Raw genomic sequence first — 1,079,638 nt, 5'->3', positions numbered from 1 at the left:
AGGTGGCCTCAGTGGCCTGGAGTGCCTTCCAGCAGCTTCGACTAGTGGCCTAGCTACACCCCTGTTTGGACAGGGATAGCCTAACTACTGTTGTCTATGCTTACCAGATGCAATGTGTTATACATAGGACTACCTTTGAAGTCGGTTCGGAAACTTCAGCTGTTGCAGAATTCAGTGGCCAGGTTGCTCACCAGAGCAAGACGGTTTGAGCATATTACACCGATCCTGGTCCAACAGCACTGGCTATCAATTAGTTTCCGGGCTCAATTCAAAGTGCTGGTTTTGACCTATAAAGCCTTAAACGGCTCAGGACCAGAATACCTCAAGGACTGCCTCTTCCCATATGAACCCACCGAGACCCTGAGATCATCTTCTGAGGCCCTCCTTCATGTGCCTCCTTCTCAAGAGGTCCAAAGGGTGGCAAAACAAGAACAGGCCTTCTCTGCAGTTGCTCCCCATCTGTGGAAGTTCACCTGGCGCCTTCATTATACACCTTTACGCACCAGGCAAAAATGTTCCTTTTTAACCAGGCCTTTGCCTGACTTGATCTACTTCCTATACCCTTTCTAAAATGCTGGCTCTCTGGGGGGGGGGCGTGTTATTGGGTTGTTGTTTTGGTTTTGATTTTATGTATTTGATATTTATGTGAATCGCCTTGAGACCTTCAGGTATAGTGAGGTATAGAAATAACAACAACAACACAGGGTGTGCAAAGAGGAATTGGGTCACACCAGTATTCCTGTGCCTAGCACAAGAGGGAACTGGATGAGCCATTTTACTACCTCCTTTTCATTTTGTCAGTGAAACTAATATTACGATATAGAAGCAATGCAGCCGCGAGCTGCTAGCTTGAAAACAGCACGTGATGGAATGTTAGGACTGTTCCGTGGGAAACAGAGGGACAGTCAATTCACAGTGCAGAGGGCACCGGAATTAGCTCAGAGTGTAATATGAGCTGGACAGGAAGTGTTTGTTGTCTCTCGACTGCTGGAGTTTGAAGAGAGCAGTCATGTTTTTTGTAACACTGCAAAGACAGAAATAAAAGCATGTAAATACGTTTCTGTCTATCTCTTTCCCCTGCCGGGGGGGCAGGAAAGAGGGGGGGTGTTCATCTCATGCTGAGAAGGATCGCCTATCGCTACCTCTGCCTGGATCTTGCCGGGAATGCAGACAGGGAGGTCAACAGGAGATCAAGCCGGGTGCCTGGAGAGTTGGCAGTTTCTCCTGAAAAGGCTTGATTTTCGACAACTAAGAGGGTTGAAAAAGCAGAGTATAGGATTAACTACAAGACAAGACATGGGAGAACCTGTAAATTCCAGCTTCTCCAGTCTTAAGTCCAGTTCTTAAACCCTTGTGATAATTCAGTAGTACTTTAGAGTGATATTGACATATTCACCCATTCCCTACTTCAGAATCCCAGTCAGAAGGATTACTTACTGTTTTTCTGGTTGCATTTTTATCCTGCCTTTCCTCCATGGAGTCCAAGGTAGTACACATAATTTTCATCCTCATTTTTTCCCTCACAACAATCCTGTGAGGTAGGTTAGGCTGAGAGAATTGGACTGACCCAAGGTCACCCCGTGAGCTTTATAGCCAAGTGGGTATTTGAACCCTGGTCTCCCAGGTCCTAGGGTTTATCTACACTTACCTTTTCTCTGTGCTTCCCAGGCATGGTCCACGCCTCAGATCTCTGTGTCTGAGGACTCTTTTGCTCCAGAGCTTTCCCCATGAAGATCTACTCTTTAAAGCTGAATTGGAACCAAGAGCAATCCACAGAAAACCCAAATTACCAGTTTTGCACTTCAGCTTTAAAGAGCAGGCTTATTTTTGCAGGAAATGCTCTGGGGGCAGGGAGGGGGAAAGCACTTGGATATGGAGCTCAGACCTGTGCCTGGAAAACAGCAGACAAGATGTATGTGTGGATAAGCCCTCTAACTACTACATCACACTGTCTCCTGGCTGCTGAGCACAACAAGCACATTTCTCCAGGTCAGGCGCCACCTCTTCCAACAGCTGTGGCAGTTTGAACGAAGGTCTCTCAAGGAGAGAGATGAGCAAAGGGCTGTCCTGCTCCCCTCCCCAAGCACCCCTCAGTCTGTGAGTTTAGCTGCCACTATAGAAATTCAAGCCATGAGTGACAGCTTACCTAGAATTTAAATCTCTACTCCTCCCATTGCAGTGGTGGCTGCAGTGCTGATAAAGGGTTGCCGGTGGGCAGTGTTTGACGGACTCATTTTTATGTGCCAAATTAATTTCTGCTCTAGTAACTGAGATTGCTGGAGCATTGAGCACCTTGTGCAAAACAAATGCTCTCTCCTTCACCCTAGAACTATTTCGGCAGCAGTTTTTCTGAAGCTTGATGCCAGCTTAATTGTGTGCAAGGTTTAGTTGCAACCTTCTGCTGTTTAAGAGCGGTCAAATGTCATATCTGAGAGGCAGAAACCTACCTATCCATATTGCATTGATGCAAAAACATTTGGAGCACATCTTCAAAAGTTTAAGCTTGACCTAAAAGCTCAAATTCAGATATACAATTTGAAAACCATTTTAATACAACAACAACAACAACAACAACAACAACAACAACAACAACAACAACAATAATAATAATAATAATAATAATAATTTATTATTTATACCCCACCCATCTGGCTGAGTTTCCCCAGCCACTCTGAGCGGCTCCCAATCAAGTGTTAAAAACAGTACAGCGTTACACATTAAAAACTTCCCTGAACAGGGCTGCCTTAAGATGTCTTCTGAATGTCAGGTAGTTGTTTATCTCTTTGACATCTGATGGGAGGGCGTTCCACAGGGCGCGCGCCACTACCGAGAAGGCCCTCTGTCTGGTTCCCTGTAGCCTCACTTCTCGCAATGAGGGAACCGCCAGAAGGCTCTCGGCACTGGATCTCAGTGTCCAGGCTGAACGATGGGGGTGGAGATGCTCCTTCAGGTATACAGGACCGAGGCCGTTTCTCTTGTAGTTATCCACATACAAGTTATAATTTTTCAATGAGTGAAATTACACATTTCTCCAGATTACTGATGTGGGATCCCCAACACATTGCCCACAGACATTGTGCCTGCTAAAATAAAACGTGACTTTTGCTCTCACTTTTTGTTTTGGGGGTAGGGGTTGGAGCAATAAGGACATAAAAAGCTGTCTTATACCAAACATCTAGCTCAATATAGTCCACACTGACTGGCAGTGGGTCTCTAAGTTTTCAGACAAGGAGATTTCCCCAGTCCTATCTGGAGGTATGAGAGATTAAACCAAGGACCTTCTGTGCACAAAGCAGGTGCTCTACCATTCAATTATGGTCCTCCTCCCCCAGTAAGACTTGTTTGCTCTGTTCGTGTTTTTGGTCTTCTATTTGTTTGGGGGGTATTTATAATGTGTTGCTTGTTTTGCAGTGGATGGGTGGGTTTTTAGCATCATCAGTGTCTCTCTTGTGATGCCAAGAGGTTGCCCCTGGACTCAGAATGGTTGTTGACCTATGCAGTAAATCAACACTCATTTGTCCCAAAGAGCAGATCACTATGCTTAATATTGAAGCACAAGGGGAGAGAGAGAGAGAGAGAGAGAGAGAGAAATCAAAACTGGCTAAATATATGCTGAAAGTACCATTCTGGAATGCTACGTTTAGGTCATTAGCATGGTTTGTAAAGAGTGAGAATGGGAACACCATGTACCATGTCATCCATTAAAAAGCTTCCCATTATCTTCAGCTTATAGGCTAAATGCTATAATGAAACAACAGCCAAATCCTTTACAAGGCAATTTTCTAGGTTGGTGCCACCATCTCCTTTTCTGTTAGCAAAAGTCCTTCTGCTGCTAAGGATCTGTCAAAGGTCTGGTGGTGGTGATAAAGTGAGAAATCACTCGCTGTGCCAGACACTATAAAGAAGAAGTGCAGAAGAAAATTTATTTGAAAGCAATGCTCAGAACAAAGAAATCTCTAAGGATATAATCCTGCTTATGCTGGATGTATGCCCCGTTGAACACATTGTAATGCACTTCGTGCTAAGCCCAACCCTGATAAGTGACCCAGAAGAATAACATGGTGGATGGTTTCAAAAGCTTCTGTAAGGTGTGGGAGAATGATCAGGGCAGCACTTCCATTGCCCAAATCACTCACCAAGACTATTGCCATTCCATAGCTGCACCTAAAGCCCTTCACGGCCTAGGACCCTCGTACCTACGGGACCGCCTCTCCCGGTGTGCCCCACGGAGAGCCTCAAGGTCCATAAATAGCAACACCCTAGTGGTCCCAGGCCCTAAGGAAGTTAAATTGGCTTCAACCAGAGCCAGGGCCTTTTCAACACTGGCTCTGACCTGGTGGAACGCTCTGCCTCATGAGATCAGGGCCCTGCAGGATCTGATTTCTTTCTGCAGGGCCTGTAAGACAGAGTTGTTTCGCCTGGCCTTTGGCTTGGAGCCAATTTGATTCCCTCCCCCTCTTTCTTTCTTCTTTCTTCTTTCTTTTTCCTTTCTTCTCCTGTGATGAGGCTGCATTTTAATATTTTAATGTTTCAATATTTTAATGTTGTATTTTAATCTTGTTTTTAAGTTGTATTCATTCAACTTGTTTTTATTATTGCTTGTTAGCCGCCCAGAGCCCGGCCTTGGATGGGGAGGGCGGGGTATAAATTATTATTATTATTATTATTATTATTAAGCCAGATTGAGATGGATTTAAGAACAAACTGGAACACCACCTTAAGGCTTTTAAGAATCACTCCTTCCTTCAAGGAGGCATGAATAACCTCCAAGGTCCAAACACCCTACCCTGATCTCACTGATTTAGCCAGCCAGGGCAGGGAAGCAAACATGTGGAGGGCTTCATTGCTTGCTCCCTTGCTGCAGAAGTTCCACCAGAAAACAAGGAAGCTGGCACAAGTCATGTGATGACAGAAACAAGCTAAAAGTGCAGACCAAGAGTGCTTTTCTACTCTAGTTGCCCCTTCATAGTTGTAATGCCTGAAGAAGACTTATAAAGTTCACTGGCTTGCCTTGAGCAAACCACTGGTTCAGATCATAGAGCCAAACCATGGTTTATTGCAAGCCGGTGGGTTCCCAGAGAGGATATTGTGGCTGCTTTGTTCCCCCTCTGGTGCTGCTGCTGTGCTACTCTGAAGAGAAGCCATTGTTTGGCTTAGCATGTCATCCAAATTTGGGCTCACAGTTTGTCTCCTCCAGAAAAACCACAAGCTGTAAATCCATGAACAAAGCTTTGGTTACCACTCATGGTTTGTGTGGAGCGAGACAAACCATAAACCCATATTTACCTCAGGCAGCAAAATCTCTTTTGGCTGGCTCCAGTGATCAGCAGTGCTGCCAACAATCTTCACATATGCTTGGGAGTAGTTTCTGTACCTCTAGCTGAGCAGATTCTAGAATTCTGGATGCAATGGGTTTTTCCTCCTTTCAGTAGCCTAACACTGGCGAAAGAGGAGAACCCAAAGCAGGACTTGCCTTGGCTCACAGATCTTTCTGTCCAGATCAGAGCTAGGATTTATAATAACCACCTCCCTCTCCATTTCTTGTTCCAAACATCCGGAAAGAAAGAGCATTTTTTCAGAAATCTCATCTATATTCTCACAGGCATCTCTAATTTAAATTAAGCCTGTTAACGTCTACTTTCCTGCCGCTGCATACTATTTATTTAACCATCCCACTACTAAAGTCAATGGAACACATTTCCTTACACTCTGCTAACGGAATAGCAATTAATTCAATTTCCAGCTCTTAATTTAACACTAAAATTGGGAGGGCAAAAGGTCTGTTGATATCAAACTTGGTAATAAATGGATTTAATGCATAGCAAAGCAGATATGCTCCCACACCTTGACTTTCCCTGTGATTCATTCAAACCAAATGTGTGGATTTTGGGGGTTTGTAGAGATGAATAAAGACAGACAACGAGATGTTTTCTTTCTGAGAGCTTGCGTGTGTGCCAGATGAAAGTGAGAGAGAGAGAGATTCTTCCTCCTCTAGCCTCACAGCATCTCCTTTTATTCAAAGTTACAACAAGCATGGCCACGAATGTGCCAGTGGCTGATTGGCTCAATACAAGACAAAGAAACTGAAATCCTATTGGCTCATTTGTATGTAAGGCGGGCTTACATAGCTCCATAGATCTTTGGCACATGAAAGACAGAATGTTAGAGCTGTATTTAGACAGGCATATAAGCTCTTAATCCACCTATGACTAAGATTGATAATGTTATGACTAAGGTGTTTACTAATGTTTAGATTGTTATATAAACTCACACAATTAATTATACATTGAGGATTAACACATCATTGTGATTTACACATCATTGTGAACTAAAGGTGAACTAAAGAAGACAAGTGTGGTATGTAAGGAATGATATACAAAAAGATCTGTGCCAGGCACAGACCTTTAGCCTTGTGCGTGAAAGAGAGGGAGAGAAGCGTGATTGATTATAAACAGGCCTTATAGTCTGTTTTAGAAGCAAAGAGAAGATAGAAATAATTCCCAGAATGCAGGAGGAAAAGAACCAATGTTTTACTATACTAGGCACATAGAAATAACATGTCTACAAAATGACTTCTCCCAGAGAACAGAGGCCTCTTCCAAATAAATGGTGTTTTATGTGTCAAACAAGTTCTGTCTTTTCACTCTTATTTTTTTTTAATGGGGTTCTCTTATCAATATTGACAATTGATTCATGCAGTTCAGAACCAAACTAGAGGTGGCATCATTCATGCAATTAGCAATAGCATGGATTGATAGTGGGCAGAATATTAATTAGGCCGAGGGAGCTGAGTCTCAAGTATCCCTGCATCTATGTTATTTTCAAATAGAAAAAGATAGGTGCTTCTCTGCCATTAGCCTTTGCAAGCATCCAGTATTTCATTTTGGGCTATCAATTCCAGTTACTGTGCAAAGTTTACTGCGGTTGTTAAAAGGCAACTACAAAGGACAAAGAAATAGTTTATTGCTGAGGTGCTTGGAAAACTTGATAGCATTGCAATTTTGTTGTAATCCTCTTGAGACCAGTGCTGGATTTACATATAAGCTAAACAAGCTGCAGCTTAGGGCCCCACTCTCTTAGGGGCCCCAAAAAAATGTAAAGAAAAAAAACTGGATATATGTTTCCAAAATATAAGATTAAAAAACAAATAAAATAAAACCTACATATAGCATCAGTGTTTTGTGTTGTGTAGGCTCCTATGATGTCAGTAAAGGGCCCAACTGCTAGCCTGCTCCCTAAAATTTCACTGGTTTGCTCATTTCTACATTTCTGCATTTGCAAATGGCTTTAGATACCTATTAGGTCCATAAATTACCATATAGCCTATGTTCAACACAAAAAACAGCGACAATTTGTTGTTGACAAAGGACAGCTGGACATATAAAGGGCCCCATTGCCTTCAGTAACTTAGGGCCTCATCAAACCTCAATCTGGCCCTGCTTGAGACCAAGACACCTTTGATAAGAATAGCTCAATCAGTGTTGCGAGAGGGTTTGTGGTGGTTGCTCTTAGCTTTGCCCGTGATTATGCTAAGAACAGAGAATTCTGTTCTGTGACATAAGAACATAAAAAGAGCCTCCTGAATCAAACCAATGGCCTATTTAGTCCAGCATCCTGTTCTCACAGTGACCAACCAGTTGCTTGTGGGAACCCTGCAAGTGGGACATGAGGGCAACATCAGTATCCCCACCTGTGATTCCCAGTAACTGCTATTCAGGTGCATATACTGCCTCTGACAGTGAAGGCAGGACATAGCTGCCATGGCTAATAACCACTGAAATACATTTCCCCATCAGTGCTCCTGTTTTATTCTTCCACAAGAATGCCATGTCAGGGGTGTCAAACAATATTCCCTAATGCAAACCATGCATCCCATCTATATAGGCAAATGAAGAAGCCTCAGGTCCTCTTCAGGGATCTATGTAGCACAAGGCCCTTACATACTAGGGCAAAGGGAACTGCTTGCCAATCACTGGCTTTGTGTGTCGGCTCCTCTTCCCCCACCACCTCATTCTCCTCAAATTAGAAACTGAATGTCATAGAGCTGGAAGGTGGGCAAGATGGGGGCCTTGGCCTAATTTCATCTGAGGAGGAAGGGTGTCAGAGAGGAAGGGAGTGGCAGAAAGAGAGAGAAAGGGGGCGTCCTTCTGGATGTGCCCTTTCTTGCCATGGGAACGACCTCCAAGGGAATGTGACAGTCGATAGAAAAGAAGGTTCCTCACCTCTGCCATGGTGCATGTTGAGTCTAGGGCCCCATCTGCACTAAACATTTTAAACAATATCATGGCACTTTAAATGATCGTGGCTTCACCCAAAGCACCTTTGTTAATGGGGCTGAGTTTATAGAGGACTCCCTGGGCTATAGTTCCCAGACATCTCTGGGGGGAAGAAGAAGAAGAAGAAGAAGAAGAAGAAGAAGAAGAAGAAGAAGAAGAAGAAGAAGAAGAAGAAGAAGAAGAAGAAGAAGAAGAATAGTAGTAGTAGTAGTAGTACAACACACAACAAACACTCTGTGAGGTGAGTGGGGCTGAGAGACTTCACAACAAACACTCTGTGAGGTGAGTGGGGCTGAGAGACTTCAGAGAAGTGTGACTGGCCCAAGGTCACCCAGCAGCTTCATGTGGAGGAGCGGGGAAGCGAACCCGGTTCACCAGATTACGAGTCTACCGCTCTTATCCACTACACCACACTGGCTTGAGTGTTAAGAGGACTTGAGTGTTGAACCACTCCAGGAATTTTAGCTCCTCGCAATTCTTGGCATCTTTAACAAACTACAGTTTCCAGGAAGGGTAAATATTGATGGAAAGGTGCACTCATTTAAACACTTTTATAGATTTTCAAAGTGACACGTCAGGTTGCTGGATAAAAATAAATAAATTATCTGCTGATTCTTTAGGATAAAGCAGAACTTGGGAGAAGCTGGTGAGAAACAGCCAGACTGATCACCAAGTGCTTAATCATACTGATTGATTGAAGTCATATGCCTGCCAGCTCAATGCAAGGAACAACCTAACCCACTGGGAACGGAAGAAATGGAGTGGAGAAATGCAATTTGCCGTGAAAATTGCTGGATGATTTATGACAATATAATAATAATTTTGCCTGTGGTACTGGGTACTGTTTTTCAGTCCACTAATCATGCCATACTATAGACAAGTCAGCATTTTTGGAACGTAAGACAGATAAAAGGTTGAAAATGGGACAGTGGCATCAGAGCTGAGTTTAGAACAAAGTTTGTAGTGGCTGTTTGTTACCTGGTGTGGTTGTGTGTCGTACTCTGCAGAAGGCAGACTTTTCTTTGAAGAGCTGCCCAGGTCTAATTTAAAGATAAAGAACCCAAAACCAGCAGCTAGACTGCAGACTGAACAGGCACATAGTCCACCTGATCCAAGTCTTCCCCACTTTGGAGTAACGATGGAGTGGAGTCTTTAGCAGAGGAGTCACCACTTCCTAAGCCCTGCTAGGCTTGTCCAAGTCAAGGTGCAGCATGGGTAAAATCACCTAACAATCTATTGGGAAGACCCCAGAGCCTGTGCTACTGAATGTATTTACAGATGATAATGCAGACTTGATAAATCCCTGCTTGGCTAATTTTGTAGCTGCACATATGACTATTGCCAGCTTTTGGAAGGACCTTAATGGAGCTGATTTAACAGCATTGTGTAAAAGGATCAAGGGAAGTAATAGTGCCACTGTATTCTGCTCTGGTCAGACCACACCTGGAGTACTGTGTCCAGTTCTGGGCACCACAATTCAAGAAGGACACTGACAAACTGGAACGTGTCCAGAGGAGGGCAACCAAAATGGTCAAAGGCCTGGAAACGATGCCTTATGAGGAACGGCTAAGGGAGCTGGGCATGTTTAGCCTGGAGAAGAGGAGGTTAAGGGGTGATATGATAGCCATGTTCAAATATATAAAAGGATGTCACATGGAGGAGGGAGAAAGGTTGTTTTCTGCTGCTCCAGAGAAGCGGACACGGAGCAATGGATCCAAACTACAAGAAAGAAGATTCCACCTAAACATTAGGAAGAACTTCCTGACAGTGAGAGCTGTTCGACAGTGGAATTTGCTGCCAAGGAGTGTGGTGGAGTCTCCTACTTTGGAGGTCTTTAAGCAGAGGCTTGACAACCATATGTCAGGAGTGCTCTGATGGTGTTTCCTGCTTGGCAGGGGGTTGGACTCGATGGCCCTTGTGGTCTCTTCCAACTCTATGATTCTATGATTCTATGATTTGGCAGGTAGCCCTATCAAAGAAACTTACATGTACACTAAGAATAGCTAGAGGAAGTAAATGCAGAGAAATGTTTGCAGGAGACTGGTAGAAATTTATTGCTTATGCAAATATTTCAGACAACGAAAGGAGAGTCCCTAGGGTGTGTGCCAATATATGGATTTGTTAAATGTTTGTCTTTTTCTTGTTGTTGTTTTTGTTACCCTTTGCATTTATTCAAAAGTTTTCTTCACAAAGAAACATCTTCATATTTTTGTTTCTGAATTTGTTCAATTGGGTAGGGTCCAGATTTTGTAATGTTCTTTTCTCTCTTTAATTTATTTTTATTGGTTACATTTGTTATACAAATTAAAAATAATTAATAGTGTTTTTAAAAAATGAAAATGGGTGGCTTTTCCATTTTTTATCCTTGTTTGATTTTCTTTTTCTTTTTCAAAATTTCTCCATCATTGATTCAGAAAATAGTTGTGCAGTGTCAGGGCTTGCATATCTTTTTTTTTTCCCCAGGGTGAGAAGGCATCTGGGAATGAGGGGCTTTGGATCCAGAAATCACAACCCTCCCCTGTTGCAATCCTGAAATGCCCCACTTTTGCAATTACCACCTGCAGAGCAGCCAGGACAGTGCAACTGTCATGATCCCTGAATCCAGCAGCTATCTAGACACAGAGTCAGAGTTGACTGCTGGAAATCAGGAAACCACTGCACTCAAAGCTGTCAAACAGGAGCCCCCAGAATAAATTCCCAAGCCACCAGGGCCTCTGTGATGAGAGCCTGGACCCTATTGGGCACTTTCCCCTAAGCCTGAGGAACCAGATGCCTCCCACCAGCAGAAGGCTATGGATAGACATAGCATTCCTGTCTTCAGTCAGTGGGTTGGCGCTTTAAAGTTCTGATGTTCTCCATTAGCAGATAGAGTCTGGAGGAGATAGTCAGGAAACAGTGACTTAAAGGCTCCCAGTCTGCTCTGGACAAAAGTTGGAGCAAGTTGCTTGTTGTTGTTGTTTAGTCGTTTAGTCGTGTCCGACTCTTCGTGACCCCATGGACCAGAGCACGCCAGGCACTTCTGTCCTCCACTGCCTCCCGCAGTTTGATCAAACTCATGCTAGTAGCTTCAAGAACACCATCCAACCATCTCATTCTCTGTCGTCCCCTTCTCCTTGTGCCCTCCATCTTTCCCAACATCAGGGTCTTTTCCAGGGAGTCTTCTCTTCTCATGAGGTGGCCAAAGTATTGGAGCCTCAGCTTCACGATCTGTCCTTCCAGTGAGCGCTCAGGGCTGATTTCCTTCAGAATGGAGAGGTTTGATCTTCGTGCAGTCCATGGGACTCTCAAGAGTCTCCTCCAGCACCATAATTCAAAAGCATCAATTCTTCGGCGATCAGCCTTCTTTATGGTCCAGCTCTCACTTCCATACATCACTACTGGGAAAACCATGGCTTTTACTATACGGACCTTTGTTGGCAAGGTGATGTCTCTGCTTTTTAAGATGTTGTCTAGGTTTGCCATCGCCTTTCTCCCAAGGAGCAGGCGTCTTTTAATTTCGTGACTGCTGTCACCATCTGCACTGATCATGGAGCCCAAGAAAGTAAAATCTCTCACTGCCTCCATTTCTTCCCCATCTATTTGCCAGGAGGTGATGGGCCCAGTGGCCATGATCTTCGTTTTTTTTGATGTTGAGCTTCAGACCATATTTTGCGCTCTCCTCTTTCACCCTCATTAAAAGGTTCTTTAATTCCTCTTCACTTTCTGCCATCAAGGTTGTGTCATCTGCATATCTGAGGTTGTTGATGTTTCTTCCGGCAATCTTAATTCCAGCTAGGGATTCATCCAGCCCAGCCTTTCGCATGATGAATTCTGCATATAAGTTAAATAAGCAGGGAGACAATATACAGCCTTGCCGTACTCCTTTCCCAATTTGGAACCAATCAGTTGTTCCATATCCAGTTCTAACTGTAGCTTCTTGTCCCACATAGAGATTTCGCAGGAGGCAGATGAGGTGATCAGGCACTCCCATTTCTTTAAGAACTTGCCATAGTTTGCTGTGGTCAACACAGTCAAAGGCTTTTGCATAGTCAATGAAGCAGAAGTAGATGTCTTTCTGGAACTCTCTAGCTTTCTCCATAATCCAGCGCATGTTTGCAATTTGGTCTCTGGTTCCTCTGCCTCTTCTAAATCCAGCTTGCACTTCTGGGAGTTCTCGGTCCACATACTGCTTGAGCCTTCCTTGTAGAATTTTAAGCATAACCTTGCTAGCATGTGAAATGAGTGAAATTGTGCGGTAGTTGGAGCATTCTTTGGCACTGCCTTTCTTTGGGATTGGGATGTAGACTGATCTTCTCCAATCCTCTGGCCACTGCTGAGTTTTCCAAACTTGCTGGCTTATTGAGTGTAGCACCTTAACAGCATCATCTTTTAAAATTTTAAACAGTTCAGCTGGAATACCATCACTTCCACTGGCCTTGTTATTTGCAGTGCTTTCTAAGGCCCATTTGACTTCACTTTCCAGGATGTCTGGCTCAAGGTCAGCAACCACACTACCTGGGGTGTACGAGACATCCATATCTTTCTGGTATAATTCCTCTGTGTATTCTTGCCACCTCTTCTTGATGTCTTCTGCTTCAGTTAGATCTTTACCACTTTTGTCCTTTATTATGGTAATCTTTGTACGAAATGTTCCTTTCATATTTCCGATTTTCTTGACTTCCGGGGTTGACGCGATCTGGGAATGGCGGATTCCCTCCGAGCTCCGGAGGGAATCGGCTCAGCAGGGGACGGGTCTTTGCCGTGCCGGCGACACGGGGACCCTTAAAACCGCAGGCGCGGAATGCCTGCGGACTGAAGACTCGGCGGGTGCCTTAAGCGCCCCCCCTGATTCGCGAAGAGCCTTTTTAAAGGCTGCGGAGGGGATACGGGGGGTGGCGCGGCACTGAGAGTCCATCGCTACCTCTGCTGAGCGAAGCCGCGAGCCATGACCGGAGAGCGCTGACTTCCATCCTTGAAATTCGGCTGAAAAAACAACCCGTGAGTAATTTGGACTTGGCTTTTAAGAAATTTATCCACTGAATTTGAGACGATCGGGGGATGTGCTAAAAGGAAGTCCGCACCCCCCACCTTGCAGACGATCCAGAGCAACGAAAAAAGAACTAAGCTGGAGTGCCTACCCTGTAAAGGGTGAGTTTTAAAAAAGACAGTAACTTCCAAGATTTGGAAATTTTGAGCAGGAGAGAGGAGTGTTGGATGTTTTGTGTTCTGTTGTAAACAACCCCCCCTCCCGGGCCCGGGAGCGTCCTGCTTTGGAGCTGGTTTAAGAAGTGCAGAGTTTGACAGCTGTCAAAGCTGTCAAACGGACTGTTAATAATGGAAAATTGCTACCTAAGTTACCTCTGGATTAAAAAGAGTTACAATTGATCTAAAATTGTTGGAAATAAAGAAACAATAACAAGACAGAGGACTGTTGGGGGAAAGAATACTAAGTAACCAGATTCCCTCTAGAGGGAATTCTGTGGAATTAAAATGGCTGTGGATGGAAAGATACTGGGAGAAATCGAAAGGATGTTCTATTTGGTCGGAATCTTACAAGAGCAGACTACGGCTATGAGTGAACAATTGATGACCTTGACTTCTGAAACAAGTAGTTCTGCTGAATGTAACGAGGACCTCAATGAGAAAGAATCCACAGCTGAACCAGAAATGATAATAAAAGAAGAGGAGAAGACAAAACAAGAAAGAGAAGAAGTGATGTGGGAAAATACTGAGCAGAAGCTGACGCCTGTGGAATATAAACAAGGAGACTATTGGAGCAAATCTACTATAAATCCACGAAAGATGCAGAAGACGAAAGTGGAGGCCCTGGGAGTCTATGAAATTAAGGAATTTAAAATAAAGAAATATAATCGGGGCCTCCACATAGACTCTGACTTTGATTACCTTCAATATTCATGCCTTGTGGAAACTCTTCAGCAGCTGTTTGCAAATATGGGAAGAGACTTTGGATTGATGGTGAAAGAACTCTTTCGAGATGTGACGACTGGCATAAAGGATTACCAACAAGACCGGCGGAGAGGGACTGAAAGAGACTGGAGGGCCTCGGACGTGAGGAACCCGGGCTAAGAACTGTTATTTTGGACATGCTTTGGGAAGGGACGCAAACCGGGGATGGGAGGGAGGGAAAAATCAAGTTCTAACAACACTCATGATTATGGGATTTGGTTAAAAAGATCATTATTCAAGACAAAATGGGAAATCGATGGAAGGGAATTGAGGTCCAACTTAGAAAAAATTAATTTTGTTTGCTTTTATAAAAGGACTAATATTAAGACAGGGAAATGCCAATTTGCTGATATAAATTTGGAAATGGGGATGCAAGGGAGGGGGTAGGGGGAAGTCAACGACCAGGGTTAGGAAATAACATTTTTGGGAAAGTATATATGTTTGTTGTTGTTGTTGGTTTTTTTTTCTTTGTTTATGTGTTTATTTGTCTTTTGTGTCTTTGTTTTTGTCTATATAAAATGTGAAAACCCAATAAAAATTTTATAAAAAAAAAAACATATTTCCGATTTTCTTGAACAGATCTCTGGTTCTTCCCATTCTGTTGCTTTCCTCTATTTCTTTGCATTGCTCGTTTAAGAAGGCCTTCTTGTCTCTCCTTGCTATTCTTTGGAAATCTGCATTCAATTTCCTGTATCTTTCACTATCTCCCTCGCATTTTGCTTGCCTTCTCTCCCCCGCTATTTGTAAGGCCTCGTTGGACAGCCACTTTGCTTTCTTGCATTTCTTTTTCATTGGGATGGTTTTAGTTGCTGCCTCCTGTATAATGTTGCGAGCCTCCACCCATAGTTCTTCAGGCACTCTGTCCAGCAAATCTAAATCCTTAAACCTGTTCCTCACTTCCACTGTGTATTCATAAGGGATTTGGTTTAGATTGTATCTTACCTGTCCAGTGGTTTTTCCTACTTTCTTCAGTTTAAGCTTGAATTTTGCTATAAGGAGCTGATGATCTGAGCCACAGTCAGCTCCAGGTCTTGTTTTTGCTGACTGTATAGAGCTTCTCCATCTTTGGCTGCAGAGAATATAATCAATCTGATTTCGATGTTGCCCATCTGGGGATGTCCATGTGTAGAGTCGTCTCTTGTGTTGTTGGAAAAGCGTGTTTGTGATGACCAGCTTGTTCTCTTGACAGAACTCTATTAGCCTTTGCCCTGCTTCGTTTTGATCTCCAAGGCCAAACTTGCCAGTTGTTCCTTTTATCTCTTGATTCCCTACTTTAGCATTCCAATCCCCTATAATGAGCAGAACATCCTTCTTTGGTGTCATTTCTATAAGGTCTTGTAAGTCTTCATAGAATTGATCAATTTCAGTTTCTTCAGCACCAGTAGTTGGTGCATAAACTTGGATTACTGTGATGTTAAAAGGTCTGCCTTGGATTCGTATCGAGATCATTCTATCATTTTTGAGACTGCATCCCAGTACAGCTTTCGCCACTCTTTTGTTGACTATGAGGGCCACTCCATTTCTCTTACGGGTTTCTTGCCCACAGTAGTAGATATGATAGTCATCCGAACTGAATTCGCCCATTCCCGTCCATTTTAGCTCACTGATGCCCAGGATGTCAATATTTATTCTTGCCATCTCATTTTTGACCACATCCAACTTACCCAGGTTCATGGTTCTTACATTCCATGTTCCTATGCAATATTTTTCTTTACAGCATTGGACTTTCCTTTCGCTTCCATGCATATCCACAACTGAGCGTCCTTTCGGCTTTGGCCCAGCCGCTTCATCAGCTCTGGATCTACTTGTACTTGTCCTCCGCTCTTCCCCAGTAGCATGTTGGACACCTTCCGACCTGAGGGGCTCATCTTCCAGCGTCATAACTTTTAAATGCCTGTTGTCTTTGTCCATGGAGTTTTCTTGGCAGGGATACTGGAGTGGCTTGCCGGTTCCTACTCCAGGTGGATCACGTTTGGTCAAAACTCTCCACTATGACCTGTTCATCTTGGGTGCCCTGCTCGGCGTAGTTCATAGCTTCTCTGAGTTCTTCAAGCCCCTTCGCCACGGCAAGGCAGTGATCCATGAAGGGGGCAAGTTGCTTACTTGGAGCTATCCATGGTTCTGAGCAGCCTTGCTGCTTTGCCTGTGCATTGGACAACAACAGACCTCTCTCACACACTTTGGAGGGCCATAGGATTTCACCCTTAATTCAACATTTCCATATGTTTTTATGTATAACAGAAGGCTCGCTCACGTGTTACTTTGAACATAAGCGCAATCTATCTCTATAGATGCACACAGATGCTGATTTGTAGAGCTCAGCTAACAGACACATAGGTACGCAAATTATACCCTCATAGAACACCCCCAGTGTTGCATAGCCACGCACTTTCTTCCTTCTTTCATCCCAACCTCTTCTATGTTGCTGTCCCTACACAAAGTTGGCTCTTGGAGATATTGCCATAGACATCTTTTCCTTCCATTCTTCTTTACCTGCGTCATATTTCCTTTTGGTTACAATCCACCAACTATTGCAGCAATTACATTTAGGTGTTATCCAATACCCACTGACCTGGAAGCAAGTCACATAGATAGAATTGCACTCCTAGTAGTGCAAAAAAAAAGGTGATGTGACATCATCGTGTTGGAAGACCCCACTTTCCCCAAGGGGCAGGAAGGATGGGAAAACTCATAATGCAATCCCATAATGTTTAGTTATGCAAAACATGTGACCAAAGCAGAGAGGAAGAGCAAAGTGTGAGTGCTCAGTACTGAGGTCATGTTTCCTTCTTCTCTTTTATGACTAGCAGCCGGAATGGGGAAGCTATGTCTCTCTAGATTTTGTTAGATTCCAGTCCCTTCAGATCCAGCCAACATGGTCAGGGATGATGAAAGAGGGAGTCTTGACAACATCTAGAGAGGTACATGTTTCCTATTCCATTTTAGCAGCTTCAATCTGAAGTGGACTTCAATGATAGGGAAAGAAGCCATCCATGAACAAAAGCAAAATATTTTCTCTTTAAGTATATGCTGCCTACCCTTTACAAGGAAATGTTCTTGTGTTGGGAGAAAATGCAATAAATAAATGCACACTGTTAAAATGTAAGTGGTAGTTATTGCAGTAGGAGGAGAGCTGGACTACAATTTTCTATATTTATAGGGCTAAAGTAGCACTGAGGAAAAGCACTAGTTTTATTCCTCCCAGAGTGCAGTAATAAAGCAGCTAGCATATTTGCAAAGCTTAAGCAGGGTTTGGCTTGTTTTCAAATTGGATGGGGGACTGTGTGTTGAGATTCCTGCCTTACTTAGACAAGTTGATCCTTGGGGTCCCTTCTAACTCTGCAGTTCTATGATTCTATCATTCTAAGACGCAGTTTTCCAAATCCTCCAAATTCATAGCGGTGAAGCAATGATTTAGCATGTCTTCAAACTTCTTGTGCAGAAATAGATTAATCATTGCAATTGCAGGAGCAATCAAAACAATAGAAACTCTTTTCAGTGGTTCCACCCCTGACTAGAGTCCTTTCAACACTTTTATTTATTTGACCATATCTGGTAACCATAGAATCATTTAAAATGTTAAAATCTAGAAGTACTATTTTCATCTTTGTACTGATGTTGTTTGATGTTGCTGCTTTTAGTCTGTTTCATGCTGTTGCTGATTTTGTTTTGTTCTAATTTCATGGAGGTGCTTAAATTGCTTTAAATGATTTGTTGTTGTTACTGCTGCTGCTGCTGTTATTGTTGTTGTTGTTATTTACTGCAAACTACCCGGAGAGCATGTGCTACTGGGCAGCATGTAAATATTACTGCTTAAGACGTGCAACTGCACTTCCAGATAAATATTTAAGGATGAATGTTGGCTGACACATAGTAAGCCCTCAAAACCAAACCTTTCCACTATAACTAATTTTTCATGTCTTCATTGATGGGAACAACTATTTTTTACCTTCCAGCCACCTTGGAGGTTGCTGAGCCAAAGCTCGCTGTTGCCCCACCCCCCAAATTGCCTACTGCCAATTTATTTTGACATAAATAATACTCATCCGTATCTCTCTTTCCCTGCTGCTGTTGAAAATTGGGTGGATGGCACCCAAAATATGTGTTGATGGCATCACAGAGGGTGAACAGATTTGGCCCAGTGGCCTTCAGACTACAATTCCCATCAATCTGACCACTGGTCTTGCTAGCTAGGGATGGTGGGAGTTGTAGTCCAAAAACAGCTGGAGACCCAAGGTTGGGAAACACTGCTTTAGATGGTCAAAAAGAATGTGAAAATTAATGAATGCATGGAGTTATCTAAATAAATGCAGTATTAATTCTTGGATCACTAGCACTACCAATTCAATGGTGGGAGCGGGGAGTATCTTTGTTTTGTCAGTTCTGCATGTAACAGAAGCAGATCTCTGAGTTTGCAGTGACACAGGATGGGCAGGTCACAACACTGGGGAAAGCATTCAGTTAATAGTTATAAAAAGGCTTCCATCATCCACAAGCTGCCAGAAGACATGACCCACGGGAACAACATGACATGAACAAACCCACTTTTGATATTGTATGTCATGGCATTGTGGCTTCTTTGCTTTCAGGCATTATCCAAGCATACACACAGAGAAAATGGGGCAGCAAAAAAATTAACACTGAAATAGGAAGCTGCCTTATACCAAATCAAAAGGTTGGTCTATTTAATTCAGTATTGTCTACACTGACTGGCAGCACCTTTCTGGGGTTCCACATAAAGCACAACCCCAGTCTTACCTGGGTGTGATGTGGATTGAGCCTGGAACCTTCCGCCACAAGGCAGATCCTCTTACCATGGAGCTACAGTCATAACTATGCCAAAGGCAAAAAGGATGCCCATTGCTAAATCTCTGCATTCACTTCCTCTACACCTCTCTAAGCTTGCAGGGGAGGTGGGTGTCCTTGAAGTCATCCCAGCGCATCTTATTTTAGTGTCCTTTCTGACAAGCATCTTTTTAAAAAAGAGTCTTGTGGGTTTATCCTCATTTAAAGAGTATTTAATCTTTCCTTCTTGTTTATTGCATAGCCTAGACTTTTTCTTTCTGTTCTATCCTTTGTTCTCCACTGGGCAAGGAATTCCATATTCTGTTTATGGTTATTACTTTTGAAGTACAGTGGTACCTCGGGTTACAGGCACTTCAGGTTACAGGCTTCACTGACCCAGAAATAGCACCTCAGGTTAAGAACCTTGCTTCAAGATGAGAACAGAAATTGCATGATGGTGGTGCAGTGGCAGTGGGAAGCCCCATTAGCTAAAGTAGTACCTCAGGTTAAGAACAGTTTCAGGTTAAGAACGGACCTCCAGAACTAATTAAGTTCTTAACCCAAGGTACCACTGTAGAGGGAAATGAATGAAGTTAAGTGTTCCTTATCTGACCATTCTCAAAAGGTTCCACTTCATCACTTCATGTGTCAAGTCTTCTGTTTTATCCGTTCATACAGTCGCTGGCTTTTTGACCTGCTGACCCCCAAAGTGGCTAGACAACACACTTAAAACTAAAAACTAAAACTAAACCACACACAACAGCACAATAACGATCAAGTAATGGAGAAGTGGGAGGTGGTATTCAGTGGCCTGTGAATCATAAAAGAGATCTAGCTAGCTAGTCATTCAGCAAGCCCAAATGCAGATAGTTGCTTTTTCTTAAATCACAGAGGTCACTAAATCAAGCACCTTGAGATTCAGATGTAAATTCTGTGTGGGCAATTCCCTTCTCAAAAAACAATGTTTGCCACACCAGGGAGAAAGTGCCCTGCAGAAAAACAGCTGCTCACATTAAGCCTTGCAGGGACAGTAACTTGATGAAAACTAATTCAGTCTCTATCCTTTGGCCTGGTTCCCTGCTGGAATGCTTTGTGCTGCCTGGGGGGTGGGGTGGGGATATTGGCACATGTTTGTCCCTGCTTAATACTCTGCTTTGCCTCTTCCCATTATCATCCATATGTCCAGAATGTTGATAGATTTATCTCAGATTCTAGCAGCTGCAAATCGGCAACATTAATAATCTGGTGTTGCATAGAATAAAAGACGTTCAGGAGCTATTATGTCAAAGAGATTATTACACTGTGGTTTCTGCCTATTTCCTACATGGAAGCTTCTGATCAAATTCCAGTTTAGTACAGGTCCCTATCTTTCTACCTATCTATCTCTGAATATGATGCACATGTCATATAATAAGACATATATGCTATCATTTGTGTGCTTGTTACCCCACAAACATGATATACTATGGGCAACCCAGTCAGATGGGCAGGATTATTATTATTATTATTATTGGTGAGTTTCCTTATTTGTTTCAGTCTTCTTGAATCATGTGTGTGTGTTCCCTGTATTTTAGTTCTATTCAAAAAATAAAATTCCATGATTAAAAGACATTCATGTCCACACATTTTCCCAAAACTCCTCTCCTTTTCTGCAGGTGGTTAAAATGATGATTGTTGTCGTCCTGACATTTGCAGTCTGCTGGTTGCCGTACCACATTTATTTTATAGCTACTGGCATCTATGAGAACTTGGGCCGCTGGAAATACATTCAGCAAGTCTACTTAGCCACCTTCTGGCTTGCTATGAGCTCCACCATGTACAACCCGATCATCTACTGCTGCCTCAATAAAAGGTAAGATTGCCTCAGAATTCCGTGAGGCATTTGTGGCTGTAGTTTAGGAATAACCTGTCGGACGACTGTGGGCATTTCCGTTTTGCTTATTCACATTTTCAAATCAAGATATCCTCCTACTTTCCCTTGAATCTTGCGGTACTTTATATTTCAAGCAGAAGACTCCTTCAAAGCAGAACACATGACCACCTTCTTTCTGCCTGATACAGTACAGTCTAGGGAAGAGATGCCATTGGAGCCCACTGAATGATAAAGTGGCTTTGAATTTACTAGACAGAATCCGATTCATGCTGTTTCACAGTATCACCACTTCCCTTCTATCTACATAATGAGTAGGAACTGCGTGCCTATTTCATTGAACTCAGTTGGAATCTAGACACATATAAAAACTGTTCTGGAAATGCTTTCTTAAAGCATTTTTTAAAATACATTGAATTTTCCATAAGGCTCACCATTGCCATCTAGCGTCACATTGCATATTGCACTTAAAGCACACTTAAAACATTTTATTTGCAGCTGTATAGCTGAATCCTCAGACACGGAGTGGCATTGCCATCTTTTTGGGGGGAACCTGCACATTTGACACTTGGAAATTCAGCAGATGAAGGTTTGCTCAATATGACACCTGAAACGCTATCTATCCACTGCAGTGCAGCAGGGAGTGATGGGTATTAACTTGGGGAATCAAAATTCAAATTCGTCTTCTGCTGTGAAATGTATCTTCTACTCTGATCTACTTCATAGGCTTACGAAGCTGAAATGCTCCTCTGAGATAGAATATAGAAATGTTACAAACAAATGCTAGGAAACAGTTCACCGGTTGACTTCCTGCCCACCATGAGTTTTTAATGGCACGGGAGCACATTTTGCTTTAGTGATACTGTTAAATGCCAACCAGGAACGGATTGGATTATTTTTTAATTAGCAACCCTTCATGACTGAGCCTGATTACACCTTCAAGACTAACAGATTTACAAGCATATGCCACAATAATCTGTTCATCAATATGGTGCTACAAGACTCCGCCTTGTGTTTACTGTAGCAGACTAACACGGCTTCCCTCACCCATGCCATATTATGCAAGATGCAATGGATTGCAAGATGTGTAGATGTTGGACTTGGAACACAAAATGAAGTAGCATAAAACATTGTTTACTTTCTGCTCCCTTCAGGCTGAAATGTGAACTATACTATGCTTTTCAATTCATCTGTTAGGCACTGGTCTGCTTTTTAATTCTCATCTGACTTTGATTCACCTGCTTTAACTCAAACAAAGCATTTTGCCTCTGGTGGCTATAGGAACACTCTTGCTAAATAATAATAATAATAATAATAATTTATTTGTACCCCACCCACTCTGGCCGGCTTCCACAGAAACCAAAAATACACTAAAATATCACACATTAAAAACTTCCCTGAACAGAGCTGCCTTAAGATGTCTTCTGAATGTCAGGTAGCTAAACTACATTTCTCACCTTGTTTCAGTCTCAAAACATGTGAACGGCATTATTAATACAGAAAACAATGCATCTGTCCCTGTCCAGAGCTTCTGTTATTGCCTACGTCTGTAAACATAGAATCAAACATACACAGTCCTTTGGCTTTTGTCAGTACGTCTTTACAAATCCAGATAACTAACCTAAGCCTTTATTGCAGGGGAGAAGCTAACCTGATTGTAGCTGGACTTCATGCAAAAACCACAGGGTGGTTTACTATATAAAAACACCAAAATGCATACCATAATAACAAACAAAAACAATACCTCCATTTAAAAGGCTATAGATTGTTTAATTAGCCAAAGGCCTGGAAGGAAAAGGATGTTTTTGCCTGGCACTTAAAGATATGTAATGAAGACACCAGGCGAGCTTTCCATGGATGAGCATTCCACAAGTGGAGAGCCACCACAGAAAAGGCCTGTCCTTGTTTTGCCACTTTCTAGACCTCCTGTGCAAGAAGCACACGAAGAAGGTTCTCAGATGATGATCACAGGGTCCAGGTCACATACTAGGCAGACAGACACCTGGAGCCCTGGCATGCATCCAAAACGAATCGAATTTATTAAAGCTTTTTGCAAGTTTATACCAGGAAACAGGCAATTTAGAAGTAAATTGAATAATCAAGTTAAAAGCTTAAAGCTAAGAAACTCAATTGGTTAGCTTCACAGAATTGTTTCTTGAAGACTTTTCTGTGGTGACAGACTAATCAAAAACAGTTGACCAGTGGAGGTGACCTGCCCGCCGGGGATCCCATGCTCTCCTGTCCAGCACAAGGGCAGGAAACCAAGTCCAAGAGATCACACGTACCTCATATTTATACGGTTCTTAAGACACTGGGGTTCCTTAAAAGCTAATGATAGACACTTCAGTATCTAATTGAGAGCCAGTGTGGTGTAGTGGTTAAGAGCGGTAGTCACGTAATCTGGGAAACCGGGTTCGTGTCTCCGCTCCTCCACATGCAGCTGCTGGGTGACCTTGGGCCAGTCACACTTCTGTGAAGTCTCTCAGCCCCACTCACCTCACAGAGTGTTTGTTGTGGGGGAGGAAGGGAAAGGAGAATGTTAGCCGCTTTGAGACTCCTGAAGGGGAGTGAAAGGCGGGATATCAAATCCAAACTCTTCTTCTTCTTCTTCTAATTGGTTCACCTAATTTGCCTCTTTTCCCTTAGTGTTTCCCTCTGGCACTCTAGATGTCTTGCACAAGTACACCCCAGATGTCCTCCACATGTCCTGTTCATTTCTCAAACTGAGGCAAGGAAGAAGGGCTACCCCTATGCTATCCATATAATCAGTTATCAGTAATCAATATATTCATATATGCTTACACATAATCAAGGCTTACAGTATTTTATAATCCATTTTGAATCAAAGGGAAACTGTGCCTTAGCTAACTGCAAACTGCTTGGAACAGCAAAGTTAGGAACCGACCTTTCCCCTACAAACATCCGTGTACCCTGGACAAGGGGAAGACGTGAATCAGAGATTCTGGTACAAAATCCCCTCAGATACAGGCTAAATTAATCCACTGAACAGGAAGAGCAAAACCACAAAATCTCCAAACTCCCTGTCCTGTCATAACTAGGGGAGAGGTTAGACTGAGCGTCACTGCAAGCATTGGAAAGCAGAACTTGAACTCTGTGCTTGACCAGGAGCTGGTAGCGTGACAAAAGCTTGCTGATTGGCTGATTCTCGCTGACAATATTGTGAATCCCTCATGGTTGTCTCATGATCTATGATTTGCTGTGATTTGCTCAGGTATAAAGACCTCTGGATTTCTGTCAGTCGGGGTCCCAGTTCCTTTTGGAAGAGATTCCAAACTGGGTCCTTATTGCCTGGCAATAAACCTCACCTTCTTATTCTCCATTGCTGAGTCTGCCTGATCCTTATTTTGCACCTAGCGAGTACCCACTTACTTTCACGTGCTTCAAAACATGCTAACAGGTCCCAAGATGTTTAACTCCCATTGATGAGTGTGCACACATCCACGTGAAGAGTGCCTTCTCAGTTAAACACTTCCTTGTTCCCTGATATGTCCCTTTGTGCTGCTTGTTCCCCTTTCTCCATTCCCTCTTCGTCCCACAAGCCTGATTACATTTTCTGCCATAGCAACTGTACTACATTGTTGAAACACCGCCACCTCTCCCCATCATTTTAGGCGCCTAAGCTTGCAACATTATGCTGTTTGATATCTCCTGCAGTACAAATACATTGCGAGTGACTGGGTTTCTTTGCTTTCAGGTTCAGAGCTGGTTTCAAGAGAGCTTTCCAGTGGTGTCCTTTCATCGAAGTATCTAGTTACGATGAACTGGAACTCAAGACAACCAGGTTCCACCCTACCAGGCAAAGTAGCCTTTACACAGTTTCCAGAATGGAATCCAGCATGTCGGTGGTATTTGACCCCAACGATGGAGAAACCACCAAGTCTAGCCGCAAGAAAAGAGCTCCTCCACAGGAACCCAGCTTCAATGGTTGCTCACACAGGAGCTCCAAAGCCATGTCAACAGCGTCAAGTTACATCAACTCCCCATATACATCGGTGGACGAGTACTCCTAAAGTCTTAGGTGGATGTGGGAGAAAGGTGTATTGCTCATAGGACAATGCTTAGAACAGGCATGGCCAAACTTGGCCCTCCAGATGTTTTGGGACTACAACTCCCATCATCCCTAGCTAACAGGACCAATGATCAGGGATGATGGTAATTGTAGTCCCAAAACATCTGGAGGGCCAAGTTTGCCCATGCCTGCCTTAGAACTAAACATCCAAACTTCTGGAAGGCAACTAAGCTACAGATCCCGAGCAATGATTGCATGTTTGTGTGCATAAATATGTTGTCATCATAAGCCTTCTTGAGCTCAACCTGTCTCTGTGCTATGGAAAATACAATACTGACATGATACCTGTTTACATCAGTCTAATGGCACGGTGCCATATTGTAAAATGGAATGTTTGGTTTTTTTATTAAAAAAACGGGGTGAATCCGGAGCAAATTGGATTCCACTGAAATCCATGTGAGAAGTTACCGTAGTCATAGCTAACTTAAGTCCCATTGATTTCAATGAGAGCTAAAAGTGCAACTACCTTGTTCTGGTTCCAATCCAGTGCATCTTGTTCCAATCCGTGTGACGTGCAGAAATTTTATTGGCAATTAAGGCAACAGGTGGCTCTTCTCTAACTTGCTGACTTGTAAACGCTACCATTTACAATGGCACAAAACCTCTACCAGCATTTGGTTCATTTTTACTATTTAATTTGGTGGACAAGAACTTTAAAAAAGAAATGGTTAAAATTATTCGAGAAGCAGATCTTCCACCTAGCATTGTTGGATGGATCTAGACTTCACTATGTAGCTGGGAGACAGCTAACCTTTCAAGAGAAGGGCTTCTGTATAGGGCTAGCAGGTTCCTACCTCATCACCTACTCCCTACTTCAGAGAATGACGTTGATGCCAATGCTGTTTAATTTTATTTCTATGCCACCATTCCTCTTGACAGAGTGGGGAACAGCGTAAGAAGTCCAGCAACTATACGATGTAATTTAAAACAAAAAGCACAACTAAAATAATGATATCCTATATCAGTCCTATTTGCTACATCGGAAGGGAGAAAGGGTGGAAGGATGGACCAACTTCATTTCATACAGTCAGAGGCTTCTACGTGCACATTTACATATGCATATCTCTCTAACCAGACAAGCAAGATAACTTAACACAGTTCAGGGACACATTCCAGCTGGGCAAAAACTTTATTTATTTATTTATTTATGGAATGGGACGTCCCTATTTTCATCAGAGAAATGTTGGAGGGTATGCTGTATTACTTAATCTTACCCATTATATACATTAAGTGGGGGATGCACTCTTAATTGCCTGCATAGGCCCGGTGGAACAGAAGAGTATTCAGCAGGTGTTTAAAAGTTGGCACAGAAGTCACCTGCCAAAGGAGGGTGCAGGGCAGGGCAGGGCTGCTTAGGGGCATGGCCTAAAAGGTGTGTGTGGCTAGGGGAACTTTCATGGCCTAGTGAGTCCTGAAGGCCAAGCAGAGATGGATCTAGGGGCACATTAACTCCTGGGTTTTCCCACCTCTGAATTACATTGGCTGGCAGTAGCTCTCCAGAACTTTCTTGGAGTTATTGTAAATTGAAGAGGCAATGTTCTGTATGCAAATAATGTGTTGTACGACAGCTAAGAATGGCTGGGAAAACCCAGCCAGATGGGTGGGCTATAAATAACAAATTATTATTATTATTATTATTATTATTATTATTATTAAGCTATGACCCTTGCTGAAAAAATCCAGGATTTATCGGTCGGTAACTTCATAGCCCCATCCAAGCCAGGATGATGCAAGAAAATGAATAATTTACCTCAATTCCACACCTCATAATTTAATGTCACAGAAACCTTCTTCCAAGAGTTTTCGTACCGGAGATAAATGATTACCCAAATGCGCAGGGTGATTTTCAGATTGTATAACATGTGACATGTAAGTGGACAATTGCTAAGGAAATGAAACGCAGTCATAGTTGACCTCAAAGGAGGAACCTTCTCAAAATGAGGGGACTGGTGAAATGGAAGTTGAATATTGAGTCATGCTGCCTTGCCTGCAGATGCTATTGTTCCACCTGGTCTATACAATTTCTGGTTGATGGAGGAAGCTTGTCTCCAGAGTTCAATGCAGGGGTTTTTAGATGGAAAAAAATAATATTCATCTGGTATCCTTTTGTTTAACAATTATTTCACCTTTCTACTGTTATTGCAACCTAGCTCCCTGGAGAGCCAATCAATAGGTTTTCTGGATCCTCATGTCCTCAAGACCTGGCAAGAAGGCCAAGCATAGAGAATCAACCACAGGACTGTACAAAATCAAGAAAGAGTCCTTCATTTCAGCCCAGCTCATCTTTGGTTCACTCCTGAACAGAACATGGAGGTTGACAGAAAAGGTCCCATAACAGTGCTCAGTGTCCAAGGAACACTACATTAGAAGGAACTGTGAAGATTGTACAAAAAATGGAATGTACAGTACATTGCAAGGACATTTTTTCCTCCACTCAGTTCAAATCAGTTTTGTCTGTACAGGTTTAATATTGTAATATTTTGTAAAGTATATGTCTTTACAAATGTGCAATGGCACGTGATCAAATGTAAAAAAAAGTAGAGAGAGAAAACGAAACCTGTGTTTGGAAATATTTTCTTGCTGCTGAAATATTATAGAATCAACACCTTGTGTTTCTGCTGCATGCTGAAATTTATTAGAAGAATGTCCCTGCTTTGCTTTGGAGAGATCTGTAATGCCAGATGTCATGGTAACCATGAAAGTCACTTACCAAGTTACCGGTGTTTTCCTGTCCAGGCGCTAATTGTTACAGAGATGCACAGTTAAGATGGGGAGGACCTTGGGACACCATTCAGCCAATGTTAAGGACATGTTAGGTCCCACTGGCATGTTCAAGACTCTGCTCTAGAAATCATTGGGAAGTTAAATGGCATTACTTTACCTGGATTCATTGCCATGATTAATTGAAGTGCCTACAATATATTAAACGCTGTGTGGGAATGAAATGAATTCATCCCTGCTCATAAGCTCACACTCTTAAAAAAGGTGAAATAAAAGTGGAAAAGGAAAAGATTGTTACTAGGTATGCAAGGGCAAAGTGTGAAGCTTGGAGTCCCCAGGTAGAAGCACTGATTTCTACCAATGCTGCCCTTCTCTGAAGCCTCCTGGCGTCAAATCCCATGTGATTCGGAAAGGCCCCCTGACCAGAACAGGGAAGCAGGGGCAGATAGATAGATGTTGTTGTTTAGTCGTTTAGTCATGTCCGACTCTTCGTGACCCCATGGACCAGAGCAAGCCAGGCACTCCTGTATTCCACTGCCTCCTGCAGTTAGGTCAAACTCATTCTGGTAGCTTCGAGAACACTATCCAACCATCTCATCCTCTGTCATCCCCTTTGCCTTGTGCCCTCCATCTTTCCCAACACCAGGGTCTTTTCCACGGAGTCTTCTCTTCTCATGAGGTGGCCCAAGTATTGGAGCCTCAGCTTCAGGACCTGTCCTTCCAGTGAGCACTCGGGGCTGATTTCCTTAAGAATGGATAGGTTTGATCTTCTTGCAGTCCATGGGACTCTCAAGAGTCTCCTCCAGCACCATAATTCAAAAGCATCAATTCTTCGGCGATCAGCCTTCTTTATGATCCAGCTCTCACTTCCATAGATAGATAGATAAACTTTATTCGCATTAGCCAACAGCCATAGCAACATAAAACAAGCAATATATACAAATAAAATATATACAAATAAAAAAGACAGCAATGGGTAAAAAGGGCAATCAAATGACCAAGGCAGGGGCAGATAGCAGACACCTTTTGTTACTTCAGCTTACAGAAATGGAAATGGAAAAGTTAAAAACCAGAACATAATCATCACACAAATGGTAATAGTATCAAGTTAGTCAACAATGAATATAAAGAAGAACTCACAAGGGGTGGGGATTGAATGTTTAAACATTCCTTAAGAGAAGGTCATATGGAGGCAGTTCCATGTATAAGGGCCCATGAAGGAGCGTGAAGACAAGTAGGAGCTGCTGGTGGGGAAGTAGGTTGGCTATGCCAATGTGCCCGCTTTCTGCCCCACCCACTCCAGATCATCCTGGTAAGAGACACAGATGCTGCTGTCATGAGGCCAGTTCTACAGCACCAACCAACCCCATCAGCCCCTCGCCTCTGACATCCACTAATAGTATACAGCAGTGGAAGTCTAGTAGGAGATTGGTTTTTAAGGTTAGAGTGAAAGCAGAGAAAATAGATAAGAAGAGGCAAGGCTGTGAGTAGTCTTAAAAGTGAGAAAAGAGGTTAAACTCAATTTGGATTGTGCCCAGATTTTCCAAATGTGTAGCTCTTCATGCCTGGTGCTAATACTGTAGTCACTGAGGAGCAAACTATGCTTTTTGCATCACAAGAATATTGGGTTGGATCCAGGACAAGTAGTCACAAGGATGTTCCTTTGATTTCAAGGGCCTCTGTTAGTCATTTCACATTGGTCTTAATGGGATACAAGTGTGACTAATTTGTTCTGGATCCAGCCCATTATTTATACCACTTGCCTAAGAACAGCTAGAACAGCCCATTTGCCCAAAAATATGAAAGGGTGGTTTGTCCCAGTACATTTTATTCAAACACTATGAATATGTAGCACAGATTTCCTCCAGTCTTGTACCCTCCCAGAGTTTTGGACTCCAATTCCCATCATCCCAAGACAGCATGGCCAATGGTCAGGGATGATGGTAGCTGAGGTCCTGCAACATGTAGAAAATGTCAGGTTATGAAAGACTGGGCAATGCCCTTTGCACTGCGGTCCCCAAGACCCTGACAGTCAGCAGGCTATCAGGCACTTGGGAACCCCATGCATGGGATGGGGGCCAGATAAAGATTTGGCCCCCAGAGCCCAAAAGATTCCACATTCCTGCTCCTAGGCCACCATCCTTAGGTAGTTAATGGCCAAAGCTTGTGTTCTTTTATGACCCTGGAGGATCCATTTAGCACAGAGAAACAAACAGTAAAGCAGCTTGAATGTACCTGAAGAGTAGAGTATCCATAGGTCAATTAATAATAATAATAATAATAATAATAATAATAATAATAATAATAATAATAATTTTTTATTTATACCCCACCCTCCCCAGCCAAGAGGGTGGCTGACTATTAACTTACTTACTCAAATCAGCCCTGCCTTTTCCTTCAAAGGTCACTCTCTGCTGCTTTGTTCAACAAATCTAAGATTGGAGGTTATTTTCCTCCACCCCCGTGGCAATTGCCAGCTTGTTTTTACACTTCATTAGGAGTAATTTCCATAATTACTGACTCAATGAAATGTCACAATACTGTAGAATCATCAAGCTGCACACTAGGAAATGAAGTTCTTGCCACTGTGAAGCCCATGTAGGGATAGTCTGGTTTTTAAAAGCCAGGTTTGCAACATGAGAAAGGAGGGAGATCAATTTCCATTTGAAGCTTTCCGGAAAATATTTTTACAGTAAGAATGAAACAGTGTCTCCGGGGTCACATATGGGTTCACACAGCAAAGGATGCTCTGATGGAGGTGGCCTGGTGAGAACACACCACTGAGCAGGAATTACTTTTTGCACATCCCCAGGCAGGATCCACACTTCTGAGGAGGTGAGAACCACAGGAAAATCCACAGAAAAGGCAAAGATGCAGTGATGTGCTCCCAAATGGATCAAAACATTCTGTGTGTCTGGTCTGTTTCTGTGTGTTCACAGGACAGGACAGTATGAAAGAGTTTAAAACTACCAAGCAACCCAAACAAATACTGCAGCTTGTTATAATATTAAAAGACAAGAGCATTTAACATCTTGGCTGTGTGCACATCATACATTTAAAGCGCACTGAAGGCACACGACTGCGAACTGTAGTTTGTTAAGAGAGCTAGGAATTGTAGCTCTGTCAGGAGATAAACTACAGCTCCCAGCATTCTTTGTACGGTGTGTATGAACTCCGATCTAACTACAGATCCAGCTACTCCATTCCAAATCCTTTCTGAATGGGAAAGTCTAATACAGTGGTACCTCAGGTTACAGACTACAGTGGTTAGCTTCAGGTTACAGACTCCACTAACCCAGAAATATTACCTCGGGTTAAGAACTTTGCTTCAGGATGAGAACAGAAATTGTGCTCCAGCAGTGCAGCAGCAGCAGGAGGCCCTGTTAGCTAAAGTGGTGCTTCAGGTTAAGAACAGTTTCAAGTTAAGAATGGACCTCCGGAGCAAATGAAGTACTTAACCCGGGATACCACTGTATTATGGGAAAGTCTAATATTATCTTCTAAAGAACTGGCAGTCTCTGGTTGACATGGGTTTCTTTCAGACATATACACCATAACATAGAAGCCAGTACAGTGCTGTAATGCCCTGCTCTATCCCACTAATGATGCTACTTGTGTAGCAGGTGGAACTGATTATGTTAAAGGGCAGGAGGGATCTTGAAGTGTTTTCTGGGACTGCACAAGGCTACACGAGTAAACATCAGCATGTTGAAACAAGCCCAGAAATCAACTACAGGAAGCTTTGGTTATATAGTATTTGCCCAAGTACAGATTAAAGACAACAAACTATAAGAAAGGAGAAGAGCAGAGGCTTGAAGACTCCTGTCCACCTTTAGCACCTGAAGAGCAGGCTGAGATGGTACACTTTACTCTTCCAGAGGGTTTGGGTAAAAGTCAGATGCAATAAATTGAAAGGGGTCTTCTTGAATCTGCATGATTTTACGCAGTGCTATTTTTCTAGAAAAAGAGGTGCCAGAATTCATCATGAACACCTCCCTCGTTCTATTAGAATGGCAATGGTGCCCACCTGAAAGGTGCTGGAACTCACACAAGAGGTGCCAGAACTGAGTTCTGGTTAGTTCCTGCCCCAAAAGCTCTGATTTTATGTGGAGTCTCTCTGGGAGGAAATATCATCATATTAAAGCTTACAATGGTAGACCACACAATGAAAATCATAGCTTCAGTACTTGTGAGCACCACCAAAAACATTGATTCAAGGCATGCATCCTTCATGAATTTTGCACAGGATGACAACAAAACTCCCCCAAAAACCATAGAATACATCTGTGGATGCAGAGGTCACCTATGATCTGATGATCCCAGGGGGCAGGTTAATGACTCCTCCAGATGATCAATGCTTTGCCAAGGAGTTCCTTCTTTCTTAGAGGCAGAACATTTCTGTGTCCTGAGAGTTATCTGTGTACTGAAAGTACATTATTCTGTATCTGGAAAATATCATTCTTGTCCCCATAGCATGTTCACATTCAGCAAATTTTATGCTGCAAGAAAATTTACCCAATGTGCACTTTCTGCAGTTAGATTGTAAACTTGGGCTTCATCTTGATTATTTGGGCTTGCCTAAGCGTCAAACCTCAGCAGGTAACCTCTGCTTCCTTGACAAAAATCTGTCACGTCCTGGACTTTTGATAAAAATACATCATAGCGCCCTTTGGTACCCTTCGCAGCGTAACGATATAGCAAGCTGTGCGTCGAATATATCTGGATGGTGTTATTTTTTACAGGAGAGGTGGCTGAAGAAGCTGAAATTGCCTGAAGACTGTGTGCAGCTGGCTGGCTAAAATCAGGCTGGCTCGATTGTTGAGGCCTCCTAAATATAACTTCTTGTGGTCTGGGGTGTTCCGCAAGGTAGAGCAGCTAAGCTCTTTGGACAATATGGAGTGAGCTACATCAGTGGGCAAACAGGATTTGCTCTTTCAAATATGATAGAGGCACAGAGCATCCCTCTATGAGAAAGTGAATACTAAGAGACATTGGAGCTTGAATATTGCTGATTGATTGCGGAGTGATTCACAATGCACAAAGATAGACTGATATGAGTTGGGGGAGAGTAGACTGTATGCTGAGCCCCTTCTAACGCCTGGATCCAGTAAGCGTCAAAATATAAGCCAAGCTGGTGAACAGATCGCCTAGGTGATAGGCCATTAAAGGAAACAAAGGAAGGGCGCAAGATGCCAAATGGGCAAGGCCCTTCCCTCACTTCATGGGTAATTAGAAAGACAAAGCCAGAGTGGAGAGTGGAAAGTTGCCATGATGTGAGCTGGAGGGAAAGCCACAAGCTTAAGAACGAGTTAATAATAATAATAATAATAATAATAATAATAATAATAATAATAATAATTTTATTTATACTCCGCCCTCCCTGACCAAGACCGGGCTCAGAGCGGCTAACACCAAATATATGAAATACATTAAAAACACAAAATCAAATGGTCAGTTTAAAATATAATTCAAATCACATTTAAAATCAAAATAAAATCAAGTGGGAACCCATGAATCATAACCGTAGGGGTAAGGAATTAAAATTTCACCAGGCCCAGCCACTCATGCTGGTCCCATATGGGCCGATAAAGGTAAAGGTAAAGGTACCCCTGCCCGTACGGGCCAGTCATGTCCGACTCTGGGGTTGCGCGCCCATCTCGCTTAAGAGGCCGGGGGCCAGTGCTGTCCGAAGACACTTCCGGGTCACGTGGCCAGCATGACAAGCTGCATCTGGCGAGCCAGCGCAGCACACGGAAATGCCGTTTACCTTCCCGCTAGTAAGCAGTCCCTATTTATCTTTTTTTTTTTAAAAAAAAGATATTTATTGAGAATTTTAAAGTTACAAAGAAAAAAGAAAGAAAAAATAAGGAGAGAAAAAGAAAGAAAAAAAGATAAAAATAACAATTAAACACTACAAATCAATACAAACCAAAATCAAAAACAAAAAACAAAACACACAATGCAACACAATCAAAAAACAAAAATATACAACAAATTTAAAAACAAATCCAATATTCCCAAATCCTTAACTTACATTAACTTATTTCATTGGCCTCCTCACAACTCCCTTTTTTGTATTCTAGTTGTCAATTATCTCAGCAAATCCTTTCCATCTTTCACAATATTCTGTCATTAAATTACCTTGATCTATTTTAACCTTATCTTACCATAAAAAACCTTAAAACTTAAATCTTATTTATACCGAATTCTTTTAACCATAACATATTCTTACATAATTCTTTTTAACATTTCTGCTAAAGCCAATTGATTTCATTCCAACATTTTTCTGATACTCATTAATTTTGCGATACTTTTCTAAATAAATTTTTAAAACTTTCTTCCAATCTTCATCCATCGTCTCTTCTCCTGGTCTCGGGTTTTGTCAGTCCTTTCTATCCCATCCATCTAGTCCATCAACCTGGTGACCTTATATCCGAGGCTCTTAAGTCTTTTCCATGTCCCTTCCGCAGATCTTCTTCATGTTTATACCTGTACTTTACTTTGTCTTCTGCTCCTTTCACTCGGGGAGACTCCAACTTGACAATATTTTTGTCCCTTCTCGACAAGTCAGCCCCTTTTCCATAGTCAACACTGAAATCCATGTTGTATTTAAAAGAATGTTTCAAGGCCCCTCCAAAATTAGGTGCCCCCACAACTCCGAGTACCCCCCAGCCTAAAGCCAGACTTGAAAAATCAAAACATCTCTGCATAGGGGGGTCCATCCAGCCCCCCATCTCCAAACCAAGCAGATCTCCATCTCTCCAAATCTGACTTTTTCCAGGTTCATTCATCAAATCCAACGACTCATGTTCCTGCTGGGCCACAGCTCCCTCCATGTCTGCCACCCGAGGTCCAGCAATAGCCTCCTCCCTCATCTCATCTGTCAAAGCACATTCCTGGGTCAATTCCTGAGTGGGTTCTATATAGGTACCCACTGCCTGTCCAAAATTTCCTATCACAACTGTCATTAAATCCATTTTCTCATGTAACTGTTCCAATAAAGCACTTGTCTTGCAAAAGGCAAGCACCAGAGCCTCTGAGCACATTCTTGTTCAAGGTCGAAGTCTGGTCCCACGATCTTAATCTTTTACAGCTGCAAAAACTCCCCAGTTCGACTTTAGTAACAGTTTCACAAGCTCCCTCTAGGGGAAACAATTTCTATTGTATCCATCTCCCCCCCCCCTTTTTTTTAAAGGCAGATTTAGCAACAAAGTTTTCCTTTTTCGGATATTTTGTCAATATTTTGTTCCTTTTAAAAGCGAAAGGGAACAATGGAATCAATATGTCTCTGTTCTTTTAACTATCTGTCAAAGACGTTTGTCCATAGTCAATGGGCTTCTCCAAAATGTCTGTCTTGACACCCCGCTCCCAGGTTCAAGACGGTGGAAAATTACCTTTCTTTACTCTCTCTTCTGCAGGTTTAAACAGTCTAAAAAAGATTCCCCCCTCTTCTCCTGCTTCCAAGGGGGGTTCAGTAGTTTTAAATGATGAAAATTTAGTACTTTACAAACGACTTTCTGAACTCTAGCTTGCCGTGTCTTCGCTTCAATCTATCTACAAAAAGTGGAAGGCGGACTTCCTGTTTAGACCTTCCCGCTTTCGGTGTCAGCCGAATCCCACGTCCACAGGCTTCTCCCGCCTGTGGTTTTTGATCGGTCTCCGCCTCGCCGAGGCAGTTCAGACCCTGTTTTCCACGGAGCAGGTTCCTCCCGATCGGAGGAAATCCGCCATTGCCACAGGCGCCAACCCGGAAGTCAGCGGTCCCTATTTATCTACTTGCACCTGGGGGTGCTTTCGAACTGCTAGGTTGGCAGGCGCTGGGACCGAGCGACAGGAGCGCACCCCACCGCAGGGATTCGAACCGCCGACCTGACGATCGGCAAGTCCTAGGCATTGAGGTTTTACCCACAGCGCCACCCGCGTCCCATATGGGCCAATAGAAACAGCCAAAAAGGCCACTTACATACAGTGTCCCATAGACAGAAGGGGGTCAAACTGGGCCCAGACCAAAGGCCTGGCGGAACAGCTCCCTCTTGCAGGCCCTGTGGAAAGATGTCAAATCCTGCAGGGCCCTGGTCTCTTGTGGAAGAGCATTCCACCAGACTGGGCCTGAGAAGGCTCTAGCCAGTCTAACATCCAGTCTAACATCCTTGGCCAGTCTAACATCCTTGAGGCATGGATGAGGCATCCTTGAGGCATGGGACCTCCAAAGTATTATTGTTTGTGGACCATAAGGTCCTCTGTGGGCCGTACCAGGAGAGGCAGTGCCGTAAGTACGAGGGTCCTAGGCTGTATACAATTACAGCAATGTTGGATTTCTGTTTGAATCCAAGGCTGCAGCAATGACAGAACCAAGACCCTTCTTGGGTGTTAATGCTGTGAACCCCTCCATCGTAGCCTCAGGCTGTGGATGTGTGTAAATAAACCATATATCATAAAGACACCAGTTTCCACTGTGCCTCATTTCCAAAGGAAACATAAACCCTGAGAAAGCAAATGGAAACCTCAAACCACTGAGAGATTGGAACTGTGTGCAACAATGCTCTTGGGTCTTCCTGCTCAGTGTCTCAGCCTCTGCTATACTGAGCACATCCTCTTTAATGGGTTCACATTTTATTGGATGCCAGGACTGGACAACCCCTTCACATCTGTTCTGAACAGTGGTTAGGTACAAGGAGCTTCTCTGTATGAGCAACCATGGCAGTGCTTGAAGGGTCAGCCGATGGAAAGGCATGCCCATGCTATGTTAGGGTCCTCTCTCTTTCTGCTCTTTTCTATAAGGCATCCATTTTGTGGTATGCCACACTCACATAGCAGCCATTTTGTGACTGGCATCCATGCGCACTTTCACAAAATTCCAGATGTGCCTAAAAAGTTTGGTGACTGATGCCTGGCCAGTTTGTCCTGTTAGAGTGCAGGTCATTTTTTAAAAGTTGTTTTCATTAATGGATTTTCACAGCTAACAAGGGTACATACAATGTCTCCATTTTCAATTCATAAGGTCCTTTCTACAGGTCAGCTACAGTGCAAACTATTGTTGACAGATGAGGCTTATACATCATGTTGAAAGATGTGTGAGTGAATGAATGGATGGATGTGTGCTGTATTTTCACATTTAGAGACAAGGACACTTTAACAGTTCTGTGCAAATTTCTGTTAAGAAAACAAAGGAATGAGATGCATTATCTTCCCTGGCTAAAAGAACAAGATATTTCAGAAACACTGGACTATTTCTAAATCGCTTCATATTGTCATTCACTCATAAACTAAAGAATCAATTTTGCTTTCCATATCTAAAAGGACTGCATTAGACAACAATAAACGCCTTGTAGTTTTTCTCAGAAATGAAGAGCTTCTTTCTTAAACCCTTGGAGTTGTTCAGAGCCTCATAAGCTGTCCTTTATTGTGTCCTTAATTGTTGCCTGTGGCCACAATTATGTTCTCTAAAGAGCCAGTGCGATGCATACATACATCATATAACAATTTATGTGTATGCCTCCTTTGCATAGTTAAAACCATGCCCAAGGCCAGGGCTCAGCAAACTTTTTTTGGAGGGGGCTGGTTCACCATCTCCCAGAGCTAGTGGCGGGCCGGACTGTGCACGCAGAAGCGTGTGTGCACGCGATGAATGAGGCTTCTCTCTCTCCCTCTCCCCCTCTCTCCCTCTCCCTCCCCTCCCCTCGCCCTGCCTACCTCCTCCTCTGCTCTGCCTGTGGTTAGGAGCCAGTGGTACCTCTCCTTTTCGGGCCAGCTTTCCCAGGCACCAGGCGTGGGGCCAGCAGGCATGCCAAGCTCCAGCACAAGCGCAGCCAGCGGGCGGCGAGGCTTCCTATCAAAGCCCAGCCCCCTTCCCCCACAGGGCAGGGAGAAGCCAGGAAGAGGGGGGAGGGAGGAGATGCTGCTGCGGTGAGGGGAGGGAATTGCAAAAAATGGTACCCCCCCAAAAAAATTGGGGGGAAATGGTGATTGGGCAGATCCAAGCGGCAATTGCAGAACAGTTCGTGGGCCGAATCCAGAGGGTGATTGGGCCGGATCCGGCCCACAGACCTTAGTTTGCCGACCCCTGCCCAAGGCAGCTTACAAAAAAACAAACGTAATTACAAACATAAAAATTAGTCATGAGCAATAAATAAAACATCAAAAAGTACAGTGGTGCCCCGCAAGACGAATGCCTCGCAAGATGGAAAACTCGCTAGACGAAAGAGTTTTCCGTTTTGGAGGTGCTTCGCAAAACGAATTTCCTATGGGCTTGCTTCGCAAGACGACAATGTCTTGCGAGTTCCTGCTGGGTTTTTTCCCCTCCCCCCCCTTTTTCTAAGCCGCTAAGCCGCTTATCAGCTGATCCAATCAGCAGATAAGCCGCTAAAAGCCACTAATAGCGCTAATAGCGCTAATCCGCTAATCCGTCAATGGGCTTGCTTCGCAAGACAAAAAAACCGCTAGACGAAGAGAATCACAGAACGGATTCTTTTCGTCTTGCGAGGCACCACTGTACATGAAAAGGTTAAACAATTTTCAAGAAATCATAATAAGCACCAAAAGTAAAGATACCAAAAAATAATATCAATAACAGCACACATTAAAAAAAGCCCAATAAAATCCCCTAAACTATACCCCAGCCCAAGTGTCTTAGCTTTTGTAGCTGGAGTCAGTTGGGGCGCCAGCCTCCCAGGGCAGGTGGGAAATGTCTGCAAAAGCAGGTCTTCCAGGACTTACGGCCAAGATGGTATAGCGGTTTGCATGTCAGACAAAGACCTGAATGAAACTCACTGCAAGATCTTGGACCAGTCACTGCCTCTCAGCTTAACCTACACCACAGGGTTGTTGTGGGGAGGGGGGAGAGCTGTTTATGCCACTTTGAGCACCTTGGAGAAAAAGGATGGATATAACTGCAACAATAAATAAAAATAAAAATGTTCTGTTGTGCAAAAGGAATCTACCCACATTTCCGTTGCCGCTCAAGGGGAATGTAAACCTCTTTCTATTTCTTTCACACCGTTTTTGGAGAAGCGGGATTTGTCATTTCCACACCGATGGTTCACTGAGCTTTTAACAGGGACTGCTCACACTAAAACGAATACATATGCTAAACTTAGCCTTTAAACAGAACGTTTCTTAATGTGCTGCTGCTAGATGACACCAAGTGAACATGGTTCCCCTTCTAGTTGACATTAGAGATTGACGAATTCGTCAACTTCGGCTTCTCTCGGTTTCTCATATTTCCGGTCTTAAGTTCAGTTCTACAAATTACCGTACTCCATCAGTCAGCAAATTTGTTTTAAGTCCTCATGAAAAATCATCAGCATTTTACTGCACATTCCTCCAAATATACACAACTGTGCATTCATTGTTGCCTAATATACACATTTTGAAAGCAATTTTACTTAACTTAACAATTTCTCCTAGTATGTGCATTTTGGCATGTTATTTTCATAAATAGATGCTTTTTAATGCACACATTTCCCCAATATTTACACTTCTGTACACATGGGGGACATTGCAACTTTCAGAGAAGTGTGAATTTTAAAGGATAGCCAAGGTTCAAGCCACATATTGTTTCAGGGAGTGAGAATTAGGTGGGTTCCCATTAAAATGTGAACCAAACTGAATATCTCCCCCATGCCTAGCAGCAACAGTTTTTCAAATAGCTAATGTTAATAAAAGTTGAGGTTTTTTATTTTAAAAGCCAACAACAGAACAGCAAATAAAGGAGGGGGGACAGTAGAAAGTGGGTCTTCCACCCCCAGTAAAGCATAATATGGCTAAATGTTCAGTACAGTGTATACCCTCAAACATTTCTCTGATGAAAAAAGGGACATCCTATTCCATAATTAATTAATTTTTTATTTTGTTTTGTTTTATTTATACCCCACCCATCTGGCTGGGTTGCCCCAGCCACTCCACGTGACTTATCTAAAAGCATAATAAAACATTTTTTAAAACTTTGCTATATGGAGTTACCTTCAGATGTCTTCTAAAGGCTGTATAGTTATTTATTTCCTTGGCTTGGGAGCCGCATAGTTCCATACCTTCTGATGAAAATAGGGATGTCCTACCATACCCTCCCAAATTTATCCAATGAAAATAGGGTCATCCTAAGAAAAAGCAGGACATTCAGCCAATCAGAATGTCGGCAGCTCGAATCCCCACGATGGAGTGAGTTCCTGTTGCTCGGTCCCTGCTCATGCCAACATAGCAGTTCGAAAGTACGTCAAAGTGCAATTAGATAAATAGGTACCACTCCAGCGGGAAGGTAAACGGCATTTCCGTGCGCTGCTCTGGTTCGCCAGAAGTGGCTTAGTCATGCTGGCCACATGACCCGGAAGCTGTACTCTCTCGGCCAATAAAGCGAGATGAGCACCGCAAACTCACAGTCGGCCATGACTGGACCTAATGGTCAGGAGTCCCTTTACCTTTACCAAGAAAAAGCAGGACATTCAGAGATCAAATCAGAAACTGGGATGGCTTCTCTAAATTCAGGATTGTCCCTAGAAAATAGGGACACTTGGAGGGTCTGGCACCAGTTCTTAACCTTTTTCAGGTCATGGAACCCTTTCATAATCTGTTGAATACTCTGAACCCCCTCCCCAGAAAAACACACAAATATAAAATTGTCAAAGGAACAGAAAGGAAGTCAAAGGAAAAAATACTTTTGGTGCCCAGTTCACAGACCCTCTGAAGCCCATTCATGGAGCCATTGGGGGTCCATGGACCCCCAATTAAGAAATCCCTGGTCTAGCAGAATCAACATTTAATTAAGATAATTAACACTCCCAACTAGGGGAAGTGAGAAAAAGGAGAGTGGGAGAGAGAATGTGAAATCCCAGGGCATCAGACAGGATAATTCCCACATCCTGATCTTTCAAAGTGCTTGCACCAGCACATTAAGTCATTGCGAGTGAGGGAAATCAGCTAGAAAGCAATAGCACTGCATCCTGAGACTTGCTGACTTGATTTATGAGAGAGTTCTGTAGCTAAAGTATAAAAGGAAAAAAGGGACCCATCCATTCTTTGCATGTTTATTACTTATCTGCTTCAATCTAGTGTTAAAAAAAGCAAGGAACCCATTCCAAATGATTTAAATACACATCAATATTCCGAAATATTAGTGCAAAGCACACTACCATATTCCATAGATGCAAATGCCCTGTTCAGTAGTTATCATAATGTGGAAATTCCACATGGGAGGGGTTGAGCCTGAAAACTGCCCCATCACTGGCGTTGGTGGTGTGTGTTGTTGTTATTTTAAGGGACATTTGGTATCGGAAACTCTAACATAGATGAACGGTTTCTCCATTTCACCAAACATGACCGCAGCTGGCTTCTTAACAGAGAAACAGCCAGGAAAGGACTGAAAGGAGGCTGGGAAAATAAATAAATCCTTAATATGTGCTCTCAATCCCTCTCTTATCAAACAGCTTGATTGCTTGACATTTCAGCTGACCTCTAAACCATAAAAACAAGATCCGGTGGGCAGAATAGATGATTTGGACACCTTTCAAAACAAAAGCAGCAGCTCACCAAGGCTCAAAGAACAACAATGGAGATTGATTTTAAAATTGGCTCTGTTTTGTTCTTTTTAAGGGAATTGTGTGATTTGTCACAACAGAAGCAGCCACAAGCAAGTTTACCTCACAACTTACAGCCACAGACCTTGGTCTGCAGTGATCCAGGAAAGCTGGCCATTAAATAGGCTAAATTAAAAAATTTTAAAAATGTCCAGTAGCACCTTATAGACAAACTCATCAAGAAGGCATTTCATCCTTTGCCCATATCCTGCGTTTTTTTCTCCAAATCACCTACACCCACCCCATCAACTCACCGAATAGGGTTTAAAATGCCTCTTATCTGCCACATAGTGTTGTTGTGAGGATAAACAGAGGGGAGAGGAAGTGTTTACACCACACTGAGCTCCTTGGGTGGAGTACGAATGTAAAAATAAATAAAACAACTATTTCCAAAGAACAAGAACATGTCTGTAGTTCATGAACATCTATGGTATTTGCACAAGAGCACAACATCTTGCAAAGAATATACCATCCTTTATGTTGTCTCAGTAGCATTGTGTCTATTTTTAGCTTACATTTAGAACTTGGACATTTCAAAGTTTGCTGAAGTATGTTCAGGTGGGAAATGAATCATGCCCTCCTAATAATAAGCTTTGCATTTGTGGCTATTGTTGACTAGTATTTTTCCCCCTTCCCCTTCAGTAATCTCAGAGACAGCTGAATCAATCAATGAGCCATTGTTAGTATGTAAAATATCATGCAGATACTAAGTCATTTGGTATCTGTTTATGCATAAAGTATAGCAGGTCTGAGGAAGGACCTTCGCTTAGCAGTAGAGCACAAGATTTGCAATGCAAAAGAGGCAGGTTTCAGTCCCTGGCATCTGTAGTTAAAAGCTAAGTCCGGTCACATTCAGAGATAAGTGGTGTTGTGGCCAGACAATAGGCATAACCATGTGATCTGGCAGCTGGCTGGGTCAGGGTGGGGCTGCTTGCAGGTGATTGGCCAGCACTAGCAGGTAACGCAGGAGCATTAGCTAGGGGGTGGACCTGGCTGGCCAATGAGCACCAGCCAAGCCCACTCCCAGGGGAATAAATTGTGGCCCCACATGGCTCTCCCCCTCAACCACCCATTTTTTTCATCAGATCTCCCTCCCTCCCCTAAATTAATTGGCTTTACTTATGCTACGACTATGGACATTGTTGGCTGCTGTATTCAGGGCTGGGCAGGAATTTTTCCACTTGGCAAACTGACACTGGCCATTTGGTTTTCTCCTACCTCATAACAAGCATCACAACTTTGTGAGGTTAGGCATTGGGTAAGCCTTGGCTGGACTGGAGAGGAGGTTGTAGCCTCTGCCTGCCCCTTCTTGGGTAAGGGTATCCTGTTAAAAAGATCTGGGAGGAGTGGCTTCTGTCCAATGCCCAGGGCCAGAGCACTCCTCTGACAGGGATCCCTCGGAGGGGACCCCAAGCTGAGTTTGCCCCTAGATGCACTCCCAGAAGGCAGGCTGAATTGGAATACAGTGGCACCTCAGGTTACATACGCTTCAGGTTACAGACTCCGCTAATCCAGAAATAGTACCTCGGGTTAAGAACTTTGCTTCAGGATGAGAACAGAAATCATGCTCCAGCGGCGCGGCGGCAGCAGGAGGGCCCATTAGCTGAAGTGGTGCTTCAGGTTAAGAACAGTTTCAGGTTAAGAACGGACCTCCGGAACAACTAAATACTTAACCCGAGGTGCCGCTGTAATGTGGCTTCACCTAATGCCTATGCTAATCCGTTCACATCTGTAACCAATAAAAATTGTGGTCTCTTTTACCCTAAAACTATATGCTGTTGTCCTGTCTGGTTTATTGCTCTCTGGGAACTGTGGGGTCAGGGGATCTTGCCCAAGTCTTGGGGAGCCACTTCAGGAACAGATGATACTGGGACAAACAGCCTGAACTAGAATGAGGCAGATTCACGTTGCTTGCTGTCACTGAGGCAACTGCCAAGCTTACTTTGAAATTCAACTTTGGGGAAGGGCTGTAGCTCAGTGGTAGAGTGTCTGCTTTGCATGCAGAAGGTCCCAGATTCAGTCCCCAGCATCTCCAGGTAGGGCTGGGAGAGATCCCAGGCAGAGCCCTGGAAAGCTGATGTCGGTCAGTGTAGGCAGTTCTGAGCTAGATGGACCAATGTATGAGGCAGCTTTGTAAGTTCCTGTGATACACACATAAACTTATCAACACCCTTTGCCATGAACTCTGACACTTTTTCCAGAATAACTGTAGTAATAACCTTTCCTTCTGCTTGTAGTGATGTATGGAAGTGAGAGCTGGACCATAAAGAAGGCTGATTGCCAAAGAATTGATGCTTTTGAATTATGGTGCTGGAGGAGACTCTTGAGAGTCCCATGGACTGCAAGAAGATCAAACCTATCAATTCTTAAGGAAATCAGCCCTGAGTGCTCACTGGAAGGATAGATTGTGAAGCTGAGGCTCCAATACTTTGGCCACCTCATGAGAAGACTCCCTGGAAAAGACCCTGATGCTGGGAAAGATGGAGGGCACAAGGAGAAGGGGATGACAGAGGATGAGATGGTTGGACAGTGTTCCTGAAGCTACCAGCATGAGTTTGACCAAACTGCGGGAGGCAGTGGAAGACAGGAGTGCCTGGCGTGCTCTGGTCCATGGGGTCACGAAGAGTCAGACATGACTAAACAACAACAACAACTTCTGCTCACAGGTCTTTGTCCCCAAACAAATACGTGCAAGTATAGCTGAGGCAGGAACAGTTGATGGGCTTGTTGCTCTTACTGTGAGTGTGGAAGTGGCATATGCATTCTCATTCCTTGCATACCAGGCAATATAGTGGTGATGGTAGTAAGAGAAGGCTCCAGATCTGAGTGGAACAGAAAGTATTGCATTCCAGTCCTAAATATATTTACTTCAGAATAAAAGTCTATAACCTTGCATACAGAGCAAACAGCATCCACTAAACATTGGATGGAACAGCAAGGATGTGCTCCTTCTCAACATACTTGCCACAATGTTTAAAAGACAACTTCATATAAATTTTGTTGGCATCCATCTGTCTCAGAAGACAATGCAAGTTCCCTTTCGGGAATTATAGGGAAAGACCTACCCAAACTGTATAGAGATTTATTCATGTATGCGGCTACAGCGGCAAGAATGCTATTTGCCCCAAAATGGAAAGAAGAAGTCCCGATGAAGGAAGAATGGATACCAAAAACTTATGGAATATGCAGAAATGGCAAAACTTTCCGGAAAAATAAGAAATCAAGATAACGGACTTTTAAATAAAAGAATGGAAATGGTTTATTGACTATTTACAAACAGGCTAGAAACAGATAAGAACATTGGCAGGATTATTGTAATAACCTGCAGTTTTATAAGAGTATATATTTAAAGTAGATGAATAAATGAATAAGTTAAATTACCGTATTTTTCGCCCCATAGGACGCACCGCCCCATAGAACGCACCTAGGTTTTTTGGGGGGGAATAAAGTGCAGGCAGCTCTGGGAGTGCAGGCAGCTCTGCGCAACCCTCGGGAGCCTGGCGTGGCTTCGCGCCAGGCTGCAGAGGGTTGCGCAGGGCTTCGTGAAGCCTGGAGAGCGAGAGGGGCCGGTGCACACCAACCCCTCTCGCTCTCCAGGCTTCAGTGAAAGCCTGCATTCGCCCCATCATTTTTGAAGGGGGAAAAGTGCGTCCTATAGGGCGAAAAATACGGTAATTTGGAATATGCAGGAAATATAAAGAAATAAATTTAAGGAACCACGGAAAGAGGGGTAAGGAAGTCAAACTTTGAAATCTTAGAATGATTGTAAAACAATTGAAATGCATATAACTGAAAATCATAATTTTTTTTTAAGAAAAAGAAGAAGAGGAGGAGGAGGAGGAAGAGGAAGAGGAAGAGGAAGAGGAAGAGGAAGAAGAAGAAGAAGAAGAAGAAGAAGAAGAAGAAGAAGACAATGCAGTGCACCTCCACTGAAGAATCACAGCTCCTGAAGTGACCTCCCCAGGGAGCAAGTCTGGGCAGTGTGTATGGAAGTCTTCAATTAACTTTCAGTGACCTTTTCCTGAACTAGCTTCCTGTTGAATTGGTTCTCACCATGTCTGTGGCTCCACATAGAAGGTCACAGAAGGCGTAGAGGACACCAGCCAAGAAGCTGGACAATAATGATACTGGTCTTGTGAAAATAACTCCACTTGTCAGAGTTACCCCTAAGATCCTGACAACTCTAAAATCACTGGATTAGAGAAAGTGTATTTGTGTGTGCTGCCCTGGTTATACATTCAATAAATAGGTATAACAAATAATAAACAAATAGGTGCCAAGGATCTACAGAAGCCCAGGGTGTCTCAAAAAGAACAAGTGGAGTCCATGAGGTGGAGTGTCATGGGTGGCAGAATCCCACAGGCCAGCACCCCACGGCCACCCCACCCACCCCTGCCATCACCGCCAGAGTCATGCTGCAGCAACGTCTGGTGAACTCTTGCAAGATCTCACTAGTTTCTGGCACCACACAACCTCAGAACCTTCAGTGGGGTGGTGGCACGGGGGCAGAACCTTTCCATTTTGGCCTCAGGCAGAAAAATGGGACAAGCCACCCCTGAGTGGAGCTACTAAACACAGACAGAGAGAAGAACTGGGGACGGTCCTACCCTTTGGTGGAGTGAAGCTTCCACTTTGTGGTGCCGGGGAATGGAAAGCCACCACAAGCTGTTGGAGGGCAGTGTTGTGTGTGTCATGTGAGCTGCTCTGCTTACTGTAGGCCAGGCATGGCCAAACTTGGCCCTCCAGCTGTTTGGGGACTACAATTCCCATCATTCCTGACCACTGTTCCTGTTAGCTAGGGATGATAAGAGCTGTAGTCCCAAAACAGCTGGAGGGCCAAGTTTGGCCATGCCTGCTCTAGGCTAACCTGCTGTCTTGGGTGCAGTGGAGGGTGTTGTACTGTCAAAACAAGATTCAACAGTCAGCCTGGTCAGCTTCTGCACATAAAATTAGAGTGGCCTCCATCTTTTTCTTTGCCTCAGGCAGAGAAAATGTTTTTCCCTGGATGAAAATATTGGTGCATGTGACACATATCTCCATTTCTGATAAGGTGGCTCATATTAGGCAGGGCTGCCCTGAAAATGGACAGATGCAGAGGAGAGTTTGAAATGGCACCAAATTATCACATCGGAAGTTCAGGCTCATGAATCATGAATGAGTCTAAGAGGCTTAAAGCTCTTAATGCAGCCAGATCTGGGAGACTGGATTATCTCTCCCCTCCCCCTGTCAATTTTTTTTTTAAAGAGCTTGAAAAATGAATCCTTTAAATTCTTCATTTTCTGCCTGTTTATCCCGACTCACAACCACTGACAATCTTGCCCAGAGCTCAACAAGTCAAACTCATTAAGCAGGAGACAGACCTAGAGGCAACACAGACAGGCGCAAATAATAAGCAGCCCTTGACGTCTGCTGTGTGGCTTTTGCTGCATTACTATTTACATTAAAAGAGAAGAATGGAGTAGAAACAGTCCATGAATTCATTAAGGGTTAGAGATCAGGCACTGGTTTCTAATAATTGGAAGGATGAAATGCGGAAATGGTTCCCTTAGAACAATTCAGGAGATGAAAGAAACAGTTTTGTTGCAGAATTAAGCAGGGCGGAAAGACTGGGTCAGTGCCACAGGATGGAATCAGCTTCACCTCCCAGTGAGAATCAACATTCTTCTTTACCACTTCTTGAAGCCACTGCTAGATTTAGCATTCATATAATTATGGAATTGGAAGTGACCTCCAAAACAGTCTAGACCCTGTGACACCCATAGGATCAGTGGTGCCCTTTGGGACTCTCCTTGATGCCCATAAATCCTCTGAGGCCCCACACCTTCCAATTGTCCCTATTTTCCAGGGATGTCCCTGATTTAGAGAAGCCGTCCCGGTTTCTGATTTGATCCTGGAATATCCCACTTTTCCTTAAGATGTCCCTATTTTCTTTGGAGAAATGTTGGAGAGTATGGAATTATCTAAAGGCAATCCCGTATAGGGAAGTGATTTTTTTTTAATGTTTCATGTATAATTATGCTTTTATATATGTTAGAAGTTGCCCAGACCAGAGTGGCTGGGGCAACCCCGTAAGATGTGAGGGGGGGGAGGGAATAGTAAAATTATCATTATGGAATGGGACGTCTTTATTTTCATCGGAGAAATGTTGGAGGGTATGCACCAGTTCCATCACTCCCTTCTTAGTCACGACATGGTGAGGGTGACTACCTCTTTCTCACTTGAAAAATGCATAGAGCTGAGGGAGGAAATTGGAAGAGTGTCCCTCTCCCACTTCCTCTTTCACCTCTATGTGCTTTTCACGGATCAAATCGACACATGAGCAACTGAATCAAAGGGGGGGTGACTGAAAGGGTATTTATGTTACTGATTAAATTCCTATCCTGCCCTTCCTCACAAAGGAGCCCAGGGTGGCAAAGAGTAAAAAAAAAAGCAATTAAAAATAATAATGTTGAAATATTTTAAAACAGTCCAATATTCCAGGTAAGTGTGTATTAGGCCTGTAATATTAGCACAGGAATGTGAGCTGTGTTTGCAGTCATGTGATCAACATGAGACAACATCCAATCTTTTGCCCTTCAGATGTCAACTTCCATCACCCTTAGCATTGGTCATGCTACCTGGGGTTCTAGGAAGAGGAAGCAGGCATAACAGTGGGTAAGATAGCTGGCAAAACAAAACCTGAGCAAGGAAGAGAGCCATGTGGAATAGGTAATAATAATAATAATAATAATAATAATAATAATAATAATAATAATAATAATTATTATTATTATTATTTATACCCCCCCCCATCTGGCTGGGTTTCCCCAGCCACTCTGGGAGGCTTTCATCAGAATATTAAAATAAAAAAATCTATTAAATATTAAAAGCTTCCCTAAACAGGGCTGCCTTCAGATGTCTTCTAAAAGGTAAGGTAAGAGGTTCCACAGCAGCTGTGATTATTTTAAAGCAGGGATGGGGAGTCCATGGGTCTCTGGATGATGCTGGTCTCCTTATTTCCCCATCAGTTCTCTGGATAAAACAAGAATTTCTCTTCTTTGTTCTCATTCAGCCGCTGGAAATGTGCAGAAAGAGACGCCGCAAGTGGAATGTGAATCTGATACATGTTTCCTGTGAATGGCGAGAGACTGTTATGCTTTGACCTTGTGATAGCTGAAAGGGTGGTGTTAGCCTGAGGAAAACCTTGCACTAAGAACAAGTTTTGACATTTTGGACTTTGACAAAAAACAACAACCACATAGTGCTAAACTGAACAAAACCACATTGCATTGCCTGGAAGACAGTCAAGGCTGAATGCTGTGGACCTTTGCAGTGGAACATCCATGAGGACCTGCCTGGTTTGTGGCACACTTGTCCTTCTAGCCAGCCATTCTTTGGCCAGGTTAGTCACAAGAACAGTGGCCATGCTGGTAGTAAACCAACAAATTCCATTATGTTTCAGCTAATTTGAGTTGTTGACTAACTTAGGCAGTGGAGGGTGGTCTATTAGGGCAAATGGGGCACTGCCCCACCAGTCCTAGTCTGCCCTCCTCATTCGACCACCTGCTTGCCTTCCCAATGCTATCATTAGGCCAACTAGGCAGCCGCCTGGGGTGCAGACCTTAGATGGGCACACAGTACCAACCTTAGAGAGGCATTAGTATAAGTTTAGTATATTTGCAAAGGAAAAGGCACACAAACTGAGATTTTGACATGGCGGCCGAAATTGAAAATTTAAGAGACTTGAATTTTTACCTCACCATTCATAAGGTTATTCGTAATGATTTGTGTGCTCAAACAGCTTCTTTTGTATTTGAGAAAGGTAATCAAAGATTGTTGTGTTACTTCTTGAAATTTAAAACAGATTTAAAAGTTTCAAGTTTAGAGCTTTTCTTTCTTTTTTTTACAAAACATCTGCATTTGAACATTGAAGTAAGCCATTTTTCACAAGAGATGCAAGTAGCTAGCTTTTTTTATGGGACCACCTCTCCTGGTATGTCCCACAGAGGAACTTACGGTCTTCAAACAAAAACATCCTAACCACAGAGAGGTTAGGCTGGCCTCAACTAGAGCCAGGGCTTTTTCGGCTGTGGCTCCGATCTGGTGGAATGCTCTGTCACAAGTGATTAGGGCCCTGCAGGACTTGACATCTTTCCGCAGGGCCTGCAAGACAGAGCTGTTCCACCAGGCCTTTGGTCAGGGCACAGCCTGACTCCTTTGGCAATTTTCACAGAACTCTAGCCCAATGGTTGCCATCAATTTGATTTGAATTAATTTAATGAAATAATTTTAGAATGTTGTACTAAATGTTGTACTAGAATGTTGTACTAAAGGCTTCGGCTGGGGAGGGCGGGGTATAAATTATTATTATTATTATTATTATTATTATTATTATTATTATTTATTTATTTGCCTAGGGTGCAAAATAGCCTGGATGTTGGCCACTCTGAGAACAGGGTGCTGTGCTGGAGACACCTTTGGCCTCATCCAGATAGGTGCTTCTTGTGCTCTTATGAGGCAGGGAGCAGAGGTGAGGTGTTGGAAGAGGGAGCTGAGCAAGTCATGTGGCCTAAGTCATGTGGGAAACTGGCAGGTGCATTGAATCCTAGCCTCTGCCCATCAGCTGTTGCCACCGACTGATTGGCAGGTGGGTGTGGCTTTGGTCTCATGAGCCAAACTGGACCCCTTAGTGAGCTCTAACACACTTTAGATGGAACCCAGGGATAACCTTTTCTTTCTTAAGGCAGGCTTTGTCTGACTTTGACTATCTGCACGGAAGTGAAATATTCAATAGGCAAAGGTTGCCTCATTCAGCTTAACATGAAATATTAATATTCTGCTCAGATCAGCTTGTTGAAATCTAAGCAATTTTACTGCTTGACTTGAATTAAATCTGAACGTTCAGCTTGAACTTGCCTCTGTCTCTACAATAGCCATTTTTTAAATCAATATTTATATTCCTTTCTATTAAATCACTAATGCACTGCCCTCTCACCCCAAGACCTGGCATGGAATGGCCTTTATCTTTTATTAAAGCAAAACTTTCTTTCCCCTCCCCAAAAATTGCTGGCATCTAGTTTTACAGCAATTTTATTTGCCTTGCTTTGATTACGTGATTATCTTAATTGTCAGTCTCTGCAGAGGAAGCTGAAAGGAGTTGATAAGGTCTTTGTGGGGAATACTTTGGGCCAGGACTGGTTCTGGGAAAAGAGAACGTGGAAGGACATCTCATTAACTATAACAAGCAGATGGATAAATGTAATTTTATCATCTCTGGATTGATTCTTCCATGAACAGCCCTCTTAAAAGTCAACCTGTATAAACGAACTCTTTTTTTAATGAATTTAATAGTGGGTTTCATGAGAACTTTGTGGAAATAAAATGAAAATGAGTAATAACTAATCAGAGGTCGGGACCCCAAATAATCCTTCATGAGTTGGCCAATAAGGCAATCTTATTGCCTGTGCAAGGGCAGAACAGAAAACATTTTTTTCACACCTGGAAGGGTATTTTGGTAAAATACAACCTGAGTCAATGTTCTGAGACAAAGGTGATCAAGCACTTTCTGCTTCAACAATGATTCTCTGCCAAAGCTTTGCCAGAGCCTCTTCTCGACCGGCCTCTGCCTTCTGTGTGGTTACTGCATAGAGAACTTCCAGCAGAGGTGGCTGGAAATAAAGTTTGGGATTTGTCAATAATAGCAAAAAATAACATCTTATTTAAGAGCAAGAATAGCAACCACAGAGCCGATTGGAAGGTCGGCAGTTTGAATCCCCGTGACGGGGTGAGTTCCTGTTGCTCAGTCCTTCTCCTGCCAACCTAGCAGTTTGAAAGCACGTCAAATTGCAAGTAGATAAATAGGTTCCGCTCCGGCAGGAAGGTAAATGCCGTTTCCGTGCGCTGCTCTGGTTCGCCAGAAGCGGCTTAGTCATGCTGGCCACATGACCCGGAAGCTGTACGCCGGCTCCCTCGACCATGTATAGTATCCAATATGGAGAAATTGTGACAATCCAGTCTAATCCCAAGCACCTCGGGAGAACCTATATAGTGGTATCTCGGGTTACAGACACTTCAGGTCACAAACTCTGCTGACCTGGAAGTAGTACCTTGGGTTGAGAACTTTGCCTCAAGATGAGAACGGAAATCGTGTGCCAGTGGCGCAGCAGCAGTGGGAGGCCCCATTAGCTAAAGTGGTGCCTCAGGTTTAGAACGGTTTCAGGTTAAGAACGGACCTCCAGAACAAATTAAGTTCGTAACCAGAGGTACCACTGTACTGTGTTCACAGAAACAATATTTTCCAGAATCAATCCATGCCTGGCTATAGGGGTTAATTCAAGAGGTAGGGTACACACAGAACTTCTTCTGAGCACTACATCTGTGTAAGACTATGTGCTGGTGACCAGTGCTGTATATCTATGCTGACTAATACCTATCTCCATGTTTCAAATGCAAGCCCCAGTGGTGGAATCGTATCTGTATGGTCTACTGAGGACCAAGTCCCACAGGATTCAATGGAACTCCCAGGTAACTGGGTATAGGATTGCACCCCTAATTCTCTGCTGTAATACAGCAGCAAACATTGCTTCATGAAATATGTTTGCTGCCAGCTTCTGGAAGTTTAATTTCTGCAGATTTAATGCTTGTATACATTTTAGACAATTCCTTGAAGAACTCCAAGTTATTGTTTTTAGAGTGCATTGTTATGCCCGACAGATAGAAAAAGCATCTTATTTCTTGGTTTGTCATCTATTCCTTACAGCAGCAATTCGTCTTGTTGAGTGGGTGGAGTTAGTAGTGTGCTGTAACCACTATGGCAAATGAGAAATATTGGAATCTGAATATTAAAACTTTACTTCAGTTGCACAGGGAAATAATTACTGGCAGTGGGTTCCAGTGGCTGGGTTTCACACCACCTAGGGTGAAAGTTTTCCCGTGAAGCAATCAAAGTGTCACCGAAGCAATTTCTCTGCCTTTCCATTTTCTATCAGTCTGATGTCACAAGCTAATGGACTTCCTATTTTTCTGCAAATAGCCCTTTCAAATGTAGAGGCGGCCATAAGGGATCTTCTTGAAATGCTTAAGTGATTCCCAACATCAGTTTAATTGGACTTGTCAATGGTGGATGTTTCTAGAGGCCTGTTCCACAATGGGCTGGGTGGTGTTCCCATCAGAAATGTCAAGCCATGTGGTTCCTCTCAGTTCACATCCCAAGCTACAATTTGTCTTCTAATACACTGACTCTAAATTGTCTACCTACTTTATTTCACACACAAGCAGACAGAGAAAGAGACTGAGAAAAGAGAGCTAAGTTCAGTTCTTGGTTTGGATTCTTACAGTCCATCACAGAAAACAATTAGAATTCATCTGGGTGACCAAAGTTTGCATTAAACTCAAGTTTTGGTTATCATTTTCATGCATATATATCCCAGGAAAAACGAGTCTGGGCGATGTCCAGCTTCACTATCATAAGGAGATTTCACTACGCAGTAGAACTTTCTCACTCTCTCCTCTCCTCACATACATCCTGTGCATCCCATAAATCTGCTCTGGGGGACTGTAGAGTGGAACCCAGAACTGATTTAGGGGTGTGTGGCAGGTCTACAGGAATAAGAGAGGGTGAAGAAGTGCCATTGCCCAACCTCTGGTGCTAGTAGACCTCTTTAGAATAGATGGTGGGTGGTGTGAACTGCCCTGGGAACTTTGGATGATATATATGTCCCCTCATTACTCATTTTTTCCACTGGAGTAATACGGATAAGTCCAGTTACTACCACTACCCTTTCCCCTTGTGGCTCTGTAGACATGCAGGAGAATGCTAGTCATACTCAGAGTAGACCCACTGAAATCCATGGGCTTAAGTTAATAGTCATGGGACCCATTTATTTCAATGAATCTGCTCTGAGACCACCAAAAGTTTTTGCTGTTGCTGTTCCTGTTGTTGTTTTCATACATGCATTTGGTCAATTGCTAAAACTGGCTTATCTCATTTAGGCTCTTCCATGTGTAGCTCGTATGATTTCTTTCCTTCTTGAGCCCTGCAGGGAGATTTAAAAAACACATTTCTTCCTATCTGCTTTTAGTTGCTGGCTACTTGTTTCTGGGAGGGGGGGTTCATTGTTGTTTTGCTGCTGTTTTATTACTGGATTCTGGTGTTTGCTCTCAGCCTTGGTTTTTCAATTGAATTGGGGTTTTTTATTATTATTAAAAAACGCACCATAAATCAAAACAGCATCATGAGCTGCATTGAAACTCTTTTGGGTTGAAGGCTGAGTATTAATTGAGTAAATAAATAAATAAACAGGCTGAAGTTGCTCCAGCTTTGATATACTGTATACAAAGTCATATGCTCAACACATGGCAACTCTCAGCTTCTGGGAGTAGATAATGGAATTGTTTGCAAACCCTCCAAAATTTCTCCAGCAAAAATAGGGACATCCTATTCCGTTATAATAATCAGGGCTTTTTCCCAGCCAGAACTCACTTCCGGCACCTCTCAGGTGGGCGCCATCGGAATTATAAGAGAACAAGGGAGGTTTTTCATGGAGAGTTCCGATACCTGGATTGCCCCAGCCACTCCGGATGGCTTCCGACATATATAAAAACATAATGAAACTTGAAACATTGAAAAACTTTCAATGAATATAGGAACATCCTAAGGAAAAGTTAGGGACGCGGGTGGCACTGTGGGTTAAACCACAGAGCCTAGGACTTGCTGATCAGAAGGTCGGTGGTTCGAATCCCCGCAACGGGGTGAGCTCCCGTTGCTCGGTCCCTGCTCCTGCCAACCTAGCAGTTCGAAAGCACATCAAAGTGCAAGTAGATAAATAGGTACCGCTCCAGCGGGAAGGTAAATGGCTTTTGTGCGCGCTGCTCTGTTTCGCCAGAAGCGGCTTAGTCATGCTGGCCACATGACCCAGAAGCTGTACGCCGGCTCCCTCAACCAACAAAGCGAGATGAGCACCGCAACCCCAGAGTCATCCGCAACTGGACCTAATGGTCAGGGGTCCCTTTACCTTTAAGGAAAAGCAGGACATTCCAGGACCAAAACAGAAACCGGGGTGGCTTCTGTAAATCAGAGACTGTCCCTGGAAAATAGGGACACTTGGAGGGCCTGTACACATATAGCAACCGCTAGGCATACAGTTGTTTATTTTTTCAGGGGTGGGAAGGAAATCCAGTTCCCCAGCTCTGATCTAGATTAATTGCAGCCAACATTCTCTCTAATGCCAGCCATTATTTATTGCTTATTTATTGCATTTAAATCCCCCCTTTTTTCCCCTCCAAGGATCTCATGGTTCTCTCCTGAGAGGCAGTAACTTGCTTCATGGCCAAGTGGGGATTTGATACAATCTGCTATTTTCCCCTTCGTGGACCACTAGGGATTTGAACCCTGGTCTCCCAAGTGCTAGTCTGGCACTCTATCTACTCCACCACACTGGCTGTCATTGGGGGGTGGGGGTGGAGATTACCAGAAACATGGGAACTTTCTTCCCAACTGCAAATTTCGGTGGAACTGCTATGAGGAAAAATAATCTTATTCTGTACGAACTTGTCCCCTTTCCCCCTCTGCAGAAAAGGACTTTTTTTTAACCAGCTGTGCTGCAATCCCTTTCTAAGAACAGCAGCGGCTGCATTCCTAGATTATGTAAAGGTAAAGGGACCCCTGACCGTTAGGTCCAGTCGCAAATGACTCTAGGGTTGCGGCACTCATCTCGCTTTATTGACCGAGGGAGCTAGCGTACAGCTTCCAGGTCATGTGACCAGCATGACTAAGCTGCTTCTGGTGAACCAGAGCAGCGCATGGAAACGCCATTTACCTTCCTGCCACAGCAGTACCTATTTATCTACCTACACTTTGACGTCCTTTTGAACTGCCAGGTTGGCTGGAGCTGGGACCGAGCAATGGGAGCTCACCCCGTCACGGGGATTTGAACCACCGACCTTCTGATCGGCAAGCCCTAGGCTCTGTGGTTTAGACCACAGCGCCACCCGCATCCCTAGATTCGCCTTCTCCAACTTGATGCACTGCAGGAATTTTGAACTACAATTCCCATCACCCCAGCCAACATAGCCAGGCTGTTCCAGGCTGATGGAAGCTGTGAGCCAAAACATTTGGAAGGCACCAGGATGGGGGGAGGGGGGCACTTTTATACATTTACACCATACAATAAGCAGGAAATGAAAGGGAGGCGGATACGTCGAAATTCACCATTGGTTTCTCCAGGTGTGAAATAACCTGGAGGAATGAGGTGGGTAGAATCAATAATGTAATAAAACTGAAATGAGTGAGAAAGTAAATACATTGTGTTCTCTCTGGGCATCAGGTAGATATAGATGGAAGTTTAACGGAGGTTATTTGCAGGAGCAAATGATGCAGACCTCATGTGGGCAATGAATTTGCTGCCCATCCCAGGAATTAAGAATAGGAATGGGCAGTCCCTGTCTGATACAATACAAAATTAATTTAGATCTGCTGGGTTATTGTTGGAGAACATGAAGGCTCTGCAGAGAATTCACATGTGATGCAAACAAGGAAATCAGTGCTGTCCTGTCTCTTCCCTGTATTTCTTCTACCACCTTTTCTCACAATACAGAACGTCCAACTTTTTCATAAGGCCAAAGCAGTGCAATCTCTGCATGTCAAGAAGTACTCACTGGTAATTCTTTGGACTTTTATCTTCCATGAGTGCAGTGACATTCAGAGTTTGGGTGAGCAGACTTCAGCCTTGTTGGATCTACGTTGTTGTTGTTGTTGTTTACTAAAACTTCAAGACCTACCTGCCAGTGCCAGGTGCAAAAGACAAACAGTTCAAATTAAAGAATGTAATGTATCCAAGTACAAGATGGCTTTAAAGCAAGATTATAAAAATTCCTGAAAGATACGGCTATCAAGAGCTACTATAACCAGGTTTGCCATGTTCTACCACCACTATCAGAGGTGGGGTAAATTCATTTTTTATAATAATAAACACTTTTGTAAATAACATTGTTTTATACTGTTGATGTTGTTTTAAATCTTCGTATTTGTATGTTTTTCACAATTGTAAGTTGCTTTGAAATATTCAAGGTAGTAAGTGATGGATAAAGGTAAATAGTAACAATATCATTGAAAGAATGGCTACTTCTTGAAAACACAGACATTTTGGATCTAGAAGGTTTTAACAACGTATTTGGATGGCATGCATATTTATGGTATGATAAGGTCAAAGCACATAAAGCATTTAAAAATCATATTGTTAGGAAAGCATTGTTTAATGTCTGGATAAAATATAAGGATTTATTGGAAAATAAAACCCCAAGGTGGTTGTCACCAATGGAAGCGAAAGCTTTGAAAAGGCTCAATATGGAGGCCAAATGGCCGAAATATTGGGAAATTTTGGAACAAGAAGGAGATAAATTGAAATTACAGAGTTTCGAGAAATTAAAAAACCAAGTGAGAGATTGGCTTCATTATTATCAGATAATGGAGACATATAATTTGGATAAGAAAATTGGTTTCCAGGTGGAAAAGTCAAAATTAGAAACAGAACTGTTAGAACCCAAAACTAAGAATTTGTCAAGAATGTATAACTTGCTGTTGAAATGGAATACTCAGGATGAAACGGTAAAATCTGCTATGATTAAATGGGCACAAGATGTTGGACATAATATTATGTTTGCTGACTGGGAACAGTTGTGAACCACAGGTATGAAATTTACGGCATGTAATGCCCTAAGAGAGAATATTATGAAAATGATATACAGGTGGTACATGACACCAGTCAAGCTTGCAAAAATCTATCATCTGCCCGATAATAAATGTTGGAAATGTAAAGAAACTGAAGGTACAGTCTTTCACCTTTGGTGGACGTGCCCAAGGATTAAGGCTTTCTGGGAGATGATATATAATGAACTGAAAAAGGTATTTAAATATACCTTTCTGAAGAAACCAGAGGCCTTTCTCCTGGGCATGGTCGGCCAATTGGTGCTAAAGAAAGACAGAACATTTTTTATGTACGCAACAACGGCAGCAAGAATACTTATTGCAAAGTACTGGAAGACACAAGATCTACCCACCTTGGAAGAATGGCAGATGAAGGTGATAGACTACATGGGAACTGGCAGAAATGACTGGCAGAATCCGAAACCAGGGAAGAGAGACGGCGGAAGAAGATTGGAAGAAATTTAAGGACTATCTTGTGAAATATTATAAAATTAGTGAATGTTAGATTGATGTTGGACAGAATCTAAGTGGTTACTAGCTGTAATGATTAAGATAATTGGGGGGGAAAGAAGAAAGAAAGGTGTAAAATTAAGTGAAAATTAAGGGTGAGGATTTGCTGAATGAATAATTTGAATTGGAATACAAAAAGGGGAGGTATGAGGAGGTCCGAGAAATAAGTTAAAAGAAAACAAGTGATTGAAATTATATGTGTTTTTAATTTTTGCATTTTTGTTTTTTGTCTTTTTTGTATAAATTTTGAAAAGTTAATAAAAATATTTAAAAAAATATAGTAACAATATCAGTTTGCTGGGAATAGCAAGTGGTGGAGAGTGCTATTCAGAGCCGGCTCTGCTATTAGGCAGACTGAGGCGGCTGCCTTGGGTAGCAGAAGCCCCCAAGACAGCAGCCACATGGGCATCCCACCTGTGCCAACACCAATGGCACAGAAGCAGCGCCAGTATCAGTGCCAATTTCAGCCCAAATCACAGAAGGTCTTGCAGAGCATGAAAGACATTGCACAATTTCTCACCCAGTGGCAGAGTCAGCAGGGCAGGTGATACTACAGTGGTGGCAGCAGGTATGGTGGCGGCAGGACAAGATGGCGCTTCCTGTTCCCTGGTGCTATTGCATTCTGGTCCTGCTTGCACACTTCCCATAGGCATCTAAAGATGCTGCAGGCCTCTTGTCGGACCCTTGGCTGAAATGAAACTGTGAACAGCAACAAGCAACACATCGGCTAATAATATACTGACAATATTTTTATAACACTATACTGTTTCAAAATTCATAAACAGAAGACATATAATATGTGTATGGAGTCGCAAATTAATAAGAATCAAACAAATGTTCCATTAATAGGAATGGTAGCGTGCTAAGTCACTGTCAAAGATCACTGAAATGGAGGCAAAATGCCTTTCCACAGTCAATATCCTACAAACGTGAGATGATGGGTGCTCCGAACGTTGCAATAGGGTGCTCCGAGCACAGCAGCAGACAGAACAGTTCTCCCAGGATAATGAACTGTTTCAATGAGTAATTCTTCATCAGCAAATTAATTGTCCCCAAAGGTACATCAAATAGCCATGGATCAGCAATCACTTAAAAGTGTAGTAAGCTGTGACTTTGTCAGCAATAATTTTGCCTTCACTGTTCATCTGTCTTTCATGATACTCCAACTTAAAATTCAGAAGAAAGAACATTGCAGTGGGAGAAGTCAAATTAGGATAATTTGTACAGAGGAAACAAGAAAGACATTTTAATTACTTAAACTGACACTGCAGTTAGGTAAATCTACACTTCCCTCCCTCCATTTCTTTTAAAGGAGTGACATTCATCAGTTGTCAGGGGATGGTTAGCTGCTTGTGCTTAAAATTGTGCCCCTTCAGAGTTTGTGCGACCCCACAAACCTCTGTGTGTGACAGAGCTCCTCAGACATGTCTGCTCTAGTCACTAGTAGAGTCTGACAGTGGCTGTCTGCGGAAGCGCTTCCAGCAAAGAAGTTCCTTAACGGAAACACGTCTCCTGGACTCACGACGTGGCAGCTTCCGGCGAAGTATGGGTCTCCCTGCAGTTGCTTCTGACACCTCCCCGCTATTTTCGCTCGAAGTATCTCTCACCCCTTTCTCTCCCCTGCTGCTTCCTGCCTGGGCTGCTGCGTCTCTCTCAGCATTACTGAGATCCTCCTCCAGAGACCCCGCGCTCCCCCTGCTGGTCCCTGCTTTGGCTGTTGACTCTCTCCCAGTCTCTGGGAGCCTTACCACTTCCCTTTCCTCCGATGTCAGTTCCCTGACATCCACCTCCCCTCCAGGGCCCCCCTCTCCCCCGCCCCTACTTTCTCCTCTGGGCGGTGAGGAGCTGAAACCCCTAAAGGAATCCTCTTCATCTTCAGACGTCTCGAACAATTCCCTCCATCGGTCTTCGTTCCGACTCGCTGAATCCTCCTCCACCTCGGAATCAGCAAACCCCTCCAACTCTTCTTCGTCGTCGGTGGTGGCGAAGTATTCCCTCCGGAACCTCCCCACTGGCTGGGGTTTTCTAGGGAATCTCTGATGAAAAGTTTCAATCAAAACCTCGTCATCTACATCCTCTGCCCTGACCCAGGTGTTTTCCGACTCCGGCTCCCCTTCCCACATTACCAAATACTCTACTTGCTCCCCCCTCCACCTAGAATCGAGAATTTCCGCTACATGGTAGCTGTGTTCTTTTTCCTCCATAGCTGGTCCCCTATTGACCCTCCCCTCTCTGTCCCCTATATACGGTGACAGCAATGATCTGTGGAACACTGGGTGCAACTTCATGTGGTTCGGTAACCGGAGTCTGAAAGCCACTGGGTTGACCTGTTGCGTGACTTCAAATGGGCCCAGTCTTTTGGGTCTTAACTTCTTACAACCTCCTTTAAATGGTAACCCTTGGGTGGACAGCCACACCTGGTCCCCCACCCTAATGCTTTCCCCTTCCCTTCTGGTTTTGTCTGCCTGCCTCTTATATTCCTCCTTCGCCCTGTTTAAATTGAGTTGGAGCTGGCGATGGATCGCTTCCATTTCTTCAACGAACTGTTCTGCGGCAGGAACGCTCCAGTTCTCCCCCTCCCCCCCTGGGAAGGCTCGGGGATGGCACCCGTAATTAGCCAAAAAGGGGCTCATCCCCGTGGACACGTTCTCTGCATTGTTGTAGGCAAATTCTGCCAACGCCAGCTTCTCCACCCAATCATTCTCTCTGTCATTCACATAACACCTCAAATATTGCTGGAGGACACCATTAGCTCTTTCCGCCTGCCCGTTGGTTTCTGGGTGACGAGCAGTAGAGAAATTCACCTCTACATGCAATAAGCTCATGAGCTTCCTCCAGAACCTGGAAGTAAATTGTTTCCCTCGGTCAGAAACCACCCTCAAGGGGGCGCCATGCAGCCTAAACACATTTTCCACAAACAATTTAGCGGTTTCCTCCGCTGTGACCGCATGTGAGCAGGCTATAAAGTGGGCCATCTTGGTTAACAGGTCTACCACAACCATGATGGCTGTTTTCCCTTTGGACCTGGGCAGATCAGTCATGAAATCTATTGCCACTGCCTCCCATGGTCTTTCCGGCGTGGGGAGTGGTTCTAATAAACCTGCCGGTGCCCGCCTCTCCCCCTTGGCTCGTTGACATCGGTCACACCCTCTCACATATTCACGCACATCTTCCCTGACCTTGGGCCACCAGAATTCCCTGGTAACCAGCCACATGGTTTTGTGTTGCCCAAAATGCCCTGCTGTGGGGCTATCGTGCAGTTGCTTGAGTACCTTTTCCCTCAATTCCCCTTCCGGTATGTATAACGCTCCCTTGTAATACAACGCCCCGTTTCTCTCCTCAAAACCCCCGGGTTTGTCTCCCTCCCTCCTGAGACCCCTGAGTTTGTCCTGGGCGTATTCATCCTGCACCGTTCCCTCTACCAGTTCCCTTTGCCCCACCAAAGCCGCCCCACACACCCAGCGGTCCTCGGGAATAACATGGGTCTCTTCGGGTGCACCCTCTCCCTCCAAATATTCAGGTTTGCGTGAGAGAGCGTCCGCCCTAACGTTCTCCGGGCCTGGTACGTAACAAATCTCAAAGTTAAATTTGGAGAACTCCTGGGCCCATCTCAACTGCCTTTGGTTGAGCACTCGCGCAGTTCTCCAATACTCTAGATTCTTATGGTCCGTGCACACTTGCACCTTCTGTTGTGCACCAATTAGTAGGTGCCTCCATCTCCGGAAGGCCTCATAAATAGCAAGAAGTTCCCGGTCGTACACCGTGTAGTTTCTCTCAGATTTGTTCAGCTTTCGTGAAAAGAAGGCACACGGTCGCCACTCTGACCCCTCCTTCCCCGGCTGCAGAAGAAGCACCGCCCCTATGGCTCTGTCAGAAGCATCTGTTTCGACCCTCAGCTTTTTGTAAATCCACATGTAGAAGTTGTTCGTCAGAGGCGAAGGCCCTTTTCAGCTCCTCAAACGCTCGCTCCGCCTCCCCCGTCCAAACAAACTTCTTTTTGCTGCTGAGACAGTCCGTGATGGGCGCCGTCAGGTGGGCGAAGTTTCGGATGAACTTACGATAAAAGTTTCCAAACCCTAGGAACCTCTGCACATCCTTCTTGGTCTTGGGTGTTTTCCATTCCAGCACCGCTTGAACCTTGCCGGGGTCCATGGCCAACCCCTTGTCTGACAAGCGGTACCCCAGGAATTCCACCTCCTTGGTATGAAACTGACACTTCTCCAGTTTCACCCACAGTCTGTTGGCTTGCAGCCTGCTCAACACTTCTCTGACGTCTCTCACATGTTGCTCCTCATTCTCCGAATACACCAACACGTCATCTAAGAAGGCCACGCAATTCTTGTAGAGCAAAGGCCCCAGTACATGGTTCATAAAGGCTTGAAAACACGCGGAGCCTGTTTGTAATCCAAAAGGCATAACGAGGTATTCAAATGCCCCCAAAGGGGTGAACATGGTGGTCTTCCATTCATCCCCTTTCCTTATACGTATTAGGTTGTACGCCCCCCTTAGGTCCAGCTTTGTAAAAATCTTTCCTTTTCGCACCCTGGTCAAAATATCATCAATCCTGGGCATAGGAAAAGCCGCCGGCTCTGTCACTGCATTTAGGGCCCGAAAGTCACATACCAGCCTCGGCTTGTCCGTGTTTTTTTTATCCACAAAAAACACTGGGCTACCCCCCGCTGCCTTGGACTCTCTGATGAAGCCTCTCTTCAGGTTCTTGTCAATGAACGCTCGCAACTCCTGCATCTCCCTGTCTGACATGGCATACAACTTGCCTACAGGAAGCTGTGCTCCAGGGAGTAAATTGATCTGGCAATCAAAGGGCCTATGCGGGGGTAGTTGGTCCGCTTCCTTCTCGCTGAACACGTCGCTGAGATCAGCATACTGTGGTGGCACCTTCCCCTTCTCCATCACTTCCGTCCCTGCTAGGGTGGCTTGGGCCCCTGCTGACCCCTTTTCCGCCCTGCAGTGTTCTAAGCAGTGTGCGGAACCGAAGGAAACCACTCTTTGATGCCAGCCCACCAGCGGATCATGTAGGGCCAGCCAGCTCATTCCCAAAATAATGGGAGCGCCTCCCAAGGTGGCCACATTAAACGCTATCAGTTCTGTGTGCCTTGCCACCCTCATTATCATTGGGACGGTCTGCAAGCTGACGCCTCCTCCCAACAGTTCCCTGCCATCAATCGTGGTCACCTGCAGGGGGTTGCTTAAAGGGATAGTCTGTATCTGGTGCTCAGCAGCAAACTCCTTGCTCATGAAATTGCAGGAGCTGCCCGAGTCCAACAGCGCCTTTATTTTTAGGGGGTGTCCATTTTGCAGCTCTAGCGACACTTCAATCACTAGAGCAGGTCGAGGAGCTTCTGGCACTGGCACTTGGGGAAGGGGCACTTTCACTGCTCTTTGGCCTGGCTGCAGTGCCCTGCTGGCAACCAGGCGTTGGCTTTTACCTGCTCCGTTTCTCCCTGCTCTTCCCCCTCAACCGCTCCCACCATCCCTTGCCATTCCTTCCTCTGGGGGCAGACTCTGGCAAAGTGGCCTGGCTGTTGGCAGAGATAGCATTTCCGGGCTCCCTTTCCCTCCTTCTTCGCCCCCTCACTGGGCTTTGAAACTGCGCGCGCGCGGGCTGTTCCGATTTCCATCGGCTCTGCCGGCGGGAAAGCTGGCTCAGGAATGTCTGGAATGCGTAACTCCTTCCAACGTTCCCCTCTCCCTTCCCGCCTCTCCAAGGCTCTTGCCTCCTGGCGCGCTCCAATGGTCAGCGCAGATTTGGTCAGCTGATCCATAGACCCCGCCCTGGGGCTCCTGGCCAGCTCGTCTTTCACAGCTGAAGAAAGACCTTCTTCAAATAGCATCTGAATGGGTGCCGCCGATAAATCCCACCCCAATCTGTGAATCAGCATGGTAAATTCAGTCCAGTACTCACGGACAGATCTGCTTCCCTGCTTGCAAGCCATTAGCTGTCTGCGTACCAACCCTTCCTCAATATCGCTGGAAAACATGATATCCATTGCACGAAAGAATTTCATAGTGTCCTTTAGGATATCGTTGTGCGTTGCCATCAGGGGTCGAACCCAGTCCCGCGCCCCCTTCTCAAGATGCCCAATTACGAACGCAACTCGCGATTCCTCATCAGGGAACTCATCAAACTGCACATTCAGAGCATATTGCATCTCAGTCCTAAAGGCATGGTAATCCTTGGGGTCCCCCCCAAACTTCTGCACCAATCCTGGTACCTTTCTGGGGAACTGAGTGGTTCTCCCCTTTTTGTCAGCATCCTGAGCCCTTCTCTCCTCGAGCCTCGCCGTCTGCAGCGCAAGTTGGACTTCCAGAGCTTGATACCTTTCCTCCAAGCTTGGACCAGCTCCAGCCCCTGCGTCTCCGGTTCCGACTGGGTTGCTCATGATGCTTTCTCCTGCACAGGCAGCGTACAGAGACTGTCAGACTGCTGTCAGGGGATGGTTAGCTGCTTGTGCTTAAAATTGTGCCCCTTCAGAGTTTGTGCGACCCCACAAACCTCTGTGTGTGACAGAGCTCCTCAGACATGTCTGCTCTAGTCACTAGTAGAGTCTGACAGTGGCTGTCTGCGGAAGCGCTTCCAGCAAAGAAGTTCCTTAACGGAAACACGTCTCCTGGACTCACGACGTGGCAGCTTCCGGCGAAGTATGGGTCTCCCTGCAGTTGCTTCTGACACCTCCCCGCTATTTTCGCTCGAAGTATCTCTCACCCCTTTCTCTCCCCTGCTGCTTCCTGCCTGGGCTGCTGCGTCTCTCTCAGCATTACTGAGATCCTCCTCCAGAGACCCCGCGCTCCCCCTGCTGGTCCCTGCTTTGGCTGTTGACTCTCTCCCAGTCTCTGGGAGCCTTACCACTTCCCTTTCCTCCGATGTCAGTTCCCTGACATCAGTCTTCTATGGCCATTTGCTAATTAACATTATAAGACAACTAGGTAAGTCATGGTGTACTGATAAAAATCAGTCGAAGAAATTAATCTCACCAAATTCCACATAGTAGTCATGATTTCTAGTTGGCCAATGAAAAACAAATGTCAAGTGCATGCACACATACAGTATCCGTGTGGAAAAACGACAAGGAACTTCAGATTTTGATGTTTAAAATTAAAAACATCAGTCACTATGTCTATCAGGGTAACACGATGCAATTATAATGTTGACACCACATTGATCTTGGTGTGAGTATTCTTTGAGGATTTTCTTTCCTAATAAATGTTAGCTTATCTGATGGGAATTTCATTTCTTGCCCATGTTCAGTTTATTACTATTATTATTTATGTTTCTGTTATAGAACCCTATGTTGTTTCAAAAATCAGAATACCATTATCTGTTCTTTGCAAACATAAAACTAAAAGTGTGTTGAAAATTGAGACATCTAAAAATGTGCCATTAAGCTGATGGCTATGTTTGGTTTTCAACAAATTATCTTAATTTGCCTCTCTAAATCCTCTGTTATGAGTAAATAGGTTAAATATCTATCAAATCTCTTCAGTGTCAGTATCCAACATGAGGCTAGGCACTCTTTGAAACAGCCTAGTAAATGAAATAGGCATTTGGTCTGATGCGCAACAGCAGCTCTTACAGTTTTCTCCAGTGATACTTTATATTTTTATCTCTGATATTTGAAAGCAGTTCATAGACTCTGTTATGGGACATTATTACATGCCACCCAATCTCCTCCAGGGGTTACAAGGTTTGGTTTTCTTAGCATGAGAGTGGAGACTGTGGTGTCTTTAGGAAATATGATTTTATTTACAAATATATACACCCCGAGCATTGTCCAGCACAAAGAAGCACAAAGCAGGACATGTCTCTGTGTCCCCAGCGTGCAGCCTTCTTTCCAGCTCACTCAGGAGCAACTTATTTTGTTATGTGAAATTGTGGTACTTAACTAGCAAACCAAAACCATTGCCTTGACAAAGAAACTGGTTTGACAATGTGTCAGGTGGCTGTGGTGGTTGCTCGTGGGTAACCAGGCAGGACTCAGACCTGTATTTTACAGGCTTTATTTGGGGTGCAAACTATTTACACTGCAGAGCCACAAGTTCATGTCTGCCTCAATCGCTAGCAGAATCCGGGAGTGGTTGTTTCCTGGACCTCCCCCAACATAAAAGTCTCTTTACTCCCACCCTTTTCCTTCCCTCTTTGCACTTTAGACCTCTGTGCAGGGTGGGCGACGGAACGGGTGTGCTTCCCTCCTGGCCAGCTTGGCCAGGAGTGGTGCTGAGGCTCCCCGCAGCATCCTCAGGTCTTTTTCCCAGGTGGGGTGTGCTGGTCCTGAGGGTTAACCGTACGGCGAGGTCCGAGTCCAGTCTGAGGTCGAGGGTGCAGTATGGAGGCTGTCCATCAAAGCTGAAGCAGGGTCCAAGGCAGGGAGTCGGGTGAGGTCAGGAACTCTGGCAGAAGAGCAGGATAGGGTGCAGGCTACCAACGATGTTGCTCCTGCAACCTGGGACTGGGGCTGGCTGGCTTTTATCTGCCCTGAGGCATAGGGCAGCCCCGGTCCACAGGTGACTCACCTCTCCTGGCCTGGAGGTGAGCACTCCAGCCTTTCTGCCCTGAGCCTCTGCAGCTCAGGAGAGGCTGGAGGGTTACCGGACCCAGAGGCAACCTCAGCCTCTCCTGACGGGGCTGAGAGTAGAGCACCTGCAGGCAATGGGTCCTCCGTCACCTCAGGAGCCAGAGCAGACTCAGCTGGTGCCTGCACCTGAGGATCCAGCACAGGTGAGGACCGTTCAGTCTCAGGCCCCAGCCCCGGCTCAGCTGGTTCTGGAGGCAGGGAATCCTGGGATTCCTCAGGTTCAGCCTCCGAGTCCGAATCCCAGGCCATCACATGGGGCTTTCCTCATCACCAGAAGAAGAACTGCTTTGCAAGATTTTCGGAGGCTCCCTGTAACACAACTGCCCCTCTGTTTCCCGCCCCTGTTCTGATGGCAGTTCCCTGACACAATGCATTCTACCCTTAAAGATACAGGGATCCCAAGAATTGGAAGGAACCTGGGATATAATCCAGAGTTACTCACACACACATACCTCACTAGGTGTGGCCTGGTGAGATTCCTGAGGGCAAATATCTCTGTATTTTGCATCTGACATTATTATGTATTTGACACTTATTGTTACTTGATATCTGACAATGATCTGTTGTCATTATTGAACCTTCTGCATGCAAAGCAGATGCTATACCAGAGAACTATGACCCTTCTTAAAATATATGAGAATTGTTGCTAATATTGTGACCTTAGGAAACCCCTCCGCCATTCAAGTATACCAGGCTTCCTCAACCTCGGCCCTCCAGATGTTTTGAGGCTACAATTCCCATTATCCCTGACCACGGGTCCTGCTAGCTAGAGATCATGGGAGTTGTAGGCCAAAAACATCTGGAGGGCTGAGGTTGAGGAAGCCTGAAATATACCATTGTACTCTTTAGGTAGCCATTATTATCTCTCTGCCTTAGTTTTCTGCCTGCATTACTTTACACAATTGTTCTAAGACGGTATATGCAAAGCACTGGGAACATTTTAAAATGCCATAAAATTGTGACTACGGCTGCAGTCAAAGTATCGTGTATTAGCAGGTCAGTCCCATTTAGCTTGTGAGTCTTGCTTGTGAGTAAAAATGTATAAAACTGAGCTGTAAAAACGCTACGGAAATACTATTAAAAACAAAATGAATAGAAGGTGATTTTTGAAAATCAGATGCAAAGGCCAGGACTAAACTGCAGCCAGTGATTAATGGAGTATTTTGGGCTTAAACTCAAAAGCAAATGTCAAGTGTGATTACTGAGCATGTATATATTTACTGCTGTGTGTTTTGCCAATTCTTTGATTAAACCTAATTCTTAACATTTGTTTTTTGGATAGTTCTTATGCACAGGGTTGAACGAAAAGCCCCTTGAGCCATGAGATGTTTTGAGGCCCACAACATAAGAATCAGTGGCTTGAGAAGTCTGTTCCCTAAATGCAGCATCCTCGTGGTACTATGATACAAGACATGTCAAATGGGGCAAGATGTGAGGGATGGGAGCAGACATAGAAAGTGATCTTATACCTTGGCCCACCTAGCTGAGCATTGCTACAGTTGGAAACTGCAGGAGAGTGATCTTGCGCTCAGATGCTGCTTGCAGGTTTCCCACAGGCCACCATGAGAAGAGGGTGCTGGACTAGATGGATCCAGCAGGCTCTCCTTACATTCTTAACCAGACAAGTAGCAGGAAGGGCTAGAGCTTGGTGGTAGAGCATTTGCCTTGCCTACAAAAGCTCCTGAGTTCAATCCCTGGCATCTTCAGGTAAGGCTGAGAGAGAACCCCTGGAGAGCTGCTGCCAGTCAGTATGGACCAGCCTTTCTCAACCTGTGGGTCCCCAGATGTTGTTGGACTGCAGCTCCCATCACCCCTAGCTAGCAAGGCCAGAGCTCAGGGATGATGGGAGTTGTAGTCCAACAACATCTGGGGACCCACAAGTTGAGAACCGCTGGTATAGACAATATTAAGCTAGCTGGACTAGTCACATGTTAAGGAGATGAGTAATTATTTAACATTTAGGAAACATCTGAAGGCAGCCCTGTATAGGGAAGCTTTTTAAGGTTTAATGTTTTACTGTGTTTTTATATATGCTGGAAGCTGCCCAGAGTGGCTGGGGCAACCCAGACAGATGGGTGGGGTATATATTATTATTATTATTATTATTATTATTATTATTATTATTATTATTAGAGTTTGGATTTGATATCCCGCTTTCTCACTACTCTAAGGAGTCTCAAAGCAGCTAACAATTTCCTTTCCCTTCCTCCCCCACAGGTGAGTTGAGTGGGGCTGAGAGACTTCAAAGAAGTATGACTAGGCCAAGGTCACCCAGCAGCTGCATGTGGAGGAGTGGAGACACAAACCGGTTCACCAGATTACAAGTCTACCACTTTTAACCACTACACCACACTGGCAATAATAATAATAATAATAATAATAATAATAATAATAATAATAATAATAATAATACCCCGCCTATCAGGCTGGGTGGCTTCAAACAGGATATTAAAAACACAATAAAACATCAAACATTAAAAACTTCCCTAAACAGGGCTGCCTTCAGATGTCTTCTAAAAGCCAGATAGTTGTTTATTTCCTTGACATCTGATGGGGGTGGCGTTACACAGGGCGGGTGCCACTACCGAGAAGGCCCTCTGCCTGGTTCCTTGTAACCTCACTTCTCGCTGTGAGGAAACCACCAGAAGGCCCTCTGAGCTGGACCTCAGTGTCTGGGCTGAACGATGTGGGTGGAGACACACCTTCAGGTATACTGGGCTGAGGCAGTTTAGGGCTTTAAAGGTCAGCACCAACACTTTGAATTGTGCTCGGAAACGTACTGGGAGCCAATGTAGATCTTTCAGGACCAGTGTTATATGGTCTCGGCGGCCGCTCCCAGTCACCAGTCTAGCTGCCGCATTCTGGATTAGTTGTAGTTTCCGGGTCACCTTCAAAGATAGCCCTGACTCAGGATAAGGCAGCTTCCTGTTTTGCAAAGTTTTCAGATAGGAGTCTTTCCAGGCTCTACCTGGGGGAACCTGGTACCTTCTGTATGCAAAAGAGCTCTTCCCCTAAAATAATAGGTTGTCATCTTTGTAAGCCAAAGTCAAATGTCTAGAGGAATTTTTGCACAGCTTCGTTATCTGTTTTTCTAAGTTTATGATTGGAAAAATTCATCTTGCAATGCTTTCTTGGGGGGTTAGCCTGGTATATTTTGAAATGTTACGTAAATAACAAGCAAATCAGCTCATGGGTGGCAGGTGGGCATACTCACACATACACAATGCTGTAAAAAGAACATATTTATCTATCTGGAGGGGAGCAGACAGAGCCAATAACTGACTTTACATATGAATAAGTGGAACTGGGGGACAAGTAATAGAAAACTGTGAAAGTTGCTGTATACTGAATCATTTATTCCTCCAGAAAACACAATGGTTAATTAATGTTAAGCACAATGAGAAGTCCCATGCTATGGGCACTAAATCACAGCAGCCCAGTAAACAAGTTATAAAACTTAGGCTATCACTTTTCAGAATGCCAGCATTTGCCATCTTTTCTGCAGATTAATTTTGCACATGAGTAATTTTGTGGCTGCCGTATCAAATCAAATGCAGCACATGTTAAGCCGAAGATGGAGCTGTGCTATTATTCATCACTCACTAGATGCATGATTACTTTGGACCCAAGCATGTCATTTTATATAATGAGGCTAATATCACCCACAAAAAGCTTTTATTACAAGCAACAATACAACCTGAAAGGAAAAATAGTTTTTCTAAAAAAAATTAAAACTATTAAAATGTCAAGCTCTTCACCATACAAAATTACTATTGCGTGGTTCTATGGCCATGAACATTATGGCACCAATCCATTAGAGGTTTTCAGTAAACAATAGTAGATCCCCGACTGTTCAGATGTGAAGCCAGACTCACAATTGCATCTCGAGGCCCCGTAACCACCCTGTTCCCTAAGGTGCAAATAACAATAGCAGCCAAGTGCCGCTATTGGTTAGTTGGCCCTGTGCCCAGTGGAACGCCCTAAACTTCCTGCTGCTGTTGGCCAAATTGGTGGCAGGAGGACGATCTGGCCTGCAATAGGACGGTTCACAGAGGAGGCCCTGGGCCCACCTGCAAAGCTGCCCGCAAAGCCACCCACCTGAGGAGGGGTGAACAGACCTATTGATACACAGCAGAGGTTCTGAAAAGTGGCCTGCAAGCTTCCTTCAGGTGGCCCACAGAAAGGCAGTGGGACAGTCAGGACTATTCTTATTTTGCCCTGCATTTGATCAACCTTTTTCTTACAATGATGATTTGTTTGTTTTGACCAGGGACAGATTATCAGATAAACTAACATATTATGAGTTTCATAATACGAAGTTTGTTTGTTTGTTGTTTTTAGTTCATTCATATCCCACCATTTTTCTCCAAGGAGCTCAATACAGTGGTACCTTGGGTTACATACGCTTCAGGTTACATACGCTTCAGGATACAGACTACGCTAACCCAGAAATAGTACCTTGGGTTAAGAACTTTGCTTCAGGATGAGAACAGAAATCGGGCTCCGGAGGCACGGCGGCAGCAGGAGGCCCAATTAGCTAAAGTGGTGCTTCAGGTTAAGAACGGACCTCCGGAACAAATTAAGTATGTAACCAGAGGTGCCACTGTATGCCATACTGGCATATAGGCTTTCCCCTTTGCCAATTCATCCCCACTAAAACTCTGTGAGGTAGTTTAGGCAGGAAGGCAATGGCTCGCCAAGGTCACCCAGTGAGCTCCATGGCTGAGTCTGCTATTCACCGCTTCTAAAAAAAGTTCACCTAACTCCAAAGAGCTTGGGAAGCACATCAGTCACATTAAAAGGGAAGCCGTGTTAGGATATTTCCGTTCCACCTTAAAAGGGAGCAGGCTTTGTGAGTCACAGAGTCTGCGCATTTCCTGTTCACAGGATGTTTATGTTTTCTGTTGCTTTCGTTTTCTCTCGCACAAGATCGATGGACGTCCGGAGGCGATGTGGGGCCATGATGGACTTTGTCTCCCTGGCAGTATCCCAACAAGACGAGGGTGGTGTGGTTGTCTTGCAACCAAAATGGCTGCTCTTGCCTGGTCAGCTCTGATCCAAGGGACTGTTATAGCACTGCAGGGTTGCTACATGCGTATAATTCTACATGAAAACAGTTCCCATCATGTGGGACATCTTTGAAGTGAGATCTGAAGCGTAAGTCATTTTCTTATCTTGTATGAAAGCAATAATCTATCTGACAGCTCTGAATAAACTGACAAGGTCATCATAATGTACTGTCTGCTAAAACTAAAGGGGAGAAATGGCAGGGATCAATTAGAAGCTTCTGGCCCTCATGATCTAGCTCAGCAACTGTGAAACCTCAGACAAGTTTGAATAACCAACAAGACCAATGTTCCAAAGCCCCTTGACTCTACCTTAAGAAGCTGGCTACAAAATGGTTGGATGTAGCAGTTACTGCAAATGAGACTCTAGAGACAGGGTCAGCTTTCTCTTTCAATGTTTAAGATTGGGACCTGCTGTTAAATGAGCTCATGTGGCAGCGCTCCTTAAGAGATACTCTCCCAATGTAGTTTTAGTATGAAAAGTCACAGGGATCTAACAGATGCAAGTGGAAATGGATTGAATAATACATATCTGCCCTCAGGCAATTCTAAATCACGTGGAATCGCTGTCATCATCTCCAATACATGTCCCTTTCAAGTCTCTGATCCTAGAGGTCTCTATTTACTTGTTAAAGGTAATTTAGCTTCCCCCAAATATTCTATAAATAACTCCAAAAATAGACAGTGGCAGCCACCTTTGCCAGCCACCTATAAAATAGCTGGCATTTTGCAATGCAGCTCCTCCTGGGAGGAAGATGGCACAAATTCCCTGCAGCTGTTGGTTTTCTAATGAATGGGGAATTGATCGAACCAGGCCTTTTGAACTAGAATTATAATAACAGAATATCTGTCCTGTAATTAATCCTGTTCTTCCTCTGTGAGCTGCTATGATTGATCGTCATTGTGCGGTACCAGGGCCAGCTATGGTAATTGTGGTGCAGAGACACTGGGCCAAAATCTTGCAGCCAGATAAATGAGCCTGATTTACAGCTGCACGTAGGGAAACCTTTCATTTCCTAGCAAACTTTACAATGCGAAAGAAGAGTGTGGACATTTGTTCTTCAGCGGACAACCGCAGCTAAACAGAGAGTGGGCTAGGCTCCCTAACTGAGTCTGTGGCACTGGAATGAAGCAGATGCACAACGCATCAGACATTTAAAGATTTGATTCATCTGCTATCTTTTATTCAGGCTGGAACACTGTTAGGCTGATCGTTCTTGGCAGGAACAACTCCAGATGACATAGAGGGTAATCGTTTGCTAGGACCAAAGAACCATGCAGTAGTGCTGCTTATTCACTTCTTGGCATTTTAAAAAACAACAACGAATAAGGTCAATGGTGTTTCAGTGGAATGCTTGGTGAGAGAATCCTAGTTTGAGCAGACCAGGTGCAGATGCTGCTCATTTACCTTGCAGAGCAGGAATAGGGAACCATTTTTTCCACTCATATCCCCTTGTGGGCAACCCTCCACGTAAAGTGGATGGGGCCAGAAACAAAAGTGGGCAAAGCAGTAAATGTGAAACTGACCTTTGTACAAAAGCATTCCAGGCATGCGGGTGCAAAAGGTTCCTGTATATGCACACACATACAGTGGTACCTTGGGTTAAGAACTTAATTCATTCTGGAGGTCCGTTCTTAACCCGAAACTGTTCTTAACCTGAGGTACCACTTTAGCTAATGGGTTCTCCTGCTGCCACCATGCCGCTGGTGCGCGATTTCTGTTCTCATCCTGAAGCAAAGTTCTTAACCCAAGGTACTATTTCTGGGTTAGCGGAGTCTGTAACCTGAAGCATATGTAACCTGAAGCGTATGTAACCCGAGGTACCACTGTATATACACACACTCATACAGCTCTTCATCCAAGCAAGTAAGAGCCATTATCACAGTTCAAGTGCACATTTCAGCCAGGCAATAGCACTCAATCATGCAGAGGCGAAGCTAGCTGCTCAGGCACCTGGAGTGGTGCACATGCTGTGCACCCGGGGGCGGGGCCATGGGGGCGGGGAGAGCGTCCCAGGGGGCGGGGTGAACATGCCAGGGAGCAAGCCGTCCATGGTGGGCTGCTTCCTGGGCGGGCAGGGGGAGCTGCGCCTCTTCCTTTTGACAGCTCAGGGAAGGCTCCCCCCCCCTCAGGAAGCAGCCTGGGAGCAGGGGGCGACAGCGCACCACCCACCCATGACTCCCAAGCCTCCCCCAAGCTGTCAAAACGAAGGGGGTTAGTCCGCCAGCAAGGCGGCGCAGCTCCGCCCCTTCCCCTGATGGCTCAGGGTAGGCTTGGGAGTCGTGGGCGGGCAGCGCGCCAAATGTCACCCCCCTCAGTGATGGCACCCGGGGCGGACTGCCCCCATCGCCCCCCTTTGTCTGCCCCTGCAAGCATGGGGCAGCGCCAGTAAGGGGTGTGGCCTAGTGAGAGGGGGAGAGGCCTGATAAGAGTTCTGAGGGCCATATTTCGTTTTGCACCTGAGGTTCCTGTCACCCTGTACAGCTGAGGGCAGAGACTTGTGGCGCTTCTAATGTGTGTATTGCACATAATAATTTCAGAAATTTTCATAATGGAAAAGACAGTCTTCTATTCTGCCGGGCGGTTTTTCTGCAGCCAAACCCTGAAAACATCTCCAGCCCTTTGGGTGTCTGCCATGACTGTGTATTATTGCGATACTTTGGACAAAAGTTTTATTGCTTCGGCCTCAAACTAAAATAAAAGTCAGAATCAACCACATATTAGCATTCTAGGACCTTTAAAATGTGTTTGTGGGTTAAAAGGGTTTGTTTCTTGGTTGTGTTTTATTATGTATTTTGTGTTCTCATTTTGTATTTTTATGTTGTGAACTGCCCTGTGACCTTTGGGTCAAGGGCAGTATACAATTTTTGAAAATAATAATAATAATAATGAAGAAATGTGATTCTGTCTGTGCATGTCACAGACACAATCGCATGCTACATAAGAATTGCCAGCATTAACAGGCAAAACATCTCATTACTTCGGTTGCAGTATTCTAAATTATTGTCCGATATATATGTACGTCCGTATTGCCACTAAGAGTCTAATTGTCATGCTTTGCTGATATACCTAATAAGATTTAGCAACAAACAAGAGATGTTTCAAATAAATTTCCTGCCCAGAGATTAATGTATATGGAAGTAAGGTTTAACAACAGTATGAAAATACCTCCTGCTTGGAAATGAAAGCCAAGAGGTGGTTCTCTGTGGCTGTTCAATGACTGTGCCTATGTGGCAAATTAAATTGATGGGTATAGTTCACAGCAAGTAAGCTTGAAGTGGAGTGATGGGACGAGCTGATGAATGACAGTGTTATTTATGGCATCTTTCAAGATTATTAGCACCCAGCAGAGCTGCCAGAATTAAAATTCACAGGGAAGGTAGAACACATAATTGTTTAGGAAGCTTAATGTCAATCGAGCTATTCTAGAGTAAGGCACTGGAACCACATATTGTACCCTCCTTTCTGAGGAGGAGTTTGCTTTGCTTCATGTTTTAATCCAAAACTCCCTAATTTGCACTTACTGAAACAAACCATGAATCCATATATTCTTCCCACATTCTGTGACGCAGTTCTCCAACCGACGTGTACAAAGATGCGTATATTACGTGGAGATGTTCGTAAAATTGTATACCTTCATAAGAATAATATGCAAGAATGCATTCTATTAGGGGAAGCGGCATACAAGTCTGTGTATTAGACATGTGTACTAAAACGATGATGAATTTTCATGAGCACTTTTTTCTTTTTTAAAAAAGAAATCACAAGGTGACAGAAAACCAAATTTAAGATTGGAAAAAGGAGAAACTGAGAGAGACCAAAGTGTATAGATTTGCCCATTCCTACTAGGGTTACTATAAAAATATTGCAGATATTTCACCCCTGAACTCTAATTCATGTTAGTGATATATTGTGGGACTGAATGCTCCCATCCTACAGCCCATTTTTCCCACAACAAGCAAATTCTCCCATCTTAATGGCTTTAACCATGGCTAAGAGTTACATCTGTGCTGACTCTAAGCTGGTTGAAACCAGCCACATTCAATCTTAGGCAGTTTCAAGCCTTCGTTAAGATGGAAACCCTGGTTAGCTTCAAGCAGCTTAAAGGGCAGTATACAATAGATCATGGGTAGGCAAACTAAGGCCCGGGGGCAGGATCCAGCCCAGTCGCCTTCTAAATTCGGCCCATGGATGGTCCGGGAATCAGCTTGTTTTTACATGAGTGGAATGTGTCCTTTTATTTAAAATGCATCTCTGGGTTATTTGTGGGGCATAGGAATTTGTTCTTTTTTCTTCTTTTTTTCAAAATATAGTCCTACCCCCCACAAGGTCTGAGGGACAGTGAACCGGCCCCCTGCTGAAAAAGTTTGCTGACCCCTGGAATAGACTGTCTACACCTGTGGAAATTGTGCAGCTCTCATTGGTGTGTTTGTGTGTCTGGGTTTTTTAATAAAAAAATACTTCTTTCCACTCTGCTTGACTCCTCCTTGGGCCCAACCTCCTAAACTAGATATGGGAGGTGCCCTTAAAACTAAAGTCACATTTATCCTCACAATTTTGGCTAAACCTGATCTCTTGCTTAGTGGAATTTTAAAAAACAAACTTTGTTCCATCCACAAATACTGTGTTTTGAATGCAATTTGCAGCATAGCAAGTGAGTGGCAGGAAATTGTTTATGAATTTAGATGAATGCATTGGTAGTGTATTTCATGCATGCCCCATTTCCATTATCTTGGCGATCAATATAATAGTCCAGTAATCAAGTATGCTAGTCTTGCTACAGATTTGGAGTGGGGGCGGGGAGCCATTCTGTCCCCAGAGGAAATAACCGTATAATTTGAGATATGAAATCATGATGTGCTCTCATGCTCAGTCATATTCTCCTGGTGATAAGTTTCGTACTGTGCAAGGGTCAATTTTTCATATTATACAAGGTTCAATATCTGCGTCACTTTTAATTAAAATACATTCCCTGTCTCTTGGTGTGGAAATTGAGAATAACCACAGTAATGTGAGTAGCTCCCGTACTTGGGCATCTTGGTCTACCATGCTAATTTATCCTTAGAAAAGATATATATCTTACACTCCATCTAATCATAAATGCAAGTAGTGAGTGTCAACAGGATTGTAGCCAAAATGAGCCCACTGAAAAAACAAGAAAGGGGTATCAGCTGGCTCAGAGTAACCCAAACATTTGCAAAATACTATCTCAAAATACAGTTAATTGAAGGCGATAGGCAGCTAACTCATTCCATCGGCACAAAGATTTACACTTGCACCATGGAACTTCTCCTCACCCCCATGTGACCCTCATACCCTCCCCAAATCTGCTCTGGGAGTTGGGGGAACCTTCCATGAATCCATTTTCTTTATCTTGCCTACACAAGTTTAGTTTTCTTTGGTGCTGTGCCAAAACATTCTCCTGCCCCCCACAACCCTTCTCCATCAGTTTATGAGAAAAGAATTTGTATTCAAAAACTATGAGTAGACCTATCCCCCATGACCACCCTGCAATGACAAGGTACCATAAGCTCAACCCCACCTCCACCAATATTAGAAAGAAACTGTAACATGCCCTGAGAAAGGGACAGAAAGATGGAAGCTTCTTTTTGCAGAAGAAAACTTTCATTAAATTGGAGCACTCGTTTAGTCATCTGCAAATAAAAAAATGGGGGGGGAGGGGACAACCTGACCTTCATATATTGCAATTTAATTATATCATACTAAATATAGCACACATGGGCTGAATTCCTTTGTTTCTCAAATCCAATTTCCAGAGCAAAGCATTCTCCAACAATGGATAAACTTGAACTAGATTAAGAGTACACCATGTTTTAGAGAACCATAATACCACTCCATGTTAGGAATATGCCTTTATTCAAACAAAGAGCAGAAACCAAAGCCACTGAAAACAAAATATGTATGTTCTCCTTTTATTTTAGCCATGCACGCTTTTGAGACTGATGAATAGGGATACTGAATGTATACGTCAGACTCTGGAGATAGGTAGGAGGTAGGTATATAATGGAACAGGTAAATTGCTTTTAAAAAATAATGATGTGCCAAGGCTCAGGTTTCTGTGAAAACTGCCTGTCCTTGAAATAAGCTCTGTAAGTTAATTTAGTATTAGTATTAGTTTCCCATCTTTTTCCCTAACAGGACTCAAGGCAGCTTACAGATAAAAATGAGAATCACTAAAAACATTGGGGGGGGGGACCACATGTAAAAAACAACTAAACATTAAAACTATGTACAGATAAAAATCTGTTTAAAACATACCCATAATTACTATTAAAAAAACATCAGAGCACCAGCCCTTTCATTAAAAACAGCCAGTTCCCAAAAGCCTGTTCAAACAAGAAGGTGTGAAGGCACAGAGTAATTATAATATGAAGCAAGAGTTGGAATTTTGGGGAAACTATGGAGGGATGAAGGGGAAGTCCTAGGCTGACAGACGGAATGTTAAATTTGAAATGTTGTTGAATCATAGAGGGAGCCAGCCTAGCTTCACAAAACAGGAGGCCCATAGGCAACTGACCCATGTATACAAATGGCGCAGTGTTATATTCCTTTGCCATTTTTAAAATATATATATATATATACTTTTCAGATACATTTCACTGATTTTACAATCATTTTGACATTTTAAAACTTGACTTCCTCCCCCCTCTTTCTGCGGTTCCTTAAATTTAATTTTAATATCGTCTGCATGTCCGAATCAACTTAACTTACACATTTATTCATCTTCTTTAAATATATACTCTTATGTAACTGCAAGTTGCGTGTCGAGGTCCCCAGGTCCACCCCAATAACTCACACATCACACAGAATTTTTTGTTTAAGGTTTTTGGCATAATTTTGGCCACAACTTTATTAAAATACAAATTTGTGAGTGGTTGCTTAGGCATTGGTTGCGACTATCTGCCCCCACCATGGGGGACAGACTGACATTCCGCACAATGCGAAAGTCAGAATGGGGGAATACACTTGGGGGTTACGCGGAGCAGGGAACCTGCCCTCACCCCAAATGCAACCAGGAGCTCATTGCTATGGCCCGAGCCCCCTTGACAGAGTGGACAAGCAATAGTTAGCCCCCAATTCCTTTAACGGAATCCCTTGCAGCAGCAGCATTAGAGGGGCAGGCACAGCCAATCCATGCCCCTCAACCAACCAAACCATAAACCAATGCCTAACCACAACCTTACAAGTTGTGACGATTTGCTACGCAGTAGGCAAAAACCAAATGGCCCCAGCCAATCAGCCAGATGGACAAAATTCCTACCAGGCCCCCACTCCAAAGCAGACGACCCCATGACAGGCATAGCAAGGTCAAAGCGAACAACCCTATTCTAGGGAGGGAGGGACGGGCAATCCGCTGCACAGGCGAAAAGAGGAAGCCCTAGCCTCGTGCAAGGAGTTTTAGCATTTCTGGCTGTCAATCAATAAATGGCAACATTAATTTCTTCCCAACAACAAGGGAAGCCCCAATCGCATCAGTGGCCAACAATCAGTTAGCCCGCCCCCAACTTTGGAGTGTCCTGGCGGCCCCCACCGCAACACGTGCTCTCCATGAAGGAGAACACGCTTTATCGCAATAACCCTGCAAGTGTTTTTATCAGTTTCCAATTTCTCTGTAAATATTCAATAAACCATTTCCATTCTTTTCTTTAAAAAAAGTTTGTTATCTTGATTTCTTATTCTCCCGGTAAGTTTTGTCATTTCTACATATTCCATAAGTTTTTGTACCCATTCTTCCTTTAATGGGACTTTTTCTTCTTGCCTTTTTTGAGCAAGTAGCATTCTTGCCGCTGTAGTCGCTAAACATGAATAGTTTCTATACAATTTAGGTAGTTCTATCCCTCTAGTTCCCAAGAGAAGGGATTCTGGGTTGTTGTTTTACAAATGTTATTTTAAACATCCTTTTCATTTCATTGTATATCATTTCCCAGGGAAATATATTCCTTTGCCATTGACCACTTTTCTATGATGTTTTTCACCGAAAGAGCGAGCCATGGGGTGATACTTACCTGTGATACTTATTTCCCATTAAACGGCATCATTGTAGCTGCTGCTTCCCACAGGGAAACCCCAACAGCAAAGACATATAAAGGGAACTACTTTGAAAATGCACATAGCATGGCGAGGCAGAGGCACTTACCTGACCTCCAAACTTCTAGTATTATGAGAGAGGCAGATTTTCATCTATCCACTTTCTCCTCACCCTGCCTAATTTCAGACATTTCTACCATGCTTCCTTTTTCTTGCCTTTTCTGTAAACTCGGATCCCAAACCCTGCAGCCTTTCCTCATAAAAGGGAGTTTCTACATTCCCTGTTTATGAATGACATCTCTCTCCTATAGAACGGTACCATTTCTTTCCAATTCAGCTCAAATGTAATTAAGCTGCCAGTGATTAGGGCCTTTGAAAATAAATAAATTAGAATGGAGCAAGCAGGAACTGGTGTTCTGTTCATCAATATGTATATGTACATTGTGGATTATACAGCAGTAAGTCTCTGAATTCGAGAACAGACCTTTAATTAACCTGCCAAAGGATGTTACAGGTTTTAAAAAATTAAAAAAGAACAGAGCCGCATTAGAATTTGTAATTTTAGGGACTTTTAAAGAGCACTGCAATTCATAAAGAGACAGCTGTCTGAAGCCTTCAGGGAGATCAATTATTTCAGTGACAGCGTGACATTTGATATCATTAACACCCAAATCAGCACATTTTCTCTGCAAATATTCTGACATGCAAAACCTTCCCACCGTAAGAACATAAAAACATAGCAATAGTCTGCTGGACCCATCTAGTCCAGCTTCCTGCTTTCACAATGGCCAACCAGAACTCTGTGGGAAACCAGCAAGCTTAACATGAACAAATAAATAAAGCTCCACCATGCGGTGTTCTGACTGCTGTATGGTCTAATCTTTCCCCTCCAAAACTCAATGGAAGCTTCTAAAATGGAGGGGAAGCCTGTGGATTGTATCCGGTTGGTGTGTTTGAAGTTCCATGGCACAATGGAACTTGTATTTGGTCTCATCCCCCTATAGACACCCCCCCCAAAATCTTCACAGGAGCATCCCCTAACCCTCTGGAGCTGATTTTGAGGGTATGCAGACATCTGAAGGTACCCAGGGCAAGAAACGAAGCTCTGCTGTGTACACAGAAGTCTATTGTGCCAGCAGAGCTTCGGTGTTGATGTTTGGCTTGGTGTCTTATTGGAATCTTCGACCTATGCAAAGACTGTCTTGGACTCCCAAGCGCACCTTCGTTCTCTTGACAGTTTATCCATTTTTAGGAACTGACAGGGCTAGCTGTGCTAGAGGTCTAAACATACCATTGGCTCCCTGTCTATCCTGATTTGCAAATCAGGAGTCAGCCTGAGGAATGCATGCATGCTCCCTCTCCCTCCAACTGTGTGAATTTTCCTCTCTCTCCCCTCATCTTGAAATGAATGAACAAAGTTCATTCTTTACCAAAGGGTGAAGCATTCTCCACAGTGCCAGAATCAAGCTATCCTGTGACATTAGCCTTTGATACACAGCAGCAATTCCAGAAGCATAGCTGTCAACTTACAGATTTGAAAATAAGGGACCAGCAGCCTTGAAAATAAGGGACCAGCAGCCAAAATAAGGGACCAGCAGTCTCACCTGTTCCAGGCACTCCAGTCTTCCTGTCCTCCTGCAGTCTGGTCAAACTCATGCTGGTAGCTTCGAGAACACTGTCCAACCAACTTTGTAACCAGAGGTTCAACTGAATAGAATCTGAATCACATGCACCACAAGGCCTATGCAGCCTCAACTTAAGATGGCTCCCCGGCCTGGCTTTGCACTGCAAAGTTTGCAGCAGCACGTGCAACAAAATGGCATCCAGCGTTCAAAAAACCCCTCAGCTTGCATTAACTAGCCACACACAAGGCATGCAAGCTCCACCCCCCCCAGTCGTTCTTAGACTTCTTATTGGGTGAGCAACACAGCCAAGCAACACAGTTGGAGGCTCCCCCGTCCCTGGCCGGCAGGGAGGGAGGGAGAGGAGCTGCTTCCTTTGAAATTTAAGGGACATCATTTAAGGGACATCCATCAATAAGGGACACAGCGGGACATGGCACGGGAATAAGGGACTGTCCCTTCAAATAAGGGACACTTGACAGCTATGTCCAGAAGATGCATTTCAGAAGCTCTGTTTAGGGCAAAGGTGGGAAAACTCAGGCCCAGCAGCTGAATGAGGGTGTCCAAGTATCTATATCTGGTCCTTTGGATTCTTCCCAGGCCATACACTTCACTGGCCCTGCTTCAGACCCAAAGTGTTTTTGCCTGACTGAAGTGTGGCGTTGAACTCTGACAATGCTTGTCTGAATTAAGGATAGAAAGTGGGTTGTTAAAGTGTGCAGAAACTAGCCTGCTGTACAAAGGTAAAGTTGACATTCATTGCTCCACCCACTTTTGCCTCTGGCCCCACCCACCTCTGGCATGTGGCTGCTGGAAGGCTACCCTGGTCCTGACAACTCTTTCCCCAAGGGCAGGCATAGGCAAACTCAGCCCTCCAGATGTTTTTGAGACTACAGTTCCCATCATCCCTGGCCACTGGTCCTGTTAGCTAGGGATGATGGGAGTTGTAGTCCCAAAACTTCTGGAGGGCCAAGTTTGCCTATGCCTGCACAAGGGCCTCATCCATCTCTGAGCCCTCGGTCAGACAGTGCATGGTCCTTAGGTTGAGGGTCTTCGCACCAGGGCTGGCTCACCCATGAGGCAAGGTGAGGTGACTGCCTCAGGTGGCAGGATCCACAGGAACAGCAGATCTCGATTCCAAGGAATGCCTCACCAACTGCTGCTTCTGCAATGGTAGCAACAGCTGCAGTGCTCTCCTTGGAAACTGGATCTGTTTCCTCCTTGGCAGTCTTCCCCCCAGTGTCACCTCTCAGCAAATAGGAGGCCTGCTTGCAGACCTTCCAAGTGTTCCTATTTTCCAGGGACATCCCTGATGTCCCGCTTTCTGATTTGATCCCGGAATGTCCCACTTTTCCTCAGGATGTCCCTATTTCCATTGGAGAAATGCTGGAGAGTATGGAAGTATCTGCTCCTGAGTCGTCTAAAGGCAATTTTGTATAGGGAAGGTTTTTATGTTTAATGTTTTATTATGTTTTTATATATGTTGGAAGCTACCCAGAGTGGCTGGGGCAGCCTAGTAAGATATGTGGGGTATAAATAGTAAAATTAGCATTATGGAATGGGAAGTCGCCATTTTCATCGGAGAAATGTTGGAAGGTATGTGCTTGTCTCCTCCCACCTCTAGAGAGAAAAAAGTGGGGACTGCCCTCTCGGTTTTCCTAGTCTTTGAACTCACCTGAAATGGATTCAGAGTGCACCTCTTTCCTGCCCTCCTCCCAACAACGGCCTTTGAGTCCCACTTCAGCCATTGGGTAAGGTTGATTTGATTCTCCCCATCCCCTATGTAGATCTTTATTCCGCCCTTGTTCCTGATGTAGATATTCACTCACCCCTTGTTCCCAGAAGTGGGGGATTCCATTTTGTGGTTCCCTTCAGGTGCCAAAATGTCTTAGGTTCGCCCTGCTTACAAGAGATTTTGCTCACAAAAGCATTCTGGTGCCCTGATCTTCTTGCCACAGACTTTCTTCATTATTACACTTGTTGCAGCGAGTGCTTTAAAAAAGAACACCACTCTCCGTAGCTTATATTAAACTGTCTGCGATACTCCGGGCACTTTCAATTAAAATCTGCTTCTTGAAATACACATCTGCAGTTAGAGAGGTCAGTGAGATTGTTTGTCATAAACAAAATAGAAGCTTGTATTGAATTGTTCCTTCCAGTTGTCAAATTACTTTGCAAATCTGAAACTACAGAGCTTCGAGCTAAGAACTCCTTTTCACTGCACTTTGGCGTCTGTGCTTTTCAGGGGAAAGTGCTTTAATATTCTGCATCAATAAACCTCATTGTAACTAACTTCGTTAACATAGATGTCAGTAGGTTTGCTATATTATCTTGACAACATTCTCCATGGAACATAAGTTATTGTATCCCAAAGAGCATTACTGTATTGTATTATATTATATTTTTTACTAACTATCTCCCCTGTTTTCCTTTAATTTGGTTTTTAAAAGCATAAATAAGATGTAAAAGCAAAGCCATCTGTGCTAAATGTGAGTTATACTATATGCAGTTACCCTTTGGGATCATAGCGCTTACAGGTTGCCATTGCATCATAATAATTAAGTTGCCACAGAGTAAATATGAAAAGAGAGCAGAAAAATGTGTGGTTCACCAAGACTCCTGCGTTGATCCATCAGGATGAATGGTCAGAACGGCCTTGATCTGGTTCGTGTCCCTTATTTGAGAAAACCCTTTTGCAAATAGCATGGAAGTGAACACTAAACTCAGGCTACATTCCCAGAAGTGGCTTTTATGTTGTGTGAAAGCTTAAATACTATGTGGGAATCAACCACTAGGGAAATGTTCAGAAAATGGAATACGGTGTGTTACTTCAACTGTTGTGGCAACTTGGCTAATCTTTAGAATAGCCACCTTTGGCATGAAACCATGGTTTTGAAAGGGAGAACAGAGTATGGCGAATAAAGCTACTGCTGGCTTTGAGACATGACGGTCCTCTATACTACCTCCAGGACCAAAGGCAACATGCCTCTTAATACAGTGGTACCTCGAGTTACATACGCTTCAGGTTACATACGCTTCAGGTTACAGACTTCGCTAACCCAGAAATAGTGCTTCAGGTTAAGAACTTTGCTTCAGGATGAGAACAGAAACCGTGTTCCGGCGGCGCGGCGGCAGCAGGAGGCCCCATTAGCTAAAGTGGTGCTTCAGGTTAAGAACAGTTTCAGGTTAAGTACAGACCTCCAGAACGAATTAAGTACTTAACCCAAGGTACCACTGTACTAGTGAACAACAGCAAGGAAGGGCTATAGCGCTCATACTCCATTTTCAGCTTCCTCAGTATCATCTGCACAGCCACTGTGAAAAACAGGATGCTGGACTAACTAGGTGTTTGGTTTGATCCAGCAGGGCTCTTCTTGTTCTTATGAAGCATATAGACACATGGAGCCCTTTCCAAAGGCTTCCATATTATCAAGGGGTCTCGTGAACGCATGCCTCCTAATCTGTGGGCAGCTGCCTGTTCCCCTTTCAGAACTTTGATGCGATTCAGAAGAATTGTACAAAGAGTTTTTGGCCGATGTGTGAGCCAAACTCTAGGAAGCCAGGAGGAGACAATTAGCTGAGTTAATTGGGATTCCTTGTTAATTGCGATTCCTTCCATGCATGCCAGAGGTGCTCTGCATAATTCATTATTCATTATTCATAATTCATGCTGCCTGTCTGTACCTTCGGCAAAGCCACCCAGACAGCTTGCTGCATCGATGAACATCTTCAGAGCCGTATCACCTGTGATTTCATAAAAAGCCATTCAGCTCAAGAGAGGCAGTGGCTTTCAAGGAATGATGTCTGTGATTTGCTGGCTGGCTCCCCAGCTGAGATTAATAAATCTGCTTCCTAAATGTAAGCTTTTTACACAGCAAGAAAGCTTCCCTTGCCAAAGCCTGCTGGCTCCTTGTGCAGAGAGGAATAACTTTCCGTGAACTAAAACTGGTCCTGCAGTATTACACTTTTCTATGTATTCTTTTCTTTCTGCTTCAGATACGTCTGTTTCTGGGCTTTGCCTATGGAGCAATGAAGAGACCAAAATGAATGGAGAGAATTGGGATGAAGATATCTGGAAGGAAGCCAGGCTCCCATAGCAAAGCACTATGTCGCCTCACCTGATAAAGGGGACAGCTACCTGAAGATAATGATTCATTTAATTTTTCATGCAGACCCGCCCTCATTAAGTATATCTGCCCTCTCTATTCAGTTGTAAATGGGATCTCTGCATGCTGAATGAATCATATTTGAAATTTCAGGCTGTCATGGTTCTTGAATGGAATTTTAAAATCAATAACTTAGATCTTCCTTGGGGAAACGTAGTGAATATTATCATCTAAAATAGTCTGTGATGGAACAGAAGCTGGGAACTTGCCCTTGAGTAACAACTGCAGAAGCGTCCAATGGTCTTCGCCTGTTGTATGCATGTATAAATGGCCCCTGCAGTCTTGGCAGACCATTGACGTCAGAACCAAACAATAACATAAAATGGCCAGGTTTGGAATGCTGCTTTAGCTGAAAAAAATTAACCTGTCAACTTCAAAAAAGCACAAGGATGCACCCCAAAAGAGCATATGCCTATGCATGCAAAAAAAGTTTAAAAAGTGCATTGCAGAAATGTGTGTTAGGAGAAATTCACACTAAGATCATGGTGAATTTGCATGCAGATCTATAAACAAAAAATCACGCACTGATGTGAACATGCGTAGAATTGAAATTGAAGAGTTTGTTTAAACAAGAAGATGAGAGAATCAAATCCCTGCTGACCGCAGCCACCACAGGCATGCAGATTTGCCCATGAGGTTATTTGGCTGAAAAAGGCTCCATGCCACTGACATGAACAAAAGTAACAACACCCATGCATAAATTTCATAGCAGAGCCATTAAAAAAAAAATCACAGTTAATGAGCAATATTATAGGAGCCCAGAATGTTCATGGGGCAACAGCTGAAGGAGGGAGGGAAGAAGATTTTCTTCCCTATACTCCAGAAAGTTAATTTATCTTGGCGTCCAAGCCATGGGCCTCTGCATCTTTTCTCATCAGCAGCAGAAGAAAAAAGATGGCGGCCTGGATTTTTAAGTGGGGTAATCACCCAAGGGGAACATGGTTAAGAAGTATGTACCCCTGGTTTAGATTGTTGCCTGGGTCTTCTGCCCCAGATGGCAAGGATTAGGATCCAAGCCCATATCATTTCCCCAGAAGGGTGAAAAATCTGCTGTGTTGAGGGAAGTATGTTCGTTGACGGAGGAGGGGGAGAGAACACAGGACTGAAAAGAGTCCTATTCACTACCACCTCCTCTGCACCAGTCTTTAACTTTAGATTGTAACCTTAATCACTTAGTTCTCCTTATATAATCTTTTTTTATTATATTTTAAAAGGCTGGGGACTAGGAACATGTGACTGAACATCTCATGCAATATGGCTTTCAACAGGGTCAGCATGGCTGGCACTGAATGACGCAGCCAGAGCATTGTGCAAAATCCTATCTTCTCATATAGTTTGCAAAAAAAAGGTCCTTACATCTTCCGACATCCTCCGCTTTTGTGATACCCAGCCACGATACTCAATTATGTTTTGTTAAAAACCAGGATTAAGGGATTAGACACAGTAGGTTTACAAGTCTGTGTTCATTCATTTCTATCACAATGACACTTATCTGGGGTGAAGCACTCTGGAGATGCATTTAATTTTCAATGCTCTTCAAGGGAATGATAAAATTTTAACAGATGCTGAGAGCTTGGAAGTTGCCCCTCATCAAAACAACAAAGGAAACGGCTGTCAGTTTCAAAGTCTCATAGAAAAGATGAAGAAGAGATTAGCAGTCCTACCACCTCCAAGGAAAAGGGGGTGTGATGGGACAAGTGGAAGGAATCGCACAAAAAGAAAACAAATTACTGAAGACTGGGGAATGTGGTAAAAAACCAACTGTCTTGTTTGTAATAGAAACAGATTAAACACTAATAGGTATTTGGTTAAATAGGGATTCGCATAAGCCTGGAAATTAGTAAGAGGATCAGTGATTATGTGGGATTTGAATGTTAAAACAGTTTGCTCTGCAATGAAGTTAGCTAATTGTTGGATTCAAACAGTCCTGATCACTGGAATCTTTTGAAAATGAAATGTGTCCTAGTATGATGTAGACAGACAGACAGACAGACAGACAGACAGACAGACAGACAGGTAATCAGAAAAAGCTAACATTGGGCTCTCCAGATGTGACAGGACAGAAATTCCCATAAGTTCCTGCCAGCAAATCCCATAGCTGGATCTATCTTGCGGATATGCTAGCAGGACCTCATGGAACTTGTAGCTCAGTACCATCTGGAAGGTCAAAGGTTAGCCATCCCTAATCTATATTGATCTATTAACTATCTAAGTCTTAGATATCTTAGATTCTCTTAGATTCTAAGATGACTAACCTTTGGCCCGGCAGATGTTGTTGTGCTACAGTTCCCATTAGCTCCTGCCGACATAGCCAATGGACAGGGTTTGTGGATGTTGTAGTCCAGCATCTGGAGGCTCGCAGGCTAGCCACCCCTGAGATCTTTTAAGACATACAGACATGAATCAGTGTGATACATATATGCTTTATTAATTCACTGCTTACTTCTGGTGCCCTGAACAAACCAGAGAGAGAGAGATTAGGTGAACCCCTTCATAATTTTCCAGCACGTAATATGTTTAGTGGCCTTGAGAAGGACTGGCTCTACCATATGAGATTGCTGCTATTTAATGGTACCTGATGTGAGCAAAGTTACCGTATTTTTCGCTCTGTAACACGCACCCGACTATAACACGCACATAGTTTTTATAGGAGGAAAATCCGTAGGCATGCCACCCGTAGGCATTCCCTCCATAACACGCACAGACATTTCCCCTTACTTTTCAGGAGGAAAAAAGTGAGTGTTATGGTGCAAAAAATACGGTAATTGTTTAGTTTATTATTCCATTTTTACCACCATGGGCAGGGGGAAGCAATCTGGATTTTCCAACTCAGAAATCAAGCTGTTTTAGGCCATCTTTGGCCCTGAGAAATTCACTTGGCCCCAGAAGGACCCTGACTGTGACCTTACTTCCTGTCCCCAATCAAGCGGTAATGGAAAGGATCGGGGCCACCACAGACAACCACTGGATACAGCAAGTGTATGGTAGGTTTTCAACTCCTGAGAAAACTATGCTGAGGCAAACCAGTCACCTGAATAATTTGTCAGTAGTACAGACATTGGCATGGCACAACACTCTTAACTATCTTATAGTGGATGGAGAGTCAATGTCCCCAACAACTTGGTTTTTAAAAGGAAATGGGAGCCCATGATTATGCTAGTTGTGTGAATTTTCCTTGACTCACAGCTGATACACTGATGGGCTCTCATTTGTGTAAAGCCACTTCCTTCTGCAAGAAAGGAAGTACGATTTTTCGGTACAACTGAAATATTAATAATACAGCATTTATTTATTTATTTATTCATTCATATGCTGCCATTCTTGAACTGAAAGTGATTGTACATGCTGTTCCCTGTCAGGTTTCGACGCAGCCACTAACCAAACTCAGTGCTTTTCTGCTTCATTTCAGAAAAGTTCCTATCTCATGTGTCTCATGCCCTTGTGAGGTGCATAAGCCTTTTAGTGTTAAATGGAAAAGCTGTGAAGCACATCTTTCTGGGGAAGGGTTATGCCACTAGGAGATCCAAAGAGGGAAAAGCATAATTTAGGAGAATTTGTTTCAAAATAATATAATGGGTGGCAATAGCCTATGGTATAACTTTATGCCTGATGCTTCAAAGGGGATTTGCCTGTTTTAAGGAAAAGGGCTGGTTATTGCTGGTCTCCCCACTCCACTCCTCGCCGGCTGTAATAGGGCATTTTCCCAGTCTGAACAGAGAAGGAGTAAAAGATACATGAAAGTATCCCTTTAATGAAAGCCTTCCTGGATACACGCTGTCAGCATCAGCTAGCTGCTTCGAGGATTTATTGGCTGTGCTGTTATGATATGAGGAAACAAACAGAAACGAATCTGTGCTTCTAAGTAGCAGCGGATGAGTTGAAATGGCCAATTAGGCCCTGCCACTCAGTGTGAGATGGTGGGGAAGGCACATTATCTGCCTTCAGAGGCCTCGGCAAACTAGCGCTGATGGTTTTGTTGGAACTGGCCTGTGGAAAGGGACAATCTGTGGAACACAGAATCCTAAACTGGGGATGGGGAAAAGAATCGAGAGAGAATTCTTGAAGAACTTCCCAACTTACTTGCAGAGGCTCGGATGTGTGTGGGGACACAAGAACCAAACTGACTGGATAACACTTTAATAATGCCGAACATGAACTGATCATTGACAGTTGAAAAGCGCATGCTCTTACTACCATTAGAACGTTTGTCTACCAACGCTTATGCAATTGGTTAGAACGCCCCTTGTAACATAAAATGTGTTAAACCCAATACATAACACCAAGGAAGCCCCAGCATACTGAATGCAGCAGGGGAGAAAGGTCCACTCTCACATTTCTCAGTTGCTGCCTGGTTTTTTCTTCTGCCTTGCTCCTGACATCAAGCTCCTTGACTAGACAGTGCCCCTGCTGATTTAGCATACTTTGCATCTGTTCTGCCACTCTTGCCTTGCTGGACAGCTCCCCAGCATCAACAGTATGACAAAGAATGTAGCCAAACTTCTCAGCTGAGCATAGAGAACCTCATGAAAGTCAAAATGTGTCTCCCAGTATCTAGTGCATCAACAGAACCTAGCACAAGCACCTCTCCATCCATAGGAATGGCCAAGGTGTTACCAGAGCTGTTAGGATGTCTGTATATACATATATGTCGACAGGTATCCTATATGTGTTTGCCCAGAAAAGCTAATATTGGGGAATTAGCAATGCAACTCTTGGGAACTTTTGGAAGACAATTGTGTGCACATGAACTGGATTGTAATAGCAATGACCACATCTTAGTTGCAGTGGCAGCATTTATTTATAAAATAATAAATATTAAAAAGTAAAAACATGCCAATACACAAGCAAATGAATAAATGAAGACTTGAAAAACTGCTACAGAACTGTACAAAACAGAAAGGTATAATAATGCATCACCCAACTTACCCACATGCTGTAAGTTTAGGTACAATTACAGAGATGAAAGGGAGAGACTAGAAGTAGAAAGTTGTCTTATGCGGAGCTTTGCATTAGGTGCATTGAAAATACAAGGAAGATTAGTTGGGTTTAATTAAGGCAAGATAGTTGGCAGGCTGGCCTCATTCATTTACAAAGGATGATTAGATTAATGGCCAGATCATGGGTGCTGCTTGCAATATGTATGGTGCTGCGCTCCAGAATTAATTAAAGTAATTGCAACCTCCCGTTGGTGGCTTGCACATGCTGGCCTGCACCATATTGGCTTCCCCTGATGTACAACAATGATGATCTTATTGCTCAGAGCAATGCCAAAACATACCCACAGTTCCAGGGCATGCACAAAAAGAGATTGCAACTGCACACACACCCCTTTCATCTCCTGAATCTGTGAAATGCCATGATTACTCTTCTTGCCCACTTTTTGTGCAGGCACTCTTCTTTGGTATAAGGATTTTAGCTTACTCTTACAAGCACCCACTAAGTTCTTATCTCATTCCATAGCAGACAACATATAAGCACTGCATACATTGTAGGATGCCGTTGGTGTTGATGATAACAGCACTTTTCAAATCAAATTTGACTTAGTGCTATATGAATCCACGTAGCATGTTACATGTGCAAGTGCACCTGCATTTTGACAAGGTCTCTTTGTGTTTCTTCCTCTGGCACACACAAGGAAGGGCCCTTAGTTCAGCGGTAAAGCACTTGGTCTGCATGCAGGTGGTCTCTGACTCAATCTCTATCTCAAACCCCTGGAAACTTGGGATATTGAAGTAGATGGACTGTCTTCCTATGTTCCTAACTAGTGGGGCAATCCCACAATAACTGGGTTGTTGTTTTCTGCAGCTTTGAAGGTAAGCAATCACATCTTCTGCATGGGGTAGCTATCAAAACTGATTGAAAAACATGGGCCAATCTCCTGTAGAAAGGTAACCGATGCTGAAAAATGCCCAATAAAAACTAATTAGTGGCCAAATTAACGGCAGAAACAGGGGGGAGGGATAATCAGATCAACTCAAGAGCTTCCTAGAAAGCTGTAAACATTATTGGTGTCTAAAGGACAAGAATGAGTAAGAGAAACTTGCCTAGGGAGGGAGTTCCGCAGCTTTGAGGCCACTGTGGAGAAAGCTCTGTTCCGTGTTACCATCTGCTGCCATCCATTATACACCAAATGGTGTCTGCACAGAAACCAGAGCCCCTGTAAAAGGTGCCAGCACATGGGTATATGCTCTTCCGTCACCTGCTGCCTCAGTCTGCCTAATGGTAGGACCAGCTCCGCGAGGGGGCCAGAGTCTGATTCTTGTTACCTAATCACGGGTTGGAAATGTGTACAAAATCAACAAGCACAATCCATTCCCCGGGGAATCAGCTCAGTGGAATTCTATCCTCTCCCTCCCAGATGTGAATAATTCACCAGCTAAACAGAGGTCAAGGCACATACAGGGGAGGAGGAAAGGGGGTGCGGTGTGTTGATATTTTCACTCCTCCCATTGCAAGAATCTCCTGATCTGATGTTTTGAGAAAGGAGGGGGCGGAAACTGCTCTTCTACTCTTCCGCTCCTGAGTAACTGCCTGACTCTGTGTGTGGAGAGAGCCTTATCTATGTAGTGACTAGATGGCTGAGTGGGAGATGTAACACTCATGCAAGCCAGTTCTTTAATTTGTAGTAGCTATTAGAAATAAAAGGAGTTATGCTTCACAGCTAGCTTCCGCATTATTTATACTCTGCTGAGTCTGGTGCGCACAATGCACAGTTGTGAGTCCAGTGCACTGGGACCTGTTTTCCAGGATTGGAAGGTCTCTGAAAGTACTCCAGTCGCCTAGCCCAGTAGGGGCCGAACCAGTTATTGAGCCCAGTCAATGACACTGGTTGAAAGGCGTACTGACAAAAGGACCCCTGGACAGTTAAGTCCAGTCAAAGGCAACTATATAGATGATAGTTGAAAGTTGAAAGGCTTACTGACATGGTGGGGGCGTCTGCCCCGGGTGTCACTACTAAGGGAGGTGACAAAATGCTGGGCAGCACTCACCATGGGGCCTACAGCACACCCGAGCCACACATCTCTCCTGGGAGAGATGCAGTGGCTTGGGTGCGCGCAGGCTTCGCGCTGCCCAAACGGTCCACCCGCTGCCTCCCCCCAGCTGTAGGGCAGCTGAGTGGGAAGAGGCAGGCAGACTCCAGAGGCCCCACGGTGCGCCCCGCCCCTATGGGCAGCTCGCCCCACCCCAGGTGCCCGAGAGGCTTCCTCCACCGTTGGGCACATAGGTCTCACATTATGAGTGAAGAGCAATGGCTGTGGACTGTGGTGCATCTAAACAAAGAGCCCAATCAATGAAGGATCCATTAAATCCCATTCTGATCCCTTCTCGTATGTGCAGGATCACCTTCAATGTGTGGATGGTGGCCATTATCTAATCAAATAATTCATACACACACACACAGTGGTACCTCAGGTTACAGACACTTCAGGTTACAGACGCTTCAAGTTACAGACTCCGCTAACCCAGAAATAGTACCTCAGCTTAAGAACTTTGCTTCAGGATGAGAAGAGAAATTGTGCAGTGGTGGTGCGGTGGCAGCGGGAGGCCCCATTAGATAAAGTGGTACCTCAGGTTAAGAACAGTTTCAGGTTAAGAAAGGACCTCCAGAACAAATTAAGTTCTTAACCCGAGGTACCACTGTATATACATACATCTTGTTGTTTCATCAAACCTATTTCACATTTTACATTGGTGAAGAAAGAATATTGCTCCTCCTTTCATCCTTGTCTTGCTGCAAAATTAGAAATCCTCTTCTGCGTATTTGGAATTTGCTTGCTGTGGTGATTCAGTTAGGAAATTAAAATCTCATTTTCTACCAACACTTCTTCCAGGGAAACCTAATCATGCCAATCTTTGCAGATAATAAATACATGGGGGATAAAAATGTATTCAAAGGGCATTCTTCTTGTGAAATAAAAATTAAAATAAAAGGATTCATGCTTATTAATAGAGCTGCTCTTTTCTGCCTGCTTCTCTTATAGGCAAATTGTATGGTTTGTTCCCAAGGAGAAATTAATCTAATGTAATGACTTTGTCTCCTTTTTCTGACTCCCAAGTTTAATTTTCCCCTCTTTTTATTTTATTTATTTTATTTTTATTCTTGGCTTTTATTACATTTCACAGACTTTCCTAATGGTGTTATGAATTGACATGTGTTGTTGCTGTTTTTTGGTTTTTTTACTTTATCATTCATGTTTGCTTTTTTAGTATTATTACAGATTTGTTTTTGGAAAACCAATGAACTCTGCATAAGAAAACACTGTGTGGCACTGTTATATTGTTACATTGGTTTGATACATAGCTCTGCTCCTTTTTTCTTTCTTTTTTCCTAGAGCACAGTTGATTGTTTGTTTTGACTTTTTATTTCCCTGCTCCACTTTCAAATGCCTAATTTAATGCTAAATGTGCCTCCATTAATGAGCTCTGCAATTGTCATTAGTGTTTCAGGGCAGTAAAATCCTGACAGTAAGAATGACAAAGTAGGCTATTCATCTGCCCATGGGGAAATCACACACAAGTGAAGATAATCAGATACTACTTTAAAGCATAATTTTAGCCCCCCACTGCCAGTTTCACCTTGCGATCAACACCAAATAAGTGAAACAATGCTATGTTCTGCACAAGTTTCTGATGATGAAGAGACACCAGCTGTACATTCATAAGGAATGTATGTTTCCGAGCACAATTCAAAGTGTTGGTGCTGACCTTTGAAACCCTAAATGGCCCAGTATACCTGAAGGAGTATCTTCACCCCCATCATTCTGCCCAGACACTGAGGTCCAGCTCCAAGGGCCTTCTGGCGGTTCCCTCACTGAGAGAAGTGAGGTTACAGGGAACCAGGCAGAGGGCCTTCTCGGTAGTGGCTCCCGCCCTGTGGAATGCCCTCCCACCAGATGTCAAGGAGAGAAACAACTACCTGACTTTTAGAAGACATCTGTTCAGGTAAGTTTTTAATGTCTGGTGGTTTATTGTATTTTTAATATTCTGTTGGGAGCCACCCAGAGTGGCTGGAGAAACCCAGCCAGAAGGGCAGGATATAAATCTATTATTATTATTATTATTATTATTATTATTATTATTATTATTATTGCTTGTGATAGTATCGGGGCAGTTATACGGAATCCCTCTTTCAATACTGTTTGTGCCTCAAAAAAGTTTTGGGGTGAACAAACTGTTCTGTTTCCAACTGAGGCATGTCTTGAGCTTCCTGCTGAAATCCTTCAGCTTTTGAAAACAAACCACTGGCACCAAAATGTATGGAGATACACACACACACACACACACACACACACACACAGAGGACCTACCCACATGACACTGACCCAAACCTCTTCACTAATGCTAGCAATGGAATGAAAGAACAACACACACACACACACACACACACACACTCATCTCTCGTCTCCCTCTCTCTCCACTGTTTTCCCCAACTGTACTTTTCTCCGCTTTCTTGTCTTTTCTACTTTTATAGCACAATAAAATCTTTAATAAAAACAAATTAAAAGAACAAATGGTTGTGGGGTGGCTATCCCACTTTTGCTGCACTGTAACGTAACAATGAACCGCCAGACAGCAATAATATGGTCATACTGGGAACGCGTAGCAGAACAGCTAATACAGGACAATGGTGTGTGGACAGCCCAGTATAAATCCACTATTATTGCATCAATGATGGCCACATACACACTATACCTTTAAAGCACATTTCCCACCCCAAAGAATCCTGGGAACTATAGTTTACCTCTCACAGAGCAACAATTCCCAGCACACTCAACTACCGTTCCCAGGGTTTTGGGGGGCAGGAATGGAATGGGCTTTAAAGGTATGGTGTGTCTGCCAGCTGACATCTTGCAGAATACACACACACACACACACACACACAAGTCTGGAGGAGGTCCTTGTTGAACACTTCCTACTTTCCCAAGAAGTTCAGACTTCCATGGGGGTGTTTCAGGGTCTGGTTTCATTCAGATGAGAGAGAGAGCACTGGATAATAAGATGAGGCAGCAAGCACTCCTGTAGAGTAGCAGATGCACTAAACAATGGATTTGAAGGCTCAGGTTGTGTGTGTGTGTGTGTGTGTGTGTGTGTGTGCGCGCGCGCAAGGTAAAGGTAAAGGGACACCTGACCATTAGGTCCAGTAGTGGCTGACTCTGGGGTTGCAGCGCTCATCTCGCTTTATTGGCTGGTACAGCTTCCAGGTCATGTGGCTGGCATGACTAAGCCACTTCTGGCGAACCAGAGCAGCGCACGGAAACACCGTTTACCTTCCCGCCGGAGCAGTACCTATTTATCTACTTGCACTTTGACGTGCTTTGGAACTGCTAGGTTGGCAGCAACAGGGACTGAGCAATGGGAGCTCACCCCGTCGTGGGGATTCGAACCTCCGACCTTCTGATCGGCAAGTCCTAGGCTCTGTGGTTTAACCCACAGTGCCACCCACATCCCGGTGTGTGTGTGTAAATGTATGTAAATAAACCATTTATCCAAAAGATACCATGGTCTCTACTGTACCTCATTTCCAAAAGGAAACACAAACCCTGGGTAAGTGTCTGGGATCCCCTGAAACTTGGACCAGTCAGAGGCTGGGGTGGTGTGCAACATTGTTTTAGCAGTGCTTTAATCAGACCTGAATTGTTCTTCAGTATTACTTACTGTTTGTTTATAGTGATTTATTTCCAGATATACTTCCTCTGGGTATTTTCAGGAAAAGCTGTCCTAGTTATAAGCACAAGGAAGTGATCATACAAGTAGATGGCAAAATGGCTCCACCGATGCCAATCTTTGAAGAATGGAATTGGCTCAAAATAAGAGAACTTTTCCCTGGTGAAGGCATGGTGCTCACTTATGCTGCAAAGAAGGAGCAGAGGGAAAAGACAAGTGCGTCCATTTTAATCTTTAAACAAAACTTGGGTGCATATCTTCCAACATTTCTCTGATGAAAATCATTGTTTAGTCGTGTCCAACTCTTCGTGACCCCATGGACCAGAGCATGGCACTCCTGTCTTCCACTGCCTCCCGCAGTTTGGTCAAACTCATGTTAGTAGCTTTGAGAACACTGTCCAACCATCTCGTCCTCTGCCGTCCCCTTCTTGTGCCCTCAATCTTTCCCAACATCAGGGTCTTTTCCAGGGAGTCTTCTCTTCTCATGAGGTGGCCAAAGTATTGGAGCCTCAGCTTCACGATCTGTCCTTCCAGTGAGCGCTCAGGCCTGATTTCCTTAAGAATGGATACATTTGATCTTCTTGCAGTCCATGGGACTCTTAAGAGTCTCCTCCAGCACCATAATTCAAAAGCATCAATTCTTTGGCGATCAGCCTTCTTTATGGTCCAGCTCTCACTTCCATAATGATAATTTTATACCCTGCCCTTCTGACTGGGTTTCCCCAGCCACTCTGGGCAGCTTCCAACATATATAAAAACACAACAAAACATTAAACATAAAAAACACTGCCCTGTACAGGATTAGATCAGGGGGTCAGATAACTCCATACCCTCCAACATGTCTCCAGTGAAAATAGGGACATCCTAAGGAAAAGTGGGACATTCCAGTATCAAATCAGAAACCAGGGTGGCTTCTCTAAATCAGGGGCATCCCTGGATAATAGGGACACTTAAAGGGTCTCTGTGTGTGTGTGTTTGAAAAAATCTGGATGCAGACAGCTTGGTGGTAAACAGAACCTTAAAATGAATGAGACTAATAAACTTGCTAACAAAGGTAATGAAGCTGCCTGCTGTTGCTTTTAATTGGGATTGATTAATTGTTGCCCAGATAATGAAATAAGAAAATGGGGCTGCTGAGAGACCATTTCATACAATGTATTGCAGGCGGACAAAGAGCAAAAAAGAAACGAAACCAAAGAGAGTCACCAGAAATAGCAGGAGATTTACAGTGCTCTCTGCTCAAAAGTTTCATCTAGGACTCTCCTGAGCAGTTTCAGTTATCTAAACAGCATCCCGAAAGTGTGGGATACTTTATTCATTTCCTTTTTATAAAAAAATGGTCTTGTGGTCCCTACCTGTGCAGCCATATAAGAATGTAGTCTCGCAATATAAGTGCGAAGCCACAAATAGATATGGGGGGGGGGGGGAGATGGAGGGCACAAGGAGAAGGGGATGACAGAGGATGAGATGGTTGGACAGTGTTCTCGAAGCTACTAATATGAGTTTGACCAAACTGCGGGAGGCAGTAGAAGACAGGAGTGCCTGGCGTGCTCTGGTCCATGGGGTCACAAAGAGTTGGACACGAATAAATGACTAAACAACAACAAGCTTTGCGGTATAACTGAGCTATTTATCATTGCACCATGAATGTAGCCAGAAGAAAGGAAGGAAGGAAGGAAGGAAGGAAGGAAGGAAGGAAGGAAGGAAGGAAGGAAGGGGTATGTACGTGATTAATTTACTGTGTCCCAGCTTTCCTCCATGAGGCTCAAGGCTCTCTTCCTCCCCATTTTATGCTCACAACAACCTTGTGAACTAGGGGAGGCTGAGAGACTGTCACTGGCGCAAGGTAGCCCAGTGAGTTTCATGGCTGAGCAGGAATTTGAAACCTAATCTCCCAGGTCCTAGTCAGACACACTAACCCAGCATCTGTTGCATCAGCTTAGTGGCAGTATTCACCCCTCCACCCACCACCAGTCCTCTGCTAGCATAACAGGAATTGCTCAGTCTTTCTTTTTAAAAATGTTTCCAGCATTTTTCAAACTTCCGTTAAACTCCTAGTTACCCCCACACTGCTATTTCGATTCCAATAACTGAAGGTCATATCTGGCCTGGCCATATTGAAAGAAGGGAGAGGGATCGATTCTTCCACATATTTCCAGATATTTGGGAGTATATCCTAAAGCAGGGAGATCCATAATCTTTTCCCCAGAATTTTTTGCAAAGTTCTACATTAATAATAATAATAATAATAATAATAATAATAATAATAATAATAATAAATTATTTACATCCTGCCCTCCCCAGCCGAAGCCGGGCTCAGAGCGGCTAAAAACAACTATTGAACTAATTTTAAAATATGACAGTAAAAGACATGTGAGATTTGACCTCTATCTAAACTTAAATGATTTCTTACAGTGTGGTGTAGTGGTTAAGAGTGGTAGTCTTGTAATCTGGGGAACCGGGTTCGCGTCTCTGCTCCTCCACATGCAGCTGTAAAGGGAAGTCTTCTTTCTGCACAAAACTGCTCCATTTTGGGGAAGCCTTGCTCCTCTTTTCTCTTGCTTTCTGAGAAGTCTTGGTCGTAGGTTTTTCCCTGCTTTTGCACACACTGTACGAACCTGCTCTTCATGCCTAGCTGACCACAACTACAGAACCTGATTACATTGTTACATGCTATGATCAATCATTAAGTAACAGACATCCCAAGCTCATGGAAAACAAACTGTACCTGCTCTCCATGCCTAGCTGACCATAACTATAGAACCCGATTGTTATATTGCTTGTGCCAATTAATCCCTAGTTACAATTCAATTAGGAGGCTTCATGCCTGTCTAGTTCTAGCTCCGATTCTCAGCCTTCTCTCCATCAATGATAAATGATCACATGTAATCCCCACCTTTCACATGTAATTCCCGCCTTAGTACTTATGTTAACCAATCACAAGTTTCTGTGTGTATGTATCAACCAATCAGCCACAGGCCCACCTGTGGCAATGCTTGTAATATTCAATAAAAGAGGCTCTCAAGGCCCGCCCTGACAGACGCCTAGCTACACCTGCCTCTCTCGTCTCCTGTGATTTTTCATTTCTACACAGCTGTTGGGTGACCTTGGGCCAGTCACACTTCTTTGAAGTCTCTCAGCCCCACTCACCTCACAGAGTGTTTGTTGTGGGGGAGGAAGGGAAAGGAGAATCTTAGCTGCTTTGAGACTCCTTAAAGGGAGTGAAAGGCGGGATATAAAATCCAAACTCTTCTTCTTCTTCTCTTCTTCTTTATCCCAGCTAAAAGCATTTTAACTAACAGACTTTGATCTATATTTTGAGGCTAATGTCTTCTTTTATACCAGAATAATGTTCTTAATCGGATTTCCAAACTGTGCTGTTCCTATTAGAGCAGAGGTGATTCAGTTTTTTATAGAAACCAAGTTGCCATGGCTACTATTTGTGGCAAATAACTGCTCAATATGGGGGTAGGGAGCATTTATTCCTCCATTCTTCCTAGGCCACTTGCCACCACTGATACATTTCCCTGAATATAAAAGACTGAATAGGCAACAGTTGATGAATAAACTAAAGTACTGATCCATGGCTTCTTTTCTGACTATCCCTGTTTACCTTGTAAAAAGAAACAAGAATGCCCATTGTTTGCTCTTCCCCATGCAGTCAAATGATGATGCGCATTAGACAAAATCACCTCACGAAAGGAATGACAATATTTACCGCCCAAAAAACCATGAATATAAAATAAGTTCGGAATATGGGATACTGCAAAATGTCTATGTTTGTTTTTGACTGAATTTATTGACATGGTTGAGGTGTAGAGAGAAGAAAAAGAAACTACAGTATGAGGCAGGAGTTTTAAAAAGTAGAAGGGATACATGGCAGCCTCGGAGGCGTCTTACTGAAGTGACCCAAACCACAAGGAATTAAATTAGATTTGGACCAGACAGCCTGTCAAATAGAGGACATGGTCTCCATGAGGCAGGACACCTGGATACAGACAATAATGTCAAGATGCGTTCCCTAGGGGTGGTCCCAGTTGACAGCCTAGCCCTTGTGTTCTAACAGAAGTTTCCATGTACAGTGGTACCTCGCAAGACGAATGCCTCGCAAGACAAAAAACTCACTAGACGAAAGGTTTTTTCGTTTTCGATTTGCCTCGCAAGACGAATTCCCCTATGGGCTTGCTTCGCAAGACGAAAACATCTCACGACTTTGTTAAACCATTAAAACCGTGCTTCGCAAGACGAAAAATTCGCTAGACAACAAAACTTGCGGAACGAATTAATTTCGTCTTGCGAGGCACCACTGTACAACACATTGCAGTAACCATGCTGGATGGAGCTGATTAGAGTTGTATTCCAAACCTCTGGAAGGGAACAGATTGGAGAAAGCTGCAGTAACTTAATCTGGAGGTTATCAGAGTATGCAGGCCTCTCAGAGAACAAGGGAAGTGTTCGTGGTGAGTTCCGATTCTTCTTTTTCTAGAAAAATAGCACTGAAAGCATTGCTTTTTTTCTTTAAAAAAATGTTTAGGCGTATTCTCATTTTCCTACCTGTATTGAAATACTGCCCCTCAAAGAGGCCAAACTTAGATTCACACAATGTTTAGGAGTATGCGTACCCCCAGGGGGGAAAGCGCTGACTGAGAGTATGGATAACTCTGGTTTCTATGGATTGCATGAAGGCCTCTTTCCCAGTTACAAAGAGGTGTGTAGAGCAATGATAGATCATAGGTTATGTTACAGTGTAGGGTGTCCTTATAGAATTTTCAGGAGTAGATTGTGGGGGGTGGGTCTATTTTTTAATCAATCAGTAAACCACAAGGGAAACCCGCTATTTATTTTGCATTCATCAGGTCTGGAACTCCTGAAAAGCATTTTGCTTTTATTCTGTAATGCATATCCTGCCTTTCCTCTGAGACAGAAAGCAACTCCAAGATGACTAATTACTAGACCTATCTCTGTTGTGCTTTTCCACATTCACTTGATATTCAACGTCTAGGTCAAGCCACAATTTCTCAGTCTATTAAAAAGCTGGGAAATTGGCCAGATCGGTTGGATCCACTGTGGGGATCTAGGGAAAGGAACTCCCTCTAGGGGAGTTGCAAAGAAAAAGCTACCTAGATGTGAGATCCAGGATTCCCACTGCCGTTTCTGCACTTTAATCATCACTTGGTAGGAAATCAAACTTTTGTCCCGCAGCAGGTTAACACCAAATTCACAGCCCATGAAATTTTAATTAGTGTAGTTCCATATTCTAAGGGGATAGTCATCAGTTGAGTTTAAAACTTCCAAACACAGTGCTTTGTGGGCATTTTTCCAATAGTTGATTAATAATAATAATAATCTATAAAGAAAAAAATCCCAATGACAGGTATACAAAAAAACCAAACAGTGATTTATACAAGAGCTACATTTTTCTGACACTATTGGTTATTTGACTTAATATCTAAAGGAAATGCCTCTTCCAATACCATACAATACCATTCTTTGCCAGGGAAGAAACCTAAATATCCAATCACCTCTTTTCTCTAGATCTGATACAAGAAGTCAATTTTAACAAAACTCACAATCCAACACATTTAAGCCCATCTAAATCAATGGACTCATCCCTGCTTCCCTCTGAAATGAATAGTGGTCAGCAACTCAACCACCAGTTTCTAACAATAGGATGCACATCAGTGTACTAATTGCCTATCCAGCAATTCCCAATTAGCTAAATACTGCAGACCCCCCTGTTTTTCGAAAGCCAAGCCATAGACCCCCTACTTCTGAAAATTTTGATATCTTTATGGTAGTTGGGTTACACAGACCCCTGGTTTCTGCAAACCACCAATTGGGAACCATTGGTCTATCCCGAAAGTGATCTTTGTTCTCCAAGTGTTGGCCCTTGTTTTGCCAAAAGGGAGGTTATCAGCAGACTTAAGGAAACCCTAAGTACAAAAAGTATTGTGGGTGGCAAACCTAAGGAGACAGGACTCCAATAACAGCCCAACGATGACTGAACATGCTCAGCAGACACTGAATGCCGACTGACCAGGGACTGGAGGAGACGGGGAGAAAACTGAAGGAATGTAGCAGAATGGAGTGGATGGAATCCTGAAAAGGAAGACCTCCTTGTGGCAAGATGTTGCCGCAGAGCCCTCTTGTATGTGGCCATTGTGTTGTGGTAAACACTTCATTTCATTTTAGATTTCTGCAACACTTTAGACAGCCATGGGGGAAAAAACACAGTTACGTGAAGACATTGGAATGGATGGCAACAAAAGCAGATCCCTGCTGAACTTGGAAAAGCTCTTCGCAGAATTGTTTGAATAAACCCTCAGAACTTGCACAGAGAAGTAAATGGTAACCATGGGTTGCCAAGGAGCTTGTGGCAGAAAAACTGCAGAATCACAGAAGGGCAAACTTGAAATGGCAGTAGCAACCACATCTCTTCACAGCTATGCCCCTTTTAACCATCTAAGATTATACAATAATCTTATAAATGAACAATAATAATTAGGGTTGCACTGCAATGATTGATGCTGATCTGCATGTGTTGCCTTTCAGCTAGATCTACTATTTTCTGTGCACATATGGTACATGGCCAAAAGATTTGGAGGACTCCAACTCAGCGGCGTAGCGTGAGTTGTCAGCACCCGGGGCAACGCAAGTAATTTGCGCCCCCTAACCCGGGGCAAGGCACGTAATTTGCGCCCCCCCTAACCCCTAACCTGCGAGTTGCCGCTGGCACTGCTGCCCAAACGACGCCGCTTGCCCGGAGGAGGAGGGGGGCAGAGAGGCGAGGAAAATGCAACGGCCCAGCAGCTGCAGCAGCACCAGCGGAGGCAGGGCTGTGAGGAGGGGCTGCCTGGCGCGTCCTCCGTGGCGAGCGCTGAGAGCCGCTGCCTGCCGGGCACCTTCAGCCGGGCGCCACGAGACATGCGGCTCTGCTACAGCCTGCGCCCGAGGCTCTTCGGCGACTCCGGAGGCAGCGAGCGCGCCCCCCCCCCGAAGTTGCGCCCGGTGCGGCCGGCACCCCTGGCACCCCCCACGCTACGCCACTGCTCCAACTTCTTCTTTCAGGGCGACTTAAGTTGGGCTCTCCTTGAAGTCCCATTGTACATAACAGAACTTGCATGCAATTCCCTTGAAACGGGAGCAGCTCGCGTTTTCAGTGTTTCCAAATGGTTAGCTTTGGAGCATACAGAACAACTCCTCCTTCTATGAGTTCTTCCTTTGCACCTTCCCCAGAGTGACCCTCGGAGTCAATCCTCATTGGCTGACTCACCTCTGTTCACTCTGATTGGCTTCAGTCAGCCCAAAGCGTGAAACCCCTATTCCTTTCACAGAGCTACCATTTCCAGAGTGGTCAATTCTTCTTCCCTGGGAACTCTGTCAATTGTATCTCTGTGAGGGGAATAGAGTAGGGTTGTCAGACGTCACCGTTTCCCAAGGACAGTCCCCGAATTTGCGAATAAGTCCCCGGACAAATTCCATCCCCGGAATGTCCCCGGATTTCATCTCATGTCCCCGGGAAATGCAGCCTGGAGCAGTTGGCTCTGGCTGGCTTCAGGAGCTGCTTGGAAGTCCCCATATGATGGTGGTGCAGGGGTTGTAAGATGCAGCTTCCGGGCTGCCTCCTCCTTCCCTGACCCCACCAACTAAGCTGTGAAGGGAGGCTTCATGCTGCCTATCGGAGCAGCCTCCCAACTCCTACTTGCGTGCAAGCAGGAGCAGGGTGGGGATCTCTCAGCTGTGAAGGGAGGCTTCACACTGCCTATCAGAGCTTGCATGCAAGCAGGAGGGGACAGGGATCTCTCAGTTAGACAACGGGAAGCCTCCCTTCACAACTGAGGGATCCCCGCCCCCTCCAGCCTGCACACAAGTAGGAGTGGGATTGGGGCTGCTCCAATGGGAAGAAAGGCATTGCGATGCCCAAGCCTCACCGCTGCCACTCTAGGCCCTCCTTCTCCGCTTTCCATGCCTGAACTACCACACACCACTTCCCCACTACCACCACCAAAGAACCAACAACTCAGGGGCTGCCCAGGCTCATGGAGAAAGGAGACAGAAGCCTCGAAGGAAGGGGAAACGTGGCAGTTGAGGTCAAGGCGGCAGCCGCCCCTCTGCCACCGCCATCGCTGCAGCATCAACGTCCCAAACGTGTAGCATTAATTTAATTAATTAATTAATTAAAGTGTCCCCGGATTCATTGAAAAAATCTGGTAACCTTAGAATAGAGGTCTCCTAAGTACTCCCAGCCCCCTTAACAAACTACGGCTCCCAGAATCCTTGAGGGGAAGCCATGGCTATTTAAAGTGGCACCATAGAATTTTGAAGACATGATGTGAATGCAGCCAAAATAAAGTTTGCTACGAACTTTTTGTTTTTGCTTTTCAGTATGCCCACCCCACTCCCATTTTTAACCTTGCAACCAAGGCCTGAACTTGGAAACCTATACCGGGCCTACTTAGCTGCCTGGTGGGAATTCTAACTACCACTCCATTCAGGTTTGGCCTTCGTCTGAAACTAAAGTGCATCCTCCCAGGAAGGACTGGGATATTGACACAATGTACCATGCCTGCAATTTCCTCTCTTCCCTTGTATCAATAGCCAGCACTGTGAGCTTCCCCTCGAATGCTAATCAGCTGGTCTCACTAGCAGATGGCCCAACAGCTGCCCAGCTTATATAGAAACCTTGCTGCATCCCTCCTTGGAAAAGTGTTCCCTTTGGAAGGACTGGCAGTGGGCTGGGTGGGTGGGGAAAGAAGATAATGGAGAGAGATCGAGAGATCAGTATTGACCAATTCTCCATTTGGAAGGAGCAGAGAGCAGAAAGCAAACAGCTCCATGAAATAAAGAGGAACCCTTGTTGCAAATTGGCACAGCTATTGTTTCTGGCAGAGCTGCAGCCCTATTTGAATCCCATCCCATGTATTTAAGGGAGCTTGCCCCCTTTTGTATGAGGTTAGCCTAACAAATGTTTACATGAGATAGAGTACTTTGCAGAGCAACTAATAGCTATCTGCTGTAATCAACTGCTATTTTTTATTCATGGAAGAACTCTGGCGATGTGACCACACTGCCTAAAATCTGTGTGACTTGCCATCCTGATGGAAAGTGTGTTGAGGCTCATATAAATGATACAGCCAGCCATCATTATAACTTCTTGGGAGAGTCATTGTCCAGCCACGTACCATATTTTGTGCTCTATAAGACTCACTTTTTCCCTCCTAAAAAGTAAGGAGAAATATGTGTGCATCTTATGGAGCGAATGCAGGCTGCGCAACTATCCCAGAAGCCAGAACAGCAAGAGGGATTGCTGCTTTCACTGCGCAGCAATCCCTCTTGTTGTTCTGGCTTCTGAGATTCAGATTCTTTTTTTCTTGTTTTCCTCCTCCAAAAACTACATGCGTCTTATGGTCTGGTGCGTCTTATAGAGCGAAAAATACAGTACTTCTGAACCTGTGCCCTCTTTTAGTTGTCAGATGCCACTGTCTGCTTCCACTGGAGGGGATGGCTGGAGATGGAGCATTAGCATTGAAGCAGCTCAGACTTGCATCAATATATTTATTGGGTTTTTTCAACCGTATAATAATAATCACAAGCAAAACAAGACTTGGAGTACGCCATATACGGTACATTTCTTCAAATACATTTGGTATAGTTAAAGTACACATGCAGATAAGTCGGTGTTGGATTAGGCCTCTCCACAATAAAACATAAAACCATAGAATTGTAGTATTGCAAGAAACCCTGATTATCATCTGGTCCAACCCTCTGCAACACAGAAATATGCAGCTGTCCCATACGGGGATCGAACCTTGGCATTATGGGCACCATGCTCCAACCAACTGAGCTATCTGGGATGTCATGTGGCATAGGCAGTTGTAATGCTGGTGCAGATTGTTGGCCCAATCTATATAAGAGCTGGAGGCTCTTTTCCTTCCAGAAAGTAAGTACAGCCAATCGTTCAGGATGATGGGGTCCCATGTCCAGCAACAGGGGGGGGGCACTGTTTCCCCTGCCCTAATAGCGCTGAGAAAAAGGCTGAGGAAAAAGTAGGTAGCATCTAAGTAGCATTTAAAGTAAAGGTAAAGTTAAAGGGACCCCTGACCATTAGGTTCAGTTACGGACGACTCTGGGGTTGCGGCACTCATCTTGCTTTATTGGCCAAGGGAGCCGGTGTACAGCTTCCGGGTCATAAGCCGCTTCTGGCAAATCAGAGCAGCACATGGAAATGCCTTTTACGTTCCCGCCAGAGCGGTACCTATTTATTTACTTGCACTTTGACAAGTACTGCTAGGTTGGCAGGAGCAGGGGCCTAGCAACAGGAGCTCACCTCATCACGGGGATTCAAACCGCTGACCTTCTGATCGGCAAGTCCTAGGCTCTGTGGTTTAACCCACAGTGCCACCCACATCCCAGCATTTAAAGTAAGTGTGCATAAATATGGAAGGAAAGAGAAGTCAGATATTCCAAAGGTCAATAAAGAGCTTTCCAATCAGATGTCCACTCCACAGCCCTTCACAATTCTTGCTAGCATCTATCTGTCTCAGGAGACAATGGAGGAGTGTGACTTTATAGGTGAAGTCAAACTGTTAGAAGATTACAGCATCTGTAGAGACTGATACAGCATCTGCTGTGGTTGTAGAGACTATCTACTGCAGGCTTCCTCAAACTCAGTCCTCCAGATGTTTTGAGACTACAATTCCCATCATCCCTGACCACTGGTCCTGCTAGCTAGGGATCATGTTGTAGGCCAAAAAATATCTGGAGGGCCGAGTTTGAGGAAGCCTGATAAGCAAGCCAAATCAAAAGCATTATTGTTTTAGTAGCATTTTGCCTTGATAACTTCTAAATGCAGAATCTTTGCCACTACCCTGTGTCAATCTCAACTTACCGGTAATTTACTGAACACAATGCTAAGGGTGGGGTGGCTGGTTCTATTTATTACAGCCAACAAGAAAATCAGAATTATTGTTTCAAAACTGCGGAGTTTCTTTTCCTGCTGATGTATTTCACGATTTCAGTCTTTAAACGGGTTCTTTTGATATCTGTGATTGCTTCTGAACCATTAAGTCAAACTCTCCACTTCGTAAACTTCAAACAGCTATTTGTGCTTCTGCAGCCATTTTTGAAGGTGTGAAGCATACAAAGGAAGAAAAATGAACTCAGTAATGTACCTGAAAAGAGTCAGAAGAATCCTATAACCTTTATTTCTTTCTTATGCACATTCGAGGTAATTCAGGCAAAGCTGTATAACTAAGTGGATTGGAATTTTTGAAACCTCACTCATAGTCAGTTTGAATGCTGTCATTATGTTTTTCCTGTTAAAAAGACGTTCATCTGAACATAGGAAGAGCCCTGTGGGATCAAACCAAAAGCCTATCGAGCCCAGAAACCTCTTTCCTACAAGCCAACCTCTGAGTGGCTGAAAATACCTCTCTGCCATTGTTGTTCTCCAGTAACTGGTAGAGCCACAAATCTGTCTAATCCCCTTTTAAATCCAAGTAGGTGGAAGTTATATCTTGTGGAAGCAAAATTCTGTACTTTAACTGGGTGGAGATGCACTTCCTTTTGTCTCTCTCAACTTCACTGGATGATAGCTAATATGGGTGATATGGCAATTTGTCCTATCCATGTTATAGAATCATAGAATTGTAGAGTTTGAAGGGACCCCCAAGGTTAATCTAGTCCAGCCCCCTACAATGCAGGGATCTCAGCTAAAGCAACCAAGATAGATGGCCATCCAACCTTTCCTTAAAAAACCTGCAAAGAGGGAGAGTCCACAAACTCCCAAGGGAGACAATTCCGCTGTTGAACCACTCTTACTGTCAGAAAGTTATTGCTGATGTTTAGTCAGAATCTCCTTTCTTTTAACTTCAAGCCATGGGTTCGAGTCCTACCCTCCACAGCAGGAGAAAACAAGCTTGTTCCCTCTTCCATGTGACAGCCCTTCAGATATTTGAAGATGGCTATCACATCTCTTCTCAGTCTCCTCGTTACCAGGCTAAACATACTCAGTTACCTCAACCATTCTTCATAAGGCTTGGTTTCCAGACCCTTGATCATCTTGGTCGCCCCCTCTGCACACGTTCCAACTTGTCAACATCCTTCTTCAGTTGCAGTGTCCTTTCTTAGAGGCAAGCAGCACTGGTAACCATGTGGCTACAGTATTGCAATTTTGCTTCTCGTTTTCATATGTTACTAGAGTGACTTGGGGCTGTACTATGTGTGAGCAGCCCCCACACCCCAAGAGTAACATGAGAATTAGGCCTTAATTCAGGAGTAGCCAGAGTTGTGCCCACCATTTGTTGTTAGACTCCACTGCTATCAGCCTTCTGAGTATGGTCAGAGGTCAGGCATGATGTGTGTTGAAGTCAGACAACTGGAGAGTATCATGTTGTGTACTTCTGCCTTAATTAAAGTGAACATACACTCTGAGGATTTGGGAATTAGGTTATAAATGTTCCTATTGCAAGTTTATCCATATCTAAGATACCTTTTGTATGTACTTTGTATTTTTTGGACTACTACGGGTGGCGCTGTGGGTTAAACCACAGAGCCTAGGACTTGCCAATCAGAAGGTCGGCGGTTCGAATCGCCACAACGGGGTGAGCTCCCTTTGCTCGGTCCCTGCTCCTGCCAACCTAGCAGTTCGAAAGCACGTCAAAGTGCAAGTAGATTAATAGGTACCGCTCCGGCGGGAAGGTAAACGGCGTTTCCGTGTGCTGCTCTGGTTCGCCAGCAGCGGCTTAGTCATGCTGGCCACATGACCCAGAAGCTGTACGCTGACTCCCTCGGCCAATAAAGCAAGATGAGCACTGCAACCCCAGAGTCGGTCACGACTGGACCTAATGGTCAGGGGTCCCTTTACCTTTACATATTTGGACTATATCATTTCTGGTTATTTCAGTTAACTCCTTTGGGGTTAATCTAGGAATTTTAATGTGTCACATTTTAATACATGAGCTATGACCTCACATGGGATCCTATGCATGTCTGAAAGCCACAATGGGTTCAGTGGGGTTTAATTAATGCAGGCTTCCTCAAACTCGGCCCTCCAGATGTTTTGAGACTACAGTTCCCATCATCCTTGACCACTGGTCCTGCTAGCTAGGGATCATGGGAGTTGTAGGCCAAAAACATCTGGAGGGCCGAGTTTGAGGAAACCTGATTTAATGCATAAGATTGCAGCCTACATAATATAATACCCTAATTTCAGACCATTGCAAGAACATAAAAATAAAGTATTCCAGCTCATATCTTTCTCTTTTGTAAAGAGCTGATGAACGTAATTGACACCTAAGAAACTACTATGATTAACCTCATCCGGATGCATTGACTTCTGTAAATGAAAAGGCCACATTACCATGATGAGTCACAATCTAAACCTTGATTCTTTGACATATATAGACCTTACAAGAGACTGAAATGCAACATTGGATAATGAAGTATATTGTCTTAGCTCTCCCCTCCCCCTCCCAGCAATTATGTTACACAAGGGAATCAAGTGTCTGCAGAGTGAGAGACAGAACAGATTTTCTGTATCATTTATCCACCTCGGGCAATGTTTATTGCAACAGGTAAAAGTTTTTTTCTGGTTTCTCACTGAAATTCTTCTCAAAAAACTTTACTGTAAAATGGCTGTCTTGGATGTTATGGACTACTAAGTGATGATAGAAGCAAGAGCAATGAATTGATTTCCCAGCAGCTGAAATCCATGAAGTTCCAGCTGCGCAGATTTACAAGTTGAGCAAATTCACCATATTCACAAAATGGGGAAATTGCATTGACTGATCAGTTCTATTGCCCTGTCAGTGTATATGACAGCAGAAGTGACCCACCAGATTTCCCCATTTTGCCCATGAGACCCTTTCGGCCATGCTACACACCCTTGCCCTCCAGTTGAGGTGTGGGGCCTGCAAATCACCTGATAATCTACTTGAAGCACCACCATGCTTGTTGCCACTTGCAAAGAGAAAGGACTTGGCAAGCACCCACAATCAGCTGGTTGTCCAGGCATGCGAAGACTCACCCACCTGTCAAAGTTGGCCTACCAGTGGAGGGTGGCAAGGATCCACTTCCTCACTTCTGATATTATCATTGTTATCACTCAGTGCTTTTTTGGGGGGACACAGGGGGGTGCATACCCCTAAACCCCTTATGGTCTTCAAACAAAAACATATTGGAGGTCCCGGGCCACAGGGAGGTTAGGCTGGCCTCAACCAGAGCCAGGGCTTTTTCAGCTGTGGCTCCAATCTGGTGGAACGCTCTGTCACAAGAGACTAGGGCCCTGTGGGACTTGACATCTTTCCGCAGGGCCTGCAAGACAGAGCTGTTCCACCAGGCCCTTGGCCAGGGCACAGCCGGACCCCCTCCTTTGACAATCCTCACAGAACTCTAGCCCAATGGTTGCCATTAATTTGATTTGAACTGATTTTATAATGAAATGATTTTAGAATGTTGTATTATTTTACTTTTGTTAGCTGCTCTGAGCCCGGCTTCGGCTGGGGAGGGCGGGATATAAATAAAAAGTTATTATTATTATTAAACATTTTGTGAATCTTTGTACTTTTGTCCATTTACTGTATTTATTTTTCCCCATTTGAACTATAATATTGTGATTTTCTTGAGTCAAAATGAGAGTACCCCTAAACAATTTTTTTAGAAAAAAAGCACTGATTATTATTATTATTAAATTTGTTAGTTGCTTTGTTTTGCCAGGGGCAACCCAAAGCGACTTAAAAGCAAACAGACATACAGAAAATAAACCCCATATAAGTAAATTAAAACCAAGAGGAAAGGGAAATACATTAATAAGCATCCAACCCACGTCTAAAAGGCCACAGACATATACGGAAATTTATGAACCTTATAGGTATCTAAAGCCATTTGCCACTGTTGCTGTATCTAGGTTTTATTTTATTTGTTTTTTATCTTATATTTTGGAAATGTACACCTAGTTGTTGTTTTTCCTTTAAAAATTTTTGGGGCACCCAAGAGAGTGGGGCTCTAAGCCATAGCTTGTTTAGTTTATATGTAAATCTGGCACTGGGAGAGGTGGTCCTTGAGGTACTGCAATCCTGAGGTGTTTAAGGCTTTATAGTTCAAAACCAGCACTTTGAACTGGGCCCAGATACTGATTGGCAGCCAATACAGTTGGGCCAGGATTGGTGTTATGTTCTCAAACTGGTGAGCAACCTGGCTGCTGAATTTTGCAGCAGCTGAAGTTTCTGAACTGTCAGCAGAAGCAGCTCCACATATAACACATTGCAGTAATCTAACCTAGATGTTACCAGAGCAAAGACAACAGACGTTAGGGGTCCAGATAGGGGTTCAGCTGGGCCATCAGCCCAAGCTGAGTGGGCCACCACACCACCTGAGCTTCAAGCAACAGCAATGGACCCAGAAGTACCCCCAAGCTGCATACCTGCTCCTTAAGGCATTTGACAGAGTAAAAAAAAACTATACAGCGTCCTGAAAAGTGCCAATTACACTGCTGAAACAATATAGGCAACATCAATATGCTCCTGCCATCAAGGAGCTTGAAGTGTGAAACAGATCATGGGGAAATGACAGAGGGTGAGAGGGAAAGGCGGCGAGGGACGACTGTGACTAAATGCTTGGTTACATTGGAAATGAAGATGAAGAGACCACATCCAGCTTGTGAAAATCCTATTTGCAATCCTGCTGCAAAATATAATAACAGATGCATACCAGACATCAACCCTGATTCATCAATAACTTGAGTACATGAGCCACAGGGTCCCTTCGGTCTGCTTTCCTCTTTGTATGCTTTGCAATAGCAGCCCATTGATCTAGAAGTAGGAGATCATTCAATTAATGCATTTTATTAGCATGGGCAGGGACGCGGGTGGCGCTGTGGGTAAAACCTCAGTGCCTAGGACTTGCCGATCGTATGGTCGGCGGTTCAAATCCCCGCAGCGGGGTGAGCTCCCGTCTTTCAGTCCCAGCTCCTGCCCACCTAGCAGTTCGAAAGCACCCCTAAGTGCAAGTAGATAAATAGGTACCGCTTTATAGCGGGAAGGTAAACGGTGTTTCCGTGTGCTGCGCTGGTGCTGGCTCACCAGAGCAGCTTCGTCACGCTGGCCATGTGACCCAGAAGTGTCTCCGGAGAGCGCTGGCCCCCGGCATCTTAAGTGAGATGGGCGCACAACCCTAGAGTCGAACACGACTGGCCCGTACGGGCAGGGGTACCTTTACCTTTACCTTTATTAGCATGGGCAATGCCTTAATTCCAGTAAACCAGAGCTCTAAGTGCCAACATATGGGAGATACAACCAACTGATGGGGTTTTCCCCCTTTTCAACTTGATAGCAGCTGCAGGAAGCTCTGGTTTCAATCAGAGCAACAGCATTGTGGACAAGAAGATTTAATTCCTCCTCCTTTAAAGTAAAGCAAATCTTGAGCAATATGGCAACCCCCCTCTGTCAAAGAAAATCAACCAAAAATGTCAAACTTTTGAAATGATGGTTGTTCTTGAATGGCTGCACCAAGCCCACACATCTACAGCATAGAGGTCTTCTTCTGCATGCAATACCACAGATATTGGCAGGACAATTTTATGTAAGATCAAAGAAGCACAAATTCTGCAATCAATATATATATATGTATGCACATTAAAAAAAAGCATGCATTTAATAATTTACGTCTTTCTTGCCCCCGCTGCCACATTAGTTTGTTGTGGCAACATTTGGAATGGAATATAGTCAAGGCTTAGCTGTGAGCATCTGCTGCAGGCGTCACAATTTACAATACCCCAAATGTAGGAGGGGGCGGAGTTCTGCAATCAAAACCACAGCCATAATCATACAATCCAACCAAAGTGAAGTCCCGTTGATTTCAGTGGGAGAGAGTTCAGCGTGAGTCTAATTCTTCCACTGAAGTTAATTGGACTTGAAAGTGCTTTAATTTTTGTCTGGATAGTATTTTGCAGAATTTGTTTCACGGGTAAAGTATTGATGCTGATATATGCAAGTCATATGCCAATCTATATCCAAAGCTGAATTATACATGGCAATCAGGCTATTCTTGACCAGCATACTAATGGTTTGTTTCGGTGCCCTACGTTGATGGCAAGGCTTCCACTTCTTGTCATCAGTTGAGAGAGAGCCCTAAGAGCTCTACAAATGCGTTATTCTCTTCTGAGGAACAGCTGCGCTGCCTATCAGCCCCCTGCAGAACAGTGGCCTCCTCTTTGCTTCCCAACAGCATTTCCACATGGGGAAGAGTCTTTGAGTGCCTTCTCTAACCTTTCCGCCTTCGGTCACAGCGGGGTGATCCTCTAGCTTAGTCAGCCGTGTGGAGGAGGACAAAGTGGGCGACTGTGCCTATGTCATAGCAGAATTCTGTCAAAATTAATGAGTGATGCATTAATACATCATTATAATTGGCTGCAATTCAGCGTTTAAGATCCTAATTGTGCTCTAAGTGTCTGGTCTGCTTTCTCTGGCAGATAAACTATTTCTCCAGAAATCATGCCTATCTGCTTCTGACTCAAATTAGCTTTGCTTTTCAATAGGAACCCATTCAGATAGATAGCAAATAAGTCATGTGTTGCCAAGGTTGGCCTAGAAAATGTCAAAAAGAAAGGTCTTTATATTTATTGGTTGTTTAAAAAAATGTTTGGAAGGCTTTCAAGCCATACATGTTCTTCATCAAGGATCTGATATTCAGAGCAAAAACCAAAAGGACCTCAAGAGGGATGTTAATTTCCCACATCTAGGTTTGGTGGCTTCATAAAATAAGATCACCAAGTTTTGTATGGCAGGTGGTCTGCCCAGATAATAATTGGTGGAGGTCTCAGGTATTTTTAGGAAACATACTGCAAATAAATTATAGTGAATATTTTTTGGAGGGGTCAGATTTTTAATTCCATTGGGGCAGCACAGAACCTGTTTAAGGCAGGGAACCATTAACATTGGATTTTTACTCATCGAGATGCAAACGTTTTTGTGCCGGTAATTAAAATGATTCAATGAAATTGATCATTTAGCTTTCCCCTGACAGACCAGAGAAACTTATTGACATATGCATGAAAGAGCCTTATCATGCCATCAGTGTTTCAAGTTTATTTATGTTTCAGGCATTCGTCCTCACTGGATTAACAACTGCATGGAGGAAGAGAATGGGGCCATATCCACTGGCTCCTCCCATACATTTCAGGCCCCACCCCTTTCCTCCATGCGTTGGAAAGCACATCTGTAGAGGAGGCCAAGCATCAAAATAACACACATACCCCACTACTGCTTTTTTAAAATTGCCTAGAAATATGGGAGGGTTGGGTGGGGGAAAGGAAATGATAGCTCCTTTGGAATCTGGGACTCAATATGACTAGATAGGAAAGTTAGTCCTGTTGGGGAAAATGTCCTTTCACTGAGTGCTGATTTCACAAATAAGAGAATGAGTTCTCTGCGAAATAATGTTCACCTATAGATGAGCCCCAAAATACTTCTTCCCTCCCTCGCACCTTGTCTGAAACTCTCCCAAGAGAAAATATTATTTCTGCAGACCTACAGAATCAGAGATTGCCACCTCTAGTGTACAGCTGCCATCTGCTGGGCGCATGGCTTGCTACATTCACTATCTGTCTCTGGCTGTCCCTGTTTGTAGCAATCGCCCAGTCTTCATTCCCTTTGGTTGTCCTCATGGGTAGACAGAGGTTGCTAAGAAATATATGTATTTATAAATACCAACATTTATATCATAGGAACATAGGAAAGTGCTTTATACTGAGTCAGACCGTTACACCATCTAGCTTAGTATTATCTATGCCAAGTCCTCATCTGCACTATACATTTAAAGCAGTGTCATCCTGTTAGTATTTCATGCCTTTGATGCTGCAGATGAGATTGTTGTAAATTACATGCCTGTCTGAGAAGAGCGTGAGAAAATGGAAGGCAGTCTTATTTCTTCTGCTGTAATGTACAGTGGACGCTCGGGTTGCAAACATGATCCGTGTGGGAAGCACGTTCGCAATCCGTAGCGTCCACAACCCGCAGAGCCGCATCTGCGCACACGCAGGTCACAATTTGGCATTTCTGCGCATGCACAAAGCACAATTCAGCACGTCTGCGCATGCACAAGCACCGAAACCCAGAAGTAACCTGTTCTGGTACTTCCAGGTTCGGTGCAGTGCACAACCCGAAATTGTGTAACCTGAAGCGTCTGTAACCCAAGGTATGACTGTACTTTCACTTTTACTTGTTCTTTTTGTTCTATCAGAGCTAGAGGGAATGGTCGTCATTATGCTTTGTCTGTACATAGTGTGTAAATAAATAGTAGATTAGATCTACAATGTCTCACTCTTCTTGCTGTGTTTTGCCAGAAGATTAAGTGTGCATATACTAGCTGGTATATGTCGCTGAGTGTACTGGAGAAGAGGGGAAATGCCTTTTCCAGGGCTGCGCATACTGGAGGACACTCAGAGTTTCGAGGGGGATTGCAGGCACCCCCAGGGCGTTTTTTCAACACACACCCCTTTGCCTTCTCCCAAAGAATCCTGGGAACTGTAGTTAGTTAAGGGCGTTGAGAGTTGTTAAAGGTAAAGGGTAAAGGGACCCCTGACCCCGACTCTGGGGTTGCTGCGCTCATCTCGCTTTATTGGCTGAGGGAGCCGGCGTACAGCTTCCGGGTCATGTGGCCAGCATGACTAAGCCACTTCTGGCGAACCAGAGCAGCCATTTACCTTCCTGCCAAAGCGGTACCTATTTATCTACTTGTACTTTGATGTGCTTTCGAACTGCTAGGTGGGCAGGAACTGGGACCAAGCAACCGGAGCTCACCCCGTCGCGGGGATTCGAACCACCGACCTTCCGATCAGCAAGTCCTAGGCTCTGTGGTTTAACCCACAGCACCACCCACATCCCTCTAGAGAGTTGTTAGGAAACCCTATATTCCTCTCACAAAGCTAAACCCCCGAGAGTTTCCTAGGGAAAGGGGTTGAATGTTAAACCATCATGAAAATTGTAGCTTATGAGAATTGTAGAGCATGTCATGGGTTCGAGCCCCATATTGGGCAAAAAGATTCCTGCATTGCAGGAAGTTGGACTAGAGGATTCTTGTGGTCCCTTCCAAATCTACAGTTATATGATTCTATTATTCTTTTACATCTGGCCACCCTTCTGCACAGCCTTCTAGCCCAATGGTGACACAAACATACATGCCAACCACATTCCTAAACATCACTTACCAAAGAGTAAGCCCATTGAACACAATAGGAGTGGTTTCTGAAAAAACACCGTTAACCTTTTCAACATTGCAGAAGTCCACCAAAACCTCCCTTTTATAAGGGGGGGGGGTCTTGCTTGTGCTTTCATACTCTTCTACACATAGAAGTTTTACAATCATACCTGATTGTAGGGTTCACATACATGCCATTGTTCTCTTTTATATATTCTGCTATTTTTCTCCTCCTGCACTCATGGATGAGGCATGCTGGTTGCACCAGGTTAACTTAGTTGTAGGTAATTCTGTTGGGATTTAGGACAATTCCTTTTATCCACCATTGAGCCCAAACAAGCTGCATGCTCTTTGTAATGAATCCAATTATCCAATCTAGTAGCTAATTAATTAACCTCCTTGTTAAACACGGGAGAGGATTTCCAATAGTGCCATTCCCAAGTACCAATTAAAAGCCTTTTAGACTCATAGGCAAATAATTGTGCCTCTGTTGGGGGTTTTCAGGCAAGTGTCTTAGCGCCTGAAGGAAATGCAATCAAATGATATTACTCAGCAGCTGCAGAGGATACAAAGTTCTTGCCCGCAGTTAGCACTTAGGAGATTACACTTCCCCATTAGTTCATCAGATGAACCAGGTTGTGTGGCTAGTATAGAGTATTTTTGTTTACAAACTGACTTCTATTTCTTTATGAGTTTGCACCAGGCGTCCTATTGGGAAGACCCAGTTTTCTGAGTGCATGTTCTGGAAGTTGGGCAATAGGGGCAGTACAGGATTCCTTTTGGTGTACCGACCTCCCCGCTGCACCAAGGATTCCCTGCCCGAGCTGCTTCAGGTCGTGGCGGATGTTCTCCTGGAGACACCTAGCTTGGTCGTCCTAGGGGATTTTAACATCCATGCCGACACGACCTTACAAGGGGCCGCTCGGGACTTCGTGGAAAGCATGGCCTCCATGGGGCTGTCCCTGAATAAGTCTGGCCCAACCCATAGCCGTGGACATGCCTTGGACCTGGTGTTTACCTCTATGGATGTTGGTGATCTGACACTAAGTAAAAGCGAAACGAAAGAAGTGCCATGGTCAGATCACTTCCTGGTGCAACTGGACTTCTCTGCGACCCACCCCTCTGCAGGGAGGTGGGACCAATTCGGATGGTCCGCCCCCACCACTTAATGGATCCAAATGGTTTCCAGAGAGTGGTAGGGGATGCTTTATCCCATGTTGATGGCCTTTCAGCTGATTCCCTGGTGGCCCGCTGGAATGTGGAGTTAACCAGGGCTATTGACTGTTTGGCTCCGAAGCGCCCTCTCCGATTGCATGGAGCCCGGACAGCCCCGTGGTTTTCCACGGATCTGAGGGCAATGAAACAATCATTGAGACGGCTAGAGCGCCGGTGGCGGATAACTCATTCCGAATCTGACCGGACACAGGTTAGAGCTCAACGTCGAGCCTACCAAGTGGCGATAGCGACGGCGAAGAAGAATTTCTTCACCGCCTCTATTGCATCTGCAGAAAACAGCAGCAGGAGACTTTTTCAGGTGGTTCACAATTTAGCGGAACCACCTGCAACATCAGGGCCCAGTACGGGCCACATGTTCTCCTGCAATGATTTTGCAAAGTTTTTTGAAGATAAAATCGCCCAGATTCGGGAAGAAGTAGACTCCACCGTGGGAGCAGGGCCAGGGCGGGAGAGTGCTAGAGTTCTGTCTAGTCAAGTTGAGTGGGATCAATTCCAATCTGTTACCTCCGAGGATGTGGACAGGCTGCTTGGACGAGTGAAACCAACCACCTGTCTCCTGGATCCTTGCCCATCCTGGCTTATAAAAGCTAGCCGGGAAGGACTGGGCGATGGGCTTCGTGGGGTGGTGAATGCTTCCCTCCGTGAGGGAGCCTTCTCAGACCCGCTGAAAGAGGCGGTTATTAAACCGCTTCTTAAAAAAACATCTTTAGATGCGGCCACGATGGCCAACTATCGCCCAGTCTCAAATCTTCCATTCCTGGGCAAGGTGATTGAGCGAGCGGTTGCCGAACAACTCCAGGCACGCCTGGAAGAAGCGGACCATTTGGATCCCTTCCAGTCGGGATTCAGGCCTCATCATGGGACTGAAACTGCCTTGGTCGCACTGGTTGATGATCTCCGGCGGGCTAGGGACAAAGGTGAGAGCTGTTTCCTAGTTCTGCTGGATCTCTCAGCGGAGTTCGATACCATCGACCATAGCATCCTTCTGGACCGTCTTGAGGGGCTGGGAGCTGGGGGCACTGTTATACAGTGGTTCCGCTCCTTCCTCCTGGGCCGTGTTCAGAAAGTGGGGGGGGGGATGAGTGTTCAGACCCCTGGGCTCTCACTTGTGGGGTGCCTCAGGGTTCTGTCCTCTCCCCCATGCTTTTCAACATCTACATGCGGCCGCTGGGAGGTTTGGGCTGGGTGTTCATCAGTATGCGGATGATACCCAGCTCTACCTCTCTTTTAAATCAGAACCAGTGAAGGCGGTGAAGGTCCTGTGTGAGTGTCTGGAGGCGGTTGGAGGATGGATGGCGGCTAACAGATTGAGGTTGAATCCTGACAAGACAGAAGTACTGTTTTTGGGGGACAGGAGGCGGGCAGGTGTGGAGGATTCCCTGGTCCTGAATGGGGTAACTGTGCCCCTGAAGGACCAGGTGCGCAGCCTGGAAGTCATTTTGGACTCACAGCTGTCCATGGAGGCACAGGTCAAATCTGTGTCCAGGGCAGCTGTTTACCAGCTCCATCTAGTACGTAGGCTGAGACCCTATCTGCCTGCGGACTGTCTCGCCAGAGTGGTGCATGCTCTGGTTATCTCCCGCTTGGACTACTGCAATGCACTCTACGTGGGGCTACCTTTGAAGGTGACTCGGAAACTACAACTAATCCAGAATGCGGCAGCTAGACTGGTGACTGGGAGCGGCCGCCGAGACCATATAACACTGGTCTTGAAAGACCTGCATTGGCTCCCAGTACGTTTCCGAGCACAATTCAAAGTGTTGGTGCTGACCTTTAAAGCCCTAAACGGCCTCGGTCCAGTATACCTGAAGGAGCGTCTCCACCCCCATCATTCTGCCCGGACGCTGAGGTCCAGCGCCGAGGGCCTTCTGGCGGTTCCCTCATTGCGAGAAGCAAAGCTACAGGGAACCAGGCAGAGGGCCTTCTCGGTAGTGGCGCCCGCCCTGTGGAACGCCCTTCCAGCAGATGTCAAAGCGATAAACAACTACCTGACATTCAGGAGACATCTTAAGGCAGCCCTGTTCAGGGAAGTTTTTAACGTGTGATATTTTATTATATTTTTGGTTTTGATGGAAGCCGCCCAGAGCGGCTGGGGAGGCCCAGCCAGATGGGCGGGGTATAAATTATTATTATTATTATTATTATTATTATTATTATTATTATTAGAAATGTAGAATTCATGTAGCATGAACTGACCTTGTCCTAAAAAGTGGTTTGCAAGATGGCCTACCCAGGGATGTATTTAAATGAGGGCTGTCACCTGATTAAAGAAACCTGTTGTTTTCTGCTTTGGGGTTCATACAAGCTTGGAGTTGGAATGCAACTTTGGGTTGTTGTTCTTATTGATATTATTCATAGAATCATAGAATCATAGAGTTGGAATAGACCACAAGGGCCATCGAGTCCAACCCCCTGCCAAGCAGGAAGCACCATCAGAGCACTCCTGACATATGGTTGCCAAGCCTCTGCTTAAAGACCTCCAAAGTAGGAGACTCCACCACACTCCTTGGCAGCAAATTCCACTGTCAAACAGCTCTTACTGTCAGGAAGTTCTTCCTAATGTTTAGGTGGAATCTTCTTTCTTGTAGTTTGGATCCATTGCTCCGTGTCCGCTTCTCTGGAGCAGCAGAAAACAACCTTTCTCCCTCCTCTATGTGACATCCTTTTATATCATATAGATATATATTGATGTTGTTGTTAATACCACGCTTGTCTGACTGGGTTGCCCCATCTACTCTAGGCAGCTTCCAACAGAATATAAAAATAAAACTACGCATCGCAAATTAAAAACTTCCCGATCCAGGGCTGCTGATCTGAGATCCCACAAAGCTGTTTGATCTCAGCCAGGAGTTCCATAGAATTGGGACCCACAAACCGAATGCATGAATAGCTCAGTTGGTGAAGAGCATAGTGCTGATATGCCAAGGTTGCAAGCTTGATAGCTATGTGGGACAGCTGCAGATTCCAGCCTTGCAGAGGGGTTGGACTAAATGATCTTCAGAAATAAATTGCCATTTATTCCATTTATATAACCCTTTATCCGAAGATCCCAGGGCAGTGTACAACAATAAAAACTTAATCTACGTAGCACAATAAAAAAAATAAAATCTTTCTCTCTGTGTTTTCTCTCTATATATGTCATATACATATATATAGATGTGTGTGTATACAATATATATACACATACACATAATAATAAATATGTTTCTCTGTGTTTGTTTCATTGTTCTTTTATTGTGGATTCAAATATGAATGAATATGAACAGGAATTACTTTTAGGGTCTCCCTCCCGTCCCCAAGCAGCACAACTACCCAGACGTCGACCAAAGAGCTGCTTCTTTGAGTGGCAAAGCATTCATCCACACATATCGCCTGATGAGCACAGGGAGGCGGGACCTTTCCCCCTTCCTCCCTCATCAATCCTCCTATCAGGATGAGCCTTCGGGTTGCCCTCCCGCTCCCACCTCCAACATCAGCAGCCGTTTGCTCTCCTTGTGGCTCCTCCCATTCTGGGCGACGCGGCCAATCCGCTCCCCCTAGCAACGGTGTCAGGTTTACCTTAGCAACGCCCGTGCTGCTGCTGCTGCTGCTGCTGGTGGTGGTGGTGGTGGGAGCCGTTGCTAGCGAGAGACAGAGGGCGAAGCTAAAGAAGGCCACAGGTCTCCCGCTTCCCCATGGCAGATCCTCCAGGCGACCAGCCTCAGAATGGGGAGAACCCCCAGCAGCAGGAGCCCTCCAGGCAGCCCAGCCAGCCGGACCCCGGGGGGCTGCAGCCAGAGGCAGCTCCTCCAGTGATTTCTGAACCTGAGGGAGGCCAAGGCCCTGACCAGGACGGCTCCATTTCTGGTGAATTCCCAGATCAGCTACCACGAGGCAGCATGTACCAACCCCAGGAGCCGAGGCTGAGCGTCTATGAACAGCCAGATGGAAGAGGCGGCATGTACCAGCCTCACCAGGCGAGGGGCGCCCTGTTTCAGGCGAGGGGCGGCATGCCTTGGCAGCAGCAACAGCCCCAGCTGCTGCAACCGCCCACCCTGGCCAGGGGAAGCCTCGCTCAGCTTCAAGACCCCATGGGAGCCATGTACCAGGACCAAATGCAGCAGCCGGTCACAAGAGGCAGCTTCCACGTGCCGGTGTCGAGAGGCAGCCAAATCATGCAACAGGAGAGCTTAGTTCACGGCCCTTACCAAGCCCACGAGCCTGGCATCGGCCTCTACCAGTTGGGGGCCACCTTGATGGAAGACCAGATCCCGGATCCGGGACCCAGGGCGTTGGCGATAAAGAATGCCAAAGCCTACCTGCTGAAGACGAGCCTCAAAACCGGCGTGAGCTTGTGAGTATGGGTAGAAGTGGAACCTGAAAAAGGAAGAATCTCGTCAAGTGGGACTGGGCAAAATGTGGGTAGCAAAGGAGTCCGCCCAAATGGAATACGTGTGTCATAGGATGTGATCCTGGGGCTGGGGAAATGGCTGTAGCCCTCTGCGTGTTCTTGGGCTGCGTGTTCTTTAGCCCCAGGATAGTTCAGTCAGTAGAGCTTGAGACACTTAATCCCAGGAATGTGGGCTTGAACCCCGCATTGGGCAAAATATTTCTGCATTGGGAGGGGGTTGGACTAGAGGACCCTTGTGGTCCCTTCCAACTCTACAATTCTGTGATTTGATGATGGGAATTGTAGTCCTAATAGCAGAACTAAATGTCTTGGAAGAGGCCATGGAAGCTTAAGCAGGTGCACTGCACACTGCATGATTTTGTTGCAGGTCCCACTAATTTCTTGTTGGCCTTATGTGCCAAAGCACCCACCAATTATGTTTCAGCTGATGTGGAATGGGCATATGAACAGCAGGAAATTTTATATATCTATACTTTCCGTTGTATATAGTTGATTATAGGAAGGGACTCGTCCTGCTGTAGATGAAATAGCAAGATGGGGAGCAGATGGAATTTATAGGCTGCAATCCATTGCACATTTAAATAGGAGTAAGCCCCTTTGAAACACAGTGACACTTTCAAGTAAACATACATAGAATTGCTCAGTAATTCACCATAAAAAACCCAAAGACATTGTTCCCTCTGTGTGCTTTAGGGCTGGAATAAGGGGGAGGTTCTCAGATGGCAGGACATTATGGCAGAGAGGATAACATTGTTCATAAATGTAACTGTTTCTTAATGGTGGACTGAGTGCCCTCACACTATAATATTAAAGCAATGGAGCACATGGCTTTTAAAGAGATTTAGCAATACTTGATAAATAATTGTTCATTTTAAATGTGACAAATTGATGTGGGAAACTTGTGCCAATTGTCAGGAGTCGCACTATGGGCACTGTCCAATAGCTGCCTGTGAGATCAGCGCAACATTTCACACAGTTCTCTCTAGACGGAAGTAGGAAATTGCAACCAATCCAGCAACCAAATATAATACTGCAATTAGGATTTCCCTACAACAGAAATGCTGTCTCCAAAGAAAATGCTTAGAGCATGGGTGGGTGACCTGTGGCTCTCCTGTGGACTACAACTCCCATCACCCCTGGCCATTGGCCATACTAGCTGAGGCTGCTGGGAGTTGGAGTCCAACAACTTTTGGAGAGCTGCAGTTTCCTAACCACTGTCTTGGAGAATACATTGTGCTTTCACAAATATATGAAACCAATTCTATTCAGAATGCACTGCAGTAAGCTGATACCATGTCTCCTCTGGGACGGCGTGGCATCTCTTTTCCTAATTTCATAGGTATGACCATCTTGCTGACATGCTGGCCAAGATTCTGGATGAGCGACCTGAAAACCCAGCTGACATAATTGAGAACATCAGTAAGGAAGTGAAGTGTGCTCGGTTCCAGAAGAAATTGGACACTCTCCGAGACGAGTATGAGAAACATCCAACTTTTGAACTGGCTGAAATGTATAAGACATTGTTCCAGAAAGGTGGTGGAGAAGGAACAGACCAAGAAATGGAAGAGGAATTGGTGAGTCACTGCAACACATAAAAACTGAAAAACTCATTGACACCTGCCCAACTCTACTCTTCCCCATTCAGAATGCTAGCAATAAACTGTTAAAAGCTAGAACAGGCCAATTCCCATTTTTTCAGTTTTCTTTCTCTTACCCTCAACTCTCTCTCAACAGCCTGTAAGTCCTGGAAGCTCAAAGGTTCTTGTCAGAACCACTGGGCTCAGTCATAGTTGTAGAAATAGCATAAGGAATTTGTGTCTGGTTAAACTTAATTATTAAGCTCACCATAGCCTTAACATGCTTATTTTTCAGGCCCATGAATTTGCATGCATACAAGCAAGGCAGCAATTTTGTTCATACTTACTTGGGAGTAAATCCCATTGAACTCAGTAAACTTGCACAGGATTGGGCTGCACACAAATTTAGGATCACTATGTATAGAAGTAAATAATTATTGACAACAAAAGCTGTTTATAATTATGCTTATCTAATTTTGGCACTTTCCCCCGCTAGCCAGAAACTCCTCTACCCAATGTCATGGAGACAGCCTTCTATTTTGAACAGGCTGGAATTGGCTTGAGCTTAGAAGAATATTACCACATATTCCTGGCCCTCAAACAGCTGGTCAACACACATCCAATCCAGACTTGTCGCTTCTGGGGCAAAATTCTAGGCATTGAAGCAAACTATATTGTAGCTGAAATTGAGTTCCGTGAGGGAGAGGAGGAGGAAGAGGCAGAGGAGGAGGAATTGGCTGAGGAGGGACAAAAAGAGGGGAGCGAAGGCAGAGATGAGGATGAAGAGGAAGATGAAGAAAAAGATGAGCCACCAAAGCCGAACTACAAGCCACCACCAGTAATACCAAAAGAAGATAATCGAACCGGGGCCAATAAATACACTTATTTTGTTTGCAATGAACCAGGGAAACCCTGGGTGAGATTACCCCATGTGACACCTGCGCAGATAGTGAATGCCCGGAAGATCAAGAAATACTTCACTGGAAGACTAGATGCTCCCATTGTGAGTTATCCACCTTTCCCAGGCAATGAGTCCAATTACCTGCGAGCCCAGATTGCCCGCATTTCAGCAGCAACCCAGATCAGCCCATTGGGATTTTATCAATTTGGAGAAGAGGAAGGAGATGAAGAGGAAGAGGGAGGAGCTGGAAGGGACAGTTATGAAGAAAATCCTGACTTTGAGCCTATTTCTGTGCCAGAGTTGGTAGAATCCCTTGCCAACTGGGTCCACCATGTACAGAATATTCTAATGCAGGTATGCTTAAGGAGTTTACAGAGCATCACATAGGGCTCACTAAGTGCCTTTTTTATTATTAAGGGGTCTATCAATAAATAGTGATAAATACATCTTACAATCATGCAAAGACTATATTTAGATGAAACATTGTCTTCATTGCTTCTTGCTTGCCCAAACAGTGCTGGATGGCCTTATATCCTCCCTTTTCCAACACCAATGCAGATGGGCTGCTTTGGCGAGTGTCCTGAACAGCTGCAGCAACTCAGCCTGATGGCTCAGCAGTGCCTAGTCCTGATAAAAGTAACCTCCCAGAAACAACACCCTCTTAGAGGCCCCTGCTTTTACAAGGGATGATTGGGTAGGGGGCTGATGTTAAAGAATATCAGTGCAGTCATACCTTGGCTCCAGAACGCTGCAAACCCAGAAGTGAGTGTTACGGTTTGCAAATGTTCGTTGGAACCCAAATGTTCAACGTGGCTTCCGATTGCGTGCAGGAAGCTCCTGCAGCCAATTGAAAGCCGCACCTTGGTTGTCGAACATTTTTGGAAGTTGAACAGACTTCCGGAATGGATTCTGTTTGTCAGCCAAGGTACAACTGTATCTTTCCCCACTCCCCATCTTCCAGCAGCCCAGCCCTCTTTTAACGGTCAGGAACATCAGGCTGGGGAGCCAGATATCTGTCTGTCTGGCCCTTGGAACACTCTCCAGGCCACACCCCAAGTTCTTCCCTCACTGGAATGTCTCCTTGAACTCTGATGAGGCCTGTTGCTCATCTGGATGGAGAAAATAAAGCAATGTGTGAATACACATAACTGTAGAAAGGTAACATCTACATTAATTGCTCTGCTTACTTGTTTCTGGCTCTGCCCATACACAATAGAATCTGGTCCTTGGGCTGACAGGTTCCCCCACCTCTGCTCTAGATAGATAACACTCTGTCTTAGAGCATCCAGCTGCTTAGTCCTCCTTTTGGCCCATGGCATGTAGTCTCCAGTTGAAGCTAGTTCAACATTTCATATTGGGGCCTGTGCATGAAAGCCAGCAGAAACAGGAGGAAAGCCACATGTGCCTTATGAGAGGCTGCTCTGCTTTTGCAGGGCATGGGATTACATTCAAAAGGCATAGCAGAGATGGAGGTTAACACAAAAATGAACACTCACAAAGAGAAACGGGGGGGGGGGAGAATAAATAGTGCTTTAAGAATCCCATAGAGTATAATTTCCCTCTGTTCCTTCCTTTTTGTAAGATGCCCATGGTTTCATATTATTAGCAAAGGAATATTGCCTGACTGGACGCTAACGGAGTTCAAATTAATCTTGCTTTGTAACCCATGGTATATTGGATGTAGGGACGTTGTACTTGGGTTAATCCCTATCAAAAATCAGAGGAAGAAGAAGAAGAGGATGAGGAAGAGGAGAGACCAGATGAACAAGAAGAATCACAAGAAGTAGGACCCCCACTTCTCACGCCACTCTCTGAAGATGCAGGTACACCAGTGGCCAGACATGTTTGATGTTTTCCCCCCTTTCCTTTACAGATATTACAGACTTTGAGGCATTGGCAGAAAGCAGTGCAGAAAGAAGGTGGTGGTTTGGGATTGTAGATCATTAAGTATTTCTAAAATGAATCAACTCTTCATAGTGATTTTTAGTAGTATAGTTTTAAAAAGGGGAACTCATTTTTCCTCAATCAAACATGGAAGTAAGGCAACAACAGGGACTTCAGTTGGAATGTAGATTAATGCTAACATTTTTATCAGCCAAAGAAAATCTCGTGTTGCAAAACAGGACACTCTAAACAACAACAAGCAACACGTCAGCTACAACAACAACAAGCAATACTAACAAAATCTTTATAACATTATACTGTTTCAAAATTCATAAACAGAAGAGATATGATATGTGCATATGTGCATGGAGTCGCAAATAACAGGTATCAAATAAGTGTTCCATAAACAAGAATGGTAGGCGTAGTAAGTCACTGCGATGGAGGCAAAATGCCTTTCCAAGGTCAGTAGCCTATAAATGTAAGGTGATAGGTGCTCCGAACGTAGCAGTAGGGTACTCCAAGCACAGCAGCAAATAGAACACTTCTTCCAGGATAATGAACTATTTCAATGATAATTCTTCATCAGGTGGCAATGATATAAAATGAAATACATTACATTCAAATACAATACAGAGATTGAAATGACAGGCCTGCATATAAACAACCCATAATAAATACATACCAAATTAATTGTCCCCAAAGGTACATCAATTAGCCATGGATCAGCAATCAGTACAAGTGTAGCAAGCTGATACTTTTGGAAGAACCCTAGTAGCATTATGAAGGCTATCCACAGGTACAATGAATCACACAAAATTTCTGTATAGGAGAGCATCGACCCCACATTAGGATCAAGTCATGGAGGCCCCTCTAGTTGAGCACTTTGTAATACACCACCATGCAGATACAGACCTACTTTACACAGTCCTATGGGTTAATCAGAGAAAATTTGGGATGAGGAGAGATCATCTTAAATTACTGTGCCAACAAAAAACCAGACTGATTTACTTGTTTAAATCCCTGCACCCGGGGAGTTTGAATACTGAATTAGATTTCAATTGTTTTATTTAAGTTTTCTGATAAAGATGGCTACTGTTTGTGTTCTCTTTGCTAGATGTTGGATACTGTAGCTTTAAAGTTCCTGAAATTTTATGCGATCCATTGCACCTGTGGATAGGTGATACTGATACTGTTGGCAGAACCCTAAAGGCTTTCCCCAGGTGCAATGAATCACATAAAATTTCAGGAAATTTAAAGATACAGTATGTTTAGAACATTTTTATCAGGGCATCTTCAATAAATCATTGGCTTAATCAATCTATCTTAGCATTGCTTGTCTCAGTCCATTCAAAGAACATGGGGGCATTCTCATTGAAATATCAGTAAAACTAAAAAGACTGAAAGCATTTTTCGCAGAGAGACAGCCATACTCATGTTTTCTTCCTTAGGCTAACATCAACATAAAGTTACAAATGGTGTGATGTATGTAAGAGAAGTGTGCCCGTTCAGGGTTTGAGCCAGCTTGGAAGACTTAATATTGAATGTGCCTCACATTAGGCAACATTTTTATTTATTTCCGTCCTTCCTGAAAAGATCCCACACTGTCCTGGTGCTGCTTTTTCTTCAAACAACTGTTTAAGAAATGTACTCTAGCATGTTTTATCCTCAGGTAAAAGTTTTACACATGCAAAATGTCTTACTTAATTTTTCTCAAGTAACCAAGAATAAATTTGTTTCTTAAACAGACATTCAGAACATCCCACCATGGTCAGCAGAGACATCAACAAACTTAGTTCCTCAATATGCCCTTGCAGTTCTTCAGGCCAATTTATGGCCTGGGGCTTACGCCTTTGCTATTGGAAGGTAAGAAGCAGAAATCACTTGGGTTGCATGATAATCTGTTGTTTCTTATTCTAATTGTATAATCTTTCCAAAGCTGCTATTAGGTTTTCCTTTTTTTAATAAAAAAGCATTTTTATTAAGTTTTCCATTTTAACAATCCAATCAAATCCATTAAATATTCCAGATTATGCCCTGCTATTAGGTTTTCCAAGGAACAGGTGCCAGTAGAGGCTTCTTTTGAAATGCTAATAGCAATTTCAGGGAAGCCATTTTTGGCAAGCCTGTGGAAGGGAGCGGAAGGGTTAAACGTTCACTTCTCGTCTTTCATTTGGCCTTAAGTTTCTTTTTCGTCATATCTGGAAGGAGAAGCAAGCAGTGAGTGTATGTCACCTGAACTGTAATGTGCAATTCTTGTATCAATTAATTGGAGGAGCATTATATTGTTGTTCCAATCATTTTGGAAATGAGCCATAGTGGAGACTGTGGTGTCTTTGTGATTTATACAACCTGAGTCTACAATGGAGGGGATCACAGCACATCACCCCAGGAGGCTCTTGCTTTTCCTATAGCCACAGCCTTGAATTCTGGCAGAAATTAGGCCTGGTTTTTTCTGACTTTCCAGCCTGCTGCTTTTGCATCAAGCTTCTAGCTCTCATAACTCAACTCTCCCCTCTGGCCTTTTGTCTTTCTAACTAACTTGACATTATGTTGTTGTTGTTTAGTCGTTTAGTCGTGTCTGACTCTTCGTGACCCCATGGACCAGAGCACGCCAGGCACTTCTGTCTTCCACTGCCTCCCGCAGTTTGGTCAAACTCATGCTGGTAGCTTCGCAAACACCATCCAACCATCTCGTCCTCTGTCGTCCCCTTCTCCTTGTGCCCTCCATCTTTCCCAACATCAGGGTCTTTTCCAGGGAGTCTTCTCTTCTCATGAGGTGGCCAAAGTACTGGAGCCTCAGCTTCACGATCTGTCCTTCCAGTGAGAACTCAGGGCTGGTTTCCTTAAGAATGAATTGGTTTGATCTTTTTGCAGTCCATGGGACTCTCAAGAGTCTCCTCCAGCACCATAATTCAAAAGCATCAATTCTTCAGCGATTAGCCTTCTATATGGTCCAACTTTCACTTCCATACATCACTACTGGGAAAACCATAGCTTTTACTATACGGACCTTTGTTGGCAAGGTGATGTCTCTACTTTTTAAGATGCTGTCTAGGTTTACTTGACAGTATACAGTGGGCCATTACCAGGCTGTCCTGGATATTCCAGCAATCGAATCCATGCTGGATCCAGAAATTAGAAGGGGACGCATACACACACCCCAAAACAACAACAACACTATGATGTGATCACGGTATGAGGGTATGCATTTCCTTCATTTGCTGTGATTTTGGGGGAAGGTAATGCAATGTCACTTCACATATTTTTCTTTACTAAGGTGGGAATCTTATACTGAGCTCCCTGGGAGCAAGTCCCATTGAACTCAAGAGGGCTTTCTTTTGAGTAAGCATGCGTAGGATCCAGCTGTTAATCTTTCAGATGGTAGATGGTACAGAGGAGGAAACCTTGCAATTAAGCTTTTGGCAGTAGCCATATAGCATACATAAAATATAGATCCGGCCTCAAGCCTTGGAAAGTAAGGACAGTTGGATTTTTCCTTTCAAGTAATATTATGATATTTCACTTCTTCCTTTAGGAAATTTGATAACATCTACATTGGCTGGGGTCACAAATACAGTGCAGAAAATTTCAGCCCTCAGTTGCCGCCGCCCGTGCAAACTGAGTACCTTAGTGGGCCAGAAATCACAGAAACAACAGACCCAACTGTGGAAGAAGAGATGGCACTCAAGGCTGCACAGGAGGAAGCACTGGCAGCTGAAGAAATGGAAGAGATGGATGAGGAAGAGGATGAAGAGGATGATGATTAAATTCCAAAGAGCAAGAATTGCTATAATAATTTTTTCCTAAGCATGTATAAACTTTTCTACTAATGTATTAGAATAAGCAAAGTATAATATATAGAAATATATGAATAGCTGTTGAATTAATTTCAAAGAAGTGTTTTGTCTTACTGTTTTTAGGACTGGTGCTTTTACTGTAGTTAAATGAAAAGCTTTACCTGTTAATGGAGTCACTTGGAGACCTTGGCAACAAGCAACTAATACATCTCATTAATGTTATCATTATTAACAATATTAGAACAAACAGAGTGCTGAATGTTCAGACAGACAAACTTTGTCCTAATCCTTCTCACACTGTATAACAGCACAGGTTTTTTCTATGAGTCAACCATAAGGGGGTCTGAAAGGTAGGATATAAACATTTTAATATATAAATATCATAATTACTCTTGATGAAGGCAGGCCAGTACTTTTCTGGTAGCATTAAGGCCCAAACAAGAACATTGGGGGGGGGTAACTTGATCTCCCAACTTAAAAATCAACTTTAAAGCTGCTCTGTGGGTTCCCATTTTTTTTTAATTTTTTGTAGCAGTGCTCGGGAAGGGGATGTTTAACATTTTCCCCATGCTTATTTCTCAATCTAAATCAGCACCTCACAGCTGCTGTTAGACACACCAGGGAACAGATAGAGGTACTTCGGAGTGGAGATTTAGATTGGGGAAACAGTGCAGGGGAAAAGGCTTAAAAACACTAGCAAATGATTCCGTGCTGGATCCAGGGATTATTAGAAGGGAGTGGCATACAGCCTGCTTTCTCCCCGCCAAACTCATAACAATATATACATCTGCGGTGACCACTCACAATAGCAGCTGTAAGCTATTACCTCTTAGCCACTTCCCCTCCACTTGTGATAACTATTAACTGCTAAAAAAAAATTGCGCTGACAAGGCAGTTTTTAAAAAAGTTTGAAAACCCTCGAAATTCACACATACCCGACCTAGAGGGGGTGGGGTATATGATTTTCCTGCCATTTATTCTACAGGAGGGTGACACCACTGCCCAATTACATTCGTGGCACGTTCTTGAGTTCCCCGTTGTTTTGAGGCTGTTCTTATTTTTTCTGGTTACAGGTAGGTAGCCGTGTTGGTCTGCCATAGTCAAAATAAAATAATTCCTTCCAGTAGCACCTTAAAGACCAACTAAGTTAGTTCTTGGTATGAGCTTTCGTGTGCATGCTACTGGAAGGAATTTTCTTATTTTTTCTGTAAACATTTTTTCTGTAAAGACATCTGAAGGAAGCCCTGTTTAGGGAAGTTTTTAATATTTAATGCTGTATTGTTTTTAACACTTGATTGGAAGCCGCCCAGAGTGGCTGGGGAAACTCAGCCAGATGGGCGGGGCATTAATAAATAATAATAATAATAATAATAATAATAATAATAATAATAATAATAATAATAATTAAACTGCCTTGAGTCCTTGCCAAGGGCGTAAAGCGATAAATATTTTCCTACGGGCAGCTGCAGCTGGCACTTTCAATCAGCTGGGTGGTGGGGGAGGCGCTCTAAATAAACAGGAAAATAAGCCCCGCTCTGCCTCTCAATCCAAAAGCGCTTTTGAGGAACTATTGGAACAAAAGGTGTAAAGTAACAAGGCTTAGCAGCTTCTTCCGCGAACAACATAAGCGCTTTAAAGCGGACGCATTTAATCAACGCGCTCGCAAGGCAGAGAATCCGATACAGCCAATCAGCAAGCGGCTTTCTGCCTGGCCTGACCCCACCCAAGAGCGACAACGAGGCTGAGGGGAGGGGGGGAAACAACAAAGGAACCTTTTCAACCCTATCACCACCGCGTCCCTTTTAAAACAAGGAAAAGGGGGAAGCCAGCGGAGTAGTCCGCCCCCCTTTCACTCATTTCCCGAGGGACAAGAAGGAGGCTCGAATCTGTCGAAATTCCCTTTGGTACTTTATACAGGGTCGAGCGCTCTTTGTCTCATCGCTTCCGCCCGCCCAGGCGCCTGAGATGGATTCGCCCGCCCACCCCCTTTCCTTTGACATTAGTGCGGTCCAACTTGTGGGCGGGGATTGAGCGCCTACGTCACCAACGGACCAATAGAAAAGGGTCCCGGGGGGAAATTCAAACTGTGGAAGTGAAATTGAGGTCCGGTGGCGGGTGAGGGCGGTGGCGGCTTCATTTGGAGAGATGGCTGAGGAAGGCGGCGTCACGGTCTGCGTGCGGGTGCGCCCGCTTATTGCGAGGTGAGTTTCTGAGGGGGGGGGGGGAAATGGAAGTGCATATCAATTCCCCCACATTTTGCTCCGCGTTTACTCCGAAGTAACCCCTCCCCGGTGTTTCTAAGGGGTCTACTTTTAAATGCTTCTCCCCACCCCCACTTTTTTTTTAAAATGCACGTGGGTTAAAAGGGGGGGGGGAAATCTGGGTTTTTTAATTGCTGTAACCCCAGCTTGGTGGTGAAGGGCAGATAATACATTTCCTGTTGAAAATAATCATGAAAGGCCTTCCAACCCTGCTTCCCCCCTCTCCTTAAATTTTATTATTTATACCCCGCTCATCTGGTTGTGGTTAGAGCAGTGGTTCCCGACCTTTGTCTGACCATGCCCCACCTAAGCATCTCTAAAATCCTGATGCCCCCCTCCCCCATGACATATAATTCTTATTACTCAAAAAGTGAACTCCTATTCACGTGGAGGAAGCCTAAAAGGGCATTGACTGTTGATAACTCATTCTCAAATTGCCCCCCTGTGGGGAGTGTGCCCCACGTTGGGAACCATCAGACTAGGCGCTGGGAGACCAGGGTTCAAATCCTCGCTCGGCCATGTAGCTTGCTTGGGCCAGTCACTTGACTGACAGCCTAGCCTACCTTGCAGGGCCATTGTGAGGATTAAGTGAGGATGGGAGGAGACGTGCAAGGCCACTTTTGCTCCTTACAGAGGGTGGCATATACAGTGGTGCCCCGCAAGACGAATGCCTCGCAAGACGAAAAACTCGCTAGACGAAAGGGTTTTGCGTTTTTTTCAGTCGCTTCGCAAGACGAATTTCCCTATGGGCTTGCTTTGCAAGACGAAACGTCTTGCGAGTTTGTTTCCTTTTTCTTAAAGCCACTAAGCCGCTAATAGCCGTGCTTCGCAAGACGAAAAAACCACAAGACGAAGAGACTCGCGGAACGGATTAATTTCGTCTTGCGAGGCACCACTGTAAGTTAAATAAGTAAACTCAGCTGCTTGCAGCCATTCTCGTTCTAGCCCCCAGTTACCTTTGGGTGGGTGACATGAGGTGGACAGAAAGCCTCCTTTGTTCTCCATCTAAGGCCAGGAACCTTCTTCAGCCACTACTGAGAATGCCTGGTTCCCTGTTTGGGGGGGCTATGGCTTTATCTGTGAGGCTAATGGCATCCTCAGCATCTTAGAGTAAGCTGTATTTCCATAGCGACCACTAGGGTGATGCTGCTATCCAGGAAATGGTAGCCATTTCCCCACCACCTTCACTTGGTTGGAGGCAACATCATCTTGTAAGTAGAACAACGATAGCCAGAAGAACAGTAGGCAAACTATAGCTAGAGTTGGTGTGTTGAGTTTTGGAGTGGGCTGGAGCATGGCTTGACATGCTCCATGCGCTAAATCCCAAAGCTCTGGCAGCAGGTGGGAGGGAGCAGCCCTAGAGATTTATGGATAAGCAAGATCTGCCAGGGTATTAATGCTGTGAGCCCATCCTATGCTCGGGTTGTATATACAAGTATGTGTCAATAAAACCATATCCTAAAAATGCTACCTGTCTTTTAGGTAGGCATGTATAGGGTTGTGCTGTAAATCTGAGATGCACTTGTTTTATAATCTTCAGAAAGTGAATATTATGTCTAAAATGCTCCAGAAGGGTATGGGTATACTCTAAAATAGGCATGTTTAAAAAGGCATTTAATCAAACAGGAGCTGGATTTTAAAAGTTGTTCTTAGAGAGACAAAGCAAACACTCACAGGTGCTTCATTCCTAGGACTGGTTCCACCACCCTTAAATTTGGATACAAATACAGTGGTGCCCCGCAAGACGAATGCCTCGCAAGACAGAAAACCCGCAAGACGAAAGGGTTTTCCGTTTGCGAGTTGCTTCGCAAGACGAATTTCCCTATGGGCTTGCTTCGCAAGAAGAAAGCCCATAGGGAAATCTCCGGGGACCTCTTTTAAATGCTGGCGGTGGGGAGCAAAGCCTCCCCTCCCCTCCGGCCTTCAGAAGAGGTCCAGGAAGGCCGGCGGGGGCCAAAAGGCTTTGCTCCCCACCGCCAACATTTTAAAAGCAGTCCGGGATAGCAGGGAAGCACTTCCCGCTATCCCAGACGGCTTTTGAAGGCAGGCGGGGGGGAGCAAAGACTTTCGCCCCCCGCCCGCCTTCAGAAGAGGTCCAGGACCTCTTCTGAAGGCTGGCGGGGGGCGAAAGTCTTTGTCCCCCCTGCCTGCCTTCCCAGAGGCTTTTAAATCACCCCAGACAGCAGAGAAGTCCTCCGCTGTCCCGGGGCGATTTTAAAATGCCGCCCGCCAGCATTTTAAGATCGCCCCGGACAGTGGAGAAGTCCTCCGCTGTCGCGGGGTTTTTTAAAATGCTGGGGGTGGGAAGAAAAGCCCTTGTCCCCCCCCCCCCCCGCCTTCAGAAGAGGTCGGGGGACAGACTGTCCCTGGACCTGGTCTGAAGGCGGTTTCCATAGGAATGCATTGATTGATTTTCAATGCATTCCTATGGGAAACCGTGCTTCGCAAGACGAAAAACTCGCAAGAAGAAAAAACTTGTGGAACGAATTAATTTCGTCTTGCGAGGCACCACTGTAAGTGCGTACAATGTGCTTTGCACATGCTCTGCACAGCAAGGTATTCAATATAACTTGCACATTGTCATAAAGTTAAGTCAACAGCTGCAAACATCTCTAGATTTTTTTATTTTTTAAATTTCTATACTGCTTTATATTTTTAAGAAAAATCACACAGCGGTTTACAGCATATTTAATCAATAAAACATAAAACAATCTGAAGAAAGTCGAATATAGAGTATACAGTCAAAGTAACATAACAGAACACTAAAATATGATCTTAAAGATTTCAAAATAAAACATTATGAAGGAGGTAAACTACAGAATACATATTTAACGTAGTAGGGCTGGTGAGTGTGGGTCCCGCCCCCTAGGCCAGGTGGAAAGGGCCTTGCAGGGAGCGACCTTCACACTCACAGCCGAGCGATGTTCCTTCAGCCTCATGAGGAGCCTCTTAAGTAGGGCTGGTGAGTGTGGGCCCCTGAGATAGTCTCAGGACCAGACAATTAGAAGATCAGTATTTCTTTAACACCATCAATTTCTGTATACTCTGGAATCTCTAACAGTGTTTTGTTCCTTAAGAGAGAATGCAGACCATGAAGAGAAACAGAACATTTTGTGGAAAACTGAGGAATGCACCATATCTCAGGTTGATGGGACAAAATCTTTCACCTTTGGTAAGCACTCGATAAGCACTGAAATACTTTGTAAACTTCTCTGAGGGTTTGTTTACAATCAAGTGCTGTATAAATTTTATTAAGTACATAAATATTGGTATACCATAAAAACATGCAAACAACTTTTTTGAAAGCAGCCAGGTGTGCTTCTACCAGTCTAGCTTACAAGTTGCCAATCTGACAAATGTTGAAGATGGAGTTTGATTTCTGTGAACTGAACCTTTTCTCTTTTTTTTTTTTTTTTGAAGATCGGGTGTTTCATTCTTCAGAAAATACCACAGAAGTCTATGAAGGGGTGGCTGCTTCAATTATAAAGTCTGCTGTTCAGGGATATAATGGTACCTTAAAGATCAACACATTTGAATGCTTGCACTGTATTTGGGTAGTGGTCTGAGCTAACCATTGCTTTTCCTTTTAGGAACTATTTTTGCCTATGGCCAAACTGCTTCGGGGAAAACTTACACAATGTTGGGCACTAAAGATTGCCCAGGAATCATACCGATGGCCATCAATGATGTTTTCAATAGCATCTGTGGAGTAAGTTTTTCTACTAGATGAACTTTGTTTCAGATACCATATTAGTGCTGCAAAGCTGCATATTGAACCTGCTTTGACGATTTCTTAGCTCCTCTTAGGAGAAAAGGCTGTGCAGCCCCTATATAGCAGTTTCCATTTCCCACATAATAATCTTGTTGGCCATTAAGTATTGTGAGTGGAACCAAACAGTAATACCTCCGCGAACGTCCACCTTGTCTAGCGTCCATTCCGGCAAATGTCCGCGCCAAACCCTGAAGTACCGGAACAGGTTACTTCTGGCTTTGCCGCTCGTGCATGTGCAGAAGTGCAAACAGCTCCGCATGCGTGCACAGACGCAGCGCTTTGCCCTGCATCCTTTTCAGCTAGCAGCCGGGGCTCTGGAACGGATCCCAGCCGCAAAATGAGGTACGACTGTATAGAGATCAGGAATTGGAAACTCTGTTGTTCTTCAGAAGTTGTTGGAGTCTGATCCCATCACATCCATCAGCTATGCTAGCTGGGGCTGATAGGAGCTGCAGTGCAGCATCATTTGGAGGTCCATAGTTCTGCATCTGTAGTATAGTTCATAAGGAAGGAGGGAATGTTTTAGTGATGGCATTGGATGGGGTGGAAGGGGCAGGGAGCCATGTTACATTAGTTCTCTACAATTAGGGATGCTGATGCATGCATGCTCTTTACTTTTTTAGAATCCTGATAGGGAGTTCCTACTCCGTGTATCATATATGGAAATCCACAATGATAGAGTTCAGGACCTACTGTGCAGCAACATAAAAAAAAAGAAACCCTTGGTTGTTCGTGAAGACATCAGTGTAAGTAACCATCGCTACCTTTCCAAGTGACAGTGCCAAAGCTCCCACATGGCCTTGTAACAGGGAAAGTAAAATTCTGGAAGTCAACATGGTGTTGACAGTTGCCTACTTGGACTCTGCCCATTTTGCTTCTGCGTTGATTAAAATCTATTTTTCTTAAAGTTGACCTAAAGTTAGCTAACTGCCTAATAGCTTTGCATTGCCTATATACAAAGAGGTAACACCTAGAATCAATACTGTCATGTTATGTGATTTTATTTTATTTTAATTTTATTTTTAAAAATCTCTTGTAGAGGCAAATCTTTGTTGAAGATCTGAGCGAAGAGGTGGTGGTTTCTCCAGAGCAAGTTGTGAGCTGGCTGCAGAAAGGAGAAAGTAAGACTTAATATCTGGTGTGACTTAAACACATACAGAGCTTCCTGTACAGCTCTATTACAGTGGTACCTTGGTTTACAAACTTAATCTGTTCCGGAAGTTCGTTCCAAAACCTAGGTGCACCTTCCCATAGAAAGTAATGCAAAATGGATTAATTCGTTCCAGACTTTTAAAAACAATCAGTAGCTGAACTGGGATCCACACAGATCCCCCGCCCCGCTGCTGCGGGAAATGTTCCCTAGAGGTGCACCTCCCATAGCGGCAAGGGGGGGGAGTTGTGCGCCCACCAACCAGATGGCAATGGAAGTGTGGCACTCAAAATGGAAGAGCACACCCAAACGGAGTATGTTCGTATACCAAAAAAAAAACAACCCAGAAAAACGCAACCCGGAACTCTCATTTTCAGATTTGAAGTGTTCATAATCCAGAAAGTTTAACTAGGCTGTTCATAACCCGAGGTACCACTGTACTTCTAAATCCATCAACTTTATTGTGTTTTGTTCTGAATAGAAAACAGACACTATGGTGAGACCAATATGAATGACAGAAGTAGCCGCTCGCATGCAATCTTCCGCATGGTAAGTGATCATGAATTTTTATTTTACTGATTTCTTTTAGTTCAGAGACAGGAAACCTCTGGCCCTCTCTGATGTTCCCGGACTCCAAAGTACCATCAGTTCTGACCATTGGCCATACTGATGGGAGATGGAGTCCAACAACATCCAGAGGGCACCAGGTTCCCTATTCCTGGTTAGTACCTGGCTATGATGTCTGGAAGGATATGAGAGGGAGATATTTATTATTGTTGTTGTTGTTGTTGTTATACAGTTCTACCACTGGGCAATTTACAATATAAAAACACAAAAATATATGCCATAAGAATAAACAAAAACAATAAAACACATAGTTTAAAAGGCCGTTGATCGTTTAATTAACCAAAGGCCTAAGAGAAGAGGAATATTTTTGCCTGGCACCTAAAATATGTAACAAAAGCACCAGGCATGCCTCCCTGGGGAGAACATTCCACAAGATATGCCAGTTCTAGGTTCTGTTGGTCGAGGGTAGGTGTGCTACAGTATATAGACCCACACGTCACAAACTGGTATTCGTGGTGGCTATTTTTGTTGGTTTATCATTTGTGATGTGATAGTAAAACAATTTCACAACCTTGCTTGCTTTTTTTAAAGATAATTGAAAGCAAAGAGAAGACTGATAGTTCAAGCTACGACGGTGCTGTAATGGTATCTCACTTGGTGAGTTCTTTGAAAAATAGAACTGAGGTTTGTAATGGGTTGGTAGAAAAAAACCACTATTGAAGGATGCTGCAGCTTGTGTGCATTACAGGAACATGAGACGAGCCCTGCTGGATCAGACCAATGGCCTGTTTGTTCTAGCATCCTGTCCTCACAGTGGTGAACCAGGTGCCCAAGATCCAAGCAGGACCCCAGCTTAACAGCAGTTTCTCTACTTAAGATTCACAGCAGCTGGTAGTGGAGGTGGAACTTAGCCATCATAGCTAGTAGTCCTTGCTAGACTTGTACTCAATGGATTTGTCTGATCCTCTTTTAAAGGCTTCCAAGTTAGTGGCCATTACTTACTTATTGGGTGAGTGATTTCCGTAGTTTAACTATGTACTGTGTGAAGAAGTTCTCTCTCTTGTCCTGAATCTTAGCTTTGTTGACTGGCCCTGAGTTCTAGAATTATATGAGAGAGATGGAGAGAAACTTAGCCCTATCTGCCTTCTCGATACCATGCATAATCTTATACACCTCTAGCAGGTCCCTTCTTAACTTGCCTTTTCTCTTACAGATAGGTAGCCGTGTTGGTCTGCCATAGTCAAAATAAAAAAATTCATTCCAGTAGCACCTTAAAGACCATGGAGAGACCTGGTTTGAACAAAGATATTGGATTCTTATCCCATTATACATGACTAAGCCATTTCTCACCCTCTCACCCCTTGCCTTTTCCTGTAAGACCTATTACAGTCGTTAAGAGTCGTCAACAGGCTCATCTCAGCTATCTGCCAATCTCCCATTCCCACCACCCTTCTGAGTAATACCCCTCCCCACCTCACTATATAGAAGGATCTGGCAACTTCTGTTTCAGTGTATCTGAAGAAGTGTGCATGCACACGAAAGCTCATACCAAGAACTAACTTAGTTGGTGCTACTGGAAGGAATTTTTTTATTTTGCCTTTTCTCTGAAAGCCCCAAATGCTTTAACATTTGGAAGAAAGAGGTTTGTGTGCCATATGACCCACTCTGCTCCCTAAGCTAGGCTGCTGCCCTAAGACGAAGTAGAGGATGTTGTCTTGCCACCAGTCTGGTTGACTTGGCTATACAGAAAGAGGGGAGGGGTGCCATCTTCTGCTTCGGCTCAGGTAGTGAAATATATTGGGCCAGCCTTGTGTGCTTCCTGTTTGAGATCTGGCCGGCAGAGCCAAATATATATTGGGACTGTGGAAGGCTGTGGAATGAACTTCTGAAGTGTTTAGTAGGGCTGTTTCTGCCTGGGAAATAGCAGCAGCAGAAATTCAGTTGCTCTGGGTTTCCAGTCCGTTTGGCACAGCAGTCATAATGCTTATTCAAAAGCAAGTTCCATTGACATTGCAGGAACATACTGAAGAGGTGCAGACTAAACAATGCCCATATTATTATTACATTTATGTCCCATCTTCAAGAAACTAAGGTGGCCTACTTGATTTTGTCCCCCTCCATTTTAGCCTTACATCAACCCTACGGGGTAGGATAGGTTGAGAGACCAAGGTGACTCAGTGAGCTTTGTGGCCATGTGGGGATTTGAACCCTGGCCTCCTAGGTCCTAGCCAGACACTCACCACTATGCCACATTGGTTCCTTGGACTATAGTAGAAATTCAGTTATGTCTGTTCTTCTTAAAGTGGTCAAAACATCAAATCGGAGAGTATGCACATCCTTCTACCTTTTTCTTCTGTTGCAGACCATCCTGAATCTGAGATGCAATCTAAAAATTCCTCTGTTCTTTCGCTTTCATGAAATGTTAGATGTTGTTGTAATGGTTCCAGGGGTTGCTCGTGCGTAAATCGGCGCCACACCTGGCTGAGTTGCCTGAGTGAACCCTTTCTGTCTGGACAGCCACTCGCCCGTGGCTGGCTCAATCGCTGGCAGAATCCGTCAGTGGGCATTTCTTGAACTTCTTCCAGCAAAGAAGCTCTTTGACGCCTAGTCTCCGCCTACTTTCCCTGCGCGGAAGCCTTCTGCGCAGGGAGGGTGTGGGCATCGGAGGACCCGTGCTCTCCCCGGCGAGGAGTCTTGGAGCCACCTCGCCGATTCACCCAACTGCCCCCCTTCTCCACTGGTGCTACGCTGATTTTCTTCTCCAGAAGATGTGCTGCTTTTCTCCCTCCCGGGACGCTCTCCGGAATCCCTCTGGAGCCCTCCCTCTCCCTCTGGCTCCGATGGCAATTCCCTGACAGTTGTTCAGTTGAATGTATTTTCTCCCAGATGTAGTGACCAGTGCTGCACAAAATTGTTGTTCCTTTGATTTAAACTCCTGGCCAGGGACCTTTTTCTGCTCATGTACAGTCTCAGGAACTCATTTTTCTCAGGCTTTTATCTGCCACTGTTTGGAATTCAGTCATTCAATCCATAGGTGATTTGAATAGATCTTGTGTGAGACTGGTGTCTAACACAGTCTGTCTTGAATTTTCAGAATTTCGTAGATCTGGCAGGAAGTGAAAGAGCTAGCCAGACTGGTGCTGAAGGTATGTAGCTGATGATGATCGAGCTTTTCCGGTAATCTGCTAAATACTAACTTGTAAAACATGTAAAAAATCCAACAAGTAATTTCCACCCCCAGGGTTCTGTTTCTGGGCATGCTTGCTCTTATTTATGTAAGCCATTTACAGCTTAACAGTAAAATTCATCATATTTGGAACACAAGACTAATGCAGATGTAACATTCCCACCTGGTAGACTCTTGCACAAAAATCTAACTTCTCTCTGGCAAGGATGAGGAATCTGTGGTGCTCTAGAAGTTGGATACAAACTCCTAGCAATCCTAGTCAATATGACCAGTGGTCAGCAATGATGGAACAACACATTGGAGGACCACAAGTTCCTCATCCCTGCTTCTGCAGAGACTATTGTAAACCGCACCACTATCCTTGGATGAAGGGTGGTATATAAATTTAATGAATATAATATTTGGTTATAGGCCTTCTAGCGTTATCTTCCTCCTTTTGGCTGAAATTATTCAATGTTTCGGAGTTAAATGGTGTAATTCATCACACCACTAATAATGTTGAAATCTTATTTGGGTGTCTCCAATGCTGTCCTTTCATTGACAGAAGGAATCGGTTGGCAAAACAAAGGCGAGATTTTTTTTTGTGTGATGAACCCTACACAGGACCCTGTGCCCCTCTTTAATCTGCTGCAGAGGACTGAGGAATCATCTAGAGCAGATTTAAAGACGGAATGGGGAATTGCTGAAAAATGCCCATTCTGCTGATAGTTGCCTTTTGTCAGGAGACAAGCGAACTTTGGATACTGCCCAGTATTGTTATTTAACACTTTATAAAGTGCCTAAAACTTTCTCTTAATAGGAATCTATTTTCATATCTGAAAAGATTGTGAGCCTATGGGCAGGTAAAAACAATACAGTAGGGGGTGAAATGGAGAACAAAGAAGAAAGCAATCAAATTCAGGAGCTCTTGACTATGTTAACTCTCAATATGGTAGCAAAACAAATTTTGTGGAAGGAGCTGTCTGAAAATAAAATTATGTTTGATGCCTAGGGATTCGTCTCAAAGAAGGTTGCAATATAAACCGGAGCCTCTCCATCTTGGGCCAAGTTATCAAGAAGCTATGTGACGATCAGGCTGGGTAAGGACAATGTAGTTAAGAAAGGTTCTTTAGTTTGTGCTGTAGTGAAAAGTGTTCTCACTTTATTCTAGACCCAGGCAGCCAATGTAGTACCATCCCTAGGTGGTTTGACTACAGTTCCCACCACCACAGGTCTGGGCTTGATGGGAGTTGTCATCCAGCAACCTTTGGAAGACACCACATTGGGCTGTCTCTGTCCTATGTAATTGATCAGCTCTTGGGCCAATTTTGCCTCTGCTTAATAAGTAAAAACTTCCTTGTTCCTTTTTTGGTCATCCTCTTTCACCAGAGGCTACATTAACTACAGAGATAGCAAACTGACACGGATTCTGCAGAATTCGCTGGGTGGAAATGCTAAGACTGTTATTATCTGCACAGTCACTCCGGCATCCTTAGAAGAAACTCTTAGCACACTCCAGGTAAAACCGTACAGTTCCATTTCCTTCCCCGAAAAGGTTTGTGGGCAAAATTGCCCAAAGTGACAAGTAGGCAAGAAATTATTTCCCTTTCTCTTTAAACTTGCATGCTTTGTTCTAGTATATGTAACTGCAGTTATAGATCTATGAGAAATCAGACTTCCCCTTCAATGGGAAGTAGTCTAGCACTTCCTCTAATAGCTGGCAGGATACTGACATTTGCAGAAGCAACCCCTTCAACTCTTTTAAAAAGAGAGCCTGTGAAGACTAAGCTTTCATGGTAGTCATGGAGTCTTGAATATCAGGTAGAAAAGGAAAAACTGCAGAGGAATGGCCTACTTGAGCTCCTGATAGCTTATCTGTTGCCCTCCAGATGTTGGAGGACTCCAGCTCCCATCAGCCATGGTCAACATGGTCAGATGATGGGAGTTGTAGTTCAACAACAACTGGAAGGCACAAGATTGGCTAACCTAGGCTTATCCCTTCTGTGGGGAGGTGAAGGTATGCTGCAACATTTCGTTTAATGCATCCCATTTGCATTTACTGTAATAGCAAATGTTGATTTTTATGATTCCATGCTTCTATAATTTTCGAAAAGAGATTTTGCACAAATGTAATTTTTTCCTGACTTCACCTTCAAAGAGCAGTTCTGACTCCATGTGCCCATCTCTCCTAGTTTGCCAGTACAGCTAAAAATATGAAAAATAGCCCCATAGTAAACGAAGTTCTAACTGAGGATGCCCTTCTAAAGAGATATCGTTCCGAAATAGAAGACCTGAAACGACGCCTAGAAGAGGTAAGTTGTCTACCTTGATATCTAAGAGGCTGGAACAGGTCGAGTCTGGCCAAATTTCAATGGCAACTCTTAATAAAGTTGTTGACCATTTCGTGCAGGGGTTCCATTCCCTGCCCCCACATATGTTGGAGGAGCATATATAAGTGTACCACAGCCCTGTTACACCCTTTTTGTGACATGCTGAGCAACGTTTTTGGGTCACTTCCAGGTTCATCGCCATATGCAATCACATGTCTTTCGGATGCGCATTAATTGGTCGTTGCGTGTTTTCAACCCTTTCCGCACTGGGGGGTGCAGACACAATTTCATGGAACTTAAATGCTTTCATTGTTTAATGCTGATGTTTAACCTTCACAGCCATTAGTACTTATAGTACGTTATTACCATCACAGTAATATACAAACGAACAACCACAATTCTCGCAAGCAAGAAGGGGTCTACACAAAAGCACACAGCTATCCTAGCCAATGTAGCATGCTAGGGTAAATTTTTCTGTAATGTAAACTTCAATACCTTCTCCAGGCACCACACACATGGATTTGTTTTGAGGGATTTTACTACCCCAAGATAGATTGAAAATGTGGCCTGGGGTAGTAAAAGTATTCCCAAAAGTGTGTAAGTTTTCGGCAGGTCTTAGGAAAATCTGTTATGAAGGGTATTTTTTGTATTTCTTGGGAAATCACCTTACTATGAACAACATTGTGTGCCTTTCAACCTTTGGTATTGATGCTTTCCCTTTGTAGGTTTCACCACAATCCCAGTTGGCACAGATCATTGAAGAGAAGAACGCTCTTCAAAAAGAACAGCAGGAGAAAATAAGGGCTCTCACTGAGATGCTGGTGACGGCACCTTCTTTTGCATCTGCGCAAGACTTCAAGGTAATATTTAAAAATTTAAGTGTTGTGGGACCTTTGGTGGAAAACTGGTGGTTCTTCCACATTTCTTGTAGCAGCTGTTATTAAGTAACCAAATGGGGTGAGGGAAACCTGGGAATGACTAGAAGGGTGCCACTGTAGAAAAGGCCCTTCCAACTTGTGGAAGCTTAACATAGCTCTTTTAAGGCATGCTTGAAGCAGAAAGCTCATACTGGGAAGCTGGTATAAGAACAGGCACCAGCAACTGAGTGTTCTTTAATGATGCCTGGAGGGTGGAGGGTGAATGGAGCCTGCTGCTCTCCAGTCCAGCCCTCGCCACCGAGGGCCCTGCGCAACTTTGCAGCTCGTGGAGGGCAGCGTGAGAAGGATGCCATGTGCCCTCAACCAAGGCCTGGGATCGAAGGGCATGTGGCAGTTGCGTCTTAAGTCACTCTCCCCGGCTCCCAGCCTTTAAAATAGAGCTTTGTGTAGAATTCTGTGGCTGCTACTTGTCACCCAGCTAGTGAGACACAGCGAGTTCAAGTTGCTTATGGTGCTTGCAAACATGTTTTAGGAAAGTTTCCCCTCTCCATTTGCAACTTTTTTTGCAAATGCTTCTGGTAGAACCTACAAACGCTAGCTTCAACTGAATTTGTCGTCACTAGGCCACGTACAAATTCCAAGACATCAACAAATGGGATTGTGCTTATAAAAAGATCTAACTACCTTTAATGTGCCTTGATTTTTTTGATTATTTTTTTTAAAGGTTCGAAGGAAGCGGAGAGTGACCTGGGCTCCAGGAGCAATAAACCAGGAAGGAGGGGAATGTCTCCTGGGAAGCTTTCCATCAAAAGCCAAACAGTTTAAAACATCTTTGTCTTGTCTATCAGAGATGGAAGAGTGTAAGTTTGTTATGCGTAGAAACTATTTAAAAAGGTGATATATCAATCAATTAATCTTTATTACGGTCCAGAGACGCAACAAATCATTACAAATCAATACACAATTCATACAGCCTACCTCCAGGTTGCTATATAAAATATGGGCTGAAGAATTGTAGGTTGGGATGCGTTAGAACTTAGATAATACATTGTTTAACATATCCACAGTGAGCTGCAAATAGTTAAACTATTGCAGCTATTTTGAAGGCTGTCTTTAAGCTGCATATGTTAATTCTATTGAATGCTATTGCTAGATCTGAAGAGGACAGAGAAGGGCAAGAGGGCTCTTGGCATAACTTAGCATGCTCTTTTTATCTCCTGGTTGCTCCAGAGATCTGATTCTGAGATCGATCTTTAGGCACTAGGGACAGCTGGCTTCCCAGCAAAGGCTACTGTAGCTAACTCTCGCTGCTTGCATTTGGCTGCTCATGCTCTCTTTCTCCTATGGCAGGGGAGAATTAGACCCATTGGGTCCCAAGGTAACCAAAGCTCAGTTCCTTTCTCTACATCTTTCTGCATTTGTCTCAAGAACTTAGTCATGGAATTGTAGCGTTGGAAGGGATCCCAAAGGTCATCTCATCCAACCCCCTGCAATGCAGGAATCTCAGCTAAGGCATCCATGACAGATGGTCATCTAACCTCTGCTTAGAAACCTCCAAGGAAGGAGAGTCCACAACCTCGCATGGGAGTCAGTTCCACTGTTGAACCGCTCCTACTGTCAGAAAGTTCTTCCTGGTGTTTAGTCGGAATCTCCTTTTTTGTAACTTGAAGCCATGGGTTCAAGTCCTACCTCCAGAGCAGGAGAAAACAAACTTGCTCTGTTGGCAGCCCTTGAGTTATTTGAAGATGGCTATCATATCTCCCCGTAGTCTCCTCTTTTCCAGGCTAAACATACCCAGCTCCTTCAAACTTTCCTCATAAGACTTGGTTTCCAGACCCTTGATCATCTTGGTCACCCTCCTTTGCACACGTTCCAGTTTGTCAATCGCCTTCTTAAATTGTGGTGCCCAGAACTGGACCCAGTTTTCCAGTCGTGGTCTGACCAAGGCAGAACAGAGTGGTACTGTTACTTCCCTTATCTGCATCTTAAGTATACACACTCTTATTTTGGCAAAATGGGTTGTCTTTCAGCTGTATCTTCAGAGTTCTCAGAACATGATGATCAGTGGATGACAGCCAGTGTTACAATTCCTGAAGAGGAATGGATTCCAGGATCTGAGGTTGGTTTGGTAAGTGGTATTTTTATGTGTGTGGAAACTAGCCTGCTGCACCAGAGGTGAAATTTACATTTATTGTACCACCCAATTTTTCTCTGACCCCTCCCACCTCATGGATATGGCCCCCAGAAGGTTGCTGAGAAATGAATGTTGCCCTTAGAATGAAAAAGGTTCCCACTCCTATTCCAAGAACAAAGATGGGAGCGGAGAGTATCCCCTTTGCAGGCTTCCTCTCCTATTCTTTTTTGCAACAACAATTTCTTAGTTACTCCCTATTAACTATATTGGATCAACATGACTTGTTTTACATTTGGTTCAGTGGGGTGGAACTGAGTCAGCAGAATTTAGGGGAGAGAAATTATGTGGTTTGGAAAGCTCACCTCCTTTTCAGGGTTTTTTGCAAGCCCCCAAAACTTGCCAGCCTTGCCAGCGTGTGGCTGGAACTTAGTATACAAATGTTGTCTAGCTCTCAGTAGGGCTTTGGCAACAACACTTTTGAGCTATATGCTGAAGGAACAAGCAAGTGCTTTCAGTATTAAGGTTTTTGCATATTTGTAAGTCACTTTGAGATTCTTAGGGTATGAAAAGCGACCATTAAAAAATGAGTTTAAATAAAATATTGGTAAGGAGATGAAATTTAACTAGGTAACAGAGGAGGCATCTTGTAACTTTCAAAAATATTTTTCTTCTAGATTCATAAAGATTTTGCAGATTCTGTCATGCTTTGTGAAACCCTAGTAAATGAGAGGGTAAGTCAGCTTCAGCGTTCTCTAGGAATTTAATTTGAAAGTGTAGGTAAAACCTTTTAATCTCACTCTGCCTCTCTCCTGGGTAGGACAATGCTGTCACTGAACAACAAGCCTTAAAAGTAGAACTAAAAAACTTGCAAATGGAGAAAGAGCAGACTGCATGTGAGCTCAAAGAGCTGAAGGAGAAAATGTCCATTTATGAGTTTGTGGCTCTCGAAAGAGAGACAGCAAAGGAACAAGAGGTAAGACAAAGTGGGTGTGTAAATAATCCTATTTCTAGACCATCTTTTCTTTTTACAACTTTCTGAGTGGCTGACAAAATCATTTAAACAAGATCAAAATTAGCTGGATCCTGACTCTGTTGCATGCAGATCTCATTTAAATTAATATGAACATTGTTTTATGACTTAAGTGAACTCCAACTGAAAGCAATGGGATTGTGGCAACTAACTTAGTCTGAATTGAACTCAGTTAAATATTGAAGCAGCAGAAGCAATAAACTCAGTAGTGCTTATATACATCAGGATTAAAGCAAGAGACATGCTTGAATGCCTGGAGAAATAAAAAGGGTGCCACTGCAGAGAATATCCCCTGATCACTGCCCTTCTCAAATCAAATCAACCCAGTCGTTTTAATTTTATGCCCTCGTTAGAAAGGGGGTGGCAGAAAACATCCTTTGGTGCTAGTAAAATGGCAGGTTCCGGTGATATTGGATCTCAGAGCCACATAAGATTTTAAAAGTAAGTGCTGGCACTGTAAACTGGGTTCAAACTGGCAGTCAGTACCTTTCCTTCATGAGATGTGTTCCCTTCACCTGTATTTAAGAAGTGTCTAATTTTTTTCAGTCTTCCGAAGCAGCCCCAGGGACGACATGCTGCAGTAGTCTAGTCAGGAAATGGTGATGGCATGGATTACTGTGGCCATTAGGGGACAGGGATGCACAGCTGATGAACCCATCTTAGGTGCTGAAAAGTGCTGCATCTCACACCCCCAGCAACAAAACTGGGTCTAACACAATTGTCTTGACCCTGCTCTGTTTCTTCCACTGTTTCCAGTATGGCCTATGGACATAAAGGACATGGTCTTCCCTATGATAGTGCCAAAAGAATTTCACTTGACCCCATCTCCTTTCAATGTGCAGCCAAGGCTTCTCTCATTTCATGTTTCATTTTATTGTTAAAATATCTATACTTCATCCTTTTCAGTCTGAAACCCCTTAGAGATAATTTAGCAACATGAGATTAAAACAAATGCTAATCCTGTAACTGCAAAAAAAGAAGAAGCAAAGCTGCACTTGTTTTTGTGCTTATATTGTGGTATGTAGGCTGTGCTATGAGAGGAGTGAAGTAACCCACCATCCTGCATTAACAGTAAAGCATGGTTTGCTGTTGACGTGTGAAAACAGCCACTCTTTTTAGTTGCAGCATGGAAGAAAGGCGAGGATTGGATATGAATTTATTTAAATCAATTAGCCCCCAATTAATGCATGCTAGAAAGAGTGGACCTGTTCTTCTGAAAAACACTTGTCAGCGTATATTAGCAGTGTGTTCTGCCCTTTTTGTTTTGGATGTTTGAAAAGCCCTCTGTTAGTAATGCGCCGTTAAGGCTTTATTTCCCAGGGCTTCTCACCACTGTAAGCAATGGATGCTCACAGAATTTTCTGCTATGTGTTCTATAGTGACAACTTGGCTCTGCTGTGGTTTGGAGGGGAGCTGAATGCAGGGCTTGCTTGTTTTTGTGGTGGGTGACTGCAGGTAAACCTGACTGGAAGGTGCTTCCTAACTGCCTATGCCATTTTGCTTCGATTGCTCCACAGATGCAACTAATGCATGAAATTTCCAGCTTAAAGGCTATTATTACAAATGCTGAAGTTTGCAATCAAGATCTGCAGGTGAGCTGCTGGTGGTGGTAGGCCTTGCATGTATAATGAAATGGAACACTATTGTTTAGTCTTAGCCAAATGCCTTGAATTCTCCGGTCGGTTTGTCAATTTTAATGTCATGCTGCGCAACACCTAAGCCCCCCATCAAGCTGGGAAATGGAAAGCTGTGCCGAAACACGTTGCACTTCTGGTGTTTTTCCTCTTTCTTGCTTTATCAGGAGGAAGTAATGACAAAAGCCTTGCAGATCGAGGAGCAAAACAATAAAATCAAAGCACTGGAAAGCCATGTCAGTGAGCTAAGAAATCTTATGAGAGAAGCAAAGACAGAAAGTGGGGAAAGCGATGTGTCGTCAGTACGTCTGAATCTTTCTTCTTTATTTAAGAGGGTTGTTTTTTAAAAAATTTGTCCTTGATTCCTGGGGATTCTTGCAGGTTGGGTGGGTGGCATATACATACACTTACACACTACCCTCATGTTCTCATACTTTCAGCAGATTTTGAATAACTCGGGGGACGAAATGCAAAAAATGAAGCAGTCTCTCAGTGATGTTGAGGCGGTAGCACTGGATTCCAAGAGAGAATCTTCATTCCTCAGAAGTGAAAACATAGCACTAAAAGAAAAAATGGTGTGTGTATATGTGGACTTGGGATGGCGTAGGTTTTTACTTGCCTTTTATGTAATGCCTGAGTGAACAGATACAATTCTTTTTTGTGGCCTTTTGTCAGTACCTGATATAAGCATGGGGGGAGACAAAAAAGAAGCCCCATCTTTTCCTAGCGGCTTATGTCTGGGGAATTTCTTCCCCTCTGAGTTGTGCCTCTATATTTGCTTAGAAACCAGGTCAAAACTCACCTTTGGAGTCAGGTTTTAAAAGGCTGGTGGGTGAAGTAATTTCTGAGTTCTGTTGCTGCTAATTACATCCTTCGTGCAATTTATGTTAATTTTTTGCATTTTCTTGTGTATATGCCTTTTTATTGCCTTAAATCAGATGTAAACTGCCCTGTGGCCCATTTTTGATGAAGGGCAGTATGGCAATAGCTTAGGAAATACATTAAAATAATAAGCTTCCAGTAGGGCCTTACCTGTGAGTTCTGCTAGTTTCCTAGTAGAATCCCAGTGGTGCTTCCTTGGGGTGATGTGGGCTGAGATAACAGTGCTAATATAATCTGGAAGAGGGAGAGGGTAGTGCTACTCAAATACGTGGCACTGTGTACAAATCTGCCACTGTCCTGGCATGTAAATGGACACGGGTAATGGCATTTTAACTTGCTCCCATGTAGGACCAGCTCTCAGAGACGTACAAGCAAATGGAAAAGGACATTGAGAGTTACAGAAGACAGTTAGATTCTGGGAAAGTCGCCTACAAGAAAATGCAGTCTGACTTGCAGAAAGAATTGCAGTACTACCTGCAGGAAAATTCAAAGCTGGCATCGCTTTTGGAGGGAAGAGTTCCAAATGGTACCTTTTTTATGGAATTGATATAGAACAAGAAGGTTCTTTGCACAATCGGGCTTTTTCCTGAACTTCTGATAGCTGAGGAATTATTATGAAGTAAAATTGGTGGCACACATGTTCAGGCCCCTAAAAGTTAGTTAAAATATTTATAAATATTTTAATAAAAAATAAGGCAATGCACAACACGGAAACATAATGCTACAATAATGTAAATGAAAATATATCTAGGTGCGTTTGGCACAGAGTTTGCATCCCAAAGGTTTGTCTGAACAGCGCAGTTCTGAAAAGACATCTAAGAGAAAGCAGGGATTGATTCATGCCCTAACCTCTGCTGGCAAAAAGTTCCACATAGCAGGTCCTGCCACATTAAAGTCTGGGTCCCTGTTAAAGGAAGGCTGAATGCAAGGGGCATGGTCAACAAGCAATTATTTATTTGCTGCATCTCAACTGGGATTAGTTGGTTCGTTAACCAATCCTGATGTAAAGCAACTGACCATTCATTCCTGATATAGTGCACCAGGATTAAAACAAAAAAACCCTGGAGAGGTTTATGGCTCTGCCCTTGCATCCTTCCAGCCAGTCATGGACTTGGTTGGCAGACACCTTAGTGACTGGGGACTTTAGGTTCATGGCTTTCAGTCAGTTTATGTCCTGATGGCATGCTTTCCTGATGTGCAATTCAGGCATTAGACAGCGGCTGCGTGGAATTAAAAGTAGTTGCTGCCCTTTAACATCAGGACTATGGGGTGGGCTGGAGAATTAGAGGGGGGGTAAGCTTTTGAAAATGAGATGCATAGCAAGGGCTGTGGGGGAGCAGTGCTGTTTTTCTGGGGGGATACAGGGGGACGCATACCCCAAAACATTTTGTGAATCTTTGTACTTTTGTCCATTACTTTATTTATTTTTCCCAATTTGAACTATAAAATGGTGATTTTCTTGAGTCAAAATGAGAGTACCCCTAAACATTTTTTAGGGGGAAAAACACTGGGGGGGTGGGATAAGTGGACTGGTGGGTTTAGGCTGAGCCCCACAAGAAGATGGAAATTGAGCTTCAGGGGTGCATAGGCAAGTAGAGTCTTTCAAGGAAGTTTGCATGTTAGAAACCAGGGTATAAACTGGTGGAAAGGGTGCATGCTTTAGCAGGATATTTTCACAGAAGCTGAGAACTACGGAGCAAGAACTATATATATCTAGAGTTTGCTTGCAACACAGTGGTAGTGAATCTTTGTCAGTTTTATCCATTGAAATATTTCCACCCCCCCCCCCAGACTTACTCTCATGTATGGAACTGGAAAGGAAGATTGAGGGTTTAAAAGATGAACTGAATAAAGCTCTGGAAGAGAACTCAACTTTAAGGAAAGAAGCAGCTGCCTCATTAGAAGTCCGTTCAGGACCTGACACTGAAATCTTCCAGAAGGAGGTAAAGACTAATTAAATGTGGGCTTCCATGAAGCTGTATCTTAGGTCAGGGCTTTCTTAGAACACATTTAACTTTATGGGGGGGGGGATTTCTACCCAGAATATAGTTAATCATCCTTGCTGGAAGATTGGGGTGCTTCTACTACAGTAACTTCTGTAAATAATTCTAATCAGTAATAAGTTCTGGCATCGCAAGCAGTTGCAGAACTTGCGTTCCTCTTAATTTTTTGAAAGCTTATTCTATTAGTTGTCCCCCATGCTTCAGAAACTCAACTAGCTTTAGCTAGGGGTCAGGCAATTAGTGATGTCAGTCCCATGCCATGGAATATTCCCTCAACAACCCTGCTACCAACCTTCAGGTGCCTTATTTTTTTTAATCAATAGGCCTATTCAGTGGTTTAAACTTTCTAAGATGGGCCAGTCGGTTTTGTGATTATTCTGTGTTGCTTTTATGGTGTATTTTTGTAAAGTTGATTATACAAAGCCCTGATATTTTATAACGGGAGGTCTCTAAATATTTTTATAAATAAAGAAATATTGCTGTGGATATTTGGGTTCAGTTCCCTACTAGGCTATGTAATTGGATCAGTCATCACCTGTCAACCTGAAGCTTTTTTCTCTAGTCTCTTGTAGAAGGTAGTTTTCTTCCAGTTCAGGGGAGCAAAGTACGTCTAAAAACCAAACTTAGCCTTCATTCAGCTAGAACGCATATTATAAAGCACGGCTGAGATGATAATAGCTGCCTACTACATGCTCATACTCTGTGTATATAAATATGTGTATGTAGGTGCTTGAAAAATCCGAAATGATTGCGTCTCTGGCCTCGGAAAAAGAGATGCTGCTTGCTCAAGTGTCTGAGAAGGAGAGACTGCTGTGCGAAGCAACTATTGCGCTAAAATCCAAAGAAGATTTTGTAAATTCTGAAGCAATGCGCCAAAATGACCTAGCTTTTCAAGAGCTGAAATGTCACTGTGATGAACTGGAGCAGAAATTCTTGACTGCATCAGAAGAAAACAAGCAGATGAAATGCCAACTAGATCTTCTATCTGAAGAAAACCTCAAGCTACAGGCAACCGTTCATGAAGTGACTCAAGAGGTGAGTCCTTCCTGGTTCTCCAACTTTTTATACAGGAGCTGATGACTTTTCTTGATGCAAACATTTCTGCACTTCAGTCTTTGTTTAGCTCTATCTGAAAAGTTGAGTGGGCCCTTGGTACTGTCTCCTTGCTTCTGTTTTTCCTTACATTGCAGCAAGGCCTGGCACATAAATGTGCTGTTACACAAAGTGTTCAACCCTGCTACACTAACGAGGTTGCTTTGGATCAGAACCACTTTCTGAAATACTTCTAAAACTTTTTTTTTTAGGAAACCTGAACCAATCCCACAATTCTGGAATTGGCTGTCTTCTTGTGCGTGCTCACTTTCTCTACACACTTAAAAAATGACCATTTTACTTACTAAGCTAGAAGGATCCCAACTTACCGCTTTTGGAATGAATAGGAAAGTGAAGCTACCAAACCCATGGAACTGGGTTCCATGTAATCCCCATCAGCTTCTCAAAACAAGGCGGGAATATGACTTGGAATTGCTATTTTTGGTAGCTACTACAGCAGATATATTTTCTGTTTTGTAAACAAAACATGTTTTTACTATGTTTTATAAGGACTGTAAGCTGCCCAGAGTGGTTGGGGAAACCCAGCCAGATTGGCAGGGTATAAATATCAAAATTATTGTTGTTATTATAATTATATTCCTGTGTGCACGCGCAAAATAGCAACCACTAATTCCAGGAATAAATTCTATTCTAGGGTATTCTGCTCCTTAGCAGAATTTTGACATGCTCTCATTTCTTTTTTCTTTTTTTCCCCTCTTTTTTTTTTGCAATTTGGCAGGAAGTAAGCCCTTTTAGGCTACTGGAGCACTCTAGATCCCTTGTGTTACTTACTATGAGCCTAGTTTGAATCTGACTAGGTTTGCATGTAACACGAAGCGAAACCATGGCTTAGCAAAAGCAATATGCCATATGAGTTGTTGGGAGTAAAGATTATGACAGCAGCACTCTTTCCCCCAGTCCTGCTGCTCTCATGCTACCCAGGACTAAACTGGCATTGAATCCAAACCTGGGTTTATGGTTTGTCTTGCTCTGCATAATCTATGAGCTTATAGCCAATGCATATTCTTGGTTTATTGCTTATGGTTTGTTTGGGGTAAGCAAACCGCAAACCCTGGTTCACGTGCAACACTAGGCCAAACCATGGTTTAGCTCTGGTTTCAGCTGCAGCAATACTGGGGAGGAGAGCTGTGACCATGATCTTCACTCCAGAAACCCACAAGTTTGCTCATTCTTGGTAAGCATAAATTGGCTTAGTGTTAGATGTGAATTGGGACTGTGTAACTTCGCTAAAATCAGTATTGTCCACAGGTAACAAAAAGCTTTGTGGGAGAAAATGAGCACTATAAAGACCCTTTTAATGACAAGATTCAAAATTTAGTGTTTTTAAGTTGGACTTGAGCTTCATTCTTACTTATTAATGTCAAAGTACTTTCTGTCTTTCCATAAAATAATAACGAAGCTTTCTGGCAAGATCAAAGAGATGCAAGAAAAGGACTTGGAGCAAGAGAAGCTTCTTGGTATGAGAAAACAACTTGATGAAGCACATCAAAAATTGAGTGAAATGGAGCAACTCAAAGACCAGTTGAAGACCTGGGCATCTAAAATGGAGGCTGAGGAAATGGAGAAGCTGGGCCTAGCTCAAAGGCTCCAAGAGAGTGAAGAAGAGTTGCAGGCGCTGACTCGGGAAAGAGATGACCTGAAGCAGAAGGAAGAGGCTCTCAGGCATGAGAGAGATCAGATCAAAGAAGATATCCAAGAGACTGTGTCAATGGTAAGCAAAACCTCCCACTTGGATTACCGCAATGATGCTGCATTTGAAAATCGTTCAGACCCTTCAGGACTTCATTATATGATCATATCACACCAGTGCTTCTCCATATCAAAGTTCTGGTTTTAGCCTTTAAAAGCTGTAATTAATTTGAGGTGGGATGGAACATACTTATAAATGAGCACACGTGAAACTCGCATGGAACCAAAGTTTTCAATGTTTCATATTGTATTCTGCTTTTATATGTGTTGGAAGCCTTCCAGAGTGGCTGGAGCAACCCAGTCAGATGAGCGTTATTATTATTATTATTATTATTATTATTATTATTATTTATGTGGCTAATTCATCTGTCCCTACATCAAACTAGAGAGCTTTGAAAAGGGTAGCAGAACAATTCATAGCACTACTGCAAGGAAGTGTATGTCATGGGAATTCTAATGCATGTATCTCTTTTGTTTTGCTTTTAATGTAAAAGAACATTGAATCACAAGAAGAACTGAGAAGTGCGCAAAATTCTCTGAAGCATTGTGAGAAGCAAATTAAAGAACTGGAAGAAGCCATTGTGGAGAGAGAATCACAGATTTCAAGTGTTAAAGAATCTCTAGGGGTCACTATTGAAGAACAGAAGCAACAGGTAACATCTGTCTCAGCTGCAAAGTTTATTGTTCTAGGTTGGAGCAAAATTAGGAGCATAAGAAATGCCCTGTATAATCTTGATCCTTAGTCCACGTAGCTCATTATTGTCTTTGCTGACTGGAAGTGGCTCTCCAGGGTTTGGGACAGAGGACATTCTCAGCCCTCTCTACAAATGCTGGGGATTAAATCTGGGACCTTCTAAGTGCAAGACAAGTGTTCTGTCACTGAGCTGTGGCCCTTTTTGCTTTGAGTGTGAATGTTTGGGGTTCAGTTCCGAGACAAGCCCCATTTAAGGCAACACCACTTGTTTTCTGTGGTGACTAAAGCTTAAAGTACTTTAGCTGGCCTGTAACATATTAAGACATCAGAGGCTGTTAAACACTGCTAGAAAGTTTGGGATGTTGTAGAATAATTGTTGAAATGGTGCTATATTGGATGGAGGCATGAAAGTGCAGACTTCCATGTATATCTTAACTCCAGCATCAGAGGCACCAATTTTCTGAATGCTGGTTGCTGGAGAATAAGAGGGCTAATGCCTTCATACCCTGCTCTGCAGAGGCATCTGGTTGGCTGCTACGGGAAAAGAGGATTCTGGAGTCAAGAAGTCTCTTGGTCTGATTCAGCGGGGCTGTTCTAGCATTGCCCTCTTCTTACCAAACATCTCTAAATGTTCTGCACTTGATTGTTAATCACTGTTCATTCACCTGCCTTGAATGAAACATTTTTTGGGTAGAAAAATACATTGTGTTTCATCTTGCAGATATTAAAGTTAACAGAGCACTTGGACTGCTTCAACACAGAGAAAAATCTGTTAACTGGAGGAGACGGGGATGCAGAGGAAATCAAGCTGGAGGAAAATAACCAGCTTCAGTCAATGAAGGAGGAAATCTTGTCCCTTGAGCAAGAGAAGACTTTGCTAAAGCAACAACTGGAGAGTCTGCAAGAGCAAAAGAACTGGTACCTGGATAGCAGTCAGCTGGTAATTGTTGTGTATTGCTTGTTGTGGGCATCAGTCTGTCCTGAGAGGCAATGGAGTACGCCTCCGGGGGGGTGAAGCCAAATCACACTGTTAACAGCACGGAAGTGACCTCCCTAGGAGCAAGCCTGGGCAGTGTGTATGAAGCTCCTGGTCTGCCCAGAAGACAAGACCCCCCCCCACACACACTCTTGACCTCACTGATGTGGTCCAAAGAGAAGCAGAGCAATACGTTTAGCACCAACATGGCAGCAGGAGTTGCCAGAAGGAGGCGTGCAAGGCACCATCCAGCCATCTTAGGGACTCCACTCCAGATTTTTGTAGGGTTTATTCCTTATCCTTTTCTTCTCCCAAAGATATTCCACAAGGCAGTTGTGTATTGCAGGGGTACACTTGTATTTGTGTATTACAGGTGGGCATTTTAGTGTCATGTCAAGCCATAACCCAAGGTTTACTGTGCACAAACAAACTAGAGATTGGAGTGAAACAAACCATGGTTGGTACACCAAAAACAAACCTTGGTTTATCGTCATGGTTTGTTTCCCCTTACCCCAGCACTAGCAGAGAGGAGCAAAGAAGACATAATTTGCTCATCTACAGTAAGTCATGACTTACAGTGATGTGCACAGATGGTCAGACACAAGTTGGAGTCTGTCTTTGAGAGAAACTGATAAATTAAGTTAGTCTTGGATATTTAAATTGGAATTTTTAAAAGTTTCAGCCCATAATTTTAGATAAACTTTAAATAGCTGAAATGGCTTTTTGCAAGCAAGTTTACAAGAATTCAAACAACTGACCACATGGTGTGCTAAAGGTTCTTACAACATTTTGGGGATAAAGTTAGAATATTGACACTTGCAGAGCTAGAGCACATCTCTGACATCTTGCCCATTTTCCTTTTCTTAAGCCACCTAGCAAGATCCAAGAGCTGCAAACAGGAGACACTGAAGAGGATAGACTTCGTATGAAAGAAGAACTCTGCCAAGCTCTAGAGAAGTTGAGTGAAATGGAACAACTGAGGGAGAAATTAGAAATTAGTGAGTCTAGAATTGAAGCGGAGGTAATGGACAAGCTGACAGTAACTCAGAAACTTCATGAGCAGGAGGAAGCGATGAAGGCCGTAATGCAAGAACGAGATAATTTGAAGGACATTGTGGGTTCTCTCCAACTAGAGAAGGATCTCATCAAGGAAAAGATTGAAGCAGATGTAGCTCAGAAGCTTCATAATCATGAAGGAGCAATGGAAGTCTTAATCCAGGAACGAGATGATTTGAGGAGGAAGCTGGATGTTCTCCAAAAACAGGGGAAGCTTGCCAAAGAAGAGGCTGAAACAGAGGTGCTTCATGAGCATGAAGAAGCAATGAGAGCCTTGACCCAGGAGCGAGATTACCTGAAGGACAAATTGGATGCTCTCCAAGTGGAGAGGGATCTCATCAAGGAAGAGATGCAAGCAGCGAAATCAATGGTAAAATATTATCAGTTTTTATTAAGTTCATTTTTCTTTTTTACTATTTACAGTTTATTGATTTTTGTAAAATTGCAAAATTGTATCTGCCAACCAACCTTTCCTTCCCAATGTTTTGGTCCATTTTATAGCTTGCACTTTCATAATTGTGCTGGTCTTCTAATGGAAGCCGAAAGTAAGCCAGAAACCTTTACCAGTTGGATATCTTATCTTCGCAAGAGTTCTAGGAATCGAGAGCAGATTTTCACAGACCAAATAATGTGCACAGACTAGGGAAATGTTGTGCATGCCCGTGTGAGGCCAGGAGCCTGTTCAGATGCATGTTTGTCTCCAGAATATTACCAGGGTGAAATGGGGAATGGGCCTATAGGTTGTGCACACACCCTTCCAACTCACTGTAGGGGAAAAGTAATTCTTATATCACACCATGATGAGAGTAAAAAAGCTTGAGGCTAGGAGTGGACAGGCCCTGAAGCCTTAAGGGATGCATGGTTAGTCAGAAATGAGACTGATCTTGAAAAGTGACAGGGTTCTGAAACTAACGGTTAATTTTGAACCCATGAAACCTTTCTCTTAAGCAGCAAGACAACGAGAGAGCGCTAGAGGAGCTACTCGGACTGAAAGAAGAGCTCTGCGAAGCCCAACAGAAACAGAGTGTCATGAAGCAGCTGGATGCAGATCTTAAGGCCAGAGAATCTGAACTTGAGGCTGAAAAGATGGAGAAGTTGGAAATGGCGCAAAGGCTTCGCAGCAGCGAAGAAGAGAAAAAATCCCTAACCCAGGCGATGGATGCCCTGAAGCAGAAGTGGGAAGCTCTCCAATCTGAGAGTGAGTCACTCCAGAGACTTCTGGAAGCAACTACTTCAATGGTAAGTAGCTGTGGGCCACAAAATGGCGGAAGGAGCAGTTTGCTTTCTTTAGATAGCCAGCCTATTCTGCCCCTACCACCTTAGAAAGCAAGTTTGATTCTGGCAAAGTAACAGCTGGTGGAGTGGAAATGAAGCTGGTGGTCTAAAGCTGAGCAGGACGTGGGTGGCGCTGTGGGTTAAACCACAGAGCCTAGGGCTTGCCAATCAGAAGGTTGGCGGTTCAAATCCCCGTGACGGGGTGAGCTCCCGTTGCTCGGTCCCAGCTCCTGCCAACCTAGCAGTTCAAAAGCATGCCAGTGCAAGTAGATAAATAGGTACTGCTCTGGCGGGAAGGTAAACGGCGTTTCCATGCGCTGCTCTGGTTCTCCAGAAGTGGCTTAGTCATGCTGGCCACATGACCCTGGAAGCTGTACACCAGCTCCCTCGGCCAATAAAGCGAGATGAGTGCCGCAACCCCAGAGTCGGCCACGACTGGACCTAATGGTCAGGGTCAGGGGTCTAAAGCTGGCCTTAAATATGGGAAGAGGAGGATTTGTAAGCTATTGAAGGAAGGCTTCTACTTCAAATCTAGTGGCAGGGGATGGCTCTTCTTGCTCCAACATATAGTATCCCTGGAAGCAGGCAACTTGGAGAAGGGTTTGGGCATTAGGGAAAGGGAGCTCCAGGCTCCACCATTCAAGGTAAACTCTTCATAAAACTGAGTAAGAAAGCAGAACTTGCTTGATGAGTGTTTCTCTTTATATAAAGGTCCAACAGCTAGAAGAAAAGAATCTTGACCTGAGGCAACTGCTTGAGTCGAGGGAAGAGCAGAGTCGGACGGCTGCTGAACGTCTGAATGACATGGAGCAATTGAAGTCCAAGACAGAAGCCACGGAGAAGGAGAAAGCAGAATTGCTTCAGAAGCTTCACAGCGCCGTGCAGGACTTCAGAACTGTAAATCGGGAAAAAGAGGATTTGAAAACCGCAGTAGATGCTCTTCAAACTGAGAAGGATAACATGATCCGGACCATCCACCGCCTTGGCGAGAGTGTAGAGAAGATGGTTGCAAATGTAAGAGCCCATTTTTAACACCTTTAGGCCAACGGCAGTGAATGAGATCCAGTCAGTGGACTGGATCCATGACATGCACACACTGCATGTGATATATTTGATGGGGGGGGTGCCCAGCTGTCAATTGCCTGACATCAATCAGTTGACCCATTTTCTCCCCGCACAGTTTGAAATCAAACTGGATGGGCAAATTAGCAGTGCCTGCAAACCCTTTCAGCCTACCTGTGTCTACCTGCTGCACACCTGGCATGTGTATGATGTCAGGTAGAAGACAGGTGGGCACCGTGTGGCTGAAACTGTCTCATGGTCCAGATGGGAAGGCCTGCCAGACCTAATGAGGCTCCTGGTCTGGAAGTTCCCACCCCTTTTTTTAGAGAGAGACCTTTCTGATATTGTAGAAAAACCATGGGCACAAACGACTATTGGTGGCTTAACAGTGGCTGTTCTGTCTTTAAAAGAATCTGAAGCTGCAAGAACAACTCGAGCTTAGCATTAGCCATAAGGAAGGAGCTAGCAGAATGGCAGAGGAACCGGAAGGAAGGATCTTAGATGAGAATTCTCAGGACTCAGGACTCCAGGAGATACTGGACCAGACAACTGATCGACAGAAGAGAGAAGTAAGAAAATGCTTCCTATTTTTTTTAATAACACTTGAGTATTCAAAATGGGCCACCTTCATTCTCATTAATTCTTACTTAAAAATAAAAGCTCACAGTAGGAGGCTTTTCATTGTGAGAGAAGGGGCCACTTTGAACCAGTGCTTGGGAGCTTAAAAAAAAAAGAATAAGATGACATCTGTCAGAACAAAAATATGTGGGATATTATTGTGGGATCTTTCCCATATTGATGGCAGTTAAGCTATTATTTCTTAAAGCATTTTAACCTGCTGTTCAGCCAAAAGCCTGGAGCAGATAATGAATGATCCATATGAATGATATTGCATTGCAGGCCTTACTTGAATCTCAATCTCTATATACTAAACAGGCTGAGTGCTGCCGAAAAGCTGAAGCTGCCCTGAAAGCATCTAAGGAGCAAATCCAAGAACTGCTCCTAGAGTTGAATACACTGAAAGAAAAGCAAACACATTGTGCGGCTGCTAATCTTGCCTTGGAAGAAGAAAACTACAAGCTGGGGGATAAATTAAAAGCAACAGAAGAACAACAGGAGGTTTGCTTTTATTTATCTTACTCTGGTTTTTCTCAGGACTGTGAGGACACATTGATGCAAATCTTTTGAGGATTTGCTTAGTGTGACTTTCACGGGTTGGCTCTTGTGTGAAAGAAGCTAATCCCGTTAAACGTAGTGATGGGTGCCAGGCCCAGATGTTGTAGAGGGGGGTGTGACTGCTGCAGCCCAGCATCACCTCCCTTGAAGTCTACCAAATGCAAAAACCACCTCGTTGTTTTCTTTGCCCGACTTTGTTTTTCTTTGCTGCCGATTGAGAAAGTGGGCAAACTGGATGCTGTGTTCTCATGCATACTCTGGTGGGGAAAACAGAGGAAATATGTGACTCCTATGTGAGGCTGGGGGTACAAATAGTGGGTGTGTCCCGTCCCCGCCCCCCCCCCCCCGCCCAATCACCTGCATTGTTGTTAAGTCATCCTTCCTTTTTAAAAGCTCAGCATTCTGAGAAATATTTTGAGTTGCCATGAACAAGGCTGGGTAGTTCAGTCGGTTAGAACGTGGTGCTGTCAGTGCCACGGTTTCAGGTTCGATCCCAGTAAGGGCATATTCCTACATTGTAGGGGGTTGGACTAGATGATTCTTGGGGTCCCACTCACTTCCAACTCTATGATTCTATGAGGTCTATGAAATACCTTTCAGATCAGGGGTTGGGAGCCTCCGGCCTGTGAACCAAATGTGGCCAACCAGGATTTCACATGTGGTGCACAAGGCAATTTTTGGGAACCTCAGCCCACCTGCCTTGCATCATACATTCAGGGGATACCACTTTTCACTCCTAATGCTGTTCTCTGAAAACTGGAGGTTTACAGAACAATGTGGGGCTGTTACAAAGCCTTTTCCCAAACAAAGACCCTCACTAAGTCTCTGCTTGAAACAGGTTTCAGGAGCAGCAGAGAGGTGTTTGAGGGAAAGGGCTTTCAAACAGCCTCATACTGCTGCTGCTTCATTACAAGTTGAAGTGCTTAATGCAATACTGAAGAAACTACACCTAAGAAGCAGTGCAGGGGTGCATTCAAAGGGCCGTTTGAAAGTTCTTTGCTGTGCTTTAAGTCCCAAAGATCAGGACTTCAAAGCATAACATCACAGTGGCATTAGGTCAGGTCTTCCCCACCTCTGTTCTAAACTCTGGTTTAGTAACTTGAAGGAAGTGGTTGTCAACAGCATGGTGACACACCTGTTCAATGGCATTTTCAATTGTCATCAGTGATGCCTCCAACTGCTATTCCTCTCTAACTAGAGTCTGAAGCTGAAAATCCAGGAGCTGGAAAATGCCATGAGTGAAATGAGAAGAAATTTCCAGGAAAGGGAAAAGACTGCTCAGTTGGCAATGGAGCTGAAAGTGCGAGCAGCCAAGAATGATGTGGTCCGTCTTGGGGCTGTATTAAAGGAGAAGGAGAACAGCCTAAGAAGTGCACTTGCAGAGCAAGAAACTCTCAAGGTATGCACTGACTTCCTAAGAGGGCCATTTCCTGTTTTCATGCTTTCTATTACAGATGGAAGTGAAGCTTCTCCAAAGAACCTAATACTGCTTTACATTCGTTGCAACATTTTATGTTTTCTCCACTCACCTTTCTCCCTATCTGCTCCAGGCTCATGCATGTCTTTCTCCGCCTCCATTTTATCCTCATGCTGTTAGGTTAACTGATAGTAAGTAGCCCAAGGTGACCCAGTGACCTTCATGGCTAAGTGGGGGTTTGAACCTTGATCTCCCTGGTCCAAAGCCAGCACTCAAGCCCAGGCATTGGGAACCTCTGCCCCGCAGGCCAGATTAGACCCAGCAGAGGTCCTAGTTTAGCCCATGAGGCTGTCTTTCCCCAATGTATTGCCGCCTGCCCCACGCCCAATGTCATATGTGATGCTGGATGTGGGGGCAGATAGACGCAACTGGATAGGATCAGCCAGAAGTTCAAAGTGGGTTCCTGGTTATTTGAGAGTGCTGCTCAGCAAGCCCTACTGAGATGAGCTGCACCCAGGAATCTCCCAATATCATCATCATCATCAATCAAACATTAAAAACTTCCCTAAACAGGGCTGCCTTCAGATGTCTTCTAAAAGTCAGATAGTTGCTTATTTCCTTAACATCTGATGTGACAGTGTTCCACAGGGTGGGCGCCACTACACAGAAGGCCCTCTGCCCGGTTCTCTGTAGCTTCACTTCTCACAGTGAGGGAACCACCAGAAGGCCCTCAGAGCCGGACCTCAGTGTCCGGACTGAACGATGGGGGTAGATACGCTCCTTCAGGTATACTGGGCCACGGCTACACCAACACTTTGAATTGTGCTCAGAAACTTACTGGGAGCCAATGTAGGTGTTATATGGTCGGCGGCTGCTCCCAGTCACCAGTCTAGCTGCTGCATTCTGGATTAGTTGTAGTTTCCAGGTCACCTTCAAAGGTAGCCCCATGTAGAGCGCATTGCAGTAGTCCAAGCAGGAGTTAACTAGAACATGTACCACTCTGGCTTTGTCCAATTGCAGCCATGGTTTTGAATTCATTTTTGCTTTGTGGACAGTGTTTTTCATAACAACCGTCAGGTGATTCACAGGTAGTTGGCCTCATGTATCCAACAGAGCAGCTCCCCCCCCCCCCGCTCTAACCACGAATCAACACTGGCTTTTCATAAATCCATGCGAAACACAAGAATGTATTGTACTTTGTATATGCTGGCAGATATGGTGCCTTTAGCCAAAGCACTAGAGCCCAAGTGTGAGGCTCTGTAAGCTTACTTAAATAAATAATTCTTAATCTTGGCTGGTAGGAGGAAGTTGCTGCTGCTAACTGTACAACTCTGGTATCCTGTTCTCATCTGGCATTTAAACGGTTGATGATTTTTAAGTATTGTCTGTAGCTTTTGAGAATAGCCTGCTTGCCAAGGGTGCATAGCAACTCTTCCCCCTCCTGCTTAGACGTCTTCTTGCCTCCCTCTTAATTTTAGGCTAAACTTGATGAAGGCACTGAAACGAACAAGGACGAAATCGAGGACCTCAAAACTCAGCTTGCTAAAGCAGACATGGCAAGAATGAAGCAGTGCAAATATTTTGATCAAGAGTAAGTCCTGTTTTACTTAGCTGGCTTTTCTTTCATGGCCCCTGAATAATAGTCTGGAGATCCAACTTCCCTGGAAATTGTTAGCCTTACAGGATTGGGGCTTGGACTTCTGGGGCTTAAGCTGGACTCCACTGGCTCCTTAACTCAGGGGAGCATCGTTGACAACATTGGTCCCTAAGCAGGTGGCCCTTTTGTCTGTTCTTTAAGGGGCAGATGGAACTGATGGGGGGGGGAGGTGCCCCATCTAGCTGGTAAGAGCAGCAGTGAGTGGAGGTAGCAGTTACTGCTGTCTGATTCTTCTCTTCCTCAAAAGCCAATTGGAAATGATGGCCTCTGACAAAAGTAGGCTTTGGCCTCTGAAAACATATGTCAGAAAAGTTAGTATTTAAAGTTTGGCCCTTGGTTGACTCCAGTTTTATGTCAATAAATTTCCCACAGTGGGAAACGGGAAGGTACTTAACAACACTTTTGCAGAGCAACCCTATGCATACCTATTTGGAAGGAAGCCCCAGAGTGTTAAATGGAGCATGCTCCCAGGTATAGTTATGGTTTTGGGGTGGGGGAGGGATTGCAGCCTTGATTTATTTTTCTTTTTTATAAACAAAATGAAGAATCACGTTATTGTTCTTTTCCCAGAATGGCTAATGCAAAAGCTCTTGCGGAGCACAGAGAAGAGCAATTGCGAAAACTCAAGGAAGAACTTCGCAGAGTACAACAAGAGCAGGATGTGACTGGTAAGCAGATATCAATCGAGCAAAGTCATATTCTGACTGTATCAACTGTGTTTTTAAGGTCTAGATCAGGGGGTGGAACCTCTGGCTTGGGGATCAAATGTGGCCCTCTAGGCCTCTCCAACCGGCCCTCAGGACATTCTCCAGGCCATACCCATTACTAACTTGCTCTTTGAGTGTCTTTGAACTGTGATAAATGCCTTTTGTTTGCCTGGATGGAAAGATGTGTGTGTAGAAGCTCCACGCCTCTGATCTTGCCCATTTTTTCCACTGGCCCTTCTTGCCAGTGGGCTGCAGCTTCCAAAAGGTTACCACCATGGAAATGCGACCCCATGCTGCAAAGGGCCAAATGGGCAATCATTAAAAAGGCCTCTTTTACTATTCTGAGTTATGTAACACAATAAATAAGATATGTCTAACAAGAGAAGCAAGCATTTCATCTCTGTAAGGCTAGTATTCACAGATTCCTTTGTGTCTCCAAAGTACTTACAATTACTGTAAAACCAATTGATAAAGCTTCCCTTGAAATGTGACGCAATGCTTATGTTGATTTGATTGCAAAATCGGTATTTTAAAAATTGCATCTTACCTTAACAATTGTATTATCGAGGATTTTATAGAGTTCTTTTAAGTTTGGAAGTTGAGAATTCTGTGCTAAAATGCCAAGCCTGAGCCTATATACCTTGTAAATTTGTATCTTTGATGAATCTTCTAATCTCTATCTGCTGTCTTGGAAAAGGGTGTATTCAATATTCAGGATATATGCATCCCCACCTTCTATGCACCTCTGCAGATCTGGGAAACTGGCACACATAGGCATAGCAGAGTTCTTAAATGGTACAGTTACCATCCAACGCAGGCATAGGCCAACTCCAGCCCTCCAGATGTTTGGGACTGCAATTCCCATCATCCCTGACCACTGGTCCTGTTAGCTAGGGATGATGGGAATTATAGTCCCAGACATCTGGAGGGCTTTGCCTATGACTGATCCAACCATTCATGTTGTTTGCTTCTGTCAGTCACTGTGATGTTTTCAGTTTTTAACAGGCTCCTTTCGTTAACCCTCTTTTTCAGTAATAGCATCGCACAAAGACAATTCTCAGGTACCACTAGCGATTACTTGTGGCGGTGGAAGTGGAATAGTACAAAGTACCCAGCTTCTTGTGCTGAAATCTGAGCATGCGAAACTGGAAAAGGAACATGCTCAACTGAAGAAAAAACTGGAGATTATGTTAAAGTAAGCCCTAAGGTTTATCTGGAATTGTTCTTCTCCCACTATCAGTTGCATGTCTGTTCTTCAAAACTGTGACGCTCTTAACAGTGGCATTTCTGTTGAGACAAATATACTTGTGCATAAGTTTGGTAGGCCATGAATCACAGAATCCTAATGCCAGCCTGCCTTGGACTGCAAAAGCAAGCGGCCTGGTGAACCACAGTATGTGGCTGCCTTGGACTGCAAAAGCAAGCGGCCTGGTGAACCACAGTATGTGGCTGATGTGTTGCATACAGATGGTGTGGACTGGCTTCTCAGAAGGCACCATGCCTTGGCATGGGGGTCCCCAACCTTTCTGGGCCACCGGGACACATGTGGATGTCTAAAGTTGTTGTGCACACCACAAAATACCCATTTTACAGAGCCCAGTATGAAAAACACCTCTGTGCTCCCACCCAAAAAAACCCAAACGAATAATCCACAGCCTTGGTGAGCACTTGTGTGTGTCTTAGGGGGCACTATGGTACCCACAAGTGACAAGTTGGGGGCCACAAGTGTAGCACATTCCATTTAGGTGTTTATACTGTTAACAGAGAAATCTGAGGGCTCCCTTGGGCAAAAAAACAAGGACACCAGCCAGGAATACCAGAGCAAAACAGTGAATTGTTACGTTTGGTATTGTGTAGCAGAGGCCCTTTGAATAGATAGGAAGAAACTGTGATGAAGTGTTTGGTGGGGACAAGTCACAAAAGTGATTGTGCTGATTTTGGTAGTGCATGATGTGTATATCTGCTGGAGGGGCAAACCCCCGCCCCCCATACATTAATTCCTGCAACACTACCTAGGACACCACTTTTACCATGAATTTAGGACAGCTTTTTTTTTTCCTTTTACAAATCTGCACTCGGCCACAAAGCTCAGTCGTGACCTCTTGACCCAAGCTATGTCCCAGATCTGTTGTGAGTAGGGAATGGGGTGTGGGAGAAGAGTCATGCCTGCTGCCTTGTGTTCCTTGGAGTTGAAAGGCAAGCTACACAGTACAAAACCAATCAATACCATTTGTCCATTCCAGTGTCAGTTCACGACACGTCAATTTGTGAGCAGGCCAAAGCCCAGTGACTTAGCTTGCATCGTTTTGAATGAAGGCATGCTAGAGGTTTTTTTAAATAGTGCTGCTGCCACTATTCTGAAGGGGAGGAGGTGGAAACAAGTTCCATGTTTCAGGGGGTGGGACGTTAGAAGCAGAATCTGATCTCTCCAGCGAGGGGGCCTGGCAGCAGGCCTCCTGCTAGCTCGCCTCTTTTCTCCAAATAGGAACTAGTAGTTCAAATCTTAGGCAGCGATCACATGTCTGACAAGAGGACTGATCTCATCTAGGCCACCTCAGAGAGTCACGTGCAGAATTTCATGCGAGGCAATATTTAGAATGAGAAGACTTCCAGTGGCAGCAAGCTGAATATCTTCAGGTAGATCAGCCTGAGGGCCACTAACTTCTAAAGACCCTTGCACATCCCTCTACATCCAAGCCTTTATCAGAGTGCAAGGACAGGCAGGCAAAAATACTCAGGAAGACTGTGAAGGAAGGCCAGCGTCCTGGGGAGATCCCCAAGGGCCAGGCAGAGAGGTCTACAGAGAGGGCTGCCTTTGACCCCCAGGGCTGAGGTTCCCCACTGTTGTGCTAGATGAAGCCAAGCCTTTCCCTCTGCTTGTAAGGGGTGGGTTTTGTAGGCTGAGAGCACAAAAATGACTCTTCTCTTCAACATGTCTCCTTTGTGTTCCAGAAATGAGCTGCTCTGGAAGGAGGAAGTTAGGAAATGGAAGGAGCGGTCCTCAAGGAGGCAGCGGTCCACAAGCGAGGAGCAACAGCTAAGATCACCAAGGAAGACTGCTCCTCCTTCTGTGTCGGAGCAGCCATCTTCTCCCTGTAGGGAGTGGTCTTTGAGGAGGCAGCAGCCCACAAGCGAGGAGCAACAGCTAAAATCACCAAGGAAGACGGCTCCTATGTTGGAGCTGCCATCTTCTCCCTGTAGAGAGCGCTCCTTGCAACCAGCTCTGTCGTTGGACACGCCCATTCCTGTGTTGTTGAGCTGTCCGACCTTCTTTGATAACTCTCGCTTAGGAGATTTTAAAGGTAGGTAATGGCGTGATACAGGGGTGTGCAGAAGGCAGACTGAGATCTGCTGGGAGACCTCTGGGAGATTTGCCGCAGATTGGCAAGGATTTGAGAATTCCAGCAGCTGGACAACTGCAGTAATGAAATAACTGTGTCCCCACCCACTGAGGGGGGAAAAGACTGCCAAAATGAAGCAGGAACCACAGGAATGACTTGTTTCTGGCACTCAGAACAAATCCCTTTGTTTAGCAGCTGCTTGGGGCACCATGTTCTTTCATGCATGTTACAATTAGTGGATGTTGGGGTTCTCAGAAAACACAGTGGTATTATTTTCTATCAATATCTACCGCCCTTCATTCTAAGATCATGGGGTTGTTTAAAATAACCCCTCCCCCACCGTTTTTATTTAGAGATGTAAATAAGTTTATTATTTCATAGAATCATAGAATCATAGAGTTGGAAGAGACCACAAGGGCCATCGAGTCCAACCCCCTGCCAAGCAAAGGTAGATCTCACAAGCCTGAAGTCTCTTCTCCCTTGCTGAAAGGGAAGAACCTCTAAGAAAAATGCAAATCCCATGAAAAGTGCCACACTATCAGCTATGTAAAGTGCTTCAAGGGTGCCCTATGACCCTGAGTGCGGGAATAATCAATAATAACTTCAGTTACTTCTCATACACACACTCAGAATAGGTGACTCTGGTAGGTCCAAAGTAGCCGGCAATAGCAAGTTACACCATCTCTCTCATTCCAGTTTTCAGTGTGCCTTTTGGCCCACAGTTCCCCAAATGCTGCTGAGATAAAAAGTATAGCCAAAATGCAACAGCAAGAAGCAGGAAAGGCACTGCAAGGGTCTGGGAGGAGCAGGTGTGCGTAGTTAAAACTGCTCTCGTTAAAGCAAGCTGTAAGATTCTCCCAGTACACTGATGTGCATGGTTGTGTTGCGCTTTGCCATTTGCCGGAGCAGTTTTGATTCTGTTTTAAAGGCTCTGGAATCTTGTAGCACAATAGCTAGCAGACTTTGTTCCCTCCTTCACTTGCTCACTCAGTCATGCTGCTCTTCACTGTAGTACAGCAATTTGTTGGCACTTGAGTTCAACTTGGAAACGTAATACTGAGCTGGGTACAAATCATATCTGCCTGTGACTCTTTAAACTGAGTCTGCAGCTGTACTAAATTAATATTTCAAGGTCTGAAATATAGTGGGGTTGTTTTGATTCGTATAAATCTCAAATCTCAACATCTTTTGAGAGAGGCGACTGTTGAGAAGCATTTAAGCATCGTTTTTAGCATAGTTGCAATGCACTTTCTGCCCTCGTTTGCCAGCCTTGGCAGTGTAATTCTTTAAACACCACTCCAAGTCAAGTTTTTCATCTCCGCACCTCCAAAGTGTGGCTCTCAGCTGCACAGGAGACATGATTTAATTGTAGGACATCTAACACAAAGCACACCAACAAATTTAAATGACACAAGTTCAGCTCATTGCCATTTTGAATTAGTATGGCTTATGAGCTTCAGTTGTCACAACGATTAATGGTGTGTGTTGTGCTACGCTTTATACAAAGGCCCAGAACCCTCTACCCACAAATGGTCATTCTCTTCTGAACAATAGTTTTGCCTTCTGGTTGTCTCTAATAATTACAGATGTCTTGAAAACATGTACTTGATTGCAGCCATTATTTTAAACAGATGTCCACTATTCTTTTCTCCAACAGACACAAAGTCTTCAGGTGTCCTGTCCACTGACACAGCAGCAGAGTCAACAGACAAAAATTTTAAGCAGCGTTTTGCAGGCTCAAACAATGACGATGTTTCTAAATGCAAGACACAATAGCTGTCTTGATATTTTTGTGGACACAGGTTGATTAATAGATTTCCATCTTCTTTTGACGTCATCATACTTATTTTTAATGTGTTTTTAAAAGAATAAATAAATAATTGTTGTTGTTTAGTCGTGTCCGACTCTTCGTGACCCCATGGACCACAGCACGCCAGGCACTCCTGTCTTCCACTGCCTCCCGCAGTTTGGTCAAACTCATGCTGGTAGCTTCGAGAACACTGTCCAACCATATCGTCCTCTGTCGTCCCCTTCTCCTTGTGCCCTCCATCTTTCCCAACATCAGGGTCTTTTCCAGGGAGTCTTCTCTTCTCATGAGGTGGCCAAAGTATTGGAGCCTCAGCTTCAGGATCTGTCCTTCCAGTGAGCACTCAGGGGTGATCTCCTTAAGAATGGATACGTTTGATCTTCTTGCAGTCCATAAAAAATACCTTTGCACCAATATTTCTGTTGTTGAAACTGAAGTCATCTTTCTAAAGTGTGGTGGTACAGAGATAAATTGAGACGTGTGTGAGCTCATCATGACAACCGCTCCGTAGCCACGTCTCCAAGGGGAGTCCAAAAATGTAGACAGCTGTAATTGATCCCTGAGTTAGCAAAAGCTGGTATAGAGTGCTGGAATTTGGATCGGATGGCCTGGATTTAGGTTATTAATCTAGCCTCGCGCATGACTAGTCCTATGCACTGTTCTGTAGGGGGTTAGCGCCATTTAACTCGGTGCTTGCTTCTGACTAAAATAGACTGTTTGTAGAGCTCTGAGCTTTAAACAAAGGTCTTCAGCCAGCAAGCAGTCTTGCAAAGTGTTAAATGGTTAGCATGAAGCAGAAATCCCATCTCTAACCTCTGCTCAAATATTTTCCCATTTCCCCTATGCTAGCTTTGAAAGCCTCGTTATCGCCTCGGTCACTTGCCACAGCAAGGAGAATCCCATTAGTTTCTCCTGCCAGTTCATGCAAGGGATGGTCCTGAGTATCCCACCATCCCCTTCACAAAGAGGAGTTCCATGCTTCCACGTTGATGAACGCATAGGGCCCTTCACACAGCTGAGATGGGACTGAGTTATGCAGCATGATCCACTCCCCTATTACACGGCCGGTAGAATATCACTGAGCCTCTTGTCCATGCCATGAACACTGTTTTCCTTATGCTAAACCTGTGGTAGAAAGCTGAGTGTTTGTCTGGCATTACAACTCCACTGATAATTGGTTTGTCCTCCCTCTACAGAAGTAAAAATATGTGAAGACTAAATCCTAAATAAGACAGGCAACTCAAGGTTACCAAGCAATGAGTTACACAGCACATGTTAGCTTCCAGGGTCCCGTTGGTAAGCCTGCCATAGACAAAACAGATGCATTTTTTTTAAAGTTTCTATATAAGTGGTTCCCAAACTTCCATGGATCATTTGAAAATTGCTGAGGGTCTTTGTGCACCTTATTTGGCTTTTCGGCCTGTTGTAGCAATTGTAACATGCTGTGATGGGTAAATAGATGATCTTTAAATGCATTTTTATTGTTGCTTTTATTTCTTGTGTTTCATTGTACTACAGTTTGCATTCCATAGAAGTCAAATAATACCATAACAGCAATATGGGAAATTGAAAGAAGCAACAAAAAATATAATTAAAAATTTAAGTGAATATTAATGAAGCTCATGGACCACAATTTGGGAACCTCTGTTCTAGAAGATAATGTATGACTGCAAATTGCTGATATAAATCGGAAGCAAGGCCTAAGCAAGATTTTAATTTGGTGTGCTGATGGGCATTGGCAGAATACATGTGGATGTTTGCCTGAGTGTATGCAAGTTCCAGAATCTGCTTGTGAGGTAAATGAGTTTAGCCTGGTATAGAAATAAGCTTCCTTTTTTCTGATGGTTTACACAACCCTCAGCATGGTCTGCATTCCCTGAGATTCGCCTTAGTATAACTGGCAACTGCCAATAGTAATAAAAATGAAAATAGGTAGATGTAGCACTTTCTCAGTCATGTCCTTCCCAAAGCCAGTATGGTGGAGCTTGCACATTGATAAAATCTTTTCTTTTTAGAAGTAATTTATTGCTGTTCATCCAGTACAGTGGGCAGTATTCAACTAAATGTGTGAGAGTGGAGCAATTTCAGTTTGCGCCGTGGGAATTTTTCGCACTCCTCTCTACACATGCTCCACCTGCCCTCCCCAAATCTGCTCCAGGTGGTTGAGGGAGCCATGAGAACAGATTTAGGGGGTGCTGTATTAAATACAACCAGATGTGCCATAATTTTATCTAATTCATTTGTGTGGCATGGCCAACTCTGCTGAACAATTTTTATGAATTGCATCTAGCACAAAAAATCAGACCTGTTAGCTACCCTGATCCTAGCATCTTGGTCAATCCATTTTGGCCAGAACTTTCAATGTGGGTGACACACTTTTTAGACATGCATCATTTTGCAACACAGTAATTCAGTTTTACTAGCAAACACGAGGTTAAGCTAACCCCTTTCCAGCCCCTGGAGTAGCATGGGGGGTGTGTGCGCGACACATCTACACACTGCAGCCAACACACCCAGTTTGGAAAGCTCTGGCTTAGCCTATTGACAGTAGCATGAATTAGAGATATATTAGACACATATTTAAACGCCTCCGGTTAATTAAAAGTGCTGTTTTGCCAGTTGTCTTTTTTCATAAGTAGCAGTCTGATGCCAATAGTCTTTTATGCATTGCCATAAAGTAGCTTAACCCTAAACTTCACTAGATGGCAGTATTTACTTCTACCTCTGCATTGAATTATCTTAACTCGGAAGCAATTTGCCAGCACACGAGTCGAATCCCAGCATGCTCTGAAAAACACAAGTAACCGCCTCCTGGACAAAGGTCTCCAAATAGGTCTTCACAGCACTTCTGAGGTAAATTTTTCCTCCATTCTTGTTCTTTTCTTTCTTTTTCTTTTTTACAAATAATAGATTTTCATTTAAGAATGGATTCTGGCAGATGAGAATTGTCTGCACTCTGGCAGTTTGTGTGTGTGCCATTAGCATAAGTAGCTTTGAATTATCTCTGCCTTTAGAAAAAGGTTTGCCATGTGGAAAATAAGTAAAATAACCCAGTCAGATGGGTGGCATATAAATAATAAGAGGATTGTTGTTGTTATTGTTAAATAAAGGACTCAAAGCAAATGTCTAGCCATATGCTTAACCAGGGAAGTCCTAATCCCGCTCCGTTCTGCCTTGGTCAGACCACACCTGGAATACAGTGTCCAGTTCTGGGCAGCACAATTTAAGAAGGATGTTGACAAGCTGGAATATGTGCAAAGGAGGACAACCATATATCTAAAGGACTGTCACATGTTTTCTCCTGCTCTGGAGGGTAGGACCCAAACCAATGGATTCAAGTTTACCAGGAAGGAGATTCCAATTTAACACCAGGAATAACTTTATGACAGCAAGAGCTGTTTGACAGCGGACGAGTCTCCCTTAGGAGGCTCTCCTTCCTTGGAGTCTCTGCTATCCCTCATACCGAGGAAACCAGACCTCCTGAAGTCTCGCACCTCTCCGAGCTTCTGGTGGCATGCAACAAATACATTAAAAGCAGTTGATCAGCTCCTAGTTACGCAAAAACAAAACCCTGCAAATACATTGAAATATGTGTGCAATTGGCTCTACAACCAGCATGAAAGATAATGTGCATTTCTTGCAGCTGTTCCTTCTGTAGTTGGCGCTGGTGAATCAGATACCACAATCTCTTTGAATCACCTACAGGGGGCACGATGGGCCGGCTGGATGGGAAGGTAATACTGGTGTCTGCTGCAGCACAAGGAATTGGTCGAGCCACGGCTATTGTAAGTTTGGGAACTCTTACTGAGTTTGCTTTGGGTTGTGTTTTGTACAAATAAATCTGCAAGCAGCCGTCACAAAAGTACTTATGCTTGAATGTATTTAGATAGTGAGTGGTGAGGACTTGAGCAGGAGAGCACCTAGGGCAAGGGTCAGCAAGGTTTACCTTGCCTGGGCCAGTTCACTGCCACAGAGCCCCCTCTGTGGGCTGGATTGCGGGCGCACGTGAGAGACAGCGCCCCTGATTTTCTGTGCCTCTGCAGATGTGATTTCCGGCACCGTGAAAGTGAGTCCCCACGCCGCACTGGTTTAGCGCAGCACACGGGGACCCACCGAGTGGGCGGCTTGTGGTCCAGTTAAACGACCCACTTGTGGCCCATGGGCCTTAGTGACACGGCCCAGTTCACGGGCGATCAAAGTCCTGGCTGGGGACATCAGGACTGGGGGCAAGATGGCGGGGTGGAAGCAGGTACGGGGGTGCAGAAGCCAGGAGTCAAGAAGCCAAGAGTCCAGGGGTCAGGAAGCAAGGAGGCACGAAGTCAGGGGTCCGAGAATCAAGAAGCAAGAAGTCAAGGGTCCGAGGATCAAGAAGCAGGGAGTGAAGAAGCCGAGGTTCAAGGATCAGGAAGCAAGAAGCCAAACGCAGCAAGGCAGGGAGCGTGTTGCTGTGGCAAAGAGCCAAAGGGAAAATGCTGACTTTATATCCCTTCCCAGCTCTTGCCACCAGGTGCTGTGAATTACCAATTGGCCTCACCTGTGAGGCCATGCCTTGCCTCTTCAGAACAAACTTAGGAAGGCCGCAGGCCTGCAAAGTCCTATTGGTCACAGGGCCTGGCTGCTGCACATACACCTGACACTTAGGTTGCCTACTCCTGACCTAGGGGTTGGCACAGGCCCATTGTGCCTCTCCACTGTGGTTTGGAGTGGCTAGAAGGCCATCTATCCTTCTGCTCCCTTGGCTGGCCCTCTGCTGCTCTGGGCAAGGCATACAGGCTCCTCTGAGTGCCTCGCTGGAGGCATCCAGTCGCTGGCGTGGGCCATCACAGTAACTCTGCAACAACCTCCCCATCACAGCAACTTCCCCAGTCACTATTAGAAGTGTGAGCAGTCCTTGGAAAGGGTGCAAGGGGTATGGTGCCAAATGCCCATACAGCTCCTTGCCAAGGGCACAAGGGAGCCTAGGTAAGCCTCCGCTCTGAGGGAGGGAAGAAATCACAAAGGGGAAATCTTCAAGCGATCAGAGCTCAAGATTTTAAACCAGGGATGGGGAACCAATGGTGCTACAGACACTATTGGATTCCTGCTCTCATCAGCCCAAACCAACCTGTCCAATCATAGAATTGTAAAGTTGTAAGAGACCCTGGGGGTCGTCTAGTTCAACCCCCTGCAATGCAGGGATGTCAGCTAAAGCAGTGTTCCCCAACCTTGGGTCTCCAGCTGTTTTCGGACTGCAATTCCCATCATCCCTGACCACTGGTCTTGTTAGCAAGGGATGATGGGAGTTGTAGTCCAAAAACAGCTGGAGACCCAAAGTTGGGGAACACTGAGCTAAAGCATCCATGACAGGTGGCCATCCAACCGCTGCTTACAGTAAAAAGAACCTCAAGGAAGGAGAGTCCATGAACTCTTGTGGGAGTCCGTTCCGCTGTCAAACAGCTCTCGCAGTCAGAAAGTTCATATTTATCACACCTCTTAATTCTATTCTGTCTTTTTCTTGAGATAAATTTCTTTAAAAACTTGCTGTTTATTGCTCAGTAGGATTATCTAAAGATGTCTCAGGTCTCCCTTGGAGCACAAATGACTAGCATATTAATTTTTTTTGCTTTCAGAAAAGCTGGTCTGTGAAAATGCCTTCGTATTTAGGCACAGAATATTCCAAATACAAAAATATTTTTTTTATTTATTTCACATAATTTATATGCCACTTGATTGTGACAACAACAATAGAGGTTTGATTGGACTATAAATGCAGTGAGAGGATGTGTCATTTGAATCCAATTCTTTGAGAAATCAGTCTTACCTAACTCTGTGTTTGATGTTTTGGTGGTAGCTCCTCACAACGATGAGAACATTATCAAACCAGCTAATTATCCATGGCAGCTAAGAGGCAGAGCCCATGTTTTAATCTGTTCAGATATTAACTACATTTGGTTTGGTTTTGAAAGGCTTTTGCAAAGGAAGGAGCCAAGGTCATTGCTACAGATATCAATGAATCCAAACTCAGAGAACTGGAAGCCTATCCAGGTATTTCTTTAGTTATTTTGAGCCTGAGCCTGCTTCAGATTTTGGATGGATTTGGGGAGTGGAGTAGAGTAGAGCAGAACAGAAATATACCTTCCGAAAAGCAATTGGGATGGGAGTGTCCAATACATTTCATGTTTAAAGGTGAATTTGCAGAATTTGAAACAAGATGTTCATTGAAATCCGTGCTTCTCTGAATTTTGCAGTGTAGTTCTCCAGCCAATTAATGTGTACATAAATACATATACTAGTATAAAGTGCACATATAAATATATGTAATAGTGAAAATAACATGCAAAAATGCATTCTATTAGAAAAGGGAAAAGTGGAGTGCAAGGAGTTTTGAATTATTATTATTATTATTATTATTATTAAATGCTGTGTGCATCTGTATCTAATCTTGCCCCCCTCTTTAATTTATTTATTGGTGTGTGTTTTTCTTTTGGTAAGAAAATAAAAGAATAAAATAAAATCAGGATTAAGGGGTGTTTTCAGGGCGGTGGAGGGTGTGTGTGCTGTGTCCCCTTGGTACAGTGGTGGAGGAAATGCTCTGTGGTGGAGGGGGGATGACAAAATTGTGGGGGTCAAGGAGGGACGGAGGGGTGAGAAATGTCCCTATTTTCATCTGAGGAATACTGGAGGGTATGAGTCAATATCTTTGTACTCTGCAAGGTTTGCTTCCAAGTAAAACATGTGTTGTAGGTACCTTATAAAATTAGCCTTGAACACTGCTGGGCTTGCCAGCAAATTCCCAATCAAATTCCCTTGCCTCTAAAAATGAAAAATAAAAGTCCTGACCTGCGTTGTTAACTGAACTCTTTCAGAGCATTGCCTGGCTTCAGATAAATCCAAGTTTTGTAGCAAAGAAATAAAGCTTAATAGCACTTTCTGTCATCTGTATTACTCAGCAATAATGGTTTGATTATAGTTATTAAGCTGCTGACACCTGGGTAGTATTAATTTTCTTTTGTTAAAATCTGATGCGGAAAAACAACAACACTTTTTCTACTGAAGGAAATTATTCATCAAGATTCAGGTGGAGCTGTGTGCATTAGGCCTATATTTACAGTGATTTAATATACTTTGAGGACAGCTCACTGATGGGGATGAAAACCATCCACGTAGAGCTGGGAAAATTTCTGTGAAACGTGATCACGCTGCCCCTGGAAGTCCTGTTGACTTTAATAGAAATATATTGACATTCTAGACCCTTTTGTATCTTCTCTTCACATGAAGATGTCTTGGAAGGAGGGCATGAATATGCCCACTGACCGCACTTCATGCACAGAGCCAAGGGCCCGAGAAAGGGTGCTCCTCTCTGCATACAATCCTACACAAGTGAGTGCTTCATGTGATGGAGAACTCTGAACAACTGAGCTTCTAGCTCTGCAGAACACTTTGTTGTCGTTTAGTCGTGTCCGACTCTTCGTGACCCCATGGACCAGAGCACGCCAGGCACTCCTGTCTTCCACTGCCTCCCGCAGTTTGGACAGACTCATGTTTGTAGCTTCGAGAACACTGTCCAACCATCTCGTCCTCTGTCGTCCCCTTCTCCTTGTGCCCTCAATCTTTCCCAACATCAGGGTCTTTTCCAGGGAGTCTTCTCTTCTCATGAGATGGCCAAAGTATTGGAGCCTCAGCTTCACAATCTGTCCTTCGAGTGAGCACTCAGGGCTGATTTCCTCAAGAATGGAGAGGTCTGATCTTCTTGCAGCCCATGGGACTCTCAAGAGTCTCCTCCAGCACCATAATTCAAAAGCATCAATTCTTCGGCGATCAGCCTTCTTTATGGTCCAGCTCTCACTTCCATACATCACTACTGGGAAAACCATGGCTTTAACTATAAGGTTCTTGGAGCAGGAACTGGCAAGCCACTCCAGTATCCCTGCCAAGAAAACTCCATGGACAAAGGCAACAGGCAGAACACTTACATGAATTAATTTGTATGTGCAGAGTCGCTCACTGCACAGATGTGTACATGCAAGGTAATCATCCTTTATCATGAAATCAAAACAATATTGCCTATTCTGATATGCTGATTTCCTCAACAGGCATCCAGGTTCGTGTGCTGGATGTCACCAACAAAGAACAAATTGAAAAACTGGCCAAGGAAGTGATGAGAATTGACGTTCTATGTAATATTGCAGGGTAAGCTGCCGCCGTGGGTTAATTGCCTTTCCTTTTCAATGTGCTTTTTAAAACAGAAGCACTGGGCTTTCAAACACCCCCACACTGTGCTTTGAAGTCCCAACAATTGGAGCTTCAAAGCTCAGCACTGCCTGATGTTACTATGACCCTCGTGGTCCCTTCCAGCTCAACGATTCTATGAAAAGTGGGCAACGCGGCCCACCTGTCAAATTTGACCCTGCAAGGGTGAGGAGATGAGAGTTCAGCCCACTGACCAGGAAAAGATATATCCACCCAGGTATATGGCTTTGGAAGCTTTGACAACATAAGCAGCATAAAAATAACTAAAATAAAATAAAAGCCTGGACAACTTCAGCCACTAAAGGTATATTTGAAAAGCCCTGAAAGCACAGGAAAACAACCTGTTGTTCCTTGTGTCTTTTATGCCAGGTTTGTCAGTACGGGGACCATTTTGGAATGTGAGGAAAAAGACTGGGATTTCACTATGAACGTCAACGTTCGCAGTATGTATCTGATGATCAAAACATTCCTGCCTAAGGTAAGGCCAACGTGCTGTTCTCTTATCCTTTAGAGGTATAGCTCACTGTGTGCTCAGTAAAGGGCTGGTAAAAGTGGTGTAGGAGGAGGATGAGCCAGGCTGAGATAATGTTTGCAACTTACAGTTCTCAGAGTGGTTTCACAATCCATCTCTCTTCCCAGGGAACTCTGGGAATTGTAGCACTTGGGAGAGGGATATGAGTCTCCTAACAACTCTCAGAGCCTTTAGCAAACAATACTTCCCAAGATTTATTGGGGAAAGCCATGACTGTTTAACCTGGTATGATTCTGCTTTAAATATATAGTGCAAATGGGGCCTTAGTCTAACCTCCTCCTAATAATTTAATATATATATTTTTTTAGTTATTTACTGTACCATAAAAGGTAAAGGTAAAGGGACCCCTGACCATTAGGTCCAGTCGTGGCCGACTCTGGGGTTGCGGTGCTCATCTCACTTTATTGGTTGAAGGAGCCGGCGTACAGCTTCTGGGTCATGTGGCCAGCATGACTAAGCTGCTTCTGGCGAACCAGAGCCGCACCCAGAAACACTGTTTACCTTCCCGCCAGAGTGGTACCTATTTATCTACTTGCACTTTGATGTGCTTTCAAACTGCTAGGTACCCACTAACAATTTTTCTGAAGCATTTCTTCTGGGGGCCCTCCACACTAGTGTTTTATCGCAGGTGTGTTCTGCAACATGGTTTTGACCATTGTTCATTACTGGTGGATTAATTCTGCTTTGGTGTGTGTTGTGATCCTCCCCCAATGCTATCACATTATTGTTGTCCAGAGAGACTATAGTGCAACCAAGGTGGAAAACGCCCCACCCCCACCCCCGCAATCCCTCAGGACATTTGTGACATAAAAAGTGAGAGAATTTCAGCAGGAAGTTGCAGGATATGCACTGATGGGAAATGAAGCAATGTGGCCGTCCCAAAACTTTTGCGGGTGCAAAGAGCATTAAACAGAATCACATAGGACCATCGTGAGCAATGTATGTGCAAATGAAAGGATGTTGGAGGGAGGGCCTTAAAGAATTATCCTGTCATGGGACAGCTTATCATGCCATCAGTTTTAATGAAATAAGGTGAGAGCAGAGAACCTCACTACGTGTTCCATCGCTGGCCATGAGACTCGTGGCATGAGACCAAGAGCATATAGATCTTTCATTTGCCCATCAAATATGTGTTAATCCTTCTATGATCTTTGTGTGTGAAGTTTTAAAGCATCTGACAAAAGCTTTCTTTTTCAGTTCAATTGCACCTTTTAAAAAAAGAAAAGATAAACTACATTTGTGAACCCAAAGTTCAATTTAATTGTTTAAAATGACACAGTATTACATGAATGTCTTGCTTGAGGGCTTCCCATAGGCTTCTTGTTGGCCACTGTGAGAACGGGATGCTGACCTAGACTGGCCCTTCTTTCCCCTGATCCAGCAAAGCTTTTCTCATAGTCATCTGCTTGGTGTTCTTGTGGCGTCAAAACATTTTGTGTTTGCATTTTTCAAATAGATGCTGGCGGAAAAATCTGGTAACATCATCAACATGTCTTCTGTGGTATCTAGTATCAAAGGTCAGTAGCTTCGCAGTTTAAGCACAGCAAGGTTCATATCATCCTTACCTTATTTTACACATATTTTAAAATGGACTGGTGCCTGTGATATAGGATATTTGGGGGCCATGTCCTTCTTGTGTTCTGTTGGTCCAATACCAATCTAAGGGTCATTTCACATGAATATCTGTATTCATCTTGTCTGGTGGGGACTATGTATTCTTAGATGCAAGTGACGGGTACCCAGTGCAAAAAAAATCAACTACCAGACTTTTAGAAGACATTTTATGAAGGTTTATTACTGCAGGAACTACTTGCTGTCTTTTAGCATGTTAAAGATTTGTTTCAAAATGTTCCTATGTATTTTGATTATTGTGAGTTGCCATGGGCTTCCTTGGAATGGGGAAGCAGGTTATAAATTTGACATGACAAAACAAAGTTTTCACTATGCAGGACATGGCATGCCGTTTCTTATTTTATTATATTATTGACCTATCATAAACGTATGAGGAAACTAACATGTTAACCACACAAACAATAACAGAACCATACACAGAGCATATTCAGTATATAAAAAAGCCACAAATTACAGAGATGTTGTTGCATATAGCCAAGTTTTTAAGATGAGTCTATATAGCCCAGCCACAATGAGGAGTGCCATTTCTGACCTTTTATAAAGGAAGCTGTTGTCAGCTTTAGGGCAGCTCCATGAATACTTGGTGTGCCACATCCATTACATTTTGATGGCTAGAGTGGCTTCTTAGAGCCAAGGCTGCACTCTGGAAACATCTGCCTCTGCTTAACACTTGTACCATGGCAAGCATCACTAGGTGTGTCCAAGATGGTGTTGATAATAATAATATATAATAATAATTATTTATTATTTATACCCCACCCATCTGGCTGGGTTTCCCCAGCCACACTGGGCAGCTTCCAACAGAATATTAAAATACAATAGTCTAGTAAACATTAAAAGCTTCCCTAAACAGGGATGCCTTCAGATGTCTTCTAAAAGTCTGGTAGTTGATTTTCTCTTTGACATCTGGTGGGAGGGCATTCCACAGGGCGGGTGCCACTACCGAGAAGGCCCTCTGCCTGGTTCCCTGTAACTTCTCTTCTCGCAGCAAGGGAACCGCCAGAAGGCCCTCAGCACTGGATCTTAGTGTCTGGGCAGAACGATGGGGGTGGATATGCTCCTTCAGGTATACTGGACCGAGGCCGTTTAGGGCTTTAAAGGTCAGCACCAACACTTTGAATTGTGCTCGGAAACATACTGGGAGCCAGTGTAGGTCTTTCAAGACCGGTGTTATGTGGGCTTGGCGGCCGCTCCCAGTCACCAGTCTAGCTGCCGCATTCTGGATTAGTTGTAGTTTCCAGGTCACTCCAGTTTCCATTGTCTTTGCCCATCATCCAAGCTGGCTGGGGCTGATGGGGGTTGTGGTCCAACCACATGTGGAGGGCCACAGGTATCTTACAGCCTTGCTTTTATGGGTTGACCAGAGAGAGGCAAAACTGGGGTGACCTCCCAACATCTGCGAGTAATAGAAACCTTGGGTAGAAATGGAACAGCTGGAGAAATGGGGTCTAAATAGTGCATGGCAATATTCTAAGGGGCACAGAATGCAAACACACACACACACACACACACACACACACACAGACAAGCTTTCTTCTATAGAAATCGATCTTTGTGCAATATGTTTTTAGAAGAGAACAGGGAATAGAAGTTCAGCTCATCACAAGACTATTTAGAGACAGCCAATGAGAAGGCAGAATGAAGGCTACATAGAAATGCAAAATGAGCTTTTGCATTCTTTGGTATGATTTGATTTCCTGATTCCCACCCTGATCTCTTTCTCAGGAGCTGTTAAGAGGTGTGTCTATGGTACCTCAAAGGCAGCAGTTATTGGACTTACCAAATCCATAGCTTCTGACTTCATTGGGGAAGGAATCAGATGCAACTGTGTTTGTCCTGGTAAGAAGCATCCCACCATCTTTGTTCTGTTTGCAAGTTTGTGCAAAGGCATCTAAAGTTTACATTTCAAGGGTGAATCCCTCTGGACTATTTATTAAAGTAACTAATATTTTCAGACAGAGGAGTTACCATTTAAATACATGGTGCCATTTAATTAATACATGAGAGCCAGTGTGGTGTAGTGGTTAAGAGCAGTAGTCTCGTAATCTGGGAAACCGGGTTCGCGTCTCCGCTCGTCCACATGCAGCTGCTGGGTGACCTTGGGCTAGTCACACTTCTCTGAAGTCTCTCAGCCCCACTCACCTCACAGAGTGTTTGTTGTGGGGGAGGAAGGGAAAGGAGAATGTTAGCCGCTTTGAGACTCCTTAAAGGGAGTGAAAGGCGGGATATCAAATCCAAACTCTTCTTCTTCTTAATGTTTGGGTATTTTCTTAGGCACTATTGACACTCCTTCTCTGCAGGAGAGAATCCAGGGCAGCCCTGATCCAGAACAGGTGGGCAATACAATTTCATTTTTTGCATTATGACACACAATCCGGCAGTGATAAGCTATTTAAAGCACCTTTGTTCTCCACAGGCTGCTTCAAAACATTCATTTTTCACCATTTTGTACCCAGGATTTATAACAAGTCAATAGAGTAAAAAGTAGAGTAAAATGTAAAAATTAAGCAGATCCTCCTCACCTCTGAATGTAGGTAACTTATTCACCGCAAGCCCTTTTTGCAGAATGTATTAATTGGCTTTGTTTAGCCATCATAGTAACCTATGGTTTATTCATAATCAATACCGTAGTTGGTTGTAATGGGAATGAGCCTAGCCTACATGAAGGCTTACATTCCCCCCTCCTCTTGTTTCCAGTTTGCATTAATTATAGTTAAGCACTAATAAACCATAATGATTTTACTGTGATTTGTTTGCAACAGGCCAACTTCAAACCATGGTTTGTGAAGATGACTTGTTGCAAGCAAACCATCGTTAATATTAGCCTGTTTTGTCAGATAACACAACTGGCTGTGGTTATTCAAAAGCAGAAAAGAAAGCTTTTGTCTGTAAGAGGATTATAAGGGAAGTTCGTGAGTCTGTGGCAGAGCTAGGCTTGCCTAAATGCAACAACTGAGCTCACAACCCTATCGTTTAGAAGGGACAGAATGCTCTTCTGCCTGTTGGCGTGCAGCCTCCTTTATAAATATTGACATCTCTTGACCCCATGTACAGGTTACCTTGGAAGTTAGATGTCTCCATTTGCCTTGGCTTTCCCCTCTATTTTCTTTGAACAGTATCTTGGGAACAACATTCGCGTGGAAGTTTGATACACTTCCAAACTACTCTAAATGATCTGGGTGTGGATTTGAAGTATCGCATGATGAAAAATAACGCCAGGGAAAGTCCTGTGTTTGAGAACCACGTCTAGGCTTATTGATGCAGCGAATGCTTTTTATCTCTAGGCACTGAAAGACTTTATGGCCAGGCAAAGGATAGGTAGGTTTGGGACAGCTGAAGAAGTAGCCCACCTGTTTGTATACCTGGCTTCCGATGAAGTAAGTACAATGGGTCAGCCACATAGCAGTACACCAGGTTGTCTGAAATAGTACTTCTTTAACAGCTAGTGCCAACAGGCTTCTGTTTGCTGACACCTGAGATAAGGTGTTTCCAGGACCCACCTTATCCCCTTGACTGTAATCGGTTTTAGCTGTTTCTACTTCTGAAATTTAAATTATTGCAACCCACCCTGGGAATTGCTGGTGAAGGACAAGCAGTAGTAACAACAACAACAACAACAACAACAATATAGAACTGGGTGGGGGGCAGAACACGCCACAGGCCCCATTGCTCACCAGTCCTTGTTTGAGTGCTTTTGACTGGCTGGAATGGTTCCTTGAACTCTTATTTGTCTAGAAGGAGGGTAGAGAGGGGTATTTGTATAGCAAACTCATGGCACCAAGATAAAGTGTTCGTTTGTTGTTCCAGCCACTCAGAACCTTTAATTTGAAGCAAGTAATGTTAGTGAGGTGGGGTTTTGACTCCCAAACTGTGTCAGCGAGTCGGAGGGGTGGGCAGAGGAGGCTGGTGGGACAGGATGGTCCAGGCAAAGGGGTCAGCGATTTGTGGGGTTGTGCCACCCGTGAGGAAGGAGTCAAGAGGAAAGAGCCTGGGCAGTCAGGGACCGGAGGAGAGGAGGTTGGGGGAGAGTTGCAGGAAGCCGAAGAGGGGGAAGAGGCAGCCCCAGAGAGAGATGGACCATTAGAAGTTCCTCCATCTCCTCCCTCAATGGCTCCAAGGACAAGGAAGGGTTTGCTGTGACGGAAGCAGCTGGAGCTGCCACAGGAGCTGCCAGTTGCTTACGTGCACCATGTCAGGTATGGGTGTATGTGGTTGTGTTGTTGCATCCCTGGTGTGTCTCTTCCTTGCACCTTAGGAACAGATGTAATCAAAGTGCTTTGCCAGTAAAGAACTATGCTTTCCATTGCTTGTCCCCACCCAGGCTGGGTGTGCTCGGGACAAACTGTAGTTGCAGTCCCTACTATTTAAGACCCTTGCACAATTGTCTCAAACTCTTCCTCCCTCTGCTGCCTTGCCCCATCCAGTGAGAGCCAAACTAAGCACGACAGAATCAATGCAATGAGCAATGCACTGATGTTAATGGAAGCTGGTGTCGTGACTGGGCCCAGTGCTATCAAGTGAAGGCAGTGGTGCCTGCTCATAATCTAGCGGATCCTGGGTCGTCTCAGTCCCATCTGCACAAGGCCCCATTTTGGGGATTTTCACAGGCTAAGGTAAAGGGACTCCTGACCATTAGGTCCAGTCGTGATCGACTCAGGGGTTGCGGCGCTCATCTCGCTCTATAGGCCGAGGGAGCCGGTGTACAGCTTCCGGGTCATGTGGCCAGCATGACTAAGCCGCTTCTGGCAAACCAGAGCAGCGCACGGAAATGCCATTTACCTTCCCGCCGGAGCGGTACCTATTTATCTACTTGTACTCTGACGTGCTTTCAAACTGCTAGGTTGGCTGGAGCAGGGACCAAGAACGGGAGCTCACCCCGTCGCGAGGATTCAAACCGCTGACCTTCTGATCGGCAAGTCCACCTGCATCCCTACTTCTGGCAATCTACCTCCACTTCCAGCCCCGCCCAAACAGGATTTAGATTGTGGCCTTAATCCTTTTACAATTGTCATTTAGTCATATGGAGTTCAATCAGCTTCTGAAACATTTCATGTTGGTTGGGACCACTACATTTATAGTACTGTATTTATTGAGGACACAATGACTTGAATTATGCTATATGCTCAAACTTTGTCCTTGCTTTCTTCAGTCAGCATTCATGACTGGCCGGGAGTACATCATTGATGGAGGCTGGAGCATGTGACCTGGTACCTGGAGATTTCTGTTTGCAAATGCTGAACACCAGAACTCGCAACGGTTTTAATGCCTAAAATGAACAATTTAATCAACCGTCTAATAGGTGCTAATCCAGTCTTTCTCACGCAATGGATTTGTTTTACATTTTGTTTCTCATTTATCATGACATCGTCACTCCAGCTCTTGTGTCCACTTCAATCAGATGCATGTAATCCTAAATTGCTAGGTGTGTGCACTCATGAATGCACATAGTTGGATGGGGGAGGATCCAGAAGAGTGAGGTCAGAGGCAAATAAGGAGCATAAAGAACAAACACTGCCAATTGCATAAAGCAAAAAGTGTTAGTGATGGCAACAGAAGCATCCTGGCATTAATAAAATGATTAATACAAGAGATGGAATCAAAAACCCTGATCTCACTTCTAAGTCATAGAATTTGATTTCCGAATCTATTGTAATTCAACATTTTTATGCTGGAGCGTCCTTTGATGAACTATGTGGCCCTTTCAGTTCCACAATTACGTGGTGTGCCTTTGTTCCAGAATGGCTACATGCTATTGCCTTACAAGTGCCTAATAAAGTTAATTCCACTACCAGTTAAATGTGGTTCTTTTCAGTTCCATGCATGTGCGGGTACAACCCTGCTTCCTCTTGTAGAACACGGAGAGCCATCGGAATTAAGGAAGGCTGTGGAAAGTGATGGCTAAAAACAGGCTTTTAATAATTTCTGATTGGAAATAAAAAGGAAGGCTTAAGCTGCTTGCAGTGCCTCTCTTTTCGCTTTTCCTCAAAAGATATAACATGTACTCAACATGTACTCATATACTCAAACTGTTTTTCCCGTCTCACTGTGCAGTTTGCTAAGCTTGTGCTAGACTTGTGTCTGGGATTGGTGCAGGGTAAAAGAACTGGGTGGTGCTGGAGGAGACTTGAGAGTCCCATGGACTGCAAGAAGATCAAACCTATCCAATCTTAAGGAAATCAGCCCTGAGTGCTCACTGGAAGGACAGATCCTGAAGCTGAGGCTCCAATACTTTGGCCACCTCATGAGAAGAAAAGACTCCCTGGAAAAGACCCTGATGCTGGGAAAGATGGAGGGCACAAGGAGAAGGGGATAACAGAGGATGAGATGCATGGATAGTGTTCTCGAAGCTACCAGCATGAGTTTGACCAAACTGCGGGAGGCAGTGGAAGACAGGAGTGCCTGGCGTGCTCTGGTCCATGGGGTCATGAAGAGTCGGACACGACTAAACGACTAAACAACAACAAAGGAACTGGGTACATCTGAAAAACAGCCGCCTTGCTTTAGTAGCAGACCTTATAATTCAGAGAGGGGAGTGTCTTTTTACACAGGGCCACATGCCCATATCTGGCAGAGGCAACAGTGGGCACAGCAGTGATTGTAAATTTCACCTTTGTATAGAAAGGTAGTTTCCCCATGCACACAAACACACCTTTCCATCAAAGGAAGCAAGAAGCATCATCAGTGCTGCAGGACACATTCCACCCAGGCAAAAATGCATGAAGCAAGGCCAGTAGCAGGGGTGGCCTGGGGAGAATCTCACAGGCTAGAGAAGCTTGAAAAGGGGCGGCATTTGAACCCTGGGCCAGAGGCTTCCCACCCATGGAATAATGATTACACAAGAGCAGTCAGTAGGAGACAATATTTACCTAAGTGGACCAATGGCCCATGTTGGTGGAAGGCCACTTCAGGTACAGTATTGATTTGTTCAACATCTCATAACATGAAACTGTGGGAAGACGTCCATCCCATTGCAACTCTGCGAAGGAGATTTCGTTTTCATACTAATCCCTTCACAGAGCTTGCCAACATTTCTTAAGTGGCTTTTTACAAGCCAGTCTGTACCACGTGTTTGTCAAATCATTGCAGCAATACTTTTTCAGGCCTGCTTTTGGGGGGAGCGGTGGAATGCCATTGCAGCATCAGTGTGGACAGGCAAAGGTTTTTCAGAGCTCTCTGACATTTAAGTAAATTAATGTGATACATTAAGTTGCAGTGGAGGGGATGCTTGCTGTTTTATTAATGGACCGCTATGCGTAAGAACAAATATACATGAAAATAAATGCATCTTCCCTAGCAAACAAAGCAAACCCTAATACTCTAGGGTGAAAGGTTCTAACTTAATTTGCCTAATGGTCATCTGGTCCAGCAACCTGTTCTCAGAGGCCAAGCATATGCCACAAGCAAGACATAAATGCAATAGCACCACCCACGAGATTCCCAGCAACTGGTACAACCTACTTTGTGTGTACACTCTATACCTTTAAAGCATATTATTTCTCAAAGAATTCTGGGTACTGTAGTTCACTCACAGTTACAATTCTCAACAATCCTGAACAAACTACAGTGCCCAGTATTCTCTGAGGGGAGGAATGTGCTTCAAATATGTTTTAAGGGTATAGTGTGTACACTGCTGGCCGGTAGCCAATGCAACTCTTATTCTCCATGAATTTGTCTTAACCCGCCTCCCTTTTAAAAAGCAATTTAGTAGCGACCACTGCATCCTGTGGCAGACTGTTTAACTTTCCTTGCCAAGTTTGCTTTCTACCTGCAACAAATGCTTCGAGTGCCTCTTTTAAATAATTATTATTATTATTTATACCCCGCCCATCTGGCTGGGTTTCCAACAAAATATTTAAATACAATAATCTATTAGACATTAAAAGCTTTCCTAAACAGTGTTTCCTGAGGCCCCAATGTGTGACATGATGCAGTTAATGCTATCAATTAACACAATCAGAGAGAGAGAAAGAGAAGCAAAACAAAATTCATTTAGCACCAGAGAGCAGCCTTGCTTGAAAGTACAGCCTGGACAGCCTCCAAAACACAGGAACTGCATCTCTCTTGGCTGGAAATAGGCCAAAAAGGACCTCCTTGAGATGCACAAAGCAGAATTAGATACCCGGGTTCTGTGACAGTGTATCTCAATGCAAATCTAAAAAAATGTACTGTAGTATAAACACCGACAACTGGGAAACACTGGCCTGTGAGCGCTCCAGTTGGAGAACAGCCTTTACCAAAGGTGCCATGGACTTTGAAGACACTCGAACGCAGGATGAAAGGGAGAAACGTGCTAAGAGGAAGGCACACTTGGCAAATCCACACCGTGATCAACTCCCACCCGGGAACTAATGTCCCCACTGTGGAAGGACGTGTGGGTCCAGAATTGGCCTCCACAGTCACTTACGGACTCATTGGTAAAACCATGTGTATGGAAGACAATCCTACTCGGCTACGAGTGATCGCCAAAGAAGAAGAATGATAGCAAAACCACTTCAAAGCGCCTTGTTAGCGTTTCTCCCTCTCGCTGCAACAGCAGGGAATTGCTATAGGTCTGGAGAGCGCAATGGCAGCTTTAAGAGAAAGGCCACCTTTAATTGGCGTGCACCCTTATTGTGAAGTGGAATAGGCCACTGGGATCCTGCCACTCACGGTGCTGCATTTGCCAGCCCTCTGCCAGCCAGTTGCTTCCTGGAAACAGATGTCCGCTTCCCTTTTATCTGCCAGCACTTTCCAAGGTGCGGGGTATCTTCCGCCGCGCTGCCGCTTTGCTATTACATCTGATCCCTGCAAGCGGAGCTTGGCAGCCCGCTCCCTCCAATTGGGTAAAAGGGCGCCACCAGCGTTGGGAGGGAGGCTTGGCAAAGGAACCCAGGCGACATAGGCGTCTCCAAGCCGGCTCTGCCCGCGCGTCTTGTTGCAGCGTTTTGGACGGTTTGGCGAGCTCGCCTTCTCGGCCCCCACCGCTAGCAGCGGCAGAAAGCCGGCAGCCTGCGGATCAGCAGCCACCCTCGTCGCCTTACTGCAATCTCTAGAAGGCCTGAGGCTCTTCCTTTCCTAGGTAGGCACGATTATTCCGCGCGTCCTCCTCTTTCAACCCCCCAGGAGCTGAATTGGAAGCAGGTCTGTGCGCAAAAGCGCACGCACCGCGGAATCGGCCGACTTATTTCCCACGATTCTATTCTATTCTATTTACAGAACCGCTAAAACATAGAAAAAGCGATCATTTAAAAGCATTTAAACCTTGATCAATATAATACTGTCTGCACATATGTAACGAAATCGAGGCAAAGAAAGCTTTCCATCAGACGCATGGTATTAGCGGCAATCTAGGCGTGATGACGCCCTTCTTTCCGCTAAGAGGAAGGGGAAGGAGCATTCGATGACCAGATTTCCCTGCGCGGGGGAAGGGCGTGGGCGCTCAGATGCGCCTTACATTATCTTTTGGGTTGTTTTTTACGTAGGCAGGGGATTGGCTGCTCCAGGCGTGCCATCCTCCCTTGGCAACTCTAAGAATCAGTTGCTCTGACTTGTTGGGAACAGCAATCCTTTCGTTTCTATCTAGTTGCAGAAAGCAGAACCCAGAGAGTTGGCAGTAACCAGCTTGGCATTCTTGAGAATGAGCACATGTTCTTGTGGCTTGGCAGGCGCTGGCTCCCATCAGTCTTTTTTGGCAAACACTCTCCAGTTAGCAAAGGAACAGAGTGACCCCCAGCCACTTACAGTTCATCAGGCAGTTAAGTACAGAATGTATGCATGTGGCTGGTCAACACTGCATTGGTGCACCCAGGGTAGTTTTCAACTAAGGTTTACTCAGATCCATTAGAATTAATCAACATTACTTAGTCATTCCCATTCATTTCAGTGAGTGTACCCTGAGTAACACATTATATAGCTGCATATCACCCCAATTTCAAATATTCCACCAGCAGCAGCCCTGCAAGGTTGTGTAAACTGACAGTTTGGGCTATGGTGTGTGTTCAGATGCTCACCATCAAGGTATCTGAATGCTATAAGCCACATAGCAGGCCTGCTAGGGTCAACCTAGACTTTACTTGCACAGCTAGCAATGACACCAGTATTTTTTAAAGGGAAAGGGGCAATTCTAATCAGGACTGCAGCACACATTTAATCCTTTCCTCTCCAGGCATGATCCTGATTTTTAAAAATCCCCCTGCTTAGAACAACGATTAACCTGGGTGGGGGAGCTGCCATTGAATTATGGGACTATGAAATATAATTTAGAGACCCCTCGGTCTTCATTACTTTGTAGCATTTGGTGCTTAGAAAAGCTTGTTTTTGCACACTGAAAGAGCATTCGTGTGCTGGGAGTGTGTAGTCCTTGGACAACTTTGAAAGGTCTTACTAATTTGGGTTTATTGCTGCTTGCTTTTGTATTTGTATGTCACTGTTTTTCCAATGATGTGACTCAAAAATTTCCCGGATACAAAACTGGTGACATCCTTCCATGCCTCAGATGGAATAGTTTGGTGTATACCTTCCCTGTGATCAGGATTGGGGGCAACCTGTCCCCCCTCCAGATGATTTTGGACTCCAATTCCCTTTAGCCCCGGCCAGCCAGCATGACCAATGGTCAGGGATGGTGGAGATATAGTCTAGCAACATATGGAAGACCACAGGTTCACCGATCCTGGTTTAGTGCAGACAACCACTGATGAATCTCAAGCAAGAAAAGGCAATTTTCTTTCTTTCTTTCTTTTAAAAAGATGAATAACAGAAAGTCATAATGCTGATAAAAAAATATCTGGAACCGGTAGGATTTATTACACCTGAAAGTTCTATTTGTTGATTGATAGGTAACTCTACTTGTTGTTGTTGTTGTTGTTGTGTGTAGTGGTAGAGCCAGTGTGGTGTAGTGGTTAAGAGCGGTAGTCACGTAATCTGGTGAACCGGGTTCGCTTCCCCGCTCCTCCACATGCAGTTGCTGGGTGACCTTGGGCTAGTCACACTTCTTTGAAGTCTCTCAGCCCCACTCACCTCACAGAGTGTTTGTTGTGGGGGAGGAAGGGAAAGGAGAATGTTAGCCGCTTTGAGACTCCTGAAGGGGAGTGAAAGGCGGGATATCAAATCCAAACTCCTCTTCTTCTTCTTCTTCTTCTTCTTCTTCTTGTTGTATTATCTTAGGTTGGTCAAAATGCCAGAGGACCTGGTGGCAGAGAGTGAGGAAACAGTACCTGCTGCAAATGCAAACTCAGATGTTATTCCCATGCATCTAGTAACTCAGGTACTGCTGGTTCAGATCTTTTACAACTATGGGTGACCTGAATAGAAGAACATAAGAAGAAGAGCCCTGCTGGATAGGGACAGTGGCCCACCTGATCCATGATCCTGTTCTCACAGTGGCCAGCCAGATGTCTATGGGAACCTTGAAAGCAGGACCAGAGTACAACCACACACTCCCCACTTGTGATTCCCAACAACTGGCATTTGGAGACTTACTACATCTGGCAGTGGAGGCAAGACATAGATATTGTGGCTAGACGCCACTGATAGACTTCTCTTCCATCAGTTTGTTTAATTCTCTTTTGAAGCCATCCAAGTTGGTGGCAATCACTACACCCTGCAGTTGTGAATTCCATAGTTTATGTAATATGCTGTGTGAATAAACACTTAATGTGGGTGTCCTGAATCTTCAAGCATTCTGCTTCATTGGATGTCTGCAAGTGCTCAACCTGCTATACCAGAGGCACAGCAAGACACCTGTCTTTTCAGTCCTGGGGTCTTCTTCTCTGCCCAATTGTGTTCTTGCTAAGGGGCACGCTCTAGGTTATGTTATTCATGCTTATTAAAAATCATACTTAAGCAAGCCACTTTTATTTTGAAGAAAAATCTGCCATGCCGGAACATGGCTGTTAGCTCAGTTGGTTACAGCGTGATGCTGATAACGCCAAGGTCGCTGGTTTGATCCCCATATGGGCCAGCTGCATATTCCTGCATTGCAGAGGGTTGTACTGGATCAGGCATCCACAACCTGTGGCCTTCCAGATGTTTTGGCCTACAACTCCCATGATCCCTAGCTAACAGGGCCAGTGGTCAGGGATGATGTGGCTGGGGAAACCCAGCCAGATGGGCGGGATATAAATAAATACATAAATTATTATTATTATTATTATTATTATTATTATTATTATTATCCAAAACATCTGGAGTTGGGGGTGCCTGTACTAGATGACCCTTGGGTCCCTTCCAACTCACATCTGATCTAGATGGGTTCCTGCTGAAAATCCCTCCGTTGACATTCAAGAACCTCTGACATTGAAAAGGGAGTTGGCCCAGATGACCTCCAATATCCCCTTCCGCTCTAAAATTCTGAGTCTTCTTCAGAGAAATGCACAGCCCACCCTAAATGCATTTACTCAGAAGTAAACCCCATCAATTTCAGCAGGACTTGTTTCCTTGTAAATATGCCAAGGACTCCAGCCTTGGCAGTTTGGTACTTTGGTGAAAGTCTACAAATTATGGTTGTTATCGTTGATAGCATTTCCTCGTTTTGATTCAGGAAGCCAGTATTTTGGACTCCAAAGCTGTTGATGGTCATACGCAAACTGAAGAGACTGCTCTGCTGAACAGCTGTGAGCATCAAACACAAGAGCCTGTGGTTGAGTCAAAGACATCAGGGAAACTGAGGCGAATATGTGCCTGTCCTCCACAAGGCATAATTGCCAGAATCGTGACAAATGGTATGTAAAAAGAAAGGGAAGAGGCAGGAATGTGTGAAGTTATTTTAGTAACATATCCACAAATGCTAAGAAATATATTCATGCCTCTCCAACTTTATTTCTTCTTCCAGTGGCAGCTATGGTGCTGGTCTGGGCTGTGGCCTGGTCCATTACAGGCCAAGAGTGCCTTCCTGGTGGGAACCTCTTCGGAATTTTGTTCCTCTTCTTTTCTGCTGTAATTGGTGGTAAATTTATGGGCATCATTAAACTTCCCGGCCTACCTCCATTCCCTCCACTTCTTGGTAAGTTGTCAATGAGCCTGCCATCAACTTGCTGTTACATAGGTTTGATCTGTGGACATGACAGGGCAGAGATTACAGGGAGGTTTATCTGCAGTCAGATTATATAACCTGTTGGTGTTAAGTTTAATTGTTAGATTAATCAACTGTAGCTTTAATTGATTAGAGAGGAACAGTTTTGTTTGGTGATGGCAAATTTTAATTGCTTGGGCATGGGTGGGCTTTTTGCTTGGGGGGGGGTAGGCTAAATTATTCCTGGAGAACTTCTTTAATATGGAGTTAAAAAGAAAGGAAATGGTGCTTCTGTAAAAATTAATAAGCAAAAATAATTGACAGAATCTCAAGAAGCCATTTGCACTGTTAAATTGAATTGATTAATCAGCTAAAGGACAAGTGATTACTCACTTAAAGATCAGCTTTAATCAGTTGACAACCTTGATGTGAATCCATTCTGTTAACAGTGCAGGTATCCTCTAGGCTACTTAAATCTTTCACAGAGATTTTCTTGGTGCTGAAGAAGCTCTTGGAGTGAGGAGGTACTATTTTTAGTTAAATTGAAGCATGTTGTTTAATTTTTTTAAATCTCTGCAACATCTTGAGAAGGTAGGTAGATTCTATCAGGTCATGGTCCTATGAGTAAGTGACTTGGTAGTTCTACATATGATAACTTTCCCAATCTACAGAATATCAACTTTAAGTTCCATTGACAATGTGACTTTTACAGATCAGGTACACTGTCTTTTTGTTTAACCTGTCCCATAGGATTGTTGTGAAACTACCGTATTTTTCGTCCCATAGGACGCTCCATCCCATAGGACGCACCTAGTTTTTTGGGGGGGGGATAAAGGGGGGGAATTTTCCTTTATTTCCCCCCAAAACCAGGTCGGGGAACAGCAGTATGGCAGCGCTCCGCCTCCCCACTGTCCCCCGAGCTTGTGGGGCTGGCCGATGTCTGCCCAGCACAAGGGGTGCTCTGCTTCAGGGTGTCCCACGCGCTGGGTGGCAGGCTGCTATTTGCAGCCCAGGGAGCCCTGCAGGAACTCCCGCAGGCTCCCCAGGCTTGCTGATAGCTTCCTGAAGCCTGGAGAGCGAGAGGGGTCAGTGCGCACCGACCCCCCTCGCTCTCCAAGCTTCAGCGAAAGCCTGTATTCGCCCCCTAGGACGCACACAGATTTCCCCTTCATTTTTGGAGGGGAAAAAGTGTGTCCTATAGGGTGAAAAATATGGTAATACAGGGGAACCTGTTGTATGCCTAAACTGAGTTCCTAAGAGGAAGGGTGGAATACAAATATGAAAAATTATATGCTGGGAAGCATATTTGACTGAATGCCAGGAGCATGGAAATGGGATTTTCCATTAGATCTGCAAATTCAGGAATTTGCATTAATCTACCCCCCTGTGTTGTAACCACTGGCTCATATTCTTCCTCTTGAGCTTTTGGTACAGGCTGTATTTCTGTGAGGACAGAATGCTTAACCTGCGAAGGCATCTAATCTTATTCAGAATTTTTTCAGGCAGTGTGTTTTCCCGTTCTCTGTTCCTTTTAGGAATGCTGCTTGTTGGATTTCTCCTCAGAAATGTCCCACTGATCAGTAACATAGTCCGGATCAAAGTGAAATGGGCAGTTGCCCTGAAAAATATCGCCCTCTCCATTATCTTGGCTCGTGCTGGCCTTGGCCTTGACCCAAAGGTAGAGCATTAAATGGTACTGTTGAATATCTCTTACTGGTGTTTAGTTAGACTCTCCTTTCTTGTAACTTGAATCCATTGGTTCAGGTCTTAGCCTCGAGAGCAGGAGAAAACAAGCTTGCTGCATCTTCCATGTGACAGCCCTTTAGATATTTGAAGATGGCTATCATATCTCTTCTCAGTCTCCATTTTACCAGGCTAAACATATCCAATCCCCTAAACCGTTCCTCATATAAGGCTTGGTTTAAGCTTAAGTTCTTGTAAATTTTGCATGAGGAAAACAGTTGTTCTTTGTGGGGAAGCCTGTTACCCCCATGCAGAACTGATTGTTCACTTCATGGCCTTTTTGAACCTATAACTTATTTCCATCTATTTCTAAGCCATGTTCAGATGGCAGAATTTAATAAGCTATGAGTTGTGTTTGGATGAAAGAATGAGACACTCTCACACACATCCCTCACGTGTCCTCTTCTGGTGTGGTTGTGAGGCAGAAATTGGGAGCTTCTGTTTTTGATTAACCACAGTTCAACCTATTGTTCAAATCTTGGATTATGGTTAGTCTTAACTATGGTTTGTCGCAAGAAACCAGCTTCATGAACTGTGGCTTGAAGTTGGCTTGTTTCAGTCATAGTTTCTCCAGGTTTGGATGACACAGAAAGCAGTGGTTAATATAAAATGAAGACTTCTCCACTTCTTGTGGCTGTGCCACATAAGCTCACTGTGGCTCCATGGTTTAGCATGGCTTCTGGACAAGGTCATTGTAAGCTCAGCTCACAGGGGGAAGTACTCTTCCCCATCACCAATTCCAACTCCACATGCTCGCTTGATAATATCCTGATCTCTTCTCTCCATCCCTGTTTGCTCTTGTAGTGAGAACCTCTGTTGATCCCCAAAAGAGATGAACTTCACACCCCTTACCTCCAAGCACCCTTCTTCTGTCCTATATTATGAAAGTAGAGCAGAGCAAAACTCAATGGGGTTTCTTCTGCACTGATGCTGCTGATGTGTTAATATGCTTGTCTTTCAGGCCCTGAAAAAACTGAAGGCTGTCTGCTTAAGATTAAGTGTGGGGCCCTGCATAGTGGAAGCATGTGCGGCGGCTGTCTTGTCTCACTTTCTCATGCACCTGCCTTGGTGGTGGGGATTTATGTTAGGGTGAGCAGCTTTTTCCAGCTTTTGGGGGGGGGACCCCGACCATTAGGTCCAGTCGTGACCGACTCTGGGGTTGTGGTGCTCATCTTGCTTTATTGGCCGAGGGAACCGGCGTACAGCTTCCGGGTCATGTGGCCAGCATGACTAAGCCACATCTGGCGAACCAGAGCAACGCACGGAAACGCCGTTTACCTTTCCGCAGAGCGGTACCTTTTTATCTACTTGCACTTTGATGTGCTTTCGAACTGCTAGGTTGGCAGGAGCAGGGACCGAGCAATGGGAGCTCACCCCGTCACTGGGATTCGAACCACTGACCTTCCAGTCGGCAAGTCCTAGGCTCTGTGGTTTAACCCACAGTGCCACCCGCGTCCCATTTCCAGCTTAGAAATGATGTATTTCTTTTTCTTGAACTAAAACTACCTTACATGAAAAACATTGATTGAAAGTGCACCTGCCACTTATATTTTGGTTTTCTTTAATTTCTGCATTGTAAAATAGTACTGTGGTACCTTGGGTTACAGACGCTTCAGGTTACAGACTCCGCTAACCCAGAAATAGTACCTCAGGTTAAGAACTTTGCTTCAGGATGAGAACAGAAATTGCGGGGCGGCGGCGGCAGCATGGCAGCAGCAGGAGGCCCCATTAGCTAAAGTGGTACCTCAGGTTAAGAACAGTTTCAGGTTAAGAATGGACTTCCAAAATGAATTAAGTTCTTAACCCGAGGTACCACTGTATCTGTGCTCTATTCTAGCAGTTCTAGGAAGCATAGGAAGCTGCCTTAGACTGAGGCTTTGTACGCATTATTGGCTTGAAACGCAGCTAGGTCATTCTTCTTCTCTGTTTGGATGGAAGCCAGTTTGTGGGAAAACACATTGAAAATCAGTACAGTGGTACCTCGGGTTACGTTACCTTCGGGCAAACGCGGCAAACCCAGAAGTGTATATTTTTTAGGGTAAGTATGAACCCCTGGGACGAATTAAGTTCGTATCCAGAAGGTCCACTTTTGTATTTCATAAGGAGAAAATGTGCCCACAAACAGGCATGAAGGGTTGATAGTGTGTTTTTGTTCAGATTTGTTTTAGGTGCTGTGTCCCCTGCTGTAGTTGTTCCCTCGATGCTGATTTTACAAGCGGGAGGCTATGGTGTTGACAAGGGCGTCCCCACCTTGCTCATGGCTGCTGGGAGCTTTGATGACATCCTGGCTATTACGGGCTTCAATACCTGCTTAGGGATGGCCTTCTCCTCAGGTATCCTGGCTACTTCATAGAATCGATGAGCACTTGAATATGCCTTTCTTATTGATGCGATCGCTTGCTACATACAAATGATGAATTGCATGGGTGCTTTACATAGGATAAGAAAACCCACAATGTACCCCGCTTGCAATCTGAAGTGGCACTCGCCTTTGCTTGTGAAACCTGGTGCTTTAGGGTGGAAGCTGGTGGGAGGCTAATTCTGTTGCCATAAGGCCGGAGGGGGCAACCAATTTTGAGGCTGGCCTGGAGTAAAAAATGGATGCAACAATGCCTTTCCTCTTTCTTCCATTCTCCTCCTTTCCTCTCCCTCCTCTCTCTCTTATTAACACCTCCTTTTCCACATTGCCCTCCTTGCTACCTGCAGGAAATGTGGCTGAGGGCAACAGATTGCCCACTCCTGCCATAAAGCGTTATATTAGAATGCCTGTGGCTTTCTTCCATAGTCCTACCTTTTGTATAAAGCTAATCACCACTTTGGATATTTCCTCTGGTAGTTCCTTAGCAACAGGGCTGTCTTAAACATATGTGGTGCCGATGCAAAGATCCACCCGGTGCCCCCTCCCCCAGGTTGCCCAGTCCCAGGCACACAGGAAGGCGGAGCTGGCAGGCTGCCTCAGCATCTCGCTGACTCGGTCGCCCCCAAACTCACAGCGCAGAGCCGCCTGCAGCAGAAGAGCCCCCCATGGTGCTCCGACCGACGGGTGGGCTCTTCCCCGGACTCAGGTCTCGGGCCCTGGACACTCGGCCTGGCACCCCTGAAAGCCTGGCGCCAGGTGCCCCACACCCCTAGCGCCTATGGGTAAGATGGCCCTGTGTAGCAAGGAGATTGTTCAAGAATCCATTTGAGCCACCTTCTTCCGCTTTGCCAAAACAGGCTCCATCCTTGAAAATATATTTCGTGGTGTGCTGGAAGTTGCTGTCGGTATAGTAGCTGGTGGCCTTTTGGGAGTTTTCGTTTGCTACTTCCCAAGCAAGGATCAGGTAAAGAGGAAAAACATTTTGGAGACTCTGTTTTGGAGCATGAGAAGCAGGGAATGGTTAAAAAGAACTCTCTATGCTTTAGCTGAAAATATTTAAAAGTGAATAATAATAATAATAATAATAATACAGATTTTTCACTCATGCAGATCTATTAATATTTTATTCTCTTCAAGCTTTCTTCTCATCTGTAGCATGACATTTTTCTCTGCTGTCTTCCATTTTTATCTCCTGATCCTAGGCATCCCTTGTATGCAAGAGAGCATTCTTTGTGGTGGGTCTATCTGTGCTTGCTGTTTTTGGCAGCACGTATTTTGGCTTCCCTGGATCCGGTGGGCTCTGCACAATTGTCTTGGCATTTCTGGCTGGTATGGTGTGGTCTGATGAGAAGGTGAGCGTTCAGTGAACACACTGTCCAAAAAACATGCAGATTCCAAAATATGAGAGTTGTGAAATAGATCTAATGCCATTAAGATTTCCTTACAGTAGCTGGTTATTATTAACTTTGGCACTGAAAACAATTGTCCTGGCCAGCAAAGGAGATCAGTGCACAAAGATGGGCTTTCTCCTCTTGATGCAGATACAAATCCCATTGAACTGACTGGGTCTATCTTTCAATGAGAATGGGAATGGGCATCTCTGTCCCACTATTTGTTGCAAATGTCTAGAGCAAGATCAGGGCCAGTGAATCCTAGAGACTGAAAGTCAGGAAAATAGACAATTAAAAGCAGGGGCTGCAGCAAAATGTTGCAATAGGAAATGCAGCAGCTCAGGGTGGTACTTTTGCAAACTTTGGCGTTGCCCTGAGGCTGCAGCTTGTGCAGCTGATGCAGTTTTCTGGCTACATAAAGCAGTGGCCTCTAAACTTTGGAAATAGAGGGAATGGTATGTTGGAACAAGCTGTTGAACAAATAGGCTTAAATACCGTCACAAAAAAATGTCAATTCAGCCAGGATTTATTCTAAAAGGTGTGTCTTGCATAATGTAAGTTGTCTTATCAAGTCAGCCCTGCGTTTAAAAACAAGCCTTGGCAACCAGGAATTCCACACAGGTGAGAGCACAAGCAAAGGAGGAACAGAACTTGCTGCCTGCAAAAGGTTTTCCAGCCTGTTTTTTGCCCATCAGACAAGTGCCTCTTATGAGTAAAAACCAGGAAATTATTTATTTATCTTCTTAATAAAATGTATGTACCACTCGATTGCAAAAAAACCCCAAAACCCTCAAAGTGGTTTACAAAAATTAAAACAATAAAACGAAGAGAAACTTAGAACCATACTTTAAACCAGGGGTTGGCAACTTAAGGCCCAAGGGGCACATGGGGGTTGTTTAACCTGCCCATGGACCCCCCCCCCCACCTGCTCGGTTGGCTCCCATGCGCCGCGCTAAACCAGTGCGGAGCAGAGTGAGGATCACCTTCTGCGACGCTGGCTGGCTTCCCATTGGCTACAGGAAGCTCCTGCAGCCAATGGGAAGCTGTGCACACCATAGCGTTTGCCCATGCATGCGCACACACTCCAGCCCACCAGTCATCGTCTGTGGGACCGTGAACCGGCCCAAGCCACAAAAACTTTGCCAACCCCTACTTTAAACCATACTAAAAAGAGTTTACGGTTGCCTCAACTTTCTAAGCATCTGGGTTAGGCTTGCCTAAACAGGAATGTTTTAGCAGGTGCAAGTAAACATTTCTGCAGGCCACTTTAGGGGGCTGGGTAGCCTCGTTATCAGAATAGCTCCTCCAGGACATATTTGAAAGCCAATTAATACTGTTTTATAAATAAAAATAGAATCAAACTTGCACGGTTTGAACAGCTTTTAAAATTCATGCTTGATATGATTATTGAAGGGGTAATTTTACATGTGTCTCCAGCCCCCCAGGCCAATACTGGTGTGGGAAGCAATGCTGTCTGTCTTTCAATGCTGCCTGTCTTTGCTCTCCCCCTGCAGAGGAAAGTTGAAAAGATTGTTGCGGTTGCCTGGCAAATCTTTGAACCCTTCCTGTTTGGTTTAATTGGAGCTGAAATATCTATTTCATCTCTCGGACTTGAAACAGTTGGTAGGTCTCCTAAAGAAAGCACTGACATTCTGTGAACTAACTAGCTCACCTTTTGAGGGGTACTATTATTATTATTATTATTATTATTATTATTATTATTATTATTATTATTAATATACTGCCCTATACCCGGAGGTTTCAGGGCAGTTCAAAGTCCTTCTTCCAAAGCTAGGAAAACTTGGAAGCTTTTCATAAGAAAATGTGAAAAATCTTACATTATTATGTTCTTGTAACCTTTATATCTACCCTGCGTGGTAGGTTGGTTTATTTATCTGAAATCCAACCATTTGGTACAATGATGCCCAAGATGGTTTAGAATTGATTTCAATGCAGGCATACACACACACACACACACACACACACACAAAAAAAAAACATAATCTCAAAATGCACACAACCCAGCCTAGTTGATGGATTGGGATTCCAGGGTGTTTGTTGCAGTTTTGTTCTTTCTGGCAGGGAAAGGGGCAGTGAAGCGAGCTCCCTTCACCTCTTCCTTTTCTATCATATGGGTGGAGACCGTGGAGTAATGATCTTCTTTCCTGAGTCCAGTTTGTCGGTGGCAGTTATTGCTATATTATAGTTGGGAAACTGAGGTTGGGAGAGACCAACTCCCTAACAAGTCATCCAAGGAGTTTATAGCAGGTGCAAGATTCAAACTGAGGAATTCCCAATTCATAGCTTAGAGACTAAGCCACTATTTGACACCAGCACTTGCCAGCCTTGAAGTTGAACTCACTTGTTCCTAACTGACTTCCCAGCTACTAGCAACCAATAATGTCCTAATCAATTTGTTTAATTGCTCCAATGTTTCAATAATTATTTTAAGTAAAATATAAATTTGGGCCCAGAGTTCTCAGGATATTCAGTCTTGTTTTGCTCTGCATTGCAAAACTGCTTAATCTTATTTCCGTGTTTGTCTTGTCTGATCTGGAAGCGATCTACAGCCTTCAATCAATGCACAGAGATTTCCATTTTCTGTTTTCTTACAAAGTTGAAATCTGGCAGAGGTGATGAAAATGCATTCATTTGACTCTTGGTGTTTTAGGTTATTAATTAGCTATTATGAACAAACACATCTACCTTGAGTTCTTATTTTGAAGGTAGACAGGATGCCAACAGATTAGTAAAAATAGTGTTGCTGTTGACGGCTGTGTTTGCAAAAACAATTGCAAAGGTTTTCTAGCTGTTGCTGCTTCATCTGAATAATATCTGCCTGTCTCTATTGACCCATGCCTTTGGTTGTTCTTACTAATAAGATGAAGGCCAGGCTAATGAGTCATATTTCTCTGTTGCAGGGCTTTGTGTGGCTACACTGGGAGTTGCACTGATAGTCCGAATTGTGACAACATTCCTGTTGATGTTTTGTGCCGGCTTTGACCTCAAGGAGAAAATATTTATTTCACTGGCATGGATCCCCAAAGCAACCATCCAGGTGCAGTATGCAGTAACAGACCTGTATCTTTTGCTATGGAACACTATGGTATACTACTACAAATAGGTATTTTCAGCCCATCTAATAAGCTGTCAAGAGCGAGTCCTGGGCAGCAACTAATTAGTAATAGGTCATATTTTGGAGGAGTCAGCAATACAAACCCACAACACGTCATGGCCACCAAAGGGAATCGAAGCTTTAGCATAGCCTTTCTGCTATGGGTTTGCTTCCATTTGGTTGTGTCTTGGCACCTGCTCAGGAGTCAGCAGCATGAAGAACATAAGATGAGCGTTCTGCCCCAGTTCTTGGTGCTTTTTTCTTTGTCCCTCGATTAAAAGAAAGCAACCGAGTTGCATAATAAAGGTGGGCACATCGCTAGAGGTGGATTGGGCCCCTGCGCCACCAAAGGTAGTCAAGATTAATCCATCTGAACTTTAGAAGCATAGATGGATCATTTAAATTGTCCTCCTAAGGCTCTTGAAAGCCAGCGATGATCCCGAACGATTGCTTTGATAATGAATTTCTCAGGAGGCAAGTTGGTGCATTCTGCATCAATCATAGCATTTGAACATGAGAGGGACCTTTGAAGACAGGTCTGTTGTAGTATCTTCAAAGCTTGATTACATAAGAAAGGACCTGTTGGATCCCCACATGAGACTCTTTTTCACACTTTTGTCCCTATAACACCAACATTGGGAGACTCTGAACCAGAAGGTGAGGGTTTAAAAAAACCTGTTTTCTTGAATGCTTTAGCTGAGATTCCTGTATAGCAGAGGGTTCAACTAGATGGCTCTTGCGATCCCTTCCAACTCTACAATTCTATGAGTCTTCACAATGATGGTTTTGTTGTTCTGTCTCCTGCCAGGCTGCAATTGGTTCTGTTGCCTTAGATACAGCCCGAAGTCAAGGTGAAAAGGACACAGAGATGAAATACGGCATGGATGTCTTGACGGTGGCTTTCCTGGGAATCCTGATCACAGCTCCAATTGGAGCGCTGATCATTGGCCTGGCAGGGCCCCGACTTCTACACAAGGCTACTGAAACGAACAGTGATGGTCATGGACATGAAGGAAGAGAAGAAATGGAAACATCTGGAGCAGTGTAAGAGTCAGGGAATGGCCCCAGAATCATATAAATCAGTACTCTGCACTGTCTAGGTATCACAGTGTCCCGTAGTGGCTTGCAGAAGTCTGAAAGTCCATGGAATACGTTGCAATCAGAGGACTAATGGATTGATTGAATCAACCTCCTCAGCCTTGACTTGGAATTTCTTGAGAGCTGTCGCAAGCAGAGTACATCCTTTGGACATGCCACTTCACTGCTGAAATATGATCAGTCTGATTTGGGAATATGAGTGCCAACAAAAGGAAACTTTTGAGGTGGTTCCTGAGAATTAATAAAGTTCTGGAGCAGGAAGGTATACAAGATTGATAATGTAAACAAATAACTAAAAGTGAGATCTTGGATTTTTGAAACAGCTCATTCATGTTCAGTAGACAGTATGTTCCCAGTTTTTGGAATAAACTTTCACCACCAGATATTTAGTTTCCTTTCTTATATCCTAAAATATTACAGTGTTTTAAATAGAGGTTTCGCCCAAATAACAGAATATTGCAGTGCTATTGGACACACGTGTCCTCAGATGTAAGCCCCGCAGAGCTTTAATGGCAGGTAAGTCTGTATGTGATTCAAGCTTTAATTAATCTATTTGATTACTTGAAAAACTGCACAAATGTTCTCAAGAAAAGCCTATGTACTTTGTCTTTTAGATGGTGCAGTGCGTGTGCTGCAGTACGCATCAGAACAGGTATTCCCCATTCTCACACAAGACAGAATGCCATTTCTTGGTACACTTTCAGTCTATAGTAAATGTAAGCATTAGTACCAGCAAAAATATGTGGGGGCAAAGTATGGAAGGAGGTAATGCTCTAAGTCAGAGCTTTACAAACCCTGTGCCGCAACATGTTAATGTGTCAGCTGCAGTGTGTAGGTGTATCATGTGAATGCTCCCCGATCTCCTCCCAGGACTGGAAAGAGGTTAGTTTAACCTCTGATTTGCTAGTAAAACTGAATTATTGTGCCACAAAATGTCTAAAAAGTGTGTCGCCAAAATGAAAAGTTTGGAAACCTCTGTTCTAAGTATTAAAAAAACTGATTGACAGGATTACAAGTCATGTAAGGGCAGTGTGGAAGAAAAATCAAGTCTTGATGAGGGCAAAGTCTGCTCAAGACCCTGTTTGTTAAGACAAGGCAGTTGCGATGGAGAAGACCTCATCACCAGCCCGACTCTCCTCTGAGCTGATCAGTGGGGTGTTCTGCTGACGTACAGAGCTTAACAGCTTTTATTGGGGTGGCAACGTTCTCACAACCTGATTAATGAGAGACCACAAGTTAGCTTTGAAAGGAAAAGCACAGGAAAACTGCATTTGTGGGTCAAATCCCCTCAATCATTTCATCCTGGAAGACCTGCTCCCTGCCTTGCATACCTTCTCCCACTTGGCCTGGGAGGGCAGCGCACTGACTCCATCTACAAAAGCTGATGCAGCTGAAGAGACCAGAGATAGTCTTGATAGTCTCTCAGTTCAGACCCAGGTCATTGAACCTGAGCTTCCACAGCTGCTGCTAGCAGCAGCAGGTATGTTCTGTGCTTATGAGAATATTTTATTCTCTAGCTAATTATGCTGTTCTAAATGGGGATTTTATATTTGGCTTCCTTTAGTGATATTTTATTTTGAAATGTTTTAAGATTTATTTTTCTTAACTTTTCTACATTGAATGTGCATTCTGTAGTTGACCACTTTAGCAATGTTTTATGTCAGGGGATGATTAGCTGCTTGTGCTTAAAATTGTGCCCCTTCAGAGTTTGTGCGGCCCCACAAACCTCTGTGTGTGACAGAGCTCCTCAGACATGTCTGCTCTAGTCACTAGTAGTGTCTGACAGTGGCTGCCTGCGGAAGCGCTTCCAGCAAAGAAGTTCCTTAACGGAAACGCGTCTCCTGGACTCACGACGTGGCAGCTTCCGGCGAAGCATGGGTCTCCCTGCAGTTGCTTCTGACACCTCCCCGCTATTTTCGCTGGATGTGTCTCTCACCCCTTTCTCTCCCCTGCTGTTTCCTGCCTGGGCTGCTGCGTCTCTCTCAGCATTACTGAGATCCTCCTCCAGAGACCCCTCGCTCCCCCTACTGGTCCCTGCTTTGGCTGCTGACTCTCTCCCAGTCTCTGGGAGCCCTACCAACTCCCTTTCCTCTGATGTCAGTTCCCTGACATCCACCTCCCCTCCAGGGCCCCCTTCTCCCCCGCCCCTACTCTCTCCTCTGGGCGGTGAGGAGCTGAAACCCCGAAAAGAATCCTCTTCATCTTCAGATGTCTCGAACATTTCCCTCCATCGGTCTTCGTTCCGACTCGCTGAATCCTCCTCCACCTCGGAATCAGAGAACCCCTCCAACTCTTCTTCTTCGTCGGTGGTGGCGAAGTATTCCCTCCGGAACCTCGCCACTGGCTGGGGTTTACGAGGGAATCTCTGATGAAAAGTTTCTATCAAAACCTCGTCACCTACATCCTCTGCCCTGACCCAGGTGTTTTCCGACTCCGGCTCCCCTTCCCACATTACCAAATACTCTACTTGCTCTCCCTTCCACCTGGAATCGAGAATCTCCGCTACATGGTAGCTGTGTTCTTTTTCCTCCATAGCTGGTCCCCTATTGACCCTCCCCTCTCTGTCCCCTTTATACGGTGACAGCAACGACCTGTGGAACACTGGGTGCAACTTCATGTGGTTCGGTAACCGGAGTCTGAAAGCCACTGGGTTGACCTGCTGCGTGACTTCAAATGGGCCCAGCCTTTTGGGTCTTAACTTCTTACAACCTCCTTTGAATGGTAACCCTTGGGTGGACAGCCACACCTGGTCCCCCACCCTAATGCTTTCCCCTTCCCTTCTGGTTTTGTCTGCCTGCCTCTTATATTCCTCCTTCGCCCTGTTTAAATTAAGTTGGAGCTGGCGATGGATCGCTTCCATTTCTTCAACGAACTGTTCTGCGGCTGGAACGCTCCAGTTCTCCCCTTCCCCCCCTGGGAAGGCTCGGGGATGACACCCGTGATTAGCCAAAAAGGGGCTCATCCCCGTGGACACGTTCTCTGCATTGTTGTAGGCAAATTCTGCCAACGCCAGCTTCTCCACCCAATCATTCTCTCTGTCATTCACATAACACCTCAAATATTGCTGGAGGACACCATTAGCTCTTTCCGCCTGCCCGTTGGTTTCTGGATGACGGGCAGTTGAGAAATTCACCTCTACATGCAATAAGCTCATGAGCTTCCTCCAGAACCTGGAAGTAAATTGTTTCCCTCGGTCAGAAACCACCCTCAAGGGGGCGCCATGCAGCCTAAACACATTTTCCACAAACAATTTAGCGGTTTCTTCCGCTGTGACCGCATGTGAGCAGGCTATAAAGTGGGCCATCTTGGTTAACAGGTCTACCACAACCATGATGGCTGTTTTCCCTTTGGACCTGGGCAGATCAGTCATGAAATCTATTGCCACTGCCTCCCATGGCCTTTCCGGCGTGGGTAGTGGTTCTAATAAACCTGCCGGTGCCCGCCTCTCCCCCTTGGCTCGTTGGCATTGGTCACACCCTCTCACATACTCCCGCACATCTTCCCTGACCTTGGGCCACCAGAATTCCCTGGTAACCAGCCACATGGTTTTGTGTTGCCCAAAATGCCCTGCTGTGGGGCTATCGTGCAGTTGCTTGAGTACCTTTTCCCTCAATTCTCCTTCAGGTATGTATAACGCTCCCTTGTAGTACAACGCCCCGTTTCTCTCCTCAAAACCCCCGGGTTTGTCTCCCTCCCTCCTGAGACCCCTGAGTTTGTCCTGGGCGTATTCATCCTGCACCGTTCCCTCTACCAGTTTCCTTTGCCCCACCAATGCCGCCCCACACACCCAGCGGTCCTCTGGAATGACATGGGTCTCTTCGGGTGCACCCTCTCCCTCCAAATATTCAGGTTTGCGTGAGAGAGCGTCCGCCCTAACGTTCTCTGGGCCTGGCACGTAACAAATCTCAAAGTTAAATTTGGAGAACTCCTGGGCCCATCTCAACTGCCGTTGGTTGAGCACTCGCGCAGTTCTCCAATACTCTAGATTCTTATGGTCCGTGCACACTTGCACCTTCTGTTGTGCACCAATTAGCAGGTGCCTCCATCTCCGGAAGGCCTCATGAATCGCAAGAAGTTCCCGGTCGTACACCGTGTAGTTCCTCTCAGATTTGTTCAGCTTTCGCGAAAAGAAGGCACACGGTCGCCACTCTGACCCCTCCTTCCCCGGCTGCAGAAGAAGCACCGCCCCTATGGCTCTGTCAGAAGCGTCTGTTTCGACCCTCAGCTTTTTTTGTAAATCCACATGTAGAAGTTGTTCATCAGAGGCGAAGGCCCTTTTCAGTTCCTCAAACGCTCGCTCCGCCTCCCCCGTCCAAACAAACTTCTTTTTACTGCTGAGACAGTCCGTGATGGGCGCCGTCAGGTGGGCGAAGTTTCGGATGAACTTACGATAAAAGTTTCCAAACCCTAGGAACCTCTGCACATCCTTCTTGGTCTTGGGTGTTTTCCATTCCAGCACCGCTTGAACCTTGCCGGGGTCCATGGCCAACCCCTTGTCTGACAAGCGGTACCCCAGGAATTCCACCTCCTTGGTATGAAACTGACACTTCTCCAGTTTCACCCACAGCCTGTTGGCTTGCAGCCTGCTCAACACTTCTCTGACGTCTCTCACATGTTGCTCCTCATTCTCCGAATACACCAACACGTCATCTAAGAAGGCCACGCAATTCTTGTAGAGCAAAGGCCCCAGTACGTGGTTCATGAAGGCTTGAAAACACGCGGAGCCTGTTTGTAATCCAAAAGGCATAACGAGGTATTCAAATGCCCCCAAAGGGGTGAACATGGTGGTCTTCCATTCATCCCCTTTCCTTATACGTATCAGGTTGTACGCCCCCCTTAGGTCCAGCTTTGTAAAAATCTTTCCTTTCCGCACCCTGGTCAAAATATCATCAATCCTGGGCATAGGAAAAGCCGCCGGCTCTGTCACTGCATTTAACCGCCTAAAATCACATACAAGTCTCGGCTTGTCCGTTTTTTTTTATCCACAAAAAACACTGGGCTACCCCCCGCTGCCTTGGACTCTCTGATGAAGCCTCTCTTCAGGTTCTTGTCAATGAACGCTCGCAACTCCTGCATTTCCCTGTCTGACATGGCATACAACTTGCCTACAGGAAGCTGTGCTCCAGGGAGTAAATTGATCTGGCAATCAAAGGGCCTATGCGGGGGTAGTTGGTCAGCTTCCTTCTCGCTGAACACGTCGCTGAGATCAGCATACTGTGGTGGCACCTTCCCCTTCCCCATTACTTCAGTCCCTGCCAGGGTGGCTTGGGCCCCTGCTGACCCCTTTTCCCCCCTGCAGTGTTCTAAGCAATGTGCTGAACCGAAGGAAACCACTCTTTGATGCCAGCCCACCAGCGGATCATGTAGGGCTAGCCAGCTCATTCCCAAAATAATGGGAGCGCCTCCCAAGGTGGCCACATTAAACGCTATCAGTTCTGTGTGCCTTGCCACCCTCATTATCATTGGGACGGTCTGCAAGCTAACTCCTCCTCCCAACAGTTCCCTGCCATCGATCGTGGTCACCTGCAGGGGGTTGCTTAAAGGGATAGTCTGTATCTGATGTTCAGCAGCAAACTCCTTGCTCATAAAATTGCAGGAGCTGCCTGAGTCCAACAGCGCCTTTATTTTTAGGGGGTGTCCATTTTGCAGCTCTAGCGACACTTCAATTACTAGAGCAGGTCAAGGAGCTTCTGGCACGGGCACTTTTACTGCTCTTTGGCCTGGCTGCAGTGCCCTGACGGTGGCAACCAGGCGTTGGCTTTTACCTGCTCCGTTTCTCCCTGCTCTCCCCCCTCAACTGCTCCCACCATCCCTTGCCATTCCTTCCTCTGGGGGCAGACTCTGGCAAAGTGGCCGGGCTGTTGGCAGAGATAGCATTTCCGGGCTCCTTTTCCCTCCTTCTTCGCCCCCTCACTGGGCTTTGAAACTGCGCGCGCGCGGGCTGTTCCGATTTCCATCGGCTCTGCCGGCGGGAAAGCTGGCTCAGGAATGTCTGGAATGCGTAACTCCTTCCAACGTTCCCCTCTCCCTTCCCGCCTCTCCAAGGCTCTTGCCTCCTGGCGCGCTCCAATGGTCAGCGCAGATTTGGTCAGCTGATCCATAGACACCGCCCTGGGGCTCCTGGACAGCTCGTCTTTCACAGCCGAAGAAAGACCTTCTTCAAATAGCATCTGAATGGGTGCTGCCGATAAATCCCACCCCAATCTGTGAATCAGCATGGTAAATTCAGTCCAGTACTCACGGACAGATCTGCTTCCCTGCTTGCAAGCCATTAGCTGTCTGCGCACCACCCCTTCCTCAATATCGCTGGAAAACATGATATCCATTGCACGAAAGAACTTCATAGTGTCCTTTAGGATATCGTTGTGCGTTGCCATCAGGGGTCGAACCCAGTCCCGCGCCCCCTTCTCAAGATGCCCAATTACGAAAGCAACTCGCGATTCCTCATCAGGGAACTCATCAAACTGCACATTCAGGGCATATTGCATCTCGGTCCTAAAGGCATGGTAATCCTTGGGGTCCCCCCCAAACTTCTGCACCAATCCTGGTACCTTTCTGGGGAACTGAGTGGTTCTCCCCTTTTTGTCAGCATCCTGAGCCCTTCTCTCCTCGAGCCTCGCCGTCTGCAGCGCAAGTTGGACCTCCAGAGCTTGATACCTTTCTTCCAAGCTTGGACCAGCTCCAACCCCTGCCTCTCCGGTTCCGGCTGGGTTGCTCATGATGCTTTCTCCTGCACAGGCAGCGTACAAAGACTGTCAGACTGCTGTCAGGGGATGATTAGCTGCTTGTGCTTAAAATTGTGCCCCTTCAGAGTTTGTGCGGCCCCACAAACCTCTGTGTGTGACAGAGCTCCTCAGACATGTCTGCTCTAGTCACTAGTAGTGTCTGACAGTGGCTGCCTGCGGAAGCGCTTCCAGCAAAGAAGTTCCTTAACGGAAACGCGTCTCCTGGACTCACGACGTGGCAGCTTCCGGCGAAGCATGGGTCTCCCTGCAGTTGCTTCTGACACCTCCCCGCTATTTTCGCTGGATGTGTCTCTCACCCCTTTCTCTCCCCTGCTGTTTCCTGCCTGGGCTGCTGCGTCTCTCTCAGCATTACTGAGATCCTCCTCCAGAGACCCCTCGCTCCCCCTACTGGTCCCTGCTTTGGCTGCTGACTCTCTCCCAGTCTCTGGGAGCCCTACCAACTCCCTTTCCTCTGATGTCAGTTCCCTGACAGTTTTATTTTGAAATCTTTAAGATAATAGTTTAGTTTCTTGTTGATTATGTTGCTTTGAATGAATACTTTATATTTGACTTACTTCAGTTATGTTTTATTCTGGCTTGTTTTATTCAGTCTTTTAATGTAGGTTGTGAACCACTTTGAGATCCCCCCCTTGAAAATATAAAGTGGTATAGAAAATAAATGAGTCATAATAATAATAATGTTCCTTTCACATTTTAATCTTTTAAGCCCCTCACCCTCCTTCATGCTGACACTTTTTTTACACTCTAGGGAGACATGGCCTTAAGATACAAACAGTCTCAGACCTTGCAGACCCCAGACCCATACATTCAGCAAGGACTAATGAAATAAATGGTGTTCTGTGATAGAGATAGATAGATAGATAGATAGATAGATAGATAGATATAGATAGATAGATAGATAGATAGATAGATAGATAGATAGATAGATAGATATTTGTAAAGATCTGTATTTTGGAAAATATTACTGTTCAAGAGGAAAAATAATTTGCAACAATATAATTTTTACCCTTATGTCTATGTGTATTTGGTATAATATTTTTATAACAACTTTTTATTTGAAGAAGATATGTTTCACATTTTACAAATTCTGTATTTTATAAACAAAACAAAACAAATACCCCACCCCCAAAAATCCTGTTAAGAAAATTCAAAAATACAAAATTACCCAAAATAAACATCCCTTTTCTACCCCTTGACAATCTTGTTCTCTGTTGTAGTCATGTGTTGATGGGACTTGAAGTCCAACAACACCTGGAGTACCTACCCCACATTGACTACCTATCCTATATCACTGGGCAGCACACCTGGAGCCCTCCAGCATTCCCAGGTGAAAATAAGAATGTTCTGCTCTACATCAGTATCACTGCTAGTGAGTTGTATTTATTGATTTAGGGTTTCCCCCCTCCCCAGGCTTTAGGGGTATGCGTACACCTACATCCCCCCAGAAAAAGCACTGTATACACACACACACATGTGTGTGTGTGTCCATCCAATTATATTCTAAGTTTTCAAGTTATTGATGCAGTTAAGCACTTTGATCGTTAATGACGGCTGGCTTATTTTAGATATAATGTGTAAAACATGCAAACAATTATAGAATATATAGCTTTAAAGCTAGAAAAAAAGGGAAGTAGAAACTCAATGTATTGCTGTGTGAAAGTGGCTTCAGATAATCTTCAATGCCCCTTTGTGGGTGCAGCAGTCCAAGCCAACTGCTTGTTGGTTTCCTTTGTAAACAACAAAAAAGCGAATTCCCGCCATGCTCTCCACACAAACAGCTGAGGGGAATGCTCCTCCCGGTTGCCAGTTAGCTTTCTCTCCCGCTGCCTGGCACTCTTTCTCCAGGTTCTCCTTCCTTCCGGAAGGTCAGGAGCGACCGTTAATCAAGCGGAATGTTGGAGAGGATGGGATTTAATCCGCGCCATCTTGGTTTCCATGGCTTGACAGAGGGTTGGTGAAGTCCCTGGAGAGAAATGGTCGCCTCAGAGCCAGCCTGGCAATCTGCCGCTGAAACCTAGCTTGAGGGACAGAGGTTGACTCTTCAAGGCTGCCCTCCTGGCCTGGCCACTGGAAGGTGTAAATCGGCCTCAGCCACCTCGGTGGTCAGCTATTCTGGGCCCTCTGTCTCCTCTTGCCCTCCATGGGTGAGCAGCGGCTTCTGTGTGACTTTCCGAAGACAGGTAGGGATTTATCCCTGAGGGCCGGCATGTGCGCTTACATTGATCCGCCGTTGAACCGGCCCACATTTGTTCAGCCAAGCTGCTTGAGATGGAAAATGTATTGCAGCTTGGCCCAGTTAATGGTTTCTTAAACCCTACTGGGTTCACTGGAAGTTACTCCCATGTAAGTCAGTGCAGAGGTGACTGAGCGCTACAGCCTGTGCTTTTTTCTGGGGATATGCCGGGGTACACATACCCCTAAACATTTTGTGAATCTACGTTTAGCCTCATTGAGGGGCAGTATTTCAATATGAGTAGGAAAAGGAGAGGATCCCTAAACATTTTTTTTAGAAAAAAAGCACTGGCTACAGCCCAATCCCAAGCGTGTTTACTTGGAAGTAAGGCCCACTGATTTACACACCCTAGTAAGTGTCTTAAGGGTTGTTTCAGCCTTAGTCTTGGTGAGCAAGTATTTAGGAGGTGATCTTGATATGAAGCTTTTGAAAAGCTGTTTACAATTTGGATCCCCTCTTACCCAGGGTTCATGTTTCCTTTGGAAATGAGGCACAGCGGAGACTGTGGTGTAATTATGATATATGGCTTATTCACACACACACACACACAACCTGAGCCTACGATAGAGAGGTTCAAAACATTGCCCTCCAAGAGCGTCTATTCTCTCCCATTGCTGCAGCCTCTGATTCAAAACAGGCAATTCACATTGTACTCTGGGCCCCTTCTCCAGCTTGCTAAGTGTAACAGACTGACACCTTTTTTACATTGATCACAACACAGCCAAGTGAAAGCCTAAAATGTCCTAACAAAAACTCTAGCACTGTCTTCTAATGTTCTCAGAGCTCAGAGAGAGGCTCCTTGCATTTGCTGGCTGGCACAGAGTCTTTGCTTTGCTAATAACCCATCTCCCCTTGTTCTCTGCAATTGGCCCATCTTTTAGGCAATCTTTTGAACATGGGGAGCTGAGTCCAGTTATTAAGGGTCTGGCTTCCAGTTTAACTCTCCAAGCATTGATTAAATTCTAACACTTACTAAATACAAGAGTTGTGGGTGTCTTGCACCTACAAACCCTGGCACCCACAAACTCATAACAATATCAGGGTTGCCATATTTCAAAAAGTGAAAAGCTGGACAGAAAAGTTGTTGAGCTTCTGGCTGCAATATTCCAGATATGCCCAGGAAATTTTGGGCGTATGGAACCCTAAGCAATATACACCAGGGTTGCTAGAGGTGTTCTCATTCTTGCCATAGTTCTAAACAAAGCAAAAACATTTGGCCCCTCCACCTTGCCAAACCACAACTAAAAATTTTCATTGATTTTAGCACCCTAAGGTCATCATTGCTGCTGTGGCGCTGTGGTCTAAACCACTGAGCCTCTTGGGCTTGCTGATCAGAAGGTTGGTGGTTCGAATCCACAGAACGGGATGAGCTCCCGTTGCTCTGTCCCAGCTCCTGCCAACCTAGCAGTTTGAAAGCATGCCAGTGCAAGTAGATAAACAGGTACCACTGTGGTGGGAAGGTAAACATTGTTTCCATGCGCTCTGGTTTCCATCACGGTGTTCCATTGCACCAGAATCGGTTTAGTCATGCTGGTCACATGACCCGAAAAGCTGTCTGTGGACAAACGCCAGCTCCCTTGGCCTGAAAGCGAGATCAGCGCCGCACCCCATAGTCACCTTTGACTGGACTTAACCGTCCAGGGGTCCTTTATCTTTTACCTTTTGCACACACTATAATTTTAAAGCTCATTCAAAGCACATTCTTTCCCTCAAAGAATTATGGGCACTGCGGTTTACACCTCAGAGTGTTACAGCACCTCTTAAACTACAGTACCCAGAGTTCTTTGAGGGAAGGAATGTGGTTTAAAGGTATGGTGTACACAGCCTAGAAACTGTAACCTGTATCAGTGTGCTCACTGTGGAGGCTTACCTCCTCTGCAGCCAGCATGGCAGCACAGACTACTAATCTTTTACTAGATCAGAAAAAAATACTGTACACAGTTTAGTAAATGTTGTGAGTTGATCTGCAAGATTTTGCTACAGCAGTGCACTAGAAAAAAAGAAACCCAAATCCAAAGATGTTCTTTTACTCAGTACAAGAGTTCATGCAACTTCAAACACATACTTGATGCTCAGGCAGAAACTGGAGTATTGCTGTGTAACCTGCCTATTGTAGCACTGTATGAACTTGCACAGACATTTGCAGAAGAGCACTGACATTGTTTTTCCTTCTACCCTTGGTTCATTGGATTGAAATCCACTGTAATTTAACAAGTAACCCTGTGGTTGGGAAGCTGAGTGTTTAAATATTAATAGAAAGAAATCCCAATGCTGTTGGGAGTGGGGGGAAACCCATTTAAATCAGGTAGAATATATGGCACCTGAAATACATTTTGTTTAAATCATAGGTTGGTCAGCATGTCGGAGGATGTTGTGAAGAACAGCAAGGATGGGGGGATATTGGTCTTTGCAGACCAATAAGGTTGATTCCGAGCCCGAAATAGTTCAGGTATTTATCAATTACATGTTTTATAAATATATTGACAGTTTGGGTCAAAAATGACACACCCCCATGAAGTATTTACCTATTTTTTAGTCAAATCGTCAAAAAACAAACCCTAGACATTTTAGCCGCTATCTGACAATTCCGCCAGGATGCCATAGCGAATCCTAGCTATGTCCAGGAAATTCCAGACATATGGCAGCCCTAACTAGTGGAGGCTCTTAATGTGTTTTCAGGGTGTTGTTTTTTGTGGTTTTTTTTTAATATACAGGCTCAGCATAGGTGGATATGCACAGCTTAAGTATGCCCTATAGGGCAGTTCATAAAAAAAACTTTTTTTAAAAAAAAAAATGCCTGCTCCAAAGCTCTTATCTTACTGCACTAGAGATTATATAGCTATATCTGAAATTTCATGCATATCAGTTAATATCTTGACCCTGCTCCACTGAACTGAAATTTCAGCCCTCACAGCATAGGAAAATGGCCAAGTAAACAGCTATTTTTGTGGAGGAGGGTCAAGATATTAACTGATATGCATGAAATTTCAGATATAGCTATATAATCCCTAGTGCAGTAAGATAAGACCTTTGGCGCAGGCATTTCTTTTTTTAAAAGAAGGTTTTTATGAACCGCCCTATTGCCCAAGAGAGAGGGAAGTCTACTGCCCTACACCTCTCTAGCTCTCTTTTGCCCCTCTCCAGAAAACCTGTCTGCCTCATTTGGCTCATTTTGCAGGCACACACTGCACACCAAGATTATGTCAGCTGGAACGGGGAAAGGTCTTCCTTTGCCCCATTCAAAAGAATTTTAAGAAGACCCAGTTAGTGGGTGAAATCTCACTAACAAAAGATAACTGTGCCTGGTAACTTTACAAAGGATAATTAAGGAGTGGTCCTTTTGACGTTATTCACCTTGTGATTTCCAAATCCCCAGTCTTGTCACGGTATATCCTCAGAAGTACCGTAAGTCCCATTGAGTTGAGTAGCACTTACTTCTTAGGACTCCGGCATTATTTGGTACGTCAATTGTTGATAATGTGTCATCCTCCGCTCTCCCCTGTTTTAAATCAGGAGGAGATTCTTCCTGTAGAAAATGAAGAGGCAGCGTCACTGAAGGATTTTGAACCGCAGGTGGAAGAGGAGCCACCAGGAAAACTGCGGCAAATATGTATTTTCCCTCCACAAGGCATATTTGCTGAAATAGTAACAAATGGTATGCAAAGGGAATGCAAAAGGGGAAGAGAATACAGCCACCCTTTAGTTTTCTATTGGCTATAATTGTCTTGGTTTCTTTCTTTTAACCTAATCTTAAGGTCCAGGGTTTTATATTTAAAAAGGTATAATATCAGCTGATCAGTGGTGACTCCCCTTTTGGCAAGGGTGGAGAACTCCAGCATGTAACTAATCCCAGTGGAGACTGAAGTCACCGACAATCAGCTGATCCCTTAATTACTGGCTTTTATTCAGACATTACTCTGCTGGCCTATGGAACTGTGAATTCTGCACAGTGTCACAGCTAACACTACTGGGATTGTTTTCGTGGTCTCTGATTTGTGTGGGGATGTTGACCTCCAACCTCTGATCCACCTCTACAAGGCAGAAACAAACCAGAGGTTTAAGGAAGTTGCAAGGCCAATTATCCCAGGATAATTAATTGTGGGACATCAAGCACCCTTCAGAGGTGAATTGGCAAGAAACATGTAACATATTCTAACATTTTCATGTGTAGTTCTTCAGCAGGTTTGGCTCAGTTAACCTGCCTGGATATGTCTAGCCACTCAGAGCTCTTTGGAGGAAAATCAGAGTGTGATAAATCAAGTAAAACCTTCAGGAGCCTTAACCAAAACCTTCAGAACGCCACTGAAATTCTTTTGTCTGCTAAACAGACAAGATAACTGATATCCCTTCCATTTTGATCCATCAGCTCTGCAGTTCATTCCTAACTGTTATTGTTTTAATCATTATTGTAAGCTTTTAAGCCTGGTCTTAATGTTCTCTCTTGTAAGTGAACTCCCAAAAGTTCTATATCCTTTATAATCCTCACTACATTTATGCAGATTTATCTTGAAAGTGGGTCATGACCAAGCACACAAAGAGACACTTTCTCCTCTAATGTGTACAGAATATGACCCAAATAATTTGACCTGCAGAAAACATTATGATTCATGCCTTGCTACTGAGTGAAATCTCTAAAGATCTTTGATGAAATAGTCACATAGGGGAAAGTTTTACTATTTATTAATCCATTTATATTATTTGCAATGGTATTTATTGCTTTTGTTTTTTGTTGGAGATAGTATTCATTGCCCAAGAACAAAGAAAGAAGGATAAGTATGGAAGCTCCTCTGTGCCATTGGCTCCCTGTAACTTCCGTTTTCATTTGCCAGAGCTGTGTAGGAAATTGTTCTAAAATTGCATCTTCACTTTCCAGTGCTCCCATTCTGGTGCAGCGGGAAAGAACAGGAGGGGCTGCCAAGAAAAATCCCCGTTCTCAAACAAATAACAGTAACTGGGAGGAGATCTGAAATATCTCTAAAATCTATTTAGATTGCAGAACAACAATAAAAAAGCAATCACACTCATCTGTGGCCTGGGTTGCATGGTAGCACATTTAGCACCATAGCTGATTTGCAACAGCCCATCATTGTTGACTGCATGACAACAAGCATTTGACAGTAGCTTTAAATAAAGAATCAAATTAAAAGAAAATTTTAAAAAACGGCACAGAAAAGTGCATTACTAGCGCAACTTTTGTTTCTTTCATTACTTTAACCAAAAATCAGTTTTCATGAAGCTCTGAAGAACGTAACATGATTTCTGAAGGATGCTAAAGCATTTCTTCCCCTGTTTTCCAGTAGCAGCAGCAGCGCTGATCTGGGCTGTTTTCTGGGCTGTTATAGGCAAGGAATGTCTTCCTGGTGGAAATGTCTTTGGACTTTTGTTCCTCTTCTTTTGTTCTTTACTTGGTGGTAAAATTATGGAGTCCATTAGAATACCTGGCTTCCCTCCACTCCCTCGTCTTTTTGGTAAGTATTGCTTTATCAGGTACCGTGCATCATCTTATTTTTACATAGACCTGGTTTTTTCAATATGACAGCAGAGTTGTCCAAATGTCAATTTAGGCTCCCATTTTATTTATGCATCATTTCAAGAGGTTTCCATTGGAGATCAGTCATAGGCTTATTTCCTTCAGGTAACCGAAATGTTACAAAGGGTATTTCTAGTTTTAAAGAGTTTCTTTGTCCATTTCTCCCCAGTGAGTAATAGAGGACTCTCAAGTGTAAGCAAGATATACAGCATATTTGCATCACCCTACATACGATCCCATCCAGCCAAAAGAGGAAAAGGTGTCAGTCTTGTTAACCCCATTGAATACATGTGCTTAACTACCTCTCAGACTGAGCTGGACTTGGGTCCCCTGTATTTTGGGCAGGAGAGTGACAAAAGACAAGGAGCTGTTTGTTTAAGAAAAGCTGGTTTCTTAATATGCATATGTAAGTTGCTGTTAGGATCTTTCTTTGTATGTTGATGGTCATATACTGTACCTGTTTCATCAAGTATGTAAGTGTATTAGGGGAGTTTGAATTCCAACTGATGCACAGTAGCATCAGTCCCAGGGATCTCTGTGTCTTGTCAAATAGAAAAAGGAAGAATAGCATCTACCAGTCACTGTCAGTTTAAGATGGAAGGCTGTTTTCCTTCTCCACCTGAGACAGCACAGAGTGGTTGGGGCAGAGAGAATTGTATCTGCATGTCGTCTTCTTCTTCTGCGATCGCTCGTAGCCGAGTAAAATTGTCTTCTATAAATACAATTTTCACTGAGTCCGCAAGTGACTGTGGAGGCCAATTCTGGATCCCCACGTCCTTCCATAGTGGGGACATAGGTTTCCAGGCAGGAGTTAATCACAGTAGTGAGGGTTTGCCAAGTGTGCCTTCCTCCTAGCATGGTTCTCCCTTTCGTCCCGAGTTTGAGCGTCTTCAATTGGAGCACTCGCAGGCCAGTGTTTCCCAGTTGTGAGTGAGATCTCCATGTAAATTAGATAAGTAGATACTGGTTTTTCAGACTTATAAGCAGCCACAGAAAAGGATCTGGGCTGCAGTTCTGGAGAAGGGATCTTTTCACCTTTGCCCACAAAACTGTTTCCTTGACTTAAATTCGTGCCACAGTTGTTGTTTGGTACAGATTGGAGAAAAGGCATTCATATACTGCTCTCTTCCCCAGCTGCCTGCAACTGTTACTGGCTTCCAGCAGATTTAAATTGTGAAAGGGTAGAGGGGAAAGGATTCAACCCCTCTCCCCCAGTGATATAGCCCAATCCCAGCCCCATTCCATATTGTTATTCTGGCACATGATTTAACACTGCAGCCACTTCGTCCAGTGCTTTCCAAATGTTGCTTGCCGCCTGTGATGTCGACAATGAGTGACATGCCTTTCTCTGTTCCATTTAGGGATGCTGCTCGCTGGGTTTCTCATCAGGAATGTCCCGTACACTAGTAAACTAGTCCAGATCAATGTGAAATGGGGAGCTACCATGCGAAACATTGCCCTCTCAATTATCTTGGCTCTTGCTGGTCTTGGCCTCGACCCACAGGTGAAGTATCAAATGGTCCTTAACACATGCAAAATCTTTATGGACACTGAGATGTGTGGCAAAGAGCTTTCCTGGCGACCACACAAAAGCAAAATAAAAGAATGTTGCCTGCAGAAAGATTGTCTATTCTTTAAACTCTTCCCAGCTCCAAATATTCACTAGATAATATGCTAGATATAATTTCTCTATCCCACCGCTCTCTAAACATCAGAGACATTTGCAGAACCCAGAAAACAGAGTTGTTACCTAGATGCCAAAGCCACAGCTCTTGGATTCAAGCACCATTCTATTTAAATTTTCCATTCCTAAGGAAGAATGAAAACAGATACAGTATTTTTTATTGCGGTTGTAGTGGTATGCTTTGGTACAAAAGTATGGGTTTTTTTGCTTTGGAGCAAGCTCTGGAAAATATTTTGGAACAAGTTTCTTGCAATGCCAATGTACATTGGGGAAAATACATCTGTGAAGGGCAACCAATTGGCTAGCACCAATCCAACACACTTCTACCCCTAATCTCTGTCACTGTTTTTACATAAGTTTCTGAATTTTTTAAGGTGAAGGCTGAGCATCTTACTGAATACAATGGTACCTCGGGTTAAGAACTTAATTCGTTCCGCTTTAGTTAATGGGGCCTCCCGCTGCCGCTGCGCGATTTCTGTTCTCATCCTGAAGCAAAGTTCTTAACCCGAGGTACTATTTCTGGGACAGCAGAGTCTGTAACCTGAAGCATCTGTAACCCAAGGTACCACTGTATTTTGTTACAGCTCCTGATCCACAGACCCTTTTTTAAAAATTAATTACTGTTTTATATTTTATGAATTACTTCCACTTACGCTCTGCTTGTATTTTTGTAAATGAAGGGCATTGCAAGTCTCTAATTCTCTCTCACCCAAAGGGAATTAAAATTAGATAGTGTTGCCTGTGCATGCATTGCTTAAAAAAAGAATGTGGGGGAAAACTTACAAGCCCCCTAATTCTTGAAATTAAGGGTGAGGCTTATTGCCAACCCAGTACGCAGTTTTCTGGAATGCATATCTGTAATGCACTTTGATGACCTGGGTTCACACTGCAGGAGACGAACTGAAAGGTGTGCGTCTATCTTCATCCTAAACACCTTGAATCCACTTCCAATCTCCTATTATAATGCATTGTATTGTCCCTTACAATCAAAGCTGAGTACAGCAGAGCAAATCTCAACTGATTTTACGTAACAGTAAAAAAGAAGTTGACAACAGTTTTTTGTTTTTCAATGTGTTTTGTCTTTCAGGCTCTGAACAAGTTGAAAGCGATCTGTTTCAGACTAAGCTTTGGTCCTTGCCTCACGGAAGCCTGTGCAGCAGCTGTCCTGTCTCACTATATCATGAACTTGCCATGGGAATGGGGGTTTATGTTAGGGTAAGAGATAACTCTGCTGTCTCTTGCTTGCAAGCGCTACATATCTTCTAGGAATACCTACAACTGCAACCTTAAACACAGTGCGCAAAGTCCCGAGCCCTGAGGGGATGCATCGTTTGGGTTCTTTAGTGTTATTAAAGAACACCTTCTCCTGCATTCCATTACCAGTCTGGATAATGAAGGTGCTTGGAGCGTTTCATAGAGTGGCAACACTGAGAAACACAGAGAAGACACACTGCCAGGGCCGGGTTTAGGTTTGATGAGGCCCTAAGCTACTGAAGGTAATGGGGCCCTTTATATGTCCAGCTGTCCTTTGTCAACAACAAATTGTCACTGTTTTTTTGTGTTGAATATATGCTATGTGGTAATTTATGGACCTAATAGCAGGCATCCCCAACCTTTGGCCCTCCAGATGTTTTGGACTACAATTCCCATCATCCCTGACCACTGGTCCTGTTAGCTAGGGATCATGGGAGTTGTAGGCCAAAACATCTGGAGGGCCGCAGGTTGGGGAAGCCTGACTTAATAGTCATTTGCATATTTTGCCATGCAACCAGTCCATGCAGCGTGTAGGCACCCTATACAGTGGTACTTTGGGTTATGAACTTAATTCGTTCTAGGGGTCCGTTCATAACCTGAAACTGTTCTTAACCTGAGGTACCACTTTAGCTAATGGGGCCTCCCGCTGCTGCCACACCGCCGCTGCACGATTTCTGTTCTCATCCAGAAGCAAAGTTCTTAACCCGAGGTACTATTTCTGGGTTAGCAGAGTCTGTAACCTGAAGCATCTGTAACCCGAGGTACCACTATATATAGAAATGAGTAAACTACTGATATGTTAGGGAGCAGACTAGCAGGTGGGGCCCATTACTTACATCATAGGAGCCTACACAGCACAAAACACTGTTGCTGTATGTAGGTTTTATTTTATTTGTTTTTTATCTTACATTTTGGAAATGTACATCCAGGTTTTTTCCCCCTTTAACTTTTTTTGGGGCCCTCAAGAGAGTGGGGCCCTAAGCTATAGCTTGTTTAGCTTATACGTAAATCCGGCACTGCACACAGCTGTGTCTTGCTTTCCCTTTTTTACAACACAGAGTGCATTGTTGTGATTATAGAGAGAAGGGCAGAGGAGAGAAATTTATTTCCAGAAATTTCTGATACATCATCTTCTGTAAAGTTTTATCTGAAGGAAGCAATGTAATGTTCCCTTCTTTCGCCAAGAGCTAATTTTGTGCCCTTTCAGGTTTGTTCTAGGTGCTGTGTCTCCTGCTATCGTCGTCCTTTCATTGCTGATGTTGCAATCCAGAGGATATGGTGTTGATAAAGGCATTCCTACCTTGGTAATAGCTGCTGCCAGCCTGGATGATATCGTGGCCATTACAGGATTCAACACCTTCTTGGGCATGGCCTTTTCCACAGGTACTGGAGCTACTCCCTAGGAATGAAAAGCCACTGCATGGACCCATTAGGGGGAAAAAACATAGACAGAATTGGGAGGCTGAATGCGGTGCTATTTCTCTTGAGGGTGGGAGAAAGCTGACTTCCTTCAGGAAGGCTTCATTGTGATGTGACCTCTTCTCTAACAGAGAATATATGTTGTCAAACAGCTGGGATTGGGAGAAGGGGAATTCCATTCCATTCACGTTAAAGGGGAAATTACTTAATTTGCACTTTCTGAAATGACGCACAAACTGCAACTCGGCCATCCTTCAAACTCCACACAGCTATGAATTTTGCAGTGCAGCTTTCCAACTAAGTGCTATGCATGAAAGAGGTAGCAAAAGCAGCACATTGCACGAGACAGCTGCGCTAAACTTTTCTATTTTATGTAGTAGTTCACTACAGAGATGAGTTTTTTTGAAGACCTGTTATTGAGTATCCATCCTGAGTTGTTTGCACAAAGCCTGTGTGGCGGGTATATAGCGTCTGCTGTTTATTAAGCACTCATTTTTATCTCTTCCTGCAGTGGTTATACAATAGCCACTGCTGAGTGAGCACTCATCCTAATTTCTTTGCACAGAGATTATACGACTTCCCATCAACTGATTGTTATCCCAGACTTTTTAGTATGCTTTCCCATCACTTTGCTTACTACAAAAAGTCTGCTTAAAAAAAAAGAAAAAGGTGGTTTGTTATGTGAAAACCTAAATTTGCAGGTATGAAGTTGAATACATCCCACAGTATAGTGACAGTCTGGAAGGAACCCAGCATTCTGGTTCTGAGCTGAGTTACACCAGCTTTGTCTTTCCTCCTATATTCATCTTTGCACTTTAGAAACTGTAGAACGATCACAGCAGGTGAGCACCATTTCTTTTTTCTTTCTTTTACTTCTGCTGTGGTACAGTGGCTGCCACCTGCTGGACAAAGAACCAATTGCAACTCCTGTATAGAATCATTGAATCTTAGAGTTGGAAGGGACCCTAAGGGTCATCTAGTCCAGCCCCCAGGAATGCAGGAACCCATCCATGACAGATGGCCATCCAAACTCTGTTTAAAAACCTCCAAGGAAAGAGAGTCCTCCACCTCTTGTGGGAGTCTGCACAAAGCCTCTCAATTCAGTAGTTGCGTTTTAAAACAAAAACAAAGATCCCTGGAAGACATGCTCTTAACTCTGTCTGCTTTCTATCTTGAAAATACTCTTCAGGACATTTCTTCTCTCTGCGCTCATTTCTCCTCTGGCAACTACTGTGAATGCATGACCTGCTGTCTGTCTGCAGACACTGCAGTCGTCTGCAAGGGTTTCCACACGACAGGGCTGATGTTGCCAGCCTTCATGTCTCATTTGCAGACATCTTTATAGTGCAGAGTTGGTCCACCAGCAGGCCTGGTGCCTGAAACCAGCTCCCCGAAAAGCACATCCTTGGGGATCCTGCCATCTTCCATTCTGTGTACAGTACCAAGCAAGGTGTAGAGCCATGGCTAGGCAAACTAAGGCTCGGGGGCTGGATCCGGCCCAATCGCCTTCTGAATCCGGCCTGTGGACAGTCCGGGAATCAGAGTGTTTTTACATACGGCCTCGGTCCTGTGTACCTGAAGGGGCGTCTCCACCCCCATCGTTTTGCCCGGACACTGAGATCCAGCGCTGAGGGCCTTCTGGCGGTTCCCTCATTGCAAGAAGTGAGGTTACAGGGAACCAGACAGAGGGCCTTCTTGGTAGTGGCGCCCGCCCTGTGGAACGCCCTCCCTTCAGATGTGAAGGAAATAAGCAGCTATCTTCTTTTTAAAAGACATCTGAAGTCAGCCCTGTTTAGGGAAGTTTTAAATATTTAATGCTGTATTATTTATACCCCGCCCATCTGGCTGAGTTTCCCCAGCCACTCTGGGTGGCTTCCAATCAAGTGATTGGAAGCCGCCCAGAGTGGCTGGGGAAACTCAGCCAGATGGGTGGGGTATAAATAATAAATTATTATTATATGAATAGAATGTGCCCTTTTATTTAAAATGCATCTCTGGGTTATTTGTGGGGCATAGGAATTCAATCACTTTCTTTTCTTCAAAATATAGTCCGCCCCCCCCACAAGGTCTGAGGGACAGTGGGCTGGCCCCCTGCTGGAAAAGTTTGCTGACCCCTGGTGTAGACGCTGCTGAGACAGAAGTGTGAACAAGCTGGGAATGTGGGTTTGAAGTGAATTAAAGCTCTGTTGCCATAGTACAACAACTTCACTTTTTTTGAAGGACTTTAGGAATGTGAGGAGGGCAGGAAAGGCACTGAAAAGTGTGGGATGAACTATGTGATTTACCTAACAACCCTCCCCCTTAGAAGAACCGTCTCAACAACCAATTTGCAAGTGGGACTAAAAATAAACTGTGGGGGGGGGGGAAATAATATGAGTTAAAGGTTTTATTCTGTGAAAGATTTGGAAAGAAGAGAGGCTCTCTTTGTGACGCAGTAAGAAATGTGATCCGACATGGACAGGCAGACCTTTGTTGCACGATATATGGTCTTAGGGAGGGTGAGCCGTAGATCTGTTATCAGGTTGGGATCGTAAACTTGAAAGGGCTATTACCCTCCTGGAGAGACTAATTTACGATGCAGTGGGTCTGGAAAGTTAGTGAGCGGACATTTAGACTGCATTTCATCGGAATGGAACAAGATGGCGAATGCCTGCTCGAACGGAACGCCTGGACTATTGGATTTATCTAGGAGAGAGCATTATAAAGTCCACACAAAAATATAAATAAGACTGTTTCTTTCAATCCACTTGTGGAGAGAACCTCGGAGGTGACTGAAAAGGAAAATGAGTAACGACAAGGAGTTGAGAAGATGGGACTGAAAACATCACTGTAAACATGAAAGCAGCAGAAGATAGATGATTGGACTCCTGCCGATCGTGAAGCATGGGTACCCCCCACAAAAATTTATAATTTGGAAAATATTTGGATTTTATGATGTGTATTGTTATAATTCGGATTAATTGGTATGATAGGTTTAATTTGGTAAATGGAAACTTAATAAAAATTATTTAAAAAAGAAAAGAAAAGTGTGGGATAAACTAATGATTAATGGGAATAATATAACCACTGCTCAAGCAAATAAGGATTAATACTCATTGCTGTATAACTACAAACAAATTAGAACTCATGCTCAGTAAAGGCCAGACATAATCTATCCCCTGCATAAACTTTATGCAAGCAAAGCAGGAAAATGAAAATCTGTGTTTACACCCTTTTCTTCTGTTGCGTCCAAAAAGGCTCTGTCTTCAGGAGTATCCTCCGTGGTTTAATAGAAGTTGTAATCGGCGCAGGAGCTGGTGGCCTTCTGGGAATTTTTATTTGGTTCTTTCCAAGCAAGGATCAGGTAAGAAAGGAAGCTGCTGGAAAGTTTCAGCCTTGCATCTCATCAAGGGGAAGTGGTAAGGGAATGATGCAAAAGACACTATCCATGTCCTAGTTTATAACTGTTGAGAATGTGATCCAGAGATTGTCAGCGTTACAAAATCACTCTTTCCCAAAGATGTGAATCCAGTGTATTTTATTGGCATTCTTTTTCCTGGAGCCAGTAGTGTGTAACTTATGTAGATATCAGACTGCACAGTGCCTGCGTGGTTGCCAAGAGGCAGAGATGAGTCCAGCTAGTGAAGAGGCAAGGGTGTCCTGCCCCTGCTGCTGTGACAAGCTCTCCCTCCCTAGGGGAGGCATGAAGAGGGCAGAGGAGAACTTAGCTTCACTCAGGCATAGTCTCAGATTGCTTGGGGAAACTCTGGAGAGGAGGGGACCTAGGCAGGGATCTTCAGTCTCAGCAACTGCTTCATGGGGGCAAGACCCACCAGAGATGAGTTGCTGTGCTCATTAGGCCTGACACTATTGTGAAGGTCCTGTTTTTGCTAATAAAGAGTTAATTCCAACTTGCTCAGTGTGATTTACTGCTGCCTCACTCCTGTCACCACATTTTATTGGATGCCAGGATGTGATACCCTTTCTCACTCCCTTCTGTTTTAAACAGAGCAGCAGGGAATGATGAAAGTGTATTTTCCCATTGATGATGGGGCAGTGTGCCCATGGGGTTTTGTGGTCTTATCTCTTTTCCTGTTCTTTTGAGTGTGGCAGCCATTTTGTGTTATACCACGCCTCCATGAGAGCCTTTTGTGACAGGTGCCCCTGGTACTTTCTCAAAATCCCAGAGATGCCCACCGTCAAAGGCCTGGAAACGATGCCTTATGAGGAACGGCTAAGGGAGCTGGGCATGTTTAGCCTGGAGAAGAGGAGGTTAAGGGGTGATATGATAGCCATGTTCAAATATATAAAAGGATGTCACATAGAGGAGGGAGAAAAGTTGTTTTCTGCTGCTCCAGAGAAGCGGACACGGAGCAATGGATCCAAACTACAAGAAAGAAGATTCCACCTAAACATTAGGAAGAACTTCCTGACAGTAAGAGCTGTTCGACAGTGGAATTTGCTGCCAAGGAGTGTGGTGGAGTCTCCTACTTTGGAGGTCTTTAAGCAGAGGCTTGACAACCATATGTCAGGAGTGCTCTGATGGTGTTTCCTGCTTGGCAGGGGGTTGGACTCGATGGCCCTTGTGGTCTCTTCCAACTCTATGATTCTATGATTCTATGATTCTATGATTCTATGACTCCAAACGTTTGGTGGGCCCAGACTGGGGTCATTTGTTCCCCTTCAGATTTAAACCTGCTCTACATGCAGGAGAAGTTTTGACCTTCATGGCTCTGTTAGGGGGATGAGGATCTTTCTGCCATTGCTGATCTTGTCCCAAACAGAGGACTCATTTGTAGATTTTAAGTTAACATTATGATTCCATCAATTTAGGGCAGTTTCTTAGTAATGCTATAGTAATATTTTAAATATACTTTCTATTTTCTTCCCTGGTCTTAGGCATATGTTGTGTGGAAGAGAGCATTCTTTCTGTTGGGTCTCTCTGCGTTTACTCTTTTGAGCTGCAAGCATTTTGGCTTTCCTGGATCTGGAGGCCTCTGCACAATTGTCTTGTCATTTCTGGCTGGGCTGAGATGGTCTGTGGAGAAGGTGAGCATTCTGCAAACATAATGTTGTTGTTTAGTTGTTTAGTCGTGCCCGACTCTTTGTGACCCCATGGACCAGAGCACACCAAGCACTCCTGTTTTCGGAAACATGATAATAATAATAATTTTTCGTTTTTACCCCGCCCATCTGGCTGGGTTTCCCCAGCCACTCTGGGCGGCTTCCAACAAAGACCAAAAATACATTAAAATATCACACATTAAAAGCTTCCCTGAACAGGGCTGCCTTCAGATGTCTTCTGAATGTCAGGTAGTTGTTTATCTCTTTGACATCTGATGGGAGGACATTCCGTAGGGCAGGCACCACTACCAAGAAGGCCCTCTGCCTGGTTCCCTGTAGCTTTGCTTCTCACAATGAGGGAACCGCCAAAAGGCCCTTGGCACTGGACCTCAGCGTCCGGGCAGAACGATGGGATGGAGACGCTCCTTCAGGTATACTGGACCGAGGTCGTTTAAAGCCAAGAACTCGGGAACAGATTTATGTGAAGGAGAGAACTCAAGTTGGACTGCTTTACAGTAGCACCCTGGGCTCCTTTAGCATCAAGGGCAAGAGAGAAATGTAATACTATGAATGACAACAACTACAACTACACAATAAGCTAGTTATTCATAGCTTCAACTGAATAGAAGTTAAAAAAATTTAGAAGTTTGGGGAAAATGGATACAAATTGAAAAGTGGTCTCTTAAACAAAATTAATGTTGGGCACTTGATCAATTACATGGCTAGTTTGTGGAGGAAAGAATTCCAGAATCCACAGCTGGTCAGCATCTGTATTGATCAGGACCAACCAACATGCCGCAGAATAATATATTATGCTATGTAATTGCTTGTTACATTAAAAATAGTTATATTTTAAAAAGCTAATAAAAAAGAATAATACTAGTTCTTGTAACACTTTGTGTTCACTCTTCGTTTTGCAGAAAGCAGTGGAAGAGATTGTTAGAATTGCCTGGCAATTTTTCCAACCCTTTCTGTTTGGTTTAATCGGAGCTGAAATATCCGTTGTCTCTCTCGGACCAAAAATGGTTGGTAAGTCTGCTAACCTGTGGCGGCAGGGGTGCCAACTTGAATAAGACATTGCGGGAGGAGGGGCAGGTAAGCCCCGTCCTGCATAATCAATCACATGATGCGACACACACACACACACCATTTGAATGACAATGCCCATCAAGTTGTGGGGGGCCCGGCCCCCTCAAATATTTTATTAGGGCCTCAGCCTCCAGGAGTTGGCACCTATGCACTGATGAGTGGGGCTATATTTCCTTAAAAAGGTAAAGGACCCCTGACACGTAAGTCCAGTCACAGACGACTCTGGGGTTGCAGCGCTCATCTCGCTTTTCTAGCCAAGGGAGCCATCATTTGTCCCCAGACAGTTTTTCCGGGTCATGTGGCCAGCATGACTAAGCTGCTTCTGGCGAAACCAGAGCAGCTCACGGAAGTGCCATTTACCTTCCTGCCAGAGCAGCACCTATTTCTCTACTTGCACTCTGATGTGCTTTTGAACTGCTAGGTTGGCAGGAGCAGGGACTGAGCAACGGGAGCATCGCAGGGATTCAAACTGCCGACCTTCTGATCGGCAAGCCCAAGAGGCTCAGTGGTTTAGACCACAGCGCCACCCACGTCCCTTAGAGGACAGCTAATGGAGCATCTCCTCCAAAGCTGAACAAGCATTCATTTCCATAAGTGAATGGGCAGAGCAATGCCCCGGAGAGAACCGAGCAGAGGGTCAACTGCTGCATCCCAGTCCCTACTGCTTGTGTTAATCACAGCAGAAGGTGGCAGGATGGAGAGACTTCTTACCCATTTTTCACTGTGGCAGCTTGAAATACACTCGGAGTCCTGTAGTGGTTTCATGCTCTTTCTTTCAGCTTGTAAAACAGTGATTGAATTGCCTCCCAAACCTCAAGCTTTTATATACATTATTTATACAATGAGTCCCATCTGATTGGCTGATTCTGCTTCCCTCCTGGAGCCTGATTGGTCTTTTCCTGCAGGCCAATCAGTTGTTGCATTCTACGATCCTACCAGCCTAACAGGCTGATTATGGTAACTTCCTCCTGTAGCCTGATTGGTCTTTTCCTGCAAGCCAACCGGTTGTTGCATTCTAGGATACTACTTGCCTATTGTTCTGGGATCCATAACATAGCTCCAGGTTGGTGCAACACAATAGTGGCACTCTCCAATACGATGTGCAGAAGCTGAACCTCACAAGCAGCTGAATCTTCTTTTAGCACTGGTGACAGACAGGTCAGTGTCCCTCCAGGGTGTGAGAGCCCCTGGCTAGCTTAGGGGATACGTGCAAGTCCAAATGCCCCACACAGTTCTATTCCCTAACATCTTGCAGCTCCCCATCGTCTCAGTTGGCCACCTCACTCTCACTTAATGTTAGGGCTTCGTCCTGCTGACACATCACGACTGCTTTTGCCTTTTGTTCCTAATAAGATGAGGATGGGGGCTGATTTCCCCCCGAGAGGAATAATGAAGTATATATCCCTCTGCCTACAGGGTTTTGTATGATCACAATGTGTTTGTCTCTCATGATACGAGTTACTGCTACATTCCTGTTGGTGAGTTTCGCTGGCTTGAACTTCAAAGAGAAAGCATTTATCGCGCTGGCATGGATCCCCAAAGCAACTGTCCAGGTAGAGTACGCCTATATAGGACACCCTGTTTCTTCTGCAGAAAAGATGCTAAATCACCCACCATGGTACACTACTCTAGGTGGGAAAGACGTATTGCTTTTGACTCTTGCAAGCAACCTGATAATCAGCTTCCTTACTCCATAGGTTAATTTCTTTCTCTGTCTGAAATGTTTTCTGTCACAGCTCTCTTAGGAGATCACTTTCCCCATGCATGCAGATTTGCCCTCAAAATTGATCTCGCTAACAAGAAGCCCCTTTTAACTGAAAAATGCATTCCCTTCTGTGGACCCCAAAAGCATTGTTTTTACTTTGGGGAGATGCCATTTTGCTTCCTAATACACAAATTCATCAACCCAGTGAATTATAATGGTGACAATGTTGATAACTTGACCCATACAGCAGCGACAGCCCAGGCCTCCCATTTTGCAAGTCAGAAGCTGGTTATCATTTCACCACAAGCTGGATTGAGCCCCAGGGTCTCCAAATTTAAGAAGGGCCACAGTGAACTGCGATTGTAAGGCTATTCAAATCGGGCTCCTGTAAGTCCTGAACTGGCCAAATAAAAGAATCCTGCTTGGGATTCTTTGATGAAGTTCATGGAGCGAAAGGGGTTTCCTTTCCCTCGCAACCGCAGCAGCACTGTCTGTTCAGGAAGGCCCCCTCTAATTCTCCAGAAAGGCTTCTTTGTGGGGTGCAGGTAGCTTCAGAGAGGGGGACACGCGGACAGGAAACTTTTCTTCTGTGAATATAACATGTGATCCAATTCAATGTCCTTTCCACCCTTCCTTCCCTGCAGGCTGCAATTGGTTCTGTTGGTTTAGATACAGCCCGAGAGCTGAAGGACCCAGTCCTAGAACATTATGGCCTGACCATCTTGACAATAGCTTTCCTGGCAATCTTGTTCACAGCTCCAACTGGGGCTCTGATCATTGGCCTGGCAGGACCCAAACTCCTTCACAAGACTGACATGGGCGATGAAGAAGATGGGGGGAAAGCATCTTCGCCAATATAGGGAAGTGTCAGGGAATACCTAAATTGGAACTCCAGGCTTCCAAGAAATCACAGTGCCCTATAGTGGCATACAGTTGTCTGAAATCCCATGTGGAATGCATTGTAGGTCCTGCTAAAACAGCAACTCAAGTAGAGGAGAATATAGTTACATTAAATCAGCATCCAGGTGTCCTTCGTCCTTCACACAGGAATTTTGGATGACCGCAGCCACAAGTGGAGTAGATCAGTGGCCTGGTTCAAAGAGACAAATGCCAGCAGGGCGTGAGAAAGCATTTAGGGTGGCTCCATGAAGTGTCACTGGAAGTTTATTCAGTGGTCTCAGCAGAAAGACATGCCAGAAGCACCAATCCCATCAGTAAATAATCAAAAGAAAGTTCATAGACTTTACAACCGATGGTCAAAGCTCCCAATGGCTTTTCCAGTAGCCAAAGGCAGTTATGTTCTGGCAATAGATATGCAGTCTTTGGGACCATCCAGGGAGAGTGATGTTACAAATATTGTAACGGTGCAGTGGACAGTTGTGGATTTTGCACATGGAACAAGGAAAGTTCATCAAAGTTTGTCCATGTATTAGATACTAATCTGGCTGGTCTGGCATTGCAAAGATTCATATTGTCCGCCATTGTTTCCCCATCTACACGTTATAACGTTAAAACAGCAACAACAACCCAGCGAAAGTAGTAGCTTCAGAGCAGCCTGCAGCAATACATCGGCCTCTTTGACCTAATGGGTTGAACTGGATCCAGGAAGAACTATTGGAGTCTTTTTGGCTTCTTATGAATATACTGGCAGAGGAGAGGAGAATGAGGAGGGCAGCAGGAAATGACTGCTATTGGATGAAGGATGTGTGATCCTGCTGGGATGAATACGGAGTATTTTTTTAAAGCTTTTACAGTTGCTGGCAATCACGCATATATGTGTGTTCTGTAAAACGAAAGGGTTGCTGAAGTTCCAGAGGATACATGGGTTTTAGGACTCAAAAAACTAGATACTAGCAAAACTTGAGTCAAGAGCTACACGTGAACCTTAGAATACTGCCTCCAATTTCACAAGTGTGGGGAGTATATTACTTTAAAGATTTTGCAGATCCATACATACGTCATTTAGGAAAACCTTTTTTTCCATACTTTGTTTCTCCATACCCATGAATATTGTTTTTTTAAAGAGCAATGTTGGGCATGGGTTAGAAAGAAATTGTGGTTTCCCCCCAACCCTTGAAACTCAGTGGTGATGAAGTCATTGCTTCATAAGATGCTGCAGTTCCTTTGAAAACTATTGAGGGCATTGTACTACCTAAACAAAACTGCTCACAAATCCTCCAGTACACCCAGTTTGTTTGGTGTGTTTTTTTTAAAAAAAATGGGTGCTGGTTTGTAATGCTCGGTAAAGCAGTCAGTTTTTTTGCTGACTGCTTTTTAAAAACAAAACACCAGAGGATCTTTAATGCAGATCAGGTGAGTGTGGAAAAAGCTGTATTACCTGCATTTTTATCGCTTGTGGCAAAAGCAGTGCTTTTAAAACTGTTGTATGGAGGAGTGCAGGAGTGTCAAATAGCGTAAGAGAGCCCCCTGCATCGCATTGCTAATCATATGATTTTAAGGGGAAAGTTTTAAAATGGAACTTTCCCTTACCCCTAGCTTTGATTTCCACTACAAATACTCAAGGGTGATAACATTGGCATAGTATAGTTAGAGCTGCCATCTGTTGGGAAAGAGAAACAGAACGCTAAAAAATATGCACTTTATGGCTTTACTGCGATGTTTCACCAGAGGGAGCAAAAGGATCAGACATGCGTTGTTTTCCTCCATTTTGGTCTTGGAAGATAAGAGTCTGATTCTTTCCTGCACGCTCAGATCTGATTTCTACAATAAGTCTTTTAATGTTCCTTGGGTAGACATAAGAGTTATTTTTTACAACAACGACGACAAATGTCCAGTAGTCATTTTCTAAAACCAGAGCCGAAAGCCACCTTCTTGCAACCTTTTAACTCTGGCAAGGTGTGAAAAGTACTGTGTGAAAAGAAAAGATTGCTGCATCTGGCTGAGGTTCTGCTGTCAGTCGTACAGAAGGCACCATGTCTCTACAGCAAGCTGAACTCAAGTCCCTTGCTTGAAGTGCCTTCCAGGTGCGACTTCCTGAAATGGCAAATTTGCACCCTTTGCTCAACAACAACAGCAGTTACAACTGGATTTGCTTTCTTTCTAGTGCATGACCACTTTGATACTGGGAAACATAAAAAAAAGAAATAAATGTCAATGACTTTATAGAGTAGTGTTCTTGTTTCTTTTAAAGTCAAGGGTCAAAGGGTCTACTGCTTAGGTAACCCTTTTTACTAATTACATATATGCTTGCATCATGCGTGATCACTTCCAGATCTCTTTATAGAGCATTCACTCTTCGTTGCTTGCAGAAAGTTTATGGGAAGGTGTGCTGTTTATAGAGCATTCATTTTGATTTGTTTGTGGGGAGGCAATATGGCGTTGCATCAAACAATTGCACTTTCCAGGACATTTCCCCATCACCTTCTCTACTAAAAAAAAGTCTCAAGGAGGGATATATATGTGCAAGAATGCAAAATCCACTTTAATTGCAGAACTTGAGTTTGCCAGTATGCAATTGAAATCCCCCACCCAACACAAAATATTCCGGAAGAGGCCTGTGTATGTGCACATGTAGATCTACCGTATTTTTCGCTCTATAAGATGCACCAGACCACAAGACGCACCTAGTTTTTGGAGGAGGGAAACAAGGGAAAAAATATTCTGAATCTCAGAAGCCAGAACAGCAAGAGGGATTGCTGCGCAGTGAAAGCAGCAATCCCTCTTGCTGTTCTGGCTTCTGGGATAGCTGCGCAGCCTGCATTCACTCCGTAAGACACACACACATTCCCCCTTACTTTTTAGGAGGGGGGAAATTGAGTCTTATAGAGCAAAAAATACGGTATATTTTGAGTTTGAGGGTGCCAGTGTGTGTTAGAATTTAATCAAGGCTTGGAGTGTTAAACTGGGTGCCAGACACTGAATCCCTGGATTCAGTAAGTGTTAAAATAGAATCCAGGCTAAGGTCCTGATGGGGTAATTGCTTGGGGTGATGAGCCATTAAGAATGCAAGGAGAGGGGGTTCTGTGCCAGAGAAGACAAAGTTTGAAGTAGAGTTTTGGGGCTGTGATGTGACCTAGAGAGATGAGGTTGCAGGCTGGGAAAGGAACACATACAGAGTGTGTGCCATGGCTGATTTCTGCTAGTATGCAAGGCTATGGGAGAAACAAGACCCCTTTGGGGTGTTAGTGCTGTGAACCCCTCCATCACAGGCTCAGGATGTATATATGTGTAAATAAGCCATATATCATACAGACACCATGGTTTCCGCTGTGCCACATTCCCAAAAGGAAACACGAGCTCTGGGTAAGTGTCTGGAACCTTCCACTGCTTGGAAATTGGGGTGGCGTGCAGATATATGGTTCTGCTCTGCAAGTAAAAGCAAATAGCCAGATGTGTAGTAAGATAATACTCTGTGCAGCTGTTGCTTAGCAGAGAAAAGGAAAGGAGGGGGACACATTGGGGTGAGACCAGGAACAACTCATGTATAGTGCAGCTTAACAGAAATCCTGGAATCAGTATAAATCCTGGAATCTGTATAACTGTACACCTAATATTTGGCAGTAGCACCATTAGCCAGGCTAACTTTTGTCCTCAATGTTACATGCAAACTTTCACAAGAGGATGTTTGAGGAGAGGGAAGATACAGTGGGCCATGTTTGTTTTGCAAAGGCTCCCTGCTGTCAGCTACTGCACATGATCCTAAAACAAAAGATTTAAGTAGATCCAAAGGCCCAGAAACAAAAGCTGTAATTAATATCCTAAGCATTTGCAAGGAACCATTTTCCAGACCTTGAAGTTGAGCAGTGCATGGTTCAGGGAAGAGCAATGTAAGGCACGGGGTGAAAAGACTTGGGTTTTTTCTTGCTCTTTCAAGCTTTCTGCCCAGAGGCTTCAGAACCATTGGCTTGGATCCTAACTTATTGTGTGAGTGAAACAGAATATATGTCCATGGCGTGGTGCAAGATATAGCATGGCCAGGGGGCTGGGGTGGGAGAATTCACAGAAATAATCCTTCCCCTTAGCATAGGATATTCTTGTAGGCGTAATGGTGCAACCCTATAACAGAAGTGCAGTTTTAAAAGTGAACTGTCTATTATAGGCAGATGTCTACAATAATGAATCAGGATATTTTGAAATGATCAAGATGGAATTGTCTAACCTGATCTTTGTTGCCTTTTAGCCTAGCATCCACAATGGGATCCACTAGCACCTAGGAACATTCCCCCCCATTCTCCCCCTTTCTCTTTAAACATGTAACAAAACGTTATTGCTATGACTTCCTTCCTTCAGGCTATGTCCTAATTGTGAGCCATGGTGTATCAAGCTGAAGACATGCAAAATTCACAAAGGTGCGATGTAGAATGAATATTTTATTGGTAGTAACAGAATTACATATGTAACTTCCTCCATGGTGTAACTTTCCAGGTCTGTCTCTTGCGCGCGCGCACACACACACACACACACACACAATGTTGCTTGTGCACCATAACATCCTTTGAATTGTCTGTAGCAATTACCGTGAAATTAAAACCCAACCCAACAAAAGTTTAGACACAATTCCAAATCGGCAAGCTGCCTGAAATATATATCAAAAGGATCAGGCAAGGTATGTAGGTGAGATGCTAGGCACTTCACAAGAAATCTTAAACTGAAATCGGAGCCTGCACCTCAGGCTAGCAGCGTTTTATCCACAGGAAAGGAGAGGCCTGTTCTAGTTTTCTCCAGTTCAGATTTCAAAAACAACACAAGTTAGCACTGAGCTGCTTCATTCTGGTGGTAGTGAGGAAAATTATCTTCATGCTCCAAGTGTGGTGGGCATCTGTTTTATCTCCTTGCTTGCTTACGGAAGGTTCAGAGAATCACAGAATTGTAGAATTGGATCCTGAGGGTCATCTAGTCCAACTCAATGTAATGCATGAATCTTCTGCCCAACATGAGGCTCAAACCCATGACCCCCAGGTCGGGAGTCCGGTGCTCTACTAACTGAGCTTTCTCAACTACATCATGGTTCAAATCCCATGATTTATCACATCAAACAATAAATAACAGCAGATGAAAGTGAATCCAGAGCCCCATCTTAGGAGGATGCATGCAGAGATATGCTTAAAAGGGGGGGGGGTCACGGTGCTTTTTGTTCCTATGTAGGGAGTCTGGCTTTCCTTGTTTTTGTAATTCTCTTGGCAGATATACAGTGGTACCTCAGGTTACAAACTCCACTAACCCACAAGTAGTACCTCGGGTTGAGAACTTTGCCCCAGGATGCAAATGGAAATCGTACGGCGGCAGCGGGAGGCCCCATTAGCAAAAGCGCACCTCAGGTTAAGAAAGGTTTCGGGTTTAGAACGGACCTCCGGAACCTATTAAGTTCATAACCAGAGGTACCACTGTATTTAAAAGAAAATTGCTTATTGTCTGTCTCGCTCCTCCCCACCACCCAAACACCTTTTTGGGGGTGGGGAGGGGAGTGGCAGTGTTGCTTACACATTTACCCCATTCAATCTACTTGACACCTTATTTTTTTGCTCACTTTTCTGTTTTTCATGGAAGACACTCAGTTTTAGCGCACAGTAGAACTGCTCTGAGAGAAATGAGTTTGTTGCATCTTGTTAAGAGCTAGGGTGGCATAGTGGTTAATGTGTTGGGATTAAGACCTGGGAGATAGGGGTTCAAATCCCCACTGAGCCAGGAAGCTCATTGGGCCGGTTATTGTCTCTCAGTCTAAACTACTTCACAGTGTTGCTGTGAGGGTAAAATGAGGAATTCATGTATGCCACCTTGAATTCCTTAAGAGAAAATGGGGACTCCACATGTAATAATAAAATAATAGAAACCCAGCAAACTGGCACAGGGCACAGCTAGCTTCTCTCCCCAGACATTCAGAGGCTGCGCCCCAACCTGAGTTCAATCTTAGGAAGAAGACTGCTCCGTAGCAAATGTAGTTCTATGGAGCTCCACCAGTCAGATATGTATATTGGGATGCAGGCACGAATTGGCATCCTACTTCCAGATCAGGCACAGGGGTCCAGTCCAAGCATAAGAGGAAAAGTAATCCCCTAGTGCTAGATCTGAAGGTGCTGCAACCTGGTCCCTGAGCCTCTCCCCACACCCATGCGTTGCCCAGCTCTGGCAGAGTTGTTTTCTGCTGAAAAAGGAAGAAAAAAAAACTGAAACCAGAAGTTGAGAAATGCAATAGCTTTTTCCTCGTCTGCATAATGTGAGCCTGACCTGTGTTATCTGTAGTGGGAAGTGTGGTAGGCAGGGACTCCCCCCTTTCCCCCAATCCAGCAAACATTAGCTGTAATTAAAGGCTCATTTGCATAATCATCTGGCCAAAGTTTCTCCCGCCGTGGAGAAAGTGTGGGTCTGTCTGCGCACCTTCTTCATGTATGCATGCATGTACATCACTAGAAAGAACTCTGGCCTCCATGACTGAAAGTAATATGGAAAAATCCATAAATTACTTACCTAAAACCAGGTTGGTCACAATGAAGAATATACCATTGTGTTGTTGTTGTTTTAAAAACAACAACTAGCAATTTGTTTGTTTTCTTCCGAAAGGAAGCCGACAAACCATGATACAAGAGCGGTTGTCTTGGAATAATTCAGAGTAATGCAGAAGAAAATATGGGAGGGCTTTTGGCACTAATGGGAGAACTAGGGCACCAGATATAAAAGGCACAGTCAGTTTCACAAACTAACCTATGTACTAGGTAAGTAGCAAGCAGAACAGAGGGGTTCAATAGAAATCTACTTTCTGTCCACAGTGGGAATATCTGGCAGCAAGTTGGTGGCAGAGGTGAATTTACTTTGCCATTTATTTTCTCATATGTTAGCCAAGGATGCTTCTATCACAGCCTTATTGTCATAAATAGTTTATGTATCTAACTAGGTCCAGAAAGCCACTAATACTGCTTTGGCACTGGAGCAGTAGATGTTTTCCACAGCATAAACAGAGCATAAAACCTAATATTGTTTGGAATTCATATCATGACTGTCTATATTATATGGTTGTGCATGGAATTAGGAATTAAGTGTGTGTTGAGATGTACAGGGAGATCAGAACAACGAGTCTCTTTGGGAAAATGATTCTTGAGTGTGGCATAGATGGGACTATTCAGACTTAAATAAGAGTATAAGGCACTCCTCTTGTTTCAGACAAATTGGGTTTTTTTGTTTGTTGTGAGCAGAAGCCTTAGTCGTCGTTGCTTATATAGGAAAAAATGCCACCTTTCATCCAATATCAGCCGTAAAATGGACTGTGACAGCAATTACATTGTTCTTAGATTTAATTATTTTCAACTGGGCTTATTAACCATTGCCATACTCCTCAAACCAGGTATGCATAGGCAAAGCTGTCTTCACTTGCGGAGGGCCACAGTGGTAAAAAAACCGACGCTGAAACAAATACGAAATGCCAACAGGATCAAGATAAAACTTCCGTTCCCAGAATTCTATTGTGGAAGTCACAACAGTTAAGCTAGTTTCAGACACATTTAAATCTGTAGTGTAGATGTGCTTATTTTAAGCAGAGAAAGGGTACGTATATGGCTCTTTACGAATCACCTTAACATTTTATTACTGGTTAAATTGAAACTCTGGGAGCGACAATTTTGTTATGGGAGCAAAAAACGCATGTACAAAGGGACCATTCTTTGTTAAGTTGGACATGGCTTTTGAGACCATACAAAAATATCATCACATGTCTATCACAGTCTATAAAACTAAGGTAACCTAAAGAGATATCAAAGCTCAAGTCTACAGTAACTATTAGACTGAAAGCACTACCACGTGGGTATCAAGTGGACTTCCCGTCAGTCGTGGCTTAGCTGGGGAGGCTTGCTAGACTTCTTTCTTCTTGAGTATTAATGGGCCCACATTATCTCCTGTCGACTCATTGTGCTTCTTGTGGGAGCCATCACAGACAGGGAACTGAAAAGAAGGCAAGAGAGAAGCAGCTGAATATCTGCACTGATTGTAGGCTGGTAATTATGATTCAGAGAAGCTTTTTGCTCAGGAGCCCATAACTAGAACAGAGTACATTCGGCATAGATAAAATGGGATTGCAACCCACAAGCTTAAGTACAGGGACAGAAAAAGATCCAGGCTGAGCGACAGTAGTCTAGGCCCAATACCCCAAAATGAAACAATGCATGCCTTAAAATGGTCTCTGTACTTGCTCCATCCATGACACTGGGTAAAGGTAAAGGGACCCCTGACCATTAGGTCCAGTCGTGGCCGACTCTGGGGTTGCGGCGCTCATCTCGCTTTATTGGCCGAGGGAGCCGGCGTACAGCTTCCGGGTCATGTGGCCAGCATGACTAAGCCACTTCTGGTGAACCAGAGCAGCTCACGGAAACGCCGTTTACCTTCCCGCCGGAGTGATACCTATTAATCTACTTGCAGTTCATGCTTTCAAACTGCTAGGCTGGCAGGGGCAGGGACCGAGCAACGGGAGTTCACCCCGCCACAGGGATTCAAACTGCTGGCCTTCTGATCGGCAAGTCCTAGGCTCTGTGGTTTAACCCACAGCACCACCCGCGTCCCTATGACACTGGTTATGAACCATCTAATATTGGTATAGCCAGCCAGTTGCTGCAGGCTACACCTTCCATCATCTCTGGCCACATTGCCTGATGCTGATGGGAGGGCACAACGCGACCTACTCCAGCCACTTGTAGCTCAAGCTCATACAAACTTGGAACTCCTGGATCCTTTGGCACTTTACAGAGACTGAGGTGGGTTTGTTGAGGCTTAAAAGCTGCCAGTGTCAAGTCTCCCTAGAGTGTGTTGCTATTCGGTTGTCTGAATTTTGTGATTCCAGCAGTATACAGTCTTCCTTAAAGGATCTTTTCATATAGTATCTACTAGCTCCTTCAGGTATAGTGGAAATCACAGTAACCTTGAAGCCACATCTCAAAGCATTAAAATGACTCACCGTTTTTGAGCGCCAGCACCTGCAATACACTGCCTTCGTGAGACAAAGGTCCTCAATGTTGATTTCGTTCACTACTTTGGGGTTCTCCTTCTGGATCTTGAGATTGATCAAGCTATCCTTCTGCTGCTTCTTCTTGGGGAGGAATGGACGAATAGCAAGGTATCCGAGTAGAGCAAGGACACCCAGGAAAGGCAATAACCGCAGCCATTCTGAAACTAAGCACATACCACACACATGAATGTTATAGAAGCCTGCTCACCACCATGAACAAGTTCCAGCATCAACTGCTACCAACGCACTGCTTTATTATAGAGTGCTTACATTCAAAAACTTACAAATATCATGCAGAAACTGCTGGAAGCGGCCTCTGCATTTTGACTTGACCCCATGCCAGCCACAACACGTAGTGTAAGACATTGCTGCATTCTGGTTGCAAGGGCAACAGCAGTAGCATGAAAACTCTTAAGAATGTAAGAAGATCCTGCTGCATCAGATAAATAACCCATCTAGTCTAGCATCCTGTTCTCACAGTGGTCAGCCACATGCCTATGGAAAGCGATAATAGCAACTCTCCATGCCATGTGCTAGGGCACTGGCATGTCATAAGGCCATGGTGAGTGGAGATAATTATTTGGAGGCACCTCTGTGTGGCATTAGTCAACGTGTTCTCACTCCCTTCATTTCAATGCTGGCAACATTCTACGCCGCCAGCAGTGACAGTATGTGACTGTCCTTGCCTGACTTCCCAAAACTGATGGTTTATATGTTATACTTTATGTCTTTATGTTTCTGAGTACAATTCAAAGTGTTGGTGCTGACCTCTAAAGCCCTAAACGGCCTCAGCCCAGTATACCTGAAGGAGCGTCTCCACCTCCATCGTTCAGTCCGGACACTGAGGTCCAGCGCCGAGGGCCTTCTGACGGTTCCCTCACTGCAAGAGGTGAGGTTACAGGGAACCAGGCAGAAGGCCTTTTCGGTAGTGGTGCCCGCCCTGTGGAACGCCCTCCCATCAGATGTCAAGGAAATAAACAACTACATGACTTTTAGAAAACATCTGAAAGCAGCCCTGTTTAGGGAAGTTTTTAATGTTTGATCGTGTTTTTAATATTCTATTGGGAGCCACCCAGAGTGGCTGGGGAAATCCAGCCAGATGGGCAGGGTAATAATAATAATAATAACTGCAATCCCACCAAATCATATTAGACAGTATTGCCTGTCCTCACAATGAGGAATATCCATAGCATCAACACAGGGAAGAGCAGATGAAATTATGAGGTAGTTAAAGTTTGCTTTGGATTAATTATCCATCTCATGGCCATCTTTCCTTGCCCATTGACTTCTGACTACTATACAGCAGAATTAGTGAAATAATTCAAAGGCACTTAAAAAAAATTAAGCTCACAGGAGCACACTCTTGTCCCCATGCACAAAAAAGGGGATTAAATCAAGGCAGATATAAATGAGTCAGTGTACAATTAAAAACATAGGACACAATTCCCCAGCTTCACTGAAATAAATGGAAGAGGCTCAGCAGGATTTAGGCAAAAGATGCTGATAAAGTATTGGGGCTTATGCATATTTTTACGTAGACAGCAATATTACTATTGTACTTCTTTATAAGAAGCTGCCTTACACAAAGTCAGACCTTTGGTCAACCGAACTCAGTACTGTTGACACTGACTCCAAATTCTCCAGTGTTTCAAGACAGGAAATTATCCCAGGCATACCTGGAGGTGCTGGGAATTTAACCTGGGGCATTCTCCAATCCAAACACGTGCTCCGTCACTCAGCTATGGCCCACCGAATTATGTCCCTTAGGGTGGATATATTTGCAAAAGGTTGTGTAATCCTGCCGAATCGAGCTCCCCAAGGATTTTCAGCTATGCAAATTTTCTTGCGTTATACATTTAAAGCGCTATCATGCTCCTTTAAACCAGACAGAGGGCCTTCTCGGTAGTGGCGCCCGCCCTGTGGAACGCCCTCCCTTCAGATGTGTAAGAAATAAGCAGCTATCTTATCTTTAAAAGACATCTGAAGGCAGTCCTGTTTAGGGAAGTTTTTAATATTTAATGCTGTATTGTTTTTAACACTCGATTGGGAGCCGCCCAGAGTGGCTGGGGAAACTCAGCCAGATGGGCGGGGTATAAATAATAAACTATTATAGTCATGGCTTCCCCCAGAAGAATTGTGGGAAATGCAGTTTGCTAAGGATGCTGGGAGCTCATAGGAGACGCCAGTCCCCTGCCAGTGCCACAATTTTCCAGAGCGGTTTAACAATAAATCCATTTTCACAGGGCACTCTGTGCTGCTTTAAATACATAGTGCAGATGGGAGCCTACTTGAGGGTATGAAATATTCACTTCCTGGGTGGGTGGAACGGGATTCCTTACCTAACTAAATCTTTAATAAGAAAGGCAAGACACAAATGCAAAGCTCTTAGCACTACGCAGGGTAACAACAGGCAGTCCAAATGGCAAGTCAAGCTGACCTGAACAAGGACAGAGACAACCTGCGGTTCCCATAGAAGTGTATTCAAATACAGGCAAATGAGAGTTACACTGAGCCACGAAGCACTGCCTATGAGTAGGGGCAAGCCCGCTTTGACCCAGGTAGGCCTCCGCCTACCCAATTTCTTTAGGCCATTTATACAGCATTTAATCTCAGTTGTCCCTATGTCGGTAGATCCCAAGCTTTTTAAGGCCACAGCCCCCACCCCACCCCCGGTTCCGTAAACCCATCCCCGCTTCCCCCTCCCCGATAAAAAGCATTGTTCAGAATAGCGGATTGCATGGCCCACCATGGAATATAAAAATGTCAGAACGCTAATAATTAATGGCAAAACCCAATCAAAACGATTTAGTTCAATTAATTCAACCAAACTGGTGAACTGGATCTGGCCCCTTGCCTTTTTAACACACACAGACAGAGAGAGAGAGAGATTATCCAGCTGCTCCCAGGGAGCAGAACAGCCCAATTTGCAAACCCTACGTTGATCTGATTGTTCACACGCCTAGGAGAGAAAGGAAGACCCCCTGCCAGCTCAAGGGGTTCCAAACAGCTGCTTTCCTGACTAAGCAATGCTTCTGACAAACTGGAGAGAAGCCATAGAAAACAACTGCCAAGTGCACCAGGGCCTCTGAATGTTATGTTCTTTGAACAGGCTACCTGCACCAAGCATGCTTCCCAAGAGCTTATGAAGATGCTACACAGACCAGAAAACCACCAGGCTTTTCATACTGAACTTTGCACGCGGCAGCCGGCCCTAGCATTTGCCTCAGGTGGCAGATTACAGAAGGAGGCCAGCAGGGGTGAAGTGCAAGAAAACAGAGTAGTGTGTGCTACACAGCTTGCCCTGCAGTCCCTGAGCAACTCTAGTAAGGTGGAGAACGTTGTCCTGTCATCAGTGGTGAAGTACAGTGGTACCTCTGGATGCGAACGGGATCCATTCTGGAGCCCCGTTCGCATCCTGAAGCAAACGCAACCTGCGTCTGCATGTGCACGGGTCGCATGCATGAGCGGCGAAACCCGAAAATAACGCATTCCATTACTTCTGGGTCACCGCGGAGCACAACCCAAAAGCGCTCAACCTGAAGCAACTTCAACCTGAGGTATGACTGTAAAATGGTAACTGGAAATTTGTAGACGGCGAGAGAGATTTGTCATTTGCTCCAGGCAGCAAAATGTCTTGGGCTAGCCCTGCTCCATGCTTTCCTAATTTTTATTTCAGCTATGGGAAGGACTTGCAAAAGCACACACATTTGCTGACCCACAGCATCTCATATGTGCACAGAAATTAGAAGCACCTCTGATGTATTGAGCGTTGAGAATGCAGAATATTAAGCAGCTAAAGTTAATTCTGCATGGCTATTTATACTATGAAACTTTATCTTTCACACCCATGTTTCCTGTTTATACACCTTTTTTGAAAGATAGCATTTGCACCGATATACCCATATAAAAGAAAACACAGGTGACAATTTTTACATGAGCAAATTCGCTCAGGCAGCAATCCTGGACACACATACCTGAAAAGGTGCAATTGAACTAAATGAGGCTTACTTCAGAGTAAGCATGCATACGACTGCACTGTAGGGTGCATAAGATGACTACAAAGCTCAAACTTAGTATGTATTTGCCTGGTACAAAGATACATATTGACCCATTTCATCTTACTTTGCCTTTCAACAAAATCCCCCTTTAAACTGCCAAAATGGGGGAGGAAAAAATAAAAGGATCTTGCTTTGTTTTATAGTGAAAGACAAAAACAGAAAGGGTAATGTGATATAGCAGAAAGGAAATGGTAGGGTTTGGTGTTGTATTTAAAAAAATAAAAATAAAAATCCTGGATAGCTGAACAGCAGAGTCACACATGGAGACAAACTTTTTCCAACTTCACTTTATAACATACAACTTGCTCTTGAAATGCGGCGCGAGAGCATAAATCATCACGAAAGTTTTGCCTAATGACAGATTTATTTGCTTGCTACTCTTTTATTGGCCTCTGTATTGAAAGACTTGCCTCAATGCATTCTGCCTTGTAATATAACAAAAATAAATTTTAAAAGAATACTACGGCAAGTCCAGCTAAGTCCCCCTCCCCAAATAAAATGATGAGTGTGTGGGAATCTGATGGCCTCCAGATGTCATGGAGATCCAGCCAGTATTTCCAAGGGCCAAAGAAGATTGCAATTCTACTCCAGCAACATGAGGGTAGATGGGGAGGATACACAGCTTTCTCTTCTCTGCCTTAAATGTTTCCCTTCCAATATTCCTGTATCAAGGAGAAAACAAAAATCCTGAGTTTCCTCACAGGAAGATGTAGCAGTTTATGGTCAGCAACACTATGGCAGACATTTTGGGAGTCCATTGTGGACCCCACTTGTAATACATCCGTACCTTGGAAGTCAAACAGAATCCGAAACATTCCAAAACGTTCAAAAACCAAATTGCAGCTTCTGATTGGCTGCAGGAAGCTCCTACAGCCAATCCGAAGCCGTAGAACCCCATCAGACATTTGGGTTCCAAAAGAACGTCCACAAACTGGAACACTCACTTCTGGGTTTGCAGCATTCGGGAGCCAAAATGTCAAAGTTCCAAGGCGTTCGGGATCCAAGATACACCTGTACCTTCTAAGAATGAGATGAGTGCTGTGTTCTGGGCCGAGCTGCACTTCCTGGAACAGGTTTGTAGTCTTGGGATGTTCTGGATTCAAACCTGTCACTGGAGTCCCTAGACCAGGGTTTCTAAACAGTCTCTAGCTGTTTTTGGACTACAGTTTCCATCATTCCTGACCACTGGGCCTGCTAGCTTGGGGAGTTCCTATGGCATCTCCCAGCCAGGCACTGAGCAGGGCAATACCTGCATCAAATCACATGCCCTGTTCGACCCTAAAAACTGCAGAACAGGGAATAAATTAGTTGCCCTGAACATATCATGTCCTATGTAATTTTCTCCTCCTTGGTTAAATAGCCTAAGAGAGGCTAGATAAAGCAGGCAGCTGGACTAGGGAGCCCCCCTTTGATCCTAGCTAGGTTGCATTGTTAGCTCAGGCTCTGGGTTAACAAGGGATTCAGATTTTTACCTTGGGCCACTGCAAACATTAACCACCCTGATTGCTTTGTGGTAATAAGCAGGCTCTTGGAACATGAACAAATCTGAGCGAAAAAAGGTAAAGAAATAGGTATCTCTGAAAACTGCTTTTTTGAAGAAAAAAGTGAAATAAAAAATTGGCATCTAGAGCACAGCTATTAACTGGGCAGATGAGAGCATTCCATTCCCATCCTTGCACAGCATCATATAACCCCCCCCCCCGCCCCCCAAAAAACAAAACAGGACAATTGGAAACTAGTTAAGTGATCAGAATTTCATGTCGACAACACCTGCACAGCATGATAACGGAGGCAATCAGACAAAGACGGACTCCAAGGAAAGATCAGAACTGAGCCACAAGGCATTTAAGCGGGAAGACTGTCGAACAATGGTTAACGTGGAAACTTCCAAGTTAAGAGCACATTAATAAAATGGAGAGAATACAGCAAACAAAGGGCACCAGTATCTAGCAACTGTATAGTTGCAGACTAGTACTTTATGGCTAGGTTCACAGAAGCAAATGAGCATTATGTGCCTATGACAGGCTTAGAAAGCAATCCAATATGCACGTCCAGGTTTTATGCAGATTCAAAAGCTACTGCCTGAACTCTGAGGCTGGTGCAGAGTACAGTGGCACCTTGGGATGCAAACAACATCTGTTCCAGGGCCCTGTTCGCATCCTGAATAGAACGCAAGATGCGACGGTGCGTCTGCGCGTGTCGCGTTTTGGCGCTTCTGCACACGCACGTGACGTCATTTTGACGGTCTGCGCATGCACGCAGGGCGAAACCCAGAAGTAACACACTCTGTTACTTCTGGGTCACCGCAGAGCGCAACCCGAATTTGCCTAACCCGAAGCGTATTCATCCTGAGGTATGACTGTACTGTCCTACAAAGCACTTCATTGCAACAGTCCGATGGACCTGGTGACGTTGCTACGAAGTGATGTGCACTTTGCAACCTCCCAAAATAGGATGGCAGGGAATGATGAAACATTATCTTTCAGCTACAGGTAGGTAGCCGTGTTGATCTGCCATAGTCGAATAAAATAAAATAAAATAAAAATTCCTTCCAGTAGTACCTTAGAGACCAACTAAGTTAGTTATTAGTATGAGCTTTCGTGTGCATGCCAAGAAAAAAATTAAGAGGATCTTACATATATATACCACACGCTTTTAATAGGCCTATGGAAACTATTGCAATGATGGTACCCTACCAAGTTACCTGACTATGTTTTTGGGGATCACCAGTGGACCCCCGTTACATAATTTCGTTACCAAGTTTTGCTTAGCTGGCTAGCATTGTAATCAGAGACGGAATATTGAATTAGCAGTGCAATCCTACATCTCTCTATTTGGTCAAAAATAAGTCCCATATAGGCTATAGTAAGTGCAATATAGGATTATAGCCTCAGCCAGGGTGGTTCAACATCCATCCTGAGGGCCGCATGTGGCCCTCAAGGCCTTTTTTGGTGACCCTTGGCAACATTTGACACTCTGGCCCCTTCAGCCCTTACCCTGTCTTCACAGCTCTGACAGGGCCTTAGAGTCCTCTATCCTCTTTCCCAAAGCCTAGTTAGCGCTTTTCCAGCTATGGGAAGAAAGTAGGTCTCTAGGACCCTGACCAGAGCCTCCCACCTCCTTCCCAAACCCCAGCAACTTGCTTATCTGGCTCTGGCCTGGCTCTCTCCCCCAAGACAAGGCAGTGTGCAGCCCACAGGTTCCACGTCAAAGTACTCTTGCAGCCCACTTGGTATGAAAAGTTGGACCATGAACCTTATGCCTGGCCTAGCAAGTCAATTAGCACCTTAAGGCAAATACAGACAAGTGGAAGGACTGTGGTTTTAATGCTTTGTCTGCAAAGTGTCAGAACTTTGCACATCATCTTCACAGGGAGTCAGATCTAAGTTTTCCTGACTCCAGTCGCAGACACACTGCAGAGAACAGATAAACTCTCTAGCTGTAATGCCACCAGTTTAATCAATTATACCGGCCTTAAAAAGCACAGTCATCATGAGGCTGAAGTGTATGTTACAGCAGAATTACTGGGGATAACAACAGGAACTGAAAGAAGGAAGACATCTCAACTGGAATGCAATGCTGAATTACTGGCAAATTCTTCACTTAGTGCTGCTTCACCATTTTTGTGAAGTATTTAGGGGAAATTATTTTCTCTTGGGGATGTCCAAAAGTTCCTTCTGTTGAAACCGAGCACCAATTTCCAAGGGTTAAGAGGGGGGAAAATGTACTATGGAACCAGATCATGATTAAAACTGAGTTTCTCATGCAAAGAGAACCCAAGTTTGTGCCGCATAATTTCTCTGATACGTTGCTGTGTAAGCCTCAAGAGACATGATGCGAGCCATGGGGAAAGCACTCACCTGTGAAAGGGCTCCGTGTGCCTGCTGTGCTGTTTAAACATGCTTTTCCTATAAGCAGGGCTACACTCGTGCAACGTTAGTATGCCAATGGCGTATCTAATGAAATGCAGAAACGAAATGCCGCTTGAATATGACCAGCACACATAATAGGCATATTTAAAAGGAGATGTAAGCCACACAGAACTCTTACATTTACCTGCAAGTGCATCCAGTTGGATCGCTGGCCACAAAAGCTTATGCCATGATAAACGTGTTGTTCTTTAAAGGTGCCACAAGATTCTTTGATGGATTCTGCTGCAAGGGACTCATGTGGGTACCGCCTTGGAAATTGCTTTTCCTGCAGCTCACATCATCTTTAAATCAAGCTATGGTCATGGTAGGGCAGTCTTGTATTTTCAAACTACTGTACTTCTGCTCCAGTCAATCTCCACATCACCATGTTATGCTTAAGGCAGGGACATCTCTGGACAAAGCATGGAGTTACTATTCACTGTCTTGCTCTACTGAGATGAGGATTGAGGGACAGCTATCGAGCTATTGCTCTTGGAAAAGAGAGTGAAACTGGAATAATTTGGAGCCAAAGCACATAGTTACGCTGACCACAGGGGCACTGGCAATAATGAGTTCTGAGAAGTGTGATTAGAGGTACCTCAATATGGTTAACTGAGACTAGGCATTTTGATCGTATTACGCCATTAGCTGCAATGGCTGCCAGTCTGCATGTGGGCCCAATTTAAAGTGGTCATCTTGACCTTTAAATCCCTTAAAGCAGGCATATTGAACAGGTAGATTGTGATCTACCGGTAGATCACTGGCTGTCTGTGGTAGATCCCTGGCTCCCCCCGAAGAAGCTCAACAACTTTGGCTCCCCTAAAAAAGCTCAACCCCAAAAATGTGGCTTTCCTCCTCCCAAAAAGAAGCTCAACAGCTTTGACCTGAACCCCCCAAAAGGGGATAGATCACTGCATTTTTAACTCTGTGAGTAGATCGCAATCTCTTGGGAGTTGGCCACCCCTGCCTTAAAGTTTTGCCTGAAAGATCTGACCTGCCCAAAACCTATGAGATTCTGTCCCATGTGTTCCTGCAAACTGAAGTGAAGGGAGAGTCTACAAGGAAGAGGGTCTTCTCTGTGGGAGATTTGCAGTAAAACCTAACAATGCTAGTTAGTATTTGAAGGGGTTAAGGACCACTGAGTTCTAAATTAGTAGAGTGGGCTCAGTGATGTCACATCTGCTCTTCTACAAAGAGGAAGCAGGGCTTGTTTCCTGTTCCTTACTCTCTCACACACATACACACTGCATGGGATGGAGGCAGACGTGCCTTAAATTAGCTCTCTGTGGCTGCCTTGTTGTTGTTGTCTAAGAGCATTTACCTGCAGTTTATCGTTGCTACCGTCCGTGTTCCCATAGCCAACAGGGTCACCTCACTATGCTAGCACTCTAGCTGGGTTGGCTATTCAGCAGACCAGGCATCCCAGTCAGTGACAGGCCTCGTTGCTTGTAGCTGAGCTTTGGCAGATATTCCAGGGAGGCCAGCCAAGAACTGAATGGTGCTCAGAAACAGCCATACTGGTGTACAGTGGTACCTCTAGTTAGGAACGTAATTTGTTCCAGAGGTCCATTCTTAACCTGAAACTGTTGTTAACTAGAGTGTGCATTCGCTAATGGGGCATCTTGCTCCCGTTGTGCTCCTGGCACACAATTTCTGTTCTCATCCTGGGGCAAAGTTCTCAACTTGAGGTAACTCTTCCAGGTTAGCGGAGTTTGTAACCTGAGGTGTTTGTAACTCGAGGTACCAGTGTAGTGGCTAGAGTGCTGGACTAGGACCTGGGAGACCAGGGTTCACATCGTCATTTGGTCATGAAGCTGACTGGGTGACCTTTGACCAGTCACAACCTCTTAAGCTAACCTACCTCACAGGGCTGTAATGAGGATAAAATGGAGAGGAGGAGGAAAACCATGTACACCACACCATGAAAGTTGGGGTAGAAACGTAGTAGTAGCAATAACAATACAGTGGACCCAGTTACAGATAGGTAGCCGTGTTGGTCTGCCATAGTCAAAATAAAAAAAGTTCCTTCCAGTAGCACCTTAAAGACCAACTAAGTTAGTTCTTGGTATGAGCTTTTGTGTGCATGCACACTTCTTCAGATACCAGGTATCTTCTTCAGGTATCTGAAGAAGTGTGCATGCACACGAAAGCTCATACCAAGAACTAACTTAGTTGGTCTTTAAGGTGCTACTGGAAGGAATTTTTTTTATTAATACAGTGGACGCTCGGGTTGCGAACGTGATCCGTGCAGGATGCGCATTCGCAACCTGCAGCAGCGTGTCTGCACACGCGTGGGTTGCGATTCTGCACGTGCACGACTGCCGAAACCCGGAAGTAACCCGTTCCGGTACTTCCAGGTTTCGGCGGGTGCGTAACCCGAAAAAAACGCAACCTGGAGTGGCTGTAACCCAAGGTATGACTGCAATTAGTAGCAGTTGTAGTAGATAGAGGGGAACAAATGGGGCAATACAGAAAAAAATGATGGCTCTGGCGATGCTCCACTGAATTTGTGAATTCATTCATACGATACTGGACAGCTTACAACAAAATATTGAAAACGGAAGATATAATAATGGTTTTAAAATGACAAAAGTAAAAAAAAAGGGGGCAGTCAAAATGTCCACACACAACAAGTACATGGTGTTTTATGAAGAAGAGGCAATGTAAAAGTCCCTCAAGCGTTCCAAACTGACGAATGATATTACAGGAGTGACTCTGTAGCTCAAGTCAGGATGGGCATGCAAAACAACATTCCCTGTTTACTCAAGGCCTTCCGCCCACCCTGCAGCCTTCGAGTTGTGCCCAGCCCGATGAACTGGTTTTAACCCCATTAGCCATGTACAGCCTTTACAGCTGCTCTATTCATGCAACCTGAAGCCTATTTATTTTCCAGAACCTTTAGATTTATTAGCTAGTTCAACCTGCAAATTGTTCATAGCCGGAGGGGAGATGTAAAAACATCGGAGATAACAGGGAAACTGCTGTACGTCGACTTAGAAAAAAATCCTCTGACTTACAAAGGCTCCAACTTTGTGGGGAGGTTTTAGCGAGCAAAATAAGAGGATTAAGAAATATATATCACACAATTTTAGGTGGCCAAATTCACATTTCCGTGGTTGCATGTGTAAAATAGGCTTGGGGAGCCAGGTGTAGGGATTAGCTTCTCTGGTGACAAGGAGCAGATGTAGCAACAGAAAGAGGACAAGGCATTTGCTCTCCTCTCCAAAGGGAGAAATACAGTAACAACTTTCACTGGGGTGATTGTCTGAAATTGTTGCAAGCTCTAAGCACCTGCCGGTTCAGGCCAATAGCCCATCTAGTCCAGCATCCCGTTCTCACAGTGGCCAAACAGATGTCTGTGGGAAGGTTGCAGGAAGGACCTGAGCGCAACAGCACTCTCCCCACTTCTGATTCCCAGAAACTGGCGTTCAGAGGCATACAACAAAACAACACCATCACAAACTGGCTTATAAGTATAAAACCAAATTTACTAGAATAATAGCTAAAATAGAGATAGACTTGTACACCATTCAAACAACAGACATACTAAGGTGCCATGTGCAAGACAAAGCCTGGAGATACTGTAAACATGGAGTGGATAAACGTACAACTGTATCTTAACAAGTTACATGTGCAGTAAACGTTATAGTAAAGGTAAAGGGACCCCTGAACATTAGGTCCAGTCATGACCGACTCTGGGGTTGCGGCGCTCATCTCGCTTTATTGGCCGAGGGAGCCGGCGTACAGCTTCCGGGTCATGTGGCCAGCATGACTAAGCCGCTTCTGGCGAACCAGAGCAGCACACGGAAACGCCGTTTACCTTCCCGCTGGAGTGGTACCTATTAATCTACTTGCACTTTGACGTGCTTTCGAACTGCTAGGTTGGCAGGAGCAGGGACCGAGCAACAGGAGCTCACCTCATCGCGGGGATTCGAACCTCCAACCTTCTGATCGGCAAGTCCTAGGCTCTGTGGTTTAACCCACAGACTGGATAAATGAACCATTCGACAAGTGGTGTAAGTCCAATCACAGAACGGCAACCCCGTGCCGCCACAACGGCAAGGGTAGCATACTTTCTTTATCCTGAGCAAACCGTTTTGTATGACTGGCTTTTCAGACTAATGAAGCATGTAGCGAAACCTGTAATATATCCGGAGAAGAGGTCTCCTTTTGCCCACTTGCGTTATTCTCACCAGGCTGGTGGGTTTGATTTGCCTTCCTGTGGTTGATCCATGCATACGGCTTTGTGTTTCCAACTCAAGACCCATCGAAGAACATCTCATCCAGTTCAAACTTTGAAAAACAGCTTTGAAAAACTTTTTCATACTATCCAGTGTGCTACTCTTGCCGTTGTGGCAGCATGGGGTTGCCGTTCTGTGATTGGACTTACACTACTTGTTGAACGGTTCATTTATCCAGTGTGTATAATGTTACTGCACATGTAACTTGTTAAGATACAGTTGTACATTTATCCACTCCACGTTTACAGTATCTCCCGGCTTTGTCTTGCACATAGCACCTTAGTATGTTTGTTGTTTGAATGGTTACAAGTCTATCTCTATTCTAGTATCTCTAGCTTATTATTCTAGTAAATCTGGTTTTATATTTTTAAACCAGTTTGTGGTGGTGTTGTTTTGTTGTAGTATTATTATTATTACTGTCACCACATTTGATACTTTGTGTATATACTATGCTATTCAGAGGCATACTCCATCTTCTCTTCTCAAAGCACAGGCCTCTGAAGGTGAGAGACAAGAGAGAAAGCGCTGTCACATGACACTGAAAGCTTGCCCTATACTGAACCATGTGCAGAGGAGGGTGACTAAGATGATTAAGGGTCTGGAAACCCAGACTTAGGAGGAACCGTTGAGGAAGCTGGGCATGTTTAGCCTGGAGAAGAGGAGACAGGGAGGAGATATAATAGCCATCTCCAAACATTTGAAGGAAGGGCTGTCACGCGGAAGACTTGTTTCTGCTGCTCCTCCTGAGGGTAGGACCCGAACCAATGGATTCCAACTAAAAGAAAGGCAATTCCGACTAAACATGAGGAATAACTTTCTGACGGCAAGAGCTCTTTAACAGTGGAACAGACTACCTCAGTAGGTGGTGAACTCTCTCTCGTTGGAGGTATTTAAACAGAGTTGGGATGACATCTGTCAGACACTGTTTAGTCGTGAATCCTGAATTGCAGGGGGGTGGACTAGATGATACTCACGGGCCCATTCCAACTCCACAATTCTAAACAAACCATTGATCTCTTGGTTCCGCAACTGGATATTCCAGCTCCACAATCTGACTGGTAGCAGTGCTCCAAAGCTGATGAGGCCTTTCCCAAGTCTGCTTTCTGAAATCCTTCACTAGAGAACTCACACACGAAGCTTACGTACACTCTACTACTAAGTTATCTCTACTACTAAGTGATGATCCTTACATGCAGGCCAATTAAAACTATAATTTTATCCTCTTCCAGAGGAGCAGTCATGTTAAGCTTTTGTAGTGAGAACGACGAAGAGTCCTGTGGCACACCAGCAAATTTATTGTGGCATAAGTTTTCACGGACTATTGTGTTATTTATTTATCTAGAGAATTTATAAACCGCTTGTTCAAAAATAAAGTTATCCAAGTGGTGTAGAAGTCCAATGATAAAACATGAGTAAAATACACAAACCATGTTAAAAACAAATATAATTTTTAAACATCCTTTTAAAAACACACCAAATATGAACTTAATAAAATGCTTGAAACAAATGTAATTAAATCATGTGTCTGGATTAGGCTTGCCAAAACAGAAGTTTTCAGTAATATCACTAAGCAGGGAGTTCCAAAGTACAGGTGCTGCCACACTAATACTCCTTGCAAACTATAGGCCACTTCATCCAATCATCCAATAAAGCTTATGCCACAATGAACTTGTCAGGCATTAAGGTGTTGGCTCTGCTGTTACAAGCCAGCTCCATCAGGCCTCCTCTGCCCTCCGCTGTCATCTGGGACACAGCCATTAGATTTCCTCAGTAGGAGAGATAGGAAGCAGGGCTCATTTCATCAGCTTTGCTGGAGCCCCAGCTTTATCAGGCACCTATTGCCCCTGGACATTAAGGGGACAACTGTTTAGAAATTGGTGCCTGAGTTTTTCTATTTTCCTCTTCCCTCCCTGTCCCTTTTCCCTTGTGTGTTGTTGTTTTCAGATTGTAAGTCTGCAGGTAGGGATTGTCTTGTTTTGGCTGAAGAACAGGGTACTAATACTCTAAGTAATAATCACGTGAAGCAACTGTACTGCATATTAATTTAGAAATATTCCTACATGCATACATAACTGCTTTCATGTTTTCAGCTACTCAGATTTACTGCGTTAAGACACACACGTGGAAAAAGTTTTTTTTTTAATGCCCACTGATTTTTTTATCACCGTGACTATGAACACAAAAGGATAATGAGTTTCAAGGGGTTACTGTTTTGAATTAAGCAATATTGTATGTACACACTAAGGGCATTTTCATACATAATATAATGTGACGCGTATGTACTGCACAGTCCTAAACGGAGTTAAGCGAGCCTAGGCCCACCAAAATAATTTGGCTTTGGTGCGCCTAACTTTGCACAGGATTGCAGCCTTACTTCGGAGCAAGTTCCATTGGCCAAAACCTTTATGTAAACAGACCCCCCCCCCCGTGTGTGTGTGTGTGTGCATACCCTGTATCACTATATTAAGTAAACTAACATGAATTAGAGACAGGTCTCCTCTCCTGGGGAGTTAGTTCTATTCCTCATGACTATCATTCAAACATGCATACAAACAGCAGAGAGTAAACGAACCCACCCCTTAAGTCAAAAAGCCTCTGAAGTCCTAAAGGAGAGCAAAAGGGGGGACGGGGACTATAGGACCAGCCCAAGACATTTTGCTGTCTGAGGGGAAGGCAAGATGGCCATGCCATTTGATGCACAAAAGCCCACCAGAATGGAAGCGGAATCTTCTACATCTGCATCTGAGAGCAGCCAGCAAACTCCTCTGTCCTGCAACACCTCACCACCACAACCACCAATTCCCTCAAAAGCACTTGCTGTCTGAGGCAAATAACATCAGTCTAGCTCAGGGCCAGCCCAAGGAATTTTGGCACCTGAGGTGAACCCCAAAATGGTGCAAGGGAACGAAGAGTTACACCAGGAGCAAGCAGGGAAGGAAGATTAACATCAGAATCTGCTATCCCTGTGGATCCTGTCATCTGAGGTGGTTGCCTTTCCTGGCCTCAGAACTACAGAATCTTAGAGCTGGAAGGGACCCGAGGGTCATCTAATCCAACCCCCTGCAATGCAAGAATCTCAACATGGTATGGGTGGCAAGCCTTGCTCTTTGCCTCACGAAAGGGCCGGTCCTGGAAAAGCACGATTTGAAAAAAGGGAAGTGAAGAGCCTATAGCGGACTAGGGCGCATTTGAAGCAGGAGGATCAGTGGGGAAGGATGAATGGGGGAAACGCGCACGTGCAGTTAACAGCGCAGTCCTACCGAACTTAACGCGGAAGTAAGCTCCATTATGCTCAGTGGGGCTTACTCCCAGGTAAGCCTGCAAGGGACTGCGCTTTAAAAGAAAGGCTTATTCTGAAGCATTGAGATCTGCAGTTGGGAGAAAGTTGAAACCAAAACACACGCGCGCGCGGGGAGCGGGGGATGACGAGTTTTGCAGCGCGATCCAGAACGCGTCTACTCAGAAGTAAGTCCCGGGGCGTTTGGCGGGGCTCAGTTCCAAGCCTTTCCCTTTCCACCTTCCAGGGGAAAGTGTTGAAGTCAACTCGAGTGTTTCGTTCCTACGCCTCCACCGCCCGCTTCCTAGGAAGATGAGCAAAGACGCGCACAGAAGTTCGACGAGCAGAAAGCGCAGATCCCGACCCTCCGGCTCTCCCCACCGCCGCCCCCCACCCCACCCAAGAACCCTGCCCCCCGAACCTGTCAGCCTGAGGAAGCCGCCGACGCTCTCGGGCAGCGGGAGGCGCTTCAGGTAGGCGGGCAGCTGCACTTTAATGATGCGAGCCAAGCTGTCCAGCACCATGGCGCTGCAGGGCTGGGGCGGCGCGCGGTGCGCCGTCGAGGGCGAGCGAGCGAAGGAGAGGCGGGCTGCGCTGGGGCCGCTGCTGGGCTACCTGCCGCTCCCGCGGTTAACTTTGCATGCCCGCCTCGACTTTGCCCTCCTGCTGCTCCTCCTCCTCCTCCGGCTGCTGCCGTCGCAAGTGGCCCCCTTCCCGCCGACGGAGCATGCGCGCACGCGACCGTGCCGGCGACGAACCCAGCGCGCACCGGAAAAAGAGGGAGCGGGGAGGAGGAGGAGGGGGCTGGCCTGAGCCGGGTCTCTCCGGCGGCCTCGCTGCCCTCCCTCGAGGGGGCGGTGCGCTGGGCTGGCGCGCGGAGCCAGGGCGGAGCAGACGGGGCTCCCTCTCCGGCACCGCCTTGCAATACGATGCAAGCCCTGAATTCCGGAGGGGGAGGGGGATTCAAGATTTGTTATGCAAGGGGGGGGGGCGTTGAAGGGAAAAGCCCCGCCTGGATCTGAAGAGGTCAGGGACGCCCTTGTCCGACGTTGCTGGTGCGCGGGCGCATGCATGATTAGACTCTCCCACCGGGTGCCCAGAACTTGGAAACTGCAAATCGGCGACATGGGAATACAACTTGTACCTTTTCAACACCAGACGACCCTCCCCACGACACAAAGGGGGGCAGGGAGGGGCAGCTGCCCCCCAAAATCAATAAAAATACATAGCAAATTGAGGTTCGCTTCCGCCGCGTAACAAAAGCCCTGCCCCCCCAACAAAAATCCTGGCTACGCCCGCGTTTCAAATAATTTTAGCCCCCGTTTAAACAGAATCAGCGCCCTGGAGTTGGAAGGGGCAAAATAAATGGTGTTGCCAGTGTGATAATCCGTGGAAGCTGGTCCATTGGGGGCAAAGTGTTGGACTAGGACCTGGGAGGGCAGGGTTTGAAACCCCACTCCGCCAACTGCGAAGGTCACAAGGGTGACCTTGGGCAAGTCAGAATCTCTCCAACTACCCTACCTCACAGTGTTGTTGTGTGGATGAACTGGGGAAGAGGTGAGCCATGTCCTTCAGCTGGAGATTCTTGGAAGGTAAAGGTGGTATGTGATGATGATGCTATATTGCTGAATTGTATTGCTGAAGGAGCGTCTCCACCCCCATCGTTCAGCCCTGTCACTGAGATCCAGCACCAAGGGCCTTCTGGCGGTTCCCTCATTGCGAGAAGTGGGGTTACAGGGAACCAGGCAGAGGGCCTTCTCGGTAGTGGCGCCCACCCACCCATCCTTCAGATGTGAAGGAAATAAGCAGCTATCTTCTCTTTAAAAGACATCTGAAGGCAGCCCTGTTTAGGGAAGTTTTTAATATTTAATACTGTGTTGCTTTTAACACTTGATTGGAAGCCGCCCAGATGGGCAGGGTATAAATAATAAATTATTATTGATATTATTGTTATTCTTATTATTAACACTCAATTGGGAGCTGCCCAGAGTGGCTCAGCCAGATGGGCAGGGTATAAATAAATTCTTCTTCCTATTATTATTATTATTATTATTATTATTATTATATCAGCTATGCTCTACCTCCTACAGTTGGAGGCAAACATGCCGCTAGATACCAGTTGCTGGAAACCACAGGAGGGAAGAGTGTTCTTGTGTTCGAATCCTCCTTGCTGGTGTCTTACAGGCAACCTTTCAGCCACTGTGTGCACAGGTTGCCAAACTACATGGACCGCTGGCCTGATCCAGCAGGCTCTTGTGTTCTTAACCTCATTCTGCCTTCAGCTATCCAGCCCACACCAGCCTGCCTTTGTTCTTACAAGCAGTCTTGGTGGCGGCTGCACTGCCTGTCAGCTTCCTCCTCTTCATTTTCAGTCTTGCCTTTGTAGAACTCAGCAGGGAAGAGGAGGAAGACAAAAACGGGAATTTGTTGACTGTGTGTGTCATTCCTGTGGGATACTGCAGCCAAAGATGCTAGTTAGTGCATGACCCGAGAACTCTGTTCCTAGAGTCAGTTAGGTCATGCCCCCTCACCTCCGGTGCGGGAGGAAGTGAAGCTTCTTCTCTTCCTTTCCTCACTCCCTCTTCACTCCATGTAACCAACCAGGTAGGATGTTTGAAACTAGATTTCTGTATTTTGTACCCAAGAGTATTCTACCCGTGTTCTCCTTGCTGCTGCATGGAATAATGCATGAATCAGACCTTGGATTTTATAAGTAAAGCATTTCAAACTTGGTTAATGGTGTGTGGTATGCTCATTGCTGTAGGGGTAGAAAGAGGGGTAAGAGCTGTAAGCATACTGTCAGGGAACTGCCATTGGCTCAGGGGCGAGAGGGGGAAAGCCGGATGGATTACAGAGAGCCCCCAAAGATTGTGGGAAGCAGCACCTCCTCAGCGGAGGAGAGTAACCACGCCTCCTGTGGAGAGGAGCTTCAGGGCTCAGAGGAAGCGAGGCAGTGCCAGGACACTTTGCCTGGGCAAAGCGGGGAGGAGAGAGGTCCTCCATTACCCACGCCCTCCCTCTGCAGTAGGCTTCCACACCGAGAGGGGAGGCGCAGATTAGGCGTCAAGAAACTACTCTGCTGGGGAAGGTTTAAGGACCACCCACTCACAGATTCTGCCAGTGAATGAGCGAGCCACGGAAGTGGTGCTCTGCATGGTGAAGTGTTTTTGGCACCAATAACGAGGATTTACAGCCGACCAGAGAGGCATTTGCCTGATTGCTCTTGAGTAACCTCCTGATATCCTTACACATACTAAATGGGATACGGAAAGGGGTCTAACAACCTATATTCCCACGCCATACCTCTGCTTAACTCAGTGACTGTTTAGAACTTTGTTGGCCTCTCCCCAAGCATCCAACCAATTATTTTCTTAATTACCCACATATGGGTCATGGATCTGATTTCCTCCCACAGTTAGTGGCTCTGGCTCCACATTGGACAGGGACCTGCCTTCCACTTCACCAGTCCCAATGCAGGTTGCATAGCAAACTATTAAAAATAGTTTTGTAAGTTGTGTGTCTTTGTTTCTCAATTTGATCCCTTCACATAGTTTTGTATGTATTGTGATATTTTATGCATTGTGACTTGCAGTTATTTTTATTGATCATAGTTTATTAATATTTATTGTAATTGATAAGAGTGAATTTCTGTTTATTTATTATTTGCTGATGTTTTGAGAGTTAATTTTATTGTGTACTATTATATTCTAATATATTATTGAATATTACTTTGTTTGATATAAGTTGTTCCATTTTAAAGTTATGTTTTATTATGTCTTTCTGTGTTGGATCAGATTATTATTAGGTGCGTGCTCTTTGCTGTATATTTTCTTGCTGTAACCGCCTTTTGTGTAGCAATATAGAAAGGTGGTATACAAATCAAAAGTGAAATGAAAAAAATGAAATGAAACACACACAAAGAGCTTCCTCCACTTGCTGCCCTTCAATATTTGCCACCTGAGGCACCTGCCTCACTATCTAACTCATGGTAGGGCCGGCCCTGATTGCTGCTTAACGTGTTTTGAGTTTCAACCTGGAATGCTATCCTCCAGTAGTCCAAGCAGATCCATTGTTACATGATAACACATTCATACCTTTCAGAAAGATCAGCAGCTCCAAACACATCGGATACATTTCGAAAGATAAATCTATTTTTTTCACAGTGTCTTTGGATTTTTGCCTCCAGTTTCTTCAGGCAAGGACAGTGTATTGCAGAGTAAATGAATGATACACAGAGCAAGCAGAAAAGAGCCTCCAGGTTTGTGTAACAAATATGAATGGTGCAGTTTAGGAACAGAAATTGAGGCTCCCATTCACATCAATGCTAACCTGTGTCCATGCTTCCCATTTCCCCTTGTTTCTTGCCTCTTCTTAATTCTGCCCATGACTGAAAGCACTGGAAATGTATCTCTGAAGCTGCCGAATCTTGCTAAGCCGCCTTTGATCTGGGCTGCTTTTCTGCACAGCGACAGATGCACAGAACCTGCTGAGCAGAGCAGAAGACTTTTTATTGCTTTCCCATTCACTACATAAACATCATTAGATGCCAGTGATGAAATCCCGGCCTTTATTGAACGAAAGGGATCGCTGAAGAAAGGAAACGGAAGAAAGTGAATGGGTGGTTAGAGCAGAATTTTTTTAAATGAAACCCAAAGTGCAGGGGGCTGAGATATTGAGGAGACATGCTATATTCCTGTCGGGTCACCATGACCCTTCTGAGACTTCTGAGTTACTTAAAGCCAATCCATACTGCTGCCCTTATGTATTACAAACTTGGTATCGTGCCAAGCCAGCAAGCCCTGACCCAAAGTCCTTGGAGGATGAACCAGACAGCCCACAGCTGGAGGAGCTCAGAAGAGGAGGTAGAGTCCCCTAGAATGAGTGCTGAAGATCCCATTGAGGAACCCTCTGGATGAAGAGACCTTGTATATGTCAGAGGAGGATGGGGCAGAGAGGTCACCACCCCAGCCTTTGAGAACACTGGTTCCAAATAGTCCAGGTCCAAGTCAAAGACAGACAACAGCATGTGTCTATGTGTGTATCCTCATGAGGGAACTTGATGGGCCATTGACCTGGTTCCTCAGGCTCTTCTCATGTCATTGATCTCTAGCAGCAAAATATCTTGGGCTGGTCCATCCAGCCAAGTATCCTATCTCTGATGACTGCCAGGAACTCTGGAGCAGTTCCCAAACTAACTCCCATTACTCAAGGCCTTTTTCTCTCAGCTAGGAAAGGGTTTTTACCTGTTGTTTGGATGCTCATGCCAAATTTGTTAACAACGTGTTAGTAAAGAACTGCCAGCAGGTGGTGCGATTAGAGATATAGCTTGCTACCCTAACCAGATGCATATCACGGCTTCCTTTTAAAACCACCACCATGAAAAGTACCCTTACAATCAGCTGTAATGCTAAATTAAGGATATAATTTGAAAACATGAAGAAATGTTTGGAGAACTTTCAAAGAATATAGATTTAAATCACAAACAAATACAAACAACAACAACCAGGTTTTGCCCTTTTCAGCATTTTCATCCAACTCTTATATCCTTTTTCGCCTCATTCCTAAACAACATTTACCTGGAAATATGTATGATTGGTTTTATTTCCTGCTAAGCGGCTGCAACATTAAACTTGGAAATCAAGGACCCAATCCAACAGGTTGTTATGAATTGCTTCCCATGAGGCAACTCAAAGCGATTTACAGAGTAATAAAAACAGTTTAAAATTTGTTTTATATGTATAAAATCAATATTCTTCTGTGGAATGTGGTGGCTTATACCCCAAATGTTTTAGAGGAGGGGTGGCTGATCTGTAGCCCATATCTGGTTCCCCCAAGAGGGTTTTTGTGGCCCTTAAGAACTGAGCATTTGATTTAAAAAATAGTAATGAGGTTTTATATATATATATTGCTCCTATTGATACCCTGCCACGATGCCATAAAGCCATTCCCCTTTTTTCCATTCATTTTCCTTTTACTCACTGTTCCCATGCATGCCTATACAGATTGCTGTAGCTGTCAAGGCCCCTAAATGTGTCCCTTAAAAATATTATCATGTATCTATCTGACTACCTTATGTGTCCCTTGGTATGATTTCAAAGGATTTTTGTGACACCCCCACCATCTTTTAATTAAAACAAAACAAAACTAGATATGTCCACTTTCACACTTTGGCCACACCTTCTAGCTCAGTTGGTTAGGGCATGGTGCTGATAATGCCAAGGTTTCAGGTTCGATCCCCGTATGGGACAACTGCATATTCCTGCACTGCAGGAGGTTGGACTAGATGATCCTAAGGGTCCCTTCCAACTCTACAATTCTATGATTCTAATATATGCCCCCCTCCCTGGAGGGTTGACCAAGAGACAATCCAACCTTCAGTCCTAAAAAGAGTTAAGTCATTCCTGTTTAGGATTTTACAAAAACACCTGTATACAGTTGTTGTTTTTTTCTTTTTTAGATAGTCAAGGAAATATAACTTGTGATTTAGTTTAAAAGGTAACTAACATTGGCAAGTCATCTTTATTGTGTTTGTTCCCTACTAAATCAAAGATGAATTGTATACCTGTCTAAGTTGTTTTATTGTTTCTAGAGTTTGTAGGAATGGTTTTTATTGTTTTTAGAACTTGTATTTTTTATCTTGTTGTTCAGGAACTTTGATGGCTTCAGTATGTGAGGCAAATTAATAATAATAATAATAATAATAATAATAATAATAATAATAATAATACCACCCCACCCATCTGGGCACCCACTCTGGGCAGCTTCCAGCAGAATATAAAAACATAATAAAAATTGTGCCCTGAATTCTCAACCCCAGATAAATCTTGAAGTCCTGAACTCAGTATCAGGAAACCAAAGATAGTTCTTATTTTTTATTATTTAGAGATTTGTATATAAAAAAAGGAACCCTAGCTGCAGAGACTAATCCTATGATCAAGGTGTAAGAGCTGATTTTGGGCCAGGATTTAACCATGATCTTACGTTCTACAAGGAGCGAAGTTAAAGCTCAGTAGCAGTAAGGGAGAAAACAAAGAAGACCAAACATAGCAACAACACCCACAGAGTCCCTGGCAACTATACTACCAGTCACCAATCACAATGTCACTCTCCCACATATCAGCCATGCCTGGAAGGCGCCAATCATTATGTGACAAAGGCGGAAAGATTGTGATGTGACACATCGTGCAAACCTGCCCAAATCCTCCCCCAGATGCAATTCACAAGCGGGATGTGTCAGGAGCATCCCACAGCATATTTACTATTACAGACTTCTGCAGCTCATTGGCTTGAATGTAGAGCCTACTGGTAACAGGCTTCCCCAGGATGTGAGTTTGATCATCAAACTGCACTGGACAGGGACATTCATGGACAGGGAACCAGGGATGCTGCAAAAGTAAAGGGGCAACGGACAATCCTATTATGTGGCTAGTAGCTCAGTGGGAAACAAGAGGTGTTGATTTCACACCTGCTCATTTGTGGGAAATGCAGCCTTATACAGAACAGGCAAATTTCTCAGTTTCTGGGCCTGGAAAATGTCGGTGCAAGGAACAAATGAGGTATAAAAAGGAGCCTTCCTGGATGCCAAGATCCAAGTCTGGGGCAAGTACTCTATGGTTAGATTTAAAATCACAAAATATGCAGTAAAGTGAAGCATGTAAACATACGCTATTAAGCCTTTAAAATATGACCTTGTGAGTTCCAAAACTTCCCTCTTCCCCAGCATAGGAAAAGGCCACACATTTCACAAGTTAAAAAATGGCTTACTGACATGCTTTTCAAAGGTCTGATTCATGTGCTTTTGCATACAGCATTGAGGGAAAAGTTGCATAGGCAATAAAAGCTGGCTTAGTTACAGTGGTGAGAGTTCCTAAATTATTGGTATAGGAACTAAAGAGTGGCTTGTGAGAGCCATGCAGCTAAGCTGGAACAACCAGCTTAGCCTCTTCACATGCTCAGCTTCTGAGGTATACTGAAGGGGAACAAATGCTTGATTACCTAGTACAGTGGTGACAAACTCTGCCCTCCAGCTGTTTTGGGACTACATTTCCCATCATCCCTGACTGCTGGTCCTGTTAGCTAGGGATGATGGGAGTTGTAGTCCCAAAACAGCTGGAGGGCTGAGTTTGGCCACCACAGACCTAGTCCATCAATGTGAGCTAAGCCTGTCAGGCAGCTTACTCTGTGGTTTTAACCCTTCGTGCATCAATTAGACTTAAGCACAATGGTTATATGAGGCTGGTTATCCCACAGGAACTGCCCACGCATAGGACTTCTGTCTTGTCAGGATTTGGCTTCAGCATATTGGCCCTCATCTATCCTATCACTGCATGGAGACAGTGTATTAGGGTTTGCGCAGCCATACTTGATCCCTGATGTAAGAGAAATAAAACTCTGTATCATCAGCATAGTGATGTCACAGTGCTCTAAATCCCCTAATTCCTGCTTCAAGTGGTTTCGTATAGCGGCAGCTTAGACCACAACTCTCAGGGAACCAACATATAGCCATATAGTCACAATCTCTGAAACTGGGCCTGTAGATGGAAGCAGAACCACTGCCTCTGACTCGCATGGCTGATACTTGATGGTATCAAATGCCGCCAAGCGGAAGTCAAGTGGCAGGGCCGCAATCCTCCTCTCAATAAAGGCCACTCATCAGAATAACCAAGGCTGAGTCAGCCTCCAACCAATGCCTGAACCCAGTGTGGAAGGGGCCAAATAATCTGTTTGCTCCAAGTGTGCTTGCAGTTGAGCCTCTCTCAACCCTCTCAAGCACTAGGTGATATATATATATCTGGGCCCAAGATGATTCCCCCCCCCACCTCTTTTGAGATGAAAAGTTCCACCTCCTCATGCAGTGACGCATTCATCACACCCTAGACCCGCCTGATTGCAGCTAGCCTGAATTGACCTCAGCTGGCAAAGATTAGGAGGGCATGCGGTCAGCAGAACTGCTGCAAGAGCCTTGTCTGCACCCTCGGGGCTCGTAAGCTGAAACAGATCCCAGAAAGCAAGACTAGACAGTTCATCAGATGCATCATCAGGACTTTTCACAACTATGGCATCTCAGTTGTTGCAGAGGTGGTGGGAGTTTATCCTCAAACTGCCTAGCAAATCTGTCAGCTTCCGAGGGCTATAATAATCCCGTTCATTGGGCTAGATGTTAGTAAACCTCACATCACTTGGAATAACTCTGCTGGACACTAGTATTAGAGCGGATTGCATAAATAGATCATAAGTAAAACACCTGACACAGCTGGAGAAAGTAAGGCACATTCTCCTTTGAGAAGCTGCAGGTTGCTCATTTTGGAATACTGGCTGTTCTTTTAGAATTGTCATCTTCCCAGGCTTTTGACCCTCCCTTTCTTCTCAAATAGCAGGTACATTCTGTTCTCTACTGCTGTAGCTGGGCATAGAACTAAAACAGGCACAACTGATGAAAAATAGAAGTGTTGAAGAATGATAGTTTTATCAGAAGAACAGAGTAAAGGTGGCATCATGGGGATTTTGCTGCCGAAAGAACACTAAACAGCAAGGATACTGTATGAGCAGCCTGGACAATCTAGTTTCGTCAGTTAATGATGTAACTAATTTTGGTGATGATGTAGGGAAATAGGCAAGAAAAAGAAATTCTGGTGCATCAAAGATGCACCACATCACTATATATTGATATGTATCTTTACTAAATTTAGGACATTTTTCTCAAAAAAATAATAATAAAAAAATATCCATTGCCACCAAGTTTAACAATGATGTATGTACACAACTGACTTCAAATTCAATCAACAAAAGTTAAAATTCAAGTGTACGAAAACGTTCAGAGTTGGGGGGAAAAGTCAGATTATGAAACAGTGACTAATTGGTCCAGATTCCTAAACCTAACACATAGGGTAATTATTAAGATGTGAGATAACTAAAATATGGCAAAGCGGTGAATTTGTTGCCAGGAGATTCATTAGACCCATTTTACCAAAAATGTATTGGAGGTTTGTTTTGTATCCTCACAGTATCCCTTGTGATTACAGTATTAACCAAACTTCTATGCAATGTTGGTAGGTGGTAGTCAAGCACTAAAGAAAATGAACCACATTCCTGGAAGGTGACATGTGAAAAAATGAGGTTCTACATCATCACAAATCACAAGAGAAGAAGAGCTCCCTCAAGTACGTCATGAATGAATGTGACTACTTGATTCATATGGTGGGCATGTCCAGGGCATGTCCAGGCCTTGTGCATCATATGGTGATAGCTGGTGTGCATTAATCATGCCAGATGCAGAGTGATCTTAGACTGCCAACACAACTGTCGCTATTGACTTGCAATCATCTGCTATGACACGGCTGAATTATGATTAAAATTATAGTCTTTGGGTGTATCCTGTCATCTGCAGTGCTCATTCTATGCAGCACAACATAGCACAGTGTTTGAATAGTTAGCAGCTAACATTTAGATTGCCACCTTCAATGGATGTTCTTGTCTGCTAGCAGCGAGATTCTTGATTACAGGATGGTAAAGTATTTATTAAACTCTCATATTAGCCATTGGGTCAGTATAGGAAGATTGTTTTATTGTGGCATCGCAGTATTAAGTGCGGTATTTTCCCCCAACCTATCTTCATGTGGGCTAGAAAATTCCAGTGCTTCAAAAAATACTATGGCCAAGTGGTCTCGGATATTTACTCTGAAATGCTTATTTAACTCATGTTGCCATTGTGAACATGCCATTTCACTTTTCAAACAGATATGCGCCTATTTCCTGCAAATAAATGCTAACTGATCCCTCTTCCACTCTACACAACTCTGATCTGAATTTGAATAATTTGCAGTAGAACCAAAACACATTTCGACTGGACATAGCACATGTTGGTTTCTGATGTTATAAGACAGTCACAGAGGGATCTTATACTCAGGTTATGGTGGCAGAGAGGAAATAGCTCTGCTACAGCAATGGGATACCATATATGACAGCACAAAGACATATGCTGGGACAACGTTCTGCATTCCACCAGGAAGATAAGACAGTAGGATGGTGGGACAATACTGGGAGGAGGGTGGTGGAAGCACACCCAGGGCAGGCCTAAGGCATTTTGGCACATGATGTGAATTACAAAATGGCATCTCCTCTCCACCAGGGAAGAAGGAGAGAGTGAAAATCTACATCAGGAATGGGGGGGGGGGGGCGGACTAAGATCTACATTGTGATCTGCTGCCTCTGTGGATCCTGCTGCCTCGCCTCACCTTGCCTCATGGGTGGGCCGGCCCTGCTTATGCCATATATTCCATACAATATGATACCATATCCATACCATAACCACATCCTCAGCAATGGTGCAAGTTTACAACAGCCCTGGACCCCATGCAAGGAATTTCCTCCCTTGATTTCAAGGGGGGGTGTGTATATTAAAAATAGACACATCAACAGGACAACTCATAGGAGGTAATGCAGCTCAGCACCCAATAACGGCAAGCCACCACCAGTTTACAACCCCACAGAGAAATCATAACTTAGGTGATAAAGGCATGTGACATGGGGCTATGTTTATCTGGCCTCGGGTGGTACCCACTCAGGGTGAAATTCAAGACCTGTTTCCTGGGGGAGTTGAACCAGGTGAAAATGGTTCAGATATGCACCTGCCTGCAGAGAGACTCCACTGCTGTGGACTTGCCCCTTCTGCCCACCAGGCTACTCCAGGGCTGGGGAACTGGCCCAAGGGTGGATCCTGAGATGCCCTGATGCTGTCACTCAATCCAGGCTGACACAGGTATCTCCCTGCCCATGTCCCTCTCCCAAGCTGGTGTGCACAACAGGACTGTACATGCAACAGTGCCCCCACCACTCTTGTTATGCCCTGCTGGACAGTTACCAGGGTTACAACTGCACCCTTAGAGCTTGTGAGGGATACTCTGCACAAACAGCAGTGAGATCCTGCAGACATTGCTGACACTTCTCTGCCTATAACCCTAACAGGTACCTCATAGAGGGACTCCAGACACAAACAGCCAACAGCAACCACCACACTACTTCCACAGCTAGGAGTGCCAAGACAAAGCGCACCATACAGGCAAGTAAGGGTAAGTTAAGTACTACTAACAATAACTCTCGCTGGAGGAGACTCTTGAGAGTCCCATGGACTGCAAGAAGATCAAACCTCTCCATTCTGAAGGAAATCAGCCCTGAGCGCTCACTGGAAGGACAGATCGTGAAGCTGAGGCTCCAATACTTTGGCCACCTCATGAGAAGAGAAGACTCCCTGGAAAAGACCCTGATGTTGGGAAAGATGGAGGGCACAAGGAGAAGGGGACGACAGAGAATGAGATGGTTGGATGGTGTTCTTGAAGCTACTAGCATGAGTTTGATCAAACTGCGGGAGGCAGTGGAGGACAGAAGTGCCTGGCGTGCTCTGGTCCATGGGGTCACGAAGAGTCGGACACGACTAAACGACTAAACAACAACAACAACAATAATTTCTGTCTCCCATGCCTTCCTGCATCCTACCCCTTTTCCCACATGTGAATACTGTAACTTTTCTGAACTGTACTATATTGTTATAATGCTTTTTGCCACTGACAGGTAGGGGGAGTACAGAGTGATGGAGCTGCCGTGGAAACAGATTTCCTACCTTTTGTTCAAACATGCACATTTATCCACAGCACTGAGCTCAATGGAAATCAGTTTTGCATGTTTGCAACAGATGCTAAAAATGCAGTGCTGGTTGGCGGCATTTGTCCTTTTCACCAAATTATGTGTTCTACAAAACACATTTCTACTGAGTAAGCCATACGGTTAAATGTGACCTGAAATTAACAGTAAAGTGTATCATCTGAACATGAGTCTTAGAAATGAGACAGAAGTGTTCAGTAAAGTGCATCATCTGAACACGAGTCTTAGAAGTGAGACAGAAGTGTTCATCTAGTCTCATGATTGGCCTCTTTAAATGAGACATGCAAACCACTTAAGCCTGAATATTTGCTTTGGAATCTGTTACATCTCACTAATTCCAATCTGGGCAAGTGTTGTTTTCCCCCTCTATGTGTTTCAACCCTTCTCACTGACACTGCCTGAAGTGGTAAACAATGGCTTAAAAATAATAATCTTAAAATAAGATAATGGAAATATTAGTACATCAATGTGGATCCTGATGCTTTTCCACTGTCCTTTATTGTCCAGTATAGTTAGCCTTTTGTTCCCAGAAAACAGGTATGCTGGCTGTTATGGATGTGTGAAGAGAGGAAATGACTCATACTTGTATCTTCCCACACATACTAGACAATAACCAAAGCAAAATGTGTGTTTCTCTACACATGGAAATTGCACATCTCAGCATGGTGGGAAATTCATTTAGTTCCTCTGCAGGCATTACAAAAGACATGCATGGAACAGAAATCACAGGTTGCTTCCTCTTCTTGTAACTGAACATCAAAAATAATAGAATCATAGAGTTGGAAATGGCCTTTTGGTTTGATGGAGGAACTCCAGGGCCAGCACTACCATTAGACAGAGTGAAGCAGCAGCCTTAGGTGGAAGATGCTGGGGTGAGGTGCGGCCAGCTGTTGCACAACTTACTGCTGTCAGGTGTGATAGATGCTGTTCTGTCACCAGTGCTTAAGGAAGATCAAATAATAATAATAATAATAATAATAATAATAATAATAATAATAATTTTATTTTTTTATACCCTGCCCATCTGGCTGGGTTTTCCTAGCCACTCTGGGCAGTTTACAGTATATATACACTAAAAGATACATTAAAGCATTAAAAACTTTCTGATACAGGGCTGCCTTCAGATGTCTTCTAACAGTTTGTAGATCTTTATCTCCTTGACATCTCAAGGGAGGGTGTTCCACCAGACCAATCGGTTTCAATACATTAAATGGTGGTTGTGAAGAAGCATATTGTGCCATCACCTAAGGCAGCTAAATGTCTTGGGCAGGCCCTGAGGAAATGCAAATGTGGTAAAGTCAGGGTCAGGTTTAAAACCTTTTAAGCAAATGACTGAACTTAGTTTTTGGATCCTGCACTTGTCCTTCATTTTGGACAAATGAAGTTATGTCCCAGAAACTGCGCGACTGACTTGCGAGTAAGAAAAAGTGCAGAACTGGGCTTTAAACGTGCTTAAAAGGTTACCGTCCTGAGCTTGTGAGTTCTTTGCTTTCTTTCCTCCAAACGAGGAAAATGAAACTGGCTAAGTATAGTGGGACTCATGCCCAAGTTCATGTGCTTAGGTCAGGGCTACAGAAACCATTTCCTGTTTTTAGAAGGCCGCCTTGATCCTGGCCAGCTTCGTATCCTGAACACACAAGGAAGAAACGCGTCTCGGTGGAGTTTTCTCCCAAGTAAACGTGCTTGAGGGTTCATCACCACCACCATTTATTATTACCCGCCCTAAGGCTCTCGTTGAAAGGCTGCCCTCATATTGCCCATACAGGATAACCGTTGTGGGTTTATTTATTTTTGGTGGTGGTTTGGAGGGGGGGGGGGCCAGCAAGAAAGAGAAGGCGAGATACCACAACCGCCTTCTCCTTCCCTCCCTGCCAGCTGTGCGGAGGGATACGTGGGGGGCCTCGCTCTCTTGATAAAAAAAAAAGTTCCGGTCGCGACGGCCATTTGGCGAATGCGCGATCCCTAAAGTGGATATAAATAAATAAAGAGATAGCTAGAGAAATAAATAAATAAATAAATATTTGTGGCTCGCGCTATATCCGGGATTCGAACTGCGGCACAGTCAAGCGCTGTACTGTAAGGGCCTGTCGTGCTATCGACCCTTCTTGTTGCGCCGCGGGAGGGTATTTCACAAAAATATTTTTAAAAAATTAAATAAGAAAGAGACTAGGATTCCAGCGCGCGCGCTTTTCATCGCCTCCTGACAGGAGCCGAACGCGATTTTTTTATATTATTATTGAGGGCCCCGGACACGCGCTTCTCATCTCGCGAGACGTCGACTCGCGACATTTCGTTTTTGCCCTTCTCGCTTAACTGTGGAGGAGGGGACGGAGAAACAAACACTCGGCAGCGCGCATGCGCCGAGCCTCACGGCTTTCGCTCTCCCTTTCCTCTTCTCCCCCCCCCCCACCGCACGGCCTGCCATTTTCCTCCCCGAATGCGCGCGCTGCCACCCTCCCTACGGCGGCAGTTAAGCGTTGCCGGCGTCATCCAATCGGTATCGCCCTAGGGGGCGTGGCCTCACGCGGCTTTTCGCCGTGAGCCCGCCTTCGCCCCCAGGAGGGAGGGCGGCGGCGGCGGCGGCAGCGAAAGAGGGGAGGAGGCGGGGCCTATATCTAGTCCCGCCCCTTTCCTTGGCCTCGCCATCGGCGGCGGTGGCGCCTGAGCTCCACTGTCGCTCTCCTTCCCACTCTCCTCTCGGCCAGGTCGCTCGCAGCACCTTCGGTTTCCTTCTTGCCTGACGGGGAATCCGCCGCAGCGAGAGGAGGCGGCTCGGCCGGTGACGTCGCGGCTGGTGTTCGGTGCGAGCGGGCGCCCCCGGCTGTTTCCGGAGGAAGGAGAAGCGCAGGCAGCGAGTGAGCGAGAGGCTCCATCCCCCACCCGTAGGGAGGGAGTGCGGCAGCGGCGGCGGCGGCGCAGACAGGGCCCGGCGACGACGACGACGACGACGACGAGGCGGCGGCGGCGTAGGAGGAGGAGGAGCAGCTAGAGCAACCCCCGGCCGCGGCGGCCACCACCACCACCCACCACCACAGCGACACTCGCCCCCACAGCGCAGGAGAAAGGATGGCGCTGAAACGCATCAACAAGGTGAGCGGGGGGCGCCCAGGCGGGGTCTGCCTCGGCCGGCCTCCGGAAAGCCCTCAGCGGCGGGGACGGGTGGGACAGGCTGCGGGTGGTGGGAAACGGGGCTCCCCTTCCCCGCCGGGCCCTGGCTCTTCCCCGAGGCCTTCGGGGGTCCGCGAGAGGGGCTCGACCCCGCTCTCTCCGTGTCAGCTTCGGCCCCTCGCTGCCTGGAAGCTCCGGACCGGGGAGGCATTGTCATGACAAAGCCCAATTTGCCCATCCGGCTTCGGGCGGAGAAAAGAAAAGGGGGCAGAAACGATTCCCCCTCACCACTACCACCGTCTGTGTGTGTATTTGTGTGTGTGTGTGTCTACATCTGTGTGAAATCCGCCTCCCCGTCAGCCAGCTCCTCTGTTCTGGCCGGGAACTTCTTTCCCGCATTGTAAGATGGCGGCGGCGGCGGGTTTGCCTAGTTCAGGCGCTTCCCTGGGATCTCTTTCTCTCTCTCTCTCGCCAGCTTTCGGCAATAACATGACTGACACACGCACATCCACATTCTCGGCCGCTGCAGCTGCCGACCGAGCGTGTCCTCTTCGGAGTCCCCGTCTGCCTGCCCGCCCCCTCCCTTTTTTCTTTGAATTTTCCCCTTTCTCTCTTCTATGGGGGGGGGAAAGGGGGTTGGGTGTTAAATGCGGAATACACGGCTTTTGCCTGCGCTCTTGACAAGGGGCGGAAGTATGTGGCGGCGGCTGTGTGATGCATCGAGAATTTCGTTCTTGCACAATCTAGAAGGAGGGTGGAGTAACGAGCTAATTTGAAACGAGTGTCGTGGTGGAGGAAGTCAGCCCGTATTCCGAGGGGAAGAAGGTTCGCTGGTGGTGGCGGCAGCAGCAGCAGCAGAGGGTGCGGCTTAGGTAACGTCGTCACCCGCCTGGTTTCACTGATGACGTTTTTGGGTTTCTTTTCTCTCTCTTTGCAAACCGACGGGGGGGTCCGCTGTGAAGGAAGCCCTACAAACTCCTTGGGTCTTGGGATCGCGTTGGGAGAGGTTTTCGATCCTCCCCCCCCCCCCGTTGGTTATGAATTAAGAAGCTGAACCATTTATATTAACAGTGTGAGGCTCCTTTTTGCCAGCAGTGTATTTGCTGACGTCGCCGCTGCTACACAAAAGCACAGCCCCACATCTTGCCCTCTGCGCTCACTGGTGTGTTTGGACAGAATTAGTATTAAATAAAATCTTAATAACAGCTTCTGGTAAGCTTGCTCTCGAACTTGTTTCCCCTGCAGTAGAGAATAACAACTCTTAAGGGAGTCGCCCAGCTTTAATTAGTTTTGTCAACAACATATAGAGGCAAAACGTTTAGCAGCTCGACTCTCAAGTGCTTATTAGTAATGTGTGTGTAAATGCCTTAGAATTCAAAGAATTAGACAGGAAGTGGACTCGCTAGAAAGTCCATGGCAAAATGGATATTGAATTTATGGTATTCTCTTAACTGTTTTTCTGAAGGCATGTTAAAGTATCACACTGAGTGGCAGGTTATCTTTTGAAATTCAGGTTCTCTGGATAAAAATGCTCTCAGGAGCCAAAGTCTATACTCTAGAGTTGGGACACTGAGCACTTCAATAGAAATAACACTGATAATTTAACCTTGCCCAATGTTGGCTGAAATCAATGCACATGTACTGTTCTAGAACTCCTTATGAATCACTCATGAAAATTGATGTTCCTTTTTCACCTAGTCCTCCTAGGGTGTGATTGAATAAATATGCATTTTGATTAGTTGACATAACATGTTTATCGTGTCATGTAACTACACAAAATTACCTAGACAAAACACAAGATAAGTATTGTAGGCCAAGCAAAAAATCAAAATGTTAATGATCTTAAAGGAGACCTTAAACTAGGCAGTGACCACTGTGAACTTATAGGTCTGTTCTAGCTTCAAGTAGTAATTTTGCATAACATTTTCAATTTTAATCTACCAAAAGGCCCCTTACTAGTCCTACAATTTGAAGTACACATTTTCTGCTGTTTTCCTTAACTATTCTGATGCAGCCATAATAGGCAATAAAAGTATTGTAGGACAGCTTTCATATTTGCCTAAAGAGCTATGAATTCATGTAGACTTCCATTTAATTGGCATATCTTCATCTTGAGCTATATCTTTTGCTAAGATGCTTGTTTACTCATTCATTGCTAGCTTTATATGTTTATTAAATTGATGCAATTCTAGAGGCAATCTACACATTGGTAGGCTAAGGCTTTATAAAATTTACTAAGTGTAAATCTACCTCTTTAAGAGAATCCTTGAAATAACTCATTCTGTTTCTGTTTCAATTAATGCAACTATAAATATTGAAGCTTCAGTGTGGAAAGAGATTCGATTTTTTAAAAGCAACGTTCATGAAGTACATTTGGGAATTTGCTTATGTTCTTCTTAACCCAGTTTAAGGACTTGAGTTTGGCACTATTAGGGGGGCTTTTTAAGCACTAGATTGTTTTCCTTGTGTTGTTATACCCCTCAAGAAATTCTTTAAGAATTAGTTGTGTCGTGGATGAAAATATTGTTTAAAAGTAATCAGCCCCATGGAATGAAAATCATTGAGGCCTTTTGTGTAATTTGAATAAAACAGAACTAGCCAGTATCGTAAACCTAGTGGTGGTGGTGCCCAGGATGCAGGGAGGATCCAGTGGCCTTCTAACATTTGATGGATTTCAACTTGCATAATCCCTCACCGTTGGCTATACTGGTTGGGGTTGATGGTATTTGGATTCTAACATGGTGGGCCATAGCTTCCGCACATTCATAATAAACGTCTATTGTTAATTGGTTCTTAAATTACCAGCTGACCACCGTGCCTCCTATTCCCGCTTACCTTTAACATTGCTAAAAGTTCCTTGACAATTCCATTTTGTGTAACCCTCCTTCAGAGGAGCTCAAGGTAATGTAGGTGGTTCCTTCTCTTCTGTTCCCCATCCTCCCGGCAGCCCCTTTTTGTAGTTCAGGTTACCAAAATTAGTCAAATAAATAAACAGATCTGACTTTTAGGAGACATCTGAAGGCAGCCCTGTACAGGTAGGTTTTTAATGTTTGAGGGTTTTTGTCTTTTAATATTTTGTTGGAAGCCGCCCAGAGTGGCTGGGGCAATCCAGTCAGATGGGCGACATATAAATAATAAAAATAAAATTATTATTCTTCAGAGGGAGTGACTGCCCAAGGTCATTCAGTGAACTTTTATGTATGAGTGGAGATTTGTACCTCTATGGATGGAGCGCAGTATACAAATTTAATTGATTAATAATAACCTGGTTTCCCCAGTTATACACCAGTGGTCTAGTGGCTACACCATGCAATGTTTAGCCAATTCTGTCTGTTCTTGATAATTAAACATTTCTTACTATTTATTTTTCCCATTACCACCTTTTATTTGCTTCCATTATTATCTTGAATTTTAATTCTGTCAGGACTTTTACATGTGTAGTTCATTCACATTTTCATCCCCTTAATGACTGATGCAGAAATGCTTTTTTTAGTTGGAGACACTTAAAATGTATATCCCAGTGAGATTTTTGTTTTTGTTCCTGTGGGATATCTCTTTTTAAAATATCCCAAGGTCTGGAACTTTAGTAGCCATGGATATTCAGCTTGGGTGAGCAAGATGGTATGGACTGACATTATTAATATTTTGTTCAGATAAATGTCGTTTCTGAATAGCATATGCAGGTTACGGGGGAGGGGGTTAATCCACATTTAAGTGTGTGTTATAAATGGTGGGATGAAGTCTAGAACTTGTTCTGACTATTCTTCCTGTAAAGTGGTTAAATCATGTAGGGAGAAAACTAAATTTGAAGCTTAGTAGCATTCATATATTTATCATACTCATCTTTTTTTTTACAATGGATATGAAAAGCAAAAGGTGGCAATTATTTGGTAGAATGTTGTTCCTTTAAGGCCAGTATTAGTCATTTGAGACCATCTGAATTTTTACTCTCTAATAAATAAGTGTTAAGATCAGTGTGTGCTTAACTGGCAATTGTTACACTGCATTCAGTTATCTTCATTCTTTGTCTTCTCTGCCATCTGCTTTTCTGTCAACATTGCATGATTCTAGGTTTACTTTGTTTTCCTTTGTCTTCAGGTACAGCCACCCAAAAATGTCACAAAAACATACTCTGGGCCATTTTGGCAATTGTTTAAGTGCCTTAGTTCTTCTATCTTGCATGATACTAATTTCCAGTGATGTTAGACTTAGGGGTTGCCAACACAAATGGTACAAAATGCCTGGCAGTTGATCAAATCAGTCTTCAATTGGTTATTGCATGTTTGAATGCATGCCTTACCATCAGCAGAGTGATTTGATGTATTGGGAAAAGTCTTTTAGCCTACATTTCTCGGAGTATTTTCTTGTTTGGTGGCGCCTCTGTGAATACTGCCTAAACAGACATGCAGTCCTTCACCTGCAGTGTGAGATGGCACAAGTTAATTTGTATGTGTTTATACCTTTAACAAAAGGGATGCGGGTGGCGCTGTGGGTTAAACTACAGAGCCTAGGACTTGCCGATCAGAAGGTTGGCGGTTCGAACCCCCACGACGGGGTGAGTTCCCGTTGCTTGGTCCCTGCTCCTGCCAACCTAGCAGTTCGAAAGCACGTCAAAGTGCAAGTAGATAAATAGGTACCGCTGCAGCAGGAAGGTAAATGGAGTTTCCATGTGCCGCTGTGGTTTGCCGGATGCTGTATGCCAGCTCCCTCGGCCAGTAAAGCGAGATGAGCGCCGCAACCCCAGAGTCGGTCACGACTGGACCTAATGGTCAGGGGTACCTTTACCCTTTATACCTTTAACAGGTATCTCTTTTTAATTCTTTAATTTCATGTCTGCTTAGTTTTGCTTCAATGTCTGGATGCCCGCAAACCTTAGCAAGTTCTTACTGCAGTTTATTGCTGCCTTAGTCATATCCTGTGGCGGGGTGGGGGGGATAACATGCCCTTGAGGTGGGAGCACATAAACATTGATAATAATTGCTGCCAATTTTTATGGAGCAATTGAGCTCCATATATATATATATATATATATATATATATATATATATATGCTTTCGTAGATTTTCACGGGTACAGGAATGCAGGTTTTGGTGTCTTCGGGTGTCTTCCCGTGTAAGAGTCGGGGTGTCTGTGCGACGTTTCGACGAGGTCTCACTCGTCATCTTCAGGCTGGTGCTTTCGGCTTCTTGTTACTGGAACAGAGCAGAATCTGGTGTTTGAGTTCCTATAAATACTGTTGAGGGGTGTGGTGTATAGCCTCCAACGTTCTGGGCGAAAGCACCAGCCTGAAGATGACGAGTGAGACCTCGTCGAAACGTCGCACAGACACCCCGACTCTTACACGGGAAGACACCCGAAGACACCAAAACCTGCATTCCTGTACCCGTGAAAATCTACGAAAGCAATATATATATATATATATATATATATATATATATATATATATATATATATGAGAAAAGCCCCAAACAAACTCTACTGTAGGGCTGTAATGACCTTTTGGCATGAGTTAACTAAATTGATCACTCATTAGAAACCCATTTAGTAGGAGAGTCTGTAATTACTTATTGTTTTAGAAGTGGAATGGGTTATCTCACATATTTGGGTGAGTTTGCATAACACACTAAACCATAGTTAAAGACAAAGTATAATTTAATCTGAACACACAAAATTGTTGGTTTAATCCTGCTGCACCACTGGGAAACAAGCTATATTCTGTGCTTGTGGTTTGTTTCTCCAAATGTACTATATACTGCTTATTATTTAGAGAGAAATTGTCATGAGCCTAGGTTCAGATGGCATTACAAGCTGCACTTTGGCTTATTTCCGGTTGGTGGTGGTGCAGCAGGAGGAATGAATTTAACTATTGTTTAATGCAACATGTGAACGAGTCTACTATTAATGATGATAGCAGTTGTTCCCCTGTTCATTTTTTTCTGTCTTTGCTGGGAGAAGTCAAATGCTTAGGCCTGATTGGAGAAAGATTATTCCAAATCAACTCTGGCGTCAATTCCTTCTGATACCGATTCTGCTTGGTTCTTCTTGGCCAGCAACAGCTGCTTCTTCAGACCTGAGTGTCTGAAGACAAGCAACTGAGCTGCCCTATTGCTTTGTCGGCATCCAGATTAGGATATAGAAGAGTAATGGCAAAGGGAGTTTGATTATCTTCCTGAATAGGCCTTATAGTGCTTCAGTTATTTTTACATTGACCCTGCCTTGTTTTGTAGACATTACACTTTAGATACTATCATTGGCAGGTACCAAAGTGAGTCCACAGTGTATTTACAGCACTCTGAAAGTGTGGCTGCCAAAAGAAAGCCAAGACTTCAAGAAGAAGCAGTGAAGAAACATACAGTATTTTTCGCTCCATAAGACGCACCCCCCTAAAAAGCAAGGAGAAATATCTGTACGTCTTGTGGAGTGAATGTGTGGTCCCTGGAGCCAAATTGCCCAGGGGCAAAAAGCAGAGCATGCTCTTTTTTTGAAAGAGGGAAGTGGGTGTTGAAACAAAGCCGCTGATCAGCAAGTGATCGGGAACGAGATAAGGGACGCTAGCAATAAAGGAGGCTGCATGGGAGCGGGGAGGTAAAGGAGGTAAAGGAGAGGAGACAGGGAGACTAAAGCAATGAGGAGAGAAATTAGAAGAAAAGGAGGAGCAAAAAACTGCTCCAGCTAAGGAAAAGACACTAAGGTAAACGAGGGAAGGGAGTGTTGAAAGGAAGCAGCTGATCGGGGAGGGAGATAAGGGATGCTAGCGATAAAGGAGGCTGCCTGGGAGGGGGGAGGTAAAAGCCCATGGATCCTCAGGATTTTTGCATTGGGCCATCTCAAATTCACCATCAGATCACATGGCATGTCCATGGCTACAGCCTGCACCCAAAAAATCATGCAGCCACTGTTGCCTGGGGCCGCAGTGGCGCAAACACTAGGTACAAAGCACAGATCCACAAGGATTCTCAGGATTTTTGCATTGGGCTACCCCCAAACTCACCATCAAATCACATGTCTGTGGCCACAGCATGAACCACAAAAATCATACATCGTTTCATTCAGAATATTTTTTTTCTTGTTTTCCTCTAAAAACTAGGTGCATCTTATAGAGCGAAAAATACGGTATTTACCAGTTCCTCTTGTCTCAGAAAGCACACTCATAGGCTCTGTATCTCCTCAGGTCATTCCATAGACTGAAGGAATGCCATGCATAGAAAGTGAATCACACACACACAGAGGGAGAGAGAATCTTAACATAATAATAATATATAATTAATTTTATTTATATCCCACCCTTCCCAGCCATAACTGGGCTCAGGGAGGCTAACATCAAAATATAAACACATTAATACATCAAATTCAGCAATTGACTGAAATACAGTTTAAAATCGGATTAAAATCAAATAAGATCAGGCACCTCTGGTATCAAATATGGATGGTTTTGGAAAGGATTACATATTATTCCGTTCTTTAAGCAAGCATTCTTATGGAGGGGACCACACAAAAAATGTTCTGTCTCTGGGCCCCTCAAGAGTCTAATAAAGGACCTGGTCTTGGCTGTGTGAAACATTATAGTTTAAACCTGTGCACAATACTGATAGGTGCGCTTTATAGCCCTTTTAATTCTCTCAATATGCTTCATAGATCCATAGTTTAGAACTAAGCGTTGCAAAATGTTCTCGGGGTGGCGCAGTAGGGATATGGACCACCACAACCATATGAACGTAGGAAAGCTTCCTTGGGTTTAAGTCAGACCATTGAGCCATCTAGCTTGGTAAAGACTTGCAGTTTGACTGTGGCTCTCTAGAGTAGCCTTTCCTAACAAAATGCCCTCTAGGTGATATCCATCAGCTCTAGCCAACATCACAAATGGTGAGGGATGGTGGCAGTTACAGCCTGAAACTTCTGGAGGGCACTATATCAGGGAAGGCTGCTTTAGGATTTTGCGATCTGCTTGCCTACTCGTTTCTAAAAGCTTCCCAAGTTTTCTGCTTCTTCCCCAGTACTGTTAAAAAAATAGGTTTGTATTTCTTTTTTCACTGGAATTTAAACCTGATAAGGGGCTGACAAATTTAGTTTGACCTTGGGTGCCACGAATTTGAGTTAGCTGCCAGGAATCTGCGCCTTTTATGAATGGTTTGGTCATGTTTAGCACTAGGGTTGCTCAGGGGGTGGGGCCGGGAGAGCTGGAGCTCATCAGGGTCATGCTGTACCTCTGAGTACTTGTTCCCTAAAGCAGAGAATGACATAAATTAGCCCCCAATTCCTCCCAATCATAGTCCCTAAAGGAATTTTGAATATAGCACAGAAATGTGTGAATCTTGCCAGGAGATCATTGAACAGGTTTAGTGCTAATAGTTACATTTTCCATTTGCTATGAAATGATACAGAACCTAAAATGTTGGTGTTATCTACTATACCAGCTTCAAACTATAGTTAAACTCATACAAGGTTAATTTTGCGCAGTGTTTGGGTTGGAGGGCCTTGTATGCATAAGTAACAAATCTGTAACATTGAGTAAAAGCTCTTTACTCAAAGCAGCATATGTAGAATAAAGCGTGTTCCTGATCTAGATTGCTGAACAAGGAAATGTGGTTGGAACACTTCAAGCTGCTTTTGACTGTGGGTTCTAATTTCAGGTAGTCATGTAGACAGACATGTCTAAGCGTTAAATGCTTTGCTTTCTCAAGTAACTTTTGCAAGGCTTCAAAAGAACATTCAGTAGTATGACTTCAACACACTCCATTAAATCTTCTTTTATAAATGAGTGAATTTTTCTCCATTAATTGGCAAAACTTCCTACTTTACATTTGGTATTGTTTCCTATAAGTTCCTTTCAACTAAGCTGCCTAGAAGAAACTAATTCCTTATTTCCTTTAAGTGGGTGAAATCCTATTGTGAAAGTTCTCAGTTTGAGACCAGAAACATTTCCAAAACGTTCAACTTGATATCCCCTCCTCTAGTCTATAAGCGTGTAGAGATCCTTTTGTACAGATCACACACAGTACACCACCTGCTGCAAGGAAAGATGTTGGACTGGTGCCCCAACATACCCTTTACAAAAGAGGACAGAATCGCTCTGATCATATGCTGGAAACAAGTAGTGGCTCTCCTCCACCAATACAGTGTGACTCCTCTACAGCAGGACATTCCTGCCCCCTAGGTCATAGCCAGCTTCAAGATTCTATCCCTTCAGGTGTGGTGTGCCCCACCATGAAGACCTGTCCTACAATTTGAGAACCACAGAATTACAGGGTGGAATAAACTAATGTGAAGTCATCTAAAGAGGCAACAATCCTAGTGGCTCTTAAGGATAATTGAATGAGTAAATCTTTTGAAAGAGCAGTCATGTGGCCTCCAGTGAAACTAGTAAATAGTAAGTAATGGAGTTATTTATACTGTTGTCAGTATTCACCAATTCACCAGTTACCTAACCTAATAGTAAAAGTTCTAAAAACACACTAGTCTGGCTTGGGACAAAGCTGTAGCGATAAAATAGATTTTGATGATCAATAATACGTGACCAATACCTCCTAGTGTGTTTCCAAACAAGTCACCTGGAGTATCTAAAAGAGTACTTACAGTTGCTTAGATTGATGGCAGAATATACATAACTTCTAAACCAAATTTGTGTTAACCAATATCCATAAAACCAAATTGAAAGCCAGCAGTCCTAAATAGTGCAACTTTCTTTCAACAAACAAAACCACCTTTTCTCTCCTCGGGCGCAATCTTACAAAGCAAATTTAGAAACTCTGGCCAGTGTATTATATAGCAGCTCAGAACCATGTCTTTGCAAGAAGTTCCATGTTTTTCACATTTTCTTGAAAACCTATGTATGTGCTTTGGAAGTGATCCTGGTATTTGGTATGTGTGGGTGAAATACAGTGCTCTAGTTTTGCTGTTCACTACTCAAAAAAACGCTGAGGCAGAGTGCACACAGGTACTAGGTTCAGTATTTCCATTAAAAGGATCACTGATAGCAGGACTAGGAATTCCACTACCAGGCCTGGACTTCCCTGTTGCTAATTGCTACTTGGAGGTTTAGTTAATGCAGACTCATCCAAGTCTAGTTTTTCCTGCTCCTAAGTTGTTTTGTAATGCAAGCAGCAGTAGATTTAGTTACCACTTGTTTCTTTCAATCTACGCATAGAAGAGAACCATTTCCCCTTTCTTCCTCTGTCACTTGAGCAAAATCATCATGGGAAATGAACTAAATATAAGCAATCGGAAGCTCAGTTCATATGCAAGCCATGCACCAAAGTTGTGAGTTCACTTAGTGGAATAGTGTCATCTAGAGGTAATTACAGTTGATATTATCTTAGGTTGTAATTATTCAAGGTAGAGAGAACTGCTGATCGCCAACGTTCTGCTATCATTATTGCTATCATTATTGCTGTTGCAACTTCTGTAGCCTATGATCCAGTCTTTACAACTGTAAAGCGTACGTACAAGGTGGTTGTACCATTTTTGTATTATAGAAAACAAGGTAGGAGGACTGAATTACCTGCAGCACTGGTTCTCAAACTGTGTGTACCAGTCTCTAAGCCAGGAATGCATCACATAATTTCTGGAAAGAATAAGATATTTATGGAGGTGGTCAGTGTCTCCTGTACTAGCTAAGGCTTGGATGAATTTAAGGCCCCCTGGCAGAGGACCTTCACTGGACCACATTGGATTCTGTGGAGTGCCTGAACCCTCATTGCTCCACTCTTCAAAGGAAAGCCAATGAACTGTTCTATTTTGCCTGTACATAGTTTCTAGAGCAGAGATGGTGGGGTGGGGTCAGTTGTTTTTTTCTAATGCTAGTGTTAGGCTTAGTATCTCAGTCCAAAGATCTTGCAGGTAGCAGTAGTTTCTATGGACACAGGTTATTTGTCTATCTGCCCACCTGTGGAACAAACAATTTGGGTTTGGAGGAGTGAGTCAGAAGATGGAGTTAAGTATGGAAGGAGACCTCAAATTTTGAGAAATAGCGTCTGCAGGGTTTCAGAAAGGCAAATCCTAAGTGAAGGATGGTTGTTGTTTTTTTCATTGATGGGAGGGAGGATCTTTCAGAAGCGATCATACTGCTGACAGACGCGTTCAAAATGTGTCTTGGAAAGCATCTTCTAGCCCAGGGGTCAGCAAACCTTTTTAGCAGGGGGCCAGTCCATTGTCCCTCAGACCTTGTGGGGGGCTGGACTATATATATATATATATATATATATATAATGAACCAATTTCTATGTCCCACAAATACCTCAGACATACATTTTAAATAAAAGCACACATTCTACTCTGATCCCCGGACCATCCACAGGCCGGATTTAGAAGGTGATTGGGCCTTAGTTTGCCTACCCGTATTCTAGCCCTCCATAATGCAAGCACATGCTTTCTGGCATGATATTTTCATAAGGGAACGTGTTTCACAGAGGCTTGAATAGGATTTAATGGAAGGAGCATGTTGACATACATAGTTCAAATGTCTCTGGTTCAAAACATTATTAGAAATCTCAGTACTATGATGCTAGTGGTGTTCTCATGGAGGAGCCTGTGTCTAGGGCAGAAGTTGTAGCAGTAGGACACCTGCCTTATGTTCTCCACGTTACTGAAGGCAGAATTGACTCAGTTGTTCACAAGCAAGACTGGAAACAGGGATTCTTAACTCCTGCCAATCAAAGTAGTGTTTCTTTTTCTACAGACAGTTTTTGGTGTTGACCACTTCTACTACCTAATAGCAAAGTGAGCCTCTTCAAAATGCCAAACAGTGATGTGAAATAGTAAAGCTAGGAATTGGGGGGGGGCATCTTAAAAAGACATGCTATTAATGCAGCACAGTAATTGCTAATAACAGGTCGCTTATTCTCTAATTTGCTTGCCTACAGCACTTCATCACCACCTGGTTGCTTTTTTAGCTCCTGTGTACATGTGCCCTTGGAAGTGGGTGCTTATCTAGGGGCGAAACATGGGGTTTAAGGCTGTGCCATGGAGGGTATACACACATGTGTCTTGAATGTATTGCTGTTACACGTTAGGCAAGTGCTAAATTAGAGGCTGGTTTTTGTTATCAACATTGTGTTCCCTTTATGCTTTGAATTTTCACTTAATGGGGTATTTGTCATTAAATAATTTGTTGGGGCATCCAGAAATGGGGTTAACTCAGCCTTTCTCAACCTGTGGGTCCCCAGATGTTGTTGAACTACAACTCCTATCACCCCTAGCTAGCAAGACCAGAGCTCAGGGATGATGGGAGTTGTAGTCCAACAACATTGGGGACCCACAGGTTGAGAACCACTGGATTAACTAGTCTAGATTAGGAGCATGTTTCTTTCCTGGTTAGATTAGCTTTCCTCAACTCTATCAGCAAGTACATTGGTAATAATATAAAGCGATAATAGAGCTTTCTTCAAAGCATATTTTGGTGCAGAATTCAGTAGCCAGATTGCTCACTGGAGCAAGACAGTTTGAGCATTATTCACGGATCCTTGCCCTACTGCACTGGCTGCAGATTAGTTTCCAAGCCCATTTCAAAGTGCTGGATTTGACCTATAAACCCATAAACGGCTCAGGACCTCAATACCTCAAGGACTGCCTCTCTTTATATGAACCTACCTGGACCCTGCGATCACCATATGAGGCCTTTGTATGCCTCCCCCCAAAAGGTCAGGAGGATGACAACACAAGAATGGGCCATTTCTGCAGTGGCTACCTGTTTGTGGAATACTCTCCCCAGGGAGGTTTGGCTGCTGCATTCATTATACTGTACATCTTTATGCACCATTAACATCATATACACTTTTAAATGGGGGGAGGGGGATTATTTGTTTGGTTTTTTTTTGTTTGTTCCTGTTTTTCTAATGTATATTGTGTTTTTATCTTATGTTGTGAACCGCCCTGAGATCTACGGTTGAAGGGTGGTCTAGAAATATTATTATTATTTATTATTGAGACGTTACGCCAATTGGGATTTTACTCTGCTGTATGAAACCAGTGGAAATTAAAGTAGTGCAAACCATTTTGACTTTCATTGGTAAAGAGTTCTGGAGAGTAAGATTGGTAGAACTAGTTTTAAAGGATATGTATCAGTCTATGGATTGGGCAGATGTTTTAAGTTTTTCCTGGGTAAAGCAAACTGTCCGGTAAATGGCAATCTGCAGGAAACCAAAAGTTGTATTTCATCAGATGCATGTGATTAGCATATTGCAAATATCCTTTTCTTGAGCAAGGTCCTCAAGCTGGCGGTGACTCTTCTGAATGAGAATGATCTGGATACCTTTCAGTCTGGTTCTGACACACTTAGTTGCCCTGATGGATACCTGTGTAGGGATAATGAGAGTTGGAGTGAAACCCTGATAATTTTCCTGAACTGCATGTTGGCCTCTGATGCCATCGCCATCAGCCTTTCCAAAACAATACCTGTTACCTGGCTTCAGAGACAGCATATTGTTGTAGTTCCTCTCCTAATTGCACGGCTAATTCCTGAAGGGTGTAATTTAATTCCTGAAGGTGTACTTTGATGTGAGGTGGTGGAAGTATTGAATCCACTGTCTGGTGATGGATGAGGGCCATCCACCCAGAGCTCAATCCTAACAAGATGGTGGTGCTGTTGATGGGTGGTTTTTCTGCCTAGGCACAAACAACTTGGACACAGTTGCATTTTCTCCGAAGGATCAAATTTACAATTCAGGGGTGTTAACTGTTCCAGCTTTGTCACTGGGGGCTTGCCTCTGTGGTTTGTAGCACCTATCTTCATTGTGGGCTGGTGCGCCAGCTAAATCCTGGACAGATTTGGCCTTGCCTTGGTAGTTCATGCTCTGATAGCCTATTGCTTTGCACTATACATGAGATTTCTTTTGAAAGCTTTGGAGATTTCAGTTGGCTCAAAATGTAGCTGCTAGACTTCTAACTAGGTCTCATCCTAGGGAACATGCCATGTTCCCTAGGAAATAGCTATGTTGGCTTGTAACTCATTTACAGTCTCAATTCAAAGTGCTGTGGCTTACCTTTTTGAAAAGCAGTTTATGGCCTGGAGTTTGGGTACTTAGAATCATAGAATCTTCGAGTTGGAAGGGAACCAAGGGTCATCTAGTCCAACCCTTTCAATGCAGGAATATCAGGTAAAGCATCCAGACATAGTCTCAATGAGGTTTATGAACGTGTCTAACTTAGGTCTATCTTTGCTTGCTCCCAAATGTAACTGGATGTGAATCGAGTTCTGTGACATAAGGTCCTTGTGAAGTGAGGCAGGTGATGACTGGGGTGAGGGCCTTCTGGTTGTGGATGTCCCCTTTGAAGCTATACTTTCCAGCGAGGCTTGCCTAGTGACCACTCTGTCATTTTGTTAACAGGCAGAAAATGTAATTTTAAAAAAGGTTCCTCTGTTTTATTACAAGCAGCCCCAAGGGCATTGCTGAAGGGCACAATTAAGCATCCTGGTTTCCTGTATGTATGTATGTATGTATGTATGTATGTATGTATTTGCTTGCACACTAGGTCATGGATTGGCTTAGCATGGCATGCAGATGGGAGCCATTATGTAAGCGAAAGACAGCTCCACACAATGGATATTCCCTATCGCTATATCCTCCCATCCCAAAACAAGCTCTCCAGAAGGTTGGCAGAGAACTAAGGAACATGTTGTGCCCTGTTGTGTAGACCTGCCATAGTAGAGGGAAGTTGTGCAAAATGGGCAGAACAAATCAACTTTTATTTGAGAGCACTATTTGGGAGCATAGGAGACTGTAGGGAGGAGTAGGTGAAGGGATAGGTTGGTTGCATGAACTGCCTTCTGCTTGTGCAGTGTTGAAGATGACTCATAAAGGTGTAGGTAGGTTAATTTGTAACACACATCCCTCAAAGTGTGCTAGTTCTTACTTTATTTCATGCACTTTTAATATACCTCTTGAGTGTAAGAAAAAATGCACCCTCAAAGCGGTATAGGGGGGAAAGAATAAAATGTGAAAAACAGCTATTTAAAGCATTCAAACAATAATCAAAAACAGTGGTAAGGTAAAAGCAGATTAAAACACATGTAAACATTCTACATCTCTGGGTAGGCTTGTCTAAACATGTTTTTAGCAGGTGCCAAAAAGACTACTGTGAAGGCTCTTGACTGATGTCATTAGGCAGGGAGTTCCACTTCTGCCACACTAAAAGACTTGATTTCTCACAAATGTGGAATGAATATTATGTGGCAACGATAACTTTACCAGTTCTACAGATTGAAGCTGTTAAGTGAGCATAAATGAGGCAAGGTGACCTTGCAGATAAACTGGTCCCAAGGTGTTAAGGCCTTTATATAATAATGTCACACCATGAACTTGGCCTGGTAGCAAATCTGCAACCAGTGCAGGTCTCTGGCAGCGTCTAACTCTTGTTAGCAGTTGTGCTGCAGCATTATGCACTAATTGCAGCTTCTGTATCAAGTGCAAGGGAAGTGCCACAAAGAGTGCATTGTGATAATCCAGTCTTGAAGAAACCAATGCATGAACTACTGTGGCCAGGCTTTCCCAGTCCAGGAATGGCCATAGTTGCCATAGTAGTTTCAATGGCTGGAAGTGCCTTCAGTTACAAAGCTGGATCCAGAAGCAGCCCCAGATTGGGAACCTGCACCTTCAAGTGGACTTAATTGCAACCTGCAATTACAGTGGTACCTTGGTTTACAACCACAATTCGTTCCAGAGGTCCATTTGTAAACCAAAACAGGTTGCAATCCAAGGCATGCTTTTGCCAATGGGGCCTCAAAAAAAAAAATTGTCTGTGATCCTCCCAAAAAAGTTTGTAATTAAAAAAAGGTTGCAAACCGGGACACGCACTTCCGGGTTTGACATGTTTGTAATCCAAAACATATGCAAACCAAGGTACCACTGTACTGTGTTGTGAAGTCATTATCTGTGGTCAGACTTTAATTCTGCTGTATGCCATTTCTTTGAGTGGATATGCTATGTTTCCTTATGAGAAGGAAGCTAAATTATATTGCATGTCATGGGATGCTTCCGCACAGTAAATGCTTGCTTTACTCTGAAAACATACAAACCTCTGAAAATATAGCAAAATGGAGAATATTAAGGCAGGGACTTATTATCTTCATTTCAAATACAGTGGTACCTCGGGTTAAGTACTTAATTCGTTCTAGAGGGCCGTTCTTAACCTGAAACTGTTCTTAACCTGAAGCACCACTTTAGCTAATGGGACCTCCTGCTGCCGCCGCGCCACCGGAGCACAATTTCTGTTCTCATCCTGAAGCAAAGTTCTTAACCCGAGGTACTATTTCTGGGTTAGCGGAGTCTGTAACCTGAAGCACCACTGTAGAGGTTGAAGTGCCTGTGTATGATAGAAGTTGATTGTGTGTTTCTACAACAAAGTGTTGCTCCATTAATATAACATATTACTTTCTGTGGCAACAATTATAGTGCACAAATACAGTGAACACTAAAGGATTGTAGGTATATGCATAAAAACGAACGTAAATACTTGAAAGTGCCATGCTAACTTGCTAGTGTTCATTGGAAAAATGTAAGCTAGGAGAGCCAATGTGGTGTAGTGGTTAAGAGCAGTAGTCTTGTAATCTGGGGAAACGGGTTTGTGTCTCCGCTCTTCCACATGCAGCTGCTGGGTGACCTTGGGCTAGTCACACTTCTTTGAAGTGTATCAGCCCCACTCACCTCACAGAGTGTTTGTTGTGGGGGAGGAAGGGAAAGGAGATCGTTAGCCTCTTTGAGACTCCTTAGGATAGTGATTAAGTGGGATATCAAATCCAAATTCTTCTTCCTACTCCTCCTCCTCCTTCTAAGCTAGGAGTAACTTCTGAAAGTTCATGTTGCAGTTAGTGAACCATGCTGTATTCTTGCAGTACAGTCATGAACTAAGATTGCTTAAAAGGCTTCCAAATAAAGGCTCAACTCTTTCTGAAGTTTAGTATAGATTGGATGAATGCATGGGTAAAAGGGAAACTTGGCTAGGTGTCAGGAGGTTGTAACAACATCGCTGAAAATCTTGACTTTGTTCATCACATTCTTAACTGATGAAGGTTGGTAGCAATGCCTACCTGTAGCGTATTAATACTACCTTTGCTTTACACTGTATGTATCGAGTGCAGCTACATGTCAAGGGATGCTTCCGCATCCCATTCTTTATGGCTTGCTTGCATGAAAGTACACTAACAAGCTATTCTTAGTAAGGAATGAGCTTTTTTGTCTTGCTTCCCTTGACTCATGAGTACCAAACAAGTTAGCTGTAAATGTTCACAACCTCTGAACCCATTAATTAATTCTTTAAGAGAACATGGTAGCTGTTTTGTGTCACTCCGTAACAGTAATTTGGTATGGAATTAAATTTGAAATGGACAGAATATAAGATCCTCTTTCTGTGACCTTTCGGGAGGGGCAGAAATGACCTCTATATAGGATGTGCTCTAAAGGTAATATTTCTTTTTGTAGGAACTTAGTGACTTGGCTCGTGACCCACCAGCTCAGTGTTCTGCAGGCCCTGTTGGAGATGACAGTAAGTAACTGACAAACTAAGTTTAAACCTAATAAACCAATGTGACTTGCTCTATGTCTGTCTATGTGCTCTTTTCCCTAAAGAAATACTGATTTTTTCTTTTTTCCCTCCCTCTTCTCAGTGTTTCATTGGCAAGCCACAATTATGGGCCCTGTAAGTACTTCAACTTTCTGAACAATGATTTAAAATAGAAGTGTTTGAAACTCTAAGGCCACTCTCATCTCTGTTTTGAAGGTGTATTAGTAGGGAGGTTATAGTACCTTTTATTGGGCCAACTACCGCATTTTTCACCGTATAGGACGCACTTTTCCCCTCCAAAAATGAAGGGGGAATGTGTGTGTGTCCTATGGGGCGAATGCAGGCTTCAGGAAGCTATCCGCAAGCCGTGGGAGCCCGCGGGAGTTCCCGCCAGGCTCCCACGGCTTGCGGAGAGCTGCCTGCACCCCGAAGCCTGGGTGCGCTGAGCAGTCGCGCCCGGGCTTCATGTAGCTCTGCGCAAGCCCCGAGAGCCCTTCCACGGCTTGTGCAGAGCAGCCTGTTCTGGGGGCTGGGGTCAGTGGAAGCTCGGGCTTCCCCCGCCCCAGTCCCGCGCCTGGGGGGGAAATATTTCCCCCCCAAAAAACTAGGTGCGCCCTATGGGCCGGTGTGCCCTATGGGACGAAAAATACGGTGATTTATCTCAGTACAGATATTTTTCCGCTTCTCTTGGGAGGCTAAGGAGGCTACCAGTATTTGTCGTGAAAGTAGAAAATATTTGTAGACCTCTTTCTCAAATTGTACACAATAGAGATTTGTTTTATCAAAATATTTCTATACCACTTCTACCAGATCAGTCTCTGAATGGTTTACACTGTATCTTCAACCTTTTCAGACCCAGAGCCCATTTCTAATATAAACATGCATTTGTTTTCTTAAACTTTTACTTGCCTGGTGGTAGTGTATCTGTTCCAACCCACCTCAGATCAGTTAAAGACCAGTTCTTTATACAACTCAAAATACCAATAACAATATTTTAACATCAAAACTGCATAATAAGCAAGCAGATAAAGCAGGAATGTCAGCAAGATTTAAATTGCCTAAACATAAAGTTTAAGAATAAAAAAGGTTTCATTTAGTGACTGAAAGGAGTGTTGTAATGCAAAAAACTGTTTCTCTAGTTACTTCTTAATAGACACGGAAGAATATTCATGGGGATTTCCATATCTTCTCTTTTTATAAGACTGTATTGCCATATGCAGTGCTTGGTTAAACTGAGCTCTGGTAGAAATCTGGTAAACATCTTGTTGCAGATGGTTTTGCTTATAGTTAAGCTAATATTTAAACTTTGAGCACAGCTTACTGTTACTGTGCTTTGCTATTCTGAACTCTCTATGGGTCCTGCTAAAAATTATAACTTGGATCTGAATTTCCTTCTGACAGAATGACAGTCCATATCAAGGTGGTGTTTTCTTCCTGACAATTCACTTTCCTACAGACTACCCTTTCAAACCACCCAAGGTAAGCATAAATGTGGAAGAGTCTTTTGCTTCTAAAATAGTGAACTTCTCTGGGCTTGTGAATTATAGGCCACTGTCTAAGAAACAAGTATTTTTGTGGCTATATTTGCTTACAGTGCTTGTGTGATCTCTAATAGAAAAGCCTTGGCAGCTAGTTTACTCCATTAAATAACTGGTTTGCATGCTATTCTTGCTCAGGTTTGGATTGAATTGCAGCTAATAGATGAATTGTGTTCAAAAGATTCCAGAAATCAAATAATTTCTTATTCAGTTCTATAACTGTCTGTCATGCTTTTTTCTGGAGGGATGCAGGGGTACGCATACCCCTAAACATTTTGTGAATCTAAGTTTGACCTCATTGAGGGGGCAGTATTTCAATATGAGTAGGAAAGTGAGAGTACCCCTAAACATTTTTTAAAGAAAAAAAGCACTGGTTATATGTATGAATCTATGTTGTATTCAAATGATTATATAAAGTGTTTTGTCAGGAATTATTGAAAGTGCCTTCAGTCTAGTTCCATAATGTTGACTGGTGATAATCTTTGTAAAACCAAATCATGAACCATAGAACTAAATTTGTCTCCAAAGGTAATTCAATTCTTTGTTCAGAACAGCAGTTCCATGTGTTGCACAGCACTTATACAAGACCGTATTTCCTAAGAAGTTGGCAAGATAAAATATGGTCGTAGCTGATTAGAATACTTTAGATGTGAATGTATAAAATGGCATTTATTTCAATAATAGCTTGCTGTAAATGTGCCCCCTCACATGCATAAACTCTGAATATTTACAATAATGCACAAATAAACACCACGTAATTTGAGCTTTGGTGTTTTTAGGTTAAGTACCACAGGTCACATCACATTTAGTGCTTATGTAGGTTTTTTTAAAAAATTGATTAATCTTGTATAAGTGAAAACAATAAAATACTTGAGTGGGGAAAGAGTACCTAAAATGTGAGCAATTCCCTCAATGGTGTGTTTAAATAAATAGTGTGTACTCTAAATATTCTGACAACCAGCATCTTTTAACCAGAACAAAAGGACATGTGTGCTAACTGCAGATTGATATACATTTCTTCTAGGTTGCATTTACAACAAGAATTTATCATCCAAATATTAACAGTAATGGCAGCATTTGTCTCGACATTCTAAGGTCACAGTGGTCTCCTGCTTTAACTATTTCTAAAGGTAAGGGAAGTATTTCACAAAAATGTTGTCATTGGGTTAATGAAACAGCTTGTATTTTTTTTACTCCCGTTGTGGGAAAGAGGCATATCTGAATGTATGGCTTCTACCTCTCCCAGTGTATCTTTGGTTGATATTTGAGTGTTATTTTGACTTCATTGTTCTGACCATGACTATTAAAATTTGCAGTATATGTAAAACTTAGGTGCTATTTAAAATACTGATTTAGAACTGGCAAGAGAAAAAAATCTAGCCTAAATAATATGCCAACTTTGCAGCATATTAAAATGTAAGATTTTGATGTAGTTGATGCTGGAGTTGAATGACACTTTCATGTATTTACAGTCAAAATATTCAGGCAGTTACCATCACATATGTGATTGCTTTCTTCTTTGATATGTCTCCTTGTACTGATAAGCGAGACTTCCTAGAAAGTCATCAGCGTGATTTGGTTATAGGAGCACTTCTGTAGAGAATTGTGATTTTGGCTAAGGAGCAGTAAGCATTACACCTGAACTTGGATTAATACATGCCATGTCTATGTGTTTATACAGTGTTGTCCATAGGCAGAGAGGAATGTAGACAATATGGCTCAAGCTATTAAAATCTAGGATGAAGTTTGTGTTCTGCAATTTGCAGCATTCATGTGTATAAAGCTTTTAAATGAGCATTCAGTTGTCATTTCAACCAAGGGTGCCAGCAGGATTTTATTGGGCCCTCTGCCCCACTTGTAAAGGAGGGCACAAATTTGCTTAAGTTTTTCAGATGCTTAGTGTCACATGGCAGTTTGTATTGCCTCTTCAGGGTGAGATGGAGGGCTTAAATTCCCAAATGAACCTCCATTTTCTGTATCTAGAGAAAAATTGAGTGAACCACACTGGGGAAGACTCCGCCAAAAGGTTTCAAAATGTCTGGAGAAGGGACTTCCTGGGTCATTTTAAAACAATGTTAGGATATTCTTGAGCATGTACAATCATGGGTCTGGCTTGACACTTTGACTGTAAAACACTGAAAGGGGGTATCCGAATTTTATCTTTGAGATTTCTTCACATGTTACCTGAATGTTTTGTTTAACATTCATTCTACGTGGGATGAAGATTTCTAAGGAAAGAAAAGAAAACGGGGTCTAGGCCTTGTATAGTAGTACCCCATCTCAGCATTCCTGATTGTAATGAACATGGTCACACCCTTAGGCAACCTTTTTAATAAAGTATATGAGCCTGATGACATACACGTGCAGTGGGAGATAATTAGCTGGTCTTTCGATGAAGTATTTCATAGTCCTTTTCGGATTTTCACCATAAATGCTACTCTTTTGTTGCAGTACTGTTATCCATTTGTTCACTGCTATGTGACCCAAATCCAGATGATCCCCTAGTGCCAGAGATTGCACGTATCTATAAAACAGACAGAGACAAGTAAGTATAGCTCCCTTGGAAAGATTGCCTAAGTGAAGAGATGTGGTTAGAAAATTATTGAGTTTCTTTTGCTCTTTTCAAATTGGAGTTGAAAAGACCCAAATTGACTTGGGTTTAAATGCTCTGGTTTTTGTTTTTTGTTTTAAATACAGAAGGCTCCAGGACAGTGCTAAAACTGAAGTTAGACCCTAATCCTGGCCAAAATACTTATTTCTGTTGTTGGATTGTTATGGAACAGTTTAAAAACAGCACACAAGGTTTTGAGTTTGAGGGCGGGCGGAGGGAGTGCAAACTTATCTGATACTTCCATGGCTCTTAACTATTGCCTTCTGTTCTGGATTTAACTGTGGTTGCCTCAAATTTCCCATTAGTTCTAGAACTGCTTCCAGGTAGACTTAAAGGATCTATTCGCTCGTCTTTCTTACTAAATATACTTATCCAATTAGGTACAATAGGTTAGCAAGAGAGTGGACAGAGAAATACGCTATGCTGTAGGGTAAGACTATCTGCACTTCATGGTGCATTAATGATGTTGGGAATTCAGCACTTGAGTGCAGCATGCTTAAGGCACTGGATTTAACTAACAAATAAAAGATTGTACCAGTTACTGAAATACAAAGCTTAACAGCTCGATCGGTGTGAGAGACCTATTTCTGCATGGCTAAACAAGTAGAGCCAAACATAAAACAAGGTTTTTTAGTTGTTGTTTTTCTTGGTTCTGCAACTGCTGCTTTGTCTGGTAGGTGCTTTTGGCACTACTTCAAAGAAGATGGCTTTGGTCATCTACTGTAAACTGTTAAGTAAGTGAAATTCAGAGCTCATGAAGTAGAAAAAGTTACTAGGCATGTATAAGTAGGCACTAACATAATAACAGAGCATGTAAATATAGAACTGGTTCAATCACAGTAGAGCTCCTGCACAGTTCTCTCAACATCCCTGCTTTTTGAGAGGGAGGCTGGCTAAAGGACTTCGTGACTTGATTGTGCTGTTTGTCAGAGTTTGGAATTTTGCATTACTTGTCATAACACAACCGAACATCCACCTGTACTTGCACATTAAGATGTGATTTTCTAACATGCAGTAATATGTTTTACACATGAGATTTTAAAAAATGGCTTTGCCCAGTGTCTCTTACAAATTTAGGCTAGTGATCAAGAACAACACCAAAAGTAGTAGTGCGTCTGGATGGGGATATTTTAAGGCAGTCTGTCTGGCGTTAATGCTAGTTTTACTTCTTGTTTGTGCTATTTGGAGTGGTTTGTTTGGGACAGTTAAGGAAAATGGAAGCATAGATAGGGATTTTGTATGTTTAGAATTCCAATTTGTCCTATTTTCATTTCTGGATAACGTTGGCTGCTTTGTTTAGAGATAAAAGATCAATAATTTCTACACAAGTTAAACTAGGCGGAGCTGCTGTGTTCTATCAGTACAGTGGTACCTCGCAAGACGAATGCCTCGCAAGACAAAAAACTCGCTAGACGAAAGGGTTTTTTGTTTTTTGAGCTGCTTCGCAAGACGATTTTCCCTATGGGCTTGCTTCGCAAGACGGAAACGTCTTGCAAGTTTGTTTCCTTTTTCTTAACACCGTTAATACAGTTGCGACTTGACTTCGAGGAGCAACTCATAGAACGCGGTGTGGTAGCCTTTTTTGAGGTTTTTGAAGACTTTGGTGATTTTTGAAGCTTTTCCAAAACTTTCCCGACACCGTGCTTCGCAAGACGAAAAAAATCGCAAGACGACAAAACTCGCGGAACAAATTAATTTTGTCTTGAGAGGCACCACTGTAATGTCAAGTAGTTTCTTCATATTAAGTTAGCAACTACTTCACTATATTTTGGGTCTTCTGCCTGTTGGATCGAAAGCTTGACTTTCTAGGATTTTTGTTTTTCTGAGAAAAGTAGTATAAATTAGCATGTTCCTGGGAAGCTGAAGGAGACGTTAATGTGTGGAATATTTTATTTCTGATTGTAGTTTGGCTGATTTTGCTTAACATGTTTTCCTCTTACAGGTACAACAGAATATCTCGGGAATGGACTCAGAAGTATGCCATGTGATGCTACCTTAAATCAGAATAACCTGCATTATAGCTGGAATAAACTTTAAATTACTGTTCCTTTTTGATTTTCTTATCCGGCTGCTCCCCTATCAGACCTCATCTTTTTTTTTTTTTATTTACCTCTATCCATTCATGCACATGCTCATCTGAGAAGACTTTAGCTCTTCCAGCTTTGGACAATAACTGCTTTTTAGAATCTGTAAAGTAGTTATACAAGAACAATTGCCCAAGATTCAGAATTCTTTAAATGGAGCATGTGTGTTGTGGCCAATGTCTTCACTCTAACTTGGTTATGAGATTGAAATCATTCCTCACTGCTCTAACAGTTCTACTGAAGATATCGCCCAAAGGGAGGGAGATGGATGTTCAGTTTGCTCACATCACAGGAAATAACATTGCTGTAGCATCATCCATCTTGTTTTAAATCCTTCCAGTGTTAGAGACTGAGGTTTCATGACATACTTGTGCTCATAACTGGTATGGCTGGAGAATTGGTACAGAACCTGTAGCATCAGCAGAACAGAACACGTGATGTATCTTATGCATGTCAATAAAGGAATGACCAGTTCTTGTTCTACAGAGAATGGAAATTGGAAGTCCAACATCTCTTGTATTCCAAAATAGGGTCTCAGAACATTTTTGTAACTCTCATTTAAATTTTGTTAGGATGCTTGGAGCTATTAGTTAATCTATCTTCCACAACAGTTTAATATAGCACTGAATAAATGATGCAAGTTGTCAATGGATGAATGATCAACTAATAGCTCTCCTAGTAATTGATTTTATTTTCTTCAATAAAGTTACATAAACCAATGAGTTAGCTGCCTGGATTAATCAATATGGGAAACAAAATCTTTTGTAAAAGCAAAGGTGGTTTTTGTATATACCTTTTGGGATTTGCCTCATTGTTTGACATCAAATAATGATGTGAAGTTAGAGTGAACCTTTTTGCCATGTTCAGTTATAATACTTGGTCTGTTTTCAGGTTGACACATTGATCAGCCCTGGAGTAAGCAGAACTAATAAGCTAATCTAGTAGTGTAGACTTTAGTGTGCTACACAAGGTACTGGGAGCCAAGAGTTCAAATATGGACTTGGGGCCCAGCTGATATATGTACTGGTGTATCAGAGACACGTCCAGATGCACCCAGCTTGTTGACTGTGAAGCATTTCTTCACCGTGTACACTTGACAGCTGAAAGATCTTTATGTGGGAGTAATGAGGCAAAAATTGCAAAATAAAGTACTGTTTTGATGTGGGAATTGTCATGAGGTTGTGTTGAAGTGACTTTTCTATGTGGGATGTTTGCTATCCATCAAAGGACTACCATGCTGCCACATAACATTAATGAACATTTTTGTTGCAGTGGTCACTTTTCATTTCTGGTGGCTAAAATGAGTGAATAAAGTCATTGCTACTGGGTTTTTTTGTTTTGTTTTGAGAAGCACTGTCTTGTGCCACTCATTCTTGATCTTGTTGGTAATAAGGTATCTTTCCCCCTTTCTCTTCTTCCTACACTCATGATTTTGTCTCCATCCCTGTCTATAGCTCAGCATTTTCTAGCCTTGTATGATCAGTTTGTGCTTCTGTGACTTCTAGATCCACTTCTGGCACTGCTTATAGTTCTGTGCATCCTAATTCCTTGTCTCCACATAACTGTGGAAACCTAGATGTAAAATAAATGTTAAACTAACTTTTATAAAAGTGGAATATGTAGTTTGGCCATGGTTTGTTTCAACTTTTAAACATGATGAAAACCTACACATTTGGTTACTTATTCAAGACAAGCTCTTCATTGCTGTGCCTTCTTCAAGCAGCTTCCATCGCTAGTAATAAAAGTCACCTTGGAGGGCAAATGAGTGTTCACTTGCCAGTCAGGACTAGGTACTTGGAGGACGCTTCTCTGATAATTTTACATTAAACAGTTTCTGTAACCCAGACTGCTAGCCAAAATACTTTTTTTTAAAAAAAGTGGAATGATCCAGCTAAAGCTAAACATACAGTTTCCCTGGTATCCACTGAGAAGTTTTTGCTTAATTCTATTGATATAAACAGGAGTTATGAAGAGGTGCATAAATGTAGTTGGATTGTGCATGGGCGCATTGTGCGCAACTGAGGTTCTAAACACATCTGGAGGTGAAGTCCATTGCAAGTAGCTTCCATATGAAATTTAGGTTTGAGGTGTAAAGTTGAAAGGACACCATGCTCTGGATTATATAGTTGTGTATAAAGCTATGTGTGACTAACTTCTTATCAATACACATTTTCCATGGCTATTTTTTTACTACTATTAAAATTCTGCATTGCTAATATACAAGAGACTGGTTTCTAAACTGTACTTGAAATTTGTATAATTGTACAATCTGCATAAATCTGAGGCAAAGTTAGTCATGTAGCCAAATGTCATAGCTTGGTGGCGTCCATTTCCAGTCTAGATTGCTTACTATAGTTTGTTACGGAGTTCTAGTTTTTCTTCCACTGTGGTAGGTTGTGATATTTACTGCTTCATTGAGCAGGCAAAATTCAAACTTGTATCTTGAGCGTAGCTAAATTAGGGAAGTTTACAGAAACCTGTTTGCATAATTGAGTGTTCTTAGAATTGAGGAACTTGAGAGAACTATAGTCATACAGCGCCCATCACCTGAGAGATAGCTTATTTGGTAGAGCATGATACTCTTACATCTCAGGGTCATGGGGTTTGAGCCCCATGTTAAGTGGAAGATTCCTGCGTTGTAGAGAGTTGGACTAGTTTATTCTTGTGATCCCTTACAACTCTGATTCTATTAATTCATATTGTTCAGAAATTCCTACCTGGAGCCTTTTAAATTCTATTTCTTTGCCTTTTGCAGCTCCAAAAGCTTGAAATGTGTGTTAATTGAAGTTGAGAGCTTTTCTTACGATACAGGCAGCATGTATATGCACATGCACACACAGTTCACATAGCAAGGCAATGCATATTAATGTCTTTCAAAAGTGTGGTTTTCCCTTTTGAAGCTTGTGGTATGCACACGTTGGCGAGGGCAAGAATAGAAAGATGGGACCAAGTTGAGGATGGGTGTTTTTCTCCAAAATTGCACTGAGCTAACTAAGCTAAGAAATGTCTACAATATGCAGACTTGAATTTACTGATGAACATTAGGTGTTTCCTTAACACTGTTTCAGCTTCATATGATAACATTGCACTTAGAATTATTTATTGGTTCAACTTTCAAGTGGTTGACTGCACTCCTGCCATCCTGTTGTTGTCACCCATCTTTCTCAAGAGACAATGGAGTGCACCTCTGGGGATGAAGTCAACCTGTGTAGTGAACTCTCTGGGGCGCAACCCTGGGCAGTGTATGTCTCAGCTGCCCAAAGACAGGACTCCCTCTCATCCTTGCAGATGTGGTCCAAAGGAAATCAGAGCGATACGTTCAGCACCAGCTTGGCTGCAGGAGTTGCTGGAAGGAGGCGTACAACACGCCGTCCAACCGCCTTAGGGACTCAACTCCCAGATTTGTATAGGGTTTACTCCTTAGCCTTTTCTTCTAAAGATGTCCCGCAAGGAATGGAATGTTTACCGGAGTTTACTCCTGAAGTCTCATGAATGAGTATAGCTGCAAGGCATTGGGAGGTTTAGGATCAGAGTTTTCTTTCTAGATAGGCTACCTTCCCAAGTTGACAAGCCCCATCTGATCCACATTTCCTTCCACAGCATGTGCAGAAGCCGCCCTCTTAACCATTGGATCCCCTATTGGTCTCATTGCTGATCACCAGACCCTGTCTTCACATGTAGGGGACATTTCCAACTTACCGAGGGTTTGAGACCCAATGGGGTGGGGTAGTACCTATGGTCAGAGGCACGTTGTGCTCCTTATGGGGTAGTTTGTCCACCTTTGGTCTGCACCCTGGACTCAGCTCTCACCTGTGGCTTCTACAAGCTGTCAGCATGCGACAGTGGCCACACCCTGGGAAAAAGCCACTTGCCACTCAGGAGGAAACCGGCTCATTAATATACCTAATTGATACTTCCTTTCGCCATGTCTTTCTGCCAACCAACTAATGTCTTCAGAGAATTTATCTATGTGGAGTTCTTAACTTGCATTCCAAGAACGCTATTGCTACTTGGAACTTACTCCAAGGCAAATATAGCGTTTAACACCGTAATATGACATTCTTGAAATGGAAATAGTACCAGTCGATTTGAAACACAGGCTGACTGTTGATTAGCAGGTATACCACAGCAGTGGATTTCTTGCTTTGGCAAAGGGTTGAATTAGATGAACTTTTGATGTTCCAAGTCTGATTTGCATGTTTGGCAACTAGCAACTGCTTCTATCACATGTTTTGCACTTGACAACTGCCTTAATTGTAGCAGAACACAGAATCTATACCAAGATCATTCCTCAGCTTCCATTAGCAGTACCAAGTAGCTGTTCTGCTACAGCTCCTATGGCAAAAGGAATGGTGGTTCAGATTTCTGTTAGTATTATGGGCTTAGGTTGTGTAGGCATGATTTTCTCCTGGTCTGCATTGAAGAGACTAAGGTAGGATGGACAACTGCTTCACACTGCAGGTGATCATAGCATTTTTTATTGCTCCCCTAATAATTATTTTTTCAGTCACCTCTAGAAATGGAAAGTTGGCATGAAGGGAGCTAGCTGGTTTAGAACCCGAGTTCTAGTCTTATTTGCAGGTAAGCCTTTACATAGGGACAGTATATTAAAAATGGTATTCTGTGCCTGTTGCATCCTTACTATTACCTGAATGTGTAAGACGAGGCCTCTGATCAATGAACAAAAATACTAAAAGCAATAGGTAAGCAGCGGTTGTGAAGCTCTTTGTGGCAGTCTCAGCCTTCTTTACTCTAATGATTTCAGGGTCATGTATATGGGGAGTTGCATAGTAACACTGGCTTTCCAAAGGTCATTGAGCAATATCATAGGGATAGGGTGGGGATGAATTTAGAAGGCTTCACTGCAACATACTGACTCTTTGCACTTAGGCAGGTCACATCAGTTTGGGTGCCCTTACATATCACACCTTAGGGTTACCATCTTGGCGGCAGGAATTTCTCTTGCCTACGATGGCAGTCTCATTTAAAATTGACCAAATAGTTTTTTAGATATTTCCATAGGCCTTGGTTCATCCTGTGAATTGATTGTTCTGTCTCCTAGAAGTAGCTTGGCAGAGTCCAACAGCCCTTTTCTAGATACGCCTAAATTACCAAAACCATGCAACTTACACGAGTGAGCTATCCTTTTATCCTTTTATATCCTTTTACCTGCAAAGAAAAGAAAAGGCATGTCACGATCCTCTAGGTACTAATTAATTTGATTGATCTTAGCCTTAAATGCTAACTACTGTCTGGCTTTTAAGCATTTCATATTGGCATGAGTTTGCTTAGAGCACTGATAATTATTAAGGATGTGTGATATCTAGTGTGGGGCCCTAAAATGAGCTCTGTAGTCTTGATTTCAACTGATCAGGGATTAGCGCTAATATTTATTGTAGTGTCTGTCTGATTTTTCTTTTACTACTACTATAGCATTGACTTTAGGAGAGGACAATGAAGGGATTATTTAACACGCCAGCATTTTCTATTTTCTACTTGAATTATGAAGTGACTATTTCTGTGTGAATTAAACACCAAAATGCAAACCCACTTCTATCCACCTTTTTATTCAAGCACAATCCAATTTCTGTCTTTGATCTTCATAATTTAATCGGATCATGCACTTCGTCGTGGGGGGGGGGGAGTAAAGATGGACCTGAAAACCTGCAACATTTAAAATGTCCACTGGAAAGAAAATTGCACGCCAGAACTGATTTAAGGGGAAATGGCCTTCTGAGATCTTGGGGAACACATCCCATAGCAAGGAAGAGCCTCCTTCATATGCATATCTGAAGTTGCATTGCAGTCTTGAATTAGTGGCATAAACAAATTCTGTTTAGAAAGTGAGTTTAAAAACAAACGAACCATCTGTACACATTAGTTTATTGCTTCCTCCTACAAGATGGCATTTGAATTCTGAAGAGACACTGCAGGGCTGGGGAGCCCTGGTCTTTCATTCTAAAGTGTTGTGAACTCAAGTATCCACTGAGTGGGATTATAAAGAACTTTTGCACATCTTCAGAGGCATTCTATTACTACTTAACATGCTCTGTTACTGAGGCTAGCCGTTAAAATCCAGTTCAGGTTTTCCAGCAGAAACCTGGTAACCTTTGATCCAAATTTAAGCACTGAATATTTGGTATGTGAACTACTTCCAGCTCACCTCTGTGTCTTTATGCACATTGCTTGAAAATGGCAAATGGTTAAAGGAAATGTTTGGCGGCTGCTATGGAATACCACTGTTTAAGGACAATGTTTTATCGGGGAACAAAAGCACTGGTGAAATAAGCAGTGCAGGAACTATTGATTCTGTTCGTTTTTTACTTGTAGAATACAGAGTGAACACTAATGACTTTGAAAATAGCTTGTATCTGTGATTTGCATTTGACTTTTTTTAAAAACCACACCACCTGCTACTTTAGAAGACTTGAACCTCTGGCTTCATAAAATGGAGAGTGAGAAATGGAAATGATTGCACTCTGTAAATCAGAGAGAAGGAAGCTATTTAGGTGACTAGGGGCAAGATACAGGCAAACTTGAAGTCCAATTAAATCCCAGTAATATCAACTATTTCAAAATCAGTAAGAATTAAATTTCCTTTGCTGGGGTTAAATTGTGGCCTGTGAGTAAAGGAACAATTGAGTGAAATGATTCTATAGATCTCAGATGAAAGTTGCAAGCAATCTTTGTAGCTTTCTGAAGTTGCACCAAAAGACTAATAATAATAATAATAATAAAATAATAATAATATTTATACTCCACCCATGTGGCTGGCCCATTAAGCAGCTTATTGCTTGCTCTATAATAGATGGAATTTGATTTTTATTTAGTGTGCCACCAGCCCCCCCCCAATTAACATAGCTGTTTTGAATTTCCTCCCAAAATAGTGGGGGAGTTCAGCTTGGGTAAATTTGGTTCTGCCATAGAGTTATAAAGTTTTATTGCCTTCGCTTGAGAAGGGTGGTTTTGAACATTACACAGCAATGGAAATGATGATTCAGTGGATGATGAATGTTTTGGGTGCCATTGTATCTGAAGTGGGGAAAGCCTGGTGAAATTTGTAAGTTCTAGAGGAATGTATAACTCACACATCCCATTGTAGATAGACTTTGGTTTCTGTTTTGGAAGTTCTATGGAAATACAAGAGCAAGGATACATCAGTCTCCCGCTGTTAGAATCTCTATAAGAACTGAAGCAGCTCTGAAAGTTTGGCTTATCCTTTCTTCTGTACACCATAAAAAGCTTGTGAGTGAATTGAGTTCAGACTGAGGCCTATCCAAAGTTTCATAAGCAGCCTGTGAATGGATCTTTATTCATATTTAGGGACAGGAAGGAGTTTTCCCTTCAGTCACTGTGAGTGACTCATTCTTAGGGTGGTTCCTTTGCTAGCTTTCTTTTTCCTATGGTATGTTGTTTAGCTCACTTGCATAAAGTACCTGGATTATGTTATTCAACTGTTCTGGCATGGGATGCCTTATTTAGTCATCCTGGTCACTCTGTCCCACTGTAGTCAAGGAGATCAAGGTAATCTGTAGCTGGTTCAGCGTGCAGAGTAGGAGTGTTGCTCCTGGCAGGGTATGAGAAGAGAGAGAGATAAAAGAAATCCAGAGTGATATTCAAATCATTTGTTCTGTTAGAACAAGGATTTACCATGAAACTCCTCCTTTCCCTGTGTGCATCCTGCAGCCTCCCCAAATCTTGATTCAGAGGGTTGTGCAGATTGTTGTGCAAGCAGATGCTTTGGATACAATCCATAGTTCCTCTGCCAGAAAAGCAAAGTTTTACTGGCTGACTATAGTCATATCCCAGTATTCAGAATGTGGCTTAAACATAATAATAATAATAATAATAATAATAATAATAATAATAATAATAAATAATTTCCCCAGCCACTCTGGGCAGCTTCCAACAAAGATGAAAAATACACTAAAATGTCACATATTAAAAACTTCCCTGAACAGGGCTGCCTTCAAATGTCTTCTGAATGTCAGGTAGTTGTTTATCGCTTTGACATCTGATGGGAGGGCGTTCCACAGGGCGGGAACATACGAGGAGAGGAGCACGTGCTTGAATGTGCTGGGTCCCCCTCCATCCTCATTGGCCTCCATGTTGTCAAGGGTATATTTCCACAAGAGAGCCCACTTGTACATGTGAAGGCTCCCTGTCCGATTTTACAGGATTCCAAAATGTGTGACAGCTTGAATGAATAGAGGAGGCTTCCCTGTTGCAGAAAGTTGCCCTCGAATATGCGGGGGGTAGGTGGCTTTGAGGCAATGGGAGGAGTTTGTGTGCTGGTGCACACCATCCCCTTCTTGTGTTTCATATTTGGAAGGCCTGAATAGGACTTCTCTGTTGTAGAACCAGAGTCTGCTATGCAGCCCTACGTTCAAATGCATGGTTTGGGGCCCCTTTACACATGGCATTTTCTTTTTTCTTTTTTAAGAAACGAAATATTTAAGTTGAAACTTAAAGGGTTGTAGCCAGTGCTAGCCCTACTCAGAGTAAACCCACTGAAGTTAACAGACGCAACTAACTTGGGTTCATTACTTTCAGTAGCGCATCGTTGGGTACAACCCAAAATCTATGAAATGTGAATATGATGCCAGGAGTTTGGCAACATAGGTATTACACAGGTTGCATGTGGTTTCCAATTGTATGTACACTTGGTAGCCAACTCTGTTGTGTAATGTGTGAAAGGACCTTGACAGGGAGAGAATCCTGTCATGATACTGAATTGGGTGATAAGTTTCCACTGCATCAGCTTGCAGCTCTTAACTCTCCCTCGGCTACCTTTTGATTGTTGTGAAATGCTCTTTTGGGAAACTGAGCAAACCACTTCCTGTGTGAGATTCTTTGGTTTCAAAATCAAACAAGGCAAACCTTTTTAAGTAACCAGTTACATTCCATTAGTTTCATTTTGCATTGAACAGCACAAGGATGGGACTGTGAACTGGATATCATGCTCTTTAATTCTGTTTGCTCCTGGATTGTGGTCATTAAAACAGGAAAGAGGCAAAGACTTGCTCATTTATTACTAACCTTACTGACTGAGCAGTAGGAAAGGGGCAGTACTTTAGTCTAGTGTAAGCACTGAGGGATGCGGGTGGCACTGTGGTTTAAACCACAGAGCCTAAGGCTTGCTGATCAGAAAGTTGGCGGTTCAAATCCCTGCGACAAGGGTAAGTTCCCGTTGCTCAGTCCCTGCTCCTGCCAACCTAGCAGTTCAAAAGCACGTCAAAGTGCAAGTAGATAAATAGGTACCACTCTGGCGGGAAGGTAAATGGTGTTTCCGTGCGCTGCTCTGGTTCGCCAGAAGTGGCTTAGTCATGCTGGCCACATGACCTGGATGCTGTCTGCGGACAAACTCCGGCTCCCTCGGCCAGTAAAGCGAGATGAGCGCCGCAACCCCAGAGTCGTTTGCGACTGGACGGGGTCCCTTTACCTTTAAGCACTGAAGTAGTTGTGACTTAGAAATGGATTCTGGGTCATAGCGTGCAAATGAACATCAAAGGTCATTCTGCTTTCTCATGGTATCTTCCTGGAACATCTAAGGGAGGTGGGGCTTGTGTTTTAGTGGTTCTGCTTCTACCTCCAGGGCATTTTCCAGAAAATAGCCATGAGAGGCTACTGTTGGGCCATGGGAGTTGTCCTGTGATGTCTTGCAGAGTTTGAACTTGTCTCCCAAACTATTTCAAATCAGTTGGGAAGCCACTGAGGGCTGTTGTTTAGGTATTTGGAGTGAGGTGTCACTAATATGTGGAAGACGCCCAGCTCTGTCTCTCTGTACCATTTGAATTGGGAGAGGTGATTGAGGTATTAGGTGATGGGCTGGCTGTGAGCCAATAAACTGAAGCTGAATCCTGAAAAGATGGAGGTGTTATCTTTTCCAAGTTCTCAAGTCCTGGAGGTGAGGAGGCTGTCTGTCCTTAATGGGATTGAACTCTCCTGGAAGGAGCAGGCTTGTAGCTTTTGGGTATGGGGTGGCAGTGGCTTCCAGGTCAGGTGGCCTCTGAGGCTAGAAGTTCCCTTTTATTGCTATGTCTGGTTTTTCCAACTACAACTCATTTTGGACAGAAGACTTCACCATAGTACTCCATGCTGTGGTAGCTTTCCGATTGGATTATTGCAATGCGCTCTTTGTGGGGCTGCCCTTGAAGATGACTCAGAAACTTCAATTGGTCCAAAATGCAATGGCCATACTGGCTGCGCTTCCATTTAAAACTCACATAACCCCTGTTTTGAAACAACTGCAGTGGTTGCCAGTTCATTTCTGAACTCAATTCAAGAAACCCACACTATTATTAGAATTATTATTAGTAGTATACTGCCCTTCACCTGCAGATTTCAGGGCAGTTGACAACATGAACATAAACACGAACACTAGTGTTTAAAGCCCTAAATGACTTAGGCCTCAAATACCTGAAAGACCACCTTCCTTACAGGTGTTAAGATCAGCAGGGGGAGCCCTCTTGGTCATGAGGGTCAGAAGCTCAAAAGGTGGTTGTGGTCCGGGAGAGAGTATTCTTTATGGCAACCCCAAAATTAAGGAATTCCCGCCCCTCAGAGCTGTGCCTGGCACCTTCATTATGCAGCTTTTGTTGTTTGCTGGAGGTGCACCTGACCTTTGACATTTTTGAGAATACATTTTTAGGGCCTACTCTAGAGTGTAATTTGTTTTGAACTATTTTTATGTTGTCTTCTGCGTTGTTGTGACTGGTTCTGGGACCTCGTGGTGAAGAGTGGGTAGTAATAATACTTCCAGCTTAAGAGAAGATTGCATCGGAGCAGACACTTAGAATTGCAGATATAACTGCCAAGACGAACTCCCATTTGAGAACTCTGATCCGAAGGCACATGAGACCACCACTTTGCTGAAGCTAAGTGGGTCTGGGTCTGGTCTGCTCTGTGGTCCTTGGTTGGACGGCTGCGTGGGAACCACAAGTCTGCCGCTTTGGATTCCATGACAGAAGGAAAGCAGGATTTAAACGTAAGGAAGTAGATATTTTTGTTGGTACAATTTCATGCTAGTATGGGCTCTGTCCCTACAGATCTAGCAGGATGTGTTGCAAAGATCAAACATGCTTATAATAGCAGTGCTGCAGTGCTGGATATAGGTGGGGGAAATTGTTTGCTAGAATTCCCACACCTTCATAATGTGTTTCTTAAGAGCTCCAAAACCACGCAGAAAACTATTACTGCCTACCTGTTCCACATTATTGCTTGTGAGAAACATTTCAGCGAAAGAGTAAGACTTCACATGAATGAAGTGTAAAAAAGCTACCTTATATACCAAGTGATTTTTTCATCTGGCCTGGCACTTGCTCTCCAAGGCTTCAGGTGCAGATCTTTCCACCCCCTATTACCTTATCCTTTTTTTCATAATGGAGATGTTGGGGGTTGAACTTGGGAGACAATATGTGCTTGCCACCGAACTCTGATTCTGGCACAGAATTCCCCCAAACTGGCTCCAGCCCCAGCCCAAACATAACCATTTTTTTTAATTTATTTTTTTGGGCAGGAGATCTTGTTTATGCATTGCACTGACAGCCTCTTACCACCATGGCTCCTATGTAAATTAAAATGGGTGGGCGGGCAGAGAATGTTCCCCACAAGATAGGTATGACTGGTGTTTATTAACTTCAGTGTCTGAGTGTTTGTGTTTTTATCCACATTGCTTTGGGAATACTCGCTGTACATTTTGCACAATGCTTAAGGTTCATGCACTGTCAGTGGGGTTTGTTGCAGTTGCCTTCTGAATTTGTTTTGCCCTCCCGGTTGCTCCCCCAGACACCCATGTGTGTGAATATATTACCCGCTAACTTTGAAAAATCTTAGTGGACTCTAGTTCACAAAAGCTTATGCCACAACAAATGTGCTCTAGTTTCACAAGACTTTTTTGTTTTTCCTGCAACAGTAGCCCCTCTTGCAATTAACACAGTGCTAGAAAATCTGATATATAAGCTAATCGCCAAATGGTGCCTTAAACCTAGGTTGCGGTCGCCACAACAGAATGTCTAGGTCAGGGGTCTGCAACCTTTAAGACAAAAAGAGCCACTTGGACCCGTTTCCGAAGAAAAAACAACAACTGGGAGCCGCAAAACCATTGCGACATTTAAAACAAATATATGTCCGGAGCCACGATCTGACAGGGGGCGGGAAGGTGACGTCGGGACGGTGTGTTACTAACGCACGCACCGCCCCCATGCGACGTCACAGCCAGTACAGCGCCCACCACAGTGGGGAGTGTCGGGGCGCACAATGCGCCTCCTCCCCTCGCTAGTATCTGCCCCGGAGCCGCGGCAAAGATGTAAAAGAGCCACATGCGGCTCCAGAGCCGCAGGTTGCAGACCCCTGGTCTAGGTGCCTTTTTTGCAGTGAGGTTTATTATTATTAATTTCATCTCTATTCTGCTTTATATTTTAAAGAAAAAACCCCTCAAAGCAGTTTACCACACATTAAAACATAAGTTAAAACAACCCAGAATAAAACAAATTCAAGCTTCAAGGGAAATACTTCAGATCCTTCTCTAAGTGACATTTTGCTTTCCCTGTATTTATTTATCTACTTAATATGGCTGCCCCATAGCAGAATTACTCTAGGAAGCCAGTGTGGTGTAGTGGTTAGAGTGTCGGACTAGGACCTGAAGGATCAGGGTTCAAATCCCCACTTAGTCATGAAGCTCACTGAGAGACCTTGGGCCAGTCACAGCCTCTTAAGGGGGACCCCCCTTACAGGATCGTTGTAGAAATTAATTGAGGAAGGGGCTGGATAATTTTGAACACTGAATTAACAGTTTATATCTAATGGCAGTATTGCCTAGCTGCCCATTCCCACAAATTTACACAGTTAAATTTAGGCAAGCTAAATTCTTTTATCTACTGTTTTATGGGAAAGCACACAAGGAAAAAAACTTGATCATACTTGCAGCTGCCTGTTGTGAACAGGTGATAAGCAATGCCAGTTTCTGTTTCTCTGCTCTCTTCTCTCCATAAGTTCCCCCAGGCCAACTTGGTGTCATTGGAAGGTAACCAATAACTCCACAACATCTAAACAGATGACTGTGATGTCAAGATTTTTCAGGCATGTGCTTTTCAATAACATAATGGAACTCTATTAACCAGACCTTCTGTTCCTTCAAGGCAGTGGTACCTTGAAGTGATCCATTAGGGTGAATGGGGTGCTGTCCCACTAACCTCAGTCTGCTCCCAGCCAGCCCTCACTTGTCTGACTTCTTACAGCTGTCAGCTTCCTCCTCCTTAGTTTCCATATTTCCCTTGTAGAACTCAGCAGGAAAGCTGTAGTGGCTATTGGCTCCATCTCCCTTCTATTGGCCCTCCTGCCTTCTGCTCTACTAGTCCTGGTTGAACATCAGCCAGCGCTGCTTCAAGCTGTTCAGGATAGATTGTATGGAGTCTCAGCCTGCCCCTTGCTTTCTCTTTCTCCCCTTCCATTCCTCCCTCCTAATGCTTGGCTCCAGTTGGCTGTTTTGTGTAGTTTCCAGAAAAAGGCAGCCCCACACAAAACATTTTACTCGGTGAAATTGATGATCCACAACAACATGGCATGGCTGTGGCTCCAGAAGAGATTGCAGTTTGTGCATTGGCTGAAGTTGGAGAAAGCCACTCTGAGCCATAGAGGCCAATCAAATGAGAAAGTTCAAACCAGGAATACTACACAATTGTAAATCTGATCCTAATGGCATCTCTCAACTTGTTAGAATACAGTTGATTGACTCTCATCCAGTCTTACTGAACCGTTATGCCAGTTCAAGACTTGAATTGGATGAAAAAGAGGACTGCCTGCATATTGATGAAGCCTCACTCCAAATTGCCGGATGAGCTCACTCAGTTTTGTGTAGATGTTAAAAACCATAGGCTACATGAAGGAATCCTGTGACAGCTCCTTAGCATAAATGCTGAAGAACTGAGCCGTAGCCGCCAGGTACTACTTTCTAAATTGGCTGTCCAAGTACGAACAGAGCCATGGTAAGTGTTGGCATCCTTCGGGGGTCAGGAAGCCAGCTGGCTAGCCCCCAGCTGGATCATGCCCTTCCAGCTGTGACAATCCCCCAATCTCTGGTGCGATGTAAATCAGTGACTCAGCCTTCAAAGCCTGAGCACACTATATCAGCAGAGTATACTGGGCAAACAGAAGTGGCGTGAGGCTTGTGGAAACATATTAACAAGCTACAGATTTATTAAGCATAAATCAGGACAAAGAAAACATGTCTCTCGTCTCCTCAGAGAGAGAGTCAAAAACAACAGCTATACACAACGGAGGTTCGCAGCAAACTGTGCTGGTATGTAAACAGACATGTGACATGTAATGATCCCATGTCTGCTGCTTAAGGTGGAATGGAATTTTCCAACAGTAAGATCATGTGCCTAGCTTCCAACCCAGACGACTTATTTTGAAGTTTACTGTTGTCAGTGGCAAGAGTAGCCAATTTTGGACTACAACTTCCATCATCCTTGACCATCTCAAGTTGATGGGAATTGTAGTCTAACAAAATTGTAAGGGCACCACCTTAACCACCTCTGGTCAATGGTATCAAAATCACTGAAAAGTCCCCAATAATGAGCAGGGCTGTAGTTCCAATGTTCTATAATCATTGGATATCCACTGGACAGCCCAATGCAATAATGAAGTCTAAAGCCCAACTGAAACTGATCTGGATAATCAGCCTTACAGAGTGGAATAGCACTGTGCCCAGACATGGATTATTGGGGTAATAAAAATCCTCCAGCAAGAAAGTGAATACCATGATACCCATAATAATCTAAGCAAGGAATGACAAAGAGCAATGCAGGAGGAAAGCCCGTTCTCTCTGGCTAATGAAAACCTTATCAATCTTCTTTCTGTGACTTCATCAAGCATTTTCTTCATGTATTAAAGCTTAGTATTGCAACTACAGTGGCTAGAAAGCTATGGTGAAGACAGAAGTTACTGTTTTAAATAACTTCAGCCAATCTCCAGGGTTAAGCTGCACAAAATCCAGATCTTTTTTGCTGTGTATCATGCTGATCAGCCACACTGTTAATACCACCAATATACGGTACCTTTTCCTAATTTCCTGGATTTTTTTTTTATTCCTCTAAATCTCCCTTTTAGATAAGTTTATGACTGAAGGGATACATGTGTGGCTTAAAAGCTTTATAATTTTACAGCATTTGTGAACTACCAAGTAGGTGAACGGTTTCTGGGTGGCAAACTGTACAATTTGTATGCATAATTACAAACTAGCAAATATACGATCACAATTTTAAAAGGTAAAACCATTGCCACCAAACAGTGTAACAAATGAATTGAAAATATCTGGGAAGCTAAAAAGGTCTTTGTCAGAAGGACACCAGGTGAACTTTTCTGGGGATGACATTCCATAACTGCTGCCACCGTAGGAAAGTCCCTCTCTTCCATTGGATCTCTGAGAAGCTGGGGTGGTGGGTGGAGTTTGAATCACTGATAGTCACATTATCTTTCTGGTTGCAAAACTAAACTCTCCCTGTGGCTGAGAAACTGACCGTAAGCTCTTTCCCTCCACTGTCTCTATCACCTTTATTTTTAAAGCTGAGTTTCTCAGGAGCCTAAATTCTCACCAACCCAAACCAATTGTGTGTAGTGTGGTGTAGTGGTTAAGGGCAGTTTGATTCCCCGCTCCTCCACATGCAGCTGCTGGGTGACCTTGGGCTAGTCACACTTCTCTGAAGTCTCTCAGCCTCACTCACCTCACAGAGTGTTTGTTGTGGGGGAGGAAGGGAAAGGAGAATGTTAGCCACTTTGAGACTACTTCGGGTAGTGATAAAGCAGGATATCAAATCCAAACTACTCCTCTTCTTGCTGTACTTTGGCGTGGTAGTAATGAAATTGTGAAATCAGGCACAGCCCTACGGATGTGACGTTCACCACCAGATCTCTCCCTACATGTGGCGCTGTGGGTTAAACCACAGAGCCTAGGACTTGCCGATCAGAAGGTCGGCAGTTTGAATCCCCGTGATGGGGTGAGCTCCCGTTCTCGGTCCCTGCTCCTGCCAACCTAGCAGTTCAGAAGCACGTCAAAGTGCAAGTAGATAAATAGGTACCGCTCTGGCGGGAAGGTAAACAACGTTTCCGTGAGCTGCTCTGGTTCACCAGAAGCAGCTTAGTCATGCTAGTCACATGACCTGGAAGCTGTATGCCAGCTCCCTCGGCCAACAAAGCGAGATGAGCGCCACAACCCCAGAGTCGGCCATGACTGGACCTAATGATCAGGGGTCCCTTTACCTTTACCTTTAATGAAATTGTGAAATCAGGCACAGCCCTACGGATGTGACGTTCACCACCAGATCTCTCCCTACATGTGTAAAAATGCACATTAGTTCAAGAGCAGAGCTATCATTCTGTCCACAAAATATATGTCAGCGGGCATTAAATTGGTGCTGTTGGCTTTTTTGTGTGTGTCTTCCATACTGAGGGGGAAATGATAGTAATAGATTTGTTTCTACTGAGTAAAAGGTTGATGCGGCGCCCATCTATTTCTGTCCAGGAGGGCAGTAGCAGTTGTCTCAAACCACTTGCACCATCTCTTTCAAGCTTCGCCGGGGAAAGTAGTGCTGGCTTTTCTGGTAGTAATCTAATACCAAACTGCTGCTGATCAACTGAAAAATTCTGCAGCAATCACATGCTGGTAGGAAGCCATGGGTAAAAAGTTTCTACTTTGTTTTCCGTGAGCATCCTAACATTCTCTTGGCCAATTCACACAACAGGAAGTTGGGACTTTTTAAATTTTCACCCATGCTGTGTTTTTGTGATTGACTTGTCTGAATGAACTGTGCTTACATTGGCAAATTCCCACAGAAGCAGAGCAGCAATGTGGTGCGTATCTAACAAGCATCGAAAGTTAGCCAAAACATAGGCACGGTTTATGGCTGTATTGATGCTTTTTATTTTATTCTGAGGAGCCCCTCTAAATGAAGCCACCTCAGTAAATACAATGTACTTTACAAATGGAAATTCAGCCCATTTTGGGGTTTGATCGCAGCCGAGCACAAATGCTAGATGAGTCTTTTCTCCTGGAAATGGTTCATTTTTAAAAAAATTTCAAATGCTACAGGGCTGACGATGGATGAAAGTGCTGGCAACGAAAAATGTCAGCTTTGAAGCTTTTCCCACTGTATTTGTTCACTTTGAAATGGGTTGGGTTGATTTTAATACTATTTAACATTTATAAAGTTGCTTGGATGTAAGCTGTCAAAAAGCACTTGCTATACTGTTGGAATTTATAGTAGATGGGATTTTCTGATAGGGTGGTGCTGGGATAATTTTTTTTTTAAGCAATGGCACATTCCTCCTCCTTTACAGCTTAGCAAATAGTATTGGGGAAATGTAACTGTACAGGCGACCCTATCCCTGTAGAGGGAAACTGAAATTTATATGAAACAGTATGGTGTTGACCTTTCTTATACTTACCCAGTCACTTCACTCTTTCACAATGGGCCTTTTATGTCTGTAGTTCCATTCTAGATACCTTACAGCTCTGGGAAGCTTTAAAGTTGGGAGATCCCTCTTCCAAATCACTTAGAAAGCAGCACATTTCCTGCTTGGCACGTTTTGACTATTAATTTATACTGCTGTGACCTGTATGGATTATTAAATACTTCCCTATTTATATTGCTTTGCACCAGTTTGTGTGTTTATCAGCATTTTAGCTCTAATCCATCCTAGGACATGGGCATGGCAGGGTGGAGAACCACCTTCAACCAGCAGGCTGGATCAAAAACTTGCCAAGCTTCCATCTAACAAATGAGTGGAGACAGCCACCTGTCAATCACTTTGCATCATATGACATCAGATGCATCCAATCCTTGCTGAAAGCAGTGGGGATTGTGTTCGGTGCCAGGTTTAAACAGCAAGCCCACCAGCAAAGGAACACTTGGGCATGTACATACCAAGCTGTGTGTTCTGTGACAACTGTGGTTGCCATGTCTAATGTCATGTGGCTACTCAGAACTGCCTAGCAGGCTAAACTGGGTGGATTAGCACCCCCAGTAAGGGATGGCCCAATAAGGCTGGAGGTGCCGTATACAGCAAGTGGTGTACCACTGGACCACAGATGGGGGTTTGTTGGCATCTTTCTGCCTCGAGAGACAATGGAGTGTTCCTCCAGGGGTGACGTCAAACTGCATTAGCAGCACTGAACTGACCTCCCCAGAGTGCAAGCCTGAGCAGTGTGTATGGAGGTCCTGGGCCACCTAGACGGCAAGATTCCCCTCTTGGTCTTGCTGATGTGGTCCAAAGGAAAGCAGAGCAATGTGTTTGGCACCGGCTTGGCTGCAGGAGTTGCCGGAAGGAGGTGTACAAGGTGGCATCTAACCGTCTTAGGGACTCCACTCTGGATTTGTGTAGGGCTTACTCCAGGGGTCGGCAACCTAAGGCTCATGGGTCAGAAGTGGCCCATGGAGGCCATTTAACCAGCCCACAAGCCACCCACTCAGTGAGTCCCCGTGCACTGCGCTAAACCAGCACAGCACGGGAGCTCTTTCATAGCTCCGGAAATAGCTTCTGTGCATGTCCAGATGCCAGAAATCACATCTGCACATGTCTGCAGCGCTGAAAATTGCTTCTGTGCATGCACGATTTTCGGCATCTGCGCATGCACAGAAGTGATTTCTAGTGCCACAGACATGCACAGATGTGATTTCTGGCATTGTGCTGTGCTGGCCCGGCCCACGGAGGATCTCTGTGGGAGTGATCCGGCCCATGCCCGGTAAGCCTTGCCAACCCCTGGCTTACTGCATTGCCTTTCCTCCCAAAGACGTCACACAAGGCAGCAGGTATGGATTGTTTATCAGGATTTACTCCCAAAGTCTTTCTCATGAATGAGGATAGCTGCAAGGCAATGGAGGTTAGGTTCAGAGGTTTCCTTCTCTTGGACGGGGGTTTACACTTCTGGAAATTGCCCAACAAACAATATACAAGGCCTGAACACAAACGTTTGTTATATGTACCTTCCAAAACTGTGTTTTTGGAAATAGGTCGAGTCCAAAGCCCATGAAATGCAAGAGATGCAGTCCATGCGCATAACATATCTGCAATGCAGTGTATTTAAAGATAAGCAACACAGTAACCATTGATGACAGCTTTTGCTTTACTACATTAACACCTGTAATGGGAGAGAAGATTCTTTTCTCACTTAAGTTCTAAATGAATAGAATCAAATCTGTTTGAAAAGGATTGGGGACCTATTCTCTCTTTTAAAACTTTCCTCAGTTAGTTGTCTCATTTCCAGCTATTCTCATATTTAAAGAGCTGGTAAAAGAACAGAGCTAGCATTGAGAACATCTCTGTGGAACTTTTACTGAACTCTCACTAACTCATGATCTTATCGAAATGTAGTATTTGCCTGCTAATAACAGAAAACATTTGCAGGAGAGTCTATGGGGTGCAAAACCTCAAGGAGCTGTGAAGGACCAAAAGAATTTGAAGGAGAGGTCAAACCTGAAACCACGTTTCATTTATTTTTGCAATTTAACGTCTATCTATAGTCAACATTTCAGGGGTTAAAAAACAAACAAAATTACTATATAAGGCAATAACGAACTAAAGGCACTACACTATCATTGAATCACAAATCACTTTAAGGCAGCGAACAGGAGAAAAGAGAACTTGCGCAGCAACCAATAAATTGGAAACTGAATTCAGAGGATTAAAATCTCCTTTAATAAATACTAGTCCCATGTGTCATAAAATGGAGGTCCACGGCGGGAGATTGCAAGCCAGTTCTTAGATGGCACTCACGAAACGGAATACATTATCGCAGCTGCGTGATTACCTACTCCTCGTAAACACCATTTCGCGCAAACCGCATCACAGCTGACCCAAGCTCTGCAAGAGAGGAATGTGAATCCAGGAACTGACCAATTGCAGTAAGCAATGGAAGAGGTGGAGTAGAGGGTAGTCGTGCGCACCGGAGGGGCGAGGTCTTGAGTCATGGGGCGGGGGCGAAAAACCATGCAGGAAACCGATTTGGGCCAGGAAAGGGGATTGGGCAAAGTGGGGAGCAGCCAGAAGGAACTCGGATTGGGAAGGAGCGCACGGAAAGGGTTGCTGTGTTCCTCGATTCGGGAACATGCCCAGATCAACCCTCTTGCTTTAGTTAGGGAAACGAATGGATGGGATCACGCAACCACCTTTTCTTGATCGACTGCGGTCACGCGCTGCGACGGAAGATGACTTCCGCAATCTTATGTACACATCAAGAGGAAGGCAGCACGCAGGCGCGCTTCTCCCTCTGCGCAAAGGCTGCAGGGCGCACGAGAGTCTCCACCTCCGAGAACCTCTCAGCTGATCAAGGCTAACTACTTGCAGCCGCGCTTTTCAGGGAGGGGAAAAGTCCGGCAAGTCGTGCCTGGCTCCCCGGACCGAATCATCCAACTGCTTGCAGAGCTTTTGTGTTTCTCCGGCTCCGCACCGGTGGGCTTTGATCCCACGAGGCTCCCACCTGCTTTTTGCCCAAGATGCACGCTTTTGGTCCTGCTTCTGGTTGCGCGCTTTCGGTCCTGCTCCTCCTGGTTGCTTCGTGGCGGGTCGGGTCGACGGAGGTGCACAGCCTGCAGGGGAGCTGGCGGTTGAGCAACGGGAACGGCTCGCTGGTGCTGGGAGGAGATGTGCCCGGGTGCGTGCACACCGCGTTGCTCCGACACGGTCTCATCCAGGTACGATCTCGCTGGCGCTATCAGCCGGCCAATCAGCTTCGACGGCGCTGGTTCGAAAGTGAGAGTGGCGGCCGCTGGACGCTACAGCGAAAGTGGAGCGAGGGGTGGTGGTTGGTTACCATGTTTATTTGGCTATCGTTGTTACAGTATTCATTTCGTTTCACGGCGGTTTGCAACACTGTTTTCAAGGGGAAGGGCATGTGTCTATGATCCACAACAACCCTCTTAGACTGGTTCACACGTGCATACGCGCTTCACTTGATTCCTCAAGGCTCTCGGTCGACTGCCCTGGAAAGCATTGTGTTTTAAACGTGATGTGAAGCAAGCGACAGGAATGAGATGGCTCATTCGCTACTTAATACAGGTACAAGTAATGGGCCTCTGGGTGCGTGCATACTACACTTATTGGAGGTCGAGTGGAACCTGAAGCAAAAAGTTGCAGTGTGCAGTGCTCTTCTTCATTGGAGCATAGGAAGAGCCCTGCTGGTTACATAGACTAGGCATAGGCAAACTCTGCCCTCCAGATGTTTTGGGACCACAACTCCCATAATCCCTAGCTAACTGACCAGTGGTCAGGGATGATGGGAATTGTAGTCCCAAAACATCAGGAGGGCTGAGTTTGCCTATGCCTGATCTGTTTCCAAAGTCTGTATCCAAAGCCTGTCTTTTTGAAAAGAGCAGGAGCAGCTCAGCAGAGCAAAATCACTACCATGTTTTTGCACACTTCCCATTAGTTTCAGTGGGTCTTGCCCAGGAGAATAGGTGTGTGTGTTGCAACCAGAGGTCAGCAGGGAGCAACAACTAAGACAATGGTGAAAACTAGCTCAAAAACAATTGGATATGTAGGTCCGTAGCATGGTGATGCACTAGACCTGAGTGTGAAGCAAAACGGGTTGGTCAAATCATCATGTTCTCTGTTTCCCACTTCAGCCTTTTCCATTCATTCCATTATGACCATTTATGATGATAATATTTTCAGATAACTAAGTGCAGAGCTGCGCAAACCCTGGGGCTGCATGTGATCCTTGCACCAATTTCTTGCAGCCCATAGCTTTATTTTATCTGGGCAACTAGGAGGGGAAAATGGGAGGAAAGGGGTTGGTATTGCCTCCAAGCCTGTCCACATTTGTCTCTGGCCCTACCCATAGTTGTGGCTCTGGATAGATTACCCCAAAAGGAATCTCACCAGTGGAAGAAAAAAAGATGGCTTAACCCTGCTTGATTATTTTGGATCATTTGCTATTACCACATTTTATTTATCCCTTTTTGGTGCAAATACTTTCTCTCTCCATGTACATTAAATGGCAAAGGGGAAAACAGGTGTTACTGAAGTAGGCCTACAATGCATGCCATTACTTATAGAGGTGATCAACCTGTGACTGGACTCTGCCAGTTCAGACTTTAGGTGATGGCCCACAATTATTGAATGCTATTCTGTATATCTACATCTAAATTTCCATCACATAGAAAAGTAGTTGTTTTCTATAAAAACCTTCATTCTAGTTATCTCTCTTTGTGTTAAGTGCTAAGCAAATTAATTAATGCACAGTAGCAGGAAATAGGATCAAAATGCATATATAGTATTAAACATGTAATATAATCAGATGTATAGAGGAATAAGGTTGGTTTTTTAAAAGAAATGGAAGTATTTATACATCATATAAAAATACAAATCAAGCATTAATACTTCATTTTGAAGAAACACTTTAAGAACAATTAAAGGAAACATTGTACAACTTAGAAATAGCACAAAGGCCTAAATTTCCCAGTAGTTCATTTTTACAGATGTAAAGTGCATGCAAGTGTATTTTTGCAGGTGTTGTTCAAGGTTAATGGAAGGCATTGTGGTGATCACACAGTGTCCGCCGGATGTTTCACCGTCTATTGATCCCTGTGCCACCACTTTATTTCTCGCTGCCACCACCCAGGCCCTACCTGGTACAATACTGAGTCCAGTCAGGGTTAAATTGGAACATAAACTTTTGTTTGTTTATTGCAGTTTAACAAGCGTGTGGTTTCATAAACGGTATCGGCCAATTACAATCATGGGGTGCCTATCCAGACCTATAACTTCCGCTACCTGCTCTCACTCACTAAACCACCTCTCAGATATTTACTTGTCTTCCTGGCTCCTAACTGTTCCTGACTCAGCTTATTTCGCTAAGCTAACTCAACCTACCAACAGACTCTATCCCAATTCACTCCCACTCCAACCAACCACCCAACTCGCAATAAACTCCTAATGAACTCCTCCCTTTGCCCCTCCCAAAGCTGGTTTTATAGTCCCTCTGACTCCACCCCCCTGGGTCCTGATTGGGTAACCTATTTAACTATTTCACCTCCAGCACTCTCATGCATGACTGGCAATTCAGTAGTTATCTTGCAAATGAATACATGTGCGTTAAATGTGTGTTGGATATGCTTTAAAAGCATGGTGTGTGCATCTGCCCACAGAAACAAACCTCTCCATCCAGCAAGCTGGAGGCCATGTCACAGTTCAAGGACGCATTGCAGCCAGGCAGAAGTACTCAAGGAGGGCTTGGGGTGGAGCAAGTGAGGAGTGTGGCCTGGGAAGGAGGACTTTGCCTGGGCTGGACAGTGAGGCCCACAGGACCAAATTCAGGCCCCCTCGCCCCCTCAGGCCTAGTGCTCCACCCCTTCTAGAGAGTGCAGTAACTCTAAACACATTAGACTTCTGTGCCAGGAAAAACAACAGCAACAACTTAGTTGACCTACATCATAATAACAACAATAATTTTATTGTTGCCCCAGCCACTCTGGGCAGCTTCCAGCAAAGTATAAAAACACAACAAAACATTAAAAAAACTTCCCTATGCCGACCTGCCTGTATATACTGCGAAATAAAAAAAAATGTTACAAGTAGGTAGCCGTGTTGGTGTGCCATAGTCAAAACAAAATTTAAAAAATCCTTCCAGTAGCACCTTAGAGACCAACTAAGTTTGTTATTGGTATGAACTTTTGTGTGCATGCACACTTCTTCGGATACACTGAAACAGAAGTCACCAGAAAAACAAATTTTAAAAGACCCTGCTGCTATTTGTGATAGGAAAATGCCAACATTGTTGTCTTTGGTGTTTCAGGTTGCCAGTTCCAGCTGCACCTAACAACCATTCTGTCCCTCCCTGCTGTTTGGTTCTGTCTCTGCCCACCACAGCCACTTCCAGAACCTCATCGCAGTCTCCCTTCATTGGGTGCATTTCAGAAACTTGTATCAAGCCTTCCTGCTCTCCCTGTCCTTCCGATTCCCTTCCTGGAACTGTCAAAGCCGCCCAGCTGGTTGCACTTCTTTCCCCCATGCAAGCAGCCTTGTGAAATACCGTACAGTGGTACCTTGGTTCTCAAACTTAATCCGTTCCAGGAGTCCGTTCGACTCCTGAAATGGTTTGAAAACCAAGGCATAGCTACCGATTGGCTGTGGGAGCTTGCTTCTCTCAATCGGAAGCTGCGACGGGCGTTCAGCTTCCGAAAAATGTTCTCAAACTGGAACACTCACTTCCGGGTTGGTGGCATTTGGGAGCCTATTTGTTCGGGAGCCAAGCTATTCGCACACCAAGGTACTACTGTATTTACTCGAATGTAATGAGCACTTTTTGGGGGCCAAATTACGTTGCAGAAATTAGCGTGCACATCAGATTTGATGGCGCATTTACATTCACCAGCAAATCCTTTTTTGGTTTCAAGGTTTTGAAAATGGAGGTTTGCATTTGATGGCATATTACATTCGAGTAAATACAGTATATCCAAAGTAACAAAAGCATTAAACAAGCATCTTGCCATGAAACATGATATACATACCGTATTTTTCGCTCTATAACACACACCCGACCATAACACGCACATAGTTTTGAGAGGAGGAAAACAAGAAAAAAATATTCTAAACGAAACAGTGGATGTATGATTTTTGTGGTTCATGCTGCGGCCACGGACATGTGATCTGACAGTGAGTTTGGGGTAACCCAATGCAAAAATCCTGAGGATCCATGTGGATCCATGCTTTGTAACCGTGTTTTTGCACCATTGTGGCCCCAGGCAACAGTGGGTGCGTGATTTTTTTGGTCTAGGCTGTAACCATGGATCCTCTGCTCGCGACTGCAGCAGATCCCCCTGTCATCCTTAGGCATTCGCTCCATAACACACATAGACATTTCCCCTTACTTTCTAGGAGGAAAAAGGTGAGTGTTATGGTGCAAAAAATACGGTACTTTCTCTAGAGCACAGTAAACCTGTATTACCATGGGAGATTCTGCTGCGCTTCCCTTTGGCTTCCGAGACTTCATTTAAAAGCTGTGAGTACAAGTCACAAATTTCTTCTGAGCTCGGTGTGCACTTGGCAGCAATGGTTTTGGGCGCATGGTGCCAGGAGCTGGTGTTGCTAAAACTGCTGTCCTATATGGTGAGACACCAAGATTACAACCTGAAGCATCTTTTTGGGCAGCAAGACCTTTGGCTCTCCACAGAGGGATGGTGAAGCTGTGGCCTTCTAAATGTTGAACTCCCAACACGCATCACCCCCCGACAGCATGGTCAATGGCCAGGGATGTTGGCAATTGTATTATAATGATACCAAGTTCACCACCTGTCTTAAGACTATAAAGTGTTCATGTATAGACCATATAGACTAGGACTTTTCGCAGTGAAGGATAGTTTTTCTGGGCTCTGAGGCATGTTGACTCTTGGATAGAGTTTCTGAGCCCCACATTTTTGGGTGAAAGATTGTAGGGGGTTGGAATAGATGACCCTCAGGGTCCCTGCCAACTCTAAAATTCTGTTATTCTATGAATCCCTTGTTCCTGACACCCTGCCTCCCCACTTAATACATATCAGTGTGGGGAAACGGTCAGTTTTGAGTTAACAAAAAAGTGGCTCAAAAAGTGATCTAAACAAAGCATCAGTTCCTCCTTTACATTAACAGAGTGCTGGCTGCTGAACAAATACCTATTTGGAAAAAAAGATAGGTTTTATAATGAAAAACAAACTGTTAAAACTTAGACCTGACAATTGGCAAGTTTTCCTTGACTTTCTTATAGGGCAATCAACTCCCTGTGTTCTCCCAGCTCCTCACCATCTTATCATGCTATAGGTGGGGGACCTGTGGCCCTCTGGACGTTGCTGGTTTGCAGCTCCAACCAGCCCTTGACCATTGGTCATGTTGGCCGAGAATGGTGGAAACTGGAGCGCAACAACATCTGGAGGGCCAGAGCTTTCCCAGCCCTGCTGTAGGTTGTACTAAGAAGCAAGACAATAACAGGAAGCAGCACAAGTCACAGATCTTGTGCTAATTACGCTGCAATCATCTCCACTAAAAAAAAAGAATTAATGAGAGCAATATTCCTCAAATTTTCTGCTCGTGTAAAGTTTTCCAGACTAGTGACTGAACTGGAATGTCCCCCCCCCAAGAATTGAATCTCTCCCACCCCCCACCATTTCTCGCATTCTATGATATATGGAAACCATTTTCCAGTTACCACTATTGGTTAATTTTTTTCTCACTCTGTATACACTTGGATATAAAGGCAGCCAAGTTTGTTCTCTTGAGCTGGAAGCTGACTGATCAGAAAGCAAAAGGATTCATTAGGACAAAACCTTAAAGATGATAGAGCATTAAAAAGCCTTTTTGAACTGTGTTGTTTTCTAGCTTTCTTTCAGGATGTGGTAACTTGAAATCTTACTACACAACTGTTACTTCACTGGCCAGGGAGGGGGTAGTAGATCAGTGGCAGAACATCTGTTTTGTATGTTCCAGGTTCGATTCCTGCCATCTCCAGGTAGGGCTGGGAGAGATCCTGTCCAAAATCTTTGAGAGTCGTGGCCCAGTCACCATACAGAATACTGAGCTCTATGGACTCTTTGTCTGATTCAATATAAGGCAGGCTTCCTGTGTTGGTACTTGACAATAAACCAGGCTTTGATTTTGCTCTACTGTTTTTCTGTGCCATTTTTCATTTAAATGAATCTCAAAGCAGCTTACAAGCAATAAAGAACAATAACGTGATAGAACAGAACATTGCAGATACAGCATGGATCATATAAAATAATTAACAAATCATTAGTAAAACTATTGCAATCTATGAAAACTATTAACAAAACAGCAACTAAAACCAAACAAACAAAAAACCAGCAACTAAAAAAATAAGCTAAACACCACAATTACAGCTAAAATATCTAACTCATGAAGGTTTGTTGTGAAGGAGCAACGTGCTGCTGCAACTGCTTTGTCACTTCTGGTATGTTGTGGTTTGTTAGGGAGAAAGCAAAGATGACGCTTTGCGTTCTTCCGGTGAGTGATGGCTCTCATGAAATACCGTAGTTGAAACACTAAACTTCTTCTGCTTGGGACATAGCACAAGAACACAGGAAACTGCCTGATCCTGAGTCAGATAATTGGTCCTGCTAGCTTAGTACCGTGGTACCTTGGGTTAAGAACTTAATTTGTTCTGGAGGTCCGTTCTTAACCTGAAACTGTTCTTAACCTGAAGACCACTTTAGCTAAAGACCCACTGCCGCTGCGCCACCGGAGCACAATTTCTGTTCTCATCCTGAAGCAAAGTTCTTAACCCGAGGTAATATTTCTGGGTTAGTGGAGTCTGTAACCTGAAGCATATGTAACCCGATGTACCACTATATTGTCAATGCACAGTCTGGCAAGATTCCACCCCTGGTTCTCTCTCAGCTGAACCTGGAGTTGCCAGGAATGGAACCCAAGACTTCCCGCATGTAAAGCAGATTTTCTACCCCTGCTCTGACCGATAATACCTTCCCTCAAGACAAGTTGGGTGTGCTTTCTGAAACAAAAGCCTGAGCATGGAAGTCACCCATCATGGTTTGAGCTTTGGGATGAAGAAGCTCCCCACATGTGCGTGACCGTGTGAGAATGCAGGCCGCCAGGAACCTGGAAATGGTGGGTGGCTGACGAGGAGACCCTCCCCAGAGGACATGGACTTCATCTTTGGGCTCTGGGAAGGATCTCCTTGTGAGACAGAGGAGCTGCTGAGTTACTCTGTGCACTAGCTGTTAGGCAGGGAGGCTGAACAGACTCCAAAAAAGCCCCACTGTGCCTCTCAAGTGGAGATAGGGCTCCAAGGAGGGGCTACTTAAAATAGAAGCCTTTCTTGTTGACTGAAAAGGGTTCTGCAGTGAACCCGACAGTGGGGTTTTCTTTTGAAATGAGACAATTGTAAGATGTAATCTTTACATGCTGTGTGGCAATCAAACCACTTTACTTAGAACAAATTGTATTATTATTTTTATTAATTAATTGAAAGTATTTATAGGCTACTTGATATTTGAAAATCTCTTCAAGTGTCCTATAGCACAAATCAGTAAACAATATTAAATAAAACAACAATGCAACACAAAAGGAGGAATATAATGGAATATTAAAAATAAATAAAAGCAGGAATGCAGAGAATTCAATATAAATGACAAAAATAAAACTATATGAGAGGCACCCTTTTCAACATGTTAGGCATGAGAAAATCTGAAGTCCTCTTTGGAACTGCTCCAGGCTCTGGTGAACTGGGAGACATAACGTGGACTGGATTACCTTAACACTAGAGTTTCATTTTTAGGAAAATAATTTAACAAAAATTATTTCTTACAAAAACTATGGAAAGAGGTCATGCAAAGAGGCATTCTGCCCTCTGTATTGTAAGATGGTACTTTCTGAAAGAAATGTTTGCATCATCCAAAAGCAATGACAATGTGCTTTTTGCTTCAGAACCTATGGGAGGCATTCAACACTAGTCCTGCTCAGAGTACACCCATGGGAATTAATTGACACGATGACTAACTTAGATTCATTCATTCCAGTGGTAGTAGACTTCATTGAGTGCAACCCATTGTGGTTTTTCAGTTCATTTGCACATTTATGTCCATCTAATTGATTAATCAACTAACATTCATTTGCTGTGTAACAGCCCTAACCCCAGCACTGTTTTTCCTGTTACACGTTAAAGGTAAACATTTGATATTGGTCCCAGAGGCTCTGGGAAATACACCTATGTCCTAAAAGATCTCAGTCCTCTGCTGGAACAAGTTGCTCACTTGGATCTATCTATGAGGCTCCAGCCTTAGCTCTTTCTCTGGGGGATCTGGCATCAAACCACAGCACAACAAATTTTACCTCACAGCAACTGACGCTATGTGGTAACATGAGAATTGCTCTGGGCTCAGTGGTATCTCTCTTGGCAGCGATCTCAAGACAGGCACTCGGTTCTTTTACTTGATGCGGCGCAGTAATGTGTTGGCGAGACAAAGAGATAGGTACTTATCCCGATTTATGAATGTGGTAGTAAGCAGTCTTAATGTGGTTCATTAACCCTTCAGTGGGCAGCCTTTGGCTCACAGGCCTAACTAGGCCCAGCAAGAGTCCTAATTTGCCCCATGAGGCCATTTCCCCCAGTCCATGCCCACCTTCCCCATCCCTGACGTCAATATGGGAAGCTGGGTAGAGACATGGCTTTAAAGGAGTGCACAGTTGTTCCTTTGCAAATGGAGCTCCCCCTCAGTGCCATTCAGCTGATCAGGGCTGACAGGGAACCCCATTGGGATCAGTTGCCCCAGGGAGTGCCCCCATCAGGAACTCTCAGCACTAAGGGGTGCTGAGAGCCATTACTCTGAGGTCTGTTTGCAAGCAAACAACAACAACAACAACTTATTTATATTCTGCCCATCTGGCTGGGTTTCCCCAGCCACTCTAGGTGGCTTCCAACAAAATATAAAAATGCAATAGTCCTTCAGATACAGTCATAAAAGGTAAAGGTAAAGGTACCCCTGCCCGAACGGGCCAGTCTTGACAGACTCTGGGGTTTGTGCGCCCATCTCACATCTATAGGCCGGGGGCCAGCGCTGTCCGGAGACACTTCCGGGTCACGTGGCCAGCGTGACAAAGCTGCATCTGGCGAGCCAGCGCAGCACACGGAACGCCGTTTACCTTCCCGCTGGTAAGCGGTACCTATTTATCTACTTGCACCCGGGGGTGCTTTCGAACTGCTAGGTTGGCAGGCGCTGGGACCGAGCAGCGGGAGCGCACCCCGCCGCGGGGATTCGAACCGCCGACCTTTCGATCGGCAAGCCCTAGGCGCTGAGGCTTTTACCCACAGCGCCACCCGCGTCCCCCTAGATACAGTCATACCTCGGGTTAAATGTGCTTCAGGTTGAGCGTTTTCAGGTTACTCTCTGCGGTGACCTGGAAGTAACGGAGCGCATTACTTCCAGGTTTTGCCAGTTGTGCAGACGCTCAAAATGACATCACACGCATGCGCGGAAGCTGCAAATCACGACCCGCAGACGCGGGTTGCATTCGCTTCAGGATGCGAACGGGGCTCTGGAACGGATCCCGTTCGCATCCAGAGGTACCACTGTATTAAAAGAGGGGGATAGCCCTCAAGCTGGCTTTTCAAAGGACCGCATGTGATCAGGCAGCCGACAGGTGAGCAGCCTGGCCTACCCATCAAAGTTGGCCCATTGGGGTTGGGGGTGGGGAGGAAGGATCCAGCCCACATTATTATTAGTGTGGTATACCTGATCTCTGCTTGCACCATCCACGCTGATCTGGGACTGGCTGGGATTTTGCTCTGCTTTGTGATTTGAGCTTTAGACTAGATGCCCATTCTGTTCCTACGAGCTTCTCAGCTCTGTGATTTTAAAATGGCATTGTGGCATTGTGCATATGTGAGGTACTGCTTTTCTGAATTAAATATGAGGGGAAATAGTAGGAAGATGCATACCCAGAGCAGTCACTTGCTCTTGCAGAGATGAAGGCAGGATGACACAATCACTCCTGATACAGACAGAAGGATTTACCTGCCCTACTACAGGCTTTTTTTGAAAGAGGCAGGCCCCAAATTTCATAAGAGCCTTTCATATATTTTCCTCTTTGGCAAAACTACAGCCTGCTTTTCAGCAGTTGTCTTCAAAGTGGGTATTTTAATTTGTTTCTTATAGCACACTAGTGATCCTCTCTGGTTGGCAAAAGGTTTGGGGAATGAACACTCTAAAAGCTTTCTCTGCCTTTTAGCCTTCAAAAAAACAAACCCAAAGATTAGTATATATAATCCTCATTCCCCTGTGAATTGTCTGGGAGGAATTAAGTAGCTGTAGATACAATTAAATATTAACCTGCTATGCAGACGACAGTGCAGTCATTCTGAAAATATCTCTAATACACACCCATACACAAACACACATACTGAAGAGAATGATTTCTGCCTCCTTAGTTCCTACAGTAGTGCTAAATATTCCGGTAAAGAGGTTATATTTAGCACAGGATCACTAAAATATGCATCACTCTCTCACATACGTGGGTTGGCTAAAGGTTTTCTTCCCCTCCCCCCTTTTTTCAAAACTCAGGCTATCTTCATTAATTGTTTTCAGGCAAAAATTGTACTTGTTTGCCTTCAAAAGGCTCCAGAGTTCAAATGCTGGCATAATGAGGATTAAAATGTTGGGATTCACCGAGTGTGTATTTCCCAACTCTTTCCTTTCAGCTTTGATAAGGGAGATGAACCCTTCTTTATTTAATGCTTGCTTTTGTGAGTTGGCTTAGATGGAGAGAATACTGTGGTGAGGTTGGAGTGGAAAAATGAAAAGAGAGAGGGGGGGGGGGATATGAATGAATGGTAGACATTCTGCAAATGTCCAGTACCATTTCATGGGAATGAATCAACAAGCTATGTACAAGCCTGATAAAGTTTATAGGTAATAATCTGCCTCCATTATAGATGTTAGTTTCATTGCAAAGTTTGGAATTACTGAACAGCAGAGGATTCCCTGTTGGAAAAGCAGGAAAAGACTATTCTGGCTTGAGCATCTAGTGGCTTCACTGCATGTTTCAAACCCTAATACCCTTAACAGTAGTGTGTCCATATATATATTGCAATGGTACCTTTTAACAATCAGTTTTTTAAAAATTATTTTGTGTGGTCCATCAATAGGATCCTTATCACAGATTTAATGACCTGGCCTACGCATGGATATCCTTGGATAACTGGACATACAGCAGAGATTTCAAAACTCCCTTTGATATCAGGTATGAAAATGGCAGAAGTTATGATACAAAGATTTAGGCTGTACTCCTAAGCACACTTACCTGGGAGTTAGTCCCTGGAGCAGACTAGAAATGGATGTTGCTCAAATCATTTGTCAATGTGGGCTTTGTAGGTCTAGGTCTGTGTGCATGTTAGGCTGGGTCCCTTCTCAGTTGCTCTCCTTTTTCTAGTGTCATCCTTTTCCTTGACACATCCAGGGTTTAGCTGTAGGTTTGCCACATTTTATACTAACCACAGGGTTCTCATCATTTGCAAACTCATTTCAAATCTAAGTTTCCAACTTGTGATCTAGCTGGAAATTTTGTTGAGCACAGTGATACCTCGGGTTAAGAACTTAATTCATTCTGGAGGTCCATTCTTAACCTGAAACTGTCCTTAACCTGAGGTACCATTTTAGCTAATGGGGCCTCCTGCTGCCACCGTGCGGCTGGCACATGATTTCTGTTCTCATCCTGAGGTAAAGTTCTTAACCCGAGGTACTATTTCTGGGTTAGCAGAGTCTGTAACCTGAAGAGTCTAAACCTGAAGTGTCTGTAACCCGAGGTACCACTGTATCAATCGTGGTTAACAAGTCAGTGCTGAAGGAAAGACAAGGGAAGGTTAGACGGAATTTCTAGGAATGAGGCAGTACATGCATGTTCCTAATGATGACTTTGGATTTTTCAGCCATGTTTCATCTACACCAGATCATTAAGGCACAGTGGGTTCCCTAATGTGTGTTCTGTTCTCTTTTTGTAGGAAATGGCAAAAAGTGAGTTTGGTTTTTGATGGAGTGGATACAGTAGCACAGATTGTGGTCAATAATGTCACTGTTGGGAGGACGGACAACATGTTCAACAGATACGTGAGTATTCTCAAATTTATATATTACGTGTTTGGGCAAAGTGATTTGATTTCTCCCAGTTTCAATTGTCTTTAAGCCTTGGCAGCATCTAGGCTTAGTCACCTGAAATCTGGTAGTACCTTTTTTCTTTTTAAAAAAGTATGGGCTGTATCTGGTGCTGCTGTTGGATTTGTGCAATGGGATTTCCCTTTCCTCTTCTTCTCTCCCTTATCCCAAACCTTCTGTACACCCTGAACATCTGCCCCAGAGGGTTTGGGTGCTCTCCAAAGGAGATTTTGGGGTTTCATGGGAGGAAGGAGAAATCCCATTGTGCAAGTAAAACTCCACTCACACAGCGTTCGGCTAGGCTTGTTTCCCACTGTTGAAATACCAAACTTTGCAGTGAAGCCGACATTGCCTGTTACAATAATAATTTATTATTTGTACTCCACCCATCTGACTGGGTTGCCTCAGCCACTCTGGGTGCCTTCCAGCATATATATATATAATAGTAGCAGAGTGTTCTTTTCTAAACTAAACAATCATCCCTCATTCACATTGTTCACCACTGATCATACTACTTTGAGGACATTCAGGACTAGTATACATTTGAGGACAGTATTGTAGAAGTGCAGAGGCAGCATATGAAGAAAAGGAATAGAGTTTATACAGTGGTACCTCAGGTTACATACGCTTCAGGTTACAGACTCCGCTAACCCAGAAATAGTACTTCAGGTTAAGAACTTTGCTTCAGGATCAGAACAGAAATCGTGCTCCGGCAGGGTGGTAGCAGCAGGGGGCCCCATTAGCTAAAGTGGTTCTTCAGGTTAAGAACAGTTTCAGGTTAAGTACGGACCTCCGGCACGAATTAAGTACCACTGTACTTGGAAGCATTTAAGGCTTTTGATGAAGGCAGAACATACATGAATACTTGACATAGAAAGAGCATAGATTACATACGTCATTAAAAATGTACATAAGTAATCAAAATGCATAGCAAGACCTCCATGCTCTTTTGAGTCTGTCTGGTGAGGATAACCAGGTCTCACAGTGGCCAAACTTTGCTGAGACTTGGAGAGGAGCTCATACCCATTTTGCTCCTCCCTTGTCCTTTTAACATAGTGCGACAGCTAAGCCAGAGTTACAGATTGTGGTTAAGGAGGAGTCAGATGACACTCTGAGCCAAACTTTGGCTTGGCTTAGCTTAGCTTCTGTGCCACATTGTTCTAACAGGACCAGGAAAGAGCAAATTGGGTGCAAGGCCTTCTCTTGGAGCCAGCACGTTTGTGCAAGTCATGGCAAGGTATAGTTTGGCTTACAAGGTCATAGTGTACAAAGCCATTGTGTGTCATTGCACAATGCGCTGCTAAGTAAAACCAGGTCAACACAACTTGAGACCCAACAGCTCAATGCAGCACATCAGCCTTGTGTTGTGGCTTCCAGGCAACTGGTCTGTTCTTGCAGTTTCAGGTGGTATATCAGTTTCTGAACAAGCCTCCATGCATGACTGGTGGGGCTGAAGTTGGCTTGGTGGTTGGCTGCAAGTTGTAAATGTATGGTAGGGTAAGGTTGGCTCTGAGCATACCTTCTCTTGCTTTCTTTGTTCAGAGGACTACTGTAGTTGTGTGAGCAACTCCCCATGACCTGCAGTCTCAGGGATCTCCGCAGCTGTTGGAACTTCCCCAGTCTCTGAAGTACAATTTAGAGCTTTAAAGTTTTGCAGAAATGACCATAGCGGTGATTCCTTAGGACTCACTTCATAAATTTATTACGTTGCTCACTCAGGTAGACTGCTTCTGTAAGTGAAGAAAGCAATGTTTGAGCCAGAGCCCAGGGTGACTGAATCAATGCCTCAAGGATGCTGCGTTTCAGATTCTTAAATAGACAGAGTCTATAATGCATACTTTCCCCATCTTTCCCTGCTTCAGAGCTTTGATATTACCGATGTGATCAAGGAGGTCAATGCAATTCATGTTAATTTTGTCTCGGCTGTTTGGTATGCTGCAGAGCAGAGTAAAAATCACCAAGCATACAAGGTGCCTCCGGAATGCCCTCCACCTGTACAGAAAGGACAATGTCACGTTAACTTCATCAGAAAGGTAAGTAGCTATGTGCATGAAATTATGTTAGAAATTATCCAGTTAGAAATTATGGTGATATAATCAAGGGAATCTTGAAACATGGGCCTTGTTAGGTAATTGGACCACCCCCTTTAAAAATATATATTTCTCACGTATGGGGTGTGTGTATGTATATTTCTGTGTGTATACAATCACACTGCTGAGTAGAGGAATCTTGTAATATTTTCAAATGCAATGTAATGTATTGATACCAATATAAAACAGGAAGCAGCCTGATTAATTTTATTGAGAAATATATATACAGTCGTACCTTGGAAGTCGAACAGAATCCATTCCGGAAGTCCGTTCGACTTCCAAGACATTTGGAAACTAAAGCACGGCTTCTGATTGGCTGCAGGAAGCTCCTGCAGCCAATCGGAATCTGTGGAAGCTCCGTCGGACGCTTGGGTTCCAAAGAATGTTTGCAAACTGGAACACTCATTTCTGGGTTTGCAGCATTCGGGAGCCAAAACGTCTGAGTACCAAGGCGTTCAGGATCCAATCTACGACTGTATGTATAAACTTTTAAAAGCTGTTTTTATGCAAGTGTGGTAACAAACAGACTAATAGCTAGAGAACAAGTAAATTGTTATAAATAGGTGAGACCCCACCCTTTGGAAACTTGTCCCAGGCAATACTCCTTGGAATAGATGTTTCTGAGCAAGAAGGATCTAGGTGCAGGAGCAGCCAGCATGGTTGCTGGATGACAGATGTCGCTTGTTGACAGGTTCCCTCATCCCTGACCATTGGCCGTGATGACGGGGCTGAAGGGGGCAGGAATCTAGTAACCCCTGGACCATGCTGGATCCGGCACCATGTTGGCAGCTTCACAGGAAAAGTTCCGGCTACAATTGTTCCCTGTGGCTGCATCCATCCAGGGAATTTAGCAAAGCAGGAGAGACCAGAGTTAGCTCTGAGAAGTGCCAGAATATGCTGGCAGGGTTATGAGGCATCTTAGCCAAGCAGCTTTCTGCGCGTTTGCTGTTTCTCATGTGCTGAGCTACTTACATTGTGCAGCTCTGACAGCTCTGGGAAGCATTAGCTAATAAGAAGCCGCATCTCATTAAGCTGTTGTGAAGGGGAGCTGGGTCTGTTTGGACACATCAGCAGAAAGCTTTTAAGCACCGCAATAATGGGAGCCAGGAATTTAATACAAATTACTGTTGTGTTTTCCGCTCTGAGGTGATTGGACAGAGCAATCCTATGCATGTTTAAGTCCAGTAGCAAATGTGTTTTAGGGCCACAGCTTTTGCGTTAAGAAGGAACATCTGCTATTTTGACTGTGATGTTATTTAAGCTGTTACAGTTGAGATATAACATCCCTTATATAGTATCTTCTCTCTTGGCAATGATGAACCCTGTTAGTCAGGGGAAGGGAACATTGTAATTACAAATAAGACAGAAAGAAACTTGGTTGTGAATGTAGCCTTATTATATAAATCAGGTCTGGGGAACCTGTGGTCTTCCAGATGTTGCTGAACTACAACCCCCATCATCCTCAGCAAACATGGCCCATGGGAGTTGTAGTTCAGCAACATCAGGGGCAAAGGTTCCCCATACAATATAAATGCTGCTATTAAATTAGATCAGAGGTGGGCAACTGGCAGCCCTTGGCCTCATCTCATGAGGGGGGTGGGGAAATGGGAGAAGGGATGTGGCAGAATAATTCAGCCCTCAACAACCACAAGAAAAGGTTGCCCACGCCCAAACTGGATCTTTAAGTAGGCTGTGAAAAAGGAGCTGTTTCTGTAACAGCAGTTAGTTAAAACATGGCGGGGGTCATCGTTCTGCTCTAATCAAGAATGTTGTATCTCTCTTGGGTTGGTTAGAACTTGGTGCGGGCCTGAAAAACAACTTGCAACAGCTGTAGTCCTATTTTTAGAGCAGAAGATGCTGCGAGAGTGGCTTTGGCATAGTGCTGGGCTGTGCACATGTTTATGACAAGAACTTCTTTTAAAAAAAAGAGAGTTGGATCCTTGAAGGAAATTCGCTGTCATGCTGGAATATGGATTGAGATGTTTCCTCTGGGAGGTTTCTTCTTCGTGGTCCCCTCCCCATATCACACGTTTATCATAAGAACGCAAGAAGAGTCAGCTGAATCAGGCCAGTGGCCCATCTAGCCTCCCAGTGGCCAACCAGATGCCCATGGGAAGCCCACAAACGACACAGGAGCACAACAGCAACTACACGTGCCTTTTGCAAGGAACGTGGGTCAACGCACATTCAAGAGTGGCCATAGCTCGGTAGTAGCATCAGGACCAGTTTTGCCATTAGGTAGAGTGAGATGACTACCTCAGACAGCAGATACCAGGGGGTGAGCAGCAGTGGTGGCAAAATGTGGGAGAACATATGTGCCACGTGGCCTCCTCTAGCAGCCCCTAGGATAGCCTGTGGTCTTCGGATGCAGTGCAGGATGCTCCCCTGCTGCCAGTATTAAAATAATATTCCAGCGCTATTCTGGTCAGCTTCTGTACATAGAATTGAAAGAGGGCATAGCAACATAGGAAGCTGCCTCATCCCAAGTGAGTCCATGGGTCCATATAGATCAGTGTTGTCTGCACTGGCTGGCAGCGTCTCTCCCAAGGTTTCAGATGGGGCATATCCAGTCCCATCTGGAGATGTTGGGGATTGAACCTGGAACCTGCTGCTATGCAAAGGAGATGCTCCATCACTTGGCTATGGTTGTACCCCAGAGTAGGAGAGCAAAGTTGAAAAAGAAAGGAGGCGTGTTGTGGCTGCACTGTGTCAGTATTTCAGCTGAGTGCTTTTGGGGAGGCAGTGTCCAATAGCATCCTGCTACGACATCATTGGACCAAGTTGGGTGACCCCTGCCCATGATACTGGCACATGATTCAGTCCTGGCCTGTTCAGTTGTGGGATTGAGCTGTGAGCCTCGTAGAACCTTATATTGGCATCACATACAACATCCAAAACAAATCAATACAGAATTACCACTTCCCCAGTGGCACAAAACATTTGCTAAAAGAAAGGAGGCAGAGCAGTCTATCGTCACATCTCTTGGTCTCCTGGGAGATCAGACGTCTGCTGTGTATTTCAACGACAAAAAAGAGCTGTGAGCCATGTTATCCCCCTCCCATTCACAAATTACCACCTCTATTTATTTTACTTTTATTTAAAAAAATATTTTTAACTGCTCTTCACCAAAAAGATTCCAGGGTGGGTACTGCCCTATCAATGAGATTTCTGGGGGAGTCTGTGTTAGTGGTCCCCCAAATATCCATCAGAAGCTGGTGAGTGTCAGAGGAAAACTGGAGGACTTGCCCTTCATGGGAATCTGATGGATATAGATATATATTATTCTGGAAACTTTTTCTTAATGGCACTTGAAAGCTTGCTTCACACTTTTTATTTCTGAAATTGTAAAGTCTGCACACAATGACTTTATCACCTAATTTCCCCATGGAGAACATGCCATAATCACCATGTGCAGACTTAACAGTTAGTCTTTAAGGTGTCTTAAGTCTCTGGGCTGTATTCAGCTAAATTTTTCTCAGAGCAGAGCCATTTAAATTCATGAACTTAAGTTACCCTGAAACCTGTAAATTAGGTCTGAGATTGCCCTTGTCTCATCTTTAACAATAGCTTGTTCGGACCTGAAGAATGGCCGCCCATCAGTGTTAGTGGTGAAGTAAACAGATCTTTCCATTTTGAGAGGGCTGTTTTCTAAGAAATGAATGTCGCTAGTGTTAATAACCTAGAAATAGGTGCATTGCCTGGTTTACACTCCTTGTAACTTGATACGTTGGCAGGCAAGCCGATTCCCTGGGATATGGAGAAGGAGCTAGGCGAGTGCAGTGTGGGTTGCCAAAATTAGTAAGGCTCAGCTGCCAGTTATTAGGATTACAAATTTAGATCTGTAGGTCACTATGCAAAACTTTAACGAGATCTATTGTATGTACATCTCCAGGGTGGGGAGTTCTGAGGTCAAGTCAAGACATGTCTTCAAGCTGTGGTCAACAACTTGTTTTGCCCTAGACACCACCCTGGAAATCTTAACATGAACCAAAGCTAACTTTCATAGCTCAGTTGTATGCTATCCACATAGCTTGCATATCATTTTACTCAAAGCTGCTGGTGTATGTGGGACTGACTCTGTGATAACCTGATGCATTACCCAGCCATACAGAAACTGCTTTCCATGGCTTCAGCTCATTCTGTCACAGTCATGCTCAATTTATTTACATACTGCATCTATTTATTTTTATTTGTTGTTATTGTTATTATTATTCACATTCATATTCATATTATTTTTATGTGCTTACCACTTTTCCTCCAAGGAGCTCAAGATAGCATACATGATTCTTCTCCCCCGGCTCATTTTGTCCTCACAATGACCCTGTAAAATAGGCCAGGCTGAGAGACAGTGACTGGCCAAAGGACACACAATGAGCTTCATGACAGTGAGGATTTGAACCCAGCTCTCAAAAAAATCTAAACACAGTAATGATGCATATACAATACTGTTACATATAAAAATATAATATTGCTGTGACGTATTGCGAAAAAAACGCAAGTGTTCATTTAACCAACAGGTCAAGTAAAAGTACCCAGTAACGTTGAGTCAAAAAATAGCCCCAAAGCAGATAGCATCAATATTGAACATTCTCCCCCTCCTAGTCTTTTACATGTCAACCTAAAAGGCTGGAAAGTCTCCTTACAGTTCTTCCTCTGAGAGTAGCTCACCTGTGGAGTCTTCTAGGGTTGGAGGGTAGGGCAAGGCAGGTGGAAACAGCAATTCGCCTGGTGGCAAACACAGCCTCTCTTCTCGAAGTTGAGGAGCTGCAACCACATGGGTGTGGGTCAAAGATGTGGGCCTTTTCTACCTGGCCGTTCTCCTTGCTTCCAGCATGGTGTTGATCCAGTGGTATGAAATAGACTGTTTGCTGTTCTTATGCAGTTTTGACATCTGAGCCTTACTGCAATGATATGGGATGAGGCCAGGGAATAGCATCTAGGAGGCCCTTACCTCTGGAACAAGTAGAACCTTCATCTGAACGTTGGAGCTTTCTGCTCGGGATTGCAGCCACTCCATTTTACAAACATATACATTTTAGGAATATCTAGGCAGGGTCAGGTTGGGGAAAGCTGCTTTAGAATCTTGTTTCCACACTTCAAAACGACCTTGACAGATTAGAGAACTGGGCCAAAACAAACAAGATGAACTTTAACAGGGAGAAATGTAAAGTATTGCACTTGGGCAAAAAAAATGAAAGGCACAAATACAAGATGGGTGACACCTGGCTTGAGAGCAGTACATGTGAAAAGGATCTAGGAGTCTTGGTTGACCACAAACTTGACATGAGCCAACAGTGTGACGCGGCAGCTAAAAAAGCCAATGCAATTCTGGGCTGCATCAATAGGAGTATAGCATCTAGATCAAGGGAAGTAATAGTGCCACTGTATTCTGCTCTGGTCAGACCTCACCTGGAGTACTGTGTCCAGTTCTGGGCACCACAGTTCAAGAAGGACACTGGCAAACTGGAACGTGTCCAGAGGAGGGCAACCAAAATGGTCAAAGGCCTTATGAGATGCCTTATGAGAAACGGCTAAGGGAGCTGGGCATGTTTAGCCTGGAGAAGAGGAGGTTAAGGGGTGATGTGATAGCCATGTTCAAATATATAAAAGGATGTCACATGGAGGAGGGAGAAAGGTTGTTTTCTGCTGCTCCGGAGAAGCGGACACGGAGCAATGGATCCAAACTACAAGAAAGAAGATTCCACCTAAACATTAGGAAGAACTTCCTGACAGTAAGAGCTGTTTGACAGTGGAATTTGCTGCCAAGGAGTGTGGTGGAGTCTCCTACTTTGGAGGTCTTTAAGCAGAGGCTTGACAACCATATGTTAGGAGTGCTCTGATGGTGTTTCCTGCTTGGCAGGGGGTTGGACTCGATGGCCCTTGTGGTCTCTTCCAACTCTATGATTCTATGATTCCTCTGCATAGGAAAGCAACCTTTCCGTGAAGCAACTTGCCTTTGTGTTTAATTCCAGGAACAGTGCTCATTTAGCTGGGACTGGGGCCCCTCTTTCCCTACTCAGGGCATTTGGAAGGATGTCAGGATTGAAGCATATAATCTTTGCCGCCTGCTTTATTTCTCGGTGACTCCTCAGTATGGTAAGTCTTGTCGTTCTTTAACTGTAGAATGAATCAGAAAAAAATTGATCCCGGAGGATGGAATCCTTCCATGTAATAAACAATGGTTGAAAGGTTTGCACTAGGTTCTCCCCCCCACAAAAGATACAAAAGCATAGATCAATAACACACTGGAGTAATTTCAGCATATGACACAGGGGCATCATCTGTTCTTTACTAGTCCAGAAATCCTCTGCAAGACACATTATTCTTTCTCACTGCATCACACTCTTCCTTGCATTCCCTACAATTGCATCTCTGTGCCATGAAGGGCGTGAATTTCCAGCCTTATTTATTTTGAAGCTCCTGAACACACCTGTCCTCCCAATTTATTTATTTTTAATTTGAATACATTCTATCCTGCTGTTAACATGGGTCCCTTCCTATCCAGGGGATTGTTTGTGTCCACATCCACTTAGGTTGAGAAATATTGCTCTTTCAGTGCTCTCGGGCTGAGATTTTTCCTGCTCATTTCCAATTAACACTTCTCCCTCTCACCTCTGTTACATAGAAACGCGGCCACCATCTCTGCACTTTGTCTCCATCTTCTATTCTTTGTGCACCTTCTCTCATCTGGCTCCTCATGTCTGGAACAGATTCTTTTTCTCTTGTTTATCAGATCCTCTCCCCTGTCTTGAAGGGTCCCTTTCCCCAGGGGTCCAATAGTTTGGTGAAGGTTTTTCTGATCTGTGCTCGTAGCAAACTACAGATAAGATTGGCCATCCTATGGCAGTCTTTTGAAGAAACAAAGGCCCCTGTAAATGCAGGGGCTGCATAGAACCAGGAAGTAGTAGTCTTTAGCTGCAGGAATTGGTCTGAAGCATTCTCTCGTGTAGTCACCCATTGGATTCCAGGAATCAAAACTGGGCTTCCCTTGCTACAGCTGCCAAAGGGCCAAAGCTTGGGGGTAGAGCACATGCTTTTGCATGCAAAAAGTCAGATGAAACACCTGGCCTCTCCAGATAGGGCTGGGGAACACCTCTGTTTAAAACCCTAGAGAGGTGCTGCCAGTCAGTGTGGACACTAACAATCTGGATGAGGAACCTGTCACCCTCTGGATTTTCTGAAGAACAGCTCCCATCGTTCCGCTTGGAGTCAGTTGTAACTAAGCAGCATATAAAGTAAAAAATTCTGATCATTGGTCTTGCCAACTAAGGCTGATAGTTGTTGTATTCAACAGCATTTGGAGGGCTATTGTTCCTCCATTCTGCAGCTAGATGGACCTAACTCTGCGTAAGACTGCTTCTTAAGGTGAGTGGTGGTAGAGCCTTTGCTGTGGTGTGTCATGAGTAGGTATGAATTTCAGTTTCTTTGCTGCTTGTTTGCCCAATCCCAAATTCACTTCCCCACATCTATTCATCAGGTTGCATTTTTTTTAAAAAAAGTCCTCCTGAAAATGTATCAGTATTTTAGTTCAAGTTAATCCAAATATACTTATTTTTGTATGTCATTTACCCGAACACAGGCATTTTTTCAAAGCATATTTCTTGCAGTATTTATATTTACCCTAACATAAGGCATTTAGGTATGTTATTTTCATTAAGATAGGCATTTTACATTGGTGTATGCTGGAGAATTACACTGCAAAACTCAGAGAAGTGTGAATTTTGAAGGATGGCTTTGTTTTGGTTCTCATGTTGTTTTGGAATCCGCGAATCAAGGTTCACCTTTAAATGTATGCAGCCCTGAACAGGATGTGGTCTAAGCACCCTCTTATTTATTTCCTGCTGAAGGAAGGGTATTCCAGAGACTTTTTGCTGCCTGCCCTTCTGCCCCCTTGTCCTTGACATCTGTGACATTCTGTCTGTCACTTCATTTCTGAAATGGATGTTGCTAGGGCTGAAAGGGCTCTCCATATCACTGGATTTCTCCCAGTGTTGAGATTTAAGGGTTTGGGGCAAAAGCAGCTGCATGGCGATGGCTGTAACTTGAGAGGAGTTCCTATCGTGTGCTTGTCCTGAACTGAAGCCACCTAACCGGTTTCTGTTGCTGGTAATCACTTGTTTGTCGTCCAGCTTGCACTGGGGTTGACTGGCTCAAAAGGACAAGTTGCTTTTCATAATGGGCATTGTCCCAACACGTTACATACAAGAGAGCTAGGCATGAACTTGGGAAGTTCCTCATTCAAAGTTAATCTCAGTCCAAACTCACTGTGTGGACTTTCAGAAGCTAATCTATCTGAATAGGAACATGGGAAGCTGTCTTACTGTTGTATTATTGTCCATACCTTAGCTTTGGGGGGCAAATGTGGCCCTCTAGATCTCTCTCTTGGGTCCTCAGGCCACCTCCCTCTCTAGTCCCACCCCACCCCCCATCATCCCAGCTCCATACACGCCTTGAGTGCCTTTGCCTGACCGTAATGTCTCCTTGAACTAAGGTTTCTTGTTTTCTGGATGGAGTGTCATTTAGGGGGTTTTTTTGGGGGGGTGTAGGTGGGCATTGTTGCAATTTTGCTGCTAAATCATACAATCCAAAATAAAGATATAAAAAACAAGACAAAACTAGTCACAAACAATAAACAAAACATCACAAAGTACACAACCAGATTGAAAAACTTTCACCGTTTTTTTATACAGTGGAAGTTTTTCAATCTGGTTGTGTACTTTGTGACGTTTCATTTATTGTTTGCGACTAGTTTTGCCTTGTTTGTCGTTATGCAATTTTTCATATGTTGTAAGCTGCCTTGCACACGGTTTGAACTTTCAGAAAGGCGGCGTACACATAAATGATTGGTTGATACATATATGGCAACTTTTGCATGCAAAGAAATAAATGTTTACAAGCAAATTACAGCCCCTTGCTGGCCCCCCATTTTTTATGTGGAGTTTTAATAATGAAAACATTACAGAGCTGATGTGCTGGAAGTGCCAAAGCACTCATAGGGAAATGTAACAGTGTATTGCAGCCTCCGTAAGCGCTCCTAAGTCCCAGTAACTTTAATTGGGAAAGTAAAGCTCTTGCTCTCCCATTGAAGTCAACTGGACCTAAATGTTCTAAACTAGGTGTGGAGTGTGCCCTTATTATTACTAAACCAGCCACTTTGCCTCTGGATGATACTGGGAAGACGGCAGTCTTTGAAGCTTCTGGAAATGGCTCTAGCCCTTTGCAGAAATTAACACAGCTGGAATTTCCATGGAATGCCAAGACAGCATCAGGAGTTGCTTAGTATGTAGCCTTCCAGCTCCACCTGTTGAGAACCAGGTATGCAGCCAGATACAGTTTCCCTTCAGTCAGCTGGGGGTTCTTTTTGGGAGCTCAGCTCTTGCTTATCCAGAAGAAGAAAAAAATCAAACTTGGAATACTGAACCTATTGATCTTTAAATCAGTCATGTGAATGCCATTTAAAGTGGTTCAGAGCTTTTATTTATTTATCCAGGTGGTCTAATACATCTTTTTTGCATAATCAGTACCTAATGGAATGATTCCTGCAGCTTGTTGATATTTCTTTTAAGAAGAAAATATGATCACCTATTTGGGAGCTCACCCAAATAGGTGTTTCTGTACCTGCAGTATGAAGTGGTCTACCATCCCATCTATTGCCTCAGTCTACTGCATGTTAAGACAAGGGGTAGTATGCATCTGAATTTTACTCAAGGGTAGACCTGCTGAAATTAATTTATCTAATTCAGCCGTATTCCTTAATTTCATTGGGTGAGTTGAATGTGGGAACCATTTCTGGGATATGATCTGTGGCTTCGCACGTAAGACAAACTCAAGGAGACATGGATGTCTTTGTTGCATTTGCTCTGGGGGAAGAGGGACTGTATTTCTGCTGCTGTATTTCTTATACCAGTTCAGCCATTCAGGCAATAAAAAGGGCACCTGGCTTCCTGCATTTACTGATATGCAGGATTCTCCTGTTATATGTCAAGGAGATAGCAAAGCAAAACTTTGGCCAGAGGCAAGTGGTTTATTCAAGCATAGTAGGAAGGCAGCCTCCCCTGGAGGCGTGGGTTCGTATCCCACTTCTGACACCAAGGGACGTGGAGGCGCTGTGGGTTAAACCACAGAGCCTAGGACTTGCCGATCAGAAGGTCGGCGGTTCGAATCCCTGCGACAGGGTGAGCTCCCATTGCTCGGTCCCTGCTCCTGCCAACCTAGCAGTTCTAAAGCACGTCAAAGTGCAAGTAGATAAAGAGGTACCGCTCCGGTGGGAAGGTAAACGGCGTTTCTGTGCGCTGCTCTGGTTCGCCAGAAGTGGCTTAGTCATGCTGGCCACATGACCCGGAAGAACTGTCTGCGGACAAATGCCGGCTCCCTTGGCCAATAAAGCGAGATGAGCACCGCAACCCCAGAGTCAGCCACGACTGGACCTAATAGTCAGCGGTCCCTTTACCTTTACCTTTTAGGAAGGTTGGAGGAGCCCTTTCTAGGAATACTCTTTGAGTGAGTCATGATTATTTGGGCTGGCAAATGCTCTGTGATCCAGCAGGAGACCACCTCTGATGTGCATGCTGATGTGGCGAGCACACTTGAGTGGCCAAAGAGAAACAACTGTAGACCCCATCAAATCCAGACACAATGGGTTCAATTCATTCCCCGGTCTCAATTCCACTCACTTCATAGGCCTACAGCAGAGAAGAATTCCATGCATTTTCTCTGAATGAAGCATTTGTTCAACATGCAGAAATGGTTATTCTATCCAGAAATTGTGATATTTCCCCAAAACAGCTGTATTCGAATGTAGATCGAATAAAAGCAAAATGTAACAGATGGGGAAAGCCCTTGGTAAACGACCGTGACACTCTTGTTTCTCCAGAGTCCTTGTTGTTACGAAATGGCTATCTTACTTTCTTGCAGCTGGTGGGAAAATAAGTACCGCATTTTTTGCCCTATAGGATGCACCGGCCCATATGACGCACCTAGATTTTTTTTGGGGGGGGGAATAAAGGGGAAAAATTTTTTTCCCCAGGTGCAGGGCTGGAGGCTCGGGCTTCCCCCGACCCCAGCCCCCAGAACAGGCTGTTGCCCGCAAGCCTTGCAAGCCCGGTGGAACCTCCCGCCGGGTGCGCAAGGCTTGCGGACATCTGCCCGAAGCACGGGGCGTGCTCCGCAGCGCGCCCCGTGCTTCGGGCTGCAGGGTGCCGCCCGCAAGCCTTGGGAGCCCATCAGGCACTCCCACCAGGCTCCCAAGGCTTGCGGATAGCTTCCTTAAGCCTGGAGAGCGAGAGGGGTCGGTGCGCACCGACGTCTCTCGCTCTCCAGGCTTCAGCAAAAGCCTGCATTCGCCCCATAGGACACACACACATTTCCCCTTCATTTTTGGAGGGGAAAAAGTGTGTCCTATAGGGCAAAAAATACGGTATCCCCAACCTGTTTTACCAGGGTTAACTTTGTGCCAGTGGTGCTACATAAGCAAAACTTCAAAAAACAAACAAGCCAGTGTGGTGTAGTGGTTAAGAGCGGTAGTCACGTAATCTGGGAAACCGGGTTCGCGTCTCCGCTCCTCCACATGCAGCTGCTGGGTGACCTTGGGCCAGTCACACTTCTTTGAAGTCTCTCAGCCCCACTCACCTCACAGAGTGTTTGTTGTGGGGGAGGAAGGGAAAGGAGAATGTTAGCCGCTTTGAGACTCCTTAAAGGGAGTGAAAGGCGGGATATCAAATCCAAACTCTTCTTCTTCTTCTTCTTCTTCTTCTTCTTATTGTCTATATACATTAAACTACCACCACTGTAGAATTTAGTGTTTGAACATCTTGATGTGTGTTAACAGACGCTCTAGACTTGAGGCCACCTGTGAAAGTATGGCTAGTTTTGTGCAGCAGTTTTTGAAGCGTGAGGCAGGCCTCCTTATTGAGTTAAAGCCAGTTGCTAGAGGAGCTGGAGTACCTGCCTGACCACTCCCTCTGTGTAAATGTTGGCTAGCAGGTAGGAAGGCTACCACACCTCATCATCACGTTTTATGTTCAATTGCTTCATTAAGAGAGGTCCTGTGCCCAGCCTAGTGACAATTTCAAGCCCTGAAACAAAAAGTCCAAATGATGCCATTCCCCAATGTGTGTGTGTGTGTGTGTGTGTGTGTGTGTGTGTGTGTGTATGTATAATCTCCTAAAAAAGATTTAGGAGAGAGTTGTGAAACTGGTGCCTTCATTAACTTATGAATTTGCAGCCTGCCTAGATTTGCTCCAGCAACACTGGCCTAGTTACTTCACATTGTCTGTGATGGATGGGTGGGTGGGGTGGGTGTTGGACCAATGGCTCAAGTCGTGATGTGATAAGCATAGAATCATAGAATCATAGAGTTGGAAGAGACCACAAGGGCCATCGAGTCCAACCCCCTGCCAAGCAGGAAACACCATCAGAGCACTCCTGACATATGGTTGTCAAGCCTCTGCTTAAAGACCTCCAAAGAAGGAGTCTCTACCACACTCCTTGGCAGCAAATTCCACTGTCGAACAGCTCTTATGGATGGATGGGTGGGTGGTTGGTGGATATCCTGTTGGACCAATTCAACTATGCGTTCATATAGAAATCAGGGTCAGAAAAGTAGCCCCCCTACAGATGTTCCTGGGCTCTTGAGTCCAATCAGCCCTAGTTGACATGGTCAGGGATGGTGGGATTTGTGGTCCAACAACATCTGGTGGGTGACAGCATTCACATCCTTTACCTCTTCCTGAACCTCGGCCCTCCAGATGTTTTTGGCCTACAACTCCCATAATCCCTAGCTAGCAGGACCAGTGGCCAGGGATGATGGGAATTGTAGTCTCAAACATCTGGAGGGCTGAGGTTGACCTCTCCATAGATTGATTTGGACTTGTGCAATGTGGTTTGGGACTGGAGGTGATTCCAGATATTTTACTTGAGCCTGAGGTGGAGTGGGGTTCCTTTGTCTTCTTTGTAGCTGTTCAGTGGTGGCTGATTAGGGATCCCTCCTGGAGAAATGAGGGCTCAGCAGCCGGCCACAAACCCCGGTTTCTGATGTTGGCCCAGCTCAGACCCTTCCTTACTTTTGTTGTCTGCATCCTTTCAAGCAACATTCACAATGACTATAATGACTACAATGACCCTGATAACTTTTTGTTTTATGTTCAAGCTGTCGAGAACAATTCCTGGTTTGCACAGGTCCAAACCAGACAAGGGTGATTGCATTTAACATGTCTAGTGTTTTTCTGCTAAAGAACAGCTATAAGTGGTGTGTGATTGGGACTGAGGCCATTACATGCAGGACCCAATGAAAATAGCCTCCTCCTCAAAGCTCCTGTTCACTCTGGGAGATGAATGGCGCTCTCTTCTTGGGCTTAGCAGCAGCTTGGAGAAAGATCTTATCGAGATCATGGTCTTCACTCTCTTCTCTGTGCATTAAGGACCTAATCTCCCTCTCCTGGCTGCTACTTAGAAGAAGAAAAAAGCTAGAAATTGAATAGCATGCCTAGTTTATGCCATAATCACCATCCCTTTGAGAAATTCTGAACCATCTACAAAATACATCTGGCATAGGAAAATGTTAGTATGAGCCGGCTACCACATGGGTTCATCTGTAGGAGCTTTGGTGGCAGTAGCAGCTGAGTAAATTTATGTGACTAGCTTCTGGTTTCATATAACGTCTGAGTGGCTGGTGTCCTTCAGATGTTGGAATCCAACACCCATCAGCTCCAGCTAGCTTGACCAATGGTCAAAGATGATGCAGGTTGTAGTCCAGGTGCATCTAGACCCGTGTTTCCCAAAATTGGGTCTCCAGTTGTTTTTGGACTACAACTCCCATTATTCCTGATCACTGGTGCTGCAAGCTAGGGATGATGGGAATTGTAGTCCAAAAATAGCTGGAGACCCAAGCTTGGGAAACACTGATTTAGAGAGACACAGGTTCCCCACCCCTGATCTACTACATTTATGTCTTGACCTTCCTGCAGGGAGCTCTGGGTGGGATGCATATTATCCTCTTTATCATCACAATTATATCCTCATGAAAACAACCCCGTGTGATGTGGATAGCAAGATGTGTCTTCCCTTTGGCTCCCTGTTGGTGTCATGTTGTTGTCTGGGGATTTGAACCCTAAGTGTGAGTCTGTCTCCCTAAGTGTGAAGACAGACATAACCTCCTAGATCACAGGTGACTAACGGTATGTGTCCAATCTGTCCGCTCAAAACAACCTTCTTTGTTTTTGTTTCGTTCAGTGCAAAACACTCAGCAGTGGAGTCTCAAAATAGAGCTGGATTTTGATGTCATCAGCTCAAAGCCAGTTGCTGCTCTCACGACTGTGAGCATTCCTGAGCTGCAGACGCAGCAGACATTCACAGTGGAGATTCGTCCTGGTGAAGGCAGCGCCGTGCTGCTCATAAACATAAGTAAGGTGAGGGCAAGTTCTGCTGAATGCAAAAGTATTTCCTCTTGCTATGTATGGGTCTGCATCAATAAGGCCATAGATGTTACTCAACCACAAGGCCATAGATGTTACTCCTGCTGTTTTGCACACCCATATATGGGAAGTCTATGGGCACATTTCACGCAAGGGAATATACTGTGGTTTTCAGTGGGAGAATTAAGTGTGTGCTCCTATCCTTTTCATTAACTTAATTTGGCTTGACCTGTGTTGTCCACTTGTGGCACATCAACACCCTGAAAAGGAGGCAAGGAAGGAACTAGGACTTCTGGTTTTTATAAAAGTTTCCCTGTTTGGTTGCCTAGGCAAGATGGTGCTCACCATAGGTGACCAAATATGCAGCAGTAATGTGCAGTCCTGAACATACATTGGCCAGATTTGCAAACTTTGGCTAACTGTGAGTGAACTTACAGCAGAGATTGCAGCTGCTTTGCTCCTTCCTCTGGTTCTACTGCTGCTGCTGCAACACTTACCAAACTTTTGGTTTGCCTCACTCTAAACAAACCATCAGCTGCGGCCAAGGTTTGTTCTTGACTTAACACTCATTATTTGTACTGGTGGATGTGGGGCATGGAATGGGTACCTGAGATATGGAATCCCAATGTTGTGGCTCCCCTGAAGGTATATAAGGAATCAAATAGTTCTTAAGGAATTTATATGAGTATTTCTTAACCACAGCTCATTCAAAAAGAAAATGGTATTGTGCAATACAAGCATCAAGATGTCATGTAATTGTAAAATACAAAACAAATGACCAGCACTGAATCAAATTAACTCTATATAAATGCTTGAGCAATGACAAACCTAGACAGCATCTTAAAAAGCAGATACATCACCTCGCTGACAAAGGTCCATATAGTTAAAGCTATGGTTTTCCCAGTAGTGATGTATGGAAGTGAGAGCTGGACCATAAGGAAGGCTGATCGCCGAAGAATTGATGCTTTTGAATTATGGTGCTGGAGGAGACTCTTGAGAGTCCCAAGGACTGCAAGAAGATCAAACCTCTCCATTCTTAAGGAAATCAGCCCTGAGTGCTCACTGGAAGGACAGATCCTGAAGCTGAGACTCCAATACTTTGGCCACCTCATGAGAAGAGAAGACTCCCTGGAAAAGACCCTGATGTTGGGAAACATGGAGGGCACAAGGAGAAGGGGACGACAGGGAACGAGATGGTTGGACAGTGTTCTCGAAGCTACAAACATGAGTTTGACCAAACTGCGGGAGGCAGTGGAAGACAGGAGTGCCTGGCGTGCTCTGGTCCATGGGGTCATGAAGGGTTGGACATGACTAAACGACTAAACAACAACAACAACATAAATGCTTGATGAAACAGAAATGTTTTAGTAGGTAGTGAAACAGAAGAATTGTGGGTGCCCAGACTCAAGTTGCAGGCCTTATAAATTAATACAGGAACCTTGTAGGTCAGTAACCAGTCAGGTCAGTAGCACATAGACAGCCAGTGCAAGCTTTTATTAAGCACTGGACTTGCTCTGAATTGAAAGGAGGACTTCAAATGTCGTTCTTCGTGCAGCTGCCTCTACACATGGCTTCAGAGCTGGCCACAGGTGATGAGTAAAAAAAAACCCCAACCGAAACAAAACCTTGTGATTATTGCTAATTTCTAAATAATAATTTTGAAGGCATAAATGCAAGGGTAAGTGGAGAAGTCAGTTAACTCAATAAGCCGGGAGTGGGGAAACTATGCCCCTGCTCCCGATATGTTATCCTTGCACATTGGCTGATGGGAGTTGGAGTCCAATGAGGGCCACAGGTTCCTTACACCTTCACAAAGCCATGAGCCTTGAACCCTGATCTCCCACCCAAGAACTCAGAACCGCTTGCCCATGGTTATTGGATGGGCTGTAGCGCCCTAGTAACACTGTGTGTATTTTTCATCTTCCCTGCCCCATGGCAGATTATCTTTCCTTGCCCCATGATCTTGCATTCTGATTAGAAAGCAATCAAGAGTTGTGTGTGTGTGTGTTTGTGGACTGAAAGCAGCCTCGAGTCCCTAATTTATGTTGTTATATGTATTAAAGCAACAGGAAATGTACCATTGAAGCTGCAAAAGTCATCTCTGGGCAGTGTTTCAAAGCTGAAGCTGTGAGATCTGACTGCAGCCTTCTTAAAAATGTGTAATTCCCACCCCACCCCCCACCAAAATTGAGTGCACATAGTGTTTTCCAGCTAAGAAATAGCAAATGGGTGAGTGGGGATATGACATCACTGCCAGCCAATGAATACCCTCCCGCAGTGCCTTTGCTTCTAAAGCTATTCTGCATTTCACATAGCACCGTGGAAGATGCATATTAATAATGCTTCGTTCCCTGTGCTAGGAATTCATGGGCATTTTGCATGCTGCCGTTGGAAGTAATTCCAGAGAATGAAAGGTGGAACATTAGGGGCTCAGCTATGTAATCATGCCTTGGTAACAGGCATGACAAATCATATTGTTAAATTGTTTCCTCTGTACTTGCTTTCTCTTTGTGAAATGCTCACTTGATGCATTAACGTGTCCAACACTGATCCATCTGTTTTGATGTTTGCGCACTCTTATTACCTTTTAGACATTTTTCTGTACCCAGTAATTGACGAAAATTGTGCACCAACATTTGTTTTATGCGAACAGTGAGCTATCGCTGCTGTCTAAAAATAAGCGGCTTATTTTATTTAGATAGAAATGGAGCAGCAGAAAGACAACCAAATTGTGAAAACTCAACAGTAATTTTTTATAGAATCGTGTAGTGTGCTAATAAAACAGGGTGGGGCTGATTCCCTTGTGAAAGGTTCAGATACAGTATATTGCTTCTGGATGCACTGAGGAGGATCTCTGTTCAAGCCCCATTGAAAATGACCCACTGGAATGAATGGGAGCTTTGCAAGTGAATGCCTTTTGCGCAGCATGCCTGGAACAGTGACCTACAAAACAAAGTGCAATTTTCATGCTAAAAATGCTCTGTAAATGATTGCCGGCAGTGACAGAAGTGGGAACCAATAATAACGTGTTGCAGTGTATCTTCAGCCTCACATAGAAATGCTCCTGTTCCATGTTCCATGTTTCCTACATTGTTTGGGGCTTGAAGAGCACACATCTCCCCCCAGCCTAGAACTCTTGCTCTAACATGCTAAGGGCTCAAGGTCAGGGCTAGCTGCTTGCCTTGAATCTGAGCATTGTATTGCTTTACATGGCTTGGGTGGGTGCTGGGAAGAATAATGTGGGGAGAAAATAACAACAACAACAACAACAACAACAACAACAACAACAACATCTTTTATAACTCCAATATAAAAGCAACATCTTTTATAACTCCATGGTGCAGACCCACTAATTAGTGGTGCAGACCACTAATGGCCGATGCATTGGACAGATCCCCCCTCTGGACACTGGTATCATTGTAGCTTACCTGGAGAAGGCTGGGGTGGTGTAGGTTGGCAGCAAGGGCAGGGCTGTGAGTGCAAATTTCTGTCTGCTCCAGATAAGCTCTTGCCTCCCATTGATGGCTCTTGGCTTGCTATTTGAAGAAAACTTACTTAAGCGCTTCGTGCTATCAACATAATCTTTTCTGGACTCTTTAAATTTTAATTTCATTTGCTTCTTTTCTTTTCTTTTCTTTTCTTTTAAAAAGGCTGTAGCACTGGAGACTTGGTGGCCAAGAGGACATGGGAACCAGACTGGGTACAACATGACAACTACATTCATTGCAGAGGGAGATTGCAAGATTGAGAAACATTCTAAGGTATGTCAAGTTTGGAACACAGGAAGCTCGCTTATGCTGAGTCTGACCATAGGTCTGTCTGGCACACTAGACACAACTGGCAGCAGCTCTGCAGAGGCTCCAAGCGGCCACCAAAGCACATTCCTAGCCCTCACTGGGGTGGAAACTCTCTAGGTCAGGGGTAGGCAACCTAAGGCCCGTGGGCTGGATGTGGCCCAGTCGCCTTCTAAATCCAGCCCGTGGATGGTCCGGGAATCAGCATTTTTTACATGAGTAGAATGCGTACTTTTATTTAAAATGCATCTCTGGGTTATTTCTGGGGCATAGGAATTCGTTAATTTCCCCCCAAAAAAATATAGTCCGGCCCACCACATGGTCTGAGGGACGGTGGACTGGCCCACAGCTGAAAAAGGTTGCTGACCACTGCTCTATGTGATCAGGCCAGTTAATGTGATAAGCAAACACTACACCCCCCACATGGAGCTCCTCCACCTGGAAGCGGTTTTCAGCAGGCTTGAAGGCTGTAATGCTTGTATTAGGTCTGAAACAGGCCCTCCCAGAAGTCCAGAGGATCCCAGGCTGAAAAAAGAGGGAGTAAAAGAACTATGAGGGTAATCTGACATGGCAATAATTTTGTGTGTTTTGCTGTGTTATCATACATCCCATAAAATATTTTTTTTTAAGAAGAGAGCTAGAGAATCTAGGGCTGCTTCCAGCTTTTGAGCCCACTAGCCATAATAAAATAAATGATGGCACATGGAAACAAAACAAGACATTAAAAAAAGCGTGGGACTTAATGTTAGTATTTCCGCCCCCCCTTTAACAAATGCTTTTCTAGAATTTTTTTTCCTGTGCAAATGCTCTGGTTATTAAGGGAAAGAATCTATCTTTTGTGCAATATTGCGGACTGTTTAAGATGATGCAATCTTTACTAAATATCACCTCTCATTTGCTTAAATTTGCAGCTCTTAAGCTGCTAGCCATGGTGGCTGTGCTCTGCCTCTTCAATTGGAATAGCAGTTGCTGGAAATCACAAGAGGGGTCCTGCTTGTGGGTTTCCTGCAGGTATCTTGTTGGGCCACTGCGAGAACAGGACTCCTGATTAGTTGGGCCATTGGCCTGATTGAGCAGGCTCTTCATATGGTCTTAAGAGTGTGTCCCATTTTGGTCCAATGTGCATAAAAGCAGGTTGCAAAACGTATCAAATGCCACCCCCCCAAGTGTCTAAATCTGAGGCCCTTTTTGAGCTTGAGGCTCAGGTGAACCAGCCCTCCTGCCCACCCCACTCTGATTAGCCCTGATCTTAAAATATCAGAAGATGGCACAGACTATTCTACTGGCAGTTAGCTGTCCTTTCTGTGTAGCACCTGCACTGCCAGTCAGACTTGAAGACAAATTAACTGCAACTTCCAAATTCAAGAGGAAAATGTTTACAGCTGGACTTTCCAAATTCTCAAGCTCGTGTCATTTCTGGACTCTTAGCAGCTGGTATCTGCAATACGGATCTGCAAAAAGAAATGAGGTGATTTTGATATGCGATTGTGCAGTGGAAATTCTCGTCAGTGTTTAGCTGTGATGCATTGAAACTTTAGATTTAGGAAATTTGAGACTCCTCTTGTCAACTTTAGTATTCTTTAACAATAATAGTTTGCTGACTTAAAGCACCCTAGTTAGTAATTTTGCAGAACACAGGAGTCCTTTTGGTGCATGGGAATGGCAAGTGACAGGATAACTTAAATCTCTATTTCATGAGCGCAGTTCATCTCTGGTAGTGGAGAGAATTAATAAGTATATTATTTCATTTAGGGAGGAAAGTGGAACAGTCTGTTGTATTTGACTCTTGTTTTTTGCTTTAGTTCCAGGAAATGCTGTGCTCTCCTTACTGTAGGCATAGTTGATAAGATACACATTTTTTTCCACTATACAACGAAGCTGGTGGTTAATGATTTCCTGAACAATAGACTTTCTTTGTTGTGGAGTTAAAAGTGGGGGGGGGGGACCAGTTCCCATCTGCTGTTAAAAATAGCAACTTTGTATATTAGTTGTATCTCCCTTCCAAGTGTCAAAGACCTCTGAATTCAGTTGTTGTTGTTTAAAAAACAGAAAGGACTATAAAATGTTGTTTTTTTTCTATTTGGGGAATAATATATGTCCAAATAAAATAAAAGTATTTTCATCGATTGGAGACCTATCTGAACAGATCGGTATTTAACTATATGGAAAGCACTACTTATTGTTTCCTTTTTAAAAAGTACGGATCACTTTATGAATCCTTTTCCTTTTGAAATAAAACACATTTCAATTGAACAAAAAGTTTTTACCTTGAGATTCTAGGAATTTTTTTAGCAACTCCTGAGAGAGACTGCTTGGCTTCATGCCCAAAGACCTTGTGCTGATAAGAAAAGTGAATGACTTAAAAAGGGGGGAAGTTGTAAGTTTGAAAGGAAACTCAGCAGGAAAACTGGAGTGTTCCTCTTTAGGAACATAATTCATGTGTTACTGGATCAGACCAAAGGCCTATCTAGTTCCACCATCCTTTTCCCCATACTGGCCAACAAGATGCCCATGGGAATCCCACAAACAGGACATGATGAGAATAGCCCTCTCTGGTCATCATCGTTCCCCAGTGACTAGTATTCAGATAGACTGTCTCTGAAACTGGAGTTGCTATTATACTCATCTTGACTAGTGGCCATTCATTAATCAAATTTATCTAATTACCTTTTAAAGTGATCCATGTTAGTGACTATCTTATGGTAGCAAATTCTGTAGAAGAAGAAGAGTTTGGATTTGATATCCCGCTTTCTCACTACCCAAAGGAGTCTCAAAGCGCTAACATTCTCCTTTCCCTTCCTCCCCCACAACAAACACTCTGTGAGGTGAGTGGGGCTGAGAGACTTCAGAGAAGTGTGACTAGCCCAAGGTCACCCAGCAGCTGCATGTGGAGGAGCGGAGACGCGAACCCAGTTCACCAGATTACAAGTCCACCACTCTTAACCACTACACCACACTGGCTCTCCAGCACATTATGTGCTGTGTGAAGAAGTCCTAACTTTTGTCTGTCCTAAATTCTCCCAATGTTCAGCTTTGCTGGCCCACCCTGGCCCAGAGAGAGGGAGAAAAAAGTCCCTCTATCCAATTTCTTCACACCTTGCACAATTTTGCACACCTTTGTCTTGCTTCCTTTTTTTATTTTTTCTTCATTAAGTAGCCCCCAAGGCAAGATGAACCAGGGAAGAACTTCTGAAGTGCATAGCAAACATAGCACTCACCAGTATTGTACCACTCTTTCCCAGATGCCTGACAGTCTGTCTCTTTTTTGCAGTTATAGGCAGGCAGCAAAAACTGAAAGTTACTGAGTTATTGGTAGGCTGCCTTTCGTTCGATGGATTGTAGACGGTGTAAAGTGGAGATAAGCCCTACATTACTGCATATCTTTCTGGACTCCACAGCCACCTTGTCAGAAAGCAAAGCTTTTGAGGTTGCAGCGTGGCTTTTAGCTCAAGCTCCACACACGAGCCACCTTTAGCTGCATGCCTAGTTATCAAGAGTTGCCTCCGGACAGCCTATTTCCACGGCAGGCAAAGAAAACACTTTGAAAAGGGCACTGGTCAGCGTTGCCCTTTAAAAGAGTCCCACAACAGTTCATTGGGGCACCTTGCCCCCAATTTAATACCGCGTTGCTTTCACAGAGATCAAGTGTGAAAGGAATTAATTTGAGCAGACTGTGCTTTTTAGCCTTAACAAGATACGGTCTTGAGTGCAGCATCCCTGAGACCTGTTTGTTTTTTTTATGGCTCACAAAAACTGGGAGCATTTTCTGGAATGCTTGAGGAATGATTTTGCTCTTCCTTTGCCTAGAGGAGGGATGGTGAACCTGTGGTCTTCCAGATATTGTTGGACTTCAGCTCCCATCAGCTCCAGGCCAACATGAATGGTGGCCCAGAATAATAAGAGCTGGAGTGCAAGAGCAAACATCTGGAGAGCCACAGATTGCTCATCCTTGGTGTAGCTGTTCCTGGAGGAAGACCTGTGAGGGGAGACTCCATCAGGCAAGGCCTCCTTCCACCTGCCTTGCCCCACCCTCAGGCCCTGGGTCTCCTCATAAGAGAGCTGTTCCTGGAGGAAGAACTGTGAGGGGGGAGACTCCATCAGGGAAGGCCTCCTTCCACCTGCCTTGCCCCACCCTCAGGCCCTGGGTCTCCTCATAAGAGAGCTGTTCCTGGAGGAAGAACTGTGAGGGGAGAGACTCCATCAGGGAAGGCCTCCTTCCACCTGCCTTGCCCCACCCTCAGGCCCTGGGTCTCCTCATAAGAGAGCTGTTCCTGGAGGAAGAACTGTGAGGGGAGAGGCTCCATCAGGGAAGGCCTCCTTCCACCTGCCTTGCCCCACCCTCAGGCCCTGGGTCTCCTCATAAGAGAGCTGTTCCTGGAGGAAGAACTGTGAGGGGGGAGACTCCATCAGGGAAGGCCTCCTTCCACCTGCCTTGCCCCACCCTCAGGACCTGGGTCTCCTCATAAGAGAGCTGTTCCTGGAGGAAGAACTGTGAGGGGAGAGGCTCCATCAGGGAAGGCCTCCTTCCACCTGCCTTGCCCCACCCTCAGGACCTGGGTCTCCTCATAAGAGAGCTGTTCCTGGAGGAAGAACTGTGAGGGGAGAGGCTCCATCAGGGAAGGCCTCCTTCCACCTGCCTTGCCCCACCCTCAGGCCCTGGGTCTCCTCATAAGAGAGCTGTTCCTGGAGGAAGAACTGTGAGGGGAGAGGCTCCATCAGGGAAGGCCTCCTTCCACCTGCCTTGCCCCACCCTCAGGACCTGGGTCTCCTCATAAGAGAGCTGTTCCTGGAGGAAGAACTGTGAGGGGAGAGACTCCATCAGGGAAGGCCTCCTTCCACCTGCCTTGCCCCACCCTCAGGACCTGGGTCTCCTCATAAGAGAGCTGTTCCTGGAGGAAGAACTGTGAGGGGAGAGACTCCATCAGGGAAGGCCTCCTTCCACCTGCCTTGCCCCACCCTCAGGACCTGGGTCTCCTCATAAGAGAGCTGTTCCTGGAGGAAGAACTGTGAGGGGAGAGACTCCATCAGGGAAGGCCTCCTTCCACCTGCCTTGCCCCACCCTCAGGCCCTGGGTCTCCTCATAAGAGAGCTGTTCCTGGAGGAAGAACTGTGAGGGGAGAGACTCCATCAGGGAAGGCCTCCTTCCACCTGCCTTGCTCTAGCGTCTCCTTCTCAATGTGTATTGTATTGTTTTATGTATTGTGGCTTGCTGCTGTTTTATTGATTATAGTTTAGATATTATTGTAACTGTTGAGTGGATTTCTGTTTAACTTTTATATGTTGATATTATTATTTTATACTATTCTAATTGATCGTTGAATGTTACTTTTTTGATGTAGGCTGCCTATTTTAAAGTTATGTTTTATCACATTTTGGTGTTGCATTAGATTGTTATAAGATGTGCATTTTTTGTTACTTCAGCTTGTAAACTGCCTTGAGTATTGTAAGATAGAAAGGCGGTGTACAAATGAAAAATGGTGATGATGATCATGGTGTAGAACAGGGCTTCCCAAACTTGGGTCTACAGCTGTTGTTGGACTGTGACTTCCATCATCCCTAGCTAGCAGGACCAGTGGCCGGGGATGATGGGAATTGTAGTCCAAGCTTGTAAGGCACCCCTTGTCCTAATACAAGCTCCCTTACTGAAATGAGAGCATGTCTTACTCATTCATCTGCTCCTTGAAAGTTCCCAAATTAAAGGGTGCCGTTCTGCTGGGAGTTAGCTTGCTTTAATTGCTTTGTTATAAGAATTTAAGAAGAGCCTTGCTTGATCAGATGAAAGGCCTGTCTTCTTCTGCGTCTTCTTTTTACAGGGGGAAGCCAGATGTTTAAGGGATGCCCACTAGCAGGACATGGGCACAATAGTTACAGCTGTTTTTCTGTCTGCTGCTCTGTAAGCAGCAGCAGAATTAGTGCCGTAGATCTCTATCAGGAGCAGAATTAGTGAAGAGACTTGGGCCCCTTTTAAATCTGGCCTTGGGTGCGTTTCTGTAAATGGAGTTTGATTACAATCAGCGTTTAGCCTCGTCGTTTCATTAAATTTCTCTCTCAGTAATCAAAAGCAAACTGTGTGGGTGTTTGCAGCACGAATACATGCTGTCTGTTGGAGGGGTGTGTGTTTGGAGAAGAGGCACTAAAATCTTCCAGCAATCTCGTCCTCAAATTAAAATAAATTCGCTCTATACACAAGAAACACTTTCATAAATCCTGCAAACAGGTTACATCCCCCCCCCCCGTATTTTATATAAGAAAAAAGGCAAAAATATGCAGGGAAATATGGGTTTACTGGCTGATCCTGATGGAAAAGGTTTATTTAATGACTGCTGTAAAACTATTCACATTTTAATTTCTCCTCAGGTTTATTTCCGAACAGTAGAACTTGTAGAAGAGCCCATTCCTGGCTCACCTGGTTTGAGTTTTTATTTCAGAATCAATGGACTCCCTATTTTTATGAAGGGATCCAACTGGATTCCAGCTGATTCTTTTCAAGACAGAGTGACCTCTAAAAGGTGAGTTTGGGTGGCTGGTTTTCAAACATTAACATGGGTGCAAAGAATTTATTTTTGCCTACTAATAAGGAGTTTGACCATGACAGTACAGCTCTTTTACAGGACCATATCAGTTGAGAACTGATATGAAGATTGCTTCTTTAGAAGAGATCACATGTCAGTAGCTCCTTGCAGATAAACAGTTAGCATGCCAGGAAGAAGGCCCTTAGCTTATCCATCTGCCTCAAATATTAGTTTTCCACATGCAGGGAAATCTAAACATGGACCTACTTTCAAAGAAGGGATTCTCTCCAACCTTCTGTGGCATGTGGAATAGGCTTGTTAGAGGACTATACCACATGCCTTCCTGTGAGTTTCAGTAAACTTTTATGGCCATTTTATACAGTCAGCAGAATCAAATAGTAAAGTTTATGGCGCAGCCTTCTGGGGACAATATAAGCTGCAGGTATAGAGGTTGCATGTTGAATACTCTCCCATTCGTTAAAAAAAACCCCCTTTCACATAGAAAACAAGAAAAAATGTTCACCTTAGCCTTCTCCAGGATGCTTTTTAAAAAAGCAAGTATGGGGGATTTTTTTTTTTAAATGGGGAAACATTCAAAAGGCAGTCCCCAAACTGTTGCTGGAAATGCTAAAGTCCTGGAAAAGCTTTAATGTTTGGTATTGTTGTTATGTCTAAACAGGCTCTAAAAGTTGGAAGGCTTTTTCTCACATTAATCTGGGGTAGGGCTGGCTGGCTGAAAACCTCTAATTCCTTCCTTCCTTCCTTCCTTCCTTCCTTCCTTCCTTCCTTCCTTCCTTCCTTCCACCTACCCTTGACACCCATTTCTCCATCAACTGTGATGGCATGGATGCTCTGATACACTTATGGAGCTTCCCTGCTTGAGAGTGTGGAGCTCCACATTTGCTTAACCCAGGAAGAAAAGGTTACAGTTGATAAGTCAGGAGCACTGAGAATGAATAGGAAAGTCAAGACCCACAGACGCTCCCAAATATGGCCCTCCAAGTCTCTCTGTCTTGCCCTTGTGACGGTTTACCCCTCACTGGGGTAGCTCTGTTGCTAGAGCATGATTCACTTAATCATGAGTTTGAGCCCCACATTGAGCAAAAGATTCCTTCATTGCAGAGGGCTGGAATAGATGACCCTCGTGGTCCCTTCCAGCTCTACAATTCTGTGATTCTTTCTAGGTCACACCACAATTAAAATATAGCTACATTCGCACTCTGCTTCTGCTGAACGGCTCCCTTCATTTTGCTTTGGCTAATCCTGAGCACACTGTTTAAGCTACAGTATTGCACTCTTTCAGTTGAAGTCCAGCTAGGTTTCCTTAAGCCCTCTCTGCAACTAATTCAGTTTCTCTCCTACTGCAGATCTGCTTAACTTTTAGTTCCACTTGTGTTTTGACAGGTTAAGGATCCTCTTGCAGTCGGCGGTTGATGCCAACATGAATATGCTCCGCGTTTGGGGAGGAGGCATATATGAGCAAGATGAGTTCTATGAAATGTGCAATGAACTAGGAATCATGGTAAAGAAAAGAAAAAGAAAAGAAAAAGCAATACTCTGCAACTCCTAATATTTAAAACTGACATACGAAATAAATCTGAAAATAGCTTTTTATTTCCCCTTCCCCATGAACCTGTAACCTTGAAAACATGTGCTGGATCAGACTTAAGGCCCATGTATTTGGGCATCCTGCCAGACTGTAAACTTAGGTTTCCAGGCTTTAGGTTGTAGCAACATTCTGTTTTTAGAAAGGTGAGGATAATGGAAGTGCTCAGTATATAGCAAATGGAGGGTTAGATACTGCAGACGTTTGACAACAGTAGAATGGGATTGAAAACTTGATTAGGACCAAGGCATGCTTTATTTTTGTTCCAGTCTGGGCATAACTAGCAACTCCTAGCAGTAAACAGGAAATAAAGTGAAATGAAATCAAATCAACTGCTTTGCCCAAAATGGGCCTTGTCAAAAGGTTATGGAACCTTCTCAGATGCTGAGAGCAGGTATTCCTCCGTACAGATACAATTTCCAGTCTTGATTTCTTCCTCTAGGTAAGCCTAGGGGAAAGGGAGGACTCGTGATTCTTTCTTCCATGTGTGTCCAGTGACACCTTGTTAACTTCCAGCACGCCTTCCAACATTTCTCCGATGAAATAGGGATGTTCTATTCCATGATAATAGTAATTTTATTATTTATATCCTGCCCAGCTGACTGGGCTGCCTCAACTACGCTGGGCACCTTCCAACATAGATAAAAACATAATAAAAAATGGAGCATGGGAAAACCTCCCCATTCAGGGCTGCCTTCAGATGTTATCTCCTTGGTTTGGGGGTTGCATAACATTTCTTTTGTAATGAAAATAGGGGCATCCTAAGGAAAAAGAGGGCATTCCAGGATCAAATCAGAAACCAGGAAGGAAGGCTTCTTTAAATCTGGGACGCTCCACGGAAAACAGGGACAACTGGAGGGTCTGTTAGAGTGGCTTTGGATGTTGTGACGAGGCAAAGGAAGTGGGACGCACAAGTGTGCTGCTTCTGCTGTAGACACTCATGCAAGAAAGACTGCACACCTCCACCTCGTAGCAATAATAATAATTTATTATTTATACCCCACCCATCGGGCTGGGTTTCCTCAGCCGCTCTGGGTGGCTCCCAACAGAAAATAATAAAGTGATAAAACATCAAACATTAAAAACTTCCCTAAACTGGGCTGCCTTCAGATGTCTTCTAAAAGTCCAATAGTTGTTTATTTATTTGACATCTGATGGGAGGGCGCCACTACTGAGAAGGCCCTCTGCCTGGTTCCCTGTAACCTCACTTCTCGCAGTGAGGGAACTGCCAGAAGGCCCTCGGAGGTGGACCTCAGTGTCCGGGCAGAACAATGGGGGTGGAGATGCTCCTTCAGATATACTGAACCAAGGCCATTTAGGGTTTTAAAGGTCAGCACCAACACTTTGAATTGTGCCCGGAAATGCACTGGTCTTTCAGGTCCAGTGTTATATAAGCTTGGCAGCCACTCCCAGTCACCAGTCTAGCTGCCTCATTTGTAGTTTCCTGGTCACCTTCAAAGGTAGTTGTAGTTTCCTGGTCACCTTCAAAGGTAGCCCTACGTAGAGCGCGTTGCCATAGCACAAGTGGGAAATAACTAGAGCATGCACCACTCTGGAAAGACAGTCAACGGGCAGGTAGGGTCTCAGCCTGTGTACCAGATGGAGCTAGTAGACAGCTGCCCTGGACACAGAATTGTGCAATATAGCCTTACATAGCAGCTTGTACATCCTCCTGTTATGGGAAATGTAATCCCTCCCCCACCAATTTTGCCCAAAGAGGAAAGGAAAGTGGAGGAGCAAAAAGCGTGAGGCATTTTTGCTTCCTGTTTGTCCCTTGTCACGCAGAAGCGACTCCCTGGGTAGGGTGGAAACACTAGCTGTGACAGCAGTGACCCCCCTCCCTCCCTACTGGGAAACTAGCTCAGCCCCACCCAGCGACTCACTTCTCATGCCATATTTGTGTCCGAAGCCCCCTTCATCAACCAGGTGCTCTCCAAATATTTTGGGCTACAACTCCCATCCCAGCCAGCACTACCTTGGGAGCTGGGGCTGTTGGGAGTTTTGGCCTCTGGATATTTTGGAATGCCACAATGATGAAGGCTGGTCTAAAGAACATTGTTGTTTAGTCGTTTAGTCGTGTCCGACTCTTCGTGACCCCATGGACCAGAGCACGCCAGGCACTCCTGTCTTCCACTGCCTCCCGCAGTTTGGTCAGACTCATGTTCGTAGCTTCGAGAACACTGTCCAACCATCTCATCCTCTGTCATCCCCTTTGCCTTGTGCCCTCCATCTTTCTCAACATCAGGGTCTTTTCCAGGGAGTCTTCTCTTCTCATGAGGTGGCCCAAGTATTGGAGCCTCAGCTTCAGGACCTGTCCTTCCAGTGAGCACTCAGGGCTGATTTCCTTAAGAATGGATAGGTTTGATCTTCTTGCAGTCCATGGGACTCTCAAGAGTCTCCTCCAGCACCATAATTCAAAAGCATCAATTCTTCGGCGATCAGCCTTCTTTATTGTCCAGCTCTCACTTCTATACATCACTACTTGGAAAACCATAGCTTTAACTATTCAGACCTTTGTTGGCAAGGTGATGTCTCTGCTTTTTAAGTATTTTATTAGAACCAATGTAGTTTACAAATGGTAAATGCAGTTGTTCCTTTCTACCCTTTAGCTGTTACAGCTCCAGGCACTTTAAAAAAGGAGTCCAGGTGCCAGAGGCCAATGATACTTTAATATTATTCTAAAACCATTCTTGCTTTAGGAAGGCAGGTAACACTTAAAAATCAGTTTTGGCTTGAGACCAACCACAGAAAGTTTCAGGCCCAGAGGAACATTTTTAGGAGATTGTGTACATGGCTAGGAGGGGGACACCTGGTTTAAACTGCAGAGAAATAATTCCTACATAACCTTGAGATATATAAAAGCCCATAAGCTCACCTTCCCAAGTTCTGATTAAAGATGTAAACAAGTAAAGCTTGATTTTTTTGCTGTTGGATCTCATCCAAGTCCAATAATTTGGCTTGTTCTTTCAAAGACATATCCACCCTTCCATATAGCAAAACCCCTCTGGAAACAGAACTTTGCTGTAGTAAAAAAAATTTATCCTTTTCTGATACTTTTCTAGGGAGAGACAAGTCTGCTGTGCCTTTAGGAACTGCAGGGCGGGTAGAAATTTAGCAGGGGAAGCTTCTCTCCCTACTTACTGAATCTCCATACTGGGAGGAGCTGTATAGGTTGTTTTTCTGCCTGCCATTCAGCTGTCAAAAGCACAGGAGTCCTGCGAGTGGTTAGTAGGAAGATGTAATGTGTGAAAACCCCTTTCCTCAATGCTGTTTGATGCTAAAAGCTTCCCATGTTTGAAATAGTTAGATGAGGTCATTTGCAGCACTTTAACAAACCTGGACAGCGACTATTAATTTGAGATCGCAACTATATTAACAATATTTTTCAGTACCACTGCTTGTGTAAATAAGACCTAATTTCTATGAATTATGAGTGTTGCTTTAAAAAAAATATCTGGTTAGGTGTGGTGCAATCCTGCAGTTGTTTACTCAGCTCACGTGTGTTCAGTGGAGTTTACTCCCAGGTAAATGTGCATAGGATTGCGGTATTAATGAGTACTCCACAATCTTTTAAGTGATGCAAGCTAGAAAATATGCACTCTGTTTACATGACTGTTTGTCAACTGGCTACTTGTTGAGTTCTTTCATTTTTCTCTTAATTCTCTAGATTTGGCAGGACTTTATGTTTGCTGTTGCTCTTTACCCAACTGACCACAGCTTCCTAGACTCAGTAAGAGCTGAAATTACTCATCAGGTATGGTATTCAGTCCAGTAGGGCCAAGCTCCTAAACTGTATACAAGCCTAGTCATGACTAATAATTGCACCGTTTTCCTGCTGGCTTTCTGTTGTGTCACACTCGTGTGAGTGGTGACATTCTCCTAAGTGCATCCAATCAAACAGAAGTGGCAGGGTGCTGGTGGGATGCAAACAGGATGCACCAAACTGTGCCACGCTCACAGGCATGCTTAAGTAAGGAAGCGAGACAGGGCCTTCTCGGTGGCTGCTCCCCGATTTTGGAATTATTTCCCAAGAGAGGCTAGACTGGCTCCCTCCTTGTTGTCCTTCCACTGGCAGGCTTTTGGGAACTGACTGCTTTTAATAAAAGGGCTGGTGCAGTGCTATTTTCGTTGTAATTATTGGCATGGTTTTAATGGATTATATCAATGTTGAATTGTTTTTAAATGATTTTTTTCTATGTTTCTAGCTGTTCTTATTTTTATCTGTAAGTCGTCTTGAGTCCCTGTCAGGGAAAAAGGCAAGGTATAAATAAAAATATAATAATACTACTACTAATAATAATAATAATACAGGTGCTTTAAATGATTTATTTCTATGTTTCTAGCTGTTCTTATTTTTATCTGTAAGTTGTCTTGAGTCCCTGTCAGGGAAAAAGGCAAGGTATAAATAAAAATATAATAACAATAACAATAACAATAATAACAGGTGCACATGCACAATAGAAGAACGCTTGCTGATTAATTTGTATGCTTGAGCATTGAACAGTTTGGCTGTCAAAAGTATGCCAGTATAATTCAGAACCATCCCTGGAATAGGGCCAGTGCCATTGCTGTTCACTTCCTTCCTTTTTCAATTCTCTCCATCTTCCCTTCTGGTTTGCACAGCTTGACAGGCGATGAATATACAACCCAATGGGATCACTGGCTGCCAGGGTGCTTTAAATGCGTTGAGGAAAGTTCCCACCCCATCCTTCCTCTGCTGTTGTGCTGGGTCCAAGTGCAACATGCATGGGAAATCCCATCCAGCAAAGGCAGGCTTTGGGACAGGAACACACTTAGGTTAGAATCATAGAATCGGACCATAAAATACCCTCATGCTCAAGTGTTGCGTCTCGAAGGAATTCCTTCAGAACAAGAAGGAGCTCATATTTGTGTCTGATAAGCCTAACTTGAAAGTAATTCAAGAATTTCAAGTTAGGCTTATCAGAAGGAAGTTTGAAGTCCCTCTTTGCCTCTTCCTTGCGTAAACACTGATTTTTGACTGGTGCAGTGAGAGCGCCCTCTTCTGTTTTCCCCTTCCAAATATGGAGCTAGGAAAGCCGTTTTTAACCAGCCCTAGAGCCATGTCATGTAAATCTAACCTTGAAGCCTTTGGAAAGTTGAAACCACACCTGAAGCTGACATTATTTTAAGTTATGTCTGATTTGCAGATTCATTAAGACGTTTGGTGAAACCATGTCCCTTTTATACCCCAGACTTTAATCATTAACACTTCTGACTTTACTCATTTTTTATTTTTTATTTAGCACTTACATGTTAAAAGCTCTGCTTTTCGTTTCAGGTAAAGCGGTTAAAATCTCACCCGTCTATCATATTATGGAGTGGGAACAATGAAAATGAGGCAGCAATTGCATACAACTGGTTCTCTATTCCAAGCGCAAAGAAGAGCGTTTATGCCGACGATTATGTCACGCTTTATGTAAAGAATATCCGAGAGATTGTTCTTGCTGTAAGTACAGCTTTGCAGAAGGCTATGAAGGGTTGAGCTTTGATAGCAGGCTTTGAAAGTTCTGCTGAATTGCTGATTTTACTCTTCTTGTTTGCAACCGTGTCTGTAGTCTGCATACATTGCAGGCAAATCTTTATCATTAAAGATGCATCAGGCACAATCTGGAAACATCTGGAAACATCTGTTTTCTCTGTATATCCATTGATGGACTCAAATCAGCCCTAACAGCCATTTTATCTTCTGAATTTCACCTGTGTTTGTGATGCCCCTGCAATGTGTACTAACATACTCTATTTTTTAAAGTGCCTGGTTATTTATTTACAGATAAAAAATACTTGCTTTGGGGAAAATGAGAGTGATAAGTAAGGACCAAGCTTGCCGTGTGTCCACTGGTGTTTGCTGTGCTAAATGCTGCAGTTAATAAAGGGCAGGGATAATGTGCCAGGAAGCCTCAACTGGCCTGTAACTCTGGCTTGTGTACCTGTAACTCTGGCCTGTGTCTTTGACTGCTGAAGGTGCAGGTCTCCCCCATCACACTTTGCAGCGTTTAGCTCTGTGCATACCAGCTTTGTAAGTTGCAAGCATTCCTGCAAGGTAAATATTAACTACCCTTAATGGGCAGACTGAAATTTAGTGAACTGAGAAGTCTAATGTCTCTCTCTCTCTCTCTCTCTCTCTCTCTCTCTCTCTCTCTCTCTCTTTCTGTTTATGCAGCATTTATAGTCAGCAGATAGTGTATCCACTTAAATACTGCTCTCTGGGTGAAGCCTGATACTCCCACTATCAAATAAGATGCTTGGCAGGGGGTTGGACTCGATGGCCCTTGTGGTCTCTTCCAACTCTATGATTCTATGATTCTAAGAAGTGCATATTCACACATCCTCTTTCCTTACAAACTTCTTTTTTGGGAAAGGGCCGTAGAGCATCTTTTTTGTATTCAGAAGGTCCCAGATTCAATCCCAGGCATCTCTAGATAGGCCTGTCTAAAACCCAGGAGAGTTTCTGCAGACCAGTTCAGCATAACTACTCCAGCACAGAACCGTGTAGGCCCTAGGCAGGAGACTGGCTTTCCAAAGTGAGCACAGTGTATCTGCAGTGGTGAAGTGATCAACATTCAAGTGGAGCATTTCAGGGGCTCCGTGTTAAGACTGGAAATTGCCACATATGGTATGGGAAGCCTGTGGCCTCCAGATGTTGGCGATCCAGATGTTGGAGCTCCCTTCACCCCCAGCCATTGGCCATGCTGTTGAGGGCTGATGAGTGTGGGTGAATGTGCACATGTGGAAGCACATTGAGCCATGGGTCTCTCAGCAGGTGGGCAATCTGTAATCCTATTTTATGGATTTTGATTTTTTAAAATGTTTTGTATCAGTTGAAGAACTTTTTATTTTCCAAGTTCCTTTAATTCTAAAATATTTTCAGCCTTAAAAACCTTTTAGTTCTTTGCACTATTTGTGCTTTTGTTTTGTTCTCTATATTGATTTCTTTAATTTAAAAAAAACCATTCCAAGAACATACATGGAACCTGGAGGAAGGGCCTCCAGACTCTCCCTAACATGGGAAACAGTTATGTGCCTGCTGCCTGTAAAGACCTTGAACATTTGTCCAAAGAATCAGTTTTGCCTTCAGATGGAAGCTGACTATACAATTTCCCCCCTAAAATGAGCACGTTTTTCCTCATACGAAAATAAATGGACCGCGCACAATGCTTTCCTTAGTATTTGTCTCACAGTCTGAAGGCAATATTTTTCAGAGCAGATTGCTTTCCTTTGAATGCTGAATTTGTTTCTTTGCAGCCGAGCATCTGACTCCAGGAAGCAGATATTCATTTGTGTGATAAGCAGAGCAGAACTCATCCAGCCTAGTGAGAAATGAAGCCATGACTCATTCACCAATTCAAAACTGGCTTTATTTTTATTTTTTTGCTTTTGAAATCTTAGATGTTTAGCTAGTTTGAAGAAGAAAGAAATGCTTTATTAGCCCTTAGCTCCATTTATTGTCTTGCGTTGTGTTTTGTTAAACCCAGGAAGACGAGACTCGCCCTTTCATTACCTCCAGCCCTACCAATGGTCTGGAGTCGGCCAAGGAAGGCTGGCTAGCTCATGCTCCTTACGACACTCATTTCGGAGATAATCATTACTACAACTATGTGAGTGACTGCTTGGATTGGACCACCTTCCCCAGAACACGATTTGCCTCGGAGTATGGCTTTCAGTCCTGGCCTTCCTTCAGTGCCCTGGCACAGGTAAGTCTTTTGAACCTTTCCCTCTCTTGCAAACCCTGCGAGCAGAAGAAAAGCCAGTTGATGATTTCCTCCCAATGCAAATTATAGCTCTTGGGACCAGCTTACTTAAAGAAATAATCTTGCTCTCTATGTGCCTATTTAATTGCACTTTTACAAGAACCACATCATGTCTGTTCTGCATTTGTGAGGAGTTGACAACACCTGTGCTTTGGAACTTTACCTATTGGCAGGTTGCCTATTGGCAACAAATTGTTTTAAAGGCTTGCTGAAAACTTCACTTGCTTTGGTGAGTTTGCCCATAAATATAATTTAGTTACCTATATTTGTTTTAAAAGTCGTATTGGTTTTGTCTTTGTGTACAGTGATAACGGTTTTATGTATCTTTATTTTTAATTTGTTTGTGGATTTTATTTATAATTTTGTTAGTATACTGTTTAGGGAGCTCCTTGCTCAAGTGGTTTATAAATTTTCTAAATAAATAAAAAGAGGACATGTTTTCCTTGGGACCACTGTAGGCGATAAGAGAGTTACATTCTCTCTCTCTGTCTGCTCTGACCTGTCATTTACCACTGTCTCCCTCCCAGTAACTTTGCATTATTATTATTTTTTAAAGACAATACAATTTGCATTTTAAAGCAACCGCTAAACATCAAGGACCCCTCTAAACTGGTGTTTTATTGTGGGTATATTTTGCAACATGTCCTTGGCACAAAAATAGTGATCAATTTATTTTGCTTTCTTTGTTGTTATGTGATACTTCCTCAGTGCTACATTATTGCTGTCTGGAAGGGTTATAGTGCAACAAAAGTGGGGCAACACCCCCCAAACAACAACAACAACACAGGACATTTGTGGTATGAAAAGCCAGTGGAAGTTATAAGATGTGCATTAGGCCTGTTTAGGGAAGTTTTTAATGTTTGATGTTTTATTCTGTTTAATATTCTGTTGGGAGCCGCCCAGAGTGGCTGGGGAAACCCAGCCAGATGGGCGGGGTACAAATTATTGTTGTTGTTGTTGTTACTACTAGTACTGCTACAACTACTAGCTGTAAGTGAAGCAGAGTGACCTTTTGCATTCACAAATGGTATTGAAAGTAGGATTGTGTAGGATTGCCCCGATAGCATCATGAGCACAAATAATCACGAATGTGCAATAAAAAGGATGTTTGGAGTGGGCCTGTGTGCAAAGATTTCTCTAAATGTTGATTCCAGTGGGAGAATGATGCACGTGCTCAGCACTTCTGGCAAGGCCACAGAAGATCCCGCCCTGCAAAAAAGTGTGTAGTCATCTGTTTGCTTGCCCAGGCATAACTGTGTGTGCCGTGTGTGGCCTGAAAGGCAAAAAGATCAAGGTCATAAATGAATTCTGCAAAGCTTTCCTCTCTGGTTGCCTGGAGGTAGTTCTTAGTGAGCACATGGCTGTTGACAAGCCTGAACAAGGCATAACTTTCTTCAGTCGACATCAACAAGACTTAGAAGAGTTCAAATGCTGGCAGAATGTCCCAGTTTGAAATGAGGTGTGTGGGTTTGTAATTGTGTACAGTGCTTTTTACAAGCCTGCCTGCGAATCACGTTCCCCATGTGTATTAAGGCATTTAAAGCCAGGGTCAATTTGGGGAATTTCCCTTCCTGGAAGGAAAAGTATCATTTAAGTGTGCTAAACAATGGGAGTGCAATTAGTTGACGAAAGAACATGTTTGATCAGACGGCAAGAATTCCCATTCTTGGCTCTGGGCACAATGCAGAGAACAATGGGAGCACTTTTATTTCACTGAAAGAAACAAGACACAAACCTGTAGCAAAGCACTTAAGAAGTTAAGCACCACTTTTTGGGGGATTGTGTCTCTCGTCACCAGTTACTTCTGCCTTTAGCTTATTTTTATGGTTTTGCTTTGGATAGATGCATAAAGGCCTGCCCAAAATTCTTTTCTACAGGCCTTGGGAAGTTGCACCACCAGCAACTTCCTGCATTTGTTATGTTGCTGTTGTTTTATCCTGATATTCTGCCAAGGAGCTTAAGGCAGTGTACATGATTCTCCCCTCACAAGGATAAAAGGTTTTACCTTATCAGGGTTCAAGGACAATGTAGCCAGGCAAAAGCATTTGGGGCACAGTGTAGCCTGGGGAGATTTCTGGGGGGCAGGCGGAGAGGTATTTGGCCCCTAGTCCTATGATCCCCCACCCATTGTGTAAACACTGCTATTTCCCATGTTCTTTTCTGATCTGCACATGTATACATTTTCTGTATGGAGCTAGTTACAGCTTTAAGATTACAGTCATACCTTGGAAGCCGAACATCTTGGCTCCGAAATAGATCGGCTCCTGAACGATCGAAACCCAGAAGTGAGTGTTCCAGGTTTTGAACGATTTTCGGAAGCCAAACATTCGGCATGGCTTCCAATTGGCTGCAGGATGCTCCTGCAGCCAATTGGAAGCCACACTTTGGTTTTCGAATGGTTCCGGGAGTCGAACGGACTCTCAGAACGCATTCTGTTCGAAAACCAAGATACCACTGTACAAACTTTGCACAAAGCATACTTAGATGAAATATATGCTAGAATATGTGTAAATCATTCATGTATTTGTAGCCAGAGAGTGGTGGAAAATATTGCTCACTGCATACTGTATTGCAATCTGCATAATTCTCTGAGGGACATAATTTCTCAAAAGGATTCTTAAGACAGTTTCCTCCTTGAATATTAGGGAGAAAAATAGTTATTTGCTCAGGGATCAGGGAATAAACGCATCACACACAAGGTTCCTTTTTTTGCTTTAGCAGCCCAACGGATTACACAGAATGCCATTGTACAAGAGCCAGTGTGGTGTAGTGGTTAAGAGCGGTAGACTCATAATCTGGTGAACCGGGTTTGCGTCTCCGCTCGTCCACCTGCAGCTGGTGGGTGACCTTGGGCCAGTCACACTTCTCTGAAGTCTCTCAGCCCCACTCACCTCACAGAGTGTTTGTTGTGGGGGAGGAAGGGAAAGGAGAATGTTAGCCGCTTTGAGACTCCTTCAGGTAGTGATAAAGTGGGATATCAAATCCAAACTCTTCTTCTTCCAAACTCTACAACATGGGGGTCCAGTTTGCTGGGGGGACACCCTATGCTAAAATGTACTTCAGAACCGTTTGAATTTTTGAGATGATTATATTTTTTTTAAAAAAAGTAATATATGCGAGTGAGTGACTGCAAATGTGTATAAATCTTATTTTGTTTTTAAACCACAGGTGTCATCTGCGGAGGACTGGTTTTACACGAGCAATTTCTCCTTGCATCGGCAACACCACGCTAATGGCAATGACCAAATGCTTCATCAGGCAGGCCTCCATTTTAAGTTGCCGCAGGAAGGAGACCCCCTCAAGAACTTTAAGCAATCTATCTACCTCACTCAGGTGAGTATTTGTCAAATTCTTAAGAGGTTTCTTTTTTGTTAAATAAACCATAATCATGGTTGCATGATGCAACATGTATTGCAGAGAACCTGGTACAAAATTATGATAATTGTGTCAAGTGTTTGAATTACACAGTGGGCGAAATCCAGTGACATCGTTTTAAATTATCGATGGGCTTCTCCCCACACACCGTACAGAGAAATACACATGTACCGTTGTGTATAAAGTGTCGCACGGCTGTTTGCTTTGTGATTACAGGCTGTGTATATACTGGTTGTCAGGTCTGGGTCTCTCTGTATGGTGAAACATTAACTCAGCCCTGTAGGCACAATGTTAGACTTGCCTTTTCCTATCCAGGGATTATGACGGTGCCCTGAAAACATGGGGTATGAAGTTGTTCTTTGGAAACAGGTCTAGAAACCACTTGTGCTTATCTGCAACAACTGACGACCTCGAAGAGTTCTGGAAAGACTCTGATGGGCAGTTTTCAATATCTGAAAGGGTAGCCACATTAGTCTGCTGCAGCAAAAACAGCCAAAAGCCTTTTGGCGCATAACAGGCCAGCATTGCTTGCGTTATGGCATAAATTTCTTTGGGCTAGAGCCCACTATGTCAGATGCAAGGGGTGTGAGTCTCAGTTGTCAGATATAAAGGGAGCAAGGGAAGGGGGGAAATGGAATGCAAAAGGATTCCTTGTGGATGCAAAATGACGTTTTACAGCAACATCTGCTGGCGATTACACAGGCACTATAGCATTGCTGACTAAGGTGATAATAGAATTAGAGACTAAAGGTATTCATACATTTTGCTGTGAAAAGTAATTTTGCATACGTTCGAGCTATTGTTGATTTGTCACAGGCTGTAATTTTGCATGCGCACCGACCCCTCTCGCTCTCCAGGCTTCATTTTTGGAGGGGAAAAAGTGCACCCTATAGGGCGAAAAATACGGTAGTTTAGAAAATGATAAAACACAATGGGGAGACTCTTGTGAAGTTTGACTGTGTATTTTAGGAATTTTTTTAGAGCATTGTTTGAAATACGTAACCTACCTGCGAGTATAGGGTGGTATATAAATTCAATAAATAAATACTGCTTACAAATCAAAGTGGAACAGTCCAGAAAGGGTTTTACCATGTGATCTGCTGTTCTCTGCAGTCCAGTCTCGGGGATTTGCATTATTGTCAGTATTTTTTGCAGTTCTATCATTACACAAGCGCTTAGCAATGATATTTTTTTCTTTTTGTTTTGGCCTTCGCTGCCTTAGATTATGCAGGCCCAGTGCATAAAGTCCCAAACAGAGTTCTATCGTCGCAGCCAAAGCGAGATAATCAATGGGGAGGGGCGCACCATGGGGGCACTATATTGGCAACTCAATGATATCTGGCAGGCTCCTTCCTGGGCTTCTCTGGGTAAGTCTTCTTCAGCCAAAGCAAAATTAGGAATTGGGCTGCTTTAATGTGCATGCTTTCTTACTGTCTTTGCAAGCCTATTTTATTTATTTACCATATTTTTCGCTCCATAAGACACACTTTTTTCCTCCTAAAAAGTAAGGGGAAATGTGTGTGCGTCTTATGGAGCGAATGCAGGCTGCGCAGCTATCGCTGAAGCCAGCACAGCAAGAGTGAGAGCTGCGCAGCGCCTCTTGTTCTGCTGGCTTCCCAGCGAAGCAGGATGAGGGACGGAAAGGAGCCCTTACGGAACCCCTTCCGTCCCTCATCCTGCTTCGTTGGGAAGCCAGCAGACCAAGAGGCGCTGCGCAGCTCTCACTCTTGCTGTGCTGGCTTCATCGATAGCTGCGCAGCTTGCTCTGGCTTTTCAGGGAGGTGGGAGAAGGGATGGAGGGTAGCCAGTCAGTCCCTTCTCCCACCTCCTGGAAAAGCCAGCAACAGCCGCTCTATCTTTAAAGAACTGCGCCGAGCGAGCGTGTCTGCGGCTCTTGCTGGCTTTTCTTGTTTTCCTCCTCTAAAAACCAGGTGTGTCTTATGGTTGGGTACGTCTTATAGAGTGAAAAATATGGTATATTTCACCTTTGCTGTGAGGAGCTTAAGGTGGTGAATGTGATTCTCCCTCTCAATTGCATCTTCACACCATCCCTGAGAGGTTGTATAGGCTGGGAGAAAGTCCCTGGCCCAAGGTCACCTAGTGAGCTTCATGGCCGAGTGGGAATTTGGACAAAATAGTTCTGATCGTGCAAGGATTTCCATTTCCGCGATTGAACTTCCCCACTCTCTCCTTGGGCTGCACCATCTCCAGATCTGTCCTGGAGGGGGAAACCCAGAACAGATTTAGGAGGGACACAGGAAGAGGAGAAGGAGGGGAGGTTCTGTTGCACAGCCGGATGTTCTTGTGCTGGCAAGAACTACTTTGTTGGGTACTGCCCAGGGTACCACAAATTAAATTGCAGCATTTTGTCAAATGCCTTAAAGCACCAAGCTTTTTAGCCATTTCAGGCATGTAGTGGTGACCAACATGGTTCCCTCCAGATGTTGTGGACCACAACTCCCCTCGTCACTGTCTGAGAGGAGTTGGAGTGCAAAACATCAGAGGAGCATCGCATTAGCTACCTTTGGGATAAGGCTTGACATTAAAGACTGGTTCCTACAATGTCAGCAGTTCCCAAGGGTGTGTGCGCATGTGTTTTACCTGGGGTGTGTCCCAGGAAGAGCTAATATAATCTGCATGTCGTTCTGGTAGATAACTTTGATTTGCAGAGGAAAGAAGTTAGGAGATATTAAAAGTAGAGCCTTTAATTATGTCGTAGGATTCGCCTTTGCTGCTATACAGCATGTCATGATTTGGTCTGAACAGTCTCTTCCTCTCTGGGCATGTTTCAATCGTTGTTGAAAAATTAAAGAGACATCTCTTTAAATTAGCACTTGACTCTCTCAGAGACTCTTAACAGACTGTCAGGGTTTTGTAGTATGAATAGCAAGATGTATATTTCTGAGCTCTCGGCTCCCCCAATTCCATCGTAGTGGATTCGGGTGATAACGGTGGTCAGTTCCCACAACCATGTCTTGGCTGAAATATACATCAGTGGTCAGATATATGGGTATAAAGGGGGCAGGAGCAAATTTTCATTGAATAGGGTTCAAACTACAAGGGAGAAAAAGAAAGATTTAGGTTAATGATGATTTAAAGTGGCACGATGCTGTTTTAAATGTATAGTGTAGATAGGGCCTTAGTCATACACATGGGACAGCTGTAGCCACAGTGTGAGGTTTCGTCTTTAGGAGAGGAAAGCAAATTGCAACCACTGTTTGGTGAGCCTCATGTCTTGTGTAATGTCACCTTGACATACCTGATTCAAATCACACATTTTACTTGGACGGGATGACTCAGTTTTAGTCTCATCACATCTAGCACTTACATCATCCAGTGAGCTGAAACCAGCAGCTATTAGAGAGAATAATAGCTTTTGGATGCATGATTATGGTGCAGACCAAGGAAATGATGCCTTTGGGGTTTGCAGTTGATTAATTTAGCACTGGTCCCAGAGAGGAGTGGGCTGCCTACTCTGACTGTTGGTGAGAAGAACTTCAGGGAAAACTTAAAAACTAGGAACCTACTGCTGCCACTCTCCTTTATTCTGTGTCTCTTTCCCATGTCACCCTTATTATTTGTTGATTAAAGCATTTCTACTATATACCCTTCAGAAGAAAAAGGCTGCCAGAGCAGTGTACAAAAATAACAAGACAGTCCCTGCTTTCAGGCTGATAAATTTTAAAGGACACAACACAAAAGGAAAAGGAACTGGGAGGGAGAAGGAAAATCAAGGCTGCATTTCTAGTTACAAAGTTTATCTGGTAGCAATTAATGAAGCTGGATGTAAGCACAACAGACGGTCTGCTATTTCCTCTGCATCTGCGGTTTCAGCCACCTCTTTCTCTGCAGTGCAGTTGCTTGAAATACAGGACATTAATTGCTTGAATTCCAGTGGCCCCATCACCTGCTTTTCAGATAAATTGTCACATTTGTTGAGTGCATATACATATCTGTGTATGCCCTATATAGCATGCATCATCACATTCACTGTGGTCGCCCTGCAACAACCCCACTGCATGTAGGGAATGGATTGCCTAATGGTGAGAGGGGTTTAGCAGTTCTGGGGGAGCTGGTACCGCTCGTTCCTGTAAGAGAACCTGGTACCTTTCTGCAAACGCCTGCCTGATATGGCTTCCATTTTGAACAGCAGCAATAGGAGACAGTAGAAGGTTTTTAACATGTGAACAGGAATGAGTGTATGGGCTGCTTTGATACAAGCACAAATATTAATAAGGGGAAAGAATTAGCTCCAGCGGTGAAGCAATAAATAAATAAATAAATATATGTAAGTGATACCCACTCATTCCCCTCAAGTCATGTATGAACCAGCCTTCCTCCGACTTGAGAAAATAAAAAAGGCCTTTTAATCTGAATGGTTGCATAGTAAGGTAAGCTGCAGGTCATTTCAGGGTATGGTTAATATATTTTCTCCTTTGGAACCTTCTCAGAATATGGTGGCAAGTGGAAGATGCTCCATTATTTTGCCCAGCGCTTTTTCGCTCCTTTATTGCCTGTGGCATACGAAGATAAAGATGCTCTCTACATATATGGAATCTCAGATCTTCACGCAGATTATGAGCTGACACTCAGAGTAAGTTCCACTTTGCCCATTCTCTGAAGCTGGGTCTGGAAATAATTTGGAGGCTGGGCGGGGTGGGCTTTCCCCCAACTCTTCCATTCAACCCAAAGCAAAATCTTAAGGAGTCTAGCTCTAAATAATAACCAAAGCAAAATCTTAAGGAGTCTAGCTCAAAATAACTCCCAGCTATGAAATAATGCTGCATTTTGAGTTTTTAAGTGAGGTGTAAATATTTGAATTTTGCAAGCTAATGTTGTAGGATTATTGCCTGAATAAAGGCATCCTCCTGTCAAAGTTAAGCTCTTTTGAAGGCTATGAATTTTAATAAGAGAAATGTAAACGTGTGCTCACTCTAGGTTGAGTTGTTTTGAGTTTTATTAATGGCAAGGAAGTATTCATAATCTGCCTTTATTGTCTTGAACTCTTAACCTTCCCTGCAGGTCAGTCTGCATGATTGGAGTTTGACGGAGCCAGTGTGTACCTTGGCTAAAGAGGGTGTGCTCATCAAGGGAGGAGCAGCTGTCCCCATCTACAAGGAGCCCATCAGTGACCTTCTGAAACAATGTGGAAATTGTACCAGGCAAAGCTGTGTTGTCACCTTTTCCCTTGAAGGTGAAGAGGAGCTCTCCAGCCCAAGCAATTACCACTTCCTGTCCTCCTTGAAGGATGCAGTGGGATTAAAGAATCCACAACTTCTTGTAAGCAACAAAATTATTTTGTTCAAGTAATAACGTTCTTTCCTTGGCACACAAGTAGCAGTTCATAGAACCACAGAGGGTATAGAATAACTGCGGTGAGATGTCTTGGCCCTGAGTAATACTCAGAAGCTGTGTATGAAGTCAGGATACTGAACTCTGTGCATAGTACCAAAGGATCTGTGATTTCACCCTTATGGAAGCATATGTGCCGAACCTTACAGAAGGTAAGGGCGGAGCCTTGGCTGCCATATGCAAAACTGCCTAATTCCCATCATTTATAGATGTCATGGAATTGAACTTTTATTGCCGTTTCTTGGTGTTTTCACCTTAAAATGGAGCAATTACGTTGGGGCATAGAAAGTACCTCATGTCTAAATAAAATGGCATTCCTGCCATTTTGGACCTGATGGCAGGTCCTGCCAAGGCTCCATGTCTTCAGCATGTCTGCAAAATCAGGCTGAGCCAGCGCAAATAGGAACTGTGAACAAGAAGAGCAGGAAGTCCTTCTGCCTTATGGATTTATGAGGCAGTATTTCCTGAGACCTTTTGACATGACATAAGAAGTAATGGTGGGCACACTGGTGTGTCATCTTGGCAAACCAAGACTTAACTGGTGCAGTTCTAGGGAAGAGTAATTTTCTTCATCTCCTGGAATTGCTGAAGAGGAAACCATAGTACAGTGGTAACCAATGTAGGGTCCCTCCAGGCGTTTGGGGACTACAACTCCCATTAACCCTGACCATTGTTCATACCGGCTGGGGCTGATGGGAGTTGTACATCTGGAGTTACGCTAGCAATCCTTGCCGTAGTATTAAACTGGTATAAAAATAATGTTTATAAATCAGGTTTCAAGTAACAGGCGGCTCCATATGCCATTATTTCCTTTTCTGCAGACAAGCTTGTTGTGAGGAGGAATAAATTATTAAAGCACATTGTTTATAATAGGGAATTTCTACTAGGCAGACCGCACAGATAATAATCCTTTGCCCCCTCCCCTCCAGGCTTCTGTTTCCCAAGAAGGAGATCAGTTTCAGATTATCCTGGAAGCCACAGCCATTGCTCCTTTTGTTTGGTTGGATGCTGGAAACATCCCAGGAAGATTCAGTGACAATGGTTTCCTTCTTACTGAGAAACGGAGAGTCATACTGTTCTACCCTTGGGAAACCACTAGCGCCAAAGAGCTGGAGAAGTCGCTCAGCTTAACATCATTGGCAGACATTTCCTGAGGAAAGGCCTGAAGGAGGGAGAGGAAGCTGGATGGAAATGGGAATGAAACGCCGCAGCAAGAGAGGCACAAACTAGGACCACTAAACATCATTCTTGTGCCAGCATCTTCCACACTTGGGACCCTTTTGTTCAGCGGACTGGAGCCCAGAGCAAATCAGCACAGCTACAGAACAAGGTGACCACGTATGCTAAGAGAGCTTATTGAAAACAGTGAAATGAAGTGCATAGAATGATTCTTTAGTGCCTTCGTTTACTTTCCTCTGTATTCTGGCAACAGGGCTTTTTATTCAAGATGGAAGGATGTGCTGCACCAGTATTAGACTAAGGAGCCAAACTGATGCACGTCTCAGATTATAGGGAAGATGGGTGGTAGTGGAAGTCTTAGTTATTGGGGCTAGTCAACGTGGGACTTCCCTAAGGGTCTCACTCCCCAGATAGTTAGAGCAGTGTCCCCAAGGCATGCTTAAAGTTGCAAGGTGGAGAGGCTGCACACAGATCTCTCTTAAAGGTGCTAGGTGTACAAGTCTAGGAACCACTTGCAAAGTGGGCCTGATATGTGTGCTGCTAAAGATGGCAGGAAAAAAGATAATAGGAGTGGCTGCAGGCATAAACGAGTATTTTTTCCTTTACCACTGCATATTATCAGTCAGCAGCTACTCATTGGAAGGAGGTCTTTAAAATCACTGGCTGTTATTTTTTTGGTTGGCTTAAACTGTGGCACTTCTCAGCTTAGGATTCCTTCTTTCACTGGTCCACACTGTGTTCAGAGAGCTGGTGGTTGTTTTTGCTGCAACAGAGTGACAGCTAAGTATTGTGTCATCTTAAAAAGACCTAACAGTTGATTCGCTTTATCATCTGTGGCTGTGAAGGGTGGTCATTTTTATACATTTAAGCTCTGAATCTTGTCACAGGCTGTACCATTGCCAATCAACTTTAACTGTCGTACCTTGGTTGATGAACGGAATCTGTTCCGGAAGTCCGTCCGACGTTTGAAAACCAAGGTGCGGCTTCCGATTGGCTGCAGGAGCTTCCTACACTCAATTGGAAGCCACATCGGATGTTCGGGTTCCAAAGAACGTTCGCAAACCAGAACACTCACTTCTGGGTTTGCAGTGTTCGGGAGCCAAAACGTTTGAGTCGCAAGGCGTTCGTCAACTAAGGTACAACTGTACATCCCCCTTCAAACCCACATAATGGTTGACTGAGGATCACACACTATTCTTTTGATGAAGTGGGCCCTAGTCCATGAATGCTTATGTCATAATGTCAATGTTAAAGTTGCCACAAGGACCTGTTGATCTTGGTTCACCTGTCTTGCCCACTTCCAGTATGTTTTTTCAGCACCCTTGTCTGTTTACTTAAGTGTCCAGCTCACAGCTATCTGACACACAAGTGGAAAAAGGTGCGAATAGTTTCTTCCTATAGTTCAAGAGAGTTTAAGGGGGGGTTTCTATGGACACATACAGTGGCCTTCTGTGTTCTCACCTTCTTTACCTCTTAAGGAGTTTAGGAGTTAAGCCGCCCTTGAGAGAAGTTACTGAAAATTTTTAGCAGGACTTTAGGCCTTTCTCAGGTGATCTCATAATGGAAAAATGCCTCACCCAAATCAGAATTCACTTTCTGATTTACGTTATGAGTGCTTTGTCGTCAAGCTAATGGGAGCAGTTTGCCTCCAGGACTTTAGCTGCTTTCCATGTGTGCTTCAGAACAAAAATACAGAAAATGTGAATTCTGTCTTTTATTATAAAAGTAAAATAAAAAAACCAAGCATTTAAAAAGCACATTATTTTCCTTAAGTAATTTCATCTAAACAAGAATATTTACAGCAGAAAGCTGGTAAAACAGGATGGGGGAAACAGTCTGAAGCTTGGATGATTTTTATAGACACCAGATGAAAATTTAAATATACTTACTGAAATATACATTATATTCTTTTGACTTAAGTATCTATCCTGATCACTGCTTACAACCCTGTACCGCGCTCCACAGCCAATGTCTCTTGTAACTTTTACCATACATCATGTTGGTAGTCCATTTCTTCTATAGGTGAAGATCTTAGGAAGAAAGAAGGCCACTCCATCTTCATGCTGCTGGTCCTGAGCTTCCCACTTTACTGGGACCTGATTCCCATTTCTTGAACAGTCCTGTCGATGTACATTTTAAAGAGCTTTTTCTTCCAGTGCACTTTGAATTGTTAGTGACTTCCTCCCTCTGCAGGAAACTTTACAAAACCATTCCACACCTCTAAGTGGCTTCAATTTTGCCTTGTGGCAAGTTGTCCTGGCCGTAGCCTGTGGTCAGTTTCTTAAGTGTTACTGGTGACTTGCTGGTGAAAGACTCTGAATATGTGAAGCTGAGTTTGCGGAGGGAAATCTCTACACCGCTGTCACAAATACTTTCAGCATCCTGGAATTTGAGATCACCTGGCAGAGGGGGAAAGGAACATGTTGCATAATTCATGGGGTTTTAAGGAAATGCTAATACAATGCAATATATCCAGTTCAGGAAATAAATCAAAAGAGCAATGCAAAGGCCTCTTTGCTCCCCAGACAATGGTGAAAATAAAACAAAAATTACTAGCAGCTGCAGAAGGAGTCCAGGGCAGGAGCTTTACGAATATTAGTGTTTCCAGGCAACATGTTTTGCACACTCAAGGTCTCTGGCTGAATCCTTGGCACTGCCAATTAAAAGAGCTTTGTTGGCAAAGCTAGGAAGGATTTGTGCCTAAGAACATGGACAGTCCAGAAAATGCTGGGATAGATGGCCAAGTGGTATTATATGATAAGGCAGCTTCACATGTCCTGAAGCCTTGCCTTGTCCTTTTGCTAAGCCCTTGTGCTAAGCTTGTTTTTCCTACCATGTTACTAAATGCCAAGGCTGCACCAGCTGCTAGAACATTGGGAAGGTGACCTGTGTTTTCTAAGGTTCCAGCACTATTTTAAAAAATCATCTTGGAATTACTGAGATCTGGCAAAGAAACCGTCACCTAGATAAGTATGGGTACAGATTTACTGAACTGCTCCCTTAAGAATCGTAACTATTGATTGCTCTGTTGCTTTCCTTAAATGCACTACTGCCAGGCCAAACAATTAAAAAAACACCAATGAATGTGTTTCCAGATAATGAGAGAACAAAGTAACAGTGAAATCCTCAGCAAGTTGCTTCAGAAGCAAGTTGATTTCAGTAGGACTTTCTTGCTAGTAATTGTGTTAAGGATTGCATTTCAAATGCATGTTTGTTTTTTACTTAGTAAACTAGTCGGGTGTTTTAAGCAAAGCTATTATTTTACTATTACATCTTTTCCTCCCTGTTGCTCAGAGCATCATATATGGGTGTATTGACTGTCCTATCAAGGCACTAACCAAGGTATGGGGAGCTTTAGGCTGAATGACAACTCTCATCAGCCCCAGCAAGCATGGCCAATGGCCAAGGATGGTGGGAGCTATAGTTCAGCAAAACCTGGAGTGGGAAAGGTTCCCCACATCATCACTAACCCAACAAACCTGCTTAACTTCAACAGTCTTAATTCATGGCACTTCCCTTCCAAAACCTTTAAATGCAGAGGACCAAAATATAGATCAACCCATTCCTCGTCCATGTCTGTTCTGCATGTTTTCATTCCTAACTGTCTTCTGCATCCCATTAATATTTAAATACATAGGTTATTACAAAATATCTATTCAAATATGTATTTGATCTCCATGTATACAATTCAAAATGTGTTTTATTCCAAACCAACAGTTTTTAAAACACATTTTGGTAGGTTTCTTTAAATTTTGCAATACAGTTGTGGGCTCAGAGTAGTGTGGAAGTGTGCATCAAGTAAGTTTGCACTGAAATTTATGGGAATTTGTCAAGGACACCTAGTCTGAATACTCTTTGAGACGCATCAACTTAGGAGCTGACTAGTGCTGCAGCTGAATGGATATTTGTGTCAGGAACTTCACAGCAGTATTTTAGGCTAAGAAGAACCCTACAAGAGTTAGGGAATTCCTAACCTCACCCAGTAGGCTCAGCAGCTGTGAAAGGATTTGAATCTAGGTTTGTCACATGCAAATCAAACCATCTAGACACCTCACTGTTCTGTCCTTATTACCATTTCTGCCACAGGGGTGGGGTGGGGTGGAGCTGCAAAATGTTTGTTTTATTGCAGGAGCATTGATTGGCATAGAGCAGTTTACCTGTTTGTGCTATCATGGGAGGGGAAGGCGATTCGCATAATGGAGGTCTTGCATCCTTTGCCTGCTCTTTGCTGGACTGGTTCGATGAGATGGATAATGAGTTCTGAATTATTTCTGCAGCCTCTGTATAATCCATTTCTATCAAGGCATCAACCAGCTCCCTTACAGTGCCACCAGAAACCTGCATAGATATTAAAATAAAGGTAAACAAACTGAGGCAGGCTTTCCACCCAATTAAAAGAGGATCATTAGCTTTCTATGCAAGTGCAGATCTACAAAAAACTTCGCGGTAGGTAACTTGACAGTTGGCTTTGGTTTTCCTTCAAAGAACAGAAATATCAACACTTATTGACTGAAGGTGAGTATATTATTATTTATTATTATTATTTATTATTACCACCTGCCTAATAATAATAATAAGTCCTGGGGTAGATTACAACAATGTAAAAAGGTATTAAAATCAGTTAAAATAATTCACCATCAAAAGAATAGGGTGGGTCCTAAAATAGATATATTTCAGGTGTCAAAGTCAAGGTGCATCATTAGCATGTGACAAAACTACAATGATGGTGCTAGTAACATTCCACAGCCTAGCTTTAGGGGCTGCCACCCCACAGCTTCTGAGGGTGCTGGAACTAACACGGGGCTTTTTTTCTGCCAGTCTGACCCAGTGGAGCCTGTAGTAAACTCTTTAACGTGAACCACTTCAATTGGGCCCAGAAACAAACATGAGATATCCCTAGAATTCTTATAAACATGCAGCCACGTGGCAGAATAAAATATGTAATAGTTGGAGAGCATTGTTTAATTTACAGATGAAAAACCTATATGATTGCTTCTTGCCATGTGCATGGCACGACTACACAAACTTTTTCTGAGATTAACACTGAGGGAATATCTCACCTTACAGTGAGTTTCTAAATATTGCAGCAGCCTAAAAAGGGGTTGGATCCTTCATACATCCTCCCGTAAAGGGGTATTCTTAACATCATATGGTTGGAAATGATCAACAGGGCCTAAAGGTCCCAAATTCCCCAGTCCAAGCCCAATATGCACACCGATAAATGCACAGAACTTGTGCATTTGCAGGCCTCTTGTTAAGTTCACTGGAATGACTAACTCCCCATGTGCAAATGATAGGCTGTCTCCTGTTCTATAATCAATAGAAACATCATCATAGGCACAGGCACCCTCAGGGTCGTTGTGACAAGGAATTATTGAGGGATCTTACTAGGCAGGTGCTTATAGACATTAAAGACGGGACGCAAGGCTAAATGGGCCATTGGGCTGGCCCATTAGGCACGTTATTCGAGTTACCTCATAATTATCAAGCAGGGTTTTTGACGGAGAGGGGCTCAACCGGAAGGCATTGTTAAGTATCCCTAGGCCAAGCTTCTGCGCCAGCATGGACCAGTTTTTGTTCAGATCAGGCACTTCAAGTAACTTGTATAGCTGTAACTTGACATCCTCCTTCAGCTCTTTCATGTTTCCTGGAAGAAGGTGAAAAACAAAACCGAACGTGAATTTACTCACCACTAGCTATACTTCAAGGGACACAGGTGGCGCTGTGGGTTAAACCACAGAGCCTAGGACTTGCCGATCTGAAGGTTGGCGGTTCAAATCCCCGTGACGGGATGAGCTCCCATTGCTCGGTCCCTGCTCCTGCCCACCTAGCAGTTCGAAAGCACGTCAGAGTGCAAGTAGATAAATAGGTACTGCTCTGACGGGAAGGGAAACGGCATTTCCGTGCGTTGTTCTGGTTCGCCAGAAGCGGCTTAGTCATGCTGGCCACATGACCTGGGAAGCTGTATGCCGGCTCCCTCAGCCAATAAAGCGAGATGAGCGCCGCAACCCCAGCGTTGGTCACGACTGGACCTAATGGTCAGGGGTCCCTTTACCCCTTTACCTTTAGCTATACTTCAACCCTTGCTCCTCAAGCGGAAGCAAATGCTCGTTTTAAATACAGCAGTGTGTAAAAGCACACTGTTGACTACAGCCAAAACTGAGCATGACCTTGGCCCTCCCAAAGTCTCCAGTGCAAATTTGAATCCCGGATGTGAGCCTCCTTTTTCCTTCCAGGCATGCTAGTCTGTTTCAACTAAACCAGGGGTCAGCAAACCTTTTCAGCAGGGGGCCGGTACACTGTCCTTCAGACCTTGTGGGGGGCTAGACTATATTTTGAAGGGAAAAAATGAATTCCCATGCCCCACAAATAACCCAGAGACGCATTTTAAACAAAAGGACACATTCTACTCATGTAAAAACACGCTGATTCCCAGACAGTCCGTGGGCCAGATTTAGAAGGTGATTGGGCCGGATTCAGCCCCCGGGCCTTAGTTTGCCTCCCATGAACTAAACACAGCAATAATATTCCCACTGTGGGTAGAGTGAGACCATATGCTGATCATAATCCGTCTTTTTTAAAGAGACAGCACAAGTATAACACTTCAATAGGATAATGCTTTTTTAAAGTTTCAAGGTGTGTTAAAATTCACCATCTGTTCACAGTGATCTAGTGCCCTTTGTCCACTACCTGACCTAGATATGGGGAGTAAATTAATTTGAACAGGTTGCTGCCAAGGAGCTCTTTCTCTTGCCAGGGACTGGATGGGACAAAAGCTAAGGAGCTGAGTTTGGATGTGCAAAATCTCTTAGCTCCTGAAATGAAACCATTTTTTCACTGGGAAAGGCACTATAAAAAGATGCTTTCATCACTATAACTAGGACTGTCGCATGACAAAAGAAATGTTAGGTTGCAATCCTAAACCCAATTGACACGAGTTAGTTCTAAAGTAAACATGCATAGAATTGCAATGAGTTGAGCAACTGTAGATTATAGAAGTTTTCAAGTGGATAAAAATTAGTCCTGAAACAGGAACAATGCTTTGTTTTTAGATGACATGCACTTACTTTTTAAAAATGTATTTGTATTATTAATAAATGTTTTTGAAAACACTGCTGCCTAATTAATTGAGATCACTTTCTTTTAGTCTATTAAAATGGATTACTCTGATTATCAGTCAAACATTGCACATCCACTATCAAATATGGAACTTTACAGAGTGATAGCAAAAGAGAAACATCTCTGACCTGAAGAGCTTACTGACTAAAATTCTGACAAGGAGTTGGGGAGGGGAAACCAAGCTTCTTGGGTAATGGTGTGTGTGTATGTGTATCAGGCTTCCTTCAAAACAGAGTATGAATTAGGGGTAATTTAAGTCAGTGTAGGTTACATTGGCTTCCATAGTTAGGATGCTCTGGTAATCTTTGTTTCAGCTGAGAAATAAAATGTTGGTGGTGAAGAGTGAAATACTGTACACTTACTCCAAGGTAAGTGTGTTTAGAATTGTAGTCTAAGACAAAGGCTGCACAGGAAAGGGTTTTTATAAGGATTTGATGGATGAGAAAGAGGAGGCATCACATGGCTGTTCTGAGAGGTTTCCAGGGAGAATAGACAGTGTTGTTTAAGAAACCTTGAGATGGCTGAAGGCAAAAAGTGCTGCCTCCTAGGTCAGACTGTACAATTCAGATCTCAAGTGTGCTTTTAGCAAAGAACAATAAGTGCCCTACAGCAAACCTGCTGCAAAATAATACTGAGCAATCAAGCTAAGCTGGAGAAGAAAGAAATCTCAGCCAGTCCCGTCCCCCCCACTGCTTATACACACCCTTACCTTGTGTCAATAGATCTTCGGAAGCTATCTTTGATTTGGAGGGTTTACCATTCAAGATATCATACACCTGTTAGGAAGAACAGTTAGCTAATTAGTGCAAACGCAAAGCGAAAGCATCCAGCTGCATCCTGTACATTTAAGTTTCAAGTCTGGCATTCATAGTCTTCAAGCGGTCAGCTGGTAGCATAATGCATATCTGTATTTTAGTGCTGGAGGAAGGTCACACTTTCCCTACCTCCTCCAGCATAACTGCAAAGAAAAAAATTGGAAGTGACTGCTTCCATTTTTAAAGTAAAGAGGTGCCAGTACTCTGTACAGGTGAGTACTGTCACAAAAAAGCCCTTCTGCTTCTGCTCAGCCATACTTTAAAGAAAAGAGAATTATTTTTTAAATGTAAATAAAATTGCAGCTGCAACCAAGTCAACTGCTGCATCTTTGATTGTCAGCCCAAACTGCAATATATATATATATGGGTATTCTTGTAGTTTTTAATACTGAAGACTAGTTCTTCCCACATTCCTGTACACAGATTGGAAAAAAGGGTCTGGTCCATATTCTCAATCAGGCCTTAAATGAAAGATGTAGTGGCTGTTGAGATGCCTTCATCCTAACCACTTGCCTCCCAGCTAGTTGCCATGTCCAAAGGTGTTGTTCCAGGTATGACCCCTTCATCTTCACCATCTTTGTATTTCACATCATCTTGTTCAAACAATGGTTCAAAGTTCTCAATGTGGGGATCTGCACCTGCGAGGTGAAGCAAAGCACCATGGTGAAAGAGCATCACACCTTCACATCAGTAAACCCTTCTACTCTAATATTCAGTCAAGTAAATACGCAAAAGGAATTCCGGTGTGTAGGGCCAGCCCTAACATTATGAGGCGACCGCCTTGGGTGGCTTGATGTGGGGTGGTGGGTGGCAGAGCAGCCTCTGGTTGTTCCTCCTGATCCTCTCTGCCCCCACACTGCCTGCCCTAGGCCCCCTAATCTGACCTGCCTAAGCATCACCAATGTTGGAGTAAGACTACTGCCAGTCTGTTTGGCTTCTATATGCAGAATGGGAAAGATCTGTCACTCACCAAACGTTGCCATATATAAAGCCTACTTTACTTTTATCCAAGAACAATAGATTTAAAATGCTAGACTGGGTAAAAAATGAACCTTTTTGTTCGTTTTGCATGGTTCACGCCTATCAAAAAGATGCATGCTTTTGGACAGAAGTCTTTGTTTTGTTTAGGATTCTCAGTTTTCTTCTTCACCGTTTCCCTCTCTTATTTAAAAACTTCTCATTCTTTAAGAATTTAGTGTTACATGATTAGAACAATGTCTTAGGGCCTTTTCCTGCAACTTATTCAATGCTGCTGCAAATGTTTTTCCAGAAGGGGGAGCTCAAGTGCTTCATGACGGTTTCTAAGTCCATTCAAATGCACCAGTTATTAATATTGTATTATGCTTGTGGTGATGAGATGCCTCTTTGCTACAGTGCAATGGCTTGGAGTTGCTGAGAGAACAAAACGGTTTGCAGTCCAACTTCTGGGAGGGAAGGGAAAATTACTGATTTGGCTGGGGTCATTTTGCTACCTGAGGCAACTCCCACCACATTCCACATACAAAAGCTAGTCATTAAATCTTACTTTCAACACTGGTGATGGAAAAGCAGCATAGGGGACAGGAGTCTTCCTCACACATTATACGAGAGGTCCAGAGGGTGGCAACACGAGAAGGGTTTTTCTGCAGTGCCTCCCCACCTGTGGGCAACTCTCCCCAGTGACACTCACCTGGCACCTTTGTTACATATATTTAGGCACCAGGCAAAAACATTCCTCTTCTCCCAGGCTTTTGGCTAATTAAACAATCTATGGTCTTATAAATTGTACTGGGGGGGGGGAGTATTGCTTTTGTCTGTTGTTATTGTATGCATTGTGCATACAGTATTGTAAACTGCCCTGTAATCTTTGGATGAAGTCAGTATAGAAGTTTATATAATAATAAATAATAGTAATAGTAATAGGGAAAGGTAAGGTAAGGTAAAGGTAAAGGACCTCTGGATGGTTAAGTCCAGTCAAAGGCAACTGGGGTTGCGGCGCCCATCTCGATTTCAGGCCGAGGGAGCCGGCGTTTGTCCACAGACAGCTTTCCAGGTCATGTGGCCAGCATGACTAAACTGCTTCTGGCGCAACGGGACACCGTGACGAGTGCCAGAGCACATGGAAATGCTGTTTACCTTCCCTATTTATCTACTTGCCCTGGCGTGCTTTCGAACTGCTAGGTTGGCAGGAGCTGGGACAGAGCAACAGGAGCTCATCCCATTGCGGGGAATCGAACCGCCGACCTTCTGATCGGCAAGCCCAAGAGGCTCGGTGGTTTAGACCACAGCGCCTAATAGTACACTGAACACAAGAACATGTTGTCTATGCAAGTTTGTGTGAAACAGTGTGACTTAGTCATTTCTATAGTTCAAACCACTGTGCACGCAGGCACACAAACTCTACACTGCATGTCAGCAACTGCATAGCTTTACTACTTGTGTACAAAGACTGTACAGTCACTGAATGTAACTTGCGGATACCCCTGGGAAATTAAGAGAAAAAGGCTATAATCAAGGAGAGTCTGGGGGGAAATTATTTCACAGCACTAAAGCATCAGGAAGAGTTTAATGTTATTTTCTTACCTGCTGCTTTGAGAAGAGCAGTCATTTTTGTAGACCCCCTTCCTGCTGCTATGTGAAGTGGAGTTGTTCCATCATATGTAGTGCTGTCGACAAATGCATCACCCTTTAAAAAAAGAGAAATAAATATATGCTGGTTTAGCTACTTACATGCACACTGGGACCATACTTTGATGCCTCTACACAATTTTGGGCCAGCTTGAAAGAAAGAGCCTCCAAGGCCTCATGACCTGGGATGAACATTTACTTTTGTATATGGACTTGTGTGAGAATGATACGTAAGAGTGCTGAATTTAGAGCCGAAATGAAGCCATTTGTAAATGAATAAGCGAACAAAAAGAGCATCGGATGAACTCTGATAATTAAATATTGAGTGAAGTGTTTACTCACATTTATTTAAACAAATGTACATTAAGCAGGAAAGATAAATAATGTGAAAAAAATATTTAACAGAATGGTCCAAAAAAATACCTTGGATGGTAAGCTGTAAAAATGAATGTTTTGCAAAAATAAAAATAAAGATAAAATAAATAAATACATGCACACACCCATTCCAGATCTAATACAACACTAAATTATTGGTGAAATATGATCGCACATTTATGCAGGTTTTACTGTTTTTAACTGGTAAAAGGCCAGTATAAATATAAATTGATATTCAATTGCAAAATACCCAGGCCCATCAGAATATACATTACTCTCCATGTCTTACTAGATGAAAGTGAATGTCAGTAACTGCTAACAAAATAAGTAAACAAATGAAAGGTCACCACAGAATCTAAAACTCAATTTTTAGATTGTAAAACTTTATTGTATTCTAAAGGTTTGGCTTCTTAGCCCCACTACAGGCTCTTAATAATAGCTTTAGAATGCATCAGTCAAATCCATTTAAAGCTGCAATCCTATTCCCAGTTACCAGGGAGTAAGTACCGATAAACTCAATGGGACTTCTGAGTAGCTATATGTAGGATTTCACTGCAAGTATCCAAGATCAGAGGAGGGAAAACTTTCAGTGGGTTGTGTCTACAAACCTTGAGCTTAAAGACAGGTCAGAGAGACCTTTTGTTTAATCAAAAATGTATAAAATAATTATGCAGTTATACTACATTCGTCTCATTCGAAAAAGCAGAATTATCTTGGGGTTTTTTTTAATTGCTCAATGTGCAGGGGTGGGAGAGCAGCCATAAATGAACATTTGGGACGACAGAAAATGCTTCTGTGACATTATTGCCATGCATGACCTGTGGGCTGCACATTGCCAACTTTGACCTGGGAAGCAAGGAAAATTGGCCAGGAAAACAAAGTGGTTCTGGCCCCCACGAAGCTCACCTCAAGCAGAAGGCAACCTGCCAAGGATATATTTCCTTGTTCGACAGCCAGGTGCAAGGCAGTTCTGCCAGATTTCTGTTCTTGGGCGTTGACATCAGCACCAGCAGCAATGAGCAGCCGGAGACAAGACACGCTATTTGCCATCACGGCTAGGTGAATAACAGCCAGCCCTGCAATAAAGAAGCACAGTACAGCAGCTGAATAGTGTGACGAGATCTCAAGCTCCGGAAAGTAGCTGCAGAAAAGCTAAACGTGGGCAATAAAGGGAGGCTGGGTTTGGGCTTCTCGCGACTTGGGAGCGGTAATTCATGAAAGGAGAAGGCCTACAGTTTTGGGATGCATGTCAGAAAAGTAGGGGGAAGCGAGATTACCATAGCAGCTGGTTTCATTTCCTTTTAAAACTTGTTTTGTACAGTGACAGCAAAAATAAGTGAATATTAAGAACCTAAAAAGAGCCTACTGGATCAGGTCAATGGTCCATCTAGTCCAGCTTCCTATTCTCACAGTGGCTGGACAGATGCCTGTAAGAAACCCGAGAGCAGGATTTGAACTCTTGCATTCTCCCCTCCTGTGATTTCCAGCAACTGGTGTTGCTGTGGAGGCTGAGCATAGACATCATGGCTAGTAGCACCTCAATAGCCCCCTCCACCATGTTTAAGTTTATTAACATGTAGGTATTAAGTTTTTAAAACTACATGTGTCATTGGGGGAAGTGGCTGGAGCTAAGCTCTGTTTGCAAGTGTTTCCATGTCCCCAAACACCCATAAAAAAGAACATTCTCTGAAGTTTCAGCTGAAACGCCATGACACCTGTAAATGGGAATGGCAGATAACAGTGACTCAAATAGCACCCTCCCAATATCAGGCAGCATGGTACTTGGCTGGGTGGAAAGGCAAGCCTTTTTGAACCATATTTCTTGGGTGTTCTGTGTTGCAATCTGCACCTTTAATATAAATTTTGTTTTCAAACTGCCTTGTATTTTTACTTTTTAATGGATCTTAATTTTTATATGGTTCTGTTGCTTATTTTGTGTTTTCTATGGCGAATTTAACTGCTTTGGGCATGTTTTATGGACTAGGGGGGAAGCGGAGGTTTTGTTTATTTGCTAAATTAGTGTGTCAGAGTATTGCTTTGTTTATCATTTGAGCATTGTTAATGTTGTTCGCTATTATTTATACAGCTTGGTCCCCCCCCCATGGATGTTATATGAAACATTAACATATTATAGAATTCCACCCCTCCACTTTTCCCCTATGTTATTAAGTATTGCATATTTTCCTCCCAGTCGCTTGGAGACCTTTGAATGACAAGCAACTAGGGCAACCAATGATCAAGGGTCTGGAAACCAAGCCTTATGAGGAACGGTTGAGGGAGCTGGGTATGTTCAGCCGGGAAAAGAGGAGACTGAGAGGAGATATGATAGCCATCTTCAAATATCTCAAGAGTTGTCACATGGAAGAAAGAACAAGCTTGTTCTCTCCTGCTTTGGTGGGTAGGACTCGAATCAATGCCTTCAAGTTACATGAAAGGAGATTCCGTCTAAACATCAGGGAAAACTTTCTGACAGCTGTTCGACAGTGAAACAGACTTCCATGAGAGGGGGCGGACTCTCCTTCCTTGGAGGTTTTTAAGCGGAGTTTGGATGGCCATCTTTCATGGATGCTTTAGCTGAGATTCCTTCATTGTTGGGGGTTGGACTAGTCCGTTGGGGTCCCTTCCAATTCTACAATTCTAAGTTTAATAAATAAACTTTTTTTGGAAACAACGACTATGAACGCAACATTTTTAAAATGAAAAAACCCTTATGCTTTCTCTATCAAAAAGTAACAGGGGCAGGGGAGATAAGTTGAGAGGCAGTGTTACGTGGCTTTCTGCAGCTTCTGCTTGGTTATTTGTGTGGGAGATTGACACAATGATTCTGCCACTCCCTTCCTGCAGTTACTCTTCTCCACTGTTGACTTTAGGTTGCAAGCTGCTTTAGGGCAGAAGCCTGACTTCCTGTTACAGTTTTGGTTTGCTGCTGCTGTTTATGTACAAAACTCGGAAAATCACCATGTACGCCGATGACACAGTATATAAAACATGCATCTGGAAGAAATTTGCATGTGTTTAGATGCAACAGCCCATCTGTCGATTGACAACACTGGGACTGAATCAGACATCTGTCCTGAAGAAGTGAGTGATAAAATGCTATGTTCTGCATGATCCTACACAGTTTGAGAGATGTATAGCCAAAATTGCTCTGTGCCATTTGCCTACCTTCCCCATTAGGAAGGTCTCTCATGAGAGAGGTCTCTTTGTGGCTAAGCAGCATACTCAACACCTTCTCATCTCCTTGCTTCGCTGCTAGATGCAAGACAGAATTGCCATAGCGGTCCAAGAGGCTCACATCTGCCCCAGCTCTAAGCAAGTCCTTCACCACTCCTGCCTGCTTTGTGATAACAGCCAAGTGCAAGGGAGTCTGCAAAAAGAAAATAGGAATCACCCAAAGGCAGTGATAATCATAAACTCCATTCATGCAACTGAATCTGTTACAAAAAGAAACATCCCAGTACCAAGCAAAACATCCACAAAACAATATGCTATGAATTTTAATTTGCATTTTTCACTTTCATTGGCTGGTATTCAAGTAAGTTTTACTCAGCAGATCTATTGCAATTAATGAACCTAACATACTCATGAACATTAATTTCAGTGGGTATACTCTGAGTAAAACTTAGTTGAGTGCCACCCAACTAGTTGCCAATTTTAATTAATTTTTTTTGTTCTAACTCGATTCTTACACACTTTCCTTTTGATATTTATTGTAGTGTCACTTATTTATTGGACTTTGTAAGCCACCCTGGGCATCTTTTTATAGAAAGGCTGACTTTAAATGTAACAAACAAATGCAATACAAATAGGGGGTAAAAGGATTACTCCAGATTAATCTGATCAATGTTCAATACGCCCTTGTCTTACTTAAAACAAGGATAATCCCCGATCATCACCCACGTTGGGTGGGGCAAAAATACATATTTTCCTCATCCCTGTCTTACAATGAGTACGAAAGGTTGGTTCACATGAGTTGAGCAGCCAGAGAGATTAGATAGTGAGGGATCTGTCATTAGACTCTTTGGCACCCGTGTCATTTGACTCCTCAGCACTGCCTCCCTGCAGTGTCTGTCAAAGCATTCCACAGGTAGGGATGGAGGAGAAACTGAATTCAGCATGTGTTTAAAGGCGAATCGACCTAATTCGCTCTTTGCAAAACAAGACGCAGGCAGATATTCATGTGCATCCATTGAAATTTGCCATTCTCCGAATTTTGCAATACATTGCATGGTTCTTGAAGAGTCATCAGTAAGAGCAAAAGATGCTAAAGAAGAGGATCGTCTTCCCCATGGTTTCCATACCTGATAAAGGTCGTTTCTCACATTGAGGACATCATCAGCATTCAAATCTGCTACCACTTCTAAGAGGTTCCTCACCAGCTCCTTATGAAGATGAATAATTGCTAAGTGAAGTACGCTGATGTTGAACAAAGGGGGATGGGGGAAGAAATATATATACATTAAGCTACACAATGCGAAACAGATAGGGAAAGAGGTATTTACGGCATGCATGGGGAACGGTATTGGTGCTGCTGCACTCCATTTTCCATTAGCCTCAGCCAGCAAGGCCAATGGATCAGGGATGATGGGAATTGGAGTTCACTAACAATCTGGAGGGCTATATGCTTTCACTAATTCTGTTTCAAATCTATTTCATTACTGGACATGTGGCTAACATCTGTGCATGTTATCAAAGCTGTGTGAAATGAATGTGTGTGTGCATATCAAAAACCACTGTAAGCTTTAGGAGAACACTTCAATCTCCCAGGACATTCTATACAAGATCTCAAAGTAGCTGTTTTACTACAAAGGAATTTCAGAAATAGACTGGAAAGAGAAGCTGCTGAATTGCAACTCATTACCAAACTTAAAACCACGGAGAGACCTGGTCTGAACAAAGACATTGGATTCTTATCTCATTATACATGACTAAGCCATTTCTCACCTTCTCACCCCTTGCCTTTTCCTGTAAGACCTATTACAGTCGTTAAGAGTCGTCAACAGGCTCATCTCAGCTATCTGCCAATCTCCCATTCCCACCACCCTTCTGAGTAATACCCCTCCCCACCTTCTCACTATATAGAAGGGTCTGGCAACTTCTGTTTCAGTGCATCTGAAGAAGTGTGCATGCACACAAAAGCTCATACCAAGAACTAACTTAGTTGGTCTTTAAGGTGCTACTGGAAGGAATTTTTTTATTTTGACTATGGCAGACCAACACGGCTACCTACCTGTCACCGTAAGCTTTGTAAACTGAGAGTTTTAATAATAATAAAACAGAGTTTTAATAATAAACAGTTTTGGCTTGCAAAGTGTTCAGTGCATCATGGTTTTAGAGTGAAACATGTTTTATAAGTCTCGCGGCTGTTCCTAAACAGGACCAGAGGAATTGTTTCTCCCCCAAGGAATTCACTAATTTTGGGCTCAACATGAAGCTTTCTCCATTTTTATACTGAATGTGATTCAAAACCACAAGATTCAATGGGAAAAAGTGATATGTAAAAGGGGACAACCCCGCCCCATACACACTTGGTATGTAAATTGAATCATTACAAAATCCAGCTGCTCTGGCTTTCAGTATTGTGACCACAATCTGACTGCACTCAGTTCCCATATATCCATTATTTCAGGATGCAAAAAAAGGTGGTTTATAAAAACTATTGAGACACCCAACAATTCCTTGATGTTTCTCCAGCTGATTTTAAGATTTAGTTTGAAGCTGACCACCTCCTTTGTGAAACCTATCGCAGACCACCCTTCATGCTAAATACTTTTAAAACTTCTTTTTCTTTAGGCAGTCAGCATCAAGAGGTAGAATCCGTCCCCATGAAGCAGGAATCAAATCAAAACCATGAGTTTTCGAGAGGAAACAACTGTAAATGGTTTGTTTCCCTTTCCCATATTTATGGAGGGCAGGATTGGTACCTTTACATTTTACAATGACTCACCTGCCAGTGAAACCTGGCAGGTGGCTACAGGAGAAGCCTTTTGGTGTGATAGCATCCTAGTTGTAAGATGCTTCCTCAGAGACACTCACCTGGAACCTCCTTTGCGTTCTTATCAGTTTCGGGCAAAGTCTTTTTGACCCATTCTTTGTGGCTTTTTAGGGCTTTTTAATTGGACTGTTCAGTTTTGGCTTTTTAAAAGGATTTAAACTTGTCTTATGTTTAATTGTATTGCTTAATCTGTGCTGTGTGCGTGCACGCTTGTGCGTGTTTACACACAGAATGTTAGCAATTTGAAGCACGCCACCCAGAGAACTCAAATGCAAATGCCGCAATTAAATAAATAATTGAATTGTAAAAAGCTGTCTTGTTGGATCAGAGTCAGATATGACCACACTAGCATTCTGTCCCCAATAGCAGCCGGGCAGATACCTGGCAGTTTTCAAGCAGGGCACGAAGATGGTAATAATTCCATGTTGTTTGCCATTTGGCAATCTCATACTCAGCTATGCTTCCTTTGAACATGAAAGTTCCATTTGTTCACAACGGGCAATAGCCATGGAGGCTGGATGGCCCGGCTCACACAATCTCTTCTATTAGAAAGGTACCCAAGCAGCGCTGAAATTAGCTGAACTGTAACAGCTCAACTGGCATTTATGGATAATGTATGAATTCGGCCTGTGTGGCGGTTAAGACACAATTAATTTGGGGCTTTTGCATTTTGTTCTGCATTGCATGAGCAGAAGTAACAGCAACAAGAGAAATCTACCTTGAAAGAATTTCCTATTTCATCCCCGCAATGTGACTAGGACTCATGCTGCTAAAATTATTGGGGTGGGTCAGCTTATATTACAGCTGGCAGAGCTGAACCCGTTTTCTGTTGGCACTGCAATTGCTCAGAAATGGCTAGATATGATCTGGCACCTTAAAGCAATTCACTTATTTTTTTAGGTGGAAGTCATTCAGCTAATATAAGTTGCATTATAAATTGCAAAAACCCTTTTCCTGTAACAGGTTAGTTTACAGCCAATTGGGACACCAGTAAGTATCATAAAGAATGCTGCCTTAATTTGGTTAGCAATTAACGTTAGGAGCTTAGAAATCAAGGCCCCCACTATGAAATACAGCAGCATTTATTTTACATTGCTTTTCATTGTAAGCCCATGTCTACATCTGTATCCTGCATGCTTTCTTTATTTCCCAATCAGTACTGAATAGCACAGAGTTCGATACCATTTGTAAGTTTTAGTTATTTGATATTTTTAGATCACTGCTGTGGTAAATTCAATTCTGTCAGCAACGGTATTGTATGACTTTTAACTTGATTTAAATACTTGTAATAACTTAAACACACACATACACACAAAAACACAAGACAACTTTTAAAAATGCCCTGCACTGCCTCTGGAGAATGCTTAGGTAGGTTTATACTTTGCTGAGTCTTCAGGGTGAAAGGAAATTTCAGGAATGTAACACTGCCTCCCTGAAAATTTAATACAACCTTGGAACACAGAGGTTGAGCTTGGACAACGTGCTAGATTTTAATTTGGAGACTAGGTATGCTGAAACCTATTACCAAATGCTTTCCTCCTTGCTCTACAGAGCCACAGTTGTATTGCAACATATCCCTCTAGGCAGAGATGTGCTGACTAATACTAATACTTCCCCAGAGAAGGGAATTTCCCATCCCGTCCTTGTCCCAGAGTGTGTTCAGGGAAGAAACCCACGCTGCAAGTGGTGAGGTTCACTGGCAGCCTGTTGGATGGCTGGACCCAGGGAAGTCAGTGGGATAAGGCTTGAGCAGAAACCCAGGGTAGCAGCCAACACAGGATTGTGCAAGATTCTGAATCAAAGCAAGGAAGTGGGCTGGTCAGAGACTTCTTGCTTGCCTTCTCTACTGTTTACTCTAATTAGCAGTAGCTCTCTCTCAGAAAAAGGATCTCCTCTATCTGGGCATTCCAGGAGCTGGACTTTTACATGCACATCATGAGCTATGGGCCCCATTGGAAATTTATTGTGAGGTTTCAGTTTAGACCACTAATTTTCTGAAACTATGTACTGGGAAGCCCATAGGTTCCATGAAAGTGTATCAAGGAATGAACACAGTTATGGCAGACAGCATAAAAGGCAGCAAGCTTGCCACGATCACCTTGCCACACAGAAGTGGTCAGCATATTCTCGAGTGCACTCTCAGTTCAAATGGGGTAAAACAGTGAGGCCCAACCTACGTGAACTAAGTGTGCATCCTAGCACACTCATCAGTCTGCAGCATCCTCTACCTGCACACAGGGGTCCCTCAGCAGATGAATCAGTGTGGAAAGCAATCCCTGAAAACAGGAAGTTTGAAAACCTCTGCAATAGATTATTAAACCCTGCACCTAAGCACTTTGGCTTCCTCTGGAATACATCTCATTGGATCTTAGGGGAGGGAGCTGCCTCCCCAGAGCATTGCAATCGGGTGGACCAAAGTATGGAGTAAACAACAGGGACATGCAATTTGGGGCTGCCCTTTGCTATCCAAGCAAAAAACTGTGACAGCCAGTTTCTTCTTGGTGGGTGCAAGTGCTTCCCACAAACAGCAAAGGAAGTCCTTGCAAAGCCAAGTGTAGGAATTCAGTCGCTGCTCAGGAAAGGAGCTCAGAGTTCATAAAATTGTAGAGATGGAAGCAACTCATCTAGTCATCTACTCCAACCGCGTGCAATGCAGGAATATGCAGCTGCCTGAAGACTGAACCCGCAACCTTGGCATTATCAGCACCTTGCTCTAACCAACTGAGCTATCCAGTTTGTCTTCTGAAGAAGTCTCCCCCCTTCTCCTTCCCACAGAAAAGAGGTGGGGAATGTGCAGGCATCAGCCATTGCACAGCCATGGAACTACTGGTCCCTCTGTGGAGCAGCAGCTAAAGGAGAATCTGCCCCGCTTCTCTTTCCCACAGGAAATAGATCAGCAGGGACAGTGCAGGCTTTAGCAGATACATGGCAGCAGTTCTTAAGAGAACGGCCATTGAGCAGAAGCCAAGAAGCCCCCAATACCCTTCATGTGCCCCACAGAAGCAAAGGGTCAGGCCAACCTCGAAGCTAAGAATGGGGTGGGGAACGGTAGGAAGCTGATATGAAGATCCTGCAGCTTCAAAAAATTGCAAGGAAGGTTTGCTGCCCATCACACTCACTGGATGGTGTTGTTATGCTTGCCATGACAAGGATAATTGTAGAAGGCTGGTACAAGGAATAAATTATGACAGGGGAGGGTGGGGTAGTGGGGATACATTAGAAGGGGTGAGGGACCTGTTTAACTCTAGGGAGGCAAATGTCATTGGCGGCCAGGGCCAGAGGTCAAAGTTTGCAGCGCAATAAATGTGGATTTTATCTTTGTACAGTAGGCTACTTCCTATACACATGCACCCCTTTCCAGCCTCCATAAAGTAAAGCAAGAACATCCAACACATTCCAGAGGCAGAAGCTGGTAAAGGGTGTAAGCTCAGGAAGAGTGTGGCCTGGAGGCCAGGTAAATAGGCCTGGAGGACTACATTTGGCCCACAAATTCGGCCCCCATTCCTGCTCTAGAGGTTCAGACAAGGATCCCTGTGGCAAGTCACCCTACTTCTGAGACCACATCCTGATATGACTTTAATGGAGTAGCCTGGGAAGTTGGAGCTCCTCATCACAGGAGTTGGCAGACCTCCTGAAGAGTGAACCTCCCGAATTTTCAAAGGATGGTGATAGTAAAAGCAAGTCTCAACACTCCCTTTGGACAGCTGTTTTTGTGAGAGTCCAACCTTCTCTTTGTATTCCTCGCCCCTTCTCCTAACAGATATTCTGCAAGAGAAGTCGGCTGGAATCAATCATAAGGGAAGGAACTCCAAGAACCTGAATTCTTGAGGAATGCTGGAAAAGGGCCAGGATGGATTTTATCTGCCCCAGAAGTCAAAAGGGAGTCAAATCATTTTGCTTCTGTTTCTAAATGAGAAACACCTACAATGAATCACTGGAATGCATCCTCATTTTGGAACTTCTACTTTCCATTCTTGCATCATCTCATGAGTAGAATATGACATTTATCACACAGGAAGAATTGTTAAAAACAACAGTGCACATGTTTACTTGGAAATCTCACTGAATTCAGTAGGATTTACTCTAAGCTAAGCATGCACAGAACTGTAGACTAAAGAGAGGATTTTCCCCTCCTCCTAGAAAACTTTCAGGAACTTGAAGGGAATTTCTTATCAAATGCAAAATTGTCCTCCATCATGTTAAAGAGGGTTTTGGTGTCCCAGACTTACTTGTCACCATTTTCATCCTGGGCAGCTGTAAGGTGGCGCTGAACAGCCAGTAGCATCTTCACATCTCCAGTTACTGCATAGTCAAAAAGGGCATTTGCATGACGCTTAGCTAACTCCATGGCCTTCTCCAAAAACAAACCATCTATTGGGGGTGAAAACACACAAAATGTATCAGGGCACCAATCAGGCGCAGTTCAGTCACAACCACTGATCAGAACTTTGCTGCTAGAGAACACAGAGGTTTCAGTTCCAAGCAATTCAATTCCAAGAGAGCCTTAAAGCTATCTCATGAACTACAAGATTCCAGGATTCCCTCTCTGCTAGGAATCCTCCTTCAGCTCAGATTTTAATCTGAGCAAGAGAAGAATGATGGGGAGCTTCAGAAGTAGCTCTAGTCTCCCTCTAGTTCCAAAACAGATCAAACATGGCCACTTTCAAAGTACATAAGTGTTCAAGCCTGACCCAAATTTCTCCTTCCTAGCTTAGTACAAAATCAAGCCAGTTACCTTGTAAACAAATGTCTGCATCATAACATGGTAAGGCATCTTCTTCAACTTCTTTGGGAGTTGTGCTAGTTCTGGTTTTGCTTTTCTCATCATCCTCTACTTTCTCCTTGAATTTCACACTGCGTTTTTTGTTGCAGCAGATTTCACCCTCGTTTTTTGGCATGCCATTTGACAGTCCTTAAAAGAGAAGTAATCAGTATTAGCTTACCCCTCCCATACCAATTAAGTAAAGCAAAACAAAATTAAAACAAAAACTTATTATTATTAATTATTATTATTATTATTATTATTATTATTATTATTATTATTATTATTAAAACAACAGAATTCAGTATCAGAGTATGTATTTGCAAACAGCTTCAACCTGCCCAGGCTTAAAATTGGGTGCAAACTCATGTACAAGCAAAAGGCATCTGATAATATTTCCCAACTCTTGGAAATTCACACAATGGGAATTTATTAATCTGTGAAACACTTTGTTTCCACCCACCCTAATACTCTCATGTAATGAAGTCTAATACATGTAGCTGCAATCTTTGCACACTCTTCCCGTCTCTTCTGTCTCCATTCTATCCCTTCTTGGTTTCCCTTGTCTATATTTTTAGATTTGAAGCCACTTGTGGTAGAGACCTATCAAACCAGTTCTTTCTAAAGGACAATGTAGATGGATGCAACTAAATACTACTACTACTACTAGTAGTAGTAATAAAATATATAAAACCAATCATCATATGAGAAATCCAGTTTATATTGCTTAAATACTACATAGCAGTGATACTTATTTTGTTGATATTAAAGCATGCATTAAATTAATTAAATTCAACATATTTTTAAAATAAAGCCCCCCACACTATTTGATGCTTACCATGCTTCATTCCTGCACCAGTCTTGTTTGTGCTGGAATGGAAGTGCATTGAATGCCCATAACCAGAAAACCCATAGGATGGGTATCCATACCCTAAAAACAGTAAGAAAACACACACACACACACACACACAGAGAGAGAGAGAGAGAGAGAGAGAGAGAGAGAGATATCAGTCATTAACTGAAGCTTCCCAGATAAATACACAAAAAGTATTCACTAGCCAACAACCAATAAAATGCCCAGTTTTAATTAGGCAGCTGGGAAGGTCTTCTTACATGCATCTCTTTCCATTCCATGGATGAAAAGGTAGGATATAAATAACAGTCTTTTTTAAAAAAAACAACTGAACAACTCCATTAAATTTTTCTTAACTCTTTTCTCAAGGCAGCTAACACATGTTTAGATGCCTAGAAAATGCCCCTTCAATGTATTTTACAATAATATAGAGTGCAAGCATACAACGCTTGCAACTAACCACATGTGCATGTAATGCAACTTTAAGAATGGGAGCCAATCTCTTCTCTTAGGAATTGGTCATACCAGCAATCATGTCATGAATATACTTCCATCAAAAGTTATTAAATAATCCACCCCACTGTATCTGGGAGCAGCAGACAATACAGGAACCCCCATTAGCAAGCATGGCTTTATTCTGTGGATCACAGCCAATTTAGGGCTTAACAATCCTCTACAAGGAGAAAGCTTGGCACTTGGGGAAACTGGTGGTGAGAGCAGGAGCTTTTTTCTTCTTCCCCTAATCCTGATATTGGCCTGGATTAGAAAAGGATCATACAGGGATCAAGGAACATAAGGGAGAGAGCACCATGTGTTTCTGTATGCAGAAACACAGGAGATACACAGTACCCACCAAGAATCCTTGCAGCATATAAAGTCACCTGCCTTATAGAACTCAAAGGTAAAGGTAAAGGGACCCCTGACTATTAGGTCCAGTTGCAGACGACTCTGGGGTTGCGGTGCTCATCTCGCTTTACTGGCTGAGGGAGCCAGTGTACAGCTTCCAGGTCATGTGGCCAGCATGACTAAGCCGCTTCTGGCGAACCAGAACAGCGCACGGAAACGCCGTTTACCTTCCCACCAGAGCGGTACCTATTTATATACTTGCACTGCATGCTTTCGAACTGCTAGGTTGGCAGGAGCTGGGACCGAACAACGGGAGCTCACCCTGTTGCGGGGATTTGAACCACCGACCTTCCTATTGGCAAGCCCAAGGCTCTGTGGTTTAACCCACAGCACCACCCGTGTCGCTATACAACTCATAATGATGGGCATTTCACTAGTCAAGGAGAACATCTCAAAAATGTGCATCTCATTGGTTACTTCAGTTGTCATTTGTTTTTACCTGATCCTGCACCACCTCCAACACCTCCTCCTCCTCCTCCGTACATTCCACCACCTCCTGCACCTGCACCACTTCCGCCGTAACCATCTGAGAAGTTAGGCATGAGCTTCTGTCGTTTTCTTTGGACTTCTTCTTTATCTGCATTTTTTTAAAGCAAGAGAGATTTAACCAAACAAATTAAGGTGTGTCCACTTTTGTTTTCAAGGCAATAGGCTCGTAACAGGTTAACAAATGAGGAACAAAATCTCCTACTGCAAACTACTGAGTGGAGTTCCAGTATTCGGGGAAGATGGTTGTCTTTCAGTTTGCGTCTTGTTTCAAAAAGTGTGAATCGGGTATCTTTAAATGCAGGCTGAATCCAAGTTCTCCTCCATCCCTAACTTAGACACAGCCTGTAATAGAGGTGTGGAGAACCTACAGCTTTCCAGATATTGTTGGACTACAAGTACCCATCAGCTCCAACGAGTATGGCCAATGGTTGGGGAAAATGGGATTTATAGCCCAGCATCATCTGAAAGGCCACAGATTCCTCTTCCTTGCTGTAATGCAAATGGAGCAGTGGCTTGATAGCAAGTGAACAATAACCATTTGAGGAAAATCATTTGGTTTGAAATGGCACCTCTTCCTTTGCCTGTGACTGGCACCTTCTTACAGCCTCCAATAAAGGATTGAAAGCCTAGGTCAGGGGAAAGAACCACGGCAGAGAAGCTCTACCATGAAAAAGCATGCATGCACATGCGCACGCACAAGCTTTGACATGACTACAGCCCTAATGCATTAATAATAACAATAACAACAACAATAATAATAACAATAATAATAATTTTTTATTTGTATCCCTCCCTCCCTGGCAGAGGCTGGGATCAGGGCGGCTAACATCATAAAAACAAAATATGCATAAAAACAGACATCAATTAATTAAACTACATCTTAAAATTAATTCAGACAAGTTAAAATCTGGGCAGGTGGCAATTATCAGGTTGGAACTGAGAGTGGTTAATACTTGCCAGGACCAACTATTTCCACTGATCATACAAGGACCTGTGAGCGGGTTGGGGGCTTGTTTTATACAAAGGAAAATAAGTCAAACTGCATCCTGCCCAAAGGCCTGGCGGAACAGCTCCGTCTTGCAGGCCCTGTGGAAAGATATCAAATCCCGCAGGGCCCTGGTCTCTTGTGAGAGAGCATTCCACCAGGTTGGGGCCATGGCTGAAAAGGCCCTGGCTCTAGTCGAGGCCAGTCAAATTTCCCTGGGGCCCGGGATCTTCAAGGTGTTGTTGTAAGCAGACCGTAAGGTCCTCCGCGGGGCATACCAGAAGAGGCGGAACCATAGGTACGAGGGTCGTAGGCCGTATAGGGCTTTAAAGGTTAAAACCAACACCTTAAACCTGATCCTGTACTCTACCAGGAGCCAGTGCAGCTGGTATAGCACTGGGTGAATGTGATCCCGTGGCAGGGAACCCGTAATATGCAAGTGAAGGTAAGTTTTCTTGAAATCTACAGAATTCATTTTCATTTACTGCATTTGGCATTGAGTGCTCACAGTTTAAAACGTTCAATTTCATAAAGAAAAACAGAGAGGATTAATTGCTAGATGAAAAACCTAATTCTAAAATAAAGGCTGCACAGGGGACCAGTACCAGCTGGCTTTCTGTGCACCGCTGCTCCCCCTGGCTTCCTATTGCCAGTTACTGAGAGGAATATGGGCATTGCAGTGTAGAGCTCAGCAAGGTGTAGGTGCAACAGTGGAGTCAATTGTCTGCTCTGCTTGCCTCTGCGCCATGTTCCCTGCTTCCTTGCCCTGCTCAATGACCAGCAGCAATGCACAGGGTTGGAAAGAAAGCCAGGTAAGAAATACCTGCACAGCAATACTGACAGGGTCATAGTCGGAAGGATAACACTGAATGCACTGGGAAGTACTGGTTAGGTGGGAGACAGCAAACCTTCCGTGAATCAGGGATGAGGAACCTACAACCTTACAGCAAGTTATACTGCAGCTCTCCTCTGTCCTGACCACTGACCATGTTGACTGGGGCTGATGAGAAGGTACCACGTTCTCCTGTGCATGCACAAGTTCCCACCTCCCAAGAGGCCTTTCACCTGCTTGCAGAACCTCCAGTTAACCTAACTGGGAGCATACCAGGATGCAATCAAGTCAGGGAACTACACTGGCAGCCAAGGCAAACCTCAGACAAATCCAAAAGCTAATCCTGTATGCATATAGTTGCTCTGCTAATTAAAAGGCATTAGGTAATCCACGTTAGGTCTGTGGTTTTTTTTAGCTAGAAGCAAGTAAAATGCTGAAACAGAACGTGATATATAATCCAATTTATTGTACCATTTCTCCTGCAGCTTTTACCAATTATGACTGGGTGGTATTCAGGCAAATAAATGTGTGAGCAAAACTACTTTAATTTGCTCCCCCTCCCCCCTCCCCAAATCTGCTCCAGAGGTTTGGGGAAGGGAGGGGGAAAACCCCATAGCACAAGGTGCTGCTACTTACCATTATGTTGCACACAACCCATTAATCTTAACCTAAGGGCCAAACTACATGTGTTCTCAATTGCATAGTTCTGCCAGGGAGTGCAGTTTTCCTGCTTACAAATTGCTAGCGAGGGGTCCAGATCAGGACACTGCCACTGAAGACGGGAAGGCACTTTCACTCTTTGAACCACATTGCAGACACAGTCTGCTCTACCTCCACCAAATGTCTACAATTTGCATTGCAAAAAACACACAAGAGAGAAAAGCTTTCACTCATTTCAATGGGATTTCTCTCATTTTGCAATGTACAATTATTTATTTCTTATCCTACCCTTAGGAAGGGGCAGTATGTTCATGGGAAAGCACATGTTTTTGTCCGCAGAATGTCCCAGATCCAATTCCTGGCATTCTTAATCAAGGATCAGGTAGCAGTGGGTGCAAATAACCACCTCCTGAAGCGTCACTGCCAGTCAGAGCAAACAGTATGGTGCCAGATGCACAAACAGTATGTGGCAAATTCCTAGGCTTCTATACTAGAAGTATGAGAGCAGAAGTGATAACTATTTGCTTGCAGCTATTTTTCCTCAATGCTGGAGGAGACTCTTGAAAGTCCCATGGACTGCAGAAAGATCAAACCTATCCATTGTGAATGAAATCAGCCCTGAGTGCTCACTGCAAGGAAGCTGAGGCCCCAATACTTTGGCCACCTCATGAGAAGAGAAGACTCCCTGGAAAGACCCTGATGCTGGAAAAGACTGAGGGCACAAGGAGAAGGGGACGACAGAGGACGAGATGGTTGGACAGTGTTCTCGAAGCTACCAGCATGCGTTTGACCAAATTGCGGGAGGCAGTGGAAGACAGGAGTGCCTGGAGTGCTCTGGTCCATGGGGTCATGAAGAGTCAGACACGACTAAACGACTAAACAACAACAACAACTTTCCCTCAAAGTGGTACTTCCTTAAAGGAATCTCCATGCATTTTCAGTGACTTGCACACAAAACCACAACTACTGAGTTTACACAAAGTATTTGTATATACTCCAAATACACAAAACACTGAAGTATATATTCACATACTAAGAAGCAAGAATTCCACAAAATGAATACATATTTCTGCCCTTGGACAATATCCAACTAGCATAGTATGGAAACTTAAATTAAAAGAATACCACATGGATATTTATAATGGGATGAAGGCAAGACATGCCCTGCCTTAGAGTAGATCATTATCATCTGGGCATTTCCCCTGAAAATAATCAGCTAGTCCCAGGATAGATCTGGAGGTGTCAAGGGAGTTTTTGAAAGTTTCTTTAAAGTTCAAGCATGCACCACAAACTCCAAAAAAAGAAGTGCACAGAGTTCATCAATTAAACCTGGAAATTACCTGATAACACATCACTTCCTGCCAGTTATGGTAACGTCATCAACTACGAACTTTGTTCTTCCCTCATCTGTCTGCCTCATCTACATGCAAATGCTTCTCATGTGCCAAAGTTTTCAAGGCTTTTAAAGCTTATATCATGTTTGACAATTTTCAAACACAGGTGTTGTCCTCAGATCAACCTGGCATGTCAGTGTTAGAAAGCAGAGGATCTAATTGAACTTTTAGGCATGGAAATACTTTTACTTTCTTTCACACATTTAAAAGTAAGCCAGATGGAAGTTTTCTGCTTTTGGCATCACATATAGGTGGAAATGCAATTCTAATACTAATCTAATGGTACATTTGACAAATATAGTCATTTACGCACTAGGAGCACTTAAGTACAACTTGAAGGATCAACTAGAATGCCATGAGAAATGTATAATTTAAAACTATGTATTTAATCAATTTGTAGATGCTGTTCTACCATAGTACTTGAGGTAGCTTATATTAACCACTAAACTAAAATCTAACAGATTATATGGAGCAAATAAGAACCAGTCTCCTTTTAGACATTTTTAAAAAACCTTCCACCACGGCCAATTGGAACAATTAAACAAAAAGAAGCAAAGCATCAACTTTGCAATACATGAATGAAGCCTGAATAAAACCTTTTAATTTATGGTAGAAAGACCATCAATGAGGACCCTAAACGTATCTTTTGGGGGAGTGCTGCCCATAAAAGGTTGGCTGCAGCCCCTAAAAAGGCCCTTTCAGCCATCCTATGTGTTAGAGCTCATAGGAATGAGAAGAGCAGCTCCAGCAGATCAGAACATCCATGCAGCTTCATATGGGAGAAGGTGGTCCTTCAGATGTTCTCATCCTAAGCATTTAGGGCTCTCTACAGGTCATAACAAGCTCTTTGAATTGTGAATTGTGCTTGTTAACTGTCTGGTAGCCAGAGAATGGAATACAACCCTAAGGATCAAGATGGTTCCCTGTTCCTGCTGTAGACTGATCTGGCCTACCCAGAGTAAGCATTGTTTCATCTTGGACAGGAAGTACTATGAGACAGCTTCCTGTTGCAATTAAGTTTTGACTAACAAGACCCTCCCTTCCTGGTTTGTCTTTGGTCAATTATACTTTGTCCCTGGCTACTAAGCTTCATCCATTGGCACCTGGTTCCATCTCACCGCAGACTGCTGCCCACAACCCACCCCTGACACAGTAGAAAAATTGTGCTTTCCAGAATCCACTGGTCACAATGCAGGAATATTCCTTTCATTACAGAGGGTCATTGGGCTTGAGAGTATTAATGTCAGACCATACTAACTGATGGCTGGATTGATTATGTGCAGTGTTATCCGAATGCAGCCATTATTTCTGAACAACATTGTTATCTAGAATCCGCAACACTACAGGAAATTACCTAGGGATGATCACTACACCAAATTTTGAAATATACAACAATTTCAATAATGGCAAGCTTTCTAAGAAGCTGGATGCGTTCCGACATCAACAATCCATATAAGCTTAATCATTTACCTTTGATTTCAGGATAGTATAAAAAGGGCTTTGGTTCACTCGTCTCTAGATCCGATTTTCGCCGTAACTGGACAAAAACAGATGCAGGTTTCGTGATATTGACATCTCGGTACTTCGGGGTTTTGAATACTATGGCAAACTGTAAGTGAACATTGAATAGGTGGTCAGGGGCAGTTTACACAATTTGTCATCCTGGCCTTTTCCCCAAGAGCAACGTCTGTGTACACAGCATCTATTATTTCTGTGGAGCAATTGGAGGCTTCCTCCTTACTCCTATTGTGGCCATAGCTGTGATTGGTAGCTCCCAAATTGTTCACAGACTTAAGGGCATGGGTAGGCAAACTAAGGCTCAGGGGCCCGGATCTGGCCCAATCACCTTCTAAATCTGGCTTGCAGACGGTCCAGGAATCAGCGTGTTTTTACATGAGTAGAATGTGTCCTTTTATTTAAAATGCATCTCTGGGTTATTTGTGGGGCATAGGAATTCCTTCACTTTTTTTTTCAAAATCTAGTCTGGCCCCCAACAAGGTCTGAGGGATAGTGGACCAGCCCCCTGCTGAAAAGGTTTGCTGACCCCTGCTTGAGGGAGAGGGAAAGGAACCTCAAAGCAGATGCCAAAAAAACTTCTTGCCTAAGGATAGCCATTTCGCCAAGTCCATTTCAAGTCAACAGAGTGGTGAAATGGATCATATCTGATCACAAAACAGGTTCACAAAAGTTACTACTAATGCATCTTGACGATGTTGACATACCTGTCTGTGCACATCAGTAGGCGAAAAATCTCCAAACCCTTCCCAGACACCGCCATTTTCATCCTCTTCATAAAAACGGATCTGAATATCATCTGTATTGCAGACACAAGTTAATAACTGGTCAAGATATAGCACTGGTCAAGAATGGGGACAGTAAGGATTTTCTTAGGCAGGCTTCATGGAACATATTACAGTGGTACCTCGGTTTACGAACTTAATCTGTTCCAGAAGTCCATTCTTAAACTGAGGCACGCTTTCCCTAATGAGCCCTCCTGCCGCCAGTGCCCTTCCACCGTTCGGCTTCCATTCTTAGACCAAGGTAAAGTTTGCAAACTGGGACACTACTTCCGGTATTGCAGAGTTCGTAAACAGGGCTGTTCTTAAACTGAGGTACCACTGTACAGTGTACAGCGGTACCTCGGGTTAAGTACTTAATTCGTTCCGGAGGTCCGTTCTTAACCTGAAACTGTACTTAACCTGAAGCACCACTTTAGCTAATGGGGCCTCCTGCTGCTGCTGTGCCACCGGAGCACAAATTCTGTTCTCATCCTGAAGCAAAGTTCTTAACCTGAGGCAGTGGCGTAGCGTGGGGGGTGCAGGGGGGGCCGGCCACACCGGGCGCAACATCTGGGGGTTAGGGTTAGGGGGCGCAAATCCACGGGTTAGGGGGCGTAAATCCATGGGTTAGGGGGCGCAAATTACTTGCCTTGCCCCGGGTGCTGACAACCCACGCTACGCCACTGACCTGAGGTAATATTTCTGGGTTAGCGGAGTCTGTAACCTGAAGCATATGTAACCCGAGGTACCACTGTACTACAATCTAATACACTTTCACTAGCCCTTTCTTGGTTTCTACACCCTGTTCAAAGTGCTGGTTTTTACCTTTAAATCCAAAAATGGTCTAGAGCCATTTAAGGATCACCTCACCTCATACAGACCTGCCTATGTGGCTCAGGTAATCTCCTGAGGCCTTGCTCTACAACGCCATCCCAAATCCAGCTGACTGATATGTGGTAGGTTAGGACTTTCTCAGCAGAGGTGCTTTACTAACTTGCCTGATCCCTGCATTCATGTGGCAGGTTAAAACTCTGCTCCTCCAGAGGGCTTTGAAGATAACAAAAAAATAGTTCCTACTATGCTCTATGAAACTGGACCATTTGGATTAACCGGAACACCATTTTATTAAAATTCACTTCCAAGTACGGCTAAACCAGAGTGGCATGCAAGACAAAATGAAACCCCTTCTGGTCAATTCATCCTAGGCTGCAGATTGGGATTGTCCTCTCTACCTGGGGTGGGGTAGGGGGTGAAATGGGACATAGGAAGAAAAGTTGGCTGTCATCAGCATTCAGCACTTGCTGAAGGTACAGCCTTCAGCACCCTCCAAATGCCCAACATTTGGAATCTATTATCTCTAAGTTGTAGGTGCTGCACATCATAGAAGAAATACAGCAGGTCATTGGTACCTGTGGCTCTCCAAATATTGTTTGGACTCCAGCTCCCATCAGCCTCAGCTAATAGTCAGTGATGGTGGGAGTTGTAATCCAATCACAACCAGATAGCCACAGGTTCCCAAGACCTGGAATACAGACCTGTGGAGGAGCTCAGTGAGTACACTGGAATGCCTACAGGACTGGAGGTATCATCTCCAGACTGCAATTTTACCAAAAAAAGCCTGTATTTTCCATCTTTTGGTGTTGGCCAAAGAGGTTTGTTCCTTTCTAAATCAAGGGGGCAGTAGATGGGTGTTTATCTCCCTTTCTTTAATCTGGAAGCCTTTACTGTGAAAAACCCTACTAACTTTCTCTTTATACATTTCAATTCTCAAGGACTGAGAGATTTCAACAAATGATGTCATAAGGGAAAACTATTTTAATGTTAAGGGAAAACCCCATTTTGGGGTTTCCATTTAGTCAGACTTTTTTTTTCAGAAGCAGCTTTTAACACACACATTTTTCACTTCCCTTCCTTGGATTAGAAATGACTTTCTGAGACTTCAGAAAAGTTACTCATAAAATGTCAAAACAAGGGAGTAATCGGTCCCTCCTTTGGACATTTATTGCGATTTGGAATAGCAGGAAATAGGCCTGAATGTTGTTTTTTTAAATTGGAATTTTTAGGTTATCTTTCTGCCAAATTACACTCAAGGCAAATTTACACTTTATTATTATGTCTAAAACAAGCATAACATAATTACATACAGTGGTACCTTGGGTTAAGAACTTAATTCGTTCCGGAGGTCCGTTCTTAACCTGAAACTGTTCTTAACCTGAAGCACCACTTTAGCTAATGGGGCCTCCTGCTGCTGCCGTGCTGCTCATCCTGAAGCAAAGTTCTTAACCTGAAGCACTATTTCTGGGTTAGCGGAGTCTGTAACCTGAAGCGTATGTAACCTGAAGCGTATGTAACCCGAGGTACCACTGTATTGCAATTTGATAAAACTCTGTAATAATAATAAAAAGCACTGAAGACATTCTAAAAACTGAACAAAATCCCACACCAGCACACCAGTCAAAATTTAAAAATATTTCAGTTTCAGGGCATCCATTTTAAACTGATATAGAAACATCAAGTAAAAGCCCAACAACCATGTGAAGTTTTGACATTTCTGTTACACAGGTACCAGTCTACTTCTCTATGAATAGTGCCACAGAACCATGGTATAAAACACTGAGCTCTAAGGATTTTTTTTCCATTTTCTTTATCTCAGAAACAATGATTGTTTAAATATTGTCAATGGGTCAAACTTGCATATGCCCAGTATACGGGGCATTGCTTTATTACTGCAATTTAATAGTATGAAGAAATCCCCAACCCAGCCTGACACTTTCTTACAAAATAAAACATTATGGTCTTGGCAAAGGCTGTTTGACTTATTTATTCCTTTTTTATCCTACCCACCCTCCAAGGAGCTCAGGGTACTAGGAATAATCCTTCCACTCCCATTTTATCCACATTATAAACCCCCAAGTCAGGTCAGGCTGACAAATAGTAACAGACCTAGAGGCACTCAATAAATTTCATGGCTGAAATGAGGTCTGAGTCTCCACAGTTACATGTCACATCCACACCATGAATTTCAAGTATGCTTTAAAAAAATCAACCCTTCTTTTCAGAAAATTATGGGAATGGTAATTCTGCAAGGGGAATAAGGGCCTCTTAACAACTCTCAAAAACCCAGAATTTTTGGGGGGAAGCTGTGACTGTTTAAAGTGGTATCATAGTGTTTTAATGTATTATTATTTAATTTATTTAATCAGTATACCAGTATATAGATCACAGGGCAGTTCACAACATACACACATGAAATGACAACAAAAAATACAGAATAAAATAGAAACAAACCGATAACCCCCCTCCCATAAACACATTAAAAAAATGTATAGTGTGATTATGGTCATAGTTTGACACACTTAGAACAGTGGTTGTTATGAAGTCCTAGTGATTATCCTAGAATCATGCTCAAATATGATAAAGCATCCTGAGTTCTCACCTTTCTGAACCTTGTCACAAAGAAGGTAAATCTCTTCTCCTCCTGTCACACAGCCTGCTGTCCGATCCATTCGTACAATTTTTAAGTTAGATGCATTGGGGGCTTCTGTTTGGTAAAAACGGGGAGTCTATGAAGTTTACTCCTGCAAGAGCCTCCTCTAGCCATGTTTTATTTTCAAAGTCAAAATGAAATACATCCACACAATATTCATAACTGTTCTGAATTGACATTAAAGGCACTAAGTGGAGGAACATCTGATCCATCTTTTAATATTATAATATGGCCATAGTAAGAGTTACAATACATTGAAGAGTTGGCAAGATGTCTTAAGGCAGGTTACAGTTTACTGAACTGAGTTGAAGAAAGGATAAGGGGGGAATGAAACGCAACCACGAAACAGAAACCATCGTTATTGTGATTCATACCATTTCCAAAGGAGAAAGTTGCTGCAGGTTCCACATAGAAGGCTTTCTTTAGCAGGCCTTACTCCCCACCCCCACAAAAAGTATTGCCAACAACTATTTTTTGCTTGATAATTAAACAGATATAAGAACAATTCCTTACACACAAGGACTGGAAATTCAGATGTAGAGAAGGATGCCAGGCCCCCAGTCTCAGACCACAGGGAATAAGCCATTTTATAGTCAGAGGCGGGGGCTGAAGGTTTCAAGGACAAAGTGGATTCACTAGACTGTGGCTCATAGCAGGTTTGGTAAGTCTGGGATGGAGGTGGAGGAGAGTTTAGTTTCCTGTTTATACCCAAGATGTCTTCGAAGTCTCCAATATATTACCTGCTTTGTCCACAATGCATTCAGGACTATCAGAGCTGAGATGTGCTCCACACTGCTTGCCACCGCCAATCTACCACCCAACTATAAGGTTTGCTAAGTAGCACCCAAGTCCTAGCTGAACCATATTCTCAAGCCTTTGCAACATGCCACCCAGAAACCCTTGGGAGTTGTTTGGATTATGCCCTGTATGCTTTACTCTTCAAGCATTTTAACTGTGTGGCAAAGAAAACACTGAATATCAAAGCTCTTCGAAACGACAGACATTTTACAGGCAGTTTAGTTGACAGCATGTCATTAATTTGTAGATCTATAAGTCATGACCTTGGAACTTGACTGACATCTTTGGGTGCATCAAGGGAGACACTAAAAGGAACACTAGTTATGCATCAGAAGCAAACGTGTCCTAGGTTCTCCTTCATCTTTGTTCTCCTTTGCATCGCATGCACAGTGTATACTGTCGTAGTGTGTAGGGAATTATGTTTCTCAGACATTACATGGTATTTTTCTATTTTTTAAAAGATCTCAAACTTTCAGTGAATGTTAAAAGCGATGGGGATCAGCCTCTCCAACCCTACAAGAATAAACAATCATAAATCAAAATAAGCACTGGACTGGGATTTGGCCATAGTAGAATGAATGAAGATAGGCAAGACACTCACTGCTATCATATATAGGATCGGACAAGACAGGTTGGAGTCTTCTTGTAAAGCTGCCAGTGCTGTCAGGAAGAAATGCTGTAAACATGAGCCGTACTACGCTGAGGTCCATTTCTTTTGTCTGTTGAAGAGCTGACTGACGAATGATTTCTCTTTCTCTCTCTGCAATCAAGGAAGAAAGGAACTGAATTATTGTAACCTTATATCTGTAACGGTGGTACCTGCAAAAGATGGCAGTGAGGGTGGGAGAAGAGAAGATTCAGCAGGCAAAATTAAGGCTTCATCCTATGCCGCCAAATAGTCAACCCAATCATGAAACTGCCATATGCAAAAAATGGTGAATCAAAGGTGCTCCTTAACTGCACTTATCTTGGCATTAGAACTACTAGCAAGAAGGCTTAAAGCGGAGCCAACCCATTCATGGAATCACCATTAAGGGAAACGATATTCTTGATGTATGCAGACGATCTGGTGATCACTACATCTAGGCCTATTTTAACATTCTACTGAAGCTTCAATCAGCATTATGTGGTATTATTTTAATTTCTACACATTATCATAACTGTCACTATTTAGACATCCCAATAACTAGAAATTTAAATAAACCATACAAGGCAAATTTTGGCAAACCGAAGAAAAGGATGTTCTCTGGTGGAAAAAGTTGAAACTTTCCATTGCAGATAGATTGGTGGCATTCAACATAAAGTTGACTCAGAGCCCAGCAACTTTTGCAAATAAAACTAACTTTATTTATGTTGGGCATTCCCCAATGAATGCACTTAGAATACATTTCTATGCTTAAGGAAGCACATGGGGACTTGCTTCAAACATTATTGCCAGACATCAGAAGAACTTCAGCACTGCTACATTGGAATTTTGGTATCAAACGGTCAAGAAAGCAAAATGAAACTATTAAGAGGCCAAGGTAAACCATATACTTTTATTAGAACCTAGTGAAACTTTATTGACTATACCAGTAGAAGAGACACAGGAAGAGCGACTTCCATGGAGTATGAACATTTATGGACTTTGTAGATACTGTTTTTCCTTTGTGCAGTCAAATATGAATGTAGCAGGCACATTACTGAGAAATGTATTTGTATAGGTTTGTTTTCTATTTGTGTATGTATCTTGCCTGAGAACAAGGTCTTTTTAACATGACTGCAACACAGAAAAGGGCCAACTGGTATTATCAAGGAAATAAGGAATTATGTTAAAAGTTCATTTCCAAAATTCTCTCACCCACCACCCCATCCCCACTGCAGGTCAGCAGCAAAAGCATCTCCTTTGCACAGAGAAGTTCCTAGGTTCAATTTCTGGCATTTCTCCAGAGGGCTGGGAGAGACCTTTGCTTGAAACTCTGGAGAGCTACCATTAGTTAGTGCAACCAGTACTGAGCTAGATGGACTGATGCATTACTTTCCTATGTTCCCTTAGCTGTAGGTGGCTTTAAGGCGAGAAGATGACTGGTGGCGGGGCAAAAAAGGGTTGCCAAGCCTTTTGCATGTGCAATACTGCATGCACAAACTTCCCACTGCGTTTCTCCTTAAGTGATATGGGAAGTTCTGCTGCTCTTCTGCTCAACTTGAAGTCACCCACAGCTGCTTTACTTGATGAGAGAGCTCCCTTTGGGAGGCAGGGTAAGGACTATGGGACTACGTGGAACATATACAGTAGCTAAGCCCTACCTCTAAGTTTCCCCATGTGATGATGGAAATTAGGCTAAAATTAGTTAACCTTCTAGTAATTAATTATGGATGGATGACCTTCAAGACTGTGGGACTTATTAATGCAGAAATGAACTTTGAAAATGTTTTTGTTAACACACATCGCAGCACAAAGTAGCTTTTGCTTTCTTTTCCCATTGTATTTTATTTCTTCTAAAAACATCACAAGTGGCATCATTCTTCTCCTTTAAGAAATTCAAGTGAGCAGGACTAACTATATTTAACCTGGGGGATACTTATTTTAAGGAATAGAAAATAAAGAGTTGACAGGCACAGCAAGAAATCATTTCCTTTCTTAAGAGAGATACCGAACCACAGTCAGTTATCACCCACCTGTTAGCTGTCTCTCCCCTCCACCTTCCACTTGTATATAGCTGAGATCAGGATGTACTAGGAGTCCTGGGTTATACCCTTTTTTACAGGAATCAATCATACGTGCTTCCAGTGTGTCTAAGACTCTCTTCTTTGTAACGTGCAGTATCCCCAGGTTTGGAAATCTACACAGAAGTACAAGATAATTACCTGCAGTAGGTCTTTGAATTTGTTCACGTAAAAGGGAGTACAGTACAATTTTTCATTGCTACTTATGTTTTCTGGTCCCTTGGCCCCAGTCAACGCAGCTTAGGCAATGGAATTAAAATGATTCTACTGCCTGTGCTCTCTTTGTTTTTGAGAATACCTATGACTCAGCATGTTAAAGTGCTTTGAGTGTCTAAGACCACAGAGACCTGTATTCAAATCCCCAACTGGTCCTGAAGCCCACTTCATGACTGATCTAAGGTGACGTTGGGCTCACTCTCTCTCTCTCTTTGCTTAACCCATGTCAATGGGCTACTGTGTGAATAAAATGCAATAAGGAATAACCACAAGTCTTATGCTCTTTGGAGGAAATTTAACTGCAAATAAATGGTAAACACAGCTCTGATTAAGTCACTCAATACTTTTTTTGTAATACTGTATGGGAAAGGTTATGAAGGTTTTAGTTTTAACAGCAATAGGACATTAAACAATATGCATTGTTGAACAAATAGCTGAGAATTATATACCCTGAATTTAAGGGGAAGTTCCAGATCTTTTTTTTTAAAAAAAAAACACAACACATTCTCACAAATGTAAGCAAGCAATATGCCTACATTCCAAATAAAAGTTTTGAGTCCTTGGGGCAAATGTATTGTTTCAGTATTCGGATTTAAAAAAAAACACATAACAGGTAGCGTGACAAATCTTTCAAGATGCACAGCAAAATCTCAACAGAGCAAATCTGAAGTTTTGAATTCAAGTTGCTGGCAAGTTGGGTCTCAACATCAAAAGCCAAAAACCTTCAAGTGTTAAAAGCAGCCTGTCTTGGAATTCTTTCAAGACTGGCATATATGTTCCAGAAAGTAGATTAAAGACATCAAACTAGCAGCTTTTTGAAACTGGATCTAACTCTGCAAACAATATAATGTGTACTTTATCTGAACAATCTCTTTAAAATAGGAAGTAGATTAACTAGGATTTAGCATTCTCATTGCTACATCACACCCACATCAAAACACTGAAAGCACTTTTGTACCACTTTAAATTGTCATTGCTTCTCCCAAAGGATCCCGGGGACAGTAGCTGGTTGAGGGTGCTCCTCACAGAACTATAATTCGCTTAGCATCTTGTTTTGGGAAGGGCAGATTCCCAAAACATGAACCGAACCTCTTCCCCTATCCCCAGTTCAGAGTTAACACTCAAGAATGCTTTGACAATATGTACATGAGCCCTCTGTTTGCACTCTCCCCACTCCTCTGAAATGGTCTAAATTTTCCTCTCTTGAAAGAAGCCATAGGTTGCCACTACACCCAATTTCAAGAAACTGCATCAGGACAGGATGGTTTGTCCCTAGTCAGTGTTCAAAGGTAGGAGAGGGGGAATCTCAGTTGCAATTACAATACACAGATGCACTTACCCTACAACCATGTCTTTTGGTCCTGCGTTAACAGTGCACACTCCATTTTCACAGTGCTTCCCCACCAAGCTGTGAGCATGCAGGTGAGCATGCTTTCCATTTGTGACTAACTGCACAATGACTTTTGCAGGCCCAGCATAATTGCAAATCTGTAATAAGCAAAACAAATACTCTGACTACTGAGCCATGATGCTTTTGTTGTGACTTTGACATAGGTTGTTTGCAATGCATTCCGTAGTGTGGCTGTAGGAGCTATTCTAGGTCTTCAAAAGTGCAAATACACAATAAGATACAGTATTAATTTGAAATTTGAAAATAATGAAAGAGCATAACTATGTCAGGCATCACACTAAAAACACAAAAAGAACCTATGGCTTGTTCAGCTCCCCTCAGCCCCAGAGCAGGTTTTGGATTATCCAACTGAAAACTGTTCCCAAGTAGCACAAAAGCGGGTTAAGAAGCCTTGGTCTGTGTAAGTGACTCTAACTTGTCAACAAACTGTTCATTAGACCAGACAACCAGCTGCAGGTATCAGACCCCTGGGCATAGCAGGCTAACTTCTCCTCTCCATCCTGAACAGAAAATAGTGGAAGCTGGTAATGCCCCACCTCTTGGGTACCACCTACACTAGGCCATGGATTAAGTAATGACATTTGAAGAGCAAACATGAAGGATTTGGCCTCATCGTAGCCAATGCGGTGCTATCCAGATGTTACTGTGTAAGAGTTGCATCTTCAATGGGGCCAAGGACAGGAACTCTCTGGATTTACTCAGATTTGTTTGCTAATGCAAAGATTCCCCTTTGGGCCCATGTGACATTTGAGCAGAGGTGGGTGTCAGGTTTGTTGTTCTGCACTGCACAGGTGCTTCTAACTCAGCCAGCATTGTGATCCATGAACACAGAAGTTTTTGGTTTAGTTCATTTTCCGAAGCTGAAGCCTAGTTGCATGCCCACATCCATTGTTCTAATCTGCTGGGTTGTGGCCTGTGTATTTTCTTGAACACAGATTGTCAGAGCTACTCCAGATCCTAGCTCACAGAGGATCACGCTAGCCAGCGGTCACTTTGTAAAAGTCTTTATTGAGTTACAGTTTCCATTCTCAAGCGGCTGCGTGCAGCTCTACGTCTTAAGGGTTAGACCCGGCGAAGCTCCGTCTGAGTCTCCGCCCCCTGTACACCAGCTAAGTACCCTAGCCTTACTCCACCTTTTCCGCCTGACCGTTCTTCTCTGGGTCCCTCTGCTCCCCGTGGTCTCTTCCTTTCGGGACGCTTCTGACGCTGACCCCCCGGACCCTTCTGTCTCCTTGCGCCGGGCTTTAGGACCTGGCTCCCTTTCCGGGCTGCTTACTGCGCCACCTTCCTGTGTATTTGAACTTGGCGTGCGCGCCCAACCTTCCACTTGCCGCCTGACCGTTTCCTCGCTCCCCGATGGAGGTGTGGCCACTCCTGACTCATGTCCTCCCTCCTGCTGCGAGCTGCCAGAACTCGGTACCTGGCGCCCTTCCTCCCCACTGCGTTCTGCTGGTGATGCTGGCCCCGATTTCCAACTGCTGCTCTCTGAGCCCCCTCTGGACCCTTCTTCCTGGGGTGTACCCCTAAGCTCCCCCCTTGCTCTGGCCACTGGCGCTCCTTCCTGTGAATCTTCTGATTCACTGGAAAGACTCGGAGATCTCGGGTCGTCGTCATCACTCATCTTTTCTTCTGCCTCCTCCCCCTCGCTCTCTGTTTCCTCCCTTGCCCTCGCCTCTGCTCCTGAACCCTTGACACAGATGTATGTCTATATCACTGTTTCCCAATGTGGGAGATGGGGGGTGATGGAATGATCCAGGGGGGTGGTAGCCTCAGGTGCAATTGGGGGACGTTGAATAAAAATAAGGGGGCGGTGGAAATATAAGGAAAGAAAAAAGAAAATTTTGAAAAACCATTCGTACATGTTTCATCTGTTCGGTAATGCAGTGTCGTCTTTACCTGGGAAGAAGAGTTTGGATTTGATATCCCGCATTATCACTACCGAAGGAGTCTCAAAGTGGCTCACAATCTTCTTTCCCTTCCTCCCCCACAACAAACACTCTGTGAGGTGAGTGGGGCTGAGAGACTTCAAAGAAGTGTGACTGGCCCAAGGTCACCCAGCAGCTGCATGTGGAGGAGCGGAGACGCGAACCCGGTTCCCCAGATTACGAGTCTATCACTCTTAACCACTACACCACACTGGCTCTCTGGGGGTGCAAGGGGTGTGGGGCACCCGAGTGCTGAATTCTGGGGGGCACCAGGCACTTGCCGCTGAAGCCGCGTAAGATTATGTTATGTTTTGTATTGAGCTGCTATGCAACAGTGGGGTCAGTGGCACCTTTGACACGACTGATCTCACGCCAGCGGCAGACAGGCGGCGTGAGATCAGTCGTGTCAAAGGTGCCGCGAGTGAAACATTGCAAATTGTGTTTTAATTTCATCACTCACAGTTCAAATTCGTTTAGGGAAATCGTTAAAAGAATAATGTTTACTTTCGCGAATTGTCGGCATTTTCTTTGACTAACTACTTAGTACTTAGGGCTCTACTACACGTGTTTCTCAGCCCGTGATTTTAGTTTTCCATTTCCGCAAAAATGCACCTAGAGCGCACACTATGAATTTTGCGATCTGCATTTTTCTTCATTTTACGACAAATGCTAAGCGTATAAATGAGCAAGTATAAAGTTTGTTTCCTCCCTTCTTACGTAAACAAGAGATAAGGCGTAAGCGTGGTGTCTGACATAAGCATAATAAAAGTTAATTTGGGGGCTAAACTAAATTGGGGGGGGCAGCGCTGGATGGATCTTTGCGCCCCGGCAGCGCATATGCTAAAGACAGCCCAGCTGTAATGACACTTATCGCCAGGCCAGGCACTGTTGAGGGATGGCGACAACACCTCCCCCTGGATCCAGCAGTCATGTTGGAGGTAAGGGATTTTCCCAAGCTTGGGTGGACCCTTCGTGGCTTCACCCAGGCCCAGGAAATGGGTCTCAGCTTGCCTGCTTATTTGGCCAATGGCATACAGGATGTGGCGCTGGACCTCCCCCTTCGCTTAAAGAAGGTAGATTTCCAGGGGGGCACTGAGCAATTTTTTCCCCTGAAAAGGGGGCAGTAGGCCAAATATGTTTGGGAACATAATCATCCCAAGGAAATAATACAAGGAATAATGAAATAAGCAGCCTTTGAAGGGATGGTGGGAAGGATCATATTGTGACATTTTTTTACAACACAGCCAAGAAGCTGAAGTAGTATTCAGAGCCCCTACTCCAACCTTGCTTTAACATTTAGCTGACATATTTACTCCATCCCAGTTGAGAGAAAGTTTGGTAATACAAATTAGTGAGGTAACTTAAGTTTGAATCATACTGAGATTTAAAAAAATGAAACGAAACAAACAAACAAAAAACCCCCATCAATTTTGGGCAGCCTGCAATACATGCAATCAACTTCATTTCAAATCCACCATTGTTTCTCCATTTATGCATACATATAGTAAAATCGAAACCTAGAGAAGAAAAAGGAAATAAGTGGCCAACAGATGACAAAATAAACTGACCCCACACAGTATGAGCACAATCCACTCTGACATTAAATTAAAGCCCCATTTCCCTTGTTCTGCCACTCATGAGCAGGTATGGGCATGCATTCAGGCAGCAAAACACTATGTTAAGAGGAATAAGAGGCCCATGCATGCTTCCCACAAACTCAGCCAGCCTTTCACCCAATGTTTTGCATTCACCTCGTATGCATTGCTCCTTTACAGGCTGAGCCCAGGCATGCTTACTTGGAAGTCACCAAGACTTGGATTTTCCAGCTAGGAAATAAGAGACAGAAGGATTGCGATGACTGCCTCAAAAATTATGATCCAAAACTTCTTCTCCAGCTTAGATTTTAATTTGAACTTTCCCCACTCACACCTTTCTCACTCCCCGTTCTTTCGTTTCATAGGATTGGTTCTGCAGCTTTTAGGTAGTTCTCTATCAAAGCTTTTGCCTAATTACTCTATGCACCCTTTCTCTCTCACTTGCCTGACTGCTTGCTTCCAGTATACCTGAAGGAGCGTCTCCACCCCCATCGTTCAGCCTGGACACTGAGGTCCAGCTCTGAGGGCTTTCTGGCTGTTCCCTCACTGCGAGAAGTGAAGCTAGAGGGAACCAGGCCGAGGGCCTTCTGGGTGGTGGCGCCCGCCCTGTGGAACGCCCTCCCATCAGATGTCAAGGAAATAAACAACTACCTAGCTTTTAGAAGACATCTGAAGGCAGCCCTGTTTAGGGAAGTTTTTAATGTTTGATGTTTTATTCTATTTAATATTTTGTTGGGAGCCGCCCAGAGTGCTGGGGAAACCCAACCAGATGGATGGGCTATAAATAAATAAATTATTATTATTATTATTACTATTATTATTATTACTATTATTGTTTCTGATATCATGCCAATATAATATAGACCCTCCAGTCCTTAACATGGTGGGTGGTTTGGTCCAATGCTGCTTTCATCTTGGCACTTGCTTCCTTCAACTTCTTGGGTCTGTTACCTAGTGCTTAGGCCACTGACTACTTTGCTTGCCATCTTCAGCCCACCGGTGCCCCTTTGCCCTATAGTAAGTCCTCTCTTGAGCTTAAGTGCTGTGAAGTTCCTTCAGAGTCACGTTACCCTTTTATTTGGTCTTATTTCTCTTGGACTATTCCCTCAATTTCATGATCCACCTACCCTTCTTTCAGATTCCTCTTTATCGGTCAACTGCTGACCCTACACTTTTTCTTCACAGTCCTTGCCCCTAGGCTTCCTGTTCTTTAAGATTCCTGAGACTCTGGTGCTTTTTACCGGTCCTCAGACATTTCCTGTGTGAGGCTCTAATTGTAACCAAACTGCCAAGTTCCCCTTGCATTACAGAACCCTGAGAGAAAACTGCTTTGTTCATTGAAGAACTAAATATTCTAAGCCATCGGCCAGCTTAGCCATTCCATATCACAAAGCAAAAGTTGTTTACCAAAACCCAAAAGCCTTATAATTTGACCAACATGGGTCCTATGGTGGTGAATGGCTACTAAATTCACATTCTGCTTAAATCAATGGCCAAATTCCAATTTCCTACCTAACTGAGTATTTCTGGGATTGTTGTACCCACCAGACAGTGACTTTTCTTATAATTGCCTTCTGAGTGCACTCAAGCATAGACACAAAACAGTCCTAAAGCAGAAATTATGAATAAGGCTATTCAGATGCCTCAGGGAATTGATAACCATCAATTAAGTTTCATAACATGATCAATGAGTGCTATGCTGGCCAAGGAGCAAGGTCCTGCCAGATACAGATGGTGTGGCCAGTTCATGTGAGATGATCAGGCAGATCTAGATAATCACATAGAACACCAAAATCTGAAGTTGGCCTATGAGTGTCACATGTCACATGATCCATTGGAAAATATTAGAGAATCAACTGTGTGCTTGGACTACATAGACTGGATATTGAATGGGTAGCTACACATCAAACATTCCCCATAGAGACAGGTGGGCTTAGACGTCACTCCACAAGCCAAGTTCTTATGGTTGTATGGCTTAGACATTCATGGATGAAGCTGATTATCTGGACCAATTCCAAACCAGCACCAATACCAGCTTTGGTCACTCTGTTTGATGACTTGCTTTGGGAGGAGGACAGGCAAGTGGCTCTCCTTGATCTCCTTTCATACCATCAACCATGGTATCCTTCTAAAGTGGCCACAGTGATATGGTGATTATGTTCTGTACCATTCCCAAAAAACAGCATTGGTGGCATTTGCTTAGCATGATACCTGTGCTGTCAAGTCCTGCAGAGTTCTATTCCATCCCCATTGCTATTTAACATGTATTATAAGCCACTGGTAATGGTCATCAGGGGCTTTGGAGTCTGGAGTCACCCCTCCATACTATCTGAACAAGGTGGAGTTGTGTTGGTGCTGAAACAGTGCCTGGGACAGTAATGGGCTGGACAAGGGCCAATAAACTGAATCCTAAAAAGATGAAGGAGCTGGCGGCAAGTTGCCTCTCCCCCTCAACTCCGTAATGAAAATATATCTGCTCTGAGCTCCTAGCTGAAGTGATGTCATCTAAATCTATTCTGGGAGCCTGGTGGATAAATAGGACTGCTATTCAGAAATATAACAATAAATGGGGTGGGGGTGGGGTGTGTAGGAAATCTCCAATTACCCATGGAGTGAAATATATTTTGCCACAAGGTCCATTCTGACAAATCATTTGTTAGAACGATCTGTTAAAACATACTGAAAATTTTGCCATTCATGAAAAGGAGGCACCTGGAGCTAGGGTAGGCTGACAGAAGGGTAATTGAATGCAAAATATTTCTTTTTCCTTTTGGCTAAACTTGAAATCATGAACAGGCACTAACAAGCCAGTGAAGTAGCCTTGAGGAACTTCCCTGTATTTATCTGCCAGCCTCTCCTAACAGGTGTTGCCATAGGAAGATTTATACAAAGCAAAACACTAAGTCAATAAAAATGCACTTAAAGTAAGGCTGGCAGTGGAATTCTACACCTGTCCACTCAGAAGCAAATCCCACCAAGTTCAATGGGACTCTCAGGTAAGCAAATATAGGATTGCAGCTTAAGGAATGAAACTATGGCAAAATATGAAATGAGTGAAATGTTAATAAAGGGGGCGGGGAAACACCACACCTTACCCTTTCCACAAACCTCATGGGAACATTTTTTTTTTTTTTATAATAATTTTTATTACATTTTTCCAAATTACAAATAAGAAAAGACAGAATAAAAGAAAAGAAAAGAAAAAAGAACAGAAAGTAACATCCATTTCAATAACTTATTTCAAATTTCCATTGGACTTCCCCACATCTCCCGCATAGTGCATTCTTGATAATAAAGTCATCAGCAAATTATACCCTTATTTCGTGTTTTTCTTTATATTTTCAATTGCAATTTAAGTTTAAATCTCTTGTTCTCCGTTTACTCTAAAAATATAACCTGATATCGATTAACCCATTTAAACTTTCGTTCTTTCCCAAATGTTAACAATTTCCTAAATAATTAAACTTCATTGCTGGGGCTAACGTTCTAAATCATACGACATCTTATGTTTCATACAACTTGTAATACTTTTGCAAATAGTCTTTGAATTTTTTCCAATCCTCCTCCATTGCCTCTTCTCCCAGGTCCCGGATTCTTGCAGTCATCTCAGCCAATTCCATGTAGTTCATCAGTTGCGTTTGCCACTCCTCCAGTGTGGGCAAATCTTGGGTCTTCCAATACTTGGCGATAAGAATTCTTGCTGCAGTTGTAGCATACATAAAGAAAGTTCTATCCTTTTTTAACACCTTCTGGCCGACAATGCCCAGGAGGAATGCCTCTGGTTTCTTGGGAAAGGTGTACTTAAACACCTTCTTTAACTCATTATAGATCATTTCCCAAAAGGCCTTCAATCTTGGGCACGTCCACCAGAGGTGAAAGAATGTCCCTTCAGCCTCCTTACATTTCCAACATTTATTATCAGACAAATGGTATATCTTAGCGAGTTTGACTGGGGTCATGTACCACCTGTATACCATTTTCATAATGTTTTCCTTCAAGGCATTACATGCCGTAAACTTCATACCGGTGGTCCATAACTTTTCCCAGTCTTCTGACATGATATTGTAACCAATGTCTTGAGCCCATTTTATCATGGCTGTTTTAACTATTTCATCCTGAGTGTTCCATTTAAGCAGCAAGTTGTACATTCTCGAAATTACCTTGGTCTTTGGTTCTAGCAACTCTGTCTCAAGTTTCGATTTTTCCACCTGGAATCCAATTTTTTTGTCTTGCTTAAAAACCTCATTAATTTGGGCATAATGTAGCCAATTTTGCACCTTATCCTTTAATTTTTCAAAGCTCTGCAACCTCCAATTACCTCCAATGTTTTCTATTATTTCCCAATATTTCGGCCAATATGCCTCCATATTGGATGTTTTCCGAGCTTTGGCCTCTATTGGTGAAATCCACCTCGGAGTTTTGCTTTCCAATAAGTCTTTGTATTTTTTCCAGACCATAAATATTGCTTTTCTGACAATATGGTTTTTAAACATTCCATGTGTTTTCCCCTTGTCATACCACAAATACGCATGCCAACCTAACGAATTGTTAAAGCCTTCCAGATCTAGGACATCAGTATTTTCCAATAAAATCCAATCTTTCATCCAGCAGAAGGCCGCAGCTTCATAATATAACCTTAAGTCCGGCAGGGCAAACCCCCCTCTCTCCTTTGCATCAGTTAATATTTTAAACTTTATTCGGGGCTTTTTGCCCTGCCAGACAAATTTAGAAATATCCTTCTGCCACTTTCCAAAACAATCCACTCTGTCCACGATCTGCAAAGCCTGAAACAAAAACAACATTTTTGGCAAAACGTTCATTTTTATAGCTGCCATTCGGCCTAACAAGGATAGTTTCAATCTTGACCAGATTTCTAGATCTTTTTTAACTTCTGACCAACATTTTTCATAATTGTCTTTAAATAAATTCAAGTTCTTGGAGGACAGATTGACCCCCAGGTATTTCACTTTTTTAACAATGTTTAGTTCTGTTTCCCTCTGAAACCCCTCTGTTTCGGTAACCGTCAAGTTTTTCCCTAACACCTTAGTTTTTTGTTTATTCAGCTTAAAACCCGCCACCCGACCAAATTTCTGAATCAATTCCAAAACTCTTTTTGTGCTAGATTCTGGCTCCTGTAATGTTAAAACTAAGTCATCTGCAAATGCTTTCAGTTTATATTGTTTCGCTCCGACCCGTATTCCTTGTACCTGCCGATCCTCCCTTATCATTTTCAGCAAAACCTCCAGGACTGAAATAAACAACAGAGGGGATAGGGGGCACCCCTGGCGTGTTCCTTTTTCAATATGAAGTTCTTCTGTCACCACATTGTTCACTATCAACTTAGCTTTTTGTTCAGAATAGATTGCCTCTATTCCATTCTCGAACCCCCTTCCCACTCCCATCCCTTCCAAGTTTTTCTTCATAAATTTCCAAGAAATGTTGTCAAAGGCCTTCTCCGCGTCAATAAAAATTAACACCGCTTTGGTGTTAATATTTGTTTGTAAAAGTTCCAAAATATCGATAATGTTCCTGGTATTATCATACAAATGTCTACCTGGGAGAAAGCCTGCTTGGTCCTTATGGATTACTGCATTTAATACCTTTTTAAATCTGTTAGCCAAAACATCCGCAAATATTTTGTAATCCACATTTAGGAGTGAGATGGGGCGATAGTTCTTAAGTTGAGTCTTTTCAGTTTCCACTTTAGGTATCAATGTGATGAATGCTTCTTTCCACGTATCTGGTGCCCTCCCTCCCCCCATAATCTGGTTGCAAACCTCCATTAATGGTTGTATCAAATAGTCTTTTAAGGTCCTGTAGTATTTGGAGGTAAGTCCATCGGGGCCCGGAGATTTGCCTAGTTGCATATTCTGAATGGCATCCTCGATTTCCTGTTGTGTTATTTTACAATTCAAGATTGATCTCTTCTCTTGAGATAATTTTGGTAGGCCATTATCTTTCAAGAATTGTTCTATCTCAGTTGCCTCCTCGGGTTCTTGTGTGTACAATTTTTTAAAATATTTCTGGAAACACTTTCTAATTTCTCCCGGTTTCTGAAAGTTTTTCCCTTCAACTTCTAAGTTGGTAACGTAGTTTAATTTTTGTCTCTTTTTCAACTGCCAAGCAAGCAGTTTCCCACATTTGTTCGCAGATTCAAAAGATCTTTGTTTCATTTGTTTGATTTTCCATTCCACTTCTTGGTTAATCAATTTCGCATATTGTGACTGGTGAAATTTAATTTCTCTTAAAGTCTCTTTTGATTTTGGATTCACTCTTAATTTTTTCTCTCCATCACTTATCTTCTCCAATATCTTATCTTTTTTACTATTCCAAAATTTTTTCTTGATTGTATTCTGTTGTATCAGAAACCCTCTCATAACAGCTTTACTTGCGTCCCAGATAATTCTTTTTTCCACCGAGGTATTCAAGTTAATTTCAAAATAGTCCTTTAGAGTTTTTTGGGCCTTCTTTACGATCTCTTGATCTCTTAACAGGTTGTCATTCATTTTCCATCTGAAGGAGTCGGCAGTAGTAAATCTCATTTCCATTTTCAAAGCGTTGTGGTCGGAGCAAGTCTTTGGGCAGATTTCTATTTTTGTAGTCTTAGGTGCCAGCCCTCTAGTTGCCCAAATTTGGTCGATTCTTGTCCATGACAGGTGGGCCTCAGAAAAAAAGGTTCCTTCTTTACCTAGGGGGTTTCTCGTCCTCCATAAATCAATTAGGTCCATATTGTCAGTTAGTTCAAAGAAAGTTTTTGGTAGTCTTCCGTCTTTAGTCAAATTCTGATTCTGTGACTTATCCATCAAAGTAGAGACGACCCCATTCATATCTCCCATCATAATGATGTTGGAGTAGTCCAGATAGTCCAGTAATGTCTCATGCAGCTTCTTATAAAATTCTGATTTCCCCTCGTTTGGTGCATAGATTCCTAATATCAAAACTTTTTCTCCTTGGGTCAGAATTTCAATAGCCAGGATTCTTCCTTGTTCATCTTTAAACAAAAATTTTGGTGATAGATTCTCTTTGGCGTAGATCACCACACCTCTCTTCTTAACTCTATCTGATGAAATAAATTCTTGGCCTAATCTTTTATTTGTTAACACCTTCCTGTGTAGCCTGGTCACATGAGTTTCTTGCAAGCAAATTATATCCAAATTCTCTTTTTTTAATATATGGAAAATCCTTTTGCGTTTTTCTGGGGAATTCGCGCCATTAATGTTCCAACTATAGAGCTGCAGAGACATCCTGTATCAATCTGTTGTTACTCTTGTTGGGTGTCTTCTTTTTTGTCCAAATCCGAGGGTGGTGGCTCTTTTCCTAGCTCTGGTGGTGGCCAAATAGCTACCGCTCCTTTCTGCAAATCTTCTCCGTGGTCGTGTAGGAACTTCTGGCTATCCTCTTTCGTTTTGATTTTTATCTTCTTTCCTTTGTATTTGAATGAAAGGCCTTGTGGAAACTCCCACCTGTAAGGTATTCCGTTGCCTCTCAAAAGTCCAGTTAGGTCAGTGTAGTTAGATCTTAGATCCAGTAATTGTTTAGGTATGTCCTTGTAGATTTGTGCTCTTCTGTCCTGGATCTCAAGTGCTTTATTGAAATGTAGGTCGAGTAGCTTGTCTCTCTCCTGCTTAGTCCTTAAGATAATCAAACAATCTCTAGGTCTGTCCTTCCCAGCAGCCCTTCCCAATCTAAATGCAGTTGTTATTTTAAAATCTGTATCTTCGTTTATACCCCAGAATTTAGAGAATTCTTCTGTCAAAAAGCCAGTCAAGTCCTCTTTCTCAATTTCTGGGATAGAGCGTAATCTCAAATTATTTTCCCTGTTTCGCAGTTCCACCAAAGACAGATAGGCCTGCTGGTCGATAATATGTTTATGGAGTGGCCTTACCTCTCCTTTCAGTTCCTCCACTTCTTTAGTTACTGCTTCTACTTTCTCATTCGCAGCCTCGGCCAATTTTCGATTTTCAGATACAACGTCCTTTAGGTTTCCAATATCTTGTGAATGCTTAGCCACCTGTTCAGAAAGTTTGTTAATTGAAGATGTGGCTAAGTCAATTTTTGCAGTTTGATCATCCACTTTTTTGTTCAAAATTGCAAATTGTTGTAGCATTTCCTCTAGAAGAATGTTGGATCCCCCAGCTGCCATATCTTCACTTGTTAATTGTTCTGGTTCTTCAGCTGGGGTTGTTGGTAATGGTACAGCCTGTAATACCGCAGGGACTGAAGATCTACGGCCCTGGGAAACCAAAGTTGTTTGTACCAATTTGCCTTTCCCTGCTTTCGACGCAGCTCTTGTTTTTGGTTTACCACTCATTCCACACTCATTCCACACCTGTCTTTGGATTCAAGGTCAAGCTGTCCAAAGTTCCATGGGAAAGACAGGCCTCAGAGTGAGTCACCAGACCACAGAGAGACAAAACAAAGTCAATTCTCAGGAAATTGTAAATCCCAAACTCCACTAGAGGGAGTATTGTTCAGTTCATGAAAGAAGAAACAAAGTTTCAGTCGCCATTAAAGTTCCTACAGTTAGTTAGATTAATAAATGTCTTTAGAGAAGAGCTTTTCCTTCTTGCAGAGCCCTCTCAATTTTGCCACAATAGTTTCTTAAAAGGTGCAAAATACAGTTGCTTAATTGTATCCACCGGTAGTGCCTCTAAATATCTGTTTCAACTTTGTAAGTGTATCCACAACACAACCTTTTGCCCGCTGCAAAGTCCGGGACTAGGGATTTTCAAGTCTTTAAAGTTTTGAAAGTTTTAGCGGAGAAGAAACCCCAAGTAAAATAGACACAGTCACAGAAAAATAAAGATAACTTGCCTTTCCCTTCAATTTCCGAATTTCTCCAGACGTATGCTGTCTCTCATTTAAAAGCCCTATTGTACTGCTTCCAGCTTGTCAGTTTCTTTGCCTTTGATCATTAAGCACCTCCGGGAGACGGACTTCCTTTTTCTCGTCTCCCGCTTTCAGCCGAATTCACGAATTTGTAATCTAATCTCAAATAAATCCTACTCACGAGTAGTTACTTTGTAATCCAATGTGAAGGAAGAAAGGTCGGCGCTCATCGGTAGCAGCCGCGCGGCTTCACTCCCGCAGAAAGAGCGATGAATCCACAGCACCGCTTCCCCTCCGCGCTTCCGGAGCCCCTTACGGGGTTCCTTCTTCGTTTTGGGGGTCGCTCTCGGTGCCCGCCGGATCCCACGGCCACGAGCTCGCTCTGCTCGTGGTTTGACTTAATGGGTCGTCGCTTCGCCGTAGCGAACAACCCTTTTCTGCGGAGCCCCTCTTTGCTGCGCAAAGAGGACCGCCATTACACGTTTCGCGCCGCCTCCGGAACCATGGGAACATTTTTGATGTCATATTTCCAAAATTCATTTAAATAAATATAGTTTATTTACCGGTGAGCTCCAGAGGTCAAACTATATGTGACAGGGAGAATCACATTCATTTGCTGTGCATCAGCTCTGTTCAGATATAAAGTTGGGACCTGTTCCCTTCCCGCCACTTGAGGCACTTGCCTCTCTAGCCTGGTTCACTTCCCACACTGGAGCCAGACTGGAGAGAAATGTTTCTGCAGCAACAGAGTGCAATGATAAGTAAATGGATGGGGGCAGGTCCCAGATTCCTCTCTCCTTCAGGGGAGAATGTCCTCTACAAGATGGAAGTGGATTGCATCTGGCCCAGTTCTTCATTTTGACACATGACACTATGAAGCATGGCACTCCCGTGCCAATAACAGGCAAAATATATAGAAACAAGAAAACTGGGTGTGCACTCCAAATCAACCTTTGACCTACCACAGAATACACGCTTCAAATCTAGACTCGTCACATGCCCAGTTCTCAGTGGAGATGTTAAACCCTTGTCTAGCCTCTAACATTTCAGAATGCAAGCAGGGACTGAGATAACTACTGTATTTTTCGCCCTACAGGACGCACTTTTCCCCCTCCAAAAATGAAGGGGAAATCTGTGTGTGTCTTATGGGGCGAATACAGGCTTTCGTTGAAGCTTGGAGAGCGAGAGGGGTCGATGCGCACCGACCCCTCTCACTCTCCAGGCTTCAGGAAGCTATCAGCATGCCTGGGGAGCCCGCGGGAGTTCCCGCAGGGCTCCCTAGGCTGCGGAAAGCAGCCTGCTGCCTAGCGCGTGGGGCGCCCTGAAGCAGAGCGCCCCGCGTGCCAGGCAGACATCCGCAGCCTGGGGAGCCCTGCGGGAGTTCCCGCAGGGCTCCCTAGGCTGCAGATAGCAGCCTGCTGCACGGAGCGCGGGGTGCACTGAAGCAGAGCGCCCCACACTTCGGGCAGACATCGGCCAGCCCCACAAGCTCGGGGGACAGCGGGGAGGCGCAGCGCTGCCATCCCACTGTTCCTCGACCTGGTTTGGTTTCCCCGACCTGGTTTTGGGGGGGAAATAAAGGGGGAAAAATTCCTTTATTTCCCCCCAAAAAAACTAGGTGCGTCCTATGAGACGGAGCATCCTATGGGACGAAAAATACGGTAAATGTTCCTCCATACCAAAAATTAATAAATAATCCCTGCACATAAAAGACTACTAGTTTTAAGGGAGAAGGGTTCTGGCCTTGTTTTTGCATGGATAAAAGATTTTAGGAACAATGTTAAATAATGTAGTCAGAAGGGGTGCAGCCCAGACATAGGTTTGCCACCTCAGTGAAAATGAGGCCATAGTCTCAGCAGTCAGCCTAGGGCTTTGGTCCTAGCAGAATCAAAATGCAACTGGAACAATGCATTTTAGAAAGAAGTTGACATTAAAGATTGTAGTGTTCCAGATGTACTTTATTCATGCAAAGTGGGACATGAGCTTTAAAGCTGCCTTTTGTCCAAAAAGCCTGCTTGGAATATTATGTCTATTGGCAGGATGGGGAAGGGCTAAAAAAGTCCAGACTGGTCTTTGCTGTTGGGAAAAAAAGGATGTGTGCCAGGAGTTTCCTAGGAGGCATTTTTTAATTCATGCAGAAAGCAAGCAGTCTTAAGTTTTCAGAGCTGGCTTTCGAACAGGCTACCACTATTACTTTGGAAATGGCATTGCCTACTTGTGCAAGTTTCCTCAGCACTTGTTCAAACTATAGATTTTAAAATGAACGGGTACTGCAAACACCATAAGCCTTCATAGTTCTCTCCTTCAAATGAAACTTGCTTTGTAGTTCTACCCTGGAGCTTAACATTGCTTGGGGAGTACGAGGCGACCACAAATCTCTACTTGGCAAAATACAAGCTTGATGCTAAATAATAATTAGCAATTCACTATCTAATGCTTTGTGCATTCCATCTCCATTGACCAACACATATAAATAAAAAAATGGCAGCCTTGCGTGTACAACAGTCTCTTTTTATAAAAACAAACTAACTGAATTAGCCCTTTAGACCTTTCACATAAGCAAGTACGTACAACCATAGTACACTTTTCATTTTTCTAATCAAAATCCTTAGGGAACCCCACCCAAGGGTTTGGTTATTTATTTATTTGCTGCATTTCTACCCCACCTTTCCCCCAAGGAGCTCAATGTGGTGCACATGGCTCTTCACCTCCCCATTTTATCATCAGAAGGTAGGTAAGGCTGAGAGTGAGCGAAGAGGAGCTGCTGCTGCTGCTACTACAATTCTTTTCAAAAAGTAAAATTTGTGAACCAATGTGGAACGAAACAAAACTGCTTGTATAACTGTACAATTGACACTTTATAAATATCCCTTTGCCCAAACCTTCCAGTAACGGATTATACTGTTTCAGTCATTCTCACACTGCTTTGGTTGGGAAGTGTCTAGGCAAGACTTTCCTCTTTCTATTGCAACCTCCATTCCTGTTACAGTGGTACCTCTGGATACGCACACCTCTGGTTGCGTATCCTTCAGGATGCAAACACGGCAAACCCGGAAGTATTTTTCTGGGTTTTGCTGCTCATGCATGCGCAGAAGCACTCTACTCACCATGCGCATGCACAGAAACGCTCTACCGTGCCATGCGCATGCGCAGAACAGGCACCTCCAGGTGCGAATTCCTCGGGATTCGACCGGAGCTCTGGGACGGATCCTGTGTGCAACCGGAGGTACCACTGTATATCCAAAGCAAACAGCAGTAGTACATACAATAAAAAAAAAAGTGAGTACCACCCTAGCTCTGGGGCCCTCTAGATATTTTGACCACAGGTCACACCATTCCTGACCATTGGCCACGGTGACAGGGGCTGATGGGAGTTTCAGTCCAACAATACCTGGAGAGTATCAGGCTGGGGAAGGCTGCTATAAAGTGCCAAGCAAATTGATGGTTTAATCATCATAACCAACATAATAAATGGCAAGTAAATTATGAACTTACTTTAACTTGTGGATATGATTTTTTGTTCTTCTCGCTAGAAGCTCCAGGAAGTCCACCATGCGATGGTCCTTCACAAACGTACCGGAAGCGAAAACCCCTCTGAGGAGATCAGTTTTTAAAAGGTTAATGAATTAACTTCTCACACAACGCCAGCTTCTTTACTGCGCTGGTGAGTAAAGAGAATGCATTAATTTTTACTTCTTCACTTTTCTCTGCCCCTATACTAATTTTATGTTGCTTATTGAATTTCTGTGCCATACTTCATCACACAGTGACCCCAGAGCAAGTAACACAATAAAAGAAAGGTTCCCTGGTACCAAGGTACCTTGGTTCCCGAAAGCCTTGCGACTTGAACGTTTTGGCTTCCGAATGCCGCAAACCCAGAAATGAGTGTTCTGGTTTGCGAATGTTTTTTGGAAGCCAAACGTCGGACGTGGCTTGTGCGGCTTCTGATTGGGTGCAGGAAGCTCCTGCAGCCAATCAGAAACAGCACCTTCGTTTTCGAATTCCTATGGTTTCCGTTCAAGAACCAAGATACGACTGGACAATAGATCTTCCTTAAAATGCAATAAATTGTGGATTGCATACAACAGAGAGAACGAGGAGATATTTCTTAAATAAACCTAAAAGGAAATGGAATTACATGATGAGTTAGGGAGGAGCTGTTAGAATGAGTGGCATTTTAAATATAGCTATTATGAACATTGGGTGGTTTCCAACAAAGTAGATCCGCTAGTGCAAAGACTTTTGGCTATGCAATGGAACTTTCCTCTCCTCTCCTCTCCTTGCACCCTGCAAATCTGTTCTGGATCTTCCCCCAAATATCTGGCGGAGGGCATTGGGGAGGGCATTGTGCAGACAGAAAGCTTTATGCTAGTGAATCTAATTCAGAGTTTCCCAAACTTCCAGTTGTTCTTGGACTACAATTCCCATAATCCCTGACCACTTTTCTGCTAGCTAAGGGTGATGGGAGTTGTAGCTCAAAACAGTTGGAGACCCAGATTTGGGAAACCCATATCTAATACATTGTAAAAATGCCTGTTGTATTTTAAGAGTAATTGATGTGTCTTGAAACTGTGTTATCTAACAGTATAAATGGGAAGGAAAAATACATTTTGTTACTGTGTTACTCTTTATTTCTTTACTATCCATAAAAATCATGAACCAAACTTAAAGATAAGTTTGGGATATTGGGGAGATAAACTCCCAGACTGCCATGATAACTAAAGCCTGAGCACTCCACAAAAACTGCATGTCCAATCCATGGAAACATGCTCCCAAAATAATAGGAGCATATTTCAAACATCACTTTCATGCAGATTGCAACCCTGCCTGAACGGCATTCTCTTCCAGTGTGAGAAATCTTGAACAGAGTCACAGCCCTGTTAAACTCAGAAAATGAGATACATGGATCCAGTCCTTTTACTGGTCCGTCTCTTTCTTTCTTTCTTTCTTTCTTTCTTTCTCTCTCTCTCTCTCTCTATATATATATATATATGGAATTTTGTTTATTTGTTTGTTTATTTATTTATTTCACATACTGCCTGATTATAGTGACACCTCTAAGCAGTTTACACTGGTAAATACACTCAAGGCTGTAAGTTAAATAGGAACTGGTTGTTACATAAACCAGCAGGATATTTTGCCCATTATAAAGAATTGGGCAACAAAGGGCTTGTCCACAGCTCTGTTTGCCCTGCTGCTTTCCCCTAGAAAAACTCATGGTTTAGTGCTGAATCCAGAAAAACAGCAATTGGGTTTTCTACGGATTGCTGTTTGTTCTGATTTACTAAAGAGCAGGTTTTCCTGGGAAAAGTGGTAAGGCAAAGTTCAAACTGCTCAGACCTGTGCCTAGAAAGAATGGGACACATAGAAAGTGTTTTTTGCACCAGTGCTTTCTTGGCATGGAACAAGTAGAAGTGTGGACAAGCCCAAACTGTGGAAGCACCATGATTTTTGCTGCAACACACTAACATGGCCACTGCAAAGTCGGCCTTCAGTAAGTCACTTGCTTTCAGTGTAACATACCTCCCCAAAACTGCTGCACTGATACAAGGATACATAACCTTATTGTACCCTTGATGTCATGAAGCAAGATATCTAAAACAAACAAGTAAGCAGGCCACACATTTCCAACATTTAGAGGCTGTCTCAAATTCTAATCGTCTTCAGCCCACAGCTAGCCATCCTACTCAAAACAATAGCTCTCAAAATGAGTAAGCAACCGCAAAGCTATTCTGTCCAGATCTTTTTCCATTTTAACACTACAACGGATGTTCGACTTTCACTCCAAATTTGCTGCAAATGCTTCAACATTCTCAGGAGAGGAAACCATACTTTGCTCTCAGAAGAAGCAGCACTGGGGCAATTCTTAAGATACAGCTTCATATTGGAGGCATTGAGGCTATGAAGCAGGGCTTACATGGTACATAGCTTAATTCATTCCTGCAGTGCTGGATTTGCTCAAACAGTGCTTGCCTTACTTATAGCTGGCTCATGCACCACTGGTGATTGTATCAAGTCACATTAAAAGCTCACACACACACACACCAATCCTGGGAACTGGAGACTGCTGGGAATTGTATCTGTGAGCAGTAAACTATAGTCCCCATGATTCTTTGGAGGAACCCATGTGCTTTAAATGTCCATGTTCAACCTACATCAGTATAGCGGTTCAGACATTATTATTGGGAGGGACCAGAGCTAAGTAGCAAAGAAGCATAATTTGAATACAGAAGGTTCCAGGCATCAAAAAAGAGTACAAAATGTTGCTCGACATTTCTAAATCTAGCATTACAGCAGTTAAATGAGAGATTGTTTTGGTAATTTCAAAACATCAATAGTCTTCTCTTACCTGCTTAGGTTGTTCAACAATTTGAAGGTATGGCCCATCACCTTGTTACAAAAAATGAAAGGAAGATAGTTTTTTTTTAAAAAAAATATTCTAAGATTTTCCTATTTTGCTTTTTTTAGGATAACAGTTCACTTTACAATTTCTCCCCTTTGTCACTCCCCCCTCCAGCAGAATTTACCCTTCTCCCTTCAAGTATAATCAGGTGGGCACATTCTGGTCAGAGAAAAAGTTTAAGTTAGGATTGAATAATCTATATATCCAAAAATAGCACAAGGAGTTAGTAAAAGTAGAGGTGTTACTGCCTCTATATTTATATTTATAAAAATAAGATGTTATATTTGCAGAGCCACAATTTTGCATATGACACCTTAAGAAAATGAGGGCTGATATACGACTTTGATCTGAAAACCTTTTTGGTTATACTTATATTGTATTACTTTAATCCTGCTCAACTATCAAAGAAGAATCTTAACAGATCCAAGGAGCATCAAGATCAGCTGAGAACAGCCTTGAGTTCCCTAACTATAAAAAGAACAATTTTCTACAAACAAGTTATCTAAAACAATTCTGCAATGATTATCAAAGTATATAATAAGGCTGTCCCTTGTCAAATAATGAGAGACAATTTTGTTCATGTGTGTCTTTTGGTTAAGAGTCGGGCAAGCTTGCTCAGTTTTAAGATTCACTGTGTTTTATTAACTTTTTGTAGTAGTAGTAGTGATTTCAAACTGCTTTCTGATAATTTACTCCCTCAACTTTAAGGAAAAATAGGTTTAAAATAAGGGTGGGGGATCTAAAAGTCCTCAGTTTTCCACATGTACACTTCAGTTTTTCAGCCACCTCTCCGTACCTTAGCTCCCTGTGCATGATGAAATGTGGCCAAAAAATGTTGGCAGACCCTCCAGCGCGATTGTCACCAGAAGAGAAAATCAGGATCCCTCCCATGAGTCCCTGGGAATGATGGTCACATTCACACCATGAATTTATAGCACATGACTTCCCCCAAAGAATCCTGGGAACCATCATTTGTTAAGGGTGCTGCCAACTGTAGCTCTGAGAGGGATAAACTACAGTTCCCAAGATACTTTGGGGAGGAAGCCATGTGCTTTAAATGTAAGTTAAATGTGCTCTGGGGATGTGAGTGATGCATGCACCCACTTGTGCTTCCTTGGACCAAGGTAAATATACACATTAACTAACAGTCAACTTTCAACAGCAGCTTCAAACGTAACAGTGAGGGGGAATGCATGTCAACTTTGTAATGAATCATCCATGATGTGTAAGAAGGAAAAGGCACAAGGCAGCTTAAGTCCTTTACAAGACTGTATCAACAAAACTCTTTTCATATTTGAACAGTTGCAAGAAACAAGCAGCATTTATTGACAGAAAGTCCCCAGAATTTCCAAACATTTCATATCCATATAATGAAAAGAAGAATCAACTGTACTGCACTAATCCCTTTTTATGCTAGCATGTTCCGTAAAAACACAACATCTGATTGTCAAAACTCTGAAGCTGGCAATTCCCAGTTCAATATGGGACAAGGGTCTTGCGCTCTTCAAAGCTATTTAGAATGGAAAATTTGGGCACAAACACATTCTCACATTACTACAATACCATAATGGGAGAAGCTGTCAGAGAAGGATTTTTACTTTTTTTGGTAACAATAATCTATAACTGTTTTAGACAAATATAAGTTTCTGAATATGAAGCAATTTTACAAACCATCTCAGTCAAGCATAAATGATTTTTACCTGTGTGCAGGTGAAGATCAGATGTAATCATGCTTGTACTATTGAGCAGCTGATTCATCCCCATGATGTGGTCCATTCCATACACCTGCATTGAGAATATCTGTGCTTCTTAATAGATTTCAGGCTCTAGTAACTTATTTCAGGCTCTAGTAACAAAAATACTAATTTTACAGCTCTTGCTTCCTCACCCAATTTTGTTCTGCCGAGTTACCATAAATATGCAAACTCTTTTCAATAGCTGGGTTGAATCAGTATGCTATTTGATGAACTACCAGCAAATGTGTATCCCACTTTCTCCATATTGCATCCAATGTCTGTGACGCTAACAAGGTAAATGAGAACCCAACGCGATCCCTGCTAGATTAGGCCAAAGGCTCGTGTAGGCCAGCATCCTATTCTGACAGTGGCCACCAGATACCTACGTGAAGTGCAATGGTATTCACTTGTGATTCCCAAGAACTAGTATTCAGAGGCATACTGCCTCCACACAGTGGAGGAAAAAGATAGCTTTGTCCTCCATGAATTTGCCAAAAGCTCTTAATTACCTCTGAGGTGTTTCACTTGCTTGCTTTCTAATTTGTATTGCCTTACAGCTTCTTTGGGAGGAAGGGTGGAATGTAAATTCAATACAGTGGTGCCTCGCAAGACGAAAGGGTTTTGCGGTTTTTGAGCTGCTTCGCAAGACGAATTTCCCTATGGGCTTGCTTTGCAAGACGAAAACGTCTTACAAGTTTGTTTCCTTTTTCTTAACACTGTTAATACATTTGCGACTTGTCTTCGAGGAGCAACTCATAGAACGCGGTGTGGTAGCCTTTTTTGAGGCTTTTGGTGATTTTTGAAGCTTTTCCAAAACTTTCCCGACACCGTGCTTCGCAAGACGAAAAATTCGCTAGACGAAAAAACTCGCGGAACGAATTAGTTTCGTCTTGCGAGGCACCACTGTAAGTACGTAAATAAATGAAGCCATCCAAGTTGGTGGCTGTCATGTACACCTAGCGGGAACAAATTCCATGGTTTTCTATGTGCTGTGTGAATAAGTGCTTTCGACTGTTCTCATTCTTCCAATATTCAGTTTTATTGGAGAGAGGGAGGAAATCATTCTACTCACTTTCTCTACACCATGCGTACAATTTTATACACATATATAATATTCCCTCTTACTCACCTTTTTCCTAAACAAAAAAAAAGGCCCAAATGTTAGGCTAACGTTTCTTCATAGGAAGGTAGCCTTGTTCAGCAACAGAGATTCCTCTCTGCTTCTCATGCAAGGAAAAGAAGAGCTCAATCTATATGATGATGAGAGCCACAAATATACTGGAAGGCTCAGGACTGCAATCAGTAGCTGAAGTCCTGTATCCTGTTACATATAGACTTCAAGGGTGCTAAGCAAGTGATAGAGTATTGCAGTCCATAGGCAAAGCACAAGCATGGATATATGGAATTGCAATAATATATAATATTCATTGCAAAAAGTCTCCCAGATCACGTGTGTGATCTCTTCCTTCAAAACCATGACCACTTTTGAAAAGATGACATTAGGGCAAACTTCTAGTTCCTATACCATATCTCAGGCACATTCAATGTGGCACCCTCCAGATAGCAAACTCTTATCATACCCAACCAAGCATGGCCAATTGTCAGGGATGATGGAAGTTGTAGTTCCCAACATCTGAACTATTTCAACCGTATAAGGGTTTTCACAGAAGACCCAGGTAATACCTACGGTAATAAGTGACTAATGAACACACAGTGCTAACATCTGTAGAATTGCCAGTCCAACCAGACCAGTATATTTTTTTTAAAAAAATAAAAATGTAAAGTTGTTCATGTTTCACTATTCGCAGTGGGTGGATGATCATATTTGGAAATTTTACTTTTTGCTAATTTGAACATGGGCGTAATACAAAGACCTTTGTGAATGTCAAAAAGTTGCAACACCCACTCATTAAAAGCAAATGAAGCAACAACTAAACCATAGTTATGACTCATACAGGATACACTAACCTAAAAATGCAATAGCAAGTAAACTTTTTTAATGGGTCTCTCATTCACAGAGCTTGATTTGCATTTTCTTAGCAATATGGACAGAAAATAGATTATTATTTGTGTCCAAAATCTAGTTTCCTTTCACTATTTCTAGCACTTTCTTACACAGATCTGCAATTATTTTGAAACAGAAACTGGAGAACAGGATCATATGCGTATATCTGATATAAAGGAATACGTCCAAGGGAAAGTTATCTTAAAGTAACACAGCAATATCAGAAGTACTCTGCCCTCAAATAACATATTCAATCAACAGAGAGAATGAAGAGCAGCTGAATAGCAACCGCTAATACCATTTGCAGTCCCACCATGAATTCACTCAAGGTTGATGACTTCCAGCTGAATCAAATCTATATTTATTTATTTGCAATCTTTATATGCTGCAACAACAGTACTCTTGGCAACTTAACACATGACGACAACAACAAAGAGCCTAATACATTCAAAACAGTCAATTCAAAACAGAGAGAAGAGAAATAAAACCGCAGAACCAGACTACTTTAAAGCAGAGCAGAGGAATAAAAACACATAAAGAGCAAAACAATCTTAAATCCACAACGGTTTAAAATGCTTGGGAAAATAAACTAAGGTGCCAAAAAAGAAATTACAGGAAGCACCAAGAAAGCCTGTCTCGGGGTGGTAACCATACCACTACTGGAGACGCCTTTTTTCTTGTAGCTACTCTACCTCACCTTACAAAGTAGTGGGTGCAGAGATTATGATCTCAAGGTTTAGGTCAGTACCTGTGTGAAGTGGCAATCTTTGAAACAATGGTAGCGCACTGTGATCAGAATCACCACTTTGAATTGAATTCAGAAACTGTCAGGGATGAAGTCCTCAATATGAGGTGGGGTTCTCCCCCCACTCCTATTTGTTTTATAGGCTCAAACATCCCTTAGTTTTTAAAGTAGGAAACACAACTTCGCATAATGCTTTACACACATTTCAGCAGCATGTTACAATCATAGGGTACAGAAAATGCTCACCTGAGGGTCCGTAACTCCCAAGAGATATGCATTGTCATCTGCCATTCCGAGAACTGAAACAATCAACCATATATTGCAAGTCAATGCACAGTTACAATAGCTACTGAGTCCATAAAGTCATCCAATAAAGTCAAACCGAAATGTCTAAGGAAAATAATCTGACTATGTGAGATACAAAATGTTTCAGATGCTATTTTATACTGCACTATTTTTAAAGTTTTAGAAAGGATGACATTTCTAGATCAAGTTCAGTCCTTTATTGTTATAATAATCAGGGACGAAGTTGATTGAATTTTTTTTGGGAAATGTTTCTAAATAAACCAGCTCAGAAGTGATTCACACAAACAATCTGGCAAGCTGGAAACTGGGGTGTCATTCACATAATGCCTGCATAACTCATGCTGCTCAACTGTTTTATAATTTTATTTATATAATGTCCATTGATTTATATAAATAAAATACGTTTATTTAATATAATGGGGTTTTTTTGCTTAAAAAAAGGTCTGAAGATATTGTACGATCAACTTTTAAAAAAACAAAAAACAGTGGGCTGCTATACTCTTGCTTGTCTTCAGAAAAGGCAACATGAGAGTAAGCTGAGCTTTGTCTTTGTATAATCACCAATACCAGTAACTTAGTAGGCATATGTGAAGCATCATTCACCAGTTGGTTCAGACATCTTGTAAAGACAAATCGTTTTGCATGTCCCCCCCCCGTCCCATAAGAGTGGACCCTGTTATGACTAGATATCTGGGGGTGCTTTTTTTAAACTGTTCTTTTACTAGTTTTAAGTTTCTATTTTTGTACAGAGATATAAAATATCCAGGGGTTTAGAAATGCTTTTAAATAAACAAATAATAAACCACCATATGTATTTTGAAGCTTTATTCTTCCTCCTATTCCCGCCCTCCCCCTCCCCAAACTTTTATTACTGTAGTTGGAATACTGGAGAGGTTTCATACATCCCTAGCAAAATCCTTTAATTGCTAGATATCAGCAATATTCCCTTTTTAGCACAATATCAGCTGACCAGGAATGCACGATGCAAGCTAGTTAGCTGAGGTATAACAAAAGCATCGCTAAATTTTCTTCGTCTTTCCCATATGACTTATGAGCTAAGGGGACCCTCCTCTTAACTATATTGTCAATTGTCTAGAGAAACCTGTCATGCAAGGTTGACAGCTCCTTTGCAAAACAGATTTACCAATAAGCTCTCTCTCTCCCCCCCTCGCTCTCCCTTTACTCAGGGCTTTCTTTTGTGTGTGATAGTACTCACTGGTACTTTATTTTATGGCCATGTCAGGCATTTTCTGCTGGAACCCATGGTGCTTTTATCAATATATCAGTACTGGAACCTCATTTTTGATGATGATGATGATGAACAACATTATTCATTTTTTTTTCTGGAAGAACTCACAGCCCTTTTAGCTTCTATTAAGCATGTATGATATGACGAAACTATATTTTGAATGTATCAAATGTAACTCAGAAAAAGGAAGGTTTGGCTGTTACTGGATTTTCCAATGACAGCTACTTAGAAACAGACTTTTGCTTGCTATGGTAAATGTGATCTGAAATACATAACTGAACTTTGCACCATACATATCTGACCTGTGCATCGTTTTATTTATATTGGTTGATGCAAAACAGAATGATGCAAAAGGTCACATCTACACCATGCTTTTAAAGGAAGTGTAGTTTACCCCTCACAGAGCTACAATTCCCAGCAACCTTAGCAAATTACAGTGTCAGACATTCTGGGGAACCCACTACACTTTAAAAGTATAGTGTGTGGTTGACCTCAAACATTAGTAAAAGTTTAAGGTGAACTTATATTACCAAAAGTTACCACTTCTTGTTAGAAGGGAAGGGTTCTTTTAAAATATTTTATTTTCAATTATTTAGAATCAACACAGCATTAAAAAAACAAATAAATGTGCCCCCACAGATTCGTATTTCCTGTCACCAATCCACCAGAGCTGATAAGACTGATTAAACCTCGCTGAACTGTATCACAACCTTTGTCTATCAAATAAACCCAGACCACAATCCAGCATATCACTAACTGTGCAAACCCACTTACTTTTATTTCATCTCTGGGCTGTACTCAGGGCACAGTGAATTAACAGTGAGCAGTACTCTTAAGTGCAGACAGTGATCAAACTTCCTCCTCCTCTGGCATTCAATAAAACTCTGAGGTTGGCATGTTTTTAGAGCCCTGCCAGGTAGAGGTGTTTGTGTGTGTGTGTGTGTCTGTGTGTGTGTGTGAAATAACCCAATTACATTACAAACACCTGTGTGACGCCTGAATCAATAGTTAAGATAAAACAGAGGCCACTACCTCAACCAAACCACCAATTGCTTTGCAAACCTAAGGCTACCACAATCAGTTTAGGTGGCTAATGCTGAGGGGGAATTTTAATATTCCACAGGGCATATGCAAACTTCCTTCATATCCAGGAGGAAAGCAACAGGACTCCCAGAGTGTTATCACATGCAAAGAAAATCCCCCCCCCCCCCGGCTAAGAACAAAGGCATGCAAGCTGCAGTTGCATGCATTTGTCGATGATTCAAAGCACCAGATTAAATGACTAAAATAACCTTATATTTTCAAATAAGGATATTTCACAGTGCAAGCAAGCAAACCTATCAAAAGGTTGTTGAGTATGTATTTCTTTACATTTCAGATTCAAGTTTTCATCATTTCAGAAGTGCTAAACTCGGACTGCGATGCAATCCACCCTCCATTAATCTATGAAAGAAGCTTCCATGGTTCTCCCCAAATTCTCAAGGCAATTGAGAATTTATTTAGAATTTTGGTCAGTGAAGGGTTTTGAGTTATCCTTGCATGGATTAATGTAGATTTCCTGGCTGCTCATGCTTCCTGGCTGAAAAAGCCCAATGGGGGGGGGGTTACCAAATGATGCCTTGCCCTGGATTTTTTAAATCTGAAGTGCTAGCACCCAGGAAGACTGCAGACAGATGATCACTGGCAAAATGATATGTTAAATGAAAAATGGGACACTCACAGAAACCCCCATGGCCACCTCAAAAGTAAGGTGAGCGCATCTATGACCCTACACCTGACCCATGATTATTTTAGTTGTATTTTTCTCTTGCTTTTGATAATTCTTAAAAATATTTTATTTTCTCCATTTCTCATGGGGGGGGGGTGGCGGGGGAAGCAGGAGAAAGTTTTGGTGCAACACTATTCTAGAAACTGACTGAAGCAGAAGAAGTCAAATGCAGAATGAAGTACCTTGCCTCTTTATTATCCAGTGCTGATAGGTATCGTCATGCAAACCTCTTGCCCTCTGTGGAACAGCTGTGGCCTAGACTTTATGGATAATCTATGAGAGGCTAGTGACTGCACGGTCCTAACTTTTGTCCCCCATCCCTTATTCTATTATTCTCTCAGAACTTTGTTAATATACTGAAATCCCGCGTGCTCTTCATTCCTCCAGCCCTAAATAGCAAGACATTGAATATAGCTGATTACCTTTAGGCAGTCTCCTAAAGTTCTGGCCTGCAAGTTTCTGTGCAATACTGAGGTCCCCTATCCAGTGGATATGATCTCCAATGATCCAAGGCTATTCTAACATATTTCCCAATGCTAATTCACATACGGCCCCATAAACCTCAAGAATAAAGCAATCTAAAGTCTACTAATTTGGCTCCTTTACAAACATTCAGTTCCTAGGTCATTAAAGGAGTTGATAAACAACGGAAGTCCAGCAAAAGATAGTCTATCATGCTCAGACTTTTATCGTGACCATATTGGATCTATAAAACAAGATTTGGCATATTAGACCTAGCCCCTTTTCTTGTTCAATTACAGCAAATCAAAATATGAGACAAAGCTCAGAAAGCCTAACAGATTACAAAAGTGCACAAATGTTCACTAAGCGCTATGTGTATTATTCATTCCCAATGTGACATTCACTGTAACCTCTAGCCCAGAAAGGGCTAGATTTGAAACAAAGATGGGTGGTTCACCCCTGAGATTCAACATTATATATTAATGCTAAAAACAAGTAACACTGGTTTTATTTCTTGTTGAGCAATCTTTTTATTTATTACAGACCTGTGCTGAACCAAAGGAACTGCTCTGGAAACTTTGCTAATGCCATCTTGCTAGTCAAGATAACCCCACAATTAACTGGTAGTGGTTGTAGTAATAAGTGTTGGCTTTTTGCAGTATAGTAACGCTGCAGAGAGCTTGCTGGGGAGACCATGCATTAAAAAGGGACTCAAAAAGTACTTAAAGAAGGTTTTAATAAGAAAAACAAAAACTCCATTTACACTAAATACATCAACAAACCAGACCCAACCACCAACCCATCCCCCAGGGTAATGGGAGAGCTAGGTGCTGCTCCTTATATACTCTACCCAATTGCTGACACAGTTTAATCAGTACAACTCAGCAGCACCTGCTATGTTTCACAGCTGTAAAGCTGGGTCTCGTTAGTTTGCTCTGGCCCTTGCTCTGGCCCCTTAAAGACACATACATCGGGTGGAACAATGATGAACCTTTACATGTAAAGAAACCATTCAACAATAAGTTCATATACGCTTATACTCACTTGCTTTGATGTTACCCTTATCTGTGGGGCTTGGGGTGCTGGATTCTGAGCCCAGAAAGGGGAACTGTCTGTAAGGGTTGGGTATTTGTCATCTATGCCCTCATCTAGTCAGATAAATGACATGTGCTGCTTTGCTGTATAAAGAACGCATAAACATTTGCTTGGGCATGGGCAAGCCATCTCCTTGCTGCAGAGTCCGTCCTGCATCTGCAAAGGTTAGGAGAATTGGCAGGCTGATTTGCTGTAAGTCTACACCTTCTTTAATACAGCACTGCAAATGATCGCTTTGGCATGTTTGGCATCCTTTGGTATATCTGCACCCAACTATTCTAAGCCCTCCTTTGGGCCACCGGATCAGGACAAGATCTGTAAAAAAAACCTGTATAAGCGTTTGTGCATATTTTTCACCCCAAGCTATAAAATAGCCTGGTTCACCTGCAACAAAGTGCTGAGTCCAGCAAAGACTTGCACCAACTTTGCTTTTCATCAGGATCCAGCACAGTCACACTAACCCAGGCATAGGCAAACTCAGCCCTCCAGATGTTTTGGGACTACAGCTCCCATCATCCCTAGCTAACAGGACCAGTGGTCAGGGATGATGGGAATTGTAGTCTCAAAACATCTGGAGGGCTGAGTTTGCCTATGCCTGCACTAACCTATGGTTTATCTTAGTATGAACTCTGTCTGGGCACTTAAACCTCTGTCAATTGCTAAGTTTTGTGTTGTTGTTGTTTTGAAAAAAGAAACACTCTGGCACATTTCACTAGCTGGGACAAAACAGCACCCCACATATAAAATTCAATTGGCTTTCTTGCGATATTTGGGTGTTTGTTCTGCAAAGAAAGAAAACTGTAAATGGCTGAAATTGGGGACATGATTTAAAAGAAATGCTTCATGAGAATTGCACTATAGGTCTACATCTGTGTAAATCCTACAATGAAAAGTGCACCTGGAGTAGGTTTGCCATACATCAGGAATTTTCCAGACATACCTGGAATACTGCAGTCAGAAACAGTTTCTGGGAGGAAATTGGCAGAATGTCTGGGAAAATCCGGACGTATGACAACCCATGTTGGCAATGTCGTTTTTGCCAATTTCCCTTAAAAATAGCTTAATCCACATCTTATGTGTCTGTATTGTTACTTTTTGAAATATAGCAACCCTAACCCGGAGGGGAATTTTACACCTGAATGAATGCCTGGGTTAGAGAATGAGAGAGGAATGAAATAAAACTTATGAATGGAGGTAACTCTAATTCTGTTAGGGGAAAAGCAAATTCTGGAGCAGGCTTCCTCAACCTCGGCCCTCCAGATGTTTTGAGACTACAATTCCCATCATTCCTGACCACTGGTCCTGCTAGCTAGGAATCATGGGAGTTGTAGGCCAAAAAACATCTGGAGGGCCAAGGTTGAGGAAGCCTGTTCTGGAGCATTGCAGGAATTGTCTCAGCCTGTGTATCAGACAGTGCCAGTTATAGGAAGGGCAAACTTCCCATATAGTATTCATTTTAAAAACCCATGCAGATGATGCAAATAAAAGCATTTTGTGCAAATATTTGCTTATTTACATAATTTATTCTCCTCCTGCTCTGTTAGTCATTTGGGAAGAGAATTAGGCAGAGCACCAGAGACTTGTTCTGGGGAAATCCTGCACGCTGAAATCCAGCCACCTGCACTTCCCAGCTCCTAAAATTACACAAGGCATTGAATGACTAGCACAGCTTTAAAGTCTTTTAGTGGTTAGAACTACCCACTATTAGGATGGTGACTTTTTCATCCAATACCACAGTCTAAATTTACATACAGCACAGTCACAAAACTGTGGGGAAAATCCAGTAATTCAGTTTGCATGCAGAAAACAAAAACAATATACAGTTGTTAGGAGAATGTGCTTTCAGGAATGCAGTATTTGCTAGGTGGCTTTTCTGCACACATATTGGCACTGAAACATTAGGTACAAAAAGCAATTGGAAAGACCATTAAGAAATCAGGAAATATTAAGAAATTAATATAGTAATTTCTGAGTGTAAATAATGGTTATATCACCATCTAATGGAGCAAGAAAAGGAAATGGGAGTAGGTATCACTATGAAACTATCCTTCCTAAATTATATTAATTGCCTGTAATACATGTTGTGTGATAAAATGCTGATATAAGCATAACCTACCATAGTTTAAACAGTGTTGCAGACACTGGGTGAAACAACTTCTTAATATCTCATGAACAGCAAGTAAAAAAAAAAAGAGAGATTCAGTGTATCTTTTTTGTATCTAAACTTTAAAGATTAGAATGTATATCAAGGAAGTCATAAAGTGTAACACTAATTGAAAGCTAAAAGACGTTTAGATTATCTTTAATAAAAGTATTTCAACACTCCCTTAAAACAGAAACAACCCTAAGGTGTGTAACACTCACAGCAATTGGGAATTGCATTTAAGAAGTTTTGTTTGCAAATGAGGCATATATGCAAAGAGGACATAATAGAAAGAGAAACTTGAGTTTGTTCACCTGAGAATTTACCTGTTGTAAGATTGGGAAGGCAGTCTCCCATTTAAAAAATGAATCCCCATACAATATTGGGGGAAAGCCATAGCTCAGAGGTACAGTACATACTTTGCATGGAAAAAGGTGTCAGTACAAACTCTGGTATCTCCAGGTAAGTTTGGAAGGGACTCCTTCAAGCCGGAAATCCCTGGGAGCTGCTGTCGATCGGTGTCAACAATACTGAGTGGTCTGATTTGGTAGCAAGGCAGCTCCCTATGTTCTTATTAAAATAATGCAGTCTAAAATCATGTAGAAAATAGGGAAGGGAAGACTTTATGCACCCAGTTCTCAATCAAAACCATTCACTTCATGTTTTGCAAAACTTCCCGAGGGAATCACATGGTTTTAGAGTTGCTCGGGCTTCCCTAAGCCAAATAATGCCAAAACATTAAAATCCGTGCAAAAAGAAAAACGAATTATTCCCAGTTCCATGAAGAAGTGATTATCCAATCACTTAAAGCTAAACAAATTCTGCCCAGAATTGCTCTTGCTGGGTTAAAGGGAAATGGCCATAATTGTGCCAAGCATACCGCAAAAGATTATCTACGGAGGGGGTAAAATGCTTTCAAGGGACAATAACTAGTTCTTCGGCTCAATACTTTTTTTCTGGCAGTTACTTATCTATGAGTCAATAAAACAAAACAAGTTATGGCAGGGATAAACGTGCTAATGCCTCTTCAAATACAACCAAATAATAAGCATTTGTGGTATCACATTTCAAATGTGATTTCACATTATTTGTGAATGCAACCATGATTATTTGTTCAGCAAAACATGAGCTGTTTCACCATTGAACTGACAAGCCACTTTTTGTTTCTCCAAATCTTGGCTTGTTTTAAGCTACTCTTACCACATGTCTCTGTAGCTTGGTGACCATCTGCGGGGGCAGGCAGCAAAGCAAACTGTGGTTAAGCAAGGCTGTTGGTTTCAGATATAACACCATACCACTGTTAAAACAACCCATGGGTCATAAGCCAAGAAGAAACCATGGTTTCATATCGTGGTTTGTTGCCCAGAAATAAGCCATAGTTTGTCTGCTGAGGTGGAGCCACATTTCAACAAAATGAACCATAGTTTAGCATTATGTGTGAAACTGATCCTTGCCTCAATAATCACTACAAGGTCAAACCAGTATTATTATTTTCCACACTGCAGATGAGGACACAGCTATCTGCATGCATCCCTGCTGGTACTTAATTGGCATAACAGAAGCAACAAATTAGAAGGCAGGAACAAGCACAAAAGAAAATGCCTGTAATGAATGGGAAAGGCCAAGCTTGCTCTTCATATACAAATTCAAGTATGTGTGGCTGTGGACTACTCCAGTCTAATTCGAACAGAGAAACGGTGAATTAACAGCTAAAAAATGCTCAAATGTGGACAAGTCTATAGTCCCATGTTGCATTAAGCACCTTTGAGCTTCTCTCCTGTTATTTCTCTGTATGTTGTTAATATAGTACAGGAAGTGCAAAGGTATGTTTTGGAGCTGAATATAATACCTACATTCTGTAGCCTATCCAATGAAGCTCATCCCATCCTTCTGCAAAGAAATACCTCCAACAGATGCTGTGCTCAGGGCACTTCTTGGGATTTTTACAGATGGGATTGAATGCATGACAGCAAATTCAGTTTGCACAATTAATATGGATTTGGGCTCTTGCACAACAAATCTGCTTAAAGAAAAATCAATACTGTTTGCAGCAAGGAAAGTGATGGGGAAATGTGCTGGAAGTGTGGGATAGCAATTCCTCTAGATGCCAAGAAGAAGAATGAGTTAAGTGGTTAAGATCTTGGCATAAATCTTACTTCACGTAACAGTAAGAGTTCCACACTGTTTGTTTTACTCTTTAGCTTTTTAAAAAAAGAAAATCCATTTTAGGATTAGGCTGTAGGTTTCTTTTTAGGAAGGGCAGAAAGGTGTTGTGAAAAAACACATCACTGCAAAGCAATAATCTGTGTCTAAGGTTAGCAAACACTTTATTCTATGGTTTTTATCTGGCTTGTAGATGACTGAAGCTCAGGATAGGGATGAAATTCAATTCACTTTGCATTTAAAGGTGACCCTATCTAATCTGCACTTTCTAAAATAATATGCAAGCTGAAACACAACCATCCTTTGAAAATCATGCAGCTCCATGTTTTGCAGTGCTGTTCTCAAACCAAGTAATGAGTACAAAAATGCACAAACTAGTGTTCATATGAATGCATATATTAATCAAAATAACACACACAAATTATGGGACATTGTATGCAAAAATGTGTATATTAGGTAAAAACTACAAACATAAATTCACACAAAAATACTGAATTTTCATTGGAAAAATGAGAAACTGAAAGAAACCAAAAACTGATTGATTCACCCATCCCTAGACTGAACCTTACAGTCTGCTTCTTACTTCTAGAAGAGATCTAAGAAGTATCAACACAGGGCTTTTATTAACCGAAATTATACTGCCTGCTAATAGTGAACAAACAGAAATGGGGAAATTCTACGATTGCACAACATTTCATGTGAAAGTTAACAAAATCTGCCACTAATAATTAGGCAGTGGCATAGCGTGGATTGTCAGCACCCGGGGCAAGGCAAGTAATTTGCGCCCCCTATCCCGTGGATTTGCGCCCCCTAACCTGTGGATTTGCACCCCCTAACCCGTGGATTTGCGCCCCCTAACCCTAACCCCCAGATGTTGCGCCCGGTGCGGCCGGGCCCCCCCCACGCTACGCCACTGTAATTAGGGTTGTTTATTTTTACTGAGCATCCTTACTCAGGAAAAATACATGGATGCTTTAGCTGAGAATACTGCATTGCAGGGGGTTGGACTAGATGACCCTCAAGGACCTTTCCAATTCTATCATAGATAGAATTCTATCATAGCTGTCAACATTTCCCTTTTTTAAAGGGAAATTCCCTTATTCCGAATAGGATTCCTCGCAAGAAAAGGGAAAAGTTGACAGCTATGCATTCTATGATTATATAATTTTACTGAAAGGCAGCTAAATTCACCTTTAGAACTCAATCTTGCCATTTCTGCAGGGAGCGGCTGAAGAGAAAGAAAAGTGAAGAATTCGCTACATTGATAAGGTCTGCGTATAATGAAAAAACAAACAAACCTGCTATTAGAAGCAACAAATTTTCATGGGGCAAACTGCTACACTGTATTACACCTTTCTTCCTAAGAAAATTACTGAGTCACAACCTGACATCCCCTCCCTTCCCTTGAAAAAGGCCTTATTCTGAGGAAATTCAGTTTATTTCTGAGGAAATTCAACCTGCATGCTCATAAGCGAGTCATTTAGAAAACCCACTTTCTCTAGCCCAAAGTCCAGCTCTTTTCTGTGACAAAAGCATTCCCATGGTGAGTCGCAACAAAATGTCTAGAAATCTAATAATACTCTGTGTATAGAAAATCTATTTCCCCTGAACCTACATCATCTTGGTTTTCAATTTGTGCATGAATAGCACAAGTTAAAATTGGAACTGAAATAATTAAACCAAAACAATCAAGCAACACAGTCTAGGTACTGAACACAAAAGGATCTCAAACAACTCCCAGTGTTTACATTTCACAGAAAACCACACACACATCGGCCATTGGTGCTTCATTGGCTCTACGAACATACATTGCCAGCTCTCCTACCCACTAGTGATTAATTCTTAATGTGAAAGTTGCTGGGACTCAAGTCCATCATAGCCTCGGAAGAGAAATACCTTCTTCATTCCACCTAATAAGGTGCACCCTGCACATGCAGAAATCTTATTAACATATTCCAATGCAAAACTTTGGTACTGAAAGAGATCCTAGACTCATATCCTGGTGGGTACTGCTGCCTTCTCCCCTCCCACTGTTCCACATTCAGATATGGCAAGTGGGGGGCAAACAGGGGCAGCTGAACTCAGCCTTACATATGGGAGATACCATATCAACATTGAGAAACATTACACTCCCGAGTGAAGAAAAAGCAACATACATAGAGGATGGCAGAGGATGCAATGGGGAAGGTAACAAACTCAGTGGCTTCTCCAGAGTGGTATTTTTAGCAGACGCATTCTGCAATATGTCACTGATGCAATAATAGTGTGTCAGTGGTGGGTTTATACCACACATCATTCCATTGTATTAGTTGTTCTGCGATGTTTCTCCAGTGTCACTACATTGTTGCCATCTGGAGGCACACTCTTGCTCGCAACAAAAGTGGGAAAACAAAATCGGGACAAAAGCGCACACCTGAAATATCTGTGAGACGATTAAAAGAATTTCAGCAGAAAGCTATGGGGCATTAACATATTGGCAAATGGATGTCTGGCCTGAAACTCTTGCAGGAATGAACAGTGTTAAGGTTGACACAATATAAGGTGGCTTCCTGTATTCCTTCCTATAGCTGTTTTAATTTATTGCATGTTTATCCTACCTTTTTCTCGCAAGAGCTCAAGGTGAGATACATGGTTCTTCTCCCCCTCATTCAATCCCAACAACCCTGTTAGGTCAGGCCAAGAGGAAGTGAATGGCCCAAGGTCACCTAATGAACTTCATGACCAAGTGGAGACTTGAACCGTGGTCTCCCAGACCAACACACAAACCACTACACCACACAGGCTCTCTTAGGTTCCTAATACCTGAGCACAAATAACACTGAAAAAAGGAAATATGGAAACCACAACTTTCAGCAGGAAAATCCTGCCCCCTGATCCCAGATTACTGTGAAACAGATAACCTAGTAGTGGAGGGAGGGATGCACTCTGCACATGCTTTAGATCTATTTATTTTAGGAGTATACCTCAATTCAAGGCTGAGCCCTGGCATTGCTGAGTGACTATAAACTTAACTGTGGGGAAAACTAGCTTCATCACAAAAACACACTTTCAATAGCATGAAAGAGACTCACTCAAATATTGTACAAATTCTAGCAGGGGGTGAGTATATTGCCTCCCCCCCTTTCAATATGAAATCAACTTTTCAAATGTCTTAAATTATTGCTGCTGGTTCTTCTTATTGCTTTATCTTTTTGGCAAACCACTTTGAGGTCTGTTTGTTTGAGACAATCAGGCAGTGCACACCTTTTTGTGAAGTTAATAAATGCAAGGAAGATGTTCCACAGTTCTGTTCCCTCCCCTAAGGTCCACGGTAGAAGAGATGGCTTTGCTGCTGCCACCTCTCTCTCCCGACCCAGCAGCAGAGCTCCTGCGTCTGCAACAGCTGTGCTGTGTAGCTAGCAAGTGAGACTGTTCTTGGGACAAAGAGGAAGTGATGAGGGGCGGGGAAGAGGCTTGCCCGGTTGAACACCAGCCTTCGACACCAGTGCCAAAGGCACAGGAAAGCCTTGCCCAGAAAGAAAAGGGGCAACTCCGAGCTCTGGATTGGGAGAAGGCCTCGCCATGTGCACCTCTCTCCCAGAGTCCCAGCACCGCTTTCCTGAGCACGAGGAGCGGAGCGGCGTGTTATGTTCGCTTTGCCCAAGAATGAGGAAGTAGAGAGAGCTGTTGAGTACAAGCAGCACGAAGAAGAAGAAAAGTGTAAAATGCAGAACTCCCCTCTTCAAATGTAATTCCCCAGAGAGGTCCTCCCCAGCTAACCTGTAACTACAAGGGCTTCAGGCCAGCTCTGAAAATGTCCACACCTGGAAACTGAAATCGACTCAACCCTCCTTCCTCCCTTAAATCACTTGCACATGGTGACTTGTGGGAAATCAGAATAAAAATAAAAAGGCCGTCTCTCTCCCTGCCGCTCCGCAGGGAAACAGAGAGTCTTATTATGGCACCTGAGGGACAAGCGGGTTTACTGAGGCACAAGTTGCCACAGACTAGCACCACTTGATCTGTAATAATAATAATAATAATAATAATAATAATAATAATAATAATTTATTATTTATACCGCACCCATCTGACTGGGCTTCCCCAGCCACTCTGGGCGGCTTCCAAAAAAATTTAAAATACTGTAATACACCAAACATTAAAAGCTTCCCTAAACAGGGCTGCCTTCAGATGTCTTCTAAAAGTCTGCTAGTTGTTTTTGTCTTTGACATCTGGTGGGAGGGCGTTCCACAGGGTGGGTGCCACTACCGAGAAGGCCCTCTGCCTGGTTCCCTGTAACCTCACTCCTCACAGTGAGGGAACTGCCAGAAGGCCCTCAGCCTTGGATCTCAGTGTCCAGGCTGAACCAGGGGGGTGGAGACGCTCCTTCAGATATGCTGGACCGAGGCCGTTCTGGACACACACAAGCACCTCGAAAACCTCCTCTGCCAACCAGCAGCAGACTCCTCCTTCCGAATCTGGCCCCGGGGCTCCGACCGCCTGGAAGGAGCCATACTGGACCCCCCCCTCCTCCCCGTCCTGCGTCCCTCTGGTTGCCGCATCCATAAACATTCCCGCGTGGCAACGGGGAGAGCGAGAGAGAGCGCGCGCCAGCGAGCGGCGGTGTCGTCTCGTGCGAACGCAGCTTCCCGCCTCCCCGCCCCTCCCCTCGGGGCTCACCTGGAGCGGGATTCCTGACGCCGACGTCGCCTCACACGGCGAGGGGAAAGGCGAGGAGGAGCCGGCAGTTCTGAGGGAGAGAGAGCCTCGGGAGGCGAGCCAGAGGAGTCCCGCTTCAGCAGAGCGCCATGTCGCCCCTGCGCGGCGGGGTCGGAAGAGGCTGGCGGTTCCTTGTTGTTGTCGACGAGGAGGAGGAGGAAGAAGGAGTCACTTCGCTGCCCGCGAGGCTGAGAAGGGGGGAAGCAGAGAAAAAGGAAGCCCTGCGCTGCTGCTGCTGCTGCTTACTGCTGTCACTGTCGAGGCTTTTTCCCCTCCCCTCCTTTGGCGGTGTGGTGTTTTTTCTCTCTCGTCGGCTTCCAGCAGCGCGCACGCTCCTCTCCTCTCGCCCGCCCGCCCGCCCGCACACGCTGACAAGACTTGGCACGCGCCCCCGGGGTCGACTCCCGCCTTTCTCGCTGCCTCCCTTCCTGCGCCCGCCCGCACCTCCGCCTCGCTCTCACTTCCTAGCTGGAAATTCCCACCGACGTCGTGAGAGTAGCGCGGGTGAAAAAGAAACAGGCGCCCGAGGGAGGGGTGTGGGTGTGCGCGTGCGCGCGCGCGCGCGGGAAGAAGCGGAGAGCTTGCAGCAACCCGGAGGGCAGGGAGGGAGGCGCCTGAGATGTGCAACTGCACAGCCCGCTGCCATTATTATTATTATTATTATTATTATTATTATTATTATTATTATTATTATTATTATTATTATTATTATCGCTTCTGTAGCTTGTTTTGTTTTCAGAGAGGCATCCTAGCTGCTGGGGAAAGGGGCAGTTTTATCACCAGGCAGATCAAAGATGACCACTTCAGGTGGCAGATGCTGGAATTGGGCTTTTAAATTCACAGCATGTTACACGCTGAAAGAAAATTATATGAAAATGATGTACGTCAGATGTACGTTAGGAATTTTGTTGTGGGGGCAGGCTTTTGTTAGGGGGGCGGAACCTCAGATAGTTATATATTTTTATTGATTTTATTGACTTGAGGGGGTAGCTGCCCCCCTGCCCCCCATTGGCTACGCCCATGGCCCAAGTGCTTAAATATGGCCAAATCTGCAGCAAACATTAAAGCACTCTCGGTCCACTTTAACAGTCATGACCAGAAACGGACCTAGGTTCCCTTGCACCATAGGAGCCAACTCCTAGGGGTTCTTCAGCACCCCTATGTTTTTTTGAGGGGGCCACCTCCCCCCCCCAAGTTGATGGGCATTGTCATTCAAATGGGGTATGTGTTCCACATCATGTGATCAATCATGCAGGGTGGGACTTATCTCTCCCCCCCCCATTTTTTCAAGTTGGCACCTCTGCCTTGCACCCTTGGCAAAGAAATTATTGGTACCCCTCCTCGCCATCTCCAGATTCAATGGGCCTTACACCCAGGAAAGTGGATACACGGGTAAAGGTAAAGGGACCCCTGACCCTTTAGGTCCAGTCGTGACCGACTCTGGGGTTGCAGCGCTCATCTCGCTTTATTGGCTGAGGGAGCCGGCGTACAGCTTCCGGGTCATGTGGCCAGCATGACTAAGCTGCTTCTGGCGAACCAAAGCAGCACACAGAAACACAGTTTACCTTCCCGCCAGAGCGGTACCTATTTATCTACTTGCACTTTGACGTGCTTTTGAACTGCTAGGTTGGCAGGAGCAGGGACCGAGCAACGGGAGCTCACCCTTTTGCGGGGATTCGAACCACCAACCTTCTAATCGGCAAGTCCTAGGCTCTGTGGTTTAACCCACAGCGCCACCGTGGCGGCAGCCTAAATCTGGCAAGCGAGAGGCAGGGTCTTCTGACTCGCTTGCCTTTTCCTTACCTCTGACAAGGTGCCAGCAGAAAGACACTAACTTGGAGGTTGTACTCCAGTGCACACTTTACTCAGAAGTAAGCCCTGCTTAAATCAGTGGCCCTTGCTCTCTGGGGTAAACGTGCAACAGTGTGAGTGCTGAAAATGGATCAAGGTGGTAAAGAAACCGAGGAAGAGCAAATCAGCTGGGCTAAATTAAGAGCAACTCCCCACCTCCCCAGGGCCAAGCAACAGCATCCTCCCAGGGAGAAAATATACTGGTCCAAAGTCACCCAGTGTGCTTCCTAGTGACCAGATGAAAAAGAGGACAAGACTCTTGTACCTTTAATAGTCCACTAGGAGTGGAAAATGTGGAATAGCAATTACTTGATGCAAGTTCTGTCATCTAACTGCCCAGCAAAGATCTACCCACCTTGCAAACTTTGTGCAAACAAATGAGGATGAAAGAAATATGTGATTTAGCAGTGACCTTTGATCATGATTGATAGGCATGACAGGAGTACCTCACCATATTCCTTTGCTTCTTCTCTTCCATGATTATAAATGTGTGAGTCATGGTGACTTTCTTCACCACCACCCTGTTGAGAAGTCTGGAAGAGAGCCTCCCCAGCTTCTCTGGCAAGTTCTTCTAAAAGCAGTTAGCATTGGAACACTAGTAATGCTTTGATTAAAGGGGCAGGCGGGACTGAAGAGCAACTGGCGAGTGGTGACATCAGCAAACTTTTCCTCAATCTTGCCAGACTAAATAGTGGGTGGACTGAAGGAAATTATGCCCCTGAGATCATGAGAGTGCTTGAAAATGTGCAAATAATGTTGGCCTTCGTTTGAACAAGACCTCTGCGTAAGGAAGCCTTTTCATACGCCCACACCTAACAGAGGAAATGCAAAGGGCATCTTCCCGTACAAAAGTTTGACTGTATGAAAACCTTTGCCTGTATTAAGCAGCTCAACAATAAAAATAATGACTGCACTTACTGGCATTGATTTTTCTACACTGGTGCCAAGGCTGGCTCCAGCTGTTGAGGGACCTTCAGCAAAGTGCCCTTTTCGAGCCCCTATTTTGCAGTGCCTCACCGCCACTACCCCATGCCTCCAATTCAGTGTTTCCAAAACCTTGTTCTCCAGCTGTTTTTGGACTACAACTCCCATCATCCCTAGCTAGCAAGACCAGCTGTCAGGGATGGTGGGAATTGTAGTCTGGAAACAGCTGGAGACCAACGTTTGGGTAACACTGCTCCAGTTACTCACCCAACCAACCACCCAGAAGAAGAGGAAAGGCAGCACCTGCTGGTCTTTGCCACTGTGGATCAAAAGCTTGCACTGCCTGTCCATATTTTATTGGTTCTTGTATTGATTTACAAAGCCACCCACCTGTCAAAGCTGGCCCCAGGGGTGGTGATGGGATTTAGAAATCCAGCTTGGCAGCCACATCTGGTTCCTCACCCTAGCTTTCAGATGGTAATGCCTATTCCTTCATTCATTTGCTTTAAAATGCAGCAAGTCAGCTGAATTAGGAGGCCCTCCTATTCACTCTGCTGAGTGGGGCTGTCGTCCCCAAGTCCTGCCCTGATGACACCATCTGGTGGCAGACAGGGCAAGACAGCAAGTGAACATTCATGGAGAGGAAATACCCTGTCATTGCCTGCTGCCCAGTTTTGAGGTTGCAGTGGGGATTAGGCACAAGGGGGCAAGAGAGAGGGGGCAGGTGCACGAGCAGGTTGCATTGGCTCAGATGTTGTTGCTGTTCCTGAATATTGTCCTCACCTGAACACCCTGGTAGGCAAGCAAGCATGATAAGGAGCAACTGGGTTAGGGGTCAGTGGTGGAATCTCCCAAGGTGCTGGGCCAACAGTTGCCCAAGGATGCTTATCCTTGCTGATAGCCCTAATATTCAGCAGATGGGTTTGCCATCATAATGCCAAAAAAGAACTAGTGGCTCCCTTGTGGCTGCAGATTAGCTGACAGGAGTGTATGAAGTATGGTGGGGAAGGCCACAGCAGGGAGCGTCAGGCATCTCTGCTTGGTCCCTCTTTGGGGTTTGACTTGAGTCTTGCAGCCTCCTCCTCAGACAACACCCAAGATTTCCCGGGGACCAACTGTGGCCCATCCCAACTTGCTAGATCCCTCCCTTGAACTCTAGACCTCCAACTCCTCAGGCTCCTACCATGCTTCATCTTGATCCAGCCTGACCCTCTAGGACAGTGTTTCCCAAACTTGGGTCTCTCAGCTGTTTTTAAACTGCAACTCCCATCATCTTTAGCTAGCAGGACCAGTGGTCAGGGATGATGGGAGTTGTAGTCCAAAAACAGCCGGAGGCCCAAGTTTGGGAAACACTGCTCTAGGATGTCAAGATGTGGTTGAAAATATGCAGGCAGCAACTACAGAAAGAAAAACAGAGAGGTAACTGTAAAACAGAAATCTTAAATATACTTGGAAATCAAGGGGACATACAACTGAGCAGGCATGATTAATATTGTGCTGCAAGTTTTCTGTGGTTGGGAGTGGTCCTACATTGCTTTGCAAAGGTCCTGGCTCTTTCCCATGTCTATAATAAAACCAGAATAAGCCATGCAAAATAGCAAAAGATGTAGATTATATAAAACAATAGAAGTTATGCAAAAAAAAATACACAGGTCACTGAGTTTAGATGCCCACGATGAAGAAGTTTTAGGCAGTTTAGCATGTAATGCACACATCCTCATTAAGCTGAAGTCCTCACTGCTACTATCCCACCAAGGTCCCGCTGTTTGTGAGTCACCACTGATTCATTTGCAACTTTTGAAATATATCAGTAGGATGCCACACAGTTGGCTGCTTTTATGATAGTATTTTGGCCACGTGCACAATACAATAATACACAATACAATGAGGTTGAAACGCAATGCAGTTAAATCAGCATGTCTCCTTTTCAGAGAAGATGCACATTAATTACAACATCATAAACCAGGACTGTGGACACAACTATACCTTCAAAGCACATCCCCCCCCAAAGAATTATGGGCTCTGTGGTTTACTCCTGAGAGTTACAATTCCCCAATGCCTTTTCTAAACCTAGGAATTCTTCGAGGGAAATACTGTGCTCCAAATGTGCTTTAAAGGTATTGTGTGTATGCAGCCAAAGTCACACTCGGCATAGATCCATGGAAATGAAGTGTGTACACAGCTCAGGTTGGAGAACACTTGAATCCCCAAGGAAGCAGATGTATTGGTAATTCTTCATGTCAGCCAAACCACCCATAGTAGCACATGTGATGCTGCATAGCACTGCTTTGCCTCTTCAGTTGGGTGAAACATCAGCATCCTTTTACCCTGCGGGTGGCACTGTGGATTAAACCACAGAGCCTAGGGCATGCTGATCAGAAGGTTGGCGGTTCGAACCCCCACGACGGGGTGAGCTCCCGTTGCTTGGTCCCTGCTCCTGCCAACCTAGCAGTTTGAAAGCACATCAAAGTGCAAGTAGATAAATAGGTACCGCTCTGGTGGGAAGGTAAACGGCGTTTACGTGCGCTGCTCTGGTTTGCCAGAAGCGGCTTAGTCATGTTGGCCACATGGCTCCCTCGGCCAATAAAGTGAGATGAGCGCCGCAACCCCAGAGTCAGTCATGACTGGACCTAATGGTCAGGGGTCCCTTTACCTTTTAAGCACTTCAGGAATACAGCTCTGAACAACCAGATATTTCAGTGAACCAGACATTGCCTTTCTATCAAGAGATTACAGATCTCTCTCTTTTTCACATAAGAATGTGAAGTTTTGGGTCAGGCTAGATGTTATCTCACAATCCCTTTGAGACCTGTGATCCTGTAGTTCTAGAACTGAGGTCGGGCGAAGAGGCAGACTGCCGAAATGATTAGACCAGTTTCTTTGGGTAAGCCAGTAGACCTGGCAAGAGTGCCTAAGGAGTCCCTTTACAGACGAACTTAGGAAGCTGGATCAGACCATTAATCTCAGTACTGTCCATGCTGACTGGCAATAGATTTCCAAGCTACAAGATGGGGAAATTCCTAGTCTGGAGATGCTAGGAATTGAGCCTGGGACCTTCCACATGTAAATCAGATGCTCTACCACCGAGTTATGGTCCTTCCCCTATTTATTATTTAAGCTAGAGGCAAAATGCTGCAACCTGGAGGCACTTCTGGAAGTATTGCCAAAGTGGGCAGGTGTTCCTCCTCTCCCTCCCCTAGTGGGAAATGGTACCGCTGATGTGTTCTGGGTGAAAGAACACCAGGCGAACAAATTCTAGAGACACATAGTGAGCGAAAGAAAGACTCTGAAAGCTAACAGCCCTTTGGGGTTGGGACAGCTTTGTCTCTCTTGCAATCAGCAGTGAATCTGGGATATCTGCTGGAGCTAAGCTGCATCTTCTGCTATGTGCACCTTGTATGTATGCGTAAGCAAGCCCCATATCACAAAATGGAAGTCATCCTCCAGTGACCTCGTTCCAAAGTGATCAGAAACTGAGCTTATAACTGCATCTCTGGTGTTTTCAATGCTTGGAGAATTGGACAGAGTGTAACAGTAGGAAGGACCCCACTGAATCAGAGCAAAGACCCATCTAGTCCAGAGTTCTGTTCCCCCAGTGACCAACCAGATACCTGTGGGAAACCCACAAACACCACCCTCCTCACTTATGGTCCTTCAGTGACCATACTGCCTCCCATACTGAAGGTAATGCATTTATTTTTTAGTTAGTTAATATACCACCATATGTTTTAACAAAAACATCTAAGTGGTTTACAAATCACAGCAGAAAGGAATCAGTAGAAGAGATACAATACAAATTCCACATTCAGAACCCAACAATATTATTACTACGACTAATCTCAATTCCACATAATTAAATAGATATAGCTAAACAATGTGCATTAATTAAACAGCCAAGAACCATCAAAACAAAATTGTGTTGGAGTACGCTGAAATGGCAAAACTGACCAGGAAGCTCAGGAACCAAGAAGACCAAAACTTCAATATAGAATGGGAAAATTTTATAATTTATCTAGGAGACCACTGTAAGCAGATGGAAACATTAGCAGGATTTTAATAACACTTGTAATAGATTATGAAATAATATGCAGTTGAAAAGGTTGATAATAGGACCCAGGGAGGGGTGGGTGGGAAGTCAGGTGATTCAGAGAAATATCTAAATATGAATATGTATTTTGCATTGTTATAATTCTACAGTTGTAAAATCAAAGCATCAAAAAACCAAAATTGTGTTATCACTTTATTTTCATTGACTGTTTCCCAAGCTTCTGAAGGCAGGGGTGGGACAACAATGTGACAGTGGGGTGGTGGTGAGAGAAGTGAGTGAAGACGAGTCATTTTGACAGTTTTAGATGTCTAAGAATGGATGGGAGGGAAAGAGAAGAATTTAGAGAGGGTGTGGATGAAACCGGCTGTGTGTAAATGGGGTATTTGGTGAGTTAGGGAAGTTTTTAAATGTTTTTTAATGTATTTTTAATCTTTTGTTGGAAGCCACCCAGAGTGGCTGGGGAAACCCAGCCAGATGGGAGGGGGTAGAAATAATTTATTATTATTATTATTATTATTATTATTATTATTATTATTATTATTATTATTCTCCCACATGCAAAGACCAGCCATGGGTGCAATGGTCAAGAAGGTGGTTTCTGCGTGTGCCGTAGAGGGAAATGAAGAGGAGATGGGGATGATCAACCTGGGAAAGTAGCCCATCTAGGAGAAGGAAAACTCTGACCCGAAACCTCCACTGCTGTGTGGGATATCTTCAAGAGCAGAAAAGGCTAAGGAGAAACCCCTACTCAAATTCAGAGTGGAGTCCATAAGACAGTACACCTCCTTCTAGGAACTCTGGCAGCCAAACTGGTACCAGATGTATTGCTCTGCTTTCCTTTGGACCACATCAGCAAGGATGAGAGGGGAGTCTTGTCCTCTGGGCAGCCCAGGACCTCCAAGCACACTGCCCAGGCTTGTGCACCAGGGAGGTCACTTCAGTGTCATTAACACAGCAGTTGGACTTCACCCCCAGAGGTGCACCATTGTTTCTTAAGACAGACGGATGCCAACATATTGTCCACAAGGAATTCAGGGCAGCAATACTCCAAGGAAATGGGAGAGGAAGCGCTCACATTTTATCCTTGCAACAACCCTCTGAGATAAATTCATCTGAGACATAATAACTGTGCCAAGGTTGAAAAATTCATGTTGGAATGAATTAAGGCCAACAGTGCAACTCTGTACATGTCCATTGTGAAACAATCCCATTGAGTTCAGTGGGTTTTATTCCCAGGTAAATGGGCACACAACTGAAGGCAAAAATTCTTGTTGAATCTCCTTCCCTTGGTGTCCTCTTTGTTGCATTCAACTGTAATTTCCTCAAGGCAGAGACCTGTCTTGTGCAGCTTCTATGCCCATCAGTTCAGAAGTGGCTCCCACAGTTAAGTGAGACTTGCTCTCATGTACGTGGGTATAGGATTTGAAACCTTTTCATACAGTCTCTAAAAATTTAAGATCGACGATAAGAAACAATGTAGTCATAACTTAAGTGAAATATACTCGGAGTCGAGTGTGGATTTCATGCTCTTTATTCAGCTCAGAGTAGTGAGGAATGGAAGTTCCCCCAAAATGTCTGCTTTATATACATTATTTATACAATGGACCCCACGTGACTGGCTAATTCTGGGATTCTCCTGTAGGCCAATCAGGTTGCGGATTCACTTCCACCCGGAGTTGGATTGGGTGGCTCCTGCGGACCAACCAGACTGCTGCATTCTGGATCCTATTGTTCTAGGACCAATCAGACTGCTGCATTTTGGATCCTATTCAACTCAGTACATAACATTAAGCATTTTCAAAACTCACAGGCGGTGGACTGAGGGTGCCTCATTTAAAAGAATACTTCAATTGACGCACCTCTTAAAACTAATCCGAAATTCAACCGTGACACTTGGGTGCAAGTGGAGAACATTCCCGTGGCATTTGTGCACTCCCGTTCTGCATCCCTCCAGAATAGGATGCAGGGGAAATAGAATCATCAACCCCCTGCAATGCCAGAATCTAAACTAGGTAATTCATGACAGATGGAGTGGAACGTTTGGAATCCTGAACTAGAGCATTCCACACAGCCACTTGTTTTTTGTTTTTTTTCCAGGTCCCACTCAGGTTGTTTCTAATGTAGATCACTCCATGAGAAAACAACATAGTGACTGAGACCTCTTGTGTGCCCTTAAACTGGAACTAGAAAACTACTCATCGCAATATGTTATAACCCAAACAGTGCATGGATTTGGGGGGGGGGGCAGGCAGATGAATGGCATTTCTCTGCTGTCATTCAATCCAATAGCGGAACAGAGCCTTGCTGAAACAGAAGGAGGCTGGTTTTGAAGTTGGCACGTTCTCTGGTTTTCTCTGCATTTTGTGTCATGGGATAATACGTCCAACCTGGGGTGAATTCACAGTTGATTAATTTTCCCATTTTGTTTTGTGGAGTTTTCCCTCTTTTGGAACAATGCCCTGTCACAACTGGACGTGACTGAAGATTTCTGCATCCATAAGATTACCATCTCAGCTCCACTTGCTTTTCAGGCATGGGATGGTAGCTGCCCCTCACCATTTATAAGGATGTTTCTTAGCCTCTAAATTAGTGTCCCCCCCCACCTCTTTTCTTCTGATACCAAAAGTAACAAAATTCATAATTTTGTTGTCCTGGAATTTGAACAGAATCCACGATTTGTAAAGACAATCTTCAACATGGAAAAAGCTATAGGAAATAAATAATAATAAGAATGGTAACTTAACTGTGCCTTCAATATTATTTTCAGAGTGGTTACATCTCCACCTGCTGGTAAGCAAGAAGTATAACAAAGGGTCTATCGTTAAGCTGGTTGATAAATCTATGCATGGGCCAGCCAGTCAGTTTAGGTATCATTCAGTTTCCTGTTTTTTTCCATTCTTAAATTTAGTTCTCCATATTTCCACATCAATTTACTTTAAAAAAATGAAGTCCTCATGGGAATTCATCAGCACTTTAGTGCAATTTTCTCCTAATATAAATACATTTGTATGCAAATTTGCATAGTATACTATACACACTTTTGCATAGCAATTTTTCCTATCAAATACATTTTATATGTTATTTTCACTTATATATGCGTTTATAGGCACACATCACCCTATTATATGCAGGGCCAAAAAGTAGAGATTATGGAAGCTGTAGTCCAACAACGTCTGGAGGCTCCTGATCTACATCAGAGATCGGGAGCCCTGCAAGAGCTCCATGCAGATTCTACACTAGTATATGCATTTGTATGCAGGCATCACATTGCTGTACTATATGCATTGCACTGGAGAACTGCATTGTAAAGTTCAGAGAAGAGTTAATTTCAAAGGATGGCAACGTTTAGGTCCATGTGTTGTTTCAGAGAGTGCAAATTAGGTAAATTCATCTTTAAATGAATTCCTATGTGGATGCGGGTGGTGCTGTGGTCTAAACCACTGAGCCTCTTGGGCTTGCTGATTGTAAGATCAGCAGTTCGAATCCCCACAATGTGGTGAGCTCCTGTTGCTTTGTCCCAGCTCTTGCCAACCTAGCAGTTTGAAAGCATGCCAGTGCAAGTAGATAAATAGGTACCACTGCGGCGGGAAGGTAAATGGCATTTCCATGTGCTCTGGCACTCGTCGTGGTCCTTCGTGTGCCAGTAGTGGTTTAGTCATGCTGGCCACATGACCTGGAAAACTGTCTGTGGACAAACGCCAGCTCCCTTGGCCTGAAAGCGAGATGAGCACCACAACCCCATAGTCGCCTTTGACTGGACTTAACCGTCCAGGGGTCCTTTACCTTTACCTTTAAATGAATTCCTATGCCCATCTGAGCAGTGGGCTAGGCAGATATGTTTAAATCTCTTCCTGGATCACAGTGCTGTCTTTACTTAAACTTGAAAATCTGTTGCTCCTACCACCATCAAAGGCAGTGGGGTCCTTGGGTGAGGAAAGAAAAATGTTCTCAGGAGAACATTTTCAACATCACAATTTATCACCAGCTGAACATCATGATATACTGACATATCACAGTGTCTGAAATGAGGATGGAGCTATGTAGAGGCAATTGGCTGGCTTCACAGTTCCCCCCCCCCCCACTGGGATTCTTGCATAACACACACACACACACCCTTCTTGTTCTTCTTTGGTGATCACTCGTACCCAGTAAGATTGTCTTCCATAAACACGGTTTTAACAATGAGTCCGTAAGTGACTGTGGAGTCCAATTCTGGATCCACATGTCCTTCCACAGTGGGGACATTGGTTTCCGGGCGGGAGTTGAACACGGTGTGGATTTGCCAAGCGTACTTTCCTCTTAGCACGTTTCTCCCTTGCCTCCTGAGTTCGAGTGTCATCAAAGCCCATGACACCTTTGGTAAAGGCTGTTCTCCAACTGGAGCGCTCGCAGGCCAGTGTTTCCCAGTTGTCAGTTTTTATACAGTACAGTGGTGCCTCGTAAGACGAAAGTAATCCGTTCCGCGAGTCTCTTCGTCTAGCGGTTTTTTCGTCTTGCAAAGCAACCCTATTAGCGGCTTAGCGGAGTAGCGCTATTAGCGGTTTAGCAGTTTAGCGGCTATTAAAGGCTTAGCGGCTTAGCGGCTAAAAGGCTATTAGCGGCTTAGAAAAAGGGGGGGAAGCGAAAAAAATTGCAAGACTCACAAGACGTTTTCGTCTTGCGAAGCAAGCCCATAGGGAAATTCGTCTTGCGAAGCGCATCGAAAAACGGAAAACCCTTTCGTCTAGCGGGTTTTTCGTCTTGCGAGGCATTCGTCTTGCGGGGCACCACTGTACTACATTTTTAAAGATTTGCCTTGAGACAGTCTTTAAACCTCTTAGACAGTCTTTAAACCTCTTTAAACACCCCCCCCCATGATTGTGATATATTGCCAGGTCAAAAATTATGAAACTAATATCATGATATGGACTTGAAATCGGTTTTAGTTATGGTCTAAGAGAAAATTATATGAAAATGATATATCGATGGTATATAACACTGAGTAAGTTGGCAAAAATGTATAAATCTAAATCAAATAAGTGTTGGAAATGTAAAGAGAAAGGAGGTTCTTTTTATTATATGTGGTGGTCCTGTAGTAAGGTTAAAACTTACTGGGAAATGATAAATAATGAAAAGAAAAGGATGTTTAAAATACCCTTTGTAAAAAAACAAAAAAAGAAGCTTTTCTTTTGGGAATTATAGTGACAAAACTACTACAGCAGCAAGAATGTTACTTGCCCCAAAATGGAAAGAAGCAGAAGTCCCAGCAAAGGAAGAATGGATATAAAAACTTAGGGAATATGCAGAAAAGGTGAAACTTACTGGAAGAAGAAGAAATCAAGATAATCTTTTTACAAAAGAATGGAAATGATTTATTGAACATTTACAGATAAATTATAAACAGATAAAAGCATTGGCAGGATTATTGTAAAAACCTGCAGTTTTATAAGAGTATATATTTAAAGAAGATGAATAAATGAGTAAATTAAGTTAATTTGGATACGCAGAAGATATTAAAAACAAATTTAAGGAACTGCAGAAAGAGGGGGAAAGGAAGTCAAGTTTTGAAATGTCAAACTGATTGTAGAATGAGTGAAATGTATAAAATTAGTGAAATTTACAAACTTGAAAAGTATAGATAGATAGATAGACAGACAGATAGATATAGACAGAAAGAAAGAAAGTGAAACTGGTTTTAGACAATAAATTGCCCAGTCCTAACACATATCATGATTCACAATATATGGCCAAGTCAAAACTATGAAACCGATACCACAATGTGGATTTCAAACCACTTTTGGATGATATATCAATATATCGCCCAGCCCTAGAGAATGGATTAACTACCTCTGGTTTAGAGCCTTGTCAGGGAACTGTATATACCTCTCTTTGGTACCAACACTTGTGGGGCCTTAATGAGTAATTGACGTTCAACAAGACAACACAGGCCAAAGTTGCATTAGTCTCTATGTAGAACACCTGCTCTGCCTGCAAGACTGTTTCCTGTCCTGCGAAATGCTGGTTTATGTAGATGGTGTCATGAATGGCATCAAGACACCAGCTGAGATTCCAGGTTGAGTCACACAACTCACTCACTTATGATTCATCCTTGAATTTGTTTAGGCTCTTCTGTGCTGAAACAAGGAGAACCTCAGAGGCAGGAAAGAAAGAAGAAAGTCCTCAGAACTGGCTGTTCCGTGCTTTAAAGGAAATGTGCGGCTTCTAAATCATGTTGAAACAGAAACACTAAGCATGAGAAGAACAGCCCCGGAAACCATGGTGAAGGGTGTGTGTGTGTGTGTGTGTGTAGGGGGCAGACTGAAGAACAGAACACAGATGCCTTTGTTGTCACACACACATATATATATATATCTCCTTTGCCACCAAGCCCATGCCAGCTTGATCTAACACTGCCAGGCTCTTACTATTTTGGAAGCTATCAGGAACTGCTTTGCAATATGTATCAAGTCTGAAATGTTCAAACCTTTTGACTGCATAGTGAAAGGGGAGGGGGAACTCTCTCTGATGTTAATTCTCCATATGAAACGCTGCCAAAAATATAAAAACCTTGAATTATGTATTTGGGGCACAATATCTGAGACTGTCATTATGAGACAGTTGCATGTCACATTAAGTTCAGCATGATTTATTATGTTTAATAGGCACAGGAACTCCTGTTAGAAAGAAACATTGGGGAACTTCCATACACTGACCCCCCCTCCACTGCACATAGGAAGCTCTCTTCCATCACTTCATGGCTTCCCCCCAAAGGATCCTGGGGCCAGGTGTTTGTTACAGGTCCTGAGAGGTCTCCTGAGACCTCTATTTCCTTCCCAGAGCTACAGTTCTCTGGGTGGTTTAGCAATCAATCCCTCTTTCCCAGGGAACTCTGGGAACTCGGAGGGAAATAGGGGGACCTTTGGTTAAAGTTAAAGATGTGTTTGACAAACTCATTCTATGCCACCTGAAGTAGCCACGGCTAAGTTCAAAGGCACTTACTCCCAAGAAACTGTGTACAGTTATGTTTTATGCTTTGTACTACTGGTTTTTTTCGGTCTTCATTGATAACAGATCAATGAATCTGCTTGGATTCTCTGTGGGCAAACAAACCCTTGTGTTGCAAAGAGAATGTCAGCAATGTTTAAGCAACACGATGACCATGTACATACGCAATAGACAATCTTTATGGTTTGAAGGAATTCTATAAAGATTGTCTATTGCATATGTACATGGTCATCGTGTTGCCTAGACATTGTTGATGGATTCTCTGTGGGGGCTGGTTATGGAGGTTGTCATGAAGAGCCCTTCCACTTCAGAATTTACCACTGAGCCATTGGTACCCAACCTCTTCTTGTTAGCCATATGCTTCCATCCTCAGTTTTGGGACCAGGAGACCTCAGTTCTACTCACCTGTTCACGAACTTGCCAATCCTAGGATGCTCAGGCCATTGTTTGTGCAGCAGCTGCTACGCAAACCTATGGAAACTGGGATGCCTATCATTTCAGTGCAGGGCTATTGAGTCTAAACTCTTGTCCTTCGCTTGGCAAACTTATTATTATTATTTAGCAGCTGTGTCCCATATTTGCTGCAGCTGACATTGGCTGTAAATCTTAAACTTTCTCCCTTCCCAATGTTGTGCCCCAAGGAAACTTGAATCTGCCAGCTCCAAGACAGCTGGATTTATACAGCATTTAAAAGCTGACATTTACTGCTATTCTTAAACCTGCCTTCCCTCTCTTGAGTTGATTTCAAAAGGTAGGCTCTTAAGTGGGTGCTGTGATAGACACTAAGCTCCTTCCAACTTTGCTTGGCTCTTTGCATTTTTTTACAGCACTCAAGCGACTGCTTGACAACCCTGGGAAAGCCAGTCCACATTTTTTCGGTGTGTCTGCCCAGAGGCTATTGAGCAGACAGTGTGCAGCTGTATCAAATAGCTTGCGCCAAAGAAAGCTGTCAAAATCTGGTGTTTTACCCAAGAAGCCATGGGAGGCACACACACACACACTTTTTAAAATAACAACGTGGCAAGGACTGTAGCTGGAGGGATGCCAGTTTTGAAAGCTCCCACATAGAAAATTAAATGTCAATCCAAGTAGAAAACTAGTAGATCAGGGAGAAAGAGTCTAACTCAGCCCTTTCACTGATGTGTTGGCTTTCTGCTTGCAGGAAGTTCCTTTGTTTTTAATACAGAGGAGCATTCAAATGTGTCATTTGAAACCTGCAGTCTGAAGAGGTACAATCCATGCCACCACCTTAGGACTAGTAGTGGGGTAGGAGAGCTGGAAATAAAAAAAAAAACACATCTGGCAACCAATGCACCCCTTTGGTTTCAGATAGCACATGGGTAAACGAGTCTAAAAAGCCCAGGGCACAAATTTTCACGACCCTCTAGTGGCTATGGTGGTTCATTAACCAGAAGTAATGTGTTTAGCATTAACTCTGGAAGCGAACACTTGATTCTGGCCAAACTAAGCCTCCTAGAGCAAATGGGCTTTTTAGATTCATCTGCCCATGTGCTATCTGAAACCCAAATGGGTGCATTGGTTGCCAGATTTAAGAAATATATCGCCATTATTTTCAGCTCTCCTGCCCCACTATTGAGCAGGGGTGGGGAAGCTGTGGCTTGTGGAACTAATGAGACCCACTTGACCTCCCCATTTGGCCCATGGGGCCATTGTGGATCTCCTGATCAGCAGCTACTCAAAACCCAGTGCATCCCTGGGACTGTGATGCACATGGAGTGGTGCCCCATCAGCTCTGAGCTTGCCAAGCCCCATGCACAGTGTTTTGCAAGACTTGAACACCAGCTGAACACCAGGGCTTTGCAGTCTGTGGCTATGCCTGTGTGGTTTGATTTCAAATTGTGCAGGCCACCCCTGCAACACTGTACACTTGGTGTTACCTGTACACCAGGTAAGTGGGCCGAGCCATCTGTCTAACTTGACCCGCTGGGTTGGGGTAGATAACAATCTGGCGTGCTGACTGGACCCAATTCCCTCCCTCTGGGCCAGAGAATGAAGAATTGTTTTATGCTTTATTCATATGAACTGCCTTGGGAGGGGTTTGTCCCAGGAAGTGGCATAGAAATATTGGAATAGATAAATACTCTGGGACTCGAACACTGTCAATTACAGATGGGGGAGATGTTCGTTCAGCCAATTTGCACTTCCTGAGCCATTAAGTGGGTGAAAACGCAGCTTTCTGTTGAAATTTGCATTCCTCTGAACTTTGCGATGCTGTTGCTCAACCCCAAAAATATGTACAAAACAGCATATATTAATGAAATTAATGTAGAAAAAAAGCACTATGTTATGGAATATTGCTTGTATTAGGAGAAATGCATGCAAAAATGTGTATGAGTTTTTGTGCTTTTTTTGTTTCGTTTTAAAGTTCACTAACAGATGTGGAATGGAGACAAACTGAACTGAAGGCTAGGAAACGATGTATATGAGAGAAGGTGAAATGGCCAAATTTGCCCATCCCTGTACAGCACCATTATACAACTTTGCTCTCTTCACTGATTGCAAAGTCCATTGATCCATTTTAGTGCTGGGATGGTTTCAGAAACATTTTTCTTGTGTCAGATGAAGATGACCCAAGCACCTCTGGACCTACAGGACCTGAATTTTTTCCCCTGTGGGCAGAAGCTGATGAACCACTGCTCTGCCGATATAATTCATGAATTTCACCTCAAGGCACTGGCAACTTCAAGTCCCTGTTGGTCTTGCTCCTAGCCATCACTGACATGTTTTCAGCATGGTGAATTAGCTCATTATTACTAGACTATTTCCTCCAGACTCGTTCTGCCTTTGGGCCATTGTCTATTGTTTTAGAAGTGCCATAATCTAGAAGGAGGCATAGCTAGGAGGAAAGAGTGGTACTGAATAGAAGTTTGTTTAGAGTGGATATTTGTATGTGTAAGTGAGTTTCTGTCTGAAAATTAAAACTGCAGAATATATATTCTTTCTCTTTGAACTTTAAAGATTCTTTCAAAATATGAGTGGTTGTTGTTGTTTTGGGGGAGAGGTGATTAAAAACATTTTTTATAGGAAACAAGCATCTTGTCAAAAGATAGCTAGCAAGTATCCAGTATTGTTTTTGCAATAAGCCTAAATATGACAATATTTAGGGACCTACAGCCTAACTGCACCAAGATATTTGGCATATCTTTGTTTTTCTGCATTATAATCTGCTTCCCATGTGAAAATCCAGTTCAGGCTGTTGAACCATGGGAATTATTCCAAGATCAAACGCCGCCATGCCTTTATTTTCCATCCTGCTGCTTTGTCAGCACCTTTGGTATTATAACGAAGAGCACCCGCTTCCTCCTTTTTATGTTCTCCTATTGAAAGATTTCTATCTAGGTCACATTAACCAGTGAATACATGCAAGGAGAATACAGCTTTCTCTCTTTTCTGGGATACAGCTGCCATCTAGCGGTCAGTTGCACAATTGTCTCATTAGAAGACGCCATGTTGTGAACAAGGATGTGATGAAATAGCTTCTGGTGGTTCGGATCATGTTTTGGCTTTTCTGGAAAGGAAACAGCATCAGTTTTTCATGAGTTAGTTGCACACTGTGTGCTGACAATGGCATATTCACTGCTAGCATGCGCTTATATCATCTTATACTGATGTGGGGAAGAGATATGGAGATGCCAGCAGCAGCTAGGGAGGTTGGAGATGAAAGCAGGAGCAGAAATTGTCACAACTTTCAAGTTTGTCCATGATCAGGAATGGAATCCACTTAAGCAAATACAAGCTATTGTTGTTTTTCGTTTGCAAATATTTGCATATGCGATTATAGTTTTTTTCCTGCATTTAAATTCTCCCCTTCCATTTAAATGCACTGAAGTTAATTACATAATTAATTGCACAATTAATTATGTTGGGTTTGGCCATAGCAGCTAGCAAGACAAATAATGTAGGTTTTAGCTGCAGCGGAACGGAAACAGGACTGCTGGGTTTGTTTTTTACTTATTATTTCTTAAAATTTATATACCGCTTGATTGTAAAACAAACAAACATCAAAGATGCCTGCATTTCTGGACTGTGTGAACAAAAGGTGAACCATTCTGGAAGCCCTGCAAACACCATCTTGGTAGTCAAGATAACCCCAGAATTAACTGGTAGTTGTAGCAATGAGCTCATATATGTTTATATTCACTTGCTTTGATATAAGCTAATTGGCTTGCTTTGATGTTCAGGACAGATAAAGGACAGGATTCCACTATCCCAGTCAGTCACTCTGAAGCAACAGACTGAATGGTATGGGAAGGAAATTGGTAAGACCTGATACCAGGTATCTGATACCAGAATCCTTGCAGATTGTCTTAACTGGGAGATGTGGGCTCCCAGATTCCAAATTCATATCGTGCACATTCAAGAAACTCCAGTGGTTCTTTGTGGACCGAATGCTGAGGAGATCTCACTTCAAATAATACACTTCCCCCAATTCAGCCTGTGTGGTGGGGCAGAGCTGCCCTCCTGACTGATGGGGCCTGACAGCAGTGAAGCTGGGGCTGTTGGTGCACATGCACAGCCCTGACCTTGCTGTTGCCCTGCCCCACCCCAGCCCCACCCAGTTAAAACTACATTGACCCCAGTGTTGGGACATTGCTTGGCTCTGTCCAGCCACATGGAACTCTAGGCCTATGAAGACTTGGAATGTGCAATGGTGGGATGGAAATATACCATTTCACCAGGCTCCCAGCAAATCTACTAGCTCCCAGCCCTGTGTGTTTGATGGCCAGGTGCCCTACTTTACAGAAGAAAGTCCACTGTATGAAAGTGCCTTCTGTTTGAAAGGCTGTCTGGTCCAACTCTAGTTTAAAGATAAAGAAAGCAGGGAGAGCAAGCTGATTTGTACTGAGCCAGACCGTTGGCCCATCTAGACCAGTACAATAATACATTGGTTTCCACACGGCTTAGTTGCCAAACAAATTGGCTCCTGAACACCGCAAACCTGGAAGTAAGTGTTCTGGTTTGTGATTTTTTTTCCCCGGAAGCCAAATGTCCAACATGGCTTCCGATTGAGTACAGGATTCTCCTGCAGCCAATTGGAAGCCGCTCCTTGGTTTTCGAACAGTTTCAGGAGTCAAACGGACTCCTGGAATGGATTAAGTTTGAGAACCAAGGTACCACTATATTGTCAACACCAAATGACAAGTGGAAAATGCTTAGCTAGCAAAGATATTGACCCAAGAACGAAGATAACATGCAACAAATGGAATGGGGAATAAAAAATACTTCTGGATTCTCAAGCACGATGACAAAGGGGCAAGAAAATTATATGGTTTAACAACCATCTGCCTGTCTCTTATCCTCATAACAGCCTCAGTATGTCTGTAAGGTAACAGTCAGCACTTTTTCATGTTATCTTAAAACATGTTTTTCTGCACCTCTAACTTCCAAGCTGCTGCTTTCTTACACCTTTACTTTTAGTGATGTGGTAAGTAAGCCAGGAAATCGCTGTTCTCATCATCCTTATGCATTGTTTCCATTACACATTTTTCGCTGAGGAGCAAAGAAAGGGTTGTCTCATCATTGCTGGGCATTTAAGATCATGATGAACATTACCAGAGGATTATCTTTAATCACAGTTTAGCATTTTGCCTCGTCACCCCTGTAAAGCTTATAAAACCCTGTTTTGCTTTAGTAAATACAGGAAGCCATAAGATATATGATGTCCATTGCTTTTTGCATCTACATCTGTGCTGCTAGTTCAGCTTTGAACATGGGAAAATTGGGTTTGTGTTGGCCCATCTTCTTGGACACACTCACCGGGTTCAGCTTCTCATTTGTGCATTGGGGTTCATGTTTTCCTAGGGACCAAAAGGGAGCACAAAAAGGGTCTACGGAAGTTGGACTCTACACTTGTAGGCTCCTATGGAAATATGAACTCATACACATGATGGCAGGAGGGGGCATGAATGACATGGATGGCATGGTGTAATCCTGATTCTCACCCTGCATAGATTTTGGTCATCGTAGGGATGGTAAGTTACACATGCCCACCCAATCCAATAGGAGGAAATACCTGACTAAGGATGTATATCGTAAAAACACATTTCTCCCGGCTAAAGGGTCTGATCCAGAAAGTGCATGCAGTATGTAAGGTAAAGGTAAAGGACCCCTGGACAGTCAAAGGGGTTGTGGTACTCATCTCACTTTCAGGCCGAGGGAGATGGTGTTTGTCCACAGACAGCTTTCCGGGTCAAGCGGCCAGCATGACTAAACCACTTCTGTGACAGGACACTGTGACAGAAACCAGAGTGCAGGGAAATGCCATTTACCTTCCCCGCCACAGCCTATTTATCTACTTGCACTGGCTTGCTTTCGAACTGCTAGGTTGGCAGGAGCTGGGGCAGAGCAATGGGCGCTCACCTCGTCACAGGGATTCGAACCACCAACCTTCTGATCGGCAAGCCCAAGAGGCTCAGTGGTTCAGGCCACAGCACCACCCACATCCCTATACAGTATATATAGTACCATTAGGAACATAAGAACCCATCTGGTACAGTATCTCACAGTGGGCAAACAGCTGCCCACGGGAAGCCTGAGTGCAATATTGCTCTCTCCACTTGCAATTTCCAGCAACTGGTATTCAGAAGCCAGCGTGGTGTAGTGGTTAAGAGCGGTAGACTCTTAATCTGGTGAACCAGGTTTGCATCTCTGCTTTTGGTTTGTTTCTATTTTTACCCACTTTGCTATCTCTTAACAGAAAATGTTATTAATAACATAACACCAAGTGTAAAAACATAAAAGTAACAGTAAATACACCATCATATTTCACTATCTTCTAAACATTTTCTAATGCTAATAATGTGAATGCTTATTTAAATCCTGCCATCAAGTCTATTGACTTTCATTGTTTCTGCAAATATAATATGAATGGTTCCCAATCTTTTTTGAAGTCTCTGTTGTCTTTTTCTCTTAGTCTATCTGTCATTTTTGCCAGTTCCACATAGTTCATCAACTTATCTTGCCATTGTTCTTTAGTTGGTATTTCTCCAGTCTTCCAATTTTGTGCAATCAACATTCTTGCTGCTGTAGTGGCATACATAAATAAATTCCTTGTTTCATTTGGTATGTCTTGACCTAAAATACCTAACAAAAAGGCTTCTGGTTTTTGTTTTTTACAAAAGTTATTTTCAACATTTTCTTCAATTCATTATATATCATTTCCCAGTAGGGTTTTACCTTTTTACAATCCCACCACAGGTTCCTCCCTGAACAGATATGAATGGGACCATGCATATCCCCCCGAGGATCATGGCAGGAATGTGGAATTGCCAGACCATGGCCTGGATGCAGGCTGCAGAAGATTCCCACCCTCTCTTCCAGGAAAAGCTGAGGTCAAGCACAAGAGAGCATTCCTGAGTCAAACAGAAACCAAAGGCAGAGTCATGGGGCAGATGTTGGCAGCTAGGAAGATCAGCCAGAAGGAAAGCCAGGTGGCAAGTATAGGGGCTGAAATATGGCCCATCCCCCAAGACCCTATCCAAAATCTATTTAAGCCTGCTCTCCTCTCTAGGAACTCTTTACTATTGAGGAATGCAGTTACTCCCGAAGAGCCCTTTGCTCTTTGCACAGAGCCACTGGGCTCTCAGATGCACATCCCTTCATGGAACAACTGCCGACCTGGACCTTCTGGTGCCAATGCTTCTGAGAGATGGGTGGTGATTCAGTTTCCCCTTCCTTCTTAGATCATGGAATCATAGAATTGTAGGGAAATGATATATAATGAGATGAAAAAGATGTTCAAATATACATTTATTAAGAATCCAGAAGCATTTTTACTTGGCATTGTAGGAGATGATATAAACAGAAAGTATTGTAAGTTGTTTTTATATGCAATGACGGCAGCAAGAATATTATTGGCACAAAAATGGAAGCAAGAAGAACCACCGACGAAAGAAGAATGGAGGATGAAATTGATGGACTATGCAGAATTAGATAAACTAACAGGAAGGATTCGAAACCTGCGGGACCAGAGATTCTCAGAAGACTGGAGTAAATTTACGGACTATTTGAAAAGCAATTGTGATGAACAGATCACGCTAGTAAGTTTGCAAGAAGTTTTGTAAGGTGAATTATTTGAAATATTGCAAAAAAGACAATGAGGAGAATTATTAGTTAAGGATAATTAAAGGTAATACGAAATTAATAAATGCATAATAAGGGATAAAGAATGGAAAATCATCAGAGATGTTGACAGAAGTCTAAAAATATTGTAGAAGATGAGAAATAATGTTGTATGAATGTTGGAATTAATATGTTAAAAAATTAATAAAAATGTGTGTGATAATAATAATAATAATAATAATAATAATAATAATAATAATAAAAAAATAAATTTTATTTATATCCCGCCCTCCCCAGCCGAAGCCGGGCTCAGGGCGGCTAATAACACTAAAATAGTGCAATATTATAAAAACATCATAAGAATTAATTAAAATCAAAATTGATGGCAACCATAAACTAAAGTACAGTGGTGCCTCGCAAGACGAAATTAATTCGTTCCGCAAGTTTTTTCTTCTTGCGAGTTTTTCGTCTTGCGAAGCACGGTTTCCCATAGGAATGCATTGAAAATCAATTAATGCGTTCCTATGGAAACCGCTTGCCAGGCTGGCGGTGCGGAGAAGGGCTTTTCTCCCCACCGCAAGCCTTCAGGACAGGTATGGGAACAGAGGGGAAGGGGCGCAGCGCTTCTCTTCTGTTCCCGGGGCTTGCGGTGGGAGGAGGGTTTTTCCTCCCCACCGCCAACATTCAGAACAGCATTCTGAATGTTGGCGGTGGGAAGGAAAACCCTCCTCCCACCGCCAGCCTTCGGAGGAGCCTTCCGAAGGCTGGCGCGGGGAGAAGGGCTTTCCGCCCCACCGCCAGCCTTCGGAGGAGCCTTCCGAAGGCTGGCGCGGGGAGAAGGGCTTTCCGCCCCACCGCCAGCCTTCGGAGGAGCCTTCCGAAGGCTGGCGCGGGGAGAAGGGCTTTCCGCCCCACCGCCAGCCTTCGGAGGAGCCTTCCGAAGGCTGGCGCGGGGAGAAGGGCTTTCCGCCCCACCGCCAGCCTTCGGAGGAGCCTTCCGAAGGCTGGCGCGGGGAGAAGGGCTTTCCGCCCCACCGCCAGCCTTCGGAGGAGCCTTCCGAAGGCTGGCGCGGGGAGAAGGGCTTTCCGCCCCACCGCCAGCCTTCGGAGGAGCCTTCCGAAGGCTGGCGCGGGGAGAAGGGCTTTCCGCCCCACCGCCAGCCTTCGGAGGAGCCTTCCGAAGGCTGGCGCGGGGAGAAGGGCTTTCCGCCCCACCGCCAGCCTTCGGAGGAGCCTTCCGAAGGCTGGCGCGGGGAGAAGGGCTTTCCGCCCCACCGCCAGCCTTCGGAGGAGGTCTGAGGACAGTGGGGAAGACGTGCTGCGCTTCCCCGCTGTCCCGGAGATTTCCCTATGGGCTTTCGTTTTGCGAAGCGCCTCCAAAACGGAAAACCCTTTCGTCTAGCGGGTTTTCCATCTTGCGAGGCGTTTGTCTTGCGGGGCACCACTGTATTGTAAAGATTGCCAAAGGAGGGAGTCAGGCCGCGCCCTGACCAAAGGCCTGGTGGAACAGCTCTGTCTTGCAGGCCCTGCGGAAAGATGTCAAGTCATATATATATATATATATATATATATATATATATATATATATATAGAATCATAGAATTCTAAAGTTGGAAGGGATCCCAATGGTCATCTAGTCCAATCCCCTGCAATGCAGGAATCTCAACCAAGGCATCTATGGGAGCACCTCTGCTGGAGAAGGCCCTTCTGGGCAATACTCCTGTGACCCAATGAAACACCTGCAAGTTAAGCATTTTGGGAAAGTTTTTTTGATGAATTAAGTCGCTGTGGAGCTGTGTGATATCACTGCTGCTTGGAAATTATTGGAGATCGTCCATGAAGTTAAATACCTGGGTGTGAGCTGGGTCTCTTGAGCAAGAAATTGCTGCATATTGAGGGTTATTTCTTCATTCAGGAAACTCCTTCTCTTTGGAAAGGCATTCCTTTACACTGTTTTGTGTACCTGAAAGAAACTTTACCCGAAAACCTGTTGCACTCTGTGCCAGCTTGTAACCTGGGATGCTTTCATTTGTTTTGCAATACCTAAGAACATGCAAAGATTGGGAACAGGAGAAGTTGTTGACCCGACAATTTGTAATGAGTCTCACGAAGGGCCAAACTAGACATAACAGAGCCAATTTACTGCATCTCTATTCTCCTTACACTTCTGCAGGGAAGGGGAGATATGAATTGGGACCATAGCATAGTGGAATGAGGGTCTGTAACCTTTGCTTTTGCACTGTTTTCTCAATTTAAATCCCCCCATATGCTATTTGACTTGTTAGGAAAAGCATGCATGCTCACGTCATGTTTTTCCTAATGGGGCAACAGCTTAGGGAGCAATCTTCATTGGGAAAACAGAGCCATTCCTGATTGCACCCCTTCCCTGTGGCTTCCATTTGCAAAAGCTGAAAGAGAAAAGACATATTGTTGCCTATCACCCCAATCCCTGAGTGGTGTGAGATTCCAGAGGTTCCGGGTGCTTACCCAGGGTTTATGTTTGCTTTTGGAAACGAGGCACAAGAGAGAAAGTGGTGTCTTTATGATTGTCAGGGAACTGCCATCAGGACAGGGGCAGGAAACAGTGGGGCAGTTGTGTTACAGGGAGTCTCCGAAAATCTTGTGAAGCAGTTCTTTTTCCGGTGATGAGGAAACCCCACCTCCAGTTGTGCTGGTCCCGTGGGTCAACCGAGAGGCGAGGTCCGAGTCCAGTCCAAGGTCGAAGGAGCAATATAGAGGCAGTCCGTAAAAGGGGAAGCTGGGTGCAGGTCAGGGAGTCCGGTGAGGTCAGGAGCGCTGGCAGGAGAGCAGGACAGGGTTCAGGCAGGAACAGGCAACCTACAAAGTTGCTCCTGCAACTTGGGACTGGGCTGGCTGGCTTTTATCTGCCCCGAGGCATAGGGCAGCCCCGATCCTCAGGTGACTCGCCTCTCCTGGCCTGGAGGCGATCACTCCTCCTGCAGGAACTTAGTTCCCTCCACCTCTCTGCCCTGAGCCTCTGCAGCTCAGGAGAGGCTGGAGGGTTACTGGACCCAGAGGCAACCTCAGCTTCCTCTGACGGGGCTGAGAGTGGAGCACCTGCAGGCAATGGGTCCTCCATCACCTCAAGGGCCAGAGCAGACTCAGCTGGAGCCTGCACCTGAGGATCCAGCACAGGTGAGGACCCTTCAGGCTCAAGCCCCAGCCCCGGCTCAGCTGGTTCTGGAGGCGGGGACTCCTGTGCAGGCTGGGATTCCTCAGGTTCAGCCTCTGAGTCCGAATCCCAGGCCATCACACCAGTGACAAAGAGGTGAAAGGACCAGAGGATGCTGGTAGGAGCCTCAACACCGCTCCTGGCAAAGCTGGCCAGGAGGGAAGCACGCCCCTTCCATCGCCCACCCTGCGCAGAAGTCTAAAGCGCAAAGAGGGAAGGAAAAGGCTGGGTGAAACGAGACTTTTATGCTGGGGGAGGTTCAGGAAACAAGCACTCCCGGATTCTGCTAGCGACTGAGGCAGACATGAACTTTGAGGTTCTCCACTGTAAATAGTTTTGCACCTAAATAAAACCTGTAAAAGACAGGTCAGAGTCCTGCCTGGTTACTCGTGAGCACCCACCTTTGCCATCTGACAATGATATATGGCTTATTTGCAGATATCTACAACCTGAGCCTACGATGAAGGGGCTCACAGCATTAACACCCCAAAAGGGTCTTGTTTCTCCCATAGCTGCAGTCTTCGATTCAGACTCTTTCTCTGCCATTCCAGCCTCAGTTTTCTTCCAGCTCCTGGCTCACATAACTTCATTCTAGACTCAAGCTTTGTCCTTCTAACTACCTGCGAGTTGCCCACCCATTTGCCATCTCCCACAGAGCCCCTTAATCCCCCTTAATGGCTCATCGCTCAGGTGATCACCTCATCAGAAACTAGCCTGTCTTATATTTGAACACTTGCTGGATCCAGGGATTAGAGGTATTGGGCACCCAGCTTAACACACACACACTCACACTCATAACACTATATTCACATGTCTCTGTTGTCATGGGGCTATTGTGGGAAAGGGGTTATTGTGCTGAACTAAGACTTGTGACTTTGGGACAGTCACATTCTCCAAGCCTAACCTACCCCAAAGGGTTGTTGTATTCATGAAGCTGGTTACTAGCTCCCAGTTTCTTGTTCCCAGTTCATTTATTCACCATACTTGCATAGATGACAGTCAACAGCATGTCCTCAAGCCAGCTTACAGAACAATGAATAAAATGCAATATTAAAAGTACAATAAAAGGATGAAAATGGAAGAATCCAAACCATAAAAACACTCAGATGCAATATTAAAAAACCCCTACTTTGTAGGAACAGAAAAATAAAGCCCATAGTTGAAGATCGACAACAACTAGAGGACTCCATATTAATACCCCTAAGTATATACCACTAATATACATAGTGAGCAGGCTGCATAGACAGCATACATTTAAGGCACATTATTTCTCCAAAGAATTCCAGGAACAGGAGTTTACCCCTCCCAGAGCTACAATTCCCAGCACTTTCAACAAACTACAATTCCCAGGATTCTTTGAGGAAACAAATGTGCTTTAAATGTATTCAGCCGTATTGGGCACATATCAGTCATATTAAATATACCCCCTCCCTCAAGAATCCTGGCTACTATGGTTTACTAAGGGTGCTAGGAATTGTAATTATGTGAGGTGCAAACTACAGTTCCCAGGAAAGGAATGTGTCTCAAATGAATGGTGTATACATGGCCTAAGACTCTTTAATGCAGGATAAAAGCAAACTATGCTCCAGATCTCTCAATCTCTCTTTCCCCCGTTCCCTCCCTTAAAAAACCCCCCTTCTATATGGATGGAAGAATTTGGGATTTTCCCTCACCAGATGTAACATCATTTCACTGAAAGGTAAACGAACTGAACTCAGATAGGCCCTAGCATGACTATGGCACTCCCAGCTTCTAGTAAATCTAATTATATTTTAACAAAGGTTAAGCCAAGTCAGCACTGGATCACTAACAGTCTAAGCACCCTGCAAAAGTAGAGGATAAAATTGTCTGCTTGCTGACTGATTACTATGACATTATTTCCCACAATGCATCTCCCCCATGCAGGATTTTGAGGGACGTGACTCAGCCCTTTAACCCGTTTGTTCGTATCGTCATTTACACATATAATCAAGGTCGTTTAGTTTATTAAATGGCATACCCGAGATTCAAGGGCTAAACATGGGTGGCTAACACTGGCGTAATGCAGTCACTATGACCAAACTCTTTTGTTCAAATGCTATAATCTTCATCATCTGTTCACCAGGCGGCCTTAGGCAAGCCACTATTTCTCAGTCTCAGTCTCTCTCCCTGTCTCCACCCCTTCTTCTGCAAAAACAGGGATAATAATATCTGCTTAACGTACAGGGTGGTTGTAAAGCTTACTGAGAGGCATATGTGAAGTGCTTGTTATACCCTAAAGTGTTATTCAACAGGAACAATAATAAACACATTTAAAAGTCTATAATGCAGAAGAATATGTTACGATTTTTTTAAAATAAATGGCCATGCTATACAAAGCAAAAACATAGGGGGACTCCAGTATGAGGAAGGATCAGCAATCTACCTGAAATTGTCACATATTGTTTAGTGATCGTAAGGAATCACAGGGTTTCTTAGGAATGTGCTCCTCTCTTATCACAGTCACAGTTCAATCCTATGCATGCTTACCCAGAAGTACTATATTTAATAAGACTTACTCCCAGGTCAGTCTGAAGTAAAAGTGTGAGGAACCTCTTGTTGGACCCAGCCATCAGCCCCAGTCAGCACAACCCAGTTGTCAGGGATGGTCCATTGCCATCCACCCAGATCCCAGCCACTGTAATTGTGGGTTTTGGCTGCTATCCCATGCCATACTGAACTCAACGGGACTTATTTCTGAGTAGACAGGTACAGGAAGGCAATGCTACCCTACCTTCCAACCTATTTTCAAACGAGTACCTAACTTCAGTTCACTATATGGAGATACTTTCAGGCAGCAGCTGCAGAATGAGCTGTAGATTCAGGCAAAGGGACATCATTCTCAATTGCCCCCAAACCTGGATGAAGATGCATCTTTTAATCCAAAACCGATTGGCTGTTTGAATCAACCTGGCAAAGTAGTTTTTCTACATGTAATGAAGATATGGAATTTGCTTTACTACTAGGTGGCCAGAAGCCAAAGAGGAACAAGGAAAGGCGCCATTGGTCCATCTAGCTCAGCGTTGTCTACTCTGATTGGTGGGTTTCAGGTAGGGTTCTTTCCCAGCACTACCTAGAGATGCCCTTTTAAAACTTCTATAGAAGAGGAAAGTACTCAAGTTCTGCTTGCTAGTTTCCCATAGGCACCTGGTTGACCACGGTGAGAACAGGATGCCAGACGAAGGTCTGATCCAACAAGCTCTTCCTATGTTCTTATGTACATCAACAACACAGGAGCTCTGCTCTTGTTTGTGTAGCTGGTGATGACCATTAGCTCAGATGGCTTCATTTGGGATTTGAGACATTCAAAGAGGAGATCTATTAAAAAACTGTTAAAAACACAAAAGCAGCAAATAGATTTAAAACAAAATCCTAACAACAAGTTGGAAAAAAAACAACCTTTTATTCAGTTCTGAAAGACCCATTTATTTGGTTAGGAAAGCTTATCAGAACAAAAATGTCCTCAACTCTTTCTGGAAAGTGCAGATAAGCGGACACTTGTGGTATCTCAGCAGGACTGCTAATTCATAGAACATGGGCAGCTGCACTCAAAGCCCTGCTCTGAATTACTGTGGAGCAAGCTTCTGAGATCTTTGGAACTCCAAGTTGCTCAAGGTGGCAGAAGTAGTTCTCCCTTTCTTCATTTTAACCCTGCAACAACTCTGTGAGGGAAGTTCAGCTGGGAAGCAGCAACTAGGTCACTCCTGGCTCTGTGTGGAGTTGAATCCTGATCTCCCTTCACTCTTCGCTGCTGCAGCATAGCGACTCTTCTCCATCATTAGTCATCATGGCTTTTGGAGCTTCTGTGTACCAGCAGTTGGAGAATAAACCTGTTTGCCTTGTTGTCAAATGAGTGGCATTTGCTTGCAGTTTCTTCATTTAGTGAAATCAGAGGTGGGAAACTTGACAGGTAAAACCACAGGCTACGTGCGATCTTAATGTGAGACACAGAAATGTCTGCTTATGTGAATTTGGCATGTAGCCCATCATAATCCTTAAGGGATGCTCCATTCTTGGTTTTTAGAGGAGCACATGCTGTTCTTCTGTTTGAGAAAGCAAGAACCCTGCAACAACCTGTGCTAGTGTTCAACTAGCTTCTTTTATCAGAGAAGTACATCGCTGCTATTATGCATGCCTTGTAGTTCTGGTTTTGCCAGCTCCTTAACAAGAGTCTCTAGCCCATGCATGTAAGCGTCATATGGTGTAATATCTTTGCTGTCAACCATTCCTTCTGCCATACATACCAGGGCAGGCAGATCAAGAGGCCAGGAGCTTTTGATGCTACTCCTGAAAAATAAGTGTGACAATTACAACAAAATGCTCACACTGCAGGACTAGAGAAATGCGCATCTTCTGCCTTGATTTCAACAGGTGCAGGCTTCCTCTCATCTGGAACAGGTACATCATCATCATCATCATCATCATCATCATCATTACCAAACCATTAAATGCTTGCAGTGGCGGAAAAGCTTGAGCAATTGCTCTTCATCAGATTAACTAACTGAATTACAATACAGCCATTTTAAAATGCTATTTTATCAGTAGAAGACATTCCAAATTAAAAAACAAAAACCGTTCAAAGTATATATTTTATTTCTGCTATCAAGATGACCCCAAAGGATCAAAATTTACAATATGCACACAATACTATTTAAGAATTGTGAAATGTTTAACCAAGCTGGTATTTCCTTAAATTCTAAATTGAAAGTTTGTTAATCTGTAGATTTAATGCAGCATTTTTGTTGTCAGATAAGGTTTCATATTGCTTGCCTTTTCTTATCATACTTGTTTTTATCTCATGTCAGCTACACTGATCTTGCTTTTTGGGAGAAAAGCGTACTACAGATAAAGAATGAAGACAATAATTTGCTGACATACACAAATCTTTGGGAGGTGTGTAATGGGATTTCCATTTATCCTGCACATGTAAAGCTCTCCCAAAGATACTGTCTTTTTATTTTCACATAAATGCTGTTTTGACTTCAGTGCACTGTTTTATGCTGTGAAAGTGTGTGTGTGTGTGTGTGTGTGTGTGTGTGTGTGTGTGTGTAAAGTTAAAAATAATAGCTGGGCAGTTATGTGTGTGGGATATATATATATATATATATATATAGAGAGAGAGAGAGAGAGACAGACAGACAGACAGTAGTGGTTAAGAGCAGTGGACTCGTAATCTGGTGAACTGGGTTCGGTTCCCTGCTCCTCCACATGCAGCTGCTGGGTGACCTTAGGCTAGTCACACTTCTCTGAAGTCTCTCAGCATCACTCACCTCACAGAGTGTTTGTTGTGGGGGAGGAAGGGAAAGGAGATTGTTAGCCACTTTGAAATTCCTTAGGGTAGTAAAAAAGCGGAATATCAAATTTAAACTCTTCTTCTTCTTATTCTTCTTCTTCTTCTGAACAGGGGTGTGTGAATGTAGCAGTTTCTGAATATGGAATAGACACAAGGAGTATTGCTTTAAAAATGCACACGCAGAACGTATTTGTGGTTCTCTGTGCATCTTTTCTAAAATTGCAAATGGATAGCTGTGTTTGCCTATTTTAGCAAAAACAATTCAGAATCGTGTGACACCTTGGTGACTAATCCATTTACTGTGGATGAACTGTCATAGGTCAGAGTTCATGATGCATGAAGTGGTGCCTGAGTACAGAAAGAGAGAGAAAAAAGGCCATTTCACAAAGGAAGGTCCAGAGTTCAAACACTGCAAGAGATAGCTGTAGCCGGGGCATCTTGGCTCGTTGCAGGTCACAAATGAATGCAGAATCCAATGGCACAAACAAGATGCAGTCAGTGTGGGCATGTGACTTAGTCCTAACTAACTGGCAGCTGTAGATAATAAACAGACATTGCAAAACCAAGTTCTTCTGAAGCATATTCTTTTGGGAAAGTGAAATATCCACCCCTCCCCTTTCCCCATTGTTATTGCTCAAGAAATACGATGCAATAGTAAGCACAGTTGAAAACTCAGCACAACAAGTAGATTTATAAACTGACCATCTATTGCACTAAAAACCAGCATTGGCTTCCAGATGTTGGCCTAAGCTCTAGCCAAGATACCAATGTGTGAGGTGTACCATTTTAGACAGAAGGTAGGGCTACACATGATGGAATGCTCCACTATGGGGAAAAATAGAGATTCTGGCAACATAGAAACTGGCATATTATGGAGGAAGCTAGGCTAGCATCTTCTCTTCTGAAATCTAGCTTTCTATATGAATTGATATTTTTAAAGATGTGGTGGACTCTGCATTCAGTTGGGTGAGACAAAAGTGAGCACTCCAAAGTGATACAATTCAGGCACAGGTTTACCAGGTTTTTGATACAAGCATTCAGTGAGCGGGGCCTCAGTCTAGTCAATGAATATCCACCCTCAGCTATAAAGATCTGCTGCATTCTCCAGGACACTGCTGAGACAACTTTCATGTCTTGCCTCAGCTGCAGGATGACTAACTATGGTTCTGAAAACCACACCTTGGTCCCTCTCCAAGGTGCTGATCCTACCTTGAGTTTCCTTCCTTTCTGTCTGGTGCAAACTACTTACCTCCCCTTGCATGGGTGATCATCTATCCTTAGTAGTGCACATCCCCATGAATCTGGACAAAGAGACTGAAGTTAGAAATAAATTAGGTTCCCAAATTTATTTTTTCTATTGGGAGACACTTCTAAGTTCTTACTCACTTTTCAAAATACAAGTATTTCTCCAGCTACACATATATAAACCTAGAACATTTTAAAACAACTATCAAAATTCACAATGCTAATTTTATTTTAAAAATGTAAAACAAAACACAGTAAAGGAACAATTAATTAAAAGCAGACCAAAATAATACCAATGATGAAAAGTCTTCAGGCCCCACCTAACAGAGAACAAAGGGGAAGCCAAGTGTCCCTGTTGGAGGAGAGTTTTCCATAAATGTTTGATATGACAATGTTTGAGTCCAACAAATTTATTCTAATGTCCTTGAGGCTGGAGCATGCTCATTAATTAATTCTCATTTATTACTGGAGATATTTTGGACCAGTTTCCATGAACCCTGCTCCAGAAACGTGACTTCATGTGTTTTTGAATGCACCTGTTAAGCATTTTCTATTGTAAATGATTGATAGGGAGACGGAAGGGATTAGAATGTGGTAACGTGTTTTGATGGTGTTGGTAGTGATGGGGAAGGGAAAGCTCAAACCTGCTCATTTTCAATCCACCCTAAGTCCCTTTGAAATTTATCACACCAAGTCAATGTGCAATTGTCATGTCCAGGAACATGGCTCTCTATCAGAAGATTTGGAGAGCTAGTTTTATGATCTTGAAATAACTACGTACTTTGGGGGTTCATGTCCACTGTGCAGTAACCAAGGGGAGAATCATTTAGGTTGTAGTGTTCCCCATGTGAAATCACCTATCCTATGATATCAAGCAGGCACCTGAACCCCTCAGACTGATTACTCTCCCCAAATCAGGAAGACTTCCTTTTGCAAGAATATCTGGTGCCAGGTGATTGACATGTGGAGGACCACTTGGATCCAGCCTATTGGTTGGATCTACTTTCCCACCCCTGCTCCCAAGTAGATCCTTGCTGTTGAAGAGATCCTGGTGACAGAGCCTTCTGACACCCAAATCTGCCAGAGAGTTTTGTAGTTCTCTGTTTCATTTTCCTTTCGAGTCCTATGTCTGGGACGTTTGTTAATGTCCAGAGATTGTATACTCATGGGGGTGGTATATGATAGATAGAAGACCGTTGGTGATAGACAGGGAAATATTGGTCTCCCAGGGTGAGAGGCTGGAAGGGGAAAGGAAAGATGCCAGGTGAGAGCTGGGTGCTATCTTCTGTGGCTGTAGCACCATTACACAGAAAGCTTTGTAGTTCTATAGCAGGGTTTCTTAAACTTTCCATCAAGCTGAAACAGAAATATTGGACTGGATGTTTAATTCATAGTTCTGTCTAATGCAACTGGATAAATTTTGCTAACAGTGCTGCCATTTTTCAAAGACTAAGAGGACATACCAAATCAGGAATGTAGACAAGGATGCTATTGTCTCTCTTAAAACCAGAATGGACTCCAGACTCTGCTCAGATATAAGTAAGGCCACTGCCATCTATTGACTAAGCTATATAATGGCAGTATCCACATATCATCTCGCACACGCTTTGCTTTTTGCTTTTTTTGTTTTTAAAAGAGGCAATAAATAAACCAGGGCCACTGAAACATTTTTACTCACTCATCTCTAAATCTCAAAAAATTCTGAACAATTCAGTTGGAGCAAGTATCAGTCCGAGAAGCAATAAAGCTGGCAGGTATTTTTCCTCTGTTCAAAGCCTTTCCGTAATATCTTGTGGCAAAGCATTCTTCAGACTAATCCAGCCCTCTATTAGCACAAATGCTTCTGGTTAATAAGTGCTCCCTCCAGCAAAACAAAAATGCCTTTCAATGCCAGGAAAGGAGAAGGAGTAATGAACACATGCTGGAGTTGGCAGTTACAAAACAACAAGCTCTGTCAAAATAATAAAGCAAGGGGCCTGAGATAGGAGCTCTGCTCTGATAATGTGACTATCTATTCATCAGCACCCCACCCCAAAGAGGCCCCCACAATCTGATATTCTCTACTCATTGCAACTATGCCTAACTGCAGACACATAATTCAGGAAGTTATGAGAAACCTTTTTTCCTCTTGAGGGTCAAAGTCCCTTAGGTGCAACCTTCTGGGGGGCTGCATACCTCTGTAGGTGCAGCCAGAGGCAAAAGTGGGAAGGGTAATGGGTGTGACTCTTTACCTTTGTACAAACTACATTCCAGCCACAGAAGAACCAGGGTCCTACACACACACACACACACACACACACACACACTATTCCAGCAAGCAAGAGGTGGGTGCATTTGCTAGCTTAGTTAGATGGGACCATTGCAGAGCCTGGGAGTGCTATGGGCATATTTACTGCTGGGAAGATGTTAAAATGTGCAATACTTAATGTTCATCACATGGGACTGCTGCATAGAAATCTGGACTTTCCTGTTTCTAGTCCTGGCAAACAATATTCTGGCGAGCCTAATACTGGCTCTGACACTAGGCCTGTATACTGTTATGGAACGATACAGGTTTAAATCTCAGTAGACTCAGAAATATTTGCCTCGATGGCCCACAAAGCATTGAAGCTCAAGTTATAATTAACCTTTCTAGGTAGCCCTAACTAACAGAGTGACTTCACATATCAAATACTGGTTTCCCCATAGAAGACCCTAGTCCCAATGGTGCATAGATCTTGCATTTGTAAACTCAAAGTGGCTCATTCCATAGTATCCAGATGTTGATGGTGACCCCCAAACTCACATTGCTCACTCACGTTGGTCAAGAAAGCAGTGAATCAGCCTTGTGGAATGCCAGTCTCACTTGTCCCAAGAAACATTATTTACATTCACTGTAGACTTCACCAGGAAAAGGGGAACTCCCCTCATAATTTATGCTGGGCATGCCCATCACTAAAATGCTCTTTGGTTAGTGGAATGATCATATAAACTGCTTCTGCAACAGGCGACTAAACCTACATGACCCCCTAGATCTTATTTGCCATTCTCTCCTTTTCAAATAACTTACAGCTTAATAAAAAACAAACTTAACCATTAGGGAGAGAGGAGAGAGAGCATCCATCCTTGAGGTTAAACTTTGGCTAGCCCCCAAAATGGAGAAGGATTTTCATTCTGCAGCGGATTGGAAAGAGAAAATAATTCCCCCTGGAATTGCCGAAGAATTGAACGTTTCAGCATTATGCAAATACAGGCCGCACATCTAAAAACAGCAAATAGCCTTGTTTATTTAATGAAACTCAAAAACAGCTTTTAGAGTCAGTTGCTGACCAAATGTGGGATAGTGAAAGTTATCTGTTAGGGAAATAATAGCAGTTTTTATTCAGGATTACTGAATGATCCAGTTCATATGCAGAAAATGAGAGGGGTTCACATGCTCCCTTACCTTGGCGAAGTCCAGTCTCCCAACACATTGACAAGTGGACCTGCAATGTCAAAATATTTATAACTGAATCAGCGTGTTCCTGCAGTGTCAAGAGTATCCCACTATGCAGCAGAGTTGCAGGTCAGTTCAGCTTACCTAGTGAACCAAAGGAGGGTTTTTTAAAAGCCATTTACAACAACAATTCATTAATGCAGCATGATGTGAGCACAATGAGACCATGAAACCTGATCCTGGTAACCTTGTGCAGCAATGCAAGAGGTGAAGCTTTTCCTGTCTTTTTATCTTCTTACATGTAAGGCAGTGGCGTAGCGTGGGTTGTCAGCACCCGGGGCAAGGCAAGTAATTTGCGCCCCCTAACCCGTGGATTTGCGTCCCCTAACCCGTGGGTTTGCGCCCCCTAACCCTAACCCCAGATGTTGCGCCCGGTGCGGCCCCCCCGCCCCCCATGCTACGCCACTGATGTAAGGTCAGCTACATTTTTGCATGCCTGGTTACTGTTAAAGGGCACAGGAATAAGTGAGACAAACGGTATCAACCCCAATGCAAGGGGATCGTTTCGGTACCATGAATTGGAAGGAATGAAGAATCCAGTGCCTCTGGATGTTGTTGGACCACAACTCCCATCATCCCTGATCATTGCCTGTGATGGATATGGCTGATGGGAGTTGGAGTCCATCTGGAAGGTCACAGGATCCTCATCCCTGGTGCATGCCAACCCTATGCCATGTTACTTGGCACGCCTGGAAATGATCCCCAACAGGAGTGACAGTGGGAAGGACTACAAAAAGTGTGGTCTCTAGTGTGTCACAGATCCACCCCTTGTGCTGAATGGGTGTGTATAGCATTTAGCACATGCCAGTTTGTCTCTGAGGTTGCTTCACCACTTCTCTAGCTCTACTCAACCCATAACCTTGCTCAATCCATGTGCAGCTGCAATAGCTGGATTCATACAAAGTGCTCCTTCCTTGATTGAGATGAGGCTGAACATCACCATGCAATGGTAGGCTCTGCCCTGATAGCATATCAGATCATTTCCAAGAATTGTGAAGGTAATGTCCAGAAAAATCAGTCCTACCAGGGGTGCCAAATTGAATAAAATATTGCGGGTAGGCTAGGTAAGATGCCACATTGACCACAAGACACAAACACCATTTGAATGGCAATGCTCATCAACTTTGTGGGAGCTCAGTGCCCTCAAATATTTTATTAGGGGGACTGAAGGGACCTCAGCCCCTAGGAGTTGACTCCTATGAGTCCTACAGTGCAAGAGATCTGTCTATTTTCATAGTTTCCCCCACAGGCTGACCCTCCGCCTTCCAGCAGCAAACTCACTAGGCCCTGGAAACAGCAGCATGGGAAATTATACATTGCACAAAAAGGCATATAAGGAAGCTCTGTGTCTGGAACCCGTAAGTGGGCTTGCAGTGGGTGGCAGGTGGGGGAAAAGATTAAGGACATAAGGAGAGCCTGCTGGGTCTGGGTTCCAACCAGTGATGAGCCAGGTGGATCTGGGAAGGCCAGAAGCAGGAGCATCATTGATTCTTGGCCAGTGTGTTAAACCCACATACTTTTCGCAAAAACTACAGCGGCTGCAGTTTCCCCCATGCAGATTCTCTCCTTTAAATGACTGGTTCACGAATGATCTAAGGGCAGCTCATTGAAACAAGGGAGAAGGGCATTTGCAGAGCTGCTGGCAGCTCAGCTGGTCTCTCAAAGAATGAGCACTTCTGTAGTGCAGTTCTTTGGCAAGCCTCTCACTCACTCTGCCATTCCACCCCTTGATCTCCACCTTCATTCTCCAGGAACAGCTCGAAACAGGAACCTATCTATGTATAGAGGGACAGGTTCAGGGAAGCAAGGAATAAAGGACAGCATGTCCCTGGTGTTGTGTTGAAATGCTTTCCATATCCCTGCTTAGTCAGAAGGAATATTAGCTATTTCCCAACAGAGGCTGAAAGGCAGATCCACGTGTACTGCTTACTTTGCAGCATGAGGAACTGGAGCAGCTGAATTGGCGGCAGGAATTTGTTTCTCTACCCAATTTGTTTCGGCTCTGTCTTTTGGAGGAAAGGAAGGCTAAAACCACCACTGGGAGGGGCCAGCCGTGGTTGGCTTTTGACCCGAGCAGTTGCACATGGCCGAGGCTATCTGGCAGTGCACAGTGACTGAGCTGCAACCTGTGTCCCTCCTCAAAGCTTTATCTGTGCAAGAAGCGTTGGCTATTCTGAAGGACCGCAGAAATAATCAGCGACAGCAAGAGGTAAGCAGAGAAGCAGGGCATGCTCCCCCCCCAACCCACCCCCAGCATATGAAACAAGATAGTGGGAGAACGTATTGTGAAAGGCGGGGTGAAACAAGACAAGCATGGGCAAATAGTTTGTGAAAGAGTAGTGGCTACCGGAATGGAGCAATAGGATGTGCAAATGTGTGAGGCTATTCTCAGGATTCCCCTTTGGTAAATACCTTGCATGCGGCAAGCTTCTGTTTGACCCTTCCAGGTGAGAAGCTATTGAGTAACCTGAGATATAGGAGCACGCGGGATTTCCTCAACTGATTGGTAGGAAGAACAGCTCGATAAGGAAAAAGAAATACTAGACGATGCACCATCACTTTTGCTGGCAATGGTCCTGTCCTAGCTGAATTTCTGCCTGTTGTGTAGCTGCTAACAAGGCAGGCAGAAACCTTGCCAGGGAAAGGGGAGTGATCCATGGTGGTCTGGAGAAACTTAGTTGGTAGAACACGAGACTCTTAATCTCAAGGTTGTGGGTTCAAGCCCCATGTTGGACAACAGATTCTTGCATTGCAGGGGGCTTCAACCAGATGTTCCTTGTGGTCTCTTCCAACTTTCCGATTCTATGATATAGTCTGAGATCACGACTGCAGCATAATCCTATGCGTATTTACTCACCGTGTCTCGCTTTAGCACTAAAACAAAGCGACAGAGAGCAATGCTTGTAAAGGTGGGCACATGAAACGACATGGGTGAGTTTCTGAATGCTGACACAGCCTGTTTACCCAAGATGGGGCTGTGTGTTCTGTGCAACAATAACGGATTGGGGGCATCTCTCATGTTGACAACCGGGACATAGGCTGCATACGGCCGCTGTGAAATTTGTAGGGATCAGCACACCTGGAATAAAGCAAAACAAAACATCCACACATCCATGCCCTAATGACATTATTTAGAAAGTTGATAAACCCGGCCCCAGCGAGATCAGCAATGACCCTGCTGTTTTCCTGGGCAAATCTCTCATATCTGCATGCTCAGATGTTGACATTTCTGAGCCACAGCCAAGCCCTAGCAAACTATTGTTTACCATCTGAAATTGCAAAGCGCATGCTGTGCCCCCTCTCCCTTGTTAACTCTTCGGTGTGTTTCACATTTCTGAAAAGGAAAGTTTTTCTGCAGCCAGTTAGTGCTTCAGCAAGCAAGGATAGTGGCTGGACTGGAATTCTCCCCCTTGAAAGTACAGTAATTTAGAATTGCTTGCGAGAGAAAGAGAAGAGATAAAGGGATGGTTTAAAGCAGAAGTGGGGAACTTCAGACTCGGGGTTCAAATGTGACCCTTTGTTCCCTGGTCACATCCATGACAAGCCCTATCTCATGCTTTATTTATTTAGATTTATACACTGCTTGATTGTAAAAAAATATCACTTCAAAGTGGTTTACAAAACACAAAACAGTAACTAATCGAGGAACCGGAGCACCTTCTCTGTGAACAAGGGCAAACAGAATTGGCTGGCATGACAATTCAAGACAGACAAAAACATAAAGCACTCACAGGAAATAATAGTGCTGCTTTATTCTTCACTGGGCTGGCCACATCTGGACCCCACATTTTAAGACTAAGACTGACAAATGGGAGTGGGTTCAAAGGTGGGAGATCATGATGGTGAGGGAGGTCTGGAAGAAACCCAGCCCTGTGAGGAACAGCTGAGAGAGATGGGCATGTTTAGCCAGAAGGAGAGAAGAGGGGTGGGGTGGGGTTGTGGTTGTGGTTGAAGATAGTAAGATGGTACAACTATTGCACTAACTATTCATATTGATTTTTTTTAATGTGTTGCTTTTGCCTCTTTTACTGTATTTCATTCTATTACAATTTGAAATCCATGGAATTCAATTTTAATATAATAAAATGCAATGCTGAAGGATTAAAGAAGCAATTTCTTAATGGATCTGTGTGTGTGTGTGTATATATACACGTGTGTGCGCGCGCATGTGCTTGTGTGTGTGTGTCTATATAAAAACTCCTAGCAAAAACTGGGAAACTCCACTCCTGTATGATTTCAGCTGCCTTCTCAACCTTCCCTGCCCCTATGTTCTGTCCTCTATCACGCAGGAGGAGCTGAATGCATCTCTGCCGTCCCGTTGTCCCGTCCGCTTCTGCTGGGGAAGAAACTTCCCTCTCGGTCGCTTTTGGCTTCTCTCCTGCCCTCCCGCCCCCCTTCCATCGATCCTGCGGGCTCTCCAGGATTAGGAAAGGTCCGAGGGAGCGCCCCAAACCCTGCCCTTGCCCAGGAGGGGAGGGGAGCGACGAAGGAAGACCCGCCACCAGCAGCCGCGCAGGACGCAGTGCGCCCGAGGGAGGCTGAGGCTGCGGACAGGACCTCCTCGTTGGCTCCCGCCGGCAAAGGGAAGGCAAGGCGCGTGCGCGCCGTCGGCGAAACCTTAACCCTTCGCGCTCCTTCCGTGCCGCTTCTGCTGAGCCAAGAGCAGCTGCTGCGTCGTCGTCGGCGATGTCTCTCGTGTCTCGGACGCTCCTGGCCGCCGCGCTAGCTTTGGCACTGGCCGGCTTGGCTCCGGCCAGGGCGCAAGGATCGACGCCAGCAGCCTCGCCGGCGGGGCCGCCCTTCGCCCGGGATGTCCTGGCGCTGTTCGGGGGCAACCGGAGCCTCTCGGCCGGGCAGCTCGAGCAAATGCTGCAGAAGATGGGAGCCGCGCACCGGCTGGAGGAGTCGCTGGCCGGACAGCTGGACCTGCACGTCCTGCGCTACAACCAGGTACAGTCCAGTCCCGGTCGTGCTTGCTGCCCCGGCAAAGTCCTTCGCCGCCCCGTCTCCTGGATTCTCCCCACAAGTTGTTACAGAGGGGAAACTGAGGCGGAGACAGGAGGACCGGGTCGGATCTTTCTGCAGAGACTTGAAGCCTCCTCGCCCGGGGACGGGGGGCGGGGGAGGGCTGCAACTTGCGGTTGTTTTCACATAATTCTGATCGTCGCCTTTTAACTCATTGATTGTGTGCGCTTTCGAAAATTCGTCCGTCGATGGTTTGAGCGTGGTGCTGATAGCGTCAAGGTTGCAGGTTCGAGCCCTATATGGGAGAGCTGGGGGTTGGACTAGATGATCCCTGGGGTTCCTTCCAACTTTATGTTTCTATGCAGAAAGTCCCAAGTTCAGTCCACTGCATGGCCAGGTAGGGCTGGGAAAATCTCTGCCTGAAACCCTTAGTCAGTGTGGACAGTATTGAGTTAATGGTTTAATAGTCTGATTAAGTGCAAGGCAGCTTCTGATGTACACAGCATAATTGCCCAATAATGTTTTCATTTGGGTTCGCTCTGCCCTCTCTGCTCTCTCACCCAGGTACAACCATTTACTTGTCAAATCACCACACATTCATACATCTGAAGAAAGAATAGTAATAATTTTATTATTTATACCCAACCCATCTGACTCTACAAAGGCCATAAGGGATTTGTCTGTCTTTAAGGTATGACAAGGTGCTATAGTCCAACTTGAACAGTTTTCAAGGAAATTAGGCAAATTTATTCAGGATAAGGCTAGGACCCTTGACAATGATGTAGTTCCTCCAGGATCATGGGCAGTCAATCTGTGAATACTAGTTCCTGGGAAACATAGTGGGAAGCTATGCCAGTAGGTAGCTCAATAAAGATGTGGACCCAGTGTGTGGCAGGTGTGAGAAAGGCGAATTCCATGATAGGGATAATTGGGGAAAGAATTGGAGATAAAATTGCTGATATAATGATATAATGTATAACAGTTATGTGAGCCGTGCACTTTTGCAATACATTCTGGTTAAAGGGTAAAGGGGCCCCTGACCATTAGGTCCAGTCGTGACAAACTCTGGGGTTGCGGCGCTCATCTCGCTTTATTGGCCGAGGGAGCCGGCGTACAGCTTCCGGGTCATGTGACCAGCATGACGAAGCCACTTCTGGCGAACCAGAGCAGCGCACGGAAATGCCATTTATCTTCCCGCTGGAGCGGTACCTATTTATCTACTTGCACTTTGACATGCTTTCGAACTGCTAGGTTGGCAGGAGCAGGGACCGAGCAACGGGAGCTCACCTCATCGCGGGGATTCGAACCACCGACCTTCTGATTGGCAAGCCCTAGGCACTGTGGTTTAGACCACAGCGCCACCTCTACGTTCTGGTTACCTCATCTAAAAAAAAAGAAAAAAAAGAAGAAGATATTGTGGAGTTGGGGGAAAAAATCAGAAAAGGGCAACCAGAATTATTGCTGAGATGGAGAAACTCCACTATGAGGAAAGATGACAGCATCGGGGACTTTTTTAGTTTAGAGAAAAGGCAAGTAAGTGGCAAAATGGTCAAAATGTGTACCATTAGGCATGGAGAAAGTGGACAGAGAAATGATTTTCTCCGTCTCTCATAACCCTGGAACTCAGTGACATCCAGTGAAGCTGAATGCTGGAAAGAAAGTACTTATTCACACATCATGTAGCCGAACTACAGAATTCACTCCCATAAGATGCAGTGATGGCCAGCCAACTTGGATGGCTTTGTAAAGTGAAATTGAGCATTGAAGGAACATATCCTAAAAACAAACATGTACTGCACAATGCGGTGGGGAAACTTTGGCTTTGCAAATGTTACTAAAACTACAACTCTCATTGTCCCTGGCCATGCTTGCCGGGGCTGCTGGGAGTTGTAGTTCCACCATATTTGGAGGGTCAAAGCTTCCCCACACCTGTACAAAGCAAAACCATGGTTTTATCTTCCACATGCAAACATGTGGGCTCTCAAGGAGGAGATTGGAGCTGCTCCTCCCCTGGTCCTTTATCTCTGGGCAGCACAGCAGCAAAGCCAAGGTTTGTTCTTGGCTGCAGCTTGTGATTAATGAGGGGAGAGCTTCACCACAATTCCAGGTTGGCACAAGCCAAACCTTGGCTTTGGAGGAGCAAACTGGGTATGATCTCCTTCTTGGGAGCTCACCTGCTTTTGCAAAGCCATAGTTTTGCTTACTGTGACTTGCAGACCTGCCCAATATGCATTTATTCAACTCCTAAAGATGTTTGCTTTCAGACCTGTGTTCTGTTTCTTTGTGGGCACAGTTTTATTTGAATAACTAAGACTGCCAGTTTCTGTGCATCTCATTTGGGTGCCGTGCTTGGAACAGAATGTTACGGTACAGTCCCTTGTTGGGGCTGACTTTTAGTGGGTAATGTTAAACTTGTTGGTTGGGATGTGGAGTGACAGGAGGCACTGTAGCTCAGTGGTGGAGCACACGTCTTGCATGCAGAAGGGCCCATGTTCAGCCCCTGACATCACCAGGTCTGGCTGTGAATGGGAGAGCCACTGCCAGTCAGTGTAGACAATACTGTGCTCAGTGGTCCAACTTGGTGTAATAATAATAATAATTTATTATTTGTACCCTGACCACCTGGCTGGGTCTCCCCAGCCACTCTGGGCAGCTTCCAACAAAGATTAAAAATACATTAAAATGTCACACATTAAAAACTTCCCTGAACAGGGCTGCCTTCAGATGTCTTCTAAATGTCAGGTAATTGTTTATCTCTTTGACATCTGAAGGGAGGGTGTTCCACAGGGAGGGCGCCACTACCGAGAAGGCCCTCTGCCTGGTTCCCTGTAACTTGGCTTCTTGCAGTGAGGGAACCGCCAGAAGGCCCTCGGCGCTGGACCTCAGTGTCCAGGCGGAACGATGGGGGTGGAGACACTCCATCAGGTATACTGGGCCGAGGCTGTTTAGGGCTTTAAAGGACAACATCAACACTTTGAATTGTGCTCAGAAACGTACAATTACAAATGTGTAAGATGGTAAGGGTTTTAACTCTTGCTACAACAGATGCTTCCGAAGCAAGGATTGTTGCCAGTGCTTAGGGCAGGGGTCAGCAAACCTTTTCAGCAGGGGGCCGGTCCACAGTCCCTCAGACCTTGTGGGGGGCCAGACTATATTTTGGAGGGGGGGAAAGAACGAATTCCTATGCCCCACAAATAACCCAGAGATGCATTTTAAATAAAAGGACACATTCTACTCATGTAAAATCACACTGATTCCCAGGCTGTCTGCGGGCCAGATATAGAAGGTGATTGGGCCGGATCCTGCCCCCCCCAGGCCTTAGTTTGCCTACCTATGGTTTAGGGCAGAGCATGGACTGGACTTCCACATGCAGACCTAGTCTGAAGATCTTGTTTAGTTTGGGATAATTCTTATTGCATTGTGAGAGCTACAACTGCTAATTCAAATCTAATGAAAGAAAGAAAGAAAGAAAGAAAGAAAGAAAGAAAGAAAGAAAGACAAGTGAAAGGGGCTTATGCAGAGTGAACACTTTCTTGTTCCAACAGGGAATTGTTCCCTTGGGAATTTGCTGCTTTTAAGGAAAGAGCTGGCTCCATGCTGTTTTTATTGTAATTATTACTTTTGTTTTAAAAGAGATTTTATATATGCATACAGTTTTAAATCTATCCATGTCTACTCAAAATTTTAATGATTGATTTTTCTGTGTTTTTATCTGCAAGCTGCCTTGAGTTGAGTCCCATCAGCAAGAAAGGCAGAGTATTAAAATATATATATATAAGAATAATATCACTATGGATACCTGGCTGACTGGGCATTCTCCTACACCATTGCTCAAAACATTTGACAAGGTAGAATATGTGTACAACTTTCACAGCCATGCTGGATCCATAAGCCTCAAGGATCTGTAAGCTTCAAGGCTTTTTACCTGCCTGCTGAATTCCAGTTCATGGCTATGTAAATACAGTGGTACCTCGGGTTACATACGCTTCAGGTTACAGACTCTGCTAACCCAGAAATAGTACCTCGGGTTAAGAACTTTGCTTCAGGATGAGAACAGAAATTGCGTGGTGGCGGCGCGGTGGCAGCGGGAGGCCCCATTAGCTAAAGTGGTATCTCAGGTTAAGACCAGTTTCAGGTTAAGAACAGACCTCCGGAACGAATTCAGTTCTTAACCCGAGGTACCACTGTATGGGAAACATTTGCAGCCTGACAAGGAGAATATCCCATCCAAATACAGTGGTACCTCGGGTTACATACGCTTCAGGTTACAGACTCCGTTAACCCAGAAATAGTACCTCGGGCTGGATGAGAACAGAAATCGTGCTCTGGCAGTGTGGCAGCAGCAGGAGTCCCCATTAGCTAAAGTGGTGCTTCAGGTTAAGAACAGTTTCAGGTTAAGAACAAACCTCCAGAATGAATTAAATACTTAACCTGAGGTACCACTGTATTATATTCAAATAAATTTTGCTATTATTTCCTAACCATGCAAGTGGGGATTTATAATTCTGAAGTATGAAGTGACAGCTATTCTACAACTGGTTGTGGCTGTGGTGGCAAGGGAAGAGAAAAATGGTTCAGACTAAAGCCAGTCTCTGCACACATTTAAAGCAGCATGATACCACCCAAAGAATTCTGGGAGCTGTAGTTTGATGAGGAGAACCCCATTCCCCTCACAGAGCTACAATTCCCAAAGGAATTAACAGTCAGTCCCTCTTCACAGGGAACTCTGTTAATCTAAATTGTAAATCATTGCTTTTCTATCAGGCTATACAGCACATGTAAAAATACTTGACATGGTAAGTTGTGGCACCCTAGGGGATGCTGACTGATTGTAGCACTTCAAATACAAGACTTGTTACACACACAGGCATAGCAAAGAAAGAAGGTGGGAAGGGTGGATGACGTCTGAGCAGACATATTGGGAAATGTTGCTGTGTTGCAATCCGTAAGCAAAAATTCCTTTGAGAACCAGTTACCAGTGCCTTCATCCACCCATCTGGTCACTGGTTGAGCAGGAATTGCCAACAGATGAAAAAAGGCCAGATCTTCAGGAGGCAAATGTCTGGGAGTAGGCAGGATAATCAACCTTTTGTGAACTAGTGACTTTTATAGGCTTGGTAAAGCAGAAGGGTGTGCTAGAATGGCAGGTTGCAAGTGGGGAGTTGTCAGTTCTCAGTGCTTGCCCATACAGCAAACTCCTTCCAAGTGAAACTGAGAGAGAGAGAGAGAGAGAGAGAGAGAGAGAGAGAGAGAGAGAGACTGTAGATCGGTTGTCTCCCTATTGTGCTGGTTTCCTATTTGTAGGAAATGATTTGTAATGTGTAGAATCCACTACTTGCAGCCTCAAGTTGTCCAGTCATTCTACCACCTTATTCCCTTGCATGTGTTGACCAAGCTTGGAAAAGGTACAGAAAAGAGAAACAGAAAAGTTCAAGGGGGTGGGAGGACTTCCCTGTGAGGAAAGGTAGCAGCATTGGGGATTTTTTAGTTTAGAGGGGATGTGAGTAAGAAATAATAATAATAATAATAATAATAATAATAATAATAATAATAATGTATTATTTATACCCTGCCTATTAAAACATCAGTCATTAAAAACTTCCCTAAACAGGGCTGCCTTCAGACATCTTCTAACCGTCAGATAGTTGTTTATTTCTTTGACATCTGAAGGGAGGGCATTCCACAGGGCAGGTGCCACTACCGAGAAGGCCCTCTGCTTGGTTCCCTGTAACCTCACTTCTCCCAGGAAGGGAACCGCCAGAAGGCCCTCGGCGCTGGACATCAGTGTGGTGACATGACTGGAGTAAATAAAATTATGCATGGAATACCACCAGCCACCTTACCTTGCTTTTGGTTCTCTAGCATTAAACTAGATTTGGGCCAGACAGCCTTTCAAACTGAGGACTCCTTCACCTAAATAGAGGGCTGCCTTCTGCAAAGGAGCACACATGGTCCATCTTTTCTCCTGGGGAAAGAATCCTCAGCTTTTATGACATCTGCTGCAACTTTGTTTTGATTAGCTTTTTTTTAACTGACTTATTTCATTGACTTCTGTGCCATCCTTTGAAAGAATTATTATCAGGACTACTCATCGCAATAAAATGGAAATAAATAATAATAATTGCAATAAAAAGAAAATACAAAAAAATGGGGAGGGGGAGGGAATGAAAGATTGAAATGGGAGATAAAACTGATAGTGGAACATGTGGAAACCTCAATTTTATCAAGCAGATAATATTCTTAAGCATGTCATAAATGCATCAGTGAAAGTATGCAAATCTGATATTGGCTCATTGGTAATAGGGCAGTGTAATTGGGCTGAAGAGGGACTTGGGTGGCACTGTGGTCTAAACAACAGAGCCTAGGACTTGCGGAGAGTAGGTCGGCGGTCCGAATCCCCGTGACGGGGTGAGCTCCCGTTGCTTGGTCCCTGTTCCTGCCAAACTAGCAGTTCGAAAGCACGTCAAAGTGCAAGTAGATAAATAGGTACCACTCCAGCAGGAAGGTAAACGGCATTTCCGTGTGCTGCTCTGGTTTGCCAGAAGCAGCTTAGTCATGCTGGCCACATGACCCAGAAGCTGTACTACGCCGGCTCCCTTGGCCAATAAAGTGAGATGAGCGCTGCAACCCCAGAGTTGGCCACGACTGGACCTAATGGTCAGGGGTCCCTTTACCTTTACCTTTTAATTGGGCTGAAACATTGAACAAAGACTTTGACACAGTCCTGGGACATGCTAATAGTTCTCTCTCTCTCTCATATATATATATATATAGAGAGAGAGAGAGAGAGAGTGTGTGTGTGTGTGTGTGTGTGTGAGAGAGAGAGAGAGAGAGAGAGAGAGAAAGATACTTTCAAGCCAACCTACAGATGCCTTTGAGTATATAAATATCCCAGTTTTGCTAAACAAAGGAATACTTCATAGATGCAATTAGAGTTATTTTTAATCATATTTTATTAAAAAATCTTATTTGCACCCCACCCTTTCTCCAAGGTGACATTATTATTGCTATTCATTTTTATCCCACTTTTCTGTATAAACATACCAAAAGTAGTTAATAGAGGAAAAACCATATATCACGGGACGCGGGTGGCGCTGTGGGTTAAAGCCTCAGCGCCTAGGACTTGCCGATCGAAAGGTCGGCGGTTCGAATCCCCGCGGCGGGGTGCGCTCCCGCTGCTCGGTCCCAGCGCCTGCCAACCTAGCAGTTCGAAAGCACCCCCGGGTGCAAGTAGATAAATAGGGACCGCTTACCAGCGGGAAGGTAAACGGCGTTCCGTGTGCTGCGCTGGCTCGCCAGATGCAGCTTGTCACGCTGGCCACGTGACCCGGAAGTGTCTCCGGACAGCGCTGGCCCCCGGCCAATAGATGTGAGATGGGCGCACAAACCCCAGAGTCTGTCAAGACTGGCCTGTACGGGCAGGGGTACCTTTACCTTTACATATATCACTACAATCATTTTCTTTATTTCTATCTCATTCTTTAATATTCTCCCCCACCTTTCTGCAAAATGCTTGGGGTAGCTTACGGCGGCATAATTTAAAACTATGTAATAAATCATTTGAAACCAGAGAATCGGTATTGTTCAGTTGCTTTTTTGTTTCTTGTTCCTTTATTTTACTTATTGCTTTAAATATATTGCTTATTTCAAAAAAATGAGCTCAGAGCAACTTAAAAAAACAACACCCAAAGATTAAAAGCAGATATAAAAGCAAGAATAAAAAACAATCTAAAATACAATAATATGCGAAAAAGAGAGAAACCGGCTCAACCCCACCCTACTAAATAATGTGTTCAGAATTAAATTCCAGAGGTCTGTGTGAATAAGAATGTTTTTGCTGGAACCTAAAAACAGATAGCGATGGTGTCAGGTATGCCTCCCTGGGGAGATCTTTCCATAAATGGAGAGCCCCTACTGAAAAGGCCCACTCTTGGAGGGGGCACACAGGGACTGCGCTGGTTCTTGTGAGGAAAGGTAGCTCTTGACGTACTGGCTTTATAGGTCAAAGCCATAAAAAGTTAAGACAATAGAACAGGACACTTAAATAGCAGCAACGAAGACAGCTTATTGTTTTAAATCAGTGGACCATTATACGTTAAAAGTTTTCTAAAATGAAACATCTAAAAATAGAAAAAGAGGGTGCGAAATGGGCTTTCTCAGAGAGGCCATTCCAGAGTTTTGATGCCATTATCCTGCAATACAGTGGTACCTCGGCTTAAGAACTTAATTCGTTCTGGAGGTCCGTTCTTAACCTGAAACTGTCCTTAACCTGAGGCACCACTTTAGCTAATGGGGCCTCCTGCTGCTGCTGCTGCACGATTTCTGTTCTCATCCTGAAGCAAAGTTCTTAACCTGAGGTACTATTTCTGGGTTAGCGGAGTCTGTAACCTGAAGCGTCTGTAAACTGAGGTACCACTGTATTCAATTCCCCCCCTCTTATCTACGCAAGCAGGCACATTCCATGATGCACCCCAGTCCATAAATACCACTGAGAGTTCATAAATACCAGTCCATAAATACCACTGAGAGCCAGTGTGGTGCAGTGGTTAAGAGCGGTAGTCTTGTAATCTGGGGAACCGGGTTCGCGTCTCTGCTCCGCCACCTGCAGCTGCTGGGTGACCTTGGGCCAGTCACACTTCTTTGAAGTCTCTCAGCCCCACTCACCTCACAGAGTGTTTGTTGTGGGGGAGGAAGGGAAAGGAGAATGTTAGCCACTTTGAGACTCCTGAAGGGGAGTGAAAGGCGGGATATCAAATCCAAACTACTACTACTACTACTACTACTACTACTACTATTCTTCTTCTTCTTCTTCTTCTTCTTCTTCTTTTTCCAACAGAAAGCAAAAAAAGGAAAGGGGGCAGTGACAGAGAATGAGGAGGAGAGTGTGAACAGTGAAAATGAGGAGAGAGAGAGAAGGAAGGAAGGAAGGAAGGAAGGAAGGAAGGAAGGAAGGAATTTTGAGATGAGTGGCAAGTCAAGGCCATTTTATATTTCTGCATCTCTTCTTTCTTCCTTTTCAGGCAACTCCACCCCTCCTTCCACAATCTGTCAATTGTCAGCACTCTGTGCCATTGCACTCTTACAGGGTTATTTTTGCAGAGCCCCTACAACTCTAATAATAATAATAATAATAATAATAATAATAATAATAATAATAATAATTTATTTATACCCCGCCCATCTGGCTGGGTTTCCCCAGCCACTCTGGGTGGCTCCCAACAAAATATTTATATTAATAATAATAAAGCAATAAAACATCAAACATTAAAAACTTCCCTAAACAGGGCTGCCTTCAGATGTCTTCCAAAAGTCAGATAGTTGTTTATTTCCTTGATATCTGATGGGAGGGCGTTCCACAGGACGGGTGCCACTACCGAGAAGGCCCTCTGCCTGGTTCCCTGTAACCTACCTTCTCCCAGGGAGGGAACCTCCAGAAGGCCCTCGGAGCTGGACCTCAGTGTCCCAGCTGAACGATGGGGCTGGAGACGCTCCTTCAGGTATTCTAGGCTGAGCCCCCCCTTTTTTAACCATTTGCAAACCTTGGAATTATCCTGAGTCTACTGATTCCTCCTTCTTGTGCATGAGTGAATGCTGTTTGACATCCCTAAAAATTGCTGATAGGACTATCTTATGCACACTTATATGGGAGCAAGCCTCGCTGAGCTCAGTGGGACTTACTAACAGAGTAGACATGTATATGATTGCACTGCTGGAATTTAAGAAACTGCAATTTCATGTTCCCTTTAACATTAGAACCATGGAAACTAAAGCACTTGAAATGACCTCCCTAGACTTTTCCAAGCCATTAAACCTGTTTTGAAGATTAAATAATTGCAGCTTGGAAGCTTTGAAAATATACTTAATATGCTTAGGGATTTCATTGTAATTAATTTGTTAAGATTCTGGTTTTACAGGAAGAGTCTTGGTCTGCTCATGCAAAACTTCAGAACAAAAGCTGTCAAGAGCATGAACAATTTTGTTTTACTTCCTGTAAATAGCACTGATGCATTGCTTCATAATTGTTTCAGTGAAACTGTGACACCAGGATAAGAAATGTTCGAAGGGCTTATTGACATAAAGTGTTCAGATTCCAACGGCAGCTTTTTGCCCTCATTTCTGGTAAATAACAGCAACAAATCTAGGTGTGGATTTTCCAAAGTCTGTTGTGCAGGGAGGAGGGAAATGAGATCATGTCTAAAAATGCAGAATTAGATAAATTAACAGGAAGGATTCAAAACCTGCGGGATCAGAGTGAGGGGATTTCACCCCTCCCATACCCAAGAATCTCCTGACCATCTCCTGATGGTCTCTGCTGACTCCACAGAGAAGAGGAGGCGTGTCCTGCCTATTTACTTATTCTGCCCAGCAACATATCTGTGTGTGAGAGTGAGAGTCAGTCAGTCAGTCAGTGTATCGGAGAGAGTGAGAGTGTTTGAGATCCTAGAGATTAGATTGCTGCTAAGAGCAGCTGCAGACTCTCAGTGTAGCATTGCTTTATGCTCAGAATACTTAGCTCTGTATATAGTTTTGTACCATAGTTGTAGTTACAGAATAAAAGGAAGATATTTTACAGAGCTGCTCTCCGAGTGGTTTATACTCTGCAAGACTCTGCAAAACTCTGCTGCGCAACGACTGAATTATTGAGACAGTGAATCCGGTGCTCTCAGCTCTGAGCTGTGAGTCCACAGCACTGTGACCGTTTCCTGCGGGAAGGAGGTCTCTGGCGGTGCTACCCAGCTCGCCCAGCCCAGTCGGGGTTGAGGTACAAGAGTCCACTTGGCGCACTGGCTCTAGGGCGATGCTGACACAGAGATTCTTAGAAGACTGGAGTAAATATATGAACTATTTGAAAAGTAATTGTGATGAACAGATTACGCTAGTAGGACTGCAAGAAGTTTTGTAAGGTGCATTATTTGAAATATTGCAATAAAGACTACGAAAAGAATTATTAGTTAAGGATAATTATATGTAATAGGAAATTAGGAAATGCAGAATAAGTGATAAAGAACAGAAAATCATCAGAGGTGTTGATGGGTGTAAAAAATATTGTAAAGATGTGAAGATATGTTGTATGACTGTTGGAACTGATATGTTAAAAAATTAAGAAAAATGTGTGTGTGTGTGTGTGTGTGTGTGTGTATGAGATCATGTCTAAAAATGGAAAAGTGTTGGTCTTCATCAGGTGAAGTGAGTCTTTCAAACCGGAGATGCACTGAAACCAAAATGATGACCAAAGCATTTCTTAGGCTTAAGGTTCTTAAGGTTAACTTTCAGAGGTAAGACTGGTCTAGGGGTGACATTGATGCAGGTCAGTTTAATCCCCCTACGATTATTATTATTTTTTGCCCTAAGTGAAGGAGGAGTATGCACATAGATCAGCTCAACCCCAGATGACCATCTCACTCTATCCAGTCAATGACACCCTCGTTTGGCCTCAAAACTGTGAAGCATCACAGCCAGATCGCCCTCCTTTCCCAACATCTCTGCTATTCCCTTTCTCAAGCTAACCCAAATTTCTCATTTTGTTTCAGTGCATGTCTGCTGAAGACATCTTTTCTCTGCATGGAATGTCAAACAGCAGCAAGATCACCGAGTCCAGCTTCTCCACAATATGTCCTGCTGTTGTACAGCAGCTGATTTTTCACCCTTGTGAAAAATCCGTGTCCAAAGGCAATTCCAAGCCATCTCCTACAGAAGGTACCTGTCATTGGTGACTGGTATAGCAGTGAGATTAATTTAGCCCTGTTATTTATTCATTTTACACAAATCTGTGGAGCAATGTTGCTACATGTTAATGGGGCATGTGCCTGGTGGTCTGCACTGGCTTTTGCTGTTGGGTGGAAGCTGCCTTATTCCTGGTCAGACTGTCCATTTAGCTCAATACTGTCTACTCGGATGGGCAGCAGCTCCAGGGCATCTCCACATCTTTCCCATCACCCACAACCTGACCCCTTTTAATGAGAGATACCAGGGATTGAACTTGGGATCTTCTGCATGCAGAACATATGCTCTACCTCCTCAAAAGGGTTGGGGAGGGAATCTACCCTGACTAGAGCGCCGCCCTGCTGCCCACTGCTGGTTTGCACCCAGTTTTGCTCAGTTCAATCAATCAATTGCCTCTGATTGCCTCTAGAAAAGTTAACTGCTGGGAAATGTGTGATAATTCAAGACTGCAATGGAAATATGGTGTTTTATATTTTAATTCAGGGCGTAACCTGATGTGCTATGGCTTCAGGATGAACACATAACTCAGTCACAAATGCATATTTTATTTATTTAGAATATTTATAAATCATTCTTCCTTCAAGGGAGCTCAGGATGATGTACAACAAATGTGCAAATGACACAGAACTTCAATAACACCCCTTTAGTACTTTGTAACTTGTTTTCTGTGCAACACCTATAATGATATTTTCCTTGTGGTTTACAACAGGGGTGGGGTACCTCAGGCCTGGGGGCTGAATGCATACCCTCCAACATTTCTCCGACAAAAATAGGGACGTCCCATTCCATAATGATATTTTTACTATTTATACCCCACACATCTGACTGGGTTGCCCCAGCCATTCTGGGCAGCTTCCAATATACAATGAAAACATAATAAGACATTAAACATTTTAAAAAAAACTTCCCTATACAGGATTGACTTCAGATGGCTCGGGGTTGGATAACTCCATACCCTCCAACATTTCTCCAATGAAAGTAGGGACATCCTAAGGAAAAGTGGTACATTCCGGGATCAAATCAGAAACTGGGACAGCTTTTCTAAATCAGGGACATCTCCAGAAAATAGGGACACTTGGAGGTCTGTGAATGCAACTTTCCAGGTCTCTCTAGCTGATGATCAATGGAAGACTCCACAGACCACACCCCCTTCCCCAAGCCACACCTCTCACATTCTTCACCCCCTCCTCAAATGTTGTTTCCTGGCTGAAATGTGCCCTAGAATTCTGATGATACCTCTTGCTTGTCTGGATAAAGGATAGAGAGGTGTAGGTGTAACAACTATCCTGCTAAGCAAAGGTGAAATGTATATTCATTGCTCTGCCCACCTTTGCCTCTGGCTCCATGCACCACTGGGATTTGGCCCTAAGAAAGTTGCACAGAAGGGAATGTGGCTCTACCCCTGGTTTATAATATGTTATTTTCAGCAGAACTGCCCTAACAATTCTGTTTATTATGCAGTGAGAGAGCTATACTAAGGGGCTATTTTGGGTTTTCTTTTACAACCAGCACATTTTAAAATAATTGGCAGAAACATTCCTCTCTTATCCTGGTTCCTGACTTAAATATTAACCAAACATTATGCCCTTAATTCAGCTGTTCTGCAACAAGATAAGTAAACTTCCCTCTGCCAGATCTGTCTGATAGCAAATGATTTTTAATATGGCTAATATTTTGACTGCATTTCTCTCTCTCTCTCGTACAGTCTGGGGCTTCGGTTTCCTTGCTGTGACTATTATCAACTTTGCTGCACTCCTTGGATTGGTCTTAACTCCTCTTTTAAAGAAAGACTATTTCCCTAAGATTTTAACCTACTTTGTAGGCTTGGCCATTGGAACCCTCTTTTCCAATGCAATTTTCCAGCTTATTCCAGAGGTAAGGATGAAACTGGTGAAGATAGCAGTAGAACTGGGAACATGATCCTGTTGCATGTGTTCCTCTGACCAGGTCTGAAATATACTTGAACAGATGGGTATTCATTGAGCTGCTGTATGTTCTTTCTCCTGCCATGAACCTCATTCAGGAGAATGAGACAGCCTTGACTTGCTCCTCTCCCATCTAAGAAACCTGCTACTCTCCCATCTAACAGGTCATTGAATGATGAACAAGCCAAAAACCCTAAGTCCATAAATTGGCACACTAGTTGTAAGTAAATCAGTCTTCTAACCATTTACATATGGTTGTGCTCAGATGGGGGACAGTGCAGGGCAAATTTAGGCACTGAACTCAGTTGAACAGGTTGACAAGTCTTGCTAGGTGTGGTGGAGCTGCAGTACTAGCTTCCTGGCAGAGGGGTCACTGTTGCTTACCAAGAAGGACAGGGGAAGAAGGGAGGCGGCAGGGAGGTTAGTGAGGTGCAATGGACAGATTGAGCCAATCTGCTGCTCCTCCTGATGTGTTTGCGCCATGCTGCCCTCCCATTGCCTTGACTTCTTGCTGGTTGCCAGCAGTGGCCCACTGCCTCTGGTTAAAGGGTGAGTAGTGAGTATTCTCTTACAGTATGTGTGTGCATATATATATATATATATTCCAAATGAAGCACATTGCATTTTGGGTTAACCTGGGCTCACTGTTCAACCTTCTTCCTAGGCATTTGGATTCGACCCCAAAATCGATAACTACGTTGAAAAAGCGGTAGCTGTGTTTGGCGGATTCTACATCCTCTTCTTTGTGGAAAGAGTTCTTAAAATGATACTGAAGGCCTATAGCCAGGTGGGTAGCAGGACACAAAATAAACACTTTTCAGTGTTAAAGATCAGCATGCCTGTTTAATTGGGCAGAATAAGAAGTTCAAAAAGCTGAGTTTGGGTTTAGTCTAAGGGCCAGAGCAGACAAATCGGTCTCCTCTGCAAATTTGTATCTCAGTCACAGATGCTGACAAATTTCTGTCCTGTTGTGCCATAAAGCATTTGAGGAACTTTTCTGCTTCTGAACTCCATTTGAACCTTTCCTGTTTTATTTGGTTCTTTTTAGAGCAGTCACAGCCACTTTGAACCTGAAGAACTGAAACCTCCCCGAAGTCTCCCTCCTCCTCCTACTGAATCGTTCAAACCTATTAATGGAGCAATGTGCTACGCAAATCCAGCCATAGCTGAGGCTAATGGAACTCTGAGTTTTGATAATGACATTGTGATCTCTGGACAGGTATGAATGAACGCAACTTGCCACCTTGTGGCAACATATCAAGGAAAGGGTGAGAATTCAACCCTTGATCCATTTATGTTTTGATACCAATTTTAAAAACAACTTCAGCATATGTAAGAATGGGCTCTAGCATGATAAGAATGTCGCTTATTTCTTAACAGACTCTGGTATTTGCTGTCTTATTAACCTTGGAAGACTTTTCTTCACTGGAGGTTTTTAAGCAGATATTGGATAGCTGTCTGTCAGGAATTCTTGAGCAGTGACTTCTGCAATTGCAGGGGGTTGGACTAAATGACTTCTGGAGCGCTTTTCAACTCTACAATTCCGTGATTCATCATTTCTAAAATTATGTCCTTTTGGACTTTTAAACACAATGCTAGGTATGAAAGGGCTAAGTATCAACATCCTTGTGTGTGTTTTCGACACACAGTGGTACCTCCGGTTGTGGACAGAATCCGTTCCGGAGGTCTGGTTGGATCCTGAAGTTTCCGCAACCTGAGGACCATGTAGTGTAGTGGTTAAGAGTGGTAGACTCGTAATCTGGTGAACCGGGTTTGCGTCTCCGCTCCTCCACATGCAGCTGCTGGGTGACCTTGGGCCAGTCACACTTCTGTGAAGTCTCTCAGCCCCACTCACCTCACAGAGTGTTTGTTGTGGGGGAGGAAGGGAAAAGAGATTATTAGCTGCTTTGGGACTCCTTAGGGTACTGATAAAGGTGGATATCAAACCCAAACTCTTCTTCTTCTTCTGTATATGAGCGCAGAGTGAAACCTGGTAAAATACTTCTGGGTTTGCTGCACAGACTCATGTGGCCAATGAGATGCTTTCAGGGGGGCTGGGCCTGAGTGAGGGTGCACAGCCACTTCCCAGCAAGTGTGATTGTGGCAAAATACACACTGATATGTTCTTTGCTCATTTTAGCATACTGTTTCCCCACACAGAGTTTCTTCCCTCTATATACAGAAAGTGTCACATGTGAAGCGTTCCCCATATTTGAGTCTGCGCAGAAGAAGAAGAAGAGTTTGGATTTGATATCCCGCCTTTCACTCCCTTTAAGGAGTCTCAAAGCGGCTAACATTCTCCTTTCCCTTCCTCCCCCACAACAAACACTCTGTGAGGTGAGTGGGGCTGAGAGACTTCAAAGAAGTGTGACTGGCCCAAGGTCACCCAGCAGCTGCAAGTGGAGGAGCGGAGACGCGAACCCGGTTACCCAGATTACGTGACTACCGCTCTTAACCACTACGCCACACCACAAAGTCATGCTTGAAAGCTGTTTATTTATATTTCTTTATTATTATTTACTATTTTGATTTCTTGCCTGCTCTTCCTGAAATATTGCTGGTCCCAGGGCAAGTTACAATTGGACTCAAAGCTGCATGCATTGAGCCGATGGGTTTTGGTGAGGGTAACATGAAACATAGATGCTGCTGATCAATTAAGTTCAACCTGGGACTGTCTCAGATGGTGAGTCAGCCAAGAGGTATGAGGTTTTGCAAGAAATCAGTTTGTATGTGGAGGACCTGAGGCAAAGTACTTAAGGGAGCTGAAACAAAAGCTTGGCCTAACACATGCAGCAGAATGGGACTGGAGAACTTCAGTCTGCAAGTGGGTGCTTTCATTTTATGAATACTCCTGGCATAAAAAAAGAAAACTCCCTGGAAGTGGAAGAGTCACACAGTAAGGAGCATACCCTCCAATATTTCTCTCGTGAAAATAGGGACATGCCATTCCATAACGATAATTTTTACTATTTATACCAAACACATCTGACTGGGTTGCCCCAGACACTCTGGGCAGCTTCCAACATATATTAAAACATAATAAAACACTGAACATTCAAAAAAACCTTCCCTATACAGGATTGTCTTCAGACGGCTCGGGGGTCAGATGACTACATACCCTCCAACATTTATCCAATGAAAACAGGGAAATCCTAAGTAAAAGTGGGACATTCCAGCATCAAATCAGAAACTGGGATGGCTTCTCTAAATCAGGGATGTCCCCAGAAAATAGGAACACTTGGAGGTGTGGAGTAGCACAGAGTTTCTTCCTGATGTTTGTGTTTTACTTGTGTGGATTTTTTAAAATATGAAGGAGCATTTAAAAAGTACCGTGTTGGCCCAAATATAAGCTGCACATTTTTCCCAAATTCTGACTATGAAAAGTTGAAGTGTGGCTTATATTCTTGTCCTTACAAAAATGGGCTTTTACGATATTTTGGCTGAAACAGACATATGGTAAAACGGAAGAAGAAACATGTTTTCGGTTGCTAATTTGTGAGCTTGAGTGCCTGTGGAATTGTAGCAGTTGAACAGCAATTTGCGATTTTAGCAATTATACATACGGTAACTTTTGCGGGCTTGGAAGATCAAAGGCTTAAATTGTCTCGGAGTTACAATTCTACCAGCCGCAGTGATTTTCAGCCTGTAACCCAACTTTAAGGGAGTGGCTTATATTTGGGTATTGTCTTTTTTTGCCCCCCTTCATTTTAAAGGTGTGGCTTAGTTGTGGGTGTGGCTTATATTCGGGCCAGTACGGTAGCACCCGGCACTTGGAGTCGCACAGTCCAGTGTACTCCTCTCGTGCTACTGCATGTGCAGACCTGTCCAAGGACACAGGGAAATAGCAGGTGGATAAGGAAGCTGGCAAGCAAGCAAGCAAGGAAGAAAATAGTCTGATATATACAGAGAGGGGAACTCATAGGCAAGGCCAGACCCAGGCTACAACAGGAGGAATTAATGCACTGCATAGTGGCTTCATTTGTGCAGGGACATGGAGGAACAGTATCCTTCTTGGAGAAAGCCCACAGCTCAATGGTGAAACATCTGCGTTGCATGAAGGTCCCAGGTTCAATCCCTGCATCTCCAGTTAGGGTTAAGAAAACTCCTTGTCTGAAACCCAAAGAGCTGCTGCCAGTCAGTGTGGATATTACTGAGCTAGATAGACCAATGATCTGAATTGGTATAAGGTGGATTCCTATGCTCCAATTACTTACTATGAGGACACCAATGCATTGGCTTTATTGCTCCTAGTTTGATATTTCCTTGCTGATCTTGATACTTCAACATCTGTTATTATCTTTAGGGAACGTGGGCACCTCTTCTCCCTCCCTTATTTGTTCAGATCCCCATCAATATCTTAATTGATTTGATTGCCAGCAATGCCTTAATTCAGATGTGGGTGGCACTGTGGGTTAAACCACAGAGCCTAGGACTTGCCAGTCAGAAGGTCGGTGGTTCAAATCCCCGCAACGGGGTGAGCTCCCATTGCTCGGTCCCTGCTTCTGCCAACCTGGATGTCAGGGAACTGACATCAGAGCCAGAGGCGGAGGCTAGGCTCCCAAGTGATGCTGGAGAGGGGCCCAGCAGGGAGAGAGGCAGCTCATCAGCTGGGGAAGGAAATCAGCGTAACACCAGGGATAAAGGGGGGGCAGATGGGGGAATCGGCGAGAGGGCTCCAGGACCAGCGGGGAGAACACGGGTCCTCCGCTACCCACACCCTCCCTGCGCAGAAGACTTCCGCGCAGGGAGAGTAGGAGGAGACTTGGCGTCAAACAGCTTTTATGCTGGAAAAGGTTTAAGAAACGCCCACTGACGGATTCTGCTAGCGACTGAAACAGCCACGAAGTGAAGGGCTGTCCAGACAGAAAAGGTTTAACAAGGCAACATAGCCAGGAGTGGCGGCAACCTACGTACGAGCAACCCCTATTATTATTACACTAGCAGTTCAAAAGCACGTCAAAGTGCAAGTAGATAAATAGGTACCGCTCCAGCGGGAAGGTAAACGGCGTTTCCGTGCGCTGCTCTGGTTCGCCAGAAGTGGCTTAGTCATTCTGGCCACATGACCCGGAAGCTGTATGCCGGCTCCCTCGGCCAATAAAGCGAGATGAGCGCTGCAACCCCAATGGTCAGGGGTCCCTTTACCTTTTTAATGCCTTAACTAGACTCACATTCACTCCAATGTTTTAACATCACCCCTTGAAACCTCCTGTAATGTTTACACAAAGTTCTTACTTACTTAGTCAGGAGTCGAGGTTAAAAAAAGGACAATGATGTACCCACCTCCCCATAAATCTGTACTGTTAAGGAGCTTTCTGTTACTAGTCAGAGAAAGAGGCTTTGTGTTGTAGCACATTCTGACAGGAATCCTGTGCTGTGGTTACTTGAGAGTTCAGAGAGGTTGAAAAGGACCCTGGAAAGGAACTGAATTTTGTAACTCACAAATGGGACGTCAAGTGTGTGACGTTTTATAAAGTCACTTTGAAGGGAAAATTGGCTGCTCTCCCTTATCCTCCCACTGAGCTCTCATGCTGTCAGATGTCCTGCTTCTCTGGAAATGTCACTGCCATTCAAACAGCTTGCCTTTGCAAAGCAGGTGGTTTTGCAATCCCTTTGGAAAGTAACTTGGGAGTGAGGAAAGGAGCAGTTACTAAAAGTGCAGAAGCTCCAGCCTCCTGATCAGGGGGCAGACTTGTGGCTCTCCAGATGTTGTGGACTACAACTCCTATGAGCCTAGGCCAGCATGGCCAATATTCAGGAATGATAGGGGCTGTGGTCCAATGTCTGGAGGGGCACAGCTTCCCCGCCCCTATCCTACATGAAGCTTGTTTTCAAAACAGGGTTATTTACTCTCTTTGATACCAGTAAAGCAGGCCTTAATGACATTTTATTCTGCATGATCATAGAAGGCAATTCTTTCCCCAATGGCATTGGCATTATGCTCTCTCCTTTAGGATTGTCTCCTAATTCAAGGGTGCAATAGAACAATTCAGTCTGCAGAAACACTTCTGGAATCATTCAAATACGAGCAAAATGCATGTTTCTGTCTTCACCTCTGACGCATTTGGATGTGCTGTTTGTGTAGGAAGCTGATGTGGTGCATCGATCAGTTTTTATTACTGCTTCATATAAGCATCACTCTCACTTTTGCGGCATTCCTGCCGCGGATGCAAACAGTGCTTTATGATCATTGTATCACCGCTCAACCAAGGCACTTTTTACTGGAGCAATGATGACTTAGCTGATGATTCTGTGACTTCAACTTTTGAAGAGAGACCCTGCATAATCAAACTTGTAATGCCGGAGATAAGAATGGGGCAACTGGGAGACTTCCCTATGCTAAGTTATCATTCATTTTGCTTTCTCATTTACAGAGGCTGTAAACTTGGTGAGATTTTCCCCACTGCAATGTTCCTTCTGATGATTTGCTTCCCTGTCTAATATGATGGTATTCTTTGTAATCAGAAGAAAATATTACATTTGTGTGGAAGAAAAAAAAGAACGTGTTTGCTCAAACCATATTCTTTAACAGGGTGGATTTAACTTTCCCCCATTTTATTCTGGACTTTAAGAACATAATAGCCCAGATGGATCAGGGCAGTGGATCTTTTTGTCTGGCATCCTGTTCTCACAGTTGGCAACCGGATGCCGATGAGAAGCCCACAAAGCAGGACTTGAATGCAACAGCACTCTAAGCTCCTGTGGTATTCAGAAGCATACTGCCTCCAACAGTGGAGGGTAGACCATAGCCATCAGGGTTATTCCTGTTGATAGCCTTATAGGATAATAGAATTGTAGAGTTTGAATGGACTACTCGGGTCATCTAGTCCAACCCCCTGTAATACAGGAATCTTTTGCCCAACATGGGGATTGAACCCACAACTCTGAGATTAAGATACTCGTGCTGTACCGACTGAAGCTAATCCTCCATGAATTTGTCTAATCCTCTTTTAGACTGTTGTAAATAAAAATTGCCCTTTCCCCTTATGGGGTATCCAAGAGCCCATATAGAGTCCTTACATAGGTTCCCTATTGGTAGGAGAAAATAACAGAGGCCATCCAGAGAATATTGAGAAGCAAAGCAGCTAGTAAGCTTGATCTTTATTGATCTGTTGCAACAGGGTGCTCCCCTCATCTGCAGGAGAGGAGGAAAGACCCAGAAAAATGGCATGCAAGGCCTTATAAAGACTTTTGAAATTCCCATCCTGTAGATCAAGACTACCCCCAGAAACATCGTACATACACACACACAAAAAGCTGTCTAAAACAGAACATTTGCATGTTGTTTTTTCTCCTGTCCTTGTTTATCTCCTGTCTGGCAGGTTACTTGATTGGATTTCTTGGGTAGCCTGGCCATTCTTTTGTAGTGATAAATACTTAGTTCCTGGGCCAGGTCACAGGCTCACACCTTATTCAAACACAGACATACCTTTAAGACAAGTTGAGGGACGCGGGTGGCGCTGTGGGTTAAACCACAGAGCCTAGGACTTGCCAATCAAAAGGTCAGCGGTTTGAATCCCTGTGACAGGGTGAGCTCCCATTGCTCGGTCCCTGCTCCTGCCAACCTAGCAGTTCGAAAGCACGTCAATGGTGTTTCCGTGCGCTGCTCTGGTTTGCCAGAAGCGGCTTAGTCATGCTGGCCACATGATCCAGAAGCTGTACGCCGCAGCTTCTGGATGAGCGCCGCAACCCCAGAGTTGGCCACGACGGGACCTAATGGTCAGGGGTCCCTTTACCTTTACCTTTAAGTGAAGTTGGGATTGCAATCTTAGGCCTTTTAGGCAAAACTGTAATTCAACAGGGCTACAGTTTCCTATGTAATATTTGCTCTCTGTGGAGAGAAAGGACTTTGGGGCCTTGTTTTATTTTTCTGTAATTTTGTTATCTACAGAAGGAAGAAACCGAAAGCAACTCGTGTAAATGTTTCAGGGGACCTGCACTGTCAGAGATTGGCACAATTGCCTGGATGATCACGCTGAGTGATGCTTTGCATAACTTCATTGATGGGCTAGCCATCGGTGCTTCTTTCACCCTTTCCCTACTTCAAGGAATTAGCACATCTATAGCAATCTTATGTGAAGAGTTTCCTCACGAACTGGGTAAGATGTTTTCCATTAACTCAGCTGGCTGTTAGATGAATGCATTAAGAGAGTTCTCATCAAACAAGAGATAACCAACAAGTGTTCTGCTGCACTGAAATGGAAAAATGAAATGATGGTGTCACTATAATTTTCATATGCACTACCCATGTCTTTTTAATTCTCTTGTTGGGAGTGGTGTGTGTGTGTGTGTGTGTGTGTGTGGAATGTATAACAATAATGATAATATTGCTTGTTGACCATTTCCCTGCTTTTCTTTTCCCAGGGGATTTTGTCATCCTTCTTAATGCAGGAATGAGCACTCGGCAGGCCTTGTTTTTCAATTTCATATCAGCATGCTCCTGCTATGTTGGACTAGCTTTCGGTATAGTAGTGGGCAACAACTTTGCTCCAAACATTATCTTTGCAATCGCTGGAGGCATGTTCCTATACATTTCCCTCGCAGATATGGTGAGCTCCTACTATATTGTATGAATACTACCATTGAATCAGACCATTTATCCTCATGGAACCACAATTCTTATATTTGGCTAAGAAGCCAGATAGCCAAACGGTAGTCAGGAGACCTGATCTTTATTGTTGCAACAAGGTTTAAACACACAGAGTAGGAACCCCGAGTGTGGGATTACACAAACTTTTAAGACTTCTCCATCCCCTTCCCATAATACATTTCCAATAGCATCATCAATACATCACAAATATGTCACAAAGCAGGAGTGGTTGGCATGTAGAAACACACCCACACACCAGGAAGGGGAATCTTTTATAGCCTGAGGGGCCGCCTTCCCTTGTGGGGAAGCTTCCAGGGGGCACGTGCCAGTGGATCAGAGGCAAAAGTGGGCAGATGTGGTACTTACCTTGGTATTTCAGGCTGTGTTCAAGCCACAAACTCCTGGCCAGGTTTCTACCTTCCTCACGCACTTTCCCATCCAGGCAAACAAAAAGGATTAATAGTTCCAGGGCATAACCCAGTCAGGCAAAAGGACTAGAGGAGGCTGCAGAACAGGGCCAGTGGTGGCTGGGCCCTGGGGAAAGGTCTAGTGAGAGTCTTGAGGGCCAAACAGGAAGCCTGTAGGGCCACATTCTTCAGCTTCTTGTTCCTGATGTTCTTCAGCCCTGGTTTACATGGTTGTGATACAAGATAATACATCTCTGAGAGGAAGTTGCAGTTGAATCACTGCGAGTATCTCAGTAGCGTTAATCTAATTCCTTGTGGGAATTAAGTTTCTTATAAATACCAACCCTTGGAATGGCGCTCTCTGATGTTGGCACTGCAATCCAGCATATTGCTACACTGCATAAAGTCCATTTGAAGTCAGTATGAATCATGGGTAGGCAACCTAAGGCCCGGGGGCCAGATCCAGTCCAATTGCCTTCTAAATCCGGCCCGTGGACGGTCCAGGAGTCAGCGTGGGTAGAATGTGTGCTTTTATTTAAAATGCATCTCTGGGTTATTTGTGGGGCATTGGAATTTGTTCACCCCCCAAAAAAATATAGTCTGGCCCCCCACAAGGTCTGAGGGACAGTGGGCCAGCCCCCTGCTGAAAAAGTTTGCTGACCCCTGATATGACTAATGTGCTGCATGCAGGGCCAGCCCTTCCATTAGACAGAGTGAGAAAGCCACACCAGGAGGCAGATGCTAGGGAGCAGGAAGTAGCAGCAAGGTGTTGGGGTACAGAGTGCGGTGTACAGCCTGCCCTTCCCCCTGTACACCAGCCTGCCGCCTTCAGGTACAGTGGAGGTTGCTGACCCATCATCTGTGTTCAAATAACATCCAGCTGTCAGTCCAGCTGGCCTGTGTGAATGGAATGGGAGAGGGTGCCATCTTGTCTTTTGCATCAGGCAGCAAAATGTCTTGGGCCGGTGCAGGATATCAGTCTAAAACTCCAGTGAGTTTGATCCCGAAGGATGAGCAAAATCTGTGGAAGAGACCTCAGCTTTCTCTCCCCCGCCCCAAGCTCTTAGAACATCTACCCTCCCCACCAAGTCACCAAACTGCACTCAAAACTTTGCTTGTTTTAAAATGTTCGGAACAATTAGGTGGTGTGCGCACATGTCTCTCTGTGTGTTTTTGGGGTGGGGATGGTGAATAGGTACCCTGAAGGGAAAAGGAGCATCTCTTATAGGTGGATTTGTGAAATATGGACCAAAAGTTCAATTTTAAGAGTCACACATGCAACATCACCAGAACAAAACAGAAGATCAGTAATGGGAAAGGATGGGTGGAGAAAGCAGTGACTAGGATGGAGAGGACTTATTTGTTGAGAGTTGTTTTTGCCTCCAAATTAGAGACAGATGAACAAACCTAGTACTAAGGTCACTGTGCACTCAATGAGTCCAGTGTTTGCTCTTCCTTCCTTTGGATTGGCATCTTTCTGCATAAAAGAGGAATATAGCTCTGTTGGTTTCTATTTCTGCATTGCAAGGCATTGGGCTAGATGACCATTGGAGTCCCTTGCAACTCTACAGTTCTGTGATTCTGTGATTGGAACCTCTTCTCTCTTCTAAGGGCAAAGGGCCAGCTAGGAAACGACCATTGCTGTCTATCTCTCTGACTCTTTTCAGTATTACCATGTTTACACCTCTGTTTTAAAGCCAATAGGTGATAGGTTTCTCTGTCTACCTTTCTAATCTCTCTGTCTGTAGGTGTCTAGACTGGAATCGTTAATGTTGTGTCTGAACAAAATGTAAATGATGTGTGTGAATGCTCAGTACAGATTCCTGCTTTTCTGCTGAATTCTACCCTGTTCCTCTCTGTCTAGAAACAGGTAGGATTTGTTAGAACTCTTCTTTCTCTCTTCCATCTCTCACTTGCTCATTACAAGCTGATTTACACTTTAAGCAGGGCGAAGTGGTAGGATTCAGAATGCAAGCAGGAGGACTCATATTTCTGAATAGTCCCCCATGGAAAACAAGTTTTCTACATAGAGTAAATTAAGTGCATCTCTGAGAAAACTTTAGCAGAGTTCTCCTGTGTTTCTATAGGTAGGAAGCTTTTTATATTGAATAATATTACCTCCCACCTGTATTCTAGAATGGTACAGTCTAGCATTTTATCACCTCAGTTCTACAGCCTTATTAGCTACATCATGTGTGGATGGACTAGCCAGTGTTCTGCATCCTTGAGTCTGCAGCTGTTGCTCAACAGAGGAGGGCAACCAAAATGGTCAAAGGCCTGGAAACGATGCCTTATGAGGAACGGCTAAGGGAGCTGGGCATGTTTAGCCTGGAGAAAAGGAGGTTAAGGGGTGATATGATAGCCATGTTCAAATATATAAAAGGATGTCACATAGAGGAGGGAGAAAGGTTGTTTTCTGCTGCTCCAGAGAAGCGGACACGGAGCAATGGCTCCAAACTACAAGAAAGAAGATTCCACCTAAACATTAGGAAGAACTTCCTGACAGTAAGAGCTGTTCGACAGTGGAATTTGCTGCCAAGGAGTGTGGTGGAGTCTCCTACTTTGGAGGTCTTTAAGCAGAGGCTTGACAACCATATGTCAGGAGTGCTCTGATGGTGTTTCCTGCTTGGCAGGGGGTTGGACTCGATGGCCCTTGTGGTCTCTTCCAACTCTATGATTCTATGATTCTATGATTCTATGAACTACAACTCCCATAATCCATAACCAGATTAGCCTATGATCAGGAATGATGGGAACTAGGAACCCAATGTTGAAGAACCCTGGACTAGACCTCAGAGATGACATGTCAAGAGTACCAAGTGGAAGCATGTTGTTCTTATTAATTCGATTTCTTATCCACCACGAGGTCCCAGGACGGGTTACAACATTTAAAAAGACAGTATTAAACTCAGTTTAAACAAGTTAAGTTTGAATTGTTTCACATGGTGGCTGCCGTCATGCAATTGCAGCTGACCACATGTAGTGGGAATTGGTGTTCAAGCGAAGGGTGCTCTCCTTCCCTGCACTAGTAGGCAGGTTCTTTGAAGAAAGACTCATCTGGGGGCTGAAGGACAAAGTGCTTCAGCCATCATCCCTCAAGGCACCCAGGGCTTGCCCTACCACTAGGCAGAGGGAGGCAACTGCCTCGGGCAGCAGGTGCTGGAGGGGAGTGGCAGGATCCCAACCCCTCAAATCCTCTTGAACCTACTGGCCATTTTGTTCCTGCAAGGTGATGGACTGGCCTATGCCCTCTGAGCTAGCATGTCACCTTCAGGAGCAATGCAACATGCTTTCACACCAACAGTGCTGAAGTAAGGCCCAGTCTGCACTCTATATTTCTTACTTACTTTGCCAAACTTTTATTAGGCGCTACAGATATAGGCCATCATAAAACACCCATAAGTAAAAATTTAAAATATATACAAATAAACATCCTTGTTAAAAATATGTAATAACGAGGATTTTCATTGGCGTTTCTTCCTGCTAAATAGTGCCATTCACCACTCTGAAAGATACTATTGATAGAAACGCAGCCACCCTTGCAGTTAATGTCAGACAGATAGAATCTGATATTTTCATTGTGTCGTGATGTTAGACTATCCAAAAAAGGGGATAGCATGCCTTTGTGTAGCTGGTTGTACAATGGACAGTAGAAAATAATATATTCTACTGTGTCCAGCACATTCAAAAAACATCTGCAATGTCTATTGTTTCTGGGGATGTTTAAATACCTCTCCATTTCAAGCAATATTACACCCCTTTAAACAGCCATGGCTCCCCTTCCCTGCAATCCTGTTTGTTAAGGGTGCTGTGAGTTGTTAGGAGATCCCTATTCCCTTCACAGAGCTACAATTCCCAGAGTCACATAAAATCAATTCCCCTTTGCAGTGAGCTCTGGGAATTCTGGCTCTGTGTGGGGAATACAGGGTCTCCTAACAATTTTCAGCACCCTTAACAATCTACAGTTTCCATGATTCATTGGGGAAGCAACGGCAGTTTAAAGTGGTATAAATACTGCTTTAAATATATCGTGCAGATGGGGCCCAAGACTCACTGTGGGTCCAGTTGATGTCTGCTTGTGGAATAGGGGTTACCAACCAACTTGGCTTTTCCTTCAGAGGGGAAAATGCCCTGAAAAGCTGCAGCCTGAGTAAAAACAATGATTCTGTCATGTATAGTGAAAACATCAAGGGATGGCCTGGTGGCCACTGGGCATATTTCCTCAGATTCCCCAAGGAAGCCAACCAACACACAATTTAAGATTGCAACCCTATGCACACTTACACTGGAATTGACCTCACTGAATCCAGCGGGGCTTGCTTCTGAGTAAACATGCGTAGGATTGTACTGTTAACAGAACACGGGGAAACCCTGAAATGGTTATTTGCAGTAGCATACTGAGAACAAAACTTTGTTTACAGTTATCTCTTCATTGGACAATGATCATTGTGTGTCGATTGATTAAAGTGGCTAAGCCTATGCAAGACATTGCATCTCAAGGGGGTGGGAGAGAAAAGACTTGGAATCTCAAGGATGCTGAAGGAGGTGCTTGATTGATCTCCAAGAGAACGTTAACTGTCGACCCCTCCTAGGAAGGGTCAGCATTCAGAGCTGAGAGTGCTTTTGAGCCTTAAAGCCAACTGAAGTGGGTGAGTCATAGCTACAATGTTCAGAAGCCCTCCAAGAAGCTGTTTGGGGTTGAGAATAGACCCAAAGAGACTGTGGGTGATGCAGACAGGTGCTACTCATACCAAAAGGCCTTGTTTTCACCAAGGACTAGATTAGCCACAAGTCTCTATGGAAAACGATGGTCAGCTGATTTAAGGTCACCAGTAAGAAAAACAAATGTTATATTAAAAACATATAAAGTAGGGGTTCCCCAACTGCAGACCATGGACCATCAGTGGTCTGTGAGCTTCATCTAGGTGTTCCACGGTCTGTCATATTGAATTTTAATGGTCTTTTAATCCCTTGGCCTACCAATGAAGACTGCCCCTTTCTCAGCTGTGGCATGCAAAAGAAGGACTAAGTCCACCCTCTTGTTCACTGCCTTCCTTTTAAGAACTGGAGTCCTTGTACCTGTAATTATTTTAGGAAAAGTAAGATATGTAGCTGTCTCAAGGGAACATCTAGCTTGGCTCCAAGGTTGCTGAATAAATTCATGGCTGTGAATCTGTCTGAAATGGGACTTTGTGTCTCCCGGCTCCATCTTCTGGATGGACCGTGGTAGTTCTGGCAATAGATGAGCAACCCACCCACTCTTCCCTGGTTGCAAGGTCTCTTCAAGCTAGATCTGGATATAGCTGCCCATTACTTTGACCTATTACTGACAAGGAGGACCGTGTTGTTGTTTTTTACTCCCTGTGTTGTGAAGGTAGAGGCAGTATGTCTCTGAGTACCAAAATCAAAAGTAGAGAAGAGTGCTTGGCCTGCTTGGGAGCTTCACATGGGTGTATATGATTGGCCACTGTGAGTACAGGATGCTGGACAAAGTGGGCCTTTTCTTTGATCCAGCAAGCCTCTTCTCATGCTCCTAAATAAGGATTTTAAAAATATTGTTATTGAACAATGAAGATGGCTTAGTTCATCCTTATTATTAGCTTTGTGGAAGAAATTTTAGCTGCAGTGGGAGATGATGGCACTAATGGCTGCCTTCTCCCTCTGAGGTTCCATCCCTAGAAAATTAAATTGTGTTGGGATTGGAAAGGTGTTTTCAGAGAGCTAGTTTTTGTATTACTTAAGTTTCAGAGGGCTTTGAAAACTTTGAACTTGATCCTACCTCATCTTTGATAAGCAGCCAGCACAGCAATTTTGTTGATCTGTGTTTGTCAGCACTTTGCAGAAGCAGAAGGTCCCCCCTCCAGTGTCTTTGAATTAATTTCCAAGGAGAGTGTGCTGCAATGATAAACTGGCAAGTTAGTGGTAGAGATGCATTTACCTGTCAGGTTAGAAGTGGCTTCTGTGGGCTTTTTCATTGCATTGTGTTCTTTTTTCTTTTGTTTGAATTTCTGGATGATGTGTCTTGGTAAACTGTATTTATTTTGATCACAGAATCTAGTGCAAAATGTCTTACAGTTTCATTAAAGTTCTAGAATTCACAGCTCCGTTTTTCTTCTGAAAGATACCAGTTCCCCTGATTTTGTAGAAAAAGTAGGATAGCATTGAACTTTATTAGAATATTTGATTTTATTATTATTTCTTCACTACATTTATATGCCACTTTTTCTTCCAAAGAGCTCAAGTACATGCGTCTCCTCTCCCCCATTTTATGCTCATAACAAACCTGTTAGGCTGAGAGACAGTGAGACACCCAAGGTTGCCCTGCAGTTTTCATGGCTGAGTGGAGATTTGTACCCTTGTCTCCCAGAGTCCCAATGCTCTAACCTTTGCAACACACTGACTTTTATTATTCACTCTTCACCCTTAGAAACAGGGCACATCACAGCCATTGACAACACAACATTTTTATTTTTATTTAAACATTGTTCATCCCCTTTTCCAAGAGACTGTGATAGTTTATGATATATATTTATTCCATGCTATCTTCACCACACAGGGCAGTCTAGAGATTGGAAAGCTAGTACAGTGGTACCTTGGAAGTCGAACAGAATTCATTCCGGAAGCCGGTTCGACTTCCAAAATGTTCGGAAACCAAAGCGCGGCTTCCAATTGGCTGCAGGAAGCTCCTTTGGGTTCCAAAGAACGTCCGCATACCAGAACACTCACTTCTGGGTTTGTGGCGTTCGGGAGCCAAAACGTTCGACTCGCAAGGCGTTTGGGTTCCAAGGTATGGCTGTATTTGCCATGCTTCAGCAGAGGGACGAATTTTTCACTGTAGTGGGGAATACCCCAGGTGACCTGTGTGCCTGCTCAGTCCACTGATCTGATGGTGCTGAAGGTTGATTGGGAACTTCAAGGTTCCTCAACCTCTCCATTACTTTCAGTATTTCCATAGCTTTAAACCAAACTTCTGGACAGCCTTTCAAATAGATGGAGGACTTACACCCCTTCAGAACAAAAGGCTGCCCTCTAAAGTAGAACACACAGCTACCCTGAAGAGGAATAATCTGGTCTCTTAGTAGTTGCAGGCAGAAAATAGTCAGGGAAACAGGAGATGCCTGGGTCAGCACTGGGCAGGCAAGTTGCCCTCTCCAGCCACAGCAACAGCCCATGACAGTGCTACTAGCCAATTAGCAAACATCTGTTTGCATCTGTGGGTTGATTGTCCTGCAGCAGCGCTTCCTACTTAGAAACTACAGCTGCTATCAGGTCTGCACCTCTCTGTTGTTTAGCCCACCTATATGAAAGGGTGCCTGTACATTGCATAGACTTAAACTGCAAATTACTGAGAAGCTCCCCTGCACAAGTTCCATTTAAGTGAATGGGCATTGCACAAGATGGAGGTGAGCCCATCCCTGAAACTTACAAAGAGAGGCTCAGCTGAGGAGGAAGCAATTTCCAGTGTTCCTTTCTTGGTGAAGTAATCACTTGGACACAACACCAGATCGTTGCCGCTCCAGCAGCTTAAGAACCCAACCCAATCTTATACAGTAATGTAACATAAATCAATGCATGCATTAAAAAAAAGCACCACAAAATTCTAATGTAGCATGTTGTTCCACCAGATGGCAACACTTACCTAAAAACTTCCTTCCTTCTGCCTCCTCTAGTTCCCAGAGATGAATGACATGCTGAGAGAAAAAGTGACCGGAAGAAAAACAGATCTAGTCTTCTTCCTGATCCAAAATGCTGGGTTGCTCACAGGGTTTGCTGCGATTCTGCTGATCACGGTGTACGCAGGAGAAATTGAACTGGAATAATGCAATGTTGGAGATGTGATAATGAAGACACTTAGTAAATTAAAAATGGAAGAACTCTTGAACTCCATAAAAGGGACCTTGGAAGTTATAAAGGATTTGATCTGACATCCCATTTTCTTTGGAACGAATACCTTTGGTTTTTGTGTCAGCATGATAATAATCACTTGTGCCGCATAAAGACTTCAACATGTGGGCACTCCGGTAGCTGTGGGATTTTCCTCTGCCTTCAAGAATTGTGCCGTTAACTTCAGCACATACCTTCCTATGCATCACAAAGAGCCCTGGATAGTTTTAATTGAGAAGTCACCTATACCATTTTATACAGAAAGTATTGCTTACACTTTAAGAAGCATCCAGCAGCAGGGACATCTGCAAGATGATTCAGGCTAAAACAAATACGACTTCGTTTACAAGGAACTTTTTACAGAAGATCCACGGCCACATTTCTAACTGTGATACAAATGGTTTCAAAATAGCTTTAGACTTTTCCTCCTTTGGGGGCAGATTATTATTATTATTTTAAAAAATTATACTTGCTTTAGTACATTTGCATAAATAATGCAAAGATTCCAATTACCAATTAACACTGGATTAATTATACCACTTAGTGCTTTTGATCACTCTCTTTCAAGGTACTGTGGGCTTTATTTTGAGAAGCACATTTTTTATTAAGTGATGTTAAAATTTCAACTTTATTATGTGCGTCATGCTTAAAAGGCTCTGGCCTTATAGATAGATATATATATTAAAAGAGAACAAAATTTAACCATTTTAATATAGCTATTTCAAGTTTCTGCTTTGATTTTTGTTGCAAATCAACCAGGCAGTGCTGATGCTACAGTGCTTGACGAATTGCATGCCTTGGTGTGTCCTAGTCTGGTAGTTCCTTCTGACTATAGAACCTCTGTCTGTTAATTGCTCCTACTGCCATAGGAACTTTACATAAACTTCAGCGAAGAATGCTGCTCCACTAATACATTAAGCTGAATTGGGGAGGCTGCAGGTGTTAAAGTTCCATATACTGTATTTTTCAGTGTATATGACTATATTTTTTCCTAAATTTTTGAAGTTTAAAATAAGGGGTTGTCTTATACATGGATAGTGTATAGTACATTTTCTTAATTTTGAGTCCCAAAAAATAGGGGGCATCTTATACACAGAAAAACATGGTAAGTATTAAATGTTCAGCCTGGAGTGTTATTGCACTCATGTCCTGCTTGCAGGCTCCCCAGAAGCACCTGACTCTTAGTCTGACTCAGTGGGTCTCTTATGGTCTTATGGATCTTATGGTCTATGGATTTGGGACATGATTTAAGGATGCATTGCTTTTCTGCATGGTCATACATAACTGCCTTTGAACACAATACTGTAGTCCCTGGAAAGGTGTCCCAAGGGGCACAGGATTTTGGGGGCCTCGCTCTCTGAGAGCAGAGAGAGAGAGAGAGAGAGAGAGAGAGAGAGAGAGAGAGGTTTACTCTCATTTTTCATGTTCTTATTTTGCTGCCACAAGCCGTAATGATGGCAAAAAAACAATATAGCTTTAAAAGAGGATTAGACAAATCCAGGGGAGAAATAGAATTATCAGTGGCTACTAGCCACAATGGCTGTTCACTCTCTCTGCTGGTGGAGGCAGTATGTCTTTGAATAACAGTTGTATTTAAAGGCAAACCTACCCAATTCACGGGTGACGCGGGTGGCGCTGTGGGTAAAAGCCTCAGCGCCTAGGGCTTGCCAATCAAAAGGTCAGCGGTTCGAATCCCTGCGGTGGGGTGCGCTCCCGTTGTTCGGTCCCAGCGCCTGCCAACCTAGCAGTTCGAAAGCACTCCCGGGTGCAAGTAAATAAATAGGGACCGCTTACTAGCGGGAAGGTAAACGGCGTTCCGTGTGCGGCTCTGGCTCGCCAGAGCAGCGATGTCACGCTGGCCACGTGACCCGGAAGTGTCTCCGGACAGTGGTGGCCCCCGGCCTCTTGAGTGAGATGGGCGCACAACCCTGGAGTCTGTCAAGACTGGCCCGTACGGGCAGGGGTACCTTTACCTTTACTTACCCAATTCACATTTTCCAAAACAATATGAGAATCCAGAACACAGCCTTTGAGACACAGGTTAGAGCTCAACGTCGAGCCTACCAAGTGGCGATAGCGACGGCGAAGAAGAATTTCTTCACCGCCTCTATTGCATCTGCAGAAAACAGCAGCAGGAGACTTTTTCAGGTGGTTCACAATTTAGCGGAACCACCTGCAACATCGGGGCCCAGTACGGGCCACATGTTCTCCTGCAATGATTTTGCAAAGTTTTTTGCAGATAAAACCGCTCAGATTCGGGAAGAAGTAGACTCCACCGTGGGAGCAGGGCCGGGGCGGGAGAGTGCAAGAGTTCTGTCTGGTCAAGTTGAGTGGGATCAATTCCAATCTGTTGCCTCCGAGGATGTGGACAGGCTGCTTGGACGAGTGAAACCAACCACCTGTCTCCTGGATCCTTGCCCATCCTGGCTAATAAAAGCAAGCCGGGAAGGGCTGGGCGATGGGCTTCGTGGGGTGGTGAATGCTTCCCTCCGTGAGGGGGCCTTCCCAGACCCGCTGAAAGAGGCGGTTATTAAACCGCTTCTTAAAAAACCATCTCTAGATGCGGCCACGATGGCCAACTATCGCCCAGTCTCAAATCTTCCATTCCTGGGCAAGGTGATTGAGCGAGCGGTTGCCGAACAACTCCAGGCACGCCTGGAAGAAGCGGACCATTTGGATCCCTTCCAGTCGGGATTCAGGCCTCATCATGGGACTGAAACTGCCTTGGTCGCACTGGTTGATGATCTCCGGCGGGCTAGGGACAAAGGTGAGAGCTGTTTCCTAGTTCTGCTGGATCTCTCAGCGGCGTTCGATACCATCGACCATAGCATCCTTCTGGACCGTCTTGAGGGGCTGGGAGCTGGGGGCACTGTTATACAGTGGTTCCGCTCCTTCCTCCTGGGCCGTGTTCAGAAAGTGGTGGTGGGGGATGAGTGTTCAGACCCCTGGGCTCTCACTTGTGGGGTGCCTCAGGGTTCTGTCCTCTCCCCCATGCTTTTCAACATCTACATGCGGCCGCTGGGAGAGATCATCAGGAGGTTTGGGCTGGGTGTTCATCAGTATGCGGATGATACCCAGCTCTACCTCTCTTTTAAATCAGAACCAGTGAAGGCGGTGAAGGTCCTGTGTGAGTGTCTGGAGGCGGTTGGAGGATGGATGGCGGCTAACAGATTGAGGTTGAATCCTGACAAGACAGAAGTACTGTTCTTGGGGGACAGAAGGCGGGCAGGTGTGGAGGATTCCCTGGTCCTGAATGGGGTAACTGTGCCCCTGAAGGACCAGGTGCGCAGCCTGGGAGTCATTTTGGACTCACAGCTGTCCATGGAGGCACAGGTCAAATCTGTGTCCAGGGCAGCTGTTTACCAGCTCCATCTGGTACGTAGGCTGAGACCCTATCTGCCTGCGGACTGTCTCGCGAGAGTGGTGCATGCTCTGGTTATCTCCCGCTTGGACTACTGCAATGCACTCTACGTGGGGCTACCTTTGAAGGTGACTCGGAAACTACAACTAATCCAGAATGCGGCAGCTAGACTGGTGACTGGGAGCGGCCGCCGAGACCATATAACACCGGTCTTGAAAGACCTGCATTGGCTCCCAGTACGTTTCCGAGCACAATTCAAAGTGTTGGTGCTGACCTTTAAAGCCCTAAACGGCCTCGGTCCAGTATACCTGAAGGAGCGTCTCCACCCCCATCATTCTGCCCGGACGCTGAGGTCCAGCGCCGAGGGCCTTCTGGCGGTTCCCTCATTGCGAGAAGCAAAGCTACAGGGAACCAGGCAGAGGGCCTTCTCGGTAGTGGCGCCCGCCCTGTGGAACACCCTTCCAGCAGATGTCAAGGCGATAAACAACTACCTGACATTCAGGAGACATCTTAAGGCAGCCCTGTTCAGGGAAGTTTTTAACGTGTGATATTTTATTGTATTTTTGGTTTTTATGGAAGCCGCCCAGAGTGGCTGGGGAGGCCCAGCCAGATGGGCGGGGTATAAATAATAAATTATTATTATTATTATTATTATTATTTATCTGAATTTTGCAGTGCAGTTCTCCAACCAAGCACATATAACAAAAATGCATATAATTAAGGGAAAGGGTGCATAAAAATGAATAAATTCATGAAAATAATAGGCAAAATGCATTATATTAAGAAAAAATGCTCACAGAAATGTGCACATGAGTCAAAACTGCATACCATGTTATGAGCAGTGCTTTAAAAAAAAAAAAAGAAAGGAAAGGAAAAAAAGGTGCCAGTACTCACTATGTACATAGCTGTTACAGTAAATGCCAAACTTTTAACATTTGGAAAAAAGTAGCCTTGAATAACCTCCCCCTAAAGCACTGATTACCAGAAATTCACACTAAAATGCTGGTGAATTTAGTTGAGGATTTATTTATTTTTTAAATCATAAATTGTTGCGGAATTGAATTGAAAATAAGGAAAATGAGGAAACCCAAACTGAGAGGTCCATCTATCCCTACTGGCAGGCATCTGGTTGGCTGCAATGAGGACAGAATGCTGGGCTAGATTGGCTAATAGGCCTTATGCAACAGGGCTGTTCCTTGAATTTGCAAGCTTTAGCAATTTGGCTGCCATGTCTTCTGCCTCCTCAACCCAGAAGAAGTGCTGCATCTCATAAACTCATTCTGTTGGTCCATGTAGGCCAGTATTGCCCATTCTGGTGGACATTGGCTTTCCAGGGTTCTTCCAATGTCTTTCAACCTTTCAACTAGGCACATTCTAAAGCAATAAGGGCCCTGCCAACAGGTTAACCGACACCTGGGGCGGGGCAAACCGCCAGCTGCACACGCGTTGCGCTGCTACGTACAACACATGAGTGGGTGCATGTGTGGTGTCGCTACACACAGCATATGCGTGCAACACTGCACATGTCTTGCATGTAGCGGTTTGCCTCCGGCACCGCCTGAGCGCCGTACGGATGGTGGTGGGATCCTCTGCTTGTGGCTGTAGTGGTGGCAGAGGGATCCCACCGCCGTCCATACAGCGCTTGAGCGGTGTTGGCAGCAAACTGCTATGTGCAGTGTGTGTATGGTGTCACTACGTAGAGTGCATGCGTGTGACACTGCGTATTCATTGTACATAGTGGTTTGCCGCTGGCGCTGCTTGAATGGCATATGGACGGTGGCCGGATCCTCTGCTCATGCGGCTGCGGTGGCGCAGTGGCTGCTCGCTCTGCCTCACCCAGGGGCGGCGGGGTGAGCACCTCATAGAGTGCCTTCTTGTCACCCCCCAGACATGGCCCCCGGCGCGCCCCCCCTTGCGACGCCACTGCCTGCCAATAATATGTGCAGTTTTTATATGGAGATGCATTTTTGTTTGCATTCATTTCTGCACACACAAATCTACATTTTGATGCATGTTTCCTTCTTGCTATAATTTCATTTATGCTACTCGTATATATTATTCGCACTCCAAAATCTGTGCAATTTCCCTTTTTCCTTTCTTTTGCAAACAAAGCAATACAAGCTACTGCAGTCTGCAGATGTACTACAGTCAAGAAGAAGGAAATATATACCATATTTCCCTTCTATTCCTGCTGCATTTTGGAGGAAGTGCAATATTTATTACAAAGTTATATATATTTGCCATGGTACTAGGAAACTTTGATTACTTCACTACTCTGAGGATATGAGGTGCTCACACTTGTCTTATCAGCTTTTTGAATAGAGACCAGACCTTTCCTCATTCATTGTTAAAGTTTCCATTAAAACAATAAAAGGGGTTTACTGAACATTCTTACTGCCTTGTAGTTTCTTCTGACAGAAAGCCAAGGTGATGAAGAGGGTTCATCTATCTATCTATCTATCATCTATCTATCTATCTATATCTATCTATCTATCTATCTATCTATCTATCTATCTATCTATCATCTATCTATCTATCATCTATCTATCTATCTATCTATCTATCTATCTATCTATCTATCATCTATCTATCATCTATCTATCTATCTATCTATCTATCTATCATCTATCTATCTATCTATCATCTATCTATCTATCATCTATCTATCTATCATCTATCTATCATCTATCTATCTATCTATCTATCTATCTATCTATCATCTATCTATCTATCTATCTATCTATCTATCTATCTATCATCTATCTATCTATCATCTATTTATCATCTCTCTATCATCTATCTAATCTATCATAATCTACCTACCTACCTACCTATCTGGTTAATGTGTATAAAATACAGTGGTACCTCGGTTGTTGAACGTAATCTGTTCTGGAAGACCTTTTGACTTCTGAAACGTTTGACAACTGAGGCGCAAAGGGCGGTCTGCAAAGTCAATGGAGAAAATTGAAAAAACCTCTCTGGAAGCTATTTGACTTCCGAAAAGCATTCTAAATTGGAAGCAATTGCTTCTGGGTTTTCGGGGTTCGAAAACCGAAACATCCAGCTTCTTAGACGCTTGAAAACTGAGGTACCACTGTATTATATTATGTAAAAGTTAATCAAGGTAGTTATGTACATGGATGCTGCTACCACAATACAGAAACGTTTGAAGTCAAATTACAAACTGTAGCCTAAACACCATTGAGCATGGGCTGGTTTGGATGCATTGATTCCAGCTTCCTAAATTATGAACAAGTATCGGTCCAGATCTGTCTCATTTCATTTCTTTTCTCTTCTTCCATGCCATCATGATCTCTAAGACAGAGATTGTGTCTGAAATGATAAATCCTAGGATCTTAAACCATAGTTTAAACCAGGTTTAAGATCCTGGCTGGTAACCCAACATTAAACAATATTTCTATGTTTCAGATGTAATGAGGAATACAGAACACAAAACTGGATTACAGGGCCCAAGCTGGAGGGGTGGAGGGAGAGGAGAGCATGGGAAGAGTATGTGAACCTTGTGGGTCATGATATGGAGAAAGTAAATAAAGCTTTTCTCTCTCCCCCCTCCTTATAACACTGGAATTTGTGGACATCCAATGAAAACTGAGGCATAATTCCTGTGCATGTTTTTTCTTAGGTCCTGTGATGCCTGTGAAGGGAAGTATGGTTATGTGCTTGTTTTGGTTTTATTAGTCAGCGAGAAGTTCTTGAGTGGATACAGGATGGTGCCCAAAACTTTCCTCCCAAGAGAATCTTGATTGAGTTGATGCAGAACCATTGTGTATTGATTCACTGTTAAGGCTGCACAATGAAGTATGACCGTGTTTAAAGCAATTAGTCTCTAATTGGTTCTCCTGAAGTCACAGCCCTTGCTTGATGAAATGAGTTATGGTAGGAAGTGCAGCGGTGATGTTGGAACATGACGAATATTGTTCCTCTTCTGAATACAGAAAAAGCCTGGTGCTTTGAACTTATCCGTATCTTGATAATGAGGACCTCTTCGGAATAAAATTTGCGGAAATATAACTTTAGAAAAAGGGGTGCTTTCTAATGCCAATACTTAGGACTGTCAAGTTCCAGCTGATGGGAAGAGCTAGTGTTCAGCTTTTACTCTCATAAAATGTTTCACAAGTTCATGTGTGAATTAGTGTTTGTTCTGAATCATAGTGCCCCAGATCTGTCAAGGCTTTAAATCAAAGGAAGAAGAAATACAAGAACACTCAGTCTAGCAAGATCTTCCAGCAGAGAAAAGTTTCACATGTCATTCAGCCATATAATCTGTGGCAACATCACAAGTAGAAACATGCCCCCCCCTATTTACATTCAGTTTAAAGGACTAATTCACTTTTTAAAAAAACCCTAGATTATATTTAACAGGCAAAGGTATATTTATATTATATTTAATGGTAGTAGATGCCTGCAATTGGCTGGTTAGTCAATTATTCTTCCATTCAGCCCCCATCACACATTGCCTCTCAATCCCTAGTGTAACTGATCTCTTCCTCTTTCATCCAGGCACCTCCCCCCTTTAATGTTCCAAGGAACTCTTCCTAGTCCTCACCTGATTTATGCTTTTCCAGTCCCTCACAGAAGCTGGACCAAAAACATTCCATTGGCTTTGCTGCCTGGGCATTTGGAATGTTCACGAGCATTCCATACCATCACACCTGCTCAGCCAGTGGATGCCAGAAGCTACACTGCCACAAACACAATAAAATATAGATTTACAGTTGACATGTAATTTGTATAGTTTTTGATAGCTGACATTTTATGTAATTTCCAGAGGGGTAGCCGTGTTAAGTCTGTTGCACCGAAAACAACAAAAAGCCTTGAGGCACCGTAGAAGCTTATGCCACAATAAATTTGTCTGTCTTTAACTCTCAGAAAGACACTTTCTTGCTTTATGATATTTGACATCTGAGAAAACTCAATCAAGATGCTGTGAAACAAGTTTAAGACACTCAGATTATGAATAGTGGGATCAGTTATAGAATTCAGCGACAGAACTTTAAATCAGTTGTGATCCCCACCTTTTCCATACTTTGTTTTAACTTTAGATAAGATACATTTCTTCTGGAACTTTGCAACCACCACCAGACACTGAGCAATACAGACAAAAAGTGATATCAGTACCAAAGCAGGCAGCTGAAGTGATGAAGCAATTCTAGATTTGAGAACTTTCTGATATATCCATAGTGCTATTCAGATATTCATCTCAACACATATAATGGGGAGGGATGGGATTGCATATGTTGCAGCCTCCGACCTCACCTCCATGTATGTATTTAGTCTATGGGCACCTCTTCTTTCTTCCATTTTGCCAAACTTGTATAGGCCAGGGTTAGGGGTCCTGGTATTTCATACAGGCCTACATACAAATTGTGTGCATATACAAGCCATGTGCTCAGGGAAATCATGCCTCTTCAAAAGTTATTTGTTTGTGCTGACAGATTATACAGATGCACAGCTTGAATGTGTGTATACTCTTTCAGTACACCAAACTGAAAGAGCGATGCAATTCACCTATATGCACATTCTGATGAATGTCTGAATAATGCTACTATGAAACTGTGCTAAACAGTCCTGAGTAATTTGCAACTGCAGCAGGTAGAACATCATTCTGAAGTGTACCAGCCTCCTATTACTATCCATCAGCCCCACCTCTTACCTTGGCAAGAGTAGAATATGGAGGATTTGGTGGGAGCAACCCTGTGCTCACTGTTAAGCCAAACAAACAGCTGGTTGACAAAGGTGCGTGTGTGTGTAGAAGCAGAGCTAATACTTCTTGTCGGTGGAATTGTTATAATGATGAGCTATCCACACAGCCATGTAGCTCAGGCATGTCCAACAGGTAGATCGTGATCTACCGGTAGATCATTGGACGTCTGTGGTAGATCACTGGTAGACCACTGGCTCCCCCTAAAGAAGGTCAACAACTTTGGCTTGCCTTAAAAAGAGCTCAGCAACTTAGACCTGAACCCCCCAAAAGAGGGCTTTCCTCCTCCCTAAAAAAGCTCAACACCTGAACGCCTCCAAAACAGGGCTTTCCTTCCTTAAAAAAGCTCAAAAACTTTGACCTGAAATCCCAAAAAGGGGGTAGATCACTGCCAGTTTTTAACTGTGTGAGTAGATTGCAGTCTCTTGGGAGTTGGCCACCCCTGATTGTAGTTCAATCGGTGACTGTGGCATTGATTTTGTTTATGCAAGTTCATGACATTACCACACCACACAGAAATATGGTGTCACCAGTGAAGTCACATGGGTCTTCACAGTCAATAGGATGAAACAGCACTGTGGGCAAATGAAGCTGAGGTACCTGAGGGCAAAGAAGCAGAAAGAAATGGCTCCAAGGAGAAGAGCACAGAAACAGCTCATATGTGTGATTTCAAGCACTAATAATAATAATAATAATAATAATAATAATAATAATAATATAAAAGCAGGTTCTCGCTCCCCACCCCACCCATGCAGAGCAGAAGAATGGCTACCAACCGAGCAAGTTTCCTTGCACAAAGTCAAACTATTAGTCTATCTAGCTTAATATTGTCTTCATTGACAGGCAGTAACTCTCCAGCCCTGTCAGTAGATGCTGAGGACTGAACCAGGGATCTTTAGCATGCAATGCATGTGCTCTACCACTGAGCTACAGTTCTTCAACAAACTTACATTTCAATCCTAATTCACACGGCTTTCTCACTGAAAGAAAGAGTTTTACATGACATCCCTTTTCTAGTTCCCTTAATTCTACAGTATTGGTTAAAATTTAATCATTCAATGAAATTAAGCACCCAGAACTGATTTTTGGGATAATACAGTTCTAGTAAAATAATACAAATTCCCAGAGGTTTTCTTAGGGGGGGGGGCGGCGGGGTGAGGCAAGGGAGACTAGGGATATATTGATACTACTTTGCATAATGGATTCCATTTTATGAAAGCTAAATTGTCCACATCATTGTCTTCGATTTCCTGTAATATTCCCCCTAGCAGATGGAAAATAAAATAAAGTCAACTGTGATAGCTATTCCCCCACTGAAAAAGAAATCCATTCTGTCTATGCCAATATATAAAAAAGAGCCCAGCATTCACAGTCCTTCCTGTGGGGATTCACCTTTTTTGCACTGTTATGAAATCAAACTGTTCACTGCACTTGACTTGGTCAGGACTTCATAGGTTATATTCTATTCCCTGGACACACAGGCATTATAAAAACTAACCCACAATGTGCCCTTCCACTGGGATTTTCCTTTGGATGCAATCCCCCAGATGAAATGTTATTACTTGTTTGGTGATCCCTGACTCTATGTTTGTTTACCTTACATTTCACAGCGAAAGCCTGGATTTCGTTGCGGATTCGTAGAGCAAATATCAAGCAGTTATTATTGAATAGTTAAAGGCTTGGGAGATTTCGCAGAGGGAGAGCTCCAACCTTCCACCTTCCTCCAAATACAGCACTTGCCTCCACTACTACAGCTTCTCCTTCTTAGGAAGAACAATGGGAAGAACAACAATAGGCATCTTGAGTCTCACAGGGGAAGCTGGCGGTGTCTGGGAAAGTCAAGTCCAGCAGATAAAGTCAAGTCCAGGTAGGCAAAGTTAAGTCACAATAGACAAGATCAGATCAAGCGGACCAAGTCCTGAAAATGGCTTCTTCATGCGAACCAGGAAGTAACCTATCCAGATAACGGAATGACTCTTTTTATCTCTGTGGCTACAATCTGGATTTAAGATAACGCATCATAAGAAGTTAAATAATAGGAGCACAGAATGGCAGAGTTGGAAAGGACCCTGTGTCATCTAGTCCAACCCTCTGCAGTGAAGGAATCACAACTAAAGCATCCATGACAGATCACAACCCAACATCTGCTTCAATTCCCCAGTGAAGTCCAGCACCTTCCAAGGGACTCTGTAAAACAAGTTCTTTCTAATATCTGGAAGCTGCCCATCAACCGAGCAGGAACACAGGTAATCTTGCCACAGTTTCTCTGTTATGATGAGAGATACTCCATTTCCACATAAATTAGAGTAGTTTATTTCAAAATGCGCATCTATACATATATATTAGCAGATGCACATTTTATGCAAATCTGTGTCCTATTTTGCCTTCATTTTTTGGGAGAAGTGTTTCCTCTTTTTGAATTATACATAAGAGGACACTGAAATGTGGGTGATGTAAGAGGCGCATGGAAATCTTACCAGCCAGGCAGATCCATCTGGGAGCAAGCAGTCCTTCAGGTTTCCAGGTTCCAAGCCTTGGAAGGCTTTATAGGCCAACACCAATACTTCAGACTGAGCCAGCCAACAAATTGTAAGCCAGAGGAGTGCTGTCCCCCCCCCAATGATTTGTGTGTTCCCTATTGCTGTTACCCATTAGGAATCTTGTTGTTCTGTTCAGAATCAATTGAAGTTTCTGAGCAAGCTTCAAAGGCAGTCCCGCAAAACTGAAATGATTGAGCCTGGATGTTATTGGAGCATGAATAATTGTGATTAGATTTCCTTCTTTCCAAGAAAGGCTGCATTTGTCATGCCAGATGAAATTGGTCAGAGGTTATAAAGAGGTGGAGATGTTAACAGGGCTCCCTTTGTAAGGCCCAGGTCTAAAAGCAACACACCCCTCCCAAGCTGAGCAGCACCTGGTGCCTTAGTGGGAGTGCAGCCCCATCCAAAATAGGGCTAAATTGAATTCCTGTTCTGTTAGCACCTTGGTCTTCATTGAAGAAGAAGAAGAAGAGTTTGGATTTGATATCCCACCTTTCACTCCCTTTAAGGAGTCTCAAAGCGGCTAACATTCTCCTTTCCCTTCCTCCCCCACAACAAACACTCTGTGAGGTGAGTGGGGCTGAGAGACTTCAAAGAAGTGTGACTAGCCCAAGGTCACCCAGCAGCTGCATGTGGAGGAGTGGAGATGTGAACCCGGTTCACCAGATTACAAGACTACCGCTCTTAACCACTGCACCACACTGGCTCTCAGCTTCAGTTTATCTCATCCAGCTATTACCTGTTCCCTCCTAGGATGGTTACTTCAGCATTACTAAAAAAAAAAAAAAAAAAAAAAGAGGGGAAAAGAGGCACAATTCTTCATAAAACATGCTCATTTATATGCACAGCTTAGAAGCATATTTAGACAATTCTATGCGAGGGATGCAGCACAGTGCTAAGGGAGATTGTTCCATCAGCACAATCATTTCTGCTTGCCTGATGGAATAGTTTCTACTCTCCTGTTCCCTCCTGAACCTCCCTGAGTCAATTTGGGGAAGGGATGGGGGAAAACCATTAGCAGAAGTCCTTGCACAGACTTCCACTAGCAGAAGCAGATATATGAACCCAGCCCTATAATTTATAATTTAAGTGTGGGAGATTGCAACCAGGTACATGCAATAGCAGTGTGTGGTATGGTGGACTGTCCTCCTAGCAATGGTGTCACTACTGTTTAACCTGGACAGGGTTGAGCTGGGATGTGTTGCTGCATCCTGTGGGACCACTGCCAGTGCAGCCATGCAGCCCCAATTTCACTGCCACCCTACCCCAGTCCAGGTAGGCAGCAGCACACCAATGCTGGAGTGAGGAGGGTGGCTCCAGGCAGCCCCCCCCCCACACCACTACAACACCCTTCAGATAGAAAACTCATTCAAATAGCTGTCCACAGCATATATATACCAGAGATGGTAAACCTCCGGTTCTCCAGATGTTTTGGGACTACAACTGCCATCGGCCCTGACCATTGACCATACTGGCTGGGGTTGATAGATTTTTGAGTCCAATGACTTTTGGAAGGCCATAGGCCCCCATCTCTTACCTACAGCATTGGGCCTATGCTAGATGTGCAGTAGCCCATCCTTCACACATCTTTTTTGTTAAGTCAAAGCATCCTCTTACTTTCACTGGAGTAGCAGTCTTGGGGCTACCAAATCATGGTGGGGATGGTGCTTGAAACTTGATGGTATGCATGTCTCATACAACGTTCTGCACATACCAGCTGATGATTACACTGAACTTGTGAGAAGGCTGAACAGTTTTAATTTTCTTGCTCCAGGGAGGCTTTCTGCAATAAAGCTGGAGAACCCCTTACCAACAAAACCTGACATTGCTCCCTTGGGCATAAACTTATTAGGGGCCATGGCAATTTCAAGCCCAAATTACTGGGACAGTTCCTTATGAGAAAGGGCATAATTACAAAGTAGCATCATTCCTCTAATGTCATGGTGATTATCATAATTACTTTTATTTACATACATTCAAATGTTATGCTAAATGCTGTAATTAATGTGATGGCCACCTTTTGCTTTGTGACATGCAAAATGAGAGATGATTCAAGGACTGTTCTCTCCTAAAGCTACTCCCTTTCTCTCAAAGCTAATGAATGATTTAGCTTGAGACTCGAGATGCTGCTGGCCAAATCCTTTCAGCTGCAGAAAAAAGGGCAGAAGAATATGCACTTCTGGAGAAATTGCGGAAAGTCTGGGACTTGCTTGTAGTCAGGGTTTGTAGATGCCCCCCGCAACCCCCCCCCAAAAATATGCATAAGAATGTCCCTTTCTAAAACTTCTTATTTCCTGTCTCAATATTAGGGATGTGAAGGCTTGGGTGGGGGAACAGGATTTTTTTTTATTTTAAAAAAACTGATTTCCCCTCCATTCCCCCCCCCCCAGGTCTTCATATCTCTACTCAATATCAGCAAAAGCTGTATATGATAAAAACTCAGAACAGGAATAGGAAGAAAAAGAAGAAGACCAGTGCATCCCTTAACTCCTGGTGATTTAACAAGACACACCAGTCTTGCAAAGGGTAAACATCAATAAGAAGTTGATTTTAAAAAGTTAACTTCACAACTCCACACACCTAGTGTGCTTTGAAAAAGAGACCCTTATTGGAATGACTGGGTGATATCCATCATTAGTCATAGTCAGAGTAGACTCACTCCATTGATTTTTAATGACCCTACTGGTATAAGAAACTTAAGAGATTGTGTGTTATATTGATGAGGATTCATTGCATTGCCTTTTTGTGTGTGTGTAGCCCTAGAATCCCACCAGTGCCTACCACTGAGTGAAGGTGTCAGCAATGACATCCACATGCCACACAGACATAGAGGGAGCCACCAAACTCACAAAGCTATGGAAATGCCCCTAGCACACTGACACCATAGCACCTTCACTCCATCAGCCCCTGTTGTGTTCTTGGATCTCAATCCATAATGCATCTCAGAGAAGGTCCCATATGAAGTGGAGGCAGTGCCAGGGCAGATAGCACCTCCCTTCCATACTCCTGGATCCTCTAGGCCAGAGGATGTGACCTTGCCCAGCTCTTCTGATTCAGGGGATACCTCTCCTAGTCAGCCCTCACCACCTCTGCACCACAAGAGCAAGTGGCTGCAGAATAGGACAGTGGCTCATTAAACAACACCCCTTCTGAGACGCTATCAGACGGGAGGACATGCAGACATTCTGAAGCACTGCTGGCCAGGTATAGCATAAGGGAACTCTCCATGGTCCTGTCCAAAGGGTGCTTTGCTGTGCCTTAGCTTCGTCTTTCTCCCTGTGGTTACCACATTTGGGATTTATATATTGGTGGTGATTGGGTATGGAGTTACACCATGGGTAGCCAATGTGGTGCCCAGTATGGTCAATGGTCAGCGATGATGGTAGTTGGAGTCCAACAACATCCCAAGTGTGCTATATTGGCTATCCCTGAGTTGTACTATATCTTCTGTTTATTGTGGTCATGTAGGTAGAGCAGTTGCCAACACAGTTTTCTAAACCTCTCCTCCACCACCACTTGAAGTTAATGGGAGGGAAATTTCCTGTGCTATGCTTTTGCTTGGTACACAATTGTACCACTGTTAGATGTGAGGCCATAGTCTGGGGGGCAATAGGCTATGGTGCATATGTGCCGGTTCCCTGTGCTGTCTCCAGCTCTGCATTCTGTTTGGCCACGTCACGTATTTGTGAATATCTGGGGTTCCTCCAGCAAAGTGAGGCTTTTGCAAAATAAGAAAACCCTCAACCAGGGTAACTCCATATAATAATAATTTATTATTTGTACCCCGCCCATCTGGCTGAGTTTCCCCAGCCACTCTTGGCGGCTTCCAACAAATATTAAAAATACATTAAAATGTCACACATTAAAAACTTCACTGAACAGGGCTGCCTTCAGATGTCTTCTAAATGTCAGGTAGTTGTTTATCTCTTTGACATCTGGTGGGAGGGTGTTCCACAGGGCGGGCACCACTACTGAGAAGGCCCTCTGCCTGGTTCCCTGTAGCTTTGCTTCTTGTAATGAGGGAACCGCCAGAAGGCTCTCGGTGCTAGACCTCAATGTCCGGGCAGAACGATGGGGGTGGAGATGCTCCTTCAGATATACTGGGCCGAGGCCGTTTCGGGACTGGTTGGATGCAGAGCAATGGTGGGAGGAATCAGCTGGGGAACCACCAAGGGAAGAAGGCTCAGAGCCTGGGGAGTGGGGGTGAGATGACAATAAGTGGTCACAGGCAGAAGACTAGGAAGAGGAGGTGTCTGAAGCTGGAGAGGGCTTGGGGAAAACCCTCTAGAGGAGGGGACTTAAGATGGCTGTGGGGAGGTGGCAATTAGAGACCTGCAGCTAATCTTGCACCAAAGAGTTGCCCCATTGCATCAGGAGACATTCTGTCCTTAAAGGTACCAGGAATGGCCTTATCTTATTTACCACGCACCAGAGTGTATGCATAATACAGAAGAGGCCCACATGTTGCATGGGAGTCCTTTGTTTGCTTGCTTGATTAATATGCAATTAAACAGAGTCCTTATGTGGAATCATAGTAGGGCGTTATCCCAAATGATTGGAAGGTACTCCATACATATGTATAGTCTTAACAGATAAGTTAAAAGTATATTAAGAAGCCCCCTTCTTTGGGAGGGTGTTCAGTCCTTTGGATATTAATCCACTGAGCCTGTCTGTCTGGTCAGCAAAGACAATAAATGTTCCTTTGTTCTTCTCATGCAACAGCGTGGTATTTTCCTTTCAGCCTGTTAATTTGCAACAGGGATTTTCAATCTCAGCAACTGATCCATGGGCAAGATCTACTGGGCATAAGCTGTTGTGCTTATTAGGCCTGACACTCCACCAAGTCTGTGCAGATCATGTTCTTGCTAATAAAGAGTTCTCTCCAACTTGCACGGTGTGATTTGCTGCCTGCTTGCTCCTGACACCAGGATAGGATTGTGCTCTTAGATGGGGAGTTTTAATCCTCCTCTTTCTCTACTCTTTCGTTAGCTTGCTGGTTGGGTTTAACTAAAGTAGAATATGTGTCTAAGAAAAAAACAACCGTAGGCATGTGATCTTGAAGAAAAGTAGTAGAGAACTTGTTATGGCATTTAACGCTTCTTGCTTACCTAAGGGCTACCATTACTGAGGAATTCGTGCCAAGGTACTTAAATGTGGATGAAGGTATTAACAATGTTCTAGTGAGATGAACTATAATGTGATTTGGCTTGTTCTTCTCAGCTGCAATACATCCTGGATGTAGCATGCAAATCTGCACTCTTAGAATATGAGTGCAATGACTACTAGACACAAGGAGATGATTCATGGTATAATGAAAGGCTGCAGGGTGGCGGCGGTGGGAGAGGGAGAGAGAATTCAACCTTTCTAAATGCAATTGATTGTATCTTCCCATTAGTTTGCATTGACTCTGCAGGAGCTATTGTACACCAATGAGTAAATAATAGGGTTATTTCCCCTCAGGAAAAGTCTCCATGCTGTAGTGTTGCAGTCTTAGAGGATTGTTCATGTCTACATTGAAATTTACATTTTGGGAGCATAAAGGCTAGAGATGAACAATGGCTTTTAAGAGAGTTGGATGGTAGAACAGAACCATCCATCGATGCCTGTGAAAAACAAGCTCATTTCTTTGGTCTCATTATTGCCTTTGGTCAAACAGATTTCAAAGCATTCAGAATGGAAAGAAAATAGTTTAAGTGAGTTGGGCTTGTGGATAGTATGATGCTACCATTATTTCCACTGGTATAAATATTCATTTCTTTGTTTCCTTGTCATGGGCAAGCTTCAGGGTTCTAGCTCCCCAGTCACAGTGGAGATTGCCCTTCCCCACAGTATCGCTAGGAGCTTTTATTTTTAAGGTAAGATTTCTTCATAAAAAACAAAAGAAACAGAATAAGAAGACAAAAAATGAAAGACACCCTCCCACCAGCTTTACAAGTACCTTCCACACACCAATGGCATTTGCGAAGGAGCACCTTGCAGAATCCCAACTCCCCCCTCCACACCAGGCCTCCATTCTTCTAAGGTGCCACTGCCATGGCAGCTGCCCAGGCCTCCTAGAAGCAGCCACAGCTGGGCTGCAGGAGTCTGCACTCCCAGAGGAGCCATACCTTGGCTGCGGAGAAGGGAGCCAGGAGCTCCAGCCAGCAGAGCCTTGGCTTGGGCCAGGTCTTGCTGTGGAGGCTGTGCCTGTATGGAAGTAGGCCTGGGAGGTTGCCACAACAACAGGGCCTTGGGGACAGGTTTCAAGGAGGCCTGGTGGGGAGGGGGAGTTGAGATTCAATCCTGCAAGGTGCACCTCCATCATCATCATCATCATCATTTGATTAGTTATATGTCGCCCATCTGCTGTGTTACCCCAGCCACTGAGAAGGATAGTCCCTGGACCTGTTTGTATGAACAAATAGGCTTATTCCCCAACGACACCTACTTTATGTCCCCAGTTTCCAAACTGATTGCCCCCCCCCCGGAGAAAAGCAATTAGGGGATGGAATGTAATTTCTGTTTTACCACCCCTTAATGGTAATGTTTGCCTTTGTGGGAGAACCATTCCTCCTATCTTTCTGAACCTTGTCAGGCTTCATCCCCTCACAAATGCTGGAGGAGACTCTTGAGAGTCCCATGGACTGCAAGAAGATCAAACCTATCCATTCTTAAGGAAATCAGCCCTGAGTGCTCACTGGAAGGACAGATTGTGAAGCTGAGGATCCAATACTTTGGCCACCTCATGAGAAGAGAAGACTCCCTGGAAAAGACTCTGATGTTGGGAAAGATGGAGGGCACAAGGAGAAGGGGACGGCAGAGGATGAGATGGTTGGACAGTGTTCTCGAAGCTACCAGCATGAGTTTGACCAAACTGCGGGAGGCAGTGGAAGACAGGAGTGCCTGGTGTGCTTTGGTCCATGGGGTCACGAAGAGTCGGACACGACTAAACAACAAATGACAGAAAATGAAAAAAAGTTAAACATTTTTTATTTTTAGTCTTTAAATAAACTTTAAAGGTTTCCTGCATGAAGAGCCCTGGATGAATCTGTCCAAAATATGGTAGCTATAATCCACTCAGGAGGAGCTCCTTAGCCTGCCTATTTCATCCATTTGAAAAGGAGCGAGTTTATAGCCATTTTAAAATTCCCATTATAGCCCGAAGCAGAGCTTCAGATTTAAGAGATCAAATTTGGAACAGAATAATGACTTGAATTAGAACTCCATGGATCTGAAACAGATTTGGCTGCTTTCAGATGCTACACATACAAGGTGACTCTTATAGTTGCTGCAAACTAGCATAAGTTAAATACAACATGTACGAAACCAGTATAGTCTACATCTCACCACAGTGGGAAAGACTGTGACCAGGTAAGCAGATGCTTAGTGTCCAGGTGTTAACAATGGATGGGCAGCCTTCTTTCTTACAGTTCTTCATATTTACTTGGGCTGGACAGTCCTTGAAATAAAGCAGTATCTTCTGCAACCCATGATCATCTTGCTTGATAATCTGGGCAACCATGATGTCCACACCTGTCTGAGAATACTGCTGTCTCACTCCAGTCTTCAAGCCATCACTGGTTGCTGCAGGCAATGCATATTGTCACAATGCCAGCACACAGGTAAGATATGAGAATGCTGTCCTATGCAGTTTCCTGGGGACATGCTGAATTAAACACACACGCAATGGCAGAACATCTACTTTGTATGTAGAATGCAAGGAGTCAATTCCCAGCATCTTCAGGTAGGCTGAAAAATATTGTCTGAAACCGTGGAGAGTGGCTGCCAGTCTACCTAAGCAATGGACCATTAGTCTGACATTGTATAAGTTGGTTCTTATTGAGCTGTAATAGATGCAACAGAGGGAGAAGGGGAAGTTAGGTGCATGACTATCATTTTTGGCCGCAGCACGCCTACGTTTGCCCTTGAAGTAGCAATTAGACTTAAAGGAGGAACTTAAAACCTTCCTATAGTTCTCTCTCCCACACCACCATTCGACAATATTCCCTCTAAAAACCACCCACAAAATAGCCATAAGGTCGCTTGCACTCTTAGTCTCTCGTGAAATAAATATAATACATAAGGGGAGGGGACATTTTAGACCTTCAAGGCGATATTTATCAGATAATGTTAACTTTCTGCTACATACAAATACCTTTCCAGAGTTTTTTCATTGTGTAACAGATACAATGAATTTTCAATTAAGCCCTCTAGCAAGTTGGAAGGTTTTTAATTATTGTGTTTGGTAAGCCTTCACGGAAACTCAGTAAAAACAAGCTGTAAGAATAACAGTTTTAATTAAGCCAATCGATCATAAAAGACCTATCAACACAGGTGCTTGTAATGTTATCACTCAGGCCCAGGTTTCTTGTTAGGTATCACATTAGGTAAACCACTGGCGTTGTTTCAAAATGGCAGCTGTGCTCAGTCCTTCCCCTTTCCTCTGTACTGTGAAGGAATGCTTATCCCAGGATGGCATGTCATTTTGCCCTGGTATCAGTGGCAGTCAATGACTTTCAGCAGCGATGGGGAAACATATTATATGGAGAAGAGGGGGAGATCTAGATGCGAAGGTGCCATTCTACCAGCACCCCCATCATAGGAAGCTGCCTCATACTGAGTTAGACCATTGGTCCATGTAGCTTTGTATTGTCTACACTAGTGTTCCTCAGCCTTGGGTCCCCAGATATTGTTGGATTACAACTCCAATCATTCCTAGCAAGTTTAGCCAATATTGTCATGGGCCAGGAATTGGCATTGCCTGCTGCTGATCAGCCTTCTTGGTCTTGATGAGAACTAGCTGTCTCCAGCTTTCTTAAGCATGGTTTCCAGCCTCAGTCAGTTGCTGGAAACAACATTCGTCGTTCCTGACCAGATCTTGCTGCTTCTTGTAACCTTGGACCTTTGGCTTTCTTGACTCCTGGATCATCTGCCTATGTGAACTGAGATATTCCTGACCTTAGGACTGGACTGGACTGTACCTTGTATACGGACTCTGCCTCCAGGCAAGTACGCCCCTGAGACTTGGCTGGCTGGCTTCTCCCTCCACTGAACTCTACTGTGGCTGGCAGTACAGGACTACAACAAATATTCAGGGATGATCCAGCAATTTATGGGGAACCAAGATTGAAGAACACAAGTATATACTAGTCTACACTGACTGGCAATTTCTCTCCAGTATTCCAGGCAGTGTTCCCACCCCTACCTGAAGTCACCAAGGACTGAACCTGCGTACAAAGCTAGTGCTCTACTCTTGAGCTATGACCCTTCCACAAAAGTATAAAGTGTATTTCCGACCTGAGTGATTCAGCACACAACCCACCAGGAGACTGTCATACACAAAGCCCATGAGCTATAGGAAGCTGTATGGATTTGTCAATCTGATTGGCTCTCTTGGCATCTTCTTTTCTCCTTTAAAAGTAGCTGCACTGATGTCGAACTTGGATTGACACCACTGTCTTGGGAGGTGATGCAATTCTTCCCCTTACATCACAGTCCCCCTTACATCACAGTTCCAATCTAAACCTTTTCATCCTAAAGCTGCTGTTAGCCACGAAGTGGGATGGATGGGAAAGACACATATAATGCAGGCAATAATATGGGAAGAAAAGGAGGAAGAAGAAATTAATTTAGCATTCTAAAAGAAAGAAACCCCCTTACAGAAGTGATACATTTCATCCTAATTACACAATTACTTTTATGTCTTGGATAAAAAATTGCTCAACATCCAAAAGCATCTAGTAGTGAATTTACTTCATCAATTTGACTTGATCTATCATTTATTTAAACCAAAGTTTGATGAAAATTTTAAGCAGTTCTAAAGCACGCAAATCATTAAAGAAATTGGATAATTAGTGGAGGATACTTTATGGCAACAATACATTTAAACTTTCATCTTGCAAAAACTACTCCTTAGTTTACCCTCCCCCCAACTTTAATGATTTATGCTTGGAAGTAAATTATAGTTGAGCTTTTAATATTCCAAACTCAAAACATAAACTATAGATGTCCATTTCAAAGACATTGCAGACTGCAGTGACTAGCTGTTGTAGTCATCCACACTACTAGTATCATGAAATATGTAGTGGTCCCAAGAGAGAGATCCCATTATTATTATTTTATTTTATTTTATATTTTATTTTATATTGAGACCCAGATGACAATTGTGACAGTGTTGCTGTTATGCACTCACATTCACACCAGTGGTTTGCACTCTACAAGCAAGCTTGTTTGATGTATAATGATCTTGGCTGCAAAGTGTAGTAATATAATATTAATAAATTGATTTTTTTTAATAAAAAGAAAATAAGCATGACTCTACAATTAGCTCTCCTTTGCTGGATTGCACTACATGTAGTTTATAGTAGCTCATAAAATGTCTGGGCAGGGGCGCTCTGTCGCCTCTGTGTTTTGTACTGGTGTTGGGACTAAATATATGTTAAACAAATGCATAACTAGGTACGAAAGCAGCATAGTTTATATCCTTGTTGAACTGAGAAACTATGTAACCACTGGCATGGAAAGAGGAAAATAATTGGATGAGGTGTACACTGCAGACAAAATGCTTTTTCAGCAGCGAGACTGCAAATTTTGGAACAAGAAACGCAAAGCAGTAAACATTATTATTATTAAATAGATTTCCAATAACCTAACAATGACCACAAGTACTAATTGGGAAATGTATACATGCAATATATAAAAGAGAAAAGGCTAAAATAGAAAGGAGAACAGCTGGGTTTCTACAGAGTGCACCTAAGGCAGTAAAACATCTCGCAAGCTGACTATTGCATTCTGATCTGCCCTGGTCACAAAACCTCCCAAGTTCCCCACCATAATGCCAGTCTTGTAACATTAAACATTTAAGTGACCAGATCAGATCAAAAGCAAGACTGGCAAATGTCCAAAACTGCAACAGAATACCTAAAGTGCAGAGCTGCCCAATGGATGCCTGAAGCTGCAGAGTGACCATCTTTATAATAACCTTCTTCCCCAAAGGGGAAAGATAGACATGGGGTTGTAGCGGGGTGGGGAATCAATAGGAAAATGAGGGGAAGTTTTGTTTTTGTGGGTTGAGTTTTTGTTGTTGAAAACAACAACAACCCAGGTTCTAAAGAAACTACATATTTGACGAGGCACACCTCCTTATTACCCAACAATGTATTATTTTAGGAGTAGCCAGCATGGGTTCCTTCAGTAGTTTTGGACTGTAACTTCCATCAGTGGTAGCCAACATGGTCAATGGCATAGGAAGATGCCATCTGCAGGGCAATACTTTGCTAGCCCTGCAATGATGGTTTCTTAAAATGGACACTCTGCCTCTGAGTTGGTTTTGACCTTGGGTTCCAACTCAAGGGCAGTGGTTCTCATGTCCCCAAGCACCTCATATGAATCTGTGGCTATATTCCTTAGCTTTAGCTATGATTGCTCAGAAGTAGGGGTGCATGAAAGGCATTGAGCTTTTGCAAGCTCTCCATCTGAGTGCTTGCAAAATCATTAGCCTTTTGCTAGCAGCCAGTTCAAGGGCATTTGTCTCCAATTCACCCTTCTCAAGAGCTTACATTTGGTGAAAGGGGAAACTGTCAGTGAAGACAACAGTGACAGGGGCGAGCATTGCCAGGGCCAACGTGGAGCATCTTTCTCTGCTGGAGACTGTTTATTAGTCCCAGAAGCCTGGAAGGCCCTTTGAGAAGGCTTTCCCCACTAACGATTCTGGAAAGTCATTCCACTAGGCAACCATAAGTGGGACAGTTGTCACAATGGCAAGGAGGTGGGCCTGTTCAGTGAGAAGGTCACACTGAAAGCATCTTTCCCAAGGTCTTCCAAATCTGGAGTAGAATACTTCTCAGAATGTGCCATTTAACATTTGGCATTTGTGATATTTTGGTTCAGAAGTAGATTTTCATCACATCAAGTTATCCGGTTACTTTCTCCAGGGAGAAAGGCTTGTAACTTGATAGTAGAGCATCTACCTTTCGCTCTGAAGGTCCAAGCTTAAATCCTCAGCATCTCTACATAGGGCTAAGAATACCTGTTTGAAACTCTTGGAGAGCCACTCCCAGTCAGTATACATAATACTCAACTCAATAAAACTCAACAACTCAATAAAAGCTCAATAATGCAGCTTTGTATGTTCATAAGGTAAAGGGACCCCTGACCATTAGGGTCCAGTCATAACTGACTCTGGGGTTGCGTGCTCATCTCGCTTTACTGGCTGAGGAAGCCAGCGTTTGTCTACAGACAGCTTCCGGGTTATGTGGCCAGCATGACTAAGCCGCTTCTGGCGAACCAGAGCAGCGCACGGAAACACCGGAGTGGTACCTATTTATCTACTTGCACTTTGACGTGCTTTCGAACTGCTAGATTGGCAGGAGCAGGGACTGAGCAACAGGAGCTCACCCCGTCATGGGGATTTGAACCGCCGACCTTGTGATCGGCAAGTCCTAGGCTCTATGGTTAACCCACACCGCCACCTGCGTCCCTATGCACTAACAATTCCAGAATTCTGCAGTCTTGCAGAGTTGTATATGAGGGCATTTCCAAGCATATAAGCCTCTTACTTACAGTTTGCAACTTTCAAGAGAAACCCAGTATGTACCTGAAATTGGTAAACATTGTGGGGGGAAATGAGGAATGAGGGACTTCACCTGCTAAAGAGGCACTGCTGAAAGGATGGAAGATGGAGAGACATTTAATGTAACAGCACAGTCTCAACGGCAGAAACCATAATTACTTGAATGCTAGCACCAGTTGTAATTTGCATCTTGCACCAAGGGTACAAAAACATATATAATTGAAACAAAACTTTTACAAACTTGCCAGCACACTCATAGCAGTTATTAAAACCACTTTGCTGCAAAACAGGATCCAGGAGAAAATGATTGATGGCTTCTTCATAATTAAACACATACTAAGCATTCAGTGTCCACCAAGACAATTATTCAAACTTCATAACAACGCATAAAGAGAAAAACCCTCGTTAATGGGCCGTGACTACCCACAGACACACCATTATTCAATTTTATCCTTTAATTTTCAACTAAAATGAAGATAGTAAAAAGTTAAAATGTTGAAAGGCCTGCAAGTATCAGATGAGAGCATCCTTGAGGCTCTCTCTCTCTAGGCTGCTTTCCCATCACAGCAGTAGCTCACGGGGACATGTGGCATGTAGGAAGAAGCTGCCACTACTGAGCAGTGAGGTGCTGGGAGAGGCAGAGGTACATAGCTGCTGACTAGCTAGCTACTGTGAGGGCAGACTGAAGAGCTGTATACAATTGTATGGTGTGTACTCAAGCACATTGTACTCAAGCACTTTACAAAGGAGAAGAGCCATAAGCCAATGGTGGCGGTTTTCCATCTAGAGGGGCCCAACTTCAATCCTGGGCATCTCCTATTAGGGCTGGAAGAGACCCCTATTTGAAATGCTGGAATGTTTGAGCTGACCCCCAAATGAGCTGTTGTTGTTTAGTCGTGTCCGCTTCTTCGTGACCCCGTGGACCAGAGCACGCCAGGCATTCCTGTCTTCCACTGCCTCCCGCAGTTTGGTCAAACTCATGCTGGTAGCTTCGAGAACACTGTCCAACCATCTCGTCCTCTGTCGTCCCCTTCTCTTTGTGCTCTCAATCTTTCCCAACATCAGGGTCTTTTCCTGGAAGTCTTTTCTTCTCATGAGGTGGCCAAAGTATTGGAGCCTCAGCTTCAGGATCTGTCCTTCCAGTGAGCACTCAGGGCTGATTTCCTTAAGAATGGATAGGTTTGATCTTCTTGCAGTCCATGGGACTCTCAAGAGTCTCCTCCAACACCATAATTCAAAAGCATCAATTCTTCAGCGATCAGCCTTCTTTATGGTCCAGCTCTCACTTCCATACATCACTACCAAATGAGCTAGAGATGGATCAGGGTAAGGCACGTTCTTGTGATCTATGCACTGCCTTGCAATGCTCAGTCAGCTAGAGCGGCCAGTTTTGCATTGCCAAAAAAAGAAGAAGTTTGCATCCTCCCAAACAAACAAACAAACAAACAAGGACAAAAGAGAACACCAATTTGCCCGAAATTTGCACGGGATAAATTATATGTATAAATGCAAATTTGGAAATAATTGCTATAATTAAAATAGAAATACAATACGTCTCATCATAGTGGGGAAGACACCAGCCGGCTTGCGTGCCTGCTCAGTCTGCTGGCCTGGTGCTCCTGACTGGAATGGGCAACTTCATGGCTCCTATTCTCCCTTTGTATTGTTCCAGATGTGTAAACCAGACTTGGACTGGACAGCTATCAAATGGCAGACACCTTCAAATAAAACAGAGGTCTGCTGTAAAGTAAGACGTTTGGGCACCCGGGGGAGATCTCCCCCCCCTTCATACTGCACCCCCTTGTGAACAGGTGGAGGGCCTTCTTGGCAGTTGCACCTACCCTGGGGAACACACTCCTTTCAGAGGACACACGAAAGCAGCCCTGTATGGGAAAGGTTTTAAAATTTGATGGTTTACTGTGGTTTTATAATTTGTTGGAAGCCTTAATGATTAAGGTTTTAAATGATAATCTCTGGGTGTGGTTTCCTCCACAGCGCAAAGAGAACTAATTAGAACATTAGTCTTGCTTGTGTACTGGCAAGTCATAGAATCCTAGAATTGTTGAGTCTGAAGGGACCCTAAGGGCCATCTAGTCTAACCCCCAGCAGTGTGGGAATATTGACGAAATCATTCCATCTGCTATTCTGAGTTGCTGATGTGTTGTAAATATCAGTTTTCCTGCTGCTTCCTTGCATTAGTCTTACAATAAAATGTTTTATTGCTGTAAACCACTTTGAGCTATATATTTCTAATGATATAGTGGTATATAAATATTTTTAAGTAAAAATAAGAATAAAATAGGGTAGACTCGTTGCAAGGTTTTCCCATATGGCAAGCACCCTTCCCAAACCCATGGGATACTACAGACAAGATCTACATAGCTGGTAAAGGTCTAGTGAAGCTCAGTCACTATATGAAGAATTATAGGAAGGCTCTATGGCTGCCTGGAAAATGTAACATATAGACATTTCTGCCTACATAGATTACAGGTGCAAACCTCTAAGAAACTACAGTACTATAGGGCTGCCATATGTCCAGAATTTCTCGGCTATACCTGGAATACGGCAGTCGAAAACAGAGTCTGGACGAAAATAGCTGAAACATCCAGAACATCCAGATGCATGGCAACCCATGTTGGAAGTCTATATTTTGGCAAATTTCCTTAAAAATAGCTCAAAAACTTCATTTTTTCAGATTTTGAATAAAGAAAAGCAACGTTTGTGTCCAGTTTTTCATATTTTGAAATAGGGCAACTATGACTTCTTACAGGTTTATCCAGCTTCATACCCAATTGATTCAGTTTCTTACATGCCTTGGATTGGTGTCTTTTCAACTGATAGATCTTTAAGAATTGGTACATTGCTGAGCTGAAATGGTCTGCCCACCTTGTGTGACAGGTAGGGGTGTGAGAGAACTTTGATTCACTTTTGCATTTAAGGCTGAACTTGCCTAATTTGCATGTTCCGAAAGAATATCAAAGGATAATTGTGCTTAGATTTGCATATTCTTTCAGGAAGTGCAAATTAGGGGGTTTCTGAAATCTGAACTGAAGCAAATTCCAAATGCCCCCGTCCCATATATATATATATATATATTCATTTATATTAGGAGGGAACAGAGAATGTATAAAAAATGCTGACGCTTAATAGTTAAAGAGATTCTATTATATACTCTGCAAAACAGCAGAACTGAATCGTTCTGGAAATAGTTATGGAGAGGTAATAAATTGGTTTAATTTGCCTCTGGGACAAAACCCAATTTTTTAAATAGCGAACGAATCACAATATAGACATCACTTCAAATCATAAAACAGTCAGTGCACCAGGTACAATGCCTATGCCATGTACAGTTTGCAGTAAGTGGGAACTGTGTGGCTAACTGCTCCAGCCTCTGTGGGTTTTTCATAGGCTTTGGATTAGCTGCATGATCTTATCTTAGCACATCCAGGGGCTGATTACTGCTTCAAAGGAAAAGAAATTTGTCAATGAAGTTGATGCAGTCTGTAACTGGGCGCGACGCTGCGGACCCCTCTACAAAGTGCTCCTGAAAAGAGACAGGCTGCGGCCTCCAATTTTGCACTCCAAGGTTGACATTAGGGAAATAAAGGCCCCTTAGTAGGTTATATAAAATTGCCTGTTATTTCTTGGCTGGCCTCAGAGTGCTCGCGATTATCATAAGCAGAGCTGCAACAAAGCAGAGCTGTAGTTTGAACTTTTCATGGATTTCTATGGAGCGCTTGAAAGAGACCCCCTTATTGTGCATTTATTTCCGTAACCAATAGGAACAAAGCTTCTTTGGAAAAAAAACTTGCTTTTGCTGCCCAAACACTGTAGTTTGCAACAATATTCCATATTGGTCCAGGCAGGATGCTTCCTTTTCTCTGGAACTGCCATCCGTTGTTCATTTGATTATTATAGAGAATGCAGATTTTGTTGCTATCCTGTTTAAGGACATAATTTGGGGCTCCTTTTCTGACTTGTTGTGGCATTGCAGTACTAGCCTTTTCTGCATAGACTGGCAAAGTGCTATTGATTCAGTTGAACTTCTGCTATTGCTCCAATGCTGACAACCAATATTTCAACAGCCACACTTCATGGTGTGGCTCTTATTATTATTATTATTATTATTATTATTATTATTATTATGGCAGTCAGACCATCCCTCTTGAGAATCATGGTAGGATTAACTCTGCTGTTATAACAGTAGGACTGTTCACTCACTTCAGACATACTGGCTCAGTTGGCATTTACGTTCGCCATAAGAACTCAATAACTTTTCTGTCTGGATTTTCACTGTTTGAATTATTGCAACCCTACATTAGATTAGACCATTGTTAAAAACTAACTGTGGCTTAATGTGAATGCATTCTACTTAAAAGCAGCAGTCACATCCCCCCATCTTGCTTTTCTCTTGCCTTTCGCAATACACTGGTACCTTGGTTTATGAACAGTCCTGTTTGCAAACTACAGTATTTGGTTTACGAACTCCACAAAGCCAGAAGTAGTGTTCCGGTTTGCGAACTTTACCTTGGTCTATGAACAGAAGCCAAATGGTGGAAGGGCACTGGCAGCGGGAGACTTCATTAGGGAAAGTGCTCCTCAGTTTAAGAATAGACTTCAGGAATGGATTAAGTTCGTAAACTGAGGTACCACTGTACTCTTAAAATTCACTTTTGCACTCCAATACCTGGTGGTTATAACTTGTAAGGGCTTGTCCACTATTTTTTTTGACTCATGCCTAAAAAGCATGGGTCCAAATGGTTTTCTGCTTGACCTATGCTTTCCAGGCAGTGGCCCGAGCAGTCCCCCCCATCCTTTCTCAGTGAAAACCCTCTCTGTAGTGCTAAATCGGAGCGAATGTCAATCCAGAGGAAACCCAAGTTGCCATTAGCTCCTATTGAGCACTAAAGAGTGCTTTTCCACAGGGGAAAGCAGTGGGACAACAGGAAGTATGGATAAACTCTAAGTGCAGGTATGTTTCTATGTTTTTAAAAGAGCCTTATTCAGAAATAGTGCTCAGGTATTGAAAGAACATGGGAGCAGGGTCAGTTCATAATGAACATCTACCTCAGGGATGGGAAACTTTTTTGTCCTCCAGATGTTGCTGAAATACAATTCTTTTCATCCATGGCCATTGGTCATGATTACAGGGGCTGAATATTAAGGAAGCTTTGCACATTTAGCTGTATGTGTGAAAGCATACAGATGATGGGTTACTTATGTTGCACAGGATTTCAGCTGTTCATGTGAAGGTTTTTGTACTGCAGATGCTCGTGATGGCAGAGAATCGTCCCCCGTGAGCTCTCCTTTCCACTTGGACCAAGCAAAATCACCTTCCTTTTCCATCAGCCAATGTGGGGGCATGTGACGGAAATGAAAGTGGTTTGGAATAGGTGTAAGTCTCTCATTGATTCATCCTGCCCCCACCATGCCCCCAGAGCACCAGTTGTTTGGGAACTTATGCCTGTGTAAATTTCATAAATTTAAGATCTGCCATCTCAGTCCTGACTAAACTAAGATTAGGGAGCTATGCCAGTGTAATCCCAGTTCAGCTGGGACAGCCCAAGATCTGCCTGATCCAAACTTTCTGTTCTTCAGGGATCTTGGGTTTGGATGGCACTGTACATAAGTTTGGGACCTAAATAGACCGGTGTCCCAATAGCACTTTTGAAAAGTTAGCTTCTGAGCTGTATGATTTCACTCTTTAAGCATTCCTACTATCCACTCTGAAAAACCATCTACCTCACAACGAGATAAATGCGAGCTTTGCTCAGAAGGAATTTTGTTTTGGAAGAAGGAAGAGGATAATTTGTCCTACAAGGAGGCTCTTACTCTCCTGTCGAGGGACTTTTGCCTTCCTAGCATCAGGCCCCAAAGAGTCTGCAAGTTTTAGATTAAAGTAGTAATTATTGGCTTGTGGATATGACAGAGTAGACCTGCGGCTTATTGAAGGATGTTCTGGGCTATCAACAAGGTTTCTAAGGAACTCATTTGCATTCAGCTCCTCAGGCTAAGCTTAATGATTTTATTTTTCATAGCGTGTGTAGGTCTCCTTTGAAATGCCAATACTGTGGGGAATTCTGTTTTAAAAGTTTACTTTCTTTTGTTCTGAATTTTAGTAGGTTCATGCTTACGCATAGCATTGGCACCCTGGATATATTCTATCTAAAGGTTATAAAGGATGCTCATAAGGGTCAGTAATCAGAGGAAGACTGTCCGTATATTGTGCTAAGCATGGTAATGACTTAAAGAATCCCCATAGAAGAACAGACTTTTTGAGTGGGATAGAATCTTGGTAGAGGTCATCTAGGGTAAGCCAGTACAAGATCTGCAATGCAAGATGCATCATGCAAAGTCAGATACAGTGGACGCTCGGGTTGCAAACGTGATCTGTGCGGGAGGCACGTTCGCAACCCACACCGCTGCGTCTGTGCACACACGGGTTGCAATTCAGCGCTTCTGCGCATGCGTGAGCGCCGAAATCCGGAAGTAATCTGTTCTGGTACTTCTGGGTTTTGGCGTGTCTGTAACCCGAAAACACGCAACCTGAAGCGTCTGTAACCCAAGGTATGACTGTAGTTGTTTGTTTCCTTGACATTTAATGGGAGGCCGTTCCACAGGGCGGGTACCACTACTGAGAGGGTTCTCTGTAACCTTACTTCTCGCAGGGAGGGAATCGCCAAAAGGCCCTCGGCACTGGAACTCAGTGTCCGGGTTGAAGGATGCGGGTGGAGACACTCCTTCAGATATACTGGGCTGAGGCCGTTTAGGGCTTTAAAGGTCAGCACCAACACTTTGAATTGTGCTTGAAAACGTACTGGGAGCCAATGTAGGTCTTTCAGGACCGGTGTTATATGGTCTTGGCATGCCTAGCAGATGCTCCAGCCTCTGGTTAAATGCACCCAGTCTTGGAGCACACACCTGCTCCTAAGGAAGTCTAGTCCGCAGTCAAACAGCTCTTTCTATTAAGAGATGAAAATATGTAGAACTGAACTGAAGTTTGGAAAAATAAGAAATTGAGAGAAATCTAACCTCCTCCCCCCCCACTATTCACATACAGAATGCCGGTGATGGGGGAGTGCTGTTCATTACACCCAAAGGCAGTAGGTTAGTTTAGGAGATGGCAGAGCAGATAGCACATGGCACACACAACTGTGGCCTCCACAACCCCTAACCCCTAGGACCAGCAGGCTGAGGCAGCACCTAACTCTGCCCAGTGCTGCAGCTGGCCCTGTTGAAATGGCTGGGAGGACAATTTGCTTCCTCTTTGGTGTACCAGCGGAACTCCTGAGTTTACAACCCTTCTGTGCAGCTTTGCTGCGAGAAGCAACCTTGACTGCTGGCCACAATAAATTAAAGGTGAAAGCTGTGCTGTGGTGGCTCTCTGTTGTTATTAATGCTCCCCCAAAGACCATCAGTAACAGACTCATCACCCTGTGTTTTCTGTCAAGGCAGAAATCTCCTTCCCGACATCCGTCTTCAGATGCACCAGTGGTTTACATCAAGGTTTGTAGCCCTGTGATAAAATAAGTGGCTCAGATAGCATAGCATTGGGAGGAAATGGGCCATAATAAAGTACACTAGATTCGTGATTGGTCGAGCCATTCAGCATATACCAACATTGCTCAGTGTGGGAACTCCAGCCATACATTTTGAGGTACATGGCAGAAATGGTCAAGTAGTGCCTGGAGACACAAGCAATTGCACTTTCTAGTAACAGCTACAAGTACACTGAATGATTGCCCATTTTTATTTGAGAGCAAAAGTAGTATTTTTGTTCCCCTTAACTATTTTGCCCTAAATACTTTATGTTCACTTTATGAGTCTGTTTACTGCCACTATTCTCCCATCTGCTGAGCTTCCCAACTCCCCTCTTTCTCTCTCTGCCATTTCCACCCCAGCAACAGTCATTTGGGAAATCCCACCCAATCAGAAGTCACATAGTGATGTAATGATGAAATTACAAAAATTAACAAATAATGTTTGAATGTATAAAAAGCCACCAAGTGTGAAGAGGTAAGTCATTAAGAACCAAAGCCTTCAAATAGGTCAACAGTTTTGGCCTCCTTTCCCAACAATGCCTAATAAACAAGACTTAACAAATACACAAAAGCTTATACCTAGAACAAACTTAGTTGGTCTCTAAGGTGCTTCTGGACAATTTTTTAATTTTTTAAATTTATTTTTACTGCGCCAGACCAACACGGCTACCCACCTGAATCTAGAAACAGCACTTATGAGCACTATTGGAACTTATTATCTAATAATATAATTGTTATTTAATCCTGTTGTAGTGATACAAATGCTGTAGCATCAACTTCAACTGATGCTGCAAGTGTGCATCAGACAAACAAAGCTGGCAGATTGGCCAGCCTAAATGTTTTTGTTCAGGCTGGCACTCCAGAAACACACATACTGTTACTCAGGTCTGTCTTAAGCATATGTGGTGCTGGGGTGCCCAGTCCCAGGCACGCAGGAGGGCAGAGCCGGACGGCCACCTCAGCGTCTCGCTGGCTCGGTTGCCCCTGAACTCATGGCGCAGAGCCGCCTGCAGCTGAAGAGCCCACCGCAGCGCTCTTGTTGAGATGCGTCCAAGGGAACGGGGGCAACTGGCAGGCCCCCAGCTGTTGCAGGCCACCGGCTGGTTGCCGGTCGAACTCTGGTCCTTGGTTCTGCATCAATCTGTGACTCAGAGCTTCAGAAGCCTTTCAGAAGCTGAGCACGCAAGCCAGCAGAGAAAACAAACTCTTTGCGACAGAAGGGTGGACAGAGGCATATGCAAAGCATATTTACAAGCTGTTTATTCAGCATAGATCAGGACAAAGAAAACATGTCTGCTCTCCTTCATGTCCAAGAACAAGAAGCATAAGCAAAAGCTATACAGAAACGGAAGTTCCCAGCAAGCTGTGCTGTGCTGGAGTGTAAACAGGCATGTGACACACAACAATCATGCCTGTTCCTTTTAAGGTGGAACAGAATATTCTAACAGCTCTGACTGATGGGCAGGCTCTTCCCTGGACTCAACTCTCAGGCCCGGACTCTCGGTCTGGTGCCCCCGAAAGCCCAGCGCCCAGGTGCTCCACACCCCTAGCACCTATGGGTAAGATGGTTCTGCAATTACTAATTATCTAGTAAGGAAATGTTTAGGCCCATCTACTGATTGGAGATGATGCATACTTAATTTTAGAACAGGTACTGCCTCTGTGTGAAAGTAAAAGGGCAATGACTCTTCCAAGATGGTGCCCAACTCTAGCAGTTATATTACAAACAATATACATGTTTTAAAAACAATGTTGCCCAAAGGCATATCTTCTTAGTCAACAAAAAGGCCTTTAACCTTCATCTAAATTAACTGATTAAAGGTTGTACCCCTACACAATAATATATTTATAATCAGAATAAAACAAAGACCTTTCCTTTGGCATGTACAGTCGTAGCTTGGATCTCAAACGCCTTTGCTCCCGAGCAAATCAGCTCCCGAATGATCAAAACCCAGGAGTGAGTGTTCTGGTTTTTGAACGATTTTCGGAAGCTGAATGTTCAGTGTGGCTTCCGCGGCTTCTGATTGACTGCAGGAGCTTCCTGCAGCAAATCAGAAGCTGCGCTTTGGTTTCCAAATGTTTTGGAAGATGAACGGACCTCTGGAATGGATTCCGTTTGACCTCCAAGGTATGACTGTATATATCCTTGAACTATAGAACTAGGGTTTTCACTTACATATTAGCAAAAAGGTGGAAATGCATCACCAAAACAAGAGGTCGAAATTGATTTACACAAAATGTGCACCTGCTGACTTTGATGCAGATTTTGAAAAACTACTGCGATTTAAATGGAAATATAATCTCATCACAGTGGGGCAGACTATGACCAGTCTGCCTTATTCTGCTGCCTTGGTGCTAAGTATTAATGGGCAGTTATAAGATCTCTACTTTTCCTCCTGGACTTAGGCTAGACAACCCTTCATATAGAGGGCCATCCTCTGTAAAGTAGGACACATGGACTCCCAATAAACATTTTCACAAATACTTCAAACAAGAGATTGGAAACCTCCAACTATGTTAGAAAGTCGATTTCGGCTTGGCAGGTAGAGGATGGTAAATTTTTATTCATGTAACTAGATACTTATTGACCCATGTGTGTCATTGGGAAAGTGCTCACATTTGTTATCCAGTCGAGGAAGGGAAAACATACTGTGGTATTTAGTTAACCAACAACAGACAGTGAATCACTGATTTGGACTATTGAACGGTTCACTGAGAGCTCTCCAATGACGTGTAAACAACCAGGAGGCCTACCCATCTTATTGAAAAGCTGGGTTTGTTTTCTCCAATTAAAAAAGAAGAAAGGAAATGATTGGAGGGAAATGTCTTGGTTTCTTTCAAGCTTTCTCTCAAGAAAGGAGGCAGGGTTATTCTTTGAACAAAATCCTTGTGCATAGCAGTTCAGCCAGCTATGCAGTTGTGAAATTGCTTTTAAATTAGAATTGGTGTACAATCTGAGTTTACCAACCTGGGTTGTCAGTTGTCCCATATCTGAGACGTGCTTTCACAAAAGCCCTCTTCAGGTCTTTAGCATGAAGGCAAGGAGGGGCAAGTGGGAACACAAAGCGTGAGCCTATCCCTTCAAAGATGATGTCACGGTCTGGTCTACGGGCGATCGATCAAGGCAGGAAATGTGTTGCTGTGTCAAAGAGCTGAAGGGAAATGCTGACCTTATATCCCTTCCTGGCTCTTGCCACCAGGTGCAGTGAGTTACCAAGCGGCCTCACCTGTGTGGCCGCGCCTTGCCTCTCCAGTACAAACCTAGGATGGCCCCGGTCCTGCAAAGCCCTACTGGTCACAGGGCCTGGCTCCTGCACATACTCCTGACAGATGGTGTCCATTCTAAGCACACTCCCTGACAATGCATGGTTGGCATAAAGCAAATAAGAAGAGCACTGCTCTATCAGGGCAATGTCCCACCTAGTCCAGCATCCTGTTCTCACAGAGCACAAGATTTGCTTTGTGTATTTAATAATAATAATAATAATAATAATAATAATAATAATAATAATAATAAATTAATAAATATCCTGCCTTTTCCCCAGAACTGAATGCTCATTTCTGTAAATAACAAGGCAGTATATTTTGTTGTTGTTATATAATACGAATAGCGAAGGACCGCTATCCCTTTAAAGTTGAACTTCTCTGAATTTTGTAATGTAGTTCTCCAGTCAAATAATGTGAAGAAAATGCATATACTAGGGTAAAGGTGCGCATACGAATGCATATAGGAGAGTCACCCTTCCCTAATTCAAGCAATGTCAATTTGCAAGGTCACTTATAATAAATTAAAGCTAGAAGTTAAAAATGAACTTGTTTCTTTCTTTTATTATCACATTTGTATCCTAGTGTTTCCCCATGAAGCTCAAAGGTATATTCATGCTTCTCCCTATTTTATTCTCGCAACAACCCTGAGGCTGAGAAACTGTGACTGGCCTAAGGTCACCAAGAGAGTTTCATGACGGGGTGAGGATTTGAACCCTGGTCTCCCAGTTCCTAGTCCAACTACATTGCACTGTACTTAAATGGTGTGTGTGTTAACTTAAACTGAGCTTGGTTTATATCAGTTTCTTGCCTTTGCTGGTCTTACTTGGATTCCATGTGCATAACCAAGGCATCTTTTTTGGGAGCAAACATCACTGAACATAGGGGGACTACTTAGTAAATAAAATGGAGGCTGCACCTGTAGAATTCAGCACTTTGTTTATCCTGGGAATCCTATTAAACAAACACTGAAATCCAAATACTCTATGTAAACATTGTATTTTGTAATCATGCTAATAGGTGTCGATAATTAGTGCTGATTTACATGCAAATGCAATGTACAAAGATGCAGTTGGATGTTCTTAGGGGGGAAAGAGCTAAAATTAGACTGTAATCATTCCTCTTGGTGAATGGGAGATATTCCTGTAAGGTGCCACAAATTACCATTTTGAATAAATAAATGAGGCCCCGCAACAAAATGTTGTTGGAGGGGGGGCACTTGTCTACAGTGGGAAAGCCCACTTCTTACTAGAAAAGAGGGCACTTGGAAGGCATAGATCAACATTTGCCTGTTGGCAAAGTCTTTTTCAGAGATGTGACTGAGTACTTGGCGAACAAGTAAAGGTAAAGGTAAAGGGACCCCTGAACATTAGGTCCAGTCGTGGCCGACTCTGGGGTTGCAGCGCTCATCTCGCTTTATTGGCCGAGGGAGCCGGCGTGCAGCTTCCGGGTCATGTGGCCAGCATGACTAAGCCGCTTCTGGCGAACCAGAGCAGCGCACGGAAACGCCGTTTACCTTCCCACCGGAGCGGTACCTATTTATCTACTTTCACTTTGACGTGCTTTCGAACTGTTAGGTTGGCAGGAGAGGGACCGAGCAACGGGAGCTCACCCCGTCGCGGGGATTCGAACCACCAACTTTCTGATCGACAAGCCCTAGGCTCTGTGGTTTAACCCACAGCGCCACCCATGTCCCTTGGCGAACAAGTACTTAGGCTCAATTGCTAGCAGTGGAAAGCTCAATCTTGATCTAGCAAGGTGCCAAAGACCCAAAACATTGAAAAGAGATGTCTGAGGACACCACTTGATTGACAGGGGGAAAACATCTTGGGCCAAATTGGAACTCCAAATGGACAATGTTTGGCCCACAGGCTTGATGTTTAGAGTCTTTAGAGTCACAGAGCTGACCTGACTCCATCTGAGAAGAGATTTGAAGGCGCAGAGCAGGCCAGCTGATGAGATATGTGCTTTCAGAAGCACCCTTACTCAGCTGGAAGAACTTTGAAGGGTGTAACCATGTGTAGGGGAGGTGGGGGAAAGGAGATGAGGTTGGGACAGGCTGGCTGGACACTGGTTTGACAGCTTCAGTGTGCATGCTCACATGCACTGTATAAACTCTGTAGTTCATGTATTTTGGGAGCAGTAGGGATAGTTTTTGGACCCTCTTTTCTTTTTTTGAGAGTCAACGTGCTTCTGCAGACCTTAAAGTTCCCAGGTGCTGCTGACACCTCCTTCCTGTGCATGGGTGCAGCCATTTTGGCTACAGAAACAACAGCATTCACCCCCGTAAAAATGGGAAATGAAAGGAATTATTACAGTGCTTTGTCAACAGCAGGGCCGATCATTTATTCAGTTTCATGTATACTTACTTATTCTTTGTCATTGAGGGCACATTGCAATATACAGAAATGAAATGCACATGAAACAATTGGAAAAATGTATACAAAATGCTGACAGTGGCAAAGCTCTCGTGCCTTATTCCCTGACCTGTTCATTTTATGTCGAGAATCCAGCTCGACATCAGTAAGAAAATCAGTCTCACACCAAGATGACTTGAAGAAAAAGCTTTGGCTACCGCCGTAACGTTTATTGTGTGCAGTAAGAAATAAATCATCCTCCCTCCTCCAGCACTGCGCTTGTTCTGCCTGGTACTCAAAAGTAACAATCAAAGGAATGCAACCTTGCCCTTGCCCACACAGACAAAGAGAGTGTTATGCTACGTGAGCCAATCATTAGTCTAGCATGAGGTGTTCACGTGCTCATCATGCTCTTAGCAATATCTCGTGCTGTAAAATCACTCTGCAATAATAAGAACTCTGCTCATGCTCTTATGTACAAGCAATCATTTTCCCACAATTTTAATTGACACGTCTCTCATTTCTCTTGCTTGAAATAGAAGCCATGTTGCAGCATGTATCAGGACAGTTAGGCAGTTACCAGTAAGGTCATTTAACACTTAAGTTCTGGTGGGATATGATGGGGTGGCAGCAATCATATGACAATTACAAGCAGTGAACCATTAAAAAAAGTTCCGCCTCTGAACTTATTGGTGACAAAGGTTTTTGCTGTTTTTAAGAGCTCAGATTGTACAATTTGTCCAATAACTTACGATCACTTTGGAAAGCATTGTGCAAGAAAGCACTTTGAAATAGGTTTCTGAGGACCTTGGAAGCTCCTTTCAAAGCGCTATATTATAGAGGACTTTGCATCGGGCTTTGCAGGCGCTGCTGATCAGCTGATTGGTGGTGCCTGCAAACTCCCTTTTGTCTGAAGCAGGGTTCTACCTGCTCCACTCCCCATGCCTTATATGGTGTAAGGTGTAGGTTAGGTGGGTGTGGCTTGGCCGAAAGTGCCCTGTTGGCTAAGTGGGGGGTGCCTGGCAAGCCTCAAGAGGCCTGAGGGCTGGAAGTTCCCCAGCAGAATGAAAACAGCATTTGTTTTGCCCCTGTTAAGTTGTTTGCAGAATCCACCGAAACAAAGGCAAGAGGAACATTTGAAAAGGAGGCCTGTTGGGTGGGGACTTTTGCTTATCCAGTCTTCAAGGCTCAACTTAGTGCAGCAGAGTTTGCTGAAAGAAGGATCATCTCTTGGTGATGCAGAATGATCGCTGCAAGGGGTCCAACAACCTGCTCTAAAGAGAATGGTGAAAAAGACACAATTACTGGACAAACTGTTACCAGGCCAGCATATAAGAATAAAACAAAAGACTTCTTGGACAGCTTTCAATGCTTAGCTCCCCACCCCCACTCAGTAATAGAATTTGCTGAAAACCTCAATGGCAAGTTTGTCTGCATGGATTTCTAATTCCTGTCTTGCTCCTTTAAGCTGATGAGAAGTGAGATTTCCCCACTAGGTTCTGCTAAAAATACCCCAAAATGCATATTATATTCTTTATTATATGTACTGTTGTACATATAATATTATGCTCTGTGACATAAACTCAGAGCATGGGATGTGTTCTCAGGTTCTACACTATTGCTATTTTGGAGTGGGATGCAATCACATACCAGGAATTTCTAATTGCACAATTATAGCTGATGGGGTGGTCTTGTGCAACAAACCTGCTTCCTCAAACAACTGGACTTTTTGTGATAATGGATGTGGTGGTAAAATGTCCTGGAGAGTGTGGGATAGCAGTTGCTCTCATACCAAGCCATCTCACCTCCATGCAGACAAAGTAGAACAAATGTTTATTCAGGCGAGAATGTTGCTTAATCTTCCGGCACACAAATCAGAATGAAGGCAGAATAAATAGGTCCTTTGGAAGCACCCTTAAACTGTTGCTGATTCTTTGGGGTTAGCATTAGAAACACAGATAAATATGGTGATGCAAAATATCTAGACTTTTAAATATAAGGCTGTCAACTGACAGCTCAAAATCTGTAGCAAAGAAGCACCCAGCATAAACTTCTAAAATGCACCCAGCATACAACTTCCATATTTTCTCCCTTGCGCGGTCAAATCTAATAACTTATATCTCTCGGGATGTTTACCTGATGGAATAATGAATGTAGAAAAGAAATAATTAGAAAATGAGACGCAGGTAGCAGGACTAATAATTTCATACAACACCCCTTTGATGCAATGTACAGTGGCAGGGAGGAGAAAGCTATTTTAAAAAGGAAGAAGAATTCCTGCAGAATGGAATAATGAGATACCCCAAGTAAGAAGGTCATCCTCATTAAGAAGACCACGGGAAAATTTTTGCTGGAGGGGAAGACAATGGTAGCTAAGATATGTAAGGCACAGCTTTTAAATGACAGCTAATGCATCCTGCACTGATCAGATAGTTAATTAATGTTTCAGCCATTCTCAGAATTCCAAACCTTTGAAATTCTGGAAGACAATACAGTTTAACCCATTGGTGGGCTGTAAATACAGCCATGTAAAAGGACACTGACACCCACACATGCACTATAATGCCCCTAAAGCAGCTAGTACAGTGGTACCTCAGGTTACAGACGCTTCAGGTTACAGATGTTTCAGGTTACAGACTCCGCTAACCCAGGAATATTACCCCGGGTTAAGAACTTTGATTCAGGATGAGAACAGAAATTGCGCAGCAATGGCGCGGCGGCAGCTGGAGGCCCCATTAGCTAAAGTGGTGCTTCAGGTTAAGAACAGTTTCAGGTTAAAAACGGACCTCCAGAACAAATTAAGTTCTTAACCCGAGGTACCACTGTAATTTTTGCAGAAGCCTATTTTCCTTTATTGAATCAGGTTACAGTACACTGGCTCATATACCTTTCAGTTATATTACCTAAATACCACCACCAAGCAAATTTCCTTTCAGTAGCAAAACTGAGCCCATGTTCCTTTTTCACACAAAATTCCACCTCTGGGTTTACCCCGGGCATTCTTTATGTAAGAAAATAAGAGGAGCCCATCTGCTGGATTAGTCCAATGGCTTGTCTAGTCCAGCCTCCTGTCCTCACAGTGGCCAACCAGATGCCATGAGAAGCCCCAAAGCAGGAACTGCCTGCAACATCACCCGCCCCACTTGTCACCCCCAGCAAATAGCATCCACAGGCTTACTGCCTATAGCAGCGGAGGGAGAACTTAGCTTTTCTTTGTTTCAACCATCCAATTAGGGAAGGGGAACCGTTTTATTGCTAAATAATTTGGAGCCAGAGAACTGTGTTCTCTTTCTCATTTTGTCTGTCTTGGTTATCTTACTGTACCCTGTTTTGATAACTTCTGGCTGCGGCGTGGCTTAGAAGTCTGAAATACAAAGTAAAATAATAAAAGAAGTCTACTGAAAATCGCTCTGATCTTCTGCCTTGCCCCTGCCTTAAACATTTCAAATATCCAGCAAGCGTTAAATAAAGTAAAGGGAAGAAGCTGGTATATTAATGAAAATGAACCAAAGAAGCATAGGGAGTTAAGCGATGTCCGTTTGCAAAGTGTGTTGTATATATGCCATTACCTCTGTTATCAGGAGACGCCTGCTCTTTCCCTGGTGGGTTTCAAAGCAGAGTCTGAAACAACACATGCTGTTCATGAACACCGTTAAGGATCTGGAAGTGGTAGCTATTGGCATAATAAACTTTTAAATAAAAATTTAAAACCAAACAAGCATCTGGCATATGCCCCAGTGACTTGTTACTGTTGGATTTCCTATGTGGGTCTGCCTTTGAAAAGCTTACAGAAGTGGTCCAGAATGGGACTGCCAAGCAACATGGAACACACCTCTCCAATTTTGGAGCATGGGGGTGTGGGTAAAAAAGCTGTGGGACAAAACCCACCACCACATTTCAGGGGCAGGGGCAAAATTTGGAGGACGTTAAAGCTTACTGCTACTACTTGAGCATCTCTAAATGGTTGCTGGGTGGAAGCTGCCTATCCTCCTTTCTCCGTAATGATGCTATGACATTAAATTTAATTGCTTTAGAAGAGTGGGGTGGGGACCTGGACAAGGAAAGCACAAGAGGGGAGTGCTTTCTTCATATCATCATAGGATTTAAGTGTGGCCATTCTGCAATACCCCTTCATGGATCACTGCCTTGTCATGGCAAAGAGGCTTGAGTAACTCTAAGAAGCTATGAGCTACATCGTGCTATGAGCTACCCAAGATGGACAGGTCATAGCCGAGAGTATAGACTAAATGTGATCCACCTGGAGAAGGAACTGGCAAACCACTGCAGTACTTTGCCAAGAAAATTCCATGGACTTAAAAAAAAGGAGAAGCTTTGAGAAGAAAGTGAGAGTTTCCAAGGCATGCTCTGGTTCACTGAGACACGGAGAGGCGAACATGACTAAGACGACTAAACAACAAATTCTGCAATAAATGCTCATATGGAATAGGCCATTGAAGCTATACAGTAAATGGTACGTGGGGGCACAGAATGATGTTTTGAGGTCCGACATCAGGATGGCATTTATTTCCAGCAGTTCCTAATTGACTGTAGGACATTCATTCCAACATATTATCACTTAACAATTGATATGGGGAAACATATGCTTCAGAATCAGCACTTCTGAAATTTAACTTCAGAACTAAAACACACAATTTTGGGGAAATCTTGATACATACCTGCTTTGGAAACGGATGGGTGTACACAATGCCTTCAGCACTAAGACTTGCTTTTCGTCTCGCCACGGGAACTATCAAAATAAGAAAAGGCTTGCAACTTTTAGCGTCAAGCTGGTTTGGAGCTGTTTGGTACTGATATATTTGTCTTACAGCAGGCAATCCAATTAAGATAAGAGTTTAGCATACACAAGGTTTAAAGCCTTACATAATATGGGCCTTGTCTACTTGAAGGAAGGCTTCCTCCCATATATCTTTTCCTATGAAAAGAGATCTCCTGAAGGTGCCCTCTTCTGAGCACCTCTGCTGACAAAAGAACAGCCCCAAGGCTACCTTAGTTGTGGTACCCTAGTTGTTGAGCTCTTTGCCATGGAAGGGACACCTGAATGCCAGCTTTGTTAGAGGGTGGTTCACAGGGACATTTGCATTAGACCCCAGACCTGCTGCCTGTTCTCCTCCCCTTTTTATTTTTAATTAACAAATGACACCATATCATTCCAAGAGTGCATTGCTGGAGGGAAGAGCTCAATTAATTTGCAATGATGGGTAAACGAATGAGAGAAAGAGAAGGAAGAAGATGTCCAATGACCTTTCCTGGTATGCCCCCACAACCTGAAGTTTACTAAGGTTATGTACCACACTTTATCAAACTTTACCCATCTCAAATTTGGCAAAATGGAGGTGGGTGGAAAATCTTTGGATCAGCGCTCAAACAAACAAACAAACAAACAAACAAACAAACAAACAAACAAACTGCTTTCTTGTGATGGTAGTCACCAGAAAAGTGAGTACCAGCACCACATCTATTTTTTTTTTAACCAAAAAAATACTATTCAGTAGATGCCTATTCAGGAGGCACCTTGTAGACTGGCTGTAGGCATGATTTATGAGGTAAAGGTATTGGAACTTACCACCTGGATGGTGAATAATGGTGATTTTGTCTGTTAGGAAGAAAAGTAAGCCAAAATGTGGTTACAACAACTGGTCATGTGGTTTTTTTTAGTCCAGTCTTTCCCCAAGTGCCATTTGATCTGCATTCATAGAATTGTGAGCATAGATCTACCTCAGAATTTCATATTTTTTTCCATTATTCCAGGGATGAGGAGCCTGCAGTCCTTCAGCTCCTGTCATCCCTGATCATTAGCCCTGCCGGATGGGGATGATGGGAATTGGTGTCCAATGATACTTAGAGGGCTCTGCATCCCTGCACTGTGGTCTTATCTACACTAGTTTGGCCCTGAAAGTGGAAGTTGGTGTATCGGGATTGGGCCAATATATCCATTTTGGTTTCTCTCACTTTCTCCTTTTCCCTAATTTTAAATCAAGTTCTCCACACTTCTACATCAGCTTGAAAATTTGTTTTTTTAAAAAAGTCCTCATGAACATTTATCAGCATTTTTGTGTGGATTCTAATATGTACATTTTTTTGTATGCAGTTCCCCCCAATTTGAATGCAGTTTCCCATAATGTAATGCTTTTTGGTACATTATGTTCGCTAATACGTACACTTATATGCATGCTTTGCACTAGTATGTGCGTTTTTGTACACATTGCTTGGCTGGAGAACTGCATTGCAAAATTCGGAGATGTGTGGCTTTCAAAGGATGGCTGTGTTTTGGTTCTCATATTCTTTCAGAAAGTGTGAACTAGTTAAGTTCAGCTTGAAATGGAAACAAAGTTAAACTCTTTCTAGTGGAAGGCCGGGTAAGAGAAAGGTCCCACAGGCATACAAATGCCCTTCCCATGGAAAGAAAACAAACACTTTTCATGTTGAAAAATGCAGAGTGTATTCTTTCACAGTCTCTTACCAACGCCGGACTAAAGAAGGCGAGGGATACAGAGTACTGTGAATCACCTCTAAAGTGATCACTGCTATTCCTTCTCCTGTCTGGGAGCAACCATAGAAAGCTGCCCTCCAGCCCTCTCCATGTTTCTGCCAACCTTTCTGTAGTGCTTGGTTTTTGTTGATGAGTTGTGGCAACTAAGACACAAACTGGAGTAGTTCAGGGCAGGGATTGTTCGGCCCCTGACAACTCTCTATAACTTGTTAGGGAGGCCTGATTCAAACTTTGAGCATCCCTGGTATAAACAGAGGATTTCCTGGTCCAAAAATACTGAATTGCTGTTCAAAACACGTTTCTTGATTCCATCGCCTATAATTTTGGCATTCCACACAGCTGCTCATAATTACTATTATGAATCATTTCGTGTTCTTCTATGGGAAGGCAGGTCTCCGCATTTGACAAATTGTCACAAAACTATAGAGAAGCCTATCAAAATCTTTCCATGGGCTTCACTAGTCTTTGGTTCAGGCCTTGAAAAAATATATATATACAGTTCCCTTCTGCAGCTTATTGAAATGCTAGTTAAATGTAATTTACCATACGTGCTTTCCTCCTCTGGTCTTTTTCTGATAATAGAGTCTCTGAGCTGGCGTATTTTTTCCTTAAGTAAGAAACAAACACACAAACAACAACAAAAATCAATAGCTGCAGTTGATTGTTAAAAATAATGAATGAGTAGCTGGAGGAGTTGAGCTTTTTAGTATTCTGCACACTTAAGCTTCCTAGCACAGGAAATCATTTTAAAAGACATGGGGGGGGGAATCTCTCTCTGTGTGTGTGTGCTTTAAAAGACAATTTTGGTAGAGTTATGATACATAAAGATCTCTGGAAAGTTTTCTCTAAGAGCAAATGCAATATCTCCACAGCTGCCACCCACTCCCTCAAGAGGCAATAATTGCCATCCATATGGGCAGCTACCTTGAATTTCATGGCCAAAATAAGAAAGAAGTATTTGTAACCACCCAAGAAGCAATGAGTTATTAGGAAGAACCTGTTCAGCTTTGTTCTGTCAACTTTAGTTTTGCTGCCCAATCACTCCAGTTGTCTCAAAGAAGGACAAGTCAAGTCTTCTCATAATGGTTCGGGTGTCATGCTAAACCATGGCTTGAATCTGGCTTGTTTCCAACCAGAGTTAACATTAACCATAGTTTGTCTGTTTCGACAATGATGGAAAATCAATTGCAGCTATGTGAAGTCTCAATATTTTCAGGGCTCTTTAAATCCAGCTAATTTCTATGAACACTCAAATGCAAATGGTGAGGTGGACTCCAGAAAGAAACTTCTGCAATATTACATATATTACAAATAAACTAAGAGAGTCAATGTAGGTGGTGCAGCAATTGTGGCCAAACCCTCACCCACACTCATTAAGAACATTGCAAAATCCCACATATAAATCCAATCCAGATGTTGCACTTTTGGTCTAATAAACTACGCTTTAACAGATGGGGAATGAGCCCTGTGCCCATGTACTCTTGTCGCTCTCCTCCCTTTCATCTTTTAAGGGCCTAGCTTTAGTGAAAACATGATTGTTCCTTAAACCAACTTTCCCATAAAATTCAAACAAGGACACTGTAAAAATTGGAGACTTATTTGAGGGATTTTTATGTCACTTCCTGTTTGGCATTACCATCACTAGTATGGTCACTCTGAAAATCAGCCCCAATATATTCTCCTAATATACACACTTTTGCAAGCAATTTTCCATAGTGTCATGCATTTTTTAGGATATTTGCACCAATGTATGCATTTTATGCAACATTTTGCATGGTAGACGTATTTTTGTACACATTACTGGGTGGCAGAACGACACTGCAAAATTTGGATAACTGCAAAATTTGAAGGATGTTTGAATTTCTGCCTGCACATTGTATGGAAAGTGTGAATTAGCTAGCTTTGCCTTTGAATGTGAATTGACTCAAATTTCTCCTAGACCCCTAACTATGAGAAACACATGTGGATGTGGTCATTAAAAATGCATGCATGTCATGAAAGTCCTAAGATTTGATTTGTATCCTGGCTATATGTAGAACTATTCACAAGAGTGGGGCAGGTCAGTGGCAGAATTGCCTGCTTTGCCTGCAGATGATCCCAGGTTCAGTTCATGGCATCGCCAGTAAAACAGATCAGGTGGCGAGGGATGGAAAGGTCTCTGCCTGTCAGGTTTTGGGGAAGCGGCTTCCTCCCTCCCTTTGGCCATGGATAAGCAGAACAAAGCGAAGAGAGTCTCTTACCATTTAAAGATATTTTAGTTATCACAGCGAAAGAACAAAGAGTTATTTCATTGTTCTGCATGGGACAATGACAATAAAGATATCGTATATCGTAAAGAGTCCATTCTCAAAGTAAAGGTGCTCCTGATTAAGGTTTCCACCTGCTTCTCCCCTCGTCACCCTCGTCACTTCCTTGTCTTGCAACCTGATCTCACAACCACTATGCCTTCTGTGTAGCTACCTTATCTAATCTCTTTGACCTTGGACTGAGCGGCTGGACACTTTCCAGTGAACCAAGAGTCTGTTAACTCTTTTTTCCTCAGTTCTTCTTCTCCTAGCTCAACTCTGCCCAGCTTTGTCTTCCAAACTATGTTCCTCTGCAAACCACTGCTCCAAAATCTATACTGCTCCGCTGCTCCTGGGCAGCTTCAGGATCCTGATCAGGGGGAGGGGGAGGTTCCCACCATTCCTCATCAGAGCAGCACTCCTCAGCTTGGTCTCTGACACTGCCTGAGATCCCGGAGGAATGCTGACAGTTCAGAGAAGATAATACTGGACCTCATGGACAAAGTGACTGACTTGGCACGAGGAAGCTCCCTATGTGTTTAATACTGGTACATCCAACTCAGGTTTGAAAACACACAACACAGGAGAAGAAGAAAAATGTGAAACCCACTTAAACAGCAGAGATATCTTGAAGAACATAGCAGCTAGCTTGTAAGCACCACACAAAATACACAAGGCTTCTACCTGCTGGGTCGCTTCTAATCCACTTCTGTGATTCTGCCATTCTTTAAATTTCTCCAGAGCTTCATCCACAGAAAGTATCCCCTTCTTCACCTGCTCCTGCAGTAGGATGAGCTCTTCTTGCCTCAATGGGATGCTTGGCTTGACGGTGCTGTATGTGGTCCTGTCACCTTGAGTTTTATCTTCAGGGAGCAAATGCAAACATTCAGGACAGAAGCAAAAACCCTTTTTGAGCTGCATATATGATAGAAATCTAAATTTCTGAAGCAGAGAAAATGGACAGCCTAAGTGCAATTACTAGATACCTTTTCAGTGTGGTGTAGTGGTAAAATGATATAATGGTTAGCATATCAGACTAGGGGTGGGGAGACACAGGTTAGTTGCCTGGGCTAATTTCACTATATTTTAGCCACACAGGGTTGTTGAGAGGGTGCAAATGGAAGGGGTGACCCACCTTTAGCCCCCTGGAAGAAAGGCAAGATATAAAGGAAATAAATACATAAACCCAAACGGTAAAGGTCTCAATGATGGGGGGAAGATGTTGAGGACTAGTTTGGCCATTGGCCTGATCCAGCAGGCTTATATGGAAGAGAAATTCTCCAACAGAATTCTCTTGGAGGTGGGGGATGCATTACTGGGGGCAGGGAGTGGGAGGCAGAATCCAGCAGAGCTATATTCCAAAAACATTCATATTTTTATTTCATTTTGAGAGAGGAACTGATGGGATCATCTTTGGAGACACAATCAGGAGCATTTGATGTGGAGATGTCCCTCTGGACATTGTTTCAATGACACTGATGTCCCTTCCTGACATTATTTCAAGCAGTATACATAGCATCGAACCAGGGGATGCAACAAGCCAAGTGTCCTTCATTGTCTGGACCAGCAGCAATTGGCATGAGAATAGTGGGTGTGTGGATTGCAGATGAAGAGTGCATTGATTCAGAATCATAATCCATCCTCACAATCACTACGGGGATTTCTACTTGAGTTGGTGCTGGGAAGGTAAAATAGGTTGGCCAGGAAGCTCACTTCCATTACACTTGCCTGGCCTTCACTGTATTCCACATGGATGAAGATCAGACATTCAGTTTGCAACCATATGCACGCTTACCAAGGTGTAAGCTGCATTGCACACAGTGGAACTTACTTTGGAGGAAAAATATATGGGGTTGTGCTGCCTGGCAGCTGAAGGCTGATGTGCCAAAACTCCCCATGGAAGTGATCTCGAAACATGTCAGAAGTGCTGGTTCAATTAATACCACAATGGCCAATTAATGATTCGATAGGAACCCCGTAGTAGTAAGCTGGTGATGTTGAGCTCTAATTTTCTGTAGAAGAACACGGTACCTCCTCTGTTGTGTTAATGCTTCCTTCTTGTGTGAGGGCTCTTTTGTGGTCCTTCAACCAACAATATATTGATCCTCATTTTATTGTCTTGTACCAATGAAAATCTTTAAAAGATCAACATTCTGATTTGCAGTTTTTATTGTACCCGGTGGGCTACATGTAGCATGGTAGCATGGAGAATCTAGCCAGCCTATTAAAAATGCATTTATTTCAGCAGGTGATTGATGCTTAGAAATTATTTGAACTTGTAGAGCAGTAACCTTGGACATCGGTGCACCAGCAGCGTCAATAATACCGATATTTAATCATCTCCTAGGAAAATGTTATAATGCCGCTTGAAGGTTACAGTAAACTCACGGCTCATAAAAATGGAACAAACAATCAGGAATTCTCTTTTCATTGATTAAATGGCTATGAACACAGTGGTGTCCTAAACAGGGCACAAGATAATATGCTGCCCGCCAACTCTACATATTTGCTCAAAAGAAAGTCCCAGTGGTCTGAACTGGAGGTTTCCCCTTGCTAATTGTGCATAGCTCTGTATCCTTAAATTGTTGTCATGTCCACGAGTGGTGCTGTGGGTTAAACCACAGAGCCTAGGACTTGCCGATCAGAAGGTTGGCGGTTCAAATCCCTGCGACGGGGTGAGCTCCCGTTGCTCGGTCCCTGCTCCTGCCAACCTAGCAGTTTGAAAGCATGTCAAAGTGCAAGTAGATAAGTAGGTACCACTCCAGCGGGAAGGTAAACGGTGTTGCCGTGCGCTGCTCTGGTTCGCCAGAAGTGGTTTAGTCATGCTGGCCACATGACCTGGAAGCTATACGCCGGCTCCCTCGGCCAATAAAGCCAGATGAGCGCTGCAACCCCAGAGTCGGTTACGAATGGACCTAACGGTCAGGGGTCCCTTTACCTTTACCCAGTAAAGGAAGTTAGAAAAACTAAACTGCATCCACTTGGAAACTTCTGATTCTCTGAGTTAGAACATAAGACCTGAGCTTGGTGGTCAGTAGAGTTGCACAGCACAGCTCCTGACTGAGAACTATACCACTGGAAGTGGGAGGCTCCCTTTTCTAATGCCTTGCAAGTAGAAAAGTAGTAGATCAAGCATAGCTTTCTTTCCAACAGTGTTGTTTCTGGTGGGGAGCACTAAAACTAGCCCTGAAATGGGATGTTCCAAGGAAAAGGAGAAGGCGGGACTGAGCCAGTCTGGGATCTGCTGGATCCTGCACCAGTCTTGCTGTCATCAGATGATGGTGTCAGGCCTGATCTGGACCTGATCTCTGTCCCAGTTATTCTGCCCTTCCCTTCCACTGCTCCACCTCTGAGTGGCTGGGCTGTGGCTATGGCATTGGTCCTGTCCCTCGAGAAAGCCCTGCTGGCTGGTTGGATTGTGCCCTAAGTCTCAATCTAGCTCTGTAACTGTCACATTTGCCCTGTGATTGCTACCATTGGCAGTGCAGCCTGGCAAAGAACAGTAAGAAATGAGAAAGGACTGTAGAAGAATAGATGCATTTAACATCCAGTCCTAGACTGACAATGTAAACTTACCCTGCCACAAGTTGTGTCAGGGAACCAGCAAACGGGAGGTTTTTTTTGCAGATTGTTCCATTGGGTTATTATACTGCCATGAACAGCCTCTCTGGACCATATATATATATGGATATATAAATCAACAAAATCATCATACCTGGTTTTCTGGCAGCGCACAGCAACTTCTCATTACCAGCATGAGTTCTGGTTGCCTTCTGCTGAAAAACTGCACGAAAAGGAAATTAGGAAATGAAAGATGGCAGCAGAATAAGTATGGTGATTACTTTTCAGAACTCCAGTGCCTCACAAGAGCATCCAAGGACCTTGAAAACAGATTATAAGGAAATAGAATGAGCTCTCACAGTGTCGACGGGCATTATTTTGGAATACTTCTGGGCAGAGGCAAATTCAGAAGTGCAGTATCCCTTCATGATGCTCACAGCCACAGCCCCTCAAAGTCACGCCCCTACTAAGATTATACAAGCGTCTTAGATTATACAATAATCTTATAATCATTCAATAATAATAATAATTAGGGATGCATTGTAATGCAGATCTCTCTGTGTTGCCTTTCAGATAGATCTACTATTTTCTGTGCAAATGATTTGGAGTGTATCAATATCTTTTTTCCCAGAGCAGCTTAAGTCGCCTTTTCCTTGAAGTTCCTTTGTCCATAACAAAACTTGCACACCATTATCTTCAGACTGAAGCACCTCCCTGCAGCCTTGCCCTCCCCTTCCTGGTCCAGCTCTCCACTGCCCCAGACCACACTTGGCCACACATGGCAGGAAGCTTGGTTGTGTCAACAAATAGAGAGGACATATCCGTCAATCTGCTGATTTATCTCAGTTTCTCATTTCTCAAATCTGAAGTTCAGTTCTCCACATTTTCTCACCAGGATGTGATTTCTTTTTACACATATAGTCTGACTGACTGAACCCAAAGGGTGCTCATCAATGGTTCCTCTTCATCCTGGAGAAGGGTGACTAGTGGGGTGCCACAGGGTTCTGTCTTGGGCCTGGTCTTATTCAACATCTTTATCAACGACTTGGATGATGGACTCAAGGGCATCCTGATCAAATTTGCAGATGACACCAAACTGGGAGGGGTGGCTAACACTCCAGAGGACAGGATCACACTTCAAAACGACCTTGACAGATTAGAGAACTGGGCCAAAACAAACAAGATGAATTTTAACAGGGAGAAATGTAAAGTATTGCACTTGGGCAAAAAAAAATGAGAGGCACAAATACAAGATGGGTGACACCTGGCTTGAGAGCAGTACATGTGAAAAGGATCTAGGAGTCTTGGTTGACCACAAACTTGACATGAGCCAACAGTGTGACGCGGCAGCTAAAAAAGCCAATGCAGTTCTGGGCTGCATCAATAGGAGTATAGCATCTAGATCAAGGGAAGTAATAGTGCCACTGTATTCTGCTCTGGTCAGACCTCACCTGGAGTACTGTGTCCAGTTCTGGGCACCACAGTTCAAGAAGGACACTGACAAACTGGAACGTGTCCAGAGGAGGGCAACCAAAATGGTCAAAGGCCTGGAAACGATGCCTTATGAGGAACGGCTAAGGGAGCTGGGCATGTTTAGCCTGGAGAAGAGGAGGTTAAGGGGTGATATGATAGCCATGTTCAAATATATAAAAGGATGTCATATAGAGGAGGGAGAAAGGTTGTTTTCTGCTGCTCCAGAGAAGCGGACACGGAGCAATGGATCCAAACTACAAGAAAGAAGATTCCACCTAAACATTAGGAAGAACTTCCTGACAGTAAGAGCTGTTCGACAGTGGAATTTGCTGCCAAGGAGTGTGGTGGAGTCTCCTTCTTTGGAGGTCTTTAAGCAGAGGCTTGACAACCATATGTCAGGAGTGCTCTGATGGTGTTTCCTGCTTGGCAGGGGGTTGGACTCGATGGCCCTTGTGGTCTATCCAACTCTATGATTATATGATTCTAAGTCGTCATGATAATCCAGCATTCTAGCAGGAATGTTTCCCACAAGACACCCATTTTTGTATGCAGTGGTTTAGTGGTCAGAGTTCTGGACTAAGACCTGGGCTCAAATTCCCACTCAGGTCTCTGGGTGACCTTGGTCCAGTCACTGTCTCTCTCAGCCTAAACGACCGACCTCACAGGGCTGTTGTGAGGATAAAATGGGAAGAGGGGGAATTGTAGTCACTTCTTGAGTGAGGTAGAAATGTAATAATAAACAATAAAGAAAAATAGATATGCACATCTTTGCAAGTTGTCAGGCACTGGGCAGAAGAGGAATGGGAGAAGGAAATAATGGGAGAGGAGGAAGAGGAAGCACCAGGATGGTGACAGCTGATGGACACAGTGTCTTTAGAAAGCATTCCAGAACTCCCCTCTCCCAGAACACAGCAAGCCTTGAAAGTAGGAGAGCAAAGAGCTCAGAAGCAGAGGCCCTCAGCGCCACCCGTAGGAGAGATGAAGACAATGACAAAAAAGGAAATGGGAGGAAAGGGGGGGGGTGAAGAGTCACTCAGGATAGCATCACTATCCCAAGAAGCTGTGTTCCAAGCCTATCTCTAAATATAGAATAAAAAGCAGATGGTAAGAACTTGTCTTGTATGTTCCTGGCAACTGGCCGTGGCAGTTGCTTACTGCCGCCTGACACAAGAATTATCCGCCAATATAATGTTTATTGTATGTTATTTTCATCAATATATACATTTGTATGCATACTCTCAGGGGTCAGCAAACTTTTTCAGCAGGGGGCCGAGCCTCTGTCGCTCAAACCTTGTGGGAGGCCAGACTATATTTTGGAAAAATAAAATAAAGAATGAACAAATTCCTATGCCCCACAAATAGCCCAGAGATGCATTTTAAATAAAAGCACACATTCTGCTCATGCAAAAACACACAGATTCCCGGACCATCCACGGGCCGGATTTAGAAGGTGATTGAGCAGGATCCTGCCCCCAGGCCTTAGTTTGCCTACCCATGGTCTACCCTAATACACATTTTTCTATTCGTTGTTTGGTTGGAGAAGTGTGTTGCAATTTTGGTGGGAAATTTTGCTTATGCTCAGGGGGCAAGGCAGAGCAGCAATGAGGTTAAGGTGAACCAATGGGAGTGCCAGGCTGTCTCCACCGATGTGTCCGCATTGCCCGGACCATATTGCTGTGCTGCCCGCATCAACCCAGTATGTGGCACAGCCACTACTGCCAGGTAACAGGCTCCACAGTGCTACCCCACCAACATGGCCGCTCCTGCAATGCCATCATGTTTCACGCCAGTCTAGTGTCAACTGCTCGCAGCAAAGGGGTCAAGGTCTGAAGAGAATTCTACCCTACCCAATGGATGTTAAGTCATGGACAGGCCAAATGTTAATGGCCAAGGGCAGAAAAATGAAGAGTGTGTCCTCTAACAAATTACCCGAAGAGAAAATAAATTGGGTCCAGGACAGGGATACATTCAACAATGTCCCTGATTAGGAAGTACTTTAACTGATAGGCCTGGGTATTTCTGCTGAGTTTTGCAATGCCACAGCAATGAAATAAATGGAATTACTTCTCCAGCTGTTCAAAGTCAAATTGCTAGAACCACTTTACATTCAGCGTCTTGCTGAAAATCATTTTCAGCTGGCAACAAACACTCTGAGTGGGCGAGGTAAGAGAAAATAAATTATTCACTTTTTTGGACGGAATTAGGAAAACATGTAACTAAACTGCAACACAGCAGGCACACGGGCATGCTATGATTTGAAGAGAAAACAGTGAAGAAACATGTCGACATTTCTCACAACACTTAACAAGCCAAGGCACCCGATTTTGGCAATGACAAACTGGAGCACATCCAGTGGATGGACAGCATATCGAAGGTCTGGAAACTTAAGTCCTATGAGGAATAGGTGAAAGAGCTGGGTATGTTTTACCTGGAGAAGAGATGATTAAGGGAAGGCATGGCTGGATTGCCCCATAGAAGATGGGACAGACTTGTTCTCTCTCTGTGAGATCTTGTGGGCTCTGTGAGATTCTGCAAGAATTCAATGAGTTCTTGTGAGATTTCAGCAAGATCTTGCCAGAAGCTACTGATACTTCATCAGTAGCCAGAAGCTACTGATACTTCACCAGGGGTTGGAAGTGGTGGGATGAGTGAGCTGCCCACAAGGGTGCCACCTCTTGAGCTACCGCTGCCCAAGGTGGCTGTTTCACCCTGTCTCATGAGCAAGCGGCCCCTGCTCTTGCTCCACAGAGGACCTATGGGTGGAAATGGGTGGAAGCTGTTTGACAGTGGAACATACTGCCCAAGAGCTGAGGATCTTTCATCCACTGGAGATACTTAAGCGGCTGATGGATGACTATCTGTTAGGGGGGGTGTAGTTTTATCTTGGGCTGTACATTCTTTATTGATAAGGGGCTTGGACTAGATGAACCATAGAATCATAGATTGGTACAGTTGGATGTTATACCTGGTCATCTAGTCCAGCCCCTAGCAATGCAGGAATCTCCGTTAAAGCATCCATGACAGATGCTTAAATCTCTGCTTAAAAACCTCCAATGAGTCCACCACCTTCCAAAGGAGTTTGTTCCACTGTCAAACAGCTCTTACTGTCAGAAAGTTCTTCATGATGTTTAGTCAGAATCTCATTTCCTGTAACTGGAAGCCATTGGTTTAGGTCCTACCCAAGTTTGCTCCATCTTCCACGTGACAACCTGTTAGATATTTGAAGATTTCTATCACATCTCCCCTCGGTCTTCTCTTTTCTGGGACAAAAATATCCAACTCCCTCAGCTCTAAGGCTTGGTTTCCAGACCCTTAATCATCTTGGTTGTCCTCCTTTGCACACATTCCAACTTGTCAATGTCCTCCTTTAACTGTGGTGGCTAGAACTGGACACACTACTCCAGGTGCGCTCTGACTAAGGCAGAATAGAGTGGTACTATTACTTCCCTTGAACTGTTGATGCAACCTAGAATAAAATTCACCCTTTTTTTTTTGCTGCTGCATCACACTGTTGACTCATGTTGAGCTTGTGGTCTACTAAGACCTTGAGATCCTTTTCACATGTACTTCTTGCAAGCAAGGGTTTGTATGGAACTGGTTCTTCCTGCCTCTATTGGAATTCATTTTGTAGTTTCGACCCAGTTCTCCATTCTGTTAAGGCCATACTGGATACCAGGGCCTCAGACAAAACCCTGTGGCACCCCACTTCTCACTTTCCCCCCCAGGATGGCGTGAACAACCAGCTACAAATCCACTTAACTGCTCTTTATGGAGAAGAACTAGGTTTAATCCCCAGCATCTCCAGGTAGGATTTGGAGAGACCCATGCTTGAAAGCCTGGAGAGTCACTGCCAATCCGTGTGGACAACCCTGCACTAGATGGACCAGTGGTGTGGTTCAGTGTAAGGCAACTTCCTATGGCCGCGGAGGCAGGTGGGGGCAGTCATCTGCAGCTTTCCATTGACTCCAATGAAACTTTTGAAAATTTACGTCATCATTGCAGATAGAACTGATCTTTGAGCAAGCACAGGTCCTGCTGAACTCATTCTGGTTCCCAGTACATAAGCACCTACTTTTCTAATGGTGGGCTGATTATTGTATATTGATTCTGTGCAGAATTGCTTTGGGAATAACGTACTGAAAAGGGATGGTTTCAGATGATATAGTGAACCAAAGCAAGAATGAGCTATAGAGCTATAGAGACTACATTCAGAAAACATTAACTTTGGTGAATTCAGTTCCTTCTCTCTCATCTTATTTTCTAAGCTTTCACTATCTAATGTAGGATGTTGAGGCAGCAAAAAACTGATTTCCTCCATTGGAAGCACCACCTGTTATGACAAAAGCCCTCAAATATCATTGATGACATTATACAAGTCTTGTTGACTTGAAGGAAACACTCGATGTGAATGAAACAACATTAAGGGAAATTGTGCTTTGAATGAGAATGTGCTTGCTATCAGACCATCAAAATAAAACTGCAGTTCTAGCAAGAACTTAGGCTGGTGGGTGGAAGGTTAAGAGATGTGCCCCTGAAACACATTGCATTCCAACAAATAAAGCTGAATGCCAATGAACAGTCCAGTGAAGGCAGACTCTGAGACTGGGTTAAGTTGTTCAATCTGCTTCTTTTTGCTGCTTCTTTTAATGCTACAGAAACACTAGCAACATCGTTCTATTTACTATGAAGGTACCATTGCTGCACAATGAAGCTCTCCTTTACCCCCAGTTGGACTGGTGAGGGGCCCCTCTGAGCCACTGGGGACCGTCAGTCACTGCTGGGTTGGGGCAAGTGATGACCCCAGGCCTGCATATAAGCCTGTATTGGCCACTTGTGTTTTCCCTTCATTGCCTAAAAGCAGCTATGGTGTGATGTCTTGGAGTGATTTGCTAACGGAATTGTCATGGTGGCAGGAGAAGAGTTAGCCCCTCCTATGCAAAAACAATTTTTTAAAAAATTTGATGGGGGATGCATTCACACATATTCAATGTAGTACCTAGTTTTGCTGCATTTTTTTGTACAGTTACTTGAGAATAAGCTCTGTTTCTATTATTATTATTATTATTATTATTATTATTATTATTATTATTAACATACCACCCTATACCCTGGGGTCTCAGGGCAGTTCACAGAATAAAATCAAAATATAAAACCACAAAATACATAATCAGAATAAAAAACAACCCAATAACCCCCCCAAACCCCCCACATTTTAAAAGGGCATTGGATGTCAATCAAATCAACCAAAGGCCTTGTTTAAAAAGAATGTTTTTGCCTGGCGCCTAAAGGTGTATAATGAAGGCGCCAGGTGAACTTCCCTGGGGAGAGCATTCCACAGACGGGGAGTCACTGCAGAGAAGGCTTGTTCTTCTGCTGCCACCCTCCTGACCTCTTCAGGAGGAGGTACATGAAGAAGGGCCTCAGAAGATGATCTCAGGGTCTGGGTAGGTTCATATGAAAAGAGGCGGTCCTTGAGGTATTGTGGTCCTGAGCCGTTTAAGTCTTTATAGGTCAAAATCAGCACTTTGAATTGGGCCTGGAAACTAATCTGCAGCCAGTGCAGTTGGACCAGGATTGGTGTAATATGCTCAAACCGTCTTGCTCCGGTTAGGAACCTGGCCTCTGAATTCTGCACCAGCTGAAGTTTCTGAACCATCTTCAGAGGCAGCCCTACATATAACGCATTGCAGTAATTGAACCTTGAGGTTACCAAAGCATAGACAACAGGAGTTAGGCTATCCCTGTCCAGATAGGGGCGTAGCTGGGCCACCAGCCAATGCTGATGGAAGGCACTCCGGGCCACTGAGGAGTGCCCCCAAGCTATGAACCTGCTCCTTCAGAGAAAGTGTAACCCCATCTAAAGCAGGCAATCTCCCACCCATCCAGTCTAGGAAACCACCCACTAACCCGCCCTCAGTCTTATCTGGACTGAGTTTCAGTTTGTTGGCTCTCATCCGGTCAATTACTGAGGCAAGACACTGGTCCAGCACTTCCACTGCCTCGTCTGCAGATGTAAAGGAGAAATAGAGCTGAGTGTCATCAGCATACTGCTGACAACACACTCCAAACCTCCGGATAACCCCACCCAGCATTTCATGTAGATGTTAAACAATGTAGGGGGTAGGATTGAGCCCTGTGGAACCCCACATTGAAGGTTCCACGGGGCTGAAAAGCAAGTAACACCCACTGGGAGTGGCCATCCAAGTAGGACTGGAACCACTGCAAAGCGGTGCCACCCACTCCTAGTTTGGAGAGTTGCTCTAGAAGGATAATATGGTCGATGGTATCGAAAGCCACTGAGAAGTGTTTGGATTTGGATTTGATATCCCGCTTTATCACTACCCGAAGGAGTCTCAAATAAGCTATCATTCTCCTTTCCATTCCTCCCCCACAACAAACACTCTGTGAGGTGAGTGGGGCTGGGAGACTTCAAAGAAGCATGACTGACCCAAGGTCACCCAGCAGCTGCATGTGGAGGAGCAGAGACGCGAACCCAGTTCACCACATTACGAGTCTACCGCTCTTAACCACTACACCACACCGGAGAAGTCGAGAAGAATTAACAGGGACATGTTTCCCTTGTCTCTCTCTTGACAGAGGTCATCATACATAGTAGAACTTCCTTCTGAAAAAGCATGCACAGGTTTGCAGTGCACATCCCATGGAAAGCAAGAAGACTTTACCGTAAAGTATGTTTACTACTAGAATGTGTTTGTGTGGCAAATCAAAGAGGGACAGGGAATTACAACAGCGCTAAGCAGGCTTCTTCCTTGGCAGTCTTTTCCAGGGATGCCAATGAGTCAGCAGGCACAGAGACTGAAGTATCCCCCTTAGGCCTGAGGCAATTCTCTAAGGTCAGAGCTGAACTACATGGCAGATCACTGTAAGCAAAACTGCACCTGTCTCTGTGGTTAAGCTGTGCTAACTTCAGTCTCCAGGGCGGATGAGCCTGTGCCTTTAATGAGCACAAACCTTTTGCTATGTGCTACGAAACAAAATGCTCTCATGCATTTATTAAACAGTTATTCTGACATTGTGTAATTGGAAGCATATTGAAATAACCTGGTGAGGAATATTAAGAAGCCAAGGAACAGGAAGGAAGCGCGTCGAGAGTGCACGCCATCTGGACATAAAGCCATTTGGCACGACAGCGTGGCTTCGTCTTGATGAAATTTTCCTATGTTACTGAATATTTATCTGAGTATAGATGGTGCAATGATTGAGGGCAGGGGGAGGTGTGTACGAAGTAAGAAATAGATCCCACTCTTTCCTGAAGGGGACAACATGTTTTGCAATGTGCACCTGATATTATTGCAAATTGAACTAAACATTGGTGGGGGAACATTTCCCTGCTTTAACCATTTTCGTATGTGTAGCCTTGCTGGCTGGGGATGATGGGAATTATAATCCCAAACACCAAGACGATACCAGGCTGAGAAAGCTTGATCTCAGCTTACTCCATTTCCTGAACTGAGACATTTAGTCTTCAACTGTTCATTGCCTTTTGCTAGCTAATTATGCATAAATGACAGCCTTGAGATAACTACCACCCCCAGATTCACCGCCAAACTCCTCGTTAAATGAGAATCTGTTTACAGATCATCCGCTGATGTTTTCAGTGCAAAAGAAAAAGAAAAAAAAAGCTTTCTCCCAAAGGCCTTGTGAAGTGTAGTTCCTTAAGTGAGCTAGGAATATCCAGTTAATGATTCTTAACATGGTCTATATGGTGCCTCTGGCACCAAATCATGACAGTTAAACTGGTATAAAACTGATGTAAGTACCTTAGAAGTTCTCAGGGGTCTTTAAAAATAAAATAAAATAAAGAAACATTATTCAACTTGCTTGTTTCCAGTCTGCACTGATGCTTTCTCTTTTCCTGTTCCTCAAGGGTAGGATTACCACTGCAGCAAATCAATGCTGTTGTGTTACGTTGCAAACCTCCCTGTGATCTTTGGATGAAGGACAGTATGTAAATTTAATAAATAATAATAATAACGCCTGGATTCTAGCATTGGGTACTCTACGTTATGGGTGGACTCCTGATAGGCACTTAATGGAGCCTGTGGCTGGTCTGAATAGAGTTTAAAAAGCAGAGTTAACCAAAAATGCTTTGGTGCCTGAATCTTACTTCATCAGTGGCAACAAGACAATATCCTGAGCAGGCGTTAAGGGACACATAGCTCTGCCTTCCAACCCATACTAACTCTTTATCCACTAACAAAACCATAATATTTAAGTTTTTTATGTGTTGTGTTTTTCTGCAAAGAGCTGAACATGAATGTACAAAGAATGTTAGACTGAGATTATTCTGTATATTTACAACAGATATTCGCTGGGCATTAATGGAACTTTATGAAAAGTGAATGGCAAACAGAAGTTACCTTGTGCTATGTAAGGAGTGCTCTCCGCTTTTGTAGGTGCAAACAAAGGACGAGGTGCGGGCGCTGGTGGCCGGTTCATAATAAAGGACCTGCCACCTTTCCTTCGCTCTTTGTTGTCGTTGTCAAAAATGATATCGTACACACCATCATCCACAAGAGCAGAGCTGTATGGATCTTCCTCTTCTGATTTCTCAGATTCACCTTCTTCTTTCTCCTCCTTGTGTATCTCATCAGTTTTCTTTTGTTCTTTCTCTGCTTCCCATTCTACAAAACACGCACAACAGCAACATCATTATCCAGGCTCCTGGGTTTCCAGGGTGAATGAAAACACCACCATATGCCTGTTAAAATAAGCCTTAGTAAAAATCTTTGCACGTTGCATACAAAGACCGCGTATACCTCTATAAATTGGACAGCTCAAAATCACATTTATTCCCTTAAGACCACAGTTGCCTGCCATTTCTATTAGAGGCAAAATGGCCTTTTAAAAACAATACAAATTCATCGGGATGAACTCTTGTAAACTGCTATATAAATGCTAAAAAAAGTATTATGGGCTCCTTATAATTGTGTAATCTGGAGAGGTGTGTGTCTCGCTTTAAGCTCAAAAGAGTAGTGAGGATGTTAGACAGTGCGAAAAACACAGTCATTGCTGGGTACTTTAAGGACTTTTGGGAAACACAAATTTGCCTAAAAATTGCGTATGCTGTACTAATTTGTATGAACAGGGGCTTCTGGTTGAATTGAGATTCTGGGAGACTGAGTCTCACCAGGGCAGGTATTTTGCACTGTTGACATAGAAATTCTGCAAAAACCATTCTCAGGAAGCCCAGATTCCCGCATTGCAGGTGTTTGGACTAGATGACCCTCGCAGTCCCTTCCAACTCTACAATTCTATGATTCTATGAAAGAAGCTCAAGGTGCCCATTCATACAGTTCAGCTACTGCATACACAGCGACACGGACAGTAAACCCATTGAATGCAGAAAAGACCTACAATCAGAGATATTTCCTCGATGACTGTTAACGAAAGGCAAATTAAAACAAGTGTGGCATCCTGTGTTTCATATGAAGAAGAGACCCTTCCCAACTTGCCATTATTATTATTATTATTATTATTATTATTATTATTATTATTATTATTATTATTCCACTATGTTAGCATTCTGACCTCCCGGCTTCCACAGGGGGCACTCATGCCACTGGCAAACAAACCTTTCCCGGGAAGGATGGCAGCGGTGGGTTGACTCCAGGTTGCTCTGCAGCTATTCTCTTGCAGTACCTGCAGCAAATGACTCTCTAAAGAATGTGGTTGGATGACTCATTACAGTTTCTCTTTGAAAAAGAAACGATCGCACCCCTCCCAAAGATGAAACCAACCTAATGCTTCACAGAAACACAGCGCAATTAAACTGAAAGATTCATACAGAAAGCGCTTCAGAGGGATTTGGCTTCATCCCCAGGATATTAACTGGCACTGCCTGGAGTTAGTGCGCACGTCTGCCTGCTTAGAGACACGTCCGTGATGCAATAGAATTATTCATGTGTGGCGTCGCCATGTGCCAGTTTGGCGGGCCGACGAGCCATTCCAAACCCTTTCCAATAAATCCTTTGATCCCTTCTCCCCTCCTCCGTCGGCTGCTCTTGTGGGAACAGTGGCACTTCAAGGGCACAAGCCATGCAAAAGGTGATTTGGCAAGAGAGCAGTATCTTTATCATGGGCGGCAGCACCCACCATATTTTATGGCAGTTAAAAAGACTCCAGACTATTTTGTCGCAACACTTTGCGCATTCCTATGCTCCATTGTTATATTGGTTTATGTGAACCAGTTATACCTGTATCTATATCTATATCTATATCTATATCTATATCTATATCTATATCTATATCATCTAGATCCAATATTGATAGGGCTGGTTCAGGTGAGATTTTCTACAATAGCAGGGGTCAGCAAACTTTTTCAGCAGGGGGCCGGTCCACTGTCCCTCAGACCTTGTGGGGGGCTGGACTATATTTTGAGGGGGGAAATGAATGAATTCCTATGCCCCACAAATAACCCAGAGATGAGTTTTAAATAAAAGGGCACATTCTATTCATGTAAAAACACGCTGATTCCCGGACCGTCCGCTGGCTGGATTTTGAAGGCGATTGGGCTGGATCCGGCCCCCCGGGCCTTAGTTTGCCTACCCATTCAAAAACTTGGAGGCCACCATATATTGCAGAATTACAACACATGTTGCCCCTGACCATTGGCTATGGTGGATGGAGCCGATAGGGGATGAAGTCGAACAAGATCTGGCTCCCCGTTCCTGTTCTAAAATTACTCTGCTTTACACTGGGTGACCCCATTGACAGCATTGTGTAGATAGCCCAGTCAATGCTGGCACAGTGACAAGGTTGGTGCCAGGCAGACCTCCCTATGGAGAGAATTTAATAAACAAGGAGCTACTACAGAGGAGGCCCCTGTGGGAGGGCATTAAATGTTTCACATGTGCAGACCTCACTTTTCACCATATGTCTTGTTATGTACTGAGTTGAATAGGATCCAAAATGCAGCAGTCTGATTGGTTCTAGAACAATAGGATTCAGAATGCAATAGTCTGATTGGTTCACAAGAGCCACCCAATCCAGCTCCAGGTGGAAGTGAATCCACAACCTGATTGGCCTATAGGAGAATCCCGGAATTAGCCAATCATGTGGGGCCCATTGTGTAAATAATGTATATAAAGCAGACATTCTGGGGGAACTTCCATTCCTCCTCACCACTATGAGCTGAATAAAGAGCATGAAATCCACTCTCGACTCCAAGTATATTTCATGTCTCAATGCAGAAAAAATAAAGGTACAAGATGCAAAATTTTAAATGAGTTTTAAACATCAGAGAGCAGAACACTGGTACAGCATTCACAGTGCAAAGGCTTCCTGAAATGAAACCACTTTAACCCGATGTCTGACCCTTAGCAGGAATGGTTTCTGCCTGGTTTCTAATGGGAGAGAATTCCATAGAGTCGTGCTCCGGTCAATGCAGGAATGCTACTGGTGCTCCCCCAGGCAAACTCAGTGATCATCTTGGAGCGTACTGGTGAAGGCAATCCTGGGCCAAAGTTGCTTTATACACTAGTGCAAGAACCTTGAACATGCCCCCAAAGCAGTTGGGAAGTTACTGCAGGTCTTTTAATGCTGGTGCCATGTACTTATGTTAGTCTGTTTCCATCCCCAGCAACAGACAGCATAAAATGGCTGCACAGAAATATCTAGATTAATTAAATAAATACTGCAAATATTTTGGGAGGATTTGTTTGCTTTCATGACTCCGTACCTGGGGTCCAGTTGAAAACCTCATCTTGTCTTGCGGTGGTAAGTGGGATTCGAGGCGGCAAAGGTGGCCTCTCAGGGTAGACCACATTTCTGCTTCTTCCTTTAGGAGCCTTCTCCTCCTCCTCCTCACTTGAGCATTGTGGATTTCCCCCTAATTTATTTTCTTCTCCTCCTCCTGTTTTAGCCTCTCTTTCCTGTTCTTCTCCATCACCAACCATTCTTGAATCCTTCTGGATTTTCCAGCAGGCTCCAGGCTGCTCTCTTGGGTTTGGCCCGGCGGCTAATGCTGGGGAGGACATATTATCATTATTTCATTTTAAAATACAGTATGCCATCTGGAAACATTTCATATTTCACAGATTTCCACTGAAGCAACGGCAGCACTGCTTATAAAACTTTCATGAACTAATACAGTGGAAAAGCTGACACATGTATAACTCCCGTGAAAAAGCACCTAAAATATTTATTAAATGAATGGTGGAGGTTTTCATTAGATTTTGTAACTTTCCTGTGTAACATATTCATGCGTGTGATAATGCTAGGCTTTCTCCAAATGGTGGTGGAAACCCAGAACTGTGTCTGCTCCCCTTCATGCGCCCCCCCACTCCGAGCTCAAATTGCTCGATTATGAATGCAGCACAGCACATAGGAGTGAGTCGAGCAGGCTATAACTTATGCAGCTGTATGGGGTTATATATTTTTAATAGACTGTGACTCGCCAGCTTATCATTTGGCATTCTTTAACATGGAATAAATGTTGCCCTTAGGAGAAGAAATGTTAGAATTGCTGCAAAGATGGTCCTTTAATGGGTTTGTGAGGCCCTGGTGTCTCACTGAGCACACATATAAAGGATGAAGCCACCCAGGGTAGTGGGGAAGGCAAATGGATTCCACATAGTTGGGTTTTTTTAGAGACAGTCTCTATTTTGGATGAAATGATGCCCCTCGTGCATTCCATTTGCTTGCAGCTGCAGTTAACAATGCCTTTGCCCATTGATAGCTGAACTGCCGACATCTGAGGCTGGGATATGACCCAGCTACTTGGCAGTGGCTTCATTTGAGAGGTCTGGCCGACTACCAACAGTGGCAAAACTAAGGATCATTATAAAGATATAATAAAGTGGCTCCCCACCACCCATGAACCACTTGAATATGGCTATGGGTCTTGGTAGACCTCTTAGTGATTTCACTGCCTGTTTGTAGCATAGATGCTGTATACTTTTTTTTTTTTTTCAAATGAAAATAGTTGGTTTATTATTATTATTATTATTATTATTATTACCTAAACTGTAGCCTTTTTTTTTATAATGATTTTTATTACATTTTTCCAAATTACAGAAAGAACAAAAGAAAAAGCAGAACAGAAGAAAAAAAGAAAAAAGAACAAAAAATCACATCCAATTCAACAGCTTATTTCAAATTTCCATTGGACTTCCCCACATCTCCCGCATAATGCATTCTTGATAATAAAGTCATCAGCAAATTATACCCTTATTTCGTGTGTTTCTTTATATTTTCAGTTGCAGTTTAAGTTTAAATCTCTTATTCTCCATTTACTCCAAAAAAATATAACATGATATCATTTTTACCCATTTAAACTTTGATTCTTTCACAAATGTTAGCAATTTCATAAATAATTAAATTTCATTGCTGGGGCTAACGTTCCAAATCATACGACGTCTTATGTTTCATACAACTTATAATACTTTTGCAAATAGTCTTTAAATTTTTTCCAGTCCTCCTCCATTGCCTCTTCTCCCAGGTCTCGGATTCTTGCAGTCATCTCGGCCAGCTCCATGTAGTTCATCAATTGCGTCTGCCACTCCTCCAGTGTGGGCAAATCTTGGGTCTTCCAATGCTTGGCGATAAGAATTCTTGCTGCAGTTGTAGCATACAGAAAAAAAGTTCTATCCTTTTTTAACACCTTCTGGCCGACAATGCCCAGAAGGAAGGCCTCTGGTTTCTTGGGAAAGGTGTACTTAAACACCTTTTTTAACTCGTTATAGATCATTTCCCAAAAGGCCTTCAATCTTGGACAAGTCCACCAGAGGTGAAAGAATGTCCCTTCAGCCTCCTTACATTTCCTAGATGCTGTATACTTTTTAACTGCATTTTATTGCTGGGAGAGATCATCAGGGGGTTTGGGCTGGGCATTCATCAATATGCGGCTGATACCCAGCTCTACCTCTCTTTTAAATCAGAACCAGTCTTGTGTGAGTATCTGAAGGTGGTTGGAGGATGGATGGCAGCTAACTGAGGTTGAATCCTGACAAGACAGAAGTACTGTTCTTGGGGGACGGGGGCAGGCTGGTGTGGAGGACTCCCTGGTCCTGAATGGGGTAACTGTGCCCCTGAAGGACAAGGGGCACAGCCTAGGAATCATTTTGGATTCACAGCTGTCCATGGAGGTGCAGGTCAATTCTGTGTCCAGGGCAGCTGTCTATCAGCTCCATCTGGCAAGCAGGCTGAGACCCTACCTGCCCGCAGACTGTCTCGCCAGAGTGGTGCATGCTCTAGTTATCTCCCGCTTGGACTATTGCAATGCATTCTACATGGGGCTACCTTTGAAGGTGACTCAGCAATTAATCCAGAATGCGGCAGCTAGACTGGTGACTGGGAGTGGCTGCCGAGACCATATAACACCGGTCCTGAGAGATCTGCATTGATTTCCAGTATGTTTCCAAGCACAATTCAAAGTGTCAGTGCTGACCTTTAAAACCCTAAATGGCCTCGGTCCTGTATACCTGAAGAAGTGTCTCCACCTCCATCGTTCAGCCCAGACGCTGAGGTCCAGCACTGAGGGCCTTCTGGCGGTTCCCTCACTGTGTGTGAGAAGTGAGGTTGCAGGGAACCAGGCAGAGGGCCTTCTTGGCAGTGGCACCTGCCCTGGGGAACACTCTCCCATCAGATGTTAAGGCAATAAGTAACTATCTTACTTTCAAAAGAATTCTGAAGGGACATCTGTTTAGGGAAGTTTTTCATGTTTAATGCTGTATTGCGTTTTAATATTCGGCTGGGAGCCACCCAGAGTGGCCAGGAAAACCCAGCAGATGGGCGGGGTATAAATAATATATTATTATTATTATTATTATTATTATTATTATTATTATTATTATTATTTCTTATATTCTGTCTTACAGTATCACAAATCGAATTCCATCTAATTCAGATGGTAGGGGTTCTTCACAGACCACCCGAAGTGGATGACCCTTTGGGAACTCCTGGGGAGCTGGTTAGGACTGGCTGCCAGGGACATGGACTTCCTGACAGCTGTTTTGACAATGCAGTGCAGTGAGGAACCTAGGTTAGTCCAAAGGAGGGACTGGTACCAGCCTCCTTTTGCTACATAGCCAAAGGTGCTCCTTTCTAGACTCAGATAAGGAGCGATGGACGGCCACTGGAGTACCTGTGGAGTCCTGGTGCTTGTGTGCAGTTTAGGGCAAGGGATGCTAGTGGTAAAACACCAGGAATACCAGAGGATGGAGTGTGCTCAAGGGGAGAAGAAAATGGTTAATGGCAAAAAGCTAATGTGCTTTAAATTAACTAAGGTAGAAGCTGCTCACAAAACTGTAGCTCTTCCCTGTGGATGTACGCATTAGGACATATAAATTTATATTGTCACTGTGGAGAAGAAGCAGTGTTGGAGATCTCTATACCAGAAACGTACAAAGTCCATTGCAGAGAGATTCTGAGCTCATCATCACCACGTAAGTATTATCTACTGTCTCGACTTCTTCCTCCTCCTGATTGTTGCTTTCCTTGCTGTCTTCTTTTATCTGGGAGGGAAAAGACCAAAGAGTGCTCAGTAGCAGGAGTGTCCATCAGGGTTTCAGTGCAGGCCAGAGAGCACAGTTCTGGAGCCAGCCATGCAGATATCCCATCTGGTCCCCTACTTTCTGCAGAACTGGTTTCCCTCTGAATGAGCTTTTCCTTAGCAACATCTGCTTCAGCACAATCCAGTTCTGTAAAAAGCGTAACAGGAGACAAAGGAACACAGGGAGAAAACATAAAAGGTTGACCCCCTAATTGCAATAAGTTAAAGCTGACAACTTGTTGGCATGTTTGCACAGGAATTAATCAGCTCTTTTTGTGTGTGTGTTGGTTTGTTTTGCAAGCAACACTAAGCATAGACCACAGCAAAAATCCAAAGAGCTATTTTAGGAGTGCCCAAGCATACCTGGTGCAGCAGAACTTCTATTTGATAAACATAAGCCCCAAGGTCCCTTTGGCTAGAGGAACTAATCTGGGAATAGGGAAGCTCAGGCATGTGGGTCAGTGTGGCTCTCCAGTCCTTTGTAACTGGTCCTTAGGACTCTCCCCAAGCCACAAACCCCTCTGCCCTTTGCTTTGTATCCCCTTTGGGTGTTTTTTTGCCTGGCCAGAACATATCTATGAAATCTAATTCTAAATTCCCACTACCAATATACTAGAAGCTAACATATTGCTGAGGTTGGCCCTCACTTTACTCTGTTCTTTGACTCTCAGTCAAGGTACTTGATTTGATTGTCTTTGCCCTGTATCAGCATCCCTCTATTGTCAGAATCAATGTTGGCCCTGGGCCATTTGACATCACTCCCTTTCTGATTTTGGGGCCAGCGCTCATGTGATACAAAAGCTCTGGGTAGAAGATTTCTGACTGGATCTCATGATTTTTATTTTTTTAAGTGCCTTTCCCATTCACCACACCCCTTACAAATGGAAAAAAAGATGGCACCATATATATTTCCCAGGAGAGTGACTTTGGCCACTACCAAAAAGCTTTTATTGATGAGTCAAAGAGCAGAACCCTAGTAGCTGGTTGTATAGCATGTGCAATCTCATATGGATGCAAGATTCTTGATACTCAAAAGGTGTACACATTCTGAACAAAAAATAAAGTCTGCTTTCAGCAGCTGAATGATTTGACTGATACACTACACTTGTATACACATTTGTTTGTTTTGCATATTTTATTCTGTCTCTGCTAGTTGTGGGAGAGGAGAAGCAGTTATGCAGGCACAAAAGCAACCCCCTGCCCCCCCCCAAGGCAATACCAATAAACCCTCTTTTTGGTTTTGTACATTTCACCTGTTTTTACAGCCATGAGGTCTAGAAACATGTCTCTGTTTCTATGAAATCACCCTGCTGAAACACTACCCAATGGGGCAGAACCATGATGGATAGGTAGGTAGCAAATTACTTTTTGTACTCACTTTGAATATTCTATCTGTTGGGGATGCTAGTCCACTTGCCAGTGCACCGGCAAATTGCATTAGGTTGTATTCTACTTACAGCAGACCTACTGAAAATAATGACTAACTTAGGTTTAAAAATTTCAATGGGTCCACACTCAGTATAACCTACTTGTGTACAACTCAATGCCTTTTTGTTTTGTTGTTCTCTGTTCGACTCTGTGAGGGCTTACATTATATTTTATTTTTTCATTTTAACAAGGTAGTGCATCGTGTACTGCCTGGCATTTGCTTTTGAAAAAAGAGAAGACATTTTCAAGGCTGGAATTTAAGGAGCATATGTTGGAACTCCCTCCCTTATGGAAATTTGCCAAAAGCCTGAACATCTTTTAGACATGTTGTAAGATCTTTCTATTCAGGCTGGCCTTGGCTGTCAGGCTTTGATACCTGCTCAGCTTTTGAGCTGCTCCCCAGGATCATTTATATGAGCACAATTCTTTCCCAGGCCAGCAAAATACATGAGAGCAAAGGGATATCCACAGGATAACAATTCCCCTGTTTTTCTCACTCAGTACTACATCAGGCCATTATGGGAGTCAGAAAGCTGTGTGTGAGACTGCCAGGAGTCCCTCAGAAGTGGTTTGCTGTGTTGAGCAGAGCTGCTGCACTAGCTTCCTGTCAGGTGGGTTGATGAGAGAAGGCGGGATGAGGTGGGGTGGTTGATGCAGTGCAGTCACACTGGTGGAGCCAATGCATTTGCTGTGTGCCAGACTCCCCACTGCTACGTCTCTCACCCAGAGTGGTGCATGCTCTAGTTATCTCCCGCTTAGACTACTGCAATGCGCTCTACATGGGGCTACATTTGAAGGTGACCCCAAAACTATAATTAATCCAGAATGCAGCAGCTAGACTGGCGACTGGGAGTGGCCGCCGAGACCGTATAGCACCAGTCCTGAAAGACCTACATTGGCTCCCAGTATGTTTCCAAGCACAATTCAAAGTGTTGGTGTTGTCCTTTAAAGCCCTAAACAGCCTTGGCCCAATATACCCGAAGGAGTGTCTCTACCCCCATCGTTCAGTCTGGACACTGAGGTCCAGCTCTGAGGGCCTTCTGGCAGTTCCCTCCCTGCGAGGAGTGAGGTTACAGGGAACCAGGCAGAGGGCCTTCCTGGTAGTGGTGCCCACCCTGTAGAACGCCCTCCCATCAGATGTCAAGGAAATAAACAACTACCTGACTTTTAGAAGACATTTGAAGGCAGCCCTGTTCAGGGAAGTTTTTAATGTTTGATGTTTTATTGTGTTTTTAATTTTGTTGGGAGCTGCCTAGAGTGGCTAGGGAAACCCAGCCAGATGGGCAGGGTATGCATGCATGCATGCATGTATGTATGAATGAATGAATGAATGAATGAATGAATGAATGAATAAATAAATAAATATCACCACCCTCCCAGTAAGCAACAATGTCCCATCTGCTCCACCCCACCCAGTGATCTGGTCTCCCCTCCTTCGGGGGATGAGCATGGGAATTCTTAGTGAGAATTGCCCTCAGGGCTAGAAAGCAAGTAGCACAAGAGAGGCCCATTGTTACAGTACCTCACTCGTATCTGACTCTGAGGATTCCAGTTCAGATGTCCTAGCACAGAGGTCAGGCTCAAGTGGCCCTCCAGGGCTCTCTATCTGGCCCTCAAGTCTCTTCTACTTCTACTTTGCACCCTCCTTTGGCATTTTTGCCTGACTGGCACATATCACTGAGTTCTGATAACACCTCTAGTTTGATTGGATGAAGGCTAGAGAGAGGTGTGTGCATTTGTTGCTCCACCCACTTTCATCTGTGCCCACCATTAGCATGTGGCCTAGAAATGAATGAGGCCATTGGGCTGAAAGAAGCTTCCTATTCCTAACCTAGCTTTCCCCCTGCTCCATCAGAGTCAACAGCTGCTCCTATTTAAGGCTCAGTCTGCTGCTGAAGCAACATCTGAGCTCTGCTCTCTTGATATCTCCAGCTTGAGCCCTGCATGGAACTGTCCATGGTATCTTCCCATCCTCTCTGCTGAGGTCAGTGCTCACGACAGAGAGCAGTGCCTCCGTATCCCTATCCATCTCAACTCATGCTTCTTGAGCAAGCGGAGAGGTTCTAAAATGTATTGGGAACCTTCATGAGTGCAAGACGCTCTCCAGCTCATGGAGGGAGATGAGAAAGATGACAAGGGCGGTGAAGCTAGCACACCTGTCCCCACAGTTCCATCTTGTGATTAGATTACATGCAGTGTTGTTGTTTTTTGACAGTATGCATTGGCATGGTGTACCGCCACCTCTGTTCTCCCTGGCACCACCTCACCGCCACCACCTGCCTGCTACCCCCCCCTTTGCTTCTTCTTCCTCCTCCATCGCTGCTGCTTCCCACGACTGCAAGCACAGCCTCCCAGAGCTGCTTTGGCACGACCCCCAAACAATGTCAAAGCATCATTCATCAGCCACCTTCCCAGAAGACGTTTTGGTGATTGTAAAGGTCGCACCAAAGTGCCTCTGCTCTGGCACATCAGGCGGTGGTAATGATGAAGAATCCCACCTCAGCTGTTTGGCTTTTTCCACTAAGAGAGAAAAGACACATATCTCTATAAGAAGTATCTATTGGGAGGAAAATAGGGTTGATAGAGTGGAACTATGGCTGGGAAAGAAAGAGTTAAACAGCCTCCTTTCTCTGCCCGAGGAGGTGGCATCAAGATCCACATATTCATATGCATTTTTTTTTGCAAGTAAATTTTTATTCAGAATTTGTAAAAGAAAAAAGAAAAAAGGACAAACAAATACAAAAATAAACATTTTAACATAAATTATTCATCCTATTTTCATGCTATACAAAAAGTAAGCGTACAATCATACAAAAATAATAATATAAACATTAGGCTCTACTTAGCCTTTGACTTCCCTTCACCCTTTTGGTAAGTATCAAATAAATCCCGGGTTGCGTAATTAGTTTATTAAAGTTTATAATTATTAGCTGATAAAGTTTTTCTAATACCGCCAGTTCCTCCTATATATCCGTTCCAATATATTTCCAAAATTTACTCCAATTTTTTTGAAATTTCTGGTCGTCTTGGTCTCGTATTCTGCCTGTTAATCTATCTAGCTCGGCATAGTTAATCATTTTGACCTGCCAGTCACTTACGTTAGGTATAGTTTCTGTTTTCCAGTTTTGTGCCAGCATAATTCTTGCGGCCGTGGTGGCATAGAGAAATATTTTTTTATCTTCATTTTTTATTTCGTTACCCATAATTCCCAGCAAAAAGGCCTCAGGTCTTTTGGGAAAAGTATATTTAAAAACTTTTTTAAGTTCATTATAAATTGCTTCCCAAAAAAACTTCACCTTGTTGCATTGCCACCACATATGGTAGAGGTCTCCCTCCACTTCACCACATTTCCAGCATGTCTTATTTTCTGATCTATAGATTTTAGCCAATTTTGCCGGTGTAAGATACCATCTATAGAGCATTTTCCAAACATTTTCTCTCAAACTCGTACAGGCCGTAAATTTAATATCTCTATTCCACAATTTCAACCACTTTTCAAACTCGATGTTATAGCCGAAGTCAATTGCCCATTTAATCATTGCCTCTTTGACTTCCTCGTCTTTTGTATGCCATTCCAGTAATATGTCATATAATTTAGACAATGTTTTGTTTTTACCTTCTATTATTTCTATATTGAATTTTGATTTCTTGTCCTCAAAGCCCATTTTTCTTTTGTCTTGCTTTAACATATCATTCACCTGATGATATTGTAGCCAACCGGTGAATTGATCCTTTATTTCCTCATACGGTTTAAGTTTAAGCCCTTGTTCTGATTTTCTTACCAAATCTTCGTAAGTGGCTGTCTTCCCTTCCATGTTGGTTTTTTTTATTGTTAAGACCTCTACCGGTGAGATCCACCATGGTGTTTTTCTTTCAAGAAGGTTCTTATTTCTTTCCCAGACCTGATATATTGGTCCCCTGAAAATATGATTTAAGAAAGCCCTGTGGACTTTCACCTTCTCATACCTTCTAAATCTCAAACCTTCTAAATCCAATAGGTCTCTGTTCTCCAGTTTTATCCAATCTTTTAGCCAAAGTAGGCACGCTGCTTCATAATATAGGCTCAAATCTGGGAGAGCAAAACCTCCTCTTTCCTTTTTATCAGTTAATATTTTCATTTTAATCCTTGGTCTTTTCCCCTGCCAGATGAATTTCATCAGGGTTCTCTGCCATTCTTTACATTGTTTTAAACCTTTAATAACTGGAAGAGTTTGAAATAAAAACAACATCCTCGGCAAAACATTCATTTTAACCACTGCTATCCTCCCTAAAAAGGAAAATTTCATCCTCCCCCATATTTCCAGATCTTTCTTTATTTTTTTCCATGTAACTTCATAATTATCTTTATATAGGTTTATATTTTTTGCCGTGATCCACACTCCCAAATATTTCACTTTTTTCACCACCATGATTTCCACTTTTTGTTCTAGATCTTTCGTTTCTTCCTTAGTTAGATTTTTAACCAGCATTTTAGTTTTATTCTTATTTACCTTAAAACTTGCCACCTCTCCAAATTCCTCAATTTTTTGTAATGCTTCTTTTACACTATCTTGTGGATCTTCCAAAGTCAGAACAATATCGTCGGCGAAGGCTTTGATTTTGAATTCATTCTTTCCTACTCTAATTCCTTTCACTTCTGTTGCCTCCCTCAGTCTCTTATTAAGTACTTCCAAAATTATAATAAATAATAAGGGGGACAGGGGGCAACCTTGTCTGGTCCCTTTATAAATGTTAAAATATTCTGTTGTATTATTATTTATCACCAGCTTTGCTTTCTGTTCTTTGTATATTGCTTCTATGCCTCTTCTAAATTTTTCGCCAATTCCCATCCTCTCCAAAACCTTCTTTAGGAAGTTCCAGGAAACATTGTCAAATGCCTTTTCGGCGTCTATGAAAACTAGTGCAGCTTTTCTGTCTATTTTCATGTCCAAGTATTCAATAATGTCAATCAAATTCCTTACATTATCCCGTAATTGTCTCCCTGGGAGACATATTCATATGCATAACGCTCAAGAATTCAGCATTTGAATCTATTTCAAGGCCCAGTTAACATCAGAACATAGATTCTGGGGCTCAAGTCAATGGCTTATCTAACACAGCATCTTGTTCTCACAGTGACCAACAGACAGGAAACAAGCACAACGGCACTCTCCTCACTTGTCATTCTTAGCTATTGGAATTCAGAGGCATACTGCCTTCAACAGTGGAGGTCGATCATAGCCATTGTGGCTAGTAGTCACTGTCCGTACAACCGGCACTGCTCTACATTTTATATCAACTTTAATTTTATTTTTTGCATTTTAAAGTTGTAAACCACCTTGGGTGCCTTGCGATATGTAAACGCAATGTAATCCATTAACCATTTTAAGATGTCCATTAAGAGTCCCAGCTTTCTCTATCATATACTAGTCTCCATGACAGATAACCCTATCCATCCTAGCTGGAATACCTAGAAGACAGGATCACACTGTTAGTCTGAAAAATGCAGTATCAGTATTATTATTTTTGACAAATGCCCAAACCAGATAGCACTCCAGCGGTGTTTGTATTGCAAAGTGCTGCAATATACAGCTCATAAATATGAATGGTCTCTAAGAACTTGCCAGGTATGGCAAGCTTCTTCTTCCTCAACCAAACAAGCAAAACATTTCCCATGCCTGTTGATTAATTTGTTTCTTGTGCTATATTGACCTTTAAAATAAAGTGAACAACAACAAAAACAGCCCTCCACAAATGAAAGGTCTCTGGAATTAGCCCATTAAAACTTGCGCTCAGTTCTGCTCAGTAATTCATGCACTTCATGTTGTTTGAAGAGTACAGTTAAATCTAAAACCTTGAACGGAATCCAAATCTTTTATGTTTTCTTTCCCTCTTCTCTTTCAATCGACATCCAAGCCACCAAACTGGCTCCCTTAAAACTGCACAGGCTTTTGCCTAAGGACTTTTGCCATCTGCACTTCTCAAACCAATATGCAAACCAAAACACAGCTGTCCTTCAAAATTTGAACTTCTCTGAATTTTGCAATGCAATTCTCCAGCCAAATAATATATCTGCAAATAAGAACACATATATTATGCATAAGATAATATTATGCATAAAAATGCACAAGATTAAAAAAAAAGCGGTAAGAAGGGAGAGCAGAGAGGGCCAATCACTAGCTATAGCACCTAGACAAGAAACTGAGCAGACAAACAGGTCATGTGGTCATCGTCTTCTCTATGGTCAGATATATTGTATTGTATTTGAATAATTATTGCTCATGGTAACATTTTAAACAAGACATCTCCAAAAATAACAGCAGGTTTCAAAAAATAGGAGCTATCCTGGTAAAATAAATGTATACAGTCAAGCCAACAGTGGCATATTTTCTGTCCCACAGTGAAATGGGTAGTTTAAATCGGTGTAACGGTGGATTGCAGCGCTTTTCTCCAAACTAAGAACCAAGCTAGAAGTAATGCTTAACTATGAGTAGGGAACCTGTGGCACTCTAGATGTTGTTGCTGATGGGAGTTGATCCAACACTAATGGCTACTGCTCAGGGAAGATGAGAGCTGTTATCTAGCAATATTAGCCAACCAACCAATCTTTAGTATGATGATCACAGATCAGCCACATTCAAAAATATCTAGAGGGTCACAGGGTCACCATCCTTGCACTAAACATCTTGTTAGAAACCACACCAGCATTTTTAAACAATTATCAATAGGCATGTCACTACTACCCCTCAATGTTTAGCATGTCCAGGGTATGAAGAGAGAGAAGATTTAATTCTTGACTTCCCATGAAATCCACCAGCCCCAGCATGGCTATTAGCCTTGGATAACACTCCCACTGTTCAGAAATAAAGCATCATCTGCTTCTGCAAACTTAATCAACCCAGAAGCAATATTTCCTATTAAGTTAGCAATGGCTCTCTAAGATTGCTCCTTGCTATTACGGGAAAGCAAGTCATATCTGATGCAATATAGATACACATCTACCTATTGTCTCCCAATTCTCATTTTCTCTTCTCTAAAGACTGAGGACTAATTCTGCACTCACCCTTATTCACAGAGTCTACAAAACAGAATGAAGGGAGGTGAAATGAGAATTTGAATCACACACACTGTACACAGAAAGCACAACTGGGGGGGGGAATGTTAGCAATTCCTGTTTTGTTTTATTTTCTTGGTGAAGTATTTTGCCTTCTTTTTTCAGCAGTTTTTTTTTCTAGATGCCAAACATTTCTTTGTAGAACATTTTGGCAGCTCTACATGTTACACAGCACATATCTAGCAGATACCTGCTCCGGTAAGCCTGGTGTGTCCAGAAGCATCATTAACAACATACCCACCTGAACATTTTATAAACCGCTTTGAGGTTTTATACAATCAAGTGGTATAAAAATTTATGAAATAAACAAACACATTTTTAAAACATCTATGTATGCATCAAGGAGTAAGTATGATTGCAATGTGGACACCAGTTTTTCCTGCTGCAGCTTGTGTGGCATACATCTTTAAACATCTGCCTGCACACCTCTGGAAACCCTACTGTGACAGAACCAGGGTTTCCAGAGATGTGTATACAGGAAGAAGTATACGTAAGGTAAAAAGGTAAAGGACCCCTGGAAGGTTAAGTCCAGTCCAAGGTGGCTATGGGGTTGCAGCGCTCATCTCGATTTTCAGCTGAAGGGAGCAGGTGTTTGTCAACAAACAGCTTTCTGGGTCATGTGGCCAGCATGACTAAACTGCTAATGGTGCAATGGAACACCATGACAGAAGTCAGAGTGCATGGAAACACCGTATACCTTTCTGCCGCAGTGGTATCTATTTATCTACTTGCACTGACGTGCTTTTGAACTGCTAGGTTGGCAGGAGCTGGGACAGAGCAACAGGAGCTCACCCGTTGAGGGGATTCGAACCACCGACCTTCTGATCAGCAAGCCCAAGAGGCTCAGTAGTTTAGACCACAGCGCCACGTGCATCCCTAGGAAGAAGTATATTTGTTCCTTAACATGTATACTTACCCATCCTTCTCACTAGGGCAGAGAAAAAGGAATAGATGTGTATGTGACTTTACATATGAAGTGTGCCTGCATGAGTGTGTATGAGGGAGATGCATGTCTGCCTGTGGTCTGAATGTATGTGGTGAGTGCATGCATGTGCTTGTTGGTTAACTAGCCCCCTCGGGAGAGGCTGGCCTCTCTCCCTGTTCCCGGAGCTCGTTTACTGGTGATCTTCCTCTGGCTGGCATTCCAGACAGACCAGGGAGATCTTGATAGGCGACATCTTCCAGTGTGGAAGATGCACACCCCCTTCTCCCCTTGCACAGGGAAAAAGAAAGATAGTCAGAAAGTCTCTTACATCTTGTTTATTTCTGACTGTACAGCACTACAGAAAACATGTCCGATCAGTTCAAACTTCTCCAAGCAAGAGACACAGACTTCCTTTACAAACGCAACAGGAAGGTCTCAAATTACACACAGAACAAAGCCTTGTGTATCCCGTGAACTGCCTGGAAGATTCTTTCCTAGGACTAGGCACATCATGTGATGTAAACAAGCTGGCAGTTTGCAGCTGCGTTGTACTCATATCGTAACAGTGCTGTGTGTGAGAGTGTGTGTGGTTGCATATTTTCCTGGCCACTGGGTACCAGGGAACTTTTACTTAGTACTTGTCATTATTAGACAGCAGCAGCATCACTGTGTGAACTTCACAACCAGGACCAGCAGGATGTATCTGACTGCATGAGGTTGTCCAGGGCAGGTTGTGGGAGCAGCATCAACTGCAAACTCTTTAAATTTTGTGTTATGCCATGACCCCAGGGCAGCCATGTTGTGGCTGGTGCCCATGGCTCTTTCTCAAAATTCAAGACAAACCCACAGATCAAAAAAGATTGGCAGCTCTTGTATAAATGTAACATCTTCAGAATCATATTGTAGCTATGAACTATGCAATCAAGCCTTGCATTAATTAATAATAAACATTCAAAAATGCAGCTCACTAGATATTTAATGATTGTTCAGATCAAAAATCTCTTCATGTTTGTAAGCCACTTTTAGCTTCTAATAGCAGGCATGTAATTTCATGTGTTTTAGTGCCCTTTCCTGACAACCCATTCTTTCTGCTATTTGAGCAGAAGGCAAAGAAGGCATCCAAGAAGGTGTTTCTGATTGCTAATTAAAGCCAGGTACAGATATTCGGTAGTGAAAACTGGTCTCGGGTTCCTGCAGCGAACTGCATGGGGAAATTTATTGTGAAGAAGCAGCTGTCTACAATAAGTAGGCTAGAATATTCTTAGGGGCTTTATCATGTTGACTAGTATTAACAACTCAGTAGATGAAGCATTAAGGAAGTCAGACAGGGGTGTATGATTCACCTTCATAAACACCCCGGGTCTATCCATGCTACAGATTTCAGCTGGCTTAATTGTCATTGGATGGATCCACACTATGCATTTAAAACACATTTGACACATAATTCATTAAGGTTGCTGGGAATTTCACCTTTGTGAGTTCAACACTACAGTCCCATTCCTGGGACCAAAGTTTACCCCCTCATATAGCTAAAATTCCCACCACGCTTCCCAAAATCCAGTTCCCAGGATGCTCTGGGGAAAGTCATACGCTTTAAATGTGCTTTAACTATACAGTATGCACACAGCCTTAGTTATCAGTAGAGTAAACATTGCAGTGGAGTTCTTGGATCTAACAACAGCAACAATAAACACATTAAAATATGTTAAATGTGGATTTCAATGCCAATGAGAAGAATAGCCTTATGGGAGAGGACAAGTGTGCAGAGACTGGAAATGGAGTGATTTATTTATTGTTATTTTGGTGGCACCTTTTGCCCTCAAGCTCCACTAGTTTCCAGTCAAAATTTCTCTTCAAAGAACTTTCAGATCAGCTTTACTCCTATCATAAAGAAGACTGACAGTATCAAATACAAGAGGGCAATCATTCTTGCAGGAAGATAGGGAGATTGGGGTCTCCTGGAGCTTCCCGTTCCAGTACATTATTTGGCAGTGCATATGAGAAGAGAAGACTCCCTGGAAAAGACCCTGATGTTGGGAAAGATGGAGGGCACAAGGAGAAGGGGACGACAGAGGACAAGATGGTTGGACAGTGTTCTCGAAGCTATGAACATGAGTTTGACCAAACTGCGGGAGGCAGTGGAAGACAGGAGTGCCTGGCGTGCTCTGGTCCATGGGGTCATGAAGAGTCGGACATGACTAAACGACTAAACAAAAACAACAACATGTGGTGTAGGAACACCATCAGCACACTCTTGGAGGCAGGATACAAGGGTATTCCCTGAGATCTCTGGGCTGTATGTATAGAGCTGCAAAGAGCTGATCAGCACCTGGAGAACTATTTCCACACTTTGGTTATGCTTGCATGATTGAGTACCACACAGACACCCCTGCATTTTGTTTTCTGACAAAACTGGACATTATTGTAAATGCAGAGCTGCCACTGAAAACAACAGCCAGTTGTCTAATTTCTCCTTCACTTCAGGTGAGTAGAATTTACTTCGTTTTGTGATGTCATGACATTCTGCATTTCCCCACCTTCATTTCAAAATGATTGACAATGACATGGGCTGAGGAAAACATCACTGCCCCCTTTCTCTTAACGTCTGAACACAAGAGCATTCTGCCATATAGTGAAGGAGAATGTTGCATATATTAAAACCTAATTACTCTGTGAGGATAATATGAAAATGATGTCAAAATAAACCATTGCAACTGACTTCCAGAGGGGGAAAAGAGAGCATCTCTAGATAGATCTTGTTCTTTTCTTGTACATTGTGAACATTACTAAAACAATTCCAAATACTTTCCATTCCACATTCCCAAGAATGATAGCAGTGACAGGAAGGGTCATGGGTGCAGAGAAGAAATGTTTTCTCCATATTGCACAGAAAGACAAAATGAGCAATTATTTTTATAACGGGATACAATAATGGTGAGCGCTTCCTTGACCTTTCTGGAGTTGACTGCCTTATATTCATTGAAATGACTTTGGCAGTTTTCAGTTACGGAAGACAGCATACAGTTTGTCTTTCATAACTCAGGGTGTCATGAAGATTCTTGGAGGAACTGATAAGAGCCCTCTTTCCACTACCTCAAAATGTGTGCAAGAGGTTTTGTGACTGTGGAGGTTATGTACACTAGTAGCTATTGATAGCCTTATCCCCCATGAAAGCTTGTGTAGAGGTACTGAAGTTTCTCTCCATTTAAATATGCAGGTTCATTCCTCCAGTTTTTTATTCTTCTGAGATGAGCAGCCCACATGAATGTGCGAGGAATTTCATCTCTGCAAATTTCTCTATGAAATAACTGCACCTGCACCTCTGGGACATGGACCATAACTGAGTTGCCCACTGGATTCAATTTTCTACAAATGTTGCAAAACAGTTCACCCTGGCCTTTGATACCTGAGGTATGTGTTTTCAGGACCCACCCAGTTCCTGTGACTGTAATTTATTTTAACTGTTTTTAATACTGAATTTTAAATTGTTGCAACCCAATCCTGGGTATTACCTGAAGGGTGGGCAATTAATTTAATTATAATAATAGGTTGCCTTCTACTCAAGAGTACACCCACTTGAATTAATGGACTTAAGTCAGTAAAGTCCATTAGTTTCAATAGGTCTACTCAGTAGGACTTCAGTAGGACCAGTATTGAATACCTACTACTACTAACAATAAATTTTCTCTTCTTTAGATACACACTCCATGTTCCTTGTGATAGAGCAAGCTGCAGCATCACCACCATCTCTGGTTTGCCATATCTGGCTCCATCCCCAGAAGATCCTAATGGCTGGGTTTAACCTACACATTCTTTCCACTTGAGTTTCTACCCATGCCTAAATGAAATGCCATGCTGTTAGCATTGTAGATATACACTTTTATTCATTAAATATCACATATCTCTATGCTGTCACCTAGCAACCAGGCATTGTGGATCTAAGCATTGTGCCTCCTCTCACTTCTGCATTCATGTTGCTAATATACGCACACTCTACAATGTAAAATATTCAGTGAAATATGGAAATGTATTTATTATTCATTTTCACCTGACCCTGCTTCTCCACAGTAGCGAGGGTACCCATAAGCTGCAGAAGAAATTAGCTCCATCCATTTGCTCACATGCCTAGAGACAAGATCAACTCTGTTCTTTGGGGAAATTAATCCATTTATGGTTCTCCAATCCTGTCTGATTGGTCCTGCCAGCCAAGAAGAATGTGGGAACTGTGAACAAAGCAGCATGACGTTGTGGTGATGATGCTGTTGCACAATCCAGGAACTTGACGAAGAATGAGAGGAAGCAAGAGATGAATGGATGGATGGATTGGAAAAGGAAACTGGGCTGAACAAATAATACTGTACTATTGTCTCCATTACACACACTTACGAGTCTTGAGGATGTTCCAACGGATGGAAAAAAGTGAAATTTTAGGAGAGATTTGAAGGGGTCTAAAGAGGATCACTTCATGGATCACTGCCTTGCCGTGGCGAAGGGGCTTGAAGAACTCAGAGAAGCTACGAACTACGCCGAGCAGGGCACACAAGATGAACAGGTCATAGTGGAGAGTTTTGACCAAACGTGATCCACCTGGAGTAGGAATCGGCAAGCCACTCCAGTATCCCTGCCAAGAAAACTCCATGGACAAAGACAACAGGCATATAAAAGTTATGACACTGGAAGATGAGCCCCTCAGGTCGGAAGGTGTCCAACATGCTACTGGGGAAGAGCGGAGGACAAGTACAAGTAGATCCAGAGCTGATGAAGCGGCTGGGCCAAAGCCGAAAGGACGCTCAGTTGTGGATATGCATGGAAGCGAAAGGAAAGTCCAATGCTGTAAAGAAAAATATTGCATAGGAACCTGGAATGTAAGAACCATGAACCTGGGTAAGTTGGATGTGGTCAAAAATGAGATGGCAAGAATAAATATTGACATCCTGGGCATCAGTGAGCTAAAATGGACGGGAATGGGCGAATTCAGTTCGGATGACTACCATATCTACTACTGTGGGCAAGAAACCCGTAAGAGAAATGGAGTGGCCCTCATAGTCAACAAAAGAGTGGCGAAAGCTGTACTGGGATGCAGTCTCAAAAATGATAGAATGATCTCGATACGAATCCAAGGCAGACCTTTTAACATCACAGTAATCCAAGTTTATGCACCAACTACTGGTGCTGAAGAAACTGAAATTGACCAGTTCTATGAAGACTTACAAAACCTTATCGAAGTGACACCAAAGAAGGATGTTCTGCTCATTATAGGGGATTGGAATGCTAAAGTAGGGAATCAAGAGATAAAAGGAACAACTGGCAAGTTTGGCCTTGGAGATCAAAACGAAGCAGGGCAAAGGCTAATAGAGTTCTGTCAAGAGAACAAGCTGGTCATCACAAACACGCTTTTCCAACAACACAAGAGACGACTCTACACATGGACATCCCCAGATGGGCAACATCGAAATCAGATTGATTATATTCTCTGCAGCCAAAGATGGAGAAGCTCTGTACAGTCAGCAAAAACAAGACCTGGAGCTGACTGTGGCTCAGATCATCAGCTCCTTATAACAAAATTCAAGCTTAAACTGAAGAAAGTAGGAAAAACCACTGGACAGGTAAGATACAATCTAAACCAAATCCCTTATGAATACACAGTGGAAGTGAGGAACAGGTTTAAGGATTTAGATTTGCTGGACAGAGTGCCTGAAGAACTATGGATGGAGGCTCGCAACATTATACAGGAGGCAGCAACTAAAACCATCCCAATGAAAAAGAAATGCAAGAAAGCAAAGTGGCTGTCCAACGAGGCCTTACAAATAGCGGAGGAGAGAAGGCAAGCAAAATGCGAGGGAGATAGTGAAAGATACAGGAAATTGAATGCAGATTTCCAAAGAACAGCAAGGAGAGACAAGAAGGCCTTCTTAAACGAGCAATGCAAAGAAATAGAGGAAAGCAACAGAATGGGAAGAACCAGAGATCTGTTCAAGAAAATCGGAAATATGAAAGGAACATTTCGTACAAAGATTACCATAATAAAGGACAAAAGTGGTAAAGATCTAACTGAAGCAGAAGACATCAAGAAGAGGTGGCAAGAATACACAGAGGAATTATACCAGAAATATATGGATGTCTCGTACACCCCAGGTAGTGTGGTTGCTGACCTTGAGCCAGACATCCTGGAGAGTGAAGTCAAATGGGCCTTAGAAAGCACTGCAAATAACAAGGCCAGTGGAAGTGATGGTATTCCAGCTGAACTGTTTAAAATTTTAAAAGATGATGCTGTTAAGGTGCTACACTCAATATGCCAGCAAGTTTGGAAAACTCAGCAGTGGCCAGAGGATTGGAGAAGATCAGTCTACATTCCAATCCCAAAGAAAGGCAGTGCCAAAGAATGCTCCAACTACCGCACAATTTCACTCATTTCACATGCTAGCAAGGTTATGCTTAAAATTCTACAAGGAAGGCTCAAGCAGTATGTGGACCGAGAACTCCCAGAAGTGCAAGCTGGATTTAGAAGAGGCAGAGGAACCAGAGACCAAATTGCAAACATGCGCTGGATTATGGAGAAAGCCAGAGAGTTCCAGAAAGACATCTACTTCTGCTTCATTGACTATGCAAAAGCCTTTGACTGTGTTGACCACAGCAAACTATGGCAAGTTCTTAAAGAAATGGGAGTGCCTGATCACCTCATCTGTCTCCTGCGAAATCTCTATGTGGGACAAGAAGCTACAGTTAGAACTGGATATGGAACAACTGATTGGTTCCAAATTGGGAAAGGAGTACGGCAAGGCTGTATATTGTCTCCCTGCTTATTTAACTTATATGCAGAATTCATCATGCGAAAGGCTGGGCTGGATGAATCCCAAGCCGGAATTAAGATTGCCGGAAGAAATATCAACAACCTCAGATATGCAGATGACACAACCTTGATGGCAGAAAGTGAAGAGGAATTAAAGAACCTTTTAATGAGGGTGAAAGAGGAGAGCGCAAAATATGGTCTGAAGCTCAACATCAAAAAAACGAAGATCATGGCCACTGGGCCCATCACCTCCTGGCAAATAGATGGGGAAGAAATGGAGGCAGTGAGAGATTTTACTTTCTTGGGCTCCATGATCAGTGCAGATGGTGACAGCAGTCACGAAATTAAAAGACGCCTGCTCCTTGGGAGAAAGGCGATGGCAAACCTAGACAACATCTTAAAAAGCAGAGACATCACCTTGCCAACAAAGGTCCGTATAGTAAAAGCCATGGTTTTCCCAGTAGTGATGTATGGAAGTGAGAGCTGGACCATAAAGAAGGCTGATCGCCGAAGAATTGATGCTTTTGAATTATGGTGCTGGAGGAGACTCTTGAGAGTCCCATGGACTGCAAGAAGATCAAACCTCTCCATTCTGAAGGAAATCAGCCCTGAGTGCTCACTGGAAGGACAGATCGTGAAGCTGAGGCTCCAATACTTTGGCCACCTCATGAGAAGAGAGGACTCCCTGGAAAAGACCCTGATGTTGGGAAAGATGGAGGGCACAAGGAGAAGGGGACGACAGAGAATGAGATGGTTGGATGGTGTTCTTGAAGCTACTAGCATGAGTTTGATCAAACTGCGGGAGGCAGTGGAGGACAGAAGTGCCTGGCGTGCTCTGGTCCATGGGGTCACGAAGAGTCGGACACGACTAAACGACTAAACAACAACAAAAGAGGCATTATGGAAGGCAGCCAAGGACAAAATGCAGAGTCAGTGCAGGGAACAGGAGACACTTGAGGGACTGATGAAGGGCTGTGCATCAGATCTGGCCAAATCCTGAAACAATTTGGGCCAATATAGGGGGAGATTGGGGGTTGGGCTTTGGCTGATTTGGGTAGAGACAACCCCAGATTGCCCTGAGCTGGGTTGGGTCACCCAGAGCAATCTAGGGCTGTCAGGGGGCCTGGTGTCAGTCAGGAAACAGAAGCAGACATCAGGTAGGAAGAAGGCTGGGAAGGAAAGGAAAAGCTGCAGGGGTGGGGGGGGGGGGTAGGGCTGTGCACAGCTTAAGACTGATGAAGTAATTCATTATGAGTAATTCTTTACACTCCGTGTGGGGCTGCCCTTGATAATGGGCAGCCTGAAACTCTATTTATTTCTCCACACTGCTAAACTTTTTAACAAACATTTACTAACAGCAATAATGCCGCCTGCTTTCAGTACCTAGGTGGGTCATCTGGTTTCCCCCCCAATTGCAACAGTAAGTTCCTGCCCTTAGGAAAACACCTGAATAATATATTTGAATCCCCCTGTAACTGATGTGTGGGTGGGAAGAATATTCCTTGGGATTTTATTTCTCCAATCCCTTTGCCAATAGGTTGTTTCATATGTCACTCAGCCACTCTGAGAAGAGGATGCTGGACTAGATGGCTGTTTGGCCTGATCCAGTGAGGCTCTTATGTTCACTCTGGAAATGACTATTGCTGTTGTGGGTGACTTGTCCTGAATACGCAAGTGGATGGACTCCAGTGGCATAGTGGAGGTTGCCAGTGCCCAGGGCCATGCAGAGAATGGGGTGGGATGGAGGGAAACGGACTGAGTACACATGCACATTCAGCTGCCTAATGGTGTCAGCATCACCCAGGAGACTGTAGCAGTAGAGCTGTTCCATTGTCTGGAGAGGTCACTTCCTGGTTCGTATGGAGAAGCCATTTTCATTGAAGCTCAGCAATGGAAGCACACAACTGTATTGAGGCAGCACCGGGTGTTGAATTTTTGCACCCCTAACAATTTTGCGCCCAGGGCAACTGCCCCTATGCCCCCTCACGCTATGTCACTGGTGGACTCTTCTCCACAGGAGACAGAGTGAGAATCTATCCATTTGCCCATGCATGGGACTGTAGCGGCTTCTATTAGAGTGCTTAGGGAGCACAGCTTGTGAGTGGTGGTTTCAAGTGACAATAGCCACTGGGGAACATTCCAAGCATTTGCTTCTCTGTACAGGAGAAGACAGATGCTAGCAACAATCTCCAGCTGTCTGCTCCTTTCTTCCAGAAGCTTTAATCTATCCAATCCCTTCTTTAGAGCAGAGATGTGGAAATTCATCTCCCTTGGGAGAAAACAGATACTTTTTATCAACTGTTTAAGACCACTGAAGTGCTCCAGGCCATGGTTTCATAACACCTGTTCCAAATACAATTAAGTTAGATTAAAAATGGCCTCTCTGTTTATATAGCGTTTGCGTGGTTTCCAAGCAGAGGAAAGATCGAGCCACAGTTGTCATGTTCCTTAGATTGCTTTCAGGTGCCACTTTTGCCTTGTTCATTATTAGGGTGGGAATAATTTGTTAGTTTGTCAGTTTATGATGGCTTTGCCATCTTTTGCCAATCCCAGGATCACTGATGTGGGGAAGGCAATAAAAAGCTTTAATTACCACTCAGACTGATAGTACTAGCTAGCGGTGGGGAATGTTTTTCAGCTCAAGCTCTGCATTCCCTTCTGCACAACCTTCCCGGAGTCACATGACAGTAGTGGGCAGGACCAGAGAGAAAAGTTGGTGTTGCTTTTGTTACAGTAGGCTAGTTTCACTCACATGCACCTTTCTACCCTCCAACAAGGCAAACAAAGTGCATTATCAGAGTTCAAGGGCATATTCCTACCAGGCAAAAAGACTTAAGGAAGGTGGAAAGCAGGGGCAGTGAAGACCCCCCCCCCTGCTGATCTTAATGCCCAAGAGGAACTGCAAAGAAGCTGAAGTCTTGAGGAAAGGTCCACAATTATTAAGTCAAGTCGTGGTGAAATGGGTGTGATTTTGCATGGACTTCACATTGACTTCATAATGTAAGTCAGGAAATAAATGTGGCCTCAAAACATTCCCTGTATTTTCTTCTCTCTCTCTCTCTCTTTTAGATGAATGCACTTATATCCCTCATTATGTAATCTCCGGTGAAAGAGCCCAACACGTTCATATAGTGCAATTAGCATCTTGTAACCAGGGAAGCTGAAAGGAAGCTGTTTGAAGTCATGCCACAGCAGTTAAGAAGCAAAGAAACTAATATTCAAGATGAATAACCACATTTCAGCACCCACAATCATTTCAATAATTTGAACACTAGGACAATTCGAAGGAAAACCAGTCATTGCAGTTGGGTCTCATGGTACCCAGCAGTTGTGACCTTCTGTAACATTATGTTCTTTCTGCAATCTCTAAGTATGCTTAAAACATACGACATTTTTACCAGGCTGCTGGAGATGACAAATGCAGAAACATAGTCTCCTTTCAAGCATATACAAAGGCAATCCATCACTAACACATCTAATTTTGTTGTTATTGCTGTTTGGTGTTATTGGTGCCAACAGCCTTAGCGTATCCCTTTCCTTGCATCACAGCAGTAATGGAAGCTAGACTGGGCAGGTGCACACCTGACCTCTGCCTGCCTGCTTTGCTGCTGCCACACACTGGGAGAGGCAGGAGGAAGGGTGAGGTGGCAGCAAGGTCAGCTTGTGCAAAAGTATGCACATGCATGCCTATGTCCCCCAGAGAGCAGCAACACATAGTATAATGCCCAATGCGTTAGAATCAGCTAACAGAATCAAAGACTAGATGTTTACAGAAGAAATTCAGGTTGTAAAAACACACAGAGGAACACAAAGGATATCCAGCTAGCTTTTACTTATTAATGAGAAATGCAAACAACCTTGCAAAGAAATGTTACCATTGAAACTGCTAGCATGAAGAAGCAACTCCACAGGAACAAGAGTTCCCATGAATGGGAAAGGAGTAGTGTTTTTTCCCCCAGGGGCGCGCATACCCTAAACATTTTGTGAATTTAAGTTTGGCCTCATTGATTTCAATATCAGTAGGAAAATGAGAGCACCGCTAAACATGTTTAAAGAAAAAAAGCACTGGAAAGGAGTATCCAGTATCCAGCTTCTGTTTGACCCTTTCCCTCATTCTCTGACGTCTTGGGCTTCTTGAGTTTTTCAACTGAACCTTCAAGAAGGCTGCCCATGCCTTCTCTTCCCCCTTCTGCTTGCCAGGGACCAGGGAAGGAAGGAAAGGGGAAGGTAGAAGTATTTTTTTCCCTACCAGGGCCAGCCCAATACAGTCTGCTTTAAGGGGTGACAGAAAAGATGGCACCCACTGCCCCTTCCACATACAGAATCCTACTGGACTTATAGCTGTATCTTATTTCAACATGTGTGATTCAATAGCATCTTTGTCTGCATTTGAGGCAGCAAGACAGATTAGGGGCTCCAGGACAGGGAATGTGACACCAGAAAAGAATTGTTGGGGAGCAGGGGGTGGCTCAGGGGGATCACCCAGGGGCTGTTGATGTTGCTCCCAGGATTTTCTGCCTTGGGTGATTGCCTCAATCTGTCACATAGTAGGGCCGGCCCTGCTATCTGAGTCACAAAAAGATGAAGATAAACGTTTGTGTACTTTGATGAAGTCCCACCCCCAAAGAAGAATAGTAAGCTCAACACAGGTCTCAATCAGTTTTTAATTTCAGTATACGACTTCAATTTGTGCTCCTACAGCCAAATGCCTGAGATGAGATATGGCTTTTCATCCTAAGTGGCCATCTGTTATATAGCATAGCAATTCAAATAACTGCAGATGCTTTTGCACCATTGCCTTCAGAAACAATAAAGGAAAAAGAAAGCTGAAATTGGCAAATTGAATTTACAGTTATATACAGAAATGCTAATGCTGGGGAGCCATTTTTATTAACTTAGAGGGAAAGCTTTCGTCTCTATTTGAAGTGCAATACTTTCTCAGTGTTTCTTTCATTCTATAGTATGAAAACCAAATACCAAGGGAGCAAGCCTGAATTCAGAAAAAAGAGGTTTCCCTAGATTCATTTCCCCCTGCTTCATCTTTGACTACAATTCGTCTCAGACATCTGTACTATTTTTTAAGACAGAGGACATATATGCCACTGTTTAGGAGACAATATAATCACTGCACACTTTCCAATATTCTGCTGAACTCCATGGCAGCACATTGTTTGCCAATCCAGACGGCATTGAAATGTGTGTGCATGGTTTCTCACATTCAGTTGTGTTCGGCAGAAGCACAAGTACACTTCAGCTGCTTTCTCTTTTGAAAGGTCAGCTCTAAGCAAATCAATTCCACAAGAAGCAAAGACCATGCTGCTTTCAAACTAGCCCACTGCACAACATTTGTAGCAGAAAGTGATTTACAATGGAAGCCTATACATGCCTACTCAATGAGTTCAGTAGGACTTGCTCCCAGGTAAGTGTATATAGGATTTCAGCCTTCGTCTCAATTTGAAAAAAGGTTAAGATCTCAAGTGCAAATTAAATCTGTCAGGGAAAGACATACCATATTTTTCCGTTTATAGGACTAGGTTTTTCCCCTAAAAAATAGTGTCCAAAATTTGGGGTGTCTTATACATGGATAGATTCCCCCCCCCATTTTCTTAAATCAGAGTCCCCCAAAATAGGGGGCGTCTTATACATGGGGATGTCTTAATAGACAGAAAAATATGGTACTTAACTGGTGGTGTAGATTATTATGCAGGAGAGCAGGAAAGATAGTATGCAGTTAGTCATCTGGCCTTGCAACAGGATACTGGAAGAACTTTCAGATCTCTCCCAATGCCATGGGTTCATTCATATATAAGAAGAACCCTGCTGGATAATATCCTTCTAGTTAAGGATGGGATACATATGGCCCTCTAGATATCCAACTCCCATCAACCCCAGATTGCATGGTCAATGGTCAGGGATGATGCGGGTTATGGTCCACCAACACCTGAATGGCCACAAGTTCCCCATGCCTGCCCTAGCTCAACATTCTATTTCCCAAAGTGCCCAACAAGTTCTCTCTGGGAAGCCTACCATCAGATCATGAAGTCAATTGCACTTTCTTAGTGTTGTTTTGTAACAACTAGTATTTAGCGGCCTCCTGTCTCTGAACCTAGATATACTGTATAGCCATTATATCTGGAAGATAAACCTTATCCTCCATGAATTTCTTCAGTTTCCCTTTAAAGCTATCCAAGTGAGTGGCCATCACCATGTATTGTGACAGCAAATTCCATCAGTTATGAGTCATGAATGAAGAATGACCATGGACAAGTACCGGTACATTCTTTGTCTGTTCTGAATCACTCACCAATCAGTGTCATTGGATGACCCCCCAATTATGGGAGAGGGAGAAAGGGTACCCCATCTCTATTTCATGCAGGCACCTTCGGAGGAGTCAGCACCATGGCCAGACTTACTCTGAATTAGGAAAGAGCGCAACCATTAAGCAGCTATCTGTGGTTACTTAAGGCAGACTATTTCTCCTGTCACTCACAGAATCTAACAGCATACCGTTAACTTATGATGCAGGACTATGCAAATGCGGCTCCATGCATTATTTATATCTAGGCTGACAGTGGTGTGGAAAAAACCTCCTTCCTTCAGTAAACAAGCAAGGGCACAGTGCATATACTGTACTAGAAAAGTTGCATTATTTACTACGTGTTTATAATTATTGTTATAAGTGATTCTTTATATAAGGTCAAGCGATGGCCTCTATGGTATGTTGCGCAAGAAAATGCACGCAAGCGTCCCAAGCCTGCACAGTTTAAACATGCTAATTTTTTGTGCCGTTCTTTATTATGGTATAGTCGTTGCCACTCAGCATCTATAGCTCCAATTGCTTTGCTATTCTGCACCACAAATTCATCCAGGCACTTTGCATATTCTTGAGGAATAGCTGAGAGAATATCAGATGCGTCCCAGGCATTCTGCATCCCAAAGAGGCTACTCTGTGTAATCTAAGAGGCAGGTGCCAGGCCTGGCAATCTGTGAGGGTGCTAGGATGCAGCTCTGGTCCACTGACATCAAGCGGGTTCTTATGCATTGTCACCAGCCCTAGAGAACCCTTGGTCAGGTTCCAAGACGACAACAGGTCCTTGGTGGTGGAAACCTCCAGAGCCAGTTGCTGACATTGAGGCTTAACCCTTGATACAGAGGAACCTGAAAGGGGCTAACTGAAAACAAGACACCCCGAGCCAAATTTCTCAGAGGAACCAGACCTCTGCTGTCACACTCCTTAGTCCCTGTTCACCTATTCAGGGCATGTAAAATGTAGGAAATGACTGAGAAGCATTGGAGCGCTAGGTTCTTCCAGGCCTATCTTTTCAATCTGTTGAGACTGGCAGAATGGGGTAGGGCAGCGTTGTTCACCTGACTTCCCAACATGGAGGTTGCTGCAGGGAATACAGAGGGAGAAAGACAAGGTGCCAGGAAGGTCAATTTGGTGCAGACATGCTGGGAACATTGATTTGACCCTGCTGCTATGCCGGCCCTGCCCCAACCTCCCTGCTACCGTACTATCCACTGCTATCTTTAAGGAACCTCATATTTCAGGAAGGTAGCAGAACCTGGGAGGGATAGATTGGTCCAAGAGGGATAAAATGGAGCTCTGGACTACAGCAGCTTCAGACTAAACACTCACCCATTGAATCAACATATGATCTAAAGCTGCTCTAATTAGCTGTATCCAGCTTGAGGTCCAGGTGTATAATGGGAATGTTGGTGAGTACACACAAAGGATTCCTTCCAGCCAAGGGGCAGAGCAAGCGGATATGCATGATATCAGGGGTGGAGCTAGTCACTGTGACTGCACTCTCTGCTGAAGTGTTCATTCAGTGCAGGACTGTTTCATCTGAAGAGCTCTTGTTGGGAGCAAGTGGTCTGCTTGGCGCTCTCCAAGGTATTGAAACTCAAACCTTATCCAATCTGCTGCCTAATGAAGCTATCCTGTGATGTTTACTACACCCCATACGCTCCTCTCGTGGTCAGAACAGGAGAGGGAGCTAAATGGTTGGTGATGGTATTGAGGAGTGGAGCTTCTGAGTTTGGCAATGATCCTTTCAGGAACACACATGAGATTTATGATGCCACTTTAACACAAAGTGCAAATGGAATTCATTGCTCTTTTCCTTTCAAGTGAAATGATGAGCAAAATCTCTTACCATGCCTTCATTAAAATTCAGTAATGCTACCAAGTAGTAAACAGGAATCTACCTTATACTGAGTCAGCCCACACAATTAATATTGTTTGCATTGTTTGAAAGCATCTTTCTTGGGTTTCAGGTAAGAGTCCCTAGCTGGAAATACCAGAGATTGATTTTCTGCAAACCCTCTATCATGTGCTCTGCCACTGAGCTACAGGTAAAGCTACTTGGACAGCCAATTTTGTTATTTTGTTAGCCAAATCCAGGCTACATGCAAACTCCTAACCTGTCTAGAACACCAAAGCAAGAACTTCGAGTTCTTGCCCTGCCATAAGGCTGTCTCATGTCACCCCCCCTCTAGCTTTGCAACTTTACAGTTCCTTCCTCCTATTGCACAAGCCCTGTTTGATATTTTTGCCCCTTCAGTATGTTTTGCTACAGGGCAAAAGAGCTGAAACTGAAAGTAGAGGTAGAGGTGAATCATCCAGACCTTCCTGGTCTGGTTAGAATGCATGTACCCCAATTATCTGTATCGTTCAGAAGGTCTGTGCCACAAAAACATATGGCATTTAGTAGATACAGTGGTACCTCTGGTTACGGATGGGATCCATTCCGGAGGCCCGGCCGTATCCCGAAAAGTCTGTAACCTGAGGCGCCCTTCTGAGCACACGATCAAGTGCTTCTGTGCACGCACGCGGTGCACAGATCACTTATGCGCATGCACGCTGCACACAGATCGCTTCTGCACATGCGCTCATGGTGAAACCCGGAAGTATACATTTCCGGGGTTGCTGTGTTCGCAACCTGAAGATTACGTATCCAGAGGGATACGTAACCGAAGGTACCACTGTAATAGGGATAAATGGTGACACATAAGTGAAAGAGCAGTAACAAAGCAAAGAACATCATTTTTTAAATACAGAAAATACAAAAAACAGCTGAGTAAACTTTTTCTCCTGTAGCTAGCCAATTGTCTAACAGAGAAGAGGAGATGGAAGATTATTGGATTGTATTCAACACAGAATACAGCTAGCTTGCACATTTCAGATTCTTGTACAAGCTTACAAAGTAGAAACCAGAGCCAATTACCGTATTTTTCGCACTATTGGACGCACCGGACCACAGGACGCACCTAGTTTTTAGAGGGGGAAATCAAGGGAAAAAATATTATTCCCCCCCCAGCCCCAAAGAGCACGGGACAGGCTGCACACAGCCTGTCCGCTTCTCCCAGAGCTTCTCGGGGCTGCGGGGGGAAGCCTGGGTCCCCCCCCCAGCCCCAAAGAGCAAAGAAGCCAAGACAGCGAGCGGGATCCATAGCCGCGCAACCTCTCCAGCCAGGAGCTAAACCTCTCCAGCGCAGCTAAGGAAAAAGACAAGGCAGCGAGCACGATCCATCCCGCTCACTGCCTTGGCTTCCTCTTTAGCCTTGAGCAGCATCTTTAGACTTGCGCAACAGGATGGATCGTGCCCGCTGTCCACCGTGGCTGGACTAGATGACTCCTGGGGTTCCCTTCCAACCCTGCAATTCTATGACCTCAGAAGGTGTTGGGGGTCTCCACCACTGGAGGCTTTTAAGCAGCAGTTGGGGGACCATCTGCCTGGCGTTCTTTAGCAGTAATTCCTACATTGTGAGGGGGCTGGGCTAGATGACCCTCGGGTGGCCCTCCCAACTCTATACAGTCCTACACTGTAGGACTGGAGATCCACAGCCACTTCACACAATGCTCACTCCCAATTTTCATTGGAGAGACATGTGGCTTCAGTGTCTAGGTACGTACCCCCCTACCTGCCACTCTTCCCCCACCCCAATTAAGCCGAGGGAATTCCTGCCCAGAGAAGCTCCCAGGTGAGGCAAGGGTTAAGATCTACCTCTGGTAAATGGCTTTCCCTTTTCTCTTCTTCTTCTATGCTATTTCCTTCTTTTTTGTTTTATTTAATCTGTTTTTATTGTATACTAAAATAAAAGCTGCAAAGTTTCCTTTTTTATAATATCCCCCCCTCCAAACTAAAATGTTAATCTAGATAAAAACACTGATCCAGAGGAAATCATAGAATCATAGAATCATAGAATCATAGAGTTGGAAGAGACCACAAGGGCCATCGAGTCCAACCCCCTGCCAAGCAGGAAACACCATCAGAGCACTCCTGACATATGGTTGTCAAGCCTCTGCTTAAAGACCTCCAAAGTAGGAGACTCCACCACACTCCTTGGCAGCAAATTCCACTGTCGAACAGCTCTTACTGTCAGGAAGTTCTTCCGAATGTTTAGGTGGAATCTTCTTTCTTGTAGTTTGGATCCATTGCTCCGTGTCCGCTTCTCTGGAGCAGCAGAAAACAACCTTTCTCCCTCCTCTATGTGACATCCTTTTATATATTTGAACATGGCTATCATATCACCCCTTAACCTCCTCTTCTCCAGGCTAAACATGCCCAGCTCCCTTAGCCGTTCCTCATAAGGCATCGTTTCCAGGCCTTTGACCATTTTGGTTGCCCTCCTCTGGACACGTTCCAGTTTGTCAGTGTCCTTCTTGAATTGTGGTGCCCAGAACTGGACACAGTACTCCAGGTGTGGTCTGACCAGAGCAGAATACAGTGGCACTATTACTTCCCTTGATCTAGATGCTATACTCCTATTGATGCCGCCCAGAATTGCATTGGCTTTTTTAGCTGCCGCGTCACACTGTTGGCTCATGTCAAGTTTGTGGTCAACCAAGACTCCTAGATCCTTTTCACATGTACTGCTCTCAAGCCAGGTGTCACCCATCTTGTATTTGTGCCTCTCATTTTTTTTGCCCAAGTGCAATACTTTACATTTCTCCCTGTTAAAATTCATCTTGTTTGTTTTGGCCCAGTTCTCTAATCTGTCAAGGTCGTTTTGAAGTGTGATCCTGTCCTCTGGGGTGTTAGCCACCCCTCCCAGTTTGGTGTCATCTGCAAATTTGATCAGGATGCCCTTGAGTCCATCATCCAAGTCGTTGATAAAGATGTTGAATAAGACCGGGCCCAAGACAGAACCCTGTGGCACCCCACTAGTCACTCTTCTCCAGGATGAAGAGGAACCATTGATGAGCACCCTTTGGGTTCGGGCAGTCAGCCAGTTACAAATCCACTGAGTGGTAGCATAGTCAAGACCGCATTTTACCAGCTTCTTTACAAGAATATCATGGGGCACCTTGTCAAATGCCTTGCTGAAATCAAGGTAGGCTACATCCACTGCGTTCCCTTCATCTACCAGGCTTGTAATTCTGTCAAAAAACGAGATCAGGTTAGTCTGACATGACTTATTTTTCAGAAATCCATGCTGACTATTGGTGATCACAGCATTCCTTTCTAGGTGCTCACAGACTGTTTGCTTAATGATCTGTTCCAGAATCTTCCCTGGTATTGATGTCAGACTGACTGGGCGGTAATTATTTGGGTCCTCTCTTTTCCCCTTTTTGAAAATAGGGACAACATTTGCCCTCCTCCAGTCTGCCGGGACTTCGCCTGTTCTCCAGGAATTCTCAAAGATGACTGCCAGTGGTTCTGAGATCACATCTGCCAGTTCTTTTAATACTCTTGGATGCAGTTCATCTGGCCCTGGAGACTTGAATACATCTAAACTAGCCAAATATTCTTGTACTATCTCCTTAGTTATTCTGGGCTGTGTTTCCTTTGCTGAATCATTTGCTCCAAATTCTTCAGGTTGGGCATTGTTTTCTTTATCGGAGAAGACTGAGGCAAAGAAGGCATTGAGGAGTTCAGCCCTTTCTGTGTCCCCTGTTTGCATTTCACCATCTTCTCTTCTGAGTGACCCCACTGTTTCTTTGTTCTTCCTTTTGCTACGAACATACCCATAAAAGCCTTTTTTGTTGCTTTTAACCTCTCTAGCAAGCCTGAGTTCATTCTGTGCTTTAGCTTTTCTGACTTTGTGTCTACACGTGCTGGCTATTTGTTTGAATTCCTCTTTGGTGGTTTCCCCCCTTTTCCATTTTTTGTACACATCCTTTTTTAATCTTAATTCAGTTAAAAGTTCTTTAGATAGCCACCCTGGCTTCTTTAGGCACCTTCCACGTTTCCGTCTCATTGGTATTGCCTGTCGTTGTGCTTTTACTATCTCCCTCTTAACAAACTCCCAGCCATCATGAACTCCCTTTCCTTTTAGTATTGCTGTCCATGGGATCTCACCCAGCACTTCCCTAAGTTTTATGAAGTCGGCTTTCTTAAAGTCAAGAAATTGAGTCCTAGTATGCTTGGCTGCTCCTTTCCGCTGTATAGTAAACTTCAGAAGAGCATGATCACTCGCGCCTAATGATCCTTCCACATCTACCCCACTAACCAGGTCATCAACATTGGTTAGGACCAGATCTAAAATGGCTGTTCCTCTTGTTGCTTCTCCCACTTTCTGGACAATGAAGTTGTCTGCAAGGCCAGTGAGGAATCTGTTTGACCTTATGCTCTTGGCTGAGTTTGACGTCCAACAAATATCCGGGTAATTGAAGTCCCCCATTACTACTATCTCCCTTCCTTTTGCATGCTTGGCCATCTGTTCCAGGAAGGCATCATCTATGTCCTCCGTTTGGCTTGGGGATCTATAGTAAACTCCCACAATGAGGTCTCTGTTATTCTTCTCTCCCTTAATTTTGACCCAAATGCTCTCACTTTGGCTTTGAGGTTCTAAATCTTGGATCTCTTCACAGGTATACACATCCCAATGAAGGGGGTGGAGAAAGGACGAAAAAAGAAAAAGAGGTAGAGGGGGCTTCTTTAGCCTCGCGCAGCCTCCCACGGCTGGAGAGCCACGCTAGGCAAAAGAGGAAGCCCGGGCAGCGAGGGGATTGATCGCGCTCACTGCCCTGGCTTCCTCCCGTGGCTGGAGAGGCGCAAGGCTAAAGAGGAAGCCTGCGCAGTGAGGGGATGGATCACGCTCGCTGCCCTGGCTTCCTCTTTAGCCTTGCGCAGCCTCCCCCCAGCTGGAGAGATTGTGCAAGGCTTTTCTAGAGGAGGGAGAAGGGACTGACTGGCCGCGTCAGTCCCTTCTCCCTCCTGGGGAAAAGCTTGTGTGTGGCTCTTGGGGGCTTTTCCTGCCTGCCTCCCCCCCCCTGCATTCGCTCCATAGGACGCACAGACTTTCCCCCTTAGTTTTTAAGATGGAAAAACTGCGTCCTATGGTGCGAAAAGTACAGTATTTATTGACTCGGATTAGATCCTAATAGATTGGAGAGAACCATATTTCCATGACAAAATGTTGACCTTTTGAGGGAAAGTGTGGTCTCTAATTCTTACATCACTTTGATCAGCATTGGACAGGAAATCTCAGGTGCCTTCTCACAGGTATTGACAGAGTCAACATTGTTTGGAAGAAGAGATGGTTAGAAACCTATTAATTGGTGTATTTGTAATAATACAATGGTAGATCTGCACAGGGAGGTGGTGCTAGAATGTGGGCAGACAGCCTAGTCCCCAAGTCACAAAGTCAGCCTATTATTTTGTAGGCAGATTGACTTCAAGAGGAAACTTCTCCCAAAATGGAAGATTGAAGTGAAAGGTAAAATCTCTCTAGAATGCTTGAGGTGATTTAAAACCACAATAATGGTATGTGTACTACAGAACAGGAAAGATGGCAACCAGGTGAAGAGAATGCAAGTGTGGTTAACAAGCAGAGTCAAGGAAGCTATTAGAGAGGGGAGATTTCTTTCAGAAAATGGAAGTTTGGCCCAAACCAAGAGAAACTTTGGCAAAAGTAATTGATAGCAGAAAGGCATTGAAAAAACATTAAGGAGCACATTGCTAAAAACATTGAAACCAACAATAAAAAGTATTGATGTGCATCAGAATCAGGAATCTAGCTAGGGAGGGGACTGGAGTTTTGGAGGACAAGGGAGTCAAATACGTGTTAAAGGAAGAAAATTATATAGTAGAGAAGCTGAATGAATTATTTACATCTGACTTGGATGTGGCAAGTGTAGGGCAGATCCGTTTCCCTGAACTAAGTTTTAGGAAGGAGATTGGAGGAACGGAGGCAAACAATGGTGGCAAGAGACAAAGTTCTAGACCTTAATGACAAATTACAAAGAAAGAATTCACTGGGTCCAAACGGGACCCAACTAAAACTCCTTTAAAAATTCAATTGGGAAATTGCTTGACCTGCTAGGTTCCCAGCTTCTTATGTTTAGCAGCCTAGATTTAAACCATAAAGTACTGTAACAATTATGAGACAGATCATATAGTGTTCTCAGAAACACAATGCAATGTTTCAGCAGGTGATGCTATGGCAGGGCAGCAGTGCTCACGTGACCTCTGTGCTGCTGAGTCAGTGATGCTTACTGGGAGGGTCAAGGTCAGCGAAGTGCAACCAGTGATCACTGGAAAGGCAGTTTGGCCCTGACGCTATAGCAGCATTGGAAACACCCATGCTGCTACAAGATTTAAACTCTGCAACAAAAACAAAAAACTCTACACTTGCACTATATAAAACCCTACTCAACAGGAAGAAATACGACTTAGAATACGATAGACAAAAATGGAGTCAAGAGTTAGGGGTACGGGTAACAAATGATATATGGGAGTCAAGTATAAAATCAACAGAAATAGCCTCTATGGATCTAAGACTAAGACTTATTCAACAGAAAATATTATTCAGAGTCCACTGGACTCCAGCAAAACTATACCAGAAGAAAATAACAAGTGCAGACAACTGCTGGAGATGTGGGAGTAAAAATGCGAATTTAGTACATATGATGATTAACTGCCCGATGATAAGGTGAGGATATTTATAGCAAGAGTAATAAAAAGAAATTGTTATTTAGAGGAATTGAATTGAATTCTAAATTATATTCCGGAAACGTGGGAGATTACAAGGGGTCAAAAATATATATGGATGTACCGTGCTATATTAGAAGCAAAAAAAACTTGTTTTGATGAAATGGAAGAGCCACAAAAAAGATTCCATTGAGCATATGGATTGATAATATGGGCATACGAACGAATTGCATGTCAACGCAAATTAAGAATGGATAAATATGAAGAAATCTGGAAGGAATAGTTAAGCGATAAGGCAGATAGTGGTGGGAAGTGGGGGGGGGAGAGGTGGGAAAATATTGTTAAAAAGGTGTAGTCATAGGTATATCAGTGTATTCAAAGCTGAAATATGAAATTGTGTTATTAGTGTTATTATCGTTTTTGTTGTATGCGTCTTTTGCGGTTGTTGTTTGTATTGAAAAAATGATGAAATAAATTACAATGATCATGGATCCTCAGGAAAGACAGGGGTGTGGGAAATGAGCACTCACACTTTACATTGCGAGTGCCCTTTGTGGGATTGCGTGTGGTGCTACGGTTCCCAGGGAGCTTACTGGCAAACAGGGGCTGGCTTGCCTCTCAGTGTTCGTTTTTGGAGCTTCATGCGCAGCCTCAGTAATCAAGTTTCTTGCTGGGAGGTGGGGCCAGCCCCATTTATAAATAGGGGGTGGAGCGGACAATAGCCAGGCAGTCGGCTCTGGAGATTCACCCTCCCTACCCTCTCTTTGTTTCATGTTTCTTGTTTGCAGGTTAACTTTTTCTTACTCTTTAGCAGGCGCTGCTATGGTCTTTGACTGGTTGCTGTTGAAGGACCAGGAAGAAATTTTCCTGCATTGGCAGGTTTTGTCTTCCCTGTAGCAATTCGTCACAACTTCGGCGGTTATGGCCTTGGGTGGAATCCCTTAGTCTTTTCTTCCCTATATTGGGGTGTGTGTGTGAAGTAGTGACTCACCCCCCTACGGTGGCGATTTCAGGGTCCCCCTCTTAAAGGGGTTATATATATGGGTGACACTGGCCATACATTGAAAAGTCATCAGTGAACTACCCTGCATGCGGGGGGAATATGGCCTTGGCTGCCTGCTACACTTATGTCTCACAGAGCACCCCATATCCCATTTACCCTGAAGAGCCCCAGTTCCCCCTGGCTGGGGAGCTGGGAGGGATACACGACCAAGACCTAAGCCAAGGTCTTCCCACATTCAGAAGTTTAATAAAGTTGTGGCCTAATTTTAATTCCATATAGCATTGTCAGAGTCTTTATTCCTTCCTTATGATGCCTGGGGGCTGGGGCTGTCACTGCCTGGTCACACAATGCCACATACATGTTATCTCAAAGATCATTGGTGGTGGGTTTGCTTCCTCCTTCGCCTCCCATGGATTTTTTGGGATACAATCTCTTTTTCCTAGCAGAGAAAAATCCTTCCATTGACTTGCATAGGAGGAGGGCTTGTGTAGAAAGGAAAATCCCTGTTGTCCCAGTGAGGGGTGGGCTTCTGCCCTAGACAGCTTACTGAGAATACTATGGGTGTCTCTTAATTGACTTGGACTTGGACAGGGAAGGTGTAGAGGCATGTGAAAAGCAAACACTGTTTCTAATTCCTCCCTGAAATATCTATGGTTGGAGCACCCTGGAAAAATAATTCACGGTTATTAAAAGCTAGACCTGTACATCAAAATGAAATGTGTCTCCACCTCTCCACCCATTCTTCTCTTGAGCTCTGGGCATCTCCCCAGGCAACCTGGATTAATTATTTGTGGTTGTGCTGGCGCTGGGGACTTATGGCAGCATAGCCTGGCTGAGCTGGGAACCTACTGGCTGAGTTGGAGATCTGCCACATTCCAATTCACTTCTGGTGAATCTTGGCTAGTGCCCTGATAATTTTATCCAATGAAGGAGAAGTTGTTTCCATTGGGAAGCCCCTAAGACCTTGACCAGCCATGGCCAACCATGCAAGTTTGATATTTCTGATGTTTCATGCATGGTGTTCATGTCCTCCTGGGATGCTTATAAATAGAACCATGTCACTATATTCTCTACACTTGTGAATTAATCCTTTTGTAGATACTCTGAAGGAGAATTACCACGTACCAGCAAGAGAATCATTTGTGTTGATTTTTTTTTAAAAAAATGGATACACTTGCTTTCATTCATAAACAATGAATTTATAATCCCACTTGGCCTTGTAAGAAAACAGAGATTACAAAGAAGTACCCCTACCACTTCCCTGGAACAACTTCCCTGGAAAAGACCCTGATGCTGGGAAAGATGGAGGGCACAAGGAGAAGGGGACGACAGAGGACGAGATGGTTGGACAGTGTTCTCGAAGCCACAAACATGAGTCTGACCAAATTGCAGGAGGCAGTGGAGGACAGAAGTGCCTGGCGTGCTCTAGTCCATGGGGTCACGAAGAGTCGGACACGACTAAATGACTAAACAACAACAACCCCTACCACAATCAGGATAGTAGATTGTGCAACCTGCCACCACCCTGAAACAACAGGTGGCTTCCAACATCGGCTTCCAGAAAATTTCCAGTTTGATTAGAGATAGTAATTTTAAGACTACATCATGGGAGCTACCCACACTGCTCAACAAGGAAAAGGCAAGTTATATTTCAAATAGGGTTCAAATGGGGTAACAGTGGTGTTCCAGAAGTTGTAGACTACAACTCCCATCAGCTCTTTGCTAACTGGGGCCAATGGGAGTTGGAGTCCAATAGCATATGAAGGGCCACTGATTTCTCAGCTCTTGTTTAAATAAATAAAGGTTGCCTGGGTAGATAATGAGTGTTGCATATTGTTCTTGGAGCATCTATTGCTGTTAACTCTGAAAATGTAAAGTCCTCCCCAGGTATTTGTTTCTCCATGTGATGCTCTGAACCGACTGAATGGCCTGTGTCGACAGGAGCCTCCTTACCTGGCCCTGGCTCCGCCCCCAAGCCCCCACTGATTGGTTGATTTGAACCAGGGCCAGGCAGGAACCCTGCAGCCTGGGCAGCCAGTCCAGGGGACAGAGCAATGACCAGGCAGCTATGGTGTGTCTCTGAGGCCCCAGGGAGCCCACACTGGGTTGCAAAAGCCGCCTACCAGGAAGCTCAAGCTGGGTTGCAAAAGCTGAGACGGGTGAGCAGTCTTTGCATGAAGAAGGAAACAGAGATGAGTACACCTGCCACATGCCCTACATCTCTCTCGTTGTCCATGAGCCAGAAAGTGACCAGCTGCAGTGTGGAGTCTATCTTGTTGTTGTAGGTTCCCAGCATAACGTGGAATCCTGATTTTCCAGAGTTTTACATTGTGCCAAGAGCATGCATGAATACAGCAGGCTCCCTCTGCAGAAAATCATCCCCCTAACTGATGGAAGATGATAGTGACACGTAAGTTCACTTCCACCTCCTTCTCCATGCAATGTTAATTGCACAAGGAAATAACTGAGTGAAGGAGGCTTAAAACAGCATTTAAAAAGAAAACAGTGGTACCTCGGGTTACATACGCTTCAGGTTACAGACTCCGCTAACTCAGAAATAGTACCTCGGGTTAAGAACTTTGCTTCAGGATGAGAACAGAAATTGTGCTCCAGCGGCGCGGCGGCAGCAGGAGGCCCCATTAGCCAAAGTGGTGCTTCAGGTTAAGAACAGTTTCAGGTTAAGAATGTACCTCCAGAATGAATTAAGTACTTAACCTGAGGTACCACTGTATAACTGTCTCCATGCAATTGCTTAATCTTAATGTCTCCCCCCTAAACTAATCATTACATTAATGAACATTGCAAAACATGTGATGGTTAACAGGAAATGTGTATAATTGTTCTCATTGCCTTATAAAATTAAAGACATCCCCAGCAAAATGAGGACCAGAAATTTTACATAAATTGGGTTAAATCCATAAGGTGGTGCTATTGTATTTTTATTTTTTTATTTTTGCTTTATTGATGTGACCTTCTGAAAATGGTGATCCTAGTGCAACAGAAGATGTACATGCTCAGGGTATTGCAAGTGGTTCTTTTGAACTAGTAGCACAAGCTCAACAGTCTCCTGATCTATGCAGGCAATATAGCACAATGCCCTGGGCAATGTGTACACAATTCTTTACATAACAGAACCAGACTACACTGCTTTGTCAGTTTGTCCTGTATGCTTCATTCTTCAAATGAAGTTTGAGAACAGGAAAGAAAACCTCTAGGCCAGAGATAGCCAACAGAGTCCTCTTCTAGATAATGCGCAACCTCAGCTTCCATAATACGTGATCATTGACCATACTGGTTGAGACTGTTGGGACTCAAAGCCCACCTCAGAAGGCAGTGAGCTCCCAGGTTTCTTTGGCGGAAAGGCACGACTATTTAAAGTGGTATGGTACTGCTTTAAATGTATAGTGCAGATGGGGCTTATGTTATCAATAACAAAATATTAGAAGTAAGGGGGGGGAGCGAAGAGAAGTGGTGGCATCTTGCCTCACCTCAGGCTGTGCCATGTCTTGTGGCAATCCTGATGTGTGGGGCAAGATTCAGCAATATAGTCATGCATCCTGCTTAGCATGCAATTAGGCCCTAAGCTGCCAGAATCTCACACAACTAGGACTAGCCGTCTGAGAAACAGTTTCTACCCAAATACGATTTTGGTTTTAAATGCATTGTAAGGAGTCTGTATGGGAGTATATTGTATTTAAAAATGGGGTATCAGAGTTTTTGGGGGCTAACCAAGTTGGGATAGCTGGGATAGCAGGCTTGTTGGGTTTTGAATGTCTTATGTAGATTTTTCAATTTTGTTTTTCTATATGGGACAATGACAGTAAATATTATTGTATCGTAACTGTGTGAACAATAGAAGAGTTTTCTCAGTTTAGCCCAGTTCAAGTGATAGGAGTGTTGAGGCAACACAATGGTGGTTTTTCCTTCTTCTTTTCCTCACTGCTGCAGACAAGCAATTAACATTTTGAAGCATGCAATCTGATTAGCACTAAATCACTGTCTCGCAGCCAACAAAACTCTAGAAGCTGTCAATGGTTATAACATGATCTAAAGCATTTGAAAATCAACCAAGCATTTCACTTGTTGGTCTACTCAGCAATTAAACTTGGATGCGATGTACAAAGAAGAGAATCATTTGGCCCTGGAATCACTGCGGCACAGCAGATAAGAGCTCCGGGCTTAGAGCAAAGAGATCTTGGTTCAAATTATCAAAAAATTCATTGGGTCAGGAGAACAGATGATCAGGGGTTTTTTTGGGGGGGCAGGGGTGATTTGACAGGAGCAGCTCACCGGGACTGCTGGGAGCTCCTCCTGGTGTCAGCTGGGTTTGCTTCCCCCACCCCACTCGAAGCCAAAGCAATGCTATGTCATCACAAGATGTTGTGTGGCTTCCAAGAAAAGGAGAAATGGTGGCTGCTGCCTCAGCCGTAATAAGTTTGTTTGGGCCACCCTCCTCCCTGAAAATCTGTCCCCTGCACCCTCCAAGCTCAATCAGATTTTTATTTTATTTTTTGGTGGCGAGTCAGGACTGATTAAAGTTGTATGATGATGCTTTAAATATTTTAAAGGCTGTGCAAATGGGAGGTTCTACCTTAGGTTCTGAGGAATCCCAAAGCAGCTTCCATCAACATTTAGAAAAGAATAATCCAAAAACAATGCACAAATAAAAAACATCCAAGAAGACTACAAGTACAATCTCATCCTCCATACTGATGGCTGCTATGGGCAGGGGGTAGGATTTTGTATGGTTGACTCTTGGCTTGCATAATGATGTGCTCAGCTGAACCCCAGTTTTGCCTGGGCAGGTGGAAAGCTACCAGCAATAGCAATTGGAAAGCACTGAAACAGGATGGTGAAAGGGTATAGCACTTGTGGTTTAGGATATGCTGGATCCAAACCCCTGCAGGTCCTTGGAAGGATCCATTCTTTGGGTCCTGTAGCCTCCCTGAAACTGGGGCAGTGCAAAATTAAATGACACTACCGCCACTTCTGTCCTGGCTGTCGTGAGCTGGCAGAGCTTGGATGTGGTGGTAGATCCATCACTCTGCTCATTTCTGGCCAATCGGAAGCCACGGAAGCCCCTTCGGACTTTCAGCTTCCAAAAATAGTTTGCAGACCAGAACAGTCGCTTCTGGGTTTGTGGCATTCGGGAGCCAAAACGTTCAAGAACTAAGCTGTATGACTTCCAAGGTACAACTGTACTTTCTTTGATCTGTCCTCCGTCTTCTAATGTTCAGTTCCATTGGACGTCAATGAGTTCCAACGTTATGAAAGAGGGAGAAAACGTTTTTCTCTATCCATGTTTCTTCATGTTGTGCATAATTTTACAATCTATCATGCCACCTCTTACCTGCCTTTTCTCTATGCTAAAATCCTGCAATTCCAAAATCCTCCATCCCCGTGGTCATTCTGGTGGTCCTAAGTGTGGGCCATTGCCTCTTTCAGCACAAAGCGCTAGATCAGCCTTCTCCAAGCTGGTGCCCTCCAGATGTTTTGGACAACAACTCTCATCATTCCCAGCTAGTATAGCCAATGATCAGGGGCAATAGGGGTTGTAGTCCAACAAATCTCAAGGATGTCCGGTTGGTGAAGGGTCCCATAAGCTATTCAAGCAGAGCCTGTTCATTGCTGTATAATGTGTGGTGTGCCTGGCTCTTAAAAAATAAAATAAAATTACCTCGAAGTTGCACTAGGCTGTAGGCACTCAAAAGCTAATCTCTTGAAGATTTTCTAAGCAAAAAGCCAAACAGCTTCTTGTGAAGGGACTTAAATGGAGAGCCTTAATAAACCAAACAGTAAAAAACAAACAAAACCCCAGCACTTATCTAAGGTACCTTAATACATTTAGATTGCCCCTAGGGCTACAACTTTTAAAACAACACTGTTTCTGAAAGCCATACATGCATATTACAAGGTCTCATTCCTTCCCTGTCCATTATATCTTACATAAGACTGCTAACTGGATTCATGTCTATAGAACTACTCTGGGGCAAACTCCACGTAGTTAAAATACAGCTGTATGCAACTCGGAGGTTTGCTCTCTCAAGAGGGAGGTTTGCATTGGGGAAGGGACAGGAGGGAAGTAGATTGCAAAGTTTGCTTATGAAGTTTCTTTCCATGGTCCTGAGAATTGTAGTTTGGAAAAGGCACTTGGAGTTCTGCGCTAGACATCCCTACAGCCTACTTACCAAACTCGTTTCCTGGGCTTTCTGGGGAGAGGAGATGGATGTGAAACTCATTTAATTCTGTCGTGTCAACGTATCCTGAGCAAATGCAGCTGACTATACTCCTCCAGCACATTACAAGAATGCAGCCAAAATCCATCCAAAGACCTGAAACAGGTTATATCCATCAAGCCGATATGATTCAATTTGAGATATTGGAGAAGCATAGTCAACATTTTACTAAAGCTACTGACCTTTTGGGGAGGAAATATGAGAGAACAAATACCATCAGGTTCAAGAAATGATATCATTATATCACACTGTAAAGAGAAGGTGGATTTAACCAGCATATGAGCTGGAAACAAGTAACAAAAGTATGAATCCCAAGCAAAATAAAATAGCTGTTGCTACATTATATAATAAGGAGGTTGAGCTCCATTTTGTCTAGATAGATAATACGTTGCAAGGTCTTTCTCCAGGAGTTTATTGAAAAAGCCTTTGGTTGGCAAATCCCATCTTAATTAAGTTTATTGATTTCAGAAGAAGAAGGAAAAAGTTTGGTAGGTTCCACAAAGCAAGAGTGTGGCATATTGAATGAAGCTATAGGATACATGACAAATTAATCAATGTGCTTCAAAGTTATTACAATGAAAGGAAGGACCAGGAAGATTGGGTCTAGATCTGAGAGAATAGTTGGATACAGCTGAAGCAAATGCCAGTTCTTTTTGGCACTTTTAATAGATTGGGCTGTGAAGCATCCATCCAAAAGATAGAACAAGTGCCTTTATAGCAAGGATGGAGCCAGCAGTGACTTGGGGGGGGCAGGCAGTTGCACCCCATCCTTGTCCTGATGAACATAGTGCCCCCAGTGTGTGGGGGACAAATCAGGAGTCACCAAACCTTCACTATTGGCTAAGCAGAGATGAAAATGGAAAATACAAATTCTAGGTCTGGTATTTGAGATCAGGTCTGAAGCATCAGGGTTTTGTTCCACACTCCAGGTACTTTGGAGAGTGATGCTGAGGTAGAGATAATATCTTTGACTATGTGGGTCAGCAGGGATTGAACCTGGAACTAATTGCATCAAGAACATGCGCTCTACCCCAAGCTATGGCCCTTTCAATCTAATATTGAAGCATGTGTGATACATGTGTACACTTCCTGTTGTATGTATGTATGTATGTATGTGTGTATACTATTTGTATTCTGCCCATTAACAATGTTTTCTGCATGGCTAACAATGAAAAAACAACAACAATAAACCATAAGACTCAAGCAAGAACCCATAACAATTGGAAAAGCATTGTATGTGAAAAGCATCCTTCCTTCAAGTAAACACAGAGGAATAAATGGGGGGGGGGCAGTGAAACTACTAGACTAGGGATACCACAAGCCCATAGGAATGTCGGAGGGGGAGAGATTCAATTAGGTTCATATTGTAATATGGACCTAAACCTAATTCACTGTTCCCAAAACAATGCAGGGATCAAAATTCAGCTAGCTTTTGAAATTCACACTTTGCCAAATGTGACGCAGTGCTCCAGCCAAATAATGTGGACAAAGATGTGTATATTGGGGGGCAGTGTGCATAAATATGCATATACTAGTGGGGGGGAAAGCACACAGAAATACACGATATTAGGGGAAATTGCTTGCAAAAAATGTTTTTTTTATGAGAAATGCACACTAAAATGCTAACAAAATCTTGTGAAGACTCTTAAAAATAAAAACCTTAACTCATGAAGAAAATATGGAGAACTGAAGACTCGAAAAAATTAGACACCAAGAGAAATTGAAATTGACAGATTTGCCCACCCCTAGACATCAAACAAAAGGGCACCAGCAGGCATGGTGCAGTACAAGGAGCAGTAATGATGCTGATGGCAGTCTTCCTATAATTTTGATGAAGCAGGGTTCAGAAAATGAAAAAAAAAAGTTGAGCACATGCTAGAAGTAGATGAGCTGTGGAAGTAATCAGTGTTTTGTAGTACTCAGCAGGATTTCTGATTACATCTATTGTACAGTTTCAGCATTGTATGATTTGGGACCCGTGGATGCTCTCCCCAGCAGTAACTTCCTATGTGAAGCCATACTAAAATTAATGGGAGTTGTGGTGTGATTGAGAAGGTGATTTATATTAGAACACCAGGTGTCATGGGCTGCATGGGGTGCGCATTATGTTTCTGGTAGCCACAGCGAAGTTACACATACACAAAAGCCAGTTTCAGTTTGCATGGACCAGAGTGCAGAAAGAAAAGCGTCAACATCTTTGCATAAGCACCATGCATGAACCATGACCTTCCCTCTCCTAACACAGCATTTTATAGATTCGGTTTTAACATTTTAATATATAGATACAATTTTAACATTTATGAATTGTCATAGAAAATATTAATAATAAGAAATGAAATATATCTTCTAGCTTTCTTCATTTCTAATCATTCCTACCTTACAATTTCTCTTTTCTTTTTCTTCTTTTTTTTTGGGGGGGGGGAGGAATCTAGCAGTATGCAAATTATATTTTGCTTCATTTGGAGCAGTGAATAGAAATTAGGGTGAGTGTCCTCTGCAGCGCATCTCCTATTCTGATCCCTTGAAGTAGCAACATCACAAATTTGATATGGCCGAATTTACAATATTTTGTAGTGTTATATCTTCTAATGTTGTACAGGTAGCAGTGGATACCCCAAATCTCTGCTTCCTGAGATACTTTGGGATAAGCTGGGATGTCATAGCCAGCATGGGAGAGAGTGTTTTCTCTTTCTTTCTTTCTTTCTTTCTTTCTTTCTTTCTTTCTTTCTTTCTTTCTTTCTTAAAAAGGAGGAATGAATGGGGTGGACAATTCACAAACCCAGCATTTTGGCCTCCAAAGCCCCACTTTTGTGTCTATTTGTTTTTTGGGGGGGAACTGCATCACCAATTAAAAATGGCAGAAGATCACATTTGCAAGCACCTGTGGGATTGGCTGCCATGTACAAAGACCTTTGGTACTCTTTGGCGTAAGATCAAGGCAATCAGCAGGTGGAATTGATTATGGAAGCGGAACAACACAGTGGAAGGACTGCAAGTGTCATGAACACATTAGGCAAGATCTGAAGCCTGTGAAAATCAATAGGGCGGGGAAGCTTCTGCAATTAAATAGATGTGGGTTAAAACTAGGGCTGTGTTCAGCCCGACCTCGCAGCATGATCCACTCCATGGCTCTGATCTGGGAGGCCCTGAACAGGCTAAGCTGCCCTGGGCCAACCTGGGGAGCACCTGGCCTCAGATATGGTCCTGAAGTTGTGTTCCCTCTCACTGTCCAAGCCAGTGGGGAGTGCCAAATGCATGGTGCTTCTTGTTAATTATGTGTGATGGTACTTGTGAAGCAATACCTGCACTCCACAGGATCAATGCCTCTGCTCCTCAGGCACCGTCAGGCCTTCTTCCAGGAAGATGCAGCTGGTGGTCAGGTAGGTCTCGGCTTTTTGGCATGAAATATGATGCCTGCCTACTACCCTACCTCCTGGCAGCCCCAGATCTTCCTGGGTCATCCAACCCACCACACAGGGATCTGTGGCTGTCTCAACCTGAAGCCCAAATAAGCCTGTTTTGGGTAAGGAAGCCAAATTTGGTACATAGCCCTAGTAAGAGCCTAACAGTACAATCTTGTGTGTGTGTGTGTGTGTTCATAAGTGTGTCCCAATGTACTTAACGGTGCTTACACCCAGGAAAGTCTGCTGGGGAACTGTGGCTCGAATAAAATGCCTGCACAGCCATAGACACAATTTCCTCTCTCTTTAAAACAGAAGATAAAAACATCTAAATGTTTAATGTTTCCTTGCTTTAGCCAATAATGCTGTTTTCAAGAATAAATTGATAAAGGGGAATAAAAAAGAATTGAACGAGACAGCTGCCAAGTACATTGAATGAAAGCTGTTACGATGATGCATGATAATTTATTTTGCTGTACCTTATATCAGTCTTCTGTGTTCCACTGGGTTTTCCCCCTAAGAGTTCAAAATTCATTGATGGTTGAGGCTGGATCTTTCACCTTTCACATCTATTTAGGCTGTTCCATTTCTAAACATGACTGGTATGGCAGAAAAAGTTCAGGGGCATATGAAGATGCGTTTGGCAGCCTGACCAGTGAGCAGGAGATATAAACTGGGGGGAACATTTCATATTTCCATAGTGTGTTCTCGGAATGCGGCCAGGATTAAACAAAGTCTTGCTTCTCAAGCTTGAATTATATTCTGGGAGGGAGTATTTTAAGAGCACTGGGTTTCTCTTTTAGACTTCATGAAAGTAGAAAAGAAAAACAAATGATGTAAGCATTCAAAAAGCATGCCGTACATTAAGTTGTGTTAAGCAAGAGGCAAGATCTCTTAGGATTAAGTTACGTGAAGATAGATTTTGGCTGAAAACCAGGATAAACTTGTTGATGGTAACAGCAGTTTGGCGACCAATTACTTAGATTTGTAGAGGGCTCCCCATTGTTGGAATATCCTTAAGAAATCATAAGGTTTTGGTGATGAAGCTAAAAAGGAAGGTAGCTGAACTGCTGTATCCAACATTGGCAAGTTGAGGGGGAACTACTGTGGGCTCCAGGGCTTCTGACCAATGCTTCTGTTAGTATATTTAACAAAGTCAATGCTGCTCTTCCTTATCTATTTTCCTCTAAAATTTCTGCTGGATGGAAAACATCAGGGGAAGGGCATAACTCAGAAGTGGAGCATCATCTCCTTTGCATACAGAACTCACAGGTTCAATCCCCAGCAACTCAAGAAAGGAATGGTAGGAAACCCTCTCTGAAACCATGGAGGGCCACTGCCAGTCAGTGTAGGCCAGGCATAGGCAAACTGCCCCCCCCGATGTTTTGGGACTACAACTCCCATCATCCCTAGCTAACAGGACCAGTGGTCAGGGATGATGGGAATTGTAGTGTCAAAACATCTGGAGGGCCGAGTTTGTCTATACCTGCTGTAGGCAATGCTAGGCTAAATGGACCATGTGGTCTGATTCAGCATAAGGTCACTTCCTATGTTTCCCATGATCTTACTGAAGCAGTAATTGAAGGAATATTGCTGCAACACCTCCCGTGCTGTGATGTGAAAACAATGCTCTCATTCATGCATACAAATAGGGTGTTTAACTGTGAGGACAGAGAAGCATTCTTGCCCTCCTGCATTTTGCAGCTCTTAAAAAAAGCAAAAACACCATGATTTCCTTCACATTGAGAACAATGTTATGGAAGCTAGGTGGAGAGACTGAGAGCAGCTCCTATGTTCATTTAAATTTCAGCTCCACATGGTGGCTATCTTAAATAGGAGCAGGGTTAAGAAAATTAAGATGGAAGTTTTTTTCTGCATCCATAGGTAATTTTGTTTATCTTAATGACATTCTCTCCCTGCTCCCCCCCCCCTGCGCCTCCATTTAGCCAAACTAGCACATCACTTGCATTTCTAAGTGGGGCAATTTCAGCACCATTCATGGCTAATTTAAGCATGGCACAGGTGTGATGTTCAGAGTTTTGTGGAAGTAGATGATGGGGGCATGAGGGGAAGAAAACTGGTGTTACTCCCACCGCCAGCCACTGGCCCTATGTACATGTGGTTCAGCAAAAAGAAGTGTCTCTAATTGTGGAGACCAAGCCTATGCACATATAGTTTCTATATCCACAGGCTTTTCCAGAAATTATGCTGGACCAACAGGTGCCACAGTTTATTTATTCATTTGCTGCTTTCAGATGCTGTTCTTTTTTGCAAACAGCTCTAAGTGGTGCACATAGTTCTCTCTCTCCTCAATTAATCCCCACAAGAACTCTGTGTGGTAGGTTAGGCTGAGGGGCAGTGACTGGTCCAAGGTGAGCTTCACAGCCAAATCCAGTGATACCTTGGTTCTCAAACATAATCCGTTCTGGAATTCCGATCCAAAACCAAAGCGTCCCAAAACCAAGGGCATTTTCCCATAGAAAGTAATGCAAAATGGATCAATCCATTCCAGACTTTCAAAAACAACTTTAAACAAAGTACTTCAGTCACACAATTAATCAGTCCGTAGCAGAACTGGGTTCCACTCAGTCCCCCCAAAAAAGAGAGCCACAAAAACAAAATCGCAAAATAAAAGGCAAAAACAGACAGACCTCAGCGTAACACTCAAAATGGAAATATGGCACTTGAAACGGAAGCCTAATACTCAAAACGGTACAAGTTCGGCTTCTGAAAAAAGTTTGCAAACTGGAACACTTACTTCCAGGTTTGCAGTGTTTGGGTTCCAAGTTCTTTGAGTCCCAAGGTGTTTGAAAACCAAGGTACCACTGTAGGGATTTGAACCCTCTAAGGTTCTGGTTCTTGCCTTCACTCTCACCCCTTGTTTGTCCCCTGTAAGCAGAAGCAATGCAGCCAACCAGATGTCAAGTCATCCCCAAATATAGCCACACACAAGTGGGAGGTATCAGCAGGTTTAGGGGAACCTCAAGGTTTGCACAAATATGAACAAAATATTGTTTGGGGGGATATTAAGAAGGAACCCCCAGACTGCCCAGTCAGAACACAGCTTGTTCAGTGAGCACAGAATGTTGGCTGAGGAATGCTATAGTGCAAAATGGAATGGAGTATCCTAAGCCCAGAGATGCCACTGGATGATACTAATGGAAGAGGAAATGGCTTCCTGATTTCAGATCACCTCTCTAAATTAATGGGGGTAGCATAAACAGAGTAGGGGGGGCAGACCCTCTTTCAGAGGAGAGCTGTTGGAATTAGCCTGTAACTGAAATCTGCCCTACTTTCACGGAATGGCTGAAGTTAATTCGTGAAACCATACTGTGTATATTAAAAAGGATGCAATTAAATATTATTACATTATACCAGGTCAGCATTGTGTCATTAATTTATAGCTTCATTACTTTTGCTATAAAGCACAATTTTCTTTTTAATTTGCACTTATGGTTCAGGCTCAGCACAGCCATGATTCCATCCCTCCCTGAACTCTACAGAGGAAATTGCCAGCAAAATTCACACACAGAGAAAGCCGAAAGCAGCATGTTCTATTAGAGATAATAATCTACTGCCCATTTCCAAACTCTATGCGCACAGAACATTCCTAGTGCGTGGAGACTTCCCTCTTTTATTGTAGCATTGTGCCCCCACTCCCAGGTTTAATTTTCTCCATTTAAAATCAATGAAGCTTCAAAGTACTACTTATTTTCTTATTGTACTGATATCCCCTTCCCCCCCAAATCTAAAAGTTGCCATCTTAAACCCCAAAGCATGAAGAAGCGCAATGCCAACCAGTGCTAACTTGTTACAACAAAATCAAGATGAATGCCTCACCATAAAATATCAATTTGTACGAAGATTTTGTAGCTCAAGCAAAATTTTGGGCAGGGGGTGGAGGACAAAGAGCTTTTGTTCCTTTTAGCAATAATTCAGTATCCTGTTTATGCCACTTGCATTGAAGAAGAAACTCAAAACATGCTAGAAATGGTGGTTCTCAAAACACTTGTGTCAGCAGAGTGCCAGGATTAAATTGTGGATTAAAGGCAGTTTAGAGGGATTTATTTATTTATCGTTCCACTTTTCCCTTTCTGAAAGAAGCCCTGTGCCTTTTATATTTTTTTTTTACAGTGGTGCAAGGCAGAAATTCAACAGGTGCACCTTCCCTGATATGTATTATCTTGACCTCAGAGAATCAACAGGAGTGGGATAGACAAAGGAAAAAGTGGGATTGTAGCAGCAGGCTTCTCACCTGATTTATGTGTGGGCATTAGAATATCTGTAGATAGTTTACTGGGACAGATGTACCACTGCTGTTTTCTTGTTATGTTGATCAGCATTGTGCTTTTATGCCTGTGCAAGCCACTTTGGTATTTATTTTATATTTTTGAAATATAAACTCTCTCAATAAATTAGTAAAAAAATAAAGACTCTCACTCTGACCAGGAACTCTGAGTAAGATGTGTAGGTGGATTTTTGTGTACTGGCGCCTTCTGCCCCTGCTCATATTGCTCAACAATACCCTCACTGCAGCATGACAACTTTACTATTACCAAAATATTACATAGCAAGATACAGTGCTTTTTTTTCTGGGGGGACGCAGGGGTACACATACCCTTAAACATTTTGTGAATCTTTGTACTTTTGTCCACTTAAAAAGGTAAAGGTAAAGGACCCCTGACAGTTAATTGCAGACGACTCTGGGGTTGTGGCGTTCATCCTACTTTACAGGCCGAGAGAGCCGGCGTTTGTCCACAGACAGTTTTCCCAGGTCATGTGGCCAGCATGACTAAGCCGCTTCTGGTGCAATGGAACATCAAAACCAGAGCAGTGAAAAGAAACGCCGTTTACCTTCCCACCAGAGTGGTACCTATTTATCTACTCGCATTGGCATACTTTCGAACTGCTAGGTTGGCAGGAGCAGGGACCGAGCAACGGGAGCTCACCCTGTTGCGGGGACTCGAACTGCCTTCCTTCTGATCAGCAAGTGCAAGAGGCTCAATGGTTTAGACCACAGCACCACCCCCGTCCCTTTTTGTCCATTTACTGTATTTATTTTCCTTGATTTGAACTATAAAATGGTGATTTTCTTGAGTCAAAATGAGAGTACCCCTAAACATTTTTTTTAGAAAAACAAAAAGCACTGGTAAGATACATAGTGTATATGGGTATAACTCCAATTTGAAGTCTATATGGGATTTGAAATAGTTTCATGCATGTTTTTTCTGTTAATGTTTTTGCAGTTGCTTTAATTGTTGGTTGCTTCAGGATATTTCATGGGAAGCGACTCAGATACGAAATGAAATTTGTACAATTAGCCACCGATTGCCACTTGAACTAACGCAAATACTGTAATGCAAACTAACAATGTCGCGTGCACAGTTTTGAAAGCTGCTTCCTTTCTCGTTGCTATTTTCTATTTCGCTCTGCTTCAGTCAAAGCCATCCCCGCATGCAGGAGCTGGGCATATTGAGTTTTTGTTAGTTGGAGACTCAGAACAATGAGACCTGCTCTGTTGCTAACTCTCTGTTCATTGTTCACTGCCTGGAGATAAGTGCACTCTGCCAAGTTCAGTGAAAATCAAAAAACCTTTTGAGGTTGCGGTAAAGAAAATTAAAGACAAACCCTGGCAGGTCTGAATCCCGACGGTATCCAAGTGAAATGTAGCAGATTAAAGCTGACTCATGCATCATTTCTGAAGCATTCCCCCATCTCTGTTTTATTAACGTTCGTTGCAGTGTGCTTAAGGACATTAGGCTAATCAGTACAAAGATTCAGAAGACTGAAAGGAAACAGTGAGGAAATTACTGCTTCTTTTCTTCCCAACTGGTGGCAACAGGTTTGGGCAATTTGCAGGGATGACTTCAGCTTGTCTCATTTTCTGCTGAAAGTAAACTGAATCATATGCCTACCATATGGAAGTTAACAATGGGGCAACAAAAAGGGATTTTACGTGCTCTAATGGTAGCCAAGAGACTGATAATGTTGAACTGGAAGAATAAAGACATGATTTTTAATCAGTGGATTGATAATATGACAACACTTGCAACTTACAAATGGACTGCTTACAGACGTAGACTACTTGGAAAAAAACAATAATATTTGGAATGAATTTGTACAAAATGTAGTAGGCTATTAATAGTAGTATAATAATATCAAATTTATAAAAGAATGTATAGGTGAGGGTATTTTTGTATATATTTTTATATATATTTCCCCTTTACAAAGTTTTGTGTGTGTGTTTTGTCTTTTGTCTTTTTGTATCACTTTATTGCTTTATAATTGAAACATTTTCAGTAAAATATCAATTAGAAAAGACAGTTGGCTGATAACATGTAGTCGACATGAAGTCTACTATAATTAATTTTTCTCTAACAATGCACAGGTGTCCTGGTTAGCTCCAGCAGAACGGACTACAAAAAATACCACAATGAACAATATACAGTTTTCCCATTGTTACCATGCTACAAATTTTCTGCCTTTCTCCAGCCACTCTGCTTACACACCCTCCAACATTCCCCTGATGAAAATCAAGATGCAAGAACGCAGCACCACAGCGAGTGCAATCGCTGCCGCAAGCACCAGTTCACCTGCGGGACATTCCGGGGTTAAATCAAAAGCTGGGATAGCTTCTGGGATTCCAGGAATGTCCTGTTAAAATAGGGGTGGTTGGAAGGTATGCACTTATGTGCCAGATGGCTGGGGAACAACAACAACAACAACAACAACAACAACGGGCTTCCTTTTCCTTGCCCTTCTACTGCCTTGGCCATTTCAACTTAATTTGTGCCTTTTCTTTTCTTTTGCATTAAGAACATGTGCCCCTTTCTGTTTTCAGAACCTGTAAGTCATAGAAAGGCAAACTAAGGCCCAGGGGCCGGATCCAGCCCAATCACCTTCTAAATCTGGCCCGCAGACAGTCCAGGAATCAGCATGTTTTTACATGAGTAGAATGTGTCCTTTTATTTAAAATGCATCTCTGGGTTATTTGTGGGGCATAGGAATTTGTTCATTTCCCCCCTCAAAAAATAGTCCGCCCCCCTACAAGGTCTGAGGGACAGTGGACAGGCCCCCTGCTGAAAAAGTCTGCTGACCCCTGCAGTGTAAGTCATTCTTCCAGGCACAGACCCCACCCAGACCTTCTGCTTCCCTCCCAGAAGATCCACCATCTATGGCCTTTCTCCTTCAGAATGTTTCTGGATTTTCCATGATGATAAACAGCATGTAGTATTAACACAGCATGTTCAAGGATTCAAAGCACTTCACATTCTTTTGCTGTAAGCTTCCGTGATGACAGCTCTGCAGTGTAGGTGTTATTATTCCCACTCTGCAGAGGGCAGAGCGGAGGCTGAGAGAACAGTGGCTTATCTAAGGCCACCTAGAGACTTCATGGCAGAGGTGAGATTCAAACCAAAACCTTCCTGATTTGTCAGCTTCGCCTCTTAGCCCACTACACTATACCAACATCCCATCATTTCTAACATTTTTTTTCTGTGCCAGCTCCAGATTGGGGCAGCAGAAGGGCCCAAACTGGAAACCCCAACACTAAATGGGCAAGCTTCCATCCATTAGATCTGGTGCCAACTCTATCCCATGCCAGTAACGCCCTGTTTCAGGGCCTTATGACAGCTACTACACTGCATGCTTGGCAGCAGCAACAACAAACACCTCTGTGGTTGTCAAATGCCCTCGCCCCACTGCACCCTAAAGCCTGCTAGTAGCAAGGATCTTAGACCCAAACTGAGGTAAACCTGGGTATTATGCAAGGGAGGAAAGCATTATAATAGGGGAAATTGCTGTGCAAAATATATTTATTATTTATTAAATTTATATCACACCTTTTCTCCCAAAGGAGTCCAGGGTGGCAAAATAGGCATGCAAAATTGCATACAAAAGTACTGGGGGGGGATGCACTAAATTCCTGTTAATTTTCATGAGGGCTTATTTAATTCGCAAACTCATGTGAGAATGTTGAGAAATGTTTTAAAAATGAGAGAAACCTAAATTGACAGGTGCGCCCTTCCCTCCTTGGTTCTGAGACTGTTCAAAAGGCTTCCTCCTTTTAACTTTTTGCACAGTGCATAGTGCAGAATCTTTATAGAAATAATAAATACAAATACTATTCTTCAAATCCCTGCTAAGCTGTGAAGCTTGCTGGGCTGCCTCTCCCAACCTCACTGACCTCACTGGAGTGCTGTGATCATCAGCTAGATAATTGGAGGCAAGACAGAAGAGAGAATTCAAAGAAAGCAGCTTTAAGCCTCAAGGTTAGATGGGATGATTTTGTTTTGTTTTGCCAGAACATTTCAAGCCTCACAGTTTGTTTGTATGACTTCTAATTCACACAAAAGGGAATGAGAGTGATAAGAACAAGAGACGACGGATGCCTTCTGCCAAGTGTCGACTCAAATTAGATCCTGACATTTCAGCCACAAAGGATGGTGGGCGTATAAGTGACCTGTTGCCACATACCTCTTTAAAACAATCATGATTTTGACATTCCAACAAAATCTTTGTTCCACATACATATGTCGGTATAAAGTACTTCCGAAGGATATTGCAAAATGGATTCTGCCTACTGATGCCACATTTCCTTCCCCATCCACAGATCAGTAGCATGATGAAAATGCAAACATATTTGAAAGGGTTGGTGGGAAGAATCCTAAACTGAGAGTGGGAGAGTTAGTTGCTTGGGAAATGTATCCCTTAAAATTCCATAAATATAATTACATTGCCACAGGATGACAGTGGAAGCACGCAGTAAGGGTAACAGTAAATGTAAAGGTAAAGGGACCCCTGACCATTAGGTCCAGTCGTGACCGACTCTGGGGTTGCAGCCCTCATCTCGCCTTATTGGCTGAGGAAGCCGCTGTACAGCTTCTGGGTCATGTGGCCAGCATGACTAAGCCGCTTCTGGCGAACCAGAGCAGCGCACGGAAACTCCGTTTACCTTCCCACTGGAGTGGTACCTATTAATCTACTTGCATTTTTGACGTGCTTTCGAACTGCTAGGTTGGCAGGAGAAGGGACCGATCAACGGGAGCTCACCCCGTCGCTGGGATTTGAACCACCGAACCGCAAGCCCTAGGCTCTGTGGTTTAAACCACAGCGCCACCCACGTCCCTAAGGGTATCAGTACCTACCTACTAATTTTTGGGTAGCCAGACTTCAGACAATGGAGAACTTCAGCCAAAATTTTAAACATGTTTGCCCATATATCATAGACAAAACGCATGACAATTGGCATCACATGATATATCTATTAGTAGATTGTACCTCAGTCTGAAGGAAGACCTATAGACTGAGTGGTTCCTCATGTAAATTACTGCCATTAACTTTTTTTTAAAAAAGAGCATGGGAATGCAAGAGATAGGTAATATAGTGTATGTTGACAGCTACAGAACAAGTTATGACATTTGGGCTGAACTTTCCTTAAGTCTGTATTCTGAAAGTTCATCAGTAGCACAGATTGCTAATATTAGTGTTTAATTAGCAGAAAGAAAGAAAGAAAGAAAGAAAGAAAGAAAGAAAGAAAGAAAGAAAGACTGGCTGACTCCCCTACCCCAAAAGGGTCCCACTTCTCCCCTTCTTTCTCCAAGAGCTTTAATATAGCAGTTACAAATTCATTTGTCACTACCGTAACTATAGAGAGGAGCAGTGACAGGAGAGGGAATTGCGAATAGCCTCCAGCTTGCAATGAGAAAATACAGCTCTGGACAAGGTTTGCAAAAGCATCAACATTCTAGGACATGAAGGACAGAAATGATATGAATGATATCCATATTTCTATTAAACATTTGGGGTGCGGCCTGCCCAATGCAAAACACTTCTAAGCAGAGGCAGGTGTGTGCTTATATCTGTCCCACTAAAACCAGTCTGACTTGGAATGCAGTTTTTAATATCCTGTTGGGAGCCAGCCAGGTGGGAGGGGTATAAATAAATAAATAAATAAATGATTAATGATAACGAATGATGGCAGTTGGTGGTCAATGTTGTGTTCATTGGTGGGTTGGGAGGGTGGTAGCTGTTCCCCAGTAGGTTGAGAGATGTTGTGTTGTGAAGATGCCGTTTGTTCTTCTTTGCCTGGTTGTTGTGTGTGTTGAAAATGCTCCTTCAGTACTCCCAGAACAAACTTAGTTGGTCTCTATGGTGCTACTGGACAAATTTTATTTTTTCCCCAACTGTGTCAGACCAACACGGCTACCTACCTGAAGAAGAAGAAGAAGAAGAAGAAGAAGAAGAAGAAGAAGAAGAAGAAGAAGAATGTGGTGGATCTGCCATTCCATTCTGTCCTGAAACTCCTGGGTGGGGTGCTTTGGACTGTTCTGCCCAAAACTTGTATCTTTCACTGACGTAAGAGGCAGTAAAGCACATTCAGTATAAAAACAGCTTGCATTATTTGCAAGAAACAGAAAAAAAACCAGCCTTAAAACCAACTAATTCAACTGCATAGGTGGGGAAAAGTACATTGATCACAACTTAAAAAGCAGGAAGCGGATCACCAATTAGCTAGGCAGCCTGTGGAGTTGATGCAGAAAGTGGACCAGCACCAAAGCCCTGTTAAATGTCCAGCTGGTAAAAATGGCACAGAACAATGTGCTTCTCTCAACCCTATATTATCGGAGCCCTTTCAGCTTTGCATTCTGTCAACAAATTATTGCCTTGCAATTATCATGGCTAGGCAAATTGGTGCAAAGCTTATTGAACAAATGTGCCTGTCAAATAGAGCCAGTGTAGTTTAGTGTTAGACTTTTGACTAAGGAAGCCTAGGTTTGAGCCTTGTTGTTGTTTAGTCGTTTAGTCGTGTCCGACTCTTCGTGACCCCATGGACCAGAGCACGCCAGGCACTTCTGTCTTCCACTGCCTCCCACAGTTTGGTCAAACTCATGCTGGTAGCTTCGAGAACACTGTCCAACCATCTCGTCCTCTGTCGTCCCCTTCTCCTTGTGCCCTCCATCTTTCCCAACATCAGGGTCTTTTCCAGGGAGTCTTCTCTTCTCATGAGGTGGCCAAAGTACTGGAGCCTCAGCTTCACGATCTGTCCTTCCAGTGAGCACTCAGGGTTTGAGCCTTAGAGAATGACAATGATCCAGTCACCCTTTCTCAGCCTAACCTACCTCAAATATAAAATGGGGTAACCCCACCTATGTGTACCATGCTGAGTTCCTCAGAGGAAGAGTGAGATAAAAAGGTTATGAATAATAAATTTAAAAGTACCATGCAGCTGATGATAATTTACATTACACAATTCTCCGTGTCTCTGTCTGCTTGTCTGTCTCTCACTGAGTATAATTCAGTAGCTAATATACCCCTCCTGACCATTCCTGAAATGCTACTTTAATAGAACACTCCACATTTTTTAGGTCTAATAATCAGACAAAAAAGGAGATTGTGATGAAGAGGTGAAAAGTACATCTTGTGAAACAGCATTTAAAAGCTCCCAGAGATGAGCCTACGGAAAAGATGTCATAGAAACTCCTCAGCGACGCAGTCCATTGTCAATTACGGTGGTAATAATAATGGGGGGGGAGCCACAGAAAGCTATAGTCAGCAAATTTTCAAAGTGCTAACCTGTAGAAAATGCAGTATAAACTCAATCTAATCAATAAAGCTGCAGCCTCAGAATACACATTATGTAGATTGCTTTCATTCTCTGCACTCAATGAGGAATTAAAAGGCAAGCAATACACAGGGTGTTTGGTGGGCAAAGTAATGAGAATTTTCAGCACCCTTTTTGCCTCTATTTTCCAAAAGTCGTTCATATATTAAACAAATGGAACTTTTGGAGACAATACTAAGCCAGATGGGCCAAAGGTCTGATTGAGTATGAGGCAGCTTCCTATGTAACTACACTTCATCCTCAAGTGTCATTTCCTGCCAGAAACACCACATTTTCTGTGTCTCCCGGCCCAGTTTATTGAAAGCAGAAGCATACAGAGCTCGTGATCTAAGAACCACCCTGCACAGTTTTGTTTGTTTGTCTGTTTTGTTCTTTATCATACTGAATCCACAGATAAGAACCCTTGAAGGTATTTTTGAGCATGTCAGAGGATTGCATGCAAAACCCAAGATGGTTTTCTGTATACCCTTCTCTAATGCTTTTGCCCCCTTGCTTTCTCCATTTCTGCTTTAGCCCAAGGGTAAAAGCTAAGGGTAAAGGGTGGCACTGTGGGTTAAACCACAGAGCCTAGGATTTGCCGATCAGAAGGTCGGCGGTTCGAATCCCCGCGGCGGGGTGAGCTCCCGTTGCTCAGTCCCAGCTCCTGCCAACCTAGCAGTTCGAAAGCACGTCAAAGTGCAAGTAGATAAATAGGGACCACTCTGGTGGGAAGGTAAATGGTGTTTCCGTGCGCTGCTCTGGTTCACCAGAAGCGGCTTAGTCCTGCTGGCCACATGACCCGGAAGCTGTACTGTACGCCAGCTCCCTCGGTCAATAAAGCGAGATGAGCGCCGCAACCCCAGAGTCATTCGCGACCGGACCTAACAGTCAGGGGTCCCTTTACCTTTACCCTTAAAGGCTAACAGCAGGGGCTGGAGCGGGCTTGATCCCCATTTCAAGCCAGACCCAGACTTGAGTCAGGGTGGACATGTGCCTGACTTCATATCAAACACTCTTCTTTTCAAAGGGATCCTATCTTGAAAGTCTTTCCGGTCCAAGTCCAGTTTAAATACCAAGAAGCTTAAGAAGGGAGAAAGGGAGAGGGTCTTGAAGCTCCCCATCAGCAGGTAGCAGCACCTGGTCAGCAGACTGAGCAGGAACACAGGCTGCCAGGTCATAGTTTCCCCCCCCCTTTATTGAAATTCTTCAGCATCACTATAGGAAACTACAATTCCCACACATCCTGGCAAGAAATGGCAGCTGTAAACATATTTGGGAGCAGCCATACATTGCAGCTGAGACTGGGGATCAGGGAGAAATTTGATTCAGCACCCGGTCTTATTCAACATCTTTATTAATGACTTAGATGATGGACTCAAGGGCATCCTGATCAAATTTGCAGATGACACCAAACTGGGAGGGGTGGCTAACACCCCAGAGGACAGGATCACACTTCAAAACGACCTTGACAGATTAGAGAACTGGGCAAAAACAAACAAGATGAATTTTAAGAGGGAGAAATGTAAAGTATTGCACTTGGGCAAAAAAAAATGAGAGGCACAAATACAAGATGGGTGACACCTGGCTTGAGAGCAGTACATGTGAAAAGGATCTAGGAGTCTTGGTTGACCACAAATTTGACATGAGCCAACAGTGTGACGCGGCAGCTAAAAAAGCCAATGCAATTCTGGGCTGCATCAATAGGAGTATAGCATCTAGATCAAGGGAAGTAATAGTGCCACTGTATTCTGCTCTGGTCAGACCTCACCTGGAGTACTGTGTCCAGTTCTGGGCACCACAATTCAAGAAGGTCACTGACTGACAAACTGGAACGTGTCCAGAGGACGGCAACCAAAATGGTCAAAGGCCTGGAAACGATGCCTTATGAGGAACGGCTAAGGGAGCTGGGCATGTTTAGCCTGGAGAAGAGGAGGTTAAGGGGGGATATGATAGCCATGTTCAAATATATAAAAGGATGTCACATAGAGGATGGAGAAAGGTTGTTTTCTGCTGCTCCAGAGAAGCGGACATGGAGCAATGGATTCAAACTACAAGAAAGAAGATTCCACCTAAACATTAGGAAGAACTTCCTGACAGTAAGAGCTGTTCGACAGTGGAATTTGCTGCCAAGGAGTGTGGTGGAGTCTCCTACTTTGGAGGTCTTTAAGCAGAGGCTTAACAACCATATGTCAGGAGTGCTCTGATGGTGTTTCCTGCTTGGCAGGGGGTTGGACTCGATGGCCCTTGTGGTCTCTTCCAACTCTATGATTCTATGATTCTATGATTCAGCTTGCATTTAAAGCTGAGCCTGCCTAATGCACAATATCTAAAGCAATATGCAAATTGAAAGACAGCCAACCTTCAAAATTCACAGCTCTCTGAATTTTGCAATGCGGTCTTCCAGCCGAATAATTGTGCACAAAAGCATATATATATACCAAAGGAAATTGGTTTGCATGCAAATGCATAGATTAATGAAAAGAACATACAAAATATTAGGGTGAATTGCTTTGTGTCTATTAGGCAAAATCACATACAGAAATGCATATATTAAGATAAATTCTGCCAACTGCCTCCTCAACCACCACTGCCCCATGGTGGACTCTGCGGGGAAGCCATGGTCTGAGGTGATGGGAAGCAGCCTGCGGAGCCCTGTCCAGTGTCCTGCCCAGGCAGCCAGCCACTAGATCCTGAAATTGCTGCGCCCACAGCCAGAAGAGCACCCTTCTCTCTGCCCCTCCGAGCTGTTCCCAGCCTGCTGCCTGAGGCCACTGCTTCAGCCAGGTTAATGGTTGGGCCGGCCCTGCCTCTCATTTCCAAAATGTGCAGCCATCCCTGGTATCTGAATTTAAAATGCAAAAATGTTTAGAACAGCCCCAAACAAAACTGAACTGTGGACAATATTGAGAAATGCAGTGCCAGGTACCACAAAGGATCTATGCCAAAAACTTCTCTGGCGGGGGTGGGAGGGGGAAGGCAGGCTGCCAAAATGAATGGAAAGATCAGTTTTATTCCCTTCACAGGCTTATTCACCAAGAGTCTTGCAAATTAAACTAAGAGAATTTGGTACAGCTCTAATAATGAGGTACCACATTTTTTTCTGCAAGGGTGATTTATTGCTTAATTAGGAAAATTGTCCTTAGGCTCTGCAACAATAGATCAACCATTAAGAGACAACATTGTTCAAAGCTACTGAGCCCATTATGTGAAAACCTGGTGTGTGTGCTGTAGAAAAATCCATTCTTGCCTTGCATTGGGGTTGTTAGGCGTTAGACAGCTAAACAAGGTTTCAGTGTCTAACTACTAAAATGACCATCATTCTGATGAGAGAGAAGGTTAAGTGTGTGTGTGTGTGTGTGTGTGTGTGTGTGTGTGCGTGTGTGTGTGTGTGTGTGTGTGTGTGTGTGTGTGTTGACTCTATTTCTTGCAGTGACACATTGTGGAATGCCATTGTGGAATGCCTGTACACCAGGACACACTGCACTCCTATAATGGTTGGACATGGGATAAACTCAGCCCTTCCATGCAGTGACTCCAGCATCTGAAACAGGTAGCATATTTTGACCCCACTCCTTCACTTGAATCCAGATTGCAGCTAATGGTTTTTGTGCCATACAACTCAACAGAAAGGTGGGGCCATTAAAGAGGGACCCCTCCTGATTGGTGTTGTCACATCCTTGGATTTTGTTCATTTTAATAATAATAATAATAATAATAATAATAATAATAATAATAATAATAATTTATTTATACCCCACCCATCTGGTTGGGTTTCCCCAGCCATTCTGGGTGGCTCCCAACAGATTAAAAACAGAATAAAACATCAAACATTAAAAACTTCATTAAACAAGATTGCCTTCAGGTGTCTTCTAAAAATCAGATGGTTGTTTAGTTCTTTTAAGGGAGGGCGTTCCACAGGGCGGGCACCACCACCAAGAAGGCCATCTGCCTGGTTCCCTGTAACCTCACATCTCGCAGTGAGGGAACCACCAGAAGGCCCTCGGTGATGGATCTCAGTGACAGGGCTGAACGATGAGGGTGGAGATGCTTACATAAGTGATTTCTTAACTGTCTTTGGAAGCGGACATCTGTCTAAGGATGACAGCCCAGGAAATGTTGTCCCCCCAAGAACATTAGCTCTAAGAGCCCCTCCAGATTACCTATTTATTAGGGTTGTGCCCAGTCCCCATCCCCCAATCCACCCCATGGCCCCAATCTGGGCGACATCTGGGTGATCAGCCCGGAGTCACCCTGGAGACCATACATACATCATTTTATTTATATGCTTGCCTGTACCAGCTACACCTCCTTGCCACCCCCATCTCAGGGCCTGTTTCTACCTAGGGTCTCCTCCAGCCTCCGCCTTCTCTTCAAGCCTGACATGGCTCACTTTCTCCTTCTTGTTGTTATTTGGCATGGCTGGCTGGCTGGTTGGCTAGGGGCCCACCAGGCCAGAGAATCACAGCCTCCCACAGCAGGGATGATGGAAGGCCATGCAGTGGGGGCCATGTATCAACGTGAAGGGGCCTTAAATACATAGAGGCTTCTCTATGGAGTGGAAAACCCCAAGAAGCCCTTTGAAGAAGAAGAAGAAGAGTTTGGATTTGATATCCCGCCTTTCACTCCCCTTCAGGAGTCTCAAAGCGGCTAACATTCTCCTTTCCCTTCCTCCCCCACAACAAACACTCTGTGAGGTAAGTGGGGCTGAGAGACTTCAAAGAAGTGTGACTGGCCCAAGGTCACCCAGCAGCTGCATGTGGAGGAGCGGAGACGCGAACCCGGTTCCCCAGATTACGAGACTACTGCTCTTAACCACTACACTACACTACACTACACTACACTACACTACACTACACTGGCTCTTTGGTGTATGCTTCTAATGTCTCTTCTCATTGAGGCCAATCATGCGCCTGTAGATGTATGGTGGCACATGCATTGGTGATAGGGTTAATGCAGCATGTGATGGGGTAGTGTTGAAAGTCTTATTGCCCCCTCCTTCTCTAAATAGACATTGGGATGCAGGTAGCGCTGTGGTGTAAACACCTGAGCCTAGGGCTTGCTGATCGAAAGGTCGGCGGTTCAAATCCCCATGACGGGATGAGCTCCTGTTGTTCGGTCCCAGCTCCTGCCAACCTAGCAGTTCAAAAGCACATCAAAGTGCAAGTAGATAAATAGGTACTGCTCCGGCGGGAAGGTAAATAGCATTTCCGTGTGCTGCTCTGGTTTCGCCAGTAGCGGCTTAGTTATGCTGGCCACATGACCTAGAAAAACTGCGGACAAACGCCGGCTCCCTTGGCCAGTAAAGCGAGATGAGTGCCGCAACCCCAGGGTCGTTCATAACTGGACTTAACTGTCAGGGGTCCTTTACCTTTACCTTTTTTCTCTAAATAGACATAGTACTTAAGTCAAGTGCTCTAAACTCTTTTCTGCTGAAGCACTAACTAGAAGCTAACAGCAATCATTCACAGTAGAGGAAATGCTCTGATGAAAAAGCAACATGGCCCCGAGGAGGTTACACACCTAAGCCCACTTACTTTGGAGTAAGCTCTACTGAATTCAGTAGGACTTACTTCTGAGTAGACATGGTTAGGATTGCATTGTTATTCATGTCCTGGGACCCCTCAGGGAATGCACATGTCTGAGCTGCAATGGAGTCAGATGAAGAAATAATGCCATTGCTACAATGACAAATGAAGCCAATTATTGATCCACACAGGCTCTGAAGCACGTTACATCATGATGCTATCTAGTGTGCCGCAGTCCCGATGGCTATAAATGGCTTATTTCTTGCAGGTGGTCAGCAAACTCTGTAATTTATCGATAGAACGCTAGTGCTTAGGGGACCCCAGAGATTTTTTTCTTTTTAGCCTGGATTTTTTCCAAAATTGATTTTGTATTGTGACTAGCCAAGTTGTTACCTGTTGGGCAAACAAGCAAACAAAGAACACCACTAGAGAGGAAAATGAGAATGCACACAATCACACTGCAGTGCAATATCTAATGTGGAAGTCAAGAGCCTATGATATATCTCAGCTGGGGAATTAAAAAATGACAAATGAAAACCTGTCTTGCCCTTCCAGTTATGCTGCATAATCATGTGCAGATATTGTTTAGGTAATGCAACTTGTTATTGCAATCAGAGGAGGAGAAGAAGGTGTTCACGAGTGAAAAAGGTGTTTACCTGTGTATACAGACAATTAAGCTGCACACTCATACAGTTATTCAGATTTAATGTTCAATAAGGATACAGTTTGGGTTCTTGTGCAGTGACAGCTAGTACCTGTGTTCAGTGTAGTGTGTGAATAAGCCTCTGAGCATAGCCTAAGTGTCTACACATGTTGAAGAGCAGAGGATCTAGGGAAACATATTTTTTGTGCTATGTCATCTGATGGGGATAAGCAGGCAGTTCAGGGTAGAGATTTAGGAAATTTTCTCTTAGGCCCAGATTTTAATGTGAACTTACCATAAAATGGGACGCGGGTGGCACTGTGGCCTAAACCATTGAGCCTAGGGCTTGCTGATCAGAAGGTTGGCGGTTTGAATCCCCTTGGCCAGTAAAGCCAGATGAGCACCGCAACCCCAGAGTCATTTGCAACTGGACTTAACTGTCAGGGGTCCTTTACCTTTTACCATGAAATATGTGCAAACAGGCATATAATGAGATAAAGTGTACATAACATTTTTATTTTTAGATCCGCCCTTTCCTCCAAGTACCTCAAGATGGCTTGCACCTTGAGTTCTCGCCTGAATGACTGGCTCGAGGACATGTCCTTCCACAATGCCTCTTTGTGGTTCCCTTCCCTTTCAAGCTAGCCAAATTTAGATTTCAGTGACCCTGCCTAGGACCAGTGGCGAAGCTGCATGCTCCACTACCGGGTGCAGAGAGAAGGTGGGGGCATGGCTGGCAACCCCAGGGGCGTGGCTGTCACCCCAGGGGGCATGGCATGCACCTAGGGGCGCATCCCAGGGGTGTGGCATGCCGCCCACGAGGGCATGGTGTGCGTTCTGGGGGTGTGGTGCACCCCCTGGGGGTGTGTGGCGCCCAGCGCACCCAGGGGGTCAGCAACGTGTGTCTGGGGTGGCCGACGTGATGGCACCCTACCGGAATAGTGGTGCTGGGGGCGGTCTGCTCCTTCCGCAATCCTGTTCCTCCGCCAGTGCCTAGGACTGGCTCCAGTTTTGAGGGATCCTCCAGCAATATGACCTCCAGTGTGCTCGTCTCCATAGGGGGATTTGCCTGCTGTTGGCAGCGAACAGCTACCCACCATTTTAATTACCCACAATGCCCCTGATGTAGCATGAAATTGGACATTGTGGCTATAATTAAAATGGCTAGTCCCAATGTGGGGAGGAGGCTACACCATATTGATGTGCCATAATGCCTAGGAGTTATTGTTAATTAAACTGATGGGTGACTTGCAGACCCAACCATCAGAGATGAGGGTCTCAGGACCATCATAAATAAGCTTCCAGAGAATAGCCCTGCTTCTGTCCATCTCGCAGGTGATATGACTCAAGACAAATGTCCATTCTTTTTCAGTGACCATAGTAAGTGAAGAGAAAGAGATATTTGCTCAACAACAATACGCCTCCCACAACTATTAAGGGCCACCATAATATGTTTTCTAGAATACACCTTTTCCCCCCGAAGAACGATTCCAGTGTAGATGGGTTGTTACTAGCATTATAGCACCATGAGTCTGCCAAGCCGCTTCTTCTAGGCAGATACGATGAAAGAGTCAATATCATGACATGAGCAAATAGATGAGCATATAATGAAGGATGATCCATCTTCCTAATATGGATAGACTCAGATATAATACCTCACTTTGGAGTTATACCGCTTGTATTTGTTTTTGGTGCTATGCTGTTGCAACAAAATCTCAGCTCAACTAAGAAATGGATATCTCTATTTCTGCTGCTGCTTCTAGTGCAGCCAAGAAGGGCAACAGGAGGAGATGAAGCAGGGAGGAACAGACACTTCCAACCAGCTTGATTGCTCTGATTGGAAGGGCACATGCCTGTTGCGTCCTCCTGATGCCCTGCCAGCCCCATACTGCTTTAAGAAGCTGGGATGTGGGATCAGACTCACAAAGCAGCACGAAGCTGGCAGGGGAGGTGTGAGGAGCAAAATGCACCCTCAAATAAACTGTGCAATGGCCTCCCTTGCAATGCCCATGCTTTGCCTCTGCTCCTGATGGCTGTATGTTGCCCACAAGTCACCTCTATAAAGCAGCATGCTCAACATGCAAGCCTGATAGGCCTTCATCTTGGTATGGGTCATTAGCATCACATTCTCCCCTACCCTTTAGGAGAGGTGAGCCATTGCTGTAGCATCCTTGCCAATAGGCTTGTCTACTTCAGTGTTGATGGAGACGTTGATGTTAGAATTCCTGTTCCGTGATTGCAGTCATGGGATTGTTGTCTTTCACATGATGGTGTATGTTTTGACTCCACAAAGTGGGAAGTGACGGAGACAGGATGTTTGTGTTACTGTGTTCCGTGAAGTGGAACTATTGTCCTTTGTTCTTTCTCTTTGCTGTCTGATGCTAGAGAGAGAGAGGGAGCTATGTTGCAGTGCTCTGTGTGTGTTTATATGTAAATAAACGTAGATTAGCCAAAATGCTGAGTTGCTGAGGTCTGTTATGCAAGCTGCGAAGACTCTGTGGATCCCTAAGTGTGCTGATGTCTGTTGGCATCTGTCACTGTGATGTTTGGGCAGAAGAAAGCTTCTGAAGCTCCCGAACGATCGACCAGGAGGGAGGGAACATGCCAGTCCAGCATGTGTCTCTGCCAGGGTCCTACTCGAGAGTAGGACAAGCTCCTGACAGTTGTTGGCTATGGTGGAATCCAGGTAGACAAAATTGTCTACTACCTCAAGTGTGTGGTCACCAGTGCTGATGTGTGGAGGATAACAATCACTCAAACCAAAGCATAAGAATAACCCTCCTGAATCAAGCCATTGGCCCATCTAGTTCAGCGTGCTGTTTTCACATTGACTAGCCACAGGCCCAAGAGAAGCTCACTTGCGTGGCAATACTCTCCCCCCCATTGTTAAATGAAGACACGGGACACAATATTTTAGGTTAATGGGCATAAAAAGGCCACAACTTTATTGATTACAGAATTGAAAGGTATTGGCTTTAGGCATTGGCTCCTATCGACTACCCGGCATGGTGACCGGGAGGGTTGTCCACAAACCGTGGGGGGTCCTGTTGAAGTACGCCAGCTAGGATCCCACGGGTGTCACTGCTCGGGGGCGTGCCGGCGGCCCTTACCTCCGTAGGTTTCGGACAAGGCAACGCCCCCCGGAGTCCTCTACCGGACTACCCCTTTATTTGGGGGAAGGTGATGGCGCTTCCTTCCCCCCCTCTCATTTGCGTATCAATTCCCCCTGCCAATGCCTAACCGCCAACACCGGAGAAGTTGTGACGTTTGCTACGAGGTAGGCGAAAAAACCAAAAGGCACGAAGTGCGCCAACTTGGAAAAATTCCTACCAGGCCCCTTGCGGCGACCAACCGAAGTCCATATCAAGGCCAAGACTAGCTAAACCTACAGGTGGGTGGGATGGGAAAAAACCTCTCTGGGGTCCAGGTGGAAAGAGGGCGATCCCCGGGCGTGCCTGGCCTTAAATAGGCCAGGTCCCGCCTCCCCGGCCAGCCAATAGGCTGGCCGGTTCAGTGACACGCCTGGGGATTCCCTGTTCTCGCGCGGGGGAAACGCCAGCCCCTGCGCGGGAGTGGGGTGGAGCAAGCCCGCAACCCCATCTCCTTGGAGCCAGAAATGGCTATGTGAGACCTGAGTGCAACAGGACTCTCCTCTCCTATGTTTCTAGCAAATGGTATTTGGAAGCATGCAGCCTCCACTGTGGAGACAGAGCATAGGCACTATAGCCACCATTGTGCCAATGCCTGTAATTAATAAGAATACATAGCCCCATGCCTGCAACTGAATAAGAAAAGAAACTATGTAGCTATATGCTCTGTGTCTAGCAAATATTTGGATTTGTTGTGCATGGAATTGCCAACTTCATAAGCTACCTGGCTGTTAAAATCAGAGTTAGTTTTAAGACTTCCAGTTCTTCCGTGTCAGGAAGTTGCTCGCCCCGCCCTTAGTTTTGGCTCTGAATATACTCCTTCCTCTCCAATAAGCAATTTTCACAGGCAGCTTTGGAAAGCACAGATGGATGCCCAGTGCCCACAAACTAATCAGGGCACATCTGGGAAAGCCCCAAACTACATTCATAGTAATTAGCAGAGAGGCCACCACAACCCCAGTGAATCAATGTACTGATGAGGGCTTGCGGGACTGACAATAAGCAGAGGTGCAGGAAGGTTAATAAGAAACAGTATGGGTGAACAGGTCACGGTTTGGATAAAAGTGGGGGAGCAAATAAGAAGCCTTTTGTCAATAAATGCAATGGAATTTTTGGCAAATATACTTCCCAGACTGTCAAGTGACTCACAGCACAGAGGGACATAGGAATCTATGATCGCATCCATTGGTACCACCAAGGCCAGAATGCTTTGGGGGAGGGGGGAGAAACTAATTTGATCACATGTTCATGCCAAACTACCAAATGCACACTTCCGGAACCAATATGCAAACCAAAATACAGCTCTCCTTTGAAATCTGTGCTTCTCTGAATTTTGCAAAGAGTGCATATGAAAATGTGTACATGACTGAAAAGCGCAGGCAAAAAAATGTGTTATGTAACAATAACGTACATAAATGGATTCTATTAGGGTGAAATGGCCTACAAGAATGCACACACTAAGCAAAATTGAACACAAATGTGACTAGTAAGGGAAATGCATGCAAAACTGAGTATCAATTTTCATGCAGCCTTCTTTTTTTCGCTAAGAAAAAGCAAATGTATGCAAAAATGGAGCAAAACAAACTGAAGTTGATAGATCCATGCTTCCCTAGATTGCTGCCATTCATGAACCCTGTTGCCCAGAAAACTCAGAGAATGAGATGGAGTATCCTACATGGCTCGAACCCTGCACATTCCACACTGTAACATTTCATTGCATGTCCCACTTGCTCCCCTCTCCTCTGAACCCGGTAGCTTATGTGCTCAGTTATATAACAGGATCGGGATCCCAAGTGTCCATGCAAGTTATCAGCCAAGCTTGGAAGGAAGAATGATGTGAAAGATGGACAAGATATGGAAACCAGTTTCTGAGCAGCTTCAGCAAGGGCAAAACTCATGTTCCCTGTAACCCACCTACCCTACATATGGTCTCCTGCATATTCATTGTCTCACAGCTCAGATTTTCCCTTCGAAGAGATTCATCTGAACCTGACTTTATGGAAACTCAATAACTGTTATTTAAGAGGACTATCCACCTTTGGTCCTCCACCCTGCACTCAGCTCTCACCTTTGGCACCTAGAAGCTGTCAGCATGTGACAGTGGCCAAACCCTGGGAAACAGCTTTGACTGGCTGGCTAAACCAGGTGAAAGTAGCCAATGGGTCTTCCCCTGCATGCAAAGACAGGCTCTGGTGGATTGAGCAGACAAGACCAATAGGAGGTCCAATGGTCAGGAAGGCGATTTCTGCGCATGCTGTAGAGGGAAATGAGTGGCAGAAGGGGCTCATCAACCTGGGAAAGCAGCCTATCTAGGAGAAGGAAAACTCTGATCGTAAAATTCTGCTTCAGGAGAATGAGAAAGGCTTCAGGAGTAAACCCTGAGAAAAAAAAACCTGCACTCGCAGGGAGAAAAAAGGCTAAGGAAGAGTTTGGATTTGATATCCCGCTTTATCACTACCCGAAGGAGACTCAGAGCGGCTAACAATCTCCTTTCCCTTCCTCCCCCACAACAAACACTCTGGAAGGTGAGTGAGGCTAAGAGACTTCAAAGAAGTGTGACTAGCCCAAGGTCACCCAGCAGCTGAATGTGGAGGAGCAGAGACACGAACCAGGTTCACCAGATTACGAGTCTACCTGTGATGGCCTGGGATTCCGAGTCTGAGAGTGAACCGGAGGAATCCCAGCCGGCACAGGAGTCCCCGCCTCCAGGGCCGGCTGAACTGGGGCAAGGCCTAGATGCTGAGGAGCCTGCACCTGTGCCAGATCCTCAGGGGCAGGCACCAGGTGAGACCATTCTGGCCCCAGAGGTGCTGGAGGACTCAGTGGCTACAGGTGAGCCTCCCCCGGGGCCCAGTAACCCTTCGGCCTCTCCTGAACTGCAGAGGCTTAGGGCAGAGAGGCGAAGGGAACTGGTCTCTCCCAGGAGGAGTGCTCGCCTTAAGGCCAGGAGAGGCGGGGCTCCTGGGGGCCGGGAACGCCCCCGGCCTTAGAAGAAGATAAAGGTCAGGCAGCCCGGTCCCAGGTTGCGGGAGCAACGTCGTTGTGGAGTACCTGCTTTACCCAGACTTAGATCTGCACTACCGGTGTGCCTGTTCCTCGCCCGGCTTCCTGCTCCTGACTCTCCGGTGTTCCTGTTCCTCGCCCGGCTGCCCGCTGCTGACCCATCAGTGTTCCTGTTCCCCGCCTGGCTTCCTGCTGCTGCCCTACCAGCGTTCCTGTTCCCCTGCCTGGCTCCCTGTTTCGGACCTCGCGTCTCATCTAGTGATCGTCTACCCTGCTAGTGACTCTGGACTGAACTTCGGCTACGGTATCAGTACCTCCCCCCCCCCGGGACCAGCACACTACCGCTCTTAACCACTACACCACACTGGCTCTACACAAATCCCAGGACCTCCATGAAGGTAAAAGGTAAAGGACCCCTGGACAGTTAAGTTCAGTCAAAGGTGACTATGGGGTGCAGTGCTCATCTCGTTTTCAGGCCGAGGGAGCCAAAGTTTGTCCACAGACAGCTTTCCGGGTCATGACTAAACTGCTTCTGGTGCAACGGGACATTGTAATGAGTGCCAAAGTGCATGGAAATGCTGTTTACCTTCCCGCCACAGCGGTACCTATTTGTCTACTTGCACTGGTGTGCTTTCAAACTGCTAGGTTGGCAGAAGCTGGGACAGAACAACAGGAGCTCACCACTGTTGCACAGGTTCGAACCGCCAACTTTCTGATCATCAAGCCCAAGTGGCTTGGTGGTTTAGACCACAGCGCCACCTGTGTCCCCTTTACCATTTTACCTTCATGCACACTGCCCAGGACAGGTCACTTTAGTGCTGCAAACACAGCAAAAACAATGCGGGAAGAAGCAGTTATGAGTTACTGGTCTCTGCAGCCACAGCAGGCTCTGTGATTCTCCAGTAGATTGACTTCAACCCCAGAGGTGCACTTCATTGTCTTTTGAGACAGAAGGATGTCAACAACAATTTGTTGTTGTTGCCAGCAGGTTCCAATGTGAGTTACAGCAATTTAAAATTCAAAATTAAAAGCAGTTAAAACAGATTAGAGGCTCAGGAATAGGGTGGGCCCTGAAAACACATGTATCGGGTGTCAATAGATGCCTCTTCAGCATTTGCCAAAAGCTGTATTGTGAAGAAGCCAGACACACCTCTGTATGGTGTTTTGAACATCTTTTTATTGCACACTGCTTTGAGACTTTCAGGGAGAGCAGTCTAAACATGTTGTCAATGCATAAAGGGCATGGTATTGGCAGATAGCAAATTGTGTAGGGGAGCCATTGATACACCATGCTTGTGGGAGTTGCTCCATGTCAGGAAATTGCTGTTGTGTGAAATGGCCTTTGGATTTCAACCTCCTAAGGGTATAGCCCTGCCTTTGGCCAGAGCTGTGTAAACTGTTATGCTTCCTTATGCAATAACAACAGTTAATAAAAAGTCGTTGCTGGCCAGTAAGTGTACCTGTCTCATCAGTGCTGTCTCGCCTGATTAATTAAACAAAGGTACATGTAGAAAAAAACATTCCAATGCCCAGTATGGGGCTCAAGCAGGTCCAAAAGGCTCATTGGACACGTCATTTTCTCAAACTAAACTAGGCAGCTGGGTAAGAAGTAGAAGAACAGAGCATGTTATGGATTTTTCTCCACGTCATGCAAGCCCTACACTGGTCCATTCTCTAATGAGTGTGGCAATCATTGCACTTAAATGGCTCTTTTGCTAACCACCAGGACACAATTTCAAGGTCTATTATGAAGGACTGTCAATGGGCTGATTTGCATTAAGCTACCAGTAACAGGTTTCAAAAGTGCATTTTAGCTGGAATCTTGATGCCTGCACATAGCAAATTGTCTTCCCTTGCTGAACATTAACCATACCGGAATCAGTGTGAGCTAAAAAGAAAAAGAGATATCTCCAGGAAAACTTGGGAAAGAAATGTAGCTGCCCATAGAGGGCTTTGCTTACCCATAACTGTGCATGCTTATTCAGAGATAAGCCCCACTGTATTCAGTGGGACTTATTGCCTCCTAAGTGTCTTTAGTGGGACTTATTGCCCTAAGTGTTTTTAGGATGGCAGCCTCAATAAGAGATTCTCAAGTTTACCATTGCAAGCTTCCCTCAAAAGGGCAGGGAGAGCAATACGAATGTTTGTCTTTGCCTTGGAATGGTTGGAGGATACATGATGCTGGAGGGAAAGGTTCAGATGACCCCTTTGTGCATGGAAATATTGTGGAAGAATGGTCCTGGGGTGGTGCGAGCTAGTCCCATCCCCGCAGCCCATGTGTCTAGAAGATCATTTTGGATGGTGCCCTATGAACATACCAAGGTACACACATCCCTACACAACGGGGGAACTCTGGTCCAATCAATGTATGCGTGTGTGTGTGTGTGTGTGTGTGTGTGAACTTTCTTCAAGCCATGCCACTTAAGATAGTAGCTTGGGACACAAATACAAGAACCTACTCTCATATCAAGCTGTCCATCTTTCATTGGGTATAAGCAACCTTGCATGCCTTGCACAGCAGAGGGCACAGTTGAGACTAACAGATAGGGGAAAATACACTTTGTGGTTTCCCACCAAACTCTCAAGCTCCACCTTCTCTCATTCTCTTGCATGAAGCAGCCATGAGAAACTAGCTTCCACATACACATACATCTCAATGATGTAAGTGTCTGTACATGGACACCACATTGCAATGACTCAACAACCTTTAGAGAAAATCAAGGACAAGACGTGTAACATTGTGGAACAACTGGTGGAACAACTGTCTTATGAATGACATTAAACAAATGAATAACATAGCATATTTATGAACACTTGCAAGTATGTCAGAACTGGCCAAAAAGAAAAAAGAAAACTCAAGATGAACTGCAATGGTAATTAAAGGTAAAGGGACCCCTGACCATTAGGTCCAGTCGTGGCTGACTCTGAGAATACGGCGCTCATCTCGCTTTACTGGCCGAGGGAGCCAGTGTACAGCTTCCGGGTCATGTGGCCAGCATGACTAAGCCGCTTCTGGTGAACCAGAGCAGCGCATGGAAACACCGTTTACCTTCCCGGCAGAGTGGTACCTATTTATCTACTTGCACTTTGACGTGCTTTCAAACTGCTAGGTTGGCAGGAGCAGGGACCGAGCAACGGGAGCTCACCCCATCACAGGGATTCAAACCATCGACCTTCTGATCAGCAAGTCCTGGGCTCTGTTGTTTAACCCACAGTGCCACCTGTGTCCCATGCAATGGTAATTACAAGCTTACAATGTGCAGTCATTTGAAACAGAGGCACATGAGGCCACCACCTCACACTTAAACTAAGCTGGTTTGGGTCTGGTCAATGCCTCCGTGTTACAAATTATAGTGGATAACAGCAAATTCAAGTGGATAACTGCAAAAGCAGTTTTGATTAATTTTTGTGTTCTTTGGGGGCAGTTGCTAGGGTAACTCAGAGATCAACTCCCCAGTCCGCTTGCAATTGACTGTAGCCATTTAAGATACCCATTTGGGTATCACTCCTTTAGCACTGAACAAAAAATGATTCACCTTTATGTTATCTCAGTGCAAATTAATTTTGTATTTGAATACTGGATAAGAGATATGACTCGAAATTCAGACTTTGCATATTTAAGGTGTAGCTACAGGAGGCAATTAAATATCCGGTGGGCTTCTTTTTTAAAAAAAAAGGAAGGAAGGAAGAAAAATGTGTTTTGGGGGTTTTGATTCAGAAAGTCTAATCTTATCATCCCACCACTTTTCTGATTGAAACTGCCAATCCAAAGCTGCCAGATGAGGTAGACTATATAGGGCTGGATCCAGAGATGTATGCATAAAATTACAATTGTGTAATTGTGCTTTCTTGCACCCCTCTGCAGACCTCTATGCTCCCTCAATCCACTCAAGGGTCTAGGGACCGTCTAGAATAGTATGGCTTGGGCTATTACTTTTGGTGCAGAGGGTGTCTCCCTGCACTGTGGTCCAAATTCAAGTCTGTTACTATTTCATGAATGTTTAAGCAGAGATGCTAAAGAGCAAAAGAGCATCATAAAATCTTCACCTATCAGCCCATAAACACTTCAGAAACTGTGTAGTCAAAAAGCTGCTGGTACAGGAATGATGGAAGAGGCTTTCTCCCCTTATCTGGGGGAATTGCACAAAGGTTGCAGAGGTCTAGTTGAAGGTGATTCAAATGATTAGGCACAAGGGGAGAAAGTCAGTTGTTACCAATGTTATTCTTCAGGTTTATGCTAAAGATCATGTCAAAATACCTTCCTATCGATTCACTGGCAATATGTTGTTGACTGTACAGATCTCAGCAGATATAAAATAAAGCTCTGCTACAAATCCCATCACTTAAGGAATGGCTAATGAATTGTGGAGTAGTGCCAAATTGGCTAAATTAAAACAATTTGTTCATACTAGACAAAACAAACATCTATCCCAAGGGAATTTGCATATCAAATTTGTTTCTGTTTTTTGTTTTGTTTTGCTTTGCTTTTTGTTTTAACTAGCCTAGTTATTTTTAAAAAAGAAAACTCTAAGTCAGTATTCACACACTAATAGCATGACGGAGTGTGGTGGTCTACAGGAACCAAGGTAACCCGTTTACACATGTGTCCCTCTCAAAAGGAAATGCAGTACCAACAATAGGACAAAGATTTCCATACGCTACTTTCTGCGTAAATTTGGAAATAAGTGCTGGCATCCATCTGTCATGAGAGACAATGGTGTGTGCCTTCAGGGGTGAAGTCAAACTGTGGGAGAATCACAGCATAATTATTGTAATTTAAATAGCAATACAATATATCTCACCTTGATGTGGAAGACTGTGATCAGGTGACCTATGTCTGCTCTTCAGAGCAAGCGTGGAAGAGCTTGATGGACAAGGCTTCTCTTACTCTCCCTCCTAATTATGGTTCTTTATCTTTAAACTGGACTTGGGTCAGATAATAATAATAATAATAATAATAATAATAATAATAATAATAATTTATTATTTATACCCCTCCCATCTGGCTGGGCTTCCCCAGCCACTCTGGGCGGCTTCCAAAAAAATACTAATACACTGCAATACACCAAACATTAAAAGCTTCCCTAAACAGGGCTGCCTTCAGATGTCTTCTAAAAGTCTGGTAGTTGTTGTTCTCTTTGACATCTGGTGGGAGGGTGTTCCACAGGGAGGGCGCCACTACCGAGAAGGCCCTCTGCCTGGTTCCCTGTAACTTGGCCTCTCGCAGTGAGGGAACCGCCAGAAGGCCCTCGGAGCTGGACCTCAGTGTCTGGGTAAAATGATGGGGGTGGAGATGCTCCTTCAGATACACTGGATCAAAGCCGTTTAGGGCTTTAAATGGCAGCACCAACACTACGTATGTTCTCTGACATCCATTAAAAAGAGAACTGTCCCCTACAATGTAGGACACATGACCACACCTAGATTGAGCTATAGTTGGAGGCAGTTGAGTTTCCAAATTCCAGTTGCTGGAAACTGCAGGGAAGAGAGAGTGCTCTTGTGCTGAGAATCTGCTTCTGACCATCCCATAACCATCTGGCTGGCCATGGAGAACTTAATACTGGACCAGACGGGCCATTGGCCTGATACAGCAGGCTCATCTTATGTCCTTCTGAGCAAATTGCAGGAGACCTTGGAAGAACTGCAGCTACCCTAACCACCACTTTTTAAAAATTAAAAAAATGGGCTACTAAGGGAAGAGAGGAAGGTGTCCTGTACTGACATTGGTCTATCTCAGTTGTTGCTAGACTCCCGTAATCCCTGACCATTATACTAGCAGGGCCTGATGGGAGTTGTAGTCCAATGACAATTGAAGGGCATCACATTAGCTACCTCTAGTTTATCTAGCACATGGGTAGGCAAACTAAGGCCTGGAGGCCGGATCCGGCCCAGTCGCCTTCTCAGTCCAGCCTGTGGACGGTCCAGGAATCAGCGTGTTTTTACATGAGTAGAATGTGTGCTTTTATTTAAAATGCATCTCTGGGTTATTTGTGGGGCATAGGAATTCATTCACCCCCCCAAAAAAAATAATCTGCCCCCCCCAAGATCTGAGGGACAGTGGACCGGCCCCCTGCTGAACAAGTTTACTGACCCCTGATCTAGCACAATCATTCTTGACACTAACTGTCAGTGGCTGGCTAGGATTTCAGACAGGCGCCTCCCCTAGCCCTATCTAAAGTTGCTTGGGATTGAAGTTGGGACCTTGTGCATGCAAACCAGATGTACTTCCACTGAGCTGTGGTTCTTAATGCGTTATGGAGACTTAGAAATGGTTGGAGGTAAATTTGCCTAAGACAAGGAGAAAGGCTTACTTTTCATCTCTTCTACATCTACTCTTATAACAACCATACTGCTCTCATACCAGCCCCAAGAGGAAGGGATGCCATGTGTTTGGACAGTGGCAGGGTTGGGCTTCAGTGGTGGAAGAGGATGGTTCAAATTGTTGTGTGGAGGATGGGCACTGCCAAGAATCCCTGCACCGTTCAGCCTTTGAGGCAGTTTTCCTGGGCTCTCAAAGTTTGCTTCTGAGCCTAGCTTAGGAGAAGTTCACCATATCATTAGACCTGTACATCTTGAGTAGTTCCATGGCAGAAAAATCGAGCATTGCTATTGATGTTAAAATAAGCCCCAGGTTCAAAACCACTTGCATTATGTATGAGGACCAGCTTTAAAACTCTAATGGGGAAATTCCTGGAAGGATAAGATGAATCGTTAAGTTTGGCTCCAGGCCACAAGGAAAGAGTGACTGCTTTTCCATATTCCTCTGCATTATATTAGTACAGTGAAACGAAAGCATTCTGCAGTCATAAACAAATGAAGATAGCATAGATCAGCTATTTTCCTTTCAGCTGGTGAGTTCCAACCTCACAATTTCCAGAGGACCTGTAGTTCTAGCCTAACATTTGGTTGCAGTTTGGCAATAAGATTTCTAAGGGGGGGGGGAAGGTGTTAGCCAACTCCTTTTGAGCCTCTTGCCCAAGTCAAATCCAAAGTATTATGGACCTATGGATCTCCTGATGCTCTTGGACTCACTCCAGTTCTCATTAGCCCCAGTCAGGATGGTCCATGGTCAGGGATGATGGGAGCTGGAATCCAACATCATGTGATGGGTCACAGGTTCCTCACATCTGTATTAAGGTAAAGGTAAAAAGTAAATGGCCCCTGGACGGTTAAGTCCAGTCAAAGGTGATTATTGGGTGCAGTGCTCATCTCACTTTAGGCCAAGGGAGCCGGTGTTTGTCCACAGACAGCTTTCCAGGTCATGTGGCCAGCATGACTAAACTGCTTCTGCAAAACTAGCCATGTTTTTTTTTAAAAGCAGTGAGCAAAAGGGGAGCCATTTTGCCCACCTACGTTCCTATCCACCACCACCATTCCAAGCAACAGAGTCTCATCTGAGGACTTCTAGCTCAAATCTAGCTCCAGAGCACAAAATGAAGAGAAGGTGCAGCCTTAGTAGGTATGCATAAGAACATAAGGCAGACCCTCCTGGATTAGACCAAAGGCCCGTAAAATCCAGTTGTGTTTCCACAGTGACCAATCAGATGCTTATGCGTAGACCACATGAGAACAATGACCCACTGCCACTGTTGTTGCATTGTTCAAATATGTAAACTAAGTGGGGGGAAAACTTCCCAGCTATACTGAAAATCATTCTGGCAAGAGCACAAAATCCTGCCTTTTAGTCAAAAACTTCTGGCAACTGGCCTAGAGGTCTGAAACCCAGCTAGACTCAGTTTCCTGCCTGCCTGGTTGGTTGGCAAACTGAAATGAACACCGCAGGAAGGTACTATAGGACAAACAGCTATAATTGCCTCAGACCTAAGAACTAATCTAAATACTGCGAGGGAAGGCATTTTTTTAAAAAAATAAAAAAACAGGAACACTTGTGTTGAACTGAAAGTTTTTTGGAGAGAATTTTCAGTTTGAGTTGGGTGGGGGTGAAAAGGGCTACCATAGCTGAGGGCAATTTTCCATGGGGAATTTGTCAGAGGATTAATGGGATTCAGGAAGGGGGCATTTTCATTAGAGACATAATGAAAATTTCATTCACAGACATTGCCGCCGCCACATCCTTGATGAAATGTAGTTGTTTAAAAGGAGTGGGTTAGGATCCCACCAATGGTAAGCCCATTCCTGCAACCCCTTTATAGAATTAATCACCTTGAAATATTGTCTAACCCTGCTCCATTGTCTAACACGCCCCCCTCCATTTTTAACCTGCAAATGGGATAGTGAAAGGAGGGGTGGGAGAAGTCATTTCCATTCAGCACTATATATTAGAAAAACAAAACAAAAGAGCAACACTAGGGGTGCCAGTCACTGTGACTGGAATGAAAATAAATTTTCAATACCACAAATAGGACAACCTATGCTCATTTTTTAAAAAAACAAAAAAAACAAATAACCCTGATCATTTAAATCAGTGTGGGGAACCACACCCACAACCCAGTCACACACTGCACTGTCATAGTGTTGCTTAGCAACCAGGCAGCGTGGCGAAATCTCTTTCAGTGAGGTAAAATGTGCTCTGATTGGCTGTGTATTTCTGTTAGAGTTTTTCCTCTGCAAGTTTGGCTGAATGCCTCCTTTCTCTGTACAAGGCCCGATCTAAGAAAGACAAAAACCTCTCTGTCCCTTTCTCCACCAATTATACACTGGTTTTGTTCAGTTTGCTCAGTAAAGTGCTATCAGGACTTTTCTTTCTGGACTCCATGTGCCTTGTCTAAGTGACTTAGCTAGCATGAGCTACGATCTACAAAATCCCCCCTTTTTTACACTGTCATTTTCAACCTCAGCTTTGGGAAGCAAAGCCTTTCTGTATTTCCCAGGGTTGCATCAAAGAGACAGGAAGCTTACCTGTTATACACTGAACAATCTGCATGATGTGGTTTTTAACACGTACACATAACACGTGGTGGCTTCCATCCCTTGCACCCCCACATTATTATTTCTTTGCTTTAACTGTGGATTTATATTCTTTGTACTTGGATCCCTTCCACACCATTTCAGTAGAGAAACAGGCCCTGCCTTACGCTGCCTGAGGCCAGCCTAGATGAACTCCCATAATAAGCTCACATGCTGGGCAAGCTGTTCTTTCTCCTTTCCTCCTTCTGTGATTAAGAAATGAATATGGACATTCTGGCTGCATAATGCAAGAAGCTGAGAAGGAGATAAATGTCTTTGGCAACACCAGTCCACTTAGGGGGCGCAAGTGCATTTATGTCTCATTGACTCCAATGTGAAAGGTCTGAGCACAGGTTCTATATTCTTTCCCATTGAAATAAGTGGGAATTTAAGTCTGCAATCCCACATGCACATATCTGGAAGGAAGCCCTATTGATCTCAGTGAGACTTGTTCCTCAGTAGACATGCATAGAATAAAAACCTCGAATTAGCATCCTATATCCTTTTAAATGTGTTTTGGGGGAGTCATTGGTTTGTTTTGCTTTTGTTCTTGTTTTCATAATGGACTTCGTGTTTCTATCTTGCGCTTTTATGCTGTGGATTGCCCTGAGATCTTCAGATAACGGGTGATATACGGATTTAATAAATAATAAAATAAAATAAAATAAATATAATAAAATAAAATGGGATTTGAACCCTGGTTTCCCAGGTCGTAGTCCGACAGTCTAACCACTGCACCACACTGACTCTCACTGCAATCATTGCAAGTGGATCCAAGTCACTACTGCACACATCTCACAAATAAAATAAATAAAATAAAAAGTGCTTCACTTTGGATGGATCATGCCTACATTTTTTAAAGGAAAACAATATCCTATTATGTCATGAAAAATGACACAGTTGTACAAAGCCTGTTTCTTTATTTTCATGAATACTGTATATCTGCTACCCCACAGGCTGGCATTGCAAATTTGGACCATTTAATCTGGAAAAGTGAATATTTATTTACTGCATGTATAGTCCACCTTTCTTCCTCCAATAAGGTCAAGGTGGTGTACGTGGTTCTCCACCACCTCATTTGATCCCTACAACATCCCTGTGTGGTAGGTAAGGCTGAGGGGCAGTGATTGGCCCAAGAGCACCCAGTGAGCTTCATGACTGAGTGAGGATTCGAACCCTGGTTTCCCAGGTCCTAGTCCGGCGGTCTAACCACTGTGCCACACTGACTCTCACTGCAATCACTGCAAGTGGATCCAAGTCACTACCGCAGACATCTCACAAAGCACAGAGACCTGGGACAATACATATTCTTATGGAACTGGGCTGTTCTTCTATGCTACGTGCACCATTAGCAGAACCTCAGTGTGTGGAAGTAAAAGCCAACATATATCTGATTATATCACTGTCTCCTTCTTGTTCAGACATCCAAATGCCAATTCCACAGCAATGAATATGCTCCCCTTTCTTTAGGAAAAATCAATATTCCTGGAATCCCTAAATAGGACAGTTGCCCCCACCTCTTTTGAACCAAATTGGCTGCACTGTGAGTTTGTAAGAAGTTGGTTACACATTTTATATGAGTATTATGGATAAGTAGGTACTTACTGACAATTCGGTGATGATTTTCTGAATCTCCTTATAGCCATACTTTTCTGCAATAGATGCTGGGGTTTCTCTGTACTTATTGGCTATCCCGCAAGCTTGAATTGCATCAGGACATTGGAGAAGAAAAGCAGTAAGCTTCTTTAATCCAAATTTAGCTGCACAGTGGAGAAGAGTAGGAAGCTCTTCCAAGTGTGAGTCTGCATTGGGTGAAAAAGTATGCATAAACAACACCACTTCCCAACCTTTTTTTTTTTAAAGTCTATGGATCATATTGCAAACTTGAGAGCATGGGGAAGGTCGTTCACAAATGAAGGAGTCATGTGGTATGGTAGACAATGGACTTGGGAGACCTGCATTCAAATGCCTGATAAGACATGATGCTATGTGGGTGACGTTGGCCCTGCCTCACACAGCTGTTGTAAGGGTAACTTGGGGGAAATCGCTTTGGAGGGCGAAGAGGGGTGCAAATGTGATAAATGAAGAATTAAAAAAGCTATGGTTCAGGGGTCGGCAAACTAAGGTCTGTGGGCCGGATCAGGCCCAATTGCCTTCAGGATCCAGCCTGCGGATGGTCCGTGGATCAGCGTGGGGATTCTGTTCGTTTGGGCTGCGCCATTTTGCCCCCTGCGCCATTCCACCCCCCCCCACAGACCACGGCAGTGGTGCCTCCCTCCCTCCTCCTGGCTTCTCCCTGCCCTGCCTAGAGGAGAAAGGGGGCTGGGCTGGCTGAGTACTATTTTACAGTGGTACCTTGGGTTACAGACACTTCAGGTTACAGATGCTTCAGGTTACAGACTCTGCTAACCCAGAAATAGTATCTTGGGTTAAGAACTTTTCTTCAGGATGAGAACAGAAATTGTGCTCTGGCAGTGGGGCAGCAGTGAGAGGCCCCATTAGCTAAAGTGGTACTTCAGGTTAAGAACAGTTTCAGGTTAAGAACGGACCTCCAGAATGAATTAAGTTCTTAACCCGAGGTACCACTGTACAATAAACACACAAGACATAACCGGCTGTACGTTTGAAAAAATAATATATACTATTCATTGTATTGAATTGTAGATTTCAACAGAAGTAGTTCATAAAGTTCAACAGAAAAAGTAGAAGACCCAGTGGATCAGTTCATTCTCTAATCAGTTTATGCATAAGGTCCATATATGTGAAAGTGTCTATTCCACCTGTCTGTTCATAGAGTCCAACAATCCACATGAAAGGTTGCTGCAGTTCCACAGAATCCTTTCACACAGTCTAAGGCAAGGATTTCCAGAATATTAGCCTTGTTTCGTCATCCTAGGCTTCATCAGTAGTACAAACTCATATATGATATCACAGGATAGTGGATCTTATAGCATAGTATAGCAACGTACAGCCGGTAACGTCTTGTGTGTTTATTGTATATGTTTCACGTAACCAGAGGTTTGTTGTTGTTGAGCGCCATTTTAAGCAGCCCCTCTCTGGAGCCAGCCCTTTCACACCGCTCATTGTCCCTCCGCCACTGCCACTGCCTGGTGCTCCTGTGTGCCAGATAGCGGAGCGGATGAGCTCGCTCTGTCTACCCACGAGAAGCAGCGGTGGTGGTGGTGGCAGCCCTAGGGAAGGTAGGGTGGGGAGGAGGACTACTTGCCCCCCTCACCTCTTCTTCCAACTCCCCCACCCCCAGTGCCACTTCTCTGGCCCACCACAAGGTCAGAGGGACAGTGGACCAGCCTGAAGCTAAAAAAATTTGCCGATCCCTGCGTGTGGTTCAATCAGAACTTTCAAAATTGCCCTCTATTTCCTGATTAACTATCCTCTGTCGCTACCATCTCCAAGTGTTCATCCTTGAAATGCAAGTCAAAAGCACATAGACTCTACAGTGGTACTTAAGGTTACAGACACTTCTAGTTACAGACGCTTCAGGTTACAGACTCCGCTAGCCTAGAAATAGTACCTCAGTTAAGAACTTTGCTTCAGGATGCAAGTGGTGCTTCAGGTTAAGAACAGTTTCAGGTTAAGAACGGACCTCCAGAACAAATTTTTAAAGTTCTTAACCCGAGGTACCACTGTATATTGTAAAAGGATAGGGATGGTGGTGCATGCTCAGGTAGAGGATATCTTAAAAGCTAATATGGCTGATAAACAACGTGGATTCCTTCATTTTTAAAACGGAGGAAAGCAGTTCCACAATGTAAGCAGGCTATGGATATTTGTTCTCCATGAGTTTTAAGTGCACCTTTCCCTTTGTTGCCTAGTTAAACACAACATTTCTAGAGGGGATACACTGTAATAATTGGGCATATAATAGCTTTGTTCCATGGCACAGAATTACAACTGCAGCTAAAATGTGTGAAGAATATCAGTTTGCTAAGCATACAGGTTATTTAGCTGTAATAGTCGCTGCGCATTTGGGGATGAGGTTGTTAAGCACGGCTGCAAAATAGCAGGTCAAGAGCTCAAAGTGTCCCTTTTATTTTCTGCCTGGGATGCTTGTGAAGAAGGTAAACTGAAATCAATTGATTGTTACATAGCACTTAATTGTTAGCACCTGGAGCAGTGTCAATGGGGAGGGGGGAAGACAGAGTTCTTGCTCAGCATCATTAGGAAGACACATTTTTAAAGACAAGGGATAATTGCACAAAACAATCCACAATAGCATGGGTAGATTTCAGGGTGAAGACAGTGAGGAATGATAACCTGTGCTTTGTTCATAAAACATCTCAGTTACCTTCCCTATCCTAATCGAATGCCCGACATGACACGCAATGAAATAAAAGAGCCACACCCAAATGTTCAATTTAGGAACATAGGTAAAAGGTAAAGGGACCCCTGACCATTAGGTCCAGTCATGATCAACTCTGGGGTTGTGGCGCTCATCTTGCTTTATTGGCCGAGGGAGCCGGTGTTTGTCCGCAGACAGCTTCCGGGTCATGTGGCCAGCATGACTAAGCCGCTTCTGGTGAACCAGAGCAGCGCACAGAAACGCTGTTTACCTTCCCGCTGGAGCGGTACCTATTTATCTACCTGCATTTGGACATGCTTTCGAACTGCTAGGATAGGCAGGAGCAAGGACCGAGCAACAAGAGCTCACCCCATTGCGGGGATTAGAACCGCCGACCTTCTGATCGGCAAGTCCTAGGCTTTGTGGTTTAACCCACAGCACCACCCGCTGCCTTAAACTGAGTCAGGCCTTTGGTCCATCAAGTTCAGTATGGTCTACACTGACTGGCAGCAGCTCTCCAGGGTTTCAAGCATGAGTCTCTTTCAGACCTACCTCAAGACATCATGAATTAAAACTGAGACCTCAAGCTTGCACCCCTAGGGATAGAAGTGATCTGTCAATCTTGGTTCTCCCACTTTCTCATTTTTCAGTTTTCTACATTTCTGTAGCAATGAGCTATTTTATTTTATTTTATTTTTAAAAAAACTCCTCATAAAATTTCAACAGCATGCTAGTGTGAATTTTTCCTATGAAACATATTTTCGTATGCAACTTTGACTAATGTACAGATTTCCCCCCGCAAGCAGTTTTCCCTAATGTGATGCATTTTTGTTTGCTGTTTTCACTGAACCATTCATTTAAATGCACATTCCCCGCTCCCCATAAGTGTGCATATTGTAAACGTCATTTCGCTGGAGAACTGCGTTGTAAAATTTCGAAATGTGCGAATTTCAAAGGATGCCTGTGTTTCAGTTGTTTCCACTTGGGATAGGGACTTGTCTTCCCATTCTTTGTTAAGTGTCGTAGTCACATAGGTACTATATAAACAACAACAACAAGAACCTCCAGTTAAATGGATCTCAGAGAGCTGATGCTGAAAGACACTGCCAATGAAAAATAGGCTAGATCAGGCTTCCTCAACCTCAGCCCTCCAGATATTTTGAGACTACAGTTCACATCATCCCTGACCACTGGTCCTGCTAGCTAGGGATCATGGGAGTTGTAGGCCAAAAACATCTGGAGGTACGAGGTTGAGGAAGCCTGGGCTAGATGGACCAATGATCTGGCTCAATAGAAGACAGTGTCATATGTAAGCCTTTTATCAGAATATTGCAGTCCTCTTTTGCACTTGTATCCTACTATTTCAAACTTAATTTGAAGGAGCATAAATACATTTTTAGAGTGCAGTAGATTAAGCAACCTTCACTATAGAAGGCATTTGACCTCCATATGTTGTTGAACTCCAGCTCCCACAAATCCCAACTAACATGGCCAATGGTCAGGGATAATGGGAACTGTAGTCCCACAAAATCTGGAGGACCACAGGTTTAGATGATATTAGGATGAACCAAGTTGGAGATTTACAGCACATTCCCATGCATGTCTACTCAGCCCAACTGAGTTCATCCAGGCTTACTTCCAGATAGGTGCATATGGGATTGCAACTGATATTCTTTTATTATCCGCATTTCTCTAAAAAAAACAATAAAAAACACCTGCCCCTTAACTCCCCCGCTCTAACTGTTTCAAACAAAAAAACAGCATTTCATGTAGGAAACGCTAGGAAGCAATATAGTTTGAGCTATTATCTCTAACACGTTTCCTATGTAGAAGAATCTTGCATAATTATATGCAATTAGACCTAACTTTGACGTTTGCCTTCTAGTAAGAAACACCCACAACCCACATATCTCCCCTGTGACGTATGTCCTATGGCACAGAAAGTTTGCTGTGCATGCATCATTGCAGCAGTTGATCAGCAGCATCAACTCAGGAGTCAGGCAGTCTTTGCTAAGCACAAGGGAAGGTGACACAGGGCCGGGCCAGACCACCAAACAGCATTGTCAAATGCTGTATTATTCATTATCTGCTCAGAGGAAGAGGGTCTATGAAGGCAGCAATGAATGCAAAACCTCCTGCTGTGCTCCATATTCTCTGGATCCGATAGCAGGGATGAGGAACATGTGGCTCTCAAGATATTGTAGGACTGCAAATCCCACCAGCACCAGCCAGCGTGGCCTATGGTCAGGGATGCTGAGAGATGTGGTTCAACAACCTCTGGAGGGTCACAGCTTCACCACCTCCCTCTGTGCTGATGGTCCTTGAGCCAGGAATTCACATGCTCCTTATGTATTATTTAAGTTGTATTTATTACTCAGTAATCCAAAGAATTCAATCTGTTTTATTTACATGCAAATAATCCAGGCACGCCTCCCTCCAGTGAAACAAATGAGGAAGCTACTCCAAGCAGAACCTTTTAATGAGGGTGAAAGAGGAGAGCGCAAAATATGGTCTGAAGCTCAACATCAAAAAAACGAAGATCATGGCCACTGGGCCCATCACCTCCTGGCAAATAGATGGGGAAGAAATGGAGGCAGTGAGAGATTTTACTTTCTTGGGCTCCATGATCAGTGCAGATGGTGACAGCAGTCACGAAATTAAAAGACGCCTGCTCCTTGGGAGAAAGGCGATGGCAAACCTAGACAACATCTTAAAAAGCAGAGACATCACCTTGCCAACAAAGGTCCGTATAGTAAAAGCCATGGTTTTCCCAGTAGTGATGTATGGAAGTGAGAGCTGGACCATAAAGAAGGCTGATAGCCGAAGAATTGATGCTTTTGAATTATGGTGCTGGAGGAGACTCTTGAGAGTCCCATGGACTGCAAGAAGATCAAACCTCTCCATTCTGAAGGAAATCAGCCCTGAGTGCTCACTGGAAGGACAGATTGTGAAGCTGAGGCTCCAATACTTTGGCCACCTCATGAGAAGAGAAGACTCCCTGGAAAAGACCCTGATGTTGGGAAAGATGGAGGGCACAAGGAGAAGGGGACGACAGAGAATGAGATGGTTGGATGGTGTTCTTGAAGCTACTAGCATGGGTTTGATCAGGCTGCGGGAGGCGGTGGAGGACAGGGGTGCCTGGCGTGCTCTGGTCCATGGGGTCACGAAGAGTCGGACACGACTAAACGACTAAACAACAACAACAACTACTCCAAGCAGAGGAAATGAGCTTTCTTTTTGCTTGATCAGTGCACTGATATATTCCTATAATCAAGGGAACTAGGCAGGACCTGGGGCTCCAGATAAAGTTCAGTCCTTTTCTATCCATTGTTTTAACTTAGATGCAAGTTGGGTGTTCCCTATGGCATCCTAACAGAAGGCTTCACTAGGTCACTGCAACAACAGTCTTCCTCAGGCATTCAAAATGAACATGTGAAGAGGGCAGGGGGCATTGTGCATGCAACCCCACCCCAGGCTCCCCATCCCCACATTATAAGGTCCCTGATTGTTAGTGGATCTCCTGGACAGGGCTATTGTTGTATCCAAATGCGCGAAGTTTTTCCCCCTAGACTTATCTCTCGGCTTTCTCCCTTACAAACCCAGTGAGTGGCAAACCCACATTTATTTCAGAGATGTCCTTTATTTTCTTCATCAATTCAAGAGCCAACACATGTGTTTTACTTATTAAGCAAAATGCACATTTTCTTGTTGTTATCTCTTACTGAATGGACAGTGCTTATTTCCCCTCCTTGTTCAGAACCCATTGTAATTACCAATAATTGCTACTGTTGACCTTGTAAACCTACATCTTGAGTATCAGCAGAGAGGATCTGAATGCATGTGCAGCAATTATCTCCATAAAAACACAGTTCACCACAGCATGAGGCACTTGCATGGCGCTGCAATCCTTTCGAATCCAGATGCTCTGTGTTAAGGAGCCAGCAAGGAACATCTGGAGGCAGGGTTTCAGAGAATCCAGCTACCTTTACTCTACCCCATTCTTCTACACCTCCCTTTTAAAGAAAAGGGTTACTGGGAGTGGAGAAGTCTTACTCCTTGAGTCTGTTTTTAATTGCAACACAGCTAAAATGCATTTGCTGTCCTGCGTCCTCCTCAAAAAAATTATCTGCTGCTGATTCTGAGGTTGAATTTGGAACACTGAACATTCAAAGTTGGTGCTTGATGTACATTGCATTTATTTAGTCACAGTAGAAATTGTTATGACAGGTGGGATGTATTTAGAGGAAGAACATATGAGCGAAGAAAGCTGCCTTCTTCTGAGTCAGTGCATTGGCCCACCCAGTTCAGTCGACAGTAACTAGCAGTGACTCTTCAGGTTTTCAGACAGGGACGTTCTCAATCCAGCTACGATCCCTATCTCTTCTAAAACAAAGTGGCTCCAGACACTATCCATCGTGAAATTGAACCACACAATGCTTCTTACCTTTGGGATAGTTTAAAACTTGGAGCACAATGGGCGCTCAAGAAGTTGGTTGGGTGTTTGCTAGGAGCACAGAATGCAAGGGTGAGGGACCAGTGGCCCTCCAGATCCTGCTGGATTCTAATTCCCATCATCCCTGACTACTGGCTGGGGCTGATGGGACTTGTAGCTTAACCGCATCTGGAGGACCATAGTTTCCTCATCCCTGACACCAGCGTCGGGCTTAAATGAGACACAATTGTCACTCTCATTGTGACATCCAGTCACCCGCCACTTTCCAAAGACACAGGCATGCTCAGAACATGCCTCCCCCCGATAGAATTTCTTAGCTCATTATACGTATTGATTTAGTAGTGATTATGAATCCCCTGCCCATGAGAAACCACCATGCATTCAACTTTTAGCTCAACCTGCAACAAAATGCCACACTGAAGAGCTCTCTTGTTCAGCCATCCAACCAGCCCTGTCCTTTTCCAGAATTCACCAATTCATTCTCCCCGTTTCCTTCTCTGTTTCCCCTCAAGAGAGCACTCCATGACCTTTGGCAACTGAGCATGTTCAGTCTTCGTTGTTTTCTTTTTTATCTCTCTCTCTCCCCCCACCCCCCTCCTGTAGTCTTGCTAAGACTTTCTCCTTCTGCATGGATGCTTTGGGCTACATACAGATCAGAAAGTAAGTTCATTATTACTGTATCTGAATGGCCACCCTAAGAAAGGTCTTCTTTGGCAACCGAAGAGTGTAAGGAACTATATACAATACGTACCAGTCTGTCGATGATGATCCATGACTTCATTTGGAAAGGCGCTGAAATTGTGAGAAATGACTGGACTTTTCAATAAGAATGTGAGAAGATTATCCACTTTCTCAGCAGAGGAAAACTTGGAAGCCTGTGTGGGGAGGAGGAGAGAAGAAAGCAGAGTAACACAAGGGAAGGTGCACATTCATTTCATCATCCAAAAGCAATAAACTGAACAACAACAAGTTCATTTGGGGCATTTTACATCACTGAGGCTGGAAACAGTCAAAGGTTTTTAAGACAGTTGAAGGTGGTTTGAGAAGACAGATAATTTCCTAGATGGGTTTCAGGGATTACAATGGGTGGAAGATCACAGAGGCCGATTTCGAGAAAATGTTTCTGCTTGTGAAGGACCTTCTGGTTACTAAAGCAGCAGCTGCAATCTTCCATGGAAGAGGTCTTCTGATGCTGAGCCACCCACGCAAGTAGACTTCTCCGCTTCTGAAGGCTGCTCAGTGTCTGAATGGGTTCCTACTTCTTTTGAATGGTTTTGCTCCTTTCAAGAACAGTACGAAATCCTGCCAAGCTTGCTTCCAGAGATGACAGTGGGATAAGTGGCTGCACTCTTATTATTATTAATTAAATTTGTATACCGCCCTTCATCCATAGACCTCGGGGCTGTTCACAGCAGAAAAATGCAAGACAAAAACACAAAATACATAATGAAAATGAAAGCAGAACAATAATCCCCTCCCACAAACACATTTCAAAGCGTGTAGGATATCAATCATCCAAAGGTCTGGTTGAAGAGGAATGATTACATCTGGCCCCTAAAAGTGTACAATGAAGATGCCAGCTGAATCTCTCTGGAGAGAGCATTCCACACTCAGGGAGCCACTGCAGAAAAGGCCCGTTTTCATGTTGCCACTCTCTGGACCTCGTGTAGAGGATGCACACAACAAAAGGCCTCAGATTATGATATCCACATCCAGATAGGTTCATAGGGAGAGGTGATCCTTGAGGTATTGCAGCCCTGAGACATTTAAACAATAATAATAATAATAATAATAATAATAATAATAATAATAATAATAATAATAAATTTTATTTATACCCTGCCCTCCCCAGTCAAGACCAGGCTCAGGGTGGCTAACACCAGGTATAAAACAATTGATTAAAATACAACTTAAAAACAAGATTAAAATACAACATTAAAATGCAGCCTCATTTCAGTAGAAACTCAAATAAAAACTTTTTGGGGATGAAAACATCAGCGCTCTCCACTGTAACATCTCCACCATTATCACTTTCAGCTCTGTACACCTGGATGCTCTCATTGGAGACCTGTCTCTGGATGCTCCTGCCTTGAAGTGAGTGATCACCAGGGAGAGGCTTTCTTGGTAGTGGCGCCACAATTTGTCCAACTCCTTCCCGTTATTTGTTGGCACGGTATGGAGTTGGGTGGCATTTAGGTGCCAGGCAAAGTTGTATTTTCCAAGGGCATTTAAAACAGCTTTTAATAGTTTACTGGCTCCTGCAGTTTTATTACTGCCATTATGCTGTTGCTGTTTGGTGGTGTTTTATTGCTTGATTACGTATATTTTATTGTTTTAATCTGATGCCTTAAGAATCTAACCCAAAAGTTAGGGTAGAATTATTGCATTAAAGAAAGGAAATTACTCTAATTACACGAATTGGCTCTGAAAGGTCTGCATTGTTCTCTGTTTGCTGCCTTGAACTGTGCAAAGGCTGTGTCTCAGAGACCCTGGGCAATGTCATTTTCCAGGGTGCCTAAGATTTTATCTAGTATGGATGTCAAGTGCCAAGGAAACTAACTCTCCCAGCCTTTTTGGATCTGACAACTGCATCCTAGGTACAATGAGCCCTCAGGCATATGGTTCACAGTCCGAGTTGGAGAAAATACTTGGGAAGGATTGATGCTTGACTTGCAAACTATGCTATGATAAATTGGGCATAAAAAGCTGCCTTCTACCTTGTCAGGATATTTGGCAACATCGATGGCTAATACATTTTCTGCTTTAAACATTTTCTAAAATCCAAAGAAAGCTCATCTTCTGTCCCTTAATTCTGGGGTTTTAAATTATTAATGCAATAACGATTTTACGAGGTGAGTAAACTCTGGAAGTTCCATTTTGCTTTCAGTTTATGGCAATGTACTTTTTAACAGAATAATAGTGTCCTTAAAAATGTGCGGTTGAAAGGAATTTACTACTGCCCTTAACCAAGTGCTAATAATGTAATGCATCATTTTTTATTAATCCTTTTGTTATGAACGTAATGCCTTAGGCGGCAGACATGGCAGATTTGTCACAGGAAAATGAGACTGTCTGAATTACAAACACAGCTATTATTTTTGTTCTTGCTTTGCAATTACGATATAGACATGTCAAGTGTACGCAGACTGGCCACTGTGGGACAAATGATATTTCAGGTCCTTTCCTCTCTTACAATAGATTTTCTTTTCCCATTACATGGCATTGGCAGAGGCAGCCTGTGCACTACAGAAGCTTTATTCTCTATTATATGGTATGGCTGCACTCCTGAAACGTAGAATAAGATATCTGGATGGCAAATCATTTGCTGGATCAAACAGCTGCATGTGATTTGATTTATCGCTTTATAAAACAATTTGCACCACTTAATATATTTTTTTAAAAAACCCAAGCAGTTTGCATCAAAACAATACAAATGCAACAATATTCAATACAATTTGCTAAAATTAGATAAAAACAAAACACAACTGTTTCAAATAAAATTTATGAGTATAGCACACAAAAGCAGACGTAGTAAGTTGACTGCATATGACCATTCATTGTTTTGCAAGAAGAGGATGGGACGGTGAGGTTGTTGACTAGATTTGCTGTTGTGTTACAATGATCCCTCCCTGCCCAATCAGGGGTGCTTTGCTTATGATCTGGGTCATTCACACAGAGACAATGGCTTGAAACCTTAGTTTCCTATCCCAATTAAACAAGGCTTATAGTAAATCTGCCTGGAAACAGATAGCAACTTGATGATTTACAACAGTACTGTAAACGGGGGGGGGGGGGGATATAATGATATGAACTTGGTATCAAGCCACCGTCAGGAGAAACAAAACCAAGGTTATTTTCACAAATTGCCATACCAGGCCAAGATCACACAAATTTGCGTGTTCAGACCCAGACACCTCCCCCCTAAATAAAGTCACACTTGACTCAAAATTTTGTTTTGGTTTTTGGCAGAATTTAGGCCACAACTTTATTGATTACAGAAGGTGAGTGGTTGCATAGGCTCTGGTTCGACTAGCTCCCTGCACCCTTGCAGGCAGCGCTGACCCAGGGCACCAGCATAGATCAGCCAAGGGTGAACAGCTGGGTAGGCGAAAAGCCGGGAGCAGACTATGTTCACCTCCCAGATGCCCCCCTGGACTCAAGCACAGGCACAACCCCCTCTCAGGGGTTGACCAAACCAGTTGAGTCCCTGGATTCCTTTAACGGAATACCCTTCACAAAGGGATGGCGAGACCATTCTCCCATCCCTATCCCCTGAACCAGTGCCTATCCACAACCTTACAAGTTGTGACAATTTGCTACACGGCAGGCGAAACCCAAATGGCAACAGCCAATCAGCCAAGTGGGGAAATTCCTGCTGTGCCCCTGTCCCAATGACAGACGACACATGATGGCATAGCAAGGTCAATCACAAAATGCCCTAAAAGTAGGGCGAGGTGGGCGGTGTTCCTAATGCACGAGCCAAAAGAGAAGCTCTGGGTCATGTGCATGGGTATATATAGGTCCCTCAATCCGTTTAGACTGTGCTCCATTGGCCAGATTGAACCCAACATTGAGGGACCTACCAATCGGGTGTTGTGGCTAACCAATCTTACCCACCCACAACATAGGTGATCAGTCTCCAGGTCTCACCGCAACACGTGCCCTCTTTTAGGGAGGACACAATTTAACAAACTGCAAACTGCAACAGACCGAGTGATCAAAAGATGAACAGATACAGTGGTGCCTCGCAAGACGAAAAGAATCCGTTCCGTGATTCTCTTCGTCTAGCGGTTTTTTGGTCTTGCGAAGCAAGCCCATTGACGGATTAGAGGATTAGTGCTATTAGCGCTATTAGCGCTATTAGCGGCTTTTAGCGGCTTTTAGCGGCTTATCAGCTTATCGGATCAGCTGATAAGCGGCTTAGCGGCTTAGAAAAAGGGGGGGAGGAAAAAAAACCCGCAGGAACTCGCAAGACATTTTCGTCTTGCGAAGCAAGCCCATAGGAAATTTGTTTTGCGAAGCACCTCCAAAACGGAAAACTCTTTCGTCTAGCGAGTTTTCCGTCTTGCGAGGCATTCGTCTTGCGGGGCACCACTGTACTGAACAGCAAACTACATTCCTATTCACAGCACATTGCAGTAGTCTTATTGTGTAGCTGTCTACATATGGACCACCATGGGAAGGTTACTCCTATGCAAGAATGGTCTTAGTTGGCGCAGCAACTTAAGTTGGTAATAGGTTACCTGGGCCTCTAGTAATGACAATGGATCTAGGAGCACCCGCGTACTATGACCTACTCCTTCAGTGGAATCCTGTCAGGAGCTGGTACACATCATATATATGCATTGTAAGTGAATGTTTTTCACTGAAAACATATATTAATTAGTTGGACTTGGCCAATCTATCAATCGTAGATTTCAGATGTGAATTCTGTGACACTGGAACTGCCTGCTAAGGATGAACTTTCAGCTGAGACCATTTTAGTATAAGGCAGATTTCCCCAGTCTGGGTCCCCCCAGATGTTTTAGACTGCGATTCCCATCAATTCCACCCAGCACAGCTGACTCAAAAATGATAGCAATTGTAGTCCAAAACATCCGGAGGTTGGGCAAGGCTGGTGTGAACATTTCCTTATGCACTGAATAAGAATGACACAAAGATTTTCAAGAAAACTAACAAGCACATCAAATCCATGCACCCAGATTCTCCTCAACTAGACAAGCAGAACATTTAAAAAAAAGAATGACACTGTTATCCATCTTTCCACATCAGAGTCCTTGAAGTGTACATGTATTTGGAAAATCATGTCACAATATTATATGTCTAATGACGTCAAACATATTTATTTCAGAAGGTCAGAAACAGTAGGCGATTTAGTGAGCCAGCAAAAAAAGGGAATGTTTTAAGATGCCAAATGTATCTGATCCACAGCAAAAAGATAAAAATAAAACAAAGCATGTTCCAAAGTTGGTCAGAGCATAATGGGAAGATGGTGAAAAGTGATGAATTAGCTGTGCATGAGGTAAATGCTGGTGGAAGAAAGAAATGTTGCCTGCTTGGCATCCATAAGCCACGCAGGCACTGAAGTATGACTCTGCTGATCCCTGCTAGTTCAGATGGCAGATTTGGGACTAGCAGGATCAGTGTGGGCAGCATAGTCCTAAGTTTGAACTGCAGGTAAAGCCTTCTGTGCCATTCAGTAAGCTCATGCTGGCAGTATTTCTCTGCCTACAATGCTGCCTGGACAAGCCACAAGTTGGCTTTTCTCAAATAGGACTATGGGCAAAAAGACAACAGAGTCAGCATTATGAAAGCAGCCGAGCGACCCGATGCTCTCCAGAAGTCTGATGTTAGACTGCTATATTATTTTAAGGAAATGATGCTCCACTCCTCTTTATCATAATCTTTCAAGATGACATGCAAAACTACTACACAGTGATTCAATAATGATGTCAACCTCAATCTACATTCTCCAAAGGGCAGTCAGCAAATTTTGCACACAGTGCCACTTGAAGCACTGATAACGCCAGCCTTGGTATGGGAAAGAAAGTTAGCATCCAGTTGCTTATCAGTAGGGGAAGAGGTGAGGCATCAGGGAAGTCAGCACAGTGCAAATGCATCGGCAAGAGCACCACATTGGCTCTGCCAGTGTGTTTGCACTGCACTGACTGCGCTGCCTTCTTGAAGCCACCCTCTTTCCCTCCCAGTAAGCAACAGTGACCCATCTGCTGAGAAGCTATCATAGCAGCTCCACACCATTCAGAGAGCCACTTGTGATCCACTGACCACAGGGATATCAAAGAGCTTTGGGATTGTGGATATTCTTTTTTTCTAAGCTTCAAGAATTGGCCCTTTTCAACAGCTTGGGTGGTACCTGTGCTTTAGCTTCGGGACTCTGGATTATCAGGTGCAACAACAACAACAACAAAAATCACCACATAGGTGGGCGCATTGGGTATAGCAGAGGCTGCCAACATCTTGCCATCCAGAAGTGTTAAATGCATTATTTATATCCAACATTATTTATATCCAACATTTTGGTCCAGAACTCCTTCTAGACTTAGAATAGGGAGTCAAATCCTTGCTCAGTCTAGAAACTCACTGAGTGACCTCAAGACAGTCATTCCCCCTCAGTCTAATCTGTCAAACAGAATTGTTGCAAAAAAATACAGTGGTGGTGGTGGCGGCAGCAAGTTGTATGTGAAGAGAACCCAACAATTGTTGTGCTGAGCTACTGGAGAGGGAAGGAAGGATAGCAATTTAATAAATAAAACAAACAAGAAGTGTGGTTCTACGTACACACTTTCAGAAGGATAAGCCGTATTCTTGCTGTTATGTCAAGGTTGTGATTGATTTTAGTTCTTAAACCGATTGCTTATTATAAGTAAGCACTGTTGAGTCAGGAGGAACAAATGTTTCAAATCTGGGAAGCATCCTGCACGTTTATAGCATTGGACAGACAGCATCAAACAGCAGTAAAGCAACAACAATATTTTTTTTGTTGACGAGATGTTATGCCTAGGCCTGTTATCAACTGGTTTCATCACTGTGGCTTCTTATTGATCCATTCTCATTATTCTTATTAGATCAATGTATGGCATTTACAACACAATGTACATTCTCTTATCTCATATTGGCACATCTCCTCCCACCTTCCTTTTATTAACTTTTAACACTGCAATCATCCTTACCTGACAAGCAAAGACTATTGGATCAGCCACTTTCTGAAGAATGCTTTCAATCTCCTCAACGGCTGTGTAGTATTCAATCTGTGTCGAAGCTTTAATGACTCCCTCACAGTAGACATTGACGTTTACAAAGCCAGCAGGAAAATCTTATAAAAGAGAAATAAAAAGCACAGAGGATAATAAGAGGACAGAGAAAAAGAGAAGGATCATCACCACCAACACTTTCCCACCCATCAAGTACAATGAATACAATTCACTGGCAGGAGACATCTGGGTCATCCAAATTATCATACCCTCTGGCTTCACCTATTTAACCTTTATATGAATCAATGTGGTCAGTGAGTTGTCCCACAAGCAAGATACAAGCCATGTTCGCATCATACATTTAAAGCACTATGACGCTACTTTTGTACTCTTCCAATGATTCTGTCTGCCCAAGCATTCCAACTTGCCAGATGGAAAGATCCCCCTTTGTACTGTTTTGGAGAGTCTTCTGACCATCCCCCAGAACCAATTTTTTTTGGGGGGGGCTTAGGGGAAGGAAAGGGGTGCAAGCCCTGTTGCACAAGCAGAAGTCCTTGCGCTGCGCTTCTGCTGATGGGGTTTGTTAGTTGAACGCTGCCCTCTGTTTACAGGGAGAGGTTGCCAGACCTATTGAGCCTCAACACTACTTCAACAGCATCCCACAGGAAATGTGAGCAGCACAGAAACAGAGAAAGTTTGGGAACCACTGTGGTCTTATTTTTTTGCTGCCTTTACACTTAGTACATAAAATGAGTCATAGTGACTCAAAGTGTAACGGGAAGTTTTCAATGTTTCATTATGTTTTTGTATACAGTGGTGCCCCGCAAGATGAATGCCTCACAAGACGGAAAACCCGCTAGACGAAAGGGTTTTCCGTTTTTGAGCTGCTTCGCAAGACAATTTTCCCTATAGGCTTGCTTTGCAAGACGAAAACGTCTTGCGAGTGTTCCAATTTCCCCCCGCTTTCCCCCCCTTTTTCTAAGCCACTAAGCCGCTAATAGCCTTTTAGCCGCTAATCCACTAAGCCTTTAATAGCCGCTAAGCCTTTAATAGCCGCTAAGCCTTTAATAGCGCTAATCCGCTAAGCCGCTAATAGGGTTGCTTCGCAAGACAAACAAACCGCTAGACGAAGAGACTCACGGAACGGATTAATTTCGTCTTGCGAGGCACCGCTGTATGCTGGAAGTCGCCCAGAGTGGCTAGGGCAACCCAGTCAGATGGGTGGGGTACAAATACCGGTATTATTACTACTGCTGCTACTACTACTTCCCCCAAGAGTGCTGCTGCTTGTCAAGGGTGCTAAGAGTCCCCCATTCCCCATACAGAGTTTCCTGTGAAGAGGGATTGGAAATTGTAGGACTGAAAGGGGAATAAGGCCCTTCGAACAATTTTCAGTAGCCTTAATAAACTTCAGGTCCCAGAATTCCAAGGGGAAAGCCATGGTACTTTAAAGTGGTATCGTGCTGCTTTAAATGTATGGTGCAAATGTGGCCATAGTAAGGCAGCCTTCACAAACTCCAGATGTTTTGGACTATAGTCCTCCAGCCAGTCAGCTTATGCTTGCCAAGGCTGATGGAAGTTGTAGTTCAAAATGTCTGGAAGACACTGGTACCACTGGTACCTCGGGTTAATAACTTAATTCGTTCTGGAGGTCCGTTCTTAACCTGAAACTGTTCTTAACCTGAGGTACCACTTTAGCTAATGGGGCCTCCCGCTGCCACCACGCCGCCAGAGCACGATTTCTGTTCTCATCCTGAAGCAAAGTTCTTAACCCGAGGTACTATTTCTGCGTTAGCGGAGTCTAAAACCTGAAGCCTCTGTGACCCAAGGTACCACTGTATCACATTTTTTTTAGTGGTTTTATATACTGGATAGAGATCTAATAGCTTATATTTTAGCTGTACTTATCTGTTTGGTACAACAACTACAGGAATGTCAATCACATAACCTCAGCAGCATGCATGATTGCCTGAATATTTTGGGAGAGGAAAGCATCAATAAAACACCATTTTATTGTATATAGCCACAGGCTAACCTATAGCTCAGTGGTAGACCACATGCATGCAAAAGGTATCTCAATTCCTGGTATCTCTAGGTAGGGCTGGCAAGTATTCCAGTCTGAAAGCTGGGAGAGACAGTGCTAATCAGTATCTCCTGTAGAAAGCATGATACTGTTTATTTATTATTAAATCCATATCCCACCCTTCCTCCTAAAAGATCCCAGACTAATTATTAGGGGGCTGGGGACAAGGATGCCAATAGATGCCTTGATCCCTTGCCATTAGATTTTATTCATCTGAGTCACTCACTATTACATTTAAGCGTAATTGACCTCTGCATACCAGATGCAAGGGTCAAACAGCAGGAGAGAACTGTTGACTTCATACTATAAGTTTCCCAGAAGCACCTGGCTGGACTACAAGATGTACTTTTAATTCTGTCTAATAAGAGCTTCTTTGAGCAGTTGGCCACCTAACATAGATGAAGTGTACCACCTATTTTCTTCAGTCAAATGTTTGGGAGGTGTCAGGGAACTGCCATCAGAGGCACGGGAGAAGGAGAGGGTCTCTGATTCTGCAGGGGAAGGTCCAAGCGCTAGAGGGAGACTCAGCCGGGAAGAAGGGGAAGAGAATGAGTGTAACACCAGGGATCCAGGAGAGCAACGGGACAGGGAGGTGCAGGGGCTCCAGGACTCTTCGTTGGAAGTTAGTGAGGAGAGCCCAAGCACCCCGCTGCCCACGCCCACCCTGCGCAGGAGACTCCCGCGCAGTGAGAGGCGGAGACGATTGGGTGTCAAACAACTCTTATGTTGGCAACGCTTTAAGAAACGCCCACAGACAGATTCTACAAGTGACTAAGGGCAGCCACGCTAATATGGGCTGCATAGTCCGGAGGGTTTAAGCAGGCAATCCGATGCTCAAACGGAGCAGGATTACGCACGAGTAACTCCCAACCACTACAGGAGGGTATCATCAACGATGGCAATAGGACTTCCCAAGACATAGTATGATTATTGGGCCCTCTGCCCTGCTCACAAAAGGCACGAATTTGCATAAAAATTATATATGTATTGCTCCATATGCAAATTAGAGCCCCCTTTTGTGGATGGCATAAATCGGGGGTCGCACACAAGGAATAACATGTCTTAGAGACAGAATGGCAACAGATAGAGAAATACCATTTCCAGACCAGTAAAACCTTGATCTGTTGACTTTCTGCCTGGCACATAAGCTGTTCAAGGTGCAAGAGGCTTTAAAGCAAGCAAGAAACTCAAGGCTCATGAGCTGCAAAGCAGTTGCACAGAAACTGGGGTGGAGTGGATCATGAGGATGAATGCGTTCTTTCATATCTCAAATCCAAGGACAGCCCAAAGCATTTTGCTGCCTGGGGTGAAGGAAAAATATGATGCCACACATCCTTCCCTGTACAGAAACTGAGATGCCTTGTAACTGTACAGAAACTGAGATTAGTTTCTTCAACACTGGTGACAGGGCAGTGTTCTCCTCTGCACTTGATGGCAGCAGTCTGTTTTAGGGGACATGCTGTCTGGGGTGGCTGCCTCATGGTGTCTAACAGTAGGGCTGGCCCTGCTGAAGTTCAAGCACTGGTAGCATTTTTTCTCTTTTGAGGGAGAGGGTTATCATTGTTTGGGAAGAGAAGTACAAATGGTGCAAGGCTATTAAACACCAAAGGAAGAAAAATGGTTGAAGATTTCAGTATGAATAATTTTCAGGCAAAAGACCAGAAAGGGGTGGGGAGATACCCATGCAACTCTCTGTAAAGCAAGAGAACATATTGCTAAGATTCATATAGTAATAAGAGAATATGTGCATCCACATTTTATAGAGGGAATAGATTGAGAATAGCAGTCTGTGACTAATCAATGACATTTTAAAAGACTGCCACCTGCCATTTTATCACACATAAACAACCCAATAAATCCAGTTTCTCATAAGCCCTGTGTTTTTATGTCTGTGCATTAATAAAAAAGCACCCTGCATTCAAAACTCATGGATCAGGATCACCACAAAGCGGTGCTTTGAAATTGGTAGAAATTTGTGTTTTATTCTTTTAATTTGCTTTATGATGTGAAACAGCTATACACCTTTTCAAGGTAGTATTCAAACACAAAAATGGATAAATATATGCTGTGTTCTGATTGGAAGTAAAAATCTGTGTCAAAAGGCCAGTGAAGAGAGGAGGACTAGGAGGTGGTTCTCACCTGATCTCAGGTTGGTTGCATCCCTGCTGAGGGAGATAGTGACAGACTCTGCCGGTGCATTTGCACTGCACCAACCTTACCACTGCCTCCCCACCCCCTCCACCTCCCAGTAAACAGCAGTAACCAGAGGTGACATGAGCACTACCTCCTTAGTACATCGTCTAACACTACTCACTCACTTGCCTCTTGAGTCAGAATTTTACCTCCAGTGAGCTATTGGAAAGGAGACAAGAACTATAGTTTTATATGAAATATCCCTGCCCCCATTTCTTACCTAAAGCTTTCATATACCTGACCTTCTGACTCCAAAAGTGTGGCTCAGTCCTGATCCATTTGTTCTCTGTCACAAATTCAATCACCACTGAGTCATCAGGAACTTCGTCTCTCAAAAGAACGAAAATTTCTCCAGGATTCTACAAAGTAACAGTTACATCCAATTAGCCTTTCACATCAGGAAATGAAAACCAAACCAATGGGAGATGACAAATTCTCATTGTGGGTTTTCATGTACGTCGCTTGAAACATTACCAGGAGGCATGTTTTGTCTGGATACATAAGGGTATAAAAATGTTGACAACCTACTTCACCACAGGATGAAGATGGGACTCCCAATGGGTACTGGTGGAAGCAATGGAGGCTAGTCCATTATGGCAAATGGGGCATTGTCCTACCAATCTGCCCTCAGATGGCTCCCACTTGCTATCTTCTTCCATGGAACCATCATCCCCAGCCACCACTGCTATACATTGAGCCACTCTTGGGATAGATACATTTGAAGGGTGGTGCTTTTATCCCTCTTTTAAAAATAAAAATAAATCAACAAATGGATAGGTCTTACCTACCTCACATGATATCCTTGTTGGCAACAGTAAGACTGCTGGGCTTTCTAATGTTTCAGAGGTCGCCTCAGTTTCCACACGGTGGTTTTCTAGCTTTAAGCTCCTTTTTAAATCCAAAGGCAAGGCCTCATCTGCCAAAGAAATTACACTAAGTTCAGAGGAGGGCAACAAAGATGGACAGCGGCAAGAAAACAAATCTTGCAAGGAACAGTTGAAGGAACTAGGTATTGTTTAGCTGGGAGAAGGGAAAGGGCAGTTTAAGGCTTAATAAATGTATAACCTGCTTTATGAGGGGATTTTTTTTTCATAAAGTAGCAAATAAAATAATACAACTAATTCAAATATAAGTTTTAAGGATTTACAACATCCAATTAATTACTCACCTTAAAAGGCCACCACAAAGCAGTAACAATCCAGCATAATCCATGTACTATAAGCAAACCAGCAGTTTGTGCTCCTTCTCAGGTAGTTTGTTTACCTTTGGTCCCCACCCTGCACTCAACTGTCACCTGTGGCTCCTGGAAGCTGTCAGCATGTGACAGAGGCCACAGCTTTTGACTGACTGACTAAACCAGGTGAGGATAGCCAATGGGTCTCAAACCCTCAGTGAGTTGGGGACTTCCTCTGCCTGTGAAGACAAGCTCTGGTGGACTGAACAGACAAGACCAATGGTGGGTCTCACAGTCCACAAGATGGTTTTTGCATGCGCTGTAGAGAGAGGTGAGGGGCAGATGGGGCCTTGGGAACATTTAGGGAACTAGCCTAGTCCCCCTAGTCCACTGACCACATGCCACTGCTGTGGAATCTGCTTGAAAAGGTGAATTCCATAGATGTGGGCTGTGTTCATATACCCACCGGACAGACTTGGAGCTCTCTTCAAATATCTGTAATATTTGTCACTTAGAACAGAACAAGCACTTGTTTTCTGCCACCTAAGAGGGCAGGATTACACCTCATGGGCTTATGTTACAGGAGCAGTTTGACTTTGAGGGATGGTGGGTTTTCCACGAGTCAAGTCTCCCAAATTCATTCGTTCATCCATTCATTTTATTTGTATGGCACTTTTGAACACACACAAAATCATGCTCAAAGTGGCTGACAACACAGAAACAGGGATGCTTTTAAAACAAATACTGCAAAAAGAATTTCATAATAACACAGCAAAACAATAACATAGCAACGAAAATAGTGACAATAGAAAATATAAGAACATACCCAAAAATCATATTGCAAATCAAAAGAGAGCAAGTACATCGCTGTACCGGAACCCTCTCGATTAGGAAAACTTTAGGAAAATGATTTAATATTTCAGAATATTAAAGTTAATGCTAATTATATCATTTTTTAAAAGTTGCTTGCAAAGCATTAAAAATGAGCTTGGCTATTTGGCAAGGTCAAGAGTGCTTCTTAAATTTTCACAGCAGAACAATTTCTCATTGTTGTTGTTAATGTTATATTTGTTTACATAAGAGGTGCATATTCTGCTCTTCAGATGAAAAAGAAAACAATCCCAGAGTGGCTAACATAATTAAAATGCTAGAATAACAATAAAGACATAGAAAAGAGCACAAAGCAATATAAAAAGGATTAGCATAAAGAATCATCAACCGTAAAATTATTGGTGTTGAGAGTTTTGTTGTTGTTGTTTCGTCGTTTAGTCGTGTCCGACTCTTCATGACCCCATGAACCAGAGCACGCCAGGCATTCCTATCTTCCACTGCCTCCTGCAGTTTGGTCAAACTCATGCTGGTAGCTTCGAGAACACTGTCCAACCATCTCGTCGTCTGTCGTCTCCTTCTCCTTGTGCCCTCCATCTTTCCCAACATCAGGGTCTTTTCCAGGGAGTCTTCTCTGCTCATGAGGTGGCCAAAGTATTGGAGCCTCAGCTTCAGGATCTGTCCTTCCAGTGAGCACTCAGGGCTGATCACTACCTCCATTTCTTCTTCTATTTGCCAGGAAGTGATGGGCCCAGTGGCCATGATCTTAGTTTTTTTGATGTTGAGCTTCAGACCATATTTTGCACTCTCCTCTTTCACCCTCATTAAAGGGTTCTTTAATTCCTCCTCACTTTCTGCCATCAAGGTTGTGTCATTTGCATATCTGAGGTTGTTGATATTTTTTCCAGCAATCTTGATTCCGGCTTGGGATTCATCCAGCCCAGCCTTTCGCGTGATGAATTCTGCATATAAGTTAAATAAGCAGGGAGACAATATACAACCTTGTCGTACTCCTTTCCCAATTTTGAACCAGTCAGTTGTTCCATATCCAGTTCTAACTGTAGCTTCTTGTCCCACATAGAGATTTCTCAGGAGACAGATGAGGTGATCAGGCACTCCCATTTCTTTAAGAACTTGCCATAGTTTGCTGTGGTCGACACAGTCAAAGGCTTTGTTGAGAGTAGGTGTTTGGTTTTAGCAGTCTATGATGTCCCACAGACACTAGTTTCTGAACTGCAAATACCATGTTTCTTTACCTCTCCATCAGAGATGGGGGCCTGTGGTCCTCCATATGTTGTTGGACACCAGTTGCTAATAGAGCCAGGCAGTATAATCAATGGTCAATGATGATGGGGAGCTCAGTTGGTAGATCATAAGACCCTTAATCTTAGGGTCACAGGTTTGAGCCCCACATTGGGCAAAAGATTTCTGCATTGCATGGGCTTGGAATAGATGACCCTTGTGATCCCCTTCCAGCTGTGCCATTCGATGATTCTGTGAACATTTGGAGAGCCACATGTTCTCCATCCCAGTTCTGCTTTACACAGACTTCTTTGAAAGTGGCATTTTAATACCAGAGCTAAACGTTTCACAGCCATGCAGCTAAATAACTGTGGACTGGAGGAGATGCTTGTTCCTCTGGCCTTCATTACCACCATTTCTAAATGTAAATGAACAATAAAGCAATTTCTCACCTTCAGAGACGTTTCTAGCAAACAGACCACATAATTGCTTTGTTTTGTCATATAGCCAATGGCCTGTAAGCTTGTACCTGGTGGGAGGAGCACTTTGAATAATGGGGCCTTAAACACAGGTCCTTTCTTTCAGGATTCAAACATCTGAACTCATTAGCAGTATCTAATGATGCTTAGACTGTGTTCTGAGCTGGAAACTAAATAGAAAAATCTATGGCCCAATCCCCTCGGGTATTTAAGGTACACTGCTGCTGAGAATTATAGTCGATCACAAAGGGTAATGCTCTCTCTGAGGCTGCTTTCTTTGGCATGCTTTTGACAAATATCTATTGCCATTCTTCGTGCCAAAAGAATTAATCTCCAGTTGCACTTTATATCTCAGCAATCAAATATTAGCCCAGTATCCATTACATACATTTACTGTAAGAGTGATGCATTTAATTGAGTATTGTGCTGAGGCTTTGAGTTTTATTTCAGCCTTTTGCCTTAATTCATATTACTCAGTACCTCGTTTCAGCCAGCCTTATGCAAAATCATTTGGACTGAATTTTTACTTTCAGTTCCGCATTTCCACCAGAGCAGATGAAACGGCTTCAAAATCGCACTGTTTATTTAATTAATTCTCACTACCCCAGCCTTTCTTCCAAGGAACCCAAGGTGGCAGACATGGTCCTTCCCACCCCAGGCAAAGTTCTCTTCACAACAACCCTGTGAGGTAGGTTAAGCCGAGAGATAACAAATGGCCTAAGGCAGGGAAACTGGATGAGGTTGGCAGGCCGCATCCTGACACCTCACACACCCTGCTGGCCCTGTGAAACACCTGACATCACCATGATGCCCTTTTAAACAACATTCTCCAGCTTGGGTTTTTTTTGTTTGTTTTTATTTTAAAAAACCCAAATCCTGAAATGGAAAAATACAGCTACAAAATACCATTGGCAAAGCAACAGCAGTGAGTTCTTACCAGCTCAGTTAAGAGTGGCTGGTCTCAGAGGGACACCGCTTTGCTATATATAACTCTATGGTGACATAAAATTGCCTATGAGATGATTCTCACATTATTTATTGGAATTAAGCATCATAAATCCTCATCAGCATGATTAGAATGCCATTAACAGGTGTTTTTTCATCCCTCCTTGGCCCTAACAAATCAATTGCTTTCACGTCTGCCTGCACCTTATATTTCCCCAAAGGATTCCAGAGATCGTATTGTTTTTCCATTTTCTTACTTGCATGCAGCTGACCCTCCCCTTCACCCTCCCGGCTTTGCACAATTCACTTTAGTCAATCACTCAGCATTGATTGTTGAGTCTGGAGCATTCCCCATCTATCTTTGTGTTATTGGATATATTGTTTACTTTCTGGCCATTTGTCTTGTCAAGGGCTTGTTCTGTTCTTTCTAGTACTGCTGTCTCACCTTTTCATTTAGGTGTTGTACCTCTGAGACAGTAAACTTTCATTCCTGATCTATGTGGTCAGCAATATGCCCCCTTCTTTTCTCTTGTGGATTCGAATGGGAGGATTTGTCTGTTTTGGTTTCCTCAGTTTCTCATTTTCAAATCTTGCATGAAGCTCTCCATACCATTCCTGCAGCAATTTGTGATTTTTACTTTTTTTAAAAAAAGAACCTCATGAAAATTCAGCAGCATTTTAGTGCAAATTTCCTCGAATAAACATATCATTGTATGCCAGTTTGATTAATGTGCACATTTTTGCAAGCAATTTCTGCTAAATTAATGCATTTTGGTATGTTGCTTTCATGAATATATTCATTTTTGTGCACATAGCCCTCCCTAATGTATGCATTTTTGTAAACTTTGGAGAATCACAAAACTGGGATAAGTGTGAGTTTCAAAGGATGGTTATGTTTCAGTTCTGATATAGTTTTGGAAATTACAAATGGGATACATTTGCCCCTAAATGCAGAGTAAATACAATTTATTCCCCATTCCTACTTGCAGCCCTAAATACTTAACATCTCCACCAGACTGTGCTTTCCATTCATCCCTAAAACTTTGATAGTTTATGAAGTCACCTTTACAATGTCTCTGTAAATATCTGAGCATGTTAATGCCACCCCTTTCTTCCTCCTGTGAAGTCAAGAGGAGGAGTTTGGAAGCTTCTGCTTTGACTTAATGATGGTGCCCCCCCCCCCCCGTTGAAATCTTGGCTCAAACATGAATTTATGAGGTTTTGAATTTATTATTGTTAGATCTGCAGAGGAGGTGGGGGGGATCAGTGAGTGCATGATGACAGATAAGCAACAGTGATTCAGATTTACAGTAGAATAATGTCTGTGCATTTGCACAGTGCATATAATGTGCAAAGAAGTCTTTTGCAGTTAATCAGAATGTAAAGCACATCAGTGAAGTGAATGCAGCTTGTGAAAACATTATTTTAAAGTATTTATAAACCAATTAATATTTTTTTAAAAAATATTCTAAGCCATGTCCTTGAAATCTGATAACATATGTCACTCAATTTTCAAACCCCTTTTTGAATGATCACCTTGAAGACATGCTTTTCTCTTCAACCAAAAATGCCTTCCTTCCCATTTCCCCCATTTTTATATGTTGCTTTTCTGAAAAGAAAAGAAGAAAAAAAAAGCTCTGTCAGCTCAGGCAAGGAGACTGCTGGACAGAGAGGAAGAAAATTAGAATCATAGAATCATAGAATCATAGAGTTGGAATAGACCACAAGGGCCATCGAGTCCAACCCCCTGCCAAGCAGGAAACACCATCAGAGCACTCCTGACATATGGTTGTCAAGCCTCTGCTTAAAGACCTCCAAAGTAGGAGACTCCACCACACTCCTTGGCAGCCAATTCCACTGTCGAACAGCTCTTACTGTCAGGAAGTTCTTCCTAATGTTTAGGTGGAATCTTCTTTCTTGTAGTTTGGATCCATTGCTCCGTGTCCGCTTCTCCGGAGCAGCAGAAAACAACCTTTCTCCCTCCTCTATGTGACATCCTTTTATATATTTGAACATGGCTATCATATCACCCCTTAACCTCCTCTTCTCCAAGCTAAACATGCCCAGCTCCCTTAGCCGTTCCTCATAAGGCATCGTTTTCCTGGCAGAATCCCTAATCTGTCCTGATTTTCCAATGTCAGGAACAAACACTCCCCCAAACTGGAAGAGCTTGGAGAGAGAGGTGAAATCTCTATAGACCAAAGCAATTCCCCACTCCCGATGCTCAAGTCTGCCTTGATGCTGCACCACATACCCAGATGAACATTGCTGGGTGTGGAACAGCCACCCTGCTCTCCCACCCAGATCTCAGTGATATGGACCAGATCAGTCTCCATAAGCAAATCATGGATGAAGGAAGTCTTACTCAGAGCCAACCTGGCATTCAGCTATCGCAGTCATAGACCTGGGGGCCAGCTGATGGGACAACTGCAATTTCCCAGATTGGAGGAGGGGCTGGCACATGACACAGTCACTAACTGCCTGTGGCATGTACCCTTTACTCAGCCGGCCCCACCTCCCAGTGAGCCAGTGTGGTGTAGTGGTTCAGAGCAGTGGACTCGTAATCTGGTGAACCAGATTCGATTCCCCGCTTCTCCACATGCAGCTGCTGGGTGGCCTTGGGCTAGTCACACTTCTCTGAAGTCTCAGCCCCACTCACCTCACAGAGTGTTTGTTGTGGGGGAGGAAGGGAAAGGAGATTGTTAGCCACTTTGAGACTCCTTAGGGTAGTGATAAAGCGGGATATCAAATCCAAACTCCTCCTCCTCCTCTTCTTCTCCCCCCCCTCTTCTTCTTCTTCTTCTTCTCCTCCCACACCATAACTCCCCTTGCCCAAAACACATACACTCAACTGCTCAAAACTAAATCAGGACAGCCCATTTTGTGGGAGGGTGTGCTCTTGAGAGCACGGCACTCAAAAATGTCTGGCACTGTGTCCCGCCCCCGAAAGACTTTGGCATGTGATCTTGTGTGAGATCGCAGTGCTGAAAACCACACATTTTCGTTCGCCATGTGGAAGCGCATCCCGGAAGATGTGCATCCCAGTTTTCCGTGGCAACATGTTGGAGGGTACGAGGAAGGAGATCTTTTTCATGTCAGGCCCCCTGTTATGTACAAATTCACTATACATCAGGTGATAGTGTAACTGTAAAATAAAATAAAAAAGCATTCGGAAGGTATGCAGCTCTAAAACCTAACTGACTAGAATAATCCTAAATGCCATGCGTTGATAAAGCCAAGTCTGATGGTTCCACATCTCAGGGATTATGTAAGGAGGCCTTCTGAAGAGCGAACTGCCTGCAGTGTGTAAGAAGACACTGGCTTGTCCGAGGCTTCCTGCCACTAGATGGAGCAGCAGAGGCATCTTATGGCAACGAGAACTGTCCCATCGTCTTCCTTCCCTGCACCCATTCCCTTGTAAAGAAATATTACATTTCCCCTAGCTGGATCCCCCTGTCCATCAACGAACAGGAAGATAAGCCAGTTTTGCCACTCCAAAGAAATAAGAGGAGTAGGACACCAGCACTTTCACTTAAAAACTACACATAATTCTGATGGGGAGCGGGGAGAACTAAGCTATTCTCTTGTTCCTTCTGTTTCTGACAGCCCCGGGAGGAAAGGGTGGGTGGGCAGCAAATGCGTGGGCGGCGGCACACAGGCATCTTGCCCCTGCACTGTTCCATATTCTGAAAACACCCATTCTCCTCTTTTTAGTTCTGACAAGATGCAAATGAAATGAAAAAAACACAAAAGCCTGAAAGCCGTTTTTACACTCTTGAGGCTGGAGAATTCAAGGCTCGCCCTGCTGGAGGATTTTTCTGGCAGGTGGGAGAGCACGGTTCATTTGCTTCCTCACTCTGCAGTCTTTTTCTCAGAGCAACGCTGAAGCTGGGGTGGGAGGCGTAGTGTGGGAAGTAAAAAAGAAGAAGCATTATTATTATTATTTTTTAAAGAAAAGAATGTTTAATTATATGCTTCAATCTGAAGGGCTTGGGTGTGAATGAAAGGTGTAGCATCCACTTGGGTTGGGAGGGGGTGATTGGTTCCTTAATGAGCGCCATCATTATACAGAATAGATTTAACTTTAAGAAAAGAAAAGATACAACCTGAGACAATGTAGTATTAAGGAATCGATCAGGCTAAGGTAGGCAGAAAACAGAATAATTTCTGTAACTAAGATTTGAGGATAAATGCTGCAGGCTGCTGATTTGTTGGTTCATTGGTTGCTACTTTGAACTCATAGGCTATTTGCTCACTTTGGCAGATGATGCCATCCACAAATGCATACAGAGCTGTCCTCTTTGCTGACATGAATAGCCTGCACTTTTCAGGGTCTCTTTCTTGTCTAGGGAAGGGGGAATCTATCCATTTCAGTTTCTCTCTGTTTCTCATTTTCCCACTCTTAAATTCACTGCTCCACATTTCCACATCCATTTGTGATTTTTATTTTTTTAAAGTCCTCTTGAAAATTCACCCACATTTGATGTGGATTTCTCCTAATATTCACTTATCTGTGCGTTTTCTCTAATAAATGCATTTTTGCAAAGCAATGTCCCCGTATTGTAATGCATTTTGACAATGTTGCTTTCATAAATATATGCATTGTTATGCACACTTTCCCCCAGTATATGCATTTTTGTAGACATTACCTTGTTGGGGAACGGCAGTGAAATGTTCAGAGAAGTGCACATTTTGAGAGATAGCTGTGTTTTGCTCTATGTATCTGGCAAATTAAGATGGCAGATAGCCCCCAATGAGCAAATGTGTTTCTTTTTTAAGGGACAGAAATGGGATTGACAGAGAAACCTGGGGCTCAGCCCCCTGGTCCAGCGTCTAACACACCACCTTTCGCTGAACTCAAAGAGCAGCAGCCCTAAATGTGACATGGAGTTAGGCATGCTTGATTTCAGTGATGGATAGAAAGTGACAATCTATGAGCCAGAGTGCAGGCTCCATCTGCTACAGTGGTCCCACTATCACCCTCTGTGTTTGCAGTATAGACAAGTGGAAAACCAGTGTCAGCTGAAGACTGGTGCACCTGTGGCCTGACTTCAGGGATTGAATGTGCATCCATCTCCCTGAAATGTGGTCCTGCAGGTGCGGTTGAAGTGCTGCTGTGCCAGTACATTGCTTCTGAGGACAAGTCCCAATAGCTGTGCCAGCACAATGTCAAATAAAACAGTGTTCACGATACATGCTACCGTGTCTTTCTGCCAACACAAAACGCTTAGGAATGGAGTGTTAGGCATATTGAAATGGTGTGATGACAGCTGATTTGAATATGTACGGTTGCTTCTCAGCGGCTCTGGAATTAGAATACTGGGCTCCTTTTCGTGCTTTGTCACGGTTGCTGGTTGATTCTGCTGGTGGGGGGAGACCATAATTCAATAGTGGAGTGCAGAAGGCTTCAGCCTCGAGCCTTGCTAGGGATGGGCGGATATGTCAACCTCAGTGTCTTATTTCTCCGATCTTAATTTCAGTTCCCATCATTTCCAACCAGTTTTTTAAAATATATTTTTTAAGCCTTAATAAGTGAAAATTCATCAGCATTTCAGTGCAAATTTCTCCATGCACACATGTTTTTGCAAAGCAATTCCCCTAAGGCAATGCATTCCTGCATGTTATTGTTTTTTCCAATATATGAATTTACACACATTTGTGCACACATTACTTGGCTGCAGAACTGTGCAAATTTTGAACGATGGCTGTGTTTCAGTTTGTGCATGACTTTGCAAAGTGCAAGTTAGGCAAGAGCACCTTGAAATGGGAACTGAATCAAATTTCTCCCCCCATCCTAATCCTTGATCTCATTAAAGTATGAGTGTGATGTGAAAAATAAGGGTAAGGTTACAGTTGTGATGACAGAGTTGGCAGTAGCATGGGCATGATGTCAGAGACAGGGAGGGGGCAGAGACCAAGATCTGTGGCGGGGTAGCATTGGGGATGGGGGCAGTGTTGGTAGTCATGGACAAGTTTCAGGTACTGGCAAGTAACCCTAGGTGCTCATTCTTCAGAGCATCAAAAGATATACTCAGTAACTAGGGTTTGGATGAGCATTACAATGTCATTATGAACATGCACCTTCATGTGGTTGAACACAATGCATCCTTTTACTCTTGAGCACATTTCTCTGTCAAAGCAATTGCACTTTGAGCTCCCTAACTTTTGCTCAGAGGCAGCAAAAGCATAGTGATGTGTTTAAGATATACAGTAGATTATTCTACTAAGCTGCCAAAGTTGTGACAACTGCTAAAAAGCTAAAAGCTTCCTGTTTAGGGAAGCTTTTAATGTTAGATGCATTACTGTATTTTAATATTTTGTTGGAAGCTGCCCAGAGTGGCTGGGGAAGCCCAGCCAGATGGGGGAGTATAAATAATAAATTATTATTATTATTATTATTATTATTATTATTATTATTATATACACACAAGCTTGTTGCTAATGTGAATCCTACACAGAGGAGACCTATTGAAACTAAGGGACAAGATGAACTTAGGTCCACAGTTTCAGTGGCTTGACACAGAATTGTTAAAGGAGGAGAGTGTTTCCTACATGGTTTAGACTTAAGGGAATTATATAGAAAGTGCTGTATTCTAAAAATGCAAATCAAATGCAATACTAAAAGACGTTAGGCTGCTCCATAATTTAGTCTCATTTTTATTTCCTTTCTGATAAAGGTTAACATTTTCTTTCTAAACAGAAAAAAATGCAATAGTTTTGAAATCTGTTGCATATCGGATTCTCTGTAGAAGCCCACCCCCCTGCCCCACATTTATGGGTGTGCCTGGCTGCAACCTTGACATTGTTTTGGCACCAGGCAAATGCAATTTAGCTTGTTTGTTTTTTCTTCTGGGCAGTAGCAACAGTACACCACTGTCCTGCTAAAACAGTTTTTCATATTTATATGTTTCTAAGGCATTTTTCACTGTGTAAATCACTTTGGAACTTTTTGAGTGGGAAGTAATGTGTAAATGGAATAGCCCCAACTTGAAAGAGAAAAGTTTAGTTTAAAAAGGAAAAGAAATGAGAAGATAGTTGTGTAAAGGATAATTTTAATTGTTGTATATAAATTCATTCCATTATAAACTACAGAAAAATGCCAGTGAACTCAGAAGGGAAACTCAGACTAAGCTTAATGGACATATTGCATAAATTCCTTATGATTATTATGTTTTTAATCATAGAATTCTAATATAAAAAAGGAGAGACTACCTTTGAAATTTTCCTAATGAGAGATTTGAAATACCATCAAAGGAACAATGGCAAGAAAAACTGATGGACTATGCAGAATAGGCTAAGCTAACAGATAAACTATGAGAGAAGGACAAAAAGGACTTTTTAAAAGAGTCTGGAAACCATTTACAATCTATTTGCAGAAACAACAAAACGGACTGGATTCATTGGCAGGTTTTGAATAAACGTTCACAACTTTATTACAGTAACATATAATTTAAAGAAATGATAAGGGAAGTTGTTTTTATATAAAAAAATGCAGGAGACAATAAATAAAATTAGATAACTCAGTAGAGGGGGAGTTGAGGGAAGTCCAGGGGGAGGGGAGGGAAAATAAATGTATATAATATGGTGGTTGAGATTTGTATTTTTATTTGTTATAAAATTCAATAAATATTCTTTTAAAAAAACCACTAATGTGCCTTCTCCAAACTTTTCTTGAAAGTACCCAGGGATTCTACAATGTGGTTAAGTTCTTCTTACAGTACAAACAGAATTCCAAATGTTTGACTCAGATTGGCTTTCCTGTAGCTTAACTGATTGCTCCTTGTCACATCCTCAGTGCAGAGGGCAAACAATTGTTTTGCTTTATCTTTCTAGCATCCTTTCAGTACTGTATTTGAAAGCTGCCAACGCACACATACCCATTCTTCTTTCCTTTAAAAAAACATACCCATTTCCATAAGCTTCCCCTCATATGATTAGTCTTCCAGCACTTTGGCTGAGCTCATAAGCACACTAACGTGGAAGGAAGCTACACGGATATCAATTACTGTGATCTAAGACTCTCTAGAATTAAGGCAGCCAACGTGCACTACAGCGGAGCATATTCCACAACTGTATTGATGATGGCAATATTAATAATATCAGAATCAAAAGCAACAAGGCTTCAGGAAGCTCATTGGCCTCTGCTATTTGAATGAGATAAAAATGCCATTATGAGTGCAACTAACCATGGACTACATATAATTTTGTGTGCGTTACACTGTTTCTAAATAGAGTGGCCATTTACACACCATGAAAATGAAGGATACGGGAGAGTACAGATTTGCATAAAACGTTCGTTTACTAGCTATTGATATAAATGCAAATCTAGACATCATTACTATAATTTAAATGTATATAACAAATCTCTCACCATACTGGGGAAGACTGGCCTGGTCCACCTGCTCAGTCTACTGCCCAAGTGCTAACTGTTAATGGGGCACTTCAAGGCCCCTCTTGCTATCCTTGCTAGAGATCCTTTATCTTTAAACTGAGCTTGGACCAGACAGCCCCTCATGAAGGCACCTTTAAACAGAGGGTTGCCTTCTATAAAGTGGGACGCATTGCCACCATATTTCTGAATGTAAGAGGGCCACCAGCCTGCAGCATGCCCATAAATGCACTTTAGGTCTACTGCCAAGCATAAAACATCTCTCTCTTTCTCTTTCTCGAAGCACATGCATTAAAAAAATCACATGGATAACTTGAAAAGAATCTTTGTACTGTGTACGTCTATGAGATCAACCATTACATTTTTGTGTGGATGGGCGATACCGACAATAAAATTTGGTACTGATATGAGCTCTGCTTTATGCGCAAAAGGAGTCTCTCTCTATTGCACCAGTCTACTCACTTTACCAGGTGTAAGCATTTTTCATCCAATTAGTGTCTTGAGGAAGAGAAACACATCACGTCCTCATATGCAGCCTTCATTATTCAAGAGCACAGGTCACCGCAAATGGTTAGACACATCAAAACCTAAACTGCCAGAATGCTATGCAAGCCTGGTTATCTGAAAAGCAGAGGCTCTTGGATATTTTGGGGTTATAGAAAGGAGGTAGGAGATAGTTATTAAGAATTTTTAACTGCTGCTCTGAGGATTGCTTCGTTTACCTGGGGTGTTGTTTTTATTAGACTTTTCTCCCCTTTCTTTCTGCCTCTGAAATAATTGCTTAACTGATTTGCATGATGGAACAGAGATGCACAGATCTGGTCACTATGTTAGCAGTGGCAACTTCCCTCTCCTTTTAGGAGAAGGATGAGGCAGCTGTGGCCTTCTAGGTGTTGTTGGGCTCCTAATTTTCATCAGCTCCAACGAGCATAGCCAATGGTCAGGGATGATAGGAGTTGTAGTTCAACAATATCTGAAGGTTCCCAGGTTCCCTGTCCTTAGAAACTGCCCCTGTACTCAGTGCCTAGCACAATATCTTACCCATACCTCCAAAGTTGGACTATCACCTGGTGTTGGGTTTGGGAGTGGGCAAAGGGAGAAGGATGAGCTAGGGATCTGACTCTCCCCCCTCCACAAGCTGCTTGTGTGCACCACAGGTGTCAGAGGTGCCCAATACAAATATCACATCAGCAACAGCCACAACTGACAACTGGCTAGAAGAAGAAGAAGAGTTTGGATTTGATATCCTGCTTTATCACTACCCTAAGGAGTCTCAAAGCGGCTAACAATCTCCCTTCCCTTCCTCCCCCACAACAAACACTCTGTGAGGTGAGTGAGGCTGAGAGACTTCAGAGAAGTGTGACTAGCCCAAGGTCACCCAGCAGCTGCATGTGGAGGAGCAGGGAATCGAACCCAGTTCACCAGATTATGAGTCCACCACTCTGAACCACTACACCACACTGGCTACTCAGCAGAACCATGATTCATGGACCTTTGATGATGAAACAATGCACTGATTGCAGGTGTCAGGTGTGTAAAACACATACACAGAAAAAAATATCAGAACGGAATGGCCCATTTGTGATATAAGGTCTCCCTCTAGAAGCACCCCCAAACCTGAGCAATCAGTGTTGTGCTCCTAGAACATATTGCTGTTCAATAGATTTAACCAACTCCATTACCCCAAAGAGACTTCCGATGCTACGGTAGATGAATACAACATACAGAACTTGAGAAGAGCCTTAAACAATGTGCAAACCTGGAGCAGGTGAGACTTGCAAAGTGATCCTTGGTATGAGCACCAGCGCTAGAAGCATATCCTTGTTTTCACCTGTGAAGTGCTGGGGGGCACGGCTGCTGCAGCTGCTGTGCAAGTACAACAAAAGAGAAGGTGGGTGCCCAAAACAAGATGATCTGCAGCTGTCATGCAGCTGTGGCCGAACAGAGAGCAAAGCCATTAGTACTCTGTTAAAAGCTCTGCAGGTCTGATCCCAGCAGCTCTCCCTCCATCAAAATCCCGCAAGCAGGCAGTTCTACGCTGAGGGTGTCCACTATGCAAGGATCAAACTGCACTACACTACCTGAAACACCAATAGAGCACAGTAGGAACTCGCTGGATGCACACAACTTCCCAATTAATTAAAATAGAGACCCTGTAGTGAGTAGTTGATTTTACTGTATGTATATTATAACTCCTGTATTTGCTGGAAGCAGTGGGGCTCCCAACCTATTATTTGCTGTTTGAGAATGGAAGGGAGAGAGATATTGGGCTCCTGCCTGGCTTGCAGGCTTCCCAGGGGCCTCTAGCTGACTATTATGAAAATACGGAGATGGAATAGATGGGCCTTTGGGATTGATCCAGCAGAACTCCTCCTTTGTTCTTAGCTCCCACAGGAGTGGACACTGGGCTCTCAAATTTCAGAAACATCCTGTGTGAAACCAACAGTGTCTTCCACCTCTCACCTTCCATTCTACAGCATAGTTGTCACAACCCCAAGGCTCCACGCTCAATGTGAACGAACCGGTCATGCTCCCCTAAATCCTCCTCTGGCCCAGAACGAAATAGGTAGCACTGTTGCCATGAAGAGCAGTGGGTTATTTTTCCTAACCCTTTAGTGTTCAGAATATGGAGAATATTTATGTGCTACTCTTGAGAGTCCCATGGACTGCAAGAAGATCAAATGCATCCATTCTGAAGGAAATCAGCCCTGAGTGCTCACTGGAAGGACAGATCCTGAAGCTCCAATACTTTGGCCACCTCATGAGAAGAGAAGACTCTCTGGAAAAGACCCTAATGTTGGGAAAGATGGAGGGCACAAGGAGAAGGGGACGACAGGGAACGAGATGGTTGGACAGTGTTCTCGAAGCTACCAGCATGAGTTTGACCAAACTGCGGGAGGCAGTGGAAGACAGGGAGTGCCTGGAGTGCTCTGGTACATGGGGTCACGAAGAGTCGGACATGACTAAATGACTAAACAACAACAAAACTCTTTACATAGCCAGAACATGTTCAGAATGTATGTACTGCATAGGTCACATAGAATGTTCATGAACTTTTATGGCAACACCTAAGTCAAACACTATTAGATGCCACAAATCCTCTGAACTCAATGTAATATGTGGAAAAACACCTAGTAGTATAATACATGCCGGGGAAATATCAAATGCTTCCCTTTGCAGTGGCCAAATTCATATCTGTGTGATATAGTGCTCATTATGCTTAAGTATGTATCATATCATATTATCACCTCAGAAAGAAGTCATAGATTAATTCGGAAAGTTTTACAGCAGAATCCAATATAGAATTTGTATTTGGGTGGTGCACTAAGTTGTGACCATGCACATCCCAGCCAACAAGTTGCAACACTTAACTGAAAATACATTTGGTAAGGCAAGGGCTGCTTTGAACACTCTCTAGAAAATTTCATCTCAGGCTCAGATCACGGCGCAAACTGAACGTCCAAAAAATTTCACATCCACCATGCCTTATTAAAATTGCTTTGCAGTCATGAGCCAGAAATGAGATGCTGTGATGTCACCATGCATACATATTAATGTCACCACATACCAAATGTGCCACACACCCACACAGTCCTTCTACCAGCCAATATCTCTGTGGAGCAGAGGAGAGGAGCAGGAGCATCAGTTTGTCTGGCAAGCACTCTTGAGAATACGAAGCATGAATATATTCTGGAACTTCACACAAAAAGAGACTATTGTAAAATTTTGGACTGCTTTTCTGGTACCCATAAATATTAACCTCTGCATGAGCTGCAAAAAGACAATGCATCAGAAAGGCAAGCAATGCCTTGTGGTTTTCAAGATGATCAAAACTAGGGATGAGCCAAACCGGTAAGAGGCTTTAAAACACTCATTTGGTGTTGGCCCTTAAAAAAAAAGGCCATCTGAAAAATAGGCACCACAGGATATGCTGTAATGATTTCAGCAGTAATCTGTGTATAACAGCAAACAGTGTGGTAGGGCTTTGCCACTCACCTGTCCTCTGACTGAGTTGCTGCGGCACACCAGAGAGGGAGGGACGCAGTAGCACTGAGTTCAGCATGGTGCAATTGGGCCTCCAGGAGTGCCAGATTGTCTCTGTCATTGCATTTGCACCATGCTGATCTCACCCTGCCCCTCTTTATCCAGGTGCCCTTCTCTGTGATGTGAGGGTCAACCAGATGTAGGTGAGGTTCCTGCTGGGCTCAAGGCAAAGTGGGGTTCAGGCTAGACTCAGACAGACACAGTGCTCTGATGCTTCCCCAGCAATGAAAAGCTGAAACTGAGCCCTTAAATAGTGACAGCAGCAGGTGCAGCCTGACTCTTACCACCACCTGTGCTGCAAGATGCTGCTTGGATTCAAGGCACATCCCTCTCCAGAGGCCTGCTACCACAATGGAGCAAAAGAAACTCAGGCTTTCCAGAGTCTTCTATAGTGGAGTCATCAGAGCCAGAGGATAGCATTACTTCTGGAGCTGGCCCTCCATGTCTTTCCCCTTCAGGTTCAGAGTCCTTGTCTCCATCACCTGAAGAATAATTTGACTTGCCATCCTGCAGTAACTCAGCTGGATGGAAATCAGGTGAGTAGCACAGCACCATCCCACCACCCACCATTGTCTCAGTTATCAGGAGTATAGCCCTTAGGCCCAATGGTAAAACAATGGGTACAGGTGTCACAAAAGCAGAGGTACTTGTTGTATGAAATTGCTGTTCAGGCACAGTCATGGATAAACATCGACCCAATTTCATTTTCTCAACACTATATTAGGGCAAACTGAACTATGGAAGCGCATTAACCTAATGGCATCTGCCAAAGGCTTGAACAAAACTAACAGCATCTGCAAATCAAATAGAGAGAATTGTAGGAGATAAATGTCATCAATCACATGAGGAGGTTTGGCTGATTCCAAGGCAAAAAGGCATCCCAATTCCTCCCCCCCCCCCAAAAAAAAAATCTAATTAAAGATGCAATGCTGAATACAACTGCATGGATATGAAGCCACTGAAGTAATTGGAAAGTACACAAATGTCTGTTTACTGAGCAGTGGTTTGAAATTCTAAACCCTAAACTGATCTAGACAGGATTGTGCAGTACAGAATCATGCAATACAGGTTCTTCTGAACTTTACCATATCAGACTCCTGTATGGGTATCATACGTTTTATGTTTCCTTCACACACAAAAATTCTCTGCCTGCATACCAGAAACTAGTGTTTCAGAGAGAAGCACTCTAAGCTAGCCTGTGTCCATAACTGTCCATGTGCAGGAAGGCATTTGTGTAAAGGAGAATTCAAGCATGATTCTCTCTCATTCTGATGCAGTTGAGCCTAAGAAAAACTGCATGATGTTACATTTCCTCATTAGTCAATGGACTTTCCTTCCTAAACTGGTCTTCATAGGGATTTGCTAATCTTTAAACAGGACTCTTGCTGCTAAAACAGGTTAACACAACTACCCCACTGAAAGCCTTTCCCTTGTTTATTTTCTGAAGTGTTTACAAAGAGCACACCATTACATCCATTTCTTTCCCTCTAAATATAAGGTCCTTTACCTCCAGATCACCAACTCTGCTTTTGTACATTCTCAAGTAGCACTACTTAGGTCTGAAGCATCCCTTAAATCACAAACCTCTCATACCACTCTTTACTAGATGGTGAAGGATCAGGTTGTTAGTACCGGAGAGACCCAGGACCAGGTCCACTTGTGGTATACAAGATAACCTGGGGTATAGAAGGGAGGAGGAACTAAGATTAGACTGACCCCCCCTCCCAATTTCACTGCCCCATTTGCTGGTGGTGAAATTGGGGTTGTTTTGGAGAATGCCCAGAGTGTGAGTAAAAGGGCAGTGGCTTCTCAGTGGCAACAGAACTGACACTCTTCCATAAGCTCAGTGTGTGAGACAGAAAGGTGGAATGCTCGGATACTCTTTCATGGAAATAAGCTTTTAAATGTCTGTGGCCCATAAATACCTACTGAGTCATGTAAAAACCCTTGTTTCTTATCCATAAGTCTTTGGTTGCTGTTGGGTTTCATTCAATGCTGCCTGGGGCTCTTTAGAAATAAGATAACAAGAAGAAAGTAAGAAAGTAAGAAAGTAAGAAAGTAAGAAAGTAAGAAAGAAAGAAAGAAAGAAAGAAAGAAAGAAAGAAAGAAATGGTGCTCAGGAGAAAATCCTTCACATGCAACAGAGGAGACTGGCTGAATTAATAGGACCCTTTTCCTATTAGCTGGCTTGGGAAAGATAAGACCAATCCATCCATCTCCAAGCATCCAGAGTTTGCTTTCTATATCAAGGGGAAGTGCTGTAGGTTAGTGATAGAGCATCTGCTTTGCATGCAGAAACTCCAAATTTCAATCCCCAGCATCTCCAAGCTGGGTTGGGAAACCCTGTCTGAAGCCCTGGAGAGCTGTTTCCAGTCAATGTAGACAAAACTGAGCTAGATGGACCAATGGTCCAATTCTCAGGCAGCTTCCTGTATTCCTATGGAGAGCAGACCAATAGTTTGTTGGACAAATGGAATATAAATATAAGAAATCAAAGAAGCAATAAATATACAATTAAAATCATTTGAATGTGTTGTGCCCACCATTCACAGTTACTTTTTCATGCAGACACGCTGCAGACCACCCCAGTGAAGCTCGTGGACCACTGATCGTCTGCAGACCACAGCTTGGGAGCCTCTGGTTCAGACAATGGGTAGGGCAATTCCTGCTGCTCATAACAAACGAGATCCACTGGAGTCCTAGCCATTCAGGTCTTTATATGCAATCCATTTGAATAGTCAGCAACCTATTTGGCAGTCACTGAAGCCACTAAAACATTATGTCAGTGTAGATTTCATTCTGCAACTCTTACTCACTCTAATATGTGGAGTAGCTCTCTGGCATGCACACAACAACTATCTCTGATGGCTTCATGCCAACAAAATGCTCTCGTATACAAAGGAGACTCTGTCTATTTCAACCCAGAAGAACACATTATGCTACACATGATGCTACCCAAAGGGAATTAAAGAAGGAGAAGAAACCATATTCTTTTTCCTTGACTGTGCAACAAGAGACTAGGTGGTGCTTGGAAGGAGGCAGATGCTTCAGTAAGAAGTGTTCTCACACTTCAGTAAGAAATGTTTTTGGATTAAAGTGTTTAGTGGTCGTTGGGTATTTTTTACCTGTGCACACTCAAAACGTGTGAATTTGTTCTAAAATAATGACATGGTGCTGTAAAGGACATGTACCATAATTGGCTCACAATCTCTGCTACTCACACATGCCTTTAAAAACACACAGAGGTCTTGCATTGTAGCTGCCGATCCAAGGTAAAATGTTGGAAGTGTGATGGGGCCCACCAGTCATGGTGGGTGGTGCTCACTAGACCTGTCAGGGTTCCTAGGGTGTCATGAGGGCATGGCCAATGAGAAGTCACAGTGGTGTGGCCAAGTTGCTCCTGTTTCCTCCCCATTCTCTTCCCTTGCAAAACTACTGAAGACACTTCAGCATTGCAATTTTACAAATAGCACCTTACTAAACTAAAAAGTTGACTTTGGTTCAGAAGGGGGTCTCTGCTGCCATAGGTGCTTCTCTGCTGGGCCTCGCCTGCTCTAATTCGCTCCCTATCCCTATCCTTCTCCTTTGCCAAGAAACTGCGGGAAATTAAACATTGCAGTTTATGTTAATACTTAGCATTTAAGTGTCTGGCCTTGGTTGAGAAGCAGTCCCTGCTCTCACAGTTTCTAGTGTGTTTGTTTCTAGCAAATGTGGAAACAAGTTAGCTAACGTATGTTTCCAGAAAACAGATTTCACCATTCTTTACACTTAATGGGCTGAGCTATTCCAATTTTTTTATTATTATTCCGTTGCGGAAATATAGGGGCAACCATCATTTATTTTATTTTATTGTAGGTGGCAAGTGCCATTGATTATGTAGCCAAAACTGCACCACTCAATGCACTAGAGGGTGAAATCAGCAGGCTTGAGGGAGGCCCAAGGACTGAAGCAGTGCAAAAAATTTCAGGGGGAAAAGCAGCCCAGTAGAGACAGAGCATGCTCTGCAGCTATCAAATACTAACTCAAATGCAGTGGGAAGTGGAGACATAAAAATAAAGTAGGGAGAGGGAATGGAATGGTCAGAATAATTAGCAGCTGGCGGGGCAACCCAGACAGGACTGTGTTGCTGACCTTGCTTCCTAATATCAGGTGTTGCCAGAGATTGGACTCAAGAGGGCAAGACGGATGAGGAATGGTGGACACACACCCACACCCACACACCCTCTCCTGACGCTGCAGGAGAAAAGGAATGCATCATTGATTTACAGCAGGGGGTTGAGGGGGTTGAGGAAGGTAAAAACTCAGAGACAGATGAACAAAAGAGTTGGGAAGTCTTAGAAGAAGCGGAGGGGAACTGCGACAGGGCAGCCAACTGACACATCACTGGAGAGAACTTCTGGTCCCCCTTCTCCCAGAACTTGGTGTTCATTAAGGGTGCAGGAAAAATGGAATCAGAGACATTTGGCCATAAGCAGCCACTGTAAAGGGAGATGCTGCTGCGAGGGAGGAGAAGCCCAGTTTGGAGCAACGCCATTGTTAAGGCTTGTTGTGTTCTTTTGTCTCTCGCTATTAAAAGGGTAAAGGGACCCCTGACCATTAGGTCCAGTCATGACTGACACTGGGGTTGCGGTGCTCATCTCACTTTATTGGCTGAGAGAGCTGGCGTACAGCTTCTGGGTCATATGGCCAGCATGACTAAGCCGTTTCTGGCGAACCAGAGCAGTGCATGGAAATGCCATTTACCTTCCCGCTGAAGTGGTACCTATTTATCTACTTGCACTTTGATGTGCTTTTGAACTGGCAGGAGCAGGGACCGAGCAATGGGAGCTCACCCCGTTGCGGGGATTTGAACCGCCGACCTTCTGATCGGCAAGCTCTGGGCTCTGTGGTTTAACCCACAGCACCACCCACATCCCTCTCTCGCTATTAGGATTGAATAAAACTCATTAAAAAGGACTCTGCTTTGTTTTCTCTGCTCTTGCTGCAACCGGGGGAGGAATAGCTTTCCCGAAGCCTTGACAGGTGTCATGGCCAGATCCTAAGGGGTAGAGCAGTGGGGAGCAAGGCAGTGGGGAGCTCAGCCAATCCACCACATTCACTGTTGCACCCACATTGCCCCAAGTTCAATGCTGCTTCCCCTCTTTCCCTCTTGGCAACTAACAAGGATGTATGGCACGGAGAAACCAAGTCAGCGATGCAGCTCTGCCCAAGGCGAACTGCGCCACCAGCCATGACTCTTTGAAATCCAGAACAGAGACTTTGCACTGAAACATTTTATCTATGTATTGCATTTAAAGCATCATTTTATCCCACTTTTTTGTCCAAGAAAAGAGAGACTTGTAAACTTCAAGGATAAGATAGTCAGGCTCACAATCTGAACGACAGAAAGGAAAAGGGGATCAGGAGCAGGGAGGGAGAAAGTTAATTAAGGCAATATTTCTTAGTTATAAAATTCTTGTACTGACCAGCTGGAATTGAAAGACGTCAAGGATTTTCTTGCAAGTCCCACCTGCATATGTTTATAGGATATTGTTTTTTACAGGGAAAATGCAAGCTTTCTGCAAACTCTTTTTCAATGCTCTGAGCTTGCATAACTATGGTGACATTTTGCTGAGCCAACACTGAGGATCCTGTTTCTCTTTATATCATGATTTGAGTGCCAAGTGATTCATGCTGGCTCAGTTTTCAAGCCAATCAAACTTCTGAAAACACAGTTCAAAAGGTGTGCTTTATCCCATGTCTCTGCTCCTTAATCCTAGTATCTCATAACCTCTCATCACTATGTAATGTTTATTAACTTGACACTTTGCTGGCAGCAACGGGACAAAAGCATACTTTCTTCTTTCAAATTAATCTTCTAATTATTTATTCACCAAGAAACGGATATTTTGACAACAAGGATGTCTGAGTGCCAGAAGGAGCATTTTGTTTAAGAGCAAGATCCATGAGCTGGATGTCCCTGGTTTATTTAGGGACCAGCTGAGCCATGAACTCTCTGGGATGACCCTTGGTCATCCATCATCAAGCCTCATCTGCAATATGGTGATAATAACCCTAGTTCACCTTACTTGGGACTTCTCCGGGTGACCTGTTTATTGAGCATTCCTTCTGATTTTCTTGCAGAAAGCTAATGCAGACTGTCATCAACTGGCTGGTTGTAGAGGAGTAGTGGGAGGAACCAGCTGGGGAGCCCCTGAGGGAATCCCCAGGGTACTGGCACCAACTCCAGGGGGCCCTGGAACCTACAATGTTTTTGCTGTTGGTGCCCAGCCAATGGCCCTGCCACTGCCATGTGCCGCTGCCACGTGCCACCCGCTGCTGTCAAGCATATGCTTCCTAATATTTAGTTTCAGCCCAATGTAAAGCATTTCTGTATGTTCTCTTCACTAACATACAGTGGTACCTCTGGTTGTGAACAGGATCCGTTCTGGAGTCCCGTTCACAACAGGAACAGAACGCAACCCGTGTCTACATGTCTGCACGTGCGCGGGTTGCAATTCACTGCTTCTGCGCATGACGTCATTTTCCGTGTCTGTGCATGCACAAACGGCGAAACCCAGAAGTATCCCTTTCCAGTATTTCCGGGTTGCCGCGGGTGCAGCCTGAAAAGATTTAACCTGAAGCAAGCGTAACAAGAGGTATGACTGTACGCACATTTATGCACACTTTATCCTAGCTTATGCATTTTTGTACACATTACTTGGCTTGAGACCTACATTGCAAAATTCAGAGAAGTGTGGATTTTGAAAGATGCCCATGTTTAAGTGTGCATATTGTTTTGGAAAGCATAACTCAGGTAGAACCAGGGTTTTTCATCAGCCGGAACACACCAGAACATGGTTCCAGCACATTTCCCCAGCCATGCCTCTGGCTCACGAGAAGATTCACCCTGGAGCATAAAGAGGACATCCTCTGTGGGCTCTGGAGAGGGTCTCCTCATGAGCCAGAGGTGCAGCAGGGCTTTAATGAGGCTCCTCAGCTTCCTGGGCTAACAGCTGAGGTGTGGGAAGAAGTCTTCCCTGCGCATCAGCCCTGCAAGCTCCCTGCCTCTTCAGCTTGCCTGCGCAAGCAGGAGGAACCAGGCAGTTTGCAGACCTGATGCTCAGGGAAGGCTTCTTCCTCACTCATTAGCTCTGCCCAGCCACAGAGCAGCCCTCCTTTTCCCACTGGCACAGAAGCAGAAGGGACAGGGCAGTGTTCCTGCACTATTTTTCTAGGTAAAAAAACACCTTTAAATGCCGGCTTGATCTAATTTCTTCCCCACCCTAGTCTTGGGGCCTCATAGGCTTCTCTCACATGCAGAATGTGCAGAAGTTCATTGGTGGGGCCAAGCCTAGACTGCAGATCCTATAGACTTCCCTCACAAGTTCCTCCACACAGAGGGGAGCCTGGCTTAATGGGGATTTCTTCTCTTGCATTGAGAATCTATCCACATATATGTCTGCACTCCTGTAGACATTTCAAAAGACGATTGGAATAAAAATGTAGAAAAGCAAGGCTCTTTCTTAATAATCCTCCTCCACAATTAAACTCTCTAGCCAGAAACTTGGGGAAATGTCAATTGAGAAAGAAAACCTTTTTGCTTCTAAGTAACTATCTGTATTTAGCATTCAAGGTAATGTTTGTAATTTCTGGTAATATATCCCATGGGTATATAATTGGCTTTTCTCTCAACCCCGAGAGATGATTCATTTCACTTCAGTGCAAAGTTATTTTCTTCGTGTTCGGAACTAAGAGGTATAAAAGTTTGGTGACAAGCAGGTTATTTTAAAAGACAATGCAGCTAGAACAAGAAGCAATTGTGTACTAGACAGGTTCTCTAGTCAAAATGAACTGCATTCTTGGAGATGGGGGGCGGGAACCAAGATTTGGGTTTTGTTTTTGTTTTTTTAATTCAGAAAAAGCTTTAAAGAAGGTGGAGTCTGTTGGTTTCTGCTCTCTTCACTGTGCAGCAAAGTGCTTGTCACAAGACAATGTTTACATTCCACAGTCAGAGTACTGTTGGGTTTTCCCACGGGAATGGGAAGCTGGATGTGACGTACTCTGGCTTCCTGTTTTTCACTGATCTCTCGGTGTTCGTTATTCCGAGGAGAAGGACGGTTGCTTCTCTGCTCCCGCAGAGGCAAGATGCATGATTGTAATTTCTCTACAATGAACTGTAAATAAAGCAACTTAAAGCATGTGGCACGTACTATTCATCATTCCGTTGTGCAAAAGGACTCTGCTATATCAACATTTTGGTTCCGGGCCCAGAAAGACGTAAATCAAACTGAGGAATGCCGGCAGAGGTACAGAGGAACGGATCGGCGTTATCTGCTCTGCGCGTCAAGTTTGATTGATGAAGGTATGTGCTCATGCTCCCGGAGCAGCCTGCCAGCTCCTTGTTTATGCTTTATGGCTGGACTTTGAACTTTTAAAGCCGTTTTGCCGCGTAACAGGCAAAGGCTCCAAAAGGCACAAGCTCACAGGCTTGGATGGCTGGGAAAACGAAAGTACTTTTAAAAGTGCTTTTGGCTAAAGCTGCAGGACTGTGACGCAGCTCGTTTTAAGCAGCAGAAATGGCAAACGCAAAGCTGGTTGATGCTTTTGGGATTCCTAAGCTCAATAAGAATAATTACACAGAGTGGGTGCTATATGCAGAGGCAGTTCTGCGGAAAGAAGGTCTGTTTGATGTTATTACAGACAACCCCCCAGCTCCAATTACAGCTGATTGGAATGCTAAGGATTCCAAAGCACGGGGAACGCTTACGTTGATAGTATCCCCAGAAGAGCTCTGTCTGTTGCGTGGAAAGACCACAGCCAGAGAAATTTGGGACACTTTAAGACAGGCTCACTTGAGGACAGAAGCTGGTTCCTCAATGTACTACTTTGCCAAGCTGCATGGTATGGCTCTTGCTGAAGGTGAAGATGTGCGTACACACCTGATGGAGATGCAGAATCTGAGACATGAGTTGCAACAGAGAGGTCTCAACTTTCCAGAGGCTGTGTATTCCTTCATGATACTACATTCTTTGGGACCAAGTTGGGAGTCCGTTGCCACTCAGATTGCTGTTCAACCAACTGCTCAGCTCACAGTAGCCTATGTTACTGCCGTGATCCAGAATGAAGCAGATCGCCGGGGTGCTAGCTGCATGGATAAGGGGGAGTCTTCACAGACGTCATCCCAGAATGCAGTGGAACCACCAGAGGGCACCAAAGCTTTGAAGGCAGTGAAATGCTACTCGTGTGGACGTCTAGGCCATATGCAGAGGGAATGCAAATATCCCAGGGCCAAGACAGAGCAGCGCAGCGGAAGCTCATCGCGTGGAAAAGGCCAAAGCAAAGGCAAAGGTCCGGTGTCCAGGACAACGCAGCACAAGGCAATGGTCTCACGCTTTACTCCAAAGGTTGCAAAGGTCCAGAAGACGTCTAGATCTTTCTTCGTTGTTGATTCAGCAGCTACCCACCACATGTGCAACGACAAGAGACTGTTCGTGTCTTTTACACCGCAGGAAGGTGCGATTCACCAGGCGGATGACCACACGATCCCCAGTCAAGGCTACGGAACTGTTGTTCTTCACAGTTTGGACTTAGAGATACATGATGTACTTTACGTTCCAGATGCCACACACAATCTTCTCAGTGTGATGCAGCTGAATGAACGGAACATTGACGTTTCCTTCAAGAACAAGAAATGCACCATCACAAAGAAAGACGATTATGTATTGCATGCTGAATGTGTTGATCGTTTGTTTGTTTTGTATTATGATGATGTTGTGCAGAATGATACTTGTTGCATTGCAGGTTCTAACAAAAGTTTGCATGCAGGATGTATTCATGATTTTCACCGAAAATTTGGTCATTTGCATTTTGAGGCAGTATCTAAAATGCCTGCCTTGGTTGAAGGTATGACTATTAAACCCTGCAGGTACCACATGAAGTGCAAGGCATGCGCAGCAAACAAGGTGAAAATGGCTGCGAAAGGTAAGGTGTCTAGTAGGAAAGCTACAGAACCATACCAGGTTGTTCATGCTGATTTAGTTGGTCCACTATCGCCCTCTTTAGGTGGCAATAGGTTCTTCATGGTTCTCATTGATGCATTTTCTAGATATATTTATGTGTACAATCTCAAGCAAAAATCAGAGGCTTTTCCAAGGTATAAGGAATTCTGTGCTTGGTTGGAAAATGTGCATGGTAAGAAGATAAAAATTCTTTTCACAGATCGCGGGGGAGAATTCACTTCTCAGCAGTTTGAAGCTTTTCTGACTGAGAAAGGAATTCAACACGATTTGTCCAGTCCTCGCTCGCCATGGCAGAATGGACTTTGCGAAAGGGCAAATCAAACATTGCTTCAAGGGTTAAAAACCTTGCTGCATGATGCTAATCTTCCAGAGAGTTATTGGGCCGAAGCTCTCTCGTGTTTTGTTTACAGTTACAATCGCAGGTTATCTTCAGCGATTGGTTGTACCCCCTATGAGAAGATGTTTGGCAAGAAACCATACATCAAACACATGAGAATTTTTGGTTCTGATATGTGGATTCATTCACCACAAAACTCCAAATTAGGCAAACGTGGATTGCATGGTATCTTTCTAGGTTATCAGAAAGGTTCTTACAGAATAATGATGACTGACTCTAAGACAATTAGGCTCACAAGAAGTGTTGAGTACAATGCCAAGTGGGGGGAGAACGTGGGAATTTTTCAATGTTATCCTGATGACAGTGATGAGACTGAGGATAAGCAGCAACAACCCACACCCACTGATGAAGGTTCTGATTCTGAGTCTGAAACTGAATCGGATAAGTCAGAGGATTACAAGAGTGCGAAAGCCTCTATGCGACCCTCTGAAAGCTCTGATCAGGAATTGGAAGAACCATTGTTCACAATAGGTCAATTTTCTCCTAAGAAGGAAGAGGAGAGTGTTGAAGACCAAAGGCTAATTCGCAGGTCACAAAGAGCCACAAAAGGCAGACCTCCAAAGAGATTTGCTGATGAATATGCTAAGACAGCAGTAGCAGCTGTTAAAAGCTCCAAGAAGGTATTTGAACCTTCAAGTTTCCAAGAAATCCAGGATTTGGATTCTAAGGAAGCTGAGCCATGGTTAAATGCTATGAAGGCTGAGCTTGATTCCTTAGAAAAGAACAAAACTTGGGAGCTAGTTCCAGTAGTTCCAGGAATGAAACTGCTTGGAAGCAAATGGGTCTTCAAAGCGAAGACTGATCAAAATGGCAAGATAGTCAGACACAAAGCCAGATTGGTAGCCAGAGGTTTTGCACAGGTACCAGGTGAAGACTATCACGAGACCTACTCACCCACGGTGAGGTATGAGAGCATAAGACTCATGCTCAAGCTAGCTGCAGAGGAGAAACTACACATTAGTCACCACGATGTGAATACAGCGTTTTTGTATGGATCTCTAGGTGAATCACTATATATGCTTCCACCTGATGGCGTACAGGTAAAACAGGGATTTGTTTGTGCTCTAAAGAAGTCCCTTTATGGTCTCAAACAAAGTGCACGGTGTTGGCACACAAAACTCACTGAAGCATTGTTTTCTCTAGGTTTTCAGCAAGGGAAAGCTGATCCATGTGTATTTGTCAAAGAGGAAGGGCAAAAGAAGCTGTACTGTTTGTTTTATGTTGATGATATTTTATTCTTTTGGAAAGATGTCACAATGTACAATAACGCCCTAGCTCAACTGAAAGAGCACTTTGACATGAAAGATCTTGGTGAGGTAAACAACTACCTATCTCTGGAAATAGAGAGAGATCAAGATGGTAACATTCTAGTACACCAGTCACGGAAAATTGCTGATGTGTTAAGCAAACTAAACCTGATGGATGCTAACCCTGTAGACACACCCATGACAACAGGTTATCAGGTAGAAGACACTGAAGAAGCATTTTCTGACACTACACTGTACAGAAGTGTGCTAGGCAAGCTAAACTTCATTGCCAGATGTTCAAGACCTGACATTGCTGTTAGCTGTAATTTGCTAAGCAGACAAGTTAACAATCCTACTGTTAAGGATTGGAAAGCTCTGAAATGCATAGCACGCTATTTGAAAGGCACTATGCATTACAGACTGAGATTTAACAATCAGAAGTCTGGTGGTCTTGAGATTTTTGCAGATGCAAGTTTTGGAAGTGACACTACAGACAGGAAAAGTACGTCTGGAGTTTGCTACATGTACAATCAGGGTCTATTTGATTGGTCATGCAAGAAGCAAACAACAATTAGCTTAAGTACTTGTGAAGCTGAACTGAATGCACTGTCTTATTCACTTAAGGATTGTGAATGGTTGTTACAATTGTGCAAAGACATGAAAATTCCTGTCAAATGTCCAATCCAGGTTTACCAGGACAACAAAGCATGTTTGGCTTTGCTGAATTCGGAAGGTTGTAAGCAAAGCACGAAGCACTTGCAGTTGAAGTTGCAACATGCTAGGGAACATATTCAGAAGGGACTCGTAACGGTGTCCTATATGCCAGGTAATGAAATTCCTGCTGATGTATTGTCCAAGATTGTATCAAGGGATCAACACTGTACCTATGTACAGAAGTTGGGTTTGTACTGATATTGTACGAACACGCTGCCCAGTGATGTTCACAGAAAGGGGGAGGATGTTGGTTTCTGCTCTCTTCACTGTGCAGCAAAGTGCTTGTCACAAGACAATGTTTACATTCCACAGTCAGAGTACTGTTGGGTTTTCCCACGGGAATGGGAAGCTGGATGTGACGTACTCTGGCTTCCTGTTTTTCACTGATCTCTCGGTGTTCGTTATTCCGAGGAGAAGGACGGTTGCTTCTCTGCTCCCGCAGAGGCAAGATGCATGATTGTAATTTCTCTACAATGAACTGTAAATAAAGCAACTTAAAGCATGTGGCACGTACTATTCATCATTCCGTTGTGCAAAAGGACTCTGCTATATCAACAGAGTCAGAGACAGAAGAATGAAATTCCTATTTAAATATGCATTTTCACCTATATTCTCAGAAAATTAGCATTTCTGAAGTATTTTCTCAGAAAACATGCATATTCTAAATGCATAGTGTCCCAAATCAGCATTTTGTCCAGATCAGCATTACCCCCATCTCCTATTTTACCATATTTTTCGCTCGATAACACGCACCTGACCATAATACGCACCTAGTTTTTAGAGAAGGAAAACAAGAAAAAAAATCTGAATGAAACAGTGGATGTATCATTTTTGTGCTTCATGCTGTGGCCACAGACATGTGATTTGACGGTGAGTTTGGGGTAGCCCAATGCAAAGATCCTGAGGATCCATGTGGATCCATGCTTTGTAACCACATTTTTGCACCATTGCAGCCCCAGGCAACAGTGGGTGCGTGATTTTTTTGGTGCAGGCTGTAGCCATGGATATGCTATGTGATCTGATGTTGAATTTGGGGTGACCCTATGCAAAGATCCTGAGGATCCATGTGGATCCATGCTTTGTAACCACGTTTTCATACTATTGCAGCCCCAGGCAACAGTGGGTGCGTGATTTTTTTGGTGCAGGCTGTAGCCATGGACATGCTATGTGATCTGATGGTTAATTTGGGGTGACCCAATGCAAAGATCCTGAGGATCCATGTGGATCCGTGCTTTGTAACCACGTTTTAAGTGGGGAGGGAAGAAAAAACATAGAAGGGACAAGGAGCACCAAGAGGGGTGTGCGGAGAAGCAGTTGGCTAAGAATGCAGGAGAGGGGTTTTACCTGAGGGAGGAAAGGAAGGCAAAAGTTCCCCCCACGCACCCACCCAAGCCAGCCAGCTCTCTCTCTCTCTCCCACCTGCATGTTGCAGCACCGGAGCACGGAGAGGAATTAGAAGGAAGGACGCTCTGTTTTCCCCTCTGCTTGCCTGGAGGGGAGGGGTTTTCTCTGCTCTTTGTTCCGTTTGAGCAAACACAGTAACAAACAGAAGCGGGTGGGCAGTAAGACCCTGAGGCAGAATGCAGGAAAGCAGCAGCTTCCTCTTTTCAAGGCTTCCCTTCTCCGGATGATTGATATTTGCCTGATTTTTGCCTTCACTCGCACCTCTCGGCTCCAGGGACCACACATTCACTCAATAACACGCACAGACATTTCCCCTTACTTTTTAGGAGAAAAAATCTGTGTGTTATAGAGGGGAAAATACAGTAATTGTTAAATTGTTGCACTGATTTAATAGACTTGTCTTATCATAAACCTTAGTTTCGGATGTTTATTTTAAAGTTTCAACTGAATTGTTTTATTTGTGTTCTTATTATGCATCTTTCTATTTTTATTTTTATTTTTTGTAGCTGCTTTTATACTTGTCACCCACTTAGAAGCCACTTTGGCAGTTGTAGCATATTAATTAATTGATTGCACCCCTCTCTCTTGTTTCTTACACTATTTGTAGGGGGTGTTGAGCCAAGAACTGCATCCCACAGGAAGGACATAGGATGCAGCTTTATATTGAGTCCACCTAGCTCAGCTTTGTCTACATTGACTGACAGGAGCTCTCCAGGGTTTCAGGTAGAAGTCTCTCCAAGTCCTACCTGGAGGTGCCAAGGGAGATGCCTGGGACTTTCTGCATGCACAGCAAATGCTCTACCACTGAGCTACGGTCCTTATTCCACCAAATTCAGAGAAATGTGAAATCCAAATGATAACTGTGTTGTCATTTAGACATTAGTCCAAGAGCTGGTGATCAGATGTGTTTGCACTGGAATCCTCAAAGAGCGGGACACGGGTGGTGCTGTGGGTGAAACCACAGAGCCTAGGGCTTGCCAATTGGAAGGTCGGCAGTTCAAATCCCCGTGAAGTGGTGAGCTCCCATTGCTCAGTCCCAGCTCCTGCCAACCTAGCAGTTTGAAAGCACATCAAAGTGCAAGTAGATAAATAGGTACCACTCCGGCGGGAAGGTAAACAGTGTTTCCGTGTACCTTTCTGGTTTCGCCAGAAGCGGCTTAGTCATGCTGGCCACATGACCCGGAAGCTGTACGCTGGCTCCCAAGGCCAGTAAAGTGAGCACTGCAACCCCAGAGTCGTCCGCGACTGGACCTAATGGTCAGGGCTCCCTTTACCTTTACCACAAAGAGCAAATTGCTCAGGCATTCCAACCTGAAAGTACCCATTGATGGGGGACAACAATAGGAGAGAGTTATTGCCTTTATGCCCTGCTCCTGGGCTTCCCAAATGCCTCTGCTTTGCCCCTGTGGGAAATAGGATCCAGCAGGGCTCTTCCACTGTTCTCAGGAAGACTAGAAATTTCACTGTATGTTCAGATGCTGCCAAAAATGGCAACCCACCACAATAACTAAACTATTCTCTTGTCTATGCCTAGCCTAAAGCACTCAGTGTTCCCAAGCAGTTTCCCATCCAAGTACCGATCAGGCCTGATCCGACTTAGCTTCTAAGATCAGACATGTTCAGGATGTTATGGCTGCAGGAGTTTGGTACATCCAGTTTTAACAGCCAGGCAAGTAAACCCTGCTAGTGTTTCAAGGTAATATGACAGTGCTTTTGTTCCAGGTCCTCCAAGTTCCTCATTCCAAGTTACTGCTGGAACGAAATAGCATGCAGAATATTATTTTACCAGAAACATTATGTATACCACCATTCTGGGAAATTAAGGTACATGCAGTGCTTTGCAAGCTTCTTACAGGTCAAGTGGACCCATAATTCCTACATTTCCCTGGGCGTATTCTAGCATTAAACTGGGACAAATGGACCTAGTCTTCATGCACATGCAAACTAAAATGCTTTTTTATGGCTTTTGAGTGCTTCTTTTATACTCATAATATTTTTTCTAGCAAGCTTTCAAGGGACAAGAAAAACCCATAATGAGAAGCTATGGGCTGGATGTTGCCGAACGATTTGTACTGCACACGCTCTCATTAATTTACCTTTAGGCTCACAGAACGGGCCCTTTGCATATGGAAAAAGAAAACATGCTTGCCAAGTATTTTAACTGGGGGTGGTGGGGAGACAAAGTCTATTTCACTTTGTCAGTGCATGTAAATATTCCTCTTTCAGCCAACAGATACACATCAGAAATCTTTAACTATATGCTTCAAGAGTATTTTCAACAAGAATTTAACCATAAGGCATAGGAGAAGAAAAGTAAGGATTTGCATAGACAGTTCTATCGCCACCCCCCATGTTTGAACTACTTTTGGGAGACACTTGTGAGCAACTCTAATCTTTATGCATCTGCAGTGTTACTAAAATGTTCTTAGTTCATGTAGTCCTTTTGCAGTTTCTTGATGGATACTATCCGTATTCCCACTATAGCAGGGGTGATGTGGTGCAGAAAGAATGAAGATACATCACAATTAGTTCCTTTTCCTGTGACATCTTTGGTTTTCAAGCATGGTTGAATACTTTAAACTGGGAAGCTACATTTTTAATGAAGTACACATTTTTTTATAGCCAACATTAAGTACTTTTAAGCCCCATAGATCTGAACTGGAGAGAGTTAGACATATGCTTAAATCTTCCATTGACTTAGAGGTACTTGATTTGAGATACATTTTGCCTTTTGCCTTATATTTAAAAACTTAAATATAATACATTTAGGATATACTCGGGGAAATATCTGGATATATGGTAACCATTTCCTGCTCTATAGCAATTTTAAGGGGATATGGTTACCATATAATGATTTGATATTTTGGGTGGTGCTGTGGGTTAAACCACAGAGCCTAGAAGTTGCTGATCAGAAGGTCGGCGGTTCGAATCCCCATGATGGGGTGAGCTCCCATTGCTTGGTTCCAGCTCCTGCCAACCTAGCAGTTCAAAAGCACGTCAAAAGTGCAAGTAGATAAATAGGTACCGCTCTGGCAGGAAGGTAAACAGAGTTTCCGTGCGCTGCTCTGGTTCGCCAGAAGCTGCTTAGTCAAGCTGGCCACATGACCCGGAAGCTGTACGCTGGCTCCCTCGGTCAGTAAAGTAAGATGAGCACCGCAACCCCAGAGTCGGCCACGAATGGACCTAATGGTCAGGGGTCCCTTTACCTTTTTCAGTTGACATATTGTTTAAAGTTCCTGGCACTTATAATCCTTTATGCTGCAAAAGTAGAGAGAAAAGAAAACATTTCTATCATCTATAGCAGTGATGGCCAACTCGGCCCTCCAGCTGTTTTGGGTCTACAATTCCCATCATCCCTAACCACTGGTCCTGTTAGCTAGGGAGTTGTAGTCCAAAAACAGCTGGAGAGCCAAGTTTGGCCATCACTGATCTATAGTGAACTTGGCCATTCATGCAATTTATAGTATTGCTGGAATATTGTACAAATTTGTACAATATTTGAAGCTTTTGATTATTATTATTTTATATATGAGAACCAAGCACAGGAGTTAGCTAGACTTGCCAACTTACATAACAACAGCAACTATCATATGAAGAATATATTCCAAATATTGAAGAATGAAGACCTAGAGGACTGTGTCTTAGTAACATAACATAACACATGCATTGCATGGAAAAGATCTCAAGTTCAAACCACATCATTTTCATGTAGTGCTGGGAAAACTTCTGTCTGTAACTTCAGAGAGCCACTGCCATTGTTGACAGTACTGAGCTAAATGACCTGACTTGGTATAAGGCAGCTCCCTATGTTCCTAAGTTATTAGGTCTCTTCTGCAACAGGAAAAGGGGTAAATAAAATATGCACAATTATGGCCAAATGGAGTCATTATGTAAGAACTAAGGACAACCATGGGGCTACCTTAGAAAAGTTTTCAGAACTTTTCATGTGGTCCAGAATTCAGCTGCAAAGATCTTGGTGGGCTCACTTCCCTGGGTCCAATTTGCATGGTTGCCCATTTGCTTCTAAGCACAATTCATACTGCTAATGATATTCTTTTAAAAGCCCTAAATGGCTTAGGTCATTAGAATATCTTAGGGATGACTTCCCATTCTATCCTGTCTGCTCCCAAGTATCAGGAGGAGTGGCCTTTTCATGAGTCCCGCCGAGTGTTGAGGCATGGCTGGGGTGAGACAAGAGAAAGGGACTTCTCAGATTATGGAGCATCTTGCTACTTCCATCACTGTTTATTCCTAAGCCCCTTTCATGACTGAATCAAAGAAAGCACCACATGATCACTGGGAACTGGGACACATTGCTGACAACACACCCCTAACATCCACACTTGTGAGAAGCTCAGACTGTCCACGCCCTTGTTAGCCGCCCCATGCCCACTAATAACAAGGAAGTTCTAGAGAGTCCAATGGTGCACTTCAGGTCTTCATCTGGTGCCTACAAAGCCTCTGAGCTCCCCACTCACTGTCCCCTTAGTCATGATGAGTTCTGTTACCTTTTCCTCCCTTAAAAATGCATAGAATTGAAAGAGGAAGTGAGACGAGTGACCTTCTTTCCCACTTCCTCTTTCAGATGAATTCTACCGGATACAAGTTTTACTGAGCTATCTCTTTGAAAAACAAAGTGACACATCTGTCTGCATCTTTACTCTCTTGGGCAAGGATGGGTGGTCTGTGGGAGTGAGGAGAAAAGTGTCCAGAAATCCCCATCACTGAAAAATCCAAATGTGACTTTCAAAGTTGGTGACACCTAATTAGGAATTCTCCATTGTTTGCATTACAAAAAAATGCAAGAAAAGAGTGTGTGCATGTATCCATGCATTTCTTTTTCTTTTTTAACAAAATTCCAATAAAAGGTTCTTTCAGTTCACTTCTCCCCCCCCCCACCTTCCATGTTACTGTAATATATGCAAATCACATCAAAGTTGCTTTTCAGATGGAAAGAATATAAAAACCATTCCTGCTTATTGGGACAAAACCATATGACAAATAAATCATCATTAGGCTTAAACTATTTATTGAGCCAACTGCTGAGCTTCAGAATATTTTAAGACTCTCTCAAAAAATGTGGAAGCACACCTATCTGCTGTGCCCCAGTCCCTGAAAATAAAGTGGATTTTTGAGAGAGAGGAAGGAGGACGAGGAAGAAGAAAGAAAGAAAGAAAGAAAGAAAGAAAGAAAGAAAGAAAGAAAGAAAGAAAGATGTTACCTTGTTGAATAATGCCAGTAATCACTGCAAGGTATACTTCTGGATCATGATTAGTGGTAATCAACAGATTGTGTGGGTCTATATTCAGTATTTGATAGATAGTGTCTGAACTTTCAATCCCACAAAGCAAAACAACCACCCTTTCAGGAGGCTGAAGGATCTTGTCCAGAAAACGTCTTTTCTTTTTGTTCAGACAATTAACAAGTCCACTTGAAAGTATCAGCAGTTTACATCTGTAAGATCCCAGGGATGGCAATCCCAGTGGGTGAATGAATGGAGATCCCATGTTGTAAAGCAAGATTCTGTCCTCTGATAAGAGATGCTTGAAAATTGTTTTTAAATACAGTGCCCATTCCTCTGCATCTTCTTCATGGATAATAACAAGACTGCCCTGTGCATTTTCTGAAGAAGAAAAAGAAAAAATATTTACAGATAAGTGTCACTTTATATCAGTGGCTAATAATTTCAGATGCGATTAAAGATTGATTCACACAAGCCCAAACGCATTCCATTCATGAAGAAATTAGCATGAAACTTGCATGAAAAATTGCCATGTTTGGATCAGACCTGATATAGCCATTGACATTGGTGATCTTTAGAAAATACCATACTGAGCCCAGGGGATTTTGCTGCCTATGGTGAAGGACAAAATGGCAGCATGCAGTCCATGTACAACTCTAACCGGACTGGCAGTCGAATGTTACACATATATAAATATATATATATATATATATATATATATATATATATATATATATATATATATATTCAGGGCAGACGTACTGTTTAATAGGTTATTGTATTTTCGTGTTCTGTTGGAAGCCGCCCAGAGTGGCTGGGGAAACCCAGCCAGATGGGTGGGGTATAAATAAAAAATTATTATTATTATTATTATTATTATTATTATTAGCCAGAATGAGTTGACCATGAGTGCAGCAGCAGCAGCTGCCCCTAACCATTCCTCCTGACCCTACCAGCTGTTCTCTTCTGTTGAAAGACAGAGCTGTATGGGTCATGCACAGTGAGAGATGGCTGTATTTTGATTGAAAGTCTGCCACCTGACAGTCCTCTAGTTGAAGGGATGCCGAAACCATGTCCAGTTCAAAGGTAAAGAACCATAAAAGCTAGGAGTCTTCAAGCTGCCCATCAACAGCTAACATCTAGATAACAGAATGAGCAGGCATACAGATCACCTGGTAATACAGTGGCACCTCGGGTTAAGTACTTAATTCGTTCCGGAGGTCCGTTCTTAACCTGAAACTGTTCTTAACCTGAAGCACCACTTTAGCTAATGGGGCCTCCTGCTGCCACCACGCCGCCACTGCACGATTTCTGTTCTCATCCTGAAGCAAAGTTCTTAACCTGAAGCACTATTTCTGTGTTAGCTGAGTCTAACCTGAAGCATCTGTAACCTGAAGTGTATGTCACCAGAGGTACCACTGTAATAATAATAATAATAATAATAATAATAATAATAATAATAATAATAATAATAATAAATTTATTACTTATATCCCACCCATCTGCCAGGCCTCCCCAGCCACACTAGTCTTCCCCACTATGGTGAGACATATTTTATTTCTGGTTAAATTATACTCATTATTTCTTAATTTGCATCTATATATTAGCACACACAAATTTCATATAAATCTCTCTTCTCTTTTTTGCTGACGCATTCTCCTTTTTGGGGGGTGGGGGTGGGAAGCCAAACTGGCCACTGTGCTCAGAAGGTCGAGACATCTGAAGGGCTTCATCCTCTTCAGTACAGGTGAACATTCAGACTCAGAATATTAAAAGGGAGGTGGTTGCTGAAGCTCATGCATTAGTTTTTGTGAAGCTTTTCCCAGGATCCTCTTTGCTCGCAGGCAGGAAGTGAGTTTCTCATTAAAAAATAATAATCAAACCTTAACTTTAGGTCTCCACAGTTCCACACCGGTTTGCAATTATTTTTTAAAGCCCTCATGAAAATTCATCAGTGTTCCTGTGAAAATTTCTCCTAATATACACATGCTTCCTTGCAATGATACCTACACGTATTGTATGCATTTTGTACACATTACATGGCTGGGGGAACTGCACTGTAAAATATGTACAAGTGTGAATTTCAAAAAATGCCTGTGTTTCAATTTATATTGTTTGAAGAAGTATGTGTTAGGTAGATTCACCTTTAAATGTGACCTGAATTGATCTTTTCTCCCCTAACCCTGTTCTAGCCTGACAAGATTCTGAAGAAGGACAGCTGCAATTGGAACTCCTCCTTGACGCAAGGCCGTGAGATTTTTCACAATAAACTGAAAATGAACAATACTGTACAGACAAGAGTTAATCCTGAGTTCCTTCTCTGGACTGTACTTTTCCTGGGATGTCTTGTGCTCCTTTTTTATAGGTCTGCATATAAACATGTTTTTTAAAAAAATAATCTCACGTTAAATTAAAGCAGACAGGCTTCACATTTATTTATTTTTGGGAGCTTGGCTACATTGTGTGGAGGTAAAATGAAGTGACATGTGAAGCATAATCTTACCTGTGACATGGCTACTGTAGAGAATAAGAGCCTATTAGCTGCACTAGGTCTATTGATCATTAACAATGTGTTGCATGGCACAATGTGACACAACAATGAATATAGGTAGTTCAATTGCTCCAGGCTTATTTCTGCAGGAAGCATAATAGGACTGTGCTCCCACAGCAATTGTCACACTGTACCACAGCTGGAGACAGCGAAGAAAAGCAGCCCAAAGCCATGTTTTGTAAAGGTTTTTTAAAAAAGAAAATTAAAAAGAGGGCATGAAATGCACCCTGCTCTCGGCTACAATACTGTCATTTTACTTGGTTACTGGTGGTAGAATTCTACTAGAATTGTCATATAGTTAGTTCAGATTCATGCCACATAATTAACTGCAACTATAATATAATAGGACATATTTACACATTATTGCGCGTAGGAATATGCACTAGTCTAGGCATGTCTACTCAGAGGTAAGTCCTATTGAGTTTAATGGGGCTTACTCCTAGGTAAGGACAGATCCTGAAGCTGAGGCTCCAATACTTTGGCCACCTCATGAGAAGAGAAGACTCCCTGGAAAAGACCCTGATGTTGGGAAAGACTGAGGGCACAAGGAGAAGGGGACGACAGAGGACGAGATGGTTGGACAGTGTTCTTGAAGCTACCAGCATGAGTTTCACCAAACTGCGGGAGGCAGTGGAAGACAGGAGTGCCTGGCGTGCTCTGGTCCATGGGCTCACGAAGAGTCGGACACGACTAAATGACTAAATTACAACAACTCCTAGGTAAGCATGTCTGAAATCCCACACACCAGCTTTTCAAAACCTCTTGCCGTCCAGATCTTTAGGACTGCCAATCTCATCAACCCTAACCACTGGCCATGCTGGCTAAGGCAGATGGGAGTTGTGGTCCACAAGAGGGCACAAGATTGGGGAACTTAAGCCTCACTGAACACAGGAATATAGGAAGCTGTCTTAAACCCATCAGAGAATTGGTCCATCTAACTCAATATTGTCTGCCCAATGGGTATTGGCTCTCTAGGATTTCAGACAGGAGACCTACCTAAAGATTCCAGGTACTGAACAAAGGATCATCTACCATTGTTTGAATTACAGGAGACAGGCAAAGGAGGATCACCCCAAGCTTTTGTGATGGTCCATTAACTAGAGTTTTTGAAGGCTAAAGAGGGCTAAAAAATGGGGAAGGGTAGACAATGGATTTCAGTAATGGTCCCCTAATTCTTCTTTCGTAGTTTCAGCACTGACCTCTACATGCTGCTGTTGCAGTAACAGGCAACTCCTGCACTTCATGTATAAAACGTAAGTTAAGGGGAATGTTGCCCTCTTAAAACTTAATAGAACCTATCACACTTTGACAAAATTAAGCTATGCTTCACCTGTTTTGTACTTGGAAGCCCTGTGGAATAAAAATGTATTATTAGTTCTGCAATGAGGAACAAGAGGCAATTGTGTGCTGTCATCCAGAGCATAATAGGAGCTTTCTGACAAGGTAAAGCATTCTCTAGGTTACTGGTGCGCGGCCACCCATAAAGGCGTAATATAACAGAACCACCAAATGTGGCATCTAACCATTGCTCAGAAAGAAATATTAATTCTGTGACGTTGAGGAAATAAATGAGCATTTTCTTTTGTGATATATGCAGGGGATATAGGAGGGGATGGGAGCAGGCCGACAGCTAGGGATGGGCCACAAATTCAATGTAGGTTGCATTTAAAAGCAAACCTATCTTATTTGCACTTTCCAAAACAATATGCAAACTGAAACACAGCAGTCCGCCCAAACTGGCACTTCTCCAAATTTTGCAATGCTGTTCTCCAGCCAAGTAATATGTGCAAAAAAGCTGTGCTCTACCATGATGCTATAGGCAATAATGTGCATATATCACCAAATATAATATACAGAATGCACCATATTGGAAGCAATTACTTTGCAAAAATGTGTACGTTGGACAAAGTTGCATACAAAAATATGCACATGGTGAATTTTCATGAGGGCTCTCTTTAAAAAGACAACAAACTTTTGCAAACTGATGTGGAAATGTGGGAAACCGTTCTTAAGATTGGAGGAACAAATAACTGAGATAAACCAAAATCCACAGACTCACCCATCCTTATGCTCTACCATGATGCTATAGGCATTTCTCCCATGCATTAAAAAGTCTATAAACTCAATCACCCATGTCTTTATAAGATTAAAGAAAGAATTTCCCAACATAAGAACACAGCAGTCTTGGCTCCAGAAAGCAATGTTCTCCAGCCAGCACCTTGCTTGATTACTAAGAGCACTCTGAAGTTTTATAAGCAGCCTTTAATCATCTTCCTTTCCATTAGTGGCACATTTCTTTGAAGCCATATGACTTAGACCCCCCACCCGCATCATTTCCCATTATCTGAGAGCGCTGCTAAAGTGCTTTGGGTTATTCTACCCATACCCTAAATTGATTTCGGTTTTGCTTTATGAATTTGCCATCTAACAGTCCACCAGCCTAGAGATGCTAGAAGCATACATGTGTTTACTTTTTGGATGAAAAATAGTGTTAAGAAGTAAGGTTGCTTCCCCTCCTCCTTAGATAGTGTGCAGTTCCTGGTTCTCAGCCAGAGAGAATACTTCTTAATATGCAAGATGAATAGAAAAGAAAAGTAACTCGATTAATATTGCCTTTTCCTGTTAGTCTGGTTGAAAAAGGTGCAGATGGACACATTCACTTCCAAGCATCCAGTGGTTGCTTTCCATATCATAGAACCACAGAATTGTTGGAAGTTCAACTAGTCCAACCCCCTGCAATGCAGGAATCTTTTGCCCAACATGTGGCTCAAACCTACAACCCTGAGATTAACAGTCTCATGCTCTACCAAATGAGCCATTCCATATCTGGGGAAAGTGCTATAGTTTAGTGGTAGAACATCAGCTTTGCATGAAGAAGGTCCCAGGTGCAGTCCTGAGCATCAAGCCAGTTTATGGCAGCCATGGAAATGGTAAATTCCATGGTAGGTGGTATTAAGACTTTTTCTACAACCCATTTTCTGATAGCAACTGAGGGCGAATCAATGAAAGATGCAGGAGAAGGCTTGAGATCCTTATGGTACCTATTCACCAAAGTCTCAAGTCTATTTCACACTTGCATGCTCACTCGATTATCATTACTGCACAACCATCACTTGTGTATTGGAACATCAAGTGATGGCTTCTCTGTGTGAATGGGGCATCACAGATAGAGCAATACAGACAGAAAGTTCATATCAATTGGCACACAGTGGAAGCCATATTATCCACATAGTCACTAGTTTTGGGACCACCTCCCTCGCTTCTTGCATGACCCATTGACCTTCAACAGTTGTCCCTTATCATAAGACATGCTGCTTGTTAAATTATCTCACAAATGGTAGCACTATCATCCCTTCTCTATTTTCAAGGATCTAGAAAAGAAATGTGGTGATTTCAAAGTGACTTTAACACTGATCAATTGTGGTATGGAGAGGGAACCCTATTACCCACCAAATAGCTAAAGAACAGGCTATGCAGCCAACAGTCATCAATACTGGGTGGAAGGGAACAGCTCGAAAGGACTACTAAGTGCACTCTGATACACTCTACAAAGTGCAATAATTCATGTGCATTGTGTCCTTGGGATTTTCTGCCTGGCATGCTTCCTGTGTGTATTTTCAACGAGTAGGTTTTGACTTTGTGGACCAGGAAACAGAATTGGAGTCAGCTTAGGACTTGGTTCCACATTGTCAGTGCGGAAGGCCAGGCTTTAAATCTGTTTAAAGAGTTTGTGTGAATTTCAATAGGTGGATGGTGCTGGGTGTGTGTGTGCATCTTGAATGGAGTTTCTAGTAGCTTCCACCATTCACACACTGCTTCCCCATGAACCTTATAGACAGTGCTCTGAATACAACATGTTTCCAACATATATATTTAGGCAGGAGCAACCTGCTAGACCATCTAGTTGGCTGACCCCCAAGGCCAATCTGTGTCCACCTGGACACAGTTCTCGCCTCAGAGCTTGTTACTCTCAGAAATTTGGCCCTATCATTAGGCAGAGTGAGGTGACTGCCTGAGCTGACATTTCTGGGAGCACAGAATGGACAAGACACTCTGTGCCCCCCCTCCTAAGCTAACATGCTGCTTTCAGGTGCAGTGGGGATACCAATGCTAGTTTTGAAGCTGCTAGTCTGGTCAGTTTTTGTACATGGAATTGGGGAGGCACCCTCCTGCCTGCGCCTTGGACAGCAAAATGTCTTGGTGTAGCCCTGCAAAGTAACGGTCAAATGATGTGTGGTTTCAAATATGTATTTGTCATTATCTTTCATTAGTATTAATACGAACTGTAGACATTATTTTCACCAGGACTGCAGTGCACATGAAAAATAAGTTTAGCCATTTCTCTGCAATTGCAGTCCCAATGAAAATCCCTTCACCTGGCAATCAGTGTTAGGGAAAAAGCTCCCACTGGAACTAATTTGGGTTTTGTCTCTAATGCTAATTGCCACTAGACTGGGGGGGGGGGAGAGAGATTTAAGTTTGGATCATGCCTAGGGAAGGAAGGGTTAAACTGCTGCTTCCGTTTAGATTAGATTTGTTTGGGCAGTAGTCAACCAATGTGTCCATCAACACAAGCATCTACACTTACACAACAGGACTTTCCCTTTTCTCCTCCCCACACATGCCGCTGTGCCCTCCCCAATCCTACTCCAGAGAGAGGGGGGAACCCCTAGAACAGATTTAGGGAGCATGGGGAGGAGAATACTATTTTGTTGCACAAGCTGAAATTCTTACGTTCATGGCACTTTCATATAAACCTCTACACTGGATACAAGACTTCATTTGTATCTAGTAATTCCATCATCAGAAAATAAAAGTTTTAACAGTGTGAAGGCTCCATTTAAATTGCCTCGGAACATTCACATTCAATATTTTAAAGCTCTGGCAACATGTTCGCACACTATTCATTCTATATAGCATGTAGACAGAATCACAGAATTGTAGAGTTGGAAGGGATGACAAGGGTCATCTAGTCCAACTCAATGCAATGCAGGAATCTTCTGCCCAACATGGGGCTCAAACACACAACTTTGAGATTTAGCATCTAATGCTCTACTGACTGAGCTATTTTGACCTTCAGTGTTTCATGTGATTCCATGATTTCTGCCATGGTTCTTAATCCCTACCCATTTACATTAAAATAATAAACTTTTAATAGGTGTTGGCTTGACCATATCAATTTCTTCCATCAGTTAATTACTTTTGGAAGATCAAATTGCATATAAAGGCAGACATCTCCCTATTTGATTTGATTTTCCACACTTGCAGAAACTTTCCTATTAGATCTGCACAAGAATGATAATGAAAACTACAAACTCTTCCCTGATTGAATTAAATCAAAATTTGAAGCCACGATGTTTAAGTACAACCAGAAGGCTAGTCTTGAGGGCTACTATCTCTCTGCTTCCTAATGTAGCCATTGAGAGGGAAGGGCAGGTTGAATTCTAGATGAAGTAGTTAACATCTCTCAGAATTAGGTCTTCTGCTTGGTTTGATTTTGTTTATTAAGCCACTATTTTCCTTTAAACAGAGGATGGCAGTGCAATGAGAAGAAAAAATTCTGACATGCTAAAGGCAGAAAGAAAGTTGCAGAGGCTAATCTTATGAAAGTGATACTGACTTAGCTCACTGCCACTATGATTGCATCCCAGCACCAATGACACACGTCCATCAAGTGGGACATGAGATTGGCCCAAACGAGGCATGTTCATCCCACAATCTGTTCTTGCATAGCTACTGCTGCTGCCTTTTATCTAACTAGTGCCCAGTGGATGGGTGAGCCAGATTAGGACCAGGGCCAATTCAAGGTGCTCACATTGATGTTTAACACCCTAAATGCCTTAGGCTTCAAATAGCTGAAAGATTGCCTCCATCCTGATTTAGGGACTCTCTTGGTAGTTCCACCACCCTCAAAAGAGAAACGAATTGCAATTCAGGAGAAGGCTTTCTCTGTGGCAGCTGCTAAAGTGTGGAAATCCCAAACAGGGACACTCAGCACTGTCATTGCTCAACTTCTGGTGTATGCTAACAACGTCTCTCTCAACCATGGCCTATGAAAGTTAAGGTCAAATATTAGGTCAGATGAGGTCCAAAGCTGTGTGTATGCACACATATAGGCAAACCGTCTCATTCAAGTAGCAGCAGAGCAGTAGAGAATAGCCAGTAGCAGGGAAGCAGTCCACAGCTTGGATGCTTTATTTATTTATTTATTTATTTATTTATTTATTTATTTATTTATTTTTATTATTATTTTGAATCAATTATTATTTGATTTACAAGCGTAGAGTTACAATACAAAATACATATCCATATTTAGAGATTTCTCCGAATCTCTAGACTCCGCACCTTACCCTCCCTGGGTCCTGTTATGAACCTTTTCAACTGCATATTATTTCATCATCCAAATTCTATATCTCTCCATTTTGTCCACAATATTTTCTACATTACAAGTGCTATTACAATCCTGCTAAAGTTTTCATCTGCTTACAGTGGTCTCTCAAGTAAATTATAAATTTTCCCCACTCTTTATTGAAGTTTCGGTCTTCTTGTTCCTGAGTTTCCCCGCACAGTTGGGATGCTTTAAATGAACATAGCAAAGCACAAATACAAATGATATACCCACACATGTACCCCTACTACCCAGTGGCTGTCAATCTCTGCTTCTTCCTTAGTCTCAGTGTTTCCCCTTGTAGGACTTAGCAGGGAGGAAGGGGACAAAACTTGAATTAATTGGTGCTCTTCTGGTTTATCTTTGTTGGGTTCTACTTGTTTTCTGGCTTCTGCTTGAATCATGAAGGTTACTGGGAAATGCTGATAATGAACTTGCCACCAGTCACAATTTTTTCCAGGTAAGAAAGTATCTTTGTTTATGCTTTGGTATATTTCCTGGCTTGCTTTTGTCATTTTCTCATCTTGAGTGAAAACCACCTCTACCAATATAAATTCTTGTCATTGCCCAGTGATGCATCTGAGCAGTGTTCCTGGGCTATAATTTATCTATGTTGTTCCACATTTGTAAATACTTTTGAAGGGACTTCAGCCACATCTTGTAAATGCAAAATGTAAATGAAAAGCATGAGTAGCCCCAGTACAGAAACTCACTGGTGTGACATATTATGCAACATGCATACAACCCTATCGCTATGGCTTCCGGGAATTTATTGTCTCGAGGGTGAAGTAGATGGAAAAGATTGGATGATTGATTTATACTATAGTTAGTCTGAAAAATCAGCAATAAATGAAGCAAATGCATAAACATATCTAAACTCTACTGAATGTACTCTTAGCAGAAAATAATATTATTTCAAAGCTAACATATATAGCAGCTGCCTTGAATGCTTCCACAGAAAATATATTGCCCCCACTTCAGTCATTTCGAGTTGCAGCTGATGAAGTCTAGTAAAAATTAGATTCAGTCTTTCTAAAATTGGTTAATCTTGATCTGTGAACAGAACTGGTTGAAAGCCTTCAGCAATAAGATTACAAAGCTACAAATGCAGAAAGCAAGTATGAAATTTAACTGGAGTTTTTTTATTAGAGACAGTGGGCCACAACCTCGGTTTGAGTAAATTAGCAAACAAACAAACATTTGTTATAATTATCGTTTTCACCAACTGAACCACTGACACGACTTTTATTTTTCTGTCATGAAAGCTTGAAACCAAGACAAATTTTCTGAAAGCAGCTACAAGAGAACAATTCAAACTCCAATACTTAGAGATAGCATTGGAAGTCCTATTTTCTTTGAGACTTCTTTTGGTTTCTTTTATTGGTTGTGTCTTAATTTTAAACAGCTAGCTTCTTTTTTATTACATAATTATGACTTAGGGGGCAAATGATTAGCCTGGTTTTAGAGATGAAATTGTGAACTTAGGGATTGAATCTGACTATCCCAATCCATTCCCGCCATGACAACAACTCATTAAGAGTTTAACAGACCAAGAGTTGCTCCTTGGCAAACACTGTAGCAGTTGGTTAATTAAAATCCTCTTTACGTATCATACCCTCCAACATTTCTCCAATGAAAATAGGGACATCCCTTTCCATAATGATAATTTCACTATTTATACCTCACATGCATCTTACTGGGTTGCCCCAGCCATTCTGGGCAGCTTCCAACACATATAAAAGCATAATTCTTATTTTATTATTTTATTACTTATACACTGCCCATCTGGTTGGGTTTCCCCAGCCACATAATAAAACATCAAACATTTTAAAAAACTTCCTTATATAGGATTGCCTTCATACAGCTTGGGGCGGGGCATATTGGATAATTCCATACCCTCCAACATTTCTCCAATGAAAACAGGAACATCCTAAGGAAAAGCATGACATTCCAGGATCAAATCAGAAACTGGAACGGCTTCTCTAAATCGGGGATGTCCCTGGAAAACAGGGGCATTTAGAGGGTCTGACATATGTGGGACTACTCTAGAGTCAGCTATTCAGGCAGTGAAACCACTGGATTTTCCAAGATGAAGCACGTAGAAAGGGGATAATTGTACAATTATTGGAAGCACGACATTATAGCTTGCAAATTTTAAGGAGAATATTTGCATTTATGACCATGAACTCTAAATCTTGTCTTGTATCAGATCTTTTGTGACATCAGACTTAGGTTCTAGGAAATTACAATGAGCAAACATAATAAAAATATTTCACAATGAGCATTCTTAAGAAACTCCTATTCTCACAGAGCTACAGTTCTCTGAGTGGTTTAACAATCAATCCCTCTTCCCCGAGAGCTCTGGAAATTGTACCTCTCTAAGGTATATAGTAGTTTAATTGTATCTCAGAATACTAAACTTCTAATTTAAATGATTTTTTTGATGAAGAGATCAATTTTAGAATGCTATTTGATAACTAATGTTGTTTCTCGTGTGCATTATTGAGGTCATTCTCTGGAACTCAGCCATATAATGAACATATCTATTCATTACACCCAGACAGGTAATCTACAGAAAATCAAAGCAGTAAATTGTGACTCTTAATAAGCACTGATAAAAGATTTCAAATCAGTCTGTGATCAGAGAGCTAAAGATGTTGGGGCATTTCCATCCTCAGGCGTCTCAAACAATAAATGTCTAATAGGGCTAATTTAAAAGCATGCATTGTGTTTCCTACTTCCAGTAACACAGAAAGTTGGAGGATGGCGACAGCTCTATCTCTCCCCTCCCCCACACACCAACCCACAGGAATTGACCTTCCTTTTGAGGTTAGAATGACACAGAACACAGAAGTCCTAAGATAAAATGTACAGTGTTTGAAGTAAAGTAAGAATTTCTCACACATTTCCATATTCTTTCCATTACTAATGGCACGACAGTTTTGAAGCTGGGTTTATTATTCTCCCAAGACAGCATAATTTTATTTTGTTTTATTGTATTATTATTTTATTTTCTAATTCACAACTTTTTAAAAAGAAAAATCACTTGCGCCTTGCATGATACAGTAAACACTGCAGACTTCAAATGGTAAATCTGAAAGGAACCCTCTTCAGAACTTTGAACAGGTACAGGTTTAAGTCAGTGACTTCCATTCAGATAACTAGGGCAGTTTCTGCAGACATGGGAGTGTGCATCTGATCTCCAGTACTACACAGAAATGGCTGAGTTCATACAGTTGTTTTAGGTCCTGTTTCCACATAGCTGTTTCCAGTGCCTGCGTAATTCTTGGAATCTGGTCAAAGCAAGTGTGTAAATAGCATATGTTTCATGCTAACTCCAGTTTTAAATAGAGCCAGAACGGAGAATACATCTCATTTCTGGTCCACTTGGTGGAGTGGAGAAAGGTGTACATAGCCCATCCAATGGGCCATGTCTGGTCACCACCCCCAGGTGTACCAGTGGGAACGGAATGTCTGAATCACCTAGGATTCACATAGGGGTCACCTAGGAGAAAATGGCTGCTTGTAAATCAGCCGTGAGATTTTCATCTCTGTGTTGCCACAGTGCAGGTGGCATTTGAACACTCCATTTCCATGTTTGGAAATGCAAAGGCATTGTTGGTGCATTGGGTGAAAAGGGAGGAATAGTGTGTGCTCGCTCCCTTTCACACAATGGGCCAGATTGCAGGGAAAGCGCAGCCCACACCTTGCATACACCTTGATAAAGGTCTAATGTTACTTCTGTGTTATGCAAGTTCACAATGAGGATGAGCCAAGGTTTCTAGCTGTACCCAGACCAGAATGGGAGCAACAATGGAGCTATGCAGCTACATGAATGGGAGAGGCTTTACACAGAGAATGAGACTGAGTAGCCATAGCCCTCTAGACATTTTTTTTTTACTACAACTCCCATCAGCCTCATCAGTGGATAGGGATGATGGGAATCGTAGTCCAACAATGTCTGGAGGGTCACAGTTCTCCATTTATGCAGCATTCCAAAAGTTAGCCCCCTGAGTGATTTCCTATCCCTGATTGAGGGCATGCTAAACACTGTGGGTTAAACCACAGAGCCTAGAAATTTGCCAATCAGAAGGTCAGCGGTTCGAATCCCCGAGATGGGGTGAGCTCCCGTTGCTCAGTCCCAGCTCCTGCCAACCTAGCAGTTCGAAAGCACGTCAAAGTGCAAGTAGATAAATAGGTACCGCTCTGGCAGGAAGGTCTCTGGTTCCGTGTGCTGCTCTGGTTCGCCAGAAGCGGCTTAGTCATGCTGGCCACATGACCCGGAAGCTGTACGCCGGCTCCCTCGGCCAATAAAGCGAGATGAGCGCCGCAACCCCACAGTCAGCCACAACTGGACCTAATGGTCAGGGGTCCCTTTACCTTTACCTTTAAACACTCTGGACTTCTGTTCCAAGATGCAGATTAAAACAGTTAAGCATCAGAATTTTAATTACCGACTTTTTAAAATTGTGACTATGTTTCTAGATTGAAAAACAATGCAAAACAAGGTAAGTCTGATGTCTGGCTGTTGTGATTATGACATTTATCTTCATGAAGGTGGTGAGAAGCAGTAACTCAAGTGTGGCATAACCATTAGTGAAGTATTCTGTCATTGCCTCTCATGTGCACTGAAGATGGATGTCATAAAAGATGAGTCATTATGTATGCTTTGGATTTATTTACAGAGCACATTCAGTTGTACCAAAATTACAGAGACAATTGAAAGAACTAGGACTTCCTATTGAGTAGGCAATCCATGTATAGGATTGCACTGTTAGGCTACAATCCTATACTCCAGGCATGGGCAGACTTCAGGCTTTCAGGATCTCCTTTGCTTATTTACTAGGTCGCTGGGGGTCCATGTACCACAGAGCCAAGTGCAAAATAGCCCTATGGCTGAACCACTAATGTTTCCAAACCAGATGCCCTCAACTAGGGATGGTGGTGAGGATTTGATTCACTTCACAGTTGAAAGTGAATTTATAAAATCCGCATTTTTTGAAACATGGCTGTCTTTCAAAATTCATACATCCAAATTTAGCAGTGTGGTTCTCCAGCCAAGTAAGGAATACTAAAACTTCTGCAGATTTCATGTACCAAAATAGATATACTATAATATGCTATAATAATGCATATATTAGTGAAAATAACAAAACTGCATTATATTAGGGAAAATATAAAAAGCTATATTGTGTATAGCAGGAGAAATAGCAAAATGCATGTAGCAGGAGAAATTCACTCAAAAATATTGACAAATTTTCACAAGGACTTTGTAAATAAATAAATAAATTGCAAACTGATGTGGAGGACTGAATAATATAAGGTTGAAAAAAGAAGGAACTGAGAGAAAACGAAATCAACATTTTCATCCATCCTAAGCCTTGCCATTGTCTTTGTGAATTGTCTTTACACCTGCATAAAATAAATATGCAGAGTATGGGACTGTGTGTTACTTATCCTTAGGAAAGCTATCAGTACAGGATATCTTACATTTGACACGTTCTCCTAATTGCAACATGTAATAAAAAAATACTGGATGAAATTTGCTCCAGCAAATTTGCTCCAGTCTAGAGAGAGGCCATTGTTATGGAAATGGAAAATGATGTCATGGGGACACCATTGTCATGTAGGGGGGTTTCAGATGCTTCCCCAAAGAGGGGCTCATGGGACTACACGGCCCAGCCAGTGTCACATTTAGCATGCATCAGAAGGAGCTCTATGCATGTTTTGATACATTAGGACAGATCTTAGATTTCTTATGGGCAAGAATTCTGCAAACACACATTGGAACACCCCTCCACAGAGTCCCCCCTCACATGTGCCAAATGTGTGGCAAGAAGAGGATGACCATAGACTTCCGGGGTTGACGCGATCTGGGAATGGCGGATTCCCTCCGAGCTCCGGAGGGAATCGGCTCAGCAGGGAACGGGTCTTTGCCGTGCCGGCGACACGGGGACCCTTAAAACCGCAGGCGCGGAATGCCTGCGGACTGAAGACTCGGCGGGTGCCTTAAGTGCCCCCCCTGATTCGCGAAGAGCCTTTTTAAAGGCTGCGGAGGGGATACGGGGGGTGGCGCGGCACTGAGAGTCCATCGCTACCTCTGCTGAGCGAAGCCGCGAGCCATGACCGGAGAGCGCTGACTTCCTTCCTTGAAATTCGGCTGAAAAAACAACCCGTGAGTAATTTGGACTTGGCTTTTAAGAAATTTATCCACTGAATTTGAGACGATCGGGGGATGTGCTAAAAGGAAGTCCGCACCCCCTACCTTGCAGACGATCTAGAGCAACGAAAAAAGAACTAAGCTGGAGTGCCTACCCTGTAAAGGGTGAGTTCTAAAAAAGACAGTAACTTCCAAGATTTGGAAATTTTGAGCAGGAGAGAGGAGTGTTGGATGTTTTATGTTCTGCTGTAAACAACCCCCCTCCCGGGCCCGGGAGCGTCCTGCTTTGGAGCTGGTTTAAGAAGCGCAGAGTTTGACAGCTGTCAAAGCTGTCAAACGGACTGTTAATAGTGGAAAATTGTTACCTAAGTTACCTCTGGATTAAAAAGAGTTACAATTGATCTAAAATTGTTGGAAATAAAGAAACAATAACAACACAGAGGACTGTTGGGGAAAAGAATACTAAGTAACCAGATTCCCTCTAGAGGGAATTCTGTGGAATTACAATGGCTGTGGATGGAAAGATACTGGGAGAAATCGAAAGGATGTTTTATTTGGTTGGAATCTTACAAGAGCAGACTACGGCTATGAGTGAACAATTGATGACCTTGACTTCTGAAACAAGTAGTCCTGCTGAATTTAAAGAGGACCTCAATGAGAAAGAATCCACAGCTGAACCAGAAATGATAATAAAAGCAGAGGAGAAGACAAAACAAGAAAAAGAAGAAGTGACGTGGGAAAATACTGAGCAGAAGCTGACGCCTGTGGAATACAAACAAGGAGACTATTGGAGTAAATCTACTATAAATCCACGAAAGATGCAGAAGACGAAAGTGGAGGCCCTGGGAGTTTATGAAATTAAGGAATTTAAAATAAAGAAATATAATTGGGGCCTCCACATAGACTCTGACTTTGATTACCTTCAAGATTCATGCCTTGTGGAAACTCTTCAGCAGCTGTTTGCAAATATGGGAAGAGACTTTGGACTGATGGTGAAAGAACTCTTTCGAGATGTGACGACTGGCATAAAGGGTTACCAACAAGACCGGCGGAGAGGGACTGAAAGAGACTGGAGGGCCTCGGACGTGAGGAACCCGGGCTAAGAACTGTTATTTTGGACATGCTTTGGGAAGGGACGCAAACCGGGGATGGGAGGGAGGGAAAAATTAAGTTCTAACAACACTCATGATTATGGGATTTGGTTAAAAAGATCATTATTCAAGACAAAATGGGAAATCGTTGGAAGGGAATTGAGGTCCAACTTAGAAAAAATTAATTTTGTTTGTTTTTATAAAAGGACTAATATTAGGACAGGGAAATGCCAATTTGCTGACATAAATTTGGAAATGGGGATGCAAGGGAGGGGGTAGGGGGAAGTCAATGACCAGGGTTAGGAAATAATATTTTCGGGAAAGTATATATGTTTGTTGTTGTTTTCTTTTTTTTTTCTTTCTTTGTTTATGTGTTTATTTGTTTCTTGTGTTTTTGTTTTTGTCTATATAAAATGTGAAAACCCAATAAAAATTTTATAAAAAAAAAAAGAAGAGGATGACCATAGCACCTGGAGGGACAGGCTTAGCTTGTGCAATCCCATGAGCCCTTGCATGCATTTCTTGAAGGTATTGAGAACTTATCTGAATATATTGCTTCTGATTAACGGACAGGGTTTCCCAGGGTTTCGAAGCGCTCAAAAATCCTCAAAAGCTATGAACAGAAATGAGTGTCCCCATCCAAATCATAGGCAATGGGGCCTTTCCCACACAGTTTTTTAAGAGACATTGTCACAGCCTTAGAAGTACCGTAAGTGAGAAAGGCAACTGTGTTTTGCATTCATGTGGTGATTGCCTATTTCGAGTCTGGTGGCTGGACTGGACAGACTCAGCCCGGGGACAAATAACTCATTCTTCTGCACTATAAATGTGCAATAATACTCACTTTAGGTTAAAGTCACACTGTTATTCATTAATGCCAGTTACATTCATTTAGTTTAAGGAAACATTATAGCCATTTGTCCTTAGAGACTGCCTACTTAATGAAAGTATTCTCTTTTAAAAGCCTTCTGTTATAACTCTTTTGCTGAAAGGTTAATTCTGATGACTTCACTCCAGATAACTTTCAAGGATCCCTGTTGATAAAGGAGCCAAAGAGCCAAATTCTTGGGGCCTGGCACAAAGCGAAGGACAACGTTGCCTGCCCTATCATTCTGAGGCTTATGGAGGGGGTTTTAAAGTTAAATGTCTGAAGCATGATCAGTAAATAACTCCAACTAAAAGCCAAGGAATGTATATCTCCAATTTAAAGGGGGTGCTCGAGGGGCAGTCAAAAAGCACAGGGCAAGTGTCGCTTTCACATTTCAAAAAGTTGCCCTTGAGCTTCATTCGAGAGCCCTTCAAATGTGATCCTAGCCTCTTTAGTTCTTGAAGAAGAGTGCACTGGGCACAGAACAGCAAGGAGACCTGCCAGTGAGCAACTTGCTCTCGTAATGCTCCAGACCAGACTAAAGTCTTTGATGCTTTGACATTGAGAACCCACTCTCAGGCTCCACCTCTTTCAAAAAGTGGCAAGCCCAGCAGCGGAGGAAGCCTTTTGGGCACCTGGGGCAGCTTGCCCAGGGGTGGGATGCAGTGCCCATAGGGATGACATGGTCTGTGCCTTCCTTATGGGTGCCACGTGCCCCATGCCGTCCCTATGGGCACCCTCAACCGCCCTACAGCTGGGGTGGGGGGAGGCAGCCAGTGGACAGTGTGGAGCCTGTGGGTTCTGAGATGTGTGGCTCATGTGTGCTACAGGCCCTGCAATCAGTGCCACCGGCCATTTTGTCACCCCCTGTCAGGGTGGCACCTGGGGTGAACCGCACCCCCGCGCCCCCTTCCTACACCCCTGGGCAGGCCTCTGCCTTGGAGCCTAATGCTCTGTCGTCTCTCCAGGAGCCCAATTGACAACTGGAATCTGGATCTTATTGACTGCCTGGGCTGAACCTGCAGGCTACCAGATATTGAACAGAATTGCTAATTACAGAACGATGGAGATTCTTTTTCTATGGAGAATATCCAAATAATTGGCTTCCGCCACATGACTCAGTTTTTAAAATATCACACTTGTACAGCAGAAGAGCTGCTTATGGGAAAGCAGTTCCCTTGTGGCTACAGTGTCACTGAAAAGGTACATCACATGAACATTTTTGAAACTGAAAGGATTCACATTTAGTAAGAATGCAAATTACTACGTCCTGAATTGTGGTTTTGAAAATGTGGAACACTGTGATCATTGTACTTTGGGGTGCTTGTACGCAAGACTGCCTTGCAATGTTGATTGCAAGAGATGACTTACTGCTAACAACCTAGCACAGTCTAATGCAAGTGTGGGGTCTCTTTTGCCTTAGGTTTTTCAAAAACCCTGGGAAAGGAGGATCTATTTAGCTGTTGCCACAACCTCTATGGAAGCCTTCAGCAAAAACTTGGTGCCCTCTAGAAGTTTTGGACGGCGACTCCCATCTGCTATGCTGGCTAGGGTTCATGGGAGTTGTAGTCAAAAATATCTAGAGGAGACCAGTTTGTGAAGACTGCTCTGTGGTGCACAGAGAGCACTAAATAGTGAATAGTTCTGACAGGATCGATTTTGCCTTAGTGTCTGAGGAGCCAGCAAATCAGCCAAATCCCAGCTTAACATCAGCACCTTAATCATCTCTGTCCAATTAACTTCCAGTCTTTATTGTACTCATAGTGTCAAGAAAGTGGAAAATATTTGTACTCTGAATTGACTGGCGATGGGTGAATCTGTTTCCTACCTGTGTCATTTTCAAAATTTCCACCCATCTTTCCATTCCTTCCATATCCACAACAATCTGCCATTTTGAAAAAGAACTCAAAATACCTTTTTAAAGTGTGTTTTAATATGTATTTAAGTGTGTGTGTGTGTGTGTGTTTTCTCTTAAGAATACATTTTTAAATACATGTTTAAACTGCCAAGAAAATGTGCAAACCAGAAAAGGACTACAGTATTGGAAAATATCTGGCAGAGATTATTATCTCTTGGCATCACAGCTGTCCCCTTTTTGTCCTTTCTCTTCCAACTTCTGTCTTTAATGTCATTGTCACCAGTGCATTTTCTTTGGAGGACCACTATGAGATTGGAGTGATGGATGGAGGGTCAGTGATTTATTTATTTCCCAACTCCACCTTGACACCTCTTGTATTTCTAGGTTGGGCACATGCAGTAGGGGCAGCTGGTAACTCTCAGGAAGCCAAATTATACCTCCAAACAGCATTAATCTAATGCCTTTATCTCCATCACTATTTTCCTTACTGGAAAGTCCAGAGGAGCATCGTCTCCCCGCACCCCACCCCACCATGGAGTGAGGTTCAGGTACTTAGGGATACAGGAGAAATTTGATTAAGTTCACATTTAAAGGGGAACTTAATTCACACTTTCTGAAACAAGATGCCAACCAAACACTGCCATGCTTTGAAATTTGCATTGCTGTTCCCCAGCCACATAATGTGTACAAAAATGCATAAATGCATAAAACTAGTTTAAAGAGTGCGTATAAATGCATACATTAGTAGAACTAACATTTAAAAATGCTTTATATCAGGTGAAATTGTGTATGTGTTGATTGGAAGAAATTCACACAAAAATGCTGGTGAATTTTCATAAGCAAAATTCACAAATTGCTGCATAAATGTAGATAACTGAATCTGAGATTGAGAAAATGAGAAATGGAGGGAACAGAAATTGATAAATATATCTATTCCTGGAAACCATGAAGAATAATACTATCTGAAAAAGATTTGATTGGAAGCAAGTACCACTGAATTCAATAGGATGTACTTCCTAGTAAACATTGCCTCCCCTCCATCTCAATGCATAGACTTATATTGCACTAGCAGCAGCACCCACCTGAATTGGCAGCCATTGTTGTCCCCTTGGTGGGTGAGACCTTATCCCTCCCTCTTTGAAGAGCAGGTGGAGGCAGAAGCAGACCCAGAGCAGCTCTGCCAAAGAAGATGCCTGGAAAGGTTTGCTATGAAGTTTCTCCACCAAGTATAGGGTACAGAAGCTGAACTGATGCAGCTCCAATCCCCGGCGCTTCACTTCCTCACAGTCTGCCCCCGGCTTGACTCCTCAAGGGGAAGTTTGCTTCACTGCAGAAGTGAAATAACTCTCCAGAGAGCCTCACACACTGTTGGTTTCCTGGGCTTCCTCCCAACGCCCATATCAAGGACGTACAAATGTGTATATTTGTGATAACCATCATTGCTGGCAGTTGGATGGCACATTGTACGCCTCTTTCCAGCAAATCCTACGGCCAAGTTGGTGCAAAGCATATTGCTCTGCTTTCCTTTGGACCACTTCAAAGAGACCGAGAGGGGGGTCTCGTTGCCCAGGACCTCCACGCACACAGGCTTGCACCCCAAGAAGGTCACTTTGGTGCTGTTAACACAGCAGTTTGACTTCACCCCTGGAGTCACCCTCCATTGTCTCTCGAGACAGATAGGCAGATGCCAACAACAACTTCCATCAGCCCCAGTCAGCATGGCTAGTGCTCAGGGATGATGGAAGCTGTAGACCAAAACATCTACAGGGCACAAGGGTTGGTGAAGGCTAATGTGATCATCATCTAGGTTACAGGTTACGGGTTTCATTAATCCCAGAAATTCAACATGTTACATTATTCAAAACGTTTTAAAGAGCACAAAGACTGGATGGGACTTTGGACGTCTTCCCTCCTGTAGAAAAGGATCTTTATCTCAGCCATGCAATTTTAATGCTCTGCCTTAGAAGGTGTTCAAAATCATAATGATTTAGCACCTCCAGGCTATTATGCCTTATATTAATTCACTATGTTGAAATGGGAATAGAGGAGATATACGCTTAAGAAATCTGCTACTAGGAAGCATATTGCTTCTGTTTTGGGAAGGGCCCTGGATCACTGATAGCGCATCTACTTTTTTATCCAGGTTCAATCCCTATTATCTCCAGGTAGGGATGGAAATGGGCTGAAAACCTAAAAGAGCCACTACCAGGCATTATCAGCAATGGGTTAAAGATGCACTGTGTGAGGAGACATTAGGCAATGGACTACTGCAGCTCTTGCTCCTACATATATATACACGAAGCAAGACCTCCTCCTTACATTTTATATGTGCTAAGAATTAAGTGGTTTCATTAAGAAAGGATCCGAGAATAAAACTGCTGCCAATATCAGAGGGCCATTGTACAAAACTATAGTGCAATTGCCCTTGGAATATTATGTCCAGTGCGATGTGTGAATGAAGCCAGCTGCCAGGCAGACTGTATGTAGGTAGGTACTGACTGCATGATTGGAGACCCTGAAGTTTTAGGCCTTTGGGTTTGCAGCTGAATTGATCCAACTGTGCCTCTATAAAGGTAAAGGGACCCCTGACCATTAGGTCCAGTCGTGACCGACTCTGGGGTTGCGGCGCTCATCTTGCTTTATTGGCCGAGGGAGCCGGCGTACAGCTTCCGGGTCATGTGGCCAGCATAACTAAGCTGCTTCTGGCGAACCAGAGCAGCACACAGAAACGCCGTTTACCTTCCCGCCAGAGAGGTACCTATTTATCTACTTGCACTTTGACGTGCTTTCGAACTGCTAGGTTGGCAGGAGCAGGGACCGAGCAATGGGAGCTCACCCCGTTGCAGGGATTCAAACCGCCAACCTTCTGATCGGCAAGTCCTAGGCTCTGTGGTTTAACCCATATAGCCCAGTCCTAAATGTTGCTTAGCAGTAAGTCCCACTGAGTTCAGCAGACCTTGCTTCCTTTTAAGCAGGGAACCTTTGATGCTCCAGCTGTTGCTGAACTACAATTACCACAATCCCAGGCCATTTGGCCATGCTTGTTGGGTTGATGAGAGGGCAAAAAATTCCGAACAGCTTCTCAGGATTGCATATTTGTTCTCTCAATTTGATTTAGGTTTTGTTTTTCCCATTCCACCAGGGAATGGAGCTAAAAATCAACCGTTGAAAAAGTACGGAGCAACTGCGCAAGGAGTGGGGAATGCAAAATAATTAGTTAGAGGCAAGCTAGGTGTATAAGGAATAGATCACACCAGACAGACAAAAGAGTTTCTTTCAGTAGAATTATGATAGAATTAGAAGATGACAGGAATCCACTGCATATAATAATTAGATTGTTGCATAACATGGTTATCAACTCTATAGTTCATTCCTTGAAGCCTAGTTCAGTTCCGCTCTTCTTATGATCATGTGATTCCCCTTCCACACAAATAGGCATTTCAGACTTGGGCTGAATATTTGGAAAACTAGCAAAGCAGCGTGCTACCCGCTATTATTGTTTTTGTTATGAGGGCTATTGAGAGGAGTAATGGGTGCTCCCTGATGAGAGCAGGGAACTCCGAGGGCATGTGATCTTTCCAAGCAGTGGATGGTGTAGTCAGGTGTTGCCACTCACCTGACCTTCATCCGGCTGACTCATTGCACCCACCAAAGCAGGTTGGAGAAAGGTATGGTGGTGGACATGGTACAATCGTAATGGCAGGAGCAGCGTGGTGTAGTGGTTAAGAGCGGTAGTCTCGTAATCTGGGGAACCGGGTTCGTGTTTCCACTTCTCCACATGCAGCTGCTGGGTGACCTTGGGCTAGTTACACTTTGCTGAAGTCTCTCAGCCCCACTCACTTCACAGAGTGTTTGTTGTGGGGAAGGAAGGGAAAGGAGAATGTTAGCTGCTTTGAGACTCCTTAAAGGGAGTGAAAGGCGGGATATCAAATCCAAACTCCTCCTCCTCCTCCTCCTCCTCCTCCTCTTCTTCTTCTTCTTCTTCTTCTTCTTTGCAGTCTGCTGACTGCGCTGCCACTGCACTCCTCCTTTCTGCCCCAGTATGAAGCAGCAACTCGGCCAGGTGGGCAGCGTAACCACACCACGCCATCCCCTGCTGATTCTACCACAGCTTTTGGTGTGAACTTAAGTTAGGGAGAGAGCAGCAGAAGTGAGAGGGCAGAGGCTACCTATAAAATAGATGTGGGCATATTGGGTGGGTGGGGTTGGTTGAATATGGCTGCATTCCAGCATTTTTGTTTGCCATTAGCTGCTAGGGCCAAACTGAGAGCTGCTGCTGCTGCTTAGCACAAAACATTTCTGCATGGAAGACACAAATAGAAAGCCACATGTAGATCACCATGAATTAAGATCCTTCCAGGGTATAATTCACTGTGCTTGCAGAGTGGCACATGTGCCAGTAATAGTTGCTGCCAGTTAAACTTTTCTGACCACCATATACAAAATGTAGGAAGTTATTCTGCTTGCTGTCAGGACAAGCTCTGGTCAAGTTGGTGGGGAGGGGAGTGAAGGGGAGCCAAGGAAGATGAGATCTTGGTAGCAACATAGTTTCCTGGTTGCTTATAGCAGTATGCAGGCTTGACCTTAGAAGCAGTCAGGAGGATATACTGTATATTGTATGACCCACTCTGACTTATTGCTGCTGAAAAGGTTGTTTGCTGTTCTGGCCAGGTTTTTTGAGGTTCTCTCTTTGGGCCAGAGATTAAATCCTGCCTGTGATCTCCCATGTTCAGAACCCAGCCTATTCTGCCAGCTTCATGCTTCTTCATACCCATCCATCCTACCAAGGCATTACACTAATTAGTCCTAATTAGTCCAAGTGATGGCCTAAGTGCCATCAGCAAGCATGGCACTTTGCAGAAATAAATAGAGAGCCACCAACAAAACATGAATTTGGGGCAATTCAAGGATTCCAAAACAAGATTAAAAATAGACTGTGAGAAAATTTAAGTAAGCAAACCAACCTCTTGTTTTTATCTCTTCTGCGCTGAGGATGTGGAAAAGTAAGGAAATGTTGCAATCTTCCTTTAGAGAGTTGCCATAAATAAATATTTCTGTGGTCTCCTCTGACCTTAAATACATACATAGCATAAGTGACATGCTTGAGAGCCCAATAATCTTGTACAGCTCGCACAGCAAAAACATATATCGTATTCTGTGAATGACCTTAGGGAAGGAAGCAAAGGTTATGGCAACTGGGAAGCCCTCATCAACGTGCCCAAACCTGTCATATGAGTAAAAGTCAAGATGTTGCTTTGACAGCTACATAGACTTGAAGTGGACCAGGGGAATGCGAACTATTCACTGATCAGGCAGAACAAAGAAAGATAAGACATGCTGCCTCTACTTGCAGGTAAAGCAATTGTGTCGATCCAGAATGTTAACTTTTTCTTTCTTTCATTTGGTTTGTCTGTGGCTGGCTAGAGATTGAGGGAGGTTCCTCTTAGCAAGTAAAGACACTTACAGACAAAAACAGAACATGCAACTCTTATTTATCCCTGAAAATCTGTGGAAAATGCCCCATCTCCCTCTCTTGCTTAAAGTAGGGAGTACTGGGCTCCTAATTCAAAGTAGATTTCACTCCCATTCTAAACAGTGGTGGTGCCCACTACAACAGTAGTGTGGGAATTGATATTTTCTGTGCTTTCATCCACAATGCTGCTGAAATCTTTTTGAGAAACTATCACATAGGCATGGCCATCCTCTACTCTTATTTTCCACGATCCTGGTTGGGCAACCACTGTGTGGGAAGAACCCAGCTGACTGGCCCCACTCACATGGTGCTACTTTTTTAAAAAAAAGTTACTTAAAGTAACTTTAATTTTTTAAGAATGACTAACCACCCAGGAAAAGTAGTGATGGTGACACAGACATTTTCCCATGCCTCCTCCGCCAGAATGCTTCCCTCTGAGGAAGGACCCTTTTCCCTTTCTCACTCTGCCTAATTTTAGGACTGGCCTAAAGAAACAAAGGGTGTGCAGCAGAATATTTTCTGTGGTTGTGCATCAGTTTACCTCAGATAAGCAGAAGTTCCAAACACCTCAGAATACCCAAAGAAGTCAAGGAAGCCGTATCGGATGTCTTGACACTAATCTATATTTGACTCTTGAATTCTTGTCAGGCCTCTTTGAACCTATTGATTCTTACATACTAATAAGCTGAAACACCTCTGCCTCCTTTCCAGCCTAATTAATGTGTGCTGCTGTTGTGGTGAGTAGGTCAGGAGACAACTGCTGTAGGCCTCGTCATGCTCTTCTTGCTGAGTGTGGGACTGCTCTGCTCTGTGTGGTGACTGACCTGCAAGCAGCACATTATGGGATCTCTCACTGTATGTGTGGCTCTCAATGGTCTTCAACTTCTGTGAAAACCTTTTACGGTACACAGTCATAACTATTTGCAAGGAAACAGCGATGCGGAAGAAAAGAGAAGTGAGATGTCCCGCTAGGTGAGCAAATGCTGTCACTTCTTCTTTTTTGTGGTTTAGGCATTAATATTGTGAAAACATAAATGCTAGCAAGTCACTTCTGCTATGGTATACAACGATATACGCTAAGGATTTACTTACCCAGAGAAAACTAAGCAGGAGGTCTTTCAGCAGGGTTGCAATATGGGGGGATATTATTGTGTTGTGCCAAGTGACCATGTTATCAACTTGGTTGCTACTAAATTTTCCTTGAAAGTTGGTGGTAAGCAGCTAGCTGGTGGACATATCACATGTGGTTTTTTGGTGGGGTCTGAAATAGTTCAGCAACTTTGAATATGTCCGGTGGAGGAGAAAGAGGTTTTGCAGCTAGATGGCGAGAAGTAGCCTAAGAGAGGGGGTGTCTGTGCACTGTTGCTTTTTGTGAAAGTCTGCTGTTTTTAAGACTACTTTTGTTGCCCTGGGTTTCCTACTCACCCTGTTCACAACTTGTGTACGTACTTCTAAATAAGCGCAGGAAGTTGCCTTGCATTGAGTCAGATAACAGGTCTTTCTAGGCCAGTATTGCCTGCTTTGATTCTCCAATGGCTCTCCAGGGCTGTAGATGGGAGGCTTTCCAAGGTTCCTCCAGACATAGGCCAAGTTGCTGCAGAATATGTGCTCTACTTCTGATCTACAGCCCTTCGAGGGTCGAAATGTATATGACATTAGTAATGTAGTTCTATCCTTAAGTGGAGGGTCTATCCCCCCTCCCCAGTAGCTAGTTTGCCCCATTTGGATTCTCCAGGCTTTGCTGTCTGGCCAAGACCACACACTTCACTGGTTGTAAGAGGTATAGGTTGGTTGCTCGAGAGCAATCAGGCAATAGTCTGTTTTAAAGCTTTCTTATCAGTGATAAAAACCTTTGGAATGCAGAGCACCTCTATTCCGTGTCTTGCTCATTCACTGGCAGAATCTGTGAGTGGGCAGTCTTTAAACCTTCCCCAGCAGAGTAGTTTTTTGACACCCAGTCTGCGCCTCCCCTCCTTGCGCAGAAGCCTACTGCGCAGGGAGGGCGTGGGTAACGGAGGACCTCTCTTCTCCCCGCTTTGCCCAGGCAAGGTGTCCTGGCACTGCCTCGCCTCCTCTGAGCCTTGAAGCTCCTCTCCACTGGAGGCGTGGTTACTCTCCTCCACTGAGGAGGTGCTGCTTCCCATTATCTTTGGGGGCTCTCTGTAATCCATCTGGCTTTTTCCCTCTCGCCTCTGAGCCGATGGCAGTTCCCTGACACTGATCCTGCTTCACACCCAAGTGTTTTTGCCTGGCTGGAATGTGTCCTGAAACTCTAAGAATCCCACTTGCTTGCCTGGATGGAGGATTGAGAGGGTGAGGTAAGCGTGTACACAAGCTAACCTACTGTACAAAAGCAACCTTGATCCAGTTTTTCTCCTGACCCTACCAACCACTGCCATGTGGCCCTCAGAAGGTCACCCAGAAGGGAATTCAGCCCTTAGACCGCAAAATGTTCCCCAACCACCCCTGCTCTGATTTTTCACTCTTCTCACCTGTCTCTGCACAGCTTCTCCATGCCCCTTGTGCATTTGAAGTGAGCCTTTTGAAAGTTGTTCAGAGAGCCTTGCAAGCACAGACGGGGAATTTATCTTTTTTTGCTGCGATATACTTCTGCTCTTGCTAGTTTTGTAATGCCTGTGTGGACACAACCAAGAGCTGTGAAACTTGGAGGTCAATCCGCTCTACTTTTAGGGAGGGCCTGCGATAAAACCATAATCGGTTCCTTATTCCAAAGAATAACTTGAAATAAAAGAGAGGATTTCCCCCCGCCTTGTCTGAATATATAATGTATGAATGACTTCTTCTGAGATACCGATATATGAATTATAGATAGCCTTTCAGATTCTACAGCTATGTATTATTAATTAAAAACTAAAGATCTTCAATCTGTGCTCAAAATAAACCCAGATATCTAGGCCACTCCAGCAAATGTTATAGTGGCAATAATGGGATCCGGGGGGTGGGGCTGGGGTGGGGAAAGATCACTAGTTAGCCCTATTTTATGCATTACTGCTGGCGGCATTTCAGCATGAAGAGAATTTCTTGATCCCTTTGAAACAGTGAGGGACACTAGGTTTTGGCTTTTCAATGAAAAGGGGCTTGTTTAAAATGCAAGCACTGTTTCATTAAGTAAATAAATAAATAATAATAATAATTTAATAATTTATTATTTATACCCCGCCCATCTGGCTGGGCCTCCCCAGCCACTCTGGGCGGCTTCCAAAAGAATATTAAAATACTGTGATACATCAAACATTAAAAGCATCCCTAAACAGGGCTGCCTTCAGATGTCTTCTAAAAGTCTGGTAGTTGTTGTTCTCTTTGACATCTGGTGGGAGGGCATTCCACAGGGAGGGCGCCACTACCGAGAAGGCCCTCTGCCTGGTTCCCTGTAACTTGGCTTCTCACAGTGAGGGAACCACCAGAAGGCCCTCGGCGCTGAACCTCAGTGTCCGAGTAGAACGATGGGGGTGGAGACGCACCTTCAGGTATACTGGACCGAGGCCGTTTAGGGCTTTAAAGGTCAGCACCAACATTTTGAATTGTGCTCGGAAACGTACTGGGAGCCAATGTAGGTCTTTCAAGACCGGTGTTATATGGTCTCGGCGGCCGCTCCCAGTCACCAGTCTGGCTGCTGCATTCTGGATTAGTTGTAGTTTCCGGGTCACCTTCAAAGGTAGCCCCACGTAGAGCGCATTGCAGTAGTCCAAGCGGGAGATAACCAGAGCATGCACCACTCTGGCGAGGCAGTCCGCAGGCAGATAGGGTCTCAGCCTGCGTACCAGATGGAGCTGGTACACAGCTGCCCTGGACACGGATTTAACCTGTGCCTCCATGGACAGCTGTGAGTCCAAAATGACTCCCAGGCTGCGCACCTGGTCCTTCAGGGGCACAGTTACCCCATTCAAGACCAGGGAATCCTCCACACCTGCCCGCCTCCTGTCCCCCCAAAACAGTACTTCTGTCTTGTCAGGATTCAATCTCAATCTGTTAGCCACCATCCATCCTCCAACCTCCTCCAGACACTCACACAGGACCGTCACCGCCTTCACTGGTTCTGATTTGAAAGAGAGGTAGAGCTGGGTATCATCCGCATACTGATGAACACCCAGCCCAAACCCCCTGATGATCTCTCCCAGCGGCTGCATGTAGATGTTGAAAAGCATAGGGGAGAGGACAGAACCCTGAGGCACCCCACAAGTGAGAGCCCAGGGGTCTGAACACTCATCCCCCACCACCACTTTCTGAACACGGCCTAGGAGGAAGGAGCGGAACCACTGTATGACAGTGCCCCCAGCTCCCAGCCCCTCATTTAAAAGCCTTAAATGGTTTAAAATCTCTGATATAAAACCAAACAATTACCATAAAAAATGCAACCTAAAGCTAATAGCACAACAATATTAAAGCTTATAAAAAGAAGTAAAGCAAGGGTTTAGGGGTCTAATCTCATGGGTCAGGGATAGTCTGGCCAGGTAAGTATCTACAAGGTGTCTGAAGCAATGGATTGACTGTGAAATAAAACTTTGCATGTCATCTTTTTCCTATACGCTGCAACTTCTCAAACTGCATAATTTAGAAAATATTCATTTAAAATGAGGTGCATTTTCTCTTTTCGTGTCCCTCTTCAAGCAGATGCAGCTTGATGGAGGGTCTCTGGGTGGCCTCTGGGTCATTTCTTATGTTTAAGAGTGTAACAGGTGAAGACTATCCAAATTGCCTGCTACTTTTAGGCAGTCAAGCTTGTGAAGTGAAATCAAAGAGCTATGTGCTGCAAAGCAAGCACACCCTGCAAACTCCAGTCAGCCACAATTTCCTTTTATGTTTTTTTAAAAAAGAAATACTTCTATTAAAGATTTTCCTCCTTTACAAAAGCACATGTGTTGTAAGTTCTAAGCAGCCTTTCAGATATGATGAAAATGTTGCCATGTCTAATTCACAGTGTAGATAGAATGTATGTGTATACCATAAGGCAGCCATTTTCTCATCGAACACATTACAGTGGTACCTCGGGTTACAAACGCTTCAGGCTACAGACTCCGCTTACCCAGAAGTAGTACCTCGGGGTAAGAACTTTAACTTAGGATGAGAACAGAAATCGCGCGGTGGCAGCAGTGGGAGGCCCCATTAGCTAAAGTGGCACCTCAGGTTAAGAATGGTTTCAGGTTAAGAACGGACCTCCTGAACGAATTAAGTTCTTAACCAGAGGTACGACTGTATCAGAAAAGCCAGTGTCATAATCAGTAACCCAGCCTTTCCCAACCTGGTGACTTCCTGATGTTTTGGACTGCAACTCCCATCAGCCTCCGACAGCCTATGTATTGCAGTCCAAAATATTGGGTGGGCACCAAGTTGAGGAAGGCTCAAATGGCCATAAGAAAATGACCAATTTATGAAAAGCAGTGTTCAAGATTATCAAGGCAGGAAGCAGAAAAAAAGGAGAAAGGCCAAATCATTTCTCCAAACAGCAACTCAAACAATTTTTCGAGAAGGAACATTAGGAATTAGAAAATCTGTATGTCTGTGGATTAAACCACAGAGCCTTGGACTTGCTGATCAGAAGGTCAGCGGTTCGAATCCCCGCAACGGGGTGAGCTCCCGTTGCTCAGTCCCTGCTTCTGCCAACCTAGCAGTTCAACAGCACGTCAAAGTGCAAGTAGATAAATAGGCACCGCTCCGGTGGAATAAAGCAGAATAAATTATGAGAAACATCTGGGATCTAATCCTAGGCTGTATCTCAGGACTGATCCCTCTGACAGACTGCAACCAGGCACTGCAGTGAAAGGTACTAGATACCTTAGTCATTGGAGCCAGTTGTTCCCAATCCAACTGGAAGTGTGATGTCACAGGGAGATGCAGCCCTGTTGCTGTGGCCATAGGACCAGGTCTCTTGGCTCACTATACTCAATAATTCTTGCAAGGGGATGAACTGGCGATGCCTACCAGCAGAGATTTAAAGTCAAGAGGGGTATGGACCAAGCAGGGGCAGAGGAAGGCGGGGTGCCGTGGATGCAGATCGCCCTGGGTGTCACCACTGAGGGGGGTGACAAAATGCCAGGTGGTGCTCACCGCGGGGTCTGCAGCACACCCGAGCCACGCGTCTCTCCTGGGCCCACCCGCTGCCTCCTCCCCAACCCCAGCTGCAGACTCCGGAGGCCCCACAGTGAGCCCCACCCCTATGGGCAGCTCACCCCACCCCTGGGTGTGGTGGCCCAGGCACCTGAGTGGCTTCCTTCACCACTGGGACCAAGGAGGAACTCCCAACAGTTTTGGTGGAAAGCTGCTAGTGAAAGTGCATGGAGGAGCAGGAAGAAGAAGAAGAAGAAGAAGAAGAAGAAGAAGAAGAAGAAGAGGATTTTGAAGCCCTTTTGCCTCTGGTTATGAGGCCCTGGAGAGCCCATTAAGGAGGGTCAAGCTTACATGGTGGGGGTATTCCAGGGGACAGCAAACTTTTTCAGCAGGGGGCTGGTCCACTGTCCCTCAGACATTGTGGGGGGCCAGACTATATTTTTTTTGGGGGGGAATGAACGAATTTCTATGCCCCACAAATAACTCAGAGATGCATTTTAAATAAAAGTACACATTCTGCTCATGTAAAAACACACTGATTCCCAGACTGTCCGCGGGCCTGATTTAGAAGGCGGTTGGGCCGGATGCGGCCCCTGGGCCTTAGTTTGCCTACCCATGGGGTATTCCATGTAAACCCTCACACAAAATTGTGAACAATCATGCAGGTTGGCTGAATTTGAATAATGTATGCAGCTTCCAGAATTCATCTCTTCTTGTTGCAGAACTTGTTTCCTTTTGAGTTTGTGCTGAGTGGAGTCTAGTTTAGATACTGACCAGAAACCACAGACTCCTCCCTGCTGCCATCATGCATGATGAGTTCTACCAAAAGAAGCCAGTGAGGAGAGATGGTCTGAGTGAGTGGACTTGGCTCAGATCTTGATGAGCACGAATGACAGGAGGGCTTCCTTGGGCCCATAATGCCTCAGTTCCCAGATTGCCCTCTCTGGTACCTCGGAAGGAGCTAGACACTTAAAGCAGAGGCCAACAGGCATACAATGAAGAGGTGAAGGGCAATAAAGTGCTTTTTCTGTCCTTTTACTGAAAGTCTCCATCCCATAGGCCACGATAGCAAGATGGGGGATGCAGTGTTTGTCTCATGTTTATGAGAGGTCTGGCAACAAGAACAGGCCTTTTCTGTGTTGGCTCCCTGTTTGTGGAATGCTCTCCAGGCAAAAACATTCCTTTCAAATAGGTCATTGGCTGATTAGATAATCTATGGCCTTTTCAACTGTGTCTGTGCAGCAGGGGGTTATATATTTTGTGTTTTTATGTTGTAAACTGCCTTGTGATCTTTGGATAAATGATCTAAATTTAACATAATTTTATAATATATATTTTCTTTCATATTAAAGAAGAAATGATAATGTGTTACTCCATCCACACCACACCCCCAATTTGTTTCACCTCGAACAACATATTTTAAATGGTGAGATGTTTTTAATACACATTTCCAAGCATAATAGGTTTTAAAGTATTGCCTTATTATTAAAGCACTGTGATCCCCACATAATAGAAGCAGCACCTTTGACTAGCGAAAACAAAAAATGAGAAGGTAATTGAAAAACTTATTAACTCTGAGCTTCAGTTTAATATTCTTTGGCACTCGCCATGTTTATATAATCAGATTATCACCTGGGGCTTCCAGAATGTGTGCACATTACCAATTTTATTGGTAGCGTGGGATTCATGATGGAAGCATTTAACTCTTTAAGCAAGATAAGTTCTAACTAATGCAAGTGTCCCCACCAGAATTTAATACAAACACTGTTGTGTAATTTTGTATTTTAATTGCATGACTTTATCTGCACGGATATTTTGCACTTAGGAAAGGCCGACCGGCTGAGATGCAGTATCTTGTTGACAGGAAAATCTGTTGGGGATTGCTAAATCATGCAGATAAATGACTGTGGTGGTATTTAAAAGATTTATCTCCTCACCCTCTGCCCCACTTAATCTGAGCAAAGGGGTAATGGAATGACGGTCTGGCTTCCTCCAGAGAAATATTTCCATACTCTGCTCACTTTACTTTGCATTTAATATTTTCAAGGTATTAAAGAGAAACCGAGAGTTCTTGGTTCCTGCAAAGTTGGCCATGCTGGATCTGATATTTGATTTTGGTTGGAAAGCAGGGTCCCTTGGGCAAAGGTGATACCTGAAAGTCCATGCTGGTGTTATAGGTATAGCAGTTAGAGAAGGGGTGGGGAACCACCAGCCAGCAAATCGAATTAGACCTACTAGGCTGTTTGGGCCAAGCCATGTCCACCTGCCCTACCTTGGGCAGGGAAAGGCAAAGCTCTCTGCTGAAAAGTGGAGTTTACAGGAAGAAGAAGAAGAAGAAGAGTTTGGATTTGATATCCCGCTTTATCACTACCTGAAGGAGTCTCAAAGCTGCTAACATTCTCCTTTCCCTTCCTCCCCCACAACAAACACTCTGTGAGGTGAGTGGGGCTGAGAGACTTCAGAGAAGTGTGACTGGCCCAAGGTCACCCAGCAGCTGCATGTGGAGGAGCAGAGATGCGAACCCAGTTCACCAGATTACGAGTCTACTGCTCTTAACCACTACACCACACTGGCACCACTGATCAGTGGCACTTGGGCACCATGCTTTGCAAGCACGAACAGTCCCCTGAACTTTGGTGCCTGAAAAAAACCATCACTTTGTAAGCACTGCCAATCAGCAGGTTGGTGCCTTTATTCATGCAGCTTGGTTTCTAACCATGCAGGTCACCTGACATCATTGTGACGTCAGGTGATTGACAAGTGGGCAACCACCAAAGTTGATCCACAGGGAGTAAGACATGTATCCAGCTAGATCCATTTCCGTACCCCTGAATTAGAGTATTGGGCTTGGAGCATAAGGAAAGCCTGCAGGATCAGGCCAGGGCCCATCTAGTCTAGCATCCTGTTCTCACATTGGTCGACCAGATGCCTATGGGAAACCAGCAAGCAGGAGCTCTGTACAAGAGCATTCTCCCTCCTATGATTTCTAGCTCAGAAGCATACTGCCTCCACCTGGAGGCAAAGCTTAGATGTCATGACTAGTAGCTGCTGATCTCCTCATCTGCCTCCCTGCGAACATCCAATGTGGATATAATATGAATGGCGATACTGCAATTACCATGTCTAGCTTTCATAAATTTTAATAGCAGCTGCTGAAGTGAAGGATCAGATCAGAACTGTGGCCTACACAGAGGAGGTCCCCCCCCCCACATTCTCCTACATACTTTGTCCTCAGTGAACACCCCCACCTCTCCACTTGATATTTGCACTGGAAGGAAAGCTTCCAAAGCCATTAAAACAACAACAGCAACAACAACAACAACAACAACAACTTATTATTATTATTATTTCATTATTTATACCCTGCCCATCTGGCTAGGTTTCCCAGCCACTCTGATTTTATTAATGATAATAATAAAAAGCGATAAAACAGCAGACATTAAAAACTTGCCTAACAGGGCTGCCTTCAGAAGGATAATGAGAAGTCAGCCAGCCTACTTTACTTCATAGGTTGCTTTGTGGATTCATTGACTGGCATTGCCGTTAATAGTAATATTTATGTAATGCATTTCATTATATACTTTGGTGCATGACAAACAGTGTATATTAACCCTGGATGCATTAGGTGGGATAAAAATTATCCCTTTCTTAAGCACCATTTCACTACCCATCCCACCTCCTAAGGCAAGCATGGAAAACCTCTGGCCTATGAGCCAAACATGACCCATCTTTGTCCAGGCTTCAATATTCTCCTCGGACCTAACCAATCCCATTCCATGCTCTCCTCGGGTGCCTTTCCCTTGCTGGAGCATGTCCTTGCTTGACTGGTTGGAGGGTGGAACGTGCCTGTTGGGGTATATGTGTAGCCTACTACCCCAATAGGTATACATGCACCTCAGGAGAAGTGTGTCAAAAATTTGCCACTGAGGAAGGAACTGCTGCAAAACTCATTGAGCTTGGAATAAATCCTACTTCAAGCAGCTGCAGTGTTTTCCTCTTCCCCACCCGAACCTTGGAAGATTGCCCATGAAGGCATTTGTTACTGAAGAAATGAGGTCTTAACCCTGTATCAAAGTATCTCTTTCTTCTCCACTTAACAGTAAAATATACCTATTCTATTATAGGCCTCAGTACTACAGCCTTATTTCCTCATACGTACCTTTCACCCCTTTTTAAATCTCCTTCGCTTTGTGGTTTTGCATCCTTAATGCTAACTCTTTTTCTTCTGTATCCCACTTTCCCCCTTCTCTATCTCAAAATGGGGACATAAATTACTTTCTCTGGACAGAGCTTGACCACAGCTCCAGGACTGGCCCTACTGCTAGGCTGTGGCAAAGTGGGGGACAGCAGTAACAGTCCCACCACCATCCTTCCAGAACCATCTGGCAACAACAGAGCTGTGTGTGCCATATGGCCTGGCCTGCATTACCCAAACTAGCATCTTCACCTCAGGTGGGGTGAAGGATGCTGTCTTGTACAGTGGACACTTGGGTTGCGAACGTGATCCTTGAGGGATGCACGTTCACAACCCGCAGCGTTCGCAACCCACAGCGTTTGCAACCCGCGTCTGCATGTCTGTGCTTGCACGGGTTGTGATTCGGTGCTTCTGTGCATGCACAAAGCGTGATTTAGCACTTCTGCGCATGTGCGACTGCCAAAATCCGGAAGTAACCCATTCTGGTTTCGGCAATCCGCAACCCAAAAAAACACAACATGAAGCGTCTGTAAGGTATGACTGTATTCCATGTAGAACTAAGGTTGATCTGTCAGCTTGCTTCTGTAAGTGAAATGTGTCCCAGAATTTCGACTGATTTGTTCAACTGATGGATGAAATCTTTGGATGAGCCTGCCTTGCAGCACCATCCTAAACTAGGTGGTCATCTGAATGCTGCAACTAATCAAACTCAAGGCATGCCTGTGAAGTCAATGGGTTAAATCCAAATACTTCAGCTTACCTGGACTACATTGGGCTTTGAAGTGTGTAGATGTGACGTCTTCTAATGGAAAGGGCATGCGTGACAGTCTTTAAGGTTTGCCAGTGAAAGACATTGTACCTTCAGAAAAAGAAAAACAACTTTTGGCTTAATGGTCACAAGGCATTCTGATGGACATCTCCCTCTTGTCCTGTGCTGATTAATTAGCCTTGAAGAAGCAACAGTGCCTCTAGCAGAGTTAGTTCCGAAAAATGAAATTCATATTCCAAAAGACTGTACTTCTGTCACTTCCCGGTTCATGTCTTTTGCTTAAAATGCTCTTTTTAAAAAAATAAATCTGCCAGCATTCAGTTAAAACGAGGAACAGTGCTTAGTGAGAGCAGGGAGAGGCTAAGTGCAAACAAGAGTGTGAGATGGTCTCTTGCTATTTACTGCTTTACTATTAAGTTAAAAAAACAACAACCCACATTTGCTCTTGTGGATCAAAGCATCTTACAAAGTTTTAGAAGATATTATATTCTTGAAACTACGTGGGAGAATGCAATCATAGATGTTGATAAAATATATAGATATAGATCATATATAGAGAAATATAGAAGGGGGTGTGTGTGTGTATTACTGGCAACACAGTTTGGGCTTTACTGAAATCTGACGCTCTGCTTCAATCTGGGTCAGAGCTGTGACATACTATTAGAATAAATACCAGCTGTAACACTAGATTCTAGAACAGGGTGGGGATCCTTTTTCAGTCTTCTGGGCAACCTTCCAGCAGCCATATGCCCATGGTGGGTGTGGCCTGGGGCAGAAGTGGGTGGAGCAACAAATTGAATTTTACCCTTGTACAGTAGGCTAGTGTCTACACTTGCTCAAACAATCCTATCTAGCTTCCACCCAGGCAAACAAGAGTCATCATCAGAGTTAACAGACTGCTTTGTTGAGTCCCCCTTTGCAAGCAAAACTTTATGACAATGTATTGAGGGGAACAATATATGTTATGAATCCAGTCTCTTTAGCTTAGGGCAAATCCCAATTTGTGGTGGCAGCTAGAATAGGTAGGGCAACTTCATGCTGTTAAAATTAGTTTATTTGTCTGTTAGACTAATAATAGCCACAGATTTCTGGATTATATAATCTTATCTAGTTTATCGTTTTACAAATATTTTAAAAAATTCTACACTTTTTGAAAAATCCTTTTTTGGTCTACATTAATATATGCATTCCTGAATCCAGCCAGCTTGCCATGGTTGGAGCAAAGTTATTAGCATCACAGTTGAGTAATGACGTCATAGAATCATAGAATTGTGGAGTTGGAAGGGAAGCTGAAGATCATCAAGTCCAACCTACTGCATTGCAGGAATACGCAGCTGTCCCATACGAGGATTGAACCTGCAGCTTTGGTGTTATCAGCACCACACTCTAACCAATTGAGCTATCCAGGCATATCCCCTTACCTAAACTGGATGTTAAGATGTAGTTGATGATAAATCCTTACTTCCCATTGGATAATCAAAGTTTCGGTCTCATTACCTGGCTGTGGAATTTCCCCTAATTTTTCCTGACATCTTGTTCATATGCATATAATTAATAAAGAATGGGGTTTTTTTGTTGGCTGGGATAGTAATCTAGCTAAATATTAAAAGAACTAATTAGTAACTTGGTCAGCTATCCAGCAGATTAACTGTAAAACTCTGCTCAAATGGTTGAGCACATTATCTCTCCAAATGTCAACAAGACACAATTGTTGATTAACCAAAAGCAACACTCAATAATAATGAATTAGCAAAAAGCAAAATAGTAGTATTAGGCCAGTGATGCGGCAGTCAAAACCTCCTTAGCTTAGAGGGCATAGATAAGGAGGAGGTATCCATGGAGCTACCAGTTTTGTCTACGAAGCAGGCAGGCCCAAGTACAGAAACTGGGATGTTCTAGGGCCAGGGAGTGTTTGAGTTGGTCCAGGATCTGTCAGGTCCTGAGCCAGCCCCACTGATATCACTTGATGGCATAGAGCCCAATCTGAGACCAAGCATTGCAACCAGCCCTGGGCTGCCCCACTTTCTGCCCCAACTGTCATGAGCAACAGGACTCCACTATTTAGTCATGTCCTTCTGCTAGCCAGCAAGATTGCCTGGTTAGTCTTCTTAAAAATGCTAAATCCTCTTTTAGATTCAAACAGAAATTCCAAGAATAAAGGGGAAAATATAGTCCTTATAATTCTTTGTGCACGTTAATCTTGCAGAGCGGGTAAATAGAATATTGAGATCAAGGTTAGTGGTGGCTCAAATGTGGTAGGGATAAGCTCACACTGAGAATTTGTTAATAACGTAAAGTCCAGTCAAGCAAAACCCTTTAATCAGTTAGTTGTTCTTACTTTCTCATCCTTAATTACTAGCAAAATAGCCATATCTTCATCCTTAGTTTGTTAAAGAAGTTCAGCTCGGTTCAAGATATTAGTAAAAAGTAGTTAATTAAATTTGGAATAAAACATTCATTCTTCTTGGAAATTCATTAGTAGCGGTCCCAGAGGAATACATCCCTTGTTAGTAATAAAAGGAGCTGAGTTTGTATCTTCACCACAGCAGCACATACCATTCCACCTTCCATCTATTGACAGTCCTGTTTATGCTTCTCAGAAGCTCCCTCCTAGCAATTCTCCTCCTCCTCCATGTGCCAAGCTGTTAGCCACATTGTGTGATGCTTCATGTGGTTTAGCACATGCTGCACTGCAAGCCATGGCTTGTTCGGGGTGGGGGGGTGATCCCCAAACCTCCCCAGACACACCTATTCTCCTCTGTCCCCCCAGCTCACCTGAGCAAGACCTCTGAGTCCATGGGTTGTTGCAAAATACAGGCCACAGTGGAGAAAGATCCTCTTATCATTCCAAGATTTCTTTTAAAAACCCGAACATATAATTTAAATGGAAAGGACACTCTTATCTTATCTGGGTTATTATGTGCAATCTTTCCAAGAAAGCTCCGTGTGTGATCATAGTTATTTGCTTTGCAGAAGGGGGGAGCGTAGGAAGATGAGATGCATCCTCCCACAATAAAAAGGAGAGCATCAAAAGTGTCGGTAACAGCAGGAGAACTGTGAGAGTTTTGAAACTGCTTGCATACACTCATTTCTCTTTTTTTTAATTGCTTTGATCTGGTGAAGGGTCTGTGTTATGTGCTCAGAAGCCTGAAGAGAGCACCTACGATCTTGCATGTATTTTGCAGCTTTAATCACATGGGGATTCGTCACTATATTCCAAATCCCCATACAAAATTATTCTTAACATGCTTTAATGTTGCCGTTTTCCTCCAATGAAAAGTAAAAGGAATCTGCGGGCTGCGCTGCCTGCCCCATGTGGAAAACTGTCGGGAAATGGTGAGACTCTGAAGAGCTGTTCATATGTGATGAGGACTTGGTGTTTTAATTCCTTTAGTGCTAACACCTCCAGTGGCAGCTAAAGAAGCAATTTGCTAATTGGAACTATCCATCCATCAGTATGAGGTGGTCAAGTACCAGGAGATGGTGGCAGAGGCCAGGGACATGCCAATCTTCACTGAAATTGATTGGCAGTAGATCAAGCACCAGGTGAATCTCAGTTTTTGACTGATTTTGGAGTTAGGCCAGTTTTGTTTTTGTAGCTTTGGCTTCTGTGGTTTAATAGGAGGCATGATAGAGGCAAGGGCTGTGGCACAGGGTTCAACTGAGGCCTGAATCCCAAGCCAAATAAAAGCCTATTCAGAGACACCTGGACCACATTTGAGGTGGGCTGAGAAACCTGATCACTACGCATTGGGTTGAGTGGCCCAGAGCCATCCAGGGCCATCAGAGCACCACACAGGAAGGGGAAACCACAAAAACAAGGGTCCTAGCAGACAGCACATCTTCACAGGAGAAGGTAGGGGGTGCGTTTCCCACCAGGCCTCTCATTCTTGCTTTCCCACAAAGCATCACCACACAGGATCTGATCCTTCTGAAGTTAAGCAGGAAGACCTGCTCCTACATGGCGCAGCGCAACCATATTTTCAAACCCAATTTTAACTGCATGCTCACTCCTGTTTTCCTCATCTGTCATTACTGCTGATTTAAGAAGCTCGTGGCAACCATACAGCACATGATGGACGTGCCATCATTTAGCAACAATAAAATACCACAGTCATGCACCTGTAGGCTATCAGTACACATCTCATGTGACCAAACGTCCTTCAGATCCAACCTTTACTATATATTGAGTGTGCAATAACAGTTGGCCAGCTATTCGCTGTACACAAAGACTTTGCACCTCAATAAAACTGTGGTATATACACCAGGCCTTCCAGACATCTCCAACAAATATTTATAATGGTTGGAATGAGAATGTCAAGGGAAAAGACATTTGTTATGCATGAGGAAACCTTGTATTAGAACAAACTGTTTGCATGCAGAAAGGACTGTGTGGTATTGATATAACAAACCCTGAATAACTTAAGTCCACAATATATTAAGGACCTCCTGAGTCCTTATATCCTAGTTTGACCCCTGAGTTCAAATGGAGGAGCACTATTATTTGTCCCCCATGTTAGAGAGGCCAAACTGGCCTCAAAGAGAAGTCAAGCATTGAGTGTCATCAGTCCTATGCTATGAACTGCTCTTCCAGTAGAGATTCTGCAAACATCCTATACTTGGACTTTTAGCCCTCTTTTGAAGACGGCCTATACTGTTGTTTATGATTTTCTTGGGTAGCCAGTCATTTTAACAATTGTTCTGTACAGCTTTTAAACTGCCCTGATGTTTTGAGAGAAGGTGGGACACAAATACTTTTATATATAAGTATAGCACAGAAACCGGGACTATTTTCTTATCTACTCTCCTTAATAAAACAAAGTAAGCAGGCGAACGAACCTCCACATTTTTCATTAATAAAGGGGTGGAAAGATTAAGAAGCCTCTTTCTCCCGACTGGTGAAATGACATATGGTAATTTGCCATGCATAGTAGACTGGGAAACAGCTTTCATTATAATAAACCGCCAAGTAGTCCTGTTGGAAGTCTGCCAGTATTTTAATTAACAAACCTGTCATATGTTTGGGTCATTTATGCCCACTTTGTAGACCAGAGAAAAATGGATTTCATATTTAGTTCTCCAGCTGATGGGTGCTGCTGTGCTATAGTTATGCTTCACACAAGCACTCAGTAGCAACCGTCTGTTATTACTCTAAATGACATTATTTCAACTTGCACACTGCTTACTCATTTGCCCTTGACATGTTATTTGTGACCTTAAACATATGAAAACAATTCTGAGCAAGGTTTTTGCTGCTGCCCAGACACCAATGTTTGAATCCTGATTGTTCTGGAGGATAAAAGCCAGGACTTTTTTCCCCAGCTGGAAGTCAGTTCTGGCACCTCTCAGATGGGAACCATTGCCATTCTGCGACAATGAGGGAAGCGTTCATGGTGAGTTCCGGCACCTCTTTTTCTAGAAAAATGGCATTGGCAAAAGCAGTGTTATGTCAAGCAAGGCTGGAACTAGGTGCATAGGAATCCCCATCAAAATGCCCTTCCGTACCCAGTTAGGATGGCTGAGCAGACATCACTAAAAAGAAGACAAGAAATAATATGTAGTCGAAATGGAGAATCCCAAGCCTAGGGTCAAAATGCGGTACTTTCTTGTGTAAAAATAGAGTAAAATGGAGATGTGAGCACATAAAGGTAAAGGGAGCCCTTACCATTAGGTCCAGTCACGGATGACTCTGGGGTTGCGGCGCTCATCTCGCTTTATTGGCCGAGGGAGCTGGCGTACAGCTTCCGGGTCATGTGGCCAACATGACTAAGCCGCTTCTGGTGAACCAAAGCAGCATATGGAAACGCTGTTTCCCTTCCCGCCGGAGTGGTACCTATTTATCTACTTGCACTTTGACGTGCTTTCGAACTGCTGGATTGGCAGGAGCAGGGACCGAGCAACGGGAGCTCACCCCATCGTGGGGATTTGAACCGGTGACCTTCTGATCGGCAAGTCCTAGGCTCTGTGGTTTAGACCACATAGACACATGAAAATGTTTGTGTGGACGTTTCTTAAAGAAGAATTCACAAATTGATATGCAAATGGATTGAACTGGAAAGCTGAGAAACTGAAATTGACTAATTTGTGCTGCAGGTTCCCCACGGAAAGCTAGTCCTTCCTGTACTCTCTCTCCAGTCTGTTTATTAACTGCCAGCCCACCCTACAGCATTCTATCACTGAGTTCTGGGAGGGATAATCAAAACCAGGCATGCAAATCCTCCCAGCTCTATTATCTGGGAAATGAGCATTTTTCGTCATCTCTGTTGGGCTTCCAGATGCATGAAGTGCAGTGGGGAAGGAGACAGGGGCATGCTTAACTTGTCTACCTCCACTGGCCTATTCACCCATTTATTAACCTTTCCCTCAGCATTCCACCGGGACGCGGGTGGCGCTGTGGGTTAAACCACAGAGCCTAGGACTTGCTGATCAGAAGGTCGGTGGTTCGAATCCCCGCGACGGGGTGAGCTCCCGTTGCTCGGTCCCTGCTCCTGCCAACCTAGCAGTTCGAAAGCACGTCAAAGTGCAAGTAGATAAATAGGTACCGCTCTGGCGGGAAGGTAAACGGCATTTCCGTGCGCTGCTCTGGTTCGCCAGAAGCGGTTTAGTCCTGCTGGCCACATGACCCAGAAGCTGTACACCGGCTCCCTTGGCCAATAAAGCAAGATAAGTGCCGCAACCCCAGAGTTGTCCGCGACTGGACCTAATGGTCAGGGGTCCCTTTACCTTTAGCTTACAGCATTCCACCACTTTGTCCACAGATCAATAAGATACATGGCAGTTCAGCCAGGTGCCTTTCTATCTCTCTAGGAGACAGGACTTCCAGCCCCATCTTCATGTGGCATCCAGATGCAGCCAAGAATGCACTGTTGAAACACAATGCCGAAGTGTATAATGTTGTCATCAAAGTTGGGGACATCTTGTCTGGGACTCTCTGGGAAGATGCTCAAATTTTAATCTACTTGTTTCTGAATTATAACCGAACATTAAAAAAAAAAATGTAGTCTAGGAAGTTTTGTGCTGCTTTCCAATCACATTAATCTTGGCTAGTGTGTCATTTTAATCAGTGTGTTCTTCACTCCTAGACAAAAAATTATGAGAGGCTCCACTCTGATAGAAGTAAATAAGCTTTGTTCTCTCCAAGCTCATTTAGCTCAACCAAACATTCCTTGATATATTCTGAGATGCTAGAGCATGTTGTGCCTGTACACATAGGTCATAGAATCATAGAACTGTAGAATTGGGAGTGATCCTGAGTGTCATTTAGTCCAACCCCTTGTAGTGCAGGAATCTCAACTAAAGCATCCATGACAGATGGCCTCTGATTAAAAAACTTCAAGGAAGGAGAGTCTGCCACCTCTTGTGGGAGTCCATTCTATGGTCAAATAGCCAGTGTGGTGTAGTGGTTAAGAGCGGTAGTCTCGTAATCTGGGGAACCGGGTTCGCGTCTCCGCTCCTCCACATGCAGCTGCTGGGTGACCTTGGGCTAGTCACACTTCTTTGAAGTCTCTCAGCCCCACTCACCTCACAGAGTGTTTGTTGTGGGGGAGGAAGGGAAAGGAGAATGTTAGCCGCTTTGAGACTCCTTCCGGTAGTGATAAAATGGGATATCAAATCCAAACTCCTCTTCTTCTTCTTACTGTCTGGAAGTAATTCCTGGTGTTAAAAGTTGGAATCTTTTTTCTTATAACTTGAAGCTGTTGGTTTGGGTCCTGCCCTCTGGAGCAGGAGAAAACAAGCATGTTCTGTCTTCCATGTGACAAGAAGATTTAAATCAGGGGTGGGGCAGAGGCGGAGCTAGCTGTTCTGGCACGCGGAGCAGCGCACAACCTGTGCACTCGGGGGCAGGCCTAGCCACCCGTAGGGGCACCGCAAGCATCGAGCGTCCCAGGGGGGTGACACCCACAGTGGGTGGCGAGCGTCCCAGGGGGGGCGGTAGGGTGCACTCCCCTCAGGGATGACACCTGGGATGGCTACCCCCACCACACCCACTTCCTCCACCACTGGGGTGTGGAACTTGCAGGCATCCAAGATGTTGGTAGATTCCAACTTCCACCATCTCTGATCATTGAGCATGCTGGCTGTGTCTGATGAACTAAAGGTTTCTGAGCCCTGATTTAAATAATTGCATGAGCTATAGGACATCATAGTCCACATTATATTTTTGACAATAGAGAAACTATTTCTACCATATCCTCAGAATTAAATCTGGTGAACTGATTCTTAAATGCTTTAATGCCACACTGCAGTACAGGATACCCTCATGGTTTTAGAGATCTCCACCCAAATTATGTGCACTAAACCCTTTTTACACCCCAAACACTTTGCGGTTATCAATCATTTGTGATTTAAATACCTTTCTCTCTTTTTTTATCTAGAAAAAAAGAGTCTCAAGAGTCTCCTCCAGCACCATTGGTAAAATATAATAGGAGATCCAAAACTTAAAACTAGGCTCAGCCCATTGGAAAGTTTGTTTCCCTCCAAAGTACAAAAATGGATGGTATGATTTCTGAAACAGTAACTACAAGCAGTTGAATTTGTAAGACACATTTCATGTTCTCAGAGCTGTGTAATATATAAAACATTGGTAATAGAATTCTGGAGATGCTGAGACACCTGTGTAATTTGTGTGAAAGCTGCAAGATTCAACTCTGAATCCTTTCAGAATATTGGTTTCTTTTTACTGCAATAAAAGGCATTATGTCTTTTTCTCCTAAAAAAAAAAAAAAAGCAAAATCTGTCATCTTGTGAATATCCTCTCTTTTGTTGATCCCAGCTTTAACACTTCAGAAATTTTCTTGGGCTGTGAATTAAAGGAGAAAAATGTGACATTTGAAGCTGCATACTTCAATATATCAATATATTTATGGACAGAGAAATCCAAAATGGATGTGAGAAGAAGAATCTAAAACAAAAGCACTGTCAGATCCAAAGCTTTGCTGATTGCATTTCTTAGGCTTTTGTTTTCTTCTTCTTTTTCTGGGCAGTTGCTTTTTCCCTTCAAAATCTTGGTCCCAAAAGCTGGATGAGAAGGAACTGTATTTTGCTGAAATGGATTATTTGTATGGACACTGCTTTTATAAGCTGTTGAGAAATGCATTGGCAATGTTAATAGTTCTGGTCCAACAAGGAAGCCTCCTCCCACACACAGCCAGCTCTGGATAAAGCCAATTAGATAATAATTTCAGTAATTGGCTCGCACTTTTTCTTCACATTCTTTCAAAAGCTGTGGAATGCTTTGGATTCTGCACTTTCTTTTATATTTTCTGCTCTGTGTATGTTCATCTTGCCCTTGCTTTTTCATGCTATATAAAAATTAATTTAAAACATTCAAAAAAGAAATGCCCTGGCCCCTTATTCATGGACCTAGGGGTAGTGCATATCCTTTGTATGCAAGGGGTCCCATGTTCAGTCTATGACACCTCCATTAGGTCCCATCTGATAACTTAGAGGAAGGGCCATAGCTCACTGGTAGAGCCATCTGCCTCGCATGCCAGAATTCCCAGGTTCGTCTCCAGGTAGGGCTGCTGTCAGTCAGTGTACACAACACTGAGCTGGATTGCCTGTTGGTCTGCCTCAGTATAAGGCAGCTTCTTATGTCCCTAACTTTGTTGTTGTTTAGTCGTTTAGTCGTGCCCGACTCTTCGTGATCCCATGGACCAGAGCATGCCAGGCACTCCTGTCTTCCACTGCCTCTTGCAGTTTGGTCAAACTCATGCTGGTAGCTTTGAGAACACTGTCCAACCATCTCATCCTCTGTCGTCCCCTTCTCCTTGTGCCCTCAATCTTTCCCAACATCAGGGTCTTTTCCAGGGAGTCTTCTCTTCTCATGAGGTGGCCAAAGCATTGGAGCCTCAGCTTCAGGATCTGTCCTGCCAGTGAGCACTCAGGGCTGATTTCCTTCAGAATGGATAGGTTTGATCTTCTGGCAGTCCATGGGACTCTTAAGAGTCTCCTCCAGCACCATAATTCAAAAGAATCAATTCTTCAGCGATCAGCCTTCTTTATGGTCCAGCTCTCACTTCCATAAATCACTACTGGGAAAACCATAGCTTCAACTATACGGACTTTTGTGGGCAAGGTGATGTCTCTGCTTTTTAAGATGCTCTCTAGGTTTGTCATCGCTTTTCTCCCAAGAAGCAGGCATCTTTTAATTTTGTGACTGCTGTCACCATCTGCAGTGATCATGTAGCCCAAGAAAGTAAAATCTCTCACTGCCTCCATTTCTTCCCCTTCTATTTGCCAGGAGGTGATGGGACCAGTGGCCATGATCTTAGTTTTTTTGATGTCCCTAACTTGGAGATCTGCTATTGGTCAGGTTCTAGACAGTACTGAACAAGAAGAGCCAATGGATTGGCTTGGTGTAAGAGAGCTTCTGGTGTCCATCTTTGTTACCTACCCCACTGAAGGGACCTCTGCCTTTGTCACTGCCCCAGCCCACCCAACATTCACAGCATAGATTTAAAGCACTATGATACCATTTTAAACCGTCATGGCTGCCCCCGAAAAGAAAACACCAATATGAGAACTGTAGTTTGTTAAGGGTGCTGAGAGTTGTTAGAAGGTATCTATTCCCATTAACATTAAAGAATAACCAAAGAGGAAACATTTTCACCCCACCCCCAAATTCCCAGACTTCCCTCCACCCCCTCTTTTGGTTCCTAAATAAAACAAAACATGAGAATCATGTGGGGTAATATGGTGTTGATATAATGTGGCATATATTGGAGGGGGTGGAATTATATAATTGAAAGCTAATAAAAAATATTTAAGAAGAAAAGAAAGAAGAAGACATCTATTCCCCTCACGTAGCTAAAATTCCCAGAGTTTCCTGCAAAGCAGAAATGATAGTTAAATCACTCTGGGAAATGTAGCTTTGTGGGGGGAATAGGCATCAACAATACTCAGCACACTTAACAAACTACAGCTCCCAGGATTGGGAAGCCGCAACTGTTTAGAGTGATACCATGGCACTTTAAAAATATAATGTGAATGTGGCCTTGGTCACACTCAGCAAGGCCCAGATAAAACGCTTGGGACTGCCTCTTTTATATATACCAGCAGATTGAGGTTCAGAGCAGTCTTGTTCAGTGTGTTCCCATCTGAAAGCATTTCTTCTCTATAACACTAACTTCCTCCACAAATCTGCACTTCTTGCTCTTGCTTCACAGGAGGAGATTTAATGAAGCAAACATTTAAACCTCAGTGTCCTGGTCAGGTCTACCCTGACGCAGCTGAATAATTTCCAGACACACGGTTCTGCAGGACAGGATGCAGCAATGGTCACAGTGAAAGTCTGGACACAGTGTTCCTGTATGTCCCTGGGCAACCTTGAACATAAATTTGTGCAGCTCTAATGGGCTCGTTATTCCACTCGTACCCAAGGAGAGGGCACAGAGGCATTGTCTTGTTTGAAATAGATTTGAGACACTTCACCTATGGGCCTCTGCTGAGACGTTTGAGCAAAAATTAACAACTGTGAAATGAATAGTTAGGAATCTATGGGCTGCTGTAGGTGGCTGCTACAGCGGCTTCTCGTTTCATTGTTCAAGCACTGAATAATCAGCATGCAGTAAAACTCCGGGTGAAGATTTTAAGAAATTTGCTCTGTATAGAAACATACATTTTTCTGCAGAGGGGGAAATGTTTTCAGTATGGTTCAGCTTGAATGAGGAAAGGTTTGTCAGGGGGGCATAGTGCTTAGCAACTCTGAAATCATCACTGCACTGGGTCAAGAGCATTTACCCAAGAGTTTTCCAAAGAACTCAGATGTGAAATTGCTGATCTCCAAACAGAAATATGTAACTAGTCCCTCTATACCTGAAGACTGGAAAGTGGTAAAAACAGTTTTAAAAGGGATTGGAGGGAGGGATTCAGGAAATGACAATAAACTGAACCCAGCTGCTCTTAGTAGGTAGCAGGGCAGAAGACACAGTACCGCACTTGCCCCCACCACATGAAACCTATCTATGATACTACACAACCAGTCACATTCCCAAGTTGTTCTGGGCCTGGATGTGGACAGGTGGTCCTAGGGCAGTGCAGGGTAGGTTTGCCCAATCTATGGGCCGTGAATTGGGGCCACAGAGCAGATCAGGGTGTCTCTGCACAGCCTTTTCAATAAAGTACCTCACTTGACAAATAAGGGTAGCAGACGTGTAACAGGAGGACAGTTCTGCTTAAGCACTTGTTAAAGAATAGGAATCAAATAGTAGGAATAAATGGAAAATTATAGGAGGGAAGTAAGAAATGAGGTCCCTCAAGGATCATTATTTATACCTCTGCTTTTAAACTTGTTCATAAATGGCCTGGAATTATGGATGAGCAGCGATGTGGCCACGTTTGCTGATGACATGAATTGTTCAGGATAGTAAGAACTAAAGGGGATTGGAAATGGATCCAAATGGATCTCTCCAAGCTGGGTGAATGGGCACTGCAAATACTCTTCAACGTAAGGCAGTGTAAAGCAGTGCACATTAGAGCAAAAAGTCCAAGCTTCATATATATGCTAATGGGAGGCTGAACTGGAGGTGATTGACAAAAAGGTTTTACTTTGATCCAAAAGACTGCAGGATAGACAGATATTCAACGGAACAGATATTCTTTCCTAGGGATGGGTGAATCCAGGCTTCAGGTCCTTCAGTTCATCAGTTTTATGGCCTTAAGTTCACAAAACACCACTAAAAGAAACCAGAAACTGCTAGCAACATTTATCCAACCTGCTGAAGAGCTCTTAAACCAGTCTTACAAGCAAGAAATCAACAAATTTCTTAATATTTGCATACAGGCCAGACAACATACTTACTACTGCCTGTATTTAGAGTGTGACCTACCTTTTGCTTTCAGTGTGCCCACCAGAGACTTCTATGATACCAGTGAAAGGTCTCAGTAAATATTCCTTAAGAAACCACAATGCACAAGAGACTGTTCTGCCTGCTCCATTCCTGTTTGCACTTGCTCAGCTTTTCCTATGCTGTACACTCTCTTTAAACATCCTTTAAACATCCCCACATTTCAATAGATGCCAGAATTGGCCACTTGCCCTCCCATCCATTCTGAGCAAAGGAGAAGTGCAAAGAGCTTTTTCTCTTTCATCCTTCTACCTGGTGCTATTTTTCTGGAAAACGAGGTGCTGGAACTCGCCATGAACGCTTCCCTTGTTCTCGTATAATGGCAATGGCGCCCACCTGAGAGGTGCCGGAACTGAGTTCTAGTAAGTTTCAGCTTGAAAAAAGCCCTGCACAGAAGATTTTGTGGAGGAATCTTCTCCTCTTAAGTAATATAGACTCTATAGTTTCTTAGATTATATAGTGCTTCTGTCAGGAAAAACTCTACTTTAAATTTGTTTTATACTGTCCTTTAAGTAATGTTTTTAATTAGTTCATTTTTATTTGTATTTTATAATGATGTTGATAAATATTGTGAGTAGCCTTGAATTCCAATTTGGGAGAAAGAGCAGAAAATAAATACACTAAACAACAAACATTTAAGCAAAACAATGAAAGACGGTTTCATGCTGACCCCAATCCACACATCCAGCAGCACACAGACAGCGCAGAGCATCACAAACACTAAAAGAGAAGCTTGTGCACTTCTCATCAAAGGAAATGATAACCAACAGTACAAAAGAAAATACTAGAGACAATTGTGAAATGAAAGGGGTTTTAGGCATGTGCGTGTTGGCTATGGACTAGATTGGAGCTAATGAGAGACAAGGAGATGAAACACTGTGCAAATTCAGAATCCCTGTAAACTGTACAAATGGGTCAGCTGTATTGGCTTCCAAATGCAATGTGAAGGAAATAAATAATGGAAATATTTTTTTGCCTCCTAGCCCACCTGCTATTATGCACTCATTTCTCCTGCTGAGGTCCTGCTCAGGGTGCCCCACCACCACCTTCTGATTTGGTGAGCGCAATGTATTCCACATGGGGCTGCTGCCTCTGGAGACTGGCACCTAGCTTCAGCCATTCTGACTGGCTATAGGAGAGGGAGAGAAGAAGAGGAGGAGGAGGAGGAGGAGGAGGAGGAGGAGGAGGAGGAGGAGGAGGAGGAGTTTGGATTTGACTTTATCACTCCCCTTCAGGAGTCTCAAAGCGGCTAACATTCTCCTTTCCCTTCCTCCCTTGCAACAAACACTCTGTGAGGTGAGTGGGAATGACTTCAAAGAAGTGTGACTGGCCCAAGGTCACCCAGCAGCTGCATGTGGAGGAGCGGAAATGCGAACCCAGTTCACCAGATTGCGAGTCTACCACTCTTAACCACAACACCACACTGGCTTCCTCCATCGGGCGTGCAAACGTACCAGATCCATTTGGCCCCTTCTTTCCCTCAACTGTCCTCAACAGCAGCAGTGGCGCCAAGTTACCCCAAGATTGAGAGGGCCTGGTGCACATTGCGTGTGTTTGATGTCACATCATCTTGAGGAGGTTGAGCATTCTGGAGGAGCCGGACACTGAAACTGGACTCTACACTTGGCTTCTTACACCCCCTTAACACTGAAGGGGCCTGAACCCCTTCCCAAAATTTTTGAGGGGACTGAAGACACCTTGATCCCCTAGAGTAGGCATGCCTGAGCAGCAGCCCTTCTATCTGGTTGCAGCAGAGGCACAAATGAGGCAGCAGGGGCCACATCCCATTCGCTTGGCTGAGATACTAGCTCTATTTGGCCCTTCCTCTCCCTGAACAGTTTTCATTCAAGCTGGTCATTATAAGTCACAGGGGTGTCCAAACCTTTTTCAAAGAGGGCCAGATTTGATGAAGTGAACATGCATGAGGGCCCCCCCAAAGTTAGTTGTTCACCTTTTTTTAGGATTTTACCCCAGGAAATGAACTGCCTGTTATAAGAACTCTGCAATTCTACAAAGAACCGATGTCTGAGTTTGCATGTTTTTCTTCTCCTGATCCATCACTTACCTTTTGTGTCTTTTTTCTTTTCTTTTCTTTTTGCAACAGGTCCAAAACTTTCTAGACAAGACCCCCAAATTTGGGTTCTCTAAACCCAGGTATGTGGGGGTTCTTTATAGCTATTTACTCGGAGCTGAGTGAAATACATTTCTCATCTGCTCAGGGGCTGTTTTATTTATTCATACTTCAGATGTTCCAGAGTTGAGATCTGGCATTATAAAAAAAATATGCCATAGTTGAATCCTGGCATAAATGAAGCTCTACAGGGCAGCTGCAAAACTGGATACGTCCTCAAGCCAAAAGAGGAATGTCAAAAAAAGCTTCTGTTTTGGACAGAGTTTCATAACATTTGTGATATTCTGCACTGGAATGACCCTCACTAAGTTCTTACAAATGCAATTTTAAATATGGATCCTGTATTAAATACCCAAGGAAATAGCAACTGCACAGTGAGTTTTAGCAGTTTCAGATCGTCTAAAAAATTGTATTTACAAGTCCTGTGCATCCTTTTTGATGAAATAAATGACACTTCGCAGCAAAGTGTCTATACAAGTCCTTAACTATTCATATCAGAAATGGAAATAAGTGGAACTATTACTTTGATCCAAAATCTCCCTGTAGGCAGTTATAATCTTTGATACATTCCTACCCAACTTCACGATAAACTGTGGCTATTTTTGCTCAGAAGAATAATAATAAAAAAGGTGGGAAGTTCTGTACAGCTCCCAATTGTGATAGGATAAATGAAACAAATAATGAAATGAGGGGGGGGGGGTTATGAATGTTATTTTTTCAAGTTATCACAGTTGCTATCATTTCAAAAATATTTACTGACAGGTTCATTGGGTTATTCTAGCCAGAGTAGACCCAATGAAATCAACCCATTGTTTCCAACTCGACACCTGCATTCATAGTCATTGGTTAGTTTTCCCACTCCTGCCTAATAGGAAGCTGCCTTATACCATTGGTCAATCCAGCTCAGTATTGTCCACATTGCCTGGCAATGGATTTCAGGCTGGGGTCTCTCCAAGCCCTACCTGGAGATGTTGGGAATTGAAACTGGTACCTTGTGCATACAAAGCAGATGCTCTACCACTGAGCCATGGACCTTCCACTGATACAAATCTGCCGTCCTCTTATCCAATAGGTAGTAATCAGGAAGATCCAGCAGTGCTTGTTCCTTCATCCCAGCATCCTTTGATGCAACCTGAAACCTGCACAGCCCTGAACAGTCTCCTTTGAATGTCTGCTTTGTCTCCTACATTCCAGCTTAAGGCTGTGATTAAATGCAGAGGCCACAACTTCAACATTGACCAGATTTTTTCCCTCCTCTTCCACACCCTTGCTCTGTTTACCATCTAGCTTGATGAAGAGTCCTGGAGAATTAAAAAAAAAAAAAACAGCACACTATTTTGTGACATTTGGGTGAGCTAAATAAAGGTAAGCGGGACGCAGGTGGCACTGTGGTCTAAACCACTGCGCCTCTTGGTCTTGCCAATCAGAAGGTTGGTGGTTTAAATCCCCGCGACAGGATGAGCTCCTGTTGTTCTGTCCCAGCTCCTGCCAACCTAGCAGTTTGAAAGCACGTCAAAGTGCAAGTAAATAAATAGGTACCGCTCCAGCGGGAAGGTTAATGGCGTTTCCGTGCGCTGCTCTGGTTTCACCAGAAGTGGCTTAGTCATGCTGGCCACATAACCCGGAAAAACTGTGGACAAACGTCGGCTCCCTTGGCCGGTAAAGTGAGATGAGCGCCACAACCCCAGAGTCATTTGCGACTGGACTTAACTGTCAGGAGTCCCTTACCTTTACCTTTACCTTTAAATAAAGGTATTGGCCTAATTGGTGCTTTTCTTATGAGCCAACACAGCTACTTTTACTTTGTAGTTCTTTCATGATCTTATTGTAATGCATATGCTTCTTATTTTGTTGTCTATTTTTTGAAATAACTTTATTTCAAAATAAAATTCCATGTTGTTGGGGGAGAGAACTGGAGGCAAAACAGAAGGTGAGAAAGTGTCTTTATCCTCATCACACATGCAAGTGTATCACTGGATGGGTGCAAAAATTAGCTTGTATGTCTAAACGAGCAATCACACCACAGATTATATTTTGTTGTTCAATTGAGACAGTTAACCTTTCCAACTATGGGTTGTCAAGTGATGAGAAATGGAGCAATAAATCAAGGTCTCCAATACATGGTTTATGAATATAATAAATATGGCATTTAAAAAACCTTCCATTCCAGGATGAAGACTGGAGTGGGAGCACAGAGAATGAGAAATGAGCCATGTTGTAGTTTTCTATTGCTATTGAGAACTTCAGCAGAAATAACAAGCATTATTGTTGCACACAAACACAGAATTCTGTGATACTGCAGATGTTATGTGGGAGTAGGATAATATTTTTTCAATATGTGATCGTATTTATAAAATATTGTGCTTCAGGCAACGTTAAAATGAGCACTGGATTTTTAAGATAATGTTTTAACAATGATTTGGCAGTTTTTGCCTACACAGTACCATAGTCCTTTCAGGAAAATCCATATGCTGAGTTCAGAACAATGAACTTGTCAACAAATATTTGTGAAATGATGGCAGATATGATTACCATGACAAATGTGAAAAAATAAAATTAATCTCTCTTCCCTCTCTCTTTCCTTATGAGATTGTTTGCCAAAGAAAACAAACCTCTGCTTCATTGTTTTAGACACCTGTCTGATTCCAGCTAGATAGAAATATTTATCTTAAAAAAAACTATACCATTTGATATTTCTATAATTGTCTTAATTATCTTTGTTTCTTTGATACATTTCTACTCTGCTATCCCATCACCCAGTACTGAAGGGATTATTTATAAAAAGTTTTTATTTGCCTGCTACATGGAAAAATAGAGATGTTGTCGGGCAAATTTCTCTAGTGAGGGCATTTCAGAGGTGTGGCTGCCACAAATGAAAATACATTTTTCTGCTTGAGGCAAGTGCACCCAGCCCAGACAAGGCATAGACCCTATCTACACTATAGATTTATACATCATAGTACATGCATTTTCCCCAATGGGTGTGGTGCTGTGTGTGTGTAAACCCCTGTAAAAACTACCGAGAATTAAAACAGACAGAATAAGTGGTCACCCAAGAGACATCATAGCTTTGGAACTACTATAGACAGTGTTTTTTTCAGGGGGGAGATGCAGGGGTATGCAAACCCTAAACATTTTGAAAATCTTTGTACTTTTCTCCATTTACAGAACTGTATTTATTTTCCCCTGATTTGAACTATAAAATGGTGATTGTCCTGAGTCAAAATGAGAATACCCTTAAACATTTTTTTAGTGGGGGGGAAGCACTGACTATAGATCACTCATTTCTACTATACCACTATGTTCATATTTACTAGAGTGAAGAGAGAGACTGGCAATAATAGTTTGGTGAATGAGAGAAAGATATTGAAGGGATATTGGGAAGGATGGTGTGTTTGTGTGTATTGCTGAGTATGTGAGGGTGATAATTGGATGAGTGGTGGGTATCTTGCAATTTGTATAGATGTAAGCATTTGGTTGTGGTGTGTATGTGTTATTGGGGTGAGTGTCGTCGGTTGTGAATCCAGATCTGCCTGCCTTGGCAAGAGGGAGACTGAAGAAGGAAGAGATTCTAAACATCCCTTAGGATGTTTTCCAAGTGTGCTGCTATGCTTTTCACCAGTGGCGGCGGCGGTGGTGGCAGCGGCGAAGAAGAAGTAGTTTGGATTTGATATCCCGCTTTATCACTACCCGAAGGAGTCTCAAAGCGGCTAACATTCTCCTTTCCCTTCCTCCCCCACAACAAACACTCTGTGAGGTGAGAGGGGCTGAGAGACTTCAGAGAAGTGTGACTAGCCCAAGGTCACCCAGCAGCTGCAGGTGGAGGAGCGGGGAAGCAAACCTGGTTCACCAGATTATGAGTCCACCGCTCTTAACCACTACACCACACTGGCTCTCTGGAGAAAGAAGGGTGCGGTGGGGGCTGTCTGCCCCAAGTGTCATCCCTGAGGGGGGTGACAAAATCCCCCCTGGGTGGATTGCTGCCATGCTGATTGCCCCGGGGGGGATCGCTGCCGCAACGATAAGGACACCTATAGGAACAGGACGGGGCGTGCCACGGGGCCTCAGCTGCCCTACAGCTGGAGGGAGGCAACAAGCGGACAGTGGACGTGACGAGGCTATGGGCGCCGTACACCCCATCCCTATGGGCACCACACCCCTGTCCCATCCCTCCCTATGGGTGCCTACAGGTGGTTCATCCCACCCCTACAGGCGGTTCATCCAGGCCCTATGGGCGGTTCACCCCACCACTGGGTGCGCCACCCCAGGTGCCCCAAAGGCTTCCTCCACCACTGCTTTTCACAGGGATTTTATTCTTTTATTGCATTGTATTATACTGTAGTTTTTTCAGTTTCACTGCTTTGTATATCACTTAGAAACTTAAGTTGTATTTATAAGTATGTGAAATAAGTATTTTGTTCAGCTAAATCTGAAACCCCGCCTTTTGTGCATCACCTTCACAAGTTTTTATTGTTTCTCCATGGTGTTCTGTAACAAGCAAAAGATTTTACATAGCTCTGCTTAGTAAAATTTATGTTTTAAAGGAAATATTGCTTGTATATGTTCTTAAAATACTGCCTGTGCTGATGTCATGTAATACAACATCTCTGACCTTTAAGCCCAAGAAAATGCATTATGGTTTCTATGCACTTCGGCAAGTGGTTCATGTGTAAGCTGTGAGAAAATAAAGCTTAAAAAAACTGGCATGGATATCATTTAATCAATAACACACTGGCCTGGTGAAATAAGATAGGCCTTTCATTTTACTCCAGTTTCCTACTCTTTTTGTGTGTGTGCCCTCCAGGGATGGCGGAGGGATGCAATTGAGTCTGCGTTGAAAAGGTGGACCTACCTAATTCTCTCATTACGAAACAGTACATAAACTGAAACACAGCCATCCTGTGAAATTGGCAGGTCTCCAAATTTTGCACTGCAATCCTCCAGCCAAGCTAATATATGCAAAAATGTGTGTGCTAAAGTGTGTATAAAAGTTCATATTATGAAAAAGCACGTGAAAATGCTTCACATTAGGGAAAATAGACACATCAGTTAAAATGCTGGTGAATTTTCACGAGTACTTAAAATTTTTTTTCACAAACTCATGTGGAAATGTGGAGAGATTGAATTTATGATTGAAAAAAAGAGAGGAACGGAATTGACAAATTTGCCCGTCCCTACCACACACCTCAAATCAAAATCAGTTCTGCACAATTCCATATGGTAAAACTGAGAAATAAGCTTTTGTTGCCCAGGGCATCACTTTATTTTCACTTCTCTTGAGGAAACCACAGGCAGCTAAGTGTACAGAACTCTGATTGTAGGGGCAGTTCCACATGTAAACAAAACAGGTTGGTTTTTTTCAGGGAACAGGTATAGGCGGTCATTTTTTAAATCAAGACTTTTCTCTAATAAGGCATCCTGTGACCAAGGTAAGCTTCGTGATTGAATGGAGATTTGAACCCAAATTTCATCTGTCATACTGGCTTCTTTTTAAAAGCAGTGGTGGCCCCCACTTCAAAAGTAATGTGCAAATATAAAGAACTGAAGAAACATTTTTGGAAGCATATTAATGACGTCCAAACACTGAACCCTAAGTAATATGTGTGTGCATATATGTAGTGAGTGAATGCATAAAAGCAGGGAGCAACTGGCAGGGGGGAAACCATTCTGTTCTGGAGCCTGACGAAAAAGAATAGCCCATTCATAAATTGAAAGGTAGTCTGTTTTTCTGTGTCATTGTGTAAATGAATCACTCATGTCTGCACATGGGAGTTGCTCCTTAGATCTCTTAGAGGAAACAGGCTATTTGCAGCCGTGTTCTTAGGGATTGTGCCAACCACCTGGTTACAGAAAGGGCTGCATTCATGCCTGACCATTGAGAGGTTGTGCTATTCTGGAAACTGCTCTTGCTGAGCAAGCTTTATACCATTGCCAGGCTTATGCAGAATGGATGTGGTCCAGGAGCTGAGAGTGTTGATATGCCTGAAGTAGCCAAAAATATAAATAAGGAGGTACAGCATTTCTCAGTCATTAAAAGAGAAGGCTCTTATGCTTGGGAGGTAGGGCCACGTGGTTTTAAAAGGATGGTAGTGGCAGATGGTTGGCTGGAAGGAGACCCTGGATTGTGGTTTTGAGTATTTAAAAACAACAACCAGCAGCTCCATCTGTAGAACCTTGTTGCAGGGGATACTTGATTCCCAAGGTGGGAGTGGGGTGGGGTGGGGGGACTGGTGCTCTAGTATGACATCAGTCTCTGAAGCATCTGTGGACATATCTGTTTCTTGCCTGGCTGAAAGACTGTATTGGTATTTTTCATAAACCCTTAAATCATTTCCTAGAGTCATTTGTATGCCCTGCCGGCTGAGCTTCAGTTCCTGAATTAGCTCTCACGTGAATGAGGTCATTGCTATGGCTTTGCCTATCCCTCAAGTCGTGATCAGAATTTTAAATGTGGGGGAGATTGGCTTGGTGCCCTAGGATTCCCTCTCCTATCAGAGTTTGTGGACCTCATCTATGACACCTGTCAGTTTAGGGGAAGATATGGAAACCCCATTCTGGCGTTACAGCAACACATACTGTATCAGGGCTGAGGAGCCTGTGGTCTTCCAGGTGTTGTTGGCCTCCAGTTCCCATCAATGCCAACCAGCGTAGCCAATAGTTAGGGATGGTGGGAGTTACAGTCCAACAACCCTGGAGAGCTCCATCTCTGCAATATATAAACCTTTGTAGGGGGGGCACAGGGTGAGTGCATCATTGTTGCCACCAGCATCACCATCCACTCGGTCTGTGACCTCCCCACCCCACCCCATGTGGAACTAAAGGAGGCTTCTAGTGGCATTCACTTCAGTGTGAGCAGAAATCTCCACACATCAAGGGTCTTACATCAAGCAAATGTGATTAGACAGCCCTCTTGAGAACTTCTTCAGTCAACACAGGAAGGGTGAGAAGAGAGGGCAGAGCCAACAATCACAGAGGCAGTGGGAGTGAGGTGGGCATTCATGCCCCCCCCCGCCTCCTTCACGGACTTAAATTTCCTGTTCAGGCATAGTACCTGGACCTAGGCCAGAAAAACGTATTTAGTATATTTGTATCCTGCTTTTTGACTGGAGTCCTCTCAGGCTCCCGCAAAATCCTTAAGATGCAAGCGTTCCATTCAAAAGCTTACAATGCAAACACCGTAACCAAGATAGAGACACAAATCACTGGGGAAAGAGGAAAAGAACAAGTCACCCATTCATGGACGATAAGGGGAGGCCCTGTTGCTCTCAGGTCCTGCTTTCAGGCATCTGGTTGGCCATTGTGAGAACAGGGATGCTGGAAGTGATGGGCCTTTGTATCCTGGCTATTCTCATGCTCTTACACAAAAAATGGAACTTCTAATAGTTTACAGAATAATAATGAAGAAACTAAAGGGGTGGTGAACTCTGTCCTTCATGTGGAGAACTGTTTAGTTCCTTTGAAACATGGAAGAGTAGTAGAAAGGGCAAACCAAAGCTGATGTTGCCCGCCTTCCACTCTGGGTTCTCGCTCACAGAGCAGCAGGTCTTACATTGTCACCCACTCAAAAATCCCAGTCTATGAACATGAACCAAGAACCTCTACACAGGTGACAAGACTGTTGTTTTCCATTCCTGTGTACAATTAGCTAAGAAATCAGAATTTTCTGCTCTGCTCTGTCTCCATCACAGGAGGGCAACTCAGAGGCAATTCCTAGTTTGTAAGTTTAGGGTCTGGTTCTAAATTGACAGTGAACACACTGACCAGAAGCACCATGGCCAATGCATGACACTTTGCTACCAGAGGCAAAGGGCAACATGGTCCTGTCCCCCAGTGCAGTTAAAGCTGACTTCAACACTGGTGATGGGACAGCATCCTCTAAGTCTAATGCACCTGAGAGCATCCGGTTAGCTTAGGGCAGGCATGTCCAACAGGTGGGTCATGGCATGAAGTTTAGTGACCACCTTTGGCCAACCCTCCCCTAAAAAAAAGCTCAACTCCTGGCAATGACAAATGGGCAAATGGGTAGATCACAGCTGGTCTTTTTATACTGTGAGTAGATTGCAGTCTTTGGGGAGCTGGACATGCCTGGCTTAGGGGGTGTAGGGCAGGCCACATGAACATACAACAGCTCTGCCCTCCAGTGGGTTGCAGTGCTTCCTGCCCCCTCAGCACCTGCTGCCTGACACTGCCCAATGGTAGGGCTGGCCCTGTGTTTGAATTGGGCTGTGGACAGAGTTGTGAATTTCCACTGGACATAGAGGAAACTGAAATCTAGCCTTGCTGCAGCGGTGGTGTAGAAAAAAGCTGTAGAAAACAGAAATGAAAATGGAATCTGAGGAGCCTTTGGGGAGCCCTGTAGAAAACTGAAAGCGCAGCCTTCATATCTGTTCTACATTTTTGTTCCCTCCTCCTCCTCCTCCTCCTCCTCCTCCTCCTCCTCCTCCTCCAAAGAATAGCCTGCTTTGTTTTATGCATTTGTTTGGTTGCTCCTGAATTTGGAAACAGAAATTAAGGAGCAGTTTTGCAATCAGTCCATGGGAATCTCCAAAGCTCAACTGGCCTTAGGTTGATTTTGGGGCTACGATAATTCATCGCTTGCTATCTTATTTGTACCAATGTGAGGTTCCAGAAGCCTGCCAGCACTAGAATAAGTGAAAAGTCTGCATCTTGCCACGTAGGCGTTAGGAAGTGCCTTGATGATGTGTTGCCTTTTTGAAACATAAAAAAACAGAAAGTATTCCAGTAAATGGTAGATTTATGCTCCAAGGCTTTATAGCTTTTAAAAAGCCAGGCAAGAACTGCCTGCCCACCTTTTTTCATCATTAGCTTAAAACTGGAAATAATGGATCTAGCAACATCTAAAGCTGGAAAGGAAGGCAATAGTTGTGTCTTCTGGGGCTAAATGGGGGGGGGGAGACTAGGTTCCTTTTATATATATTTACATACTGATGCAGTGTAGAGAGAAAATAATCTAGAGGGCACCACATATCTTAATGACCCCACCTCAGATGAGAAATTGACCATCATACAACACTGCTCTGTCGAGCTTAAACTGGAATGTTCTACTTTTGGGGAACTGATTGTAGCAGTGTCAGCCAACTGCAAATCTCCCCTTATTTGTTTAAAATACTGTTTATCCGTTTTCAATACAGCAAAATACAGATTCAACCAACACAATGTGTATAAAGAATGGGTAAGCAAACATACACAGTTTACAGTATCAAAAAACATGTCATTTCACATTTTTATTTCTTTCCTTATATATGCTACTATTTTTTGCTGTAGGTTTACAGTTTATATTAATAAACCGGCATTGTGCTGTAATCATCAGGAGTACAATTGTTATAAACAAGGTTAAAGTAAAAAGAAGAAGATATATCCTATCCACAAACAGGACGATAGAATCTTATATTGTCACATTAGCCACAGGTTGGGGGTTATTGCTGTTTTGTAATTTAGACATATGAAAAGGCTACAAAGCATGATAAAAAAATCTAAGCAAGCAAATAGGGTGAAAACAAGAAAAATCTCTGAAATTATATACATCTTCCTTTAGGGTCCTTGAACTGCCATCACAAATGTCTATAGCTATGGGCCTGTGACTTTCTTCAGTTCAGCTTGGTAATATTCATAATTAGGTCCTTGCCTGCAAACCTCTGAGTAGCACACTTGGGGCCAGACTGTAGCATTTTCCAATCAGCTAGGTTAGTGTCCCGGTCATGCCTAGCTACCCAAGCACACAGAATCATAGAATTGTAGCATTGGAAGGGACCCTTAGGGTCATCTAGTCCAACCCCCTGCAATGCAGGAATATGACCAAATTGCTTCTCCCCCAGCAGCAGAAGAAGAAACTGCTGACTACTGTTAAAAAGCAAAATAAAACCAGCAGGCGACTTGGTTTGTGCCTTTTCCCAGTGGTGCACAGTGTGCCAATTCCGAAAGTCAGCTGTTAGCAGCTAGCCTCCTTTGGTGCCCAAACCTGCCATTTTGTATGTGTACCCCCATCTTGACTACTAGTGATCTGCATAGTTTTGTGTAGTTCTCAAGAATCATACCTGGCCCTCCCAGGATATCACAACTGTAAAGTCAGCTCTATAGTGCTGCCCTTTTTGGCCTCCATTTGAAAACTCTCATGACACCAAAGGGCATATTCCAAACAAAACTACAATGAGAATTTGTGGGGCCACAACAGCCTTGTCTTACCTCCCCTAGCACAGAAATAAGAAAAGCCAATATTGGCTCTTCCAACCCAGTTCATCGCTTGGGATAAGAATGTTGCAGCTTTACTCTGCTTCATGTTTTACCAACAAAGAGTCCAGTTTGATTATTCCCTGTAGACTCAGCCCCTTCACTGCTGAACCTACACTGGCAGACTTCTCTGAGAGGTAACCACTTCCTCAACAACTTGACTGTCGTCTTAGGCTACTTCTTCAAACAGTACATTAGCTGTTACCTGCCACTCCCATTCCATGACAGTAGTTTCCTCTCTATCTGCAGGGAATTAGAGGCAGCATGACATACAACTCAGTGATCCACTGGCACTGCTTTAGGCCAACAGAGTATTACACTTGACTCAACATGCCCAAGAAGTTTGTATCTGGGCCAGGTCTCGGTTGAAGGAGTTCACAACGCCCAAAGTCTCTCAATAGGTGGGAAATTATTTTTAGGTTAAGGAAGCAATGTTAAAGGTTTGGGCAACAATGAAAGTTGGTTTCAGGGTTACCCAGCAATGCTATATGGCCAGGGATAAAACTGCATGGGCATTCTTGTAGAACTTTATTATGGTTTTTCAGAATGGTCATTCCTTTCATTACCCCACCTGGGATTCCCAGAAACTGCTATTCAAAGTCCTTCAGCAGTGGAGAGAGAACATAGCCATTATAGCTAATAGCCCTGGATAGCCTCATCTTTCGTGAATTTGCCCAATTCTCTTTTAAAGCCATTCAACCAAGTTGCCATTGCCACCACCATCCAAGTTTGTGGCCATCTAAACCTTTGACTATATTAGATGCAGTAGTATATTACCAAATCCAAGGGTTATCCTTAGGTGAAATAATGCTTGCAGTTGTCCAAGGAATATGGATTCAGGTGATCAATGTTACATAAGCTGTCAGTTTCCCTCTGCTATATACACATATGGAACTGATGGAAATTAACACCACGGCCTACCAACTTCTTCAGGTGTTATTCCATGTAGGTTTTTTTCTCCACGTTGACTGCCCAAAATATGCACCACCTAATCCATATCATCAAAAGAAGGATTTGTTAGTGGAGACATCTTTCTACTCACCTCGTCAATCACCCTCTCTGTTACAGCTAAGATTGATTACTGACGGGTGGAGCAGCCTGCACACTGCTAACTAGCTCTCTCTATAAGAGCTCAGTTTCTTGCTAGAAAATCTATCTTCATCGCGCTTGTGGCATGTTGCTGATCCCAGTACTTAATCACCAAGTGTAGGAGGTGTTAAAAAGAGAGCAGACTTCTAGCCTAACTTCATTATTGTTTATCATTTGCATAGCACTGCAGCCGTACACTCCACTGCACAAACAGTTCAAAGATGACACGGTGACACAAGGCTTGTCCCCCAAAGCATATTGTTGATTTGTAGAGTGGGGTGTATCAGGGCAACCAGGAGCAGGAAGAGTGGTCTCTAAAGCCAATAAACTTCATGGAACAGATGTCAGAAAATATTGTAGGAGGAAGAGGAGGAGGGAGCCTGTTCCAACATGGGAAATGGTCTGAAGCACTGAGTGGGCGACTAAACAACTTGAAATTTTTATACACTTGTGTCTGCTGTGTTATCAAGAACCAGTTGTACCATTGAAAGTGTATGGGATTTGCAAGAATAAATGCAGACTTAAAGGGATGTCAGCATTAAGTAATGCACAAAGAGAAGGTGCTTGCATGATGCTGTAAAATTAATTGCTGCTTTTAATATTCTAGTATGTCTGCTTTTATATAAGTGATAGTAAGAAAGACATTTTCTCTGAATTTCATTTAAAAAAACAAACTTTCTAAATATGCATGTTGTTGTTTTTAAAAAACCCGAGTAGAAAAAAGGAAGAAAAATTTATTTTAGAACTTGAAATGTATAGATTCAAATACAGTAGTGAGATACTTTTGCAAATGAAATAAATGCAAACAATCAGGTTAGGGATTAAACAAATGGGATATTAAGTTCAGGAAACTGGCAGGTTGCCTGTTCTTGATGTGGCTGCAACCTCCCGGAAGGAGCAGGTACATAGCTTGGGAGTACAGTTAGATCCATCACTGTCACTTGATGCATAGGTATTCCCAGTGGCTTTTTTCCAGCTTTTGCTGGTACATAGCTATAGCCATTCCTGAACAGGGACAGCTTGGCCAGAATGGTACTGGCATTGGCAACCTCTAAGCTGGACTGTTGCAATGCATTTGAAATAAGGCTAGCCTTGAGGTTTGTTCGGAAATTGCAGCTAGTGAGGAATGCTGTGGCTCAGAATTTGGTCATAGCAGCTCTACAATGGCATACTACACCGAGGCTGAAGCTGCCAGTAAATTACCAAACCAAGTTCAAATATCACTATTCGTTTGTAAAACTCCAAATGGCCTAGGGCCAAGATACTTGACGGACTGCCTTGTCCCTTATATGCTGGAGAAGTCCTCCTGCCTATCCCATAATTGGCTCATAGTCATTTAGTTTACATGCAGACCAGAGCTTGTTGACTGAACTTCTGTACCAGGCAGAAAAGAAACAAACCTTCTTGCACCTAGCAAGCTGGAACATCAAGACCATGTGTCCTGGCTTGCCCGCCATCTTGTTGCAGGTCAACAATTTAGAGAAGACTGTCATCACTGACCATGAGCTAAAAATTCTCAATATTAATATTGACGCTCTACAGGAGACTAGGCTCATTTCAAATGGCAGCCTCCAGGAGAAGAACTACACACTTTTGCAGCAAGGAGGGCATCCAGAAAAGCCATATATTCATGATGTAGTCTTCACAACGAGGAACTCACTTCTGTTTGCAATAGAACATCTTAAACATCTACTCTACACTCACACTATGTGCTCTGGCATACAGACCAAGGACTGGTTCTATGAAGAACTAGACCAGGCTACCAAGAGGCTGGAGACAATCAGCCAGGTTGTCTATCCACAGCAGTGACCAGAGGAGGAATGGCCTCTAGGAGCAGTGCAGAAAGAAGAAACAACATGGTGCGTCTGCAGCAGCACAACTGGACACCTCCATCTGCAACAAAATATGTCTATCCCATCCCCGTCCCCTACATTGGTCTCTTCAGCCATAGCAGGCACTGTAGCTCTCCTGGGGTTTGACTACACCCCCAAAGACACACCCTTCCATTTTCTCCCAAGACAGATGGAAGCCAGCCAACAAACAATAATTGTTGCAAAACAACAAGATGATACTTTGCATGTTAGCAATGGGCCTCAGTCTTTCAAAGTTCGGTAAATCTCTCTGATTCCAGAGTGAGTGCATGATGTTTAGAAGCGAATGCTTCTGTGTCTCTCTGCTGTCACTCGCTGTCTCTCTCTCTCTCTCTCTCTCTCTCTCTCTCTCTCTCTCTCTCTCTCTCTCTCTCTCATACACACACACACACACACACACACACACACCCCAGACACCACCTAAAAAACAACAGAGCAAACTGCTTCTCAGATGGTATATAAACACAGAGAAGCTCAGGTTACACCGCATGAGCATGAGTCAGGAAAAACACCTTGTGATTCAGTCATAAGACTCAATTTATCCCACCCCAGTGGGAAAGTGCCAGCCCTTTGTAACAGGCTTTGAAACATATTCAAAATATGTAACATTTTATGTACGTTACACTTATAACTTCAACGTCTATTCTCCCTTCTGTCTCTTCCTATTAATTTCCCTGCTTTCATTTATCACCCAACGGTCTAAGAATCACACAGGCAGCAATTATCAATGGTATAGTGTCAAAATGTACCAATCCCCTGAGGGCTGTCACTGGAATAATATAAATGAATATTTTTAATTAATTTAGGATGGAGCGAAGATTATGCTAATCAAATTTGAAAAGATGATAACGAAGATGGTAGCTGATGGGAGAAACGTAAGGAATAGATTGCAATCACAGCAAAGCATTCTAGTGGGATTCAATAAAGACACAACTGGGGGAAAACATCTGAGGAGACTTCTGTTAGCGTGCAATATCACATGGATACCGATATTAGGAACAACTGGAAAAGTCTCACATGGTTTTCAAATTATGGTGTGGCTCCCCTTAGGGAATTGAGACACCTGAAAAGTGCAGTGATGTTTTGGGGAATGATAAGAGCATGAGATGAGCCAGCAGGATCAGGCCAGTGGACCAACTAGTTAAGCATCCTTGTTATCACAGTGAGCAACCAGATGTCTGTGGGAAACCTGCACATTGGACATAAGTGCAATAGCACTCGGCCCACCTGCAGTTCCCATCAACAGGCATTCAGAGCCACACTGCCTCCGACAGCGAAGGTAGAGCACAGTCATTGTGGCTTCCCCAGCCATTGTTGGAAGAGACCTTGAAGGTCATCTGGTCCAATCCCCTGCAATGCATCTGAGAGATGTTAGGTGACCTCTATTCCTCTCACAGAGTTACATCTTCCACAGTAGCTTATCAACCAACCCCTCTTTGGAAGAAATTCTGTTCCAGCAAATCTGGCCAAGCGTGCAATTTTGACTTGTGATTTTTTTAGACTGTCCTGTAAACCATGTGCATGTGTTTTGTTCCATTAAGTGGTATGTCAATTTTGTTAAATGAATAAGATGTTGAAAAGGTTGACAGTCCTCTGCAGTTGCCCACATTCCCAAACCTCAGCCTGGCACTGCCTGGTTCCATCAGTGTATACTACTATCTATTAGAAGAATCACTTGTGTTAGTGTGTAGGTTACTGCAATAATAAGATGCTTATTTTTTTTATGACCTAAAGGGCAGCTGTACTTCATTTTCAGCTGCCAAGGAAACAGCTTGGGCTTAAGGCAACATTTTAAGAAGCAATTCTGGATATCCTAAAATATGAGATCGCTAATCTGCATCCTTTGATTAATTGTAAAAATGAATTAATAATAAAATGCAGCGGATAAGCCTAATCTGTGCAACATTAACTTTATTTTCATCCTTAATAAACTCATTTTAGTTCTTTGGGGGCTGGAAGGAGGGGTGGGTAGATGTAATTAGGATATATTGCAGTAAAGGTCAGGAGACAACTAATATTTATACAAATATATCATCACTTATTCCCACACAAAGGCTTAGGAGAAAATCTGCTTTAAATCTATTTAATATGTGTAGGGTGAGATTTTTGCAATATTCTTGCTATTTTATGTTATTAGTACTTGCATCGCATTGTCAAAGATGTGTTGCAATGATACCTCCTGCTGTTCCCTGCTAGCATTGAATGGACTGCATCCCCAGTTCTCTAAACTCATTTAAAAGTAAGTCACACTTCCACGTAGCTTCAATGGGACTCAGAGCCAATTTATATGTGTCTGCCTTCCCAACACTGCTACCCCATTGTTTGGCTCCATGTTCCTTTGGTAAAATATGGAAAGCTGGCAGAGCAGTTTTAGGAGTGTCAGAAGTAAGCCCTACTGTATTTAATGGGACTTAATCCCAGGCGGTGGCATAGTATTGGGGGAGGGTCACAGGGGCAGCTGTCCTGGGCACAAAATTGTTAGGAGCACAAAATTTCAACACCCAATGCCGTTTCAATATAGCTGCATGCTTCCGTCGCTAGGCTCCATTGAAAAAGGCTTCTACATGTAAACCAGGAAGTGACTGTTGGATTCTCAAGCCTTATCAGGAGAAACTGGCCACTCTCCAGGCACCCGGCTTGAGCTCCTTGTTGACCTCCCCGTCTGCGTCTCCCGGCAGGATACAGGCTAGGTCACTATTGGCGATCCTCCTCAAGCGTGAGAAGAACACACTACTCTTCCCTCCTCCCTGCCTCCCCCAGGGAGGGGAAAGAGATAGACAGAAATGTATTTGCATGTCTTTATTTCTGTCTTTGCAGCAGTACAGAGAAACGCGTCTGCTCTCATTAGACACCAACAGCAGAGAGACAAACTCCACCCCTGTACTTCCAGTACAGGTCAAATGACACTCTGAGCTAACATCCGGTGCTCAGCACAGTGAATAGACTGCCCCTTTGTTCCCATGGTACAGTCCCAAACATCAACATCCTGTTTTGCATTCCAGCCAGCTGCAGCTCGCTGCTTCATTGTTCCTTTTCCGTAACAGTGACATCTCCAGACAATGGAATGAGTCTTCTGTGGCTGTGATCTCCTAGGTTATGTGGACACCATTAGGCAGTTGAATGCATACTCCATCTGTTTCCCTCCCTCCCACCCAGGGGTGCCAACTTGAATCAAATGTTGTGGGGGCCCAGGTAAGCACCACCAAACATAATTGATTAAATGACCTGGTGCACACACATTTGGATGGCAATGTCCATCAACTTGGTGGGCCCCCCACCCCCCTCAAATATTTTATTAGGGGGACCAAAAACCTCTTGGCCCCTAGGAGTTGCCCGGAGGCATGAGTATCTGGAGGCGGTTGAAGGATGGATGGTGGCTAACAGAAAGACCTACATTGGCTCCCAGTACGTTTCCGAGCACAATTCAAAGTGTTGGTGCTGACCTTTAAAACCCTAAACGGCCTCAGCCCAGTATACCTGAAGAAGCGTCTCCACCCCTATCATTCAGCCCGGACACTGAGGTCCTTCTCTGAGGGTCTTCTTGTGATTCCCTCACTGTGAAAAGTGAAGCTACAGGGAACCAGGCAGAGGGCCTTCTCAGTAGTGGCTCGCACCCTGTGGAACTCCCTACCATCAGATGTCAAGGAAATAACTGACTTTTAGAAGACACCTGAAGACAGCCCTGTTTAGGGAAGTTTTTAATGTTTGATGTTTTATCGTATTTTTAATATTCTGTTGGGAGCTACCCAGAGTGGCTGGGGAAACCCAGCCAGATGGATGAGGTATAAATTATAAAATATAAATTAATAATAATATTATCCCATGCTCCGACCCACCCCTCCACACGGCTCCAGGCACTGGCAACCCAGCTACGCCACTGCTCCCAGGTAAGTGTGCCTTGGATTGAAGACCAAGTCATGTTTAGTCACCCTGGTCACATTCCCATATCAGAATCTGGGCTGAGGGGGAGGAAAATTATTGTGCAGAAAGAAACAAAGTAATTAGAGTGACCCAAATTATCCTACTTTCAAAGGCAGCCTGGATCTAGATCACAGTGGAGCAGGGGACTGGTCTGTTGTTATTTTGTCACGTAGCCCATTGTTGCTTGTGAAGGGGCTTTGTACAGGAAACCTTGGGTTGTCCTCAGAGTTCGCTAGATGACATCACGGGAGACCGCTGCCTCAGGAGATCGAGGAAAATTCTTAGGGACAACTCACATCCTGGCCAGCACTTCTTTAATCTCCTACCTTTGGGAAGGAGATACAGAAGTATAGTCAGCCACACCAGCAGGTTAAAGAACAGTTTTTATCTGTGGGCTGCTGAATGGGAAAAAATAGTGGTGTAATTGACTTCCGACAAGCACACAGAGAGCAAACAAGACTGAGTTTAGGGGGGGGGCTCATTTAGTTTCACTGCACACAGGTGATGTAGTGACAATAAGGGTTTATTAATTATTATTATTATAGCAGGGAGCGAGTTGTCAAGGAAAGCCTTCCTCCTTGGAGCCAATGTCTGCGAAACTGTAAGTAGCAGGCTGAACAGTATATACTGAATTGAACTAGGTGACCTGCATATAAGAGGACAGTTCCTGTCCAACTCTAATTACTCAGACCCTGCCATACACAAGGACACAAAGTGATCCATTTCCATCTAACCAGAGGTACAGTATATAGTGCTGGAAGCACGGGAGGACAGCGGGCAGAGAATCCAGAGCATCCGTTTCCTTTTCAGACTCACTTGCCATTTATACTGCAGCCCCGAGAGGGAGTTTTTAGTGTTTGGTTTCATCAGGGCAGCTCAGACACTTTGGGAAAGGGCAGATTCCTTCTGGGGCAAGCAGCATTCCCAAGGAATGAGACACCAATTCTGCAGCTTCCATACAACCTCCCCCCCGCCCTCCCACCCTCATCCTCAGCCATGCTCCTGGCTGACCCATCTCTGCCTCATTATATTTTTTTAATGCTCCTATCAGTATTGAATGAATATACAGTGCAACTTAAGTAACAAAACTGCAATCAAAATAAGGCTTGTTAGACTGCTGAAACAGCCTAAGGCACCATTCATTCTTGGTTGCTGTTGAATATTTGTTTTAAAAAAGTTTTAAGTATAACCCTTCCATCCATGCGTGCCTTTATGCTTTACCGCAGTTTCCTCCCAGTGATGCAAGGCAATTGCTTCTTATTATTATCCATCCCTTTGGTCATTTATTATAATAGAACAAAAGAAGAGCCTGGAAGCTTATCTGGTCCATCATGCTGTTCTCACAGAGGCTGACAAGATGCCCGTGGAAACCAAACACAAAAACGCTCTCCCCTCCTGCCGCTTCCATATACAATATGAAAACCGTTCCTGCAGTTTTGTTGTTTTAGCAAAGCAACGCTAAAACGCTTTTGTTTGCAAAGGGTGCCAAGAATTTAACGTGCAACTGAGAAAGCGGTGTGATGCTTCAGCAATGCTTTCGCTCAGATAGCTCTTTCATCTTGCAGAATTATATGAGTTTTCAACTCCGCTTTCTCTCGGGAGCAGGTGTAGTGTGGTGCATAAGAGGGTGAGCTGGGGTGGGGAGGAGTCCAGAGTTCAAATTTCACTGCAGCCACAAACTCAGGTGCTTTTTATGGAAGTAATTCTTTTTCATCGTCTCAGAACCACACACTCTTATTTGAAGCATTTTGAACACTAGGGCTGTGTGTACACCTTACATTTAAAGGACATTTCCCCTCAAAAACAAACCCTGGAAGCTAGTTTCTAAAGAGATCTGGGGACTGTAGCTCCTGTGAAGGATAAACTATAGTTCACAGGATTCTTTGGGAGGTGCCTTTTAATTGTATGGTGTGTACACACCCTAGGAACACACCCCTATTTTCCACGGACAGTCCCATGTTTACAGAAGCCGTCCCAATTTCTGATTTGAACCCGGAATGTCCCGCTTTTCCTTAGAATGTCCCTATTTTCATCGGATTAATGTTGGAGGGTATGGAGTTATCCAACTCTGAACCAAGGAGATAGTAGCTATACAACTTTTAGAAGACATCAGAAGGCAGCCCAGTAGAGGGAAGTGGGTTTTTTAATGTTTGATGCTGAATTATGTTTTTATATACAGTGGTACCTCGGGTTAAGTACTTAATTCGTTCTGGAGGTCCGTTCTTAACCTGAAACTGTTCTTAACCTGAAGCACCACTTTAGCTAACGGGGCCTCTGCTGCCGCCGCACCGCCAGAGCACGATTTCTGTTCTCATCCTGAAGCAAAGTTCTTAACCTCAAGCACTATTTCTGGGTTAGCAGAGTCTGTAACCTGAAGCATATGTAACCCGAGGTACCACTGTATCTTGGAAGCCACTCAGTGGCTTGGGCAACTCAGTCAGATAGGTGGGGTGTAAATAAAATTATTATGGAATAGGATATCCCTCTTTTCACTGAAGAAATATTGGAGGGTATGTAGGTATTTATTGCATATGTACTATTAAGCTCTCTGCCTTGCTTGGATTTAACTTGCGCAATTTCAGTCAGATTGCCTTCAGTCACACACAAATTCTATGTGCGTAAAAAGTGGTCTAATGTATGGTGTGGATTTTAGTGAACGCAGCATAAGAAATGGAAAGTCTGCCTGCACGGCCCGGACACTAAGGCAACAAACTGTTGATTCTGCAAACTGCCCCGATATCTGACCACGAGGAGTGGTATATAAATATAAGAAATAAATAATAAGCTTAACTTACAAGTTCCATGTTTTTGCTGTATGCGTGAATTTGCAAGTACCAACTCATAACTTAAACTGAAAGGTGCTTTTCCCCACCCTATAATTATTTAAACCAGCTATTTAAACGACCTTGATTGAAACCACCCCACCCCCCTACAATTCACGCAGGGATTTTTTCCTTCTGTAACCCTCAAAAACAAAAAAAGAACATTTAGCCTCCAGTTCTCTGTGCTTCTTGCACCGAGGTGGCTTTAAAGCTAAATCTTGAGCCTCATCTTTAATATACCCTTGTTTCCTCATTTGGTCCTGCTATCCTTATCTACCTTTCTTTGGGCCTCCTCTCGGGCTTTTAAAGTCCCAGAGCGCACAGGATACTGCAAAGCACTGTATTTTGACATGTGAAGCAAGCAGCATTCATTTAACTTTCACAATCCCACTTCCATTTCCCATTTTGACCCCACTTGGGGACAACGGCAGCTGGCACACGAGGCCCGTTACAGTAACCTACCAGCGTTTGTGCTGCACGGCACGTCCTCTTTGCTATGCACAAGTCACAGTTGTCCTGATTTTGTTACGGCTGGATGCTGCAGAAGCTGTTATTTAAATCTATAGGCAGTCTGGGCCTTATAGCTTGCTACTGTAACGTGGCCATTTATAGCAGGCAGATGCCCTCTGCTTGAGGGCATCCTCTGTCGGAAGGGCTGCCCGGATCAAGTCTGGTTCAAAGATAAAGAACCTTAGGAAGGGAGGGCAGGAACCTTGAAGATGTCCAGCCACAGGTAGCATCTATTCAGCAGAGCGAGCAGACAGACGGGCTTCCCGCACTATGGGGAGATGCATTGTATTGCCAACTATAGTAATTCTGTCTACATTTTCAGATCATGAATTAGCAAATGCAAATTTTATGCCAATCTCTATTCTTCTGGGGTCATGGATTAGTATTTTCATTTTTTTCCATAACATTTTATTAGTTTTCCAACAATAACAAAAATAAAACAGTAATAAAAACAAAAACAAAACAGATTGCCTTCCCCCTATTCCCTTCCTTGGTTCCATTGTATAATGTCCATTATAAAGGTTTAACCATTTAAATTACTTATTGTCCATTCATAATAAAATTAGGAGTCTTAAAACCCTACCAATGTATTAATCTGTGTACATTGCTTCTGTATATATGCAATAAAGTCCTTCCATTCTTTCTTAATTCGTTTTCATCTCTTCCTCTTAATTTCATAGTCAATTTTGCCATTTCAGCATATTCTGTTAGTTTTACTTGCCAGTCCTGAATTAGTACTTTCACCTTAGTATGCTTTACCAAGGGATTTTAGTGCTCCTTATTTTGCCGCTACTGTTTCGTACGCTTCTAACATTGCCGTTGTTTTTACTGGCATTTTGATGTTAGTGGAGGATAATGTAGAAAAGCAACTGGTAACTAAAATAACATGGAAAACCACCCTAATCGAAAACTTATAGGACAAACTTAAACTAGCATGGGGACAAGCAAAGGAGTATGCCTTCACCCCAGTGTGGTTCCCTTTTGGCACATACACAGAATAACTGGACAATGACTTATCCCCCATAACAGCATACAAATCAATATGGCCAGTGCTTTTTTCCCCTTAAAAAATGTTTAGGGGGTACTCTCATTTTCCTACTCATATTGAAATACTGCCCCTCAATGAGGCCAAACTTAGATTCACAAAATGTTTACGGGTATGCGTACCCCTACGTCCCTCTCCCCCCAAAAGCACTGAATATGGCTAACCAGATGCAACAGCCTACCCCAACATACACATACGAACAAGCCACACGGCAACCAACTAAGCTCTGGACTCCCTAACCTCTCACAACGTCAATAGGAAAAAATACCACACACCCCATCTCTCTCCCTTCTTTACCCCCAATTGTACTTTTCCCACTTACTTGTCTGTTTTGTAGCAACAAAATCCTTAATAAAAACAATTTTTTAAAAAATGTACAAAAGCAACTAGTTATGGTAATAAACAAATACAAATAAACGAAGCATGTCTGGCGCAAGCTAACGTTTCCAAAACTAGAATTGCAATAGGTCTAGCCTCACACTTCTCCTGTAGGGGATGGAAGGAGGATGGATACAGAGCAAATAAATCAGTTCATATAACTCAGCCACAAGGCCAAAAGAAGCAGCAAAGGAACAATAAGAACAAATAAAAAGATTGAGAAGTTAGAAGGGCAAGAATAAAGATAAGGAAATTTGGCTTACTAATTTGACCCAGGGTTGTGGACTTCCCAATTTCCCTGGGGACCCCTGCACCCCAAAATATACATAGTGATGAGCTATGGGCTACCAGTGTGGTGTAGTGGTTAAGAGCAGTGGACTCGTAATCTGATGAACCAGATTTGATTCCCCGCTCCTCCACATGCAGCTGCTGGGTGACCTTGGGCTAGTCACACTTCTTTGAAATCTCCCAAACTTAGCACCCAGCATACTCAAGCATCTGCCAGGGTTCATGTGCCCCAGCAGCTACCACCATGACTAATGCCTCCCCCCCCCCGCCCACCATCTCCTAAGCATTGCCACAGTCTTCAGTCACCACCTGTCCTGAACCCCTGGCCTACCTGGCAGTGAGTTAGTAGATCAAGTTCAAAGCCACACAAGCAAAGTCCAGAAAATTCAGTCCAGGGACAATCCAAATAGCCAAGTCTGAAGTCTAGCAGTCAGGATACAATCCAGTGTCGAACCTAAACCACAGTCCCATAGAGATCCAGGAGCATCCATGCCAAGGTCCACCAATATGGCCAGCTCAGCAGACACAGCACCTCTGGTTCCTTTTTGTACTTTGCATGCTGCTTGCAGCATCTGGGCTTGATGAGGCATGTGACTCTCACCTGCTCCAAGCTGAGGAATCACACACCTTCCTCAGAGCTAGCGAGCCCCACCTGGTCAGCAAAGGAGCTGGATACATCAGCACTAATGAATTGCTGATGAATTTTCAAAAGGTGGAGAACAGAATATAATGAGAAAATGAAACAGAGATATTTAGCCATCGCTAGTCAGAACTGAAAGAGTCCACAAAAACATTTAATTGATATTTTCTGTGAGTGAGATTTGCTTTAATGCTACTAAATATGCAATGGGAGCATATTCACCCAGTGCTTTACCAGCTGCACTGGCTCCCAGTGGAGTACAGGGTCAGGTTTAAGGTGCTGGTTTTGACCTTTAAAGCCCTATGTGGCCTAGGACCCTTGTGCTTATGGGACCGCCTCTCCTGGTATGTCCTGCAGAGGACCCTAAGGTCCATGAATAATAATAGCTTAAAGGTCCCGGGCCCTAAGGAAGACAGACTATCCTCCACCAGGGCCAGGGCTTTTTCAGTGATGGCTCCGACCTGGTGGAATGCTCTGTCCCACAAGACCAGGGCCCTGCAGGACTTGATCTCCTTCTGTAGGGCCTGCAAGACATAACTATTCCACCTGTCCTTCAGTTTGAATTAGCCTGATCCTCTATTCCCTTTTCCCTTCCCTCTTCTATGAAGAAACCCTTTCTGGGACCCTACATTTAAATTCTTCCCTGGTCTCCTTGCTGGCCCTAGAAGGACCAACTTAGCCAGTTAGCCCTGGTGATCATTTGATGTCTACTGACTGGGTTTTTTGTTTTTCCAAAAATGACCTCTGAATTGTTGAATTTCATTGATATTGATGCTGCATTTTATGTATTCTATGCTATTTTAAAGTCGCATTTTAATCAATGTTTTATATTTGCTGTTAGCCACTGGGAAGGGCGGGGTATAAATAAAAAAATATTAATTTATTATTATTATTATTATTAAAAAGGAGGGTTTCCCCACCCCCACCGCTTGCCAATGAAAGGAATACGGCTGAGGAATGAGAAATTATTGGATTTGTTTTCTGAAGCAAACAAAATAGTTCTGTCAATGCCAAAATATCTTAAAAGGAATGAAGCCAAACATTGAGAAATCTTTAAAGTGGTGGGAGGACCATCCGACTTCATGGTGGGGGAAATCCTTATATCCCCCCTCCCCACTGGATCGTAGCTGTCAACTTTTCCCTTTTTTTAAGGGAAATTCCCTTATTCTGAATAGGAGTCCTCACAAGAAAAGGGAAAAGTTGACAGCTATGCACTGGATAATGGAGACAATGAGAGTCAGAAAGAAGCTATATGCATTTCCTATAGCCCACATCCAGACTCCTTTTCATCAGGCAAACTTCTGTATATATGAATAAGATTAGAGAGGATGAGTCATAAGATAACATTAAACCTCATTCCCTTTAACTAGATAATCCCTATCTAAAACGCTTGAGGCAAAAAAGAAGGAAATACACTGCACACTTTCACAATATGCCGTAAAAATCTGGAAAGTGATTTCTCAGATGAAGGACACCTCAAGGGGAAATGAACAACTTTTACAGGTTTCAAAGGCTCTGGTGGAAAATTGTGCATCAATTCTCAATAGATTTCTGCTGTTTGGTACTCTCCAAGAAGAAAAAGGATGCTGCAGAAATTGTGGTTTTCGAGCTTTCAGACAGCATTTTGCATAAGCTTACACGAAAATAGACTCACATAGCCACAACCTAGGACTCAGGGGGCAAAATTATAATCCCTGGTACTTTTGGATTGCAGAATTTCAGTAGAAGCAGACTTGAAATATAGTCCTATATATTGGCAGAGGAGCAATGTCCCCAAATTTCAGCCATTTAACACTTCCATTTTTCTGTCAGTACACAAAAATATTTTTAAAAAAAAATCCCAAGAAAGTCAACTGAATATTTTTTGTTTCAGACAATGTAACCTGTTGAGGTAAGTTTTCTTTCTTTCTAACAAAACTGATATAATATTGCAGGCAAACGTTTCTTTTTAAAAACCAAAAAGAGCATGGGACCCAAAAAAACAAACTCCAAATGCAGTGGTACCTCGGGTTAAGAACTTAATTCGTTCTGGAGGTCTGTTCTTAACCTGAAACTGTTCTTAACCTGAGGTACCACTTTAGCTAATGGGGCCTCCCGCTGCTACCGCGCCTCCACCACGTGATTTCTGTTCTCATCTTGAAGTAAAGTTCTTAACCCGAGTTACTATTTCTGGGTTAGCAGAGTGTAACCTGAAGTGCCTGTAACCCAAGGTACCACTGTAATCCAAATTTGTTTTATTACTGTTGTTCCACCCAAAGTTAATGTATTGGGATGAAAAATGTCACATAGCCTTTTCTCAAACAACAACTGATCCAGAAACTTAAGCATCAGAGCTTTCTTTCTTTCTTTTCTTCAGATGTGAAGGAAATAAGCAGCTATCTCCTTTTTAAAAGACATCTGAAGGCAGCCCTGTTTAGGGAAGTTTTTAATATTTAATGCTGTATTGTTTTTAACACTTGATTGGAAACTGCCCAGAGTGGCTGGGGAAACTCAGCCAGATGGGTGGGGTATAAATAAATTATTATTATTATTATTATTATTATTATTATTATTATTATTATTATACACATGACTTTGTTTGTGGTCATTTTACTACCCTAGGATATACTGACTACTGACATTTAGTGTGGAGTGGAAAAAAGTTCACCCAACAGAATTTGTCTTACATTTTTCAGGGCTCTGAGTTACTCTTAGAGGAGTATTGAAGTGGGGAGGGCCTGTGGTTTAGTGGCAGAGCACTTCTCTTGCATGCAAAAGGTTCCTGGTTTAATCCCTGGCATCTCTGGGTACGGCTGGAGAAAACAGGTCTGAAATCCTGGAAAGTCACTACCAACTACTCTAGCCCTGGGGTTCACAACACACTCAGTTGGTTCTTCTCTTAATTAGTCCAAATACCACAATTAACCACAATAAACAAATAAATATTTGTTTATCTTCTTCTTTTCCTTCATGTTGTAATCAGTCAGTTCTCTTCAACATTGCCTCTCTTTTGAGAACTCATTTCTTAGCACGCCAAAACTTCTCCATTTTGCCTCTCCAAATCCGAAAGCACTCCAGCATCCAGCCGTGACTCCTGGCTTACTTCCAGCATTTGCCTCCTTTGATCCTTTCCAACCTTTATTATGGTCTCACCAAAACCATAATAAATCAGAATCAGAGCCCTCTTTAGCAGGCAATGTCAGAAGTCATCACAGTATTTCACACAGTCTATTCTTTCAAGTACTCCGTAAATAAAGTTATACGTTCTTGTTGAATCCCTCTTGCATTCCATATATAGTTGTAATCCATTCAGTGAACGCTTGCCGAATCACAGCACAGCAAATATAATGTAAAAAGAGAACAAAGGTTCCCCTTCACTTATGTAGTATTCCAATTATGATGAGAGTCCTCTCCAGATCAAAACCTTCTTTAGTAGGTTATCTTTCTCCTTCGTCAGGACACGTCTGTTTCTTAAGTCCAAATTCAGATCCATCTTAAAAGAAACAGAAGTACCTCAGCTCATGGCGACCGCATTGGTGAGTTTCCAATACGTACAGTGCTTTACCCTCTGTGTCCCTGCCTCAGCATTTCATCAGAGCGAGAGGCAGTTATTGGACGATCCGCGAGTGAAAGCTCTCCCCCTCCCCAATTTGGGGAGGGGTGGGCTTGCAAAGATAATTACTCCCAGATTATCCTTAATTAGCTGCACGGCTGGCACCCGCTATTGTGGGATCCACTGTTCGCCATGACTGCAGCGCCAGAAGCAATCAATCAAATCTTTATTATGGTCATAGACCAGCATAAATAGTATGGAGTACAATCATTTAAAATCTGTAAAATTTAGAATCTGTAAAATCTGTATCCTCAATTTTTTTAGTGTTTTATTTGGTTTTGGGCGGGATATAGGTTTTTTGCCTTCTTGGTGAGGGGTTCCATCACCAGTTCTTCATCTATGTAGAATCCAGACATTTAGAATGTTGACATGTGTTTTAATTGTTTTTTAGCTCATCATTATTTTTTAAATGTCTTAAAAACAACCATTTAACTAGGATGAGGTTACTGATCATGTTATATTTTTCTTTCTTTTCCAAACCACTTTGAGGTTTTGTATGCCACCCCTCTCCTGGGGTGCCTGTTTTCCAAGCTGTTTACCTTCGCAGACTTAAGTCCAGACCTCTTATGCCTCCCTGTGGAGGAAGGGGGCTAGATAAGTCAAAGATTCAGGGATCCCCCTTGTGGTCCTGCCCACAAGGGGGATCCCTTAGAGAGGGGAGGCTGCCATTGTCACTTGTGTATTACTGGGGCCTGCTTAAAAGGCAAGGTGCCACTTAAGAACCATAGCACACTGGCTGCTTAAAACAATGTCATGTTTGTACATGATGAACATTAAATGTACATTGGCAAGCTGAGGGTATTTCCACATCAGCTTGAGGGTGTCATGAGGAAGTGGACAAGACCTCCTTGCTTGATGTGATGACATCACAGTGTACCCATAACACTGCACCTTCAGCCAAAATGAACAGAATTTAATATTCTAAATCAGCAGGTAATAAGCAATGAAGGTTGATTCAATTTCAGCACATAAGCTTAAAATTATCTGTGAAGAGAGGCAAATTATGGAGGTTAATTAAGGTGGTTTTTCATTTTATTGCATAATTTAGAAAGGATGGTGGGCTCCCTTCCCCCCAAATTAAAGAGAGGGAGAAGAATGAGCTGCAAAACACCTTGTTAAGATCATTAACGGAAGAGGAGGTTTTCAATCAAAACTACATATGCAACTACCATCAAAAAGAATGGGTTAGAGATGATGGGAGGACAATGTGGTGATACTGGAAAGCAAAGATGCGTTTTATCTTGGTCTCAGCATCTTCAAGTCCCAATGAAACCAAGTGTGCACAGTTCCATGAGGCTTTGCCTCCACACTGGGCTAGTCACATCTCACCTGGATTACCATATCTTCTGATAACTGCTGTCAGTGAACTGCTTTGAAGTCTATCTGCAGGTGTGGTTTGAATTCAAACCATACCTGCAAACAGGCTTCAGAGGGCCTTAATGGTGGAGCCAATCTGCTCAATGACAGTTACTTTGACAGTTCTATTACCATCTGATCACCCTACTCTAGATGTGCTCTGCTTAAAAATGTGGAACCCAGAACTGGAATTAAGCAAAATATAAGTTAAACAATAACAGCAAAACCCTACCCTGATGGTGTCACCTAGGTACCTTCAGCAGCAGCCTTTGTAGCTGGAGTCAATCATAGCCTTGTCCTCCCAGGCCATGTGAAATGAGCCAGACAGAGAGCGAGGATCAGGTCTTGTAGGACTCAAGTGCCTCCCCAGCTCAATCCTGCCCCCACCCCATCCCTGGACCACCCATTTTTCAGGGTTTACACCAGCATAAAATCCTCTGGGCTCAGCTGAGTCTGCTGAGCTGGGATGAGGGAGTTATGTCAGTGTGTCTCCCAATGAGCTGGGGTTGGGGACATATAGCTGCAGAGCCCACCTAAGCCAGAAATTCACTAGATCCTAACTTGTGCCTCCTGGCTGATCTAGGGTTAGAATTGCACCTTTAGAATTCTATCTGATCTGCTGTTTCTCTTCCAGTTATGTCACTCAATATGTCTGCACACAAAATACCCAATTTACTAATGTGTAATGATTCCCCCCCCAACCCTAAACAAAAGAGATACAAGTTATTGTTTAGCATCTTTGGTTTACAGGCTTTAATTGTACATTACATCATCTTAAATTTAACTGACTACACTGGCAACCAATTAGTTTCTGGGCTCAATTAATTCAAAGTGCTGGTTTTGACCTATAAAGCCTTAAATGGCTCAGGACCCCAATACCGTAAGGACCGCCTCTTTCCATATGGACCTACCTGAGATCATCTTCTGAGGCCCTTCTTTGTGTGCCTCCTCTTTGAGAGGTCTGGAGGGTGGCAACACGAGAACGGGGCCTTCTCTGCAGTGGCTCCCTGTCTGTGGAATGCTCTCCCCAGGGAAGTTCGCCTGGCACCTTCATTATACACCTTTAGGCACCAGGCAGAAACGTTCCTTTTTAAGCAGGCCTTTGGTTGATTTGATTAACATCCTATGCCCTTTTAAAATGTGGTGTGTGTGTGTTGTGTGGTTTTATATTTTGATTTTATTCTGTGAACCGTCCTGAGACCTGCTGGTATAGGGTTGTATATAAATTCAATAAAACAACAACAACAACCCTGTGCATCTGATAGCAAGAAGGAATGTGGCTCATTTATTTTACTGTATTTTTTTCAATGAGATGCTCTCAAGATCATTTTGGGTTAATGCCAAAATAATCTGCTGGATAAAGTGGGCCAGTTTTGGCCCCATAGGCTGGAGGTTGCCCATCCATGCCCTACTTCCTCTTTCTTAGTTGCTGTTACACTTTGCTGAACTGATGCTATTAGCTGCAGACATGAAGTACTCTAGTAGAAAGGTAAAGGTAAAGGGACCCCTGACCATTAGGTCCAGTTGTGGCTGACTCTGGGGTTGCGGTGCTCATCTCACTTTATTGGCCGAGGGAGCCAGCGTACAGCTTCTGGGTCATGTGGCCAACATGACTAAGCCACTTCTGGCAAACCAGAGCAACGAATGGAAACATTGTTTACCTTCCTGTCGGACTGGTACCTATTTATCTACTTGCACTTTGACATGCTAGGTTGGCAGGAGCAGGGACCGAGAAGCGGGAGCTCACCCCATCATGGGGATTCGAACCTCTGACCTTCTGATCAGCAAGTCCTAGGCTCTGTGGTTTAACCCACAGCGCCACCCGCATCCCTTGAAGTACTCTAGTACTGGTGCTCAAATCACAAGATGGAAAACAGAGACGTCCTGACACCTTAACTTTTTGTGATAGCCCTAATAGCTGCTGTTTTTAGATGGCTGTTGTGTGTGTGTGTGTGTGTGTGTGTGTGTGTGTGTGTGTGTGTGAGAGAGAGAGAGAGAGAGAGAGAGAGAGAGAGAGAGAGAGAGATCTGGCTAGAGTTGAGCACAGAGAAGTGTTCCAGGAGGACAATATTAATTTCTCCATATAGGCAGCATGCAATGCACATCACCATACCCTTTCATATTTGCCATTGGTGACCACCACAATGTATGGCAGAGATGACTTGCCATGAATTAGTGCTCTGTGCCCCCTTGCTGGTTTGACAAAATAAAAAATCATTGTCACCGTGGGCTGGCTTCCTTAGCAGTCTGAGCAGGAAAAGCAGGAGGGGGTGGAATCCTTTTCTTGTTCAGGGTCCCTTGTTGACAAGACAACAGGGCAGCCTTTATTGACGGAGACAACTCTGCTCTGAGGATAAACAGGGATTTTGTTTATACCCAAACACCTGTCCAACATCAAGAATTAAATGTATAACCGGCGGAAAACATACTCTCCCAAGCAAGCACCAAAAACTAGTTCCAAGGATACAGAAGGTGTTAGACTGAAAGTTCTATTTTAAAAACCACATTAGTACTCTTGGCACCAATGTGTGAAATATTCTAGTTCAATATTCTTATGTAACATCCCTGTGTGTGTTTTTAAGAGTATTTGAGAACCTTTCAGTTTTGAAGATCCAAGTCTTTTCCCTTTATTAAAGCCAGGCCCATTATTATTTTTGGAGCTCCCATTCCCATGTCTTATCTTATGCTGGGCAACATAACAGCATTTATTTATGTAGTTATTTAATAGCACATTGGCAGAGCAACCTGCGTATGCATGGTCCATTTGCAGCACATTTATAGCACATGGCCTCTCCCAGAGCCATGGTTCTCAGGACCTTTATAGCACACTCAGGACCTTTATAGCACACTGGAGAGCCAGTGTGGTGTAGGGGTTAAGAGCAGTAGTCTCGTAATCTGGGGAACCGGGTTCGCGTCTCCACTCCTCCACATGCAGCTGCTGGGTGACCTTGGGTCAGTCACACTTCTTTGAAGTCTCTCAGCCCCACTCACCTCACAGTGTTTGTTGTGGGGGAGGAAGGGAAAGGAGAATGTTAGCCGCTTTGAGACTCCTTTGGGTAGTGAGAAAGCGGGATATCGAATCCAAACTCTTCTTCTTCAACAAACTACAGTTCCCAGGATTCTTTTTTTCTTGGGGGAGGGAGTGATATTAATGTGCTTTAAGTGTATGGTGTGTATGTAGCCCAATAAGGATTTAGGGTGCTTAGCAACAACAGAATACTGATTGGCTGTTGGAGAGGGGAGGAGGAATGGAAGGCAATATCCTGGAAGATGGATGGATGGCAGGCTGGAGCAGTGAGCAGAAGCATTACACACGGCAATGCTTTGTTGTGGGTCTTGGTTGTGTTTACTATCTCAACAGGCAATTAGGAACCCTTGCGGAAAATGCAAAAGGTATCTTGGTGGGACTATTGCTGGCAAATAAGGACAACTGAAGAGTATGAAACCCTCACTTCTTTACTCTTTCTCATTAAATCTGTGTCCATGGACTTGGAAATGTCATGACTCCATTCTCTGGAATACAGGAGATTTGCACAACCAAAGAGCTGCTAAGCTGTCTCCACACACCTCTCCAGGCAGTACAGGCGGCAGCTCACTTTCCAAAACATTTATGCATTTCTGGGTCAAGTTCCCCTAGTTTAGTTGCCTAGTTTGCCACCATGGTGCCGTGCAGGCAGTTCTGACACGTAGGCAAATTCAGACATGCCTTGAATACCATGTGTTCATGCCTGTGGTTTTCCAGCACAAGCATAAAATAGGATAAAACAGGTATTGAACTCTTAACCCCTTCAAAAATCATTTCACAAAATTTCCTTTACCATAGCCATATGGATTTTTTTTTTCTTTCACCAAAAAACACACATACACGCACCCTCTCTTTTGGTCTGTGTATTTGTCATTTGTAGGGCATAGACTGTTGCTATTTTCAGGTGGGATTCAATCACGTACTGGCAAATCCATGTCTGTCTGCCTCAGTACGTTGTGTACTCAATACATATTGCAATTCATACCCTCAATCTGTTTTCTGCAACAGGATGGATTGGCAGTGATCTACTGAATGGTGGGTGCCTTTTATCCCATTGTCATGAGCAGATCAGGTCCCAGTGAAATTTGGAGTGCTGGTGATTAGAATGACCATTTAACAGAGACGTGTGGAGTATGATGGATTTCTGAATGCTCATAGCATCTCAACTACGGAATAGTGAGATGCAGAGAGCTATTGGCAGATTTCTTCTAAGTGCCCTCTCAGGTACTGTGGATCCTAGAATGCTCCCTGATTTCCTATGGAGTTCCAGACTGGAAAGGGGGTGGAATACAGATTATTATTAACATACAATCTATTCAGTTTAAATCCTACTCTTCCCTCCAAATGAGTCCAGGGCAAAAAATACACATCAATAAGGGTGTCATTAAAAAGACCCACTCCGACAACAACACCTTTGATGCAAGTCTAGTACAGTCAACTATTAGAGGCATCTAAAACTATTCATCATGACCACTTTTCAAAATGTCCATCTCTTTCCAGCCTCTGCCGCTGCATCCTTACTTTGTAAACCTTTCCAGCTGGCCATGTTGCCTCTTAAAAAGTAAAACACCAATTTGCTCTATGCACCTAATGCCATACCAGGGGAATGAAATGTTTTTGTTGGGTGCAAAGCCTTAGCCAAAACGAAACCTGTGACTTATTACCACAATTTATGCTCTTTTACCCCACTTGTGCATCTGTGTGATTGGTGATCTTTTTAATGCTTTTAGAGCTGAATAGACACACTGCTATATTCTTCCTATATTCCCTTACCTAATGGAATAACGAGGTGATCTAATGTTATGCAAGCTGGGATTTATTTGAGAGTTGAATAGAGTATCCTTTTTTTCTCATTTACAGAGCTGGGCAGGCAAGGCCGGTAAATTAGACTGCAAACCTAACCCCATTTACCTGGGAGTAAACCCAGTTGAATTAATAGGACTTACTTCTGAGTAATCCTATTGGTGCTGCGCTTTGGGTTATCTGTTCCTCTGTTGTTGTTTTATTTGCACCCCACCCATCTGACTGGGTTTTCCCAGACACTCTGTGCAGCTTCCAGTATATTATACAGAAACATAGTAAAACATTAAGCGTTAAAAACTTCCCTATACAGGGCTACTTGTGTATAGCTCTATGAAACTTTGATAAGATCTTCAAGAAAAACAGTGTGAAATATAATCCCATGCAGGCAACACTGTTCTGCTAAACAGAGCATGCCCAAAACACAAATAAAATATGTGTGGAGTGAAAGGGACATGGATAGAAGGAGGATGAACTCTCTCACTATTTACCTCATTGTGACCTCATTGCTCCCTAGGTGCTTTTCTTCTTTCAAGGCTGACTCCTCATACTCACAAGTGCTGAAGGCACCATTGCACTCAGGTGCTGCTAGCAGGTTTGCCATAGGCATCTACTGTGAGAAAAGGATGTTGGAGTAGATGGGCCTTTGGCCTGATTCACCAGGACTCTTCCGATGTTCTCAACCCTGCATGATGGAGATGTCCAACTACATGGAAGCCCAATCACAGTCAATTAGATTCTTCCCTTTGTAGATTTGGTGCTCGGTATGTAGTCTTCCAGAGACTGGGGGCATGGAATTGGGGGTTGGGCAGCACAGTTCCACTCGCCATGTAGCCATACGTGTTGTGGAAATACCTGATCTTCTATAGCTAGTATTTTAACAACAACGAAATAATCCAGCTAGACACATTGAATGGGACCACACCTTTCACATCTTGTGTAGTTTGGCCTGTGCTGCTTTGGAAGCACTTGTGCAAACAGCAGGCAGTCAACAAGTTGTGTGCCATTTAGATTCAGCGGTGGTGACAAGCGAGTGTTTTGAGAATCCAGATGCTGCTTTGCTTAGAAAGTGATCACACCATCTACCTAACCTGCAAAGGAGCTCCAGAAGGAATCATATAAATAAAGGAAGAAGATCCAGATGTAGAGAATGAGCAGCTTTCAAATCCTGTGGGGAGTGTTGCCTCGCCGCTGCAAGGAAGCTGCTGTTGCTAAACAAGCTATTTTTCACAGAGCTCACCAAGGAAGGTTTAATCATGCAGTGCATGATTGGAAGACGGGTGGGAACTGGCAAAAATAAGGAGCTGCTCCTGGGGAACTTTGAGTTTGAAAATTAGATCTCCCTCCAAGCCACCATAACCTATGCAAACAATAAGCCACAGATCTTCTGATTATGTACAGTATGTTGTGATGCGTTCTTGCTGTGATGGATGTATTTTGATGAGTTTGCCCTGATGCCCGCAAGGTTTGTGCTTGCAGCAGTTACAGGGATATTTTTGCACAATATTAGCTATGATTGGCCATCCTTTTCCTATGCATGTGTACTTGACAGCAAGTCCTCCTGACTCCATTGGGATGTAAGTGAGTGTGTGCAGGATGTCATGCTTAATTGTAGTAGCAGCCCGTGTGATGCGGTGGTGCCAGGGAACCACTCTCCCATCACCTGTGATGCTGGGGCAGCTGAGGAGTAGCAGGGTGGTGGCATAATCAGGCCTCATACTGAAACGGATCTCATGAAGTCAGAGAAAATACAGCAATGGACACCGCGGCTGGAATTGTGACCATAACAGTGCCATCTGAATCCCTGCAGTCAAGTGACGATAGACCAGATGGTCACAGCAGGCCTCCATTGCTTCCAGAAACCCATCCCCACCAGCAGGTGAGACCAGATTCCAAACAACTCAGAAAAGCTCTTCTGGGCAATTGCTTGAGACCACGAAGGAGGACCTTCTTCACTATCCTCCTTGCCACATTGTAGGTGTAATTATGCATTCTAACCAATGTTCAGTACGTCTTGGAGTGAGTTCTGTGCTCCAGTACTCTAGCCGTCATCCACTCACCCAGTGAAAGACCTGGTGTAGCACTGTCATTAAGAGGATGGGGTATGGACTGGAAAACCGCATTTTAAGTCACATTAGCTCTGAACTTGATGGGTTCCTTTAGACTGACTGTCAGGGCTGCCTGACACTGACCATTGTTAAAAATGCTGCCACGAGAGTTGTCGTAATAATACTGTTCTGTTCCATTTGGAACAGTTTTATTTGTATTGGTAACTAAAATGGTTTTATCTGCTTTTATACTTGCAGATTCCTTATGCTAAAGGAATAAACAATCTTACAAGCAAATAAATATTTCAGTCTTCCATTCAGGCAATTGGATTTTTGCATGACTGAACTGGACCGTAACGGAACAAAGCTGTCATACTGTCACTGAATGGTGAATATCTGGAACCAAGGTATCTGTTCCCAGTTGAAATCCTTCTACAATACAGCTCCTCCTCACCCCTCCCTTTAAAAAAAATGTCATGTGTCTTACTTATAAAAACCTTAAAATAGCCCAATGAACTGGGGAGTTAATAACCAACACAAGAAAGCAGTAAAAACAAGATAAATAAAAACAGGGGATAAAGATGGTGGCATAATCTTGCAATATCTTTTGGAATATCACAATGTGTAAGAGACCAAATGCTGAAAGGTTGAGTCTGCATCTCCAGTGTGCTTAAAGCATGAGCGGTTTGATCGCTGGCAACATACAGCACATAAGTAACAGCTTCAATGAACAAAGATCTGCATTTTTCTTGCCTGGTGAAAGGCACTAGGTCCAATGTGGAATAAACTGCTTTATCATTTTTAAAAAAGGCCATGCAAGGTCAAGATTTACAAATAATGACCCCCCTCTATTATAGGTTGTAAAGGTATCTGGTTAGCCACAAAACTGGGTGCTGGAATAGATGAGCCACTGGCCTGATCTAGCAGGCTCTGAGGTTCTCAAGGGCATCCTCTCGTCCTTATGTAAACTCAGCATTCACAAATGAGAATCCTGTTCTCCAGCTTCATTGATGCATAAGCATTTGTCCTCATGTATTGCAGAGACACTTATGGTCCTCTTTTTGCAGTGATATGAGCCACTGATGAAAACTCAGCGAGATGAACTCTACTTGTCCATTATTGAATAATACTGTAAACTAATTATAGATTTATTTATTTTTTAAGTGTATAAAATAATTTGGGTTGTAAGTAATGCTTTGTGCACAGAGTTCCTTCCATGCAGCAGGATTTCTCCTTCATCTCATCTCCTTGCACTCACCCATAAAAAAAAATAGTGAATAACCCAAAGGGCAGGATTCAGTTCTTACCTGCTGAATTTAAGCTCGGTAAAGCAAAATCTCCCTTCCGATTGGCCATGCATCTGATAAGATTCAGTGGGTCAGATCGGATTTTCACAAGGCACAGTCACAGAAGAACAGGAAAATCAATTGGGGAATTAATGGGTGCACAGTACGATCAAAATATGAACCAAGAGAAAGTGTGGGTATCACCCACTAATTGATTGTTGCTAGATGCTTCATATGTCCTGTCGAAGGCTGGGAAGGCTGGTTCCAAAGCTCTGATAAATAGTTTCTGATTCTAGCAGGCATATAAGTTACATAAAGGCTCGCCCACTCTCTCTTTCACCCACATTTGAGAGAGACAAGAGAACGGGCCTTTTCAGCGGCTGTGCCTAGAATTGTCCCCTCATGAAATTTGGTTGGCCCTAGGAGCAGCTCGGGACGCGGGTGGCGCTGTGGGCTAAAGCCTCAACGCCTAGGGCTTGCCGATCGAAAGGTCGGCGGTTCGAATCCCCGCGGCGGGGTGCGCTCCCGCTGCTCGGTCCCAGCGCCTGCCCACCTAGCAGTTCGAAAGCACCCCCGGGGGCAAGTAGATAAATAGGTACCGCTTACCAGCGGGAAGGTAAACGGCGTTCCGTGTGCGGCTCTGGCTCGCCAGAGCAGCGTTGTCACGCTGGCCACGTGACCCGGAAGTGTCTCCGGACAGCGCTGGCCCCCGGCCAATAGATGTGAGATGGGCGCACAAACCCCACAGTCTGTCAAGACTGGCCCGTTTGGGCAGGGGTACCTTTACCTTTACCTTAGGAGCAGCTCACCTAGCGGGTAGAAGTCCCAGTAATAGCCTTCTGGTAGCGGCATCACTTACTTGGAGGGAGAGCAGAGGAGAGGTGATGAAGTCAGCGCTGTGTGAGTCCATTGGCGGGAGGGCTGGATTGACTCCGCTGGGGTGCCCACACAGCTCTGACCTCACGGCTGCTCCCCTGCTCCCCCTGCTGGTAAGTGACAGTGATGCCACTGCTGGGAGGCTATTGCTGTGGCTTCGCCCAAGCTGCCTTTCATCATTTATTATCAGGTGTTTGTTGTGTGTTGCACAGAAAGGTTTTATGTTTTGGTTTTTTACTGCTGTTCCAGTTTTATATTGTTGCATTTATGGGATTGCAGTGAGCTGTCCTAAGTAGTGCTTCCGCACCAGAAGGTTGGAATATAAATGATTTGACAAAATAAATAAATAAGCAGATTTGCATTGCTACGTACATAGTGCTTATATTCAAAACAAATGCAGGAAAATTAAAAAAAAAATTAAGAGGGGAAAATAAAACCACTCACCTTAGCATTCGTTAAAGACATTTGGTTTCCCCCTTTGGAAAACTCCAGAGGTGTTGAACAGAATGGCCTATTTGCTAACAGAGTGAGGCAGGTGAGCTGTTCTGTGCTGGATTTGTTCATCCCAGCATGAGAGTTATCTCAATGGATGCCTTCAGGGTTATCACCCTGATATGCAAGCAGACATCAAGACCTGCAGGTGGACATGTGCAATTAAACTGGTGCTCATGAAAGTGTTTAAATTTAGAAACCTTGACATGCAAACAGATAACAATCGGTGTATGAGCCTTCATATTTTTCTTCCTTTACACTGCTGCATGTCTATGCACACTTTCCTGGGAGCAAACCTCGTTTGGCAGGATTTACACAGGACTGGTCCAAAATCTTTTGTTAACTGAAGCAAAGGAAAATACCTACCACCACCCCTCTTCTGCCGCTCTTTCACATACAAAAAGTAGTCAGGTTGGTAGTGGAAGGTTGTTGATGTAACATCACACCAGAGGGCAGCAGGCTAGATTTGGGGCATACCACCTCCAACTTCCTGCTGTTCCCAGTCCCACATCCACCAGCTGAGGTGGACACACCACTTTGCCCAATGGTAGGGCTGCTCTGGTATCTCTGAGGAAACTTCCACTGAATTGTACTGCATATCTTGTAGCTATGGCAGCTCTAATGAAACAGGGAATTGTGCCACGGTTTGGCAAAAGAGTAGTAGTACCAACACCAGACCAAGTGTATGTTTTTCCGTTGGTATTTCTGAAAATGAATTAGCTCTAAACAGGTAAAACACTGAATTTCTTTCTTTCTTTCTTTCTTTCTTTCTTTCTTTCTTTCTTTCTTTCTTGACTGCAGCTCAAGCATTTTGACTGATTAATTGTATCAGTGAAATTAATTGATCAATGCTGTTTGCATGCAACGTGCAAGATTCCTGAAGTAGGAAGCATACTTCCTTCATTTATATATGTGTCAGAGCAGGCATTCATCCTGATTTCTTCGCACAAAACATATGTGGAGGTTATAGACTATGTCTTTTTTTCTTTTTTGTGAATAAATTTTCTTCTTTCCACAATAAATAATAATTCCACAAATAACATCAAAAACAGCCCCCCCCCTTCCCCATATATACATTTATCCTTTCAACACTATCTCTTGTGAGATTCTTAAAATCTCGTGACTTCCCTCCATTCCCACTTCTGGTTCCTTATATATACCAAATTCTTCTGCATTTCCATATCCACGCTTAACCCATTATTATATCTTTAATTATTCAAATTTCTGGTAATTGCAAGCGTTTAGTCGAAGCCTGCTAATGTTTCAACTTGTTTACAATATTTTTGCACATATACAATAAATGTTTCCCACTCTTTTTTAAATTCTCATTATCATGGTCTCTGAGCTTTGTTGTCAGTTTTGCCATCTCTGCATAGTCCATAAGTGTGATTTGCCATTCTTCTTTTGTTGGTATCGTTTCTTCCTTCCATCTTTGAGCTAACAGGATCCAGGCTGCTGTTGTGGCATACATAAATATCCTCTTCTGTTCTTTGGGTAGTTCAACTCCTATCAATCCTATTAAGAAAGCTTCTGATTTTTTAACAAAAGTCATTTTGAACATTTTTTTTCAATTCATTATAAATCATTTCCCAGACTATATCCAGCCTTCAGCATTTGTTTTGATCTGTTTGTGGATTATATAAGGATGTAGGAGGAAGGGCCCTCATCCTGAATTCATTCTGTCTCACATGTGGGATGTTTACACATCTTCCCATTAGTCATTTGTTCATCTCACACTTTTCAGTGTCTCTCCCAGGCACTTTCCTAACCCTAAAAAGTCTTGTTTTTAAGTGGATTTTTCCCCTGCCAAGGTGACAGAGCACTTTAATTCACTTCCATTGCACCAACCAAAAATCCATGTTATATGCTTGCCTTCCTCCTGTAAAATACTGATAGCCTGAGGGCAACCTAATATTTCCCACATCACTTACAACAGCTAATTCACAACAAATTCATCTAAATATCCTTCACTGTGAGCAGCATCCTGTTTTCATTTTTTAAAAAATAAAGCTGCCTTACCTTCCTAGTGGTCTTTGTGAAGCACTCAGCTGCTGCTACCACAGGACACTCTCAGTATCTCAACAATCGATAGCAGGTGCATTTTGCCAAACGCAAGAAGGCCATCGCAAGGATGCACTTGGCAAATATGTCCCCACCTTCAAAAAGAAAAAGAAAAACATTAGAAAGCCATCTCCCACCTGCGCTCCATGTCTTATAACCAGCTCAAAATAAGGAGTTGGCAGATTCAAGGCCTAGTCTGATGTCATAGTAGGTCAGAGCAACACACAAGAAAGAGCGTCCAGGAAGCTAGGAAGATCAGTGGTCCAGCTAGCTTAGTATTACCCATTCTGACAGGTGGTGGCTGTCCATGGTTTCATAGAGAAGTTTTCTCCACCCGTACCTAGCAGACACAGGGCCTGGAGACCATCAGTAAGGTCGTGTAGCCACAGCAGCGACCACAGGAGGAATGACCACTGCGAGGAGCGTAGAAAGAAGAAACGCCATGGTACACCTGTATCAGCACAACTGGATTCCTTCATCTCAGTGGCGTAGCGTGGGGGGTGCCAGGGGGGCCGGCCGCACCGGGCGCAACATGGGCGGGGGGCGCGCTTGCACTAGCAGCTCTCTGCCCCTACTAAAATCCACGGGTTAGGGAGCCTGCGCTTGCTCGGCTTGGCGAGGAGGTCGCGGAAGGGGGAGAGCGAAGCCTTCTGCCGCGGGCAAAAAAAGGAGAGGAAGCCGGGCGGGAGGGCGGGCTGGCTGGCTGGCGGGGGTCTGGCTGCGCCTGCTGCTGCCGTTGCCGCTGCTGCCGGGGCTTTGACAGCTTGGCGAAGCGGAGGGAGAGGAGCTTTATGGTAATTGCGGCTCTCTCTCCACTGGCCGCCTGGCTAGTGAGCCGAGCCGAGCAGGGAGTGTGGCGAGGGGGCGGGAAGATACTTTTCCACCTCGCCTGGTCAAAAAGGAGAGCGGAGTCTCCTCAGGGCGCCCTCAGGCAGGGCAGGGCAAGGCAAGCAGAGCGAGGAGGAGAGAGAGGGGAAGGGGGGGGAAGCAGCCAGAAAACGCTGCGGTGTGGAGGAGGAATCAATTAAGGAGAGAAAGCGAAAAGCCTTGGAGAAAGGGAAAAAAGGAAAGAAAAGAGGCAGCTCCAGGAGAGCGCGGGGGAAAGAGAAGCCTCGCTGCTGCTGCTTGGGAGAGTAAATTACTGTACTTGCCTTGCCCCAGGTTAGGGGGCGCAAATTAATTGCCTTGCCCCAGGTTAGGGGGCGCAAATTACTTGCCTTGCCCCGGGTGCTGATAACCCACGCTACGCCGCTGCTTCATCTGCCCCACCTGCAGCAGAACATGTCTCTCCCATATCAGTCTCTACGGTCACAGAAGATGCTATAACTCCAACAGTTTGGCTTCAACTCTAATGGCACACTCCTCCATTATCTCCCAAGACAGACGGATGCCAACCAGTGATACATTGAAGCAACTATGATTGAACCTGTGACTTTTGGTGTGCAAAGCAGTTGCTCTACTACTGAGATGGATAGTTACTTTCCCCCCCTGCCCCCCCCACACACCTATCTTCCAAAAAACCCACCTCAGAGACTTTGGCTCCTTGCACATAATCTAAGCACCATTTTATCTTTTCATTCATTTAGAAAAAAATATTTATATACTGCTATTCATTAAAAAAAATCACTAAAGTTTACAAAAATTATACATTAAAGCATGCAAAAAAATCCATATTGAAATGTTAAAATTAGAAATCAGCTATTATGGAAAGATGTAGTCTTGATTGCCTGCATGAGCCTGATGGAATAGAAAGATTTTCAGCAGGCATTTACAAGTTGAAACAGAAGGCAGTGCTGAATCTGTATTGGCAGCATATTCCATAGTACTGGGCCAATGACACTAAAGACTCAAGTTTCTCTCTGTTGTCAAATGAGCTTTGGCAGCTCAGAGAATGACCAACACAGCTTCTGCAGATTATCTCAGTGATGGAGCTGGGATATAAGGGTTTGAGTGGCCCACGAGGTACTCCAAGTTGTTGGTGGCTTTGTAAATAAGGGCTTTTTGCAATATGGCATGTCTTAAAATCAGGCCCAGATACCTCTGACTACATTAAAGTAAAGGGACCCCTGACCATTAGGTTCAGTCGTGACCAACTCTGGGGTTGCGGCGCTCATCTCGCTTTATTGGCCGAGGGAGCCGGCGTATAGCTTCTGGATCATGTGGCCAGCATGACTAAGCCGCTTCTGGCAAACCAGAGCAGTGCACGGAAACGCCGTTTACCTTCCCGCCGGAGTGGTGCCTATTTATCTACTTGCACTTTGACGTGCTTTCGAACTGCTAGGTTGGCAGGAGAAGGGACCGAGCAATGGGAGCTCACCCCGTCACGGGGATTCGAACCGCCGACCTTCTGATCGGCAAATCCTAGGCTCTGTGGTTCAACCCACAGTGCCACCCACATCCCTCTGACTACATTACCTCTGAGCTAATGTAGGCAAGAATTCTATCACACATGATGGTTTGGATACAAAGCATTCATGTCGAGATGTGGTAGATAATTGGTGCCCTGCAGATGTTGGACTGTAGTTCTCATCAGATCCAGATGGGAGCTGTAGTCTGACAGCATTTTCAGGGTACTGCATTGACTATTCCTGATACTATTATTGTTCATTCATTCATTCATTCATTCATTAGCCTCCACCCTTAACCATAAGGTTCCAGGTAGGAGTACAACAATATAAAATACACTATTTAAACAAAGTTAAAACAAACTATACTAAGTTTGTTAGTATCAAATGGATCTAAAATGTGTCTCAGTTGTCAGAGGCTAGGGTAAAGATGTGAGTCTTCAGCGTAGAATAGATTTTGTATGTTGACTTTTGGCCTGAATACAATGCAAATCCAGTCTAGCTGGTGGAGTAACAATGTAAGGAATTAATGTTGTCAAGCCCATAAGTCAAAACGGTAAGCCTTGCTGTTTAAACATAATAAATGTATAACTCAGTAAACCAGAATATCATGCAGCACAGAAACAATCAATTACATGTTCTGCTTGAAATTCTTGAGGTGCCCTGGCTGCTCTGTGAACAAACGAAGCAGCTTTCTTTGTGATGTTTTATATTTCCATTAGCATCCATGATCTTGCTCTTTGGCTAGGCTGATCAATGATCCTTTCATAAAAGAAAACTGTCTGTAAATTTAGAATTTATTTTGCAGTCTGGGGATTTTAGTTTTAGGTGGTTCTTGTTGCAGCCAGTCTTTGGGATGTTCAAGAGCATGGAAATTGACAGTGAAGCCCAGTAGAAATATTCAGCACTCACTTGTGAACTGGGTATCTATTTGGGGCTAGGAGGGTGTGCCCTGCGCATGGTGGGGGGTAGAAAAGAGAGGAAAATTCTGTTACATAAGTGCAAAACCTTGTCCTAATGGAACAAGTGTATTCAACCAATAAATATTGCAAATGTAGGCCGAGTTTCCTGAGGGGTTGCCGCTGTGGCTTTTGCTGTCAATGTTAACCATGAGCTCTGGGGTACCAGCAAGATTTTCTGGACTAGCAAAGAAGGTTTAAAGATGCTTTTGAGGCAAATCTTTAAAAATAATTGGGAAACACTGGCCTGCAAGCACTCCAGTTGAAGAATAGCCTCTACCAAAGGTGTCATGGACGTTGAAGTAGGGTGAAGCCAGGATAAAAGGGAGAAAAGTGCTAAGAGGAAGGCACACTTGGCAAATCCACACTGTGATCAACTCCCACCCAGAAACCTATGTCCCCACTGTGGAAGGACATGTGGATCCAGAATTGGCCTCCACAGTCACTTGCTGACACACCATTAAGACCATATTCATAGAGGACAATCTTACTCAGCTACAAGTGATCACCAAAGAAAAAAGAGAAGAGCTTCCATTTCTTTTCCAGGGACATTATATGGAAAAGGTAATGTCTGGGCCATTTTCTTTCCCACGGGCAGGTACTGAGGTTTCAGTTTGTATTGCACCTGCATGCCAGCAACAGCTCAGCTGCTTGCCTGTCTTTAGGAAAATGAAAGATGAAAAAGAAAGAGTATTCACCCACCAGCTATCTCATCTCATTGTAAAACTCCACTCAAAAAGAATCATGATGCACATTCTATTTATTTTGAATTTATCTTGATCAGGGTAGGGGGCTTGTAGGGATAATTGAATTTGCATGGAGATAATTAATTGAAGGAAATTTGATTTTGAAGCAGGATCAGGATGATCTAAGTAAAAATAGTTAGCTGGAGTAAATTAATTGAAGGTGGACTGATTTGGTGATCTGGGGTTGAGTGAAAATTAATTTAATAATTTGGGGGGGGAGTGTTTTTGATTGAAAATAAATTGACTTGCCTTTTGTGAAATTTAAATTATAATCGTTGGGGTTTTTTTATTTGCATGTATACACATATAAATTAGTGGATGCAAATTGATGCTCTCCTAAGATTCTATAGATTAAAAGATAGCGCCTTGAATTGTATCATGAAGGCAATGTTAATATAATACTTCAGGAATCCATATTTATTGTATTTATAAATAACTTTTCCACTTGAATTTTTATTTTTTATTTTATTTTATTTTTTTGCTGGGAGATTTTCAACCTTTTTGAGTCCATGGCTCCATTGACCAACCACATTCTTTCTGCAGCTGCCCTGTGGCATAAAAGGGAATCCCCACTTATGTGGGAGTTCCATTCTGGGCCACTGCACACATCACTGGAACACATGTAAGTGGGGATTCCCCTGTTCCACTCCTGCCATTTTCAGCATGTATGTAAGCGGAAGCATGCGTGCCAATCGCATACAAGTGAGGATTCCCCTGTACCTGGTAGAAACTTGTGTTGTTTTGTCATTTAGCAGTTTTGCCTATCATTATTTTTTAAAAGATTAAAATTTCAGCTGCTCACCTATGGAAAGGCTTTTTAAAAATTGTGAGGCATTTATTGCCCCCCTCAATGTTGTTTTTGTAAGGTGGCACCCAGTAAAATAAAACTGAGTCAGGTTTCCTAAACAGTGACTCAGTAACTCAGGCTTGCCCTCAGCGGCCAGGATCATAGAGATGGACTAGAGAGGTGCACATTAGGGCAACACTCTTTCAAAGGCAACCAGTATCGCATAGCACAGATACATGAAAACGTAGAGAAACACATCTAATTTGTCTGTTTGAGCAGGGACTGCTGACTTTGCTTGGAAGCCGAGGATTTTTTTTCTTCATCAGAGAAGGGAAGGAAGGAAGGAGGGATGGGAGCCAGTGCTGCTCACGGCACCCCTAGCCATCATTCAAGTCACCCCAGGGTGCCAAGGGTGCACTGGTTGAAAACCACTGATCTAGAGGGAGAAGGGTGAGTGCTACTTCTTCCAGTGCTCCTCAGATCTCAAAAACTTTTCCAATTGCAATTTTTATAATTGCCAAAAAATGAAGGTGCTGCAGACAAAGCAAAATAAAATAAAATCTAAGAAACGAGGAACACATATATTCTGTAATGAACAGAAAAACGTTGTGCCTGAAGAATGTGCCAAATAAATTCACAGGATTAGTGTTTAATGCAACTATTTCACAGCATTCTTGTACTGCCATCACAGAAACACTAGAAGAAGAAGAAAACAACAAGAATTTTAAATGACAGACTTGTTGCTAGTATATCTGGTATATTCAAAAACCAAGATACCGTGAAGGCTGTTACAAAGCTTTCTGACTGACATTCACTCGGGGACATCCTACATAAATTACTTGTCACTTTATGCCTATATGATGAACTGAGTTGTCCAAAACACTTGTTGATAAGGCTGGCATACAACACAGGCCTATTCTTATCAGTATCCTAGTGTGATTACCACCTACACAGTACAGGCAGACATCTTCCACATTGTCTGTCACTGTGACAGCCGCATAACAGCAGACAGGCAGAAGGGCTGGCCCAGCCTCACAAGCAACCATGGATGATGGGAATTGTAGTCCAGCAACATTGGTGGGTGGCAGGGGGTTCCCCCACACCTGATCTAGAGCAAAAATATTTCCAGGGTGCCAGTAGGAACTGATAAATCTGTCTGTTTTGTTTTCTCTCATTTCTAATTTTTCCAGCTCAACGCATTTCCTCATCAGTTTGTAATTTTTAAATTTTTTAAAATGGTGTCTTCCACAAGACTCATTGAACATATGGCACTGAGTGGAGGAAAATATAAATAAATAAAAGGCAACCAGTTGCCTCCAGCACATAAATTTGCCAAGGAAATCTAACCTTGAAGGTTGTAGGAGGATATTTAATTCTCCATCTACCTGGATCCCACTGTAATTGGGAGCTCTGGGTCATGAAATGCTGTTGTTTTTTAACCAACAACACCAGCCCTTAAAATCAATTCCATTTCTCTGTCTCATCTATTCTATATGATGCCACTGGCAAAAGTTGCTGTCTATTAAATTTCTGCCTTAAAAAAACATACTGTGAGATCATTGGTGACTGCTAGAACATGTTGCTTGCTTTCCCAAACTTTGTTTATTTCCCTTAAGATCTCTCCATCTGTTATGCTCAGCTGCTCAACAAAATTTTCCATGTTTTACAGTTTTAACTCTGGCAAACATTATATTTTCCCTTGGTCTTTCCAGTCTTAACGTAGTGGCTATAGTTCAGTCAGCATTTAGTACAAATAGAAGAGTCAGATCCTTTGGGGGTGTATCCATTGCTTTTTCTCTTCTGACGGAAGGCTCTTTGATCCAGTCGAGCCATTCCTCCTTCCCCATGCCACCCCACACCACCTGCCATGCTGTTGGGGAATGCCTGGAGCTCAGTGGAAGTGCAGAAAGTCCCAGGTTCAGTCCCTAGCATCCTATGGTACATCTGTGAGAGGAACCAGTCTGAAACCACTCCCAGTCAGTGTAGACATTGCCAAGCGAGGTAGACCAATGGTTTGACTCTGTATACTACAGCCTCCAGTCTTTCCAACCCTCCAGAGCAGATTTTGGAAGGGATTCAGGAGCCACAGGGAGAAGGGGTTGTCATGGAAGATCTCCTGGAGCCATTTTCAACCCACGGATCACAGATTGTTTATTGAAACTTTGTCTTTCTTGAACTACACTAGTGGACTGTACTGCTGGAACTAAGGCTGCAATCCTAGTCCCATTTACCTGTAAAGGAGTTTCACTGAATTCAGTAGGATTTACTTGGGAGTAGATTAGGAATGTGCTGCTGGTCAGTTTAGGTTCACTGCTTATGGTATTAATGGGACTTGTAAGTGCTGGGTTATCATTGTGTTCTTAGCCTGCCTCCATTTCTGGTTGGGTCTCCATGGACCAAACAATGAAATTAAAAACATACAATTAATTTTATAGCACAAATGAAGTTTATTACATTACACAAAATACTAGGATCATTTATTTAAGGCCCATTTGTTTTTCCTCTTTTTACTTTCTCTGTGCAAGTACAGCTTCATTCTCTAAATAGACTACAAAAATTATGATCCATTTAAAGTTATGTTCTTTTTGTTATCATTCTCCTCGAATGGGTGGTTTGAGGCTTGCCATTTTGGTTTTAATTTCATAACGGATGCTGTCAACAACTGAAACAACCAGGTAGTTCACCGTATCACATTTGTTTAGGGTTACTGTATTCTATTTTAAGAGGTTGAAAAGGAGCATTATTGGGAGTGGTTGGCGCTTTGAAGAAGAAAAATGTTGAGATTGGAGTGGGATTTTTTTTTTTAAGCCAGCAGGATATGCCTGCAGGATTAGCCTGCCTCCGTAGCTGGTTTGGGCTGCTTCTCCACCCTGCAAAACTGCAAGATCATCTGGAGGGTGTTCTTGGGTGGTTTTGCTTGGTTACCCCATCGGAAAGTGGGTGACTCATCAAATTACAACCGCAGCTTGGCTGTGTGAAACTGCTTTGTTCCCTTTGACTTGGAAATGTGTATAAAACACACATTTTGTACAAGTGCTGCTTGAAATATACAAAGATGAACTGCTTGAAATGTGTAATCAAAATGTTATAAAAATAAACAGTATATGAAGTGCTATGAGACTTTCAAGGATGTATTCATCTATAACCCACAGCGTGAGGCCTCAAAGCTCCATATAAACAGGGCTTTTTTGTTGTGTTCTCTCTCTCTTTCTCTCTCTCACACTCACTCACTCACCCCATAACTGTAACTAGGGATGGGGGCGAAATTCAATTTGCATTTAAAGATGAACCTTCCTCATTTCCCATCCGGGGAATTGAGATCTGACCACAACAGAGTGCCCACCTTTTCCGTGCTTCAGAAACTCGCTGCCACCAGTTAAAATAGGCCCTATCAGAATCTTCAAACAAAGGTTCTAGTCATTGTGGTGCAAATATAGGGCTTCTAAGAGTGTGTGCTATGTGATACTTAGTAAAATCTCAAAGCTGGGAACCACACAGGGCTTCTTAACATGGAAGACATGTGTTTCTCCCTGCTATTACCAATAGCTAACATGAGCAGAGGGGGGACGCGGGTGGTGCTGTGGGTAAAACCTCAGTGCCTAGGGCTTGCCGATCGCATGGTCAGCAGTTCGAATCCCTGCGGCGCGGTGAGCTCCCGTCTTTTGGTCCCAGCTCCTGCCCACCTAGCAGTTCGAAAGCACCCTTAAGTGCAAGTAGATAAATAGGTACCGCTTTATAGCAGGAAGGTAAACGGCGTTTCCGTGTGCTGCGCTGGTGCTGGCTCGCCAGAGCAGCTTTGTCACGCTGGCCACGTGACCCGGAAGTGTCTCCGGACAGCGCTGGCCCCCGGCCTCTTAAGTGAGATGGGCGCACAACCCTAGAGTCGGACACGACTGGCCCGTTTGGGCAGGGGTACCTTTACCTTTAACATGAGCAGAATAAATTTCACAAAGTTAGCTGATGCATGCAAAGATCCTTAATTTTCAGGTTCTATTGTTTTGTTGCTGCAGAATTATGTGGGTGATTTTTTTCCCCTAGCTCATACAGGGTTCTGATAAAGTACCTCTTAATTAGTGCTGTGCCCAAAAATTATCCCAAATTCTTTTTCAACCATTGTCCACCAATTAATGGGAAAAGAAATTGCACTTGGAAATTGTCCAAGGGGAAGGTGAAATTCAGTGAAATTCTCATGGGGGAAGTGAGTAGGGGTTTTGTTGTGCTCATCTTACTTTTGAGGTGGCTGAGGGGTGTTTGTGATGATCTTTTCTTTTGTCCTACAAATCACTCGGCAGCCTTCCCAGCGTCAATGCTTCTGTTAGGGAAGACATTGTGCAGTAACTCCTCCTATGGGGCCCTTTCAGATCAGGAAATATGGACAAGTCAGGGGGGCTACAGAGTGCCATAGAAAGTATACCAGAAAGAAAAATAAACACATCACTCTCAGCCATTGGACAGTGCTAAGGTTAAGTTCAAAACCCCACATCTACTACCCCACAATATTATTTGTTTATTTTAAATATTTTATTTTACCAACTACATCAGAAGAGAAAAGAGGTGAAAGATTAAAACATCACCAGATGACATTAGCAATAAGAATATTCCATCAATCCTAACTTAAACTTATAGATTAATATGTCCAAATATGAATCTAAACAAGATTGATGATTATTAGTCATGCATTCCAATGCTGAAAGGGTACCATGAGATATTCAGTGAGGAATGAATAAAATTCTAAAGAAATTTTAAGGTGCCCTGAGAAAAATGGAAGCCTCTTTTGCAGGTGAAGAAAACTGTTCAGAAACTGGAAGGCAGATTTTGACACAGCACTAGTCATGTCAGCGCAAAGTTTTCTGTTTGTGCAGTGGAACTTTCTGCCCCCTCCTCCTCCCTTGTGTTACCTGCAGTTTCCTCAGATCTGCTCCAAAGCTTTGAGGGAACCCAAATAACAGATTAAGGGGGCACACAAGGGAGGAAAGTGGGGACAGTTCTATTGTGCAAGTGGAAATCCCTGAATTGATTTGGATGTGGTAGTTGGAGACCACTCATCTTGCAAACCCGTTAACTGAAAATAGCCCTATTCAGGCATTCAAAACATGGATGAAGGGACAAACCAGATGGGGACCTCTGCAGGCTTCTGCCCACTTCCACTCCTAACCTTCACATGCTGAACATGAAGGTCTGAAGAAAGATTTTACAGTTGTGCTTTGAATCCTCCTTGCCACTGGGAGCCTTTTGCCTGTCCTCACATGCCCTCACCTGTTCTTCTGCACACCTAAACAGAACTAATGAATTCACCTTTGCTACCCAATCCAAATGTACTTCCTTTGCCTCAGATCCAGAGAACTGGATCTGGACTTTGTTCCTCAGTTGAGAATTTGGTGCTGCAGTTGTGCTACTCACTAGTTGCCAGCCTTTTACTGGAGGTCTGGCAACCTTTGACATTGTCAGCTTTGGGTAGTCTTAAGCGCTCTGTTAAAAGATGGAATCCTCATGCACCATGTCAGTTTTGCTTGCTTAACATGATCTGTCTCTTTGTCCAACAAAGCACATGATTTCCTCCCCGCTGTTGCGTTAAACTTTTCTGAAATGTCTTCGTATCACATTATGTAGTGCAACCGAGTGTAAAACAACCCCTTGACACTTGCTTTCATTTTGTCAAGTTCTGTTTGCAAATTCAAAAGGACCTGACATAAATAGCTGTCATCGCTTACTTATTACGGTGACACACTCCACCACTAGCATTTGGGTACAGGCAGACACGGCTTATCTCCAAAGCTATTGCGGTTCCACACCACCAACACCAACACCCTCTCATTGTGCTCCAATTAGCTTGCAAGGGAAATCTAATCATGTCACTCAAGACACAATTGCTTGGTTGCCAGAACAAGACTGCTGAGAAATGATACCACCTGTCAACTTTATGGCTCTGACCTCACAGAGTTGAAATACGTTATGGAATTGTTAGGGCCATTCCTGACTCCTTTTTAATGCAGTTCTGGTTTTTGATGCTCTCCCAGAAAGTGTTGTTGTTGTTGTTGAATACTAACGGGATTTTATGGTTATTGTTCCTAGTGATGGTGAGTGGGTGATATATTGCTTTTATATCAAAGAACATGATCCCCTGCCCTGGCAAAATAATTCTGGGTATTGTAGTTGAAGGATGCGGGGAATTGTAGCACTCTCAGTTCCTAGAATTCATTGGCAGAATCCACATGCTGTAAATGTGCTTTAAATATATGCTGTGTACAGAGGCACAGATAGCTGAATCTAAGTTTGTTCCTAATACTTGTCCTAAAGAAACATTTCATAAATTGAAAAAAAAAAATATGTAAAACTGGGTGAGGGGGTGTATAATGGATGAGTTCAGTCTTATTTGTTTTCTACTTCTTTGTCATATTTTTGTATTATAAAAATAAATAAATACAAAGGAGACATTTCATTAGGGAATACCACATGAAAGATTGAACATTTTCAGTATTATTATTAAATACAGAAGAAAAACAAAAATGTATAATTTAATCCAGTGCCTTCCAAAATATCTGAAAGTTAACACCACCGGCTTGTTCTTTCCAGTGATTTTTAAAACTTCATTATCACAATCTGCATACTTAATTTTGATTGCTTGAATACAAAACTCTGAAGGGCATAACAGATCAACAATAGTGCATATACTTACAGTTCCATGTGGTTATGTAACTATGTAGATATTAAGGCAGAACAAACTAGTAAAATTATTTAGTGGAACACAAGGTGAATATTTTATCCATAGATATTTCCATTCTCTAATAACTTACATGTGAAAAAGACCCATATCCTTCAGAAGGCTATCCATGCCCTATTCCATGTGATACAGACACATTGCATTCCCTTCTCTGTTAAATATTTATGCCTCAACTCCAGTTCACTGAACTAGCCTGACTTAATCTTTCATGCATAGCCCTTGTAATGTGAAAAAGAAAACGGTTATGTAATAATTCCATAGAAGTCGAAGGAGCAATGCCTTGTGACTGTGAAGCCTCTCCAAGTGATCGCAGCTCACAGAACAATGAAAGCATAATTATTACTCATTCCTTGTGCAAGATACAATGTGAAGTTAGTGCTTCTCTTGGGACACATCAAATTGTCCCAGAGCTCTGAATGTTTTTTTGTTTTGTTTTTTGTTACCAGAAAAAAGTGAGATTCTGTCCCACCCCTATCTAGAACACACAAACAATATACAGTGGTACCTCGGGTTACAGATGCTTCAGGTTACAGACTCCGCTAACCCAGAAATAGTACCTCGGGTTAAGAACCTTGGGTTCTGTTGAGGATGAGAACAAAAATTGAGTTCCGGCAGCGGGAGACCCCATTAACTAAAGTGGTACCTCAGGTTAAGAACAGTTTCACATTAAGAACGGACCTCCGGAACTAATTAAGTTCTTAACCCGAGGTACCACTGTATTAAAACTGCTACATGCACTTTGTAATGTGCTTGAATATCATGATCCCAAACTGTGCTTTGGTTCTAGATTCAAAATCAGTCAAGTCTTGGCCATCAAAGGGGGAGAAGCTAACCAGATCAGGAAGGCAAGGTGCAGGGATGCTGTAGCCAGGCCTGTCAGTCAAGAGCCTCAAGTCAGAGACCCCCAAAAGAGGATCCCTGGGGAGACCTCAAGTCAGAGACCCCCAAAAGAGGATCCCTGGGGATAGCATCCCTTAAAACAGATTCCACTGGAGAACCAGCTGCCTCCACAATAAGGGTTTTGTGCTCCCCAGTGCTGGTCACCAGTGCAGGCAATGCACTGGGTGAAGGAGCCTAAGTCAGATTCAGGAGGGATATAAGGGCTCAGCTTGGAGCTGTCCAATGTCCTGGGCCTCCAGCTTAGCCCTACATTCTGTGCTGGCTGACTCAAGGTACTCATCCTTTTGATGCCATGTATGTATGTATGTTAGTTATTTAACAAGCCCAAGTTTAAAAGACCATAGATTGTTTAATGAGCCAAAGGCCTGGGAGACAAGGAATGTTTTTGTTTGGCATTTATTGAAGGCGCCAGCAGAGCTTCCCTGGGGAGAGCATTCCACAAGCGGGGAGCCACCACAGGAAAGGCCCTTCCATACCTATATTACTTGGTTAGCTACTCTCCTCCAAATCTTATTTTTGCTGGATCCTCCTTTTGCATTATGGGCAAGACATGGCAACCTGTGATATCATGAGTGAAGGGTTTTATCCGCCTTTAATTCTTTATTTTTTATTTATCTGCTTTATTGGGGGGCATGATTTCTTAAAAAAAGTGCCAGGGAAGTAGCTGAGCATTCTCTCCCAGGTATTTTACTTTACTTTATTCGTTGCACCTATATCCCACCTTTTCTCCACAGAGATCAAGGATATGGTTTTCCACGTCCTCGTTTAATCCTCACAACCACCCTGTGAGGTAGGTTAGGCTGAAAGACAGTGACTGGCCAAAAGTCACCCAAGGAGCTTCATGGCTGAGTGGGAACTTGAACTCTGGTCTACCAGGCCCTGGTCCAACACTACAATACACCGACAGTGGAGATCACATCCATTAACAGAGAAGCCAGGAAAGTTGCATTTGGCACCAGGATCTGAGTTATGGCACCTTTTTTATTTTTAAGGATTAAAGACTTTCATACCACTCTTTACAACTATTGCCTTACAAAGTAATGTACAATCCATAGCAGTGCATCAGAATGGTTAATACGGTAATAATGCAACAAAGGCTCATTACATTTACAATAAAGATGACTAAAATCAGCCTCGTTGTCCGTTATCTCAATTTTAAACCCAAAGGCCACTCTTAAAAAGATGTTTGGGAAACCCAGCCAGATGGGTGGGGTATAAATAAATTATTATTATTATTATTATTATTATTATTATTATTATTGGCTTGTTTAAAGGAGATCAAAGAGGGTACCTGCCTAAATTTCTGAAACCATTTGAGAACAATGGATTGAACATCGTTCAATCACATTGTTAATGTAAGAAAAGTTGGGGCAGGTAACTAAATGAAAAAGAACAGCAACCTTCAAAGAACTGAGGTAAGATTATATGAGTTTATTCAAAGATGGGGTTGGGAGAGAAGGAGGGTCTGGGCTATCAGTTATTAGAAAGGACAACTAAAGTGAAAGCCAGATTATCTTGCCTTCTGAAGGAAAGCAGTCAGATAATTTATGTCCCATGAAATGGCAATGCGATGCTAATAGAATGAAGAAGGAAACCTGAGAGGACTTGGATGACAACAACTAAACTCCTTGTTAAAGCTTTAGGCTGCAATCATAACCCTACTTGTTTGGGAGCAAGGGGCATTGAATTCAGTAGGGCTTACTTCTGAGTAGACATGGTTAGGATTGTGTTGTTATGGTTGTTGCCACCTAAGTCCTACATCAACTTTGTTGGACTGGTCATGTTGTGCGGATGCCTGATTATCATCTTCCAAAGCAACTACTCTATTCTGAACTTAAAAATGGAAAGCGTAATGCTGGTGTCAACAAAAGAGGTTTAAAGACTGTCTCAAGGCAAATCTTTAAAAATGTAGTATAAGCACCGACAAACACTGGCCTGCAAGCGCTCCAGTTGGAGAACAGCATTCACCAAAGGTGTCATGGACTTTGAAGACACTCGAATTCAGAACACAAGGGAGAAATGTGCTAAGAGGAAGGCTTGCTTGGCAAATCCACACTGTGATCAACACCCGTCTGGGAACCAATGTCCCCACTGTGGAAGGACGTGTGAGTCCAGAATTGGCCTCCACAGTTACTTATAGACCCAAAGTAAACCCACTGAAATTAATGGGCTTCAATTAGTCATAGCCATTTCTGTGCATGTATGTATCTAATTGTGTGGAATGGCTAGAATTCCTGATATCTGCAGAATGTCCTCTCCTGCAGAACACAGTGACTGGCTGAGTACATAGGATAGGCGGTCATTGCACAAGCAGACCTCATTCCATTCATGCAACAACTTAGTTGAATCCTGCCCTGAACTTTAAATTATGAGTTGTTATCTTGCCAGCTCTTAACTATCCATAATTATTTATTTGTTTTTTCTTGAATTGTGTTGCAACCTGCTCTGGGATCATCACACAATGAAGGGTGAGTTCAAAAACAATTATTGAATAATATAATACAAAATATATTTCCGTCATCCTTACCCAACCCATTTCCCCCATGTCACTGCAGATCCTCTTCACCCTTATTATTGTAAGCAATTTCTAGAGTGATACTACCTTGCTTTTCTCTGATATCTCTGGGCACTGGGCAGATGGAAGCTGACTGCTTGTGGATTGCTGTTGGCAAGAGCTGCACACATGGAAATGCCTTCACAATTTGACATGGGGGGGGTAAGATAGGTGATTACCATAGCTAAAAGTTCTGTATTTGAAAATCATGTTAGAGACAGAGGAAGCTAGGAAGCTATATTATACCTAGCAACACCACTGGTCCAGCCAGCTTAGTATCATTAATGCTCCCTGGCTGTGGCAAGTGCCTTTTTGCAACCCTACCCAGATACACCAAGGACTGAACCTTTTGCATGAAAAAGCATTTGCCCTACCACTGAGCTAATGGCCCTGTGCCTCATGTTGCCAAATATCCTTGCATATTTATTTGGCTGGGCACTTTGCCATGCACCATGCCAGATTGAAGACAATTCAGTTCAAACAAATTCTACTTGAGGTACAATGAAGTAATACAGTGGTACCTCGGGTTAAGAACTTAATTCATTCTGGAGGTCCATTCTCAACCTGAAACTGTTCTTAACCTAATCTTTAGCTAATAGGGTCTCCCGCTGCCACCGCGCCGTCGCCGCACAATTTCTGTTCTCATTCTGAAGCAAAGTTCTTAACCTGAGGTACTATTTCTGGGTTAGTGGAGTCTGCAACCTGAAGCATCTGTAACCCAAGGTACCACTGAATAAGATTAAGAGACTGTGGGTTATTTTGGAAGTATTTCTGGACAGAAGCAGCTTGCTAGTTAGGAACTATTTTAATATGGCAAAAACCTTGCAGGGGAGACAAGTTTCTAGAAAAACCAAGTATGGACAATCCAGATGAGTGTTTATTGATGGATGAATGCTCCTCAGGCATGCAAGGTCCCGTCCCCCCGAATCCACATAAAGTTGTCATAAAAATGCTGCCACATCCTCCCCTTTAATCTGGATTTACCTTTCTGATAATAAATCCGACAAGTCAAAAACACAACCAATACCTGTTGCCAACAACCCGTTTGTGCAACCTCAGTGGTCCATTGGCAATACCATATTAATCCCCTTTGGAAGCACCCTATAGTTTCTCATGCCAAGGCTACATTAGAAGATTTCAACGTTCTAAATGTGTTTGATAGTTTATATTTTTAGTTCCTTACTTAGACCTGCTGCGTGACTAAGATTAACTGGAAATCTCACATCATAAATTACACAGAGGTAGTAGCCCTCCATTTATCAGAGGTGAGTGTTGAGAGAAGGTAAAAGAACAGCAATTTTCTGCAGTACTCGCTACTTTGCCATGTTTACTGGAAATCAGGCATAAATCAGCACATCATATCCCAAAGAGAGGCCTTCAATGGCTTCCATCTTTACTTTGCCAAATCCTGAAAGGACAGGAATTGTGACTTTGAAGTGTATTTGTTTAACAGGGAGGAGGCAGGTTTGGGTGCAGCAAATTCATCCCAGTTGTTTAAATCATTCCATACTAATGGGACTTGGAGCAAAATGTGCCACGGTAGTCTCTCTACTAAAAGGAGTTTTCCTATTCAAGGGTGCAGCCGACCAGTTCCTCTAAGCAATATATTCCACTCCCCTCCCCACCCCCAGGTTCTGTTTTCTTTTCCAATTGTTAATTTAATCTACAATTGTTAGTGTCTACTAAGCATGCTCATTCCTCTTTGTGTGTGTGTGTGTGTAAAAGGTAAAGGTAAAGGTACCCCTGCCCGAACGGGCCAGTCTTGACAGACTCTAGGGTTTGTGCGCCCATCTCACTCAAGAGGCCGGGGGCCAGCGCTGTCCGGAGACACTTCCGGGTCACGTGGCCAGTGTGACAAAGCTGCATCTGGCGAGCCAGCGCAGCACACGGAACACCGTTTACCTTCCTGCTGGTAAGCGGTACCTATTTATCTACTTGCACCCGGGGGTGCTTTCGAACTGCTAGGTTGGCAGGCGCTGGGACCGAGCAGCGGGAGCGCACCCCGCCGCGGGGATTCGAACCGCCGACCTTTCGATCGGCAAGCCCTAGGCGCTGAGGCTTTTACCCACAGCGCCACCTGCGTCCCTGTGTGTGTGTGTGTGTTTAATTAAATTCATGCTTTTATAAATCTCAGGGTTTCCATAAGTAAGCTGACACCTGATTCTTTGCCTCAGACTCCCTGTTTTGCTGAAAATTCTATCAGCACCCATCACAAGAGTTCATTATTAGGAGGAGTGATAGACCTTGCCACTTCAGCCCCAGCCTTCTCTTCCTTAACCACCACCCCCCCCCCCGTACTATTTTGTTTGTTTATATTCCAAGCTTTATATACCCCTTGGCTGTAATAAAACTTAAAAGTTTTTTCCAGAAAGAAGAAAACAACAAAGCTATTGGTAAAAAAACCCCAAATACTTTAAACCTTCAAAAAATAATTTGCATTGTTAGATTAAAATAATTCAAAATTTAATCCCCATTATCACTGCTGCTGCTGCTGTTGCTGCTGCTGCTGGCTTCAAAATGTTGTTGTTCTCTTACATATTATGCATTGCCTGAAGACTGTGAATTACAAAAAACAAATGAGCACCTGATTTTGTGCCATGTTTATTTTCTGCTATTTGGGGTTTTTTTTAAAAAAAAAATGCTTTTGCTATCTTAGTATGTTTTTGCTAATTAGTATGCAATGCCAAATATTATTTTTAATCACATTTCTGCTGTTGACCCTGGGAACACGATTCTGTTGAAGGTGTGGAATATAAATAGTATGTATAGACAAACAAACGAAAGCACTCTGGAATCAATTTTGAAGAATGGGCCTACACACATTTAAAATAAACCAAATAAGGGGAAACTTGTGTGTTTGTTTGTGTGTGTGTGTTGTTTGTTTCACGTTGCTGGAGTCTGCATTGTTTTGGATGAAAATGATTATATTGGTAAGGCAACTGGGGAGGTGAGTTTTGCTTTTTTAGTATCAGTGATCTTAAAATAACATCAAATCATAGTTAGGCTGTGTGCGTATGTTTTAAAAGTGCCCCTGACAAAAATGTTTTGGGCCTAATGTAAATATTTTGGTACGCCTAAAGATCTCCTGCATGCAGAACCCTTACTACCATTAGGCATAGTGAGGCACTCACCTCAGGTGCATGGTCTGTCTTGAACCCTACCCCCCCCCATTAACCTTCTGCATCTGATGCAGTGGAGCAGGCACAGGCAAACTCGGCCCTTCAGATGTTTTGGGACTACAATTCCCATAATCCCTGACCACTGGTCCTGTTAGCTAGGGATCATGGGAGTTGTAGTCCCAAAACATCTGGAGGGCCGAGTTTGCCTATGCCTGCAGTGGAGGATGCTATCCAGTAGCTAGCAATGAAGTAAAAATGGATTGCCAGCTTCTGTATGTGAAATGTTGTTTGCCCCAGACACATATCTGCCTACAGAGCCAGTGTGGTGTAGTGGTTAAGAGCGGTAGTCTCGTAATCTGGGGAACCGGGTTCGCGTCTCCACTCCTCCACATGCAGCTGCTGGGTGACCTTGGGCCAGTCACACTTATTTGAAGTCTCTCAGCCCCACTCACCTCACAGAGTGTTTGTTGTGGGGGAGGAAGGGAAAGGAGAATGTTAGCCGCTTTGAGACTCCTTAAAGGGAGTGAAAGGCGGGATATCAAATCCAAACTCTTCTTCTTCTACATATTTCACCCCAGAACCTATGGCTGGGGTAAGCAGCGTAGGGCCATCCAGATGTTGCTGGATAATGAGAGGTGGGAGTTGCAACAAAATCTGGAATGCACCACGTTGGCTACTCTTGCACTACAGGTACAAACAATGGGAAATGTTTGCACCTAGCAATCAGAATGTGAGTTATGACGTTTGCTGCAGTGAACTTGTCCCGGCATTCCAAACCACAGCGCACCAAGTTGCACGTAGGGTTGAACAGGGGTGGGAAATTCCTATGCCTTTTTTGGGCTTGGATTTCAGGGAAGGGATACTTCCAATAGCAGCCAGAAGCTTCTTTTACTAGTATAAATATACACACAAGATGGTTTGAGCATTGTAATAGGCACGTTTCAAAGCAATTACGTTCATTTAAACCTTTTAGGCTTGACAATAACCTTCAAGGTTCAGTGTGCCGCTTTGTAAATATTTGACTTTTTATAGGGGCAGATTGAGAGCTAGCTGCTCCAGCATTTATTTTTCCATTACAAGGTAGTATGAAATGGCTGCCTGGGTTTGGAGATGGGGGCAGGGAGCCATTTACCAGAATGTGTACAACACTTAATATTCTAATGACCTGAATAATGCATCGCAAAGTTTTTATTTTTGGATATCATGGCAGCTGAATTAACACTTTGGTGCATATTTCATATAAACTGTTGCTGTTCCTTCTATTAAGTGTGCGTGTTTTAATATTTAGTGGGACACGTTACCTAATGAGAAGAAGTCACTGCAGAGGTGGGGGACTTCTGCTCCTCCAGATCTCACTGGGCTACATTATCCCTGACCACTGACCATACTGGCTGGTGCTGATGGGAGCTGCAGTTCAAACCCATCTAGAGCACTACCAGTTCTCTATCACTGGGCTGCTGTCCAACCTGCGCCAGCAAATCAGTTATCATCTTAGCAAAACCACAGGACTCACTGCCCATGACAGCAACTGTAAGCATAATTTTGTTTCATTATCTAGTTTGACACTGTTGGCTGAATGTTTTTGCCTCTCCCCTTGCCATATCCTTCCCACTGCTATGGGATTATGAAATTGGATCAAAACTGAACAAAATGTAACCTCCTGCTTCTCAGATAAACGAAAGATAACCTTCGTTGAGACAGGCACACGCCGACGCAGCCAGGCACTCATACGCCTATTTCCGTAGGCTAAACAAGTTTATCTGGCAGATAAAACTGATTCTCAAGGGCATTCCTATTACGGTTAATCACGTTCCAAACAAATAGAGGCACCATCCAAACAAGAGTTTATATTTCAAGCCAAAACAGGGGTAGGGGAAAAGTCATAGCAGTTTAGTGGTAGAGCACATGCTTTGTCTGAAGGTTCAATTGCAGGCACTTGCAGGTAGGGCTGGGAAAGGCCTCTTCAGAGAACCACTGATAGTCCGTGTTGCCAATATTGACCTAAAAAGACAGTACAGTCATACCTCGGGTTACAGACGCTTCAGGTTGCATTTTTTCAGGTTACGGACCCACTGGAACCCAGAAGTACCAGAACAGGTTACTCTGGGTTTCAGCAGTCGCGCATGCGCAGAAGCGCTAAATTGTGCTTTGCGCATGCGCAGAAGTGCTGAATCGCAACCCACACGCATGGATCATGTTCACAAACCGAGCGTCCACTGTATAAGGCATCTTCCAACCCAGGCGGATTTAGAGTAGTGTGATCAGTTCTGCAGAACTGGGCACCAAGCCTAGGGGGTGCCCCAGGGCATCACAACTATCATGTAGTGAATTAAGCAGAATGGAAGGCGAGAGGTAGGAGGGTGCCAGATTTTGGTCTGGCTCAGGGTGCCCTTGAAATTTGAAAGAGCCAAGCTTGCCCCTGCTTCCAATGTTCTTAAACACACTCATGTAGGGGAATGGCTACTTGTGTTCCCCAGAACCTAGAACCAGCCAGGAATCATGCAAATGCACATTTCTCTAATGCTTGTTAATGTCTCCAGTGCTGCTCCTTTCCCTCAGCCAACATGGGGGGGGGGCAACCCCTCCCAACAATTGCCCCAGGGGCAAAAAGATGCTTAGCCTTCTCTTCCTCTCCAAAGTGAAAATGGAAGAAGAGCACAAACCACTCCCCCACCCCACCCCCTTTTTTTGCAGGTAGAATTTGTACATAGTAGATGCACAAGTACCTGCATCAACAGCACAAGACTGAATGTATAAAACTGTACTAAAAAAGTTTTCTGATGCCTTGGAATTGGCTATATTTATTCAGTTTCAGAAGAAAGAAGTGCAGTACAGTCCAAACATTGTAAGACCTGAGCAAGGAAATCAAGCCTTAGAAATGAAGGCACAATGCAATTCTCAAGGTCCTCGCCCAGATGCTTCCTTTGAGAAGGAGAAATAAGCAAGTCAGTTCTATCGTGCTTAGATCTGACTTTATAGAATTGCTCAGGGAACAAAGGCAGGGCAGTGAAAAGGCTTCAGGGCACAATGGAAGCCTGAATTCTGAAAACCTTCATCCCAAGATTCAAAAGGTATATGGGTATTGGGTGGAATACAGTATCAAGCTAATGCAATTGTTCTGCCAGTGCAAGCATTTCTGCTTGCCAGGTGGAAAAATCTCTGCTCTGCTCCCCTGCCCCATGATGCTCTGGGGGTTCTCCTGACCCTCCCAAGCAGATTTGGGGAAGAGGAAAGCCCTATACTAGCAGAACTTGTTGCATTGGCTTTCACTAGTACAACGTAGCTGAATCCGGCCCCATAGACCAAGGTTTAGAATCCAGGCCTTGACAACAACAGCACATTAAGATCAACAAATCTACTATAGAATAAAGTTTCAAAGTCTGGCATTCTCTTCATGAGATGCATGGGGTGTTATTCTCAGCAAACAGGGGTTCAAGTAGCAATGAAGCACAAAAGCAGAGTCTGCAAAAAAGTCAGCTGAAGCCTAAACATATCCAAACAAGCATAGCAACTATTCACAACAGCAATAATTCATAACAAGCATCCTATAATTGCCGTGGTGATTGCTGTGATTTTGCTTGTCCAAGACAGAAGATTCTCTCTTTCACACTTCTCTAATGGTGTTTTTGCACTAGGCAACTTTTCAGCTGAACGCCCCATAGAAGTGCCCTTACTATTGTAAGATTTGCATTTATTTTGTGTTGAGTTTTATTATTTAACTTGCAAAATTATTCTCGACGTGATGCCTCGCCCGTTAGTATGCATTTTCCCCTCTATTCGTGGCTGCACTTCCAGGTCACAGCTGCATGGGTTGCTAAGGCACCATCGCTGCAGGTTGAGACGAGCACAGCTTGTCTGGAACTTGTACACACTGCACTTTCCTTGTAGTGGCAGCTTGATGACATGCTCTCCTCCCCTATCAATTTTCTTTGCACAGAGATGAATTGCCCAGACACCCCCCTCTATGTCAACTTTAAAAAAAGAAAAAGGTGTATAGCCTGGGGAAGAGTTGAGGGCCTGAAAGATAGGCATGGAGAGCTGAATCTGGCTCCTGGGCTGCATACACCCCTGCTATATACAACGTCACAAACTGGTTTCCACATATATACTCCAGTTTAGCAATTGATGTAAGAACCAGGTGTGTTGTTCAGATAGTCAGGTGTAGGAATGAATTTGTCTGAAAATATTGCTGCTAAGCTTATCCACGTTTCTTTTACCTAAATCTCATGTTGTTCCTTGATCTTGACAAGAAGTGACTTCTTCTCTCTCTTTTTGTGTGTGTGCTAAAAATACAATCAATTATCACACATTATATTGATCATTATATACACCTATGCATACAAATTTCAGGTTTCCTAAGTGACCAGTGCATAGATAGATATGTACAACAGCGCATAAAAACACAGTAAAATATCAAGTACTAATAATCCACAGTCCACTATGATGGAGAAGCTGTGGAGAGTCAGGTGCCTATTTTCATATCAATTCAGGTCATGCTGGAATTCGGGGGCAGAGGAGGGGAGGTGGGAAGATTAAGAATAAGTCCAACTTCTTATCTGAATGGCACTAGCGAACTTGAACAACAATTGCATCAATGGAAAAACTGACATAAAAGCTGTAAGATGGGAAGAATGTTAAAAAAGCAACATGGTATCTCTTTATTGTATACGTAGCACAAAAGGAAAATACCAGACTACCACTGGCAGCAAACAAAAATGGAGAATTCCAGTTATGAGAACAAATGTTTAATTGTACAACAGAGATTGAATCACTGCTTTTAACTACATAGTATTTATATATCTATGAAATTGTATGTTGTTTTGCTTTTACCAGAAAAAATAAATCAAAACTGTTTTGTCTAAAAAACTGTAACAATACTTATATAGTAACACTTCAAAAATTATGTTGCAGGAATACTGCAAGGGACACAATTATTTATACATACAGTATATATTTGTGTATCATTTTATATACAAATAGTCCAGCTTTTTTTGAATAAAACCGCCACCAATGCATGTGAAGCTTGGACACAAGCAGGTGAGGCAAAGTCATCTGAGCAAAGCTGAATTGGATTGAGAACTTACCACCTTAATATGGATTCCTTCTCCATCCTTAGTCAGAGGTTAAAAATGGGTTCTTCCTGCCAAACAGTTATATTTAAGCAGACGTACACCTGAGCTTTCTTACATTACATCGACATGCGCTTATTGGTGCAAGTCTATCAAATGTGTGTGAAAGACTCTCTGTTAACCGAGTTAGCTTTGAATTTGGGGTGGCTTTCCTCATGCCCGTTTAACTCTATTACACTTAATTCTGACTAAGCCAGCCTTAATCCAGCGCTTACATCACAGAAAAGATCTACCTAATGGATTAACCCAGATTAAATGGTTCAAAATAACTAACACTGCTTTAAATTATTTTGGAAAATGTGTGGGAAGCCAAGACATTAAATAAAAGCATGGGGGTAATCTGAACCAGAAGCTAGAACTTTTGTATTTCTCCCAACACAAAACAACCCTTACTATGCACTTTCTGGTGTATTTATAGACATGTATTATGGGAGAGCTAAAGAAAATTGCAGTAAAACTGCAATCGTTTACCCCACTTAGCTGGGAGAATGCCCCATTGAACTCAATGTATAGGATTATACTCTGAAAAAATCAAATGCTATGACAGGTTCTCCATCTCTGGTTTGAACTAACACCCAAGGGCCAAATGGTTATCCAAGCCTCTCTATGTTGCTCTTCAGATTCTCCCAAGGCCACATACCCCTTACATGCTGGAGGTGTTTTATCCTGGCTGAAATAGAACTGTGATAATGCTTCTTGCTTACATTTATGGACAGAGAGAGGCGTGTATTGATCAAAGGTGAAATTTATTCATTTGCTCTATCCACTTTTGCATGTGGGCCATGGAAGTTTCCTCGGAGCGGAATGTAGCCCAGAGTCTGATTTTCTGCACCACTGCCTTAAAGACGAACAAAGTTATCTCCAGAGTCCAGTTCTCCAAATTACACTTCAGCAGGGTAAACTGCCCAAGCACTGTAATTAGATGTACTTGTAAGTACAACTATTAATTAGCTAATTATTAAATTTATTACACTTCCTTCGCTGGCAGGTCTCAGGGTAGGTGACAACCATATAAAATTCAGAACCAAAACCAGTTAGAACAGAGTACAGTCACAGGAATAAGATGGGTCCTGAAAACACTGATGTCAGGTGTTGAAGGCCAGGGCAAAAAGGTGTGTCTTCTGCATACCTGCACTCTAGGTACCTGTCTGATTTTGGCTGGCAACTCATTCCAGAGAGCTGGAGCTGCAACACTAAAAGCCTGGTTTCTAGTATAGGCTAAGGATACCTCTGGAATAAATTGTACTTAGGAGCACAGCTGCTGGGAAGGGCTATAGGGGGAAAGTCAGTCCCTTAGATATGCTGGTCACGGGTTGTTTCAGGCTTTAAATGCTAAAAGCTAAAGTTTTTGTGGGAGCATAATGGAGCCACTGAAGCACCTTCAGCAGAGGTGTTATATAATTTTGACAAGGTGCCTCCGCTGCATTTGCACCAGCTGCAGTTTATGGGTTAAGCCCAAAGGAAGCCCCATATAGTGTGTGTTGCAGTAATGCAGTTTTGAGGTTACCCATACCAAGATCACAGTCTCAGTCCAGGAATGGCCATAGCTGACTTATCAACTGAAGCTGGTAAAAGGCACTTCTCCATCACCAAGCCTACCTTAAATGACAAAGATGGATCCACATACATGTTCCTTCAGAGGGAGGGTTACCCCACCCAACGCTAACTCCCAAATGTAAGAACCACTCACCCACAGGCCTCTGCCTTGCCAGGGTTTAAGTGTAAGTTTATTGGTCCTTATCCAGCCCACAGCTGAAGCTAGATACTGGTCCAGAGCATGCATGGCCACAAATGAAGATGTTTTTGGAGAAACAGAACTTTATGTCCCCAATGCTATGTAACAACTGTATGGAGCTGTTGAGAGCAGTCATTAGGAGATTTGGAGCAAAGTGTCCTCAAATAGTGCCCTGCAGCACCACATAACATAAATGCCAAAGGGATGATGAGAAGTCCCTCGGTTGATTCTGGAACAACTGGTGCAGGTACGCTTGTTCCTGCTAGTAAAGCAGTGTCCCTGGCCCCAGTCTCACAGAGCCCAGGAGAATACCTGGGGCCAGATGCTGGAACAAGATGAGACTGGAGGCAAAAGCGGGCAGGGCAGCAATGAGACACTGAACCTTCCTATGCAATTCCAGCCACATCAAGCAATAAGCACTATCAAGAACACATTCTAGCAAGGCAAAAACAGTCAAGTGAGAGGTGGCGTGACTTGGGGAGTCATGGATGACCTCAGAAGAGCCTGAGTACCAGAAAGGGGAGTTTGAGGGGCTGCATTCAGGCCCCAGGGACCTAAAGGATCCACATTTCCAGACTTATTACTTCAAAATGCCCTGGTGCGTTTGGAGACTCTCCTGAGTGGACGTCTGCTCCAAACACCTGCCCTGCCGCACCACCGATTGCATTGGGGACGTTTGATTATTTTTTTCCAAAGTCCTAAGATGCATCATTCTATGGTAAAGTTACGAGCGCCTCCGTTTCGATTTCAAAGCTGCCTCGTCTTATTTCCTCCGCAGAGTCCTCAAGCGCCACATTTCCAGATTGGCGTTTCCTCGCGAGCGCACGTGGCGCTCGGCGCTTTCAAAATGGTAGCTGTCCCGACGGAACACCCGTCGAGCACTCTTGGCGATTCGAGTAGCAAGGCAGAGAAAAGCCCTTTCCCTCCTCGAGCTAGGCAGTTCCTCCTCCTCCTCCGCGGAAAAGCAAAGCCCGGGCTGGAGGCGGGCGAGAGGAAGGCCGAGCTCCTCTGCTCAGAGGCGCCTGGCGCGAAGAGGGAACCAACCTTCGGGACTCCAAGGCGGCCTGGCGGCTCCCCCCTCCTCCTCCCCCCCCCCAGGTTGGCCGCAGCACCGCATGGAGAGACGTGCCTGGAACGGCTGCAAGGGACACGCAGGCGCGATCCTCGCCCGGGAGCTTCCCCTCTCTCTGCCCCCTCCCCCGCTTCCTCCCCGCTCGCTCTGTTGGTAGCAAAGCGCGGATACAGTGACTGGCAAGCCGAGGCCGCCCCCGCTTGCTAATGATACACCCAGGCGGCCTCGGAGATGCTATGGGGGCCGGGGAGAAGACGCCGCGGGCCTTGTCGCCTCAGGAAAGCGCCCGTCCAGGCAGCCGCAGCGGAGTCTCCTTCTTCCCCAGCCCTTCCTCCGCCCGAGGCGAATGAGCGCTCTCCTCGCCTTTCGCTCCTCCTGCTCAACCAAACCCTCGCAGGGCTCGAGTTCCCCGCCCCCCTCCTTTCGCTATTGCCGCAGTTCTAGTGTGTTTTTCCCCCCACCCACCTCCTCCTCCTGGCAGGACACCCCCCCTGCCCTCCTCACCACCCCCTCCCGCTCATTCCCACGTCCTCGCGCCGTCAAAGCGGCGCGCGCTATTGCGCATGGTGAAAGCAGCGGCGGCGGCGGCAGCGAACACCTGAGAGAGGGGGTGGGGGGGGAGAGAGGCGTTTCAAGAGGGTGGGAGGGAAGGAGGAGAGCCAAGCTACCTTGACAGTGATTGGCAGCCCGGCCCCAGCCAATGGGTGCTGAGCTAGCGTTTTGGCAAGGGGGGAGGGAGAGGCGAGTGGAAGCCTTTAGGCGGCGAGGGTAGGTTGCGCCTCGGACTGAGCGGAGCTCTAGTGGCTGCGGCTGCGTGAGTGAAAGGAGAGACCCTGCGAAAGGGGTGGCGGCGCTGCGAGAAGGAGACGACGACGACGAGGAAGGCGACGCGGCGGTGGAGGCGGAGGCGGAGGGGAAGGCACGGCGCGGATCCCGTGCAGCGGCAGCAGGAGGAGCCGGAGCAGCAGCGGCAGCAGCACTTCGTCTTCTCCGGCGCTGCGTGGCTTTCTGTGTGTGTGTTTTCCTTCAGCCGCGCGCTTAATCTTCCGGCTTCGCTGCCCCCACCCCGCGCCTTTTAATTCCTCGCCGCCTTCGACTGCGTTTTCTTCTCTCCTCAGCCCCCACCCCCCACCCTTCGGCTTCTTCCCTTCGGCCACTAATTCTAATAAAAGAGAGGCGTGATTGACATAAAGAGGGGGCAAGGAGAAAAATCCGGAGGAGGGAGGAGGAGCGGTGGAAGCAGCAGCAGCAGCACCGGGAAAAAAGAGAAGGAGCGAGCCAGCGAGAGCAGCAGGCGGAGCGAGGCGTGAAGTGGAACCGCAGCTGAGGCGACCGCGAGCCGGAGGGACGTCGTTTGCGCGGCCGCCTTTGGTGCTGCTGCAGCCGCTGTCGCCGCCGCCGCCTTCAGCTTTGTGTCTGGTGAGGGAGAAGCGAGTCGAGCCTCGGCTGCCTTCCTCCTCCTCCTCCTCCAGGCGACGCTGGAAATGTCTGAACACAAGGCGCTGGATCCGAAGTTGTCGACGACGGAGAGGGTGGTGAAAGGTAAGCGGAGAGCCCGTGGCTTGCGGGCAGCCCGGGGTTGGGGGGGGGAAGCCCCTCTGAAGGGGGAGAGGGGGTCGCGGGCGGGAGATTCTCGTATTCCCACGCACACCCGTCTCTGCGCTTTCGCGAGGGGAAAGAGAAAGGGAGGCGGGCTTGGCGCGGGCTGCCTGTCTCTTTAGCGGGGCTGCGGTTGCCAAATGGGCAAGGCGGGGCGGGGGAGGAAGGAGGGCGCGCGCGGGGAGGGGGGCGGCGGCGGCGGGAGAAATAGGAAGCGAGTGTGCCCGGCGATGGGGATGGTGGAAGGGGCTGCCTATGCGGCTCGGCATATGGACTAGGAACGTAGGCGATTGCAGCGGGGGCGCAGCTTTTCTTTGCATTAATCCCCCCCCCCCACACTGTAGATCTCGAGGTCTCAATTCTAATGGCACTCCTGCTCCTCCTCCTCTCTCTCTCTCTTGCTATATTGCAGCAATTTCCCTCCCTCCTTTGGAGTGCTTGCACGGGGCTCGCGAGAGGCAAATCGTGGGGTGGGGGGGTGGAGAGACGGTTGGGGTGTGGAAGGAAAACCCTCGGCTTCCTCCTCCTCCTTTGCAGCTGGAAGAGCCGGAGAGGAGTGTGGGGGGGACACACACACACACACACAGCAGGTTTCCCCCCCCCTCACTTTCTCTCCGTCGCCCCCACCTCTGTTACTTGGGGGGCATTTCCACCTTCCCTCCGCCCACCTTGGTGTGGGTGGCCCTCTTGGAAGCCTCTTCTGCTGGCTCCCAGCGAGATCCCTCCCTGAAACGTATTTCAGCTCCCCCCGCCTGTAGAAATATGCCTCTCCCTCTCTCTGTGTGTATCTTCAGGTTTTGACAGCTGGGTTTGTCTTCTCTCTCTCCCTGTACCCCCCCCCCAATCTCCCGCACCCACCCCCTTGACACAGCTGTTTTCCTTCCCTTCCATTAACATACTGCTTGATGCAGATAGCAGTTGATTGGTTGGGGTAGGGGGAGAAGGAAGGAAATGGTGGTGGTGGGTTCTTCCCTTTCTATTGGCTGTCCCTTTTGGCCCACTTCTCTGCCCTTCCCTTGCAAGCGGAGAATTCCACCTGTATGTGTACAGCCATTTCCTCCTCCCCTTTGTCTTTTTCTTGGCCAATGCTAGTATGGTAACAGGCAAGCTTACTGCAGCAGGAATCCTTGAGCGATGCTATCCTCGCACTAGCGGGATCCATTCCTTTCATGGATGAGGGTTGCAGATTGATCTCTCCAGAATCTGAACTATTGGGATTTAAGAAATGAGTGCAGATGTGCTGCCAGGGCAATCCCTCTAGCAAAGCATTACATTGTTTCCACCACCATTTTTGTTTCCCTTCCTGCACTCTACACAAACCTTGGTAAATTGGCTTGGCTAGATGTGAAGTTATCTTGCAGACATATTTGGCTACTGTGTCCATATTTCTCTAGGAATGTATGCGTGACTTTATAGGTTTCAAAAACCCATGCATTTAATTTTTGACATGCTATGTTCAAGATGCATGATTTTTTAAAACATATATGTATTTTAAAAACGAGCCATTGAAGAGAGAGTGTGGGTTTTCTCTCTTGCACACATGCATTCGCACGCACACTGTGGAAAAAGGCTAAATATGGTTGTGCAAAAGATGCAAGTGTGTGTAATTTACCAATATTAACCATGTTTATCCAGAAATCCACACTGATTTAGTTACATTGACTGCCAATAAAATATGCATAGGATTCCTGCCTTACATTTTGAACCTAAACTTGGAATATCATGTACTAGTAATTTCACTGGGCTTCTTTTGTTACAAGTTAAATTGTACAGGATTGTCACCAAGGGTCCAATCCACTTCCCACTAAGATCAATAGCAGCATCCCTGTTGTCATTAATGAGGCAGGATTACATCCTTGAAGGCTGCAGTTCCTAAGCACACCCATTGAAACTGGTGGCATTCATCCAAGGAAACATACATGGTACTGGGTTGTAAGAGTATGTTTAAGTGCATAAGCATGTTTTTATAGGACAATGCCTTAAAATACTCTATTGAAATGCAAACCCTTCAAGCCTTTTTTAAGGAAAGCAGGATCTATTTATTGCTGATTTTGGTGTAAAATCCAAGAGGCCTGGAAATAACATTGGTTAAATGATACCTATTTCAACATGTACGTGTTTACTTGTGAATCAGTGGAAATATCACCTAAAAACATTGATGTACAGTTGTTTTGTATTTTCATACTAATATTGAACTAAGTTCACCAGGGGCCTATCCTTACATATTGGTAGGCACCATACACACACACAAGGCAGAGGCTTCAGTAGGCTTGAGGGATCCCAAAGGTTTGCGGAAGTATTCCCCCCCCCTTTAAGAAACACATCTGTGAGGGGAAACCCCAGTGGAGCTGTGGGCACAGAATGCTAGCTGGTTGTGTGGGTGGGATGTGGAATAAAGTGTTCAGGGTGCCTAGAAGAGGTCTTGGCTGGCTGGCTGGCTGGAAACCTGAGTAGGAGCAGTTCACACTGCAATATTTTGTTACAGTTCCCACTTGTAATCTTCTATACATTATTATATTACAATTCGAGTGAAGGAGAACATTTTGTACTATGCCACCTTAGGCTGTAATCCTGTATGCATTTCTGTGGGAGTTAACTTGGTTAAACTCTGGGGTACGTACTTCTGAGCAAACATTCTTTGCCTTGTACCGTGAGACTGCAGCCAGTGTGCATACTTGCCTGAGAGCAATCCTGTTGAACTTGATGGAACGTTTTGTGGTATCACAATAAGTTAATTTAACACCCTGTGCCTGTAACATGGTTGCAGCATTGCATATTAGTGCAGCAGATGCTGTATAAATCTTGGGAGTTGGAGGTGGAAGCAGAGACTTCTGAAGTGTTGTGGAGGATTCCCTGCAGCTCTAGAAGGAAATTTGAGTAGGAGTTATTGGTCAAAAAATTTGACTGAATTGATTTGTTATCTCTGAATATGGGCTGCACCCAGATTTGGCTTTCGGTCAATTTAAGTGCAAATGATAAAATACTAAGGGTTGCAGTTATAATATACACTTATCTGAAGCAACCTGTTCCTAATTTGGTATGGCTTGCTTCTGAGTAAGTATATACAGGATTGGCCTACAATTGTAAATAAAGTAATATGGCAAGACCTCTTGCAGTTTTTTTCCAGATTAGGAAAAGTGAACTCTGAACAAAAGAAGGGGGGCATTTTACATAAAGGTTCTTGTTTCATTGGGCTCCTTACATTCATGCCACATCAACAAACGCAAGGCTTGCAGTTCTGCCAATAATTTTTTCCTACAACAGAAATGCATTGAGTTTGCCATAATTCTTTAACCAGGCGAAGATTACTGTCTATTTGGGCCATGTAGATCCTATATTCCTGTAAAAATAATTCATGAAAACCTAGCCTGCATACTTCCTTGAGAGTAACATCCACTGAATTTGATGGGATTTACTGCTGAGTAAATGTTAGGATTTGGCTGAGTAGCATGGGATATGACTTGGCATAGATTAAGTTGTATTTCACATATTTGTTCAGCTGCTCTGATGGAGCTCATGATGACACATGTCAACATTTTACCAATAAGATATGAAATGATTTAACCAATGTTTATTTTATTAAGTGGTTGAAAATAATTTAAGTTTTTAAATATGGAACCTGGAGGAAATGGATACTAAGGCTCAAAATGAATATGAAGCAGAACAGACCTCATTTTGTTAAGTGGCGTTTTTCCTGCACTGATGCAAAAACGAAGATGCATTGTAGAAAGAAATAATTTGTTTGCCCAGTTGTAGTATATTAGTAGTTCAATAACCTCCAGATCTTGTTGGGCTGAAACTCTTCTCAGCTCCAGATGTCCAGCAGTCAGGGAAGATGGAAACAGTAGTCCAACAACATCTGGAGGGTACCACGTTGCCTACCTATGTAATATAGTATGTAATATAGTAGCAATATATGTAACTGTTCAATTAGAATCCTGAATTCTCTACTTGGAAAATATTTTGTACGGCTTAGTCCCATGCACATTTACTTAAAAGTAGGTCCCATTTTGTTCAGTGGTACTTGCAGCCAAGTTAGTGAACATCTGATCAATGCCGTTTCTCTCTCTTTGGAAATGTTGCGCATCTGGCTCTGAATACTTTCAAATATTTTAAAATTACACAACTTCTTGGTTATTTTGGTTACCCTCTGGCAAGTTTCATCTTGTTTAGTTTTGTGATTCTTAGCTAAGAAATCTGGGCAAAAATCATATCTGGATTGAATATAAAATGGGTCAATGAAAAAATTCTCGCAACACCTGGTTTTATATTAAGGACATTTATTTGGGAATAAAATTCAGTTGTGAGCAATACATATCTTAGCTTTTATTCATTCTCTTGGCTATCTCAGGAAAAAAACTGGCTAGGAATTTGCCTGAAAGAAAGAGAAGCAGGGAAGGGGTAACGTGTTAAGATATTGCTAATTTTGATAGGTCACAGTTACCTAGAAGAAGACTGGAGGCATTTTGTTATAAGAAGAATTTAGTTTTCAATATAACTCATAGGTAGATGCTGTTATATAATTGCATGTTGGGTTTGCAGTTCACTTCAGTGTCATGCATCATAGACAATAGGCAGGCATGGTGAGCAGCTTGTATGAGGTTGACAGAGGCCCATCATCCCTGACCACTGGTCCTGTTAGCTAGGGATGATGGGAGTTGTAGTCCCAAAACATCTGGAGGGCCGAGTTTGCGTATGCCTGGGCTGGACCATACTGATGGGCAACAGCTCTCCAGTCTTTCCTGGCCTTCCTTAGAGATACCAGAAGTACACCTGGGTCCTTGTGCATGCAACACAAGTTACTGAGTGATATCTTAAACCTGGGGTGGGAAAACATGTGGTCTTCCAGATGTTGCTGATCTTCCTTGATCTTCCTGTGCTGGCTTGAACTGATGGGAGTTGGAGAGGACCAAGAGTACTTAATTTCTTGAAAGCAATACATACATTTTTCTTAGTTACATCCTAGGGTTGGGAATGGGAGTGCGGCAGGCAAAAGGATGGAACAAATGCTCTATTGGCTTTCAGAGGCATTGCTGTTAAGCTTTGAGAAGCTCTGAACAGACAAGCTGATAGATGTTCATGATCTGAAAGGGTAGGGCCGTAGCTCTACTTTGCCTGCATGTCCGGGTATGACTGGGATTGCCCCCTGCCTGAAACCCCAGAGAGTGGCTGCCACAAATGTAAACAGTACTGAACTAGATGAACCAGTGGTCTGATTCGGGATGAGGCAGCTTCCTATTCTCAGCAGTCCCAAGTTAAATGGTGTCTCAGAAATGGCCGTTCTAGAATACACACATTAAGTAGGAAGCCAAAGAAGTCTGGTCAAGGGACATGCTGTTTCTTGTAAGGGCATTTACATTACAACCAACACTTCGTACAAGAACAAAGGTGGCTTAAGTAATTTTTGAGGGGAAAACAATATTTTTAAAAAATGAAGAAGGCACCTTCAGAATCAGATTTGACGGAATCATTATTTTTCTCACCTTTCATTATGTGAGAACCTTAAAACACACACACTCATAGCTGCAGTCACTCTTTCCCATAGAATTGGAAGGGGTGCCAAAGGTCATCTAGCCCAACCCCCTGCAATGGAGGAATCTCCACTAAAGCATCCCTGGCAGATGGCCTATCCAACCTCACCACTTCCCAAGGGAGTCAAACAGCTCTTATTGTCAGAAAGTTCTTTCTGATGTTTAGTCTGAATCTCTTTTCTTGTAACTTGAAGCCATTGATTTGAGTCTTACCTTCCAGAGCAGGAGAAAACAAGCTTGCTCCATGTGAAAATCCATAAGATATTTGCATGCTTCTTTTCTTTACACTTCACACTCAAACTGTTCACAGCACATTGCTCTAGTCACATTAATCTCCTTGGGATCTATCAGCAATTGGGATGAGGCAATAGAGGGCATTACTCAGTACTGCTCTGCTGTGAGCTTAGAATTGGTGTTGGGGTGGGGAAGGCAAAGGTAAGACCCGCTCCTTAAAACCCTTGGGCACCCAAAGCTAGCAGATTAAGGGAGCTCAGTGGCATAGAGCACATGCTTTGTGGGGAAAGGTCACAGATTCAATCCCTGGTGTTTCCATGTAGAGCGGGGACAGACTCCCTGTCTGAAACTTAGTGAATCCTCTGTTGGTTGGTGTAGGCAGTACAGAGGTGGGTGGACATATTGTGTAACTTGGTAAAACAACAACAACACCTTCCTATGTTTTCAATCCTCCTCCAGAGCTTTCTATGTATTTTGCCTTGGTCAGCCTTTCAAAACACTAATAGCTGTTCATAGGTTTGTGCCTGCGTGAATTCGGATACTCTGGAAGCTGAAGGTTTTTGAGCTAATACAACTTTCCCCAAGGGTGTCTGTATTTGCATGTCATGGTAAGCTGCGATTTACCATGGAAATCATGCCTCATTGGCTCCTCCCAACTGGCACATGGAGGAATCAAACTAACATGCCCAGGCTTGGCATTGTGCCCAATTCAAGGATTATGGCTTGTTTCACTTCAAGCAAATCATGATGGTAAGCAAAAAAAAAGTCTTACCTTATGGAGTGAAACAAACCTCAGCCCCTGGTTTGGATGTAATGGTGAGCCAGAGAGTGTGGTTTGTTTCCCTTGCATGCTAGCAGCTGATGAGCAAAGTGGATGCAATTTGATTGTATGTTGTAATCCATGGTGAAGGTGATAAAGGTGATATTGTGGAAGTAGTCGTGCATGCCTAAGTGTAGTGGTGGCGGTGGAGCTTTCCCATAAAGACCGATGGCTTCATAAAGCACACTGAAAGAATGAGAGCATGAAATAAAAAAATTCAGAGAAGTGAGCTGTCCCTCCTGGGTTTCTGAGCACCACCATTCAAACTGCATAGGTCTGTTGGGGTGCATGACTCATATAGCTATCCAGATTGCACTAATGGAATGGGCCTGGGAAGCATGTCACTATTTCATACAACTTTGTTCCAACTCTTATGTAATAAGTAGTTGGCAGATTAATATGTGTCACCAGGTGACTCATTATTAGGAGCCAACATATTATAGCAGTTGAAGCCCCATATGAAGGAGAAACCTGGCTTTCTGGGTGGTAGATCAAGAAGATCCAGCTTATTCTGTACACTACAAAGAGAGCTGCCTAGCCCTTCACCATCATAGTAAGATGCAAAGTTCATGTTAGGAAACTTTGTGCAGAACTGTATTCTTCTGCTAAAATGTTTTGCATTATCAAAGACATAGAAATGATTGTTCTAAGAGCACAGAAGAGTCATTTTGGGGACAAGTTTTAAATAACTGCTGGGTGTTGGACTCTCACCCTCCAACCACATGCATGTTCACTTGGAACTTAATCCCAAAGATTTCATTGGGACTCCCTAATAAGTGTGACTGTATTAATTGTCCGCTGCTGTTGGAATCCTGTGCAAGGAATTGTCAGGGTTAAAATGTTGCTCATTGTCTCAACAAAAGTGCAAGGAAGGACCAGTCAACGGAATGGAAAAGGGAGTTGAGGATTTAAATGTGTTCCTCCTTCGTCCTGAGAGACCTTTACAGTCACTGGTTCATCCGTGTGTGCAGTATCTTCTATAACTCCCACACTTATTTCTATTGGTATGATAACACTGAATATGACTGAATTGAAGTTACTGGGAAAACCAGGCTGCATTATATCTGAGTTCATTTCCTCTCTCCCCCCCCCATTAGCAGGTGAACTGCTTTTCTGTAGTGAAAGTAGCATCTGTTCTAGAACCAAATAGCCTCAATCCTTTCTTTCACCATATTTCTTAAATAAAACTGATGCAAGTAATTTGTAGTCAAAGGAAAATCTCAAATGGAATGCTCAGTTATAGGGGAGAAGGGGAGGGGGAGGGGTTTGGACTCTATCCTGCCTTTCACTCCCCTTAAGGAGTCTCAAAGGGGTTAACAATCTGCCTTCTCTTCCTCCCCCACAACAAACACTCTATGAGGTGAGTGGGGCTCAGAGACTTCAGAGAAGTGTGACTAGCCCAAGGTCACCCAGCAGCTGCATGTGGAGGAGCAGGGAAGCGAACCCGGTTCACCAGATTACGAGTCCACCACTCTTAACCACTACACCACACTGGGAATGCATGTGCCCTAGAGCAAAGGTGGCTAATCAGTAATTTTTGTCTGTCATCACTGACAGACCCCACTGATTTTGGCAGTGGCAGCAGAAATAAATAAATTTGATATAGTACTGAGTGAATAAACTTCTCCAGCACCTTGAAAGGGATAGAATCCCCTACCACACCCCCACCCCAGTGAAAGGGGAGATAGTACAGATCAGCTGAGGAGGGGGTGCTGTATTTGTTGGTGGCATTGAAGTGTGTGGCCAGCCATGCCCACTGCTGCTATGTAGCCTCTGCAGGATTGTCCAAGGATGAATGTACTCCTTGGGACAAAAAAAAATGTTAGCCACTCCTGCCCTAGGGCAGTGTTTCCTAAACTTGGGTCTCCAGCTGCTTCTGACTACAACTCCCAGCATCCCTAGCTAGCAAAACCCAGTGGTCAGGGATGATGGGAACTGTAGTCCAAAAAAGCAGCTGGAGAACCAAGTTTGGAAAACACTGTCCTAGATAATACATATAGAGTATTGCAAAGTTACTTTTTTTAAAAAAAAAAAGCATAGTGAAACAGATGACCTCCTAAAAATGATGATAGTTGCTGTTATGGGCACTCACTAGGGCTGTGGCTTTCAGACCTTCAGCCCTCGGGGAGCCCTTTTTGTATTGAGGTGTGCTGAGGAATTGCTATGTGCTATAGTGTGCATGTCCTTGTGTGTCTTATCAGTGTGCACAAAGCACAGACCAGTTGGGCATCATTGTTGCCCTCTGAGACCTGATGTGGCAACCTAGTATTCTCTTGTGGCTGCAGGGGACTATTGCTAGTGTTGAGTAAGTTGTCTTCAAGGAAAGTTGGTATGTCGTCATTGGTTTTCTTATTGGGGAACTTCTGATAGTCTTCCAAGGAACCCTCTTCCACTGTGCCTTCATTGAGCAAGAGGTTAAGAGTGCAAATACTTTCTTTCAGGCTGTCTATTGTAGTGAGCTATATAGTCTTCCTTCTACAGTGGTACCTCTGATTAAGAACTTAATTCGTTCTGGAGGTCCGTTCTTAACCTGAAACTGTTCTTAACCTGAAGCACCACTTTAGCTAATGGGGCCTCCCGCTGCTGCTGCGCTGCCGGAGCACAATTTCTGTTCTCATCCTGAAGCAAAGTTCTTAACCCAAGGTACTATTTCTGGGTTAGCGGAGTCTTTAACCTGAAGTGCATGTAACCTGAAGTGTATGTAACCCGAGGTACCACTGTATTAAGCACTGGGCAGCAGCTATAATAAATGAGTGTAATTCAGCAGAAAGTTAGGCATGCTGAAATCCTTTAAACTTTGGCATCAGAGTTGAGCACTTGTTTTAATACCCACGTATAACCACATTTAATGCCCAAAGTGGGAGCTTAACTGGCATTTATTTATTTTTTGCAGTTGTTAGTTGCTTTGTTAAAAATAAATAAATATATGTCTTGGCGTGACTTAACAAACAAAAATGCAAGTAGATAAAAATGGGTTAAAAGCCATTTTTTTAAAAAACAACAACAACCCATATAATACAAAACTCCTAAAATGTTCATTCCGCAATAGAGACGAACTTAACCATAAAAATGCCTTAGCCTTTACTCTGTGTGGATTTGCAGTTCATTTATCTTTAGCTGTTTGTATAGCACTTTCCAATGCATGCAGTGATTTACAACTCCCTCCATTGTTTTTTCCGCAGTCCTTGATGGTAGCAGGACTTGACTTGAGAAACCATGTCTGGCTATGTGTACTTATGACAGAATAGGGATCTGTACTTGGGATTCTCACTGTAGCGATAGGCAGGCAGTCACCTATGCCACTAATGGCCCTAGTGCTTGTTTCTGCTTTTTGCTAGAGCCTTTTGCAGAAAGTTGGTGCCCTGCATGCTCCCTTGTACTTAGCTGAAGTACAAGCAGATATAGCTTATTTATGTTTGGAAGCCATCCCATAAAATGATTTTCTGGGAAAGGGCAAATGCTGTTTCTTCCAGCTGTACCAGGGAAGCCCAAACAGTTACTTACTTGCCTTTAAAGGCTAATCTAGCATTTCAGAATCCTCATGAGTGATGGCTTCATGCCCAGGATGTAATGTCTAGCGTGGATTCCCCTTGTGTACATGGAGTGTTTTATAACAGTGAGAAATATTAGAGGCTTGGTTGTTTTTTTAACTTATCTGTTGTCCACAGGACTACAGCTGGTTCACCCCCTGACCATACAATTGCCAAGGCCAAGATGATGTCCAGAAAAAGAGAGAGAGAAAGAGTAATGCAGTCAGAAAGGAAGGGTTGCTGCACTGTCACTACCCTCTGTGTTAGCCAAATTACACAACTTATATTACCAAAGCAAAGGCCGCTACTCTGCATGGAGTTCAGTGGGCTGCCGTGAAGTTACAAAGCTTCGATGGGTTCCTGATAATGCTGATGCCACTGCAAATTTCATTTCAGTTCAGTGCCATTTTTTTACAGTTCATTTTTGAGAGCTGCAGTGCTTAACTTTTTTTTAAAAAAAGAATGTTTATGCCATTTTGTACAAATGAACAATGGTAAGGGGGCACCATATTGGCTTAATGCCTGCTTTTGTGAGATGTTGGATTGAGGGAAACTGAATTTAGATCAACAAGCATCTGTGTGTTTGCCTCCTTTAAAAAAAGGCGTGTTTTGTTTTGTTTTGTTTTTTGCTTATTGTCAGTGAAGAAATACAGACGTGCTGTGCATAATAGTCTAATGCTGGATGGTTCTCTTGCCATTGCCAAGAGTCACAAGACAGCTTCTTATCTGATGATAAATAATATGCTTGCTAGAGTAGTGCACGATGATTTGGAGCAAAGACTGGATGCTGTGAGATAAGCTACAGTAACAAGGCTCTTAAACTCCTGTGGGAGTTGCTTAAGTGGTTTGTGCCCCTGTTTTAGAGACCATTAAACTGTAAAATTGAAGGTATTTCACTCTGTTCCTTTAAAGCAGGACTCTTGGCGAACAGAATTTGTTGAACCAAAGTTGAGTGCAAAATTCACATTTTATTTGAACTGGGTCTGGGGATGGGAGTGCGGATTTTTGAAAAAATGTTAGTTGGCATCAGAAAGTGGCACTTGTTGGTGATCATTTCAAAGGGAAGATTGATGCTCTTCCTATTGAGGAAAAATAGTCCTCTTTCTGAATAGTCTTGACTTTTTGTGAATGATATCGTCCTTTAGCCAAACCTATGTTTGTATGTTAGGGGATGCAGGTGGCGCTGTGGGTTAAACCACAGAGCCTAGGACTTGCCGATCAGAAGGTCGGCGGTTCAAATCCCTGCGACGGGGTGAGCTCCCATTACTCGGTCCCTGCTCCTGCCAACCTTGCAGTTCAAAAGCACGTCAAAGTGCAAGTAGATAAATAGGTATCGCTCCAGCAGGAATGTAAATGGCATTTCCGTGTGCTGCTCTGGTTCGCCAGAAGTGGCTTGGTCATGCCTTGGCCAATAAAGCGAGATGAGTGCTGCAACCCCAGAGTCGGCCACGACTGGACCTAATGGTCAGGGGTCCCTTTACCTTTACCTTTATGTTTGTATGTTGTATGGATGCTGTTTATTATCTGCCTTCTGGCCTTCTGGTGAAAGGCAGGATACATATTTCTTCATAGAATAAATAAATTTGGCAATATGGTGTTGTGACATGTTGCTACATGGTTTCACACTGGCTAGGATCCTACTAGAAAGGAGTTGGAAGCCGTGGCTTTGAGGGGCAAGAGTGACTTGGAAGTATTTTTAAAAGATGTTTTAAAACTTTATTTAAAATTTTAGAAATGTTTTTTACTAACAGTTTTAAAAGTACCATAAAACCCCTCAATATATAATATATAAAGGTGAGAAATGGGATTTGCTTAGGCAGCCAGCCTTTTGAAAATAATAATAATAATAATAATAATAATAATAATAATAATAATAATAATATAATATAATTATAACAGCTTTGTTTTTTCAAAAACTTAATTCCCCCCCCCACTTTATGGTTTACTGTAAAGTTTATTTCTTCTTTGTTACTCAATTGTTCACTTGATATTACAAAATCTCAGTAGAAACATATATATTTTTATCCCCTCCTCATCTTGTAGGCAAGGGAAGTCTGAGGTAAAATCAAAACAAACATACAAACCAAAAACACTAATCTGTTTGTACAACCCATCAGGATGTGCCTGAGTTCAAGCCCATTATGTTCATAGCAGCCAGAAAGTTTTGCAAAATATCTGAAAGTATTTTAACTTTGGAACATGCTCTCTTTTTCCAATATGAAACATAGTCCACAAGTGCTCTGCTCCATTTACCTGTTTTTCTCCCCCATCTGTCTCTTTTCTCCACCCCCTACAATGCTGGATAGGCAGTTGACCCATAGGTAGTCAGACATACCTGGAATGTGGACTCAGTACCAGCTGACACATGAAGAGTCTGCTGGACTCATCTACTCAAAGAAAGGCTCACTCCAGCATTCTCTTCTCACATTGGCTAGCCATGTGCGTATGGGAGGCGCATAAGCAGAACCTGAGCACAACAGCACTCTTCCAATTTCCAGCAACTGGTATTCAGAGACAAACTACTTCCAATAGTTGAGCAGATTTATTCTATAGCAAGGTTCTGCTGTGTTCCTAGCAAGGACGTTTTTGCAAATAATTATTGAGGAAAACTTTGCCCGGATACTTCATGTCTTCTGTGCAATTATCTCTATGACAGTTACCCTTGTTCCATGGTGTTCTCTCCCCCCCACTTTTTCTTTTTTACACCCTCTAATTAACACAGTACTGGGACTGTAGGAAAGGCCAGTCACACAGCTCATGCCAAGCATTACAAATTTGAACAGCAATGAGCTTCCTAGCTTGTTTCTGGTGCAGAATGCTTTGTAAGGCAGTCATGCTCTGTCTCTGCTTTCTTTCTTCCTGTCTGAAGGGTATTTCTACACGCCAACAACACGAACACAGCTTTGCCCACTTCCTTATTGCACCACACACACACACACACACACACACACACACACACACACTGGTCAACTTGTACATCCAAACATGACATCTGGAAGTTTCATTGAAGACAGTTTATTTATAAAGTACACAGCATCAGAGCTGTTGGTAATTACAGCTTAAGGATCAATTGAGCTGGTGTCAGATAAAGCAGTGGATTAGACCTTGCACTGAACTGGTTGTTTCTGAATTCTTCAAACTACTCATCCTGAGCCAATCATATGTATACTTTGCTTGGAAGTTAAATCTCACTGTATTTAAGGGGGCTTGCTTCCTAGCAAGTCTGTTTAATTGCACTTAAAATGTGCAATCTTGATCAGGATTGGGACGATAAAACATTTCAGGTTCTTGACTTCCTCCCCCCAACAGTCCCTCAGCTGCAGTACTTATAAGCGTGTTAGTAATGTTTCAATTCCTCTCTAGCAGTTTAGTATTAGATTGTAAATTTGCTCTTAATAGTATTTTTATGTGAGTTCTAGACAGAGTTGCTCAAACATGGCAAAGTAAGCTTTGCAGCTGAAGGCGATGTTACTTATAAATCATGTTGAAGGGTATATTTATTGCTCTTTTGTATCCTTCAAGAAGCCTCATAAAGACAAATGAATGAAGCCACAGCTTGCAAAAGTGGTTGCCACTTCAAGGCAAAACTTAGCAGGCATGCTATTTTATGTGGTTGCATGAGCTCAGATTTCAAGAAGCGGCTTTGTTTTTTGTTTTGTTTTTACTTATGTCAGATGGCTCCTGCTTCTGAGACTGCCATTTGCTTCTTTTCCATAACGCAACCTGTGCTTTAGAAGCTGATAAAAGCATCTCATACTTGGACTGTAAATGCGAGCAGGGGGTGGACCTGTGTGCAGTTGGAACCATTGGAACTGTGTGTTTAAAACCTACAAAGTAGGGGTTTAGAACCAGAGGCTCCCAACCACTACTTTAGAGGTCTAAAACACACCGTGGAAGAACTCAGTTTTATTCACCTTTCTGCCCAATGTGTCTCCTTGACTCTGTGGAAGAAAGGGAGCTTGCAAACTCAATGGAGACTTCTGCTCATGGAAAGAAGTACTTATGCCTGGATAAAAGGTGAAATGTGTGGCATACCAGCAATATTCTTGGGCTTCAGGTCCTTCATGATGACTACTTTCTTCTAGGAAAAAGTAGGCAAACCAGCCTTGTATAGCTTGTATTCTATAGTGGTTGCCCATGCTGGCTATATCCACAGAGGTTGGAATAGATGATCTCCGGGATCCCTTCCAACTCTACAGTTCTATGATTTTGGATTGTGCCTATGGCCTGGTGAAAGATGACACCATTTAAGTATCAGTTAAGAGTTATTCTGGCTGGTTGCATTTTTTTTTTGGGGGGGGGGGGTTGCAGTGTTGTCTACAAAGAGCTTGTTGGGTGGTAACTGGTAATGATTTGTTTTGAAGCTATTTTGTTAATACTATCTCTCCTCCCCCCCCCTACAGTTTCATTTTATCTAAAATTATTATAGTCTTTTGATCTATTGAAGCTGATTGAAAAACTTCATGGGAGCAAAGGCACCTCTTTTGAAGAATGATGCTCCTTAATTGCTTTTTTATCACTTCTCTGAGCCATTTTGTTTACATTTGGGGAATGGCTGACTTTCTCCCAGGGTAGGTCTGAAAATAGCCAGCTGGTGTGACCTGAATTGAATAGCTAGCTAGGATCCGAGTGCACTGAGTTCACATGGTAAACTCGTTGTCTCCATGCTCTTCGTTTCTTGTAGGCTTCTCTTAATGATCTGCAGAGGTGTAACACGACAGCAAAAATAAATGCTATGACTGTGAATCTTGTTACTTCATATTGACACTTACGCTGCCACTTTTCACAGTCCTTGTTTACCCCAAAAGTTAATATTGTTGAAATAATAGCTTTAGTCAAACTCTTCCACTTGCTATTTCGCATGTATTTTGAAACTGGCAGTGGAGCTTTGTAAACACCGAAGGCGTTGTTTCCTTGAACACTTCTCTACAAATTGGGAAACATTTAAATTGGGGATGGGACACCTGTGGCTCTCCAGATATCCATCAATCCAAGCCCATGAGGTCAGGGACAATGGTGCAAAAACATCTGGAGGATGAGAGTCAAGAGAGTTAAAATACCGCCGCTCTGACCCTGGAAACGGGCTGCTAGCAGGATCGATGTCTTTTGGAATGTTCATTGACAGCGTTTAGAATGTTCATTGACAGGTAGCCAAACAAGAGAATACATTGTTTCTACTGTCTCCGGCTGTTCCTAAAAAAAAAAAAGGGAGTAAGAGTACCGTATTTTCCGCCCTATAAGACGCACTTTTTCCCCTCCAAAAATGAAGGGGAAATGTGGGTGCGTCTTATGGGGCGAATGCAGGCTTTCACTGAAGCCTGGAGAGCGAGAGGGCTTGGTGCGCACCGACCCCTCTCGCTCTCCAGGCTTCAGGAGAGCCCCAGCGCCAGCCCCACAAGGTCGGGGGACAGAGGGAGGCGGAACGCCGCCATCCCGCTGTCTCCCGAAGTGGTTTGGAGGCTGACGGCGGGGAGAAGAGCGCTTCTCCCCGCTGCCTGCCCCACCACTCCGGGGACAGCAGGGAGACGCAGCGCGTATCCTTGCTGTCCTCGGACCTGATCGCAAGGCGGGCGGCGGGGAGAAGAGTGCTTCTCCCCGCTGCCTGCCCCACAAGCACCTGGGGGGGGAAAATAAATTTTTTTCTTTATTTCCCCCCAAAAAACTTGATGCGTCCTATGGGCCGGTGCGTCCTATGGGGCGAAAAATACGGTAACTGAAAACTGAAACTAACTTTGGATTATTGGAACTGTGTTTAAAAGAGGATTTTACTGACTAATACAAATAGAAACTGTTTTCCGCTAGTAGAAGCTTTTGAAATTGGTTGCTTTACAGGAGCTGGGCTAGGGGAATTTCTAGCTGCAAGATAAAAAATTGTGAGACTCTGGGATTGACCTTGAATCTCTTAAGTGTTATGGCAAATGGAAAGGAAAAAACAGATGGAATGTCGATAGAAGAGGCCTTAGTGGTTGCATTAGTGAAAATAAACGATTCACTGGAATAGCTTCACAAGAAAACAGACGTGATAAATGTGAAAGTGGATGCTGCAGATATTTAAATAGACTTAATTGTAGAAAGTTTAAATAATCTGGGACAAAAGGTGAATACAAATACAGAAACCATCCAGAAATTGATACAGGAATCTACTCTGATATGGCAAACTGCGGATGAAGTCAAGGAGAAAACCCTTGCTGCTGAATGTAAAGCAATACAATTGGAGAGAGAGAGAGTCCCATCCATACAAGGACAACTTGATGAACATAAGCTGACATCTGTTATGATTGAACTTAAAGAAAAACAGATGAATTTGAGGACCAGAGCCCTACCTGAATTGGAAAAGGAAAGTTTGACAGAGTTCCAGGAGGAGACAGGACTAACATCGGTTGAGAAAGAGAGGTTTTGGGGGGTCAGTATGACCGCCAAAAATGTGAATCTATTCAAGGATAACTGTGAAGGACGTTGGATTGAAGAGAAGGGGGATTTGGAAATATGGACAAATCTGAAGTTGTTATTGTTGGGCCGAGTTGCTGTGGTGGGGATGAGGGTTGCTGTGTTGTCGGGGATGTTGCTTTTGTTTCAAACATTGCAAGCTTTGGATGGGATGGGTTGTTTCAGGAGGTGTCAGAGGGACGTCTCTAGATTTGTTTGGCAGGGCAGGAAGCCTCAAGTAAAATTTAAGATATTAACGGATGCCAAAGAAGGAGGTGGACTTGCCCTGCCAGACCCCTAAACTTTGTTGTGAACCATCTGCTTTTTGCTGGCTGAGAGAATGGCTGCTTCTTGAAAGCACTGAAGTGTTGGATAATGGCAGATGAAGTTGATGGACTATATGGAATTGGCGGAAATGACTGGCAAGATCTGAGACCAGGGAGAAGAGTTGGTGGAAGAAGACTGGAAAAAGCTTAAAGACTATTTATATAAATATTGTAAAATTAATGAATGTTAGAAGAATGTTGGAATGAAATATGGCTTTAGTAGAAATGTTATAAGGAATTAAGTATAAATAGATTAACAGAAAATTAAAGGAAAAAATAAGGCAAGAATGTGTTAAGATAATTATAGGATAGAAAATAGAGGAAGATGGAAAGGAATTGCTGAAACAATTAATAGAAGTGGAATACAAAAAGGGAGGTGTGAGGTCGTTGGAAATAAGTGAATGAAAGATAAGATATTGAAAATGTTTGAGGTGTTTTTAAATTGTTTGTTTTGTTTTGTTTTGTTAGTTTAATGTAGTGTTCTTGTATTGTATTTGTATTGTTCTTTTTCTTTTCTTTTTTTGTTTGTAGTGTTGTGTTGTAACTGTTTGAAAAGTAATAAATATCATTTTTTTAAAAAAAAACATTTGGAGGATGACAGGTCACCCACCCCAGCTTAAGTGACCCAACCCTGTTTGTGCTTGATGGTGTGAGTCTTTGATGTGGAATGGGGCATTTGTGACTTATCCCTCAATCAGGAAGGTGGCAACTCCATTGGGAAAACCCCTTGTGCTAGGTTAATTTAAACTGGTGCTTCTCAAGCTATCTGATGTGGTGATCCAACATTTCATTTCAACCCCCCCCCCACACACACACTGTGTCAGGGACCAGTACCATGTTTGGTCTCAACCTGGGCTGAGGTGGAGTCCCCTGGGGATGGGCAGCCAATGGCTCGTAGACTGGCATTGGTCCACAGACCACTACTTTAGGTAGCACTGATGGACAACTGAGCTCCCATGTATAGCCAGGGTAACATTCAAATATGTTATAGCTTCTTTTTCAGGCAAGGCATGTTGCTGTTGGCATAGCAACACTGCTGTTTGGAAGTCAACATGGCTATCTTATTATTTTGTTAAAGATTTTACAAGACTGCCAACATCAAGTCCCAGCTAACTTGTTTATACAAAGACCTGGGGTTAAGATGCCAAAAGCCAGCCACACAAATTATTGTTCTGATTTATAGCTTGGTTTATGTGACTTATGATACTGAGATGCCAGTGCCCACTTTCAGTGATCCTGTATGTTATGTTGGGGCATAAAAACCTCTGAGACCTGAAAAATAATATGGAAACAGCCTCACTTTTTTAAAAAAGAAGGTGATAAGTCCCAAAACTTTGAACTCATTCTGCAAATATCTGTCTTGTATAATGAAGGTTAGGAATACCCCCTCTCATTCTTTTAATATTTGTTTTAATGTCACCCCCTTTCATCTCTGCTCTCTTCTTCTGTGGACTTGCAAGCATCTCCTCTAGAACCCAGCCAGGTAAACACTTCTTTCCTCACTGACGTTTGCAGAATTAGTGGCCTAGAACAGAGAACACCTGGGCTTTGGATGTTGCATGTTTCTGTCCAAATGTTACGCTATTTGAGCACTGTAAGGCTCAAATAGTGTGTTCCATGAGACTGAATCTGTGTCCCTTAGCGGCTGGATTAGTGGGGGTGCTTTTCGCTGGATTGATTTGTGTTCCAGATGTTGGACAGATAAGTGAGCACCGGCAATTTTCCCTTCCAGTTTTGGTGGAATTCTCCGATATCCTTAGTTAAAAGTTTTTGTATGCAAACACCATGGGGCCAGCATGGATCTGCCTGGTTTTTGCATTTTCCAGCTGATTATTGAATGGTAAAGGGTTGTTGGAAGGCTGTGGTTTAGGGATAAGCTGCTTAAGGTAGCACAGTCTGCCAGGGTAAACAGTTTTTGAAAGACATATACAGGATAATGCACCATGCTTTTTGATCACTAGTGGTGCAGTATGACCTAGGGAAGATGAAGGCCTTGTAGGTGTGCGCCTCTGTCCCTCCCTCAAGTTTGTCTGTGTTTCTGTTTGCAAAATGCAGCCTTTGGGTGTTGGTTCTGATTTCTGTTGTACAACTGTTGTATTAGAATGAAAAAGGATTCTTGAATTGCTAACTGCACATTTTGATAAGGTCATCTCTTGCAAGGTTATCAATATATGGTGTTTGTAAGATGGGAAGTCTGAAATGCACCAACTCAAAGATGGCAGGAATGATTCCATATCTTTCTTTCTTTTTCAGTTCATATGTATGGAAAGCTGGTTATACATCTGGATCTGGTGTTAATAACAAAAAATAGTTCTATGCTGTGCTGTCCGTGTTTGTTTATATGCAAATGGTATCCAAAAAAATGCACATATAAAAGAAAAGTACTGAAGAAGCAAATAACCTTTTTCTGCCTCTGGTTAAAGTTGTGATCTTGCAAAGCTTACTTTTCTCTCTCCCCCACTCCCACCATGCTGTGCAGCATTTTAATATGCCAGGGCAAAGGTATGCTGAAGAATTTGCAGGCTAAAATGCATCATTCTGTCCACACTGGCACATTTTTAATCTATAATGACTCTTACTAGCTTTAGCTTTCATCTTGTTTCCTTTGGTCTCCGCCACCTAAGGTTTCACTTAGTAATCCTGTGAGAATGTCTCTAAAGCTTGAGAATGGCCTTTTGAATTTGTTCCAATTACAGATAATTCTGAATCAAATATGGCTTGGCTGGATTAGCACATAGGCTACAAATACTGCAGCATGATGCTCAAGCCGGATGTAGGCTCTCACTATGATAAATGTAAACAATTTGTGAAAGCATTTCCACAATCATGAGTGTGCCCACCTTACTGCTAGGATTAGAGGATTTAACTTTTCTGCAGATCACTCATATTTTTCTTCATTGGTAGATCCTTATTACTATTATCTTTCTTGCTCCAGTAGGATGCTGCAGTGGGTCAGTTCATGCAACACTTATTATCAGTGCCTTTTCTTTTCTAAAAAAAATGTTTAGGGGTACTCTAATTTTCCTACTCATATTGAAATACTGCCCCTCAATGAGGCCAAACTTAGATTCACAAAATGTTTAGGGGTATGTGTACCCCTACGTCCCCCAGAAAAAAGAACTGCTTATTATCATTTGTCATTGACTATCTATTTGACCACAGGCAAATATCCCCCAAATGTCACTGTATATGGCAGCTTGCATTAATTTTTATTTTTGTGGCCTTTGTTCACAAGGGCAGCAATGTGGGCAATATTTAGCATTTCAGCAGTGGAGGGCAAAACTAGCAGCATAGCAAAGCTTCTCTTACTAGTCATTTGGTGTGATTGCAGGCATTAGCAGTCATCACATGGCAAAGGCCATTGACTAGTGAATAGAAGAACTTTCTTCAACATGAGATGCTCCAGAAGCTTTTGACTACAGCTCCCAGCAGCCCCAGTGGATAGGGATGATGGGTGATGTAGTCCAAAATATTTGCATTGCAGCAAGCTGAGGAAGAGTATCGGATTAGGGCCAAGGAAGCTGGGTTCATAAGAACATATGAAGAACCTGCTGCATCAGGTGAATGACCCATCTAAGTCAAACTTCCTGGTCTCAAAGTGCTTGACCAGCTGCCTACAGGGAAACAAGCAAGCAGGACTTGAGGACAATCCTTCTCAGTTATGAGAAGCACATCAGATGCACTCTTGGCCCACCCAAGATGAGTTTAAGTAAAGCGCATAAACCACACTGAGGTCCTGGGGGCCAGGGAAGGGGGGAATAAAAAAGTAAGAAGATAATTTATTGCACCTGTGTGTGTGAAGTTAATATTCCCTCTCAATAACAGCTAATTTGTTTTTTGAAGGTAGCTTAAGCATCAAGCCTGTTGATTATTTTTTATCATAAAATCAATGATTTAGACACATTTGAACATTATTTCATATTCTTTGACCAATCACAACCCTACACTTCTTTTACTGTTGTATTTGAATTGTATTTGGTGTTTTTAATTATTGTAAACCAGCCTTCCCGCAACATGGTGCTCGCCAAATGTTTTGGACTACAACTCCCATCAGCCCCAGTCAGTGTGGCAAGCAGCTAGGGTTGATGGGAGTTGTAGTCCAGAGCATCTGAATGGCACTGGGTTGGCGAAGGCTGTTGTAAACCATCCTGGGATCAATAAGATGAAGGGTGGTACAAAACTACACTCTGCAGCTCTACTCCTGACCATTGGAGGACAAGTTGGCTGGGGATGATGGGAACTGAATAATATCTCAAGGGCCATATATTTCCCACCTCTCCCTTGGGGAGTTGCAAATGGTCCAGGATGGGGCTACAGTTGGTCCATAGCCTTACCCGGCTTACAATAGGGAAGCACATCCTATAGTCCATGCACTGTTCTTCTGCATCTGCGCACTATGCAGGCAAATTGACAGTGCTGTCTTTCAGGGAAGCTTGTTTGCCATTATTAATAATAACTCTGTGTATGGCTATGCATAGGAAACATAAAATGATTAAGATACACTGATTAAATGCCAACCTTTTCTCTTCAGTATTTATAAGCTTCCAATAGTAAAGGTACTCAGGGTTATTAGGATCTCTGTCTTTAAAGGGTTGGGTTTGCATTGTCAATTTGTAATAATAAAGACATATTTTTTTTGTAGTTCTTGTGGAATGGTGTGTTGAAAGCCTTACTCTTTCAGAGAGGCCAGTTTGGGTCTCGGCAATCCCCTGGATGCTTGTTTTAGGACTATTACATGAGGTTTGAAATTGTGGATCATGTAAAAAAGAGGTGTCCCATATTACAAATCCTCTGACTCCTTAATGACCATAAACCACCATGAACCATAATTGCTGTAGTAGCCACATAAGCAGCTTTCTCAATTAATTGTCGTCATTTTCTTTTCTTCATCACTCTCTTTGGTTGGAGTTGCAAAGCAGGTATGTTGTTTTCATTTTGAAATGCAAAGGGACAAGCAAAGTTAATCTATCCCTGAAGAAAATTTGTACATTGGGGAATCCCTGAATCTAGCATTGTTATTTCCCTAAGGCTGTGAACCACAGGTGTAGCTGTCTCACTAGTAAACAGTATTTGCTGTTGATTGTATAGGGATTAGAAATAACATTTTCATTAGAGAGAACACAAGTTGCTCTGGCGTTAATTTCAGATTGGTCATACTATAGTACTCCATTGCTTTGACTGATCTCAGAAAAATGAATCACTTCAAATGAAGCAAACCAGTGTAAAAGCCTACGCAGTTTGTTCCCATGGTTTGCTAGAAACTCTGGACCAATGTCCAGTGTTGTTTTAGTGTTCATAGAAACTTTCACCAGCAATGTACATTCATTCTCTAATTCTGTAAAATACTTCCAAGATATCCTTCTGTTATACTAATAACCACAATAAAAAAGGAGAAATTGGTAATTAAATACTGAGACAATTCACAGAAAGGTAACACTTTTGGTCTTTTGCACCAAAAACAATAGTCTTGTGGTAACATAAAGATCAACAATTTTTTATTATGGCATTAGCTTTCTGGGAGCCAGTGTGGTGTAGTGGTTAAGAGCAGTAGACTTGTAATCTGGGGAACCGGGTTCACGTCTCCGCTCCTCCACATGCAGCTGCTGGGTGACCTTGGGCTAGTTACACTTCTCTGAAGTCTCTTAGCCTCACTCACCTCACAGAGTGTTTGTTGTGGGGGAGGAAGGGAAAGGAGAATGTTAGCCGCTTTGAGACTCCTTCAGGTAGTGATAAAGCGGGATATCAAATCCAAACTCTTCTTCTTGGTCTAGAGTTGCATCTAATGATGTAGATTCTTGCCCACAACAACAAATTTGTTAGGCTTTTAAATTGCAACAAGATACTTTGTTTTGTAGAAGGCATCTAGCAATGGCTTGGTATGAATCTCCTCTTTTTACCATAACATGCCTGAATCACTCTTACATGCTGTACCTTTGCCAACATTTTGGTAAGATCTTAAGGGTGAAAGGTGGCTGCTGTTTGCTCTTAAAACTAATCATTGATGAGTCTCAAAGGAAAATTAAACTGGTTGCTCTGGGAGAGACTTCAGAAGGGGTTGTAAATGAGTACTTTCGAGTGATGCTGGATAAGATGGAACATTATATTTGTGCGATCCTAGCAAGAGACAGAAACTAGAACACTTCCAGTTCCCCCCAACAATGATTCAGTGGCAAGTAGGGTTTATTTTGTTCAAATCCATAGCAAAAGCTACAGCCATCTTTGTGATTTATGCCACAGGATTGGTTTGTATCATCAGTTCATGGTTTGTCTCAGCTTTCTCCCCATATCTGTTTGTGTTGCTTCAATCATTATTCATACCAGACTACACTGCATGTGTGCAAAACCTGTCTCTGGATTCAGACAGTATATGAAGTAAATCAAGAATGGGGGAACTTGTAAAGTAAAGGGACCTCTGACCATTAGGTCCAGTCGTGGTCGACTCTGGGGTTGCGGCGCTCATCTCGCTTTATTGGCCGAGGGAGCCGGCGTACAGCTTCCGGGTCATGTGGCCAGCATGACTAAGCCACTTCTGGCGAACCAGAGCAGCGCACGGAAATGGCATTTACCTTCCCGCTGGAGTGGTACCTATTTATCTACTTGCACTTTGACGTGCTTTCAAACTGCTAGGTTGGCAAGAGCAGGGGCCGAGCAATGGGAGCTCACCCCGTTGCGGGGGATTCGAACCGCCAACCTTCTGCTCGGCAAGTCCTAGGCTCTGTGGTTTAACCCACCCGCGTCCCATGGGGAAACTCGTAGCCCTCCATAAATTGTGGGATTCCAACTCCCATTGGCTATGCTGGCGGGGATTGATGCAAGTTGGAAGTCCAACATCATCAGGAACAGGCTTCTCATCTTTAAAGTAAGCCATGCTTTGTCAACTCTGGTCAATGAATATAAATGGAACAAATGACCTTGTAAGAGCCTTATGCTTCGAAAGAGGAACCTCACATATGGAGCTGCTTTTACAGAATTGTGATTGCCACTCTCAAACTTTAGTGATTCAAAAGTTGGTCTTGCTCTACTATAGCTGAGATCAGGTATCTGGTACAGGTGGCTCATGTTACATATTGTTTGGCTTTTTGCTTTGTAATTGTATTTCAATTGCAGAATGTTTAATCTTACCCTAAGGCTGGTGGATAGAGTATACATGTCTTGTGACAATTAGAGCAACATATAAACCTTATTGCACCAGCCTCATTCTTGTAATAGAGAGTTAGCAGCACCCATCTGGCACGAGGTAGTTGAGTTGAGCTACTTTAGGTGGCATTTCATTCTGAACAAAAAATAAAAAAGATCAGTTTTTGTTGCTTAATCAATGCCTTCTTTTTTGATGCAGAGACTTAAACCCTCTGGAAATAAGTAATTTTCTGTGTAAAGGATGTATTGCTTCACCTAACTTATGGACTGCTCACTTGGCCAGCACCTGCAATGATAATCATGCCTCCTTGATACACATTAGTCTAATATGTACACACAAACACACACACACACACACACACAGAGGGAGAGCGAGAGTGCAAATTGAGTTAACCAAGAGCTTTCTTGTTCCCAACTAACTGAGTACTCTCAGTTGCCTCTCTTCTGTTTGAATATGTGATCATGTAAACACCAGGCAGATTTTATGAGCATGCCATAAAAATGTAATGTGTAACGCAGCTTTGAAATACAGACTTAACTGAAGTTCACCATTTGCTCCAAGCGCAAAGAGTGACATGGAAACTGAACAAAAGGATATGACTAATACTTGGGCTGTTTTAGGATTCCTTACTTGTGTGAACATGACAACTTGAATCAGGGTGATTTTCGTATAGAAATCTGTTGAATTCAGTTTATATTCATCTCATGGCTACTTAGCACCAGCTAGAAGACTTTATGTATAATCTTTTTCTACATTAACCATAATGTGGGGGTGGGGGGGACCCAGAAAGCCCAGCATTTGATATCACCCCTCCAGTAAACGTCAAGCCAGGACCTTGGAATACAGGAGATAACAGTGTATCATTGGAGATGTTTTCTTTACCCAGTGCATCCTGGGTGTGAGAAAATAGCTTTCCCACCCTCTTACTTGGTTCTCCATTTTCCCTTGTGTGTATTTATTGGTTTTTAAAAAGGCAGTTAGACAAATTACAGTTTGGCTTCTAATTTGTGTACAGCTTGCAACATTGAAATCCATGCAGTGCAGAGATTATTGTATATGGTTGAAACGTGTTCCTTTGCACAGAACCTACTGCTAGTGCCATCATGAATTAACCCTTTAAGATAAAGTTACCTTAGAGTTTCTCCTGAGCAACACGCTGCTAATTTTGGGTCATCTTTCGTGTTGCTGCCTTCCTTCCCATAGATCGCCTGCTTACAATGGCCACTGATAATTCAATCCTTTTTCAAATGTACATAATTTTGACAACCCGCGATAGCTGAAAGCATGAACCATGCTGGGAATGCTTGGCCATGGTGCTGGTGCTGCCTCTGCACAGGCTGTTGCACTCTCACAAAGGCAGACTTGGTGGTAGTTCAAGTGTGATATTGTCAATCTGTCCTGCTTTTTTCCAATGTGATTGGTGTTCCTGCTTGCAAAGGGCGTGATAGGTCAGCCGTAAAATTATTCCCTCTGACTTGCTAGCTGCCTCTTATGCTTCCCAGAAATGGCACTGATCTACTTCCATCACTTAAATAGCCTTCTGTTGCCTTCTAGAATCGCATAGTTCTATGCTTTCCTTTGGTGAAGGCTTTTTTACATTCTCAAATGTTCCCCCCTGGCATTTCAGCAATCATATGTATTAGAACTAGATGCAAAGGTTGTTGTTGTTTTTTTAAAGTTACAGCAATACTGCATGGAGCTGAAAATTGTTTCTAACCTGGGATTTTTGCCATTACCACCACCTTCCTTACCCCCTATAACCAGTGCTATTTTTCTAGAAAGATAGGTGCTGGAATTCACCATGCACAGCTCCCTTGTTCTCTTCTAAAGGCAATGGCACCCACCTTAGAGGTGCTGGAACTGAGTTCCGGCTGGAAAAAAAGCCCTGCTTATAACCAATGTTTGAATTCTCTGTACTGCTTTTCTGTATCTTGGCATTGCCTATCTGCTCATCTACCAATTTTTTGCAACAGGGTTTGGCAAGTGGTTTTGGAAGGTCTGGGAGCTAATCTTCACCCCTTTCTGGTTCACCTCTCTATCATTCTTGTTGTTGTTCAGTGGTAATGTGGCATACTTGTCAAGAGACTTGACTGATGTTACTCTAAAGGTAAAGAACCCCTGGATAGTAAGTGCAGTCGAATTTGACTATGGGGTGCAGCGTTCATCTCCGCTTTAAGGCCAAGGGAACCAGCATTTGTCTGCAGACAGCTTTTCTGGGTCATGTGGCCAGCATGACTAAGCCACTTCTGGTGCGTGGAACACTGTGACAATTGCCAGAACATACAGAAATGCCATTTAAGAGCAGCATTCTCCTTAACTCTCTGATTGTGTCTTTAGTTTACTGAGCTGGGTGCAGCTTAATTCAGGAGGGATGGGAAGGAATGCAACCTTGCATTTTTCCTATTGCAAGGCCCACAGTCCCTCCTGCTGCCGCCCAGTTGTTCTGCAACACTCCTTCAGCTTCTTGTGCTGGTTATGGCACCTGAACCACAGACTGGCTGCTTGAGGTTGATAGCTGGCTCCAAAGGTACTGCTATCTTTAAAAACGCACACAAGAAACTTTGGAATTGGGATTTCTAACTTTGAACTGAAGGGCTTGCCTTCTGCTTAGTCTTCAAAGGGATTTGTTATCTGCACAATGTTTCTTCATTTATGTGCATGTAAAGCTTTTTGGTAAGAAGCCAGGGACTTGACTCTACTAATACAATGCATCTACACATTTTGTCTTGGCTTAGTAGCCAGTCATTTATTTGTTGTTCTGCTCACCACTTCCACTGATTCCACCTCTCTTTCTTCCTCTGGCTCACTTGGAGAGCTTTGAAATAGGATGGATTTTTATTTTCTTTTGCCTTTTGCACTGCTGTAACAGGACCTCTCCGCTTACCCTCAATCCTAACCCCCAGAATCTTCTCCCTCATGTTTATCAAAAGTTGTCAGAGGGAAGAGTGTTGGCTTCTCATGGACTATGCAGTAAAATTTAGCATTACGTCTAACCTCATGAACAAAGAAAAAGGGAATTTTGGTTCAAAAGCCTCCTCCTTCCTCTGCTCTAAAAAGCTTGATACTGCTATTTCCTAGGCCAGAAATTCTTCCAAAGGGCAGATATTTGAAATATGGCAAATCTAAAAGTGGTAGGGTGCACCAGAAGTGAGTTGGATTTTGTGGATGTCTCTAATAGTGAAAATAGTATCCTACCACAAATAACAGCTCCAAGTGTAATAACTAAATGTCTTCTTGCAGCGTTTGGATGTTTTGAGGTTCATCTGTGAATATAAACTGGGGCATCTTAAAAAGCACCAAATACCATAGGGAATGACTTGAAATCTGCCCAAGGACAAATGTACACTTTCACTCATTTGAGACACAGGGCACTGCTTTCCTTTTCTTTTGCACTTCTTGAATCACAGAGGAATTGAACCTCTGATCATTGCAGGTCTAGCTTTTTGCAACACTGCTTCTCAAATTTGTGTGCCTTAATTAGCATCCATGCCTGCATCTGAACAGTATTTTAAGCACAGGAAACAGAAACTATAGTCCCATCTACATTATACATTTAAAGCAGTATCTAAACAGTCATTTTGGGAAGTGCAGTTTGCTAAAGGTGCTGAGAGTTGTTGGGAGACCCTTATTTCCCTCACAGAGCTACAGTTCCCAGAGTGGCTTAACATTCAGTCTCTCTTCCAAGGAAGCTGTAGGAATTGTAGCTCTGCAAGGGAATAGGGTCTCCTAGCATGGGCTTCCTCAAATTCAGCCCTCCAGATTTTTTTTGGTCTACAACTCCCATGATCCCTAGCTAGCAAGACCAGTGGTCAGGGATGATGGAAATTGTAGTCTCAAAACATCTCGAGGGCCGAGTTTGAGGAAGCCTGCCCTAGCAACTCTCAGTACCCTTAATAAACTGTACTTCCTGTGATTCTTTGGGGGAAGCCATGACTGTTTAAAGTGCTGTGATACTGCTGTGCATTTATAGTGCAGATGGGGCCTAAGAAAGAGAGTGGCTTGTCTTTGATGAACCAAGAATCCATAGATGAACAGTGCCTCATTCACCTTACATGATAGGGCTCTTGATTTTAAACAAACCCCGGAGCTTTTCATTCCAAACAAAACAAAGTGCCCTTTGTACCTTAAAAATAACTATAAGATGATACCCGAATTGTTCAATCAGCCTGAAGATCCATCTATTCCTGCATCCTACTTACCACAGTAGCCAACCAGATGCCTTCTTGAAGTCCTCAAGTAGAATATGAGGGCAACAGACCTGTTGGATTTTGCTATTCCTCAGGCAACGTGTTTTCAGTACCATGCTGCCTCTGAATATGGTGGTTCCATATAGCTATCATGAATAATAGCTATTGATTTATTTTCTTCCTCCATAATTTATACAGTACCCTTCTTGAAACCATCTGACATCACATTTTGTAGCATCAAATTCCTTAAGTCCCATCTAGTCCAGCAATCTGTTCTGCAGTGGGCAATCAGATCCCTGTGGGAAAGCCTGCCAACAGGACATTCAGCCCAATGGCATTCTTCCCCCATGCTCCACTTGGGATTCTCAGACAACACATACACAGAGACATAACCTCTCCAGGTTGAGCATGTCCATCCTGGCTGATAGCGTTGATATCTTCATCCACAATGGATTTTTCTTATCCTCTTTTGAAGCTGTGGAGGTCATGGTTGTCACTGCACTTTGAGGTAGTGAATCTTAACTTTGTGCTGTGTGAAGAAGTACTTCCTTTTGTCTGTCCCAAATCTTCCAGTGCTCAGCTTCCTTGGATGAGCCTGTGTTCCTGTATTATGACAGAGGAAGAAAAGCTTCCTAGGCTCAGGTTTTATGAGAGAGTGAGTGTAAAGTGCTTTCTTTCATATGTGGCACTGAACTCTAGTATAATAAAGGGGGAGAAATCAAACATTTTGTGACTATAATGATAGCTTCTTTAAACTGAATCTGTGAGCTTCTGTCAAACACAATGGTCTGGTTCGTATTTAATGGCAAACTATCGCTTAGCATTATGTGTAGAAGCCTCTGGGCATATGTGGCTGCTGCCCTCTCCTCCTTTGGTGCTACTGCAAGACTGAGATTGGAAGTTTCCGCTTCCATTTTCAGCTAACCATGAATCCAAACGAACTGTGGTTAAGTGTTGATTATGCTTAGGGAAACAATCTGACTGCAAACCACAGTTTATCTTCTTTCCCCTAAACCATGATGAGGAAATCTTGGCCCTCCCAATTGTTGATGGATTCCAACCTCCCATCAACCACCATGGCCAGTAATGTGGGGTGGTGGGAATTGTAGTCAGAAACACCTGGAGGCCACAACTTTCCCACCTTCCCCTTAACCATTCCTAACAGTAGTCAGAGTTCTCAGTTGGGATGAGATTAATGGTAATGAAGGGGAGAAAGCAGGCTCACTTTCATAGCACAAAACTATGGTTTAGTGTCCCGTGTGAATGTGGACAATGAGTAAGTTTTTTTTTCTCTAGAAAGGAATGAACCAGGGTCCAAAAATATGTGAGCTGAGCTCTAAAAACATAAATGGGACGTAATACTAAATCAACAAACCACATTCTTGATTTCAATATGTTGATTATAATATACAGATTCTGATTCTGTACATTGCCTGCCTGTGTAATAGAGTGCTGTAGGCATTTGAATGAAATATGAACTATCATCTTATAATGGGAATGCAGCTTTATCTTCGCTCAGAATGACCTTCTCAGTGTCCTATTTTATATGGGTTGTAGAGGATGAGCTAGGACTACTGCGATTTCCTCCTGATTCACTTTGCTCTGCTGCCAGCACTCCATTCCACTTGTGCCAAATCTGACACATTTTTTTTCCTGGTCATGCTCATTGCTGCATATTAGAAAAAGCCTCAGTTCAGGTTTTAGGCTTGGCTAGTGCAGTTTATAAGCAAGGGAAATGAGGATGCAGTTAATAATGCATGCTGTGTTCCACAGCAGATCTTGTTCTTGATGGGAAAGTGGCATAATGCATCCCTGTGTGTTGGATAATTTATTGTGCTTTTCTGAGGTGGGGGTGGGGAAGTGATGTGATTGAGTAGAGAAAATCCTCTTACTGACCTAGAAAAGTCATTTGGAGTGTACATTTTCAAAATAAATTGTTTATGTGATTCTCGTATTGTGATCTGCTAGGATGAAGTTGCTGCATAATATGGGAATTATTTTTGAACGTCTGCCTGTCTGGTTTTGCTTTTGAACACTTCCCATTTGCTATTCTGATGGCAACCACGGCTGTTTCAAAAGCTGATTGAGGGAAGAATGTAAGAGTTATTTTAAAATTATAAGTATATGGAGCATTTTGAACGAGACTTTGAGAGTCAAAGTATTATAGTCATTAGAGCAGAGAAGAAGAAGAAGAGTTTGGATTTGATATCCCACTTTCTCACTACCCAAAGGAGTCTCAAAGCGGCTAACATTCTCCTTTCCCTTCCTCCCCCACAACAAACACTCTGTGAGGTGAGTGGGGCTGAGAGACTTCAGAGAAGTGTGACTAGCCCAAGGTCACCCAGCAGCTGCATGTGGAGGAGCGGAGACGCGAACCCGGTTCACCAGATTACGAGACTACCGCTCTTAACCACTACACCGCACTGGCTCTCCTCACCACAGAGTGAGGAGACTCAGCGTTGTAGAACTCCCAATTCGTTTCAGCCCCAACCAGCATGGCCAGTGATCAGGGATGAGGGGATTTGTAGTGTGGCAACAACTGGAGGAGCATGGGAGCCCATCACTTAGCTAGAGTGTGGAACTACAATTTGGGGGACTGAGGTTTGAATCTACATATACCCATGAAGCTCACTGGGTGGTCTTGGTGTAAGGTTCAAGTGTCCAAGGTTCAAATCCCCACTTAGCCATGAAGCTCTCTGGGTGAGCATGGGCCAGTTACTTACTCTCAGCCTAACCATCTCACAGGGTTGTTGTAAGGATAAAATGAGGGAGAAACCATGCACACTGACATAATCTCCTTTGAAGAAAGGTGAGAAATTTTTATTCCATTTATGTTTGAAATGAGGAAGGTAGGACATAGAGACATAGGACCTGCATTGTATGGAGTCAGACCATTGATCCATCTAGCTCTACACTATGTAGCAGGGTTTCAGACAGGAGCCTTTCCTAGCTCTCTCTGGGAATGCCTGGAGCTGCAACTTGGCCTTTCTACATGCAGAGCAGCTCTCCTGCCACTTAGATATGGTCCTTCCCCACTTTACAAATCCTTGTTGTTTGGTTTTTTTAATTTTTAGTTTAAATTCATTTCCCAAAATGCCACAGGAAACTTAAGTCAGGAGCAGTCATGGTGGAGCTTTCAGATTGTTGATGCAATGGAAAGGTCCCCTTCCTTTTCTGTTCTTTTCAGGCTCCTGCATTTTGTTATTTACAATATCCAAGCTTGGCTGGCTGTATCCCAAATTTCTTAGGCAGCAGGAAATGAACCTGAAAGGCACCTCGGGGCAAAAGTTGCCCATTCTCAACAGGAGAGAGGATCTGTTGTACATCCTGATAACATTTCCAAACAGGGTGTGTTATTATAATGGGATGTCCTCGGGTCTCCTCAGCTTTATCTCTTTATTGATACACATTGCACATATTGCAAGAAGAACAAGAGTCACTGGGAACATTCTGTTATACTGAAGCCTAATTACAAAATGGAGCTGACTTCTAAGAAATGGGAAATCATATTCATGTCAGAACAGTCTCTCCACAGGGTTCACAGTTCCTTAGGTCACTCTAATCCACAACTCTTACTCTTCAACTCTTTGTTTCCCTCCCCAAACCTCTAATATGCACTGAAATATAAATGGTGGCCCTCTCAGGGAGACTGCTCAATAATCTTTTTTAAAATTATTATAGAGTAATTGTGATTATCCATAATGTACTGGTGTAATAAAGTACAAGAACATGTAGACCCATATGCACAATTAGGAACACACTGGAAGGTTGGGTGGATTAAAACGTATGTTCCACTTGGATGTACGTAGAGATACATCTCATTTATTCAAAAATGTCTTTCTTTTTTTTACTCTTTTATTTCTACTCATTGTTCTTGCTGTTGGTGATTTTTTTTCTTCTTTTGATATAGTAAACAAAATATATTAATGTATTTAAAGGTATGTTAATATGCTTTCTTTCTTTTTCTTATTTGGGTTAATATATTGTCAATATACTTCGATGCTATGTTTACTACTAGTACAAAGTAGTAGTAGACCTCTGTGCATGGAAGGGCTTCTGATCCCGTGCAGACATCCACTGATGGGGTGGCAATTTTACAATTATTCATCCTATTCTGGAAAGTTCCTCAACTTTCTGGATCTGATTTTTGGGGTTGCAGGGTGTTGGAACTCCAGGACAGAGAAGGAATCAGCAAAATTTTTGCCTCCCTTAATCCTGTTAGAAGAGGCCTCTGTTAGGCCATGTTGGCTATGAGTCCTTGTTTGAACTGTGGAAAGGCATCATACAAATAAAATTATCCATTTATGTAGATCAATACCTTTTCAATGACTGCAAGAGCACAGATTGGATTCTGCCCATAATATTGGAGCCCTATATATAGAATGTGCCTATGACTTCTTCCACGCTTTTCAATGTGTGATCTCACCTGAGCTTCTTGTGATCAATTTTTGCACAAAATGATCCTTGGAAAGTGCAGAGCAACTTCTTGTAAAGGTACACCTTTTTTTTAAAAAAAAGCCACAAATGTTGGTACTTTCTCTTGGAAAGGTTTCAGATTCCTCTCCTGATATTGGCCAGGAACATTTTTTATGTTTATTTTTGCCCTTTCCTCGAACAATTTCCTCCAGAGCTTCTTAGTTTTGCTTGCAAGATGCGGTTGGAAGGATGGTTTTGTATTTGACGACTTCCTGAATGCCTCCAGCTCTGTTCCCCTAACTTCCTTTTGCTGTAGCCATGCAGATGCTGAACTTACTATGAAATGCAAACTTTGGTTAGGAAGGGGTACAGCCAGATGGCTGGGAGGTGTGAGTGCTAAGGAGTTCCCAGTTTGCATCCTGCCTGAACTCAAGTCACCTTAGGCAAATTATTATTCTGTCAGACAGTAATATGGGAAGCTTAATACTTGCCTGCCTTTTATAGGGCTGTTGGGAAGAAAACTGAGAGTGCATGTGGAGCGATCTGAACACTCTTGAGTAAATCCTAAGTGGTATTATTAGAGCAGAGTAATATATATTATGTGGCACTGGACACATGAAGCTGCTTTCTTTCTTTTAATGTTCATATTTGGTCAGCTGTAAATGTAAGACTCAAAACAGATAATGTGGTCTGCATTTCTATGCCAACCATTTGTAATCTACAGCTTCGATCAGACTTCAGAGGGCATATTATTATTATTTTCTTGAAGTCTCATTGTATTTGACTCACTTTTAACAGTCTATAGTTGTGCCCTATTTAAATTGGGAGTGATAGTTCAGACCCATGGGTACAAAAATTAACTACCCAGCTGCTTCTTTAAAGTCACTTTTAATTGGGCTGGAAGGGCACTGGGTATTGCTAGGTAGGAGTCTATTTAGTCTCTTATTTTCAGAAGTCTCCTTTTCTTGACTGGTAGAGATGGTCCATTCTCCTCAAGAACCCTGTTGGAGCCACAGCTGTGATGCACAATGGGAAACAGCTGGTTAGCACCAATAATTAGGGTTGCACCATTGGCACTGGTTGGGAATAGATCAATATGTTTTCAGATTGTTTTGATTTTGCATGTGTCCATTCAGTCCTGTTTCCACATTACAGTGGTACCTCGGGTTACATACGTTTCAGGTTACATACACTTCAGGTTACAGACTCCACTAACCCAGAAATATTACCTTGGGTTAAGAACTTTGCTTCAGGATGAGAACAGAAATCCTTCAGCAGCAGCAGGAGGCCCCATTAGCTAAAGTGGTGCTTCAGGTTAAGAACATACCTCCAGAACGAATTAAGTTCTTAACCCGAGGTACCACTGTACTCTTTTCTCTTTTTTAATAATCTGAACCAGGATTTCTTACCACAAAATGCATATTTAAACATTATATTATCTTAGTCCTAAATGTTTTTTATCCTAAAATACACATTTTAAAAGACATTTGTGGGTTTAAAAATAAAGTAACTTAGTAAATTTCAGAGAAGTATGAAATCCCTGTTACATTCAAGTTTGCACATTTGTTCAAATGATGTACTTTTCACATATAATTCAGAGAAACTAAATTATTATTATTATTATTATTATTATTATTAATTATTATTATTATTATTTTATTATTTTATTATTATTATTATTGAAGGGCATGCATCCAGCACAGACAAATGCTTTGGAAACTCTTACCATTGCTCATGCCAACTTAGCTTTGTAAGTGGCAGTTCTTAGTGGTGGTCATTTTAAAAAAATGAAAACTAGGAGTCTAAAATTTTAATGAACACTAGGATTCTCATGTTTGTAGATATTTAAAAAACTTTATGGAGGCACATATAGTCTGCAAATGGCTCAGTTCTCTTTATGGGCTACAGAGAAGTACAGAAGATCAGGCACACAAACACGCTCTGTCAAGGAAGGAAGATGATCGGCATGTGTTTCCTATGTTATAACAAGTTTGTTCCTTAGCTCAACTTGACAGATCAAAACTTCTTTAAAGAAGCAGATTTCCTACTTACTTGACTGTGCTTGAAGATTTTGCATTGTGAAATAATCTGCGTGATTACAGTTTATGCCTGTAGTCCTAGCATATTTTCCACTGGGTTGAAAATGGTGTGGCTAGGCAGCAGCACATGGAATAAAACCATAAATAATACAACAAATCACAGCAAACAGTTAACAAAAATTACAGCATAAAAACAAAATACACCTTGACAGCCTGGGCAAATAAATAAGCAAAAGGCTTATTTATTACAAGGTTGGGCTTGTATGGACTCAGAGCAGGGTCACTTAGACTAGTATCAATGCCAGATTAGTTTATGTTGATATTGTGGTCCTTGTTAGGACTTTATACATTAGAAAAACCCCACACAACCCAGCACTTTGAATTTTGCTCAGAAACAAACTAGTGTAGCTGTCCCAGATACTTATTTGCCCCATTCCTTTTTTGTTCTTCTATCCTAGCACAGCATTGTGTGCACATCTCTTATTTTGGGCATGCTAAGTTCTATAATAGATTGTATACCAAGATAATTATGTTTATTCCTTTTCACTTCTCCCCATAGTTACTGTGAAATGTTGATGTGCCTGTGTTGCTTGGCTTTGCACTTTGCCACCATCCTTCTTTTGAAATGAATTGATCTGGGCAAAAATGTAGACTTGCAAGTCACTATTGAGCTCCCTCCTTCCTCCTTCCTGGTTTTGCATGCTACTTACCTTGAAATCTTAAAAGAAGATGCAAACTTCTATCATTGCTTAGATGATCCAAGGAAATACTCTTGCAGTCTGCATTGTTTAATGAAACTTTGTTTCCTCATGTTTCAAAAACCAAAAAACAAACTAACAAACCCCTCTATATATATGCTTGCTTTCCTTTTGCTGGAAATTGCATCTGATACCTAATAGGACTCTGGGATTTCTGAGTGTTTTGATTTGTTTCAGGAGTGCTAACTTCAAAGTCCGTGCATTGTGTTTCTCTGCACCAGGGGTAGCTAACCTTTGGCCTTCCAGGTGTTGGGCTACAGTTCCCATTAGCTCCAGCCATCATGGCCAATGGTCAGAGATAAAAGCTGTAGCCCAACAGCATGTGGAGAGCTATCTCTGTTCTACACATAGGTCCTTGACAATATTTTCCTGGGTCAACGCAATCATTTTAATACATTGCAAAGGTTTGAAATGACGTCGCCATTGACTGTGTTAATAGATAATACTAAGTCACAATATTTGTCTTGTTTAACTATCTGAGCTATGTACTGGTGCACCACGGAGTGGTTATCTTAGTATTTTGTCTGAACCATCACTCTTTGTTCGTTTCTCCAAACAAACCACCATCTCAAGCCAAGCCTTGTTCTTAGAATCATCTTCGAATCATAGAACTTTTGCCCAACGTGAGGCTTCAACCCACAACCCTTAGAATAAGAGTCTCATGCTCTACCAACGGAGCTGTGCTTTCCCGATCACAGTTGGTTTGGAGGGAATGTACCCCAAGTGCTGGTTCAGACAGAAGGCTAAGCCAGCCAATTCATGGTTTGTTTCCCCTCTCAAGGGAGGAGCACAGCTGAAACACTTTGAACTGCATGCACCAGAATTTGGCCCCCAAGCACAGTATGGTTAAACAAACCATACTTTGTGGCTTAGCATTGCATCTGACCACAACCATTGTCAGAAATAGATGTTCAATGTGGGAAGATGAATTGTGGGCCTCTCTATAAATCGTATTGGATAGCTCCCTGAATACATTTGCTTTTAAGCAAGGGAAAGGCAGTGAAACTGGCAAGTCACAGAGAGCATGCAGGGGCATGAGGTGAAGGAGGAAAGAAAGGGCACCTCAGCTAGCAGGTTGTTCCAAGTACAAGATTATACTACTAGTTCACTTACATGTATAATATTATATTGTAGCATGTACTCAAAGCTATTATACCGGCTGTTGGAGGAAGAAGAAAAAACGGCGCTTTTCTTGTGCAACTTAGTACTTAACAGTCCTTTAGTTCTTTTTTGGATTGATCAAAGCTATCAGAAGGAAAGCAGCAAATGAGAAATATGTTTCAAGTACAACTATTACAGACCAAATAAAAAAATTCCTTCTAGTAGCACCTTTAAGACCAACTAAGTTAGTTCTTGGTATGAGCTTTCGTGTGCATGCACACTTCTTCAGATACTTCTTCAGGTATCTGAAGAAGTGTGCATGCACACGAAAGTTCATACCAAGAACTAACTTGGTTGGTCTTAAAGGTGCTACTGGAAGGAATTTTTTTATTTTGACTATGGCAGACCAACACGGCTACCTATCTGTAACTATTACAGACCAACCAGAGAAGGAGTTTTGGTGTGCTGTGTAGGTTTTGGAATATGTACCACATATTTTGAAGAGGAGCAGGTGGGTAGTGACCAAATTGTTCTTGAGTGGAAAATAATGATTGTTGGATCTCAGAAATTAAACCACTCAGTATAAAATGAAATGTGTTACCTGGTATTCTAAACAAAGGCAGTTGATCTAAAGCAGGCATCCCCAATCTTTGGCCCTCCAGATGTTTTGGCCTACAACTCCCATGACCCCTAGCTAACAGGACCAGTGGTCAGGGATGATGGGAATTGTAGTCCCAAAACAACTGGAGGGCCAAAGGTTGGGGATGCCTGATCTAAAGTACTGTCCCCTTACAAAGAGATTCACTGTTGTGGTCCAGAGAATATTGCTGGATTTGGGGGGCCTAGAGCAGGGTTGAGGATGCTGATGCTGGACTCCAGCTTCCATTGGTTTGAGGTAGCATGCCCACTGGTCAGTGATGATGGAAGTGGCTGCAACAACACCTGGAAGACCAAGCAGTAGCCAGCCCTACCCTAGAAAAGCCTTTGCCAAACAGGCAACAATACATTTACAAGGAGATTCTTACATGAGGGCACATTCAAACACCATATACTTGCTGCTCTTCCCTCCCACTGCACACATACATTCTGCTGCCGTCTCATTTCAAAAGGCTGAACTATATGCCCTTGCCAGTGATGGCTGGTGGTATGGAAGGAAGGGGAAGCAACAGCAGGAGAAGCCAGAGCTAATGGAAAGTGCAGGAAGCTAATTCTAGTTTTGCCTCCCACCATCCTCCTCCCTGCTGAGTTTTGCAAGGGCAACACAAAGCCTAAAAAGGAAGAAATATGAGCTGGTTGCAAGCTGGCAAAAAGATGGGGAACTGACTTGAGGGCAGATTGAGGTTGGTGGGGCAATGCCCCAATCATTTCAATAGACCAGCATCCACTGTTAATGGGCTTTTGATGAGTCACTTATGCAAATAGTTCTGTTACTTGGATATTAAAATAATGCTACACTACAGAATTGATGAGATTATAAAGTACTTCTGTATGAAAATACTGTGTCTATGTTAGGATACTCATTTAGATATCTTGATAGATATAACATATAACTTTTCTATATATTTTCTGTAGCTTAAATAGTTTGAGTCTTCTTAACAGTGAAAACAAAGCCATATAAACGTCGTCAGCCAGGAAAGTTTGGGCCTATGCAAAAGATGGCAATGGTCTCAAAATGGGTGGGTGGTGCTATGAGTTCCAGACATCTTTATTCTCTGTTAATCCAGGTCACTGGGGGAGAGAACTGCTGGCTTTCTGTCTGCTGTGCTGCATTCCACTGCAGATGGAGAATGGTATTGTAGCTGTGCACCAGGTGCACAGAAAGGACCAATACGGTGCCACCTGGTGTGTTTTTTAAAATAAAAATGAAGCTGTTGCATCTGGCCTGGTAAACTCATTACTCAGGTTACAGATTGAGCTGCTTTTGGACTGTCTACTCGGCTTGATTGCCTGCCTGCCTGCCTCCAACCCATTGTGACTGATTGACATAGTAAACAGTTATGCCAAGAATGCATAGTGTACATGCCTGCAATTTCAGGATTGAGAAACAACCACAAAGCATGAAATTTGAGCCTGCAGGTACTGCAAAATGTACTGCAAGCTTCTAATTAGAATATAGATATGGATGGGCAAATGAAAGGTGGTTTCATCTCCATTCAGTTTTGTAAGAATTCCAGAAGATTCCAAAATGGTTAAAGGATGGCTGAGTTTCCCCTCTAGTACTTCTTAAATTGTTATAGGAAATAGTTAACAAGTGGGGCTTGGGGGGAAAGTTGGCGTATGAAGTGCTCCTGTTCAGGATTCTCCATTCCCTTTGCCCCTTCCTCCCAGTTTTCAATTTCTCTCTCCCTCCCCCCTGAACTTTCCATGTCCACAATGCATGCTTGGGCCTCATTTGACCATTTTGGTTCTCTTCCTCTCCCCTCTCCTCAGCATTGCCCCCTATAGGTTTCTTGGATTTGTACAAACCTTGGAGTTCTTCCAAGCCTGCTGATATCTCTCTCTTGTGCTTGGATGGCTACATAAGCAATGGCATTCAAAGCCTGAACATTAGAAACAGAGGATGTGGTGATAATGCATGTAGACAAAAACAAGAGCTTATTGCCTCCTATAAAGGAGAGGGTCATGACTGGGTGCAAGAGCCCGTTTGAGGTCATCAGCAAGCCTGTAAATAAAGACAATGGTGTGAATATAATCAACTTAAATGAAGGTCTTTCTTGCAGTTGCTTATAAAAACTCTTACTACAGTGAAGCAAAAAAATAGAGAGCACTTCAATGGATTTGTAAGAAAAATAGAATATCAAATTAATAGTATGCTCTTGGACTGAAAAGAGGTTAAATGCCATGTTTTCATCCAAGACCTGCTGCTTGCACATGTACTGCCCAACAATAAAATGTTGAGAAGAAAAGCAGAGATCAACTTTCAGTGACATTTAGCAGATGATACGCAATTACCCAAGATCGTTTCATCCAGAGCAGGCTGTGAAGAGTTGCAGGAGGATCCCATAAAAGCTGGAATACATAAAAGTCTGTGCCAAATGTGAAATGGTGCAATGCAATGCACACTGAAGTAATCTGTTTTATATCTGCAAATGCTTGGGTTCTTCATTGCCACAACTCTGCTTCACTTTTCTACAGGGGCACCTACTGATTTCAGCCTTGTAAAGTTAGCCATCTTCAGTCAGATGAAATCCCTAACCATGGATCTTAATTATCTGGGTTTGTTGCTAGCAGTTATGAATGTGATCCAAATAATTACTTTTGACGTGAGCAAACCTAGTGACCTGTCCTCTCACAGATTATTATGTCATAGGAGATGAGTACTGCTTGAGCAACATAAGCTGCAGATATCCTTGAACACCTGAATTAGTTTAAGAGGTTTATTGGATTCTCCTGGCCAATATCTAAGGTCTGCTACTACAGACCATTGTGATGAGTGGTAAACAGTGGCCTGCTTTGGACATTTAATCCCCAGTTTGCTAAACTATAGGAGACAGGAACTTAGCAACAGAAACATGCACTCACTTCTCATGCTTCCTCTCTTCCTTAGTGCCCACATCCCAGATTAATTAAACCATAGTTAGCTGTTACATTAAAACAAGGAACTGTAGCTTAATAGCATTTTGCTAACTAGGATATTAAACCTACTTGAAACAATAAATTTATCAAGCTGGGGTGTGAACATCTGAACTGGGTCACTAAGGCAAGGAACTATGGCTTAAACTGATTCTGTTTGGTGCCTCAGGTGCTATGAGCAGAGAGATTTAGGAACAACCAAAATAGTTTGATTATGGACATGCTTAAAACTATTCATCCCAAGACCATTGCTGTGTGATTGAGAAGGAGTGGTGCTCAAGAAATGGATAAACCACTATTTCCTCACTCAGCCTTCCTCTGATCTTCCTTTTCCATGCCTGCTAAGGAAAAACAGCTGAGTATTCCAGCATGGTGTTCTGTCCCTGTGGAAGTAGGTTGTGATTCCTTAAAACCATCTGCATTTGTTTTCTTCCCTCTCTTCTGAAATGGAATACACAATTACCAGCCAGAATGTTGCAGGCTTTTAGTAGTTTAATGTCCAGAAGATTAAAAAGATACTTTTAAAAGCATTGATTCATAATTCCCTTGGTATACAATCTCATTCCTTGCTCTCTTTGTCAGGGCAGTTGTCCAATAATTTCATTGATGCAAAATTAAATAAAAAAGAATTTGCTGTGATAAATTGCGAGAAGCTCAGCTGATTATGGCACTATTAAGAGTGTCTCTCCCGATGATTGAAGTGACTGGGCAGGGGGGGATACAAGGCAAGATGTTCCCGAAGGGATATAATGCTAGTAGAGCCACAGTGGTCTCACTTGGCTGACCAGGCACTGCAGTATACATCTTAGCCATTATTAGGGTGGTGCTGTAGAGCAGCAACCACCAGGCCAACAATTTCTTCTACCTGCAAGCTATGGCAAAAAGGTGAGGTACATGAACCCTGCTGGTATACATCCATTTGAGCACAGCAGCACATTCTCGACTATTTGTCAGTCTAGCAATTTGCTGTTTTGCAGTACGAGCTTTAAGCTTCTTTCTCATCGTACCTGTTATGTACTGAAGTTCTCACCCTGGGCCAGCAGGGGGATACTGTAGATAGTTATGCAAATGAAGGATCAAAAGTGACGTTTAGTGATTGGATAGTTTTAGAAAGTTGCTACAGTAACGTTGTACTGGAGCTCTGTATAAGCAGGCTGACTGAGCCCTTCAGTTCAGTTCTGTCCTGGCCTGTGAATAAACAAGAGTTGTTTGAAGAATCGCTGTGTCGTCTGATGTGTTCACCCACAACTTAACAGTACCTATCCTTATATGACAAGGTTGATGTCATAATAAAAGTAATGTTTTTAAAATGTTTGTCTTTCCTCTTGGCTACGGGCTGGGAAGATACTGGAATAAACCCGAACTCATGAAAAAAGTAAAATAATATCCAGTGCAAAATCCTTCCTGGAAAAATGTTGGCTACTTTGAGACCAGTTTCCCTCTTTGAAAAGATACAGTAGCATAGATGTGTCCAGGAATATACCTTAGCTATAACTGAATAGCACAGCCATTTGTTCAGGACCCAATGCAAATTTTGGGGCAAACCCATGAAACCTAATGAAAGCCCTTGTTTGACTCTTCACCTTATTGGATCCCCTGCTGTAAATGAGTACTTGGAAGAATTTGCATGAAATTCTGTGAAGCGAAGACATTGTTTTGCATGGTGCAGGTTTGAATGCCCAGCATTAAAGCTAGGCCTTAAAAAACAAACAAATTTTACAACCTTGTGTTGCTTTGAAAAGGTATTTGGGTGGATAATCACAATTTTGAATTTGGTGTCTTGGGAGTCTAAAAAGTGCTATCTGGCCAAAGCAAATGCAGTTCAGTACTTTCCTCACAGGGGCTATTAAGACAGAGATAAATACTTCAGACAGAATAAGATTTGTTTTGCATTCATACCTACTTTAGAACTTTTTTTGAAGAGGGCTTGTCCAAATGCTGCTGCTTATGCCTTCCCTCGTTCATTGCTCCACATAATGCAAACTGGCTCCTCGGATGCAGAGAACAGCAGTTGTGGCCTTCAGACTGTTCTAGCCAATTCACAATGAGTTGCTTTTAAAGACCCATTTCTTACTAATGGACTTGAGACAAACCAAGACATGCATTTTTTAATCCCATTAGTTAAGTATCTATCATATATATCCCCCTTCAGATGATAGCATCCAATGTTGCATGCATGTTTCCTCTGCTGCATTTGTGTGCACATTTCGCCAGAGCAAAGTGGTACAGCTAAATTGAATTCAGTTTGGTTTCCTGCTTCACTTCATCCCAAGTTCCTTAACTTGTTCCTGAGGTGCCTATTTTTAGCTCAAGCCACTACTCAAGTGAAGTTGCTTTGCTGGCAGCGCTTGGGGGATTCCTGAAGGTGACATCATCTAATCAACAACAAACCTGTCTCCAGCTGTCATTACAGTGTTGAGTTGAGGGTTCAGAAAAGGGGAAAGCCACCCCCATCTCATACAGAAGCCTGTTTATTCAGCAACAAAGACTAATTTGAAAATGTAACTATCTTAGCTTTCTGTTCAGTTAATAATGTAGTCAGCACTTTAGCTATGCCTAAATTTGGGCGACAGAATTTTTTTTTGAAAAATACTTAAGTTTCTTGGCTGATTTATACTGTTCCTTCTCCTTGTTCCCAAATCTGAGGAACCGTCTGCAAAATGGACTGCTACTCTTAGAGAGCTGCAAAAAGCTGCTAGAATGCTTATTGATAGCCTAGTGAGACAATTGTATTTCATATACTTCATTTAATTATTTTGGGTGGGTGCGTAAACGAAGGCATTTTGGGGCTCAAATTATCATCTTAATTGAAATTAAAGGGGAGAAGGACTCAGTCCAGATATGAGTAAATTCAGGATTCTTTTTTGACTGCTAAAGCACTAGGTACATGTTACTTTGGCAAATTGAAAAGGCAGCTAATTAAAAATCCAAATGACAGTCAATTCGTGTTTTGTTTTGTTTGTTTTTTAAAGCCATGTTGTAAGATCAAGCATTTCTGCTGTCTGTCCTCACCTACACCCAGAAAAAGGTCTGAAGCCCTTAGCTGAAAAATATACCAGGAGATTCTGAAGGCGCAAAAGATTCCAAACTCAGCTGCTGAAAAATGATACTGGGATACCATAGATAATATGTTCCTCCAGTGAGTAGTTTGAACCCTGTCACAGGTGACAGCTGACCTACTTACTAAAACCTTGTTAAAAGGATCTAGGCAGCCCTGGTGCCTTAAAGTAATATGGACACGCATGGCTGCAGTTGTTCTGTTCCAGAGTCTGCTCCTGCTTGCTCCCAGAACAACGGCTTGCTGTACAGTCGTCTGTATCTTTTGTATAATTGGCACTGCAGCCGTGTCAAAACAGCATCTTGGCAGTGTTTCAGTGGCGTTTAATAAGGGGAAGAGCAAAGTTCATAAGGACACACGTACCCCTCCCTTTTTACTGTCTTCAGGTCTGTAATGAGAGAAGGGTTCACTGGTAGCTTAGCGAGAAGGCAGCAGCATCTAATACCCAGAATGGAATTTTATTTATGTGACTATTACCATTTAAAAGACGCTTAATGGATGGCAACTAACGCTGACGACATTTTAGAACTGTCGGCTCACAAATGACACACATTACTCTTATGCCACCAGTTCTGTTTTAAAGATTTGTTTTAAAAGCAAGGGTGAGACACTTCGCCTTGAGCATTTTAAAAAAAGTTTCAGACCCATGTCCTGATCTTTCCGAAGCGACTTTTATAAATGGCCTGAATTCATGTTTTTAATTGCTTTTAAAAGAAGTTGCAGTCTCCTTTCTGAATGGATGGGGCTGCAGCTGAAAAAAAAGTTTCCTCGAGGCTTTTAGTGTTTGTGCTTGATCATCCTTTGATCAGCTGCATCTAGAAGACACAGTTCTCCTTTATTTCTTCCAGAAGGAAACACATTATTCGTCCTCATTAGTTAAGCAATATGACAAATGCCATTTTGTGTGGCATCAAAACAGAGGCATTGTGTAGAGAAGTCATGGCACATAATAGAATTGCTTTATTTACTTAGTCTGTTGGAGTATTCTATATGCTTTGCTTCACACATGTAAAAGCGGGAATCAGCAAACTCAAGAAGAGATGGAGGTAGCATGTGCTAAGGATAGCACTGTAGAGAACACATTGCATCATAGTTGCGTGACTGACAAAAGGAGAAAGCCCTAGGAATTAGTTTATGCTTCATCTTATATCAGATACTTGATGTGGAATTCACAGAAGAACCTTTAACATTCCTTTTTCATTTTTGAATCCAAAGTAGATTTAATTAAAAAAGAAAGCCTCCATGGATTATGGGTTTGCTAATGAATTTTAACTGAAATTCTCCATTTAATAGGAGTGTGCATGGGATTGGTAGTTGCAAGTGGTATTGAGAACAACTGTGCCACTCTGTTGTGGATCATCTTGGTGAAACTTTAGAGAGGAACTATATCATTTAATTCCAAATGAATTAGTTTCCAACAGCTGCCTAAAATTTAGGAAAGGACCATTAAAGGAACACTAATACAATTCTCTGTAATATCTATTATGAACAAAATAATTTTACTGATCAAGGAGAAGCATAAAGAGGCCAGCAAACTTTTTTCTTCCTGCTTCTAAGACTGCAATCCTGTATTCGGGGATGTATCTGTGAGTAAGCCCCATTGAATTCAGTGGGATTTACTTCTGAATAGACATGCATAGGATAGTGTTGTTAGTGCATATAAATCCTTCAAGAGCCACATAACACAGATATCTGATGGGGGTCAGGTGAAAGCGATGATGGTTCTTAATTTGCACAAAGCTTTTTTTTAAAAAAACAACAACTAACCGCCACTGCAGTTTTTATAATCACTTAATGTTAACATAATTTGCCTAATCAACTAATATGTTGTTTAAAGTTTGCCTTTCAGTGATTTAATCTAGCCAGTTAATTGAGTTAAACATTGCAGCCTAAATTATTAAGTGTTTTGCAGATTACAGTAATAATAGCTAAGCAGCCAGTTAGACACTTCACCCTTCACACACTCCCCGACGACAACAAAAAATCAACAAAAAGCTTTTGGATATAGAGTAATCCCTGGGGTGATGCTTGGGAATGAATAAAGTAGGTGGGCCACAAGCCCATATCTGTCCTCCCAGTTGAATTCCTTTTGTCCCTGACCCACCCTTCCCTTTCCTGCATCAGTTTGTAACTATGCAACATTCCTCTATTGGCACATGCCCTTTGCTGCTGTGAAAGCAGAGGATTCCTCTTTGTCTGCAGTGAGAGGGTTGTCTGCTAACATCTTTAGCTGGGCAGAGGGGATTGGACTCTCCGCAGACAATTTGCTCATTGTGTTTTTCTGAGTAGGTAGCATAATGACACTGCTGGAAAGGAGCTCTGGGACCCTGTTGATCTTGGCCAGAGCAGTACCTGCCTCCCAGGTTGAATTAAGTTATCTCTCAAGGATAAATTCAGAGATGCCCACTCATGCAAACTGAGCTCACAGGTAAGGTGCAGGAGGAGGGCTGATGGGCCAGATTCCATCTCATGGCTTCCTTCCCCACTGTCAGTCTCCTTAGCTACTATGCATTCTGGCTTCTTGTGGCTCTCCAAATGTTGTTGGACTGCAACTGCTCTGATTTCTGAGCATTGACGGCATTCTGTTTTGGGCTGATGGGAATTTGGAGTCCAGCAACACCTGGAAGGCCACAGATGCCTGTCTGCTTCCGAAAATGCTATGTCTCACTTCTGCAAAGTGGGGGAGAATTTCTGAATATGGTTTCTCCCATGGTAGCTGACCCCCTTGACTGGCAAAGCATTCAAAGGTCATGGCTCAAGGCAGCATGTAGCTTGTCTCCAAGTCATCTAGGAATGTGGAGCAGGAGACTTCCAGCAGGATTGCTTCAATGCTCATGGTGAGCACTCCCGATTCGATAGTGGGTGGTTATTCACCATGGCCTAGCTGTTTCAGACAGCAGTTGCATGGTTGCATCCCTCCAACATGGACTCTAGCACACATGGAAAGGGGCACGACTAGCTTTTAGTGAAGTCCATTCCTGCACTTCCATGTGCTTCAACATTCTGTGGTATGTGAGTTTAAATGGAAGCAAGTTGAAGAAGAAGAGATTTTCCCCACCAGCATTTCAGTACTGAGTGTTCGGAACTGTTGCTAAACCACTGGATAGCTACATTTTATTATTACTATTTTAAACTTCATTGGCTGCCACTAAAAACCATTTGAATAGCTTCTTGTAAATATTTTAAAGTATGCAACTCAAAGACACTTGCTTTCAGAGGTTAATAAAACCAGCTTCACTTGTACTTACCCTTTATAAATAGAGTACTTAATACTGAGAAACAAAGGTTGGTTGTTGTTTTTTTTTAAAAAAATTGCATGTTCCTAACTTCATGGTGCATGCTTATAAGATCTGCAATCACAGTATGAACTCCTTTTGTTTATTTCCTGTAGCTATTATCTCCACCCACTTCTTTCTCTGGCCCTGCCCACCACTGGCAAGTAGCCAGTGTCTGCTTGCCTGGAAGCAAATGTGGTCCCCAGGTTACCAAAAGTTCCCCTCCCTGGTCTGTGGGTACACCTAACTCCAGCTTTGTCATTGGACAAAGTGGCTTCAGTGGTAAGAAATACTTGTCCCAGCCTCATCTGGCACTGAACAGGGAAAGACTGGCCACTGTAAGATCCATATCAGCCCTACTGCATTACATTGTACACAAAGCTGCCATCATGGTAACTATAGTTCAAGAAGGGTGCTGGGATTCATAGGCCTGTGAGGATGAAACTACAGTTCCCAGAGTTCTTTGGGAAAATAAATGCTGAAAATGCATAGTGTGGATGTGATCTTTGATACCCTTTCAGCACTAGGTGGCTGCCACCTCTGATACAGTTTTGGTGCTGCAAATTTATCTTCTGCCTTATTCTGCTGTCATTCTGGAATTGCTTTTTAAAGGTTTTTTTTTAAAACCTTATTGCTTCTTCATATTGTATACTGCCTTGTAAATATTTAGTTTGAAGGGCAGGATATAGTTTATATAAAAAAAGTTTGCTACACTATTCACAAATATTTAAGCACGCATAAATTAGCAGTGTTTGTTTTCATGAAAATGTTGTCTGGGAACACAGAAGCTATAGGGTGTGGAACAGCGGAATAAATACTTGTAGCTTCAGTGTAAATACCAGGGGTTTAAGAAGAAGTAAAGGGCATTTACCAAATGGGAAAAGGCAGAGTCTGTAGAAAACGTATCACCGATCTTGTTGAAAGAAGAGAGTTAGAGGTATGCTGTAATATTTTTATTTATTGGCTGCATGTTAGTTCTTTTTCCTTGTAAAGAGTTCAGGCTGGTGTGTTTTTCTCCCCCTCTCCTTATCCTCACACTGTGAGGTAGGTTAGGGTGAGAGGTAATGGGTGGTGTTAGGTCACCTAGCAAGCTGAGGATTTTAAGCTTGGCTCAGCCTGGTTTAAGGCCAACATAGCCAAGGTAATGTGCTCTGGATGTTTTGGACTATAGTTCCCATCTTCTGTCATTGGCCATGCTGTCTCAGGCTGATGGATCACATTTGGATCACATTTGCCACCCCTGATCTGTAGCAGGGATAGTTGCCTCCAGTTTTAATGGTAACAAAAAATAGATGCCAATTGCAAATGCAATAGTAGGCATGCTTTGCAGCTTCAAGGCGTTTACCTTTCCTACTAAATAAAATCAAAGTAAACAGATTAAATCAGATACTCTAGGGCATGTATGAGATGCCTATGACCCACCAGATGTTGCTGAAGTAAAAGTCTCATCAGCCCTAGCTCCTTTCCCCTGGGAGGTTTGTCTGGAACCTTCTTTACGTATCTTTAAAGGTAAAGGTAAAGGGACCCCTGACCATTAGGTCCAGTCGTGGCCGACTCTGGGGTTGCGGTGCTCATCTCGCTTTATTGGCCGAGGGAGCCGGTGTACAGCTTCTGGGTCGTGTGGCCAGCATGACTAAGCCGCTTCTGGTGAACCAGAGCAGCGCACGGAAACACCGTTTACCTTCCCGCTAGAGTGGTCCCTATTTATCTACTTGCACTTTGACGTGCTTTCGAACTTCTAGGTTGGCAGGAGCAGGGACCGAGCAATGGGAGCTCATCCCGTTGCGGGGATTCAAACCACTGACCTTCAGATCGGCAAGTCCTAGGCTCTGTGGTTTAACCCACAGCGCCACCCACGTCCCTACATAACTTTAGGTGCCAGGAAAAAACCATTCTCTATAAGCAGGGTTGATTAACATTTTGTGGTCTTTTAAGTGTGTTTGTGGAAGGGGGGTTATTGGTTTGTGTTCCTTTTATTATGTACAAATCACTTTGTATTTTTATGTTGTCAACTGCCCTTTGGATGAAGGGTGGTATACAAACTTAATAGAAACAAATAAATAGTTCAGTTCTAGAAGTGTAGCTCGCTAATTGAACTGGGCTGCGTGCTTTAATAACTAGACATCAGCTTGAACATTTCAGTGTGACTCTAATGGTGCCAAAATACCACAGTCTCAAGGGATGGGAGAAAGAAAATGCAGCCAGTGTTGCGAGCTCCGTGATTTGAGTAATGTAGCTGCTAGCGTATATGTCATAATGGGCTCTGTACGCTTATAAGTTGTAGTTTTCCATGCCATGCAACATTATTCATTTTTATGTTTCAGTGTTCACAAAGCAGCCCCAGGTGGCTGGTCCCTAGGCTTAGGTGTGTGGGGGTGTCACTTGTTCATAAGTGAACCTGGCCAATTCAGCCTTTTGAAGCTGTACAGTTATCCCCGCTTTTCATTCTTGGGTGAATGACATGAATTAGTCATAGTACATTTAGAATGCCTTAAAACATTTAACATGGCACGATATAAAGAGATCACCAGAGTTTTGCGGGAACTAAACGGCCTCTTCTTCCCTCTCTCATGTATCCACATGTACAATTAGCTGTACTTCTAAAAGGGAAAACTGCATGTATTTGTACTGTGTCTTCGTAAAGCAATGGCATGCTCACTCCTTCTGATCCCCCATCCTCATTCACTATGCCTGGGGTCATTCCATGGTCACCTGACCTTTTGCCTGCCTTTGATTACAGGAACCTTTGATTACAGGAATTTGGGAAAATCAGTTTGCCTATTTTTCATTTCATAGAATTGTAGAGAATTCTACATAGAATTCCATCAGTGTTCTGTTGCCCAGAAGTGGTTTAGTCATGCTGGCCACATGACCCGGAAAGCTGTCTGTGGACAAACCCCAGCTCCCTCGGCCTGAAAAGTGAGATGAGTGCCACACCCTGTGGTAGCCTTTGACTGGACTTAACCACCCAGGGGTTCTTTACCTAGTTAAGATCAACCACAGTTTAGGGTAATATTAAACTGTTGTTACTGGAAAATAGAAGTCAAAGCTGCAAAACCCTTTTGGCTGTGCAAGAGGAGGAGAATGGGAGAAGTGTCTGACTCTGAGGCTTGCTGTGGCTTGTTCACATCTCACTAAATCAGTGGTAGCCAATGTAGTGCCATCCAGATGTTGTTTAAATACATCCTCCATCAGTCCCAGCCATCATGGCAAATGGTTGAGGGTGATGGGAAGTTGTAATCCAACAGCAGATGAAGGGCATCACATTGGCTACTCCTGCACTGAATTATAATGATGGTTACTATGCTTAAAGATGATTGTGGCATCCAAACATGGCCATTGTGTGTTCTTTGATCCTGTTATCAACTTCCCAATGAAGAAAGGATACTTAGTTAAACTAAAATGACTGCATTTGATCCCCACAAATTCATACAATGTACTTTGCTCCTGGTGAAGGACCAAAGAGAGTGTTATTGATTAGGGCACACCTTCATCAGTCAATACCTGAGCTATCTAGTAATGCCAAAGGGGGAGGGGGTAAAAGCAAGGTGTGTTCTCTCTGCTTAATGCTGCAGCTGGCAAGAAGTTATTTTCTATCCTTCTTGATAAGCTAGAAATAGGGTGAATGCTGCTCTTTTAATAAATCAGTACTAAATAAAACATGTTCCGTGTTGCTTAGTTCAGATTTGTTCCCGCATAGGATGTTAACGTACAGAGTTTTTGTACGAAAATGTGATCGGAACAGTTGGTACACCTTGATGCAGATACCTTTAAAGCTAGTAAGTGCTTTCTGTCCAGACATTTGGCTCACGATCTTTCTCCTCCCCGACTTCTCCTCTGTTCTAGAATCTTGAAGATTAAGCAGTAAGTATTTTAGCATTATGGACTTCTATCTTGCCCCCCCCCCTTAAAGCCATGTTTTTCATTGGAAAAATGACTCCCCACAAAAAAACCTTAACTGAATGAATATTATGTGGCATGCTTAAAATTGTCCTTTCAATCTCAGCAGAGGTGTGAGCATACAGAAAAGCATTTTAAGCATCTCAACCTTGTCCAGCGGTGCAGTGGCTGCCTTGGTGCTCAGATCTTTAGCACAGTTTCACTTTGTTGCACCAAAGTCTTCTATGGGGGGCAGAACTAGGGGATAAGAGCAAGAGGGGGCAGTTAGAGCGCTGCACACTCCTATTAATTTAAACAATGTGGCTGAATCATCATGTGGTAGGATACACATGTCCAAATAACCCCTAAATATATACCTAATGTTGTTTAGCATTTGATCTCATGAATGCAATCTAGACCGAATCCTGTGCAGATGTACTTCCAACGTGGCTTCCTCACAATTAAATGTGAGCTCCCATCTACTCTGATGGGCTGCCCATCTGTTTTGCCTACATCTCTACAATATTGTAACGGGAAATGGTTTTACTTTTTCAAAACAAATGCATTTAAATCTAAGCTGTTTGTTTTGATGTTGTAAACAATATGAGAAGGGATTAGGAGTCCAGCTGCATGACAAGTTTACAGAATTTGCACGCCAGTCTGTCCTCCCCCTGTCGATGGAACCTTATTTTTTTCTAGCTAAAACTTTATAAAGTTCCATGTTACATGTGTTTGTAAGACGCTCCTGGGCCACCCAGGGACAGATTATCCAAGGGAAACAGATTATCCAGGCATGTTCCTCCATCATTTCCAGATAGCCCCATATCTCCTGATAAAGCTACTGGCTTGATTTAATAAAAGCTGTAACAGCGACAATGGCGACAGCAGCAACTGTTGTAGATAATAATGATAATGATATTTTAAAGTGATCTCTGAATAAAAAATGCAATGGTGCCAAAATATGTGCTTTTTGGGAGTGGGGTGATTTGTAAGATACTGTGTTTGAGAGATAGAGAGTACACACTCCTGAGATATGTTTATGACCTCACTGGGCTAGATAAGCTATTTTGTTAGCATCCTGACCACAGATGTTTGGCTAATGTTTTCTGTAAGCTTTGTTAAGTCCCCAAAATAATGCTTGGGTCTTGAACCTTTTGATATATTCTAGAACCATCCTTGGAGCTCAAAACTTTTCTGTTGCTGATCTTGCTCACGTCTTCTGCATCGTGTGCTACAGCGTCTCCTAGGTTTGCTACAACCAACACTTTGCTCATTATCCCCCTTATGGCAGTGCTTCAGTTTTTCACATGTGCACGGGCAGGTACTGTAATAGATGCTACCACCATGTTTTTCTAAAGCTGGCAATGTACACAGCAGCTCTGTTGTGAAAAATATTAATTATCAAAGACTGCTGCTTCTCTCTTAACTCACATAGTTTCATCTTGTGCTTGGTATCCTTACAACCAAATACAATGATCAAAGACTGGAAGCTAGTGTGCAATGCCATAGGTTGTTAGTTTGTACGTGTTCTTGAAAAGGAGGAGACAAAACCAAAGGACTTCCCATCACTCACGTTGTGCATTATAGGGGAAAAGAGTACCAAGTTAGGACAAATAACAGATTGGATACTGGCTAAAATATGACAAAGCTATAAGGGAGTGCAGAGGTTAAAAATGCCTGCGGGTGTGTCATATTTTAATGAGTGTTGTCTGTAGTATCTGTTCATAACTGCCGGTTTCTAATACAGTTGGAGAATTGGGAGCCTTTAAAAATTGCAGTTCATAAACAGCAGAAGGTAATGACATTCATATAGCAAATAAAATGGCTGAGACATTGACAGATTGTGGCTGAGAAGTAGTGATTTATTTATTTGATATCAATGCAAACAATTATTTGCCACCCCTTCTAGCACTCACATACCACTTGGGGCAGCTAACAATTAAAATCAACTATAAAATACAAATACGTTCTATAAATATAGTATAAAAAATGGAAATAATATAATGAAATCAGAGACAGGTACAGCACATAAAGCAAAGATGAGGGGATGGGGGGGATTACCTATCTGAAGAAGCCAGCCTAAACACAAAGGTTTTTGCATAACATGTTAGGAAAAAGGTGTTGAGAGTCTGTAACTCAGCAGGTGGAGAACTTGTGACTCTGCAGATGTTGTTCAGTTACACCTCACACCATCTATAACCATTGGTCATGCTGGCCGGGACTGCGGTATCCGAGTCCAACAATATCTGGACTGCCACAGGCTTCCTGCTCCTCCTCCAGTAATTATTTTTATTTTTAATTGAACTGGATAAAATTGGTGGAGATTTACAGGATTGTGTGGGGAAACTGCATGCAGCAAAGGCCTTTGTGGTAGATCCTGATAAAGAGGTGGTGGGGAATTCACCTGCCAGGACTTCAGAAACTATAACGTTCAGATATATGGATATTCTGCAGAAGCTGGGAAAGGTTCTGTGGATGACTCATTTTGGTGACTAATTAAATAAAGCTGTAATGTGTTCCTATGGGCTTGAACTTGAGTGCTCGAAAGGGGGCGGGGAATGAAATGTGCATAACGAGATGCAGAATGAGAGAAGAACAAAACCATAATTCATCAGGGGGCATTGCCTAGATTTTGCAGCCCATAAAGCTGTAGTAATCAGTTATAGAATCCATTAAGGAGTTATCTGCAGGATACTGTGAACTGATAGAGAAACGGCTGTGTATTCAACAGCTTAAAAAGCTCTTTGTTGTGCTGATGGTTTTCAGGCTTCCCTGTGAAAAATGGCTCAGAAGACAAAAGTATTTTCAATGTCACCTTTTCTAATTTGGAAGCCGTGGCAAGGATGCAGGAAACATAAAACGTTTCACCAGTGGGTTTTCCTTTTCCCTTTTGCAAATTAGTTTAAACACCACCACCACCACCCCTGTCCATGTCTCTGCAATCTTCTAATTCTGTCAGGGGCTTTTAAAATCCTGGGCTCAACTAACTCAGGCAGATATCTGGACAGGATGGAGTAACAGCATGTTTCCTTAAGGAGCTTTGGGAAGCTGCTCCTGACAAGGTAAGCATGACTTTCTATACGAAGGTAACACAGTCTTTCACTGTCAGGGTAGACTATGGTTTGTCACAAATGAGGTTCCAGGTCACAGGGAAGTCTTGTGCATTCAGCCTCCCTCTTACAAACATGCCATTGATACATGGGCAGCAGGGATGGCGTGTCAAGGTCAACAAGGAATCCAGTAGTGGAGGCAGGGCCAAGGGATACAACCTTGCTCTGTCCCTGTTTGTGACTGCTGTCAAATGGAGGATAGAAACTGAAGAGGATTTCTATTTCTATTATGTCACTTGAAGGTTGTTCACAAGTTACACATGTACATAGAAACATGTATATACATGTGCAAGTGTTTGTGTGAAAGAGTGTGCCATTCCAGATTTGTACATCTGAGTTATTATGTACACAAACGCTTCACATAGGTGCTCCTGTAAAAAAGTGAAGGAGAGTTGTGGTAATGAACACTTTATTCACTTGGTGAACATTACATGTGAATTAGAAATGAGCAGTTCAGCTTTGTGTGTACACAGATTGTACACTTGTTGAATGTACAGTCCAACACCCCTCTGGTGAACTGCAGTTAATTTAGTTTTTTGTGTAGATTAGGTAAATGGAGATTAAATAAAGTGTCAATACCATTTTCAGCACACGCTTTGGCATGGGCTGACACTTGGTTGCTCTACCAAGTGTACAGATTTTCTTTTAGCTATGGTATTGAACTTATACTTGAAACTTTAATAAATGAGGGGTGTCATTTCAGCTGATGAGTGGCATGTGTTATACACACAGTGAAATGATTCGTAAACCCTGCCTTTAGGCTGGAGATTTCAGTATCTTCCTTAGTAATAAGTGTGAATTGACAGAATAATGAAACATTCCTTGACCGTATATTCAGATCATGACAAATAGTCTCTTAAAATGGCCAAGGGCTAAATAGAGAGATTGGGTATGGTAGTTGTATTTGGCAGTTTAAAGAAATCATGTGGATGCTATGCTGAGATTCTGAACATTCACTGTTTTCAGGCAAACTTACGTACTCAACATACTAAAATGTTTTAATTTTTTAAATATTGGAGTTGATCTAGCCAAAGTTAGCGTAGTTGCATGTAGTCCCACACGGAAATCTATGAGACTTACTGGTAAGTCATTACTAACTTGTCCCATTGATTTCAGTGCATCCTACCTGTAGGTAAGGTAATCTAGCACCAACCACCTGCTTTTCAACAAATAAGTGTGGTTTACAAACATGTTTCAGTAAAGCTGTTTAGAGACTGCCATATGTAGATCTTCTACCCTAGAAAAATAGGTGGAGCGGCAAACATAGGGGTTACTACAGTAAACACTGCAAATGTGGTTTCTGGCTCATTGGTTTCCCCACACTGACATGGCAGCCTGTGCTGGTGGCAACTAGCCAGTCACTAATGATATGTTTGCACAGTGCTGATTTGGGTGCCCTCTGTCTCTACATCCTATCTGTTGACTTTTGGTAAGTATGGAAAATCCCTTGATTTTCTCCCTATTGGCTTTGCATGTGTTTGGACATGTATACGCTCTGAATGATAGCGCCTACAAGGTAGAGACGAGTGTGTCATCTATGCAGCTGTCTCCTGCTTGGTTGAGGATATACATATTCATGCAGTCCACAGCTTAGATGGTGGTTTTCCTGTGTTCTCTGGTTACAGGCATTTGCATGATACATATCTCCCCTTTCCTCCATCCTTGCTGCTGTCACTCTTTACTAGCCTTTGCAGCAAGACCTGTTATATCTTGCCCCCTTGCTCTCCACTTGATTTCTTCCTGACACAGACAGTGCTAAGAGAGAGTAGTGTGGAGACATAGTTCTTCTCTTCCCACCGTTGATGCGCTGAAACACCTGTGAAAGGGAAAGGAAGGAAAACCAACCCAGAGATTAGAATTCCCCATTTCTGCCACTGATCTACAAATCAATGAGATCCATTGGGTCTCAGCCAATGAACGCTTGTTGGGTGCTGCAAATAGGAGTGTCAATGGGCAGATACGATGCTTTGCAGAACAGCAAAAACAGCTGTGCTGACTGAAACTGATAGAAGTTGTAGTCCAAAGCAGCTGGAGGGCACCAGCTTGGGGAGGTTTGCTATAAACAAAAAATACAAGTTGTTGCTTTGAGATGCTCATGAGCTCTGAATTACGAATGATGGGGTGTGGTAACAGCAGAGGTGGTGAAGATGCAGGCAAGGATAACGGAAGAAGGAGTATGGCTGAATTCAGCTGGTTTCTGTAGACACTTTTAGCCAAGAATCTGAGAACTATGTTCGTTGTGAAAGATAATCATGTCTGATATTTGAAGGGGAAGCAGGAAGGAAGCTGTCAACGACCAACTGAATATTTTGGTTCCAAAAACTTCAACTTTATGAATAAGTTTCTAAATCACAGCGATGCTGTGACAAAAATAGAGAAGGGTCTCATGATTGCTCCTGTTTGTGTTTTGTTAATATATAATAAAAAGACAGCTGTTTGCAGTTTTCAAAGCATTGTTTCTTTTTCAGCTTCTATTCTTCCATTATGTTTCCTAATGCAAGCGATATGCAAAGCAATCTGTTCCACCGTCGCATCCTCTCTTTGGATATCTCCGCAGTGCACCATGCTCCTAAATCACTTCTAAACTTTGGCTGTTGCAGCCTCACTGTTCATTTGCTTTTGTTAATACAACACATTGTTTACTTTTTCGGACATTCAGCTTGCAAATGGCATACCTTGTAACAAAGTAATGATATAAATCTAAGCGATCCCATCATGGTACAAAAAAATTGATGAATATTTCCCACTCAACCCTCTTTTGATTCCCAAGACTGACATAAGTTGCAGCATTAAAATTGTGACATAACACATATATGATTCAGATTCTACCCACAAGATTCATAGCAGAATACGGCGGCAGCTGGTGATCAGAAACCTGTCTGGTGCTGCCATGCTACATGTTGTCCGGGGAAACTGAATGGTGGGAGGTTCAGGGCAGACAAAAGAAATGTTTCTTCATGGTTAATCTGGTTATGGTGACCACGACCACACAGTGACGCCACCAATTTAAGCTGTTTAAAGGGTTGGGCAATTTATGTGTCACAAGGTTACCAAGAAAGACAAGGGTTCAGTATGGCTTGACCCTTGGGGATATTGGTACCCAAAGTCACCTTCATATTCCTAATCTCTTGGGCGTATAAAAACTGTGTGTTGAGCAGAAACTGAAATTATGGTTTATCTCTGGCAGTTAAAATTATGGTTGAACTGATGCCAGCATATGTTACTCCTATTCCAAACTCAGTTCAGGAGGAATTTGGAGGAATGCTGCTTATGCAACCCTCTTTGCTGGCTAAATTCCACTAGGTTGCTAGGTCATGTGACCAAGATGAAAGGTGTTTGGAATAGGTTTAAGTTCTCATTGCCCTGCTCCCAGAATGCCTCTTTTGGGGACTTGTGTTGGCTGAAGTTATGCCAGTTGAGTCCCAGTTGAGTGAGGGATTTACACCGCATAGCCCCAACCCAGCTGGGAAAGCCTGACAAATCCAATTCTCTAATCCCAGTGGATCTGGGGTTTTGATTGTGCTATTGCATGTCAAATCTAGGCCTGAGTTTATGTGGTGCTCCCTTCCTAAACACCTATGAGTCCAATTTGCTGAGTTAAAATGAATTATTGTGTTCCTGAGGAAAGTTTCCACCAAAATGTACTGGGCAGCTTACTACTCCACCAAAATTCTCAGTATTTTTCAGCACTATTTTGAGACTTTCCTTTCCCTTTTGTATCTGGTCATGGCTTTTCTTTACCCCCTCTCATATGCAGACTCAGTAGAGTTTAGCTCATTAGTAAATCTAGTCATGTAAGTTAGTAAACACAAAGGTATCCTGAAAAATACATTGGATTCTATACTTCACAATATAATTCAAACTATTTTAGTTTCAGGTAGCTAAATAAACATGTCTGGAATCCTTTTGTATAAAGTGTCATATAATATGGTGTGTTGGATAATGTGCAGCTTCTCTACAGAATTTTGCTTCATTTGAAACTAATTCAATTATTATGTAATCTCTAGAATAGTGTAGAGTTTGCAAGAGGCCATAGCAACTGCCATGTTGGAATTGTTAATGCTTATTATCTGTAGTTCCTTAATGATTCATTTGTTACCACTATCTATCTATCATATGATTTTTTTATTGAAAGTTTTCAACATAAAATACAGTAAAAACCAAACTATTCTAAATAAAAATAGAGAAGGAAAAAAACAAAACGAAAAAGAAAGGGAGAAAATGCAGAGAGAAAATAGGAGGGAAAAGAAAGAGATTAAAGTAAAATAAAATGCAGAGCCCTTTATCGATGCTTCACTGAGCTGAGCATTCAACTGGGCTGAGTGAGAGAAGCCATCAAAAGAAGATTCTTCTGTTTGCAAGGCGTACATGGGGCAAAATAGCCTTTTGTTTGCTACTGAATCTTGCAACACCAATGGTTTCTGAAATCCTAGAAGGAAAATAATGCTAAATAAGTGATCTGCAAGAGGATATTGCCGTCTGTAATGCTCCTATTGGGGATACTAGCCACTCCGCTATATGTCCCCTCCCTCCTTTTAATCTCTTCTAGTCAGTATTCCATGACCACTGAGGACATACAGTTCTCATTGGACTGTTCAGTTGTTGTTTTGAATATATCCCTTTTCTTACAGTTTATAAGAAGTGACAGTTCCAATAAATATTAATAATATGCACAACAAACTGAGTACGCTGTGTTCCTTTGACCACATCATTACAATATAAGAGGGCAAGTAATAATTGCATACACAATTTAAGCTCATACCCTTGTTTGCAGTCATATATCTATCCAGAGTGACCTTTGCTAACTCAGGGGAGCAGTTTCGGAAGACTCATTATTCACATACATAATAAAACATTAGCCATGAATCCACAAAATGGTCGTGATCAGTAGCGTTGAGAAAACTTCTCAGATGGAGCAGCCTACCATATTGACATCACGCGTGGTTTTGCACCTTTGGTACTCAAGATCCTTGTGATCAGCATTATTCTTTGATTCTGTAAATTGTGGTGACGAGGAGGTAGTTTAACTTCCTTCCTTGCAAACAGGGACTATCCTCTTTCAACCAGCTGCTGCATGTCTCCAGTCCTGCCGGGTTGGGCAAAATGCCTTTGTTTTGACAACTGTTTGGTTTTGCTGTAAACCAGATAAAGGGTTTTGTAATCCCCGGAGCTGGGATTTCCACTCTCTTGTTTGGCTTCAGGGTAGAATCCTAGAAATTTTTTCCTCTTGGATTCAGTATAGAAGGCAAGTGCACACATCTTTCTCAACGGCTGATGTAACACAGTTGTGTCACAGATGCACAACCTTTGAGCATCAGGCCGGCGCAATGTTCCAAACATCTAGCTCATTGTTGCCAGTAAACATCGGATACACATTGCTGTGTGTGCTACTTAACATAAGGCCCGAACAGAGTGTTCTTATCTTGAATTGAAGTAATCAAACCTGGTTGCAAAACCATTTTTTACTTAACACAACATTGTGCTGGATATTTTTGGCATTTAAATTGCTCATCTGTGTGCCTCTTCCTGTTTTGAGTAAACTTTGTGGATCCAAGTTTGTCTTGCCACCTTCACATTCACCCCACCCCCCCAGCTCCCACACTTAGAAATCTAGCACATCATGGAGAAACGGTTTTTAGCTTAACTGTTTTCCTGAACAGCTAGTTTTCTGCACATTCTGATCCTGTAAAAATAGCAATTACATTTCTACATTTAAAAGAAAAACAACCAACTGGGATGTCTCACGTGTCAGCTAGCTTGTTTGCTGAAAAGTGAAACCTTATAAGTAGAGTGACAGTACCAAATTTCAGTGGTAGGAAGCATGTGACTCACTGATTAGTTGAGAGCCTTCCACAAAACAGAAGAAATTGTGGGAGGGAGAAGAATTGCTGCCTAAGGGCATTCTTATACTCTACATCAGTGGTTTTCAACCAGTGTGTTGTGGCACCCTGGGGTGCCTTGAATGATGGTCAGGGGTGCCACAGGAAACACTGACAACACCGGACTTTGTCCCTCTTTCCTTCCCTCCACCCCCTGATGCCCTCTCGCATCTCTGCCTCCCAAAGGCTTGCATGGCTGTTTGTTGCAGCAGCCTGACTATAAGCTCCACAGGTGAATGGTTCCTCTGGGGCTGACCAGGGTGCAGCTCAGAGACCAGAGGTGGCAACTACAGCTGTCCAGAGGACTCCAGAGGAGAGGGGAGAGGAGGCTGAGGAAACACTCCACATGGGCGTGTTCATAACTTGGCTCCTAAGCCCCACAGGGGTGCCGCGGAAAGAATACAGTTGGTCAAGGGAGCTGTGGACTCATAAAGGTTGAAAACCTCTGCTCTACGTGCTGTTTCTCTTGTGTACTCAGAGTTACAGCAGAAGTAATGTAGCTCTTGGGGCTATGTACACACTATAACTTTAAAGCACATTCAAAGCACATGCTTTCCCTTAGAGGATTCTGGGTACTGTAGTTTACCCCTCTTGGGGCTATGTACACACTATAACTTTAAAGCACATTCAAAGCACATGCTTTCCCTTAGAGGATTCTGGGTACTGTAGTGTTTACAATTCCCACCAACCCTTAACAAACTACAGTGCCCAGAATTCTGGGGAAATGAACTTATTGTGTTTACACAGCTACACAAAACAGTCCTAGTAGGCAATGTCATAGTACTGATTTGAAAGTTTAGGCATACTCTGATTTTTCTCAGTTCTCAAATGCTCCTTAACTTTTGATGGTTCTTTTCTCCTTGGGGGATCAGATCAAAAGCCCACCTAGTTGGCATTCTCTTGGCCTTGACGTTTCCTGATTCTTCCACAGGATCATAGAGGCATATAAGTAGGCTATTTGTGGGCCAGTAAGCCTTTTTTGGTACTTGCAATGGTTAGCTCATCATTTCACCTTTCTCTTCACACATAAACAATACTTTTTATAAATATTTTTGGGTTCTTTTCTTTTTTTAAAAAAAGAAATGATCAAAAGAGCATCCTAGTTTCAATACTAGCTAAGAAATGTAGAGACTTGTGTTCTGTTGTTTTTGTTTTTTGAAGTAATCCGCTGTCTTGAAATCAATAGTAACTTTCCTTACGCTGTGGTCTGCCTGCTCTACAGTTTTCTGTCTGTAGGGAGACATTCTAATTGATTTTTTCCCTTGTACTTGCCAGACACAAAGTGATATTGCACAAACTCAAATTTTGCTAACCTGTTATCATGATTAATATGGTGTGCCTCATTTGGATTTGGAGTGAGCTTTTTCTGATTTACAAACATATCTTTGGTATGCTGCTCTTTTTGAACAATCACAATGCTTTGTGTTAAATGAAATTCCAGAACTGTGGTGGTTCAAAGCCACTCTTCAGTTGTGGAAGGTGTGTCAGTCAAGATGGCAAGCTCACATTGCAACTTAGCCAAGACCATATTGGAATTTTTTTCAGGCCTTTGGGAGAGCTGGTTGGTCTGCTTTGGTGTCCAGCTCTTTTATTGTATTGATTTGATTTTAGCTATATATTTGTTTCAGAGCTGGTGTTGTTTTATTATGTTTGGAAACTGCTTTGGGACCTTACGGGGGAAAGCAGTCAATAAAGTCTATAAATAATTCAGACCAATCATCTTATTTGTATTGGTTCCCTTATGTTATCATTTGCTCCATCGATATGGATACCTGTCGGCTATTTTGCAAATGATCCCCATGTTTTTAAAGTGTGTTACATTTATTTTATAGTCTGTCCCACAAAGAGCTCAGCTTTGTGTTGCTGCTTTGAAAACACCCAGAGGTTGTGGGCTGATGGAAGATCACTTTCGTCTTGTCTCTTGCATCTCTCATTCTCACTCTTTAGTCTTAATTGCATTCCCAGACAGAGAGAAAAATCCCCCGGTATTTAAAAATATTGCCCTTCCCTCCATTTGAAAAAGAAAAAGTAACAGTAAGTTATAGAATCATAAAACTAACCCATCACAGAGTACTGCTAATTGCTTCTTGTGAAAAAGGATCACCCAACATAGTTACAAAAGCAGATTTGATACTTTGAGAGTAAGTTCATCCAAAACCCCTCATCGCGAACCTTGCTTGAGGAATGGCCAGCTAGCAGAAAACCCAGGGGTGACGAGAGGCTGACTGCTGGCTGAAACAAGGTGATGGTTGAAACCTGCTGTGGAGAAATTGGTCTGAAACCTGAGGAGCCTGTGTTGGAAAGCTGAGAAGGCTCTCCCTGAGCAGAGGGGAATTCAAGCCTTCAGAGCTGAGGAGGAGGTTGGTGGGGGTGGGGAAGAGGCTGCAAGAAGGGCAACAGCTACACAGACTGTTCCCTAAGGCAAAGGACCACCAACCCAGCAGTGCAGCTTGGGTCTAGAGCAGTGTTTCCCAACCTTGGGCCTCCAGCTGTTTTTGGACTACAACTCCCATCATCCCTAGCTAGCAAGACCAGTGGTCAGGGATGATGGGAATTGTAGTTCAAAAACAGCTGGAGGCCCAAGGTTGGGAAACACTGGTCTAGAGAGCCTCAAATGACCACCCAGAGGGCAGCGTGTGACAGAGAGAGGCCTGGTTTCAGCACCTAGAGTGGCTGGAGCATGTCCAAGCCCACCGGTGCCTGGTGCTTGATGCTGCACCATCTTTTCTTAATTCTTTTTATAGTCTGGGGGAGCGCGGAAGCCAGCCAGCCAGGCATGCGTACAATTACAGTTTTATTATTAAAGATACCACAGGTGGCCACTTAATGCTCATTCCGCATTTGTAAGAACTCGTTCATTTAGTGAGGCAGCACCTTCACTTTTGAACTCCCTACCTATTGAGATTGGGACACAGGTGGCGCTGTGGGTTAAAACACAGAGCCTAGGACTTGCCGATCAGAAGGTCGGCGGTTCGAATCCCCGCGACTGGGTGAGCTCCCGTTGCTCAGTCCCTGCTCCTGCTAGCAGGAAGGTAAACGGCATTTCCGTGCGCAGCTCTGGTTCACCAGAAGCGGCTTAGTCATGCTGGCCACATGACCCAGAAGCTGTATGCCAGCTCCTTCGGCCAATAAAGCGAGATGAGCGACGTAACGCCAGAGTCGGCCACGACTGGATGGTCAGGGGTCCCTTTACCTTTACCTGTTGAGATCAAGCAGGCACTTTCACTGTACTCTTTTCAGCACCTTGAAAAAAACAAAAACAAAACAAATTTATTGTTTAGACAAGCCTACCCAGATGCTTAGAAAGTTGAGGTCATTTAAATCTGTTTTAGTATTTTAACTTTTGCATGTTTTAAAGTATGGTTGGGATTTTTTCTCGATTTAGTCTTATCATTTTGTAAACCGCTTTGAGGGTTGTTTTTTCTTTTTCTTTTTAACAATCAAGCGGCATGTAAATTTTATGAAATAAATAAATAAGTGAAAATTAAGGAAACCATCCTTTTCTGCAACATCATGGTGCTAATTCTCAATTAAATGGGTTGTACATTGGGACAGCAGGCTCGCAGACTCCATTTATTTCTGTTGCAGTGATGATGCTGAGTAAAACTCCACATGCTCAGAGTTATTTTGTATTTAAATCAGGGTCAGTGATACTACAGGGTCAGTTATTTTGTATTTAAATCAGGGTCAGTGATACTACTTTTTAATATTTCATTTTCATTACTTCCTCTAACCCATTGTTTCCCAAACTTGGATTGCCAGGTGTTTGTGGACTTCAGTTCCCATCATCCCCAACCACAGGTCCTGCTAGCTAGGGATGATGGGAGTTGTAGTCCACAAACAGCTGGAGACCCAAATTTGGGAAACACTGCTCTAACCTGTTGAGAATCTGAGGCATCAAATATTGGTTGCAGGGCAGGGGAAAGAGATATATTAATTGTGTGCTTCATAGGAACCATTTGTTGGCAGTGAGCAGGTGTTTTGTACCCAAGTCAACATCACTAAAAGAGAAGCACTGTTATGGTGGGGATTGGATTTTAAATCTAAGAGTGTTTCTTGCTTTTATAGAAACAGTTATGATGTAAATTGGGGTAAGGTGAGGAAGTTCCAGAGGTATGATTTCTTAGCTGCCTAAAATAGGGATGGTGGAACCTGATCTTGTGGGACTCCAATTCCCATCAGCCCCAGCCAGCAGGACCAATAGTCTGTTCAACTTCCAAAACGTTCGACTTCCAAGGCGTGGCTTCCCATTTGCTGCAGAAGCGTCCTGCAGCCAATTGGAAGCCACAGAAGTTGCGCCAGATGTTCAGCTTCCGAAAATCATTTGAAAACCGGAACAATCACTTCCAGTTTCCAATCTTTCAGGAGCTGAAACGTTTGAGTTTATAGGTGTTCGACTTCCGAGGTTTCACTGTAACACCTTCAGGGTCACAGATTCTCCGCTGACCAAGAATCATTTGTTTTTCTCAGTCAAGAAATATTTTGCATCTAGCACTGCTCTCCTCCATATTCGATGCTGTAATCAGGGTAGCAAAAAAGAAAAAGGAGAAGAAAAATGTTTGTCACCTTTCTTGCCTAAAGAGTCCCTTAGGAATTAATGGTGCAATACCTTGCGGGTGATGGGTGGCTCTTGAGTGCTGAGTAAACACAAGCTGGTAGCTGTACGTGGAGTCTGTTTTTGTTGCATAAAATAAAAACAATTAAATTGGACCCACAGTTTCCAGGTTAGCTGAAATTGTGTTTTGTGTTCTTGTGAGGTAGATGCATCCATTTCGGTTTTACTCAAAATGAGAACTGAGACACGTGTGAAGTTATGTTTTTATTTCAAAGCTGATGCTGTTTTGGTTAATGATCTCACATTGTGTGCTTTAGTTTAAAGCCCAATATAATCTTACACAGAATCTCTTTGCGGGACTGCCAAAATGATTACACTGGCCCTTTAAATATCCTCATTTTGATGCAAGCATCATTTTTGTCACTATTCGTGTTTTGTTAGGATCCATTTAGTTCTAGGTGTACATTTATTTTAGGACTGGGAGTGTTAGTTGGCAGATGACAATTTTTTTTCTTAATTAATGAAGACTAATGTCAATCAGTGAATGAAAATGTTAAGGAGGGAGGATGAGGCTTAAGGAAGCATTGGGTGTTTTTTCTTTTTTAATGTTATCATGGTTCCGGTGTTGAAATGTGTTAGGGAATGAAAAAGAAAATATTAAAGATGGCCTGTTTAAAAGTTCTCTCATGCTGCCTTAAATAGTACTAAGGTTTTGATAATGTGAAAATTGATCTAAATTTAATCAAACACATGAAAAGCAGATTAATCAACTAATAATCTTTTAAAAGGAAGGGGGAAAGCAAGGTTTGGCTGGGGCTGATGGGAGTTATATTCCAAAATGTCTGGTGGTTAGGAAATACTGTTCTAACACTACCCCTTTCTTATCCCCCCTATGATAATTCCTTCTACAATTATGTCTTGGAAGCAGAGAAATTCAGGTACATCTATCTTCTTTTCCTGACTCCCTTCTCTCCAATTTAAATGAAGTAACTTTACACTCCCACACTAAGCCCAAATCTATCCTCTGATTCACACATGCTTTCTCATCTTTCACCTCCCAGCCTTAACCCATCCCTTCCCTTGGTTGCAGTCATAAATTGTAGTTGAATGCCCATAGTGCCCATGTAGCCTCCTCCTTCTCCAGTGGTGGGGAAGAACAATAACCACCTCAAACAATTGGGGTAGTGGTGGAAGCAGCAGCAGCAGCAGCAGCAGCAGCAGGTCTCCCTTCTCCTTGAGAAGTTGAGCCCAGCCTACATAGCACAGCCCACCCTGCCTCATCTTCCTAACAACTCTGTGAGGTAGGTTAGAATGAGTACAGTGGTACCTCGGGTTACATACGCTTCAGGTTACAAACTCCGCTAACCCAGAAATAGTGCTTCAGGTTAAGAACTTTGCTTCAGGATGAGAACAGAAATTGTGCTCCGGCTGTGCGGCAGCAGCAGGAGGCCCCATTAGCTAAAGTGGTGCTTCAGGTTAAGAACAGTTTCAGGTTAAGAACTTAACCCGTGGTACCACTGTATTAGTGACTGGCCCAGTAAGCTAGTGTGGCTGAGCAGGAATTTGAATCTGGTTCTCTTCACCACTAGACCAGTGTTTCAACATCTTACACCATGCTTGTTTTCAGAAATCATTAGGCACCCCCCAGTGTAAACAGTTGTGTGTGGCGATTGAAGCCTGGACAAGACATGTTGTTGCATCATATGCACATACATTACCTCACATCACTGTTTTATTTGATGAAATTGAATTTAGTGATAGCCTTCTTTCACAGCTGATAGAATAAAGTATACCCCTTGTCCTTTCCCCTCCGAAAAACATGGGCATACAGTCTGTAAGCTACCTTAGGAGGCCATAGGCACTTTGGAGTTTTCGTCCAATAATTCAGCTCAAGAGCTACAGTAATCCTATTTGCTGCATGAGCAAATTTCCCCCAGCGCCAAGAAAATATGAACCCTTTCTGTTGCATTTCATATATCCCAAATATAAATGTTCTTAACTTTCTCGGTACAGCAATTAGCATTCATAGACCTTTCTTGTGTGTGGGCTTTTTCATGCATTTAAAATCTTCCAGTACACCCTTCTTTTTTGCTGGAAGGAAAGCAGCCTAAGCTTAATTCAAAGGAGTATGTTCCCACAAATGCTAATATTACTGTTCCACCCACACACATACTGCAGAGGAATGTGTTACTAGAGGTGCATTATGGTCATGCCTTACTGGAAGGGACCCTCTTCTACAAAACAAATCAATAATATTGTATTTCTCCCCAAAAAGGATGATACAGAAGGGGGGGCTCTTGGAGCTGTGGTTAGTATAAGTCAAAGCACGGGCTGTGAAAGCTGGCATCTAGCATTCACTGTAATGATATGTACTGTGTATTAAAAGGAGTAGCATTATTTTTTTAGGGAAAGCAGGCATAAGGAGAAGAGTACTGCCTCCCTAGCCCCCCTCAAGCTAGGAATCTTCATTTGCAGAAGCTTGCTGTTGACTTACAAAACTTCTCATCTTGTGAGCAAAAACAAAGCATTGACATGATAGTCTTTTTAGGTGCCTTGGATATAGACCACATGACTTGACTTTTCCCTGGACAGGGCTTTGTTTGCATGTCTGGTAAAATGGATGCTGTGAAAGACTTTTCATGTGCAGGTGCATGGGGCATAAAAGGTAAAGGGTAAAGGGACCCCTGACCATTAGGTTCAGTCGTGACCAACTCTGGGGTTGCAGCGCTCATCTTACTTTATTGGCCAAGGGAGCCGGTGTACAGCTTCCGGGTCATGTGGCCAGCATGACTAAGCCGCTTCTGGTGAACCAGAGCCGTGCACGGAAACGCCGTTTACCTTCCCGCTGGAGGGGTACCTATTTATCTACTTGCACTTTGATGTGCTTTCGAACCACTAGGTTGGCAGGAGCAGGGACTGAGCAATGGGAGCTTACCCCGTCGCGGGGATTCGAACCACCGACCTTCTGATTGGCAAGTCCTAGGCTCTGTAGTTTAACCCACAGCGCCACCCATGTCCCTTCAGTAAGGTCTCTGAATGGTTTTTGGTCTTCCTTTTTTTAAAGCCAAGCCAAAGCCTGGCAGCCATGTGCCGCTGAGCAGTTTGAAACTGGAGCCTCAAGTGCCCTGGGAAGCAGTGCTGTGTGAATCTGTAGACTAGGCTTCCTTAACCTCAGCCCTCCAGCCTTTTTGAGACTACAGTTCCCATAATCCCTCACCACTGGTCCTGCTAGCTGGGGATCATGGGAGTTGTAGGCCAAAAACATCTGGAGGACCGAGGAAGCCTGCTGTAGGGTCATGCAAATCTGTAGGCATTTGTATGGGATGGGGCTTTGAAGCTGCCTGTCAACAATTGCACCTGGATAGCAGACTTAGCAGGAACAGAGTTCACCTGGTTCAAGTCATTATGATGAGATATATTGTAGCTCTATTTAAATTATAGTAATTATGTCTAAATTTGCACCTATACTAAATTAGCCTATACGTTTAAAAATGCAGAACTACCTCCACTGTCAAAGCCAGTATGCCTCTGAGTACCAGTTGCTGGGAATTACAGGTGAGCAGAGTGCTGTTGCCATTGGCTCTTCTTTTGCTTTTAAATTATCTCTCTTTTATGTGTTTCCTCGTTTTTGATGATGCATAATTGGCCATCCTACTAGCAGAATTCTTCTTTATTTTGCAAACTCACCTCGCCTTTTCTCCCCTATTTTGAACCTGAGAAGTCTGGATGCTTGCTTCTTCTTTTAGTAGACTTCTAGACATGGTCTTAAATGTGAGGTGCCAAAAGAAAAGTCCACAAGAAGCCTGTAATCAGAATAGGTTGTGTACTAGAGGAAAACTGCTGGCCACTGTGATATTTCCAAGCTTTCCTATGCTGCTGTGAAACCCAAACCACAAATTACAGAGAGAATTATGGGTGCTGCTTATCTATATCTCCAAATTTGTGTGCAATTGAAAAATCATGGGACTAGAGTTTGACCTCATATTAGCCATCACCCAACAAAGCAGAAAAGGGTAGGGACAATGCTGAAGTGACAGCAACCCATGTGGCTTCTTGTATTGGACCTGAGAAATAGAAACTGACAGAGGTCTTCAAGAAGTTTGGCTCCATTCCAGATTGAAATTTTTATCATTGGACAGCTTCAACTTCCATCTTCATGCAAATATTTCTAATAAGATTTATTAGCACAAGTCATGAGATAACAGTCATAACATGAGATAATCAGCTATAGGTGGCAAGGTGATACGAATTGAGATCCGCAGCCACGACATTAGAGAGATACAGTTTTAGAAATCCTTGCTATAGAGGTCATGCAGTTCCTGGAAATAATACAGGATAGAAATAATGAACTTGAGCTGACAAACTGATCCGGAATATTGGCATAGGTGGAGCTTTGTTTTTAGCTTTGTTTCCTAAATACAAGTAAAATAAAGCATGCTAGATTAGATAACTCTTTCGGGCATCAATTTTTCCCAGTGGAAGTTAGCACATGCAAGTTAAGCATAGAAAAAAATATATCCCAGGATTTCCCCCACATTACTTCCTTTTGTAGACTGTGACAGGCCAGTAGAGATTCAAGAATGAGTTTAGTAAATGTCCATCAGCATTGTTTTTTCTCTGGCTCAATATTACTCGTTGAGGAAGCTGATACACTTGTTTTGCAGAACTCTTCTGGTTTCATGCAGGCCACAGAGTTAAGGGCATCCCTGTCTGGATCATACTATATATCCAGACACACCTAGAAGTGTCACTGGTGTTTAGGAGCCTTTGAGGGAGGGGGACGACTTCCTCCTAGTTGGAATTGAATGTGGAATTTTGTTGTTGGCATCGGTCTGTCTTGAGAGACAATAGAGTGCGCCTCTGAAGGTAAAGACACAGTGCCTGCTATGGCTGCTGACACCGGTAACTTGTAACTGCTGCCTCCTGTGTTGCTTTGCTGCATTAGCAGCACCAAAGTGATCTCTCTGGGGTGCAGGCCTGGGCAGTGTGTATGGAGGTCCTGGGGTGCCCAGATGGCAATACCGGGTTATAACCTATCCTGCATTTACTGGAATGAATGGGTTGTATTCAATTAGGTTTTACTCAGAGTAGAAATAAATCAGGGGTCAGCAACCTTTTTCAGCCATGGGTGGTCCACCATCCCTCAGACCATGTGATGGGCTGGACCATATTTTTTTGGGTGGTGGTGGGGAAATGAACGAATTCCTACGCCCCACAAATAACCCAGAGATGCATTTTAAATAAAAGCACACATTCTACTCATGTAAAAACACACTGATTCCCAGACCATCCACAGGTCGGATTGAGAAGGCAATTGGGCCGCATCCAGCCCCCGGGCCTTAGGTTGCCTACCCCTGAAATAAATGAACATGACAAAGTTATGTCCATCTATTTCAGTGGCTCTACGAGTGAAACTTAGTTAAGTACCATCCTATGCATTTAACTTTATCCTTGCTGGAAAGTCAATACTTTATTTGAATCCCCACCTTTTGAGTAGAGGATGCAAGGTGCTGAGGAACAGCTAGCTAAAGGAATTCATAGGTTGAGACTGGGCATGAGAAAAAGGAGTAGAAGCCTACTGGGTCAGTATGCTTGGGAAACCCAAGTTATGTTGTTCTGCTTGTGTGTAACTGATCTGAAAATTGATAGGTTTAGCAGCTGCTTTAACAGCTGAGGTTTGCATTCTCTGAAGGCATGTCAAACCAGCAGTGCTACAGTGTGCTCCTTCACTGTTTCCAGTATATGTTGATTTCTAATGGACTAATGAATGGTGAAGGGGCATAAGCTGAGTAATAGAGGACATAGAATCATAGAATTGTAGAGTTGGAATGGACCCTGTGGGTCATTGAGTCCAACCCCCTGCAATGTAGGAATCTCAACTAAAACACATCCATAACAATGAAGTGGTCTTGGGTATCTACAGGTGGGGCTGACAAAGACCTCTGTCTGAGACCCTGGAAAGCCACTTTCAGGAATGTTGACAATACTGTGGTAGATGGACCTTTGGTCTAATTGGCATAACAGGTCAGCCTACTATGTTCCTATGAAATATGGTTGCATTGCACTAAAGCTAATGATTAAAGCACCTTGATAAAGTAGTTGGGTTTAGATGCTGGGTAACAGTGACAGGAAGAATTTGCTTTTGATCGTTTCAGCTCTTTGCCACAAAAGGAAAAACTTAAAATACATAGTTTTATTGTGAGTTGATACAGCTGGTTCCATTTTCTCCCCATGCTGTTTACATTATTAATCTTGTGTGATATTGGCTTTTTGTTATCCACAATACAGCTATGAAATTAGGTGCAAGCTAGAATTTATCTCATCCTTATTCTCATATTTTTCAGGTAGGGTATATCTTGGCTTTCTGTCCTTCAATAGTTTCTTCCTTGTGCCTCATTCCTGCGGTCAAAACTTGTCCCAGTACCATGAAGTGGATTCAAATAAGACATGATTTTAAAGAGATTACCTTCTCCTTTCCCGTGTGCAAAAAAAAGGGAAGGGTGAGTTGATGAGACTTAGACCAAAATAGTATTTTTCACAAATAGAAATGCAAGGAGTAAATCCTTTTTAGAAAAAGAGCTAGATTCCTATGGTGCAATGCCTCCTTGTTTACATATGCTAAAGCAATCTATTATTATATTGTTTAAGATGCTAAGGTTATTACCTAGCATGATAGTTATTACATGTATAAATTGACAGATAAATTATTGGAGTGCTGCAATTTTATTCATGTTTACTCAGAAAGGAACGGCATTGCATTCAACAAATCTTACTAATCAGTGATTTTGAAAATAACAAGCTTAGCAGGATGATTGAGCTGATTATTGTTACATATAGAAATTGACAGATAAATTGATTGATTAGAATTGGAAGATGAAACCTAACTTGGAGGAAAGTCCCACTGAGAGGAAACATGCAATGAATGTGTTGAGATTTGAAACACTTTGGTTTAGAAGGAACTTTAGTGGAAGGAAAAGAGCTGAAAGTAATTTTGGTGGAAAAAGCGTAGGTTCAAGCTCCCTGCCCCCTGCCCATGGTACACATAATCTCACCTCCTTTTTGCTTTGTAGGGATTTGACATGGGTTTGGATAGGTGGTGACATATTTTTCCTAGTTTCAGTCTTGGTTATTTACCTATACAGTATAAGATATTACCAGTAAATGATTCTGAACAGCTCTAACTGCTGAATCACGACCATTGGGAAGGAGTTGACTAAGTTAAGCCTTTGCTCAAGTATTTCAAAGATTTTTGAGGGGGCAGTATGTATGTATGTATGTATGTATGTATGTATGTATACAATTCATTCCCACCCAACCCCCCCATGGAAAGTAGAACAGTACTAAGTACTGAACATCTTAGAAGTTATTATTCTGAATATGCTGCAGGTTTTATTGGCGCTTACTCCTTAAACCTTTTGTCCCAATTTTCAGTTCAGGTTGCTATTCTAGTTGTTAAGTGTGTTAGGATCAATGGATTGAGGGTGGCCGGGGGGTGGAGGATACAGAACTGGAACAAAAAGTCACTGGGATTTGCTTATTACAGCATTTTATGATAACAGAGAAAATTGAGTGGTTGTCATTCCTCATACATAATTCTCTGTAACCGTGGTTGCGGAATACTTTCCTTCCTTCTCTTACTAACATGGTAATTGGTTAGACCTTGTGGAATGAAGATCCTGTAAGGTTAGGCTATGGGATAATGTTCTCATTAGTGTCTCATGTTTCCCTCCTCCCCTAGAATGAATGGATATGAACTGGGTCAGAGTTGCAAAAATAGTTTGTGAGCTTCCTCAGATTGGTGATGGATTCAGTCTAAATCAAAGGCAAATGTAGGGTATGATTTTAGCAAAAGCAGTGAATTAAGCCTGGCAGTTCCCTATTGTACACTGACTATTCCTTATGCTTATAGAAGCCATCATGCATGTTGAGCTCTTGCTCTTCGTACTCGAGACATTGCTGACCCTGAGATGCCGAGCCTTTCAATAAATTTCTCATTGTCTTAGAATCATAGAATCGTAGAGTTGGAAGGATCATCTATTCCAACCCCCTGCGATGCAGGAATCTCACTGACGTGTCCCTGGCAGATGGCAATACAACCTCTGCTTAAAACCTCCAAGGGAGGAGAGTCTACCACCTTCCAAAGGAGTCTGTTCCACTGCAGAAATTAGGTGCAAGCAGTTCTTGCAGTCAGAAATTTCTCCCTGATGTTTAGTCAGAATCTCCTTTCTTGTACCTTGAATCAATGGGCCTTATCTGTGTTCTGATTGCGGGGGGCCAGGGGGCGGCAGGAAGCAAGTGGTGACTTATTTTGCTTATAGGTAGAAATATGAAAGTTTGTGTGCAAGGTCTCCCCCAGTAGAATGTGTTGCCCATCATTACCAGCTGGACAGTCTTGGTCAGAGGTCAGCAAACATTTTCAGTAGGGGGCCGATCCACTGACCCTCTGACCTTGTGGGGAGCCGGACTATATTTTGAAGGGGGAAAATGATGCAAGAGCACCATGAGCCCCAGTGGCTGCTTACCTGTGTCTTGCGAGCATCAGGGGCTGGCAGCAGCAGCAGTGGTGGAGGGACGATGAGCAGCCTGCGAAAGGGCTCTGGATAGGAGCTGCTTAAAATGGTGGCTGCTCGAGCACTGCTGCTGCTGGCACCAACAAAGCCCCCTTCCTCCTCTAGGCAGGGCAGGGAGAAGCCAGGAGGAGGGAGGGAGGAGGCTCTGCCACCGCCGCCATGTAAGGGAGAGGAAGGGAGAGGGAAAGAATGTGCATGTTGGCAATCCCTGGACCACCCGCAGGCCGGATCCAGAAGGCAATTGGGCCTGATCCAGCCCGCGGCCCTTAGTTTGCCGACCCATGGGCTTGGTGATGAGACACACACTGTGTGCTGAGAAATGAAGCCACAGATAGTCCTTGTACATGGAAAACAAGAAAGGAAGCTGAAGTCACTTAATCAGCATAGCAACCCGAAGACCTTGGTTGCCTTGTATCGGAGAGGAGGTGATCACAAGAATAATAGAGTAAGGAAATAAGACCCATGGAGGAAATTGCAAAGAAAGTTACCGTGTTCACATAGCTATGAAACGTGACTCAGAGGCAAAAATGTGCTTCTTTCATTTATTTTGTAAAGATGCTGTACAGGGGTAGGAGTTTTGTGTTCTTTTGTAGCCTGAAACCATTATTCTGTTGTCTTTCCAAGTTGTTTCCTCATTGCTGATTGAGATATTCAAATAAAATGGTTGAACAGCTAAGTCATAAGAAGGTTGCATAGCTCGTGCTGTGCCGTGGTGAAATCAGCAACAACTTTACTCCTACCTACACAGAACTGCCCACACACTCCTGGAACGCTCAGTGGGAGTTTAACTAGGTACAGTTGGACCTGTGTAATTAGCTTACATTTTCCCAAACCTTTTCTGAGCTGTAAAATGTCAAACATTTAGCTTTTAAATGGAGCCACCATGGTGCCTGAAACACCAGGAGCCAGGAAACTGTTTCTTTTCAAATACAAAGTAAATGTGCATAGAACACTTGTATTAAGCTACAGGTAATGATTGTAACACGGCTTGAATGTCACAGCACTGTGGTTATTCTGTACCAAAAAGGAAAAGAAAAGAAAGGGGGGCACCCCCCCCCCCGCATTTGGCAAATCACAAAAGAGCTGGGCTTCAGTGCTGTTAAGGAGGATTGTTTTGGGGACGTTTCAAAGTGCTTTAGGCTATTTTTTTCTCGAAGAGGTTGAAAGAAATTCATTTGAAGTTGCAGAGTCCAGTACATATGGCTCTGTGGGATGAAGCTTTGATTCTACCCCCACCCCCACCCCTTCTTCTTCTGGCATGCCTGTGAGTAGGAGAAAGCAAGGGAATTTCTTTCCCAGCTTAACCAAAGAGGTTGGTGTGCTGTTCTGGAAGATGTGTGGTATTTAAATATGGATTGTTGCTGAAGAGGACAATTTCTCGTGGGAGAGCAATTTTGTTATCAAATCCTGCAATGACTCCTACTTAGGACACGAGTTTTTATAGGAAGGCTTTCCAGAGTCTTAAAGAGGGTGGGAGGGTGGGACAAAAGCCTGCTGTGTGAACCTCTTCAAGTGCAGCCAGGATTTAATAAGGAGACAAATATTCTCTGCCCTGAGGCAGACCCCTTGAAGGAGATTCCCAGGATGTGATTAAATGACCCCAAAGGGAAAACCCTAGGAAATCTTTTATTTAATTCTAGAGTTCATATATTTCTCTTCCTTCAAAAGGAGCCTAGAGCAGTGTTGTTGTTGTTTAGTCATTTAGTCATGTCCAACGCTTCGTGACCCCATGGATCAGAGCATTCCAGGCACCCCTGTCTTCCACTGCCTCCCGCAGCTTGGTCAAACTCATGTTCATAGCTTCGAGAACACTGTCCAACCATCTCATCCTCTGTCGTCCCCTTCTCCTTGTGCCCTCTATCTTTCCCAACACCAGGGTCTTTTCCAGGGAGTCTTCTCTTCTCATGAGGTGGCCAAAGTATTGGAGCCTCAGCTTCAGGATCTGTCCTTCCAGTGAGCACTCAGGGCTGATTTCCTTCAGAATGGATAGGTTTGATCTTCTTGCAGTCCATGGGACTCTCAAGAGTCTCCTCCAGCACCAGAATTCAAAAGCATCAATTCTTTGACAATCAGCCTTCTTTATGGTCCAGGTCTCACTTCAATACATCACTACTGGGAAAACCATAGTGTTAACTATACAGACCTTTGTCAGCAAGGTGATGTCGCTGCTTTTTAAGATGCTGTCTAGAGCTGTGTACGTTTTAGCAAAAATATCACGTACAACAATAATTAAAACATCTTCAAAAACAATGTTTCTTCACATAGCGTGTAGTTAAACTGTGGAACTCACTACCACAAGTAGTGAGGGGCACCAACAAAACAACATGGGTGACTTCAAAAGAAGATTTGACAAATTTATGGAGGATAAAGCTTTCATTGGCTATTGGCCAGGAAGACCATGCTCTACCTTCACTATGGAAGGGAATTGGCATCTGTGTCTCTCAAGAGACAATGGAGTGTGCCTCTGGGGGTGAAGCCAAACGTTAGCAGCACCAAAGTGACCTCCCTGGGAGCCAGCCTGGGCAGTGTGTATGGGGGTCCTGGGCTGCCCAGATGACAAGACCCGCCCCTCCTCGGCTTCACTGATGTGGTCCAAAGGAAAGCAGAGCAATACATTTGGCACCAGCTTGGCTGCAGGAGTTGCCAGAAGGAAGTGTACAAGGTGCCATCCAACGGTATTAGGGACTCCATTCTGGATTTGTTTAGGGTTTACTTCTTAGCCTTTTCTTCTGATGATGATGCCCCACAAGGCAGCAGGTATGGGTTTTTCCTCTGGGTTCACCTTTCTCACAAATGAGTATAGCAGCAAAGTTTAAGATCAGAGTATTTCTTCTCCTAGATGGGCTACCTTCCCAGATTGATGAACCCCATCTGCCCCTCATTTCCCTCTACAACACTTGCAGTGACCTCATTCTTGACCATTGGACCCACTATTGGTCTCATTCTCTCAATCCACCACAGCCTGTCATTGCATGCAGGAGAAGATTGAAAGCAGTATGTCCCTGAATATCAATTGCTAGGAATCATAAATGGGGAGAGTGTCATTGTGCTCAGGTCCTGCTTGCAGGTTTCCCATCTGTCTATGGTTGGGTAGATGATGTTGCGCTAGATGGGCTATTGGCTTTATGCAGGAGGCTCCTATGTTCTTCTATTCAGTACTTGTATATTCACCTAAACCTCAACAGAACAGTGGCATTTTCCATTACAGCATGGTACTTTTGGGGAGGGATCTGTTGTTCAGTGTTTTCAGCGATGCTTTCTGCTGAATTAATTGTTCCTATAATGGCTTTTCAATGGAGTGTAGTTGTTCTTTGTTCAAGATCTAATAAAAGCAAAATCTGTCAACACACTGCTTGGAAGCTTATGGAACAAACTTGGGTGGGACACTAAGTTCAAAAGCAAATTCCACTGATGGAGGTCAGGAAGTTGTAATCAGCTTTTCCAGATGTAATCCTGCATGTGCTAGTCTACACTTAAAGGGATTTTGGTTGAGCCTGGCTGTTTCCCTGGGTTTTTAAAAATGTTATTAATAACCGTAGTCAAAACAATTGATATGAAAAACAGGAGATAATGTGTGCATGTAAGGCTACGTAATCTACATTCACTTGGCTTCAGTGATGTCCTAGCATGAGCAGAAAGACGTTTCTGTTCACTAAAGGGGGTCCCTGATTTCAGCTTCTGTTCCACACTGAAGAACATTCAGGTGGGTCCCCTGACTCTGTGAATCAGCACTGGTGGAATCACAGGAGACTGTAGGGAATTTTACATTTCCTAAGCAGGATTCTGTTTGCTCTTCTTTGGACCCAAGCTTTAATTTCTTTATGCACGTGTGCATGTAAACTCATACACACACACACACACACACACACACACACACACACACACATTTTTGTATCAATTTATTACACTTGGTGTAAGAAGAAAGCATGCATTAGAATAACCACCAGAGCTTTAGGTACAGGCCTTAGTAAAGAACTGAGTGACTAGATCAGTCTTTGGCAGCCCAACCTGGTTCGTTCCAGATGTTGTTGATCTACAACTCCCACTACCTCTGGCCACCGGCTGTGCTTTCAGGGGCTGATTAATGTTGCAGTACAAAGCACTAGTAGGCTACCTGTTTGGGAAAGGCCGCACTTTTTATTAATACCAATTGCAGCTTGCGGAAGGTCTTGTTCCATAATTTATTAGCGTAACTGTCCCCCACCCCCTTTAATAATTCTTATACTCACTTTGTTGGTCTGGATGAGACGCTTGCACTCCAAGGAACTTTAGTCTTGTGTATGGCAGGAATATAGGAGACTGCCTTATACTGAATTAGACCACTGGCCTATCTGCTTTAATCCTGTTCACATGGACTGGCAAGGTTTAAGATCGGGAGCCTTTCCCAGCTACATCCGGAGATGCTGGGGACTTGGGTTCAATCCTTTTGCAACAAGTATGTCAGCCAAGTATGGTGGTCAGAAGGATCTTCAAAGTCAAGTGTGTGCTTGTTGTGTTGGCCATAATTTTATTTCCATTCCTTAGAACAGTATGCACATTCCTGTGCATGTTACCTGCTTGTCTACAACTGTGCAAGTAGTTTTTTTCCCCTTCAGCCTGAGCATAGTGTTAGAAAACCAATGGAAAACTTCCACAAGCTTTGGGTTCCATTGGTCTTGTTTGTGAAACTTCATGTCAAATAAAGATTTTGCTTATTCATTTGTTTAATTGTATAGTATCATCAGACTGCATTGTGCATTTCAGTGTAGCCACAAGAAGACAGGTATTCCATCTATGCATCTTTGGGCAATTCTCTAGTGCAGCACTTTGTTTGGCAGACTTCTCTACTATAAGTTGGCTGTGACTATGCCGTTTCTTAGCAACCATGGACTGTAATGACTCACTTTCTACGTACTGTATGTCACCTGTAACAAGCAACTCTGCAAAATAAGTCTAAAATAGCTGTTACTTCACAGCAATTGTTCTCTGCAAATATGCCTTCATCTTTCTCTTTTGAGCAGGTGAAAAAAATCATGTTTTAATTATGCCTAGTTGGCAGCAGGTATGGCATTTTTATATTTTAAAAAACCCACTGCTTTGCCTTCTGTACACTGCTTTTTTCCATGTGCATCTCAAAAGAATTAGTCTGGAAAATAAGACAATTGGCTACTTCAGTAGTATTATATTTGAACCAAATGCCCAAGACATTTGTAGACATGAGATGTTACTTATTTGTTAAGGGTATAAAATTTCAAAAGGTTATAAAATGTCAAATGGTTTAGTACACATCATTTTGGGACGGAGAATTTTTTTGGGAATTGTGCTTTCAGTTAGGATTCCTGGTTTTCACTCATGGTTTTCACCCAGGTGGCCCAGGGTCAGTCTCCTGTATGGGAAAGAGTTGCTTTTTATCATCCTAATGGTGCAGCAATGAAACTGTTAGCACGTTTTCAAAGCTAAGGAGGGTCCAGTATGGTTTCAGATGGGATGAGGGACCAAATGATGTGGTTCCTGCATTGCAGGGTGTTGGATTAGATGACCCTCGGGGTGCCTTCCAGCTCTACAATTCTTTGATTCTAAGAATAAAGCTGTAATCCTAACCCTGGTTACCTAGGAATAAGCCCCATTGGATTCAGTAGGACACGAGTAGACATAATCAGAATTCCCAAGCTCTTGGCTGCATTAACACTGAGAAATATAAACATCTTTAAACATTTGCCTGCATTGTCTGTTGGAGTTGAACCAGGATGTAACTAGAATAGCTCTTTAAATCTTCTCAGGTGCATCAGGGGTCGTACTGGGCAGAAAAAAACCCAAAACAAAATCATGCATGCCTCTGGTAGTCCTATCCTCTTCTGCTTTAGCCATTGAGCTGGTGCAGACCACAGTAGCATGTGACTCTCTGCCCTCCTACACCAAGTTCTTAACCAAAGCCTTTTTCAAGTCTTCTGACTTGAGGCAGGGAGTGGGATGCTCCTACTCCGCATGTGTTTGTTTGCACATCTACAGTGTGCACATGTTCATGCACTTCTCCACTGCAGGCATGCAAATGGTGGAGTAGAGTCTGGTGCCTTCACCCATCCTGGGAACACCAGTTTATGTGATGGAGAAGCTGGGACACTTGAAAAGGACTCAAGGTTAATGCTAACAAGGGGTCCCAACCCAGGTTCAAATCCTGGTTAGTAGCATGCCCTGATTAAGGAAGCAGAAGCATTCTGCTTCTACCTAAGCTTATTATGTCTGGGGGAAGCAGAACAACCACTGTCCTTTTGAAAATAGCCACTACCTAATAGCCACGGTAAGGGACGCGGGTGGCACTGTGGGTTAAACCACAGAGCCTAAGACTTGCCGATCAGAAGGTTGGCGATTCAAATCCCCGCGACGGGGTGAGCTCCCGTTGCTCGGTCCCTGCTCCTGCCAACCTAGCAGTTCGAAAGCACGTCAAAGTGCAAGTAGATAAATATGTACCACTCCGGCAGGAAGGTAAACGGTGTTACCGTGCGCTGCTCTGGTTCGCCAGAAGCGGCTTAGTCATGCTGGCCACATGACCCGGAAGCTGTATACTGGCTCTCTCGGCCAATAAAGTGAGATGAGCGCTGCAACCCCAGAGTCAGTCACGACTGGACCTAATGGTCAGGGGTCCCTTTATCTTTTTAATAGCCACGGTACGTATTTGCTGCTTTCAGGAAAAAGTGAGAAAGCATTGCAAAGCTTGATTGGCTAGTTCTTTTTAGGTTACAAATGGCCAACAGGCCAGTAAAAAATGTTTGCTGAGTTGCTCACTTTGCTTGAAAGACTTGCTGTGTTTCTCTTTTAGCAAACATGCACAGAAGGAAGTATTTGTTCAGCTTCATTTCTGTTGACTTTATTAAACTGCTGTTGGGGCACTCATGGCTCAAGAGATGACGTATGGACAGGCACCCCGAGTCACAAATACTAATATGCTTTGTTGAATCTGTACAACCTGCTCATGGGAGGCTGGCTTCTTTGGCATGAACAAACTTAATTAAGCTTAAACAGTCTGAAGAAGAAGAAAATGACACTTGCCTTTCACTCTCTTCTGGACATCCAACTAATCTCAGCTGTTATTGTAAATTCTGTTTGTTGTCTTTGGCTAGCTACTAGGAAATTCAAGTGAGGAGCACATGGTGGCACTTGGTTGTGTTTCTTACAAGAAGGATGAGGTGAAAAAATGTCTCTGTTTTCAACTTGTTGCAATATTATCAGGGGAAACAGAAGCCCAAGGGGCAGAATCTACAGAGTTAAAAGGCAATCCCCAGGAGTTCCTTTTTGTTCTGATCCCTAAGGGGGGTGCCACATGCAGGTTGAGCAGAAATGATTAGACCTTTTCTCTAGTTCAGGTGCTTTGCAATAGTGAAATAATATTTAAACAGCCCAATGAGCTGTTTTTCTTTTTTTACCCTAGGGCTGCTGCATATTTACAAAAAGAAGTTAAAAGTAATTTTTGTAATATGGAATACAAAAACTTCCCCTAACTGGGATTTTCTTCACTGCAGAGGCTTTCAGAAGGTGGTTTGCTGTCCCACACGAGAGCCAGTGTGGTGTAGTGGTTAAGAGTGGTAGTCTCATAATCTGGTGAACCGGGTTCGCTTCCCCGCTCCTCCACATGCAGTTGCTGGGTGACCTTGGGCTAGTCACACTTCTCTGAAGTCTTTCAGCACCACTTACCTCACAGAGTGTTTGTTGTGGGGGAGGAAGGGAAAGGAGAATGTTAGCCGCTTTGAGACTCCTTCGGGTAGTGATAAAGCGGGATATCAAATCCAAACTCTTCTTCTTATAAAAGTTAGGAACATAGGAAGCCATCTGATGCTGAGTCAGACCTTCACCCAGATAGATTAGTACTGCCCGCATTATCTGTCAGTGGTTCTCTAGGATTTCAGACAGAATTCTCTCCCAACCCCACAAGGAGATGCCAGCGGTTGAATCTGGGACCTTCTGCAAGCAAAGCTGCTGTTCTGCCACTGAGGGTATGCCTTTACCCATACGTCAAACACTGCTAAGAACCACTTCACATGTCAGCTTGGTTCATTTTCCTGCTCCTCCATTCAGTGTTCTGATAAATGGCCATTTTACAGTAGCTTTACTCCTTAAGCATTTTTAAAAATTTGTGTTGTGCAAGTTCTCTAAAAGAATCAGCGTAGCAAAACTTTGACGGCTCTGTTATCATCAGTTACAGCTGTCATGAGTGATCTCTTTATTTTAATCGTTGCCAAGGATTATCAGATAGTGTTTTTTTATTATTATTATTTCATTGCCATTTGGACCCCCTTTTTTTTTCTTTTTTGCTTTATACGCACGTGCCTCTAGCTAAGGATAACATCTCATTCTTCTGATAAAATGAAAGCTTAAGCTGCAATACATTGTTAGTCTTCAAAGTGTCACGGGATTCTTTGTTGTGTTTTCTGAAGCAAGCTAGCAGGCTTGCTCTGCAGGAAGTTGTGTTCTCCATATTTTTCCCATTTTAAGAGTTTCCACCTGGAAGAATAGTTATTCCAGGTGACTAAACTCTGCATAGTGAAGGAATGAATACTGCCCTCTCTTGGTACTGGAATGAATTGCATTTTAATGCCATTTGGTTTTATTATTTGAATGAGCTTTTTTTGCTAATGCAATGTGTGGTGCACTGTGATTCTATTAGCAACCAGGTTAACGGGAAGCAAGTGTTCAGCCCACTCATGGCTTTGCCTTTTAAAACAACCACCACCTTTGTGGTATTAAATTTGTTAATCATTTGCAGCTGGAAAATATTTTTAATTGACTAGCCTCATATGTTAGCAGTTTGTTTAGTGCTTTCAGTTTTGGAGCAACACTACTGTACTCTGTTTTCAAACTCAGTTTTCTTTTTTAAAATACCAACAACAATGTTGCTGCTGCTCATACACTCTTTAATGGCACAAATTGGCATGGCTTTCTTAGACTCTGCATTCTTGAACCTTGACCTCAAGACTAGACTACTGCAACACACTCTACGTGGGGCTTCCCTTAAACCAGTGTTTCTCAAACTGGGGCCTCCAGCTGTTGTTGGACTACAACTCCCATCATCCCTAGCCTGCAGGACCAGTGGTCAGGGATGATGGTGGGAGTCCAACAAAAGTTGGAGACCCAAGTCTGAGAAACAGTGCCTTAGACTTAACCTAGAAGCTGCATCTAGATTGTAGCAGCTACAGTGGTCCCTCGGGTTACAGACGCTTCAGGTTACAGACGCTTCAGGTTGCAGACTCTGCTAACCCAGAGTACCTCGGGTTAAGAACTTTGCTTCAGGATAAGGACAAAAATCGTGCAGCAGCAGCACGGCGGCAGCAGGAGGCCCCATTAGCTAAAGTGGTGTTTCAGGTTAAGAACAGTTTCAGGTTAAGAACGGACCTCCAGAATGAATTAAGTTTTTAACTCGAGGTACCACTGTACAATGTTGTCTGGGGTACCCCCATTGACACCATATAACACCTGTGCAGAAGGAGCTGCACTGGTTGCCAGTATGCTACTGGGCACATTTCAATGCCCTGCTTCTAGCAATTAAAGCACTGAAGAAACAACTTGGGACCAGAATATCTCAGGTGCTGCCTTTCCCACTGGATCCTGCCTGACAGCTGCACTCCTCAGATGGGGCTGTCCTGAGAGTACAATAGAAACTGTGCTAGGAACCAGGCTTTTAGAATTGCAGCTCCAGCCTTCTGGAATAAATGAGCAGCCAAAATCAGACAGGCATGTAACATGATGATGTTTACATTTTTGTTTAACCCAATCAACTACGGAAGATCAATTTTATATCGGGTGAAATTGTTTCACTGTTTTCAGAATTTGTATGGATGGTTTTATTCTTTTTAGAGCCCGTGTTTCACGTTTTTATCTTTTTTTTCTGTTTTCATCACTTTGACGGCTTTATGCCAGGAAGCGGCCTATAAATTTGCACAATAGTAACAATTAATATAATAAACATGTTAAAATGTATATGGCATAATGTCACAAACAAAATAATATTGTGGTTATTCCATTTGAAGTGCTAGCCTGCGGTTTTTCCTCTCCAGACATATGATTAAATGATAATGAAGCATAATTACTGGTCTGCTCTAAAAAAAATAAAATAAAAATGGTGACAACTATAAATAACCTTCGACTTCCGAAAACAAAACAACAGTTCTGACTGAAATAGTGGGATGGGAGGTTGTAGTCTTCCTGTTTTATAAATCAATGCCAAGGCAGCTTACAAATAAAAATATAAATAGAAGTAGCTGTTGGAGTTGATAGGGTACCTTGCAAAAGTTTTAGTTCCTTTACTTGTAGTTTCCCTGCATTGTAAATTGGTCAACAGTTGCAGAAAGCTTTGAACAGATGTCAGAAGTCCATCCCTGCTAAAATGATTCCTTCTTTGCATTTAATCTCACTAGAAGCATCAATCAAATATGCCAGCCAGCTCAGTCTTATCCCTCCAATCCTTGAGGATGGCATTAGCTAAACAGTGGGGTGAGCCCACCCTTTCTCCCCCGTTTTCTTGTTGTGTTATGTTGTAGCGTGTGTGGTCCAGCACTCCTCCTATACATGCTGATTCCCATCCCAGGTCCAATATCCTATGATTATCAATAAACAGAGTGATAGCCAAGACTAAGGCAGAACCAGCCATTTTGAACAACAGTGAAGAAGGAGAAGGAAAGACCAGTGATGACTGGAAAAGGTAGAAGGGAGCTGAGAATCAGGCACTATACATTTAAAGCAGCAGCATACCTCTTTAAACAGTCACACCCCCACCCTCCGAAGAATCCTGGGAACTGTAGATTGTTAAGGGTGCTGACAGTTGCGGAGACCCTTGTTCCTGTCCCAGAGCTCCAATTCCCAGAGTGATTTAACTGTCAAGTCCCTCCTCACCAAGAACTTGGGGAATCGTAGCTCCATGAGGGCTCCTAACAACTCTCAGCATGTGTAACAAACTACAGTTCACAGGATTCTTTGTGGGAAGCCGCAGCTGATACGATGCTGCTTTAAATGTAGAGTGCAGATGAGGCCGGAGTCTTGGTGCGGATGGGGCCTCTACGTGCCTCATGTAGAATCGTGCTGCATTATGCGTAGTCATTCATAGAGTTTAATATTCAGCATGGTTGTTCGTAGTTGAGTCGTCAGGTCAGGCTGTGTATCTGCATTTGACCATGTATGCGGACATACATGCATGTAGAAAAAAGATTGAACTTGTGTGTAGCATAAGCTTAACTGGAAGTCAGGTTGTCTTGTTATAATGTTAGGAAGTGAAAGGAGAAAACAACAGTACATGCGGTGTGTGCCAGTAATTGCAGTGTGTTCCCCTCTGAGGAGGGTGTTTAATTAAGAACCTTATTCCCATAGCTATGCTGAGAACATCAGCAATGATGCTGACACAGGCAGCACTAAACAAAATTATTAACTGTTTCTGCAGTATGGTGCTGCCTGGTGATTCTTGGTCAGTGACTGTTGGGGGGGGGATGGACAACCAACGTTGAATTCTGAAGCAAGTCAAAATTCAGGCCGCTCAGCCACCTCCTTCTCAGCTTGATGATGGAGAAGTAAAAACTCAGTTCTGTCCTGTTAAGTCAGGTGGTCTGCCTTCCTTTCCTGTTCCACTGCTCACCGAGGAGGCAGTTTGGTGTCATGGTCTGATCCATAGCATGGTGAGGTGATGGTGTTCGGAGGAGGAGTTTAGATTTGTTTGACACTGGGGAAATGTTTTAGGACAAGCCAGGCCTATGCAGAAAGGTGTTGGCCTCACCTGAACAGGGATGAACCAGACCTTTTGGCACTTAAAATAAAAATAAGATATCAGAGCAGCTTTTAAACTGATTGTGGGCAGGAAAGCTGACAGGAGCTTAAAATGGATGAAAATTTGGATTGCATATAACTAGGCATTGTGAGTGTGGGGAGCAAGATAGCAATTCAGAGAGGCCCAAAGGCTACATGTCAAAACACAAGTAAAGAGTGAGACTGCGTACAAGTTTTTCTACAGTAATGCTGGAAGCCTCCAAGCCAAGATGGGTGAAGTGGAGTGCTTGGTGCATAGCAGTTACAGCGAGCAAAACGGAAACCTGGTGGCGTAGAAAGAACCAGTAGGATATTGTTATAGGAAGGACAGAGAAGGATGTACTGGAGGTGATATTCCTCCGTAAGTCGGAGAGGGCATTGAGTGCAGTGAGCTAGAAATCCCAAAAAGGCAGGCACACTAAATTATGTACAGTAAAGACGATGCACCTCTGCATAAGCTCAGTACAAGCAAATCAACACAAATTCTCAATAAACAGGAGCCAACAATTTCAAGGAGTTTCTGGCTCCCTCCTTGCATTCTTTACACCCATACGGGATGGGGGAAAGTGCCACCTGAAATGTCTCTTTAAGATGCAGAAGCTTCAAGTGCTGTTGCTACATAGCTCTGGAAATTACAAATACATGTTTAGGGATGTACTCTTATTTGGCGAGGCTGGCCTATACATATTGTAGATAGACTAGTTCTGAATCCTCCCCAGAGCTTTTCATTCACTTTTCTTTAATCTGACCCAACCACAGCAGCGGCAGCTTGGATGAGTATAATTACCCTGCAGCTGGCAAGGCAGGCAGCCTCTAATGCCACTCCAATTTAGCTGCTTGGGAAAGGGGGTTAAGCTGGGATAATGCTACATCTTGATCCTTGAAACTGAGAGCATCACCTCTCTTGCTCTTCCGCTGGGAGCAAGAAAGTGAAAGCAGCAGTATCACATGAGTTCTGCAAAGCCTATCACTGCTGTGTGACAATGGGAGGCTTTGCACTAAACCCTTGATGGGAGAACATCTTTAATGTTGGAGTCAGTGCCCAGAACATCAGAATTGTCATTCTCATAGAATTATAGCATTGGTAGGGCCCAGCTCTGCTCAGTGTAGGATCTACAGTGCAGGATGCAAACACAGCATTCCTGAGAGATGGCTGTCCATCCAGCCTCTGTGTAAATGCATTCAGAGAGGGCACACCCACCACCTCCTAATATAGTAAACCAGACCTTACTGCTTAGGGAGCTTCTCCTAGTGTTAAAGCAAAATCTGTTTCCCTGTTATTTCCATCCAGGGGCTCCAGCCCAGCTCTGTGGATCAACAGCAAACAAGTTGACTCCATCTTCTGTATGATAGTCCTTATTTGCTCTCATGCCTCCCATCAGTCTTCTCTTCCCCTTGCAGGTCTATAATTGTTTATATAGTTTATAAGTCTTCTCAAGAGCAGTGTGTTTGCACTTATTGACGTTTTGCTAGAGTTGCCTTACGGCCTGTAGGGTCTGTGACTTACCACCTTGGTTGCATTTTGTGTGGTTGCAGAAACATCCTTTGGTAGAGCCAAGCATTGCCAGGGGAAAGAGGAAAGTCCATAGCAGCCACAGTTACCTATCTTGAACTTGAGTAGTTTTTGATTAGGGTTTTGAACCTTTGCAAAAGTTGCACCTTCTGTCTTCCCTGATCCTTTGCTAAGATGCATGGGCTAGCCACCGTTATCTTTTCAGGGTGAGAGCAGGGTGGGATGAGAGCAGCTGGCCAGAGTGGCTGGGGCAACCCAGTCAAGTGGGAGGGGTATAAGTAACAAAATATTATTCTTAAGGGATTTAGTTAAGATTTTAAACTAAAGTTAAATTGCTAGGAATTACAAAGTATACATAAGTGCTCAAGAAGCCTACTGACTACAAGAGGAAACAGTCTTATTGCCTGACAGTCTAATAAATACGGAAAGTTTATGAAAACCAAATTGGTTACCGGTAGTTAAAAAAAACTTTGTTTTTATTGGGACTAATGGGTTTGCTTGGTGTATTAAATCCATCTGTCTTTGTTCTTGCAGCTGTCCCATTTCCTCCAAGCCATCGGCTCACAGCAAAGGAAGTGTTTGACAATGATGGAAAGCCCCGTGTGGATATCCTAAAGGCACACCTTATGAAGGAAGGAAGGCTGGAAGAGAGTGTTGCTTTGAGAATAATAACAGAGGGTGCTTCAATTCTCCGCCAGGAAAAAAACTTGCTGGATATAGATGCCCCAGTTACTGGTAGGTACAAATAACAATGGCAAAATAACAGGAATTCTGATGCAATGTGATCATAAAACATTTATTGTACATAACACAAAGGACATTAAAAAGGATTCTGATCCCTGTTGTATTGGATGGGTGTAGTTCAGTCCATTGTATATTTCTGTTCTTTATGTTAGACTAGCCTTGAGTGGGACAGAAAGACGTTTGCTCTCTAGGTAGGAAAGTGCACAGGAATTGTTTCATTATGGCCCTAGGTCAAGTCACAGAACTGCTCTTTTATGGGGCAACAAAACCAGTTTCTTCAAAGGTGCTCCTTAGTTATTTTAGTTAATTAAATTTATATATCACTTCAAAACCCCAAAGGAGCTCCAGAGCAAGTTACAAGACAATAAAATACAGAAACGCAATATAAATAGAGCATCTGTTTGAACAAAACAGGTACAGCTATACTAAAAGTTTTCATCCAAAGATTCACTTGAGAATGTAAAATATCCATCCTCTTCCAGCATGTGCATGAACACCAGAAACAAGGACTCAAAGCCAAACAATTTGTGCTGTCCAAATGCTTGGGAGAATAAAAATGGCAGCTTAAAAAAGCCTTCACAATCTTTTTTCTGACAATAGTGCGCAAGACTGCTTAAGCAGTTCTTTGGGGTAAAAATGAAAAGAAAAAAAATTTGTCGCTGAAGGAAGGCAATGTTGTGACTTGAAATGCATTCCTCTGAAGCTTTGATATCTCCCCTCTCCATTGTTTCCCGTACTATCACATGTCCTCACTTCCTCTGGCCTGCACCATCTGTAACCTAGTGTGCCGATCACAACCCACCATCCATGTAGAGTGGAATATTAAACCTTAACTATGTGCTGTTTTGTGGGATGCGGGTGGTGCTGTGGGTTAAACCACAGAGCCTAGGGCTTGCCGATCAGAAGGTCGGTGGTTCGAATCCCCTCGATGGAGTGAGCTCCGGTTGCTCAGTCCCTGTTCCTGCCAACCTAGCAGTTTGAAAGCACATCACAGTGCAAGTACTGTAGATAAATAGGTATGGCTCCAGCAGGAGGGTAAACAGCGTTTCCATGTGCTGCTCTGGTTCTCCAGAAGCGGCTTAGTCATGCTGGCCACATGACCTGGAAGCTGTACGCCGGCTCCCTCAGTCAATAAAGTAAGATGAGCACTGCAACCCCAGAGTTGTCCGTGACTGGACCTAATGGTCAGGGGTCCCTTTGCCTTTACCTATGCGCTCTTTTACTGGGATTGCAGAAATGGTGTACCTGGTAGACTGAAATACATGACTGGTGGCGTCATTGTTCATTGTGATGAATATTGTGTTCATCTTGCTGGGTAACAAGGTGTTCTGCATGACTTTTGAGAACCAGATGATTGTGGGGTGTGTGTGTGTGTGTATCTTGAGTGCATGTGGCTGCGTGTATATATGTATAAATAAACATCTTCTTGATGGTTTATGTGGACAAAGGTCACCTGTATCTGCCAAATAAGGAGGTCCACTAAGCAAATGATATTATTTTCATCAAGTCATCAATGCACACAATGTTTTACAAAGTAAACAGAAGCTGCAGAGGTTGGTCCTTGCCCCAGCAAGTTTTCCATTCACAACTGAACCTGTGCATAGTAATGCCATTCCCCAAATCCAGCAGGCCAGCACACACACTTAAACATCAATCCAAACAGCTGCTGTCACTGAAGATGTATGGAGCCATGTGTGCATGCACAGCTTGGTAGCTCAAAGAGGCAGCAGCACCAGAAAGGGGGGCGGTGGGCAGGTGGTGGTGGGTGGGAGGCAGATCAGGCCAGGGCCAGCTTGAGAGAGTGGCCTTCCACTCATCCACCCATTCTGTTGGCAGAAGAAGAGGTCTGTGCTGATGGAGTGACCCAGAGCTGGCTGGCTGCCTGAGCCCACAAAACCATGCACAGTCTAGCTTAAGAGGAGGAGAGGGAGGAGGCATTTGGGTTGCAGCTTTGGTGATTTGCTTCCATGGAAAAAGGAAAATGGTGATTGTCATGAAAGACATTTAATAACAAAAAGAGAGAAAAATGTTAAAAGAAATAACAAATGAGGGAAAAGGAAGAAACAATCACAACAAAACGTTGCCAAGGGAATTAATGAATTGTGCTTGGTTAAAGAACCAGATTTTGCCCTAGGCAGAGAAAACTTTCCCACCCAGTCATTAATTTGCATGAAACGATTTGTGCCTTGATCTTTCTATCTTAATTGTCTTCTTCTTTTGGTTGTGTATCTGAATGGAAATGCATTTGCTTCGTCCACTGCATGCCTTTCAGAGAGCACAGTTCAGTAGATAGTTCTTCTGCAGAAACCCTGTTGAAATGAGGCAGTTTTGTAAAAGTTGCAGAGTGTAGCTCCCATTCATTCTAGTGGGATTTATGGGGTGAATTTCCTGGTGGGTGGTGCCCTTCTAGTTTTTAAATCATGGCTCTGGAGTCTATATTTTTCTGTAAACAGATCATTTCTGAGGCTGTAATGAGATACGCATAAAACAATGAAGAGGAGGAGGAGGGGGAAATCCTCAGTAATTCCTAAATAAATAATCTACCCTTACCTTGGATGGCTGTATCGACCCTCCATATGTAACATATTTCCTTTGAACACCAGCTTCTGGAAGCACCCATGGGAAAGGATGTTGCCTTCAAACCCTGCCTCTCAACTTCCCATAGGCATTTGGTGGATCACTGTAGGAATAAGCGTACCCAGCTAGATGGGTCGTTAGTCTCCATCAGTGCTCTTCTTACGCTCTTCACAGTTGGTTCCTTTGTTTTCCTTTTAAAAGTGGCTGATACCCTTCTAAAAGTGGCAGTAAAACCTGCTGTACGTTAGGAACTTCTACTGATTCAGTTGCAGGGCTGTTCTGTTCTGCCTCTCAGTTTCATGCTCCAACATAATTGCTTACCTGTGTATAGTCAGCGTTTAGGATTGTGCTGATATTGCTTCCTCCCCGTTGTCCATAGAGTGGGTTGGGATGGTCAACAAGAAAGCAATGTTATCCAGTATCCTCTTAGCCATCTCTGTCCATTTCCCCACTACCAATCTCACCTATATTACAGCTTTGTAGATCTGCTATGGATCACATTTGAATATGGTGGTGGTTTCTGTTTCTGTGCCAGTAGACCATTAGTTCTGTGCCAGTAGACCAGCTTTTAGCAATGAGACAATGCAGAAGTGGGTGTACGTTGCATTGGTGCAGCCTGCTTGGCATTGTCCATGTTTTTGTGGGCAAAGTGGCTCCCTGGTGAAGCCCTTTAGTGCAGGCACTTGGAACCAAGTTCTGCTGAAATTAGCAAGACTTGCTTCTTAGGAAATACTGAGTTTAACGAAAGTCTTGTAAGGAGCTATAGTGGAGGAAGCTTGATTGGGGGTGAGAGACTCTTTCAGGAACAGTTTTTAACACCTGCATGCCGTCTGTGTATATCAAGTTAAGCCAGAAGCTCAAAGAGACCTTCAGAAACTGCTTTACATTTCTTATATAAACTGAGCATGTACAAACCCTTCTTCTCTCAGTGCAGGATTTGTGTTTTGTTGGTTTCCCTCCCTCCTTCTCTGTGCATTCTAGTTTTAAATTACTTCATTGAATCTTCTGGGGCTCCCTTGGGAAATTATTGCAGTGGCTAATAGACCTTGGTTTCTAAATGTTTCCTGATGTTCAGCTTAAATTTTCCTCTGCTCAATTTCATCCAGTTGCCAGTATCAAAGCGAGCAGATTACAAGTGGCTGCTATTGCAGTATCGGCAGGGATTTTGCAAGTGACCAATAGCTGCTGTAATAAAGAAGTTTCACAAATGAGTTGTACAAAAGCCAATATGACTGCCAAATGAATTGAAATGTTAATATCAGATGTTCAAATGTTGTTGGTGAGGAGACAAAGCAGGCTGAACTCTGAGCAAATGTCCTGAGGGGGGGAAGTAGATTTATACTTCATTGGTTTGAAAACACATATTTGCTCCTTCTCAATTAATAATGGACAGCCTCTTCAGCTCTTAAGGATACAAATCACAGGCTCCAATAGATCAGCCTATCTGTATAACATTGTGTGATATAAATATATGAATTGTATTGGGTCTCCTGGATATTACTGAGTGAGAGGAGCATGATGAAGTGGTATACAAATTGTTGAAATGAATAAATATAATGTGATTAAAGTGAAGGAGCTTGTGACCATGTGTGTGTGTGTGTGTGTGTGTGTGTGTGTATGACAGACAGAAACATCCAGCAACTTATGTAATCGAGTTTAGTTGCTTCTTAGTGCCATTTTATGTTTTTATCCTCTAAATAGGACATTGCCTCCATTTTAAGAATATCTTCCACAGTGTATATAGGCTTGTGTGTTATCAGATATGGAAAACCACAATACGCTATGCAAATTAAGTAGATTTGCTCCACTGTCATTTGTGTAATTTTATTTTTTCATGAACATTTTTAGACTTTCAGTTTATTTAAACACTTTTGGGGCTGGGTTTTAGTGGCAATAATGAGGAACAGAAGTAAATGGAGTGGGAGAAATTCATAGAACAGGGATGGGGAACCAGTGGTCTTCCAGATGTTGTTGGACCACAACTCCCATCATCCCTTTGCATTGGTCATGCTGGCTGGGGCTGATGGGATGTGGAGTGAAACAGACTGAGGGAGCAAAAACTTTTGGCAATTTCCCCCCTTGGGATAGGATCCAGGACACTGAACCCTACTCAAAAAATCTTATTCACACCCACTGCAACAATGCCCAAAGGGCAAGAAATCTGTTTCACTTGCAAGGAAAGGGAAAGGAAGGTTGGAGGGTGGGTAGTAGAAAGTGTGTGTTTTGCAGAGATATGCTGAATATGCACAATGTCAAATGTTGCCACCGTGCTTCTCTGCAGCTCTTTTCTTTGGCACATCGTGATTGATGTGTGGCTTTTGCTGTTTTATTCTAAGCAGCCATCACTAAGCCTTTGAGCATGGTATCCAAGGTGGAGATGAAAATTGTGCATGTTAATTCTTGGGCCCACGCAGGGATTCAAGAGATGAAACTGAGATGACTTGGCTGTCTGAGCTTCATTTCATCCAGGTATGGTACCAACTGGAACAACGGGAAAGTGAGGCAACAGAGTCCCATGAAACTAAGGGAGAGGCCTCAAGCCAGACATCTAAACATAAGCAGGAAGGCATCGCGGTAATGTGTGTTGTACTAATTGAGAAAGTGGGTGATACAAATACTGCTCTTTTGCCAATGAAAGAAGTACTGGAGAGACAGGCACTCTCCTCTAATAATTGCCGTATTTTTTTGCTCTATAAGACTCACCTTTTCCCTCCTAAAAAGTAAGGGGAAATGTGTGTGCATCTTATGGAGCGAATGCAGGCGACGCAGCTATCCCAGAAGCCAGAACAGCAAGAGGGATTGCTGCTTTCACTGTGCAGCGATCCCTTTTGCTGTTCTGGCTTCTGGGATTCAGAATATTTTTCTTCTTGTTCTCCTCCAAAAACTAGGTGCGTCTTATGGTCTGGTGCGTCTTATAGAGCGAAAAATACGGTGATTGTTTGTTGTTCCTAAATAAGCCAGTCCACTTTGAGAATCCTAGATTTCATACTTCCTCAGTGTCCTCACATCTTGATCTGGAGTCCTAGCAAAGCGGAGCCCTCGTGTCCCAGATTTCAGTAAGCCTGCTTCTGACGCGGGCTGCTTTGGTATCAGAGATTCTGCCAAATGCTGATGTTTTCTAGTAACATCTGTTTAAAACCATCTCAAAGCCAAGAAAAGATTCAAATCTCTCTCTCTCTCTCTCATTATAGTAAACAAACCAACAACACCCAAACCTCACCAACAAATTGAAAGTAAATAAATGTTGTTAATATGATTTTACCAAGCCAGAGGGGAAATGTCTAAAGTTCAGAATCTCTGTTCAGAAATAACACTTAGCTGCAACTATGGTAATCCTTATCCAAAATAGCGGAGTAAACCTTTTGTTGATTGGTCTAGATGAGCACTCTGAAAAATGAATTGCGTGCACGTGCACACATGCACACACACACACAGAGAGAGAGAGAGAGAGACACTTAAAGTCTTGCCAGAAGCCAGCTCTGTTTTCTGTGCCTTTACTCAGGTCATTTTGCTTCTCATTTTTTAAAATTGCAGATGAGTTCTTTTAGGAATTAGCAGCTGGTTAATACTTTGCAAATCCTAGGATAGCACTGGCAGGTGTTGCCTAATCTCTTCTTCACAACTATTCCACCTCTGTAACATGGCCAGCGGGCCTTGATTCCCCCGAAATAGCAAGGAATTAGCAGGACAGATTCTGGCCCCAGATGGAACTGCATTAAATACACTAAAATCGAGGGATGAGAGCACTGCTACATCCATTACATTGTGTTTATGTGTAATATATGCAATATACGCAATATAATAAACACGGTTAAAAACAGCTCAGAAAATAATGGCAAATGAATTGAAATGAAATAAATGGAGAAAAACATGTCAGAGATCTATTCACCCAGCTAGGAAAGCTTGTCGGAACAAAGATGTCTTCAGCTGTTTCCTGAAAGTGTAGATAGTGGGGATTTAATAATAATAGTAATATGCAAACAAGCAGTGAAGTTTAACAGTGCAATGCCAACTGAGAATGGAACCTACAGTGTAGCCTATAATTTTCTGAAACATACAAGGGATTTTTGCAGTAGTGGAAAGTATCCCCTAAGATAGGACACTGCAAAGTATTTAATTGGGGTGGGGGGTGCTGAAGTTGGCTTGCCTAAGACCACCTCATGAGAGAGAAATAGAATCCAAGACCTCCTGCTTTGTTCTTCAAACTCTTACCACTATTTTATAGTCATATCCATATGACTTCATTTTTTATTTAGTCTTTGAGGCAAAACACAAGTTGTAAATGTGAGATATGGATGGTCATAGCCTTTTTACTCATTAAGATGAGCCGGGAAAGTGTGTCCCACTTGCTGACCAAGCTTCAGCTTGGCCCAAGGAATTTCAGCCCTGTCAGCAGACTGCTTTGCGTCTGCAGGCAAAGGTTGGCACTTTCAATCTTAGTTGCTATCTCAGGTTAATATTCACTCTTTGGAATCCCCTCAATGTGGGACACATGCCAAAGTAACATTTTAATTAACTCAAAAGTGGCATCCAGCCATGAGGTAATAACCTCATCACACAAGACATACTCGAATAAGTAAGTAGAAACTTCAGTTCTTCTAACTCCTTATTACTTGGAAACCCCCACTGAGCACTTCCCTGATAAGAATGGAAGAATGTTTTCTGGAATGTCAGTGCCTGAGGTAGATGATGCTGAATGTGCAGGTGTGTATGCTGTGATTTTAAAAAATCAACAAATTAAAATGTCTGCTCCAAAGTTTAATGCCCAAAATGAATGTGCCCATTTCTTTTATAAATGCAAGAATGCAAATTGCTTTTTTTGCATTTTTTTTTCCTGGTGGTAAGATAACTTTGATAAGAAAGAAAACAAAACTCAAGAGTATCTGATTAGGAGACACTGTATTTAGTCCCTCTGTAAGGGGAAGAGTTTTGCTAGAGTTGCCTCTGTAGTGCAGATCGTGGTATGGGATGTGACTGTGACAGCAGTGAGGAAGCAGCAGCCCCAATGGGGCTTGACATTAGGGGAGAAAAGGGACATTATCATGATGGCTAGGGTTTCCTTGCCATCGTGAGACCAAAGGGTGAGAAATAAGACAACAGGGATATTAAAGAGCATTTCCCACCCTCTACAGTGCAGTTGGGAGTTGTTCAGGTAGCACATGGGTAGGCAAACTCCGGTCCGCAGACGGTCCAGGAATCAGCGTGTTTTTACATGAGTAGGATGTATCATTTTATTTAAAATGCATCTCTGGGTTATTTGTGGGGCATAGGAATTTATTCCTTTTTCCCCCCTTCAAAATATAGTCCAGCCCCTCACAAGATCTGAGGGACAGTGGACCGGCCCTCTACTGAAAAAGTTTGCTGACCCCTGAGGTAGCACCTAACCCTCCCATGTACCCTTCCTTGATGATGAGCACATTGACCAGGTCACGTTATTGAAGCCTAGCAATATGTTTGCGGTACCTAATTGACTGTGGCCAGGTGTGTTTTTGGTCTTCCCTAGGATGCCATTGCAGGGGGCGGAGGGCAAGGAATTATATTAGTTTGGCTGACTGTTCAGTGGATCTTCTCAAAAGATGAATCGTGGAGGAAGGTCTGGAACCAATAGGCAAGAGATTCCATCATCCTTTTGGGGGCCACACCAGGGTCGTATTCTTGGCAGCAGTGTCTTGAGTGGCAGCTGTTTGAGAAACACCACGTTGCTTTTTACAGAGAGGGTAGATTTGTCCAGAAGGAAGCAGCTCAGAATTGAACTGGGCCACACTGGAAGGGAAGAACGAGAAGGGGTGCAAGTGTTCTTCAACAGCCAAACCAACTTTCTTGATCATAGAATGAATTTAATCTCATTGCTTGCCTGCATGCAAGTTGCAAGTTATGTTAATGAGTGAATAAAAGCTACGGCTTATTTAATCCTAGCACAGTGTCTGCTTCGTTCTTTCCGTCTGCAATAAGGTGGCAGCTGACTGTCCCAGCCACATGCAGTGATCCAGCTTGGAGAGTGGCGTTGGTGCCTTGGACAGTTGGCTGCAAGAACTTGGGAAAATCCCAGAGCAGCTGTGTTTGGTCTCCAGGGCAAAATGCCACCTGCACCAGTCTTTAGCTGGCAAGCAGTCCATGGAAAGCATTAATATATCAGCTCTAGGAAAGCAAGCATTTCCTGATTACTAGCCAGTATATTCTCTGATTATGTACTTCACCCAAATGTGTTTAAGTGTTCTTGAAGCGTAATTGTAAAAACAGGGTTAATATAGTGCTTATTTCTAAACTGCAGTTGTCTTGTTTACAATCTGATTGAACAAAATTGTTATTACTATTACATGGGATCATTAACATTGGACTTTTGAGTGACATATGTAACAAAGAAGTATGTTCCTATTTTCTGGAGGTCAGTGCTTTGCAGGTATCGTGATCATATACCAGCACATTCCCCCAAAATAAGACCTAGTTGTATTTGTCTGTTTCATTAAATGGTCTACTAGTTCCTTTCACATCCCTGACGGAAATGTGGTCTGGAGGTACCACACACTATTTTGGGGAAATTACCACTCCATTGTAGTTTTGAACCCAGGTCCTGTATAGTGTCTCTTAGAAGGCATGCACACACTCCAAGAGGCTGCTGATGAGAAAAGGGGAGTTTCAAATAACTTCAAAGGAAAATGGAAATAATAAATAAAGATGTACAGTTGTGAGGAAAAAAAGAACAATAAAAAGGGTACTTTATAGCATCCCCTCTAATGATGCCAATGTTAATTTCACCGCTGTGGTGGAAATTGTATTTCCTCTGACTTTATCATATTAAGAAAAAACCTCTACAATAAATTGGTTGAGGATTTCTCATTAGGGTAATCTAAGTGTACCACCCTGTTGTATGTTTCTGTGGGCGCAGAGCAATGGAGCTATTCTAAGTCTCTCTCTCATTTCTGCAGCATGAAATCCCAAAAGCATGTTGCTGTCTTTTTACCACCCCAAAAATTAATACAGTGGTACCTCGGGTTACATACGCTTCAGGTTACATACGCTTCAGGTTACAGACTCTGCTAACCCAGATATAGTACCTCGGGTTAAGTACTTTGCTTCAGGATGAGAACAGAAATTGTGTTCCGGCAGCATGGCGGCAGCAGGAGGCCCCATTAGCTAAAGTGGTACTTCAGGTTAAGAACGAACCTCCGGAACGAATTAAGTACTTAACATGAGGTACCACTGTATTCTATTCAGCTGTTAAGGTTGTATCTTTTGGTCTAAGCCTACCTTTGTTGCCTGTAAGAAATAGGTGGCAGATGGAACTGACAGCAGCAGTTTGCTCTGCGTCAGAGAGCGTAGCATCACATGAGGTGATGTCAGAACAGAGGGACTCATCATTTCCATTGCACATGCAGAGCTCATCATAGAGCCTTCTGGATCAATGTGCATTGCTCTGTCAACAAATTCTGTTTAATGTGACGAGGAGGAATTTACGCTGCTAAGGGAAACAGCTGGCTGAGTTACTTTGTTTGGATTTCTGCCTTTATTTTTGGCTTGCTGAGTAGAAGAGCAGGTATCTTGTATCACATCGGTTATGCCATTCCAATGTTTGTGTTAAGTGATTCAGAGAATTAATGGAAGCTAGACATGCATTTAGTATAAGAGACAAATGAGCTGTCAACATGGTCAGAAGGGTGTCTGTACAAGCTGTGAGATAACTCTTGATGGCTGTAAAGGAGCCCAAATTATTATTAATATTATTTTTCTTTAAATGACTTGACATTATGCAGTTCATATGAAATTGGAAATTGTGGCTTCCCCTAGGACTTGCCGATTAGAAGGTCGGTGGTTCTAATCCCCACGACAGGGTGAGCTCCCATTGCTCGGTTCAAGCTCCTGCCAACCTAGCAGTTCGAAAGTACGCCAAAGTGCAAGTAGATAAATAGGTACCGCTCCGGCGGGAAGGTAAATGGCATTTCTGTGCACTGCTCTGGTTCGCTAGAAGCGGCTTTGTCATGCTGGCCACATGACCCGGAAGCTGTATGCTGGCTCCCTTGGCCAGTAAAGCGAGATGAGCGCTGCAACCCCAGAGTCAGTCACAACTGGACCTAATTGTCAGGGGTCCCTTTACCTTTTTACTACATGAACTAGGCCCAGAGACACTGAGATCATATCTTGTGCATCCCACAAGGAAATTGGAAGCACCTGCTTCTGTTTGAAACTATTGTTTCCTCATGAAGTTCAAACTTTGGAAACTGTGGTTAATTTAAACTATGCTTTCGGAACAGGTAAGTACAGTGGTGCCTTGGGTTACAAATGCTTCGGGTTTACAAATGCTTCGGGTTACAAACTCTGCTAACCTGGAAGTAGTACCTCGGGTTGAGAAGTTTGCTCCAGGATGAGAACGGAAATCACGTGCCAGCGGCGTGCTGGCAGCAGAAGGTCCCATTAGCGAAAGCGTGCCTCAGGTTAAGAATGGTTTTGGCTTAAGAACGGATCTTCAGAACGAATTAAGTTCGTAACCCGAGGTACCACTGTACTTGAAACCAGTTTGATCCTGGCTGTTTTAACTTCCATCTAAATAAATCACGGTCCCCTGATTTCATGTCATAAGGAACTGTGGTTGTGGTTGTTTCAGAGGAAGCAAAACCTTTACATCTTCTCTTGGGTGCAAAAAAGGAGGGATCTAGAGAACATACAACCCTAAGACTCGCCTTGGCTTGTTCACATACTGGGAAACCATGGTTTCCCATTACATCTCAATAGGTATTGCATATTGCTCAACTGTCCCAATTTAAGCGGGACATTCTAGAATTACATAAGCCATCCCAGCTTCTGATTGGATCACAGAATGTCTCATTTTTGGTCCAGTGCTCTGGTGCAAGTCAGCTGGCTCATGCAAGAGCACTGGAACAAAAAACGCTAGTTTCTTGGTCTTGTGCTTTGCCATAATTCAGCTGGCTCCTGCGAGAGCCCAGGACCAAAGAAACGAGTGTCCTGATTTGGATCACCTTGATGCTGGAGGGTATGGGTTTGCTGTACTAAATGTAGCCTATGCAATGTTTTAGTTGAGCTAGCATTAACATTCTATTATGTCAGTACTGAGCCCATACAGATAGTCAAATTTCCTGGTGATCTCCTTTACTTCAGGGAAACTTGAGGGTCTATCTGATTCATTCTGTCATGTAGGAGGTAAAGTTTCACTATATATTAGGTGCAAATGTGTGTTAGAATGGTCATAAACTCAGTCAGTACTGTGTTGTTGCACATGCAAGTGGTGTGTTTGGAAATATTCCTTTTTGCCCAGTAAGAGATGGAACATATTATACAAGCCTGGATGTTTTTTTAAAAACGGGATTTAGTTCTTGAGCACACATGGAGGAAATGACAGGCTTTAATTTGCCATTGCACCATTAACAGTATTATTTTGCTGTGTGACATCAATGATTCCGTCAGACAGTTCAGAAATCATCATTTGCCTTCTCACCATTAGCTTTAATTGGAAAAAGAAGGATGTCCTGTTAATCTCAAATTGCTTACTTCAGAAATGCAGTAAGATTAACAAACTTGATCAGTGTCAGAGAAAGTAGATAAATAGATAATAGGCTTGGTGATAAATGGAGCATTTTCATAAGGTACAGAATTCTGTACGGAATTCAGAATATTTAATAACCTTACAAAAATAATTGTTTTGATTGTGTGTTTTAAAAGATTAACCGTTTGGACTAAACCTGGCTTTATATTCATTTGTGGAAATATAATTAACTTAATGAATATGATGAATTCAGTATAATGAAATATAATGAATTTTGCCAAAAGGGAGGTTGCTAAAAGGGGCTCTTTTCTTTTTACAAATATATACTAGTAAAATAAATAAATTTAAAAGGTAGGCTATATAAACAGTGGCCACATTAATTATCACATGGGGGGGGGGAATCCCAGTTTTGTCTGATGTGTTACAACTAGTCCATAAGTTTTTTATTCTATATCATAAGCATCCTCCAGCAGTTCAGTGGTGGAACTATTCTCAGAATTTGATCCTTGTACAAAAACTGTCTTTGAAGAAACCTCCGTTTTATAATTGGGCTGCCAGGGGTTGAGAGGGACAACAACACTGCAGAATGTTATTAAGCAGAATAATACCTTGTGTTGAATATATTCTTATTCCTAGGAGAGTTCAAAATGATAAGCTGGTTATAAAATTTACCTCTGTTCCTGCATAATTCTCTGCAGAAGAATCATAAAGCCAAGGGTAAATGCGAAGATACTTAGAATCCGTTTAGCAGTGGCATCAAGGCTCCTTTTGCAAAGTAAATGTTCTGGGTCACCACGGCCTCCATCTGAACAAAAGGTTGCCTGTACTTGCATATGAAATGAAAGCAGGAGCCAAGAAAATGAAGTACTTAGCGTGGCAGTTGCCATATTGGTGAGCAAATAGATGACTGAACCAGGATCTTCAGCTTTCACAGCTTGAGCTCTTCACAATATGGCTACAGTATTCTAGTTCGTGAAGTCAGCTGCTGAATGATTGCATCGCTAAGAGCAGATTTGGTTGATTTTTATTTAGTGCATTCACATTTCACCTTTTCCTCCAAGGTGCTCAAGGTGGGCTACATGATTCTCCCACTCACTTAATCCCAACAACAATCCTATAAAAGAGGCTGAGGGGCTCAAAGTCCCCATCCAACACTCTTAATCACTTCACCACCAATAGCTCTAGCACCAAAGGCGGCTTCTGAACAGTCACTGCAAGCTTGAAAGCAGAAACTGATCTGAATGCTTCAGCCACGTAACTGATATCATTATCACGAACACCGTTAAGATCAGAGCGCAGCAAATAAAACATAGCACAAATACTCATTGATGATCCTATTGTATACTGAAATTATTCATTCCAAATCTGGAAAGGGAAGGAATTAAATTTTATATATATATAATATGCTTTTAAATGTGTTTTCAAAAGCATGAGATGTGCAAATAACAAATATATCTGAACCTTTCTTTTCTTGACTGAAGGTTTCCCAGCCTTTGCAATCTTTAGTAAGTGTATTTTCAACAACTTCAAAATCATGAAGGCTACAAACATAGGGTTAAGCCTGGTGTTTTTCATACTCGAGAGTAGACCCATGTGTTGTATTCAACGTTAGTCATACAGTAGACCCATTGAAATTAGTTGACATGACTAATGTAAGTGTAGTAATCTCATTGGGTCTTCTCAGAGTAGAACTTAATTCAATGTAGCCCATTGAAATAATAGACTTAAATTAATTTCAGTGGGTCTACTCTGATTCAGCTGGATATCTCATGGATCTGACAAGAGTATGCTATCTGTAATTTATTCTCTTAAGAGATAATTTGCCTACTGCTATTTTAGAGGATTTGAAACAGTGGTTTATGGGAGACTCCACTCTCACTCCTCCCCCTCCCTTTTTTTTTTTTTTTTTTTTTTTTGCTACAAGGATTGCTCTCCAGGTACATACTGCTTGTACATTCAAAGCCTAGTGCATGGTGTTTATGGAAGGAAATGTCAGATTCTTTAGTCATAATAAAAGAAAGAGAATTCTTAAGACAGCCAGCGCCATGGAGGTTGCTGTTTTCCTCTTTTATGTCTTCAGAATAACTGGGAATGCTTGTATTGACAAGAGATTGTCCTAGCAGGGGCAAACCTGTGAACTGGTTGGAAGAAAGAGATTAAAAAGTAAAGGATTAGTATCTCCTCGAAGACAAGTGCGCACATACCTTAAGTTCATCATTTTAAAAAGGAGAATGTCGAGACTAAGGTTTATTTCTGTGCACCATGTCCACCATGTATAGACGGAGGTCTGGTTTGCACAACATAGCAAGTCAATCTTCCGAGACCACACAAATGTTTGGGCTGCCAGGGAGGAGCTTGTGGCCACTTTGTCCTCCCCCCTTGTTGTTTTGACTGCCACACTGTTCTGAGTGTGTCATCTGAACTGGGACTCGTGTCTAAACTCTCTCCTCACTAACCACAAGCTGCAGACAAGGTGTATCCCTTGCTCATGATTAGCAGAGAAAGAGCTCAGCCATGAGCCTGGGTTCAGACAGCACACTAAACCAAACTTAGCTCAGTGCAGCACCAAAGTAAAAAAAGGCCAAGGAGGAGCACAGCAGCTACAATCTCTTCTCCAGAAACCTGTACATTCAGTTTGGTTTACTGTATCACGTGATCCAGGTCAGATTGTTTCATAGAGGAAAGGAGAGCTCTGGGATGCCTTCATGAGACTATGTTGATTTTTTTGAAAATTAAAAAGGCACCCCAGTACATAAAATAGGATGTGAATAAATTGGGGGGTGGGCGGGGAGTAAAGTACCGTGCACTATTTGCTTCTGTTCAAGTAAATACCCTCCAGGATGTAGGGCTTGGAAGGTGTGATTTTTTAAAGTACTTCAGGATATTTTGCCTTTGTAGTTGTGCAAGATACAATTATTCAAGCCAGGACAGAAATAAATACTCTCTCTTGCTGCCCCCCTCCCCCAAAATCCCTTATGTTGTAAGCTTCCATAAGACAGCCGTTCATTACAAAATCCCTCGCTCTGTGCTAGCCTTAACAATGTTTCCAGAGACACTATAGGCATTCCTGTGAACTGAATTGGAAACACTGACCAAAGAAGCTCTCCCTTCCCCCTTTCTCTGCTGTCTGTTTGTTGTGCAATCAGTGTGTAAGATCTCCGAGATGAGATTGCCATGTGTGCACTGTGGAAAGGTCAAATTACATTAGGAGGAGCAGGAGAAGTAGAGACATCTTGTCCCTTGCCAGCCATATACTGTAATAGCTGTTCTATTAATTGAAAAAAACTCTCCTGCTGTCCAGCAAACAAAACTCCAAATCCTCTGTCCGTTCAGTACTTGAGAGCATTTGGAGCATTCAGATCGAGGGATTATCATTGTAGCAAAGGGCTTCAGAGAAGCATATCTGAAATGTGCCAATTTAGTTGCCCTGAAGTCCTGTCTTCCATGTGCTGCTGTACATGCAAGAAGGCATAAAATCATTGTCAGTGCTGCTTGCTAAATGTCTTTACATAAGAAGTATTCATAGACGTTTTCAGTTTCTGCTGCTTCCATATTTGTAAGCCTATGTGGACTCTACCTGCAGGTGTCTCCATTTCCATCCCCCCCCCCATTCCTACTTCATAAATGTACTGTACAGTACTTGAGTACTGTGTTCATTCTCTATTGACAACATGTAGGGCTGGTTAATGCATGTACAGTGGTACCTCGGGTTAAGTACTTAATTCGTTCCGGAGGTCCATTCTTAACCTGAAACTGTTCTTAACCTGAAGCACCACTTTAGCTAATGGGGCCTCCTGCTGCTGCCGCGCCACCAGAGCACAATTTCTGTTCTTATCCTGAAGCAAAGTTCTTAACCTGAAGCACTATTTCTGGGTTAGCGGAGTCTGTAACCTGAAGCATATGTAACCTGAGGTACCACTATATTTCTATCAGCTAATGGGTACAGGGTCAAGCGGTTATTTGCATGTGTGAATGAGCCCTCACAGTTGCAACACCACAATTGAAACTTTTACACAAGTTTTTACAAATCCATTCAGTCTACACATTCAGCTAATCATTGATCAAATGGTGTACCAAGCTATAGTGCCAAACTGTGGCAAAGTTTACTGCTTTCTGGCAAAGCCCCTGATCCTATAGGCATTTGTCAACATGGCACGAGCGGTATGCAAGTTATTATCCTGTTCCCTTTTTTGGTCACCTTCTTTCCCTAACAACAGTATCATATGTGTATATGTGACATTGGCCTGTTTCACACACCTCATTGAACCATAGTTTAAAACAAACTATGGTTTAATGTGAATTCTGCTCAAAAGTCTCTGCAACGCTATTACACTGATCTTGCTGCTACCATGCTGTTGATGAAGCAAACCAGAACCTGCTTGCTGCAGTGTTCAAACCCAGACCTGTGGTTTGTTTTCCCCCAAACAAACCATGAGTGGTAAATGAAAATAAATATTTTTTATTGCTCAAGGTTTAGAAAAAACCTTGGGTCACACAAAACAGCAAACCCAGACCCTGGCTTATTTTGTTCACAGTGTGGCTGGCGTGTTGCAGGAAAATCGAGGGAACTTTTGTGTAATGTGCACCAGCACACTGCTTGTTCACATTAAACGATAGTTTGTGAAACAAATCATGACTCATGTTCATACAACGCTCGCAGGGGCGGGAGGCATATTCACATTTCATCCATGGCTTAAAACCAGCTAAGATGTAGCATAATGTGTGGTCCAGTTCATAGCGATGAGTTGCTCTGCTTGATGAGTCAGCTCTGCCAGGGGATTTACAGAGCCAGCTGAGCAGGGCTGACTGACATTTACAGCAGCCTTGATGGTATCCTTACACTTCAATGCTTAACCAGATTTGCAGCAGTAATGTAGTAGAGGAGGCAAGGTGAAAAGTCCTGACTGTGCAGGAAATCAGGCCAGGTCCAACATTTGCCAAGCCCTTTCAGGCTGGCCTAGTGGTAAAAGCTGATGCTTCTGGAATCAAAAGATTCATTCTGTTGATTTGTGGCTGTATCTGCCTACGCTTGGTCACTTAGCTGTTGCTGCCTCTCCTGTCTCTTTAGCATTGGGCCCTCCATCTTTCTCAAGCAGCAGAATCATGGCATGACCAAAACAAAAGAAAAAGAAAGTTATTTTATCTACTGCTGCAGTCGAAGTACTTCTTCCTCCCTTTATAAGTGTCAAACCAGGGGGCCTTCTGGGATTGCATATAGAAATGATATAATTCTCTGCCTCTTGTACTTTGAATCAGGCTTTTTATATGTTAATATTAGCCTTCGTGGAATTCAAGTGGGGTGCCTTGAGTATTTGACAACAATACTAATGTTAATACTATGTTAACAATGGCTAAGGCAAAATAATGTTACTTGCATTGTGTCAGCCTTATCCTTGTGTTTTTGTTGTCCTGGAGAGTTGCATCCTTGATCTATCATTGCCTTAATGACCCATTTTGCTTTTTCACAAGGTCTAGTATATGTACAGAAGCAAAGCGGGCCAGTGATTACTTTTTAGCCCCTGTGACATAGCTGAACTCATAGACAGACCTTATGTACAGTAGAAACCCAGCACATGGAGCAGAGTGAACACTGCTTGGACACTACAGCACCATTTATGAATATCAAGTATGTTAGGGGACAGCAAGATCCACAGTTGGGAATGTCCATCTGTTCTCTCTGCTGAAATTCTTTCAATTCCGTTACTGGTAAATAAAGGATCACATGTGAGCAACAAGAATCAGCACTTCATTATCAAGCAGACAAACCCTCCACAAGAAACTGATTGTACTACTTTTGCAAAGTTTACATATATTAATTTATTGCAAAGTTATTACTTTTGCAAAGTTTACATATATTAATTTATTCTTTTATTCTATATTGCTCTTGATGGGGAAGAAAATTATTGATTGTTAAGATATCCTAAAGGATCAGTTTTGCCCAGAAGCAGGCAATAAGCATGTTAGTTGGGAGTTGCATTGAGTTCTGTTTTAAAACAAGATTAAGTTACCCTCTTCTCATCACCACCAGTGAAATGGAATTGGTTTGTCTCAAGTCAGGAACAGTCTTTGCTAATGTCCTACAATACTAATATCACTCATGATAGTGTTCATGAATCCATGTAAGTTCCCACATCCATTGCAGTCAAGATGCTTCCATCTCTAGTCACTCAGAAAAAAGTGTTCACCAGTGACTCTAAGGTAAAGGTAAAGGGACCCCTGACCATTAGGTCCAGTCGTGACCGACTCTGGGGTTGCGGCGCTCATCACCAGTGACTCTAGGATGGTGCAAATTGTGTCCACAAATATCCCAGCATAGTGCCAACCAAACAACCCCACAATAACACAGCAATCAATGATACAGTCACAAACACAAAAACATCAGCTTCACCCACAGTTTAGCATTCTTACATTCAGTTTATTTCATTGGGATATATTAAAAAATACTGACATGTCTAACTGTTCGTCTGAAAGCAATTGAACATAGATAGTTGCCTCACCTTTTCTGGATTATGCCTAAAGTTGGTACCATTTGTTTTAATAAATCTCTGTTGTTGTGTATGAATTCTACTGTCTGCTACCAACTACGTGCTTTTTCAAGACCTCCTTATTGTGCATCATTTCACAATCCTAATTTACACACACTCTTGACTGAAGGATCTCAAAGAAGTTTATTATTTGAAGATCAGGGAATCCATCAAAATCATGTAAAACCAAAGTTAAGCATTTTTTTTCAACTACACTAGTGTGTGTTTTAAGTAAATCTGTAGAACATGCTGGCTCACAAACCAGCAGTAGAATGAGACCGTGTAAAATTAATGAACTGTCCACTTCTTAGCAGGTCAGAAATAGGCCATCCTTCAAAAAACCATAAGCAAGCAGGAATGAGGGATTGTTCTGGAGAAATCATTTTACTGCTGAATAAACCTTGCTCCTAATAATTAATAATCTCAATTCCAGTGGCTGGAATATCTAAACAGAGCCCTGTCTGATAACACATGAGAAGGATGAAAAGTATATTTTTGTTAACAAAGGGTTCAGTTGTGTTTGAGAGCTCTTCCGTTTTAAAATGTCACGAAGTGAATACTGCAGAATATATTATTTCCTTAATATGTTTTTATACTCTCTATAGATACTCTGTAAAGGATAGCAACAGACTGATAAAATGAATCCATTGATAGTCTTGTTCTGCTCCATGTATTAAGGAATTGCATAGAGTGCAGCACAACAATTGTCCTTTGGATTGTTTATACTGGATTCAGTATGATGATGATGATGATGATTAAATTTCTATACCAATCTTCATCCGAGCATCACAAGGTGGTTTATAATATACAAACACAAAATAACATAGTAACAAACAAAATCCATCTCTCTCTCTCTCTCTCACACACACACACAGAGAGAGAGAGAGAGAGAGAGAGAGAGAGAGAGAGAGAGTTTTGAAGACCATGGATTGTTTAATTAACTAAAGGCCTTGGGAGAAAGGAATGTTTTTGCCTGGTGCTGAAATATACGTAACAAAGGCACCAGCCAAGCCTCCCTGGGGAGAGGATTCCACAAGCAAGGAGCCACCACAAAAAGGCCCACACTTGTGTTGCCACCCTCCAGACCTTTCATGGAGGAGGCACGTGAAGAAGGGCCTCAGAGGGTGATTGCATGATCTGGGTTGGTTAATATGAGGAGAGGTGGTCCTTAAAATATTGCAAACCTGAAGCATTTAAGGCTTTACAGATCAAAACCAGAACTTAGAATTGGACCTGGAAACTAACTGGCAGCCTGTGTAGTTTGGCCAGAACTGGCATAATATGCTCAAACTGTCTTGTCCTGGTAAGCAACCTGGCTGCTGAATTCTGCACCAGCTGAAGTTTCCAAACTGTCTTCAGAGGCAGCTCCATGTATGCCGTGTTGCAGTAATCTAACCTAGATGTAGGGAAAGTGTTTCTGCACTATTCAGTGTTTTGAAGGATCTCTGTTAGAGATTGTGTCTTTCAGATACCTCACTGGTTATGTAGTCCCATACAAATAATATTCCAGGACATCTGTTCTAGTGGTGCGGCTCAGGTAATTTTGGACACAGGGCTCAAGGGAGTCCCATTGTCCTGCTTCACTTCCATATAAAACATACAGTGAATGTTTCTCCCCCTTGACAACCTTGATAATTTGTTAGATATACTGCTGTTGTTGCTGTTATCATCTTTATCATCATCTGCTACCACTACCATGGACATATGTTTCTTAATGGGAAGCTTGTCTAGACATGTATAGGATTGTGCTGTGAATTACAGCTATACAGGACTGCGGGAGATCCTTTGGAGACACAGAAATTCATATATGGTTCGAGACTGTCAGGTTTTTTTACTTCCACATGATGAGAAATCTGAAATGTACATAACATCAAGTAGAATCTGATCTAGTCAAGTCTCCCATGCTCTCTCCTGCATTCCATTTTAGGTTTGATCTGAGATCCAGTCCATGTTTGAAAGGATGCATTCATCGTGAAGAGTAGTTTTCTTCAACAAATCAAAACAGAGGCACTTTAAATAAGTGTGTGAGTTCTATAGCCATGGTAGGAGCAAAAGAAGCACTTCAGAAGGCATTTGATCACAGGGAGGTCCCAGCAGAGAGTCACAGAGTAGAGTAAAGAATGCCAAGTAAGAAACATCACAGCCAGATTATGTGTGTTTCTCACAGATCCTTCTGATACTTTGAAGGGAGCAATGGTAGATAGAGTGGGTGTAATTACTGTATTTTTCACCCTATAGGACGCACTTTTTCCCCTCCAAAAATGAAGGGGAAATGTGGGTGCATCCTATGGGGCGAATGCAGGCTTTCGCTGAAGCCTGGAGAGCGAGAGCGGTGGGTGCGCACCGACCCCTCTCGCTCTCCAGGCTTCGCGGACCTCTCGGCAAGCAGCGGGAACGCTCCCGCTGCTTGGGGAGAGTTGCCGGCATCCTGAAGCCTGCGCGCGCTGATCTCAGCGCGTCCAGGCTTCGCAGACCTCTGGCAAGCAGCGGGAATGCTCCCGCTGCTTGGGGAGAGTTGCCGGCATCCCGAAGCCTGCGCACGCTGGTCTCAGCATGTCCAGGCTTCGCGGACCTCTCTGCAAGCAGCGGGAACGCTCCCGCTGCTTGGGGAGAGTTGCCTCCATGCCGAAGCCTGCGCGCGCTGAGATCAACGAGTCCAGGCTTCGCGGACCTCTCCGCAAGCAGCGGGAGCCACCGCTGGGCTCCCACGGCTTGCAGAAAGCTGCCTGTTTGGGGGCTGGGGTTGGGGGAAGCTCGGGCTGCCCCAGCCCCGCGCCTGGGGGAAAATAATTTTTTCCCCTTTCCCCCCCCCAAAAAAAAAACTAGGTGTGCCTTATGGGACGGTGCGTCCTATAGGGCGAAAAATACGGTATATTTTAAAAGAAGAGCACCCGGTATTTCAAACGATCCCAGATCTCTTTGAATGGACTGGATTCTCCCTTTCTGCCCATCCACTCTTGCACAGACGTGCTTCAGACATCAATAGCTCCAGTGTCTCTTACTTTGGAAACTTTTATCTGGCCAGCCTAATGCTACATCATCAGTCACACTGCCAGGTGGTTGTTGTTGTTGTTGTTGTTGTTGTTGTTGTTTTGGCTTCTTAACAAGAGGCAAATGCATCTGGAAAGAGATCACTTTGCAAATTCCCTGCTGCACTTCTCCAAATCTTTTTTAGTAAGGGGGGAAATAGAGTAAAGAGAGGTGCCATGGGTGAATTGTTCCCTCCACCAAACCTTGAGTGGAATCAGTGGGTGTGTCAGGGCAGGACTCCCTAACTTACTGCTCCTGGTTTGGGCTTTGACTCCAAGCACATTGTCTCATCTACAAGCAGCTTGAGTTCTTCATCCTGTGAGAGGCTGTGTACCCCACTCAGCTACGTTTGGCCAGCCATGGATCCATCCAAGGCTGAGGAGGGGGGGTGTACACTAGCCAGGAGGGAAAAGGAGCACAATATGTCTCTGGGAGGGAACAAGAAGCTGTTGTGATGTTCCACAGCTGGAGGCACAGGAGAGTCCCAGGGAGCCATCAGCAACACTGGAAATGCTGGGGCTGGTTTTGATCTGAATTCTGAATGTGTCCCTTAGTTCAGAGCAGAGCTTGAAGTCTTCAAAGCACACCACTTGCAACATCCATGCAAAAAACTGGGAGGGCAAAGAGAAAGAAATACCTGAAGTGAAGCATCAGCTGGCACAAAGTCTCAAGCTTCAGCAATTGTCATTTCCTCAGAATGTCACACATGGCCCAGAGGCATTCTGGGGAAATGAAGACGGCACGCAAATGTAGCCTGTGCTGCCCCACCCTGTGAAAATATTTCTAAGAAGAGAAAGAGTCATTTAAATGTCACCCCCTTATGAGCCTGATAGGTTCACAAAGAATTTCTGCTATGCTATTTGGATGCATTCAAAGGTTTTATTGGCAAATTCATATAAGGAAATTCGTATGATCATGGGAGGACATCTAACCATACACTATTCCATTTTCCCCAATTCAGTTTATTAATCCCAGGATGCTCTGAGAGTACTTTATCAGAGGATGCATTCCAAATTCTTAACAGTTCTCTTCAGAAATTCATTACTGATTTTTAGAAAATTGGACAATCAATTGGACTCATGTTTCAAGCTTACATTGTATCAAAACCTTCCAGGGCAAAATTCTTTAGGTCTTTGGTAAACAAATAAATATTTAGATAATTTATTTAGATAATCTCTCCCTCTTAATAATGTGCTTAATGTCATATTAATTCATCAAACACAAGCCTACCCCAACAATTTTCATCAGAAAAAGAGTTATTGAATGCATGTTTTCTTGTTTTCTCCCTATTTATTGTTGACTGTGTACTGTTTGCAATGTACGTGATGTTGCAAATGTCCATAAATGTCCTTGATAAAGTTATTAGACATGCTTCATGGAACATAAAGATGCTATCTAAGCAGGCTAGGCTTTCTTTTATTTTTAGCAAATCTCTTGCAGGGAGGTGTAATACAAAAAAGATGCACACGGCTTAAACATCAGTTTTGACAACAAGATGCTACTTGTGAAATTTTAGTTTTGACAGCTCATGGTCTTGTCAGCTGTATGTATCTGTCAGTACTTGCTCAGCATTGGAAATCAGAATTCATACTGTATCTGAACGTTTTCTTTACCATTTTGGAGCATTCTCTCAGTTTCCTTCTGATTTGATGAAGGTCTATAGAACCCTTCTGTGGAGCAGACTGTCAAAAGCTGGGTGCAGTCGTATCTTTCCTGGGCAAGCTTATGTCTGCTTATGGGCTGAGACACAGCATCTGGTTAACCACAGTTAGAAACAGGATGCTGGATTAGATATGCCTTTTGCTGGATCTTATGTTTGTAAACTGCTAACAAACAATGAGGTTATCTACCGATGGAATGTATGTGTCAAGCAAGTCCAGCTGTGGTGGCCTCTTTGAACATATAGGTTGTAACTGTTGCTTTCCTCTTAGACAATAGACAAAATTGAGAGTGAACTATGAGGTTTTAAATACCTCATAGTTATCTTTGTAATTGGCTTTAAGAGTAATAACAGCAAGCTGCTCTGAAATTCAGTGTCTCCTGAAGAAAGGATGCCATGAACTCAGCAACTGTTTCTAAACCTCCTTGTTTCATTTCCCATTCATGTTTCCCATTCTTTGTAGAACTATCCCATTGAGATTTTATCTGGGGATGATGGATCCTCTTTTTATTTGTAGCTCACACTGCAGATTTTAAATTAGCCAGTGGAATTCAGCCAAAAATATAGAATGCACTCTTCCATATGTGACCCAGCCTCCTGTGTACACATGTACAAAACAAACTCTGGCATGCTTGAAGCTGCTTTGATAAGGCAGGAAGCAGGAGGAGGAAGTGGTAACTGTTAACACAGAATGTGGCGCCAGAGCCATATGCACCACCCCAGTCATTTATTTCAGCCAACCATCAAATATATGCTTGATGAAGAACCTATTTTTTGCATCTAGATGGGATGAGGTCAGCTGGTGCAATCTGTCAAGTTACCCCATTAAAACAACTTGAAACTTGGAAGCGATTTCTGCTTTACAGCATGAAACAAATATAAATATATTTTCACTTCTATATACTACAGCATTGCTGATGCACATGACAGCTCATTGTGGCAGAGAGATTTGGAGATATGGAGAGGAAAGGGTATGTGCAAGAAAAAGTTGCGTTGTTTAAATGGCACCAGGATGCAAGATGGTCTGTAAATGGATGGGAGAGACATAGTGCAGCTGCAATGCATTTCAGTTAAGAGGGGGATTCTTTTAAGAATTTCACTGTGGGATATACTAGTTCTTATCCAGAAACAACCACAAGGAGCAGCTGTTAAGGGCTTAAATTCAACCACTTGGTGTGGGGGTTTTTCCCCCTGATACGGATATCGCACTATGATGCCATGTGACTGAAGACTGTCTGAGTATGTGTGTTTTCTTGAAGGCAAAGGAGCCTATTTGGCCTGGCCTCACCTCAGAGTGGCAGGGCCAATAGCAGCTTGTAGCATAATAGCAAGAAGAGTGTTCCCTGTAAGTTAAACGGGAGAGCTCTCCTCTAAAAGCCCTTGGGCTCTGTTTTTGCAGCTTTCAAGATAAAATATTTAATAAGTATCTGTGGGCGGCAAAGCAAGCTTTCATCTCGAAACCCAATAAATAATATTGCATCCATTTGCAGCCATTGAAGAAATCAGATCATGAAAGGATAACTGCATTCAGATACTTTCCTACTGTGCCGATTTTTTCCTCCTCTTTCTCTCAAAATGTATTTTCTGTCATAATAAAGTTGTACTGTGTATACATTTTGATTGCATTAACTGAGAGGTAAGCTGGTAAAATGGATCTAATGGCTTTATTAAACTAAATTGTGCAGAGCAGAGAAATCGCAATGTTCTTAATAGGAGCTACAGAAATTGCTTTTGATAAAAAAAATAGAATCTTAAGACATTTCATTAGATTTTAAATACTCATTTTAATTAAGTTGTCTAATAATTATTTTTTATTGGAATGCAAGGGTTAGTTATTGGTTCTCTTTACTGGAGATGGGATAAAGTATGTAGGGGGGGTTATTTGGAGTTCTATTTTTCACTATAAGCTAATTCTGCATTTGATGTCATTCATTTAATGTTGTATTTGATTATTTGAACACATAGTTGTTTTATGAGTGAGGAAAGGACAGAAGCTTATTCTTGATTTAGGCATAAATCCTATCTATGCTTACCTGGGAGTAACCCTTGTTGAAAACAGTGTCTCTGAATATAAGAAGGTTATATTGGTTATACAACAAATTTCCCTGTTTCCTATTGTCCTCTGAAATGTGTGGCTTTGGCAAAGTGAATAGCCTATGTTTCAGGCCCACGTCATCTCATGATGTTTACTATGTTCAGATTGGCTCTGCATATTTAAAGTTTGAAGGCCAGCACCACTGCCTTCTCCTGCTTGCCTTGACTGCCTGATCTCTGTATACATCTGCCATTGCTTTTTATATAGTGAACTATGGATGCATTTTCATTCATTGATGTTTTCTTCCTTATGTGGGCTTACCTGAGAACAGTCCTGAGCCCCTTCTAAATCTAAAGGGCCCTGCTGGCTTCTGTTGAAAGACCTATCTAGTATGGGATTCTTCTTCTTGTGGCCAACCAGATACCTCTGGGGAAGTCCACAAGCAAGGTATCTTTCGCTGGTCGCTAGAAGATGGTGTTCAGTAGTATCCACTAGAGGCAGTTGATAGCTTTTCCCTCCAGGAATTTCTCTAATCCCCTTCCAAAACCATCCAAGTTGGTGACCACTATGATATCTGTTGGAAGAGAATTTCATAGTTTAACTATGTGCTCTAGGAAGAAGTCCTCTTTTTTCTGACCTGAATTTCCCACAATTCAGTTTCATCAGATGACCCAGTACTATGAAACATGGAGAAAAGCTACCGGTTTACTTCCTCCGCACCGTGCAAAATTTTACGCACCTCTGTCATCCTCCTTGACTCACCTTTATCTAAATGAAAAAGTCTCAAGTGTTCTACCCTTTTATCACACAGTGGTTGCACCTACCCTCTCATACAGCAAAAACTGCTTTATTTCAACCAACATTTTAAGGACTCTTGTTTTTAAATTTACATATGACTACTGCTGTTTTTCTTTTTGGATTGCTGTTTCTGAAGATGCAGTAACTTTCCCCCCTCAAATATTCATGACTTCCTCCTTCCCTTCATTTAGCTGTGTTTATTACATATTCTTTCAAAGGTGCGATATAACTCTTGGAAATCTGTGGCAGACAAATAACATGAAAATGGCCATCAATGAGCTCAGAGCAATAGAATTAGAATAAAGTTGACATGCATGCGTTTTGTGTTTTGAAATCCTCAAGCCACTTACTAAATGTAGAAGAATAGGAGGAAAAACAAGGAATAATTTGCTTTAACAGTAGTAACATTGGTTTCATATATCAACCAATGTGAGTAAGGGCTCCAAGAACATCCCCATTGCCGTAGTTGCTGCATTGATTTCTTGTAGCTGTCAGGCAAGGGCTTTCCTAATGATTAGAGGAGGGGAAAGAAGGCTAATTTGCAGTTTTCCTTTAGATAGTGAGTCAGGGTAGCATTTACAATGCTGTGGGGGGAAAGACAATGAAATATGAGTAATGTTTGTATTGTATGGCATGGTAAATTTTAGTGCAACCTCGTTAAAAGCACATGTACTACACCATAGTTTTCTTTCCCTGTAAATAAGTGGCTTTTTTTCTTCTAAGTCCTAATTTTGAGACATTTATCACTCAGTAGCGTATGATCTCCGTAAATAAAGAAGTGTGAACTAGTGAAGTGGCCAAGTTTGCTAATGATGCAAAACGGTTCAGGATTGTTAGAAGGGATTACAAAGAGCTCCAGAAGGACCTCTCCAAACTGAGTGAAAAGGCAGTAAAATGGCAAATGCAATTCAGTGTAAACAAGAGTAAAGTGATGCATGTAGGGGGATATTAATTTCACATATACACTCAGGGGGTCTGAACTGTCAGTGAGTGACTGACTGACCAGGAGAGAGACCTTAAGGTTGATGATAGCTCAATGAAGATTTAAGCCCAGTGTGCATCAGCTGAGAGAAAATCATTTGGTGCTGGGGATCATTAGGAAAGGAATTGAAAATAAAACTGTTGATATCATGATAATGCTATACAAATCTATAGTGCAGTCGCTTTTTGAATACTATGTACAGTTCTGGTCATCTCACTCAAGAAGGACATTGTAGAGTTGGAAAAGGTTCAGAAATGGGCAACCCAAAATGATGAAGGAAGTGGAGCAACTCCCCTATAAGGAAAGGTTTTGCAATATTGGGACATTTTAGTTTGAGAAAGAGGTGGCATGATATAAAATCATGTGTACCGAGAAGAATTATGCATAGAATTATGTATAACATGAAGAAAGTAGACAGATAAAAGTTTTTCCTCCTTCCTTCAAGAACACTAGATCTTGTGCTTCGAGCCCCAAAAACCATCCCCCATGGAAAGTGGAGACAGAATTTAGTTTAAATGTTAATGGGCAAATTTTGGCCACAACTTTATTAAAATACACAAATGTGACTGGTATTTATGTAGGCATTGGTATCAAAACTATATCTGGCTCCTGCCCCACCTTGCAGGAAGCCTGGAAGGGTAAACAACCAGCAGGGGGAACTCCCATCAATGTATACTGACTGGTGTTCACCCCTGGGGTTCCCGGGGGGTCCTGGCATGGCCCTAGCCCCTCTCCGGGCTTCGGACAAGATCCAGACCCCCGGATTCCTTGACCATGCAACCCTAAGGATATTGGGGGTTGTAGTCCAACATCTGCAGACTCAACCATAGGAAGCCTGGTTTGGTGGGTCATGTCAGTGCACCCATTGTAGGCAATACCACACTAGACAGGTCTGATGCAAGTTGTTTAGGCCCTAAAACATTACAATAAGCCCTAGGTAAGGATTGGGACGTGGGTGGCACTGTGTGACGCGGGTGGCACTGTGGGTTAAACCACAGAGCCTAGGACTTGCCGATCAGAAGGTCGGCGGTTCGAATCCCCACGACAGGGTGAGCTCCCGTTCCTTGGTCCCAGCTCCTGCCAACCTAGCAGTTCTAAAGCACATCAAAGTGCAAGTAGATAAATAGGTACCAATCCGGCGGGAAGGTAAACGGCATTTCCATGTGCTGCTCTGGTTCACCAGAAGCAGCTTAGTCATGCTGGCCACATGACCCGGAAGCTGTACGCCGGCTCCCTCGGCCAATAAAGTGAGATGAGCGCCGCAACTCCAGAGTCGGTCACGACTGGACCTAATGGTCAGGGGTCCCTTTACCTTTACCTAAGGATTTAGAAGTATAGCTGTGTTCATAATGTTCTGTATAAATTGGTCTTTCCACTTGTGTCTCTCTCTCTTCCAGTTTGCGGGGACATCCATGGACAATTCTTTGACTTGATGAAGCTCTTTGAAGTGGGAGGCTCTCCTGCCAACACACGATACCTTTTTCTAGGGGACTATGTTGACAGAGGGTACTTCAGTATTGAAGTAAGTTTTATTTCTCACTTTGGCTATGAAATTAATTTGTGTCCAGATTTATTTGATTCACCCCTCCCCCCTTTAAATGTTCTTTTCTAGTGAACACATGGTTGCATGTCTTACCGCTATATTACTGTAGCAAACATTCTGTAAAGAAATGTTTCACATGAAATGTACCATTGAATTATTGCAGGCAAAGTATGTGCATGTTTTCTGGCCATAGTTACTTATTTAAATTTCATTTGTCAAAATTTTGAATAATGAAAACATTACTTTTACCAAATTTTGAGCTGCTTTATTTTATTTTCTCAAAACCTGAAACTCTATTTCAATGTGTTAATGTCTAATCATGGCACTGTAAAACAACCTTTGTATTTTGCCTGGAATTAGAGGAAGTAAGCAACCATTTTGATCACCTTTGGGCATGGATTTCTTAAACAGCAACCCCTTCATGCAACTTGGTGGTTACTTTTGAAATTAAAGAGGACTTCCAAAAGTAACTTGAGGGCTTCCCTTTCAATGGAAACTGTTAAAAAATTCTAGTCCAAGTCTTTTGGTAAGCACCTAAATCAGTTCTTAGGGTCCCCAGCACTGTGAGAGGAGTGGGGAAAACTAATACATGATGTTAGCCTTCTTGGGTGATGAATTACCGTATTTTTTGCTTTATAACACGCACCTGACCATAACACGCACGTAGTTTTTAGAGGAGGAAAACAAGAAAAAAAATATTCTAAACGAAACAGTGGATGTATGATTTCTGTGGTTCATGCTGTGGCCACAGACATGTGATCTGACGGTGAGTTTGGGGTAGCCCAATGCAAAAATCCTGAGGATCCATGTGAATCTGTGCTTTGTAACCACGTTTTAAGTGGGGAGGGAAGGAAAAGCACTCAAGGGACAAGGAGCACGCGTGAGGTGTGTGGAGAAGGATGCTGCTAATAATGCAGAAGAGGGGTATAAGGGGTGAAGGCTCCTCTCCTCTCCCGCTTTGCTCCTTTAAAACAAGCAGGCTCTGCTTCTCTCCCTCCTCCCCAGCTTAGAGAGCTGAAAAGTTTTGCTGCTATTTAGCAAGCTGAGTGGGGAGGAGAGAGGGACAGAGAGCACAGTTTAAAGCAGCCAACCAGACAGGAGCCGCTGTTTCAACGCGAGCCACGGAGGAGGGAAGGAAGGGGAACCATGGATGCTCTGCTCATGACTGCAGCAGACCCCCCCCCCCCGGTAGGCATTCGCTCCATAGCACGCACAGACATTTCCCCTTACTTTCTAGGAGGGAAAAAGTGAGTGTTATGGTGCAAAAAATATGGTATTTGTTACAGTATTGTAAATCTTCATATTGTAGTGGTTAGTGGGAGAGACAGATTTTATCATGGTCACAGAACAGTAAAAGTTGATAGACTTCGGATAATGAATTTACAAAGAAAACATAGGATTAACAGGGGAGCCAGGAGAAAATTTATTTTATCATCTGCTTTATAATTTGTATTGAAGACTTTAAAAAAATCTACCTCTTTAGTAGTGAAATGAGAGTCATCCCATAAACGGCAAGATATCAGTATTTCAGTGTGCCTTATTGTTAGAGATCTTAAGAAAGGAAGTGTTAGCCTCTCACTAATATGAAAGAATATAGTCCAAAGATATGTTTCTCTTGATTCCACAGGTACAAAGCTGTTCATTAAGTGAGCTTTACTAAATGGGCCACTTAGCAAAATGACAGAACATTAAGATAACCAAGCATAAATGCTCTCCTGCTTTTTTGCTCATAACTAAAGCCTGCAAGTATTAAGTTTTGTTGATCCCATAATTTGGAGTACTATTTTAGCCTCATTATCAGCTGCAGTTCTCGGGTGGTGTAAATCTAGGTGTATTAGTCTCTGATTAGCAAAGAATGGAACCTTTTTTAGACTATAGTTATCCAAAGAATCATTTTCCTCATGATCCACATCCAATGGCTAATATAAGAATCCAAGAGCATTAAGTGGATGTAGCACAGAAGAGGAAAAGTGCAAATGCTACCATTATTTCAGGGCATTTGTCAAAGCTTTATGTTTAATTTATTAAGTTTATATTCTTCCCTTCCTAAATGAAGGGTGCCCAGGGCCGCTAACAACATAAACTTTGAAAAGACCTTATCCAAAACAACAATGAAAATCACAGGTTTTTAAGACCTGTAGTGCCTGAATTTTCCAGTCTTCTTCTGAAGAACTGAAGAAATAAAAATTGTCTTTAAATTCTGTCTAAACATGGCCAGAGAAGGAGACTCCCCGGGGGGAGTTTCAAAGATGGGGTGCTGCAGTAGAGAAAGATTTCTCTTCCGAGGTCGCTCCTGGTGCCCGCCGAGTCCCACGACCACGGGCTCACTCTACCCGTGGTTTTTCTTAACGGGTCTCCGCTCTGCCGCAGCGGACGACCCTTTTCCGCGGAGCCCCTCTTCACAGCGTAAAGAGGACCGCCATTGCCGTTTCGCGCCGCCTCCGGAAGTCTATACTGAAAGTATATTCAAGACAGATAACCATATTCCGCACACAGGGTGATAAATCCAACATCTTTCTGAGGAAATTGGATTAAACCCTTTTCTTGTTGAGTGGTTGGAGTATTGGATTAAGTCTGGAGAGACTGGTGTTCCAGTCGCCACTCAGCCATGAAGTTCGCTGCATGACCATGGGCCATTCACTCTCTCCCAACCTTACCTGTCTCACAGGGATATTGTGAGTTTTAGGAAAACTTTGAGCACTGCCTTGAGCCCTTTGGAGGAAAAGCAGGATAAAAATGTACAAAGCAAGATAGATGATAGATAGATAATAGATAGATAGATAGATAGATAGATAGATGATAGATAACATTGCAAGATTCATTCACTAAGGCTTTACGAAAATCAGTCAGGGTAGTCCTATCACATCCATTGTTTGCAGGCCAGTGCTGAATTTGCCTGACATCAGAAACCAGTGGTTACTGATTGTACTGACTGTGCCAGCCTAGTTCTAGAGTCCAGTCAAAAGAGATTTTGTCAAATTGGTCGGTGAACTCCTTTTCACCAGCCTCATGCTTTTTCTATGCACCCTCTTTTGCTTGAGTATGTTTTGCTTAAAAATAGCTAAAGCAAGCTAAGGATTTAAATCTGTGCTGGATGATCTTGAGGAAATTCTCTTAAACAAGGATAGATCATTGTAGTACATAGGAATTGGAACAGTAATAGGAGGAAATGTGTTTGGGCAAACCCCTTAAACCAGGTTAAAAAGCCTCATATTCAAGCCTCTTGTCAAAACTTTGTTGTGGAGACATGGCATATGCTTGGCCAAGGGTTCATGGCCAATATGGGTATAGTAGAAATATAGTTAACTGAACATATGAAATAGTCCTGATAAAATATTAGTTTGTTTTTAAAGTTAAAAATAAGTGCCAAGCACACTCCTTAGTTTAGGACAGGCTTATTTCTTATTGAGCAACTGGATTGTATCTGTTAGTGTATTTTCTGCACCTTCCAATACATAAAATTGAAGAGCACATCTTTATATGTGGAATCTTGAAATAAAAGAGCCAGAGATTTTACAATAAAAGCTGACAGCTTAGGAAAGAGTTTGAATGTCTCCCCACAACCCCAGCTGGCTCCTTGAGGGGCTTGTGAAATTCCCCTTGGGAAGGTTCAATAGCAGATTAATCTTCTGGAGCAAGTATAATCTACTTTAATGATGAGATCCGCTAAGAAGAGAAACGGTAGATCTTATGGCTTGACATCCTTTAGGAAGAGATTAGCAGATGCTTTTCTTAAAAGATGTCCTTTCAACTTGGCAAGAAACAATGGGCTGTTTCCAACTAAGTTATCCTCCCTCAAAGTAGCGTTGAATAGACCCAATGCATTGTCTTTGAATGCACGAAGTCAAATTACATTATTATAAACTGTCACTTTGCAGCAGCAGGGGAGAATTACAATTATTATTATGAAATTAAAAATGTGTGATCTTTAATGTTGTCTGTAGCATAAATTGTTGCCATTGCTTTGGGTTAATTATATGTCTGGCTTCTTATCTCTACTGAAGGTGGAAATTTTTGACCACCAAAATAAAGGCAATGTCTACATTAGTCAAGATAATAAATTTAGTTATGGAATAGGGGAGGAATTAGTGTCTAATAAGTTATGTTTTAGACTTGTTAAAGACCTTTATATGAATAATTTCATTTGAAACTAATGCTGTCCAATTTCAGGCTTAGCCACCATGGTACCCAGAGCTTGCTATATTCCTTGTACAATCTGCACCTGTATCCAGTCCTGTTTAACGCTTTTGATAACGACATTACCAAAGGAAGAAAGCTTGTGCACTTTAGGGAATTTGCAGTGGACATAAAAGGAGGATATACTGCAAATACCCTTGAGGGTAGTATTAGGATTTGAAATTGTCTTGACAAAATGGAGAACTGAATTGAATGAAATTCAGCAGAGGTAAATGCAAAGAATACAGATTGGGGAGGAGCTAACACTATGGAGAATAGTTAGCTATGCAGTAGCATTGTTTAGAGTTTGATGGTATATATAGTAGATAACAAGCTTTACGATAAGACAGCAAGACAGCAAATGCCGTACCAGGGAATGATTTCAGTTAGTTTGTGGAGAATGTCCGTAAAGCAGGAAGCCACCCAAAGAAAGCAGATTTGGCTACAATCATACACACACTGGTTGCTTCCAGACTCTGTGTGGGGGCTGCCTCTGAAAACAGTCAAGAATCTTCATCAGATACAGATTGCAGATGCCAGACATCTGGTGGGGATAAGCGATTTGCGCATGTAACACCCAACTTACAATACATACCTGTTTGCTCCTGAGCTAAATTCAAAGTACTGGTCTTGACTTTTACAGGTCTTTTTGGTTTGGGGCCAGGCTATTTGAAGGACCACATGTATCCTAATGAACCTATCTGGATATCATACCATGCCATCAGGTCCACCATTATAACAATATGGTTAACAGGTACCAAGGACAGAACCTTCTCAGCAATTGCTATGGATGGGTGCACCAGTCTAGTCCCATTCTGTTCCCCTTTCCAATGAGTGCGCCATCAGCTTACTCTGTCCCATTTTCACTTAGATGTGCAGGGTTTCTTATTAATAAACACACACACAAACATTTTTTCCCCCTGTGACTTAACATTTCTGAAAAATGGCCTTTTCCTACTTTCCCTCTTTTAAATTGAAAACACACACACACACACACCAGTGTCCCTGTGACTGCTGGCGGCATGCCATCACACCTTGTTGCTCTCAGGGTCATTTATGGCCCTGGCTTTCAACAATCATTTATTTACAAGGGAAAAAATCACTAAGAAAAATACCACACCAAAAAGTACAATTAAAAAAACCATTAAAACACCATAAAATCATAAATTTTGAACTGGCGCAGCAAAGGTTGTGTATCTTAGCTGTTCCAAGTGACTTAGTTGGACACACTGTTGGATTCCTACTTCCTATCTCCCCATATTCTTTACATTTGTCATCAATAAAATAGTAGTTAATCTGGCCACAGCCTTTTCTTTATAAGCAATTTTTGTGCTGAAGTCAAGCTGTGAAACTGGAAGGTGCCTCCTTTCCAGGAAGGACATAAATGGTCTTTTTTTCCTGATTGGCCCTGCCTTCTTCCTGAAGATGAGTTAACCTTACTCCCTTCTGACCAGAAGAACATGGCAAGTCCCAACTTTCTACTCCATACCTTCCTGCCACCTTTTGTACTAAGCTACACTGTAAGTCAAACCTGAAATGCAATTTGATCTGTTTCCTTTCTTCAACTTGCTAACTCCTGTTCAAATTGTGATCCACTTTAAATCTAGTTGGGTCTCCTCATGCATTGAAGTCATTCTTGCATACAGAATGGGAGAAAACATATGGTCCACACTGGTTCTTCTTAGCCTTGTTGAATTTTACGTTGTTTTAGCCTTCTGCCGTTTGAGGCTATGTTACGTAGACTCTATCCAAATTTTCTTTGAGGGCTTGAACTGAAAGTTCCTTCCAGCTCTTTTTTTTCCATGGTGGGTGGAATTCTTGCATGTAGGCTGCAAATAATTTCTTTCAGGTTGAGAGTGCATAAAGGAAATGTCCCTATTGTTAAGAGCAAGGCCTGGAAATTATGCAAGGTGGGTGGAAGAAATTTAATAATGCATTGGAAAAGAAAATAAAGCACTTCAAACTTCTATTAAATACACATGGCAGAAATAAATAAATGCTGTACAGCATAATAAAATCTTGAAGAAATACACACACACACACTTTTAAATGCCCTCCTTTCCCATGCATTAAGTGAAGATGTTAGGTTTTGTTTATTGTTTATTTGGCTTGCAAATCTTGCAGTTTTGTTATTAGGACTTTTTCTGTTTTCTTTTTTACTGCCTCTTGTGGGCAGGTTGTGGGAAGGAAGCTAGATAATGACACACTTGATTAAAGCATACAGATTAGAAAGATGATGAAACGAAGGAAGCACTTCCTATTTGTGCTACTACTGGCCTGCACAACTTGTGACCCATAATACATAACACAGTGCTTTTGGGTGGTCTTCATATGCCTTATCAGTGTTGCTGTCATCCTTCAAACAGCCCTGAAAGGAGAGTATTATTTTTCTAATATTGTATGCCATGAGGCTAGGATGTGGTGCCCCCTTCACAGGATCACATGGTGAGTGTGTGGCAAAAACTTAAACAAGGACTTCTGATTTGTACTAATTAGCTATGTACAGTGGTGCCCCGCAAGACGAAAAGAATCCGTTCTGTGATTCTCTTCGTCTAGCGGTTTTTTCGTCTTGCGAAGCAAACCCATTGACGGATTAGCAGATTAGCGCTATTAGCGGCTTTTAGCGGCTTATCTGCTGATCAGATCAGCTGATTAGCGGCTTAGAAAAAGGGGGGAACCAGCAGGAACTCGCAAGACATTGTCGTCTTGCGAAGCAAGCCCATAGGAAATTCGTTTTGCGAAGCACCTCCAAAACGGAAAACTCTTTCGTCTAGCGAGTTTTCCGTCTTGCGAGGCATTCGTCCTGCAGGGCACCACTGTATTATAGCATACCTGCTTCCTGACAATCCCAGGCAAGCAGAAAAACAAGGGGGATATAAGAGTTATTTTTTCTTTTCTGTAATTTTTTATTGAGCTTTTGATACTTTTATACATATAAAACATAACCATTTCAAACATTAAAATATAAGGTTCTTTTGAACCTCCAGTCCTCCTTCCCTCCCTCCATGGGTTCCATATTTAAATTTAAATTTGCTGCATCTTTTACCATTATCCATCTATTATATAAACATAATTACCATAAATAATTCCACATTACAAGTGTCATTACACCCCTGCCAAAGATTTTAACTGTTTACGGTGGTCTTTTAAATAAATTACAAATTTACTCCAGTCTTTAGAAAATACTTGATCTTCCTGGTTTCAGATCTTCCTGGTCAGTTTTGCCATCTCCACATACTCCATCAGTTTCATCTGCCATGCTTCTTTTGTTGGAATTTCTCCTTCCTTCCATCTCTGGGCTGGTAACATTCTTGCTGCCGTTGGGGATATATGAGTTCTTGGTAGATAGGTAGTTGTGTAGCTGAGGAGTCTACATTTGTCAAACGTGGAGAACATTTGCTTAGCCAGCAGAACAATAATGCTCTGTCCGCAGTGGTTTTTCCTCTGGTAAGCTCCCAGTTCAATTATGTGGGTTATATATATATATATAGTACTGCCCTTGCAAACTGGCCTGTGCTCTTAGATCCTCTTCCAAGGTCTTTTGCTCTATGCCGTCTCCTTTCAGGGTATGCCATTCAGCTTCAAGGGAGAGGACATTTTTGACAATGGTGCCCTGGTTGTTGAATGCTCTTCCCAGATAAATCTTCCTGCCACCAAAACTTCCATCTTTTTGGCACCAGGTGGAATCATTAAATAAATTGTTATTCATTGGGTTTATTAGTTAGAATCGTCCCAGGGCACCATGCAATAGCTACACAGCAAATGTCAAGGCCGCATGTGAAATGCAGTCAAGTCGCATAATAAAGAACACAACATTAAAATCACCAGAAGGCTGTACTCATAACAGGTTTCAGGCAGCAGTAACAGTCCATCAGGGCTTGACCAATTCAGTGACTTCTAATTTACTCAGTCACATTAACCTGTGCAAATGTCATGGTGGTTTTAAGGGTCTTGTCAGAAGCTTTTATCGTTGCTGTATTTTATTGTACTGATTGTATGCTACATTCCACACTAAAATCCAAAAGGATGAAGCCCGGTATATAAATGTTTTATATCTTGTGCTTCTAGGGAGTTTTGAGGATCGAGTGTTTGTCTCTCCCCCTGCCCCCAATAGCTGCATTTGCCTTTTTGAGAGAAGTAGGGCTTTAACTTCAGATCAGACTTATTATCATCCCCATCGGATTACAACTTCTAAAATATTTGGAGAATATCTTGTATCTTGCTTTCGTTGGTGCATGCACACACGCACAGCTCTTTCATTTCCCTTTGTACCTGTTCATCCCACAATTACGAAGAATGTCGGGCTTTCTGAGTCTTTGAAGAAATGGCAAAGGATTTTAAAGCAATGTTTGGTAGGGGAGAAAGATACAAAGATGGGAGCCAAACCTGAAGTAGTTTTGAAGTCCTCGAATTTGCACAGCCCGACCTTATTCCTTAGTCATCCAAAACCTCAAGTCTTGAAATGCCAGCTGGTAGTGAGAGTGTTTTCATGCAGTTTCCCACCATAGATCCTCTACTGGAAGCCTTGCGAAAGCGGCTGATGTTCAGAAATTTCCAGGCTGACTTCCAGGCAGAAAACAGTTCGGAGAAGTGTCTTGAATTTCATATAGTGAGCTATACGGTGTAAGAACAGCTACTAGCAATTTGTCTGTGTACTGGCTAGTAAATACAGGCTGCATTGTGCAAACACACACACACACACAAACACAAGTATATATATCACTTGCCACTGAAAAACCCTTTCCATCAGTCTTCAAGTGTGTTAAAGGGAAACAGAAATCCCACAGCCCAACATTCTGTTCCATTTGTGCTCTGGCACGCTCTGAGTTGAAACACTGGCTATTATGAGTCAGATAATGTCCTGGGATTTCTGGAAAAAAGGTAAAAATACAAATTTTCCTAATTGTTCTTGTAATTGGAAAGTGGAGTACTACATGTACTCCTGCACATTCCTTAACCAATCTGATATGCTTGACAGTGAGTGACTGGTGCAATGCTTATTGGGACTGAGATAGCCCAGTCGGTAGAGCATGAGACTCTTAACCTCAGGGTTGTGGGTTCGAGCTCCACGTTGGGCAACAGATTCCTGCATTGCAGGGGGTTGAAACAGATGACTCTCATGGTCCCTTCATACTCTACAATTCTATGATTCTATATTTCATACTGGGGTAATGGTGTAGCCTTATTGGAGTTCACCGATTGGGTCTGCGTTGCTCCTGGACAGGAGGAAGGAAGTCAAATGACCCCAAGGCTTGGTTCAGAGAAAGAGTTCTTTATTTCTGCTCTCCGGAACATCAGAAAGGCACCTGCATGGTGTGTCCACAGCAAGTCCAAAGAAATGAGAAATTTCATGCAGTATATATATCCTCCAGGCACCCTCTTCCTCCTTCCCCAGGAATCCAACCACGTCAGCCTATACACGCAGGTTGACATCACATATGTTCCTGCTCCGGTATTCTTATTCCTTCCTGTATTTCTGACCATAAAAGGGTATTCCTGTTCCTACTCTTATCTTGGAACAAGAGGTCACCAACTCCGATAACACACTCTGGCACTGTTCCTGTACTAGGTCTGTGTGTCAGGATGTAAGATAAGACCTAGACATGTCATCCCTACTCCACTGAAACAGCCAAGGTCATCCTTGCTGTCACGAACTGATAAAGGAGAGGGCTCTGAGCACTTGTTTATACAGCCGGGTTTTTGCTTATACGTTGACTCAGAGCTCAAGTTAATGGATTTTAGCTAAGGAAAAATAGGGATTTTGGTGCCCATTTCAAACTGCCTGCACAGTCAGTTTTGGGTTTGGGAAACCCATTCCTTCAATGATAGTTTGTGTATGTCAGTGCTTCCCTGTATGAAAGATTTGCAGCGCATAGAAAACAAGTGTGTCACTTTAGGGATTAAATCTACCCACTTATGTAACTGGAATGATAGTGGGTATCAAAATAACAAGTGAGAATCAGTGTATGTGGCCTTCCAGAAGTTGTTGAAATGATTACAGCTCCCATCAGCCCCAGCCAGAATGGCCAGTGGTCAGAAGTTGTAGTCCTGCAATGTCAGGCATCCCATAGGTTTTGCATCTCTGAGCTACACCAGCACTATTCATGGTTCATTCTAACTAAGGTTAGCCTTTAATCAATTCAATTTCAACTCCATGCCATACACCAGATTTCTCAGCCACGATTAAGAGACTGGTCACATTACACTTGTACCAGGGTCCTAAGAAGTATTGGTCATGCTTCCTCTCAAATACACCATGAAAAGTGGGGACTTTGTCAATCTCGGGAATTCTGGGTAAATATTTGAGCTAATCAGGCCCGTGCAGAAATTTCCTGTCATTGACAGACCCAAATGAATCCTAACTGCATGCCTAATTGCAAAAAAGATACCCTCAGTTTCTCAGACAAGGTAAGGTTAATGGACATTCCTTCAAAGACAAGGTGGGTGAGCCATTTGGAAGGAAAACATGGCAAGTATGAATATTATCATATTGTCATGTTAAGAAATTGGTAGTATATGCTTTGGTAATGAAGCCTAGAGATGATGAATGAGCATGCAGATGACAAAACAAAACAGTAGTGTAATTGGGAAATATTCAGCAGATGGTAAAAAGAAACTTTCATGTTCATGTGATTCTCTGATAACAAATTAGTATATATATAAAAAAATCAGGCAGAAGCAGACAGCTACTTTGTCTATCCTTTAGATATGTGACCATTTAACCTCAAAACCACAGTTCCCTTTTCTTTGAACCATAGAATCATAGAGTTGGAAGGGACCACAAGGTTATCCAGTCCAAACCCATGCAATGCAGGAATCTTTTGCCCAATGTGGGGCTCAAACTCACAACCCTAAGATTAAGAGTCCCAGGCTTTAGCTACTGAGCTATCCCAGGCCAATTGAAATGTTCTGCTCCTTAACGTTTTAGTAAGGGCTACAGTTCAGTGATGAAGCAAGTGCTTTGCATGAAAGAGGTCCTGGGTTCAGCCTACAACATCTGGAGTGTCTGGAGGTGGTTGGAGGATGGATGGCGGCTAACAGATTGAGGTTGAATCCTGACAAGACAGAAGTACTGTTTTAGGGGGACAGGGGGCAAGCGGGTGTGGGAGACTCCCTGGTCCTGAATAGGGTAACTATGCCCCTGAAGGGCCAAGTGCGCAGCCAGGAAGTCATTCTGGAGGCACAGGACAATTCTGTGTCTACCAGCTCCATCTGGTATGCAGGCTAAGACCCTATCTGCCCGCAGACTGTCTCACCAGATTGGTGCATGCTCTGGTAATCTCCTGCTTGGACTACTACAATGTGCTCTATGTGGGGCTACCTTTGAAGGTGACTCAGAAACTACAACTAATCCAGAATGCGGAAGCTAGACTGGTGACTGGGAGTGGCTGTCGAGACCATATAACAGCAGTACTGAAAGACCTACATTGGCTCCCAGTACGTTTCCGAGCACAATTCAAAGTGTTGGTGCTGACCTTTAAAGCTGTAAAGGGCCTCGGCCCAGTATATCTGAAGGAGCATCTCTACCCCCATTGTTCAGCCTGGACACTGACGTCCAGCTCCAAGGGCCTTCTGGCAGTTCCCTCACTACGGGAAGTGAGGTTACAAGGAACCAGGCAGAGGGCCTTCTTGGTAGTGGCACCCGTCCTGTGAAACACTCTCCCATCAGATGTCTAGGAAATAAACAACTATCTGACTTTTAGAAGACATCTGAAGGGAAATTTATCGGGAAATTTGTAATGTCTGATGTTTTGCAATATTTAATGTGCTGTAAGTCACCCAAAGTGGCTGTGGAAACCCAGCCAGATGGATGGAGTAAAATTAATAAAATTATTATCATCATCATCATCTCCAGGTAGGGCAGAGAGACACCCCTGTCTGAATCCTTGGGGAGAGTTGTTGCCAGTTAATGTAGAGAATAGTGGCCTACAGGGGCCAGTGTCTGGCTTGGCAGCTTCCTGTAACTTACATGATCCCATTTGCTAAAGAAATAAATTGACAACATCTCTTGGAACACTGCTCCATCTCCCAAAAACTAGTTGTGCCTGTACTTCACTTGAACCTCCCTGATGTCCACATATTGGACTCAGTTTCAGAATAAGGCCGCTATTTGAACTAATTCAAAGATACTGTGTGTCAGTAGCTGTGTGTGCTTATTCTAGATAGCCCAGGCAAGTGCTTATAGGGAGTGAGGGCACATAGTCAGTCTCTACACACACACCTGCTTAATTAACACTGACTGGGATAGCAACAAAGGGAACCCTTCATTTCTTCATATTTACTATTTCCTTCCACTGCTTAAGAAACCGTTTCAGACAGTATGAAGAGAAGAATGGAAGGAAGGTTGCATTCTGGGAATTGGAGGGGTGGATTAGGATTCATTGCCATCAGTTGTTGACTTGCTCTGACATAGAAGAGAAGTGTAAATCTTAGCAATAGGTGGCTATGTCAAATTCTAAATGATTGCATTTAACAATGCTACAGTTGTTGTGGTCACAATTTAATGACCATTACCATGTGGAGCCTTCATCATAAAAGATATTGTGCATTTTCCAGAAGCCTTCAATTGAATCAACACAAAACACTTTAATTAAGCCTCATAGCATCTTTGAGTGGTAAATCAATATTATGATATGTAATCTGTCACATGGATAAATATGCTGAGATACTTGGAAAAATGGGATTCCTGCCTGAGGTCACTCAATTAGTCAGTGACAAAAAGGAAAAGAAAGCTAGCCAGATGGAAGTCCTTTCACTGTTGTAGGCTATAACCACAAAAGAAATGAAAACACCCACTGAAGAATATGAAGGAAATGATTCAACACATTAATGAGAAGCCACGGTGAATGGGCACAAGAAATAACGAAGATATCTCTTGAACAAAAGACAAGGGCAGAACTGTATGTTGCAAAGAGCAGGGGCTGCTGCCAAAAATGTCAGGTTTCCCACTCAGTTCCAGAACATCTAGTCCTGACTATACTATGCACTGGGTTTCTCCAGGCCCACCAGTGGCAGTCAGTGATAAAAAGTTGGGAAAAGTAATTATTGTATATATAATAATTGTATATATAGTGATAATGTTAAAGTATGGGTAAAATGAGATAGATATTACAGAGGGGGACAAGGTTGGGGGCAGCATCAGTGCCAAATATGTCTCTCTCAAAGTAATATCACTTATTGTGTGTCGCACCCGTCTGAGCAAGTTAGAAAGATGTCTGAGCCTGCAAACAGCCATTGGATTTCTATGTTTAAACAACAACGACCAACTGGGATGTCTCACATGTCGGCTAGTTCGTTTATTGGAAAGTGAAGCCTTATAAGAAGAGGAGTGACAGTAGAACAATTCAGTGGTAGGAAGTCTGTGACTCACTATGTAGTGACAGGCTTACACAAACCAGAAGAAATGAAGGGGGGGGGGATCACTGCTTTTCAGTTCAGGGAGACAGTTTATATGGTGCAACGAACACATTGTTACGTACGAAGGGCATCTTTAAGCTCTATGTGTTGTTTCGCTTGTATGCTTAAGGTATGGCTGTCCACTTTGGGAAACTTGCTTGTGCTCCTACAGCTCTGGCACTGTGCACACTCTACACCATTAAAGCACATTTGAAGAATATTCTCTCCCTCAAAGAATTCTGGGCATTGTAGTTTACCCCTCAGAGCATTGCAATCCCCACCATCCCTTTACAAACTACAATGCCCATAATACTTCGAGGGGAGAAAATGTGCTTTGAATGTGCTTTAAACGTATTGTGTGTACACAGCCAGAGCTGTGAGCTAAAATTCTTTGCTGTGTATTTAGTGAAACAGAACAGCCTGTACTTCCTTCCAGAAAGGGTGGATTATTGGGCAGTTTCATAGTACACGAGTTAGAGGTTTGCTTGTGGCTGCTTGCATCTCCAGCAGTCATGTGATGGCCCTGGGCTTCAGGCATGTTGGTATCCAGTCTAAAAAAGCATTTTCTGTTGAATTAAACTCAGTTTACTGTTGTGAATGGCTAGTTTAGTACTATGTAAGGCTTTGCCCCCATTGTGTGTGCTCCTCATTCTTTGTCCCATGTATGTCTTACTGGGTTTAGAATACAGCTTAGTCTGTTTTATGTACTGAGGTGTATAGGCACCTGATTAGTTTTCTCAAGAAGCCACGTGACTTCTGCAGGAGATATAGTGTGTCTGCTACACTCAATGCATCAGGGCCAAATCCTGCTTCTGTACCATTGTTGTTGTTGTTTAGTCGTTTTGTCACGTCCAACTCTTTGTGACCCCATGGACCAGAGCACACCAGACACTCCTGTCTTCCACTTCCTCCCACAGTTTGGTCAAACTCATGCTGGTAGCTTCGAGAACACTGTCCAACCATCTCGTCCTCCGTCGTCCCCTTCTCCTTGTGCCCTCCATCTTTCCCAACATCAGGGTCTTTTCCAGGGAGTCGTCTCTTCTCATGAGGTGGCCAAAGTATTGGAGCCTCAGCTTCAGGATCTGTCCTTCCAGTGAGCACTCAGGGCTGATTTCCTTAAGAATTCTGTACCATACTGAGTTTTAAGAGTTGCCAGGTGGATGCAGGGAGTAAATCAAATTTGTCCTGAAGTGTGGTGCTTTTAAAAAGAGTGATGGCCTCAGTAGAGGGAGCCCAAGAATGTGCTCGCCCATCTGCCTGCCTGCGCCCAACTAAGCAGGCTGCGTCTTGCATCCCAAGCAAGCAGGCTGCCTACTTCCTTCCTCTTTCTGGCCTCACCTCCTGCCCACTCCCTCCCTCCACAGCCCAGCCACCCCTTCTTATTTCAGACATCATGATATATTACTGTATTACAATGGTTTGCTGGTGATATATCACAACATTGAAAACCGGATATCGCCAGCCCTACCTTGCACAGATCGTCATGATTGTGCCTCCTAAGAAGCCATCCTGAAATTAAGCCTCCTCCCCATTTCAAAAGTTAGAAGGTTTTCCCACACTATTACGGTCTTCACCCCTGCTAGCGTTTTTGTTCTTTCTCTAAATTGTTTGTTATATGCTGTGTTTCTGGATGTTTCTTTTACCTATGGAAATGTCCAATCCCTCTTCTGAATTTTAAAAAAGGACTGGAAGGAGTGCTGTAGGTTAATGTGCTAGCTTTTGTTAATCAGCATCTCATGCATGAAATAAAGCCTCTGGGAAGCTTTTGTCCTCATTTTTTCCAAGTATCTAAAGAAGAGATGACTTGGCAATAAGAGTAGCTATAGGGCTGCTTAAAAGAGAGCAACCTCAAAAGTTACATTTTTCTTTCTCTGTTCTCCAGTTCACGTTTGCCTCTCTTTCCTCTGCTCAAGTCTCATTTAATTTTGTGAGGTTTATATGTGGTGAATATTATCTACCACCCTCCCTTCTCTTCACCGCACCCCCCCCCCCCCGGCACACATGCACTACTTAAGGAGTTAAAGTTGTCTTTAAAAGAGCATTTTTTGATTCTCTCCAACATAAGTGAGATAAAACAAGAGAGAGCCTATCAAGAGCATCACAAATTCTTTTTAAAGGCCCATCTTGGTCAGCAGTTAAAAGGAATAATTTGTCAGATTCCGAGATGACAGAAACCTTTAAAAAGCCAAATGATGGTTTGTGTTGTTTGTGTATTTGTTACATTTATATCCCACCTTTGCATAAAAAGTGTCCAAAGCATTGTCTGAACTTACACTAGTTTACAAACCATAGTTTTGAAGGGGCTGTCAAGCAACAGTTTGTGCTAGCTGGTGTTGTGCCAAACTTTCACACACCATTCAAAGGGCTGCTGGAATGAAGCAAAGATTGCTTTGAAAAGGACAGGTGGTAGTTGAAATTTCTCAACAGAAAATTTATATTTTTCCATTTCCTGCTTATAGTGTGCATGCTGAGGTGGTTTTGTTCAATCCCAAAAGCATTTAGAGAAAGTCTTTCACTCGCTCAGTGCAGTACAGCTCATTGCAATGTCTCCTGGTGAGGCATCTCTTCTTCAAATGGGGAAGACACCAAAGGTTTGGCACAGCACTATTGCAAAGTTTGCTGTTGTCTGAAATCACAAATCCTTGGAAAACCACAGTTAAGGTCATTGCTTCACCTCAAAAGGCTGCTGCATCATGGATATAGAAGTAAATTATGAAAACAGAACAAATGAAAAATGAAAGCAGCCAAGCAACTCTTCAACTGTGTTTTGCCTGCTGTACATCTAGAGAATTGAATCATGTTGTTGGGTTCTTTGCTTCCATGCTGAAACAACAGAATTTCCTCTTCCTCTTCTGTGTCCATCCAAGCCCCTGGAGGAGACCTTCTAGAGCAGATTCTGGGGTTGCATGCAGAGCGGAGAGGAGATGAATGTCCTGTTGTAGTGCAGCATTGGACACAATCCTGAGATTTTAGTAGAGTTTAGTAGATCACTTACAGATTTTATATCATACAAAATTGTTTTATTTCTCCACATAGCTTTGCAGATGAATTTCCTTTCATAAAATGCTAATCAAATGCTCTGTTTAAACAGCTATTAGGCAGTGCTGATAATTGTACGATATGCTTTCCTAGCTAATTAGTGTTGTGCTGTCTACCCAGTTGGGTTATTTTTTTCCTGATATGGTTTTCCTGGGTTTTAGAGAGCTTGGGAAAGGGGTGGGAACAAATTATGTGAAAATAAATGTCCACATTATTTAATATTAAGAAATATTAAAACATCATGATGACTAGTTAAGCCAAGCTTGCTGTAGAACATACACAGCACACAGCTATTAAAAATGTTTGATAGTTTTGGTAAGCTTCTGAATGAGCGGGCATTGTAATTAGAAAATGTTTTAATATTTAAAAAAACACTTCATATATGTTGTCTTTTGTAAAACAGAATGCACTCTTCATCCTTAATCAGCATCATTCCTTCCTTCTTCTTCACAGTGTGTGCTGTATTTGTGGGCCTTGAAAATTCTTTATCCAAAAACACTGTTTTTACTGCGTGGGAATCATGAATGTAGACATTTAACAGAGTATTTCACATTTAAACAAGAATGTAAGTATGAGTCAAAATTACTTCTTTTTCTAATATTCTTTTTGGAGATGGTAAACGTCTATTCAGGGTTAAGACAAGTAAACAAAAGCCATCTTTAAACCTGCATTCAGTTTAAAGGGAATTATGCTCATGAATATCTGCAATATGATAGACAACTTAGTCCTCATAACCTTGGTGTACAATCCTTGCCCATACAATCATGCCTTGCCCAGACACTTTACCTTGTTGCTCTGGATGCAGGACTGCAACATAGAGTTCTACTGTCCTGTGTTTGTTCCAAACCGCTGTGGTCTTTCAGCAGAGTGATCATGATCCAAACAGGGTAGCACATGGGCCCTGTTTCGCTGGAGGGTTAGTCTGATGGCCATCTGATGGCAAGAAGGAATTGACAGGCATTGGGAGTTTAGAGAATGTGACAGGGCAGTAGGTCACACCTAGGAATTGGAGGTAGAAACTTAGGACCATATCATCATCACCATTTCAGTGATGGGTCAGGGTGGGTTACAACCATTTAAAATTCAATATTAAGAACAGTTTAAAACAAATTACACTAACAGGAAAGAGGTGCACTTAAATAGGGCAGCTACACATATAGTTGGCCCTTGGGTCCAGAGTAGGGGATAGGGTTACCAGCAGTCGGTCTTTCCTCACCTGGGTACCAACCTCTTTTTTCATGTTGTCTGCTCCACAACCACATGCACCTTTTGTCTTCAGAGCTGCATTAAAATCCACAGTGGCCACATTTGGGAAAACATGACCTACAGAACAATGTACAATGACATTTCCTTTACAGAGTGGAGGATAAAAAGGTTGTTAATTGACTTGAACGATTTGTAATTTACTGAGTTTTTAATATGCATATTTATAAATTAACATTTCAAATTAATTGAACAATCTCATTTATTTCATAATGATGTTTCTGCAAATCATTAAGAAGATGTGTGGTGGTGGTTTCTATACTGACCTACCCTTTCAAAGGGCAGGAGAATATATAATAGAATCTAAAATGAAATTATAGCTCTTTGGAGAAACCTTCTAGGATGACTAGAGAACTGTTGATATGGTGGGTTTTTTTATATATAATGTGACTTTAAATGTTCATTAGTCTCCATGACATTTAGCATTCATGATTTCATCATTTAAGATTTGCTTAATATTTATCCATTTAAAGGATTTGTATGCGGCACTTTTGCCTAATGGTGTTCGAGGAAGCTTAATAAAATCTTTTAAAACTAGAAAATATCATAAAACAAAACGGCAAACAGAATGAAAAGCCCAACTACTCTAAAATGATAGACGAAAGCAACTAAACAACCAATTCAAAAGCCTTTCAGGCGAAACTGGACAGACAATCCTTCTGAACTATAATAAATTAAATTAAGGCACCAAAGTTAACTGCCAAAAACTCAAATGAGCAGATCAACCTTTGTCTGTTGCCTAAAGGAAGGTGACCGGTTCATCCACCCTTGCACACCAGCCTAAATTCTGCAGGCATGGTCAACTGGGAAGGGTTAGCTAATGACTATCTTTGCTGCCCAACAGGTTCTGACCAAACATCTTTACCTAAAAGCCATGAATCAGTAGCTCTGAATATCAACCAAGTCACAATCAAAGCAGAGGATTTGAATGTATGCTAGACACCCTTGCCCAATGATGTATTGGTGGTGGTGGTGGTTGGAAAGGGGGAGTGGCAGTGTTTGCGTCCCCGTTTTCATAGAAACTTCATCATCTCTCCAATGGAAGCCCATAAATTATTTGCTTGCAAAGGTGTGCAGAAAATATATGGGAAGAGATTAATATGTCAATATTAATAATTTAGTCTTTGAGACTAAAAGCTGGTTCTCACAGGCCCACAGAATTTAGGTCTGAATTCTTTAATACAGTATTCTCCCCTCTTCTCAAGTACTTTTTTCTGATACTATCTTATTATCCAAAAGGTAAAATAAAGTATTCAGAACGTGTGTATGATGCCTGCATGGATGCCTTTGACTGCCTTCCCTTGGCTGCTCTGATGAACCAACAGTTCCTGTGTGTTCATGGTGGCCTGTCTCCAGAGATCAACACTTTAGATGACATCAGAAAAGTAAGTTTGGATAGCACAACTCCAAAATGCCACTAAGTAAACTTTGCTTTGCTCCAAATACCATCTCTCATTTTTTCCACTGTTGTCATATGGGAGAATTAAAAGTGAAGGGTTTCATCCAATGTCAATCATCCTCAGGAGTGGATTTATTGAAATTAATGGGCATGGCTAACTTAGGTCCATAAATTTCAGTGGGTCTACTCTGAATAGGATTTAGTTGAAGACAACCCAAAATGTTTGTCTTTTCTCGTTGCACTAAAACTCTTCTTGGATTGTCCTCCTTGGTAGTTGTCGTAAAAAGTAAGAAGAAAAGAACTTCACTTAGCTCACTTATTTAATGTGGCAACTGCAGAAATGGAGTTAATCGATCATTCTTATTTTGCTTTCCAAAAAAACCGGTTTTGTTGTGTCTATGGGGTTTGCTGTTGAATACTCTTCTATACATTAGTCCTTTACTCCAATACAGCTATGGTTATGCAGGTATCTATGCTTGGCTATGTCATCCAGAATATGTATGTGTTGACAGGGTGAGTATGCTGTGTGTACATGCAAATCACATTTTCCATCTGTGGTTCCCTGTGATAACCTTTGCAGAAAGTTGCTTCCCTACACTGATCCTTATCTTGATCAGAGTGCAAATAGTTACCACCCCTGTTGACAATTTGTCATGTTCAAACAATATGTTGTTGCGTATTCAGCAATTGCTGGGATGGTGGCGTTGACCCAGGGGTGTGCAGCGATTTCCAATAGCTTCAATAGTGTGAGATCTGATTTAGAATACTTATTTGACTTCAGGTTAGTAATTTTTTTTTAAAAAAAAAAAGTTTATATTAATTTGATATTCTATATAATATCTGGAAAGTTTTTTCCATCGTCAGATTATTTGAACTGAAATAGGGGGTAATAATGATAAAGCACACTTTAGATAGCATTGTGTGAGAGTACTTAGGATGGTACATAGCGTTCTTTCCACCCATGAAGGGGAAAACCAGATGGCAGATGGCCCAGCTCTGCCCAAACAGTTACCGTATTTTTCGCTCCATAAGACGCACCAGACCATAAGATGCACCTAGTTTTTGGAAGAGGAAAACAAGAAAAAAAATATTCTGAATGCCAGAAGCCAGGACAGCAAGCGGGATCGCTGCACAGCTTATGGGATAGCCCTGGCTTATGGGATAGCCGTGAGCAAGCCTCTCCCGGGCAAGGGGAGCCTTCATCCCCTGCCCGGGAGAGGCTGCACACGGCTAAGGCTCCCCCAAGAGCCGCGCTCCCTTTAAGGAGCGCGCAGAGTGTGCTCCCCCAAGAGCCGCTCCCCACGGCTCTTTAAAGGGAGCGCCGAGCAGAGCCTCCCGCCTGCATTCGCTCCATAAGACGCACACACATTTCCCCTTACTTTTTAGGAGGGGAAAAGTGCGTCTTATAGAGCGAAAAATACGGTAGCTACCACCAGTAGTCCTCATGACAGAGGTAGCCAGAGATAGCCTTGAAAATGAAGTGTTTGAAGCAGGGTACTAGAGGCTTGGGATCGACTAGATCCTAAGCTTCACATTCCCCAATCCTTGGTACCCTCAGCTGCACCCGCCTGGAGCTGGTATATCAAACGAGCACACTTCCAACCTTCTGTCCGGCAAGGCTTTGATTGCAGCAGAGGATCTGTTGCTCTGCATTTCCCCAGCCCCTAGTGAGGATTGCTGTGTCAATGTGGTTTACATTTCTTTTCAATCAAACAGAAAAGCTTTGCTTAGAAATTATTTTCTTTCAAATACTTGTGAATGGTTTCAAGATACAGCGATTCAAGAGCATAGTTTACATATAAAGAAAAATGTAGGCATGGAAAACTGTGAACATAGTAATTTTATCATACTCAAAAGAAGTCTATGCATTGATACCAATATTAAATATGCATGCATGCTTCCTAGTAAGGGTCACCTGAAGAAAATGTTTGATTTGATTAGCATTGTATCCATTCATTGTGTTATGAATTATTTCCCCCCAGGAAGGGGGGGTTTAGAAATGGGGGAAAAATGCATTGCATAACATTCTCCACACCACATCACTGTGGCATTCATTACCCATAATCTAGAGATGACTTTTGGGAAACTCTGTTACTTTTCAAAAGCAATAATTTACTGCAATTTTGGTGGAGCTTGGAGCTGATGGTCAAAGCCATGAATAAAAACTGATTTGCAAGCTGAAGCAAGAGCTGTTGCAAGAGATATCACACAGATGCCTGCTTCTTCTACTTAAGTGAGATCTCAGTAGCCTTATCAAGCTATTCAAGACACACCCTGCAGTGATAATTGTGCAAGGCAAGAGGGTAGAGCCTCACACAATTATCACTCCGCATCCATTGTGTGCCTGCCCTCATGCCCCACACTGACCTCCTCCCAACGTACATTTGGGAACTTGTCTGCAACGGGACAGCATACCAAATGTGATTTAACTGTGAGAATGCAACGACCGTGAGCTGAAATCTTGAGAGGGTACAACCTACACAAATTAGCAGACTGCTTTGCTGCAGACATTCTCCGAAACATGTGGGCAGTATTGAGGAGGGCATTATGTGGGGTGTGGCAGTGAGGGCAAGGCAAGTAAGTGTGACCCCACTCTTCTGCCTCACAGTGTTATTACCCTGTGTTTTGAATGCCCAGATAAGGTCCCAGGAGGTCCTTCTGTATTGGAATGCTGAGTATATGTTCCTTTTAAGTAAACCTTTATGTTGGTGTGCATGTGTTGGATGACATCTCATTCATGGGGATGGTCCAGAGGTCTGTGTGATGCAGATTACCCACTGCAAAACTGGCAAAGTGCAATTGATTTAAAATGAAAGCAGTCGCTTGTAGTCTCCTCCTCACAGCCAGGCTGGAGAAAAAGAGGAATATTTAGGAACTCAGCTCCAATCTGCATAGCCCACATCTGCGTATCTCATCAAGATTTCAGCTTCCTCATGCAGCAACAGAAACATGTTTGCTTAAAATGTGAGGTGTGTTTCCTTTCTTGTTCCTCTTAAGCCCCTGGTTACACCTTCTTTTGGAGGGCAGAACTGTGTACGCAGCACAGCTTGTCTTGGAACCCCTAAACTAGCCTGCTGCCTAAAGAGCAGTAGAGATGCTATCACATCACCCATGTTTAAGTAAGATTCAGCACTCAGACCAGTTCAGTTCTGATTTGGAACGGAGTGGGATTGTGTTGTCCTTTGCCTCAGGCAACAAAAGTCTTAGGCCAGTCCTGTTTATGCATGCTCACAAAAGCATGCATAAAGCCACAAAACTCAAGAAAAATTCTAAATAATTGGTATAATTACAGACTGTATGCTGCTCCCAAGAACTCTTTCCACATGAATTCTATTGACCTTGTTTGGATGCAGTACCAAACCATAGCGCATGAATAGTTATGTGCATGAACATGCACCCTATTCCGTCTCTAAATCTCAAGTAGACTGTCATCTGTCAGTCCAGTTATGACCCCCAAGCAAGATGTCTGTGTGGCGGGGAGAGAAGTAAAGTTGAGGGGCATAACACTTCTTCCTCTGTAGTGAATGAATTCATCCTGTCTCAAGATGAATTCCAAAGGGTGAGGGTTGCAGTGCTTTTCTGTGCACAGTGGAGAACCTGCAGTAAACATCCAGCTAAGGGCAGGTTAGTGAAGAGTTCCTGTTCAGCAACAGATTTGTTTGTTCACTGTGTTACTTAAGTCAGGCAGACAATGCTTTATTTACAGCAGTGATGTCAGCATTTAAATAATGTGTGCAACTCTGATTTTAAAAGTATTAAATAGCTCTATTATTAAAATGCATCTAGGGAGTTTTTCAGTTGATGGAATTGATTTCCTTTGCTGTTCCTCCTCTCTAATCAATGAGATAATTGAATTTACTATGTTTTTATATATGCTGGAAGCTGCCCAGAGTAGCTAGGGCAACCCAGTAAGATGGGTGGGGTACAAATAAATTGTTGTTGTTGTTGTTATATATAGAGGGGTTGCATTCAGCTATTGACGGCTGAGTACACGGGATCACTTAATCAATCAATCAATCAATCAATCAATCAATTATCCAAACAGAGATAACCTAATTTTGTTGTCTATGCTCTCATAATCTCTAGGTTAGATTACTGCAGTACGTTTTATATGGAGCTGCCTCTGAACATGGTTCAGAAACGTCAGCTGGTGCAGAATTCAGCGGCCAGGTTGCTCACTGGGGCAAGACTGTTTGAGCATATAATGCCAGCCCTGGCCAAACAACACTGGCTGCCAATTCGTTTCTGGGCCCAATTCAAAGTGTTACTTTTGACCTATAAAGCCTTAAATGGCTCAGGACCACAATACCTCAAGGACTGCTTCTCCCCATATGAATTGGCCCAGACCCTGCAATCATCACTTGAGGTTCTTTTTCATGGACCTCCTCCTATGCAGTGGCTCTCTCCACTTACATTGGGAAAGTAAGTCAGAGTTTCACAAACTTGAGTCTCCAGCTGTTTCTGGAGTACAACTCCCATCATCCCTAGCTAGCAGCTCCAGTAGTCAGGGATGATGGGAATTGGTTCCCTGTAATCTCAATTCTCACAATGAGGGAACCACCAGAAGGCTCTTGGAGCTGGATCTCAGTGTCCAGGCTGAAAGATAGAGATGGAGACATTTCTTCAGGTATACAGGGCCAAAACCAGAATTCATTTTGCTGTAGTGATGAGGTTTATTCCCATTTTATAAACTGCCATAACTATATTCTGTGGTTGCGCATCAGTTTGTGGTATGGTTGTACCAGGGGAACCACCCTCTGTTATGGCTCTGAGTTGAACTGCGGGAGGGGTGGGAGTCTCAAGACCAAAGCACGGTAATGCTTGTGTGGTTACACTGTTGTTCCTAAATGTCAGTGCCAGATCTTTCCCTCTAGCACCCTTAGCCTTTCTCTTCGTCTTCTTTTTTTCTTAGTTAGATCGATTCAAGGAACCACCTGCGTATGGACCTATGTGCGACATCCTGTGGTCAGATCCTCTAGAGGACTTTGGAAATGAGAAGACTCAGGAACATTTCACTCACAACACAGTCAGGGGGTGTTCATACTTCTACAGGTGAGGATGCTTTCTTGTTTCATGTGGCCTCTGCAGATGGTTGTGGCTGCTTCATAAACCATCGCAATTGTGCCTTGAGTTGCATAGATCTTGAGTTCTGCCTTTTAAAAGAATTGAATCTCTGTCTAAAAACCAAAATTTCTTCCATTGTGTTTAAGCAACGTGTGTACCTATTGAGGTTCTGTTTCAACTAAAATACATATGGACTCGCACATGAAAATTCAGTCAACAAGAATGATTATCACTCAATGTGATAGTGGCAGGATCCAACATGGGCTTTGCCAGTTCCATATAAATCAAGGAGGACTGGAAGGAAATGCATTTAAAATGCAGCAGAGGGAAAAGAGGGACCTGCATAGTTTCTCCCCATATTTACACTTTGCACTGAAATTTCTTCTCCTCCACTGTTTTTCCTTGCAGTGGGGCTCCATGCCTACTCAAGAAGTAATTTCCCCCTTCCCAGCCCTTACATAAGGAATTAGCAGTTCCTCACTCACTCTGCCGTTAAGCCCTAAGTCAGGGATGGGGAACCTGTGATCCTCCAGATGTTGCTGAACTTAAAAAGTCCCCTCCTGCCTGACCATTGACCATGGTGATTAAATTTGAATCTAACAACATCTGGACAGCCACAAGTTCCCCATCCCTGCTCTAAGTCCTAACAATGTGATATCTTTTGAAAGATTTTGAATGTTGTTATGGTGAGCAAGTTCCTAAAATTGTTTATCACTAAAGCATTTTCACAGGGTAAAAGTCACTAACAATACTTGTGTGTTGACAGATAAAGTTTCCTGTTACTGCACATATATAGTCCCTTCGCAAAGATTGCTATATTTCATTGTAGAGAGAGTTGAGACTTATACAACCAAGACACTTTCTTCAGTTAGCTAATTGGTTGACTACAGATCCTGCCATTCCCTTTTGGAAGTTCCTTTGCGGGCAAAACATGTTTTACTAAATGGCCTGAATTCTTTATTGTAGCATTGAGATTTGAGTTTTAGGGAAAATCTGCATTTTCAGAAAACAGGAATAATGGCAATTACATATGTTTCAGCAAAAAAGGCTTTAGGTTACAAATAAATACTTAATTATCTTTTTAATTGGAAACAATTTCACTGATCTTTATTAGGATTGTTCATGTGTTTATGGGTATCATGGTTACAGCAACTGCTTTAAGTGATATTCCTGAAGATGGTGACCTATTGGGGGGCAAGGAGGAGGTTGTATCTTTTAGGAAACATTCTAGAATCTGCAGTTTTCCTCAGCATAAATTTCCTCAGCACATTAATAATAATAATAATAATAAATTTTTATTTATATCCCGCCCTCCCCAGCCGAAGCCGGGCTCAGGGCGGCTAACAACAATAAAATAAGACAACATTTTAAAATCATTTCATTAAAACAATACTTCAAATCAAATTGATGGCAACCATTGGGTAGAGTTCTGTGCAGATTGCCAAAGGAGGGAGTCAGGCTGTGCCCTGGCCAAAGTCTTGGCGGAACAGCTCTCTCTTGCAGGCCCTGCGGAAAGATGTCAAGTCCCGCAGGGCCCTAATGTCTTGTGGCAGAGCATGCCACCAGATCGGAGCCACAGCCAAAAAAGCCCTGGCTCTGGTTGAGGCCAGCCTAACCTCTCTGTGGCCCAGGACCTCCAAGATGTTTTTGTTTGAAGATCGTAAGTTCCTCTGTGGGACATACCAGGAGCGGCAGTCACGTAGGTACAAGGGTCCTAGGCCGTATAGGGCTTTAAAGGTTAAAACCAGCACCTTAAACCTGATCCTGTACTCCACTGGGAGCCAGTGCAGCTGGTATAGCACCGGGTGAATGTGAGCCGAGCAGGTCAAAATATAACAAGAATCATAAGTAAACTTCTAGTGAGTTCCTGAAGGGGCAATATATTATTAGTTTTGTTGTAGTTTAGTCGTTTAGTCATGTCCGACTCTTCATGACCCCATGGACCAGAGCACGCCAGGCACTCTTGTCTTCCACTGCCTCCCACAGTTTAGTCAAACTCATGCTGGTAGCTTCAAGAACACTATCCAACCATCTCGTCCTCTGTCATCCCCTTCTCCTTGTGCCCTCCATCTTTCCCAACATCAGGTTCTTTTCCAGCAGGGAGTCTTCTCTTCTCATGAGGTAGCCAAAGTATTGGAGCCTCAGCTTCACGATCTGTCCTTCCACTGAGCAGTCAGGGCTGATTTCCTTAAGAATGGATAGGTTTGATCTTCTTGCAGTCCATGGGACTCTCAAGAGTCTCCTCCAGCACCATAATTCAAAAGCATCTTGAAAAGCTTCCTACGCTGAGTGTTGGCTATGCTGTCTAGGGCTGATGAAGTTGTAGTCCCAAGAACAGCTGGAGGATATCCCAGCCTTATCACATACAAAATGAACCTACTGCTAGTTAAAATACAGTTGAAATGTTAAGACTGTGATCAGTTGTGTGTGCAAAATTCTACAGCAAATCTTTCTGTACTCACAAGAACACAAAGTTAAGCTAGGACAACCTCTGTTTGCTAGCACTCAGAATCTTGAAATATATATTCATTAATATCCACCCAAATTACATTTTTGCTGGCACACTAATACCATAATGCAATGTACTGCAGTGCATAATGTGGTTATTCCACTTCTTCAGTCATCTGAAACAAAGGAATAATACGCTATGACGTGCGTAAAACACTTCATTATTTCCTCTAGAATAAAGGCTTTCAAGCATTGTTTCTTCAGGGACCCTTTCTACATTGATTTGTCTGCTGAGAAGCAACTACATGCAAGCCACAGAAATCCTTCACATTACCTCCAGAAAGTTCTGGGGAGTTATTCTGGCATGAACAGTCAGCTTGTGAAGGGGATGCTAGCGAGGCCTATTGGACCTCACAATTGCCCACATGAACTGAAAAGGTATCGTAGAACACAGTCAAGACTGGTAGCGGTACATTGCAGGGGGAAATTTCAAATGATGAGGAAAGCTGCCTTTTAGGGAATGGTTCGCCTTTTTGATCTTCTCATTGAGCAACCTCTGATAAGATTGTGAAGAGGTGCCGCACATGATCACAATCTGCAGTTCATGGTACATGCAGCCCTTACTGCAAAACAGATTGTGTACTTCTGAGTTTAAAACAATTCATTTAGTACCATGAGCCTAACAGAAAGGACTCAGTCCTTGTATTTAGCAAAACCTCCAAACAGAAGCTTAATCTATATTATTGTTTATATACTTATATATGTTATTTGCTTGATTGGGCTTTCCTTGATCAGAGGTAAAACTCCAAAGCAGCAGTCTTCTGAAAACTTAAAGCGCTAACAGATTTTTTTGTGGCATAAAGCTCAAAATAAATCTGTGAGGTTCCACCAGGTTGTACTGGAACTGGGTAATTCAACTACCCTCCCAGAAGTAAAATCCAAGAAATTTGATGTAAGCTTCAGGCCAGGAAGGTGAAGGCCACAAAGCAAAAACTTGTATCAAAGGCCAGAATTTTATTTTGCCCCACCCCTTTTGCGTCTGACTCTATCTATTTAACCATGAGAAGTGGAATGACTCTCTGCCTTCTGTTGAAAAGGGTTCCCCACCCCTAGCCTAAAGCAAGAGCAATAACGTCTACTTAGGAATGCAAGAAACATCCAACTGGTTTACATTTCGATGCAGATTTATCTAATTTGCAATGCCTGAACCAATATGTGAATCGAAACTCAACTGTCCTTAAAAATTTGCACTTCTCTGAATTTTGCAATGCAGTTCTTTTAAAAAAAAGTGTACAAAAAGTAAATATTAGGAGAAAGTGCGCAAAAATGTGTATTTTGGTGAAAATCACTTGCAAACATCTATATATTGGGAGAAATTCATGCGGGAAATGTGTACAAATTTTCCTGGTACCAAAAGGTCAAACTGATGTAGAAGTGGAGATAACTGAATTTAAGTCTGGAAAAGATGAGAAACTGAGAGGAATTAGAATTGAAAAAATCACCCATCCCTACCTCTACTTGAGTAAATATACAGATGCTCTCGGTTTTCATGAAATATTTGGTTTACTGACAAATTGCATTTTAGTGAAATGCATCCAGTTTCCTTTTTTTAAAAAACCTCTTGCTCTGTTCATTTTTTAAAAAGAAAGTTCATTCTGATCTTTCATATCTAACTGCAAGCTGGTTCCAAAAGTACATCTTTCTCTGCTTTGTGAGTTTTGTAATTTTTTTAGCTAACTGATATATTAGCAAAATATTTTCACAGGACCTCTAGAGTACTAGGCATGATATTTACTTATTATACCAAGTTTGTAGCCTCACTCGTTATACCACCACCTTGTGGCTTAAATAATTTGGACTACAAATGATTTAGTTTGATCATAAAACAACAGAAGCAAAACAACTAACTTTAGTAAGTGGAATATATGCATTTTATGCCTTTGAGGATTATGTACTTAAATGGTATTGGACTCCCTCTTTCAACATACTGCATCAAATGTAGTGCGGTATATATGTATGTAAAGCTGTAGTCGCACAAATTCAGCAATATGTTAAAGAGAGAACATCAAGCCGTTAGTTTTAGGAGGAGGGTTGAGAGAGGACGTTTGTGCAAGCATGCATGCAAATCATAGGGAGCTGCCTTATACGATTGGCCCACCTGGTTCTCTATTCTTTACACTGACTTGGCAGTAGAAGTTTCAAGCAGGCTGCCAACCTTTTCAAAAAACAATCAGAATGTGCATATTTTATGTCAGACTCAGTTTTTATTTTATTTTTTTGAAAAAGCTGCTTTAGGTTCTTGATTTCACAGTTTCTAACCAATCACTGCTATGCATAGTCATCTGCTGTAAAGTCTCACAACCAGTTTTTCTTGAGCACCATCCAGAAGGAAGATTATTTGTTTTAAAAATGTAGTACAGGAACTTAAAATGTGAGCTCACACATTTTTCAAATTATGCGCAACTGCATGTGACCAGTATGTGAGAGGGATATGTAATATACCAGTTTACCACATGAGGGAGCTGCTGACATTTTGTACTTGGGCATTTCTATTCTGTTTGAGCATACAGTGGTACTTCAGGTTACAGACGCTTCAGGTTACAGACTCCACTAACCTAAAAATAGTACCTCAGGTTAAGAACTTAGCTTCAGGATGAGAACAGAAATTGCTCAGTGGCGGCGCGGCGGCAGCAGGAGGCCCCATTAGCTAAAGTGGTACATCAGGTTAAGAACAGTTTCAGGTTAAGAAAGGACCTCCAGAATGAATTAAGTTCTTAACCCGAGGTACCACTGTATTGCATATGGTGGTAGAAGCTCAACAGGGCTCAGATGAAACAGTGATCCAATGAAGTTTGACCAGGCCCTATTAAACCCCTTGACTGTGGTCTGATTGCTCAGTCACAACAGCTCTTCTTTTAAGTCAAGACAAAACTTTATTTGTTTTATTTATACAAGTATTCACACACTGCCCACTCATGTACAGAATCAAGGTAGTGTACGATCATCTATGCAAATGCAATAAAATATATAATAACATAAAACAATACAGAATAATTGCAAGAATGGTTGACTCATCTGAAAATAGAAATGAAGCCACTGATGAGACGTAACAGCAGAAAAAGTTCTTTAGGAGACACCTGAAAGTTAGGAGCAAGGATGCTGGAACATTATTCTGCAGCATGGGGCTGGCAACACTCAATGCTTGACTTCTAGCTGAGGCCAGCCAAGCTTCTGAGACATGGGCAACAACTAACAACACTCAAATGTGTGCTCACTTATGGCTTATGTGTGTGGTACGGAAGCTGTACTACCCAGGACAGGATGGGGTTGTGCAGGGTTGTTAAGGCAGCAGAGAGCATTGTTGGCTGCCCACTCTCCACCTTAGACCAGATTTATGCCACAAGGTGCCATAGGAAGGCACTGGACATAGTAAAAGATCCATCGCATCCTGGTCACTGTCTCTTCGAGCTCTTGCCGTCGGGACAGAGATACAGGTCGATGGAGACAAGAACGAGCCATCTTAAGAACAGCTTCTTCTCCAGAGCGATCTCGGCCCTGAATGGGAAGCCCGGACTTTGAAAGTCATCTAATCTCCCTTGCTGTATTATACTGTATTGTTTAATTAGTGTTTTTATGGAGCAGTCAAGTAATTTCGTTATCCCCGATGGGGGCAATGACAATAAAGATATTATTATTATTATTATTATTATTATTATTATTATTATTATTATTAAATAAAGCCATCACTTGACAACCCCAAACTGCTTCACTCTTCACTGCTTTCTGTTTGGCTTGCCTGCCTACCAGGCTCAGCAGTCTGCCTCACTTTTCAACCTCCTCTGGAATGGAAGTATCCTAGGGTCTTCTGCATGCTGACCTGGAAGTAAGCCGTACTGAACTCAAATGGGATTTACTTCACAGTATGCGTGCATAGGCTTGAGCTGTAACTGGGCACAGACCTGTAGCCATGAGTGGAGTCCTTGTCAATTAATTTGCATATCAGACCAAATGAATTTGATTATATTAAGGCTGTTTGTTTGTTTGTGAAAGAGTATGCACAGGAAATGAAGCTTTCTGTTTCTGTTATACGCTTTATAATATTGTCATAGTTTTATTACTACACATGACAGTTCTTTTGCTAACTTTTTCCCCCAAAAAAAGAAGAAGTTAGAGCCACTACACAAGTCCCATATCAGTTGTACTGCAATGAGAGGGACGTGTTTGTTTGAAATTGCAAATTAATATACTTTTTCCCCCAATTACCAGTAGAACTGTATCTAAAATCTCCCTCTTTATTTTATATTACCAGCAGCTCTCTTGGTTATATAACTAAAAGCCAGTTGCCATAGCAACCTCAAATATAATGTTAGTGTCGTGGGATAGATTCATAGAAAGCGTTTTAACCCAGTGTGGTTAAGTGAAGTAAGGGACTGTTGCAAACAGAGCAATAGATGGCTGGGCTTTTTTTCTTCTGATCCATGTACCTCTTCTATATGAGGGGAAAGTAAGAGCAGGCTTATCTTGCTCATTCTCCCTTGCTCCTTTGAGGTTTGGGGTACGGAGCAGAAGCAGCAGCTCTTAAACTCAGTACACTTTGTAGTGCATTACAAAAAGAACACCTGGAGCTTGAAGAAGCTGCAACAAACAGAACAATCAAGGGGACAGAGCATCTTCTCTTTAAAGAAAGTGAAGGTGTTTGTGGCTACTTAGCTTAGGAAAAAGAGATGACATAGAGAGGAGATGATGGAACGGGAACAGCCAACACAGTGCTCTCCACATGTCATTAAATTACAAATCCCATTATCCCTGACCATTGGCTGTGCCAGCTGGGATCTATGGGAGTTCAGCAACATCTAGAGGCCATCATTTTTTGCCACCTCTGTGAAAAGAGGTTTATGGTAATAGAGGTTTGTGACAGAGGTCTGTGGAGAAGAATTTACTGCCTCTCTCTCATAATACTCAGTGTCACCCAGTGAAATTGATTGGCAGTAAATTCAGGATAGACAAATTGACTGGCAGTAGATTCAGGGCAGGACACACACCCCCCAAACAAAAGTACTTCTTAACACTATACATGATTCATTTATGGAATTTGCTGTCACAAGGTATGGTGATGGCTCTAGATGTAGCTGGTTTTAAAATGGCATTAGACAGATTTATGGAGGACAGGACTGACAGTGACTATTAGCCATGATTCAGCATGGGGATTCCATTTTGCTCAGAATTATATCATTTGCTGAACAGGGGGAGGCTGCTGTTTTCATGTGCTGGAGTGGATTTCCTCGAAGCATTTGGTGAGCCAGTGTTGAGAACAGTCTACTGGAACAGATGAAAACCTGGTTTGATCCATTCATGGAATAGTGGAATAATACAGCCCCTGGAAGTCAGGATTGTCTATGTCATTTTACGTGTGCTGGAAAAGGGCACATGCCGCAACCAAGGCTTCCTTCTGTGCTTAACTATGTGTAGAACGTACACACCAGAATACATTATTCAGCATGTTAGAAAGTACCACATTTAGTACATTGGTGGTGGTGAAAGATTCAGTCTCTGAAATCAGATAGAAGCTTCATATCACAGAAGTACTCCAGACCTAGACAAGAGAGCTTTGCTGTATTTGTATGGACATGCCCACAGCTCCACTAAATCCATTAAATGGTAGTGCAGGCCATCTACACAACACCAGAATTCAGACTCGGCTAATACTCAGCATGTTGAAATTTGTGTATATTTCAGTGAAATGAAGACTATCCTTTTATTACTCAACTTCTCTCCCTCTTTCCCACCACCCCTCTCTCTCCAGAGAACTGCAGTTTATAAAGTTTCATAAATCCTATACTTGCTACTAAATGTGTAGCTTTTTGTGGGTTAGCATGAGGTACCCATGGAGAATTAAGTAGCTGCTAAGTGCATTCACATTGGTATTGAGACAGAAATAGAAGGCTGATCCTCCTTTTCCTAACTTTATCTCTAAAGGCACCAGTATCTTTGTAGAGAGAATAAAGTTGGGAAACAGCTACAGCAAACCTCAAATCATTTAAACTGAATTGAAATGCAGCTACTTGGAATCTAATTCCTGAATTTGTTGAAGGGAGGATGGGGCTTCTGAATCCATGGAATCCATGTTTGACGATAGCAAACGTCCTGTTCTGGGCTTCACACAATGACCAACCATCTTCCCCAAGGGGCAGGGAAGGAAGATCCAAAGCAATCTACTTCCAGTTCTAAGCACAGTGTCCTTTCAACTTGGAGAACTTGTTTGTTTAAACCACAGTTTAAGCAGCCTTAGCTTTGTTTGAGCCATGATTTTCACAAACCACAGTTCCCCGAGTTGGGGCAAATCAGAGAAGTATGGGGAATTTAAAGCCAATCTCCCCTTTTCGAGATGCAAAACAAACAAACAAACGGTAGAGATTGAGTGTGCAAGAATGTGGCTCATTCATACAGTCGGGAAACCCTGGCCTTCCATTGTGTCTAAAATTGGCCAGTGACTTTCTGGAGTTAACCTGCACCTTACATTTTTGACTAGTAGGGGAGAATATACAGTGATATGCTTTTTTCCCAGTGCTGCTCTCCATTGAACGCAGTAACATTTAAGTTTATGTATACTGTATATTTATGTATTTGTGAGGGTCTGAGGCTAAGGCACCTTCTCTGTTTTTGTTTTATTAAAACATGCTTCTTTTCCTGCCCCAACAGTTACCCTGCTGTTTGTGACTTCCTACAGCACAATAACTTATTATCTATACTCCGAGCCCATGAAGCCCAGGATGCCGGGTGAGTGACTTTCCTTGTTTTTTGAATAAGTTATTTTCCGGCATGTTGCCATCTGTACATTTCTTACATTGCTAAGGTGAAGTGCTTGTTCGGTAACTTTCAGAATGTAAAAGGGAAAGGACTGGTGTTTAAAAAGAGTTGAATATTGACTTTTCAGGGTATGTTGCTTTTCCTTTCGGGAATCTTGACCACATCCTGAAACCCTAGCTCTCTAGCAGATGGAGAAACAAGTGGGAGACGTTTAGCCTCTTTAAAATGGTGTAACGTCCCAACCCCTATATCTTACCTAGAATTCTTGTTCCCAAATTCTAACTATGGTTTCCTGCTGGTGCAAGAAGTGCCCCCTACAAGGGTTCAGATACAGTTCTAATTTTTTAAATATTCCAGGGTGCACAGTTCTGGCACTCAAAGCAGTTTGGGTGGCCCTCTGCTCAAATTAAAGTATACTGTGATGATATAATTAGAACAAGGGCTTTCCCTTGCTCAGCTGATAAACAGCAGGAGCATATATATCAGCTCTTTACAGCTTGTTAACTTTCCGAAGCTGCAGGGCTCTTTGGAGAGGCACAGTTTGAAACAGGAATATATTTTCTAGGTCACTGAAAGGAAGTGCCACTCTGTGCTTCCACTTGGCTCATCCTAATGGCTAAAGTACCAATACTTTTTACACAAGCACAGATGGAAGGAATATAAATTATTGACACTCAGATAGAAGAGCCATAATTTATGAATGTATTACAAGGTCTTCCACATTTAAGTAGCATGGTATCCTCATTTCATCTAGTTATGCAGTGATGTGTGCCATATATTATAGTCTGTTTTCATAAATTTATACTCTTGTCTTTTCTTCCAAGGGTGCTCAAAGCAGCTAACAATACTGTATAAATATTTTTTTAAAAGCACCCATCAGCCAAAAAAGTTCCAGAAGTATGACAGACCAAAACTGGTGAAATGAAGAACAGCATTTTATTTTATTTTTGAAAAAAGTATTAGTGAGATCATTTTTAAAATTATCTACTGAAGAAAACGAGCCTGTGGCATGAAAACAAAACAAAACCATAAACAGGGTGCTCACTAAATCTCAATAATAATAATAATAATAATAATAATAATAATAATAATAATAATTTATTTATTTATACCCCTCCCATCTGGCTGAGTTTCCCCAGCCACTCTGGGCGGCTTCCAATCAAGTTTTAAAAACAAAACAGCATCAAATATTTAAAACTTCCCTAAACAGGGCTGCCTTCAGATGTCTTTTAAAGAGAAGATAGCTGCTTATTTCCTTCACATCTGAAGGGAGAGCATTCCACAAGGCAGGCACCACTACCGAGAAGGCCCTCTGTCTGGTTCCCTGTAACCTCACTTCTCGCAATGAGGGAACTGCCAGAAGGCCCTCGGCGCTGGACCTCAGTGTCTGGGCAGAACGATGGGGGTGGAGAATGGAGAAGAGATTTCATTCGGTCCACATCTTAATGCAATGCATTTCTCCAAGCAAACAAACAGTATATACGAAAATGTGTATATCAGGGTTAGGTGTGCATGAAGAAAGTAGCATACAACATGCATTTTATTAGGGGAAATAGCATGCAAAAATATGTATATTTGGCAAAATTGAATATGGGAACGTGAGGGATCTACACTAAAATGATGACATATTTTTGTAGAGATTTATTTTGACAAAATACAAACTGGTTCACAAATGTGGAGAACTCTACTTCAGATTGGTAAAATGAGAAACTAGGAGTAACCCAAACTGGCAGATCAGTTCATCCCTACCTGCAGGGCAGATGGTTCTAGGAGAAAAAGCTTTCTCTTGTTTTTTTGCACTAAATATACCTAGCTATGCAGGAGACCCTCCACATCTGATCTCTGTGGTGTTTTTGTGATATTTGGGGGTAATTTCCGGGTTCAGGGCAATGTGCATGTGCATGATCACACACATATTGAACATGTGTCAATTGATTGTTTCCTATAGATCCTGAAATTCACCCAGAATTCCATTCAAACTGCAACTTTAAAGGCCATTATTTCCCATCAAGAAACCCAAAAAATTTCCAGAACACTATTCCTTCTTTCCTTCTTTCTTTCTTTCTTTCGTTCTTTCTTTCTTTCCTTCCTCCCTTCCTTCTTACATTCATATGCAACCTGTCCTCTCAGGAGCTCAAACCAGCATACATGTGATGTCTGACCCCATTTTGTCCTCACAACAGCTCTGTGGGGTGGGTCAGACTGAGAGTGCTTGACTGATCCAATGTCACCCAGAGACCTATTCATCCATCTGGGAAAGCTTGTTAGAACTAAAATTTCATCGGGAAATCACAGAGAGTAGGGGCCTGTTATATCTCTGTGGAATGCTGTTCCACAGAACAGGAGCAATCACACTAAAAGCCTTGCTCCAAATTACTGTGGAATGGACTCCTAAGATCATTGGAACTTGCAGGAGAAGTTCTCTTGCAGACCACAGTGACCTGCTGGGTATATAAATGATATGGTGGTCTCTCAAGTAACCTGCTCCTGAGCTGTATAGGGCCTTATACGTTGGTGCCAATACCTTGAATTTAGCCTAGTAGGTTGGGATCCATATAACGGAAGCTCTTTTGAAGGCTATTAATAAGTTGCAATGATGATGGTGGTACAGCTCACACAAGTTGATCACTACTCTTTCCAGGATGGTCAGAGCAACCATTGATGCTGAGTAATTTCCTTGGTTGAATAATTTCCTTGGGCTAACAAATTTGAACTGTGCAGAAGGACACCCAGAACAAAATATTATTGCTACCACATGACAAAATAACAAGGATATTTATACCAGAGATCTTAGTGACCCTAGGAATTCCCTCCCCGCTTTAAGCAGCTGCCAAGATTGCCAGCTGCCTTTGAAACTTCCCTGTATTCCAAAATTGGTTTGCCACAGGGTGCATCAGGCTGCTGTTATAAACAAAAGGGACAACCTGGGAGACCCACCTGGACTATTGCAGATGGCTGTAGTACACATGCCTGTAAAATACTCTCAGTATCCTTATTGATGTACCCCAAATTCCTCAAGTTTTGTTTTTGCTGTTGGTGTACAGAAAGGCAGATATTGCTACAGAACCTCAATATGCAATTAGAGTAGAAGTGGTAGCATACTGTTCTTTTTCTTTTTCTCCATTTTGTTGCCAAGAGTTATAGAGATTTTATATAAGTCAGGGAACTAAAATGCTGTTGCTGAGCCTTGCTTTGCCTCTTGCTAGGGAGAAAATATCATTTTTGTTGGTGTGATTCCAAAATTCTGGGGTTTTTCATTTTCATTGCTGACTGACTAAATATAGGCCCTCTGAGACGGTAACATTTTTGTCACCACAAGCAAGTGTAAATGTGCCGAGAGAAAAACTGAGCGTATATTAGAATATTTTGTGGCCCACATCCCCACACACTATTTTTTCAAGTTTGAGCACTTTGATGTCGGTAGCAGAACCTTAAATATATTGTGCACAAAATACCGGGGTGGGGTGTGTGTGTTTTGTTTTTTGTAGGTCCAGATACACATTGACTTGGATCAGGGTTTCAAAATGCCAAGATTCCTCTGCTCAGTTTGGGGTAATTCCTATCTCCTAGTACAGCAACACATGTCCCAGCCTAGGATGCATTAAATAATTAAGGAACGTTGTCCAGCCCTTCTGAGAGGCTTTAGGACTTGCAGGGACCATGGGATAGAGAAAAATTCTTGTGCAAGCAGCCTTCCAATTGTAGTCTTTAGATACACCGCATTGTTTCTTTTTATTTGGAGAGCTGGCTATTTTAAAGCATGCTTCACTCCCCTAGTCCATAGTGTGCCACAGATTGCTTTTCCGAGTTGGAGAGAAGGACCCGAAAGCAGCTTATGGTGCCCAAGCAGACTCATAAAGCTGTACGTGCTCAGTCAGACCTTCGTTCTAACTCATCATTTTCCTGGAGAAAGACCTATGCCTGTCCAAAACACAAATGAACCCAACAAAAGTTGTCCCCAAACTTTTCCCATTGACTTCTTAATTACCTGTAGGTCTGTAGTCTATCCACTACATACTCGTCTTCTCTAAAATAATTGTGATGATGCACATACAAGTCTCTGTGAAATACATGCAATGTGTGTTTATGTGACTGTATCTGTGACAAGATATAAATCAACACAACTCTGCAAGAAATTTATGGTACTAATAAGGTTACTTATGCCATTTGTTACAGGTATCGTATGTACAGGAAAAGCCAGACAACAGGTTTCCCTTCATTAATTACAATTTTCTCAGCACCAAACTATCTAGATGTATACAATAACAAAGGTAAGAGCACTTCTTGCCCCTGCAAACTTAGCTTTGCTTTAACTTACTGATTTCCTCTTCCATTGTTCTATATCAATTGTGTGTTTTTTAAACTTCCCTTTAGTTCAAGGTCGATTCTTACTACACAGTTTTTGTATTAAGTGAATGGATTTGTGGATTAACTGCCTATGGGGGGTCTTTTCTTATCTGCAAATTGTAAATATTCACGATGCATGAAAACAGATTTCAAAAACTAAAGCCATATTGTTGTTGTTGTTGTTATTGTAGTAGTAGTTACTGTTATTATCATGGTTGTTATTAATTACCTGCCCTTCACCATAAGCTCAATATTAATAACAGTTTATAACAACTTAAAATCACAAATGTTCAAATATTTTCCCACTGTGTCCTGCAGTGCTCTTTAGATTACTTTAAAGCAAGGGCACGGAACCTTTTTCAGCCTGGGGCCGCATTGCCTTCTGTGCAACTTTCCAGGTGCCACCTACCATTGGTGGGCAGGACCAGTGGCAAAAGTGAACAGAGCAATGAATGTAAATTTAAACTTGGTACTGTAGTCTGGTTTCTGTACACACTTCTACCTCCAATCAGGCAACAGTTTTCAAGGATACAGCCCATGCAGGCATATACACTCAGGAAGGGCACAGACTAGTGAAAGGTGTGGCCTGGGGAGAACTGGTATGGTTGAGGAGGTTTAACCTGCAGGTCAAACAAATCTAGGTGGCCACATTTGGCTCCAGGTCTGAAGCCCCCCACCCCCTATTTTAAACCTGGAAGAACACTGAATTTCAAAAAGCCATTGAAATTATGGCTTGTTTCACACATGCCTGTGCATCATTCATTACATTATTGTGTGATAATTTATAGCTCAACGAATTGACTTCACTGAAAAGCATTGTGTTTTTCAGCGTTGTTTGTGGGAGTTACAAAAGATCTACCGAGGGCTGCATATACATTTAAGGTACATTTAAAGCACTCCCCCCCCCAAAAAAAAAAAAAAAATTCCCCTGAATCCTGGGAACTATAGCTTGTAAAGGATGCTGTGGATTATATTTATGAAAAGCAAACCAACAGTTTCCAGGATTCTTTTTGGCAGTGGGGGAGGTGCTTTAAATGTATGGTTTGTATGCATCCACAGGTATGTAATCTCTTATTGCTGGTTTGCAGATACAAGTCACTAATTCATACTTGGGCCCTCAAGTGTTGAAAATGCAAGTGCAAAGCACAGATGGCCTGAACAGTCAACCTGAATTGCTTAATGCATGCACACAAAGTCAGATGTTCAGTCCAGCCCATTGCATGTTAACTTGGAAGCGTTACTGAGTCTAATGGAAAGAAACAATGCACAGGGTTGCAGCCTCAGTTGCATGAGGAATACACTACTGCATCAGCTAACAGAATCCTGACCATAGCTGTCAACGTTTCCCTTTTTTAAAGGGAAATTCCCTTATTCCAAATAGGATTCCTCACAAGAAAAGGGAAAAGTTGACAGCTATGATCCTGACAGGGTCCCAAGAGGACAGTAACCTGAGATTCTCCAGTCCCACAAGGATAAGTCTCACGATTTAGAAGCACTAAACTATGTGTGCCAACAACTGCCATATGGAGATATCCATGGTCAACTTTCAGGTCATCAGTCAGTCAGTGCCGGGAGATCCCTGTTGCAGATGATTAGCGTTTCCAAGAGCAGGTGAACAGTGCTAGAATGATTATCAGTTTCTGCCTACAGCTAGAGCTTCACTCCCACTACAGAATACAGAAAGCAATCAAGTCATGCAGTTGCATTTGATAATAGTAAAAAGTAATTCTAGGAAGCGCTGATATATTTTTCTCTGAAAGCTTAATGGGCAGCATAATTATCTTTTGTACAATATTTGAAAATTGGCAATCCTTAAACAATATAGATATGGCAGCAGAAGGCTACTGAAAGAACATGCGGAACCAAACTCTCCCATTTAATCTGTGCTTTAGTTTCGGTTAATTTTTTTGGAGTTTCTTTTAACATCGATCGGTTATAAAGCATGTTTTCCTTTTGCTTTTTTGAATAATGGCTAGGCTACTTTCCCCCTGCCCTGCTCCCAGCCTTTAAAATAAAGAAAGCTTTTTTGAAAAGCAGTTTGAATAGTTGTTTTAAAGTTACTTATATTTGAGAGCAATATCAGCAGCATAAATTATTGATGTGATGTAAGTTAAAGTAGCTTTTAGATTCTCTGGATGAATTATTCATTTTATCACTTTAAAAAAAAATATCCTAAAAACATTTATGTTTTAGCCAACTGCTCTTTCAGTGGTGGTGGGGATTTTTTAGAACCTTCTTTCTAGAACTGCTTTTATCAAATGTATCATATTAGGTTTCATAAATTATAAGTATTAGTTTTAATGTTTCAGCCATGTGAGGGAACTTGACCAGTAGAAGGATTTTAGGGCCCCTATAAATATTTCATAAAATAACTGTGTTTTTCATTTTGGCATCAGTGATAGCAGTAATTCATTTTACTTACCCTTCCATACTAAGCCAAATCACGTGTCCACATGAACAGCCAAGCTGCATTTTGCCTGGTTGTTTTGCTGCTATACTACACTGAGCTAAGTCATGGTATGGCTTAGCATGTTGTCGAAATCCGAGATCATGCCCAAGCAAGCCTCAAGCTGAATGAACCTCGCTTCTGCCTCTTGTTTAGTCTGTAGATATCTAAACTACACACCCCAGCTTTGGACAACACATGGCTTAGCACAGCAGCAGAATGATAGGGGACTTGCAAAGCATCCACAACCTCGTCTCCCAGAGTCTGCACTTTGGCACTAAGACATGGTTTGATTTAGTGTGGCAGGTGAACAAGGCCCCTGGTTTGTGCTGAGAAATATCTTCATGTTGAGTATTATATATGCTAGAAAAGAAAAGTGACCAGAAGTAAATAAGAGAGGTCAGATTGAAATTACTGGCTCACTTATACTTTGCATATAAGAGAACGGCAAAGCATTTTTGTCTTTTCTAGAAATCAGAGCCTATGTATCTGTCCTAAAATAACATAATGTTAAAGGGAAGGTCAAAAAACAGCATATGTTCCATTCTTTTTATATCTCCTTCACAAGCGCAGCAGAGATCTTGGTGGTTCATGCTGTGAGTAGGGGGATGTAAGTGCGAAGATGTGGTTGGAATCTAAGATTACAACAAAATCCTTAGCTGCACAGAACTTTAGAGCTGGTGAGAGAGCACATCATTTCCCTGATCTCAAATACTTTTGGCTCTAAGGGGTACATGGTGACATCTAGCAGGAGTGGAATTTGAGGGGTGGGGCAGGGGGACTACCTAGCTGTTCTGATCTTGGGGTCCCAATATCTAACCCTTTACAATGGTACCTTGGTTTTCAAACTTAATCCGTTCTGGAAGTCTGTTCCAAAACCAAAGCGTTCCAAAACCAAGGTGCACTTTCCCATAGAAAGTAATGCAAAATGGATTAATCCGTTCCAGACTTTTAAAAAGAACCCCTAAAACACCAATTTAACATGAATTTTACTATCTAATGAGACCGTTGATCAAAAATGAAAGCAATAATCAATGTACTATACAATAAATTAAATAGGACAGTATTCCAGATGATAAAAATAAATTTTATTTTTTTTCTCACCTGCACTGATGACAGTCATTGTTTGGATGGGGGGCTTTTATCCATTTCCGCAGTCACACAATCGATCAGTAGCTGAGCTGCTTTCCACAATGCCACAAAAACAAATTAACTGAAAAAGCCTCAAAAACTAAAACGCAAAATAAATAGCAAAAACAAAAGCGCCAAACTTAATCCATTCTGGAAGTCCGTTTGACTTCTGAAATGTTTGAAAACCAAGGCGCAGCTTCTGGTTGGTGCAGGCGCCCCGAAAACAATAGCCAACAGCCGCACCGCACGTTCGGCTTCCGAAAAACATTCAAAAACTGGAATACTTACTTCCGAGTTTTCAGCATTTGGGAACCAAGGCGTTTGAGAACCAAGGCACCACTGTACTTGTGTTAGGTTAAGAGAAAACAATAGAAATATTTAGAAAAGTAACTTTTTTATATAAATACACACACACTGTAATATAAACACACACACACATGCACATTAATAGTAGTTCCATAACTAATGGAGGATGCGTTGGCCATATATTTGCTTCTTGACCTGGGTGCTTAACACAAGATGATGGCCAACAACAACACACAATTTGACATAATGTCAAATTGTGTGTCTCCTATCATCTGTGAGGCCCCAGCTTCTTCGTTAGAGGTTAGAATTCCATTTGACAGGTACCCATATGTTGCTTGCATGGGTAAATAGCAGTTTTGAAGGATGATTTACACTGGAGAAACAGTACGGAGGAAATGTTGTACATCTCCTCCTGCAGCTCTTAGCGCAACCCAGTTAAGTCTCTCCTGAGGCCACTTTTTACAAAAAAAAATGTTTGAGAATGTATAATGAATCGCCCACCACCTCAGTCGTGAATTCTCTTTTCTGTTGAAATTATATTAGCTGGTACAAGGCATAAATTCAATCTGGAAGCTGTTCATTAATTAAGTTAAATTGGTTAAGTTAAATTGGTTGGTGAACTGAGTTCATGCATGTCCACTGTACAATCCCCCAATTTCCAGTAAATGAGCTTCTGGTGAAGTAGCCTACACAATTACAAAATGACATTCCACCTTTATAAACAAGTAGCTGTGCAATGGCCCAAAGCAAGGAAGCAAAATGGATTCTCAAGGATTTCATCCAGGCTGCATTTTTAAATGAACCAACCTAATTTTCTTCCCACACTAACATGCAGAACAGAATGAAGTTATCATTCAGTTTTCACATTTCTCTTCCTTTTTTATATTTTTGGATAAAGTGCATGCAAAAGTTTTGAATGTGCAACATTCAACATACTGCATATTTTTGTGTAGGTTTTGTTTTTGTTTTGTTTTTTTGATTGGAGGGAGAAGGGCAGCCAGTGTGGTGTAGTGGTTAAGAGTGGTAGACTCTTAATCTGGTGAACCGGGTTCGCGTCTCCACTCCTCCACATGCAGCTGCTGGGTGACCTTGGGCTAGTCACACTTCTTTGAAGTCTCTCAGCCCCACTCACCTCACAGAGTGTTTCTTGTGGGGGAGGAAGGGAAAGGAGAATGTTAGCCGCTTTGAGACTCCTTCCAGTAGTGATAAAGTGGGATATCAAATCCAAACTCTTCTTCTTCTATGAGGAGGGAGAAGGGACTGACTCTCCTGGGGAAAAGCCTGCAAGAGCCACGAGGAGCTTGTGTGTGGCTCTTGGGGGCTTTTCCCGCCTGCCTCCCACCTGCATTCGCTCCATAAGAGGCACACATATTTCCCCTTACTTTTTAGGAGGGAAAAAGTGCATCTTATGGAGCAAAAAATATGGTAGGTGGATTCATCCCTCCCTAAAAAGTAGCTGCTAGAACAAAAGAACTATAGTTTACAAGACAGTATGAAATATTCATTTAAAATACCAATAAAAACAATTATTAAATGCAAGTTACATAACTTATAAACAACCATCAGCTTTAAAACACTTATACCTACTAAAATTGTGTGTCAAAGTTACCTGGTTTTCTGGAACAATTTGAGGTTGTTCTTTTTAGCAGGCACTGAAAACAAAACAGTGAAGGTTCTTGTCCAATATCAGTTGTCAGGGAGTTTGAAAGGGTAGGTGCTGTTAAAAGACTAATTTCTTACAAGTGCAAAAAATAATATGTGACACACGTAAAAATGCCAGTTCCACATATCTAAGTGGACAGATATGAGATGAAGTGATCCTTCAGATAAACTGACCCCAAGCTGATGAGGGCTTTATATACTAATAGCAACACTTTGAATGTGGCCCAGTCAATAACAAATAAGCAGCCATTTGCTACAGATTTCTGAGCATGATATATGCTCTGTTGTGTTATACGCTGACAGGGTCTCACTCCTCACTTTCATCACAAGTTTACCATCCGTGAGGGAGGATCAGGCCCCAGGTATATGATAGTAACAAATGACTTCTTTCTTTTATAGCTGCAGTATTGAAATATGAGAACAACGTTATGAATATCAGACAGTTTAATTGTTCTCCACATCCCTACTGGCTTCCAAATTTCATGGATGTTTTTACATGGTCTTTGCCATTTGTTGGAGAGAAAGGTAAGTAACTTCCTTTCTTCACAAAAACAGTTTCTCTGTGGACTAGGATGAGGGGAATGGGCCGTTCACTAAAAGGGACCTGTCACACCTTGATGCACAAGATATTCTGAGACCTAAGAAATGTGCCTTAAGGGAGAAAACCTTCTTTATGATGCGCTGAGGTCTGCAGTATGATCAGCAGGAGTTCTTTTTGTTCCCAACCTTTTCTTAACAGCAAAAGTGGTTTTTATTTATTGCGGTGGTGTACACTTCCTTTGAAATTCATTCAATTTTCTGAGTGGATGAGTTATCAGAGACTGGTGAAAAAGTTTAGCATCGTTATTTTTATGGCCTCTTTACAGCAGGCCTTTATGTCAGTGTTTCTCAAATTGAGGCTCTTGCTCTCTTCCATCACTTCTCCTATACAACTTCCCTCAATGCAAGAGTCTAAGATGTAAGAAATCCGCATAGCTTGGGAGTCTAGCAACAGTAAAAGTAGGCTTTCTGAGACAGTATGCCCTGTGATTATTTGGGCAGTGGACAGTACCAATTATCCCTTATTAACCACATTTTAGAAGAATCAACAAGAATCAAGAATCTAAGATCACAACCCATCAAAGTACTGAAGCAGAGACTGCATTAGATAGATAGATAGATAGATAGATAAGATTAGATAGAATTTTCTTGATGGAACTCTCATAAACAAATAGCTTGTTGTAGCTACCATTTATTTTAGAAGAATCTCTGCTGATTCTAATTAATATGTGTAGATGAGGGACTGGTGTCTAGCAACAGTAAAAATAGGCTTTCTGAGACAGTATGCCCTGTGATTATTTGGGCAGTGGACAGTACCAATTATCCCTTATTAACCACATGAAATCTTGGACCTCACTCTGCATATTCACACAAATAGCATCAAAAGTCCAATGCTATTGGCATATGCAAAGTGTTGTTTGTGCTGTGACTGCCATTAACTCCACTACACTAGCAGCTTTCTTGTCGGACACACCAGGTATCTCCATCTCTCACACATCTTCCATGTGGTTTTCTTTGCAGTCACAGAGATGCTGGTCAACGTGCTGAACATTTGCTCAGATGATGAACTCGGAACAGAGGAAGATGGCTTTGATGGTAAGCGCCTTGTGTCTTCTGCTCAAGTGGTGTGTTCCAATTAACGTTTGTGCCTGAAAACCATCTTTATTAATCTCAAGGCAAGTCATAGGGTGGGCTATGGGAGGAACTCTCTGGCCTACAGTTAAGTTCTTCCAAGCTGCCCAAGACAGTGTTCCTGCTAGACAACGGTATGTTTGCTTTTATGCATGGTTTGTTGGAAAAGAATGAAAAATATATCCTCTTTTTTTGCTCCTCTTCAAATCAAAAAGGAACACATTTCCAAAAAATACCTTCTCTATGCCCAGAAGCCTGTGCAGAATGGGCCCAGTCATTTATATGAACAGAATGTCAAAGTTGGTTTTCCCTTTGGGTGATAATAGAAGGATATTTGTCTTGTTAGTTATTACAAATTTCTTACGTTAGAGGCCAGCCATAGGGTGGCAGTTGAACTTGAAGTTAAGGTCCTCCCTGCTTCAGAAACAACAGGTCCCTGATGAGACCATTGTTCTTACATGTCCAAAACAAATAGATCATTATGGATCTATTCCAGACACTCCAGCAAAATACAATTTTAGAGAATCCAAAAATCTTGGTTTGGCTTCTTAGCCAACCATTATCTGTGATCACTGTGAATGCCCTGTGTGATAAATGTGAGTGTCTCCTAAAGAAGCTTATCACAACTTGCTCCTCCCTGAGTCCTCTGTCATGTACAGAGAGTCTGGGGAATAGGGGTGGTTTTTCGCATTTGTGCTACATTATGAAGAAGGCAAAGAATTAGCAGGATCATCTAACACACAGTGTAAAGAGCTCCAGCTGTTTCTTGCCTTATTTTAAAGTTGCTGAGAAAGGAAAGGGAATCCACATGGTGCTGGACATCTCCTGGCAAGCTGGTGTGAAAAAACTTGTGTTTAGAGATTTGACTCTTCTCCCAGTAAACTGGGAGTTTGATCATGGTTTTTCCAAGGAATACAAGATAGACACCATGGAATGTGTGTATTTAACATACATAGCTGCTAGATTTCGTTTTGGCGTGGCATTCCCAACCTAGAGAATAACAACTTTTAGCATATTGCACTAACTGGAGCTTCGGGATTGTTTTATGGCCTAGCACTTTATAAGTCTTTCAAGATGACTCAGTTAGTTATGGAAGACGGTATTGTTCTAATGACTGATTCCCCTTTCCCATCAAACTCCACTGTTTGAACAGGTAGAGCAGTTCAGCTGTTTGAGAGAATGGTGGCTTTGCCAACATAAAGAGGCCAATTTGGGGTCTTCTGTGTCTTCAATCACTATGTCTCTTATTAATGAAATCTTCAAACGTGATCCAAGTAAATAAACTCGGGGCAGTTCCTAGTGTTTCTGCCTACATATTTGTTTTATTTCTGAGGCAAGAGGGAACCTACAACACACTGAGGTAAAATAAAATACAGAGAGGAAGTATAGATAAGAATGGGTGGCCATTGGGTTCTTGTACATTTTGGAATGCTGATGGTTAATTTATAGTATTGATATAGAAGCTCAGTACTGGTCCCACTGTCTGTTTACTGTGGTTGGCAACAACATTCATCTAAAGCAGGGATAGAGAAATGGTGGTCCTCCCAGATGTTTTTGGACTCCAACTCCCATCAGCCCCAGTCAGCATGGCCAGTGGCCAGGGATGGTGGACATTGTAGTTCAGTGACATCTGTAGGGTCATGGGTACCCCATCACTGATGTAGAGCCAAGGCCATAGGGTTATTCATCCTAAAGAGGTCCAACAAACATAAAACCAGTCTTAGAACTGATTTCAAAGTGTGAGATGAAAACCTGCTAGATAGCCTTTATCTTATGCATACCACTTGTATATATTATGATGGAGGATAATGCATTTTATTTCAAAAGTGCCTTGGTATCAGCTAATAATTTTACATCATTGTGCAGGCAGAGTATTACTGTCTATTATTTCTATGGCCTTATAGTGTACCAAATGCTTTATAAACCATATCATGTTAAATTCTACCTTATTGTGAATAAGTTAATACCTGTACTTTAATGGAATAATTTTCATATAATGTCTTCTGCTTTCCCTAATTGCTGTACTTAGACTATATTTTCATCTCAGATGCATGAGACAGATTTTGTTCCTGCCTTGAAGACTTGTTAAAAGTTTTCTAAAACTTTTTTGTTAGGACTCGTTCTTATTCTTAGCAATGGCTTAAGCTGAAGTCATAAATACATATGGTGTAGCTTCTTTCTCTTTAGTGACCATGCTGAAAAACTAATGTCACAGAACCTAAGGATTCAATTTGAAGTATACATATTAGGGACTTGTAGGGATGCGGGTGGCGCTGTGGGTAAAACCTCAGCGCCTAGGACTTGCCGATCGTCAGGTCAGCGGTTCGAATCCCCGTGGCGGGGTGCGCTCCCGTTGCTCGTCCCAGCACCTGCCAACCTAGCAGTTCGAAAGCACCCCCGGGTGCAAGTAGATAAATAGGGACCGCTTACTAGCGGGAAGGTAAACGGTGTTTCCGTGTGCTGTGCTGGCTCGCCAGATGCAGCTTGTCACACTGGCCACATGACCCAGAAGTGTCTGCGGACAGCGCTGGCCCCTGGCCTCTTAAGTGAGATGGGCGCACAACCCTAGAGTCGGACACGACTGGCCCGTACAGGCAGGGGTACCTTTACCTTTACCTTATTAGGGACTTAGGCTTCAATCCTAAATTCCACTTACCTCAGGGTAAGCCCCACTGAATTTAGCAGAATTTATTTATGAATAGACAGGGTTAGGATTGCTCTGTTGGTCTCCTTTAAAACAAACTGGTCCGTTTCTAAACATGCCAACTTCAAACGATAAGTTATGAGGATGACTTGCTGAACAATTTGATTGGTTGAATATCCCCTTGTTTGTTTTAAACCACAGTCCCTAGTTCATATGTAATACTAAACTGAGATACTTTAAAAGTGGAACTGAAGTTGGCTGTGTATAAGGAGGAGGGGAGAGTGTGTGATCCCAATACTTTGGTGAGATTTTGCACAAGAAATAATGTTGGAAGAATGGTAATATTTATAGGCAAATGTTCCATCAAAATTCTCAGCAACTGGTATTCAGAAACGTACTTCTTCTGTCAGTGGAGGCAAAGCATAATCATCATGGCTAGCAGCCACTCCTGTTGTCCATGAGTCTGTCAAATCAGTTCTAAATTGTGCAGGTCTCACAACCACAGCAGGCTCCCCGCTCTGTCCTCATGGCATGAGCCTTTGGACACCCAAATAGGGTGAGGCAAGCGGCACATTCAAGAGCTTGGGTGCCTCCAAAATGGGACACTGGAAACTTTTGCAAAAATAGTGTTTGTCACATCAAGCTGGCCTAACTTTAACCAGAGGTCTGGGTACAAGGCTTGCTAGTTTCACCATCTGTCGGTGCGGAGGCAAGGGTTGAGTATAATTGGGAATGAGGGAACATTCCTTCTAACAATGGTCGCATACACGTGTAACGCTAAACCATTCCTGCTTTCCCCATGCCTTCTGTGAGGCTAGGAGGACTTCTCAAGTTTAGTTTCAGTCTCAAAATGCCAGCTTTTATAACCAAAACTGTAAGGGGGGGGGAGTGTCCCTGAATACTTCAAGCGTGCCTCTTCTTTCAAAGAGATACAAAATTCTCAAACAATCCAAATTGGTTTTTTCATCAACAGTCTTGCTTGGCTCCTAGTCATGCCTGTTGATAAAAATCTGCACTGTCCCCATTCCAATATCTGCTAAATAGCATATTTGCCACAACCAAACTAATTACTAAAAAAAAAAAAAAAAGAGCCCACCTTATACACTGTTGTGATAATATTCCTCATTCTTTGCTCCCTGACTGCTGATTCAGCTCAGTGACATTTTTCTTCTTCATTGCCTTCCTTATCCCCAGCCCTCATTGCTTTTTAACCTGATTGCCTGGGGCATCCCACATGATAACCATCTATGATCACATCACACCAGATGCATGCTGTTGTCAACAAAATCACATGTGTTGTCACAGCCAGGTTAAATAGCAGCGAGGGCAAATGGTCCTAGAAGAGATGAAAATGGTATAGAGAAGCAATGGCTGTAACTGGTGGAAAAGGGCAACAGATAGCTGGGGAAAGAAGCACTTTTCATTTTAAAAAGTGAGAATAATGTGAAACTAGGTTTTGGATTGGATCTAAGATCACAACCCATCAAAGTACTGAAGCAGAGACTGCATTAGATAGATAGATAGATAGATAGATAGATAGATAAGATTAGATAGAATTTTCTTGATGGAACTCTCATAAACAAATAGCTTGTTGTAGCTACCATTTATTTTAGAATAATCTCTGCTGATTCTAATTAATATGTGTAGATGAGGGACTGGTGTCTAGCAACAGTAAAAATAGGCTTTCTGAGACAGTATGCCATGTGATTATTTGTTCTGACCTGTTGATTTGCCTGCTTTAAGGGAAGGGGGAAAACTTAAAATTCTTATATAAATGCAATGTATCTAAATTTATTTTGGTTTAATCTTGTATTTGTCATCAAATATTCTTAAGGAGGGAAAACAAAGCAATATGTTGGTTGGGGTTTTTTAAAAAAACACACACAAAAAAACCACAACTTTGCCTATTGCCTAGCAACCTGAACTAGTCTCTACAACTAGCTCACACTTTATGTGTTATTTTCCTAATTAATGGCATTCCTGGCTTACTGAATTTGACTTAGATGATTAAAAACCTTAGGAGGCACTAATTAAAATTATGCACTTACGATAGACGGCTTGACAGCGGACGACTTGATTTGTCCTTTGCACTGTCATCAACAGGACAAACACTTCTTCTTAATTAAACCTGGTCTAATTTTTTCTTGCTTAGTATAATTTCAGTGAAATATAACTGTAGCACTTGGCACGCATTTAGTGGACAGGGCCTGCTAGGGATTTAGAGCTGGTGCATAGCACATTGTTTAGAAAGTGAGCAGTGAGTTTTCCATCTTGAGGAGTTTGTTGATTGCACTGTGAGCAAAAGATGGTAGGGTTATCAAAATCCCCTGTGGATTGTTGCATGTGTGATAATTAGAGTCTAAAGTGTTTTTTACTTGGGGAAGTCCATCCCACATCTCAACAAGGCAATCATTATGTCTTGGGCCCATACAGTCAATCCCCCATGCATGAGCTCTACCCCTGCATTTTATTTTTACAGCAACCCTGTGAGGTTAGGTTAGGCTGAGAGATAGTGACATGCCCAAGGGCTAGTTCCCCACTTTGACCACTGCTCCATGCTGGTTGTCATTTACATGGCAGAAATGCCACAATGAGTACAAATCCATACATATACCGTATTTTTTGCTCTATAAGACTCACTTTTCCCCTTCTAAAAAGTAAGGGGAAATGTGTGTGCGTCTTATGGAGTGAATGCAGGCTGCGCACCTATAACAGAAGCCAGAACAGCAAGAGGGATTGCTGCTTTCACTGCGCAGCGATCCCTCTTGCTATTCTGGCTTCTGAGATTCAGATTTTTTTTCTCTTGTTTTCCTGCTCCAAAAACTAGGTGCGTCTTGTGGTCTGGTGCGTCTTATGGAGCGAAAAATACGGTACACGCCCCTCTCCTCCTCCCCTGGTTAACATGTAAAGGTTGATCCCCTTTAAAAGGAAGTTGCATGCCCCGAGCACCATGGCCAATAATAGACCAGCCTTGCTGCATTTTAGTTTATTGCACAAGTTACTAACAAGGCTTTGAGCTGCAGAGTGCTTTTCTTCTCATCATTGTTTTTTCCATTCCTTCTTGATGTTCCCTGCCTAATTTTGTTTCTTTTCTATTTTTCAGAATTACTTAAGCATTGCTTTCCCATTGATGTTGTCGTGTTTTATACTTTCCTCCTCTGCCTCCCCTCCCCCCCTTTTTAAAAAAAAAAATCTGCAATCTTCACTGATCTGTTTCTTTCCCCCCCTTTGGAATATCATAAGAAGATCCTATTTATGCGCAGAAGAAAGGTATTATTAAATGGGCAAGAAAGGCTTACATTTAATTTGCTTTTGTGTGACTTTTCCCAAGTGCTAACTTTCAGGAATTTCCTTCTTCATATCAGCCACTGTGATCCCTCCCATTTAGCACCAATGCTTGATTCTGCCAGGGTCTCGGCTCTGGACTGAACACTAGTGCCCACTTACATTAAATGCTTGAAAGTGAGCACATTCTCTACCTAGAGTCAGGAAAATCACTGCATTTACTTTGGTAAGGATTAAGCTACATGTGATCGTCCATGACAGATCTATGTCTTTGAAGGCATGTTTGCCCCATTCACATTTAAATCAGGACAGGCAATTGAAAGGGCCATATGACGTGAAGATCTCTAGCCCTTCCCCACCAACTGCTAAAATTTGAGCAGACCCTCCTCCTTGCATGGAGGGACATATTAGGAGTGGAGGGATGGGGCGGAATCAGCACCTCCTGCCTGAGCACAGCTTTAAATTGCACTGTACATTTCATTCATGAATGGGACAAAGCTGCAGTTTGGGACTTCGCCTTGCTGTGAACCTCCCTGGGAACTTGATGAAGGGTGGTATACAAATTTAATAATAAATAAATAAGTAAGCAAATGACCTTTTTTTTCCTAAAGTGTTGCCACTGTGTCATATTTCTCTTCTAAGCATCTGGTAGCATCAGAATGCCTGAGGGACCCGGTCTAGCTCTTTCTTATGAACCTTGTCGGTTTGCACTGTTCCATGTTGCATAGGAAGATGGTGTTGAAACTAAATGAGTTCAATGGCTTCAATGGCTTTTAATGCTGAATGAATGTAGTGGAGACTATATAGAATTGGAATTTGCTCATAAAATTTGTTAACTATTTCTAAATGGTAATTCCAACATTAGTCAATTTCTGAGCTGACCCATTTTGAAATTAACTTAGGTGCATTTCAATAAAAGCAGCAGACATTTGTTTTGGAAACTTAAAAGGTATGATAATACCTATGGAGGGAAGAAGCTTACTTGAGCTGACAAAATTATGTAAATCTAAGGGCTATATAACATTCTTTACTTATACTGATTTAATTTTCTGCAACATTTCTTGTCTCCTTTTCCCTACAAGTATTTGTGTTCTTTTCTTGTTTTTCCCTTTCCCCCACTATATACCTTTCAGAGACAGTCTCTTGTCGTCACCATTTTCTTGCCTTGTGGTACCACTCAATGTGTTCCACTTTTCCTATATAGTATTTTCCCATATTCTAGTTTTATGATTAAACAGTTACAGAGTTTGCTCCCTTTAATCTGTGTTTCACCTGCCAATTAAAAATTAACATGTCCTAATAAATCCTGTTCCCCAATCCTGCCCTTTGTAGCTCTGACAAATGACATTTTCTGATTATTTACCTACTTTGAAATTATTATTGCTATTTCATAGAATCATTTATGTGTTTATTATTCAACACTTAAATCATTAGTTTCTATGTTACACCTAAGGGCCCAAATTATCAGCCTGCAGATCATTAAAAGAAAACAAGACTATAAAATCTGATTGTTAAGTTGAACAGGAACTCAAAATAGATTGAATTCTATTGGATCATTGTTTGATTAATATCTGATACATGTGATATCGCTGTCAGGCCTCTCTTAACCATTTTTAATTACTAGCCACTTTTAATTGCATTTTTGCCATTCCTATTTAAAGTCAGTACACTCTTATTTAAAAAACATACATCATCTCCCCTCCTCACTGCTAGATATTGCATTTTCTGGTACAACAGTGAGAGAAAAGCCTCATTTCCCTTTCTGACCGAGATTCTGAAACCCTCCAAAATAACCCCACCATTTAAGCCCCAAGGATAAAAAATTTGCTCCTAGACTTCCACAGGCTCCCTGCAGTGGTTTGTAGTGGTTTTGTTGTTGGTTTTTGTATACACAGGAAGGTATTGGGGGGCAGAGGCAGAAACCAAACTTCCAATAGAGGCAAAATGCTAAGGTGTTTCTACCCTAGCTTCGACATTTTGGTAGGAATAGAATGGGCCTCAGTTAGGCACTTGATAGTTTCTATTGTCCATTTCTTTCAATAGGGATAAGTTGGGATTGCTTAGTAAGTTAAATTTTCATTTTTAGGAAGGAAGGAAGGAAGGAAGGAAGGAAGGAAGGAAGGAAGGAGACAACTAACGCTATAATTGTTGGGATATTTGGAGTATAAAGGAGTTTTGGTTTGCTGCAAGGGTTTTTCCAATATTACAAACAACTGATGTGGTCCCGAACAACCACATTGGCATGGGAGGCTTAAATGGTCTAATCCTGTGGTGTTGAGATATCTTTCTCAACTGAGAAGCCAGGCTGCCAAAGCATTAGAAAAAGTACTCAAAATTTATCATTACTAACTACTAAACATTATAATTCTTCATGTTTATTATTATTTTTTCCCCTTATAGGTGCCACAGCCGCAGCTCGGAAAGAAGTTATACGGAACAAGATCCGGGCAATAGGCAAAATGGCTCGAGTATTCTCTGTGCTGAGGTATGACTTCTTTGCTACTGTTTATTACAAGGTGCTTTAAAATACTGCTTCTCTGTTGATGCACTCGCCATTTGAAAGCTTTGTTTTTAATTCCCTCAAACTGGTTCTGTTTCATCCAGAATGTAGCCTGGATCATCATCATCATCATCATCATCACTTTTAATTTGTATACCGTCTTTCTATCTTACAATACCCAAGGCAGTTTACAAGCTGAAGAAACAAAGAATGTACACCTTATAACAATCTAATGCAATACAAAAATGTGATCATAAAACATAACTTTAAAATACGCAACCTACATCAAATAAAGTAACATTCAACACCCAGAGAAAACTGCTAGATGGACCAATGATCTGAATTGGTATAAGGCAAATTTCAATGTTCCTATGTCTCTAAATTTGGCCTTCCTCCCTACTGCTTTGCAGCCATTCAGGAACAACCAGGATTTCCAAGCTCATGCCAAACCACCAAACATCTAATGCTGTCATAAATCACAAAGAAGATGAAATCATTGGGTTCCAAGCTGCAGCACACAATGGAAATTCCAAATGGTTATAATCCTCATCAGAATATAGCCGTGTGAGCTCACGCAAAGGATGCATACCTGGCAAATTCATTAAAATGCAAATACATCAGGTTGTTGATATCTCGACAAGATAAGCCTGCATGGCTATCAAAGATGTGCCAGCAAGGTGTTAAATAAGAATAAATTGGAATTTTAATCTTAATAGCAGGCCTCTGCCAAGGAAGTTTGCATTAAAATGATGCAGTCAGGAATATGTGTTTCTCATGTCTTTGCTACTCCTTATCCCAGTATAGTTATACCTTGGTTGTTGAACGGAATCCATTCCGGAAGTCCGTTCGACATTCGAAAACCAAAGTGCGGCTTCCGATTGGCTGCAGGAACTTCCTGCATGCAATCTGAAGCCGCATCGGACATTTGGCTTCCAAAGAACGTTCACAAACCGGAACACTCCTGGGTTTGCGGCGTTCAGGAGCCAAAACGTTCAAGTCACAAGGCGTTCGGGATCCAAGGTACGACTGTATTAGAATTAGGAGGTAGAGGACCAGTTGTTGTTTTATTTATTATATATGTATCCTGCTTTTTAGGCCTAAATTTGCATCCAGAGTGGCTTACAGCAATACAAAAAAAATCCAATACATAATAACATAAGTGGCATCCAACTTAAATAATTGCACACACTGGACAACCTCCACTTGTACAGCATGACTTGTTGCCATCTGTGCTTGCTGCGCCATCCTCGCATCTGCTCCGGGGGGGGGGCGGTTAGGGAACAGCCATAACAGATTTAGTGGGCACATGGAGGGGAAGGAAGTCCTATTCCACAAGTGGAAGTTGTTCTGCTCATGCAAGGATTTAAGAAGATAAGAAGATCCAGGTGGAACAGGCCAGTGCCCTACCTAGTCCAGTATCCTCTTCTCACAGTGGCCAACCAGAAACCAGCAATCAAAACAGGGGCACACGAGCACTCTCTCCTCCTGTGGTTTCCAACAACTGGTATTCAGAGGCATTGCTGTTGGCAGCTGTGGAAGCAGAGCCTAGCTATCGTTGCTAGTAGCCACCAGAAGCCCTCTCCTCTATGAAGTTGTCTAATCCTCTTTTAAAGCCATCTAGGTTGGTGGCCATCAGTGCCTCCTGTGAGAGTCGCTTCCATGCTTTAACTATGTGCTGTTGTGAAAAGTACTTCCTTTTATCTGTCCTGAGTTACTTAGTGCTACTTTGGATACAACTCATGTATTATGAAAATGCAACGAGGGTATGGTCTGTGGCCACATGAGCTTTAGATTTGCTAAAAGAAAGCGGTCTGGCCAGTGCCTGGATGGGTGACTGCCTGGGAACCACATGCACTCCACCTTAGGTTCCATGACAAAATAAAAGTGGGATATAAATGAATAAAGATGTTACCAGAGGGAAGGGAAAGGTGTCCCTCAGCTGGAGCTGGATCTAGAAACAACGAGGAAGTGCTTAGTTCTTCCTTTCTCTTCTTTTTGACCACATAAGTTGCTGGCTGCAATTGACAATTGCTTCATCCTGTTTCTACCAGGGAAGAGAGTGAGAGCGTGCTGACACTGAAAGGGTTGACCCCAACAGGAATGCTGCCCAGTGGGGTGCTCTCTGGAGGAAAACAAACTCTGCAAAGCGGTAAGCATGTTTGTGAATGTGTGCTATGGTGTACATAAATTCAGCTGCTAAAGCACAGAATTCCTTTCCGCTATATAAATGCAGTCTCTTCAAGAAGAGAGAGAGAGAGACACACCACAGAGTGACTAGAAGCTGGCTCACAAAATTTGGCTGAAAAACCAAACTAAATAAATGCACGCACCCCCTGTTTGCAATACTTGGCAATGTTTAAAGGGAGGGGGTGACTGCATATATAGGGGAGAGTTACACATGTGAAGGGCAAAATCATCTCTGCTATTTCTCTGGAATACTGCTGCCTCATATGTAAGTAAAGACTCATCTAAATGACTGGGGGTTTTGTTTATATATATATATGTATGTAAAAAGGGGGAGCACACGTATACACAGCCAAGCTGCTCCCTGACCCCACTCATTTAGGATGGGTTGAGCCATCCAGAAACCACATTTAGTGGAGATCCATGCGTAAGCCTTTGGCATCGGCATGAGGACCTTAACTGAGGCTTGCACCAGCTTACTGTGATAGCTTAAAAACATATCTACAGTGGTGCCCCGCAAGACGAATGCCTCACAAGACGGAAAACCCGCTAGACGGTTTTCCGTTTTTGAGCTGCTTCGCAAGACGATTTTCCCTATGGGCTTGCTTTGCAAGACGAAAACGTCTTGCGAGTGTTCTGATTTTTCCCCGCTCCCCCCCTTTTTCTAAGCCGCTAATAGCCTTTTAGCCGCTAATCCGCTAAGCCTTTAATAGCCGCTAAGCCTTTAATAGCCGCTAAACCGCTAATAGCGCTAATCCGCTAAGCCGCTAATAGGATTGCTTCGCAAGACGAAAAAACTGCTAGACAAAGAGACTCGCGGAACGGATTAATTTTGTCTTGCGAGGCACCACTGTATCTTGGTTCTGGCAGCTTAACTTTACAAAAGCCGGGGCATATCCACTGCATGTGAATAGGTTTTCCTTCTTGCATAGTTCTCAAACCACTTCCCTTAGAAGTAGTCCCCATCCACAACATATTCAGGCAAAAGCTGGGATCCCGGGAAAGTAGGTGATACCAGTGACATTTGTATTTCCCAGTTTGCCCCCACCTATTATTATTATTATTATTAATGGAGGGAGGGCCTGGCATGGACAGAAATGTAGTGCCCCATGTTTGCCAGTGCATCCACCATTTTAACTCATCATCAATGCAACTCCCAAAGAGTCTTTCACAGGAACTACATTATGGGGTGATTTAAATGGCAGAAATGTGAGCAAGTCAGCTGCAGGGCAGGTCTTGTGCTGAATTCATGCATCTGGACCCACCAGCGCAGCAACCGCTTTCATTTCCTCATAATGCAGTGAGCCCAGTGCTTTATTCAGGTTTCCTCTACTGCTGTTCGGCCTTACCAGTCAGGTAAGCCAGGCACCATTGCAGGGAGGGGCCTGCTGCTGGTACATCATTCATTATACTGTATCACAAGCAGAGTACTGGAGCAAGCCAGGGAGCACAATGCCAAGCGCTTTGGCAGGCAGTAGCTAAAGCTCCAAGTAAGTGACCTGAGCTTCCCCTCCCAAGACATGTCTGCCTCCCCACCTCCTCCAGAGTCCCAGGCAACCTGAATCCAAATACAGTGGATCAGGCTTGGAATGAAACTCATCTGCCCTGTCTAACTTCTTAGTTGACAGCTTCTAAAGGCCACGGATAAAGAGGGTGCTTGAGAATCCCATCTTTCAAAGCTTGAGAAGGCTTTCTTTCCCATCCATTGTGCTTGCAAGCATGCAAGTCTGCTTTTCAGCATAACCTCTCTCCCTTTACAAAAATGGCAGACACTGCGTATGTGGAAAAACTGCAGATTATTGGCCAACATGCCAATCCTTCCTTAGGCCAGCTGATAACTACCAAATTGCATTCTTCCTTTTCTCTTCTTCATGGAGAACTGCCGTATTGGAATTCTGTAACTGGAATTCAGTTTCTGAGGGCCAGTGAATAACTAATGGCTTGTGAATAACTAATGCCACATACGGCAGACTCAAAATTTACTTGAATAAAGGGAAGAACATTTTAATGGTGGTTTTGCTGCATATTCAAGCACTGAGGCACTTTCTCTCACTTACTGTTTCAAGTCATATTTTGTATGAGTTATGCAGCCGCTCTATAGCTAGTAGAATTTTTCTCTTGAAGTAAGGAGCCACAGTCAAATATTTTAATGTATTAACTGTTTTCTGTTTTTGCTATTGTGTAACATGCACCCATGAGTGTCCAACCATAATTATGATGTAGCTTTTAACTGTGAGACATGGAGATTCGCCTTTTCAATAACTCAGTCTCAGCCTCTAACTTTCCCATTTCTTTCCTGGAGTTTCTTTCCTGTATTTTTCCCCCTTTCTGTCTCTTTTTCTCTTTATCTAGAAGATTCAGGTATTCTGTGGTAAACTCTCTTTTTGGTGGCTTGTGTGTTACACATATGGTAACGTTCTGCTTTGTAAATGCTGCAATATGATGACCAAAGTGTGTTTGTCACACTAATGGAATTACTGAGGCACATAAAGGATTTGCTTCATATTACTAGTCCCTTGACATTCATAGAATTTTATCACCCACCCATCCTGGAGAAAAAACCCCACTGTTGTCTTGATACAATTGCTTCTATCAGATTGTCCAAAAGACTGGCCATTGGGAAATTACCTCATACTGCAGTATTATAGCTTAGTGAAACATTACTATACACAACCCATTAGTTAACACCTTGCACCATTCACCAAATATACTGAAATCTACATAGTTTCTGTTAAGCACATTTTGCCAACTGTGCTATGTATTAACAGAAAATATGAGCAATATATTGTGTGAAATGTGTACATTCTTAGTGACCATTCTTTTAGTGTATTGTGCTGGTTTGGATCCTTTTTCTCATCTTAAGTTTTATTGTCTCTTTCCTCTTTCTTTTTTATTATGCATATTTATTTTGGTTATTGAGTTACCTTATTTGCTGCACCCGAGGGCTATAGATTCCATGGGGGAACTTGTCCTTGATGCAATATGACACTTGATGAGATTCCACTGATCTCAGTCCATATTAATCTTTGCAACTACAAAAAATGCAACATTCTAAACCAGACCCGGGCCAGCATGTTTCTCTATGGGCAGATAGGCTTCCTTGCTGCCATACTTAATACCAATGTGGATTTAGGTACATCTGGCTGTCAAAAAGACATTCAAGCTATAATGTAACAATGCATTTCTAATATTAACTTCTTTGTTCATTTCTGTTTGCAAATGCTTCTTAAGCCCTATTTATAAGGCCATGGTGGTTTGAAATCTATGCTATACTACCAGCAACTTTGAAATGGTCAGTTGTTCTGCCAGTAGTTCAGATCTAAATAAAATTAAAACATATTTTTTAAATAACAATATGGGGCACTTGAAAAGATGGTGTTCTGTGCCACTCTAAACAAGGAAACCCACAAACAAAATATTGAACACTGAAAGCTCTTTTCCATATTTCTTTAGTGTGTGTGTGTTGTTGTTTTTTAAAAAGGCATCCAGGAGAAAAGGAAAGTACCGGTATTTCCCCAAATTATCAGAAACCATCTTTTCCCTTAGTCCCACTGCTGACCAAAGGGTACTTCAGTATTTTGCTGATCTGCATTGCTGGTACTTTCGTCCACTGGCTTAATGCCACGATATGTCTTACTGGACACTCTGCAATCAAACCTGCCCCATTCAGTGTTGCAGCCACCCTTTTATACTGTCAACTTTGTATATTGTATGGACAATACGGTATAGCATTTCAATTTAATCCATGTGGCTATTTTATTTTATTAGATATTTAAGAACAAATGAGTATCTTTCACTTCTCTCCCCCCAAAAACATTTTAAAAAAGAAATCTATTGCCTGCAAATTACGATACCTGTGTCTGTTTTGTGTGTAGCATTCTATGTTGTCTTCTGTGTCAAAATCCAGCACTTACAGTAACCTTCAAGTGTACTAGCTCCTTTGCTATTCACTGACTTGTTCTTAGAGTTAAATCCTCTGCTCATTTTTCTCATTCGTTTTGCTACCCCTTTCTTCTCTTCAGCTACTGTTGAGGCTATTGAGGCTGATGAAGGTAAATTGGCCAGACCCCTTTCTGTTGTTGTTACAACAGAGAAGGGCTCTGCTGGGTGTATTCATTTTTGCTGTAGCTTGTATAGAGTGTGTGGGTGTTGAGCTAACAATTGTGGCTCAGTATTAACCTAAGTTTACTTGCTTTAAAGGGGAAAGTGTTCCTTTTGTTGTTGGTGTTGTTTCTTAAAGTTGCAGCGATGTTCTGATCTGTGTCCATTAAGCTTAAAGTGCTGAATCAGTATTGCACAAGGATAAGAAAGCTTGCAGCTCAAAGGGGGCATGGCAGCACTTTAGTAAAAGCCATTTGACAAACAGTTTCCCTTAAGGGGGATCAATCAGTTCCCCATGTCACCTTAAGATATATCTGAAAATTGAGAGAACGCTAAAGTTGAATGGGGTTCTCCCTTTACTGAGGTCTCTAGTGAAAGTGATTTTTGAACGAGTCTTCACTGTAATTTAGCGTATTTTAAAATGTCCCTTTAGGGGGAAAATATTAAAACAATGGGAGATGTTAGGAGGTCTTTTCCCCTGCAAGTTTTGGGAATTTTCTCTAATGTAGCTATTAAAACCAACACCATTTCAAATGACTACCAGCACAAATGAATTACTGTCGAAGGTATTGAATGAAAAACTTCAAGCTGCCTTTCTCAGGGATCCTTTTGTTTCAGCTCTTAAAACAATTTTGTTAGTTGTACAGTTAATAGATCTCCAAATGCATACTGAAATATTTCTATACATGATGATTAAATTAGTAATTCAAATTGTTTTGCAAGAAGACTCTCAAAAGTTCCCCTTTAAAACAAAACCAAAAAATTACTCAGTTGTATTTTGTTCTTGCCCCCCTAAAACATGAGGGTTTTTTCCAAAAAAAAGAAGAAAAAAATCATTAGTCATTAGTTCTGTTGGCATGGAGTAAGACTGCCATTTTGGCCCTCCTATCTGTTTTTTGATCTTTTTGTTACAGGAGTGAACAAAATTCTTATCAATAAGTAAGAGAAAATACAACTGCTTTCTAAATAGCAGTGAGTGAGCTGCTATTTATGTTGGAATTCTCTATTCCTGTTGGCAAATTCTACTCTGCAATGTGCATTCTTGTTGACAGTTTGGCTGTTTTTTTTCCTGTGATTTCTGTGACTGTGTTGTGTTTTTAGTATTACTTCTCAATGTAAACTGCTAATAATCATTGTCTGACCAGCAACTGCAGCAGAGCACATTCTTCAGCACAAAGGTGTATAAATATGTCTGCTTGACACCAAGATGTGCAGCCCATTTTGGGAAGATGCGTTGTTCAAGTTAAACTTCTTATTGATCATTACATTGCACTGTAACCAAAGATTGATTGATTGATTGACCTGAAAAGCTATCGCCTTTGGGAAATCTAATAACGATTCTGTTTACATAAACAAGTGTTTACTAGGGGCCTGTACAGGCCTTTGACGGAGTCTAGGTGTTCATACATCCAGTCACAGCTGAACATCCTGCAAAATTAAACTGCCGTACACTTCACATTGCCATTCATTATACACCTACGTCAAAGGACTGGATCAAAATTGACAGCACTGTGGTGAATTTTTAAGAGGGCCGGGGTTGAATGTTCTGCTATGAGTCTTTGTTCAAGTTATCTCTAGTATGAAACCTATATGAAATTTGTGGGGAATAGGTGGGAACATGTGGGTTACAAGCGGTGAAGGGAAGTCTCCAGACAATCAAGGGTGGTAGATTCCACAGCAAACTATGTTGTCTGAAGTGGTCCAACATGCAAAGATTAAGCATTTTGGAGTGGATCCAAAGATTCCCCTCCACATGCGGGAGGCATCTTCAACTCACGGAAGGGCCATTTTACACTAGGGCCTCTTGCTTGAGAAAAGTGTGCAAGCGTTCTTCTCTACAAGTGTTCCACTATTATTCTACTTGCACAAGCTCTTGTTCCAGCTGAAGAATAAGGCCCTATCTGTTCTAGCATTGTGTGGAAAACTTGCACACATTTTATGGAACCGCTCACAGCTCTTTGGATCCAATCCACTGACTTAAATTGTTGATTCCCCCCCCCCCCAGAAGCCATGATAGCCCAGTGTTTCCCAACCTTTTTTGGGCAAAGGCACACTTGTTTCATGAAAAAAATCTCGAGGCACACCACCATTACAGCCCCGTGACGTCAACGCGCAGCGTCACGCCGGGAGGGACATGAATTGCTAGCAAATTACATAATCACCTCCTTGAGGGCTGGCTCATCTTCTCCGAAGGCAGAACCCCATTAATTAACAGCACAGACTCACACCATAGCCAAGACGAGGGGGGGAAACCTCAGTCATGCACAGTCATGCACATGTGGGGGCTAAATGAGGATGAAGACCGGGCAGAGAGCAGGGTTCAAATCACCCCACCTGGCCAGGACAATCCCTGGGTGCTCCCTTGGGCCACTCGCCTGACCCACCTCGCAGGGCTGTTGTTGCGAGGATAACACGGGGAGAACCACGCGCGCCCCCGGGAGCTCCTTGGAGGAGAAAGCGGGCGATGAATGCAATGCACGGAATATATGAGAGGCGACCAGGTTTTGCAGGTGAGGGGCCCCCGCCAGCCTCCACTTCCAACACCCGGCGCAACGACGCCGAAGTTTCCCCCGGGCTCGGCTCGGGGAGCAGCGCTGCTCCCCCCTGGCTCCCCTTCGCCCTCCCAGCTCTCTCTGCCGCCCACTGGGGACCCCCCTCACCTGCCAAGTCCGGAGCGCCGGTGGAAGTTGCATGCATGCATGCAGGGCGCCGCGTTGCCATTGCATTGCACTGCACTCCATGCAACGCCTGCACGCATGCATTGCCTTGCACGCCCGCCAAGGGGTCTCCCCGCGGTCCGATGCGTCCCCTCCGGCGCGGATGCAGCATTGCAAAAATAAAAAACCCCCGACACAGCCCTACCTGGGGGGCAGCCTCCGCCTCTGCCGCTCCGCCTCCGCGGGGATCCCCGGGCTCCATCCTGCCGCCCGATCTCCGTGGGGGCGCAGGCAGGCTGCGCGGGGTCTGCGCGGAAGAGCCCCTGCCCGCCCGGCCGCCGCCGCCGCGCTCATTCCATGGCCGGGAGAAGAGCACTTCAAACAAAACGCCCAGCCCGCCAGGCCACGCTGGGAAACCTAGTTCGCGCAGCCCACGCGGGCGCGGAGCCCAAGGGCGAGGGGACTACGGATCCCGGCAGCCCCCGCGCCGCGGACGGAGGGGCAGAGGCCGGGTGCAGGGATGGAGGGACGGGTGGGCGAGCGAGTGAGTGAGTGGCAGCCGCCAAGCCTTGGCCGAGAGCCAGGAAGGGCCTCCCCGGAGGAGGAGGAGGAGGGAGGCGCAGAGCGGGAGGGAGGGAGGGAACCTCAGGGGTCATCTAGTGACGGCGCCCCAATCGAAAATTTGACTTAAAAAAAAATCTTTCGAATTTTTTAATTTTTCCCGCAGCACACCAGGCAACATCTCGCGGCACACTAGTGTGCCGCGGAACAGTGATTGGGAAACACTGTGATAGCCTCAAAGCCATCTTTATGTTCCACCCCTTCAGATGGCCCAGTATGCAGTGGTTTCCACCTAGCAAAAAAAGTGCAGGGGGGGAAAAAGAAATCACCACATGGGGGGGAAGGGGAATTGGTCCTCTGTATCTGTCTGCAGTCCATATTTCCACAGCAGTGGTTGGCAAAATGTCAGCATGAGAGGATTTGTCCTTGCCACAAAATTCAACACAAGTGGTTTAATAGTACCAGGGACTTTGCCTTCAAGGAGAAATGTGAGGGGCGGGGGGAAGTCACCTCAAAATTCAGAAAGGATTATGCTTTCTCCCTAATGGAGAACAAAATTGATTATACCTCTTGACAGATAAACCAAAGAGCAAATTCAGTTTCCAACTCCCTCCTTTTTGCTCACGCCCTCCCAGTATTCTCTCCCCATGTTGCTGGTACTAACTGACCATCTTGGCTATCTTGCATGTTAAGAAACCCAGCAGAAAGAAACATAACCAACATTCTTGAAATATATATTTGTTCAATTTATATATATATATTTTACTAAAATAAGAGGTGGGTAACACACCAAGGGTTAACAGCAACCAATAAGTTAAGCCTGTTTCTTGGATTGCTGCCCAGAGCCCTTCCCCTTTTTTGTTTTGAACACTCTAAAGTAAGCCCCTGAAATGATGGAATTGCATCAGGCCCCTTGAATTTTTCCCCCCTTTCATTGAGTGTGTGAAATACCTAGTGAGATCAATGTGGAACTCCTAATGTCATTGCTGAAGGGCAAGTTCATTGACTTTTAAATTCACTTACTGGATCCTATGTTCCTACACTTTCAAAGTTAAGAAGGACAAATATGCCAAAAAGAATGATATTCAGCATCCATGTCACACTCAATTACTGCAGTTTAACCAGATTATCCTGTAGTGCTCTAGGGCTGACAGAGAAGGTTATTGTTCCTGAGTAGTGTATGATCATTTCTTCTGTAGTGAAGACACTGAGGACCTTCTGTCTAATTCATTATAAGGGTATCCTCGTATGATAAATTTCATAAACACTCAATGCAGGTTCCAATATAATGGGAACAATCTGTTTACCAGGATTAAGGGAGTGGACCATTACATAGCTTGCCACTGCTCTCCATCCCCCTTCCAAATAATAACATCAACCATGATGTTGACTGGGGTGAAGATTAACCAGAGTCCTAGTTTTTAGGCAGGAATCTTAACCAAGGTTTGAAGCTGGTTAGCAAAGCTTGTTAAAAGGAGAACCTAAGTCCTCATTTGGCATCATACAACCTCTGCAGTGAGGTTGGCACACCTGGAAATATGGCTGTTGAAAGGCCACAAACCAGAGTTCTTGGGCAACCTATAGTTTTGAATGTTTCATCATTTCTGTGAAGCCTCTTGACAGCTGCTCTGCTGTTAAATTCATCCTGCATTGCCTATTCCAAAGAAAACAACAACAACAAATCTCCCTTGGAAATCAACAAGAATTCTATCTCGAATGAGACTATGAGGACATCGCAACCATTTATCACTCAAGACCAGTTCAGACATTTTCTTTTAATACCCTAAAGTCGTTGCAAGATTGTTTTGCATTCCCAGTTTCAAGCCAGTGCTTTCATTCATACAAACACATGTGGGAGCTGCCGTTTACAACAGCAAACCAGCTTCCTTTTGTAATTTAGTTGCCACCAAAAGGAGGCATACATTCACTACATGCAGTTGACAGGGCAGAAAATATCGTGATGGCTTCACTGCACCAATATGTGTGAAACTGGACCCTACACTTTTAAGACAGGAGATTTTAGTTTGTTATTTTTCTGTGAGCACTACTTGTTCCTGAAAAAAAGTTCATTCCACACCGAACCACCAAATAAAATGTCAGAAATGAATTTTGTTGGGAGCATCTTAAACTTTCAAGATACATTGGCTATCTACTTTCTAGCTGTTTCCAAATCCATCCAGAAGCTTTAATCACATTGTCATTTTATTTTCTTCACCATGAAGGAATTTCTCAACTCAGTTGACTGTTCAGTAAGCTGATAAAATGCCAACACTTTGTCGCCATTGACTTTCCTTTCCTCTCTGTTTGTTTTGTTTTTGTTTGTTTGTTTGTTTCTGTTTTTGTTTTCATTTTTCCTCCCCCCCAATTCTCTGTGTAGCTATCAAAGGATTCTCGCCGCAGCATAAGATCACGAGCTTTGAAGAAGCCAAAGGCTTGGACCGGATTAACGAACGGATGCCCCCTCGCAGAGATGCCATGCCATCCGATGCCAACCTTAACTCCATCAACAAGGCAATCTCCTCAGAGACTAATGGCACTGACAGTAATGGCAGTAATAGCAGCAATATTCAGTGACCGTTTCCAACTTGTGATTTTTTTGTTTTGGAGCTGCAGGGCATGATGGGATTGCTGCATATCAGCAGTGGGATGTTCTTGCCTCTGATGATAGCTTACTTGCTCTGGGGGCCAGGTGTTGGATTCAGTTTACAATATCATCTAAGAAGAGATAGTAGACTTTATTTTGGTGGGTGGGGGGTGGAGGTTCAACGCCTCCTTGGATATGCCTTTAAAATGCTTGTAGAAAACTAAATGAAAGCTAATGCTGGTATATATTGCAAAGTTAGGGGAATGAACATGTTTTCCTACTGCATTGGAAACTTCTCGATATGTTAACTGAAAGGCCTTTTATTATGTTACTGGACATGACAATTTTGTCTGATTTCTTACTAACTATTGTACGTTTACAGTTGCAGCACTAAACATGGACAACATCAAAAACATTTTTAACAAAGTGATGTACAAACTAAATAAGGAGACTATTTATTGATAATGTTTTGCTACTCTTGTCAGACGATGGCTATCTTAAAAAATAATAATTAGGCAATCTTAAAAAAAAAAGTTGCAAATTTGTTAAAAATGCCAAAAAGGACAGTTTAATTTTGTACAGATTATGCTTACCTCAGGTTTCTTTAGTGTGCTTGAATGCCCTTCTTTAAATATAACATTTACCTTAACTAATTTGGCAGTGAGAAATCTTTTAAGTTTTTAAGGAAAATAAAACTGGAATAATGATACTCCTTTTTTCTTTTCTTTTTGCTGTTTATATTTAGGAATCCTTTCTTTATTCTTTTTCTTTTTGGTAAATCAAGTCTTGGTTGTGGCTTGCTGAATTTAAATATTTATGAGTGGTGCATTTTTAAGTATAGTGAACAAGACACCATATTAAGTGCAGTGAAAGCATCTATATTCTGTAAAAATCTGCCTATGCATGTTTTTTAAGAAAAAAAAATTGGCTGTATAGGCCTGTATGGGACTGTAATGCGCTTAGTGGTCTGACTTATACTGGAAATGTATGTACTGGCGTACTTTATATTCTCTAAAAAGAAAATGCTAATGCCTTTGAAATTTTGTAATCAAAAAAAAAAAAGCTTTGAAAAATCTAAGGGGGAGAGTATTCTTAAAAGTTTTTAATATAAGCTTGTCAGTGCACATATCGATGGTTAGCATGTTTAGCAAACCTTGTGAAATTTAAACTAAGTTTGTAGTTACATGTGAAACTAAATGCATGATAACTGTTAATGTCATGATGGTTTAGTCATTTTGTTACGTTCTGTCATGTGCCACAAACCGTGTAATTTTTTCACTTTTTTCCCTTTGTATATCAGTTACGGGTTACAACTGGTTCATTCTTAAAGGAAGATGAAAAACCAACAAAAGCAGTCCACTGATATTTTTTAACAATTGTATAAGTGCCCAAGTAATTCACTACAGCCTACAGCCTTGCCTTTGTAATTTGACTTATGAAATGTTGGCAATCAAAGCATGCACTTGTAACAATGAAAAAAAAAAGCATTTTATATTACTACTCAATAAAAATGTGCATGAACCTACGGCTCCTCACACTAAATCTCTGGAGCATGCTATTATGTGTTTAATCCTCACCATCGGGGTGGGAGGCTCTCACCCCATTGCCTTGTCTGTTGCAATCCTAGGTAGCAATCCCTGCACTCAGGTATGCATGACTTAAGTGAGGCTTAAGGAACAGAAGCTGCTGCCCTGTACCATGTCAGAACATTGATGCATCTAGCTGAGTACAGTCATACCTCAGGTTACAGATGCTTCAGGTTATGCATTTTTGGGATACGGACGTGCCAAAACCCGGAAGTACCAGAACGGGTTACTTCCGGGTTTCGGCGCATGCGCAAAAGCGCTGAATTGCAACCTGCACTTGTACGGATGTGGCGCTGTGGGTTGCGGACGCGCCTCCCACACGGATCACGTTCGCAACCCGAGTGTCCACTGTACTGCTGACACTGGTGGCAGCTTTTCAGGGGCCAGTCAAGCCAGGAGTCTTCCTCATCCTTATCTGGAGATGACGGGGATTGAACCTGAGGCTTTCAGAATGCAAAGCACAAGGTCTGCTGCCACAGCCCTTCCCCTCTGCTTATGCACATTCTGGTAGCCCTCTTTGCAACATCATAGGGAATGCCTTGGGATAAAAAGGAGATTCTCAAGTTGTTTCACACTTCCATTGTAGCAGAAGAAAGATGCCTTTCACTTTGGGGGTTTCGCTGCAGAGGTGGTTCCTTCCACATCATTAACCTGCTTGTCCTTTGCAGGTCTGATCAGCTTTTGGCAAAGGAGGGTGGAATGTCTGGGCCATTTCTTTCAAACACGTCCCAGCGGATCATTCAACCTACACTGTGTCCTAGATGCAAGATCTCTTTTGCCCATTCCTGCAACACCCACCTGCCTGCACCAATCATAATTACGAACAATGAGGAAAATTCATGTGTCGATTCCCTTTGCTTGAATGGTAGCAGTTTGATTTTGCTACACAGACTATTTGTGCTGCTACTTCCACAAGTCACACACCCCTTTTTATTTTATTATTTATATATCACATTTATAGCCCACCTTTCCTCCAAGGGGCTAAAGGCACAGTGTGCGTGGTTATCTCCCTTCCACTTCATCCTCACAACAACTCAGTGAGGTGGGTTAGGCTAAGAGACAATGACCAGCCTAAGATCACCCAATGGACTTCATGGCTGAGCATCTGTTTGCCACATTACCCAGCTGGCTGAATTTTACCCAGATTCTAGCCATGCCTCCCAGTGCCACTTTAGACGATAAGCTGACTTGAATTCTCAGCTCTCATAAGGAAAAAGGTTTGAGGCAAAAACGTGGAAGCACTGTGTGTGAAGGAGAAAAGGCAACTTGAGAGAGAGCAAGGGAAGTATGTTCATTTTATTTATTTATTATCCCAGCCTTACTCCAAGGATTTCAAGCGTAGTGTGCATCATTCTCCCCTCTCCCTCTAGTTTATCCTCACAACCTTTCCATGGGTTAGGCCAGGGGTCAGCAAACCTTTTCAGCAGTGGGCTGGTCCACTGCCCCCCAGACCTTGGGGGGGCGGACTATTTTTTTTGGGGGGGGTGAACAAATTCCTATGCCCCACAAATAACCCAGAGATGCATTTTAAATAAAAGCACACATTCTACTCATGTCAAAACACCAGGCAGGCCCCACAATTAACCCAGAGATGCATTTTAAATAAAAGGGCACATTCTACTCATGTAAAAACACACTGATTCCTGGACCGCCCACAGGCCGGATTTAGAAGGCGATTGGGCCGGATCCGGCCCCTGGGCCTTAGTTTGCCTACCCATGGGTTAGGCTGAGCAACAGTGACTGGCCAAAGGTCACCCAGTGAGCTTCATGGTTGAGTGTGGAGCCCCAAGTATGGATGCATGAGCAAAAAGGGATATTTTGCATATAAATGCTTAACCACATTTCCCCAGGATTCCTTGTGAGAAACCATGACTGTGGTATAATACTGCCTTCAATGTATGCTGCAGATGTGGCCTGAATTTCCCTGGATCTGACGTATTTCATTTCCAGTGTACAGCAGTGTCTTTTGTGTAAAGTAGGGATTTTTAGGACCCGTTCCAGGAATTTCATTTCTGTTTTGTTTTCTCCACTTACTGATAATGAACTGTCACTGAAAAATTCATGATGGAAAGTGAGACACTGTGATATCACCAACACATGTTACAGTCACTGCGTCCCAAGCAGGCCACATTTCCTCCTGCTGTATTTTTGGAATAAATATATTTTGCAGGCACATTCTTGCACAGGAGCATCTGTCCACCATGAGGTACGGAATGTGCCGTTCCTCCACAATTCACACTTTGAATCTGGCAGAAGGAGCACTATGGAGATTTGTACGATATGAAGAATGAACAATAGCAGGAGATCAGGTTTTGCCTTAGTCTACAAACAGCTGAGGAATATCTCTGGTACAAAAACTTCTCGGCAGCATTGGGTGGGTTAAACTATTTTCCCTTTCTGTTTAAGAAGCCAGTTGTGATTTTTAAAAAAATATATATATACGATTTTTAAACAAATTCTAAGAGTCCATAACTTTTCTGTATGTTTCTTTTCTTTAGTCTATCAATAACTATCATTCTGTGGGCAGCAGTTGCTTCTAGAAACACAGAAATCAGTAAACTAGTTTTCCTGTATTTTTCTATGGAGTTTTAAGGAGAGAAGCCAGCAAGCTGTGACCCAAACATTACCATACCCTTCAAGATTTCTCTGTTGAAAATAGAGATGTCCCCTCCAACATTTCTCCAATAAAAATAGGGACATCCTACTACACTATGGGCCATTCCAAGCATACTGTTTCTAGTGCTAGAGCTGCTCTTTAAAAATAAAAAATAATAATTCCATGCTTCCACACTATTTTTGTGTGGAAAGTGTTTTGCACCATTTTCCACATTTCATGTGATGCTCAGTGTGCGCTTTGAACAACTTCATATTGCGTGTTTCCTTACCCATTGGTTATTCTTTTTTTCACAGAAAGCCAGCCATATCACAGATTAAAAGAGGGAACTGAAGTTGTTTCTGCTGTCTAATCTCTCTCAAGAGCATTAGGTATCCCTCAACTCAACCCCCCCAACCCCACAAAGGCTATAAATACCTGGGACGGGTGCTTATAACTCCAACTTTTACTGCTTGGGAGAAAAGGAGGGGTATGGCTGCAGCTACAGAACTTTTCTCCATCTGAATACGCCCCAATATTGGTGTGGACAGGAAAAGGGGCAATCACTCTCTACTAATCGGCAGCATGCAACCATTAAGGTGAATAGCCAACTACAGTTTCACTCCAAAAAAACAATGAAACAAACAACAACTATAGCACTGTAACGGGTACCCATAGTATGCACATGGTAATAAGTTATGCTGCAGATTTACAGAACACCGAATATCCCTATCCACAAGCTGAAAAGGGTGTCCAGCATAGACTTCTTCTTTGCCATCCCTATGTACCTGGGAAGAAAGGAGTCATCAGTTGCCCTTGGCTGAGACACTTCTTCTTAGAGGGTGCACCAGAGGTTCTGGATCCTGATGTAGAACTTTCAAAATCCCTTTGTATTTTCATGCAAGTAAATGTCATGAACTGGCAGGACAATGGGGAGGAGGAAGAGGATCCTGGCGAGGGGTGTAGCCAGGACTGTGACACACTAGTGCAAGCTGGGGATGGGGAAGGAGAGGTTGGTGTAGGAAGTACTCACATGGTGACTGAGAATGGCAAAGGTGTCAGTGCACCAGAGCAGCAGGGCCCATCACCAGAACAAGAGGGGTCCCTGTCTCTCCAAACATCGGGCTCTGAGGGGTAGGGAGCAGCAGGTGGGGTGCTTCAGGAGGCTGAGGCAGGCAAGGGCCCACAGCCCAGCTCCCCAGCTGGCCAGGTGGGGCTCGCTAGCTCTGGGACAAGAGGTGTGATTCCTTAGCTGGAGTAGGCTCAGAACAGGTGAGGGCCACATGTCTCATCAAGCCCAGATGCTGCAATCAGCATGCAAAGTATAAAAGGGCAGCAGAGCTGAGGTGCTGGGTCTGCTCAACTGCATATGTTGATGGATCTCAGCTTGGGTGTTCCAGGATCTCTGCAGGACTGCTTTCCTTTGGACATGGATTGACCATGGACTGGGGGCTTGACATTCTGACTTGCAGGTGGGCCAAGGGTTCAGGGAACTATAAAACAGTTGGTTCATGGTGGTTCACATCCACAGTTGATTAGATCCTGATTGAGGTCATATCAGTATGTAATTGAGTTGTCCTCTTGTGTCATCTCCTGCTTTGTTGGATAGTGTGGCTTGGCCAGCACCATCTGGTCTTTGCTACTGGCAACCATCAAAAGACTGTTTGAGTGAGATGTCCTCTGGTTGCTGGACTCCAACTCCCATGAGGCCCAGCCAGGATGGACGGGGATGATGGGGATTGTAGTCCAGCCACATCTGGAAGGCCATGAATTCACATCCATGCCCTGGGGGGGGGAATGAGACTATGGGGGAAATGACCACAGGTGGATATTTTGCACAGGGTGGTTATTTCTTTCAGAGAAGCAAAGCTAAATATTCCAAGCTGTCACTTGTGGTTTTAAATATGTATTCACAGCAAAGTAAATATTTGCACCAGCATCAAGCTTAGCAGTGCAAGTAGATGCACACTTTTCTTTTTTTAACATGGAGATTATCTTGGGAGAGGGGGGGAACTGCCTCTGTACAGCAGCCCTGAGAGTCAGACTGGTCCTAGAGGGAATGGGAAGAACACAGTTTTAATACAAGTTTGAAATCATTTTTTTCCAAAGCTGTCTTCCAATTTTCCTTGGTATTGCCAAGATTAATTAAGGATGAAATCCCTGAAATATGGATCGTTTGAAAGAAATCAGATGGGAATGAAGCTTTAATAAAATTGTCAAATGCCTAAATACATAATTTATCTCCACACTGCAGATCCAGAGTGATGAAAAATATACTCTGCAGAAAGTTAAAAATTAAATTACAGTATGCCCATGTGGGCCCATTTTATGTTATTGTAGTAAAGCCCAAGGTCTCTCAGGTTGGCATAGATGTTTTAACTCTTTATGAGAATTAGGACTACGACAGCCTAAGGAAGATGTCCAACAGAGTCCAGACCTCAGACCTCTTCCTTCTTTCCCCTCAGAAGAGAGAACACCACTCCCTAAAGACTTTTGCATCCTCTCTTCATCATCCCTCCCCCGGTTGCTGAGGTTACAGGCTAGTCATTGCCACTTGCTATCCTCTTCTTTGTGCCATTGTGTTAGAGAGGGACCTGTTGAGGCTACGTTGGTTAGGTTCTGACAGGTGTGAGAACTAAGCATGCCCAAGTGCTGCCTGTTGACACCAGAGTTTAGCCATGGCACCCTCAAGCCTTCATCAATAGGTTAGAGAACGTTTCCCCTCCATTTGTTCTGATGCCCTCTCAGGGATTAATTCCCACTTGTCTGGGCCTGAGCTGGGCAGAGAAGAGTTTGAGAGTGGAAATTCAAAAAGTTAAAGCATTATGCCACACGTAGACAATATCACCGTTCAAAGATCCATACAGTGGTACCTCTGGTTGCAAACGGGATCCATTCTGGAGCCCCGTTCACAACCTGAAAGGAACGTAACCCGCGTCTGCACACGCACAGGTTGTGATTTGCTGCTTCTGTGCATGCACGTGATGTCATTTTGCGCATCTGCGCATGCATGAGTGGGGAAACCCGGAAGTAACCCTTTCTGGTACTTCTGGGTTGCCACAGGACGTAACCTGAAAAAAACGTATCATGAAGCAAACGTAACAAGAGGTATGACTGTACTTTGAACATTCCTGAAATGGTCAATTATCCAAAGCCTTTAACAACTCAGAAACCAAGCCTTATGAGGAACGCTTGAAGGAGCTGTATATGTTTAGCCTGGAAAAGAGGAGACTGAGAGGAGATATGATGGCCATCAGATATCTCAAGGGCTATCACATGCAAGAGGGAAGAAGCTTGTTTTCTTCTGCTCTGGAGGGTAGGACTCAAACCAATGGCTTCAAGTTACAAGAAAGGAGATTCCAATTAAACATCAGGAACAACTTTTGAAAGAGCTCTTCAACAGTGGAATGGTCTCCTTTGGGAGGATGTGGACTTTCCTTCCTTGGAGGTTTTTAAGCAGAGGTAGGATGGTCATCTGTCATGTATGATCTAGTTGATCTGTATTACAGGGCGTTGGACTAGACGAACCTCAGGGTGCTTTCCAGCGCTACAATTTTATGATTCTATGAGCTCGTTCTATTAAAGCAACATCCAGCATTTAGGCCAGGAGTGGGAGCCTATGGCACTACAGATGTGGCCGAACCTCCGTTCCTATCACCCCCAGGCACTATGGCCAATGGTCAATCATGGCTGGAGCTGTTGTCCTCTGGTTTCCTGGCGTGGATTTAAGCTATATGTCAACTATAACCAATGAAGGAGTAGGGGGAATTCTCAAATGCACAAAGCAATCATTGTAAATAGCCATCCTGCTGTGGTAAGCAGCAAAGGAACCCCACACCCCGCAAAGCCTTATAGGTATGCGCACAGAGAGGAAATCTCCATTATCTGAACAATTGTATTGCTGCTTAAAGGTTTTTCTTTTTGTCACTTAATAGAGATCATACTTCCTGTGCACAGCTATGTTTAAGCAAAGCTGGTTGCCATGGTGACACTAGAGCATTCTAAAAGTGTCAGCTCATATCCAAAACTGAATTTTTGAATTAACTGTTTAGGTGAAGCATTAGAAGGTGGGAACTCTTCTCTTCATGCACCAAATTTAATGTTTATTCCAAACGTTAAATTGTTAGTGGTAGTAGTAATAGTATTTAATCCTTAGCATACAGGGCTTTATGGGCTTCCGTACTTAGCACATAGGGCTTTTAGATTATTCAGAGCATATCATGTTCATGATTTTATATAACCCATTCTGTTAACTCTATATAGTGAACGGAGAGATGAGGCTCAGAGCAAGTGATTTGCCTAAGACTACCACTCTTGTAGGAAAGAAACCTCCTGGTTTATAGTTCAGTACTACAGCTTGTGATTCTGAAAATCCTGGACCCTTTGCTGGCCAGCAATCAGGATAAAATATGGAGGAATGTAGCTGATCAAGTTGGTGGCCATAACTAAAACAAAACCAGGATAAGATTCTTGTGGATTAGGAGAGAAGGCAGTGCAGAATCTGGGAGAGTCCAGATAGAACTTAGGACATCATAAGCAGAACATGGCAGAATCAAAAGTTTCCTTATTTTCCAGTTCTGTTGCTAGATGGAACACAATTCTGCCATTTGGACGAGTATGGCTGTGGTATTATGTTGCATATTTCTTCATTTACACATCTGTATTTAGGTGGTTGGATATCTGTGTGGTCCGTTTCCAAGGCTTTAAACCAGGTAACGACAGTCAAGGAAAAACCGAGACACCCATAATATCCACATAAAGTAAAGTTCTATCACCTGCGCTTAAACCGGGCCATTGAAAACCAGATCAAAGTTGTTCAACTGTTAACTCCCATCAACGCCAGCCAGCATGGCCAAAGAGAGAGGTTTCATAGCTTTTACAGAAGTACACAAGCTCATTCTTTTATCTCCTGCCAAAGGAAGGGAGTGCCACAGTTGTAGACCAGCCACTGCGAATGGGATCTACGTATACTTGTTGTTTGAACTTGGCACATTCTATCTCTAAGGAAAGTGCTGTTACATTAAAGAAAGCAGCGATCGCTGGCATTTTGTTCTTTCATTCTCATGCAAATAAGTTTGCTTATTTGCATTATTGATCATCTTTCTGCCAAGGCACTCAAAGCAGTTTTCAGTCTTACAAGAATGACATATAATATTTTAGAAAGGCAGAAAAATACCAGATTCCAATTCTGAAATAAGACTTGGGCTATGCACACACCATACCTTTAAGCACACACACACACACACACACACATACACACACACTGGAATCCCATGGAATGTACTGTATTTTTTGCACCACAACACTCACTTTTTTCCTCCTAGGAAGTAAGGAGAAATGTCTGTGCGTGTTATGGAGTGAATGCCTGCGGGTGGCGGGGGGGATCTGCTGCAGTCATGAGCAGAAGATCCATGGTTCCCCTTCCTTCCCTCCTCCGTGGTTACAAAGCACGGATCCACATGGATCCTCAGGATTTTTGCATTGGGCTACTCCAAACTCACTGTCAGATCACATGTCTGTGGCCACAGCATGAACCACAAAAATCATATATCCACTATTTCGTTTAGATTTATTTTTTTCTTGTTTTCCTCCTCTAAAAACTACGTGCGTGTTACGGTCTGGTGCGTGTTATAGAGCAAAAAATACGGTAGTTTTAAGAGTGCTGGGAACTATAGTTCTGAGGGCAAACTACAGCTTCCAGTGATTTTTCAGGAGTGCTTTAAATGTACAGTGTTTATGCAGTGTTAGTTTAGGGGACCTTATCCACTATAAAAATTAATAAATAAATCAGATGTATGAAATATTTGTTTGTATATTAGCAGATTGAGAAGAAAGTTTATTAGAAACTAGTCAACAGAGGGAACACCAGCATAAACGCAGAATTTGCCCAGGTTCCAACATTTGCCATGATCAGACTCCCCATCTTAGAATCATAGAATCATAGAATCATAGAGTTGGAAGAGACCACAAGGGCCATCGAGTCCAACCCCCTGCCAAGCAGGAAACACCATCAGAGCACTCCTGACATATGGTTGTCAAGCCTCTGCTTAAAGACCTCCAAAGTAGGAGACTCCACCACACTCCTTGGCAGCAAATTCCACTGTCGAACAGCTCTTACTGTCAGGAAGTTCTTCCTAATGTTTAGGTGGAATCTTCTTTCTTGTAGTTTGGATCCATTGCTCCGTGTCCGCTTCTCCGGAGCAGCAGAAAACAACCTTTCTCCCTCCTCTATGTGACATCCTTTTATATATTTGAACATGGCTATCATATCACCCCTTAACCTCCTCTTCTCCAGGCTAAACATGCCCAGCTCCCTTAGCCGTTCCTCATAAGGCATCGTTTCCAGGCCTTTAACCATTTTGGTTGCCCTCCTCTGGACACGTTCCAGTTTGTCAGTGTCCTTCTTGAATTGTGGTGCCCAGAACTGGACACAGTACTCCAGGTGTGGTCTGACCAGAGCAGAATACAGTGGCACTATTACTTCCCTTGATCTAGATGCTATACTCCTATTGATGCAGCCCAGAATTGCATTGGCTTTTTTAGCTGCCGCGTCACACTGTTGGCTCATGTCAAGTTTGTGGTCAACCAAGACTCCTAGATCCTTTTCACATGTACTGTTCTGAAGCCAGGTGTCACCCATCTTGTATTTGTGCCTCTCATTTTTTTTGCCCAAGTGCAATACTTTACATTTCTCCCTGTTAAAATTCATCTTGTTTATTTTTGCCCAGTTCTCTAATCTGTCAAGGTCCTTTTGAAGTGTGATCCTGTCCTCTGGGGTGTTAGCCACTCCTCCCAGTTTGGTGTCATCTGCAAATTTGATCAGGATGCCCTTGAGTCCATCATCCAAGTCGTTGATAAAGATGTTGAATAAGACCGGGCCCAAGACAGAACCCTGTGGCACCCCACTAGTCACTCTTCTCCAGGATGAAGAGGAACCATTGATGAGCACCCTTTGGGTTCGGTCAGTCAGCCAGTTACAAATCCATTGAGTGGTAGCATAGTCAAGACCGCATTTTACCAGCTTCTTTACAAGAATATCATGGGGCACCTTGTCAAATGCCTTGCTGAAATCAAGGTAGGCTACATCCACTGCGTTCCCTTCATCTACCAGGCTTGTAATTCTGTCAAAAAACGAGATCAGGTTAGTCTTATTCTTATTCTCGCAAGGATTGGCTCTAGGTTACAGGGGGTACCTGGCAAAGTGACTTGGGATAAGTGGGTTCCCTTGGTCATATAGTCACTTGCTCTCTGGAACTTGGCCTTTCCTGGCAGCAGTGGTTCCATCTGGCAAGACACTTGGCATTTCAGCATTCCTGCAATGTGGACATTTTAATGTCCCTGCAATGGGGCATTGTGGGAAAATCAAGATGACAGGTGACTTCCCAGGCTGAGCTCCTACAGTCATGACTCTCAAATGGCAAATCTTTGAGAAAGAACTCCTTCCTGGCAGGAAGAAATGTTAGTGAAATCAAGGAATGGTTGGTACCTTGTAAAGCAGCAGTGGCTGTCCAAGGTGGGGACTGAGATCCACATTCACCCTTTGCCATGCCTTCAGGGGAGAGCAAAGGCTTTAGTCACCCACCTACTCCCTCCCTCCCTCCCTCCCTCCCTCCCTCTCACACAAACATATCTACAACACCAATGCAGAAGAAATGTGTTTTACCTCACCTACCTGCTCATCAAATGATTGATAACCAAGCAGGGTCATTTGTATCCCCATCAGGTCGCTGGAGTTTAAAGCTCTCTGCTGACCCTTGTGCTGTGTCTAATATATACGGCGTGGCTGCTACCAAATCCTGTGGAGTACTGGAAGACCAGTAAATTTGCTTAGAGGCAGGTGGTTTACTTCCCCTACTGTCAAGGCTTAGGCTTAGGCTCAAACCACAGGGGGCATCCATGATAGGATCTCCCAGCTTTTTTCTTTAACATGGCCTCTGGGGCAAGAGGCCTTCAGAGTCACTAGTCCCGGGGGATTTGCTTAACTCATCCCTGCCAGCGTCCATGACTCTTCCCAGATCTGCTGCTTGCTCCTTAGGAAGCATGGTGGGAATTGGGAATATGAGTACAGATGTTTGATCTGGAGATGGACAAAATTAAGATCACAAATTAGCAGTGATATCATGCCAAGATTCCCCCAGGCCAATATCCAGGTCTAGAATAGGTGGAGTGTTCTGGAGTCTGTGTATGCACAATTTTATTTCTATTGCTACTGGAAAATGACAGCTAGAGCTGTAGTCATTCTAGGATTAAGGAGGGTTTTCAAGATGGTAGGTGTGATTTAGGGCTGTGTAAACACTGTGTCTGCATGGTACACGCAGACACAGTGTTTACACAGCCCCAAGTAAACCTATCCATTCTTAAGGAAATCAGCCCTGGAAGGAGAGATCCTGAAGCTGAGACTTCAATACTTTGGCCACCTCATGAGAAGAGAAGACTCCCTGGAAAAGACCCTGGTGTTGGGAAAGATGGAGGGCACAAGGAGAAGGGGACGACAGAGGACGAGATGGTTGGATAGTGTTCTTGAAGCTACCAGCATGAGTTTGACCAAACTGCGGGAGGCAGTGGAAGACAGGAGTGCCTGGCGTGCTCTGGTCCATGGGGTCATGAAGAGTCGGACACGACTAAACGACTAAACAACAACAACATATTGCACTGTGTAATGCAGGTGTGCTTCTTTGTTGTTGTTTTTCTCCTGGAATTGATGAGGGTTAGGGGAAAGTACTGCACAGCAACATGATGGAAAAGGGAAATGCCTGTGTGTGTGTGTGTGTGTGTGTGTGTGTGTGTGTGTGTACCATGCAGACAAGTGGAGGAAAAGCCGTGCTCCTTGGAGACACACAGAAGCCAGATTGCAATGAGTCAGAACCTCCAGGTTTCCTGGAGACTCTTGGCTCTCTCTATCCCTATACCTTGTGTTTGAGAAATGATGTCTGGAACAAAAAGAGCAGGGGTTGGGGAGAGAATGCAGCTCCATGAAACATTCATAAAATGTTACAGTTCATAAATCCTGGTATAAAAATTCAGGAAAATAAGAGAAACAAAGATGCCTTGGGGATTGAGCAGCAGCAGCATTAGAAATGATGCTAAATAACCTTAGAGAAGGAAAGGAGGAAAGCCTAAGAGATGCTGGTGAAAGAATGATAAAAGGCCATTGGGGGGAAAGCCTTGCTGACTGCGTCTTCCATGCCACATGCCAGAATCAACATTGGGTTATATGTCGGAACACAGGCAAAGTGTGGCAAGAGCCTGTGAGCTGCAGAGGTCATGCTCTTTAAGAGAATGCAAGATATACAGTAGAGGAAAGTTGGTGACATTTTAAAAGAGGGTGCCTTGTACGTTGCTCAGAAAGTAAGAACAGACTCGGTGAGCTGCTATGGCTTAAACTTTATTATTCTTATTGGCAGAAGATGCAATGAATTGTTTAACGCAGGGGTAGCCAACGTGGTACCTTCCAAATGCTGCTGGACTACAACTCCCATCAGCCCCTGCAAGCATGGTCAGTGGTCAAGTACAAAATAGGAGCTGTAGTCCAACATATGGAGGACTCCAAACTGGCTTGCCTTGGTTTAATGTGTTTAAATCTAGCATTTATTCTAGCTCTTTAGAAACCAAGTGACAGAATGATCTGCCTATGGAAATGTGGTGCTATCTAGGATGAGTGCTTCCACTTCGCCAAAACAGATGAAATGCCTTCCCTAAAAGACCAAAGAGGACACAGTTTTTCAGAGAAGTCTTGTATGCTCATTTACAGGCATAGCAGAAAATTTAGAATTCATAACTGTAATTTTCAATATGAATTCAGTGCATCTCTCCACAGTGAGGAAGGCTGTGTGTCTGCTCAGTCTGCTGTCCTGGTGTTGTTACCTGTTGAAGGGCAACTTCAGGCCCCCTCCTCCTCTCCCTTCTTTAGCTGTAAACTGGACCAAAAAGCCTTTCAGACAGAAGATGCTACCAGACAGAGGGCCATTCCTGAAAAATAGGACACATAGACAGCCTACCCAGATCCCACCCCGCTCCCTCCACGTATGTTTTGGAAAAGGCCATCCTATCATATAAAAGGTAAAGATAAAGAGACCCCTGACCATTAGGTCCAGTCGTGGCCGACTCTGGGGTTGCGGTGCTCATCTCGCTTTATTGGCCGAGGGAGCCGGCGTACAGCTTCTGGATCAAGTGGCCAGCATGACTAAGCCGCTTCTGGCGAACCAGAGCAGCGCACGGAAACGCCGTTTACCTTCCCGCCGGAGCGGTACCTATTTATCTACTTGCATTTTGACGTGCTTTCGAACTGGTAGGTTGGCAGGAGCAGGGACCGAGCAACGGGAGCTCACCCCATCGTGGGGATTCGAACTGCCAGCCTTCTGATCGGCAAGTCCTAGGCTCTGTGGTTTAACCCACAGCGCCACCCGTGTCCCTCCTATCACATAGTATAGCCTTTATTTGTCCTAGATATTGCTATGACCATGTGTGGCCATCAGGAACCATGATAAATGTGAGCGTTAATGTTTCCTGATACCACAGACTAAACTTGGGACAAGGGGGTGAGGGCAGTGGCCTGGCAACAGATCAGGACATTGTAGGTCAGACTCAGATTCCAGGGAAATCTGGGTCTGGTTTGGATAATGTATTTATTTTTCTAGCATGCATTTAACATCACACTATTTAGCTTTGGAGAAAAATGAATTGTTTCTATTATAATTGCACAATTATAATCGGAATCTAAGTATTTCAGTTCTCAAGGCCAGAGGGCAGGAGCTACTCTCCACTACACAAGAAATGTCAATATTACTGGACTCTAAATTGCATGGGCAAAAATCTAATATAGCTCTGGAGCAACTAGATTTAATGTTGGAGAAGTCAGTGTTTTATTATTGCAAATCAGAGCTCGATTAAGATGGCTGCAGTTCTAGCATTAGTTAATATCTCTGAGATTTTACAATGGATTTTCCAGCTCATTGGCTCTGTTTGTACTGAACTCATTTCCTTTTGTTGCTGACATCTAGTAAGGCTGGAAAGACAGAGAAAGAAGCCCCAAATACCCCGATTTCTGCAATGCATACGTGACATTTCTGCCTGCATGCAAAAAAATAACAATACAAAAACAACTTGCAAGAGTATTATTCGTAATAAAATACAAATTGGAGATATAGTTATTTCTAAACATTGTACATTTGTCCATGGATATAATGGCTTTGGTGCTTTTAAAATGACTTTGGCAATCACCCCTCCCCATTGAGCTAAATAGTGGATTGACCACAGCCATAGTGTTTGCTCCACTACAGCTCAAAGCAAGTGATTTGCCTAAGGCTGTGGTTTTCCCAATAATGATGTATGGAAGTGAGAGCTGGACCATAAAGAAGGCTGATCACCAAAGAATTGATGCTTTTGTATGATGGTGCTGGAGGAGACTCTTGAGAGTCCCAGGGACTGCAAGAAGATCCAACCTCTCCATTCTGAAGGAAATCAGCCCTGAGTGCTCACTGGAAGGACAGATCCTGAAGCTGAGGCTCCAATACTTTGGCCACATCACGAGAAGAGAAGACTCCCTGGAAAAGACCCTGATGTTGGGAAAGATGGAGGGACAAAGAGAAGGAGACAACAGAGGACGAGATGGTTGGACAGTGTTCTCGAAGCTACCAGCATGAGTTTGACCAAACTGTGGGAGGCAGTGGAAGACAGGAGTGCCTGGCGTGCTCTGGTCCATGGGGTTACGAAGAGTCAGACATGACTAAACGACTAAACAACCACCACCACTGTGGTATGAAAGAAACGTTCCAATTTATAGTTCAACAACATATGGGAGGCCGCAGTGGCATAGTATGGGGGGGGGAGGCAAAGAGGCTGTTGCCCTGGGTGCAAAATTTTTAGGGGTGCAAAATTTCAACACCTGATGCTGCCTCAATACGGAATGACTCTTATTTCTCTGGCTGCAGTTTCTTGGGTGACACAGACACCATTGGGCTGTTGAATGTGTATGTGTACTCTGTCCGTTTCTGTCTGTTTCCTTCCCTCCCACTTGTTTCATTCTGCATGCTGAAATAAAATTGCCAATGTCACTTGAACTGGATGAACTTGAATTAAAATTATAAACGTCTTCATTTTCTTGAATGCATATCTCTTTGGGATATATTGAACTTGAACTAGTCCCTCTTTAAAATGAACTTTCGAAGCTGTATTTACAAGAGTTGTTTGATTTGGCAGCACAGAGGAGGGACCAGTTCAAGTTCAATATATCCAAAAAGCAATGCATTCAAGAAAATGGTTACAGTTTTGAGAAATATGCGATCCTATGTATGAAACCCGAGTTTTATATATGTGAATTTATCCAGCTTTACTTAAAGCAAAAAGATGGAATTTAGCTAAATACAGCATTAATGGCCAAGGTAATAATTCTGTACTGGAAAACTCTTACTCATTTTGCTCCTAGCACATTGGGCCAACAATTTAAGTGAATGAGCTGGCCTCAGAAGACCATCAATAATAAACTGAAATAGTTTTCAAGCTGCACAAGCAGCTTTCTTGGAAATTCATACCTAGGAAGCCAAAATGCATTATTCATATAAGTTGCATCAGAGTTGCAATTTTTATGCTGGACTGTGATCTGAAATATTTATTGCTGTTTGATCAGTACTTTCCAGACCCTTTCCTGTGCCTAGGATTCAGAAGCTTTTGCATAGCCAGCTATGTTCAAAATCTTACCTTATGCTTGGTAACGATACCCACATCCATTGTTCTGCAGTTCATCACATCCTAGTGGACTGTTTGCTGGTGACACAGAATAGCCCATTCCCAGTGGCACCCTGCCCCACAACCCATTTGAGGAATACCCTTCCCCTGCAGACTCTCACACCAGAGGTGATGGACCCTGCTTCCTTGGAGGTTTTGAAGTAGAGGTTGGATGGCTATCAGCCATGTATGATCTAGTTGAAATTCCAGCGCTGCAGGGACTTGGACTAAATGACTTTTGGGGTCTCTCCCAGCTCTACAATTCTATGTTTCCACAGGTACATCAGATGCTGAAAATGTCAGTTTAACAGAAAGTGAAGATAAACTTCTTTACTCAGATACGTTTAGCCTTCTCCTCTGATTAGCTTTTTTTCTGTAGTTGTCGGTTTTCTCTGTAGGCGTTTTTAGGAATTTATGCTATATGCTTTCTTTAAGATGTTGTATTTTGTGTTGTAAACCAGGACGCCCAGCTGTGGTATTGGTAGCAGTGAAAGGCAGGCTATATACATTTGCCTAAATAAATATTGTATCTATGTCCAACAAAAGGAGTGTGTATACACATAGCAATTCCTTCACACATTACTGTGTAATGTTAGATATAGCCTTTAGATCTGAGTGCAGATAGACACTCAGCAACCCCAGTATAGCAAAGCAATAAAAGCAATGATATTTTCAGGGTTTCATTGTACTCCTCCATCCAGGTGCATTCACACATCTCTCATATGTAAGTTTCCATATTCATTTAATGGGAAGGACTGTACTCAGGAACACAGACTTTTGCATGTGCTGTTTTCCCACTGAAATGAGTGCGGCAATCCCTACAGCCAGAGAGCTTTTGTGTGCATCTCAGCTCTGAGGTTTCAAAGTACTTTTCAGCTGCCAAGAGTGCCATCCTTTTGACGTTAGAACATTCTATATCTCACAGTTATCCCATCAGTCTCAGCTCCATAAATATTAGTTTCATTCTAAGGCCTCTGGTTATTTGGGTACACATGCAAGATTCTCACAGGGGGCACCAACATGGCACCGATAGGCCTGCCAGTACCTCCTATGGCACCTTCAAAAGGTCTCAATAAACAGCCCCTCTAAAACCTGCAGATAATGTGAAATTGCTCTTCCTGTTCAGCTACATTGAATACACATCCTTAAACATGCCCACATTCCTCTTGCTGTCAGGATGGGATGCCCAACCTCCCATACATTCTAAGCAGAGTTATGCAAAGAGCTCTCTGTGAGCAGGCAGTGCTCCTGTTTCTCTTTCTGATGTAGGAGCCATTATGCTATGCTCCCACGGCAGCCATTTTGTGATATGCCTGCCTTTACGGCAGCCATTTTGTGAATGTCACCCATGGAACTTTCTCAGAATTCCAAATGTGCTCACCAGCCTCGAAATGTCAGGAACCCTTTGTGTTCATCCCAAAGTCTTTCCATTTGCTCCTGTACAAATGTTTGGGCTTTAGGAATCATCACAGCCTGCTGGAGATAAGGAAGGCACATGTCTGACAGCTAACTCTTTATTAGCAAGAGAAACATTTGCAGCGGCTTCCCTGGTTCTTCAGAAACACAAGCACACATGTTTCTAGCCTCTAGGGAGTCCCTCCATAGGTCTGGGCCCTATGGAGCAGGTGCAGCAACAGTGAGACCCCACCCCTCTGCCAGTTTATATACCCTCCCCTGACAGGTTATGCACTTGCAATCTGAGACTTCTCCTGCATGGAAGGCACAACTGCTCTTCCCACTTCAAGCCCCTCCTGGTTCTAGGAAACAGTGGAGCAGGCGAAAGTTAGGGAATCTACTGACCCATCTGTCAGCTGAACAGCCTCTTCTTCTTCCGCCACATCTGGCACACCTTCCTCCATCTCGATCTGCCCTGACTCCCCCTTTTCCCCTGGCTCCTGTTTTGTGGGTGGTGTCACACCCCATAAATCACTGGTTCCCTCTTCTGCGTCACTCCTCTGGTCCCCTGCCACTCTTCAGAGCCCTGCCAATCCTTGACAGGAACATAGGAAACTACCTTATACTGAGTAAGACCATGGGTCAAAAGTTCATTATTGTGTGCAGTTTCTGGCAGTGTTCATCCCCAGCCCTATCTGGGAAATTTTGCATGCAAATTTGATGTTCTACTGTGCTACAGCCCTTCTGTCCGCTTTAACAAGACGTTAGGCACCCAGTATGTGTTGTAGCCTCAGCAACTTAATCACTCCCGCCCTTATATCTCTGTTTCTCAAACCGTAGATTATGGGGTTGAAAATGGAAGGCACATTGAAATAAACAAGGTCAGAAATGGCCCTTAGCATGGACAAGAGGTTCTCTTTAAGGGGATCTTTGACTTCTAGACTTCCTGTCACTATAAAAAACACCAATGATGCATAGAAAATGGCTAGCACTAAACCATGAGTGGCGGCTGTGGTGAGCGATTCTCTGGAGCAGTTACAGTGGTTCATGGTCCTTGATACTTTCAGAATCCTGTTGTAGGAAAAACCAACCAGGGAAAAGGACCCTAGAAGGTGAAGAGCCATTATGGTGAGCCGGTAGAGTTTGGCGTACACAGACAAATCTTTGGAACACAAAATGTCTTCCAAAGAAGAAGGAGTGCAAAAGAAGCTGCAGGAATGGGCAAGCTGGCAAGACTTTTGCCCAACAAATATAAGCACATAAATCATGGGATAAACAGCTGCAAAAACCCAGGAAATGCTCAGGATTCTGATTGTTAGGCTATTTGTGATTTTTCTTTCATAATGAAATGGCTGGCAGATGAAACAGTACCTGTCAATTGCCATGGCGGTGACTGTACAAATGAGGAGGTTGCTGTGAGCATTCAAGGCATAATACTGGATTAAGCATATTGGCAAAGTAATGGGGCGGAAGGTGTCTCGGGCAAACATCGCAAACAGGTAAGAGTTAGTAGCCACAAGCCCACCAAGATCCACCATTGACAGTTGGCAGATGAGAATGTTTTTTGGGGTCCACAGAGCTTTTTGTGAGCAGATGCTGAGGGTGAGGAGCAGGTTGGACAGAAGCCCAAGCAGAAAAAGAGGAGCCAGGAAAATCAATATGATATGGGTTCTACTCCTTGCATGAATGAAACCCCACAAAAGTACACCAGTGAAGGAGGTAGCATTGGGGGTGTTGAATTGGCTCGATGAATTGTTAGAGCTTCTTTCCATTCCTGCTTCTGAAGAGTCACTCTGGGATCCTTCTGGGTTTCTTTCTAATTCACATTAACTGGAGAAACAAGAGATAATGATGGTGAGGATGATAACTTTGCTGTAGTAGCATGTGTAGTCAAGGTAAAGGGACCCCTGACCATTAGGTCCAGTCGTGACCAACTCTGGGGTTGCGGCGCTCATTTCGCTTTATTGGCCGAGGGAGCCAGCGTACAGCTTCCAGGTCATGTGGCCAGCATGACTAAGCCACTTCTGGCAAACCAATGCAGCACACGGAAATGCCGTTTACCTTCCCGCTGGAGCGGTACCTATTTATCTACTTGCACTTTGATGTGCTTTCAAACTGCTAGGTTGGCAGAAGCAGGGACCGAGCAACGGGAGCTCACCCTGTCACGGGGATTCAAACCACCAACCTTCTGATCGGCAAGCCCTAGGCTCAGTGGTTTAACCCACAGCACTCCCCGAGTAGCATATGTACCAGCATCTTTATTAGCATGGAGGGCTGCTGCATGTTATGTTAGTGCACATATTTTATTTCTGTAATGAAGGAATCTGCATAAAATCTGCACTTCAGAATTGTTATTGGTGAAAGTGCCTAAAAGTGTTAACCTTGACCATCTTTGTTGATTTCAGACTGTTTTTCTATGTGATGCCCTTTGGAACGACAAAATACAATCACCGGTAGCTAGGCAAAGAACTAGAGCAACAGTATTGGAAGTGGGCTTGGAGTGATAGTGATTAGGATGGCAGGAAGCTGCCTTCAACTGCTGGTCCATCTTACTCATTGTCTACAGTAACCGGCAAGGGATCTCCAGGGTCTCAGACAGAGGCATTTTCCACCCCGACTTGGAGATACCCATGATTAAACCTGGGATCTTCTGCATGCAAAGTGTAGCACTGTGCTATGGATAGACAGGTACTGATGTCGTTGTGCTTCCTCCCCAATCTGATCCTACTGATGCATTTGTATTGGCTGGTCTTTTAGAATGTGATAGGCATTGCACTTGATCTGTTTTGTGGATCCCATCATTCCATGCTCCTGTCATTCATACTGGGTAAATCAGTAATACTAGAACACTCACAAAAGTTGAAATTGTACGGACATCCAAAAAAAAGATGATGATGACGATGATGGCGATATATCTTATACAAGAAATAATAAGATATTTCTTAAAACCCAGTCACTATGGGCAGCTTTTGATCATGGAGCATTTAAGATTCAATGAACAAGTGTGCGTGCGCGCGCACACACACACACAAACACACTTGTAGCATTTTTGTGAGGATTGCTTTTTCCAGTGTGGAAGGTGCAATTTCAGGGATGCTAAGCTATTTACCAAATGACAAATGACCCTCAAAAATAAATGTGACATGGTTGTAAGGAACCTTGGGAAGCAGATGTTGGCTAAACATTAAGAGACACTTCCCAACACTATGACCTGTTCCATACAGGAACAGACTGCCTCGGGAGATGGTGGGTTCTCTGATGGAGGTATGTAAGCAGAGACTAGATGGATAATGCACCCTTTCTGCATTGAGACTGTATGACTTCCAGAATACCTCCCAGTTTTATTACCTTCTTTGCAAAATGCCACAACCACAGTCACTTCAGTGTCCATGCAATGTTTTCCGCAAATTCTTGGGATCGGGTTCAGTTAATCTTGCCTGGTGTTGTGGACAAACCTTTTGCAATAATACAGACAGTGACATATCTCTTCAACCCTTGCCCCTCTTGGAACATTAAATCCTGCCAAGGAGAGTATGACTTCAGGGGTCCAGGGTATATGGTCAACACATATTTGTGGGTGGGTGGCCTTTATTGGGAGACAGACATGAGACAGTGACCCTGTTATTTTTACTTGATCTCTCAATGGCTTGTGAGACCATTGTCTATAGTATCCCTCTGAGCTGACTTAGTGGGCTGGGCATTGGAAACCCTGTTTTACAGTGGCTCTGATCAGATTTTCAGGATCAGTTTCTGAGAATAGCGTTGGGTGATTATCTTTAGACCCCCTGGCAACTGAGCAATGGGGTGCTTCAGGGCACCATCTTGTCCCCAACAAGATGGGCAATCTATCCGGAAGATAAATTGTATTTCGAGGAGTTAGTGATCTGACATGGTTAACCTTCCTGCCTGTTTCCTGCCTCTGTTCCTGTCAGGGAACTGACATCGGAGGAAAGGGAAGTGGTAAGGCTCCCAGAGACTGGGAGAGAGTCAACAGCCAAAGCAGGGACCAGCAGGGGGAGCGCGGGGTCTCTGGAGGAGGATCTCAGTAATGCTGAGAGAGACGCAGCAGCCCAGGCAGGAAGCAGCAGGGGAGAGAAAGGGGTGAGAGACACTTCGAGCGAAAATAGCGGGGAGGTGTCAGAAGCAACTGCAGGGAGACCCATACTTCGCCGGAAGCTGCCACGTCGTGAGTCCAGGAGACGCGTTTCCGTTAAGGAACTTCTTTGCTGGAAGCGCTTCCGCAGACAGCCACTGTCAGACTCTACTAGTGACTAGAGCAGACATGTCTGAGGAGCTCTGTCACACACAGAGGTTTGTGGGGTCGCACAAACTCTGAAGGGGCACAATTTTAAGCACAAGCAGCTAACCATCCCCTGACAGCAGTCTGACAGTCTCTGTACGCTGCCTGTGCAGGAGAAAGCATCATGAGCAACCCAGTCGGAACCGGAGACGCAGGGGTTGGAGCTGGTCCAAGCTTGGAAGAAAGGTATCAAGCTCTGGAGGTCCAACTTGCGCTGCAGACGGCGAGGCTCGAGGAGAGAAGGGCTCAGGATGCTGACAAAAAGGGGAGAACCACTCAGTTCCCCAGAAAGGTACCAGGATTGGTGCAGAAGTTTGGGGGGGACCCCAAGGATTACCATGCCTTTAGGACTGAGATGCAATATGCTCTGAATGTGCAGTTTGATGAGTTCCCTGATGAGGAATCGCGAGTTGCGTTCGTAATTGGGCATCTTGAGAAGGGGGCGCGGGACTGGGTTCGACCCCTGATGGCAACGCACAACGATATCCTAAAGGACACTATGAAATTCTTTCGTGCAATGGATATCATGTTTTCCAGCGATATTGAGGAAGGGGTGGTACGCAGACAGCTAATGGCTTGCAAGCAGGGAAGCAGATCTGTCCGTGAGTACTGGACTGAATTTACCATGCTGATTCACAGATTGGGGTGGGATTTATCGGCGGCACCCATTCAGATGCTATTTGAAGAAGGTCTTTCTTCAGCTGTGAAAGACGAGCTGGCCAGGAGCCCCAGGGCGGGGTCTATGGATCAGCTGACCAAATCTGCGCTGACCATTGGAGCGCGCCAGGAGGCAAGAGCCTTGGAGAGGCGGGAAGGGAGAGGGGAACGTTGGAAGGAGTTACGCATTCCAGACATTCCTGAGCCAGCTTTCCCGCCGGCAGAGTCGATGGAAATCGGAACAGCCCGCGCGCGCGCAGTTTCAAAGCCCAGTGAGGGGGCGAAGAAGGAGGGAAAGGGAGCCCGGAAATGCTATCTCTGCCAACAGCCAGGCCACTTTGCCAGAGTCTGCCCCCAGAGGAAGGAATGGCAAGGGATGGTGGGAGCTGTTGAGGGGGAAGAGCAGGGAGAAACGGAGCAGGTAAAAGCCAACGCCTGGTTGCCAGCAGGGCACTGCAGCCAGGCCAAAGAGCAGTGAAAGTGCCCCTTCCCCAAGTGCCAGTGCCAGAAGCTCCTCGACCTGCTCTAGTGATTGAAGTGTCGCTAGAGCTGCAAAATGGACACCCCCTAAAAATAAAGGCGCTGTTGGACTCAGGCAGCTCCTGCAATTTCATGAGCAAGGAGTTTGCTGCTGAGCACCAGATACAGACTATCCCTTTAAGCAACCCCCTGCAGGTGACCACGATTGATGGCAGGGAACTGTTGGGAGGAGGCGTCAGCTTGCAGACCGTCCCAATGATAATGAGGGTGGCAAGGCACACAGAACTGATAGCGTTTAATGTGGCCACCTTGGGAGGAGCTCCCATTATTTTGGGAATGAGCTGGCTAGCCCTACATGATCCGCTGGTGGGCTGGCATCAAAGAGTGGTTTCCTTCGGTTCCGCACACTGCTTAGAACACTGCAGGGCGGAAAAGGGGTCAGCAGGGGCCCAAGCCACCCTAGCAGGGACGGAAGTGATGGAGAAGGGGAAGGTGCCACCACAGTATGCTGATCTCAGCGACGTGTTCAGCGAGAAGGAAGCGGACCAACTACCCCCGCATAGGCCCTTTGATTGCCAGATCAATTTACTCCCTGGAGCACAGCTTCCTGTAGGCAAGTTGTATGCCATGTCAGACAGGGAGATGCAGGAGTTGCGAGCGTTCATTGACAAGAACCTGAAGAGAGGCTTCATCAGAGAGTCCAAGGCAGCGGGGGGTAGCCCAGTGTTTTTTGTGGATAAAAAAAACACGGACAAGCCGAGGCTGGTATGTGACTTTCGGGCCCTAAATGCAGTGACAGAGCCGGCGGCTTTTCCTATGCCCAGGATTGATGATATTTTGACCAGGGTGCGAAAAGGAAAGATTTTTACAAAGCTGGACCTAAGGGGGGCGTACAACCTGATACGTATAAGGAAAGGGGATGAATGGAAGACCACCATGTTCACCCCTTTGGGGGCATTTGAATACCTCGTTATGCCTTTTGGATTACAAACAGGCTCCGCGTGTTTTCAAGCCTTCATGAACCACGTACTGGGGCCTTTGCTCTACAAGAATTGCGTGGCCTTCTTAGATGACGTGTTGGTGTATTCGGAGAATGAGGAGCAACATGTGAGAGACGTCAGAGAAGTGTTGAGCAGGCTGCAAGCCAACAGACTGTGGGTGAAACTGGAAAAGTGTCAGTTTCATACCAAGGAGGTGGAATTCCTGGGGTACCGCTTGTCAGACAAGGGGTTGGCCATGGACCCCGGCAAGGTTCAAGCGGTGCTGGAATGGAAAACACCCAAGACCAAGAAGGATGTGCAGAGGTTCCTAGGGTTTGGAAACTTTTATCGTAAGTTCATCCGAAACTTCGCCCACCTGACGGCGCCCATCACGGACTGTCTCAGCAGCAAAAAGAAGTTTGTTTGGACGGGGGAGGCGGAGCGAGCGTTTGAGGAACTGAAAAGGGCCTTCGCCTCTGACGAACAACTTCTACATGTGGAAAATGTGTTTAGGTTGCATGGTGCCCCCTTGAGGGTGATTTCGGACCGAGGGAAACAATTTACTTCCAGGTTCTGGAGGAAGCTCATGAGCTTATTGCATGTAGAGGTGAATTTTTCCACTGCCCGTCATCCAGAAACCAATGGGCAGGCGGAAAGAGCTAATGGTGTCCTCCAGCAATATTTGAGGTGTTATGTGAATGACAGAGAGAATGATTGGGTGGAGAAGCTGGCGTTGGCAGAATTTGCCTATAACAATGCAGAGAACGTGTCCACGGGGATGAGCCCTTTTTTGGCCAATCACGGGTGTCATCCCCGAGCCTTCCCAGGGGGGGAGGGGGAGAACTGGAGCGTTCCTGCCGCAGAACAGTTCGTTGAAGAAATGGAAGCGATCCATCGCCAGCTCCAACTTAATTTAAACAGGGCGAAGGAGGAATATAAGAGGCAGGCAGACAAAGCCAGAAGGGAAGGGGAAAGCATTAGGGTGGGGGACCAGGTGTGGCTGTCCACCCAAGGGTTACCATTTAAAGGAGGTTGTAAGAAGTTAAGACCCAAAAGACTGGGCTCATTTGAAGTCACGCAACAGGTCAACCCAGTGGCTTTCAGACTCCGGTTACCGAACCACATGAAGTTGCACCCAGTGTTCCACAGATCATTGCTGTCACCGTATATAGGGGACAGAGAGGGGAGGGTCAATAGGGGACCAGCTATGGAGGAAAAAGAACACAGCTACCATGTAGCGGAGATTCTCGATTCTAGGTGGAGGGGAGAGCAAGTAGAGTATTTGGTAATGTGGGAAGGGGAGCCGGAGTCGGAAAACACCTGGGTCAGGGCAGAGGATGTAGATGACGAGGTTTTGATTGAAACTTTTCATCAGAGATTCCCTAGAAAACCCCAGCCAGTGGCGAGGTTCCGGAGGGAATACTTCGCCACCACCGACGACGAAGAAGAGTTGGAGGGGTTCGCTGATTCCGAGGTGGAGGAGGATTCAGCGAGTCGGAACGAAGACCGATGGAGGGAATTGTTCGAGACGTCTGAAGATGAAGAGGATTCTTTTAGGGGTTTCAGCTCCTCACCGCCCAGAGGAGAAAGTAGGGGCGGGGGAGAGGGGGGCCCTGGAGGGGAGGTGGATGTCAGGGAACTGACATCGGAGGAAAGGGAAGTGGTAAGGCTCCCAGAGACTGGGAGAGAGTCAACAGCCAAAGCAGGGACCAGCAGGGGGAGCGCGGGGTCTCTGGAGGAGGATCTCAGTAATGCTGAGAGAGACGCAGCAGCCCAGGCAGGAAGCAGCAGGGGAGAGAAAGGGGTGAGAGACACTTCGAGCGAAAATAGCGGGGAGGTGTCAGAAGCAACTGCAGGGAGACCCATACTTCGCCGGAAGCTGCCACGTCGTGAGTCCAGGAGACGCGTTTCCGTTAAGGAACTTCTTTGCTGGAAGCGCTTCCGCAGACAGCCACTGTCAGACTCTACTAGTGACTAGAGCAGACATGTCTGAGGAGCTCTGTCACACACAGAGGTTTGTGGGGTCGCACAAACTCTGAAGGGGCACAATTTTAAGCACAAGCAGCTAACCATCCCCTGACAGTTCCTTAAAGTTCTTTGATGGCATGAAGAACAGTCTTTAATGCCTTAATCGGTTGGAAGGAAATGATAGTGATAGGTACCTTCTTTGATGTTGGACATTGTTTTGAGAAAGTGAGGAATTGGGAGGGGGTAGCTAATGAATAATCTGCACATAGCCAGTAATGAATGATCTGCTCATAGCCAGTCGGGCAAGCCACACAGGCTAGCTAGTTATAAATTGGATGGTTTGGGGCAGAGTTTTTGAGAAGCTCGTGAGCAGACTGATGGCTGTGGGGCCGTGCAAACTGAGACTACCTGGGAGAGTCACTTCAACTCTTCTTGAGGGCTTCCTAGTGGCAGATTGAAGTGCTTGCTGGGTAAGTATATATTGCTTGCTGTTTAGAATAAAAGGTTTAATCTTCTCACTCACTTGTGTTTTGTATTACTTCTGAATCTCATTTTAAGAAACCATCTTGCATTTGGCAAGACAACATCCATATGAAACTATCAGGAACAATCATTAGGGGATTTAGAGGAAAGCATCTACAGTGCATTGATGAAACTCAGCTCTATTTATCTGAGCCAGGAGAGGCCATGCAAACTCTGGACAGGTGAATGGACTCAGTAGTGGGCTGGATGAGGGCCAATAAGCTAACTCTGAATCCTAGGAAAATGGAGGCCCTGTGGGTGGGTGGTTCCCAAGTCCATATACTCAGTCAATTGTTTGCTTTGGATGAGGTTGTACTGCCACTGAAAGAGCAGATTCATAGCAAGGCAGGTGTTCTTGGATCCATCTTCATCACTAAAGGTCCAGATGACCTTTCAGTGGCTAGGAGTGCATTTTACCAGCTTGGGCTAGTAAGACAGCTGTTTCTGGATCAGGATATCCTGACCACTGAGCATAGAAACCCATGATAAATTTCCACATTTATGTCCAGAGTTAACATAACCAAACATGAATGAACATTTTCCAAGAATGGACAAAAGAGAAGCTGGTTTATTTGTTTTTTTGTTTGTTTGTTTGTTTTGTAATAGAAAACAGAAGCAAAACAATGATCCCTACCTAGAATGTTGCAGCCTTGCCTTAGCATGTCGGCTGCTTGGATGTTTTTTCATTTGCGGTGTTTATTCAAGCTCTTTTATCAACAATGCAATGGTGCATCAATATTTTTATTGCTGTTTTATGCTTTTATTGTGTTTGTTTCATGATGATATTTTAGTAACTTATTAAGTTGCCTTGAATGCTATTTCTGGTAGAAAGGCAGTTTACACGTATTCTTTTTAATAATGGTGTCCATGATAATGATAATGATGTTACCATCAAGGTAGGGGGAATGAAAATTATAGGAGCCAGAAGAGACACATTGTGCGCACCACCAGACTTGGAAAGGGCAGACTGTGAAAAGTGAGACCGCAGCTCATTACCACACCCTGGGAAACATATTGAGTCAATGGGCAGTAGAAAGCTCATATCATTAAGCTTTTTCTTTCTTTTTTTTCATGTACCGGAATAGGAGTGAGTGTGGGACAAACTTATTAGAAACTTCTTTCCTGACTCATTGAAGGTTCTGTCAGTAGTGGACAGTGTGGAGGGGCAGAGCTTGCTCACCTGATCCCTGGTCTTTTGCTTCTCTGCTGCTTACCAGCAGTTGAAGGGGAGTGGCAAGATGGCAAAGAGGTTGGCGTTGTGCAAACATCCTGGCAGGAGTGCTGGAGATGCCCCATCCATGCGATATTCTTAACACTTGACATGGCCTCTGACTTGAAGAGTTTACTCAGTAAGAAATCTGAGCTGGCAAGATATTAGCTGGGCTGAACCTTGCTGGAAGTAAACAAGACTGTCAACTACAGTGGTACCTCAGTTTTTGAATGTAATCCATTCCGGAAGTCCGTCCGAGTTCTGAAATGTTCGAAAAACTGAAAACTGAAAGCGGAAGCCTCAATAGAGAAAACTCAAAATGGAAGACAAATTTCCTGTTTGACTTCTGAGGCACATTCAAAAACTGAGGCATTTACCTCTGGGTTTTCGGTGTTTGAATTCCAAAACGTTCGACTATGGAGGTGTTCGAAAACCGAGCTACCACTGTATTTTGTTTGCAGGGTGGTTAAGACTTCGTATGGGTCTTCTGAATCTTGAGCTACACTATAAAATTCTAAAGCTGAAGCTGCCTCGATACTTTTGGCAACATGTTTCCCACTGACAGAACGTTTATATCTGAACTACGTTCTGATGCAAGGAAACATTATTTTAAATGGTGTTGAACATTTACTAAATTCCGGCACATCTGGAAAACCCAAATGTCACAAAGCTTGTTCTGTATCAGGAGCAGTAGGAACTTGTGGCCTCTGGACAACAATTCCCCTCATCCTTGACCCTGACCATTGGCCATGCTGGCTGGGGCCGATGGATTCTAACACCTGATTGGCCACATGGTCCCTATTACTGCTCTAAGTTGGGTTGCCATTTTCAGCCATTCTCAGTTAGTTCTGAACAAGGAAGGATGGGCCTTGTTTAAAAGCTTAGTGTTCCCTCCCCCCCCCACTCCACATCTGTGCTGCTGAGCATATAGAATCAACAGCCCTGCTGGATTAAACCAAAGGTCTATCCAGTTCGCACAGATGATTAGAAGGTTCCCCAATTCATCATTTGTGTGTGTGCTGCACACATAGGTGTGCCTGTGCACACACACAAATGTGCTATATATAAATGCATACATGCACCAACTTTTTTTTTTTAAGGGAATGCCTCCTTGTCTCACACTGGAGGGTATGCGTCTTCTGATATATTCGTGCATAATAATAAAAACCAAGGGAAGAATTGTTTTCTGTTGGAACGCATGGCTTTTACTCACTCTGCCAGTTTAAACAGTTCATTAATCAGTTGTCTACAACAGAGATAATTAATTGGCTAAGATACCTTCAACTGCACGATAGTCCTATTCAAATCATGTTTCAGATAACAATGCTTCCTACCTGGTAGGAGTTTGCTGTTTCCCAAAGTGCAATTTACGATGAGATGCTCTGTCGCATTTTGCATAAACTTTTATCAACCAGCAAAGCTTGCTTTTCCAAATGCTTCATTTTGGTGAACTTTATAGATGAGGCACTCTTTTATTGCTGGTACAATTCACCCTGAAAAAACCTCCTGAAATACCCTCGGGGGAATAAGCAATTAGCACAAGATCTTTCAGTGGGACGTCCCCTTTCCCCCAGCAACAACTGGTGCATGGACACAGGTGTTAATGTCAAGTTCAGAAGCTAGACTTAAGGGACTTCCAGTAGAATAGTTTACATACAAAGCAAAAGAAGTACTTTGGGGAGTGGGGAGAAAAAGAGAGTTTAGATCTGTATTAGTAAGAGATGTTTGTTTTTGTCTGTTACAGCTTGTTACTATAGAACAAACCAGATCTCAAAATCAAACCTGGGTAGCAAAATTCATTGCCTTGAATCTAGTTTTCTAAGCACTGAATCTATAATTTTAAAATATACAGCAGTCCCAGTAATGATAAAATTTAAATTTATTGCCACTCCCTTAGTGCTAAGGACTTGGCAGTTTGAGGACTTGCCCTGAGTCACATGACTAGCTCAGTTGGTAGAGCATGAGGCTCTCAGGGTCGTGGGTTCGAGCCCCATGTTGTGCAAAAGATTCCTGCATTGCAGGGGATTGGACTAGATAACCCTTGTGGTGCCTTCCAGCTCTATAGTTCTACGGGCAGTTCCTTAGGCCTGTAGTGTTCAATTCTTGCAGAAGGTCTGAGTGGCTCCCCTTGTTATGTACTGAAGTTCTCACCCTGGGCCAGCAGGGGGATACTGTAAATAGTTTTCACTCAGGTCCACATATGCAAATAAGGGATTGAAAGTGACGTTCAGTGATTGGATAGTTACAGAAAGTGGTTACTGTTGTGTTGTAGTGGAACTCTGTATAAGCAGGCTGGCTGAACCCTTCAGCTCAGTTCTGTTCTGGCCTGTGAATAAACAAGAGCTGGCCTGTGAATAAACAAGAATTGCTGTGTCGTCTGATATGTTCACCCACAACTTAACACCCCTGAATAAATCTCTTTTTATTAGACTGTTCCTCATTCTTGGTGCCTGCTATTGGACCCAGAAGCAATACAGTCCCCACCTACAGGCTCGCAATCTAATAGACACAGCAAAAAGAGAAAAATAACGCAGAGGGAAGCAAGCAATGGATCATATGCTCCTTCGCTAGCTAACGTCATTCTATTTAGATTCCTCCCCAAAGTGGCAAATGAAAGTAAGCGATCAGCATAAATGTTTCTAGATTCAGGTAGGTAACCGTGTTGGTCTGACACAGTCAAAATAAATAAAAATTTATTTATTTATTTTTTTAAATGTCCCGTAGCACCTTAGAGACCAACTAAGTTTGTTCTGGGTATAAGCTTTCGTGTGCATGCACACTTCTTCAGATATCTGTTGTATTTTGAATTCCTTGACATGCATTTCTATAGAGAATACAGTGGTACCTCAGGTTAAGTACTTAATTCGTTCTGGAGGTCTGTACTTAACCTGAAACTGTTCTTAACCTGAAGCACCACTTTCGCTAATGGGGCCTCCTGCTGCTGCCACGCCACTGGAGCACGATTTCTGTTCTCATCCTGAAGCAAAGTTCTTAACCTGAAGCAGTATTTCTGGGTTAGCGGAGTCTGTAACCTGAAGCGTATGTAACCTGAAGAGTATGTCACCCAAGGTACCATTGTAAAGCCACTGCTTTCAAGTTACTGGTTCCAGAGCTCAAATGGGCCGAGGATCAAAGGGCAGAGAATGACCACTTTTCCATTTACATCCAACTGTGGGTCTCACTAGCTGGTGACTTAACTCAAACTCACTGTAGTCATTTCCAGTCATTCAGACCTTTTTGTAAGATTTCATAGCTGCTCAAATTGCCTTTGTCCATGCAGCTGTTTCATGATAATCAGAATCAGGTGCTCTAAGATGTGCTGTGTGAGGTTCAATAATGAGAGAGAAGCAGAGAGTCACTGCAGAATGGTACCAAGAAGAACACCTCTCTCTCTCTCTCTCTCTCTCTCTCTCTCTCTCTCTCTCTCTCTCTCTCCTGCTTTAACTCCTAGTCTCTGCAGGGGGACACCATTTTGTCTTTCTCTCTCTCTCCCTCCCTCTTGCTTTCTTGCAAATGACAGCCCTGTTTTTCTTCATTTTTTTGGTTTTGAAACGGACAGACCCAGGAGACTACAACAAAGAAAAAAATTGTCAGACTCCAACGTGCAGAAATGGCACTGAGCTAAATTGGTCCTTTGAGAGGCCTACTTTCCTCTCCTGTGTAGACAGGAGGTGTTGTGGCAACTAAGAGACCAGGAGACACGTTGTGGGAGTCTGGCAGCGCCTCTGAAAGTTTAATATTCTCCTGAGTTTTGTCTCGTGTCAAAAGAAGATGCAAAGCTTGGGCAACTAATATTTCCCATATGGCTGGTCAAATGAAGGAGGCTGTGATGCCCAGCGCTGGGAGTTGACTCTATCGGGTGATGGATGAAACAGCTTGTGGTTGAATGCAGCTGGGATACCATTATCATTAGGAATTTGCCATTTGGCTTATCCAAAATCTGATGCCCTCAACCAGTTTTATAAAAGTGGGAGAATACTTTTATTCTTACCGAGAATAAGGAGCATGCAGATACACACCACAGAAACCCCAACCACATAATTCTACTCATATTTACACAAAAGTGAATTTGTGTATATTGAATGGGACTTCTTCCCAGGTGCACAGGATTGCAGCAGAAGTTATTTCAAGTTATGCCCATGCACAGGTATTGTGGCTATTTGTGCCATTTCCCTCTATTCAAGGAAAGAACCGAGTGAAGATTGGCTATCTACACTTTGTTAAAGGTGGTAAGGAAAAGGTAAAGGGACCCCTGACCATTAGGTCCAATCGTGGCCGACTCTGGGGTTGCGGTGCTCATCTCGCTTTATTGGCCGAGGGAGCCGGCGTACAGCTTCTGGATCAAGTGGCCAGCATGACTAAGCCGCTTCTGGCGAACCAGAGCAGCGCACGGAAATGCCATTTACTTTCCCGCCGGAGCGGTACCTATTTATCTAATTGCACTTTGAGGTGCTTTTGAACTGCTAGGTTGGCAGGAGCAGAGACTGAGCAACAGGAGCTCACCCTGTTGCGGGGATTCGAACCGCCGACCTTCTGATCGGCAAGTCCTAGGCTCTGTGGTTTAACCCACAGCGCCACTCGCATCCCTGTTAAAGGTGGTAACAGGGCTTAATTAGATAATGGCATGGATTTCAAACATCAAAGCTAATCCCACTGTAAAAACTGAAGCATTCCTGAGCTCCCTGGAGAAAAGGTAGTGTGCGTTATAAACAATGTATTTCAAGGGAGGTGTTTTTCAGTTTAAGGGCTGAATTGCCTTCTGGGCAACTTTCCAGGGGCCACATGCAAGTGTTGGATAGGGCCAGAGGCAAATGTGGGCAGATCAACAAGTTTAAATGTTACCTTTATACAGTAGGCAAGTTCCTATACACCTTCATGTACTATCCTCCATCCAGACAAGTGACAGGCATTGTTCAGTGACACATTCCAGCCAGCCAAAAACCAGTCACCTTAGTATTTGAGATCCTTATAATTAGAAATGGCAGTGATTGTCCCTAGAAATGTTTGTATACAAAGCATGCATTTGACCAACACTCCCTTTAAAATATATCTGGCCCAAAAAACCAGTCATTTTGGCATTAGAAAAAATGAACCTGAAGGACAAAGGAAGATTATGCATATTTAAAAAGGAGTAATTGGCAGCGAGAGAGAATCTGTTTTTGTGAGTTGTGTTCCATCTCAGAAAATTGCAGAGCTCTGCTTTCTTGGTTGTATGGAACTCTCCACCTTCCACCGCAAAATGTCAAGTTTCGGTATCCGCACAGTTCCTCCTTGTTTGTTTTCCATGACAGCCTGGCTCTCCAAAGTGCCACTAATAATCCAGCATCCAATTAGCTGTGCAAGTTTGTAGCTTTTCTGACACTTCTCTCAAAGCATCCCCGGGATGCTGCAGCCTACAAGCCACTTCTTCTGTGTGAGGCTCGAATGGCAGAGGCTGAGACAAGGCAAAAGTGATGCGTTTATTATTCTGTGCTAGCGGGATAACGGAATGCGTTGCTTTCAATGCTAAACTGTGTTGTTCGAGGGGTGTGTGTGGAGGAAATCCCACGGCCTGATCAAGCCCTCTATTACCTATGCCTGCAAGGGGTTCCTCGAATCGACAAGCTGGGCCCGCAGTGTTGCTGTGTATTCATTCCCAGGAAATACTGCAGAGTGCTTGAAAGAACAGCAATTTAAAAGAGGTGGGTGGTTTGTGGGTGTAATAAAGAGATGACAGCAGAGCCTTTCTTGAGGCTGCTGCTTACATTCTGCGTTGCCATATTAACAGATTTTGCAACCTTTGTTCTCATGGAAGTACAAGCTGGTGCATGGGGGTCTGGGTCTTTATGGGGAATATTTGAGATGGTAATCATGGGACTTTAGCTCGGCCTTTTTCTTTAAGCTCAGAAACTGGAAAATGCTCCCCATTAAGCAGAATGATCCCTAATAAGCTTAGCAGAATCATCAAGAATCCCTTTGTCATTAACTGCAAGTGCCACAAGCCCACTGGCATTCCTTTCCTTGGGCTTGTCCAAAAGACCTTTGCACAACAGTTAATGAGCTTCCAGACAAGTTGAGGAGGCTAGAGAGAGGCTGAGAAGGATCTGAAAATCAAGTTCATGGCTGCTATCCTAAGGGCTGCCATACGTCTGGGATTTCAAAGGTGGATTTGACATCTGGGGGGAATTTCCAAAATGTGGTGCTTTGTCCTGGATCTTAGGCAAGTCAATCGAAAAATCACATGGGGGGGGTGGAATCATGTTTTTGTAAAAATGCTCAACAACTTTTGGGGTGTCCTGCTTTTTACTTTTTGAAACATGGCAACCCTAGCTATGCAAGGCAAAGATCAGAATTTTGGTCATCAAGTTGAGTTACAGGCAAAGAAAGATTAATACCAAGGTAATCAACCCAACCAAGAGCAACATCATAGGGGATGTTCCAATAACTGGGTGTGTGTGTGTGTGTTTTCATTCTCAGTGGCCAGTAGTGGTTAGGACCCATTGGGACCAGTGGGGTGGAAAGCAACAATATCTTTAATTCGTATCTGAAGCACATTTCCCCCTTCAAAGAATTCTGGGCACTGTAATTTGTGAAGGGTTACTGGGAATTGTAACTCTGTAGGACATAAGCTACATTACTCAGAATTCTTTGAGGGAAAGAATGTGCTTTAAAGGTATAATGGGTACCCAGTCACAGCATGCTGTGTTTCAGATCAGAGCACGCATGGGGAGAAGGGTGCTTAACAAACATGTCCCAGGACTGGTCCGTCCCCCATTAGTATCCTCCCTTACTGCTTTCTCATTCATAGGGGGAAAGTGCTGGGTCCATCTAACATTCCCTCTTGTGGAGAGAGAGAGAGAGAGAGAGAGAGAGAGAGAGAGAGAGAGAGATGTCAGCATCTAATTTTGGTTGGGTGGAGAGGAAGTCCCAAGGGAGAAAGAGTTAAGCATCTCCTCCTCCGTAGCCCCATGCCATCCTTCCAGTTTTAGAAACAAGCTACTAAAAGACTTCTTTGTTTTCTCTCGGTCTCTCATCTTCTTCAGCTCTCTCTGTCTCCCAATTCAATGGCACCACTGCTCTGCCCTCTCAGGAGCTGAAGGGTGACCCTTCCCCAAAAGCAGGAGAGAGACATCCAGTCGTTAGCATCCATTCATGGAGCTTAGCAACCAATCAGCTCAACAAAGGATGGCCAGCCAGCAGCCTGACAATATTCTGTCTGTGACTCAGAGTTGTCCCTGGTAAATTGAGAGAGATGGCAAAATATAATAGGAAAAGATTTGGAGGGCTGCTTCTGAGGAGGCTGGCAGCTGGCATGGGAAATGAGTTTTTGAAGTATGCGTGCTACAGGTACACACACACACACACACACAAGCCAGCTTGGTGTGTCTTCTTGCCCCCTCTAATCTATATATAAATGGCCTGTTAGCTGGGATAGCTCAGTCAGTAGAGCATGAGACTCTTAATCTCAGAGTTGTGGGTTAAAAGCCCACACTGGGCAAAATATTCCTTCACTGCAGAGGGTTGGACTAGATGACCCCCACACTCCCTTCCAACTCTACAGTTCTATGGTTCTATGGCAGTTTTCTATGTTCTTACTGTATGTAAGATTTGCAAATCTCACTTGCTGGACTGTGGGTCAATACAAGATGTCAGTAAAGGAGTCTCTCTGCACCTGGTGCTCTCCATATGTTTAGGACAACAACTGCTGTCATCCCTGACCATTGGCCATGCTGGTTTGGGGCTGAAGGGAGTTGGATTCCAACAACATTGGGAAGGTGTTGTCAGGAGTTCAGCCTACACTCGAGTAGGACCCTGGCAGAGACACATGCCCGACTGGCATGTTCTCTCCCTCCTGGTCTTTCATTTGGGAGCTTCATGAGCTTTCTTCTGCCCGAACATCACAGTGACCAATGCCAGCCGACACCAGCACACTTAGGGATCTGCAGAGTTTGCACACCTTGCGGGATAGACCTCAGCAACTCAGCATTTTGGCTAATCTACTTTATTTACATATAAACACACATGGAGCACTGCAACATGGTTCCCTCTCTCTCTAGCATCAGATAGCAAAGAGAAAAAGAACAAAGGACAATAGTCCCACTTCACGGAACACAGTAACACAAACATCCTGTCTCCGTCACTTCCCATTCTGTTGAGTCAAAACATATACCATCATGTGATAGACAACAATCCTATGACTGCAATCATGGAGCAGGAATTCTAACAGGTACCACGTTGGGGGAGGCTGCAGTAAACAGACTAGCGTGAGGAGAATTAGACATTGCCTCTACAAAGAGCTGCAGACCCCTCATTGGCAGAGGTAATGCTGATGTAGGGGGCACTGGGCTAGGCAGGAGGACCAGTGAGCAACCTCCAGCCTGCAGGCCGCATGAGGCCCATCCCTCCTTGCCATTTGGCCCACCTGGCAGCACCCCCTACCCTATATGACATCAGATGTTGAGAATAAAAAGCAGCGGCCAGACTGAAAGGGGTTTTGCAGGCGCTGCTCGCATGAGTCAACTCCAGACGACTGTGCCCTCAGCTGAAATGAATAGGGTTGCCAGACTGCAATCCAGAGATTCGCTTTGCTCCTTTCAAAAGGCATCATTTGCCGCTTACTCATCCCAGCTCCCCCCAGTGCTTTGGGATGCTTCGTGATGGGTTGTTCTTCCCTGGGATTTTCCTTGCCTCCCTCCTACCTGCCGTCTGTAGCTAAGTTTCCTCCAAGGAAGAAAATGCTCACAGTGGTTGCAGATAAGGTTGCCTCTCTCTCTACACGCACACACCCCACAGCAGCAGCAGTTCTGGGATGCAGGAAGCTTGCCAGGGTAAATTCCCCACTTGTCATGTTGTTAAAGGCCCAGCAGCCCTGCCTTGCGGTGTGGAGAAGGGAGGGCGACACTCACCATGAGGCTCTGCACTTGAGAGCACCTACCTTTAACTTAATGTGCCCTGACATCCGGATTATGCAACTTTGCTTAGGGCTGTTCTTTTTCTCTCGCGGCTTGCCAGTTCCGAGATCCAGGTGAGACGTTTACAACATCGGAGCTCAGCTTGGCTCAGGCCTTTGTAATCGCACCTCTAACAAAACCTACAGAATCCTTTAGTGTTTCGTTTTACTTTTAAACCCCCCCCCCAATTTCTTCACCTTCTTTTATTTTTTTCAGATGGTTTCCAAATGTGACGAATATTTGTTGCGCAGATCTCTGGCACTTGTCAGAAAATCCCTACGAAGTAATTGCTTTTGACTTCTTGCTGGGTAGAATGTCCCAGCTGCCTTGTCATATTTCTTAGCGTCTTCATTTTCCTCATACCCAATCCTGTTTCAGCCTCAGCTTGCTGCCCCCTCTTCAGCATGCTAGGAATGACCACTTCCTCTCTAGAAAGCACAGTGCCGAGATAAAAGGCTGCACTCCAAAACCACTTCCCTCAGAGTGAGCTCCTTTGAATCCCAAAGGGCAGCGACGTCCAACAGGTTCGCCTGCTCAATCCCCGGGATGTAATTTTTAAGATCACGGCTGATCACTGGCTCCTGTATCTGGCCCTGAATGGAAGATGGAGTTTTCACTGGATATTATTCTCTTTAAAAAGCTCACTCTGACTTGAAACCCCCCCCCAAAAAAACGGGATATTCTTCTCTCAAAAAAGCGCAATAACTTGAAGACCTGAACCCCCCTCCTAAAAAAAAGGGTAGATCACTGCCAGTTTTTTATTCTGGGAGTAGCTCACAGTCTCTTGAGACATTTAGAACATCTGAAAACATGACAAATCAATCACAGTCATTAATTTCATGATGGTCATGATCAGTGCCTATCAGCCATCAAATGCCTCAGTAAACAGGAACCTTTTAAATTAAGTCAATAAGGAGGGAGGCAGATGCACCACACAAGGGAGGGCATTCTACAAAAAGAGAACCACCATGGAGAAGGCCCTGCCACACAGTGAGTCAACACCAACCGGGCAGTAGTCAGAGGTGGTGGCAGCAGGGCCTGAGATGGTTTCTACTGAGACAGATATGGAGATGGTTACAGGACAGCCACAGTGATGCAATTTAGTGCTGAGGATATGACTTCCCACACACCTTTTTAATTCCCCACCGCCACCGCTGCCTTTTGGTCTGTCCGTGTGGCCTAGAAAGAAAACTGCTGCAACCTTTGCAAAGTGTAGTGTATGCACTAATGGCTGGTTAATTCTGAGCTGGCAGGAGGAAATGGTGGAGAGAGAGAGAGAGAAGGAGAAGCACCACCAGCAGCAGGAGGGTAGAATCCTCATAACTGTGTGCGCACTAGATAGCTCTGCCCTTGATTCATCCAGGAATTGCAAATGTAAGCTGATAAAGCTGGCAGCCTATACTAATCCACAGCTAAGTGCATGAAAACTGATTAATAAAACAAAACTACAAGCTCTAGCAGTTCCCACCGTTCAGCAGTTGACCTGCTTTTAAAATAAATAAATAAACGAATGAACACATAGATGTGGCTTCTTTCCTGAGACAAGGTTCATGTTTGGGGATGCAGCAATGGCAGTGACTGAGAGCATCTCTTGGTGATGCAACCAACCCTTTCAAATGCCTCTCTCCCCACCTAGGGGTTGGAAAATATTCCCCCGACACGTTTTCTACCAGGTCTTCCATTTAAGGTTCTATTAAATGCTTCCTGGTGGTTTCTGCTAATGTTCTCATTATTTAGAAGTGACAAAGGGATACATTTTTGTTTCCAGGAGAGCTAAAGGTCTTAATTTTCTTAACGTGTTTATCTCACTTGGGAGCTATTCTTGTGGCAGTGCTATTAGAACAGCATACATTTAGAGCAGGCTCAGCAAGCTGCATGCTTAAAACCTGTGATCTGTATTTGTTCATCTGAGCAAATGTGGGTGTTCCACTGATATTTAGCAATCCTGGTATAAACAACACTGGCTGGTGCATAGATGGCAACTGGCCTCTGCTGGGCAGAAATGGAACTGCGATCTGTATGGTTTGCTGTGTTGTAGAAAAGTTGGCTGGTTGCAAATATTATGTACACTGATAAGGTTGAAATGTGTTAAGATAATTATAGGATAGGAAACAGGGGAAGATGGAAAGGAATTGCTGAAATAATTAATAGAAGTGGAATACAAAAAGGGAGGTGTGAGGAGGTCGTGGAAATATGTGAAAGAAAGATAAGACATTGAAATTTATTTTATTTTATTTTTTTCTTCTCTTTTCTTTTCTTTGTTGGTGTGTTTTTAAATTGTTTTTGTTTTGTCTTGTTTAATGTTTTAGTGTAAGGCAGTGTCTTTGTATTGTAATGTATTGTTTTTGTTTGTTTGTTTTTGTAGTGTTTAAATTGTTGTAAAAGCAATAAATATTATTTAAAAAAGAAGAAAAGAAAAAGAAAAGTTGGCTGGTTGTACCTTAGCCTTGCTGGAATGCAAGCCTGATTGTGTAGGGAAACATTGGCCTACGAGTCACACAACCCGCTCTGCTTGGCCTGACTTTCAGCTCTCTCAGCCTGCGACAAGGCAGTTATGCGCAAAAGCAGCTGTTATGTGGGGTGATTACCTTGTCTCCATTGCTGTTTACCATTGATATGAAGCCTTTGGTTGTGAGCTGTCAGGAGTTGTCATTAGGAGATCAGTATGCTGTTGCTAACCCTCTCAGCAAAAAGAGATTAAAACACATTATTATTATTATTATTATTATTATTATTATTATTATTATTATTATTCCACCCTAAAAGACGCCTGCTACTTGGGAGAAAAGCAATGGCAAACCTAGACAGCATCTTAAAAAGCAGAGACATCACCTTGCCAACAAAGGTCCGTATAGTTAAAGCTGTGGTTTTCCCAGTAGTGATGTATGGAAGTGAGAGCTGGACCATAAGGAAGGCTGATCGTTGAAGAATTGATGCTTTTGAATTATGGTGCTGGAGGAAACTCTTGAAAGTCCCATGGACTGCAAGAAGATCAAAGATCTCCATTCTGAAGGAAATCAGCCCTGAGTGCTCACTGGAAAGACAGATCATGAAGCTGAGGCTCCAATACTTTGGCCACCTCATGAGAAGAGAAGACTCCCTGGAAAAGACCCTGATGTTGGGAAAGATGGAGGGCACAAGGAGAAGGGGACGACAGAGGACGAGATGGTTGGACAGTGTTCTCGAAGCTACCAGCATGAGTTTGACCAAACTGCGGGAGGCAGTGGAAGACAGGAGTGCCTGGCGTGCTCTGGTCCTTGGGGTCACAAAGAGTTGGACACGACTAAACAACAACATACCTGTAGATCTCAGGACAGTTCACAACATAAATTCACAATATTAAAAAATAAAATACATAATAAAAATGAGAACAAAAACAAACCAATCCACAACAGATTTAAAACGATGTCAATCAGCCAAAGGCCAGGTTGAAGAGGAGCTTTTTCATGTGGGCCTAAAGATGTATTAAGGAAGGTCATGACAGAATTGCTTTAAATCAGTACATGGCTCAGGCTAGGAGATGAGTTCTATCACTGCAGTGGGAGAAGCTACGTTGCTTAAAGGGGTCTAGTCTTTTCAGCAGATGTGGACCTTTGCAGAACAGGGAAGATGGTGCTTCTGTTGGAACTGGAGTCCTCAGAGTGAGAGCGTGGCAAGGAAACCGCCTCAGGCTGGAATGGTGTTGACCGAATGGCTTCCTCCTCTGCTGGAGTTTCTGTGACAATGAGGACAGCTGTGGACAGGTCCTTCTCAGTTTCTGATTCTCCATCCAAGTCCATGACCTCATTCTCCCAAAAGGAGATGCTGGACCTTGAAGCCATGGCATGCAACTGCTATTAGGATTGTCCTGTATTGGTGGAGAAGAACATGCAAGCTTGCTTCCTTGACTATGGAACAATGGTCCTAAGAACTGAAGATGAATCCTGCTTGATTGGGCCAATGGTCCATTTAGGCCAGCATCTTCTTCTTGCAGAGGTCAACTAGATGCCTGAGGGATCTTTGTCATAATCAATTCTAATCTTTTAGGAGTAGCTATGGGCCATGTTTTTGAAGATTGTAGAAGTCGTCCTTTTTTCCTGAATGTGCAAATTGCTTTGGATGCCAAGGGGCTGTCTGTCAGCCTCAGCCAGTTTATGCATCACATGTACCTAATGTACAGGTGTGTAATTATTTTAGTGCTTGCAAAACCCTAATGTGCAAACTTGCCATTACTATGGAACAATCCAGGAGAGCACAGAACAATTTCAATAGATTTCAAATAGTTTATTCTAAGGCAGCCAAGCAATTAAAACAATTTAGCCAATTAATGTCATTTTAAGTGGCTAACTGAGCCATTTATCCCCAATATACCACAGAAAATAAATGCACACTCTCACAGGCCAATTCTTTCAGAGATCCTAGTGGCTTCTTTTTTTTTTTAGTTTGTTCATTCCTCTGCTTGTTTGTTTTATTATGCTTCCATTGCTGCCTAGTAATGTTTGTTCTCTGGGAACCTTGCAGAAATGCAAAAGAGTAAGGTATAATATTGGAATGCAGTAACAAAACAGAAGAAAGCAACATAAAAATTGGTTATTTCCAGTAGAAGAAAGGGGGTTGGAGGAAACCCCATTAATAAAACTAAATCTAAAATAAAACACAAATGGTAGATTAAGAATCCCAGATGGTAAAACACCAGGCCTGGGTGAATAAAAAAAGCTTAACATTATGCTGATGACACAATCGCCATTCCATAGCCAAGAGGCCATTCCATAGCCAGGGTGCAACAATGAAAAAGGCCCATCTCACTAAGAGAGACATGGGGAGTAGGACCTCTGAAGAGGGTTTTAAGGGCTGGTCAGGCATATATGGAAGATGCTGATCCCTGAGGTCACCTGCTCCTAAGCTGATAAGGGCTTTTTAAAACCAACAGTCACCTCCTGGGCTCCTAAATCCTAAGAAACTCCGTATCTTCGTATGTGCAAAAGGGAATTGAGAGGTGTGTCTGAACATCAGCCCTTCCCGGTCTTCTCACACTTTGAATTCTCCACAAAATATTTTTTTAAACAGACCTGTTTTCGTCAAGGCCCAGAAGTTCACCATTTGTATATTTCCACTTTCAACACTTCTTGTAAAATGTGAAACAACCTGGAGATGTGTGCAGAAACTGGCATCTAGATCAAAAGTGGGGGGGGGGCATTTTTGGCCTGAGAGTTGCATTCCCTTCTGAACAATCTCCATGGGGCCACATGGCAGGGGCAGGTGAGGCCAGAGGCACAAATGAGTGTTTGCGCTACCTTTGTACTACAGGCTGTTTTCTGCACATGCTCAGACACTCCTCTCTATCCTTTCATCCAGGAAATAAAGAGGTGCTATTAGGTGTCTAGGAAATGTCCCAGATTTTTAACCAGGGCTGTGGCTGGGGAAGGGTGTAGCCTGTTAAGTGTTTGGAGGACCAGATTGGAGGGCCACATTTGGCCCCAGGCCTGAGGCTGCCCACCCCTGATCTAGATGTACATTTAAGAGATTATTCTGTGTTTAATTCCATGAAGTTCTGACAATGTAGCTCATAAGAATCCTTTTGCTTTGTTCCATCCTATGGGAAATTGCTATGCCAAACATGGTGATAATCTTCTCTTTTCTCTCTCTCTCTCTCTCTCTCTCTCACACACACACACACACACACACACACACACACACACATTCTCTCTCATTCTTTCGTTCTTCAGTGGCTGAGCCCCGCAGCCAGCAGGCTAGGCCATCCACACTTTGGCAGATCCCTCTAGCAGCAGGAAAGGATGATGAAGGGGTCTGCAGAAAGAGGAAGAGGCCACAGCTGTTCAAGCAATGGAAAAGACCATGTGTTTGTTGGTGCTGGCTGATAAGCGCTTTTGTTTCCGGATCTAGGAGTGAAACATAAAGAACCCTGAAATATTTACAGCTCTAAGGTCGGATTCTGACATAACCATTTCCAGTTTTCATGCTAGTGTTGGGAATGGAGTGTGAGAACCTCTGTATTCAGAAGAACAGTCTTATTTCAGCACTTTTCAATATTAAATGTTAGGAGCTGTTTTGTTGTTGTTCTTTGCAGGTCCCCACACCTGGGAAAGTAGAATCATAGAATTGTAGAGTTGGAAGGGACCCCAAGGGGCATCTAGTCCAACCCCCAGCAATGCAGGGATCTCAGCTAAAGCACCCATGACAGATGGCCATCCAACCTCTGCTTCAAAACCTCCAAAGAAGGAGGAGAGTCCACAACCTCCTGAGGGAGTCCGTTTCACTGTCAAACAGCTCTTACTGTCAAATGGTTTTTCCTGATATTTAGTCAGAATCTGGAAGTGTGAACATTGTGTCTGCGTCATTTTCCTGGATAATGTCAGGCAAGCGTGTAGCTTTGTTTGCAACCCTGACTCTCCCATGCTCTGTCCTGTCTGAACTCCTTTCACAACCCGGGGTTTGAAACTAGCCCAAAATAGGCTGCAAAATTCTACATCTGCCTTGATTACATCTCCCATACTTAGTTAAGACTGCTGGTTTCTGTATTGTTTCCTGATACCATAAACTTCAGCACTCCAAATGTAAATTGTTAATTCTTTCAGGGATGTCCATTTGTAAATAAGTCACAACCTAATTTGGTTTTCTAAGAAGTCTCTTGTAAGAACTTACGGTGTGTCTGAGAGGGAGACGTTTCTTGGGACTATGCCACTTCAAAGAAGCTTGCAGGTCATTGCTTGATAGTGAGACAAATAACATAAGTTTCAGTGGAAGCTGAACTGTAGCAGTACAGAAACAGTGCTGATTACGACGAACCCAGGCTGGGATGGAAATCATTGCCTCCTTACATCCCTAATGGAGACTGGCTGGTGTATTTAATGGTTAAGGTAAAGTACTCTTCATATGCTCAGGAGCAAATTCAATTATTATTGATGAATGAATTCTTAAATTTGAGATGTGGTAATGAAACTAAACCTTGGCATGAATCAACTCCTGTTGTGTCAGAATAAGCTTGGAGGTGGTTCTTGCTGTGGAGCAAGGTAAAGTTCAAGAGAAGCAGGAACCCTTGAGGGAAAATTGGATTTAACTGAAGTATGAGATGTCCAAAGCAGTCAGGCCTTCTGACTCGCTTGAAAAACAAGGCTCTCACAGCACTGAGATAAATAGCCTTCTCTGTCACTTCTTTGGAATGAGAATCAGCGCAAACAGCAAGTTCTGCTGCAGCATCATTTTCATGAGGTGGCAACAAATTATTATGGCGCACGTTATATTTCATCAGCATGTTTGGCTCTCTCCCCCCCCCCCATTCAAAGACTGCTCTCTCCCCCCCCCCCAGCAAAGAAGAAGTTCGTTTCAAAAAGTCATACTTAACCTGTTGGCTTTGCTTGTTGTGAAGAAGCTCTTGAGCTTTGAAACGTCCGCTTAACCTGAGAAGCAAGTGTAGAGATACCAGTGAACAAACTCGTAGTGGTAGAGAAACACACTTTGTGTATAAGAAGATTTCAGTTATTAGTCATTCTCTGAAAGTTCAGTGGGCCATAACTTGGTGGCAATAGACATGCTTTGTGTGTTAGAAAGTTCCATGGTCAACTTCCTAAAGAATTCCAGGTCATAAGGATGGAAAGACACCTGCCTCATACAAGACCCTGTTTCGCACAACAAAACAACTTCCATCCTGACCTCTAGTAATTGGTCTGGCGTGCTACACCATGTGACATACATTGGAAGGCCTAGTGGACACACCCACCAATGGACAAGAATATTATCACCTGCCTCAAACAAGAACAGAACAGGAAATGCCTGAATGGGGGTAGAGTTAAAATCCACACCTTCTGAAACAATATGAGAACCAAAACACAATGTTTATCCTAAGCTTGTGATGCAGTTCGCCAACCCAATGTGTTTAAAAAAATAAAATAAAATGAATATATTCCAAAAATACTGTAAACAGGTTGATACATTGGCAGGATTTTCAATAAATGCTTACAATTAGTAGAAAATTAGGAAAAAAAATATGGGAAATATTAATTGGGAAAGTATAAGTATAATAATAATAATAATTTATTATTTGTACCCCGCCCATCTGGCTGGGTTTCCCCAGCCACTCTGGGCGGCTTCCAACAAAGATGAAAAATACACTAAAATGTCACATATTAAAAACTTCCCTGAACAGGGCTGCCTTCAGATGTCTTCTGAATGTCAGGTAGTTGTTTATTGCTTTGACATCTGATGGGAGGGCGTTCCACAGGGAGGGTGCCACTACCGAGAAGGCCCTCTGCCTGGTTCCCTGTAACTTGGCCTCTCGCAGTGAGGGAACCGCCAGAAGGCCCTCAGAGCTGGACCTCAGTGTCCGGGCAGAACGATGGGGGAGGAGACTCTCCTTCAGATATACTGGACCGAGGCTGTTTAGGGCTTTAAAGATCAGCACCAACACTTTGAATTGTGCTCGGAAACGTACTGGGAGCCAATGTAGGTCTTTCAAGACCGGTGTTATATGGTCTCGGTGGCCGCTCCCAGTCACCAGTCTAGCTGCCACATTCTGGATTAGTTGTAGTTTCTGGGTCACCTTCAAAGGTAGCCCCACGTAGAGCACATTGCAGTAGTCCAAGCGGGAGATAACCAGAGCATGCACCACTCTGGCGAGACAGTCTGCAGGCAGATAGGGTCTCAGCCTACGTACCAGATGGAGCTGGTAAACAGCTGCCCTGGATACAGATTTGACCTGTGCCTCCATGGACAGCTGTGAGTCCAGAATGACTCCCAGGCTGCGCACCTGGTCCTTCAGGGGCACAGTTACCCCATTCAGGACCAGGGAATCCCCCACACCTGCCCGCCTCCTGTCTTCTGTCTTGTCAGGATTCAACCTCAATCTGTTAGCCGCCATCCATCCTCCAACCGCCTCCAGACACTCACACAGGACCTTCACCGCCTTCACTGGTTCTGATTTAATAGAGAGGTAGAGCTGGGTATCATCCGCATACTGATGAACACCCAGCCCAAACCTCCTGATGATCTCTCCCAGTATGGAAATGCAGAAGAACTTGGTTTATATAAGGAACCAGAAGAGGGTATGGAGGGAAATCTAGAGATTCAAAGAATCTCAAAGAGAAGGTTCATGAAAATGTATTTATATAAATCTAGATCTGGTAGAAATGTGAGTTAATTTTTTGTTGTGAAAACGTAACTGTGAAAAATTAATAAAAAAATATTTACAAAGGTAAAAAATAATAATGAATATATTAGTAAAAAAAATTTTTAATGCTTTGGATTATGAAAAATTGCTTGTGAAATTGTGTACAACAGGCAAAACTGCATACAAAAATTGGGGGTGGGGTGTTGGCCCATCTAGCTCAGTATTGCCTAGAGACACCTTCCTCATCCTGGTGCCTTCCAGATAATTTGAAGTACAACTCCTATCAGTCAAAGCCATCATGGCCAAGGAAGATGAAGGTTATGCCAGAAGATGTGTAGATTGGGGAAGACTGCTCTGCCTTGACAGCAGCAGCTCTGGAGGGTTTCAGACCAGGGTCTTTCCAACCCTACGTGTGCTTTACAGTGGTACCTCAGGTTAAGAACTTAATTCGTTCTGGAGGTCTGTACTTAACCTGAAACTGTTCTTAACCTGAAGCACCACTTTAGCTAATGGGGCCTCCTGCTGCCGCCGCACTGCTGCCACACAATTTCTGTTCTCATCCTGAAGCAAAGTTCTTAACCCAAGGTACTATTTCTGGGTTAGCGGAGTCTGTAACCTGAAGTGTTTGTAACCTGAAGCATCTGTAACCCGAGGTACCACTGTATTATAGATTTTGTAAAACAACAACCGGGATTTCTTTTTTTAAAAAATAAATGTATGTGTATTTTGTCTCCTTTCTTGCTTCACATGAGTCTTCACGTTAGCACCAAGGAGAGCTACTGATGAATGGTGTTGAGTGCATTTGAATTGGTTCAGATGCAACCAGTGTGCCTCTTGGAGAAAATTGTATCACATGCTGCTAACACCGAAGGAGATATAAGCAATTTCACAGAGGGCCTTTCTCAGTTAATGGTGGGTTCCTTATTCCCAGGAGGGTTGTCAACAGGCAACTCTGCAGTCTGGCTTTTTGAGCAAAATGTACCCGCAAGAGAGAAACGAAACCTTGGGGAAGAGTTTGGCATTAATTTTAAGTGCATTTTTAATTTTAATTTTAAGAAATGCTCATCTCTTGTGTGTCATGTTCACACATTCAATATACTACCAGTTTTACTAGCTGTGGTGTATTTTAAAAAATAATAATGCCAGTATTCATGCTGCTATAAAAATATTAATTATAAATATAAAACTTGGGAAAGTGTGAAACAATAAGACATGTTATTAGGTCTTTTAAACGTTTCGCTCTCATTCTGACTGTTGATGGCTACCTAAGTCAACATGCACAACAGTCCCTACCACTCCTCAAACCAATTGTCTTCTGCCCATCTTCATTTTCAGACAGTGGGACATATCCATTCCCAACAAAGTTGCTTAGAATTCGCAAGGCAGTTTTCTTTTCCACAACAGTAGCAAGCAACGGAGTCTGTTTTGTGTGTGCTCCTTACCTGTATGACAGACTAAGCATGGGGAGCCTTTGGCCCTCCAGACTTTGCAGAACCACATCTCACACCACCCCTGGCTATTGCACATCCTTGCTGGGGTTGATGGGAGTTGTAGTCCAGCAACATCTGGAGAGCTGAGGGTTCTCCACACTTGCTATCAACTATTCTTGATAGTCCCTTGCAGAGAAGCTGTAGCTCAGTAATGAAACACATGCTGGTCATTGTAGACAGTAAGCTAGCTGGACCAATGATCTTACGCAGTATGAGGGAGCTTTCTATGTTTGATGTGGGAATGGTGAATGATATAGAGGACTGTCTCCAACAAAGTCATCCTCAAAGTATGTGAAGTTAGTCAGGTCCACTTGATTTCAGCAGGCCTTGTCCTAGTGGCTTTGTTGCATGCAACTCGGTGTTTTGTACACAAAGGCTGCCATCCTCTGCACACTTACTTTGGAGTAAGCCTCATTGAGCCCAGTGGCTCTTATGTATAGGATTTGTGCCACAAATGTGTGACATTAGTGACATATCGTGAGATTTGCTTCATGCAGCGATGAGGCATGTGGCTCTTCAGGCTGGTGAGCTATATGAAAGGCGGAGTGGCAGTTTGCCTTTCGCAAGAAATACTAGATCGCTGCATATTTCGTCACACTTCTTTGATCCTGCAGGGATAAAAGAGTAAGTGACCAATTGCAAGTGCTATGCTCAATTAAAGGTGTGAGAGAGGCTCACTGGGAGCTAATAGCACCTTTATCACTCTTATTAGGCTAGTCAGAGTACACAAACACAGTCATACATAAACATCTCCCTAGGAGACAGGCCAGATTGACAGCTACTTCTGAAAATCAGTGATGATGCGTTACTAAAGGAGAGCGAACCTTCGGTTCTGGAAGAGTTAGCATCGCCCAGAGATGATGCCTAATGAGAACAGTGGGAACGCCTTGGTGATAATGAACAGACAGCGATGTGCAGGGCTCCCCTGGAGCCTTAGAAATCCCACTGGTTGCTTTTTATTGTGTTGGAAAGGCAACCCGTGCCTTTGCTTATTAATTCATCTTGATGATGACTCGATGTTTGTCCAAAATTGCATCTGGCTTCATTGCAAATGGCCAAGAAGATTAGACACTTCATGCTGTCGGCACTTTGTTTGTCAAGTTGGTTTCAGGGGTTGCATGGTGGTGAGCTGCGTCCATGTTAAATGTCAAAACAGGAAAGCCCCTTTTCTTTGTAATAGCTTCATCTGTCTTTTGAATTAATAGTGGGGGGTATATTGGAGAGAAAAGCAATGACAAACCTAGACAGTATCTTAAAAAGCAGAGACATCACCTTGCCAACAAAGGACCATATAGTTAAAGCTATGGTTTTCCCAGTAGTGATGTATGGAAGTGAGAGCTGGACCATAAAGAAGGCTGATTGCTGAAGAATTGATGCTTTTGAATTATGGTGCTGGAGGAAACTCTTGAAAGTCCCATGGACTGCAAGAAGATCAAACCTCTCCATTCTTAAGGAAATCAGCCCTGAGTGCTCACTGGAAGGACAGATCCTGAAGCTGAGGCTCCAATACTTTGGCCACCTCATGAGAAGAGAAGACTCCCTGGAAAAGACACTGATGTTGGGAAAGATGGAGGGGACAACAGAGGATGAGATAGTTGGATAGTGTTCTCGAAGCTACCAGCATGAGCTTGACCAAACTCTGGGAGGAAGTGGAAGACAGGAGTGCCTGGCATGCTCTGGTCCATGGGGTCACGAAGAGTCGGACATGACTAAACGACTAAACAACAACAACACTGGAGAAAAACAGGAGTTGAAGATTTGGGTAGTAGCCTGAGAAGGCTCATCATTGCAAGGTGAAGTTACAAGGACCTCATCTGTATGTGGTTGCTGCAAGCTTTGGGAAAGCTGCCCTCAAACAAGGGGTCCCTTTGGGTCCAGGACAGGTAGGCTTAGGCCACAATCACACCATACATTTAAAGCACTATGACACCACTTTAAACAATCATGGCTTCCCTCAAATAATTCTGGGGGCTGTGCTTTGTTAAGGGTGCTGAAAGTTGTTAGCCCACTCTGGTTTTCTAACCAACAATTGCTCTTCACAGGGAAATCTGAGAATTGTAGCTCTGGGAGAGGAATAGAGGCATCCATCCTTTGCCGACAGAAGCAGCAGATTCATTCCAGCCTTTTTCTTCTGCCTGCATCTGTCTATGTCATGTGGTTCTGACTCAGTCCAAACTCCACTGACCACCTTTAGTGGAGCGAGTTCTGTGGGGTGAGGGACATTCTTTTGTGGCGCTTAAGCAAGGAGGAGATGGAGCCATCCTGTCCTCAGCCCTGCCTCTGGTCAGCTTGGCACAGGACTTTTTATCTGCTGGAAAAATCTCCTGTTTTGCTTTCTTGCGGAGACAACTTTTCCAAATGTGCTCACACCATAAATTTGTATAATGGCATTGTGATATTTCCCTTATGTATGCACCTTAGTGCACATGTTTCCCTCATATTATTCTGTTCGCATGATTTGGTTGGGGAACTGCATTGCAAAATTTGGAGAATTCAAAGGAGAGCTGCATTTCAGGTATTGTTTTGGTAGAGCCAGTTAGATAAGTTTATATTAAAATGTGAATGGAATCAAATTCCTTCCCTATTCCTAGCATATCAGTGCTGGAAAGCTGCAAGCAATAGAATGTTCTGTTTAGATTAGGATTGATTTTGATACACACAAGTTATTTTGTACCAATGGTTCTGATTTAGGGCACAGAACAGGAAAGAATGCAACTATAGCTTTCAGATCACCACTTTTTAGAGAATTCCAGTATATTTTACAGCACAGCAAAGGCAATGTATATTTAAAACCAGCCTGCTATCATTCCTATCCTAGAACGCAGAACTGCCAAACATCTGAGAGCTGTATATTATGAAGTTCACAAAACTGAATGTCAACACATTTTTCTGGAAATGTATATAAATAAGGATTGGCGATATTTTTGCTAACTGTGCTGACACCGAGAGGGTGAACAAGAGCAATATATCACAAATCAAGGACAATTCTCTGTAAGCAGCTGGGAGTTTGGAAGGGGCAGCAAGAGTATCTGTCTGGGTTTTTCATTTTGAGGAAGTACATTTCCTTTCCTATATTTTTATGGGCCTCGTCATTTGTGTTTAACAGCTGCCGGTCGTGCAGGAATCCAGCAGGCAAACCTTTTCCTGAAATGATTTTAGAAAATGATAGGCAAAGCTGTACCTGCTAAAGTTTTGAATGCCAGGCAGCTGTTAAAATAGCAGGAGCTGGTCAGTAAAAGAAAAGCTGGCCATCAGGCAGAAATCTTGCACGTGGCAGAAGGGATATGTTGTGCATCCGGTGAAAGTGAGCGAGTGAGTGGGCGATGGCATGGTGGTAAAATCTGAAAGGCAATGCCTTGCACGTTTTCTTTTTCCTGAAGTGGTTTTGTCAGGGAAGTGCCATCGGAGCCAAGAGTGGAGGTAAGGCTCCCCGACGATGCAGGAGAAGGGACCAGCAGAGGGAGAGAGAACACTTCCCTTGGGGAAGGAAATCAGCGTGACACCTGGGAGGAAGGGGAGCAGGGAAGGACTTCGGAGAGAGGGCTCCAGGACTCTTCCACAGAGACCAGCGGGGAGAGTCCAGGACCTCCGCTGGCCACGCCCACTCTGCGCAGAAGACTTCCGCGCAGGGAGTCTAGGCAGAGACTTGGCGTCAAGGAGTTTTTATGTTGGAAGAAGTTCAGGAAACGCCCACTGACGAATTCTGCCAGTGACTGACACAGCCACGGAGTAAAGGCTGTCCAGCCAGGGAAAGGTTTAGCCAGGGAACGTTGCCTAGAGCATCCGCACCCTTTACGCACAAGCAACCCCAATTCCCTTTACAGGTTTTAATAAACATAATGCAAACAATTCAATAAAGGTAAAGGTAAAGGGACCCCTGACCATTAGGTCCAGTCGCGACAGACTCTGGGGTTGCAGCGCTTATCTCGCTTTATTGGCCAAGGGAGCCGGCGTACAGCTTCCAGGTCATGTGGCCAGCATGACTAAGCCGCTTCTGGCGAACCAGAGCAGCACACGGAACGATTTCAAGTGGGAGAGTGCTGTCACACTCATGTCCTGCTTTGTGAGTTTCCCATAGGCATCTCTTGGCTACTGTGAGAATATAATAATAATAATAATAGTAATAATAATAATTTCCCCAGCCACTCTGGCCAGCTTCCAACCGAATATTAAAAACAATACAGCGTCAGACATTAAAAACTTCCCTAAACAGGGCCACCTTCAGTTGTCTTTTAAAAGTAAAATAGTTGTTTATTGCCTTGATATCTGCTGGGAGGGCATTCCACAGGGCGGGCACCACTACCGAGAAGGCCCTCTGTCTGGTTCCCTGTAACCTCACTTCTCGCAGTGAGGGAACTGCCAGAAGGCCCTCGGTGCTGGACCTCAGTGTCCGGGCTGAACGGTGGGGGTGGAGACGCTCCTTCAGGTATACTGGACCGAGGCCGTTTAGGGCTTTAAAGGTCAGCACCAACACTTTGAATTGTGCTCGGAAACGTACTGGGAGCCAATGCAGATCTCTCAGGACCGGTGTTATATGGTCTCGGTGGCCGCTCCCAGTCACCAGTCTAGCTGCCGCATTCTGGATTAATTGCACACAAAATTGAACACAAAGCTGGGCCAGATGGCTCCTTGACCTGCTCCATCAGGGCTCATCGTACGCTCTTAAGAGCACGGTATTTCAGTATGACACAGATTGCTAACTATAGAGCAGCACAAGATCTATAAGCCATCTCTATGGTGTGACCTTCACGAAGACAAGATGCACAATACAGGTTTTCAGAGAGCGGCGTTGGTCCCTTTGGCAAATGTTTGCCTGTCCCAAGTGCCGTGTTATGGCAGAATGAATTAAAGCAGGCCCTCTGCCACCAAACAGACGCACAAGAGTTGCACTAATCCATAGCAGCAATGTGTGGGAGTGACCAGGCACCGAGGGCACGGATTTGCAGTCATGTTACCTGCCGCATCGCCTACTCACCACAGCATAATTGCTTCCTGCAATGCTTCAGTCCTAGAGGCAACCCGACACGAAACGAAAGCCGGTTATGCCAATCAATACGCAAATCAATACACTTAATTTTCTTTTACCGTTCGTTAATGGGGGAATGAAAACAAGTAATTGGATGCCATCGTCATCTGCCTGAGCTCTGCGCTGAACCCGTCTCCCACTCTTTTCTGGCAGACAGCAATAATTAAGCCCTCCTGCTTTCATTTTGGATTTGCCTCAGATGCTGATCGAATAGCTTCAGTGCAAAAGCACAGGCACAAAAGAGCACAGTTGATGTGTGTGTGTTGGGGGGAGGGGGGGTGGATGAATGAATCTACAAACACCAGAACATACAGCGCATTTCCCATCACTCGGTTTCTCAACATTTGCAAAGGAACATATGAATCGATGCTGCTGAAAATTGATTACTGTAACACTAGCTACATGGGGCTGCCCTTGAGAAGGTTCCAGGACCTTCAAATGGTGCAACATGTTGCTGGCTGGTGCTCATCTGTCAGAGAACATCACTCCAATCTTGTTTGAACTAACTACACCGGTGACCTGCTTATTTCTGGGCTCAAATCAAGCTGCTAGTTTTAACACTCAAGCCACTTAAAAGATTTTATTTGCTTCTTTGTTTTTGTTTTTGTTTTTTTTTTAAAAAAACTGGTTTTATTAGGGCATAGTTTTATTGATGTGTTTTATTGGATATGATTTTTATATTATTATATTTGATTGCCTATTTTATTTCTTGTTAGCTGCCTTCGGCACCATTTGTGTGCAAAGGTGGGATCAGGATAGATAGATGATAGATAGATAGATAGATAGATAGATAGATAGATAGATAGATAGATAGATGATAGATAGATGATAGATAGATGATAGATAGATATAGATATAGATGATATAGATATAGATATAGATATAGATATAGATATAGATGATATAGATATAGATATAGATATAGATATAGATATAGATATAGATATAGATATAGATATAGATATAGATATAGATATAGATATAGATATAGATATAGATATAGATATAGATAGATAGATGATATAGATAGATAGATAGATAGATAGATAGATAGATAGATGATAGATAGATGATAGATAGATAGATATAGATAGATAGATAGATAGATAGAGATAGATAGATGATAGATAGATAGATAGATAGATAGATAGATAGATAGATAGATGATAGATAGATAGATATAGATAGATAGATAGATAGATAGATAGATAGATAGATAGATGATAGATAGATGATAGATAGATAGATAGATAGATGATAGATAGATAGATAGATAGATATAGATAGATATAGATAGATGATAGATAGATAGATAGATGATAGATAGATAGATAGAGATAGATAGATAGATATAGATAGATAGATAGATAGATGATAGATAGATAGATAGATGATAGATAGATGATAGATAGATAGATAGATAGATAGATAGATAGATAGATAGATAGATAGATAGATGATAGATAGAAATAGATAGATGATAGATCACCTTCTCCCATGTATACCAGCCCAAACACTTCATTTAACATCAGAGGCCCTTCTCTGGATGAATCTCAGCAAACATCTACTAGGAGCAGAGCCTTTTCACCCACACGACTGCTAACCACACCCTAATCACATAAGGGGGTGAGTGGGACCATGCCTGCTTATTCCCTCTCACTCCACACATTTAGAGGGACATCTTGAACAGAGGAGCCTGGACTATGTGCATAGATAACCTCCATGACTGAGAACCTAACACAAAGGAACCTAAGGCACAGATATATTTCAGCTGGCCAGGTCTGTGACACCATTCGTGACACCTGACATACAAAGTAGACTCTCAAACCAGCCAGCGATGCTCCCTTGCCCCATTCCATTGCAAGAGAACAGTAGTAGTTTGCGAGAGAGTTCTCCTGCCATTGCATGGAGGAACCTGGAATAAGTGTCCAAAGACCCCAGAGTTCTCTAGGCAAGCCCCCATAATAAATTGTTTGGTCCTCATGCTGACTACAAGAGGGGGGAGGGAAATGATTCAAATCACCACTGTCTGACTTTTCTAAAGCACAGCTACTTATTACATTGCATTTTCTCAGTAGCTGACATTGTGGTGGGGCAGCACGGCTCCCCTGACCTCCCACCAGCTGAGTCGTTGCTACATATCAGTATGGAGAGGGAGAGAGGTGAAATAGCAGCAAGGTGGGGCACTGCAAAGACACCAGCAGAAGCAGTGCTTGCACCATGCTGGCCTCACCACTGCCCTCCATCCCAGTTTGCAGCAATGACTCAGCCAGTGAGAGGTCAGGTAAATGGGACACCCTCACCATGCCATTTGCTATTGCATTTGGTCCTTTTTCTGAAAAGTGGGTATGCATGTGTGTGTACACACACACACACACACACACACACGTATGAAGAATCCATTGATTAAAGGGTACATTAGCAGTAATACTACAGTTGGTGTCTGTGGGATTCTTGCAGCACCGAACACCCTCAGCTCTGCTTTCAGCTACTAATTACCCAACCAGTCATTAACTGCTGCTAACAATTGATTTGCAGGGAATTATTGCTTAAATAGCGGGAGGTATTTAAGAACAAAATAAATTAAAACAAAGAGCCTCTAGATCCCAGGCAGGAAAAGGGGACTGTTTGTAACAAAGAGAGGAGCTGCTACCGCATTGCAATTACACACTGATAAACAATCATTGAGAAGTGAATTTCTTTTCAGCGCCAATGACATTTTGCATCATGGTCCCAGCGTCTGTGCTAATTAAAAAATGATTGGGAAAGAGTCATCATGATGTTATCAGAAGCCTAATGGAGGCTGCTAGTTTTGAACCGATAGGCTTATTAAAAAAATATTTAATTGCAAGCTGCAATTATTCTAAGATGTGCCACATACTACTTACTCTGTAGAAGAGATGGGGAACCTGCAGATATTGGACTCAACTCCCATCAGCCCCAGTCTGAACTGAGCAGGGTTGATGGGAATTGTTGTGCAGAAATGTCTTAGAAGGCCATTGATTCTTCATCCTTGCTCTACAGCAGGCTTCCTCAACCTCGGCCCTCCAGATGTTTTGAAACTACAATTCCCATCATCCCTGACCACTGGTCCTGCTAGCTAGGGATGTTGGGAGTAGTAGGCCAAAAACATCTGGAGGGCCGAGGTTGAGGAAGCCTGCTCTACAGCATCCAGGAATGACATGGCTCACAAGAATTTGGAATCAGATTTTCACTACAGAGTTCCAAATTTTTTCTTCTACTTCCTGAACATGGCAAGGCTGGCTGGAGTTGATGGATGAGGTAGTCTAAAGGATCTGAAGGGCACCAGGTTAACAAAGGCTGTTCTCACTTGTACCTAGTACAAAATACAATAGGGGGCAGATCGCTCTGGCCATTCTGTAATTTGAGTACAGTGGTACCTTGGTTCTCAAACTTTATCTGTCCCAGAAGTCCTTTCTAAAACCAAAGTGTTCCAAAACCAAGGCACACTTCCCTATAGAAAGTAATGCAAAATGGATTAATCTGTTCCAGGTTTAAAAAATAACCCCAATTTAACATGAATTTTACTATCTAACAAGACCATTTCTGGCTTTGGGTTCAGGTTAATTTTAGGATTGGTTAGTGTTAGGGCAAGGATTAGAATTAGTGTTAGGGTCAGTGTTGTTTTATGTTTTCTTGTGATTCCGATTCATTTCCACTGTACAAGGAAAACAGGCAACAAGCTGGCTCTGCAAAAGGCATTTCTGATGCAGCAGCTAAAGTAAGAAATTGACTTGTGGCACCTCAAAAGACAAACACAATTATTACGGCACCAGCTTTCGTCAAATACATGAAGTGTTATCCTGAGCTGAATGGTGCAGGTTGGAGGGAGCAGTTGCAAACAGTGAGGTCAGAAGGACATGACACCCAGACAAGTACAGACAGTGATAATCACATCATTAACACACATACAACACAGTTGTTGATAACATTGGAATCCTGGTATTAATAAACCCTGAAACACATGCTGAGTGAGAGAAAAACCCATTGTCCCAATTCATAGCACTGAACCTCTTGAGGAATTGCAATTCAGTGGTTTCATGTCCTTGAAAGCTCTTTTCTTCCAGTATGACTACCTTCAGGTCAGCCACAGAGTGTCCTAGGTATTTGAAGTGCTCCCACCCTAGTTTTTGGATATTTTACAGTTTTGCGTTCATTTATTCTTTTGTGCAGAGGCCAGCATGTCTGTCCTCTGTAGAACGCAGAAGGGCATGGCTGGCAGTTGGTGCCATATGCAGTACTGGAAGCTGAGGAAGTGAAAGAATCTCTAGTGTTGCAGATGACATGATTCGGCCTTGTCACAGTGTCACCAGACTAGACAGGGAGACAGAGTTGGCATCTGAGCCTGTCACAGGTTCCATTCCTGGGTGTGGTCCTTGCGTTGGTCTCCCTGCTAATGTAGTCTGTGGACTTTCACTAAGGAAATAGTGTGTGTTCAGCTACAGCGTTACAGGGGTGGCTAACCTTTTCTTGCCATGTTCACCTTTGGCCAACCCTCCAAGGCCCACATGACAGCAGTGGTTGTTATTGTTGTTGTTGTATTTTTATTTAGATTTAGTAATAATAATATTTTTATTGTTTATACCCCACCTATCTGGCTGGATTTCCCCAGTCACTTATTACCCACAAGTCTCCAAGCCACATACAACAGATTTAAAAACATAAGAAACAGCACAAAGGAAAATTTGGCGGCACACTAACAGGGATGGGGATAATTTGATTCCGTTTGCGTTTAAAGTTGAATAGGTCAAATTTTCATTTTTAAAAGCAATATTAGAACCAATACACAGTCACCCTTCAAAATTCACACTTCTCTGAATTTTGCAATGCAGTTAAAAATCTGGGCAATGTTTATAAAAATGCATGCATTGGGGTGGAATGTGTATAAAAATTGAATACATCTGTGAAAAGGACATTAAAATGCAATGTATTACTCAAAAACCCATACAGAAATGTATACATTAGTCAAAACTCCCTACCCAAATGTGTTTCTTAGAAGTTTACACTAAAATGCTGAAGAATTTTCATGCCCTTTTTTTTATAAATATGCAAATTGCTGCAGAAATATGGAAAACTGAATTTAAGGTGGGAAATATGAGAGATGTGAAATCGATAGCGCCTTCCATCCCTACACACTAGTAACCAAACAACACAATCTCAGTCTATCAAAAGCCTGAGAAAAAAGATAAGTCCTTACTTGGTGCCAACAATATATCAACCAAGGTGCAAGCTAGACCTCACTAGGGAGAGCATTCCATAGATGGGGAGCCACAGCTGAAAAGGCCTTGCACCTTGGCACCACCCTACAAGTCTCACTCAGAGGAGGACCTTAGAGAAGGGCCTCAGAAGATTGAAGTGGTTGGAGTATGCCCACACGGCACTCTCACATGTGCAAGCACACACACCTTTCCATTTATTTATTATTTATTTATTGAATTTATATACCACCCTATACCCAGAGGTTTCCATCCACCCCACCTCTGTGTTCTCCTTTTGGGGGGTTTTCAGGGAGCTGGAAAGAAATGCTTGATGAGTGTGACGTTAACATATGAGAGTGCTGGAGGTGAAATAGTTAAATAGGTTACCCAATCAGAACCCAGGGGGTGGAGCCAGAGGGACTATAAAACCAGCTCTGGGAGGGGTGGAAGAGGGGAGTTCGCTGGGAGTCAGGTGGTTGGTTGGAGTGGGAGTGAATTGGGATAGAGTCTGTGGGGAGGTTGAGTTAGTGTAGCGAAATAAGCTGAGTCAGGAACAGTTAGGAACCAGGAAGACAAGTAAATATCTGAGAGGTGGTTTAGTGAGTGAGAGCAGGTAGTGGAAGTTATAGGTCTGGATAGGCACCCTTGGATTGTAATTGATACCGTTTATGAAACCACACACTTGTTAAAATGCAATAAATAAACAGAGGTTTATGTTCCAATTTAACCCTGACTGGACTCAGTATTGTACCAAGTAGGGCCTGGGTGGTGGCAGCGAGGCATAAAGTGGTGGCACAGGGATCAATAGACGGTGAAATGTCCGGGGGACCCTGTGTGATTGCCACAATGAGTTGGACCCAGACAGGCATACTGTTAAAAAGGCCACTTTGTTTACATTGAATGTGGTCGGTAGGACCAGGCATTTCTCTCCCGAAGCTTCTGGCCTCAGAAGGACAACAGGAGTGGACAAATGGAAGAGGAAAGATAGGCAGGGTCTGTTCGTTTGCAAAAACTGAACTAACATTGAAGGGCAAATAAGGGCAAGCACTGGACCGGGGGACAGGATATAATCATATTGTAGAGCCACTCCATAGCATTTATATAATTTGAGGCAAAAATCACCTACCCTAATGACATGACAGCAGAGGATTCCAACATCACCCACTGACCATGCCGTTGTTTCCACAGAATAATATCTCATTTAGTCGGATTAAGAACAGTGAAGTGCAAATTAATATTGATTAGAAATTTGGAAGGGTGTCATCCGAATTAAATGTCATGTCAATTTTTATTTCTATTTTTGCTGCTCAAAAGAAGAAGCACATCTTATGACATGCCTGGAGGAAGCGTTTGGCTTTTAACAGAGGGTGGGAAGTGAATCTCCCCCCACACACACACACACACTCCGAAGGCAAGTTCTGCTGTTTTCAAGAGGGGCGTCTTTAAGAACAGAAGGGCAATGATGGATGCAGAGCTATGAAGAGGTGGAGTGACATGAGGTCTGAGTGTGGGCAGAGAGCAGCTCCGACTTTCTAGTCTCCAACCTCCACCTTTGGTGGCATGTTGCCACCAAACTCTGCATTCATTGTCCGAGAGAGAGGTGGGGGGAATCACTAAAATCTACAGCTATTTCCATTGCCATGGCAACAGTTGGAAGGAAAGCTTGTGATACAGTCAGATACAGACCCAGCCTATCAAGCAAACACAATTTATGTTTTTTTTCTTTGCTTCTTTTTTCCCCTCTTACCCTCCTACAGACATTTTTATAGAGTTGACTCTGGATTTGGATTCTCTGAGGTGCTGGGGTTAGGGATGGAGGAGAAATTGGATTCATTTAAAGCCAAATCTATCAAATTTTCCATTCCCTAAACAATATGCGAACTGATCACAGCTATCCTTTGAAATTCATGCTTATCTGAATTTAGCGATGGAGTTCTCCAAACCAAATGATGTTTACAAAGATGCATGCATACCTAAAAATGAATATATTAGAGAAAATAACATACAAAGATATATTATATGAAGAAAAAAATTCGATGCCTTTTTTAAAAAAGAAAGAAAAAGAGAGAGAGAGTGCAAATCTGAAAGTTAAGAAAACTAAACTGCATTTATACACAACAGGCATGTGCAATGAGAATATATTTAAACAAATTAATACATGCAAAAGGATTTCTGCTTCTAGGGGTAAAGTGGCAAGTATACTTCGTTAAAAATATATGATCTCCTTCATCTGTATGGAACACCGTCCTCTTTTTTGGTAAAGAAAAGGCAAGTTGTCACTTGAGATCAGTATTCATTTTTCTCCAGTTCTAGCTATTAGTTAATGTCTGGCCAGAACTGTCACCCTGATGTTCTCCGTGATGTTTTTAATTTCATAAAGTTGACAGGTTTGCAGGGTGGTGATGCTAGCAGTTTTAATCAGAAGTGGGCATGTTGGAATAGTTTAAGAAGGGGAGGTTACATCTCTACCCTCACTAAAGGAAAACATTTAATTAACCATTTTTAAAATCATCAGTATGACTATAAACGAATTGCTTGTTTTGATTGTCATGTGTTTTGAAATGAATTAATATTTAGACCACTGTTGTAATGATTTTGTATTTTTCACCATCACCTTGTGAGCCACTATGGGCACAACAAACAAACTTTTTTTATAAAAAAAAACCAAGCTGATTTTAAAATGGATTTGTGAAACTATTTCTCATGAGTCTGGTATGTAAACCTACAGCTATAGTCCACACTTCATTGTGTGCTCTCTTAACTCGCAGACTCTTCAGGGTGACATATAATTTGCATGTATTGTAAATATTTTATGTTGCCCTTTGATCAGGTCCTTGGGACAGTCTACAAAGATAAAAAATTAAAATTCTAAGTACAAAAAGCCAAAACTGCACTTAAGAAACCTTGGGAAGGGCTGTAGTTCAATGGTGCACAGCTGGATCTTATGAGATAGATACTTCTCTTTTGGGCTTGCTGATCGGAAGGTCGGCAGTTCAAATTCATGCGACGGAGTGAGCTCCCGTTGCTCTTTCCCAGCTCCTGCCAACCTAGCAGTTCGAAAGCACACCAGGGCAAGTAGATAAATAGGTACCGCTGTGGCAGGAAGGTAAACGGCATTTCCATGCGCTCTGGTTTCCGTCACAGTATTCCGTTTCACCAGAAGTGGTTTTGTCATGCTGGCCACATGACCCGGAAAACTGTCTGTGTACAAATGCCGGCTCCCTTGGCCTGAAGCAAAATGAGTGATGCACCCCATTGTCGCCTTCGACTGGACTTAACCGCCCAGTTACCTTTACCTACCATGTGTAGTGGCATGTAACCTTCAAGTCAAAAAAGATTATATTCCGAGGACCCAACTCCATGTTATATAAATGATATCAATATGCAGTAACATGGGTTTTTAAAAAAATAAATAAATGCTAAATTCATAGCAGAAATTGGCATTGGCCTTTCAGTATGCGGGGAGGGGAGATTTAAGCCTTTCCTACCCAGCAGTGATCTAGGAAAAAATCTTGCATGTGACAATTAGTATTTGGGGAGGGGGAACCGGGACCTAATTCATGCCAATCACCATCACCAAACATCTGGCATTTATTTATTTGTAAAACCCACAATTAGGTCATTAACATAACTTGTCATTAGACTCTGAGGAGGGGAAGAAAACCCTGACATTTCAAGTCAAAACCTGAGTCCACAGAATCCTCATCCTACAGTATCCTTTCCCAACCTGGTGAATGTTAGTCGCTTTGAGACTCCTTCGGGTAGTGATAAAGCGGGATATCAAATCCAAACTCTCTTTTTTATTATTGGACTTCAGATACCACCAGCCTCTGTATGTCAGCAAGGCGAATGGCCAAGGATGGCAGTTCTTGTAGTCCAGCACATCTGGAAAGGAACAGGCTAGGGAAGGCTATCCTTCAAGACCCCATGAGGCCAAACATATTTCTGACTACTAGCCAGCTTTCATCTTGAATCTAGCAGGGCCATCAAGACATTGATCTAGCTATCAAAGTGAAGAGTTAAAATGTCAAAACAGACCCTGAATTTGCCAAGTTATCATTCCCATTAAGGAGTGCAAGAACTATTAATTATCTCTTAGGGAACTTTTATTCCAAGCGAAGGGCTCAAGATAGCAGTTCATTTCATCTTGAAGGCTGTTTTGCCTGAAACTGTAATCTCAAGTCCTTTTACCAGTCAGAAAACTTGACAGGCAACCGAGTAGGTTATTAATATATGCGATGGCTTCAAGTGCAGTATCGGATTTACTGCTTGGCTTGAGGTTTGTCTAGACGGGTTGTTTTATTAAACAGCAGAAGGTTTAGAAATTGTTTGCAATGACAGGGCTAACTGACATCATTCTGACTTCTCTAATCAGCAAAGATGTGGGATTCAAAGAGGGCAAGGAAAATGCCACCGTCTCTTTTTAATTAATAATGTGTACATAATTTCCTCTGCAAAATTAGCTAGATAGTCCTGATCTTAATACACTCTACTTAATTAAAGAAAATGCTCTTCCTGACAACATTCTGACATTAGGCAAGTAGGTCAATGGCTTCCCTTTGTCTAATATTTGTACATTTCTCTGAAGAAAAATGAGGCCTTCAAATCACAGAAGGTCTTATTACCCAGCTACCCACATTGCATTAATTCAGATCCTGGTACAGTATCGGGTAATTGGATCTTGCCAGTTTATTTTACAATAAAAGGGCATATGTTATTTAGATAGTTTGATAATGCGAGAGCAGTGACTTAAGAAAAGGAGAGGGGGCTGGGAAACTCATCATTATTTGTTACTCTAATCCAAATATTTCAAGGTAAGAAGACTCAACTGAGTCCAAGCTCAGGCACACTCCAGAGGGGCCATGGATCCCCAAATCTCAAAACTGATGTCGAAGGTGGACCAGTCCTGTGCATGTTCACCTAGAAATGATTCCAGCTGTGTTCATGAAGACTTACTCCTAAAAACACACAGGATTACAGTCTTACACAAACACTTACATGGTCAAACAGGATACATCGGCCAGGGAACCTGTGGCCCACCAAATGTTGCTGAACTAAATATCATCCCTGGCTAACAACCTCTGGAGAGCCAGAGATTCCCCACCTCTCACCTAGGCAGAACATGTAGAAGCCAGTGGGATCATGTTCAATAGCTGGTGCGTGCCTGGAGGAGTGATGCAAACAACAGATGCTAACTCAGTCCACTCCACGCATCAGAGGGAGTATGAACTTCTGATCCAATAGGGTTCTTGTCCAGCAGTGAAATCAGATTCAACTGCTCATCTGGCTGGCTTCTGTGCATGCAGATCTTGTCATCCTCCTTAGGTAGCAAAATGTCTTGGACAGGTCCTGAATACAATTAAGAGAACAAGCGCATGTTTCACATGATGGGGTGTTTATAAGGGTGAATTAGTCTTCTTTTAGTCTTGAATAAAGGCTTTAACAGGTACATTAGGCTTCTATCATCTTTGTATAAGAACAAATTTCACACTTGTCACATTTTGTAAGCAGCTTAACAGCAGTAATAATCAGCCAACTATCTTCCTCTATTATTCCACTAGTGACTGGCTTTTGTGCTGGTGTTTAAAAGATGCACCTAGTGAAGAAACACAAGATTAAATAGCCAATGATACAGGACAACAGAGCTTTCTGGCATTAATATGAGTAATTCATTTACCACACTTTGCTGGTATGAGTAAATAGATTCCCCCACCCCATGCAGCAGAAGCTAATGACTGATTATAGTTGCACATTGCCATAGAAACTAGAAAGAGCTCATCCATAAATCAAAGGTTATAAAGTGAATACACTCAAAATGTGTCATTAGAGATTGAAGTCACCCTAGACTGATTCCTTTGCAAAATGCCCTGCGCCCAAATTTTGTTTTTTTATTATTGTGTGCAGCGAAGGAGGATTTATCTGCAAAGTGTTCTACAAGACAACTGACTCGATTATGTGTATTTG

General features: G+C 43.4%; 13 protein-coding genes and 4 long non-coding RNA genes across 36 annotated transcripts in view; 12 read left to right on the top strand and 5 right to left on the bottom strand.

The window, feature by feature from the left end:
* TACR3 (tachykinin receptor 3) overlaps window positions 1–25,310 on the top strand; it is a gene marked incomplete at its 5' end in the record, with an annotated part of 45,584 nt that extends 20,274 nt beyond the window's left edge. Inside the window, 2 exons of the mRNA XM_082238466.1 lie at window positions 20,663–20,859; window positions 24,593–25,310. Of these exons, the coding sequence (XP_082094592.1) occupies window positions 20,663–20,859; window positions 24,593–24,908 (513 nt within the window). The 3' untranslated portion in view covers window positions 24,909–25,310. The remainder of the gene's footprint in view (window positions 1–20,662; window positions 20,860–24,592) is intronic.
* Window positions 25,311–120,625: 95,315 nt separating this feature from the next.
* LOC309540567 (radial spoke head protein 6 homolog A-like) lies at window positions 120,626–129,686 on the top strand. The gene is made up of 6 exons (XM_082237505.1): window positions 120,626–121,370; window positions 122,767–123,001; window positions 123,501–124,259; window positions 125,590–125,728; window positions 127,535–127,652; window positions 129,325–129,686. Exons 1-6 carry the CDS (start codon window positions 120,712–120,714, stop codon window positions 129,554–129,556), a joined length of 2,142 nt encoding a protein of 713 aa, XP_082093631.1. The 5' UTR covers window positions 120,626–120,711; the 3' UTR covers window positions 129,557–129,686.
* Window positions 129,687–131,639: 1,953 nt separating this feature from the next.
* Window positions 131,640–169,444, top strand: CENPE (centromere protein E). Of its 5 annotated transcripts, none has more exons than XM_082236882.1 (37): window positions 131,640–131,787; window positions 134,925–135,019; window positions 135,268–135,357; window positions 135,438–135,556; window positions 136,243–136,365; window positions 136,659–136,740; window positions 137,251–137,318; window positions 137,928–137,993; window positions 140,431–140,482; window positions 141,515–141,602; window positions 141,892–142,021; window positions 142,695–142,814; window positions 143,558–143,692; window positions 144,435–144,570; window positions 145,741–145,838; window positions 146,519–146,575; window positions 146,662–146,817; window positions 148,392–148,466; window positions 148,676–148,810; window positions 148,952–149,083; window positions 149,739–149,916; window positions 151,182–151,333; window positions 152,120–152,428; window positions 153,906–154,217; window positions 154,690–154,848; window positions 155,611–155,829; window positions 156,734–157,291; window positions 157,873–158,160; window positions 158,908–159,210; window positions 159,669–159,827; window positions 160,159–160,377; window positions 161,633–161,833; window positions 163,330–163,442; window positions 164,079–164,176; window positions 165,248–165,410; window positions 167,168–167,517; window positions 169,214–169,444. In XM_082236882.1, exons 1-37 carry the CDS (start codon window positions 131,732–131,734, stop codon window positions 169,330–169,332), a joined length of 5,913 nt encoding a protein of 1,970 aa, XP_082093008.1. In that variant the 5' UTR covers window positions 131,640–131,731; the 3' UTR covers window positions 169,333–169,444. The 5 variants fall into 5 exon arrangements, with proteins under 5 accessions (XP_082093008.1, XP_082093009.1, XP_082093007.1 ...); XM_082236883.1 differs by having other exon boundaries at window positions 148,949–149,083; window positions 160,195–160,377; XM_082236881.1 differs by having other exon boundaries at window positions 148,949–149,083.
* A 2,674-nt stretch (window positions 169,445–172,118) lies between these two features.
* On the top strand, window positions 172,119–185,553 carry BDH2 (3-hydroxybutyrate dehydrogenase 2). 2 transcript variants are annotated; one of them, XM_082237095.1, is made up of 10 exons: window positions 172,119–172,216; window positions 173,007–173,148; window positions 175,309–175,387; window positions 177,436–177,532; window positions 177,962–178,070; window positions 179,581–179,641; window positions 181,482–181,595; window positions 182,031–182,089; window positions 183,041–183,133; window positions 184,906–185,553. In XM_082237095.1, exons 2-10 carry the CDS (start codon window positions 173,077–173,079, stop codon window positions 184,957–184,959), a joined length of 738 nt encoding a protein of 245 aa, XP_082093221.1. In that variant the 5' UTR covers window positions 172,119–172,216; window positions 173,007–173,076; the 3' UTR covers window positions 184,960–185,553. The 2 variants fall into 2 exon arrangements, with proteins under 2 accessions (XP_082093221.1, XP_082093222.1); XM_082237096.1 differs by having other exon boundaries at window positions 172,125–172,216; window positions 173,069–173,148.
* LOC309540346 lies at window positions 175,837–177,437 on the bottom strand. Its single transcript, XR_014223200.1, has 2 exons — window positions 177,301–177,437; window positions 175,837–176,770 (listed from the first exon to the last, which is right to left on the bottom strand). It is a non-coding gene; the product is annotated as an uncharacterized lncRNA (long non-coding RNA).
* A 3,061-nt stretch (window positions 185,554–188,614) lies between the features above and the next one.
* Window positions 188,615–202,835, top strand: LOC309540266 (sodium/hydrogen exchanger 9B2-like). Its single transcript, XM_082236977.1, has 12 exons — window positions 188,615–188,814; window positions 190,899–190,998; window positions 192,274–192,454; window positions 192,565–192,735; window positions 194,280–194,422; window positions 195,449–195,576; window positions 196,645–196,820; window positions 197,704–197,810; window positions 198,049–198,198; window positions 199,752–199,860; window positions 201,159–201,295; window positions 202,161–202,835. The coding sequence occupies exons 2-12, from the start codon at window positions 190,909–190,911 to the stop codon at window positions 202,398–202,400; spliced, it is 1,632 nt and encodes a 543-aa protein (XP_082093103.1). The 5' UTR covers window positions 188,615–188,814; window positions 190,899–190,908; the 3' UTR covers window positions 202,401–202,835.
* A 245-nt stretch (window positions 202,836–203,080) lies between these two features.
* LOC309540270 (sodium/hydrogen exchanger 9B2-like) lies at window positions 203,081–232,276 on the top strand. Of its 5 annotated transcripts, none has more exons than XM_082237001.1 (12): window positions 203,081–203,102; window positions 213,778–213,878; window positions 214,943–215,084; window positions 216,727–216,897; window positions 218,321–218,463; window positions 219,731–219,858; window positions 221,105–221,280; window positions 224,553–224,659; window positions 226,195–226,344; window positions 227,280–227,388; window positions 228,865–229,001; window positions 229,798–232,276. In XM_082237001.1, exons 2-12 carry the CDS (start codon window positions 213,819–213,821, stop codon window positions 230,011–230,013), a joined length of 1,539 nt encoding a protein of 512 aa, XP_082093127.1. In that variant the 5' UTR covers window positions 203,081–203,102; window positions 213,778–213,818; the 3' UTR covers window positions 230,014–232,276. The 5 variants fall into 5 exon arrangements, with proteins under 5 accessions (XP_082093127.1, XP_082093128.1, XP_082093126.1 ...); XM_082237002.1 differs by lacking the exon at window positions 203,081–203,102 and adding an exon at window positions 203,135–203,930; XM_082237000.1 differs by lacking the exon at window positions 203,081–203,102 and adding an exon at window positions 211,084–211,340.
* Window positions 232,277–234,466: 2,190 nt separating this feature from the next.
* Window positions 234,467–255,315, bottom strand: CISD2 (CDGSH iron sulfur domain 2). Its single transcript, XM_082237121.1, has 3 exons — window positions 255,008–255,315; window positions 239,049–239,263; window positions 234,467–238,042 (listed from the first exon to the last, which is right to left on the bottom strand). Exons 1-3 carry the CDS (start codon window positions 255,108–255,110, stop codon window positions 237,953–237,955), a joined length of 408 nt encoding a protein of 135 aa, XP_082093247.1. The 5' UTR covers window positions 255,111–255,315; the 3' UTR covers window positions 234,467–237,952.
* On the top strand, window positions 252,877–266,649 carry LOC309540359. Its single transcript, XR_014223215.1, has 3 exons — window positions 252,877–254,774; window positions 264,640–264,746; window positions 266,551–266,649. It is a non-coding gene; the product is annotated as an uncharacterized lncRNA (long non-coding RNA).
* Window positions 266,650–269,894: 3,245 nt separating this feature from the next.
* Window positions 269,895–295,421, top strand: UBE2D3 (ubiquitin conjugating enzyme E2 D3). 3 transcript variants are annotated; one of them, XM_082237116.1, is made up of 8 exons: window positions 269,895–270,333; window positions 287,763–287,826; window positions 287,948–287,979; window positions 289,246–289,323; window positions 290,407–290,512; window positions 291,834–291,927; window positions 292,374–292,423; window positions 293,936–295,421. In XM_082237116.1, the coding sequence occupies exons 1-7, from the start codon at window positions 270,310–270,312 to the stop codon at window positions 292,420–292,422; spliced, it is 447 nt and encodes a 148-aa protein (XP_082093242.1). In that variant the 5' UTR covers window positions 269,895–270,309; the 3' UTR covers window position 292,423; window positions 293,936–295,421. The 3 variants fall into 3 exon arrangements, with proteins under 3 accessions (XP_082093242.1, XP_082093243.1, XP_082093244.1); XM_082237117.1 differs by having other exon boundaries at window positions 292,374–292,445; XM_082237118.1 differs by lacking the exon at window positions 292,374–292,423 and having other exon boundaries at window positions 269,910–270,333.
* Window positions 295,422–313,657: 18,236 nt separating this feature from the next.
* Window positions 313,658–374,570, top strand: MANBA (mannosidase beta). 2 transcript variants are annotated; one of them, XM_082236921.1, is made up of 17 exons: window positions 313,658–314,767; window positions 325,723–325,817; window positions 326,575–326,680; window positions 328,588–328,758; window positions 334,788–334,911; window positions 343,045–343,220; window positions 346,877–346,987; window positions 353,378–353,529; window positions 354,937–355,054; window positions 358,806–358,892; window positions 360,438–360,605; window positions 362,632–362,850; window positions 366,076–366,240; window positions 367,505–367,649; window positions 370,734–370,876; window positions 371,305–371,562; window positions 372,564–374,570. In XM_082236921.1, the coding sequence occupies exons 1-17, from the start codon at window positions 314,570–314,572 to the stop codon at window positions 372,786–372,788; spliced, it is 2,661 nt and encodes an 886-aa protein (XP_082093047.1). In that variant the 5' UTR covers window positions 313,658–314,569; the 3' UTR covers window positions 372,789–374,570. The 2 variants fall into 2 exon arrangements, with proteins under 2 accessions (XP_082093047.1, XP_082093048.1); XM_082236922.1 differs by lacking the exon at window positions 313,658–314,767 and adding an exon at window positions 314,936–315,131.
* Window positions 331,672–334,108, bottom strand: LOC309540352. The gene is made up of 2 exons (XR_014223206.1): window positions 333,484–334,108; window positions 331,672–333,167 (listed from the first exon to the last, which is right to left on the bottom strand). It is a non-coding gene; the product is annotated as an uncharacterized lncRNA (long non-coding RNA).
* On the bottom strand, window positions 374,513–611,590 carry NFKB1 (nuclear factor kappa B subunit 1). 2 transcript variants are annotated; one of them, XM_082236910.1, is made up of 24 exons: window positions 611,585–611,590; window positions 434,987–435,039; window positions 431,955–432,039; window positions 430,201–430,241; window positions 427,347–427,445; window positions 411,431–411,579; window positions 409,828–409,991; window positions 407,771–407,929; window positions 406,321–406,425; window positions 402,828–402,919; window positions 402,076–402,214; window positions 396,685–396,822; window positions 395,325–395,417; window positions 394,460–394,636; window positions 393,954–394,095; window positions 388,031–388,145; window positions 386,895–387,096; window positions 384,636–384,805; window positions 383,310–383,412; window positions 381,261–381,385; window positions 380,642–380,708; window positions 378,288–378,460; window positions 376,971–377,151; window positions 374,513–375,212 (listed from the first exon to the last, which is right to left on the bottom strand). In XM_082236910.1, the coding sequence occupies exons 2-24, from the start codon at window positions 435,029–435,031 to the stop codon at window positions 375,034–375,036; spliced, it is 2,943 nt and encodes a 980-aa protein (XP_082093036.1). In that variant the 5' UTR covers window positions 435,032–435,039; window positions 611,585–611,590; the 3' UTR covers window positions 374,513–375,033. The 2 variants fall into 2 exon arrangements, with proteins under 2 accessions (XP_082093036.1, XP_082093035.1); XM_082236909.1 differs by lacking the exon at window positions 611,585–611,590 and adding an exon at window positions 448,586–448,883.
* SLC39A8 (solute carrier family 39 member 8) lies at window positions 477,951–519,943 on the top strand. 3 transcript variants are annotated; one of them, XM_082237007.1, is made up of 9 exons: window positions 477,951–478,122; window positions 488,027–488,687; window positions 500,234–500,399; window positions 502,132–502,301; window positions 503,016–503,138; window positions 503,400–503,570; window positions 510,240–510,447; window positions 510,713–510,897; window positions 519,016–519,943. In XM_082237007.1, the coding sequence occupies exons 2-9, from the start codon at window positions 488,424–488,426 to the stop codon at window positions 519,163–519,165; spliced, it is 1,437 nt and encodes a 478-aa protein (XP_082093133.1). In that variant the 5' UTR covers window positions 477,951–478,122; window positions 488,027–488,423; the 3' UTR covers window positions 519,166–519,943. The 3 variants fall into 3 exon arrangements, with proteins under 3 accessions (XP_082093133.1, XP_082093135.1, XP_082093134.1); XM_082237008.1 differs by lacking the exon at window positions 477,951–478,122 and adding an exon at window positions 485,653–485,946; XM_082237009.1 differs by lacking the exon at window positions 488,027–488,687 and having other exon boundaries at window positions 477,954–478,122.
* BANK1 (B cell scaffold protein with ankyrin repeats 1) lies at window positions 557,133–790,403 on the bottom strand. Its single transcript, XM_082236941.1, has 18 exons — window positions 790,244–790,403; window positions 752,753–752,851; window positions 717,322–717,723; window positions 682,025–682,152; window positions 681,457–681,595; window positions 676,940–677,082; window positions 670,000–670,123; window positions 662,101–662,297; window positions 585,762–585,870; window positions 582,096–582,380; window positions 578,776–579,039; window positions 569,076–569,144; window positions 566,045–566,223; window positions 563,619–563,682; window positions 562,149–562,178; window positions 561,241–561,311; window positions 560,134–560,185; window positions 557,133–557,838 (listed from the first exon to the last, which is right to left on the bottom strand). The coding sequence occupies exons 2-17, from the start codon at window positions 752,808–752,810 to the stop codon at window positions 560,174–560,176; spliced, it is 2,274 nt and encodes a 757-aa protein (XP_082093067.1). The 5' UTR covers window positions 752,811–752,851; window positions 790,244–790,403; the 3' UTR covers window positions 557,133–557,838; window positions 560,134–560,173.
* Window positions 790,404–833,896: 43,493 nt separating this feature from the next.
* Window positions 833,897–1,017,013, top strand: PPP3CA (protein phosphatase 3 catalytic subunit alpha). Of its 5 annotated transcripts, none has more exons than XM_082236979.1 (15): window positions 833,897–834,697; window positions 920,967–921,167; window positions 949,676–949,800; window positions 966,886–966,997; window positions 968,935–969,080; window positions 974,007–974,146; window positions 983,306–983,383; window positions 987,590–987,684; window positions 993,705–993,830; window positions 994,866–994,940; window positions 1,000,867–1,000,890; window positions 1,003,306–1,003,390; window positions 1,005,457–1,005,554; window positions 1,009,612–1,009,641; window positions 1,015,286–1,017,013. In XM_082236979.1, the coding sequence occupies exons 1-15, from the start codon at window positions 834,640–834,642 to the stop codon at window positions 1,015,480–1,015,482; spliced, it is 1,590 nt and encodes a 529-aa protein (XP_082093105.1). In that variant the 5' UTR covers window positions 833,897–834,639; the 3' UTR covers window positions 1,015,483–1,017,013. The 5 variants fall into 5 exon arrangements, with proteins under 5 accessions (XP_082093105.1, XP_082093104.1, XP_082093106.1 ...); XM_082236978.1 differs by having other exon boundaries at window positions 1,000,864–1,000,890; XM_082236980.1 differs by lacking the exon at window positions 1,000,867–1,000,890 and having other exon boundaries at window positions 833,898–834,697.
* Window positions 925,948–929,668, top strand: LOC309540222. The gene is made up of 2 exons (XR_014223140.1): window positions 925,948–926,222; window positions 929,466–929,668. It is a non-coding gene; the product is annotated as an uncharacterized lncRNA (long non-coding RNA).
* Window positions 1,017,014–1,079,638: the final 62,625 nt, after the last annotated feature.

This window comes from Podarcis vaucheri, assembly GCF_965113315.1.
Source record: "Podarcis vaucheri genome assembly, chromosome: 9".
Classification (NCBI taxonomy): domain Eukaryota; kingdom Metazoa; phylum Chordata; class Lepidosauria; order Squamata; family Lacertidae; genus Podarcis; species Podarcis vaucheri.
The sequence above is the reverse complement of the archived record's forward strand: the minus strand, read 5'-3'. Positions and strand labels throughout refer to the sequence as shown.

What these genes read in the sequence shown, in the direction of transcription:
- BDH2 (XM_082237095.1), top strand. Translation starts at nt 173,077, where the DNA reads ATGGGCCGGCTGGATGGGAAGGTAATACTGGTGTCTGCTGCAGCACAA. An exon ending in TTGGTCGAGCCACGGCTATT is followed by an intron (nt 173,149 to 175,308) that starts GTAAGTTTGGGA and finishes TGGTTTTGAAAG; the next exon opens with GCTTTTGCAAAGGAAGGAGC. An exon ending in ATGCAACTGTGTTTGTCCTG is followed by an intron (nt 181,596 to 182,030) that starts GTAAGAAGCATC and finishes GTATTTTCTTAG; the next exon opens with GCACTATTGACACTCCTTCT.
- SLC39A8 (XM_082237007.1), top strand. Translation starts at nt 488,424, where the DNA reads ATGTCTCTCGTGTCTCGGACGCTCCTGGCCGCCGCGCTAGCTTTGGCA. An exon ending in TACTGAAGGCCTATAGCCAG is followed by an intron (nt 503,139 to 503,399) that starts GTGGGTAGCAGG and finishes GGTTCTTTTTAG; the next exon opens with AGCAGTCACAGCCACTTTGA. An exon ending in ACATTTCCCTCGCAGATATG is followed by an intron (nt 510,898 to 519,015) that starts GTGAGCTCCTAC and finishes TGCCTCCTCTAG; the next exon opens with TTCCCAGAGATGAATGACAT.
- CISD2 (XM_082237121.1), bottom strand. Translation starts at nt 255,110, where the DNA reads ATGGTGCTGGACAGCTTGGCTCGCATCATTAAAGTGCAGCTGCCCGCC. An exon ending in CGGCTTCCTCAGGCTGACAG is followed by an intron (nt 239,264 to 255,007) that starts GTTCGGGGGGCA and finishes GTATGTGCTTAG; the next exon opens with TTTCAGAATGGCTGCGGTTA. An exon ending in GGTGCTGGCGCTCAAAAACG is followed by an intron (nt 238,043 to 239,048) that starts GTGAGTCATTTT and finishes CCTTCTTTTCAG; the next exon opens with TTCCCTGTCTGTGATGGCTC.
- NFKB1 (XM_082236910.1), bottom strand. Translation starts at nt 435,031, where the DNA reads ATGGCAGATGACAATGCATATCTCTTGGGAGTTACGGACCCTCAG. An exon ending in TGGAGGTGGTGCAGGATCAG is followed by an intron (nt 395,418 to 396,684) that starts GTAAAAACAAAT and finishes TACTGTTTTTAG; the next exon opens with GGTATGGATACCCATCCTAT. An exon ending in TGAGAAACGACCTTTATCAG is followed by an intron (nt 387,097 to 388,030) that starts GTATGGAAACCA and finishes TTCTTTTTGCAG; the next exon opens with ACTCCCTTGCACTTGGCTGT.
- LOC309540567 (XM_082237505.1), top strand. Translation starts at nt 120,712, where the DNA reads ATGGCAGATCCTCCAGGCGACCAGCCTCAGAATGGGGAGAACCCCCAG. An exon ending in CTCAAAACCGGCGTGAGCTT is followed by an intron (nt 121,371 to 122,766) that starts GTGAGTATGGGT and finishes CTAATTTCATAG; the next exon opens with GTATGACCATCTTGCTGACA. An exon ending in TACAGAATATTCTAATGCAG is followed by an intron (nt 124,260 to 125,589) that starts GTATGCTTAAGG and finishes TATTGGATGTAG; the next exon opens with GGACGTTGTACTTGGGTTAA.
- MANBA (XM_082236921.1), top strand. Translation starts at nt 314,570, where the DNA reads ATGCACGCTTTTGGTCCTGCTTCTGGTTGCGCGCTTTCGGTCCTGCTC. An exon ending in TCCTTCCTGGGCTTCTCTGG is followed by an intron (nt 367,650 to 370,733) that starts GTAAGTCTTCTT and finishes GAACCTTCTCAG; the next exon opens with AATATGGTGGCAAGTGGAAG. An exon ending in TAAAGAATCCACAACTTCTT is followed by an intron (nt 371,563 to 372,563) that starts GTAAGCAACAAA and finishes CCTCCCCTCCAG; the next exon opens with GCTTCTGTTTCCCAAGAAGG.
- PPP3CA (XM_082236978.1), top strand. Translation starts at nt 834,640, where the DNA reads ATGTCTGAACACAAGGCGCTGGATCCGAAGTTGTCGACGACGGAGAGG. An exon ending in GAGGGTACTTCAGTATTGAA is followed by an intron (nt 949,801 to 966,885) that starts GTAAGTTTTATT and finishes TCTTCTTCACAG; the next exon opens with TGTGTGCTGTATTTGTGGGC. An exon ending in AGATGTATACAATAACAAAG is followed by an intron (nt 987,685 to 993,704) that starts GTAAGAGCACTT and finishes TTTCTTTTATAG; the next exon opens with CTGCAGTATTGAAATATGAG.
- LOC309540266 (XM_082236977.1), top strand. Translation starts at nt 190,909, where the DNA reads ATGCCAGAGGACCTGGTGGCAGAGAGTGAGGAAACAGTACCTGCTGCA. An exon ending in TCTCGGACTTGAAACAGTTG is followed by an intron (nt 199,861 to 201,158) that starts GTAGGTCTCCTA and finishes TCTCTGTTGCAG; the next exon opens with GGCTTTGTGTGGCTACACTG. An exon ending in TCCCCAAAGCAACCATCCAG is followed by an intron (nt 201,296 to 202,160) that starts GTGCAGTATGCA and finishes GTCTCCTGCCAG; the next exon opens with GCTGCAATTGGTTCTGTTGC.
- UBE2D3 (XM_082237116.1), top strand. Translation starts at nt 270,310, where the DNA reads ATGGCGCTGAAACGCATCAACAAG. An exon ending in CGCTGAAACGCATCAACAAG is followed by an intron (nt 270,334 to 287,762) that starts GTGAGCGGGGGG and finishes TTCTTTTTGTAG; the next exon opens with GAACTTAGTGACTTGGCTCG. An exon ending in TGCTTTAACTATTTCTAAAG is followed by an intron (nt 290,513 to 291,833) that starts GTAAGGGAAGTA and finishes CTTTTGTTGCAG; the next exon opens with TACTGTTATCCATTTGTTCA.
- BANK1 (XM_082236941.1), bottom strand. Translation starts at nt 752,810, where the DNA reads ATGCCCTTTCCATTAGAAGACGTCACATCTACACACTTCAAAGCCCAA. An exon ending in CAGGTATATGAAAGCTTTAG is followed by an intron (nt 677,083 to 681,456) that starts GTAAGAAATGGG and finishes CTCTTTTATAAG; the next exon opens with ATTTTCCTGCTGGCTTTGTA. An exon ending in CAATAGTCTTTGCTTGTCAG is followed by an intron (nt 670,124 to 676,939) that starts GTAAGGATGATT and finishes CTCCCCACACAG; the next exon opens with GCTTCCAAGTTTTCCTCTGC.
- CENPE (XM_082236881.1), top strand. Translation starts at nt 131,732, where the DNA reads ATGGCTGAGGAAGGCGGCGTCACGGTCTGCGTGCGGGTGCGCCCGCTT. An exon ending in CTGGCTGCAGAAAGGAGAAA is followed by an intron (nt 136,741 to 137,250) that starts GTAAGACTTAAT and finishes TGTTCTGAATAG; the next exon opens with AAAACAGACACTATGGTGAG. An exon ending in CTGATCGACAGAAGAGAGAA is followed by an intron (nt 159,828 to 160,158) that starts GTAAGAAAATGC and finishes ATTGCATTGCAG; the next exon opens with GCCTTACTTGAATCTCAATC.
- LOC309540270 (XM_082237001.1), top strand. Translation starts at nt 213,819, where the DNA reads ATGGGGGGATATTGGTCTTTGCAGACCAATAAGGTTGATTCCGAGCCC. An exon ending in GAATGGGGGTTTATGTTAGG is followed by an intron (nt 219,859 to 221,104) that starts GTAAGAGATAAC and finishes GTGCCCTTTCAG; the next exon opens with GTTTGTTCTAGGTGCTGTGT. An exon ending in TCCCCAAAGCAACTGTCCAG is followed by an intron (nt 229,002 to 229,797) that starts GTAGAGTACGCC and finishes CCTTCCCTGCAG; the next exon opens with GCTGCAATTGGTTCTGTTGG.